The sequence below is a fragment of the Natrix helvetica genome, assembly GCF_964273705.1.
Source record: "Natrix helvetica genome assembly, chromosome: 8".
Classification (NCBI taxonomy): Eukaryota; Metazoa; Chordata; class Lepidosauria; order Squamata; family Natricidae; genus Natrix; species Natrix helvetica.
In genome coordinates, this window is record NC_138559.1 from 12,166,196 (window position 1) to 13,319,628 (window position 1,153,433).

The following is a 1,153,433-nucleotide window of genomic DNA, read 5'->3' on the forward strand; positions in this document are numbered from 1 at the left end:
AGAGCTCAGAGGCCTCAATTCTTTGGTGCTCAGCCTTTCTTATGGTCCAACCTTCACAGCCATGCATTGCAACTGGGAAAACCATAGCCTTCACTAAGATGTGAATTCTACTGCAATATTTCTTTTCTTTATCACATGTCAGACAATGGATTAATTTAATCATTTAGTTAAAGAGTTCCATGGACATGGCTATAAACATTTTCGTCTCTGGGACATTGGTGGTCTTAGAAAGCATGAAGCATGAAGCGAGTCCCTTTCGGGAGAAGGGGCGGTCTATAAATACGAATAATAAATAAATAAAATTCATGCAGGGTGAAAAGGGGATGTTAATTTGATTATAAATTTAGTGATTGGACTTGAATCAAATACAACTGAAAAGAAATATGGTGCTTCAGATAGGTGCTTTTTCCACAAGGCAACTGGACTTTCCTGGTGTTTTTTTTTTTTTTCATTGAAAGCATTTCACTTCTCACCCAGAAGCTTCTTAAGTTCTGTTAGATGAGAAGTAAAATCTTTTCAAATTGTAAAAAAAATAAATCCAAGAAAGTCCAGTTGCCTTGTGGAAAAAGCACCTTTGGGACATGACCTGGTTGATTGAAAGACTTCATAGATATGGAGATGGAGAATGAATATTGAATGACAGCATCAACTCTGTGTGGTGATGGTAGGAAAAAGATGCAAATAACATGCTGGAGATGTTAAAGACATTAGTAAAGAAGCTGTGATCATGAGACTCGGCGCTTATGATAGAGTTTCTTTGAAATACTATACACTGAGAATAGATCCGTTAGGATCTTAAAAGCACGTTATAAATGAGCCCTCTGACAAAATGGCTGCCAGCCACAAAATGTCCATTTATCAGGTGGCTTGCCTTTGTTTCAAATCAAATCAATCTTAATGGCAGTCAGGCTCCAACATAACTTTATTTATTTATTTATTAAAAACATACACTACCAAATACATACAGTATCAAGTCACAAAGCATTTATTACAACTTTATAGCAGATGAAACATCCACGTCAAAGGAAATAAGGAATTGGCATCCATGAGGACAATCAATCTTGCAGGCATGCCTAAATTATCTCAATCGGAATCACAATTCATAGTGACATTCACATTACATGATAGCCAACAGCATCCATGGGATGTGTGTAGGCAAGACGGAGAGAGAGAGAGAGAGAATAAACGAGTAAAGTCACCCCTTCATTTTGATTCATCTTGAGAATATCTTGGCTTGAAGCCAGTGGTGGGTTTCAAATTTTTTTAGAACCTCTTCTATAGGTGTGGCCTGCTTTGTGGGAGTGGTTTGTCAGCCATGTGACTGGGTGGGAGTGGCTTGGCAGTCATGTGACCGGGTGGGAGTGGCCAACTTGTAAAATGTGGTGAAACTCACTTAACAACACTCTTGCTTAGCAACCAAAATGTTGGCTCAGAAACTCTGGCATTTGAAGCACACAAGTCTTAAAGCTGTCAAGTTACAAGACCTTTGCACCCCTAACCCTTTAGAAAAAAAAACCCTAAGGGTGTTCAAACTTGAAAGCTTTAAGACTTGTGGACTTCAACTCCCAGAATTCCTCCTCTCGCTCTTCATCTTGATGATGTGCGGAGGGGCGGGGGGAGGGAGCTGGAACCGGTTCTAAACGGTACTGTAGATTTGTGGAACCTCTTCTATAGAAGAGATCAGAACTGGCAGGAATCCATCCCTGCTTGAAGCGGTGGGTAGGAGATAGGAAACCTTCCTTTTCTTACAGCTACAGTATTTTTGCATGATCTATGGTCTAGAAACAATGGATGGGCCCAACATTAAAAGCATTTTATTTTCCCAATCTCTCCCTTTAGCACATTACCAACCAACAGAAAAGTATTTGGTAATCGAGGCCACAGAGCAGTGTTTCTTAAACTTGGCAACTCTTTCAACTTTTAAGATACGTGGACTTTAACTTTTGGAATTCTTGATGGCTGAGCTGTCCAATTGTACAGTGTTGGGATTTTGCTGTGGCTTCTTGAGGTCCTTTTGTCCTCCTCTTTAAACCTCATTTGCACATCTTGCAAGCTAAAACATATGGGAGATGGCTATAAAATTGTTTAAATTAACTAAATAGCACCAAATGTTCTCCATTTCAGACAGTATAATTGAAGGCATAAAATAAACCAGGGGAAAAATAATCTTAGAAAAGAAGGGGAAGAGAACTACCATGGTAGAACTTGTGAAACATAAAACAACTTACAAGCAATGACCGTATTTTTCAGACTATAAGATGCACCGGTGTATAAGATGCACCAAGATTTCGAAGAGGTAAGTAAGAAAGTTTTTGTCCTCCCTGGTCTCCAAGAAGGACTCTGGAGGTTTCAGCAGGGCTGGAGAAAAAACAAAAACGCCCCCGTTTTTGCAAAAAGCTGGCCTTTTTTTGCAAAAGCGGTGGCATTTTTGCCTTCCTCCAGCCCTGTTGAAGCCTGCAGAATGCTTCTGGGGATGGGGGAAGGCAAAAATGTCTCAGTTTTTGTAAAAAAAAGTCCATTTTTCACAAAAATGGGATGGGGGCGGGGCTTCGGGAAGCCCAAAATGGCTGTATTCAGTATATAAGACGCACTAACATTTCCACGCTCTTTTAGGGGGGAAAAAGGTGCATCTTATACTCCAAAAAATACAGTAAATGTCTTATTTCATAGTGAAGGATGACCAGCAGAAACTGACAAATGCAGGGCAACTGGTAATAATTAAGAAAAGTCCAGTATGCCATCCCTCATTTCTTTTTTTTTTTTGACCGCAAAGGGGAACACCAGTTTAGAATTGTACAAATGTTGTAAAAAAACAAACAAAACCTTGAACAAAGTAGTGGAACTCTGCTTCTCTTTACTTACCGCAGTTAGGAGCTTAGAGAACTTATGGTATTTCAAAGATAAGGAGAAGGGAGGTCAGGAAAACAAACCACTCATTAAGAAGGCAAACACCGGCAGACGAAGGAAGCTTCTTGTGGCAGAAATTGGCTGGTGACCAAAGGAGAATTCTTTCATTCTTCTCAGCATCAGCGGTTCTCAACCTGTGGGTTGGGACCTCTTTGGTGGTCGAACGACCCTTTCCCAGGGGTTGCCTAAGACCATTGGAAAACACATATTTTCGATGGTCTTAGGAACCGCGACACCAATTTTATGGTTGGGGGTCACCACAACATGAAGAACTGTATTAAAGGGTCGCGGCATTGGGAAGGTTGAGACCACTGGCATAGACGATCTTTGATCACACCAGATCAGGGGACCCAACTGAATCTCAAAAATAAATGGCAAAGCAGTAATAATTTCACCTTCATTGTCAAATAATAATCAAAGTTTATTCTGCTTCATGGCCAAGGTGTGTCACTGATCCATTGTCTCATTTAGCAATGGAAATTTTGCAATGGAAATTTTGTGCTCCATTGTGGTCATTAAATCAAGGACCACCTGAGGTTTGACTAGGAAATATTACACAGCATGAGAAGTGAAGGCAGTGTGGACTCAGTGCTTAGCTCTCTTCGGTGGCAGATAATGTAAGGTATCTGGTTTTGTGAAGGCTATGCACCAGTATGGAGAGGCTGCTGCTAAGATCCTCCTGGGACAGAATCTGCAGCGTTACTGATTTGCCTGTTTAACTGAGAGTTTAGTTCTATTGATCTTTAGGACTTGGTTCAGATGAAAACTATCCCATCATCTTCATTTAACAACCCCATAATCCCTTGCGGGGTGGAATCTGGGCAACTGGATGGAGCTAGCAGAGTGCTTTAATGGCCGGATGCCCTTCCTGCCACTAATGCAGAGATTTGTTCAGCAGATATATTCTCAGTGTTCAGAGAGAGAGAAATACCTGCCTCTACCTAGGATCGAACTCCCAGCCTCCTGATTGTGAGGAGGGAGCTCCACCTCTAGGCCATGGCACCACTCCATTAAAGCTATCCCATGATGTTGCAAAAATCAGAAGGACTAGATCAGTGGTTCTCAACCTTCCCAATGCCGCGACCCTTTAATACAGTTCCTCGTGTTGTGGTGACCCCCAATCATTAAATTGGTGTCTCGGTTCCTAAGACCATTGAAAATATGTGCTTTCCGATGATCTTAGGCGACCCCTGTGAAAGGGTCATTCGATCCCCAAAGGGGTCCCAACCCACAGGTTGAGAACCGCTGGACTAGATGGAAAAGTTAGAATATGGCTATCATGGGGGCAACTGAATTCTTTGCCACCCAAATAAAATAGGCCTGATTCCTGTATCACACTGATTCAGTTGAACTATTGTTTAGTGAATAAACCATGATGATTCAGAGGTAGTCCTCACTGAGTGACCATTTCAGTTACAACAGTGATAAAAAAAATTGACTTCTCAACTAATCCAACCAATATTCAAACTTCAAAATCCGTAGAGCAAAGGCAAACTGAAGTAAGGTCATAAGCATAGTTGTGCTTCACTTAGTGACCACTTCATTTAACAAATTGCCAGTCCCAACCATGGTCGCTAAATGTGGACCTATCCTGGCATACCCCAGGGTTTGTAAATCATTGTAAGCTCAAACTCAACCGTTTTATGACATAGCATGTTGCAGTTACTCAACGCCAATGAAAGTTATATTCTGTAAATGTACGAATGCATGCAGAATTGCAAGGATCAAACTCCGGGGTTAAATGCTGCCGGTTCAGGCGAACCAGTAGCATTTTTTTACTACTGGTTCGGGCGAATGGCGCGCATGCACATGTGAAGCGAATTAGCAGCAGACTTCAGAGCATTTACTCCTGATCAAACTTATGGAAGCCAAATCAAGTCTTGATTTAGGTCCAGTTGCAACCAAATGCCCTGGTTTTCATATTCTCTCACACAACAAAACAGATGCTCGTGTGCTTGGCATTTATTGAAAGAAAGAAAATCCCCAAATAAGATGCCTAGTGGTGATCCCTGGAATTTGTCAGTCCCGATCTTGACTGTCCGCCTGTCCCAGTGACAAAATCAAATCAAACCAAAAAGTTTATTACAAAGAGACCAGAACAAATATTTGTTATGATATTCGATTTGATTTGGAGATCTATAACCCCGCTCACAGCTTGTCTGTTTCCCAGTAACTCTTCAGATCAGTTGGACCTCACGCTTGGAATGACTAAACTAAGGGTTTACATCTGGAGAACATCAGAGTGGCTGAGAGGGGACCAAGAAGTGGTTTGCAAATATATCCCAGTCTAGTTTCCCCCCCTCCCTCCCAGTTGCCTGGGCTGCCTGCTAAAGAAGGAAGGCCACACATTTGGCACAGCTCTCGTTTACCATGGCCTACTGAACAAGCTACAATTAGCTGGACTCCTGGCGCAGCTCGTTAAGCCTCAAATCCTTCTTCACAAGCCACAGGGATTGGATTTGCACCACATGCTAAGCTAAAATGAAACACCCGGCAATGGGGCTTAGCATGAGTACGTAAGCCAAGTCAACATGCACTGGCCAGAAACTGGTTATAAATTGCAAGGCAGAGAGCTCAGAATTGGATTCGTATTGATGGTCTCTTCCTGAGGGAGCCTTTACTGGACACTAGAACCACTTCCAAAAAATACTGGCGCGCAGAAAGTAGGAACTTAATAGTCTGGCTCACAGCTATATGCTGTTGATGCCAAGGGAACAACTGCATGCATTTTGAATATTTTTGCTGCCTTTTTGTGGTATTGTGGTGTCTCAATTTCCCTCTTTTGTAGAGATTCAGTCTCCAAAAGATGCTTTGAAGAGCATTGAGAACGCAAGGGCAGCATCTGTCTGCAATGCTTATAAGCAGCTGGATTTCTCCATGGGCTAGTCAGTATCTGCAGATGGCCGTTACAGGATTCTAAAATTTATTTTTATTTTTTAATTTATATGCCATCCCAGTTCATTTAGTGACTGTCTCAACAGCTTGGAAAAAGTGACTCATGACCATGTTTCACACTTACGACCGTTGCAGCATCCACACGGTCAAAATTAAGATGCTTGGCAACTGGCACATATTTATGATCGTGGCCGTGTCCTGCGGGGGGGGGGGGGTGTTCATGTGATCCCATTTTGTGACCTTCTGACAAGCCAAGTCAAGACTAGAATCACTTAACAGTCGTGACTACTGCCGTGATTTAATGAACAACAGTGGCAAGAGAGGTCGCAAAGTGGGGTAAAATTCACTTAACAGCCGACTTGCTAAGCAGGAGAAATTTTGCCCTCAGTTGTGGTCATAAGTCGAGGACTACCTGTTATTTAAAAACACAGAGGCATTAGAAGCATTGCAATTAAAGATCCCAAAAAAGACAAAGTTGCTTTAGGAAAGTGCTGACGATGCATTGTTTGCATTCTGTAGGAGGTCCATAGGGCAGGTGTTGGCAACCAGTGGCTCGAGCTGTGTTTGGCTCTTTTGTCCCCCTGCTGTGGCTCCCTATTGGCTGAACCCACCACTGGCTGGCCTCACCCCTCACCCTCCCAGTCACTCCTCACCTGGCCTGAGAAGTGTGTGTGTGTGTGAGACAGTGACAGACACAGACAGAAAGACACACATACACAAACAGAGGTACCTGTTTCCCACAGAATACACCGGAAGCCACAAAACCTGGGTAGGTGTGTGTGGGGATGTCATGCAATGGGTGGGAATGAGTGATTTAGAATTGGCCACACCCACCCAGATTTTGTGGCTCCTGGTGTTTTCTTTTCTGTGGGAAACGGGTCTAAATGACTCTTTTGAATGTTGCAGAGCCCTGCCTTAGGGTGTGGCCAAAAAGGCAAGAGTGATCGCGGGTGATAAAGACTCTTACCTGGATTTTATGTGCATTCCAGGGGTGCCCAAGAACCTTTTGGAAGCCGAAACCAAAACACTGCACTCTCTTGTTTTAAACACTGCACTCTTTGTTTTAATAGCAAAGGTGCGAAAGCCAAGACGTGTTGAAAAGAGGTTTGACTACCTTGAGACAGGCCAATTGGCATGAACTGATGCCTATCAGTAACTTAATGTGGTCTTAATCAAGTTGCATCTTCTAAAATGGGAACATTAAATGGGCAAACTCAAATCCGAACTGGAGACCTGCTTAATGTCTAGAATGAAGTGTGACATTTGCTCAGTTCTGGCCCTTAAGAAATTATTGCTTTGAACTTGGGCTTTCATTTCCAGCAGGACCTGGATCAGAGCTTCCTCCAATCCAGGGACAGCTTCCATGTTTATGCAGACCTAATATAAACATTGTTTTGATTCAAATGTCCTTCCGGTTGCAGGTCAGTAGGAAGAGTAAGGCTAGAACCATTTGATTAATAAATACAGGCAACAGGATTATTCTCCGTGGATTTAACCATTTTCTGCATTTCTTCAAAATTACAATTTGGTGCTGAATTTTAGACTGGTTTGGAGAATCATAAAGAGCTTCGGGCCTTGCAAGATTGGAAAAAAACAATTTGACAAGTTTGGATGAAACTCCGGGTAGTAATAGCATGAATAACAGGGTTGGAAGAGATCTTGGAGGTCTTCTAGTCCAACCCACTGCTCAAGCAGGAGATCCTATGCTATTTCAAGCTGCCCAGTCTCCTTTTAAAAGCCTTCAGAGATGGAGCACCCACAACTTCTGAAGACAAGTAGTTTCGCTGATCAATTTTTCTCACCATTACAAAATTTATCCTTAGTTCTAGGTTGCTTCTCCCCTTGATTAGTTTCCATCTGTTGTCTTGCCTTCTGGTGCAGGTAACTTGAAAACATGGCAGGAAGATCCCAAAATTTCATTTCAGATTTTCGTAGCTTGTGTAGATCAGCTTCAGTTTCCAAATATTAACCTTGTCTGATAAGTTAACATTTCCTGATACCCAAGAAGAATAAATGAATTTAGGGATCTCTATTATTCTTGGCCACTTGCCTTGGGGATGGGTACTGGAAAAGAGATCTTGGAACAAAACACAAAAATGCAGAGGAAAAATATCTCACTGCACCATTCTTTGCAGATGTTTTTTCCCCCCTTACCTGCATTTCAATGCTGACTAGTAAATCACCTAAGAATTTATTAACCATCTAATTATTTTAAAACAATTGGCAAGCTACAACTTTTGTTTGGATTTATTTGCACGATTCCTTATAGGTAGTCCTTGACTTATAACCATTTGTTTAGTGAACTTTTTAAGGTGTAATGACACTGAAAAGAGGGACGTACAACCAGTCCTTGAACTTATGACTGTTGTAGCAGCCCCATGGCCACATGATCAAAATTTGAGCACTTGACAACCTACATTTATTTATGATGGTTGCAGCACCCCGGGGGTGTGCTGCAATCTCCATTTGCGAACTTCCCAGCTAGCTTCTGACCAGCGAAGTCAATGAGAAACCCATGATTCACTTAACAACTGCAGTGACTCACTTAACCCTGGCAAAATTGGGGGTGACTCACTTAACAACCGTCTTGCTCAACAGTTCTCTGCTTCTAATTGTAAGGGAAAGACTATTTGTAAAGTCCTCTGCAGCACAGCATGGCTTAATTGCTAATTCCCTAGTTCTTTGCCACCTCCAGTTTCCTTTCCCTAAAGATTGTCAGTTCTTTTGTGTTGTCCTGTATATCGCATAACCGCCTCAACTGTTTCTTAAGTCTGTTCCTTCACACGTGCAAACCAACCCTTCAGCTCCTCCAAACCTACACGTGTGAACCAGCTAGCTATCCTGTTTTCAAAACCTGCCAGACTTGGCTTTTTGAGAAGGGTCTACCTTCCCCGGGGGTTTCTTCTTTTTATTCTGCGATTATTCCGCTTCAGATGGCAGCAGTCTTACATTCTGTCGATGGAGAGGCGTCCTCACACGGTCCCTGTGCCCAGCTTTACCCTAACCCGTAATTTCCTTTCTATTTCAGCAGACACAGAGAGAGAGAGAGAGTCAAAAAAAAATAAGTGGGGAAAAAGGCACCGTATATTATTCTTTCTTTAAAAAAGAAGAAAGCACGCAAGGAAGAGGAGGGGGCTTCCAAAAAAAAGGAACCCAGGCGTGCCAGGGGCAGCAGACAAATGAAGAAGGGGCGGGCGGGGGGCGTCAGAATCCGGGTCTGTGAGAGCCTTTTGATTCTCCTGCTGCAAAAACTCCCCCCCCCCCGATACCTTTGCCCGAAACGCCCCTCGCGTCTTTCGGAAGCCATTGGGAGGGGGGAGAGCCCAGCAAAGGCCAGGAAGACCCAGCCGCCCCCTCCCCTCCCTCCCTCCTTTCTCCTGTCTGGCTGGCAAGAAGCAGGGCGTGGACAGCCGCCGCCGCCGCGCGCTATTCTCCCTCCTCTGCAAAAGTGCTCCGCGGCTCCCCTTCGCCTCCAGAGCCCCGATGCGACGCCCGTGGCTTGCGGGACAGACGGCGGCGGCTGCAAAAGACCGAGATGCTGCCCGTGCAAGGGGGGGGGGGGAGCGCAGGCATCACACCAACCAGCCCCCACCCCTTTCCCCGCATCCCCACCCGTACGCAAACCCTCCCGCGGGGGACTCTAACGCAGCCGTGCAAGCAGAGCACCGCTGCCGCTTCCCCCCTTGTCCCTGCATCGGCTACCCGCCGCCCTCCATCCCCAGCCCGGTCCCGGCTCTCTCCTCCTGCGCGTTACCGCCTCCCTCCGCTAGCCATACAGTCTCCCCCCAGTCCCCACGCCTCCCGCAATCTGCAGCCTCGCCTTGCCATTGGCTGCTTCATTGCGCCACTTTACATGTTACCGCTCGGCGCGCTTCCCATTGGGCGGTCCGCGGGCTTCATTTGCATACCGCCGAGGGCCTCAGCCAATCGGCGGCGGAGCGGCACCCGGGCCCGCTCTGGACAGAGTCCAGGGCGTGGCGGGGCGCGCAGGCGCGGCAGGACCTTCCTTGTGCGGAGGCTTCGCTTAGGCTGGTGTCTGTCGAGCGGCAGCGGCGGCGGTTCTCTTTGCGCTGCTTCCCTCCTCCTCCTCCTCCACCAGCTTCGAGGCTGGGCAGGGCTCGGAGCGGCAAGAGGGACGGCAAGGCGATCGCGACTTTCTCCTCCGCCTCCTCCTTGCGGGGTTCATTGAGTTCCTTTGCAAGCCCGCCCGAGGTTTTTGCACGGCCTTTGGGGCTTTTGTGCAGAAATCTCCCCCTCTCCTTCTTCCTCCTCCTCCTCCTCCTCAGCTCTAAGGCGTGCAAAAGCAGGGAGCACTATCGGGCTCTCCACCCCGCGATCCCCGCTTTGCAACCCGCGATCGTGGGGCATTGAGTTCGCCTGGAGCAGAAAAAGCCCTCCCCATCCCACCCGAGGACCGACTGCTTCCCCCCCCCCCCCCTTGTCGCTCGCGGCGGGAACCGAGCCTTGGCGTGGGAGAGAGCGCTGCTTCTTCCCCTGGAGAGGTCGAGATGTCTTACCAAGGGAAGAAAAACATTCCACGCATCACGGTGAGTGGCGGAAGAGCCCGGAGCGGATCGCGGGTGGGTAGGTGGGTGGGTGGGTGGGTCAAGCCCTTTGTGTGTGCACATCTGCAGGCAGGGAAAGGGGGGGGGAAGGAGGGAGAGAAAAAAAGAGTGGGGGGGAAAGCAGCGAGCAAAGCTTGCAAGGCTCTTGCAGCCCCTCCAGAAGGAAGAAGCGCGCCAAACCTGATTTTTGGATGCACCGCTGATGAAAAAAAAACAAAGTTAAAAAAAAACATACCCTGGTAATGGGACTGGATCGGGATGAAACAATGGTCGCCTCGAAGTTGCCTGGTGGTGCAGCAGCCAAGCCCGCCTGCCTCCTTTCCTTGCTTTCCTCCCCTCTCCCCACCCTCTCCCTTTTCTTTCGGACCCTTGAGATGCTTCTCCTCCTCGGCCGCCGCATCTCCACGAACGGCTGTTGCATTTCAGTCCAGCCCAGCCTGGAAGAATAGGCGACAGAGAGGCTCGTCTTATGACCGCACCGTTAGGTTTCATTCGCTTCTCTTAAAAGGCGAAACTCCCCCCCCCTTCCCAAACCTCTCATTCTGGATCTGATTCTTCTACAAAGACAATTAGAGCTTTGTCCTTTTGTTTTTGCAAACCCATCTCCTCTACGAAGGTGATACAGCGTGGTGTGTGTGTTTGTATGGGGTGTGTGTGTGTGGACCTCCTAAGGCCAGGGTGGGGAATTGGGGGCTGTGGCAGGAAAACTGCGTGCATGCCTGCAAGCGAAGGGGGGCTGCAACATCTAATGGATATCATCTGCTTTAACGCAGCTCCATTCACTGCCTCCCCCTCCCCAGGTTAGGGACTAGAAGATAGTGTGTGTGTGTGTATGCAGGTTCCTCTCCTGTCCCCACCCACCTCCTGGCTTTCTTTCTTTTTTCTTTTTGCCCCCCCTCCCTTTTTATTCATACAAAGGAGGCAATGCAAGCAAGCCTTGAATGAGAAGCCTTGGACTCTCCACCCTCCCAGTAATGGCGCTTGGGCAAACGAAATGATCTCCTGGGAGAGGGGCGGGCTGGGGGGTGCATCCTTGCATTCCTTCCCCAGCCAAGAAACACTCCTGGGGAAGGTGCTTCCCCGTCTGGCCGCCTTCCTCTCCCATCCAGCCGCCTTTTAAAGAGCAAACAAGGATGCCTTCCCCTCTGCAGGCAATCCGAAAGTGGGAGAGGAAATGGAACAGTTACATAAAAGTCGGATGATGGGAAGGGATGGGCTTGTCGCGAGAGCGTGTGCCCTGTGCTGTTGGATGTGAGCTTGCATCAGCGATGCTGGCTGGGTGTTAACAGGAGGATGGATTTCTTTATCGTTAGCACTAATCTGATGTTCCTTAAATAGGAAGAGGCATCCTTTTTTATTTGACAGCCAGGTATCCTGGGGGCCCTTCTTTTCAAAGCAGATATATGTCAAGCTTCAAAGCTGAATCTTGATATGAAACACCTCTTCCCTTCCCTTCTCTTTCCGAAGTCACACAAGGGCTTTATGTGTTTTAGGAAATGGCTGTTTTAGAGATCAATTTGTCACTGCATTTATATGCCCACGGAGTATTCAGATTTGAGGTTTCTAATCTACCTGCCAAAGATATAATGCAAGGTAGGTCTGATGGTGCTCCTGAGGACAGCACAGGGCTTTGGAAATACGCTCAATTTCCATTTCCTTAAGGCTACGAAAACCTGACAATGCAGGATGGATAGTAATACTCTAAAGGAAAAGGGGAAATCCTTTGATCGGTTTCCTATTAGCAGGGAAGCCTATTTTAGCTCTGCAGGGTTAATGGTGTTACAACAATGGGAAAAGGGGTTGAGCACGTGATTTTGCACAGAGGCTGTTTCCCCTGGAAGCAAATGCTTTTCTTTTTTTTATCCAACAATTAACAGAAACAAAGCCTGGATGGTGGCTGGAATTAATTTTGTTTACTTTGCAGCACTGATGTGCAACACACCATGAAGCTTAGTGGGTTGTCGTTAGCATGTCGTTATATGTTTTCTGAATTTCATATTTTGTGGACTTTATTTGTCTGAGTCACCCTTGGCCGTTCTCTGTTCCTCCCTTCCCAATCCAAAGTTGTTGTCTCTCTGGTTAAGGGCACCTTATTTGAGCGTGGCTAAAGTTAGAAGTTGTGAGCCTTGGGTTGAAGACAATATCAAGTTGGTCTCCTTGAAACATGTCAAATTTCAGAAACCAAAGAGATGAATCCGTTGGTATTGATTAGCAGGCAATGTGTGTATTTGTCAGAGTGCAGAAATATCTTATTGAAATATGTTTAGGGATGTCGTCGGAGAACGTTAATGTCAAATATAATTGTTTTAATTTGGAGAAGGGACAGGAGACAAATATAATGGGCTTCAATGGAAGTCGTGTAGAATTTTAAAGGGCGAAAGCTCTTCTCTTAGATGGTTCTTCCAATAGATACCTTTGGCTTAAATTTGCTGCATTGTCCATAGTTCACTATTGTATTAAGCGGTGATTGGTTTAGTGACAGCGTCCCAAAAGTACAACTGGACTTTCTGGTTTTTCTTTGAAGACGTTTCACTTCTTATCCAAGAAGCTTCTTCAGCTCTGATTGGATGGTGGGGAATGGAATCCGATCAGGGTCTGAGGAAGCTTCTTGGATGAGAAGCAAAATGTCTTCAAAGAAAACTGTATAGGGTTTCCTGCCTAGGCAGGGGGTTGGACTAGAAGACCTCCAAGGTCCCTTCCAACTCTGCTATTGTATTGTATTGCATTAAAATCCAGGCAAGTCCAATTGCCTCTTGAAAAAGCCCCTTTGGGATAAGCATGATGGATGACTTGAGAATCTCCGTAGGCATTTAGTGACAGTGCATTGAATGCGGTGCAGGTGGCTAGGTTTACCTATTACATAAACTATGCTTTAGGAGCCAAAATATCTGGGAACACCACAGCACACTTAACTTAAAGCTCAACTATCACCCATGAACCTGGGGTATGACTATAAGTCACTCACTTTGTGTTAAAGGAGAACCTGCTCCAGGTTAAATTGCTTCAGGATGAAAGTCATGGAATTCAACTGCAGAACAATTGAGTAGACCATCATAATCTGCATAGCAAGAATATCAGAACTCAGATTTTGAGTATCGCACTGTCACTGCACAGCTTGCTTTAATTTGGAGAAAAAGTTGCTGTTGTATTACTGAGAACAACTTGTATACAGAGTCATGGGGCTGAACTTCTGAATCTCACTGAGTTCTTGGGTTCACCCACAGAATCTCTGCTTTCTTTCCTACGTTTCAGATTGTTCACGCATTTCCGGAAATCAGGTTAAGGAAGTTGTCATTCAACACTCATATGATCCACACACGGTCCGACTGTCATACAATCCCACAAGTGATGTCACCAAGTCATCACTAGGAGACCTAACTGTTTATTTTGGATTGTAACCCAAGCCCTCCTTCTGGAGGACCTCAAGAAGAATGGAAACGTCCCAATATAATTATACTATAAATATTTATGCATATTTTTCTTGCTCCAAAGCAAGGTAGCCGATAGTTTTAAAAAACACTTAAAATGTTTTTTTTTTTAAACCAACCAATTAAAATCACAATTTTAAAATCACAATCACAAAAAATAGAATAGAATTCTTTATTGGCCAAGTGTGATTGGACAAACAAGGAATTTGTCTTTGGTGCATATAAAATATAAAGAAAAATAAAATAAAATGCATTCATCAAGAATCATAAGATAGAACAGTGATAGTCATAGGTTAATAATAAGCAATCAAATTATACTAGGAAACAAATAAAATAATATAAATTTTAAAGAGACAAGCAACATGGTTATCGTTATAAGTGGAAAGAGATAGGTACTAGGAAGAAAGAATAATAATAATTGTAATACAGTTTTAGTAGATAATTTGACAGTGTTGTGGGGATTAATTGTTTAGCAGAGTGATGAAATGGGAGGAAAACCTGTCCTTGGGTCTAGTTGTTCTGGTGTGTAGTGCCCTATAGCGTTGTTTTGAGGGTAGAAGTTGAAACAATTTGTGTCCAGGATTTGTGTCCTTCTCGCTATTGGCTTTTTTATAGTTCATTGTTTGTAGATTGCATTTTACATATTTGTAACATGCTGGTAGACAATGTTGTCCTCACAGCAGCCAAAAACACACACATACACACACACAAAACCACAGCCAAAGCTTTCATTGAATCCAGGAAGGAGAGCATGACATGCAGCTGTTTTCTTGTCTTTGAAAGATTTAGTTCTTCTTTGCACAATACAGGTGTGACGATGCACTGATTGCATACTTTTACACTTGAACATATTGAGTTGTCTTTGGCTAGAATTAACCCATAATATTTAACATTTACTTTTGGGTATCCAAATTATGAGGCAGATGTTCTGTTTCTTGAGACACTTAACAGCTGCAGGTTCCAGAGTTTCAATTGTAATATCCTCGTGAAATCATTACACCAGCAGTCCCCAACCTTTCCAGCTTGGTGACCAGTGCCAATGGGGGGAGTGAGGTGTGAGTGGCAGTCGCTACACGCTTGCACAGCTTCATGTGTGCGTGTAGTGGGTGTGCACATCCTCTACGTGCGCAAATGGAGCTTCGCGTGGGAGTGGAGGGTGCTTGCGCATGAAACTCCCCTCGCGTGAGCGATAGGCACTTTTACGCTAGTGAGCGAAGCTCCACTCGCTTGAGCGTAGGGCACTTGAGCCTCTCTCCTGTGGCCGGATCAGGCCATGACCCAGTATTGGGCCGTAACTCAGGGGTTAGGGACACCTGCTTTACACCATATAAATGATTGCAGCTTTTAACAAAATCTTTCTGTGTTTCATACTTTCTGATTCTTACATAATACAATACAATAGCAGAGTTGGCAGGGACCTTGGAGGTCTTCTAGACCAAGCTTATGGACGTGATAGACTGGATTAGCGGGGGAGTGGCTGAGGCGGCTGGCATCGGCATTGATGCCAGCGGAAGATGGCTTCGGTAGTTGGCGTGGGCGCAGTTGGAGTGGGTGGGGCTCCTGTGTTGTGCCCCCCCCGCTATCGCCGCCATTGCCTGGGCCATCGTACTGTTCCATTTGGCCATTTGGCACCTCCCCTTGTGACACTATGGATTGGGTTAACGGAGTGCGTCCCCGGCGACGGATATGAGTGCGCCTGACATGGACGGAGCTCAGTCGTTGGAGCAGCCACCGCTGCCGCCGCTGTCCTCACTGCCACCATCATTGGCCGCTTCACCAACCCGCAATTTATCATATGCTGCGATTTTGATATCTGACAGTTACCCTTACATATTGTCTTCAACATCGACCATGGCTATGATGGACATAAGCCTCTCACTACCCCCTTGAACACTGTTGGCTGCCCCTCCCCCCCTGTGGATATGTCATCTCCCCGTTCCATCTCCCTGTGATGTCACTCAGTTTTGATTGATGCCACACACTCCTCTATATTATACTGAGACAGAACTTTACTCCCTTCGGGAACTCCCCCTTTCTTGGGGATGGCCGCCTTGCTTATCAAGACGCTTTCTTAAGGACGGATCTTGGGATCCAGAGAGGTGGCATGCGAAGAAGACGCTTCTTAGGGTTTTTTTTACAGGGTTTTTAAAATCAAATTTTAAGGGGTGGGTGGGGTGGGTGGGGTTTGATTCGGATGGCTCAGACAGACTTGAGGGGGAGTCTGTCAGGACACAGGCCAGAGCTAACTAATGGGCGCGGGTCGGGAGTGCTGGAAAGGGTTGGGATTCCGGGGAGAGATTAAACCATTCCATTGGGGGGTTTGCCATCTCTACTGTATATGGGAGGGGCAGATACGATGGGGGCCTAGGGCCAAATTATGTCCGGGGGACGCGGGTTTGCTGTTTAAGAGTGATCACACTCAATCCCTCCAAGACTGAGTGGTTGTGGTTCCCATCATCCCGATTTGTGCATCTTGTACCATCTTTGATGATAGGGGGAGAAATTTTAGCCCCCTCAGAGAGGGCCCGCAATCGGGGAGTCATCCTGGATATGCGGCTTAGTTTAGAAGAACACCTGGCGGTTGTGACCAGGGGGGCCTTTTACCAGGTTCGCCTGGTACCCCAGTTACGACCCTTCCTGGATTGAGATGTCCTGTCATAGTCACTCACACCCTCGTCCTTTCTCACCTGGACTACTGTAACACTCTCTACATGGGCTGCCCTTGAAGAGCACCCGCTTCAGCTGGTTCAGAATGGCACAGGTTGTCATGGGGATACCTAGGTACTCCCATGTTACACCCCTTTTAGGCAGCCTGCACTGGTTGCCGGTTGTTTTCTGGGTGCGATTCAGGATACTAATTATGACCTTTAAAGCGCTCCATGGCTTAGGCCCAGGGTACCTGTGAGACCACCTACTACCACCGGTAATCTCCCACCGTCCAGTACGATCCCATAGAGTTGGCCTCCTCAGGGTGCCGTCGGCCAGATAGTGTTGGCTGGCGACCCCCAGGGGGAGAGCCTTCTCTCTGGGAGCGCCTTCCCTTTGGAATGAACTTCCCCCAGAGCTTCGCATAATTCCCAACCTCCGGTCCTTCCGGCACGCCCTAAAAAGTTGGCTTTTCCAGCAAGCCGGCCTGGCCTGAATAAAATAAATTATTAATTTTAATTGTTAATTTTACTTTAATTTCTAAATCTAATTGTAAATGTCTATTGGGTTTTTTGGATATTCTATTTAATCTTTCTTTTAACTTTTGTAATATGTGTTTTTATGTTGTAGGCTGCCCTAAGTCCTTTGGGAGAAGGGTGCCATATAAGTCCAATAACCGATGGCTAGCAGGTGCTCTCTATATGTGTTAATACAATACAATACCAGAGTTGGAAGGGACCTTGGAGGTCTTCTAGCCCAACCTCCTGCCTAGGCAGAAAACCCTATACCATTTCAGACAAATGACTATACAACATCTTCTTAAAGACTTCCAGTGTTGGGGCATTCACAACTTCTGGAGGCAAGCTGGTCCACTAATTAATTGTTCTAACTGTCAGGAAATTTCTCCTCAGTTCTAAGTTGCTTCTCTCCTTGATTAGTTTCCACCCATTGCTTCTTCTTCTTCCCTCAGGTGCCTTGGAGAATAGCTTGACTCTCTCTTCTTTGTGGCAACCCCTGAGATATTTGAACACTGCTATCATGTCTCCCCTAGTCCTTCTTTCTCTTAAGCTAAACATACCCAGTTCCTGCAACCGTTCTTCATATGTTTTAGTCTCCAGTCCCCTAATCCTCTTTGTTGCTCTTCTCTGCACTCTTTCTAGAGTCTCCACATCTTTTCTACATCGTGGTGACCAAAACTGAACGTGATCTTGATTCTAGCCCTCTGTTGATGCTGCCTAGAACTGTGTTGGCTTTTTTGGCAGCTGTTGCACACGGCTGGCTCAAATTTAAATGGTTGTCCACTAGGACTCCAAGATCCCTCTCACAGTTCCTACTATTGAGCAAGGTACCACCTATACCAGCGATGGCGAACCTTTTTTGGCGCGCGTGCCACAAGGGGGGGAGCGCAGGGGGTCATGTGCAGGTGTGCTGCACCCATAATGCAATGCTCGACCCCCCCAGTGCGCATGCACGTACAATGCGCGACCCCCCCATTTTTACATGCTTTTTTTGCCCTCCCCAGGCTCCAGAGGCTTTACAGGAGCTGGGGAGGGTGAAAAGAGCCTCCCCCGCCCCCCTGGAGGCCCTCCGGAGGCTTCAGGGACCGTCTGGAGACTTCCCTGAAGCCTTCGGAACGCTTAAAACCACCCTCCGAGCAAACCGGAAGTGACTTCGGAGGGTCGTTTTAAGCGCTCCGAAGGCGTCAGGGAAGCCTCCAGACGGTCCCTGAAGCCTTCGGAACGCTTAAAATCACCCTCCGAGCAAACAGGGAGTCACTTCCGGTTTGCTCGGAGGGTTGTTTTAAGTGTTCCTAAGGCTTCAGGGAAGCCTCCGGACGGTCCCTGAAGCCTTCGGAGGGCCTCCGGGGGGGCGGGGGAGGCTCTTTAAAAAGGTGAACTCAGCTGGCCAGCAGGCGCATGTGCGCTGGTCAGCTGACAATGCAGCGCCTCATGTGCCTGACAAATGGTTCCGCGTGCCACCTGTGGCACGCGTGCCATAGGTTCACCATCACTGACCTATACTGTAGCCTTTTCCATTCTGGTACTGTCAAGATGTTTTGGATCTTCAGTCCCCAGAATTCCTTTCCAGCATGTGGCTTGCAATTCTGAGGATTACTGGAAGACTTCTAGAAGGCACCAAATTGGGAGAAGTCAGCCCGTTTCTTTACAGCAAGAATTGGTTTACTTCTCGCCTTCTGTTTGCCTCACTTATTGAAAACATTTGCATTGTTCCCAGCACCCAGCAGATATCTGGGTGGTGATATGCAAAGTTATCAATAAATCTTTTAAGTCGTATGACCCAAGCCATGACGTTAAAGTTTAGAGACTGTATATATACACAGGTAGTCCTCGACTTATAACAGTTGGTTTAGTGACCATTCAAAGTTAGAACGGCACTGAAAAAAGTGACTGTGACTGTTTTTCACACTTAGGAGCATTGCAGCATCCCCATAATCACATCAAAATTCAGGTGCTTAGCCATTAACTCATATTTATGATGGTCGCGGTGTCCTGGAGTCCTGTGATCACCTTTTGCGACTTTCTGACAAGCAAAGTCAGTGGGAAAGCCAGATTCATTTCACAACCGGGTCACTCGCTTAACAACTGTAGTAATTCACTTAGCAACTGTGGCAAGCTGGGTTGTAAAATGGGGCAAAATTCACTTAACAAATGTCTCATTCAGCAATAGAAATTTCGGGCTCAATTTTGGTTGTAATTTGAGGACTACTTATATAACAGATAGTTTAATATATCCATATTTCTGTTCTCTCTTCCTCTGAAATTAGATAAGATGACACCAAGCTGGCAGGAATAGCCAACACTCCAGAAGATAGGCTTAAGATATAGAAGGATCTTGACAAACTTGAACATTGGGCACTATCTAATAAAATGAAATTCAATGGCGAAAAGAGTAAGGTTATACATTTAGGCAACAAAAACGGAATGCACAGGTACAGTATAGGTGGTACCTTGCTCAATAGTAGTAACTGTGAGAGGGATCTTGGGAGTCCTAGTGGACAACCATTTAAATATGAGCCAGCAGTGTGCAGCAGCTGCCAAAAAAGCCAACACAGTTCTAGGCTGCATCAACAGAGGGATAGAATCAAGATCACGTGAAGGGTTAATACCACTTTATAATGCCTTGGTAAGGCCACACTTGGAATACTGCATTCAGTTCTGGTCGCCACGATGTAAAAAATATGTGGAGACTCTAGAAAGAGTGCAGAGAAGAGCAACCAAGATGATTAGGGGACTGGAGACTAAAACATATGAAGATTGTTATATCAAGAGTAGTGCGGAGAGAGGGAATTCTACCAATAAAGGAGAATATTTGCAGCTCAGGGTTAAAATGAAGGGTTCTTGGTGCTTTCTGAGCTTAGTTTTTTTTTTTTTTTAACAGATGTTCCATTATTCAAACTAACATCATCAGTGCTAGTAAGGAATGGGAACAAACCCCATTCCTTACTAGCACTGATGATGTTACCTAGTTTTGGTAATGAAACGTCTGCAAGAAAATAGCCAAGCTCAGAGAGCACCAAGGACCCCTAAGAGGGAGTTTTATCCAATTATCACATTATGCAAAAGAGGCATAAATGATTTCATCATTTGTGATAATTTAAATCATTTGCATAATGATGTCATTACACAAAAGTTGCAAATTGTTATGAATAATGTAATTTATAATATAGTTAATTTTAATGGACTAATAGGAGCAAGAGGTAGTTGGTCTATTAAATTAAGATTTCGCTTCTATTCTATTACAGTTTAAGGAAGAAATAAACGTTAAAATCTTCTGAGTTTTGCTTTATCTTTCTTTAAGTAGAGTGCTTAGCTTTTAACATTCCAAGTAAGAAACAAAAGAACAGCTGGGCTTTCTCTTCTTCTAGAACCAAACAAATTAGGGTGATGAGTTTATATAAGTGCAGATTTATATCTGAAGATTTAAAAAACCCATTCCTTTTCAAATGGAAGTAAAATAAATAAGGTTTTCCAAAAGGGGAATAATGTTTGGAATTGCAAGGGTTCTTAAAAGTTGGATGGAGAACTGTGCTACTTGCTGGAGTCATAAAGGGCTGGAGAAGGGTGGGTTAGTGGGTTTTTCTTACTGTTCCCATCTTTCATTGGACAACCCACAATCCTTTCTCCAGCTGTTTGGATCTCCCAGGAAGCCTGATCTGAAAAATCAGAAAAGGTGCATTACAGGTAATGCATAACATAAAGCACACAAGCCCAAATCTGTCTGTCTGTCTGTCTGTCTGTCTATATCTATCTATCTATCTGTCTATCTATCTATCTATCTATCTATCTATCTATCTATCTATCTATCTATCTATCTATCTATCTATCTATCGTCTATCATCTATCTATCTATCTATCTATTTATCTATCTATATCTATCAATCAATCAATCAATCAATCTATCATCTATCTATCGTCTATCTATCAATCTATCATTATTTATCTATCATCATCTATCTATCTATCATCTATCTATCTATCTATCTATATCTATCAATCAATCAATCAATCAATCTATCATCTATCATCTATCTATCATCTATCTATCTATCTATCTATCTATCTATCTATCTATCTATCTATCTATCTATCTATCTATCTCTATCAATCAATCAATCAATCTATCTATCTATCTATCTATCGTCTATCAATCTATCATTATTTATCTATCATCATCTATCTATCTATCATCTATCTATCATCTATCATCATCTATCTATCACTATAGCTATCAGAATTTATAAGCCACAGTGTTGCTAAGTGGCTTACAGACAATAAGAACACAATATTGAAAACATAAAAATAATACAAAATAATACTGATTAATAAATCTTTCAAAACAGGTGTTTTTGCTAAGGAAGAAAACCTATGGGAAGATGGGAAGATCCGTTTCAGCCACTACCTGAAAAAAATTGCTCAAAGGCAACCAATTTATGGTCCCTTTAGAGCACTTATGCTGCTAAAGATGTGATTAGCCCATTTTCTTGATAAATGGCCAAGCAGTAGAAAGCCTTGACAGCATAATATCCAGATGTCACCAACCTCCTTTCTTGGTTTTTAGTGGGCAGAAGGCTGAAACAAGACAGGCAAGAAATCCCATCTTCATAGAATGCGGCTTGCTCATTGCATTGCTATAGTTCTTGCAGAAAATTGCCATCTGGAAGAAATGCAGTTGTTTAGATTTGTTCCTTTTCTCCTGTCCAGTTTGTTTAATGCCTGCGAGCAGATTTGTTTTGTCATGCAGTAGCTTCATCAGAGGGGGTGAAACCAATCTGTTTGATTCAAACCTTGCTAAAAATCCAGCTGGAAAAAATCTGTTTGACGTGCCAACTTCCATGGCAACAAAGCATTTGGTCAGCTTCCTTCGCAGCCCTTCCTTAACTTGAAAGAATCAAATGATGATTGTAACCCTCTGTGGGTGATTTCAGGAAGAAAACTGGCAGCAAAATTAGCATTTCATAGGAGAATGTTCGCCTTCCTTTTAAAAACAGCACTAGTTGCTTGATCCTTGTGGGATTCCTGATATATTTTTAACTGATGGAATGCAGTTTAATAAAATAGGTCAACCAATTAATGTAGCTCCTTTTTTCTTGAAAGCACACTTAAGGGGTGGATTGCTGCAAGGCAGTTTTTTTTTTTTGCGATTCTGAGCTATTTTGCTTCAAAATAGCTGCCTTGATTTACAGTATATGGAATGCCCTCTGAATAATTCAGAGATACTCACTGTCTTCATCAGGGTTTGTAACAGAGAAAGGGATCAACCTGTTCTCCAAAGCACCTGAACCCAGGACAAGAATGGATGGAAACTAATCAAGGAGAGAACCAACCTAGAATTAAGGAGAAATTTCCTGACAGCGAGAACAATTAATCAGTGGAAGGGGCATGCCTTCAGAAGTTGTGGGTGCTCCAACATTGGAAGTTTTTTTAGGAAGAGATTGGACAACCATTTGTCTGAAATGTTACAGGGTTTTCTTCTTTGAGCAGGGGGTTGGACTAGAAGACCTCCAGGGTCCTTCCAACGCTATTATTCTCTTATTCTGCAAAACCCAACCCTTCGTTCTTGTTGATGTCTTTGTTTGATGTCTTTGTGTTTCAGAGTGATCGCCTTTTGATCAAAGGGGGCAAAATAGTCAACGATGACCAGTCCTTCTATGCAGATATTTATATGGAAGATGGGTTGATAAAGTGAGTAGCTGATGATGTTGCTTCTGTTATGGAATTTCATTTAAAAAAATGTCTTGCCATAGAAACACAAAGCTGGGCTCCACGGAAGCGTTGAGATAAAACTTAAGTCCATGATGGCGATAAAACTTAAGTCCGTGATGGCAGGAAGGCTATAGAGTGCCCCCTCCCTCTGCCGTCCGGACGGTCCCTGAAGCCTTTGGAACGCTTAAAACAACCCTCCGAGCAAACCGGAAGTCACTTCCGGTTTGCTCGGAGGGTTGTTTTAAGCGTTCCAAAGGCTTCAGGGAAGCCTCTGGACGTTCCCTGAAGCCTCTGGGGGGGCGGGAGAGGCTCTTTTCGCCCTCCCCAGGCTCCTATAAAGCCTCTGGAGCCTGGGGAGGGCGAAAAAAGCATGTAAAAATGGGGGGGGGCATTGTGCGCGCATGCGCACTGGGGGGCGCGCGTTGCATTATGGGTGCGGCACGCCCGCACATGACCCCCCGCCCGCGCTCCCCCCACTTGTGGCACGCGAGCCGAAAAAGGTTCGTCATCGCTGACTTAAGTGATGCTTAGGGAAAGAAAAAGTGGAAAAAGCCATTTCGGGTTGACTTCTTGAGATCATTAAAGTTAGTGCAGTCTGCCGCGAAGAAAACATGCATGGAGTTGTAGACCAGAGATATAAATATAGATCTAAGGTTGACCACAGAGATTGAGACCTTGGCAAGAATGGGAAGACTTTGGTGCTTCCCCTTCTTACCAGCACGCAGTTTAGACCCTGGTACTTCTGCCTATTGGGTGGAAATCTCTTGTGGAGACATGAATTATAAAGAGCAATTGCCGCGTTTCTTGCCTGGCTTCTGCACTGTTACTGAATTGATGCTGGCTATAATTTAGGAGTGTAAAAAGTGCCCTCCATGTTCTCTGCATTGAGAGGCAGCCCAAGGCATTTGCTGCAACTCTCATGAGAAGATAACAGGCTTTCTTGGTAGTCCCAAATATTTTTTTTTTCCAAAAGGACTTTCTTGGTTTTTTCCCCCCCTTGAAAATGTACATTTAAAATAATAATAATATTGGAACGTGTGCTTCTTTCTCTCTGTGCTTATAATACTGATACCAGACTGCCTCTTATCGCAGACAAATAGGGGAGAACCTCATTGTGCCAGGAGGGGTAAAAACCATCGAGGCTCATGGGCGAATGGTGATCCCTGGAGGAATTGATGTCCATTCCCGTTTCCAAATGCCCGACCAAGGAATGACCTCCGCTGATGACTTCTTCCAAGGGACAAGAGCAGCCCTGGCTGGAGGCACCACTATGATCAGTAAGGACTAATTTATCTAATTCAAATGTCATTAAATTAGGTACCAGGATAAAAACTGGGAAACCGTGAGTTCTAGTCCCACTTTAGACATGAAAGCTGGCGGCGTGACTTTGGGCCAATCACCAGGAGTCTTGAGAATTCTAATCCCGCCTTAGGCACGAAAGCCAGCTGGGTGACGTTAGTCACTCCCTCTTATCACTCCAGCCCACCTTACAGAGTTGTTGTTGTGGGAAAGAGGAGAAAGGTATGTTGGATATGTTTGCTGCCTTGAGTTATTTGAAAAATAATAAAGGCAGGATGCAAATAAAGTAAATAAAACATGGAGATTAAAAGATGATGCTTGTAAGATGCAAGAACAAAAGGTCAGAAAAGGGCGTGAGCCACGGAACTGGTGTTTCGTGAGAGTTAGTGTTTAATAGTTCAGGATGCTTCTAACTTTCCTTTTGGGCAATGTTTTGTAAAGATTTTGTTCTTGGGACCCTTTTCTACTTTTAAAACAGAGCTTTTTGTCGTGCGGGTTATATTTATCCATACTTACCATATTGAAAATTAAAATTGATGGATCTGTAAAACATTTCTTTTCATGTAAAACAAATTTCTCCTCCAATAACCTCTTTGAAGATGAAACCATCTTCAAATGGCAAGAAGAGTATCTGTATATAAAGGGTTAATTTCCTTAGAGGATTTTTTTTCTCTAGGCTAAATAAATTTGGTTAAAGTTTGTACATCTGTCATTGGGGTCCTTGAAGCTAAGTAGGTGCTAAGCCTCCCCAGTATTTCATCTTGGCTGTCCTACGCTCCTCCTCCTTGTTGCTGATCCTTCTTAGGAACTGTTGTTTCTCAGCCTTAACAGCTGGATTGGATTTTTGCACAAATATTATGCTTGTCTTCTCTCTTCCCCACTCTCTCTTCCCCCCACAAGTTCTAGGGCTGGAGAGTAGGTTAGCCTTTCTCATGGTACAAAAATCTCACATGTGGCATTCTAACTCATGCATAACTAGTACAAAAGGCTAGTACGGAGGGGGGGGCAGAGGGTAGACACGGAACAAGAAAATAAGGGACACATCAAAGGAGAAGAGAAGGATGCACCATATTATTAAAAGAAATTACACATCCATATAATCAAACGTTAAGTTTGCAGTGGGCTTTCAGAAGCAAGCTTGGCTAGGTGCTAAAATTTAGAAGGTCATATACTGTAACTCAGTTTTTCATTCCAAACTCTTAATATCCGAAAAGGTTGCTCAGCCAAGAACTGCTGTGTTGAAATGACATTGTTGTCCATCTCTTCCCTGTCTCCTCAAAATAGAAACATCTGGATGGTTGGCCTCACTATTTCTCTCCTCTTCTGCTGGCCAAAATCTTGAAAAAAAGGGAGAAGGTTTTGACATCTTTTTCAAGAAAATCAACTACTTTTAAGTGCTTTGTGCAACAGTGTATTAATTTACCTAATTCTGTGTAATACACCAAATTATGCAAATTTCTTTTGCCTGGAGAAAACAGAAAAAATTAGAACAACTCTGCTTCAATGCAGTATGTAGCGGTAAGAGCTGCAAATGCTGCAGCAATGGTGCCCGCACATGTTTGCCCGACATGTGGCAGAACATTTCGTGCCCGTATAGGCCTTACCAGCCGCCTGCGGACACGTTGTGGACAGCCCACAAGCTGTTAGAGGTCAAGGTCCTCTTCGAACACGATGGACAGGGGGATTTGTTTGTGATGGGATGTGGCATGGCATCACATGCTTCAAATCACTTTTCTTCCAGAACTTCAGGAAAGCAACTTACAAGAAGAGAAGTGACCTGAAGGCCATTTAAAATAATGTCAGATCATTTTATTAGACTTTTTTTTGCAGAGCATTTCAAATATTCATCCACCAGTGTTTGGCGCACTGGTTGGGATCCCAAGGACATCAAGAGAAGGACGCTTACACTAGCTGCATACTTTTCTAAGCCATGAACCACGCCTGGGTTGACGCAGGGGCGATGTGTAAGGTTTTAATTATGGCGCATTGCCAGCTTACATATCTGAACCAGAGGATGATCTGCGTCTTCAAAGGAGGCTATTGGAAGACGATGAAAAACAGACTCAACAATGGAGGTTCAAATCAAGTTGAGCCTATTTTAATAAGAGGACAATGTTGTATCTGGCTGCTTTGAGTCCTTTGCAGAATCATAAGGAATTGCTTTGCAAGAAATCATACTTTGGCGGGTTCACAGAGTGACGAAGCCATGTTTTGTTGACTAGGGGCCACAGCAACTGGGTTCCGGCAATATGCTAACCATGAATCAAACCATATTGTTTGTTTATTTAGCTCAGGGCAAATACATGGACTTATAGTGGTTCAAATGTTAATGGCTAATTCACCCAACCATTCAAGGACAGGGTGGTCCATGTTGATAAAAATCAGACATTGGGCCGGTGTAAGCTCTTGATGGACATTCAGACACAATGTGGTGGATATTTTGTGGAGGAGCGCCACAGTCACACTGAGGGGTAGAGTAGAAACAAAACCCTACAATGTCTTAATGAGATGTGAGTCCAATTCCTTAAGTTGTTCATCTACCTGTAGTTCTGGGCTGCCCTAATTTGAATGACGGGGGTATGCATGAGCAGTCCAAGGAATCACTATCATACATTAGAATGACACCAAGCTGGCAGGAATAGCCAACACTCCAGAAGACAGGCTAAAGATACAGAAGGATCTTGACAAACTTGAACATTGGGCACTATCTAATAAAATGAAATTCAAAAAACGAAATGCACAGGTACAATATAGGTGGTACCTTGCTCAATAGTAGTAACTGTGAAAGGGATCTTGGAATCTTAGTGGACAACCATTTAAATAGGAGCCAACAGTGTGCAGCAGCTGCCAAAAAAGCCAACACAGTTCTAGGCCACATAAACAGAGGGATAGAATCAAGATCACGTGAAATGTAAATACCACTTTATAATGCCTTGGTAAGGCCACACTTGGACTACGGCATTCAGTTTTGTTGCCACGATGTAGAAAAAATGTGGAGACTCTAGAAAGAGTGCAGAGAAGAGCAACAAAGAGGATTAGGGGACTGGAGACTAAAACATATGAAGAACGGTTGCAGGAACTGGGTATGTAGTTTAATGAAAAGAAGGACCAGGGGAGACAGGATAGCAGTCTTCCGATATCTCAGGGATTGCCACAAAGAAGAGGGAGTCAAACTATTTTCCAAGGCACCTGAGGGTAGAACAAAAAGCAATGGGTGAAAACTAATCAAGGAGAGAAGCAACTTAGAACTGAGGAGAAACTTCCTGACAGTTAGAACAATTAATCAGTGGAATAGAAATTGCCTCCAGAAGTTGTGAATGCCCCAACACTGGAAGTCTTTAAGAAGATGTTGGATAGCCATTTGTCTGGAATGGTGTAGGGTTTCCTGCCTAGGCAGGGGGTTGGACTAGAAGACCTCCAAGGTCCCTTCTAACTCTGGTATTGTATTGAATTGTAAATATATTTACAATCACTCAAAACATAACAAAGAAACAGATGTGCTTCTGTACTCCTCCAGGACCAGGAGTTAAGATCTTGTGTGTGTGCTGATTATGTGCTGTAGAACATTTGTAAGAACATTTAGGGGAAGAGAAGGGTCAAAGTAACTTAGGAGTACACAAGTACATTCATCATAAACATTGTAGGCATGCACTCCCACCATATATATCCCAAAATAGAACTTGGAAGTATAGAATTCACTCTGGTGCAATTCAGGAATCTAATGGTGCAATGTATTTCCAATAAAATAAAATAAAAGCAAAACAACTTTTGTTGCCTAGATACATTATACGTTCCTTTTGGGTTGCTGAGCACCCATAAATTACCATTTTCTTCCAGTTGGACAACTTTTTTAAAAAAGAAATTCCCCATCCTTGGACACCACAGTTGTCAAAGATGGTGTTTGGCTTCTTTCTCTTATTCAAGGGTTTATTACGACTTGGAAATGCAGCTAAGTCAATCACCAGCTCCCCCCCCCCCCCTTCTAAGAGTTCCTTGGGGTTTTCAAATGATATTGGTTTTTAAAGAGCTACATTGATTTTTCTTTTTTTTAAAATGGAGAATAATTGTTCATTATTTTATAATTGTTCAAAATGCTGCTGAATCTCTTGATGGATTTCTTTTTTTTTGGGGGGGGGGGAGAAGAAGCAAGAGCTTTCTTCTTTTATCCAAGTAAATCCTCCAAGTTACAAAATCTAATTGGAAACATATGAAAATGAAGAATGAGAATGACTCTGCGTTTTCTCCTTCCATTTTAGCTATTTTTATCTTCTGAATGCTAGAAAAAGTAACTGGTGGTTGGATACATGTGTGCATTTTTGGAATTGTGTCCTAGTTTTCGATGTCTTTGGATCCAGGTTTAATTATGGGTTATTTGGGGTTTTGAAATGGACTTTTTCTGCCTCTCTGCCCTTTGCTTTCTCTAAATTTCCTCCAATTATTTTTTAAAAAGGGAGCAATTGATGAAATTGAATATCATTTGCATGGATTTCTTTAAGAACAGATAATGCGATATCTGCAATTTATTTAACAACTGTTAAACTTATACAAACGATTATTTTGTTTTCTCTGATGTAAAGCTAGGACTGATCTTTCTGCTTGCTGTTTTTAATTCTCAGAAGATGAATAAAAATATTTGTAGGCAGAGGGGAAATTTGGTTGCGTTGAATTCTCAGTTTGAGTCAGGGGAAAAAACAACCATGTTACTAATTTAACAGCTGCAGTGATTCGCTTAACAAATGTGCCAAGGAAAGTCTTAAAATGGAACAAAACTCAATACATTTCTCACTTAGCAACATAAATTCTGGGCTCGCTTTGACCATATGTTGAGGACTGCTTGTACACGTGTGTTTTCCATTGTCAATTTTTTCTTTCTTTCATCATCCCAGAATTTAAGATAATCAAGGAAAGAAACATAATTTTCCTAGACTTCTACCCCATTACCTTCTAGGAAGGAGTTGTATCATTTTTTTAAAAGGTGACTTTGTGCATTCATGTTTTTATAACAGAGGTCTCTTACTAGCAATGTAAGGCTGTTTTCAAAGTGTCTGGATTAAGTCGTGTGCTACTTTCCTGGCTAGCCTTTTTTGCTCTAGGTGGGGGGGGGGAAAGGACAAATTGCTGCTAGTTTCTTTATTTATTCTATTTGTTCCTGGCAATTCTTCTCTCCTGCTAAAGGTCAGGAGAAGCAATGGAGAAGAGAAGTGGAATCTAAATGTTCCTAGAAAGAAAAAAAACAATCATCACAAGTATTAGTGAATTTACTAATTTATTATTAGTAGCAGTAGTTTTTACATGGTCAGAATACCAAGTATTTCAAATGGATAGCTGCTATTGTAACTTCTATTTTTAAGGGGCTACAATATGCATTGTTTTATGTCCTACGCTGCACTAGACAGATTTGATAAAGGATGGGATGGTTTAGATTAGATTAACAGAGTTGGAAGGGATCTTGTAGGTCATCTAGTCCAACCCATTGCCCAAGCAAGAGACTCTACACGATTTCTGACAGATGGCAGTCCAATCTCTTCTTGAAAGCCTCCAGTGATGGAGCTCCCACAACTTCCAAAGGCAACTTCTCTTCCATGGGTTGATTGTTCCCACTGTCAGAACATTTCTCCTCACTTCTAGGTTTACTTTTTATTTACTTTATTTTTGGACTTTTATACCGCCCCCTCTCCCCAAAGGTTGAATCTCTCCTTGTTCAATTCCCATCCATTATTCCTCATCTGGCCTTCGGGTGCTTTGGAGAATAGCTTGACCCCTTCCTCTCTTTGGCAGCCCCTCAAATATTGGAAGACTGCTATCCTGTCTCCCCTAGTCCTTCACTTCACTAGACTAGCCATGCCCAGTTTATTTTAAAAAAATAAAAATGGTTACTACATAAAAATTCATTTACCTATTGCTTCACTTTGTTAGTGGAATTATATTCTTAAATTTCATTTTCTTCCTATACTGAAGCTTAATGAAAGGATTCTTTCACACACGCCCCCACCCCCAGTCTCTCTCTCTGTGAGTGTCTCTCTCCCTCTCTCTGTTGTGCGTGTTATTTTACAGGAAAGAAAATGAATATGAATACACAATCTGGTGCAGTTCATGGCTATATTAATGGCACCAATCATCTCTAAGCTTTATTATTGTTATTATTATTATTTTTAAAGCAAGCATATAATGTTTCAGTGTGGCCTATTGGCAGCTGCACATAAAAACACACAGATAAACTAACAGAGGGCAGTCTTGTTGTCTCGTTTGCTATAATGCCTGTTTTGGTTTGGGCTTTTTGGAAAAAAATAATATATATGTCACCATTGAAGACCGAAATTGGTGAATGTCGACATTCACTGGTGAATGTTGGTGAATGTCGACATTCACCGGTGAATGTCGACACATACCAATTTCGGTCTTTCACGGTGACATATATAACGAATGTCGACATTCACCAGATTTCGGACTTTCACAGTAACATATATGTATGTATGTATGTATGTATGTATGTATGTATGTATGTATGTATGTATATATATATATATATATATATATATATATATATATATATATATATATATATATATATATATATATATATATATATATATATATATATATATATATAACTGATGAATCTTTTTCAAGCGAGAACAAAAAGAAACACAAGTTCATTGTGAGAATTTATCTATTTATTTATTTATGTATTTATTTATGGGACCATTCGTATGTGAGCAACTGACACAATATGAGATTGAATGCTGAACATCAATGTAAAACAAACATTCAAGTACCATTAGGAATAGCAACCATTGATGATTGGGAAGAATGTGGTCGACACTCGTCATAGTGTGATCTGTTCATTATGTCTTTTAGGCTTGGATTGCTTTGATTTTGTTTTTCCAATAATGGTTGCAAGACCTTCCTATATTCATTCATCCTAGCTACAGGATGTTATTATTATGTTATTATTCTTGCTTTTGAATACAGGGAGTCCTTGAATTAACAGCCATTCATTTAGTGACTGTTCAAAGTCTCAACAGCACTGAAAAAAAAATGACTTAGGACTGTTTCCCACAGCATCCCCATGGTCAAGTGATCAAAATTCGGGCACTTGGCTAGTAGCATGTATTTAAGATAGTTGCGCTCTCCCGGGTCATGTGGGGTCACCATTTGCAACCTTCCCAGCTGGCTTCCGACAAGCAGAGTCAATGGGGAAGCCAGTTTTGCTTAACGACCACATATTTCGCTTAACAGCTGGAGTGATTCGCTTCACAACTGTGGCAAAAAAGGGAGCAAAACTCACTTAACAACTACTTTGCTAAGCAATGGAAATTTTGGGCTCAATTGTGGTCATACATCCAGGACCTGAGATGGTATTCAGCTGGTTCGGACCGGTCCACCCAAACCGGTAGTGGAAATCCTCACCCCCGGCTCCATGCCATCCTATTTAGGCACGTTTTCAAGCCAAAGCGCATGAAAGCTGAATACATGTGTGGATGGGGCTCTTGGGCTCACATTTGCGAACTGGTAGGAGAAGTAAGTGAATACCACCCCTGTCCAGGACTACTTGTAATGTCTTTTATGAGGAAAAGTGAAATCTTGAACCTAAATCTACACCTGGAATACTGCATCCTGTTTTAGTCATCATGTTACAAGGAAAGATTTGAGACTTTGGAAAAAGTGCAAAGAAGAGCAACTAAGATTATGAATAGGCTGGAGACAAAAATATGAAGAAAAGTTGCAGCCTTTGGGTTTGGCTAGTCTAGAGAAAAGAAGGACTTGAGGGGACATGATAGCCTCCTTCCAGTATTTGAGAGGTTGCCACGAAGAGGAAGTGGTGAATTTATATTCCCAAGCACCAGAAGGCAGGACAAGAAAGAAAGGATGGAAAATAATCAAGGAGAGAAGCAACCTGGAATTAAGGAGAAACGTCATAACAGTAAGAACTTTCCTCCTAGAAGCTTTGAAGAAGAGACTGGATAGTCACTTGTCTGAAATTGTATTGCTTCTTGACCAGGGTTTTTGACTAGAAGACCTCCAAGGTCCCTTCCAGCTCTATTCTGATTGATTGATTGATTGATTGAAGTGATGGTCCCAGATGGGTTTTGAAGGGCTGTGTAAGGTGACCATGTCCAAGCCTTGTGGATTGTTATGGTGGGAAAGAAAAAGGGTACCCAGATCATGAGTATCACATCCTGACATCTGTCAGGGAAGCGATACTTGAATATTTATCCATTGTCTCTGTTTCCGGAGCCTCACAGGGACCTGGTTAATTGGTTGTTTATTTTATATTAGCCTGTTCCATTGAGAAGCAGGACATTATCTGCCATGTATTATGTAGGAGATGTCCATGCAGAGCTTTGGACAAGCAAAAAGATAATTCCTCCTGTTGTTTCCTCCCCGGACTACAGAAATCATTTCCCATAGATGATGATGATGATGTCGATCTCACACAGACACACACACACACACACACACACGCACACTGTATATTACCATTTATCCCAAACTGGAACCATCGTATCCCACCTCAGATTATTGGAGTATCTCTGTTAGTCTTAGTTATTAGGATTGGCTGCTTCTGATTTGAAAAACATTTGATTGCAGGTAGTCCTCGACTTACAGCAGTTCATTTAGTGACCGTCCCGAGAGCACTGAAAAAAATTGCTTATGGCTGTTTTTCACACTTATGACCATTGCAGCATCCACGTGGTCAAAATTCAGAGGCTTGGCAACTGACTCATATCTATGACGTTTGCAGTGTCCTGGGATCATGTGAGTCTAAGAAGCAAAGCCAATGGGGAAGCCAAACTGGCTTAACAACCGTGATACTAACTTAACAACCTCCAAAGTGCAGTTTTAAGGAGTTTGAAGTGTTTGATATATATGCAAATAGAGGGGAAGAAATGAAGGTAGTGACAGATTTTATTTTCCTGGGCTCCAAGATTACCACAGATAGGGACTGCTGCCAAGAAATTAAAAGACCCTTGCTCCTGGGGAGGAAAGTTATGGCCAATCTAGACAGCATACTAAAAAGCAGAGACATCACACTGTGTGTATAGACAAGGCCATGATTTTCCTTGTTGCAATGGATGGCTGTGAAGTTTGGACCATAAGAAAGACTGAGGGCCAAAGAATGGAGGCCTTTGAACCCTGATGCTGGAGAAGACTCCTGCGAGTCCCTTGGACCGCAAGGCGATCCAACCAGTCAGTCCTAGAGGAGATCAACCCTGACTGCTCTTTAGAATGCCAGATCCTGAAGAGGAAACTCAAATACTTTGGCCACCTAATGAGAAGGAAGGACTCACTGGAGAAGAGCCCAATGCTGGGAAAGATTGAGGGCAAAACAAGAAGGGGACGACTGAGAATGAGACGGCTGGATGGAGTCACCGTAGCAGTAGGCATGAGCTTAAATGGACTCCAGAGGATGGTAGAGGACAGGAAGGCCAGGAGGAACATTGTCCATGGAGCTGCGATGGGTCAGACACGACTTCGCAACTAATAACAACATATATGCAATGCTGAAAATTGAATTGGTGCTCCAAATATTACACTATACCCCCACAGCTTTACTACATTTGATTTTAGCCAAAAGTTGAAAAGGGAATTTTTCCAGAAATTTTTTTGAAACTGTTGACAAATGGGCAAATCTGATTTTGGCTGACCAGCACATTCTTGTGACTAACATAACTGCCAAGGCCACAGTTTTCAGAAAGAACTTTTTTCTTCGGTCCTACCTGGAGACGTTGGAGATTGAACCCAAGACCTTTAGCAACGCAGTGTACCAATAATTTCCCTCTATTAGGCAAGGCTCCACTGGCGTCTTGAGGGAGCATTTGGGGACAGACTGGGATATGTAGAAGGCAGGATAGGATAGGTGGGAAATAGGTTAGAAACTAATATGTATATAAGGCATTAAAGAGCAATGCAGAATAGTTCAAACTTGGATCTAACAGTCTTCCATCCGTAGCAGAAATGGAGAAGGTCCATCCCATGGGTTTCAGTCGGTCCACAGATTCTCATACACCTTTCCACGTTAGTCCATCTTCCCAAGGATTTTGTGATGTGCAGTGTCCATTCCAGTGCATTCTGAAAACTCAGAAATATGGTCAACAGGTTCATCATCATCATTGCTTCCTAAAAGTTGAAATTCAAAGCATGTTCCTTGTGACTCTAGAATTAGTAAATAGCTATCGAGCATGGTATCAATGGGTCACCCAAACATCCATGAACTTGCCCATTCTCCTTTGAAGACCAAGAGAATGATAGATTTACAATCATTTTGGGAATAAATTCCATAATGTACTGCATAATGTAAAAACAAGTCCATCCTTGAGTTCTCTAGTGAGATCTCTCCCCGTCTTCAAGGCCCATCTACCACTGATGGTGAGAACCAACTCTTAATTTGCAGTGCCTGCAATAGTAATAGAAGGGGTTGAGGTTTAAGGAGAGAATAATTTCTCACCTTCAAACTGAAGCGCTGTAGACAGATTAGTCCATCCTTGGAGTTGTCCCAAAGGTGACAAGAGGCAGCTGAACTTTGTCTTTCCTTGAAGATGTTTTGCTTCTCATCCAAGAAGCTTCTGACACAGTCAGAACTGAGGAACTGAAGACATTTCTTGGATGAGAAGTGAAACGTCTTCAAGGAAAATCAAATAAAGTCCATTTCCCTCTTGAGAAGGCACTTTTGGGACAACCATGACCTGGATGACAGAGAATCTCCATGGATACCCTTGGAGTTGAATTGATTGAATTGATTCCTCATCTCTAATCCTGATTTTAAATATGTTCGTTTGCTCCAAGTTGCTAAAGACTTAGAGAACTTTAATGTCTGCTTTTCTCGTAGAATTTGATTTGTATAATACCTAAACCTGTTTTGCAAATAATCTATTATTTTTCATGAATAGCTGGCATCTGACTGAGCTGGCATCATAAATAATGCTTCTCTTGGCTTAATGCCGCCTTGAACTGTCTTAGGAGCCCAGTATAATGTCTGAGAAGACCCGTTGTTCTTCTTCTTCGGGAGTCTTTTGTTCTTTTTAATACTTCTGTTGTTTTGTTTATTTTTATGATTTTTTGAAGTTACAGCTGCTTTGAATATTATTAATAAGATTGAGACTTGAGGGATTTTTTTTAAAATTAAAAGCCATATGGTCAGCTTGGAAAAGAGAAAGCTTGATGGTCTGTTATAAAAACGTAGATTTTACACAGTCTAGATTTTGATGGCTTGGTAAGCAGGACAATTTTCACATTGCTTAGTGATAGCATTTCAAAACAAATCTCACCAAGCTCAAGGTTGACTCAGCCTTCCATCCTTCCGGGATGGGTAAAATGAGAACTCAAATTGTCGGGGACAATATGCTGAGTCTGTAAACTACTTAGAGAGGGCTGCAAGGCACTATGGAGCGGTATATAATAAGTGCTATATTGTAGTAACCAAAATTGAATGCAGTATTCCAAGTGGGGTTGCAATCATTAAACAAGGACTGTGTATGTAGTTAAATGAGGACCTCCTGTTACTTTTGGCTTCCTGCCTGCTTCCCCATTGACGCTGTTTGTGGGAAGCCATCAGAGAATATAGGAAATCACAATCAGATTGCATGGATGTTGCAATAGTCAAAATTAAGAGGGCCCATTATAAGTACCACTTGTTCAGTGCCATTGTAACTTTGGACAGTTGCTGAAGAAACTGTCGTAATCCAAGAACTAACTGTACATGCTGTCCTGTCCTCTGAACGTGTTCATCTTCTTCAGTTCCCGGAATCCTTGAGCCATGATACCTACTGTCTGTTGGGCGTAGAGTTTTTAGAGATTTTCCCGATGCATCTGGCGGCAGGAATAGAAGCTCTGCCGCCGCCCCCTTCGTTTTCATTTAGAATCCTGAGACTTTAAACCTTGAAAGTGCATTAACCGTTGGACGCCTACATGTCCCTTTTCTTTCTTTAGTTGATCATGTCGTTCCGGAGCCCGGCACCAGTTTGATTTCTGCATTTGATCAGTGGCGAGAATGGGCCGACAGCAAGTCCTGCTGCGATTACTCTTTGCACGTGGATATCACCGAGTGGCACAAAGGAGTTCAAGAGGAGATGGAAGCTCTGATTAAGGATCATGGTAAGTCTCGGGAAAAAAATGTGAGTACCTGCAAAAAAGTCATGTTCTAGGCTAGTGCCAATTGGTCTGTTGTTATCTAAAAACGTACTTTCCAGTTTCTCTTGGTAGGAGACATTCCCCTTGCTCAAATTGGGGTGAATCAACATGGAGACATTATAAAGTAGCGATGAACTTTTGACTGAATGGCCGTGATCTAGTTTACTTTGCTTCCAACATTTAGCCAGCAGCTGTGACTGGCCATCTTCAGAGGGCAGAGTTGGTTGCTTTGTGGCAGCTCACAGGAGGAGAGGTTGTGTTACTGAGAGGTACACCACAACGTGGCTTGCTTTGCCTCTGAAGATGCCAGTCAGATGCCAGCTGCTGGTGAAATGTCAGAACTAAAGAAAAACTAAAGACCACAGCCATTCAACCCCAAAGCTCATCATTGCCTCACTGAGGCCAGCTGTAAAAGCCTACAAAATAAAACAATAAGTGGAATTATACCAGGCTTAGAGTTAACGATAACAGTTAATGCTACATAAAGCTGTGTTGGGGCAGTGGATAGAATGCAGTATTGCAGGCTATTTTACTGCTCACTGCTAGGAGTTTGATTCTGACCAGCTCAAGTTTGGCTGAGCCTTCCATCTTTCTGAGGTTGGTAAAATGAGGACCCGGATTGTTGGGGGCAATATGTTAACTCTGTAAACCACTTAGAGGGGGCTGTAAAGAATATAAAGCGGAATATAAGTCTTAAGTGCTATCGCGATTGCTCCTTGAAACAAACCATTTCAGGATGGAATGTATAAGAACTCCAAATAATTTGTTTCACTCTTCCCTTCTTTTTCCCCCCCACATATCCTCCCGACCCATTCTATGCCTTCTGAAAACATTAGTTTTCCAGTTGAGAAGGTAACCATTGAGTTTTGTTCAAGCATGTGTGTATCTTCCTCTTGCATTTCAGCTTGAGGCCCTCTTAAAAACTGTTGATCCCTTCCTTTTGAACATGGATGAAGGTTTGGGTTGCATGTGGACACGTGGCTAATTTATCCCGCTGTCAGGAGTGTGATGTGGCAGCAACTGCTGGACAGCGTAGAACGTAGCTGCGGCAGTTGAGTGTCTTCTGAAAACAATGGCTTTGCATTTTCTGCAGAAGAAGTCTCGCTCCATGATTGTCACTGGTTGGGGTGATTCCAGGAGACGTTGATGTGCTTTGGTTAGGAAACAAAGGCAGAGAACATATCGGCTCCATCAGTTGATAACAGTTTTAGGAGGTGATGCCTACATGTGAAAAATAACACAAGGTGTTTGTTTCCACCTCTCTAGCATTATGAACTGGTGCATATTAGAGATATTATATTATTATGAGCCGAGGTGGCTCAGTGGTTAGAATGCAGTCCTGCAGGCTACTTCAGCTGACTGCTACCTGCAGTTCGGCAGTTCAAATCTCACCAGACTCAAGGTTGACTCAGCCTTTCATCCTTCCGGGGTGGGTAAAATGAGGACCCAGATTGTTGGGGGCAAGAGGCTGACTTTGTAAACCGCTTAGAGAGGGCTGTAAAGAGAGAGAGCACTATGAAGCGGTATATAAGTCTTAAGTGCTAGTGCTATTATGGGATAGGATTTGCCCAGGCCATAGCAACTGACTGGTGTTCTCCACACTTGTTGGAGGTCAGTTTGTACAATTCTACATCCAGTGGAAGTTGCATTTGAAAACGACTGATGGATAGCAGGCTAAAGATACACTCCCATCATTGCTCTTCTTATGTGTAGATTCCTCTGTAAACGGACTGGGGATTCATTTTCAGTCTCTCTTTCTAATAGGAGTCAATTCCTTCTTGGTGTATATGGCTTTCAAGGACCATTTTCAGCTAACCGATTCTCAGGTAAGACTGCTGCTGAGCAGGTTCTGAGCATTGCGTTTCTACTTTAATCCTAGGCTGCTCCTGGTTGTATTCCACGGTATAACTGGCTTTGTGAGAGCTGGACGAACAAGGCTATCCTATTCCCAAACTAAGAAGTAGAAAAAATGGCTTGGCTGTTTCTTGAATCAACTTGTGTCGAGGAATTTGGCAGCTCCCTGCAGCCGAGTTGGAAGCAAATGCTTCTTGAGTAGCAAGTACAACATTGTGATTTGTACTAGTAGGTGGAGCTTTTTTAAAAAAAACAAAAAACAAAAACCTTCCCACCCAACCACATTCCTTTTCTTTTTCTCCAGTGTTTTCAATGGGATGTTAAGTTGAATTCTGGCAGGGAAATCCAAACACAACTCTCCTTGTTCCTATCAGTCAGAATTTAATGCATGCAAACATACTTGGACAAAATTCTGGAAATGATTTCTCCATTGACGTACAACAATGACCAACTTACTTTCTTTCTTTCTTTCTTTCTTTCTTTCTTTCTTTCTTTCTTTCTTTCTTTCTTTCTTTCTTTCTTTCTTTCTTTCTTTCTTTCTTCTTCTCCTTTTTCTTCTGTTGCTCTCCTTATGAAGACAACTTCAATTTCTCTTTTTTCTTTCTTCCTCTCCTAGATTCATTGGGAATCGGGCGGAAATGTAATTATAAATAAATAGATGAGCCACCTTCTAAATACTTTCTCTTTTGGCTCACTGGACCACTCTTTTATTCTAGATCAGCTTTCTCAACCCAGCTTCTTTCGGTTAACGGCTGGAAGTCGTATCTCCCCAAGTTGTGATGGAATTGTAGGGATTGCGGTCAATCGTTTGAGTGGATCTAAATTTCCACACAAATGGACTTGAACTGCTGGAGGGTGGCAGCAGAACAACATTGCTTATGTATTAAATTTTTGACTCATCATCATTAACCAGAGTTTTCTGGATTCTTTTGCTTGTAGGCATGTGTATGAAACCATATGACCTTTGAGCCATTTTAGCAAGGTTGATTTATGCTTTTAATTTAATTAGCTATTAGCCTAGAGCCTTTACTGCCGAGCTGATTGTGTCAGCACTGTAGTTTCCAATCCTCCCTTGCCTTTGGTACTTGATGTCCAACCTTTGGAGAACATTTTCCTTCCAGCTGAACCTACAACATTCTTATCTAACAATATTTTAAATAATATTGGAATAATAACTTGCCAGTCTGTGGAAGAACTACGGTATAATTGAAAATATGGGTTTCCAGCCTAGGCAGGGGGTTGGACTAGAAGACCTCCAAGGTCCCTTCCAACTCTGCTATTGTATTGTATGTCCATACTGGGCCCTGCCTTTTTAGAGTTTTGGTATTGCTCAAAACTGATTTGGCCAGAATAAGATGGTTGAATGGGTTTCCAAAGATCCAGTATAGATTTGATGTTGCTGAACAAGAATGTAAATCAAGGGGAAAAATATTTATGCAACAACCTTAAGTAACATTTTGTGGTTGATAGGAATTGGGGGTGGGGGGGATAATGTACAGCTAGACAGCATCTCATTTATTTTAGTCATAAAGAATTTTTTCCCCCTAAGTCTGAAAATCCCTGGACATTGTCCAAATAAACACAGAATTGAGTTCAGTGACCTTTAAAAGACTTTGAACTTTGAGAGTAGGAATCTGCGCTCTTCAAGTAACATGGAGCAGATTGGGAAGTAGTTCAGGAAAATGCATGTTTTCTCTTTTACTCAACAGATTTATGAGGTCCTGAGCGTAATCCGCGACATTGGTGCAATAGCTCAAGTCCATGCTGAAAATGGAGACATCATAGCAGAGGTAACTCCTGCTTTGCAGTCCTGTTAGTAGTGTTTCCAAATGGGTTTATTACACATGGGATTCAAACATGGGCCATACAGTTTGCAAAGCACGTTAAAAAAAAAAGGCGCATTAGAAGGAGAAAATTGCCCGAAATATATTTCATCAGAGAAACCTGCTTGCAGAAATGAATCTATTATGAGAATTACATTAAAAAAATCCAAATAGTAGAAGAAATGTATGTGCTATTAATGCTCTTGTGCCTGCTTGATTGTTTGCAATCTTCTAATGGGCAAAACAGTGCATTGTAGGGCAACAATTTTTGAATCAACGTGCCTCAAATGAGCTAACTTTACATAATGCCTCTGAAATCCAGGATCTATGGCTCACGTGCGATTGAAATTTGGCAAAGCTACGGCTGCTTCAGTGCTGCCACGTTGCCGTGGTCCGCTGTAGTCACGTGACTGTCCTTTCCAGAGCTCCCTGCCAGCTTCCTACAAGGAAAGTCAATGGGGAAGCCGGCAGGAAGCCAGAAGCCACTCCCCTCCTGCTGCTTTTTTGTCTGCCTGTGGTCGTTCTGGTTCAGCCTTTAGGTAAGGAAATATCTCAGACAATGACCGGTTGTCTCGTGTGCAATTAAAAGTAAATTGACTTTAAACGAATAATAAATTGTAAACTTTGGGAGAAATGGCCGAGCGGACAGCTAGACCAGCGATGGCAAACCTTTTTTGGCTCGCGTGCCATAAGCAGGGGGAGCGCAGGGGGTCGTACATGGGTGTGCTACACCCATAATGCAATGCGCGACACCCCCCCCAGTGTGCATGCGCGCATGACATGCGCTCTCCCCCATTTTTTTGCATGCTTTTTTCACCCTCCCCAGGCTCCAGAGGCTTTATAGGAGCCTGGGGAGGGCAAAAACAGCCTCCCCCCAGAGGCCCTCCAGAGGCTTCAGGAGCTTCCCTGAAGCCTCCGGAGTGCAAAAAAACTGGCCCTAAGGGGAAACTAGAAGTTCGGGAACAGACTTCTGTTTTGCTCATAGAGCTGGTTTAAGCCCTCCGGAGCCTTCAGGAGGCTTCCCTTAAGGTTGCGGAGGATGAAAAACGGGGTGGGTTGTACTAGATGACCCACAAGGTCCCTTCCAACTCTGTTAATCTGTTACTAGCGGAAGTCAGATTTTCCAAGAATTCTGAACTAGGTCCTCTAGCTCCGCTCTAGCAGAAGGTCTTCTGTCAACGTGGCCAATTTCTAGGCAGGGTTCATATACCATGCTCAACCCTAGATGACAGGCTACAATTGCCGTAGTGACAAACCTTTCACCCCAAACGAGGAAACCATAACATAGTTTAATGGGATGGTCTGGTCCACGCAACACGCTAAGATTATGATTAACAATATTCCGAATCCCAGACCGCACAACCAACCCTCTTTTAACCTAACCAAGAGGTTCTCCAGTTGGGACTTCCTTACTGGGATTAAAAAGTGCAAGCATCCCATGTTTGTATTCTTGCATTAGTCCCATGTGGTTGCTCATGTTTGATATCATTTATTTCTCGTTAGTCGACCTCCTGGATGGCCAACCTATGGCACGCGTGCCACAGGTGGCACCATTTGTTAGGGCCTATCACTTCCGGTTTGCTCGTGGGGCCGTTTTTAGTCCTCCGGAGCCTTTAGGGAACTCTACACCGTTTTTAACTAATGGCAGCCCAGTCTCTTGTTGAAAGCTTCCAGTGATGAAGCTCCCACAACTTCTGAAGGCAACTTCTGTCCCATTGGTTGATTGATAGTAAAATAAGTTTGATCTGTGCCCTTTTTCCTATTCCTTAGGAGCAGCAAAGGATCTTGGAACTGGGGATCACTGGCCCTGAAGGGCATGTTCTGAGCAGGCCTGAAGAGGTGAGTGCATTATAAAACGCTTAGCTCGTTCCTTGGTTTTGAGAGCGCCAGTAACACTGATGAAGCACTGCATCCTCAATTCAAGTATTTGTATTCTGTATTTAGTGGTCTCTAGATAGAAAACTCCCTTGTATTTTATACGCCCAAGGTTTGTGGGTAAAACTCTTTCATCTTTGAGGTTTTTAATAGTGCTGAGCAAGTAATTTTTTCCCTAAAAGGCATCACTGAATGTGTTAAAAGGAAATTAACATTAGAAACTCTTTCACAATAGAACTCTTTCAAAAATAAATGAGTAAAGTATTCTTTCACTTATTTAGTGCTAGATTCACTTTTTCACTGTATAAGCCTTTCCCACAGCCACTTCCATATTTTCTAACCCCAAAGAAACTCGGTTCTTCTGGCCCTCAAAACAGTCCTTGGATGGATTCCCTTCCCTTGGAGACATGCAGAAAAGTAATCCAACCAATTTCTTTGGTGACAGACGGAGAATTTCAGAAGGTCGTTTTATGTCCAAGAAGGAGGAGGAGAAGAACGCTCTGAAAGATGGTTGAATAACTCCTTCCTTCTGAGTGTAGATGTTTGGATTTCCTGTTATTTCCAAAACAAGATTGGAAAAGAATATAATGTGAAATCTGGAAATGTTGCTGCTGCTGGACCTTGTAAATAGTAGCAACTAAGGACATATAAACCACTGTGTTCCAGAGGAAGAACATTTCATAACAGAACATCTTGTTCCTAATTAGTACTGACCTACATAGGCTAAGAAGCAGGGGTGACATGCTACCGGTTCGCTCAAACCGATAGTAAAAAATGCTACCGGTTCAGGCATACTGGTATTTCTGACGATCAGCTGTGATGCATGATTTATATTAGCTAGAATCGTCAATTTTCCTGCTAATCTAAATCACGTGGCACAGCAGATTCCTTCCCTCGCTGTTCTACTTACCTTTGCACACTCGGAAGGCTTCAAAATGTTCTTTTTTTAGTAATGCCCGGGAGTGCCTCAGGCGCTCATGCTTCCACAAAGCACGCGCTCGGTAGCAGACTCACCAAACCGGTAGCAGACTTCAGAGGCTTCCACCACTGCTAAGAAGCCATTGACCTGGTGTAAGCGCCATGTGGGTGTTGTTTTGAAAGAGCTTCTGAAGCAGCAATGCCTAACCTTGTGTTCTGGTGCTCCGCGAGAGGGCAACTGGGCCACTGTGCATATGCAAGCCGGACCAGGTGTCTGGCATGCATGCGGGAGAGAGAACCTGGAAGAGCAGCTGGCGATGGCGCATATGCCCGCAGAGAGGGCTTTGTGTGCTGCCTCTGGAACGTGTACCATAGGTTGGCCAACACAGTTCTAAAGGATGGAGCACTGGCAGTGTCCAGTGACAAACCCAGATTCTTCTGCCAGGAGACGGAGGAAGGAAGCATCCCAGAAGGTTGAATGGGGATGGGAGAAAAGCCACAGGGGTAGTCTTCTTTTGTTTAGTGACAACAAAAGTGTTTAGTGTTCAGTGCAACGGCACTGAAAAAAGAAACTTGTGATCATTTTTCACATGGCTGTTGCGGCATCCTCATGGTTTACAGGGTCAAAATTCAGATGCCTGGCAACTGACTCATATTTATGACCGGGGTCACATGATCCCCTTTTGCAACCATCTTGTTAGGAATATAATCTAACGGTTGGGTTGGCAATATATACATCATATAACAATGCTGTACCTGTTTCTTTAAATTGTGCTGTAAATGTGATTGGCTGCTGTTTCCTCAGTCAGCCATAAGATGGAGCCAGAATCACTGTTAGTTTCTGATCTGCTCTGAGGGTTTTGGAAGCTGGCTGTTAGAAGTGCCGTATAGTGATCAGCGTGGGCTATTGTAAGGAGATGGAAAGCAGAAAGCCCTGCTGAGATGGAAGAAAATAGGTAAAGGTTCCCCTTGCACATATGTGCTAGTCATTCCCAACTCTAGGGGTGCTGCTCATCTTTGTTTCAAAGCCGAAGAGCCAGCGCATTCCGAAGACACTCCCTGGTCACGTGGCCGCCGTGGCTAAATGCCAAAGGCACATGGAACGCTGTTGCCTTCCCACCAAAGGTGGTTCCTATTTTTCTACTTGCATTTTTACATGCTTTCAAACCGCTAGGTTGGCAGAAGCTGGGACAAGTAATGGGAGCTCACTCGGTTACGCGGCACTAGGGATCCGAACTGCCGACCTTTCTGATTGACAAGCTCAGTGTCTGAGCCACTGGGCCACCGCGTCAGGCTCCTCATATGTCTTATTTCCCCAAGAAATTAAGCGTTACAGAATAAAAGAGTTAGAAGGGACCTTGGAGGTGTCCTGGTCCAACCCCCTGCTCAAGCAGGAGTCCCTACGCCAATTCACGCAAATGGCTATCTAGCCTCGTCTTAAAAGCCTCCAGTGATGGAGCCCTCACAGCTTCTGAAGACAAGCCATTCCATTGGTTAATTGTTCTCACTATCCGGAAATTTCTCCTTAGTTTTAGGTTGGATCTCTCCTTAACAAGCTTCCTATTTGCCTTGATAGTTTTGGGGGAATAAGTTGGGAAGGGCTGAATTTTTTTTTTTTTTAAAAAACTATTGTTGCAGAGTTCACATTCTTTTTTTTCTTTTCTTTTTTTTTGCATTGCTCCTAAATCGACCCTCTTTAACTTTGCATCACCGAAATTAAGGCTGTGGTGAACAGGTTCTCAGATGAATTCCGTTCAATTCAGAATGGAGCTGGAAGGGACCTTGGAGGTCTTCTCGCTGCTCCTGTAATGAAGGAGAAAATTCATAACAGCGACAACAATTAACCAGTGGATTAGGACTCGCTAGGCCAGGAGTGTCAAACTCGATTTCATTGAGAGCCGCATCAGAGTTGTATATAACCTGGGGGGGGGGCAGGTAGGTGTGGCCAACTGAATGTCATTCGTGTCGGGGGCACCTGTGGTGGCTCGGGCAGGGCTGGGGAAAACCTCCTGCAGCCTCTACCAGCAAAAACAGAACTTGGGAGGGCAGTTTTTGCTGGCAGAGGCACCGCGGGCCAGTCCTTCTCTGTTTCCCGGGTGGCCCCATGGACCAGATCTAAGCACCCCGTGGGTCGGAGGCGGCCCGCGGGCCTTGAGTCTACAACCTTGCACTAGATGATTTTTGAGCCCATTCCACCTCTTCATTCCAAGCAATGTCATCGAGTTGTTTGGGGGATAAAATTGGAAGAAGGACTCCTGCAAGAGTCTTTAAACTCCAAAAAAATTTGGGCGAACAAAAGTCTTGGTACCAGGGGGTTAAATTCTTTTCTTTTTTTCTTTTTGGCAATATTAGAATTGTGACTAAGTTCACCCGGGCTGGGACTGCCACAAAAACTTGAAAGGTGACATTTTATTGCCGTGTTTTCCCACTCCCATGGAAAAGACTGCAAGCAGCATTTAATGTGCCCTTTGCCCGTGGGACTTGGGTTCTTTCCGCAAGTGGTAATTAGCGCCAGGCCGCAGAAGGTTTGTGATTTAAAAATAATGAAGGGCAAGTAAAGAAGAAGTTCCCAAAGTTATGCCCGAGGGAAGTGAACAAGCAGACCAGAAGAAAAATTTAGGGGTGGAAAATTCAGAACAGATGAGCTATAATAATAATAATAATAATAATAATAATAATAATAATAATAATAATAATAATAATAATAATAATAATAATAATAATAATAATAATAATAATAATAATAATAATAATAATAATAATAATAATAATAATAATAATAATAATAATAATAATAATAATAATAATAATAATAATGAAGCAGCTGGCTATGGAACGCCCTGCCATAGGATGGGCCAGAAATTGGTTTGTGAAAAGGATTTAGAGAAATGCAGAAATATAGGTAGTCCTCAGCTTACAACCACAATTGTGCCCTAAATTTATGTTGCTAAACGAGATATTACCGCATTTTTCAGAGTATAAGATGCACCGGAGTATAAGACACACCAAGGTTTTGTAGAGGCAATTTTTTTTTTAAAAAGTAGGTAGGTAGATAGAGGGATAGAGAGGGAGAGAAAGAGAAATACAGTAGGTAGGTAGGGAGAGAGAGTAGTTAGGTAGGTAGGTAGATAAAGGGAGAGAGAGACACACACACACAGAAATAGAGAGAGAGAGAGAAATACTGTAGATAGGTAGGGAGAGAGAGAGGGGATGTAGGTAGGTAGAGGGATAGAGAGAGAAATACAGTAGATAGGTGGAGAGAGAGAGAAGGTAGGTAGGTAGGTAGATAGAGGGAGAGAGGGAGAGAGAGAAATACAGTAGGTAGGGAGGGAGAGAGAGTAGATAGGTAGGTAGGTAGATGTCTCCAGGTGTGTTTATCCATGTGCTGGAGAAGGAAATCGCTGACAATCTGCAGCACCTAAGACTTACTTCTCCTGGCGCAGCACTTGATCAATCTAATTCTCATCAATCACTCCAACTAAAGAGCTTCCGAAAGGAAAAAAAAAGTTTTTGCACTCTGCAAACCTCCCAAAAATGGCCCAAAAACCCCCAAAAGGCATGAATAGCCTTGGGGGGGGGGGCTTGTAGCTTGGGAGGGGGCAAAAGCAAGCAAGAAAAGGCCTGTTTTTCACGAAAACAGGCCTGTTTTTTGTCAAAAGAATTGCATGCATAGCCTTATGGAGGCTTATAGAGTGCTGCTGGGGGCTGGGGGGGGGGCAAAAACGGCGATTTTTTGCTCATTTCTGCCCTCCCCAGCCCCCAGGAGCTCTGCTATAGTAACGATGGTAAATGTGAAAAATGGTAACAGTGCCCTTTTAACTTCGAACAGTCCCTATAGGAGCTGCTGTAAGTCAAGGATGGGTGTCGGCAACCCGCAGCTCCGGAGCCCCATACGGGAGCTCTTTTGTCCCCCTGCTGTGGCTCCCTCAGCTGAACCCACCACTGGCTGGCCCCGCCCCTCGCCCTCCCCTTCCAGTCTCTCCACATCTGGCCTAAGATGAGAGAGTGAGGAGAGAGAGAGAGGGAGGGAGGGAGGGAGATTGAGAGATTGAGAGAGAGAGAGAGAAGAGAGGGAGGGAGGGAGAGGGAGATAGAGAGAGAGAGAGAGAGAGAGAGAGAGAAGGAGGGAGGGAGAGAGGGAGATATAGATATATAGAGAGAGAGGGAGGGAGAGAGGGAGATAGAGATTGAGAGAGAGAAGGAGGGAGGGAGAGAGGGAGATGAGAGAGAGAGAGAGAGAGAGAGAGATACCCATTTTCCACAGAAAACACCAGGAGCCACAAAACCTGGGTAGGTATGGCTATAGGGGAGGGGGGTCATGTGACTGGTATTTCAAAGTCTTTCAAGGGGGGATTTACAGTCACAGACCTTACTGGCTTGGAGAGCTGCCAGGCTGATAGCTGCAAATCTCGGCAAGGAGTCTCGGAGAGTCACGAACCAATTAAGCGAACTAATTGTCTCCTGCAAACTCCACTCCCCTTTCGCTGCTCTTCTATTTCCTCTGGGAGGGCCATTCATCATCCACCTGTGGCCTTACTCCCAAGTCGACCCCTGTTCCTTAGCTGTTCCCTTCGTCTGGCAACTCTGCGCATGCGCACACTGGAACAGGCTCCAGCTGTTCGTCTGCCTCACTGATGTCTGACTCCGAAGGCAGCTGATAACTATTAGACAGGCCCCATCTCTGTCTCTGACACAGAGCCCTCATCAGAGCCTTCCCCAGACTCCAGGACTGGCCCATGTTCCTCCCCAACCTCCTCGCTGTCTGAATCTGCTGCCACAACAGGAATGGAAGGGTTTATACTCCTTACAATGACCAGCTGTCTCTAGAAAAAAGCTCCTTTGGGACAACCATGTACATTTCTTGATAACAGAATGGAAATAGTTGACCAGTCTTCTTCCACACTAGTTCCACCCCCCACCCAAAAAGGGACTCTTATCTTTGTGATCTTCTCATAGCCTCTCATCCGAGGACTAATCCCATCCTACTTTGCTTTGCGGCAAAAATTAGGGTGGTGACCTGGAACCTTTTGTGGCAGTTTGGCTGGCTAAAAAGAATGGCTCAATTGTACGGGTTTCAGACTGCATTTATTTTAGAAACGCAGAAGGCTGCTTGGTTCTACAATGTAGAATTTGTATGCAGTTGGAGCACAGAGACTGATTCATTCCAGCAAATGGCCTCAGCCCCTTTGGCCGACATCAAGTAGAGCATCCGTTCTTACCAGTTCAATATGCCATATCTTGTTCAATCCCACCAGTGACTGAGAATTGGTGTAACTGTTCTCTCTGTCCATTCATTTGATTTCAATTTTGCAAACAAAGCCTGGGAAAGTTGGGGAACATTCATAGATGCTACTGAGATGGATCTCTGCTTTAACTGACCATCGTTAATCAACCACCAATCACAAGATATTATTCTGTCTGACTTCTATTTTTTTTTTTTTACTATTATTATATGCTTTATTCATTAAACATGAAACTCAGCCAACTGAACACTCAAAAATGCATTACAAATACCATTGACTGGTGCTAATGGTTGATACTCAGCTGGAATCATCAACTGGACATTGGCTGAACTGGAAAACGTGGACCGGAAAACATGCAAACTTTTGAATATGTACCACGCTTTACATCCACGAAGTGACATCGACAGGTTGTACCTGCCAAGAAAAATAGGGGGCAGGGGGTTATTGCAAATCCATCAAACTGTAGAAGAAGAAAAACGAAGTTTGAATGATTATGTGAACCAAAATACAGAAAAATTGCTGCAGGCTATGAAAACGAAGAACAGCATAAAAACAACAGAAACAAAGGCAGAATATAAGGAAAAACAGCTGGATGACAGATTAGATAGATGGAAAACCAAAGCTTTGCATGGACAGCACTTGAAAAACATTGAAGGAAAATGTGATGACAACTTGACATGGACATGGCTTAAGATGGGAACTATCAAGAAAGAAACAGAAGGTTTAATACAGGCTGCTCAAGAACAAGCACTACAAACTAATGCCATGAAAGCGAAGATACAAAAATCCATGGACAACCCAAACTGCTGACTTTGCAATAAAGAAAGTCGAAACTGTTTCACATTTAATATGTGAATGCAGCAAAATCGCACAAACTGATTACAAAGCTAGACACAACCAAGTTGCTAAATTAATCCACTGGCCATTATGTAAAAAATATGATTTACTATTATTATTATATACTTTATTCATTAAACATGAAATTCAGCCAACTGAACATTCAAAAATGCATTACAAATACCAGTGACTGGTGCTAATGGTTGATATGGTTTGCTGCCAGCGTCTTAGGTATCAACCAAGGACCATCTTAAAATATAAGATGTTCCGAGTAGCGCAGTTTTTTGCAGTTCCGCTGCTGTTATTGCAGGAAGCTGCAATTTGTTGATGTATCTTATAAAATTCTTGGATATGGTGCCAAGTGCCCCGATGACAATGGATATCACTTTTCTTTCTTTTTTTTTCTTTTCTTTTCTTTTCTTTTCTTTTCTTTTCTTTTCTTTTCTTTTCTTTTCTTTTCTTTTCTTTTCTTTTCTTTTCTTTTCTTTCTTTCTTTCTTTCTTTCTTTCTTTCTTTCTTTCTTTCTTTCTTTCTTTCTTTCTTTCTTTCTTTCTTTCTTTCTTTCTTTCTTTCTTTCTTTCTTCCTTCCTTCCTTCCTTCCTTCCTTCCTTCCTTCCTTCCTTCCTTCCTTTCTCCCTCCCTCCCTCCCTCCCTCCCTCCCACCCCCCCTCCTCCTCCTCTTCCTCCTCATTATATTATTATTATTATTATTATTATTATTATTATTATTATTATTATTATTATTATTATTATTATTATTATTATTATTATACAATTGTATCACAGCGGCCAGTTGTTTCGCCGGATTTGGCATTGATTACTAGTCGGGCCCCACCCAGGGGCCTAGGACGTCGTAACGTATTTTAGTAATATACGTGCAGATCCAAGCAGTGCAGCTTTTTGCATTTGACTGATGGTGATTTTGTCAAGTTTTAACTGTTTTAAATGTAATTCCAGTGCTTTTGGAATAGCACCCAGTGTGCCGATTACCACTGGAATAATAATAATAATAATAATAATAATAATAATAATAATAATAATAATAATAATAATAATAATAATAATGATGATGATGATGATGATGATGATGCTTTTATTTGCTGGTCTGTGACTGTAGTAAGGATTGACTGATGGTTTGATTGATTGATTGATCTCTGCTTCTTTGTTCTTCTCTCTTCTTGTCTGATAGGTGGAGGCTGAGGCTGTGAACCGGGCTATAACCATTGCCAACCAAACCAACTGCCCCTTATACATCACCAAAGTGATGAGCAAAAGTGCCGCAGAAGTGATTGCCTTGGCCAGGAAGAAGGGTGAGCTTTATTAATAGAATATAGAGTCAAGATCAGATTAAGTGTTAGCACAGGCAGTCCTCGACTTACGGCCACAATGGAGGCCAAAATTTCTGGTCATAAGCTACTTTCTTCAGTGCCTTTCAGTGGTGGGTTCTGGATTCCATTCCAACTGGTACAGTTGGAACGGATCCGGCGTCACCCACATGGACGCGCGGACACATCGTACTTGCCTGCGACGCTTCCGCAAGTCTCCGCAACACTCCAGCTGCTTGGCGGAGCATCGCGCAGGCGCCGTACGCGCCATGCGCGGAAGTGTCAAAGGCTTAAAGCACAGGTAAGAAGCTCAGGTGGGTGGGTGGGCCCTCTGGAGCACTGTACCGGAATGGTACCCGGTGCTCCGGGCAGGATCCGGTACACCCGTACCAGGGCGTACCACCTGCAACCCACCACTGGTGCCTTGGTAACTTTGAACCATCACTAAATGAACTGTTGTAAGTCGAGGACTACCTGTACCACTTTATATTGCCTTGGTAAGGCCACACTTGAAACACTGCATCCAGTTTTGGTTGCCACAATGTAAAATAAGATGTTGGGACTCTAGAAAGAGTGCAGAGAAGAGCAACAAAGAGGATTAGGGGACTGGAGGCTAAAATATATAATGCTGGAATTGGGTATGTCTACTTTAATGAAAAAAGGGACTAAGGATGATGTGATAGCAGTGTTCCAACATCTTAGAGGTTGCCACAAAGAAGAGGGGGCAACCTACTCTCCAAAGCACCTGAAAGTAGGACAGGAAGCAATGGATGGAAACTAATCAAGGAGAGAAACAACTTAGAACTAAGAAGAAATTTCCTGACAGTGAGAACAATTAATCAGTGGAACAACTTGCCTCCAGAAGCTGTGAATGTTCCAACACTGGACGTTGTGGGCTTCTTCCCACTGGAAGAAGAGACTGGACAGTCACTTGCCTGGAATGGTGCAGGGGGTTGAGCTAGAAGACCTCCAAGGATCCCTTCCAACTCTTATTCTGTTCTAAGCCTGATGAGGAAAAAAAATGACTATTTTCTCCACTCCTGTTTCATTGCAAGCGTCATAAATCTCCCAGATGGTGGGATGCCTAGCTGGATTTTTTTAAAAACTTCCAGAGCGGTTGAATTTTTTGCAGGGAGCTGGTTGCACATTCCAAGTAGCTTGTTAGGCTGCTGGCTGTTTAAAATCCATTTCCTCTCTGGTACTCTCCACCAGCTGGCTCGGTAGCTTTGCTAATGCTAGTTTTGCAAATAGGAAAGTGACCTCATCTTTTTAGTCCCTGCTTGCTAACACTGCCATTCTTTTATTATTCCCTTCACGGTCTCCACCCCGCCCTGCTAAGCAGGATTCCCTCCAACAGCTTCTTCTGTCTTTTATTTACACAAAGCATAAACCTGCTTTTCCATATGTCAGTGCAGCAAGCCAGAGAAACAGGATTTCGATTTCCGTGTACCGACTGCTCCCTGCAAATCCGGAACTGGATTAAAAAGGGTGCTTCCAGATTGGTGGAGGGTTGGAAACGCAAAGATATTGGGGCTATTTGGAGTCCCAAACATTGAATGGTTAGCAGGTGCTCTCTATATGTGTTAATACAATACAATACAATACCAGAGTTGGAAGGGACCTTGGAGGTCTTCTAGTCCAAATTCCTGCTTAGGTAGGAAACCCTATACCGTTTCAGACAAATGGCTATCCAACATCTTCTTAAAGACTTCCAGTGTTGAGGCATTCACAACTTCTGGAGGCAAGCTGTTCCACTGATTAATTGTTCTAACTGTCAGGGAATTTCTCCTCAGTTCTCAGTTGCTTCTCTCCTTGATTAGTTTCCACCCATTGCTTCTTGTTCTACCCTCAGGTGCCTTGGAGAATAGCTTGACTCCCTCTTCTTTGTGGCAAACCCAGCTGAACTGGACAGAGCTCCATAATCTGAGCAAAAGCATTAGATCACAGGGGTTGCCAAGTTTGAGAACTTTTAAGACTCGTGGCCTTCAGCTCCCAGAATTCTGGCTAGGGAATTCTGGGAGTTGAAGTCCACAAGTCTTAAAAGTTTCCAACTTTGGAGAGCTCTGCAGGTGTGGTGGTTGCTCTTTGCTCTGCTCAAATTTGCTTTTGGAATGAAAAAATGACCCATGTTCCTGATATTTGGGAAAATATCCCTTGGTTTGCCAGCTGTGCCCACATTCTGAATTATACGGTAGAATGAACTGACTTCTTATCTAAGCTTCACTGCGCATGTCACACATTCCATACCTTCTTCACTTTACTTCTCTTCTTTTCTTTGGTCCATCTGCCAAGGCAGACAGGAAATTTGCCAAGATGTAATCAATTAGCTAGTAAGTTTGTATTTTTACTTTCTTTACAATAAAATGCTTTTCTTAGAATATATCTCGGGTTTATTTTGCTTATTTAGAAGTATGTTTCAAGGGGAAGCCACAATTTCATACCTCGTTAATTTACAGGGCTTAATTCACACCCTGACAGGGGGGGTCCTAACTTCTGCAGCATTCTTCATTCTGATAGAGGCAACGCCATCTTCCTTCTGAAGACGGTATTCAGCTGTTGTGGTCCTTGTTGTTGTTGTTCCTAATACAGGCATGAACCAGAGCAGGAGTGCCCTGGGATGGGTCCCGTTACCGTCCTTAACCTACCTCTCCAAATAAAAAAAACCCAATATAAGCGGCATTTCACAGGGTTACAGTATTGCAGGAACTGGGTATGTTTAGCTTAAGAGAAAGAAGGACTAGGGGAGACATGATAGCAGTCTTCCAATATCTCAGGGGTTGCCACGAAGAAGAGGGAGTCAAACTATTCTCCAAGGCACCTGAGGGTAGAACAAGAAGCAATGGGTGGAAACTAATCAAGGAGAGAAGCAACTTAGAACTGAGGAGAAATTTCCTGACAGTTAGAACAATTAATCAGTGGAACAGAAGTTGCCTCCAGAAGTTGTGAATGCCCCAACACTGGAAGTCTTTAAGAAGATGTTGGATAGCTATTTGTCTGAAATGGTATAGGGTTTCCTGCCTAGGCAGGGGGTTGGACTAGAAGACCTCCAAGGTCCCTTCCAACTGTACTATTGTATTGTATTATTATTGTATTGATATTCTGCCTTGCTGTGGTGGCAAACAAACATTATTTTCCCCATTGTATGGTGGACTAAGATCTGGATTTTCTGAACAGCCTCATCCCTGGAAACCTATTGGTAATGCAGTCTTCATCATGTTCAGAGGTGGTATTTACTTACCTTCTCTACTGGTTCGCAAATGTGAGGGCATGTGCTAAGCCTTCCACACATGCACTTTTAGCTAAAAAGGGGCCTAAACCAGGTGCCATAAAGCCGGAACAGGTGGGTGGGGCCACCCGTGATTTTCGCTACTGTTTCGGGCAAACCAATAGAATACCACCTCTGATCGTGTTCATGCTTTATGCTTTGAAAATATATCGTATTTTTCAGAGTATAAGATGCACCAGAGTATAAGATGCACCAAGGTTTTAGAGACGCAAATTTAAAAAAAAGTAGGTAGGTAGATAGAGGGATAGAGAGGGAGAGAAAGAAAGAAATACAGGAGGGAGGGAGGGAGGGAGGGAGAGAGAGTAGTTAGGTAGGTAGGTAGATAAAGGGATAGAGAGAGAGAGAGAGAGAGAGAGTGTTTAGGTAGGTAGAGGGATAGAGAGAGAGAAATAGAGAGAGAGAGAAATACAGTAGATAGGTAGGTGTTTCTGCTGGCACAGAACTTGATCAATGTAATTCTCATCAATCAGTTAAAGAGCTTTCCAAAAGGAAACAAAAAAGTTTTTGCACTCTGCAAACCTCCCCCAAAACGGCCTGTTTTTCATGAAAACGGGCCCATTTTTTTTCAAAAAAAGGCATGAATAGCCTTGGGGAGGGGGGGGGTTGCAGAGTGCTCTGCCCCCCCCCCAAAAACGAGCAAAAATGGCCCTTTTTTGCTCATTTCTGCCCTCCCCAGCCCCCAGGAGCTCTCTGAAAGCCTCCATAAGGCTCTGCATGGCCATTTTGGTGAAGGGAGCCGGGCTTCAGGAGGCAAAAAAATGCTGTATTTGATGTATAAGACGCACCCAGATTTTCAGCCTCTTTTCTGAAGAAATAAGGTGCGTCTTATACTCCGAAAAATACAGTAAGTGTTTAAAAATAAGCCTAAGGTGTGAAACAGTCTCAGAACATATGTTTACTTCTGCTGCTCATCGCCAGGTTTTTTTATTAGTCCCAGGCAAAAATATTTCCCCACAATTCCACCTTTCTTGGAATTGCCAGTTAAAAGTGTCGAGAACACTTGCATTCTCTCTGTCTTGTATTGCTTAAGGTTTATTATTTTTATATTAAAGCTTCGTTAGGTGTAGTTGTCTTTAAGATGAAGGGTTTTTTTTCCCTCCTTCTCCCCCCCTCCCCCCTCCCCTCCCCTCCATGCAAGAAAGTAGTTGAAGAGGACATGATGCAGTCTAAATAAACCCAGTTTTAATCAGATAAGCGTTTTTGTCCCTGGAGGTTTTACAGCCCTTATAAACCCTTATCTGTGCTCCTTAGCTTAACCTGTGTTTCTGCAGAGTGCAGTCACTGAATTATGGCATGCTGAGGCCTTCCTGTCTTTTATTTATCATCAGCTGCTCTGTTGCATGAATTAAAAAAAGAAGCTGGCAAGCGGGTTAAGCTAAATAAAGGGAAGAGGGTTAAAAATCAAATGATAATAATAGAGTTATGGGTGATGCCTTGAAAAAAAGATTTCCCATTGAATCCAAACTGGGCCACAGTTGATAACTCAAACTGTGTTGGGAATATGTTGGGGCATGGCCAGCTCGAGGTCACTTCTGTTGGGTGCACCTGTGGTGGCCCAGGCACTCTGCCAGCGAAAACAGGCTCCCGAGCTCTGTTTTCGCTGGCCGAAGCAGCGCGGGCCGGTCCTTTGCTGCTTCCCCTGGGCCAGATCTAAGTACCCCACAGGCTGGATCCGGCCCCTGGGCCTTGAGTTTGACGCCCCTGACATAGTGGCTTCACTGCCTCTTTTTTTCAATAGGAGTCCGGCAGCCTTCCTACTGAGAATGAATTACACGTTTTCCCACGCATCTTTTGTTCATGTCTTCATTGACACTAGAACAATACCCAAAAGTTCCCATTTCCCCTCCTTTTCCCCCCAGTGTTCTTAGCTAGCAATGCCTTGGCCAAAGTCCCACCAAGGGCTGCATGAGAAAATACCATTCTTGAATCTGTATCGGCGTTGAATAAGGCACCTTCCAATGCGTATTTGTTTGCCTGCGGGTTGATTAACCAAATATTATTTATGCATCGCTGCTATCATATTGATTCCTGATGGATAGCTAATCTCACGTCCATTTAAATAATGGCCCCACCCTACAACCTGACTTTGCTCTCCAGTTCTTCTTTCAAACTAAGCCAAGAGGGAAGGTGGGTTGCTTTCGAGCCTGGTAATAATTGTCCTGTTGCTCCTGTCTTGATTAACAGGCACTGTGGTGTATGGCGAGCCCATTGCAGCAAGCTTAGGTACCGACGGATCTCATTACTGGAGTAAAAACTGGGCCAAAGCAGCTGCTTTTGTCACTGCTCCACCGCTGAGTCCTGACCCGACTACTCCGGACTTCCTCAATTCTCTGCTGTCCTGGTGAGTTGAGTTGGAGATGGGGACGATCCTTCTAGGAGTTGACTCTGATCTCAAAAAGACGGAGAATGTCAGTGTATGAGAGAATTCATAAACTGGAATAGGGATTAGTAACAAGGTCAGCCAATGGGAGCTGAAACAGTTTGGAGCCTGGGCGTGGCTTAGCTCTGCAGCTTCGAGTCTGTGCTGAGCTCAGAAGTCGTCTGCTGCTCTGAACTGGAAACAATGGAAAACCTGCGTTTGGTATTGTATATCTACTTCCTGTGATTATTGTATATGAAGAGAAGTTAATGAATCCTGCTGAATCAGTTACCTGTGAGTGCTTTCTGGGTGTGATTGCTGCAACAAACTCTTGACAGAAAATGTGTGGCACAGCAGGAGAAAGAAATTCTGTGTCCCATGCAGGTGGCTTGGGTTTGGCACCAAGTTGACTGTGGCTGTTTTGTTAAAAGGCTGTCTTCACACATTCGCTTCCTCTCCGATTTATTCTTCACTTCTGCATTTGTTTGGGATATTTGAGAGGTAGGCTGCGAATGTGCCCCACTTTCTATCAAGGAAAGTCTTACTATGCACATATATCCTCTTGGCACCACTGATTGAACCTGGAAACCTTTTCAAAACATATGGCTCAAAATTCCAGCCCTTTCACCCAAGCTAAGATTTAATACCACGGCTGGTAATAAAAGAGGTGATTTATAGAGATGAATAATTTGTAGTCCTGGGCAAAGATTGTTACACGCAGTGAGCAATGAAGTGCAGTTTGTTTGCTTTTGCTGTCATTCTGTCGTCGATGAATAGAGCAATTCTTGTCTTCTGCTTCCAGTGGAGATCTCCAGGTTACTGGCAGTGGCCACTGCACTTTCAATACGGCCCAGAAAGCTGTTGGGAAGGACAATTTCACTTTGATCCCGCAAGGAACCAATGGAACTGAGGAACGGATGTCCATCATCTGGGATAAAGCCGTGGTGGGTTGTTTTGGTTTGGATTGGGATCAAGCCTACCAATGCTAAACATGCCAACCATCTGTAACCAAGTCCCTTGCAGTCACAGATTGGCAGACGTTTTCCCGTGCCAACTTAATTGATGAACATTGATGCAGATGGCATGAACCCCTTGGCATCTAGGCAATAAACTTGGGACGCTCAGATCAGGATGAAAACATTTAGGGATTCTCCCTTGCTTCGATAGGACACCATCCTTTGAGACCCCAATGAGATTAGCATTCATCTAGCTCTGTAGCTGTAGTGTTATGTGGGAAGGGGAGACAGGAGGAAGAGCTGCAGCCTAGACCAGCGATGGCGAAACTTTTTTGGCTCGTGTGCCACAAGTGGGGGGAGCGCAGGGGGGTCGTGTGCGTGCATGCCACACCCATAATGCAATGCGTGACCCCCCACTGCGCATGCGTGCACAAAAGGCGCTTCCCCCCCCCCCATTTTTACATGCTTTTTTTGCCCTCCCCAGGCTCCAGAGGCTTTATAGGAGCCTGGGGAGGGTGAAAAGAGCCCCCCCCCCGCCCTCCCCGGAGGCCCTCCGGAAGCTTTAGGGATCGTCCGGAGGCTTCCCTGAAGCCTTTGGTACGCTTAAAACGACCCTCCGTGCAAACTTCCGGTTTGCTCGGAGGGTCGTTTTGAGCGTACCAAAGGCTTCAGGGACCGTCCGGAGTGAAAATGGTGAACTCAGCTGGCCAGCGCGGGCATGCGCACTGGCCAGCTGTCAGGGCAGCGCCTCGCATGCCCTGACAAATGGCTCCGCGTGCCACCTGTGGCACGCGTGCCATAGGTTCGCCATCCCTGGCCTAGACAGTCGTCATGCAAAAGGGATCTCAGCCCCTGGAAAGAAAAGGGGCGTGAGAAGCATTTCAGAAGGGATTCTTCCTAGCTTTCTGGAAAGCAGAATTTAAGTCCAGTCTTTCTCCGCTTAGTGGACTTTGTTTGCTTAGAACAAATTTGTAGCCGGGCAAGAGCGTTCAAATGCAAGTAGCGCCAAAGAGTCAGGCGTAGTTCAACAAAATAATTCCTTTTGCAGGCAACTTAAAACCCCTCCTCTCTCTCTCTCTCTCTCAGAACAGTATGGGCATGGGTGACCACAAGCTGTTTCTTTGATGACCCTGTTAGGTCCCGTCCCCCGTCCCCCGTCCCCCCTCCGCCCCTCTACTGCTGACGTTGTTTTTCCACTGTGATCGTTCTTTCCTTTGATTCAGGTTACTGGCAAAATGGACGAGAACCAGTTTGTTGCTGTCACCAGTACCACAGCAGCCAAGATCTTGAACCTGTATCCACGGAAGGGGCGCATTGCAGTGGGATCTGATGCTGACCTGGTGATCTGGGATCCTGACAACGTCAAGACGATCTCAGCCAAGACGCACAACATAGTAAGTTTGCAGATTAAAAACTAGGGCATGCCGGACTGCAGTGGGAAGACCTAGGGCAGTGGGTCTCAACCTCCCTAATGCCGCGACCCTTTAATACAGTTCCTATGTTGTGGTGACCCCCAACCATAAAATTATTTTATGTTTTCCGTATTTTTTTCAAAAATATGTGTTTTCCAATGGTCTTAGGCGACCCCTGTGAAAAGGGTCGTTCGACCCCCAAAGGAGTCCCGACCCACAGGTTGAGAACCACTGACCTAGGGGCTGACACACCATTAATCACATCATTATAGCCTTGATGCTGTAGTAGGGCATGGAAGTTCAACTTGAGGTAGACTTCTGCCTGACTGCATGTCATGGATGATATGCGTCTTATCGTCTGGAGACGGTGGCATCATTGTTGCATTTATATTTCTGCAAATGCACCAACGCCAAATCAGCATGCGGGATGCATATCGCCGCATAACATGTGGCTGAGATTTGGGAGTCATGTGCTTCGGCCTGTCAACAACCATTTGCAGCCTGTGTTTACCCATCAACGCCTATGCCCCGTTGCAGACAAGGCTAAATCAATCTAATAAATACTATCAGCACAAACTTCCTTTGATGATGTTTGCAGGGAAAGTGCTTTGAAATACACACTCTCTCGTCCTACACTGCTGGTCCAATCAAGATCACAACCCAAACTTTGCCTTATCTTGACAGATAAGGAAAACCTTGCCAGCCCAAGCTTGGCAAATATCTTTTGTAACATCTGTTAACCAATGGGGGGTGGGGGGCAAGGCTAAAGAAGAAAAAAAAGAAACCTTGACAGATTATCTGTTTGAAGTTGTTTGGGGTATTAAAAAGAAGAAGAAAACTCCTCAGTTTGTGAAGGATTGAAAATGTGGGTTTTTTTTTCTCTCCCTACATTTGTCAATCCCTAGTATGTGAACATAGGGATGCTTTGGCTCAGTAACTAAGACGCTGAGCTTGTCAATCAGAAAGTTCAGCAGTTTGGCGGTTCGAACCCCATGTGCCACGTAATGGAGTGAGCTCCTGTTACTTATCCCAGCTTCTGCCAACCTAGCAGTTCAAAAACACATAAAAAGTAGAAAAAATAGGGACCACCTTTGGTGGGAAGGTAACAGCGTTCCGTGCGTCTTCGGCCTTTAGTCATGCCGGCCACATAACCACGGAGACGTTTTCGGACAGCGCTGGCTCTTCAGTTTTGAAACGGAGATGAGCACCGCCCCCTAGAGTCAGGAACGACGAATATCTGGAAGATTGCACTAGTGAAATACAATAGGCTAAGAACGGTATCAGTGCTTTTGAATTTACGTACTCTCACTTTTAGATTTGTGCATTCATCTTTAATAAATCCAAAGGTCTCTTTGTAAACATAATTGCATTGTATTTATCGATTTAGTAGAATACTAATTCAGATTTAAAAATAATTTTTGGTTTAGTGATTCTACTGTTTATTTCAACCCCTGGTAGAACTGGAGCAGGGCATTCTCCGAAGATCAGCAATAGAAGCGGAGACACAGTCCGAAAAGAAATGTTGTAATTGACCTTTTAGACAATTTGATAGGAACATTTTCTGCTTCTTTGGCCTTGAGGAAAAAAAAGAGAAAGGCAAACAAACAAGTGCTTTGTTGTCTTATTTACATCTCCTTGAGCTGCTGGCGAAAAGCCCAGGGAATTTTTAGAAATCAAATTTTCTGTGTTTCCACTTATGAATCTTCTTTTTTCCCCCCTACTACAAAGATGCAGTTATTTCCGCTTGGCAAGGATTTGGGGCGAAGGCAGTGTTGATCATCTCTCTAAAATATCTCCTTTCACAAGGAGATTCCATCATGCAGTTGGATAGCTGTGGGTGATCAATGTTTGGTTGCAAAACCTGAAAGAATGCAAAGTTGAAATGTATTTGAATACAAGTATATTGAATGCATTAAGAATGCAAAGTATATTGAAATCAAAAGGTGTTTTTGGTGCTGGGTTTCAAGCTGGCTTCCAGAAACACCTTAGTCATTTTAGAAGGATACTTTTTAAAAAAAATTCACCCAAAGTAATAAATTGGCAATCTTAATCTGGGGAAAAAAGGTTTTACTTGCCATGGCCAATTTTTCTTTGAAGTTTGCTTTCCCAAAAAATTCAAGGTGTTATAGAGATACAAAAATCAGCCTTATCCAAACTTCCTTAGAAAGAAATCTGGTCAATTATTTTTCTGGAACCTGCTTGCTGACCTGAGACTTGAGGGTTGGCAAAAGTAACCTAAGGGTTCAGTGGCTAAGATGCTGAGTTTGCCAATCAGAATGGTTGGCAGTTCGAATCCCTAGGGCCGTGCAATGGAGCGAGCTCCCGTTATTTTTCCCAGCTTCTGCCAACCTAGCAGTTTGAAAGCATGTAAAAAATGCAAGTAGAAAAATAGGAACCACCTTTGTTGGGAAGGTAACAGCGGCCACATAACCATGGATACGTGGTTCTTATTTTTTTACTTGCATTTTTTACATGTTTTTGAACTGCTAGCTTGGCGGTAGCTGGGATAAGTAATGGGAGTTCACTCCATTACACAGCCCTAGGGATTTGAACTGCTGACCTTCTGGTCAACAAGCTCAGCGTCTTACCCACTGAGCTACCACATCCCTTAGAGACTACCTAGGACACCACATATCAAGGAAGTGTTCATGTAATTCCAGAGATGGAATGTCCAGGATGGATTATTTTGGATAGTAGCATCTCAATTTTCCTTGAGGCCAAATACTCATCAACCGTGAACCGCTCTTCTGTCTTCCAGAATGTGGAGTATAACATCTTCGAAGGCATGGAGTGTCGCGGGTCTCCTTTAGTGGTCATCAGCCAAGGAAAAATTGTGCTGGAGGATGGTAATCTCCATGTAACTGAAGGGTCTGGCCGATACATTCCTAGGAAACCTTTCCCTGACTTCGTTTACAAACGTATCAAAGCAAGAAGCAGGGTAAGTAACTTGAATCATCACCATCTTTATGGATCTGGTCTTGCAAATTATGAAATAAATTACAAAATGGGTCTGTTAAAAGTTGGGCACATCTTGAAGATTAGCAGTTTGCTTTGTTGGAAACTACCGGATCCTTTTGATCACGTGGTTGGAAATGTATGGAAATACAGCCAAGCATTATGAGTTTGTGCTCATCTCAAAACTTCCAATCTTCAGGCTGGCTGAGTTTCTTGAGAAAATATGGGTTAATACCTCAAAATATGCAAGCTGCTTCTCCGAACCACTGTAGGCCTGTTTAATGAGGTAGGCTAGAGTGATGCAGTTCTTGATATAAGTTCTTGATAGAAAAAAAAAGGTTTTTGTGTCTTGCAATCCAGGTCTGCACTTAATCTTCCGTGAATTCTTTCGATGCTTCTAATTTGAAATAGTTAGCAAATGTGCTTCGTACAATTGCCCTGGTGCAATTGAGAATACTTGAAGTTTTCTTAACTTTCATTGGAGTGTCTTAAGTCTGTCTCCTTCTGGCAAATGTCCCCACAGACCAACATTTTGCATGAAGGCCTGGTAAGCATTTGATGTTCTTCCACCAGCTGTTGGTGGTGTGACAAGCACATGGTTTTAGGCAGCAGAAGACTGAGGTAGCCTGCCAGTGTCTGCTGAAGGTGTTATGTTAGCTATATTAAGGAGATCATAAGTAGAAATACTTTAAAAATCGGGGGATGGGTGGAATTCCAACCTCGGCAACATTTAAGACTTGTGGATTTCAGCTCCCAGAATTCCCCAGCCAGGTGTCCAATTTAGCAACTTTAAGACCTGTGGACTTCAACTGAGAAGGTAGGAAGATGTAAAGGATCCAAGCGAAAGCAACTGGATTATGTATTCCTATATTGCCAAATATTTCTCACACTTTACTTTCTTTTCTTCCTCTTTCCCTCAACATCACTTTTCCCCCCAAGCTGGCTGAATTGAGGGGTGTCCCACGCGGTTTGTACGATGGCCCTGTTTGCGAAGTTTCGGTGACACCAAAAACGGTCACACCAGCTTCCTCAGCCAAGACTTCCCCAGCGAAACAGCAGGCTCCACCTGTGAGGAATTTGCACCAGTCTGGATTTAGCTTGTCGGGTACATATTTTTTACGAGTCTTTGCTTTATTTGACTGGCATTCTGGGAGGGAAGAAGATTCTGGGAGAAGGGAGAGGATGTAAGGGAACTCTGCTTACTAGCTTAGAGGCCTCTGCTTACTATCTCTGGTTCAGTGTGGTAGGAGTAAATACAGATAGTAGGACTCAATGTAGCTAGTTTATCATCCCCTGGGACGGGTCAGCAACTCGCAGCTCTGTGGCTTTTTTATCCCTCTGGTGCAGCTTCCTGTCGCTGGTCGGCTCCACAATTATTAGGTCTTTCTGTTAGGACAGGTAGAAGAAAAAGTCTCAGTAGGAGGAGACTCTAGTGGGGGAACCGGACTTCAGTTCGGCTCCAGAATTGAATGGGGGGCTTCCAGTTAGGACCTTTGTGGCTCTTTGAGTGTTTAAGGTGGCCAACCCCTTCCCTGGGACATGTTTTGGGTTGCTTGAATGGAGATCTCAGTGAGATACTTCAGCATCTCCAAACTGCAGTTTCCAGAATTATGGACTGAAATGAGCGTCGTTCAGAATCATGGAACGACATTAAGCTATACAGGTGGTCCTTGACCTACAACGACTGAACAGTTGAGCCCAAATGTTCCATTGCTAAACAAGACAGTTGTTAAAGGAGTTTTGCGGTCTTACAGACTTATGACCACAATTGAACCCAAAGGGGATTCCATGACCCCGGCACATTGCAAACATCATAAATAGGAGCCATTTGCCAAGCATCTGAATTTCGATCACGTGACCGTGAGGACCGCTTTAACAGTCACATTTTTTCAGGGAATGGTTGTAAGTCAAGGACCAGGATGGATTTGATTTACCATATTTTTCGGAGTATAAGACGCATCTTTTTCCCCTCAAAAAAGAGGCTGAAAATCTGGGTGTGTCTTATACACTGAATACAGCATCTTTTGCCTCCCGAAACCCTGCCACTTCACCAAAATGGCCATGCAGAGCCTTTAGGAGGCTTATAGAGTGCTCCTGGGGGCTGGGGAGGGCAGAAATGAGCGGAAAATGGGCTTTTTTGTTCAATTTTGCCCCCCTCCCCAGCCCCACGGGCACTCTATAAGCCTCCTAAAGGCTATGCATGCCCTTTTTTTGACGAAAAACAGGGCCGTTTTTGCAAAAAAAAATGGGCCGTTTTTTGCTCGGTTTTGCCACCCCCAAGGAGCACTCTACAAGCCTCCTAAAGGCTATTTATGCCCTTTTTTTAATCTTCCCACTTCACTCATCCAGGACAGCAGGCGTCCCCAATCCCTGGTCTGTGGACTGGTACCGGTCCGTGGCCCATTCAGAACCGGGCTGCTCAAGTGGCAGGTGAGGGTGCAAGACTTCATGTAGGGCATTCGGTTCTGTGTATGAAACCGTACCCTCCCTCTCTGCCACTGCTGCCCCCCCTGCTGGTCTGTGGAAGAAGAAAAGTTGGGGACCGCTGGAGTACAGAGCAAGTTTAGATGAAATTATTCTATATATAGCAGGGGTCTCCAACCATGGCAACTTTTAGCCTGGCGGACTTCAACTCCCAGAATTCCCCAGCCGTTGGGGGATTCTGGGAGTTGAAGTCCGCCAGGCTAAAAGTTGCCATGGTTGGAGACCCTTGCTATATATAGGTAGTCGTTGAGTTATGACCACAATTGAGCTTCAAATTCATGTTGCCAAGTGAAACACTTGTTAGAAGAGTTTGTCCCATTTTACGACTTTTCTTGCCACAGTTGTTAAGTGAATCACCACAGTTCTTAAATTAGTAACATGGTTGTTAACTGAATCTGGCTTCCCCCGTTGACTTTGCTTGTCAGAAGGTCACAAAAGGGGATCACGTGACCCGGGGACTCTGCAACCGTCGTAAATGTGAATCAGTTGTCAAGCATGCAAATGATAAATCCGATGACCATGGGGACGCTGCAACGGTTGTAAGTGTGAGAAAGAGTCCTCGATCACCTTGTTCAGTGCCGTTCAAACGGTCACTAAGCGAACTCTTGTAAGTCAAGGACTATACCCGTATTGATCAGTCCGATTCACCAGATTGCAGACAGCCAGTCAACGCTTTAGACCAGTGTTTCTCAACCTTGGCAACTTTAAGTCCCGTGGACTTCAACTCCCAGAATCCCCCAGCTTGGCTGGGGAATTCTGGGAGTTGAAGTCCACGGGACTTAAAGTCGCCAAGGTTGAGAAACACTGCTTTTAGACGTACTTTGAAGTCACAATTGAGTTGCTCCTGTTATACATACGTCTTCTACATCTTCAGTTTCTTACTATGTTTCTCTCTCTCCCTCTTTCCAACTTGTAGGTGCGCAAATCGACGATAATATCCCACGGCGTACTACTCAGCGCATAGTTGCACCCCCTGGTGGCCGCGCCAACATCACCAGCTTGGGTTAAAAAACGAGACCGGGGGAGCCAAAGTCCACTTAGAGATGGCGGGAGAGGGTGGGGGCACTTGAAAAGATCTTTTTTTAAATTCTTTTAGAGCCTGTGATGGTTACTGCGGAGAAGCAGTGGATGAGGCCATAGTCTCTCTCTCTCTCTCTCTCTCTCTCTCTCTCTTTATCTCTCCCTCCCTCCCCTCCCTCCTTTTCCTTTTATTGTTAACGGTTTCCCACCCCGTCTCTTCACAAAACCTGCTCACTTCTCCTTTCCTCCACACTTGGGAACGGACACCCCTCTCCCGTCCACCCCTCCCTTTTCTGCTTTTAAAAGAGATAAAACATTGACGTGTAGAACTTGTAGTTGGCGTGACCATGAGCATCGTCATTTCTTTGCCTCTCTTTATTTTTTAAATTTTCTTATAAAAGGAAGGATAAAGTGAATTTTCCGCGAGCTGCCTCTTCGCCCCCCCCCCACCTCCCTCATCTATTAAGGTTGGGTTTTCGCTGCCGCGAAAGAGAAATAAAGGGTTTAAACTGGACATTTCCAAAACTGGACTTGCCAAGCAGGTGACTTAGAACGTGGGGGTAACCATCTGAGATCCCAAACCCATGAAATGACCTCCTTTCCACTAAGTAGAGGGAGGACGGATTTTTATGCTGCTAAGTCAAGGTGTCTTTGTGAAGTGGAGAATGTGCCCCATCTTATTTTGATATTTAATATCTTTATCCCACTCTTGAAGCAATTGAAGGATTCTTCCTTTTCTTCTCTCTCTATATATGGGTGTGTATGTATAGACATATGATTAAGACTTGTCCCTGCCTGTTGCATTGTTTGTGATGCCTTATTTTAGGATGGAGAGAATCTTTCCATTTTCCTATTTTCTTTGGAGTTTTAGCCCCCCCCCCCCCTCCACCATATTCTGGTCATTTCTTGCATCAACCCAACCTTGAGTTTTGCCATCCAAATTTTTCAGGGGTTCTTTTGAGTTTTGGAATCGAATGTATGTATACCTTCTAAAAGACACCCTCCACTGTACTTTCCCTAAAATTACCCGATTCTCTACAAAGTAGACCCTCCCTTGTTTAATCTCTTCAGTCTCTATTGGAAGTAGGTTCTTAGAAAAGCCAAGCCACAGACTCTGAGGGATTGAGAGCTCAGAGAAGGGAACTGGCCAGGGAGCATCTTCTAAATTACTTCCTGCACTTAAAAAAAGTATATTGTATTGAAAAAAAGAAAAAGGCATCGATCCATTCTTGCCACTATCCCAAAATAAGAGGGCCAGGAGCGGAATGTGATTGTCACGGTGGCTTGCTGCTTCTATTCTAACAACACATGAGTTGTTTCATAGCTGGGAATCTTAAGTCTACTAGAGTATTGCCCTTCTTGAGCTCAATCTTCATCTTTCTACTCATAGTAATATTACTATTGCTAAAGTGCCCAGGGAGTGTTGTAAAGTGCTATGGGGAAGGACGGAAGCCTAAATGTCATTGCTAGTGTAGTCTTAAGAGAGTTGTGTCTTGACTGAGTGAAAACTGAGCTATGGGAGAGACATGTAGGACTGATTCCCAGAATGCCTTGGTGCAAGAAAAAGAAAATGGATGGAACCCGGAAAATTGGAATCCTTGCCGTTCTTGGATCAAGATGTATCAGGATTCGCTTTGGAGTTAGGGTTGCGCAACCTGTTTCATGGAACAGCGGTTCTGTACTTGGAAGGTTTGAGGAAGCCGGTGCCTGAATCAAACAACGCACCCTTTGAAATGCTTTGGTCCACGCTTGGAACGAAACAGGGCAGTTCTGATCTGCGTGCAGAGAAAATTGTAGTTTCTTTGGCCTGGACACAAGTGGTGGTGGGTGGGAAAAGAAAAAGCCAAGGACTTTGCCAGCTCAGGGCAGGAAGGGAAGGATGACAGTGGACATAATGAGGAAGCTGATGCAATGTTCCTTGCTAGACATGGGTGACAGCTGAGGTGAGAGACTGACGTTCCTGGGAAAGTTTTGGGTTGAACCAGTGGAATATACTACTTGGAACCGCTGAGGGGAGGGGGAATAGGTGCCATTCATAGGCTACAATCAGGTTTTTGCTTGGCCAAAACTCAGAATCACTAAAGCATTGAGCTTTGGAGTTTTCCTGACTTGGAAGTGGTTCTAAAACCCTGCATTGTTTGGGGTTGAAAATAAAACGCTTCTACTTTGGGCACGCTGGCACTTGGCACCCACTCCGAACTGAAGTGTCCAGTCGCTGCTCTTCAAATCCCTTGTGCTAACCGATGGCAGTGTATTCCTAACAAGCCAATAACACTGCCAACGTCTCCCGAACCATCCTTCTTTTAATATTTGTGCAAAGGTCTGAATGTGGGTGGATTAGAAGTGCTCATCTAGGTAGACAGAGGCCTCTTAATATTTATTATTGGTCCAGTGAAGCGGATGCTCCTTTTGCCTTGTTCCGATCCCACGATAGAATCCAAATGTGCATATCGTATAACTTGCGAGTTTCACCTGTATGTAGCCCATACAGGAACTGACACAATTCACAGTACTTACCTGATCTGAATCTATAGAAATATGACCACTTCCATTAAACCTTCTAGGAGGGTAACATGCAAAGACTTTAGAATCTCCCTTTTCTTTCCCATCCTTCTTGGGTTGGTTGAGTCATTATTTGATCACATCCTTCCTTTGTTACTTACTTCTTCCTTTTTTTAAGTAGCAGTCTTGGTGTACACTTATGGGATTAATTTGTGCCTTTACTTAATCTTGGATGCAGGTCTTGGAAGGGTTTTAATAGCCCCATTCTTAAATCCAGTCGACTGTGTTTAACAAGATTTTAAGTTTCTACTTTCCCTAAGATAAACCAGAAGCCCTTTGAAACCCAAGAGGACGAAGGACATGATTGCATTCAAGGCCAAAACGTCCTAAGGACTTTACCCAACATGTATTTTACACAATGAAATAGTAAGATTCCCAGATCCTCCCTCATTAATAAGTCATGAACGCTCCTTGCTCTCTTTCCACTAACTTAAGGTCAGAAGGCCCTCCGTCCAACATGCCATCGCTCCTTTCACTACTTCCATGCACAGACCAAGCAGAGCATGGCATTTCTTCCCAGTTAACCTTGAGTTGTGGCCTCTTCTGGATCCTTGACTGTCTCTCTATATTTTTCCAGCTTGTCAATACGGACTGGGCTCACCTCTGTACCACCGTATTTACTGGAACACGTGTGAAGTGTACATGTTTATGTAGATTCCCAATGTTCTGGTAGCTGTGGAGCAATGGGTGATGGGCATAATCCAACGTGTTTGTGTTCCTCCTTCCATACATTCAGCCATATGAAGATAATCCCTAGGACACTTCCTGTCTTTGGTCTACGTTTGCCAATGCTCAGGGCGGAGTGGGAAAAAAAAAACACCCTGCCATTTGGATGCTGAAATGTACGGTGTAATAGGTATGAAATTTGAAGTTAACCTGCTCGTTTTTCCTTTTTGTTCATGTTAACAAATTCCAGACCATTTCAAATGGATTTCTTTCTTTCTTTCTTTTTAATTTACTTACGAGATTGCACTTTTATTAAGAAAATATTTAGTAAGTGTAATATATATATATGTTCAGCTATTTTTAATGTTATTTTTTTTCATTTGTGCTTTAATAATGAATTTAAGCATTTTTTTAAAAAAAAATGGGAGAACAATTCTTTTGTAAAAAAAACAAACAAACTCCAAGCAAACTCGTATTTGTTTCAGTTGTATGGAATGAATGCAGCTTTCTGCTATTCACTTGAGTCTTCCTTCTTTCTCTCTGTTTCTCTCTCTTTCTCCCCCCTCCATGTTCATCATTGTTGTTTTTGCTTTGTGCTTTGAGATGGGGAATAGAAAAAAAAGTTTTTTAAAAAATTGCAGGCTATGTAAGCATGTTGTTTCCTGTGGGAGCTTACTCGCTCCGTGTGTCTGTTTTTAATGACTGTCCTATGTAAATGCATAAAAAAAAATGACACTGAACATGGAATTAATTTACCCCAGTGACTTGATGCTCTAAAAGAAGAGAAAAAAAATCATAATTACAGATAATTAAACTATGTAGAATTTAATACTAGCTGGATTTTACTCCTTGGATTTTGTGCTTGTGAACATGAGTGACGGAGCTGTTAAGTGCTAAGATGATCATGTGTGTAGACAAAAACAAAAAAACAAAACCCCCAACCTTAATATTTGACCACTCTCTGGATGGGGAAAATAATGGCATAAAACAAGTCGTGTGTTGTTTCTTTCTTTAAAATTCTGTGTTACATTACCATGGGAACTCCTTAATAAAGATGACATGTTGTTGTTTCAGTTGCTGAGCTGGGGTGTCCTAGAGGTTGATGTTACGTGTGGGTCTTTTGTGTGTTGGTCCAAGCCGAGATTGCAGTGTGTGCCAACCTTCCACAACTTGGGGACTTTCAAAGGCCTGAAGGTCAGCGACTGTAAACACTTGGCCAGTTGTGGAAGGAAAGGCCAGGGTCCCCGTTTCTCGGTGAACTTCAGGTATACTTGGAACCTTGCGTCGAGCTCAACTTGAAATGTAACAAGAAGAGCCACCAGCTTCAAGCTATAGTTAGCGATGCTGACTTTAAGGATCCAGGTGCTAACGCCAAACCGTATATAATAAATGGTGAAAATTTCCAAAACATGCAGATTCGCAAACATCTGTTTAGTGTCAGTAATGCAGCACCAAATGTGACTGGGCCAAATTGGGTATGTGCTTATTTTTACTTACATATGCAAACCTAAGGCTACCCAAGAGCATGAAGGAAACTCATCCCGACAAAAAAACCTTTTATTAATTTACTGTGAATTCTACTTATTCCAGCAAAGTCTTTCAAGGGAGGATTTACAGTCACAGACCTTATCTGGCTTGGAGAGCTGCCAGGCCCATATCTGCAAAACTTGGCAAGGCGTCTCGGAGAGCCACAAGCCAATTAAGCAAATTAATTGTCTCCTGCAAACTCCACACCCCCTTTCACTCCTCTTATTTTCTCTGGGAGGGGCCAGTCATTGTCCACCTGTGGCCTTACTCCCAAGTCGACACCTGTTCTTTAGCTGTTCCCTTCGTCTGGCAGCTCTGCGCATGCGCACACTGGGAACAGGCTCCAGCTGTTTGTCTGCCCCACTGATGTCTCCCTTAGGAACATTCACTCAAGGAATTCTGGGAGTTGTGGTCCCAGAATCCAGAGACCACTAGGTTGCAAAAGCTGCATGGAAACATGCGCTGCAGGTGTTCTGACTTAACTTCCTTAAAAAGCATGAAGTTTTGGTCCCGGCAAAACCTCCTTTATTTACACGACTGTGAATTCCTTTCAGTCACAGTCCGCAAGGCTTGGCAAACAGTCTTTCAGAGGAATGTTTATCAGCACGAACCTTATCTCGCTCGGAGAGCTGCCAGATAACTAGTTTCCAACTGCAAGACAAGGCAACACTTGGCACAGAGTCTCATAGTCACAAACAGAACTTTCCACTCTTGAAACGACCGAAGGAACGAATTGTTTCCTGAAAAAGGAAACTCCGTTTGCTCCTCTTTTGTTTCCTATGGGAGGGGCCAATCACCTCCAAGGTGTGGCTTTACTCCCAAGTCAACCCTGCTTTCTTAGTTCTTGTTTTCTGGCAGCTCTGTGCATACACACACTGGGAACAGGCTCCAGCTGTTCCTCTGCCTCAGTGCTATTTAACTCCCTCTCTGCCTCTAACAGAGCCCTCACCAGAGCCTTTCCCAGACTCCAGGATTGGCCCATGTTCCTCCCCAACCTCCTCACTGTCCGAATCTGCTGCCAGCTCCACAGGCCACAACAAAAGCATCACACTGAGATCCCAAACATGGATTGATTTTATGCACAAAGGTGCCTTACACCTTTATTCCACTTAATCCAAACTAACTCTCGAGTTGTGCCTGCTGCAAGTAATTTCTGTTGAGTGAAATAGAATTTCTACTGAGGTAGAACCGCAATCTAGTTGCCCCTTGCGCTTAAACTACAAAGTGGTTTGATCGTAGCTTACTGTGTTAAGTTAGCCATTGTGTACATATTGATTTAGGATTTAGCATTACGATTTTGCAGTATTTGAAATGATTCAAGATAATCTCATTCCATTTTCCTCTTTTTGTAAAGTGATTTTATTAAGGATTACAACAATAAAAACTAATACAAAAAATAAGGTTTTTGGAAAGAAAGGGAACAGAAAAAATAGAAAGAAATGGAAAAGAAAGTAAAGAATAAAGAAAAAGAATGAAGTGACTCCATTACAAGTATAAACAATTTTAGTAATCTGTAACTTCATCTTAAAATACAACAAATGATCTGTATTTATATAGTTGTGAATGCCCCAACACTGGAAGTCTTTAAGAAGATGTTGGATAGCCATTTGTCTGGAATGGTATAGGGTTTCCTGCCTAGGCAGAGGGTTGGACTAGAAGACCTCCAAGGTCCCTTCCAACTCTGCTATTGTATTATATCCCATCTCTTATCTTTAAACAAATTATTAAGACCTCATTTCAGGCCTGATATAAGCTATAAAGGGCTGCCGGAGATAACAACATATCTATTTTAACCTTGATCAAATAAACTTGATATCCCTTCCTTTAACTTCTAATGATTTTGATTGTTATCCCCTTTAAATAACATAGAATCTTGATTTTTTAAAAATCATTTTTTTCTTTGTCCCTCTTCCAAAAAAATCCTCCAAAGCCCTTTCAAGGCTTTAAAATCCAATATAAGAAAAATATTATTCATTATTTGCATATCACCTTTAATTATTAGGATGTAAGCTGGTTTCTTTTCATGTACCCAGTGTGACATCTTTTCCCATGTCCTTGCCTCCTTCCATTTTTAAATGACCTTCAAATTGGTCTCCTTGTCAGATAAAACTTGTTCCTGTTTCATAACATCTTTTAAACAGTATTAAAATTCTGGGACCATTGTTCCAAAATATATCAACGTGGTCCGTGTCAAAATTTTTGAATGTTGAAACAGTTGATGGAGACTAAACAAGGAGAGAAGCAACCTCGAATTAAGGAGAAATTCCCAAATTGAACACTAAACCAGTGGAACACCTTGCCTCCAAAAGTTGTGATGCTCCATTAGTGGACAATCATTTGTCCAGAGTGGTATATAGAGCAAGGGTGTGAAACTCTATTTCATTGAGGGCCCAATCGGGATTGTGTTTGACCTCAGGGGGCTGGGGTGGGCGTGGCTGGGTGTGTGTGGCCAGCTCAACGTCACATGTTGGGGGCCAAGTGCTAAGGCGGAACTTCCATCAGACCCTCCCTCACTCTTAACCCTTCCTTCCTTCCTTCTTTCCTTCCTTTCTTTTTCCTCTCCGTATCTTTCCTTTTTCTTTGTTGTTCTTCTTTCCCCTTCTCGTTTCCTGTCCCTTCTTGGATGCTCAAATGCAAAAGGGGAAACATTTCCCCTTTTGTTTTTAGTTTGTTTTGCTAGCCCTCTTCCAGTGAAAACAGTCTGAGAGGGGGAGCATGCAGCCCCTCCAAGCTCCATTTTCACTGACGGGGGCCTGCAGGAGGCCATTGCGGCCGAAAACAGGATGGGGGGGGCACATCTGGCTCTCCCAAGCTCTGTTTTCGCTGCTGAGGCATCAGGGGGCGTCCAGGGCAGCCCCGTAGACCCCCTGGTATGTGGTCTCCTGCTTGAGCAGAGGGTTAGACTAGGAGATGGCCAACTCTTTTTCTGTTATTTTGCTTCATTCTGTAATTGCAAGTTGAGTTTGATAACTATTTCCTTGTCTTATCAGAGCCGTAAACCCGCCAAGACCACTCACTTCCTTGTTGGGGCAGAAATGACTGAAGAGCTGGTCTGCTCACCAGCTCTTCATTCCTGGGTTTTGCTTTTTGAGTCCTCTACAATCTTCTAATTCTTTCCCAGAGGCCCAGTGATTTTAATTCAAGAGTAATAAACCTGGTCTATTAGCCATAATTACAAACGTTGCTTCCAGCTTCTTCGGGTTTCTCGTATCTATCATGGGATCTGCCCCCACCCCCCACCCCTTCAAAAAAATCAAAGCCACGGCATGGATATTCGAGCACATTAAAAAGAAAAGTCCAAGGTTCAGCAATCCTAATGGGAACAAAGAGCTCCAGAATTAAAAGCGAAAATGCTTTCATTGTGACTAAACCCCCCATGCAACTTTAGCTATTTAATTTTGATTGCCATAATTGCCACTTGAGAACAAAGAACTTGGTGTGGAGCTTGTTTGTTCAGTGTGCCTTCTGGATTTAATTGTCTACTGGGAGTTCCTGGGTGAAGAATTGTTTCGTCTAACTAGGTGCGTTTGTTACACACAATATGTTTTCCCTGAATTTCCATTTTACTAGCACCATAATATCTTCCACTATGGGGCTTAATGCGATCTGCCTTTCTCTGACTGGGGTGAGTTGGAGAGATAAATTGTCTGCAGTCCCCTTTGGAGACCATGGAGGAACCCCCAAAATGGCATCAGGGGTTATCTTTCTGGACAGCAATCAGATTAGCCTGGAAGCCTTCCATAGCAGTAACACTTAGACTTATATACCGCTTTACAGTGCTTTTTCAGCCCTCTAAGCTTCAGGGAAGCCTCCGGAGGGCAAAAAACGGCTGAAAACGGTTAAAGTCAGATGGCTAGCGTGCGCATGCGTGCTGGAGCTGACAGGGCAATGCCTGGTGTGCCCTAACAAATGGCTCCGCCTGCCGCCATCACAACTATATATAATATATCTAAACTGGCTAGTGGGACAGAAAGGCCCATTTTCACTAATAAGCAGAGAGCCTAGATAACTGAAACCTGGCTGTCTCATATTGCTTTCTCCTCCATTTACATTTGGTCATCTTTTGCTGAGGATGTTACTGCTAATTAAAGTATATTAACAGCTGAGAACACTAAGATGGCAGCAAAGCTCATGGAAAACAACAAATCGGAACAAATTATGACCACAATTGGGATAAGAATTTTAGTCACCAAGTGTTTGGGGGACGGACTTGTGTGACCAGGCATGATTTTACAACGATTTTTACCATGGTCTTTAAGTGAATTTCACAATTGCTAAGTGAGTCTAGCTGTTGTTTTTTAGGAGCCAACTGGGAAGATCACACATTACAATCACAAGTCTGCGAGGGTGGTATGACGGTCATAACTTTGAGGATGGGTCATAAGAAACTTATCCAAAGCTGTTATAATTTGAAACTCTCATTAGATTAGATTAACAGAGTTGGAAGGGACCTTGTAGGTCATCTAGCTCAACCTCTCCCCCACCCTAGCAGGAGACCCTACACCATTTCTAACAGATGGCCAGTCCAGTCTCTTCTTGAAAGCTTCCAGTGATGAAGCTCCCACAACTTCCACAGGCATTGGTTGATTGTTCTCACTGTCAGAAAATTTCTCCTTATTTCCAGGTTGAATTTCTCCCTGTTCAGTTTCCATCCATTATTCCTTTTCTGGCCTTCAGATGCCTTGGAAAATAGTTTGGCCCCCTCCTCTCTCTGGCAGCCCTTCAAATATTGGAAGATGCTCTCCTGTCTCCCCTGGTCCTTCTCTTCCCTAGACTAGCCATGCCCAGTTCCTGCAACTGTTCATCGTATGTTTTAGCCTCCAATCCCCTAATCATCTTGGTTGCTCTTCTCTGCACTCTTTCTAGAGTCTCAACATCTTTTTTATAGCGTGGTGACCAAAACTGGATCCGGAATAGTCATAAGTCAAAGGACTCCCTGTACTGTTGTTTTATTTGTAAAACCATTTTTTGATCCTTGGCAGGATTTTAAAAAAAATACAATGATAACTCTGGCCAGTAGCAACATTACTATAAAAAGAGTAGCCTTAAAATTTTTCAAATATAGAGCAATTTATTTTACTTTCAGATTTTTTTAAAAAAAGATAGCAATTTCTAATGTACATAGGCATCTAATTTCTGAGTTTATTAACTAATGGAACCTAATGTGCAATATTGAATAATGTCAAAGATGGCTTTAAAATACAGATAGTCCTTGACTTAACAGTTTATTGAAACCCAAGTTTCAATGGTGCCGAATAAAGAGACTTAGCACCTGTTTTCCTATGTCTGTTGCAGCATCTCCATGATCAAAATTTAGGTTCTTGGCAACTGAGCCATGACTGGCTGGGGAATTCTGGGAGTTGAAGTCCACACATCTTAAAGTTGCCAAGATTGAGCACCCCTGGTCTACAGTATCTTGGCTATACAAAAGCTTGCAGAAAGAGACCAGGGCCCTTTAACTCCAGTCTCAGTAGTGATTTTGTGGAGACAAAAGAATCACCTGATCCTAATCTATGCTGATCAGGGTTTTCTTAATTTGAAAACACATGTGGAATAGTTGCTATTCTGTTAATAGTTAAGTTAGCCTTCCAACCGCTTTGAATTCTCCCAGGCCCAGAGGTGTCTTCATTTTACTGTGAGTAATTCACTTTTCTTTCAGTCTAGGTAGGATATTTATTTGGTATTGTATGTAACATTTTTTCCCACATATCTTGTGGCTATATTGGTTGGTATAAATCTTTCCCTGTGCTGCCCCATCAGGAATTTGGGACAATTCACATTCAAAGTTGTAAATTGTAGTTAAAAAGAGATAGGTAAAATGAACATTAATCTAACTTGGGCTTCACTGAAGAGGAACATTTGAAAGCAGAAAATGTTGAGATATATAAGTTTAATGACTTCTGGTCATCTTTTTGAGGATGGGAAAGTTTACTTCAATATTCAGGGTAGCCCTGGTGACTTCAATAGTCTTTGACGTCTATGTACTTCCTCAGAAGTTTTCTCCTTCCTCTGGCCTCAGTTTCTGCATAATAATAGAATAACAGAGTTGGAAGGGACCTTGGAGGTCTTCTAGTCCACCCCCCCTTGCACAAGCAGGAGACCCTTTACCATTCTGGATTGTCCAATCTCATATTAAAAACCTCTAGTAATGGAGCAACTTGTGAAGGCAAAGCCATTAATTGTTAATTGTTGCAACTGTCAGGAAATTTCTCCTTAGTTCTAGGTTGGTCGTCTTCTTGGTTTTTTTAAAAAAAATTAATTAATTAATTAATTATTTTATGTATTGAATTTATATTACCGCCTATTCGCATGTGACAACTCATAGAATACAAAGCCTCATTTAAAACAATAAAACGAATAAAAAAAGACTCAAATAAATTAATATATAATATAATTACACACACACCAGCCCCAGCAACAGCAGATCAAATAAGCCATTTAATGGGCTCCATCCCGCTCTGGGTTCCCCAGGCCCATTGGCAGAACCAGGTCTTCAGCATCTACTGAAGCATCTAGTCTTTAAGAAGATGTTGGATAGCTATCTGTCTGAAACGGTATAGGGTTTCCTGCCTAGGCAGGGGGTTGGACTAGAAGACCTCCAAGGTCCCTTCCAACTCTACTATTGTATTGTATTGTACCAGAAGAGTATTAGAGTGGGGCCCATTCTAATCTCTGGGGCAATGATGTTCCAGAGAGAGAGAGAGAGAGAGAGCCACCATGGAGAAGGCCCTTCTGGGTCCTACCAGGTGTATCTCCCTCGGGGGATGGGACCCACAACAGTCCCTGCCTCCCCACTCTGATGGGTCGGGTAGATGTGACTGGCAAGAGAGGGTCCTTCAGATAACCTGATCCCAAGCCATGAAAGGCTTGGAAAGTGACAACCAGCATCTCAAATTGCACCCGGAAGCAAATGGGCAGCCGATGCAGCTCCGGTTGCAGGAGAGGTGATACATGTTGCACAAAACCATGCAAGCCGCTGCATTTTGTACCAACTGTAACTTCCGGATGCTCTTGAAGGACAGCCCCATGATTAGTTTCCATCCATTGCTTCTCTTCCGTTGCTTTGGTAAATAGGTTGGCCACCCTCTTCTTCGTGGCATCTCTTTAAATATTGGAATACTGCCATCATGTCACCCTGCTCCTTTTCACTAGACTAGACCAGCGGTCCTCAAATGTTTTGAACAAGGGGTCGATTCACAGTCCCTCACATTGTTGGGGGTCCGGACTGGCTGGCTGGGTGTGGCTAGGTGGTCACGTGACTGGCTGGGCATGGCCAATTTAGCAGTCCATATTGCCTTTGTTCTTGCTCTACTTGCTCAACCCAAGGAATCTATTTACTTAAGACCCCCACCCCCACCCCCGGGAAAAAAGAGGGCAAACTTTCTTGCCACTTGCCTAACTTCCTTACAGCAGCAGCTTCAGGCTCCTTAAAATTGTCCTTTAAAAAAAGGACAAAACAAACAGGATTCCCTTCAGAATAACTCCTGATCCCATCTTTCAGATGACCAGTAGTGAGTTCCTACTGGTTTGGACTGGTTCACACCCCTAAACCAGTTCCCCAGTTGGCGCCCTCGGTGCCACCATCTTGTCTTTCACTTCTGCACATGCGCAGAACAATTTTAATTGTACTGCGCATGCATGAGCAGAGCACACCAAGCGCAAGTTCAAAGCATGCGCAAGAGTGAAGCAGCAGTAGTGCCTGCCGGAACCCACCCCTAGTAGATGGCCACACAATAAACCAGACTGAGAACTGCACCAATTAAGACGGCAACTAAAACCCCCAAGATGGGCATTAAGAGGCATTGGAAGCAGACGGACGAAGGTGAGAATCAACACACACACACAGACACACACACACAGCCTCCAATGGTGAATTAAGGAGGAATAATGGTCCCTCAGACTGTTGGGGGCCAGATTATAGTTTGGAAAAAAAAACGAATTTCTATGAACACTGCAAATATCTTAATTTGTAGTGCAAAAAAACCCATGAAATAATACAATATTTAAAATGAACAATTTTAACCAACATAAATATACTACTAATTCAATGGGAAGTGTGGGCCTGCTTATTTGGGATTACAGGGCTAACGGCCTTTTAAGCCTGGAGGAGAATTCACAAACTGATTTGCTTTTTGCCACACTTGTGCAGGTGTATATATACACACATGAATATCTACCAAAATTGTTCAGCAACCATTTTAGTGGATGTACTGTATACATGGGAAGGATCAAAGCAGTGGGGGAATTCTCCTTCAGGCATTATGCTGCAGTTGCGTTTGAATTAGTGTTGGCCAACTTCAACTGATTTTGAAAAAGCTAGGAGACATGTCACCCCCTCGCTTTTAAAGTGCTACTTTAAAAGCAGCTCTTCCCTACTCCCCCACCGGCCATGGATCACATCTGTGAAAAACATCTGAAATACTGTTTTTAAAGTCTTTTAAAGACTTTTGATGTCTTTAAAAGCCTTTAAAAACAGCCTTTCAGATGTTTTTCACAGTCATGTGACCCATTAAAAGCCTTTCAAAGTCATTAAGTCTTTAAATTAAACACTTTTAATGACTTTTAACGGATCACACGGTGAAAACATCTGAAAGACTGTTTTAAAGTCTTTTAAAGACTTTTAAAGCACTTCTTTACAAGCTGGCAGCTGCTTTTCATCCCACCATTCCACAGGCCTGATACTTTGCATTGGACGGCCCGTTGTTAGTTTTTATTGTTTTAAATGTGGTTTTATATTCTGTAAGCCACCTTGAGTTGCCATGTGCGAATAGGCAGCAATAGACATTGAATAAACTAAACAAACAAACAAACAAATAACCCACCCACCCAGATTGGATCCTACAAACAAGGTTTACTTGAGAAGGTTTACTGAACTGTTCGAAAGAATAACCCTTTAAAAAAAAGAATTGTCCAAGTGGCTCCCCAGTAACTAAAAGCAACGGAACCCGGGAATAAATGAAAATAGAATTAATTTCATAATTAATCAGCCATTAATGGAAGAGTACAGGATTCACCCACAAGGGGGCTCCAGAGCACACAGATTTACAAGCGCTTTGGATGATTGGAAAGGTGCAGTCTGCAGAGCTCCCCTTGCTAACTAGAAACTGGATGAAACTGGAGAGTTTCGTTAGTTGCCTACGTGTGAGTGTAACTGTTAAAATAAAGGAGATCAGAGCAGCAGGAGCGATGTCCTTTTCTACACAGCTCTGCCAGCTGCTTTCCTATACACCAGACTTCAGTCAAGTCTTTTCTAACTTGGTGACCTGATGTTTCTTTTTTCTTCGACCAATCTATCAGTTTCATTCAACCTATTTCGTTCAATTTATCGGTTTCATTCAACCCCCACAGCTTCAACCTTAAACTGTCTACCGTGGACCTCACCCCATTCCTAAGAGGTCCGTAAAGGGGGCATGCATAAGCCCATCAGCGTACCTACCGTCCCTGTCTTACTGTCCCCATGTATTTGTACTCCTTTCTTTCGTTCATGTCCATGTTTATATTTATACCTGCTATCTTGTACATGTTTGACAAACTAATAAATACAAATGCAGATTATTCTCTGTTTCTCATTTTTCTCCAGTTATGCTTCCAAACCTCCATTTCAGATGGAGGGTATTTTTAAAGAAAGGAAGAAAAATTGCATGGCAGCATATGTACACATTTTTAGTATATCTCTCCTAATTGACTCATATTTTGCCATCAATATCCATTGGTTTTGTTTTTTTTAAGTACTTTTGATAAGTTAGCGAATTGTGTCATTTTTGTGATGAAGGACTGGGTCACCAAATTCAGAGAAGTGCTGGTGTCCAAGGATGAACATTTCTAGTTTAAGCATTGGTTCGAAAGCATGGGATTTAGGTAAATGCGAGACAAATTCTTTCTGAAGTTGAGGTTGATTGTGCAAACGTCAGTTCTGCTAGATTTTTTTGCACCATAGCTACAGACAAAATCTATCACGTTTCAGCCCCCAAAATCCAGATGACAGCTAGAGGGCAAAATTGTGATACAGGAAACTCTAATTTGGTAATTAAATAGCAACAGCCCTTAGATTTATATACCAGGGCTTCATAGAGTCAGCATATTGACCCCAACAATCTGGGTGTCAGTTTTGGAAGCCATTTTCTTTTCTTTTTTGCTTCCTGACTGCCACATTTTTTAGCCTGGGAAATTAGGAGGTTTTTTTTTTTTGTTGTTGGAGCAGTGGAAACTTAGCCATAACAACATTCCTTGCACTGGGAGTCAAGGACATTTGCCTGCACCTGGATGGGAGTGAGTGGGATTGTCTCCAGTCGAGTCTGAAGACCATATGAGGAAATTGTGGGTATGGAGCAGGGTTGTGAACTTTGAACTGGGTGGGGAAAACCTGGAAGCTTTCAGAGTTGAGTTTTCCCAGATGTGCCAATGTGACATCTAAGGCCACACTTGAAATATGGCATACAGTTTTGGTCGCCACGATGTACAAAAGATGTGGAGACTCTAGAAAGTGTGCAGAGAAGAACAGCAAAGATGATTAGGGGACTAGAGGCTAAAACATACGAAGAACGATTGCAGGAACTGGGTATGTCTAGTTTAATGAAAAGAAGGACTAGGGGAGACAGGATAGCAGTCTTCCAATATCTCAGGGGTTGCCACAAAGAAGAGGGAGTCAACTATTCTCCAAGGCACCTGAGGATAGAACAAGAAGCAATGGGTGGAAAATAATCAAGGAGAGAAGCAACTTAGAACTGAGGAGAAACTTCCTGACAGTTAGAACAATTAATCAGTGGAACAGCTTGCCTCCAGAAGTTGTGAATGCCCCAACACTGGAAGTCTTTAAGACTATGTTGGATAGCCATTTGTCTGGAATGGTGTAGGGTTTCCTGCCTAGGCAGGGGGTTGGACTAGAAGACCTCCAAGGTCCCTTCCGACTCTGCTATTGTATTATTGACATCTCTAATAAATTGGAACTTCAGGCCTTGGAGTTTTAGTTTGTTGGGGGTGTTTCTTGGAACCTGGACACTGGGTCCTGATTTTACCCACCTCGGAAGGATGGAAGGCTTGAGTCAATCTTAAGTGTGTGAGAATCGAACTCTGGAAGTTGGCAGAATTAACCTGCAATACTGCATTCTAAACACTGCTCCACTACAGCGCAAATTGATTTCAATATGATAGACTTATGTAAAGCAAAAGTTTTCACACTAAAATCACTTGAGTGAGTTATACACCGAGCTGTCTTAGATAGTTGCAGATGGAATGCGTCATACAGCCACTGACTTGTATTGCCTGATTCTTGTGAGCAATTTATCATTCTATCTTTCCATCAGCCACGTTGACTTCTGCTCTGAGTTCAGTTCGAAGTGGTATAATTTCTAAAATTCATTCTTATTTCGGACTTTCAGATCCCTTTTGCCCCTTTGAATATTACATCCTCAAAGGAATTGGGGCTTTTTTTTGGGGGGGGGGGATTAGGTTGATATCTGAAGGCTCTTCAGAAGAATATGGTCACTTGCCTGTACGGTAATGATAATGGCAGATTTTCTTTAAAAAAAATGGTATTCCAAATACTTTAATCTGTTGTTGTGGCCCACCAGCAGCCAGTGGAGCTGATGGCAGACTCAGACAGTGAGGAGGTTGGGGAGGAACATGGGCCAGTCCTGGAGTCTGGGGAAGGCTCTGATGAGGGCTCTGTGTTGGAAGCAGAGAGTGGGCCAGAGCCATATGCTAGTTATCAGCTGCCTTCGGAGTTGGATATCAGTGGCGCAGAAGAACAGCTGGAGCCTTTTCCCAGTGTGCGCATGTGCATAGCTTCCAGGAGAAGGTTAAGGAACAAGGGCCAACTCGGGAGTAAAGGCACAGGAAGACAGTGAATGGCCCTTCCCAGAGGAAATAAAAGAGGAGCGAAAGGGGAGGGGAGTTTGCAGGAGACAATTAGTTGAATTCATGAGGGTGAAGATCTGTTCCTGACTTCTTGCCAAGTAATTGCTGCTACAGCATGGCGTTTGGAAGATATCGGCCTGGCAGCTCTCCAAGCCTGATAAAGGTCTGTAGTTGTGAAATCTCATGAAAGACTGTTGGCCGGAACTTTGCTGGGGAGGAATTCCCTTTAACCTAATTAAAAGGGGTTTTATTGGGACGAGGGGTCTGCTTCATGAACTAGGGAAGCCTAGGGAAGCCTAGGTCAGAACATCTATTTCTGAACATTTTTGTTTGCTGTTTTAAATAAAACGATAAGTGGGGGTAGTGGAATGGATTCCACTTTTCTTCATTGTAATTGCCAATTTTTTTTTTAAAGGACCAATCTCTTTTTTTCTGTAACAAAAATAGATTGTGAACGGAAGCATTGCTTTCCAGGCATACGAATTCTAAAATCATGCTTCAGTTGGAAAGAATCAGCTTGAAAGAAAATAATAAGTATTGTAACTTATTCATACTGTAGAAAGTAAATTGCAGCTCAGATGTTGCTAACAGTTAATGAATGTGTGGGGAAGGGGCTTTACCTTACAGTAAACAGGATTTTATTGAAAGATTGGGTCTTAATCCTCCAATAATAAAACAATTTTTTATTGTTTGAGGATAAAGCAGACAAAGGAAAGGCGGTTGGTTTACTTTCTACCGTACAGGTAGTCCTCGACTTACGACCAGCGTTGAGTCCAAATTTATGTTGCCAAGTGAGACAGGCATTAAGTAAGTTTTGCCGCATTTCAAAACATTACCACAATTGTTGAATAAATCACTGCAGTTGTTCAGTTAGTAACACAGTTGTTAAGATTCCCTATTAACTTTGCTTATTGGAAGGGGATCACAAAAGGGGGGTCACATGACCCAGTATGATCCAATTGTGAAGCATCCAAATATTGATCGTGTGATCACTGAGAAGCTGCGATGGTCGTAAGTGTGAGAAATTGTCCTAATTCACTATTTTCGGTGCCATTGTATAACTTTGAACGGTCACTGAATGAATGGTTGTAAGTCGAGGACTACCTATATCACAAACCAACCTTGTTTAACCAAGCAACACTAGGCACGGACGCAAGAACTGCAATTCCCAGAAATTGGATCCTCCCTTAGGAACATTCACTCAAGGAATTCTGGGAGTTGTGGTCCCAGAATCCAGAGACCACTAGGTTGCAAAAGCTGCATGGAAACATGCGGCTGCAGGTGTTCTGACTTAACTTCCTTAAAAAGCATGAAGTTTTGGTCCCGGCAAAACCTCTTTTATTTACATGACTGTGAATTCCTTTCAGTCACAGTCCGCAAGGCTTGGCAAACAGTCTTTCAGAGGAATGTTTATCAGCACGAACCTTATCTCGCTCGGAGAGCTGCCAGATAACTAGTTTCCAACTGCAAGACAAGGCAACACTTGGCCCAGAGTCTCATAGTCACAAACAGAACTTTCCACTCTTGAAACGACCGAAGGAACGAATTGTTTCCTGCAAAAGGAAACTCCCCGTTTGCTCCTCTTTTGTTTCCTATGGGAGGGGCCAATCACCTCCAAGGTGTGGCTTTACTCCCAAGTCGACTCTGCTTTCTTAGTTGTCCTTGTCTTTTGGCAGCTCTGTGCAAGCGCATACTGGGAACAGGCTCCAGCTGTTCCTCTGCCTCAATGCTGTCTAGCTCTCTCTGCCTCTGAGCTGTCCTCAGCCCCCAGGACTGGCCCATGGTCCTCCCCAACTTCATCATTGTCCGACTCTGCTGCCAGCTTCGCTGGCCGCCAGTAGGCCACAACTGTTGGTAGAATGATGGTATGACTATTATTCTCTTGCAAAATAAATTTTGTTTGAAAGATGGATTGTTTAATGTCAAAAAGGTTGTTGGCTAGCATTCTGGGTAATTTTGGTGGCAAGTTTATGGGTAGATTTATTTACAGAGATCTAAATGGAGCTGGTGTTCTGTGTTTCTGGAAATCACGGGATAATTGAGGCATTTGGGAAAGAGAGCCCTTTCTTGATTGATGGAATGGAGACTTAAAGATGTCAACCAACCCTCCTAGAATAGTTCTTGTGCTTCTGTTTGTTATAAATTATATCTTCTGTGCCACATTCACTTTGAGGTGAATCTTCTTGTCACAATAAATCAAACGTGCCTCAATGAAAAATGGAAAAAAAATTCTCTTCCACCTGCTTTCACAACAGGAGAGACGTATCTTCCACCTGTTTCTATTTTGCATTTTCAAAGTCTATATATGGTAGGCTGGAAATATTTTAAAATAATATAGATATTAAAAGAAGCTTGCAGCAAGACTTGGTCATTCTTAGTATAGTCGGCTTATCTATAGAGAGAAAAATGGTGTTTGTGTGTGTGTGTGTGTGTGTGTGTGTGTGTGTGTGTGTGTGTGTGTTTTCTAGGATAACTCTGGAACGCCTTGAGCAAATTCAACCAAACTTGGTACACAGATGCCTTACTCTCTGGAAACAAATACTGTGGGGGTAAGACACCCTTAACACACTTTCGTGTGTCCGTGTGTATGTGTTCCAGTATAACTCCGGAATGCCTGGGCCACTGAAATGCAAAGGACTGAATTATATCTATAGTGTCAAGTCACAGTACTTTTGACAGTGATAGTATGCATTTTGGATTCAAGTTCTGTTAAGATACAGCCTGTTGTGCCTTAAAATGGCTTCTACTGTACAGCACAGTGGAATTGCCATGGGAACGGCTTCACAGTACTCCACAAGGGGGCTTCCTCTAATACAGGATTGGGATAAATTCATACCTGGGCTACACCAGGTTATCAGCTCGTTATAATTAAAGAGACTTTTGGCCAGATTATCTTTCTGCTAGCTATTGCCATATTAAGAATTGTTAAGAGTTGTAATCAAGTCTTTTACAATTACACATTTGAATGGGTTTTAGAGCTAGCACACTCTGTCACAAGACCCACAACACAGAATTGAAACCACACTCACTCTTCCCAGGAAAGTTTTAAGCAAACTATGATTGTTATTGGATTTTTTTTCCTTTTTCTTTAACTTGGGGGAGTTGGAAATGTTCAATTGGGTTAGGAAAGGATCCCATAATTGCAAAAAAGATTTGTGCACCAAACCAGCAGTAATGCTAGCAGCAATCCACCCATGATCTGCATGCATGAACTTGAGCTGGGAAAGCAGAGGGCAGGAATCTAGAACCCCATCAAGAGAAGAGGACTTGAATTTATTATGACTAATTTATTGAAGTTTGAAGTAAAGGAAGGAACACTTGTTCCATCTCGTACACACATAGAAAACTGATGGCGGAAAAAAAGACCTAGGGGTCCATTGAGTTTACCCTGTGAGTTCGTTTGTTTTTGGTTTTCTCTTAATTAATTTATTATTTTTAATTACTATTTATATATTTTATGCATTTTTATATTTTTTAAATTTTTGATAGATGTTGTTACATGTGTTAATCCCAAGTGTGTTTAAACCCAGTTAGTGATGATTGACCCTCTACCTCCTCTGGAAATTAGTCCCAAGCTTCCTCTACTCCAGGGATGGATGTCAAACTCAAGGCCCGGGGGCTGGATCCATGGGGTGCTTAGATCTGACCCAGGGGGCTACCCAGCGGACTGGCCCACAATGCCTCTGCCAGCGAAAACGGAGCTCGGGAGCCCATTTTCACTGGCAGAGTGCTCAGCCACCATAGGTACCCCTGATACGAATGGCACTGAGCTGGCCACGCCCACCTGGCCACTCCCACTCCCTGAGGTCACACACAACCCTGATGTGGCTCTCAACGAAATCGAGTTTGTCACCCCTGGTCTACTCTTTCTGTGAAGTCTCAACAGTGGCTTTATAAGATCTTTAGGTCCAGATTCTAAAATTATGTAGAATCTACATCATTCTGGTCAATATTTCTAGCTTAGAAATCAGTTATCTCTAGGCAATAATATCAGTTTTCAGAGCCTGTTAGGCTACTTTAATGCGAGAGTTTCACATGTTCCACTGAAGATTTGCCTTACAAAATTGAATTATAATAACAGGATAGTTTAAAAGGCTCATATTCCAGAGACAGGTTAATTATCCAGTCATCTGTCTTATTTCAAACAGCCAGATTATTTTAAAATTACTTGGCCTTTGTTATTCAACTTTTCTTTCTCTCCATGGTAAGGATTGGATTTTTTTAAAGGGGATCCTGTAACTTTTCAGCTGGAACAGCCAACGGCATTTCCAAGAAATCACACCTTTCCGCAAAGTTTATTCTTTACTTTTGATAAGGAATATTTAATGTCCCTTTTGGTTTGACCAAACTCCCAGAATGTCAAATGTTCCATCGGTTGGAGCCAGCTGATTAGAATGCAGAAGCAGGCACATCTTGTCAAGAAGTAATGGGTATTTACGGCAGTGGTTTTACGAATGAGGAAAAGACAAATGAAACAGATGCATTTGCTTTTACTTATTTAGATGCCATCACATGACTTTGCAACAGGGTCACTTACTTATATCAGTTTGCTCCACTGATCAAGAACTGATTTGATCAGGCAAGAGAACAGTGGAACAAAACAGGGTTGTGAGCTGGAAATAGATCAATAATTTAGTGATGATCAGATTCAACCAGTCAATTCTTCCTTTATGAATGGATTTCTCTGTTGTGCACTAACGCCACAACAGCTTGCAGGTACATAGTGCATATATTCAACCAGGCAAGAAAGAAAGTAAAAACAAAAACAACCAAAGGAAGATTAAATGTATATTTTTATTCAATTTAATTCAACCAATTTATTGTAATCACATCTGAATCAAATGACGTGGAAAAACCTTGGAAGTGTAATTTTCCTTTTGTTTCAAAGGAGTGTTTTTTGTTTTAAAATTAAAACCCTTTTCAACCTACCTTATAAAGTTCACCCTAAGGGTGTTGTAAACTCTCCAAATTTATTATGGTCATAGAAAAGTCCAGCAACTTAGTTGGAGAAAGTTACAAGAGCGTACAGCTTGGATTAAAATGTTGATTTCTACTGTGGTTTTTACTTTTAGATTTTTCTCTTTTATGATGTTATATCTTGCAACATGTACAACACACCAGTAGAGGGCACACCTCTCCGATTCATTCTTAGGATGTCAATTCCAATAGCCTCCTGCTATTTTCTGCTTGCAGGAAACAATCTCATTGACCAGAGACTGTTGAACTTAGCTTATTCTTGCCGTTCTTTAATGCAAGGGGAGGAAAAAGATGCAGATAAACTCTGCTGTGTATATATTTAGAAATTAGGTTTTTCTTCCTTGCAAACGGAAAGGATTTGAAATGTATACAAAGAAAATTTAGCTACAGCATGTCTCTTGATTATTTTTAAAGTGATTTTCAGATGAAATGTTTGGAACATAACTTTTTTTTTTGCTAAGGTCAAGCCATAAGGAATTACTGCCTTAACCTACAACTCATTTTGGAGTTTGTTTAAATAACGGATGTGAGAAAGTCGGCTCCGTGACTGTTTTTGTGTGTGTTCTCCTTTGTAGTAAAGGCTTTAGTTCAAAGTTGAGGAGAATGGGAGGACACTTTAGCTAATGGGTCATTTGGCAATACCAGCAGTTTATGGTTGACTTGTTTTGACCCCAGGGAACTTCATTGAGCTAAGGAAATAAGATGCCTCTGTATTTTCCTTAAAAGCTAACAGGTCAGAGAAGTAGATAAATGTAAGGTTGAACCGCTGAGTGCTGGGTGAGAGTTAGAAAGACCAAAAGCTGTTAAAGTCAATCATATCTATTTTTGGGAAGGTGGGGCATTAATTTAAGTTGGGTTTTTTTTTAGAACCCTAGGAATCCTTCCAATTGGACATTAACTGTACAATGACTCCATGTTGTTGTTCTTGTTAGTTGCAAAGTCGTGTCCGACCCATCACGACCCCATGGACAATGTTCCTCCGGGTCTTCCTGTCCTCTACCATCCTCTGGAATCCATTTAAGATCATGCCTACTGGTTCAGTGACTTGATCCACCCACCTCCTTCTCTGTTGTCCCTCTTCCTTTGCCGTCAATCTTTCCCAGCATTAGACTCTTCTCTAATGAGCCCTTCCTTCTTATTAGGTGGCCAAAGTATTTGAGTTTCATCTTCAGGATCTGGCCTTTTAAAGAGCAGTCAGGGTTTATGTCCTCTAAGACTGACCGGTTTGATCATCTTGCAGTCCAGGGGACTCGCAGGAGTCTTCCCCAGCACCATAGTTCAAAGGCCTCAATTCTTTGGTGCTCACCCTTCCTTATGGTCCATCTTTCACAGCCATCTATTGCAACTGGGAAAACCATAGCTTTGACTATACCCACTTCTGTTGTCAGGGTGATGTCTCTGCTGTTTAGTATGCTGACTCCACGTTATTGAATTTCAAATTGTAAGCAGGTGAGTTCATTTTCTTTATTGCTGTCATCTCTTCCTTGTTCCAGGGAAAGATGGGAAAGATGAAAGACCAATAGTTTGTGATTGGCTTGTTCAGAATTCTCCATCCAAAGATCCATGGAGACAATGTTAAGAGAAAACCAAATTATTAGACACGTCTTGCATGGAGGGTCATGAGAAAAGAAACTCAAACTGAATGCTTGATTTGGAGAAGACTGGCTTTGCTCCTTAGTTTGGCATTTTGCTTTGAACATTTTTTTTTGAGTTCTTGGTTTTGGACTGCTGAGGTGGCAAAAGGTCTGTTTTTGTTCTCAACTCTGTCCCTGAAAGCTCAAGGGATTGGGGAAAATAATTTTCATCAGATTCTCTACATCTTTATTGAACAGAGTGTTTGCTCGGAGTCATTTGCTAGTCAGCTCCCCTCCTTTCTGTCTGTAAGGTCTCTACCACAAATGCTGCTCTTGCTGCATTCCATATGAGCAAGTTCCTAATATGGTCCGAAGATTAATTCTGAACCTGTCTCTTGTATTTACTGCTGAGGTTTGTTTTGCTCTCTTTCTGTCTCCCCCCCCCTTGTTTCCTTTCCTCTGTTGAATGAGATCTGCATCCCATTTTTAAGTTCTAGTTTATGAATGACTGTTGAAAACTGGAATTCAAGCATTGTTTATTGTTTACAGAATTCAGTATGTCTGCTTATTCCTTTGGGTCAAGGATGACAATATGTGGCTCTTCAGACTAGTTTTTGGCCCAGTAATTCTTGCTATTCCATTCATCCATCCATCCATCCAAAATTGTGGGCGCTCCATAACTGGAAGTTTTTAAGAAGAGACTGGACAGTCACTAGACTGAGATTGTATAGGTCAGCGATGGCGAAACCTTTATTGGCTCGCGTGCCACAAGTGGAGGGAGCGCAGGGGGGTTGTGTGAGGGCGTGCCGCACCCATAATGCAACGCGCGACTCCCCAGCGTGCATGCGCGCACAACACACGACCCCCCCATTTTTACATGCTTTTTTCGCCCTCCCCAGGCTCCAGAGGCTTCATAGCCTTAGCCATAGTGCCTTAGGAGCGCTTAAAACCACCCTCCGAGCAAACTGGAAGTGACTGGAAGGGTCGTTTTAAGCGCTGCAAAGGCATCAGGGAAACCTCCGGACGGTCCCTGAAGCCTTCGGAATGCTTGCTCGGAGGGTGGTTTTAAGCGCTCCGAAGGCATCAGGGAAGCCTCTGGACAGTCCCTGAAGCCTCCGGGGGAGCGGGGGAGGCTCTTTTCGCCCTCCCCAGGCTCCTATAAAGCATCTGTACTTTAACGGAGCCCTGAAGCTTCTGACTTTATCCTGAGTAATAGGTTTGTTTTGTTTTCCCTAGAAATACTTGTGTGTGGTTCCCATATAGTGTAGCCTCCCTAAATAACTTCCCTGAGCTAAAAGGAATGTTAGTTATCCTACGTATTTTAGCTTCAGAAGAAGTAAATCCAAAATGGATGAGATGAAGGAGCAAGCCTTAAGCTGCAGCATACAGTATTTGCAAGTTCTGAACCTGGAAAAGGGACTTTGCAGAAGGACAAAACAGAGTCTTTCTGAGAGGCAGTTTGGTGTAGAGGTGAAAGCACTGTGTTAGAAACTGGAACGTCGTATGAGTTCCAATCCTGCCTTAGGCTTAGTGAACTGTCCCTTTCTTTCATCCCTAGGGAGAAAGCAATGGCAGAGCACTTCTGAAAAGTGTTGCCCAGATAGATAGGATAGGATAGGATAGGATGGGATGGGATGGGATGGGATGGGATGAGAATATATGAGATGAGATGGGCTGGATTGATGGATGGATGGATAAATAGATAGATAGATAGATAGATAGATAGATAGATAGACAGACAGAGGGGTGGGTGGGTGGGTGGATGGATGGATGGATGGGTGGGTAGGTAGGTAGATAGATAGATAGGTAAGGTTTGAGAATACATTGAGACAAGTGGTGGGTTCCTGATCCCATTGCAACCGGTATGCTGCGTACCCACTGCCTGTGACACTCCAGCTGCTCGGCGGAGCATCGCGCGGGCACCGTGTGCTCCTTGCACATGCGCAAATGCCCCGATTGGCTCAAATAGCAGTAAGGAGAGCGAGTGGGTCCTCCGGAGCACGGTACCAGAACGGTACCTGGTGCTCCCAGCAGGCACCAGTACACCCTTATTGAGGCGTGCTGGTCATATCCCACCACTGGTTGAGACCCATAGAGGTTTGAGAACACATCCATTTCCCAATGAGCCAAACAAGAGACTTAAACAGAGGTTTGAATAACAATCAGTGTTTAATCTTTGATCAAAGCTTAAAGACATGATGGTCACTTGTTCCCAGCATACCCCAAGGATATGCAGGGAAGAACGACCCTTCAGAGAAGGTGTAGCTCCCTTTTATACAGTTAGAGACATCATCACTAGCTTTATCAGTCTTGTCTCTTTGCTATTCCCACGATTGGCCATTTGGCCCCCTGTTGTGAAGGGCACAGATCAAAGGTGAGATACATTCTTAGGTAGAAGGGGGGACATATCAAATGTGTCAGTTTTACAGCTCTTTACAGCTCATTCTGGGATACGTTCTATGCCCATAGATTGCAGATTGATAAGAGTTCAAATGGCAAGGATCACACGTTTTGATATTTGCATGCATACATACATACATACATACATACATACATACATACATACATACATACATACATACATACATGGTATTCAGTAGGTTCTGAGCAGTTCTGGAGAATCGGTATTGGAAATTTTGAGTAGTTCGGAGAACCAGTAAGTACTACCTCTTACTGGCCCCACCCGCATCTATTCTCTGCCTCCTGAGTCCCAGCTGATTCAGGAGGAAATGGGGATTTTGCAGTAACCTTCCCCTGGAGTGGAGAGAGAATGGAGATTTTACAGTATCCTTGCCATGCCCACCAAGCCACACCCATAGAACTGGCAGTGAAAAAGTTTGAATCCCACCACTGATACGTACATACATACATACATACATACATACATACATACATACATACATACATACATTATTTTGGTCAGCGACTAGATAAAACTGAACATATATTTAGAGTAATTTGGCCCACTAGACTAAGGACAATTTAAAATCATGTCATTTTCCAGAAATTTCCTTTCTTAAAAGTTGCTCCAAAACATCCCCCAAAGCACCTGAGGAGCAGGACAAGAAGTAACAGGTAGATATTCATTAGAGGAAGATCCAACCTAGAATTAAGGAGAAATTTCTTGACAGTGAGACTCATTAATCAGTGGAATAGCTTGCTTCCTGGAATTATGGGTGTTCCATCACTGGCGATTTCAAAACGATAAAGTGGACGGCCATCTGTCTGGAATAATATACTGTCTCCTGATTGATCAGGTGGTTGGACTAGAAAACCTCCAAGGTCTCTTCCACCTCTCTTATTCCATAATTCTGTAAGCTTGTTTCTTCTGCCAAAGCCAGGCTTCTCATTCTTTCCTTGCCATGGAGATTTTTCACGGCTCTGATCTGCAGAGGAAACGCTAAAAGTCCCTTCACTCCAGTTAGCCGCTGAACTTGTTTATTCTTATAAAGGTTTGAAATCTTTATTGGTGGGTTTTTTTGGAAGAGATTCTGAACTTACTGCTGCATGTCTTAAGTGTAAGTATTGTGTGCACGGGGCCATTCTTGGGAAGATATGACCCCGCATCTAAAGATAGAAACATGGAAAAGATGGGCCAGGCGCATCTCTGTTTTTCATCTCACTGGTTTCTGCTCCATTCCTCTATGCTAATTTGAAGTTATGTTCTTTTGCTGAAAAAAAAAAGCTCAATTCAATATTGGATGTAAGAAGCCTTTGTCTTTTGTCTTATATGATTAATTACCTCAGCTGTGCAATATATTCCAGGGGTCTGCAACTTTAAACACTCAAAAGAGCCATTTGGACCCATTTCCCACATAAAAAACACAGGGGGGGCACAAAACCAGAGTGGGTGTGGCCAACTCAACATCATTCACTCCCAGTCACATGACCACCACCCCTAGCCACCCCTACCCAGGTTTTGTAGCTCCCTGTGTTTTCTTTTATGTGGGAAACAGGTATCTCTCTCTCTATGTGTGTGTCTCTCTCTTTCTCTCTCTGTCTCTTTCTCCCTCTCTGTCTCTCTCTCCTTCTCCCTCCATTCCTCTCTCCTCTTGCTTTCCTCTCTCTCTCTCTCTCTCTTCTTTCTCTCTTTCTCCCTCTTCCCCCCCTCTCTCAGGCCAAGTGACGAGTGACTGGAAGGGGAGGGTGAGGGGCGGGGCCAGACAGTCGTGGGTTCAGCCGTTAGGGAGCCACAGCAGGGGGACAAAAGAGCTGCATGTGGCTCTGGAGCCGTGGGTTGCCGACACCTGGTATATAGGACTGCTTCAATCAGTTTGTTTCAACCAGCCCTGAGAAGTAGCATTAAGGGTCACTGTTAGGAATGTAAGCTAACAATTGGGTCAGCAATATATAAACCATGATGGTAGTACTGTAGCTTTAAGTACTGCTGTAATGTGATTGGTTGCTGTTACCTCAAGCAGCCATAAGATGGAGCCAGAATGACTGTTAGCTCTCTGTTTGTTAGATGCTGATCGGTAGATGTATTGTGAGCTACTGTGACTTTTGCTACTGTTAGCAACTTTGTGTGCTGAACTGAGTATATGATACTGGACTGTGTTCGATGGATAACTGACTGACTGAACTGTGTGTAAATTGAACTCTGAATACCTCCATTTTCCACAAAAAGTAAAAACCTATTTAAACTGCAGTGTCTCCGTATGCTGGTTTGTGTGTTCTCCAACACCACTCTCATTACGCTTCTCTGCGCACTCGCTCTCCCTAACGGGGAGCTTACCTAACAGTCACCGTCTCCACATGAAATGAAGGAAATAAGCGATCTTCCATGGCTGCCCCTTCTCTGTGGAACACTTTTTAATGGGCATGGAAGATCCAATCCGGATGAAAAGATACTGTATATCTTTCCACAAGGCTTTGAAGATCATCTTATTCCTACAAGCTTTAAGGAAATAAGGGTATGACTCTGGGTTGCCATATAATGGGATGTATTTTTTTTTTATTAGATTTGAGCTACATGCTTTAATGGATTCTTGATTATTTTTTGGCTTTTAAAATTACTTTATAACATAAAACACAAAAATACACAAGAAAATAGTAAGAAAATAAGGGAGAAAGAAGGGAAGGGAAAGGTGTAGGGCAAAGGGAAAGAAAAGAAAAGAAAAGTTGACTTCCGACTCCCTTTGGTGCAGTAGAATAAGTTAATAACATCAAACCTGAACTTTTTACTTTTACATAGTAATATAAATTAGCCATTTCTACAACAACAAACCTATTTAATTGGTAAGATGTAAAATCAAAGTTTCCTTTTCTCCCCCATCTCAAGCACAAAGTCCAGAAGTGGTTTCCGAGTAGAAACAACAGTGATTGTATTTTCCCACCCTTTTTATTCAAAGCAGTCAGTTTAGCCATCTCTTCTAACTCCATCAACTTTTGCAGCCATTGTGGTGTAGGAAGTTAAAACCCACCCCTCTCGTAGAAAAATGAAATATGAAAAAAAATTGAAAAGGCAGAATATTATATTTCCCTGGATAAAGAAATGGAGAAACATGTTTTTAGTCAGGAAACACACTCACTCTTAATAGCCCTCACCTTTGTCAATGAGCCATTAAAATGCCTGAGCTAGTCAACATAACAAGGTAGGATTAACCCTCTACAGAAACTCACCACATGGCATATGGGAACTCAATCAAGCTTGGGACTCAAAAGGCACACAACCTACAGAGTTAGCTAAGACCCTGGGAATCTGACAACCAATCAGAATACATTTCTTACACAGGAACAGGAAACAGAGAGGTGGGGCCAAACAGAGAGTATAAAAATCTCAAGAACTCTCAGCAAGCCTCCCTTTCCCCCCTTTTCTTCTTCATCCAACATCTGGAAGCATGTTTCCCCCTTTTTCCCCAGGACCTCAAACCACGTGGTCCTGTCCACCATTAAACCATCTTTCCAAGCAGCCTCCATGTTTCCAGTGTTTTTTTCCCCATTTGGAGCTGAACCCAGAAGTACATTTCTTCCAACAGTGGGAATCGAAAGTGTCCTTCCATTTTTGTGCTGCCGTCAACATATATAACATCACAATTCAAATCGTTTTCCAAGTCTCTTTCCATTAAACCTGATGATGGTTTTGATGGTTTATTATTTATTGCAATTATTTATAATTTGAAATTGGATGGGATAGAGACTGATAAACAGGCAATGTAAAGAAAACAAGGGATGAACAAAATGAATGTCATTTCATTTGGTTTGCAGCTTAGTGTGTCTAACTTCATTAAGTAGAGGGCTCTAATTGTTGAGAGCATTTAGCTAAGTCCACTTGGCAGTGTACATTTAAATTTTTCTTAAAAAATAAAAAATAAAAACAGGATTCCTTCAACTAAAGGAGAAGAACATGGAAGATAATATTAGTCCCTGTCCCAGTTTGGAAGTGAAGTCTGTTGTCTAACATTAGGGAATGGAAACTCCTATTTTGAGACAAACTGATTGGCTGCCTGCCTAGTTTATGAGTTTGATTTAGAAATAAGGATAACTCCAGATGCTGCAGGGGTTCATCCTGTTACCCCCTGGTCTGCCAATGACCCATAAAATGCTTAGTCTGTCTTCTCTAGGAATGTTCTTGCTCTAAAAATATGGATTGTTACTTTAGAATAGCTGCAAGATTTTTGGAGGGCATTTCTTTCTTTGCAGAAAGCTAAACAGTCCAGACCAGCTGAATGGATAACCCTGCATTGTTGTTTTTAAACCTTCTTTTGAGTTTTGTGGAAAGATTGCTTTACATGGTGTTTTCTTTGTATGCTGTCCTCTTAAAGAAAGGACACAATTTGTAGGAAGAAAAAAATAAAGTCCAAGCGAGACCAGATCAAAGCCTACGTTTCCATTTAAACAGATAATTTGCCATCCCAAAGGGTGTTTTTACGAAAAGCAACTGGACTTCCTCTGTTTTTGCTTGAAGAGGTTTCGCTTCTCATTCCGAGAAGCTTCTTCAGTTCTGTTCAGTCAGAGAACTGAAGAAGCTTCTCGGATGAGAAGTGAAACCTCTTCAAGTAAAAACAGAGGAAGTCCAGTTGCTTTTCGTAAAAGCACCTTTGAGACAACCATGACCTGAATGACTGAGAATCTCCGTAGACATTTAGATAATTTGCTGTTTGTAATGAATGCAGTTTGTAATGAATACACCATGGGCTTGGTGGTACTGCTAGGGAAGAAGGAGAAAAAGAAGAAAACTTTCCATTTTAAAATCTTACTATCTCAAATATTGTGAATGGAAAATTGTACAGAGGAAGCAGTTAAATCAGATCTGGTTGCCATCCAGGGCACAGTTTTGATAGTCTTCTTATGTTAATCTAAGTAGCATTTTAAATCATGCCATTTGTATCGTGTAGACTCTGACCTTGACGTTTGCTAAAGGACAACTTTCATTTAAATTCAGGTCAGTTGGTCATTAGCTCTACAGGAAAAAAATATATTCATAACTCTAAGCATGAAAATAATTATCCATTGACCCCATTGTTCGGAAGAGCACTGGAAACGATCCCCCATTATTTAAGATATAAAAGACTTCTTGGAAGAAAGTGTTGTTTAGACAGGGGGCGATTTTAAATAAATGCCATTTGTGACGTGGTATTAGCAGTTAGGGACATCCAAGCTGCAGCCAATTTTAAAGGAAAAAGAAAAATCAATTCTTGGGTATGAGAGCATCAATATCTTTTGTGAAATTTCACATATTCTGTAACATGTATTGTGCTTTCTATTTTTGAATAGGTATTGTTTACAAGTGAATCATGGCTGATCTTAGTATCATAGGCTTTGAAGGGACCTTAAAAGAAAAATGAAATCTTTCTTTCTTTCTTTCTTTCTTTCTTTCTTTCTTTCTTTCTTTCTTTCTTTCTTTCTTCTTTCTTTCTTCTGTCTATCTATCTATCTATCTATCTATCTATCTATCTATCTATCTATCTATCTATCTATCTTTCTACCTACCTACCTACCTACCTACCTACCTACCTACCTACCTACCTACCTATCCATCCTATCTAATCTATCTATCTACAGTATCTGTCTATTATATCCATCCATCCATCTATCCATCCATCTATCCAATCATCCATCCATCCATCTATATATCCATCCATCCTATCTAATCTATCTATCTACATTATCTATCTACTATATCCATCCATCCATCTATCCAATCATCCATCCATTCATCCATCCATTTACTAAATAATCCATCCATTCATCTATCCATCTATCCATCTATCTATCTATCTATCTATCTATCTATCTATCTATCTATCTATCTATCTATCTATCTATCTATCTATCTATCTATCTATCATCTATCCATCCATCCATCCATCTATCTATCTATCCATCCATCCTATCTAATCTATCTATCTATAGTATCTATCTACTATATCCATCCATCCATCTATCCAATCATCCATCCATCTATTTATCTATCTATCCTATCTAACCTATCTATCTACTATATCCATCCATCCATCCATCCATCCATCCATCCATCCATCCATCCATCTATCCATCATCTGTCTGTCTGTCTGTCTGTCTGTCTGTCTGTCTGTCTGTCTATCTTCTCTGCTTACATACAACCTTGCCCTAACCTATGACATGGAACAAACAATAGCAGCTATTTAATTATTTTTGACCCCATTCTTTGGTCACAAATAAATTCATAAAAATCTCCAAAGCTCCTTACAAATTAATTAAAAATACAGCTATTCTAACCTTTAGGCTTAAGATCCCCTCTCCCTCGAGGGATTAGGGACAGGTGAAAAAAAGACAAATATGTCGCAATGATGCTTACAGAGATTGCTGCATCCGAGAGGGAAACCAGTCTGAATATTCTGAATGTGGGTAAAAGGGATGAATGGAGAGGGAGCTTGTTTTGGCTCGACTGTACCTTGTATTTGTCTTTCAGAAGGCTCCTCAACTGAGTCTCCTGGTTCTCAACTGTCTTTCAACCCTGGTTTATGCATCAACAGGAAAAAGGGCAGAGCTGGCAAGGCGGCTACTGAGGGAGAGCAAACTTGTGCTGCATTTGCAACAATAGGAAGCCAAGTTTTAGCATAGAAGCTTTCATTCAGATAAGAGCACTATTGATTTTTATCCAGGCGGGCAATTATCTTTTTAAACATTTGACTTTGACTAAGATGAAATGAGGAAAGAAAAATGGATGAGATTTTCTGCTAGTCAAAGAGGCTGCTAGGAAAATGTCACTCTCCAGTGACATTTTTTGGATTCAAAGGAGGTGACACAGAGCTATCATGGATGGGACCCCAGCTATATTTTTTTAGCTACTTTGTATTGCATTTGTTTGAGGTGGGAGAGCTTGATGGTACAGTAGACTTCGTACAAATATTTATTTATTTATAAAAGTTACTGGCTGTTCAACTTAGCGCAGAGTAACTCTTGGAAGGATATATGTATATATGTGTGTGTTTGTCTCTGTGTGTGTACACCAGTGATGGGTTTCAAAATTTTTAGAACCTCTTCTGTAGGTGTGACCTGCTTTGTGGGAGTGGCTTGCTGGCCACGTGACCAGGTGGGAGTGGCTTGCCAGCCATGTGACTGGGTGGGCGTGGCCAACTTGTAAAATATGGTGAAACTCACTTAACGAAACTCTTGCTTAGCAACCAAAATGTTGGCTCAGAAACTCTGGCATTGAAGCGTGCAAGTCTTAAAGCTGTCAAGTTACAAGACCCTTGCACCCCTAATCCTTTAGAAAAAAAATCCCAGGGGTGTTCAAACTTGACAGCTTTAAGACTTGTGGACTTCAACTCCCAGAATTCCTCCTCTCGCTCTTCATCTTGATGATGTGCAGACGGGCGGGGGGAGGGAGCTGGATCCGGTTCTAAACGGCACTGTAGATTTGTGGAACCTCTTCTATAGAAGAGATCAGAACTGGCAGGAACCCACCCCTGGTGTACACATACATACACACCAGAGGTGATATTCAGCCAGTTCTGAAGAACCGGTAGTGGAAATTTTGAGTAATTTGGAGAACCGGCAAATACCAACTCTGCCTGGCCCCACCCCCAATGTATTCACTGCCTCCCAGCTGATCAGCTAGCTAGAAGGGAAAAAAAATCAGGACTCACTTTTCAGCTGGGAGATCGCTTGGCAAAGAAGGGGGAAAAAAACCAAGCCGCTATCGCTTTAAATTGACAAGGGAAGAAGCAGCTGCTGGAAGGAGTTTTTTAATTGCAGGAGCAAAGTGACATTCAGCAGATCTTTTCTGAGTCAGCTGAATAACAAACTGGATAAGAGGAGGAATTCTTATATGGTTCTATGTTTTTGAAGTTTTGGGGTTTGTGCAACATGGGCTTTGTGTTTCTGAAAGGGCATGGGCGATTCCCATTGTGAAACATCTTGTCTTGAACGGGTTTTCTTCCGATCTGTTTGCCTGCTTGTATATGGAGCTGAACGTCCGGCTTCCACTTTCTATAGACTCATTATCTCCAAGCACTGTTTTCTTCTTACAAAGTTTCCTTTAGGCAGTTGGCCGGAGTGTGGAATGAGCCTCAGGCAGGTTTCTTTATTAGCAGCTTGATTTTTTTTTGCTTTTCTGGGAGCCTTTTCTTATGACTAATATTTTATTTGGGGAAATGAAGAGGGGGGGTGTCGATTCCTTCCCACAGCAGGTTAGTGAGGTGGGGAGGGAATGGGGATTTTGCAGTAACCTTCCCCTGCCACGCCCACCAAGCCACACAATATACACCAAGCCACGCCCACAGAAACAGCAGTAAAAAATGCTGAATACCACCACTAAACACACACACAAATAAATTGGGGAGGCAGGGGCAGGCTGGGGGGAAGGTGGTATCTGTTGGTCAACTACCTCCCCAGACTCTTAACACACCAACTATGCATAATTCCCAGCTAAAATGCCAAACTTTTTTTAAAAAATCACATCATTGAACACAGCCATTTGGTGGCAAATAGTTTGCTTGGCTACCGAAGTGTGCCTGAATTACTCATTACTGTCCTGTCTTCAGGCTGAAGACTGGAAAGAAGCAGTAACAGGGGAATACTCAGTAATACTGAGAGGTGACTAATAGATTCACATACATCAAAGGAATGGTGTGGCTGTATCTTCATTGATATGCAAATTAATTGCTCAGGAACACTGCTTCTTGAAAACCAAAGAGGCCAAAATAGCTCTGTGCTTCAAACATTGCTCCCACATCTGTTGTGGCCCAGCAGCGGCTGGCTGCGCGGTTGGTGGACTCTTGACAGCTCAGGCCATTATGGGACTGCTCTGGAGGATGCGGAAGACTCTGGAGGGTGTTTGGAGTCAGAGCAGGAACTAGAGAAGCCTGTTGGCCACCAGGTGGCATCTGAGTCAGGGAGCAGTGAGGAAGAACAGAGGGAGGTTGTCCCTGATGTGCATAGGCGTCGAATTGATAGGAGAAAGGAACAGCTGTGGAGAAGACTCCTAGAAGAAAGTAAGGACAGCTGGTTAAGGGTGTGGCCCCTCCCAAAGAGTTTATAAGGGAGCGACAGGAGGGGAATCTTTGCAGGAAACAACAGTCCATATTCGAGCTGTTGCGAAAGCCTTCTGTAAGTTTTATCTTGTGTTCATGAAGAGAACTTTCTAGGCTCCCAGCCAAGGGATGGCTTTATCTATGTAATTAGTCATGGCAGATAGCCAAGCTTGTGTCTGCATATTCATTGGAATCACGGGACAGAACACGGATCTATTTATATTTTGCCGTGTGGTTTCTTTGGCGCTTAGAGTACTGGCTGGAGGAGAAAGTTATACATCAACGAAATAATGATGAAATCAATCAATAAATAATCTGGGAAACGTGACTTGGGAGAGTCCATGTTTGGAAACTGAAGTTCCCTGTTTCAGTATCTCTGTATGAAATTCTGTGGTAAGAAAAGTAAGATTTTACACTTAGGCAAGAAAAACCATGTGCAGAGATATAGGAGAGGATAGGATAGGAGTGACCAACCTTTTGGACTATGTTCATAATTTTAAATCCCGTGGACCACTAATATGAGTGAATGATGGGATGGGGTCCTTCAGGCACTTAGCTGGGCCGCCTGTTAGTGGAGAGAAGCGCCTGGGGTCAACCCTAGGTTTGCTACCCATTGCAGCTAGGAATCTCAAATACGGGCAAGAATGAATGTTTGTCTTGTAACCAGCTTGGGCGCTACATCGGCTCCCTGCAAACTCTGTCTTTTGAAGAGTCCGGCCAAAGTTTCCCACACCACTCACTGAAGTGCCTGGACTCCCAGGGAGGGAGGGAGGGAGGGAAGGAAGGGCTAGAGCTACTAAACAGGCAACCAGGCTAAGTGCCTGAAGGACCCCATTCCGTCAGCGAGTGGGAGCAATTGCTTCGGCAGGCTGTATCCGGCCCAGAGACCATAGTTTGAGGACCCCTGATTGAGTGCAATATAAAAAATGCAAACATGCAAAGATTTTTCTGTAGACACCAAAATTTGCTCACAGACCACCAGTAGTCCATGGACCTCCAGTTGGTGACCATTGGAATAGGAGGTACCTGGTTCAACAGCAATAACTGTGAGAGGATATAGGGATCCTAGTGGACAACCTCTTAGATGAAAGCCAGAAGTGTGCTGCAGCCACCAAGAAAGCTGTCGCATACTGAGCTCCTGATTGGTTCGCGTTTAAGCGGGAGCTATGCCACGAGCGGATTGGTCAGCTGGTTTGACAGCAGACTATTTAAAGTAGCTGTCAGATGGAAACCGACATGCTTTCGACTGCCAGTGGTTGCTGATTCGTTCTCGTTAATTCTTGTTAGAAATAAATGGTTAGCTTGTTAAGACTTTGCCTCGCCTCAGTCTGTTCTTGTCTTACCCCAATGTTCACAGTATTGAACAAAAGCTAATGCAATCCTAAGCTGCAATATATCTATATCATCTAAGATTGGTAGGTAGGTAGGTAGGTAGGTAGGTAGGTAGGTAGGTAGAGAACTCATCAAATTTGTAGATGACACCAAGCTAGCAGGAATAGCCAATACTCCAAATGATAGGTTTAAGATACAGAAGGATCTTGACAGACTTGAACATTGGGCCCACCTAACAAAATGAAATTCAATGGTGAAAAAAGTAAGGTTCCACATTTAGGCAAGAAAAACAGAATGCACAGGTACAGTATAGGTGGTACCTTGCTTAAAAGTGGTGACTCTGAGAGGGATTTTGGAGTCCTAGAGGACAACCATTATATTTATTTATTTATTTATTTATTTATTATTCGTATTTATAGACCACCCCCTCTCCCGAAAGGGACTCGGGGCGGTGTACAGTCACTAAAATGCGTTATAAAATACATACATAAAACAGTTAAATAATTAAATACGTAGGTGGAGGAGGTTGCAAGACTGTATATAGAATAATAAATATAGTACATTAAAAACTCTAATAACCCAAGGGTTAAAATATTACCCAAAATTACCCATTAAAATATATCCACCGGGAGGTAAAAACTAAGAAGATTTAAATAGGAGCCAGCAGTGTGCTGCAACTGTCAAAAAAGCCAACACAGTTCTAGGCTGCATAAACAGAGGGAGAGATGACATAAAGTATTAGTAACACTTAATAATGCCTTGGTAAGGCCACACTTGGAATACTGCATATAACTTTGGTCACCATAATACATAAAGATGTGGAGACTCTAGAAAGAGTGCAGAGAAGAGCAACAAAGATCATAAGTGGACCGAAGGCTAAAACACACAATGAGTGGTTGTGTAACTGGCTTTGTTTCCAGAAGTTGTGGGCATTCCATCACTGGAGGCTTTTAAGGAGATTGGACAACTATTTGTCTGGAATGGTTTAAGCTCTCCTGCTTGAGCAGGGATTGGACTAGAAGATCTCCAAGCTCTCTACCAACTCTTGTTCTTTAATTTTGTATCTTTAAGTAATCTTGACTGAAACCCTTTGGGATGTGGAAACTTTCAAGCGATTCCTCTGCCACCAAAATGAAAGCATAGAGTTAAAATAATGCAGAGGAAATGCCTGCGGTGAAACAGAAGAATAAGAAGCTTGGTGGATTTTGTATTTCTCTTGGGCTAAATGTTGAATAACAAGGGTATAAGCAAAATACAAAACGGTTCATGTGCAAACTATGCCTTTGCATATTGCAGCAAATTTCCATTCTTTTTAGAACGTGATGCTTATGAAGTTTCTGGAACCCAAATTAATGCTCCCTAGGGCATCTGTAACAAAACGTTTCCAACAAATTTATAGCTAAACATTCCATCAATAATGTCTGAAGGCATTGCAATGCATGAAAGAACAGACACTGAAGCCCTTAGACTTCTTTTTAGCTGCATGGAATTTTGAGTTGCAGGTCAGGTAAATATGCTGTACCACCGTGGGTGCCAACCTTTCCATGTTGGGGGCCTGTCCTGGCGCAGGGCATGTGAGTGGCATGTACATGTGTACAGCTCAATTGGTGCAAGTGGCAGCCACCCCACCCTCCAGCCAAGGGAATGGAGCTTTGTGCTTGGGCAGAGGGCTGCTTGGACTTGCTCCATTTGCACAAAGAGAGCTTCGTGTGCAAGCACAAGGGCCCTCTGCTCAAGTGCCCTCCACTTGCACGAGTGGTGCTGGCTTGCATGCGCTTGCCCGCCGCTCGTGCAAGTGGGGCTTCGCATGCATGTGCACTTGCCCATCGCCCGTGTTGCCCGACTGGAAACAGGCCTGGGCCCAGTAGTGGCCTGCAGCCTGGGAGTTGTGGAGCCCTGCTGTAGCATACGCTCAGATCATAAAACAGGAGTGCAAAAAGTTGTAGGAAAACTACGAAATAGGAATGCTAATAAAATGTTCCTAGCAAAGGTCTCTCTCTCTCTCTCTCTATTTTTTTTTTTTTTTGCATTTTGCACATTGAATTAAAGTTGATGTGCTGTGGCTATCATTTCTTGTGTTCTTTTTAAGCTGGCACATTTGGGGCTTTCATAAACTTTCCATGAAGTTAATGAGCTGTAAAAAAAACAACCTGATTGCTTCCTCACTATTCATACATATATTGATTCTTTAGATCAGTGTTTCTCAACCTTGGCAACTTTAAGTCTTGTGGACTTCAACTCCCAGCTGGCTGGGGAATTCTGGGAGTTGAAGTCCACAGGACTTAAAGTTGCCAAGGTTGAGAAACACTGCTTTAGATAGTTTAGAAGATCTTCAACGCTTGGTTCCTCCCAGTTAAGTTCTTTGCAATGAGCTGAGCACATAGAAGGACAAGACAAAGAAATAACTCTGTTCTGGTCCTCCTCCAGGGATAACAAGGAAAGGCAACTGGGCACCCTCTAAATAGCTTGGAATTCCAACATCAGCTTCAGATGGGCTACTCAATGGTTAGGGATTGAATGAAAAGAAGGACCAAGGCTGACATGATAGCAGTAGTCCAATATCTAAGTGCCTGACACAAAGAAGAGGGAGTCAAGTCAACCTACTCTCCAAAGCACCTGAAGGCAGGACAAGAAGCAACAGGTGGAAACTAATCAAGGAGAGAACAAACCTAGAACTAGAAGGAGAAACTTCCTAACAGAACAATTAGTCAGTAAAATAACTTGCTTCCAGAAGTTGTGGGTGCCCCAACACTGGAGTGTTTAAGAAAAAAATTGGAAAACAATTTGTCTGAAATGATATAGGCCTTCCTGTTGGAACAGGGGGTTGGACTAGAAGACCTCCAAGGTCCCTTCCAAGTATTATTCTCTTCTGTGGGATTATGGGATGTAATCCCATCTAAAGAGAACCTTTCTCCTGAATAACAGCAGAGGGACTAATGAAAGTGGTCAAGTGGTCATTGCTGCTGGACTGAAAAGGAGGATATTGACTTGAACATGACAGAAGTCGATATTATTATATTTCTTTTTTTTGTTATTTTTTTGGAAGAAAGGAAATTTCAGCTCCTCAAGAGGTGCATTCCAAAGTGTGAAAACCCAAGCAGTGTTCTTGATTTGTTTATTTGTTTCATGCTAACATCTTTTTCAGAAGTGTCAATTTCATTTATACCTTTCCCCTCTGTTCTAGTGTTTGTTTATTTGCACATATATTTTATTTTTTTTGTGTTACAGTAGAGAGACACAGAAAATTGTTTCTCCCTGATAACCATATTGACGTTTTTTTTCCCCACCATTTTTTTTAAAAGAAGAAGCTTGCAAGTTTCAGACAAATCCACAAAAAGACATTCTCTCACTGCTTTATGATTTGAGTGAAATGGTATCCACCTAATCTGATTTGTTAATTTCTTTGGTCACACTGCTATACTAATGATCTGATGGTCATTTTGAAAAATCCTTTCTAAGCGAGCACCTAGAAGCCAAGAGAAACATATGTGCCCCAATTTAAAGTTTGTAGGTTTTATGGTTCTGGAGGTTTTGTGATCCTATGCTGGTCTTGTTGTATTCGGGTCTTTTCCCGTCTTTCTATAAATCTTGGTGTGTGTGTGTAGAGTGCTGACTTTGTTTCAGTAAGTGGAATGATTGGTTGTGTAGTTGTGTCATGATTGGTCGATTGGTGCTGATTGGTGCTGGCTGTGTGTCTATTGTTGTTTCGTGTTCAACAAGAGAATAATTATGGAAGCTATCGAAATAGAGAAACACCCCCACAATATGAATAAACGTGACAATACCTCCTGCCTACCAGACATCTGGAAACCACTCCTAGTCAACAAACGAGCCCCACCCACCACCCAGGCTGTTACAACATGAAACAACTATAGACATACAGCCAGCATCAATCAGCACCAATCTCCCAATCATGATACAACCACACAACCAATCATTCCACTTACTGAAACAAAGCCAGCACTCCATACACCCCCACCAAGATTTATAGAAAGACGGCAGCTCTGATCACACTTTAAGCCAAAACCCAGCCTGAAGATGGCGAGTGAGACCTCGCCGAAATGTTGCCAAGACAATCTCAATCTTACACGGGAAAAGACCTGAATACAACAAGATCAGCATACCTACACCCGTGAAAATCTACGAACACACACACACACACACACACACACACACACGGAACATCTGTATATTTAATTATAATCATCCATACATACACCACATCGGTAAGCAACCTGTTCATAAATTGCAAGTTACATCAGGTTTCTAATCCCTGAATAATTTGAGACATAAATCTATATTTCTGATTTTGAAAGCCTTGTTTCTTAGCAATAAGAATGGCAGAAAGGATCTGTTTTTGTTATCTTGCCATCCATTTCCATGTAGCTTGCTCAAAAAGAACACTCCAAATAGCAAACCTTGTCCCAGAGTCAAATATGCAAAATAAAACTCCTTGTAAAACAAAAGATCCTAGTTACAAAAATATTTTCAATCTGTATATGCTAAGCATCCTTTCTCTGTCACATACACACTAAATTCTTACTTTATAAAAGTAAGAGCACACCTGAAATACTGAAACTGTAGTATGTTGTAGTATAGTCACCATGCTACAAAAAAGATGTTGAGACTTTGGAAAAAGTTCAAAGAAGAGCTTTACTAACTTAACAATTGCAGTGATTCACTTAATAACTGTAGCAAGAAAGTTCGTAAAATGGGCAAAACCCACTTAACAAATGTTTCACCGAGCAACATAAATTTTGGGCTCAGTTGCCATAAGTCGAGGACTTCCTGTATAGGAGAAGTAGAATGGCAATTGCTTGTTGAACCTGTTGTCAAAAGCAATCACTTCCCAGAACAAAACAGGAGAAGGTTCAATAGGTATTTGATGATGCTGGCTGCATCTGTTGACAACTTTCTTAATAACGTCAGTATTTCACATAGCTTTGATTCCTATTTCTGTTTTTATTCTAGCTTGCAATTACTGGTTGGAAAGTTGTTTTGTGCTGCTGGCAAAAAAAGGGGAACTATCAGCATGGAGACCTAAACAAAAAGATATTGCAAAATGAAAAAGCTCTGTAAACTAGTTCAACCATGGAAAGGAATCTATATTCTTTCAAGTCACGTTCCTGAATTTCTCCATCAATACTGTATACAATATCTGGTTTTCTTCTCCTGAATTCATTGTGTGTGCATTTTTCTCCTTTAGTATCTTTTATTTATTTTAAGATTATGCAGTGTAGTTTTGGAATTAGAGATTATTGCTTTTATTGCTGAGTGTTGATCAGGAATAAATAGCTTTAAAATAGTTCATTGAAATCAGACCAGTATGATAATTAACTAGAACTGCTAAATGAATACATATTCAAGACACATGAATTTTTCCATAATATCACACTTCACACAGAATTAAAAACTAATATGGCTTGGGTAGAGGGAGACTGACTTGAATCATCTATGCAAATATATTTGAATTTATACCTAAGTAACTCTTTCCCCACATAAATTAGTGCATAGATTATTGCTCGGTTGTGTTTAGAGTTAGATTACTAAAAGAAACTTGATGGAAAGGTTTCAGTGAATTCTCTTTATCTAAAATTGAAGATTTTCATTCTTAATGTGTTTAAATACAGGAAAAAAACATGTATAGTTATAAATTTTAAGGTTTTAGTTGAATTCCTTATCTATTTTAAGACTCCCTTGTTGGTTTTGTTGATAATTCAATTGTCTTGTTCTGTTCCATAATCAGCTTCACGGGGAAATTTATAGCCAAAATTATATAGCTTATTATAGCTAATAAGCAAAATAAATGCTGTTTGATCCTTCATACTTTCAAAGAGTTTAAATCTTTACAAAATGAAAAAATATCATAGGCATGAGGTGATGGTTGCAGAGATTTGAAATGGTTGATGACAGAATTGAAGATAGAGTGAACAAACCTCACATTCTATTAAATTCAACAAATGGCACAAAATACATGCAGAATGTCTATGGAGATTCTCAGTCATTCAGGTCACGGTTCTCCCAGACGTGCTTTTTTCAACTGGCAATTGGCCTTTTTCTTTGAAGGTGTTTCGCTTCTCATCCAAGAAACTTCTTCAGCTCTGACTGGATGGTAGGGAATGGAGCTGAAGAAGCTTCTTGGATGAGAAGCAAAATATTTTCAAAGAAAAAACAAGGAAGTCCAGCTGCCTCTTGAGAAAAGAACCTTTGGGACATATATGCAGAATACACATAATTATATTGCAATTAAATTAAATATGTACTGGTCAAAAAGGAGTCTAAACTTAGTTCCATCTCTTTTCTTACAAAGATAGCATGTTGCTCCTGATTTCAAGCACTTTGAACATCAGACATTAAGTGAAATGGGCACGTCAAATGTGGCATTTCAATATATGGAAATATTATCCCAAAAGCATTGTCAAGAAAACTTCAGGGACATGCCCAGATAGTTATCAGGAATCACATGCAACAAAGTACTGCTACATTGGATTCAAGAGGCTGTTTGAATGAACTCCCCACTTGCACAGAACTGGTTCTTACATGGGACTTTTCTGAAGAAGTTCTTTGTATTCCTGTAGGAGGAGGACAGATAGAGCTTGGGGAAGGAACCATTAACAGATTAACAAAGTTGGAAGGGACCTTGTAGGTCACCTAGTCCAACCCCGCACCCAAGCAGGAGACCCTACACAATTTCTGATGGATGGCAGTTCAGTCTCTTCTTGAAAGCTTCCAGTGATGAAGCTCTCACAACTTCTGAAGGCAACTTCTGTTCCATTGGTAGATTGCTGTCAGAAAATGACTCCTTATTTCCAGGTTGAATCTCTCCTTGTTCAGTTTACATCCATTATTCCTTGTCTGGTCTTCAGGTGCTTTGGAAAATAGCTTGATTTCCCTCCTCTCTGTGGCAGCCCCTCAAATATTGGAAGGCTGCTATCATGTCTCCCGTGGTCTTTCTCGTCATTAGACTAGCCATGCCCAGTTTCTGCAACCATTCATAGTATGTTTTAGCCTCCAGTCCCCTAATCATCCTGGTTGCTCTTCTCTGCACTCTTTCTAGAGTCTCAACATCTTTTTTATAGTGTGGTGACCAAAACTGGATGCAGTAATCAGCCTGGAGGCGTTAACATTCCCACAGGTGGTCTAAGTCCAACCCCTTTTGACTTCTGTTGACTCTTATCAAGTACCAATTTACTGTTGACCACTAGTTTACTATATTCTTCTTATAGGCATGAGCTTAAGTGGAAATTAACCTGTAGTCCCAATTCTGTCCCATGGTGATCTTTGCTTTGTATGAAGAAGGCTGCATGTGGATGGAAGCTGCCTGATCCTGAGAAATCCTTCAAGATCTTAAGAAGTATCATTGCTGATCCCAGTTCAAGGATACCTGACTTTTGAATCTTAACTTCATTGAATCATTCCTTTGAACTGTTTCCTCTCAGAGAAATGATCCCCATCGGCAGCTTGCCTTTTAATAGGAATTTATCTCATGCTTCAGGGTAAACAATTGAGGCAATTTATTTAGCAGGCTAGCTTCATTAATGCTTCCCAAGGCACTTTCAATGATAGCAAGAAGAAGAATGGCAAACGTTTGGCACTTAGGATAAAGCAGAGATCAATTTAGCTACCCATTTTAGAAGCCAAGATCAGCTGGAAATGTCAGCAGAAAGAGAACGGCAGAATTAATGCTTTGGGCTGAATCGAAGGTATTCATTCTGTGGCTTTCCTATTGAACTTGGCCAACCGATTTAGTCCAGAAACTGATCTATAAGAAGGATTGAACTTGTTACAGCAAACCGAAGCAGATCAAACAAGTTCTTATATAATGTGGAAATGTGATGGGTTTTGGGGTTCTTGCAAGTCCTTTTCTGGATGTACCACCCTCTGCAGTTCTCTCTCTCTCTCTCTCTCTCTCTCTCTCTCTCTCTCTCTCTCTCTCTCTCTCTCTCTCTCTCTCTCTCTCTGCCTCTCTTTCTCTCTTTCTCTCTCTCTGCCTCTGTCTCTCTGCCTCTCTTTCTCTCTCTGCCTCTGTCTCTCTCTCTGCCTCTCTTTCTCTCTCTGCCTCGGTCTCTCTCTCTGCCTCCGTCTCTCTCTCTGCCTCTCTTTCTCTCTCTGCCTCTCTTTCTCTCCCTGCCTCTGTCTCTCTCTCTGCCTCTCTCTCTCTCTGCCTCTGTCTCTCTCTCTGCCTCTGTCTCTCTCTGCCTCTCTTTCTCTCTCTGCCTCTCTTTCTCTCTCTGTCTCTGTCTCTCTGCCTCTCTTTCTCTCTCTGCCTCTGTCTCTTTCTCTGCCTCTCTTTCTCTCTCTGCCTCTCTCTCTCTCTCTCTGCCTCTGTCTCTCTCTCTGCCTCTCTTTCTCTCTCTGCCTCTGTCTCGCTCTGTGTGTGCCTATAGGTGGGATATAAAACATTTCTTTTCAGCAATGTGTCTGCTCATAAGGAGATAGCTCTGAGGAATTCCTAATCCCTCCATTGTCGCTTGCTTTATAGGGAAACTCAGAAGGTATATCTCATTTTAAAGAATTACCCTAGCAAAGAGCACAGTGCTTATCTGTCACTTTCCAGGTTGCCTGATTTTGTGGCATGCATCCTACCTAAGGTTGAAGTTTAGACTGCACTTTTGTTTATTTAGCGTATGGCATACCATGCCAGGGAAAGCACTAGATACAATGCAGTCCTGACAGCCTAAACGGCTAGTTCATTCAGTTCAGCACTTGCGTGTCTATCCTTGGCGTACCACAGGGGTTGAACTAGCTTAGATCAGCAGGTTAACAGTGCTTGGGTTGCTGGCTCTTCCAGCTTCCTCCACTGGTCTAGCTTTAGCTCATCCTCACCTCCTGTTGCCTTGCGTGTCCTGCCAGGCCCAGCATCAGATTCTGCTCTCCGCGCACATGAAAGCAGCTGGGTTTTTCCCACTGAAATGGTATCTGTTGTGGTCCAGCAGGATCCGGCTGAGCTGCTGATGGACTCGGATAGTGAGGGATCATTTGAGTCTGCTCTGGATGATGTGGAGGACCCTGTGCAGGGTTCAGATTCAGAGCAGGGACCAGAGAGGCTGGTTGGCCACCAGGAGGCGCCTGAGGCATGGAGCAGTGGGGAGGATCAAAGGCAGTTTTTCCCTGATGCTAGAGTGAGAAGGGCTGAGAAACGAAATCAGCAATTACGTAGGTAGGCTCATAGAAGATAATTCAGCACAGGTGGTTGTGGATTGGCTCCTCCCAAGAGAGTTTATAGGTGAGGCGTTGGGAGGGGACATTTGCAGGAAACAACCATTTGAATTAGTAGTTAAGAAAATCTATCTGTGTATTCTAGCCATGCCTGTTTGTTTGGACTATCTGCATTGCTTCATTTGAACATGAGTTGTCTGGGCCCTCAGCCAAAGGATTGGTTATCTCAGTAACTAAACAGTGGCAAACAGCCAAGCCTGTGTTCTGGTTTATTTACAGATGTGGAGAGGGGGGTCAGAACAGGTATCTATTTATCTACTTGCAATATTGCCTGCTTTCGAACTGCTGCGTGGGCAGGAACTGGGAAGCAAGTGGCAGGAGCTCAACCTATCTCATAGAGCCGGGGTCAAACCACTGGATTGTAGACCATTTTTGGCTGGCTGTTCCAGCATCATTAAGCTGATGTACCACTGCATTCCAGACTTCGTGTTATATCTTTTTTTTAAAAAAAAACTTTCATTAAAAAGTCTGTTTGATTTTATTTTTGATTTTATTTTTGGACATATGTATAAAGCAAACATATTTATACTTTCTCTTTAAAATATTATTGTGTAATCAGTGAGGACTTTGCCTTTTCTCTATAGTTGGCTGGTGCCATGAGAACTGTTAGATTGGGTAATGAAAGGCACAAAAAGGCTAAGATAACAACAGCTCTTTATTTGGTCAAGTACAGGCATCCACTGAGTGAGAGGTCTGGCAGCTCCCTTTTTAAAGGGGAGCTGGCCAGCGCTTCAGCCAATCAGGTCTCTCTCTGTTCCCGCCTGAAAAGAGAGGACCTGACTGGAAACTACTATTGTCCTTGCAACAACTAGAGGGGGGAGTATCTAACAAGAACCCTCCCCCTTTGCCTTTGTCAACTAATTTTAACGGAGTTTTATGATTCTTGCCTCCTTAAAATATTTTTTTTATAATGCTTTACATTTTTCATTCTAAAATGTTAATTGTTTTTAAGTTTTGTACACTAATTTTGATGCTTTATTGTACATTGTCCAGAGTCTCTCTTTCAGGGAAATGCGTCGTTCAGAAATGTGTCTAATAAAATAATAAAATAAAATAAAATAAAATAAAATAAAATAAAATTATTAATAATAATAATAATAATAATAATAATAATAATAATAATAATAATAATAATAATAATAATAATAATAATAATAATAATAATAATAATAATAATAATAAAGGTTGGGAACAATACTTCCCCCATCCTTTCTGACGGGTATATTTACAAGGCTAATCACTCAAAAGTTAAATTAGTTAAATACAGGTAACACAATCCATTTAGCCTTTCCTCTTCCCTTCTGTTGCAGTGACATGAGAGAAATGTCTATGGAGATTCTCAATCATCCAGGTCATGGTTGCCCAAAGGTGCTTTTTCAAGAGGCAACTTGAACTTGCCTTGAAGACGTTTCGCTTCTCCTCCAAGAAGCTTCTTCAGTTCAGTTTTGACTTCTTGGATGAGAAGCGTAAAGTCTTCATGCAAGAAAACAAAATCCAGTTGCCTTTTGAAAAAGCACCAAGGAGTGATATGAGGAAATCTATTTTATACAGATGCAACTTTGTCAAGGGTTTGGTGAATCTTTGACCTTAGTTTGCCTACATCCATCTATCTATCTATCTATCTATCTATCTATCTATCTATCTATCTATCTATCTATCTATCTATATCTATCTATCTATATCATCTATCTATCTATCTATCTATCTATCTATCTATCTATCTATATATATATATATATATATATAAGGCAAATACCAGTCACTCATCACAAAATCTCCAGAACTGTAAAGCCAAACTTGAAATTTGGCATATATGTTCCTCTTGGCTTCTAGGTGCTTGCTAAGAAAGGATTTTTGAAATGACCATCAGATCATCAGTATTTCTTATACAGTAATACGCTCTGTTGCTAAGGAGTTCTAATCCCCCTCCCCACCTGAAAAGAACTCTATTCCAACTGCCAGTTGCCTTATATTAACACGTTCTGATGCTAAGGAGGTAGATATTCTACTCACCCTCCCCATCTGAAAAGAACTCTGTTCCAACTGCCAGTTGCCTCACATTCCGTTACCTCAGTTCAAACTGGCAGACATTCCACTCCTTCACTCAGGAGTAGTCTGGAGCTCCTTACAGTACTAAACTTCGGTACCTCACCAAAATGCCTATGCCTTCCAATGAATGGAACTGCTTCTGGGCTGAAGGGATGGGCGCGATATTCCCGTATGTGTTTCAATCACCAACCACCACTCAGCCAACAGATTGTGAACTGAATTTCTCCTGCTTAGCCCAATCCTATAGTTTTGTCGCGAAGCACGGGTATCCAGCTTAGTCTGATATAATTCCATTGATTAATGTGCTCAGTAGCACTGTTCTAAATGGACAAGAACTGCTGTGTTAGGAACAAGCTTTTAGCAACAAGGACCATATACTTTTATATAAACTGACAAAGCTGGAAGCAATAAAGAACATCATGGGTCACAGGAGTTTGTTTCTCTTTAGGGAGAACACATTGTAATCCAAGTCTTTTAAGGAGCGAGCTATTGCTCCAAAACCTTATCTCAGCTGCCCCTGTGTCAATGAATGCAACCAGCCAATTGCAGCCCAGTTCCCACTGCGTATAAAAATATCTCTAATCCCCCTGATTTGGCAAGAGATTTAAATGTTGCAAAATCTCATTCCAACGATGTATTTGTGTCTCTCATTCTACATACTATTCAGTTAATTTTGGTCGTGAAGGTCAGCTCTGTGTACATAATGCAATGACAAGAAAATGCAATGTGGAAGTGTTTTCTTCCCGAGAAAGGACAACAATCAATTGTTTTAAATAAGGGTGGCCAAATTCCCACAGGGTCAGATTTTGACTCCAGAGAAACATGATCGGGAAGAGTCCAGAAATAGAACCAAGAAAAGTGGACTTTGGAGATGTTATTGCAGGTCTCTATACCCAAAGATTTCTCCAGATAGCTGGAAGGAAAAAAAAACCCACATTGTTCAGTTTAGATATCTGAATTTTGAGTTTCAGGAAGGGACAGAAATATCTTTTAAAGGACTCATTTTATCTCTTTACCACCATCTAGATCTCAAAATCTCCTGATTTTGTTTTACCCTCATTTCCTAAGCTCTTCATTTTTTTAGATTTCACCTTTTGTTGAAAGTTTAGAATAGAATAGAATAACAGAGTTGGAAGGGACCTTGGAGGTCTTCTAGTCCAAACCCCTGCTTAGGCAGGAAACCCTACACCAGTTCAGACAAATAGCTATCCCTCTTCTTAAAGACTTCCAGTGTTGGGGCATTCACAACTTCTGGAGGCAAGTTATTCCATTGATTAATAGTTCTAACTGTCAGGAAATTTCTCCTTAGTTCTAGGTTGCTTCTCTCCTTTGTTAGTTTTCACCCATTGCTTCTTGTCATGGCTTCAGGTACTTTGGAGAATAGGTTAACCCCATCTTCTTTATGGCAGCCCCTGAGATATTGGAACACTGCTATCATGTCTCCCCTAGTCCTTCTTTCTATTAAACTAGACATACCCAGTTCCCGCAACCGCTCTTCATATGTTTTAGTCTCCAGTCCCCTAATCATCTTTGTTGCTCTTCTCTGCACTCTTTCTAGAGTCTCCACATCTTTTTTACATTGTGGTGACCAAAACTGAATGCAGTTGGGTGCGGTTGAGTGCGGTTGGTCAGCCAGTTACGAATCCTTCTGGTGGTGATGCTGTCCAACCCACATTCTTCTACTTTACCTAGTAGTAGGTTATGGTGTACCTTATCAAATGCCTTACTGAAGTCCTTCTTTTCATCAGACTATATATACCCAGTTCCTGCAACCGTTCTTCGTATGTTTTATTCTTGAGTCTCCACATCTTTTTTACATTGTGGTGACCAAAACTGAATGCAGTATTCCAAGTGTGGCCTTACCAGGGCCTTATAAAGTGGTATTAACACTTCACGTGATCTTGATTCTATCCCGCTGTTGATGTAGACTAGAACTGTGTTGGCTTTTTTGGCAGCTGCTGCACACGGCTAGCTCATATTTAAATGGTTGTCCGCTAGGACTCCAAGATTCCTCTCACAGTTACTACTATTAAGCAAGGTACCACCTATACTGTACCTATGCATTTTGTTTTTCTTGCCTAAACCTTACTCTTTTCACCATTGAATTTCATTTTATTAGATAGTGCCCAATGTTCAAGTTTGTCAAGATCCTTCTGTATCTTAAGCCTCTCTTCTGGAGTGTTAGCTATTCCTGCCAGCTTGGTGTCATCTGCAAATTTGATGAGTTCCCCATTTATTCCCTCATCCAAATCATTGATGAAAATGTTGAAGAGAACTGGGCCTAAAACAGAGCCTTGGGATACTCCACCGCATACTCCCCCCCATGTAGATGCAGTTCCATTGAGGACTACACGTTGAGTGCGGTTGGTCAGCCAGTTACGAATCCTTCTGGTGGTGATGCTGTCCAACCCACATTCTTCTACTTTACCTAGTAGTAGGTTATGGTGTACCTTATCAAATGCCTTACTGAAGTCCTTCTTTTCATCAGACTATATATACCCAGTTCCTGCAACCGTTCTTCGTATGTTTTATTCTTGAGTCCCCTAATTGTTGCTCTTTTCTACACACTTTCTAGAGTCTCAAACATCTTTTTTTACATCGTGGCGACCAAAACTGAATGCTGTATTCCAAGTGTGGCCTTACCAAGACATTATAAAGTGGTATTAACATTTCATGTTCTCTTGATTTAATCCCTCTGTTAGTGCAGCCTAGAACTGTGTTGGCTTTTTTGGCAGGTGCTGCACACTGCTGGCTCCTATTTAAATAGTTGTCCACTAGGACTCCAAGATCCCTCTCACAGTCACCACTATTAAGCAAGGTACCACATATATTGTACCTGTGCATTTTGTTTTTCTTGCCTAAATGTGGAACCTTACATTTTTCACAATTGAATTTCATTTTGTTAGATAGTGCCCAATGTTCAAGTCTGTCAAGATCCTTCTGTATCTGAAGCTTCTGGAGTGTTGGCTATTCCTGCCAGCTTGGTATTGTCTGCAAATTTGATTGTCTGTCTGTCTGTCTGTCTGTCTGTCCGTCCGTCCGTCCACCCACCCACCCACCCACCCACCCACTCATCCATCCATCCATCCATCCATCCATCCATCCATCCATCCATCCATCCATCCATCCTACGTACCTACGTACCTACGTACCTACGTACCTACGTACCTACGTACCTACGTACCTACGTACCTACGTACCTACGTACCTACGTACCTACCTACCTAAGATTATATAGATATATTAAATTTTAAAGGACTCATTTTATCTCTTTACCACCACCTAGTCTTAAAGTCGCTGGTTTTGTTTTAAGCTCTTTCCGTTTTTTGTATTTTACCTTTTATTCCCTTTCCCTGCCACCTGCTGGTATGACGATTATGGGTGTCCACAAGGCATGGGTGGAAAAAAAATCAAGTTGGTGACCACAATGATATGAATGAAACTTGTTGTTTTTTATGTGTTGCCTCTCAATCATATTGTCGGGGCTGCCATCTTGACTCCCCAAGCCCCATATTCTGCAAATACTCTTGACCATCTCAATGGGACAGGAAAGGGGAATAGAGTGTTTGAGTCATAAAATCATGGGATTCTGTGACTTGAACTTCAGAGAATGACAGTAAGAAGGTTCTGTAGAAATGCAGTATTGTCCTATTCCAGGGTTTGTGGAGTTTAATGTTGCTTAAGTAACTTTTATTTTCCCCAGTGCTAAAGACGCTTGGCAGAAAAATTATTTTAGAAGCAAAAATATGTATTATCTTAAGTCAGGGATTCATAAATTTCTGTCATATATGATATATTAATTGCTAAACAAATAAGGTAGAAAAATATAAAAATAGTGCATGGGCGCATGTTATCTCAGTTCTGAAAGGGAGAATTTGGTTTCCTTCTTAGCCATAGATTTATGTGCCCTTGAGGTAAAAATATATCAGTCATGTGTGACTGTGTGAATCACATTACAAAAGCCACATATCATCAGTTACATTTTTGTTTTACTAAAATGAAATAGAATTAATTTTTTGATTCAGAGAATGATTCAAGAAAAAAGTATGGATATAAAACTATAGATTATTTTTAATTAATGGCTGCGCTTATGGGGAGATGGAGTTTCTTTAAATATGGAACATGTAACCCTTCCTAATTGCTTGATTTTATTTTCAGTTAACACCTTGGCATTTTGTATCTGGAAGTGCTTTCAGCTAAAGACTTGAGTGGCAGATTCATGCAGCTAGATAGCACAATTAACTTGAAGAGTTAAAGATTCGTAGCTTCTAATATGGGTTTTTGTTTTTGGTGTTTTGACAGCCCATAATTACTTAGATTGTGTTAGTTGGAATATCTGTATAGCTCTCATTTGGGTGCTGTTGAGATTTTAAACCTTCTCCTGATAACTCACCCACCACATACCAAAAGTTTTTTTTCCCCTCCGCAGAATAAATAACATAGATCATATAATGAACAGCAAGGAAGCTTCATTAAGAGCAAATAAAGTATAACAGATTAACAGAGTTGGGACCCTGTAGGTCATCTAGTCCAACCCCCCCTCAAGCAGGAGACCCTACACCATATCTGACAAATGGCAGTCCAATCTCTTCTTGAAAGCTTCCAGTGATGAAGCTCCCACAACTTCCGAAGGCAACTTCTGTTCCATTGGTTGATTGTTCTCACTGTCAGAAAGTTCCTCCTTGTTTCAGTTTCCATCCATTATTCCTTGTCTGGCCTTCAGGTACTTTGGAAAATAGCTTGACCCCGTCCTCTTTGTGGCAGCCCCTCAAATATTGGAAGACTGCTATCATGTCTCCCCTGGCCCTTCTCTTCACTAGACTAGCCAGGCCCAGTTCCTGTAACCATTATGTTCATATGTTTTACCCTCCAGTCCCTTAATCATCCTGGTTGCTCTTCTCTGCACTCTTTCTAGAGTCTCAACATCTTTTTATAGTGTGGTGACCAAAACTGGATGCAGTACTCTGTTAATCTAAAGATTGTTCAACTTTTCCTTTGAATTTACTCTTCTTTTCTTGTAGTTAATGTCTTCTGTTTAAAACAATAGGTAGATTCTTTCTAAATACCTGGAGATTTTCTGGAAATTGTGAACAATTAAAATATCTGTCTTTTTCTACAATTCTAATAAACACTTTTAATAAAAAATATGTTCCACTATACAAAAAAAAGGGAGACAGTCGTTCTGACTCAAAATGGACAACTTTGTACCATTTTACTTGAAATTCCCATGATTTATTCACACAGGATTAAGCACATCAGATGTCAAAGTGCCTTAGAGATAAAAATAAAGTGCATAATACAGAGGTACAGCCAGCAACAATAACCAAGAAACCACCAAAACAATTATGGACACATGAAATAATTTTCCAAATACAGATTTTCTGTTGCAGTTTATTAATCAGGACATTAGTGTTCCATATGGAAAATCTTTTGTTTTAAGTGTGTTGATGATTTAGTTCAAGGCATTTCAGATACAGCAAATTATTAAAATAGTAATAATACTAGCATTTTGTACTCTCAGACATTATTTGTTTAGATGCAACTGATTGAAACGGGAATTGCCCAAACATATTTTTATGTTGATTTGTTATAAAGATGGAATTAGAAATTTCCTAGGATTCCCATACCACCAAGTTATTTCTTCAGAAATAAAAAGTGCAGGAATTATTGCGAAGAGAAGGTTTTTTCTACCTTCTCACCACAATATTTCCTATATAATTTTTTTTTCTTTATTCCCTTCAAATGTTCAAACCTTCCTTGGATGATAATTGAATGTTGGAATTGGAAGACCATTAAAGAGATCCAATCTAGAACTTTCCTGACAATGAGAACAATTAATCAGTGGAACGGCTTGTCACTGGAAGTTGTGAGTGCCCCAACACTGGAGGTTTTCAAGATGAGATTGGAGAGCTTTTGGTCCAGAGGGTACAGGGTCTCCTGCTTGAGCAGAGGATTGGACTAGAAGACCTCCAAGGTCCCTTCCAGCCCTATCATTCTTGAAATGAAAAACAAGAATGAACAAATCAGTGTTTCTTTGGCTTTGCTGAGCAGTGTGCTACGTAAAGACTCTTGTCTAGTTCAACGCATTTTCCTTGGCCCTTATACATATTTGGCAACAAATAGAGTCTTATATTCATCCTTTAACCAGTTTTTTTTCTATTTCCATGGGAACCTCACTGCTTCCCATAGAGATAGCTCATATTCAATTTTGTATTCTAACCCTCTCATATTCGAGTAACGTAGTGCTTATTCTGAGGAAATACTTTTCTTCTAAGCTACGGACTATCCGTTTATCCTCTGAAGAGTTTGCACGCTGATTTCCAGAGCGAGGAAATCACATGTTCTGGCAAGACGTAGAAAGAATGGATGTCTGCTTGTGTTCATTTTTAACAAAATGCAGCATATCCAGGGCCATAGGTTTATTGACTTGGGATGAAAACCAGAGACATGCTCAGCAGTTGGTGATTGCTTGGAATCAACCGAGCTAGTCCCAGAAAAGCAACAACTTGCTGGTTGGATTTGTGAACATAACACAGATGGCTCCTTGGCAAAAATTAATAGCTGTGTCTAAATCTACCACTGGATCAATAGCAGAACATTTTGACATTCAGCTCAAGATGCCACTGTGATGGAAAACTCTGAGCCAAACGAGCAAATCTCTTCGCATTTGCAGTCAGAAAACCTGGGGTTTCACTTGCTTCAGCATTTAACAGATAAAAACATGAATATTCTTGTTAGATGTATTTAAGAACACCGTGGGGGGGGACCGGGGACAAACCATTACCAAAGGACACTTGCTTCTTTCCAGATCAAGTATTAGTTGGAAGGCAGTATTTCCCTCTGCCATTTTGACACTTGGTGAAAATCTTTTCTTTTGTCTGTTGGATTAACAGTTCCACACTAGATTGTTCTATATTGCATTAATAGGAACGTGACTTTCTTCTTGAGGAGGGAGGGAAGGAGGGGGGGAAGGGAGAGAAAGAAGGAGAGTAGGGGGAGAGGGAACGGGGGAGGGAGAGATGGGAGCAGTGATGTTATTCAGCAGGTTCTGTCTAGTTCTGGAGAACTGGTAGCGGAAATTTTGAGTAGTTCAGAGAACCGGTAAATACGTCTGACTGGCCCCACCCTCATCTAGTCTCTGCCTTCCGAGTCCCAGCTGATCAGGAAGAAATGGGGATTTTGCAGTATCCTTCCCTTGCCACACCCACCAAGCCACACCCACCAAGCCATGCCATGCCCACCAAGCCACGCCCACAGAACCGGTAGTAAAAAAATTTGAATCCCACCACTGGATGGGAGGGAGAAAGGAGGAGGAGGAGGGATAGAGAGGGAGAGGAAAGGAGAGAAAAGGGGGAGGGAGAGAGAAGGAGAAGGGAAAAGAGGGAGAGAGGGAGTAAGGGAGAGTGAGAGGGAGGGAGAGATGCTTTTAAAAATATTCAGAACTATAAATACCAACTGAGTGCTGAGTACCCTCATCAGCATGTAAAACGATTGTGTCTCGTTTTCACTTCCGTTTACATCCAGTGGAGTTTAATGGAGCAACAACACAACTCAAGATAAGGAAACAGCCTATAAGAATCTGGGAAAAGAAAATGGTAACCCCCTTACCTGGTTTTAGATTCCAATACAGAGGGTGGAGAAAGAAAGAAGGGAAGGTTCCCTGTGGACATCTTCCTGTCTATGTCAAATTGGAAGTGGCGTTAGTCATTGATTTTACTACAAAGTGCCAGGCACAAAAAGGGGAGAGCAAGTGGCAGACCAGTTTTGCCCGTATCTTTGTGCCCCTGGGATGTTTTATAGCACGGTCTATTCTCCAGCAATAGCTCGCTCTTCTCTTCCGACACAAACCATTTGTAATGCAGCCTTGCAGCTGGTTCCAAATGAAATTAAATCACTGTGAATTAATTATATTTGGAAATCTCTGGGTGTAGTCATTCCGATGCATGCAAAAATATTCAGCCCATGTCTAGGACTCTGCCTTTGTGTTCTTTTGCTAATAAATTACTTAAAATGACTGCGCTGATGGGGATGTTCTATTTATTTAATGTGTTTGGCACTAGAAGGGGGAAGGCTGTGTCTATGTTTGATGATGCACACCTTATGCACATATAAATTCATCCACCAAGCTATCAAATCCATCCATCCATCCGTGCAATGGTAGGTGGTTTTGACTGCTTCAGCAAGATTCTTTGAATCTGAAATCTGAATGAGATACTGCATCTCATTGACGCATGGAAACGACGTGAAAAGGTACTTCCCATTATTTGAAGCTTTGACCACTTCATGCGGAAGCCTGTACTGGAGGATGCAAACAAAACATGCACATGAAGCAATGGAGCCACCTAGTTCTCATTTCCCCATCACTATCTAAATGCATTTTAATCACACATTTTGAGAAAAAATGCATTCGGAAATATAGATGATTGGGAATAGTAGGTTTAGTAATATATATTGAAATAGACTTTCATGAAAACATATTTTTAATCACCCTGCAAAAATAGCATGGAATGACTTTGGAACAAAGATAAAAATTAGCACGAGCCACCAATGGATTGATTTGTCTTTTTAGTTTTAGATCATCTTTTTTTTTATTTTTTGGAAAAAGGCAGTTATGAATTACTAATTATCCTGTTGTGTTTCATCTATCTTGGAGTTTTAGTGTTTATTGATAATTCTAGGAAATACCTCTGGGCCTATATTACTTGTGAGGTAGGCTGCTTCAGGTATGGTATAATACTGTAGCTTGACAGCTTAAGCACCTTGGAATGAGTCTGCTCCTAAACCATTATTGTTAATTCCTTTTCTCCCTGGCTTGAGAGAAAAAGTCAATTTGCACTTTCAATCATTACAGGAAATTGCCATCAGCCATGGTAGGTTGGAAATAACACACAGATTCCCATTTTTGGTCTCGGTCTGTGTGTATCAGCTATTTTTGGAGGATTTGAACAAATCATAGCTTACACAAAGTAAGGGGAGGTATTTGTATTCCATGGGAAGAGAAGAGGGAAATACCAAGGTAGGGATTCATCTCACCACAAGGCTTAGTACATTTAGTGGACCTAATGGAAAAATACAGGTGACAATGGATAAGAAAGGCATGTGGCTTACATGACTGAAGTTCCTTTTTTAAGGCAGAATGAAGAACTGCTTTTCAACCCAAGGACCATGTGGGCTTTGGAGTCCATGCCAGAAACCAGAGTACAGAAGTTGCAAGGAAGCAAATTAGGACAGGATAGGATAAGGATGAATCTATTGTTGATTTACTCTTCCACTGAAATTAAATTGAGTACAGTGGAGATTACTGTTCCCTATTTCATAATTGATGAATTTGATCACATTGCCAGTTATGATGTGGTATTATCCAGGGGTGGGATTCAGATAAATTTACCTCTGGTTTGCAAATGTGAGCTTGTCCATGTGCACCTTCCATGCATGTGTGTGGCCTTCAGCAAATGCGCTTTGCCTGAACATGTGGCATGCACCTCAGTGGTGGGATTCAAATAATTTAACAACCGGTTCTCTGCCCTAATAACCAACTGGGTAGGCGTGGCTCGGTGGTCATGTGACTGGGTGGGTGTGGCCAAGTCAACGTCACTCACGTCGATAGGCGCTTCGCCTTAGCTGTTACAATGTAATGAGGGTTAACCGGAGAGGCACTTTCTGTAAGCAAGGCAATAAAGATGAGGCTAGAAACAACACCAGAATGTTTCCTTCCTGCCTTCCTTACAGGATTAGCCCTGTAAAGTGGGGAAAAAACAAAAGAAGACTTCTTCCAACAACCGAACTGCTTAGAAAGTTAACAACCGGTTCTCCCGAATAGGTGTGAACCATCTGAATCCCATTACTGATGTACATGTAGCATCGAAAACGAGGCTACGTAGGTGTCAGGCCTGTAGTTATGTTCTTTTTAGGATCTTTGGCCTGCCACACTTTCTTATAATTTTCTATGCTGTTTCAATAGTGTAGTAGTTGGGAGGGGGGGGGGAATAGAAAGGAGTAGGATTGTAGAATGGATTGTTGACATTCTTTTGTAGAAGCCAAGGTCATCTTTTGTCTCAGCACCTCGACACCTGGCCGGAAGCAGAGGGGTGTACATGCCAGCGTGGAAGATGATGATTGGAACATGTGATGGATTTGTGGGTGTGGGGAGAGATCATGAACTTTCAACTAGGTGAACATTAAGGATGTAATTCAGAGTTGGAATTTCCATAGCCGTGCTAAATTGCCTGTAGAATAAATTGGACCTTAAAGGATGTTTTGCCTTGGACAATGATTTATTTCTGCATGGTATTTAGAACCCTAACAGTAGGATGTTTTGGAGGCGGGATGGGTGTTCCTGGGTGAACTGATCCGAACCAGCTGAATACTACCTCTGGTATTATCTGTAAGGACTCAAGGCAATGTTCATGGCTTCCCGAAGACTATCTTGAAACCGAATCCCTGAAAAGAAAAACTGCAAAAATTTATAAGCAGTGCTCTGAAATTAGAGATGACCTTCCTTAAGGATAGATTGTTAAGTTGAATTTATGGAGTGTTTATCCTAAAGATACTCAACTCACAAAACTTGGTGTTTGGAGAATTCCAAAGGGCAAGATTATTCTTCTGTTTATTTGCTAAAACTGCTGACTGAGTCATAAAAGGTTATCAGAAATCACAAAGGGAAGCCATGTTGTCCTTCTCTAAGAACTTCTTGTTGGTGCTTATGAAAACATTTGGGCAGGAAATGGAGATGAACTTTGTTCCTTTTGGCTCCAATGCAAAAGTTACAGATACAGATTCTTAACATAACTTCTTAGGGGGATGTATGTCATCTCATATTTCCTTAAAAAAATATTGTTCGAGTATAAATGCATCCATTTCGGAGGAAGAAAAGAACTTTGGGGTACAGTGAGAACAATGCATTGGAAACAAATTCTGAGAATGTGGCATTGCACATATTTATGTGGCCTGTTTCATTGTACAACCTTTCTGACTTCCTGTGTTTTCATTAAGTCCAAAAGAAAACTTCACTGGAGAATTCCTCTAGAAAGTTTTTCCAGGCTGGAAAAGTATGGCTAGGCAAGAGGTAGAGAAAGTTTTAGAGTAAGAAACCATTATTCCATTTCCAACAATGAAGTCAATTGAAAAGCTCCCAGACTTCAAAAGTTAAAATTAGTTCTCAGGCACCCTGAAAAAATAGCTGAGAAATTGGAGGCGGATTTTAGCACATTAATTGACATGCTTCATGAATGAATGAACCATAAGATCATCTTTCTAAGGCTTTACAAAGCCTTGGTAAGACCACTCTTGGAATACTGCATCCAGTTCTGGTCATCACAATATATAAAAAAATAATGTTGAGACTCTGGAAAGAGTGCAGAGAAGAGCAAGAACAATGATTAGGAAGCTATAACATATGAAATGAAATTCAATGGTGAAATGAGTCAGGTTCTACATTTAGGCAAGAAAAACAAAATGCACAGGTACAGTATAGGTGGTACCTTGCTCAATAGTAGTAACTGTGAAAGGGATCTTGGAATCTTAGTGGACAACCATTTAAATATGAGCTAGCAACGTGCAGCAGCTGCCAAAAAAGCCAACACAGTTCTAGGCTGCATCAACAGAGGGATAGAATCAAGATCATGTGAAGTGTTAATACCACTTTATAATGCCTTGGTAAGGCCACACTTGGAATACTGCATTCAGTTCTGGTCGCCACGATGTAAAAAAGATGTGGAGACTCTAGAAAGAGTGCAGAGAAGAGCAACAAAGATGATTAGGGGACGGCAGACTAAAACATATGAAGAACGGTTGCAGGAACTGGGTATGTCTAGTTTAATAGAAAGAAGGACTAGGGGAGACATGATAGCAGTGTTCCAATATCTCAGGGGTTGCCACAAAGAAGAGGGAGTCGAACTATTTTCCAAGGCACCTGAGGGTAGAACAAGAAGCAATGGGTGGAAACTAATCAAAGAGAGAAGCAACTTAGAACTGAGGAGAAACTTCCTGACAGTTAGAACAATTAATCAGTGGAACAACTTGCCTCCAGAAGTCGTGAATCCTCCAGCTATGGAAGTGTTAAGAAGATATTGGATAACCATTTGTCTGAAGTGGTGCAGGAGTTTGGACTAGAAGACCTTCAAGGTCCCTTCCAACTCTGTTATTCTATTTCTAATCCATGCACTTTTCCTATAAACTTCCTGTTTATCATGAAAATAAAGCTTTCCTTGCCTTGAACTTAACTCCTGAAGACTATATGGAAACATCAATGTAGATCTCTTGGCAGTATAGTGCAAGGGATTTGGCATTGCTTCTTTCTGGGATCTCCTCCCCATTTTACTTCTGGTAAATTGAAAACTTACAGATCTGTTTCTTATTCTTCAATCAGATAGTAACTTTAAAGAACAGGATGAGAGGAGGCTCTTTCATTTTATAGACAACCCAGCAATTTGGACTTTTTTTTTCTTACCCTCACAAAATCCCTGAAATAGCTCTGTGTAAACATTGATCCAGATGTCTATCAATTTGATTAGCATGCTTTGTTTGCTGCACAAAGCCAAGGCACAGAGCCATTTACAGGCTGTTCCCCACTCCTGGGAGATTGAAACAAGGAGCACGTTTTGCAGGTATGAATGCAAATGGTTGATTGCCAAAGCTTGCCATTAGATGCCTCTTGCTGGACTAGCTTGAGGACAGATCCTCCTGGAGAAAATGGATATATGTTATGGCTAAGAGTTGACATTAACTTGCAGGCACATAATCATCAATAAAACTAGCTTGAGAAGTAGATGTCTCTATGTGGTTTGCTTAACTAGTTGTAGGGGATGGTTGCCTCCCAAAGGAATGTTCTCATCTTTTTCCTTATTCTTCTTGATAGCAGCTCTAAAATTCTGAGAGAGTAGAAGAAACCACCTACCTAAATCTGGAAACCTAAGGGCCTCTGTATGCAAAGCAAGCTTTTATAATGATCTATCATCGTATACCTATCTCTTTGCAGAGAGCTAACTTAACAGCTTGCCTGCAGCCAATTTTTTCTGGGAACATGGTGGAATAGTTATTGCTATCCAAAGTCAATCTAGCAATCAATCAACTGCTGAGGTCATTAGGCATCAGTTTTAGCATTGTCTCTTCTGAGTTGCCAGCATGTATCCTATGCTTCTTGCAAAAATTCAACTTAAGCGTGGTTTTTTAAAGTTGCAATCTGAATATTGGGTAGTGTAGGTTGAAAAAAAAGTGGCATTGGGGCGGCCAGGGCGGGGGGGGGGGAGGGAAGAGAAAGGAAGGTACATTTATCTAAGAGTCAACATCCTGGGTTGTCAACGGGAATGCTGACAGTTCAAGATCTAAGTATCACAGAATGGGGTGAACTCCCTCTACTTTCTCATCTCCTGCCAACCTAGCAGTTCGTAAACATGTAAATGCAAGTAGATAAATAGGTACCACTTCAGTGAGAAGGTAACAGCATTCCATTCACCTTGCCCTATGTCATGCTGGTCATCAAGGAAGCATCTTCAGACAACTGGCTCCCTCAGCTAGAAAATGGAGATGACATTGCCTCTAAGAGTTGGACATGACTGGACAGGAAAAACCTTTACCGTTAGACTAAAAAAAGTAATTTGATTTCATTTAATGTAGCAATAACAATTGCAATAGCACTTAGACTTATAGACAGCTTCACGGTGCTTTATAGCCCTCTCTAAGCGGTTTACAGAGTCAGCCTATTGCCCCCAATAATCTGGATCCTCATTTTACCCACCTTGGAAGGATGGAAGGCTAAGTCAACCTTGAGCCAGTGAGAATCGAACTGCCATACTGCAGTCAGCTGGCAGTCAGCAGAAGTAGCCTGTAGTACTGCATTCTAACCACTGTGCCACCATGGCTTTTGAATTAAAACCTAATTGTAAATGAAAATCTAATTACAGTTGAGTCAGATTAATTAAATTTAGTTAATAGAGTGAAGTCCTATGAGTGGTGGCATGAGGAGCAGATCTGGTAAACTCTGGATAAGAGACTATTAAGGAATCTGGGCACTGTAGGCTAGATTGAGAGGGGGAAAATACACTGGTAGAAGGCAACAGCAAAACTTTTCCATAGTCCTGCCAAGAAACACATCCTTGTAGTCACCAGGAGTTGAATTTGAGGGTTTCTGTATTGTAATATGATGATGTCTGATCTATTTTATAATTTTTCTCATCTCACATTACAGCTGAGCTGCAGCTGGAGAGTCTCAGGGTTAGGGCGCCCTTAAGTGAAGATGTAGGTATCCAATGTAGGGTTTTTACCTAGCGCTTGTCTCCTGAAAAAGGCTGATTGCTATGGGCTCTTGGATTTATCTGCAATGTCTTGGCTGTGACAAGAGAGCTGCAATCTCTACTCCTGGGGCTGTCTCTCCCAGAAAGACATAGGAAACTGCCACATACGGAACCTCCCAGTTATATATTATCTTTTCATCCAGAACTACTCTCTGCTACTTAGATTTATTTATTTTTAATCCAGAGTCTCTGTGCTTCAGTTTGAGATTTTTTTTGCCTGTTTTGCTACAATGATACCGTGTTTCTCCGAAATTACGACATGTCCTGATAATAAGGCCATGCCACATTTTTCTGGTGGGCAAAAATATAAGCCGTCCCCCACAAATAAGCCCCCTGGACAACCCCCCACCTCCAGCCAGGCAGAGCGTCGCTCACCAACCTAGCGATATCCCGAAGGTGGGATCCGCGGGAACCGGGGGTGGGGAGGCAAAGATGACCGTGTTGCTTAGCGCCTTCAGGATACTGCTAGGTTGTTGAGTGGCTCTGTGCCCAGCTGAAGAGGGGGGGGGGTGCTGGCCACTTGCTCTTGCCACAGAGCCAGGGGACTTCCGCTGCCGCTGCCGCCGCTACCACCGCATGGCTTTTTCTGCGGCTTCCAAACTGAGTCTTTCGGCAGTGGCCACTCTGGGCGTATGCTCTATGGTTGTGGGCCAGCTGTCAGCAGAGCATACAACCATAGAGCGTATGCCCAGAGCGGCCACTGCCGGAAGACTCAGTTTGGAAGCCGCGGAAAAAGCCATGCGGTGGCGGCGGCAGCAGCGGAGGTCCTCTGGCTCTGTGGAGAGAGCTGGGCCAGGGCATCGTGAGGCTGGGAGGCACGCGAGCGAAAGCGGAACAGCCGCTTGCACAACCCTGCTCTCCAGCCATGCAGAGCGCCATTCACTGCCATTTCAAAGGCACCAAGCCACGGGAGCCGGGCAGTGGCAAACAGGCACTCACACGGCTTAGCGATACCACTAGGTCAGTGAGTGGCGCTGTGCCCGGCTGCAAAGGGGGTTTGCCGGGTGGCTGCTCCTGAGCGTGGTCACTTCTTGGCTGCCGCGACAGTGCAACACAGCCATTTGCCCATGAGGCTGTGCCCGGCTCTTTGGGAGCCCACTTGCAAGAGAGCAGCCGCCCGGTAACCCCAAAACAATAAACCCTCCCCCACATAATAAGGCCCAAGCCATATTTTGTGTGTAACAAGAAAATAAGACCCTGTCTTATTTTCGGGGAAACACGGTATTATATAATTTATTGAGGAACTTACGTTTTAATCACCTAGAAACAGCTTTTGCAAACGACATTAGGAGCTTGTTTTCCTGAGCCGCAATCTTGGCAACTTTTTTAGATTTTCCTCACCAAACTGTGTGGATAATGCAATTTTGCAGATATATTGTTCATGTGGATTGCATGAAGACCTATTACTTTTATGGCTTGTTCAAACAGGTCAATATGCTGAGATTCAATGTGCCCCACGTTGGCTTGGTGTCCAGTTTTCTTCTCAATAGTCACATGGTCAGCGGAAAAGGGAGTTGTTTTTGGTGAGATGGGCAGCTATGTGAATCTGATTCCTGAATAAATAGTCAGAATTTTTATTGTTAAACAAGACAGTTATTAAGGGAGCTGCACCCTATTTTATGGCCTTTTTTGCTGTGATTGTTAAGTTAATCACTGCAGTTGTTAAGTGAACCGGATAGTCATTAAGCAAACCAGGCATCCCCCATTGACTCGTGACCATGTGAAGAGTGACCCCGTGACCCCAAGATGTTGCAAGCATCATAAACATCAATTGCCAATTACCAAGCACCAGAATTCTGATCATGTGACTATGGGGATGCTGTAGCAGTTCTTAAATGTGAGGACCAGTTTTTTCAGTGCTGTTGTAACCTTGAACAATCATTAAACTGCATTCAGTTTTGGTCGCCACGATGTAGAAAAGATGTGGAGACTCTAGAAAGAGTGCAGAGAAGAGCAACAAAGATGATTAGGGGACTGGAGGCTAAAACATATGAAGAACAGTTGCAGGAACTGGATATGTCTAGTTTAATGAAAAGAAGGACTAGGGGAGACATGATAGCCATGTTCCAATATCTCAGGGGTTGCCACAAAGAAGAGGGAGTCAAGCTATTCTCCAAGGTACCTGAGGACAGAACAAGAAGCAATGGGTGGAAACTAATCAAGGAGAGAAGCAACTTAGAACTGAGGATAAACTTCCTGACAGTTAGAACAATTAATCAGTGGAACAGCTTACCTCCAGAAGTTGTGAATGCCCCAACACTGGAAGTCTTTAAGAAGATGTTGGATAGCTATTTGTCTGAAACGGTATAGGGTTTCCTGCCTAGGCAGGGGGTTGGACTAGAAGACCTCCAAGGTCCCTTCCAACTCTCCTATTGTATTATTGTATTATTGTAAACAAATGGTTGTAAGTCGAGGACTTCCTGTATTGCAGACACAAGTGACTGCTTTGATCTCAGAATGCATTGTTAAAATTCCCAGCACCGCCTTGTCCTGGACGTACCTTGAAAAGAAACTGATTCGTGCTTTGTTTTTGATTTTTAGAAATCAAATCCATCTTTAGAAGAAGCGAGTTCTGGTGGCAAGTTGGCAATTTTGATCTTCCACCCCCAACCTCATCCCAATGGTGTTATTCTTGCAGGTTTGTTTAATTTAATTTCAATGTTTAATCGTATGAACCTTAGACTGTTGGAAATGGATATTCCATATGAGGAGCTGACCTTGGACCTCTCTGCCTTTCAGTCCCTAATGAAAAGCAGTTTGGGTAAGGTCAAACAAGATCAGCAGGATAGTGTTCCTGAACACTAAAAATATTGTAGAGATGCTAAATAAAGCCGCCGGGCTGCAAGAGATTCCATGGTATAAAAATAAAGAACATGGGAAAGGCATAGGAAATGGATCCATGTTGGGTCGGCCACTGGACTATGCTGGCAGGCAGTAGCTATTCGGCATTTCTGATAGAAAAGTCTCCAGACCAATCTGGAGATACCAAAGGTGGAATTTTAACCCCCTTTTCATGCAAAGTTTCAAGCATGCACTAAGCTAGTAGCTGCCTCTCTGTTCACCACAGTTATGCTGTCTTCCTAAGTGAACTATTTTCTTCTTTTCAAAGTTTTGAGATTTTTTTTTTTTATTTCCTTTGATTCGGTAATGTACTTCCAGATATAGTGGAGCTACACTGCAGCTAACAGTAGTCTTCATCAGTGGTCACAAAGAATGGTCATCTAGTAACATTTGGAGATACGGGGTTTTCACCCCTGATATAATCTGATATGAACCAAGGGAATCACATACGCTAGGGCTACAATACCTAAATTGCAAAACTCTGGACGACCACTAGACAGCTATACAGAGATATTGAAAAAAACACATTAGACCATCATTATCTAGACTTTTCCCCACATCGATGTGGTAACAAAATATATCTTCTCATTGTCCTCTGGATATTTGATCTTCGGATCCCATTGAATCCTATCAGAATGACTGATGGCAAGAATTATTACAAGGTATCTATTAAGTATAGTAATGGATATTCCATCTTCAAATGATGGCGCATGAAATAAGTATGTACTGCATCAACTCACTGGCCCATCTAACATAGCATTAGCTCCACCAGTCCAAGTTTTCTCTCCAATCTTGCATATGAGGCTTAAAGCAAGGAATTTATCCACACAAAAAAAGTACTTTATCATTATATCATGTTCCCTCAAAAATAAATAGTTCTTAGCCACACACTGAAATTTCTCACAAGTTTTTTTTTTTTTTTACTGTGCCCACAATATAGTAGTTTTCATCATGAAAATGCCAGCCTGGAAAAAGACAATACAATTGTTTAGCCTGTATTGCAGCATTTTGAGTAGAGATCCATTTCTATTTCCAATGCACTGTTACATACACAGTCACAGGACATTTTAAAAACAAGAATGGTAGTCTCTGGTTCCCAATTTAGATTCTGGACAGAAATCAGCATTTTAATTTATCTGTTAAATTTATCTGTTATCTGCTGGGCTTGTCGGCTGGACAGCTGGCAGCCTAGGTTTGAGACCCGAGTGCTACATGACGAGGTGAGTTCCTATCCTCCACCTCAGCTCCTGCCAACCTAGCCGTTCCAAAGCATGCAAGTACATAAACAGGTACCACTTTGGTGGGAAGGTAACAATGCTCCATGACATCATGCTGGCCACATGATCACAGAAATTCGACAGTGCTGGCTCAATGTCCTTAAAATGAAAAGGAGTACAAGCCCCTCTAGTCGGCAGTGATTAGCGGAGTAAAATCTGCAGTGACTCCTTTAAATGTCTGCAAACAGAGGTCAGGTGCATAGACTGCAGTCCTACCTACAGTCAACATTTTGCTCTTCCATCTTATAAAGTCTAGAAGCATTCTCACCCTACCTGCTAGCAAATTAGCACTGCGGGCAAGCAAGAAAGTTGTTTAAGAAGATTCTAATACTAAATCTTCCCAGCATGAAAATAGTAGCACCAGGTGATTCTGTAATGACCTGAGTGGGAAAATAAAATAAAATGGAAAATCTAGGTTTTAAGCAGTTTTTGATCCCCTTCCTAAGGATTTTGTGCTTGGTTTGCAGGACATCAGAATAAACAGAAGAACCGTGCAGGAAAATTAAATGAAAAAAAAAACACATTTAAAAGAGGAATGTAACATTCCATGGGCAAACTTCCCATGTGCACATTGCCACTCAGTCAATTCCAGTTTGGTCCTGGGAAATCTTTACAATAGCTACTTCCTGAGAAACAATTAAGAACATGAACTTCCTTTCTATTTGATACAAGATGCCTCCTTTTTAAAAATTACACCATTTCATCTCCTCTTGAGAGTTGGTTTATAACCTAGAGCAGAACTGGAGCATGAGGCTGGACAGCAGGCTAATTCCTATTACACTTGGGATTATTTTGGGTAATTCATTCCATGTAATCCTTTGACCCTATAGCAATAGAAACTTGCTGAGAAATGAGAACATTCTTTGATTTCCTTGGATCTTGGATTAACATTAATTGATAATAAATTGATGTCACCAGGGGAAAAAGAAGATTTTGCAATCCCAAATAATAGGGCACAATAGCCTCAGTCTTGCATGTACACAGATAACACACATGGGACAATGCTTCTATGTTTTATTTTTTCTTGAATAGTCCTGGCAGGGTGAGTGATTTTATTAAAAATAGTTTGGCTGGATTCAGATTAATTTAGATTGCATTTCCCAACCCTGTGTCACTTGTTATACGGTCCTAAAGTTCGAAGAATCCAGAAATATCCTAATCAAGGAGAGAACCAATCTAGAACTAAGGATAAGTATCCTAACAAAGGGAACAATTATTGGTAATTAGCGGAAATGCTTGCCTTTAGAAGTTGTGGATGCTCCATCTTTTAAGCGACTGGACAGCCACATATCTGGAATGGCACTGGGTCTCCTGTTTGAGTAGGGGGTTTGACTAGAAGACCTCCAAGGTCCTTTTCAACTCTGTTATTCTGATCTATATATTATTGTTTTAGACTGCTGGTATTGCCGTGTTATTTTTGATTTCTTCCCATCAAAACCTGTGGCTCCCAAGTTAGCAGTGGTGGGTTGCAGGCGGTAAACCATGATACGGGTGTACCGGGGCCTGCTGGGAGCACCAGGTACCGTTCCGGTATGGTGCTCCAGAGGGCCCACCTGCCTGCCCGTCCTCCTTACCTGTATTTGAGCTCTTCGGCGCTTCTACTCACGGCGCGAACAGTGCCTGTGCAATGCTCCACCAAGCAGCCGGAGTGTTGCAGAGGCTCGCGGAGGTGTCGCAAGAGGTAAGGACGCATGTGCATTGCATGCATTTATGTGGTGGACGCCAGGCCCTGTTGCAACATACCAGTTGCAACAGGATCCGGAACCTACCATTGCAAGTTAGTAATGGTTAAAATAAATTGCCCCTTGGCTTATACATTGCCCTAAACTATGGCTGGGTTTAAGCAACACCTTAAGTTGAGACTGCAAGGTTTAATGTAGTATCTGAATGTAGTTTGTTACTACATTTGCCTAGATCCAATCCACTCTGTTTTAATTTCTAATGGTCCCCGTTACCTGTTCAGTCATCACTTGATTTTCCCGGAGGCAATGCGTGAAATATAAATACACAAGCCTGCCAAGAGTTGAGGATTTCTCATTAATCTGAGTGTTGAGGAATATTCTATACAACTCTTTATGAATGAGGATGATTTTCCAATGCTGAAACTAATAGAAGACAATGAGGGTTTTTTTTATTGTATTGGGGTCCATTCATAAATTTGAAAACATTCAAAATTTTGCACTGCCATGATTTCCTGGTTGGTTTCGAACTATAAACCAAATTCAAATATTCTGGATTAATGAGAAAGTACTGCATTCCTTTTTTTTAAATAGGGAAATGAGGGAAATATCTCATCGAAAATAAATAACTGACAGGTGAATGATTTCATCCAATTTTGTAGAGGATTGATTTATGGTTTGGTAATCTTGAGCACAGCAATTTAATTTATGGTACCTAAAGTCAATTGAAAGAAAGCTCTGTGCCCTAGCTGTACTACAAATATTAACAAATTTAATACTAATCCTCTTTTCCCAAAGTTACCCTAAGGTCTAAGGTAAAAAAAGACAATTTTGAACACTCAAAATGCATTATAGTTCTCAGCATTCTTGTTGGGAAGGCATAAATTAAATTGGCATTAACTCAATACAACTCAGCAGCATAGCTAAGCCTGTTGGGGAAAGACAGCTATATTCAAACTTTAAAAAGTAAAAACTGGAGTCACAGCTTAGATATAAGCTCCCATTGCATCAATTGAGCCTTTATGATACTCACAATGTCACAGAACCACAATCATTCCATTAATAAAAAGGTGAGGGTTAAGTTAAGAACCTTCCTGTCATATCCCCCTCTCTCAAATTTCTCTATTAGCTTGCACTGCAGCCTTGTCAAATTTATCTTCACAATGCAGAGTAATCCCCCAATTTAAAAAAAGAGCTGACAACTCAAGAAAAGCCCTTGCAATGAAAGCTGGAACATATATTAATGGTTCTCTGTTGTAGGATATATTACAAGAATGTTTTTACGCCACTGATCACTACAAAAAGAAAGGCTAGATAACCTGAATTGAAATAGCAGGATACAATAAAAACCTTTAAAAGAACAAGAAATCAAATCTGAATAATTTGAAGGCGTCCAGCCCCACAGCCCCCCCCCCCGCCCCGTTCTACTCCTCATAGAATCCAATGGAACAGCATGGATGGAAGTCTTCCCATGGTTTCCATCTCTACAGAGTTTGACCTGATCTGGGCTTCATTTGCCTTCCTGTTGTGACCCATTGAAAATGCAGACCTTTTTGCGATCGACTCGCCATCGCAGAAAACCATGAAAACACACCGTAAAACTTCAGAACTCCCATCGAAATAATGGAAGGTCTTTAAACATCTTCTCCATCTTCACGGATGGAGACAGTATGTAACTTAATGGTGGGTATTTGCTGGTCCTTTGGGTTTTCTCCTGAGGTGTTTGCACAGCAGCACTCTCTCAGGAGACCTTTGCTCTTCACTTTGGCCGTAGAGCAGCTGGAGCTCTCTTTCAGAGAATTGCTCTTGGTTGACATGCTTTGCATGGCTGAAAAAAGCTTCCATTCACACACGCCGTCCGATTTGGAAATCTTATAGAAGTGTTCTCCAGAGCCAACAGGTATCCGGACAATATCTTTGTGAGCTTCAGAAACATGGCTGCTTGGGTGATTGTGGGTGAAGCTCAGGGAGTATTTGTTGGAGGAATACCTCCTGCGGAGACACTGGGCTCTTAGGACATTTTGGAATGCTTTTTTAAACTCTTGACTCGAACAAGGGTAAATGATGGGGTTGATGCAGCTGTTTAGATACCCAAGCCAAAAGGTGATTTTAAAAATGGTGTCGGAGGGCTTGCTGTCAGGAAAGAAAGAACCTGAAATGCAAACAAAGGAAACAAGAATTTTAATGGATTTATAAAAAAGCAACTTCAGAGGATCAAGGGGTAAGAAATCAAAGAAAGTGAATATTCCCCCCCCCAAAAAAAAAAAGTTTTAAATTATGAATCATCGTAACATGTCATCTCTGGGCAAGAAAGCATATCTGGAGTCCTTGGTGCTCTCTCTGTTTGGTTGTTTGGTTGCCAACATTAAATTACCTGACAATGTAACATCATCTGTGTGCATTGTGTCTTATCTAGTTGTGGAGTGTACAGTGATGGTTATTTAGTTGGGTAATGAAACATCTGCCAGAAAATAACCAGGCTCAGAAACCACTAAGGATTCCATGGAGCTATAGATATTCTCTTCTATTGGAATTGAAAAAACTATTTCAGAACATCATGTAAAAAAAAAAAAAGTCCAGCTAAATGTTTTAAGTCCCTTTTTATTTTGCCAGGAGAGGTTGAAATACTGAAATCCATAGAATTCTGAAAGACTTAATTCGGTCTGAATTTTATTCTGTTTTATTCTTTTTATTTGTTTAGAGGCAGGATCAATTTTTTTCATATGGTGGCCCTTGCACAGAAGCAAAACACACATTAACCTTATTTAATGAGATTACCTAGGATCAGGGAACTAAGTGCACCTAATTATTATGTGCCTTTGTTGCACATAATTAAGGTTAATCCAAATGAAGTAGAAACCATCCTCATTGCAAACTTTGGCTGTAGAGCCTCTCATGCCTGAATCATGCTCATTGTACAAGTACTGATATTACAAAGCAAGCATCATTCTACTTCCGATAGCAATAACAATAGCACTTAGACTTATACACCGCTTCATAGTGCTTTTACAGCCCTCTCTAAGTGGTTTAGAGAATCAACATCTCCCCCCCCCCCATAATCTGAGTACTCGTTTTATCCACCTTGGAAGGATGGAAGGCTCACCTTGAGCCGGTGAGATTTGAACTGCAGCTAGGAGTCAGCTGAAGTAGCCTGCAGTACTGCACTCTAACCACTGTGCCACCTCGGCTTTTATAGTCAAAGCAACCTATAGAAGTCTTAGGCAACAATGCTAAAAAGAGCTACTTGCTAAAAAGCAGTTGGATATATGGGAATCATTTATAGCAAACTGTTGTGGCCCAGCAGGATCCGGTTCCCTGGACGATGTGGAGGACCCTGTGCAGGGTTCAGATTCAGAGCAGGAACCAGAGGGGCTGGTTGACCACCAGGAGGTGCCTGAGGCATGGAGCAGTGGGGAGGATCAAAGGCAGTTTGTCCCTGATGCTAGAGTGAGAAGGGCTGAGAAACGAAAGCAGCAATTAACGTAGGCAGGCTCATAGAAGATAATTCAGCACAGGTGGTTTTGGAGTGGCCCCTCCCAAGAGAGCTTATAGGTGAGGTGTTGGGAGGGGACATTTGCAGGAAACAACCGTTCGAAATTAGCAGTGAAGAAAGTCTATGTTTTAGAGCCGTATTTGATTCGTTGGGAATATCTGGTTTGTTTTTCTTGTATGTGAGTTATCTGGGCCCTCAGCCAAAGGATTTGTTATCTTGCAATTAAACAGTGGCAAGAAGCCAAGCCTGTGTTCTGGCTTGTTCACAGGCGTGGAGAGAGGGGGGGGGGTCAGAACAGCAAACCAACATGATATTATGTGGTAGAGACCATCTTTATTTCAGAGGATTACTTCCCTTTAAAGTCCACCCAGTGGGCTGCCCTCCCTGTGGAAAGAATCAACCCTCTATCAGCAGAACAGCCAAGAGACCTGGAAGGGAAACATGAATATGAGTTCAAAAGAAGCTGAATTGGCTGGAGGTAATTTTAGATCCAGTACATGCAACAAGACCTGCTTATCTTCTTCCTAGCCGTCACAGGCAGCCTGTGCTTCTGAGATCCTGCCCAATTGCATGAATCATCTGCAACATCTGATCTGTGAAATGGGGATGACACTGATGGAAGATCAGGTTTTGTGGGTGACCCATTGGGCTGCTGGTGGAAGAGAGAACCTGAAGCAGTGTGGCACTATTAATCAACCTGGCTAAGATTGCTTGATGTTGAGACACTTGTGTGAGGAGAGGCATGGCCACTAATCCCCACATCTTAACTTGTCCTGCAGTAAAGGTTTGGTAACAACCAGCATTTTGTTACTGAAGCTATTCAGAGGAAGCTTAGCCAATATTTCAGAAACGCCTCATAGACTGGAAGAAAAAATGTTAACATGGCCTTTTGGATCAATCAGACTAGATGTGTCCTAGGTCATAACATTGATCAAACATTATTATATTACAAGCAGAGCAATATACTTGCAGAGCACAGCAGAAGAGGCCAGATAGATCTAGCATGGTAATGACTTTGCTCAACACTCAGCTTTAATGGCTCTTCGTATCTCAAATACACAGGACTGATATTGAAATCAGTAGCTGAATTATTAGACTTTTTATTAGTTTAAAGCAAATAAAAAGGGAGAGGGGGGAAAACAAAATGACCAGGTTTTCGATAGATCAGATGGCCTGAAGTTGTTAAAGGTGGAAAGCATCTTCAGGATTCAGAAACTGAGATATCTGCTTAAAATGGTTCCTTCAAGAAAGGTAGTTAACGCTTGGAATAATTAAATTAAATACAAAGTTAAGAGGCCTTCTGTAAAGCAGCTTTTAAAAGCCCCCCCCCCCATGCAGGTTAATTGACTATTCAGTTTCAACATTAATGGTAAAATTCAGCATTGTACGATGACATTCCCAAAGCCTCTTTGCTTCAAGTTTAAATCAGCATATAGGATACTTTAGAGAGCTGCTAATGGAAATTAAAAATCATTCCTAATTGCAATCCCCCTTTTTAAAAGACTCTAAGGAACATCTGCAGTTACTCAAACCCATTTTCCTCTTTCCATTCTACGCTGTACAAACCGGACTTCTTAATCAGTTTCTTTCTATGAAACTCATGGAAATTGGTTGCTGGTAGCTTGCCAAAATAAACAGAAAAATGGTGAATTAATTTCATCTAAGTCTTAAAATGCTGGATTGCTTTCCTGTATTAAACAGGCCAAGAGGTAATATTTCAAGAACTTGGTAAGTGACAGTGGAATTTAGGGAGTTGCTATTGAGCCACGTCTGGAAAAGCTCAGGTGGCTGAATTAGGGATTTAAAGAGTAAAATTATCATTGTTAATAGAAACAGATGGGAAATCAATGAAGATAGTTTGGAGAACTGATCCCCGATTGTCTTGGAGTCATCAACTGGATGTTACATTTTGCATCACAGTGTTTGTTTGTTTTTTCAAATCCCACAACTTATTTATTTTGTTATGTATCTGTCCCAGGTTTCTTACCCAGCTTTATGCAGAAGCCTGCAGGCAATCTCTTTAACAACTCTATTAAAACAAGACTAGAACAGAAAAATACTGTTGTAAAATATCAGAATCACAACAGGGATGGTTCACCATGACCATTCATGGTTTAATGATGTGCTTAAACGGGTCGAAGTCTGCATGTAGGCTACGCTTTAACCTTGTCAACTTTTTATTTTATTTTGTAGCTTAGTATGGTGTGTGAGCCCAATTAGCTAATTCATGATGTAATGTTTGTAAAGGCAGAAAAATGTGTTAATTCAGTAACCAAGTTAAGTATATTGCATTAATCCAGCAATTGGTCACAAAGCATGGTTTATGCATGAGGACTAATCCCAAAGTATATTCTTGTCAAGTGCCTCAGGAGATTCAGGCAGTTGAAATGATCTTAAAAGGTTTTGTGCAATCTTAAATTCTCTATAAAAGTCTGACCTAGTAGCGGTCAAGAGGAATGAGTGGGAATAAAGACATTCAAGGTGGGCTGGACATAGATCTCTTGTGGGACATAGATCTCTTGTACATATATATGTATTTGTGTTACAACCCCTGGTATGCCCAAATATGGGAGGAAGCTCACTACTCCCTCTTTCAGTCCTTCGGCTCATTACAGAAAACCATCCAGGCAGAAAACCATATTTTTATTTTTAATGTTGCCTTTTTATATTTGTGTTGTATTTGTGCTGATAAATAAATGAAGGGAGACTAGTATAGATCTATTTCAAGCTATTTAGCTCTCATCAGCTAGCCATACCCTTAGCTGATGAGAGCTAAATAGCTTGAAATAGATCTATACTAGTCTCCCTTTATTTATTTATCAGCACAAATACAACACACACACACACACACACACACACACACATATATATAAGTTTGTCAAACATGTACAAAATAGCAGGTATAAATATAAACATGGACATGAATGAAATAAATGAATAAAAGTAAACGAGGACAATAGCACCCATTTGTTTGTATTGTATCTAATATGCAGTATTAGAAACTATAAATGCAATAGAACCATGTACCGGCACTGGGACATGGCATGCCAGAAACCAGGGAAGACCCATCTCTGGGATGTAGACAGCATGCAAAATCACACCTCCCTGGGTCTGCAGAAGAACGTCTCTCCAGGGAACTGGTCCCTGGTGCCCCAAAAGTTGACAGCCATGCAGTAGAAAATAGTTTTATATTTAAGCAGCACATGAGTTCATCAAGGTCAACACCAAGATATTAGATGTTTACCAGCTATGCAATCTGGAAATTCTTTTAGCCTGAATGGTAAGAGCAAAACTTGGATCTTCACCTAAGTATGATCTTCTCCATGGTGATTTATTCCCCCCACCTGCAAAAAAAAACCCTTTTAAAATACTGTTATATTATCTTAGTTTCTGCCTGAGGCTTTGCGTTGAGTGCTCAAGGGCAACTTCTAACTCCAACACTGAAAGAAGAGGAAGGCATTCTCTTGTTGAAGTAATTATAATGTGGAAAGCAAAATGGCATAGAGCCAAGGCAGTCTTTCAGATTCTTTAGCAGGGGTGGGTGAGTGAGTGGGTGGGGGGTGGGTAGGGAAGATAGCTAGAGGTAAAGTAACTTCGATCAGAAAAAATGATTTCAGCTTGTTCTTAATGCAAAATTAGCAAGCTGCCATCCCGTCCCTTAATAACAGTGCCATTCTACCTTCATGTAAGCAAAGACAAAGCTGACAGGTGTATCAAACATTTTGATTACATCTTTGAAAAAGAGAGAGAGCACTTTGGATGATTTGCATCTTATAAAAACAAGGTTTTTTCAGCGTTCTCCAAAGTAGCATCTTTATATGCTATGGACTAAAACTCCCACCATCCTTGAATGTCTTCAGGGAGGCAAACACAAATACCATAGAATAGAATGGATGTTTTTAAGAAGATGTTGGATGCCCATTTGTCTGAAGTGGTGTAGGGTTTCCTGCCTAAGCAGGGGGTTGGACTAGAAGACCTCCAAGGTCCCTTCCAACTCTGTTATTCCATCAAAAAGAATAGCATACTTTATTTGGCCAGGTGTGATTAAACACACAAGGAATTTGTCTCTAGTACAGTATACATACAAAACAACAAAGTAATAGTAATCATAACAGTGATACCAGTAATGGTAGTAGAAAAGATGACAAGGATAACAGTAATACTACATGGGTAAATAAACAGTATGTCTTATGTCTAAGTACATTAATATATAATAAGTATATTACCATATTTTTCAGAGTATAAGGTGCACCTCCCCCCTCTAAAAGAGGGTGAAAATTTGGGTGTGTCTTATACATTGAATGTAGCCCCGCCCCCCCACCGGCCCCCACCCTTTGGCCTCTGCCTCCCAGAAATTTACCTCCTTGCAGCAAATGGGAAAATGTGGCTTGCAGAGGCAGCAATAGGCTATGGCAATCCCTGCAGTCTGAAACAGTTGATCATTGGGAGGCCCCTGCTGAAACTGAAATTGAAACTGAAACTTGCCATTTGCTGCAAGGAGGCAAATTGCTGGGAGGCAGAGGCAGATTTTTTTTCTTGTGCTAATCAAGCTAAACTGAAACAGGATGTTTGTTGTTTGCTTCAAGGAGGTAAGTCAATAACTATAAATGTTCAAAATTATTAGACTTATTTTTTAAAGACTGCTTTATTATTGTTCTAGACGACTTAACAAAATGAATAAACTTTTTAAAATAAATGCTTGCTCTGAAGAGACCCAGTGCTATTGTATCTTTTTTTAAGCAGCAGAGAATAACATATACTTCCAGAAAGCCACATCAATTTTAACAACATCTGTACAAGTATAGTCTGAAATGTAACACCACAAACAATGTATATTGTCTGTGCTGTTTGCTGCAAGGAGGTAAATTGCTGGGAGGCAGAGGCAATTTTTTTCTCCCTTGTTTTCCTCCCCAAAAGCTAGGTGTGTCTTATACTTTGGAGCGTCTTATACTCTGAAAAATATGGTAAGTGTATATCAGTAGTGACATATGTGCCATAATACTGTCACATCAATGCCATGACTTGTATACCTGTGTCATATATGCATGTGCAGAATTATGGTAATTATGAAGTCAGCACACATATGTGTCATTTTACTTATTAGATTTATATGACGCTCACCTCATCTAGAGGCAACATTTGATATCATTGGGGTTTGTTCCAGAAGCCATTATCACCACCATCAAGAAGAAACAGTGATTATTGTAACCTGGAGGTTTCAAATATCAGGGAAAGATAGAATATGCTTATTTCAGATGATGTTTAAGTATTATAATGGGGTTATATTTGAGAAGGTTCATCCAATCAATATTTTCCTTTTTTACAATCTGTTTAGTTGCTACACCGGTTACACTTTGTACAATTCTTCTGTTTCTGTACATACATACCTATTTCCCTGGCTCAGCTGATAAGGAGGAGAGTCTGTGGCTTAGTGGCTAATACATGTGCCTAATATGTAATACAGCCCAGGTTCTAATTCCAGTAAGGGTATGGCTAGCTGATGAGAGCTAAATAGCTTGAAATAGATCTATACTAGTCTCCCTTTATTTATTTATCAGCACAAATACAATACACACACACACACACACACACACAATGTTGTATTTGTACTGATAAATAAATAATTTTATTTATTAGCACAAATACAACACAAATATAACAAAGGCAACATTAAAAATATGGTTTTCTGCCTGGATGGTCTCCTGGAGTGAGCCGAAAGACAGACAAAGGGAAACAGTGTGTTCCCTCCCATATTTGGGCATACCAGGGGTTTGACACAATACATACATACATACATACATACATACATACATACATACATACATGTTTCTATCCCTTTCTCTATCTCTATCTTTATATAACACACACACACACACACACACACACAACTCCAAATCTCAACCAACAAATGCTCTGTCTTACACACTGGCAAAAAAAAATAAATCAGAACACAAAATACAAGCTGGGTGGACACAACCTTATAGATGACCCTCACTCTGTCAAGGACTTTGGAGTACTCTTCTCAAACGGTCTAAACACCACAGTTCACTTCCAAATCCACATCATTGCCAAAAAAGGCATTAAGAGTTGCTAACCTAATCTTGTGAAGCTTCTTCTCTGGTACTATTGTACTGCAAACTAGGGCATACAAAACCTTTGATTGACCAATTCTCGAATACAGCTCGTCTGCCTGGAATCCGCACTGTATATTAATACAATTGAGAGAGTTCAGAGGTATTTCACGAGAAGAGTACCCCACTGCTCTACTCACAACAGAACACCCTATGTCACTAGGCTTGAAAATTTGGGCTTGGAAAACCTAAAGCTATGCCACCTATGGTCTGACCTAACTGTAGTTCACAAAATTATCCGCGACAGAGTCCTACCTGTCAATGACTACTTCAGCTTCAATCACAATAATCCACGAGTGAACAATAGATACAAACTCAAGGTAAACCGCTCCAAACTCGATTGCAGAAAACACAACTTCAGCAACAGAGTTGTCAGTGTCTGGAATGCACTACCTGACACTCGGGTTTCTTCCCCAAACCCCTACAACTTTAACCTTAGACTGTCTACTGTTGACCTCACCCCATTCCTACGAGGTCTTTAAGGGGCGTGCATAAGCGCACCAGTGTGCCAAACATCCCTGTCCTAGTATCTCCATTTTTTCATACCAATTTACTGTGTTCATACTTACATTTATGCTTATACCTGTTATCTTGTACATGTTTGACAAACAAACTAACTAAATAAATAAAATATGCAATATTAATTTGTCATTTTTTCAGCACTGTATACTCTGATAGCTAGATAGATTTTACAAATAAGTCTAAGCCTTCCATTTAGACAAAATAGTGAGTATATGGAAATGTAAAGATTAAATGTTCTTTAACTGAAATATCACAAGGTAGTTTTGTTTTCAAAAACTCAAAAGTTTTTTTTAAACATTACCTGTGTTGATGGTGCCTGCAGGTGTGCCTAGGATTTTAAAAAATGTAATGCATGTAAGCTAGCACCTCCTGATTGGATTCTGATGTTCATATCCAGAAACTAATTGAATTATCTTATTGTTCAATAAGAAAAGAACTTCTGAACATCAGATAACCATGCCAAATCCATGCATCAAATCAACCCCACTTTCAAAAAAAAATGTTGCAAAGTTATCAAGAATATCCAGTTGAGTCTGTTGTTCTGCTTCACTTTTTAAAATTGATATCTATCTATCTATCTATCTATCTATCTATCTATCTATCTATCTATCTATCTATCTATCTATCATCTATCTATCTATCTATCTATCTATCTATCTATCTATCTATCTATCTATCTATCTATCTATCTATCTATCTATCAAAGGGAGAAACAGGCATACCACAAAATGAACCACAAACCTCTAATGTTGTCGTCTTTTTGAAAAAAAAAATGGTTAGATGTCACATGGGGCATCCTTACAAAATAAAACAAAAAACATGGGTGGGTATATGCTATTTGACTAGCATTACCCTGTAAGAAAGGAAGTTAAAGTTGGAGAGGTGAGGAATTTTGGAACAATGGGGTACCGAAAGTCGTTGCGAGGAAACTCAATTGGTTATCTTCTTAAAAATGGGTCTTTTATGACTAGTAATGTTTACCACAGTAACCATTTTGTGAATCAGTGAAACGTTTTGTCCTAGGGGATAATTGTTGTTATGCCTCTGATATGCTCAAAAGGACTTGACACCTCCACTTTCAATAGTTAGATCAATGTTCTTGTCTCTAAGGTGCTTTTTCAAATGGCAGCTGGACCTCCTTTGGTTTTCCTCAAAAGACATTTCATTTCTCACCCAAGAAGCTTCTTTGGTTCTGGGGAGATGGGAGGTTTAGTTCTGACAGGAATCTCCTCCACCATTGTCTTTTTTCAAGGAAAAACAAAGAAAAAAAGTTCAGGTGCCTTTTGACCTGGATGACTGAGAATCTCCATAGACATCAGTGTTCTTATTTCTAGCAGAAACCTACAAAATAAAATTTAACTTTTCACTAAACAGATGAAGGGAAGGCTCCAATACAGATGTTCCCACAAAAACAGATGTACAACCCCTCACACAGAAAGTAGTTTCACTCAATAACAAATGCTGTCTTGATGGATTACTCAAAGAGAATAACTAAAACCAATAGATCATCACAGACAGAAATAAGTGTTGCTTTTCTACATGCAGAGATACTTTGGCTTCTCCTAGTGGGAACATTTTAGGATATTAATTGCCTCTGCCCCCACAATCTGCAGTTTAGGAGTGAAATAATCCTGAGAAAGTTTACAATTTGATTTCTGTGGATTGTGTAATCTGGCCCTTAAAATCAGAAAGGGGGAGTGATGAACTAATTCTGTCCTTCAGAGTGTAGAAAACCCTTGGTCAGAAAAGGCAGATAAATGTGAATTTTAAAAACACAATGTAAAATAATTGACACCAAACATTTGGGGCGTATCCTAATGGGATTTCTATGAGTTGGCAGAATCTGCTTTGAGGAAACACAATATCTTCATTTTCCCTGTTGGTGGGCCAACAGATGGCCTGACTTCTTTAATACAATAACACCTTGCCAGATATTTTGTCTTCCAGGAACTGAAGCCCTTTATCCCTATTGTAATGAGCCAATATGCAGGCATTCTGACCTCTGAAAAACTATACTCTTCAAACAGTTGGATCTGGCCCAAGGGATCAGTTGGTGATCAGGTGTCAACTTCAAAGCATTAATTAGGCATGAAAAAGTCAATGCTTCCTGACTTCACAAAGTGAAATGAGTACAAGTTGTAATAACCTTTACTAACCTTATGGCTACCAGATATATTTGATTTCCACAATCTCTGAATAAGCATGCTCGTTGACTAAGATGGTAAGAAATCAGGGTAGTTAAATTTAACCTATGTCAAATACATTATGCTGGAGAAAGTTTAAAAAGTTGCTTGGTGACACCCTGTTCCATGATGTGCAAGCTTCATTTTCCATTTCATACTTTACTGGTAGAACTTATGGGATGAACCAACCTTTCCAAGCAAATTTATTAAGTAATGTCTAGGGAAGCAAAGTCAGAAAAACAGAATCACAAAGTTGGAAGGGGCCTTGGAGTTCTTCTAGTCCAAACCCTGCTGAGGCAGGAAACCTTATATCTTTTCAGACATATGGTTGTCCAATCTCTTCTTGAAAACCTCCAGTGTTGAAGCATTCACAACTTCTGGAAGCAAACTGTTCCACTGATTAATTGTTCTCACTGCCAGGGAATTTCTCCTTAGTTCTAGGTTGCTTCTCTCCTAGATTAGTTTCCATCCATTGCTTCTTGTCCTGCCTTCAGGTGCTTTGGAGAATAGCTTGACTCCCTCTTCTTTGTGACAACCCCTGAGATATTGGAAGACTGCTATCATGTCTCCCCTAGTCATTCTTTTCATTAAAAGTCTGTCTAGATTTTAATTGGTTTCTTTCACATTCCTACTTGTAGAGATCGGGCCATGGAGATGACCTTGGAGAAATTATAGAGAAATGTTGACAAAACAGAAGCATGATTTAAATGTGGGAAACAGAGAACATACTAGAAAGAAGCTCAGATTGTCTCATCCTAATACCCTGGTATGTAAGAGGGAGGGTAGGGAAGACACAGTCAAGCGTTCAAGATTGAGTTCTAATTATAATAATCCTGATAATATTGCGTAACCTGTTTCCTAACAAGTCCTATCTTGAAGGGTTGATACAATCCATTGTGTTGGTGAAAATTGTTAGCTAGCTAAATCCAGTATAAACCCCCCCCCATTCTTGTTATACCTTTCAACAAGTGACTATGTTTGTTATAAAACAGCTGGAGTAATTTCCATGTTATTTTGTTTTCTAAGTGGAAAAAAATCTGTCATCACTTTTCTTTATACTGAAATATATTCACTAAACTGACTTAAACACGAAATCCTATGGGAACGAAGACTTGGCAAGGATTCAGCAGTAAACACCCCCTTCTTGTTTTTGTCATGTTGTAATCTAGTAAGAAGAGAGATGGCTGATATAAACGGTGTTCAAAGATTTTAATATCCCAGTGAATTCTGGGGACAGCTGTTTGGTCTATAAAAAGCTCACCCAGGGCCTAAGCCTCTGGCTGATAATTTATCTTTAGTACTCAGGGTAGCTGACTTTGAATATTTGCCTCTTTTACAGATGTTGTTATTTTTAACAGATTCTGGGAATCCATTTTCAATATAGGAAATACAGTTACTGTACTGCGTTTCAGTGATAATGCAAAATTTATTTCGGGCTTTTTATTGCATCTTTGTTATCAAATATTCTCAGATGTTTTCTCCTTAGGTTGCTATCATATATTGGCAAACTGTCAATTTTACTTCGGTTGGTTGTTGTTGACTGCATATTCCCTTGTTCTAATTTCCCATCAATTTATAAAGCCCAGATGACAGTTTGCACAGATTCTTAAATGTCCTTTAAAAAAAAGTCCACCACTAATGAAAGAGTTACGTATGTAAGTAATATGGATTATTTTCACCATGCCTGGGGTTTATAGATTAAAGATTTCAAAGTAGGTTGACCCAATCTGTTTGGCAGTAGATTTTGCGTTCGTGGCTAAGCCCAGATAGATTTGCCTATTATTGCTTTCAGTTCTTAAGGTGCTGATAGAAATGATTCATTCTTCATAAACCAAATCCACCATTTTTCTCTTCCTTATGAGATAATGAAACTAGGATTTCTTAATGGATAGCTACCCTAAAAACATTAGCTGACTACTTAAAAGCAGAATAGTTAGGGAATTATCTCACTAGTATGGGATTTTGTATTCATTGCTTGTTGGCAATATAGAATATGTTGCTTATAGTGTGAACTAAGTAATTTTAGTTTAAAGCCTATAAACCTACATACTTTGCTTAAGTTACTGATTACTAGTGTTTAATTTTAAGATTGTAAGCCATTCAGAGTTACCCTGTGGTAAGATGGACAGCCAATAAATTTTACAAATAAAACAAAGAAACAAATAAATAGCTATGTTGAATTGACCATATTTGTGTGTGTTGTGTGTGTGTGGGCAATAGCAAGCGAAAGGATTGCGCTCATTGGCATATTGTAATTCTCAATTCATTGGTCTCATATCTGTAGCTTAGGTGCAGATCAATATATATCATCCTCTACATTAAAAATCCATTAAATTCAATCAATTCAATGGGATTACTTTGATTGCTATTTTTTATTGTACAGGAGGCTTTGATGGTTATTGCAGAACTGTATAATTCTTTGCTTCTTTCTCTTTTTCCATGATAAGATTTCACTAGAATTATGTAGTGTTTTAACATGAGAGACATAATCTTAACTTATGACTGCAATGGAGCAGCAGCCATCAAAATCCTGCTGATTAAAATAGTTTTAGTTGAAACATGACTAATGGGACCTAAGCTAACACAAACAGTAATGATAAAATGATATATCAATCCTGTGCAGCGTTTGTGTTTGGTGTGAATGGGAGGTTAAGATAACTGGAGAGATGATGTTGATGGAAAATAATAGAAGAAATCGGGAACTAGTTGGAGCCAGTACTAAAAAAAAAAAGCTTTTAACACATCAGTATTAATTCTCTGTAGCAACAAAGAACAAATATTTTCCTCTTAGCTTTCCTTCTTCAACTGTCTTGCACACGAGGTAAACAAGAGGCAACAGAAGAAAATGATTTATTAAATCATTCATATTTAGGTGTGGGAGAAAATTTCCCCAGTAATTCAACTTTGCTGCAACTTTTGGCAAACTTGAAGTGGAATCCTGAGATAATGCCAAGTTTGTTAAAAATAGTGATGGCACGTTTCCCAATCTTTTGGTACAATAGTGAAAGGAAGTTTCAAATACTTGTATAACACTATAAGCTCTTGTGCTGTTCACTGAAAATTGAATTTTGAGGTGCAAACCTTTGGAAGTGCAGTGGAAAAGTAGAATTAATGAACATGTAAAGAATTCTACCTCCCATTTGTAATCTTCCTTTCTTTGCTTTCCTTTCCGAAATGTTATAAAATAGTGCAATGGTTTTCTGAATTCTGATTCCAGATTTTGTCACTGGTTTGAATGTATTAATAAATACATTCAATGGGATTGCTTTCATTGCTATTTTTATTGTACAGGAGGTTTATTAAATTATTACACTTTGTATTACAAATGTATTAATGCATTAAATAAATATACAAATAAAAGCGCAAATAAATTTTACATTAATTGGCATTAGCTTATACCTATCATAAATTGTTTTCCAAGAGTAATAATTGATATCCATGTCCAATGGGGAAGGATGCCATGAGTTGTAGTTTAATCATATCTTGACAATAACTACCATCTAACTGCTTTTTAATGTGTTTAACTCAAGGCGTATTTCATACAAGCAGTAAACCAATTCTTACTATTGGGTTTGGTCTGCCAATTTAGTGGCAGGAATTCTGCTTGATTTTGTTTAGGTCTCTTCATTTTTGTGAATTTGTATTTTAGATTACATTTCTCCAAAACCACCAGCTACAATCTGCATATATTTTTTTTGCAAAAAAATTTCCCCAATGGAGTAATTTTGTCCATATTTTCACGAAAGAGATAATATCTCAACTGATATCAACAATGTGCCATCAAGCTACTTTGAAGAATAGTGACTATAAGATAAAAATGAAATGTTTTTCTCCATTATTTTTAGGAGTAGTGGCTGTTTTGTCATTGTGTTAACCTCTGTCTCCTTTGCCAATGATATAGTTCTCCTTTCTTCCACTTTTCTAATCCTCTGATTTTGGTAGGAAGTAAGAAATAAGAAGACTACAAAGTTATTAGTACAGTTTTGTAACCTCAATGTTTTTGTCCTTCTTTCATGGGGTTTTTAAATGTGTGTTACAAATGCATATTCCCTGATCATCTGTTACTTGTCTGATGAATTGCTATTAGCATTTTTTGCTTCTGATATTGGTTTTGTTGACTCCTGGAAGGAAAGCGAGAGAAAGAAGGCGGGTGGGGGTAAACAGAGATGGGGAAAATTGCACTTGAATTAATGTACCTAATTTTATATCTTTGAACCAACCTACATGGAAATTTAGCATTCTTTTGAACTTGGCACATCAGTGGATTTTGCAGCAAAGTCTGTGTACTCTTTTGTAATCATAAATATCCTCATAAAATGTGCATATTCATTACAGTCATGATGTACTTTGGGAAGATGATTTGCAAAAACGGTGTATGGTTGTAAAATTGGAGGTATTTGAGACTGTACAGAGGAAATAATTGCACATACCGGTATGTGGCAGGCAATCACAAAAGTCAAAATGGGAATAGTAATAATAGTACTTAGATTTATTGTATATACCACTCCATGGTGCTTTACAGCACACTCTGGATGGTTTACAATGTTATATTGCCCCAAACTAGCTGGGTCCTCATTTTACCAATCTTGGAAGGATGAGTAAAACTTTGAGCCCATCAGAATCGAACTCCAGGCTGTGGGCAGAGTTTGCCTACAATATTGCATTGTAACCATTGCGCCAACATGGCTTATTTTTGTCTATGCAGTTGAATCCCTGTTCTTCGTGGGTTTTTTTTTTCATTCAACACATTTTGAAAGGGTTGGGCTTTGAACACACAGTTGCAACCTCTACCTTGACTTTCTTGAGCCCCATTGGTCACCCCAAGTCTTAGAATAGATTATAGAATAACAGAGTTTGAAGGGACCTTGAAGATCTTCTAGTCCAACCCCCTGCTTAGGCAGGAAACCCCACACCACTTTAGACAAATGGTTATCCAATCTCTTCTTAAAAACTTCCAGTGTTGGAGCATTTACAACTTCTGGAGGCAAGTTGTTCCACTGATTAATTGTCAGGACTTTTCTCCTTAGTTTTAGGTTGCTTCTCTCCTTGATTAGTCTCCACCCATTGCTTCTTGTCCTGACCTCAGGTGCTTTGGAGAATAGCTGGACTAGTGTACCTGTGTAGAGTATCTTGCGATTTAGCAGCAACAATATTTTCAGGAGTGTTATATTTGCTACTTTAAAGCAAAACGAGGATAGAAGTGGATGCTTCTCTGATGCACAACGCATCAATTTCCATCTTTTATTCCCAACAGGGCTGAAAACATCCAGCCTTGTTCAGCTTGTACATATCTTTGTCATAATACTTAAGGGAGTTTTTATTGCTCCCTCCGGAGTAATTATATTAATAATCATGTGTATCCTTGGATGCAGAAAGGCTGGCTGCCTTGATCTACAGGGTCAAAGAAACATTTATCATGACATGTTTTCTGATCCATTTTATCTGGAAAACATAGGTTTGCTCCCAAATCTTTCTACAGACAAAACATGTTTCTTTCATATAATAAAACATTGTTATTCCTGTGAATGTTGTCCTTTGAGCACATTGCAATTCCATTTTCAAAACTAATTTCTTAATAAGAAAATCATACATACATACATACATACATACATACATACATACATACAGTACATACATGCACCGTATTTTTGGAGTATAAGACGGACCTTTTTCCCTCAAAAAAAGAGGCTGAAAAACTGGGTGCGTCTTATACACTGAAGACATCATTTTTTTACCTCCTGAAGCCCCGCCCCTTCACCAAAATGGCCATGCAGAGGCTGTAGAAGGCTTCAGAGAGCTCCTGGGGGCTGGGGAGGGCAGAAATGAGTGAAAAACAGGAACTCTATAAGCCTCCACAAGGCTGTGCATGCAAATTTTGGGGGGAAAATGGGCCCGTTTTTGCAAAAAACGGGTCGTTTTGGGGAGGTTTGCAGAGTGCAAAACCCTTTTTTTTTAAAAAAATATTGCCTCTTCAAAACCTTGGTGCGCCTTATACTCCGGTGCGTCTTATACTCCAAAAATACGGTATATGTATTTTCTGGGTGCACAGGGCTTCTGCCACTCCTACTTTAACATCACAAGTGCTTCAGTAAGCCAGGAATTCTCCTGTTAATTAATATTGCTAATTTGATCTGAAATGGAATATAGGTAGTCATTGGTTAAGGAAGGCAATTGGGGCCAGAATTTCTGTTGCTAAGTAATGCTATTGTAAAGCACGATGTCATGCAACCGCATAGCTTAGCAACAGTGATCCTGGCACTTCCAAGAGCAGCTCACATGTCGTTAAGTAAGTCCCACATGGCTCACAAGCAGAGTAGGAGGCAGGTAAGGCAGGGTGTGCAATGGGAAACCGGAAGGAAGGTTTGCCAACAGCCGTCGTGTGACCAGGGCATACGGCAACCATCTTAAGTATGAGATGGTTGCCAAGTGCTTCAGATCATGGGCAAATGACTGCAAGGGTGCTATTATGGCCACAACTTCAAGGACCAAATCATAAGTCTCCTTTTTCAGCACCATCATAACTTCAAAAAAATAGTTGTAAGCAAGGACTACCTGTAAGGCAAACCATTTTGATTATGTTGATGAGCTTGGTGGGCGTGGCAGGGAAGGATACTATAAAATCTCCTTTCCCACCCCAGTCCAGGGGAAGGATACTGCAAAATCCTCATTCCTTCCCCACTCTGGGGCCAGCCAGAGGTGGCATTTGCCAGTTCTCCGAACTACTCAAAATTTCTGCTACCGATTCCCCAGAACCTGTCAGGACCAGCTGAATTTCACCCCTGCATTTATCTGATTGCTGTTACAATGATCTCTTAAGTATCAGCTCTTCAAAAATGAAACAACACCCCCCCCAAGCTTTTTCTAAACAAAATTGCATAGGACAACCCCCCACAAAAGTCTCAATTTACCAAAAAGAGTGCAATTCTTGAAAAACCATTATGTTATTTTTGAACAATGATCCAAGAGACCGTTCTGAAGTTGCTTGAGTTTGTACGGCCCAGATGAAAACTTCATTGAAAGTTTGTTAACTACTCTCACACTCTTTTTTTTAAAAAAAGGATTATTTTTGAACACCGTGCCAACCTAACAAGTAACAGTGTAACTGAGATCACACAAACGTCCCAAAGACTGGTGGCCATGCGAGCCCAATATGGACACACACTGTTGCAAGTCATCCTATCTCCAAACAAACAGCCATTTTTAGCACTAACACAACTTATTCCCATGCCTATTTGAAATCTGAGAACCAGGCTACATATCTGAAAGGAAAATAATGACATTGTGCCAAGATCTTCTATGGGTTACTGTAAGTAGTTGTCATTGAATGCCAGATTAAAGGAACCGTGTCTGAACTGCACATGCTGATTTAACTTCATGCACAATTGGTCTGCCCTGTGGCTTTATCCTTTGGCTGGTTCCACAGGGCATCATGCAAGAAAAATGAAGATTAGCTAATGCCAAGTGCTCTATCAAGGAGTTAAAAGCAGTGGTGGGATTCTAATAATTCAACAACCGGTTCGCCCAGGGTCAGGTTGGCTGTCGTGGGAGGCGTGGCCCATCCCTGTCCTCCAGCTCTGCCCCATATATGGGATGAGCCTCCCATCACAGCCAACCTGATCCTGGGTGAACCAGTTGTTAAATTACCCTGCAACATACGGACTATAAATGTGCATCCTGGGTGCTGCACTGCAATGGAGAAACAGGCAACGGAGCAGCCAGAATGAGGGAAGGAGGAGGATCAGGCAGAAGAAAGAGGGAAAGCGGCCTTTCCTTCCCTCGCACCAGCTGCTCTGTTGCCTGTTTCTCCATTGCAATGCAGTGCAGCGCCCGGGATCCACTTTGATAGCGGTGGGAGGGTAATTTAACAAATGGCTCATCTGAACTGGTGCAAACCGGCTGAATCCTACCCCTGGTTAAAAGGGATATATGAATGAAGGCAAACATACATGTTCCATGATAATGTTACAGGATCCAATCTGGGTCGGTTAACTGGATCAGAAGTTCAATCTACCGAGGTTTCGGGCTTGCGCTGGAGCCAATCCTCAGGGAAGTTCTCTCTAACCTTCTGCTAGAGAGTTCCCCAAGGAAGGGCTCCAGAAAAAGTCTGAAAACTTGGAAGACTAAACCTCTGGTCCTGGTGACTAACCAGGGGTCAAATTCAACAGGTTCTAACAGGTTCTGGAGAACCGGTAGCAGTTCGGAGAGCTGGCAGATACCGCCTCTGGCTAGCCCCAGAGTGGGGTGGGAATGCAGATTTTGCAGTATACTTCCCCTGCCACGCCCACCAAGCCACGCCCACAGAAAGGTAGTAAAAAAAGCTGAATTTCACCACTGTGACTAACCCAGATTGGATCCTGCGGGGATATATGCGATCAAGAAGAGGTTTTGTGGGTGATTCCTGTTTGGATTTGGAAACTCCCAGAACTCTTTAAAAGCCTTTCCCCACCATTGTACCTATCTGTCTCACTGAGCTATTCCAAATCTGTATTTACTTGAAATTTGCTGTCCTTATCCTTTCTCTAATACTTCTGCTCAGTGGTGGGTTGCAAATCCCGTTTCAACTGGTACGGTTGGAATGGGGCCGGCAGCGTCCTCATGCATTCAAGTGCCTCCGCGATGCTCCGCGACGGCCCAGCTGCTCCATGTAGCATCGCACAGGCTCTGTACACGCCATGCACCTGTGCAGAAGTGTAAAAGCCTTTAAACTCCGGTAAGGACCTCGGACGGGCGGGCGGGCCCTCCGGAGCACCGTATCGGAACGGTATTCGGTGCTCCAGGCTGGCTCTAGTACACGCGTACTGGGGCATACCGCCTGCAACCCACCACTGCTTCTGCTTCAAACTACTGAAGTCCTTTGCTTTCCCTCCAAGGTAATGATTAAGAGACCTGGAGAATTTTGCACACTCCAATATTTTCCTTAGATGGTGCTACAATAATGAGGAAATGCTGTTTTAACATTGGTACAGATGAAGATGATCCACTACACCCATGTGTTTTGGACAAGATAAAGACAATGTCATGCAATGGTGAAAAATATACATAGCCAGGACATGCTTGTACCATGATTAGATACCAGTAGGAAAAGGTGCTAAATCAACTTGATCTATGCATATAGCCTTCAGTTATATCCTTAGCTGAAATCCATCTGATTAGTTGAATTAGGTTGACATTTTTCCCCTGACATGTTTAACCTCTCACAAAGGAAGCAGATGAAAACATATCTAGAGCCTTGTGGATCAGACCCTTCCCCCAGCAGTCTATTCTCATTGAGGCCAATTAACTTAGAAGCCCACTTTTCCAGCTGGTGACCTTCAGAGGCAATCAAAGCTAGCATCCATTGATCCCCCCCATGACTTGATCCAACCCTATTTTGAAGTCAGAAAAGCTGGTAGCCAACACCACAGAAACCCCCAAAGTTGAATTATGTGCTGCGTAATCAGGTTGTACAAGTTGGTTGTCTCCAGGCTGAGAAAAGTTTGGGCGGGAGGGATAAAATATATTGGGCTAATGAACCTAGGTGAGGTCATTTGATTTGGGCTTGGCAAGAGCTTACATTAGCATTTGTAACTCTCTTTTATGAACAGGATGGGATTTAACAACTTGAGGAATACAATGAGTTTGGCTAGAAATTTAGAAAGAAAAATGCTGCAAACTCTTGTGGGTCTTCTCTGATGATTTGGGTGCGGTAATTAAAGTAGCACAATTTCTTCACTATGGACTAAAACATATGAAGAACAGTTGCAGGAACTGGGTATGGCTAATCTAGAGAAAAGAAGGAATAGGGTTGACATGATAGCAGTATTTCAGCATTTGAAGGGCTGCCACAAATAGAAGGGAGTCAATTTATTTTCTTCAGCACCAGAAGGCAAAACAAGGAACGATGGATGGAAACCTGATTAGGAGAGAAGCAATTTGGAATTAAGGAGAAAGTTCCTAGCAGTGAAAACAAATAATCAGTGGAATGCAGTTTGCCTTTAGACGTTGTGGGTGCTTCATCACTGGAGGTTTTTAAGAAGAATCTGAGCAGTCAGTTGTCTGAAATGGTATAGGGTCTCTTGCTTGAGCAGGGGGTTAAATTAGAAGACGTACAAGGTCCCTTCCAGCTCTATTCTGATTGATTGATTGAAAGGAAATGGCAGCAGCACTAGAAGGCTGCTTCTGCCAGACTCCTCCTCCTCCTCCTCCTCCTCCTCCTCCTCCTCCTCCTCCTCCTTTGTAATAAGATAAGCAAATCACAGGGCTAAGAGAGAATAATGAAGGTCTATTGGGGTGAAAAGAGGTAACATTGGAGTTGAGACGGGGAATAGATCATTATAATCTGTGGGTGGTTGCCAAGACCAACGAATGGACATATTCTGGCTGCAAGGTATATTGCAGCCAGAATTACATTGCAGTCCTTCTTTTATAGAAACCAAGGCAAATTATACAATTATTAATAATTTGCAATAGTGCAGAAATTTTGTGTCTCCGTTATTCTGTATTCCTTCAGTTCTGACGCAAGCTGTACAGAATGTATCTTGCCATCTCCCCTCCCTTAAGCCACGTTCAATGGCTGCTTCGCTAATTTCTTCTCCTAAATCCTCTCTTAGCTCACTGCTTACTAAAAATTATCTGCCCTAATAGAGTTTAGATAAATGACGCAATTAGTCGAACCAGCAAGATGTTCATGGTTTAAAATGAACAATTGCACAGTCGTATTCACGAAGCCGGCTAGCTCCTTAGCAGTTGTCTTATATCCTTGGATGAAACAACTGCTGTAATAGATTCCTGGCTTCTTAAAATAGCATTGTTTAAGTGGTAGCTGTAGGAAGAAATGGGGACTTTCATGTGTGAATCAGGCATCATAGATAGAACATTCCGATCACATAGCAACCTTTCCCATTAGTCTCGAGTCTTTTAAATCTCTCTAAAGAACAAGATCTGCATCATAAGATGTTCTCTCGCTTTCACACAATTGCCAGAGATCAATGTGGTGGAAACATGAGAGTGGATCTTCTCAGTGGCTACGTATAGGATTTGGACTTCTGTAATGGAAAGTCAAGTAGTTTCCATTTTCTTCTTCTATTAATAAGTAAAGACACTTTTCTACGTAGCTTAACAAATCTGTAGGCATATTCAAATATTCTTCCTGACTTCCTGCATCACACTTCAGTCCTGGGGAGACTCATTTGTGAAGTTTTTTTTTCCCAGATCAGGGACAAATCAATTCACACACACAAAAAGGTAAAAGCAAATAAAACTGAGCACAGTATTCTCTACTACTCTGCAAAGGAGCTCAGAACAACTGCAAAATAGTATATTTTTAAGCATTCAGAGAAGGAGGCGCAATGGCTCAGTGTTTAAAGACACTGAGCTTGATGGTCCGGGTTCAAGACCCAAGTGCTGGGCAACAGAGGAAGCTCCCATTACTTGCCCCAGCTTCTGCCCACCTAGCAGTTTTAAAACATGCAAATGTGAATAGATAAATAGATACCACTTAGTTGGAAAGGTAACAGCATTCTCTGACCTCAGCATATAGTCATGCTATGGCCATGGAAGTGTCTTCAGACAATGCTGGCTTGACTAAGAAATGGGGATGAGCACCACCCCCCAAAATTGGACAGAACTGGAAATTAGCAGCTTTTAATTCATTTCCCTCCAAATGGCTTGTTTCCCCCCTCTCCTCCCCTCCCTCCTCCCCTCTGTCTTGTAGTTATATTATGAAAGGATCTAAAAGAGAAATAATGGTACATTATAGATAATGCGTTTGTTTACATACTGCATTTTAGTTCAATTTGTTAAAATCTCGGCCTCAGGAAATATTAACAAAACTGGAAGGCTATTATGCTATGTCTTAAAATTGGAATCTTATTTCTTTTTCCCATCATGTTCTGGCTCTTTACGGTCCACCATAGTCAACAATAGCCAAGCTGCTGATGACATTCAGGTTTATGATGTATCCAATGTTGGCAAGAATAAGCAAAATGAAAGAGTGCAATTGAATGATCACCCCCACCTATCAATAGCATTTAAACATGATGTACCATCTGGAATATGTGAATTTCTGCCTAGAATAGCATATAGCAAATGGTCTGGAGGTTAAAAAGACCCAGACACCACACATTGGTTGCAATGGCTCTCAGAAACAAAACAAAACCCAAAGCATTAGATGACTTTGAATCTTTTCAAGATTTATGGCATCTCATTCCACCCCTTTCCCCCCCACAAACTGTTTTGGGTTTTTCTGTAAGAAAGATAAATTAAGTCTGCTCCCAAAGCAAGATGTCTTCGCTCTTGTGGAGCAGTTCCTCTATTTTTATTTCATTTCAATTTATTTTTGCAAATGAACCTTGCCATAAAACTTCATGAAAATGGATGGAAGAATGATTAGAATCCAGATGCTGCCAAGCATGTCTGCAGAAGTAGAGGATTCCAGAGACAGCATCTTGAGAAGCACGATGAAGCTACATACCAAGATCTCCCTGTCATGACTTCCTCCCATGAAACCTTGGGAAACTGTAAAAGTTGGCTGAAAAATCCTAAGTGGGATAAAGGGAAAATAACTCAATTTCTTAAGTCATGGTCTAAGATAGAAGATGTGAGAGAATTCAAGTTCTTTAGAAGCACTGGATGATGCTGGCAAGAACTGGGCCTTTAAAAGCATACAATATTTATACTTTGGAATCTCTCGCCTTCCTGTTGAATGCAGCGGAAGAATGTAATTATTAGGAGAGTACAATTCATTTTGAATTTTCATTAATTCAAAGAGTCAAGCTACTTCACGCTTACAATTTGTGCCCTTGAATCAAAAAGTTTTGAAGACATGATAAAAGCATGGAGGCTTGTGCTCAGCAGCCCATCAGATCTCTGAACTGATTCAAGGCACCTGATTCAATTTAGCATGCTAAATGACCTTGAGGATGGAATTGGAAGGGATGATTCAATCAGATTGCCTTTAAATCTGAATCTTTGCATAGTCCTATTAATGAATGCACTTGATGGGATTGATCCAAAACCTTCATGGGAGAATCCTTATAGAGGATTGTGATTGCCACTGTTCCATGATAGTTAAGCTGTCGACAAACTTAAATACTCAAAGAGCCATTTGGACCCATTTCCCACAGAAAAGAAAACACCGGGAGCCACAAAGTTCCTAACCGGAAGCCCCCTGTTCAATTCTAGAGCTGACCTGAAGTTCAGTTCTCCCACCATAGAGTCTCCTCCTAGTGCGGCATACTTTTTCCTCTACTGTCATAACCGAAAGCCCTATCAATTGTGGAGACAACTGGAAAACCCTCCCCTTGCCATAGAGTCTTCTCCTGGCGCACTGTGCTTCTCTCCCCCCCCCGGAAACTCCTCTCAAAATTGTGGCGCCGATGGGTGACGGAGCCGCAGCAGAGGGAGGAAAGAGCCACATGCAGCTCCAGAACTGCAGTTTGCTGACCCCTGAACTAGGCAATGGTGGGATCCTGCTGGTTTAACAACCGGTTTGGTGATTGTGTGCTTCACACATGCAAATGTGCTCCCAATGCACCCATGCCTGATGTGCGCTCCGTGCACGTCAGTAGTTTTATGAAACTTATCTTCCACATTACTTCTGGGGAGCATCACAGCTGAGGCTCAGCAATCTGCTCTGCTGCGTGAATCAGCTGAGAGGATATAGGTAAGTAAAGCTCAGGAGCTGGTGGGTGGGCCAAACTGATCGTCGGAGTGAACTGGTTGGCTTCCAGCTGATCGTCGGTGCTACGCGTTTGCCCGAACCGGTCCAAACCAGCTGAATCCCACCCCTGGGACTAAGATGAAGGACATTCAGGTTCATATCTAATCTCAGGTGACTCTGAGCAAATTACTTTTCCTTGGCTCTGTCTCCCCCCAAAATGCTGCTATACGAAGAGAAAAAAGGACATTATCCTGTGCATATTATTTTTTATCTCCTGGGGGAAAGGTAAGATGAAAGCTACTGGATGTAAATCAATAAACAGATGAACAAATACATTAGCATTTCTATTTTTAAAGGTGAAAGAATGGTCTGAAGCACCCAGAGATGAACATTCCATCCCAAATATGGTTTAGTGCTTGGAGTGATAAAATGGATCACTTTCTCTCATTCAAAGGAGTGAAACTAGTTTCAGAAGTTTGAATTTCATCCATTATTTATTGAGCTGTTGAACAAAAGGCAATGTAGAGGGGAAATTACATTGACATGGTAAGCAGTGAGAAGAAAGTGTCTTGGCCGGAATATCTGTGAATGTGTGTATCTTCATTTGAATGTTCTACTCCTAAACGTGTCAGCTTTAACAATCGGCTTAATGCCTTATTATTTTATAAATTAGGCTATGGTGCTGGGAAATGTGGAAGGAAAAGGAAGAAGAGGATGATCAGGAGCAAGATGGATAGAATAAGTTATAAGGGCATTGGATGCACCATTGGAAAACCCAAAAAAGTATGTTGGAGGCAGTTTGTCATGCCAATAAGTTGCTAAGTTGACAGTGACATGATGGCACATAATCATTATGTAGAGCCCACCTTTTCTCCAAAGTTATGGTTTGGGCTCTTCTCATCACCTGGTCACTCTCATTTTATCACTATAACAATCTGTGAGATCAGTTTGGTGGAGAAGCCTTCATCCTGTGGAATGACCTCCCCCCTGATATCAGGATTACCTCTGATCTCCGCTCCTTCCGTGTAAAGCTCAAGACCCACCTCTTCCAATTAGCTGGCCTGGCTCAACCATAGTTTTATCCTATTGCTCCTGACGGGTTTTTTAAATTTTGTAATTGTAACTGAGGGTGTTTTAAATAGCTATTTTAATTTTATTTTTATATATATTTATGAGTGTTACCTCCTCCAGGTACATGTATGTGTATGTGTTTATTTGTATTTGTATATGTATTGTATATATATGTATATTGTATGTATTTTATTGTACGCCGCCCCGAGTCCTTTTGGAGAGGGTGTGGCTAACAAATTAAATTTCATTCATTCATTCATCCTAACTGTTGGGCAAAACTGATTTTGCATTGCTTGCATTTCCATCCCCCTGTCCTGCCCCTCCTCTTGTGCTTCATTTTCATTCATAACTCAGAAGGCAATCCACATCCCAATGACGCCAGAGGTTAAAAAATGAATATGCTAATTATTCATTTGCGGAAGACAGAACAAACACAGTAGAAGCAATGGAACCGAGTCTTCTGTGTATTTAGCTTTGGCCAACCTTGGTCTTCTTAAATAGAAAATAGAATTTTGAATTAACACCTACTAAGAAGCCAGGGAGGAACAAATATACTTTCTGTGCCTAAGTGTGGTCTATTCCTGAGTGAAAAAACTCATAACGATGTGATATATTATATAGTGGTATATTATACTGGCATATATATTGGTATTATATACAATATATTTGTGATTGAGTAATGAGATATCCTGATCTGCTGAGACAAAGGACAGTTAAAAGGGGGGAAAACAAATAGGATCCAGCCCACTAGGGTATGCCATGAAAAATCCAGTAATGGTATCCTCTTATCTTCACTACTGGTTTGGTAGTGAGAGTGCGCTAGTCTGGGCATGCGCCAAACCGTCTGCACATGTGCAGAAGGTCCTTGATGACATCTAGGTGGGTGGGCGGAGCCTTGCACAGCCACCACTACAGTTCACCCAAACCACCACTGGAAAAATCTGCGCATTGTCCCCAAATTGTGCATTTTCCCAAGGACAAATATTGGAAACAAATTCCTAGCCTTTCCAAAATTGGTCAGGAACTCTCCCCACCCCCCGAAATGTAACTGAGAAGGGAAAATGCTTTAAGACATGAGGACTGATCATATTCCCTATATTTATTCATTAATTTAATTTTAACGGTAAATACAATTAAAGCCAATAGTGGATGAAATCATATAAGATGCTTAAATTGGCTACTGAAATTAACCAATTTTCTGAGTTGCAGAAAACTCTGCGTCATAACCATTTCATACTAAGCCACAAAAAAATCAACCAAGATTAGCATGTCATATGAACTGTTAGATCTGTAACTGCCATGTGCAAGGAATCGGGATCACATGTTGAGTTCTATTTCGAAAGATTTATTGCTCAAGCCTAGACACAAGAATCTAGTCAATTAATGGTCAGTACTAAATTATCGCTAAATACGAGTCAACAGAATTCAAAGGAGGCTGGACTTGGATAGTTTGTGGCAATATAATGATGCCAGACCGTTTCCTCTCTTGATTCCACCTCCAGATTCTGCCTCTCCACCTCCTCCTACAATAACTGACCTGGATGCTTATTTATTTGTTTATATTTCATAGTTCTTAACCACCCATCTCTCTTGAGATAAAGCTAAGTCTTGGCTCTATCCAATTACTGTCCCAATACTTTCAAATTTTGGAAGGAAACCCCCTGGTATTCTACTCCAAAGCTGATGTGGCTCTCAGTTAAATAATAATCTTGCACACCGTCACAGAGAGATCTTAGAAAATCAGTCAATATATACCCAAGTAGGGATCTGTGGGAATGCAGTTCATTTTTTATCTCCCTTGTAAATAACCCTGAATTTTAGTTACTGAGAAACAGGAATGGGATTCTATTGGTTCAGACTGGTTCGGGCAATCCTGAAGGTAAGTCTTCTCTAAACTGCGTGAAGTGCGTGCTCAGCAAACCGGTTGTTAAACTGTTAGGATCCCACCCCTGCTGAGAAGCCTACAAGATCTCCTTCCAGGAATCTTGCCATTACTGTACTTTGTGTCTCAGATCAGTAGTAGTTTCTAATGAGAGACGCTTGCCCCGTGGCCTTTGTCAAGGGCCAGATTTGAGAGGAAAGACAAACAACGTGATTCTAAAGTAATGTGGATGATGCAAAGATAGAAATTCTGTAGACGACTGTCCTTATAAGGAACGGCTCCTAGTGATGAGGGTTTAAATTTCAAAATGAGAAGCATTGCACTTAAGAATTTGTACAGCAAGAATTTTACTCAGGTGCCCTAATCACTAAGGAGAAAGGGGAACACTATGTCTCTCTCTCTATATTTTTGCACATGCTTATGATTTCTTGGCAACCACATTCCAATATTATGACAGCAAGGGCCCACAGAATTAGCCTTGTGATGACTTCCCTTTGTTGAAACTTAGCTATGTTACCCTCGGGATATTTGCCAGACTTCACTGATTGCTCTAAAGGGAGAGTGAAATTTGATTATGGCTCTTGAACTGCATGGTTTAAATGGAGCCTCTCTGGAAGCTTCCTAGAATTTGAAAGGGGAAAAAAAATAATCAAAATTGAAGGCTTGCTTTCTTACCAAAAGAAAAGAGAGTCCCGTGTCAAGATTAAGTTCTAGAAATCTCTGGATAATCTTATGGTTATCTTCTACTTATTTTAATCAATAGCAATAGCACTTAGACTTATATACTGCTTCCCAGTGCTTCCCAGCCCTCTCTAAGCAGTTTACAGAGTCAGCATATTTGCCTCCCAACAATCTGGGTCCTCATTTTACCCACCTCGGAAGGATGGAAGGCTGAATCAACCTTGAGCCTGGTGAGATTTGAGCTGCCAAATTGCATTCAGCAGAAGTAGCTTGCAGTACTGTATTCTAACCACTGAGTCACCGCGACTCATCGACCTTTCAACTTAGTTAACCCGGTTGACTGGAAAGAAAGTACAGGCAGTCTTTGACTTATGACCAAAATTGGGAACATTGTTATGTGAGTCACACCTGATTTACAACCTTTGTGCCATGCTTGTTAAATAAATCACCACAGTGGTTAAGTTAATCACATGGTTGTTAAGCAAATCCAGTTTTTCTCATTCCCCTTGCTTGTCAGAAGCCAGCTGTGAAGGTCTCAAATGATGATCACATAATTCCAGGATGTTACAACCTTCATAAATATATGTGGGTTGCCAATTGCATGAATTTTGATTATGTGACCATGGAGATCAATGGTGGGCTACGACCGGTATGCCCCGGTATGGGTGTACCGGTGCCTGCCGGGAGCACCGGGTACCATTCCGGTAAGGTGCTCCGGAGGGCTTGCCTGCCCACCCATGCTCCTTACTGGTATTTGAGCTGTTCAGGGCTTCCGCGCATGGAGCGTACGGCGCCTGCACAACGCTCCACCGAGCAGCTGGAGTGTCGCGGAGGCATTGTGGAGTATCACAGGCGGTAAGTACACATGTGTGCGCTGCACATGTGTGGTGGACTCCCAACCCCGTTGCGCCATATCGGTTGCAATGGGATCTGGAACCCACCACTGATGCTCTGAATGGTGTGAATGCAAGGGCCCATTGTAAGTCACTTCCCCCCACCAGTGCTGTTGCACCGTTAAACAATTGCTAAACAAATGGTTGTAAGCGAAGGACTATCTGTACATAGAAACATGTCAATAAAGGAGAATATTCATAGCTCAGGGTTGACATCATGCTCCTTGGTGCTCTTTGACCTTGATTGGTTTTTTTTGCAAGGATTTAATTATACCCTTTTGGCAATATAGTGTAAGTATAATCTTTATTGTCATTGTACTTAAATACGACGAAATTGGTTACCCAAACTATGTAACATCACCAGTGCTAGTATGGGAGCGAGCTTTACTCTCTATTCATGTTCTATCGGCTTGTTCTGTCAGTGTTGGTGGGAGTGGGTTTTTTTTGATTGGGTTGTTTATTGTTGGCTGACTTAGCCGTTCTTTGATTGGGGTAATTGTTCACTTCCTGATTAAACATCTCTAACATAAGCACTGTTGAAATGAATTCCAAGGCTGGACATAGAAATGGTTTGCTTCAACACAATTTATTTAGTAAACAACTATGGAGTAGGTTCATATGTGATGCCAAATTCAAAACCAGGCCATGAAAGCAAATGTAGTCAACATCTCTTAAGATTTCAACCAAACAGAAAAGTCATCAATAAATGCATTGACAGGGGATTCCTATCAATGTAGTAATTATAAATAATGCAATTACTTTTTAGAAGTAAATGTACATGATGGCTGCTAAAGCAGCAATTGTAAATTTACTAGCAAGCACATGTTAATAAAGATAAGAACCTAAGAGTCACCTTCTAGTGAGATGGGCATCAAATAAATGTAACAAGTAAATACAAATAATTTAAACATGAGCCGTTGAGTGTGCAGGACTGCAGGCTACTTCTGTTGACTGCCTGCAATTTGGCAGTTCAAATCCCAATTTTGGTCATAAGTCAAAGACTGCCTGTACTTTCTTTCCAGTCAACCAGGTTAACTAACTTGAAAGATTGATGAGTTGTGGTGACTCAGTGGTTAGAATACAGTACTGCAAGCTACTTCTGCTGAATGCCGGCTGCCTGCAATTTGGCAGCTCAAATCTCACCAGGCTCCCGGTTGACTCAGCCTTCCATCCTTCTGAGGTGGGTAAAATGAGAACCCAAATTGTTGGGGGCAATATGCTGACTCTGTAAACTGCTTAGAGAGCACTGCAAAGCACTGTAAAGCAGTATATAAATCTAAGTGCTATTGCTTTAAAGAACAAACTTTCCTAGTTACTATGTTTTTATTTTTAGAGCAACAGATTCATTGGCAGTATTTCTTAATCATTAACTTTTATTTGTTATTTGCCTTTAATGATAAACAATAATTTTAAAAGAAAAATAAATAAACAGAGCAGTCAATTGTTTCTAATACACATACTAATCATAACATTTAGTTGTAGCAGCTGTTCACACAATCCCAATTTGTGATTACTAAACTGCAACTCTTTGGGTTTAATAATTTCACTGTTTGTTGATGTGTACATAAAGGAAGATTTTAAAGATAATTTAATTGATTTTGTAGGAAGAAAATAATACAGTAAGATTCCTTTGTTGAACTGAATTACGGGCTTTCCAAAGGTGTTTAAGTAAAAACATTGACATAAAAACTACTGATGAACAGATAATCTACAGAAACGCATTTCCTGAGGTTGCTGAACAATTAAATATTAATTAAAAAAAAAAGAATGATCCTTAAAAACCATCTTGTCCCTTGAAAAGAATGAATGGAATTAATAATTGAAGGACATACCTGAAGTTAAATAATATTTTAATTACTAAGATGGTGAACATAAGTCCTTGGAATTAATTAAGGATAGATGAAATAGAATTTAGAATTTTTACCAAAGCCTAATTTTTTTTCCAAACTGAGTTTCCTATTTGAAAGTAATATAACAATAAAATGGATTATAAAACTTTGTATTAAATGAAATCCTGCCATTCCAATTAACCCTTTCTCCTAAAAGTATTCCTTTCAGTTATTACTATCTACTCTCTCGTATTTCAGCCCCAAACTAGGTACGATGCATTTAATAAAGTTAAGCAAAAGTAGATTAACCTCTCTTTTAAATTAATTGAATTGGACTGCATCTCATGAACTTTGTTAAAGCACTCTTGGCATCTGTACTTCCCAGAATAAGATGCCAGCATTTAAAAACTGCTTAATCCATCCACCCCTCTGGGCATGTTTGACCATACCGTAGGATCTAACAAGCTGGCAATTTTAAAGCTCTATCGAGTATGAACTAGAACTAATTCAATATCCAGATGTTTCATTCAGAATATTTCCAAAATAGGAAGAAGAATTGTATGCAGTTCTTGGCCATTTTTTATTTTGCATTGTAGAAATCTATATTTTATTATAGGTCTAAATTATAATTGATGTAGCAGACATCGTTTAAAAGAGGAAAAAATAATTCTCAGAGTTTTGAATAAGAACAATTAAAACACAAGTGTTAGCTCAAAGGTGCTTTTTTTGTTCAAAAAGCTACTAGACTATTTTTTTCTTTGAGGAGGAAGATTTCTCTTCGTTTTTTTTTCCTTCCTCCTCAAAGAAAAAAAATAGCTGAGTTACCTTTTGAAGAAGAAAGCAACTTTGAGATAACTGTAACCTGGATGACTGAGAATCTCCACAGACAACACGAATGATAATTATACAAATCAGAAATATTTGATATGATTTGTTCAACGCACTTATTTTGACTCCAAGCTGAAAAGCATTGCTAGGATTGTCCATCACAGTTGTGGGTGTGTGATTTGCTGAATTCCTGTAACAGTTTCCATCCACAATAGACTGCAGCATTCTTGAGAAACAACAGCTCATATATCTTACAAAACGCACACATTATATATCTGGAAACACATAGTTTCATAATTCCAAGTGGAAATCCATTAAGGAGAAACTTCAAATAATCACCAAGTAAACCATCTGCACTTAACAGCTACCAAATGACACAACCACAGTCTATTGATTTTATAATGAAATTTGTTTCTCAAAGTGTGTTGGCTGTAATTAAAACTGACTTTCATATCAATTTTTTAAAAGTCTAGTAAACATTACAAAGAAAAGATGCCTTTTTGAAAGAAAGAAATTCTGGGCATTAACATAGACTCCTATATATAAATTATTTCTTTGAGATCTATGAATCCACTCAAGGATTCCACCTGATCAGAAATCCTAACTAGAAAAGTGGCTACTAAATCAACAGATCTGTGAGCCGAGAAGCTATTTCCACCTCTGTTACTTCAACATGGCTAATTGCTATTTTTCACTGTTGTTAATATTCTTATTATTGTTCTGCTGTCTCTTACCTGCACACATTTTGGCAATAATCAGGCAGTTGAAGACCAACTGGCCCCAAAACACCATTTTTAAAAAGAATTTTGCTCCTTTTTCTTGAATCCAATGTTATGTGTTTCTAGAAGAATCCCTTACTCCAATCAGCTTTTTTCTTAGACTGCTTAGCATTTAAATTATCAAGCATTTATTTGTTAGTGGACTGTAATCTAAGCTGTATCCAAGCAGTATGATTGCCCTGCAAATGTCTAAGTCAGGGAGCTCCAAACTTGGCAATTTTAAAACTTGTGGACTTCAATTCCCAGAATTCCCCACCCAGCATGAATGGCTGAGGAATTCTGACCTTCACAAGTCTTAAAGTTGCCAAGTTTGAAGTCCCATGGTGTAAATTATGGAAGGCACGTGAGCTGTTTGAAGGAGATCAAGTAGGACACCTCAACCTTATCAAATTCAGCATTTAAAACAAAAATCAACATTCCTTCTAAATTGGAAATGACATCGATTGAAAGCAGGATTTGAACTGCTTCCAGATAAATTTTGCTTGTGCAATTACTTACCTTCATTTCTGAAATCCATACATTAAGACCTTTCACTGGCATCTTACACATTTTTAATGTCTTTTTTTTTTTTACAACCCAACATACATAAAAGAAGAATTGAAGATGTCTCCCCTTAGCTAGTATTGTTTGAATTGGGCTGTCCATGACTTTTTTTACAATTTTCTCCAGCAACAGGTGCTAAAATAGTTTTGATAAACCCTCATAAATAGGTTTCATACATTTGATAGAAAGATAAACTTTTTGAAAATCACAGAAAAGACAATTCCTTACAAATGAGAGTAAGACAAGTTCAATGCAATCCAAAGCTCTGTCTTGACAGTAAATCTTTGGAAGGTTGGTTCTGTGTATGTTTACGCAAAAGATTTACTCAAATGTAAGCTGGACTTTGTGAAAGGTTAACTCCAAATAGATGTGGGATAGTTGTGTGCAGATAGATAGATGACTTGCAGAAGACTAGAAGTCAAAAACTCTTGCTATTTACAAAACAGCTGATTGGTTGATCATTGCCTATAAACTGTGTTGCTGAAAATAATAATACATATTTGAGAAGAAGCAAGGGGAGGAGTTTTGGGTGAAAAGAATTGTGAGCTTGGCTCTGGTCCGGGGATCACAAATTCCTAGCCTGATTGTGTTCTCAGAGGCATTCTGTTATTAATTAAGACCATATATATCCTTGCAGGTTCTGAATGGTTGGGCTCAATGTCCTAGTTTTAAAAAGTAAATTCCACAAGTATGAAAATTTCACGGAATGATGCCCAGTGAGCCTCATTTGTTTGACCCTCTCCTGTTTTCATTGTGACTTAAACAGGATGTGATATCTGAATTTCTGATCAAAAACGAGAATCATCCTCTGCCTTATCTAGATCCCTATGACCAGTGCCAAAATCCCATCTTCTTTTAGGTAGTACCAATAATCACCTAGCTGCTTAACTCTGTATATGTGCATTCTCAACGGTAGAGGGAAAAGAACAGGGGAGTGCAAAAATAACATCACTCTTACCTCATAAATTACCCAATCCCTATATCTGATTCAACTCAGACATTCCTCGTTCACATCAGATGAAGAACTCATCTAGAATCTCAGATATTCAACCCACAACCTCACATTCTCATTGGCCGGTATATTTATATTTTACTTACCAATTGGCATGATTAAAAAGAAAGGAAGCCAACACAGGATGAAACACCCCACAACTATTCCCAAGCTTTTGGCTGCTTTCTTCTCCCGAGAGAACTTTAGAAGCCTTACGGAAAAATTGGACTTGTGCTTGGTGCTAGGGGTAGCTCCTGCAGCTTCAGTGTTGTTCTTACGGTGGATGCGGAGAGTCACTTCTTCTGAATGGGATTTCTCAGTCTTCAGGCCACATGACAATCCTTTGCTTTCCCTTCTGGCTACCACGTATACCCGGCAATACATCACCAGTATGATGACCAGGGGGAGGTAGAAGGACCCAAGAGCAGAAAATAAGACATAACTTGGGTCAGTGTTGATCTGGCAGGTTTTTTCGTCTTTTGGAGCTGGTTGTCTCCAGCCAAAGAGAGGACCTATGGATATCATAAGTGACAATGCCCACACGCACAGCAGAGCCAGGATGCCTCTTTTTTCAGTCACTATGGCTGGGTATCTCAGTGGGTAGCTCACTCCAATATATCGGTCTATAGAGATAACACAAAGGCTCATGATGGAAGCTGTGCAGCACAGAACATCAACAGCTGCCCAGAGGTTGCAGAAGATCCTCCCAAAAGCCCAGTAGCCCAGAATGTCTAAAATAGCAGAAAAGGGGAGAACAGTAGAAGTCAAGAGGAGATCAGCCACAGCCAAGTTGATAATGTAGTAATGGGTTACGCTTTGCAGATGTTTGTGACAGGCCACTGAAAGGATAACCACGATGTTGCCCAGGACCCCAAAAACAATCAGGCCCCCAAAGATGACTCCCAATAATATGGCCTTGGAAACATTTACTTGCTCCACAGTCTGAGTGCAATTGAAGCAGTCAGGGGCAGAGATGTTCTCAGAGGTCAGTCCCATTATCATAACTGGTTAATGTACATCCAGTGTGTTTGTGATTCTTGCTGCCCTTTCTTTGAAAGAGCCAAGAGCAAATATTTGGTAGTGTTGGGAGAAGCTTTATTTCCACATTGTAGATATAAATTAATTGGAAATACTAGTCTGGCTTTATAAATGCAGAGGAGAGAGCCAAACCCTTGACTATTGAACATATTTGAAGATCCACATTTCTTCTTTTGCATTTGCTCTGAAGAAAAACACAGGCGTTTCTTGTCCCATAAATAATTCCAAAGCAATTAGAATGGTTCTCTTTAGAACAGTCTCTTTGATGTTTACCATACCTTGCTAGATGTTTGATGATGAAACCATATTAAAGACTGGCTAAAGACCTCTTTCTTAGTTGCTGTTTAGTTTTTAAAATAATACCCGTTGAGCCACCAGATGCTTTCTGTTACTAAGCAAGGAAAATTGCTGTGGTAGAAAGGCCTTCAACTTCCAGACTCTTTAAAAGTTCTTCATGGAAAGATGCAGCATAAATAATAGCAGAGTATTATTTGCTCTTTCTTAGGTCTTCTTCATATTTGACTTTGAAAAATCTTTCCAGGTGAAAGAAGATTGCTGTCTGTCTCTCTGGCTGACACTTCTCAACATCTAGTCTTTTCATCCATGACTAACTTTGTGATTCCAAGTTGCCGAAGAAGCTGTAATAATGGTAAAGCCGTGACACCTTCACCCAGCATATAATCCTTTTAACAAACAATGGTTATGGACCTGCTAGGAACTCGGAGGAGATGGCGATCTGTTCTGTTCTGTTTGACATATGAGTTGTTTCCTATAGAAGTCAAAAAGGAGAAAACATATTTCAAATACCAGACTTCTGGTTGGGCAAATATTCTGATGGCAACATTTCCCCAAAATTAGGAATCAAACTTTACTGAGTTTATATCATCGCATTTATATCATTGCTGTTGACACTGCTTGCTCATCAATTGGTGCTCCTCAGCCTGATTGCTTTTTAAGGTTTTTCATCAAATCACACCTCTGAATCCTGGGCAATAAAAATGTTGATCTCTGACAAATTGGCCATTGATTATCCTGCAGCCTCCCCCCCCCCCAGGGGGCGGGGGAAAGGCAACATTAGGTCCTTTAGAACAAGCAGATCTATGTGTCACTTCTTTCAGTTAACTCTTTTGCAAGCAAAACATTCTGCAACTTTATATTAAGAAGAAATCATGGACATCTCCATGTTAGTTTGCAACATAAGAGAACCAGTAATGAAATGGTTTCTCTTCCTGCTCTACATTACAAATGAGCCTTATGCTAACTTGAAAGGATAACAGAAAGCTCCCCTTGCGATCTGAGATGCATGGCTGAAGTTGCGAACCCTATGTATGGAATTCTCCTTGCAGCCTAGTTTTTAGTTGGTCTAATCAAAACAGATTGATTGGTATCAGGGAATGATCTGTTTGAAATACCCGAATTTAATCCTGGGCTCGGTAATAAATATCTTTGGCATAGATGATGTCTATTGTAATACACATGCAGGAGATCCCAGGGCCAGATTTGGGGATCTCTAATTAAAAGGAACAAATTACAATGACTATAAAGACCAATTGCTTATCTAAAACTTTTGAAAATGAAGAAGAAACACTATTGGATTGTATGTCTGATTTGACAAAATAAGTGTCAAAATAATAATCTCATGTATCAAGATTAAAATGCTGGGCATTCATGGACTGGACTGGACTAGACTAGACTAGACTAGACTAGACTAGAATAGAATAGAATAGAATAGAATAGAATAGAATAGAATTTTTGAGCAAATGCATGTTTTCAAGCAAACAACAGCATGTTGTTCCTGGTGTCCCAATTAGGCTTGTGCATTAGACCACAATAGGAAATGTATCCTTGGTGAAAACAGTACAGGCATTTCTCTCTACAGAGGACAGATCCAAATAAGCAAGCAAGTTAGTTGCATAATTTACTCATTTAGTTTCCATAGATTTTAAAATTCCCCTCCCTTCCCACCATGTTAAGCTCAAGCACTCATCCCATTGTGTAACCATGAAATATCTCTTTTCTTCGCAGACTCTCAGAGTTTTTCTCAGTCTCCGTTTCTTTATCTTGGGTTTGGCTAATCTTCCTTTGGGGTTTCAGATTTTGATTGCTTATTTGTATCCTATGACTATCATTGTTGGATTCAAAATTCCATTCATACTAATCAGAATGGTTAGAGATGTTGGGAATTATAGATTAACAGCTCCTGGAAATAACTAGGTACTTTCTCTACCTTTTATTTTAGAGGTGGGCAACCATGTTTTGGCTGATGGGAGAAAATAACGTTCTTATCATTAGATTAAATTTCTTACATTATAGATTATATTATTATTATTATTATTATTATTATTATTATTATTATTATTATTATTATTATTATTATTATTATTATTATTATTATTATTATTATTATTATTATTATTATTTAACTATTGAGTGCTTCTGGAGTCTGAAGACACCAGGACTGACGTTTGGAAGCTCTGGTTTATGGGTTGTGATTTTGAGTGGTTAATTCTTAATAGGTGTATTAAGCCTATTCTGGATTTCTTTTTATTTCCCAGAAAAAAAAAAAAGAACATAGTTGGAAATCATACCAAGGAAATTGGTTGGTTTGCTGCCAAATTTCAGTGCAGTAATTTGGGGGAATTCCTGAGGCTAGAAAAAGTTTAGGGTCCACTGATAGCCCATCAACGAGAAGTTGTCAACCCAAATTTATTAGGCAGAGAACAAAAACGGTTGTCAATGCAAAGCAGGCTGATTAAGCTGGTTCTAGCAAAACCAAGCAAAAACCATAGGGCTGTTCTAGACTCCTGGATTATTAGCATGGCATCGGCATCCAGAACAACAGCAAAGTGTCCTTCCAGCTACATCTGGACAGTCCAAGAACTGTACCTAAGACACAAAACATGTTTTGTGTTCCTGAGCTACGATTTCGCCAAAGAGCTGTTCCCAATTAAGAATAGCAAAGACAATGACATCATGCAACTCTTATAGGAACTCTTTTCTATAAGATTAATAATAACAGGGCGAGGGGGATTGAAATCGTGCGTTGAGTTTGACCATGTCTCCCATAAGTAGAGTACAAATACACATGCATGCACACAAGTCACAGCGGTGCTGCTTTAGAAATGATATTTTAAGCTTAGATTTTGTTCCTTTAGGGCTCGGGGGGGATCCTACAGCATAGGTCAAATTAACAGCAAAGCTCAGAACATTGTGTTATTGTCAGTTGTTTCTGACTTGAAGGGTCATTGCACTTATCTCTTTGGATGCAAATGGGTTTTGCATACAAATAGCATAGAGAACAGATCTGTCTGGTGCCTTGCATTTTCTGGCCTTTTGGACCCACTGTTTACAGCTGTTATCCATGTTTATGGGTAGAGGCTTGGTCAGCTAAGGACAACAACCTATCCATCTGATAAGCTAAACTCCATGCAGTAAAAAAATACCCTCCTTATCTTTAATAGGACACCCACTTCCTACAAATAGAAACTTTGCTGGATATTCCCAAGATAATAAATGATAATTGAACTAATAATTAATAGGTGATTTGATTTTTAAATGTGTAATCTTTTTAAACAAAAAGCTTCATCCAGTTGTTTTTCTTTCTTTTTTAAAAGAAAAGCTATTCCTTCTTTAAAAAGCTGGCGATGCTTATATTGCAATGGAGAAAATAGGTGAAAATTCAGACATACCTTTAGTGGGAGAACATTTCAAAGCCAATTGGTCATTTCAACAATAAATTGTGGCCCCAACATCACAAAAAAACAGGGCTTGGGGGAATGCGACCCAGTATAAAATGTTAGGAACCAATGAATATTTGTAAGCAGACATGTAAATAAAAACATCACTACACATTTCTAGTCAATTTTCTCTTCATTACTTCTTCTCTGCTGATTGTTGTTGGACTCAGGGAAATTAAATAAATACGAGAAATCCAGGGATTGTAGGATGGAGGCATATCCCAAACAGGGAATAAAAGAAATGTTGTCAACTGTGTCAACATTACTTGGAGGAAAGAGGGAAGGAAAGAATGAAAAAAGGAAAGAGGGAAAGAGGGAAGGAAGGAAAATAGGCAGGTATATCGTCTTTAGCTAAGGACTTCTTTTCCATAGATATCAAAGATCTCCCTCTACTTACCTCCTTCTGGCTCCTGAAACCCTCCTGTTGCAGGCTGATTGAAAGGGGACGAATCACAGGCAGTCATCCGAATGGCACAGTGGGACACTTTGCTTGCAAATAGCAATAATGAAATAAATAAATCCAAAAAGAAATCAGCATTCCCACCCTCAAACACCCCCCCCCCCCGTTAGTATATTTTGATGACTCACAATTACATGAATTCCCTCTGTCCCAATGGCTAAGCGTGGCTGAGTGCTGGTTTTATGATACCTCCCTCTTCCTCGGTGAATAATGCTCCCCTGCTCGACTGTCAAGGAGAAGCAGTAACTTTAGTGTGCTGTAGGAGCTGATGCAGGCAGCGCTACGGTCCCTGTTGTGATTTACCGTAATCTCTTGCTGGTTACCGTATTTCAGCACAAGAAAGGGCACTTCTGACAGTTGTCAACATTTTTTTCTGTTGACTCCGCTTTCTTTTCTTTCCCTCCCTCCCTCCGTCTCTCTCTCTCTCTCTCTCTCTCTCTCTCTCTCTCTCTCTCTCTCTCTCTCTCCCTCCCTCCCTCCCTCCCTCCCTCCCTCCCTCCCTCCCTCTTTCTGTGTGAGTCTGAGTCTCCTTGTCAGCTGTGAGCAAATACTGGTTACTCAATCTACTTTAAAGAAAGGGGGGAAAGGAACAGAGTGGCAAAGGAAATACTACCACAAACTGATGAGAAGCTAGTTAGCATTTACACCCCACCTATCGTATTTATGCTGGGTGTTTTCACATTCTGAAACACAGATAAATGCAGTTTGTTATGGCGGAGGGGGAAAGAAAGGAGTAACAAGATTGTGAAGAAAATGATGTACATTGAGTCTGTGGATAGGTGTGTATTTGTAAAATGTCAATTGACTTTGAGTTTGACAGCGAGATTCATAACAAGTGGGAACTCAATTGTTCTTGTTGAAAGAGCATGTTTTAGAAGAGAATATATGTAGCTCAGGGTTGAATGATGGAGTCCTTGGTGGTCTGTGAGAATGGATGTTTGCTTGCAAGTGATTTATGATTGATTAGGTAACCACATTGGAGCCCTGGTAGTGTTAACTACTCAGGTAGTTTTGCAAGCAAAACAACCAAGCTCATAGACCACCAAGGACACAACATGCTTTATTTTGGCAAAGAAAGAACCAAGGTTGTTTGGAACCTGCTTCCATCTCCTAACTATCCAGAACTTTCTGTCCAAGTCTTGTATCCAGAATGAGGTCTCCTTGGGTTTCTGAGAGGGTAGAAGGCAGAGGCATCTTTTCCGTAACAACTTGTCAAAGAATGGAGTAAATCAGCCTGCAGGAATTGAGTTGGCACTCTGTTCCTTCCATGGTGCATGCCAACACATTTGATAAGGGAGCAGCACCTTCTCCAGAGAGAAGCAGAGCATAGAACCGTGGTCATTTCAGCTTGCTTTTGGATGTGTAGGACATTATTAATGGGACAGTTTTTAGGGAAAGCTTCACCTGAACCTTCATCAAAATGAAGCACACCTTTGAAAATTTGCATCGTCTTACAAATATCCCTCCCTCCCTCTGACTCTCTCTAGCGAAATCTTTAGTTATTTTGGCCAGGCATCTCTTTTGCAAAAACACAGACTTTTATGGCTTCCTTTAATGTGATTGTTACATTTTTGATTAGCTGTTGTGTGATTATTTAAAAAGATACATATGCTGCTCTCTTTCAAACACTTTTGAAGCAGTTGGCACAGAGGATCGCAAAACATTTTGAAATCAGCACTAGAAAAAAATAAAAAATGGATAGGATTACATTGCAAAGTTGGAAACCTACAAAAGTGTTGAATAGAGAAAGTGTAACGTTTTCTCCCCAAATCACTTGTTCTTCAAAATTTTCTTTTTTTCCGTGTGTCAAAATGAAAACTCCAAGGATGACTCTTTCCTCTCCTCTGTGGTGGTTTATGATGGTGTTTTTTATATGGCCCCCTATATAACTCTGGGTGGCAAATGGAGCTTTTCCCCATCACATTGTTCAGGCAGGGAAGACCCCGTGAGTGAAATAATTTTGATTGGCAGGGTGCAAGAAGATGGCCTTCTCTGCTGCCTCCCCTGCATTGAGGAACATCTTGCCCTCTGAGCTGAGGAAATCCCCCAATATGTTGGCCTTCCTCACAGCCATGAGACCATCTACCCTGCCTGAATTACCAATGGCTAACCATGGCACTCTCAGTATTTGATAATAGATACATATATGACTCTCTCTCTCTCTCTCTCTCTCTCTCTCTCTCTCTCTCTGTGTGTGTGTGTCTGTGTGTTCCAGCATAACTCCTTGTAATGCCTTGTGCAATTTCAACCAAACTTGGTACACAGATCTGAAACAAATACTATGGGGGGTAAGTCTCCCCTAATCCGTGTGTATGTGTGTTCCAGTATAACTCCAGAACGCCTGGGCTGCTGAAATGAAAAGGACTGAATTATATCTATAGTGTCAAGTCACAGTACTTTTGACAGTGATAGTATGCATTTTGGATTCAAGTTGTGTTAAGATACAGCCTGTTGTGCCTGAAAATGGCTTCTACTGTACAGCACAGTGGAGTTGTCACAATAACGGCTTCACAGTACTCCACAAGGGTGCTCCCTCTAATACAGGATTGGGATAAATACATACCCGGGCTACATACCTGGGCAACATGTGTGTGTGTGTGTATGTATGTATATGTAGGTATATATATATCTCTGGCAATAAGTATGATATACATGCATCCATACATACAGGGGCACACACAATGTGTATGTGTGTGAATGTGTGTGTGTGAATGTGTGTGCGTATATATGTGTTTGTGTATCTATATCTATCTACCTACCTACCTATCTTTCTATCTACACACATACCCACACACACACACTCTGGTGTGGTGGGTTGCTGCTGGCATTACTGACAGTTTGGTGTGCGTGGAATTTTGCTCTGGTGCAGTTGCCCATAAATAGGTCTGTGAATGCGCAGAACATCAAAAAATGAAAAAAAAAATCATGCACACACACACACACACACACACACACACACACACGATATGCACACACACTTATATACATCAATTAAATGAACTGTTCCATCAAATCCCAAGCTGAAGTCCCTATAAGAAATCTTATTATTCACCCCCAAAGCTGAGGTCCATTAACATTTGGGTCTCAGAGCCTGGTGGAGGGAAAAAAACAGGCCCCAGGGCCATCTGTATCCCTAGGAGAAGCTGGTTCGATAAGCTCGATGCTACATTTCTTAGGGCCCATCAGAAGGCAGTTCTTCACGGAGGATACCTGGGGATAAATCCTTTAAACATAGAGGCTAAAATTCCATAACTGGTCACTGTGGGCAAAATACATTCAGTATGTGTAATCAAAGAATGCCAGGAACGACTACCTCATATAAACATTTATTGATGTAAAAACGGCAGTTTTTAAACATTTTGACATTTAAAAGGAATCTTGCGCTGAATCATTTTCTTTTTCGTTTAAAAGCAGCATGGTAGCAGCTGGTGTTCCCCAAAAGTGGCATTGCTCCCCGTACCTTCCATCTGATTCTGTCAATTATGCCCACTCAATATTTCCTCTTGTGACTTGGAAAAAGAAAAAAGAGGGGGGGAAACCCAGTCTGGTCATTCAATACAGATATTTAAATATTTCTCCCGTTTTAACGACTCTGATTATAAGTGGGGCAGAATGCTTCAAGAGGCTTACAGATAAAGCAGTCATTATAGACTTAAATGAGTTTTTTAAAAAAGAAAACTATATCTAAGTGAATTCCATTTATTTCTTATAAAACTTGCCATTAATGGTATTCATTTGCACTCAGGAGGAGTTTCTACTGCATTTAAAGGAGCTTATTTTTCATTGTACAACTGAAATCACAGCTAAGGGGGAGGGGAATCAAGTACCATTGGATTCCATCTGAAGTCCCCCTAATCTCTCTGAATGATTTCTGTAGCTGGACCAAGTTGCTATTCTTGAGATAAGCTACAAATGAACTTCTCTCCTTCCTAACTTTGCTAACTTTTGGTAGAGTTGGAAGGGACCTTGGAGGTCTTCTAGTCCAACCCCATGCCTAGGCAGGAGACCCTATACCGTTTCAGACAAATAGCTATCCAACATCTTCTTAAAGACTTCCAGTGTTGGGGCATTCACAACTTCTGGAGGCAAGCTGTTCCACTGATTAATTGTTCTAACTGTCAGGAAATTTCTCCTCAGTTCTAAGTTTCTTCTCTCCTTGATTAGTTTCCACCCATTGCTTCTTGTTCTACCCGCAGGTGCCTTGGAGAATAGTTTGGCTCCCTCCTCTTTGTGGCAACCCCTGAGATATTGGAACAATGCTATCATGTCTCTTCTTTCTCTTAAGCTAAACATACCCAGTTCTTGCAACCGTTCTTCATATGTTTTAGTCTCCAGTCCCCTAATCCTCTTTGTTGCTCTTCTCTGCACTCTTTCTAGAGTCTCCACATCTTTTTTACATCGTGGCGACCAGAACTGAATGCAGTATTCCAAGTGTGGCCTTACCAAGGCCTTATAAAGTGGTATTAACACTTCACGTGATCTTGATTCTATCCCTCTGTTGATGCAGCCTAGAACTGTGTTGGCTTTTTTGGCAGCTGCTGCACACTGCTGGCTCATACTTAAATGGTTGTCCACTAGGACTCCAAGATCCCTCCAAGATCTGATGCAGGTGGTCCTCCATTTATGACCACAATTGAGCCCAGAATTTATGTTGTTAAGTAAGGAATTTATTAAGTGACTTTTGTACCATTTTACTTCTTTTCCTGCCATATTTGTTAAGTGAATCACTGAATTAATAACATGGTTGGTAAGTGAATATTGACTTCTCCATTGCTTGTCAGAAGGTCACAAAAGAGAGTCAACTGACCCTGGGACATATCTCAGGATCTGCTACAAAGAAGAGGGAGTCAAGCTATTCTCCAAAGCACCTGAAGGCAGGACAAAAAGCAATGGGTGGAAACTAATCAAGGAGAGAAGCAACTGAGAACTAAGGAGAGATTTCCTGACAGTTAGAACAATTAATCAGTGGAATGAGTTGTCTCCAGTAGTTGTGAATGCTCCAACATGGGAGGTTTTAAAGAAGAGATTGGATAACCATTTGTCTGAACTGGTGTAGCGTTTCCTGCCTAAGCAGGGAGTTGGACTAGAAGACCTCCAGGGTCCCTTCCAACTTTTTATTCTATTTTCTATTCCTATCCTATCCTAAATCTGAACCAGTTGTCAAGCATCCTAATGTAAATCACATGACCAGGGGGATGCTGCAACAGTTATAAGTGTGAAAAATGGTCACAAGTCCCTTTTTTCAGTTCAATTGTAACTTTGAACAGTCACTAAATGAACAGTTGTAACATTGAATGATCACTAAATGAATTGTTGTAAGTTGAGGACTATCTGTATATTTTTCTTTTATTTTCAAGTGCTGGAAGAAGTTTAGAGATAGAAGCTTAAATCAACTTTTCGTGTCTTAAAACACCTGACATTGGAATCATAAACTGCACTCCCTTTTGGAGGGTAACTTTTGATCTGTTGGGCTAAGCTTAGTGCTTAATAGCAATAGTACTTAGACTTATATACCACTTCACAGTGCTTTACAGCCCACCCTAAGCGGTTTACAGAGTCAGTTGGGGGTTTACATATTGCCCCAAACAATCTGGGTCTCCTTTAACCAACCTCAGGATGATGGAAGGCTGAGTCAATCTTGAGCCAGTGAGATTCGAACTGCCAAATTGAAGGCAACCGGCAGTCAGCAGAAGGAGCCTGCAATACTGCATTCTAACCACTGCACCACCACAGCTCTAAGCCAAAGAACATGGGGATCCTTATGCTAAGATATACAAAAGATGCTTATGAGAATTGTGCATATCGAATTCACCTTTATGGGAAAAAGCCAATCTAAGGAAATATTTCTCTTTCTCTTAAGTATTCTAACTTTCTTTTTTTTATTAGCAGATTTTTTATTATTTTCCCTTCTACAACACATTACAGTCATTATATCAATATTGTTATATCATCATATCTGTACATGTATACAACATTTCACTTCTATATTTACACACCTTTATACACAGTTCTATATATATCTATATCTATCTATCTATCTATCTATCTATCTATCTATCTATCTATCTATCTATCTATCTATCTATCATCTATCATCTATCATCTATCTATCTATCATCTATCTATCTATCTATCTATCTATCTATCTATCTATCTATCTATCTATCTATCTATCTATCTATCATCTATCTATCATCTATCTATCATCTATCTATCTATCTATCTATCTATCTATCTATCTATCTATCTATCTATCTATCATCTATCTATCTATCTATCTATCTATCTATCTATCTATTTATCTATCTATCTATCTATCTATCTATCTATCTATCTATCTATCTATCTATCTATCTATAGTTTTTCGGCTTAATTAATTTTCTTGTTTTGCAACCATTTGTACCAATTGTTCCAAATTTCATAATATTCCAACTCTTCTTTATCTTTTAATTTCAGTGTTAATTTATCCATCTCTGCACAATCCAAAGTTTTTTTATCACTAATTTGTCCAAGGGGTATTATTTTGTTTCCAGCATTGGGCAAATGCTATTCTAGCTGTAGTTAGCAGATGTGTTAATATATATTTAATTTTCTTTGTATATTTCCCTTTGATTATTCCCACCAGAAAGATTTCGGGTTTGTATTTTATCTGTTCTCCTGTAATTTCTTGCACCCATTTCCAGATTTTTGTCCAATATTTTTGTGCTCCCGGGCAGGCCTACCATATGTGATAAAAAGTCCCTTGTACTTTTTTACACTTCCAGCAGGTCGGCTTCATGTTTGGGTACATTTTAGCCAATCTTGCTGGTGGAAAATGCCAACGATAAAGCATTTTGTACATATTTTCTTTAAGTGCTGCTGATCGTGTTAGTTTATAATTTGTGTTCCAAATTCTTTCCCAATTACAACTATGTTGTAACCAAAGTTTTTGGCCCATGCTATCATGCAACCTTTAACTTTTTTTTCTTCTAATATTACTTCTAATAAATATTTGTAAATTTTAGTTATGAGTTTATTTTCTGGGCCAATTAAAATTTTATCTATTTGTTGTAATTCTGTGTATATTCCATATTCTTTTACATCTTTTTTGTATCTCGATTGTAGTTGGAGATATGGCCACCAATCTATATTTATATTTTGCTCCTTTAATTCTTGATTTGTTTTCAAATTCCCTTGGCTGTCTAAAATTTCACTATATCTAACCATTTTCGATAGATCTAGCTTATTGGGATGTGTCATGGCTTCCATAGTGCTATGGAAGCATTCTAACTTTCAATGTTCTGTTATTTTGCTTTATGAGTTACTCTGTTCCTGATCATTGCTATTGATATTTACATGCCACCATAATTTTATCAACCGGCTTTTGTTAAAAAAGAAAATAAAAGAAGGATATTCAGTTATGTCAAACCAACTAATGAAACACTGAAAATTGTTATCTAAGAAATTAAATTTTAGGATGCGTGTAAATTTTGTTGATTCATTTTGACTTTTTTTTCTTCCTCCCTCTTTTCAAGAACTTAAATGCCAATAGTAATACGTATAAAATAGCAGCAGTAGGAGAAGGAGAAAAAGAAGATGATGTAGAAACATTAATTTTATAATTTTAGAAAGCAGATTTCTTTTTAGAGCATAAGATTATTTAGTAGTCAGTCATCATGACGGAGATGGGTTTGGGATTTGTCTTTAAGATATTATTTTGTTTCATCTATTAAAAACAAGTTTTGGAGACTTGCCCTATAGGCACTTTATTCTTTCTCTCCCCTTCCTCCCAATATACAGGGAACTTGGCTTTAAATTAAAAAAAAAGATCAAATATAGTGAAATTTAATAGAGTAGAGTAGAGTAGAGTAGAGTAGAATAGAATAGAATAGAATAGAATAGAATAGAATAGAATAGAATAGAATAGAATTGAACAGAACAGAACAGAACAGAACAGAACAGAATAGAATAGAATTCTTTATTGGCCAAGTGTGATTGGACACACAAGGAATTTGTCTTTGGTGCAGATGCTCTCAGTGTACATAAAAGAAAAGATACATTTGCCACGAATCATAAGGTACAGCACTTAATGATAGTCATAGGATACAAATAAGCAATCAAATCATACTAGGAAACAATCAATACAGATTGTGAGGATACAAGCAACAAAGTTACAGTCATACAGTCATAAGTGGGAGGAGATGGGCGATAGGAACAATGAGAAGATTAATAATAATGCAGACTTAGTGAATTGTTTGATAGTGTTGAGGGAATTATTTGTTTAGCAGAGTGATGGCATTCGGGAAAAAATGTTTTTGTGTCTAGTTGTTCTGGTGTTGCAGTGCTCTATAGCATCATTTTGAGGATAGGAGTTGAAACAATATATGCCCAGGTTGTGAGGGATCTGTAAATATTTTCACTGCCTTCTTTTTGACTCATGCAGTATACAGGTCCCCAATGGAAGGCAGGGCTTCTGGTGCTTATAAATGTTAGGGGTGCCTACCAGGATGGGTTGGAGTGAAGCAGTGAGGTGCACCTTCCCTCACCTTGCTCACTTCATCAGATGGGCCTTGTCTTGGAAGAGTCCTGCAATTTAGCCCGAGAAAGGCTTAAGTCGGAAATGCTGGAGTGAAACAGTTTAATAAGTTGATTATATGGTAACAGATGAACCAGCCTGATGAAAGGGAACAGCTTGTGCTGCCAAAAATGCCTCCACAAATTTCAGGGGACATGGGTCATTAATAATAGGGAAGCCAAAACACAGATAGCTAAATGGTTAATTCCCCTCCTCCTTCTTCCCCTCCCCTTCTCCCTCCCGCTCTTCCCCTCCCCTTCTCCTCTCCCTTGGGACACCCCCTCCTTGTTGATGCCAATCCCAAGAGGAGTGAAACTAAGAGGTCTGGTTGCATTCTTTTTTTTTAGCGATGGCCCATTCTTCACCTGTTCAAAGTGAAGATCATATTGCTCCAATGACTTTGTGGATATGGGGCATCCTTATGTGCCGACATTTTTAAAGTTACAGTTTGGGGTTCTTTTATGGGACTTGCTTTGTGATGGGCATTTATTGATTTTTATTGTCTGCTTTGCAAACTGCCCAATGTTCTCGGGATTAGGTGGTAAATAAATCTGCATCGAAATAGTTATTTGAATTGGATGCATCCCATGAATATGTGACTCAGAAAATGACTCATTTTCCATTTTCAACTCTTTGTTGCCATTTGCTGTATGCCTCAGGGAAGGGGGTACATTGCATCAATGCTGTTTTGTTTTACAAAACTGTGACATCCTTGCCTTCAAAACACTCTAATTTGGATTGTGGAACCTTAGCTCTGCCAGCTCACACCTTGAAGCTCTCCCTTTTGACACCCATCTCCATATATAAAAGGAAGGTAAATTCACAGGGATGCCAAATGCCAAACTGTAGGAGGAATGGCTAAAGCAAGATTGGAAGTAAATTATGGTTAGCAACTCAACTATACATAGCTTTCCATCTGCAAAACCACCTCACAATTTAAGGTGGAGGAGAGAGAGAGAATTTTTTTTTGTTCCCTTTCGTTGAATGTTCAGTCTTCTAACTGACTAAATTTCTTTCTTTCTCTGAATACACTTTTAGAAGTAATTATAGGAAATTGAAAAAACTGCAATACACTATGTTAGAAATTAAATTCATCAGTAAGACACTAGCGGGAAAAGGGAGGGGAACAGAGGCAATGAATTAATGAGTTATTATGTTTTATAATCAATTGCTAGAGTGCTGAATGTAGTTCTTACAACCAGGAACATTTATAATGTAGCTTACTTTTAATTCTCTCAAGAATTGAACTCATGACAAGGAAGCCAAAAACATGGATAAAAGATGACTGGATGTTGGGTTGAATCCAAGCTAAGTGAATTAAGCTTATTCCGTGGAAATCACTTTGTCCAGTTAGCCAATACCTGGATCCGTTTCATTCGGGTTTCAGGCCCGGGTACAGCACGGAGACGGCATTGGTCGCGTTGGTCAATGATCTCTGGCGGGCCTGGGACAGGGGCTGTTCCTCTGTCCTGGTCCTATTAGACCTCTTGGCGGCTTTCGATACCATCGACCATGGTATCCTACTGCGATGACTCGGGGGGTTGGGAGTGGGGGGCACCGTTTTACGGTGGTTCTCCTCCTACCTGTCGGATCGGTCGCAGTTTGTGTTGACTGGAGGGCAGAGATCGACCCCCAGGCGCGTCACTTGTGGGGTGCCCCAGGGGTCGGTTCTCTCACCCCTCCTGTTCAACATATACATGAAACTGCTGGGCGAGATCATCCGTGGTTTTGGGGTACGGTATCATCAATATGCTGATGATACCCAACTTTTCATCTCTACCCCAAACCACCCAAACAATGCCCTCAACATGATTCCCGATGCCTGGAGGCTGTGCGGATCTGGATGGGGAGGAACAGGCTCAAGCTCAATCCCTCCAAACCAAACCAAACCAAACCAATATTTAAATCTCAGTGATTTTAGTGATAACTAATTTCACTCAACTCACTCCACATCTAATTTACCATCTCCTTGCACTTCTAAGTATATTTTAACAATGAATACCTTCAAAAATAGTATTGACAATGGGTCGGACACGGCTTCACAACTAACAACAAGATAAGGGAGAGAGAAGAATTTCAAAAATGTTCCTTCCATCATATTTAGCTGAATATATCCATTGCTATAAGTTTTCCAGGACTAATATCAATGAAAGAAACAAATGCAAAGTTTTTGTGTTCTTCATTTTTCATTTTCCATGAAAGATGCTTGAAAGATTTGAGCAGATTCTCTCCTGAATACTGAAAATGCCATAACAGAATCCAGAGAAATAAAGACTAGTTGAGAGAAGGTTTTTATTTTGTTTCAGCAAATGTATTGCACAACAATTTCCCAGAAGGATCAAAAGTCCAGCCAATATTTTTGTTTCTTTCGAAATAAATGCAACATGTAATGATGTACCAAGTTACAGATGGAGAGGTGATGTTGGGAGATTTATGGCCTTACTGTTGGGTTTATGCAATATTTTCTATCTGAGCTGATATGAAGCTTTTGGGAGAATAATTTGCAGTTGCTCACAGAATTGCTATTTCACAACCTCTGGAGTGTATTGAGATTGACACCTGTCAGAGCTCCATTATGACAATTCCCACTGCTGTCAAAAAGTTACCATTAGCAACCTGTATAATAGTTCCAAAAAGGGACATGTTAACTTTTCTAACGCTCAGAAGTTTAGCCTTTTACTGCATTTTCCTTATGAATTCAGTTCTTTTGTTTTAATTTCATTTAAAAAAATGTCTCACTTCAAAACGGAATTTTCCCTAATGTACTTGAAATTTAAATTGGATTTCAAAGGAGAAGATAATTTGGGAGAACATCTCATGCAAGACTATTTGTAACTCATTTTGTTCTGAGCTGGGTGAATGCTGCTACAATCCTTTCCAGAGGCGTCTGCAACCTCTGTGGCCTTCCCACTTTTTCACTAAATCTAAAGAGAGACGACTTCAAAAAAATGGTCTTTCCATGCTATTTCCAAAGAACCTTCTTGGCTAGGATGCCTCTGTTAACGTGAAGATTCCTACTCTTGGCCAAAGTCTGGACAATTTCTACTTTCTAGTGAGAAATAGAAACACAGCATAGACACAATTTTTCTGCCCATACGTTTGATGGGCAGAATTTTGAAAGACCACTTGTGCTGAGCTGTAGTTATTGCTTTTTTCTCTTGCTCCTTTTACTCAGCTTACAAAAAAAGGCAATCCAGCCATCAGTTAATTAGTTGGAAGAGCAAGAAGGTCAAAAATGGTGACAATAGCAGTAACAGTTAGACTTATATACCACATCCTAGTGCTTTACCTCTAAGAGGTCTGACAGAGTCAGTATATGGCCCCCCAACAACCTGGCTCCTCATTTTACTGACTTCAGAAGGATGGAAGGCTGAGTCAATCTTGAGCCGATCGGGACCGAACTGCTGGCTGTGGGCAGAGTTGCCTGCAATACTGCTTTTTCCAACCACTGTACCACCACAGTGTGTGCGCATAGCCTCCTTCTCACTATATAATGCTCACCTTATAATGCTGACTGTTCTTCACACATCATACACAACAGCTGCAAACATGCTCTTTATTTTTTGTTTTTTTTTAAAGGATAAAATGGGTGTTTTCAAAGGTTTCCGTTTCTCATTTTGCCTTTTAATTGCCCTCCTCTCAATTTAAATATATTTCTATATATGGAAATGGACTATAGTCTGCCTACTTTGGATTGCTATGGGATGCTGCCAGTTTGTTAATAGGGGCTACCCAGTTGTTGCTAGTTGAGGTGGGGAGGAAAGTTTTTACTTAGAGATGCAGAAAACAAAGAGATTCTCTTTTACTTGCCATCACTTTTCTTGTTCTTTGTCTGGAATTAAGTTAGAACCAAAAGAGACAGAATCATAGGGACCTTGGAGGTCATCTTATCTGCCTGCCCAAGACAGGAGACCTTATACCATTCTGGACAAATGGACCTCCAAACTTTTTTTGAAAGCTGTTTTCTCAACACATCTATTTGTTGTGTACCAGAGACTCTGTCAGTCAGATGCTGACTAAAAAAACTAGGAGACTGTGAGTTCTAGTACCACCTAAGCATGAAAGATGGCTGAGTGATTTGGGGTCAGTCACTTTCTCACAGCCCCTCACCTCACAAGGTTACTGTTGTGGAGAAAATAGGAGGAGGAAGGGGTATGTTTCCCCCCTTCAATTTTTGATAAAAAATAATGAAGGTAGGGTAAGGTAAAGGTAAATGTAAAGGTTCCCCTTGCACATATGTGCTAGTCGTTCCCAACTCTAGGAGGTGGTGCTCATCTCCGTTTCAAAGCTGAAGAGCCAGCGCTGTCTGAAGATGTCTCCATGGTCATGTGGCCAGCATGACTAAATGCCAAAGGCACACAAAACGCTGTTATCTTCCCACCAAAGGTGGTCCCTATTTTTCTACTTGCATTTTTTAAGTACTTTCAAACTGCTAGGTTGACAGAAGCTGGGACAAGTAACAGGAGCTCACCCCGTTACGCAGCGCTAGGGATTCAAACTGCCAAACTGCCGACCTTTTGATCGACAAGCTCAGTGTCTTAGCCACTGAGCCACCGCGTCTGAGAATAAGAAAGGCACTTAATCCTAACTTCAAGGCTGAGTGTTGGCTTCTAAATGTTGAGGTGATGTTCACCTTATCTGAGCAAGGGATAATTTTGGGAATCTCCTAGACCATAATGGCTTGACAATAGCTTTAGGTGAAGGATGCAAATGTTACATCATGGTGAAGCACTTCTTGTTTTTATTTATTTTTTTGATTACTAGGATTCATTACACACCAGTCAACTTTTCTATTCTCATATGTCTTGGCCAAAAAAGTTAACATATATGCAGACTTCCTGCACCAGATTCTGATCTGCTTGAACGTAGCTGGGGGTAGACATACCGTGGATGATCCCCACAGAGAGATCTCTGCAGGGTGGTTCTCATTGTAGATTGTGTAGGAGGAAAGTGATTGTTAGTCTGTGGTAGTAAAGATATAATCAGCTCAGAAAAGCTTGTGCCCTTTAATAAAATGTGCTAGTTGGAAAAGATGATACCAGACTCCTGATTTGTTGTCCTGGGTTTGCATGTTAGATTGTGCTGCTAGTTCTCTTTAACAAAGCAAGATTTACATCTGAATAAAAATGCTCCTTTTAGTGTTTATAAGTAACTAGCCAATAACCCGGTGTTGCCCGCGTATTTATTTATAGGGGGGAAATGTCCAGACCAAACATAATTTCTAATGTTGGATTTTTCCCCTTACCAGAGGGAGCCCCCTTGTAGAGTACTGTGAAGCCATTACCATGGCAACTCCACTGAGCTGTACAGTAGAAGCCATTTTAAGGCACAACAGGCTGTATCATAACAGAACACACACACCAAGGAGTGTTAGGGGTGTCTTATCCCCACAGTATTTTTTTTCCAGAGAGTAAGTCATCTGTGTATCAAGTTTGGTTGTAATTGCTTGAGGTGTTCCAGAGTTATGCTGGAACATACATACACAGCCATTTTTATATATAAAAGATATTGCGTACTACTGAATAATGTATGCGTGATTATGACAAAAGACTGTCTTAAGTAGTGTTTGCCTTTTTCAGGACATTGTTATTTAGCTTATATCTGCAGGGTTAGTTGGTTGTGGTGGAAAAATGGCCACAGTTGGCCAAGATTGATGCTTTCTGGATTTGCTCTGAAACAGGCTTGCTGAAGGTTTTTGTTTTTAAAGATACGTGCGAATTTATATGGCTGAAAGGAACTGCCAAGTTCCCTCAGGAAATTACTTAGTCCTTCCACAGAGATAAATGACATTGTCAACACTTAACTGGCAAACTGAACAGTATATTGATTAAGGTAATTAATACTAAGTGAAATCTGCTTGACTCCAAATGTCTTCAGGGGGACCTCTGCATAGTTTTCTTCGCAAGAATATGGAAGTAGTTTGCTTTTAAATGTCTCCAGGGTAATTATTTTAACTTTGTCTTATGTCCCTTGGATTATCTCATGGTTTGTCATATGGCTATTAACCAGATCCTGACCCAACTGACTTCTCAGAACCAGTGAACTTCAGCTAGCTACTGCCTTCTACCTAGACAAGGAAATTAAGGCGTAGTCCTCACCTGACGGCTGTAATTGAGTCCAAAAGTTCTGTTGCTAAGCGAGACAGTTGAGTGAATTTTGCCACATTTTAAAAACCTTCCTTAACCACAGTGTGCCTAGTTTAATGAAAAAGAAGGACTGGGGTGACATGATAGCAGTCTTCCAATATCTCAGGGGCTGCCACAAACAAGAGGGAGTCAAGCTATTCTCCAAAGCAACCTGAAGGCAGGACAAGAAGCAATGGGCGGAGGGGAAACTAATCAAGGAGGGAAGGAACCGAGAACCAAGGAGAAATTTCCTGACAGTGAGAATAATTAACCAGTGGCACAGAAGTTGCCTTCAGAAGTTGTGGGAGCTTCCATCACTGGAGGTTTTTAAGAAGAGATTGGACAGCCACTTGACTGCTGAATGTTACAGGTTTTCCTGCTTGAGCAGGGAGTTGGACTAGGTGACCTCCAAGGTCTCTTTCAGCTCAGTTATTCTGTTACATTTGTGAATCATCATAACTCTTATGACAGGGATGTCAAACTGGCGGGCCATAGGCCGGATGAGTCAGGTGAGGCCACACGCATCTCAGCTTCACGAAGGGAAAAACATGGCAACATGACACCACACGTTTGACATGCATGTTGTATGAGAATGTTGAACGAATGGATGAATGAATATGAGGGTTTTTTTAAAGTACATGTTCGTCAAATCTGTAGAAATTTAGAATTGTCCAATGAAAACAGGTCTGATTTGGTTAGTGTGTTGTTTGATTCATATTCAAGGTTAGAAACTGCCTTGAATACGAAAGAGAATATTTGAAGATATATGTTAGATTGTGCTGCTAGTTCTCTTGAACAAAGCAAGATTTCCATCTGAATAAAAACAATCCTTTTACGCTTTATAGATAATACTGCACACTACTGAATAATGTATGCATGATTATGACAAAAGTCTGTCTTAAGTTGTGTTTGTCTTTTCCAGGACATTGATATTTAGCTCATAAAGTCTGCAAGGAGAATTAATTAACCATAGTACATCACGAATCAAGATTTTAAATGTATCCCCAGCACCTTACAATAAATTAAAATGTATCCCCAGCACCTTCCCTAAATAGAGATGAATCAGAGAGAAATTTTATGAGCATTCTGGAAACAAATGGGGTAGTTAAGAAATTAATACAATAATGGGCTCTGGGTGAATGCTTTTTTTTAATTATTGTATTCTATGCGGATCATGAAAGACAACTGACATGATTATTATAATTAAGATCTTATGTACTCTTAAGTTTGCATTGAAAAATGTGGTTTTGAACAGTGAGCTTAGCTATTCAAAACAGTTTTATTCTGAAACCACATATTTTTTATCCTGTGTTCTTTTGTTTAATGTTTTCACGATCTACACTATCCTTATGTTTTCTGAGTCTGAAAGCTATGAAGCAAGGGTTGATGGAGATTTTCAGTCATGGCTGTCCCAAAGATGCTTTTTCAAAAGGCAACTGAACTTTGTTTTTCCTTGAAGATGTTTAGCTTCTCTTTCAAGAAGCTTCTTCGGTTCTGACTGAATGAAATGATTTATATATTCTTGCAGTCATCGGATCAGTCACACTCTTTCTGGGAGTCTTTGAGGCCACTCGGGGGAGGGATATGACACCCCCCCCCATTTCCTGTTTGCCACACAGTCCTTTCAGCAGCTCCAAGAAGGTTCCACACCCATTTGAACTATTCAGGTGACCGTGAGGGGACAGATAAACTCCCAAGTGCCCTCGGAAGGAATGCTAATGACCAGATGACTGCAAGGAATATAAATCCTTCAATCCTCCACCATTCAGAACTGAATAAGCTTCTTGGATGAGAAGCAAAATGTCTTCAAGGAAAAAATAAAGTCCAATTGCCTTTTGAAAAAACACCATTGGGACAACTGTGAAACAAGTGTCCCCTACTCCTTTAAATTAAATTTCATTAACAATCATTGTGTGACTAAGGTTTGTTTAGAGGCCCATGCAACATGCTTTTTTTTTCATTTCTAAGCCATCTGTGTCTTCTCAGAAATTCTCACATAATTTTTATTAACTAGGAAGACCACCTTTTAAAATGCAAAAGGGAAAGAAAATGTCCACAGGTGGTTTTGAAAAAATAAGTTGGTTTTATATGAACAATATTTAGTCTCTCTCTGTGTATATGTGAGCCATATCAAAATGCCTCATCTAGTTCTCTGAGTCCTGCATTTTATCTGTTCAGCGCCATCTCTGGGTATCATTTCTTACTTTCCAGTATATTCCTTTAAAATATTCTATGATACATTCTACAAGCAAAGTTTGGGAGATGTGAAAAATAGAAAACCATAATTTATCAAGATTGCTAGATAAACGAGAGGGACAGAATATTAACGCACTGTTTAGATCAATATCAATTGGTTTTCATGATTATCTTTACTGGACTGATCAGATGAAGGGAAAAGAGGAATATATAGGGCAGGGCTGGGCCATAGGAAAATGGAGCAAATCGCCCAACTTTTCTATTATGAATCTCCAATCTCAGAAATATTATTGACCCCATCAATTCAAATAGAGACTGTCCATGCTGTTTCTTCTTTTCCCTCTCTATATCCTTAAGCAGAAATGTTGAATGTTGGATTTGCTGGCTGCAGGCAAACTAACCATTTGTTACTTGAAGTTCCTTTCATCAGCATCAAACAAAAGAATTATTTAAAAAAACAGATAAGAATGAACCATTTCTGTTGTCTAAGTTGATTTGACAGGTGTCTCTGGGCCATCTTGGTCCTGAATAATGTATCTAGCTCAATAATTGCATTAAGAATGTTCAAGATTTTTTTTTTCATGAAAGCCAGTTTATTTATTTATTTTGCAAAGGTCAGTGGTTTCAGTTTGAGGTTAATTCTTATCTTTTAATGTTGCTAGAGCAGCAAAGTTTATTATTATTTTACTTGCAAATCCATAATTTGCCATCCAGGGTTGATGAATAGCATAAAGGTATCATCTTGCCATTCTTCTAACTGTTCAACTCCCAGTTGGGCCTGTGTAGTCATTTTGGGCTGCCCATTTTGGTCTCTAAATTGTTTTTCTCGTAAATCATAGTTCATTTTTCATGTAAAGTTACATTCTTGCCACACTTGAACTAGTAAGGACCAAGTTCCTTTTAACTCCTTTTCAAATCTCTGAGTCAGCAATATTATGCTATATAACATTTTAAAAGAGGAACAAGAAAGAAGTTTTATGAGCCTAGACAATTTATTGCATTTGGTCAAGAAATATCATTTCCCATTACTTACTGACTATATATGTTGCTTAAATCTTTCTAAAGCAGTGAGATCTTTAAAATTTGTAGCCCAGTCCTTGAAATGTTTGAGAAGAGGGCAATCTACTCCTGCCTTGGCATAAAAGAGATAACCTTGTGTCAATCAAGTAAGGAGGGCATTCAATCGATAGATACAGATTAACAGATTTGGAAGAGACTTTTGTTTGTTTGTTTGTTTGTTTGTTTGTTTGTTTGTTTGTTTGGATTTATATGCCACCCTTCTCCAAAAGGACTCAGGGCGGCATACAACATTAAAAAAAACACACACCCCAAAAGTTAAAAAAAAATTAAATCCATATCCAAAAAAACAAACTGAATTTTGTAGGTCATCTAGTCCAACCCACCCCCCCAAGCAGAAGACCCTACACCATTTCTGACAGATGGCAGCCCAGTCTCTTTTTGAAATCTTCCAGTGATGAAGCTCCCACAACTTCTGAAGGCAACTGCTGTTCCATTGGTTGATTGCTCTCACTGTCAGAAAATTTCTCCTTATTTACAGGTTGAATCTCTACTTGTTCAGTTTCGATCCATTTTTCATTGTCTGGTGTTCAGGTGCCTTGGAAAATAGTTTGATCCCTTCCTCTCTGGCAGCCCCTCAAATATTGGAACACTGCTGTCATGTCTCCCCTGGTCCTTCTCTTCTCTAGACTAGCCATGCACAGTTCCTGTAACCGTTCATTGTATGTTTTAGCTTCCAGTGCCCTAATCATCTTGGTTGCTTTTCTCTGTACTCATTCTAGAGTCTCAACATATTTTTATAATATGGTGATCAAAACTGGATGCAGTATTCTACAGTAGGTGTGGTCTTACTAAGGCTTTCTAGAGTGGTATTAGTACCTCCCTTGATCTTGATTGTATCCCTCTGTTAATGTAGCATAGGATTGCATTGGCTTTTTTGGCTGCTGCCCCACACTGTTGGCTCATATTTAATTAGTTGTCATACTATATTAAGAATCTCCTTATTTTTGTGGCCAGTCATTCAGCAGGAATACAGGGGAAATGTCACAGATACAGCCCTAAGTCAAGTGTGTCCAATCCACCACCCATGTTTCTAATAAGAGGATGAGATCTGATCAATACAATACAATACAATACAATACAATACAATACAATAGTAGAGTTGGAAGGGACCTTGGAGGCCTTCTAGTCCAACCCCCTGCCTAGGCAGGAAACCCTATACCGTTTCAGGCAAATGGCTATCCAACATCTTCTTAAAGACTTCCAGTGTTGGGGCATTCACAACTTCTGGAGGCAAGCTGTTCCACTGATTAATTGTTCTAACTGTCAGGAAATTTCTCCTCAGTTCTAAGTTGCTTCTTTCCTTGATTAGTTTCCACCCATTGCTTCTTGTTCTACCCTCAGGTGCCTTGGAAAATAGTTTGACTCCCTCTTCTTTGTGGCAACCCCTGAGATATTGGAACACTGTTATCATGTCTCCCCTAGTCCTTCTTTCTATTAAACTAGACATACCCAGTATGTCTAGTTTATCATTCATTTGGTTGATCATACTTAAATTATTTTCTCTACCGATTAAATGTTAGAATTTTTGGCTGATTCATTAACTCACCTGGGCAATTCATGTTAGCTTTTTTTCCTGATGTGTTGGAATAGTGTTTCTATTATAGCATTGTAATAAGAGTCCTCAAAGATGATTCAGATGATCAATAACCATGATGATTTGGTTATTTCTCAGGAATACGTAATAATTAATGCAGTTTAAATAAACTCTTACCTACTCTTCTTCCTCTTCCTCCTTCCCCCCTCCTCCCCCCACTTTAGAAAAAAACTCTCATCCAGTTCTAAACTGAATTTTTTTTAAAAAAATCAAAGATCCCATTTGCAAGTTCATAACTGAATTGGTATAATATCCTCTCTTCTAGCCAGTATTTTAATCCAATAGTAGCCCTGTGGAAAATATGGATGGTTAAGGGATATTATGGCATTTCAGCCACCAGAGGCCTGGTGTGTGTGCTTAAATGGGACATTTCATTCAATAGAAAGTGGCTGGATGAATCATTGGCTTTTTTCCACAAAAAGTGCTTTGCAAAATACCCTTTTGATTTAATGACCATAGGGGACAGAAACGGCAAAACTATTTTCCTTATTTCTTCACTGTCAAAATTTAAATCAGCTAGCAGATCAATGAGGGTGCATTCTGGCATAGCTGATGGTAAATTACTCTGTGGGATTATGGTTCACTCTTTTTTTTCTTTCAACAAGGGGATTATCCTGTATATCAACTTTGTCAATACAATTATCTCTCATTTATTCCTTCACCTGGAAATGGATTATTGTTCAATAGAAATAAGGCAGATTTTAAAGTTCAGACATTTAACTGAAAAAATATCCAACAAAAAAGAAAATTAAGGAAAATAAAGAAAAAAAAATATGATGCAGAGAAATTTAATCATTTTAGATTATAAACTTTAATTGGTTTGATTGTTGCTCAGGAATCCATATGAATTAGTGCAGAATACATACATACATACTTCTTTCCTCCTCCTCCTCCTCCTCCTCCTCCTCCTCCTCCTCCTCCTCCTCCTCCTCCTCCTCCTCCCCCTCCTCCTCCTCCTCCTCCTCCTCTTCTCATTTGTTGGAGCCGTTTTTTAAAATAGAAATTTGGATTGAAAACAATGGAATACCCACTTACTAATGTTTTATTTAAAAGCATGTGTGTTAAATCAGAAATCTATATCAACATACAGATAAAATATAAGAACAAAAGAGATCTAGATTTAATTAATAGCCTGCCAAGTCCACCATTCTGTTTCCCACAATCAGATGATCAATCAAGAAGGTTACAGACATGGATATGCTCCTTTTCACTATAGTTCCCTAGCAGATGGTATTTATGATGCAAAATTTTTAATTTGTGTTCCTCAAAGTCAGTTTTTGACTTCTGATGACTGCCTAGAGACAAATCCCTCCAGTTTTCTTGGCAAGGTTTTTTTTTTTCTCCAGAAGTGGTTTCCCCTTGCCTTCTTCCCAATTTATGATATACTGCCTGTTATTCCCACCATAAAAATAAATAACCACTGATTGGCTGCTTCTCTACTATTTTCAAAATTCTTTTTTCCAGGTGGATATAATGGTGACCATAACCATCTCTGATGATTGTGAATTCTGTCACCTAACTGAGAATTGGAGAAGGAATTACTTCAGCTTTAATAGTGACCCCAAATTGTGAAGCCCCACGCCCCTTCTTCTATATTTTCTACTGTATGCAAGATGCACCCTCGAGGCTCTCCCATGGACTTGAATCAGATCCTTAACTCAATCCCAAACACATTTATTAAGATGGATTAATTGGAGAATAATGGGATCCCCATCCCCATCACACTTTTTAAGCGTTGGGAATTTCATACTTAAAAGGCAAAGTCCTTATTTTAAAAATGTGACTCATTATAGCTACATGTTTGTGTAGTCTGCTCAAAAGTGATGGCTGATACTTCCTTTTTATTCATTTATAGAATAGCCTTTATTGCCATTGTACATCACGTATACAATATTGTACATGATATATACAACACAATTTCTCTGGTCTAGCTTTTAAAACACTGGGAGTTCCTGGTTTGCAGACATAGGTGTTTATAAAGTGTTGTCATTGGCAAGTCTTGGAATAATATTTTACTATAGGAGAAATTATGACTGAACACAACCAAAATGGACATAAACAGGATTTTTTATAACATGGGCTGTGTTGTGTTGTTAGAGAATGCTGTTCCCTTTTGATTGCATAGTACCAATGAAAAACATTGGCATAAATGCACCAAAGATGAAACTGATGCCATGCTAGAATATGAATTTCTCAATTTTTTTATCCCCTATGATAGAAGGTTTTCTTTTTCTTTTTAGTTTTAGGCTGCTTGAGATTGTCTGTTGAATTTCTCTTGGTGTTTTTGAGGTTATTTTATTGGTAAAAAAGTGGTGGAGGATCTTAATGGTGGACTTCTCTGTTGCACATCTTCCCATCATTTTGTCACTTTTTTACAATCTAAAAATCATATAAGAAAAGTTCTGCCATGATATCAATGTTAGGATTTTCTTGCAGTGTGAGGACCCAAATTGGGGGAAGAACCTTATGTTTTTTTAAAAAGTGGAAACCTTATATGGACTTTTTGCTGAAAGAACAAAAGACCGAAGTGTATAGATTGTAGATAAGAATGGTTAAAGGGGAAGAGAGCGCAAGGGTAAGAATATACTTACCTAATAGAAAGAAGGATGGAAATGATAATTCCTTTCCTCTCCTCCCCTCCCCCTTTCCCCTCCCCTCTGTCCTCCTCTCTCTTTTTATTCTATTGAAAATTTATTGCAGACCTTTGGTTATCTCATAACTGAATAAATGCATACTCCACCCAAGATAATTTTACAGTTTCTTTTCATTAAAAGCAAATCATCTTTTCTAAAATTGATTGAGATTTTTAAAGTGCTTTTTCTTTTCTCAGTGTTCTTAGGCAAAATGTGTGGCTTATAAGTCTTTCTGGTTTTTCTCCAATATGCAAACCACATACAGGTGCTTTAATTTAGAGAAACGTCACTTTTGTGTATATCACATATTTTGGCTATGACACATGCATTTTTCCTGGTTGTATGGTGACATCCTCATGAAGATTTGAGCTTTGTAGCTTTGCTGCTGTGTCTCTTTTTCTTCTCTTTCCTTCTCTGTTTATTTGTTTAGTTGATTTCTTTTTCTAATCAGACTGGGCCACCCTTTCTCTTCTTTAATAATTGCACATTATTATTTCATGAAAAACAAAACAACAGTAACGGGCTTTCCCACCTGAGTAGCGTTCAAATTCTCCTCTAAAAATGCCAGCAGGGAGAGGAAATGCTCATTAAATTCACAATAGCAACATATTTTGACTTATTAAGAGCTTCAGTGTTACGATATGAGGCATTTCAGATAACTCTCCCCAAGAGGCGTACAAAGTAGAAATACGTTCTCCATTAAATCACATAGGCAACTGTACTTTTGGATTAGACAAGGAAAATGACCTTAATCCAGAAGAGAAAGGGCAAAAAAAACCCCATTAACTACTTCTACAATTTTGGTCTGACCTCTGCCACCTACTTCTTTACCAGAGCAGCCATTTTTTTTAAGAACACTCCATTAAACCTGCCAAATCACCTCAGAGAAAGTCCCATTGGAAGTAATGAATCTTACTCGTGAATAAAGATACCCCAGAGAAGAAATTGTAGAAAGGAAAAAAGGGATGAATGTTCACAGTTTCTCCATTCCACATTGGCACATAGGCATTAATCATTCTTAACTCTCTACTTAGAAGGTTAAGAACGGGTTTATGTAACAATTTACAGCAAGAAAGAAAGTCAGAGTCAGCAGAGAGAAAGCCACTTTTGCACAGTGGCTCAAGTGGATGGAACACTGGGATGGAAGTTAGCGAGCCCACGTTCGAGACCTCAGAGCTGCCGTAGGGCAGGGTTGGGCTCTCGTCCTTCATTCCAGCTCCTGCTGGAGACATAAAAGGATCTCAAACATGAGCTCACTAACTTCCTGCCCAGTGTTACATAAAACCATTCTGCCCAAAACTGGGCGTCCCCAGAGAAACAGTGATGTGCCATCGGCTAGTGCCTTGTGCTTATGTTATACATGCAGATTGTGGTGGCTCTCCAACAGACAGCGGCGATGGCAGGAGATTTGGACATTGAGGAGGTTGGGGAGGAAGAAGGGCCAGTCCTGGAGTCTGGAGAAGGCTCTGATGAGAGCTCTGTGTAGGAGGCAGAGAAGGGGCCAGAGCCGTATGCCAGTTATCAGCTGCCTTCAGAGTCCGACATCAGTGAGGCAGACAAACAGCTGGAGCCTGTTCCCAGTGTGCGCATGCGTAGAGTTGCCAGAGGAAGGGAACAGCTAAAGAACAATGGTCAACTTGAGAGTAAGGCCACAGGTGGACGATGAATGGCCCCTCCCATAGGGAATGAAAGAGGAGCGAAAGGGGAGTGGAGTTTGCAGGAGACAATTAGTTTCTTTAATTGGTTGGTGACTCTCCGAGGCTCCTTGCCAAGTTTTGCAGCTATCGGCCTGGCAGCTCTCCAAGCCAGATAAGATCTGTGAGTATAAATCCTACTTTGAAAGACTTTGCTGGATGTGAATGAGCAGAATTCACAGTCAATTAATAAAAGGGTTTTCTGTCGGGACAAGGAGTTTGCTTCATGCTCTTGGGAAGCCTAGGTTAGAACACAGATAAGATGGAGGGTTTGTTCTCAGGACAGATGGTCTTTGACTTATGACTGGCCACTTAATGACTGCTTGAAGTTATAATGGACCTCCACAGAGTTACGCATGACCCATTTTCAGAGCTACGTCCCTATCCCATTTCATGTAATTGCATTTTTGGTTCTTGGCAATTGGTTCCTCTTTGCGACCATTTGCAGAGATCTGTAATGGGCTTTTTTTTTTTTTTTGCCAGTTTTCGGCATATACTTCTGGAAAAGGAATTGTCGTTTGAGGAAAATGTTTTCACTTGATGACTGCAGCTTTCATTTAATGACCATGGCATTTGTTTAACAATCCTAAAAAAGTGGTAATTTCAAATCTGGTCACATGATGCCTTGACTTAGGACTCAGTTATGGTCGTAAGTCGAGAACTCCCTGTATTCTCCCTGTATGTCTGTTGAGCAAGCCTCAAGATGATCAAATGTCTTCTGTGTGAGGTTGCTCAAATTTAAACATTTATCAATCATACATTAGAATAAGGATTGTGCTACCACAAACAATGTATCAAATAAAGTGAAAAAAAGGGATAAGCTTTCTTTCTTTAAAAAAATATATGCACCGTTTGATTAAAAATCATATAACCCTGAAGCATAAAAGAGAAAATGCATATGGGTAAATGTGATTTTAGTACTCTGTGGGATGATAAGATTTAAGTAATGGTATTTAAGGAATGGAGAGAGATAATGTTGGGCAATCAGTCTTAACTTTGTTCAACTCTGTGTCTTAAAACACTCCAGAATTTTGTTTTCTTCTTCCAAGACCTCTTTATTTATTTTTTTCAATCTTGATTTTAAAGTGATGTGGAAGTTTCCCAGAAAATCCTTGGAATCACAGTTATTAGCTATAAAACTGCCATATCTGGATCCACATGCATTTTTGAAACAGCTTTTTTGTACAATAATAACTTTTAAAAACCCCTGATAATGAATTAGAATAGGACAAGAGATTGTGAAATCTAGTGTGAATTCACTAGAAATATATCAACTTGGGAGTCGTATACATTTGCAGTCCTGGAATGTATAAAAACAAGATCATGTGACATGCTAGTACCACTTTATAGTGCCTTGGGAAGACCACACCTAGAATATTGCATCCAGTTTTGGGTGCCACGATATAAAAAAGATGTTGAGATTCCAATAAGAGTACAGAGAAAAGCAACGAAGATGATTGGGGACTGGAGGTGAAAACATATGAAGAACTGTTGCAGGAATTGGGTATGTCTAGTTTAATGAAAAGAAGGACCAGGGACGACATGATAGCAGTGTTCTAACATCTAAGGACCTGCTACAAAGAAGAAGGGGGTCAACTTATTTTCCAAAGTACCTGAAGGCAGAACAAGAAGCAATGGATGGAAACTCAAGAATAGAAGCAACTTAGAACTAATGAGAAATTTCCTGACAGAACAATTAGTCCGTGGAATCAGTGGCGTAGCGTGGGGGGTGCAGGGGGGGCCGGCCGCACCGGGCGCAACATCTGGGGGGGGCGCCCTGACTCGCCCCGCGCCGCCCTTTGCCGGACTGTGGCCACCTCTTTCCGCGCCCAGCTCGGCCCGCGAACTAAGCTCCCCGGCCCCGGCCCGCCCAGGCCCCTCCTGCGCACCGCCTACCTCCCAGCGGAGCCGCCAAGACCGGCCGCGCCGCCCCCGCGGGAGCCGGAGAGCGGCGCTGCGCTCCGTCTGCTCGCCGCTGCAACGCCACCGCGTCCTCCCGCTCCGCCTGGAGCGCCCCGGGGAGCCAGCGCCTTCCCGAAGCCCCTGGTGCACCTCCCACCCCCGCAGCACCTGCTTCCCTTCAGTCAAGCCTTTTCCCGCTGCCCTGTCGAGCTCCTCCTCGGGAGGAAGGCAGGAGGCCAGCATGGAGAGCCTCACTTGACTGATGCCAACCCAGGGGCAGCTGCAGTCGGGCCGCCCTCGGGTTAGGGGGCGCAAATTACTTGCCCCGGGTGCTGACAAACCACACTACGCCACTGCGTGGAATGACTTGCCTCCCAAAGTTGTGGGGGCTCCAATACCGGAGGTTTTTATGAAGAGATTGAACAGTCATTTGTTTGAAATTGTGTAAGATTTCCTGCCTGAGCTGAGCAGGGAGTTGGACTAGAAGACTCCAAGGTCCTTTCCAATCTGATATTCTTTTATTCATAGATCACAAACTCTAACTCACAAACTCACATATATACACTTTTGAGCAAGGGCTACAGATCACTTACAGAGCATCTTTGCCATGACAAAAGTCTTAGTTTCAGTCTTCAGTATCACCAGATGGTCTTCAAGGGTTACTGAAATCCTCAAGAGCTGTTCTTAATCACATTTCTCCAGGGCACAGCCTTTAAGTGCTAAAAAAGATGCATTATGTGATGGGTTTAGAGTACTTCTTGAAGAAGGAAAACTGATATACTTGGGGACCTTTAAAAGCTTTTAGCAGAGGGAGATAAGAGAGGCATGATAGAAATATAACGAATTCTGCCTGAAGTACAAAATATATACAGAGATAAGTTTAGTCTAATATTTTTCTCACTGTTGGAAGTCAGGCTCATCCAGAGAATAATAATAATAATAAACTTTAATTTATAGACCGCACCCTTTCCTAAACAGGACTCGGGGAAACAACAGGTAGGAAAAAATGAAATATAGGAGTATTCATTTTACATAATAATTATAACAATGGAATTCACTACTTTTGAAATTTCTAATGATCGCCAATCTAGATGATTAAAAGGGAGGATAAACAAACCCAGAAACACCTGGATTTTCAATGACTGCACACTATGTTCTTAATATGGATAGCACATGTACTTGCTACTAGGAAATGATGATAGAAAATATGTGTTACCCTCATGTTTAAGACTGAAACTGAATTGCATCTGATTGGCCATTGGATGATGCTGAATGTTGACTTCGATGACATTCTGACATAATCTAGTGATGTTCTTATGACCACTTTTGTTTGTACCTTCTTTTTATCTAGAATAACATTCCTAACCTAGTTGACATTGCATTTTATTGCCCATAATTCAGCCACTTATAGGGCGTCTATAAGATCTTGCAGGTAGAAAATGATGATGATGTTAAAATATTCATGACTGGGAGAGACATGGGAATGAGGTCAGCCAATGAATAGGCATAGCAACTAAGTCAGCCAATGGGAGCTTAAACAGGTCTGAGTCTGTGCAGAGAATTGAAACAGAAACTTAAGCAGTCTGCTGCTCTGAGAAGTAAACTAACAGTCTGTCTGGGCTTGTCTCCTGAAATGAAACTAATTGCTTGTGTTTGCCTGTAATTCTCCTGCCTTGTGTTTACTTTGAAGAACTACCTGTTGGCATTCACCTATTCTTATGTATATAAAGAAGTTAATGAATCCAGCGGAATCAGCTATCTGTGTGTGCTTTCTGGATTTGAATTTATGCAAAAAACTCTGACAGATTTGAACCTTCAAAGGACTCAAAAGAATGTCCTCTGTGACCAATTCTGTTGCTATGATATTCTATGACTGAAAGATCAGCTGTGATCACTCACTGAACCAGGATGTTAAAATATGACACATTCTTTGTAAAAACATAGATTTGTGGAAGTTGGAAGGAAACCTGAAAGCCTTCAGTCTCCTTGGAGCCTCTAGAATTAAACACTCAAGATAATTAGCCAAATCTTTGCTATGTCATGCAACTCAACCCTAGGTTCAGTATAAATAAGTTTGTCTTCCTAATGTAATGGCTACAGAAATAGATATATCCGTCATTAAATTATTCTAGGTTCCAGGCCAAATCCCTTTCACTGTTTCCTCTGTATCAAACTACATCTCCCAGGGACCAGTGCTTTCTCTTCTGATGTTTCCAGACAAAGATGCAAGAACATCACTGAGAAAGGAAAAATCAAGGGACACAGATTGAAGACTAAAGAGATTGGAACTGATATAGAGGACCAAAAATGGATGACCTTTTCCAGATACAGTGCTTACTGATGGCATTGTTTCAGTGAAAAATAAATCAGCCACTACCATTGTAATCCCAGCTAGAATTATAATAAACTGCTTTACTTTATCCAACTTTTGAGCTTCAGCCTTGCTTATGAAAATGCAATTTCAGAACCACAAAACAACCTTTTGGTGATTGATTGCAGGGATTGCTATGATGACCTCCTAATAATAACAGAACAAGAGAGTTGAAAGAGATCTTAGAGGTCATCTAGTCCAACTCCCTGCTCAAGCAGGAAACCCTGTAACATTTCAGTCAAATGAATGTCCAGTTTCTTCTTAAAAGGCTCCAGTGATGGAGAACTCACAACCTCTGAAGGCAAGGTGTTCCACTCGTTAATTGTTCTCACTGTCAGAAAATTTCTCCTTAGTTCTAGGTTGCTTCTCTTGTAAATTGATTATTTGGAGTCCAGGTTATTTTTTTTCTAGGTGAGGGTTTTACAAATATTTACCTCTATGAAATCCATCTGAAGAGTTTTCCACATATTTTATTTGGACAGAAAAACAACAACAACCCAGTGACAAATTGCAGTTTGATGAATGAATAGTTTGCCAGCCCAGTTTGCTGGATAATATGGAGTGGGAGGGCCAAAGATCCCAAATTCAATGCCCCCTTTGCTTTAGATCCTGTATTTTACTTTCCATATAATGGAAATATTTCAGTGTTCATCATTACACAGTATGATGAAGTGTTCCAATATCTCAGGGTTTGCCACAAAGAAGAGGGAGTCAAGCTATTCTCCAAGGCACCTGTAGACAGAACAAGAAGCAATGGGTGGAAACTAATCAAGGAGAGAAGCAACTTAGAACCGAGGAGAAACTTCCTGACAGTTAGAACAATTAATCAGTGGAACAGAAATTGCCTCCAGAAGTTGTGAATGCCCCAACACTGGAAGTCTTTAAGAAGATGTTGGATAGCCATTTGTCTGGAACGGTATAGGGTTTCCTGCCTGGGCAGGGGGTTGGACTAGAAGGCCTCCAAGGTCCCTCCCAACTCTACTATTGTATTGTATTATTTTCTATCTTCCTCCTTGAGCATAGTTGTTCTAGTACTTGCCCCCAAACTGGAGTTAGTAAAAAATGATGAATAGTGTAAAATAATAATTGAAATGGGAGATCTCTTTGTGTCTTTCTGTTATTTTGGCCAAACGCATGACATGTTTTGATTTGGCTATATAATGTGTGAATCCCAGCCACCCATCCCCAGCTTTTTTTTTTTTTTTTGCAAGTGAAGATATGGGGGGAAAGTATAAAAGAAGAAGAAAAACTTTTGAAGTTTTAAGAAAAGGATCATTTTGTGGACTCCATTTGCTTTTGTGCATGTTATTGAAAGCTATTTTTTTTTCAAATTAATATGGAAAGATAAGAATCTTTTTTCAAACTAAGAAAATTGGCTGTAGGCACACCTAATGCTGATTAAATTTTGAGGCACACAGAGCAGTAACCCTTATACATATCAAGTAGTTTAATTTGAAATGTTCCTTGCTACCTTGGTAAAAGTTAACAGACTGTTTTATGCTTGATGAAAAATGGTGCATTTCATGAAGAGAGAAAGGCTGTTAATTCGTTTTTGGCTTCCTCTGTAACTATAGATTGTTTTACGTTGGAAAGACCAAAAGTGTGTTTAGAAAGAGTCAGGAAATAATTTATTTTATCTAAAACCAAATTGGCTGATTTATTTCCAGGGAAGGTTGTTGACAGAATTGTTAAATCACTTACAAATTCCTTCTTAAAGAAAATCCTCGGATGGAAACTGCTGTCAGGATTGCTAGAAACATCACGTGAAAAAGAAAAATATACAATCTGAAAAAAATCGAAGCTGTTGAGTAAAAAGGACTTGAAAACAAAGAAAAAAACTAAGAAAGCAAAGAAAAAAAAATCCAGTGATTACAATTCTGCATGACTTGCTTCCAATTAATTACATTTTAACCTGTCAGTATCCATTGGCCTGTATTCTATGTCCAGTAATCAAACCCATCTGGAATGTGGCTAGTTTTTGGCCCAGAAGGACAGTTATCATTCTAATACAGTTAGGCCTGGATCTATGAACTTAATTTTGCCTAACAACTTTATTGCTAAACTAAGCTAAGCTAAATTAAGCTAAACTAAGCTAAGCTAAATAAAATATTTGTTAAGTGAATTTGCCCCGTTTTATGACTTTTCTTGCCACTGTTGTTAAGTGAATCACTGCACTTGTTCAGTTAGTCAAATGGTTATGAAATGAGTCTAGCTTCCCCACTGATTTTGCTTGTCAGATTAATGCCAGGAGGTTTTAAAAGGGGATCACATGACTTTGGGACACAGCAAGGGTCATAACTACGAACCAAGTCCCTGGATTTTGATCACATGATCCTGGGGATGCCACAAAGGTCGTAAGTGTGAAACATGGTCACGTCACCAAGGCATTTCTTGCCGCAGTCATTAAGTGAGTCGTTGCAGTTGTCAAGCTAGTAACACAGTTGTAAAACGAATCTGGCTTCTCAATTGGCTTTGAAGGTCACCAAACGTGACCCCAGAACACTCCCACCGTCGTAAATATGAGTCAGTTGCCAAGCGTCCAAATTTTGATCATGTGACCATGGGGATGCTGTAATGGTTGCTAGTGTGAAAAAGGGTCATAAGTCACTTTTTTTCAGCGACGTTGTAACTTTGAACAGTCACTAAATGAACTCTTGTACGTCGTGGGCCACCCCTAGTTAAAGCACATCCTGAGAATAGACTAAAGAAAACCAGATTCAATTTGATTTGTAAACAGAAATCACCAAGATCACTGCTCTTTGCTGTAACACCAATTTTCAGCAGACAACTGGTAGATTGTAATGATAGAATAGAATAGAATAGAATAGAATAGAATAGAATAGAATAACAGAGTTGGAAGGGACCTTGGAGGTCTTCTAGTCCAACCCCCTGCTTAGGCAGGATATCCTACACCACTTCAGACACATGGTTGTCCAATCTCTTCTTAAAAAGTGTTGGTTTCCTTGAGAAAGAACATAGTGCTGAGAAAAGTGGAAGGGAAAAAAAAGAAAACAATCAGCAACAAGGTGGATGGATTTAATTACTGTTTTTATGGGAACAGATAAACTTGGAAACAGCCTATGTAATTGCTAAGAATCAACACCATCTTGGCAGCAAACAACCAGCAATGAAGTGGTCACCATGATGTAAAAAAAGATGTTGAGACTCTGGAAAGTGTACAGAGAAGAGCAACAAAGGTGATTAGGGGACTGGAGGCTAAAACATATGAAGAGCGGTTACTGGAATTGGGCATGAAAAGAAGGACTAGGGGAGACATGATATCAGTGTTCCAATATCAAAGGGGCTGCTACAAAGAAGAGGGGGTCAACTTATTCCCCAAAGTACCTGAAGGCAGGACAAGAAGCAATGGTTGGAAACTAATCAAGGAACAACTAACCTGAAACTAAGGAGAAATTCCCTGACAAGGATAATGATTATTTATGGAACCACTTGCCTCCAGAAGTTGTGGATGTTCCAACAATGGAAGTTTTTAAGAAGAGATTGGACAACCATCTGTCTAGAATGGTATAGGGTTTCCTGCCTGAGCAGGGCTGGACTAGAAGACCTCCAAAGTCCCCTTCCAACTCTGTTATTCTGCTGTTCTGACAAAATCATTCCTTTTTTGGCTACTGAATTAAAGTTGAATCTGCCTATCACCAAGTTGACAGTAAAATTTAAAATGGAATTTCTAAGATAATTTTGTATAGTTGCTCCAATGATTCAACATTTCTGTTAGCAGCAGAATGAAATGTTTAACTTTGGGTTATTATGGACTAAAATTAACCCTTTGTAGCTGTAGCATTTCTTAAAATGTAGTCCTTTCTTGGTTCAACAATAAGGAACCAGATATGAATTTAATCAAAAAAATGATTGCGGTTTGCATTTAGACTGATGATTTGCTGCCTACGTCCTGGGTCCAAGTTGATGGATTAAATTGTTGTTGTTTTTTGTGTATTTTCAGCTATAAGCCATGTGCTGAATTTAATGTTAATTAAGTTTACATGACTAGATCACATTCAGAAAATGTTATCTGTATTTGCAATTAGGATGCAGAACAGCCTTCTGTGCATTGTATCAATTGTACAAAATCCCTTAGATACTATGGAATTCATGTCTAGGACCATATAGGACTGCATCAGTGGTGGGATTCAAAATTTCTTACTACCGGTTCTGTGGGCGTGGCTTGGTGGGCATGGCTTGAATTTGTGGGCGTGGAAGGGGAAGGATACTGCAAAATCCCCATTCCCTCCCCACCCCACTAACCTGCTTTCCAGCTCCATTCTCCTGTTCAGGGCAACAAAAGAAGATCAGCTGGGAGTCTGGGAGGCAGCAAGGGCGGGGCCAGCCTATTTGCCGGTTCTCCGAACTACTCAAAATTTCCGCTACCGGTTCTCCAGAACCTGTCAGAACTGGCTGAATTCCAATTCTGGACTGCATCACAGAATCAAACGTTTCCAGACATATATATCATAGTAGTATGAGAAAAGACCGTGGTTGAGACATGGAACTCATATTTGTAGGTTACAAGTTCCACTTAAAATAATGGCCATTTTCTATTGGCTTTCTATTTAATAGGAAATATTTCTGATCAAGATCTTCAGCAGCATAAGTACAAGATGAAAAAAATGATCTTCAGTTGTACAGCTGCATAAATCCAACAGATGCTAGGAATATTTTTACATGAAATGTTTTATTTGAAAACTCAAATCTTCCATATAAAAAAACCCATCAATTACTAGCAGTGACACAGTTTCACGACAACTTTTTCGTTCTGATCTGTTTTGGCAAACTTGAAACTGTTATCAGTAGAACTATAAGTCACATTGTGGCACAGGCTGTTGGGCTTTTTTTCAGTATCAATCTTAATTGTCATCTTTCCCATCCATTATCTTTCTCCGGTTTAAGCCCTCCGGAGCCTTCAGGGACCTTCAGGAGACCTACGAGCAACCGACTTCCAGTTTGCTTGTAGGGCTGGTTTAAGCCTTCCGGAGGCTTCAGGGAAGCCTTCTGAAGGTCCATGAAGCCTTTGGAGGGCCTCAGGTGGGGGAGGCAGTTTTCGCCCTCCCCAGGCTCCTATAAACCCTCTGGAGCCTGGGGAGGGCGAAAAAAGCATGCAAAAATGGGGGGGAGGTTTCGTGCCTCTCATGCGTGCATGCGCACTGGATGTGTGTGTGTGTGTTGCACCTTGCATTATGGGTGCAGCATGCCCGCACATGACCCCCCTTTGCTCCCCCCTCATGGCACGCGAGCCAAAAGAGGTTCGCCATCGCTGCTATATTAGATAGTTTACCCCTGTGTGATTGATGTTCTTTCAGGGACCAGCCTTTGATAGTTTGAAGCAGTGGTGGGTTGCGGGCGGTACACCCTAATACGGGCATACTGGTGCCTGCTGGGAACAGCAGGGACCATTCTGGTACGGTGCTTCGGAGGGCCCACCTGCCCTCCCTTGTTTCTGAGCTGTATTTGACCCAACCGGGCCATTTGCGCATGCGCATGCAGTGTATACCACCTGCGAGAGGCTCCGCCCAGAAGCTGGAGCATCGTCATCAGAGGGTGCTGATCCGGAACCCACCACTGGTTTGAAGGTATTACGATCAATATCATATTGGTTTCTGAAGCTTATACTAACTTTGATTGTGGGTCAGACACCAAACTGGAATCCTATGTGCATTGTCTTAACTTTTGCGATAAAACAATAAAATAGGGCTTTGCTTGAGGATCCTGTGTTCAAAAATCCCCCACAATGATTATAGCACTTAGTAATAGAACTTATGTTTATAAACCACTTTGCAATGCTTTAAAGCCTGTCAGCGTTTCAAGTAATGCAGGACCCTGAAGCAGGTAGATTCCCCAAGGAACGGTTTATTGAATACTTCATGTTGGCACAACTGGTGAAAACGGACTCTGAAGGTTCCCACAGTTTTCACCAAATTTAAAAGTACAAGTTCCCACTTCCCCCAAGTAATCGGTCCAATTGTCCAATCGAGGTGCTCGCCACTTGCTTGGTTACTCCACTCCTCCTCTCCCCAGCCACTTGTTGGAATGTCCTTAGTTCCCACAGGAAAACCTTTGACTACAAAACCCCAGCTATCTATTTCCCTCCTCCCTGTCCCTCCTTCTTCCTTGCGGCAACCCTGAAGCCTCCAAGATGGGCTCAGCCAGGCTCGCTTCCGCGTTGACCCAGCCCTCTCTAAGCGATTTAGAGAGTCAGCCTCTTGCCCCCAACAATCTGGGTCCTTATTTTATCGACCCCAGAAGGATGGAAGGCTGAGTCAACCTTCAACCGGTGAGACTTGAACTGCCGAACTGCTGGCAATTGGCAGTCAGCAGAATTAGCCTCCAATACTGCATTCTCACCCTTATTCCACCATGACTCTTTATTATGCTTTAAAAAGCTGGAAGCTGCTATCAAGCTTGCGGTTGATACCTGTCAGAAATGACGAAACCTGCAATTATTGATGTTGTTATACCTACATTGTAGTTCTCTTCATATTCGCTCGGCTCGCTTATGTTTCAAAATTTTAAATTTGGTATAAACGTCTGTAGATCTGCTGCCATAACTTGAATTTGCTTTCATCCTGGCCATGAAACCGTATCTTCTAGAGAGAGAGAGGAAAACCCTACCAGAGTTCCAATTTATGCAGTCATTTTGCCCTGCATCTCATTTTCTGTATGTCCTAATGTGCTTTTCACAGGGACAAATACACTATCCAGCAGGCTGCAGAGAAGCCTAAACTGATTCCAAGCAGATGGGCTTGATTGTTAGTTCTCTCTGTTTGTGCCAACTCCTGCATGCTTCTTGCCATTAAAAAGCTAGACGTGCTGGAAAATATCCCCTTTTTCTGCCCAAGGGCATCCAAAGGATTCTTGTTTGGCACATATCCTCAGGGGCCCCTGCAGCTTGCAAAGATGCTTTGTAGCAACTGGGCCCCATCAGAGCTGCTTCATAAGCAGAGCCAGATGAAGGTGGGGGAATTAAAGGCGGCCTTCACTCCTTCCTTTGAAGACTCCTACGGTTGCTTTTCACACTGGTGTGCTTTATGTTATGCTCATCTACATACAATTCATCCTTGCAAACAAGAAAATAGCAAAGTGTAGTAAGGAAGTAGTAGCCACCAGTCAGCAATGTCTTCCTCCCTCCCCATCTCCCTCTTCCTCCCCTCCCTCTTCCTCCCCTCTCCCTCCCCATTTTCCTCTTCCTTCTTCCCCCTCCTTCCCCCTTCCATCCTCCCTCCCCATCTCCCCCCTCCCTCCCCATCTCCCCCCTCCCTCCCCATCTCACTCTTCCTCCTTCCCCTCCCTCTCCCTCTCCCCTCCCTCCCCATCTCCCCCTTCCTCCTTCCCCCTCCTTCCCCCTTCCATCCTCCCTCCCCTTCTCCCTCTTCCTCCTTCCCCCTCCTTTCCCCTTCCATCCTCCCTCCCCATCTCCCTCTTCCTCCCTCCCTTCCCTCTCCCTCTCTCCCTCCCCATCTCCCTCTCCCTTTCACCCTCCCTCCCCATCTCCCTCTTCCTCCCTCCCCCTCCTCCCTCCCCCTCCTCCCTTCCACCCTCCCTCCCCATCTCCCTCTCCTCTCTCCCTCCTCATTTCACTCTCCCTTCCACCTTCCCTTCCCACCTCCCTCCCCATCTCCCGTTCCTCTCTCCCATCTCACCGAAAGCAATTCTATAAAACCAAGAGATGCATAGAAAAGGTTCTTTATCAGGGCTTGTTTAAAAAGTTCTTCTCTTTTCAGGACAGTCTGAGCATCTTTTTAAAGGAGATCAAGATGGCACATTTCCATGGCCGATGATGGCTATCAACTTCTGCTTGCCTGTTTGGATTCTGGGCTGAGAAAATTAGCATTTGACCCAACGCCAGGAATATTTTGGTTGTAAGTGTCTTTGTCATACTGTATTTGTCTTACTTGGAGATGCACACAATGGAAAACTGCAATATGTTGGCAAGGGACTCTTAAAAAAAAAACAATAAACCTGCCTGAGTCATTTATTACCGATTTAAAAAATGTGACCCTACTGATAGACAAGCTGTCAGATTTAGACTAGGAAGAGATATCTACAGAGTCCCTTTGTGTTATTTAACATCACGAATCAAGTTTTTTTCTCTCTCACAAGAACAATCTACTTTCCCCCACTACTGCGATCCTTTTGTGGGTGGATAGAGAGGAAGCATTCAAGAGGCCTTTTAAAAAGCGGCTTTGGCAGCTGAGATGGACTACTGCTGTTTCTGTATTGGAGTTTTAATTTCATTTTTAATTATGTTTTTCATGAATTTGGTTTTTAATATTTTAGCTCCATTGTTAGCTGCCAGGAGAGTGGGTTTTGGCACAAAGGAAGGCTGGAGATATATAAAAAAAACTATTATTACAATTATGATAACATCTCTTGTGATTTCAACTTGTAAATAGCCAAAGGGCATGCATATGTTATTTACAAGTAGCATTGAACTGACATTCCTCTTTTGTTCTTTTATTTCTGTCTGGATGCTCTTGTGTTTCCTTCTCCTTAAATGGTGGATTTTTAGATGTGAAGCTGGCCCTCTGTTTTTAGCTCATAAGCATACTGGTTTTCTGCTCTACATGACTATTATATGTTGATAAAACCTTAAATGGGAAGTAAATTTATTGTGATTCTGTAGAACTGATCAATATTCCATTTGGCAACCCTTCAGTTATAGTCATTCGCTGTGTTTATAAAATGAAATTCAATGTAGAGGAAAGTAAGCTTTTGCACTCAGGCAAGAAAAAAACAAAGGTCCAGGCACAGGTACAGCTGAAAACTGGCTCAATAGCAGTAACTCTGAGAGGGATCTTGGAGTCCTGGTGGGACAATCAATGAAATATAATCAGCAGCCAAAAAACTCAATGCCATCCTAGGCTGCATTAACAGAGGGATAGAATCAAGATCACACGAAGTGTTACTACCACTTTATAATGCCTTCATAAGACCACACTTGGAATATTGCATCCTGTTTTGGTCACCATATTATAAAAAGGGAAGTTGAGACCCTAGAAAGAGTGAAGAAAAGAGCAAGAAAAATTATTAGAGGGCTGGAGGCTAAAACGTATGAAGAACGGTTGCAGGAATTGGGTATGTCTTGTCTAGTGAAGAAAAGGACTAGGGGAAACACGATAGCAGTTTTCCAATATTTGAGGAACTGCCACAGAGAAGAGGGGAGCCAACCTATTTTTCAAAGAGCCAAGACAACAAACAATGGATGGAAACTAATCAAGAAGAGAAGTAACCTAGAACTAAGGAGCAATTTTTAATAGTGAGAACAATTAACCAGAGGAACAGGTTGCCTTCGGAAATTGTGGGTGCTCCCTTACTGGTGGCTTTTAAGTAGAATGTTGTCTGGAATATTATAGGAACTCCTACTTGAGCAGGGGGTTGGACTAGAAGACCTCCAAGGTACCTTCCTGTTATTTATTTTTGTTATTATTGTTGTTATTATTTCTATTGTTGTTATTGTTGCTATTGTTGTTGTTGCTATTGTTATTGTTGTTGTTATTGTTATTATTATGTTAATCTTTGGTGAGATTCACAGCCTTTGTGGCTGGTTGGTAGCTCAACAGCTCGAGTCCTAACCAAGGACCTAGGAACTGTTAAGGTAACGTGTGTGTGTGGGGGGGATATAAGCTGTTCCAAGTAGGGTGGTTTTTTTTGTAGAGTCAGAATGTTCAAGTCTGATAAATTTAGAATTTCCAAATAGCGAGGTAGCCCTTTAGGTATTGCTCCAAGGGCTCCAATTACAATTGGGACAACACTCGATTTTTTCCCCCACAGTCGCTCAACTTCAATTTGCAAGTCCCAGTACTTTGTGATTTTTTCTTGCTGCTTATCTTCAATTTGTGCATCACCAGGTATTGCTGCTGCTGCTGCTATTATTATTATTATTATTATTATTATTATTATTATTATTATTATTATTATTATTATTATTATTATACGATTGTATCACAGCGGCCAGTTGTTTCGCCGGATTTGGCATTGATTACTAGTCGGGCCCCACCCAGGGGCCTAGGACGTCGTAACGTATTTTCGTAATATGTGTGTGGATCCAAGCAGTGCGGCCTTTTGCATTTGACTGATGGTGATTTTGTCAATTTTTTACTGTTTTAAATGTAATTCCAGTGCTTTTGGAATAGCACCCAGTGTGCCGATTACCACTGGAATTACCACTGCTGGTTTGTGCCATAATCGCTGAATTTCAATTTTTAAGTCCTGGTATTTCGCGATTTTTTCATGTTCCTTCTCGTTGACCCTGCTGCTATTATTATTATTATTATTATTATTATTATTATTATTATTATTATTATTATTATTATTATTATTATTATTACTACTACTACTACTACTACTACTACTATTACTACTACTACTACTACTATTATTATTATTATTATTATTATTATTATTATTATTATTATTATTATTATTATTATTATTATTATTATTATTATTATTATTATTAAAATGCTTAGCCAGGTCTGGCCAGGGTCATAGCAGATGTATGCACAAGACAATGCTAATGAATTCATGTCAGTTACATTTTCTGTAATCTAGGATGTATTCTAGGTCAAACTCATTTTCTTATTACCTGGTTTAAGGGATGGATTGAATCCACAACAGGCAAAATTCAGCAGACAGATTAAATGCGTAATGAGAATGTATTTCTAGATAACGGAACATTCCCCAAAGACATTTATCATTTGTTCTTAGCTTGTCCTTACATATTTAGTGTGGATGTAGGAGAGAGACAGGAAAAGCAAACAAGAGAGGAATTAAAAGATGATGGAAAGATCTAGCAATTTCCTATTAAAATAAAAGGATTTAAATGGATTGCAATGCATTCTAATATAAACACATCAAAATTGAGAGAGAAATGTAATTAGGACTTCTATTTAGGTAAACAATTTTGCATTTTTTTGAAATAGGACTCTTAGATATGGAATTTACCGTTATTGAAATAAATAATTATTTTACCATGTTTGAAAAGGGATAGTTCTTGCAAGATATTCTGCTTTAGACTCTGAAACAACTTGACTGACCTTGACTTGGGAGTAGGTTCTTGTAATATTTTGTAGCATATTTATATAATTTTAATACAGCCCTTCTTCAAAGAGCCAAAATTAGTGTAGGTAAAGGTTCCCCTTGTACATATGTGCTAGTTGTTCCCAACTCTAGGGGGCGGTGCTCATCTCCATTTCAAAGCTAAAGAGCCTGCGCTGTCCGAAGACATCTCCGTGGTCATGTGGCACATCAATACTTTATGCGTTACTAAAGATTAGACAAGATTAGTCATCCTATGTTTACTTACTTTCACCAACCGTTTTCTGTTCAAATTCAGTTGATATGAAGAATATCCTCCTTCTCCTTTACAACATAGAAACGGTGTAGTAGTCATGTTTCTGGAAAGAATTCAGCCAAATGGCACAGTTTTATTTTTAAAGTTGAAAACTAAACAAGTCTCAGACTACCATATATTGCGTTTTCTAATTAATCTTGCCTTGTATCTTGAGAATTTGTTTCTCCCTCCCACACTTTTATTTAAGGGGGAAAAAAGTTTCCAGATACAGTCATAAAACAGATCTTGCAGAACCATAGAACATATTCATGGTATTTGTAATGTTCAGATTATAACATTTTACATACAAGCAATTGTAGGGTGACCAGTCATTGCTATAATGACGTAAAGTCTCTTTTTTATTCCAATTGCTATATTTCAGATCTTCTGATTATGGCATTTTTTTCATAAGGTAGAAACAATTCACAAAGCCGCATAGGATGACCCAGCCATTGCTCTCATGATATGAAGTCTCTTTCTTTCATTCCGATCCTGGCACATATGTGCCTTTCTTCCCTTGCAGCATAGACTGTATCATAATATGTACCTTATGAACTTCTTTGTAACTCTGAGGCAGCCTGAAGTCATCCTTGGTTATATTAGCATTGAAGTATGATTTTCCTCTTTATCCTGGCTTAATTGTGCCATGGATAACATCTCCTCCTTTTAATTGATTCTTCATTTAGTGGCGCAAACTGCAAAAACCAAACCAAAAATAATTAATCTTGCAGAAAACCAAGCCAAGTTTGGGAAATGGTCCAACTTGCTTTTCTAGCCACTTGTCAAAGATATGCCCCTCCTCCTACTCAGCCTAACCCTCACCCTTCCAACCTAGAGAGAATGATTGGTGGATTTTCCGGTGGGACAAGGGGGATGCATTGATGGGAGAATTTAATAATTCCCATTCTGGGATCATGTACCATGTAATATAGATGTAGATTGCGCATTAAGTGAAAACAGGATCACTTGTCACCCTGATGTCTATGGCAGGATCGTTTCCTAGTGAGGAAAGCAGATTTAATGCTCTGGCTTTTTGAGTGCTATGCATACTTAGTTGGGGGTGACTGGGGAAAACACTTAAAAATATACGATATCCTAAATAAATGTAAAAACAGAAATGTTTACTCAAAATGGTATGCTACTGCAGTGACAGGAAGTGTCAAGCATTCGTGAGATCCTTCTTGGTGATGAAAGGCCACAGTAAATATTTTTAGTGACAATTGGAGACTCAAAGAGTGAATCCATGGCACATTGAAGGCAAGGCCATGTCATGTACATAGAAGGACTGGGATTTTTTTTTTTGTCATTATCCACAATTTTGGGGCAGAGAATTTATTTTTTATTAGTTTGGTTTTTTTTAAATCCATAAAACCCACTACATAAAACCTACGTAGTTGGAGACAGACAGTATATTAATGAATATCAGTTACTGGGCTGGTGATCTTGTGGTATGCTTATTGCCAGGAGTGGGCTTCAAAAAATTTCAGCAACAGGTTCTTTGCCTGGTTGCTGGGTGGGTGTGGCCATGGTGGGCGTGGCCTAGTCAGCCTCCTGCACCACGGCGGCCGGGAGTGGAGGCGTTTTTGCTCTTGCCAGGCTCCGGAGGCTTTCCTCAAGCCTCTGGGAGAGCAAAAACTTCCTCCCTTGGGCTCTGGGGGCCCTCCAGAGGCCGGAAAGGGGCCAGTTTCTGGACTTTCGGAACTTCCAGGAAGACTATTTTTCCCCCTCCCTGAGCAGGCCCTGCACTTACCTCACATCTAAAATGGGCTGCGTGGAGAACTCCTGGGAGGGGCAGGGTGGGATGGGTGGGGCTAGCCAGATATGGTATTTGGAGGTTCTCCAAACCGGCCATAAAGTTACCTATGGGTTCTCCTGAACCCTGGCAAACCCATAGCAGCCCACCCCTGCTTATTTCAAGGAAACATTTTTATTATATTATTTTTAAAAAATCTAATTTATTTATTTTAAAAAGTCAGATTATTAAACTGACTTGCTTGGGTTATGTCAATGAAGGTACAATCACCCAGGCCAAAGGTGTCTAAAGGTTGAATCATGTCAACTGGACCAAACTTTGTTAATCTGAAACATTTTATTGCTCACCCAACAACACAATTTTGATGAAGTTGCTTGGATGAGCAACGAAATGTTGCTCACTTTAACAAAGTTTGGTCCAGTTCAACCTTTAGACTTGCTTGGTTGTTGAAAAACCATATTAGCCCTTTCATGCTTCGTTGACAACAGACGTTGTTTAAAGGTGGCCAGTTCCACCTTTTAAAGGTGGCCCCACACACACACACCTAATATAGGATATAATATAATTAGGTTTGAATGCTTTACCCAGCGATTTCTGTATTTCATGGAATAGAGGTCCCCCACAGACAGCATACATTGAATATACATCTGGCATGCCCCTGCTTTTGTCTCTCTCATTTTGTAACTTGTTCAAAGTTCCAGCTGTAAATAGGATCTTCTATTTCAAAAATCTGAGTTCTAATCTGTGAATGATGATCTCAGCTTGGTACTCTGAATGCTAAAACTGGAAAGGGGGGGAAAAAAGGCCGTGTATTCAGAGAATGGATTGAATACCATTCTCATCTAGCAGCTGCTTCTTGCAAACTTGTTTTCGCGCTATTTTTTTTTTTTTCAGCTTTACTGGTTGGCCTCCTTCCTTCCTGAGCCTTAGCATCTGGAACAAATCAACATTTCCGAAACTGTCATCCAACAAAAGGAAATTATTGTTAAGTGTCAGGGGGCTGTGTGATTCAGAGGAGTAGTGATGAAGGTACAAGAGTTCCCACCAATGGCTACACACTCTGGTGAATTTCATTTCTATTTCTAACTTTTTGTTTTTCTAAAAGTGGACTAAAGTTGCGCTTTGAACCAAATAAACAGCTGGGGTAGTTTTGGTCCTTTTACTCAACATTTGATATTCCATTAATATTTTAAGAATAGTGCCTTGCATGTATTGTTCTACAAACGAGTTTTGCTGTATGCTGAGATTGACTTCCCTGTAATCATTGTAAAACTAGTTTATGTCTTCTAATGATGCTCTGCTAATTTTAGATGCTCACCAAAGTCATTTTTCAAATGTCCATATAGATAAACAAAACATGAGATCCTCCCCCCCCCGTACTTCCCTAGCTTTGTGGGAGGCAATTTTCCGTGAGAGTATAACTAGGATGATGATAAAATGATTCGTATTTTGAGACTCCACATGAAGGATTTCTCTCTCTCTCCTCTGAATTGGTATCAACCTTGGGGAAGGATTTGGGAATAGGTGGGGGGGGGGTTGTCAGAGGAATAATTATTTATGAAGATGATCATATGCATATGATAATCAAAAGTTCTCCTGAGAAGGAAAGTCTTTAGTGACTTTCAGAATATTGTGAGTGAGGAAAGTAAGGCTTGCTCCACACACAAGGGATCAAAATATGAAACCAATTTTGTGTCTTTCCATAATACCACCAAGCTTATCATTATCTGGAAAGTTACAATGGTAAATTCTAAAGGTGAATCAAATTTAGTTTAAGTAGGCATAGTGACCAATTTGTCTTCTACTTTCCCTCTATTGCTACAAAAAATTGTTGAGTTGGGAATCAACAGTGATGATGAGTAGAAACATTTCACTATCTGTGTTTAGCGCAAGTCTTATTGGATGGATGGAATAATGGCTGGACAACAGGAAGATGGAAAAAGGGTGGTCACCCTTTTGTGACTGGCACAAAAACCATTATCTCTGTATCTGGGTGAAGATGGCAGTTATAGGAAATGAAATCTAAACTCCTTCAGTCATTGTGTGGTTGGGAGAACTGTTTTGATGAACCTTTCTGAAACTCTTTTATAGGGAAGAAATAAAACAAGGATTCTAATAAGTTGTTTTAGTTCTTGGTGGCCCTCCTCTCTCTCACTGTCAAATTTATATAGCCATCATCTCAACATTGTGAGTATAGGAAACTCACAATGTACAACACATAAAAAATTAGGATATCATGAATACACATTCTGATGTACCAGTCAAGTCTTCTAAAAAATACTTCTCATAACCAAAATCCCATACAAACTTGGGTCCACTTATAGTCTGGCCCTCACCCCAGAGGGAAAACTCTTGTTTTCTTCCTAAAAGCTAACAGTGACCGAGTTATACAGAACTCAAAGAAAAACCAGTTGGGGATAAGATGGTATTCCGTAGGGCAACTAGACAAGGCATGTTTTCTGGGTTCTATTGTTTCACAGAAGGGACCTAGAGAACGGAGACCCTAAAGTGTTTCTGAAGAACCATCTTAAGATGTGAGGAAAAAAGTGTGCAGACTTTTGCTGAGCTGTTAGCAGTCAGCTTCCAACAGTGGTCTTTCCTTCTCAAACAACTGTTCTGAAGATAGAAGCATACCAGAATAAGAGAGTTGGAAGGGACCTTAGTGGTCTTCTAGTCAACCCCCTGCTCAAGCAGGAGACCTTCTACCATTCTGGACAACTTCTGAAGGCAAGCTGTTCCACTGGTTAATTGTTCTAATTGTCTCATTGAAGAAAAGAAATAGATAAAGCATTCTCTTACGAGTGGAGGGTAGGTGGTGCAGTTACAAGTTAAAAAAAACCCCAAGAGTCGCATGGCATGGTAACATAAAAAAGAGATTATCTGAAAAAAAGAAGAGGTACTGAATATTAAAACATTGCTGATGGGGATGGAAAATTGGAATTCTTCCAAAGACACTTTGTATGCCAGCCTGATGAAAGCAATGGAAAGAACAACTGGCCCAAAACACACTCTGACAGTCTGACTTGAGAATGAATCTAGTGCAAATTTGAAGTACAATTGGTCCTGGAGATACTCAGTTTCATACATTAGTTCCTTTCCTAGTATTTCTTAGATAAGGGCTGGAACAGGCCATCTATTCGTTGAGTTTTCTAAATCTATTTGCTATTTGTTAAGTTTCTTTGCTGTCTATTTCGCTGTGGGGCTACTTTAGGTGAGCAGCCTATTCTTCAACTTTTCGTTTTGTTTAGTTTTAGTTGAAGACTAGGCCAAAAGAATTTTAGTTGAAGAATAAGCCAAAAGAGTGCTATAAATAAAGATTCTTGAGTTAACAAATTGTCAGTGGTGCAATTAAATGCACTGTCATATTTGTCAGCATTGCAATTTCTCCTCCATATTTAATTCACCTGGCCTGGTTCCCAAAATGGGAATCAACACGTTAGCTATTTTCTGTTGTTTTAGTTGGCTATTTTTCAGTTTCATGCAGCTACTGCCTAGGTGAAATCCAAAGGTATTTTACCCTACCTCATTGTTTTAATTAGGTGCTTAGGGATAAATTTTGGATCCATGTACAACATGCTCCAAACTATATTATTTATTGTTTTACAATATTACATTGTAATTCCTTCCTTTGTGGTCACAATAGAATTCATGACACACATTCTCCATGTTTTATTTTTTAGAGTTCTCTCTCTCTCTCTCTCTCTCTCTCTCTCTCTCTCTCCCTCCCTCCCTCCCTCCCTCCCTCCCTCCTCCTCCTCCTCCTCCACCACCACCACCTTCTCTCTGCCTCTGCCTCTATATCTATACACACATACACACAAACATGCACTCTCACACACATAAAATGGTTTTTAACCTTGTGTATTTTATATATTTTAGCTTTTAAAATTATGGATTGTTTATATTCCACTCTTCTTATGATGATCTATGATCGTAATAAAGATTTGATTGATGTGTTCTTTTATGACCTATACTAGCATCTTATGGGAAAAGCATGAGAAGACTCAGAGGCATTTCTGTGGTTAAGATAAACTGGTGATCTTGAAGAGTATCTTAAGAAACATACTGAATTCAGAAAGCGTTTTTACATGCTACAGAGAGCCAGATGCTCTAATAAAGAGGCAGTGATTTGTTGGCCTAGAGGCCAGTTAATGAAAGAGGCTGAAAGTTACAGGAAAAAAAACCCACCAGCATTAGAATTTTTGATTGAAACTCTCCTAGTTACTTGGAATTCCCAAATAGTGACAGTCGGGGAAAAGCAACAGAATCAGGATCTGCTCTGATTTCTACTTCTAATGGACAAGGATGAATTGGATTTAGGAGAGGGGTCTTGATTCAATAGAAGACATGTTTTGCGTGATTATCCTGCCTCAATTCCAAGGAATTCTAAAATTGACAAAATTACTCCTTCGGAATCTGCTGAGCCATTGTCAGGTCGGGTGTAGTTTATACTGGGTTAGACTGGTCAATCCTCTGACTTGATGTAAATTCCATGCCATCCATGAGATGTCCATATTAAATCCATTCTGCTCCTTTTTGTAACTAACCTTCACAAAAGAAATTATTCTACATTAATTTCCCATGCCTGCCCTATAACTATTCTGGACAAATGGCTATCCAATCTCTTGAAAACCTCCAGCGATGAAGATCCACAAATTCTGGAGGCAAACTCTTCTGGTGATTATATCTATATCAGCTGCATTGTAAAATCAGGATTGTAAGAAAGACAAAGTTTAGCTATTCTAAAGCCAACAGAGTTCTAGGCTGCATAAACAGAGGGATAGAATCAAGATCACATGAAGTGTTAATACCACTTTATAAGGCTTTAGTAAGACCACACAGAATATTGTATCCAGTTTTGGTTGCCACGATGTAAAAAAGATGTTGAGAATCTAAAAAGAGTGTAGAAAAGAACAATAAAGATGATTAGTGGACATATAAAGAAGGGTTGATAGAACTAGGTAGTCTAATCTTATGGTTCGAATCCCTAGCGCTGTGTAACAGAGTGAGCTCCCTTTACTTGTCCCAGCTTCTGCCAACCTAGCAGTTCAAAAGCATGTAAAATGCAAGTAGAAAAATAGAAACCCCTTTGATGGGAAGGTAACAGCATTCCATATGCCTTCGGTGTTTAGTCATGCCAGCCACATGACCACAGAAACATCTTTGGACACTGCTGGCTCTTCGGATTTGAAATGGAGACGAGTACCACCCCCTAGAGTCAGGAATGACTAGCACATATGTGAGAGGGGAATCTTTACCTTTAGTCTTATGAAAAGAAGCACCAGGGGAGACACGATAGCAGTGTTCCAATATCTCAGGGGTTGCCACAAAGAAGAGGGAGTCAAGCTATTCTCCAGAGCACCCGAGGGTAGGACAAGAAGAAATGGGTGGAAACTAATCAAGGAGAGAAGCAAGTTAGAACTAAGGAGAAATTTCCTGACAGAACAATTAATCAGTGGAACAACTTGCCTCCAGAAGTTGTGAATGCTCCAGCTATGGAGGGTTTAAGAAGATATTGGATAACCATTTGTCTGAAGTGGTGCAGGAGGTTGGACTAGAAGACCTTCAAGGTCCCTTCCAACTCTGTTATTCTATTTCTAATCCATGTACTTTTCCTATAAACTTGGATCAGTGGTGAAATTCAATTTTTTTTACTACTGGTTCTGTGGGCGTGGCAGGGGAAGGATACTGCAAAATCTCCATTCCCCCCTCCCCCACTCCTGGAGGAAGGAAATGGCAAAATCTCCTTTCCCACCCCACTCTGGAGCCAGTCAGAGGTGGTGCTTGCCAGTTCTCCGGATTACTCAAAATTTCCACTACCGGTTTTCCTGAAATCTGTCAGAACCTGCTGAATTTCACCCCTGACTTGATACAATTAGTTTAACTCAGAAGTCACAGCCTGAATATCCAAAATGTTCATAATAAGGCATAGAACCAATGGGGAATATGTGAAATCCCTTACTGCTCTTTCAAAAGAAAGGAAGGAGTTTTCTTGTGACATTACATGTTTACCCATCTGCCCGTTCTCCTAGCTCTTTCAGCTTGCAAAACTGTGCCTTTGTATCTGATAGACTTGTAAAAATGGTAGGATGGCTAAAGCCTCATAAAATGTTACTGGAAAAACAGCAAGTGATAATAAATGTAGTTTTTTCTGCTGAATAGTAAATTATAGCCCATATATTTGTCATTCTTACTCTCATAAGGATTTAATGTGATAATATGTTGGGAGCTGTAGAAACAACTTATAGCAAATATATACATATTTGTAAAAAAAATGCTTGCATCATTGTTTCCCAATATTTATTCATGGGGGTTTAGAAGCACGGTTAAAAATTACTTTTTCTCCCCTCTGAAATATTTCAGAAATACAGTGCAAAATTGTAGGTACATGGGACTTCTGAGCAACTCTTTTTACCCTATGCTTAAATTATTATACAGCAAGAGGGTTTAATCCAAACAAATGATTAAGTCTCAAGCTTCCCTCAATTCCTGCTATGCTACATTATTTCAGTCTGCTTCATTCAATATTATCCATCATTGGAAATGCATTACAATTCTCTATAACGTTCTTCTTAATTCTGAGATGTTAACATTTATATCGTAGTCTAAAATAGCCATTGACTGCAAATAATACTCTAAACAATATAGATACGAGGACAGATTGTTTATTTTCCCATGTTCTTTCTAAAAAAAAAAAAGATACCACCATAGGATTTAATCAAATCAAACAATCAAAACAAAATTTCTTCCCTTGATCATTTTCCTGTGTGATTCATGCTCTATCTCCTTGCAATCCACTTTCTAACTTTAGCATTGACCTCATCAAGAACTGCACAAGACAGCGTGGAACTGACCCTTTCCCTAATTTTTCTTAGCCATAGAAAATAACTCATGATGGAGAAGAAGCCCCCCCAGCATCCTTTTTTTTGGAGGTCAGTCCATGGAGCATGGAGATTTGTGCCACAAAAATTCAGTAGCACACCATCCAAGTAACATTGGTGGAACTTCTGTCTGTATTTGGATGGGAATCAAGAAAGAGAACTAAGTTAAATATTCAGAGCTTAATACAACGTCCACCACTTAAATAATGTATATTGGTATAGTGGTTGAAATATTGACGGAGTGATTTTTTTTCTCATTCCACTAAACTTTTTGTGGGGAGGAAATGAGAAGAGGGATATTCCATCTATTGGATGAATGAGTTATTTATAAAATAATACAATAATACAATAGCAGAGTTGGAAGGGACCTTGGAGGTCTTCTAGTCCAACCCCCGGCCTAGGCAGGAAACCCTATACCATTTCAGACAAATAGCTATCCAACATCTTCTTAAAGACTTCCACTGTTGGGGCATTCACAACTTCTGGAGGCATGTTGTTCCACTGGTTAATTGTTCTAACTGTCAGGAAATTTCTCCTCAGTTCTAAGTTGCTTCTCTCCTTAATTAGTTTCCACCCATTGCTTCTTGTTCTACCCTCAGGTGCCTTGGAGAATAGTTTGACTCCCTCTTCTTTGTGGCAACCCCTGAAATAAACCCCATTTATTTAATGGATGGATGGATATTAGAAATATCCATAAATAGACAAAAATTAGGATGAAGGAAGTTTTAGTTTCCCCCAGCATGACATGATCATGTTACTTCCACGTACCTTGAGACTTTTAACTATCATTTTTTTAAAAGGTGGGGCAAAAAAAGCCCTTTTTGTTCCAACCAAAGTTGCATATTGCAGATGTTGTGGATGGCCTTAACATAGCCAAAATTTGGCAAGAAAATATTTTGTAGCTGTACAGGAAGATCGTTGTAATCACAGTTCTGTTGCAGTCACCTAAACGTATTCCTCACATTACTTATGAAAATAAAGATAGTCCTTTATTTCAGTTCTGTCACCTGAAATTCTCCATGCTCAACACTGTTGAAAATGCAACAATCTACTAGCTCTAATTACAGCTTTAAGCTTCCTGATCTTGTTTGCTCTTTATGATTCCAAGTTAGAATAAGAATCCCTTAATAGTTATGCTTGCTCTAATTACACACTGTGTACCTTCTTGATGGGGATGTTAAGCTGCCGGAAACCTTTGCCAAACTTCTGAAGAACATTTCTGCAAGAGAGGAACAGGGAAAGCTTAGATATGCACCGATTTAGCAATACATTGAATCGTTCAACATTGACACCAGGCCATGTTAAACATTTCCAAAAGGTAAAATTAATTTCTAAAAACCTGGACTTCACGACATGATGTTCCACAGACCCTATTCCAAGATGTTGGGTGGATGAGGCCAGGAGGAAAACGAAGTTCTATTTCATTGTATTTGGACTTAATTAAAAATTAAGTAGCAATAACATTTAGACTTACAGACCGTTTCATAGTGCTTTACAGCCCTCTCTAAGCAATTTACTCTGTCAGCATCTTGCCCCCAACAAACGGTCCTCATTTTACCCACGTCAGAAGGATGGAAGGCTGAGTCTGTTGAGGATCAAACTTCAAATTGTGGGCAGAGTTAATCTGCAATGCTGCATTCTAACCACTGCACCACCAGAGCTCCTTAAGTATCATTAGTAGAGGTCTTCAATCATTATCTCTTCTTTCCCACTAAAATTATAATTTTGAGAAAAATTCTGTGGGGCCCACTTGAGATTCTTAGAGGCTACTTAGTGGTTATGGACTTTCAGCTAATGCACTTACAAGAACATTCATAGGAGAGGCCAAGGAAACAGCTGCAACTGCATAATTGTATCCCTGCTCCTTTCTACATTCGTCACATATAAAAAGGGTGCTTTGATTGCATGATTATACGGTTATGGCCCCCTTCTAGGTTTCCTTTTTGAAGCATGCTGCTTTCTTTTGGAAGCTCCTGCTTCTGCCTTACACAATAGTGAACATATTCAACCACTTCAAGGTTTCTTCCCTTCTTATCCTCTACGCTTGCATTTTCATCCCTGCTTTTTTATTCTTACTAAGATTGATCTTTTCTTAAATCCAATTGTAGCTTGTTTAAAATTCTTCTGGTTTACCCTCTGCAGGACTTTTGTTAAGTGTTTAGACTGCAATACGTACCATGAATCAGTTTACTTAGCCCTGTTCTTGTCCGATTTTACTAGCTCAGCCTCTTGACAGTTATATCACATCCGGCTGTTCCCTCTCTCATTGTTTCTATGATTTCTTCTTCATTGTTTGCATTGTCTTGATATAAAGCTCACCCATCAGTGGTGGGTTCCGGCTGGTATGGTAGTAGCTGAGAGCAGTGCCCCATCTGCCCACCTGAGTTCCATACCTGTTTATAATGCAACTGGCCAATTGCGCAAGAGTGTACAGCGTGCAGTGCCTGCGCGACCTCCGCCGAGTAGCTGGGTGTCGCGGGGGGGGTAGCATGCACATGACTTGTGCACATGGCCTTGTGCGCAGCATACCGGTAGTATAAGCTACCATTGTCACCCATGTATAATTCATATGTGAAATGCTGCAGGGAGGGAGGCCCCAAAGGTCCCCTTTCAAGAGGCAACTGGACTTTCTTTGTTTTTCCTTGAAGTCATTTCGCTTCTTATCCAAGAAGCTTCTTCAGTTCTAATTGAACCCTAACCAGTCGGAACTGAAGAAGCTTCTTGGATGAGAGGTGAAATGCCTTCAAGGAAAACAAGGGAAGTCCAGTTGCTTCTTCAATAAGCACCATTGGGACAACTATGACCCAGATAACTGAGAAGATACGTAGGGAGGGAGGGTAAGCAAAAGTAAAACAGAGAAGGGCCTGTGCTACGTATCTCTTTGCTCCAGCATTTAAAATAAAATCTTAACATTTAAAATAAAGGGCAATGAGTTCCTAGTAGGCTCTCCAGCTTCCTTGGCCAGGAACACCACTCTCCAATATTTAAAGGTAAAGGACTTGTTTGATTTTATTTCCATTTGTTATCCAAACGTACCGTTTGGTTTTCTGGTAAGCCAAAAGAGTATTTAGCAATTTCATAGTTGGCTTATTCACCTTCCTGAATTTAATTATGGCTTTTAAGGCCCTTTTACACCCAGTGGGAATTCATTGGACTGCTGCATTATCTGTGCTAAAGGAAGAGATTCTGCATTCAACAATTTTGGGAGCCTAGAACCTGAGGTCCTTTAGGCAATTAGGCAAAAAGGGGTGGTTTTTGTGTGTTGATATATAGCCCTCCCATGTGGATCTAAAGAGCCTCCCATGTGGAACTCACCCCCCCCCCTTTGAGAGTGTACATGAAGACAGTTTCTAAATTTAGGAAAGTGGGTGTTTGTCTGTGTTTGTATTTCGAAGACTTTCCTGCAGGATTCTTCATGAGACAAAGTCAACTTGAGGTTGAGAAAGAACCCATAAAGATTTTAATTTGTGCAAATGCTTATGTGCACCATAGGTTGATGGTATGTGACCAGTATAGGTTGATGGAGTACGAGTATATATTAATGGAGTATCAGTACGTGATCTAAGGTGGTATTTTCTCTCTAGCTTGTTCTAATTCTGCCTTCAGAATTCCATTCATCTAAAAGCTTCTGGTTTGGGTGCTTTGAGTATAGCTCATTTATTATACTCAAAAGATGGCTAGGTCTATAGTTGGCTAGTGGTGCTCAGTTTCCTTTTTATCTATTAGGACTACTGTTGCTGCCTTCAAGTCCTGATCGATCAATATGAATGAAGAGAAATGCAAGTAGGGGTTTCTCACCAGCACAGTTGGTTTAAGCACTTCTGCTAGAACAGAACACCTGGAGTTCCCATCACTTGATGCATTTAACCATTTGAGGGGAAGAAACTGGTAGCCACTTGCTTAAAGAGTTAAGAAACATTTTCAACTCATTTGGTTAAAGAAAAAAAAACCTAAGGTAACAAAACTAAGAAGTGCTCAATGTTTAAACCTAAGCAATTTCAGTATGTTTTATGGATGCAGGATCACCAACCACTAATGGTCTGTTTTGTCACAGAACACATCTTATTGTCGATAATTTTGTCCCGATGGCCGCTGAAATTTGCTTCCTTGTAATTTAAACCTACTGTGTCAGGGTTCCAAGTAACACTCCCAACAAAAGTAGACGCCAAGGCTAGGCAAAGTTCTATTTTATTAGAGATGTCATATTGGCACATCTGGGAAAACCAAAATCCGAAAGCTTCCAGGTTTTCGCCACCCAAAAGAAAGTCCAAGTTCCTGTCCCAGGACCCAGAAAAGTCCATTACATGGTCCAATCAATGCACCTTCCTAACTGGAGATACTCCCCAGTCACGCCCGTCCAGGTGCAGGGCAGAGTGGCCTTGACTCTCAGAGAAAGGAATGTTATTTTGACTATATCTCCCCAGCTCTATACAATGCCCCCTCCAAGTTTCCCACAGCACTAAATGTGGCAGGCCTGAAGATCCAATGCCCAAGATGGCTTCCAGACCTGACATACTGTTTGTTGACATAACTTCCAAAACAATATTGAGCAATTTTGCCCTGCCATCTTCATAACAACCTTTCAGATAGTTGTAGACTGCTAACATGCCTCATTGCAGTCTTATCTTCTCCATAGTCAATGTCATTTCTCTTTCTCACAAGGCAGAGGGGTTGAAAAGCACAAGGTTTACTCACTGACATTAACTGCAGCACCCAGGAGATATGCACAATCTAATTGCAACAAATAAATAATCCATCCTATTTATTTATCTTCTAGCAGATATGAATAACAATGGACTAATAGCTTAAAACAAATGGAGGGTGTTTTTTTTTGGCAATAATTGTATTAATGTTCTCAAATACGGAAGACTAATAAAAAGCTAGAAAAATATAAAAAGCAAATAGGCAAAGTCCATTTTGATGCCGCAGTGAAGATTCTTTCGGAGTGCAAAAGTAGAAAGTAAAAACACTACTCAGAGCAGAAAAAAACGTAATTAATCAATATCTAAAAGTTAAATAGCGTCCTTCTGAAATTGTGGGGGGGGAGGGGTTGTCTAATATCTGGAGGCTGATATTTTGAATTATTCCTAAAGTAAATGACAAGAAAGTCAGAAACATCTATCTGGAAATTAATGCATGGAAGCAGTTTACCCGTGGACTAAAACAATGCACGTATCTCTTTAAATTCCCCATCTGATTTGCAGCAAACAGAAACACATAAAAAGGATATTTCCTAATCGGTCACCTTGTCCCTCTGAACTGTGAAAACACCCTAAATTTAAGAGCAGTGAGAAATAACTGTTTTACTAGAAAATGTTAAGATGTGTAATATGGTCCTAAGCGCCTCAAGAAATAAAGGAGATGTAAGTAGAAAAAAACATGTCTCTGCTGGAATTTCCTTAGCCTGCTTTGCAACAGCTGAACCCTTCACTCTCATGCCCTAAAGGGGAAGGAGTGGGGTGGGGGGAGAAACAGAATTTCAACAGGGAATTAGAACACATTGCTTCCAATAATCAACTCCCCCCCACCCTTTTCACACTTCCCCAAGCCTGGTAATTGTGAGACGGTGATGAGTCCATTTACTTGGCAGTTCTAATTTCCAAGGTTTTTTGAATGTGGAGAAACTGTGTCTGCGGGGCACGGACGAGATGGCGGCAGAAATCAATTTCCCACCTTTGGAATCAAGGCACAATTGTTGCCAGAGAAACTGATATTTCTAGGAACTAATGGTGGCTTCACTGTAGTTTGATGCCACCCTATGCAAATAACATGCTTGTCTTTGCACGGGGAATTGTTTATTATAGAAATGGAAGCATCTGTGCAGACTTACGGCATAATATCCAAATTGGTTGTTTAAACTACTCATGCCTGACAATCTTAGGAAAATCTAGTCTGGACTGAAAAGCTCTGATAGCAGTTTACAAGTTATTCCACCTTGGGGCTGCAGGCTGCTAGATTTTCCCACTGGACAATTATTTTGCTTCCTGAGTGTTTACTTTTTTTAATCTCAGGAAAGGAATTACCAAAATTTCATTTCTATAGGCTCTGTGAGTAAATGTACATACGTACAGAAATACATTCAACCAAACTAAACCAAACTTCTATGTACAAAGTCAAAGTACACATATCTGCAGCTATAACCTTAAAAATTACTTCTTACTGCCCTGTTTCTAGTTACTTTTAAGATATACCCTTGCTACGAATTCTAGCACAATGGATCTTCGGTAAGTAGACATTACTGACATGAAACTTGGTAGAAATATATCTATATGTTTTCTTTTTCTGACCCTCCTACCTTTTCCTACCCTTTTTTAAAATAAGAAATGTTTCCGTGATGTGTCATTTTGCATCCCATCAATTATCTGAGGTAGCTTCCTAGCTCCCTAATAGCCCTTAGTGTTAAGCCTTCTATCTATATCAGGGGTGTCCAAACTTGGGAACTTTAAGACTTGTGGACTTCAACTCCCAGAATTCTGGGAGTTGAAGTCCACAAGTCTTAAAGTTCCCAAGTTTGGACACCCCTGATCTATATGAAGATCACTCTTAACCAAAAAATGGGAGTCTTTGTGAGTCTTTACTATAGTGCTTTATTTTGACTCTGCTCCATAGAACAAAATTTCTTTGCAGCTCTGCATGCCTCTGTACTTTGAGGAAGAATTTAGTCTTGAAATTTCCTTCCTTCTTTCCTTCCTTCCCTCTCCCCCCTCTCTCCCTCCCTCATGCAGTTAGATTTTTGTATTGTGCCTTATTCTTTTTTTAAAATAAACAGAAATATTGTTGCTGTTTTTAGTCCATATAGATGGTAGAATAATATCATGAAAACCTTAACTCAGAAACCCAGTCACATATTGAGTTTCCATCTTATTTGAAAATTATATTGAACTGAGAACTCAGATACCTGTAATATAAATGTAATATAGTGATGTACATTGGAACAAATCTTTACCACATCACCTTTACACATAGGGTAGGGTTGGAAACATATCCCTCAAGTAATACCAAAGTAATTCAGTTGCTGATAAATGTTCAGCTTGACATTTAACTCTACCTAGGCTGAAATTTCATTCCATAGTTGGCATTTAAGTCTCACTCTGTTTATATCATCAGTGTTTTGCTTCCACAAATTTATTATTATTATTTTTAAAAGTTCATAAAGACCTTAACACTATTGTCTATAATAAAGATTCTGAAATGTTAATTCTGTATAGAGAAATTTATTTACAAAGAAACATTGATTTGTAGACCTGTACATGTTCTGCAAGTTATCTTTTGATTATACATAAAAGCTTTTGATATAAAGTATGTTAAAGCTAAAAGAAAGAGAGAGGGGAGGGGGGAGAAAGGAAGGAAGGAAGGAAAGTTGGATTAGAGCAAGCAGCGCAAAAGATGCTTTCGTTTCATGAAATTCATCATTTTTATGTCATATTCATGGCAGCTGTTAATATTAATAGTGATAATAAAAAAGAAGCTCCAAGAAATTAATTAGAACATTTGACAAGAGACAGCTAGCTGTTGTCCACTTCATTAAAAAATGCTTTGGAAAATATAGGGGTTTTTAAAATGAAGAATTACAAAGCCAGAGAACAAGAATGCAGAGTCTTTGAAACTTGGAAAATTTGGCTTCAGGCTTAGACAAAATTTGAAACTCTTCCAGCTACAAAATGTTAAATGGAAGCTTTATTCCCATCCCACCTCCGACTTTTCCACTATACAAAGCATGGTTTAGGACGGGTTAAGTAAATTTCAGACTTTGCTTTTTTTCTGTTCATGCCCTACTAAGGACTAACCTGATCTGATCTTGATTTAGCTTTTTTGTAGTCAGCAAAAGTTAGCAAGGTGCTGCCACCTAGCTTTAGCTAAATCCTTCTTTTTAGATTTAGAATTTAAAAAAGGCATATTCTGCTACGTTGAGAAGGTTTCCTTAGTGTTTGGGGGAAAAAATCACTATTGAGCTTCATGGTGACTGAAGTGGAAATCTAGAAAGAAATCTTTAAACTCGGTGAACGGCCAATAAAATAGGTGGTAATAGTTGTAGAGCAGTGATGGCGAACCTTTTTTGGCTCACGTGCCACAAGTGGGGGGAGCGCAGGGGGGTCGTGTGCGGGCGTGCCGCACCCATAATGCAATGCGAGACCCCCCCAATGCGCATGCGCGCACAACGCGCTCCCCCCATTTTTACATGCTTTTTTCGCTCTCCCCAGGCTCCAGAGGCTTTATAGGAGCTTGGGGAGGGCGAAAAGAGCCTCCCCCGCCCCTCCGGAGGCTTCGGGGACTGTCCGGAGGCTTCCCTGAAGCCTTCGGAACGCTTAAAACAACCCTCCGAGCAAACCGGAAGTGACTTCCTGTTTATTTAAAATTTTGCCTCGCGTGCCCTGACAAATGGCTCCACGTGCCACCTGTGGCACGCGTGCCATAGGTTCGCCATCACTGTTGTAGAGCATTAAAGCCTGGATAAGATAAATTCATGGAGGCTCTTAAGGCCATTAGTCTTGAAATTCAATATTTGCATTAAAAGCAGCATGCCTCCAAAGGCCAGTTGCTGAGAAAATATGATGGGAGAGGGCTCTGACTCCATTTCTTTCTTGTGAACTTTTATGATTTTGCTTATATTTCAAATGATGAGGCCACCCAACCGCGAAACCTCTTAGCCACTTAAAATATAAAACAATTTGAAGGTTCCAATGCTGATGATGTTTCGTTGTACGCCGCCCCGAGTCCTTCGGGAGAGGGTGCGGCTAAGAAATAAATATATTATTATTATTATTATTATTATTATTATTATTATTATTATTATTATTATTATTATTATTATTATTATTATTATTATGTTACCTAGTTTGGGTAATGAAACATCTGCAAGGAAACAACCAAGCTCTGAGAGCACCAAGGACCCCTCATTTCAACCCGGAGCTATAAATATTCTCCTTTGTTGATTGCAATAGTGTCACTTGCAGGGAGCTGCAGCCAACTCTGCCCTTTATCCACAAGCAAAAGGCTCCCTCCTCACCTAACTCAAGGCATGGAGAAAGAGTCATGTGTTCAAAGGTCTTCTAAAGGGCAATAAGATAGGGCCACATGATGCTCAGACACATTCTGAGTGATTGCTGTGAGAAACGAAACTAAGATGGGCCTTGGATTTTTGTGTGTATGTGTGTCGAAAGCAGCAAGGTGCTTCTGGGTTGAAAGGATTAACCAGTGACATCATGGCTGCCCAAAGGACACCTAATTGCCAAGAATGCAATCTTCAGGTGATTCCTTTCATGCCCCTGTTTTTTTTTTGCCATTGAAGAGATGTATCTATTTGTATTTGCATGCACTACTAGGGGAGCAGACCCCGGGCAAGTAATGGGAGTTCACTCCACCACTCTTGGGCTTCGAACTTCTGAGCTGTCGACCTTAATAGTCCTCTGACTCAGAGCCTCAATCACTTGAGCCACTGTAGCCCCAGGGGTCTGGGATTAATCAAGCAGGACTGTTCTTATATTTTTATATTTCTATCTAGGGCTGAAAAATGTTAGTAAATAAAATGTTCTAGCCAAATTTAACCACCATCCATACTACTAAAATGGATCTCCTGGAAAATGGACCTCTTGGAAATTGGGCTATTAGCCAATTCAACTTATAGATTCAGTTCTCTTGTAATTCTCTGCTGTTTACAATGGCCTCCCTTATCTCTTGTCCAAAGCAATTTTCTTTCCAACCTTAGCAGGACCAGAGTTCAGGGGTTATCTAAGCATGGTTTTAATCCTATCCTTTCAGCTTTATTATTATTATTTAATAAGCTTGTTTTGATTTGAAACCTGCGAAAGAGTCAAACTGCACTCCTGCAAGAGACAACTTAAATAATATATCTCCTCTCAATCTGCTTGTTTGCACTGTTCGTTGAAAGCCACCTGGAGCCGTGACTCAGAACATGACAGCAGAGCTAAGGGACAAACTTTTAACCCATTCCCTCTATTGCATGCTGAACTTTCCCACCGAAATCCTTTTTCCCGAAGATTCTAATTTCCCCTGAGGAGCAGCAAAATAATAACTATATGCTTTGCCTACGAGAGAAGTAAAAGCTCTGGGAATCTTTTTAATGCAGTAACAATGCAGATAAAAACAGTGCTGTGTTAAAAATGGCTTTTTTCTTTTTTTGGATCCTTCTCCGAATAGATAAGGAAACGACTGCTTTTGAATTTCTCATGGGTAGGGCACTAAATTCCTCTATATGTCTTAGTTGCAAGGTGATCAAGAAGTATTATTGTGGCTTTTCTGGTGCTCCTGGTGAATTCTGATGCCTAAATTAAAGTTTACAGGAATTTAAGAGTAAATCTACAGAATTCTTTCCGACCAGGATTGCTGCTGGTTTTGTTGTTGGTACTGTTGGCAGGAGGGAAAGCAAATGTGGGAAATTGAATATTGCACTTTGCAAGTTATTAAATAGCAATGGCACTAGACTTATATACCACTTCACGGTGCTTTCCAGCCCTCTCTAAGTGGTTTACAGTCAGGTATTGCTTCCGACAATCTGGGTCCTCATTTTACCAACCTCGGAAGGATGGAAGGCTAAATAAACTTTGAACTGGTCAGAATCGAACTCCCAAACTGCTGGCAGGCAGCCTTCAGCAGAATTAGCCTATAGTACTTCATTCTAACCACTGCACTGCCACGGTTCTTAAATGCAAGGCTTACGTCAAATTCTCTCTATTTCTTTCTCCCGCTTTGTTCCTGGGTCTAATGCTTATGAGGGAAGGATGGAATTTGAAACATGATGATCCACATAAGGTAATATACCTGGTTTGATGCATACCTGTTCATACATCATGACTATGAGCTGGAAGAAAACTTGGATAGTCTCAGAAAAGCCAATATAACCACAAAGGGGATAGTGAATGCAGTCCAAAGAAAATTCATCTGTCACTACTCCAGACTTGTGCTTGGCTCGAAAAACCATTGTTGGATTCACAAAAGCTACTATAAGCTTCCTGAATGGATAACTATGAAGGAAGAATTATAAATAAATAAGAAGCTCGGGGATTAATAGCATCTTAACCCAAATATCCTCAATGGAGCTAAAATTAAATATCCACCACATCATACCGGCAAATGTTGCATCATTGTAGCAACAAATATTATTTTTTGTCCATTTAGGGAAGCAATGAAAGCACTTTTGTGGCATTACTGTTAGTAATCATTTACTAACAGTGCTTATCTTTTGGATTATCGCAAACATTGTGTTTTCCTGGAGTATTTACTCAGATGAACAAGCACAAATCTTTTTAGGATGACGTTAAAGGCAAAACTGTAGCATGGGCACTTTGTGTTATTTTTCTTGGTGTTTTAATTTAAAGGAAAACAAATTTTGCCAAAAGAGAGTCTGCCTCTCACTTTGCCAGCTCAAATTCACTTCCCCCATCCAGGGGGACAAAATAATAGTGATTACTCTCTTATCTCCTGAAGGTTACTTTCCCCTCATGCTACTAAGCATCTTCGAATGTGCTCTGAATGGGCAGGAGGCAAAAAAATGTAATAGATGGCCATAATAGAGGCAGAATTCAGTCTCTAAAGTCTGAATGCATTCTTTCAACCCCGAGATATAGATTTATGTTTGAAATCCCCAACACACTTTTTTAAAAAGCAAAGATCTCTTGATTCCTGGTCTATAAATCTTCCTGAAACTTGAAGTTTTTTTTCCCTGCCATCTCATTTTGATGGTTGTTCTTTTCATGCTCTCTTTTTATTTTCTCTTTACTGATTCAGGGCCACACAGTGGCTCAACAGTGAAGATACTGAGCTTTTCATCTGGAAAGTCGGCCACTCAGGTTTGAGACCCAAGTGCCACACGACAGGGTGAGCTCCCGTTCTCACACAGCTCCTGTCAACCTAGCAGTTTGAAAGCATGCAAATGCAAGTAGATAAATAGGTACCACTTTGGTGGGAAGGTAACTGAACTTCTTGACAAGTTGCCCATATGACTGTGGAAATGTCTTTGCACAGGGCTGGCTCAATGGCCTTGCAGCAGAGATGAACACTGCCCCCAGGGGTGGGTTCCTGCCAGTTCTAACCTCTTCTATAGAAGAGGTTCCACAAATCTACAGTGCCGTTTAGAACCGGTTCTAGCTCCCTCCGCCCGCCCATCCGCACATTATCAAGATGAAGAGCGAAAGGAGGAATTCTGGGAGTTGAAGTCCACAAGTCTTAAAGCAGTCAAGTTTGAACACCCCTGGGTTTTTTTTCTAAAGGGTTAGGGGTGCAAGGGTCTTGTAACTTGACAGCTTTAAGACTTGCGTGCTTCAAATGCCAGTTTCTGAGCCAACATTTTGGTTGCTAAGCAAGAACGTTGTTAAGTGAGTTTCACCACATTTTACAAGTTGGCCACGGCCACCCAGTCAGATGGCTGGCAAGCCACTCCCACCCAGTCACATGGCCAGCAAGCCACTCCCACAAAGCAGGCCACAGCTACAGAAGAGGTTCCAAAAAGTTTAAAACCCACCACTGACTGCCCCCTATAGTTGGCAACAACTACTGGAGTAAAATCTGCAGGAATTCTTTTACTGAATTCCATTTTTATTTTTCCATTTAGTAAATCTCAATGTAAAAAAATATTGGATGATGACGAAAAGCTGAATCTGACTCACGGTAACATTTTGAAGTTTAGAAGCCTAAAAGGTACATTGGTGGACACCCATAGGACCCATCTATAACTTCCTAAACCAAACGTGTCTTATCTTAGATCATGGCGTATAAGACAACCAGTTAATCACTGTATGCTCACTGCTGTCCAAAGCATCTTGTTGTACACTCTGAAGCACTTCTTTGCCTTCCAATCTGTAGTGTCAAAAACAGCTCTACTACTGAGGATTCCGTTTTTTGGGCAACACTATAGAAAGGGTCAGTTATTTCCTTCTTGGGAATTTATTTTAATTTCCCCCTAACTCTCCTATGTGGTCTCCCACCCAAGTATTAACCAGTCTGACTTCTTAGCTTCCAAGGTGCTTGTTGAAGCAAATAAGAAAGGTGGGCTTTCAATGAGGAGCTAGATGCTTGAGTTGCATAAAAATATGATGGAGACCTAGATAGATGGAAATAGGGTGCCAAAGCAAATAGGATACCCCTGGGGGTCATTATAGTTTCATAGGAAAAAAAGTTAAAACTTCAAGTCTTCCCTCCCTCTCTGCACTCACATTCCATTCCATTCCATTCCATTCCTCTCCTCTCATCTACTCTCTACTCTACTCTACTCATTGTCTGAAGTGCTTTTATTTTCCTTTCATAGTGAGGATTACTAACACATTTTGGTTTTCTTCTGTCATATGATAATATTAAGTCATCGTACAAAAATCTTAGACATATTTTAAGCCTGATGATTAAATTTATGACTGCCGGTGCCAACACTGGAGCAACTCAAGTTGAACAATACTTGGCCTTTGTTGGGACATGGGTGAGCAGGTTTTCTGCACGCTCTCCACTACCCTTTTCTCTACTGTTTCTCTCCCTTTTCTTACTTTTCATAACCCTTCCTCCAAATCTTCCCCAACTCCCATTTGATTCTTCTCAGCCCGTCCTATCTTTACCCAAGGAATGAAGTCAGGCCCTTCTCTAAATAAATAGAACTTCTTCCCAAGTAAGTGTGCACACAATGTCAATACTGAACAAGGGGCGAATAGCACATGTTACTGCTATACACCCCCTTAGTCCTCTAATGCATCTAATGGATTAACTCTCCCTGTAAAGGTTAGCTCTGTGCAATGATTTGTAAGCTGCTGAGTGATGTGCACACTTAGATTCTCTAGATAGATGTTTGTATAACTTTTCGCAAAAGCTCAATGACGTCTTTTTTGTCTTTCAAAAACCACCTTACAGAAGGAAGTTGGGGGGAAAAAAGAGAAAAAAACCCACCTGACCAATTAGCAAACAATCACCAAAGCAAAACCACCTAGAGCAAAGGTTTCTGAAATGTTTGCGTATAATCGTGTACTTGTTTTGTGTTGACACATGAAGTGGGAATAAAAAGAAATGCAGTCTCAGCAATTCTGTTGGGATAGAAGTGCAAAGGAGAGGCCTCGCTTTTCTGTGAGTCTGTAAATGTATGAACTCAAGGTGCAGGTGGCTGGACCTTACTCTTTCCTTCCTCTCAGACAGGGAGTATCACATGGAAAAGGAGATCCTTCACCCTCTCCCTTCTGTTCCTCATTCATACAGATCAGGGCCAAAGTTGCATTTCTACCTTTTCCCTCTTGCCAAAAGGGTAAATCAGTCACTGCATGTAAGTTTCTGCTTTGAAGGTAATAGAAATGTGAGGACAGAAAACAAACACAGGGACAGGGACAGGGACAGGGCAAGAAGCACTGAGTAGAGATTCCTTAAAGAAAGAGCCAACCTGGAACTAAGGAGGAATTTTCTCAGTAAGAACAATTAATCAATGGAACAGCTTGCCTCCCAGAATTATCATTATTCCATCACTGGATGTTTTCAAGAAAGGATTGGACAACCATTTGTCTAAGATAATATAAAGTCTGTGGCCAGAGGCAGGGGGTTGGACTAGACTAACAATAGCACTTACACTTATATACTGCTTTACAGTGCTTTCCAGCCCTCTCTAAGCAGTTTATAGAATCAGCATATTGCCCCCAACAATTTGGGTCCTCCTTTTACCCACCTCAGAAGGATAGAAGGCTGAGTCAATCTTGAGCCTAGTGAGATTTGAACTGCCAAACTGCTGGCAGCTGGTGATCAGCAGAAGTAGCCTGCAGTACTGCCTTCTAACCCCTGCGCCACCATGGTTCGAACCTCCAAGATCCCTTCTAGCCTTATGATTCTATGACATAATTAAGGAGAGTTGTGTGAAATGCCTTAGAGCAGGGGTGTCAAACTCAATTTCATTGAGGGCCACCTTAGGCCTGTGTTTGACTTTGGGGAGGGCAGGGGGGGCATGGCCAAGGTGGGTGTGGCAAGTTTGACATCACTCATGTTGGGAGCTCCAAGCGCTTTGCCAGTGAAAATGGTCTCCCAAACTCTGTTTTCGACTGTGACCGTCTCCTGCAAGTCTCTGCCGGTGAAAATGGTCTCCCAAACTCTGTTTTCAGTTGCGACTGTCTCCTGCAAGCCTCTGCCAGTGAAAATGTAGCTTGGGAGGGCCGCCTTTTACACTATTTGGATTGGGGTGTTAGGAGTTTAAGGATGGAACGGTGCATTTTCCCTTGAAGCACTGCTAAAATATTCATTTCTACCCATATTTTACCAAAAACATCCGTAAACAAACCTCAAATATTAAAATTATGCTATTAAATCTTTGCCGTTTTGGCATCGAAATGTTACAGCCATAATTCCACAGTGTAGAAGACTTTTACATTTTTAATCTTTTGAAATTAAATTATCAGGCCCAAAATTTCAGCCTCACCACCTCCAAGTCCTCTGCTCTTTGTGGTAATCATCATTTTGCCAATTGTCCAGTCAACTCATGTGGTTTCCCAATCCAACCTGCAGAGTCCAGCTGAGTCCTCCTTCCTCCCAGAACGTAATAGGGTTTCCATTTCTAATGCCGGGCGTATATGTGAAGATCCGGAATTTGAACATGTGTGAATGTGTCTGTGTTGTGTGAGTAGAAGAGCAAGGATGGGAATCCATTCAGTCCTTCCATAAAATTTATCACAACCACCAGTATGACTGACTTAATCTTCAATTCTTATGTTTTTATTTTAGTTCTTTTCCTTTAATTTTTATTGCTGATATATACAGAAAAATACTTAATTATAATAGTGTGTGTGTGTGTGTGTGTGTGTGTGTGTGTGTGTACATACAATGTTTCCAGAACTCATTCCATTCTCCTTAGGAGCGTGTTGCAGTTTTATGAAGGTTTATGCCATAATAAATGTATTCATCTTTAAGATGTCAGAAAACTTTCTGATGTTTTCTCCACAAACACTAAAGGATGTTGGACTGTATTAAGAATCTTATTATCTCCTTTAATAATATTATTTAATTGTCTACATTCTTAAATAAGAATAGAATAGACAAATAGAAACATTGCTAAATTCTTTTAGAATATGTTTTGGCCAACGTCTGCATTTCGGAATAATTGCCAATAACAGTCATTTGATGAAGTAAAATGATAATATTTTAAATCTAATAGCAACATTAAAGTGACAGAATTTAACAATGCAGTCCATCTTTAATGTGAAATTTACAATATATTTCAAATTGTATATTTAACCTAGGTCACATATAATGCAATATATTTGAGAGTTAGATTGTTATATATTATTTAATGTTGACTGTACTGTTTTATTCTGTCATCCAGAATTTGGTTCTAAGATGGGCAGCTATTCAAATGCTTTAAAACAAACACAGACGTAGATCTGAACTTATGACACCAACTGGAACAGGAATTTTTATCATAAATTGTTGTCATAAGTCAGGTTGCACCTGACTTTATGACAATGTTTAAGATGCTCTTTGAGTGAATAACACAGTCATTAAGTAAATCCAACTTCCCCAGAATCAGCAAAAATATTGCGATCGTGATCACATAACTACAGGAAGTTGCAATCAGTTGTAAATGTGAGGTAGTCATGGAGGTTGTGTAACAGGTAGTGTGAATATAGATTATAAGTAACTTTATCCAAGGTCATTGTAATTCGGTACCATTGTTAAACAAACAGGCATAAGTTGGGGACTACCTTTGGTTTACTATAACTTTGATTGTTATTTATGAAAAATACAAATTAAAAGGTGAACTAGAAAGATGTCCAGTTCATGGATCCTTGGTATTCTCTGAGCTTGGTTGTTTTCTCACAGACATCTAGATTACACCATTTCTGACAAATGGCAGTCCAATCTCTTCTTGAAAGTCTCCAGTGATGAAGCTCCCACAACTTCCAAAGGCAACTTCTGTTCCATTGGTTGATTGCTCTCAATGTCTAGGGTTTCATTAAGCAAAGTAGGTATCATCATCAGTGCTAGGAGGCAGTGGGGTTTGCTCTCATATTTGTATTCTTTTCCTGCCTGTGTTGGTGGGAGTGGTCTTGATGGTTCCTTGATTGGGCTGCTGTTTCTGTTAGTTTGTTGGACAGTACCTTGATTGGAATATTTTTTTGCTGCTTGTTTGTTGATTTTAATGTCAATCTTGGTGTTAATCTTTGCTCATCTGGGTGTCGATTGTTGGTGAGGAAGTGTTATGGTGTCTTTGTTCCTTCTTGGGCTCGTTGATAGTCTCTTTTGAATGGTATGTAGATGTTATTTATGTCTTTGTGTCCATTGATGGCCAATTTGTCAGAATGCCAGGAATTTAAGGGATTCTCTAGCATTTTTGGATTTAGTTTTGTCTAGGATGGTCATAGTTTCCCAGTTCCCAGGTGTCTAAATCATCCAACTATCAATGTCATAGAATGCTTTAAGACATTTTCAACTTATTATTTCTAATAAGATATTCAGTTATCAGGGTGCTTATAGACATGTGTGCTTGTTCGAGACCTGAGCGCTCTTTAGTGGGGTGAGTTTCCATTCATTGCCCAAGCTCCTGCCCACTTAGCAGTTAAAGGTAAAGGTTCCCATGTACATGCGTGCTAGTCATTTCTGGCTCTCGGGGGCAGTGCTCAATTCCATTTTAAAGCTGAAGAGGCAGCGCTGTCCGAAGATGTCTCCGTAGTCATGTGGCCGGCATGACTAAATGCCGAAGACACACGCAACACTGTTATCTTCCCATCAAAGTTGGTCCCTATTTTTCTACTTGCATTTTCATGTGCTTTTGAACTGCTAGTTTGGTAGAAGCTGGGACAAGTAACGGGAGCTCACTCAGTTACACGGTGGTAGGGATTCGAACCACCGAACTGGTGACCTTTTGATTAACAAGCTCAGTGTCTTAGCCACTGAGCCACTCCCTTTACCTAGCAGTTTCAAAGCATGCAAATGTGAGCAGATAGGTACCTCTTTGGTAACCTTCTATGCACTTTGGCATATAGCTATGCTGGCCACTTGACCATGGAAATATCAATGCTCGCTCCCTCAGCCAAGAAACAAGAGATGAGCACCGAGCCCTAAAGTGAGACAGGACTGGATAGGGAAAACTTTACCATTTTTTACTTTATACTTTAATAAGTATAAGACTTCCACTTAGCTTATTTTTTCTAAATAAAAATAAAAATACATTAGCAACCAGAGCTGGATGAAAATTCTGAATTCCTAGGTAGATTTTAGTTATCGTCATTTGCCAAATTTTTAACCTTTATATTAAAGACATTGATGCTAGTTTAAGCCAATGATGGTTTCATTTATATTTGCCATCAATACTTACAATGAGTCATTGCTATTTGATGTTGCAGTGATGGGGATTGCTCATAGACAGTTCCTTATTTTGCAGCTATTTAGCTGTCTTGGTCAACATACATTTCTCTTCCTCAAGAGATTTTGCACCAAGATTTTGCACACTTAAAATATATCTCTTCATCTTCAAGAAAATCCAACAGACCCTATATATCCTATATATCCGCAAACTAATTGAAAATTCTGGAGCATCTGAATGTCAAGTGATGTTTTTTTGCCAGTCTTCTTCATCCCAATATCAATATTAATGAATAATGCATCAGAGGCATTCTATATTCTAGCCTCACTCCTTCCTTCATTGCATAAATGATGAATATTTTGATGTTACAAAGTGCCAGTGCTTAGTGTGAAATTGACTGGGAACCATTGTGATGCAAATTGACTCTTTTGCTTAGGCTTTGAACTATCACACCTTGGGTGTGTGCTTTTGTTGATTAAATAATATTGGCTTTAACCAGGGGGGTAATTGGATCATTATTTAAAGTATGGCATTTAGTTGCTGTAATATTTTTGTGAGACCCAATCCAAGAAATTTTAAACTATCTCAGTCCTTCTAGGACTATCCTCTAATTATTTTTAGAACTATGCTAATAACAATCCCAACCTCATTCTAGATTGTAATTGTAAACATGATTATTGGATTGAGCAGTTATTAAATCAAACCGCAAGGTAGAAGTCGTAAGCACAAGTAAATCTGCTTACTTTAAAGTGAAATTAGAAAAAGGAAAAGAAAGAAAAAAGGTGAAACAATAAGAAAAGCATTACAAGAAAATATAATTAGAAACAAGAAGAGAAAAATATTGAAGAAATATACAAGAAAGACCAGAAGTCTCTCCTGGTATTTACAGCATTTACAAGGTAATCTTCACACTTTTATCTTTAAAATTATTTCATTATTCCCTTCTTCCTGTTTTCAATCCATTTTAATCAGCAACTCTATAAATCATCAATTCATTTCCCCCGTTTCCAGGAAACCTTATAGGAGGTTTTTAGTCTTTAGGGAAAGTCATCTAATTTCTGATCAAAAATGGCAATTTTGATAGTCCATTCATAGTCCATTCTTCTATTGTATTTCAGTATTTTTCCATCTTTGTGCTACAGTCACCTTATGCCAGAGGTAGGTTCCTGCCAGTTCTAACCTCTTCTATAGAAGAGGTTCCACAAATCTACAGTGCCGTTTAGAACCAGTTCCAGCTCCCTCCCCCCGCCCGTCCGCACATCATCAAGATGAAGAGCGAGAGGAGGAATTCTGGGAGTTGAAGTCCACAAGTCTTAAAGCTGTCAAGTTTGAACACCCCTGGGTTTTTTTTTCTAAAGGGTTAGGAGTGCAAGGGTCTTGTAACTTGACAGCTTTAAGACTTGCGTGCTTCAAATGCCAGGGTTTCTGAGCCAACATTTTGGTTGCTAAGCAGGAGCGTTAAGTGAGTTTCACCACATTTTACAAGTTGGCCACGCTCACCCAGTTACATGGCTGGCAAGCCACTCCCACCCAGTCACATGGCCAGCAAGCCACTCCCACCCAGTCACATGGCTGTCAAGCCACTCCCACAAAGCAGGCCACACCTACAAAAAGATTCTAAAAAGTTTTGAAACCCACCACTGCCTTATGCCAAACCAATCATCCATAGTTTTTTTTTAAATTGGCTATCCCAATAAAAGAAGAAAGAGAGAAAGAGAGAAAGAAAGAAAGAAAGAAAGAAAGAAAGAAGAAAGAAAGAAGAAAGAAAGAAAGAAAGAAAGAAAGAAAGAAAGAAAGAAAGAAAGAAAGAGAGACTGTCCCTAAATCATCCAGTGAGTTTCCATGATGGCAATGAGTTTCTCTGGTTGTCCATTAACAGCTTAACTACTGTGCGACATTGATTCAGAGAAGTGTGTAAGGGAAGTGTTAGAATTAGACACATTGATCGTAGTCCTTTTAATATACCTTATCTTAATGTGGATAGTTGTCATTCATGTCTACCTTCTTATCCAGTAATAGCAAATCCTCAGTAAAATCTTTCTCTCATGGACAGTACACAGGTTCTATTGAGTTGTGGTGGCATAGCGGTTAGAATGCAGCATTGCAGATTAACTCTGCTCACTGCCAGGGGTTCGATTCCTTCGATCCTGTCTGGCTCAAGGTTGACTCAGCCTTCCATTCTTGTGAGGTCAGTAAAATGAAGAGAAAGATTGTTGGGGGCAATGTGCTGAATCTGTAAACTGTTTAGAGAGGGCCTTAAAGCACTATGAAGCGGTATATAAGTGTAAGTGCTATTGCTATTTCTTATTCAAAGCACACTGTGTTTTGAACAGAGTTTGGGAACTCAGAATCTCTCTGTAACTCTGATATTGCAAAAAAAAAAAATATTGATCTTAGTTAAGCAGTTTTTTCTTCAAGAAAACCGAGCCCCATTATCTGAAACATTTTCTACTGAATATTCTTTAGCTGTAAGGTAACCTTTTTAAAAATCCCTCTGGAATGAGCTGCCCCCGGAGCTTCGCATAATCCCTGACCTCTGGTCCTTCCGACACGCCCTAAAAAGTTGGCTTTTCCAGCAAGCCGGCCTGGCCTGTTAATTTTAACTCATTTTTTAAATGTATTGTCCTATAAATTCGATTTGGGTTTTTTGGATATTTATTTAATTTCTTTTTAACTTTCAGGATGTGTGTTTTTTAATGTTGTACGCCACCCTGAGTCCTTTGGGAGAAGGGTGGCATATAAATCCAATAAAAACAAAACAAACAAACAAACAAAATATATATCTATCTAACTTTGTTTTAACGTAATATGATTCATTGCTTCTAGTCCAAAAGAGATAAATCATCCTTGGCAGTTATTTCAGTAGAAATGAAGAATAATAATAAAACCTTTTTTTCCATTTACTGTAATGAACACGAATGCTGGGAAGTGATTAAAAGCAATGTAACCAACAGCTGTTGTGGATAGATATTTAGATATAAATTCATTAAAATGCTGGTAACAAATCACTGTTCCATTATTTCAGCTTATCCAATGGGGGCTGGAGCTCTATCAAGCCACCAAATAGGCTTATTCCTAAGTGAAAATTTCATCTCTGTAAATGGGGAAATAAAATCTACGTGGCAATAAAATGAGTTTTATATTACTTCATGCACAATAGAGGAGCATCTGACAGCTGATACAGCTGATCCGTTTATTTCAGGAATTTCATTCTACATTTAATTTGCTCGCACAGCCTTCCCTAACCTGATGCCCTCCAGATGTGATAATTCCCAGAATCCCCTGCCTTTCTAGGTAATACCGACAAGAAAATGTGGAAATTGACATCCCACAACAATTGAGTCCTAAGTCGAGAAAGGTTATAATAGAATTCATTAGTTTTCCTCTCTTTCTTTTTTTCCTATAGAGATTTGTACGTTAGAGATTTAAGACCATTTGAATTCACATTGAAAAGAGAACGTTATCCACATGTTTGCAACTGCTTGTATGTTTTCAGTGCATTTGTTCAGGATCAAAGATGAATGGTAGCAAACAGAAAGAGAGATATGTGTATATTGAACATGCATGAAATCCAGTGGTGGGTTTCAAATTTTTTAAAAACCTCTTCTGTAGGTGTGGCCTGCTTTGTGGGAGTGGCTTGCCAGCCATGTGACTGGATGGGAGTGGCTTGTCAGCCATGTGACCGGGTGGGTGTGGCCCACTTGTAAAATGTGGTGAAACTCACTTAACACCGCTCTTGCTTAGCAACCAAAATGTTGGCTCAGGAACTCTGGCATTTGAAGCATGCAAGTCTTAAAGCTGTCAAGTTACAAGACCCTTGCACCCTTAACCCTTTAGAAAAAAAAACCCAGGGGTGTTCAAACTTGGCAGCTTAAAGACTTGTGGACTTCAACTCCCAGAATTCCTCCTCTCGCTCTTCATCTTGATGATGTGTGGACAGGTGGGGGGAGGGAGCTGGAACCGGTTCTAAACGGCACTGTAGATTTGTGGAAACTTTTCTATAGAAGAGGTTAGAACTGGCAGGAACCCACCCCCGATGAAATATTTACGGAAAGCCTTGCTACAAATGTCAAAGTTTCACGAGCAGTAGTGCTAATTACCCTGATGTATGCCAGCGAAACTTGGACCGTATACAGGAGGTACGCTAGGCAATTGAGCCACTTCCACATGACCTGCAGACTTCTGAGCATCCGGTGGCAGGACAAGGCGCCAGACACAAAAGTCCTCCCCAGAGCAGGCCTGTCATCAATTCACACCCTGCTGATGAAAACCAGACATGCTGGGCAGGCCATGTTGCAAGGATGCCAGACCATCGCAGCCCCAAACAGCTCCTCTAGGGTGAGCCATTTCAAGGAAAGCGACCACATGGCAGAGAAAGGAAGTGATACAAAGACACGTTGAAAGCCTCCTTCAAGTCCCTGGATATCGACACCACCTCCTGGGAAAGCCTGGCACAAGATCAATCGACATGGCACACACTGATCCACCAAGGCTGCCAGACATCTGAGGACAGAAGGACAACCATAGCACAAGAGAAGCTGGCACTCCACGAAGCCAGAGCTGCAAATGTTGCAACAATGGTCCCTTCACGAAATAATGCAAGACATCTCTCTGCTCTCTCCTTGTGTTACCTCTATATGTGCTTAACTGTTTGATGTACTAGGACAGGTCTGTGTGTGTCAAACTGGAGGCCCATGTCCTGGATGCATCCCATGAAGACCACACCTACCCCAGCTCTGTGAATGGGAAAAAAATCACAAAACCTCACATGACAGCAACGTGACATGGCAAATTTGACACCCGTGCACTAGGAAACACAGGTGATCTTGTGATTGGGTGGAGCTTAGAAAGGAGCAGCTGGTAGCATTATGAGCAACCATCTAAACTGCCTCTCCCATAGAGATGCATTGTAGTCTAATTTGTCTCATTTGTTAATTTGACTTTTATATAGAGCCATGGTGGCGCAGTGGTTAGAATGCAGGCTAATTTTACCAACTGCCAGTTTACCAATCTTGACTGACTCAAGATTGACTCAGCTTTTCATTTTGCCAAGGTTGGTAAAATGAGGACTCAGATTATTGGGGGCAATGTGCGGACTCTGTAAACTACTTAGAGAGGCTGTAAAGCACTATGTAAAGTAGTATATAAGTCTAAGTTGCTATATTTATTTATCAAATTTTAAGATGGACTCTGTACTAATAAAATGTTAAAAACGAAAACAGTACATAAAAGTTTTAAAAGTTTTTTTTTTAAACTGAATTCTTCCCTATACATCGTTTGAATTAATTCTGTTCAGGTTTTAGAGAGTTATCACACTGGTGAACAGAATCCCAACACCCTGTGCTTTTCTTAAATGGGAAATAATGAAAGTATAAAGTCTTATTCTAGTTGATGTTGGAAAGTGGGGGGAGGGGGTGTTGCATGGAACATGGAATTAAAAATAAAAGTGGAATTAACTCCATGAATGTTGGCTCTCAGTGGGCAGGAGCATAACTCAGACATCAGAATGAGTGAGTGGACTTAAAATAGAATCCACCATGGCTTTGATTCATTGGGAGTTGAGATGATGGAATGAAGGGGTAAACAAACCAACTTCATGCAGCAAGAATATGGGCTTTTTGCCAAGGTTCGTCCATTAGTCCAAAGGAGATCCTTGATGAGCAATTTATCAGCCTGGCAAAGAGTGTCCATTGAGTGCCACTTTATCTCTCAGGTCTTTAATCTCTCTTGTACAGTAGGAAAAAAAAAACTCTTGTTCCTTGGAGTGATTCTTACAAGGCATGACCATTACTTTTTCCCTGTTGAAGTAGCTCTTCAGACTCAGAGTTGTTTTTCTTCTGTGGCTTGGCTGGACACTTCAAAGGATAACCTAGACGCTTAAGCATCTCGTTTTTCAGAAGAAGGCAAGATCCGATAACCACTTCAGCTGTCCAAAGATGGAAATCAGCCAGGCTGACACTTGGAAGAGGAAATCAAATAGAAAGAAAACAAAAGATCAGCTGAACTTTGAGTACAGCGCAAAGAGAAGAGATATCCCTTTTGGGTAACTGGTATAAGGGACTTACCTGTTAATGCAGGTAAGTAAATAAATAATGATATTTATTGTCTGTACACCGCCCCGAGTTCCTTCGGGGAGAGGGGGCGGTTTATAAATTTAATAAACTGAAACTAAACTGAAACTGAATGCAAAAGATTTCACAAAGCTACATTAAAAAAAAACAGACTCTCAAACTGGTACTTTAAAATAGAGATATAATCTTGCATGTACTACTTTTCTTTTTAAGTATTAAATACTACTTACTTTCCACCAGTTTTGAATTGTTTGCAAAGATTTAATAAAAATGTCAATAAAATCAAAGGCCGATAGATATAAAATACAAAAATGAAATAATATAGAATAAAAAAACCAGACTAAATACATATTTTAAGAGTATAATATGTATTTAGCCTGGTTTTTTTTTTAATTCTATACTATTCTTCATGTGGCAAATGCACAGGGTTTGGTTGAACTCCAGTGGTTAAAGTTTTTTTTTACAAACCAACCTTGCCACAGAGAATGTCAAACCCACAAGATTTATCATACCATTGATTTTGTGGGACAGCTATCCTTAAAGTCACTTTGATCCTGATATATTTCAACTGCTGAAACACATTGTAGGGATATGTGTCTGTGTGTTTGGGTGAGTATGTGTATGTATGTATGTATGTATGTATGTATGTATGTATGTATGTATGTATGTATGTATGTCTCTCTGTATGTCTGTTCTACTTACAGCAATCTAGCTTGGTCTGAATTGTCTAACAACCTTTTCCTTAGCACGCTATGCAAACACAACAATGGTGTTTCTGAGTTTTTATCGTCTGGTTCTTATCTAATGGTTCTAATTAACCCCTTGAAGTGAGGAAAATCAGCTTCAGTTTCACTAAATGGCTTTGGATCACCCACTCTCTGTCAATCCAACCTACCTCACAGAGGGCTGTTGTGGGTAAAACCAGAAGGTGGCTGATGAATGAAGAATAGGGTATAAATCTAATAAATAAATAAAGAGAGCATCTCTTTCTTTTTGATAGTCACTGATAAAAATCCTTAATTCAGTTAATTATAGGCTTAGTGAAATATCTCAGTGAACCTAGAGTCTAGAAAAATAATAGAAAAATTAAGAAAGAGTAATTCTACTTTAATGTCAATCAATGATTCTTCTTTCTCTTGTTAATCACCTCCCCCCAACAAGAAGAGAAAGTTATAGATCCAGTTGTTCAGGAAGGAAATGTGAGCCCTCCCTTGTGCCTGAAGTTCTCAACTGAAATAGGAAACTTAGAGAAATAACTCACTCCATATTCTAAACCTGACACTCAGACGAGTGGAAACTAATCCAGGAGAGAAGCAACTTAGAACTGAGGAGAAATTTCCGGACAGTTAGAACAATTAATTAGTGGAACAGCTTGCCTCCAGAAGTTGTGAATTCCCCAAAACTGGAAGTCTTTAAGAAGATGTTGGATAGCTATTTGTCTGAAACGGTATAGAGTTTCCTGCCTAGGCAGAGGGTTGAACTAGAAGACCTCCAAGGTCCCTTCCAAATCTACTATTGTATTGTATTGTATCTCACATAGGCTGTCTGTCAGCCCTGAAGTAATTTGGAGCATCTCTCTCTCTCTCTGGAACATCATTCCCCCAGACATTAAACTGGCCCCCCACTCTTATATTCTTTTGGAAAGTGTTGAAGACCTGGTTCTACCAGCCTGGGAGGGGAGATCCAAAGCGGGATGGAGCCCATTAAATCAGTGGTCTCCAACCAGTGGGCCGTGGAACACTGGTGGTCTGCGAGAAAAAATTGGTGGTTGGCAGAGAAATTATTTGCATTTTTTAAATTGCACTACATAATATTTATCTTTTTAAAAAAAATCATATTAGTGGTCCACGGGATTTTAAATTATGAATTTAGTGGTCCCTGAGGTCCAAAATGTTGGTGGCCCCTACATTAAATGGTTTGTATGAGTGCATTGCTGGGGTGGGGGGTGGGGGGTGGGGGTTATTATTTTACTACTTTATTATTTTTATTTCTTTTATATTGGTTTAATATATAGAATAGATTATAGAAAATAGAATAGAAAATATATAGAATGATTCATTATAATAAAACTCTTTTTGAAAACTGTTCATGTTAGGAAAAAAATAAACAAAAATATGTTAATTGGGAAAAAGTGACCTGCACTCACATTTTTTATACAATGCAACTTTTTAAATATATAAATTTAGACTGAAGTACGGACAGGCTGCGGATAATTTACATTTGGGGGAATAGAAACAGAATCAAATGGAAAGAGTGTGCCTTGGTAAAGCCAGACGTGGAATACTGCATCCAGTTTTGGTTGCCACAATGTAAAAAAGTTGTTGAGACTCTAGAAAGAGTGCAGAGAAGAGCAACAAAGATGATTAGGGGACTGGAGGCTAAAACATATGAAGAACGGTTGCAGGAACTGGGTATGTCTAGTTTAATGAAAAGAAGGACTAGGGGAGACATGTTAGGAGTGTTCCAATATCTCAAGGGTTGCCACAAAGAAGAGGGAGCCAAACTATTCTCCAAGGCACCTGAGGGCAGAACAAGAAGCAATGGGTGGAAACTAATCAAGGAGAGAAGCAACTTAGAACTGAGGAGAAATTTCCTGACAGTTAGAACAATTATCCAGTGGAACAGCTTGCCTCCAGAAGTTGTGAATGCCCCAACACTGGAAGTCTTGAAGAAGATGTTGGTTAGCCATTTGTCTGAAACGGTATAGGGTTTTCTGCTTAGGCAGGAGGTTGGATTAGAAGACCTCCAAGGTCCCTACCAACTCTGCTATTGTATTGTATTGTAAATAATCAGGTCTAAATTCTTTTGAACATCTAGAAAACTGAATTTGTCTATTTCTGAGGATTGATTTCTGGTAGATTCAGACGAAAGGGTGGGCTTTATTGTTCATAGCTGTAATGTTATTTTATTGCATCGAAGTTCTGATCTATTCAAATTCAGGAAAAAGTCTTTTTACTTTTTAAGGACATTATATGCCCTATTTGCATTCCAGTTGAGTGCCGAATGATTCCAAGTATCCTTCGAGTGATCTGTTTTTTGGAAAACCTCTGAGGAGTTGGCTCCCATTATGCTGGGGTTCTTACAAGCACTCTGGACAACATGGAGGCAGGCCGAGCCAAAATTATGTGCATGCAGAAAAACAAAGTACTTCATTTGGCAATATCCTTGAGGAAACCGAAATAGAAATTTCCCCACAGATTCTTCTGGAATCCACTTTTGGAATTTCTCTTTCCAAACTGAAAAAGCCTCTCTTCTTTAAATATTGCTCAAAAACACTGAGTAAACTGATGGTTGGATTATTTACAATCTTCCTTATGTTAATGAAATGCAGAAGGTTGTTCTTGGTGGGGAGGGGAGAGTTGGGGGAAGGAATATTATATTCTGTAACTTGATGTCCCGGAAAAAAGAAGAAAGGAAAGACAAATGCAAACACAATCAAATATGTGCATTCATTTCACAATACCTCAATTGTTGATCTCAGATCGTGCTTATATTTTCTTCCTCTAATAAATTAAACACTGATGCTAGAAGCAGCATGTTTCCATTTGATAATTATTGGTGTAGCTTCCATCGCAATAAACACCGAGGTAGTTGATTTCGTCATTTAATTGTCAAAACTGACATTTAAAATGTACCTATGTTTTCTTCAGAAGTGTTTGGTTTAAGTCATGGGTGTCAAACTCGATTTCATTAAGGGCCACATCAAGGTTGTGTTTGACCTTGGGGAAGTCGGGGGGGAGGGCATGGCCAGCTTGACGTCACTCATGTCAGGGGCACCGGTGGTGGCCAAGTACTAAGACAGGACTTCCCTCTCTCTCATTATAATCTCTTTCCTTCCTGTCTTCCTTCCTTCCTTTCCTCTTCCTTCTCCTTTCTTCTTCCTTCCCCTCTTTCCTTCTTGATACCCCTCGTTTAAGTCAATAACTGCTAACATTGCGGCTTGCATTTGAAATTACAACAAAGTTTGATTGTTTCATGTTATATCCTGTGATGAATGATCAAAATATAAGCTGAAATGAAAAAAAATAATAATACAATTCTTCCTTCTCTGATTTTTGGCATGCATACAATTGTGTGGATATCCCAAAGGTGCTTTTTCAAAAGGCAGCTGGACTTTTCCTTGAAGACATTTTGCTTCTCATCCAAGAAGCTTCTTCAGTTCTGACTTCAGTGAAGTAATTCTCAAACTGATACAGAGTGCAGCAAACTAAATTATTTGGAGAGATGAGAAATGGACTGAGAAGAAAAATGGATGCATTTAGCTTTTCCAGTCTTGTTTCTTCCAAGTAATAAAAAATCCTCGGTCTTTGTATTAGAGGTATCTCTTCTGGTAACCATTGATAGGAAGATCTATAAGAACTTTCTTATTCAACAATCACCTTTGCCTGAGTAACCGTGGTCTTTAGTGGAAATGGAAGCCAAGTAATCAACAGAACATCAGAAGAACATTGAATAACAGTGAAGGGCAGGGTTTCAAGAAGAAAGTTACTGCTCTCCAAAAAGAACATTGCTGACAGTTTATTATTTGCAAAACACCACTTGGATAAGCCAGAAGGCTGTTAGAAGTATTTCTAACAGATGAGACCAAAATAGAATTATTATTTTTTTTGCTTGAAGGAAAAACATTATATTTGATAAAAAAACACTGCAAATTGGATAAGAATCTTTGCTGCTTCTAGACCAGATTGACTTTGATGGAACTATTTGATGGAACTATGACTACTGAATTAGAAAATCTACAAGAAAGATTTTTGTATCTTCGCTTTCATGGCATTAGTTTATAATGCTTGTTCTTGAGCAGCAAGTATTAAACCTTCCGATGATGATGATGATTGTAATGAACGCTGTTGTAAATATTTTGATTACGATTTCCTAAAGCTATTTGTACCAGACAACACACTGTTGAATTGAAAATGGATTTTTTATATGTTATAATGTGTGTGTGAGGGGGTGTTAGTGTGTGAAATTTGGAAGGGTGATAGTATCATTCCTTGGCAGAAAACAAGAAAACTTTAGACACCATGAAGACTTGGTTTATGGCATAAATGTTTGTGAAATATGTGAACTGCACCCATAAATCTTTGTCATAATAAATATGCTACTTTTAAAGATCTTTAGGGAGCTTTCTTAATTTTGTTCCCACTTTCCCCCCTCCAAAGCAAAGGCATTAATGTATCTAGAAAGAATTTGATGGCACATGGTTTCAAAAAGAATAGTAATATTAATATTGGTAATAGTTTGCCTCACATCTTCACACTTGTCTAGTTTTTGTGGCATTAAAATTATGATCTTGTTCTTTCAGTCTAATTATAGCTTCTCATGCAAGATAATGCTCATAAAGGATCATAAAATACTCTGAATCTAATTCCATATCTGACCATAAGCTCCCATATTGTTCAGCTGGTTTGAAATGGCTCTTGATAATTATTCACTGCATACATTAGCAACATTTCAATCACCTTCCAACCTCCCCCCCCCTCCCAGTGGGAGAAGAAGTAACGGTTGGAGGCTTATCAAAGAGAATGCAACCTAGAATTAAGGAGAAATTTCCTAATAGTTAGAAAAATTAATCAGTGGAAGGGCTTGCTTTCAGAAGTTGGGTGCTCCAACACTGGAGTTTTTAAGAAGAGATTGGATGGCCTTTTCTCCAGAAAGAAAGAAGGTAGGGGTCCCCAAACTTGGCAACTTTAAGACTTGTGGACTTTAACTCTCAGAATTCTCCAGCCAGCTGGAGAATTCTGGGACTTGAAGTCCACAAGTCTTAAAGTTGCCAAGTTTGAAGACCTCTGGTATAGGGTCTCCTGTTTGGGCAGGGGTGAGATTTAAAGACCTCTAAAGATTTTCAAGACTCTATTCTGCATTCAAACCATCAGCAGGGAGATTTTAAATTTCGGAGAGAAGGGAGGAAACCTACTTCCCCAGCAGTTTATAATTAAAAATGTAACTGAGTTGTAGATAGAGACTTCTGGGTAATAACATGTTAGATGGATAATCTCTTTTCATCTCTATGCCAAACTTCTATTTTCAACGTCAATGGGATTATGTGAGGTTTTTTTCATTATTGCTGCTGTTTTTAGGGTTGTTCTTTTTCCACCGACTCTTTGAATATTAAAGTCAGTCACAGGTATTTGGGCTGTCAAACACTGAATCCTAATATTTGCTAATAAAGCCTTAAATCCATGGATTTATTTCCATAGTCCCAACGTCTTAAGGAAGGCTAAAACGCTATTAAAACTTCAAATTCTGTAAAGTTGTACTATCTTGAATCCGCTTTAGGAAGGATTTAGGAAGGATCAGTGATGCAACACCATGAGTGGTAGACCAAAATCCAGCATAAAGGAGTGTGTGTGTGTGTGTGTGTGTGTGTGTGTGTGTGTAAAGATTAAGTTGCAACTACACCACCTGTATTAAGGGAGACAAAAGGTGAAAGTTGTTTGGAATAGGTGACTGTTCAATGCAAATTTCAGTTTCAGGCAAGAAAATTGGAAGAGATAGGAGGATTTTACTCAGTTTAATTTTGATATAGCAATTTATGTACGTATATGTGGCCTGATTAGTTTATACTACTACCTTGGGATTAAAAAGTCTCTAAGAACACAAATGTGCAGTCCTTGTCAATTTCTGCCACTAAGTTATGGCTGTAGTTCAGACAAATGATGCTGAATATTTATTTAACGTTGAATGCCACAAAGTACAGATTTTATTTCATTTTAAATGCATCTGTCCCATCTATTGACAATATGAAATCTGATTAGTTTTGGGGGTGTGGTGTGTGTCATGATTTTCAGAGGATTCCTTTCTTTTTGTTTCCTTCCCTTTCCCTTCCTTTTCATTATTTCCAATATCACTTCTTAATTTGTAAGTAAGTAAATAAATAAATAAATCTCCACCGCTTGTATTCCATTGTAAAGTCTTCTCTTGGGTTTTAGTGGGACTGGAAGCCAGGCAATCAACAGAATAGCAAAGCAAGGACTGAGCAATGAAAAACGAGATACTAGCAGATGTCTCCCTGGCCAGATTCAGTCAAGGAAAACTCTTGGACTGTGAAAACGTAATATTCATGGCTTGTGTTCTCAAAGCAATTATCATCACATTTTCTAGACACCCGAGAAGAAACAGGTGTTTTTGCACTAGATTACTAAAACAGATGTGACATTTATGCTCCTGTTAAGATTCTGATTGCTGATGAAATGCTGACATTTTGAAGCAAAATCTATGAGGCTTTAGATTTCAAAAAAAACCCAAGTTTATCTCTTTGTTTTTGTGATGATAAAAACAGTCGCTGATAAATAGAAAGGCCAAATCATTCATTCATTCATTCCTACATAGATTAGACTGGATCAGGCCCAACTTGCTTATGTATCTTACTTTAATATTCTCCACAGCAACTATATTTTATTGGGCTTTTGAGAGTTTACATCTTTCTTGGGGAGAAAAAAAACTATTATGGGCATCTGTTAACAAGAAACACCTTCTGGGCTGAGCCACGTTCTTCATTAGGTCATCTCTTCACACCCAAGCAACTACATCTGGGAATTACAATTAATACCACATAAACATGATGGGTACTATTGGAAAATTAGCAAGATAGGCAGGAGTCGTCTAGAGTATTCATTGTTTGACAGGGGAGAAAGACTGATTGATCTTCCAATAATCTTCCCCCATTCAGCCCTTGGCTCAGTAGAAGCATTGCCTCTACGCCTGCTTAGGTATCCATTAGGCAATGGAGTCATCTCACCATGCAAATCTTCAGAGGGATCCATAAAGAATAGTCATGGGGTAGGATGAAATTTGCTTTCTAAAACAGTATGCCTCGGGGGAAATGAAGTGGTTGCTTCAAATAATTGTCAACCCTGAAGCCATTTTGGAGCATCTTCAGGGCTGCCACAGCAAGACTGGTTGGAGGTGTGGGAATGAGAGGCGGGGGAGTAGAGATAGCTGGGGACTTGTAGCCAAAATAAAATTATTTCTCCTGGGAACCAGGGACATTCCCACCAGGTGTTAAGATGCTGGGCTTGTTGACTAGAAAGCCCGCAGCCCAGATTCGAGACCTGAGTGCCACATGACGGGGTGAGCTCCCATCCTCGTCCCAGCTCTTGCCAAACTAGCAGCTCGAAAGCATCTCAATGCAAGTACATAAATAGTAGGAAGGTAACAACATCTTATGATGTCATACTGGTCACATGACTGTGCAAATGTCTTTGGACAGCATGGTTCAATGGCCTTGAAATGGAGATGAGCACTGCCCCCTAGAGTTGGCAACAAGTAGCGAAGTAAAATCTGCAGGGACTCCTTTACCTTTTACCATCTAAGGAAACAAGATGTAGAAGGGTAGAAGCAAGTGATTTGAAAGGATATCCCGAGATTGTAATTTTCCCAGGAAGTACAAAAATCAGACCGTTATTCTGAAACAGTGTTCCCGTCTGAATACTGGGAGTGGAGGAAGACTGACCCTCCAACTCAGTATAGCAAACTGGCTCCACCATTTCAATTTCCCACAATCATCGTGGGAATTTAATTCATTAAAGTAATAATTTCCCTTGAAATGTTCCTCTAGAGACATTATGAAAAATTAGCGTGGAAGCTTACAAGGTTGACAATACCACATTTCCCCCAGACATACTTCCCAGTAATTATCTATTCCGAAAGCAAGTTGTGCACCCCCACAATGTTTAATTAATTTGAGAGAACAGGCAGGAGACTTTGTTTCTGCACAGTGCTAAGAACTGAGGCATGTGACCATTTGATCCTTGTTACCCAATTCATGTTTAATTCCGGGCCTTTTCTCTCCCCCTGGAAAGAATAAGAATAGCACAAGGGCCCCAGGCCTTTGATTCCTTTTGCTTCTGCAGAGAAGGTTGCTAAGCATCGGGCGCTGCCATTTAAGAGCTTATCGTTTGCTTCCTCTTGAACTATGTCTCATTAATACAGCTTTATGCAGCATTAGTACCTGACAGATATGCATGCTTCTGTAATACCTGGTGCCAAGATTAAATCAAGACAAATGGAAATAGATAATCATTCCCAAGGAGATTTTTTTTTTAAAGCATCCATTGGCCAAATGCCCACAAAGAGCTTTGAAAGACAGATATGTATGTGCAGCTTCCTTAATACATTTCAGAAATTGTCTGCTATTCTACTTGGAAAATACCTTGGGCACTTGGATGGGATTCCGAAGCTTTCTTCTTCTTCTTCTTCTTCTTCTTCTTCTTCTTCTTCTTCTTCTTCTTCTTCTTCTTCTTCTTCTTCTTCTTCTTCTTCTTCTTCTTCTTCTTCTTCTTCTTCTTCTTCTTCTTCTTCCTCCTCCTCCTCTTCCTCTTCCTCTTCTCCTGCTCCTCTTTCTCCTTCCTCCTCCTCCTCCTCCTCCTCCTCCTCCTCCTCCTCCTCCTCCTCCTCCTCCTCCTCCTCCTCCTCCTCCTCCTCCTCCTCCTTAGTTGTGGTTATAACTCCCACAGTTTTGGTACCCTTGATTGTAGATTGCTCTGTTTCATAAACTAGTGGTCCAAATCTACTCTTCTAGCTCAAGAATCTGGGAGCCAGACCAAGATTTTCTATAAAGTACACATTGTCTTGGTTATTAAGTTATTCAGCCTTGCATCACTTTAGGAAACAGAAATAGCAACTCATTTACTGTATGGAATGCTATTGCCCATAAATAAATATGTGCTTTTATGCAGCAGAAATTTCCAGTCTATGAGGCAGGGCAGGTAAATGATGGTCAACATTGACCAGGGAACAATTCTATTTATTTTCCAGGCTAAAGAAAGCTCAGCTGGCTTTTCTGTTTCTTCTCAGAATGGCTGAGAATGAAATCATCCATTTCCCAATATGTGATGTACTTATAAGATTATCTATGTGCTGGAGTCTGACCAGTGAATTGATGCAGCATATCTCCTTTGGTTTATCCCTCAGCATCATTCTGTCATCACTGAAGATCACCAGCCTAGCTTACTTTGTTTAAAAATTGTGCACATCCTCATAGCACACAGACTGGGCTCTTCTAAACTGGGCTAGTTCTGCACAGGAGAAAAAGATCAAAACAAAACTCAACAATTATTGAGATTTATTTATTTACAGTTTTTTTATTTTCTTCCCCTTGAATTATTTAATGCTGGATGAGATGCAAATTTAAATCCTCTTCCTCCTCCTTCTCCATCAGCATCTTCTAAAAACTCTTAGTAGTGTACAACACAGTAGAAGTATAAAACACAATAAACAAAAGACACCTTCTTCATGCCTCAGATAAATAAACCAAAGTTAAAAGAGCAGAATAAAGTTGTCTTGATCTCTTTATAAAATACTGGGAGGGAACAGGAAGCATGAATCTCTAGTAGTAGAGTATTTTATAGCAGGAGGGTTGCAACAGAAATCTTCTTCCCTGGGGAAGCAAAGACCATACATGAAGATGACATTATTTTGCTGACCTAAGTGTGGGAATCAACGGATATGGAATGAGAACACTTGCTGCAGCCATCTCGTCATGGCCAACCTGCCACACCCATCTTGCCACGGCCGTTATGCCATAGCCACCTGCTGCCACCATCTCACTGTAGCAACTCACCAACTTGAGTTGGCTGCAGTGATAGGGCTGTGAGGAGATGACCATAGGGAGTCGGCCATGGCAAGTTGTTCTAGACACCAAAGGACATTAGGGGCTGAAAGTGAAGAGGATTTAGCACAAATGAAGATGCCCAATTTAAAATTTCTCATAGGGGGCGGGGGGAGGAAACAATTTTAGAATTTGCGGTTTGGCCACAATTGCCTAATAAATCATCTTGGTGTATGGTAAATTATGTTTCCTTTCTTTTTCTTTTTGATAGACCGTAAGTATTGTAAGATTGGAAAAAGGGGGACTGCTCTACATTTAAAAAGCATATTAAATGTAAGTTGCTTGACAAGGGCATTGATAAGATTGTTAGGGAGTATAGGTGAAGAATGTGTAAATGGTTCTAATGAAGTTTGACAAATAACAATTTTGACTGTCAGTTGGGCAGCTCCGTTTCCTGAATCCTTACGCCTTTATTGGACACAGATATTTTAAAACAGACACTGCAAGAAAACAAAACGTATTTCAAAGGCTTGTTTTAATGCTCAGGATGATCCTGGATCTTCAAGGAGAGAGCTGCATGAGAAATGGTGATAAATGGATTATGTGTGCTTCAATTAAAACCCCTTTATGAGCCTTTATAAAGCTTTGCAACAGTATTAGACCCTTTTGGATAACAAGTGAGTAAATTCTAACTTTCCAAATGTTCTTGGCCTCAGCAGTCCTCAACTTAATCACAATAGTTATTTGTCAAGGATAATGAGAGACAAACGTCTTGAGAGCTTCTACATCCAGGTCCAGTTCTCCATTACGTGGAATGAAGCAGTTGCTGTTAAGCTTCACACAGCTGAACGTGAGGTCAAGGAAGCACCAATTCCATCTTTTCAACAATTTTCAGAATCGTATGTTAGAATTGGGGCTAAATAAAGAATCTTGGAACCTGCTGTTGGAATTTACAAGCCATATGCGTTGGTGAACTCATTGCAACATTTTGAACCATTGGGGTATCTTGCCACCTGAGCTGAATTGCCATTTAAAGATGAACTAGCAATGGATTCTCCTCCTGTTTCTTGGTTCTTTTATGTCTCATGCTCTTTCCAGTAGCCTCTCAGCCTGCCACAATCTCTCCCAGTTGCTGCAAGTGGCAGATGTTAAGTAGGCCACAGGGAAAGATCAATCCAGCAACAGCCTGCCCTTCACCTACTGTATAACATTTGCCTTTTCCCCTCAAATCCAGCAGTGGATTCCCTTCAAATCCAAGGTGACACGTTAATAAAAAATGACACTGAGAATCATTGATTGCAGCCAAAAGGCTAATCCTCTTGGACATTGGAAGTACAACTGAACATTATGACAGGTTCTCTGCTTCTGGTACAAAAAACCCTCTTCTTTTTGTTCACTTCTATTCTTACCTTTGTTCTATTTTTTCTTTTAATGTGTATTTTTACACAAAAGGGACACTATTATAATTCAATGATTTAATAATGGCATAGATATTAAAGAATGTAAATGTCATTCGTTCATTCATTGGGAAACAGCCAGTTTGATGTAGTGGTTAGGGGATCAAGTTAGAAACCAGAGATTGTGAATTCTAGTCTTGCCTTAGGCACAAAGCTGGTGGGATGATCTTGGGCCAGTCAATCTCTCTCAGCCTTATGGAGGAGGCAATGGCAAGCCACTTCTGAAATCTTGCCATGAAAATATCCAGCCTGAATTATTTCAATTATTTTCAATAATTATCTCAATTATTTCAATTATCCAGGCAGTTGTATGAAGTGAGCGCTGACTCAAAAGAGCGCGAGCACACAGACAATTTCAATGAGCATGTCCTAATCAAAGATTAAATATGGAGCTATCACATTACAAAAGTGGTCTCAGAATAGTAGACAGCATACAGTACTTTGCAAATGTTTTCCGTATTCAATTTCAGTTAAGTCTCAAAAAAACTCATATTTGGGAGAAATCCTGTTAGTTTGGGACAATATTTTTGGGCTACTTAGACCAAAGCTATAATATAAGTCAGTTTTTGAATAGTCTTTCCCATGATATATGATGCAATTGTTACACCCTATGATATCCAATTCCAGTATTAGTAGTAAAACAATACAGAATGAAACATGGCTCTAGACTTGTGTCTCTTGTTTAGTTAAAGAAAGTTCCCCACCAAGAACCTAATGAACTGTTAAAAAGCTTGAGTTTCCATACAACATATTGGGAGATGGGTGGATTACAGTTTACAAGTTCACAATGCCTTTATTTTAATGCTATTTGTGCCAGAGGAGGCTTGCAGGATGCCTGAGTCTACCCGCTATCTTAATTTTCAGTGCTGCAAATTCAAATTAAGCTGGAGGCATTGTGGGGGATTAACCTAGTGGCTGTTTTTCCATAACTTGGCACTGAATGCTGCACGACGCTCTGCTTATGTCGCATCTTCTCAGGATTAGGTAAGCCTTCCCTACCCATCAATAAAGCATTTAAATTAAATTTAAATTCCTTCAACCTGGGCTGACTATCTATTCATTATAGGATGCCCTGGTTAATGTCTTCTTCCACAGCAGTGTGGCTGATTCATTTGCAATTGTTAAAGAAGAACTTCCATAAAGTGCAAATTCTATTTGCATAATTTGTACATAAAAATGTACTATTAAAAAACTTTGCATACCACAAATAATATGTGCTGAGAAGCAATTACAGGTTTTCTTCAGTTTTTTTTTTAAAAAGGTGCTTTAACTGTAGGCAAATGACTTGAAAGATAGAAATCTCTATGATTACAAACTTTATTTATTTATTTAGGCAATAATACTTCTCTCGTTACAAATCTGTGCACGAGGACTGCAAGATTTTTTTGACTCTTGAAAGCACTTCATCTTTACAAGCAGATCTCATTGGTAAGCCAGTCTTTGCTTTTATTCACATCTACAAGTGACTTCTTTCTGCATTCTATGAAGAGGACTTGGCTTTCAGTTCAAGTAAATCTTAGAGAATATTCAGAGGTGATAGTGCATATTGCTATTACTTGCATGAATTAAGCTAATTTTCACTAGACCTGTGTATTTATATGAGTATGAGGAAATATTTCAAACTTTTTTGCATCTTTTGCAAAAACTGAAGCTGAGGAAGAAAAAAGCGATGAATTTGGAGTGATTCTGAGATTAAACATAGCACTAGCATCTCGAATAATACCAAATGTTAACGTTCTTACAACGTTTGGTCTTTTTCAAGAGCCATCTCCCAGTTCTTCAAAATGTCATTGCTTGGCATTAGTCTACATTTAATGTGTTATTGCTTGACGTTGATGACTTTGGAAGGCTAATGGAAGGGGATTAACTATCAAAGAATAAACTAAGCTTGGTTTGGTCTTAGTGCCAAAATAAGGATCATCTGGAATGCCAGCCTAATAGAGTTGTGTGTGGTTGATGCCCAGCAAGAAGGTATGCTTCTTGTATGAGGAGTGCATTCTTATTTATAAACTATATATATACTCTGGGAACCTTCAAATCTATATCCTGGGAACTGGGGAGGGAGAACGCAATTGGTCTTTCCCCTTAAACAGACATAGCCAGCAGCCACAAAAGCCTTTGAATTGGGTCTCCGAGAGAAGGATGCAGATTTTAGGGTCTTTTCTTCACCTGGAGGAGACCTGAAGCTTTGCTCTGATTCCAACGTCTGTGTCTCCTTTCCCAGATTTCCCCACCAAGGACAGCCAAGGGAAAGAGAAGGTCCTCTTTGAGAGACAGGACCTTCCCCAAGCAGCACAATCAGAGCTGGCCTGCATAGCAAGAGACCAGGAGATGAGCCAATACCTATGGCAACAGGTCTCTGAGAGGAGGAGGAGGGAGACACCGCAAAGAGTACGTATCCCTTGGAAGTCGAGCTTCCTTTGGCTGGGCTTTGCCTCGGGGTTTCAATCACCCTCGTTTTTGGCCCAATCTGAGGGTGGAACTTGAGCTTGAATTTTCTGAGTCTCTCCACTTTTGTTTCCTGGCAGATTGTGTTGCAGGACCACAGCTTCGCCACCAGATTAGCTGCCTTGTTAGAGATGGACAATCTCAGGTCAGTCTTTGGTTTCTTTTGGAGCGCGTGAGGAAAGTCTGTTTGGGGTAGTCAATGAACAAGAAGGGAAAGGCCATTGAGTCGAACAAGGTGATGGGAAGAAGGAAAAGGAGATTGTTTACTGACATGGGCCCTGATGTCTCTTCCTTCTTTAATTCCACAGCAAGATCACACTGACAAGGGACGAACTGATCGAATCCATGCTGATAGACATTTGTCTGTTTTACTGGGTGGCTACCCCGGAGGGAGAGGACGATGTTTCTGAGGTACCACTTCAACACCATTTCTGGGGTTTCCTTTCTGGGGTTGCAAGGGAAATGTTCTCCCAAAGTAATAAGACCGTCTCTTATGTTTCCTTTCAGGTGGAGAAGAAGTTGCTGGAGGAGGTCTTTGGCCTCACGCTCAGGAGCTTCCTTCGGCAGTCTCCCACCACAGAGCAGGCCATTTTCCTTCTGAAGGTAATGGCCCAGAAATCCCTTGGCAGAGGGATTCTGGATTCTCAGAAAGGAGGGAATATGTCTTTTCCTTCTCAATTCCACAGCACCTGGACCCTCGGAGGAACCTGTTCCTTCCGGCGCTGAACCAGCTCCTCTACTGCGTGAACCATCATCCCAGGATCGATGTAAGTAGCAAAACTAAATGAACATGAATTGCAGCCTTTGCGTCCCCCACAGCTCTTGGGACCTCTTTTCTTTATTTCATGATTTTTTAAAATCTGCATTTGTTTCGTTATCTGATTTCCAAAACATACATTAATGTACAATATAAGTCTGTGTTTTGTCAGAAAATTATTTATTTGATCCATCTGGAGCAGCTTCTGTCCATAAACATTTGAGTATAACTGAACTGAAGTTTTAAACCGTGGGTGTCAAACTGAAGGCCCAGATCCGGCCTGCATGGCCATCCTGGGAACTGTATGAGTCTGGGTCGCATCACTTTGGCCAGGACCATGCCATCCTGCATGCGTGTGCATGCGTGCATGGGCCCAGTTCTCCGTTCAGCCTTCAAATAGTAAGGCCAGTGCACATAAGCGAGCAGCACACTAGGGCCACAGAAGGCGTTGGTTCCTGCACCTGACTGATTTAGATTCCACAGCTAGCCTTACTGTTTGAAGGCTGAACAAAGCCTTCAGCTGAGTGAGGAAGCACTGTGGGGCAGCTAGGGCAGCCTCTGTCCATCAAAAGAATAGAATAGAATAACAGAGTTGGAAGGGACCTTGGAGGTCTTCTAGTCCAACCCCCTGCCTAGGCAGGAAACCCTATACCATTTCAGACAAATGGCTACCCAACATCTTCTTAAAACACTCCAATGTTGGAGCATTCACAACTTCTGGAGGCATGTTGTTCCACTGATTAACTATTAGGAAATGTCTCCTTAGTTCTAGGTTGCTTCTCTCCTTGATTAGTTTCCCTCCATAGCTTCTTGTCCTGCCCTCAGATGCTTTGGAGAACAGCTTGACTCCCTCTTCTTTGTGGCAGCCCCTGAGATAGTGGAACTATCATGTCTCCCCAGTCCTTCTTTTCATTAAACTACATATAGGTAGCCCTTGACTTACAAGAGTTGGTTTAATGGCCATTCAAAGTTACAACAGGACTGATAAAAAGTGACTTAAGACCACTTTTCACACTTTGGACCTTTGCAACGTCCCCATGGTTACATGATCAAAATTCAGAAGCTTGGCAACTGACTCATATTTATGACGGTTACAATGTCCCTGGATTATGTGATCTCTTTTTGTGACCTTCTGATACGCCAAGGCAACGGGGAAGCAAGATTCACTCAACAACTGTGTTACTAACTGAACAACTGCAATGATTCACTTAACAACTGTGTTACTAACTGAACAACTGCAATGATTCACTTAACAACTGTGGCAAGTAATTCCAGGACTACCTGTATAAAAAAATTCATTGGAGAAAGTTGTTCTGACCCAGACTTCCTTAGAAAGAAAGGAGCAAAGTTTTGGTTCCAACAAAACCTCTCTTATTTACACGACTGTGACTTCCTTTCACTCACAGTCAACAAGGCTTTAGCAAACAGTCTTTCCGAGGAATGTTTATCCACACGCACCTTATCTCGTTTGGAGTGCTATAACATAACTAGTTTCCAAACACAGGGCAAAGCGAAACTTGACACAGAGTCTCTTATAATCACCAACAGAACTCTCCACTCTTGAAATGAGCGAATGAACAAATTGTTTCCTGCAAAAACCCACTCCCCATTTGCTCCTCTTTTGTTTCCTCTGGGAGGGGCCAATCACCTCCAAGCTGTGGCTGTACTCCTCAATTGACCCTGCTTTCTTAGTTGTCCTTGTCTTCTGGCAGCTCTGTGCATGTGCACACTGGGAACAGGCTCCAGCTGTTCCTCTGCCTCACTGCTATTTAACTCCCTCTCTGCCTCCGATGCAGAGCCCTCATCTGAGCTTTCCTCAGCCCCCCAGGACTGGCCCATGTTCCTCCCCAACCTCCTCACTGTTTGACTCTGCTGCCAGTTCTGCTGGCTGCCGGTGGGCCACAACAAAAATATTCTTATTCACTTCTGTTCTGAAAAGTGTTTTAAAGTTCATTTTCATTCTGAAATGACAACTACTGTAGAACAGTGTAGGAGACTGTACCAGCATTACACCTTCATCATGATGCTGAAATAGAAAACTGTTATTGCCTGCCTGCTGTGATTGCCATAGCACAAATGTCCCATTAACCATTTGCTGAAGACATGCTCACAGCAGAGCTTCCATCTTTCACCGGCCCAAGACTGAGGCACGGCAAAGCTTTACCTGAAATGTGTATTTCCTTGCTATCTAGCAGAATTCTCCCCATATGGACATTCTGAGATTTACATTATTGCTATATTTACATGTCAAATTCACTTTCAGCATATATTGACTAACTCTCTCTCGTGAAATTAAAATGTACAACTTTGTGAAACCCACGTTAATTAAAAACATCCATTCGTTACCCTGATAACTAATTAGAGCTCTCTGATGTTCTAGCTCCTTCCTCCATCTGTTCCTCCTCACTTCCCCAAGCCTGCCTCTCATTTTATTTTTTGCACAAGCTGAGCAAAATATTTTCTAAACCAAAGCAAAGTTCTGGGTGAGAGGTTTCATGCCTTCCTCATGCTCAGCTCCCATGGATTTTCATTAGCTGCCAAAAAAAAAAAAGGCTTGGAACAGGGATGGCCAGTGAAGAAGAACTGAGAGACCTTCAAGCGCAGCATAAATTGAAGGTGTAGACCCTTGGCTACGTGCTTGAAGAGAGCTGACCTCTGCAGGGTAGTTGCATTCAGAGAGAAATTCTGCTTCGTTGCGTATCTGGTTTATATTTTTGACATGTGGAAGTTGAGCTGCATCTATTGAAATGGATAAACTTTATTTACTCATTTGTTTGTTGCATCTATGCAATAATCTGGATTCAACAACCACAACCACTAATACTCTTGGTGGCTTAAAACATTAAAATGTAATTTTAACGTAAATCAGAACATAATCAGGCCAACAAAGGGATGAACAACTACAAAGCACAACAAACTCTCCAGAACCATTTTCCTTCATAGGTTTCAGGAGGCCAACAATACAGATGTCAATCTAATCTTGAGGAGCGGGGGGCGGGATTGTTCCTTAATATGGGTGCTGCTACAGAGAAGCAAAGCCTGACAGTCCTCTCCCCTACATGGAGAGATGTTTCTGGAGAGCCATACTGGTTGAGTTGGGCCAACTATTTCTAAGAAGAAGACATATCTTGATGTTATATACGAGGCTAGACCTACTACAGCTACGAGATTCCCCCCTCTCGCAGCTATGGCCTCCTGCCCTTTCAAGGGCCCACCTTGAGGACGGGTTCATTAACCCAGAGAGGTGGAGGAAGCGCACGTTAAGGGGTTTTTTAATTAAATGTTTTTTAAAAGTTGTAAGGGGTTATAAGGATGGGGGGGGAGGGGTTGTAGGGATGGGGGGGGGGAACCGGTTAGGAGGGATGGAAGAGCCAGGCACCTAGGTGTGGTCGAAAGAGGAGGGAGCGGAGTGGGGGAGGAGAGGGAAGATAGCATTCCTGTGCAGGGCTCCTTAATACCAACGGTCGTGGGGAGGGGCAGGTGCGAGGACAGTTTAAGAGCGCGTAGTCGGTTGGGAGACCGGGGTTTTTGGTCATTCCCGGTCGTTTGTACCAACCCCTGCATACTAGGTGGTCAGGATCTACAGACCCAAGGCCTGAGACTGCTGTTATGCAACGCGAGGTCCGTTGTTAATAAGGCCCCCCTCATCCACGATCTAATTTTGGAGGGGGAGCCGGACCTCGCCGGAATAACCGAGACCTGGTTGGGCCACGAGGGAGGTCTACCCCTTGTGGAAATGTGCCCGCCAGGTTATCGAGCATTTCACCAGCCTCGGGCCCAGGGAAGGGGCGGCGGGGTAGCAGTGATTATCCGGGAAGACTTAGACCCGAGAGAGTTCACCGTGCCGCAGACATCCGGGTATGAGTCCCTCGGCATGAGATGGGGCCCAGGGAGGCAGTTGGGCCTGCTGATAGTATACCTGGCTCCTCGCTATACTTCAGCGGCCCTGCCCGAACTCCTTGAGCTGATCTCATCGGTGGCGGTTGAGACCCCGAAACTTTTAGTGATGGGGGATTTTAATCTGCCGTCGATGGGAGAAGCGTCTGAGGGGGTTCGGGAGTTCATGGCTTCCATGACAGCCATGGACCTGACCCAGTTAATTCAGGGCCCTACTCACGAGGGAGGCCACACCCTGGACCTTGTTTTCGTCTCTGGCCAGTGGACGAGTGATCTGGGAAGAGGGGATCTAGACATTATTCCCCTGTCATGGTCGGATCACTCACTTCTCCGGCTGGACTTCCCTGGTGCTACCCCCCGCCGCGAGGAGGCGGAACTGGAAGGTATTAGATGGTTCCGCCCCAAGCGCCTGATGGAACCGGATAGGTTCCAGACGGAACTTGGGCCACCTCCTGTGGACCTGACCCGCCCCCGAGTGGAGGACCTGGTAGACGCATGGAATAGTGCGACTACCGGGGCCCTAGACCGGGTGGCGCCTTTGCGGCCTCTCCTGCGGCGACGAACCACCCTGGCACCTTGGTTTACCGAGGAGCTAAGGGTGATGAAACGCCACAAGAGACGCCTAGAGAGTCGTTGGAGATCCTCCCGTTCCGAATTTGACCGAGCACAGGCACGAGCCTATTTGAAGACGTACCTTGTGGCATTAAGAGCGGCCAAACGTCAACATTGTGCCGCTCTTATTGCGTCTGCAGATAACCGCCCTGCCGCCCTGTTTCGGGTGACCCGCTCTCTCTTGTTTGAGAGACCACGGGAAGCCCCACTACAGGGCAGAGCAGAGGAGTTTGGGAAATATCTACAGGACAAAGTCGCTCAAATCCGGATGGGATGGGCCCCTTTCAGTGGTTCAGTAGAGACGCCCGTGGCGAGTCTTGAGGGACCGCTTTGGGAGGAGTTTGACTCGGTTGCCATCGAGGATTTGGACAGGTTGCGTGGACGTCTGCGACCCACCACATGTTTATTGGACCCGTGTCCCTCCTGGCTTGTACTGGCATCCTGGGAGGTTACGCGTGACTGGCTCCTTGGCCTGGTGAACGCCTCGCTGGGCGAGGGGTCTCTTCCGGCCGCCTTGAAAGAGGCGGTGGTGAGGCCCCTGCTCAAGAAGCCTTCCCTGGACCCAACGGACCTAGTCAACTATCGTCCAGTCTCCAACCTTCCTTTTTTAGCGAAGGTTGTAGAGAGTGTGGTGGTACAGCAGTTCCCACGTCACCTGGAGGAAAATGATTATCTAGACCCGCGCCAGTCCGGCTTCCGACCCGGGCACAGCACGGAGACGGCCTTGGTCGCATTGGTTGATGATCTCTGGAGGGCCAGAGATAGGGGTTGTTCCTCTATCCAGGTCCTATTAGATCTCTCGGCGGCGTTCGATACCATCGACCATGGTATCCTGTTGCACCGGCTAGAGGGGCTAGGAGTCAGGGGCACCGTTTTACGGTGGTTTGGCTCCTACCTCTCTGATCGGACGCAACGTGTGTTGGCAGGGGAGCAGAGTTCGACCCGGAGGCCACTCACATGTGGAGTGCCACAGGGATCGGTGCTCTCGCCTCTCCTGTTCAACACATATATGAAACCGCTGGGCGAGATCATCCGTGGTTTTGGGGTGGGATATCATCTGTATGCTGATGATACTCAGCTATACATTTCCACCCCGAACCACCCCAATGAGGCCGTCGAAATGATGTCCCGGTGTCTGGAGGCCGTACGGGTCTGGATGGATGGCAACCGACTAAAACTCAACCCTTCCAAGACGGAGTGGCTGTGGCTTCCGGCCTCCCGGTTCAACCAGGTGCTTCCATCTCTGGCCATCGGGGGCGTCCAACTAGCCCCCATGGAACAGGTGCGCAATTTGGGCGTCCTCCTGGATGCCCGGCTGTCCATGGATGATCATGTAACAGCCGTGGCAAGGGGGGCGTTCCATCAGGTTCGCCTGATGCGCCAATTGCGCCCCTTATTGGACCGGGATGCCCTACGCACAGTCACCCATGCGCTAGTGACGTCTCGCCTGGATTACTGCAATGCTCTCTACATGGGGCTTCCCTTGAGATGCACTCGGAGACTACAGTTGGTCCAGAATGCGGCCGCGCGGGTGATTATGGGGAGGACTAGATACTCCCCTGTAACACCTCTCCTGCGCGAGCTGCACTGGCTTCCTGTGGTCTACCGAGTGCGTTTCAAGGTTTTGATTATGATCTTTAAAGCGCTTCATGGCACAGGGCCTAGTTATATGCAGGATCGCATCCTGCCCCACACATCCCTACGACCAATTCGCTCACACAGAGAGGGACTTCTCCGGGTGCCGTCCGCCAAACAGTGCCGGGGGGCGACACCCAGGAGCAGAGCCTTCTCTGTGATGGGCCCAGCCCTGTGGAATGACCTCCCCCGTGACATCAGGATCACTTCCGATCTCCGCTCCTTCCGTGTACAGCTGAAGACCCACCTCTTTCAATTATCTGGCCTGGCTCAATCGTAATTTCTCTTATTCCTCCTAACTGTTTTTTAAATTGTCTTTAAATATTAATTCTTAATTGCATATTGGGTTTTTACAATTGGGGTATTTTAATGCTGATTTTTAACTGTCTAAATGATGAAATTTGTTACCTCCTCCGTGTATGTGTGTTTTGTATTTATGTACGTTTATGTGCTGTTATTTATCTTCTATGTTTTATGCTCCATTGTACGCCGCCCCGAGTCCTACTTGGAAAGGGAGCGGCTAATAAATCCAAATTATTATTATTATTATTGATGTCAAGCCTTATAGCACTTTATAGGTCAAATCCAGGACTTTGAATTGCCCTTGGTAGCTCATTGGTTACACACACAGTGAGTGTAGAATAAATGCTATTTCACTATAGGGACTTTGATTTATTTATATACGGGCTACTGGATTTTGTATCAATTGTAGTTTCTGGGGATGGGGTCATTAGAGGCAACCCATGAAAAGTTCATTGCAGTAGTCTAAAATATGCAACAATGAGAGCATGGGTTACCATGCTAAGGTTCCCTCACTCTTTGTACGGATGGAGTTATCATAGCAGCTAGTTGAAAGTCCCCTTAGCCATGGCCTCCATCCCTCCATCAAGCTATAGCTGTGCGTTTATCCCAAATCATGAACCTATAGATAGATACAGATTAACAGAGTTGGAAGGGGCCTTGTAGGTCATCTAGCCCAAACCCCCACCCAAGCAGACCCTATACCATTTTTGACATATGGCAGTCCAGTCTCTTCTTGAAAGCTTCCAGTGATGAAACTCCCACAACTTCTGAAAGAAAGATGTTCCATTGGTTGATTGTTCTCACTGTCAGAACATTTCTCCTTATTTCCAGGTTGAATCTCTCCTTGTTCAGTTTCCATCCGTAATTCCTTGTGTGGCCTTCAGGTGCCTTGGAAAATAGCTTGACCTCCCTCCTCTCTCTGGCAGCCCCTCAAATATTGGAACACTGCTATTATATCTCCGCGGTCCTTCTCTTCACTAGATTAGCCATGCCCAGTTCCTCCAACTATTCATTGTATGTTTTAACATGCTCTAATAGGAAGAGAGCTACCATTTCAAAAAATCACCAGCTATGATAAGAATTTTTACACAAACTGTAACTTCATTTTGTTTGATTTTAACCTGTTCCATCCTATCTGAATTTGAACAGGCTTGAGACACTGATTCAAAATTCTGTATGTACCTTTGGTTCAGCCTGTGATAGAGATATATACAGTAGCTGGGAATCATGAGCATACTAATAGATCTCCCCAAACCACAATCTCCATGTAGATATTTAGTGGGGGAAGAAAGTTGGCAGACTTTTCCTCCCTCACGGCAATGTCTGATGCTGTTTACTCAGATAGGAGCAAAATCATTGCCTCCAATCCTTGTAGTGGGTCCAAGAAGATGTTTATTTATTTACTTACATTCTATAGATTTTCCTTGGATTTTCAACCTTTGGATTTTCAACAAGCATCTTTGTTGTAATCTGGAAGATTGCAAATCTTGAGCTAGGTATTACATAGATTGAGTCTTTATGGATTAGCCCTTCAGCCATTTCAAAGTGCAACGTTCCAGAAACAAATTATTACTAAAACTTGATAAAAACAATTTAAAATGAAATTTGATAAAATGCAATTCAAAATGGAATTGGAATAAAATTGGAATAAAAATACAATTTAAAATGGAATTGTAGGTATTATAATTCTAGATATTCTATGACCTTGGGAGACCAATTTCCTCTTCTGTCTTGGGAATGGATTCCCTATAGTTCTTAATTCCATCAAAATTATTAACTCCTCCCATACAAACACTATATGTGCACGGAGTGGCACAGCCAATTTAGAGAGTTGAGGAGAAATATTACATATTATACATGTTCATTAAAGTTGCGTCATATTGCTCTCTTTTGCAGTGCAGGATTCCATGAACTTTAGATGAGATAACTGGTGATACTAAGGAAGTGGAAAAATGTTTTGCATGAGAAAGATAACATTTGGTTATTTTTTTCTAACTTTGCTCAGCTTTGGTTCTAGATGCTATCACCGTAGTGTTGTCTGGAAGTTGAATCACAGCAATTGGACTTATTTTTCTTTTTGGTTTGAAATGTTTCACTGCTTATCCAAGTAGTTGGATAAGCAAGAGCCATAGTGGCACCATGGTTAGAATGCACTATTGTAGGCTAATTCTGCCAACTGCCAGCAGTTCAGTCCTGACCAGCTCAAGGTTGACTCAGCCTTCCATCCTTTCGAGGTCAGTAAAACGAAGACACAGATTGTTGGGGACGATATGCTGACTTTACCTGATGACTGAGAATCTTTATTGATGTCATGTAGAGTGATTCTGGTAAGTGATAAGGAATTCTAACCAGTATAGAGGGTATATAGAATTGCTATTTTCTGAAGGCGAACTTCACTCTCATAAATGTTGAGCAAAGCCATGCAGAAATTCAGACGGAGCGAAAAGACATTTGCTAAGGTTACCTAGGAGTCAACACTTCATACCTGATGCTTCATATTTACTATTTATAACAGTGGAAATCAATTTACTTTGTCCTTTCAATAAAAGCAGATGATGATGAAGAGCTGTCACTCCCGCCCCCACACTTGAATGCTTGTTAATAAGAAGTATGAACTGTGGATCAGCAAAAAAACAAATGACTTAGAATTAAGTTGATTTATAACCTATAAAAGCCAAGCGTAGATCTAAGAGGCATCTGTGAGGAGGTGGAGGAATTACTTGTGATTAAACTTGATATTAGATGGTATTAAATTGGTATCATTGAAGTGCACTTTTGTCACTGGTGGTGTTACACGCATTAGCAAAAAGGGAAGCAGCTGCCCATCATTAAGTTTTGTCTAGAGCAGGAACATTTTTTTTTTTTTTTGGTGTGGAAACAACATTTTAAAAAGAAACAATTCCAATCTCCAAGGGCTGCAAAGAACATGGCAGTGATGTAGAGGCTGTCATTTCTGATTTGTCCTTTCTCCTTCCTGGAGTTTGTAGAAGAATTAAAAGACTCTGCCACCGAAATGTATTTGTTTGTTGCTAGATTCCAGGGAGCTAATGAGAACTACAGGTTGTCCAATTGTAGACCGGGCAAACTTTGGCTGCAAGCAGAGACATCTGATGGAATCCACAAGGACATCTCAGGTCTCCTGCCATTTTATTATTTGAGCAATGATTTCATGACATTTCTTGCCACACCTGTGGATATTCATGTCTCCAAGGTTTCCAATACATTGAAAGTGTTGAAGGTCTCAGTGCAGTGCCTCTCACTCTTTCCCTATGCTACATATGTTGCAGTGGGCACAAGGGCAACAGAGCATTGATAGAGAGTTAAGGATTTGCAGATAGTCCTCAGGGTCACAAATGGGAGGAGAATTTCCATAGTGAAGCAAGGCAGTTTATTTATATTATTTTGAAATATTTACTTAGCCCCCTACTCACTCAGTGACACATTGGTAAAGGAGTTCTGCTGGCAACCCTGAACCCTCCAAGAAAGCCTGGGTCCAATTGTCAACCCTGAAGAGAACCTGGCTGAGGTCACCTTGGAGGCTTCAGAGTTGCCACAAAGCAGAAGAAGGGACGGGGGGGGGGGGGGGGAGGAATAGATAGCTGGGGTTTTGTAGCCAAAACAAAAACATTTTCCTGTGGGAACCAAGGACATTCCGACAGGGGGCTGGCCAGAGGGGGAGTGAAGTAACCAAGCAACTGGCCAGCACTTAGATTGGACAGCAGGACCAGTGACTGGGGGGAAAGGGGAAACGTTTACTTTTTAATTAGGTGAAAGCTGCAGGAATTTTCAGAGCCGGCTTTCACCAATATGTGCCAATATGATGTATCCAATAAATTGCTCTTTGAGGAATCTACCTGCCTCAGAGCTCTGCTTTCTATAGGTGCATTACGTGGAATGCTGACATCTGCCTGATTCTCTGTCCCTTTCTGGCCATAGTTGCTAAACGAACCATTGCTGTTGTTAAGTGCATCTGACTGTCATTAGGTGAATCTGGCTTCCCCCATTGGCTTTGCTTGTTGGACCCCAGCTGGGAAGGTCACAAATGGAAATCACATGACCCCAGGATGCTGCAACTGTTGTTGCATAGTGTCTGAATTTTGATCATGGGACTGTGGATATACTGCAAGTGGAAGGACTAACCATAAGCCACTTTTCTCAGTACCGTTGAATCTTTGAATGGTCAACTTACCAATTAACACAAATGGTTGTAAGTTGAGGCTAACCAGAACTCCAATGTTTTTCCCTCGTCACTCTTAACACTTGTGTTAAGTGTTAATCTGCGTTCACTTCCTTCTATCTACCTGTAATTTCTAATGATGTTGGATTTTCCTCCAGGTAGGATGTAGTTTTACAGATGCTAGCAAGCAAATTTTTTACTTTTATTTTTAGACCAGTATATAGCGAATAAGATGCTACATAGTATCCTTTCTAATTAGATCTTAGACTTTGTCTACCCCTGTAATGTAATTTGTGTAACCAAATCACCTTTCTTTTACAATTATGAAGCCTACTTCACTAATCTTTGTTTCGGTTCAATTCCCTCTGTTGGGAATCTTAGAAACTTCAAGAATTCTTTTCTGTGCAAAATATGTCTTGAACCATTGAAGCATAACGTTTCCCTCGTTGAAGTATAATGAACCCATCTGTATTAACCTCAGTCTTCTTTGTCAGATAGAAACAACGGAGATGGTGGTGAAGGTCCATTGTGAAGTTAGTGAAGATAATAAGCTGGTTTTTCTGAGAGCCAGAGTGTTCTAACTGAGGCTTCCCCAGCAGCATGAAGCTGAGTCCTTGTCTCAATAAACCCTTTTATTTAATTTACAGTGAATTTCTCTCCAGCAAACTTTTTCCTCTCCCACCGTCTTTCAAGATAGTTCACAATTACCGACCTTTATCAGGCTTGGAGAGTGGCCAGGCCGATATCTTTCAGATGCTGCAATACTTGGCAAGAATGCAGGAAATGTCTCCTGCAAACTCCACTCCCCTGTTGCTCCTCTTTTATTTCCTCTGGGAGGGGACATTCACTGTCCACCTGTGGCCTTACTCCCAAGTCGATCCTTGTTCCTTAGCTGTTCCCTTCATCTGGAAACTCTGTGCATTCACACACCGGGAACAGGCTCCAGCTGTTCTTCTGCCTCACTGATGTCTGACTCCAAAGGCAGCTGATAACTGTCAGACAGCCCTGGCCCCATCTCTGCCTCTGACCCAGAGCCATCCTCAGAGCTTTTCCCAGACTCCAGGACTGGCCCACGTTCCTCCCCAACCTCCTCACTGTCTGACTCTGCTGCCAGTTCTCAGCCACAACACAGAGCTCTCACAACCTAATTGTCTTATTTGGTGATTAGGTGAAGAAAGCCAGCATTCCCCAATCTGCTATCCCTACCCCTAATATTGGGACCATAAAATTCAGAATACTTAACTAGCAAATCTTTGGCTGTGGTTTTTGAATCTTGAAAATAAAACAAACACCAAGGGCATGTCAGATTAGGAAAGAACTAAAAAAATTGCAATCTTTATTTTACTTATTTAATGCCCAAGCCCCTCCCCTCATTTTTAGGGTTCACAAAAATATCACAAAATTCAGACACAAACAGTTGCAACTTCCTTTGCTGCATGAGAGCAGAGAAAAGCATCTATGGGTGTCATCTGGGACTAGAATTTTCCAGCATATTCATACCTCATCAGGAAGTATCCATTTTAGGATGCGTCAGAAGAGAGTTTTCTATTTGTGGATCAATCTGTCTGATCTGAATTCTCAAACTTCCAAATGTAGACCGGTGACAGGCATATGAGGTTGCACAGCATGGGAAAAAAAATAATATCATTGGAAGAAAAGAAAAAAAAAGGCTCTCCGAGTTTTCTGCTTCCCGAGCCAAGAATTTCACTTCAAACCTCCCATCATTTCAATTGGTCATGCCATTTAGCAAATTGTATTGAATTTGAAAAAAAAACAAAACCTGAAGGTCTCTTCTTTTTCATTTTGCTATGCGAGCCATTATTGCTATTGCTCTCATTAACATGGTTTGATTGTCGTGAGCCTAATAAAATCAACAAGACGTCTTTCTGATCAATCAAAGGATATGAGTCAGAAAACGTGGAGGAGGATGAAGTGAAAATAGCACCATGTTTTTTTCTTCTTCTGCATACCATTGCCTCCAACAGGTTCTAGGAGTCTTCAAAACCTTTTTGAACCCTGGCATCTTTCAGCTGGTGGTGGAAAAAGTAGGTGTTTGGGATCAAACTGTTTGAATCATGGCTTGCATCGTGGAGCTTGTCAGAGTACTCAGTAAAACAACACTTTACAATGTTTGAGGCTTAGAGTGACAATCTTTAAGGGAAGCATGAGAGAAGTGTACTGCAGCTGCCAGAAAAAGCCAATGCAGTCTTAGGTTACATCAATAGAATGATAGTTTCAAGATCACATGAAGCAGGGGTGGGCTGCTACGGGTTTGCCCAGGTTTGGGAGAACTCGTAGCTAATGTTATGGCTGGTTTGGAGAACCTCCAAATCCTGTCCCTGGCTGGCCATGCCCACCCTGCCTCTCCTACCCCTCCCCTCCCTGGAGTCTCCATGCAGCCCATTTTGGATGCAAGGTAAGTGCAGGGCAGGGACGTAAGTAAGTGCAGGGCGGGTAGGTAAGTAAGTGCAGGGCAGGGACGTAAGTAAGTACAGGGCGGGGAGGTAAGTAAGTGCAGGGCGGGGAGGTAAGTAAGTGCAGGGTGGGGAGGTAAGTAAAGGCTCGGGAGGGGGAAAATGGGCCTCCTAGAAGTTCTGAAAGGCCGGGCCCATTTCCAGCCTCCAGAGGGCCTCTGGAGCCTGAGGGAAGGCAGCTTTTGCCTTCCCAGAGGCTCAAGGAAAGCCTCCAGAGCCTGGGGAAGGTGAAAATGGTCCTCCTGCTGTGGTGCAGGAGGCCGACCAGGCCATGCCCACTATGGCCACGCCCACCCAGCAACCGGGCAGAGAACCCATTGCTGAAATGTTTAAAGCCCACCCCTGACGTGAAGTGACAGTACCCTCCATACTGCACTGGTGAGACCACACTTGGGACACCAACATAGTCGTCATGGTACAAAAAAGTTGTTGATACCTTAGAAAGAGTGCAGAGAAGGGCAGAGAACAGAGGAGCAGAAGAACAAAGATGGCAAGGGATCTGGAGGGTAAACAATATGATGAACAATTGAGGGAACTAGGTATGTTTAGTCTAACAAACAGAAGGACTAGAGGTGATATGATAGCCTTCCAGTACTTGGAGGGCTGCCCCAGAGAAGAGGGTGGTCAATCTATTCTCCAAAGTGCAGAATCTGGGCAGGAGAAGAAGTAACAGGTGGGAAGATCGTTAAAGGAAGCTACAACCTAGAACTAAGGGGAAATTTTTGGGCAACGAGAACAATTAATTAATGGCATGGTGGAATGGCTTACCAACAGAAACTGTGGGTGCTCCATCACTGCAGGTTTTCAAAAAGAGATTGACAACATTGCTCTAAAAGATCCTTTCCAACTGGATGGGCAATAAAATGCCAACTGTGACGCTGTATAAGTAAGGGCAAAGTGAGGTGTCGTAAGTTCAATGAAATAAAAGGAAAATAACAAAATAAGCTTCAGTGATGGAGTTTGAGTTGATAGAGACTTACTAGAAAAATGACAAATAGCTGTGTGAGAAAAAGCAAAATGTCATTTTAGTAGCAACCACAAAGGCGTTACAAAGAAAACTGTCATCATATGATGCCATTTTCTATGAACCTGTTTTTAATGAGCTATAATGCCACCATTCTTGGAACAATGGGTACATGTTGGAGTATTCTACACTGTGTCAGATAAGAAACCTTTGGTGAAAGTGAAGCAGAGACTAAGAGGGCTGGGATTGATTTCACAATGAAGAAATCCTATTGTGTTTGGGTCTTATAACTGAAAGGGAAGAAGGGGTGAGGATGGATGCGATAATAGTTTGTTTGAAAAAATGTAAGCAGAAGCTGAGAATAAAAGGTGGTGAGGAGGAAGAGGATAATGAGGAAGTAAAGTCTTGAGTTCAAAAAATTATGCAAGACGGTATGGTAAAATTGAGACGTTGGAGAGCTTGCAAAGATGAAATACATAAATACTTTTTCCACCAAACATACCATTGGAACCACGGAGATCATTATCATAAGATGTCATGATGCTCTCCAGTAAACGTGCCTTTGTTGCTGTTAGTTGTGAAATCGTGTCTGTTCCTCCAGGCCTTCCTGTCCTCTACCATCCCCCAGAGTTCATTTAAGCTCACGCCGACTGCTTCAGTGACTCCATCCAGCCACCTCATTCTCTCTCATCCCCTTCTTCTTTTGCCCTCAATCTTTCCCAGCATTAGGCTCTTCTCCAGTGATAAAATTAGCACCTTTCAAAGGCATGTATATTGGAGAGCATCAGGACATCTCATGCAGTGGTGGGATTCAAATAATTTAACAACCGGTTCTCTGCTCTAATGATCAGCTGGGCAGGCATGGCTCGATGGTTATGTGACCATGTGGCCATGGCCAATTCAACATCACTCACGTCGATGGGCGCTTCATCTTAGGTGTTACAATGTAATAAGGGTTAACCGGAGAGGCAGTTTCTGTAAGCAGGGCAATAAAGATGAGGCTAGAAACAACACCAGAATGTTTCCTTCCTGCCTTCCTTACAGGATTAGCATCTCTAAAGTGGAAAAGAACAAAATGATATTTCTTCCAACAACTGGTTCTCCAAACTGCTTAGAAAGTTAACAACCAGTTCTCCTGAATAGGTGCGAACTGGCTGAAACCCACCACTGATCTCACGGCAAATTATCTCCAGAGTTCCAATGGTATGTTTTGTGGAGATTACTTCTTCTGCCTAGGTGGTTGTATTATTTTGCCTAATATTAAGACCAACTCTGAATATTTGATTATCTACACTGGTGTTGTATCACATTTTCTAGGCTAAGGAGTGCATGATTTTGAGAAGGGAGCCGGGAGAAGGTCAGACCAGCATAAAATATAAATCTGACTCACTCACTCCTTCCTCCCTCTCTCTCTCTCCCTCCCTCCCTCCCTCCCTCCCTCCCCCCTTCTCTCCCTTTCCCCCCCTCTCTCCCTCTCTCTCCCCCCTCTCTCTGTGTGAGTGTGTGTGTGTGTGTGTGTGTGTGTGTGTGTGAGTGTTGACTCCTGCCAACAAGAAAGTGTGCAGAAAAATAGTTGATAAAGGGTCTGGAGCTAAATCATATGATGAATAGTTGAGGGAGCTAGGTAGGTATATCAAGTCTAGTGAAGAGAAGGATTAGGAGGAACATGATAGCTGCCTTCCAGTACTTGAAGGGCTGTCACAGAGAAGAGGGGTTTAACCTGGTCTCTAAAACACCAGAGGGCAGGATGAGAAGTCATGGGTGGCTTGTTAAGGAGAGATCCAACGTAGAAATGAGAAATTTTCTGACAGTGGGAACAGTTAATCAATGGAATAGCTTTCCCCCTGGAGTTGTGGGTGCTCCATAACAGGCACTTTCAAAAATAGACTGGACAACTATTTGACTGGGATGGTTATGGTATAAGGTGTCCTGCCAAGACTGCAGTTTTCTTGGCAAGATTTTTTAGAAGCGGCTTGCCCCCTTGCTGCCTTCTTCCTAGGACTGAGAGTTGAATAACTGGCCCAAGGTCAACCAGCTGGCTTTGTGCCTGAAGCAGGACTAAAGCTCACCATCTCCCGAGTTCTAGCCTAGTGTCTTAACTACCACAACAAACTGGATTTTGAAATCTGATTATATTTAATTATAGTTTATCAATTACGTAGATATACGTAACGGTGCTCTTCCCCATGAATTTAAGTTCTTCCTCTTATTGTATTTATGACTCCTTTCCCCCCCCCCAGTAATGCTAACACTCAAAACTTGTGGGGCTGTTCGTGCCCATGGCATCACGGCCACGTTCATCTTGTCTGCGCAAGGCTTATATGTTATCTATTTGAGGATTCTTGCAGTTGCCATTCATATGGACACCAGCAGAAGCTCTACTCTGGCTTGGGGAACAGGAAAAGTCATGAGAGAGGTCACACAGATTAGCCGTGGCTTGCTTTTCCTTTGCACAAATTCAGGGGGGGGGGGTGATTTATGAGTAACGGAAGCATACGGTATAAATCATCTTAATGGGATTTCTTGTGTTAAATCCTACTCGAGCTTTCCATTTTGAACTGTCCTATTACAATACAATACAATACAATAGTATTGTTGGAAGGGACCTTGGAGGTCTTCTAGTCCAACCCCCTGCCTAGGCAGGAAACCCTATACCGTTTCAGACAGATGGCTATCCAACATCTTCTTAAAGACTTCCAGTGTTGGGGCATTCACAACTTCTGGAGGCAACTTCTGTTCCACTGATTAATTGTTCTAACTGTCAGGAAATTTCTCCTCAGTTCTAAGTTGCTTCTCTCCTTGATTAGTTTCCACCCATTGTTTCTTGTTCTACCCTCAGGTGCCTTGGAGAATAGTTTGACTCCCTTTTCTTTGTAGCAACCCCTGAGATATTGGAACACTGCTATCATGTCTCCCCTAGTCCTTCTTTCTCTTAAGCTAGACATACCTAGTTCCTGAAACCGTTCTTCATATGTTTTAGTCTCCAGTCCCCTACAGTCTGGCTCGTGGTGACTGGTCCAGGCTAGATGCTCAGATACTTCAAGTGGTAATAGAATGGGGAACTGCTAAGCTGCTTGCCCAGAACTCTCTGCAGTTTGCATACAAATGAACTGTTTTACCACCTGTTAGTGAATTTGGAACATTCAAAGAAGACTTTGACGCATGTAAAATTTCTCAGCGTGCCTGATTGTCTTCAAACTCTTTACCATGTTTGCACTTCATGGGTATATTCTGATTCATATAGGACAGGGGTGTCCAAACTTGGGAACTTTAAGACTTGTGGACTTCAACTCCCAGAATTCCCCAGCCAGCATGGGGAATGGCTGGCTGGGGAATTCTGGAAGTTGAAGTCCACAAGTCTTAAAGTTCCCAAGTTTGGACACCCTTGGGTGTCCAAGGGTGGGAGTTGAAGTCCACAAGTCTTAAAGTTCTGGGAGTTGAAGTCCACAAGTCTTAAATTTCCCAAGTTTGCACACCCCTGGTTTATCCCAAAGCCTGTTGGGGGCAAAATACATGCTAGGGATAGCCAGATCAAATCTCTCTTAATGCCTCACATTGCCCTTCATCCAACAGCAACTCCAGGGACAGTATAGTCTCAGGAGATAGGGGACCATTGAACAAACTTTGAGGAGGACCTTAGTTCAAAATATCAAAACAGGTGCCTTGAAAGCATAGCATTTAATTGCTATAGGTAGTTTGGACTCACAGTCCCCAAACTATTGGGAACTATAGATCAATGAATTTGCTGATATGTATGTTAGCAAATGCCCATATGGAGTCAATGTTCCAGGGAACCTCTATTAACATCAGGGGTGGGATTCACTTACCTTCCCTACCAGTTCACAAACAGGATATACTACTATAAAAGCATACCTGTTATCCCACAAGCTATATCTATGACCACCAATCTTTAATGATCAGAACTGAGGTTATTGAAGGACCTGAAACTCATTGGGTCCACTCTGTGACAAGGTGACATTGTCCTCATCCAATCTGGTTGTGACAATTACACATGAGTTGCGTTGCCTCATCTAACACCAAGCCATAGATGATGGTGACCTTATTGTAGGCAGAGCTGGCATTAGTCCCTGCAAACATTAATTCATATTGTATGAAAGTCCAGGAAATGGGAATGATGCTACTATCGCTCCTTATAATGAACTCTGTGTAATTCTCTTTCTCTCAGAGAAATTCAGTACAATGCCCACAAAGAGAATGGAGAAATAAAAGAGCTTTAGAGCTACGCAAGCGTTATTCATTCCAGGAGACGATCAGTGAGCTCCCTCTGGTGTGAGATAAAGAGGCAGCATGCAACAAAACCATATTTCTTCTGGCTCATCTTAGTCCATTAAAATTGATCTTTGAGTTCTACAAGATAATTTTCATGCACGTAGATTTTCCATTATTCCCCCGAGCTGGTTTTGCAATAGTGACATTCATGTTAATATTTGTCCCCCCCCCCCCCGGATCACTTATATTAATTAAGCTCTACTTAAATAAAAGTAAAGACATGGATTCTGATCTTAGGCTTTTATAAACTGAAATATGAACTCAAAGGGAATTGAAGTGAAGTTAGTCCAGCCGGGAGTATAATATGTTTATAACTCTAACTCATCCCATTGACGATTCAGAGCCCCAGAAGCTTAGCTATAATCGGTAGCATTTCCATTAAAAAAAAATAAGAGCAAATATATAAGGTGGAAGCTCACTGGAGGTGAAAAATAACTACCGCAATGTCAACATTTTGAGCTCTGCGCTTAAATATTCTTTCTTACTTTTTCATGCATCAGTGCAGTGGAGGAGGAACCTGGATGGAGAATGAGAAAAAATGGGTCTACTATATATTGCTTATTTAAAAAAAAGGAATATCTTTCACTCTCTCCCCTCCCCATCTCCACACATACAGGGAGAACAATCAAAGTGGGTTTGAGAAATTCATACCAAACGGGATAGCTTGATGACTGACTCTTTCCCAAAAGGGAGAAGGTCATCCTAAACAGGATTACTGGGCAACAACCAATTAGCAGAGTAAGAAAGAAGATTCTTTTGTTAAAAGTACCAAGAGTATTTTTTTAAGATTGTTTTTTAAATCCTGCCTGTATTATTTTTTATAAATAACTCAATTATTTAGTTAAGGTAAAGGTAAACATTTCCCCTGTCCAGTTGTGTCTGACTCAAGAGCAGGGGTGTCAACCTCAATTTCATTGAGGGTCGCATCACGGTTGTGTTTGACCTTGGGGAGGGGAACATGGCTTGGGTGTGTGTGTCCAGCCCATCATAACTTGTTGGGGGCACCTGTGGTGGTCTGGGCTGGGCTGGGGAATCCTCCTGCAGCCCTCTGCCAGTGAAAACCGAGCTTGGGAGGGCTACTCATGGCAGAGGGCTGCAGGAGGTCATCACAGCTGAAAACAGAGCCCTCCTGAGCTCTGTTTCTGCTGGCAGAGGCAACATGGGCTGGTCCTTCACTGGCCCCATGGGCCAGATCTAAGCACCCCATGGGCCAGATGCAACCTGTGGGCCTTGAGATTGACACCTCTGCTCTAGAGGGCTGTGCTTATCTTCGTCTCCCTAGGCAAGGGAGCCAGCGTTGTCCAAGTTACTTCTGTGGTCATGTGGCTAATGTGACAATATGCAGAGGTGTACAGAGTACTATTATCCTTCCACTGAAGTGGTTCCTGTCAACTGTCCAGTTGGCGAATCCAGAAAAAAGGAACTCTGGGACCTTATTTTACCAAGAGTATAAAACTTTGCTGAATAAACCACATTGGCACAGAAGACGCAAAACCGAGTCTGGGTTTCCCGTGTAAAGACAAGTGTAGTTAATTCCACCACTTCCACCCATGGGCCACCCACAATCCAAAACATCCACCAATCACACCTGTTCATTTTGTTATGGAAAACAGCCAGCCACACCAGGACATCTGCTCAGTGTGTCCTTGGGATGCCAGCAATGTCCCATGGTGCTCACGGGTGCTTGTATACCATTCTCCCTACCTTGCTTTTTATCCACCCCCTCCCTGTTATTTTATCCACCCCCTCCCTGTTATTGTCAAGCTGTGAGTGAAGGAAAAATGTAGGTGAAAGTGCCAATCAGTCTTGACAGGGGTCTATTTATCTACTCTTATTTGCATGCTTTCAAACTGCTAGGTTGGCAGGAATTGGGGCAAGTCATGGAAGTCTACCCATCATACGGTGCTCAGATCTTGAACCCAGGTTCTCAGCTTTCTAGCTGCAAGCTCAGCACCTTTAATCCCTGAGCCATCATAGCCCTTAGTATTTTATAAACATCTCAGTTATTTAATTATCATATTTTTCAGAGTCTAAGACACACCTTTTTCCCTCAAAAAAGAGGGTGAAAATCTGGGTGTGTCCTATACACTGAATAGTGCATTTTTAGCCTCCTGAAACCACACCCCCTTTGCAAAAATGGCCGTGCATAGCCTTTAGGAGGCTTCCAAAGTGCTCCTTGAGACTGGGGAGGGCAAAAATGAGCAGAAAACGGGCTGTTTTTTGCTCGTTTTGGGGCTCCCCCAGTCCCCATGAGCACTCTACAAGCCTCCTAAAGGCTATGCATGGCCATTTTTTGGACAAAAAATGGCCCCCTTCTTTTTGCGAAATACAGGCCGTTTTTGGGAGGTCTGCAGAGTGCAAAAACTTTTTTTAAAAAATTTGCCTCTTCAAAATCTTGGTGCATCTTATACTCCAGTACAACTTATACTCCAAAAAATATAGTATATAATACCTAATGCACCTGTACATATCTAATACCCATTCCTCCTATTTTCCCCACAAACACAGCCCTGTGAGGTAGCTTGGACTGAGAGAAAGAGACTGGCCAAAATCACCCAGCCAGCTTTCCTGCCTAAAGTGGCACTAGAACTCACAATCTCCTGGATTGTAGCTTGGCCCCTTAGCCACTAGGCCAGGGTTTCTCAACTTTAGCAACTTTAAGTGTGTGGATTTCAGCTGCCAAAATTCCCCAGGCAACCATGTTGGCTGTGTGAATTTTGGGAGCGGAAGACCACCTCAACTTAAAATTGCCAAAGTTGAGTACCTTATACTAGACCAAACTGGCTCTTTGTCTTCTTCAAGATTAACATCAAACACAAAGTCATGTGAATAAGGATATTTCTGGTTCTGTGTTGATAGTTTCACTTGTGTAAGTTAGTGTAAGTATTCAATACTGTGAATCTAGTTAGACACATTTGGGACCCTGAGAGGATTGAAAAGAATGGATTGGTTAAAATCGTTGAATCCACTGAAATGCACCCACTTATGTCTGCCCCAGTATGATTTTGATGGTCTGATTCTGCCCAAAGCAAATTAAGTCCAGTTAGGAAAGTGGGTGTTAGGACTTGCCTCTCCTCTCTTCTCAAGAAAGCAGAACTCTTGAAAGAGGCATTATTTCAAAAGGAAACTTTTACTGAGGGAAGGTTGTAAAGTAATTAAGCTCCCCGTTAGGAGAGCGAGTATGCAGAGAAGCGTAATGAGAGTGGTATGGAAGAACACGCACAAACCAGCATACAGGGACACTGAATAGTATAAAAATATAGTAGTTTACTATGTAGAAATATAGAGGTATTCAGAGTCCGGTTAACAGTCCAAGTCATACACGGTTCAGTAATTCAGTTATCAAAATAGTCAGTCTAGCACACAAAATTAGCTAACAGTTGCAAACCACAATACCTCACAATACACCGATCAGCGTCTAACAAAACAGAGAGCTAACAGCCATTCTGGCTCCCTCTTATGGCTGCTTGAGGTAACAAACCAATTACATCTCTTTAACATTTAAAGTAACACATACATTTGTTACAATCATAGCTTATATACATTGCCAAGCCAAGCCTAGGGTTACATCCCTAACAAAAGTGATAGCAAGGGAAGCAAGGCAGAATCTGAAACTCCCGCTCAAAAACCCATTAAGTTAAACATTGCAGAAACCCCTCCCATGGGTCCAGTCTGAGCCGAGCCAATCCACAGGGGTGAAGTTGTTATTAGAACTCAAGGCGAGAAGATGAAAAGAGGTGTTTCTTTGGAGCTGAGACAAAATAGATAGCCCAAAGTAATTCCCTCCCCCTCCTTTCCCAAGCAGGTACATCAAAGTGACAGGATAGCCAGAAACAGGAAAGGGATTGTAAATGACTATACAGGGCTCTCCCCTCCCCACCGGAATCGCAGTGTCCCGATAGGGATCTGTGGGACCTCACCGACGGTCTAAATCAATTCAGATCAATATTCTAATTTGGTTCAAGCGTTCAAATCCAACCCATTTTGGACTATTTGAATCTTTGGAGTAGTAAAAAAAAACACACATTAAAATAAAAAAAAATGTCCATAGATTGAAACTGTGGTGTGTTCCCTCACGTTTCAAAGTTTAAACTTCAACTAGCAATTTTCAGCTGCCTTCCTTCATCATTATCAGCAACATTAGACTTTTGCTTCAATATAACATTTCCAGCTTCATTTTTAACCTAATGAATTACAACTTGTTAAAGCAAACCCCGCCTGCCATAGAATTCATTCAGGTCTCCCTTCTTTGTATAAAGTCACTGAATAAACCCCATGCACACAATTCAAAATTAAAATAAAGATGGCAGATTTGTTTGAAAATGTGTGCTGTGCGTGTGTATATGTATGAGACCGGGAATAGCAGAACAAAAACTCAGGTGGCTTATGTTTTACTGTCCTGGGGTTTTATTAATGAGCAACATTTCATTAGAAACTAATTGAAGTCTCTAGGTGGTTATTATGACTTGGAAATAGAGATGTTAGATAGGAAGACAGAAAGCAGGTGAGCAGAAGGCATAGGCAGGAGGGAATTACGCATTGTATTAATTTCGAGACATAAAACTCAAATGCATTTAACTTCAGAAAATTGTTGAATATTTTGAGCAGGTAGATTTAAGCATTCACCTCTTCTGTGCTTTGTTGTTGTTCCGTCACTAAGTCATGATCCCATGAAGATGGAATGGAAACTTATCAAGGAGAGAACCAATCTGGAACTAAGGAGAAATGAACTGACTGTAAGAACAGTTCATCAGTACCATGGCTTTTCTCCAGAGGTTTTGGATGCTCCATCACAGGAGATTTTCAAAAAGAGATTGGGCAGCCATTTGTCCACAATGGTTTAGGGTCTCCTGCTTGAGCAGGGGTTGGACTAGAAGAACTCTGAGTTCCCTTTCAACCATGATATTCTCTATTTTATTTCTCCCTAGGTGAGCAACATCTTGGAATATTAATGTTTGTTCCATTGTATATCTTCCTTTGTCCTTCCTTCTGGGCACATGACTTAATGGAACATATCCAGCTTATCATGTGCTTCCAAGTTTACACACACACACACCCTGCGACCAATTCGCTCGCACAGAGAGGGACTCCTCCAGGTGCCGTCCACCAGACAATGTCGGGGGGCGGCGTCTAGGAGTAGAGCCTTCTCTGTTGCGGGCCCAGCCCTGTGGAATAACCTTCCCCCGGATATTAGGACTACCTCTGACCTCCGCGCCTTCCGGATAAAGCTCAAGACACACCTATTTCAAGTAGCTGGCCTGGCTCAATCGTAGTTCGTTCACACTGCTCCTGACGGGTTTTTTAATTTTTGTGACTTTTAAACTTTTATTAGGGGATTTTAAACTATGTTTTAACTGCCTTTTCTTATCTTCATACCTCCTCCATGTACACGTGTTCGTTTATTCTGTGTGTGTATTGTCCATATTGTTTTTATGTGTTTTATTGTACGCCGCCCTGAGTCCTTCGGGAGAGGGTGCGGCTAAGAAATAAATTTTATTATTATTATTATTATTATTATTATTATTATTATTATTATTATTATTATTATTATTATTATTATTATTAATAATAATAATAATAATAATAATAATAATAATAATAATAATAATAATAATAATAATAATAATAATAAATTTTATTTGATTAGCCGCAACCCTCTCCCGAAGGACTCGGGGCGGCGTACAATCAAAAGGATAAAATACACATAGGACACACATACATACGAAAAAACAAGGACAATTTCATTTGTGCGTGGAGGAGAGTAGACTTGTAAGTGAAAGACAATAAACACAGCTAAAAACACAATTAAAACACAGTTTAAAATCCCCTTAAATAAAATTGCTAAATTAAAAACCCCTCAGGAGCGTAACGAAGTTATGGTTGAGCCAGGCCAGATATTTGAAAAAGGTGGGTCTTGAGCTTAACACGGAAGGAGCGGAGGTCAGTAGTGGTCCTAATATCCGGGGGGAGGTCATTCCACAGGGCTGGGCCCGCCACAGAGAAGGCTCTGCTCCTAGGCGCCTCCCCATGGCATTGTCTAGTGGACGGCACCTGGAGAAGTCCCTCTCTGTGCGAGCGAATATTATTATTATTATTATTATTATTATTACCAGCCATGAGATGGAAGCAGAATTGTGTCTCCTTCCTCGCAATGATGCTGCAGTCACTGAACATAAGAAAACTACAGATGCCTCCTATGGCCACCATTAGTGATAATGACGTTACCCATTCAGTCCTGTTTAACTCTTGGCAATCCTATAGGCCAGTTCTCTTCACACCAATAAATAGCAATAGCACTTAGACTTATATGCCACTTCACAGTGCTTTCCAGCCCTCTCTAAGTGGTTTACAATGTCAGCCTATTGCCCCCAACAATCTGGGTCCTCATTTTATTGACCTCGAAAGGATGGAAGGCTGAGCCAACTTTGAGCCTGGTGAAATTCAATCTGCCAAATTAAATAATACTTTATTTACAGTCACAGACCAAAACACGACCACTACAAAAGAGACACAGCAGCCAGTCGCCAAAAGCTCAACTAAGGGAGGTTACAGCTCTCTCCTCTAATGGTCACAGCTCTCAAGAAAAACCTGGAAACCTGAGAGGTGATGTACGAGGAGACATCCCCAAGGCAATGCACAAACAAATCACAGCCATCAGGACCAGGAGGGACGATTTCAGGGAGAGACAGTAACCTAGATCTGTCCGCGCTATACATAGGGCAAAATAGAAGGACATGCTCCGCTGTCTCAACCTCGGCTCTGTCACAAGGGCACAGCCGCTCGTTAATCGGGAGCCTCTTGTAATGACCATCCAGAAGTGCTGAGGGCAGGACATTGAAGCGAGCTAGGGAAAAAGCTCTTCTATACTTGGGAAGGGTTAGGGTATAAAAATAGGAAGCCATCCACAATCCATAGTTATTAACTTGGTTGAGAGTCAGGGGGGAGCAAGTTTTATTGGCTCTGGCTCGTAGATATTGTAAATCAATGTCCACGAGCCGTTGGACTATCCTAAATTGGGCATCCTTGAGGTCATAGTTTCCCAAGGCATCCTCGGTGAAACCTAGCATAATCTGCCCAATTGTTCTCATCAGGCAGCCATCGGAAGTATCCTGCAGTACTGCATTCTAACCACTGTACCACCGCGGCTCCTAAAGGAGAATAGTTTGTAGCTCAGGGTTGAAATGCAGGGTCCATCATGACTAGCACCAATGATGTTACCTAGTCTGGATAATGAAAGGTCTCCAAGAAAGCAAGCAAGCTCAGAGAGCACCAAGGACCACTCTCTTCACATTGTCTGATCTTAGTAAAGTGATTAGAAATAATTCAATAATACAATAATACAATAGTAGAGTTGGAAGGGATCTTGGAGGTCTTCTAGTCCAACCCCCTGCCTAGGCAGGAAACCCTATACCATTTCAGACAAATAGCTATCCAACATCTTCTTAAAGACTTCCAGTGTCTTTAAGGACCAACACTTTGCCTGCTTTCCCTTCCTTGCATTATCTGGATATCAGTATCAGTAAAATCGTCATTGGGGATGAATTCATGACCAAAGACTAGTCATCTATAAGGTCCTGGTTGTACAATGTGCTTACATAATCAGCTAAAGATTAGAGTGCCTGCATTCACACAGATGGTACACTCAGATGATCTGGTGGGGAGGCAGACGAAAGATAGTTTGTTGCAGAAATGCAGCCATTTGGTTGGTTTATGACCAAATCCTATTATAACATGAGTTAGTTCAATAGCCACACAAAAGATGTGTTGACACAGTCCTAGATTGCTCTGAGTTCCAAAGATTCATTCCGTTGGCAGGAAAAGTGATTCGGCAGTAGCAATCGCCTCCCAGAGTTTGGACATCATTCACATGTTTGGAGGGACACAACTGCTTCACCGTTCATATCAAATAATTAGCAAGACATGATAGTTGGCATAGGTCCTATCACACTGTCTGCACAGAAAAAAAATAGTTGTTTCAAGATAATTCTAAGGCCATGATGTTCTATTCGTACATGACAACTGCAAGAGAGTAGCTTAATGTACAGAATATCCAGAATTTCCCAGCTTCTCATATCTTCATTTAAAGGATATAGAAAACAGGGGAACAAGTGACAATTCCAAATGTGACCATTCCCCCAGTAGAAACATATCTCCCCAAAACTTCTACATCTGTTGCAGTGGATAAATATATCCTTAAATTTGATACCAGTCTTCTGACATAAAGTGGTAAATCGCTTCTAGAAGAGTCAACCTCTCGTCTGTTTTTCCTGCTTCACAAAGCAGATTATCACATATAACCACCATCGGCCATCACTTTATATGCTTGGCATCACGGTTCTTGGCTCGACTGATTATAATGAATTTGCAGTCCCGGCTCCCTTCAATGGGTTCATTTCTTAGAAATGCATCTTTCTAATTTCCTCCACTCTGAAGCACTGCTGAGTTATGAAGAATTTAGGTGTCCATCAATTAATGTCAAAACACAATGAAATACCTACCCAATTGCATTTGACGTCCAGGAGAATACCAAAGGAATTGCTTAATAGTTGATGCTTCTCCTAGGAGGAACCCCAGGGACTTGTAGAGATGTGGAGAGGTTCTGTTCATGAAATAGCCATTGTCTATGTATTGTCTCTCTAGTGATTCATGGGAATTTATGATTTGTTGGATTATTGGCATTGAAGAGAACCAACTGAGAAATTTAACAGGTTTAATATTAGTGTTTTATAACCATTTAGGGATGTGGTGGCTCAGTGGCTAAGACCCTAAGCTTGTCAATCAGAAAGGTCAGCAGTTTGAATCCCTAGCAGTTCGAAAGCACATTAAAAATGCAAGTAGAAAAATAGAAACTGCCTTTGGTGGGAAGGTAACAAGGCTCCATGCACCCTCGGCATTTAGTCATGGCGGCCACATGACCACGGAGACGTCTTCGGACAGCGCTGGCTCTTTGGCTTAGAAACGGAGATGAGCACTGCCCCTAGAGCTGGAAATGACTAGCATGATATGTGTGGGAACCTTTACTTTTACCTAACCATTTACCCAATAGTAAATGGAAACCTCAGGATTGTGGGAAGGGAAGGGGATGAAATTGAGCATGTTAGTTTACATATGTAGGCTCCAATGTAAAAATAATGAGTAGATAAATTTAAGAGAAATATGAGATCTAAACATAGTGGGAGAGAAAGAGATTGAGCAGTAAATCTTTGTGACTGATCTCCAGGTATTGAAACTCTTTGAATTTGGTGTATTTTACCTTTAAATTAGATATGAATTTCATGGCGATTCAAATAAGCTCAGCACCTAGCTTGCAGGCTGTTTAATAAAAAATCGACTTCCTATGTTAAAGCAATGTAGTTGTTTTCCCATATGCAGCTAAGAGTGTTATGAAACCTTGGGGGTACTTGGTGGGTTGCAGGCATTCCCTCTGCCTTTTAATTCTCCAATTTTTTAAAATTATGTTTTAGTTTTTAACTCTGGTTTTTATATGATGCTATTGTTTTATTTGTAAACTACCCAGAGTCTCACGAGTGTGATGGGTAGTACAGAAATTTGCTAGACAGACAAATAAAAATCAAGACAAACCACCCATAATAAGCCTTAGTGCAGAACAAGAACTTTTAAAGGGAGAAAGAAGAAGGTTCCTGTTTACCATCTAGCTAACTAAAACTAGTCTGATTAGTATAGGTCAGGGGTCAACAACCTTAAGCACTCAAAGAGCCACAAAGGTCCTAACCGGAAGCCCCCCACCCTTCAGTTCTGGAGCCAACCGGAAGTCCGGTTCTTCCACCATAGAGTCTCCTCCTAGCGCGGCATCCTTTTTCCTAACCAAAAGCCCTATCAATTATGGAGCCGGCCGACAACAAGGAGCCACAGTAGAGGGATGAAAGAGCCACATGCATCTCCAGAGCCACGGGTTGCCGACCCCTGGTATAAGTCATCTCAGGAGTCAGCCCCACTGTCTTTGCATTTTATGCTTTCAATATTTTTAAGTAGTGACGTTGAACTTTTCAGCCTGGAAAGTCTACTTGTACTTTATCATGTTACGCTCTTCAGGATTCATTCCCTTGGCTTGATCTCAGAGCAATTTCAGTAGCTGCACATCCACCAATGTCTGCGTGTCAATGGCTTAATTTCTTTTCCTCTAAGATGCCGGTTTATTCGTTTGCAATAACATAGAAGAGAGAACGAGTCAAAATGAAGAATACTGAACGTTGCAGAGATGCCAATGAATCCAAGTGATTTTGTGAACATCCAAGAATGCCAATAATCCCTTAAATCTGGGTTTTTAGAATACAGGGAACTAAACGATATTTACTTAAACATATAAGACTTATTTCCAAGTAAACACCAAATTTACCAATGAGGTTGCCAGCATCCCCCCCCCCCCAAAAAGCATGCCAACCATCATCATGGTTTGAGTAGTCCAGGGGTGTCCAAACTTGGCAACTTTAAGACTTGTGGACTTCAACTCCCAGAATTCCCCAGCCAGCTCTGGCTGGGGAATTCTGGGAGTTGAAGTCCACAAGTCTTAAAGTTGCCAAGTTTGGACACCCCTGGAGTAGTCATAGGAACAAATATGTCCTGAGAGACAAAAGATAACTACAAATGAACCAAGCTTCTGTCAGATCATTTAAAAATATATATTTTTTAAAAAAATAGGAATAATATTTTCCCTTGAAATGCACAGATAAATATATATATATACAGTGTATACTGTCCTTGTTTTACGTTGCCACTAGATGGCACTTATGCATCACAGCAGTTCCAAGGAGTGGATGCGAGTGGTCAGCAGGAGACGGCATCAGGGCGTAAATCTAATCGAAATGCGTGGAAATGTTGTACGTTGATGAAGGGAAGGAAACGGGACTTGCCATTATTACAGTGTCTGTGGAACAACAAAAGGGAGAGGAAGGAAAAGAAGAAAAGGGTTTGCGTGATGCAGGTGTATATATCTCTGTATGAGAGACAGAAAGTCATTCTCTAGGCAAGCATTCATCTCTCTGGGTCTCTGCATTTGCACGGGTTCAGCAAGGGACAATTTAGGACGGAGCATGTCATGGAATAACAATCCAAAATGATATTAAAAAAGAAAACAAAATGATGACTGAGGAAATGAAAGCATGCTTTAGGAGAGAGCACGAATCAGGAGGGAACCTTTACAGAAGCTGTGACGTTTGTATCCTACAAGGTTGGACTAGCAATCAAAAGATATCAAATTGTATAACACACTTCCGGTTATTGTGAGCACAGAATCACAGGAGTTGGAAAGAACCTTGGAGGTTTGAAAGTGCAAGCAACCTGCTCAAGGCAGGAGACCTTATACCTGTCATGGTGAACCTATGGCACACATGCGTGAAGTGGCACGCGAAGCCATGTCGCCCTGCACCAGGGGTGCGTTCCTGCCAGTTCTAACCTCTTCTGTAGAAGAGGTTCCACAAATCTACAGTGCCGTTTAGAACCGGTTCCGTCTCCCTCCCTCCGCCCGTCCGCACATCATCAAGATGAAGAGCGAGAGGAGGAATTCTGGGAGTTGAAGTCCACAAGTCTTAAAGCTGTCAAGTTTGAACACCCCTGGGGGTTTTTTTCTAAAGGGTTAGGAGTGCAAGGGTCTTGTAACTTGACAGCTTTAAGACTTGCGTGCTTCAAATGCTAGAGTTTCTGAGCCAACATTTTGGTTGCTAAGTAAGAGCGTTGTTAAGTGAGTTTCACCACATTTTACAAGTTGGCCATGCCCACCCAGTCACATGGCCAGCAAGCCACTCCCACAAAGCAGGCCACACCTACAGAAGAGGTTCTAAAAATTTTTGAAATCCACCACTGCCCTGCATGCACAGCCTTGCCTGTTTGTCTTCCCGGTTTCTGGCATGCAATTGCACATGCAATGATCAGCTGTCCTTCATGCACATGGCAGTGACAAAAACCGGCCTGCGCATGTGTGCTGGCCAGTTGATTATTGGGTGACCATGCGTGCTAGAACCCAGAAGTTTGGTTTTTCCAGAGTGCGGTCCTGATGAGCGCACATGCGATGTTTCCACACGATCTTTGCAGCACTCGGTGCCAAAAGGTTCACCATCGCTGCCTTATGCCATCCCAGTCAAATGGTTTAATTATTATTTATTTTATTTTCAAGATTTATAGACCGCCCCCTCTCCCCGAAGGGACTCGGGGCGGTGTACAGGCATCTCATTAAAAACCAGATACAAAAAATAAATACCCTTAAATACCCTTAAAATCGAATTAAACCTAACAGCTGTACAGGATAATAAAAGTTAAAAATCAACCTAAAACTCACCCCTAAACATTTAAAAATGCAGACTTGAGGGACTAAACTGGGATTAGGCCAGGCCGGCTAAATTGAACAGGTGGGTTTTAAGCTTCTTACGGAAGGAGCGGAGATCGGTGGTGGTTCTGATATCAGGGGGGAGGTCATTCCAGAGGGTCGGGCCCATCACAGAGAAGGCCCCGAAGGTTATCCAGTCTATTGTTGAAAACCTCCAGTAATGGAGCACCACAACTCCAGGAGGCAAGCTATTTCGTTGTTCTCAATGTCAGAAAATGTCTCCTTACTCTAGGTTTGATCTCCCTTTAACAAGCCTCCATTCATTGTTTTTTGTCCTGCCATCAGGTGTTATGGAGAAAAATGTCAATCCACTCTTCTCTGGAATAGCCCCTCAAGTCTTGGAAGGCAGTAATGTCCCCCTTAAACCTTCTCTTTGATATGCTAGAAATACCTAAATCTCTCAACTGTTCCTCCTAGGATTAAGCCTCCAGACCCTTTATCATCCTTGCTGCTCTTCTCTGCACACTTTCCAGAGTCTCAGCATCTTTTTTGTTTTGTGGTCATCTTGATGCTCTCTCTCTCGCTCTCTCTCCCTCTCCCCCTCTCTCTTTGATACTATCTGCTCTTGTGCTTCAGGTGGAAATGGTCAGGGTATACACATCCTAACTGGTTATTGGAAGTGAGGAAAGTATCAGTGGGCAGCTGTCCTTGAAAAGGTGTTGTAGATTACTCATTTCCCAGGAATTATTAGATAAAACATAGAAGCAATATTAGAACATCTGTGCCTTTTCTAAGCATGGTCAAAGGAGAAGGAACAAAGGCTGCTAATAAAAACAATTATCAAATACGTTCAGAAATCTCTAATTTCTGACTAGAAATCTGGGAAATAGATTTTCAGACATCTCTTGAGTCAAGAGATATGTGGAGGAAGATATTTGCCAGGATTCCCAGCTTGTCAGGAAGAACTTTCCAATGCCAACATTTTAAATATGAAGAGATCAGCGCAAATGGAAGCATTTTGCTGCTCTCCTTCTGTTGGGAGTACAAAAAACTATAAAATAAAAGTGAAATACTGCTTGTTGTTGTTACTAGTTACTGATGACAAAACATATTCAAAACTGAAACAGATGGATCAGGTTGTTCTTATTTGGAAGTAAATGCCATTCAATTTAAACTTTATATGCTGAAACTATATACTGAACAGGTAAACTTATTTCTGACTCCCTCTAAGCAACTTTAGATATAAACCAAAAATGAATCAGAAATAAATTATAATTCATTTTTTTTGGCAGAAACAGACTTAAAACAGTAGTTTCCTCCATTAGCCAACAGGTAGGAAAACTCTGCATCAACATATCCAGAAGTCTCCATGTGACTCTCATAGAAGTAACAGATCTCCAGCCTTCAAATGCGGAACAATGGGACTTTGAGTAGTTTGTGTTCATTTGAAAGCTAGCAAATCCCTTTGCCTAAAGTTAGGCAGCCTGACTCCTTGGACAAGAAAGGTGACTAACAAGCAAGTACTGGAACACATAACGCCAGACATGTCACTGGAAGGCGAAATCACAAAATTGCATCTCATTTAATTTGGCCATGCCTTGTGGGGGAATTTACTGGAGAAAGCTTGAAAGTGTTAACGGTAAAAGGAAACCGGTCCACCAAAGAACACATTGGCTAGACACCATCAAAGCTGATGCCAGTCAGAGCATAGAACAGTGATGGCAAACTGGGGAGTGTGTGTGTGCTTGCTTTGCACATGTACTTTGTATGTGTGCGCTCATCTGGGCTGTGACCAGGAAGAGGAGCTGCCCAGGGGGCATGCTTGTGCTGGAAAATGAACTTCTGATTTCTGGCGCGCCAACAAGTCTTCTAGTTACAACTGGCTGGCGCGCATGCTTACACCAGAAAATGGAAGACCAGCTCTCCTGTTTCCGGCCCTGTTGCATGCACAAAGGCCAGCTGATCATTGTGCGCATATGCAGGCCAGAAACCCGGAAGAGGACAGGGCGAAGCTGCACGTGCTAGGCGAAATGGCTCCATGTGCCACTTCAGGCACATGTGCCTTTGATTCACCATCATGGGCATAGAACAACTCAAAGAAATAGTGCAAGAACAGAAGAGATGGGGAAACCAGATCCATAGAATCACCAAGAGTTGGACATGACTGAATGGATAACATCCCCATCAGGCAGCCTGACCAAAATTTCAGATTTCATGGACCTTTCTATTTATCTAGCTTATTTATTCATTTTACAATATTTTCTATCTTGGTAAGTATTCAATAATTGGTTTAGGTACAAAATGCTAAGGTGTAACTGAGTTATCTTGTTTTCCTTCTTCCTTGTCACCATACTTTCTTTTGTGTTCTTTTTTTTAAAAAAAAAAACACTTTACGGCTGAGATCTTGAACTGTCCTTGTTTTGTTCCCTTGCAAGGCATTGTTGTGAATGTCCCTTCTTTGTCAGTAGTTAGGGACACTCATTGAGTCCCTGACATCTCTAAGAAACATTCGCAAGGGAGACTTTCTTTTAATCATGTCAGCATGGAATTGATCCCCCTGGCTCTGCTGGAGAGGTAAAGACTTGACCTAACTTTTTACTTTACACTTTACTTTTTACTCCACTCCATTCCACCATACCTTACCCCATACCAAAGTATAGTTGGATTTAGAAGTAGCCCTGAATAGAAAAGGTGAAAAATTGAGGTCTATTAGAGGTACACCAGAACTGGTTTTCTGTCTGCCTGGATGATTGTATATGCTTTTATAAATTAACCCATTCTGATATAAGCCTTCTATTTTTAAAATCTCACAATCATTTCAGCGGGCTACAGTTTTCTGGCTCTCTAGGGGATATTGCTCAATACAAAATGGCAGAGTGTTAATATAGGTAGACTACAGTAAAGCAATCTGTCTGAGATTACCTTGGAAGATCACTGGAAAACTGCAACTAATATGAAATGCAGCTGCCCACTTATTAACTGAGAGAACTTGGTACTTCCATACAACACTGATATTGTAGGAGCTTTATTGTTTGTTAGTTTGTTTTGGGATCAGTTCAAGATGCTAACGATCACCTTGTAAGTCCTACGTAGGATGGAGTCTGGCTAGCTTTGAGACCACCTGTTACAAATGCATCTGCCCACTCAAAGGGTGCCAGTAGACAGTGACAGTGCGAGTCTGCAAAACTTGTGTGATGAGAGAGGAGACTGAGATAAGCATTCTCTGCAGAATCTCTATTCTATGGGATGCCCACCACTGGAATATAAAAAACAGCATCTTCATTCCTAACATTCAGTGTTCTAGTTTGAAATGTTTTTCAAGTGTGCATTTGAAGTGATAATGAATGATGTTTCTGAGCTGCGAAAAATCTGACTGCTTTGATGTGATCATATTTATGACAATATTAGGATTATGTTGAATATATGTTGCAGTTGTTTTGATTATTATTATTATTTGACATTTTGAATAAATGTGATCTAATGAGCCAGCATGAAGTAGAGTGAAAACTATTTCTAATAAATAAATAAGTACACAATTGCATCAACAGACAGGGAGGGAACAATCTTTAGTGAAGAGGCAGAAACTTTGAATGTATTGTATGGGCCAATATCTAGGATGGATGGATGGATGCATGCATTATTGCATAGATGGATGGATAGATAGACAGATAGATAAATAGAGATAATGCTTTTGTTGTTGCTTTTCATTCTTGTTTTCTGAATAAAACTTTTCCCTGACACAGATTCTCCAGTGAGAATTAGCAAGAATGCTTGGTATGGCTCTATTTAATTTTTTTTTTCTTAGTGTGATTCATTTGTACCAAACTCTCCATTCCCCACACTTTTAACCACAAGTCAGTTGTAAAAGGAAAGGGCAACGAGCACACCAATGAAAAACAAAATCTTCTACTCCCTGAAAAAAAAATTAAAAAAATACTTTTAATATTCCAATGAAATATTAATTTCAAAAGGCATCAGTTTATTTCAAGCAAGCCAGTACACAATATGTGCCTGTAGAAAAGCAGGTCACAATAACATGATTTTTTAAAAAAATTAATGCCTCTGATATCTTTACGTTACAAAAAAAAACCAAACCCATTAGCTTCAATGATCAAGCCCTGATGTCCTTTTTCATAGATTTTTTTTGCACAATGTATAGCTCACCAGATAAGCAGATAAATTATTTGCCAGGATTCTAACCGACTAACCCATTTTATCATTTCACTTCCAACTCAAAAGCAAACACTTTTATTGGCTTTATAAACAGGTTCTGTTCAAGTAGCAAGATGGGCAAGTTAGAAATATAAAATATAAATAATGAGTGAATGAATAAACAAACAAATGACAATCTTATTTGGGAAAAGAGCACATTTGGCCTTTCAATGGTGAGTGGTCAACCCATTCCAAACAGGAGTTCAAGGACACCCCCCCCCCCGCGTGAATAGATTTAAATGCAAATAAAAATAGCATAGTTTAATTAAATTAGATCTTTTTCTTCCTTTTTGGGGGTCAAATTAAAGATTGCCGTCGAGCAGCAGCTTTTGAAGGGTTTGGGAAGCCCTTGTGAAGAGAGCTTTACTGAGACTGGCGCACGTAGGAAAAATCTAAGTGAAATACAATTAATTTTATCAGTTTGGAAGAGAAGACATACTGAGAAGACCACATATTGAGGAGAGAAGTGAAGCTTTCATCATATAATTCATTCAAGGTTTTGTGACTTGGTACCCATAAAAATAAGCCTACAAATCTGTGCCTCACAACCAACCATGTTGGGAGAAGGGACTGGAAATGTGGTCTGGAAAAGTTTGTGACACCACTGGCAATCTGGGTACAGCTGGCATCCATATTCCACTTGATTGATTTCAAATTGCGCTTTTCTGCTCTATCTGTGTAATCTTCTTTTCTTATTTCTGTACTAAAGGTCAGTCTTTGGTTATCCTTGACTGCTGATATAAAGGTATAATTTTGCAGCATGCCTAGGAATTCATCTTTCAGTTGAGCTGTCAACTCAAATGCACACGAGTGAGGAAAAACTGCTTGAAGGCAGTGGCTATGCCTGAATTTCCCAGCCTCTTTATGCTTGAAAATGAATGGATTAGAACAGCAAAGTAGAAACAAACTAAAAAGAGAAAGGAAGAAAAATGCGGTAATCAGTGGTGAAATTCAAATTTTTTTTTTACTATCGGTTCTGTGGGCGTAGCTTGGTGGCCATGGCAGGGGAAGGTTACTACAAAAATTTCCCTTCCCACCCCATTCCAGGGGAAAGATATTGCAAAATCCCCATTCCCACTCCAGACAGACAGAGGTGGTATTTGCCGGTTCTCCGAACTACTCAAAATGTCCGCTACCGATTTTCCAGAACCTGCTGAAATTCACCCCTGGTGGTATTCAGCAGGTTCTGATGAGTTCTGGAGGACCACCACTTTCTACCACCTCTGACTGGTCCTGCCCCCATTTATTCTCTGCCTCCTGAGTCCCAGCTGATTGGGAGGGAATGGGGATTTTGCAGTATCCTTCCCCAGCCACACCCACAGAACTGGTAGTAAAAAAATTTGAATCCCACCACTGCTTATAGGTCATCTAGTCCAACCCCCCCGCTCAAGCAGGAGACCCTACACCATCTCTGACAAATGGCAGTCCAATCTCTTCTTGAAAGTCTCAAGTGATGAAGCCCCCACAACCTCAATCTATTTATCTGCAATGTCATGAATTTCCTGGAGTACTCTCTCTCTCCCCCTTTCCAATATTTTGCAATCAGGTTATAACAGAATATCAATAACAGAGTTGGAAGGGACCTTGGAGATCTTCTAGTCTAAACCCCTGCTCAGGCAGGAAACTGTATACCATTTCAGACAAATGGCTGTTCAGTGTCTTCTTAAAAACATCCAGTGATGGAGCACCAGTGCTGGGATTCAACATTTTTTACTACCGGTTCTGTGGGTGTGGCTTGGTGGGCGTGACAAGGGAAGAATACTGCAAAATCTGCATTCCCTCCCCACTCCAGGGGAAAGTTACTGCAAAATCCCCATTTCCTCCCGATCATCTGGGACTCTGGAGGCAGAGAATAGATGGGGACGTGGCCAGCCAAAGGTGGTATTTACCAGTTCTCTGAACTACTCAAAATTTCCACTAGAAATCTGCTGAATCCCACCTCTGTGGAGCACCCACATCTTCTGAAGGCAAGCCCATTCCACTGATTATTTAGGAAACTTCTCCTTAGTTCAAAATTGGATTTCTCCTTGATTAGTTTCCATCCGTAGCTTTTTGTCTTGCCTTTAGGTGCTTTAGAAAATACCCTCTTCTTTGTGGCAGCCCTTTACAGTTTGGAACACTGCTATCAATACAATAATAATACAATACAATAGTAGAGTTGGAAGGGACCTTGGAGGTCTTCTAGTCCAACCCCCTGCCTAGGCAGGAAATCCTATACCATTTCAGACAAATAGCTATCCAACATCTTCTTAAAGACTTCAGTGTTGGGGCATTCAGAACTTGTGGAGGCAAGCCGTTCCACTGATTAATTGTTCTAACTGTCAGGAAATTTCTCCTCAGTTCTAAGTTGCTTCTCTCCTTGATTAGTTTCCACCCGTTGCTTCTTGTTCTACCCTCAGGTGCCTTGGAGAATAGTTTGACTCCCTCTTCTTTGTGGCAACCCCTGAGATATTGGAACAATGCTATCATGTCTCCCCTAGTCCTTCTTTCTCTTAAGCTAAACATACCCAGTTCCTGCAACCGTTCTTCATATGTTTTAGTCTCCAGTCCCCTAATCCTCTTTGTTGCTCTTCTCTGCACTCTTTCTAGAGTGTCCACATCTTTTTTACATCGTGGAGACCAAAACTGAATGCCGCACTCCAAGTGTGGCCTTACCAAGGCATTATAAAGTATTAACACTTCACGTGATCTTGATTCTATCCCTCTATTGATGCAGCATAGAACTGTGTTGGCTTTTTTGGCAGCTGCTGCACACTGCTGGCTCATATTTAAATGGTTGTCCACTAGGACTCCAAGATCCCTTTCACAGTTTTGTGAAGGCCACAGTTACGTCACAGCTATCATATCATCCCTAAAGCTCTTAGGCTTCAGTGGGGACCCTATTGAGGCGTACCACAAGCCATGTGCCCATAATTAGAAGATCTCTCCCCCTGTTGGGAGATTACTGCCCACTTACTGTCATATAACATTTGCCTGAAATTAATTTGGACGATTAAAGCAAACTCTCCAGGGCTGCTTTTGAGCAAAAGAAACATAACAGGTGGGCTAGCTTCTTTAACAATTACTTTGCATCCCGAATCACAAACAAATTGTTCCAGCAACATTATCACAGGACAATCATTGCTGGATTACACACATTATTGGCAGCCCAGATTACTGAACTCAATACAAGTTCCAACTTTAATTCAAACTCCAGTGATTACCCAGATTTTTGAAGCCCATGTATGATAGCCTTACTTAAATTCTCCTTCATGAGCTCGCTCCATGATAGAAAAGGGAGTAGAATTCTACCACTGGATTTATTCCTATGCTGCTACATCCTTTGATTTTTCAGTATATCTGAAGAGAGGTGTCTATCTGCCTATAATTGTACAGGTGTGGGTGTGCTGAGTGATCATAAATCTACATCGCCCTGCTCTGAGGCTGCGATCTCTCTAGAAATACAACCGCTCAGGTTAGAACACCAGAAGTGTGGAAACCTTCAAAATACATTCCATCGTGATTCTATACAATCCTAAAACAGGGAAAAGTTCAAACTCTTGTTCTTCGGCAAAGAATCGAAGAGAAGTCCAGATTCAAAACCCAGGAGCATGGTACAAGGGTCCCAAATACCGTAATCCATCTCAATCCAAGACATAGAATCTTAGATTAGAATAAAATAGAATAACAGAGTTGGAATGATGATTTAATGATTTGATGAAAGGTTAAATATCTAACTAGGCACGGTAGCTACCAAGCCCAAATGTTTTGATTTGCTTTGATTTCAGCTAAATTTTCTTCCTTTGCAAAATAAAGTTCTTCTTTCGAACCTTATTTTCTCTATGCATTCTGTATGCAACCGTTCATCGTATGTTTTAGACTCCAGTCCCCTAATCATCTTGGTTGCTCTTCTCTGCACTCTTTCTAGAGTCTCAACCTCTTTTTAATTTTGTGGTGACCAAATGTACAAGCAGTGTTGGTGGGAATGGTCTTGGTAATTCCTTGATTAGGCTGCTGTTTACTGTTATCTTGTTTGTTTGAGTTGGTAGCTGCCCCCAAACAAGGAATCACCGACTCAGACAAACAAGAAAACAATAAACAACAGCCTAATCAAGGAACCACTAACCAAGAAAACAACAAATCTCAGAGAGCGCCAGGAATGCCAAAGTTGCAGATATTATACCAGTCCTGTGCCTTCTAAATGAGCCTTTGTTTCCAAATCACCATCAATCTAGGTGACTGTACATGTATTGGTGGCATCGCTGAGGATATTTTATTGTTGGGAAGGGTCAGTGCAATCGGGCTGTCTCATTTCCTGACCTGAAAAAACACTTGTAGGAGTTCTCCCTTGAAATCTCCCCTTATGACTTAGCAGAATTGCAGGAAGCCAGCAAGGTTGTGCACTACATACACAATTGCACAGCAGCCGCATAAACCCCATCCAGGGGAAAAAAAATATCACCAAGATTTTATCCTTTGAAAAATGTTCAAAAAGCCATTTATTTTCAGTCAAACTGAATGACAAATGGTTAAAGAAACTCAGAATCATTTCAGCACGATGTGAAATGGAGCTTTCTGGGTAATGAATGCGGTTACCTATGGATAGGTTACCTATTTCTGGGTGGAAGAAATGACAGCTATATGGAAATTAGAGCAGCCAGACTGCTTTGAAGCGAAGAAGATCAAATATATGATCAAAGGTTCAAACAGCCTCTTAAAAGAAAAAATCTCAATATTCTTTATAGTAGCTGTAAAGTTTTGCACTATAGGAAAGATTCTGCCACCCTGGTCTCTTTCCTCTCTTTCTCTGCCTTTCTCTCTGACTTAATTCAAAAATTTAAGAGGTGATTTAAAAAATTCAAGATGATAAAAATGGGGAAGATTTTACTCATAAGAGAATGAAACAAAAGAGCTCTTTATAGTTGACCCCCCATCTTTATAATTTTTTTATGCTGAATTCTTTAACAAAAGAAAACTATGCAGCCATACAAGACTATTAATAAATTAATGTCATCACCATCCTGGAAATAGCTCAGCATATAGATAGTTTCATATTGCCCCAAAGGCTGCTTTCTTGACATTTCCCTAAGATGTAATTATGATTATTAATTAATTGTTCAAATTAATTTATGAATCAACGGTGGTACAAATAGGTAGTAAAGGTAATTCTTGACTTACTACTACCATTCAGCCCATTGTTACTAAATAATAAACTTGTTAAGTGAGTTAAGTGACATTTCTTGCAGGAGTTGTTAAGTGAGTCACGGCAGGCGTTAAGTTAGCCACACGGTTGTTAAGTGAATCTGGCTTCCCCATTGACTTTGCTTGTCAGAAGGTTGTAAAAGGGGATCACATGACCCAGGCACACTGCAACCGTCATAAATATGAGTCAGTTGTCAATCGTCTGAATTTTGATCCCATGACCACGGGAATGCTGCAATGGTCGTGTGAAAAGCGATGTCACTTAGTGTTGTAACTTTGAACAGCCACTAAACGAACTGTTGTAAGTCAAGGGCTACCTATATTCTAAAATTCATGTCACAGCAATACCTTTAGTAGATCAGGTCAAAAAAATCAGATTCAAACAGGCAATTTTTTAAATGCCTGTGATATTTAGAAAGATTGTGATTGGAGAAAGAGGATTGGGAAGATAAGCAGAAGAAGCTTCAATGGTCATACACTTAAGGTAGAAGTTTCCAGTCAAAACCTACAAAAGGACTATGGAAATCAAGATAAAAATGCCCCCAAAAACTTTTGAAATGACACTGCTGCTTGCTTCTCAGAATGATCTCTGATAGAGGTTACCACATCCGTGGGTCTATTTAGTCATACTTGGACTGGTGCCTGGTAAGTCACCCCCAAAGAATTTTGCAGTGTTATCTGATAGATATAAAGGAAAAAAAAAACCAATGAGACAGAGATTTCATCTTTGTTGCTCCAACTTCTGTATATAAAGATGCCCCAATTACATACGGTTATTTTATCAAAAATATCCCCTGCCCATCTTGCTGAAGTGACTCTGGGCGGTTTAGGAACAACATAACAAAGCAAGATAAAAGCTTGGCTAAAAACAAAATTGAAAAAAAAAAAACAAGGTTAACATTTATAAGCTAAAAGCAAGGATCAAAGTTTAAAAGTCCACAAGGTTAAAGGGTTAACAAGGCAGAGAGATTGACCTGAGACTCCCAGGGTTGCATTAGGCCACCATAACAATCTTAGCTAGGTCTTAACCCCGTTCTGGAAAGATACAGGAGGAGGAGGGCTTTTCTAAGGGTTGAGGGGTGAGGGGTTTCAAAGGGTTGGGGGGTGGGCACAGCAGACAAGGCCCTCCTCCTAGATCCTGCCAGTCACAATTCTTTAACCAATGGAAGGTGCACTCCAGCATGTCCTTTCTGCTTGACCAGATGGAATGGGTCCATGTAATTACGGTATGTACAAGAATCTAAAAATCTTATTAGATTTTGCCATACTAGATGGAACTCTCAGAAGATTTTATAGATCTTTGCAAGATTTAATCATTTGTCCGTTATTTTTAAAAAAATAATAATTTAATTTTCAGTGCAGGTAGTCCTCAACCACAATTGGCCCCAAAATTTATGTTGTTAAGTGAGAAATTTGTTCGGTGAGTTTTGCCTCATTTTACGACTTTTCTTGCCACAGTTGTTAAGTGGATCACTGCAGTTGTTATATAAGTAACATGGCTGTTAATTGAATTTGGCTTCCCCATTGCTTGTCAGAAGATTGCAAAAGGAGATCCCTTGACCCCGGGACACTACAACTGTCATAAATATAAACCAGTAGCCACGCATCCAAATATAAATCACAGGACCATGATGATGCTGTGATGGTCATAAGTGTGAAAAATGGTTATAAGTCACTTTTTTCAGTGCTGTTGTAACTTTGAATGGTCACTAAACACATTGTTGTAAGTTGGGGACTACCTGGTATTCAAAGATGCCTAGTAAGTCATCTAGTCCAACCCACGGCCCAAGCAGAAGACCCTACACCCTTTCTGACAAATGGCATTCCAATCTCTTCCTGAAAGCCTCCAGTGATGAAGCTCCCACTACTTCCAAAGACAACTTCTGTTCCATTAGTTGATGGGTTCTCACCCTCAGAAGTTTTTTCCTTATTTCCAGGTTGAATCTCTCCTTGATCAGTTTCCATCCATTATTCCTTGTTTGGCCTTCGGGTACCTTGGGAAATAGCTTGACCCCTTCCTCTCTGTGGCAGCCCTTCAAATACTGCTATCATGTCTCCCCTGGTCCTTCTCTTCACTGGACTAGGGCTACCCAGTTCCTATAACCATTCTTTGTATGTTTTAGCCTCCAGTCCCCTCATCATCCTGCCTGCTCTTCTCTACACTCTTTCTAGAATTTCAACATCGTTTTTATAGTGCAGCGACCAACACTGGATGCAATATTCTAGGTGGGGCCTTACTAAGGCTTTATAGAGTGGTACCAGTACCTTAATCTTGATTGTATCCCTCTGTTAATGCAACTTAGAATTGCATGGCCAACTTAGTGTCCACGAGAGGAGGTACTATGTTACTTAACTGATATTAGTCAAGTGACATGATTAAGTATACTCTGCAAGTTCATTAAAAGAGGATAATGAGACAAATCAGACAGGGGTGGGTTGCTGCCAGTTTTATTACCGGTTTGCAATCTGCGCATGTACAGAACAATTTACAGTGAACTGTATAAGCGCAGTCACTAAAAACCAAAATGGCGGCAGCCTAGCAGCGGCGAGGGAACTGGGCATGGCAGGCCTGGTTCACTGCCAGTTCTGTGACCCAGGCCTGAATTTCACTATCGATTCGGCTGACCCAGGCTGAACCGGGAGCAACTCCCTCCTGAAACCAGATAACAGACCAAAACCAGGCCATTTTGTCATCACAAGATAGTCAGAATGTTCTCTAAGATGAAAGATTAATGATCATGAATGTAATATCAATGTTCCCCGTTCGTATTTATTATAAGATGGGTCTACTACTTCAACTGTTATTGATGTTCCTGTTTCTATTCAACACATATACAACCAAGATGGCTTTGGAGAAAAGAAAAGAGGGAGGTGGGAAGTCCAGATGTTGTTTCACTACGTCTTTATCATCAGCTTCCAGATGTTTGTAGTTTAAATGGCCTTTTATACATTTCCACGCATGGAACAAAGTTCCATTCTGCTCTTATGAGTTGAGAGGCAGTCAGTCTATATCGGGACATTTGCAGTGAATTGTGAAGATGATGAAAATGATGGTGGTGATGATGACAATCCTAATCATATTGTGATGCAAATCTTCTGCACAATATACACAATAATTTTGTCACAGAGCTGGACTGACAGAGAGTGAAAAGCAAAGTCTGTCAACAGACTTGGTGAGTCTTCCTGGTTTCAGTCTTAATGTTTTCACTGGACTTGAGGTTTGTGTGTGAATGTATTTATGGACTTGTCTATGAGTTTATGGGTATGTGTTTTAAGAGAGAGAGAGAAATTAACCCTTTCTCCTACGGTATTTCTCCAAGGAATCTATCTTTCCTTCAAATGTGCTATTTCTGCTGGGATCTAAAGAACAAAAATGCTCTATTGCACATAAGGAATTTTAGTTTGCCTCAGAGGACTCCCCCAAACCTGGAAACGTAAGGGGGAAATAAACCCTAGAAGAAATAGAAAACATTAAAATTGATCGCGGGAAACTTTGACAGCTCACATCTGCAGCCAGGGAATACTAACTGACTACTGGGAGAGCACAGAAGGGAAAATTGAGTGTGAAGGAAAATAGTATAAAATCTAGAAAAGAAATCCTGATGGGTGGCTGGATGGAATAATAATAATAGGTAGGTAGGTAGGTAGGTAGGTAGGTAGGTAGGTAGGTAGGTAGATAGATAGATAGATAGATAGATAGATAGATAGATAGATAGATAGATAGATAGCTAATAGTCTGTTTTAGGGATTTTAAAAAATATATATTTATTTAGCTTTGTACAGTTCTTTTAACTGCATTTTAACCTCCTCCAAACTGTACATATTTAATTTCTTATTGTATTTTGTGATATTTTCTATGGACTGTACACCGCCCCGAGTCCCTTCTGGGAGAGGGGGCGGTCTAGAAGCACCAAATATAAATAAATAAATAAATAAATAAATGGATAGATGGATAAATGGATGGATGGATGAATAGGTCGGTCGATCGATCGATCGATCGATCGATAGATAGATAGATAGATAGATAGATAGATGATAGATAGATGATAGATAGATGATAGATGATAGATAGATAGATAGATAGATAGATAGATAGATAGATAGATAGATAGATAGATAGATAGATAGAATAGATAAGTAGGTAGGTAGGTAGGTATGTAGGTAGGTAGGTAGATAGGTAGGTAGGTAGATGATAGATGGATGGATAGATAAATAATCACTCTTTTACCTATCAGGAAATGAAACTTCCTTTTCATACTGTCACAGGAGAGGCCACATCAATGTTATCCTTTGCAGACTTTCTCTGTATGTGTGTTCCAACTCATTTTAGAACTCACTGGTCTTCTTACTGACTTGGCTATTTGCTTTTGTTTATCTTCCCCCTGGCATACACTAACCTGATGTCTTCCTCATTTTTTGAGGTTCAGCATACTTTGTTGCACTGCCAGAAATTGAAATTGCCAGCAAGGCAATGATCAAAACATGCTTATTTCAGTTGTGATTTTTTTTAGGACAGCTTCCCACAACTCAACCAAAACAAAAGGATTACAGCCAAATCATGTGCTTGTTTTTCCACCCTCTGTTCCTTGCTGTGGTTGCCTCTTCCACCAAACTCTCCAAATAATTGACCCCTATCATGGTGAAAGAATAGTTCAAATATCCAGGTTTAAATCAAAATCACGAAACTCTCATTTAGTTTGGCCATGTCATGCAGGAGAATTTACTGGTGAAAACAATTATGTTTAGAAGAGCAGTAAAAGGAAATCAAGCCATCAAAGAACATTATAGCTGCACATCATCAAAGCTGCACCAGCCAGAGCATAGAAAAACTCAAAGAAGCAATGCAAGATGGGAAGATGTGGAGAGACCTGACCCTAGAATCGCCAAGAATTGGATGTGACGAAATGGATATCATCCTCATCTTCCTCATCATCAAAGTTTGACTAGGCTTTCAATTACTCAGTGAAGGTTGGATTTCAGAGCTGTATATAGCACTGAGATTACTCCCAGAACTTTGAAAACAATTCATCTCGGCAACTGGAAAAATGTTAACATAATAATCCCACTTCTAGAACTGAATTAAGAAAAAAATAACAAGACACTAACTCAAGTCTAAACTATTCCAAAGTGTTAAAAGTACCAAAATGTTTCAACAATATAATAAGGAAAGATCTCTTAAAGCTACAAAGAAGACTGACAAAAGTTGCAGGCAAGCCACAGTCTACTGGCTTGTGATATATCAGTAAATATGGATACATTTTTGGAGACACTTTCAGAACCATTGATGCCCCGGGACCTGACTATGTGTACCAAGGGTCTCCAAACTTGGCAGATTTAAGATTTGTGGACTTCAACTCCCAGAATTCAGCTGAAGTCCAGAAGTCTTAAAGTTGCCAAGTTTGGAGACCCTTGATGTATACAGATGCTTCTCATGGTACCTGACAAAGTCAACAAATAGAGGAATTGATATGTTCATCTTCAAAATGGCAATAGACATTAGAAAATAATACGTTGCCACAGCACAGACCATCATCTGGATAAGTTATGCATGCATTTAAAAGAGACTAAAACATATGAAGAACGGTTGCAAGAACTGGGTTTGGCTAGTTTAATGAAAAGAAGGACCAGGGGAGACATGATAGCAGTGTTCCAATATTTGAGGGGCTTCCACAGAGAGGAAGGAGTCAAGCTATTTTCCAAGGCACCTGAAGGCCAAACAAGGAATAAGGGATGTAAACTGATCAAGGAGAGATTCAACCTGGAAATAAGGAGAAAATTTCTGACAGTGAGAACAAGCAACCAATGGAACAGAAGTTTCCTTCAGAAATTGTGGGAGCTTCATCACTGGAAGCTTTCAAGAAGAGACTGGACTGCCATCTGTCAGAAAGGGTGTAGGGTCTCCTGCTTGGGCAGGGGGTTGGACTAGATGATCTACAAGGTCGCTTCCAACTCTGTTAATCTAATCTAATCTAATCTAATCTAATCTAAAAGGTTTAAATGCCACAAAATATGTGGGTGGCTACTAGCCTGACTGGCTTCAAAAATGGATTGGACTAATTTATGGAAAACATGGAGATCTCTAGCTATTAGCCTGGATGGCAGTATGGCTGCCTCTGAAGGCCATCTGCTATGAGAGTAGTAGGCTTCTCTTAAAGTTGGTTGGCCACTATGAGGCAGACAACTGGATTAGATGGGCCAAAGGTCTGATAAGGCAGGGTATGGCTTATATTGCTATATCTGATTTCTATGGTTACACAATTCACCCCAATGCAACCCCAGAATGGGTGGTTTACAACAATAATAAAAAAGAGAGACTTTTATAGAAATAGAGAGATGACCATCAGCAAAACATACAGTGGCATTTCGGAGAGCTTCCAGAAAGTGCTGAAAAAATGAAGACGGCCACTAGAAAGACAGTAAAGACTGGATGAATGAAATTTGTCATCTTTTGCTGCCCCTTAGTGGTTACTACAGATGGCAGTCATTTAGACTGTAGTAACTGGCGGAACTTTTGTGCAGAAGGAAATGCAAATATGCAACCATTCGAGAAGAGTACTCACTGCATACTTTCAAAATTCTCAAAGCAGACACTAGTTCAAAAAAAACCCATCAATTTTATAGTGACCCAGTCACATTCTTCAGAATTCAATCACTTGTCCACCATCTCCTTTCAGATTTTATCAATGAGCAGCCATAATGTGATTTTACGGAGTGGTAGCTTCCCAAATGTTGCCTTATTCAGTTGTCCCAGGTTTTCTCTCTCTCTGATTCTAAGAACAGCAGACAAACACTCTCTGTGTTATAACAGAGAGAAAGGGATTCCTTTCTTTAACCCAGGTCAATCGCCTTCTTTTTAGGGACATTTGAGCAATTCAATATTTGAGCAAGCTTTTTATGACATGGCCTGCTTCTCACCTCCCAGTCTAATGTGCAGATTGCAACTTAGCTAGCCTTCCTATTTCACATTTCTCTGAAGGTTAAGATGCACCACTTGGCAGCTGAAAGACATATTTTCAAACAAAGCACCTATTTAAATAAGCATTAGAAAATGTTGTTCATGCACGGGGATGACATTTCCTTACCAAAATAAAAATAAAAAGAAAGACATGCAGTTCAATAAGAAAAAGGAATGGGATGTGTCTGTAGCTGAAATCATGGGGAAGCTGCATGCATTTAATAAAGGTACGCAACCATCCAGACTGGGACATACTATAAATGATACTTTGAGAATGCAGTCACAAAAGGGTTGCATTGGGAGACTTGCCTCCCAAATTGGGCACTTGCTAAAACTAATGGACCCGGGCTGCCAGTTTTACCAGCGGTTTGCAACCCGCATGCAGTGCGCTCTCTCTCGCGCGCACTTTGCTCGCCTGCATGTGCGCTGTTCAATGTAAATTGTTCTTCGTGCATGCGCAGGACAATTTACAGTGAACTGTGCACGCGCAGTCACTAAAAACCAAAATGGCAGCAGTCCAGCAACAGCAAAGGAACCGATTCAGGGGTGTGGTAGGCCTGGGTCGCTGCTGGTTCTGTGACCCAGGCCTGAATTCTACTACTGGTTTGGCCAAACTGGGCCGAACTGGGAGCAGCCCACCTCTGGCCAGGCTGGGGCAGATCATTCAAGGAGACAAGCTATTGGAGTGGTCTCCAAGAGTCAGTTCTGATTTTCATGGAACATCATCAAATATTCATGCTGTGAATTTTCAAACTTTTCAAGCCACTTTTTTTTTAGTTAAAATTATTTTAATTTTACACTTTAATTTTAACTTGCACCAGAAAGAAAGACAAGAAACAGTGGATGGAAACTAATCAAGGAGAGAAGCAACCTGGAATTAAGGAGAAACTTCCTAACAGTGAGGACAATTAACCAGTGGAACAGCTTGCCACCAGAAGTTGTGTGTGCTCCATCACTGGAGGTTTTCAAGAACAGACTGGGCAGTCACTTGTCTGGAATGGTATGGGGATCTCCTGCTTGAGCAGGGGGTTGGACTAGAAGACCTTCAAGGTCCCCTCCAGCTCTATTCTGATTTATTTTCCAGAATCCCTGAATAGGAGGCGTACAGCAGTAGAATGGCAAAACAGTAAATGGGTGCTTGTTATAATTTAAGTGCACATCTCAGCCTTATCAGCTAAACCATACAGGAAACACAGCCAGATAAGCTGATCTATTTTATTGTAAAGCTACACTAACTAAATCTTACAAGTCCGAAAGTACAGTTCTCCCAGCGTCACCTTTACATCCCCAAAAATAAAGGGTGGGTCCTTTGTCTTGTTTTGCCCACTACGCAGCTGTGGGCTATGCTGCCTCTTATCCGACTCTTCCCTGGGCAGCATCTCTTCACCCAGCCTTCCTAGGTCACTTCCACGTACAATTACAATATATTACAATTATTTAACCCACCCCCCCTCCACCCCCAATCTCTTTTGCAACCCCATCACATTTTTAAGGCATGGAATCCAGTTTGAGAAACCCTGCTGCAGAAGATCGTTTCTTATTATTTTGTCTATCATTTCTAATAATTTTAATGGAAGCATCTAACCATTCTGTGCTGATGTTGAAAAAACAACAACAAGCAGTTATAACTGGCTTTCACTTGACTGGGAAACCACTGGCCCTCCCAAAAACGTAATACTAGACTGGAAAATAAAAATAATATAAAACATCCCACGGCAAAACAAAAGCAAAACAGCACTGCCAAGAAAACTAAGGACTGGGTTGAGCTTAAACTGAGGGAGGTCTTGCTTCCTATTTTGTGCTAAGCTACATTTTTGATAACACAGGAAGAAACTAATTTGTGTAGACATGTGTGTATCTTGTGGGGGTGGGAGACTCTTACGTTTATGAGTTTAATACCATACACCAAATATATAAAATGAAGGCATGGCATAGATTGGAGGAAAACAGCATCAAAACTTTCCTTGCTTCCATTCCTTGAGAATTCTTGATGAAAAAAAGAGGAAGAACAGCGAATACAATAAATTAAATATCTATTTTTCTAGGAGCTTATCAATCGTTATCAGCCTGATTACAAAAAATAACAGATAAGGAAAAAACAAAATACTTTTCAACATGGGATCCGTTCTATCAATGGTTAGATAAAAGCGGTAGAAAATAAAAAGATTACTAACATGTATAAGTAAATGATTAAAGATTATTATTATAAACAATTAAATATTATTATTATTATTATTATTATTATTATTATTATTATTATTATTATTATTATATAATTATGACTACTATGATACCATTTTACTATGCTGTATAAGCAAATTGACCCAGACAATACACTGTAGATTAAGCACTTATGTATATTTAAGAAAAAATATGTATAAATAACATTTTAAAAAAATATATCAGCCTGAGCAAGAGATCTGAAGAACAAGAAATATTGAACAGTGGGGGTTAATTTGTTGGATTACAGTTGGGATAATTTTGGATTCCTCCCCATCCCCCACAACTCTTGATTGACTATATATCTAAGGAATAATATTGCATGGAATGACTATTGGCATTCAGAGGAGAATTCAGTTCCATATAGTGCCTCAGCAGGTGGATTACATAGCAACGTGAGATGTTAATTGGCCCATTTGGCTTTTTTGAATGAATCACTGCATAAGCTAATTAAAATTGTGCCTTCGCCTAATGATTACTTCCTTTTCCTCTTTCTCTTTTCTCTTCTGGAATAAAGGAGGGACAGATTTTCAACCATCAGAAATGTTTCCAAATCCAAAGAAAATTTCCAAGGGAACATTTCCCTCCATTGAAAAGAAAATGGCGGCCGTAGTTGTGTTGCCTATTATTTGTAAAATCAAAATTGTGGTAATGTTGAAATAAATCCCAAATTTGCGAAATCATGTTAAGAAAAAAAAAGAGCTTGAAGAGAAGAAGAAAAGTACTATTTGAAAAAAAATAATATAGGAAAGAAACTTCCCCTTGATGGCTGAGAGTATTTGTGGTCCATGAAAGTCTCAGTGGCTTGGATGTGATTTCATAGAAAATGGGAGAAGGAAGAGAGGGGAGGGAGGGAGGGAGGGAGGGAGGGAGGGAGGGAGGGAGGGAGAGAGAGAGAGAGAGAGAGAGAGAGAGAGAGAGAGAGGAGAGAGAGAGAGAGAACTGCTTCAGGAGATCAATTCATCTTGAATATTCCAGTGAAACCCAGTATGAGCATAATCAGAGAGGACAGATGCCTAAGATCTAAGATTTGGGAAGAAGCATGTATTAAATGTGAGTAGGACATTTTGCTGCAGGGTGAACATTGGTTCACAGTCATGGTTAAAAGTTATGAACGTGATTATTAACATCTTGCCTTGATACATGGCTCTCTATAAGGGATCTTTTCTGAAGGAATAAGGAAAGGGAGGGATAGAAGTTGCATCTACAGCCACCCACATATCTATTACCTGTATCACTTTACTGGAAATTGGTTAACAGGCACCTGCTATGCACCTTTTCATGATATGTATCTATATTTTTTAAAAGAAGAGCAATCTCCACTTCAAATTAACATTGTAAAGGGAGCTCACCCTATCACACATTGCTTGAGTCTCGAACCTGAGCTGTTAGCATTCCAGCTTACAAACTCAGTACCTTTAACCGCTGAGCCATTGCATCTCCTGCTGAATCATCACCATATACTGATTTACAAACTACAATGACTGAGTTTTCACATCGCAATAAGCCAAGCAAAGAAATACATCCAGTTAATCTTTCTGCTGCAGTGGGAGAATAGAAAAAGGGCTCCTTAACCCCTTACTATCACCTGGCTCAGAGCTATGTAGATTAGTATTTTTCATCCTCAATAATTTTAGGATGTGTAGACTTCAGGTTGGCTGGGAAACTTTTCTAGTTGGAATCCATAGCTCTTACAGATTGAACTTCCTCAGCAAAATTAGACTGACAAGAGTCCCTCTCAGTTCTGGGATAAGAGGCTAGTCTTGCACAAGTAGCTTTGTGAGCCCTAAAACTGTCTTGCCTTAAAGACTGAGTGTGAAAAAAGATGCCTTGTACTTGTGTTTACTTGACCACAGTTAACAGATAATGCTAGTTAAACACATTCTGCACTACCTATTTTTCCAGTATCTTACAGCTGTATAAAAGTAAAAATTCTAGAAAATGAATGGAAATAGAGGTAGTCCTTGACCGGTGACCACAGTTGGCCTAAACTTTATGTTGCTGAAAGATTTGTTAAGTGACTTTTGCCCCATTTTACGACCTTTCTTGCCATAGTTGTTAAGTGAATCATTAAAATTGTTAAATTAGTAACACAGCTAGTAAGTGAATCTGGCTTCCTTATTGGCTTTGCTTGTCAGAAGGTCACAAAAGGGGATTACATGATCTTTGAGACACAGCAATTGTCATAAATACGAATCAGTTGCCTAACATCCGAATTTTGGTCACATGACCATGGGGACCATGGGCAATGGTCATAAGTGTGAAAAATGGCCATGTCATTTTTTTCAGTGCTGTTGTAACTTTGAACAGTCACTAAATAAACTATTATAAGTCAAGGGCTATCTGTAAAGTAACACAACTCCTTTGAACAACTCTGAAAGTTTATATCTCTCTATATAAAAACCAAATACCACACACTCATCATGAAATCTCCAGAACCGTAAAGCCTACAAACATGAAATTTGGCACATATGTTCCTCTTGGCTTCTAGGTGCTTGCTAAGAAAGGATTTTTTGAAATGACCATCAGATCATTAGTATTTTTTATACAGTAATTAACATGCTCTGATGCTAAGGAGTTCTACTCCCCCTCCCCCCTGAAAAGAACTCGGTTCCAACTGCCAGTTGCTTCACATTCTGTTACCTCAGTTCAAACTGGCAGACATTCCACTCCTTCACTGAGGCGCGGTCTGGGGCTCCTTACAGTATTAAACATTGGTACCTCCCCAAAATGTCTACGCCTTCCACCTATAGAACTGCTTCCGGACTCAAGGCGGCAGGAGCGATATTCCCTTATGTGTTTCAGTCACTGACCATGACTGAGCCAATGGATTGTGAACTGAATTTCGCCTGCATATACCCAATCACATAGTTTCATCGCAAAGCACGGGTATCCACCTTCTATAAATGAAGCTTTTCTAAAGAGGCATTACAACTCAGTGTCACAAAATGAGAATATAATCACTTTCTCTCAGCTTCCCTAAGAGCAGCAGCCTGAGACAGTTCCTAAAACAGCCTTTAGAAAGCACGTGAAGACATAATCCATTAAACAGTTCATTACATCAGCTCTCAATGACAGAAAGGAGCAAAGGATCAGAAATGATTAATTAAAAAAGAGAGAGAGAGAAACAAATCTGCACTCAGCACAAGAGGTTAAAAGCAAAATTAAAACAATGGAGTGAAAAGAAATGTTGAGGCCAAGCTTCTTTAGTTTGGTGCAAAGCTGCCAAATGTGATGCACTCTGTCACGGGCCCTTCTGAGGGGACATTTTGAATATCAGACTAAAAGGAATGAAAAAGATAAAAAAAATGCTGTGCAGAGGAACCTTTCCTCTTTCTGCCTTCCTTCCTGTCTCTTTTTTAATGAAAGAAAGCAGCCAGCTCAAATAAACACAAGATTGAGGGCAAAGCTGAGACCTGTTGTGGCTGTTTTTCTAGAGATGGTCAATCTGGCTTGTCAGTTCCCATTACAATGGAAGCGTCTTGACTCTGAATCACCAAGAAAACAGCATCTAGCCTTCATAGACCCAGAAAGAGGGTCTGTTGATTAGACTGTCTATATGTTCAGTGGGAGCTCAAAAAGACACACGGACACATCTGGCTGCTTGCGCGAAAGTAGGAGGTCTCCGGCCAGAAAGGTTTGTACTTCAGTTTCATCTCTCTCTGGCTCCTCTCTCAGGAATCAGACAGATGTTGTTTCTTGGCTCATCTTTTGTGTAATACAGAAGATAAATTGCAATGATGTGTCCGGTGGAGAGATAGACCTGTGGAGACTTATGCTCCACCCAGAGATGGTAGTAAGCTGGTTTGGACTGCTTCACTCAAACCAGTAGCGGCGAACTATGGGTGGTCCCACTCTGGCTCCAAAACATCATATGTAGCCTGTTTTCCGCATGCACGAGCAAAGTGCATACACGGAAGGCAGCATGCATGTGTGGAAGGCATGTGTGAGTGAAGTGCACATGCTCACTGTTGCAAACCAGTGGTAAACCTAAGTGAATCCCACCACTGGCTGCATCTTATCAGTAAGCAATCCCATTTGCAGTAGGTAGATGAGATGTGGGGCATGAAAACCAAGCAAAGCAACATCTTGAATCTATAAAAGCCAAGCTTTTCAGGGGAACAATAAGCAAATATTGGCTAAGATAGCAAAGCAAAAATGTGTGTATTTTAAGTATGCTAAAGTCATAATTTCTTTAAATTTTCTCTTTCTGTCTTTGCACATCAGGTGAAAATGCTTCAGAATATGTAGAAATTTGTTCTCATTAAGCACTGGCAACAGTTTAGTTTTCAGACAACACATTTTCACTAACTGGATTGGACAAAACAAAGAAGAAAGACAAGAATTCCAAAAACATTTAATGAGATTTTATGCACTACAATTTTTATCGCAGCTTTGGTGGGTGGAAATCACATGGACTTGTGTGGTCCAATGTTAACTGTTGTCTTTGATGTTTATTGTAGCCTTATTATACTTGATCATTTATATCATGATCGTATTTATAACTAGGACTATGGTCCAGCAGTTCTGTTTATGCAAGTACACTAATGCCAGGCACTAGTTTATCAGGAGATGTGTGGTACCGAAGAGACGGGGTTGACCATGGATAATCTATTTTTTGAGACGAAGAAGAATAGTAGGGTACTTCAGGCAGCTAGGCAGAATTTTGAACCTTCAGCTTTGCAAAGAGACACAACCTCCAGTACATGTGAAAACAGTGTTTCATAGCTCTATGATGTGTTATATAAGGAAGAGGCTTGGCTTTGTAAGCAATTTGTGTCACTTCACCGTCTCCTCATAATATCTTCCAGCACTTGCTAAAGCTAGTCCTGGACAAAACTATTTCCAGAAATTACAAGTGGTGAAGAAGCAAGAGAAATGATCAAGAGTGCTTGTCTTCCTGAGAGAATCAAGGAAAGTGAGTTGCTTAGGGAGCATTTTGATCAGACCTTCCCTGATGCGAGTAGGATGCTGAAAATCTAGACAGGTTTAGTGGCTTATTTGGGCTTATTGGGTATAGGGTACACAGCATCAAGTCCATACCATTCTGCTACCCTCAACCACTGCCTCCTGGGGTGACTATTTCACTTTGTTCATTCCATTTCATTGGAAGAAAGAATTGCATGTACTAATTGAAGAGAAAATACAGTATGTAGCTCAGGGTTGAATTGTGGGGTCCTTGGTGCTTCTGATCTTGGTTGTTTCCTCACACATGTTCTTTCGTAGGTAACATCATCAGTGTTAAAAGGGATTGGGGTTTGCTCTTTGCTTACAGATTAATTTACAAATTAACAGAGTTGGAAAGGGACATTGTAGGTCATCTAGTCCAACCCCCCTCCCCCCCACCCGAACAGGAGATCCTATACCACTTCTGACAGAAGGCAGTCCAGTCACTTCTTGAAAGCCTCCAGTGATGAAACTCCCACAACCTCTGAAGGAAAGATGTTCCATTGGTTGATTGCTCTCACTGTCAGAAAATTTCTCCTTATTTCCAGGTGGAATCTCTCCTTGCTCAGTTTCCATCCATTGTTCCTTGTCTGCCCTTCAGGTGCTTTGGAGAATAGCTTGACCCCCTCCTCTCTGTGGTAGCCCCTCAAATATTGGAAGATTGCTTTCATGCCCTCCCCCCGTCCTTCTCTTCACTAGACTAGCCATGCCCAGTTCCTGCAACCGTTCATCGTATGTTTTAGCCTCCAGTCCCCTAATCATCCTGGTTGCTCTTCTCTGCACTTTTTCTAGAGTCTCAACATCTTTTTTATAGTATGGTACAAGTTGATGTACAAGTGGTTTACCCTCACAGTGTTAGTGGGAGTGCTATTGATAGTTTCTTGATTAGGCTGTTGTTTACTGTTAGCTTGTTTGTTTGAGTTGGTAGCTGCCCCCAAACAAGGAATCACCGACTCAAACAAACAAGAAAACAATAAACAACAGCCTAATCAAGGAACCACTAACCAAAAAACAACAAACCTTAGAGAACACCAAGAATGCCAGAGTTGCATATATTACACCAGTCCTGTGCCTTCTAAATGAGCCTCTGTTCCCAAATCACCATCAATCTAGGTGACTTCTGTACATGTAAAAAAAATGGATCTCCCTCCTTCTTAGTCTACAAAATTTTGCATGTCCCCTAATATTTGAAGTATTTTTTTTTCCATTTGCAATATTGTAAATCATGTAATAGCTCATAGTGCAAAAAGAAATTAAAAGAATTGCTAACCTCAAGGTGAAATATTCAAAACTCATTTACCAAGAGCTGGGGATTTCTAATCAAGGAAACAGGAATGGGTTGAAAGTGGGGATTAGTGGACCTCAGGTTTTCCATGATTCTACAACATTCAAGAGGAAAAAGTAAAAGTGATGCCTAAGATAATTTGAGTAATACAGCTCTTTATCAGTAAACCACTAAGTTCCTTACTTGATATAGGTCTACTTCCTGTTCAGAGACTTAAAATGGTATTCACATAATTTTTTTGGTGACCCTTATTTGATAAAGCATGAAGTATGCCAGTAAATCATGTTATTTATATTTGACCATAAAAAGTTTTTCTAAATAAAAATATTTGATTTGACAAGACTACTGCTGCTCTGGTTTGGCCCTGGAATATCTATCAATGTCAGCTTACTTTAATGACCTAAGGAGGAAAGGAACAGTTTGCAATGGAGGAATATCATTTCTAGAAGGAGTGAAGTTCCCTGCTATTGTCATTAAAAAAAAAACCATAGACACATTCATTTAGGACCCCATATTCCTCTTCAAAATGTGTCTGCACTAAGTTTCCTCATCCTTCCATATACCTACAGGCCCAGAAGACATTTTATCAATTAATATTTACAAATGAGTTTTACACAGTCAAAGAATGTGACTTGATTGGTTATAAGCAGAACAGTGGCAGACATGTATATGTATGTTTGTGTATGTGTATATAGCATTTTGCCAGAGGAATACACATTATTATGTATGATGGAATACACCCACAACAACAACAACAAAATCATTCCTATAACATTTTGTTCTCAAGGTTTTGCAATTTATGCAAAATATAAATATATCTTGTACCTTGAACCTGGCAACTTCTATAAAGGCAAAGGATGGAAGCATTAAATTCAGATGCATCAAAAGTAAAATAGTCTAACCTTCTACTGGAATTTCCCTCTATAGTTTTCTTGATCTATAATCAGCCATCTCGGTGGTGAAATTCAATTTTTTTTTACTACCGGTTCTGTGGGAGGGGAAGAATACTGCAAAATCCCCTTTCCCTCCCCGCTCCTGGGAGAAGGATATTGCAAAAGTTCCATTCTCACCTCACTCTGGGGCCAGTCAGAGGCAGCATTTGCCGATTCTCTGAACTACTCAAAATTTCTGCTACTGGTTCTCCAGAACTTGTCAGAACCTGTTGAATTTCACCCCTGATCCATCTACTTCAAAAGTTCTTGTGAAGAACGGTCTGCTGAACTTTAAGGAAGTATCTTCTTCTATGGGCCATGTGTGTCCAGTTAATTTCTCTTCCATGTAATCTGAAACTCTTTTTTAAATAATTTAAACTTGTTTGAGATGTACACCCTGGAATAAGAGACAGATCTGCTCCATCATCTATGTGGCAATCCTTCAAATATCTAAAATTGGCTAATATGTCACCATTTAATCACCAGGTCCCTCTGCTTAAAGTTATAACTCCTTGATTGTGTTTAGTTTGCAGATGAGAGGCTTCCGAGAAGCAAAGTGTTTTCATTGTGACTTCTAAACCACCTCATTTCCCTAAGTGGCCTAAAACTATATCATTGAAATTCATCCATTTTGTCTGCAGTGCTGATAATTTCAAATTGGTGCGTTCAGATCTACAGGCATGAATAGAAATGACACCAAGAACTCATCTCCGTTCTATTTTTAGGTTGTATTTTTTTTTTAAAAAGCACCAAATTAGACCAACATAAGATTGTGCAAAAGTTATCGGGGTAGCTACAGCAATGTAGAACAAACTCACTGCTTTCTTACTGTAAAGAATATCCATGTACTGCTTTAAGCTTGTTCTTCAGAACATGCATTTAACCTTACTCTGAATACAAAACATACATATGACTCGGAATTGCCTAATTCTCAAATGTCTCCCTCAGGTTCATCATGAACCTTTTCATCCTTTAGATCAAGGTAGATTAAGGTACAAATATTGCTTCTGTTCTTTTTTTTTTTAAAACCCCTCTACCTCTGTTTGATTTACATCTGAAGAATAAATTGCTCCATTCATGACACTAACACTACAAAGTAGACTGTCACCTTCAAGGACTGCATTCCCCATCGTGCTCACCTTGCTGGATATATCAAAGGAAGGGGGAATAATGAAAGAGAGAAAAAGAGGAACCTGGACATGTTCTCAAAGAAATTACTGGCTTTGCCTAACAGTGATTTAATGTCATGGGTCATCAATAAAACTATGTAACACTAAGCAGTGGTGGGATTGGTTTAACAATGATAACAGTGATTGCATGCTTCATGCACGTCAGCAGTTTTAACAAAACTTACCTTCCACGTTAAGTAAGTAAAGTGCAGGGGCACGGGGGGGGGGGGGCAACCTGCAATCAGGGCAACCTGATTGTTGGAGCTAACCAGTTCACTCCCCAGCTGATCATTGGAGGTACCGGTTCATCCAAACCAGTCCGAACTGGCTGAATCCCACCCCTGACCTAAAGTTAAAGTAGCTTGCCAGATAAAAGAGAGAGAACAAGATTGTTTACTTATTGTCTTCCAATTGGAACAGTGGAAATTAGCTTTAAAATCATAAAAGAGAACTGAAACAAAATGTTAAAATTACAGAGAAATACAAATAGGAACAGATACAAAATATATAAGAAAATTCCCTAAATGGCACGCAAAAGCAGTCTTGTACCAAGGAATACAATTTGGTAGCAGCACTTTCCAAGAATTATATAGTTGAAGCTGCTCAGATATCACAACTTTATGGAGAGAAAATTTATAAAAAAAACTATTCCAGGCCTCCTTTTCTATTTGCAGTTGCACCTCTGGAGGGCACCAGTTTGGGGAAAGTCCTTTGTATTACATATAGAAGTGCAATAGCATATAATTATAATGAAATATATATCACATTTCTGTCTTTCTTGTTAGACCTCCGTCTGGCTGTAGATGTAAAAGTCACCATAATGTCTACAATCCTAGCATACATTTGGCAACCTACGACCCCATTGGGTCATCATTTCAGAGCTATTTCCTTTCCTAAAGAGAGAAAAAGAATGGCCAAGGGTGGGAAGAAACAGTGGAAGCAGTAGTAACAGCTGGCTTCCCCACTGAACTTCCTTATGAGAACCTGGCAAAGAGTATTGGAAAGTTTCCCTTCCCTTCCCATCCCATCCAATCCAGCAGGTAAGTAACTGCTGCTGGATAGGGGAGGGAGCAAGGGATTGCAAGACTGCCTGGGAAACTGTCACAGTGTATTGAAAATGAAGATCATATAACCTCAGTAGTAGCCTAGCAGTTCTGTAGCAGCTGCCAATAGCACAACTTCCCCAAATTTCAATCCCTTGGGAGTCACAGATCCCGGATTTTGGACACATTCTATAAGTGAGCCCATTTGAAGTACCTTGTTTCAAAAACTCTTGCCCTATGATGCACTGTTTCACCCAGTTAAAGGCCATGGCATGGATAGTTTTAGTAGTGCATAGATAAATGTGCACTGATAGGCATTGTGGAGTGCACTGGAATATAGGTTATATGAAGTGGCCCTTGAAAAGTGAACATAATAATTTTACAGCAAGATCAATAGCGAATCCTTCACCCATGCAGGTCACGATTATGTGCTCGAGTCATCCGATAATGAATATCCATTAGGATCAGTGTAAATATTAAAAGTGCTAAATGAACATGGAGTCAAGGATGAAACAACAAGTCAATTATTTTTTTAAAGAAAATAACAGCTAATTCTACCTGCGGCAACCCACAGAGGATGTAAAATGTCCTCAGGCATGGGTTAAGGTACATCCAAACGCCATCATGACATACCTGCATCCAGTGGTGGGATCCTTCCAGTTTAACAACTGGTTGGGGATCGCACGATTTGTGTGCGTATGCGCAGTTTGAAAAAAATCTTTACTTCCGGGTTTCTTCAGAGGAGTAACACAGCTTATTCGCACAGAAATCTGTTCTGCAGCGCGAATCAACTGAGAAGATAAAGGTAGGAAAATAGTGCGGGCAGGCGGGTGGGTCCATCTGATCGTCGGAGCTACAGGTTCGCCCAAAGTAGTCCAAACCATTAGGATCCCACGCCTGCCTGCATCCTGACCTCATACAAAAGTTGTGGCATTTATTTAATAATATCATTATAAAGACATGTCATCATTTGCCCGCTTTCCCACACCGTCTTGTAAATACTAACAAAATTAAACACTTTCTCCTCCCAAGTGAGCTAAGGAAGGTTAATCAATGAATGATGTGAATACGGGGAGAAATCTGGTAATTAAGTACTTTGTTTTCCAAAAGGAACATATTTTCTCCTTATGCCTTTGATTATAGGTAGTTCTGTGTTCTGAGCTGCCGCCGCCTTAAAGAACTACTCGAAGGAGCAATTGTCGCGCACAGCAATTGATTTCTCTTTTCAGACTGGCCTAATTTTGCAGACCCTCAAGTTGATAGATAATGAGGTTACAGTGATGCCTACAGAAAAGACGGATCCTTTCAGAAAGGAAAAAAAATAAATTAGCTAACCATCAAAACAACACTGCCTTATAAAAGTTTTAAAAAACCATAGAAACAAAAGCTGAAAAAAACGAAAGAGGACAAATAACAAAGGCTTGTTCCAACTCCTAGAATCTGTACCCCCATCACTCGTAGCTACCCTCAGTGAAAGACGAGATTTTTTTAGAACACACAAAAAAAGTGAATTGACCCAATCCACAGCCCCATGATATTAAATTAAATTATTAAATTAAATTATTAAAATAAATACAATTAATAACATTAAATTAGCAGTCTCTGCCCTTTGCTAATTCCGTCTTGTTCCTCCTGAAATCTAGACACCCCCCCCCCCACTCTGCTGTTGCTTAGAAAAGTTGTGTAGACTGGCTCTTCACCTAGGACTTTGACCCCTTGCTTTGACATGGCAAATTTTTATGTTTTATTGATTGTATTGCTTTCTTTGTTTGTTGTGAACTATCCAGAGTAACTTGGAGTCAGGCAGCATACGGGTTTCATATCATCATCATCCTGAAAAAGATCCAGCCGTGCACATTGCTCTTCCAACTCTTTTTAATCAGGCACAATGTGGGAAACTCATTCATTTTTTTTAAAAAAATATATCTTTTTAATGTATAACTCAAGACGTTGAGCATACCTAACATTCCTTCCTCTTCCTATTTTCCTCATCCCAGCAACCCTTTCAGATGCAATGGGCTGACAGGGAGTGACTAGCCCAAAGTCACCCAGCTGCTTTTTCACGCCTAAGGCAAAACTAGAACTCACAGTCCCCTGGTTTCTAAGCCAGCATCTTAACCACTACACCAATCTGGTTCATGGTTTCTTAGGAAAAAACCAGTGTACTAAGATCTCAATACCAGAACTTGGAAAAGCTTGGTAAAACAGTACATATCTTGCCAATATTGTCTTAGCTGCAAAGCTACTATTTCTACCTGAGAAATGGAAAGGTAAAGCTAAGTGATGGCCATAGAAGCTAACTAATACCTTATAGCACTGGGGACACATGATGTATCAGGCACATCCTGAGCAATACGGATCAGAAACCCTACATTTCCAAAATTGTAATTTTTTGATCCATTTAGTGTGTTTGTATACATTAGTAAGCAGTTTGCTTATTTGGTTGCATTTGTCCTGATGAAATGGACTAGAACGTTAATGTGGCAAGTCACTTCTATGAAAAATTTTCCCTGAGAGCATTTTCATGGCAAATATATGGAGGACCACTATGGCAGCACTGAGAGATAGAAAACTGAGGGATTCTGTTACCCAAATTTGGTAGCATCATCAATGCTGCAGTTACCTTCTGTAGTTTAGGCAATAAAATGTCTGCAGGGAAACAAGCAAGCTCAGAACGCACCGAAGCCCCCTCATTTCCATCCTGAGCTACAAATACTCTCCTTTATTGGCACATAGAAAACTATGCTTGCTCATATGTAGTGATCATCTGGGATTGTTTTTGTAGCCCAGATGAGGTAACCCTAGTTACAGATGTATAAGAAATCCAAGAAATCAATGTCTTCTTGAATAATTCCGAATAACATTTAACTAAAATATATTTCCGTTTTAGCAATCCTTGGGGTGGGGGTGGAACTTGAATACAAACATGTCAGTGCCATGAGAAGAGGATGTGTAGAGTTTGGTTGCCCCATATATCCTTATCTGCAAACATCTTTCTTCAGAATAAAAAAACTCTCCTCGTTTCAAGATATCTCTCAACATCAGATATGCAACGAGCAGATTCCATTGCTAGAGATAATTTCCTCTACTCTATATCTCCATTGAGTTTGCTTACCCTATGGGAGATATTAATCACTTCCGTTACTATGAGAGAGATATATATATATGAGAAGAACATTCGAAGTTTTACAAGGTTCATCTGAGGAAACTGAAGAGCCTTTCTCATCACAATGGTCTTCAACTATTTGATCTTTCTTTGCATTGGCACTTATGTCAGTTGTATGCCAATAGAGGAATTAAGGATTTCTCTTAAGGAAGCTATAATTTGTACAAACCACTTCTTGACTAAGGTATGTAAGTGGACAATGGAGAAAATCTGTCTATATTTGTCTAACTCTCTCCTAATGCAAAAAAATTCTTTTCCATATCGAACATTGTTCTGCATTTGGGAAGAACCTGAAGGAAAAAGTCCAACTTGTAGCTTGGTTTCTCAACAAGTGAAATCTTTCAATATTCTGGATGAATAATTGACACAGGTTTAAGGAGAGGGCATGGCAAGTATAGAAAGAAAGAAATCAATGGAATCCCATTCTGGTCAATTTTCAAAATGTTCACCCACACCATGAAGCTAGTTCATGAAAGGTGAACAATCTTTTATTCTGCTGCTCATGCCTTAAAGTAGGAGTGTCCAAACTTGGGAACTTTAAGACTTGTGGACTTCAACTCCCAGAATTCCCCAGCCAGCATGGCTGGCTGGGGAATTCTGGAAGTTGAAGTCCACAAGTCTTAAAGTTCCCAAGTTTGGACACCCCTGCCTTAAAGAATAATCATTTGGGGGACTGACTAATAGGCAAGGCTGGAGCAAAAAGTGAAGAGAACAAACGTCTAAAAAGGACAAGGGTCCTGATTTTTTTGGTTTTGGAAGTCTCTGGCTGTATAGAAGAGATGAACCATTCTTAGCAGAGTTTGCACTGCTGTCTTGTAACTAGGCTTTGAAATTAGCCCAAAGGTTGGGTGAAATTAGCTTATTGTCTTCATGTGGTTTGAGGGCTGTGGGTGAATCAGGGTATCAGTTTTAAAGTGTACAGTGATACTTCAACACACAAAGAGAAATATCTGAACAACTGATTTCTGAAAGCCTATAATTTTGACCGGCAAATTTTAGGAGGTGACAATGACTTGTTGAAGAAGAGAGTTATGTTACATGCAGCCTACTCTGCAGTCAAAATGCCTCTTGTAATTTAGTTGTAATCATTATTATTCATGTATTAAATTTATTTGCTGCCCAAAGATAAGGTAACACTAATAAGGTAATATACAGTGATAACCATATTTCTTCAGTATTAGCTAGCAGCTCATGCCATCTTATTCTTTGTCTTGGCCAGTCCTGCAACTTGACTTCAAGTGTTGCATCTTAACTGTGAAAAAGGTTCCTTTAACTATTAGTAATGCCAAATAATGAACTGTTAACTCTTTGCTTTTAATGCTGATACCCAATCATGATCTATTATTTGTTATTTTCAGATGAAAAACAATGTTCCAGAACCCTTGGTAGATATTCCAGAAACAGTAGAGGTAAGCAATGAAAAAAAAAATCTAACTGAGAAAATGGGGTGAAGCAATTCCAAACACAACATTGACCATGACCGTGATTACGCTATACAAAACATTGCTTGCAAGGGGAACATGGGTGCTTCAGGTATTGTATCTGGTATCTCTGCAGGGATGTGCATGGACCTTAGTCTTAAAGTTCCCAAGTTTGGACACCCCTGCCTTAAAGAATAATCATTTGGGGGACTGACTAATAGGCAAGGCTGGAGCAAAAAGTGAAGAGAACAAACGTCTAAAAAGGACAAGGGTCCTGATTTTTTTGGTTTTGGAAGTCTCTGGCTGTATAGAAGAGATGAACTATTCTTAGCAGAGTTTGCACTGCTGTCTTGTAACTAGGCTTTGAAATTAGCCCAAAGGTTGGGTGAAATTAGCTTATTGTCTTCATGTGGTAATAACAGTAGCCATAGCACTTAGATCTAGATACCACTTTACAGTGCTTTACAGTCCTCTCTAATTGGTTTGCAGAGTCAGCATATTGTCCCCAACAATTTGGGTCCTTATTTTACCGGCCTCGGAAGAATGGAAGGCTGAGTTAACCTTGAGCCGGTCAGAATCGATCTCCTGGCAGTGAGCAGGGAATGAGCCTGCAATACTGCATTCCAACCACTGCACCACCATGGCTCTTTGCCTCACAATCATTATAACTTCAGTGGCAACCCCACATCGGGCTGGTGTTAGGAGAGACTAACACCACAAATGTGTATTATTAACTTAAAGGAGCATTTCTCCAAAGCATAACAGTTTTTCCTTTGAAATATAAATGCCTTTCAGCCAGAGCAGTGTTGATGACAAATGCATTTCCTTAGCATCCCCTGCCAACTATTCTCATTCAGGATGATAGAGCAAATATTGCAGTCAATTATTTTTTTAAAAAAAAATGAATGTGAATATTTTCATATTCTCATAAATGAGAAATAAAGCCCCTGGACTTACCTTACTTATGATTTAGTGAAGAGTGCGTGGGAACCTCTCTTGTCAGTATACAGTCTCCCTAGCTTCTTAGTTTTCAATGTGACACCATGTTGAATTCCCAGGGAGCAGGTGGACAACTAGAAAAGTGAGATAATAAAAGAGAGAAATAAAAAGCTCCAGCCACTTCAGAAAAATAAAATAACCTTCCATTTTATGTCAACACTTTAAATACAAGGTTATTGCACTTGTATTGGTGCTTCATGTAGATTTTCAAGTCAAACATTCAACTGGACATTGTGATGGTAAATTACTCTCAAGGTTAATGCAAGATTTAGTTTAAAGAAACCGTAAGCATATTATTGAAGTAATATCAACAGTGAAGGATAAAAGACCGGCAGTATCAGGATTTAATTAGTGAACTGCACTTGATAGACTATTATTGGTAATGAATCTCTAATTATTGGAAATTTATAAGCTGGACACTTAATTGAATGTCCATCATTAAAGTGGAGTAATTTTGTGTTTAATATTGTGATAGACAATAGCAGTTGCATCATATTTTCAGTGACTCGTGTAATATCTGCAGGTATTTTGTACTCATATCAGAATCATACTAGTTCTAAGGATGTCCTAGTTGGTGGTTATATAAATCTCCAAGGTAATATGGTTATTCTTTGTATAATTACAAAGAAAAGGGGTTCAATCTGTTTTCCAAAGCATCAGAAGGCAAGGCAAGCTAATCAAGGAGAAAAGCAACCTAGAAGTAAGGAGAAATTTCCTAACAGTGAAAACAATTAACCAGTGGAACAGCATGCCTTCAGAAGTTTTAGATGCTCTATCATTGGAGGCTTGTCTGGAATGGTTGAGCAGGGGTTTGGACCAGAAGACATCCCAGGTCCCTTCCAACGGTGTTATTCCATTATTATTATCAATATCATAGCAAAATTGTGGACCTTTCCTGTTACTCCTTAAAAATCTGGAGTTTAAGAATTCTATTAGTTAGGACTTCTTAGCAATGTGGAAATGAGGATGGCAAGGTAGGGGGATAGGAGCGATTTTACCTTTTGCTGACAGAGCTTTCAAAAGCTCAATTGTTCTTTATGCAAAGTAAAGACTGAAACAAAGACTTTATTGTCAACCAATTCCTCGGAGGATGAAATAATGAATTCCCATCAGCCTTTGGAATTTAATGTTTTAACACATCGTGTATCATGATAAGCCACAGTGCGCCACAAATGGAACATTAAGTAGGCTTTTCATTTGATCACTCCTCATTCCTGAATCACTGCAGCATTTAGAAATAAATCAGCCTTTCAAGCTTATGATACAACTATGTAAAATTCAAAGAAACATCTAATAGACCACTCATGAACATGCCTTAATATGAAAACATGCATAAGGGGATGGTCACCCATTTCAGTTTGATTATCCAAGGCCCGAGTCATTCTCTCATCTATTATATGCGTTTGAGAAAACGTATGACCCAGGAAAGGCTGTATGAATTGGGTATAGCTAGTCTAGAGAAAAGAAGGACTCTCATCTGGTTCCAATTCCTGCAACCAGATGACCTGATAGCAGTGTTTCAATATTTGAGGGGTTACCACAAAGAAGGGGGGGGTCGTCAACCTATTCTCCAAAGCATCAGAAGGCAAGACAAGAAACAATGGGTGGAAATTAATCAAGGAGAGAAGCAATCTAGAATTAAGAAGAAACGTCCTAACAACAATTTATCAGTAGAATGGCTTGCCTTCAGAAGTGAATTCACAATCACTGGAGGCTTTTAAGAAGATATTGTATAGCCACTTGTCTGGACTAGTATACTTGAGCAGGGGGTTGGACTAGAAGACACCCAAACTCCCTTCCAGGTGTATCTCTATTCAATATAATATTTTCAGAGCATCACCCAGGTCTTTTTAAAACGTTCTAAAGCCACAATAGCTGGATGACTCTAAAATAAAAGTTTCTAATGGTGGGGAAGAGACTAGAGTTGTAACATTACAGACAGATGTTCTGTATAGAAGCATTTTGTCAAGATAAGGTCATTTAAGCTGCCAACAGTAGAAACCAATTTCAAGAAACACAATCAAATTTCAGGGAAAAAAGGGATTACCATTGTCAAATTCAGTAATATCACTGATAGGGTATGTTCTAACTGATAAAACTGTAGAAAATATTGCAAAAGCTACATAATTTAGTTCCTTTACGTTCTGCCTGGAATGTAGCTTATAGATGTTTTCCTTTCCTAAGGACCACTTAATTTGGTACACTAGAGACATGATTGTCCATCATGTGTACTCTTAAATATAATTTTCTCTAAACAATTCCAATTCCAAAATTTGCCAGCTTTGGATGATGCTTAAACCATTCCTTGTAGAAGCATTTGATGGAACCAACAGAATAAGTGAAGTATAAAATATACAAGCAACGAGGCTTTTTAAATGTAAGCTGCTTTTAAAAATCTGTCATCTGTTTCTATTGAAAAGGGGGGCAGTAATTTGTCATGGGTAGAATAAAATTATAGGCACATGAAAAAGAGATTAGATCATAAAGAAGCAGACAGACAGATATTGACTTACTTTCTATTATAATGCCAATATACAGTAAGTATACAATCTGAAATGTGAGGACCATTTTTGACTACCGATATCCTTAAATGTGACTTCCTGAGCCTCTCAAAATACACTAAAAATGTGTCAGAAGGAAAAACTATACATGCTCACATGAACAATCTTATTTCTATTTTAATTGCATCCAATTTAGCTTTTGTTCTAGCTTTGCCCTTAGAATGCTTCTAATGTGGTGAGTGCATCTGGAATAAAACTCTGTGTGCTTTGATTGTAGCATCACTCCATCCTCACCTGGATGTGTTCTGACCCTTGAATTCATTTTCCCCTTTCAGGATGGCTGTATAAAAAATAATCTGAAGATTATTGCCGAGTCATTGGGAAAAATGAGGAAATACACACACAGCGAGGCAATTTCACATCGCAGTTGTAACACGATCTTTTCAGATCTTAGTAAGAAGTGGCCTGGCCCAGTCAAGGTATGTAACAATTTCCCAGTTTGTTTTAAAGAGACAATCTAAAATGTTTTAACAATGATGAAGCTGTTGTCAGTTTTTGCCTTAGTCGCAGAGACGGGTATAACATGGCAGATCATGGCAGAAATCCAGAATCGTTCATATGTTCCAGTGATATTCTGTTAACAATGTGAAAGCATTGTGATATCCCGGCGAGCTTAATAATTGAAAATCTGTGTAACTGCAGTGATACAAAATATACTTTACTCAAGGAAGGAAAAATCAGAAATGAACCATTATGTCAATTGACAGACAAATACAATTCAAATAAGCATAAAGATTTATTGCAAGCTTAAGCTCTCTACAAGAATCTGAACCACTAACAGTCAAAGGAAATTAGCGGGAGTTAAGAAGGAATTCAAGGTGGGCTGGATCTGGATCTCTTGTGGGCTCATAGGGACTCATGCCTGATGATGCATTTAACCCCACCCTCAGGCTCATCCTGGACATCTCCTACTCATTATAATTCATTCCTACATTTATTAAGTCTATTTGTTACCTTTATGTTTATAACAAATTGGGCTAGAATGTACCTTTTTGAGAATTTATTCTTTAGCCTATAGTATATGAATATACCAATAGTGGAAAAGAAATAACATTTGCATCTCTTCATCAAAGACGATGGAGAAAGAAATTGGATTTGAAACTCTTTTCTTTTCCAGCTTTCACCTTGGAAAAGAAAAGTGATGCTGGAGAGATATTAGTTAACTTTCACCGGTAGCAATTGTAGTAGGATGTCAAGGCACTGAAAACATGCATTTTAAATGTGTGGTTTTCCCTACCAGTAGAAGTTAATTACCACATCTAAATGAATTGTTTGCACAAATTGCATTCAAGGAAAGCATTTCCTGAAATAGTCTCACAATAATTGTAACAGCATCAGTTCAAAATTGTGTTTCGTTGGTCAGAGTAGAACTATAGAAATCCATCCATTGTCTCAGCAAGTTGACTGAATTAGGCCATCACTTATGAGCTGGCAGACTTATTTATTTGGACAAAGCTTGTTAGTTGTGTATCATTACCTTGTACTTTGGTTTGCAAGATAGACCTAGTGAGTGTGTGTAATTATATACCTTTAAATGTATTCATGCATGTTTTCTATGTGCGTGGCTTGATAATAATGGTCAAAAGAATTTGATAAGTAGATTTGATAAGTAGATCATATAAGGCTATTATACTTTATCACTCTATTACATTTGGGTGTTACAGAAGAAATGATATTGCTATATCATATAGATCAATTATATATATTTGAAAGGTGGGTTACATCTGGGGATCCATACCATATTCAGTTAAGAAACTTTGGTGAAAAACTTCCTATTTTCTGGTAAGTGACAACTTAAAAGTCTTTAACTTTTTTGAGGTTTGACTACAATCTTTCTTTTTAATAACAGACAGGCCAGAACTGTACAACCATTCAAGGAAGACCCAAGCTGCTACTTCAAAACGTCCTAGAACTGCTGAGAGAGTGGAAGAATGCAGCATAAAGACTTGTTTCTTGAAAGCTTCCTTTTGGGAAGAAGGATTCCAAGAAGAAACTTTGCACCTTAGATTATCTCCATCCCACTTGGCTGAAGAAACCAAGATGCTCCTTAAGGCTCTCATCAGTGATGCTATCCAAAGGAAACACAATCGATCCGAATATATTTATTAACTGAGCAATCTGTGAATTTTATTTATTTATTTGTATATTTATTCATTTATTTATTTGCTGGTGACCACAATATATTGATGATGTTTTTTTCTATTGTTCACGTTGCAAACTTTGCTAGTGAATCATTCCATTTTCTGGCTTTAAGCTAAGCCCAATTGGGCTAAAATTGTGCAACACTCTAAGAGACGCAGAGAGACATATGGGGTCAAGCTTAACTCTAATACAAGTTAGCATCTTGTAGAGAGCCAAATTTTAAAATAATCTGTCTATGCGCCATGTGCAAAATCATAAAAGCTCATTGGGAATGCCAAACATCTGCTAAGCTATGCCCTAACATTAAAATATGCATCACATTCAATGTGATTAAGAAGCAGAATGGGATATTGTAACACAGAGAGTTCTCGAGTTATGACCACAACTGAGCCCAAAAATTTATGTTGCTAAGTGAGACATTTGCTAAGAGAGGTTGTCCTCATTTTCCTTGCCATAATTGTTAAGTGAATCCCTGTAGTTGTTAAATTAGCAATGCGGTTGTTAAATTAATCTGACTTCCCCATTGACTTTGATTGCCAGAAGTTCACAAGGGAAATGCATGGCCCAGGGACACTGCAACCATCATAAAAATGAGTCAGTTGCCAAGTGTATGTGTGAAAAATGGTCATTAGTCTCCTTTTGCAGTGCTGTTGCAACTTGGAACAGGCCCTAACTGAATTGTTGTAAATTGAGAACTACCTGTATGGATTTTACTACTCCCCCCTTTTTTGCACTGCACTCTTGCAGATGTCCCAGAGCAATATAATCTGGACACATTTCTATGGGTATTTATTTGGAAGTTAATTTCACTGAAGAATTTTCTATTCATTATTCAGTTCAGATTAACCTAATCCAATGAAAACAATAATATATTAGGGAGGGGAGAATGGTTATTCCTTTCTTACCAGTTGCATCAAGAAGTATAAAATAAGATAATCTGAATAAGTTACAAATTTTAATAAGATCTTGTGGAGCTACAATCCAAAAGATGGATTGAGGCTAAAGCAAATTTATAATTTTATTTTAATTAATATTACATTCAATGAACTGAATCTAGTTAATAATGCTGTTACTATATATTTCATACTTTCCTGCTGACATCTGAGTAAAAATTACAATTGTATAGATGTTTTCATAATGCTTCTGGAGTCGTCACCCAAATTTTGGACAGGATAATTGTGATTCCAAGTCTTATTTTAACTGATATAAAATCAAGCTGCACATTATGAAATTTTCTTTGAATTTAACTATTTGTTGTTCAGAAATCTTTATTTTATATCTTTAAAATGGGGAAAAAACCTAACTAAATAATTTAAGAAAAATGGATTTTTTTTTTCTGTCCCTAGTGAAATAATGGTTCAGTTCAGTTATTTTCTATTTATATATAATTTTGAATTTAATTTTTGAAACATTATAATTGTTGGGCTCTTGAAAGAATATAGAAGTTATTAAATTTCACTTCATGTTGAAATTTGAGCATTAACATTTCAATATTTATAGATGAATGAAAAATGTATATGGTATTATTATTATTGATGTTATATATTGTATTTATAGAGTATAATTTATATTGCATCAGAGGAATTCTTTATGCGTAGAAATAATTTGTAATAAAAATAATGAATTATTAAGGGTTTATTGACCAATAATGATATGCATACGGTGTAGCTGAATAAATTATTCTGAATACGTTTGCTGTTCAGTCTTTATTGTGTAATAGAGGGGTTATGGAAATTAGTCAAGGTTCAATTTTAATTTATAATTCATTTCAAGAAGGCAGTTTGATTTGATTCAAATTCCCAGTTCAACAACAATATTTAATATGGTTCACTTTAAGTCTATGATAAAAGTAATATTGAATTCAGTAAAATGTAGGCATCCATTGAATTTTTCAAATGATTCAAAAGCACCTGAATAAATTCTTCTGAATTTATTTAGGTGTGTGCTTTGAAACTTGGCTTTAAAGTGGTGGTCCAATCAATCACTTTTGATTTAAATCAATGTTTTTCAAACTTGACAACTTTAAGATGTGCAAACTTCAACTCTCAGAATTCCCCAGTCAACATGCTGACTGGGGGATTTGGAGAGCTGAAGTCAACACAACTCAACCAAGTCTGAAAAAAAAACAACCTGATTTAGATGCATGATTCTCACAGCAAGTAATTATACATGAGATGTATAATTAGCAACTATTAACACACCTGCTATGAAAAGTATAATTGTTTTCTTCTTTTATAAACCTGCCTCTTTCACTATTAAGAGTAGCAACTTATTTGAAAGTCCGCGGTCAGCTAAGACTTTATGGCAGGGGTGTCCAAACTTGGGAACTTTAAGACTTGTGGACTTCAACTCCCAGAATTCCCCAGCCAGCATAGCTGGCTGGGGAATTCTGGGAGTTGAAGTCCACAAGTCTTAAAGTTCCCAAGTTTGGACACCCCTGCTTTATGGGAACAACCAAAATCGCAGTAATTTGTACCTCCTGCAAAGCAAAAGCAAAAAAAAAAAAAAAAGTATTGACCTGAACATTTTTTTTAAATAAAAGCCCAGTGTGAAAGTTAAGATCCTTGTGATTATTTCCTCCCAAACACACATTTGGATTGTCCAGATTTTACCTGCCCTCATCCAGTTGTTGCTGAATTATTCCACCTTTCTTCTAATGGAGACCAGTTACCAAGTATCTTTTGTCAGTAATGGGCACTTTGAAAATCTTTCGTGCAAGTGCTTAAAGACTCTGGGCTAGAAACAGAAAATTATTGAAAATGTTGCCAAGAAAAGTGCAGGATTTGTCCAATCAGTTGCCGGGATCAAGGCTGACCTGAAGCCTTCCCATTCTCAAACACATACATTAGCTACTTTTGAACTGTTGTTAACTCATGCTTATCACATTGGTCTTCTATTGGCTTCTTTTCTGATAGTATCTGATCTGGGACCTCTGTTCTCCAGTAGATGCCTGCCTGCCTGCTTTCCTTTTCTTCTTTCCTTTTTTGTAAAATGACACAAGACAACCAACATATCCAGCATACCTTCCTTTTTCCTGTTTCCTCCAAAGCAACAACACTATGAAAGGAGTTGCGTTGAATAGATTAACTCAGAGGGCCCCAGGACCCATTCAATACAATACAATACAATAGTAGAGTTGGAAGGGACCTTGGAGGTCTTCTAGTCCAACCCCCTGCCTAGGCAGGAAACCCTATACCGTTTCAGACAAATAGCTATCCAACATCTTCTTAAAGACTTCCAGTGTTGGGGCATTCACAAGTTCTGGAGGCAACTTCTGTTCCATTGATTAATTGTTCTAACTGTCAAGAAATTTCTCCTCAGTTCTAAGTTGCTTCTCTCCTTGATTAGTTTCCACCCATTGCTTCTTGTTCTACCCTCAGGTGCCTTGGAGAATAGTTTGACTCCCTCTTCTTTGTGGCAACCTCTGAGATATTGGAAGACTGCTATCATGTCTCCCCTAGTCCTTCTTCCTCTTAAGCTAGACATACCTAGTTCCTGCAACCGTTCTTCATATGTTTTAGTCTCCAGTCCCCTAATCATCTTTGTTGCTCTTCTCTGCACTCTTTCTAGAGTCTCCACATCTTTTTTACATCGTGGCAACCAGAACTGAATGCAGTATTCCAAGTGTGGCCTTACCTTACTCTCCATTCCATGGAGAGAGGTTTTTCTGCAAAAAAGAAGAGCATGTTTTTGCATGCTGCCTGCCTCCTGTGGATGGGGCTTTGCTTGTTAGTGTGGCCTGGTTTCTGGCATGCCACGGTCCTGTACCAGTCCACCGAGGAGGGTTGGGGATCCCTGGACTAACTGACCCAGCTGGCCTTCATGGCTAAGGCAGGACTTGAACTTACAGACTCCTGCTTTCTAACCTGGTGCATTAACCACCAGACCACGGGTGTCAAGCTTAATTGCATCACACGATGTATCACAAGGTATCATGATGGTTTGTTGCCTTTGCGTAGCTGGGGTGGGCGTGGCCTGTGTATGACGCATCCGGCTCATGAGCCGCCAGATTGATACCAGTGCACTAGACCAAACTGACTCTCTGATCATATGGTCTACAAATGTGACATTAAACAACCGTCAAGGCAAAATCGACAAGATTGCCTACAAGATAGAGAGTAGCTTAATGTTAAGACAAACAAATGCCATTTTGTGAACCAGATTGTCTTTTTTTTTGTGAAGAATATTGTTAAAAAGATGCACAAAAGACAGCTCTACTGCTCTTCTCAAAGGTGTGAAGCAGTGGTGGGTTTCAAATTTTTTTAGAACCTCTTCTGTAGATGTGGCCTGCTTTGTGGGAGTAGCTTGTCAGCCATGTGACTGGATGGGAGTGGCTTGTCAGCCATGTGACCGAGTGGGTGTGGCCAACTTGTAAAATGTGGTGAAACTCACTTAACAACACTCTTCTTTAGCAACCAAAATGTTGGCTCAGGAACTCTGGCATTGAAGTGTGCAAGTCTTAAAGCTGTCAAGTTACAAGACCCTTGCACCCCTAACCCTTTAGAAAAAAAACCAGGGGTGTTCAAACTTAACAGCTTTAAGACTTGTGGACTTCAACTCCCAGAATTCCTCTTCTCGCTCTTCATCTTGATGATGTGCGAACGGGCGGGGGGAGGGAGCTGGAACCGGTTCTAATTGGCACTGTAGATTTGTGGAACCTCTTCTATAGAAGAGGTTAGAACTGGTAGGAACCCATCCCTGGTGTGAAGGTATTCAAACAGAAGAAAATGCTTGTAATTTAATAAAATTCTGAAATAGATTGTGAACCAGTAAGTTTGATCTGATATTTTGCTCTTTCCATACACTTGTAATTAGTAACTCTATCATGTGTTTCCTAGCGCTAGTTTTTACCACATGTACTCTGCCAGTTTCCTGTGACATTGCAAACGAATGTTGCCATCATGGTTAAAGGAACTTAATCAGCATGTCTTCTCCATCTATAACCATAGATTTCACGATTTCACCCTTTTCTTCACTATCTACTATTGCATATTGTGTTCTACTGTTTTTACCAAATCAGGAAATTAATTTTGTCTCCAAACACATGCAATTATTTAGTTAGATCAAGAGGGCATTTTTAAAAAAGGACTTGTTCCCGAGTTGAACTATATATCCCAGTTAGCTGGGATTCCAGGTGATTCATTTCTGAATAAGTGTAAAGGGAATATATTGTTGCCTAATCTCCTAGTTTTGTATGTGACTGGATGGGCGCATTGACCTTTGAATAGTGCTTTTTCTATGTGATTGATGTATTAACTGGTTCTCATTATGTTGATATATGGAACAATATCTTGCTTTTTTGAACAGTTGTGTATCAGATAAAGAAAGACGTTGTTGTAACCTGCAATTTCCCCACCTGTTTAACCTGTGGCTATTTCTTTTGAGTGTTACAGGTGAAACCTAAATCTAAGGATCTGCTAGTTACTAATCTCAGGGCACCTAATGCACATGTTTGCAGCTATGAGGAAAATAGCAGCAAAGGGAACATTATATGCATCACCTTGTATTGTACAAAATTAACCTATTTTTTTAATTAAAAAACCAAATTTCTGCCATTCTTTTTGTTATTTATTTATTTAATCAATTTTGGGGCCACCCAATGCCCAACAATTCTGTTTGGTTACAATCAGAAGAGTGAGACCAATGCAACAAATGAAAAAGAATGTATGAGTGGCCTGAGGATATATAAACAAACTAATAATGTTGAAAAGAGAACCACACTCCATCTGAGCCAGTGTCTTCAATTGAAAGGTTCCCCCCCCCCCCCTTTCAGCCTTTAAAAAAAAATCAGATAAATGATCAAATGCTGGCTGATACAGAAAAGGCGTCACACTAGCATGTCTCTCGAAAAGGGGGGAACAGAGAGGATTTGAATTTCATGATGTGGCACACTCACGGGGAAAAAAAACTTCTTTCTCCCCTCTTTAGCCATTCTAGAAAATCCATTAATTTCAACTGATAGTAATTAAAATTTGATGCTAATTCAGTGAAATGTCTTTTCTGTGAGTCATTTCCTTATCAGTGAGAGTCAGCTTCCACTTTGAAATGAACTTCTGCTGTGGAGATCATATTCATTATTTCTGTATACATTATTACATAGTGATATAAGTCAGCAAAAGAGCCACTTTGCCAAAAAAAAACCAAGTATATATTTTAAACGGACATGTCCTCGTGTTCAGCGAAAAGATGCGTCATGCGGATCTATTAATAATGCACAGTTGATAGATGAATGAAATTAACATATATAAAAAGGTAGTATATATAGAACATAGAATAATAGAGTTGGAAGGGACCTTGGAGGTCTTCTAATCCAACCCTCTGCTCTAGTAGGAGACTCTATACCTTGTCTAGTCTCTTTTTGAAAACTTCCAGTGATGGAGCGCCAAGAACTTCTGGAGGCAAGCTATTCCACTGTTAGGAGATTTCTCCTTAGTTCTAGCTTGCTTCTTTCGTTGGCTAGTTTCCATTCATTGTTTCTTGTCTTACTTTTTGGTGCTTTGGAAAATAGTTTGACCCATTTCTCTGTGTAGGAGCCCTCAGATATTGAGACTGCTATCATGTCTCCCCTATTCCTTATTTTCACTCTAATGAAAAGAGTAGACATATCCAATTCCTGTAACCGTTCTTCATATATTCTCCTCCCTCCTCCCCTGTTTTACTACTAAATATTTCTATTCAGAGAGCATGAGAAAATTTTTGGACTGTTAGAAGTTTCAAGAACCTTAAAAAAACTCAAGAGTTATATGGCTTCAAAAATAAATCCAAAACCACTAGAAAACCTGAAAACTCTTTTAAAAATATGCATCTCTATGGATTAGTGAAACCATTGCACTAAGATGTATTTTCTACTTTTAATGTGGAATCAGTTATTATTGTTGCACATTATAGTTTATTGACAATAGTTATTGTGTTATGAGTTTAGCTAGTAAAAGTGCAATCTATAAACCATGGTTAGGATAACCATAATTTATGAAAAGCATGACTTGTAATAGCTGTCTCAAAACTTTGTGGTTTGAAGTTTTGAAAAAGCTGCTAGAAGCCATACATGTCATAAATTATTGTTCAAAAGAAAGATGACATGTATATTTTACTGCTCTTCATCTGACAGACATTGTAGGGAAAAAAAACCTTTATTAAATATAGTAGCCAAAAATCAGGGGGAAAAAATCTAGTAACACCTTTTCAATCTGACAACTTCTATCAAAAGGCATAAACTTTAATGAACTACAGCTCACTGCTGCAGTAGCATAGAGTGAAAAATGTATAAAGTAATATTGGAACATTTTAATCTCCTAGGACACTGCATTACGTATTTCTAAGTGTTTTGGAATGAAAAAAAAACAACAAAAGAGAATATTTGTAGCTCGGGATTGAAATGTAGGGTCCTTAGTGCTCTCTGGTTGTTTTCTTGCATGTTTCATTACCCTACCAGCAGAGTTGACCAAAGATTGCTATGTTACACTCGTCAAAAGATTTTGGATCTATCAGGTCTAAACAAACACATTTTTTGACACATTTCAATTGCAAGTTGGTAAGATTGTTTCACGTATAACTTGCACCTGAAAAACAACCTGTCTTGTCTCCCCACCCCATTCCAACTGAAATATTATATTGATTTGACCACTCCATGCACCTGAAGAACTGACCTTCAGTTTACAAAAACGTATATTTTTAATAACATTTATTAATCTAAAAGGCGCCACACGATTCTTTGAAATCTGGCAAACCCTCCCCTTGCCCCCCAAAGTTCAGAGACTCAATTCAAGGAATCATATTTTCTTTTTATTTATTTTTTGGGTGAACGCGTTTTTTGAATTTACCTAGCATCTTATGTATGTACATTTCTTTAGTAGGCTAACATTACAATCTTATAAATACCAGTCAAGCAGTAAATGCCACCGAGTTCAATGAAATATATTTCCAACAAGTGAATAGAATATTTTGGTGTACTTGGATATAGTAGGAAGTTCCCTTGAATATGTTTGTTTGTTTGTTTGTTTGTTTGGATTTATATGCTGCCCTTCTCCAAAAGGACTCAGGGCGGCGTACAATATTAAAAAACACACATCCCAAAAGTTAAAAAAAAATTAAATCCATATCCAAAAAAACAAACCGAATTTAAAAGACAATACATTTAAAATAAGTTAAAATTAACAGGCCAGGCCAGCTTGCTAGATATGTAGTTTTTACACGCAGAAACTGGGAAAAATCCTTCTTTTTTTTTTTAAAGCTGTCATATATTGGGAAGGAAATCCACATATTTATCTACAGCACTCAATATACAAAACATTGAACACATATCCATGTAAACCTCAAAGATGTGTTTCAATTTAATGCGCTAGATTTCTTGCTCCAAGAAATTTTTGATTTCATCATTTCCTTTGATCTGTTTGTTAACATTCTCAGATCCATCTGTGTTTATGTAATAAAAGACAGAGTGAATACAAAAACAAAAACTAGAAATATTTTTCAAAGCATTAAAATAATGCAGTAATAAATAAACGGGGCATCACTTATTCTATAGATTGCTTAGAGAAGCTTTCATGAACCAAAACCAGACTCTTCGTTGTTGCAGATTCCTATACGATGGGTTACAAATCTTGCCTGCTCTTCTCTATAAACATCACAGAAGAAAAATACATGAATTCATGATCTGGGTTTTCCAGCTTAACTGGGCCTGACAACTAACTGCTAAAGAGGATTTTATACTTGAGAATGGTTAGATTTGTTCATTGGAGGTCACCTTATTTGTGGAAAACTGTGTGTTTATTGGAATACACGGAACATCTAAATCAGATCACAAGAATTCAATCTGTAACATGCATCATCTGTTATGTACGGAATGTCAATAAATCAATATTTGTGTGGTTTGGATACTCTATCATCTGTTTCCCTCTTTCTCTCCCCTCTCCCTCCCTCCCACTCACTCTCATGTCTGTCTGTCTGCCTGCCTGCCTGCCTGCTTGCCTGTCTCTATCCTGTATCTATCTATCTATCTATCTATCTATCTATCTATCTATCTATCTATCTATCTATCTATCTATCTATCCATCCATCCATCCATCTATCTATCATCATCCATCCAATCATCCAATCATCCAATCATCTATTTATCTATCTATCTATCTATCTATCTATCTATCTATCTATCTATCTATCATCCATCCATCCATCCATCCATCCATCCATCCATCCATCATCTATCTATCTATCTATCTATCTATCTATCTATCTATCTATCTATCTATCTATCTATCATCTATCATATATCCTGTAGTGGGATTCAAATAATTTAAAAACTGGTTTACCCAGGTTCAGGTTGGCTGCTGTGGGAGGCTGGGCCAATCTCTATCCTCCAGTTCCACTGCACATGTGGGACAACCCTCCCACAATGGCCAACCTGACCCTGGGCAAACCAGTTGTTAAATTTCCATCCTTTGCCAAAAGGCTGTTTCAGAGGATGCTTGTATGTATGTATGTATGTATGTATCTATCTATCTATCTATCTATCTATCTATCTATCTATCTATCTATCTATCTATCTATCTATCTATCTATCTATCATCTATCATCTATCTATCATCTATCTATCTATCTATCTATCTATCTATCTATCTATCTATCTATCTATCTATCATTTATCTATCATCTATCTATCTATCTATCATCTATCTATCTATCTATCTATCTATCTATCTATCTATCATCTATCTATCTATCTATCTATCTATCTATCATCTATCTATCTATCTATCTATCTATCTATCATCTATCTATCTATCTATCTATCTATCATTTATCTATCATCTATCTATCTATCTATCTATCTATCTATCTATCATCTATCTATCTATCTATCTATCTATCTATCTATCTATCTATCATCTATCTATCTATCTATCTATCTATCATCTATCTATCTATCATCTATCTATCTATCTATCTATCTATCTATCTATCTATCATCTATCTATCTATCTATCTATCATCTATCTATCTATCTATCTATCTATCTATCTATCTATCTATCATTTATCTATCATCTATCTATCTATCTATCTATCTATCTATCTATCTATCTATCTATCTATCATCTATCTATCTATCTAAAAAATAATAATCAAATTTAAAAAATGGTTGTAACATCTATAAGTTAACGGTTTTCTTAAGCAGTTATTTTTAATCATTTCCTCTATGAAATGATTCACAAATTATATGTTAGAGTTGAGACTCATGTACATAAAGAGTTGAACCCTAATCCTGAGTTTTTGCCTTATGCACAGAAGCCAGCCGTTAACTTTGGGCCCGTCATTTTGTTAAAAATTGCCCATCGAAGAAGAGAACCACTAACCACATCTGAAAATGTGGCCAAAATGTTGCCAAAAAACTGTAGGGACTTGTCTGACTTGAAGATGGAGATGATAGACCACAGACAGGCAGGCCAGCTGGCTGACAGACAGATAGATATTAGATCAATATCCCGAGTTAGCTCACTGGATAATAAGTAAATGATATTATTCATGGAATTATAAGGATATGGATTTTCCCATGAAGAATTATTTTTTATTGTTTGAGGAAAAGTGATTTCTGGAAATGAATAGAATAGAATAGAAAGAACAGAACAGAACAGAACAGAACAGAACAGAACAGAGCAGAGCAGTATTCTTTATTGGCCAAGTATGATTGGACACACAAGGAATTTGTCTTTGGTGCATATGCTCTCAGTGTACACAAAGAAAAATAAAATGGAATACATTCATCAAGAATCATAAGAGACAAGACTTAGTGATAGTCATAGGTTACTAATAAGCAATCAAATCATACTAGGAAACAAATAAAACAGTACAAATTGTAAAGATACAAGCAACAAGGTTATAGTCATAAGTGGGAGGAGATAGGTAATAGGAAGGATGAGAAGAAGAATAGTAATACAGTCTTAGTAAATAATTTGACAATGTTGTGGGAATTGGTTGTTTAGCAGAGTGATGGCATTTGGGAAAAAACTGTCTGTACATATTTTCACAGCCCTCTTTTTGACTCGTGAGTCATGCAGTATAGATAGATATATACTGCTGCTAACCGTGTAGAAGAACTAAGGTGGTTTATGTCTTGAAAAAGGGACAGCTTTCTGGGTGAATCATTTTATGAAACCAGGAGAAAGATCCTCACCTTCTTGGTGTCAGAGAAAACACTCAAAGAAAAAGGGCGATGTGTTAAACGGATGTACAGTCTGCCTTGCCAGTTTCAAACGTCTTATGGGTTTGGATTTATTTTTTAATTTAAGATTTTAAGACCGCAAGGTTTTTTTTTACCTTGTCCTTTGTGTCTTTAAAAAAAACATTTAAATGTGCAGATGCTGTTTTTAAAAGAATCTTGATAGGATGCCTGCAAATGGATAAAGGTTATAAAACTGAGCATTTGTACGACAAAGGTCCAATAGCATTTAAATGTCACTTGTCCTTTCATAACTAAGATGAAGCTTGCCCTAAAATTTGTATTAACTCTGGCAAAGAAAATTTCCAGGATTTTCCTCATAATACCTTTCATCCATTTTATGAAAAATAATTTTCTTTGCAATTTGCATTCAAGGGATGAAGTGCAATGTTTCTGTATGTATTTAGTGGTTAGATTATGGTGGAGTAAATATGAACACTACAATTGTGTGTGTGTGTGTGTGTGTGTGTGTGAGAGAGAGAGAGAGAGAGAGAGAGAGAGAGAGAGAGAGAGAGAGAGAGAGAGAGAGAGAGAGAGATCTACAGCCTCCCTGATTTCAACACTTCCATTCAATAATGAAGGAAGTACTTTAGAAGAGAATATTTATAACTCAGGGTTAAACTGTAGAATTCGTGATGCTTACTACACTTGGCTGGTTTCACAAAGACGTTTCATTATCCAATGAAAGTAACATGTTAACTAGTTGGTAGTAAAATGTTTTATGGAATAATGATTGTGTCTTTTACTAAAAAGGACTGGGGTGACACAATAGCAGTTTTTCCAATATCTAAGGGGCTGCCACAAAGAGGAAAAGGTCAATCTATTGTCCAAAGCACCAGAAGGCAGGACAAGAAGCAATGGATGGAAACTAATCAAGAAGATCCAATCTAGAAATAAGAAGAAATTTTGTGACAGCTAGAACAATTAATCGGTGGAAGAGTTTGTTTCAGAAGTTGTATGTACTCCAAATCTGGAGGCTTCTAAGAAGGGATTGGAAAGCCATTTGTCTGATATGAGTCTCCTGCTTGAGCAGAGGATTGACTAGAAGTCTCCAAGGTGTATTCTATTCTATTCTATTCTATTCTATTCTATTCTATTCTATTCTATTCTATTCTATTCTATTCTGTTCTATTCTATTCTACTCCACTCCACTCCACTCCACTCCACTCCACTCCACTCCACTCCACTCCACTCTACTCTTTGCTTCAAGCCTTGCTTTATCTTACATCTTTTTTCCCTCTATGCCTAGAACCCTAGAAAAACCGTGGACTGCAGTCTTGCTTGTGTTTGGCAAAACTTTGTAACACTTTTTCTTATCTAGCCAACTGCTGGCCACTGCAGTGCAGATCTAAAAAATTTACAGCATACAAAATAATAAATAGTTACTGCCATCTCTCCATCAAAATAAATAAATAAATGCTAAACTCTTATTTGGAAGGCAGGAGCTATAAACAACAGGAAACAATTCCCCTGCTGCATTGGAGTAGGAATATATTCTGAATTTCCTGATTAGTGTTTTCACTGATTACGTTGCAGATAGTCCTCTGATTAAAGTGCTCTTGGCTATTTCAGAGTGTCACATAAATATACATGAATGCATTAGGTGGGAAAAGTAGTAAACATGCAACAAAAGTCAGATGAAAAGCAAAAAGTAGCTGGGGTGGGTCATTATATTTCAATTCAAAATTCATATTAAATGAACTAGCTAACATTCCCAAAGTGTTCATCCATTCAAAATCTCTGGTTAAAGGAAGAGAAAAGAGGCGGGAGGGCGACAGTATTATATGAGTTAAGCTCTTGATCTGAAAATATGCAAACAATAAAACTGACATTAAATTTTGCAATAATGGCACAGATTATCAGGTCTGAGTTTTTAAGTCAAAACCTGGTACAAAAGTCTATCAGAGGACTATCAGGTTTCAAAGTTACTACAGTATCAACAATTAACCTTTCTTTTCCACGTGGGAAACTCTTTTACCAATTCAAATAGTTGTTTCTTGACTGAGTTAATGCAAAATCTAACCTTGCATGGCCTTTATCTGTTATACACAACTAACTGCTATCAGTGCTATTCCAAGTTGATTGCTACAACTCAAATGCTTTCAGCTGCTGACTGCCTATCAAGATGCTAAATCCCAGCACTAAGTAATATATCCATGCAATGTTTGTCGTCACTGTTGTCATAAAATTATTCACTACTCATTTCAATTCTGTAACTTCCCATGAACTTATGCTTGTTTATGCATATAAACTGCTTTGGCTATAAGAGGAAGATACATTGGAAAAAATATATTGGGCATCAATAATAAGTTCAGTTAATGGATGGCAGTAATCTATTTCCTTCAACCAGACTTCTCATGCTCACAGTTGCCTTGCATATCACAAGACACAATAGGTCATGACCATCTGCTAGTCTTTTCCAGTGATGTGTTGGCAAAATCCACGCAGTACTATTTGTTTCGGAATTTAAAAAGTAAAAAAGACACTCCGACGGAACAGTCAAACAATATTTTAGAACATAGAACACAGAATAATAGAATTGGAAGACACCTCAGAGGTCATCTAATCCAACCACCTGCTTGAGCAGGAGACCCTATACCATTTCAGACAAATAGTTGTCCAGACTCATTTTGAAAGCCTCCAGTGATGCTCCTACAACTTCTGAAGGTAAGCTATTCCATTAGCTGTCACTGTTAGGAAATTTCTTCTTACTTGTAGGTTGCTTCTCTCCTGGATTACTTTCCAACCGTTGTTTCTCGTCTTGCCTTTTGGCATTTTGGAAAATAACTTGGCACCCTCATCTTTATAGGATCCCTTAAAATATTGGAACAATGCTATCATGTCTCCCACAGTTCTTCTTTTCTCTAGACTAGACATACCCCAGATCCTCCAGTTGCTCTTCTCTGCATTTTTTCCAGAGTCTCAACATCTTTTTTATATTGTGGTTTTTCCAGAGTCTCAACATCTTTTTTATATTGTGGTGATCGGAATGGCATGCACTATTCCAAGTGTGGTCTTACTAAGGCTTTGTAAGGCTTTTTAACTGTATGGCATAATTTAAGTAATAATCTATTTTGAAAACTTCTGGGAAATTTAGGCTTTTTTCCTCCCACATTCACCCAAACTAAGAACTTCCATCCATCCATCCATCCATCCATCCATCCATCCATCCATCCATCCATCCATCTATCTATCTATCTATCTATCTATCTATCTATCTATCTATCTATCTATCTATCTATCTATCTATCTATCATCTATCATATATCCTGTAGTGGGATTCAAATAATTTAAAAACTGGTTTACCCAGGTTCAGGTTGGCTGTTGTGGGAGGCTGGGCCAATCTCTATCCTCCAGTTCCACTGCACATGTGGGACAACCCTCCCACAATGGCCAACCTGACCCTGGGCAAACCAGTTGTTAAATTTCCATCCTTTGCCAAAAGGCTGTTTTGGAGGATGCTTGTCTGTATGTGGCTCTCATGGCTGTTTCAGCCTTCTGGACATGGCTCCTTTAAGAGGTGGGGTTTCCAAGGAATGAGGAGGGGGATTACCATAGAGACAAGGAGTTGATGCTACCGAGAGCTTGTGCAGGAAGGTGAAGAATTGGGGGGAAGTGGAGGGAGGGATTCCCCCCTCTCTGTGGAATTGCACACAGGGAGTGTTGGTCAATCTGTGGGCAAAAGTGAGAGGGGCAAGGAATTAACTTAGCAGCACAATCCCCCCGCCCACTATCAAAGTGGATCTTGGGTATTGCACGACAATGGAGAAATGTGGTGTTGGTTACTATCTTCAAAGCGCTCCATGGCACGGGACCTAGTTACCTGCGGGATCACATCTCACCTCATACATCCCTGCGACCAATCTGCTCTCACAGGGAGGGACTCCTCCGGGTGCCGTCCATTAAGCAGTGTCAACGGGCGGCGCCCAGGAGTAGAGCCTTCTCTGTGATGGGCCCAACCCTCTGGAATGACCTCCCCCCCCCAATATTAGAACTACTACCGACCTCCGCTCCTTCCGACAGAAGCTTAAGACCCACCTGTTCCAATTAGCTGGCTTAACTGATTTATAGTCCCATTTTAACCTCCTGACAAACATCTTATTGGGTAGTTTTTAAGGGGAAATTTTAATGTTTATTTGTATTTTAATTTAAATATTGTACAGTCCATATCCTACCTCCTCCGTTTACCTATTTGTATATTTAAGTATTTCTATATTTTGTATTCATACTGTTTTAATATGACTGTACACCGCCCCAAGTCCTGTTTAGGAAAGGGTGCGGTTTATAAATTAAAGTTTATTACTATTATTATTATTAAATGGGCAATGGAATGGCCAGCATGAGGGAAGGAGAAGGAGCAGGGAGAAGAAAGAAGGAAAGAGGCATTCTCTTTCCCTCGCAGCAGCTGATCCATTGGCCATTTCTCCATTGCAGCACAGTGCAGCACCCAGGATCCACTTTGATAGTGGTGCGGTGTGTAATTTAACAACTGGTTCATTCTAATCGGTGTGAACCAGCTGAATCCCACCACTGCATCTTTTTATCATCATCTCACCATTTTCCTTTCTGCTATTGTGGGAGCTTTGGTTATATTTCAGTAGCTTATATGTAAATGAACACTAAATCAATGCTATCCGAAACCACTTTTTCTTACATACTTTTAGACAGAAATTAGCACATTATCATGATGCTGACTTGATCTCAAGACAAAGGAAAATGGAAAAAATAGTTCACCCATGATATTAATAGTATCCCAGTCTTTGGATAGCAACTTTTTCTTGATTCAATGCTCAGAGTCTCTCTGGATTGTCACCTGAAATCAATCATTCAGGGCAAGTTTTTAGTTATCTCCCTGTGGTCCACTTTTTTTTTTTGTCAAGGATTAATTTTTATCCCATCTTTCTCTTTAGGTGCTGCACATTTCTGTCAAGATAAATCAAGAACCACTTTAAACCCAGGTCCTATTGGATATAATTTGATACATGGCAGGTTAAAAATAAATAAAGCTTTTGGCATAACAGGAGGGAAACATTATGCTAAGTGCATAGGACTCAGTTGGATGTCAACTTGCTGAGTAAGGATGGAGAGTCAAGGCTTTTTCTTTGATATTTGGAGTTTGAAATTAAAAAAAAAACCCAATCTGAATATTTGAATAAAGGAATAGATGATTGGATACATATCTAGCTTTTCAAAAGCGAAAAATGTTTTAGAATAGTTTTAAATGTCATTAAGTATTGACAACCTGGATGATACCAATGTGTAAATTGGAGCAGACCATCTATTTTGATAGAGAAAGCTAGACCAAGGTGAGGACAGGAAGAAATCCCATGTTTATATAATTTGGTCTAATTAACTAAACACAATTAATACACTTTTTCACATGCATTTTGTTTCATAAAAAGTTAATTGCAAGTTTTGAAGCAGCTTTAAGGACTGTACTCCTGTTGAAGTATCCTCTGATAGAAATATCAACACTAACAGCCGTCATTTAGTTGAACATTGACTTCTGGCTTAAGCATCTCTGCAGTGAGATTTTGCACCAAATATTGTTTTTCCCAGAGTAATTTGCATTCTTAAATTAAGTTTAGGGGAGTAGAAAATATGCTTTTTCTGAGATAGGTTTATTCACATGGACAGGAAGATCATATCCTTATCTGCTTCTGAAACAATAGGAGGAAAACACCACGGTAGAGACTGATGGGTTAGCGATAACCATTAAATTTGCGGGACTTCACATTAAATCTCTCTGAATAGCAAATGTAGCTAGGCATAAAGATGTTCATTAAGCAGGTTTTAGTAGCGATATTTAGATATTGATCAGACACCCATTATAAATGACATGGCTTGATTTTTTTTTATACAGCACAGGGAAGGCTGCCAAGTCCATAGCTGATAGATACTTGAGAAATGGATAGCAAACACTTTTGTTTAGGGATATTATTATTATTTTGGAGAGGGGGTTACCTTGGAAGTGATAGGTGAATGGTAATATCAAGGTTGTGAAGTGCAAAACAACAGAGACCTGCCACCTTTAGAACTTGATTTGTGTTTGATAAGCTGTTCAAAAACAAAAGGGACCTTCATCTGCAGCCAGTTGTTAATAAGGCTTTGACTTTGAAATGATCCTTCACTTTCTCATCCCCTCTTTATATTCAGTGGAAAACTTTCTGAGCATCTAAAACAGTGGTTCTCAACCTTCCCAATGCCGCAACCCTTTAATACAGTTCTTCATGTTGTGGTGACCCCCAACCATAAAATTGGTGTCTCGGTTCCTAAGACCATCAAAAATATGTGTTTTCCGATGGTCTTAGGTGACCCCTGTGAAAGGTTCGTTCGACCCCCAAAGGGGTCCCGACCCACAGGTTGAGAACCACTGATCTAAAACCAAATCAAATCAAATTTTGCTTTGATCTCCAATATTATAGGAAAAACATGCCTAATCAGACAGCAATGAAATTGATTAGAATTCCAGAAAATGTAAGGCAACAAATAGATATGGCCAAAAAGACAAAAAGGGCCAAAATTATAGAAGAGAACAACAAAAATGTTATAACTAAAGTACATTTAACTGTTTAATAGCAATGTTTGACTGGATATTGAGAGGGAATGAAAATAAGAGACATGCCTTTGAATTATAACTTTTGAGGCATCTATTAAGGTTACCATGGGCTGCACAACAAACTAATCAATTCACTCTAGATCAGATAAAGGCCAATTGCTCCCTTAAAGCAAGGAGAAACTCATGTACTTTGGTCATATGATGAAAACAGGGTAGGGAAAATAGATATTCTACCTAGATTGAGGAAGACGGAAGAGAACAAACAAATAAGTAAATCAAAACAGAGGACCTCAATTAAAAAAGGGCAAAGGAACAGGACCTTGGGGAGCTCTTAAGTTCTATTAAGTAAAGTTGCTGCTTGCTAAGTCAATATTAAGACGCTCTACCAAGAAAATAAAAACATCTTAAGTTTTGTGTAGGGACCTTTAAAGAGAGAAAGAAACAGAAGGACACACCCACACAGAGCAATAGTTTAGTGTGCATTTTGTTGTGATATATTTGACCAGCTATGGGGCATTAAAACTGTTTTTTTTTTTTTTGCAACATGAAGAAATATATCTATTGGGAGCAAAGGTTAGCCCATATCTCCATATAAAGGGGAAAAGGAACTTTAGTCATATGATGAAAGCAGAGTAGGGAAAACAGCTCTGCAGGAAACAAGGTAGCTATCCAAAAAGTGTTACTCTACAAAACAAACAGGTAAATGGACTGGTAAAACCTAATTAGAATAACCACTCCAGAAAATGAGATGGAAATGTACCTTTTGATATATGATTTGTTGCTGACATCTTACCATAGGCCAAATAATGTTGTTGACCAGTGGTGGGTTCTGGATCCTGGTGCAACCAGTATGGTGCAATGGGGCCCGGCATCGTCCACATGCACGTGCACTGCACGGGTGCACATGCGTGGGGCCTGCACATGCATCCCTACCTCCATGATGCCTCCTCGACGCCTCCGTGATGCTCCAGCTGATCGGCAGAGCATCACGCAGGTGTCGTTTACTCTGTGCGTGTGTGTGGAAGAGCTCAAATACAGGTAAGGAGCTCAGGTGGGCAGGTGGGGCCCTCCGGAGCACCGTACCGGAACGGTACCCAATGCTACTGGCAGGTACCAGTATGCCTGTATCAGGGTGTACCACCTGTAACCCACCACTGTTGTTGATTTAATCTGAACTTGGGAACACAATGAAATATGTCTCAACTAAATTGTGATCTAGATCAAGGATCTCCAAACTTGGCAACTTTAAGGCTTGTGGACTTCAACCTCCAGAATTCCCCAGCCAGATGTCTATTCCTAGAGTTAGAAGAGCTCTAGTGGAGATCTTGGGCACATAAAGGGCCTTGTTAAATTATAAGAATCCTTGTTTTTTTTAAAAGAATGATGAGACAATATGGAAAGGTGTGCCAAGGGCATGTTGCTCACAGTGGCTTGATTGTAACTATAGGATTCTCAGGATAAGAATTAAGGGAGGCCAAGGACTGCAACTCAATCAACTAAATTCAACTCAAACAACTCAGCTCAATGCAGCAGAGAAGAGAGCCTTGTGCATTGTTACTTGATGATTTTAATCACTTTTCTGTTTCTCAGCTACGTTGGTTCCAGACAAACAGCAGGAAGAATAAGGAGATTGAGAAAAAACTAGCTTTGCTTTTCAGATACACTAAGAAAAATCTTTTTTTTTTTTTTGCTTTCCATTTTTCCTTCAGTCTATGATTAAAGAGCTGCTTGTTAACAAATTGACAGTAGACTCCTCTCCTAGAGAAGTATCCAAGTCATAATTAGAGAAGGTGAGATGTACTTCCAGAGAGTCAAACTGAAAAGGAAGCTAAACCAAAGAGATAGCTAGGACAGCTGCATATCACAGCTGCTCCATCCTTATATCAGTTCGTTCAGAGGGCAGAAGAGAGGGTTAATTAGAATAAACTTTTGCTCTGGATTCGCAATAAACCTGTTTATAATGAGCACATTTACCAGTTCTTCAATCTAGGCTAAACCCATTCAACTTAATCATGGTTTGACTCAGGTCAAGACTGGTTAGCAATAGCAACAGCTTTAGGCTTATATACCACCCTTATATAGCACTTTAGAGTATTCTCTGGGTGGTTTACAGCGTCATCACATTGCCCCCAACAATCTGAGCCCTCATTTTACTCATTTAGAAGGATGGAAGGCTGAGTCGAACTCTAGGCTGTAGGCAGAGTTTGTCTGCAATACTGCCCTTTAACTACTGCACCACCAGATGATCTATTGAATTTGTTTAAATCAATTTATACATGTTATATAATGTATGGACATTGTTTAAATCAATTTATACATGTTGTTTAATGTATGGAGATTGTTTAAATCAATTTATACATGTTGTATAATGTATTGAAATTGTTTAAATCAATTTATACATGTTGTATAATGTATTGAAATTGTTTAAATCAATGTATACATGTTGTATAATGTATGGTCATTGTTTAGATCAATTTATACATGTTGTTTAATGTATGGAGATTATTTAAATCATTTTATACATGTTGTTTAATGTATGGAGATTGTTTAAATCAATTTATACATGTTGTATAATGTATTGAAATTGTTTAAATCATTGTATACATGTTGTATAATGTATGCTGATTGTTTAAATCAATTTATACATGTTATTTAATGTATGGAGATTGTTTAAATCATTTTATACATTTTGTTGAATGTATGGAGATTATTTAAATCATTTTATACATGTTGTTTAATGTATGGAGATTGTTTAAATCAATTTATACATGTTGTATAATGTATTGAAATTGTTTAAATCAATGTATACATGTTGTATAATGTATGCTGATTGTTTAAATCAATTTATACATGTTGTTTAATGTATGGAGATTGTTTAAATCATTTTATACATTTTGTTTAATGTATGGAGATTGTTTAAATCAATTTATACATGTTGTTTAATGTATGGAGATTGTTTAAATCAACTTATACAACCTCTGAATCAAACACACAGAACCTCTAAAAATATCCCACTGGTGAACATCAATCATCTTAAGATCATCATGAAATTTCATAGTAAAATATGGCATTTTAAGTAGCATGGGCACTTAATCAATCTACCATCCATAGGGAATGGGGAGAGGGAGCTCATGAAAAGGATTCTAATGTCAAACCTGACTTATCTCAGTGGCCTAAAATTGTAGAGTTTTGTATTTTTATGACAGAGCAATTTTGTGAATAGATTAGAGCAGCATGGTTTCATATAATTGGGAAGGGGAGGAATGTGAGTTTTAAGAGTGAAAACAGGAGCAATTTCCCCCATTTCCACTCTTAACTCCCCATAAATATCTAATAAGTTTCAAAAATGTTCAAAAAATTTCAGTGATACCTTATCCACTTGGCAGATAATCTATTTTAATATACCATTTTTTCCTTGTGTAAGATGCAGGAAATTAGATATGACTAATTGTTTCTAAATTCCATTGAAAACAGTGGAAATTTAAAATAGTCATGATTCATTAATTTCATTGAATCATGGCTAAAATCTAAAATCATGGCTAAGTTATAATGCCACTATACTCAGATGATACTTCAGAATTCAATTAAAATTCAATTATTAGGAACACACATTCTCTGCAAAAGAACTTTTCAGTTGTGATATCTTTCAGATACCTGCCGAAATAGTGTTTCTTTTTTAGCATATATTCTTTTAGCATGTGGTTTCCATTCATATGAGGGGTTTCATAAACTAATTCATTTTGAAGCATTAGCAATGTGACATAAAACTAATATCAAGATTCATAGGATTATATATAGCCCGAGGATTATGATTTTATCTGCTATTTCCTCATAATTTTATTAAAGATTATATTATAGGAATAAAACTAATGCAACTATATAATACAGAAATACACTTAATTCTTTGATTTTTTTAATGCTGTAGAAAAAGAAAGAAAGGAAAGGAAGAGAAAGAATAGGAAAAACACCACTCCCTCTCATTATCTCTTAAAATAGAACTAAGCACCCCTTTATCTGATATTCCCCCATTCTTTATACTTCTAAAACCTGATCCCCATATTAATCAGCAAAAGTTCCATAAGGTTTATCAGAAATAACAATATAACTATTATAAATAATTTTACAACCAATTTAAATCCTTCCTTTCCATTTAAACAAAAACCTTCTTATTTTCTCTCTTCAAAATAATCAAAGTCCAGTCCAAGTCAAGAAGCAATTCAACATTACCAGAAATAACCACTATCAAACAGTCCCAATCAAAAAGCTGTTAAACATCACCAAAAATAGCGACCTATTACTTTAACTTCAATCAGAATAATCTTGTTTGTCTTCTAATGAACATAAGAATAGTGTTGCAGTTAGCTCATCGTACCAAAATGTGAAATTTCAACAAGAAAGAAAAGAAAGTTTAGACAAGGGTGGAAAAGGAAAAAAAGAGATCCATCTGGTTCTCAAAATGAGGATGCAGAATGGTGGTGAAAGAGAGATTGGAGGTTTAGATTATTAGACTGCACAAAGATTGCATTCATTGCAATTTGATTTCTGTAACTGACAAGGCAGTGGAGGGAAACACACAAGCACACACAAGAGCAGAGCCGTCTGCAGCGCAATATTAATAGAGACTAATTAGGAGAAGATTAGCATTGGAAAAAGAAAAGCATCTTAATTCGTCTTCCCGAGCTTGCCAAGGCATCTCTTGATGCTGATTATTATTTTCAAGGGGTTGATGTTTACAGAGGTTTGATTAGAAAAAAAAATGCATATTAAAATGGAGCACACAGGTGCCAATTCTCAAAGCTCTACCCGCAAAGTACTCCCCAAGGACACAATATTGTTTCAAAGGGTAGACAGATGCAGTCTGCTTTGAGCATCTCTGGTACATTTTGGGCATGGATCTCCTTCATCGTTGTCAAAGTGACAGATGCAAATGACATACTATTTGTGACTAAAGGCACATGGCTTGTTCACCAGGCCCATCTGCCCAAGAGTTTTTGTGATGCTTTATATACATCCGTTTGCCACAAATGCGGGAAGGAGCCAAGATAGGTTTGAAAATCTGTGCTCTGATATCATAGTTTGGAGGGACTCTAAGGAGCAGAACTCATATTTTATATGTCAGAGTTCCAAGATTGAATCCTTCATTTCTCTAAAGATAAAGTTGGAAAAGTCTTCATTTCAAAGCTCCAGAGAGCTGCTGTTAGTAATGGCTGCTTTCTCCAACTTGATGTTCTTGTGATATATTATACAACTCCCAGAATTTCCAACAGCAAATCCAACTTAACTGAGGAAGACTGTGTGTACAATACCAAAGTAAAATAACCAGTTCTTTGTTGCCATGTCCGTTCGTTTTTAACAAGCTTATATATTTTTGATAACTAAATTCAATGGCATCATAACTTAATTGGATACCCACTGGATCACATTGGTGTTTTTCAACCTCAGCAACTTTAAGACGCTTGGACTTCAATTCCCAGAATTCATGCTGCTGGGGAACTCTGGAAATGGAAGCCCCATGCATCTTACAGTTGCAGAGGTCAAGAAACACTGTGTCAAACTCATCTTATGCATTATTGAGAGCTCATTTCAGTTCACTATATGAGCAGCTAAAAAACGGATGAATCAAAGCACTCGGTCCATCTTTCAACTGATCTGGTGGAGCTACTGATGCCAGGAGAAAATGAAGTGATGGCAGTTTAGCTCGTCCTATGAATGGTACTCAGTTGTGGATGGCATGATTGGAAAAAGGGAGCCTTATCTCCCTTATCCTGAGATATGATTGGCCAAAGTGCTAAAACACAACTAATAAAGTAGGAATTAGCACCCAAAGGGCACCTGCTTGTAAACCTTTTGTAAAAGATAAACTTCCTTCTCAACCACCATAGGGTTTTTTAAAATTAAAAACCTTGACGTTCCTTTTTGGTGTGCTTAAAAAAATCTTTGGCAGGCTCATATGTCTCTGCTACTAATTCTGTTTGATATTTTCATTGTTAAATAAAGAACTGTAGCAATAAGGAAAACGCTTTGAACAGAAAGGAAACAGATTGGTTTTTCAGCTGCACAGTGGGATGAAAAATTTCCTGTTCTCAATTTAACCCAGGAATTGTTTTCACCACAAGAGAAAGCATACTGTAGCATGATCTATGTCAAGACTGCAATCAGCAATTCTATGCCCCTCCCTTTTTTTAATGGATTCAGAGAAACAACTCTCAAATGCTTGAAAAGTACATTAAGAATAGTAATCCAATTGAAACATTAACCAAGGTATTTGGGTGTATAGATAGTTGCAAATGTTTTGTTTTTCTTTTTTTAAAGAAATGCCAAAGGAAAACAACTTTAAAGTTAAAGCAAATAAGGATAGCAACCCTCAAGATTTAATGAATGACTCTTTAATGTGTTCATACATAGTAAAACATTTTAAGTTCAATGGGACTTTTAGGATTGTGATGTGAACCTGGGGGAATAAAACAAAAACAGGGAATGGCTTACATAAAAACAACAGTGGAAAAAAAAACCCTAACACCCCAATATAATCTCTCAGCAAAAGTTATTTTGAAATGCAAACTGCTTCAAGAGTTTGACTTTCTTTTTTTAAAATATTTTTTTTATTTTCAAACAAACACAAACACACAACACATATAACATAAAAGCCTCTTCAACTACATACAGTGTGTTGATTGGTTACAAGGTCTTTCTGCGCCCTTTCTATAGTCATCACTTGAGTTTTATCAAAATTCACATATTGTCAATCAAGATATCTTTGTATACATCGTTATTATGCTTCCTTTGTTTGATTATCACTATTGTTTCTCCATTTTAGACAAGGTATTCTAAATATATAACCATTAATATTATAATGATTCATTATATCATCTTCAATATATCCAATAATAAAGAGTTATTTTTTAATCCTATTCTAAGTTATTCTATTATTTTAGCATTGATAACATTCTCTAATAATTTTCAATTCCATGTTTTTCCCCATTATTAGTATCATCAATCTAATATACATGTATACAAATTGTTATAATTATGAAACATCCATTAAGCCTAGCTATTATTACATCCTTTCAACATAAGGCATATTAAATTTGAAGTAAATTTTCTTATCACTTTCATATGTCTCTGTGATTTTTTGAGCTCTGTCCTCAAACTTCATTACTGTCCCCTTACTTTCTTTATTTTGATCTATAATTTCAAGTCTCTTTTTAATTCTCTCTGCGATTATTAAAACTTTTTGAATTTCTAAGAAAATTATTTGCAAAGTTAGTGCCTTTTCTTCTTCACATTGTGCCATTTTCCAGGTTATAAACACTGCCAAAACATCCGAGACTTTTTAGGTTTCAAACAAATTCAGTGGAGTTTTTCAAATCAAAGCTTTCTCTTTCCTTCAAAGGAACACCTGTATAAACAAAATGTTTTTCACTGACCCTTTCAGTAAACAAAGCTTATAGCTTTGTAATATTAGATATTGCCAAGCCTCTAGCCACTAAATGGCAGTGTTACCTCTTTTCCATCTGTTTTTGCCTCTCTCTGTAAACTCCAAGCTCTGGAAGAGGGAAAAATGTTTAAAAATTATGCTCCGACCAAGCCTTATGGGAGAAGAAACTTTTAATCCACGAATACAAAAAATGGAAAAAGTATAGAGGAAGAAGGGAAAAAAAAGACCAGCTCAGTTTAAAAGTAAGAGGCATTTGTAAAAAGTCCATCCATAGAAAACAAACAAAGTTAAGGTAGAAAGGATAACAAGATAGTTTTAAACCAGGGTTAATTCACGGCTTGTTTTCTTCTGTTTTCAATTTTATTTTAAACTCCAAGTCTTTTGGGTTTTCCCTTCTCTAATAATAATTTTTTTTCTCACACACTGTCTCTCCTGTACTGCTTCTATTTCAGGGGCTTGTCCCAACCTTCTGCAGCCATTTTGGCTACTTCTCTTGTAACTGACAAAAAGAGCTTTCTCCTGGATCAATCAGGGACTCTGCAATGTCCCTGAGATCAGCAGGACACGCTCTTCTCTATCACTGTTCCTTCAGAACAGTTTAGGTCCAAAAGACCATCCAAGAACAGAGATATCAACAGCAACCCTGGAGCCCCAAGCTTGCCTGTCGTGTTGTTGCGACGTCAAGCCCCGCCTCCACCAAGAGTTTGACTTTCTTGAGAAGGTAGCTAAGGCAGGTCCTTACATTAGGCGGAGTCTGAAATTCTTGCACAAAGTATTAGGTTAACTTTCCCCTTCAACCCCCATACACCATGTCCCTTGGTAGCCAATCAAAGGCGCAAAGGTGTTTTGGAAACTCCAAGGAGGGATTGTGAGGAGAGGTTGTCCTCAGAATGACATGACCTTGACTACCAGGCTGGAACCAATTGTTAGGGAGCCTGAGCAGATTTCTGATTCTTCCCTCTCAAACTCCCAAGCAGTTGCAAGCAAAAGTGAAAGCATGCAAAATATTAAACCCATGTATTCTGACCTAGGCTTCCCAAGATCATGAAGCAGACAGACTCCTTGTCCTGATAAAACCTCTTTTATTTAGGTTAAAGGGAATTCCTCCCCAGCAAAGTCCCGGCCAACAGTCTTTCATGAGATTTCACAACTACAGACCTTTATCAGGCTTGGAGAGCTGCCAGGGCAATATCTTCCAAATGCCATGCTGTAGCAGCAATTACTTGGCAAGAAGTCAGGAACTTCTGATCTTCACTCTAATGAATTGAACTAATTGTCTTCTGCAAACTCCCCTCCCCTTTATTCCCTACGGGAGGGGCCATTCACTGTGCCTTTACTCCAGGGTCATCCCTTGTTCCTTGGTTATTCCCTTTTCCTTGCACTTTAGCGCATGCACACATCGGGAACAGGCTGCAGCTGTTCTTCTGCCCCACTGATATCCAATTCTGAAGGATGCTGATAATTGTCAGATGACCCTGGCCCCATCTTTGCCTCTGACGCAGAGCCCTCATCAGAGCTTTCCCCAGACTCCAAGACTGGCCCATGCTCCTCCCCAACCTCTTCACTGTCTGAGTCTGCCACCAGTTCTGCTGGCGGGCCACAAGACCATGAATCCCCCCCCCCCAGAATGGCAGCATTATGACAAGGACCGGACAATTGCAGTGGAACTGAAGACATGTGATCCACCTTCAGCTATAGAATTATTTGATTCGAGTCTTTGTACTTTAGCTCAAATATGTTCAGGATTATCAGGACCTACAGAAAAAAGGTACTATCAGTGTTATGATTAAGTAAATAAATCTACCCAAGAGAGTTTAAGAAACCAAATCCTATAGGTCCGGGGATCATATTTCTATTTGCAGACGTCCTAAAGCAGGGGTCCCCAGCCTCTGGGCCATGGCCTGATAGCAGGCTATGGCCAGAAGTGGTATTCAGCCAGTTCTGACCAGTTCTAGTGAACTGGTAGCGGAAATTTTGAGTAGTTCTGAGAACTGGCAAATACCGCCGCTGACATGCCCGCCCTGATCTATTCTCTGCCTCCTGAGTTCCAGCTGATCGGCTGGGTCTTCTTTTGTTGCCCTGCACAGGAGAACAGAGTTGGAAAGCAGGTTAGTGGGGTGGGGTAGAAATTGAGATTTCGCAGTATTGTTCCACTGCCACATCCACCAAGCCACACCCACCAAGCGACGCCCACAGAACCGCTAGTAAAAAAATTTGAATGCCATTACTGCCATTAAGAGCTGGGCCATGCAAGCGGCGAGCCATTTTGCAAAAGGCAGACGTGGGTGCAAAACCATTTCCTCCCCCCCTCCCCAGCTGCTGGAAGTGGCAGAGCCAGAAAGTTTGAGGATCGCTGTCCCACAGGATATATTTAAGTCTTTTATTTTTCCTTCTGGTCACTCCCTTGAAAATATTAAAAACATTGGGAGATTTCAAAGTCACATGTAGGAAAATGGAGGGCAAACTCCCTCCATTGGTGGCATTTATTTTATACAATAATACAATAGTAGAGTTGGAAGGGACCTTGGAGGTCTTCTGGTCCAACCCCCTGCCTAGGCAGGAAACCCTATACCGTTTCAGACAGATGGCTATCCAACATCTTCTTAAAGACTTCCAGTGTTGGGGCATTCACAACTTCTGGAGGCAAGCTGTTCCACTGATTAATTGTTCTCACTGTCAGGAAGTTTCTCCGCAGTTCTAAGTTGCTTCTCTCCTTGATTAGTTTCCACCCATTGCTTCTTGTTCTACCCTCAGGTGCCTTGGAGAATAGCTTGACTCCCTCTTCTTTGTGGCAACCCCTGAGATATTGGAAGACTGCTATCATGTCTCCCCTAGTCCTTCTTTCTCTTAAGCTAGACATACCCAGTTCCTGCAACTGTTCTTCATATGTTTTAGTCTCCAGTCCCAATTTTAATAGAAGAACTATTCATTAGGGCCACTGGCCAGTAGAATAAAAGCATAAAAATAGAAATAAACCGCAGACGATCATTCCAGCAATTCCAGCAAATTTAGTAGCTCGTCTTCATGTGTATCTATTTCTCAGCTAATAAAATCATATTTTGTTGTTCTTACTTGCCGTTTGACAAAAGTAGCAATATTTAATGCTACTGAATCATTCATATCTGATAAAAGAGAGTTTACATAAAATTTATATAACTTTCCTGGGTAGCCCTTTAGGAGTGGTAAATAATGAGAGAGGTTGCCTTTACATAAATTGCTTTATAGTAACAAAATATGGGCAACATTTATTATAAAAATGTGTTCTTCAACTAGGGCTGGGTAAATCTGTCAGTTTCACTTTGTTCTATTTTTTAAAAAGTCTAAATTCTTCTATTTCTGTTTTGGGAAAGGCTGGCAATGAAGAAATGTGCCCGAGTAATATTTCTTCCTGATGTCATCTCAAAAATTTTGGGTAATTTGTATCTATCACTTGGGGACTCGTTTCTTTCTTCTAGAAAGGATTTCACGAAACATTGGCTTCTTCTGTTCTCTACTTTTTCTCCTTCTTATAGGGACTGTAATGTCATTACGGGTTTTCCTTGACCTACAGCCACAACTGAGCCAAGAATTTCGGTTGCTAAGCAAGGCGCTTACTGAGTTTTGTCCCCATTTTATAACCTTTCTGGGCACAGTTGGTAAGTGAGTCACTGCAATTGTTAAGTTAGTAACATGGTTGTTAACTGAGTCTGGCTTCCCCATTGATTTGGCTTTTCGGAAGGTCACAAAAGATGATCACATGACCCTGGGACCTTGCAACCGTCATAAATATGAACCAGTTGCCGAGCGTCTGAATTTTGATCACGTGACCATGGGGATGCTGCAAGGGTTGTAAGTGTGAAAAACTTAAGTCCCTTTTTTCAACGCCATTGTAACTTCGAACAATTGCTAAAGGAACGGCTGTAAGTCAAGGACTACCGGTCATAAACTACCATGTTTTAATTGGCCCTTAAAGGGAGGGAGGTGTTAAGCTTCCTTCACTGGATTTTCAAGAAGGACCATGCAGAGCAGTGATGAGATTCAAATAATTTAACAACCTGTTCTCTGCCCTAATGACCAGCTGGGTAGGAGTGGCTCAGTGGTCATGTGACTGGGTGGGTGTGGCTAACTCAATGTCACCCACATCGATGGGCGCTTCGCCTTAGCTGTTACAATGTAATAAGTCTTCACTGGAGAGGCAGTTTCTGTAAGCAGGGCAATAAAGATAAGGCTAGAAGCAGCACCAGAGTGTTTCCTTCCTGCCTTCCTTACAGGATTAGCCTGTAAAGTGGGAAAAAAAACAAAAGGAGATTTCTTTCAACAACCGGTTCTCCCGAATAGGTGTGAACTGGCAGAATCCCATCAATGATGCAGAGATGTTTTGTTTGAATTCCTGGACTGAGCAGATATTTCAACTTGATTGCCTAGTTGGCTCCTTCTAACTGTATTGAGTCAAGTTACATCTAGTGCATGAAATCGTTGCAATGTCAGCACCACTGCTAACATCAGTTGTGTTTTCTTCCATTGGTTCCAAGTCCAATGAGCTGAGACATCCTCCTCCTCATTTCCTTTTTCCTAACTATTTTCATGGAGCGAAATCTAGGGGAGACCAAGAGAAAATGACTAGAGTAGCCTTTAGTTTGTAGAATTGCACCTGACCAGAAGGGATGGGGTGCTTTGGCCTTCTGTACAATAGTACAGGTTGAATGGTGCCTCTCACACACAATGCTACGTAAAGGATTTTTCTGAAAGGCTTTCTTCATATCTCTAGTTTCTCTACTCCCACTCTCATTTTTGTTCCTGTTCAGCACCCAATTCTTTATCCTTTGATGGATTCTACAAAAACCTTCAAGGCTATAAAGGAAGACAAAAGGACATTTTGCTTCAGAGACCATTCTTCTTCTTTTGTTAGATCATAAAAGCACATTATTATTTAAAAAAAAAAAACACTCTATCCAACTGAACCTGTATATTCCACACCAGGACTTTAAGAGCTTTGTAAGGGATGCATTTGACACGACTCGTGTGTCGGTTGTTATTGTTTTTAAAAAGCATACAAAGGGCTGTTTGTTATTATTTTTTTAGCTTTCTCGTATTTATAATCAGAACCTGCTAAGAGTCAAAAGGTAAAGCCATTGTAACTTTTCCGAGGCTGTCATAATTTTGTATCATTGTTAAAGGAATGGTCATATATCCCCGGACTATCTGTACACCCTCTCATGCTCTTTCAATTATACTCCCTGCTGTAGGAAAGCAAAAAACAGGGGTGTTAGAAAGGTTCTTACTTTTTATGGATTTGCAATTATTATACAGTTACAGCTGTTCTCATAATATTTCTACTCATTCTGGTTTGAGGTCCAATTGCAAACTTTTGTGAAGCCAGACATAAAGTCAACCAATCAATTAAAAATATCTGATTTCTCTCCCCCCTCCCCTTTCCTCTTAGGCCAAAAAATTATTTTGGCACAGTGGGGGACAGAGATCCAATTGATGGTAGCTATCAAGTAACTGTTAGAACTTTTCCTTCTGGCTGTAAACACCTACTCTTCCACTGGGCTACAGATCTCTCCTATGGGATGTTTTTTCTCCCTGTAGACCCAGGGCAGTTTCAAGATAAACCTCCCTCAAGAGTAGGGATTTATTTATTTATTTATTTTATTTAGGGTATGGCATCTTACAGAGCCCTGATATACAAATTTAGTTTAAATAAAGCACCTGCAAATTCTGATAGTTACAGAAATAGATGATAGATAGATGATAGATAGATAGATAGATAGATAGATAGATAGATAGATAGATAGATAGATTGATAGATAGATATGGATGGATGGATGGATGGATGGATATATGATACACAAGCAGACAGACAGGCAGACATAGAGTTTAATAGATACAGTAGCAATAGCCCTTAGACTTATATGCCACCTCAGGGTGCTTTACAGTCCTCTCTAAGTGGTTTACAAAGTCAGCCTTTTGCCCCCAACAATCTGAGTCCTCCTTTTACTGACCTCAGAAGGATGGAAGGCTGAGTCAACGTTGAGCTGGTGAGAACTGAACTGCTGACAGTCGGCAGAATGAACCTACAATACTGCATTCTAACCAGTGGTGGGATTCAAATAATTTAACAACCAGTTCGCTGCCCTAATGATTTCTTCCAACAACTAGTTCACCAAACTCCTCAGAAAGTTAACAACCAGTTCTCCTGAAGTGGTGCAAACTGACTGAATCCCACATCTGATTCTAACCACTGGATCATCACGACTCAGATAAATATAGATGTGATAGATAGATAGATAGATAGATAGATAGATAGATAGATAGATAGATAGATAGATAGATAGATAGATAATAGATAGATAGATGATAGATGATAGATAGATAGATAGATAGATAGATAGATAGATAGATAGATAGATAGATGATAGATAGATAATGGATAGATGGATAAATGGATAAATGGATGGATGGGTAGGTAGATAGATAGATAGATGGATGGATGGATGGATGGATGGATGGATAGATAGATAAATAGATAGATAGATAGATAGATAGATAGATAGATAGATAGATAATAGATAGATAGATAGATAGATAGATAGATAGATAGATAGATGATAGATGATAGATAGATAGATAGATAGATAGATAGATAGATAGATAGATAGATAGATGATAGATAGATAATGGATAGATGGATAAATGGATGGATGGGTAGGTAGATAGATAGATAGATGGATGGATGGATGGATGGATGGATGGATAGATAGATAGATAAATAGATAGATAGATAGATAGATAGATAGATAGATAGATAGATAGATAGATAGATAGTTAGTCAGATATCAGACAATACAATAAGGACATAATAAATTAAGATAAAACTATAATAAAATCACCATCATATGGAGCCATAGAATTGCAATGGGATAGATGTTATAATTTAATATCTAAGGAAGATAACCATCTTAATTGCTTCCGGTGTTGTGAGATCATCCCAGGTGCCTTGAAATTTCCTGAGGGGACATTCTTGAACTATATGTGTTATAGTTTCTTGTGGGCTCTCAACCATTCCTCACTTAAAGAGCTTTGCCTTAGTTCTGGCATGGCCTGCCCCAGTGGTGGGATTCAAATTTTTTTACTACCGGTTCTGTCGGCGTGGCTTTGTGGGTGTGGCACGAGAAGAATATGTAAAATCTCAATTTCCTCCTGATCAGCTGAGACTCGGGAGGCAGAGAATAGATGGGGGCGGGGCCCGTCACAGGTGGTATTTACTGGTTCTCCAAATTACTCAAAATTTCTGCTACTGTTCTCCAGAACTGGTCAGAACCTGCTGAATCTCACCTGCCCTGATTCTATTCAGGTGGTTGCATATTTAGGGGGGCACTGCATTCCTGAAAGTGGTTTAATTGGATCTGTATAATCTCTGGGTAGGGAGACCTGTGTTCAAATCCACCTTATCCAGAGAAGTTTGCTGAGTATCTCTGAGCCTTTCACTCTCACTTAACCCAAACTACTCCATTTGATAAACCCTGAGCTTTTGTATAAAAGGTAGGAGATAAACCTAACGAACAAATAAATAAATAGAGGTGAAATGCATTCCTTTGGGGCATTAGATACAGCGCCATCTCAAACTGTTTATTCCTGAGCTTTATCTGACATTCTCTTTGGTAATAATCAAGCACTATGTCTGCGTTTGCCATGTAAGATTTGATAAATGAGGTCACCTTTCTGTAAGCCACATTTCCTTTAATGAGGAATATGGATCACCACCCTTGATTTATTTGCTTCTGCTCCCAGTTCTGACCCTGTATATATGGACACAGGCTACACTTAATTCACACGCCAGTTCCAAGTACTTTCGCAACAGGTGGAAATAGCAGCTTCCCTATTGCAGGGATTAAAAGCTTTCCCTTGGTGCTTTATACGATTCCCACATTTTGGGGGGTACACAAGAACACCATCGAATTAAAAGATGGAGGAAGGAGGTCATTAAAGGAGGATATGGCAGAAGGATCTAACTTCCCTTATAATACTTACAATGCTCCCTGCGTAGCTTGAGAGGTGGAGTGGCCTAAATGTAAAATCAATATGCTCAAATGGAGGCTCTTGGCGGCTGAGAACATGCTATGTGAATGTGGAGAGACACAAATCTCAGCCCATCTGCTGCTACGTTGACTACTACTAGGAACATGTACCAATAATGACTTATTTTGGCCAATAACAAAGCCAGGATGGTAGCTTAATTTTGGCAGTTTAAGTTTGATCTAGACTTGGAAAAAGAAGGTGAAGGAGAAGGAGAAGAAGAAAAATTCATACATGAGGCAAAATAAAATTGCAACTTGGTTTTAGTGATATTTGACACAGCTATCTGGATCCTATATATTGCCCATACAAACTTAATTTTAGTTCCCTTTTGACAAGATGCACCTACAGTTTATCTACAGAAATGTCTCAGAGTTCTAGGCTTTTAAAAGCAATTAATACCTTTTTAAATTAATAAAACAGCTTAAAAGATCAGAGGACAGTTTCTTATGGCTTACTTCAGTTGTGAAAAAAAAATTATAGATGCAGAAAATGAACTGTAGGCCTTCTGCAAGAAGCTAAAAGATCTAACTAAGCAGAGCAGATTGGGAGAGTACCGTTCATCACCTCTGATTTTCTCATCCTGGAAGGTTGGGACTGAAATTGCAACTATGTTGTCTGAAACTTTTTGCTAATGGTGTGAAGAATGAGAACTGATGAGGGAGTTGCAAAACCAAAAATTAAACAGGCTAAAATCAGATTATCCAATCAAGTACCAATTCATTCTTTCCTAACTGGAAGAAGGGAACTCCAAGCTCATTGCACCATGCAGGCAAAAAAGGCAGAAAGGAAGGTGCTGGAATCACATATAAAGGAAGCTTAGATTTTGAACTTTGCAGTTACTGAAGTCTCTCGATCATTGCAGTAAACTTTCTTAAGATGCATTGTAGCAAACTTTCTTAAGATGCATCTGTGTCCTCGAATCCAGTTCTAATATAAGCCAAGGGAAGTCAAATGATTGAATTCAAGTTGAAGGTAAGTACTTTTTTTTTCTAGAAGCATAGCCAATAATTTGTCGTTGGTTGTTGTAGTTCAGATTTCAGTATTCCTAGAATAGCAATTATTATGGCTTAAGTGAAATGAAGCAGTTGCAGATGGACCAAAAGTTCAGGGCATGTGGTTTTAAAGTCATAGCAGAAGATTCACAATGCACTGGACAAGACCTTCAGCTATTTCCATTATGGAAGATCTAACCTCTAGTTCTTGCCACACTATGATTTCCCATATGTCCTTGATTCTTGGCATGCTGAATTCTATAAGATATTTAAGAGGTGAAAGCGCAGCTTTAAGCACCTTAAAAATTACCATTTTGCCACCTTACATTGTTCTCAAGATTCACACTCTCTCTTCCCCATGGAAAAAAGGACTAAACTTCGAGCGCTTGCTCATTCTAGGGGGGATCTGGGGACCATAGAAGGGTTGATGGAGGGCTGGTTCTTTTTATCACCCCCAAAGTCTGGTAGTTGAAACTTAACATTCAGGGATGGCGGGGGGGGGGTGAATTGCCTGCAGAAACTATTGGAAGCCTCCCTGGAAGAAAAAAAAAAGCCAAGAGAAATCCTTTATGAAGTCCCAATTAATCTCCACAATCTAAGCTATTGATTTCCCTTTGCCTTTTATCAATTTGAACTCCTTATTTTAGAATAACTCATTGCAGGTAACAGACTGAAGTAACAAAGTCCTACAAGGTTACAATTGACATTATTTCTTAAAACACGTCCATCAGATGCTATTGGCTTAATAATGATTTTCCAGATACCATAGATAATCGGGTGACGTTCAGCAAAGTCCAGCAGAAGACAGGAGAGGGAGCCAAACCTAAGATGTTGAATCCAAAACTCTCCTGTTTCAAAATTAACTTTTTTACCTGAGTTTAGGCTGGGGTCCCCCAAAATAGTCAATACTGACCACTAAGGTTGATTGGACTAACCAAGGGGGTGAAATCATTGCTATTATTAACTAAGTATTGAGTTAACTTAAGTATTAAGTATTGTTTATTACATTATTTTCATATAAAAAACGTTTGGAGTCAGTGGACTGTCTGAAACTTTAGGAAGGAGTTGATGGGCTGAAGAGTTGGTGACCCCTGCTTTAGGCAACGTAACACCTTGATCTTCACTGTGACAACAATAACGAAAATTCTTTCAGTCCAAACGCCATGCTTGGAGTTCAAAATATGGCAACATACATCAACTACGTCAATCAGAATAGGGGTGGAAGGGGCCAAACCAGTGGTGGGTTTCAATTTTTTTTACTACCGGTTCTATGGGCGTGGATTATTTTGTGGGCGTAGCTTGTCAGTCATGTGACTGGGTGGGCATGGCCAGTTTAGCTGTCCATTTTGCCAATTTAGCAGTCCAGTAAGCAATACACAGCAGCCCCCTTTTCTGCATGATGAAGGGTTCAGTGAATTCTTGATTTTTAAGAAATTCCAGGCAGATACTTTTTTTTCCAGTTGAAGATCTTTTGAAAAAGATGATTTTGGTGATATTTTCACAGTCTGACATCCTTCCATTTATTTAGATACTGGCAAGACATACATTGGAGTGGTGGAAATGTGAATTTTGTCCTTCCTGTCATTGTAAATTCAATGCTACCTGGCTTCTTAGTCTCAAGGGAAAACAACTTCTATGCAAAGAAGAACTGACAAAAATCAATGAAAAATCCATTTGGTTTCCTGAATCTAAAAAGATCAAGTGTACAATGGGACCATTGAATATTGAATTAACTGTGATGGGTCACAGTTAGGTCCCATTGATTCTGATTTGCTGTCAAGAATCTTCATTTTTGAGAGTATAACTGAAGTAGCTTTTAGAATTCCAATTCAAATTCTTTATCGGCCAAGTGTGATTAGACACACAAGGAATTTATCTCTGGTACATAAGCTCTAAGTGTACATACAACAATAGCAATAGATCATTATCATAGTTATTATAAAAATAAATTCATAATAAAACATTAGATACAACCCTTAGTGATAGTCATGGATACTAAACTAGCAATCAACACAAATCACACTAGGATACTAAGTAAACAATATAAATTGTAAGATACAAGCAGGTACATTTTTAGGTAGATTGGATATCACAACAAATAAACCAAATAATTAATTATGAAAGAAAGCCTTCAACAAGCATGTGTCCTAGCTATTGGAATGCCAGGAATATTTCTAGCACACCCAGCACTGCAAGAATGGAGATTTCTACTGGAATTTGCCAATCCAAGTTCAGTAATGACCAGAAGCCTTCTTGTAAATCCATCTCAAAATTTGATTTCTCCCAGTTCTGAATTTTTGTCATGCTTTTTGGTCTTTAATGCCTCCTCCATGAAATGCTCTGGCCCAAGAGAAAGAGCTGTTTGGTAAGCCTGAATGGCATTTAATCACTTTCCCCTTTCCATTCTGAAGAAGTATATGGATTTAATGAATAAAATCTCATTTTCAGCTTTCAATCTATTTTGCAGAATATCAAGCCGAGCATTCGGAATTTATTACATGGGTTTAAAACAGTGTTCTGCAAACCCAACCCCATTTCCATATTCACAGGAACCAAGGCTGCCAATTTCAAATTAGCGACAAATTCAGATTGTTTGCATTAGGTGAAGCAGGTGGCCAGGCCTATAATGAATCCATATACCGTTCTCCCACTGGAAAAAGGCCAGCCATTTTGAGAGACGCTAGGGACAAACTTATGCTGGCAACTGTCAAACAGCAGAACTGGTGAATGCTTATATTTCAGGAGTCTCTCAATGAGCTTTTCAATGTCATTGAGCTGAAGGTGAAAATCCAGGCTTTTTGCTAAAGATCAGCAAAACTAGGGTACCAATGAAACAGTGACATGTGGTGAGGTTGATGGCTGGTGAGGCACTGACACAGTGGTGGGTTTCAATTTTTTTTAGACTTGTGGACTTCAACTCCCAGAATTCCACAGCCAGGCATGCTCAGTTCCGATTTAAAGCGACAGCATTTGTTTTTCTCCTTTGCGAAAGAAGATTCCTTCTTTCTTTTTCTTCTCCCTTCTCCTCCTCCCTCCCTCCCTCCCTCCCCCTCTCTCAAACACACACACACACACACACACACACACACACACACACAAGTTGGATTGCACTATCTCTCCTACCCCCTTCCCTCTCTCTCACTCATTCTCTCTCAAACACACACACACACACACACACACACACACACACAGAGTTGGATTGGAGGGAAGAGCACCAGCGAGGAGACCACAGGAGGAGGCAGGAAGCCAGTCAAAGAGCCATACTGGAGCACACACACTTTCCCCCAGCCCCGGAAGGATCCAGCCCAGCTTCACTGATTACAGGTTTGAAAAGGCAACGTGGCTCTGCCTGCAATTAAACTACACCCCAAGGAGAGCACAAGCGAGCCAGAGTCCTTCCCTCCAGCCTTTGCCCAAAGCCCCGCACCAAGAGGATGAAGTTTCAATTCCTCCCCCTCCCTCCGACCCACACGTACCTTTTCCAGCTGTTTCAGAGAGGATTTCAACTCTGCTCCTGCCTCGGGTCCTCTGAAGAAGCCCTGCCCAAACGAGCGCCCTCTACTATGAGGCAGGAGAACTGCGTGCCTCACCTATGTCAGGAATGTTTAGGCTTTTAACCCTTGCTTAACTCTGCTCGAGTGGTCATAAAACGCCTACAGTCAGACTAGATGAGGCATGCAGTTCCCCTGCCTTTTACATTTTTTTTCTTTTCATGATGACAGTGGTGAGGCTGTGCCTCCCCTGCCTCACTTGACTGCACGTCACTGCAATGAAAGGTGTTTGCCATTTTGAGACCAGTTTACATTAAAACCAACCAACGTGGTGTTTAAGAGCCATGGTGGCACCGTGGTTAGAATGCAGTATTGCAGGCTAACGTTGCCCACAGCCAGGAATTCAATCCTGACGGGGCTCAGGGTTGAGTCAGCCTTCCATCCTTCTGAGGTTGGTAAAACAAGGACCCAGATTGTTGGAGGCAATATGCCAATGATGCTTACATTATAGACCACTCAGAGAGTGCTGTAAAGCACTATGGGACAAGATATAAACCTGAATCAATGATGGCGAACCTTTTTCTTATGGTGTGCCAAAATTGCCCTCGCACATGCTATCGTGCTATTGTGCATGCACACGTGCCCACACCAATTCAATCCTTCCCGCCCACCTGTGCATGTGCGTGCGAACCAACCACCCCCACATGACCCCTCACCTAGCTGAGGAGAGTGAAAAAGGAACCCTCCGGAAGGCTGAAAACCAGCTGGTTGGCACACACGTGCGCTCTGGAGCTGACGGCTGGCATGCCAGCAACTATGGCTCTATGTGCCACCTGTGGCATACATGCCATAGGTTCGCCATCACAGGCCTGAATGCTATTGATAGTACTATTCCGGAACCCCAATATGCCTACAGAAATTCCTTTAGTGCCCATCATAGTTCTTTTGCCACTTGACTCTTAGAAAGAACATGATGTTATTCTTAAAATGTAGAGTTGGTTGAAGATGCCAACAGTAGTTTTGCATCAACCTAGAAGAAGGCATAAAGTGATATACCCAGGGCTCTATTTGAAGCCCTGTATTGCGTGATGTATTACAATTGACTTGGATGAAGGAATATAAGATATGACTGCAAAAATCTATAGATGGCAGAATGATAGACAGGATAGCAAATGACCTATAGGACAGCATCAGTGGCCATAAATCAATCAGATGACTGATAAATACAAAATCCTATTTGAGTAGGAAAAATGAAAGATATAGTAAAAAATGGCAGATGGGGAACATCATATTGGGAGCAATATATTTGAAAAGCAACTGTGTGTCTTGATGGATCACAGATCAAACACTGCTGTAGTTATATATTAATAGCTATACTTTAATCTGCATTGATTTGATCACATCAGGATACTGATGAACAGAAAAATACACAGAGGAGGGCAAACAAGAATATAAACGAAAGGGGGAAATAAATTTTAAAAAATCCATCTGAAGGAATGCCACCTAGATCATAATACAAAATTGTTCAAAGTTATTCCAAATGATAATTGGTTTAAAATATAAGGAGATAGATGTTGGCTGGATATTAGGAAAGAAATGGCTTTAACAATCAAATAAGTTGACTCAGGCAGTAATGGGCTCTTGTTTATGCTGAGGTTGGATGACCTTTGATAGTGAAGTAATGGATTCCTGCATTGGTTAGGAGATTGAATTAGATTATCTTCAAGGTCCCTTCCATCCATCTTAGTCTATGATTCTATTAAGGAAGAAATGCACCCAAAGTTATGCATCCCAATCCAATAAGGGAGAATCTTATGCAGAGAAAATATACTTTGTATCTATAATTAAAGCAAATGCACATATAAATACAGAATTTAAATCTGTAACCTGAATTCAAATACAAGATACTTTCTAACCCTGAGGCTGGTATTCATAAGGGGTATATAAATTTAATAAGTAAATGAAGGTCAAACCTTCCCCACTAATCCTTAACAAATACTAACAGATTAACAGAGTTGGAAGGGACCTGCCCAAGCAGGAGACCGCACACCATTTCTGACAAATGGCAGTCTAACCTCTTCTTTTTTTATTTTATACATATAATAAATTTATTTATTTTTATTTCTTAGATTTTTAGACCGCCCCTCTCCCAAAAAGGGACTCGGGGCGGTGTACAGTCAATACAAATAAAACCAGTCATAATGATACATTTAAGATACATTTGGAGGGGGAGATGGGCTGTACTAAGAAATAAATATATTCTAATCCTAAAAACATCACAATTAAAACCCCAAACCCAATTAAAATAAAATAAATCCCCGGGAGGTAAAACTAAGAAAGTGCCAGGCCAGCTGATTGAAATAGGTGAGTCTTTAACTTTTGCCGGAAGGAACGGAGGTCGGTGGTAGTTCAAATGTCTGGGGGGAGGTCATTCCAGAGGGTTGGGCCCATCACAGAGAAGGATCTACTCCTAGGTGTCGCCCGCTGGCATTGCCTAGCAGACGGCACCAGGAGGAGCCCCTCCCTGTGTGAGCGGATAGGTCGCAGGGACGTGTGTGGTAGGATGCGATCCTGCAGATAACTAGGTCCTATGCCATGGAGCGCTTTAAAGATGGTGATCAATACCTTGAAACGTACCCGAAAGGCCACAGGTAGCCAGTGCAGCTCGCGCAGGAGAGGTGTTACGTGGGAGTAACGAGTACTTCCTATAATAACCCGCGCGGCTGCGTTCTGAACTAGCTGCAGTCTCCGGATGCGTCCCAAGGGAAGCCCCATGTAGAGGGCATTGCAGTAGTCCAGGCGAGACGTCACCAGCGCATGAGTGACCGTGCGCAGGGCACTCCGGTCCAGTAGGGGGCGCAATTGGCGCACCAGGTGAACCTGGTGGAACGCCCCCCTTGCCACGGCTGCCACATATTCCTCCATTGACAGCCGGGCATCGAGGAGGACGCCCAAATTGCGCGCCCGCTCCACGGGGGACAGTTGTTCGCCCCCTATGGCCAGCGATGGAGTCAGCTGGCTGAACCGAGGTGCCGGTACCCACAGCCACTCGGTCTTGGAGGGGTTGAGTTTGAGTCTGTTGTCCCCCATCCAGACCCCGACGGCTTCCAAACACCGGGACATCACTTCGACAGCCTCGTTGGGGTGGTTTGGGGTTGAAATGTACAGGTGAGTATCATCAGCGTAAAGATGGTACTCAACCCCAAAACCACGGATGATCTCACCCAGCGGCTTCACATATGCGTTGAACAGGAGAGGCGAGAGGACCGACCCCTGTGGCACCCCACAAGTGAGTGGCCTCAGGGACGACCTCTGCCCCCCCGTCAACACACATTGCTTCCGGTCGGAGAGGTAGGAGCCGAACCACCGCAAAACGGTGCCTCCGACTCCCATCCCCTCCAACCGGCGCAATAGGATACCATGGTCGATGGTATCAAAAGCCGCCGAGAGGTCTAATAGGACCAGGATAGAGGAACAACCCCTATCTCTGGCCCTCCAGAGATCATCAACCAACGCGACCAAGGCTGTCTCAGTGCTGTGCCCGGGTCGGAAGCCGGACTGGCGTGGGTCTAGATAGTCGGATTTGTCTAGGTGTCGTGGAAATTGCTGCGCCACCACATTCTCAACAACCTTCGCCAAGAAGGGGAGGTTGGAGACTGGACGATAATTAGCTAGCTCCATTGGGTCGAGCGAAGGTCTTTTGAGCAAGGGTCTCACCACCGCCTCTTTCAAGGCGGTTGGTAAGTATCCCTCACCCAATGAGGCGTTCACCAGGCCCAGGAGCCAGCCTCGTGTCACCTCCCAGGCTGCCAGTACCAGCCAGGAGGGGCACGGGTCCGTTAAACATGTGGTGGGTCGCAGCCGTCCACGCAACCTGTCCAAATCCTCGGGGGCAACAGAGTCAAACTCCTCCCAGAATGGTCTCTCAAGACTCGCTGTTGGCGGCTCGTCTGGTCCACTGACGGAGGTCCACCCGCTCCGGATCTGATCGATTTTGTCCTGAAGATATTCCCCAAACTCCTCTGCTCTACCCTGTAAGGGTGTCTCCCGCGCCCCCTGCGATAAAAGGGAGCGGGTCACCCTAAACAGGGCGGCAGGGCGGTTATCCGCGGACGCAATAAGAGCAGCACAATGTCTACGTTTGGCCGCTCTTATTGCCACAAGGTAAGTCCGCAAATAGGCTCTTACCTGTGTTCGGTCAGATTCGGAGCGTGAGGACCTCCACCTGCTCTCTAGACGTCTCCTGTGGCGCTTCATCACCCTAAGCTCCTCAGTAAACCAAGGAGCCCGGGTGGGTCGATGCCGCAGGAGAAATAAAGAAGAGGTTAGACTGATTATATATATATATATATATATATATATATATATATATATATATATATATATATATATATATATATATATATATATATATATATATATATATATATATATATATATATATATATATATATATATATATATATATATATATATATATATATATATATATATATATATATATATATATATATATATATATATATATATATATATATATATATAATTTTTAATTTTCAATACAGACACAACACAAAGAATCCTCCTTCGTTACATACTGTAGAAAGTGTATCAGTTGGTTACAAAAGACTTTCGTTCATCTCTTCCACAGTCATCAACCATAATTCATATTAACTCAAGTATTTTAACTCAGATATATTTATACATATTACCATCATCATACCTCCATTTTCATTTGATTATAATTGTTTAAATGTCCTTCATCATAAAATATATCAAGATTTAAAACATAACCACATACTGGCATCTCATTTGCTATTTCTAATATCCTCCAATAACACTGAATCTTTATGGCCTATTCTGGCTAAACATCCATAATATTTAGTAACAAAAATTTCTAATCCTCCTTTCCAAATCACTGTTTACAATTTACATCTACTTTCCTTATGCTGTACCCATGCATATATACACATTATTATCATTATCCCTCCTTTATTTGACTGTGTCCTTTATCATAACATTTTCCCCCTAATAAACAAAACTTAACTAAATTTAACTTAGTTCTTTTTTATTAACCTCTATATATAACCAAAAAAAATTCTAATCTTCTTTTCATAGGTACCATTCAATATTCATATCCAATTATTACTTATCATAGCAATACACATGCATACATTATCATTATCAATTATTTATTTAACTATATCTATTGTCACTAAATTTCACTAAGTTTAACTAGTTTTAGATTATACCCTTTCATCTATCAACCTGTATCTTTCCAGTAGCAAAACAATCTCATGTCTTCTGCCATTTGTGGTATGAGTCCTCTAATCATCTCCTTAATCAAATTTGTACGGACTCCTCTTTGCAACTCATTGCTTATTAAGTCTCTCATGTAGTTTCGATGCCCTTCTTCTGTTTCCTTAAGCAGCTTATCTTTAATTATCAGTGGTGTTTTCAACGATGTTGCTAACAAAATTTCTCTCCCTAAATCCATAAATTCTTTTATTTTTTCTTCTTCTGTATCTTGCCATCTGGGGTACAGTTCCCCTCCATTTAATTCCTCTTTCCGTATTCCACTGTTTCCATTTCCAGACACAAACCAATCACCATAGATATCAGCGGATTTAATTTCTTTGTAGTCATTTTTCTCTTCGGTTTTTATAACTCTAACCTCCACTTTTTCCACTTGATAAACATCTCCAACTTCTTCATCATATTTTACTGTTAGATGCTCTAGATTTTCCAACTTCTTCTCCGTCCTCTCAAATGTGCTTGATAATTTCTGAATTTCTAACAATATCTTTTACAAACTTAAAGTTTCTTTCTGCTGTTGAGATTGTACCATTATCTCAAGCTGACAAACACTGCTGCTCTGGCTTGGAAGGTTTTTACAAGATTAAGCATAAATTCACAATAAGGTCTTATTTTCACTTTTCTCTGGTTAAAGATGTACTTCAAAGGAACATCTGTATGCTTTTCTTCTTATCACTATCTTTAGACAGAACAGTGAGACCTTGAAGTGCCAAGCCAGGATAATCAGTGAGGAAGGTAAAAGTGTTTTGTTTCCAATACACAAACTTCCAGTCTCTGAGTAGCAGTGTCGTCTTTCCTTCTATTGTTACAATTTTCTTTGTTGCTTTTTGTATCTTTTTTTATTCCAAGTTTAAAAAAGTCAAATTCTTGAATGAAATAGAGTAGAAAAAGGGAAAAACACACACAGTAATGAAGAAGGAGAATTTTAGTCCATAGGTTGCCAAAAATAATAATGAAAAAAAGAAGAAAACTTAATCCCTTTAAAAAGCTTCCATAAATTCCATCCATGAAAATAACATTTAAGAAGATAACCCACTGTCCAAAACCATTCAAAGCTTAATTCCGCTGCTTATTTCTTCTGTTCTCAAATTTAAATTAACTTTAAGTTTTTTATAAGCAGTCTCTTTTAAAACGGTAAAAATTCCTCACCAGCTGGAAACACTTTCTCTTTCCGTACCCTTCCAATTTGGAGCCACCCCGACTTCATCAGCCTGATGGCTGGATTTTTTGTCGCCGGCTTGAAAAACTTCTCTTGGATCGATCAGGGACTTTGCAATGTCCCTGAGATCAACAAAACATATTCTTCCTGTTCACCGTCTCTGTGGGATGGTTTAGGTCCGATTGGACCACCCAGCGGCAAAAGTATCAGCTGAGGTCTCGGAGCATCGAGATCACACATCCATATCATCACGATGTTGGCTCCTCCTCTTCTTGAAAGCCTCCAGTGATGGAACTCCCACAACTTCTGAAGGCAACTTCTGTTCCATTCGTTGATTACTCTCACTGTCAGAAACTTTCTCCTTATTTCCAGGTTGAATCTCTCTTTGTTCAGTTTCCATCCATTATTCCTTGTCTGGCCTTCAGGAAAATAGGTTGCCCCCTCCTCTCTGTGGCAGCCCCACTGATTCCCCTGGTCCTTCTCTTCACTAGACTATGACATGAAAGCTGGAATCCAGGCAATTGTCAACATTGTCTTTCCTTTCAAAATTTTATCCTTAGGGCAGTGATGGTGAACTTATGGCAAATGGGGGTGCCACCTGTGGCACGAGGAGCCATTTGTCAGGGAATGAGGCACTGCGTTCACCCTTTTTTAAAGCCATTTTTCACCCTCCCCAGGTTCCAGAGGCTTTATAGGAGCCTGGGGAGGGCGAAAAGAGCCCCCCGCCCCCCAGAGGCACTCCGGAAGCTTCATGAGCTTCCCTGAGGCCTCCGGATCGCAAAAAAAATGGCCCTACGGGCAAACCGGAAGTTCGGGAACAGACTTCCTGTTTGCTCAGAGCGTCGTTTTGACTGCTCCGGAGGCTTCAGGGAAGCCTCTTGAAGGTCCCTGAAGCCTTCGGAGCGCTTAAAACGACCCTCCGAGCAAACCGGAAGTGACTTCCAGGGGGGGAGGGCTTCCGGGGGGAGGCTGTTTTCGCCCTGCCCATGCTCCTATAAAGCCTCTGGAGCTCGGGGAGCGTGAAAAAAGCATGCAAAAATGGGGATGTCACGCCTGTAGTGCATGCATGCGCACTGGGGGGATGTCACGCACTGCATTATGGGTGCGGCACACCCACACACTACCCTCCTGCGCTCCCCCCACTTATGGCACGCGAGCCAAAAAAGGTTTGCTATCGCTGCCTTAGGGGTTACACCTAGTTGTTTATTACAGATCTGCCATACTTTGTTCCTGGCGATGTATTTTGTCAAAGTCTCACTGATATAACTTTGTGCGTTACTGTGCTAGTTTACCTGTAGTTTATATTTCCACACTGCAGGTGAAACATACTAACCATTTGGCATCCCTGTCTACTGTTTATCTTTTCTTCAAGGCATCATTGATGAAACTTCAAGGAATCCCCCAGAGGTTCAAAAGTGCTGATCTACAGAAGAGTTTAATCAGCTCAGGTATTGGACTGCTATTATTCCTGCATAGCAAACAGCCAAACAACTTACACTTTGTTACTGTGTTATTCTCTACAATCCAAAGTTTCAGAAAAAAACTCTCCTTTGCCCTTTCATGTGGGTGAACCTGTTGATCTAATCGTAGCCTTATTTACACTGTTCCAATATCAAATGGAGGAATCGAAGTCATCTTCTGTGTTGCATGCAAATAATTTTCGCGGTGCCAATTTGGGCATACTTCAAACATGCACGCTCACACTAAAATGCAAATGTGGGAAAAAAATCCTATTAATTTAAGTTTTGGATAGAAGCTACTATCATTAACTCTCTCTCTGAAAACTTATGAAGTGAAAAGACTTTCTTGTTGGCTTTATACTAACAACAGAGATAATTAATAATGGGGTTGGCGGAGTGAGAGAAAAGAGCTGTACTCCAATTCACTTTCTTTCTCTTTCTCAGTTCTTCAGAAATGTTTATGTTCTTTGCCACTAATTTAGGTCTTTGATATCACACTGTCATTGTTTATTTATTTACAAAGGTAGTCTGGGTAGAGGGCAAGTGAGAAGAGGTAATGAATTAATGATGGATGGAAGTGTGTCACTGATTTCCTTGCTGATATGAAATGCTTTTGTTGAAATACTCTGAGCTATCAATTGAATTATAATAAGGTATGCATTGACAGAGCACCCAGCAATGATTTAAAGGCCATTTGGTGAATGACAAGGCATGAATGCATAATTCTGTATTTCATCTTCCTTTGACAAATTAGTTGGTTCAACACTATACAACTGTAATGTTACAATTTTAATAATTTTGCCTCTTTCATGTTAGGTTAAAAAAAAAAACAGATTTTCCTTTCAGTTGAATTGGCTGGAATATTATTAGATTTAAAAAAAAATCCTAGATATTTTATCACGATTGCTAAAGTTTTAGCAACACCAGTATGAAAAGCAAAAACATAGCTAGAGGACTCACCTCTTTACTGCTAGGATGGGCAAAATATCAAACCTGCAAGGTGGGAATCACTTTGTTTCCCGTTTAACCTCATCTTTTCTCTGAATCTTTCCTTGTTAAGGATGAAATAATTCATTCAGAGATGACTTCTAATGCTAACACATACCACACGACCAGGGGTCGGCAAACGTAAACACTCAAAGAGCCACAAAGGTTTTAACCGGAAGCCACCCATTCAGTTCTGGAGCCAACTGGAAGTCTGGTTCCCTCACCATAGAGTCTCTTCCTAGCATGGCGTCCTTTTTCCTCTACCTGTCCTAGCTGAAAGCCCTAATCATCTTTGTTGTTCTTCTCTGCACTCTTTCTAGAGTTTCCACATCTTTTCTACATCGTGGTGACCAAAACTGAATGCCGTATTCCAAGTGTGGCCTTACCAAGGCCTTATAAAGTGGTATTAACACTTCACGTGATCTTGATTCTATCCCTCTGTTGATGCAGCCTAAAACTGTGTTGACTTTTTTGGCAGCTGCTGCACACGGCTGGCTCCTATTTAAATGGTTGTCCACTAGGACTCCAAGATCCCTCTCACAGTTACTACTATTGAGCAAGGTACCACCTATACTGTACCTGTGCATTCAATTCACCATTGAATTTCATTTTATTAGATAGTGCCCAATGTTAAAGTTTGTCTAGATCCTTCTATTCAACCATTGTTGAATCATTTGGCCTAACATTATGAGAATGCCAACTGGAGCGCAGTGGCTCCCGAGGTTAGAACACTGGTCTGACAATTGGCAGCCCTGTGACTGAGACCCATTGCTGCCACAGGGTGGGCTCCCATCACATGCTCCAGCTCCTGCTGACCCAGCAGTTTGAAAGCAGGCAAGTAAATAAATGGGGTACTATTTCGATGGTCAACTTCATGGGGATGCGAAAGGAGTCTCCATTTGGGTGTTTCCCTGGGCAACAGTGATGTCACAGGCAAATCCTTTCACCACAGACACAGAAGTATTAATATCTGAACACTTATTGGCAGTGACTCCATGGGATTCAAGGAACATTTTGATTAGATCTTCAAATCAGATATCCTCTGCATGGAAAGCAGTAATTCAACCACAGAATTATCGCTCCCCCAAATAGTTTATCCCAAAAAGCCAAACAAGGCCAGACAAGAAATAATGTATGGAAACAACAAGGAGAGATTCGACCTGGAATTAAGGAGAACTTTTCTGACAGTGAGAACAATCAACCAATGAAACAGAAGTTGCCTTCAGAAGTTGTGGGAGCTTCATCCCTGAAAGCTTTCAACAAGAGACTGCCATCTGGTCAAAAATGGGTTAGGATCTGCTTGGGCAGAGGGTTGGACTAAATGACTTACATGATACCTTCCAACTTTGTTAATCTGTCTGCTTAAACAAGTTTGCCTAGATTTAGGCCTAGAGTCACAAGAAGAACAGCTTGCCTCCAGAAGTTGTGAATGCCCCAACACTGGAAGTCTTTAAGAAGATGTTGGATAGCCATTTGTCTGGAACGGTATAGGGTTTCCTGCCTAGGCAGGGGGTTGGACTAGAAGACCTCCAAGGTCCCTTCCAACTCTACTATTGTATTATTGTAAGTCTACCCTCAGAGCATGGTTTGCTTTTTGTGCAGTTAATCAGAATTAGAAGAACTGCAATATTTTATAGGAGACCAAAATCCCATTGGATGTTTGCCTTCTTGTTGAGGTCACATGAGACTTTCCACAAAGCGATATTGCTAGGTATATAAATAATTATTTTGCTTTGATGACAACCACAAAAGTCTCTTGGAGGTATGTTTGTTCCCAAGGGTATTATATCCGTCCCTCTCACTTGCTAGATGTGGGGGACATGAAGGGAGCCTCTCTGAAGGTTGCATTAATTTTGGCAACAGGGTGACCCCGGGGCAATAGTGTTGTCACCAGCAATCCAGAAGCACTCTTTGGTGAGCTTTATAGATGCTTCTGATACAAATATAGACAGGCTTCTTAGATATAGAGCACCTAGTTTCTAATACTTGGCTGAGTGAACTGAGCTAAAGCTGCTGAATCAGAGCTGCTAAAATTCTACACTAGATGTTAAGAATTATATATTTTTATGTCTCTGTGCCCTACATAGCCTTATCTGAGTAATTACTATGTGTTGACAATGTTCCAATATCTAACAATAGCAGATGTTATCCATTTTGGGTTGCCGGAATGGTAGCATCCTAAATCAACAATTGTTCTAGTTATCTTTCTGGTGCATGGATCTTATGGGAAATTATGTGGGAGAAAAAGAAACAAAAAACCCTTCACTTCCTATCAGATGGTACCAGACAAGAAGGATTTCAAAGATAAATTGAAAGCAAGAAAAGGGTAACTTTCCACCTGCTATGGGTCAATGATCCAGGCTTAAATCTCATTTACACTGGATGGTTTTTGCATGATAAATTACCAAGAGGGAGAAGCAGAAGGAGCATTTGCAGCAGGAGAAGACATAATAATCTGATCATTCTGATTAAAAAGGTTTCCTCTCATTCAAAGAGGGAACCCCCAGACCCATCTTACATGCAAAGACAGTTTTTATCTTTAAGTTTAGGAATGTTAGAAATTATCAATCAATTCATTATACATTCCAGTCTGCAATGGTTTCGTAAACCATTAACACCATTTAAAAGGGAGAAAAATAATTAGATTAAAATGCAAAATAACTATGTTACTTAACAAGTACAGTATATCAATACTCCGAAATCCATGTCAGGTGGCTGCAGGAGTAAAGGAATAACAATAACAAAAACCCAAAGCATTCCTAGGCTGCATTAGCAGAGATATAGAATCAAGTCCGCGCAAAATGTTAATGTCATTTTATAATGCCTTGGTAAGACCACACTTGGAATATTACATCCAGTTTTGGTTGTCATGATATAAAAAAGATGTTGAGATGCTTTAAAAAATGCAGAGAAGAGCAACAAAATGATTTGAGGACTGGAAGCTAAAACATATGAAGAATGCAGGAATTGGGTGTGTCTAGATTAATGAAAAGAAAGACTAGGGGTGACATGATATCAGTCTTCCAATATTTGAGAGGTTTCCACAAAAAAAAAAAAAGAGGGGATCAATCTATTCTCCAAAGCACCTGAAGGCAGACAAGAAGCAATGAATGGAAACTAATCAAGGAGAGAAGCAGCCTAAAAGTAGGGAAGAATTTCCTGATAGTGAGAACAATTAAAAAGTGGAAAGACTTGTAGAAGTTGTGAGTGTTCCATCACTGAAGATTTAGAAGAGGAGATTGGGCAGCCCTTTTTCTGAAATGGTATAGGGTTTCCTGCCTCAGCTGAGCAGAGGGTTGGACTAGAAGACCTCCAATTCATTCCAACTTTGTTATTCTGTTATTCTGAAACCTGCTTTACATCTGAAATGAGGGTGTTCATGATTTCCTTGACTGCCATTATAGATGGATGAGAAAAAAAAAATTCTCCACCAAAACCACCACCACCGAGTTAGGCACAAAACCAAGGATATCTAATGTTGACCTCGGGATCTAAATCAATCTATTGTCAGTTCAACTGCTTGGCACTTTAAAACAGCACAGTCTCAGAGTGAAATACGGTAAACTGGGATATAACACAATCAAATTACCCAATTCCAGTTAATAATCTTGTAGCCTATTCTTGGTTAATCTATTGTTTCTCTGAACTGTTTTATACTTTAAAAAGTGACTCTTGTTTCCATCTTATCCTCAATGTAGTAGCTGTATTTGTGAGCACATTGTTGGAAACATCTTCCTTTAATGGCGTATGTACTTTGATATACTGTACGTTATGCATATACAACCTCACACCCCATTAAGTGAATAGGTTGCTGACAGTGTGATCACAATGAAATTAATTACCCAGAAAAGCAGGGAAGATTCTATTTTTGTCTCATTTTTCATAAATGACATTACTTAATGAAGTGGCTAAGTGATTCATTAGGAAAAAAATATTTTTATAGGAATTAATCTTTGGGAGAAAAAACATTAAATTCACTCATGTCACGATTTACTTCATTGACAATCTTTCTTTTGTGCATGTGGGAGAAAAATTGAAAGTTCTCCAATTCCACCTATCCCACCTCAGTTCTATTTCTAAATTTTTAAGATTGGTTTTAAGGTCTGTTTTTTAATTTTTATAAATTGTACAGGGGTTGATTTTTACCTATGTGTATGATTGTTTGCATGTTTTAAATTTATTCCTGTACACCGCCCCGATTCCCTCCGGGGAGAGGGGGCGGTCTAGAAATTTAATAAATTATTATTATTATGTAAGTCTGTTCAATACAGGCTCAATACATTTCTTTGGGAGAAAACCTGCTGTAGCCAAACCTCAAACAGAGGTAGCTGAAAAGTCACACCTAATTTTTGGCATTCTTGGCTTTTTTTCTCTAATTTGCCTTTTTTTTTTTGTATGCAATATCATCCCCCTTGTGTTTCATTGTCTATCCTTGAGAGTATTACCTTTAAGCTTATAGGTTATGGGTTAGTACCACAAAGTGCATGTCCCAGGAAGTCACATTGCAGTATCTCGGGGATCCTTTGGTCTTTCCTGTGTTAAGATATATGTGAATAAACCACTCAGGTTTTCTTTCCTGGTTAATTAAAAGTCCCTGAATTAACACATAATATGATTTTTTTTTAAAAAAACAACTGAGTACAGTACAAGTAGCCTTCGACTTTCTCATTTAATCATCAAAAGATGTTGAGGCTCTAGAAGAAGTGCAGAGAAGAGCAATCAGGATGGTTAGATGACTGGAGGCTACAACATATGATGAACAGTTGCAGGAACTGGCCGTGGCTAGTCTAGAGAAGAGAAAGACCAGGGGAGACATGATAGCAGTGTTCCAATATTGGAGGGGCTGCCACAGAGAGGAAGGAGTCAAGCTATTTTCCAAAGCACCCGAAGGCCAGACAAGGAATAATGGATGGAAACTGAACAAGGAAAGATTCAATCTGGAAATAAGGAGAAACGTTCTGACAGTGAGAGCAATCAACCAATGGAACAGAAGTTGCTTTCAGAAGTTGTGGGGGCTTCATCACTGGAGGCTTTCAAGAAGAGACTGGACTGACATTTGTCAGAAATGGTGTAGGATCTCCTGATTGGGCAGGGGGTTGGACCAGATGGGTCCCTTCCAACTCTGTTAATCTGTAAATCTGAAGATACAATGGCACTGAAAAAGTGACTTATGACCATTTTTCACACTTAGGACCGTTGCAAGCATCCCCATGATCATGCGATCAAAATTTGCACGGTTGGCAACTGGTTCGTATTTATGATGGCTGCCATGTCCCAGGGTCATGTGACCACTTTTTGTCACCTTCTGACAAGTACAGTCAGAATGGGGAAGCCAGCAGTGATTCACTTATCAGCTGTGACAAAAGTGTTGTAAAATAAGGACCAAAATCACTGTCTTGCTTAACAACAGAAGTTTTGGGTTCACTTGTGATCATAAGTCAAGGACTACCTTTAGCCATTTCAGATAGCATTAAAAAAGAAATTCAAAGAGGGAGATTTAAAACAGACTTCATATAAGTCAAACTCAAGGCCCAGAGGCTGGATGCGGCCTGTGGGGTGCTTAGATCTGGCCTGTGGGGCCACCCTGGAAACAGTGAAGGACCAGCCCGCAGTGCCTCTGCCAACAAAAACAGACCTTGGGAAGGTTCAGGCAGCCCTTCTGAACTCCATATTTGCTGACAGAGGGTTGCAGGAGGCCATCGCAGCCGAAAACAGAGCTTGGAAGCCCATTTTCACTGACAGAGCAGTTGGGCCGCCACAGGCACCCCTGACATGAGTGATGTCCAGCTGGCCATGCCCACTGCCCCCCCCCCAGGTCAAACACAACCCTGATGAGGCCCTCAATGAAATCGGGTTTGACACCCCTGATATACATCCATTAAACATCGAGAGACTTGATAAAATGATCCCTTCCTTGGAGACTTGGTAAACCAGGAAATGTAAAGAGAGGAGCTACAGAGAGATTCACAACAGTGAAAAGAAGAATAAAACAACTTTCTGTCATTTGCAGTATTATAGCAGTTCCTAAAAGTACACATACACTCATTAATTTTTTTAAAAAAGCTCCTTTCACAAAAAAATGTTATTTTAGGAAATTGGAGGATCTTGGCATCATGTTACTTGTGAGTCAGACCATATTGAGAGTTATAGCAATAAACCTGGGACATATTCATCCTAAAACTAGATTCTTAATGTAGAGACATCAGATAAATTTAAGACATCATTCAATCCTAGCAAAGTCTCCTGAAAGCTACCAGAATGTGTGTGTGTGTGTGTGTGTATTAATATTAATAAAAAGATACAATTTTACAAGCCATATTTTTTATACTTTTTAAAAAAGAAATATAGTAGAAGAAACCTTTCCCCACTTATCAACAAATAGTTCAGCTCCCCTCTTATCAGCTGTTCATTTTCCAATCCACAAAACTTTCTCATGGGAGATTTCTTAATTTAATTCAATCTTTATTAGGGTCAGAGAACCGGACAAAAGAAGATTTCTTAAAATTAATTAAAAAACTTCATGTACTATTTTATAAAATTTTAGGCAACTCACAGGAATTATTCTTTTACATTTAGCTCCCTAATTTTTTCAAAAATCAACATTTTAGCCTCATTTTTGCTGTTTTCCAAAAATTTAAGCTTCTCTTGTTAATCCTTAAATTTACTCAGAGCTTCTTTCACCCAGGGTGGAAGGAAATTTACCAGCATAGTACAACTTAGGTTTCATAAAGGTCTTAACTACAAATAAATTTGTAATAAAAACTTCCTAAAGTAATTAAGAAAGGAAATAGGATAACTCAATGGCTCTTTGAAAGGTGGTGAGTGTGGCTTAGGTAAGCAGAATGTTCTTTACACCTCCAGAACTCTCAAAGTTGCTGGAAAAGGTTGTTTTGCAGTCTTTTTGTGGGGGAGTCGAGTCTGTATGGAGCCCAAGCTGAAATATCAAGATAGAGAAATAACCATTCTGAAACAGATCCCCAAGAAAGTCAGAGAGAAAAGAAAAAACTATTCGCAATTAGCGAAGAAGCTTTACCAGAAAGGGGTGTGGTTCAGATGGTTGATGCCTGAAGGTATGTTAATTTTCTGGGAGGATACTAGAGTCAGAATCAACACAACCATAGAGGCACAGGCCTTTATGGAAAAAAATTAAGCACTTCTAGATATACGTGATGATCTTACACCCAACATACAAGACACGGGAGGGGCCGGAGCTCTGCCGCCAGGGGGAGAAGGGGCAATACCAAGAAAACTCAGATCACAAAAATGAACAAGGAAATCGGCTTTATATAAATTGATTGAAATTTTTATATGAATTTATATGCTGACAAACCATTACCATGTAATATTGCATTATTTGTTTAAATGAATACTATGAGTATGGGGGGTGGGGATACCCTTCACACATTGTAACTGTCAAAATTTGTAACCTATTCCAATACCCTTTTCCTTATTATTATTTTTTTAAAAAAACCAATAAAACTTTGTTTAAAAAAAAGAAAAAAAAAGAAAGTGCACTTGCCTCTTGTTTGGATCAACTGAAGTTTTTTTAAAAATGTATATAAAGTGTTTAAAAAGAATTTGCACACTACATGTCAACCTCAGGCAAGGAGTTTAAGCACTACAGAAAAAAAATGGCACATTGTGCTGAAGTTTAACCAAATCTGGACCAAGATCTAATACTAACTGAAAAGTGATGGCAAACTGCAGCCATTTCAACTGGATCCTTGACACCAATGAATGTGTTGATGGGAACAAAAGCAAATAATGACGGTGCCCTATTTTTAGGAATAGAAAATCTAACTGCTCATTTGTTCGATCTTAGTGAGAATGACAAGTGGAAAATGTATTGCTGAGGATATCTTTTATTAGGAGGGAGATAATTTAAAATAGTTTGTACGTGATAAAGTAGGAGTTTTTTAAAAATTGAAAGTAAAGAAAAACCCAATGCTCATTCTATTAACTAATAGTAATCAGTATTTTCAGAAATAGAATGGCAGGGAGACCAGTTAGCTTTGAAAATAATCCTCTGACCTTCTGAAAACACGGGTCTTTTTTAATGTTAAAAATTAATAAGCTTCCACTACAAACTCAATTTTGATAGTTTTCTACCAGGTCTTCTCTGAACTTGTTTCTTCTTTCTTCCATTTCTTTTTTCTTCCTTCTTCCCTTCCTTTCTTCTCCCCTTCCTTCTTTCCCACATTCCCTTCCCCCTCTCTCCTGCAATGTAATAGGACTTGGATATTCATTCATTCATTCATTCATTCATTCATTCATTCATTCATTCATTCATTCATTCATTCTTCATTTAATAAGTTGTGTGACTCCAGGTAGCATACAACATTACAAATCCATATCACAAATCCACAGAATAGAACGGAACGGAACAGAATGGAATGGAACGGAACGGAACAGAATGCAATGCAATGCAATAGGAATGGGAATGGACTAGACTAGACTAGACTTGACAAAGAATAGAGTAGAGTAGAGTAGAGTAGAGTAGAATAGAATAGAATAGAATAGAATAGAATAGAATAGAATTCTTTATTGGCCAAGGGTTTAGACACACAAGGAATTTGTCTCAAATAATGCAGCCCCAAGCCATTTATCATTCCCATTTTTCCTGCCACATTATATAACCAAACCTACTCAGGGTTTATTTATTGATTTTATTTAAATGACAGTTTACCACAAATCTTGCAAGGTTTTTCAATTTGAAATGCATATCTGTTTTACATTCCTATCTCATACTTTCTCTCTTTTATTAGCGTGGGTGGGAATCTGTAGATGGGGCACAAAAGATTTCTTGTAACTTCTGTATGTGAATTTAAGCGTTCAGAGATCAACTCGCAGGCAACTGCAGGAGCAAAAGACTGTCCTCTCAATTGACATGCATTTCTTTTATGCGCCACAGCTTTTAGCACAAATACTGGTTATTTACTTTTGCAGAAACACAGGTCCATTGCAAACAGCTTCCTTCGCCTTGGGATAAAAGTGAGTGTCTTGCCATTTGTCATACCTCTGCACAGAGGGCAGGGAGAGAATCCACAATTGTTAAAAATCAAACCTCATTCAATGCTTTTTTTTAAAAAAAAGCAATGCAACTTAACTGGGCTTACAAGAGTGAAGAAAATATCTGGAAGTTCTCATAAATTGCATTAGGAATTCTTGGCAAGGTGGCCAAGGATTGCCTCTGAATATACGTAATATAAATAAAAGTATGTACCTAAAAACAATAATGCAGGGGGAAAAAACCCAATTCATACAAATTAATGTGCAGGCGACTGGAAAGATTATCATTACTTCAAAAAAATATTCTCTATAGTTGGAAAACTGGTTCTTATTAGATGGAAAATATATGCCTCCTTCACTGATATTATCTGAGTGTTGTTTGTCTTAGGAAAGATATGAAATAGTTTTTACCTAATTAAAAATATAAAACTATTACATTACCCTAATGGCACTGGGTACTGTGGGAATTGGCTGCCCTTGGGATATCTCTGTTGTTGTTATTATTAAGGAGCTCCTGTCAGCTTATAAGAGATTTGTGCATTATCTTGCTTCGCATGTATGCTTTTTAAGTAGGCATTTTATGCTACGTATTTAAATCCATTTGTTTGAGTTAAGCCATAATAATAAAGCTTAAAATTGCTTTATTCACCGGGTGTGTTTATTGTTTCTGGATCCAAAAGAACCAATTGTCTGGGCACCTGATCCTTACCCTGGCACTTGGCAAAACAAAAACTTATTGGGATGTGGGTCATTATTGAAGCAATTCATTTTGTTCACCATTCCTAAATCAGTGGGCAACATCAGCTTATAGGAGTGAAAGAAAACCCTGAAGAAATAGTTAAACTTTAGAACGTCCATTCCATTGAGAATAGACCAGACTCAGAGAATGCCAAATGCTGTTTGTTGGACAGGAAATCGACACAGAAAAAAGAGACAAGGGGAAGACATAAAATGGAAGAGACTTCCAAAGAGAACATGGAAGGAACCCTTACACAGCCATATCTTTGACAAGTTCCACCAATATTTGCAAAGACAAATCAGGCAGAAAAAAAGGTGTATGTCAGACCTCCTCTAACAGATTATGTAGAGGAGAGTGGATTCCACATATTGATTCTGACTACCAGTAAAAGCTTCTCTGCTAGTCATCTCTTATTTCCCCGAAATGAATGGAAGGGTTTAAAACAGAAGTTTCCAGAAGTCTTTGAAACTTGTCGTGTCAGCCATTTGCTCATATTTGCCAGGTTCACTCTGACCACTCTTAATATTGCTGTAAGCTGTTTCTTAATTGCTAGGGAGCATCTATTTTTATTCTTCTTTAATCCAGTATTCTAGTGTCAAAAAGCCACAATAGGAATTTGGATCAATATGTGAAGAAATGTTGAATCTTGTCATCCTTAGAAGTTCTCTGACATTTTATAGATTATTTGTGGAAAAACTCTTATCTTGCAATATACCACATTTCCTTGAAAATAAGACCCAACCAGAAAATAAGTCCTAGAATGATTTTTCAGGATGCTCATAATAAAAGCCCTCCCCCTCCAAATAAGCCCCAATTAAGAAAATCAATACTCAGGGGTCTATGGCTAGCACAGGAGCTGGTGAGGATGTGGGGATTGACAGTGTCCGGCAGCAGCTGCAGACCACATTCTTGGACTGTGCAGCCTACGCAACACAGATGAGTCTGTGCACTGTGACTGCCAGGTTAGCCCTCCAAGCAGCAGGTGTGTGTGTGGGGGAAGACACATGATCCGACCTGCTGGACATGCAGTTTAGCTGCCCACCGACTCCTCTCCTCGCTTCCCATTTGCTGGGGCTGTCGTGGGTAGGGTGGCGGGCAGGAGGCTCATCCTGCATGTGCAGTGGAGCTGGAAGATGAGGTTGGACGGTGGGGGCTGAGCACACAGCGGCCATGGCATGGTGCCACCTCTGTCCTGACACCTCCCTCACCTCACGATGGTGGCACCAGCAGCAGGTAGAGGCACAGGGGGAGGCAGGCTCCATCATGGCCACAGGCAAGCAAAGACAGATGGTGGGATAGAACGGGAGGGCGCCCGCATGGTGCATCCGGCAGGCCAGATTCCATGCCTCCCCCCATGTCTCTGCCTCTACCTGTTGCTTGGAGGGCCAGCCTGGCGATCAGTCACAGCACTTGGATTCACCTGTGCTGCATTTGAGCTCTAAGCACAGAGCGCTTATAAGCAGTATCCTGAATCACGGGAAGTGAGCTTCCATAATCTTCTCAGTTGTCCTTACCACTCTCTGAATGGACTTTCTATCTGAGGCACTGCTGCCACCAAACCAAACAGTGATGCCGTTTGTTAAAAGGCTCCCAATCATGCCTCTGTAAAAAGTAGCCAAGACAGAAGGAGAAACATGCACTCTACTCATCTGACTCGGGAAATGCAGACATCGGATAAGGAGAGCACATCTTTCTCCTTCTATTCCACTTGTGTCTCCTCCCTCTTTTCCATTGGTCTCTATTTATGCAGGATGGTACATGTATCTGTTTCTTTTAAATCTCCAGCATAGCATCCAGTTTCCTCAGAAATGAGATCTCTGGTTTAATAGGAAGATTTTTCCTTAGCAAGTGAATGGTGGTTTGCATATTTATGAGAAATGAAGATAATGGAAGAGAGATAATGGGTCCACATATGAAACTTGCATATTGTTCACAGAACATAAAGATATATATTTGGACACAGACAAGTAACTTCTTGGTTCCACAATTTTATATTTTTATGGTTTGCTGACAATCCTCTAAGTGATATCCCTACATATTCATTTTGCCTGGACATTAATCCTGGACATTAATTTTTATTTCAGTTATTCATATATATTTTTTCTAGCCATTGACAAAGTTGTAAACTGAAATTAGTAGCTGTGACTACATCGAAATGCTAAAGAGAATATCCTTTTACTCAGTCCATTGACTTCACTATTTTTCTATCATTGGCAAGTGTCCAATGATATCAACTCTCAGTGCCAATGCTGATGTTTGCCTAAATAAAGATTGGATCCCTCAACTCACCTGATCTTGTATGATCTACTACACATGTAAAGAAGAGAAACAGAGATGAGCTCCATGTTTTTCCCCTTTCTTGTCACCTTCTACATTTGAACAATGATGGTCCTGAGAGAGAGGTTTTCTCTGTCTATTGAGGTTCTTTCCAATATTTTAGAACATGAATAACCAAACTTAACAACTTTAAGACTTGTGGAGTTCAGTTTCCATAATTGCCAGCCAGCATGAAGCCCACAAGTCTTCAAGTTGCCAAGTTTGAAGACTCCCATTTTAGAAACTTGGAATGGATTGACCAAAGAGAGATAAATTCAGATTTATAATCTGAGTGTATGAGGCATGGTGGTTGTTCTTATAACTAAACATCTGTTTGCCAAGTTTTCACGGACATCAACAGGGATGGAAAGTTTTCATACAACCAACTTCTCTGTCCTTGAGTGGAGCCATTCTATCAGCCCAGATTACATTTGCCTTTTCACTGATTCACTGGTTGTATGTCTAAAAAAATGGCAGAATGCAGAATTTGGCTCTTGTTTTCCTTGACTTGCCAAAACATTTTTGCCCACCAGGGACTTTGGCATACCAATGAATTACAGACATTTCATTTGGTTGTCTTATCTTCCCCTGCCTTCAAATGGATTAGGATAACTACTACCACCATAGCAATATCACATAAACATTGATACACCTAACTGATGCAGGACATTTTCTAGGTACCGTTCATGTCCACATTAATTCTCACAGACATGAGGTCATCTACTCTTAGCTCAAAGCATCAGTCATATTTATTCTGGGATGTCATTCAAATTATAAATGTGGGCAAAGCAACTCAATTTTAGTATTTTCTAGTTTCTAGTGGTGATTAGTTTAATGCTTAAACTAATCACCACCTGGGAATAGAAGAATGGGGTCAGCACAGTGGTGGGATTCAAATAATTTAACAACTGGTTCTCTGCCCTAATGACCAGTTGGGTAGGCATGGCTCAGTAGTCATGTGACTGGGTAGGCATGGCCAACTCAACATCACTCGCATCGATGGGCGCTTCGTCTTAGCTGTTACAATGTAATAAGGGTTATCCGGAGAGGCAGTTTCTGTAAGCAGGGCAATAAAGATGAGGCTAGAAACAATACCAGAATGCTTCCTTCCTGCCTGCCTTCCTTACAGGATTAGCCCTGTAAAGTGGGGGGGAAAAAACCAAAAGGAGATTTCTTCCAACAACTGGTTCTCCAAACTGCTTAGAAAGTTAACAACCAGTTCTCCTGAATAGGTGGGAAGTGGCTGAATCCCACCACTGGATCTGCAGCTAGGTACATGCTAAGGTCCTGCACTCACTTCCCAGCCATAGAGATTATGAATATGGTCAAACACCTCCCAGATCACAAAACAAGGGTGGTGGCCTCATTTGCTCTTTTCTTCTTGCACTGGAAACAGACCTGGCCTTGAATGATGAAAATCTTGGATTTTCTTTTGGGTCACATCCCAACCCATTTGTTTGCTGTTGAAGCCCGTTATTAGCCAATTCGTATTTCTATGGGAATTTCTCTCCCCCTTCCGCTTCCCCCAATTCAGACATAGCCAGTTTTAAATTATCCAAGGCTGTGCTTGCAAATTCGGCGCTATGCACCTGAGACGTTATTTACAATCTAGAATTTAATAAGAATGGATTTCAGGCAGAGATTTGTGTTGATTCTGATTAAAGAAAATAAATAAATAAAAGGTCTCCCGCTCGCTGCATCGAGTACTCCTTTATTTATTCACATATTACATTTAATTAAATATAGTAAAGAATATGACGTTCGCATATTTATTTTCCCTTAATTCTATCAGAGAGACTCCCATCATTTTTGATTATTGGTGCCAGAAGACACATAGATTGGAAATTCCCCCCAAAATGGATAGAACTTTGTTGCCAGTTAGGATTAGACCATACATAAGGTCTTCTGTCTTTCTGCTTTTCTGCTCTTCTATACAATGCAATACAATACAATACAATACAATACAATACAATACAATAGCAGAGTTGGAAGGGAAGCATACTGTACATTGGATAAAAGCAGTGTGAACCTCGTGTGCAGGTACACACAGACACAGACACACACACAGAAAGACATGTGTTATCATGCGGCATATTTTTTTTTTCTAAGAAGAGAAATAAAAAGACCTCTGTATTTTGCCAGTTATTCTTCCCTTGTCATCCTGCTTTTTCAAACCAGGTATATCACCTGCTGAAGAGCCTGCTTTCTTTTTCATTCAAGTAAATGATTAGGGAGTATGAAAATTCAACCCAGCACCAGCAGCCCATTTGCTTCTCTTAACAAAGGGCACATTTTTCAAAGAAAGTAGAAGACCCCCTCCTGCTTCCAAATAAACCTGATCGATGTCAGAGAACCCACAGCGTTCTGCCTTAAATCTCGCTCTTTGACACTGGATTAAACAGAGAAAGAGTTACGTCTCTCAAAACCATATCAATGCATATCCCATGCTGCAGAAACAGAATGACAAACAGCTTCTGGTAGAAGGGGGAAGAACGTGCTAGATCTAAGGTCTGTGAACACATGTGTGCCCAAATCTGTTATGAAAAATTCTCTGGCGGTTTTCACTGGGGAGAAATGAAGTGAATAAATGCATACAGAATGACACGATTCTTATGAAAAATGTCTCTGTCTATAATACAAGAAAAGTAGCCAAGGCTTGTAGGCTCAACTCTGGTCTGCAAATAATGTACTTGCAACCATTCATTTAGTAACCATTCAAAATTTCAAAGACCCTGAAAAATATTACATACAACTGGTCCTTATACTTATGACTATTACAGCATCCCATCATGGTCACATTGTTAAATGTCCAGTTGGTGAATCCAGGAAAAGAACCTCCCGAGACATTATTTTACCAAGAATACAATCTTTACTAAATAAATACACACTGGCACAGAAGAAGCAAAACCAGCTCTGGGCTTCCTGCTCAAAAGTATGCATACAGTAGTTCATTCCATCTTTCCCTATGGGCCACCCACAGTCCCACACTCTGGGCATCCTTGAGGGGGAAGCAACGTCTCACCAGTGACGTGCGGTGAGGTTTATGGCTGGTGAGGCTGGTGACGTCATCAGGAAGGCGGGGAATGGGACCACGTGTGCTGGAGGCTCAGGCTGCCTCAGCCTCCCGCACACGTGATCCCATTCCCTGTCTTCCTGAGCGTGTTCCGCCGGCTCACGCTCCACAGTCCTCGAAAGCGACTGGGGAACGACGAGAACCTTCCTGCCTCTGCTGGACTTTGCGCGCTCCTCGCGACTGCATATTGCAGTCGCGAGGAGCGCGCGAAATCCAGCAGAGGCAGGAAGGTTCTCATCGTTCCCCAGTCGCTTTCGTGCCTTCGTCATCTGGGAGTGCCGACAACATTTCTGCCTCTGTAGCTCCTGGGCGCGGCCGGACGGATGTATATAATATTATAATATTATATATATATATGTGTCTGTTGTAATTGTACTGATAAATAAATAGTCATACCAGGGGTTGTAACACACACACACACACATATATATATATATATATATATATATATATATATATATATATATATATATATATATATATATATATATATATATATATATATATATATATATATATAGTATATAATATTATATACTATTATTTCATGAAGAGAGATGAGGCTCTGCCTCCCCTGCCTCCTCTGACCGCACGTCCCTGCGTCTCACAGGAATCAACGATGCTTGTTGGCCGAATTCCCCCCACTGTTGTGGCCTGTCAGCTGACAGCAGAGCTAGCAGCAGAGTCAGATGAGGAGGAGGTTGAGGGAGACCCTGGACCAGCTTCGAAGCCTTTGGAAGCTCTGATAAGGAAACAGCATCAGAGACAGAGGCAGAGCCCAGGCCTTCGGTTCTCTCCCAGGTGGGGAGGCAGCTGTCTTCATGGTCTAAGCTAAGTGAGGGGAAGGAACAGATGGGGCCCATCCCAGGTGCACATATGCACAGAGAGGAAAGGAGAGGAGAGCAAAGGAAAACAATAAGCTGGCTCTCAGGGAGAGGCAGACGTGGACCAGTGGTGGGTTTCAATTTTTTTTAGAACATCTTCTGTAGGTGTGGCCTGCTTTGTGGGAGTGGCTTTCCGGCCATGTGACCGTGTGGGAGTGGCTTGCCAGCCATGTGACTGGGTGGGAGTGGCTTGGCAGTCATGTGACTGGGTGGCCATGGGCAACTTGTAAAATGTGGTGAAACTCACTTAACAACGCTCCTGCTTAGCAACCAAAACATTGGGTCAGAAACTCTGGCATTTGAAGCACGCAAGTCTTAAAGCTGTCAAGTTACAAGACCCTTGCACCCCTAACCCTTTAGAAAAAAAACCCCAGGGGTGTTCAAACTTGACAGCTTTAAGACTTGTGGACTTCAACTCCCAGAATTCCTCCTCTCGCTCTTCATCTTGATGATGTGCGGACGGGCAGGGGGAGGGAGCTGGAACAGGTTCTAAACGGCAGTGTAGATTTGTGGAACCTCTACTATAGAAGAGGTTAGAACTGGCAGGAACCCACCCCTGACGTGGACAGGACTTGCCAGCCCCTCCCTGTTTGGGAAATAAATAGGAGGGGTTTGGGAGTGGCTGGTTGTCACAGACAGCCGTTCATTTTTAGAATACAATAAACTATTTGGATTTCTAGGCCGGAATCACGTTTGTTGGGATTTTTGTTTATCCACATGAATAAAAGGCTGTTTCTACCCTGCATTCCAATCCACCACCATCTTATTCTTTCTCAAGCTGCGAGCAAAGCAGAGTACAGGGGAAAGTTCAAGTCAGCCTTGACGCACGTCATCAAAATTTGGCAACTGCGATGCATTTATAATAGTCACATCACATCAGTCACCAGAATAGCAGGATTGCCATTTGCAATCTTCCAGCTAGTTTCCAACAAGCAAAATCAAGTTGGATTTACTTAACAACCGCATGACGCAGTGATTCCCTTAAAGCAGTGGTCAGCAACCCACAGCTCTGGAACTGCATGTGGCTCTCTGCTGTAGCTCCCCGTTGCTCAAAATATGTATCACGGGCACTAATGTACGGCACCCACTGGCACACAATTTATTGCATTTTCGGCCCCTGGTAGGCCAACTATGGATAAATCCAAGAAAACAAAAAGTTTCAGAAGAAAACCGAATGTTTAATTCAACTACATATGCTAGTTTTGTGGCCACTCAGGAAATAGTCAGGCACAGGAAGGGTTTTGTGGCTCTTTGAGTGTTTAAGGTTGCCAACCCATGCCTTAAAGCAGGGGTGTCCAAACTTGGGAACTTTAAGACTTGTGGACTTCAACTCCCAGAATTCCCCAGCCAGCTATGCTGGCTGGGGAATTCTGGGAGTTGAAGTCCACAAGTCTTAAAGTTCCCAAGTTTGGACACCCCTGCCTTAAAGGGAAGGTCAACAAAGGTCAAAAATCAGGCACAACTCACTTAAAAAAAACCTTACTTAACAAGGGAAATTGTGGTCCCAGCTGTGATCATAAGTCAAGGTCTACCTATAATCAAAGTAAAATTATATGTGGTTCCATAAATTGTGTCTAAACCCACTTGCATCACTTAGCTAATTCAATATAATTTCAACTGTAAGCTTTTTTTAAAAAGGTTGCTATTGATATCTGTCTAAAAATGTCTATAAATATAATAAAAGGTTATAAAGTTTTCCCCATTTTTTCAGTGGCTGTAATGGATTTTGATGGAAAGAAAATGCCCCCACCTAGAAAAAGTATGTTAGATGGGGGTGATTCTGCAGCCCCACAGTAATAAATAAACTGGAAACAGGGAGCGTGACATTTTGGCCATGACCCAACAGTAAATCCAAAATATCAGTAAAATAAACTTTTAAACCACCTAAATTTGAGACAGAAAATGGAAGTCAACTGAGCAAAGAAGAAAAAATGAGTTTTTAGCCCAGGTGTTTTGAAAAACTCGCTGTCTATTATTCTATAAAATAACTCATATTTTTCTAGCAAATTGCAAAAAAACCTTGAAAACATTAAGAATACAGCCAGTGTAGCTGACTGAATTTTTATGACTCCTGACTTTTTCAGCCAGTTTCAGTTAGGAATCTCCCACTCTTATTTCAGACCAATTGTAGTTCAAAACTACAACAATAAGTTATCAAAATATCTCTATGTGATGTGGGCTATGTCTATTAAAATAGGCCACCACGAATGGTTATAGAAGGACCCCAAGCAGAGATATCTTCTAAGAAGAATGCAAAATTCTCCAAAATATTTTATCCAGGTCATTGCCATACTCAGGTACCAATACACAATACTGTGCATCTTTTTATTAGTCAAATAGGAAAATTAAGCTGGGTTGTACACTCCTGATTCACCAAGCAGTCTTATAATAGGACGAATGGATGAATGCCCCAACACTGGAAGTCTTTAAGATGAATGCCCCAACACTGGAAGTCTTTAAGAAGATGTTGGATAGCCATTTGTCTGGAACGGTATAGGGTTTCCTGCCTAGGCAGGGGGTTGGACTAGAAGACCTCCAAGGTCCCTTCCAACTCTACTATTGTATTGTATTGTATTGTATTGTAACTTATGGCCACAACTGAGATCAAAATTTCTGTTGTTAAGCAGAATAAGACAGTTATTAAGCGAGCCTTGCCCCATTTTACAACCTTTCTTGCCAGAGTTGTTAAGTCAATCACTGGAATTGTTAAGTTAGTAACACAGTTGTTAAGTGAATCTGGTTTCCCAATTGACTTTGCTAGTCAGAAGGACAGAAAAGAGGATCCCATGACCCCCAGAATACTGCAACCATCATAAAGATGAGTCAGTTGCCAAGCGTCTGAAGTCTGATCAGATGATCATGGGGCTGCAATGGTCGTAAAAGTGAAAAAAAAAGGTCATAAGTCACTTTTTCAGAACCGCTGTAACTTTGAAGATTCACTAAATCAGGGGTGTCCAAACTTGGGAACTTTAAGACTTGTGGACTTCAACTCCCAGAATTCCCCAGCCAGCAATGCTTAAAGTTCCCAAGTTTGGACACCCCTGCACTAAATGAATTACTGCAAAGGATTACCTGTATTGTCCTAAAATAGCTATATTTCGGAACCAGTTGAGAGTCAATGCATTAGAACTTTGAGTTATGCAGCCTACCATAGTCTTTAGAATTCATCATTTGAGTAACCTAGGAATTTTGAGAAACTGGAAGTTGCACAAACCCTTTAAGAAACAGCACAAGGGACCAGGTTGGTCTCCATAGTTAACAGAGTTAACAGAATAACAGAGTTGGAAGGGGCCTTGGGGGTCTTCTAGTCCAACACCCTGCTCAGGCAGGAGAACCTATACCATTTCAGACAAATGGTTGTCCAGCCTCTTCTTAAAAACTTCCAGTGTTGGAGCATTCACAACTTCTGGAGAGAAGTTGCTCCACTGATTAATTGTCTTGACTGTCAGGAAATTTCTCCTTAGTTCTAAGTTGCTTCTCTCCTTGATTAGTTTCCACCCATTGCTTCTTGTCCTACTCTCGGGTGCTTTGGAGAACAGCTTGACTCCTGCTTCAGCCCCTGAGATATTGGAAGACTGCTATCATGTCACCCCTAGATGGTACTCTGCCAATAGAACTCCTTCATTTAAACTTTAGAAAGACCTTTGTTCAATAATGTAATATTGAACAATTCCTGGTTTGACTGCAAGCATTTGTATCATTTGCTACTTTAGAAACCCTTTTCTTTCCTATTCACCGTCATTGTGCCCATCCAAATAATAGTTTGGCAAGCGTTAGCCAAACTGGGAAGAAAGATAATAGCACAAGGTAAAGCATTTTCTCTTGCAAGAGTGACCTTTCACAAAGAATATACACATTGCTTCTTGATGGTGTGACATTTTTGGCTCCCATTTTCCAATTGCTTCATTCAGAGCTTTGTGGTTTTCAAACACTATCATTTACTTTACTGGATAGATCCAGCCCACACTACAGCATACTTACATGACAAATATGAGTTTGGATGGATTAAAAAGTTAGAGTCCAGAATACAGATGTGTTAAGAATCCTCTGGGACCAAATGTGTCTCAGAGGGTTTTACAAAGTATTACGTCTTCAGTAAGATTAGTTTTTTTTCCCCAAGACAAAAGGATTATACAAAAGCAAAGTCTTGCTTCATTAATACATTTTAACACCTTCAACTAACATGTTAATTTTGCATATTTGGCATTGCTGTGCATCATGATTAAATATATAAATATCCATCTAATTCTAAATCTAAAATCTCTCCCCAAAGGGACTGATTGATTTTTTTAAAAAATAATAATAATTTAAAACTAGAATAGAGAGTGAACGTCTTTGCTTTTGATTTGCCCATGAAGATAGAATACATATGAACCAATTTTGCTTAGATTGAAAAAGAGAAGCCTTGAGCATTATTTGTACAGCTTTGCTTGTGTTGAAAATAATCATCTTTGGTATTATTCCATCTGGCACTAAATAAAACATCCAGGTGATTGGTGTTTTAAACAAGACAGCTGCCTTGTAAACAACACGATAGATCAATTCTCCATAATAATATGATCTTGTTATCCAACCGACATGATCAACAAACAGTATTATTTTTACCAATTTAGCAATGTGAATTTGACCTGTATCAAATTTAAATTCAAGAACTATCCTCTTCCTCCTCCTCCTCCTCCTCCTCCTCCTCCTCCTCCTCCTCCTCCTCCTCCTCCTCCTCCACCACCACCACCACCACCACCACCACCACCACCACCACCACCACCACACAAAAGAAGTAATTCTTGTGCATCCTACTTATGTTCTCCGTGGTGGTATCTACACTACCTTCTTTCTTGTTCCTGACCTTTACCACATCTTATATTATATTATTCTTGAATCATCTGATAATCTACATTTCCAAAAATCCCTTTGTTTATATCAATGTTCTATCTATCTCTATAGTATTTGCCAAATAACATTAAGTGGCATTTGTGTTTGCTTGTGTTGTTTTTCATCTGCTGGAAAAATAAACAGATGTCTAGCACCCAAAACAAATCCACACACAAGCACTCAAACACGTACATATCTGTATCCCTTTGTTTACTCTCTCTCTCTCTCTGCAAACATATTTGAATACACAGCAGTCTAACCTCCTCCCCTTTGCCAACTGTTATGTGATTAATTGAATAAAATGTAATACAGTGTTTTAAAAAATAAATAAATGCAGGAGGAAGATGGAATAGCTTTGGAAAAAAAGAGCTAACTGATTCAACTGTTTTAGTTTAACTTAAAGAGGAAGCTGTCACTGGGATGGGAGAATGCTTAGTATGCAGTACACCTGCAGAAACTGTAACCCTTAAAAATATTGGTTGATAAACGGAAGTGAAAAAGCACAATTAGATCTGATTAATATTTGAATGGCTCAGCGGTTAAAGACACTGAGTTTGTCAGCTGGAAGGCTGACAGCCCAGGTTTGAGACCCGAGCTCTGTACAATGGGGTGAGTTATTGTTACTTGCCCCAGCTCCTGCCCACTTAGCAGTAAATTGCATGCAAGTAGATTAATAGGTACCACTTCGGTGGGAAAATAACAGTGTTATGAGTGTCTTGGCGTATAGTCATGCCATCCACAAAAGCATGGAGGTGTCTTCAGACAACACTGGTTCCCTTGGCCAAGAAACGGAGATGAGCACTATGCCCTACAGTTGGACATAACTGGATAGAGAAACCTTTACCTTCGTATTTGAATAGGAGACTGCTCAGAAATTCCAGGGCGGTAAGCTGGACTGTGAGGTGAGGAAGTATCCTGAAGGAAGGCAATGGTAAATCATATTCTTGCTACAAAAATTCACTAAAGACAATAGGAGTCCAACTCAATTTGCGAGAGACTCTTCATCTTTACCTTCATTCAATAAAGAATGCAAAATGGGAAAAAATGGAAAATTGGGGTCTGCAAAAAAAATGGACATGGCCCTTGCTCAAAAGTTGGGCTCCTGTCTCTTTCCTCATCATACAATGAGCAGACTGTTTATGCAACAGTAAAGTTAAATAATGAACTTGATAGCCTACATTACAATATACAGATAAATGAATACAACCCAGGGGTGACATTCAATTTTTTTCTCTACTGGTTCTGTGGCCATGGCTTGGTGGTGGGGGTCCTGTGACTGAGTGGACGTGGCCAACTTGATATCAGTCATGCCCATGACCCCTCAGGTACATGACATGGCTACTAAGCCATGCCCACAGAACCCGGTAGGAAAAAATGTGTATAGGAGCATGAGAAGGGTTCATAGTGAATGCTGTGGTAGAGAGAATCTGAACCCCCTGCCCCCCTCCCTTCTGGGGGTTGAAGTACTTTAAAGGGACAGGCTGCAGCAGCTCCGGTGTAAACAGAGGGAGAAAAATTCAGATTTTCTCTGCCACAAAATTCAACGTTAAATGCAGCAGAGAAAATCTGAATATTTCTCCCTCCATTCACAGCTGTTCCCTTATGGTCTGCTCCAGCCTCCTCTCTCCAAGGGACTACCTTAAAAGGACAAGCTGCAGCAGCTCTGCTGTGAATGGAGGGAGAAATGTTCAGATTGGGTGGGTGGGTCCACCGGCCGGAAGGGACGAGCGGCTGGAAGAGGTGAGCGGTGAACAGGCGAGCGGGTGACTGGATGCGTATGGGCGTGGCCAACCAGGGGTGATTTTTACCAGTTCAGCAAACTGATTCAAATCGTCCCTACTGGTTCTCCCGATCTGGTCCAATCTGTTTGAATTTCACTCTGATACAACCATTAATTTAGTAGCCATTAGAACGCACAATAGCTCTGAAAAAAAATGACTTATGACTGATTTGACACCTACGACAGTTCCATCATCCCCATGCTCATGTGATCAAAATTTGGTTGCTTGGCAACTGGCATGTATTTATGACAGTTGCAGTGTTCTGAAGTCATGCGATCACCATTTGTAACTTTTCCAGCCATCCTCCGACCAGCAAAGTCAATGGGTAAAGCCCGGTTTGCTTAACTGTCATGTGATTTACTTACCAACAACCAAGTTAATCAGTGATTAACCGTGGCAAAAAAAAGGTTGTAAAATGAGGCAAAACTCACTTAATAACTGCCATGCACAGCAATGGATATTTGGGGCTCAATTGTGGTTCTAAATCGAGGACTACCTGAACACGAAAAACTTTAGCTTGATGTCTGTAGGAAGACATTGAACAATTCCTTTTGCCATGATAAATTCTGTCTTAAATGTATTACTGTTGTAAAGGAAGAATGGGTTGAAGCAGCCCAATGACTTTTAAAATATTTCAGTGCTTCCAATTACTTTGTGGCTGTTAAATTTAGCTACTACATGTGGCTTTGTCTTATTTTTGATTTTGAATGATTATTCTGACTCTTCTGTTGTTGTTTTTAAACCCCAGGATTCTATTCCCTACTTCAAAAATAAGAAAGCAGGAAAAACAATGGAACAGTTTTGTTTTCAATGGACAAATTAAAATACCTTTTTCAGAAGGAGAAGGAAAAGGAAAAAAACATAGAGGGAAGGGAGAGAAGTGAAGGAGAAGAAGGTATTGGGAAAAGCTGATTGCATAAATTAAGTGTATAATTTATACATTACAAAGCAGGTTACTTGACGTTCATATGAATATATGATCATCCTAACTGCATCTTAAATGGGATCAAGTCAAAGGAGCAAGCTTCTCCCATCAGACATGACCAGTTCAAAATACTGAGTGGGTGATCGGCACTTCAAAAACCCTCCAAATCAGTCTTCTTCCACCTAGAGCAGTGATGGCGAACCTATGGCACGCGTGCCACAGGTGGCACGGGGAGCCATTTGTCAGGGCACGCGTGCGCTGGCCAGCTGAGTTCACCCTTTTTAAAAGCCATTTTTCGCCCTCTCCAGGCTCCAGAGGCTTTATCGGAGCCTGGGGAGGGCGAAAAAAACATGTAAAAATGGGGGGAGCGCCTGTAGTGCGTGCATGTGCACTGGGGGGTCGCGCATTGCATTATGGGTGCGGCACACCCGCACACGACCCCCCTGCGCTCCCCCACTTATGGCACGCGAGCCAAAAAAAGTTCGCCATCGCTGACCTAGAGTATTCCAGAAGTGTTGGATTACCATGGACGCCTTATTGTGTCTGGAAGAATTATAATCCAGATCCATCACTTCTGAAAGTACCTGGTTAGGGAAGACATTTCGACCTTCTTCAGGACAGAAGTCAGAAAATTCAACAGCCTCCCAAATTGGAGGCTACTTGTACAGTTCTTACTCCACAGAGTTTTAAGAACACAATTGCTTGAAAGTCAAATCAGGAAAGGAACTGTCCGACAGCATGTGTGCCTTATTGAATATGGATGTAAATTTACCATCACAGAAAGCCTTTTCAAGTAAGTCAAGATCTTTATCATTTAGGTCAATCAGTTTAGTCAGAACAGAACTGACATTTGAATGTGAACTCATCACCTTTTCTTCCTCCCTCCCCCCAAATATTTTTCCGGCAAAAGTAAGGCACTGGTTTGATAAGTATTTGAAATGGCAATCAGGAAACCACCACCCCTTCCCAAAATCTCAGCAGGATGGCAACTACCTAAACTAAGACAGCATATAGATGAATAAGATTCATGTGTCACATACAGTAAGAACATGGAGAGAAGTTACACTGTGTGCCTTTGATGTCTCATCTGAATGTTATGAGTTTCACTGTGTCCTGGTGTCCTGGCCTACTCTTCGCCTGACTCATTTCAAAAACTTTTCCTATGAGGCTAGAATGATTGAACAATCAGTAGCGCATGCCATGGCCACTAATCTCTGGAAACATACATTGAAAGACGTCTCCTTCAAATTAAGTTTCACTTCTAGTGATTTCACAGATACCCCCAGACGGTTTTCTCAGGAACAATATAAAAGTGTTTGCTATTGTTTTCTTCTGGAGTTTCTTTTAACATCTCCCTAATTTGGAATAATTTATATTTGCTATTATTTTGATTTCTAGAGCCACCCTCTCATATATGACTGGTGGACTGGCAAGAGCAGGGGTGTCAAACTCAGTTTCATTGAGGGCCACATCAGGGTTGTGTTTGGCCATGGGGAGGGGCAGGGAGGGCATGGCCAGGGTGGATGTGATCAGCTCAACGTCACTTGTGTCGGTGCCTGTTGTGGCCCGAGTGCTCTGCTAATGAATATTGTCTTCCTTACAAGGGCTTCAAATCTGCCTAGTTAGTCTCTCAGAAGACACTAACATCTGGTAGCATCTAGCTAACCTTTCTGAGTTCAGGAACCAAAGTAAATTTAGGAATCCAAGTGATGTGGGTTATAAGTCTTCTCAGTATTGCAACTGCTCTCTACAACAACATTCTACCAAGATCTATACAGCAAAAACAGGGTCCCGGGTTCTGTTTTTGGCTGCCACTGCCTCCTACAACGCTCTGCCGTTTTCACAAAACTTAAAAGCTTCAATTTCATTCTGCTATGAAATTATCTGGATCAGTGAGAGTTGTCCTGAGCAATCTCTGAAATGTTTTTTTTCTGTATGACGATTCCAAATATGCAATGCCCTCTTTCAAATATCAAACCATTCTTTCAGCTTTTCCAACAGGATTTTGAATTTTTAAATTACTTTTTTTTTAACTGAAATAACAGTTGATTTTGATGTTTTCTTACATGAGCACTCTTTACCCGATTGGAAACATTACTGTAGATAAATGAAGGGTAGTTTCCATATTTCTCTAGTCACAGGAGCTGACTTTTAAGTTCATTTCTCTTTTTAAAAAATATTTAATTTAATTGTTATATCCCCTCTTAAAAAACAGGAAATGTAATTTAAAATTACCCTATTTGAACTTTCTAAACCCAGTGTCACTTCTTGCAAAACTGAAGATGAGCTTTTCATGAGACTTTAGCCAAGGGTCTGGAGAGTCTGATATTAAATTTGCTGTTAAGTGAGAACATTGGAAGAAGCAAAGTTTATGTACTATTAATTGTCTATTACTATTTGAGAGGGGGGGAGGTAGAGAGAGGGGGAAGGAATCAAAATGAGCTTCACTGCAATCTTTGTTTTAATTGTGAATTTAATTCCTTCCGTACTTTTACAGCTACTTAAATTTCCACATCATTTGCAGTTGTGAAGATCCTTAGTGTAACATATTTGAAAAGGGAGGGGGAGATAAAGAGATTCTTTATCTTTTTATTACGTCCCACTAAGGGTGAACATGAAAGAAATTGTACATGAGGTAGGGAAAATGTATGACAAATTACCACGTCAGCTGATCACCAGAGTGTCACAAAGTTGTAGTAAATGGCATGTTTGTTTGGTTTAGAAAGAGCTGGGTTGAAATCACTACTCAGCCACAATGCTTTTTGGGTGACCTTGGGATCAGCACCCCCTATCAACACACTCAACTTCACAGATTTGAATGGGGGAAATAGGAATAGGAAATTGAATAGGAGGAGGAAGTGCTATCTATAACATCCTGAACTGTTGGGTGGAAGAGAAGAATATATATCAGATTAGAAAATGGACAGATAGTGGGAAGAATATGTCAAAGGTATCTAAAGGTTGAATCATGGCAGCTAGACCAAGCTTTGTTTTTCTGAGATGCTCATTCAAGCAACTTCATCAGTCAGAAAAAAATTAGTTAGGATCAGAGAGTCTTGGGAATGTACCAACTCTTGCCAAACTAACTTCAGGAGTTTCTCCCCAAAATGGCTTGAAATATGTCAATGAGGATTCAATCATCCAAATTAAAGGTGTCTATAGATTTATCAAGAAAAAAGGGAACAAAAAGATGAGCGCACCTCCCCACCAGCAAACAAACCAGGTGAGCAGAGATTAACATCAACATTAACATTAGATCAACAATCAAGAAGCAAACAATACCCAATCAAGGAACTGTCAAACAAGCTAACAGTAAACAGTTCAACAAAAGAACCACCAAGACCACTTCCACCAATACGGAGAGGGCAAGTCAGTAGAATATACAATGAGAGCTAACCCCGCTCCCTTCTATCACTGATGATGCTAGCTACTTTGGGTAATGAAATGACTGTAAGAAAGCAACCAAGTTCAGAGATCACAAAAAACCCACAATCATTACTTCTCAAGGTTTCTGGTGCAGTTTCTATCCCAAGGGGCTGTGTGGTTTACCTGTAATCCAAAATTTAGCTTTTTGCATGAATTTTGGCCACTGTATCCATTTTTGCAGTGCACATTCCCTAGCACAACCAATTCCTGTGGGTTGTTCCATCAGTGCACAGATTTTTATGATCACTTTTTGTCTCCCTATATACCTTAAGACTGGAGAATTACATAAAAGTATTGAAAAGGGTAGGCTTATGAAATATATCTGTGTTTTCACTTTGTGCATTTGTTCCTACATAGGAAATTAGATAAATTTGCATTATAAATGTCATGGCATTGCAATGAAAGCCAAACAAATGACTCAATCTTTAATATTTATTGCATTTCTTTTCTGAATATGAAATATGATAGATTTTGTTGCTCAGCCTCCCCCAGGTAAACAAAAGTCTTTACAGATCTCACTTAGAAGCTGCCTTATGCCAAGGCAGAAAGCGGATCATAGGTCTATTTAGTTGTTTATATTACCCAAGACCAAAAGCATACAAGATATAGTTTAATTAACTCGGTTTTCTGAATAAATCCAAGTCTAAGGTCAGACAATTTGGACACGTTGGCTCAGTGGCTAAGATGTTGAGCTTATTGATCAGAAAGGTCAGCAGTTTGACAGTTTGAATCCCTAGCGCTGTGTAATGGAGTGAGCTCCCGTTACTTGTCCCAGCTTCTGCCAACCTAGCAGTTCGAAAGCATGTAAAAGTGCAAGTAGAAAAAAATAGGGACCACCTTTGGTGAGACGGTAACAGCGTTCCATGCACCTTCAGCATTTAGTCATGCCAGCCACATGACCATGGAGACATCTTCAGACAGCGCTGGCCCTTTGGCTTTGAAACGGAGATCAGCACCACCTGCTAGAGTTGGGAATGACTAGCACATATGTGCGAGGGGAACCTTTACCTTTACCTTAAGCATGGCTGGCTGGGGAATTCTGGGAGTTGAAATCCACAAGTCTTAAAGTTCCCAAGTTTGGACACCCCTGCCTTAAGGTCAGACAACACAATAAGGTCCACTATTGGGGTACAAAAAGAGCAAACAGCATGATGTTACATAATTGGTAATGGAACATCTGCAAGAAAACAGACAAGCTCAGGAAGCAACATAGACCCCACCCCAAATAACATCTTGTCCTTGGATGTTGTTCAGACATGCTGTTAGACTCAAAGTCTGTAAGTGAATAAATGTTACTCATGATTGAACCGTGGCATCCTGGGGGTTCCTTTGTTTGCTTGCAGTCATTTTCTCACCCAACTAGGTAACATTATCACTGCTAAGGGTTTACTTCTTGTTTACATGCAGTAGCTTGCATGCCATTTTCGGGAAAGAGAGATATTGGTTTTGTGAACCTTCTTGGTTTAGCAACAAAAAGAGAGAGCAGAGCACATCCTTACCAGAAGCCCACATGAAATAAATAAATGCATACGTAAAAAGGGAATCCTGCTTCCAGAAAAATATTAAGACCTAATCCTGCCAATTAGCATGGGGATTCAAGAATGATAAACAGATCTGAGTGCCCTGAAGATGTTATCTCCATCTTTTTAACTGTATAATTCTTATATATGGATTTATGATGTCTTCTCCTATAAACTGCCCAAATTCATTTATGCAATGAGTTGGCCAATGTATAAAATTAATTAATAATTATTAAATAAAGAATTTACAAAGGAGAAAATCACACCCTTTATTAACCCTGACCAGCAAGCTACTGTATATAAGCAGGCAGGAGCAAAACCCACACTGACTAACACTGATGATGTTGCCTAATTGGGTAATGAAATGTCTGCAAGTAAACAACCAATTCAGAGATTTGGTTACTAAAAGTGAGATGCTATCTGCTTCAACTATAAATGAATATTGGACTCAGGGAAAATCCAGAATCTATTCTATGTGATCTGGATAGAGTAGATTTGGGATAAAAGTCAATCTCCCCTTCTGAGGAACACCTGAGGTTTTCTGAACCAGATGCGGATCCACTTGTAGCTTCTGAGACAACTGAGATAGATGCATAGACTCAAAGTGATCCTGGCAGAAAAAGATATAGCATTCGTATCATAGCTCCACAGATATAGATATTGGCAGGATGTGAAGAGAAAAAAGCAGTGTGATTTTAGCTACTGACTTTTTTGGCAACCAAGCAAGGGTCTAATTCCCCCCCCCCCCCTGAATTGTCTCTTCGACTGCCAACTTAACAGCAGGGACAGTCTTGCTAAGATGGAACAAAATCAGAGTAACCATCACAAATCAAAAGAGGTGGATCAACTGGGAAGTGGGGGAATCACAAAAGGGGATGAAGTCAGAAGCATTACATCATCTTGTGGTTTTAACTAGAAAACAGTACTGATAAAGGAGACACTTACATAAAGGGGACACTTATATTAGGAATTATTTCAAGCAACCATGTTCAAAGAAGCAAAGGTAGTTCTCCACTTCGGACCACAATTGAGCCCAAATTCTTTTTTGCTAAGTGAAACAATTGTTAAGTGAGTTTTGCCTAATTTTGCCACCTTCTTGTCAAAGTTGTTAAGTTAGTACCACACTTGTTAAGTGAGTAATCTATGGACTGAAGATCATAGGTGTGTTAATTTTCCAGTCCTTAATCCTTACTGGAATAGAATAATTATTACAGAGATGAGATGATAAAGAGGTGGTTTTTTTTTTGGGGGGGGGGGGAGGAATTTCAGTGAATTCTGCTGTCCAGAAAAGCATGTGTGAAGTGACATAAGGAAACTGTTGGCATTAGCACGACTTATTTGTCAAAGGCTACAACTAACACAATAATTTGTGAGGCCTGTTCACAGCTTGCTGGCTATTACTTCAAGTCACAAATCACAATAACTGTTCAGCTGAAATTGCAAAAGACAAATCAGAAATGCTCCTAAAGCCAATGAGCCATTAAATAGTTGACGGTAATCTGCTTGGGAGTTTAGAATTGTTAATTAGCCCCAAAATATAAATGGTGCTCACAGCCACAGGCTCTCATGGGCTGGCTTGCATGGTAATGCAAATCAGTGCGTTTCATTCATGACGGAGTCTAGAGTTGGTACCCACACCATGAGTGCAGGCTACCATGTAGAATTCCCCAGTTTTAACAAGGAGGCTACTAAAAAGCCCACAGGGTATCTTGGAATAATCTGCTGTGGTTCTTTTCTCATCTGTAAAGCAAATGTAAAACATGTTATCTCTCTGCCTGCTGGAGGCTTCACAAACCTTCATTAATTAATTTTTGCAAATTATTTCAGTGTGCGTGTGTGCGTTTAAAAAAAAAAAACAGTGAATGCACCACAGTCATCTTGTTAATAACATCCCAGAGGATATTATGTCACAGAATCTCCCTCGTGAATGTTACACACAAACCTTCAGATTATATTTTTGGGGATAGGATGGGTTTCTCTGTGTGCCCAAGCATTTCCCCCTGCATTTTGCCCCTACTAATTCTTTACATTTAACTTAATTAAGCTTTGCTTTAGATACCATTTCCAAAAGGAATAATTTGGATAAAATTTTCACGGGTAGAACATGATATTTTTTACTAGTAGAAAGAAGTCTAGAATGGTGCTTATAAGGTCTTCTGCCTTTCATTGTGCAGTGATTTGTTGAGAAGCTGGAATTCCTCCTGGGAATTCTATGCTTCCTAGGCATAGGGGAAGGCAGTGGCACGATGGGAGAATTTTTCCCATTGGTGTTCTTTTCCTTTCTTTTTTTTTGACCACTGGAACTGCAGACAGGGTGCTCTGCTGGAAGCATTTCTTTCCCTAGAGGATTTCTGGCAAGTTTTCCCTGCAAAATTGAATGACTAATTCTGAAATACCATCTGTGTCAGGTTATGCTACTGAGTGTGTGATACTGAGTCGATCTCAAATGCTCAGAAAGAGGGCATGGAGGTAGCATCTGCTGTTCCCCCTGAAGCAGGCATGTCCAATTTGTGGTCCACAGGCTGCATGTGGCCCGGGACAGTTAGTAAATCAGCCCCACAAGATCATAAACACTTAACATCATTATGTGACTAGCTGAATACCCATGCTCTGCTATGAAACTATGTGATTGGGCTTGAAAAATCGACACTTACAGCTTGAAAATTAATGTGTAAGTTAACCTCCTCTCCCCTTCTCTCCCTTAGCCTTGCCCCACAGAAACATCTCTTATCCTGTCCCCTTCTCTCTCTCAGCCTTGCCCCACATAAATGTCTCCTATCCTATCCCCTTCTCTCCCTCAGCCTTGCCCCACAGAGACAGTCTCCTATCCTGTCCCCTTCTCTCCCTCAGCCTTGCCCCATAGAAACATCTCTTATCCTGTCCCCTTCTCTCTCTCAGCCCTGCCCCACATAAATGTCTCCTATCCTATCCCATTCTCTCCTTCAGCCTTGCCCCACAGAAACATCTCCTATCCTATCCCCTTCTCTCCCTCAGCCTTGCCCCACAGAGACAGTCTCCTATCCTGTCCCCTTCTCTCCCTCAGCCTTGCCCCATAGAAATGTCTCCTATCCTATCCCCTTCTCTCATTCAGCCTTGCCCCACAGAAACATCTCCTATCCTATCCCCTTCTCTCCCTCAGCCTTGCCCCATAGAAATGTCTCCTATCCTATCCCCTTCTCTCATTCAGCCTTGCCCCACAGAAGCCTCTCCTATCTTATCCCCTTCTCTCCCTCAGCCTTGCCCCACAGAAATGTCTCCTATCCTATCCCCTTCTCTCCCTCAGGCTTGCTCCACAAAAGCCTCTGCTTTCCTATCTCCTTCTCTCCCTCAGGGTCCTCTCCAAACTCTCAGCCAGCAGGATGTATGAGTCATGTGCTGGCCATGGCCACGCCCAAGTTTTCAGGTGAGGAGGGGGAGTAGAATGTCTAACTCCTTAGCATCAGAGCATGTTAATAATAATAATATAAGAAATATTAATGCTCTGATGGTCATTTAGAAAAATTCTTTGTTACCGAGCACCTAGAAGCCAAGAAGAACATAAGTGCCAAATTTCAAGTTTGTAGGCTTTACAGTTCTGGAGATTTCGTGATTCTTGCGTGAGTGTTTTCGTGTTTATAAATATAGATTTTATATTATAAAACTAGATTACAGAGCAATAGCATTTAGATTTACTGGTATATACCACTCCATAGTGCTTTCTAGGAAGCCCAGAAGCTCTCTGGCCAGTTTACAATGTTAACATCTTACCCCCAACAATCTGGGTCCTCATTTTACTAACCTCAGAAGGATGGAAGGCTGAGTCAACCCATCAGGATCAAATACCAGACTGGATCGAATTCCAATACTGCTTTCTAATCACTGTATCCCCAAGGGTTCCAATAAAATAGATGTGGCCCAAGACAATTCCTCTTCACTCAATGTGACCTGATCATGCCAAAATGTTAGACACCCATGGTCTAAAGTCACTTTTTAATGTTTTATCTAGCTCTTTTGCTTTTACTCCATTTTATTTTAACATTTTATTATTTTATTTACATTTTTTTTACTCTTCTTCTGATGGAGACCTGTATTTTTTACTATTTTTACTGAAGACTTGTATTTTTATCGTTTCTGCCATGGGGAATAGGAAGACAGGACGGCACTCGCATTCTGCTTCTCAGACTTCACTCAAGCTTACTAAACAGCTACCTATCTATTCCCAGCAGCTTTTGACAAAGCCAGTATATACTTATAGAGTGCTGACATATTTAGGACACCCTTGGATTCACACAAGCAGGGTGGAAATCAGAACGAAGGACAAAATGTTCACGTCTCTCTGACTTGCTCCCTTTCGATTTACATTATTATATTATTCATAATGTTACTAAACTTATAGATGTCATAAACATTAGCAATTGCATAACCACCACTAATGTTGTTAATAATAATTAATATGGATGACATTGTTATTATCAGTCTGAAAGAACTTGGGATCTTCAGCCTGAAAAAAAAGAAAGCCTTAGGAGAGACACAACAGCTTCGTTCAGGTATACAAAGGGAAACTACAAAGGACTATTTTCTAGAGCTACAGAAATTAAGACCAGAAATAATGGGTGTAACTTGTGTCTTCCTAAATCTAATTTAGAGAAAAACCTTCCTGGTCATAAAATATGTGCAACAGTGTAATAGTCTACCTAAGAAACTGTGAGTTTTCCATCTCTGGAGGCTTCCAAGAAACAGACAGAGATCTCCTTCTAAATATTCTTCTAAATATTGCAGAGAGTTGGACTAGATAATCTTCATAATCTTTTCCAATTCTATAGTACTTTGATTAATAGACATTGCAACTGCAATTAAAATAGAATAGAATGCTTCTTATAATTGGACTAGATTTCTGCTATTATCTAGGAACAAGTGGGTGCCACTTAATATGCTGGCTGTCTACAAGTCTCACCATGAGGGATCTCTCCTTGAGGAGCTGCTGACATTTGAATTTTTGATGGTGAGAAGACTACCTGATGGAGATGTATTCCGACATCTGTTCCTATTTATTCTGAGTTTGAAGTGTTATCCCAGAGAGAAAAGGGAAGATATTGCCTATGTCTCCCCAAGGATACTTTCTCAAAGATCTTGGGAATTCGTGAAGCCCTAAATGAAGAATAGGAATATATGACGTATTTATGCTTCATAAAGTAAGAGTTGACTATGAATTTTGGTAAGTTTGCAGTGCAGAAAAGTTGAAGAACTGAAACCACTTGATTTTCAACTAGTGGTGAGTCCAAACATTTCCCAAAGTTTAGAATTTATTCTCTCCACGCTTACTGTCTGTTTGACATAAATGAGGCAATCTAGGATCTTCTTATGACCTAAGAACATGAAGAACGTCTCCAAAGGATACACAATTAATTTGTAGAATGTGCAAGCACCACATGGGCTGATGCTCCCTTACTTACAAACTAAATGAAATAAATTCAGATAGGAATAATCTATCCATGGCATCGTGGTCACGATGACTCTGCTGGGAATTTAATCTTTTCAAATTCTGAATGGATTTACTCTCCCTAGACTAACGTGCGATGGGAACTTGTTTCTCCATTGGCTTACACATTTCCCAAATACGAGATCAGTGCCTTTAAAATGATTTTAGTACAGATTTAGGTGACAATGTCCACACAATTTTTGTCCATTTAATCAATCCAGAAATGGAACAATTCGTATATACATATGGGTTAACCTATGTGAAAGTCAAACAAGATTGGAAATTAATATTAGTATTGCAGCTTTCAATCTCCTTCAATGCTTTTTTCCTATAACTGAGTCCTCCTACTCCTCAACTTACAATAGTTCATTTAATGACCGTTCTAAGTTACAATGGCACTGAACAAAGTGATATATGAACATTTTTACTTATGACCATTGCAGCATTTTCATGGTCTTGTGATTTACCTTCAGATGCTTGGCAACTGGCTCATATTTATGACACAGTGTCCCAGCCTCATGTGACCATCTTTTGCGACCTTCTGACAAGCTAAGTCAACGGGGAAGCTAAATTCACTTAGCAATCATATTACTAATTTAACAATTGCAGTGATTCGCTTAACAACCAAGGCAAAAAAAAACAACTGGTAAAATGGGACAAAACTCTCTAAACAAATTTCTCACTTAGCAACATAAATTCTGGGCTCAATTGTGGTCGTAAGTTGAGGACCACCTGTACTTCATAATTCATAGCCACATAGCTCTGCTAGGATTCAATCACACAAAATTGCTTTTTTGTTCATCCTCTACCATGAATTTCCCCAAAATATCTGATTGTTTTCTGGATTTCTTCTTCTATAGGCTATAGATACATACACCAGGAAAAAATCACCTCCCTGTTTTACAGTTTGCCATGGAAATACTAATAATCTGTGTTGCTTTGTATGAGAAATTAATTTATCACCCACTAAACTGGGAATAAGGGACACGGTGGCTCAGTGGTAATCCCTCATGCCGCGTAACGGAGTGAGCTCCCGTTTACTTGTCCCAGCTTCTGCCAACCTAGCAGGTCGAAAGCACATAAAAATGCAAGTAGAAAAAAAGGAACCACCTTTGGTGGGAAGGTAACAATGTTTTGTATGCCTTCGATGTTTAGTCATGCCGGCCACATGACCATGGAGACGTCTTTGGACAGTGCTGGCTCTTTGGCTTTGAAACAGAGATGAGCACTGCCCCCTAGAGTCGGGAATGACTATCACATATGTGCAAGGGGAACCTTTCCCTTTACCTTACTTAACTGGGAATCGAGAACTTAGAGATACAATTTTTATTGAATGTGTGATATTGAGTCTCCTTATTCTGTTCCTTAAAAATCTCCATGCCCCCATCTCTTGCCCACCTCACCACAAAAAACAAACAAGCAAAGCAAAACAAAACTCAATTCACAGAGAATGCATTTCATGATTTTAAAATCTCCCTCAAGGCAAGACACAGTGATTTCATGGACTACTAGTTTTCTTGGAAGAAATCTACAAGGAATTTCCCCCCGTGCTCAGGATATTTTTCAACTTCCTAGCTACAGATCTAGGACTCTTCTAACTAAATAATAATAGGTCTTATCTTGTTTGAGTTTTCAAGATCATCCATGGTGGTCTATATGCTGCCATCTGGCATAAGCCTGCTTTCATTAGGATTTTTTTTTTTTAAATGACTATGGCTAAACTGAAATTCCCAAGTGAAATTTTGAATGATTAGATATGATTAGGAACATGGAACCAAAGAAAGGAGGGCTAACTCTTTATTTCCATACTGACACTTTAGTTCAAGCCGACTCTTAAGAAGACAGATATTTTTGCATGGCAGGGGTGCAGTCCCTGGAGATTTTGAAAAATTGGCTTCAAATTATACAATTTAATGTGACAGAAGCAGCTGATGATTAAGAACACGAAGTGTCCTCATATTAACTGCATTTAATTAAATTATATTAAATTGAAATTAGATCAGATTTGGTTTCTGTCTTGTCTTGGTTCATGTTTGTGGGGAACAGAAGTGTGACAATGAGTGGAGGGAGAAAATTATGTTAAGATTTTAGGATGGGCCAGAGGCTTAACATGACCATTGGGATAGGAAAGAAGGAAGGACCACTTCAGCTGTCATGGTCTTAGAGTGCTCTGCATCTAGCTTGAGGACGTATGATGGATAGAAATTGCTTTGATGGAAAAGGAAGCTTTCCTGAAAAAGCAAGGCCAGAGTTAGTGTAGATGACCAGGCTGAGCCCAAGAAAGGGGCCAATGGATCATCAGTCATCTGCAAGAAATCTATGTCCATCCCACCTTGAATTCCTTTGACTCTTGTCTACCACTAAATAGCTTTGATCATTAGTAGTTCAGATTCTTGTAGAGTAGGGTGTCAAACACAAGGCCCATGGGCCAGATTTGGCCTGAGATGTGGTCAGATCCAGCCTATGGGGCCATCCTGGAAAATATAAGGGGCTGGCCCACATTGCTTTGGCCCGGTCTATCCAGTCTGAAGAGGAGACATTGGGCCAGTATGGCTTTGACCTGGTTTACGCAATACGTAGAGGAAACATGCCAGCAGATTGGGGAGTGGAGTCAAGCTGCCATGCCCACCCAGCTGGCCACACCCAGTGAGTGGCATCAAGCTGGCCATGCCAACCCATTTGGCCATACACACGCAGTCCTCCAAGGTCAACCATAGCCTGATGTGGCTCTCAATGAAATTGAGTTTGACACCCCTGTTGTACAGAGTTTCAACTTGCAATAAATCTTTATATCTATTTGAACTGCCTGGACCTTCTAATTTCCCTGGCATTTGACAGTTAATAAGCATAGTCTGCAACATGAGACTATTAGAGCTTGCCTCTCCTGGACTGGGCACTATATATTGGCTCATAACTGTTGCCATCTGCTGGGCATAAGTGCCTATTTCTAAACTCAAATATATGGTTCAACTTCAAAAAACATTGGAAGGTACAATTAAGGATTATATACTTCGGGTTTAGTAATGCCCAGGCTAATGATTTCAGCTTTCTGCTTTGAAATGCTTCTCATAGCAAAACATCCCTTATTTTCAAAGGCTGTTTTACCTCTAAAGACTTTTGATTTCAGAAAGACTAATACTAGGGTTATGCAAATATTTCCTTATTTAGGTTCTATCTTGCTTTTCATGCAGGAGTTCAAGGCAACATACACAGCACAGATCCAATATTTTGAATGTATATCCTGCATTTAAAGATTTGATTAAAAGATTTGTGTCCAAGGGATTTGCTCAAATGTAGAAACTTATCTGCCTTTCCAGGCTGAACCAGGAAATCAATTCAAGCCCCTGAAGTGAAAAAGAAAACCTCCAAATCTATGTAGCTGATTAGAAATCTTTTACACATGGCCAGAAATGGCGGTTCTTGAACCAGCTCTGAGATCTGAATCAAACTGCCATGAAGGATCAAGCCTGATTGATTTTCAAATTCATTAAATTGATTGATCAAATTGGATCAAATTTTCCAAATCACTGTGATTTGAATTTCCTTTGGCTTGATTTACAATCATCCAATTTTACACTGTTGATCTCCAAAAGTCTTATCCCCATCTTCTCTTGCTATCAATACAAAGTTCCTTTGGCCTCCTTGGGAATAGTTATGAGGCATATCTTTCTGCTCCCTACCAGGGAATACAGTTAAGAAAGGGCACACAACACCATTTAGTTTGTCCAATGTTATGTTCAATGATAAACAGAACTCCAAACAAGGAAAAGTCTGTAGAAGGTTGTAGTTACCCGAGAGTAGAGTTGATTCCCTTATTATGGGAATGAATTATATTTTGCAACATGATCTAATTTGGAATCAATTTTCAAAGTTTCAATTTCCAAAATTTTCCCAGTGCTTCTGTACTTCTGTCCTTTTCATTGTTTGCTTGTGTGCATGTGGGTGAGTGTGTATGTATGATAGAAAGAGAGGGAGAAGGGAGCGGGAGGGAGGGATAAGGAAAGAAGGAGGGGAGGGAGGGAGGGAGGGGAGGGATGTAGAGGGAAGGGAAGAGGCAAGGAGAGGAGAGGAAAGGAAAGGGGGAAGGGAAGGGAAGGAGGAAAGAGTGAAACCCAGAAGACACATGGATTCTTATAATAATTTCACTTTATTAAGCATTTGTCCATTTCAGAATCCTAGGCCTGATATGAAAACTTCAGCAGGAGAGACGTAACATCTTAAGCATGTCCTCCAACAAAAGAGCCCATTTCCTCTGCAGACATGCCCAGCTGACGTATCAGTGCCGATGCAGCAATGCCACGCTTCTCTAACCCTCGGTAATAGTCTGTTTCATTCCACTGTGGCTGATGTTTACTCCAGAAATGTTTCCCTCTTCACCTCTGCCAACCCAAACATTGGATAATTTAGCTGCCAGACACCATGAGCAGGAGAAAGGGTCCCAGACAAATCAAGGCCGAAAAGAGGTGGGAGGGAATCAGTCAGAGGAAGAAAAACAACAGCCAAGACATCTTAGCACCTCTGTGATATTTGCCAGGCCAGAGAAATAGTCATTACTTGGGATGTCTAGTCATGTTATCTGTCTAACAGTGAATGTGGCCGACAGAACGGATTAAAAAAAAGGAAATGGGGGAGAATTCAACATCAGCAGTCGCTGAGCACCAACTGTTACTAAACTGATAGTCAGTGATAAAAGCCTGTGGAAGAGAAATAGAAACCAGGGTAGAACATTGAATTAAATGAACTATGAAGTAAACTGCAGATCCCCTGGCATGGAGGCACAAATAAACCCTGATTGAAGGAAAGGATTAGAAAGGGGGGGGGGGAATCAGCTTTAGCTTAACTGGAGCTAAAATACTGCACACGAGATTAACCTCATGATTCTTTTCATTTATAATTGTCAAAAAATGGCAGGGCATCTGAAAAAAGCAAAGCAGATATTGGGCAGAAGTTCAGGAAGGTTTGGTTCAGCCCTCAGCCAGCACCAATCAGCCACACATCCAATCAATCCACTTACTGAAACAAAGCCAGCACTCTACACTCCCCCCCCCCCACCAAGATTTATAGAAAGACGGCAGCTCCGGCCACGCTTTAAGCCCAAAACACCAGCCTGAAGATGGCGAGTGAGACCTTGCTGAAATGTTGCCAAGACAATCTCAATCTTACATGGGAAATGACCTGAATACAACAAGACCAATATATATATATATATATATATATATATATATATATATATATATATATGTGTGTGTGTGTGTGTGTGTGTGTGTGTGTGTGTGTGTGTGTGTGTGTATATATGTGTGTATGTGTGTATGTGTGTATGTGTGTATGTGTGTATGTGTGTATGCGTGTATGCGTGTATGCGTGTATGCGTGTATGCGTGTATGCGTGTATGCGTGTATGCGTGTATGCGTATATGCGTATGTGTGTGTGTGTGTGTGTACACATACATACATGTATGTTCACTAAGCATGTATGTATGTATGTATGTATGTATGTATGTATGTATGTATGTATGTATTGTGTCACAATATGGGAGGGAACACACAGCTTCCCTTTTCTGTCTTTCGGCTCACTCCAGGAGACCATCCAGGCAGAAAACCATATTTTTAATGTTGCCTTTGCTATATTTGTGTTGTATTTGTGCTGATAAATAATTATTTATTTATCAGCACAAATACAACACACACACACACATACACACACACATACACACACATACATACATAAGTGCTTAGTGAACAGTATATTGTCTGAGTCAATTTATTTATCAAAAAGTCAGTAAGAGTTGAAATATTAAAAAGGGCAAGAGATGATGGATAGATATAGAATACTTCTTAATATGGCAGTTGATTCATTAAGGGTTAGAAAATAGAGATAGAAAGTAGCGATTGGGAAAATGTTATTATATATACTGATACATAATAGAATACATTATAGTTACTATGTATATGTAAATGTTAAAAGTTGAAAGATTACTATTATGTATATCTAAAGAGTATTACTATTGTTATTAGTATAGTGTATAAAATGGACTTTGTTTTTTTCCTGAAGACGCTTTGCTTCTCATCCAAGAAGCTTGTTTAGTTCTGACTCTTCAGTTCTTCAGTCAGAACTGAAGAAATTTCTTGGACGAAAAGTGAAATGTCTTCACGGAAAAACAAAGTCCTGTCGCCTTTTGAAAAAAACACCTTTGGGATTTCAATCTGTGCTTGAAATTGTAATGTTTTGGGTAGGTTTATCCAACACCTTTCTAGAATGAATTCAATGTTTGCTCACAGAGGGAAGAAATCCCTCTATTCAGAGCTAATTAGCTGAGCCAAGTCAATCAAATGAATGGATTCGATATATAAATTCCTAAATGCTGTAAAGCAAATGGAGGTAGCGATAACTAGAACGTTTAACTGCACAATGGTAACTAACAGTGTATTTCTGGCACAATCACTGGAGACATTCATCTTAGTCTTTCACAGCACTGGAGTGAATTTTTAATGTGCAAATTTCTGCAAATAATGCTCAGTTGGCCCGTATTGAAGGAATATACAGTAAAACAGATTAGGAGATTACTTAACAGAATAACCGAGTTGGAAGGGACCTTGGAGGTCTTCTAGTCCAACCACCCTACTCAGGCAGGAAACCAGTGGTGGGTTTCTACCTGTTTGCAATGGTTCTCATCAAGCAGAGACCGAACCGGTTCTTTGTTGTTCTAAAAGCTTTGCTGTGGGAGTTTTCTCAGTTAAGGAACTGTGCTCATAAGTGTGTGTGCTCATATTTTGAGTATTTTGTTCCAGAGCTCAACTATTTGGGAAAGTTTCATTTCTAAAAGTATTCTGCAATGGTTATAATATTGCTGAGTAGCAAAATTAAAATTATCCAGGTAATAATAAACTAGATAATCAACAACTGAACTGTGAAAATAAGCTGTTTCCATACCGCTAAACATCAAGCATTCACACGGCTCTAATATGTAGTATCATCTTCTCAACCTTTCTGCTTCAGTGGAAATTAATACACATAGAATTGGCAACTCACTTTGCTTGCTACTCAAGTGATATTGCAGAAGAGATTATTAACAGTCTAGTTTAACCATTCTGAATAGGTATGAGACTGCTATTCTGTCTTTATGAGATAGAAATGAAGTCTTAAGAACTTCAGTCAGTTTCTGGACCATTTTTTAAAAAACAATTCTTTTGAGTCAAGCAAAAAGGTAGAGACAAAGTCTTTCTTTTTGAGAGATTTTATGGATGTAGTCATATTGCTGTCTTGAAACGATACAGAAGTCTTTTCTTCTGGGGTGTCTTTTTGACATCCCAATCTAGCCTGGATTTTCTTGGTGATCTTTCTTGGTAACATTAGCCAAGTGGTCAGTTTAAGTTGCTTTCATAATTAAGGTCTTTAGGTATTCGTAGCAGCTACAAATAATTTTGAAGATGCAAATGCCTATCTCTTTCCAATATGTTATTTATCCCAATCAAGAGCTTCAAGCAAAAAAAAACACAACCCATTATGATTAAATAGCATTAATGCTTCAAACACTGATTGTCATAATTTCAGGTGTTATCCATTTTCAATGAAAAATTTGTACCATCTCAAAACAAAAATGTCACTAAATGGAGAACTCAGTGTTTCAACTCCCTAAAATATTTTGGGAATCAGCAGCCTAGAATACAGAACCACACATTTTTGTAACTGTTTGAGCCCTTGAGATTACATGTCACAATAATCCTTGGAAAGTGATGTTTGACCAGAATATAATATTTCAGGAGCTGCTGAAATCTGTGGCTAGCTGCTCTATGATATGATACATAACTGCAGTAAATATCTTCAATTCACCCAACCGACTTTCTGAACAGAAAAAAATGTTGAGAGAATTTTCTGTTCTATTTGAACTTATTTAAACAGATTTTCCTAATTTGTTGGTTTGGGGTAAGTCCAGAGTCTTGGCTGATTCTTCTACTTAACTTCTTACTTCCACTAGTCTTATTTTTTCTCTCTTTGGTCATACCTTCTAGCTTAGGCCCAGGGTACCTGCGAGACCACCTACTGCCACCAGTAGCCTCCCACCGTCCAGTACGATCCCACAGAGTTGGCCTCCTCAGGGTGCCGTCGGCCAAGCAGTGTCGGCTGGTGACCCCCAGGGGGAGAGCCTTCTCTGTGGGAGCGCCTTCCCTCTGGAATGAGCTGCCCCCGGAGCTCCGCATAATCCCTGACCTCCGGTCCTTCCGACGCGCCCTAAAAAGTTGGCTTTTCCAGCAAGCCGGCCTGGCCTGTAATGTTAATGTTAATGTTAATTTATTTTAAATGTACTGTTTCTTTTTTAAAAAAAAAATCGGTTTGGTCTTTTTGGAATTGGGTTTAATCTTTTTTTAACTTTTGTGATGTGTGTTTTTAATGTTGTACGCCGCCCTGAGTCCTTTGGAGAAGGGCGGCATATAAATCCAAATAAACCTTAAACCTTAAACCTTCTCCAATAGCTTCAGGTTCCAGCCTTAAATGAGACATCTGCCCAGACCCATCTCACTCTTAATTTAAATCACAACACCAGAATTTTATTAAATGATTTATTCTCAGTCATTACTTCTCAATCTAATCTCTCATGTAGATGGCTGAAAGATAAGAGGAAATAAATAAAACCAACCCGGAGCCTTTTGAAAGAAGAATTGAATAAAAATGTAAAGAAAAAGAAAAAAATTATTGCTCACTTACTGTTGCATGAAGCCAATTGTGTCTCTAGACATTCTGTCTGTCCTAGTAAGCACTATAAGAAAAAGAAGGGATACTTTTTTTTTACCATTGTTGTATAAAAAGCAGACCAGATGAAGAAGATCTATATTAACATGGTTATGCTCCGACTGGCAACCTAAATAGGATCTGCCTCAGAATGAGGTAATTTATCCCTATCTCTCTTCTGAGACATCAACTTGATTGTTCTCCTAGGCTTTAGAACAGGATAGACAGTTTATGGAAGACATACATATGTTTCACTGCCAAGGAACAATACTTGAGTGTAAAAGTTTAGTGAAAGACACTAAAGAGAAAGGAAATGATGTTAACTTGATTTCCAAAGGACAAAAAGCATCCACATACTGATATCTAACAGTAAAGGTAGATTTTTTCCAGAGATTTATTTACATGGCACAAACTTGCAATGGGATGAGATGATAACTCAGTACACCCCCACTGAAATGTGCGAAATATAGAAATAGAAATATAGAATAGAAATATAAATCCAAATATATAATGTGTGCTGAAATGATGAGCTAATTTTAAAACTTTCTCTTTTTTTTCAGCCTGAAATCCATATGACAGAATTAGGATAAATGTGAAATCTGAATAATAGCTGTTCCTATATTCCCATTAGTCCAAAGGGAGTGAGGGACAAAAACCTGGCACAAGTGTGATTTTTCTCTCCCTCTTCCTGACAGATATAGACAAATCGACATTGCCATGATTCTCAAAAGACCTATTTATAGCCACACTCAGAATACCTCCTATCAAAAGCCACTCCATTTACCAGGGTTTATTGGGGTACCCCATCCAGACCCACACAGCTAAGAGCAGAGAAATACTGACATTTTGAATTGATTTCCCACTCCGGTTACCAAGTGGAACGGGCACCCCAAAAAATTGTTAGAAATAAAGGTGATCCTAGAAACTGAATCACAATTAAAAATAAACTTATGAATTAAATGAATTTCTCTTTGAACTCTAAAATAATTCACTGTGTGAACATATAGAGTGAACCCCAAGTAAGGACACTTGTTTTTTGTCTATATCCTATCCCATCTGTCATTCAAAACAATATAAAGAATGTCTGCCCATTTCTTCAATATTTTCCCCCTTGTTATATACCTTGATTGAGAATAAGGAAGCCAACCTTTAGATCATATGGTAAATACAGCCTGGAAAACATTCATATCTCTGCTGTAAAAGCTATGTTTCTTTCTTTTACCTCAGGGATGTTTGTCACCCTATGTCCTCTATTGAGGAGAGAGGCAGTCTTTAATTCTACTTTGTTTGATGTAACAAAATTTGATTTTTCAAGAGACTAATAATGTAATGAGTAATCATAATCATACTATGGCAGGCAAGTGGACATGAGGAAGATAGATACACCTGTAAGAACCAAGAAGATGGCAGAGATCTTATTTATTTAAAGAATGGCCTCCCAAATCAATCGTGCAACTCTGAACACTGCAAAACAACAAAAAAAGATCCAAAATAAAAACAAGCAATCAATAATAGGTGACCTGACGTATAACATACATAACAGAAGTTTAAATTCCAGAAGAAATGGCTCCCTTGCAGAGGATATATCACTGAGCAAGCCAGATTCAGACATTTGGGATATTTTTTTTTAAGAAATAAAAACTTGAGAGATTGATTTAAAATATTAGATTAAAGTATTTAAAGAAATATACACAGCAACCTCCAATATTTCAACAAAAGGACAAATACTAAACTAGAGATTAGCATCTAGGGAAAGGAAAGAAAAACTCAATTATTGAGCTTCATTTTTAAAAAATGTATTTTTAAATATATTTTTTTCAACATTTGTTTCGGTATTTTACTTTGCTGTATCTCAGTGATGGGATTCAAAAAAATTTTTTTTACTACCGGTTCTGTGGGTGTGGCTTGGTGGGTGTGGCAGGGGAAGGATACTGCAAAGTCCCCATTCCCTCCCGATCAGTTGGGACTTGGGAAGCAGAGAATAGATGGGTGAGGGGCCAGGCAGAGGTAGTAATTACCAGTTCTCTGAACTACTCCAAATTTCCGCTACCAGTTCTCCAGAACTGGTCAGAACCTGCTGAATCTATACTAATTATTGCTATCAACTTAGAGAATATAAAGTGACCACAAAGTTTCTAAAATCATCATCCTCGTTCTAGCTAATATTCTAGCTAAGATTCATATCTCCCTTTCAGGGGCCAATCTGTTCATTCCTAATCCCGATCCAAACCCCTGGAGCTTGGCAAGCTTTTAAAGTTCTCCTGAAGGCCAACAGGGTTAAACCCAACCAAATGCTGGGGGAAAAGGAAAGAATCCCAAAGGCAGGCACCATGATGGAACACGATTTTGTGATAATTCAAACTACTGGGGAGGAGAAATTAATTTACTTTTATTTAACTGGAGCATGCATACCAAATCCGGTATGGGATTTAAGAGGATATCTTTTCATAACAAAATCATGGGCATAAATAGTGTGTGTGCTGTGTACTCAGAGTCTGTGGAGCTCATCTTCATGCTTGCATGCCCACGTCGAAGAGCAGTGAGATGACTTTGAAAAAAATATTTTCGTGTCAGCCCTTCGAGGCCGGGGGAAGAAATAGACACGGTAAGAAATATTAGAAATCTACTTTATTGATGTAAGCTATAATAATAGAATCTTGAAAGCCTGACAGTGTTTCTCCTTCTTTCCCTCATATATCAAAGGGAGTCAAGGCAATTTTAAATTTCTTTCTCACGCTTCTTGTTTCCCCCCGGACTGAGCTCATGCTTTGCTGATGGTCTCCACATATCTTCTCTAAGGTCATCTCTATGCTCCCCCCACAGCAGGCAACCTACCACTGCCAAACTGTTGTCCTTAGTTGTAAATTAAAGATGGACAAAATGGAGCCCTCCTAACTCCCCACTCCCCCTTCGTTTGTGAACTTTGGTGTCTAAAACCACAATTGCTACACATCGTCAGCACATTTCCCCACTCAAGGGAGGCAGGGAACACATAAAAATGTAGAGTTAGCCATAAAATAGAATGATTAGAGTTCAAAACACAAAGAAGACTTTCACAAAATTTGTGGGATGGGGGAAAGGTAGACAATGTTTCCTCAGAGTATTTTGCACTGTTGCCTTACTCATTATAGTCCTCTGGCTCCTTTCAAAATGTAAAGCGTGATATTCAGCCAACATCACTTTTCCATTATTTTAGAATGAGGGATAACTTGATACATTTATAAAATTAATAATTCTGTGTCCGCAGGTTTGCTTTTAATGCCATAATGCATGGCCACATTGTATTGTGTAGCATTTACAGAATACAGGGGGGGGGGGGGAATAGTCTTTAAAAGCACTTAGTCTGGATGATCGACTAAGCTGTTATATACCTCGTTTCTGCTGTAAACCTTGTGTTTGGGAAAAGGGAAAGACATTAAAAGATACAAATAACAATTGACCCATTTGGCCCCAGTTCAGAGCATCATACTGAAAATGCGGTGCCCTTCCACATCTTGGAGGTTAAAATTAGATGGTCCTATAAAGCAACAATGTGAAGGCGGGTGTGTAGACTACCACGGTTGTGATCCTTACAGCACAGAGCAACACAAAGTAATACTTTCCCCTCTCAGGAGAACAAGATTCTTTCTTGGTCTTATCGTCTGGCTTACCAACCGTATATCAATTTTAATTTCTGTCTCATGCTCACAGTTAAAGTGTGTTGCCAGGTTTGACCTATGATATAAGGGGTAGGGGAAAAATAAATAAATGACCATTTACAAAACACTTCTCCCCACCCCCTTAAAATAACAGGATGTAATCATTCCGTTCAGATAAAAAAAAATCCATCTCATTTCATACTGATGACACGAGCAGCTAATTTATCTTCATCATCTATTTATACAATACAATACAATAGCAGAGTTGGAAGGGACCTTGGAGGTCTTCTAGTCCAACCCCCTGCCTAGGCAGGAAACCCTATACTGTTTCAGACAGATGGCTATCCAACATCTTCTCAAAGACTTCCAGTGTTGGGGCATTCACAACTTCTGGAGACAACTTCTGTTCCACTGATTATTTGTTCTAACTATCAGGAAGTTTCTCCTCAGTTCTAAGTTGCTTCTCTCCTTGATTAGTTTCCACCCATTGCTTCTTGTTCTACACTCAGGTGCCTTGGAGAATAGTTTGACTCCCTCTTCTCTGTGGCAACCCCTGAGATATTGGAACACTGCTATCATGTCTCCCCTAGTCCTCCATTAAACTAGACATACCCAGTTCCTGCAACCGTTCTTCATATGTTTTAGCCTCCAGTCCCCTAATCATCTTTGTTGCTCTTCTTTGCACTGTTTCTAGAGTCTCCACATCTTTTCTACATCGTCGTGACCAAAACTGAATGCAGTAATTTTGTAGTCATAATTTTGAATGCAGTAATTTTGTAGTCATATCTCACTGGATCTGTAGGAGTCCAAGATCAGTGTGGAGGCCACATGGTCCTTAACTGACTGAGACCCAAACCCAAAGGAAACCATTTTCTTGATAGACATCACCTATCTCGAGTCTACAATGCAGGTCTTACAGCAGCTCTAAGAAAGTGCCACACCCATTTGCACTCAGATTCAGGGCACAGATAAACTGCCAAGTGGTCTCAATAGTTTCCAGAGAGTCCTAACAACCAAATGACTGCAAAGAAATACAATCCTTCCATCTACTCCCCTCCATCCTATCAGAACTTAACCTTCCGTCCTTCCACCCTGCCATCACAACTGAGGTAGCTTCTTGGATGAGAAGCGAAATGTTTTCTTCTTCCTCAAGGGAAAAAACAATCCAGTTGCCTTTTGAAAAAAAGCACCTTTGAGATAGCTATGGCTTAGATGCCTGAGAATCCCCACAGATATTTAGTTCAATGTCCCTTATTTTTGCATGGGGAATTTGCATCTACTAATATTGAGTTGAGTGCATGGAGTGCCAATCACTTGAATTTTAAGGGTAAGTCATTATGCTATTTCTTAACAGCTTATCAAATGAAAGAAAAAGGCTTAACTTTAAGCTTACACATTTAGATGAGATTCTTACAGAAAGAAAAAAGAAGTGCTTATCAGTATGGGAGTTTGTAGTGCTCCTCATCCAAATCCACTCTACATTTCTTTATTTTTGGAAATAAAATAAGGCAGGAGAATTGATGGGAAAAGCCAAGAGAATTAAATTTCCCTGTAAAACCTGTGTTTGTGGCAGAGTGATTGTGCTATTAAAAGTTCAGCCATGTCTTCTCTACATTACTTATCCTAGAAGGTGTCTATGAAGAGGGAGGTGATGTATAGACTACAATATAGTTCCCAGGAAGGGGGAAGAGCATTCCAAGGAAAGGGATGAGACAAGAGACCACACTGTCCAAAGCTGCATAGGAGAAAGAGTAAGAGGATAGCCACACCCTAGAATTTCCCAAGAGATATCAGTATTAGAGTTAGAACAGCATAGGTTTAGTCTGGAAAGATTCTGTCTATTTGGTGTGAGCAAATAAAGAACTGAACTTTGGCTAGATTGTGTTACATTGTTCTTGGGCGACGCCAGAGGTGATATTCAGCAGGTTCTGACCAGTTCTGGAGAACTGGTAGCGGAAATTTTGAGTAGTTCGGAGAACCGGTAAATACGACCTCTGACTGGCCCCGCCCCCATCTATTCTCTGCCTCCCGAGTCCCAGCTGATAAGGAGGGAATGTAGATTTTACAGTATCCTTCCCCATGCCACGCCCACCAAGCCATGCCACGCCCACCAAGCCAGTAGTAAAAAAATTTGAATCCCACCACTGGGTTAGACTTGATACTACTAGATTACATCTTCTAGGAACAGATATTTAATTTATATGCTGAAACTTTGGGATCCCCAGCCTTGATGCTTGAAGATACTGTATGTCTTCATGTTGACTGTTTGTAATTCTTGATCTAGCCTGACAATTCATAATCTTTCATTTCAGACACTGTGCCTTGACTGATGTATTGTCTGTTTAGTTAATTCAGACATTTTCAGCCAGCTCTGAGGCAGCAGAATTATCACACAGTGATTCTACATGGATAACTAATAAATATTAGCCACAATAGATCAGAACAAAAAACTCAAAAATATTGGGTGGTTAGGTGATCATTCTAATAAGAAATGAAGCTAAAAGGCTATAAGCTAGGCTTTCGTGACAAAAACATTCATATAATTTCAGGGGTTTTTAAAACTATGCAGAAAATGGTAATTCAGATGGTAGAGTTATATTTATTGAAATCCTTTCCTTATTATTTTCATTTTTAAGAGGTCATCCTACTTATAGTAAAGGTGATACGAAGAAGATTAAGCCCCCACATCACAGCATGGGTTAACAAGAGCTAGAGGCAATTCACCATTTCTGTTGTGAGAATTAGCATTTCTAGCTACTTACATTATCCATTCACTAATTGGCATAATGACCTTTGTTTCATTATGCACAAAAATGTCAGCGTGTTTGAATATATATCAAGTATTGGAATGCATCTGATCTACTTCAGATGGCACAATTATATTCCATTTATAAGGGATTTCGTGTTCAGGACTTAGCTGGTATGAATGATTCTCTACCGTTCCCACTTTCAGTTACCTCATTCAGGTATATTTGGCTATCTAATTATAAATATATGAGGACTTTGCTCTTGGTACAAGTAAAACCAGAGTTGAGTTTATGATCATTTAGTGAATGCCTATAAATTAACAGAAAGAAATGAACATTAACCAATTAGAGAATGCAATCTTGACTTGGATGGAGTTTATATTATGGTTCTCTAAATAAATAATAGTTCTGATGTATAAGAAATCTTTTTAATAAATTTGGCTAAAGTTATAATGCACTGAAAAATGTTCCAGTTCTATTAGCTTAATCTCTTGACCATCTCAGCTCATGCAGAAATCTTAGTTCCTGCAATTTACTTAGAAAGACCAGCTAGCTAGAGGGCAAGTGGGCAATCTCATGATCTCTCCTTTATCGAAAGATGTTTGGCTGATCAAGAATCACTGTCTGACTACCAATCTTATCACAATATTCTCTCTGTTCCCTCAGAGATGTCTAGCTCACGATGACTCCTCACTGGAGGTTAATGCAAACTTTTCAAATGTCAGTTCCTCCTCTCCAGGTCAGGAACCTTTACAAATGTAACAGTCACTGTTTGTATACAATTTTCTGTAGCCTTTCATTGCAGATGTATTTTAAGGGATTTTTTTTAAAAAAATAAGTTTTAGGAGACATGTCCATCTGGGTTCACTTCCAAGTGGGGAAAAAGACACTGGAAACAAGGTGGCTGCTTAGAAAGATGTTTTTTAATGGTGGACAGGACCACATGGTTTGAGGTCCTGGGGAAAACGGGTATCACATGCCTTAAGAGCTCCTAGGTGAAAAAAGGGAGGAGACTCTGAGAGTCCCTGGATTTTATATCCTCTCTTGGGCCCCACCTTAGAACTTCCTGTTCCAGTGTAAGAAATCTATTCTGATTGGTTGTCAGACTCCCAGGTGTTGGGAGGTCTTGGCGAACTTTGTAGGCTGTCCTGAGACCCAAGCTTGTTTGAGCCTTGCTCTCCCAGGTGCCATGTGGTGAGATGTGTAGAGGGCTAATCCTACCTTTGTTATGTAGAATAGACTGACTCAGGCCTTAATGGTCCATTGACAAAGGTGGGGTAGGAAGCTGCAGGGAGCTGCTTTGTCTTTTAAAAACATGTTTCTCCTTTTCTCATCCAGGGAAATATAATATTCTGCCTTTTTAATATTTCCTAGGATATTTCATTCTTCTAGGAGAGGGGTGGGTGCTAACTTCCTACAAAAGGAAAGCTAGCATGCACCTCCACTTGAGAAAAAATGTTAGTGTTAATCTTCCTTCTGAATTATTAGCAGAATGTGTTGATATTTCTATGGTGATATGGGTAGCAATAAGGACATGCAGTTTGAATGAACAGTACAACGGGACTGGAATTAGCAGTTCCATGCCATATGGTTTCAGTCAGCATTTAAAGGACATGCACAAAGGGGGGGGGGGGGAGCAGTCATTGCTATAGAATCTGTTAACTCTTCTTATTAAAAAATGAGGGAAGAGAAGACAAGAATATTGCTGACCTCCCATTCAATGTACTTGTGCACTTAGGAAACTGCTCCATATGTTTAATCAAAAAGAAATCCAATTACTTTAATTTCCTTAATCCAAAACTAAGAGAATAAACTATATGTTTAATTATAAACTTTCCATCTTAGACAGCTATAACTAATGAGTCAAGAAATTGTGCAATATGCTTTGAGCAATCCAACATTACTCCAGGGGTACATTTGTGCCTCTAGTGGCTGAGCGCTAGTCACTTCTCATAGTATTAGGAACAGAAATACTTCCTTGAAACATTAATCAGAATATTCTTTAGCACAAAGGGGCATTTACTCATGTAGAGCAGGTACTTTATGCACAGGATAAAATTATGCACATGGCATGATTTTAATAATGATGTCATTTTAATAAATCTTATGCCTGAAGCAGGTGAGAGATATAATGGTTTTCCTAATCTCTCTTTCTTGCAAAAAAAAAAATGGAAAGCTGTTCATCAAGTGGGACTAAACTGGTTATGGGTTAGCAAGTTGCTTTTTCTTTTCTTTTGCAGAATCAAACTCAAATTCAATTGTGGAAAAAAATGCTCTTTCAAAGGGCTGCCTTCCTTGGTCCCACATGATGAGCATATTTAATGGAGAAGACCTGGAGCACAACTGCTCGGTCCCAACATCCCAGGAAGGCAAAAATGTTTGAGCCAGGTGTTTCCTTAGGCCCTATGCCATGAAGGCTTTTATAGGGAACCATCAACACCTTGGATTACATCTGGAAGCCAACTGCCAGCCAATGCAGATTGATCAGCCTATTGATGGTACCCAACTCTGAACTGATTGATGACTTCATCCAATAGTTTTATGTGGATGTAAACAGGAGGGAGAGAGCTTCAAGCTTTCAAATAAGATTCTATGGATTCAATTTCCCCTTCCCATCAACACCAACTAGAAGCGATAACTGAGGAAGGAGGTAAAGCACTGTAACATGTTATCTCTCACTCTCAGTCCTTTTCGCCAGTCTGGAAGGATACCATAGTCAAAAACTACTGAGAAATAGCAATAGCACTTAGACTTATATACCACTTCACAGTGCTTTTTATAGCCCTCTCTAAGCAGTTTACAGAGTCAGCCTCTTGCCCCCAACAATCTGGGTCCTCGTTTTACCCACCTTGGAAGGATGGAAGGCTGAGTCAACCTTGAGCCTGGTGAGATTTGGACTGCCAAATTGCAGGCAGCTGGCAGTCAGCAGAAGTAGCCTGCAGTACTGCATTCTAACTGCTGCGCCACTGCGGCTCTATAGATGGCAGAGATGACGGAGCACAAGGATGGATTGACTCCGCTGCATCCCAGCTCTGCCAAAGATGATTGACAAGCACGTCAAATGCTTTTTCCTGATACACCTTGATTTGAAACAGGTCCATAATCCTTTTCTTTTTTTCTGTTGTGTTTCATTTAATAAATAAAAGCAAAGGAAGCGAACAAAAAACAGTCAAATTTCCCAAGTCTGGGCACAAACATCTGGAGGATCACTAAGTTAGTAGCAATGTCATAAAAATATCTTTGGTAAAAAGAAAGCACCAGCAAAAACTAGTTTATGTCCTTCTTAGACCAGACCAAGTTAAAGAAATAAAATAAAAATAGATACATCAATATCAAAACAGAATGTAGCAGACATAATTATTAAAACCCCTATGCAATATTAATATCAAACAACACTTGGACTTATTCCACTTGGGGCAATCATTTATAGCAGGGGTGTCCAAACTTGGACACCCCTGATTTATAGAGACCCTCTGCTCTTGATCGCTAAGAGAATATGGCAAGAGTCACCCTTAGTCCTGCTTAAATACTGTGTTGTAATTGGGAAAATGTACACTATATGGTCCGAATGTTTCTGCAAAAGGAGATGGCTTTGCAACACACTACCCAGTTTCAATTTTCTCCTCACCACATGCTGTTCTTCAGGAGTGTCAGAAAAAAGTAGAAGGGAAACCATTACACTGGGACAATGTAAAAACTCTTCTGGTATTTTTGGATGCAATATTAAAGAAATAATGGATAGGTACGTTATTTTCTGCTCTTTCTTTTTTGGTCTCACTGGAACACAGTAGAATGTGGTTGAAATAATTTTAAGGTCAATATTTTTGGCATGCTGCCTGTTCAGAACCCATTAAGATCAAGGCATTAGGTGAAAGTTTACAATGCCTGAGGCCACAACTAAGTGATTTCCACCAAGGAGGCTAGGATTTATCTTGGAGACCCAAAACTATCAAGTTACTTGGTTTGAAAATTAATTTAAGTCATTAACACATTCTGCCTGTAATTGTTTTTAGTTTTAGTTATTCCCATTCCAGCCTCAACCTGAAGTACTGAATTTGAATCACATCATGGAATCAGAAATATTTTCCTCAGAAATTTTGATGAAACAGCCTCTAGTCATTCCATGACTTTATAGGCACATATTTGAAAGACATAAGATATTTATGTTTGGCCTCAGACACCTGAAATATAATCAGCTCCTATTGTATAGAAAAAAGAAACCTTAAGATAGAATACACAATAGCTTCTTTTTAAAAATATTGAATTTAGGCCTACCAAAAGGCCTTTAGGATGGAAAACAGCTCTTTTAATTTTTGCTGTGCATTGACCAAATAATAATACAATAGCAGAGTTAGAAGGGACCTTGGAGGTCTTCTAGTCCAACCCCCTGCCTAGGTAGGAAACCCTATACTGTTTCAGACAAATGGGTATCCAACATCTTCTTAAAGACTTCCAGTGCTGGGGTATTCACAACTTCTGGAGGCAAGCTGTTCCACTGATTAATTGTTCTAACTGTCAGGAAATTTCTCCTCAGTTCTAAGTTGCTTCTCTCCTTGATTAGTTTCCACCCATTGCTTCTTGTTCTACCCTCAGGTGCCTCGGAGGATAGTTTGACTCCCTCTTCTTTGTGGCAACCCCTGAGATATTGGAACACTGTTATCATGTCTCCCCTAGTCCTTCTTTTCACTAAACTAGACATACTCACTTCCTGCAACCGTTCTTCATGTTTTAGTCTCCAGTCCTTAATCATCTTTGTTGCTCTTCTCTGCACTCTTTCTAGAGTCTCTACATCTTTTCTACATCGTGGCGACCAAAACTGAATGCAGTATTCCAAGGGTTATAATAAGAAATGTTATTGATTGATAGCTCTGAGATATGCAGAGATCTTAAACCTCTTCAAATAGGAAAGATGCTAAAGTAGAATCTCGTGCAACCCTTTTGAAAGTAGATTCTACAAGACAAGGTGGACTGCTGCACATGGGTTCAGTTATGCCACTGCATTAATTTTGGTTTGCTAGCTGTGCTGAGATTTATTGTGTATGCCACAGTTCTTATCTGCAATGATTTACTGCGCAGGTCACACATTCTTTCTTAACTTTCACTTCTGATCTTTTGTTCGCCTGCCAAGGGAGGTAGGCACAGAACTCTGCCAAGATGTGATTAATTTAGATAGCAAGTTTGTATTTTTACTTTCTTTTATATTAAAATGTTTTTTTATTAGATCATGCCGCGGGTTTATTTTTGCTTATTTCAAAAGTATGCAACAAGGAGATTCCACGGTCCACACTCCGATAATCCAAGGCGGAATTCACACCCTAACAAGGTAATCCTCTAGCTAAGGATCTGCTCAGTTCAGCAAACCCGCAAATCCCACCGCTGGCTGGCCCTGCCCACCCCGTCCCTCCCACTCCACCCCTTCCCTCCCAGGAGTCTCCACGCGGCCTGTTTTGGAGGCCAGGTAAGTGCAGGGCCTGCGTGGAAGCTCAGGGAGGGCGAAAAATGGAACTCCCAGAAATTCCAGAAGGCTGGAAATGGGTCTGTTTCTGGCCTTTGGAGGACCTCTGGAGTACAGGGGAGGGCAAAACAGCTGTTTCCATCCTTCCGGAGGCTCGAGGAAAGTCTCCATAGCCTGGATAGGGCAAAAAAATGGCCTCCTGGAAGTTCCAGAAGGCCTCTGGAGCCCGGGGGAGGACATTTCCACCCTCCTGGAGGCTCAAGAAAAGCCTCCAGAGCCTAGGGAGGGTGAAAACACACACACACACACCATGGTGCAGGAGGCCGACTAGGCTGTGCTCAACATAGCCACGCCCACCCAACAACCAGGCAGAGAAGCTGCTGCTAAAAATTTTGAAGCCCACCCCTGGACAAGACTGACCTTGTTCATCAAGTCTTACTTGTGTATGAATGCTATTGTATAATTTTTTAAACTGGGCCACCAATGGGAGGGGCATATCATGCTGACGGTGGTTGGAGAGAAGATCCCACCTTCCCCCATGGTCTTTGTGCTCCTTTCTCCTTTTAAACTTTTACTAATAAGTGTTCATATGACTATGATGGTTATCACTGCTTTATCTTTTCATATTTCTGACTTTAATGTTTGTAAGCCGCCCAGAGTTACCTCTGGACAAGATGGGTAAGCACATAAATCCAGTAAATAAATAAACGCCAACTTACTATTACTAAATCTACTTAACAGTGTCTGTTAAGGGCTGAGGTCTCCCATATTTTCCAAAAATGTTCTCCAAAAATAGCTGTTTTGAAGGCATATCACATATAGGCTTCCTCTGGGGACTTAAGATTTTTTCTCTCTCCAGCAAACCATTGAAAAACCGCAAACATATAATCCTAGATTCAGCAAGTGTATTTTCCCGTGCCCTCCAGTTCACTAATTTCCAAAATAAATATCTAGTCGGGCTTACTAGTTAACACTTAATCAGTTGATTGGACAACAGCTGGAGGAGTCAAATCGGTCTCCTTTCATAAGCGTAGGGAAAAACGGAGAAAGAAAAATAACAGAGATATTTTCAGTACGTGGTTTATGACTTTGATCAAAACTGTTTCAAAAGTGTGCCCACCAGTCAATATTTCATTTTAGCAGCTGAGATGGAGTATTGTGCCCTCCTGGGGAGTTCTTATTTTTCAGCTGTAGTCTGAGTTTAACAATTTCAGTTGGGCTAACGGGGGGCCAATACAGCAAGTTCTCCTGGGCTTGTCTGAGAGTTCCAGACTTGCAAGTATTCACTAGATCAGGGGTGTCCAAACTTGGGAACTTTAAGACTTGTGGACTTCAACTGAAGTCCACAAGTCTTAAAGTTCCCAAGTTTGGACACCCCTGCACTAGATAGATAATGAATTTCCATGAAAGGGCAGAGAGGGAGATTTCTGATTTTAACCCAACATCTCTCATGTGTTCAGATAACTACATTGTCCTGAATGTTGTTCAAATGTGAATGTCAGCCACAACAAAAGAAGATTCAGAATTTGTGGGGGCTTTCATTTTTAATATTTTTTTAAAAAATCTGTAGTAGTCAATGGCTTCTTTGTGTGCATTATCCCATATAATTGAGTTTCTTTCTACTAAGTTATCTTTTCCTTCTTGTTTCATAAGTTGGGCAAGATGACCTCCAAAGAATGCAGCAAAGTTGGCAGCACAGCAGGAAGGATAGACCACTTTAAAAAGAAGCTAAGATAGAAATTAAATGGATATGAAAAGGGATAAGATAGTCAATAAATACTTAGGGACCCTAAAGGAAAATAAAAGCCAAATCAATGTATAGCTGGAGATAGATGGTAGATGATAGATAGAGATGATAAATAGAGATGGCAGACAGGCAGACAGACCTATGAGTGGCTCAAAGAGCATGGAAAGATACATGCTCAGCGTTACAAGACAAGAGAGAAAGACCTGCACATGGATTACAGAACAAACAAAAGTGCAGTATATGATCTCATCAAGACAGTAGAAGAATTGAAATGGAAATGGGCTGGTCACAAGAAGAACGGATGACAGGTGGACCAAGGCAGTCATAGAATGGATCTCACTTGATAAAAAGCATCCATGAAAAAGACTTAAAACAAGTTGGGCAACATCAACAAGTATTGTGGGCCCAATTGGCAAAAGACTATATTGGTTGGGAACATGTGGAAGAAGCTTTCATCCTGCAGTGAACAGACATTGGCTAAAATGATGATGAAGATGATGATGATGATGGATAGATAGATAATGATAGATAGACACAAAGATAAAGATGGATTGATGATACATAATAGGTACATAGAGATAAAGAACAAATGATGATAGATTCTTTCCCTTCCCTCATGGTATAACAGTTTAATATTTCTGGATGCAGCTTTGTTAAGTAATAGTGAATCAGTGGTCACATCTTTGAGAAAAGGAATGATTGAAATTACTAAAAAAAACCTGCTATCACCTTCATGATATAATGAAGCAACTTAATACAAACAACCTGTTTCGGTTGTTTGTTTGTTTGTGTTGTTGCTTCATAATTCCTTGCCAATGAAAATCTGGTGTTATTTCAGCTAATTGAGGATCTGCCTGATGGAATGATCCTTTTATATTTTGGTATGTAGTTATTCTCTTTTGGGGATGGCTGATATATTTTAGATTAATGAATTCTTTATAATAAATTTGCTAGAGCTGAACAAGCAGTAAGGAAAGATTGGGATGGTTAAGATGAAGATTGGTGGCTCATTTTATTATTTCTTCTGGACTAGTTTTCTTTTTCCCCCACTCTATACATGAGACTTTTATTTTTGCAATAAGCACTGAATTTTATTGTTTTCCATGCTGAGATGGAAAGTTTCACCTATGCATCGACACTGCCCAAAACAGGTTACAGACTATCTGGGAGCTGATGATGAAATCCTGTTTTAGTTACCTGAAGATTAAAATGATAAAATTCTAAGAGAGGAGGAGGAAGAGAAGGAGGAGGAGGAAGAAGAAGAGGAGGAAGAAGAGGAGGAGGAGGAGAACCAATTCCTTAAGCAATATTTTTAAAACAAAAACAAGTAAATTCTGCCTAGCTTCAAATTGTCAACCTTTTCTCTGTTGAGCATCAATCTGAACCACTATTTTATTTCCTGAATGCTAATAAAGGGGAGATATAAATACAATGCATGCTAAGCAGGGTATCATTTGAAAGACGAAGCTTTGCTCCTTCAAAAGAACCATTGTCTTGTTGAAGTTAGCCTGCAAGAAGCTGAAACAATCTAGTCTAAATAAAAAGGAGAACTCAGACTGATATGGGTGGAAAAGTAGACTTTTGCAATGGAGCAGAAAAACAAGGTTAAAGTTGCTTTGAGGGTGAGCAGAGAATCAAAAAGGGTGGTGGCATTTATCTCTGACCCTGAAAAGTGATTGTCAGCCAGATCTCATCATGAGTTTAGCAGTAAGTTTAGATCTGCCTTGTGTGTTACATCATTTATTCTTCTGGATAGCTGGGGGAATGTATCATCCACTAAGGACAGTTTCAGAGCTTCATGACATTGCCGGAGGAGAAGGAAGTCCTGGCCTCACTCTTTAGCACCACTGTTTATAGTCTCCTTCTCTTTGCATAACCCCCTTCCAAATCTCATCCATGTTTCATCAGGGCAAGTGGTTAAGGACAAGACTTCTCCAAGTTTGCCTTTGTAATATTTATAGCCTTACTCTGCACAGTCCTACTGAATCTTTCATTCAAAGATGATATGGGGAAAACAAATAGAATGGTTGGCTGGAGGGACATTCATCAAAAAAGGAAGAGGAAGAGAAGAAAGAGTAAAACTTACTGCTTTACTTGATTGCCACCAAAAGTGATAGCTGCAGACATTTCAATCCCCAATTCTTCTTTCCCTACAGATCACGGTGAGGCAAGTCATTCAACGTCAAATTTATTCCGTGGATTGCCCTGTGAGATGACTCTTTCCTTTCAAATATTTGGAAGATAACATGCCACATTCCTCAGGTGTCTCATGCATTAGTCCTTAATTCAGGACAAAGTTTCTAAAAAAACTTCTTTTCTTGTTTCCTCTCTCTCATACTCTAGAGGTGTTTTACATTGTTAATGATGGCAATCTCACTAGACATTCTCTACAGAGCATTGAAAGTATCTCCAGCACCAAGACATACAGCATTTCCTACCTAGCCATTCCTCGTCTATATGGCTTTCTGCCAGATTCTCAGCACATTAAAAGGCTCTTTTTTTGTGTCGATATAGCTGACGTCAGTTCTTTGGACTTTCATTTTCTATTTCTGACATTTTAGAACTCTGGCCATTGTGGCGTTGCTGCCTTTGCTATAGCTTTAGGGTTTCAGGTAATTGGGGAGGAGAGTAAAATGTTCCTAAATAAACATTAATTCAGCATGCCTACTTCAAGAATTTTCCACTGGGGACATGGCTCATGAATAGCACATAAGCTCTTTACTTTCACTGCTTTTGTTCGGATTCTATATTTTTGGTATTAGCATAAAAGACTTTGTGCAAGTTAGTTGTTAGATCCCAGGAAAGTCCCAATCATTTCTTCTCCATGAAGCTAGCTGAGTAATCATGTGCCAGATTCAGTCTCTCAATCTGGGAGGATATATCACATCCTCCCAGGAATGCAACGAAGAGAGACAGTACAGGATTCTTTTTCCAAGAGTGTTACTATAGCAGTGGTGGGTTCTGGATTCCGCATGCGCAGAAGCGCAGACAGTTTTAAAACACGATAAGGAGCTTGGGTAGGTGGGCGGGCCCTCCGGAGCACCGTACCGGAACGGTACCCGGTGCTCCGGGCAGGCTCCGGTACGCCTGTACCGGGGTGTACCGCCTGCAATCCATCACTGTACTGTAGGAAACATACAGATACAGTTTCATGGTTTTGTTTCTTTACAGAGAAGCTTCCCCCTCTACTTTTCTTTGCAGGAACGCTTTGGAGTCACATGGGAAAATAAAAATGGTGTCAACGCAAGTGGTTCAAAATGGCACACCTTAAAAGGAACTCTTAGATCCATCGCGAAAAAGAATTATGTGTGGAACATCTGCTCCACAATAAGCATAAGTATAATCTTTATTATCATTGTACTTAAACACTAACAAATGAAGAAACAAACAAAAAAGATAAGACCCACTAGGTTTTCTTTTGTTTCGATCCTTCAAGACAGGGTTGACTCCTAGTGATTTGCCTGGACAAATTGCTGCAGCTTTCTTGGCAAGATTTTTTGAATGGCTTGCCTTGGCCGCCTTCTTCCTATGGCCAAGAGAGAATGACTGGCCCAAGGTCACCCAGTTAGCTTCTTGAATAAATTGGGATTAGAGCTCATGGTTTTCTGGTTTCAGACCTAGTACCTTAATCAGCAGACCAAACTGGCTCTCAGATGTTGTCTTGGTTGTATGCAAAAGTATCACAATTTGCATGATTTCTCCATTCATTCCTACTTCCCAGTAGCTTCTAGTCAATTAAATGCTTTCTTTAAATGGCAATAAATGTTTCCAATGAATTTGTATGACTTTATTTTTAAAGCCTATTATCACAGTTGTTCTTTTTCTTTGAATCATTAATGACTGCCTATTCACCAGTTTTGAATGTCCATGGTGGTCTTATGGCTTCCTAAGAGGTATCAGGGACAAAGCCACAAATTTGTTCTTGGATTTTGCTTTGCACTTTCATCCTGAAGATAAAAGTGGGAGAATAATCAAGATTGTTTTTGCGCGGCCCAATCTGATTTGTTAAAATTAGATAATTGCAAGCATTCACCCTTCTATAAAGAGATTTAAGAAAGATCGCTCCATAAGTATGTCATTGAAATATAATTTGTTCTATTATTGCATTCAAAAACATGATTATATCTTTGTTCCTCTGGATGAGCAAGATGTGAATATGGTTTTTGTCTGCCTTAGGCTGTCCACAATTGCTGAAATTACTATGTGCTTCAGAAAGGGTGGGGGAAGAGAACGAAGACTGCTATATGGTGACTGATGATTTATTTCAGCTTTTCTTGTGATTAAAAATGCTACGGACATATGGGCAAGTAAAAAATAGGAAGGAAAAGGGTGGGAGCTGAATTTCAAAACATATAATTTTCAGTGTAAAAATTCACAGGTGCAATCCCTGGCATTTTCAGATAGGTTGGGGGGAAAAGTTTCCATCCCAAATTTTGGAAAGACATTTCTTCTTGGTTAGGATGATCAGATATTTGACTGGGCAAAAGAAGGCAAATAGGGGCATCCATGCCAAAATTTCTTGGCATCCATGAGAAACATTATAGTGAATAACAGGAGGAGGAGGAGGAGGAGGAAGGAGAAGAGGAGAAGGAGGAGATGATGATTATAGTGGTACTTAGGCCTTATATGTATATGAAACTCCTTTTTCCAACATCAGAAAGACTTGCCTGCTGCATCCAATATTTATTAAAAAGATACTCAGTTTTCTGGTGAATGCAGTAATGCTTAGAATACTGAAAGTACTTAGGATAGAATAAAAAAGAGAGAAAGGAACCCCTGAATGCCTAAATCTTGGATTTATTGTCAATAAAAACTTTTTTGAGAGTTTTTATTTTACTGAGAGACCAAAACTTAAGAATACCAAGTGATAGCAAAATTTATTGTATGTATTCATAATCAACATTTAAGTAATTCAAAGAGGAATGACTTTTTCCCAATCCCGCACATTGCCAGCAAGGGAATTTTACACATTTGGAATGTGGTTTCTAATGCAAAATATTGAAGATGATCTGAAAAAGTACTCTCTAAAGTATTCTCCCAGGACTCTCTAAAATCCAAAGAAAAGTGTAAATTCTAAAGCAGAGGTTAGTGGGAACAGTGAAAGGGAAGGAGAAAACCTGCGTTCGAAACAACCCCCTTATGACCTTTTTATGATTTTTTTTTTTTTACCATTTTACTCTTTTTTTAATCTATATTCTTTATTCTTTTTATCAGTTTAAAGAACGTAAAGTGATAAGCTTACAATAAAGTTTCTCTTCAACCACAAGATCAGGCCCAAGTCACATAATTTGGGTTTATTAATTGATGGCCATTAAGCTGTCATTTACAATACTTACTTTGGGTCATCTTCAAAGGTGGAACCAGAGAAGGACTATCAGCTTAGAGTATAAACATTCTGTACACTAAATATTCAAAGCCTTTTCACTAATGCTAAAATTGTAGGTTATTTAACAAGATGAGCATGGATATTTTTTTTAATGTGTGTGGTATTTTTTTTTTAAATGAGCATTTTCATTCTGCTTGCATTCATTTAACCTGGCCCCAAGAGATTAATTTCTTTTTCATTATCATTGTAGCAGTGACCTGCAATGAATGCTGAGTTACAGCTTGATTTATCGGGAGCTGCCATGGCTATTTACCATATTGAGCAATAATCTTCATTCTTCCCTCAGTGGAGGGGAAAAAAGAGCTATCTTGAGATCTGCAGGAAAATATCAAAATATAATGTCTGTTCACAATAGGGGTACACATTTTTTTCTTCAGTCAAATGCTGTACCAGCTTTTCCTTGGCATGTTGGAGGTCATGCAAAACCAGATAACTAAGTGGACATCTCCCCTCCCCTCCCCTCCCCTCTTCTTCTCTCCTTGTCCTCTCTTCTCCCCTCCCCTCTCCTTCTTCTCCTCCCCTCCCCTCCCCTCTCCTTCTCCTCTCCACTCCACCCCGCTCCCTTCCCCACATTAACTTTCTATCTATATCTGGAAAGAATTGAGCGACTTAAGCTTCTTCAAAATTAATCAGGTTTTAGCCCACTTCCTTTATGGTAGCAAAGGAAATACTCATGGACTTATGTGACTGAAATTTTTAACCCCATGATTTTCTGTGCTAATATATTGCATATTTAATGCACTAAATAATCCTCATAAGAATTCAGGTGAACAAAACCTGGTCATTAAGAGAAGAATGCTTTGAATCCTTGGGACAGCTGATATTTTACCAATGGCCAATTCATTTGCGAAAATAAGTACCTGCATAATCAACAATGCATATCTTGCTATGCAGAATTGCTTTCCTGTATTTAATTAGAACCTTTTCTTTTATATCTCCAATCACAGTATGCCCAAAGCTAACTAAGTCTTCCAATTGTTTTTATATTCTCTAGACTGCTTATATTTGCATTGTGCAATAATATTCATTGGTATATTGCCATATATTGTAATGAAATTTTTACAACTCTGTGCAACAGCTGTAATTTTAATTACTTTTTTCTGGAATACTGATAGTGTAACATGTACTGCTGAAATATGCCCAAATAAAAAGTTTTTTTTTTTAAATGTTCACTCTAGAATCAAGCTGCTGTTATCAACTAGGTAAGCTTGTAGATTCTACAAGGTTGACTAGACAAAGAGACGGAAGATGTTTACGAATAATGAAATTCAAAATTGCTATGATGACGACAATGCTTCATTGCAAAGACAGATGAATAATAAGATGGATAGGTTCAAAAATAACATCCCATCTAGATTTCCAATAAACATTGGATGTGGAGCAATTTTGATTTCTTTAGGCTTCAATACAAAACATGCAATTGTAGGTAAATTGGAATACAGTCCTAGACCACAATGTGTACTTGAATCTTCATTCCAGTTTGTAAAGTAAAAAGAAATGCAATAATCATCCAGTAGAAGGTAAAAGGAGCACACAATGAATGTAATGGGAAAAGGTTCATATAACATGCATTAACGAAAATTGCTTATAAATTTGAACAAAGTGAATTCATTGTGGAACAGCATGCACATGTATTAAACACTGAGAGATGGATGCACTTATAAGCTTTGAAGACCATCTTTCTAAATATATTACAATCTAGTGGATTTGCACATGGTTCTGAGCCATTATAACGTGACCTAACTCTATAAGGGACGCGGTAGCTCAGTGGCTAAGACGCTGAGCTTTTCGATCAGAAAGGTAGTCAGTTTGTGGTTCAAATCCCTAGCACCATGTAATGGAGTGAGTTCCCGTGACTTGTCCCAGTTTCTGCCAACCTAGCAGTTCAAAAGCACGCAAAAATGCAAATAGAAAATTAGGGCCCAACTTTGGTTGGAAAGTAACTGTTATGTATATAGTTTTCCCTCTGGTCCGCTGCACTAGGGGGCACTGTGCTAAGCGCTGATTGGCTGACTGCTCGGACAGCGGCATATATAAAGGCTGTCAGAGCAGAGCTCAGCTGTTGCCTGTTAGCAAAGCGCGTGTATTGTGAATTGCCGCGTTGGCAACCTGTTAGCAATAAATTGTTAGCATTCTGTTAAGTCCTGGCTCGCCTCCATTTGTCCACCTGTGTTCTCCGCAAGATAGAACAGTAACAGCGTTCTGTGCGCCTTCAGCGTTTAGTCATTCTGGCTACATGACCACAGAGACATCTTTGGACAGCACTGGCTCTTCGGCTTTGAAACTGAGATGAGCAACATCCACTACAGTCGGGAACGGCTAGCACATATGTGCGAGGGGAACCTTTACCTTTATATTAACTCTATGGGGAGGAAAAAGCTCGGTAAGTTCTAATTCAGTTAGCTGAAAGATAATGCCCCTTTGAGATTCTTTTCAAAGGAGAAGACATAGTAGATGTTCTTGAACTTTCTTACCTAACCAAGGAATTAGTTTTTCATTGTATGCCTATGGAGATTCTCAGTCATGCAGGTCATGATTGTCCCAAAGGTGCCTTTTCAAGAGGCAAATGGACTCTCTTTGTTCTTCCTTGAAAACGCTTCACTTCTCATCCAAGAAGTTCCTTCAGTTCTGACTGAATGGTGGGGTATATAAATCCTTCCATTTCCCCAACATTCAGTTAGAACTGAAGGAGCTTCTTGGATGAGAAGTGAAACATCTTCAAGGAAGAACAAAGAATGTCCTCTTGGGGAAAAACATCTTTTTCATTACATAATCTCTAAACTTGCCTGCCTCCTTTGATTCCATTGAATCTCCAAGGAAGTCAACATGGTGACATTCCTTCCACTGGGCTTTTTTTTTCAGATAAGGAAATTGTGAAGAGTCATTTAAGATCCAGAAGGATAGAAAGTAGTGTGTACCTAAACCACTAGCTGTTTCCAGCTGACATAGCTTTCTTTTCTACTTCCAATAATGTAGGCTCCAAAACATAGTAAGAGAAATTCAAAAGAAAATTTCAAGCAGCTGGAAGATAAGAATTCACAGGAAAAGAACATTTCCAAATAGATTTCAGCATGGAATTAATTTTCATCTATATCTAAAATGGGTTCAACTCTCAGATACAGAGCGATAATTGTGAAGCTGAAGGGGCTCCAGAAGGACTTTCCACTAAATCAGAGGTCTCCAAATTTGACAGTTTTAAGACTTGTGAACTTCAACTCTCAGCATCCCTCAGCCAGCCATGGCAAGTCTGGGAGTTTGAATCCACAATTTTAAACTTGCCAAATTTGGAGAGTCCTCGGTTACATGAAAAGTTGTTCTTTATGGAATGGAAAAAGTAGGTAGCAGCACCCACAAAATAACATAACACCAGAAGCACTTGGTGTTAATTCACTCAGACGTTGACCTTAAGCTTTCCAATAGCAGCAATCAAATATTTTATTGCTGGAAAACGGATTACATATAATTTTACATTATAGCTGCAGTGGCACAGTGATTAGAATGCAGGACTGCAGGCTACTTCTGCTGGCTGCCTGGAATTTGGCAGTTCAAATCTCACCTGGCTCAAGGTTGACTCAGCCTCCCATCCTTCTGAGATATATTTTATTTTTTGATTGAAAGCCCCCCCCCCCCCCCCCGAGCTGGCTGGGTGGCTATATACATGCTTTAATTCAATGCATAACTAAACTTGGCTGTTAACTGAATCAGTCACTCAGTGAAACCAACTGGGCTGATGCTCTTACTTCAGCTTCCCTTTGCTTTACAGACCTGCAAAAGTCATAAATATAAGGATTGGTCACAAAGTCACTACTTTGTCATTGTCATAACAAGAGAAGGCAGTCAGGAGTAACATCCTGGCAGCATTAGGAGACGACCTCTCCATCTCGGTTGCAATTTTGAAATATTTTAAACCGCCTCCAGAAGTGTCGCTGCTGTCTTCTTTTTAGCAAATTAATGAAAATATATCCTGGCAGGGTTTATTATCCTGAAAGCTTTCCTACTTAAAAAGAAACGGAACTCACTGTTGCTCCATCAAGGAAAGAAAATGTGAAAGACAATACACTCACACGTAAATTGCATGGGCGACCTCAGAAATAAAAAGGGAAAAGTAAGATAGAGGCCATTCCTGTGCTTATTTTAACAATAAATAGATTTGGAAAAAAAAAGTTTGGAAAGATGGACTCCCCATGCTGGTAAAGAATGCTCACTGAAAAGAGTTTCCATCTTCCGAATGATACCTTCCACTTCTGGCTGATGAGATACTAGTCCTGTTTAATTTTATTGAGAGACCCCAAATCACTAAGACCGCTGTCAGATATGTGCTGACAAAGTGAGCACCCCACTTAACCCATGGCAAGAATAAGCAGGAAAATATGGCTGGATTCCCAGCAGATGCTAAACTAAGATTTTATCATTTAAAGTGTGTCTATCTGTGTGTATATTATACACAGAAACAAACACAGCGCTACCAACAACAAATATGTTCTGTTATTTTAGGCTAAGCGTTTAGCGGTACAAATTCATCATTTCACTAGGAATACCATCTAAAATGAAGAGCAGGAAGGCATGCAAAACTAGCTATGAACATTCAGAATAGTAGAAGGGATCTTGGAGGTCTTCTAGTTCAACTCCCTGCTTAGTCAGGAAATCTGACACCATTTCAGACAATCTCACCTTCAAAACTTCCAGTGTTGGAGTAGCCACAAATTCTGGAGGCAAATCATTCCGCTGATTAATTAAATCCTTATACTTTGTGAGATATTCAAGACCGCGAAGAGGCTTAGCTGCCATTGTGCTCACTGATGAAAACTGCAATTCTTGTAAACGGAATGATTACATCTCCACCTTTTATAACTTGAAAATAAGAAAACATTCATAGGGTATGTATTTGTGACTTGTCATGGAGATGCATAGAGTATCAGACCATAAAAGGGGATATGAGGGAATGGCAAGTATTACAGATCTCCATGAAATATTGGGGTATATTACTTGAATTTCAATAACTAGATTCAGTGGTGAACATCTACATTCATGATAAGCTAGATAGAATTAAACATGGTTCCTGTATAAAGAAAAAGGCAACTTGAAAAGAATCCAAATGATGTAAATAAACAAACAAACACAATCTGCATTGAAATTAGGATTTCTAATTTGAAACAATATGTAGCTTTTTCAAATTCATTACAGTTCTCATTCATACATTCAGGAAAATCCTGGAGCTCAGTCACTGCACTGCTACCCCTGTACGATTCCATGTGGATTCTTAGTGACCACATGTAAGAAGAAAAACTCACCCAAGATAGGGCCCCGCCAAGTAAATGAGAATATATTTTTTTCTTTTTAATGACCCTTTAATCTCTTTATTTGGGGTGACTGAGTGGAGCTGAGCATTTACTGACTGGATGCCCTTCCAGTTGCCTATGCGGAGTTCTCAGTACATATTTTCTCTTTGCACCCTGATTAAGAAACATCTGCCAGTGCCTAATATTAAATTTTCAACCTTCCAAGTAGAAGGTGAGTGTCTTCACTTCTAGGCCACTGCGCTGTTCCCCAAGTAAATGAGAATAAAATATTGTGATTTAGCTACATATACATAGATGAATATATGTTGTAAAATTCTATTAAATGGATGAGAAGCAGTCAGGTGATATTCAGCCTTTTGGTGTGGTGTTAAGAGAAAAATAATAAAAATTAAGCTAAATTTAGTTTACTAGTAGTATGTATAAAATGAAGCGACAATAGCTATCGTTAAATAATGATTAATAATGATAACAATACATATAGATATATTAGTTTGATAATATGAAATTTTATATAAACAACACATGGAGATTATGAGAGGAGGTTTAAAAGCTTTATCTAGAATATGTTATAAAAATGCCTTGTGATTGGATGATTTTAGGATGATTTAATGGAATGTTATCATATAATCCTATTCTAGATTTTGAATATTATATATAAAAGGACGTAAAAACAATTGTAGTCAAATTAAGGTTGAGATATAATTGTTGTGATATACATGAATATGGGTGAATTTAAAGTATGCAATTTGATATGAAAAGCAGGTGATGACTATGGAAGAAATGCATGGAAATACTGTAACCAACTGACACCCTTTCTACAATTTGTAATGGAAGATGGGGTTTTTTTAATTTTAATTTTTATGTTTGTTTGTCCTTGTTCAAAAACAAATAAAAATTGTTTTATTTTTTAAAGAAGAGAGAAAAATATATCTGGTATTCTTCCATGCATTTGTGGAATGCCTGTAGACCAGTGTGTGTGTGTGGGGGGGTGTTCCGGATCCCATTCCAACCGGTACGGTTGGAACGGGCCCAGTGGCGTCCACACGGACATGCGCAGCTCGCACAAGTGCATTGCGCGCATGTATCTTAGAGCCTCTGCGAGCCTCCGCAGTGCTCCAGCTGCTCAGCGGAGTGTCCCGCAGGCGCTGTACATGCCGTGCGCATGTGTGGAAGTGCCAAAAACTTAAAAGACCAGTAAGGAGCTCGGGCGGGCGGGCCCTCCAGAGCACCGTACTGGAACGGTATTCCGGTGCTCCGGGCAGGCTCTGGTATGCCCGTATGCAGTACGGTATGGTATGCAGTATGCCTGCAACCCACCACTGCTGTAGAGACACATTAGATTATGCCTTATTCACATGCATAAGAGCTTTGACAAAAGAGCAACCTTGATATACAGTCAGCCACTGGCCTACAATTGAGCCCAACATTTATTTTACTAAGCAAAACATTTGTTAAGTGAATTTTGCCCCCTTTTACAATCCTTCTTACCACAGTTGTTAAGAGAATCACTGCAATTGTTAAATTAGTAATGCAGTTGTTAAGTGAATATGGCTTCCCCATTGGCTCTTCTTGTCAGAAGGTTGCGTTGTAAATATGAGTCATTTGCCAAGCATCCGAATTTTGATCACATGGCCATGGGGATGCTGCGATAAGCGTGAAAAACGGTCATGGGTTACTTTTTTCAGTGCTGTTGTAACTTTGGTTGCTAAATGAATTGTTGCAAGTCGAGGACTATCTGTTCGATATGAAAGATGGTCAACAGCTATATCTATTCTTGTGTTGTCACCATTTGAGGTATACCAGACATTACCTTTCATCAGACCATTGTTTACTAAAGTCCCAGAATAAATCTTTATGCAAAATTCCGTGACCCATCAAGGCAAGTTTAGGGACAGATAAAACCACCACCTCAAAATGGAATTCATTTGCATTATTTCTTCATTGCAGGAAACGTTTGCGCAAAATTCTATTTCTTTGGGGAAACTGTGGACAAAATGATACATATTTGAGAGAGGTTAAAAAAAAAACTGCCGTAGATTTCTTTCATTACCTCTGTAGTTTGCATATATATTGCAAAGTCAACCGATGCTGCTTTAGATTTGCAAAAGGGTGGAAAGGTCTCTTTCTTGAAAATCTAAATATTGAACAACTTAGCAACCTATTATTTATTATTGTGGCGCAGGGTGTTTCTCCATGCGGTCCCTAACAGTCAGCATTGACTTAATGGCGCACAATTGATCAATTTATTTGTCTTGTGTTTTATCTATTTGGGGTTCAATGCAACAGCTTCGGGTAAAATAAAGTCCTCAGGTTATTAAGACTATTAAGCGTTTTTCTGATGAAGGCGGTGAAGAGATTTCAGTGGTGCCTCTTCAGAATATTAAGAAGTAAGTTGGGGACTTAAAAAAAAAAATGCTCTGAGGCCTGAAGGTGTGCTCCATGTTTCATCAAAGTTAGTTTTCTTCATGAGAGAAATAACTGTGTCATTTGTAATTGTCCCGCCAATTTCATACATATTCTTTATAGCTTTGTTTAGCAAAAAGTATTTACACCAGGGCTGTCAAACTTGCGGTCCGTGGGCCAGATATGTCATGCGCTGGCCACGCCCATGCCCAGTTTAGGAAAGGGGGGGGGGAAGTTCTGATATGTCACGTGATGCTGCCATGATGACACGGGTTTGACACCCCTGACCTACACCATCAGAAATACTTAGGTTGTTTTCTGACGGAAAGGAACTTGAGAGGCATAGTGCCGTTTAAAAAAAAAAACCATAATGTCTGAATTGCTGCCATCAACTATATTTCATTTGAGTGGTGGGAGAACAAATTATGTTTAAACCAGAAACTTTTCTCCTAGGTATAATACTGGAGGGGTTTAAGAAAGATACACTTTATTTAATTATACATATACTAACTGCAGCGCGCATAACCTATGCACAGTATTGGAAAAAAGAAAATACACCATCAGAGCTAGATATAATCAGAAAAGTGTTGGCCTGTGCAGAAGCAGATAGGCTCACTCTTGAACTTAAAAATAAAGGGGAATCAGAATATTTTGAAGTATGGAACAGATTCTATGATTGGTATAAGACAAGATGACAAGACTGGAACAAATGTATATATTGTGATTGGACAGAAGGACAGACAATGTATTAAGTAGATTAATTGTTAATGGTTGAAACTAGCTGTATATAATGTGAATGTATGGTCACTCCGACTCCGCGGTATTGCATTGCTTTAAATGTAAAAATAATAAAAATATATTTTTAAAAAACTATATTTCATTTGAGGAAAACAAATGAGATTTATTTCAAAAGCAAATGGCAGGACAATTGTCATGAGAAAAATAAGGAGCTCTCATCATTACTTCAAGGTTACAACGGGTGAGTTGGGGTTAGGGTAGAAGCATGTCCATTGCTCCATCTTTCTAACATAGAAGGCGTACATACTGACAGCAAGTATGATAGTTTCCACCAAGGTCCTCTGATTTGGTGGGAACAATACTCAAATGTGATTGATCGAGAAGTCTGACAGCTCCCTATAAAAGGGCTGCTGCCAGACAGAGTCTTTTCTGGATTGTACATAGTTGTCACTTAATAAAGAGCTGTTGTTGCTGAAGCCTGAGTCTGCCCCATCCATTCACCCTATCTAACAGAAGGTATTCTGGGTCCCCCCCCCCGCCCCCTTCCTTCAGTTAATAAGAGACTTTAAAACTAGAAAGAGTAGAGCAACGAAGTTGATTAGGGGACTGGAGGCTGAAATGTATGAAAAACGGTTGCCGCAATTGGATATATCTAGTTTAATGAAAAGTTTGTCTATTTGTATCTTCAGGTTACCCCAGTGTATTATACCACAACAATTTTTGTAGCAAAGTACCTAAACTCCACTATCTTAAAGGAATGCATAAAAGTATCTGGGACCCATTGATCCTGTGGAATTGAAATGTTCATGATGTTCACACCACTTTTATTCACAAAGTTGTGGCCAATGCAGTGCTCCATGTTCATGTGGTCACAATTTCTGATATTTCCTGCCAGTTTCCCAAAAACAAAGTCAATGGGGAAGCCGGTAGGAAGTTAAAAGCTGCTTCACCTCCCGTTGTTGTTGTTTTGCCTGCCCTCTTTAACTATTTATATAAATAAATACTGACTTATTATTGAAGTTTGTTTGCCACTACAATTGTTTTGTACTTATAATATATATAGTCCTTGATTTACAACAGTTTATTTAGTGACCATTTGAACTTACAATAGCATCGAAATAAGGGACTTATGACTGTTTTTCACACTTACAACTGTTACAGCATTCCCATAGTCACATGATCAAAATGCAGAGGCTTAGCAACCAGTTTATATTTATGATGGCCACAGTTTTGCAGAATCTCATGATCCTTTTGTCACCTTCTGACGAGCAAAGTCAATGGGGAAAGCCAGATTCACTTAGCAACGGTGTTTCTAAATAGTTAGAACTGCAGTGTAAGAACTGAAGGGATTCTCTTAATAACTGTGGCAAGAAAGGACATAAAATGGGGCAAAACTCACTTAACAAATGTCTCATTTAGCAGCAGAAAATTAGGGCTGAATCGTGCTTGTAAGTCGAGAACTACCTGTACTTTATTTACATGGTCATGTGACTGTCCAACTTTGGGGTAAAAAACTTATAATAAGCTTAAAATTTAATGTTCCTTCTGGTCACATCAGACTGCACTATCTGTCAGGCCTGCAGTTATATTCCTTTTTAGCATCTTTGGCCTGCCACACTCTCTATTATTTCACTGTACTGTTTCATTAGTGTAGTAGTTGGGAGTGGGGAACAGAAAGGAGTAGAATTGTGGAATGTGTTGTTGTCCTTCTTTTCTAAAAGCCCAAGGTCATCTTTTGCTTCCGCACCTCTGCACCTGACCGGAACCAGCTGGGTGGAGATGCCAGCGTGGCCGAAGAAGATTGGACCATGTGATGGATTTATGGGTGTGGGGATAAGATCATGAACTTTCAACTGGGTGGAATCCCAGGAAGTTCTTCCGATTTGGGATTCCACAGTTCGTTGCCAACATGTCTGTCTTACTAAATGGGAACTTTAAGGATAGCTCTGCCTCGGGCTCTGATTTAATTCTGCAGGATATTTGGAATGCTGACACTATCTTTCTTTCAAATGATGCCCCAATGGGTCACTGGGTTGTCCCGTATTAAATGGAATTAAATGCTATCACCATTCTAAAGAGACAGTGACATATGTTTTCCTGCAGTAATAAACTTTATTTCTGCTTGCATAGAAAAATATATTTTACAGCTGGGAAGGTTATTAGATGACAATAATCAGCAAATAAGTGCCTTAGCATTCTGCCTGAAAGTCACTGATGCCAAACATATAATGGTCCATTACAGCTTTATTTGTATTTGCATATTTTGCAGACCCTTTTCAGAAGGCCCAGATACTGCTCATTTTGTAATCATCACAATATCTGTGGCACATCAACTTGGAAAATGACTTGGAGAGGAAATTGGGTTTCTCTGCTCTATTAGGAAAAGTCTTTTTTATGATTAAAGTCAGAAAAACAATGTTCCTCCTGGTTATAGTGAAATGTAGAAATTGAAGTCTCGCTCATAAGGCTAGTCTCCAAATGCATATTTAAATATGGTAGAAGAGAGTCATATTAAATAATGGGAATTAGAATTAAGTTTCCATCTCAGAGTATCATTCTTACACAGCCAAACTGTTGGGAGTTGCCAGAAATAATATTTTGTATTTTAGAGTATAGGATTTCAGTAACATATTAATTCCCGTAAGAAATGAGAGAGCCAATTTGTTTTTGCTGTGGTTCTGGGAAAGCAAGTTTCTGTTATCTATATTACTGGTTTGGTCTCCGTTAAGTCCTTCAGTTTTTAATTTGAAGAGTCACTGGCCTGTGAGATGGGCAGCTATATAAACTAACTAAATAAATAATTGCATGACACAAAACCTACTATATGTGCCATAAATATTCATCTTTTCTATACAGCCACTGGATGACAATAGATCTACAGAAAAGATGACTGAACCCCCTCCCCCAAAAAAGAGCTTAGGTAGAAAAACAAAACAAACAGCAGAGAAATACAAAACCTAGACTAAACATCATTGTGATCTTTGCTTATTCCAAATTTCTTGATGCCAACAGGATTACACCATAAACAATATAATCAAATATCTTTATTTTAAGGAGGCATTAATAAATCCTTTGGGGCCTATATTGTGGCTCATGAGCGACACATGATATACGGAGATGTATTTCTTTCTAATTCATCAGCAGTGAAGGAAATTGATATGGATATGATATGGATGAAAGAGAAATCGGCAAATGGACTTTACCTTCTGGACTATCATCGTCAAAAAACTTCTGTTTGCTTGAGAATTGAGTAACAGTTGATGTGTCCCACTAAAGCCTTTTGAAAAAATTAAAACAGATACACAGCAATAGCATTTAGTCTTATATACCATCCCATAATGCTTTATAGCACTCTCTGGGTGGTTTACAAGGTCAACATTATTTGCATATTGCTCCTTATAATTTGGGTTCTCATTTTACCAATCATGGAAGGCTGAGTAAATCTTGAGCCACAATTGAACTCCAAACTGTGGCCAGAATTTGCTTGCAATACTGTGCTGTAACCACTGTGCCACCAAGGATCCTACGTGAAGGTCAATCATACATTTTATACCTTGAACTGATTCACACAACATATTAAGCCATGCTGTGCCATGCCTGTTTTAAGAAGAGATTGGACAACCATTTGTCTGAAACGGAATGGGGTTTCCTGCTTTAGCAGGGGGTAGGACTAGAAGATCTTCAAGATCCCTTCCAACTCTGTTATTCTGTTATTCTGCTTACTTAATATTTGTATGGAAAACAACATGGCCCATTCCCAAAATGTTTCTAAATATTCATTTCCCCCCCCCCCACCAACATGGAATGAACTATGGAATAGAATAGAATAATAGAGTATTACTTCAGTTTTGCATGTATTTAGAATAGAATGAGCTAGAAGGGACCTTGGAGGTCTTCCAGTCCAGCCCACTGCTCAAGCAGAACCCATACCAGTGATGGCTAATGTTTTTCTAAAGGCGTGTTAAAACTGTGTGTGTGCATGCTATCACATGCGCGCGTGTTCCCCCCCCACCTGCGCATGTCCGAGCAACCCCCACCACACATGCACAAGCGACTCCCGCACACCGGGGGGGGGGATTTCACTCACCCCAGGCTCCAGAAACTTTCCTGAAGCCTGGGGAGGGTGAAAACGGCATCCCCTGGCCCTCCAGAGGGCTCCGGGGGGGGGGAGCAGGGGAGGCCGTTCCCCCCCCTCCCTAGGTTCAGGAAAGCCTCCAGAGCTTGAGGAGGGCGAAAAACAGGTCCAACAGCCCATCTGGAAGTTTGTTGCCCTCCAGAAGGCCGAAAACCAGCTGGCTGGCGCACATGTGCTTAGGGCTGTAGGGCTGCCGTGCCAGCAAATATGTGCTATCGGATCGCCATCCCGGACCTATACTATTTCAGATCAGTGACTATCTAGTCTCTTCTTCAAAAAAACCTCCAGTGATGGAGCGCCCAAAGATAGTTAGCTTGGAAGATTGATTCCAGGGCTGAGATGCATTTTCTTTACTCGCCCGAAGGTGCCTCTCAAATGACAATTCCCCTTTTCTGAAAGGAACGCAGTTTAGAGCTAGAAGTTGTCAGGGGAAATATGGTTTTAATGCTTGCAGACATACATGGGTTTCTCTTCAAGGGAGAGATTTGGAGGCCTGCTTGGAATTTTCTATTGCAAGCATGCCTTCCTTGCCCTATTGCCACTGGTTAATTAGGCAGATGGGAGTCTTGGCAAAGTCATTCCTCTAAGTCCAGTTTCCCCAGCAGTCCAGAACATGTTGAAGGAGGAGGTAATTCATTTGAGCACCGGCAATTTGTGCTTATAATATAGTCAAGGCAAAGCACTCACTTTAATACACTGCTAATGTGGACGTTTTAATTAGAAAGCTCTACCGAACACTTTGCCAATAATCTAGGTAGCTTCAAAATGGAGTTATTCAGCGGCTAATAGGTAATGTATCGGCTGACCATAATATTGCTTCTGTAGAACTTATATCTGTTTTGCTTGTCATACCTGCACCATCTAATCCGCTAAACACTGCCTTCAAAGGCAAAGAGAAGTGAATTGAACCACAAGGTTGGAAACTCATATACTAGCTTATCTGCTACCAGCTGCATTCATACGGTGTGTTTAACCCGATTACCAAAATAACCCGTATTCTAATATTTCACAATGCATTCAACTTGAATATATCCAAGTAGGAGGGTATACAAAATATACCAGCTAAAAAAAAAGCCTTCCCAAGCAAATGTAATACAGTGGAAGTTTAGTGTAGGTGCTAATGCAGAAGTTAAATGTATCAGACTAGGTGTCACATTTGAGGTGAAATCACAGCCTATCTAACATAATATTGGATGTGTGAAGCCTTCTTCCTTAAGAATGACTATTATAATGACCATTATAATATATATTTATATAAATATATAATGACTATTATGACTATTTAACTATTATATAAACCATCTCCCTCCCTCCATCCCTCTCCCAATCTCTTTAGAATCCAGAATCCACTGTTCATAAGGGTTAAGATCATTTGAATAGCAAAATATTGCTGTTGAGTAAAATATTGCTTCTGCTAGTAGGCCTCCTACTGTATATACCTCTGAATGTACACTATGGATGCTGAATGTTGAACTGGATGGATCTTTAGATCTGATGAAGCAGGTTTTGTCTTTAGTTCCTATATTGACTGGCAGTAGCCTAAAGGTGTAGACTGGTTTCATAATCCCTGTTTATTGGTTATGGTGGATTAGGGCTATTAGAGCAATCCCATGCTTTAACTCCTATGGCACTCTTGCTAGAATTTTGCTCAATGCATTATATTAGTCTAATGTTTAAAGAGTACAATCCAGAACCTCTGACCAACACAGCCAACGTGATTTTCTTTATATCTTTATGTTTAACGTATCTGGAACAAGATCCTAGCAAGTACTATAGCATGACATCTTTTCATATATATATTTTTTTACCTTTTTCAAAGCTTAATTGAAAAAAAATACAAAGTGGATTTAGAACGAATTAATAATCATTATAAGTATGGTTATTTAAAACATTTAAAGCAAAGATTAGAACCAGCTCTGTAAATAAAAACACTGTCAGATGATTTCTATCGGCAATTCAATGCTTGACTAAATATGGTTTGGGAAGTTCATTTTTCATACCTATCATGGATTGTCATTTAGTTGATCCAAACATCAATGGAATGGAAATTAGTGCCTTTTTATTATTTTGAAGACACGATGATTCGTCATACACATTGTAGATCCGATACTTGTTTCGTGGGCAAGCATTACCTCAGTAGCATTTTGAATCTACTTGATAATAATTTTAAAGGATAAAATGGGTAACTATTACTATCACTTTATGAACACAAATAGTTACTTCATGATGTGCTTACCCCATGGGTTCTTCTAAACCAGTTTAGCCTATAGTGATTGATGAGTTTCTCCAGACTTCAAAGAAAAAGCATTTCTTATTCGGTTATCCTAAATCTTCCAAATTATGTATTCTTTAATTGAAATGGAAACCTGTACATAGAGCAAGTTATTGGCTTAGTTTGCAGAACAAGGTTAATCCTGTAGTGATAGGAGGGTAGTTTGAACCCAAACCAGTTTTGAAGCAATTGGGAATATTGTCCTTTCCCACCCACTCAAATGTGTGAGACCAGTTTGTTGATTCTTGAAAGAAAGAAGATAGAATTGCAGGATGTTTGAAAAACAAGAGTCATTTCCTAGATCTGCCAGCCTTTAGATATCCTCCCATGCCTCTTAATTCTTGATTGATTTGCAATGCCCATTCCATGACTACTGTTGCTTGATGACCAATGGGGAAGACACCATAAATAAATTTACCTATTCTTTCCTGGCATAATGCTTATAGGATAGTAGGTAAAGATAAAGGTACATGTTCTCCTCACACATATGTGCTAGTCGTTCCCCACTCTAGGGGGTAATGCTCAGCTCCGTTTCAAAGCCGAAGAGCCAGCGCTATCCGAAGATGTCTCCATGGTCATGTGGCTGGCATGACTAAATGCCGAAGACACACAGAACGTTGATACCTCCCCACCAAAGGTGGTTCCTATTTTTCTACTTGCATTTTTACGTGCTTTTGAACTGCTAGGTTGGCAGAAGCTGGGACAAGTAACAGGGGCTCACTCTGTAACGTGTTGCTAGAGATTCGAACTGCTGAACTTCCGACCTTTCTGATTGACAAGCTCAGTGTCTGAGCCACTGAGCCACCGCATCCCATGAGGGTAGTAGATACGATTGGAGAAATGGGTGTCTTCTTTGTTTATTTTTTGAAATTGCTATTCTTTTCTTGTTTAGTGTAACTGTGGACTGTCAATTAGAGCTGCTAGTGCTCTGTATTGTGGCAAATAGACATTGTATTAGTTATCAAAAGCTTCTCTCTTAAACCACTTCAGATCGAAACTTGGGGTATTTCCCTAATCTCCTTTTTATTTCTGGATAGGGACTGTGGGTTTAGCAAAGTTGCAAGTTAGAGATATAGCTAATTCTGAAAATGTATACTAAATCTCGTTAGGGTTGTTAGCGGAGAGCGCCATTATAAATATTTGCTGATAGATTAGGACTTAGCCAGGAAAAAAAATCAGTTAAGTACTAGCTCTGAATAATTTGTTTGAAACTCACACAATTCTCAAAATATTCCCTTTTCCAGTAAAAAAAAAATAGTATATAGCAAAACAGCCAGATAACATTCCCTCCTTGATATTTGCTTTACAAAATGGTTGCATAAACATGTACACCCAACTCTTGAAATTTTATCAAACTGTCAAGGAATTTTAAGCACTTGGCTTTGATTTAGAAATCATTACTACAAATGTCATACTTATCTTGAATATTCAGTCCTGCCACTCGTTGCTGCAAGCTAAATTTACAGAGGGCCTTCTGCATTTACATCAGGTAGAATGTGTTTGCAAGTCATCTAACTTGAAGAAAATGAATATTTGACTTCCTCTACTCATCAAATACTTCCAACATTGTCTGAAAAGTATCTGGAATACTTTCTAAATAATATAGGTTCCAGGTAATAGATAAATATGACCCTATCTATATATTAACTGGACTCCATCCAAGGAAAAACTACCAGGATGTCAAAGGCACAAAAGACATGTATGATAAATTTACTTGGCAAAATGGAAGACAATGGTTGTTCTCTTCCATGTCTACACTATTGCCAAGAAAATATGAAAGAACCTACACTGTCATCAGCTTGATTAAAAGGAGTTTTATCTTTTATCATGGACTACAATCCTTCCGCTGTTAGTGTACTCTAATAACAAACAATGTGTTGAAGCTTATCTTCTAATTTCCTCATTCGTTTTTCTTCCTTTCTCTGGTGTGTTTTAGTCTTCCTTTAGTTCTGCCAGAGTAAAGAAAGTCTTATTGTTTTTATTTTTCTTCCTGACGCATTTTGCCAATACTCAGGAGTCTCTCTGGCTTTCTTGCATTTTGGGATCAGGTGAGGATTTCCTTTGGGATCTCTGAAACGCAGAGAAGGTATGGAAACTCTGAACCAGATGAATGGCTGGTTGTTTTTAAGCACTTGAGAAGTGTGCAAGCCTTATGCACACCTTGATCAGGGCACTAAAACAGAACTGAATATACTCTGCCACCTTTTTGTTGAAGACTCGCAGCGTAATTTCCTATCACTTTGAAGTGGGAACTGTTTGAAAATTGAGCATATCGAGGTCTAAAAATCTAAGACCATGCCTAAGGCTGATAAACAAGGACAATCCCCAATGCCAACATTTAATATATAGCGATTTCAGCAGGTTACGTCTTTCTTTCCTTTTTTGTACCCTGTCTTAATTCTTTTTACAAACAACTCAATCCAGCAAATTTATCCAACACACTTTCCTCTTCCTATTTTCACCACAAGAACAACCCTGTGAGTTGAGCTGAGAGAGAATAACAGGCCCAAAGTCACCTACCTGGTTTTCAGGCTTAAGGTGGGACTAGAACTCACAGTTTCCTGGTGATTGGCCCAAAGCCAATCAAGCTTAAAGTGGGACAGGTGGCTTTCTTTGAACTGTATAAGCTACATTGCAAATAAATTTGTGAAGTATGAGTCATTCCATAAGCCAGGGGTGTCCAACCCTGGGAACTTTAAGACTTGTGGACTTCAACTCCCAGAATTCTGGGACTTGAAGTCCACGAGTCTTAAAGTTCCCACGTTTGGACACCCCTACCATAAGCCATGGGTTTTTTGGGGGGTTCTTAATTTGGACAATTAAAGGCTTGGTCCAGAAGCTTATAGACTGATGGCAGAAAAATCTTTTCCCCCGCTGTTATGTCCTGTCCAACTCTTGGAGACTGCCTGAACAAGTCCCTGCAGTTTTCTTCACAAGGTTTTCAGAAGTGGTTTGTGATTGCCTCCTTCCTAAGGCTAAGAAAAAGTGACTGGCACAAGGTCACCTAGATGGCTTTGTGCCCAAAGTAGAGCTAGAACTCATAGTCTCCTGGTGGGTAGTGTGACATATTAATCACCACACAAATGTGTCCTCAGAAAATCCATACCATGTTCTAAATCAGGTTTGCAGTCAGATGTGGTCAGATTAGGTCTGCAGAGCCGTCCTGGAAAATGTAAGGTGATGGCCCGCATCTCTTGGGCTCAGTTTACCCAGTGTGAAGAGGAAACATGCCAGCAGTTTGGCATCAAGTGGCTATGCCCAGGCACAACCAGTTGGCCATGCCCATATGGCCCCCCAAGGTCAACCACAGCCCTGATGTGGCCCTCAATGAAATTGAGTTTGACACCCTGCCTTAGACAAACGCTTGGAAATGAATGCCATACCAACACGTGTGTGAGCAGGAGGGTTGCACAAGCATGTCCTTAATAAGGAATTAAAGCAGAGCAACAATCATTTATAGTTATTTATAGATGATGGGGAAAATGTGCATTATGAGCCTGGCACATTTCAGGCTGATTAAGTTTTTTATTAGTACCTCATGTACGGTATGATTGCTGACAGCCATGTGTTCAGAAGATTATTATGATTAACCTGAATCAAATCAAAACTAGAATTGAATTAGCCTTTCTCTGCCTCCTTTTGAATGGTTCACCCAGAGCAGGGAGGAATTAAATCTGCTGGTGGCCACAGAAGAATCTGATGTCTTAGTGAAAATAAAAAAAAATAATTAACTCTTTCTTTCTTTCCAAACATCCCGTTTTCTCCAGAGGCCACCATGAAGTCCAAGCCTGCCCATTTTGGGAAAAGAACAATGAGTTCCTGATTCTCAACCATAAACGTTTAACAAAAGCTGGCAGCATTTAGTCCAAACTCATGAGTCTCACAATGGCCATCCAGATGCCTACAAAACTGTTTAGGAGAACAGAGAGGCCTCATCCTGGCTGTTTTCTTCCAGACCAGACAGTGTCAGGGATTCCAAGTAACAACCCTAATGAAAGAAGACTCCGAGGCTTGAAGTTCCTCAAAGTTCCATTTTTTAGAGGTGTCCTATTGGCACACTTCCTGGAAAACCCGAATCTGAAAGCTTCCATGTTTTCCACTTCCAAAAGAAAGTTCAAGTCCTTGCCCAGCACCCACATGCCCATCGCATGGCCCGATCATACACCATCCAAAACTAGAGATGCCTCCCAGTCACACCATCACAGCTGCAAGGCAAGACATCCTTGACTCTCTGAGAAAGGAATGTTATCTTGACTATGTATCACCCACACTCCATATAATCCCCCCTCCCGTTTTCCCACGGCAGATAATTGAATGGGGTAGGAATGCGGGGAACAGTTCAAAATTAAAGTATGGTCCTAGGTCAGAAAATGAATATGATTGTATTTCATTCACATCTCATTAAACTATAATTTGATCAAAGTGCCTGCTCTACAGTTTTTCCTCTTCTAATAAAAAATAAAAAACATCTCTGTGTTTTGCAGGTCTTTTTATCTGTATTCAGATCTTTTGGAGGCAACAAATGGCCTTCAGTGTAGGTTGTACATCTCTGATATAAGAAGATGTCACATTTTTTAAAGTACCAGTCATAGGAAGGGATTCTGCCTCTCTGATCAACCTAAAGATTAATTCACTTCTTCCATTTTTTCCCGAGATAAGAGGCTTGGCCCCTATGACATAATCTCCAGAATACCTTCTCTCCAGATGTAGGGCCGGGGGGGGGGGGGGGGGAGAAACATCTTATCTCCGAGTAGCCCAGAAGTTTGACATATACCTAACTCTGCTTTTGTAAGACAACCATCACAAAATAGTTACATTTGTTGCCTGCAAAAAAAAGACTATTATTACTAGGCCATTTGCAAATTCAATTGATCACTCTTTCCGGAATCAGTCTCAAAGGCACAACCATGGCGGCTGCAATTAAAAGATGTCTAATTAAAACTCATTACGAACTGGTTAATTAATTTTTATAATCTTTCCGTGATGCCTTCATCCTTTTGGAAAGGCGGGGGGGGGGGGAAGCTACGTGAATCATTTTCAGCTGCTAGGAAAAGATGACTTCTGTCTGTTACAGATTATTTACCACATTCACAGCCAAGATGAGAATCATAGGTTTCTCAACCTTCGGCACTTTAAGATGGGTGGACTTCAATTACAACGCTCAGAATATTGTATCCAGTTTTGATTACCATATTAAAAAAAAAAAGATGTAGAGACCAGGGGTGGTATTCACTTACCTTCCTTACTGGTTTGCAAATGTGAGTGCAGAGAAAAGCAACAAAGATGATTAGGGGACTGCAGACTAAAACATATGCAGGAATTGGGTATGTCTAGTTTAATGAAAAGAAGGACTAGGGGAGACATGGGAGCAGTGTTCCGATATCTCAGGGGTTCCCACAAAGAAGAGGGAGTCAAACTATTCTCCAAGGCACCTGAGGGTAGAACAAGAAGCAATGGGTGGAAACGAATCAAGGAGAGAAGCAACTTAGAACTGAGGAGAAATTTCCTGACAGTTAGAACAATTAATCAGTGGAACAGAAGTTGCCTCCAGAAGTTGTGAATGCCCCAACACTGGAAGTCTTTAAGAAGATGTTGGATAGCCATCTGTCTGAAATGGTATAGGGTTTCCAGCCTAGGCAGGGGGTTGGACTAGAAGACCGCCAAGGTCCCTTCCAACTCTGCTATTGTATTGTATTGTATTGTATTGTATTGTATTGTATTGTATTGTATTGTATTGTATTGTATTGTATTGAGTGCACACCTGTGGGGCACCTGTGCATGTGCTAAGGCTTCCGCACATGCACTTTGGCTAAAAAAAGTGCCTAAATGGGATGCCATAGAGCTGTGGTGGGTAGACGGGGCCACCCGCGACTTTCACTACCACTTCGGGTGGGCCAGTCCAAACCGTCTGAATGCCACCTCTGGTAGAGACTCTGGAAAAAGTGCAGAGAAGAGCAAAAAGGATAGTTATGGTGCTGGAGGTTAAAACATTTGAAGAACAGTTGCAGGAATTGGGTATGTCTCGTTTAATGAAAAGAAGGACTAGAAGTGACATGATAGCAGCTTTTCAGTATTTGAGGGGTTGCCACAAAAAAGAGGGGATCAACCTATTCTCCAAAGCACCTGAAGGAAATATAAGAAGCAATGGATGGAAACTAATCAGGAGAGAAGCAACCTAGGAATAAGGAGAATTTTCCTAACAGCAAGAAAAATCAGTCAGTGAACAGCTTTTCTCCAGAAGTTGTGAATGCCCCAACACTGGAAGTCTTTAAGAAGATGTTGGATATCCATTTGTCTGGAATGATGCAGGTTCTCCTGCTTGAGCAGGAGGTTGAACTAGAAGATCTCCAAGGTTCCTTCCAACTCTGTTATTCTGTATACTGTAACTGAATGGGATAGCATCCAAAGCCCCATTAAGGAGGAATTTCCCTGATTGTATTTGCAAGAAGCCAGCCAACCATATCCTTTTTGCCAAAGACAGAATCTTTGAGAGAAAGAGGAACATTAGAACAATGTTTTTCCTGCAATCTTTTATTCTGCCATGGATCTCCTGGGGTCCAAAAATAAAAATTAGTCCCAGCACCAACCTTGGCAGGACGTGCATCCTCATGAGCTCTACAAGTTTCGTTTTCATAGGAAAAACCCTGCAAAAAATCCAATAAAGTCAGCAAACCGAAAGGACGACAAGCCGTGCCATGAAATGAGAACTCTGAAGGCCAAATGGAATTTCAGCCAGCTCATCTCAATGCCATCAAATCACTTGAGAAAAAGAGATGACATTTTTTGGAATCGGCATCTGCTTTTTTTGCAGCCCATCAAAAAAAGGTGCCAGATGTTGTTTCTGCAGTAATAGCTCCTTCAGCCTGGCATTTGCATCATGCAGTTTACAGCTCTCCACCAGGAGCAAGATATTCTAACTTCTGCAAAACAGCAGCCCAAAATAGGAACGGTTGATTGCTGCACCAATGTTCCTTTCTTTTCGAGTGGCAAGAAACATCAAGGTGGACAGGAAAAACTTCATTGCAGCATAGTCGGAGGTAGTAATCTCATGCTTTGTTTATGATGCAGCAGCAGAGCTGACTCCTTCTACTTGTCTTTAGAGATGAAGGGAGCCAGGAAAACAATATGGAGATGCAGAGGAAGGCATTTCAGTTCCATGGCAACATGGTATGATGGCTGTTCCCTTGAAACAAAAGTAAGAGAAAGAATAGACAAGGAACTTTCATGGATAAATAGCTGCAAAGAAAAGTAAGTCCCATCACAGAACATTTATGGGAGTGGATTTGAAAAGATTCACCCACAGAAGTTCTACAACAGTGGGCAATCTGTGGACGTCCCTCTTTCTCTGATCCAAAGTTTCCCAAAAATATATTTTTTTCCTGAAACATGTGGCCAAAAAATATTCTCCAGTTCCTTTAAAACATATTGTTTATATATGGATAGGCTTTAAAAATCAAATATTAGGGAAAGTTGTGTTCAGCTCAGGACATATAAAAGGTAAAGGCAAAAGTTCCCCTCACACATATGTGCTAGTCGTTCCCGATTCTAGGAGCGAACTCATCTCCGTTTCAAAACCGAAGAGCCAGCACTGTCCGAAGACGTCTCCGTGGTCATGTGGCCGGCATGACTAAATGCCGAAGGCGCACGGAACACAATTAGGTGGTCCCTATTTTTCCTACTTGCATTTTTTACGTGCTTTCAAACTGCTAGGTTGGCAGAAGCTGGGACAAGTAACGGGAGCTCAGCCCGTTATGTGGCGCTAGGGATTCGAACCGCTGAACTGCTGACCTCAATTAGCCACTGATCCACCACATGCCTCAGCACATACTGTATACTAGAGCCATTATAAAACTCTGCATCAAAAAGACCTAAATTAAGAATCCATCAAGGTCAGGAGGAATCAAGAGACTAAGCAACTACTTAAAAATGGGATTTTATTATAAAAATATACCCCCATAAGATACCTCCTTCTTTCTTATTCCCAGCATCTATTTTTACTTTTGCTCTTTATTCTTCTAACTTGAACTCCATTCAATCTTATTCCATTTACAATAGTGGACAATATGTAGCTCAGGGTTGAACCAAGAACCCAACATCATTTATATTCACCTTAGATTCAATTACTCTTTTCTTAAGCATTTCTGCTTTTAAACCCTTCTGTATCTATATTTTCCAAATTCTTGGCCTTTCTGCCAGCCTCCTTAAGACAGAATGCCCTCAGCTCTGTAGATTGATGGAAGGTGGCAACCCCTCTGCTTGTGTCTGTTCATTAATCAAATCATGATTTAGTGCCCCCTTTCCTTCTGTTGGGCTTCCTGGTCATCAGTTTTTCAATATTGCATGTGGCCACCTCTAGTCCCAATTCAAGAAGTCCTTGACTAAACAACCACTCAAAGTCACAATGGCACTGAAAAAAGTAACTTGCAACCATTTTTTAACTTACAACTGTTGCAATATCCCCATGGCCACATGATCAGAATTTGGACACTTGGCAACTGGCATATATTTATGAGGGTCATGTGATCAGTTTTTGAAACCTTCTGACAAGCAAAGTCAATGGGGAAGCCAGATTCACTTAAGGGCCATGTTACTGATTTAACAGTTACAGTGATTCACTTATCAACTCTGGCAAGAGAGGTCATAAAACGGGGCAAAACTCACTTAACAATTGTCTTGCTTAGCAATGAAAATGTTGGGCTCAACTGTCATAAGTTGAGGACTACATGTATACACCATTCCTCTTTTTCTTTTTGTTCATCTTTTTGTTCTCTTTTGGTTCATCAAATAAATGGAAAATCAGCTTTTGAGGATGGAGGAATGCAATCTTTTTTTTCCTCATAGGCACCTTTGGCCACCCCCAACCCCCCCCCCCCAAAAAAAAAATAACAGTAGAAATTTTGCTATCAAACTGCCGTAATAGAAACCCTGCAATTTAAAATGGAGCAACAATTTGAGAAGAGCAACGAAGACGATTAGGGGGTTGGAGGCTAGAAGTTATGAAGCAGGGTTGCAGGAATTGGCTAGTCTAGTGAAAAGAAGGACAAGGGGTGAGAGGATAACGGTGTTCCAATATTTGAGGGGCTGCCACCAGAAGAAGAGGAAGTCAACGTATTTTCCAAATCATCAAGAGACAAGACAAGAAGCAACGGATGGAAAGTAAGCAAGGAAAGAAGCAACCTAGAACTAAGGAGAAATTTTGTGAGAGCAATCAAACAGTGGAACAGCTTGCCTCCAGAAGTTGTGGGTGCTTCATCAGTGGAGACTTTTAAAAAGAGACTGGACAACCATTTGTCTGAAACGGTATAGGGTCTCCTGCTTGAACAAGGGATTGGACTAAAAGACCTCCAAAGTCCCTTCCAACTCTTGATAATATTCCATGGTGTATGTATATTCATTTGGAATATGGGTTAAGGATACTTGCTCATACTTCTGATTGCTCTACATAGGAAACCTCAATAAGTTAAGGAAAATGGTGAAGAACAAGCCAATGCTGTTTCTTGTTTTGAAGTCAAGCCCTTTAAAAATAAAACAAAGATGGAAACTGATTAACTAGTACAGATGAGATTTGTACTGATCTACTGACCCTCAGAACTGATCTGGGAAAACTAGAAGCAGCAGGATTGCTAACTAAGCACCCCTCTTCCTTGACTGTGACAGCACTAATCATCTCCAGAAATGCCTGCTTGTGGAAAGACTTGATCTTGGATTCACAACCAGGTTTGCAGATTTCAACTCTGTAGGATTCTGACCTTGCGTTTCCCCCATAGCAGGAGCGAGAGTTTCCTGTGAAACAACACTCCTCTGTAAAAGTAAAATCATAGAAGATGTTAATTAACTAGGATTGCCAGTAGCTCTCACTGGGCAAAGAAGCTACACCACATGCTGTAGTGTTAAAAGCATCCTGGTGCTTGATCTATCGCTGTCATCTTCTGTACAATATTCCTGCAGGTGAAATGAATGGAGGAAAGAACAGGTTTCTGAAAAGGTACATCAAATGCGGTCTTGTGGAATAAGTAGAACTGCTTGAGGATCATTATTATTATTATTTTTTGCCAGTTCCAAAATCAATTGTCCTTCATGACTAACAAGTTGATCAAGACAAAATTATGGGCGCAAAACAAACAAACAATTAAAATAAAGCAATACCTGTAATTCGTTAGAAAATATACTTAGCAATGCAGATTCAAGAGCAAATACATGTAGAAATGCATTTGCCATAAAGAATCTTTAGATATTATTTTTATTTCTTTATTAATTTTATATGCCCCTCAAGAACGGAATGGTGGCCTAGTGGTGAGGAAGCTTACCTCCCCCCTTGGAAGGTTTAGAATTCAATCCTAGGTAGCAACAGATGTTTCTCTCTTAGGGTGCTAAGAAAAAAAATCTGCTGCGAACTCTGCATGGCATCAGGAAGGGCACCTGGCTAGTAAAGGATGAGCTCCATCCAACTCTATCCACCCAAGTCTATCTCGAATTAAGAGTGACTCTCTGGGTGCCTTATAAATTTCAGTTTAAGTGTAACTATCAATTTCTTACCCCTCTTCATATTTTTTTTAAAAAACCCACAGACAACAAACAGAAAAGGCTCTTTTGCAATTCCTAAAGGTTTGCTTCTTGAATATTAAATGTAGCACCCCAAACCTTCATTCAGGCTAAGGCCGGATAACATACCAGACCAAACCAAACCAAAAGAGGGTATTAAAATTTGAGGTTCCCAGATGTTGTCTTTGTACATATCAAAGTTAGCAGTCATATCAAACCACATATAGATTCAATACAATACAATACAATAGTAGAGTTGGAAGGGACCTTGGAGGTCTTCTAGTCCAACCCCCTGCCTAGGCAGGAAACCCTATACCGTTCCAGACAAATGGCTATCCAACATCTTCTTAAAGACTTCCAGTGTTGGGGCATTCACAACTTCTGGAGGCAACTTCTGTTCCACTGATTAATTGTTCTAACTGTCAGGAAGTTTCTCCTCAGTTCTAAGTTGCTTCTCTCCTTGATTAGTTTCCACCCATTGCTTCTTGTTCTGTCCTCAGGTGCCTTGGAGAATAGCTTGACTCCCTCTTCTTTGTGGCAACCCCTGAGATATTGGAACACTGCTATCATGTCTCCCCTAGTCCTTCTTTCTCTTAAGCTAGACATACCTAGTTCCTGCAACCGTTCTTCATATGTTTTAGTCTCCAGTCCCCTAATCATCTTTGTTGCTCTTCTCTGCACTCTTTCTAAAGTCTCCACATCTTTTTTACATCGTGGCGACCAGAACTGAATGCAGTATTCCAAGTGTGGCCTTTGATTGTCTGTTGCTGGAATGATACTGTTTTGCAAATGAGCTCGGAGAGAAGGTTTCATTGAAGCTTTCACTGAGGCCAAATGCCCCTTTGAAGATGTGCATTGCCTTAGTTATGATTAATTGTGGACTTGTTTTCTTTCCAGCCTTGGAAGGAATGTGGACCTTCCCCAAGGGGAATGCATACCTGCCTACACCAAGGTCATTTTGATGACGTGTGCTACTGGAAATGCAGGCAGCATGCCAAGGATATGGAGTAGATGAATTGCTATTAAACATAGCAAATAGTTTTTAATACCTTGCAGTAATAAAGCAACTCCCACTCCTACGCATGCATACACTGTGTAAAAGCCATTCTTTACATCAAAGTTCTTATTAATATTCTTTGCATACATGGCTTATCATGAATTTTGTGTGGGGTAAAATGCATTTTCCAATATCTAACACTGCAAAGCTGAGAATTAAAAATGATAATGCTCAACGTGATTTATAAACTTTTAATGGAAAATCCCTGTGGGTTAGGTATAAATCTTATTTATTGCTTTAAAAATGTGTAATATGCTTATTATGTAGTCCTAAAACAGCCACACTGGGAATAGAGCCACTGTCAGAGTTAATCCATTTAGAAATAGGGAGCAACTCCTTAAGGTTCAAAGAGATAAATAATTTGATATAATGGAGGGTATTGATGCTTTTCTAAAAATAAAATATGATTTAATACATTCAGCAAATTGGCGCATGGTAGTAATCAGGCTATCCGGAAGGAATTATTAAAACAGAAAGGAAGAAATACATCTGGGAGAAAGACGGGGAACAATTGTTCAAGGATAGAGCAAGTAGCAAAGCGTTCACTTTGGCTTAAAGTTAGCTAAGTGCAAAGTAGTTTATTAGCACACCATGGTGTCACATAAGGTCTTCTTGCTCAGGATTCCCAGCAGTTAGTCCCATCCATTCCTGAGTGAGCCATTATAGTATATTAGTCCCAGTCTTTTGATTTGCTAATAGAATACTTTTTGCTATCATACAACATTCACAGATCTCAGTGGTGACTTTGCATCTAAAGATTCTTTGTGGGCCTACAAACCTTTGGACAAGAGAAACTCATCCCACCTGCTGTTTCTACAGACAGCCATATGGGCTTACAAGAAATAATTCAGAGCAGAACCTGTTGCAAAAAACATGTGACAGCTCCCTTATCTTTCCTTAAAGTTATCCCTACCCAGAAGCATCCTTACCCCTTCATGCAATTCTCATAAAGTATTAGAGCTAAATCATGATGTTGGGGACCGGACTTGTAATATCCACCATTACTTAACCAAAGTGAGACTGAGTTAGCGGAGTTAACTTTATTTTGAATTAGCACTTAATCTTTGTTTTTTTGTATGATCTAGTTCATAGGGATGCAAAGAATAACTGAACTGAATAATTCAGCTTCTGTTACTCTTCCTTAGGTGTGCAAATGTCACATATGCGTACAGAACCAATTCAAAGAGGTATGACCTTTCCCATCAGCAAGCTGCTTCAGTGGGGTGATTTGGTCAAAAGAATTATGTTGTATCACCCTATAACTATGATGGCGAACCTATGGCACATGTGCCCAAAATGGCACACAAAGCCATGTCACCCAGCATGTGCAGCCTTGCCTCTTTGTCTTCCGAGTTTCTGGTGCACATGATCAGCTGTCCTTCACGCGTGGGGCAGTGCCAAAAACTGGCATACATATGCATGTCAACCATCTGATTGCCAGGTGCCCATGCGTGCCAGAACCTGGAAGTTTGGTTTTTCTGGAGTGCAACCCCAATGAGTGTGTGTGCATGTGTGCAATGTTTCCACACGACCTTTTTGGCACTCAGTGCCAAAAAGGTTCTCCATCACTGCCCTATAAGGATCCCATGTAGAATGGCAGCAAGATTGTGAAAGGGATTTCAATTTTATTCAATAAAAACAGAGGTTTTTGACTGGGAATCCTGGTTCATGAAGATCTCCAACTGTGTGCTACAGACTGTGGCATCTCTCTGGTCAAATGACCAAAATCCAAGTGTTGGGTGACCAGCTCACATTTACAACTGTTTCAGTGTCCTATGATCACACGATTGCCATTTACAACTGTTAGATCGGGTGAATGGATGAGGCAGACACAGGTTAACAGTAACAACAGCTCTTTATTAGTCAACACTGTGAGGGAGGGAAAGTTTCCCCCCACCTTCGATTAACGAGGTGCGGAACGCAGCCCTTCCAAGAAGCATATCACTGAATAAGCAAAAATAAAACCTGAGAACATGTTCTAATGAAAACAAACTTTAATATGAAAATAAAATAAATTTTACTATCTAATTCTTACATTTCGGCAAGAGCAATTGTTGCCCACCTCCTCCGGCAGGCAAACGGAAGACCAGAAAGGAAGTACAAGAATGTGTGACGTATTATGAAACGTGTTAGGAGACATGCACAGTAAATCATTGTCAGATAAGAAAAACATTTCTACAGTATAACTCAGAATAGAAGCTCAAGTAGACAAACCAAAATAACGCAGTGACACCCCTTCTGTACAATCCAGCAAAGACTCTGTCTGGCAGCAGCCCTATTATAGGGAGCTGTCAGATGTCTTAACCAATCAACTCTGAGTATTTTCCCGGCGGATTAGAGGACCTTGGTGGAAACTACCATGCTGTCTGTCAGTATGTAACAACAACTTTCCCTGCTGGTTTTCCACAAGCATTTTCAGCGGGAAGACAGCAGGAAGTTGGAATCTTATAAGGGCCTCGTTTAATGAATATGCTTGATTTGCTCAGTAACTGTGTAACTTCCGTTGCTAAGCAATACGGACATATATCTCACTTAATGATCATTTGGCTTAGCGACAGAATTGCCAATTTCAATTAAGGTCATTAAGCGAAGACTGCTTGTATTAACAAGATCTTCAATGAACAGTGATCTGGTTTCATGAGTTTTTATGAAAGAAATCATGTTGGCTAGATCCATGAAGGTTTTGGGTCTGGCTAGTCTAAAGAAAAGAAGAATTAGGGGTGACATGATAGCAATATTTTAGTATTTGAGGGGCTTCCACAAAGAAGAGGGAGGTCAAATTATTCTCCAAAGTACCAGAGGGCAGGACGAGAAATAATGGTTGGAAACTCATTAAAGAAAGAAGCAATCTGGAATTAAGGAGAAACTTCCTAACAGTGAGGACAATTAACCAGTGGAACAGAAGTTGCTTTCAGAAGTTGTGGGTCCTCCATCACTGGAGGTTTTTAAGAAGAGACTGGACAGTCACTTGCCTGAGATTGTATAAATATTTCTGCTTGAGCAGGGAGCTGGACTAGAAGACCTCCCTTCCAGCTCTACTCTACTCTACTCTACTCTACTCTACTCTACTCTACTCTACTCTACTCTACTTTATTCTATTCTTCCTGAGAAATCAAGCATTATTTAGAAACCACACTGGTTAAAGTCACCTTTTACCTAAATTGGAAATGAAAGAAATATCTGTTATCTAGTATGATGAACAGACCCTGATGCCTGGGTTGTTACTCGGGACTTCTGTATTTGTAGGTATGTTGGATCTTTGTCCTAAATCTTTGCCCCAGGTGAAAGACATTCAACCTCCAAAGTTGAAATAGCTCACTCCTGTCTTTAGTCAAGTCTTCAAGTCATAAAAACAAGGTAGAACTGGTAGGTACTACCAGACTAAGCCTTGGTTTATGCAAGTAATATTTGGTGCAGTTGAGCAATGGGAAATGTACTTCCTTGACTAATGCTTTTTCTATGAACATATAAAAAGAGCTGGTGTCAAAATACTCAGCTCATCAGTGTTGAAAAATCGGTATAGTCACCACCCAACCAATCACCCATCTTTATATACACATAAAAGTGAGTATCACATTTTTTCTCATTCATCTGTCACCAGGTTCCGTATCTTTTTGAAAGATGCATATATCTATTTTTCATGTTGTTGTTTTTTTTAATCCAGCAAGAGACATTGTCTCACAAATATCAAATGAAACTTCTGCTGCTAGGAATGATTTTGGATCCTAATGAAAAGCTAATGAAACAAACATTATTTCTACTCCAGAATATCTTACCAAATTAAATAGCACTACTTCATCGGGAGAAAATAAATCAAACCCTATCTGCTTCTTCCTCATAAAAAAAAGGAGTTACTTAGCACTGAATAATATTTGTATAACTAAATGGAAAGCAGACTTACCTACAACCACAGCTGGTGCTAACGAGTCTGCTTTGCTTCACAAATACATAAATATGAAAACACAGATTTGCAGTGGTGGATGGTCTGTTGGTGGTCAAGGGCTTCACTTAACATAATTAAGGGGCAAAAGAGAAGTATTTCATCAGAAGAAAGCTGGGCTTTGGGAAACATTTTGAAAGTTTTTTTCTACTTTTCTGTTGGTCTGACTGTACAATGTTCATGTGTCTTCCAGGTCAAATGTCAGCAAACTGAAGGTTTTCACCAACTTTGGCCTTGATGGAAATTTGAGAGCTAAAAATTGAGAGAGAGAGAAAGAGAGAGAGAGAGAGGGAGGGAAGGAGAAGGAGAGAGAGGGGGGCAGAAAGACAAGACTATGGGAAGCATGAGAGTCTACCACAGTAAATTGTAATGAAACAGATTCAATGCCACGAAAAATATAATACTAGATCGAACAGGACACAATTCAGCCTAAAGTAACTTGGAGTAATTACAACAGAAGATATAAAATACCCTCAAATGTATAGCGTGGCTTTATTGATACTCTAATGTATTTAAAGATTTTACTAGTTAAGATATCAGATTTTTTTCTATAAGGCAGATAGCAACATTCTCAATGGATTATTGGCTTGGAAATAAGGACCAATTTGATTCCCCCTCAATGCTTCTTTGAAGTGAGTGATGAAACATTTATGAAAACCATTGGGTGTAACTCTCGACTGGAGTTCATTAAAGGACCGGTCATAAGTGTGAGGATCAGTCATTTTTCACTTTTTTCAGCTCTGTGACTATAGGGACTACTCAGAAAGCTGAAAAAAAGTGTATAATGACCACTGGTTGGACTTACGGCCAGACTTCGCACTTACGACCGAACCTTGCACTTACAACCGGACCTCGTATTTATGCCCGTTGCAGCATCCTTACGCTCACATGATCAAAATTGGTCTGTTTGCCAATCGGCATGCATTTATGACTGTTGCACTGTACTGGGGTCCTGTGATTTCCACTTGTGACCAGCAAAAACTTTAGATATAATATAGAATTAGAGCAATGACAAAACTTATGGGAAAGAAACTATAAATGAGCAATGGCAACTTCTTCTAAAGAAGACCTATATAAAACGTTTAATAGATGGCACTTACCACTTGCTAATATTTAATATTGCATGTGTTAACAGAAGCAAGAATTATATTTGCACAGTATTGGAAAAATGAAGAAATACCACAAGGCAGAGATATTTAGGAAGTTCCTGGATTGTCCAGAAATAGACAGACTTACATTGAAGATTAAACAGATAGACGATACAGAATATTATCCAACATGGAACTCATTCTACCAGCGGTTGGAAAAAAGGATGTCATTTCTACTGCTAAGGAAATAAAATAACCCAGACAACACGATGTTTATTAACCACTCACAAAATGTAAACAATAATAAATAAATCAAACTTTTTTAAACAACAGTTTGGCATGCAGAAAAAGGTATCTGGACCTAAGCAGATAGAATAGAGGGAGCTGACTTTAGACCCAGCAGTGTTGATACACACAGGCGCACAAACACACAGACACACATGGACTCACAAACAGACACAAATATAGAGAGCTCGCAACACAACTGATTTTGACTGCAAGTTAACTTAAAACTGCCTTGCTGAGCCTTGCTTAGTCAGGGAGCTTAATGGAGCTTCTGCAGAAAAAGGACGGAGGCTTTGACTTCTGTACCAAAAGATGAGAAAGTGGAAGCTGGAGAGATTTGTTGACAGGTTCCTAGAGATATTTGGCTGCCCAAAGTGTAGGTAGAAAAGGTGGAGCAGGTGACCTTGGCTAGATCCCAAAGGAGGCCTTCACCTCTGTGGGAATTCTATTGGCGGTGTGACTTCATCCATCCAGGGTCAAAGGTCACCAACTGCCAGTGGTCTCGGAGCAGAGCCAAGATGTTTGCCAAGACGTAAGTAGGTCTTCCGAAGACAATGCCTCCGCAGGTGCAGATAGGATCAAGGTGACAGTCCTCATCGAGGGCTCCCAACGGTTGATGGAGGTGGACTCAGGATCATCCCGCTCCATATTGTCCTGGGAAGACTTTACCCATATTTGCCCTGGCGTCTTAAAACGCCAGCTTGCTTCCAGCAACATTGCCCTGCGGGACTACCAGAGGACACCCTGGGCTGTCATACTGTGCGGGTGGAATACGAGGATTTTTCCGGGTATCTCCCTGTCCTGGTGGTGGAAAAACCCCTCCCAACACTGCTGGGTCTTGACTGGTTCCCCGCCCTCGGCTTATCTGTGCAGGGGGTGCATAATGTGTTAGCCATACCCCCTGACGTAGCCGACGTCCTCGCGGCTTACGCTGACGTTTTTGACGGGCAGCTTGGTTTATACAAGGGCACCCCCATCTCCCTTAACCTAGATCCCCAGGTTGCCCCCACATTAGGCTGAAGGCCCGCAGGGTGCCTTTTGCCTTGAGGGCTAAGGTTGACGCGGAAATTGACCGTTTGTTGGCGCAGGGCGTGCTGGAGCCGGTTGACTACTCCAGATGGGAGACCCCCCCTAGTGGTCCCCGTCAAAGCCGACGGCTCCATACGTCTCTGCGCCGACTTTAAGTTGACCATCAACCTTGCCCTCCAGGCAAACCCCTATCCAGTCCCTGTGGTACAGCACCTGCTCCACTCCCTGGGGCAGGGCTGTATTTTTGCGAAACTGGACATGGCGCAGGCCTACCAGCAGCTCCCGGTGGATGACGATGCGGCGGCTGCCCAAACCATCGTCACCTACCTAGGGGCTGTCTCCTCCTCCTCCGGACGTAGGCCCAAATGATGGTGCCCGGAGCTCCACTCCCTTCCGGGAGGAGCTCCCACAAGCACCACCTCCTCCTCCGGCAGTCTGCCCTGTTCTGAGGCGTTCTGGGCGGGTCCGGCGCCACCCAGTGTATTTACGCGACTATGCATGCGCCTCCATCACGCATGCGCCCTCGTTGGGGGGGAAGGAGTGTTGTATTCCCTGTTTTCCTCAACCTACGACCGGGGATTCCCTCGCTGGTAGCTAGCAACAGCCAAGCCGCGTCTTAACCAATCAGATGCGGCCTGGCTGTAGGTGGGCTGTTCTTGCCTTCTGATTGGTTTCCCTGCCTGACAGCTCTTGTATAAATAGCTGTCAGGCAGGGGAACGCTCGCTTCTCTCCTGTACTGTTGCGTTCTGTCTCAGCTGTGTCCAGCCTCGTCCTTCGCCCACCATTCAGCATCTCCTTTCCCAGATTTCCCCACAAAGGACAGCCAAGGGAAAGAGAAGGTCCTCTTCGAGAGACAGGACCTTCCCCAAGCAGCACAATAAGCGCTGGCCTGCATAGCCAGAGACCAGGAGATGAGCCAATACCTATGGCAACAGGTCTCTGAGAGGAGGAGGGAGACACTGCAAGGAGTACGTATCCCTTGGAAGTCGAGCTTCCGTTGGCTGGGCTTTGCCTCGGGGTTTCAATCCCCCTCGTTTTTGGCCCAATCTCAGGGTGGAACTTGGGTGAGCTTGAATTTTCTGAGTCTCTCCACTTTTGTTTCCTGGCAGATTGTGTTGCAGGACCACAGCTTCGCCACCAGATTAGCTGCCTTGTTAGAGATGTACAATCTCAGGTCAGTCTTTGGTTTCTTTTGGAGCGAGTAAGGAAAGTGTGTTTGGGGAAGTCAATGAACAAGAAGGGGAAGGCCATTCATGGGCACTGATGTCTCTTCCTTCTTTTAATCCCACAGTAAGATCACACCGACGAGGGATGAACTGATCGAGTCCATGCTGATAGACATTTGTCTGTTTTACTGGGCGGCTACCCCGGAGGGAGAGGACGATGTTTCTGAGGTACCACTTCAACACCATTTCTGGGGTTTCCTTTCTGGGGTTGCAAGGGAAATGTTCTCCCAAAGTAATAAGACCATCTCTTATGTTTCCTTTCAGGTGGAGAAGAAGTTGCTGGAGGAGGCCTTTGGCCTCACACTCAGGAGCCTCCTTCAGCAGTCTCCCACCAGAGAGCAGGCCGTTTTCCTTCTGAAGGTAATGGCCCAGAAATCCTTTGGCAGAGGGATTCTGGATTCTCAGAAAGGAGGGAATATGTCTTTTCCTTCTCAATTCTACAGCACCTGGACCCTCAGGAGAATCTGTTCCTGCCGGCGCTGAACCAGCTCCTCTACTGCGCGAACCATCATCCTAGGATCGATGTAAGTAGCAAAACTAAATGAACATGAATTGCAGCCTTTGAGTCCCCCACAGCTCTTGGGACCCCACCCTCAAAGAACCTCCCACGTGGGGCCAGAGAAGGCGTAGGGGATGGCGGCCTTTTTCCTCTCATTCCACTTGAAGAAATTCTGGGAAAGAGGTCCTGCTAGTAAGATTAGAGTGAGGGGCCAAGGGAAGGAGAATGATTCTCCAAGAACCTTGGCAACAGTCTTTCTCCACCTTACAGCTCACCGAAGTCCAGCACGCTTTCCTAGATGTTCCCAGGGAAATCTGGCAGGCTGGAACGATCCATGAAACCATCGATGAAGGTAATTTTATTGAGAACACTAAGGGGAGGGTTACTTATGACCTGTCCTTTTAGTTACAACATTCACACCATTCCTACACCATCACATTTCGGGTAGTCGGCAAAAGGCTCTAATTTACAATCCTTTGCAGCATCCAACGGTTACAGGATTGCAGTTTGAGACATTCTCATTGTTTTAAGGCGACATTTTTAAAAATGCGAGAAAAAAGCCACTGCATAATCTGCATTTGGATTTACTGCCATGTGATTCACTTAAGTGTTGCAAAAAAGATTGTAAAATCGAATTTGCTGATGCGGCCACTTGATTTGAAACTGTAATGACTGATCATGCAGATTTTGCACTCCCTTGTTGTCATAAATTGAGGACAACTCCCATAGATGGAAAACCTGAATATGTTTTCCTCCTGTGTAGCAAACAGATCAAATGTCAAATTCTCTTTCCTTCTGATTTTCTCACCTTTGATTTCCATGCAGGTGACCTGGAAATAGAGGAGCTGTGACCTCCACCCTCCGCCGTTGATCCACCTACATTCAGGGATGGATGAAGATCAGTTCTACTCTACCTCAGGAAATGGCCCTTGCTTTATTCCTTCTCTCAGTTATTTAAGTTATATATAATCGTTTAATTGGATCTGCTATAACTTCTGTCTGTATAACAACTGTTGGTATCTGTTTTTGTAGATCACCGGAAGGTCAGAACTCCATCCTGCTGAAGTTCCCCTTGGAGTTGGGAAGATGGCCCTGGGGCTGAAAAGGACTCCATTGTGTGTGTGTGGTGCATCCTTGCTTCTTTGACCCCTCACCCCTGACCTTTGTGAATGTCCCTGTTTATAGTCTAGTCTTCTGCTGTGCCCCATTTTTGTTGGTTTGTTTGCACAGCACAAACCTCCGAAATTCCTTTCTGTGTTTTCTTTTTCCCCTGTGTTACTGAAGGAGCTCATTTTCTCTTTTAAATAAGACACATTCTGGAAAGGTCATCTATTATCTATTTCTCCCTGAGAAATACTATTGCTGGGAGCAAATGGATTTATATCTTCGGTTCTCTTCACAAATTTTCTCCCTTCATTATTGTTTAAACCAAGCATGTTCCTGACACTTATCTTTCGGTCTTGAAACTTTTGTCCCTCTATGAAAAAGCCTTGCAATTTCCCCCCCTTTCTCGCTTTAGGGGAATTCTTGTTTTAGAATTTCTTCTGGTGTGGGTTTTGAATTCCCTGTTTACTAGGATAATGAATGGTGCTGGCATGTCTCCTCTTGCTCAGAGTTAGGCAAGGTCTTTCAATCACTCTGTGGAGTTCCTGGCTATCCACATCTCAAACATCATCATTTGGGATGGATGAGGAGGAAATCTTGATTTTGAAAGCTCCGTGAGAGAATTACTGGTCACCCTCTTTCAGATTTAAGCATGTGAAACTTCAAATGGCCAAAGAGATTACTGTTTACAATGACTGGATCTTCTCATATACTCTTTAGTCATCTCATCTCATAACAGAGTAGCAGAGTTGGAAGAGACCTTGGAGGTCTTCTAGTCCAACCCATGCTCAAGCAGAAAACCCTACGCCATTTCAGACAAATACTTGTCCAATCTCTTCTTAAAAACCTCCAGTGTTTGAGCACCTAAAACCTCTGGAGGCAATTAAGCTAGGCATAGCTCAGCTGTCTCTTCCTGTGTGGCTGGAATAAAAAAAATATATAAATATAATCTAGGCCAAGGACAGACTACGATTATATTACATCATATGTTAGAATAATATTCACATTGGGTGATGAGTATCCATTGCATAGAATGATAATCCAACCAGCAATACTGCAGATCCTGTAATCGTCAGCTTAAAAAACCACATTAGACATAATGCTTTTATTTCTTTTCCTGTATGCAGAGAAAGCCTTAAGATCTCTGGTGTTTTCAATGCTGCCAAGTCATTAAAAGAAATCTTATTAATTTTTGTGCCTCACCCTGTGTCTATGTAGGATTTTCCGACATTAATCACATCCACATTGCCACAGTAGGCAGCAGAAAGGGAGAGGTATCAGATCTCACAGGGAGTCTGCTCATGTTCTAGTTTTATAAGGTACATTTATGCACCTATAAAATGGTTTATTGTGTTGCAAAGATCTGCACCATAAGGCAGTGTCCACACTATATAGTTTCAATGTTCTAGCCTGAAGGGACAAAAACTTGATGACTAAACAGAGGAGCATCTAAATTTTTTATTTTGCTGCAGTGTCTTCTGGATTTCTTTTTTGTATGAGGGTATCAATTTAATGTTGATCCAAAATGCAAGCGGGCTACTTTTTTCTTCATTTCTCACCCCCCCTCCCACTCTGCTGCGCTGCCTCCTAATCCCTGGATTAGAAACTGTTGGAAAATATCTATCTCTAAAAAAAAAAAAAGAACTGCATAGCAAATGGGCACTGTTAAGCAACATTACATAAATTAATTGGGAAAATAGGGCATTTTATCCCACTTTACTATGCAGGATCAGAGAGCTCTAATGTTAAGAAAATAAAATAATGATTGGGACATTTATTTAGAATTCTTCTCCCAGAAGGAATTTTAGAACTGTTTCAGAAGCTAGCAATGCACCCCCTGAACAGGAGTTCATGCCCGTAACCTAACATGCTCTCTTTAGATAGCATAATGCCACTGTGATGTTTCTATAGAAATCAGTAGCTGAGAGTCCAGGATCAAATCCAGAAATTGGTCTTAATTGAAATGCTGTGTTAACAGGAATATAGAGAACTGGCAATGAAATCGTGTATGCTTTTTAAAATTATATTTTTCATTTATGTACTGCCACATCTTGTGCTCTTATATAATTAAGGGTTGAGTAAACAATTTTAAGAGATATAAGCTAAAGTGAATATTTTGGGTCCAGACGGAGAAGTATCTTGGGCCAGAGTGAACAATAGAGGCAGAATATATAGGGGGAAACAAGGAAAGATATGCATAATAATTACTGGTATCTATATTATTATTATGATGTGTACAATTATCCTCAGTATTCTGATAATTCTCATGAATATGACTATTATTCTTATTATTACAAATGTCATATCAATTTTTTATAAGGTGAAATTAATAAGTTTTGTTTAACACCTTTATAAATATTATTTTTAAAATATAAAATATGATTATAATAACTGGTAACAGTAGTAATAGGTAAAGGTAAAGGTTCCCCTTGCACATATGTGCTAATCGTTCCCGACTCTAGGGGGCGGTGCTCATCTGTTTCAAAGACAAAGTGCCAGCACTGTCCAAAGATGTCTCTGTGGTCATGTGGCCAGAATGACTAAACGCCAAAGGCGCACGGAGCACTGTTACCTTCCTACCAAAGGTGGTCCCCATATTTCTAACTGCATTTTTACAGGCTTTCAAACTGCTAGGTTGGCAGAAGCTGGGACAAGTAACGGGAGCTCACTCTGTTACGTGGCACTAGGGATTCGAACCACTGAACTGCTGACCTTTCTGATCAACAAGCTCAACATCTTAGCCACTGAGCCACCACCTCCCTTTAATAGTAGTAATGCACAACTATCAGTATTAGCTTTATATCAATTGGGTTGCCTGTACTTTTTATTTATAGCAGAGTTGGTATTTTGCCAGTTGGCCCTGGTTTGGGTGAACTGGTAGTGGCAGGGGCGGGAGGCTCCACCCACCCACCCACCCAGACGTCATCACGGACGCTCTGTACATGCAGTAGAAACACCATGCACAAGCGCTCCCGTGTCCAAACCGTTAGCAAAGATTAGAGCAATTCATGCCTGATTTATAACCTCTATAGTCTGTATTTATAGCCCTTTATACTTCCTTGGAAAAGTAGCCAAAGTTCTGTTAACCAGATTGTTAAAAGGCTGGTTGAATTTAAATGGTGGTAATTTAGAAGGAAACTCTATGGGTCACCTTAAAAAAACAAAAAAAACCTCTGGGGGGCTCTTGAAGTTAATGCCACAAGAATGTAGAAGCTGTGAGTTCAATCCTGCCTATTTGTGATTGGTGGTTTCATTTCTTAAGGATGCTACTTCAAGATTGAGATGCACAGCTTGAAACTTGGAGAACTCCACTGGAAAAAGCTTTCTATCTCCAGCTAAGTCAGAGGGGAAAACCTTGGTTGATCTCAGAAGCTAAGCAAGGACAATTAACAATTTGATGGCCCAACCACTATGAACTCCATGCTGTTGTATAGGCTTGGGAGGCTGGGAAAAAGATTCCGACATTTCAATATCTAACATTTTGTTGAATGAAAAGAACGACTTGGGATGGCAGGATAGCAGTGTTTGAGGGGCTGACACAAAAAAAGAGGGGTTCAACTTATTTTCCTAGGCTCCAGAAGGCAAGATAAGAAACAATGGATGGAAACTAATCAAGGAGAGAAGCAACCTAGAACCAAGGAGAAATTTCCTGACAGTGAGAACAATTAACGAGTGGAAGAGCTTGCCTTCAGAAGTTGTGGGTTGTGGGTACTCCATCACTTGAATGGTAAATGGTTTTCTGCTTGGATTAGAAAACTCCAAGGTCCTTTACAACTGTATTATTCTGTTATATTTATTCTGTTATATTTCCCCACTGGGCTGGTGGGAAAAAGGGAACTAAATTGCTAGTGCTCTGTTGCTGTTTAGTAGGAATCAAACTTGCTGAATTCATGCTAACCAGATGTATTGGGATCACAGTATTTAGATACTCAGTCAGCTGTAATCAAAACCTATGTTGGAAGAAAATTATCAAGAAGACAATATATTGAAGAAGGTTGGTATTAGCCATACTGAGTGACATAGGATAGTGCTCTGATTGAGCATATGACCCCTTTCTAACGATGTAAATTGGTTTGTAGGGGACTCAGTTATTTTCTTTATATGTATTGCATACAGAACTACACAAAGGAGTGTGACTAACACACACAATTCATTTCCAATGCCTCCCGTACCTCAAAGCAATCACCAAATGTTTGGGTTTTTCAAGCAGTTTCTTCCTACAGCACAAATTCCTTTATCAAATGCCTTCAGGTCTTTGAATTATGAAATATTGTTTGCATGTTTAATTCTTTCTCACAGGAGTAATCCTCTTTATGCTATGGAATAAAAGCTTGGAAATCCTGCTGGAGCATGTTTTCATGATCATTAAGCAACATGAAGCATCTTTTTACGCTGGTGTCACTTGACTGAGTTTGGCAGAGTTAGTCTTTCTTTTCCAGCTGCACACAGAGAAAGCTCACACCAGGCCCAGTTAATTTATCTATTGGAAAGAGCAGCCTAAATCAAGGAAATCCGCTTATCCCGTTTGCATTGCTATTGAAGCTTTAAATGAAGAATTGGAGAAAAGCTTTCAATCACACATCAGATAATATGCTTTTAATATTCATCCCTGCTCATGTTGCCTTCTAGTCTATAAGATTAAAAACTTCAAATTAGGTTAAAGGATTAAGTGAGAGCCAGCTTTTCAAAGAAAATATAGTAGAATTGATTCTCTCTTGACTTGAGCCTTTGAAAAGCCTTTACAGCTGTCAAACAGGGCCTCCATCAAATTACCAGTTAAGACAGCAGCAAGTCATTGAAAGAAACTCCAGGCTTAAGTGAAAGGAAGGAACAGGTAGACTTCCTGTGTCATTTGGCCTAAATGTTCTAGATCCACATTATCATATGGGGGCTTCTTCGATGCTATTCCTCTCTCGGTCACTTGTCACAGCTAAGCCAGATGCCATTACCGGCAAATAACTGGCTTCTCATTTATGTTCAATGCATCCAGTGAAAATCCAATGAAAATCCCATATATGAAGTTCTTGCAAGTGACTCAGTGTCCTGTTCTTCATTGCCAAATCCTTCTTTCATTGGTGTACATCATCCTTGGTTTTCCACACATGTATTAGTTGCCACTGGAAGACTTCATAAGTTCAGGCAGCTTGGGGAGGTGGAAAAATGATGGAGAAATGTATGGTAGGCAACATATCAACATTAACATCCTTTCCTACCTTGCAATGATAAAACAAACTGTGCAATGAAGTAAACATACTTTGTGTGTGTGGGGGGGGGAATCCCTCTTTCAGCAGAGAATAACATTTTCTGGAAACCAGAAGACAGATTTGGGTACAACAATTAAATCTAAAATGAGCTTGAAGTGAAATGAGCCAGGAGATGGAAGTCAAGGGACAAATTGGGTTCCAGCTAGGAAACCAATTAAGCACTGGAGCAAAACTTAAAGAGAGGAATCAGCACAAAGGTGTAATCCGTGGAATGTCTTGATGGAAAATATGGAACCAAGGATAAATTGTCCACATCTTCTTATTTAAGGTCAGGTGAGCCATGAATGGGAATGTTAATAGCATTGAGAAGGTAAAGAATTTAAAGCAAACCTTTCTTACAATACAATACAATAGTAGAGTTGGAAGGGACCTTGGAGGTCTTCTAGTCCAACCCCCTGCCTAGGCAGGAAACCCTATACCGTTCCAGGCAAATGGCTATCCAACATCTTCTTAAAGACTTCCAGTGTTGGGGCATTCACAACTTCTGGAGGCAACTTCTGTTCCACTGATTAATTGTTCTAACTGTCAGGAAGTTTCTCCTCAGTTCTAAGTTGCTTCTCTCCTTGATTAGTTTCCACCCATTGCTTCTTGTTCTACCCTCAGGTGCCTTGGAGATTAGTTTGACTCCATCTTCTTTGTGGCAACCCCTGAGATATTGGAAGGCTGCTATCATGTCTCCCCTAGTCCTTCTTTCTCTTAAGCTAGACATACCTAGTTCCTGCAACCGTTCTTCATATGTTTTAGTGAAGCTGTTTGTTAGAATCATGTCATTGTTGTAAAAAACGATATTAACTTGCTGTTCAATGCAAAGCACTGTTTTTTTACAAATCCTAATAAACTTTATTTGATTGCCAATTATATGGTTTCACAAAAGAATTGCAATTATTTACTGTATACCCAAAGTTAAATCCAAGCAGATCCTTGCATAGTCATAATTATTTAGCAAAATAAAAATTCTTCACCACCAGAGATTATCAACATAATATTCCTCTGAGAAATGAATGGGTCAAAATAGATGTTAAATACAGAGAAAACTCCCAAAACAATGTTGGGAAAATACAAATATAGATTGAAAGAAGAATCCAGGCAAATAGCCAAAACAGTTCATTTTGATATATATATTTTTTTTAAAATGGTAATTACCTTATCAACTTTGGGAAAATTCTGGAAATTATATCTAGGCCTGAGTATGATCACTTACCTTTAATATGAAAAGGTAAGTTTCCATCTAATATTTTAAGTCAAGATGCTTGCTATCTTCCTTTTTGATAGCCAAACGAAAGGTAAAAGTTTTGGGAGTGCTTGTGTAAGGAGAAAAATACACTACAATGCAAACTAACTAACTCTGTATCCAGAGTCATACAGGAAGGCTACGAGCTTAAGGAAAAATGTTTCACTGTTGTATGTCAAACCAATTTAAAATTTACAGTCAAAGGAACAAAGGACATGATTTGACAGAAAGTATCAAAGAAATCAAAGCAAAAAAAAAAAAAACTCTGATTAAGAACTTTTAACTGCTGCAAAGGAAATACTTCAACTAGTTCCTGGAGGTTTTTAATGGACACTAAAAAGAGGCACAAGAGGCTTCTAAGTAGAAAGAAGAGTCTTATGAAGACAGCTGTTTGGCAGAAGCTAATATAAGGTGTGAAGTGGGTTTTTGAAAGGCTCATTAAGGCCATCTCCAACACAGGGCCCTCTAGATCAGTGTTTTTCAAACTTAGCAACTTTAAAAAATGTTAATGTCAACTCCCAGCAATCCTCAGCCAGTTAACCTGGGGTATACCCGTAGATTCTTAGGAATCACATCTCTAAGCCTTATATAATTCTTCTAATTTTCAAGGGTCAGCTGGAGAATTCTGGGAGTTGAAGTCCACAAGTCTTAAAGTTGCCAAGTTTGGGGACCACTGCTCTTAAGAGTGCCTTCTAAAGATTTGCCAAACTGCCCTCCAATAACACTCCCTGAAGTGAAATAGATGGGAAAAAAAGCTAAAGAAAAAGAAAGCACCCAGCAATGAACTTATGCCAGCAAAATTAATAAAGGCCAATGTAGATTGGTACATTCCAATCCCCACATTCTTATTTATGACATCAATAACACTGGAAACATCCCAGAAGACTAGATTACTGCAATAGTTCTCCCAATCTTAGAAAATGAGGTTGAAACATAGAAGAAAACTACAGATCCTTAAGCCTCTTAAATATAATTTGTAAACTCTATGGAAGGGATTTATGTAATTGGTTAGGTGAATGGATGGGCCAAGAGCACATTTTAAGGGACTAACATGCTACCTTTTGGGAGAGTAGCTGTGGCATAGATTGTTGCTCTATTCTGCAACCTCTAGCAGGTAAGTATTCACAAATAAGTTTATGTAGATTTTCCTGGTATTCAATTTCTTTGATTCAATTTCTTAGCCCATCACTATGGAACAAATTTACACATTTTTCCATTAACAAACATCTTTTGCTATTAATGCTAATTAATGTCAAGTCTGTATTAGAGCAATAACCTCAGAGTCAGACAAAAGTGCGTTGGATTTATTTTAATGCTATTCCTTCAGCCACCTTGGAGGGGAGATTCCAAATTATTCCAGCACCACAAAGGGCACTCTATGTCCATGTGGACAATATCAAATCAAATGCACGATATATTTTTCAGGTTATCCCTTTTGTACTGATTTATGATGATAGCTGCTCCAGCAATTTTTGAAAAAAAAGAAGGTTCATGCTGACCAATTTTATGGAAACTACCTTATAATGGAAACAAATCCCAAAGATATCTACGCTATGACAATTTTGTTTATTTTTTTAAATATTTAGTGAGGTGGATACACCATAAGAAGGTCACCATCTGAGGACAGAATAAGTATCTGCAGAGGAAACCTTGCCAACACAGGGAAATTTATGGAAGGTTTTATTATGAGTTAGACATTATTTATTATACTGGATTTCTGGTCAATATTCATAAACCCCAAGGGGATATAAGCTAGGAGCAGCAACCTTAACTGTTAGATGGCAATCAATTCTTGGAAGTAGATTCGGTACTGGTTTTATAACAAATATTTCTTATTAGCTATGCTGAGTTTTGGGGAAATTTTAGCTCAGTTTTAGCCAGGAAAGTAGAGCATGATACTTGGCTATTCCTGAAAATCACTCGACTAGCACATCTGGCCATGACCATAGAGACATTGTAAATAATTTATTTTGGTAAACTCCTGGCAATCAGTGAACTAGTTTCACTAAGTAGAGCCAAGCCATGCTGACTTTTATTTTAATATAAATTAAAATTTAAGAGCAACTCCTATTCACCACATGAACATATCCAGCACAGGTTTTGTGGCAGCAATACAGAACATTATCTTCTGGAATTTTTATTTCAGTTTTCCAGTCTAGGATAATCTTGGTGCAATGCATCCCTTCCCGAACCTGCTTAACATTTTAAGATAGAGAAAAATGGCCTGGAGCTGGCAAAGAGACCATGGACGTAGCATGCTTTAAACCACCATTGGACTGAAATGAAATACTGCCAAGAGAATGTGATAGAGTCAGTTGCCAGTTGACTTGAGTCAAGGATATTTTTACTTCAGCAGGTGGCAGAAGCTGGCTGACCTTGTCCTGACTCAGAAGCTCAAATGCCAGTCTTCATTAGTACACGAACAGGAGATCACCAGGGGTTATTAAGCCTGCTGGCTTAATTGAAAAGTAAAACAAAAATCCCAGAAGTCAATGGCAAACCACCTCCATACTGTCACCCAGAAAATTGCAATGTACATGTCAAAATAAGTCCCACTTTTAAAATCAGGATCTGATGGAGATTTGCACGAGCTGTAATGAGTCTTTAGGAATTTATGAAGCCCGCCAAATTTAAGAACACAGCTGCTATTTTGGACAGCCATCTCTAAAATACAATTTGAATACTAGGCCAAGCTGGATATCCTGTAGTAAAAAAAATAAATGACAATTTCTCTCTTTCTATCTGAAATAGTTAATAGTGTCATAAGTACAAAGCGAAACACTCAAACAGTCTGTATGATACTGCATTGAAATGGTTTTAAGACACTCTTGACTTGTTGCAATTGTTATTTGTTATTTTCATCACACTGGTTAATGTGTTCTGAGAATTTGAGTATAGAAAATTCAGATGCAGAGGACTATCAACAGCTACAAGGAGTGATATCAACTAAACTGTAAAAGCAAACATGCAGTGATCCAATATGAACCCCCCCCCCCAACACTCTGAATGCATAAGATGTACATCTGTAGTAGCAGCCAATGCAATCTCTTCTCAATAGCCATTGACTATAGCCAATTGTTGAGAAGGTCTTCATTTTATTAATATTAGCTATAGAAACTGGATTCTTCTGCTGAACACAAGGATACATTATTTAGAGTCAGTTTGGAACCAACGAGGGAAAAAAGTAAAAAATGATTTTTCAATTTATAAAGTATTTTGGTGACAAATGTACTAGATCTATGGTTCTCAACTAGAGTTAACTCTTGATTTCAGAAGTTGTCAAAATGGAATCAGATACCAAACCACATATGACCAACAAAACATATATTAACAAACAATACACTATATTTTTTTTCTTAATTTGTTGTATTGAAACTAGGTTCTTATTTTTAGAAAATAATTAAACTACAAGAAATTCCTCTCAAAAGCTTTACTTTTGTTCCATATTGAGAATAAAATTGCAGATGATAAAAATTGGGAAAATTTAATGGAGTTTAATGCAGTTAAAACCATTTCTCCCACATGGGAAGTTTTAATAATAAAATCAGATTAGCAGAGAGGTTTTATGATTCTGAAAAAGCATAAGGTCACTGTCTTTTTTTTCAAATTTTAAACTAAGATAAAATATTGAACACTCAAGTTAAAAAAAAACCACACATAATTTAAAAACTTTTAACTATGTTTTCTGCCCCAACACTGTAGGATGAAGCTTACTACATTTTTCTGAAACCTTACTTTACTCTCTTCTGTAACATGTAGCAATTTGCCAGTTGCGGTCTATTGAGTTTACATATCATGCATTACATAAATGTAATTTTTACATCCAAATGTCTAATTGGGTTATGTTCTGTAAGAAGGGCCAATGTTTGCTAAAATTCACCTTGTTTACTTAGTGGAAATGGAAATATATAGTTTCTGATTATATCTGACTCATAAATCAGAAAATACTCAGTTTCTGTTTTAATTCAAATCAGATGTAAGAATTAATTTTAAAAAATGATATGCTACTAGTATAGGTCAGGGGTGTCAAACTCAATTTCATTGAGGGCCACATCAGAGTTGTAGGGGACATGGCCAGTTTGACATCATTTGTTTTGGAGATGCCCGTGGTGGCCCAACTGCTTTGCCAGCACACACACAAAAAAAGACTCCCACGCTCCATTTTCAATTGCAACATCCTCCTGCAACCTCTGACAGTGAAAATGGAGCTTGGGAGGGCGGCAATTTGGCTGGCAGAGACACCACGGGCCAGTCCTATGCTTTTTCCAGGGTGGTCCCTCAGGCCAGGTCTAAGCACTCCATGGGGCTGGATTCAGGCCTTGAGTTTGACACCCCTGGTATAGGTAGTAAAGAATGAGTCCTCCTCCTCCTCCTCCTTTGAATTACTGTATTACTAACTATTGCTTCATTAATTAGTAGATCATTTAGATCAGTGGTTCTCAACCTGTGGGTCGGGAGCCCTCTGGGGGTCGAATGACCCTTTCACAGGGGTCACCTAAGACCATTGGAAAACGCGTATTTTTGATGGTCTTAGGAACCCGAGAAACCGATTTTATGGTTGGGGGTCACCACAACATGAGGAACTGTATTAAAGGGTCGCGGCATTGGGAAGGTTGAGAACCACTGATTTAGAAATTCATTAACTGTGGAGATTGTCAGTCATCCAGGTCAAAAAGGCCCTTTTGGGGCAGGGGATTCACTAGTCTTTCAACTTCTTGGGCTTCTGCTGCTCTAAAGGGTTTCAGTTCTTATCTGTTGTGGCAGACATTTTGTTAGATTGGGTGAATGGATGAGGCAGACTTCAGTGACAAACAAGCAGCTCTTTATTGGAATAAACTATGCCCAATCCAGCTCTTTTATAGGGAGCTGTCAAACAGCTCGGCCAATCACCATTCAGTATTTTCCCGCCGGATCGGAGGACCTTGGTGGAACCTATCATACTGGCTGTCAGTATGTAACGAATTTCTCAACTGCTGCCTCTGGAGTTCTATTAATAACAGGACTGAGCTGTGCTTTCCAATCATTCAAAGGAAAAGCAAGGCCTACCAAGGGGAATATGCCTCTCCAGTGGATTTGCTATAGGAGAGCTATATTCAAATGGATGCATTTTAGGCCTGACTAACATGTTTGCGTGCACAGTTAAAAGAGGTGTGCTAATTCTATCCATGCTAATTTTCAGAGGGCCTGTAGGTTTCTGTTTGGCTCAGAAAGTGTGTCCAAACATTTTCTGCATGACACTGTAGAAACTTCATTGTACAAACTTAAAAAAAATTAAAAAATCCCCCACCCCATAAAGGTTTAACATTTTAATCTTTCCAGCAGCCTTCTCAAGCTTCCCAGGCTTCAGAGGGATAGCCCTTGATGGAATTTAGAAGTGCAGATTACTTTGTTGATTGATTTAAGCAAAGAAATCCCTCTGCAAAAACACAAATAAAAATTCACAGATAAACAGCGAAACGTGAGGAACAAAAGAGTATCCAGAGGGAAGGGGGATAAAGGAAAATGTCTTGCAGGCAGCTGCTCCTTTAGTTAAAATTAAAAAAAACAACATTAGGTAAGGAGCATATCTAAGTAGAATGGAGCATATTAACATTGTTAAAGGGAATATAACGTGATTGTTGGGGGGAAAAGAAAGAAAATTGAAGTGGGAGGAGGGAGAATATATTTTGTTCTGTTATTATCTTATCCCTTGAGATGTACAAGTAATCGTTGATTTACAATCAATTGTTCAAAGTTACAATGGCATTGAAAAAAATGACTTATGGCTGTTTTTCACACTTACTACTGTTATAACATCCCCTTAGTCATGTGATCAAGAGTTGGACTCTTGGCTCTTTCTTAAACCCCTCCAGTATTATGCCTAGGAGAAAAGTTTCTGGTTTAAACATAATTTGTTCTCCCACCATTTCTTCTAACCATGATTGAATCATTTTCCAATATTTGTTTGCCACATTGCACGTCCACCACATATGGTAGAAAGTGCCTGGTGTTTTTTTAAACTTCCAACAATTTGGGGTTTAAGAAAGATACACTTTATTTAATTATACATATACTAACTGCAGCGCGCATAACCTATGCACAGTATTGGAAAAAAGAAAATACACCATCAGAGCTAGATATAATCAGAAAAGTGTTGGCCTGTGCAGATAGGCTCACTCTTGAACTTAAAAATAAAGGGGAATCAGAATATTTTGAGGTATGGAACAGATTTTATGATTGGTATAAGACAAGATGACAAGACTGGAACAAATGTATATATTGTGATTGGACAGAAGGATAGACAATGTATTAAGTAGATTAATTGTTAATGGTTGAAACTAGCTGTACATAATGTGAATGTATGGTCACTCCGACTCCGCGGTATTGCATTGTTTTAAATGTAAAAATAATAAAAATATATTTTTTTAAAAAGAGTTGGACTCTTGGCAACTGGCATGTCATTTATGATGATTGCAATGCTCTGGGGTCATGTGATCACTTTTGGTGACCCCCCCCCCCTAACAAGCAATGTCAATAGGGAAGCCCGATGGACTGGACAACTGTGTTATTAACTTGACCACTGCAGTGATTCACTGAAAAAACTATGGCAAGAAAGGTTGCAAAATGGGACAAAAGTCACTTAATAACTGCCTTACTTAGCAATGGAAATTTTGGTTTCAACTGTGGTCGCAAGAGAAGGAATCATAGAGGCCGATAACACAGCAGTAATACAGAATGGACCGAACAGAAATTCTGCCTGCAAAGTATAGTCGCTATTGATTTTGGATCTCTCTATTCAATTACTTTTCAGCTGTATGGCGCAGTGGTTGCCAAGTGTATTGTACCCCACCCTCAGAAAAAGCTTTTTTAAAATGAAAATAGTGACATTCACTAAAGCAAATGTTGACCCAGCATAGATATTAGCCATGATTGGAATCTGTTGTCACCCATCATTCTCCCACTGGTAAAAGTATGATTAAGCTGGTGTACTTTAAAGAGGGTTATATAAGCATTCCTGCATTTTAAAGGAAATGTTATATAAAAAACAACATATGTCAGGGCATAATTGCTTTAAAATAACATGTTGTTTCATAGAGTGCGTAGCAAAGTGTGTTGACTCCATAACATTGCCTAGGGGGAAAAAAAGAGAAATGAATAAGAAGAATCTGCATACAAAACAGCTAGGTTAAGTTAGCTACATAAAATAATATGTACTCTACAGACACATATGTTCAAAGCTGATATGAAGGGAACAGATTTAGGAGGCAGGTTTATTTTCAACATTTTTTGGGGGGGTTTCATAATCTGATGGAACAAATAGCAGATATGATGCCTTCTGTCATATGGCCCTCCTTTATTTGTGGCATAAAATTTACCCGTACTTGTAGATGAATCTTATTCCAGCATGAGTAACAGCAACTCTGTGCAAGCTGACTCAAGACCTGTGTTTAATTCCAACTACATCTTGATGGTCAGAATTTTTACTTGGTCTTCCTTTGCACTTGACAGTTGGCTGTTGCCTTTCCGAACTTATTTTCTCTGTTTCTGATTTTTTTGTGCGTGTGTGAGTTTTACTAGTTTTAGTTGTCTTGAGTGTTATGAATAATGGAGTGAAACAAATGCTTACATGAAGTGATGGGTCAGTTATTTAATAGCATTCAGGGGGATCTCTGTTTTTGTAATGAAATGAATTCTCTGCAGGGAAACTGAAAAGTGACATACACATTTATCAGAACTGTGATTTTAATTATGGATTATTTAAGTCCACGTTCTCTTTTCTGAAAGACGGACACTATTATATATATATATTTTTTAAAAAATACCTCTGCTATCCTTTAGGACCAGCAAGATTTTATATTTATTGGAAATTATTCATCCTGTCCTTGCAAAGTGTCAGTACTTTCCCTGGCATTAACATGTAACATGTTTCCATTAACATTTTCACCTACCTATGCCACCAACTCACTGAATAGTTATTTTCTGAGAAACAAGGTACTCCATATAATAATCTTGCCATAAAGTCACGGGTTCAGATTTTTATTGCTGATATGGCAGTCAGCGCAAATTAATTGTGGAACAGAGGGAGATGAAGCTGGTTTAGAAAACCTGCTTGGACGGGGATGCTCATCTTTTATTAGCAATTCATAATTCAGCAGTACCTTCTGCAAAACAGGTTTTTCCCATTGTGATGCTTCCATGCATCAGACGGGGCTCTGTGATTTATTTAAGAGCAACTGCAGGAACCAGCCCATATCTCCGAGATGAAGCAGCTAAGCGCCAGGAAACATTCTGTTTGGATGACCTGAGCTGCATTTCTACTTTCGCAGCTATTTACTGACTTTAATCAGGAAGGCTGTGATTCCCACTGGCAACAATAGGAGCTGTAAAGATGAAATGATACTGCCTTGGTCCCTAACCACAAGTGTGCCAGTGCTGCAGATGGCACGGCAGTGACTGGCTGTGAATCATTAATATTAAATTGGGCATGCCATAAGTAAATGGAGGTGGAAGGAAAACTGTGACACAGGAATTACCATCGCTATTGACACAGCTGCTTTTTGCATTAAACGTTAAAATGCACCATGGAGACGTGCTTTTTTCTCTCCGTTAAACGTTTTCCACTTTTAACTTATTCTTTTTCTCTGCATTTGTCATTATATATGTAATATATAATGGCTAATAGTGGCTAAGACTCCTGTCTAAGATATAATACAGCCCAGGTTCAAATCCCAGTAAGGGTATGGCTAGCTGATGAGAGCTAATTAGCTCGAAATAGATCTATACTAGTCTCCCTTTATTGATTTATCAGTACAAATACAACACAAATATAAAAAGGCAACATTAAAAATAAAAATATGGTTTTCTGCCTGCATGGTCTTCTGTGATGAGCGGAAGGACAGAAAGAGGGAGTAGTGACCTTCCTCCCATATTTAGGCATACCAGGGGTTGTAACACAAATACATATATATGTGTGTGTGTGTGTGTTTAGTTTGTATTACTTTGCATTTTAAAACTTCAACAACCATTGTTATTAAAAAGAAAGAGAGTCACTGGGGAGAATTGATAAATCCAGACGCAGCCCACTAACTCATGCAGTGAAAGAACAAGAAACTATAATAGAGTCCTGGTTGAACAGTCCACCACCTCCACCCCTCTAAGTCCTAACGCAACATGACAGGTTGGAGTTGTTTTGAAAGGCTCTCCCTGGTGTACTATAATATCGTTTTATCAAGATTTGCTTGGGTTGCTCTTGAGTGTTCTGATATTTTAATAGCTATCCAGGATCCTGAATTGGTGCATAACTGACAACATTGCTCTTAAAGAACTTCCTCTCCTGGAAGAAGCACGAAATGTGCAAGTTTTTTTTTTTTTTTAAGCAAACTACATTTGCTACATAGGAATATGCAGGCTTGCCAGTTTTCATTCTTCACTCATATGCAAGCTCTTCCTCTCTTCAAAGCAGGTACTCACTTCTCAAATTGATGCCTTAGGCCAAAAATAGAAATAATTCTGCACTAACCTGAGGGGACAATGTTTATGTCACCTATTTCTTAAATTGTCTTTCTACAGTGGCATTTTCTCTAGGTCTTTAATTTTGTGCTTAATACCAATTTTACTTCACTAAAACTCAGTGACTACTATCTTTCTCCAATTATCTTAATCAGAAAAGAACCAGCCTCTGTTCAAAGATACTGATTGCCCAAATAGAGCTTCCTATTTGTTTATCATAAAATGTGTTGTGAAAAATTTCAAAGTGTGGTGTGGAAGCTCAGATTATTTTGTTGATCAATATCAAAGATCAAGCAATAAAATAACAGAAAGAACATTTCCAAGATCAGCAAATAGTGGCAATTAAGCATCAAGTGTTTTCCAAAGGATATCATATCTACTACTTTTATTGGCAAAACATCCTATGTATTGAAGATGACAATGAAGAAAGAATTCAAGACAAATCTAACTTCTGTATATTATATAATACAGAAAAGGAGGCCACCAGAAGATCTTATAAAGGTTGGGATGGTAATACAGTATACTATATTATGAGCAAATTAATATCCAGTCAACTAGGCCTTTGAAAATCAAAATCAGCAATTTGAAATCTGATATCACTGAATTGGTATCAATCAAGTAACATACATTCACTATATTATTTCCATCTTCTCACTGGCCAAAAAATGACCAATGAACATAGAACTGGCAACAGAGAGTCAATAGCCAATTTTTACTCTATTACTTACATATAAGACTGATTTCTTCCAGCATGCAACCTTACAACATTTGTGGACTCATAATGAGGATGCTTAAAGTTGTAGCTGTTTATCCCCCGGAGTCTCATTATGCTAAATTGGTGAGCTTAAGCCACCTGCCTTTGGACATCTTCAAAAGAAGCCAAATCAGTTTCATTACCTATCCTGACAAATTGGCATTCAATGCTGGTTTATCTTTATAATTATACCTTTGATTGCAGAGGGAAAACAGTTTGAAATTGTTAGAATACATTTCAAATATAAGCTGTGAAGCAGAATGAAAAACAGAGTTACTGATATACCCATAGAACCATTCCCATTGCTGCAATATACATGGGACAAGAAAGCATGAAATTATTTGTTCTGCCAGAGAAACTCCTTGAGTTCATGCCTTCTAAGTCATAATGTGGATAATTTCATTTTGGCTTACCATGATATAAACAAGAAGGACACATAGTAAACCAATAACTTGAATCAGAAAGTTGTATGAGGCCCATGTACTTATGGGCCCTTTGGAGTATAACCATATTGTTTGAAGATTATGTACTGTATATTATAACTAACCCAAAGAAGAGGTTTTTCTTTGAAATGTGTCAGGATTTAGAATCTGTAACCAGGGTACATGTGAACCATATTTCTTTCTCTTTCATAATGATGTGTGAAACCAACAACTGTTTATAACTGGAGGTTGTCAATCCACTATCATGATCCAATCTGGGTCAATCACTGGGACCAGAAATTAGATCCTGCAACATTATCCTGGGATAGGTATATTTGTCTTTCATTCATAAGAAAATGTTTTAGTACATATCTGTACAAAATCCAGTAGAATTTAAGGCAATTATAATCATAACTTTTAAGCTTCTTTTATTTCAGTGGTCTGCTCCATTGGCTGTGAAATCTTATTCCGAGATCATTCACTATAGCGCAATTTCATCTATATTGTTTCCCATAAACAAACAAACAAACAAACAAACAAACAAGCAAACAAACCCAACCTTCTTTAACTTTGAAAATAATTTCAAGCGTTGGGGAAATCAGGAAATTCTGGCTGTTCAAATGAGTATCATGATTAATTGCAAGATTAAGCCCTCTTCAATATGGCTAGCTACTGGTTAAGGGAAATGAGTGGGAGGTAAGAGAAGTATTCAAAGTGGGTTGGACTTGGATCCCTTGTTGGGCGCACAGGAACTCATGACTTATGATGCATTTGACCCCACCCTCGGGCTGAGCTTGGTCATCTCCTACAAAAAAGTTGCTTTCCCTTCTTCTTCAAAGGAAGTTAAACAGACTTTTCCCAACAAGATCTGGTTTTCTTGCTGGGTATTTTTTTTTGTGGCAATGAAAATGGGAGGAGAATCTCGCTCTCTCTCCCTCTCCCTCCCTCCCTCCCTCCCTCCGTGTGTGTGTGTGTGTGTGTGTGAGAGAGAGAGAGAGAGAGAGAGAGAGAAAGGGTGTGTGTATGTGTGTGAAAGTGCAAGACAGCAAGTTAGAGATAATTGAGGGCTGTGTAGGATGGAATTTACTCATCTCTAGCTGCTTTGCCAAACACTTACTGAAGCCTCTTCATTCTGCAGTGAATTTTAATTATGAAAAGTTTCGAGGGATAAAACTGAACCCAATTAACACTTTGTGTTTGCTGTCTAAGCAAGGAGACACCTGGCTGAAGGGTACCACATCCTATAAGTTTTTAGCATACAATATGTCACACTTTTCCATGCCATCGACACTTATGTTCATGATTCTTTTTATTAATGATATATAATGATTGAGTGTATGAGGCAGAGAGAGTGCATATATAGAGATAGTTTTTTGCTTTCTAATTTCATCCATAAGGAGTATTTCAGAGACGGTCAAATAATGATCCATGAGGGTGCAATTAGGAGGATTATTGTAAAGGTCACAGACAGCCATCTATACTTTGACATGTCTGGATTCTTTTCTCCAGGGGAGAAAGTTCTCCTTGAATCTTACTTTCAATGCCTTTGGTATCTGAATAAGTATTGTTGCTTTTGCTGTTTTTCCTTATCCAATTTTCTAAGCAAACTGCAGATGCTGGTTTGGCAGAAGGAGAATGTGATGTAAATCAAGAATAAAAGCTTGTGATTCTCTAGGCATTGTTCCAAAGCTACTTGAACTAGCCTAGCCAATTGTGAATGGTGCTAAAATTGAAGTTATATTAACATCAATGAATCTGGATATATATAGAGAGAGATCGGACTCACACTTTTAATTTAAAGCAATTGAATATCCCACATGATTCCTTCCTCCCTCCCTCCCTCCCTCCTTCATTTCTCTTATAACTTTTCCTGCCAACATTACTCAAATCCAGTAAATTAGCTTTAATCTATTTTCAAATGTTACCCACCAAATTAAATGATTCCCACTGAATTAAAGCATAGCTGTTGCCATTCTCTCTCTTTTTTGGGGGGGGGGGCTTGGAATTTCGTACCAATACTGAATTCTTCACCCTCAACTTCCCTTTTCAATCAGGTGTTTCATCCTAAAGAATGACTTTTCTGCTGGAATTTATGAAAGAAGACGTTGTAAATCTATAATATCGCACCCAAAATTATTTGCAACTTTATGTAACTGAGTTGAAGAAATAGCCACGAGATCCAAGTTTTATTTCCTTAGTGCTGGGGGCTTCTTGCCTCTTGGCGACATAGACCTTCTGCTGTTTGATGAGATATTTTTCATGATGCATTTTATCAGGTTGATGAGGCTGAGTTTGGAAGATGATTGATGGGAAACTTTCCACAGTCCCCATCCTTCTTGCTGTTTTACATAATGCCAACAGAGAGGCAAGCAAATCATTGACCTTTTCCTTGAGTAGGTGCTCATATTTTCCAGTGATCAATGGAATATTATGACAACAAAAGTGCCTTCTCATTTCTTCATCTTTCCTGAGTTCAAGAGCTGCTTGTCGTCTTTTTTATACGTCACGGATTTAGAATTTTCATTTGCACTGACATGAATCCTTCTTCATCACTAATGAAACCATTACTCTCTTTGTTCCTTATCCTTGTCAAATAGAATCTAACTTCAAGCAGAGAGGAACCCACACTTGAGCTGAGCTTAATAAGCCTTTTCATCCCCAAAAAATTGCACACTGAAGAACCCTCAACGCTTTGGAGGACTTGGTTATTCACTTCCACCCTCCCACCACTTAATAAATAAATGGAATCTAGCCAGGTTAACTTTAAGTTTATTTCCACTGCTGATGATACCATTGAGTGACAGAACTGCCTTGAACTAGTGTTGCATTACAATTTGTCCTCTGCTTTCCTAAAAGTGTTTTACTGTGACAGATGATTCTATATGAAAAGAAGGAGGCAGTCAGACATTAAAATTGTCAAATGTTACAGAGCAGCTTACAATGGCAAAAAAAAAAAAAAAAAGTATTATAGTAAGGGGAACACTATTGGGGTTTATATGTGTGTGTGTGTTTGTTTGTATGTCATAAAATGTGACTCTTAGAGAAATATGCATTCAGAGAAGCATATGTGGAGAAATGTTCATGCATAAAAAGATACCTATAAATAATGCATGCAAACAAGGTATCCATGCTTTACATTTTTATGCATCTTTATTTTATGCAGACATTTAAAAAAACAATAGAAAATGTTGCAGAAAACATTTGGAAGGAAGTTAAAGCCGGCAAAATAATGACCCCAGGATCCAGAGTTGAGAGATTCCCTCTCTGCTTATTTCAAAACCAGATGTGATTGTTTAGACAACTTTCACCTCTGTAATTGTCCCTGCTTTATGATTTTCCAACACAAAACGACTCTCCATAATTTAATGAATGCTTTTGAATCATACATTTGGTACATAATTAAAGCATGTGACATGAGTAATCCACCTCCTCCAATTAATACTCTCTGTTTATTCACAGCCATCCATAAGGGGATGGAGATCATGCTGTTTTAGATAAGATTCTCCTTCAATCTTAAAGGTCAATGTCAATTATGAACCTGCCTCCAATCCAATGTGGCACAGAGTTAATTGGAAACATAAAATAAGGTTGAAGCGGATGTAGGTAGTATATAGGTAATATAGACTTGGCAGCACAAGGAAACAATAGCCAATGACTTAACAGCCAGCCATCAACCCTCCTATCAACAACTAAAAAGCCCCACACAACCAGGCACCACATAAATACTATGTATAAAATAGCCCAAAGCACACATTCCATTAGAGAGAAGTTCTCTGGGCTCCTGCATGAGTCTGAAAGCTCGGAAGACTAAACCTCTGGTCCTGGTGACTGACCCAGATTGAATATAGGTAGTCCTCAACTTAAAACCATTCATTTGGTAACCATTCAAAGTGACAATAGCACTGAAAAATACCTTGACTGGTATTTGCATTCAATGCAACCAATGCCGCATCCCCAAGGTCATGTGATCAAAACATGGGCACTTAGCCGCTGACATGTATTTATGACAGTTGCAGCATCCAAGGGTCATGTGATTGTCATTTGTGACTTTTCCAGCTGGCTTTCAATAAGTAAAGTCAGCGGGGGAAGCCCATTCACTTTAATGGTCACATAACCACTTAACAACTGGAGTGATTCACTTAACAAGTTAACAACCATGGCAAAAAAAGAATTGTAAAATCTGTTGCAACTCATTTAACAGCTGCTTTCCTAACCAAAGGAACTTCTCATCTCAATTATGGTTGTAAGTGGAGGACTACCCAAATTTTTCAGACCTATCCCCTTTCTTGGCTCTTCCCAACAAGTAATTATGATTGTAAAATTAAACATTTTAGGGGCAAGAGCTTCCATCTTTTAGAATGTATGTATCTATAAAAATATAACTATAGTGATTCTACCTGAATTTATTTATTTTTGCTAAATTTATTGTTTTGCAACTTTTCCTTAAACGAGCTTCTATTAAATTGAATCACTCTATTTCTACCTCTAGTCCCCCACCCAACAGACTGAATAAAAAAAGAGAAGAAGATTTTTTTGGCACAGCATGAGTCACTTTTTCAGTCCTTTCAGTCATTTATAAATATGAGAAGAGAATAAAATAAAATAAAGAGAATATCTCCTGAAGAATTGTGAAGTTTGAAACTGGGCTTTTTTAAAAAAAAAGAAAGAAGAAGTCAGTTGAATTCCTAAAATCATGTCCTCCAGTCTGATTCTCTCTTAATATATCCTAAGATTCAGATTAACAGAGTTGGAATAGACCTTGTCCAGTCTCTTCTTGAAAGCTTCCAGTGATGAAGCTCCCAACTTCTGAAAGCAACTTTTGTTCCATTGGTTGATTGTTCTCACTGTCAGAAAATTTCTAATTAATTCTAGGTTGGATCTCTCTTTAGTAACTTTCCACCCATTATTTATTATTTTGCCCTCAGGTTGACTCCCTTTTCTTTTTGACATCCTCCCAAATATTGGAAGACTGCTATCATGTCACCCACCTCCAGTCCTTCTCTTTACTAGCCTAGACATCCCAGTTCCTGCAACTGTTCATTATATGTTTTAGCCTCTAGACTACTAACCATCTATAATAATAATAATCTCCAGATTGAAGAAACTCTTGGACTAGTTTCCTCACTCCATACAATGTTCCCTGAACAGCCCATGAGACAATATAAAGGTGGGTCTGATTGTAATCTAAAATCTGAAGTTTCTGGCCCATATTTTCCAATTGTTAAGGACTACTCAACTGAATTCTGATGCAGATTGATAGATACAGTTTAACAGAGTTGGAAGGGACCTTGCAGGTCATCTAGCTCAAACCCCTGCCCAAGCAGATCCTACGCCATTTCTGACAGATGGAAGTCCAGTCTCTTCTTGAAAGCCTCCAGTGATTAAGTTCCCACAACTTCTGAAGGCAAGCTGTTGCATTGGTTGATTGTTCTCACTGTCATAAAATTTATCTTTATTTCAAGGTTAAATCTCTCCTTGTTCATTTTCATCCATTATTCCTTGTCTGGACTTCAGGTGCTTTGGAAAATAATTTGACCCCCTCCTCTCTGTGGCAGCCTTGAGAATTTGAGACTATTGGGTTATTTGAGCAGGGATGAAATGTATATTACTGTAGTCCCATTTATGATCTTGAAGTCAATTCATCATATTTATTTAATTGGTTAGGTTCTCTTAGATAGATGATGGATTTATGTTTGCTATATGAATCTGCTGTTCTCTTGTACCTGGGAAAGATAAATTATCCTAATGGATAATTTAGGAAGCAATTCAAAATAATAAGGAGCAGACATGACGTTGGCTTGTTCATTTCAATATTGTCTCAAGTTGATTGTGAAGGAGAGTTAACATTTCATCTAAGTGCTTGCTTAAGACACAAGGCTGTAACGGTAGAGAAGGCACTTGGATTTTATCACTAGCAGTATTTTCTCTGTGCATCTATGTGAACTTTATTTTATAATTTAATAAAAGTGCGAGAACATTTGCCCATGAAGAGCTACTAGCTGATATGAGAGAATTCTTCATAATACAGGTGACATTTCAGCTGTATAAATAAGACCTGTTTCTATTAAGAAAAATGCATTTCCCTTTCATGTTATTGAAGTTATTGATTGTAGAATCCTCAGTTAGTTCTTAAATGGTGCATTATTATAAATTTACAGAGCATGTAGAATTCTCTTGTTGTGCCTTAACTCTCCATTATTATTAGTGTGGAAAAAGAGCTTTCCTTCTTCTTCCTTTACTTTGATCCAAGGATTCTCTACTCCCCCTCCAAGAACCTTCTTTAAATTGGAAAATAATGAATAACGCAGACCAGGTCATCAAGAGAAAGAAAAGATACTAATCTTTCACTGGGATGTTTGATAACTCCAGAGTTGCAGAATAATTCTTCTGCTTTAAGAAGGACTCTATTAAATGTCAACACTGGGACAATTTCATTCTTCAAGCATAAAAAGATGCACATCCTGAACTCATATTTCATTTTGTCTTCAGTTCCACATCAAATTATGGCTATGGACTTGTGCTTTGTGATAAGTCCTCTATTTGGTAATATTATACTTCATATTCTAGATGGTGATAGCTTGGCAACATATACAGAACCATTTCTTCATTGCTATCAGGCCGGGTAGCAATTGCTACTTTATTTATTTGTTTGTTTTCTTAAAATAACTCAGACAAACACATCCAACACACTTTCCTTCTCCTATTTTCCTCACAACTACAATAACCCTGTGAGATGAGTTGGCTTCAGACAGAGAGACTGGCCCAAAGCCACCCAGATGGCTTTCATGTCTAAGGTTGGGCTAGAACTCACGGTGTCCTGTTTTCTAGCTTGTGCCTTAACCACTAATCCAACTGGCTCTCCTATGGAACCATGTGGTTGCAATTCCCAAAAATGATGATAAGAAATCATTTATTTTTGTCAGGACCTTGAGAAAGCTTTGTTTTCAGGATAGCATGTAATGCATGGCCTGCTATTTATCCTGTTATACTTCAGAAACTTATCTTTGGTCTGCATGATAAACATCTGTGCTAAAAATGTTTACACTTAGCTATACTATTCATGCCTTAGAGTGCAATTCCGTTTCAAAGATGCATTGTTTTAAGGGAGTTAGTTTCAGTTACCTCTGCCAGAAGAAATCTCCCAGGTGACCCCAGAGATTTTCCAACAGAGAGATGTGCCAAAAAAAAACCCACTTTGGTGGTCAAATAAGCAGGCAGATAAACCAAGGGAGGAATAAAAGAACCAAGTTATGCCACATTGAAATATTTTTTCCCCATTAGTCTACATTGCCAGCACTATTAAAACTAAGCTAAGGGAATTTCTAATTAAAATCCAACATCTTAATTTTAATGAGACTCCATCCTCATTTTCCTTTTTAGCTGCACTAATACTGGGATAAATTAAGTTAGATTATGTTTAATTTCCACCAGCCTCTGAGGAATATTTCTACTAGCATCTGAATATCTGTAGAATAGCTCAAAAGCTGAAGGAGAAACTGATGCCCATGTTCTCAGATATTCAATATAATTGCTTGGTTCAGAGGCTCCATCAAAACGTTTGGCTGCAGCTTTCAATGTTGAATGAAAACTCTGCTTTCGTAATTGGGAAACCATGGCTTACCACTTAATGCAAATGTGGGTATAAGCCAAGGAAAGCATGTCACTATCTCCAGAATCCTCTCTGAACTTTATTTCTGAAATTTAGCGATTTGAAATGGCTACGTTTCAGAGAAAAAAATGTTTTCTTGCTGTAAGCTTAACACAAATCGAAGAGAAGGATGAGGGTGAAGATGTCACAGTGAAAGAAGAGGTCAACCTATTCTCTAAAGCACCTAAGGGCAGGACACGAAGAAACGGGTGGAGTATCATTAAAGATATCAAGAGAAATTTCCTGACAGTAAGAACAATGAACCAGTGGACTGGCTGGCGTCCAGAAGTTGTGGGTACTCCATCAGTGGAGGTTTTTAAGAAGAAAGGGGATAGAAATTTATCCATGTAGGTGTAGAGCCATGATGGCGAACCTATGGCACGCATGCCACAAGTGGCACGCAGAGTCCTCTCTGTGGGCACGAGAGCTGTCGCCCCAGCTCAGTTTTGCCGCACATGCATGTGCACCTCCTGCCAGCCGGCTGATTTTTGGTCTCTGCCATGCTTGCGTGGGGCAGGGTGCATGCGTGGGGTTGCATGCACATGCACAGGGGGGAACATGGGGGTGTATGCACAGGGGGCACGCACAGGGGTTCCACATGCATGCACAGGGGGTTGGGCATGTGGAAGGGCCACACGCACATTGCATTATGGGCGTGTGCATGCACAATTTGGCACCAGAAAGTTAGCCATCAGTGATATAGGGTTTCCTGCCTGAGCAGGGGGTGGGGGGTGAGGTTGGACTACAAGACCTCCAAGGTCCTTTCCAACTCTATTATTAGAGATCAGATTCTGTTCTGTCCTACTGCATAGAAATCAGACAGAGTGCAGATCAGATATTCCATGGGATACGAGGAGCTGTACATATTGAGATAAATCAAATCAAATATCTTTATTAAAGATATATTGTTTATTGGAGATATATTGTTACCTGAAATTTTATATAACAAAGCAAATTGCCAGTTTGATGAGGTTTCTGCCCAATTAGAAATTAAAGAAGTGCTACAAACTCATCCCAGCATGGACAAAACAATTCTAATATATGTAGAAATATTCAACCCACCTGGCATCAGGATTTGTACAGCAGAAATCAAAACACTTAAAATTGTCAAAGGATAGAAGTTTCACAGACAAGTTGCCGCAGGCATTATTCTAGTATTTTTTTGGAACTCATTAATTCCAAAAGTTCCTGCTCAGATTCTGTTATGGTTGTTAGCTTACATGGGAACAACAGACTCTATTTAGGCACTTCTTGTATCCCCATTCATAGGTATTAAATTTGAAAGTAGCTACCTATGGTTGTAAAAGTTGGATCTTAAAAAAGCTAGACAGCAAGAAAATCATCTTTGTTGAGGTATGATGTTGGACAAAGCTCCTGCACATTCCTTGGACAGTAAAGGTGACTAACAAGCAAGTACTAGAGCATATAATGCCAGACCTGCCACTGGAAGACAAAATCACAAAACTGTATCTGTTGTGGCCCAGCAGGATCCGGTTGAGCTGCTGATGGACTCGGATAGCGAGGTACCATATGAGCCTGCCCTGGACGATGTGGAGGACCCTGTGCAGGGTTCAGACTCAGAACAGGGACCAGAGAGGCTGGTTGGCCACCAGGAGGCGCCTGAGGCATGGAGCAGTGGGGAGGATCAAAGGCAGTTTGTCCCTGATGCTAGATTGAGAAGGCCTGAGAAACGGAAGCAGCAACTCCCTAGGCAGACTCACAGAAGATCATTAAGCACAGGTGGTTGTGGATTGGCCCCTCCCAAGAGAGATTATAGGTGAGGCATTAGGAGGGGACATTTGCAGGAAACCACCGTTCGAATTAGTAGTTAAGAAAATCTATCTGTGTATTCTAGCCGTGTCTGTTCATTTGGATTATCTGCGTTGCTTCATTTGAATTATCTGGGTTGCTGCAGAGCTACTCTATTGAATGTGAGTTGTCTGGGCCCTCAGCCAAAGGATTCGTTATCTCAGTAATTAAACAGTGGCAAACAGCCAAGCCTGTGTTCTGGTTTATTCACAGGCGGGTGGGGGTGGGGGGGTTCGGAACATCTATCTGTCTTATTTTGGCCCTGTCATGTGGGGAAATTCACTGGAGAAAACAATTGGAAGAGTTAGCAGTCAAAGGAAACCAGGCTGCCAAAGAACATGATGACTAGACATCATCAAAGCTAACACCATCCAGAGGATAGAAGAACTCAAAGAAATAGTGCAAGAGCAGAAGATCTCGAGAGATCTGGCCCATAGAAACACAAAGAGTCAGACATGACCGAATGGATATCATCATCATCATCATCATCATCATCATCATCATCAAAATAGCTGTTCCCTCACAAACTAGGCATCAGCAAAACTTTTCTTCATGAAGCCCTTCATCCGGCAGATGCCCCTTAGGATCAATTTATTCCTGCAATTTCTCCAGCAGGCCCAACAAAATGTAAGGTCAAATGGTCCCAACAACTTGACCAGAAGGTGAGGAGAGCTCTATCAGAGGACAATCTTCAAAAACTTTGTTCAGCCTTTATTATAGCCAACCTTTCCCAAAATTTACTAGAACTATAGAAAACATAGTCCATAAGCTACAACCATTACATGACAGGAATTTCTCAGCTAAGAGGCCCTGTATCACCTCCAAACCTTGGTTTGACAAGGATTGTGTAGAAGCAAAGAAAGCTCTCACCTTGGCTAAGCGAGTCTTAAACATCTTATTACTCTCAAAAAACAATATAAGCAACTGATTGCTCTTAAGAAGAAACATGACACAAGGTCCTCCTGGGAACAGCTTATTGTGGCAGCAAAGCAAAAGAACTGTTCCCTATTCTGGTGTCTAATAGCTAGTCATTCTGACAGAATTCATATCCCATTAGATGTCCATATACCTCCTACAACTTGGGAACTTCAATTTCGGAGAATATATGAAGACACCTCCAGCGAGAGTATAAGGTATACAATGAAAGACTTACCTGAATGGCCCCTGGTTTCAGAGTCTGAAATTAAATTGCTCATTGGCCAACTCAGGACTGGGAAGGCCCCAAGGAGCTGACTTCATTTCTGCTGAATTACTAAAGAGCAATTTGGAGTGGTAGACACCAGTTCTGGCGACACTATTCACTTATAGCGACTCCACTGGTTATGTCCCAGAAAAATGGGGCAGTTCTCTGCTTCCCAGTATTGATCTAAACAAGTCCTTTATTCCCATTAAAGACCAGATCCTGTTCCTCTTTAGGAGAAGACCTATCTTGAAAAACATCACAAAGTGATTCTGGTTCTAGCCTGCCCTCTTCCATAAACCATCCATCACACATTATGGGCACTGTGTAGACTTTTGGCCCTTCTTTAGCATAGAAATTTGTGCTAAGTACCTTTTTGCATTTGCTAAATCAGCAGGCAGAATCTTGATGTCTTGACAGAAGAGGTGGAGGAACCGTTGCTGAGTCAGAAGAAAGAATAATCCGTAAAACTGCCGCTTACTTGGTATATTACATCCTCAATTCCTCTTGTAAGCTTTCCAAATTGCCCTCTTTAAATTAATGAGGTAATATACGTTTCCTAATCTGTTTCTGTCATGCCTTAGGGATGTGGGTCACAGGACTTTTTAACATATTAAGTGGATGGGCAATCACCCAGCTAATAAAGCCATTGCCCTGATCTTCCCCAATCGTGTTTGTTATGTAATGATCAGATTTGCCGGAACTCACCACACGTGTGTTTATACAATTTCTCCCACTTAGCAAACTGTTTTACTCTCTAAATTCCCTCCTGATAAAAGCATTTGTAGTATCATTGCATAACAGGGTTGGAAATGTAATGAAGAAAGGAAGAGTGATAAGAAAAATGAGATGCTATAGAAAATTTCTCCTGTGGATTTAGGCATATCAGATTCTTCTTTTTTTCTTTAATGTTAGATAAAGGTATTATTTAAAAGGGACCTAGTGGCTCAATGGCTAAGATGCTGAGCTTGTCGATCTGAAAGGTCAGCAGTTCAGCGGTTCAAATCCCTAGTGTCGCGTAATGGAGTGAGTTCCCGTTACTTGTCCCAGTTCTACCAACCTAGCAGTTCAAAAGCACGTAAAAATGCAAGTAGAAAAATAGGAACCACCTTTGGTGGGAAGGTAACAGTGTTACGTGCGCCTTCGGCGTTTAGTCATGCCAGCCACATGACCACAGAGACGTCGTCATACACCGCTGGCTCTTTGGCTTTGAAAGGGAGATGAGCACCGTCCCCTAGAGTCAGGAACAACTAGCACATATGTGTGAAGGGAACCTTTACCTTTAAAGGCATTGTTGCTATTTTTTCTCCCCATGAAATATATAAGGTCCTACAAGAACTCTGAAAGAAAAATATATCTTTCCTGTAAACTTTTCTTAGAGACACCCACAAAACTGTTTAGAGAAAACAGTTGAAATCTATTTTGAGAGTTTCCCTAGAACTGTTAAGAAAGAACAACATTTTTTTGGCGAGATACTGGAATAGTCTGCACTTTTTACTTGTGTTTCAGGAAAGTTTTTTTCCAATGGGAAAAAGAAAAATTGGAACCCTGTCATCTTGATACATTTAATCTAAAAGCAAGGAGCATATTTATGCTTATTTTCTGGCCTTTTAAAACATTCAACTAGTATAAACAAGGATTAGGACTTACGTTTTTCTACTATGCTTTTGAATATCAGCAATAAAGGGTAAAAAATTAAAAGGCAGATGAATTCTCTAAAGTAACGAACATCAACTTCCAGAATTCTCCCGCTAGCATGGACTCTAGTTGAAGTTCAGAGATCTTAAAGTTGCAGAGTTGAAAAACACTGCTTTAAAGGGTGAACTTTTGAATAAGCAAGTGATCTTGATCACTGAAGCCACAAAATATGCTCCAGAGAGAATCACTGGAAGAAGTTGACAGGGAATGTCCATGATAAGGTTTGACAACTGGTTGCTACATGTGATAAGGTGTCACTAGTGCTTCTGCAGATCTTCTAAATAAAAATTTAAAAATTCAACAGCAAAAATCTCACTTGTTTGATATTCTTGGATGAAAACAATAACATTTTAGCATTACTTTGGAAAAAACTCCTAGTAAGATATACTATCATATAATCAAGTATGTTATAATCTAGTAATAGAGAGGATACGCCATGATTATACCCTATTCAGTTTTTAAACTTATATTAGTTGAAATATAATTGTTCCATTTCCTTGGCAAATTGTAGCATCAATGTTTATCACTATGCATTGTTTAAGTTGTGAGACATTATGTATACTAGGTAGTTAAGACAAAATGTACTACATGACATTGTGGGTAGTTTGTGTGTGTGTATTAATTTGTAACTCTACCAAGAACTGGTTGACACACTTCTATTTTTAATATGAACAAGTTTCCATCTTTTATTTCACAATCATAAGTCAGAAATGAAGTTTAGTAGCTTGAAACAATATAAGCAGCAGCACAACTGTAAACAAAATGAGTCACCAGAAGTCCCTCTGAATCAAGGGAATGTGTTTAGTTTTTGATGAATGAAGAAAGTTGTGTGTATGTGTGTATATACATGCACAAACCATACAGTTTGTTTGTTTGTTTGTTTGTTTCTATCTATCTATCTATCTATCTATCTATCTATCTATCTATCTATCTATCTATCACCTATCTATCTATCTATCATCATCTATCTATCTATCTATCTATCTATCTATCTATCTATCATTTATCTATCTATCTATCTTTCTATCATCTATCTATCATCTATCTGTCTGTCTGTCTGTCTGTCTATCTATCTATCTATCTATCTATCTATCTATCATCTATCTATCTATCTATCTATCTATCTATCTATCTATCTATCTATCACCTATCTATCTATCTATCTATCTATCTATCTATCTATCTATCTATCTATCTATCTATCTATCTATCACCTATCTATCATCTATCTATCTATCTATCTATCTATCTATCTATCTATCTATCTATCTATCATCTATCTATCTATCTATCATCTATCTATCTATCTATCTATCATTTATCTATCTATCTTTCTATCATCTATCTATCATCTATCTGTCTATCTGTCTGTCTGTCTGTCAGTCTATCTATCTATCTATCACCTATCTATCTATCTATCTATCTATCTATCTATCTATCTATCTATCTATCTAATCTATCTATCATCTATCTATCTATCTATCTATCTATCTATCTATCTATCTATCTATCTATCATCATCTATCTATCATCTATCTTATCTATCTATCATCTATCTATCTATCAACTATCTATCATCTATCTATCTATCTATCTATCTATCATCTATCTATCATCTATCTATCTATCTATCTAACATCTATCTATCATCTATCTATCTATCTATCTATCTATCTATCATCTATCTATCTATCTATCTATCTATCTATCTATCTATCTATCTATCTATCTATCTATCTATCTATCTATCTATCTACACACACACACACATACATTCATGCATATATGCATACACACATACATAAACCCACCAGTAGCCATGTGCGGTAGGAGCCCATGTGGCCACTGGCTAACTTCTTCTGCTTGCTCGCAGTTGCAACAGAGCAGGAGGCAGAGCAATGCACTGGTGTTGTAGCCATGAGGTGAGGTGGGTGGAGGGTGGGAGCTGGAGCTGCCCCATGTACCCTGCACCAGCTTACCTCAGGGCCCCCACAGCCAGGCCAACCATGCCCCAGAACCTGCCTTGCCTTGTGGCACCAGCCAGTGCAGGTCTCCATCACCACCCCACCTCACCTCACGGCCACGGCACTGCAAGCAACCAGATGGAATTGGCAGCCCGCTATATATATTGTTATGTATTTATTGTTTTAAGAGAGTTTTCTCTAACTATTTCATTGATAGTTACCATTTTCTCTGTGGTCCCAAATGCTGGGCACAATTTGTTTGGGGATTTTAGCCAAGTTCTTTTTTCTGTGTTTTTTTTCTATATTATTACCTTCCTGTTCTACATGATCCCAGTGAATTTTAATGCCTGAATCCATTTAAAAATAAATGTGGATTATTGTTTGCTTTTTGCTCACTTATAAAAGCTTGTTTGTTTTTCATCTTGATGGGAATGAAAAGCGTTGATTATTTATATAGTTTAGCAGATGTAGCTCTTCACAAACCTCTGGCAAAGGTAATGCTGTACTCGAGTGTCCAACTTTATTAACATCTCAGCTAAAAGTCATCTTCTTTTTCAATGGTCTTTCTTCTCAGTAGAATAGCTGGCAATGCTGCATAACCACTTTTTTTTCAGATGCTGAGCAGATGAGCCAAAAAATAAAAAAGACTAAGTTGCAGGGTTTCAAAAGACAATCAAAAGGGGTATGGTAGCACTTCAACACCTCTCAGTTCAATGGGATCACAGATCAAAAATGTCCTGGTACGCTAAATTGCCTTAATCTTAGATGAAAGAAGCAATACATTATGCTTGTTCTCCTACAAAGTAAGATGCAGTGGCATTGACATGAATCTCTTTCTTTTCATTTTTTTTTTTGAAAAAAGAATGCTTTTTGATGGAACATGCAATACTTTATCTTCTCAAGTGGCTTTTGGCTAAACTGGCAGTGTTAAAGTAGTGTTAAATGTAGCTTTGCTTCGGAATATTTTAATTGATCTAACATCCATCATCCATCCATGGATGAACTTTTATGAACCTGCAGGATTTATTACAGGAGTGGTCTTCGGACAAGGTAGAGTAAATGGAACTTTGGATACTTCTACAGATTTCCTTCACAGTCTGAGAAAAAAACTGATTTATATTTCCCCTATTAGGCAAATCTAGGCAACATGTTGTCAGGAGAATTGAATGATTAATGTTCAGGGCCATTCAATTCTGAAGACTTTCAGTTCTGAAGAGCTGACTCTGCCAGTTGGCCCAAAGGGGATGCACCACTCTGGAGGTGGCTTTGGATTAAGAGAAGACTCTACCTCTTCCCACGTACTTTGCGCTCCCTTCCCCCATCTTTCAGTTGTAAATTATCATAGGTGTTGTTATTTATTGTTTTATCATTTTAATGTTTACTAGTTACTAACATTTGTAAGTCACCCAGAGTTGCCTCTACACAAGATTGGCAGCATACACATCTAATAGATATATAGTAAGATAGTCAGGTAGTGAGATAGGGATAGATGATAGATAGATAGATAGATAGATAGATAGATAGATAGATAGATAGATATAGATAGATGATAGATAGATAGATAGATAGATAGATAGATAGATAGATAGATAGATAGATAGATGATAGATAGATAGATAGATAGATAGATAGATAGATAGATAGATAGATGATAGATAGATGATAGATAGATAGATGACAGACAGACAGACAGACAGACAGACGATGATAGATAGATAGATAGATAGATAGATAGATAGATAGATAGATAGATAGATAGATAGATAGATAGATAGAGTTATTATCAGAAGGAATAATATAAATCTCTATGGTCAACATTTTCTGCCAAGGGTTTCTCACTAAATAATTACTACAATGATCTTCCACCATTCAGAACCTCCTATCCCTGTTCCGCAAAGTTTGACAAAATTAGGAAATTCTTTATATCTTTACATGCAAAGCAGGCAAAATAAAAACCAAACAAGATTTGTACCACTCCTAGAACACAAGAGATATTGGGCAACTTGCAGTTTTGCACATGGGAAGATGTTAATGAGAACTTTCTTTATAAAACCAATCAATCCAAATCTCTCACTACACTCACTACACCAAAGGCAGGCATAATATATGCCTGCTTTTGGACTTGAACTGTGCTTGAACACCAATATCTCGCTTAAATTTTAAAAAAAAGCAGCTGGCAAGGGCATGACTCAGCTGCCTTATTACAGCTACAATAGGACATGATAGGAAATAAACAGAAATCATTCCAAATGCATGCACAAGCACCAACTCATATAAATTCTAACAGCCTTTCATAAGTTCCCTAGGCTTCTCTTCTGGTCTATAGGCTCAGAATAAATTATAAGTGGAGATAAATATTCCTCTGGGCATGGAGAAAGAGAAGCAAACACTGAAATGGTTCATTTTCTAGCTAATGGATAATTCTAATCTAGTCTTCCTTTTGACAGGAAATTTTAACCCAAAGGCAGATGGTATAACTAGATCTCCTGGCTGATATCTTTTTATTCCTATTCTCCAATCTCAGAGCAGTTAGCTTTTGTAACTTTGTGTATTTTCCAAAAGGTAAATAAATTCCTTGAAGATATAAAAGGCCTGAAAGTGGTCGAAAGAATCTGGGCAGGCAAGATAGCAGAGGCAAAAATAGCTGAATAGTATCTCAATGGGTCACCAACAGTTCTGTTAGTAGGTGGGTCAACATTCATCTGAAAATCTGGAACAGATCTTTAGAATTGTGTGTGAACCTTTATGAAGCGCTGGGGTTATTTTGATTTCTCCCTGTCTTTAATCTTTATGAGTTTCTGGCTCTTGAACAGAGTCCCTGTAATATTGCACAGCTACTGGACACTTTCACTTCTATTTATTTTAAAAGAAAATAGATAAACAAAACAAAAAAACATCAAATATTTTCAGTATTTTCACGGATTTTTACCAAAGTCAATAAAAGGGCAAGTCCATTCTTTTGAATTTTCTGAGATTGATACACTGAGGTTATTTATCTCCATTTATTAATATTGCTGGTGTGGAATCTGTGGATTTAAGCAACATTTCAATCCATACAATTTGGTGAGATGGGTGCCATACAAATTGAATGAATAAGGTATCATTTTTAAAAAATACAACAAAGTTAAATTTGTAATTGACCTGACCTTAGTAGGGAATGAAGTTCAAAGTAATATTAGCCCTTCCCCCCTCAAAAGAGATTTGATTGGCAATGAATTGACCAAGAATTGGCCAGCTATCTATCACCATATGCATTTGTATCTTTCTTTGGAACATTGCAAACAAAGGAACTTGATTTGTCTATGATGGTCAGCAGGAAATAAATAGCATGTATCCCAATTGGCAAAAGTTTAAGTTTATCATGCTTATTCAAGTATTGTTTGGCATAAACAATAGCTAACAATCCTTCCCCCAAATATGTATGTTTACATATGTCTGAGACAATGGTGAGTTTCAAAAAATTTTACTACCTATTCTGTGGGCATGGTCTGTTTTGTGGGTGTGGCTTGGCGGTCATGTGACTGGGTGGGCATGGCCATCTTGCAAAATGTGGTGAAACTCATTTAACAATGCTCTTGCTTAGCAAGCAAAATTTTGGGCTCAATTGTAATCATAAGTTCTCCTTCCTTCCTTCCTTCCTTCCTTCCTTCCTTCCTTCCTTCCTTCCTTCCTTCCTTCCTTCCTTCCTTCCTTCTTTCTTTCTTTCTTTCTTTCTTTCTTTCTTTCTTTCTTTCTTTCTTTCTTGTGTCTCTCCCTCTTTCTTTCCTTCCTTTCTTTTTCTTCCTTCCTTCCTTTTCTTTCTTTCTTGTCTCTCTCTCTTCCTCCTTCCTTCTTTCCTTCTTGTGTCTTTCTCACCAACGTTCTTTCTCTTTCCTTCTTTCTTTCTTTCTTTCTTTCTTTCTTTCTTTCTTTCTTTCTTTCTTTCTTTCTCTCTTTGTCTGTCTCTTTTTCTCTCCCCCCCCTTCCTTCCTTCCTTTCTCTTTCTCTTTCTTTCTCTCTTTCTGTTTCTTTTCTCTCTCTCTCCCCCCCCCCCTCTTCACACACACATCCCTTCCAGTTGGTGAAAAATTCTGTTTTGCCAGCTGGGAGGCTGGCAAAGAAGCCTCACTATCCATTTAAAACAAACTCTATCACCCTACGCACATTTAACTGGAGTGAGTGGGGTGGGGACTGATTTTCATGGGGGCAGAAGGGGGACTCAGCACTTGGCACCAAAGGCTTCACTCCCGAGATGCCCCCATCTTCCTACCTATAGCTGTAGGCATTGAAAGCCTGAAAACGCCACCCTGTGTTTTCATTAGGGCAAGCAGCTCCATGAATTGCATTGGGAAATCGGACCAACTGGAAAGGAGAGACATTTCACTTTTGGGGCTCCTGCTTTGCTCGGCTCCCAGGAGGGCTTAGGTGGTGGCGGCAGTGACAGTGAGTGAAGTCATCATGGCCATTGTCTCCCCTGAGCTGCCTCAGGGACTCCCGACGAGTCTCTGAGGTACCTGTCACTTGCAGCAGCAGGAGGAGGGGTGGCATAAAGCAGCACCACCTTAAACCAAAGCCTCTGAGTAACTGGGAAAGAAAGCCATACTTGGAACCTGACAAAAACTGCTGCTCAAAAAGCATGGCTTTCTTACGCCGGAAAAAGGGGAGTCTTTGGCTCCGTGTGTCTTGATCTTCTTCCCTGCCTCAGAGCTATGCATCTGGCACAACCGCCACTCCGCTTCTCCCGGAGCTTTGCCTTTCTCGGTGGGTGGGCAGGGGCTTTGCCGGGGAGGCAGCCATCATCTGCCCTGGAGCTGTGGGTGAAGGAGCAGCTGGTGCTCGGGCCAGCCAAGATCAGCGGGACTTGGTTCCCCCCACACCCTGACTCTGGGTGCCGAACCTTTGGACCTGCCCCGCAGGCTTCGGGCACCAAAGGTGCCAGGTGAGGTTGTACAGGCGCCTGCCGCCCTGCCCAGCTCCCGCGAAAGAGAGCAAGAGAGAAGTGGCAGCCAGAACGAGGTTCAGTGAGGTTCCCAGCCCTTCCCCGGAGGATCCCAGGACAGGGACCATTCTTCAGCCCTGTTGTTTCTGGGGGACGCAGAGGCCTGAGGGAGCCTGGCAGGGTGGGCTTCTTCCAACCACTCCTGTTCCTTCCTTGGCTAAGGAAGAAGCCCATGCTTCCTTCTCTTTGACAGCTGCCTCGTTTCCAATGGGGGGGGGAGAAATCAGTGGAGGGACCATACAGGTACCAGGCCTCCAGCTGCCCCGCTATGCAAACAGATGCCCAATTTCCGCTACCATGCATACCGGACCATACCGGTTGAAACCCACCTCTGGTCTGAGATCATGTTTCTGAGTTATAATGATTTATAGTAATCTATATTGAATACAAACATGAACATGATTGGTAGGAAATTCAGAGCTCATGTAACAATATTATCTTATTAAAAATGGTCAGGGAATGATTTCTTTCAAGAGCAATCTAATTAACACCTATTACAGGGTTCTTTTGAACTCAATATTAATTCAAATCAAGATTCCACACTTGAATGAGAGACAAAGTGTGCATTATGACAAACTTGATAAAGTCAGTGAATGAAATTATCTTCTCCCCTCAAAAACAACTCTTGATTCATATTCTCTTTCATTTGCACAGCTTAGTTTGCAAAGATAAGGCATCTTGGAATATGGAATACGCCTTAGGAAATGGCAAACTTACAAAAAACAAAAGCTGGCATTGAATTTTGCATCAAACAGTTCAACCATCAGCTGTACATGGGGAAATTTGAAACCCACAGTTTGTGCTTTGTTTTTTATAGAAGAAAGAGAACATTATCATTTACAAAGAAGATGTAGAGGTGGAAAGAAAAATCAAATTGAGACAAAAGGAAAGGTGTCTTTGAAGTAAGAACTTCGGAATTCTATATAATTTTCATAGGTAACCTTTCTGTACTTGTGTAAAAGCCATGGTAGTACAGTGGTTGGAATTCCAGGCTAATTCCAAGCTAATTCTCTGCCAGCAGTTCAGCAGTTCAAATCTCATCAGGCTCAAGGTTGATTCAGCCTTCCATTCTTCTGAGGTCAGTAAAATGAGAACCCAGATTGTTGGGGGTGATAGGTTGACTTTGTAAAACTGCTTGGAGAGGGCTGTAAAAAGCACTGTGAAGCGGTATATAAGTCTAAGTGTTATCACTATCTGTTTTTTTTTCTACCTAAGACCTTTCCTGCTTAAATGAATTATTGTCTTCCACTATGGGAAGTCTTAGCTACATGATGGAAATGTCATTTGAATTCATGTATTAAATGTATACATTAAAATAAGAAGAAATATAAGGTAGATAGAAATATAGAAGAATCATCTGATGATGAGAGAATGATCCAAGGGGACAAAAGGAAATCAATCAGTAAGTGATCCAAACATCTTCAACTCTCCTTGTACAAGATTTGAAAGTTTCAGGAGAATTATATGGAAGAGTTCTTCTGCTACTCTTTAATGTCCATTATACCCAAACTTGCCAAATTCTAGAAAATCTAGGCAGCATACTAAAAAGCAGAGACATCACTCTTCCAAAAAAATGCTTATAGTCAAGGCTATAGTTTCTCCCAGTTGCAATGTATGGCTGTGAAAGTTGGACCATAAGGAAGGCTGAATGCCTTTGAACTATGATGCTGGAGAAGTCTCCTGTGAGTCCCACGGACAGCAAAATGATCAAACTGGTAAGTCCTAGAGGAGATCAACCCTGACTTCTCTTTAGAAGGCCAGATCCTGAAGATGAAACTCAAATACTTTGGCCACCTAATGAGAAGGAAGGACTCACTGGAGAAGAGCCTCATGCTGGGAAAGATTGAGGGCAAAAGAAGAAGGGGAAGACAGAGAAGGAGGTGGCTGGATGAAGTCATCAGAGCAGTAAACATGAGCTTAAATGGACTCCAGAGGATGGTAGAGGACAGGAAGTCCTGGAGGAACATTGTCCGTGGAGTTGCGATTGGTCAGACACGACTTTGCAACTAACAACAACAACAAGATATCCAAATTAAAACTTTCTTGAAATAAAAAACGTTGGTTACCCAAAGCTTTCCCTGAGCCTTTTGAACTTGGAAAATATATTTCTACAAATTAGAAACAGCCATTGAAACTTGAATTATTCCGTTACAAAAATAACTGCCAGAGCTGTACAATATAAAATTCCCCTCATTTGCAAATGAACACTGCTCCTATTTATTGGAACAGTTAAGGAAGGAAAGCTTGAAATGTAGAGTCTACCTGCTGGTTTATACTTTAAAAAAAATACTTTGTAGTTCAGCAATATCAGAACAGAGAAGAATAGGTGAAAAAGAAGTTGCCTGCCATGATTGAGTCCAAATCATTTTCAATAACTAATGCTTATAGAGTTATTCCTTCCACTTGCATATTTTTGACAAAGGAAGAAAAAAGGAGAAAAACTTTATAGCAAATTAATAAAGGATATTGCCTTCTTTGGTTTGTCTTTTTTTACCCAATGCCATTGTAATGGCCCTAACACAATGTGGTCATAATAGGAGTATAGCATATTGCTATAAAAGCAGAACTGCAAAGTTAGAAAGAACCGAAACAAATAAGAAAACTGTTCTAGAAATGTGTAGGTATATCTCATCCTTCTCTTATTCTATAGCAAGAGGGTAGCAAATGTAAATTCACTGGAAAGGGTTATAAGGACATGTGACCTGAAGAATCAGAGGATAACTTGAAAGACATTTGATTTATAACGAATTAGGAGTCTGCTTGCCCTAAAAAAGGGTCAGGCAACCTTTTGATGGTCAATAGTTAGTCCTAATATTGATGAGAATGGTTATATATTTATTCCTTATTAAATATATATGCCACCTATTTCGCTATTGAGAATGACCAATGCAAAATAAAAGACTCTTCTTGTTTTCAAAGGAAGAAAAACAAGAGAATCCAGTTGCCTTTCAAAAAAAAAAAGCACCTTGGGGATAACCTTGACCCAGATGATTGAGAATCTCCATAGACAAAGTAAAAAAAAGAAAAAAAGAAATTCAGTTACAAGAAAGTCTCTCGGACACCAATTGTCCTTTTTCTTTTATTCGTTCATTAAAAGAGTTGGACCACAGTAGATCTCTGTATTTTAATAGGGATGTGCCTCTTTTAGTTGGACATCACGGGGTGGTGGTGTTGTTTTTGGTTTTTGTAGACTTAACATATGTGAAAATGGCAGAAAACAATGCTGTCAGTTTTCAACAGAGGCACAACAATCTCAAAGGACTATAAAAAAAGAAATCCAAGGATTTTAGGCAGCCCTAAGATGCTGTTTGCCCATTATTACCTGAAAAGCTCTAACTTTTAATGGGGCATATTGAGAGAACCATGTAACTGTCTTCTGTGTTACATATCTTTGCATGGGATTTGGTATTGCCCATATCTTCTTAGTGCAAAGAATAAGGACGATGGCTTTGAAGCAAGAACAGTTATCTATAAATATGGGGAAAGTCAGAAAAACAACTAAATTTGACAAGATTCAGATCAGTTAGTGCAATTATTTCACATTCACTATTTTGTTTTTCATTTGTCATGTTAAAATATTAAAATTCAGCAGCTGCTTGCATTTTGTGGGCGATTGACTCAAATAGTCTCAGAGATGAAGTCTGAATGGGGATTATGAGGGTTGCCTGTTCCCTGATTGTGAATCTGGAAACTTGGTTGGATGTTGTGTTTTACTTGTCTTGCAATGGATAGTCCATGGAAGACGAGCAGCGCTACAAGCTGTTCTGCAATATTGAGTCTATTCACTCTAGCCACAGACGAATAAGCTGATTGCACAAAATATTCAAGGGGTGTGGGTGTATGCGTGGGTGTGATTTCATAGATACACAGCAAACACGGAAAGCAAAAGAAGCACAAGAAGAACAATGTTTTTGGTTTTAAACAGCAGATTCTTTGGGCCGTTGGTTCATTGGTTCAGATTGGGCAATTTGGAACCTCAAAAGCTGGAGACATTTTTGATTGCTCCTGAAGATTCCAATGGAAGAACCTGAATTATAGTCCACGTTGCTAGCAGTGCAGCATTAGACTTTCTGCTTGGACAATGTTTCAATTGTGCAATTTCCTTCCTTCATTACGTTACAGCTTAGGCCAGCAGCTTTTTGTTGGGTGCCTGTAATTAGAATGTCCCAGAATGGGTCACACCTTTTTGAATCATTAATTTCCTTCTGCTGAATCGTTAACAACAGTGCACATCCACTGCTCCTTTCCTTTGGACATCTTCTGTTCACATTTTGTTTTTCAACTTGTTTCTCACATTCCTCAGTGTTGTTGGCAACACCAAAGAGTTATGAGGTATATATTCACCTGTTTTTCCAGGATAACAGTTCTTCCCTAGTAGCTTTTTTTTTTTTTTTTTGGAGTGAGTTCAGTTTACCTGTATGGGCAAGTCGAGAGATTCAACATTGATTGTTATTGTTTGTTGCATGAAAACTAGATTCCCACAGTAGATGGACCTGGTAGGACCAACCTGAAGTTCATCAAAGATAAAATAAAGGCTGTTAGGTAAAGTGTTCACGAATAACCTGAAAGTGGTAGGAGATAGACAGAGGGACTTGCCAGTGATTCCAAAGCTAGACTAATGCATCTCAGTAAACCAGGACATCTTTTATTCATGAATGGTTGGATAAGTTACAGTTGATGCACTTGTTATACAAAAAAGGTATTTGAGGCAAAAGGACCAGCTTGTAATTTATAAATTAACATCACCAGGTGAAAGTAATGTGGACTAAAGGAGTGTCGGAACAGGTTGCAACCATGAAATGATCTTGGCTAACATAGGGTTTGTCAAGCGTGACTTAAATTAGTATGAATTCTTAAGTTATACTGGAAGGGGGAAGAAAATAAAGTGATAACAGTTCTAGAGTAGTCCCCTTTTAATGCATGGGATTACTCTACCTTATCCTCAAGGCAGACAGTAAACCCGTCTGCCTTGAGAATAAATAGACAGATTTACTCAATTTTGTGTTCATGCACAACAACAATAAGGAGAGGCTCTGAGTTACAAATAATTCTCCACTATCCAAGATGAGGATAGGATAGGATAAAAACTTTATCGTCACTTTAAATCTACACTAATCAGCATATATTAAAATGAAATTTCCTTGCATTCAGCTTTTGAAAGATAACCATTATGCGCGCGCGCGCACACACACACACACACACACACACACACCACACATATGACACAGAGAAACATCACAGTCTAGTTTGGATGTATACGTATATATGATGAAAAAAAAGAATCCTGCAATTTTACAAGATGGGTGGCATAAGGAACAAAGCTGTTACAGAATCTAGTAGTTCTGCTATATGTACTTCAAAACCTTCTCCCAGAGGGAAGCAACAAAAACAGACTGTGAAGTAGGTGTGTGGGGTCTCTAACAATGTTTCAAGCTCTAAGAACATAGCGCTTATAAGCAGTATCCTGAATAATGGGAAGCGAGCTTCCTATAATCTTCTCAGCTGTCCTTACCTCTCTCTGTATGGACTTTCTATCTGAGATGCTGCTGTCACCAAACCAAACAGGGATGCAGTTTGTTAAAATACTCTCAATTGTGCCTCTGTAAGAAGTGGCAAGGATAGAAGGAAAAATATGTTATCTCCTCATTCGACTCAGGAAATGCAAATGTTGGTTTAAATGCTTCACGCTTTAGCTAGTCACACAACACATTAGTCACCAGAGAAACCAGATAAATATATTGCATGAATGCAATTCTTAAGTCAAATCATTGTTTCATGTATTATAAGTCTATATTGTTGTCATTAGTAGCAACTCTTCCAATGTTTCAATCTGAAGTAAGTCCAAAGATTGAACCATGAAGCTTTGAATGTAAATTGCTACTGTCAATATTGCTTTGGGCAAAATGTTAACTCAGAAACAACACTGAGTTAAGCTGTAGAGTTGCTTTTTGTTTTATCAATTCTACCCCAAACATTCACATGAAATTGTGACATATATTATTTTAATTGTGGCTTGGCAGAAAGACCAACTTAAAAGGAGTGAACCTGTTTATCAATCAGTGAAGTAGTAAGATCACCTCACAAGGTGTCTGAAACCAGGAACATTTTTGGGGTGGATGAGTATTACACAGTTCAGGGCTCTGTCTAACTATAATAAGATTGCTCTTTTTAAAGGTAAAGGTTCCCCTCTCACACATGTGCTAGTCGTTCCTGACTCTAGAGTGCTCATCTCCGTTTCAAAGCCAAAGAGCCAGCACTATCCGAAGATGTCTCTGTGGTCATGTGGCTGGCATGACTAACCCCCGAAGGCACACAGAACACAGTTACCTCCCCACCAAAGGTGGTTCCTATATTTCTACTTGCATTTTTACATGCTTTCAAAATGCTAGGTTGGCAGAAGCTGGGACAGGTAATGGGAGCTCACTCCATTACGTGGCTCTAGGGATTCGAATTGACAAACTGCCAGCCTTCCTGATTGACAAGCTCAGTGTCTTAGCCACTGAGCCACTGTGTCCCAATTTGCTCTTCTTAGCATATGCTTATTTTTCAATTGCCTACACTTGTTTCCAGATAAATTAAATTCTAAATTTGGATTGTGCTAAACTCTAATTCAAAGTTTAGCCTCAATTGTGGTTTCTGCAGCTTACACTCCAAACTGAGCAGTCATCTACTGGATACATCAAATCATCACATCCATTGGAGAGTATTTCTGAATAAATTTGGTTTTTGCCCTTGTGTGTATAGATTGTTATCAGTTCCATCCAAGATTCTTTAAAACTAAATTGTTTCAATAGTTCAAACTGGAAATGTAAACCAAATCAGTTCTTCCAGTTGAATTAGCAGATCCTCAATAATTTGCATTGCCCTATTCCTGGCTCACAAGTCTGGTATTCATAATCTTAACCATAATCAAGGTGGAAGGGACCTTGGAGGTCTTCTAGTCCAACCCCCTGCTCATACAGGAGATCCTATACCAGGGGTATCGAACTTGCATTGTCACATTGTTGTCACACGATGTTTCACAACATTTTTCCTCTTTGCTAAACTGAGAGTGAGCATGGCCAGCACATGACACATCCAGCCTATGGGTTTGATACCCCTGCCCTATACCATTTGAGACAAGTGGTTGTGTCCAGGCTCATCTTAAAGACCTCCAGTGATGAAGCACGCACAACTCATATAGGCAAACTTTTCCACTGGCTTTTAGTTTTTCAATTTTTGATCAATTATTATTAAATTAGTAATTGCTGCTAAATGGTATTGAGATTGCAGAATTAATGTCATATTTTCTAGGGTTTTTTTTGTACACACATTTGATGGCTAACAATGGGATATAGAATAGGTCCAGATGACAAATGCCTGACTGCTGATTAATTGTGTAGCAGTAGGTGGTATTTGCTGCCCACATATCACATAATAGGTTGTGAAGTGACAATGGACAGAAATAATGCAGTTAACTGCAATTGGGTGTCACTTACATATTTTGTTCAGACGGATCAGAAAAGAGAGTTGGCTATCAAGAATATTACATTTTTTTCTGAAATGCATTTTCAAAGGAATTGGAATATTTCATGGTATTAAAATGTGCATCCAAGAATCATAATGCTCTGGAGAAAATTGTTCTACTTGTTACATTGTTTAGCAAAAACCAGGTATCTTTGATTGAACTCAAAAACACTGAGCAAAATAGTTATTGGTGATTGGCATGATGCTTGAACAAACATTCTTGGAACAGTGAGAAAAGGACTTTGTCTTTCTTTGAGCTCACTAAAAGCATAGCTGCTAATCATCTACACATTCTCTTTCATTTTGCAAAACCCAAATAATTGTAATTCCAATCTGGAACTGCATTTTCCCCATGTACAACGACACACTTCAATTTATGTAATAGTAAATTCTCAACCCTGGTGCTGCTGTTAAATTATATACTTATATACACGTGTTTGAACCAAAAAGCAAATAGAAAAAAGTCACGAAGTCCACCTGTTCTTGAAATGACCAAATTTAATTGTCTGCTGCTTTGGGATCACTTGTAATTTCTGTATTCTGAAAGAAGAGACAATGCGCAGGAAGACTCAGTGACAGAGTACCAAGTTTGGTTGTAAAGATTTTAGGTTCAATTCCTCTCAATTTGGGTGGGCTGCAAAAACCCAGTCATTTAGAAACAAAATAGGCTTCCAGAGTTCTAGATGTGGTCCCAGCCCCTCAAGTTTCTCTACCATGTTCTAAGCTGCTTTTGGTCCCGTCCTTCTAAGCTCCTTCCTACTTGATATGGAACCAATTGTTCCACTCCCTCCTCTTAACATTTTACAAAGCTTTAAGAGAAAGAGAAGATGAATGAGGCACATTGCTCATGGATCAAGATACTTAATTCAATAGTCATGTGACAGATGGCTGGGCAGCTTGACCTTTGATTCTTTTACCAGCTCTCTGTTCACAAATCTATTATCGGGAGGCAGGGGGATCTGAAGTGTAAAAACATAAAGAAACTTTCAGGGAACAGTTATATGATGATTTTAAAAAGGCTGCTTCACTTTTCAGGTGCTATGAAAGCAAGGCTGCTGGGTCCCCTTGGGTTGAAGTTCATATTAGCTATGCAAATATATAAAAGCATCAGATCAATGAAATGTTGAATGGGCTGTTTGTGGCAATTGTCAAAAATTGTTTTAAGATTCAGCAGCTGAGATAATGGAGCAATTTAGCTGTTGCTTCATGGACGACTGATTCAGACTTAAAGAAGTTCCCTTTATTTTTAATTAGAACTTTGTTCACTTCATAGATAAATATACACAGCCCACGTTGTTATGGCTAATTCCTTCCCATTGGAAATAATAAAGTCTTGTTTGGACTAGCACCTGCCCATCACTGAACATGGAACAGTATCATATAAGCTAGACATAATTTCTTCTTCTTTCACTTGGAGATTGGTGCCATCATTGTTACATATTCTTTTGATCTCCCTGAACTTGTTTTCAGTCATTGATGACTTTCCTGAGAAAATATAGGAAATATAGTGTGGTGTATTTTATTCACCTGAAGGCAGGACAAGAAGCAATGGATGGAAACCAATTTAAGGAGAGAACCAACCTAGAAGTAAGGAGAAATTTCCTGACAGTTAAAACAATTAATCAGTGGAATGGCTTTCCTCCAGAGATTGTGGGTGCTCCAACACGGGAGGTTTTTAACCATTTGTCTGAAATGGTATAGGGTTTCCTGCCTGAGCAGGGGCTGAACTAGAAGACCTCCAAGGTCCCTTCCAACTCTGTTATTTGATTATTGATGCCATTGTATATGTAATTATGCATACTTCCATTTCAGTGCCTACTAGAAGATCAACTGTCCTTTACAAACAAACATGCACAATGTCACAGTGCTTATTTTTCAGAATTCACAACTGCTGACTGAAAAATACAAACACACACACACACACACACAGAGTGTTTTCTGTAGAGAAAAAAAGAAGGAGAAATGCTAAAAGCTCATTCATGTGAAAATAGGCAAGAAGACGTTTCTGAATGCACGTGAAATTCATGCTGTCTAGAGACAAGCTGACCTAACTAAAATGACAATAACCCCAAGGAGCTATCAGATTCCAGAAGGAAAAAAGTTGGCAGATTATTCGAAGGAAAGTATCTTACCCCTTGTCTTTTCTTCAGGTCAATGTCCTCAAAATCCTACTGAAGGACATAAACAGAAGAATCAAGTCGACTGACTGAAAACAGTGGTACCCAAGGGAGGAGGCCAGGAAACAAAAGAAGAAAGACTCCAAGCCAAACACACCTTTAAACTAAATTTATAACTCCCTGTCAAAAAAGAGCAGTCGGGAAATTGCTTTCAAGGGGCGAGAGAGGGGATTTGAGCATGCTAAGGGAGAAAGTGAGGTGATGGTTTTTTTTTTCTTCCTTTCTTCTTTTGTCAACAATAAAAATGAAAGAAATGAGCAGCGAAGTTGGCTTGTGTAAATATCATGGAACGAAGCCAGACTTACTGACTGCAATGGGCCAGGAGGTGATGGACTCATTTTTTTTTCCTCCAAAAAGAAACAAAACCAAAACAAAACAGAAAAGGGAAAGGAAAGAAAGCTATCACAGAAGCTAAGAAGCCAACCGAGGAACTCGTGGTTCCAATTCCTTTCAGCTGCTAATTCATTCTGTGACCTTAGGCTTGCCATGCTTGTCTTCCATCCTTCTGAAATATGAAGTAAGAATTAGTGCTGTGCCAAAAGACTTTTCTGCTTCAATTTCACCCCTGTTTGTGAAAAAGGAAGGAACAATGGAATCAACTTCATCATGAACTATCCTAGAAGGTCCAGAGCAACATGATGTATTTTCTGGGACATCCTAAGTGTCATGGCCTCATTGGAAAGCAGCTTCCCAAAGGGGAAAGGAAGTGCCATAGAATCCTTACTGAGCCATCAGTTGAGCCAGTTCTTAGAAGAAAATATCAGCCGCCAATGGACCGTCTCTCTGGAATTCTTATTTAGACAATCAATCTTTGTGAACTACTACACACAATATCCAGAGGTAAAGAAATTCCTCTGTGGTAAGAATCCCTTGAGGATAAAGGGTAGCATAGCCTTTCTTGACCTCAGTACAGCCAGAACAAGCTTTGAAGAGCATCAGTTAAATAAGGACTGGTGCAGCTTCCAGTATAAAGCTCTTTAAGAGCAGATCATTGCTGGAAGCAGAATCTACTCTCTTGTAAAATAATCTGCACAATAATTTTCATTGGAAAAATTGAAATGGAAGACTTGATCCCTTGATCACAGGATATTATGCCCTACATCCCATCTCCTGATTCACAAGATTAAAAGCATCGGTTAAACTATCAAGAACAAATCATTAAAACACACAAAACCTGTTTAAAGGAAATAGCTGATGAAATAAAAATCGTGATCCTTTACCTAGACTACTTTCGGTGCAGATCAGACTCACATTAATAGATGGTTTGATACATCTCTGATTTTTGGAGGAGAATTGGAGTAATTTGGTTCCATTCATGGTTTAACATTACATGCACAAAAAGTCAGCCTTATGACTGTAGTTACTAAAACTGAGTTACTGGTTATTTATAGCATTGCTATAAATCCAGCCACATTTTCTGCATCAAGAAAGTGCTGTTTCAATCCATGAGCTCCTTTCTAAGTTTTTTTTCTCTTTTCTATGGACTTTTCATAACATCATGTGAAAAACTTTGGAGAGGATGAGAGGTGAAAGGATGAGTAATTGTAAACATTAAGGAGGTACTAGAAGGTTAGTCATATGGCAGCTTAGCCCCAATAGCAACACACTGAAGAAGCGTTTCAACTCATGCAGAGACTCCACCTTAAGTACTAACAGCAATAGCAATAGCATTTAGCCTTATATACCACTTCACAGTGCTCTACAACCCTTTCTAAGTGGTTTATAGAGTCAGCATATTGTCCCCAACAATCTGGGTCCTCATTTGACCGATCTTGGAAGGATGGAAGGCTTGAGTCAATTAGCCTGCAATGCTGCATTCTAAGCACTGCACCACCGCATCTCTTTATTAATTCATTATAAATGAAATAAATTTCTCTTATAGTTCCACAGTTCATGATATTTTATGTAATGTTCTCTAATGTAGGCTTTTAAAATCAAAATGTTTCCAATATGAGCTTTTTCTTAGGTAGCAGATCTATGCATGCTTTGACTATGATTTGCAAAATGTAGTTTGGCAATCCATGAGATCAGTTCTGAACTGCGTACAGATAAACCTGAATGACTCAAGCCTTTCCTTCAAGAAGACTTATCTGACTCTTAACACAAGCCTACTTCAGGTCCACACAGAATTGGAAATAGGAAAAAAAAGTTGGCCTACTTTAATTTAAAAAAAAAGCATGCAGGCCTTGTTTTTCATCCAAATCAAAAGTATGATTCAGAAATCTCTGAATTTTTGATTGTGCCCAGCCCTACTAAATAACTATCCCTTCTGGAATATATTTCAAAGTTACTGTGCAATTTTCAAAGTAATACAATAGCTTTTGAATCATTCACAAATATCTTTTTATCAATATCTATATCTACACATTATCTATTTCTATATCAGCTATGTTTGCTGTATATATCCGTGATATCCTCTATATCTATAATGCAGCTATATCAGCTATATGTCACTCTGTTTATATCTATATATCATCTGCATCTATATCTAGGAGGATTTATAATTTAATTGGGGCACAATGAATGCTAGGAGATTAGAGTTGATCCTGTTGATCCCCAACATTACAATCTTGTTTGAGGAATTCACTAATCCACTGCTATGAAAAATGGCAGTTAAAATCGTGACTTTCTTTCCCAAACTGTATGGAAGAGAGAAATGTGAAGTCATATGCAATTATTTTTAATAGGCTTATCACCAGGCTGTGGAAAGCAATGTCTTTCCATCTCAAGTAAAGTCCCACTTTGGGCACTCTCAATAATTTCATTTGAGGCAGAGTGATCATCTTTCCACCGCTGTGCCGTGAATCAATGAACTGAAGTGGGCCAGCTCAATTCCACCAGCCACACTGCATCAGTAGGAAAAAAAAAAAGCTTCACTGCACGCATAATGGGTGCTCCAAAGTCTCTTTTATTCCTCCAGATCAAGCAATACAGCCGCTCCAATCAGGTGCTTCAAAAGGAACTTCTGTTTCAATTTGAAGCGACTCTTCAAAGCTTTGTACAAGCCCCCCCTCCCCCCCACCCCTCAGCATTACAAGCCATTTGACCTTTTGTTTGGCTGCAAATAGTGCACTTTGTAATTTGGAAAGTGTTTGTGTACATCACCAAATTAAGCCGCCACGCAGGACTGCTGCTAAGGTGAAATGTTGACCTGCCCTACAAATTGAACATCTAAAAACATGCTCGGAGTTGCCACCAGCCACATTTTGCACCAGACAAGATTTCCAAGTGTTCTTCAAAAGGTAACTTCAGGAAATGTGCCTTGCAATGCAGCCGTTTGGCCTGAGGCTAGCCTGGTCTATGCAGCTGGAGAAAGGAGGGAGGGAAAAAAAAATCTAAAGGTAGTTTAAACTGAGAAATAATCCCTCTGTGTGGTATCAGAGTTACCCAGGCAAACCTTTCCAGACTCCCATGTACATCTTTCAGCTTTACAGATCAAACGACATCTCAGGGCTATTGTTCTGGCTAAAATAAAATATAAAATAGAAATAAAATAATAAAGTTTGAGAACAGACAAGGTCTCTGTTTAGACAAAGACAAATTGCTTTAGAGACCGAAAAGACATAAGCATCAACACAACAGAAATAGAATCATTGTTAAGTATGTTATTTGTACCTCTGTAACTGTCTGCTTTGGCACAGCAACCAAACAGGACAGGCACAGACATCAATGGATGGTTAGGACTTCAGAAAAAAAATTGCAACCAGTCTGCCTTCCATTGAGGATCTGTATATTGTCCAGGTCAGAAGAAGAGCTGAGAAATTAGCTACAGGCCACTCACATCCTGGACATAAACTATTTCAATCCCTCCCCTCAAGACTCCTCTATAGGGCATTGCATTCCAAACAACACAGACAGTTTTGCCCCCATTCCACCCCTCTTCTAAACACCTAACTGTCACAGCACTGCCTTATGCCTAAGGATATTTACACATGTAATAGGACTGTATTGCTACTGTCCTTCTCATCTATCCTATTACCTTCTGCTACAGGTGTCTTATGATTATATCACTTTGTTGTTTGTACGTACACTGAGAGCGTCTGTGCCAGAGACAAAATCCTTGTGTGTCCAATGATGCTTGGCCAATAAAGAATATTGTGAATTTGCTCTTTGTAACAATTCTGTTCTGCATGTATTCAGAAGAGAATGAGCTGGAAGGGACCTTGGAGGTCTTCAAGTCCAGCCCCTTACTCAAGCAGCAGAACTTATACCATTTTAGATAAGTTACTCTCTAGACTCTTCTTAAAAACATCCAATGATGGAGTGCCCACAATTTCTAGTCTGCATTACATTCCAATTCTCATGAAACTGAATAAATTTCAAAAAGTGCAGCAGGAGAGGTGAATATATTTTAACAAATATTTTGATTTGTTCACCATGTTTTGTTTTGCTGGGCATAGTCCATGTTTGACAGGTTGCCCACCTCAAACTGGCAGCAAATTATGTTGATAATGTTTGGCAACTCTGGGCCACAAAAACCATTCCCCAAATTTCTAGGTTATCTACTCATGTTCTTGGCAAAACTAAATTTCTAATGGGATCAGGGTGAACATAACTTTCGATATTTTCTATGTAGCTTTTTCTTTCCTTTGTCAAACTTGTCTTTGCACACTGCTGGGAAGTGACTTAGTAGAGATTTTTAATTGTTCCCTTGGCAAAGGCATTATAAATTAAGCCAAAGATGACACACAACACTCAGTGTGAGAGTGACCATCCAAATTATACTACCAACAATGGATAATCACTTTTATTTTGTTTGTATGTACTCCTATACACAAAAATATATGTCCCACTTTGAGAACCCAGTGGTACATTGGAGAAAAGACAAGAATTTTTTTTTTTTATGCCAGAGTGCATAGTTGTACTAGCCTGACCACAAAATATCTCCAACCACTTGTGCAAACATCCAGATTGATTTATTAAAATAGGATTTGAAAATGCATATATACTCTTATTTATGTATTCATTGCATGTACATTCTGGCTTTTGTCTCAGAACTCAAAGCAACCCATGTAAGGGCGTTCCCACATTGTATTGTCACAACAACTCCATGATGTAGCTTGAGCTAAGAAAAAGCTATTGGACCATAGTTAAACAAGAATGTCCATAGTTAATTGAAGAAGCAGGAACTTATGCTTCCATAGCTCAAATCAAATTAGAATAGAAACCTGGTGGGAGCTGAGATAGGTTATTCTTTCTACGTTAGTATTATTTTGGAGCATTGGAGTGTTTCGAAAGTATCTCCAAAATGTAAATAAAATTAATTTCAGGCATAACTCTCTTCAGCCTGTGTGCTTCAGTTCAGCAAGATTTAAAAGAAAGTTGAGTGTGCAGACAGAGACAACAAAGGGAATAATTTCATCACTCTACTTCAGAGGTGCCGGTTCGGCTCAGTTCGGCTGAATCAGTGGGTCACAGAAACACTCAGGCCTGGGTCACAGAACCGGCAGTGACCCAGGCCTGACACGCCCCCAAACCAGTTTCCTCGCTGCTGCTGATGTCACCGCCATGTTGGATTTTATGACTGTGCGTGCATAGCTCACTGTGCGCAGAACCATTTACAGTGAACAGCGCACGCACGCACGAGGAAAACAAGTGCGTGTGTTTCGCATGGGTTGCGAACAGGTAATAAAACTGGCAGCAACCCTACCCTGCTCTATTTCTTGTGGTTCTTTTACAAATCCAGGAAGCTGACTGAAAGTGTCAGAGGAGAATACCATGAGCTGGCATTTACATCTCTCCAGATTTCCTGAGCAATCCCCATCACCAAACAATTGATTTGCTAACATGCCTGGGTGAATGGTTCTTTTTTTTTTGGAAACACTTGCAGACATTTTGCCGAACAAAGCACTAGAGCAGTGTTTCTCAAACTTGGCGACTTTAAGTCCTGTGGACTTCAACTTCCAGAATTCCCCAGCCAGCTATGCTGGCTGGGGGATTCTGGGAGTTGAAGTCCACAGGACTTAAAGTCGCCAAGTTTGAGAAACACTGCACTAGAGAAAAGGGAGGATGACATGCACTGTCAGTTGTTTGCACCACTTTTAGTAAACATCATTGGAGTCAGCACAGTAATTTGCAGCCATGGTTCCCCCCCCCCCCCCCCGACAAGCAAGCTGAGAGAATGGGGGCAAATCATGCAGAGCTATATCAATTTATTGTGCATTTTCCAGGGGGCAGGATTGCCGTCATTGGCACATGTCACGTTGATGGGAAGCAAATAACGCAACTAATTTCATAGGTTTTTCTGACAGGATGGGGATAAGGGGAGAACAGTGGAGTGATTTTCCATTCTTTGGGGGGACTATTTTCAACCGGCATTAATCATGTATCCAATGCATCTGTTTTCATCGGTTTAAAATAATAGAGTGGAGAATTTTGGTACTTTTTAAATCATAATTCGTAGTAGTGTACGGAGTGCTTCCCCTTTTCTTCTCACAGATCAGTTTGAGATACTAAAGGATTCCAATAGACACATTTAGGATTAATGCACATTATAGACTGCAGTTAAAAACTTTAACAGATGAAAAAAATACCTGTAGACTTTGCAAATTGATTTCAGAATCATAGAATCATAGGGTTCCAATCCTTACATTGACAACAATTGCAGCATCGCCATGGCCGCGTATCAAAATTCAGCATTTACAATGGTTGCATCATAAGGATTGCCCTTATGTGAACTTCCTAGCTGCCTTCCAGCTGACAAGCAAAGCCAACGAGGGAAAGCGGCGTTGCTTAACTACTGTGCGATTCATTTAACAACTTCAGAGATTCATTTAGCAACCATGGCAAAAGAAGGTCATGAAATCAGACACGATTCACTTAACAAATGGGATTACCTGCATGCAACTTTAGGGCTTCACTTAACAACATGGGGAGAAAGGGGTCATACAATCAGGCATGACTCACTTAACAAATCTCTTGCTTAGTAATGGAAATTGTGGTTCCAAATAAGTTGCATTCAAACAGTTGTAAAAAAAAAGGCAAATTCTATTTTGGGGGGTCTGTATCTGTATCTTGAAATGGAAGCAGACTTCATCTAATGTTTCAGATCCCTAAATTTTAATAAGACTCCTGGAAGTCACTAGAAAAATCTCCTGAAACCATCTTGTTTTTCTCTGTGGGGTCTACCATAATTACACTGTCACCATAGCAACATTTAGTTTGTGATGAGGCACCTGGCTAGCCAACATATATATAACTGCGATATATATAGTTAGGAGTTAGGAGTGCATGCCTGTATTTTATAAACACAGCATGTCTCTATGGTACTTTAAAGTCACTGTTGACAGACTAGCCAGCTGTTTGACAGGATATGCACCCCAGAGTCTGTGCACTGCCACAATGAACCAAATCCCTGGCAGCTGAAGAATATAAGCAGTAGTGGGATTCAAATAATTTAACAACTAGTTCTTTGCCCTAATGATTTCTTCCAATAACCAGTTCACCCAACTGCTCAGAAAGTTAACAACTGGTTCTCTCGAAGTGGGGCAAACTGGCTGAATCTCACCACTGAATATAAGCCTCTTTCTCTTATAAAAATACAACCTAAAATTAGGTGTATCCTTTCAAATTCCGTATAAAATCCTTTATTCTGCACATATTCCCTGTGCAACTATGCACAGCATCATCAGAGAGAAACTGGTCACAAAATAATCTCCTAATGCAGTTGTGGCCAAAACCAGGTTCACCAAAAGAAACCAAATCACTTTGAAGATACAACATAATTTTATTTGGATGTGATGGGAAAAAAAATGCAAGGTTGGACTCCGAGCAAAGCTGTGATACTTTGTTGAATGGCCATGAGCAAAAGCAATACCAGAGCTTATATATGTTTGGCCCCTACACTGCAGAGGGAAGACAAAGAAAAAGGCAGACACAGAGGAAATTGCACTGTGATGTCGTAATAATTTAGACAAACCCATGTGGTCTCACAATACCTTCCTTTCTGGAAAGCTAGGAAATCAAAGGGAACATACAGAAATAGGAGGAGAGGAGGTAAAAGGGGACATAAATGAGGTAGAGGTAGATAAGGTGGAAAAAAGAAGAATTGAAAATAAAATGCAGATGAAAGATTTCACTGGGATTTACAGTCACAAAGGGAAAGTAGATAAAGGGGGAGATCTCCCCAAAAAGAAACCACAAAACAGTAAGGAAAGGAGGAGAAAGGGAAACCCCTAGGGAAAGTTACTAAATAATAAAAGTAAATATGCTGAAGAAAAGATATAATAACTACAAAAACAGGGGAAAGAAAAAGAAGAAGTTAGGGGAAAGGGGGAGAAGAAGGAAAAGAATTAAAACTGGGATTTTTTGGGAGTCCAAGAGAAAATGATTAAAAGAGGAAGAAAGAGAAAAAGAGTGATATTAGTAGATTAGTAAATTAGTAGTAGAGTAGTAAGATTATTATTGCTATGAAACTAATTAAGAAATAAAGAAATGATAGTATATTGTTAATAGTAGAAAAAAAATTGAAAGAAATGCTCTCTATGCTTAAATTGAATTAGAGGACTACGTTGTTTATAGCAAAATATATCAATGAAGAACATGAGAAATGAAAATTTGGTGTAACTTTGAAAGGGCAATTGAAGATACTGTTTATGTGTTAAGAAAATCTAACTATAAAGATGGAAAATAATGGAAGAGAATAATTTGGCTGAAAGTGAAAACAAAGCTACGATGTAAAAGGACTATGTAACTGACAGGATGTAAAGGAAAAGACCCGGACAACTCTTTGTTCCTATAATATGTATAATTTGTATTAACAAATAAAAAACCTTAAATGGAAAAAAAAATATTCCTTCCTACTAGGCCAGTGTTTTAGCCATACTGAGGCAGGAGGGAAATGATCTCTGGGAGAATGGTCAGTGAAAGGAAACAAAATTTTCAGGTAGACCTCAACTTAAAACTAGTCATGTAGCAACTGTTCAAAGTTATGGCGGACTTCCCTGGGGGTACTTACAACCTGGATTTGGAATTCTGATGGTCACACTCCTCCCATGAACTACTCTTTGGGCAGCTGAGCCACATTTACGGTGGTTGATTCCCTGAACAACTGTGGCATTCACTTAACAGCTGCCACAAAAAAAAGTTTGTAAAATTGAGTCCGTCACATGGGTGATCCAATTTACAACCATCATGAATTACTACTGTGATGGGTCACTACTCAGAGCCATTTCAGTTTTCTGTGAATGTTTTCTTACGTTAAACAGTTCATATATAACAGAATGACAGAGTTGGAAGAGACCTTGGAGGTTTTCTAGTCTACCCCTTAGCTCAAGAAAGAAACCTTATACCCAGTGGTGGGATTCAAACTGGTTGAACATTGAACAACTGGTTCTCTGCCCTAATGATTTCTTCCAATAACCAGTTCACCAAACTGCACAGAAACTTAACAACCCAGTGCGAACTGGCTGAATCCCACCATCCTATCTAATTTCCTTTTTAACTTTTGCAATATGTGGTGTTTTTTTAATGTTGTACGCCGCCCTGAGTCCTTTGGGAGAAGGGCGGCATATAAATCCAATAAGCAAACAAACAAACAAACATCCCACTGCCTATAACATTTCAGACAAACTCTCTTACATGTCTACTTTTACCGCCACGATAATAATTTACTGAACACCCGCAAGTATTTCTGTGTTGCCACATCACAAAAATTATATAACATAGATGAAAATGTGTAGGGAATGGCAACCGTATTGATCAGGGGTCTCAAACATTTTCCCTATGAGAAGAAACAGGAAAATTTCAGAACAGAAAAATAAAGTATTAAGATACATAAAGTCACTCATGGGATTGATGTTTTTCTTTTCTCTCAAAATCCTAAACGTATCCACTGAAAACAATTGGAAAGAAATTTTAGAACAGATAAAAGAAAGTATTTCTTAAGGAGCATATAAGTGTTCAGAGGAATTGATTTCCAAAAGTTATAATGGCTACTAACTTGAATTTGATAAAGTTTCTTATTTCTAGGAGAAAGTTTTCAACCAGATGATATACAGTATATACTGTAACTAAACAGAAATGCGATTTTTCTCTATGGTTGGGTTTACTTCATCAGTTTGATTTTTATATGTACTTTGGCAACCATCAAATTTTGACTTTTACCGGCCAAATTAAGGAGTACTAAATCGTGGGAATACGTAGAAATATTGTTGCTAAACGTTGTGCTAAGCTTGTTCTATGCCACTGCTTGAAGACGTTTCTGATAACATCTGCTGGTTGATAATGCAGAAAAGCAAATCTTTGTTCTATCAGGAATAGTTGGTTTTTATTCTTTATATAAGAGATAAGCACTCTTGTAAAGTATCTGTAGCAGTAATGTCAAAAGTTATAATAAAAAATGACGGCGCCTGTCAATTTCCTGTCTTTCCTTATGCACTCACTGCAGGCAGTCCATTTATTCAGCAACCATTTGAAGTCACAATGGCATTGAAAAAAGTGACTTACGGCCTGTTCTCACACTTATAACCGTTGCAGCATCCCTGTAGTGAATCGAGGTTCAGGCAGTTGACAAATGACATGTATTTACAATGGTTACAGCTTCCTGGGATCACATGATCACCATTTGCAACCTTCCGAGTTGGTTTCTACAAGTATGACTGCTGAAGCATCTCTGCAGTCATGTGATCATTATTTCTAACCTTTCCAGATGACTTCCAACAAAGTCATTGGATCTCCTTAACAACTGCGTTCATTTAACAACTGCAGTTGATTCGCTTACCAACTGTGGTAAAAACTGAGGGCTTATTTAACAACCGTCTTACTTAGAAATAGAATTTTGGGCCCTGATTGTGATCGTAAGAAAAGGATTTACCTGTAGCTATTTGCAATCCTTTTTTAAAATCAATAGCTTTGACTATTGCTAAAGAGGAAATGAAGAAAATCTGTTCATGCGTATTCAAATGTATAAGGGTACAGTTCAGAGGTATTCAGTAGGTTCTTACCAGTTCTGGAGAGCCAGTAGCGGAACTTTTGAGTATTTGAAGAACTGGTAAAGATCACCTCTGACTGGCCCCGCCCCTATCTATTCTCTGCCTCCCGAGTCCCAGTTGATCAGGAGGAAATGGGGATTTTGCAGTATCCTTCCCTTGGAGTGGAAAGGGAATGGAGATTTTATAGTACTCTTCCTCTGCCATGCCCACCAAGCCATGCCACGCCCACTGAGTCACGTCCACAGAATTGGTAGTAAAAAAAATTGAATCCCATCACTGGTACAGTTATTAACCACTCCAATTAAAGGAACAGGGAACCCTTGTCTGGACACTGTTAGCAGGCCAAACCAAAAACCTTACATATAGAGTGTTATTGTGTGTAGTAGAATTTGGGGCAAAACACCTTAGTAACTTGGTTGCTCAGCAGACATATTGCAATTGCATGCGTTAAGAGAGAGTAGGAGAGAGAATTCTTAGTCATAGAAATACTGCACAGTTGCATCTCAGATAAGTTACTGCTGAACAAAACTCTGCTTCGCGAGAAGAATCAATAGGAGCTCTTCTTTTCTAGTAAATCACTGGAGAGCTTTTGATTATATCAGATGAGGTATTTCTTAGGATGTTATCTGTCTGCCTCATAGTGTGCACTATTTATTTATGCTGCCATTTTGAGAGGAAGGAAAGAGAGGTAAATTCATTCCCCCTCCCTTTTTTTTTCCTTTTTTTACATTTTGTACTCCTTGAGCAGGGAAATCGCTCTTCAAATTTGTCAAAGCAAAGGAAGGGAGAATATATGGTCATGCAATATTTAATTCAGCTTTGTAGTGTGCAAATTTGAAGTCTGGAAAGCTTCCAAAATCTAGTGCAAACATGCCCCCACTTCAATGTTATCTGTTGCTGATAACATAATGAAAAGAGAACAAAGAGGTGGGTGTACGAGGTATGAAAAGATGGAAACTGGACAAATAAGGGAAAACAGGGAGCGTATGTCACATGCATTTGAGCCAGATGTCCATCACATATTTTTGTGCTGCTTGTTATATGAGCAAATTGGTGTCTCGCAAAATTTTCTGGTATGATACTAGAGGCAGTTATGGCAGGTACGATCCATTAAATGGAAATGTAGTCCTTGATTTCTGTGACACACAAAGTTCTAATTAACAACGAAGGTTCAAAACCTAAAACAACTGGACAAGACCAGGCAAAGGTTAGAATTTCCAAGAAGTTCAAATCGTAAAAGACAAAAAAGATATGGATCTTGTTTCTAGTATCTTATTGATCTCAGGAAGAAGCTGTTAGTCTGGGAGCTTCCAGAGTGTACCTGAACACTCCCAGCAGTAGTTAGCCTTGATTGATATGCTAGCTTGCTTGAGAGTAAAAACCATGAGAAGATGTCTTGAAACAATCTGACTTCTCTTCTCTTTGGCTCTTAAAAGTAGGTAGCAGCTAGATGCTCAAATCTCTGGATTAGAATCAGGTTGATGAGCATACAATGTGATGATCTTTGCCCCTTAAAGTGGATCTACCTGGTACCTCATCTGAATCTTCTGTGGATGGAATCCACCAGGGAAGGCTTCCTTGTCTCTCTCTCACACACATGCACTATGTAATTAAAATGATTGTGCTGCATGCTGTATTCTACTCAAAAATATAACTGAATTGTAGATAAGAGTTACAAGCTAAATATGCATTCTTTTGTACCTCTCTTTGTCCATTTTTAACACTTTTCATCATGTTCCTGTTTGTATCTAATATTCTCCATCACTTTTGTCTATGTTTCACACTTAGCAGCATTCCAGGCACAGGCCAAATCACTTTCAGCAGAAATCTGAAGTACCACCTTGTAAAATTAGGTCAAATACAACATGTAACCCTATGGCCATAGGTTACTTATCCCAGGGACATCACGAGGGAATGTTAGGAAAAGATATTTCTAGGCTCTAGTTGGGGGTGATTGAGATTGTAGTGTTCAATCACCATATGACTTGGGTCAATCCCTTTTACAAAGAGAAGATGAGGAAAACATTTTGATCTGAACATCGTTTTTAAATTTGTTTTTATTTTTGCTCAGGTCCTTTCACAATTCCTATTTTATTATTAGTGCAATTAAAAAGAATCAGACTCAATCTATTTTAAAAGTAGGAAAATAATAATTGAAAAATAGATATTAGTGAAATTACCCAAGTACTTCCCTGCAGCAATTTTTTAATAATTTAGTTTCTGAGTCACACTTTTTAATAGGGATGCTATATGATGGAGAGGAATGATTCAAATTGCATTAAGAGTACATTGATTAAAATGTTGTGATGAACAAGCTCATGAATTTATCTAATTCAACAGGTTACCCCAGGGCCATCAACCCTAAGGGACAAAACTAAAAATGCTCAAGCAAATTTTATTGACTATGTACAATCAAGTTGGTGTTGTCTGTTAGCAACCACATAGCTACATTAGACTTTCTCCAACATGGTCTGTCCCAACCTTGTCTTCGAGATCTTTCAGTGATATAATTGAGTCCTTCCAGTTGGCCGCTTGTTATCTGCTTTTTCCTCAAGCCAAACAAAGAAACAAAACCACAACATTTTTCTGGGTATATATATTAACTCAACTGAATAATTTCTAGGTTCCTAGTTTGCAGTCTAATTTCCAGAGAGCACCAATTAACAATGAAGTTATTTTAAATTTGTACTATGTTATTCCTGGAAGAATAAAATTCATAATGTGCTTAGTAAGGCAAATAGTTGTTGTATGACTTGTCTATATTTAGCAAGTAGAGTTTGGAGATTTCATCAGTCTCCCAGCTTCTTTCTCCCCTACATGCAGCAGTACATTCATTGTACAAAATCTCCATAACAGGCCATCGTATTTCATAGAAATAGATTATTCAGATTTAAACTTATTAGGCAGCTCTACCAAGTGATGGAAAAGCAGAGGCCAAAACTCAAAAGGAATTGATTTGATTCTGAGGGTCCCCTCATGTTATATATCATTTCATTCAAAATAACAGCTTCTCCACAATGACAACCTAGATGACTGAGAATCTCCATAGACATTTACCGATGTACTTTGAGATGAATGCCCTTCGAAAGATGTGGGAATATGAGAAAAAATATGCAGGGAACCCTGCAGCAGATAAACCTCCAAGTGGCCTCAAGAAGTCTCAGAAAGAGGACTCAGAAGGAGTCTCAAAAAGAATGACCTTGCAGGTGACTGCAAGGAATATAAATTCTTCCATTCTCCACCGTTCATTCAGAACTGAAGAAACTTCTTGATTGAGAAGCGAGACATCTTCAAGCAAAACAAGGAAGTCTAATTGCCTTTGACTGAGACTCTCCATACACAACTTCTCTACAGCTCAACTGGATACCAAAGTAAATTGTGTTAATATTTTACCTCCAATGGCTAACATTGTGGAGGTCTAAAAAGAAACATGGAAGATGTAGCATTTAAAATAATAGTTGTAGAAATGAGCCATGGAAAACTCTGCCTTGTTGAAAATAAAATAGAATCTATGTATCATCTTCCTTTATTATAGATATACTGTACCATTAAGAAATTTAGCAACATTTGCAAAGTCCTCCTCATTTCTCTGACTTTCAGAATTATGGATATATTCTGAGCCATATAGAATGTCTGAATTCTGACTTCAGTATTTAGGTCTCTATAATTTATATAGGAGAAATGCATTTTGATTTTTTTCAAAAACTTTCTGGAACATCAATATTGTGTGAAATGCTCTAAGATGGTACAAGATGATACAAAATGTTTGCTTATTTCTTCCCTTTATGACTACATAATGCACCCCGTTGTTTTCACATTTGGTTGCTTATCAAATACTTTATGCTAGAGACTACTTCTCAGAACAGGGCAGCAATGAACCAATGCATTAATAGAATAGTATCTCTCATCTATGAAGCATAAACATATACGGTTATGTTCAAACACTCACTGAGAAAAAGAAAACGAATGCTAGAGCTTGCAGCTTGCAGAACATGAGAACATGAGTACAAATTTCATCTTGTGCTTTGATGAAGTAACAATGAGCTGAAGAATAGTATTGCACATATCTTTGGATTATGTAGACCTAAAGTAATACTTAGTGCTAGACAACCCACCTTCAGGGGTGGGATTCTACCAGTTCAGACCGGTTCAGGCAAACCAGTAACTCTGACCATCAGCTGGGAGCAAACCTGTTCACTCCGACGATGAAGTGGGCCTGTCCAGCTGCCCCTGTGCTTAACTCACCTAGATCTTCTCAGCTAAGTTGCGTGGCAGAGCAAATTGCCAAGCCTCAGCTGTTTTCCTCCCTAGCAGTAATGTGGAGTGTACTTTTTCTCAAAAACTGCACATGCCCAAACCGGTTGTTAAATTGGTAGGATCCCACCACTGCCCACCTTGTATGTAAGTCCATGGAACACGGGGGGGGGGAGCAAGGAGGGAAGTGTTAGCAACCACATTACCATGGCACTAGATTAAAAGGGATGGGCAACCTCTCAGTAGTCAATTAATGGAGCTTAAGGACGTTTGCTATTTTTACCTTATGCTGGGAACATACCGGAGAGCAAAAGATTCCCAAACTTGAAATATGCCACAGGAAAACTCTCCAAGAGGCAGAATCGCATATAACCCTTTGAAGAGGACAAAAACACTCATTAAAATGATCTAACTGTACTACCATGTTGAGTGGCACTAATACCATGTCTCTTCGCAGAGTCTGGATATCAGACAGATAATTCCCTTAAAAGATGGCAGTTTCATTTTCTGCCACTGTAGATAAAGACATGGAGAACCTAATCTTGAGTATTTCCGTGCGTGTGATGGTATTTCAGATATTGAAGTGGTTGGTCTTGCTTTTGTTAAGGTTTTTTTTTTTTTTGCTGTGATTTCTTTTTGAAACCCTCATAAAAAATGACTATCACTGTACTTTTGTCTAATGCAGGCATTGCTCAGAAGGTGAATCTTAATCTCCAAGATTACTTTACTTTCTAAGGCCACCAGGGGGTATAGAAGCCACTGCATTTCCTACCCTTGTTATGAACACCGTACAGAAGTAAATCAAAGCTTTCTGGTTAATAAATATCAATTCAACCTTCTCCTTGCCCTTTCTGCAAGGTTTCCCCCCCCCCCTACTTGTAGTCATCACAACTGACTCTAAGAGATTGGAAAAGATGCAAGAGACATATTGATCTATATTGGATGATTAGCTTTTTTTTTCCCAGAGGGAGGGACTCTGATTGACATTTAGAGGAGCTGACTTCCATCAGCCAGCTGGGACAAAACTACAAATGAAATCTGATTTAATTCAATATTGTTATTATTATTATTATTATTATTATTATTATTATTATTATTATTATTATTATTATTATTATTATTTATTTATTTATTTATTTATTTATTCACATTTCTAAACCGCCCCCTCTCCCAAAAAGGGACTCGGGGCGGTGTACAGTCCACAATAAATCACAGATAAAATACAAATATAAATAGGGCTATAAATGTATGTATGTATGTGGAGGAGGTTAAAATTGAGAGTCCTGTACAGAAGAATAAATAAATATGAGGCTAAAAGCCCTAAAAACAATTAAAACTAAAACATTACCCTTAAAATAACCAGATGAGAATATACTACCAGGAGTTCATAGATGTAACATTTATAATCATGCCAGGCCAGCTAGTCGGAACAGGTGAGTCTTCAATTTTTGACGGAAGGAGCGGAAGTCCGAGGTGGTTCTAATGTCGGGGGGGGGAGGTCATTCCAGAGGGTTGGGCCCATCACAGAGAAGGCTCTACTCCTCGGCGCCGCCCGCTGGCATTGCCTAGTGGACGGCACCTGGAGAAGGCCCTCTCTGTGAGAGCGGATTGGCCGCAGGGATGTATGTGGGATTACATTAAATTATCAAATGTATGACGAACAATCACCACTTATTATTACATGAATATTTGCTGCTTGGAACCTACCATGCATCAGTCCAGATTTTTGGGGGCTGTCATATACTATTTCTCATTCCTTGCGTGGTTATTGTTAGCATTGCTTACCTTGATAAACTATTTCTCAGTAGTCTGTTACATACTTTGATTATGTAATACTTCCCACCAGATTCAGTGTATTTATTTTAGTATTTTCTTCATGTATGTTCATGGTAAACTTTGATTTCAATTAAAATTGAGGCTAAAGGAGAAACACGGCCTTTCAAATAATAACAACAAAAAGATAAACATCACTTGGAGAGATTTTTTTAAAAGCACACTCTTGAGATTAATAGCTAATGTTTATTCAAACTATTCATCTCCATCTTCTTAAGAAATCGCTAGAGTTTAGCTTCAGTTGATAGGTCTTCCCCAAGTCAGTAAAAGTGCTATAGATTGCTTAAAATGATCCCAAAGAGATCCTTCAGAAGGTAGAGAAGGATGAGAGCAGCACTTTTAAAACAACTGCATCCTTAACAAGATTCCTCAGAAAAGTCATTAAAAGTACATAAAAGCACATGTAGATGTCTGGGAGGGAAATCAGTGAACTCATGTTCCAATACCTTTTGAAACACTTCTGGCAAAGATGTTGAAAGCACCAAACCAGCAAAGATTCTAATCAATCATTGAAATGTCAGGACCAAAAAACGGAGATTTGTAAGCACTATGATTACACTGTAAAGTAGCATTTGTTCACTTGTGAAGTCCATATGATTTTTTCTGCTTAGAATCTGCTATTAAGATTTTTTCTAAGGGAAGAAAACTTGATGACATTTTGAGGAGTAAAATTGGATGGTTTATAAGTACTGCATTCATTTCTGATATAATTTTAGAAGGTCTACAAGTATTTGTTTTTCATTTTATTGTATCTCCTGTCAGTTGTAGATTTGGATTTCCGTGTCTCCATTAAAGATAACACAAAGAAAGATAATGCAAAAATCACTCCTTTCTTGGATGATAGAAATGGCTAATGAAATTAATTTCTCCTGGAACTAAGGAGGAATTTCTTGACAGTGAGTACCATTAATCAATGGAACAGCTTGCCCCATAGAGTTGTGGGTGCTCCATTGCTGGATATCTTCAAGAAAAGGGTGAACCATTTGTTCAGGATGATATTAAGATCTCCTGCCATGGAAAGGCAGGATGGAAAAACAGTGGAATAGCAATATCCACCACATTCAATAATGAAGTGATCTCTAAAACAAGGACAAGAAAAATTACAAAGAAATACGCAAGCATTTTGACAAAAAGATGGAAAAATAGAAACCTCTTTTGCAAGAAAAGATGGAGGACTTGCATATAAAAAAATTGGATTGATACAGGTCTGAATGGTGGAGTTTAATCAGCCATGGTTCCAAGAAATATCACATGGAAGGATACAACAAATATTAGACAAAAATATTTATTTCATGATTTTATTTCTTACTTTTTTCACTGCCCCATGTCTTTAGAGAATGGAAGGCAACCTACAAAGGACTAGCTAGCAATATCACCATAACCCGAAGACAGGTTTCATCCGATTTAGCCTTAAACAGCATTAAACAAACAACTGATTTAGTTTAAATGGCAGTAGGTAGTTCCAGAAATGCATTTTGCTTTTACTGAGGCCTTAGAGACCTCAATCCCCATTATCTCAAAAACAGCTAAGCTTTGTTTTATTTAAATTTCTTTCCAACAGTGAGATTCACCAAGTACTTTTATTGCAATTGCTGTCATCAACATGCAGTGATGGCATCGCATGCTTTAACACATACATATTTTAGTTCCCTTTCATATATAAACTGTACATATATAAAGATTAGGAAGTCTGCTGAGACACAGGATTAAAACATTTCAAATGAGTAGCATTTTATTTCAATTTTATGAGATCCTATGATGGCTAGGCGGCTATCAGCACTGTATATTTAGTTTTATTCCAACTCTGATGTGCAATATTTGTCTACTTGTTTGCTATATTAATATAAGAAAAAAAAAAGAAAAAGAAGAAAGAGATAACATTATGGAAATGGAGAATAGCCAGAAAAATAGCAGGTAGAGAAAAGAGAAAGTTTCTGTTGACCAATGACCCCAAATTTGAAGAAAACAGACATACTCTAATCTTATAATTGTCCAGGGAGTTCATGATTGATGGGTTCTGTAAATTGAGAAGTTACGTATCTGTGTATTCATCATTTCTTAACTTTTATTAAAGTGCTGAATATAATTCTTTCAAATAAAGATATTTCAATTTACAGCCGGTCATGATGTGATCTACAGTTTGGCATGGGACCCCACAGTCACACTGAGGGGAGTATACTATACCCCATTTATTCAGAGAGTACTTGCAGACACCATGTGAGGTGTGACTCCTATTCATGATTGTCCATTGTTGACACAGTAGTTCAAAGCCCGACATCTTGTTTTAACTAAATATAACTAATATACAATACTACACTTTTCCATGTCTTTTTAGTCTTTACAAGCTGTCCTTGTTTCCATTCTATCCACATTTTTATATTACATTTTTTAAACTACATATCATTCTTTTTAAACATCTCATCACCCAACCCCACCACAGCTTTCTTATGTATCTCCTTCCTCTTGATTCTCTCATTCTTCCTTCATATATTTATGGAGGAGGAGGAGGAGGAGGAGGAGGAGGAGGAGGAGGAGGAGGAGGAGGAGGAGGAGGAGGAGGAGGAGAATGGGAACAATATTTTTTTCCCTACAGACCATGTCATCTCAATATTTTTTTTCAAATTGATCCATTTTATTTAATCCATATTATCCCCCACTCATTCTTACTACTATCTCTTGTTTTACTACATTTATTTTTAGATATATCCTTCTGACCAGTTTCAACTTATTTTTATGTTTCTCCAACTGTACCCAGTTGTCACTACCATATAGCAACGTGAGAAGCCATAGGCATTTCCAATTTCTTTGATAAATTTTCATTTCTGGCAACAAACCACACTCTACTTGCTACTTTCAACCTGCATTTATACATTTTAAAGTGTCTCCATTTTTAGTAAACACCAGTACACAGATTTTGCTACCTACTCTACTTTTATGCCATTTATGTATAACTTGCAATTGCTTGCTCTGTTCTTGTCAAATAAAAACATGGATTAAATAGGCTTAAAGATACAGGATCTTAATGCATGATGGCTGAACATATATAAAACTTTCAACTATGATAAAAGTGAGAAACCAGTAATATAAAAAATATTACCAGTAGAACACACCTGCAGTAGCATTTAAAAATAAAATTCAGCACAAAGGATTCTGACTAAGAGGTTACATACCTGATACCTTATTTCAAGTTATGATGATCAGGGTTGAAACTAGCTAGATCAAAGCATCAACATTTCTTAATTTAATTAGAGGAGGATAAAATATCAATAGGGAGCAAAGGCATGCAGAGTTTTTGCTGAACCCAAAACTAACAACCGCAAAAGTTCAAATCTCTCTCCGTTTTCCAAATAGCATTTTAAAAAAATATAGCTGCCCAACAGACATATAGATGATTCCAGGCACCTTACAACATTAAAATCACAACACAATCACCTATATCACTAATCCTAGCAGTGGAATTAACACAATCTCTTTTGCTATTGTTAATATCAAAAATATACACAAAATTGCAGCAGTCCAGGCAGTATCTGATCCCGCCAATCACAGAGACATTGTCAAATTGCTAATAGTAAAGAAAGATGAAAAGTACTTACAGTAATCAACATTGCAGTGAAAATCCATTTTCAAGAGCAAACCATTGCCAAGTTAGTTTTTTCCAGAAGTTGGTAAATAGCTTAAAACCCTAAAAAAGAAAGACATTACCACAATATTGATTCATATCTTATTATTCTTAGGTAGACATTAAATACTGGAAACCTCAGAGATGCCATAAGAATACTGCTGGCACAAGTCAGAGATAACTATACAAATTAGGACATGCATATGTAATAATCAATTTCTCATTGCTAGGAGTGTTTCTCTTTATTGGAACCAACAACCAGGATTGATGAGTTTGTGGCAGTGAAAGTTGTACCTTATGAAAGTTTCATAAGGTACATAGCGCTGGACTATGGCACCAAGTAGAGAAAATGTGTTATAGTTTTTACCCAATTCCTACCTTATTTCCTCCTCCTCCAATGATGAAAGGAGGAGGAGGAGGAGGAGGAGGAGGAGGAGGAGGAGGAGGAGGAGGAAGAAGAAAAGAAGAAGAAGAAGAAGAAGAAGAAGAAGAAGAAGAAGAAGAAGAAGAAGAAGAAGAAGAAGAAGAAGAAGAAGAAGAAATGAATAAATCTCTTTCCCCTTCCAAAAATATATTTTACTGCATTCTATAAAAAAAAAATAAGTGCTTTTCCTGTTGTGTGATTTTAATAATGTTTCTTTGTGAAGAGCCATGAGATCACACAGCTTTTTTCAGGTTGGTGCAATAGGTTCAGAGAGTGATTGATGAATGGAGCACTTCATACTTTAAAGTACATCAATGGAGTGATTATATTTTATTTTGTAGCTATTGCTTTTGCCATGTCACTTCCTGCTAGAAACTTGTTTCAACAGCTGTGATTCGAAGGATTGGGACACTGAGTCACTGAAAAGCCAGGAATCATAACATTTTATAGCTACCATTAAAAAAAACAACAATGAAATAAATCAAGCAACAATGATGACAAGTGGAGTACAAAACTGCATTTTAATCATTAAAACACAGTACATAGAATAACAGAGTTGGAAGGGACCTTGGAAGTCATCTAGTCCAACTCCCTAAACAATCAGAAGAGTCTATATAATTTCAGACAACTGGCAGTCCAGTCTCTTTTTGAAAGCCTCCAATGATGGAGCACCCAAAACGTCTGAAGGCAAACCCTTCCACTGGTTGATTGTTTTCACCATTAGGACATTTCTCCTTCGTTCTAGGTTGCTTCTCTTCTTGATAAGTTTCCATCCATTGGTTCTTGTCTTGCTTTCTGGTGTTAAATAGTTTCCCCACCCTCATCTTTGTGACACCACCTCAAGTACTGGAACACTGGTATCATATCTCCTCTAATCCTTCTTTTCACTAGACATACCCAAGTCCTGCAACTGTTCTTCATAACTCTTAAGTCTTGAACCTCCTTACTCATCTTTGTTGGTCTTTTCTGCACTCTTAAGGCAAACAGAAGAGGGATCCTGCAGAATGGCCAGAAACCAGAATGACTCTGGTTTTGAGAGACAGAATGGTGAAGTGTCTAATAGTGGAAACCTCAACATAGAGACTTGTGTACCATCACATTTTGTTACTGCTCCCATTTGGATGGTTGGTACGTTTGATAATTGATGGGGAATGATTAAGGGGCAGATGAAAAATCTTTAAATTCACTTTTTTTTTTGTTAAATGTACAACTAGGCTTCCCAAGGAGGCTCAAACTTTGCTTCACTATATTATCATTATTAAAGCACAGAAGCATAACATTTATAACATTTTATTAATCAAGATTAATGGCTCTGTTCTAAGAAGCGAGAGTAGCGTGCAGCTATAACTGTGTCACAGCGAAGAGGGGGAAAGTGGATAAAACAGAGTGCCATTGCATTGTTCTTAACCAATGAATGTTTGTAATTAGCTCAGCATAGAAAATGTTGCTGGCAATATAATCTTGTTACTTTTCGGTAAAATTCTTTTTTACAACAACTGTGCAGTAATGATTCAAGGTAGAGTTTTGCAAACTCTGCTTCATGCAACCTTAAAGTTCTGTGAAAACTTGTTGGGGTTCCTTGATAGACTGAGAGAGCAGAACTGTTCACTCAAACCCATTCCATTTTCCACCACTTAGAATTTTCGATCAGCAATATCAGTTTCAGGCCTGCAGTTATATTCCTTTTAGGATCTTTGGCCTGCCACACTCTCTCTTTCTTTACTATGCTGCTCATTGGTGGAGAATTGGGAGGGAGTAGAATGTGTTTGTTTTCAAAATAAAATAAAATTCCTTTCTAGAAATCAAGGTCATTCTTTGTCTCTGCACCTCTGCATCTGACCGGAACTAGATGGGTGGAAATAATCTGATACTTTTAAATCCCAATTAGCAATAGATGCGGATAGCATTTTTATTGATTTTATTTTCAATTCTTTTTAAACATTACCCATGAGTACCACAATTATGACTTATTCTTTAGAATTGGTTGATGATGGTAGGAGATATACTAACCATGAAACAGAGAGATTTCGCACATTGACAGTAAACTTATTATCTTTTGTGGGTGTTTACACTACATGGGATCTCTAGCTTAATATGGCCAACTTTAATGCTTCTTCCCATTGGAATAATATCCCAGTAGGGATTTTGTAGACAATTTGACATTGAAAAAGGGAATGTTTAGGGTTAGCTAGCCTCAAATGCATGTTCAATTCCATTATTCAGGGTAAACATTTATATGCTGGGATCTCTTAACAATACAGTATATGTCTTTCTTACTGCGCCTGTAGCTATACCCCACATATTGGCCACAAAGGATAAATGAATTTAATTCACTACTTCAGGAAGTCTTGCTCGACCATGTTAAAATAAAAAAAACCTGAGAAAATAATATTGTAATCTGAATCCAATCTGAACATTTGCTGAAATATAACCAACAAGAGCCACGCCGGCACAGTGAATAGCATGATGTTTTCAGGGTAATTCTGCAAACTGCTAGCAGTTCGATTCTCACCTGCTCAAGTTTGACTCAGCCTTCCATCCTTCTGAGATCGATAAAATGAGGACCCAGATTGTTGGGGGCAAATAGGCTAACTCTGTAAATCGCTTAGAGAGGGCTGTAAAGCACTGTGAAGCGGTATATAAATCTAAATGCTATTGATAGTGCAATGTAACCCATTGTCAAGTTTTGGTTTTATTATTCTATGCCATTTTGAAGGAATGGAAAACAACTGTTAAGCAAATCATTAAACGGGATGATTTTGAGACAATGGAAAGTTTTATCCCCTAAATAAGTGAACCTCATTGAAATATAGTAGGTAATTCTTGACTAACATTTACATTTACAATTTCTACTGCTAAACAGTTAAGTGAGCTGTGTCCAATTTATGACCTTTTTGCCACAATGGCCGTAAATCACTTTTTCAGTGCCATTGTAAATTGGAACAGTTGTGCTGCAGTGACCTAGAGGTAGAGCTCTCGCCTCACCATCAGGAGGTTGTGAGTTCGATCCTAGGTAGAGGCAGATATTTCTCTCTTGGGGCACAATGAGAATATATCTGCTGAACAAAATTCCGCATCGGCGACAGGAAGGTCAGTAAACACTCAGCTCTCCATCCAGTTGCCCAGATTCGACCCCACAAGGGATTATGGAGTCATTAAAAGAAGATGATTGTAATTTTGGACAGACACCAAACAAATTGTTGTAAGTTAAGAACTACCCGTACACAGTTAGATATTTCATGGGCTATTTTTTTTAAAAAAAAGATAAAGTCTTTAGCTTTTGCACTTGCATTTTTCGTTGTGTTGTATGATGAGATTAAGGCAATTTCAAATATTATTATACTATTGGATGAATTCTAAATTGTTAAATGCATGAATAAATCCATTCTGAAATATAAAATATGAGTATTTACATGAAAAAATACAGTGAAATGCTTCTCTCAAAGTGTTTCTATCTGCCTTAATGGGTCCAATGGAAAGAAGCAAGCCCCAACCAGCTATGGATGCACTTAAGATCTTTAGAGCTCTCCTTTCTATTCCATTGACATTGGTGAACAATTGATTAAACTCAATCAACTTCCTATCTTTGCTCTCTCTTAACATTTTGCCGAAGAATATGAACCATTTTATGTTCTTGAAAATCCCCAAAGACTCACTAAGCAAGAATAAACAAAACAAATTAGTGTAGCAATGGGCAAATCTCCAAAGGAATGACTCAGAGACATAATACAACAGAAGTAAGTTATGCATGCAAAAAGAGACAGGCAGACAAATGTATTAGGCTGGTGGCAATTCATTATGTTTTTTCTTTCTTTATGAAGGGCACAAATAAGAAACGACTTGCCTCATAGGATGTTAGGCTGGGAATTCAGAAGCCAAAACTTGGCTCCAGGATTCCTTGCATTATGCAAAACAACAATGCATTTTATGTGCCCCCTTTCCCCAACGGTCGACATTATTTGGAAGCATGTCTCTCTTAACAGAATGCATGTTGAGTTGTCCTTTCCTGAACAAGTGCATTTCTTCATGCAAATGCTAAGAATGAACTGCAACATTTCAAAAGAAAAGTCCAACCTACAGGTAGTTCTCGGTTTAGAACCATTTGTTTAGTGCCCATTCGACATTACAGCAGCACTCGAGAAAAGTAACTTACAATTGTTCTTTGCATCCATACAACCATCACAGCATCCTTACCATCATGTGATCAAAACGTAGACTCTTAGCAGCCAGCATGGATTTACGATGGTTGCAGCATCCTGGGAACATGTGACTGCCATTTGTGACCTTCCCAGCTAACTTCCGACAAGCTAGGTTAATAGAGGAAGCCAGATTCCCTTAATGACCACATGCTTCACTTACCTGCAGGGATTCACTGAACAACCATAACAAAAGTCATAAAACTGCATATGGCATTTCGCATTCCTTAGCAATCAAAATTCTAGTCTCAATTAGGGTCGCAACTCAAAGGCTATCTGTATAAGCGTCCTTTTATGCAGGATAAACTCGGGAAATGCAGATTGGATAAGTTATAATTGATATCTTGTCTGCATGGGACTCTCCCTGTTGGGAAAGTGTCACTCTTCTCATTGTCAGAAAAATACTCCTTCATTTGGAATTCCCTCAGATGTCAAATCAATTTGCTGTTTCCAAAAGAGGAGATGATGTCAAATTATAGTATTTGAATAACTTTTTTTGCTTTTTCTCTCCAGTTCATTTTCCCAAAACAATTGTCCTACGACCAGGGGTGGGTTCCTGCCAGTTCTAACCTCTTCTATAGAAGAGGTTCCACAAATCTACCATGCCGTTTAGAACCGGTTCCAACTCCCTCCCCCTGCCCATCTGCACCATGCTTGCCCTGCCCACCGCTCACTGATTGGCTGGCTCACCAAGCGCCCCACCTGCCTCTAAGAGTCCTATCTAACCTTAAAGTCTTAAAGCTGTCAAGTTTGAACACCCCTGGAGTTTTTTTTCTAAAGGGTTAAGGGTGCAAGGGTCTTGTAACTTGACAGCTTTAAGACTTGCACACTTCAATGCCAGAGTTCCCGAGCCAACATGACTGGAGGAGGAATTCTGGGAGTTGAAGTCCACAAGTCTTAAAGCTGTCAAATTTGAACACCCCTGGGGTTTTTTTTCTAAAGGGTTAGGGGTGCAAGGGTCTTGTAACTTGACAGCTTTAAGACTTGTGTGCTTCAAATGCCAGAGTTTCTGAGTCAACATTTTGGTTGCTAAGCAAGAGCGTTGTTAAGTGACTTTCACCACATTTTACAAGTTGGCCACGCCCACCCAGTCACATGGTTGGCAAGCCACACCTACCTAGTCACATGGCCAGCAAGCCACTCCCACAAAGCAGGCCACACCTACAGAAGAGGTTCTAAAGAAATTTGAAATCCACCACTGCCTACGACTCCCATGCAGCAGTCAGGAGAGAAGAGGAGATCTGAAAATCATAGAACAGTGTCTTGCTTTTCTTTTTAAATCTTATATTCAAGTTTGGATGGAGAGATAAGTAATCATAAAACCGTAACACTGAAATTCCAATTCTAATTGATATTGAAACAATTTTCAGTTGGTTTTTATTTTCAATACATTATGTTTTTTTTAAAATTCTAGGATGTTAATAATGTTTAACCATCCCGTATAAACATTACTGCACTGAAATCTGTATTAAAATGATACAGTGTATCTTGATTTACATTAATGTATAGCAAATTATTTAATAAATAAATTACAGAAAAAGGGATCATTTTGAAATGTTCCCCGTGTCTTTCTCCCACCTTTGGACCAAGTTGACTCTTGGCAGTCCATTGCTAAGGCAATGGGTCTTTCTCCCGTTTGCCTTCATATTATCACAAGTAAGCAGTCCCCATACCTTGTAAACAGTCCCCATACAAGTAAACATTCCTTCATATCATCACAAATAAGCAGTCCCCATACCTTGTTGGGCCTTGTAGATCATAACTTGTATGTTCAATTTCATCTAGAAGCAAACTGGATACCAGTGCAACTCACAAAACAGGGTGTTCCTACCCAACTTGCTGCAGACTGGATCAGTTGAAAGTTATGGGTCTTTTCTAAGGGCAACCTCTACCTCTGCACAAGTAGAGTTCATTTCAGTAATCAGGCTTTTTGGCATGAGTGCATATGCTGTCGTGAGTAACTATCTGAAGAGCTTTCCAATCTCATAAAGGGTGGCAGATCACAGCAAGCAGTTCCAAGGCTTCCTGGCCGCAGCTGCAACCATCTGTGAACCCAGGAAGACCTTAACATTGCACACCATTTTTGAACAAGGATGTGCTGCCCCATCCAAGTTTAGAGGTGGAATAGCCACGTATCTAAGTGGTCCTATGTGGTTTGTAACATGTGATGATTTATCACTGGTTACCCCTGCCACAGAATCCACGTTGTTAGACAGTGTGCAGTTGTTTAGTAACTAGTTCTACTGTCGTTCCATGAGATAAGCCACATTTATGTCATGCCTCTTTGTCTGAGCTACATTTATGTGAGTTTATCTCCTAAAACCATCATCTTGGTACTTTGCATTTCTTGAAAATTTCTACTATTGTTACCGAGACGCTCAGACATTCAATTCATTCAGTCCATTTAATGCTGTTATTCATCAACATTTAAAGAATATTTCTTTATGTTTGATAGTACCTGTCTAGGTCAAGGGCCTCCTTATTTGCAATAAGGCTGATGCAATGCAACTCAGCCGAAGGCCTTTGCACTACAATTATGAGTGGTGTTGTCTTGTTTTTTAAAAAAGAGGAACAAAAGTGTGCTCAGATAACTTCGATTGCTTTTAAAAGGGTAATAGAAATAAAATAAAATCAGACCTGAAAAGGAAATCCATAAAGTTCAGCCAACTAAGCCAATGCATGTGACATACAGGTATCAGCTCTGATATATACTGAGCAGCATAACTGGAAATCTTGAAGACCATTTGATGTCCGCAAAGAGACAACACAAATTAACTGTTACTGCCATTTAGTGTCCATTCAAATGTTTGCATCCCATATATTGAAGTCCTACAAAAGAGATCATTTTTTTCCTGCATGTCTTTTTCGATCACCATCTCAATTGTCAATTCTTAAATTAACCACTCAAAAATTGTTTAGCTCTGTTTTCATTCTGACAACAAAAAGATGCCATAACTTCAAAAATTATGGACACTTATAAGTGGATTAATTTAACGACTTTGTCCTGTTAGGTAGATTGCTGAGGCTCACTCTTGAACCACTCTGGGCTCAACATTTCAGCATATAGAGCAGTGGCCCCCAACCTTCTGGGCACCAGGGACCACTTCCATGGAGAGGAGCTTTTCTCTAGTCCAGAGGAGGTGTGGTTTTACATACTGCCTGGATCCCATGGATGAACCTTCAATGGTTTGTGTGACCCGTTTCTGGCATGCCGCAACCCCAGAGGTTGGGGACCCTTGATATAGAAGTTGGAACCTAAAAGCTTCACTCTATATTTCTGTTGATTCTCCATTGTTTTGTTTTGTTTTTGATTTAGCAGTTTTCTTGTATGTCAGAAAGCCTATGTGACTCCCATTTAGGAGGAAAGAAAGATGCATCTTGTGTACAGTTATGATATTCAACCTGATATCCTTTCAATCTGCTATTTCTGCTGAGACTGGAACTTGATATTAATAGATCAGACTGGCTTCATTTATTACTTGAAGTAATCCAATGACATTTTGCATAATTTGCACCATCTGCAAATGTTATTCATTTCATACTATGCTTGCAAAATGTATGTTAAGAAAACTGTGTGTTAAGTCTCTCTCTCTCTCTCACACACACACACATACACACACCTGTCTCTAAGGATTCCAGTCTCTCCTAATTCAGCATTAATCTTCTTCATATTGTTCCTTTTCCCTTTACAAGCTTGAAGAAAGTGCAACAAGCACCAAAGCACTCGCAGAAATAGCACTACTAACTTCTTCTCCTTCCCCTTCTCTTCCCTCTCCCCACTCCCTCCTTCTCCTCCCCCACTTTATCCCCCTTCCTCCACCTCTCCCTCCTCTTCCCCTCCCCTGCCTACTCCTTCCCATGTCTCCTTGCAGAGAAGCTGCTTTCATAGTTTTCTTGATTACTTTGATCTATTGGAAATGGTGCATGGGAGGTGATGTTTTTTGAGTGCTGAATGACTGATTCAAGGATATTATCCCATAAAGATTCTTATTTGTTCCACCTTTTGCATTTATTGTTGCTTTCCTACAGAACTTTGGAAATGTTCTCATGATTCAGGCATTTGTAGACAGGGGGAATATCAATTAAGTATGTAAAATGGTGATCTGCATTTCCAGGGTTTTAATTCAAGTAACAGATTTTGCACAGACAAATGATTCCCTGTTTTTGCTCGATTGACAAAGATAAATGATCTTTCATTTTTCACACACGTTGTACATCTGCTTTTTGCATCCAACGATGGGGAAAATGGATGCAGTCTCCAAAGCTGACTGCACTCCATAACGTTCGTTGATATAAATCACAATGACTCTTCCTGTGATTGCTTCCTTTCTTTTCCAAGACTCCTCTGATGGTCCAAGAAGTTCCATTCATTCCAACCCTCATGCATTTCTAAAACCTTTGCTTAAAATGTTTTCCTCTGATCATCTTTGAATGTGATGATCTGCTTATCTCATCTCCAATCTCTGATGCTACCTACCCCAACTGTTGTGGCCCAGCAGGAGCCATTGGAGCTGCCACCAGACTCAGAGAGAGAGGGTCCCTATGAGTTGGCTCTGGAGAATGAGGAGGTCCTTGGGTAGGGTTCTGACTCTGAGCAGGGATCGGAGAGTCTGGTCGGCCACCAGGAGGCGCCTGAGGCATGGAGCAGCGGTGAGAGCCAAAGGAGGGGGGTTCCTGATGCCATGCCTTGGAGCAGTGGGGAGGAGTCACGGGACAGTGACTCAGACATCAGCAGGGAGTTCTTAGATGCTCGTTGCCGCCACACCCACAGACACAGGGAGCAAGGGCGCAGTTATTGGCGGTAAGGGCTCTCAGCTGCTGATAAGTAGACTCCCCTTCAGTCTATAAAAGGATTGACTGAGCATAAGCCCTTTGCAGAAGTCAACAAAGGAATTATTCAAGAAGTTCTGTCTTGGAAGCGTAGCATGCTGGATAGCTGCTATCGTGTCTCGGGGTCTGTGAGCCTTGTCGTGGTGGATTACTGCCAAGGATCTGTCTGTCTGTCTGTGCAATAAATCCTATTAAAGTAGTATTGTTCTGTGTGGGCGAGGGAAGAGGGGGGGGTCAGAACACCCAACTAAATCCACCTTCATACAGTATCTCCCAATCCCCCAACATTTTTTATTCTGCTTCCAGGTTGTATTTTTGGAACATTAGATCCTCTCATGCTATGTCACTTATCAGGAATCTCCAGTGTTTTCTGTTTGGGGCAATACGTCAGTGTCTTCCCATGGGATGTTTAAACTCTTTAAGTCATCTATGAATGTTCTTCCCCATGTATTTGAGGGCATTCTCTTGTTTGTTTGGCATTGGGGTGGGGGTGGGGGGAAATCCATCTCATTGCCATCTTGGGAATTTGATTATTCTCCATATGGAGTATATGATTTGCAAGTTAAACACTTCTGTGTGTGACTAGATGATGTAATTTTCAGGAGAAACTCTTTTGGAACACTTCTTCATTAGCAGCATGGTCAAAATAGCAAATCTTTAAGATTCGATGAAGACATTTTTGTTGGAAGACACTGAATCTCTTGTTAATACTCGCTGATGCCTCCTAGGTTTCACTGGCATAAATACTGGTCAGGATTACTATAGAAGCAAGTATCTATATCTAAGCAAGTTGTTATATCATTTCAGTGATATAGATGACAAGAATTTATTCAGATTTTATTCATCCTCTGGAAAACAGTTGTAGCTTTTCCAGAGCATTTGACCTCTGTCTTTGATTGTAATAGAATCCCTAATAGGTCTTAGGAATACAGAGAACAGAGCAAGATGGAAGAGAGAATTTTTTTTTTAAAAGTAACCTATAAATTTCTCCCACCTTCACTTCTATTCCATCTAAAGAGAGGGAATTCACATTAAATGTGAGGGCACATAGAAAACTTCCAAAGGAGGCTCTCCTTTCATGAAGTTTCATTTGAAGCACCTCTTTGAAGCTTCTTTTGAATGTTCCTGCTTCTAAAATATCGTGAAAAAGATGCATTGCTTCACTTCAGGGCTTCATCTGGCAGTTCCAGTCATTGCCATACATACAATAAGTGGGCCAAATCTTAGCGTAGCAACTGGAATTAGCACCTGAAGTTTTGAGGCAGCAAGACTCATTATAGCTCCTCCTCACCTTGACAAGGTCTCCCAAACCACTATTGAAAGCAATTCTTCTAGGAGAGCTTGTACCATCTTCACCTCCCATAAATTATGCACAATGATTATAATTTATTGATAGTCACTCTTGTTATTACTGCTATTAGGTTAATTGCTATTTCAATTTAGATCACCTTTTTCTACCTTGAAGCATTTGAGGTGTCTAACCGGTCAAAATTAAAATAGAGAACAAAATTCAGCAAAGTAGAATCTAAGATCCAATTAAGCCAATTAAAAACATTTAGGTGTAAACTTCACACTGCTAAGACTTGCAGATGTCTGATGCATTCAGTCCACTGATTTTGAACTTCTGTTGAAATCACCTAACCCATTCTTTTGAAGTTGATGTTTCTTCCTCATGGACTACTCATTTGCATCCTCATACCTGATGAAGCATTCTGAAGAATTCTAAAGTTCAACTGTTGGGGCCATTTTAATTATTCCTAGAGCAGTGAATATTCCGAAACCTGAACTGCATTTCTGGAACTGCTGATTTGCGTTCTTTTGAGTGGTAATTCACTGAATTTCTCTTTTCAGGGAAACGACAAATTTTGAACAAGGATACAAACAGCAGTGTTTGCTACAGTAATGTTTCAATATCTTCCACAAGGAGAAATCAACAGAAAAAAAATAATTAGCTGGAGCAGGAGGAGTATACTGTATTATTCAAAACTCAGAAGGATTTTTGCACTACAAGAAATAGTAAAAACAAAAACCTAAAATAATTTTTTCTTGCCAACCCCATCTGCATATCCATATCACTTTGTGTCATTTCTTAATATGGCTAGGCTAAGCTTCTTATGTATCTTTTCTCGACAAACATTTTCTCCCCAACCAAAACTCATGGGGGGAAGCTGATAATCATAGATCTCTTAATTATATTTATTTCATTATTGCATCTCTACTTTCGAGTTACAATTTCCCAAAGGAGAATGGCAATTGCAGAAACAATAGCTAACTTTTACCTAAACCGCAAAGCATCAAATTGAACTTGCACTGCTTATAAGAGGCGATTTGCACTCTAACGCTGATAGGGGACAATGAGTTGCTTAATATGTCTGTATTTTAGTATGCAAAACAACATTCTTATGCAGCCTTGCCATGTCAAATGTTTGGCTGATTTCTGCTATGCTTGTGCCTGGGAGTCTGACAGAGATGGATACAGCAGCATCAGCAGCAAACTCTAATGTCAACAGAGGTACAATGAAGCCACTGCACAAATGCTGCAATTTCATATATATATATTTTGCAATGGAATATTTGACACAAATGAATAAGGGGTCCTTGGTGTTCTCTGAGCTTGGTTGCCTTTTTGCAGACCATTCGTTATCTAGTTTGGGTAATAAAATGTCTGCAAGAAAACAACCAAGCTTACAGAGCAATAAGGACCCTTCATTTCAACCCTGAGCTAGAAATATTCTCTTCTATTGCTACACATGAATAAGTTAGAGCAGCATCCTCCAATTTTTTCAGGTTGGCAGCCTGGTGCAGGGTGGAGGGGAGGGGAATAGGATGGTTTTGTGTGAGGGGCAGGCATGCACACAGCTTCAATTGTTTGAGCAGAGGGCACATGCATCCACTACCTGCATGAGTAGGGCTGCGCATGCACACATGCTTACCCACCTCTGCCGCAGCCGGTTACGAATAGGCTGTGGCCTGGTAGTGGGCTATTGCCCAGGGGTTGGGGAACCTTGAATTAGGACATTTAACCAAGTAAAACATTCCAAATGGCTCACCAGGTCGCTCCCCCTGCCCAATTGCCCGAAAAGCTCCATGCAGATAAGGCTTTTCTTAAGCAATTAATATCCCTTATTTTCATGGAGCTGGTAACGTTGGGTAAATGAGTTGTATCTAGTCATTAGGCATTCTGTGTGTATTTGGGTGAATAAAATTATCATATATTATCCTGCAGGGATTTTGTTTTTTAAAGAAAAAAAATGAAAATTCATATTTATTATCATAACAGCTTTTCTTAATGTGGTCTTTTATGCACATCTCTCTCTAATATATGTATGCTGCTATGCATTTTCCCCCCCACAAGATGTGCTTTCTTTATGTGTCTTCCCAAATATACACAATTTGCAATGCATTTTCTTTTCAGCTGGCAGCTGCATCGTAACCGTCAGGGAAGTGCATGGCTCGAAGGATAACTATCTTCCAATTACTTTGGGAACTGTAAATTTGTCAGTTAACCCAAAAATGAAGATTAAGCAAAGTTCTTTAGCAGTACAAATGCCTAATTGTAACTCTCTTAATTTTTTCGAGTCTTCCATTTTTTCCTTACTAAAGAAAAAAAATTAATAAGGAAAACATAGAAAAGCTTTATAGTTGTTGTGTTTACACATCATATCATATCACATCAGTATATCATATCAGTCAGGGGTGGGTTCCTGCCAGTTCTAACCTCTTCTATAGAAGAGGTTCCACAAAGCTACAGTGCCGCTTAGAACCGGTTCCAGCTCCCTCCCCCCGCCAGTCCGCAAATCATCAAGATGAAGAGCGAGAGGAGGAATTCTGGGAGTTGAAGTCCACAAGTCTTAAAACTGTCAAGTTTGAACACCCCTGGGTTTTTTTTTCTAAAAGGTTAGGGGTGCAAGGGTGTTATAACTTGACAGCTTTAAGACTTGCGTGCTTCAAATGCCAGAGTTCCTGAACCAACATGACTGGAGGAGGAATTCTGGGAGTTGATGTCCACAAGTCTAAAAGCTGTCAAGTTTGAACATCCCTGGGGTTTTTTTTCTAAAGGGTTAGGGGTGCAAGGGTCTTGTAACTTGACAGCTTTAAGACTTGTGTGCTTCAATGCCAGAGTTTCTGAGCCAACATTTTGGTTGCTAAGCAAGAGAGTTGTTAAGTGAGTTTCACCATATTTTACAAGTTGCCCACGCCCACCCAGTCACATGGCCAGCAAGCCACTCCCACAAAGCAGGCCACACCTACAGAAGAGGTTCTAAAAAAATTTGAAACCCACCACTGATATCAGTATACCATACCATACCATACCATACCATACACCATACACCATACACCATACACCATACACCATACACCATACCATACCACACCATGCAAGTCAAAAAGCAATGGATGGAAACTAATCAAGGAGAGATCCAGCATAGAAATAAGGAGAAATTTTGGCAGACAGTTCAAACAATCAATCAATCAGTGAAACAGCTTGCTTTCCAAAGTTGTAGGTGTGCCATCACTGGAGATTTTTAAGAAGAGATTGGACAGCTATATGTCGGAAATATTATAAGGTTTCCTGCTTCAGCAGCAGGTTGGAGTAGAAGACCTGCAAGGTCCCTTCCAACTCTCTTATTCTGTATTATGTCTTTCCCATAAAGGAGTAAATTTCTTCCTCTTGGTTTCGCTTACAAGTGGGTCCAATCTACCAGCTATAGGCAAATTACCTCGGGAAATGTTTTATTTTTACATTTTTCTTTAGCTTATCCCAAGGAGGACAAGCCTAAAATACTGCTTCTTCAACGGTTTCTTTTTAGCATGCAGCCACATCCTCTCCCAGGAGGATTCAATGAGAGGGATCATGGTTTTCACACTATTTAAGCTACATTGCGCCATAGAACTGTGATGGTGAACCTATCGCATGCAAAGCTTTGGCACCTGAGCCGCCACCCCAGTTGAGCTCCACCGTGTATGTGCATGCGCCTCCCGCTGGCCAGCTAGTTTTCAGGTCTCTGCAGTGCTTGTTGTTTAATCAAAATGCAGTTAAAACACTATACAAGCCATCAAGAATATAACGATATACATCCAACAGGAACAGAAAGTGCCTCATGGGAGCAGGTAAGAGGTAGATCCTAGAGAGGCAGGAAATGCATCACTGAACAATGGAGATGAATGCTAGAGAGGAATAAAGCTGCATACAAGGCGGACCCAGCGTACGCATGCACAGGGGGGAGTGCCTCCCATGCCCCATTTTTGGTGCCAGGAGGCTTCAGGGAGGGCTGCTAGGCCCAAAAGGGGGCAGAGGGTCAGTCATGCCCGCATGTGTGTGGGGGAGGGGGAGCACACGGGGGTCATGTGCACATGCACAGGGGGAGCATGTGGGGCAGTGGTGGGTTGCTCCCGATCAAACCAGTAGTAGTGGTGGCCTGAGGCCCCACCCACCCGCCCGGATGCTTCTGCGCATGCAGAGAAGTGTTGCATACGCGCATTGCTCCCGGACCAGTAGTAAAAATATTTTCAACCCACCACTGATGCGGGTGGTCCTGCGTGCTTGCTCAGGTGGGGTGCGGGGGCAGGGCGCATGCATTGTATTATGGGTGTGGACATGCTTGCCTGTGCTGTCGAATGCACGCATGCATCTTTGGCCTGCAAGGTTAGTCATCGCTGCCTTAGAAAATAGTTTTTGAGATCTCTCCTGAAGAATGTTCTGAGATGCAGAGCATAAGACTATTCGTGATTCCCCTCCTCTCCTCTATTTTCTATCTCTGCTCAGCACTAGAAAATGGGCCTATTTTACAATCTTTTGGTCTTGCCTCTATGGTTGTGTGACTTCTCTCCTTTGCCGATATTGGAAACAATGGACTGGAGAAGTGCAATTATTTCTCACTGTGCCCATCAGACCTTATACAGCTGCAGGGCAAGACATACATTTTAGCTTTAATTCTTGTTCAAAGAGAAAAGAATTAAATGTTACAATTTATTTCTACTTACTGAGATCAGCACCAAATAGTCTGCGCGAACGTGCAATATTTATAGTCAAGTCAATCCATCTTTTAGGAGGAGAGAAAAGGCAGATCCATTTAAAGCAGAACTGATTGCAGGCAGATTACCTTTCCAGGATATGATCAAATTAACAACAGCATAAAACTACCATTAATCTCAGCACATTTGCCATATACCTTAACTGTCCTGTTTTGGCAAAGACTTAAAGAGAAGATGCTTACCAACGTAATTAGTCTAATTAACTTATGTTAATAGACTCAATTAAACTTATGAAGAAGATTAAAAGGGCTAAATATCCTTTTCAACCCTAGCATACCAACTACTTCATGTGTTTACATGTAGGTGTGTATATAGGATGAGATTGCAGCAGGGGTGGGATACAACCGGTATGCCCAGGTACGGGCGTACTGGTGCCTGTTGGGAGCACCAGGTACCGTTCCGGTATAGTGCTCCGGAGGGCCCACCTGCCGTCCTTATCTCTATTTGAGCTGACCAGGGCATTTACGGACACACATGGGGCATACGGCGCCTGTGCGATGCTCTGCCAAGCAGCTGGAGCATCGTGGGCGGTGGGTACTCATGCCCATGGACATGGTGGACGCCCAGCCCCGTTGCAGCATACTGGTTGCAACGAGAGCCGGAACTCACCACTGGATTGCAGTAAGTAGAGTTACATCTGCGTTACCAAAAAATGATTCCTAAAAAATGCATAAAAGTAATTTAAAGAACAAGACATTGGAAAATAAGCTGCAATCTATGGAAAGAATCATAAATATTTACAGAGTGGATATGTACAACTAAATTCATGACAGCTATTAACTACCTGACACAGGCCTTACTTATTAATCTTTTGTCATCAATAGCTTCTGAATCCATGACTTTGGGCAGAAAAAGTTTTGGAAGCAAAGAATATTGTAAATTGCCAGAGTTACCCTACGCTAAGATGGGCGGTCAATCAATTTAATGAATTATAAAGACATGTATATATGAGAACAGTTGCATCTTACACTGAGTGTCCAACAGTTTTTCGTTTCATCCTACTTACATAAGTTGGCAAAATGTACAGCTGGAATGTAAAGAATTATTTCAGACAGTTGTTGTGATAATACTCAGAGAGTTCATGTTTGCATCTGATTTTAAGAAGAAGAAAAAAAAGAGGTACAAATTAGGCTGTCAATGGCTGGATGGGAACCTGGCAAAATGGACAATGAGACCTTGAGTTCCATTAGAAGAATGTTGGACAGTAAATAGATAGCTAGATATAGAGATAGGAAAATCCTGAAGCATTTCCCGCCATGTCAAATTGCCCTATTTATACCAGTTTAATGCAGCTATAAAATCTATGAAACCTCCATGCATCATCCCATTAGATACTTCTGTTAGTATAATCACATAATCAGAAGATTGGGGAGTATACTACAACCAATTGTCCTCAGCCTTCAAGCAACTCAGGCTACTCCATATCTTAGGAGATCTGGAATGAAAACCTTCACAATCTCCACAGGAGATGTCTACTGGTTGAACTAGATGGTGTATTGCTTACTTTCTTTGTGTCGTTTACATTGATCAGAAGTACTTAAAGCAACTGCAAAAAATATCAAATTAATTGTTTAAGCGTATTTTGGAAAGCCTTGTGAATACAGGAATGCGTTCAATGGTAAAAGTTGCATGCTTTATTTGCAAAATTGAGGTGGAATTTACAGCACCAGATAACTAGTACTATCCTTCCACCCCTTAGTAAGACACCCCCCCAAAAAAACCCATCCCTGTTAGTAAGGAGTATGAGACAAAGGCATAACCTTTCCTCTAATTAGCCACAGCAGCACTTACAAAGGCCTTTTGTAAAGGCCAATCTTGAGATCTGTGTATACCTCCCAATAGTGTTATCTGAAGGACCTGGAGGGAAAGAAATGATAGGGTCTGCTGTGTGATTTACTTTTCATGGAGTTCCCTTTTTTCTATTCTCTTATTATAACTACATTTTAAAGGGCACCAGGGATGACCTGGTGAGTCTGTCAAATTAAAATGAAGACTCCTGTGGTTTTTCTCCTCTCCACTTCACTGAGCACACATATATGAATTGTAAGAGAAAAAAAATCTCCAGAAATAGCAAGCAGCAAATAACATTCATCATGTTCTAACTATGGTGGCATCAAAGAAGGTGGCACCACAATCTGTTCCTCACTAATCTTAAAAATAATCAAGATGACTAATCAAAACTTTGATCATCAGGAGAACGCTGCTCTTGAAGCACTAATAAATTGCTATTCTTTGTAAGGGGCATTGGATATAAGACATAAGGTACTAGAGCTAAGGTGAAATTTCTGGTCTTGTTTTATTCTTTTATGCAATAGTCTTGTTTTATTCTTTCTCCTCCTACCAACTCTCAAGATTTTTCTAGTGTTGTCCCCAATTATTTTTTCTAATATGTTATAGCATCTGTTTTTCCTCCTCCCCTGCCGCTCACACACAACATAGACATACACTGCTTCGGGTTGAGGTTAGTTTAGGTCATTATGGTGAATACAAAGTGGAGATCTTGACAAGGAAAGTGAAAGGATGAAAAGGAAGACCGTTGTTCCTGTTGCCTTCCATGGAGAATCTGTATACTGTAAGAACCGGAAAGAGGGCTGAGAAAATATCTACAGATCTCTTACATCCTTGACATAAACTGTTCAAACTTCTCCCCTCAGGATGCCGCTATATGGCATTGCGTGCCAAAACAATTAGATACAAGGCTAATTCTCCACCCACCACCGTATTAAGCACCAAATTCCCATAGCACTGTCATATGCCTAAAGATATTTACCCATGTAGTAGGCTGTAATCAGGGGTGGGCTGCTATGGATTTGCCTGAGTTCGGGAGAACCCATAGCTAACTTTATGGCTGGTTCGGAGAACCTCCAAATCCCAACCCTGTCTGGCCCCGCCAATCAAACCCCTCCCCTCCCACCACCACAGCCCTCCCCTTCCAGGAGTCTCCACGCTGCCCATTTTGTATGAGAGGTAAGTGCAGGGCCTGGGCGGAGGCTCAGGGATGGGGAAAAATGGGCCTCCAGAAAGTTCCAGAAGGCCAGAATGGGGCCCTGGAGCCCAGGGGCCTCCGGACCCCAGGGGAGGAAGTTTTTGCCCTTCCAGAGACTTGAGGAAAGCCTCCGGAGCCTGGGGAAGGCAAAAACACACACCACCACCACCCCGCCGCCATAGTGCAGGAAGCTGACTAGGCCACGCCCACCATAATCTCGCCTACCCAGCAACCGGGCAGAGAACCTGTTGCTGAAATTTTTGAAGCCCACCCTGGCTGTAATGCTATTATCCTTCTCATCTTCTCATTTCTCATCCTTCCTCATCTTCTCATCTTTCCTACTACTTCCTATTGGTGTCTTATGATTTATCACTTGTTTGTATCTTACGGTTAGACTGTAACTATGATTTATCATCTATGACCTATCACTTTGTTGTTTGTATGTACACTAAGAGCTTAGGTATCAGCAACAAATTCCTTATGTGTCCAATCACACTTGGCCCATATTCTGTTGTTCTGTTCTGTTAAGTCTTACCCTTGAGAAAGGATTGTAGAAATTATTCTCTCCCTCTAATAATTGAGTTTATCTTTTATATCAATTACTCTTCCAAATATAGATTGGGCAATTTTTATGGACCACTTCCACAACAACTTCTTAATGTAACTCGAGTCTTGAATGTCTATGTCTTTGTCTCTACACAATCAGCACTAGTATTTGGAGGAGAGAATTATATACAATTTTCCCCAAGACATTAACAATGAAAGATGGGATATTTCTGGTCCTCAGACAGGCCATTGTCAAGAAAACAAAAATATCACAGATTCAGTTAGGCAGCCCTATTTACAAGGAACACGTGTTTTAAACTCATTTATCAGTGAGTACAGAAAGGCATGGTCTCCCTATACAATTTTTTTAAATTTTCTTTCCAACTTGGAAAGCAGGAGATGTGCTAAAATGTTTACCTGCTTTTGTTTTGCAATATTTTGGAAATAACCATTACCCTATTGGGGAGATTTGGAGGATGAAGGAAATTATACTCTTGTGTGTAATATCTGCATTAGTAGGCTTATACAAAGCTTCAATTTAAACACTGTTTTATTACATCTCCAAGGTGAACTAACTTTCCAAATCAAATTGGCCGGTGGAATCAAAGTATTGAATGAAATTGGATACCTCCAAATCAGTACATTCATTCATACAACTTTTGTACATGTACTAATACAAGTTTATCATAATTGAGATAAAGGCCCATATTTAGTTTGATTCAACTTTTGGAAGATGTCTGAATTATATTGCATAAAATAATATATTGAATCAGAAGATGTCAGACCTAAACCCAAAGATGACACAGTGGCATCGAAATGAAGTCCAGTTCTTTAGTTGCTTACACCTTAGAGGCAGAAATAGATTGCCTATAATCATCTAACCTATTAGATATAAGGGAGTTCTTGATGCTCCCTGAGGTTGGTGGTTTTCTTGCAGATGTTTCATTATCCAAACTAGGAAACATCCCTCACTGCTGATGATGTTACCTAGGTTGGGTAAATTTTTTTATTATTATTTTATTTATTTTTTTTATTTGTTAGCCGCTCCCTCTCCTCGAAGGGACTCGGGGCGGCGTACAATCAAAGATATATATTTTATGTTGCATGGAGGAGGTATAAAAACGCATAACACAATATTACATTTCATAAAATAATACAATAATAATAGGATTAAAATAACCTTAAAAACTACCCTAAGATTTAAAAAATTGCCAGGAGGATTAGAGAATAGAGTTGTAGTTAAGCCAGGCCAGCTAGTTGGAACAGGTGGGTCTTGAGTTTCTTGCGGAAGGAGCGGAGATCAGTTGTAATCCTAATGTCGGGGGGGAGGTCATTCCAGAGGGCTGGCCCCATCACAGAGAAGGCCCTACTCCTGGGCGCCACCCGCTGGCATTGCTTAGTGGACGGCACCCGGAGGAGTCCCTCTCTGTGGGAGCGAATTGGTCGCAGGGATGGATGGGGTAGGATGGGATAGGGTAATGAAACATCTGTAACAAAACAACCAAGCTGAGAGAACACCAAGGACCCCTCTTTTCAACCCTGAGCTATAAATATTCTCCCTTATCAGCATAGATAGATAGATAGATAGATAGATAGATAGATAGATAGATAGATAGATGATAGATAGATAGATAGATAGATAGATAGATAGATAGATAGATAGATAGATAGATAGATAGATAGATTGATAGATAGATTGATAGATAGATATAGATACATACATACATACATACTCTGGGAGATTTTAAGGTGTGGCTACCCTAAATCTTTTCCTTCCTCCCCCATCCAGTTTAGAACTCCACAGTTCTCTTATTTTGGATCTCTTTCCAGAATGTGTTGCCATTTCGCTGGGAAGCTACCATGTGATTGCTGAGTTTTCTCCCTCATTCAGCCATCCAACCTCCTTCTCCAGCTGTACCTTCCATCTCAGAAGTCCAAAGTCAAAGATCTAATTCATAGTGCATCTTAACTGGATTTCACCTGATTTGTATACCCTTATTGATTAGAGATCATAAAACCTTCCTAAGACCACACTTGGAATACTGCATCCCAATCTTGGGCATCATATTGCAAAAAAGATGTTGAGACTTTGGAAAAAGTGCAGAGAAGAACAACTAAGATGATTAAAAGCCTGGAAACAAAAAGATATGAAGAACGGTTGCAGGAATTGGGTATGGCCAGGCAAGACCAGAGAAAAAAAAGGACTGGGGTGACATGATAGCAGTATTCCAGTATTTGAGGGCTGGCACAAAGAAGAGGGGGTCAACTTCTTCTACAAAGTACCAGAAGGTAGGACAAGAAAGAATGGATGGAAACTGATCAAGGAGAGAAGCAACCTGGAATTAAAGAGAAAGTTCTTAACAGTGAGGACAATCAACCAGTGGAACCAGCTTGCCTTCAGAAGTTGTGGGTTCTCCATCACTGGAGGCTTTCAAAAAGAGACTGGATAGCCACCTGTCTGAAATGGCATAAGGCCTCCTGCTTGAGCAGGGGGCTAGAAGACTTCCAAGGTCCCTTCCAGCTCTATCCTGAATTAATTAAAGAGTGGCACATTGACTGTGTTACCTGAATGACAGGATAGGTAAAGCTAGTTCAACACAAATTGCTTCCTAGGGTGAAGAAAAAGACAATGCTTCTTCAGCTTTACATGCAAAGAAAGTGACTGAGATGGACTTGTTAAAGGAGAAATATTCTTATCATGCCTGGAACAACTGGATAATTGGGGTGATGGTCAAGAACCAATTTTAGAACATACAGTTCTGTCTATAATGGAAAGAAATGCTTGTAGAGAATCAGCTGGAAAGCTGCTATTGAGGCCACTGAGTAACCTGCTAAGGAAATTCCCTCTCTTGGCCTGAAGGTAGAACTGACCCTGAAAGCTGAATCAAAATCAGTCAGAATGCCTTATTTTTCCTTTTGATTAAAGTTCTATTTCCCCCACCCCCACTGAAATGTTCTTTGGTTGTTAACAAACTTTCTGTGGAACAAAACATTGTCTCAAGTTTTACCCCCACCCCCTGTGAATAAATTTGCACCTGTACATCTTTAATTATTATTTGAAGCTGTGTATCTTTCATTATTATATATGAACATTGTTCAAGAAGGCATTATGTTGAGCTTGACTTTGCCTTTCTTTTTTACCCCACTCTATTTTTTATTGGAGTGTAGTCAAAGAGGGCTTATCACCCACCCGTCAAGTGCTTTATTTTTTTTCTTCCTAAAATGCATCTCATTGACCACTTTGTGACCCAATACATTGGACTAAGTGGATAACTGGCAGACTTCTTAAGTTCTCAGCTGTTTTCCTACATGCACATTCACACACATAACTTTAATCCAAGCTTACATGAAGCTGAATTGCACTGATATCAAATGCATTTGAAAATTGCTTCTAGGCCTGATGAGGCTTTACTTTTTCCTGCTATCCCTCGGTAGTAAAACCACAATTCAAGTCTCTGCATTGACCATTTCAGAACAAGTTAATTAATATGCTAAGAGGATTTCCACTAGTGTTGTTGGCCAAAAAAATGGAAACCAATACTGAAGCATGGGAAACAAGTAGCTTGCTTAAATAAACTACCCAGAAGTCAATTTTTACAACTCAATTGGGCTTAGAGACCAATTGAAAAAAAGCCAGCAAGACCTGGAATGAGGGACAATCCTTGATGATAATTTCTATTTATGTGACTGTTTCATTAGAAGTAATTGTTCTTATTTGTATGTCATTGTATATTGTGCAATGTGTTTAGTCTGAAGCAACAAAGCTGATGAGTGCTTTAAGCAGGGAATACAGACATATTACTAAGACCTTGTATTTACCTAAAGGTTAGAAGCATCCATCGGAACTAATCCATTGAAGGGAGCTGCCAGCTGTTGCCAATTCTCAAATTCTGAAGTCAAGGAAGAGAGGATACAGAACTAGCTGGATTTTCTGTCACTGAAATAAAGCTGTCATCTGTTCTAAGGATGACTGAAGAGCTTCTGCAGCCACCTGCTTAAAATGGAACCATCCAGCATTGCTAAATAAATTAGGAGGTGAGTATGGGAGGGAGAAAAGATTTTATGAAGCAATCTCCTCACCACAAATACTTACAGGCAGAAAAAAAAACCAATATGAATCTATTGGATGTGGAAAAGCATTGCACACATCCAAAAATATCAACCGTGCATGTTGGAGACGCAGTAATTTATTCAGCCAGCAACAAAGAGAGATGATATCTTGAGACACCTCTAGTTTTATTTCAGAAAACACATATTGACCTACAATCATCTCATTTTGGCCAGAACAAATGCAATTGCTTATGCCAATGAGTTTCCATAGAACGTTCATAGGATCATAGTACTGGACTAAATGTCTATGGAGATTCTCAGTCATCCAGGTTATGATTGTTCTACTGAAAAACTGAGAATCCTTCTTGGATGAGAAGTGAAATATCTTCAAGAAAAAAACCAAGTCCAGTTTCCTTTTAAAAAAGCACCTTTGGGATAGTACTGGATTAATAAATGTAAGAAGCAGTTGCTAAGCTTGTGATTTCTGACTGTTTGGGATTAAAAAAATAAAATCTCATAATGCTTTTCCAGTGAGGGGTACTACAGAACTTGTTTTGTTTATATATTTTACTTGTTAATTAATTTCTGCATGCATTTTAATCTAAACTACACATAGCTATTTTATTTCAAAATGCATACGTTGATCATTTTTGAGGTTTGACATGCAACATGTTGCCTCAGTTGGAACATGATTCAAATTGTGGAAGCCATTTCAGCTAAACCATCAGCTCAATTTGAAAAATTTGTTAATTTTATTTGACGTCACAAATTGAGTCAGGTGGATTTAATTTGGAAAGCCAATTTGACCTTGAAAGTATCAAAAATGTTTAGGTGGTTTCTATCAGATTCCTATAGCTCCCTAGAGCAGGGGTGTCCAAACTTGGGAACTTTAAGACTTGTGGACTTCAACTCCCAGAATTCCCCAGCCAGCCATGCTGGCTGGGGAATTCTGGGAGTTGAAGTCCATAAGTCTTAAAGTTCCCAAGTTTGGACACCCCTGCCCTAGAGTGATACTGCCATCCAATTGGAAGTGGTGGTGGTGGTGGTGGTGGTGGTGGTGAGGGGAGGCCCCTAAATGTATCCTCTTTCTATTTCCTTTGACAGCCGCTATTTTATTACCTTTATCCTGCTTTGGGATTTTCTCACCTTTCATGGAATGTATTGAGAAGGGAAGGCCCTGTGGTTTGTTTCACTCTCAACACCAGGGGAAGGTGGCCCTGGGAACGCTGCCTTATCTGGGTCTCAGGACAGCCATCGCAACATCATCTTTGCACCTGTGGATTGGCTGAATCCACATCGGACCAGATGGAGGGGTTTCTAATGCCTGATTCCTGACTGTATTGCCTGAGGGAATTTAGAGTCTGCTTCGCCTTTGTTCTGCTATCACTTTCTACTCAATAAAAGAATCCTTTTGAAATGCGCTGTTTTGAAGAGTTCTACTTTCTTGGGAAGAAAGGAGAGGCAGGACCTTACAGTTTCATCTGAAAGCAAATAAATAAATAAATAAATGCAGTTGAGCGTATCATGTTGGATGAGCTCCATTTTCCTAGTCCATTAAGTGTTCAAGAATCAGTGCCCATTGGTTTTCAAAATCCCCTTAGGTTTAAGGGAAAGAATGCCTGATTTAAGAAAAGAAAAAGAAAAACCAGACTTGGAAATTAAGCACCATTGAACCATCTTTTTGGCTTGTTTTCCACTTCATCGCATGACCTTGCATGCACCCTCTGGTGACTGCCCTCTCATTCACAAGCTTTCTAGATTTTCAGTCCTAGAAGCAAATGCGAGCAAAGGAAACAAGTCTGTTGCAGGCTTGACTAACTCTTGGTCTCAGTTTGGCAGGAATCATATATTTTGCTTAATTAAGATAAGGCTGTTGCTTCTTTGCACATTTCACTAATACAGAATTTATTGATGCAGTCCGACTTGGTGCTTTGGAGTGATAAAACACAGCTGACGCAAAAGCCAAAGGCATCCTCGGTTTGAAATTTGAAAGCTTACTAATGGAGATGGATTTGTTGGCTTAGACCCAACATGGGTGCTCCTCTGAAACCCAAGAAAGAATTGCATATAGTTTGTTTCATATATTTATTTTTATGGATTTTTCTTAGAACCATCTTTTCTTCAAGGAACACAGAGGGCAGCATGCATGCTTCAATCTTGAGACAGATGAAGACGAGGACTGTGCAGGGCTTTGGATTTGATCTCCAAGAAGTGTGGTGGAGGGAACAGAAGTAAAGACTGGGTCCTCATTTTACCAACTTCAGAAGGATGGAAGGCTGAGTCAACCTCGAGATGGTCAGGATCAAACTCCAGGCTGTGGGCAGAGTAAGCCTGTAATACTGCATTCTAACCACTGTGCTACTATGAATATTCTGTTATGGCATTTACGAACAACCTGGAGAATGCCCATTTCTAGACCATGTAGGTTAGTTTAACAATGAACTAATAGCATCTTCATTTTCCTTCGTTTGTTGATTAGACTCCATAGATGCCATCAGCTGTAAAAGTTTATTGCTGGTATACAATCAAAAGAAATAATCATTTTAAAAAGTTTAATAACATCAGAAATATTTTGTCCAAAGATATGTATTTGAAGGCCACTTCCTCTCAGGACTAATAAGGAGGTGATAGCAAACCACATCTCAAAAATCTTGCCAAGGGACTTGTCCAGGTAGTCAACAGGAGTCAAAAACAGACTTGAAGGCACACCGTTCCAAACCAACAAAATATAGACAAGCTACAATTACGAAACAACAAAGGGATTTTTCATTGCTCCAATTTTTAAAAAATTCAGTACAGTCATGGTTAGTTCTCCTCTGCAGAAAGTCCACATAGCTTAGAAGCACTGAATCCTTGGCCCTTGCCTCGTTGTGACTGTGGAGATATTAGCAGCTCTTTATGGAACCGTTTCTTAAACTATTTCCTGCATCTTCAAATACATTCTGTCATGAATACACCAATAGTGGGATTCAAAAGTTTTTACTACTGGTTCTGTGAGCGTGGCTTTGTCGGTGTGGTGTGGCTTGGTGGACATGGCAGAGGAAGGATACTGTAAAGTCCCCATTTCCTCCCGATCAGCTGGGATTCGGGAGGCAGAGAATAGATGGTGGCGGGGGGCCAGTCAGAGGTGGCATTTACAGGTTCTTTGAATTACTCAAAATTTCCGCTACCAGTTCTCCAGAACTGGTCAGAATCTGCTGAATAGCACGTCTGGAATCCATCCCTGGACCTGTCTCCAGATGTGATTTCATAGGAGGAGGAGGAGTTTGAGTCAGTGGAGGAAAGCACTTGGCTAAGTGAGGGCCCAGATCAACGGCCTGATGGAACAGCAGCAAGAATTGTATATCCACAGTACTGGAAAAATGAGGAAATACCCACAGAGGATGATGTAATTTTTTTAAAAAAAAGATTGTGCAGAAATGGATAGATTGACATTAAAAGAAAAAGAAGATACAGAGTATTTTCAAACATGGGACTTGTTTTATAAATGATTGAACAGTAGAGGTAGAAATTAGGAGTGGAAAGAGTATTATTGTATAAAAATAAATTGATCTAGACAATATGCTGTTTAGTAAGCACTTACGTATGTAATGTAAAAATATAAAAATAAACAGTTTTTTTTAAAAAAGAGAGTGCTAGCCTGATGGAACAGATGACCTGGGTCAATCAAATGAGTGACAGGCTGAGACTGAGCAAGACGAACCGCAGCTGCAGCGAGTTGGCCAGGAGGCTACCAGGAGCAGCTGCCACCTGTTACTGATAAGATATGGGTGGAGTCCAAGGAGACATAGGACATAGAAGAGACAGACTACTTGTGAGGAGATAACCTTGCTCCTCCTGAAGGGCTGGACCTATTTAATCCCGCCTTGAAAACTTGAGTGTTGCTGGAGAAATGTGTCCAGTTTTGTGTCTTGTAGGCTTATGCCATTTTTGAGCTATATCACCTGTTCAACTCATGGAATGTTTTCTGGACTTCATGCGTGCCTGTTGGACTTGGTTACCTAGTTTATTCTTGCCATGCTGAGCTCAGAATCCAAACTTGCACAAGAGGGGTTATTTCTGAGGATCTGTTTGGGAGTGTTTGAATAAACACTCCCAAACGTCCTTTGGGAGAAGGGTGGCATATAAATCCAATAAAAACAAAACAAACAAAACAAAACAAACACTTGTAGAACTCTTGCTCTCTCACTCACTCTCACTCTGTGTGTGTGTGTGTGTGAGAGAGAGAGACAGGAGTAGAGCAGTACACATTCTATGATTGATAATGCCTAAAGATTCCAAAATAACATATACATTTGTTAAATCTGCATTGCTAGCATTTAAAACATGACTCCATTCAGATAAGACATATATAAGTTACGAAGAGATAGGCAATGCTACATTATTTTTTTTAGTTCCTTTCAGTTCCTTTTCCCCTACTTTCTCTTTCTCGCTCTATTTTAAATAATATAAGATTTAATTTATTAAGTATATTGGATAAAAAGGCTATATCCATGTATTTGTATTACTTTTTAACATCCTTTATACCTTTAATGTGTTAGATTAGGTAAAACTTTATCTGAAATCTTACTTTAGAAGTGCATTAATACAACATTATTCTATCCATGGTTCCAACATTTTTATAATTAATTTGAATCTCATAGCTTTCCAGATTTAGTATTATTCTGTTGAAACTTTCTCAAAATAAAGACCACAATAAAGAATTCATCTGATTCAGTAATGTGAGAACACATTCTTCACTCGCCATCTTGATTGCTAAGAATTATGTGCAATCTCGTGCAGTTACATCTGGGGAGAACATAGGTGCCTAGCTATAAAATGTGAGAAAAATATTTATAAAGACTTAACTCACTGACCATGAACCCAATAGAAGGAGAAAAATCATAGTCCTCCTCTAAAAGGAGGAACTGATAAATACAACTTTGTTCCTTCTCTGTCTTGTCATTGGACAGTCATTTTCATAGGACATGCACTGCAGGTGGGATTCAATTTTTTTTTACTACCAGTTCTGTGAGTGTGGCTTGGTAGGCGTGGCATGGCTTAGTGGGCATGGCAGGGGAAGGATACTGTAAAATCTCCATTCCCTCCCCACTCCAGGAGAAGATTACTTTTACTGCAAAATCCCCATTTCCTCCCGATCAGCTGGGACTCGGGAGGCAGAGAATAGATGGGGGCAGGGGCAGTCAGAGGTGGTATTTACCGGTTCTCCAAACTACTCAAAATTTCTGCTATCAGTTGTCCAGAACTGGTCAGATCTGCTGAATACCATCTCTGATGCACTGGTGATCTTCTTAGACTATTTATTGCTATGCCATTAGCCATTTACACCCTTCTGGTTCAATGGTTGCATCTTTGGTAAAGATGGTTAAAGGAAGGCAACAGGAGCCATGACTCTAATGCATAGCAATAGCCACATATCTTTAAACAGCCAAGGATTGGATGTAATATGATGGTTAGGAAGGAAAAGTAATAGGTCTAACATGGCAGTTATCATGCATTCCACTAAGAGAGTGGAATTATTACATTAAAGAGGTCTTTATGACTCTCTAAAACATATTTTACACGTCAGGTTTGAACACTTTTACTTCATAAAGCTTTCAGGATCAAGGGTGTTTTCCCTCCCTCCCTCCTTTCCTTCCTTCCTTCCTTCCTTCCTTCCTTCCTTCCTTCCTTCCTTCCTTCCTTCCTTCCTTCTTTCCTTCCTTCCTTCCTTCCTTCCTTCCTTCCTTCTTTAACATGGTAATTGCTTCCTCCTGCCAATATAAGCTGATGAAATAACATATCTCAGTGATACCTTCCCAGTTTCATATCTATATGAATCTATATATGTTATTTACAGACTCTCATAAAATCTAATAAATTTATTTTCAATTTATCAATAAAGTCTGGAGTTTTATTTGCTATCACTTATATGTGATATTTCAGTTTTTTGGAATGCATAACCAGAAATGCAACAAAGTCAGAATTCATTGTCAATACCATTGTTTCTCAAACTTCATGCCTGGCTGGGGAATTCTGGGAGTTGACTTTACAATAGTTGACCTCTCTTAAAGTTGCCAAAATTTAAAGAAAACACTGGCATAGAAAGTATTCCCTTAGTCATCATATACAACAGCATTTGGGACATCTATGCTTCTTCACATGTAATTGAATCCCCAGCATCTCTCTTGTTTGCTTGACAAAGATGCTGAGAGTTGTATTTCAACAACATCTGGAATGCCATAAATTGCACATCACAATGTCATGCTAGAATGTAAGGATGATCTGGTTGCAACATCTGTTATCCCATTGATAGTGAGGGTTTATTTGGTTGGGAATGTCATGCTACATAGTCAAACAGCTTATTAACGATAAACATTAGTGAAAGGACTCCTGTATTGTAAGACAAGGGGTCTCCTAGCATCTCTAAGGCTATTTTGAAGAACAATTCCACCATCACAAAGTGAAGCATGCTTGCAAACAGAACAAAAGTTGGGGCATGATTTGACACTTCATGTCTCTCCTATCCTGCAGAGTTTGATCAAAAAGTCATTGTGGTTCATTTTTGACTCAGTTGTATCACAGCCGATATTACTTCCTACTATATTATTATATTGAGTTTGTTATGTCAATAAAAGAAAATGCCCATGCCTGACTTACAGGAAGGAAAAACACCTTGTTCCATGCAATGCACAACACAGCATCAAATATCTGCTATTGTGTCACCTTGAATTACAAGTTCATATCAAGGCGGTGTGATAAGATAAGACATCAAAGTTTTAGTTTGACATTCCACCATTGTTCATTTTTAATCCGGTCTTCATTTTCCACAAACTTGAGTAACTGAGTAAATTTAGACAAGCAGTTGCAGTGCATCAGTTGACACTGACAAACCAAATTAAGGTCCAAGAAGCTTACCGTTGTTTCAACTTTGCTCAAACGTATGAAGTGACATATTCAATAAACCAAAATTTGTCTGAGCTGTTCCTGCCCTAAGGTGCTACCTGAATCAACTACTAAAAAGTATTTTAAGTGTACTTCCCCTTTGCTAGGGACAATACTAATACAGAATCACAAGAGACTTGATCTCCAGATATTTGAAAACACTTCAGATATCTCGCCCCCCCACCCCCCCCCCCGGCGTAACATTTGGTAAAATCCACTAGTTTTAACAATTTGATATAGTATTCCTCTAATTTAGTGTAATTTGGGAAGGTGAATTTGTCTGTTCCTGGTGCTCAAGTTCAAAGTGGATTTATTAGAAAGAATGATAAGAAACAGAATTTAGCATATAAATCAAAAAGGATCAAAGGATCAAAACAAATGAAACACAAGCAATGAATAATTAATCATTCACAATTTCATAATCATGAAATCCCTAAAACATTAGCCAAAAAATGGGGCACACATTAGAATTTGACCAAGAAAAAGGTTGCCTCACAATTTTTCACTGAGCGATCAGTAGAGTATGCAGTGTTACATGTCTGAATATGTGATGCCTCCTTAGTATTATGTCCCAAAGATGAACTCAGATTTGTCACTTATACCAACGCAATAACAATAAAAATAAAGAAAATAAAAAAGCAAAGGTAGTACCAATGGTAACAAGTCTCTTGGGTGCAATCCCAAAAGAACTGTACCATCACTTGAACACCATTGACATTGACAAATTTATCATTAGTCAATTGTAAAGGGCAGATTTACTTGGAACAGCTTACAATGATGCCTCTAACACCATCAAACATCCACATCTGCCTATCCCAGGTCCTTGGGAAGGACTCAATAGGTGGATAAAAATGCCAAATCCAGTCTGAACATCTGGCTGACTAGGCCACCAACATAATAATGACCATCCATTGCATAGATGGGATGATTACATATTGATACAGTAGCATGTATCGAAGTAACCATCAAGGTGATTGGACTGTATTGATCATTTGTTGGCAAGTCACAATAGTGATGCTTCAAAATCTGCTCACTTTTTAAAAAATAAATCTGTTCAACAGAAGAAAAGATTCATAAAACTCATCAGATTTTTCAGGCATAGTTATCAGAAGGGGAGTAATTGGAATACAACAAACACTTCTTTAGAATTATATCTATCTATCTATGTCTATATGTCTATATCTATATCATCTATATCTATATCTATATCCATCTATTTATCTATTTATCTATCGTCTATCTATCATCTATCTATCTGTATCTATATCTATATCTATCATATCTATCTATCTATCTATCTATCTATCTATCATCTATCATCTATCTGTCATCTATCTATCTATATCTATATCTATCATCTCTCTCTCTCTCTATCATCTACCTATCTATCCATCTGTCTATCTATCATCTATCTATCATCTATCTATCTATCTATATCTATATCTACAATCTATCTATCTATCATCTATCTATCTATCTATCTATCTATCATCTATCTATCTATCTATCTATCATCACATACACACAACACCACCACCACCACCAACTCTACTTCTCCTGATGCAAAAGATGAAATTGAAGAAACAGACAATTTCAATTCCCAGCCTTAGCTACAACTCTGTGTTCCAAAGAGGGAAAAAAATGTTATTCCTGCACAGGAGATAATCCAATCATTCACTCAACTCCACTTTTTTTGCAGTTTATAGGCTGTGTTCACACAATACTCTAAACCTCAAACTTGAGTTGACAGTTTCAGGTAACAAGTTAGGTGGGAAAACATCAATCATGATGGTCTTGCTTTACATCACATGCTAAGACAACTGCTCTCTCAACATGCTGAATCTATTCTCAGAATCTTTTCTAACCACAATTGCTGAAATCTAGAGATAAACACCTTTAACATATATTATCAAGTTTAACATAGTTTCAAAATAAAATAAAGGAAAAAAATCTACCTGCCAAAGAAGGGGTATCACATTATGGCTTTGCCCACATGTGTGATTCAATCCTCCCTCGTTTCACAGGGAACACCACCTACATTCTGAGAAAATGTAGGTTGCTCTTAGATGGCATATGGAGAAGAAAAACAGTCAAGACTTCTGTGGTGTGTCATCTTCAAGTTTTGCTTTATATATATATCTAAGTTTTAGCTTTGTCCTTTTATTTAGACTCAATATTGTGTGTTATTTTCGTGAGAAGCAAACATGTCCATTGAAACCAAGTCCCAAGAGTTTAGAAGAGTCTGGGGGTATTTTCCTTTATAGGAAGATTCTTCAAAACTAAGAGGGAATTAGAAACACTCATACTTGAAAATCATCCCTCCAAAGAGAAAGGGGAAAAAGACAAATAACCAAGTTAACACTTTCATAGATGCTTGCAATTCTTTTTTCCCATTTCAGTACATGATCAACACTACAAATCATCATGTTAATTATTCAGATACAATAGCCCAAATCAAATCTTCTGCTTAAAATATCCCATGAAATTGAAACATGAACTCTAAAGTTACTCAAATTTTGAACGTAGTACAAATTCATCTATTAAATTCATTGATTCATTCAATTTCTATAGACACCCAACTCAACCAAGTGACTGATAGTTCAGGATTGGTTTCCATTTTAAATTAAATTCTGTGACAGATTGTTTTTAAGGTATTTAAACGTTGAAGCAGATGACTTGGTCAATTATGCTTCTTAGAAGGAATAAGAGTGACTTTCTCGTAAGAGGCATATAACTTTTGACTGTAACACAGCTCAGAATTTCTGTTGAATAATTCTCATGATGGCTAGAAGTTTAGGCACCCAGGAGACCAACCCAATTTTATGATGTGATTGTTGTAGAAGAGAATAGGCTGAGTTCAAGGGAGGGGTCAAGTATAAGAGATCTAAGTCCAGCCCACCTTCAATTCTATTGACTCTTATCAATTGCCAAGGTGTCATGACTGTTAGTAGTTCAGATTCTTGTACAGAGCTAGCATGAAATAAACTTTGAATAACCCTGCTTCCTGATTTATTGTATCTGATAGTTGTTAGGTGAATGTCACAATCCTCAAGCAAGCCCATTGTTCACAAAGGGGATTTTGTTTTGATGGAAACTAGCAGTAAATGCTAGTTTCCAGGAAAAATAAATAAATTGTGGTCATATGACTGCAGGACACATCCCAGGGATATTTGATTTCAGATGACTTACAAAAATGTTCAAAATGTCAATTGTGGGAAGAAAAACAATGCCACATGCTCAAATGTTATATATAAATCTACGAAAACTGTTTGCATATAATGTGTGTGTGTAATGATTTCCCTTCTCCACTGCTATATTAAGAACAACCAGTGTGGTGACTGGTTAAAATATTGAACTGGGACTGAGGACACTTGAACACATACTGGATGAGTTTTCAGCCAGCTATTCTTTCTCAGTCCAACTTTTTTTCACAGGTTTGTTGTTTTGGGGTTAAAATGAACAAGAATTGCCACATAAGCCGCTTTAAGCTTCTGGAGAACAGTCTGGATATAAACCAGCAAATAGATGAACATGAATAAACAAAATGAAAAGGAGCCAAAACATGCAAACAGGCAGATTCACCAACACACCAGTACTTCCTATAATTCCAGAAGGAAGATCCTTCAATGTAGAGAAGCAGCATGCATAAAATTCTCCTGCCATTTGGTCATCCTAAATTAAACAGAAATATTCCTTTCCTATTTCACTTTCATCTACTGCAGTTGAATTAAAGTATGTGGACCCCACCCTTCCATTTCCAAATTATTAAATGTATTCATTTCATTGTACCTCATTCCTGATTTTTTATTTAATTACTCAACTAAGACTAGAAGACCTCCAAGGTCCTTTCCAGCCCCACGATTCTATGATTTTATGATTCTGTGACCTTTCATTATTTTGATGGTCATTTATCTATTTCAAGTCCAACACTTAGACATCAATACAGGCAGGTGGGTTCCTGCCAGTTCTGATCTCTTCTATAGAAGAGGTTCCACAAATCTACAGTGCTATTTAGAACCGGTTCCAGCTCCCTCCCCCCGCCCGTCTGCACATCATCAAGATGAAGAGCGAGAGGAGGAATTCTGGGAGTTGAAGTCCACAAGTCTTAAAGCTGTCAAGTTTGAACACCCCCGGGGTTTTTTCCCTAAAGGGTTAGGGGGTGCAAGGGTCTTGTTACTTGACAGCTTTAAGACTTGCATACTTCAGTGCCAGAGTTCCTGAGCCAACATGACGCGAGGAGGAATTCTGGGAGTTGAAGTTCACAAGTCTTAAAGCTGCCATGTTTGAACACCCTTAGGGGTTTTTTTTCTAAAGGGTTAGGGGTGCAAGGGTCTTGTAACTTGACAGCTTTAAGACTTGCACACTTCAATGCCAGAGCTCCTGAGTCAACATTTTGGTTGCTAAGCAAGAGCATTGTTAAGTGAGTTTCACCACATTTTACAAGTTGGCCACGCCCACCCAGTCACATGGCTGGCAAGCCACTCCCACAAAGCAGGCCACACCTACAGAAGAGGTTCTAAAACATTTTGAAACCCACCACTGATCAATACCCACTATGTTGATAACAATGCCGCTGTTTGAAGGTCATCTTCTGGGACCCAGCAAGCACTTATTCTTAACTCTACCTCCTTCATTGAGGAAATGATTCTTTCATCCCTTTGGTTCCTGACAATGGGGAAGCAACCAAGCAATCTAAGAGCCTAAAAGTTAAAGAGGCAGCAGAATGAAGCAGACTGAACAAGCCACAAACTCTCCTCTTCTGTTTTCTAAATCAGGGGTATCTCGCATTCTCACAGCAGCATCACATGACATGTTGCAACTTTCCTCCCTTTTGCTAAACTGGTTGTGGGCATGGCCAGTGCGTCCAGCCCTTGGGCCATGTGCTTGTCAGCCCTGTTGCAAATGGAAGGGAAAATACTTGCCGATAGAAAGAAATCACATCGCAAGTGAGGTGGCCATGCCAACACAACCTGGGTTCTTACTAAGACTTAATATGTTTGGCTGAATCGAGCCAATCAAAGATGAATTGTGACATAACGCAAGGCACAAATCCAATCTAATGGTGCCTCCTTTGAAACAAGTGTCCTAAATGAAAATCAGCAGCTTTTTAAGGTCTGCTAAAGCTCCTGCAATTATAAAACCAACAGCTGAAACGTGTTCACAACATTCCGCCATCAAAGAGTCAACAGGACCGCTGAAAAGCATCCCTTGACGTGCCGAATTTTAGTAGGAATTATGACAGCAAAGCTACTCTCACCCAAACAAATGATTAAAGTCTATTTTACAAATGCAAGGGCTTTGATTTCAGCACTTCATCACGTTTAATCATTTACCAGCTAATTTAGAACATTCAGTAAACTGGAAACAGGTCTTTGGATATTGTTGTTGAACGTATTTATCTACATTAGCAAACATTTTGCAGTGCGGTTTCTTTTTTTTTTTCCCTGCAGCCCTCCCCTTGCCAGATGCAATATGTCTCTGTAGTTTGCAAAGACATTAAATTATACAGGCATTCTTATAAAAATGCACCATAAATGGGCTTTGTTTGCATGACATATTTAGAGAGAGAAGCTTTAGGCAGCAGAGTTCACATACTACCATTTATTCCTCTCAAATGGACCAGAATTTATCCAAGATATCAGACCCACTTTTTATGTTTGCACAAAATATATAAACAGTAGTTAAAGACTATTGGCTGCATTTATACAATATGGAAATCCTGGTTAGTTTTAATCTTGGATAGTTCATTTATTATGGCTTAGCATGCTTTGCTAAGTTGCAAAGGTGGCCCAGGAGGTTAGTTTATGGTCCAAAGAATTCTGCAGGACCCAAAAAAATACTTAATGCAGATTCCAGAATATGCTATTATGCACCTATGTGATTCAAGAGCTGTGGTTAGCAGTATTTTGTTAGAATGCAGTATTGCAAGCTACAGCCTGAAGTTTGATCCTGACTAACTCATAGTTTACTTAGCCTTCCATGGCCAATAAAATGAGGACCCAGATTGTTGGGGAAAATATCTTGATTCTGTAAACCACTTACAGCAGTGGTTCTCAACCTGTGGTCCTCAGAAAACCCCCAATATCATCACTGGGCACTTGCAATTCATCAATTAAAGTCTAATGCTTTAAATTTTGAATTAAGTCTTGGGGTCCACAGTCTGTGGCCACAAAGCTATTTAGAAGGGGTATGGGGTGAATAAACAGTTGAGTACCACTGGCTGTAAATATTATAATTACCGCTATTGAAATATTTGATGCAAGGCAATTTCACCTAATATCTGAATCAGATAGGTTTACTGAAGTATTGATAATCACTTCACATTGTTGAAGAAATGAGAACAATCTATTATAATGAACAGCAAAGAACTTGACTTCATGGGAATTATCTGCATGAAGGTTTTCTTCCCAGTATTAATATTCCAAATGTGGAATGCATCCCCAATGAAAGCTTAATTTTAAATTTCATGTCATTAAGGAATATAACTATTTTTCACTCATAGAGAATGTAATAGACACTTCATGGTACATTAGCCTCTTGCATACAATGCCCTTCCATATGATACCATCATCCCTAATGCACATATTATCACATTAAAGAGATAGAAGTTAACAAAGTGAATAGCTTCAAGATTTGCACTCTTAACAGGGAAGTGCCAATTATCTGTAAGGTAGTTAAAAGAGGTCTTCTGAGGACTTTGTTTCTAACTGAGAGCAGCTAAATACAACTAGTGTCCAATTATCTCCTGGAAATAGTTATTTTGGTATTTATTTGATTGATAGATATAAAAGGATCCACAAAAGTTGAGTCCACGTGGCGTCATCATTTATCCATCCTTGGAATTAATCAAAATTTATGCCTCAATATAGAGACAACTGTTTACTTCCCACTATTTCAACTCAAACTTTTATTTCAGCCATAAAGATGTAAGCGTAAGATGTAAGAAGATAAAAACTTATCACCATACCAGGCAATAACAATCTAGGCTGTAAAGCATAAGAACTAGCCTGAGTTAGTATCCCTACCACAAAACTATAAAGCATTGTAAGATTAAAATCTATATAAAAGAATTGCAATTAGTATTAATACTAAAACTATAAAAGCTATTCCACAGCAGAACATAATATAAAATATAAAACGGAGTGATATAAGAGTTCCTAAAAGTAAAACTAAAACACTAAATGGCTTGAGCTGCTCAGTAAATCAAAACAATCTAGGCTATAAGATATAGGGGAAAAAACTAAGAATTAGCATAACTAACATAACACTATAAAATATTATAACTCTGAACCCATAATACATCATATAGACCTATTCAGTGATCAAAACTACAGTTTCTTTATTTAAAGTATGTCTAAAAAACAAAAGAAACTGAAGGTAGGGCCATAAATATGAACGACAATATTGCTGTTATCACAGACTACAATGTCTTCTCCAAGACCCAACCACAATTTCAATCTGCATCTCTCCAAATGGTAGGGATGACACAGTAAGCAACTGCTGTACTGAACATATACCTGGCCCTTCCTTTATCATTTTTAGCTCATTGGATTGGGGGGGGGGGGAGAAAACTATTTTTTTTTAATATATCAAAGGAGAAGAGAATTTGAGTTAGGTTCCCATAGCTGTATTTGTCTTGTGTATAGGACCAAGAAGTATCCATTGCTGCTGTCTATCATTGGAACTTGCCAATACTCTATAGTTACAGATGAGAAAGAGGAGAAAAAGTGATCAAATTAAGAAAAAAAATGTTTCCAGTTTTCCCAGGAGGATTCTTTGCAAAGGGAGGAGCCTGAATAATTATACACTATTATACTTGTCTGAAATGGTATAGGGCAGGGGTAACAAACTTGATTTCATTGAGGGCCATATCAGCATTGTGTTTGACCTCAGGAGGTGGGGTGGGCTATACATCACTCGTATCAGGGGTGCCTGTGGTGGCCCAAGAGGTTGGCCAGTGAAAATGTGCTGTTTCCAGGGTGGCCCTGTGGATCAGATGTAAGCACCCCATGGGCTGGATCCAGCCCCCGGGCCTTGAGTTTGACACCCCTGGTATAGAGTCTAAAAGACCTCCAAGGTCCCTTCCAACTCTGTGATTTTGTTATTATATTTTTTCTAGTATGATTAATGACTTACTTAAAAACATGACATTAACATACTAAATCTCTTATTCTTCCCAAAATATTCTGTTTGTGTAGTAGAAGACTTCTCAAGTCCAGATTAATTTTGACACTGGGGCATAGCTTTACTTGAAAATCCAAGATGCATTTTTTTGCCTCAGATCTGAGATCTTCTTCTGCGTGTATAGTTGTGTGGGTAGGCATTGTCTTGGAAGTGCTCAACTTATTGGGACTTATTCTTCTTTACCTACAATCTACAAGATTCTGATGCGTCAGTTAAAGGGAACAAATCACAAGGAGCTCTTTGCTTTTGGGTATGGGATCATGGCAGTGTTGAAAGAAGTGGAGACATAGGGAATACAATGTACTAGGGTTATCAAATGGGGGGGGGGCATGACCTTATACTGAAAAAGCATTTTCTATATCTATTTGTTGCTATCTAGTGGTCATCTGGAATTTGCACTTTTAGGAATTTAACTTGAATGGAACAGGAAAACTCTACTGTTTTCAACAATAAATTTCAACATCATCTAAAGAAATTACATAGATAATGTAGGAGCAACATGCAAACTGGAGATGCTTTTTCTTTTTCTTTTTTTATAAAAATAGCATTTATTGAAATTTTTAACATTTAAAAGACAAAAGACAAAACACAAATGCCCAGTTCTAACAGCTTTTCCACATCGGTATCCATATCTTTCTTAATAATCTTATTTACAAAAAAAAATCTATCTCTATATCATTATCTTAAGTTATATGCTTATTTAAATGCACTTTATTTATTATACTTTTACCATTTGTACCTTAAGTTTTACATTTACTCTCAAGCCAGAAATACCATTTATTCCAAATTTGATAGTACTCGGTTTCTTCCCTCTCATTTCCATAGAAAAGGCTATCCATTTTTGCACATTCATAGATCTTCCTTCTTTTAAGTGGCTCTGGGGAGTATCTGTTTATTTCCAATTCTGTGCTAAAATGATTCTGCTTGCCGTTAATATGTGTGGTATTATGTATTGTAATTTTTTCCCCCATTTTCCCATCAAAGATTCCCAGGAGGAACAATTCCGGGTTCAATTCTATCCTCTGTTCAGTTATCTCTTCAAGTCACTTTCTTATCTTACGCCAATATTTTCTAACCTTGGGGCAGGTCCACCACATGGGGTAGAATGTTCCCTGATTATGCCCACATCTCCAACACTCCGGTTTCCTGCCTAGGCAGGGGGTTGGACTAGAAGACATCCAAGGTCCCTTTCAACTCTACTATTGTATTGTATTGTATTGTATATTTAAGGACCTGCCTAGCGCCCAACCCCCCCCCCTTCAAAAAATGGTAGACTCTTGAAAACCTGGTATTTTCAAAAGGAATCTTTTATTGAAAAGGAATGAAAGCAAATCAACATCAAAAGCAGGCTCTGGGACTTTCAGACTATACAATCCATGATAAAAGGACTTAGGAACCCCTCCCAATGTGGATTCCCACCAATCCGCATATGTGAAGATGTTTTTCTACCAGCCTCTCTGAGACACAGATAAGCAGGGATTCTCGAGGATCATGTTCCGGAGTTTCAAACCATATGGTTCCCCCGCCCCCCATTGCATCCTCCAAGAGGTGAGGATTTTCCAGACTTTTGAGAAGCCAGGCAATGGTTATAAATAGGGCAAATAGTTACACCGTCCACTGAAGAATGGCAGATACACGGATCTGACATAATAAAATAATCTAGAAACTGTTTTTTATATATTATAATAGTCTTCTGTGTGTCTTTGATGTTTCAAATGGTTAATGTTAGGACTGTGCAGTCCTTGGACATGATTGGAAAGAAATGTGTTGATTCTTATACAAGTGTGAGCACAATTAAAGCAACCTGCCTTTAATCTAGCTTCTGGGAAAACATAAAAAAAACCAAGATGCTGCTGCTTGCAGGAGTTCATTAATTAAATTAATATGATTTCTAAAGGGCCTGGACTTTTCCTTTATTCTCATAAGGGTTGTGAAAGCACTCCAAAGAAGTGGGATTACATTACCGAAGAGCAGATATGTGTGATATTGACACTCAAAGGAGATCTGAAGCACTTCTTCTGAATCATGCATGGAGCATTCAAGAAATTTGTTTTTCAGTTGTCATAACTACCTTCTTGCTACAAGGATTAAATCTGTACTTCTTTTATTCCTTTTGTTTGTTTGCTTGTTTGTTTCCTGAACCAGGAAGCTACTAAATGAGAACTCTTTTAACTGTCTACGGTTTCAACAGTCATCTCTGATATCATAACTGTGAGTAAAGATAGTGTCATTTGGCTGAGATGAGTGGTCACAGAAATTGAATAAACACAATAAAACAACTAAAGGCTTCTTATTTCATTGTCAGCCGGATGCCAACCTATCAACGTGATCTCTGCTTCATCTGGTTTAATCCATTAGGGAAAGCCTCATGGGAAGTAAATGAAAATGGGAAAAGTGTTCTCAAGATGCTTGTAGAAGAAAATTATTCCTCTGGAGTCCCTCACAAAGATATCAATTTGACATTTTTAGCTGGATAAAAACTAAGTGGAAACCAAACTGTTTAATACAAAATTGCATCTTCCCTGTTCACCCACTTTGGAAACCGACACTTGTAAAAACAAAACAAAAAAAGTCTGTGAGTGCTGTAGTGAACCAAAACACACCAGAACCCACTGAGAATCCCTTATGAAATTAGACATTATTAAATACACTTATTTGCTCAATTTGCTAACTCTCAGTGTAGGTCTGTTTTAAATCTACTTAAAATGGCAAGAGCTTCTCAAGCTACCGTATGCCCATAATTATAATAAATAAATCCTAATAGGCAGGGGATTTTGTCTCTGCATGTATGCGTTTAAGATTCCCAGTAAGGAAGGTGTGATCCAGGCCTAAATCAAGAACAATCTAGCTAAAGTTCAGTTCTTTATTTGATAATACAGAATAGACGGGAGTCTTGCCAGAGTAATCTTGCCTATACCTCACCCCACTCTCTATGTCTGTCTGTCTGTCTGTCTGTCTGTCTGTCTGTCTGTCTATCTATCTGTGTATGTTTCAGTGTATGTCTTTGTTATATGTTTGTTTTGTTCACATATTTATTTCGTATGTTTCATTGTACGCCGCCCCGAGTCCTTCGGGAGAGGGTGCGGCTAAGAAATAAATATATTATTATATATTATTTATTATCTATCTATCTATCTATCTATCTATCTATCTATCTATCTATCTATCTATCATCTATCCATCCATCCAACCATCCAACCATCCATCTATCTATCTATCTATCTATCTATCTATCTATCTATCTATCTATCATCTATCCATCCATCCATCCATCATCTATCTATCTATCTATCTATCTATCTATCTATCTATCTATCTATCATCTATCCATCCATCCATCCATCCATCCATCATCTATCTATCTATCTATCTATCTATCTATCTATCTATCTATCTATCTATCTGTCTGTCTATCATCTATCCATCCATCCATCTATCATCTATCTATCTATCTATCTATCTATCTATCTATCTATCTATCTATCTATCTATCTATCTATCATCTATCATCTATCTATCTATCTATCTATCTATCTATCTATCTATCTATCATCTATCTATCTATCTATCTATCTATCTATCTATCATCTATCCATCCATCCAACCATCCATCTATCATCTATCTATCTATCTATCTATCTATCTATCTATCTATCTATCATCTATCCATCCATCCATCCATCCATCCATCCATCCATCCATCTATCATCTATCTATCTATCTATCTATCTATCTATCTATCTATCTATCATCTATCCATCCATCCAACCATCCATCTATCATCTATCATCTATCTATCTATCTATCTATCTATCTATCTATCTATCTATCTATCTATCTATCTATCATCTATCCATCTATCCATCTATCCATCTATCTATCTATCTATCTATCTATCTATCTATCTATCTATCTATCTATCTATCATCTATCCATCCATCCAACCATCCATCTATCATCTATCATCTATCTATCTATCTATCTATCTCTAATCCAGCTCTGAGTTGTGTTGTGTGTTGTCTCATCCCCTCTTTGAAATCTGCTCCTCCTTTCTGGGAAATTTCTACTTCACTGTAGTCCATCACTTCCCCTCCCTCTTCACAGACACAATCCATCATAGGGTAGTGAGACAACTGCATTAAAACAGTACAAAAATAACATAATAAAGAAAAAAAAACAATGCTGTACTAAGACAACATAGCACCTAACTCATATATACTCGTAAGAGATTTGTTACCTACCCTAACTTGAAACCAAACAGAAGAGCCATGTTTAAAAAGGGCAGGATAATGTCCGTATGAGTCAGTTTTGTTTAGGTTAGAGACTGTGAGTTCTTGACCCGCCTTAGGCAAGAAGACAGCTAGGTCAGCCATTCTTTCTCATCCCTAAGAAGGACACAATGGCAAACCACTTTTGAAATCTTGTCAAATTCTGACTTGAGGGCACAAAAAAGAAGTGGCGTACAAACCTCTGGGGAGATTCCACATTCAAATTACATTATTTGACCAATGAGACTGAATGCATGCTAACTCTACATGATTATGGAGGAAGGGCAGAAGCTACAAGAGATAGGCGGTGCCTTGGAAAGCCAGAGCCTATTCCATGAAGGTGTTTACAGATGGTAACTAGCTTTTTTAATTGCATTCTGGACCAGTTACAACTTCCAAGTCATTTTCAAGGACAGCCTCATGTGTTCCTCATTGCAGCAGCTCACACCCAGGGTGACTGAGGCTGTTCCAGAAGCAGCACAACTGTGCACAAGATGAGTCTGTGCAATGGGTTTCTTGGTCACAGTTTCATTGTTATTTTTAATTGTTTTACAAAGAATGCTCAGCAATTACAATAATTCAGGATCATTTATTGTATTCTAGTTAACTATTGATAAAATACATAATAAAATCTCAAAATCATCTTTCAGAATTATACACATATCAACAGATGACATGTACGGTTAGAAGAAAAGTATTAAATACCACGCTGGGGGAAAAAAAAAACCTTTGCATTTCAGATCTCATTCAGTTTTGATGGAAGTGAATTCAAGTAAGAATTCCAAGTAACATACCCAACCAAGTAAGACTCTGAAGCAATCAATTCCTGAAAGATTCATTTTATTGGAAATGTTGTTGTGGCCCAGCAGTGGCCGGCTGAGCTGTTGGTGGACTCTGACAGCTCAGACCATTATGGGACTGCTCTGGAGGATGAGGAAGACTTTGGAGGGTGTTTGGAGTCAGAGCAGGAACTAGAGAGGCCTGTTGGCCACCAGGTGGCATCTGAGTCAGGGATCAGTGAGGCGGAACAGAGGGAGGTTGTCCCTGATGTACGTGTGCGTAGAGCTGAGAGGAGAAAGGAACAGCTGTGGAGACGATATCATAGAAGAAGTAAGGACAGCTGGCTAAGGATGTGGCCCCTCCCAAGGAGTTTATAGGTGGAGCGACGGGAGGGGAATCTTTGCAGGGTTCTTGAAGATAGCTTTCTAAGCTCCTAGCCAAGGGGTGGCTTTATCTATGTAATTAGTCATGACAGACAGCCAAGCCTGTGTCTGCATATTCATTGGAATCACAGGACAGAACAGATGTCATATTGACAGATCTGGGGAAACCCGACTCTGAAAGCTTCCGCGTTTTCCCCACCCTAAAGAAAGTCAAAGTCCCTTTCCCTGTACCCACATATTCATCACATAGTCCAATCAATCCACTGCCCCAACTGGAGATGCCTCTCAGTCACACCACCCCAGGTGCAGGCGGAACATCCTTGACTCTCAGAGAAAAGAATGTTGTTATGGCTAAATAACTCTACCAACTCCATACAACTTTCCTACAGCACTAAATGTGTTCAGCCCTGAATATCCAAAAGGAAAGATGGCCTCCAGGGCTGACATTTGCCTCACCATTTTTTTCCCCTCCAAAAGACAGAAGAATTTCAAAACTTAAGTGTGGTATTATTTGCCTATTTAATGAATTCATCTATTTTTTCAAGCATGCAAGCCATGGAATTCTAAACGAAGTATTTTTTCACCACAAAATTAAACAAACAAAACCACTATGGCATTATAAGATCAGATCAAAAGAACAAAATGTAATAAATAAAACACAATACTGACAAATCAGAAATACATTATTCACAAAATAAGGAATGTTCTAATAAATATTTAAAAATACTTGAATAAATAAATTGTAAAAGGGGGAATTATTGCATGGATTTAATATATGCGGATATTCTATCCTTCACAGAAGACTTTCTACAAAAATCTGCAGTCTCTCTGACTTTGTATTGATCATGTTTTGGGTATGAATCCATTAGACGGTCTGCTCACCCTTAGTTCTCCATCTGTATGGTGAGGAATAACAGCAATATAACTTCCAGGCTTAGTGTCAAGATTTTTAATAAGGAAATGCTTCTGAGGCACTCCGAACCCTTGGCAGCATGAAGAACTGATAGATACCATTAAGTTATAAAGTGGTTGGGAGCAGGTCACCACCTCCCATCCTACTTAATTACCTGGGTCAAGAGGCATTTGTAACATTTCATTCATTCCAAAGGAGCAGAAGTTACTATGATAAGTCATTAGACTGAACTGAAGCCCAGGTTGAAGTTTAATTAATTTAAATATTCATGACAGAAAACCGTGTGGAAAAGCGTTGCTCTTAATCAGTACAGATGTTGATGTTCTCTCATGCAAAACCACTCCGTCTAATATTATAACAGAATGAACGTAGGGTAGAATTGAGATAAAGTGAATACAAGAACTGGGAGAAATACTTGCTGAGACACCCACATAAAATCCCTGAGCACTGTTATTTCTAACATTTGGAAAGTTGTTGCCTCAGAGCCTACAAATAGCAGAGATAAAAATGGCTGACTGCCAATAAAATCTCAAAAGACAATAAGATGCTGGATTTCCTCTCCTAATCGAAAACTGGGATGCTGTGAGATAAATAGAGTTGGAAACATAGCTTGCCTTAATACAACACTAAGGCAGGCTTTTTGTAAAGAAACCATGATAGTCAATTTTAAGCTGGAACAAGCAAAGTTGCACGGGCTAGGAAGAATGGAGGGGGGGTGTTGGGGGGGGGGTGTTGAGAAAGGGAACTATCAAATGACAGAGTTATTGAAATGCTTGGAAAAGCTGAATGAGACTTTAACACTTCAGCACTTATTGGAGGGAGGACTGGTTGTATTAAATTATTATTCAAAAGATTGCAAATAGTAATTCCTAAATATTGCAAGCCTATTCTAAACTTAAAAGATTCGTTTGAATCATCAGTTAATTATGTTTTGTACTTTCTACTGACCAGATAAATTGAGCGACAGTATCAATTGAATAAAAATTAAAATAATAAGATAGGTCATTCCTGGGATAATAGAATTGATACCTGAAGATGCAAAACAGCAGAAGTCTTTTCTAAGCATCCATTTTCGGCTGCTACTTACTACTGGTGCTTCACCGATCACAAATTAACTTTGGATGGATTTTGAGTTATATTACACAGCATGGAGAATATCAGGGATCTCTAGATTTATTTTATCCTTTTCCTTATCATTTTCTAAAGTTTTATTTTATTGCATTGTTTTCTACTGTATTGTTTTTATTTGGATATGTGATATGTACTAAAATATCTGGGTTTCTAATGCTTTCTAAACAGCAGTGGGCTAGCCTTTTGTTACCACTGGTTTCTGCGTGCACATGTCCACTTCAGCACATGCGCCCAGCCTCACAAATGTGCCTAAATAGGATGGCATAGAGCTTGGGTGGGTGGGCCACCCACAATTTCTGCTACTGGCTGGGGTGAACTGGTCCGAACTGGCTGAATACCACCTGTGTTTCTAATGCTTTCAGTTCTTCAGAAGCTTCTTGGAGGAGAAGCGAAATGTTTAAAACAAAAACAAGAAAGTCCAGTTGCCTTTTGGAAAATTATCTGTGGGACTGACATGACCAAGAGGATTGAGAATCTATGCAGACATGCTTTCTATATGTTTTATTCGACCAAACTCAACTCAGCCCAGCTCAAATACCCTTGTGGCTCAGTATGATGTGGAAACTAAACCAGTGCACTGGGGAAAAAAAACGGATAGATCAAGGCAAAAGCAGACATGGGGCAAAGAGGATGGAAAAATAGGTAAGAGGGACTGGGAGATAAGAAAAGCAAAGAGCTGTCCTTTGGGAGGAGGGTGTCTGCTATGACACCCCAAACTCTGCCAATTGTTGGGGGGTAACAACACTTTGCTCTTGCTTTGTTTTAAAGGGATGCAATTAGTGTTGGAAGAAATAAAATTGCTGCTGTTGATGTATCACCCTGTTTACTGGTAATGAAATGTTTATGGACCAATTTGGTATGCTACTAAAAAGTGAATGAATTTAGTTCAGGATGAAGGAGCAAGGAAGTGCGGAGTCTTCCTAAATCACTTTCAAGCAGTTATGCATGACAAGACACCACTCACTGCACGTAACACACTCAGGTTGATTTAAAATTAGAGAAAGCAGACACTTTCTTTATGCATTCGTCTCAGTAAAAATAGCATGGCCAATTCTTCATGTTTCAGCTTGAAGACAGAAAACAACTTGAAATGTTGTGCTGCTATGTACCTGCTGTGCTGTCCAACATTGTATCTTAGATGTTAAATGGCACTGGCTGCCTTTTAAATGTATCACGGCTGGCAATTTTGTCTGTTCCTTTTTATCCCCTGAGAACTTAACTGAAATTTCAGTTCTCTTCAGAAGGGGCTTCATTTCCAATGTGATTTTCAACGACATGAAAGTATCACCTTGAAAGTCCTACGTGGCTTGGATCTGAATTGCCTGAGAGAAGACCTTCTAGAGCTGTGCAGTACTTTGGATCTGAGTCACACACACATCCCCCCCAAAAAAGTGCTTTGCATTGCATCAGGATTCAAACGTGGCTCCTGTCTGAAATTCTTTAAAACAACCATTTCAGATCCAACCGAAAATGCAGAAGGTAACCAGGAGGCTCTGAAGATTCAAATCTTTTTGAAGCTCAACCTGAACATTGCACAACCTCAACATATTTTTCATTAGAAGCATAGAAAGACCTCAACCCTATAACCCTTCTTTTAATATAACTTTCTAAAAATATAAGATGGTTTGTACCTAATTTGTGGCTTTACATGCCAGATAGCAGTGGACTCTATTTTTTTACCCCAACATTTTTTATAATAGCCTATTTTTCAAGGGAAAGAAAGCTATACATGTGATCACAATAAGAAAAAAACAAAAGAACTAATGTTCTTGTTTAACTTTGATCCATAATTATTTAGATCAGGTGTGTCCAATCTCTAGTTTTCAGGCTGCAGAGACCCTGGACAGCTCATCCTGTGGCCACACGAGATAATCAAAATATGTTTTTTTAAGAAGTAATGGAAGTTTGTTATTTATACACAGTACATTAATTTGCATTTTATATGAGGCCCAAGACAATTCCTCTTCACTCAAGAGGCCCAGGCAAGCCAAAAGGTTGGACCACCATGATCTATATGTCCCCAAATTCGAATTAGAGACCCTCATATAATTTTTAATTGTGTTTATTTCTTCCTCCCCTTCTTCTACTGCTTTATTATGTCATCAAATCTCTGTCTGTAAGAAAATAAAAAATTCCAAGGTAGGATCATTATAGAGTGAAGGTCTAGAGAGTCATTGATGCTCTCTGAGCTTGCTTGTTTTCTTGCAGTCATGTCATTATCCAAACTAGGTAACATCATCAGGGCTAGTCACTAGGTAACATCATCAGGGCTAGTCACTGGAGACTAAAACATAGGAAGAACGGTTGCAGGAACTGGGTATGTCTAGTTTAATAGAAAGAAGGACTAGGGGAGACATGATAGCATTGTTCCAATATCTCAGGGGTTGCCACAAAGAAGAGGGAGTCAAACTATTCTCCAAAGCATCTGAGGGTAGAACAAGAAGCAATGCGTGGAAACTAATCAAGTAGAGAAGCAACCTAGAACTGAGGAGAAACTTCCTGACAGTTAGAACAATTAATCAGTGGAACAGAAGTTGCCTCCAGAAGTTGTGAATGCCCCAACACTGGAAGTCTTTAAGAAGATGTCGGATAGCCATTTGTCTGAAACGGTATAGGGTTTCCTGCCTAGGCAGGGGGTTGGACTAGAAGACCTCCAAGGTCCCTTCCAACTCTAGTATTGTATTGTATTGTATTGTATTGTATTGTATTGTTGTCTTGTCTTGTCTTGTCTTGTCTTGTCTTGTCTTGTCTGGAATTGTCTTGTATTGTATTGTATTGTATGTTACCTAATTTGGGTAATGAAATAGCCCAATCTCAGAAAGCACTAGGAACCTTCACTTCAACCCTGAGCTACACATATTCTCCTTTATTGGTATTATAGAGTGATGAAGTTCTCTATAAGAACAAGAAGAGATAAGGCTGGTTGAAGATGTTCACAGTCCTATGGCAGGCCAGCTTGCTATTTATCAGCTCTTCATCTTGGCCCAGCAAGAGACCGATCAAGAAGCAGTAACAGATTAAAAGGGAAATTAGGCAGAGCAGCTTGATGCAAATCTTACATCTTCCCCCACCCCACACATTTCTCCCTCCCACCCCTTTAATTTCTTTTTCAAAACTGCTAACAAGAGAAATACAATAAAAGTGTTTTGGCTTGACTACTCTTCAATTCTTACTGGTGCCTTGTTCCTGATTTGGTTATCAGCAGGGAGGCGGATATAAGGATATATAATTTCCTGCTTCCAAACTCTTGAGTCCTTTAAGGGTCCCAATTATGAGGTGGGAGGGGGGGAAAGTTTCAGAGTATTTTGAGAAAAATCAGGACACATTGTTTGGTCTCGCATAGAGAGGGGTGGCAAAGCACAATCAGTTGATTCTACATGGGCAGAGTTTGTTTCTGTAATCAGAAAAATGGATCCAAATAGATTTGGTTTTCTCTTAGTTCCCCGCTGTAAATCATCACTTTAGAACAAAAAGCTTACTCAGAGCTTTGAGAACTATGGTAGGTCTGGGTAGATTTAGCTTCTGGAAGTGGCAAGCATCTCATCACAAACTACATCGGTTGAGATTGACTCCAGGACTTATTATTATTATTATTATTATTATTTATTTATTGAATTTATAGACCGCCCCCTCTCCCCGAAGGGACTCAAACCCAACCATCTGCAACCACCTTTAGAAGACGAATCACCTACAAGTAACATTTACTGCATTGTTTTAAAAGGCCAGTTAAAGTTTCAGCTTTGGTTAAGGCAACCACTTTTAAAATATCCCCCAAAATGTACAAGCAATTTAAAAAGATAATTTCTTTATTTTTATTTTTTTTTGTCCAGGAGAAAGAGAAAATCTCCAAGGGTTTCTCAAAGGATTTTTTGAGGTAACACTAGAGCTGTTATTAGAAAAAGAAAATCTAAAAGCAAATGTATTTCAAAACGGGTTCCCTCCTCCTGCGTTCATTTAATTAATATTAATATAAATATTTTAAGGAGCAATTTATTAACATTTATTTTAATTCATTTAATTAATTAATTTGGGGAGGCTACCAGCTGCTGGTGACAGGAGAGAAAATATATTTATATCCCTTAGCTACCTCATAATTAGCGTATTTTTCAGAGTATAAGACACAGCTTTTTCTCTCAAAAAAGAAAAATCTGGCTGCGTCTTATACACTGAATACAGCATTTTTGGCCTCCTGAAACCCCACCCCCTTCACCAGAATGTCTGGGCGTAGCCTTTAGGAGGCTTATAGAGTGGTCCTGGGGGCTAGGGAGGGCAGAAATGAGTGAAAAACAGGCTGTTTTTGCCTCCCCATCCCCTAGGAGGACTCTATAAGCCTCCTAAAGGCTATGCATGCTCTTTTTTTGACAAAAAAAATAAAAACAACTATGGAAGTCAATCAATCAGAAGAGACCTGGAAGAGACTTTGGAAGTCTTCTAGTCCAACTCCCTGCTCAAGCATATACCATTTCAGACAAGTGGCTGTCCAGTTTCTTCCTTAAAAGCCTCCAGTGATGGAAAACCCACAAGTTCTGGGGACAAGCTGTTCCACTGGTTAATTGTTCTCACTGTCAGGAGATTTCTCCTTAGTTCTAGATTGCTTCTCTCCTTGATTAGTTCCCATCCGTTGTTTCTTATCTTCCTTTCTGGTCCTTTGGAAATCAAATTGACCCCCCTATTCTTTGTGGCAGTCCCTCAAATGCTGGAAGACTGCTATCATGTCACCCCTATTCCTTCTTTTCTCTACACTAGCCATACCAGTGGTGGGTTTCAAATTTTTTTAGAACCTCTTCTGTAGGTGTGGCCTGCTTTGTGGGAGTGGCTTGCTGGCCACGTGACTGGGTGGGAGTGGCTTGCCGGCCATGTGACCAGGTGGGGAGTGGCTTGTCAGCCATGTGACAGGGTGGGTGTGGCCAACTTGTAAAATGTGGTGAAACTCACTTAACAACGCTCTTGCTTAGCAATCAGAAAGTTGGCTCAGGAACTCTTGCATTTGAAGCACGCAAGTCTTAAAGCTGTCAAGTTATAAGACCCTTGCACCCCTAACCCTTTAGGAAAAAAACCCCAGGGGTATTCAAACTTGACAGCTTTAAGACTTGTGGACTTCAACTCCCAGAATTCCTCCTCTCGCTCTTCATCTTGATGATGTGCAGACGGGCGGGGGGGAGGGAACTGGAACCAGTTCTAAATGGCACTGTAGATTTGTGGAACCTCTTCTATAGAAGAGGTTAGAACTGGCAGGAACCCACCCCTGAGCCATACCCAGTTTCTGGGTATGGGTATTCTTCATAGGGCTTATCCTTATTCTGGAAAGACCCTTGTCTAACAGAAACAACAGTGAGCAAAATTCTGTTTTCTCTATTCTGTTTTTTGTATTCTTTCTTGATTGTTTGTGATGTAGTGACCCAAGTGTGCAATTGCCTGGTCATTTTAATCTACCTGTGTTGTACAGATCAATGTTGTTGCGTCTTGCTACCTAGGCTCCTGGTATTTTGAGTTTCAGGAGACAGGTTGAGAAACTAGAGGGGGTCTCATGATTTCAACTTTCTGCCATCCTCCATGTTCTCTTGCTCACCTTAAAATTGTGTTGTTGTTGTTGTTTTTTCATTTGAAAGCCAAAAGAAAAAAAAAACCTAAAAATTATTAACAGGTACAGAAGCAGACAGCTTTTCACTTTCACTTTCTTCGGTAGAGAAGCAGCTGAAAGCTTTCTAAAAAAACTGGAATGTTGCTAGTTCTTAATATTGCTCTGCTCAAAATACATATTTGGCAAAGTCGTGTGCAAAATGCCATGGTCGTATAAAATGCACTTCTGTGTAATTTTTTATCTGTATATTTTTTTTTAAAAAAAGATGAAGATGTGTGTGGAAATGAACTGACTTAGAAATGCAGGCGTGCAAAATTGGCATGGGCTATAAATACCATGCATACTTGGAAGTGCCAATTCAGGATGTCGATTTGGCTGTCCTTGCATTGCTCATTCATTTAAAAGGCATGCAATATTGACAGGCTGCCATCATAAAGTAATCTATATTTATCACAGTATCTGATATGATTCAGGTATTTTGATCAATATGATTCAGACCTCGTTTTTAAGGCAATGGCCTATAGTCCTTAAAAATGATAATCCAAAGTCTATGCAAAATTTACCAATGGTGTGAGATCTGGAGGTAGGGTGGGGCACCAATTGCAAAGCTCAAAAATCAGTCAGTGAACCAACCAACCAACCAACCAACCAATCAATCAATCAGAAGTGATCTATAAAAGGAATTCATAAATAACAATCTGTGTAAAAATAGTCAACATGTCCATGTCGTCATTGTTCCCTATTTCAGCAATTCCTGTTATATAGAGTCTCGTTCAGTCTCTCCTTGGAATAGCAATTATTTGTGCTAGCTATGTTAGGACCATAATATGACAATCTCCAGTAAAAATGAATTGAAAATGTAATCTAAAGGTCACATTGGCCTTTCTGCAAGTGCATCAAGGACATAAAAAGGGAACCTTTTTCAACTGCCTATTGAAGCAGATAAAACAGATTTCCTATTAATGCAGGACAGTTAGGAAGAGGGAAGAGAATCAGAACTACAAATCTTCGCTTCTAGGTAACTATATACTCAGAAGCACTAATGCCAGCACCACCACCAAGTTCTTTAAATATTCATTGTTATTTATGAATGATCAAAGTTCTAATCTCCTACTGAGAGGAGGTTCCAAACAATCCCTCCAAGGGCAGAAGTGTTGTAGCTTAAGGCACAACAACATTGAGCAGATAAATTGTTCTCTATTATTTTTCCAGAAGTTTACATTCAGAAAATGAACTATGGAAATTTCTTTCAAGAAAGAAGATAAATTCAAGGAAATTCTCATGGGTAGAATATGGTACAATCGTTTGGGTACAAGATAGCCAAACCTGTGTTATGGTTAGGACTAGGACCTGATATAGGGTTCAAGTCCACTTAGTTATAAAATCACTGAGTTGGTTATAACTTTCAATTAAACCTAGTTTACTATTCACAGGACTGTTATTGTGAAGGCTGTCAGGATTCAGACCAATGCCCTAATTAAATCATGAGCCTCAAGCCAAACTTAAAAAGAAATCAAATTATTTATTAGGAGCTTCATGTCGTCATGTTCCAAGTTAAGCCAACTCTGATCTCACTTAATTTACATCCTAGCTCTGACCCTGTTTGCCCCCTCCCCTCAAGGACATCAGTCCCATTCTGCAATGAAGCTATTTCATGGATTGTAGAGATCACTCCCCTCTGGCCACTGTGGGTAACCATGGAGATGGCCTTGACAGAGAGATGGCTGGAATGTGCTTTTGCTTGGACTGAAATATGATTCCCTCGCTGCAGCTGCAAAGTTTGTTTTCCCATCCCCCTTACCTATGGCAACTCGAGAGCAGGCCAGGGATACTTTGTGAGTTGACAAAGATATAAGTTGGGAATTGTTACTAATTTGGGAAAAAATATGCTAATTTGGTGAGCTATAATTCTAACAAGTAAAGTCATTAACATAGCTACGTGAACATTTTCTTTTCATAAAATCCAGAAAAGTCTTATTTTTTTACTACACAATCATTTCTTGAATTGCCTGCCATCTCCCTGTCTTCCTATGTTCTGTTAAATACAGAAAATAGGAAATATGAAAATATTTTCTGCTTTTTCCCCATATTTGGAAGCATGGATGGACAGGGAGGCTTCAAAACTATGGGAATATACAGAACAGAAAATCATCTGGACAATGATTTATGTGAGGTGTCCATTTTTGTTGTCACTGTTGCTCTTTTTAAGCTCTACTATACTGCCAGTTTTGTAAATGCTTTAATCTTGTTCTTTTTTTTTTTTTTTTTGTTCTCTTAAACGGATTTGCACAGAACTTTTGCAACTGATTGCTGGGCTGGTTTGAAAGGTAATAAATAAGTCAGTAAGGACTACCATGAATAATTTCTTGTTTCACAATCTACTACCTTCTGTTTATGCTTGGCTATAACTCTTCTCATCCTTGAGCCTGCTGGTACAGGAAGACGGAAATTATAGCCAGTTGAGGGAAGTCTAGCAAGAAAGAGACAATAAGATTTCAAAGTAATGCCAGCTTCATATTCAAGAACAGCAAAAAGCACAGTATGTCTGCTACAAAAGCCGTGCATTCCCAATTCAGCAAACAAAATCATGCTCAGCGGTCCAATTTTCTTCTTGTAGCTCATTACTAGAGCCTCAAATGCTCTGTTTTCCACAGCCCTCATAATGACTACTTCAATTCAGGAGCAAGGCAGAATAATCCTAAATCCTAAACTCAAACATTATTCTCCCATAGAAACTGCGATTGTCTGTCCTTTCTCCCTACTCTATGGCCCGTCATATTACACTAATGGAGCTAATCTTGACTGGCATCATGCACTTAAGTTCCACAGAGGTTCTAAAAGTTCCAGTCCTCAAATCTAACTACTAGACTTAGTAAATGTTATACCTGTGAAAATTAGATAATATATGGCACATTATGAAAAAGTGTGAGAATATTTGCTCAAACAGATTTCCATAATTGGATGCCTCATTCTTATCTTTGTTCATCAACTCTTGAATTCCCTTCTTAAATTCGGTCTATACTGCATATTGTGACCAGTTTTAAAGAAAAGACTGGGCAACCACTTGTCTGAAATGGTACAGGGTCCCCTGCTTGAGCAGGGGGATGGACTAGAAGACCTCCAAGGTTCCTTCCAGCTCTATTCTGATTCTAAAATAAGGTGCAAATCACCTTCACACTTATGCTCTTATGTAAATTTTATTCAATTTAATTTCTTTCTGAAGGCATCCTCAGGGGATTATGCCCACAGAGAGCAAAATATCCTCCAAAGAAACAAATAGCCCAAATAAGGTTTTATGGAAAACTGGTATTTTTAAATAATCCAAAGGCACAAGTGGGAAAGCAAAACACACATCTTTATTGGAGCCACAAGTAGAACAAGAAATGGAGCTAATACTATTTAGAGCATGAAAAGAACCTGCCATGGCAGCTAGTCGGTATTATGTAAGAATAGCAATTAGATTCACAAGGCTATTTTATACCAGCAGGAGTCCAGTATATGTTTTGGCAAAGAAGGACTTGAAAAACGATTCCAAGTCTGGAAATTTTTGTATCGTCTTAGGAAAAGATCAGCAGCCTCTCTGCTACCCATCAAGCTCTCAGCTTTTTCTACAACCTTTTCCATCACCAGGATGTAAAGAAGGCAGCGCACATTTAGAGCAGTGGGAAACCGTTCTTGTCAGCAGGGGGGGGGAAGGGGAAAAAGGAAGGATGCTCTTTATGGAAAGATGTGCGAAAGCCAAAAAGCTAAAAAAAATCAAAAACCTCACAAAAGAACCCTGACTCTGAATGAGCAAAGGGCACTGGGGGAAAACTCTTAGAATCCCCACAAAATATATAAGGAAAAGAGGAGCTGAGCTAAAGTGAGTCAAATTCTAGCACAGCCTGCAGTCAGGATGTGAAGCGAAGGAATGTCTCATGTCGTGGCACCAATTACAGATATTTGCAAACCTTTTGAGATGTATCAGAAACTGCCTCACCTTTAAAGTGGGAGAGAGAGGAGGAAGAGCAATTCTGAACCCTAAGCCTTTATTTTAAACAATTTGATATACGGGTAGTCCCCAACTTATGACCACAAATCAGTCCCACATTTCTGTTGCTGATTTGTTAGTGAATTTTGCCCTATTTTATGATCTTTCCTGCCACCGTTGTTAATTGGATCAGTGCAGTTGTTAAGTACATAACGTGGTTGCTAAGTGAATCTTGCTTCCCCGTTGATTTTGCTTGTTGGGAGGTCACAAAAGGTGACCCCCTGATACTGGGACACTGCCATTGTCATACACACGAGACAGTCGCCAACTGAACTTTGCTCGTGTGACCATGGGATGCTGCAGTAGTTCAAAGTGTGAAAAATGGTCATAAGTAATCTTTTTTCAATGCTGTTAGAACTTTGAACAGTCACTAAATGAAGTAAATTGAGGACTACCTGTACTTTGGAACTTGGATTTTAATTTTTTTATGTTTAATTGTGGGGTTGCATGCTTAATAACCAGGAAAGAGAAAGATAAAATACTTAGACCTCATTCATTCTGGCAGTTCCTCTTCTCTTCCCTAGTCCAAAATAGAACTATTTGGGGTTTGACAAGACGAATTTTAAGTCCAATCTCCAAGGGTACCATTTGAGAAAGAGAATTGCCATGACTCCAGTAAGACAGCAGTAAGCAGCATCACAAGGGATCTTAATACAATTTAGAGAAGGAGGTATCTCAAGGAGGTATCTACAGAAGGAATTATTGAGTCTGAAATCTGCACTATAACTGTCTGGTTTGACTCTGTAACCAAACAAGTCAGACACAGACTTCAACGGATCATTAGAACTGCAGAAAAAACAATTGCTATCAACCTGCCTTCCACTGAGGACCAGTATATTGCACGAGTGAAAAAGAGGGCTGTGAAAATATCTACAGACCCCTCACATCCTGGGCATAAATTGTTTCAACTTCTACCCTCAAAATGACACTATAGAGCACCGGACACCAGAACAACTAGACACAAGGACTGTTTTTCCCCCGAATGCCATCACTCTGCTAAACAACTAACTCCCACAACACTGTCATGTTACCTACTAAGACTGTATTATTATTATTATTATTCTCTTCCTTCCTAGTACCTATTCTTTCCACTTATGACTATAGCCATGTTGCTTGTATCTTTAAAATGTATATTGTTTTGTTTGTTTCCTGGTATGATTTGATTGCTTATTAGTAATCTATGGCTATCACTAAATGTTGCATCTTATGATTTTTGATGAATGTATTCTATTTTATTTTTCTTTATGCACACTGAGAGCATATGCACCAAGGACAAATTCCTTGTGTGTCCAATCACACTTGGTCAGTAAATAATTCTATTCTATTCTGTTCCATTCCACTCCACTCCATTTTTCTGTTCTGTTCTGTCCTATTTAACCCACCCACTCACAACAAGATGGGTCCTTGGGCAGATTTCAGAAGTCACTCCAGATCAAACCAGATGCTTGGGGAAATCCAGGCAGTTTCTGTCAATTTAAGTAGTTAATACTAGGCTAGTTGAACAAACAGCATGTTCTGATATAAAACAGTTGGCTGTCTTAGGGGTGGAAGGGAGACAAGAACTCTTTTTCTTACATTTACATTCATCCAGAATGAATTCAAAAAAATACAGACAGGTGCCTCCCAAGAGTTAGAGCCCATAGCGCAAATTCACTTAGCAATGCTGTTAAATTTAGAGGAAATAATGCTAACTCTTTTACAGGGCAGCGTAGTGATGGGTTGAAGTACGGTAGTAGAAGTGGAGAGACAGGAATCATGCAGAGCAGCTAATCTTGCTTGGCCGAGTGCTATATAATCCTCATATACTTCAGATAGCACAGCAGGAAGCTGGTAAAACTTCCTTAGTGGTGGGATAAACAAAGTTGCAGACAGAAGGGCTTAATCAAGATGAGTTCTCAGGCTGAACGGCCACAGACAGGTTTTCTGATATGCTGATGCTTTGTCAGCAGCTGGGCCTTAATATTTGAAGAAAAGGAACAGATGGAATCAATATTGAAAGGAAGCCTGAAGCAGTGAATAGGAAGCTCTCTTGATCAAGGATGAGCTTGACTGTTGAGGAAGAAACTCAAATAGATGTCTATATGATGCTGCTCTCTTTGAATTATCTCCAATTTTGGGGAATTTCAGTAGACAGGTTTATCTCTCTTTCCAGCACTTTGTCCAGCTAGAATGCAGCTAACAAGGGGACAGGGGCATCTTGGAGCTAAAAAGGATGCAGTTCCCATTGGTTGCGAACAAATGCATGGAGAGAGAGTCGGAGGGAGGGACAGAGAGAGAGACAGAGAGAGTCAGAGACAGAGACACAAAGAGAGAGAGAGAGTTCGCAAGTTTCATTTGTGAACAAATTGTCCATTTGGATGATATCCAGTGGTTGAAGAAAGGGAGGAGAAGCAACTGGAGAATCAACCCAGAAATGTGAATCAAGGAGCTAGAAAGAGTACAAAAAATTAAAATCTTCTACAAAGAAATGGCTATTCGACTAAGTATCCCAATATGAGATGGGAGTTAAAACATGTATTGTGTTTTTTAAATGTTCTGCACAGCCTCTTCTGTATGAACTGCTGGTCCTGAGCAAGTCTTTCTGCTACAGTGGAAAAGATGCAAAACTCTTACGTAGTTTCATAATTTATTGGTGGTATTGTGATTCAGTTGACTCTCTGATTTCGACTGATTTGATCTCCTTGCAGTCCAAGAGACTCTTACAAGTCTTCTCCAACACCACATTCAAAAGCATGTTTATTGTTCTCTAATATGATTCTAGTAGTTGTTAACCCCACTATTTGCATTAGAAAAACAAGTTGTTCTTCTCTGTTCAGAGCTAGAGTATGAATATTTTTTTCTTATAGCCTGCCCCAGGATGGAGGGGAAATCATTCCTTAGAGATCTCCCCCTGTCGGCTGGAAACTTGGTAGGTAGAAGGTATATTTAAAGCAATCTTGATAGGTACTGGAAAGATGCTGCTTGGGAGATTTCTAAAGAAGCCAGTTCCTCAATCTCAGAATCAAATTTAAAGAAGCTGCTTTATTATTTCAGAGCATTAAGAAATGTTCAATAGTAAGTTAAATGCATTTAGGACCATTTGCTTTCCATGGTAGTCACTGATAGATCTTTAGAAATGGACCCTGCCAACAACATGATAAAGCTGAAACGAACCTTTCTGTAGTAATGCTTAAAACTGATCATAAATGGAAAGGGTTGTAGCATCACGGTGAAACAGTTGGACTTTCCTGGGCTCCGGGGATCGCCGCCGAATTCTGGTCATTGGACGGCCCATTCAGACCTAAACCGTCCTGTAGAGATGGTGGCAGGTAGGGATACACCCTTTTGCTTTTGAGTCTGAGAGTCAGCCTTTTGGCTTCTGAAACTGCAGACCGCCCCAAAACGAAAGTGCTGGAGAGAAGCATGTTGATTTGGTGAGAGTTTAAATTTTTCTCTTTTTTTTGGAGGGAGAATACCCTAAAACCTGGAGATTTTACTTAAAAGAAAGAAAGACTGATAAGAGAATAAGATGTGGAGTTAAGAAATAGTTAATTGAAGGTTTCCTTTTCCCTTTTTAATCCCAGAAGCCTGACTTGATTTACAAGACAATTTGATTTTAATTTGGACTAGCTCCTTGCGCTTCTCCTCTTGCTTACTTTGTTGGATTGCTTGGAATTATTGCTACAAGTAAGTTGGAACTGATCTAGAATTTTTTCCCTTTTTATTTACTTCTCTTTCTTTCTTTCTTTCTTTCTTTCTTTCTTTCTTTCTTTCTTTCTTTCTTTTAAAGAGAAAGTTAAAGGCAGAATGTAACAGTGTAACAAGGATTGAGATTGAAACAAGTATCACTGCCACCTAGTGGATTTGGAACAATGTTTTTATTCTTGCATGAATGTTTGGAGAGAAGCTGTTCAAGGTTATTCAGCTAGATATGATAGTGAGAGGAACGCAGGTGTTTCTTGGAAAACTATCAGCAGCTGAGATATTTACTTTGAAAGAATACATATTTTTTTTTCTTTTTAAAGGGAAAGCTTAGGGTGACCTTGGAAAGGCTTTCCCCTTATAAAGACTTTGAACTTTTCTTTTTTTGCTCCCTTTTGGTGGCAGTGTTTATCTTACCTTGTTTTGGAAGCTGCTGTTTCACTCTGTCTACTTTTTCTGTTTTGATTTTTTTCTCTCTCTCTTTGTCAGAGTGTTTCAAGGGTGCTGAACTAAGGGAAATTCCAACATTTTTTAAATTTTCTCCTTCCCTTTCTTCTTCTCATAACTTTTTACATCGAAGAGATCAAATAATTTTTATTTTTTATTTCTCTTTTTTCCTTCCTGATTTTTGGTTTTCCATATTATTACATATTTTTTCCCTTTCCCCTTCCCCTTTTTGGCCTTTTTTATTGCTGTCTTAACTGTTAGTTATTGCGTGTGTGTGTGTGTGTGTGTGTGTGTGTGTATATATATATATATATATATATATATATATATATATATATATATATATATATATATATATATATATATATATATATATATATATATATATATATATATATATATATATATATATATATATATATATATATATATATATATATATATATACACACACACACACACACACATACACACACACACACACACACACACACACACTTACTTACATACATACATACATACATACATACATACATACATACATACCTCCTGGGATGAACAGAATTGTCCAAAAGCCCAAGAATAGACTCTGCAGGAACAAAATGGGAAAAATTATAAGCTTTGATAAAAGCCCCATGTTATTCTGAATTACAGAGGAGGATAAGCTCGAGGCAGTGTAAGAAAATGACTGTCCGTGTGGATGAATGCTTTTTTCAGATTTTTTAAAAAGACATTTGTAAGCAGTTGGATTGAGGGCAGTTCCAGGAAAAAAGGACAGAATAACAGAGGGATCAAAATTAACATTGCCAAAATAAATAAAGAGAGGAAATGACAAGCCATCTTTCCTGACTTGTTAAGAGTGGATCAATGGGGTAATACAGAACTCTGGGAGTTGAAGTCCACAAGTCTTAAAATTGCCAAAGTTGGAGATCCCTGGGGTAATGTGACAACAACATCTTAAAGGTTTTGTTTCTTTTCTCTTCCAATATTGGAGCTGAAGCTCAACATTTGGCAGAAGGAATCTGGGTTCAGGTCTTCTTCTTCTTCTTCAACCTCTCAAACTGGCCTTTTTCCAAATACAGGAAATGTCAAATTCATGAAATTGAAGTAATTTAGATCTGGGGTGTTCTAAATATTGCTCCTCATATTGAAAATATTATTAGGACAAATAGTGAAACATCCATACTCAAATCTGAAGTAGGGCAAAGTAATTGCAAAACTCTTTCTGACTTCATTTTCAACCTCCCAAGTGGGAACCCGGAAGTTATTTATTACTTGAAGCTTACTAACAATGGATTATTTACATAAAGTGTAATTTAACTCTGCCCAGTTGTTTCCCAAACCTTTATCTTAAATCAACTTTTTCTTAATTTAAATCTATTTCTCCTCCTGTCCTCTGAGTGGTTTTTTTTCCACTTCCCTTCTTCTTGACAAAAAAGAAAAAAAATCTATACAGGTCTTCTATTTAAGTGGAAAACCAAAAGTCTTGAAACTAATACTATTGATATCTTCTGGAAAAGCAATGACCTTTTTTTTGTTAGTTCCTCTTGGAAAGAAAATTGGTTTGCAGCTGGTGCTGTCTTGGAAAGTTGGCTTCAAGTAAATCCTGTCTTTTTCTATTAGTAAAGGTGGAGAAAGTGATAGCTTCAAAATTGATGAGTTGGGAAAGGTAAAATTAGGGTCACAAAGAAGATGAGATATACTAATCTGCTCCGGTTTATCAGCCATTTTCCTTGGGCAGTTTGTTTGTGGACTGGAGCTCTATTCCTGTTGATAGCTGAAACTTCAACTGGGGGAAATACAGCCAAGCCCTATGCATGTCTCAGACCAAACTGGCTCTCTATCCAATAAGCTATCATGTGAACCTATGTGATTTGATTATGATTATCTTATGAGTGACTAAGACGACTTGTTAAAATTGAGGAGAAAATCATGTATATTTTAAAAAATTGATGGAGAAGTTACAATCTTAATTTGCCAATATAGCAATAGCAATAGCACTTAGACTTATATACCGTTTCCCAGTGGTTTTACAGCCCTCTCTAAGTGGTTTACAGAGGCAGCATATGCCCTCCCCCCAACAATCTGGCTCCTCATTTTACCCATCTCAGAAGGCTGAGTCAACCTTGAGCCTGGTGGGATTCGAACTGCCAAGCTACAGGCAGCCACTGATCAGCAGAAGTAGCCTGCAGTACTCCATTCTAACCATTGTGCCACCACAGAATCCAACATTTGGAATATGTTCCACTTTCCCATATTTTTCTTCCATCTCATTTTTCCTGGGAGGGGTTCTGTATCTTCCTAAGTCATAATATAGGTTGCTTGGTTATGGCTGGTTGTACTTTCCAAACCTGGTCATTGTGTTTGTCAAACATGTTTTGAGTCTTAGCAGCAATACAGTATACATTCACACACATCAACATTCTAGCCATTGTCTACCCACTGTAGGATGAAGACCTCTTCTGCATGTTTCCAACCAACAACTGATCCTGAGCTTTCTTTTGCCAGTTGGACCGGCAATACTTGTTGATGCTATTGATCCATCTTGTTTTAAGTCTCTTTTGTGGACACTTTTTATCAAGTGGGATCCATTCTATGACTACATTTGTCCACCTGCCATCAGTTCTTCTTCCTAGCCCATTTCCATTTTAATTATTTTATTCTCTTGATGATATTGTACCCTTTTGTTTGTTCACTTATCCATTTTCAGGTTTCCATTCTTGTCTTGTGATGCCGAGCATGTGTCTTTCCGTGGTTCTTTGTGCTACTTGTAGCTTTTACACACACATAGAAACAAAGTGTGGTTGAAATAAAGTATGGTTTAGTGTGATATGTCAACTCAACCTATGAATTTAAATCTGATGGCTCTAGGCTGATATAGACCTGGGATCAGGACATATATTTAGCAGTGTAAAAATGGTAGATTTCTTTGCCCTTTTGGTAATATTTTACAATTTTAAGATTTCCCATTCCCGTTTATTTATTTTAGGATCTAGATGAAGACAACTTCATGTGTTGTCTATTAAATATATACCTAAAATGTACCTATAAAATATATCCTGGTATGCTGGTGCTCTCTAACTTTGGGGTTGTTTATTTCACTAGTGCTATTTAAAACCCATTTTCTTGGGAAAATATATTTACAAATGAGATAATTTTGAAACTGTTTCATTTGTAAGCCATTGAAATCATTATTTTGTTTCCCTGGAAATATATGCATGTTTAATGGATAAATTAATCAGTAAAAAAAACACCAGTCTCTTTATTTTAGAAGTAGTTCTGTTGTAATTGTTTTAGTCTACTACTGCCTCTTAGGAAAAGTAAATAATACATTTCTACAAAAAGTTTCATCTTATTACATCTTACTAGAAGATATTTGTGCCTTCCGGTTATTTTTTGACTCTTAACAGTAACCTGGGCAAGTCCCTGCAATTTTCTTGGCAAGATTTCACAAGTGGTTTGCTATTGTCTTCTTCCTGGGGCTGAAAGACAGTGACTAACTCAATGTCACCCAGCCTAAGGCAGAACTAGAATCCACAGTCTCCTGGTTTTTAGCCTGATGCCTTAACCACTGCACCAATCTGGCTCCCACTGGATGCTTTAAACCAGCCATTTTCTCTGCTTGCAATATTTTCTTATTTCCTTTATTTTAGCCCTGTGGAGGATACCTAGCAAAGCTAACCTCTTCTCCATTTAATTCAGAGCCACTCCAGCTCATATTCTATGGAATGGATATGCATTTTTGTGAAAATCTTGTTTGTTTCAGATTTACATTCTGGCTGAGTGTTAATTTGTCTGCACTAGAAGCTGAAGGACTATTTACAGCGGTATAACTTATCTCTTTCCAGTGCACAAATTAACCCACTCCAGAGAATCTCAGATGCAGTCTATAGGCAGTGAACACATTTCATTTAAAATCCCTTCATTTTTTTTCTCACCTAGGGGGAAAAACAAGATAATCAGCAGGTTGCAAAATAAATGAAACCTCATGATGCTCAAAGTACTTTTGAGACTCCAAGGCAACTACCCAATGCTGTTGAATGCAAGTTCTTACAGATTGTTTAAAATAGTTGGGGGACCACGACTTGGGAGACAGGCAAATAAATGAATCATTCCTATTTGAACAACACATCATTAAGAAACTCCAGAAATCAATTCTGAGTACAATTTTGTCCCTTTTGCATATTTCATTAATCACACCATAGATGCCTAGGAATGTGATCAATGGTTCTGTTGTGAGTGCATTTGCTAATGGCTAAGAAGGGGGTCAGAGATGCACTATGTATATATTGGGGGCCCGGCAATAAAAGTGTGGAACTAATAAATGAAGAGAGTTGCAGGCAGTGTAAGAAAACTGGAAGTAAAATAGAATATACTGTTCCTAAATTACTTGCATGAGACAGATTCATGCTAAGCACTCTCTCAGAAGAAAATGCAAGAGCCCCAATCGAAGCTTGCATAAATTATCTCAGAAGAAGGCTCTTGACGTGAATTGTAGCAAAAGGGAAGAATGAAACAAAATATAGGTGCCACAACAACAGTGTAAGTCAGAAGCATTTGAAATCTGAAATCCACAGTAGAAGAGCCAAGTAAAATGAGACACATTAAGGGCATGGAAACCAGACCTAATGCATTTTTTCTCAAGAATTCCTTTTCAAATTGCTACCATCGTCCATCAAAATGTGCTTCCTTTTACTTCAAAAAAATATGATCAAAATTTCCATGGGTTTGTATGGAGTTACTATGTAGAATGAAATGAGTAGCTTATAAATGTAAATACCCAAATAAATGGTCTTCTTGTCCACCTTAGTTTCAGTATAGCCATATGTATCTAGTTACACAATTGTATGTTCACTGGCTTACAGCTTCTTTGACTTGACACACTATTTCAGATCCAAGGGAAATGTTTTTATTTAGTTATCAATAAATAAAACTGCTCAGTGACTCTGGGCAGTTTACATATATCTCAAAAACCTTGTGTGAACATCTCACCAGTGGCTTTTCTGAAGGAAAATGTGTATCAGCAGATTTTACACTTCTGCAATAATAACAGAAGTTTTGAAGAGCTATGAGAATTAGATAAAAAGACATGGCTAACATACTGGAAGACAATTATTCCTTGCAGCTGAGTATGATATGGTGCCTAACTGCCAGACTAAATCATATGTTAACGTTGTGAAGCATTTCATACTCATGCTTTTATGTATATAGCCACTGGAACTGCCATGGGATTATAAAGCATACTTCTGTCTTTTCCATAACAGTTAAGCTGTTATTTGTATTTCAAGGGAATTTTGCTATGGCAGCAGTGGAAACATACCCAAAATGCAAATACTTCTCTTCCCCTAAAATATCCTACATCACATAAAGCAATTGGAAAGTCTGACCCCTTCACACCGCTCATCCTTGACTTCTAAATATTTGTCAACATGATAAATCTATTATGTTTTCATTTGTTGACTATAGTGGAGCTCCACATTGGCTGTTCAGTTAAACAAGTGAGAGATTGGTTATTTTAGAGTTTTTTTTAAAGCCTTTGTTTTTTTTTATAAACAATTCAAGGTGATGAACACACCCAATGCTGTTTCCTTCCTTCGCAATAGTGGTGAATATCTGTAGTTCAGGTGTACTCCTATTTTCCCCACAACAGTTCTGTGAGGTCAGTTGGCTGAGAGTGAGTGACTGGCCCAAAGTCATCCAGAAAGCTTTTATATCTACAATAGAATCAGAGTCTTCTGGTTTCTAGCCTGGTGCCTTAACCATTTAAATGGTTTTTTTATTATATGTGTCTCTTATTAGATGTCTTATGAGTCCAATTATTGCGTCCGATTATTAGTTTCACATTGGAAGTGGCTGCTGGATTGAGGGCTGATTCCACCTCCCCTCTCGCTCTATGTTCTCCTCCCATCCATCTATCATATTGATATATTCTCATTTTATTTTTCATTGTTTATTTTATTGTGCTATAATTTTACTTCTGTTTTGTTTATACTTTTCCTTTCTTTGTTCTTATCATTGTAAGCTGCATAATGAGATAGGCAGCAAATAAATTTAATAAGAAGTAAATATTTGAAACTTCCTACACATACTAGACAGGAGAATCTTGGAACTAGTATGGCCACTTAATCTAGAACAGGGGTGTCAAACTCGATTTCATTCAGGGCCACATCAAGGTTGTGTTTGGCTTTGGTGGGCCAGGGTGGGCATGGCCAGCTAGAACACTCGTGTCAGGGCACCTGTGGTTGTCCAAGTCCTCTGCCAGAGAAAACGGGCTCCCAAGCTCCATTTTCAGCTGTGACAATCTCCTGCAACCCTTTTTTAAACTGGGAATATTAACGAAAGCAGGGACATTTTCTATGACTCTTATTCATAGACTCCTAATCGGATACACAGTACATGTGGTTGATATATTCATATGACAAACCTAACAAGGCTAGTTAAAAAAATGCCTGTAGTAAAAGCCATTATAACGTCAGAAATATGTCACATACTTTTGCTTAACAGTATGATCCATATGACATTTCTTAGTCTATCCTGCAGGTGCCCATGTCAGCTAAAGACCTAGCAGATGTATTTGTACAATGTGCTAAAACATTTAAAGTTTTGATGGTTAAGCATATCATATGAATTGAGCCAGTGGCAATAGTTGGTGGTTAAAGTTTAAATTTTAAAGGCTTAGCCCTATAGACACAAAAGTCAGAATCAGCTTTCCTTCAGACATAATTTCGAATAGAAGCAGAAGAATATTTTGCATTACGGTTGGTCACACAGTCAGCCAGATGTTTAGATTGAATTTTGCATCTTTGCCCATCTATCAAATCAATTTCAAGTGCCTGGGATAGGTATATGTTGATGTTTGTGTTAAAGGTATCTTTGCAGGATGTAAGGGGTTCCACATTATTATTATTATTATTGTTATTGTTGTTGTTGTTGTTGTTGTTTGTTGCACAATCACCCAGATGTTTAGACTGGATTTGCCATTTTTCCCATCTATCAGGTTCACACAGCAATGTGAAATCACAGCTGCCAATTCTTTAACTGCGGTGATATATGTGTGAATCCAAGCACTGCAACCTTTTGTAATCAACAAATAGAAATTCCGTCAATGCATACATTTTCTAAGTGGTGTCCAAATGTTTTTGCTGTGGTACCCAGTGGGCCAATAAGCACTGGGACTATTACCGCTAGTTTATGCTACAATTTTTTATTGTTAATTATTTAATTTGTGGGAAAGTAGATTGCATCCAGAAAGGGTGCTATGGCGACCCAATGCTATCATTGATATCAGATTTAGGAGAGTTAAACAGAGTTATTTGATGTATGGAGTCTGGATTTTAATGCATACAATCAACATTTTCATTGGGGAAAAATGCCACTATTCTTCAACATTTTGTTGCTGAATTTGAGTGTGAGAGTTATCAAAGGCCATGAAAAAAGGTTCAGGATTCTTGTGCAGCCATTGAGCTATGATTTGTCTAGTTCTGCTCTAGAGAAAGATGGAAATAAGAGCTGCATCTTGAAAATGTCATGTAATTTGGGTGAACCTATGAAAGAATTATCAAATGGGCACAGTCCAGAAGGGGAATAGTCTATTTATTACTCTTACTGTTCTTGGATAGATTAATTTCAGTCCCAATTTTTGTGACTGGTCTATAGCAAATCTATTCCAATTAGAACCAAGTCAGTGACAATGCAAATGTTACAGAGGAAAACAAAATGTATTTCTTACCTTAGAAAAAAGTGATGCCTATACTGGGATGACAGGGTGCGATGGCTCAGTGGTTAAAGATACTGAGCTTGTCATCTGGGGCTGACAGCCCAGGTTCAAGACCCAAGCGCCATGCAATGGGATGAGTGCCCTTTCCTGTCCAGCTCCTGCCCATCTAGCATTTTGAAAGCATGCAGATGTAGGTAGATATACCATTTCAGTGGGAAGTTAACAGCATTCTGTGTGGCTTTGGAGTTTAGCCATGCTGGTTATACGACCATGGAAAATATCTTTGGACAACTCTGGGTTCCTTGGCGAAGAAATGTAGAATAAGCACCATGCCCTAGAATCAGACACCTGGATAGGCAAACCTTTTTCTTCCTTTTTTTATATTGGCATACTATATATTAAATTCTTGGAAATGAAAGCTGAATAGCTAAATTCTCAGCATGCTAAGTACTTAGCAATAGTACTAATGCTTGGAAATGCAAACATATGCATTGGATTCCTGGCAAGATAGACCTGCAGAATTCCTGGAACAAGAAAAGCAAAACCCTATAGCATTTGATACATATGCAATCATATCCATCTCATTCTGGACGTCACTGACATATGGTCCAAAGTTCCTGGACTGTGAATGCATAATGATTTTCTTCCAGAGAGATGCTACATGATCCTACTAACAGCTTAATACAGTATAGAAGGTATAGCTTTCGGGCAGAATTAGCTTGATGTGACTCACAAAGGAACAAACCTTGTTGATTTTCTGCCAAGACAAATTCCGGATGGTCACACCAAGGCAAATACACCAGATGGAGTCCTATGTGTTTGTAGGGAAAATTCAAAGCTACACATTCACCTCCCACTGTTTGGTTCATGCTGTGGCAGTGTGGCCATATTGATGAGAAGCCAGAGAGAGACTGTAAAAGGCCTTACTCCTGCAAAGGATGTTTCCATATAGGAGCAGGAATGAAACCAGTTCTCTGACATCTCATCTTTCTCTGAACTCATCTGCCCAGTGCAGAATATAGCAGTTTCCATTGAAATGGAGACTATCATACCCCTTATTTGCAAGTAACGAATCTGTGATGGTTAAGCGTCATTCTTACTTTATACAGCAATGCCTCTATTGTCCGTGGAGATTCTCAGGCATCCAGGTCATGATTGGTCCCAAAGGTGCTTTTTTCAAAAGGCAACTGGACATTGTTTTTCCTTGAAGACATTTCACTTCTCATCCAAGAAGCTTCTTCGGTTCTGACAGAATTGAACTTGTTGGATGTCTTCAAGGAAAAACAAAGTCCAGTTGCCTTTTCAAAAAAGCACCTTTGGGACAATGGCTCTCTTCTGATTTCACCTATGTACAATAAATAGAACAGTGGCCTCAAGTCACCCAACAAACAAGTCTTGCATCTTTTTTTCTGCATCAGGTGTTTTTGAGAACATTATCAACAGCTGCAAGCTCTATGCATTTTTCAAGACTATCCATTGCTCTGCAGATGTTCTATCAGTAATAATTAGCTACCATCTTCACTGCTATCTTATTTAAATTTGAGGGTAAGAAAAGGATTTAAACTTGAGAAATGGCACTTATACACTCCTATGTACAGACACACCACATTATTCTTTATCCTACTAAGCAATTTAATGCAAACAGCAAAAAAAATGTAAGTATATATTAAAGGCAGGAATAGGATTGTGCAAAATGTTTAGATGCAAAATGTTTAAATGCCTTCCAAGTACAAAACAAAATGTGTTTTGAGCTTAAAATGGTTGGCATAGTCAGTGCCAAAAGTGGGGTTATCTGATTTGGAATTTAATTGAGTTCAATCCTATTCAGATTTGAAATGATTTGCCCACAAGCAATAAAGAAATAGAACTACAACTACTTATGCCAACAGTAATCATATTCTGTTTTAGAAAAACATCCTTGCTTCCACCACTTATTTGGTTGAAAACTCAAATGGATTTGCAGCAAACATTAGATAGAGTGTAGGATACTGTGAGGAGTATGGATATGAATTAATGTTTAAAAAAGCAACACAGTTATATATGGCAGGTAAAGTGGGGAAAGCAATGACAATTTTTTAATAAGAAAGAAAACAGGAAATGGCTGAATTTGCATATCTTAGGAGAAAGTATTTTTAAAAAAATAGGAACTACCTGAAGAAATGTTAATCTTTACTTCAGGATGTAGTCTGTTGTCAGGAATAAACATTGAAAGAAGAAAAACAAAATTGAAAGAAACCAAAAGAACAATAACATCCAAATTGCTCTTACCCAATTTGTTATATGGAAATGAGAGATGAGTAGGCTAAAAAAAAGTCACATGAAAAAAGCTTGACCATTATAGAAATGGTTTGCTGAAGTGTCATTATAAAACAAGGAGAGGGCCAAGAGTGAATGGGAGCTGTTTGAACATGGGGGAAAACGCAAAAGTCAGTGATCAGAAGGAAATAAAATATGCTGAGATGATTTGATACAGAGAGAATGGATGAGGATTAAATTGCAAAACAAGTTTAAGAGCAAATGGATTAGGTGGAAAGAAAAGGCCAACAACACCTGTGATTGGATACAGGAAATGGGATCCTCCAAAAGTGAAGACAGAAGTTCAACATATATATATATATGTGTGTGTGTGTGTGTGTGTGTGTGTGTGTGTGTGTGTGTGTGTATGTATGTATGTATGTTGTATTTGTACTGATAAATGTACATATATATATATATACATATGTGTGTGTGTGTGTGTGTGTGTGTGTGTGTGTGTGTTATGCTGTAAAATTCTGAGGAAACAGAATGTTATTCTGTTGGAAGGGAGGTTGGGGGGTTATCTAGCCTTCTAGTCTCCTTGCTCAGACAGGAAACCCTCTACCATAAAATGGTAGTCCAATCTCTTCTTAAAAACCACCTGTGTTGGAGCACACACAACCTCTGGAGGCAAGTTCATATCCAGAGAACATCTCCAATATTTTAAACATGGGAGCAAAACAGAAACAGTGACTCACCTGGGCTATAGATCAGGAAATAGAGACACGGTTAAATTAATGAAATTTGAATAGCCCTATTCAACAGCCTCTCTATAGCAGCTGAGCAGAGGACTAGAAGCTATTGGTAGAAGCCCATCAGAAGAAGATCCAACCTGGAGCTAAAGAGAAATTTCCCGAATCATTAGCCAATGGAACACATTGTGGGTGCCTCATTATCTGGAGGCTTTCAAGAAAAGATTGGAGAACCATTTATCCGGAATGGTATAAGTACTCTTGTCTTGGACAGGAGGTTGGGCTAGAAGACCTCCAAATTGCTCTGAGCCCTATGATTCTATAATCCTCTATGTGACTTCATGTTCCATAGTAAATCATAAGACCATCGGCCTTGCCACTGGAGGAATTTCTCCTTCACCGCTTTCTTGATGGAGACACACGTGAATCCATAAAGCTTCCCCAATCCCCAAATTTAAGGAGAAAACCAATTGTATTTAATTTGGCAGTTTAGCTTTACCCTACTTTTCCTGGAAACTTCTTACTTATATATAGCAGTTTCCTTTAGAAGTGTTTTTTTTCTGCTGTTCCCTTTCACTACAGGCATTCTCTTGAATACAATGAAATCCGCTCACCTTGTAGAATGAGCTAATTGACAGCTTTAACAATCCCACTTATTACACAATTGGAAAACAGTCACACCATAAACTGCAGCTTCTTTATCCCCTGCTAGGCATTCTTGGGAGGTCCCATTAACTCAATTAGCCTAGTATTTCTGCAGCAGGTGTCATTTCATTTTGCACAAAGCTCTTTCCAAACATTTCCACTGAGATTAAATGTGGGGTCGGGGGTGTAGAAAACGGTAGAAAAAAATGTGTGTCTTACTGCGAAATCAGGACACAATTCAATAAACTGTAGGTCTAACTATTTTTTGGTGGGATAGTGAAGTACATGTAGAGTTTATTTCCACAAATAGGCTAATATCACCATCAGGTCATAGTCAATGTCAGTCAGTCTGTCGGTCTGTCTGTCTATCATCATCATCATCATCATCATCATCATCATCATCATCATCATCATCATCATCATCATCACATAACTCATATCAATTATTTTTTTTTAAAAAAACCTTACAACAGGTCGCTAGGGTTTTTAGGAATTTCATAGGCCATGCAATGCTAGAGCTCACAGTAGCATGTGGTGCAACTTGCTCCCAGCCTCCAGCATATTGTGGTTGTAAACACAATCAAACACGGATTGCATTTAAAGTGAATTACCTGTGACTATTTTGTCGCAGTTGAACTCTATTTCAAGAGTTCCTCTTGGGTAAAAGGTTTGAGAAAGGCTTGGTTTAGAGACTGTCAGATGCATGGGGAAAGGTATATTTCCGATTCACAAAAGGGATCCCTGTCTTAAGGTAGACATGTTCATCTGAGCTGCAAAGATGCAGACAACTTCTAGATGACAGCAAAGAGTCATCTGGAGTTTTACAGCCCAGATATGATATTCCTATCGTAAAGAAAACTGGAACCTGTATTCTATTTGTCCTCAGTATATCCCACTTGTTTTTATAGTTCTTTTCAAGATGGGACCCACAGCATGCCTTCTCTGCCAGCAAAAGTGGAACAGGCCAATCCCAATGGGATGAGTTGGTCCCATTTGGCTGATTATCAACACGTTAAATTACACCTGGAGGCAGACTGGCAACCAATGCAGTTTATCCACTAATAGTTAAAAAAATCACAGATGGTTGGATTTAAACAGCAAACTCTACTAAAGGTTAGTTACCATACAAACCCAGTTATTATAACAGCACCTCAACTTTTTCAAAAGTTTACCATATTCAGTTCATCATCATTCATGGGACAGGCAACTGAGAATAAACTATTAGGAATAGGGCTAATTCCACAAAACCAGTTCCCTCACTATGCCCCATACATGTCCTTAGTTGCAACCTTAGTTGCATTGCATAAATAGATTTCTGAAACTTTATCCTGCAGAATATCTAACCATCTTCTTTCTTTGTAAAGACACAGATTACAAACTTGAAGGAAATGGGTCTTTTCACTTATCTAGGAAGTAGGATTCCAAATATAGGCTGATTTTTTGAACAATTCTCTTAGACGTGAAAGAAGTACAAGCATTAACATGTTTCTTTTTACACTGAATTAGCAGACTTTATTTATTATTATAACAGAGTCTGCACTAATGGAATGAGATAAACATCTTTGCTTGGAAGCTTTGCATGTTCTTATTCCGTGCCCTGATAATAAATGTTTTGCATTTTTCATGCACTTTGGAGATCAAGCATGTTACATTAATAATATGTCCAAACAGTATGCTTAGAAGGGGATAAATTGTTTACCCATGACAACATCACAAATGCTTTCTTCATTACTCTAGAGCACTAATGGGCTTTTCAACTTTGTTGCTAGCTAGAGGAAGGATAGCTTGATCTGCATCTACAATATATTGTAGGAGTGAACAGTTGGATTTAGCTTCTAGTCCAGTGATGGTTTTCGACTGGTTTGGACCAGATTGCCCAAACTAGTAGCAGAAATCGCTACTACCTGTCTTGCCCACTTACCCCCAGCTCTATGGCATCCCATTTAGGCCCCTTTGTCCGCCAAAAGCACATATGCGGAAGGCTGTACACATGCGGAGAGGTGGTGCATGTGAGTGAAGCGAGTGCATGCGCTCACATTTGCGAACTGGTAGGAAGGTTATAAAATCTCACCCCTGTTCCACTCCCTATAATTATGTTGTTGCTTAATTGGGATATTTTAAGTTCTAATACTATTGTTTTTGATGTCTTTATACTTTGTCTTTTGCCTTCATCTACATAGATGCACATCAAATAAATAAATTATTGCTTTTCTTCTAAAGCTGCTAAGAATGTTCATTAGTGACTGATAAATAATTGTTCAACCCCCTATATTCAGACCATTATAGTTTCTCTTTTTTTCAGGGCCAGATGTGAGCTTTTTAAAAAATTAGTTCCTTTATTACATTTTATTTGAACATATAACTTGAGATTGCAAGGTATTGTGTACGTATATTATATATTGCCAGCTACTATCAAAAAGATTGTTCAGAAATCTAGTAATCTTGGGTGCAGGTTGTCCCTGCGTTAATTGGTTTGTCAACTTGAGCTTATATTCTGAGTTATACAGTAGGCTGAATTGTTTCTTATCTGACAATGATTAATGCGCATGTCTCATAATACGTCACACATTCTTTACTTTCCTTCTGATCTTCCGTTCACCTGCCGAAGGAGGTGGGCAACATAGCTCTTGCCAAAATGTAAGATTTAGATAGTAAGATTTGTATTATTATTTTATTTTATATTAAAGTTGTTTATTAGAATATGTTCTCGGGTTTTATTTTCTGCTTATCTGGAAATATGCTGCTTGGAAAGCCGACGATTCACACCTCATTAATTCAGGGGGGGAAACTCTCCCTCCTTCACACAGGTGTCGAAATAAGTCATATTCATTTATTAATCAAATTTATATAGCCACATCACACCAAAGATGACTCTAAATAGACAAAATATAGAAGGGAGAAGAAAGAGTGTCAGAGAATATAGTCTAGGCTGTTGATGTGATGTGTGAAGGTGTGCTTGTTCCAAGGCATTTCAGTTATCTGTGTCTTGACTATGCTTTTCTCCAATCATAAATATAGTTTAAAAAAGAAATATAAGCAAAAGCAACTTGGAGTCAGTGTAAAAATAACATATCCTTTAGAGAGGCTGCACTTAGGAAATATGAATTAACAATCAGAATTCAGAATGAAAATTCTTAGTTGTGCAACACATGGACAGACTTAAATATAGTTTCAGCTAGGAAACTGTGATCATCCTAGATCAAGCTAGGCACCCAGGAGAAGGGCCTTCTCTGTGATGGGCCCAGCCCTCTGGAATGACCTCCCCCCCGACATTAGGATTACTACCGACCTCCGCTCCTTTCATTCAAAACTCAAGACCCACCTTTTTCAACTAGCCGGCCTGGCTCAACCATAGCTCCATTTTAATCCTCCTGGCAATCTTTTAAACTTGTAATTTTATATTGGGGTATTTAATTTTTAATCTTATTATTACTATTTCTATGTACTGTAATGATTGTTGTGTGATTTTTTTTTACCTCCTCCGTGGAATGTTTATTGTATAATATGTGCTTTTATTTTATTTATTGTACGCCGCCCCGAGTCCCTTCATGGAGAGGGAGCGGCTAACAAATCTAATAAATTCAATTCAAAAAAAATTCAAGCTAACTCTGAAAAATGCTACGGAATTCCTGGAAGCCTGGCACTCAGACAAATTAGCCATCAACAGGCACATAAGCATTTACATACTATACAAAAGAGACAACAGAAAAAATAAAAAGAAACAAAAGCCCAAAACAGATTCTTCCAGCAATCAAACCCAGATAAAAGCAGGGCTTCACACCAAGATTAATACCAGACCAATAATCAAGACAATAAACAATACCCCAATCAAGGAACTACCAACTCAGACAAACAATCATATAGTAAACAACAGCCTAATGAAGCAACTACCAAGAGGAAAACAAAATTCCGATCAACTCGGTCAAGGCAAGCCACTTAAATATAAACAGGGAACAAACAAGCTACACTTCCTTCTAGCGCTGAAGATATTATTTAGTTGGCTAATGAAACAACTACAAAGAAAGCAACCAAGCTCAAAGGACACCAAGGACTCCACAACATGAACTTACAATTCACCAAGCTACTAGAGCTATCGGTTGGGGAAACCAAGACGTGGAGAAATCCACCTTCCCTATGATGTCATTTGAAGTTAGATAAAATCCCTTCTGCCTCAAAGGCTGAATGCACAAAGCCTTCACGCAGCCTTGAGCTAAGACAGGACCAACCCAATCATTAGGCATGGTGAAACAGCTGCCTAAGGTGGCAGGTTTCAAAAGGCATGCCAGGACAATAAATTGTAATTAAAAAAAAAAACCTGTGTGCATAATACAGGATTGGAGAAGGCACTTATAGGATCTCATATTTCATGCAACTAATAATTTTGCTAGCTAGGCATATTAAGCATGCTGATTTGGGCGGATGAGTGGTCCATTTACTGCTGTGCTTCCTGCAACAATACATCTCCGCTGAAATTTAGGGAAGGTAATTGGCAGTGGGATTCTAGTCTGATTTATCTTGAATTCAAAGAGACCTGCTACTGAATGCATAAGGTGCCATTGTTAATGGAATAAATGTGCACTCAGAGATTTATATATTTATCAAATATATATGCCACCCACCTCACTCAATGGCTCTGGGCGATTTAGGAATAAAAACCACAAAGCCCTATAAAAAGAGACATAGGTTTAAAAAAAAAATCAAAACCAGAAGCAATTAAACAGTTGAAAAAGGCAGAGGAAGATGGAAGGATTGCTGTGTTTACCAATAATGTAGCATAAACAAACATACCAAAAATCTTTATCCACTTTCACATGGCCTTAAAAATAGCTGAGAGGCGGAGATATTGTGAGAATAGCAGAACAATAATGCAATAAAATAATAAAAGAAGGCACTCATTGTAATTATAAAAAAAAAGTTTAGTCAATGAACAAAGCTCCCTTCCACCTATGATTTACAGGGTAGTCTCTATCGCATATGGAAATGAATATATGCTCTTTCTACCATGACTACCTTATTATCTTCAGTGACATGAGGCTTTCTTGGGTGTTATTAATATTGCTGATTATCTGTCATACACTACAACAAAGGAAAATCTCAAGTTTTGAATTCACATTAGCTGGGCTCTCATGATAATTTCCACTTAAGTATTAATTCTTTCTCTTACAAAGATTGGAAGTGACAAAGCAGGAGTTTTTGCTCAATAGTAAAATATAGAAATTGTAATGGGGGGGGGGGGGTTCATAGAGGAACAACCTGCTGAACTGGGCCAGGCAGCTCCTACCCATCAAACTCCCTTTTGCGGAGCATGCATTTTAAGACTCATTTTAATATTGCATTCTAACCATTATGGTGGCACAGTAGTTACAATGCAGTTTTGCAGGCCGACTCTGCTCACTGCCAGGAGTTCAATCCTGATCAGATCAAGGTTGACACATCCTTCCATCCTTCGGAGATCAATAAAATGTGGACCCAGAGGCTGTTGTTTCCTTGTGCTGCCAAATCAAACAAGGAAACAACACAGCAGTGCAAGGAAACAATAGCCAATCACCAGCCATCAACACACCAATCAACCAATAGGAAGGCATCACATAAATATGGAATAGTCCATATAGAGAGAAGTTCCCTGAAGATGGGCTCCAGCAGGAGTCTGAAAGCTTGGAAGAGCAAACTTCTGGTCCCAGTGACTCACCAAGATTGTCTCCTGCAACACTATCCTGGGACATGTACATTTGCCTTCATTCATGGATACATATCACTTTGTGATTGCTGGTGTAGTTGTGGTCTTGTGGACCAAAATGTTGTCTATTAGTAGGCTAGATAGTTGAAGATTTGATCCTGTTACCAACTCTCTGGTATGCTTTTCCCAGCACTCTATTAAATATAAACCCCGGGGACAGTCTATTGACCCAACACTGAAGATTTCATTGTGTCACTTTGCTGCAGAAGACTAAATGCACAGGAATGAAAAGTTTAAAACAGGTGATAACTTTAAATGCTGAGTACTTGAGTTTGAACATGAATCTTTGAGCTGGAATAAAATATCAAGCCTGTGACATTATCTGTGGCGTCATATAGCAGACAGCTTGCAATTCTAGTTTATGACTCCTCCCCCACAACCCTAATATTATTTAATGCAACTAAGTATCCTGAAAACTCATTTTTAGGAGATTTTGAGTTGTGGATGTATTTGGAGAAAACAAAATAGGAAGGAAGGCACTGATCTTATTAATGTTCTTCTGAGATGAGTTTTACATGTCCCTTCCTTCTTTTGACCCCATCACATGTCCTTTGTCCATAGACTCTAAATGTAGTTCTTCTCAAAAATCTTCATTTAAACAAGCAACTCCCTCTATTTTTGCTGAATTCTTAGCAGAACGAAAAAAAAACCAATAATTCATCCCTGAACATTAAATAAAATTTCTGCTTACCTTTGGTATAGCCCATTGCAGTTACGATACATTGAACATCCTAAATATAATAGGCTGAGGGCCAAAGATTGTCTTAGATCATTCTATTAGTGTGCACCAGGTTATATGCCAATGATGATAGCATGTGCAAAACAATGTTCAGTATCATTTCTCTTTCCCAGAACACTCAGATTTCCCTTCACTTTTCTTGCCAAATTTGAAAAGGGAATCCATCAAACCAGGAAAGAGAAAAAGGAATACAGAGTGCGAGATGAAATGCAATAAATATTTCAGGAAATGCATAGCAATAGCACTTAGATTTATATACCGCTTTACAGTGCTCTAAGTGGTTTACAGAATCAGCCTGTCAAGCCGCCTCCCTCAGCAACCAAGGAAGAAACCATTTAACTCCATTTTGCAGAATTAAGAGTACTTTTACTGGTTATGAAAAGAAAGCAGCTGAGCAAAGCAAGATCTGAGGCAAAAGCGTGCGAAATCATACATATCAATGTGACCAAACCCCGTCCCCCTGGTAACCCTCATCCCACTGTCCAATCTGTAATCCCTTATGTGTCATGTGAGTTTCATCTTCAAGGAGCATCATCAGGTTGGTATGCAGGACGGTTGGCCTTGACCGACACCGAGCACTAATCTCCAACATGCGCAGTTGATGGTGAGACCAAAACTCCCTTTTTACAATCTCTCCTGTACTAAAGCTTCTCCTCCCAAATACCAAGCCCCCCTCTCCATTTCAGTGGCAGCTGAAAGCAAATAGCGAAGCAGAGGCTGACACAGCTTATTGTCCTCAACAATTTGGATCCTTATTTTACCCACCTTCAGAAGGTTGGAAGGCTGAGTCAACCTTGAGCCTGGTGAAATATGAACTGCCAAATTGCAAGCAGCCAGCCGGCAGTCAGCAGTAGTAGCCTGCAGTACTGCAGTCTAACCACTGCGCCACCGTGGCTCTAATGAAGCCATTTTGTGAAAGGGGAATCCCCTAGAAGAGATTTTGCTAGAGTACTAATAGCCATTTTCCCAGCAATAAGCAGCCTTTCCTGGATGCCTATATTTCACGTTCTAAAAAAACAGCATGAGAGGAATTTCTTTATTTTAGTTTCATTCTGTATTTAGTTGAAGCATGATTGGGATGAGAAACTGCAATTAGTGAACAAATTACTATTCAATGACTTATCACTCACTCATCCATCCCTCAAGCTTCTCATAACCAAAGTAAATGCAGCCCTATTATTCTCCTTTGATAATCCCTCCCCCTTTATCCTCTGAAAGGGGATGTTTTCTTATCCATGAAACTGAACAATAATGGTCATAAAATTCCTGAAGAAAATGTTGGGGTAGCACTAAAAATGTATCTCCAAACCATAAAATATCTTTATCAAACACTCATTTCCTTCCTTTTCCTACTATCTTTGCCAGATTTTTTTTTAAAAAAAAACATTTTCATGCGAGCTGCTGATTAACTGTAATATTCTGAAGTTTCACAACATAAGGAAATTGCCTACTTGGGAACCATAAAAAAAATAAGTCTTTAAACAACAAGAACGAGAAAATAAGCTCTTTTTTTGGTCTCTTCTAATACACAGAGATTGAATTGCTACAAAGCTGCCAAAAGAAAAATCACAATCTTTCCAGGGAAAAGGAAAACAACTCATTCTAGTGCAATCATGTATATCAGGGGTGTCCAAACTTGGGAACTTTAAGACTTGTGGACTTCAACTCCCAGAATTCCCCAGCCGGCTGGCTGGGGAATTCTGGGAGTTGAAGTCCACAAGTCTTAAAGTTCCCAAGTTTGGACACCCCGATGTATATCATCTTGAAAGTTTTGTTGAACAACACAAAATAATATAGCTGGCATGCAATATTTCCATACCCCAGATTCATTGATAACCAAACATACAAAACTAGCTAATATTTAGTTAGTTATTAGCTTACCTCACCAAGTACTCAGAAATAGTGTAGTTCTTCAGGTATTTTGGCCAGTGGTGGGATTCAAAATTATTTTTGTGGGTGTGGCTTGGTGGACATGACATAGCTTGGTGGGCGTGGCTTGGTGGGCATGGCAGGGGAAGGATACTGTAAAATCTCCATTCCCTCCCAATCAGCTAGGACCCAGGAAGCAGAGAATAGATGGGGGTGGGGCCAGTCAGAGGTGGTATTTACCGGTTCTCCGAACTACTCCAAATTTCTGCTACCGGTTCTCCAGAACTGGCCAGAACCTACTGAATACCATCTCTGATTTAGGCTCAAAGTCTTAAATACAGGCATTACATTAGTGCAATATGGAGTCCATTAAAAAAAACTTTCTGTCAAGTCCCATAGATCTCTATCAGGACGCTGCCATTCTGGTGGGAGGCGGGAGGCTTGGGGATACTTTCACATGGGGTTTTCCTTTATTCCTTTTTCTGCTTTGATGTACTTTTGGGGGAAATGGGAGGGGGAAAGATTGTGCCTTGGGTCATCTGTTTTGTCTCACTACCAGAGGAGTGACATCACGGTGCCTGGGAACTGTCTATGATCACCTTCTCAACCTGAAGTTCTCACAAGATCTTCACACTTTGGGATTAGCTCAAGGATGAACTGGACATTGGGAGGGGCCTCGCAAGGAGCAGTTTAAACTAATGCTCCAGGGCACAACATTCAGATTCTGCCTAGACCAGGGGTGTCCAAACTTGGGAACTTTAAGACTTGTGGACTTCAACTCCCAGAATTCCCCAGCCAGCCATGCTGGCTGGGGAATTCTGGGAGTTGAAGTCCACAAGTCTTAAAGTTCCCAAGTTTGGACACCCCTGGCCTAGACTCTCTCTGCTATCACTGTCTTCCAATAAAAGTTCCTTTTGAAATGCTGTTTGTTTCAAGAGTTCTGCTTTCTCAAGAAGGCTGGCAAGGCAGGAGCACCATTTACAATGAAAAGGAAAATAAATTTACAGACCTTAACACTTATGATCATTACAGCATCCCCACATTCATGTGATCAGTTGCATCCTCCTTGGCTCATTTGACAACATTTGCAACCTTCTCATCCAACTTCCAACCAACAAAAATCAATGGCGGAAGTCAGGTTTGCTTTACAACCATGCAATTGGCTGGCAGTGATCCACTTAACCACCAGGGCAAAAGAGGTCATAATATTGGGCATGACTCATTTAACAACCACCTTGCTCAGCAATGGAGATTCTGATGCCCATTGTGGTTGTACACCAAGGACTACCTTGTAGTAGCTTCAGCCGTTTAGTTACCTTTACTGATATAAAACTGACACCTTGACGGCAGGATCATCCATGAATAGCCAATCAAGAGAACGAGGGAATAATATCCAACGTTCACTATTTCTTCTTGATGAAAGTCAGAGAAGGAAGGATGTCTTCCCCGTATGAAAGACAGCCAATCAAAGGCTTACAGTGAGCCTATCAATAATGGCAAAACTGGGCACATTTTTCTGCATCATTAAAATGCACTGCGATTTTGACCTATCCATCAAAACCTTAGTGTCAGTCTCATTTCTCTTGTATTTGGGCAGTTAATAGGATGTTATAAATGAATAGAAAGCCAGTAGAAAAAGCCAATGTCCTGTTTAATATTTCCAACTTGCAGGATAATTTCTTAGGGTTGGAATACATTTGGAATGTATCATCTTAGGCTTCTAGAAGCAGCATTATTAATGGATTTTGCCAGCAGGATCAAAGATCTCACTCATACTACCATGATCAATCTCAATTTTATACCATTGCCTCTTGAAAGAAGCCAATAAGGATATCCAAGGATGAATTCTATGTATGAAGAAAATAATTTGACTAAACAAAGCTTATTAACCTCTGTAGCTCTCAGGATGTACTTTCAGTGTTCTATCTGTTAGACCACTTGTTCCAATTAAACCTTGTCACTTAGTATTTCTCTCTTAGCGATCTCGGGGAACATATCTTACAACATATAATGCCCATCCCATCTTTTGAAACCTTTCAGAGAAAGGAAAAACCATAAGGAGAATAGCGTAAGGAGAAATTAGAACAGGCAAGCTTAAACAATATTGTGATTGGTAAATGCTGAACAATTAAATAATGAAAAGAACATATTTTAATATAAACATGTGTATTAATACTAGAATCATAAAGATTGGATGAAAGCAATGAATATGAATAGAGTTATTTTGTATGTTTAAATAATGTTGTGATTGGCATTAGAATAACATATCAAAATATTGAATAATGAAATAATGAAGGATAAATAATGACTAATAAAAAGATTAGTCATTAGTCATATTTTAATAGTGATATAAACAGGTGTATTAATAGTGGAATCATATAGATTGGACGACTGCTAACTGAAATTCAGCATTCAAATTGCACCAGCTCAAGGTTGACTCAGCCTTCCATCATTTCGAGGTGGGTAAAATGGGGACCCAGATTGTTGAGGGCAATATGATGACTCTGTAAACCACTTAGAGAGGTCTGTAAAAGCACTATGAAGCAGTATATAAGTCTACTTGCTATTGCTATATTTTGGTGAATTATAAGCATCTACAAATTGAGTTAGGGGCCATGAGAAACCCATATTTATTTAATTCTTGAATTCTTGCCAGGCAAAAAGACAAGGCAAATTTTTTAGTCTGGAGATGGAGACAAAAAGACAAAATGATTGTTTTTTTAAAGAAATAACAAAGAGCAAAACCTCTACCAGCTCCATTCCAGTCATACCTGCCAGTAAAGTACATAAACTAAATAAAGATAAATACCTTAGATTTAGGCAAAACATTACTTCCCTAAACAACCAGACAAGACTGTTGACAAGATGCTCAGAAGGTATCTGATCTACTTATCTTTCTCAATAACAACCAACGTGCTTCTTGAAGATAAGACTACGTTGACCTTTTAAAGCAGAAAACCTTGTAGGTAAGTTCTCCTTCTTCTATAGCAGGGCTGTCAAACTCCCAGCCCACAGACTGGATGCGTCATGCACTGGCCATGCCCACATCTGATTTAGCGAAGGGGGAAAAAGTCTCAATATGTAACGTGATACTGCCATAATATGAGTTCGACACATTATGTTCTGTACACATCAAAGACTTTTATTGTGTGGAAGCAACACAATTATCGAACTATTCCTTTTGTGCTGTTGATCCCAGCTGAAGCTTGAGGGAAAATGCTTAATTACTCTGCAAGTGCTGAGCAATTTCACATTTTCTTTTCTTAATTGCTGACTTGATTTTGTATCATTCACAGCAAAGGGCAGTGCTTTTGGCAGATGTTTGGAGTCAAGAGGCATCCTTGGAAATCAAGATTATGTTGGAGGCAGACCTTTCATTGTGGAGCATATGTTTTGACTTACATGCAAATCCCTTCCCATTTTGAAGGAAAGCTTAAAATATCTCAGCTACTCCACTCTCCACCTCTTATATGAGGTTAAAAAAATAGACAATGGGGTGCATGTCTTAAACTCCTTGAAGAAAGTTAATTTATAAGTCTAACAACATATTAAAAATACAACGAATTGAAGAAAACAGAAAAAAAAATTGACTGGCAAAAGAAAAGTGGTTTGCAAAGAGATGCAAAGAAATAGAAGACACAGAGCGTATTCTTGGTAATTTCAACTTACACAAAAAAGTGAAAGAAGCAGCAGGTGTCTACAAAAAGAAAACCAACAACTTAGTTGACAAGGAGAGGAAAATCATCTTGGATGAGAATGAAAACCTAAAGAGATGGAAGGAATATATTGAGTAACTTTTTGAGGACACTAGTGATGATATTGATATAGGAAGTATAACAACTGGACCAAACATCACTATGGAGGAAGTTGAACATGCAATAAAAATAACAAAAAGAAGAAAAGCCACAGGACCTGATGAGAAGAAATTTTAAAATTGCTGGAAGACAATGGGAAGAATTTTTTACTGCAGCTCTTCAATCAAATATATGAAACATTAAAGATACCAAATGATTGGCTAAAGTCAACCTTTGTGACAATCCCCCCTCCCCAAAATGCAAAGAAGTGTACTGAATAAGAACAATAAGCTTAATGAGTCATGCCCTGAAAACATTCCTGAGAATAATTCACACAAGAATATACAACAAAATTGAGGAGTGTCTAAGTAACACACAAGTTTCAGAAACAATCTTGGTAGACGAGATGCCCTATTCAGCATTCAAATTCTTGTACAGCGCTGTAGAGATATCTATCATAGTGTTTATTTATGCTTCGTTGATTTTGAAAAAGCATTTGATAAAATAAGACACAGCAAACTATTACAAATCCTGAAACAAGTAGGACTAGATGACAAAGACATCCGAATCATAAAGAATCTATATTGGCATCAGGTAGCAAATGTGAGACTAGGCCAAAACCACTCAGATGGCACAAAAATACGAAGAGAGGTTAGACAGGGCTGTATTCTGTCTCCGCTGTTGTTTAACATTTACTCTGGGTCAATTTTCAACGAAACAGTGGAAAACATTGATGCTGGACTCAAAATAAATGTTCAGGTCAACAATTTAAGATATGCTTTTAATTTGATGATTTTCATTCCTCTGGCTCAGCTGATAAGGGAGGAGAGCTTGTGGCTTAGAGGTTATTATAACTGCCTAACATGTAAAATAGCCCAAGTTCAAATCCCAGTAAGGGTATGGCTAGCTGATGAAAGCTAAATAGCTTGAAATAGCTTGAAATAGATCTATACTCCCTTCATTTATTTATCAGCAAAAAAATATCAATACAAAATGGTTTTGGCCTGGAAGGCTCCTAGGGTGGAGCTGAAAGGCAAAAGGGAAGCGCGCACGCACACACACACACTCATATATTAATTATATGTATATAATATATAATTATATATTATACTGCAGCTCTTCAATCGAATATATGAAACAGGAAAGATACCAAATGATTGGCTAAAGTCAACCTTTGTGACAAACCCCACCCCCAAAAAAATGCAAAGAAGTGTACTGAATACAGAACAATAAGCTTAATGAGTCATGCCCTGTGTATGTATATATGTGTATATGTGTATATGTGTATATGTATGTGTATATATATGTATGTGTATATATATGTATATGTATGTATGTATATATGTATGTATATGTATGTATGTATGTTTATGTATATGTGTGTGTGTGTGTGTATGTGTGTGTGTGTATGTATATATATATATATATATATATATATATATATATATATATATATATGTGTGTGTGTGTGTGTGTGTGTGTGTGTGTGTGTGTGTGTGTATGTGTATATGTGTATATGTGTATATGTGTATATGTGTATATGTGTATATGTATATATGTATATATGTATATATGTATATATGTTGTATATGTTGTATATGTTGTATATGATGTATATGATGTATATATGTATATATATTGGGTTTTGGGCCCAAAACCCAGCCTGAAGATGGCGAGTGACACCTGGGTGAAACAGCCTACCATATAATTTGTTTTAATGGGTATTTATAATTATCTAAGTTTGTATATTGTTTTATTGTGGTCTGTACACCGCCCCGAGTCCCTTTGGGGAGAGGGGGCGGTCTATAAATTAAATAAATAAATTAATTAATTAATCTCAATCTTACATGGGAAAAGTCCCGAATGCAACAATATATGCATGCATGCATGCATGCATGCATGCATGCATACATACATACATACATACATACATACATACATACATACATACATAGTCTAACAAGGTACTGTATTAACTAAATGAATATGATGCAGAGCTGATAAGAGCATTGTGAATTAAGTGGAGGCTTCAACAATTGTTTCCAACTCTATCAATTCCAGAATGAATTTTAGATGGAATGGAACACAAGACCAATCATAGTTATAAAATGGTGGAAAATAGTTAAATTCAAGCTGAAAGTGTTACCAGATATCCACAATTCTGCTCCCTGAGACAAGTAAGATGATACCTCCTCCCATTTCAGGAACAATCTTTGTGGAAAGTAATCAGATTTCATATTGGCTTGTGTGGTAACAAGTACAAAATTATCTCCTTAAGATACACTGCCTTAGTCTGCCTAATAGCCCTAGAGCTGGCTCTAAGAAGCAAACCTTAAACTGACCCTTGGATTCTAATCACTCAGCCCTTATAGTTTAGGAATCAGAAACTATAGCTTATGAAGTGTTGTACCAGACAGTATAGTGAACTGAAGATTGTCCAGAAAGTCTAAGATGATGGAATATATATTTATCTGAAATAGGGTCTGGCATAAACAGAACAGAATAACAGAGTTGGAAGGGACCGCAGAGGTCTTCTGGTACAAGTCCCTGCTCAGGCAGGAATCCCTATACAATTTCAGAGAAATGATTGTCCAATCTCTTCTTAAAACCTCCCAATGTTGGAGCATCCACAACTTCTGGAGGCAAGTCATTCCAATTGTTCTAAAGGTCAGGAAATTTCTCCTCAGTTCCAAGTTGCTTCTCTCCTTGATTAGTTTCCGCCGATTGCTTCTTGTTCTGCCCTCAGGTGCTTTGGAAAACAGTTTGACTCCTTCTTCTCTGTGGCAGCCCCTGAGATATTGGAACACTGCTATCACGTCTCCCCTAGTCCTTCTTTTCATTAAACTAGACATAACCAAGCCTTAAGGTAAAAATTCCAAAGAACTCAACCCAAAAATTAAAATTGCAATTTGAGCAAGAACTTGTAAATATTCAAATTCATAAACACTGTTTCACATTGGAATGGGGCTAAGTCTATCAAATCTCAAAACATTCCTCACAAAATGTGTATATTCATTTGTACATTTAAAGTAATAAATAGATTACAATACAATAGCAGAGTTGGAAGGGACCTTGGAGGTCTTCTAGTCCAACCCCCTGCCTAGGCAGGAAACCCTATACCGTTTCAGACAGATGGCTATCCAACATCTTCTTAAAGACTTCCAGTGTTGGGGCATTTACAACTTCTGGAGGCAAGCTGTTCCACTGATTAATTGTTCTAACTGTCAGGAAATTTCTCCTCAGTTCTAAGTTGTTTCTCTCCTTGATTAGTTTCCACCCATTGCTTCTTGTTCTGCCCTCAGGTGCTTTGGAGAATAGTTTGACTCCCTCTTCTTTGTGGCAACCCCTGAGATATTGGAACACTGCTATCATGTCTCCCCTAGTCCTTCTTTTCATTAAACTAGACATAACCAAGTCTTAAGGTAAAACTTGCATCTGTTTAGGTTCAAAGTTCTGCATGCCTTTATGCAGAAAGTCTGAATATAGTACAAAATAAATATTAGAAATACTAATGAGAAATATTTACTAATGTGCATCATATTTCAGATCCTTAGGACTTATAAATAATCCAATGTGCACTTATAGGTACAGTTTACATTAATTAATATCAGCAATATTGATGTACAGCAAATATTTACCCAGGGATTTATATGAGGAGCTGCCATCATTTTACAACCAAGCAGGTCTCCTTTCTAAATCATTTACCCAATGTTTGCATGACACATAAATGCTTCATAAAAATGTACTGGCAGTTTATGTCTCCTATAATACTATAAACACAGGATGAATTCTACATAAATAATATCAACACATATAGACAGGAACGCTTAAGTAGCATATTCCCCCCTAACACAGATAATATTTATAAATTTTGTTCACATAACATGCTATGGTATGCTATCAAGTAAATGTTCAGTAGATGAGTTCACTCAACTCGATTGTCCAACATGTTAAACTTGGTTAAATAAATTTGATTTTCTACAGATGTATGTCTTAATGTGATATGTATACTGAGATTGATTTGTGAGTTTATGATACAATGTATTGTGTGAAACCAGAATATGGATTACCGTTAGCTAAAATGTCTGTTTGTATATAGCTGGAGTTTGCCAAAGGCATTTTGCTTCGTATTTTGAATTTTACAAGTGTCTACAGGAGATATCCATGATAGCCCCTATTCTTTGTTATTTTACAAATGGAACTGAGACGACTATTATCCTGTCCCTTGTTTGTTTTGGTTCTTGAAATACTGAATAGAGATAGGAGCAGAGAGAATTGTGGGAGCAAAAATTAAAAAAAGAAACTTGAAAGTTAAGCACTTTTGCAGGTGACTTGAATAATATATTTTTTTTATTGGCAGGTTTATTGACATACTTTATTTGTTGCCTGAAACCTATTGGATTTTACATGGCTTATAAAAAGTACAATATAAAGCAGAACAAATTGGTATTAAAGTCAAGTCAATAAAATCCATAATTAATTTCTAAATGTAATAAGAAAATCCATACCTTCCAGGGCCCTTTGCAGCTGTAGCTCCACAACTTTTTCAGGAACCTTTCCTCAGAAAGAAAGAAAGATTGGGACCAGGGAAAGTTGTCCAATTTTGTTAGATCCAAGCTTGGCTTTTTGAAGGGTGAATATCCCATTAAGAAGCTCTGGCATTTCCCTGTTCTTCAAATAAATGTTGACTACAGTATGGAGTAGTCCTTTTTATCAGCCCAGTGGGGCAGGTATCCAACCCACAATTACAGAGAATTTTGTTCCTTTCCTCAAATCTACAAGCTCAAAACCTGCCTGGTAACATCACACCATTGCCTTTGCCATACCTAGCTCTTGCCCTATTGACTTCTGAATAGTTTCAGCTGTGAAATTCTTGACCAGGTGATCACAATGAATACTGATTGCCTTTTGCAGCCCTTCCTTTCACACAGGGCCTGGGGATTTTAAACAGTACAGTTTGCTGACAGTCTGCAGATATAATAAGAGCAGAAACACAGTTGTACATTACATCTTTATTGTCACAAAGTAGATTTGAATTTGGATTCTTATTGATATCTAGACACATTTGCTTATCTTCTACTTCTGGTATCACTCCAAGCATCTCTTTACCCATTTTATTTCCAGGGCAACTGTGTATACCAGGGGTGTCCAAACTTGGGAACTTTAAGACTTGTGGACTTCAACTCCCAGAATTCCCCAGCCAGCATGGCTGGCTGGGGAATTCTGGGAGTTGAAGTCCACAAGTCTTAAAGTTCCCAAGTTTGGACACCCCTGGTGTATACAAAACAATGCAAAGCCCTGTCCATCAGTAAAAAAAATCCTGGTCAAAGATAAAAGGGTGGTTAGAAGAGATGATAGCACAACAAATAAACCTAAAACCAGAATTATTCTTATTAGGTATACTACTGGAGAAATACAATAAAATAATCATATATTTAATGTTAGATGTAATAACAGCAGCTAGAATTATGTATGACCAAAATTGGAAAAATGAAAGTACACCTACAGAATGAAATGGTAATAAAGAAAATATTTAGAATGTGCTGTCATGGACAGGTTAATGATGTAACTTAAAGGAGAAACAGAATATATACTCAATATGGGACTTATTGTATAAATGGCTAGATAATAGGTGCAGAGATTAGAAAATTAACAATGGAAGAAGATTAACAAATTAGAAACAAATACAGGTATAAAGTTATATATAAGAATATATATTATAAGCAATAGTATTATCGGACTATACATGACGATAGATGAAAATGTATAGAGTGATAAAGGTATAGAGTGTTATGGCACAACTATGGAAATAATGGCTATAACTATATCGTACAATATCATGTATTTAAAAAGAAATTATACTATATGATTAAGAGAATAATGGTTACGATTAGGATGTATAACACTATGTACTGTATATATTTAAAAAGGACTTGATACAACCAGTAAACCACTGTTGCAGGTAATCCTCAATGTATAGAGCAGGGGTGTCCAAACTTGGAAACTTTAAGACTTGTGGACTTCAACTCCCAGAGTTCCCCAGCCAGCCATGCAAGAATGCAAGGTGAAGAATAGATCTCAAATAAATTCTCACAAAAGTGTGAGTTGGGGGGGGGGGGGGAGCGCATTCAGAATTGCAAGATTCAGTTACTGTAGCTTTACAATAAACCTACAGGTCCTAGGTTTCCGAGACTGATCTGCTTTGAAGGGCTGACAGCCTGATGCAAAATATGAAACCTGATGGAACAGATCTCCATGATTCCCCGCCCCCCACTTCTCATCCATCCAGGTTTCAGTGAGGTATGCCAGATGTGTCCTCATTCTCAATTAAATCATGGAGGAGAAGGTTGGTTTTATTACAAACAGAATTGGCAATCTGGCTTCCTACTCTTGTGAGTTGGGGTCTATCAACTACCATCCATGGTCCAAATTAGTCCAATCATCTAACACAAATGGTAGGTTTTCCACTCACCTTTTAGAACTGTTTCCAGCATAGCTATTATTATTGGGGGGTGGGGGGGGGGTGGGGGGGAGCATGATAAATTTTGTGGAACACAAATGTTTCATATGCCAATGCCATTGTTGTTGCAGATTCCATAACTTAAAACCTTGGAATAAATAATTCAATGGTCTCATCTTTCCTCAGTCTTCTGAATAAATGTGGCATGTAAATTTTCTTATTCACTTATTCACTCTGCTTCACAGAGAAGCAGAACATCCAAGCGATTCTCCCTCAGGAAATTGACCTCTTTCGCACTTAAAAGCTGGAAGTTTGATATTTTGAAAAGCAAGAGGATGTTAACATTTCAACATTTATAACATCTGATCTCACTTGTAAAGAGGATGGGATTTTTTTTATAGGAGGAGAACAGAAATAATGTATCAAGAGTCTCGTAGGAAAGGCCTTGTGACAATTTTTTTTTTGCCAAAGCATCTTGCTGGTTCTTCATGTATCCCTGTATTCATGCGACAATCAAAATGAACAATCTACAGTAACTCTGTGCTTAATTGTGCTAATAAAGAGCTGAGAGTTGACATTAGTTTATGGTCTCATGGGACATAGTGTTCGTGTGAGAAGGAAGATGAGCAAATATTAATTTATTTTATTGAGCATGATTGCCTTTCTCATTATCATGACTCTTGGCAGTTAAAAATGCAATATTACCACTGAACTTCCATGCCTGATGTTAGCGATGTTAAAAAAAAAAAGGCCAATAATAGCTCATAAGGTGATGCTCCAAAGACCAGGTCCACAGCAGAAAAGGTCCCACCAGATAGCATTCTTTAATAGATGGAACCCAAAGCTTGTCTCGTTTACCAGATCGCATGGTATCTAGGGACAGTCGGTGCAATTGGGGAGAGGTAGTCTTTTAAATGCTCCAATATGAAGTTGGCAAAGAGGAAAGTCTTAAAGGAATAAGGAGGTTGATGTGAAGACAAAGCTTGAAAATGGAAGTAATTATTTGCAGCTAAAATGGCAACATGGATTTTGACTGTTCGGGGGGGAAACAACTGTGGAAAAATGGCTAATGATTCTAAAATGGATGGGATGAGAAGTTATCAACCCAGGAGGATCAAGAGATTCAAGAAATTTTTCAAGAAGCTGAAGAACAGCATGAAGAAACGTGTCAAGAAATTCTTCAAGAAACTGGGGTCTCCATCCCCTTGTAAGAGGAGATTCGGAAGGACCTGCGGCCTCTGCACTCCGATCCGAGGAAAACCGGCAGAGAAAAACGATGCAGATGTTCAGTCCATCCAATCATTCCCCAATAAGATGCTACAGCAATAAATACATGAATAAATAAGTATTTAAAAAATTAAAATGGATGGGGCCGTTTTTGTTCTGCTGAAGGTTCATTGATTCTTGAGTGGTTAGAAGTCCACACAGCATTTGCAAACACTGGGTCTGGAGAAAACTCACCAAAGAAGAAAAGTACCATTGACTAAAAGACTAAACAACTCATACAATGTCATGGGGATGTATCAGATGAGATTAGATGAAAGATGACTTGTCAGTAGGCCACCAATTCAATCCAGAACAAGTTCCAGTTCATTCAAGTAAGAGACATTGTAAAAAAAAAAAATACTGAATCTTGCAAGATCCTTTCCTAACTCCAGTTAGGAATAATTTCATCATTTCCCAACATGGAGCAATGCATATATTCTGAGCACTCACTTATACTAAGGTGTTCACGTTTAGAAGCTTTGAGTTAAAAGTTGCAAGGCAGGGTGAACATACTTATCTTCTGTACCTTTATAATGACCTGCTGTGCTGGAAGGATGGGTAGAGAATGGTTTCCTACTGAATGTGAAGCTATTAAGGGGTTGCAAATCCCTTACATGGCTGAAAGCTAGAGAAGAAAGTGTTTTTCACTGTCTTTTAAACAAAATAAGAGAAAAAACCTGGAATACTATGTGTCACTCTTTCAGCCGAGTCCTTTAACAGATCCCTTGACAAACTGAACTCTATAAACATCCCATGTACTAATTGAAGACTTTTTTTGTGCATGTGTGGATGTCTTTGTTATTCTGCTTCATTAATACGCCCTTGAGTTGTTTCATTCACATAGCTTTATTTATTTATTTTTAATGTCTTTTTCGGTTTTCTATTTTCATCGACTTCCCATTATTTCCCCTCTGACATTTTATGGAGGAGGGATAGGGGGTTTACGCAGGACGTATACGGCATAATTTCAGTAGTATAACTAAATTAAATGTCTATTTTATTTTTTTAAACAATACTTTCTTTCGGCTTATTTTGATTATGAGAAGAATATCATCCACCATTCTGATGACCATTTTCTCCTAATCAAGAATACCAGGGAACATTCAAGGAAAATAAAAAAATGCATACACAGAATAGCAATAGCAATTAGACTTAAATACCATCCCATAGTGGTTTGACAACACTCTCTGGGCAGTTTTCTCTGGAGCATAATTTGCATATGAACAATCAGGATTCTCCTTTTACTCAGAAGGATGGAAGGCCTGAGGCAACCTTGATTCCCCATTGGGATTAAACTCCAGGTTATGGGCAGTGTTTGTTTGCAATATTGCACTTGAAACACTATGCCACCAGAGTTCTTATAAGTTCTTAACTGGCCCCATCATGGAAAGGCATCTCTAGACAGGGAGTCAAACAAACAAACAAAATACCATGTCTAGAAGAAGGCAATGGCAATCCATTTCCATACTGCTGTTAATCCTCCCCACCAATAGATAGACATGCCCATTAAATCACCAGGAGTAGAACTGAGCTCAATACAATTTTTAGCATCTTCATTAGGCTTATGTAGCATTTTGAAGGGATGCTTTGTCTAAACCTTTGGAGAAGTGCTGTAGATGAGCAGCTGAGCCTGAAGGAGAGGTCAAACACGCCATCAGTCATGAGTCCCTTCAAACCCACAAGAGATCTAAGTCCAGACCACCTTGAATTCCTTTTTATTCTTAACTCCCACTAATTTCCCTTGACTGTTAGTAGTTCAAATTCTTGTAGAGATCTTCAGCTCGCAATAGATCTTTATACTGATTGAACTGCCTGAATCTCCTGATTTCCCTGGCACTTGACAAGTGGCTGCTCAAAGCAAGGCTGGGAAGTGAAGCATCCCCCTTGTTCAAGTAGAGTAGAACATCCTCATTCCTTCACAACTGATTTAACAAAGAACACGTTTGTGTAAGTATAGCACATGAGAAATAGCCCTGGATGTTAAAGCACTGGCCTTTAAATCTTCATTTAAAAGTGCTTTACTATAACAAGATGAAATGCCACACCACCACAAGGTAAATATTGAGGTGGCTCCAGAATGTTCTCTACAGTAAAACTTCAGGTCCTTTGGGGAAAAGAGCATAACATCAACATCAATGAAAGAAACCAAATCTCCAATTTTTAACGATCGGTGGATGGAACAAGCTACAATTAAGTAGAACATCCTCTTCCTTTTCTAGTCTGTTAATTATCCACCGTGAAAAGGTCCGCTTGTTCTTCCTGCAGGTCTTAACTGACTGCTTGAGGGGAGGTTTTTATTCTGATTATCCGGTGAAATTACTGTGGCCACTGCTCAAAACTGTGATGGATTTTAGTTGTCTTCTGAAGATTCACTCCGGATTCAAGAGTATTGATCATAGGTCTGCAGTTCATTTTATGGGATTATTCAGCTAGAGAACCCAAGACACATGATGTGAAATGACACTTCGCAGATACTGATTGCCAAATGTCAAGAATCTATTTTCTATATGGGATTCCAGTGAGGAAGACTTGTTGAGAGATCACTTCCCATAGGTTGTTCTGTCTTGAACTGAATACAAGTCAATATTTAAGAACTTCTGCTCGTCTTCAAGTCCTCCTCTTCCCATCAAGCTTATATTTTTCTATTTATTATCTTGTAGATTATAAACCTGCGAAAAGGAAACATGCTTGTTTCTTTTTTTATTCACTGCGTGTGAATCTTGGAATTCCTTTGGCTGAAGATTAGGCTAAAAAGTCAGTGAATGAATATAATCCATCTTATCAAATATCCAAGTGCACTCATACATCACCTGACCTTTAAACTGGTCCCAAATAAGTCTTTTTCTTGTCCATCTTTATTCAATATTACCGTCTCTTTGCTTTTCTAGAACCTTTTTAGTGAAACGAATTGTTAAGGCTATATTAGCTGGGGCAACAAATGAATCACTTATCTCACCCCCCCACCCCTAATTTCAGTTGCTATACATTGGCCTGTGTGTAAACCTTATGTCTGCACATTATCTTTCTTGGTAACTGGTGGTATGGAAGGAAAGTTTTCCATTGGTATTTTAGTTCGGTGTAAAAAGCTTGATTAGGGACAAGTGCACCTGTGGATTCTGATTTCAACTAATTTCTCCTTTGCCTAATCACAAATTCATTTTAGCCAATTTTGGAATCATTTTTTTTTAAAAAATGACCTTTTACCGTTTTTTGGGTATGCACACCTTTTCTAACAATAATGCATTTTGTAAAAACTTTCTGCTATTATGAATATTTCTATATATCATATAAAAGGTAAAGGTTCCCCTCGCACATATGTGCTAGTCGTTCCCGACTCTAGGGGGTGATGCTCATCTCTGTTTCAAAGCTGAAGAGCCAGTGCTGTCCGAAGATGTCTCAGTGGTCATGTGGCCAGCATGACTAAATGTTGAAGGTGCACAGAACGCTGTTACCTTCCCACCAAAGTGTTCCCTATTTCTCTACTTGGATTTTTACATGCTTTCGAATTGCTAGGTTGGCAGAAGCTGGGGCAAGTAATGGGAGCTCACTCAATTATGCAGCACTAGGGATTCGAACCACCAAACTGCAGACTTTTCTGATCTGAACTGCAGACCTCAGCACCTTAGCCACTGTGTCCCTTTTTTACATAATATAGTTGGGGTTAATAATAAAAATGCATTACAAAATTTTAAAATATAAGAATTTTGGTGAGGAAGGTCATTTCCATTGTATAAGTTCTGAAGGTGCAAATTGGGTAAATTTATTTTAAAAAACTAAAGAATTATTTCATCATCTCAAGGTTACATTCCCCTCTCTGTGTAAACTTTCTTATTTTTTTTAAAAAAAGATACTTCACCTAGTGCAATTAGCCCTATATCTAGCTTTCCACTTATTTCAGAGTTGTCAGAGACAGATATAGGAAGAGATTGCTTAGAAATATAGGTCCAGAGATAATAAGTCCCTTTAGAACATAAGTGCTATAGACAGAAATTATTTCACTTCAACGCCTTTGTAGCATAAAAAGAATTCTAAGTTGTGAATAGAACTCCTTCTTTAGGTCAACTACAGGGACAATTTTAAATTAGTTTCTGCTATTTTAGCATTCCAATCTTTTGTAAGCCACCTTTTCCTGATTCCACTTCAATAGTCAATGTGCAATTAAATATATATCCAATATTTGCACACCTTGTTTTTTTTTATTTCCATTTTGTGAGGATTTTCTGCTGATGAAGGTGTTTGTGCATAATATGGTTGTTTTACTTTTTAAAATAATAATGCATTCTATAATTTTGACAAGAAAAAAAATGGTGAGGAAATGCATCTCAGTTCATGTATACCAGTGGTGGGTTGCCAATTTTTTTACTACTGGTTTCGGTGCGCTCCCACGTGCATGAGGCTTCTGCGCACGCACAGAAGTGTCCGGGTGGGTGGGTGGAGCCTTCCACCACTACTACCAGTTTGCCCAATCTGGGCCAAACCAGGAGCAACCCACTTCTGATGTATACCTTCTGAAGGTACAACTTGGTTAAAATCATTAAAAATTGGAGAACAGGAATTCACGGTTCATCTCTAGGTTACATTTCCCTCGATATCTAGCATTCTTGTTTGTGTGGGTGTATAAGAGATTGTGTGAAAGCAGGCTAGTGTAAAATGAAATGTATTCTTAACCCAAACCCACCCGGTGCAATTTTAATTCTATGGATTAAGTGAACTAATTAACTACGGGGTTTAGAAACTTATTCTGGCAAAGAGAATCATTCGAGTATAAGAAAATATATATAAGTGATTAAGTTACTCGGTTATGTCAATGTTTGCATGTTGTTTTTTTAAAAAAATGTATATAGTAATAGTAATAAATAGTAACATCAGCATGCACACACAAGCCCACAAATGTGCACACATACACACATATTGCATAGTTAATTTAAATAAAAATAGAAAGGTGATGAGAGGAGAGCTATAAATTTAGGCAGTCCAGCAGAGTCATTATATGCTGAAGTTTAATACAGTTTTTACCTATTCTCCAACTTTTCCTTTTTAAAAAAAAAGAAAAAGGGGGGTGATTGTTGAGAAGATGGATGGACTACAGCTACAGGGAGTCCTGGATGAAACTGATTTCCTGGACCTTTTCCAATCAGGATTCAGGGTGTGAGATAAAAACTTCATTGACCAACTTGAAGCCTCTGAAGGACCTGGATAAAGGGTCCTGATCTTGTTTGATTTATTGGCCATTTCAGTGCCATGAACCATGGAATCCTGGTGGGCTGGTTGCACATGTTGGGAGTGAGAAATATTATTTTACCCTTTCTTAGCAACTAGATTCAGTCAGTGATGCTGGGAGGTTGGGTCCTTGGGAGCTTCATAACAGGTGTTACAGTATTCTCGCCCTTGCCTGTTTAACATGGAACATTTGGGGACACATCATCTGCCAACATGCTAATGATATTCAGTATATTTCCAAACTCAGAGGAGGACCTGACCCAAATCCCAAAAGCTATTAAGGATTGAATAGGGAGAAGGAAGCTTGAACTAAATCTCAGCAAATAGAGTAGTTGTGGATTCAGAGGTCCTTTCCAGAGATAGTCCATCTTTGACCCTTGATGGGCTTGTGCTTTCTGATATTGAGAAGCCTTGACATCTATAGTTCTCTTGCATTCAGAGCTGGTACTTGAACAGCAAGTAGAGGAGGTCATCAAACAGTTAGATCTTGTGAACCGGTTGCAGCCATTTTTGGAAGAGGAATTTCTTGGTCACTCATGCTCTTGTCACCTTTCAGTTAGATTGCTAAAATTTGCACTACATGGGATTCCTTGAATTTCCTTGGAGTGCCTTGTTCTCCCATGTCATATCATTACACAACTGCCAGCTTCTGGATCTTATGTAGCTTTGGCTCTTAATATCTCAGGTTGCTTTCTCTGCTTTCTGAGTGGTATCTAATCCAAGGGGCTTGCTGAGCGTCCCAAATATCTGGAAATGCCAACTTCAGGGACTCCATAATGAAGCCTTCTTAAAGATGGTCTCTTGCTTCTGGAATTGCCTTCCACCAAATATTCAAGGACTTCCTTTTCTATTATATTATATGAAGGCTCTCCTGCCTGGGATGGAGATGGCTGAGAATTTTGTTCAAATAGGACACATATGGATCATCTTGTTTTTATTTATAGATTACTCACGTTTTATGGTTTCATATTGTATTCTTGGATATATTCATATTTCTTGTAGATTAAATTATTATAGTTATTACTATATAAAACAGCTAAAGAAAACATTCAATCGTTAATTTAGGTGTGGCATCCCAACCACAAAATAATATGTTTATTTTCCTCCATCATTTTTGTTCTTTTATTGATAAAAACTACACAAAAGCTAACTGATCAGAATAATTAATTAAAAATAAATCAAACAATGTTACACATCCTTCCATTATTTCTTTACTTTTCCCTTTTAAATCACATCTTCCTTCAAAATTTCACCGAAGTCTTCCTTTTTGTCAGCCCATCTTAATAATTTTCAACAGGTAGGGTATGTAATGCATATCTCTATAACCAAAGTCCTGCCTTTCCCCTACATTTAGAAGTTCCATGTTCAAGTGTGAGTTCATATTGCATCATTAATCACCCCCCCCCCTTTTTAAAGAGCCTCAAACGTAACAGAAGTGCCAACAATGAATCACAATGAAGATAAGAAAAAAAGGAAAAGTCACCCTCCTCATCGAAAATGTACAGCATGTGTTTTAAATGTACATGCGCCCCAAGTTTTGTCAGTTATGCCTCTTGGTTCTTTTACAAAATTGCCAGTGTCCGTTTGGTTCAATAAATGCCTTTGACACCATATTTGGAATTTGAATTTATAAGACAGATCTTGCATTCTTAGGAAATAAAGAAGTGAGAAAAAAATCGATTTGGTATGTTCCAATTTGAAAAGAGGGGGAATGTTAAAGGAAACCTCTAAGACAGGGGTGTCCAAACTTGGGAACTTTAAGACTTGTGGACTTCAACTCCCAGAATTCCCCAGCCAGCCATGCTGGAATTCTGGGAGTTGAAGTCCACAAGTCTTAAAGTTCCCACGTTTGGACACCCCTGCTCTAAGACTAATAAACAATTATAAAGAAATAATACTTCATTCTCTATTTGGCAGACCCTCCCTCCCCACTCCTCCTGCACCCCAAAGTGGCATCTGTGGTTCTTTTCCACCAGAACCGTGCAATGTAGAAAAAAAAATCAAATATACAAACACAACTTTTAATCCATCCTTTTATCTTGCTAGAGTGAAATCTAACTTCTTTTTTTTTCATATAAGAATTCAATAATCTTTTTGTTCGTTTATTTACACCGAGAAGTTTGTTCAACAGTTTAAAACCAAAGGACATTTTGGAATTCACCAATCTGTATAGCCGGGTCACCAGATTGAATTTCCACAGTGTTCTGTGAGACATCTGCCATTTTGTTCTCTTTCTGTGGTTTTGGGTTGAGAACATTTTTTCCCACTGGAACGGTTCAAAATGTCTTCTTGCGCCTCTCGCGTCTTGAATCGAAGGGCTGTTTTTCCCTGCAGAGGGGAAAATAAGGACCCTCCCACATATTTTTCTTCATTTCCATTCCGAAGGTGATCCGTCAATTTGGTATTCTCTCAATGTAAATAGCTGGTGCAGCAGAGCGGGCAATGGTAGCGATGAAGTTGTGATCTCGACTCAGCTCCAAGTTGGTGGTTTCAGCCTGGTCTCGGGAGATAGTATCATATCCCTTATTTACATGGAGAGGCTTATGAGCCTGGCAGTATCCGATCACTGGTTGGTCATAGCCGTAATAGGGCAAAGTCTTCATATGATGAGGGACCTGGGAAGACACATATTAGCATAATTTTAGAAGAAAGTACATATTAAATCTTAGCATCAGAAAGAAAGTGTAGGTTGCGACAAGTGCTTCAAAGAGTGCTTTGAATTATTAAAGGAAAGTCCTTTGTTTACCTCGGTGATAGTTCACTAAGCAATTGTTTTTTTAAGCTGTTAAAGTCAAACATTGATTCAATTAGATGTATAGCTTATGGATTGTTTGTCTACTCCTGCATCTTGGAATATGAATATTGGTTTTACCAATACAGGTACTACAGGCACATTGCTACTAATAAAAACCTGCTGAAGAACAGCTCTAGGAATGAAGCCTATTTAATCCACACAAGATTAAAAATAATAACAAAACAGAATAAGGAAAATAGCGTGTTTCTCAGAGATATTGGGAATATAGCATTCAAATGAAATGAAAAAGTTTGGCATGAAAGTAGCTTATATAATTAGATATACATTCATAGGTCTAGAGATTAAATGCTGCAAGCTATGCCAGATTTCTATTTAGCTATCCATCCATCTATCCATTTTATCTCCCCAGCCATCCTATTTCCTGGATTGATTAAAAAAATGATAAGGCTTCCTGTGCAGTTGACATTTAGTTTACCATTTTTACATTTTATTTAGCAGTTGAATCACATGGCTGTAAGCAGCCAATCATTTTCAGAGAGGGATAGCAAATTATCATTAAGTAAACTCTTCAGTTCCAAACTATCCCTTATCCCCTAAGTGATAATGCCTTTCGTCAAAATTCCATTTGCAGATTGCAAGAATGAGTAAACCTCTGCTCACAATAGAATCCCTTATGCAACCAGGCTTGAAAGTTTGGCCTTGGACAACCAGGAACTACTCCGCCTATGGTCTGACCTACGCAAAGTACACAAAATTGTTTGCTACAATGTCCTACCTGTTAATGACCACTACAGCTTTAACCTCAATAATACGTGGACAAATAATAGATACAAACTCAAGGTAAACTGCTCCAAACTCGACTGCAGAAAATACGACTTCAGCAACAGAGTGGTCAATGCCTGGAATGCACTACCTGATTCTGCTGTTGCATCCTCAAACCCCTACAGCTTCAACCTTAAAATGTCTACTGTGGACCTCCTGTCCCATTTATTTGTACTCATTTCCTTTGTCCTTGTCCATGTTTATACTCATACCTGTTATCTTGTACATGTTTGACAAACTAAATAAAATAAAAATAAATAAACCAGGGGTGTCAACAGAGGTTAAATTTCAAGATGGCTGCCAAAACAATATGACTGAAACTTCCTGGTTGAAAAGAAAGGGACAGAGCTTTGATTGAATAGTTGTGGCTGACATGTTGACTTTTTTCGGTGTCTTCTGTTCTAACACCAATGGGTGTTGTGATTAGTTCAGAAATTGAGTCACCACCACTCCTTTTCACCACCCTGAAACAAAACTCAGCAGTATAGCAGATATTAACCAGATAGGCATAGTATAGGTGGTACCTACAGTATAGGTGGTACCTTGCTCAATAGTAGTAACTGTGAGAGGGATCTTGGGAGTCCTAGTGGACAACCATTTAAATAGGAGCTAGCCGTGTGCAGCAGCTGCCAAAAAAGCCAACACAGTTCTAGGCTGCATCAACAGAGGGATAGAATCAAGATCACGTGAAGTGTTAATACCACTTTATAATGCCTTGGTAAGGCCACACGTGGAATCCGGCATTCAGTTCTGGTCGCCACGATGTAGAAAAGATGTGGAGACTCTAGAAAGAGTGCAGAGAAGAGCAGCAAAGATGATTAGGGGACTGGAGACTAAAACATATGAAGAACGGTTGCAGGAACTGGGTATGTTTAGCTTAAGAGAAAGAAGGACTAGGGGAGACATGATAGCAGTGTTCCAATATCTCAGAGGTTGCCACAAAGAAGAGGGAGTCAAACTATTCTCCAAGGCACCTGAGGGTAGAACAAGAAGCAATGGGTGGAAACTAATCAAGGAGAGAAGCAACTTAGAACTGAGGAGAAATTTCCTGACAGTTAGAACAATTAATCAGTGGAACGGCTTGCCTCCACAAGTTCTGAATGCCCCAACACTGAAGTCTTTAAGAAGATGTGGGATAGCTATTTGTCTGAAACGGTATATGATTTCCTGCCTCGGCAGGGGTTGGACTAGAAGAAGGGACTCCAACTCTGCTATTGTATTGTTTTGTATATTGTGGCTTTGTTTTTTTCCTCCAAATTGGAGATAAAAGCTTCTGAATCATAACATTAAATCTAAATGTATTCTGAATTGTTGTTGCCCCATTAAATTGCATTTGCAGTAAAAAAAAATTCAACTTCTCTTCCGAAGATTTTTTTTTAATCCTTTCAAACCCTATTTGTTTTTCAAGAAAACAAAGTGAAGACTTTCAAAACAGGGGAAACTGGTTTTAAGAAAGAAAGAGGAATGTTTGTCAGGCTTCAAACAGTATTGTGAATGATTCAGAGATTGTCTGTAAAAAATTAGCCAAACACAAGGCGCAATCTGAAGTAGCACCAAATTTATTTTTTTATAGCACTTATATAGCCTGCCAGCCAGCCAGCCTTCCCAGGTAGGCCAGACAGAAATATGACCAGATGAGCTATTTTTACCTGATTGTATTATCAGAATCTTAATAGCTTTGAGAATTGGAGGGGGGTCCTTTCTAAGCCTCATTTTCATTTGTCTCACTATTCCTTAGGCAGCATTCTCCCCCCCCCCCCCCAATCACCTAAGATAATTCCAGCATACCATTATACTACCAATCTCACACAAGCGACTCTGGGTCAAAGTTGACCGGATGTGCGGCCCTGATCCTCCCCCACACCCACACAAATGGCAAGAGTCCTACAGGTATTCACACACACCCCAAAACAGGTTCTCACCCCTGTTGCACGGGTCCAGATTCCAAGTTCAATACAGCAACAGTCACTGGGTAACTGAGTCCAACGGGCACACACAGTCTAGAAAAGCAGTCCAGGAGTCTAACAGGCAAGGATACATGGCACAAGCACACAAGGCACAGAACTGGGCATGTTGCTCCAGCAGCACCCAAGTCCTCACAGGGCAGAGTTAAGTAGGCAATGCCAATGCAGCTCTTCATGAGAGGCCAGATTGCCTCCTTATGAGTAGTCAATTGACCAACCTTGTTTGCCTCTCTCCTTTCTGCTCTACATGTCCGTAGATTAGGAGGAGGTGTGGACTCCACCTTCTCCTCATTGCTTTCAGGCATCTCAACTTCTTCCTGTTCTTGGCTGGAGCCACCTGGTCAACTTGCTGCAGCTGGGGCTCACCTCCATCAGCCTCAACCAGAAGCTTGTCCGATTGATCCAGCTGAGACTGGATCATCAGGCTAGCATTCTCCTCATCAGCTAGCATTCCTGACCCATACTCAGTGCCACACTTTTCTCTGCAAACTCAAATTCACCCTCCTCCTCTGAACTTGCATCTGAAGAGAGGTGGAGCAATCTGATGATTAAAAACAAACAACTCTCCCAACGTTACCCCTTAAATAAACTATTGACTACCCTTAGTAACTGCACCCTGATCCAAATGCCAGATCCAAATGCCAGATCAATTCCATTATTGACTAATCCCAAGTTGTTTATGATTTTAGCTGAAAGACTGAAAATAATTTTGCAAGAATTTGTTCATGATGATCAATGTGGGTTTTTACCTAAAAAGTAAAGGATAATGTTAGAACTATGTTGGATATTTTGGAATATTTGGAACTACATAATGAGGAACAAGCCTCATTGATCTTTTTACATGCAGAGAAGGCTTTTGACCATTTGAATTAGACTTTTTTGTTTGAGATTTGGAAGATACGAATTTTGAGGAGAACTTTAGAAAATGAATAGGATTGATTGAAACTTCACAGAAAGCAGAAATAATTGTTAATGGAGATCTAACAAACATTGTGAGATACAGAAAAGAACAAGTCAAAGATGCTCACTCTTTGTTTCTTTTAGTTATTGAAATTTTGACAAGAGGCACAAGGCAAGATGAGAAGATTGTGAGCATGAATATTAAAAAGAGACATGTAACTTAAGAGTTTTTGTAGATGTCTTGGTGTTAGTTTTGGAAGATTTAAAGAGAACTGAGTTATTAATGGTAAATTTTAAAAAATGGTGCATTGACAGGTTTTAAGATTAATAAACAGAAGACAAAGATTTTAAAAAAATATAACAATTCAAGATCAAAGAGAATTGAGGAATAAAATGGTTCTGTTATTGAGAAGGTGGTTAAATATTTGGGTATTACTAAGACATGATGAACCGTATGTTATTTGAAAACAATTGTGTTAATACATGGAATGAAGTTTTAAAAGTTACGTTAAGGCGAAAGAAATTATAACTGTCATGTTGGGAAGAATTTGTATGATGAATGTTTTACCTAGAATGTTATTTTTGTTTCAGACAATACCTGTTTTGACAACTGATGCACCATTTAAACAATGGCAGAAGGATATATCTAAATTTATGTGTTATAAGATATAAAGAAAAGTGTGGAGGTTTAGATCTAATTGATTTGTAACAGCAAAATTTTCTAAGAAACAGATCTTTCAATTTGCCACAAAATACTTAGAGATGCTTCCTCAATTAAAGGAGCTAATACAATGATTATATAAATAAATATTAGCAGCTTATCATCTCCTTATCTTCTAGAAGCATGGGGTGATATATTGTTCTACCCTCTGACTATTAAGAATCTTGGGGTTTCTCCACCAAATAGAGAATCAAGTTTCTTCATGACAACAATTCTTCATAGTTAGTCATTGTGCTGTTTTCCCAGATAGATATTAAATCTAATTTCAGGTGAAGCTCTTAACCTTACAGACTATTACTTAGAGAAGTAACAATCAATAAGTCCATTAGTGTGGAATAAAGAGATATAATTACTGCAGCCTTCAGGGAACTTGCTGAATGCAGTAGTTATATTAAGAATGGTGTTCTTGAAGGATGTTCTTAATCATAAAGATATCATCATCACTATTCTCTAAATTTTTATTCTTTGGAAAGAAATAAAATATGTTTGGTAGCAAATTGATCATTCACTGAACCATTAGTTGGTGCATCTTTATGGATTAACCCTTGGACAGGAGAACTTCACTGTTCTTAAATTTAGTTCCATAAAAACATCTTCAATGAAAATTTTAAGTTCTTTATTGGTCCCAATCACCCTTTTCTCTCCAACATACTGTAACTCAAGTAGAATCTTAGTTCACCAAGGAGCCAAAATAATATTGTGGACTTGTAGAATTTTTAATCTAAATAGAGATACTGTTAGGACAAATGGTTCTAGCTAACAGCAGGGCATTTACGCAATGTGAAATCTAGTGCACAACACTGCATGTGTAGAACAAATCTTGCTTTTCTGCTTTCAGTGTGTTTACACAGAATAGGAGTGTACTGCTATACTGCTTCTTCATAGAGAAGTGTATCAGGAACAGTCACAACAGCTGTGACCAGTTTTGATCATTCTTTGCAAACAGCTAATTGCGTTTGCCTTGATTTGGACTGCAGCATAAGAGCAGGTCATAGAAAAGTGACCTTCAAAATAACATGCTCTGTTCTTACAGATGGAAAGGCAATGGTGCCATTTCTTTGTTATACACTTGGTGCTCAGGACCTGGTTGCGGGAGATGACAATTACTTTTTTGAGTGGGGAATATGCTTCCCCTTTGCTTAAAGGAGGCAGTTATATGACTCCTGTTGAAACATTTTCTGTCCAACAGGATCCAGAAGAACATTAGAATTAATCTCTAACTCTTCATTCTTCAATAAAGTGATTGAGAAGAACGCTTTCCAGTGTGATGAATGATCTATACCAGAAGCTAAATGGAGGACCACAAATTGGTTCTTGAAGCACTCTTTTGCAGGGGTTCTGATCCTTATGGCCAGGATGCATCCCAGAAGGTGCTTGAGGGATTAGCGTTTATAACCCAGATGATGTCACCCAGGGTTCCATCAGCCTTAATGCAATTTAACATCTGCATGAAGCATCTATGATCATTTGGAGTTTGGAATGGGGTGCCATCAGTATACCATTCAGTGGTGGGATTCAAATTATTTTACTACTGGTCCTGTGGGCGTGGCTTTGTGGGCATGGCAGGGGAAGGATACTGCAAAATCCCCATTTCCTCCCCACTCCTGGGGGAGGGGGGAAGGTTACTGCAAAACCCTTATTCTCTCCCCACTCCACTAACCTGCTTTCCAGCTCCATTTTCCTGCTCAGGGCAACAAAAGAAGATCGGCTGGGAGGCAGAGGGGGCGGGGCCAGCCAATTTGCAGGTTCTCCGAACTACTCAACATTTCCGTTACCGGTTTTCCAGAACCTGTCAGAACTGGCTGAATGCTACCTCTGATACAAAATGAACTCAGCTCACTGCTTATCATCTAATCCCAAGAAGCCTTGAATATCGCTTAAATGTGAAATATGAAAAAGAATAAGGAAGAACATTAAATTAAATCAAGACAAGATGGAGATGCTGTTAATAAGAAGAATACTGGACCCAGAGTCTGAAGTAAAGCCTATTTGGATGATATTAGACCCTTCTAATTCTAGTCCAACCTTTTAACGCAACTAATTTTCCCTACAGTTTTGCAACCGGTACCTGTTTATCGCTAGTTACATGCATGTTGTGAAAATATCAGTGTTTCTGCTGAGGCGGGATAGAGGGAGATGACTTGGATTGCTTACAAAAGAAGTCAAATTATATATTTCAGGGAAGGATACCAAAGCTGAGAATCCTATGCTATACTTAAGTTTTCCTTTCTTAGTGAAAGGTTATTGTCTTTGTGCGTGTATGCTCGTATATGGGTTTTCGTTTGATCTAGCATTGTTTGCCTACTGCAAAAATAAATCTCTGTTGAATAAGAAAGATGACATGCTATTTATCACCAGATTGTATTCTTATTCATATTATCTGCATTTAGCTTCTTCTAAACAAATTATATGCTCACAACTTGTATCACATCTAATAATATCCAGTTAAATATATGGTTCATTTATTTAATGTGGCGGAACGAATGTAAGACAATTTGAAAATATTTTCTCATGTCTCTGGTAGAGAAAAGCAAAAAAAAAAAAAAAAAAAAGTATACACACATTTATCCAAATATCCAGAGATAGCATTTCAACAGACACTATAACAGAGCATTATGTTTTCTTTCAAATTCCAGTTTAATGTCAATTCTGAGGATGAAATGTTGCAAATCATCGTAAAATACTGTAATCATATGCACATTTACCTAAGAGTAGATCCCGTTGATCTGAGCAACTTACTTAGAGGGGGGGGAGGGCAGGAAGAGATGGAGATCCTGTTCAAGGACTTAAGTGATATACTATCTATTCTTTTGTACCAAGGTTAACTTTATTAACTGAGGAACTGAGTGGTTAGATGACCATTTCTGGTATTTGTTAAGAATTTTGATCTAATGGTTTGGATTAATTAGCTCATGTTCAGATCTGAAGTTTTCACTTCTGTAGAGCTTGCTACTAAATGGTAGAAACCTTACAGTTTTGATACTGTATGTTACAAGAGAGAATGATCCAAATGGGGGGAAAGGTAAAATTATTTGATAGACGTGGCAACCTGTTCTGGGGCAACTTGTTGGCAACCTCTAAACTAACTAACCTGTAAACAATTGTAATGTTGGCAACCAGAAACTAAATGTTCATAGACAAAGGCACTAGAAAATAAGTAATTATTTGTGTTAAAGACCACATTTTCCTTAAACTTCCTGCAAAGCTGTGGCATACACACATTTTTTTTTTGTAGAAAATAATGGATTATTTCAAAAGTTTGTAATGTTCTCTTAAACGTTGAATGGGTGTTCCTATAGCTCAGGGGTGTCAAACTGGTGACCCACAGGCGGGATGCATCATACACAGGGCATACCCACCCCAGTTCCGCGAAGGGGGAAAACATTGTGAAACATCACGTGACGGCAATACGACCCAGTGAGTTTGACACCCATGCTGTAGATGAAGAGCAAAAATAAAGCTACAAGCCAAGATGATACACACAGTTCATTTTTCTTCTTCTCTACCTATGTACTATTTTTCTAAAAGAAAGAGAGAAAAGAACCGCCTGCTTTTTAAAGACATTGTACAAAGATGGGATTAATCGAAGATAAAGTCTCCTTGTCTTTTCCAGGAAATGTTTCCCTTTTGGAGTGATCTTAACTTCTATCTCATGTTCCACAAATATCCTTATCACAATAGGCCACCTGTTTATCAGGTACGTAGTTGGTTGAGTGATGTGTCAAAGTCTATCTTGCACCTTCTCAACTCCCTTTGCTTTTTTTTAAAAAAAACCCTTCTCGTTACACCAAATGTTGTAATCAACTTGGAGATTTCTTTTGAACTTCTCTTGAACATGTTTGTGAGATGAATTTATAACTGGAGATGGGTTGCTTTTACCGTTCCATGTCTTTCCATCATAGTGAAGTCTCCCTAACTACTCCCTAATGTTCTGAAAAAGCACCATGGGAGAAGGCCTCTTCTGATAACAGAACTGAAACATATTAATCTGGGGATGTTGTACCGTAGATCACTGAAGAGATGCCACAAATTGAAAGGCAGAATATTCAAATACAGTATTCCCAGGGGCTGACACATAATTAAAGTATTGCAAGAACACCGCATCTCATCCATGAAAATTTCATCAATATTCTCTTTCCTTTGAAAAATATTTGGAAAGGCAGGTCTCTTTCATCAAAATGAATGTGAACTGACAAAAAAATTGCAGGTGAATTTTTCTGCATGGAATTAAAAGAGAACAACCCCCCCCCCCAGTGCTTCTGTACAAAAAAAAAAGGTCATTTCTTAGTAAAACACCTCTTTTAAATGTTTGCATAGAAGAACTATCAAAATCTGAAACTGACCTGTTCTTCCTACCAGCCACTGTAATGAAAGACCAGAATGGTTACAAGTGAATTCTTCCCTAACAGAAAACGTTTCACTCCAAAGAAGGACAAAAGTGGTAACTGATTATGATGATGACATCAAAAACAACTGCCTAGACCAGTGATGGCGAACCTATGGCACGCGTGCCACAAGTGGCACGTGGAGCCATTTGTCAGGGCACGCGAGGCGCTGCCTTGTCAGTTGGCCAGTGCGCATGCTTAGTTCACCTTTTTAAAAGCTATTTTTCGCCTTCCCCAGGCTCCAGAGGCTTTATAGGAGCCTGGGGAGGGCGAAAAGAGCCTCCCCCCCCCGGAGGCTTCAGGGACCGTCTGGAGGCTTCCCTGAAGCCTTCGGAGCGCTTAAAACGACCCTCCAAGTGACTTCCGGGTTGCTCGGAGGGTCGTTTTAAGCGTTCCGAAGGCTTCGGGGACCGTCTGGAGGCTTCCCTGACGCCTTCGGAGAGCTTAAAACCACCCTCCGAGCAAACCGGAAGTGACTTCCGGGTTGCTCGGAGGGTGGTTTTAAGCGCTCCGAAGGCTTCCCTGATGCCTTCGGAGCGCTTAAAACCACCCTCCGAGCCTCCGGGGGGGCGGGGGAGGCTCTTTTGGCCCTCCCCAGGCTCCTATAAAGCCTCTGGAGCCTGGGGAGGGCGAAAAAAGCATGTAAAAATGGGCAGGGGGCGGGCGCGTTGTGCACGCATGCGCACTGGGGGATCACGCGTTGCATTATGGGTGCGGCACGCCCGCACACGACCCCCCCACGCTCCCCCCACTTGTGGCACGCGAGCCAAAAAAGGTTTGCCATCGCTGGCCTAGACAATGTGTACAAAGAACAGCTAATCATTATCAGCAGATGCATGTTTGTGTTTTATTTTTATAGTTGTAATGTACACTGAAGACGGCATTTCATTTCGTTGTACAAGGTGCAATGACAATAAAGTAAACTAACTAAATGTTTTTTAAAAAGGAGAAAAAGGAGGTGGCAGTTACATGTAGCAGGGGACAGCTCCTCAAATCCGGTTTGTAATTTCCGTTGCAGAATTAAGTTCTTTTGATGTTTCTTTCCAATTGTTGTCACAATGACAAAAAATATTTACTCAAATGGATTGATTAAAAACACAATAAAAAATAAGGTGGACAAAACGTTGGTATTTATTTATTTATTTATTTATTTATTTATTTATTTATTTATTTATTTATTTATTTATTTATATCCTGCCTTTATTATTTTTACAAGTAACTCAAGGCAATGAACATATCAAACACCCCTCTCCTTCTGTTTTCCCCACCCCACAACCCTGTGAGGTAAGGTGGGCTGCAAGAGAGTGACTGGCCTGGGGTCACCCAGCTGGCTTTCATGGCGATGGTGGGACTTGAACTCATGGTCTCTTGCTTTCTAGCCTGGTGTCTTAACCACTGGATCAAACTCTCATTGCCTATACCCTTAAATACATGGTATATTCTGCAAACTTTGTTCCTCCACCACTTCTCAAACCCTGAAGAGAACAGATCTTGGAATCAGATTAGATTAACATCTATATCTATTTCAAGCTATTTAGCTCTAGTCAGCTAGCCATACCCTTGCTGGGAATCGAACCTGGGCTGTATTACATATCAGGCAGTTGTATTAGCCACTAAGCCACAGGCTCTCCTCCTTTATCAGCTCGCCATCTTCAGGCTGGGTTTTGGCTGGCCTGAAGATGGTGAGTGAGACCTCACTGAAACGTTGCCAAGACAATCTCAATCTTACAAGAATACAACAAGACCAGCATACCTATACCCGTGAAAATCTACAAAAACACAAACACACACACAAACACACACACACGTATATAATATTTCCATCTTCTGTTTCTTTCAGCCTTTTCTTCTAATGTAGTATATCCACTGTTGAATAGGAACCACTAAACTGGTTGAACATAAATAATAGAAAGCCCAGAGAAGTGCTTCTCTTAACTGAAATGCTTTAGTGTGTCACTGTTCAGAAAGACTTATAGAAGGAACAATATCCAGCTAGCTCCTTGTAGTTTAAAAAAAGAAAAGAACAGAAATATGCATGATTGGCTAAAATGCATTCAAAATTTCATCCTGCTGAGGAGATTCCCTTTTTATCCTGGGTGGATATTGGTCTCATTAGCTCTTGAGAGAGTTAGACTCTCATGGAGAGACAGTAACTCAACTGTTTCAGACAAGTCAAACAATGGCTCGCAGACAAGGAAGAGAAGTTGCATTCCTTCAAAAGCAAAGTGTGTGTGTGTGTGTGTGTGTGTGTGTGTGTGTGTGTCATCTCATTTCACAAGAAGGAGCATCTCCTCACTCCTCTCTTTGGATAGTTCAGATAAAGGCAGCATTTCTTAACCTAAGTTGCGTGGAATTCAACTCCCAGAATTCCTCAGCCAGCCTGTAGTAGCATATAGATGAATGAAGTATGAAGGTGTCATGTAAAGTGTCACAAACAGTTAACCAATTTCACAAACATTGGTACATTCTTAACACTTTTAAAAAACGGTGCATTGGTTTACAAGAACAAGTTACAACATCTGAAAAATTGTTGGCAATGTCCCAATGTTGGCGTAGCGGAGCCTGTCTGGAGCACCGGGTACTGTTCCAGTACAGTGCTCCAGAGGGCCCACCTGCCCGCCTGAGCTCCTTACCTGTCCTTTAAGCTGTTGGCGCTTCCGTGCACACGCATGGCGCGTACGGTGCCTGCGTGACGTTCCGCCGAGCAGCTGGAGCATCACGGAGGCTTGCGGAAGCGTCGCAGGCAATTACGATGTGTGTGTCCATGTGGGTGACGCTGGGCCCGTTCCAACCGTACCGGTTGGAACAGGATCCGGAACCCACCCCTGCAATGTCCATAATCCCTTGTTTTGCTTTTATAATTCCTTTAAACAGCTTTTAAACAGTTCTATTAACTAGGTTGTGTGCAAATTAAAAGGAAGGGCACAACCAATATTAGAAAATAAATGATACATTTTTCTCTTGCCTTAATCATATTCCATAGGTGTTTTGTCTATCAGAGATCAGGCGAGCAGAAAATTAATGACGTTTCCCCAGTCTTCCAGGCAAAGCATATTTTTAAACCATTATATTTATTTATTTATTTTTATTTTCCCTGTTAATAATCTGTATTAAACAAATGATTTTTTCCCATTCCATCAGGCATGTCTCTACTGTCCTATTGATCAAGAAAGGCATGCACAAACTCCAGGAGGGAATTAAAGTAAAATATAGCAAAAGGACTATTTGCAAATTTAATTCAGCATTTCAGCAAAATCTCTTTTGAATTAAGCTTGACTCCTGGTAATTCTTCCTGTCAAGAATACAGAGACATTTATAGCGTGTTTTTGTGTTTGTGTGTGTGTGTGTCAAAAAAAAAATCATGAGTAGGCTTTGTGACTGCAATCAAAGCCCTATTTCTTATTAGCATGCAACACACACAAAATAGGGGAAGGGCGTTAATAATGCAGTCATTGGAGCCATTTTTTTTTTGTCACATCTAAGACTGTAGAAATGGTTTTTCATTCCCTTCTGCTCTGTCTGTTATATTAGGAAAGAAGGAAAATTATGACACAATTTCCCGCTGATCAAAAGATTGAGAAGCCATGGTTCTTCTCTGCAGAAAAGTAATTTATGGCCTGCATTAAGGTGACATAATTAAAATAATGTTTTAATTGCATAATGTTGTGCTCTGATTATGAAATTTGATTTTATTATTAAGACACAAGCCAGTTTCTTTCGTATGTCCATGTTATTCTTATAGCCTGTCATTGTTAAATCCACTTTCAAATCAGTTTTGATTTTGTTCCTCTTCCAAAGCCTCTTTTAAACACAGTCTACCTATCTATAGAAGCAGATACTTCTAAAATTAATTTCAGGGTCCATTGTTAAAAAAATATCCTTTGATACATTAAATCTCCAAATTGTAGCTTTCTTGCAGTTCTATTTTCTATCAATCCAACTTATCTTTGCCGGTTCATTCATTCCTCCATTTGCTTATTATTTTCCAAGGCAGAAGGAAAATACAACTTCAAAACAAACTTCTGGATTATAGCTTCTCATCTATTTTTTTACTTTCTAATATGACTTTTCAGAACTACCATGTTTCTCAGAAAACACAACCCACCCCAACAATAAGCCCAACCCTAATTTTTTGGGGGGTGGGCCTAATATTACCCCTACTTCGAAAATAAGCTCAGGGGGATGGGCATGGCCAGCACGAGTGGTGGCTCGGGTGTAGGGAGGGGAAACGGGCTGCAGTTGTAGCCTGTTGACCCCTTAGGGCAGCGCAAATACCGCTTTTGCCCTTCTCTTTCTGGGCGCAATGCTTCTACTTGTTGGGCCGATTCCCTGAAGCTGGCAGCTCCATGGCCGACTACTTTGCGTTTCCCCTCTTTTTGGGAGGCTCTCAGGAGGCTTTTTGGTGAATGGGAGGAAAATGGGGAAGGGGTATTTTTCTGCCTGTGTCATCCATTCCTCAAGCTCAGCACAGGGTGAGGGAATGATGACTTTCAGGAAAATCTCCCTCTCCATTTTCCTCCCATTCACCAAAAAGCCTCCATTCTGAACGGATTCAGAATGGAGCCTGAAAAATAAGCCCAAGTGCTTATTTTCAAGTCTAAAAGGAAATAAGATTCAGTCTTATATTCTGAAAAACACGGTACATGGGACCCAGAAACATTCTTGCAAATCAAATTCATGGCCAAAGTTGAGGCTAGATTTGCAGCATGCCAACTTGTTCAAATATATGAAAATATGTGGTGAACGGTGGCATTCATCGATATAAACCTTCGAGAATCATTACGTTGCCATAACCTTGCTTAGAATTAATAGTCCTAAAGCAAAATAGTCCTAAAGGAGAAGAATAAATCTGGACAGACCATCTCTGAGGAGCAATGGAAAGACCTAAGCACTTACCGCAGGAGGAAAATTAAAATAAATAAATTAATAAATAAATGTAAGTGAGAACATGCAAAGTGCTCTTCAAATATCTATTCTGGCAGTACAGAAATTGAAACACCATTGTACGTCACCTGGAATTAACAGGACGACATCCCAAGCAACTCCCTAATAAAGAGGGACTTTCTATTAATGGAACCCATCGATTTTTGATCTCACAATTCCATCTGGTGCCAGTTCTGCAGCTTTTCATTTTAACTCTCTAAATGTATAGTTAGTGCAGATTTTTTTTTTTAAAAAAAGTGTATCTAAATGCAATTTTCAAAGCTTTTCAAGGACAGGAAACCGCCTATTTTATCCATTCTTTCCGCCAATATGGTGCTACGCATACGTTAGGAAAGAAAATTGCCATTATTTTTTAAGTTTTAAGCAGGATGACAGATGCACGTGCATGAAATGGGCGAGATATAAGCTGGATAAGAAAGAAGTAGAATGCTATGCAAAAATTCACTCGGAAAAATACGATTCACTTCAGAGGAATTATAAGTATGATCGGGCTTCAGTTATTGTAATGAAGGGAAGCTAGAGCAGTCTGTGCAAGGAAAATAAGATGCCGTGTTGCTTTTTCATAGCTAAACTCACTCTCTTCCCCTAATCCACGGCCTTATTTATTTATTTCGCACATTCATTCTCTAGTCCCTTATGAAAACCAATTTCCTCAAGCAACAAAACTCCACAAACATTTTCCCCAAGAGGAGGGAGAGGAAGACAGGTTGAAAGGTATTAGAAGAACACGATATGTTGTCCCTTTCAAAGCTGCCTAGTGATGAAGCAGAATATGACTATGCTATATTTTGGAAAATGAAGCGTGTGTGTGTGTTTGTGTGAGTGTGTGTGTGAGGGAGGAGGGAGGGAGGGAGAGAAAGAATTAACAAGAAAACAAATACACTTTAATCTCATCTTTGATCTAACTGGCTTCAATGATTCTAAATGCAAAACAATTTCCCGGTACCGCTGTTACCTTTTGCTTGTGATGAATTCCAAGTATAAGTAAAAAAAGAAAGAAAGAATTCTACAGGAAAAGCTAACCTGCCCTCTTGCATGTGACATGCACAAAGAAAAATGTCTGTACCTCACGTCAATAAGTGAACTGAAACCTAAACCAGTCAGCCATGATCTGAGTAGTCACAGCCCAGTCTAATATTCCACAAAGGTGCTGAGAAGAAGAATGGAAAAAGAAGGTTTGAGCAGCAAAAATTCCTCCCTCCCTTATTCCCTCCCTCCTTTCCTCCTTCTCATGCATCCATTCATCAACATTAATTGTGGGATTCATGCATATGTCAATTCTTGCCTTTCTTTAGGTTCCATTTACATTGAAGACACCTCTAGGTGTCTCTTCACCATCAAAGCTTGCATCAGCCAGAACACAGAACAACTTAAAGAAGTAGTGCAAAATTGGATGATGTAGAGCAGTGCTTCTCAACCTTGACAACTTGAAGTCCTGTGGACTTTAACTCCCAGAATTCCCCAGCCAGCTATGCTGGCTGGGGGATTCTGGAAGTTGAAGTCCACAGGACTTCAAGTTGCCAAGGTTGAGAAACACTGATGTAGAGAGACCTGCCCCATAGAATTGCTAGGAGTCAGACAAAACTGATTGGATCATCATTATCACCACCACCACATCACCAACATCATCCTCTTCTTGATTTACTTACTTAAGAGATACTATTTAATTATGTTTGGAGTTTTAGCACAGAAGAGAGAAAACATTAAAATATTTCCACGTTGGTTGCAGCAGTCAAACCGATGTACAATAACAACTGAGGTTTATTTTACGTTTTACACTACAACAATCCCAAGAGGAGAACATTGTCATTGGTTTCCTGCTGAGGGTGGCATTTGGCCAGTAAATTCTGATCCCGAAATAAGTATCTCATACCCTTATCTTTCCATTCAAGCTTTCACCACACATTGCACATATAAGTATCATATACGGTAGAGGTATCGGGATCGGACTCAGATAGGAGAGGGGACATGTGGGATTGTTGCTGATGGTCAGCAGATATTTGACAAATTGATGTCTGTAGCCAATCTGGGTTATAGATTTTGAACCTATATGTAAACACATTAACGTGACTATTGTCCCTGTTATATTTTAGGTTTTTTTTTTCATTTTGTTCATTTGAATTTGTAATTTTTGTTTGATAAGCAAACAAACAAACAAAATATATGATTGACTGCATGTCAATCTTGCAACCCCAGTTAAGTGTGGCTTATATACATAGGATCATGCTTAATCAAACCATGATTTAGCATAATATGTGAGCCAATCTTTATAATTTTGAGGACTTTCCCTATAGAAATTCATTCGTTCGTTCGTTCATTCTTTAATTCATATAGCTGTCCACTGTCCATCTCACGAACATAATCCCATCTTATCATCATGCATTCTGCTGCTTGCTTTCATCCAGAGGTCGAGCCCTCCTTTGAATGACCATCATCAGCAACCTATTCTTATTTTCTGTGATATGCATGTCGGGGTTGGACTTGGCTACAGTGTGCCTCATCTCCATATAAATAAGAAAAATTCTGTGCCTTGGCCATCTGTATGATGGGTGAGAAGCCTAAACCTGCTTTAAAGATAATTTTGCTGAACATTCATTGCACTGGATGCCTATCATCTCCTTTTCGAATAATTTAGTTTAAGTGCCAAAGAGAGAGAAAGAGAGAGAGAGAGAGATTTTGTGGTATACTATGTTTACAGTAAACTTGTGAACAGAGTCAGTCTGAGTTATCTGTGCTTGTCAAAATCAGCAAAAATGTTCATAAAACCACCCTCATACAGAGTTTTGCTTGATTGTTTCAATATTGAGATGCATGATAATCCTGTGAAACAATCTAACCACTAATTGGAATGACCTAGTCTACATAATGTAGAAGGATATGCAGAAATTGCCTGCAGCCCCCTGGATTCAACTTTATACAAAGCTCAAATCATTAAGATAATTTGATTCCCTCAGATTTGCTATTGGTTTTCATGAACTCATCACTACACCCATTTACTTGCCCAGTGTTTAAATTCCTCCTTTTTAAGTACCTGGGTAAATCAAAATCCTGTTCTTTCTGGTTCTTTCAGCCTTCTAACACATGGATATGCAGAAAAAAAAATGAACACATTTTGTAAAAGGCAAAGGATTTGCATGACTTGAAGAGTGTAAAATTGACTGGCAACAACAGTCAACAGCCTGATAAAACCTTAGTATTCCTCCCAAATAAGATTGTCATTAATTTTAAATACGAATATAATCTAAAATTGTCATAGCCTGGAAAGAGACAAAGTGGCCAATCAATAAGTAAGGATAGTTTATCTCACTGAGTTTCCAAGCAGAGACTGAATGGTGTTTTGTCACTAATCTTCACAAACCTTGAGGTCTTTATAGAAGCTGTGAGACCCCTTTTATAGAAGCTTCTAGATCCCTTTTTTCTGAATTTGAGCTCCTAACTTGGCAGACTAAAGGAGAAAAGCAGGCAGAGCTGGGGGGGGGGGGAGTTAAATGCATCATCAGCTTAGAGTCCCCGAGAGAACCAAGTCAGCCCTCTCCCCCCTTGAATTATGTTAATCCTTATCTAGCTCCAATTTACTGTTGAATTTTAGTTGACTAGATTCTCACTTATAGGCTTGAATAACTCTGTCGGAGTGCACACAGTGTGACTATTTTGAGACAACCCAGGAGCAAATACAGTAAACAGAGGTTTGTCTTTCAAATAGTGGTTTATCTACAAGGAATATATGCATACATGTACTAGTCAGGCAATCAATCAACTACAGCACAGAAGCAGAGAGAGATATGCCCCAACAAGGCCTCTTTTACAATACAGTCTTTTAAAGTGGTAATGAGTCAAATTACCCTGCTGACTCATTAACATTGCACCATCATTTCAGTATTACAGCCTTACAGCAGCTGTTCACCTATCAAATCATTACCTTAACAAACTCTTCTATGCTGCACCCTTACAACTGGTCCTGCTTCTTTACACCTGCCATTGATGTGGCTGATTAAAATTTAACACTAAAGTGGCATTAGATAAGGGTCAACAGAATTCAAGGTAGGCTAGACTTGGATCTCTTGTGGCAATGCAAGGACAAATGATGTGTTTACTATGCCTCCTCTCCCCAGGTTGCCTGATCGTCTCCTACACAGCCACAATGGAGGTGACATTTCCTTTTGATTTTCATACAATTTTTCACACCTATTTGAACCCCAGCTTCAAATCATCCCATTCCTGCTTTCTGCAAAGTGCAAGTTTCTGCAAACTATCAAGATGGAAGAGTTTTCTGCCTAACATTCTAAAAGTAATAGAGTCTTTTCCAAAACTCTTGATGAATTCTTTTCAGTCCTGGCTGAAAGCTTAAAACCTGGGATTGAAGAGCATGAAATCACATTCTTCATCTCTCTAAAAGTATCAATAGTGCTTCAAATTACCAAGGATAGATACTGATGTTAAAATGGCTCTTCCTTTAAGGGAAAGATGATAGTATCTGATAATAGTTATTTTACTCACTCAAAAGTATGGAAGAGAGATACCTCATATATTTAATGTGCTTTCAGTATAACATAGTTATGTGATGTTATTCAAAAGGAAAATAAAAATCATCAAAAATAACTGAATGATGGCTAAATGGTGTTTTTACTTTCTCCAGGTAAATAGTTTCATTTCATACTAAAGATGGAGAAATCTAGAGGGGGGGATGTAATTTCCAACTTTGCTCTCTTGACTCAATTTCTCCTACCCAATTTCAGTATGAGTTTTCAACTTTTATGGGTTTTGAATAAACCCACCAAACATGTAACTATATACATTTTTCCTACTTATTTTCCAAGCTAAATGCCACTTTGGCAAGCATGTTTGCATTCCAGTCGCTGCATTGGAAAATTCTGAAAAGTGCAACCGTCAAAGGGTTTGTTTCAATTAACGTATCGATCCAGAAACTCTTGTCTTCAAATGAGAACTCCCTTTGGAAGATGTTCTACAGATCTCTGAGGTACAAAATTATGTACTAAGGAGAGAGTATTTATTTTGCTAAATGGGTCTTTCTCATATGCATTCATAGATACAGAGATCTTTCTCCAAGGCAGTTTCCCCTGGAAGATGACATGGGGCAGAACTTCAAGTGAAGGCTAAACAAGAAATATCACTTAAGAAACTAAACCCCTAATAAAGAGTTACATGTCTGACACATAAGATTTTATCTATCGGTAGGACAAATACTGGCCGTTGAGTCTTCCAGCAATTGTGAAAGTCATTTTCAATTAAAAGTCAAACAAATCAGTCTTTTAACCTCTCTCTTCCCGAGGGTCCATTTTCAAAGCCGCTTAGTCCGAGAGGGGGGAATGGTAACCCCCCCTCTAATCTCTCTTCAAGAACAGAAACACAAAAAAACTCACAAAGTGACTGTTGCTTTTCTGCTAAATCCTCCAAGAGCGCCGGTCAGGATCCCCACCTTCAGTCTCCAGCTGCACTTCTCCAACTTTTCTTTTAGCCTCCGGAGCCATCCGACAAGAGGGCGGGCAGTGCGAAGCTGTCTCTCGCCCCCCCTCCACTCCCCAGCTCCTAGGCGAAGCCAAAAAGCACCCCAGCTGACTGCCGCCACATGCGGGGTGCCTCGGCCAGCTGCCCTTCGGCAGGACTCCCCTACAAGGGCTCCTGTGTCCCCTAAGGGACCAACCGGGGAGACGAGCGGCGGACAAACACGTCCGTCGTTGTCCGATCCCGGAAGTGACGTCACTGGCCGTTGAGTCTTGTGTGAGTATTTTGAGAACTCAAGCTTACAAGCTTTCTGTTTAAGTCAATTTACCTATATGATTTTCTTTTGACATTGTTACTGTGAATCAAGTTCAGGAATTACATATTCATTATCTTCTTATCAAGGGGTCAATTGAACAAATTTCGCCACTAGCTTATTTTTATCACAGAAAGCAGCCCAATGACAAAAGCAATACCCTCCCATTGTAATGCAAGCTTCTCCCCTTTTATCCGAATGTATACAAACCATGTACAGAAGGGGAAGATGTTGCAATGCAATGGTGCAAGTTTGCTTTTGCCATTTGTCCTGCCCGATTTCAAATCAAGAGACTTGACATTACATTAGAGCTTTGTAGCTACTCCAGTAGAAGAGAAGATGTTGCAATGCAATGGTGCAAGTCTTCTTTTGCCATTTGCCCTGCCCGATTTCAAATCAAGAGACTTGCTATTACATTAGAGCTTTGTAGCTACTCCAGTAGAAGAGAAGATGTTGCAATGCAATGGTGCAAGTCTGCTTTTGCCATTTGTCCTGCCCGATTTCAAATCAAGAGACTTGCTATTACATTAGAGCTTTGTAGCTACTCCAGTAGAAGAGAATGTCTGTGGCTCATGGATGAACTGTGGAGTGCTTATGCTCTCTGAACTTGGTTGTTTGCTTGCAGATGTTTTCATTAGACCCACTCCAATGGCCAAGTTAAGGATCTTGAAAGCTGAAAATTCCTGTCTATTTTGTAATAGACGGAAGTGTTAAAATCACTATTGTAGCCCAGCTGGGATCAGAACAAGCTTGCAGGAAATTTGAACATATTTAAATTTCTTTGCAACCATGTATGCTGAGACCACACAAGCCAAATCAAAATTAAGGAAACCCTACTATGATTTAAGAAAAGGTGTGATGATCCATGTCCAGCTTACAACACTGATGGTTCAATGATGGCACAATTGTCATAAACAAGGTTGTTATTGCTGTTTCTCCTCCTTGGCTAGTCTTGTGGTGATCATTCTGATAAATAAATACAATAATAAGTCTGAAAGGATTGAAACTCTCTGCTCTGTTATTTACATAACCATCTCACAGGAGGAAAGGCAATTTTGAGATTCTCCCTTCAGATCAAAACAGCACATTCTTAACTTTGCAAGTGTATGTATGCCATGCAATTATTAATTCAGGTACCACTTGATGGCACTGTTGAATATACTATTCCTTTAATATTTTCTGGCCTGAATAAGTGTGTTGAACCGTCTTAAAATGCCATTTTGTTGCTTCTTCTGTTTCTAGCTTTTATTCTACAAGGGGTACCTCTTTGTTGTACAAATGACCTTTTATTCCAATGCATCCATGAGTTGTTTAAATAGAAGTTAAACTACTTTTGAAATATTTTCTACAGCATTATTTCCCAAGGAAATAAAGTTTACAAGAGTGGTTTAGATTAAGTTAACAACAGTGCTGAACAGAACTACTGTGTGTTATGAACAGTGCTCTATGCTTATAGAGTCAACGTAATGCCCTCGACAATCTAGGTACTCATTTTACTGACCTTGGAAGGCTGGAAAGGTAAATCAAACTTGAGCCGGTCAGGATTGAACTCTTGGCAATGAACAAAGTTAGCCTGCAATAGTGCATTCTAACCACTGTGCCAACCAGGGGTCATTCATGAGTAATTCTGACTGGGGAATGATAGAGCTTGTTGACCAGTTCTTGAAATGGGTCAATTGGTGAAGAAGGCTCTGTAGTCTGTCTTACAAAAGTTCATTTAGTGACCATTCAGAATTATAATAGCACTGAAAAAGTGGTTGATGACCATTTTTCACACTTATGACTCTCGCAGCATCCCCAGGGTCATGTGATCAAAATTCAGGTGCTTGGCAACTGACTCGTACTTATGACAGTTGCAGTGTTCCAGAGTGATGTGATAACCTTTTGCAACCTTCTGACAAAGCAAAGTCAATGGGGAATCCAGATTCATTTAACAACAGTGTTACTAACTTAGCAACTGCATTGGTTCACTTAACAACTGTGGCAAGAAAGGTTGTAAAATGGGGCAAAACTGACTTAACAACCATCTCACTTAGTAACATAAATTTTGGGCTCAGTTGTTAACGTAAATTGAGAACCACCTATATTGCATAGGTATTGCCAATCAACATTTTTTAAACTGTTATATTCAGAAGGGACCATGATTTCTGAAGTAGCTGTACCATCTTTCTATTTCTTTTTGCTCTATGCTTGTTTGGTTCTGATATTACTTCTATTTTTAGCATGTTATGTTTTATTATTTAAGAAACACTGCCCTCTGGCTAAGTCCCCTTTTGCTTTGTTAAAACTTTGATGAAAAGCTCATCTTAGGGATGTAACCCTAGGCTTGGCTTGGCAATGTATATTAAGCTATGATTATGTTACTGTTACTTTAAATGTTAGAGAAATGTAATTGGTTTGTTACCTCAAGCAGCTATAAGAGGGAGCCAGAATGGCTGTTAGTTCTCTCTCTCTCTGTTTTGTAAGAAGCTGGTTGGTGTATATTGAGGTATTGTGGTTTGCTACTGTTTAGCTATACTTTGTGTGTTAGACTGACTATCTTGATAACTGAACTACTGAACCATGTATGACTTGGACTGTTAACCGGACTCTGAATACTTCTATATTTCTACATAGTAAACTACTATATTTTTATACTATTCAGTGTCTCTGTATGCTGGTTTGTGTGTGTTATTCCATATCACTCTCAATCTGCTTCTCTGCATACTCGCTCTCCCAACGGGGAGCTTACTTACTTAACAGCTCATTTATTCTAACTTAGATTTCACATTTCCACTGTACAGGCATATGTATTTATAAGAGATTATTCCTAACTTATTATTGTTCTGCTCGCATGAAACTTGACACATTTACAACATTTACAGAATAAAATAGGGGGAAAATGTTATGAATCAGTACAGACATGTTAAACCTGTTTAATAGGGGATTGTCCATTTCAAATTGAAAGTAAGAGATTGTATGATGAGAACAGGTGCTGAGCAAAAATCCAAATCCAAACGCCAATGCTATCAAAGGATCTTTTTGCTTCAGCTTTTAAGCTTCTGATTGCTCAGCCAGCTTATTTTACCTAGGGATTATGAATTTGTCCACAGATCTCACCCCAAATTTTCCACAAATTGTTGACTTTTAAAGTATCTTTTCCTTCTCTAGTTGATCTGACACATAGAGGTTTTTATTTTCCATTAATTTCTTTTCCACCCAAGTGTTATAAGAAGATTTGTAAGACATGGGTGGAACATTACGGAAAGTGATTATGATGAGGCCATTCCATTAAAAAAATGCCTTTATGCAATTTTTTTTCTCAAGGAAAGGCTCAAATTCTTTGCATAGCTTCGAGTGAAGACAGAGTTGTCAATAAGCTGAAGGTCAAGCAGTATGGATGTGACAATATGCAGATGTATGGTGCAGCGAAAAAGGGCAGAAGTTGAAAAGCTATAAAAATTAGTTCCAGCGTCTGCCAAAGAAAAGCAATTAGACAATTTAGTATTTCTACATTTTAAGCAACTTGAGCTGACAATTTCTATCATTACAATCTTATTAGGGCAATTCCCTCTTTCTTGAAAAAAAGAAGTACAAACTATAAAGTAAACCTATTGTAAAATCATTGCAACCCAATCAGATTAAAATACTATGCCTTGGAAATCAATCAGCAAATGTTCCCCAGATATTAAGGGGAGTCATGTCCTCATCAGAGGAGGTATTCTACCAGATAAGATCAGTTTGCCCGAACCGGTAGCGGAAATCATGGGTGGCCCTGCCCACTTGCCCCATCTCTACGGCATCCCATTTAGGCCCTTTTTTTGTCTAAAGTGCATGCGCGGAAGACTCACGTTTGCGAATCAGTAGGGAAGGTAACTTAATACCACCCCTGGTTCCCACCCTTAGAGGGGTCTCCACAGACGTTCCTCAAGGAATTGTTTGCAGCTGGAGAACCACTTTTTCATTTAAACCTCAAACTTGTGCTGTTTAAAGACATTGCAGATTTTTTTTTTGTCCTGAACTATTTTGATGTTCGTCGTATGGAGAGAAATTTAGTTTTGGCCTTGAAATGTGAGGAGTAAAATAATTTCTCAGCCCTGGAAAAGCTGAAAATGATGATTATGACAACCCTACCTTGATCTTGTCCTTGAAATGAAGGTTTGGGATGGCTTTTAAGATTCTGTTAAGATTTCTTCCAGCAATAAAGTGCCACTGAAATCCCTTGCTGTGCCTGATTCCTGACTGCACTTGATTTTTTTTTAATTAGAAGCACTCTCTTACAAATGTACCTTTCTGCAAAGTTTTTGATTCTGCAAAGTTGGATAGTAATGTTCCCCCCCCCCCATACATTTATTTCCTTTTTTATTTTCTACTTTATTTCTCTCTGTACAACTTAACAACAAAGCAATCCACAAATTAAGAATTAAAACCCGTTCTGGAATGAACCAATCAAAGATTTGGGAGGGTGGGGAGGTTCTTTAGCTGCTCTGGGTTAATTCTATTGCTTGTTTTCTACAGTCCACAACTTTTGTTTACAGCTGATCTGGAGAAGCTATAACACCCCCCCCTCCCATAATCTATCAACATAACTGAAGACCAAGGTGAAGTTAAAATACAATTTAATGAAGTTCTTAATGTCTACTTATAATTCAGAATAAAGAGACGCAGTGGCTCAGTGGCTAAGACGCTGAGCTTGTCAATCAGAAAGATCGGCGGTTCGGCGGTTCGAATCTCTAGTGCCATATAACACAATGAGCTCCCATTACTTTTCCTAGCTTCTGCCAACCTAGCAGTTCGAAAGCACGTAAAAAATGCAAGTAGAAACATAGGAGAATGAGCAACACCTTCTCAAGTTGGGAACGATTAGCACATATGTGCGAGGGGAACCTTTACCTTTTCCTACGTATAATTCAGAATACGGAATAACAGAGTTGGGAGGGATCTTGGAGTTCTTCTAATTCAACCCCCTGCTCCAAAAAGAGCTACTATACCATTCCACACAAACTGTTCTCCAATCTCTTCTTAAAAACCTGCAGTGATGGCGCACCAACAACTTCTGGAGGCAGGTTGTTCCACTGATGAATTGTTCTCACTGACAGGAAATTTCTCCTTAATTCTAGGTTGGATCTCTCTTTGATAAGCTTTCATCCATTACTCCTTGTCCCGCTTTCAGGTGCTTTGGGGAATAGGCCAAATATTTATTTCCACATAAATTTCTTCAGTGATCTATAGTACATGAATTTTCTGAAAGTGAGGCTTTTCTGGATTTAGAAGCATTGCGGTTTTTCATCAGTCTTCCTGCTTATTTAGAAGAAATGGCTAACTAGTTTGAAACAACAAACTTATCAATAGTCTGAAAGTGCTCACCTTCAGCACACATCTAGGGAAATAAACTATTTTTAGTTTAAAACACTCTGGGAAGACATGTCTACATACCTGCTAATATAGAATTTATGGCAAAAGTGAGATGATTGACATTTTTGTCTCCAGGAAGACTCATTTGAATTACTGTATTACTAGGTCAAACAACTAGAGAATACTGCAATTAGGTCCATACACGAAGGAAATCTGCAATGTGATTTTGTTTACTTGTCTCCTTCAACTAAACCTATGAGTTGAATATAGTCCTTGTGATTTACAAATTGTGGCTTATGAATACAGGTTAAATAAGTCACCTAGTTGTGGCTTATTTAACAAATCATAGTTTAAGTGCAAAATATGAACTCAAGCTGTAAATTAATTCCCTGAATAATTGTTCACTGTGACCTTTCAGGTTTATCCATTAAAATACACATTAATCTAATTTATCCATGTATTCAGATCTTGCCCTATATTTATAATCATATGACTGTAAACATTTTTTTAGGATCATTTTCATCAGTGCAAAGAAAACAAGGGGGGGGGGGAAGCATAGATGAAAGTCCCATTTTGGAATGATGTAGAAACAACTGTAATAAAATCAGATTTCAAAATGCAGAGTAACACAAACTAGAATAACAAAAAGAGAACAATAAGGAAAACCCTTTGTCATTAGAAAGATGGATAGTCTCCCTCAGAACCTTCAATTATAGTTGAAGAACCAACGGTAGAGAATGCATCTTAAATCTAGGTCTTACTGTACAGAGTATTTTTTTTAAAAAAATCATACAATTGTTATTTTAATATATTATTGATACTGTATACTTCGTTGTTTCTTTGATATAATGTATGGTATATGAGAAAGGGATACGGTGGCTCAGTGGCTAAGATGCTGAGTTTGTTGATCAGAAGGTTGGCAGTTCAACGGTTTGAATCCCTAGCACCAAGTAACAGAGTGAGCTGCCGTTACTTGAGAAGTGGGTTGCTCCTGGTTCAGCCCAGTTCAGCCAAACCAGTAGTGGCGGTGGCGTGAGGCTCCGCCCACCTGCCCGGACGCTTCTGCACATGCGAGATCACACATGATGCAGGAGCAAACCAGTAGTAAAACCGATACAAACCACCATTTGTCCCAGTTTCTGCCAACCTAGCAATTCGAAAGCAGATAAAAATGCAAGTAGAAAAATAGGGACCACCTTTGGTGGGAAGGTAACAGCACTCTGTGCACCTTCGGCATTGAGTCATGCCGGCCACATGACCACAGACATCTTTGGACAATGCTGGCTCTTCAGCTTTGAAACAGAGATGAGCACCACCCCCTAGTGTCGGGAACGATTTGCACATATGTACAAGGGGAACCTTTACCTTTATGCTATACGATATAATTGAATATGATTATATAATGGCAAACTAAGTAATGCTTAAATTAATTATTTGAGACTAATTTAACTCTAGAGAGTTCCAATATTTTGGACGAAGAACACACTTTTGGAAATTGTATGGCTTTAAAAAGCAGCTTCTGTGCCTCAGCTTGGGACACTGAATATGTGGATGGTCTTGTCTCCCAGCTGTGCTAAGATGCCACCCACTGCAACATTTTCCTCAGCTGTTGTATATTTTAATATTTGTATTGATGATGGAAATGTGCTTCTAATTTAAGATAATTTGCTGCCCAGAATCACTTCCTGAAGGAGGCAGCCATGCAAATGAATAGATTAAATAAATAAATAAATTTTAAAGTATTGGGTTGTTTCCATTAAATAAATAAAAGATTGCTATGGGAGATGTGGCCTTCACAAAATATTAATTTATTATCTATTTCCTTGGCTTGCATTTTGTTTTGTTTTTTCTTTAATATTGATAGTGGGCACACTTCCAAACAAATCCCTAGATTGTACACCCATATTTAAGAGCGCTTCTAGATTTTACATGCGCCCCAGGCATTTTTAAGATAATGCTTCATATGAGCACTTGTTAGTATTAGAAATTAAAATTAATGAGTTCCGGTTCCGGCGGCGGCGGCGACGGGCAGCTCTTTGCCCGCTCCGGCTCCCCGGTGGGCTTCCCCACTCCTTGGGGGGCACAGGACACCCCGCAGAGGGGTCCTGCCGGAGGGGCGGCATCGCGGAGGACTCCTGCAGCGGCGGCGGCCGGCGGAAGGTCTCTCGTGCGCCCAAGGCACCGGGAAGCAAGCTCGGAGGGCGCTTCGCGTTCCTGCGCCTCGCGCCTCGCTATAAGCCGACTGGAGAATGCAACAATTGAAGGAAGCAACTGCAGTGCGGTGAGGTTGCTTCTCTCTTCATCCCTTATTCTGCATGAAGAATTACTCAGCTTTTTAAAACTTTAAAATAACTTTCGGAGCATTTTGGAGGTGCGGCTGGAGGGAGGGGGGTTTTTCCCCCCCCTTGGACAAGCGGCGAGGAATAATTTTGCTCTCAGCCCCCGGGGAAGGAGGAGGGGGGAGAGCCAATGAATGAAGCCTCACTCAGGCTGAGATGATTTTCTTTTCAATTTAATCCTACATATTACAGTGATTTGAGGACTTTTGGAACTTTTTAAAACTTTATTATGCCTCTGTGCCCAAAACTGGCAGGGCAAGATGGCACACTTCCGTTGTCTTTATGAACTGTGAAACCTGACTCCACCTTTAAAATTCAGGCTTCCGGTCTTTGTCTCCGTGTCTCCCAGAGGAATCTCTTGTGGATTGGTATTTTTTAAACTTTCTAGGGGAAATTTTCTATCTATTGCCAGACTTATTGGAGAGATTCTCTTCTGCCTGGTTCTTCTGCTCCCGGATTCACCTGGCTACCCTTCTTTTCTAACTGTTTATTTCATATTTGGACTGAACTTCTAACGTTATAAAGGATGGCATCCAAAAGACCCCCTCCTGGAAAACCTGGCTTTGCCACTTCTGCTCCAACATCCGCAACATCCAGTCCAGCCACACAGTCAAAGATAACAGAACTGATGCAACATAAGACTACAGAGACGGACTTTCAACAAATGCTTCAACAAATTTTACAGGGCCAGGAGGAAATCAAGAAACAGCTAAGGGAAATGAAAGATGAAATTAAAGAAAATCAAGCCCAAATATATAAGAACTCACAAAGACTGAATCTTGTGGAAGGGGGGGTGGAGGAGGTGAGGGGGGGGGTAGAAGCTGTGCAGAAAGGGAACAAAGATCTTGACATCCAACAGATGAAAATAGAATTTGAGAGAATGTCCTATTACCTTAGATTTCAAAATGTTATAGAAGAAGATGGGGAAAACATAAGGGACATCATGATAAACATCCTGGCTGACTACACACACAAAGAAAAACAACAGATGGGATGGGATATAGACCTGGTTTATAGAGTGAACTCAGCTTATGCTAGAACTCACAATGTACCCAGGGAGGTTCACATTAAATTTCTTAGAAAAAGCACAAGAGATGAAATTCTGGGTGTACAAAGGGGGCAAGCATTGACATACCATGATATGGAGATAACCATTCTGAAGCAGATCCCTAAGAAGATTAGAGAAAAAAGGAAGAATTATTCGCAATTAGCGAATAAATTATACCAGAAAGGGGTGTGGTTTAGATGGTTGATGCCTGAAGGTATGCTGATATTCTGGGAGGAGACAAGAATTAGAATCAATTCACCCATAGAGGCGCAGGCCTTTATGGAAAAAAACAGAACACTCCTAGAAAAAACACGAGACACTACAGCGGACACGCAGGACACGGGAGGGGCCAGAGCTCTGCCAGTGGAGGGAGATGGGGCAATAGCAAGAAGACTCAGATCACAAAAATAAACAAGAAAATCATATTATTATAAACTGACCGAAAGTGATAATGGAATTATATCTGGATTTTATACTGTAATGTCTAATCTGATTGAATTTAGTAATAGAACTAATATGCTGATTGTAATCAATTATATACCAATGCATTATATATAAATGTATACTATGAGTATGGAGAGAGGGGCGCCTGTCACACTTTGCAACTGCCATAATTTGTATACCTGTCCATTTACCCTTTTCCCTATAAATGTTGAAAAACCAATAAAAAATTTTTGTTAAAAAAAAAAGAAATTAAAATTAATAAAACAAAAATCAGGAGGAGGGAAACTGTGAAAACGCAAGAGACACATTTCTGGGTACATTGGCATTCAGGCATGATATTTGGGACACAGTGTTTACTCTAAAAATAATAAATTTGGGAATCCACTTTGTTATGTCATGTTTGGATATTAAATTGATGGAAACATTTTTACAAAAATAAAATGATGCCAAATTCTGTCCTTAGCTTTGTTTTTTTTTCCAAACCTATTCCTTTGAGAGGTAACAAAAATTTCAAAATACTTGAGTTGGCTAATTCTCCAATACTATCTTGAATTTATCAACTGTCTATTAATGTTTATTTTTTTCTCCATTTGTAAGTGATTTCCTAAGTATCTTTGTTGGAAAAATAACATTAAAATTGTTTGCATCCTAGCAACAGTTTTATTCTCAGCCATAACAAAAGCAATAATGTAGGTCCATTTGTGATTTAATGTAGTTTTCCGAGCTTTATAAATAACCAAATGGAAAATTTACAATTACAAATATTGGAGGTAGAGTAAAGACGTATCCTACAAGGAAGATTGAGGAATCAACCCACATAGAGGGCAGATCAGCTATTGAAACCAATTTTCCATTCTAGTGGGAAAATACTCTTATTTGAGTAGCCTAAATGCCACAGTAACCTCTTTGACATTCAATTATATAATGCATATGCGAAAGTTACAGAAGGACAAACAGATGGAATATTTCCCTGGTTGTTTAACTGTCTTCAAGCCATTGTTTTGCTATGAAGACCTTTTGTGAAATATGCACACAAGATCATTTTTATACGTATATGCATTTATTTAAATGTATAAGCTGCTCAACTGCAAAATAGGGGGAAAAAACATGTAAAACAGATTAAAACGTCCTATTCACTGTCACCTATGCCTTTGTAACACCACACTTAGATTACTGTAAAGTACCCTCCATGGGGCTTCCCCTTGAAAAGCATTTGGAAACTTCCGCTGGTGGTAAATGTGGCTTCATGGGTAATAAACTGTGCCGGTTACAAGGTGCACACAATACCATTACTCCGTGATCTGCATTGGCTTGCAGTGTGTTTATGGATGCAATTTATGGTGCTGGTTGTCACCTTTAAAGCGCTACATGGCTTGGGACTGGGTTACTTGAGGGATTGTCTTTTTCCAAGAGTTTCAACCTGTCCAACAGATTAAGTGTGCTGCAGATCCTGTCAGCCAGAGTGTCAACTGGCAGGAATTAGAAGATGGGCTTTTTCTGCTGTAGCCTCCACTGTACAGAATATTAGAATGGTCCCAACCCTGTTGCTTTTTCACAAAGCTTTAAAAACTTGGCTATGTATTGCGTCTGGGGCTCAGAATGTGTGAAGGGCCCCGTTACTTGCCTTTACTATTAAACAATTAATCGTCAGAGCTGTTTGATGTATGTATTTATCTTGTGGATATATTAATTATTTCAATGTCTTTTAAATTATTTCAGAATTTTATAATTGTAAGCCACTCCGAGTCACTTGGTTGACTTAGGCAGCTACAGGAGTTGAATAAATAAAAATAAATTAAACCAAGTGGTCAGCCCAGCCTGAAATAATTTCACATACAACAAAAATAAGACTCTAAACAAACAATGATGCATCAACCTACTAAGAGCCCCCCAGAATTGTATTTAAGATGGATGGCCATACAAATCTTTTTTACGTTTTTACTATAAATTCAGGGACTACGGCCAGCCTTGGTAAGTTTTCAAAGCTTTCTGGAGCCCTAGGAGATTCAGTCCTTTCCTTATCTCTGATGAGATGTTGTTTCAGAGGATGGGGGCCACGACAGAGAGGGAATTCTTCCTTAACCTCATCAGATACCATAGGTGTTACTTACCTTCATGTAAACCAAAGGCAGAACAGAAGTTGTCACTGAGGTGGATTTAGACTTCAATGGTACTTACAGTAGAGCAGCGTAAAGAAAGGGACAGGTTATCCCAACTAAAGCCTGATTGATCTCAGTGGGTCTGTTCAAAAAATGGCTGCTATCACACTAAGCAATAATAGAATTTGATTTTAGTTTAATATGTTGTAAGAACTCTGCCGCTGTTGCTCATAAATTATAGTTGATGATTCAGTATGATATGCAGCTGGACAAATGACTATGTTTGGACTTAATCTATTTATTCCTTTAAATGTACAAATGAATATACAAATTTTGTGAGGAATGTTTTGAGATTTGATAGACTTAGCCCCATTCCAATGTAAAACAATGTTTATGAATTAGAATATTTACAAGTTCTTGCTCAAATTGCAATTTTAATTTTTTGCATTGAGTTCTTTGGAATTTTAAATGCATAAGAAAACCTGCAGTTTCCCAAGGTGATGTTTGCTCCTCAGTTTTGCTGGTTACGAACCATGCCTGAATTTCAAAAGAATCGGGGCTTGGTTCACTTTGGTTCAAAGGATTTGAAAGGCTATAATAAACATTTTAAACTCTCACAACGAGAAATGTATTGGCATAATTTTTTAGCTTCTTATATATTCAGTAGGGTAGATTTTGGAGGGTTGCAGCATTGCAGTTTTGCAGCCAAAAGTATCAGAACTAGCTGCTTATTCCTTTTACATCTTTTCAATCTGAACCCCAGGTGTTCTGACTTCTGCTATGGAATAGTCCACCAGACTCTGATCTGAAAGGTTTTCTCACTTGGGGAAGATGAAAGGTATTTTTCCCCCCACAAAACTCACAAAGCTCATCAGAGGCTGGAACTCTTTTGGAAGACCTCGCAGGAACAAATCAGGAGAAAAACAGAATGGAGCCAAACTACACAAAAATGTGGAATTAACAGCATTAGAGTAAGAGGTATCCATTCTGGAATGAGACAGTTCAGTACAATTCTTTCTGTAAAGTCATATGGAACACGACTGGAACAGTTGAAAAAATAACACCTTTTGTTGAAGTATAAAACACACTTTGTGCAGATTTAGAAAATTTCCAAATTCTCCAATTCTGAATAGCTGATGGATCTTACTTGTTAGCTTCTACCTGTGCTTTTTTAATCTTTTTGTATTGTAAACAAAAATAACAATAAACAATGAACCAAATAATTTTGTTGCTCTTAATTGCATTTCAGGATTTCAATATCTCCAAGAGTGCTTTACCTAACCTGAATCTGGCTGTCCAATGAGATCTCATAGGAAGAGTTTGCTCTAGGTCCTAATCTGACAGAATGTCATCTACATCATCTACCTATGTGTGATTCTCTGAGGGATGTGCCCATCTTTTAAACAGCAACAGCAATAGCACTTATATACTGTTTCACAGAGCTTTACAGCCCTCTCTAAGCAGTTTACAGGGTCAGCATATTGCCCCCAACAATCTGGCTCCCCATTTTTACCGGCGTCAGAAGGATGGAAGGCTGAGTCAATCTTGAGCCAGTGAGAATTGAACTGCTGAATTGCTGGCAGCTGACATGAGATAGCCTAAAACTTTGGTTCAGGCCTAAAAATCAGGCTACAGGCCCAGGCCTGTAAAAGTCTGATCAAGTCCAAAAGCTTTATTTCCTTTCTTGTAAGAATTGCTGACATGACTAATGATTATTTTTATCTGCAACAAGACAGGCTGACCCAGACGGATGTTGTTCACTTCTGCTTTCCTCCCCAAATGCAATAGTTAGAATGTGATAAGGTTTGCACAATTCTTGAGATGTGTGCAACTCTCTTTTCTGTCATTAACTGTAACCAAATATCTGTATGAAGCATTTTCCAGTTCCTCTTAGGACCATATATGTCAAATGTAACCATCAGCAACTGTATACGTAATGTGGGGTATAAAACCCTGTTTATGATAATCATTCGGGGTCCGGACAAGCTGTTTTCTCTTTGTTCAGTCCTTTATTATGCACAATAAAACTGTTTCCTACACTAGAGTGCTTGGCTGTGTCCTTCCCTCTTCCTACATCAGACAAACAGAAGAAGTAGCTGCAGTACTGCATTCTAACCACTGCACTACCGTGGCTCAAATAGGCATTCTTCCTGATATTTGGACAATTCCCAGCTCCATTTCAAAGCTCTATTTTCAACAGTGTTTTGAAAACATGGTTCTTCAGAGAAACAATTGGAGACAAATGAAAATTCTCCTCCCCAAATGGGCCATACCAGGCTCTTGTTAACAATGTTACTGATTTTTTTTGTAATTTTATTTTATTTATCATTGGTAAGCAGTTTAGAATCTTTCAAAATGGAGCAGCTTAAAAATTAATCAACTAATCCTAAACTCTACTTTTCTTCCGAGATCATAGTGATGCTAACATGGCAGTGTCTTTATCATTATGATTATAATTATAGAAAGTGACTAGCCCCCAAATCATCAATGTACGATTTGGTGGAAATATAGTTTAGCCAATGCTGGATTTCTGCTTATGCTCATAGCAAAGGATTGAGGATTTTCTTATTGACACATACAGAAGAGGATGTTTTGCACCAGGTGTTAATGCTGATCTCCTTTAATGTGTCCATTTTAATGGATTAAATGCCAATTTCATGCTGAATAAATGATAATCATAATCACCCAAAGTCTCTGTAGCATATTGAAGTGCTCCAATCATTTCGTGTCTTATCTGTCTGTAATCTTCAATGCAACCTTATAATATAGGTCATCTGTAATTATGATATGCTCATCTGGATAAAATCAGAATGTGATGAATTCTAAATAATCTAACTTTGTTTAATACAAAATGAGACCTAAATAAAACCGTAGATTCTTTCTCAGCCTCTTGCCATCTTAGCACATTTATTAGCAAATGCTGGTGATTTGTATATTGTCCCTATTGATTTAGAGTCAGATATGGTATCTAGTTTAATATTTACTTGATTGCATTTTAAAAGACAGATATTTAAATTTAATTAATAGGCTGCCTTAACAGCAAATGGAAATCCATGCCATTTAAGTGTAACCCAGGTTCTAACTTGGGAACTGTTCAACCAAATTGAAAATCTTGCCCAGAGAAGTGCCTTTTGGTGAAGAAATCACCAAAATCACCTTATGGACAGAGCATAATCTTGATGAAATCAAAATGAAGAAAGTGAGGAGAGGGAAACTACAGATAAGCTGCCTCTCTGTTTGAATCTCAAATATTAACATTATATTTTGATAGGCTTCAGCTACAGCTTTAAGAAGCTCCTCGTTTCTCTAAGCAACACTTAGCTCAACATTACATAATATTTATAACCTAATTTTAAGAAATGAATTTTGGGAGTTGAAGTCCACACACAGATTTTTCCCCAATAGCATTTTCATTTAAATCCAGTTGTAGGGTTTTTTTCTCATATCCCCGATTCTCTTATTTTCATTGTTAACCTTTTCAACATGATTTGCATCTATTTTTGACATTATGTTAGACTAACAATACTGTATATAAGATTTTTTTAAAAAAAATAATGTAGCTTAATAGTAGAGGATTTTTGTATGCTGAAGATTGAGCTTCTTCAATCTTCAGATGGTGTCAGCAAAGCCTCTTTTCAAGATCCTGGAAAAGTATTAGCATTGATAGTATTGAAATATTGGGCCACTTGCCTGATACGATATATACATATACATATACACACACATGATATATATATACACACATGCATACATACATACATACATACATACATACATACATACACATACACATACACATACACATACACATACACACACACACACACACACACACACATACATACATCTTCCTATTTTCCTAAGTCACTGAGGTTTATTTTCTGAACTAGGCCATTATAAAGCTTAGCTGCCTTGCTATCTAGTGGTAAGGAAAAGTTGGACATATTAGGTGGCTGCATACTGTCTCGTGAGATCTCACAAAGCTGAAATTGTAATTGTATAGGCCATGCAGCTGAAATCTCATTGAAGAATAAATATACAGCGGTACCTTCATAACTGCTTTGAAACTCATCAAATTTGGTACTCGATGCATTTTGACATGAAAATTTTGTCCCGGTACCCATCATGTGTTTGGTACTCAATGCGCAAGCTAAAATTTGTTGGTGTCAACTGCCTTATGACACACTGTATTATTCCTTACAGGAAAAAAAAAAGTTTGGTACTCATCATTTTTGATTCTCACCATGCCTTCCAGAACCAAATAATGAGTACAAGGGTAACACAGGATTTGATCAAGCTGTACAGTGTGGACCATGCTTCCATGCACAAGATCCAATCCTAGCTCTTTCTGGATAGGATTGGAGAAACCTTCTGCATGAACTGCTGACTGTGAAATGCTTCCAGTCAGTGATGCAATATTGGTCTACATGTGTCGACAGATTAATTCAATGGAAGACACGGAAGACATTTTTGTATGTAAGACACTTTTGGAAAAACCCTTCACTAAAACTCCCAAATACTTTTAACAATTCTAAGATAAATGCCAAGTGGCATTGTTCTCTGATTGATTGCTAATTCAAGACTTTCATGATCTTAGGGCCATTCATTGAGTAGAAAAGAAGATACAGCAAGGAATGGGCGTTATGGATAGATTTTTCAATTGAGTGATTTGAGAACTGAGAAGGGATCTGTACTGGGACCAATCTTTTCATTGTGTTTGTATAAATGGCCAAATACAATGCATTGAGGCTTTGACGATCTGAACTCCATCACAGATCCTTACCAAAGGGATCACATTTTAAGGGGGGAAATGCCCATATTCTAGTGCCCTTATGCAAACATTTCTAGCCACCATATCTCTCTTGGTTTTGGTAATCTCTTTAACATACTCAGTTGGAATCGGCATAAATCAAAATACAAACCAGACATTCAAATATACTTAAAAAAGAAGTCTGTCATCTGTAGCTGTGAAAACTTCCTTCACACATGAAAACCCAGAGATAAGAGCTGGCAGCTAAAATCTGCAAAGCTTACACGGTGTTTAAAGAAAGGATTTTGTCAGATACAATTCAGGTTTGCCAAAGAAAGATACTGATCTCATCCAGTTCTGGATTGAATATTTCTATAATCCACTCACCCAACAGCCTGCCTTCTTGTATCTTTATCAGAGACCATCTGGTCAAATACCATGTTGAGGAAAGCATCACACCGCAAAGAAAGTAAATAAGTAAGAAAGAAAATAATGGACCAATTCCAGCAAGATCCAACAACAAAATATATATTTATATCATTTACACTTCACTGATTTATTACCATTATTTCTTTCCCACATATTTCAGTGGTTTTTTATTATTTTGAATACATATTTGAAGTTCAGGCTGCATTATATTTGTATTATTGCAATTATTTGTTTTGGAAATGAATCAAATTCAGTTCAAGATTGTTAAGTAAATATACCTAACATTTGACTATCTCTACCTTCTCTGAATTGGGTTCTCCAGAAACATACATATCTATGGCTGAAGATTGGTTTCCCCTTTCAAATTGAAATGCTTTCAGCTTTTATTATTTCAACTACAATTTATCTATATGATGGGAATTTGTGAAATATTAGCAAATGTAAGTTAATGGCTAGTAGTGCATTGTGACAATTGTACAATCCTAGGTTGCATTAATAGAGGGATCATGTGAAATATTAGTACCATTAGTACCATTATAAGTGTTAGTAAGACCACCCTTAGAATGCTGCATTCAATTTTGGTCACCACATTATAAAATAGATGTAGAGACTCTGGAATGAATGCTGAAAGGCGCAACAAAGATTTAGGCCTGGAGACTAAAACATATGAAGAACGGTTGCTGGAATTGGGTTTGTCTAGTCTAGTGAAAAGAAGGACTAGGAATGACATGACAGCAGTGTTCCAGTATTTGAGGAGCTGCCACAAAGAAGAGGTAGTCAACCTATTTTTCAAAGAACCAAGACAAGAAACTAATCAAGGAGAGAAGCAACCTAGAACTAAGGAGAAATTTCCTAACAGTGAGAACAATTAACCAGTGGAATGGTTTGCCTTTAGAAGTTGTGAATGCTCCAACATTGGAGGTTTTAAGAGGCTGGGCAGCCATTTGTCCAGAATCGTATAGGATCTTCTGCTTATACAAGGGTTTGGAGTAGAGGATCCAACTCTTTTATTCTGGTTGCACATTCCATTTGAGTCCATGTCAGCAAATCAAATTTAGAAGAGCTTAACCTAAGGGATCATTTTTATTCTATCCTGGTGCAATGCAAGGATTCTAAGAAAAAGTAGAATCTCTTTCAATTCAGTTCAGTCTGTGTCATTTCATGGAGTCTTTCTTAAATATAAAAATGGTTTTCCATTGCTTTCTTCAGGAATATTTCTTTTTTAAAAAAATCTCAATAAACATATCCTCTTCTGGGATTTTCTAATAATCTCTTTTAATCTCAACCATTAAGTGGCTTAACTTTTCAAGATCCAAAGTTGGCTACATCTCAGGGCTTAGTTGAGCGCAAGAATATCTATGCCACATCTAATGACCTTAATCCGTATCTTACTTTTTCTTTTATCAGTGTTCCCCACTGATTTTCAAAAACTTCTGCTTCAAACATCACTCTTGGGACAAGAGTATCCATGCAATTAAATTTGAGACAACATATTGCCATTTAATTTTTGCTATAAAGTTCTGAAGAGGACACTCATCTTGAAATGAGATTCTTTCCTATTCATGATCAACATCCTAAGTATTTTTATCTCTACCTCCAGGAATCACCTCCCTGCTTTCCAGTGCGTTGCTGTTCTCACCATCCAAACTTCTATATCATTCTGACTCCTGTAATTATTTTCTTTTAATTTATTTTCCTTCGTCTCCTAACTCCAACAAGAACTGTAAATTCATAGATTACCCTTTTCATTTCATACCCATTAAGAAATGGATTGGGATTGGATATATAAAGATGCCCTTGCAGTTTAGGAAGTGCATTTTATTCATTTATTCTTTCTTACATATTTTTTTAAATAAATGCTACATTGCAGTATTCAATAAAGATACATTTATTAGCTGACTAGCTGATAACTCAGTGTTGCCAGGGTATTTATTCATCCCAATCCCATATTAGACAGGAATGGCGATATCAAGTGGCAATATATGTGTGGAATGGGCTGTCCTCCCTCCTTCCATGAACGTCGCCACAATTCTGGCAAGAGAAACTTCTCCCTGAGCCCTGATTTTGGTGACAAATTAGTTAAAAATCTTTTCCCTGTGCCCCCAGAAGCGTAATTTCTAATGTTGGATTTTCCCCTTTACCAGAGGGAGCCCCCTTGTGGAGTACTGTGAAGCTGTTACCACAGCAACTCCACTGTGCTGTACAATAGAAGCCATTTTAAGGCAGTACAGTAGAAGCCATTTTAAGGCACAACAGGCTGTATCTTAACCGAACCCATACCCCAAGGATGTAGGAAAAATCCTCATCATCATGAAAAATAAGGCTCTTCCTGAGATTATTGCCTAAAAATAACAACATGAAGCACTAGAAATTAAGTGCCACTTATGAGATTCTTTGTCTTCAAATCACTACACAACACTTGCCTACCATTTGCAGCATCATAGTAGCCAACTTTCTTTATATCCTGTTCTGAGTCAATGAACAGTTGAGTTCCCAAATTTTTATTCCCTTGCCTTCTGTTCTCAGGTCATTAACTCCTTACCACCACCACCACCACCAAAAAAAACCCAACAAACAAAAGCAAAAGCCTGTCTCAAAGGAGATAGTTTCCTGAACAATAGTATTTCTCTTTTATACAACATTCCTCCATACAAGATGCCTCCATGTAGCTCCTAATAAAATAAAAAAAGCAAATAAATAAAAAGAAGAATAAAATATATCAGAAAGATCCATTTACTGGAGATCCAGGACAAATTGCAATGCAAAGTTGATGAATTCTCAAGGCTAATTCTCAAAGTTGACAAGAAATATCTGGCTAGCAATGATGCAATAGAGAAGAGACATTAGAGAGAGAGAGAAAAAAACCCTCTATGTAAACGGGAAAATAAATTCTATATGTACAATCTATACGGGAAATGAAAGAGGAACAAACGCTGTACTGTTTTTACTTCCCAAGCTGCCACAATGTAAAAAAAAATTCAACTAGGAAAGAACATGGCAGACACAGAAGCGAGGTGGGGGACATTCAATTGTATGCTCTATCGAAAAGGAGCATTGAAACTCACATGCCAAGCCAGGAACTTACTTGGCAGTACCAATTAAAGCTGATTCATTTAAGTAGAAAAGGACCATTTTGGGTAAGCTTGCAATGCATCAAAGAGCTTCTTACTGATTACACAATTCTCATGGTTTGATCCTCATGAAGCTTACACAAGGCATACTTCAGTGATGGAAGCTGCTGGAGGACGTTGTAACTGATCTCACAGCAAAACACGGAGCTTGTCTTTGTAGATAAAGCCTCAATTCTCCTTCCAGATTTATTTGTTTTTAAAAAATGGCAGAAAAGAGGAAGTGTTTTTAATGACTGCTCTTGGGGAGGAAAAACATTTATATATTTCAGATCCAGAGTTGGTTTTTGTCCAAATGGGAAAACAAACAAACAAACAAAAAATGATTAACTTTCACTCTGAGGCAGTTGGCTGGTTGGTAGTGTAACTTCTAATGTAGCCCCCCTAGACATTGGTTGGATCTACTCCTGGTTTTTGTCACTGTGTAACTTCCTTTTGCTTTCTTTTCCTCTTGCTGACTAATGTTGGGTGCTTCTAGGTCTGATTTGTCTCTGGTAATTGGTAATTGTTTATAAATACTGCAGTGCCTTGCCAAGATGACAATTGTGAAGTACGCATTGAGGCTGCCAATTCCTAAGCTGCTTTCTGCTAGTCCAAATGTCCTAGCAGCTCCCCCCCCCCCCGGGAGGGAAGAGTAAATGCCGTGCAGGACTAATCAAAGCATTCCAAGCCCCCAGGGATAGCAAGGGTACTTCTGTAATATGAATTCTTTTCTTTGGATGCTTCTGTGTCTGTAGTCAATACCCCTTTTGAAGACCAGGATACAATACTTTTTTTCATAGTTGAATGATACAACAACCGGAATGACTAAGTAGTATTGCGCTCAAAGGAATTATGGAAATAACTTCCCATGAGAATACTTGAAGACAACTTTGAAAATACATTTTATTTGGGCAGAACATTTTAGACACTTGTGTGCCCAGCTTATATTACACTCTTCTATGTCAACTTCACTAGACAAGTCATAGTCAATCAAGGTTTTCATATTTTTAAAAAACCTTATAATGCCTAGAATCCTGGGACCTCAGAAATTACCTTCCTGCATATGGATCTGATGAGAAAATTCAGTCATCCTCTAAAATTCAATTACATTCTAAGAATGGATAAAAGTGAACTGAGACAAACAAGAATTTTTTTTGTGACACTCAGGATTCTGGAACAACTTTCCTGGTCAGATGTGTTTTCATTCATCACCGTTCCTTTTGCACTTGTGCAGACAATTGTATTGAACAATATCTTTTCTACTTAAAACTTCCCATCAGTGTTGCTTTAGAATTTGTTCCTATCAGTGTTGTTGCTAGTTTACTGTTTTGTTATTGTTTGCTCTTTTTTCAATGCACTTTATACAATTTCATTATTCTTGGAAGCTTCTTGACTTGGCTTTGCCAAGAAATTCAAGATATAGATATTATACACAAGCACAGATCATGAATAATCAAAATTGATTACTGTAACAATGAACAATAATATAATTTTCTGTCAAAAGTTGCTTTTAAGAGATTGGGGCATCAAGAGAGCACCTTTGTCACTTTCTTAGGGATCTGTTTCAGAATGGCTATTTCTCTATCCTGGTATTTTAGAGAAGAAAAAACTATTCGCTATTAGCGAAGAAATTATACCAGAAAGGGGTGTGGTTCAGATGGCTGTTGCCTGAAGGTATGCTAATTTTCTGGGAGGACACAAGAGTCAGAATTAATACAACCATAGAGGCTCAGGCCTTTATGGAAAAAAATAGAGCCCTCCTAGATAAGCCTGATGATATTATACCAGATACACAAGACACGGGAGGAGCAGGAGCTCTGCTGGTGGGGGGAGAAGGGGCAACATTGAGAAAACTCAGATCACAAAAATGAACAAGAAAATCTGTTTGATGTAAAGTGATTGAAATTATTTGAAGATAAAAGTTTATATGCTGACAAAATATCATTGATTTGTAATAATCTAATGTATTAATAAATGAAATGTATGAGTACGGTGGGAGGGACCACCTTCTGCATATTGTAACTGCCAAAATTTGTAACTTATTCCACTACCCCTTTCCTTGTTTATTTAAAAAAAAAAACCAATAAAATTTTGAAAAAAAAAAAAAGAGAGAGAGAGCACCTTTGTGGCCTACTCCTCTTCCAATTCCTCAAGTTCCAGCAACTTCAGAAGACATTGGAGTCTGTATTTGCCTAGAATTGCTGATATAAAGATGTTGGATTAGAGCCTGCTTTGTGGACCTTTCCTCTTTTAACTCCAGTGGCCTCAAATAAGCCTTCAAACATCCTGTTTATTCTCTTCTCTTGTGTCTTTCTTTTGCTCCCTTTGGAATTGCTATTTTCTTTCCTTACGTACTTCTTGCTCACCCTGAAATTATTAGAAGTACCCTGAAGAATATTTCTCCAGCAATTAAAAAGCAAAAAACATTGTTCTTAATATTTTTAAAGGAGAAGATAATTTCAGGGAATTCCACTAGGGACAAAGTGGCTGACAGGTGGATAGAAGTGTCCAACTTTACCCAGAACAATAATGCCCCCCCCCCCCCCGCAAAAAACTTCACAACATCTGTGGCTGTCCAGGCTTCCATTAAATGCTGTGGGGATTTATTAGGTAAGAGTTATCTGTCCTTCAGTGTTTGTAACCCTTATTTGGAAGAGCTCAAGATTGTAATTCAATTCACCTTGAATAATAGATTAATGCTAATGTTTCCTGTAATGCAGTTTAGCTTCTCTAAGGATAAATGGATCAGTTGTCCATTTCAGCGCTTGCTATTATCACAGAACAATAGCAATAACACTTATATACCACTTCACAGCCCTCTCTAAGTGGTTTACAATGCCAGCATATTGCTCCCAATAATCTGGGTCCTCACTTTACCTACCACAGAAGGATGGATATCTGAGTCAATCCTGAGCCAGTCAGAATCAAATTTCTAGCAGTGAGTTAGCCTGTAATACTGCATTCTAACCACTAGGCCATCATGGCTCTGTGTCCACCATATGGACGCAACACATATAAAACATGATTAGATGAACTAATTCTACTTTATAGTAAGCAGTGGTGTATTAACCATTAAGCAGACTAAGCACCTGCTTAGGACACCAGGCCCAAAGGGGTCACCACAAAGTTGAGAAAGAAAAAAACACAATGAAGCTTGGCTTTGTTTGTACAGTATGTACAAAAGAGGGGGGGGGGCACCAATATTTGTCAGTACTTAGGGCACCAGTGAGCCTTAATCCGCCACTGATTGCATGTCTACATTAACATACTCTTGAAAATCTGAAAATAAAAATTTCTGGTAGCAACTTTTTAAACTACTTAACAGATTAACAGAGTTGAAAGAGACCTTATAGGTCGAGTCCAACCCCCCACCCTGCTCAAGCAGGAGACCCTGCACCATTTCTGACAAATGGCAGTTGAGTCTCTTCTTGAAAGCTTCCAGTGATGAAGTTCCCACAACTTCCAAAGGCAACTTCAGTTCCACTGGTTGATTGCTCTCACTGTCAGAAAGTTCCTCCTTATTTCTAGGTTGAATCTCTCCTTGTTCAGTTTCCATCCATTATTCTTTGTCTGGTCTTCAGGTGCTTTGGAAAATAGCTTGACCCCTTCTTCTCTGTGGCAGCTCTTCAAATATTGGAACACTGGTATCATGTCTCCCCTCGTCCTTCTCTTCACTAGACTAGCCAAGCCCAGTTCTTGCAACAGTTCATCATATATTTTAGTCTCCAGTCCCCTTATCATATTGGTTGCTCTTCTCTGCACTCTTTCTAGAGTCTCAACATCTTTTTAATAGTGTGGTGACCAAAACTAGATGCAGTACTCTAGGTGTTGTCTTACTAGGACTTTATAGAGTGGTATTAGTACCTCACTTGATCTTGATTGTATCCCTCTGTTAATGCACTTTAGGATTGCATTGGCAATCCTAAATTGCCAATACTTGATCCATTGGGGTGGATCTTTCCTAAGTTTCTCCCTCTGATTGTTAAGTAAGTGCAGGATCCCCTCCTCTCTTCCCTGCTCATTCCCCAAGCAGCATCTCTTCTTTGCTTCCTCAAAATCATCCTCACATATCATTACAAATGTTCTGGATCCATTTTACTGTGGTTTAACGCACACTGAGGAAATGGCATGATTTACGCCACACATTGAAAGGATTTACAGAGGTGCAGCCGTCTGCCTCTTGCAGGGAGTTTGCTTTGATATGGTGGCTTTTGCTCATCCTCCTTATGCATAAATCCCAGCCAAATGAAGCAGACTTTCACCATTGAGAATCGGGCATTCCCTTTGCTTTGCAATTTCGCTTCAAAAGGATGCTCACCCTGTGCCTTGGATGAAAGTGAAAATCAGCACAGCCCCAACATTCTTGCATACTCATGAAGGCTACCAGCTTTCTCCACTGCTAGCTAAGGCAGCTGATAAATGAATATTGATTTTCTTTCTCTGAGAGCCACAGCAAATTTGAGTTTGGGAAATGGTTCTTTTATCATCATTGGGCTTGGTGAAGTGTCAAATGAAAATAAATAAATAAAATAGCAACCTGAAATGTAACTTATTATCAACAGAAGCTTGGGTTGAAACCAATTGTCCAGATTAGAAGCTGGAAAACCAGGGGAAAGGAAATTATTAGGCAGGCAACCACGAAGCCCAGCTGTTCCTTAGAACATGTTCCAGTCTAGCCTTAACTAAAAGGCATCTCGACAAAATACGAGGGAGGTTTGCTATTTAAAATATGATAAAAAAATAAGCTATGCAGAAATACAATAGGTTGATGCTTGGCATGAAGACAATAAACTGAATTTATTTCCAGGTGGAAATTTCAGGGGGGGGGAGCAACCCAATATGTATATAGGAGAGTGGTTCTCAACCTTTTTTTGACCATGCCCCACCTTTAAAATCCTGATCCCCCCCCACATATAATTCTTACTGTATTTAAAAACTGAATTCTATTAATGCAGAGGAAGCCTAAAAGGCCATGAACGTGGTTTAAACAACGTTAAATTGCCCCCATTAAAAATCAAATTGCCCACCTGTGGGGCATGGGGCCCATGTTGGAAACCACTGATATAGGGGAATAGGTGAGGAAGTTCATACTGATGTTGCCACATATTTATCACAAGGAAACCTCAAAAACAGTTAGACAAAAGAGAGCTGTAATGGCTCCTGGCAATGTGTGCCCTTGTTTTGTGCTGTCTCATTTTGAGTTGGAATGCCATGCACTTGAACTTAGTCTGATTTAGCTTTCAATTTGGGTTTATGCTGACAGCAGTGGCATATGTTCAGATTGGAACAAGGGAAGATGCTTGAGTGATGTGGACTATCCTACTTCATTAAAACACAAATATATTACACAAGCAATATGAGTTACTCCCATGGCTTCATCTCATATCTCTCCTTATCATTTCTTCTTATAAGCTTTTTTCCTCCCCCCTCTCTCTCCCCTCCCTCCCTCCCTCCCTCCCTCTCTCTCTCTCTCTCTCTCTCTCTCTCTCTCTCTCTCTCATTGTCTCAGGCTGGAGAAGATTTTGGTAGAATAGGAGTAAGGATTCCCGAACAAGTTCATCCCTTATAAGATCCCATCCTGGAAATTATGAAATGTGAATGTTTTATTCTTTCTACACAGAGTTGCAGAGATTCAGAACTGGCCTAGCCTACATCTAGACAAATATAGTTTGATCTGCCTTATAGTATGATTCAGAGAAAACAGAATTCATTTTCCTTCTCACTTCTCAGAGAGAGGGAGGGGGGATTCAAAGTTGCTTTTTTTTAGCCGAATCCACAAAGTTTTCCAGAATGCTATAGGATTATAACACAATAAGTGGTTGTAGGATCTTTCAAGCTATTTATTTATTTATTGAATTTATATTGCCACCTATTCACAATAGTAACTCAAGGTGGCTTACAGAAGATAAAACCTCATTTAAAACAAAACTAATAAAAAAGAATCAAATAAATTAATATAATAAAATAAAATCAACCCCCGTCCCGCCCCAGCGACAGCAGATCACACGAGCCATTTAATGGGCTCCATCTCGCTCTGGGTTCCCAGGCCTGTTGGCAGAACCAGGTCTTCAGCATCTACCAGAAGAGTATTAGAGTGGGGGGCATTCTAATCTCTGGGGCAATGATGTTCCAGAGAGAGAGAGAGAGCGCCACCATGGAGAAGGCCCTTCTTCTGGATCCCACCAGGTGTATCTCCCTCAGGGATGGCATTCCCTGCCTCCCTGTTCTGATGGGTTGGGTAGATGTGACTGGCACATGTTTCCTTTAAATGCATTGCTTTTTCTAAATGTTCCTACATACCTATTGTTTCTATTAAGGATATGTGTACAGGGGTTTCAACCCCTTGATTTACCCTCTATAAAAAGTGACTACCTACCTCTATAAAAACTCATTTCTACCTTACCTTTGTTTATTTTAACACTGTGCTTGCTGGCAGGTGGTACTACTTCATTGGTAGAGAGTATGATGTTCTCCTCAACCCAAAAGCAGGTGGAACTCATCCTGCCTGGGTGATGTTAGCTATCAAAGTTGGCAAAATGCACATGTGGAGTGGGGGGGAGATACTCCATCCGAAGACTCATTCAAGTGAACCAAATGCTTCTGTTCCAAATAGGAATAAGAGAAACATCTTCCTAAATGGAAGAATCACAGCACAGAGAAGGTTGCGTGTTTTTTCTTTCTTTCTTTTTTCCTTTCCTTTTTTTTTGCTATCTAATTAACACAGCACGCACTGAATTATGTGACTGTAGGGTTTGAAAGATATTTAGCTGCCAGGCTGCTGTCTGTTCCTGTTGCATGCTGAAATGTTCAGTGCAAACATCTCTCCCCTTTATTTGCCCTTGATGCTAACCCAAACAGATTATGTCTGAAATTTGCAGTGGAACACAGCTTGGCTCTCCCAGCACTATTGGGAACCCAGTACACACTCACCGATCGTACTGAAACATTTTTTTGGGGGTAAATGCAATTCTAACCATCTGTTAAAATAGAACTTCAAATTAATGTTGCTCCGGTGGCTGACATTGCCAGATTCCTTGGTGCTTTCCCCTGCGAGAGTTTCTATTTTTCCAATTTGCACATCATTGTTTTGGCATGTTTGGTTTGACTTTTAGGAAGACAATCAGTCTCACAGCAGGATCTCTCTGTTCATGTAAAATGATGACAAATTTCTCCAGCTCCTTCCAACGAATGGGGGAGCCATTGATTGGACGAGTAGAATTATCATTTTAGAACACTAACACCAGAATATTTAAAGAGGAAAATACATTAAAACCAATATCCCTCCCTATCCCTTAATGAGATTAGGGAACAAAAAAACTCAATTCTTCCTGCTTTTAGTGCTTGGGATCACAATCAGTTTAAGAAATAGAGGCAGACTTTTTTCATTGTACAATCAAAAAACTGTTTAGGTGGAAGATGCTTAAAAGGTACCAATTCTCATGATAGAAACACGTATCAGGTGCAAGAAATCAGGAACCAGGGTTGTGCAAATGAGTACAAGTTTATTCCATGCTATTTCTCTACAACAGTCTGAACTACTAATGGTCAAGGCAAATTGGCAGTAGATAAGAGTCAACAGAATTCAAGGAGGGTTGAACTTAGATCTCTTGGGGAGTATGAAGGGACTTGAGACTGATCCTGGGCTTGACTTCTTCCTTAGGCTTAGCCTGATCAGTTCCTACAACAGGCATGGTAGGTAGCTTATCCTATTCATTTAAATGATTCTAACAGATCATCACTACTCCTTTCACGAAAGGTATACTGTTAACTAGTTAAATCTCCTTCTGTACATGCAAGTGGGAGAAAGGAACAATTTTGTCCTTTGTTTCAGTTAAGGTAGGTAAATAGCTTACTAATTGATTAGCCTTACAATCATGTTAAAAAAAAAAAACTAAAATAAAAATATAATTCCAAAATAATCTAATTCCAAATAGAACAGACAAAGGAAATTACAGTAATACAATACATCTGTGGTAAATATGAATAATCACTGCTCAGATAAATACATCCCCTTTACAAGTTTCCCCAATCTGTTTGATATAAAGGATTCTTACCTGAACTGCCTTAATTAGAAACTTAGCAATTCTGCTCACAATGTATACATCGGACCCCAGGAGGAAATAGGACAATCTGTGATTCAGATCCCCGTGGGCTGTTCTTTCAAGTAGGAATGTTAAATATCTAAGCCTAAAAGGAATATATAGTTGACAAACAAACTACGAGCAATATATTCATTGGCTGGAGCATCACATATACCCTTCCTGAATTTTCTTGTATCAACTCAGGAAGTTCAGTCTGTCCCAGGAGTTGATGACACAGTTTTACAGAGGAATTATTGAGCCTGTCATCTTTCCTTCTATAACTGTCTTGTTTAGTACAGAAACCAAACGGGACAGGTGAGACTTCAAATAACTTTATTGTCACTTTGAATGTACACTAATCGGCACACATTAAAATGAAATTTTGTTGCATACAGCTCTCAAAGGGTCACTACCTCCAATATATGCTACATGATGCCCTACGCACAGTCACTCATGCGCTGGTGACGTCTCGCCTAGATTACTGTAATGCTCTCTACATGGGGCTTCCCTTGGGACGCGCCCGGAGACTGCAGCTAGTCCAGAACGCGGCCGCGCGGGTTATCATGGGGAGGTCTAGATACTCCCATGTAACACCGCTCCTGCGCGAGCTGCACTGGCTACCTGTGGTTTTTCGGGTGCGTTTCAAGGTCCTGATTACTATCTTTAAAGTGCTCCATGGCTCAGGACCTAGTTACTTGCGGGATCGCATCCTCCCACATACATCCCTGCGGCCAATCCGCTCTCACAGGGAGGGCCTTCTCCAAGTGCCGTCCACTAGGCAATGCCAGCGGGCGGCGCCAAGGAGTAGAGCCTTCTCTGTGATGGGCCCAACCCTCTGGAATGACCTCCCCCCCGACATTAGAACCACCTCAGACTTCCGCTCCTTCCGACAAAAATTGAAGACTCACCTGTTCCGATTAGCTGGCCTGGCATGATTATAAATGTTACATCTATGAACTCCTGGTAGTATATTCTCATCTGGTTATTTTTAAGGGTAATGTTTTAGTTTTAATTGTTTTTAGGGCTTTTAGCCTCATATTTATTCTTCTGTACAGTACTCTTAATTTTAACCTCCTCCACATACATACATATATTTATAGTTCTATTTATATTTGTATTTTATCTGTTATTTATTGTGGACTGTACACCGCCCCGAGTCCCTTTTTGGGAGAGGGGGCGGTTTAGAAATGTGAATAAATAATAATAATAATATAACATAAACACGACAAAACCAAAATTATGTATATACCCACATATATTATATGACACAGAGAGACAACACAGTCTAGTTCAGATGTATGCATGTACATGGCAAGAAAAATGAATCTTGTGAGTTTCCCAGATGGATGGCACAGGGAACAAAGTTGTTGCAAAATCTGGTAGTCCTGCTAGAAATACTTTGAAACCTCCTCCCAGAGGAGAGCAGCAGAAACAAACCATGAAGTTTGTTGAGAGTCCAGTGGATAGCTAAGACTGCAGAAAAAGCAGTTGCAACCAGTCTGGCTTGCACAGAAGACTTGCATATTGTGGAGGTCAGAAGGAGGGATGAGAAAATACCTGCAGACCCCTTATATTCTGGACACAATCGATTTCAACTCCTTCACTCAGGATGGCACTATAGGGTATTATATGCCAAGACAACTAGACAGAGTTTTTTCCCCTTGTGCCATCACTCTGCTGCACACCTAATTCTCACTGTTGACAACATATGGCAACTATTAAGTTTTTGCCTAATGTGTATATATATTAATCCATAGAGTATGGCTGTAATATTAGTTATCCTTTTTATTATCTCTTATTTCCTACTACTGGTTGTATACTTTGAGTATTATTATTATTATTATTATTATTATTATTATTATTATTATTATTATTAATGTGTTGTTTGGCATGCCATGGTAAGAGACTTTCTTGAGATGCTACTGCTTATTTCAAAGGCAGAAAGATTAGAGGGAAGAAATCTGGATTATTCAGTGAAAAATATTTAGCAAAAATGGTACTGTGGGGAGCTAGGCAACTGCTGTTTTTCTGAGTAAGATTATCTCTGATTTGCAGTGCTACTCCACAAGTTTACGCTGGAGCTATTTTCTAGCTTCATTGGGAGATGCAGGAGAAAATGGCTGGAATTCCACAACATTCAAAAGACAGTTGTATATTAATTATACATAATTTCATGAAAGCAAATAAATCCTCAAAAAGGAAACTTTTCCATACACATGATGCCATCCTAACTTGATGGGGAAAAATAGGTCCTATGCTGCTTTGATTTTATGGTAGAAATTAATATTTCCTTCCTCATGGCAACTCCTTCAGCTTGCTCCATCAAAATTGGCTGTCCTCCTCTCTTGCTCTCTTCTGGAGGCCACAACCCTCCCCCCTTACTTATATCTGACTTTTACATTGCTGTATAAATCCATGTTTTCATTTTGGTTTTAATTGGAATTGCCTCTTGAATGCTAAGATGCCGTGAATAATGTAGAGACATCAGAAATGTGGAAATAGAGGTTTTTTATATACAGTGTCTGGAGGCTACCTCTTTGGAAAAATCTGGGATACACAGATGTTACTAAGCACAAAATGTAGCCCATTATTTTTTCTTTGAGTTCAGTTGCAATATTTTAAGAGTTCATGCTTTGTATTATATGTTTAAAGCATGCTATGCAGGAATACACACATGTTCTTTTACATACAGAAATGGGGAGATTTTAGCAGAAATAAATGACAATTTCTATTCAATTTGATGTGACAAAATGGATGAGGGAAAGTGAGGAAGAAATGGGATTAGAATAAAAAATTATATAGAAAAAGAAAGGGAGGGAAATATTTTCAATAATAAAGGATAGAACTTGTAAGCAACTATATGTTCAGCTGTTATAAAAATATGAGCAGAGGTATTCTCAGCGATACAACATGTAATGAGCCTAAAATCTAAGGTGGGAGTTTAATTTAGCTGTAAATAACCAAATCAACATGTTTCATAATTATGTCAACTATAAATGTTTATCCTCTTTGAGAAAATACAATTTAAAAATTCAAACCGTAAACATGATTAAAACATGTCAGCTATAAAACTCAGAAACTCTTCATGTGCTGATTAAAATTGATAATGTAAATGAGGAGGGTTATGTTTTATGGAACTAATATTTGACTAAGTATAACTATCCATATATAGTACATGAGTAAGTGTCCATATTTTCCCACACTCTGTCTTTGACTATTAAAGATGTCAAATATGACCTTAGAAGTAAGTTAATAATATTAAACATGATGGGAACCTCTTTTTGTTCTGAGCATCCATTTTACTGTATGTATCTATTTACTTTGAAGTGAGCACTGAAGTACAAGTAGTCCTCGATTTACGACCACAATGGAACACAAAATGCCTGTTGCTAAGCGAGACAGTTGTTAAGTGACTTTTGCCCGATTTTGCAAACTTTCTCGCCACAGCTATTAAGCGAATTACTGCAACTGTTAAGTCAATAACATAGTTGTTAAGCGAATTTGGCTTCCCCATTGACTTTGCTCATCAGAAGGTTGCAAAAGATGGTCACCTGACCCTGGGACACTCCAGCCATCATAAATATGAGACAGTTCCAAGAGTCTGAATTTTAATCTCATGACCATGGGAATGCTGCAGTGGTTATAAATGTGAATAATATAACTTTTTCAGTTCTATTGTGACTTTAAACAGTCACTAAACGAACTGTTGTACGCTGAGGAGTATCTGTAGATGGAGAAACAGTCTGTATGCCCAACCCATCACACCAATTAAAAATGAGGTGATTAGGAGCTGATAAAAATGTGATTTCAGTTCAGTCCCGTAAAATCAGGAATCTTGAAAGCTTGGCTATTTCCAAGTGGAGAAGGAACTTGGGCAATAATATATATATATATATATATATATATATATATATATATATATATATATATATATATATATATATATATATGTGTGTGTGTGTGTGTGTGTGTGTGTGTGTGTGTGTGTGTGTGTGTGTGTGTGTGTGTGTGTGTGTGTGTGTGTGTGTGTGTGTGTGTGTGTGTGTGTGTGTGTGTGTGTGTGTTTGTTGTATTTGTACTGATAAATAAATAAAGGGAGACTAGTATAGATCTATTTCGAGCTAATTAACTCTCATCAGCTAGCCATACCCTTACTGGGATTTGAACCTGGGCTGTATTATATCTTAGGCAGGAGTCTTAGCCACTAAGCCACAGGCTCGCCTCCTTATCAAAAATAAAAATATGGTTTTCTGCCTGCATGGTCTTCTGTGATGAGCCGAAGGACAGAAAGAGGGAGTAGTGACCTTCCTCCCATATTTAGGCATACCAGGGGTTGTAACACACATACATACATACATACATACATACATACATACATACATACATTTGTGAAAGGTAGGACGCTGTTAACACATACGTCTCAGATTGCAAATGCTCAGCCCACAGGAATGTGTCACATCTTTCAAAACTTTCTCTTTGAAAAGATCTCTAAACTAAAGCAAGTTTTCTTCCATCAAGTAAAAGTGTGCCATTTTGCATAAAGTCTGTCCAGCTGTGTCCAGCAAAAGTGATCAAAGTTCACTCTGGCCACTAAGTCAAAAGACCAGATCTAGCTATTTATTTATTTTCCTAGAAATTATGAAAGACAGACAGGTATTTGATCCAGTTTTTCCAAAACTTTTAAAAGAGCAATTGAATAAAATACATTTTAAAAGCCGGTAGTTTCAGATTCCCCACCCTTTGCATATAATCCTTTAAAAAATAGTCATAAAGCAATATTTGAGGAAAGTAACTACTTTAGTAGGAATTGATTGCAAAAGGCAGGTGGTTGTAATTCCTGCTTATAAAACAGGAAAATTAATAAGACCCTGAAAACTGCCAGCAGCTTCATTTGCTGACTACAGTCAGCAAATTATATGTTGGGTGGTTTTATGCAAATTGGTTGACACAACAAAACTGCAGAGTGGATGTTTTGGTGGGCTTTGAAGCTAAAAGGGCAATTTTTGATATCTGTTTGATCTTAAAGCTTCCTATTCAAAAATAACACAAGCATATCTGAAGGAAGCCCTGAACTTGTCTCTTTCAATTGTTGACTAAATACCATGAAATTACAGGATCCTCCATGGATAGATATTTACTTCCAGGTTTAATTTAACTTACATCAAAATTGTAAGACAATGCATTTTATGAGTTTTACCTAAAAAAGACAGCTTGCAGTTACATGCCAGAACTGGAAGATTTTAGATTTAGTCAATGTAAAGATTTTTACATTGGCTTCTGGGATATTTAATGACTATATCATCTTCCTTATTTGAATTCTTACAAGCTTGTTATTGTCTATTCCCCAACACCTATTTTGACCAGTAGATCACCTTTTTTATATAGATGACAACACAACACATGGATAAACTTACAACATCCCACAAAACATGGAGAAACTCAACCATAGTTTCAATTGGGAAACTGTAAACATCCTGGACCAAGCTACATCCAGACATGCTAGGGTATTCTGGAAGCCTGGTATTCAGACAAATCAGCCATCAACAGACACATAGAAATATATTTACACATATAAGAGACACATAGGAAAGACAATTAAAAAGCTAAGAAGAAAACAAAAAGACCAGGACACATCCTCTCCAGCAGCTGAGACAAGCAGGGATTAACACCAGACAAACATCAGGCAGAAAACAATGACCTCATCAACTACCAAGGAGAAAACCAAACCCCTATCAAAACTGTAGGGAAGACTATTGTATATAAACCATGGACGGGTTCCAGCTGCGGTTACTGCTGATTTGCTCAGGGTGTACCCTCGTGCGTGCTTGATGTTCACTGCAAGCACATGTGCAGTACAACAAAAATGGCTCTGCGCATGTGCAGAAGACAAGAAAAAGATGGCGGCACCTATGGCGCTGCCGGAAAAAACGGTTTGGCATGTCTGGGTCATAGCTGGTTCCAGCGATCCAGGCCAAGTGACTACCAGTTCAGCCAAACTGGTCCAAACCGGTAGGAACCCACCTCTGATATAAACAGGGAACAAACCCCATACACAATATCACTGATTATGTTACCTAGTTGGGTAATGAAATATCTGCAAACAAACAAACAAACAAACAAACAAACAAACAAGCCCAGAGTCCACTAAAGACTCCACAGTTATATATAGATGATTTGGCAATTCTTTTTCTAACTTCAGATGATCTAAGACAATATTACAATTCCTTGCACAAACAAACCTGTCACAAATTCATTATCCCACCTCCCACAATAAGCCAAGTTGTTGCAAGGCAAGATATAGTCATAAGTGATAGCTATACAACTTCATCGGTTGAAGAAGATTACTCTCTGGGATGGGATTGTTTTCAATCCACAGTGACATAGAAAGCACACATAAAATGTTTGACTGACAGTGTCTCAAGAAGTGTAGCCAGTGGTGGGTTTCTATTATTTTTACTCCCAGTTCACTCGTGGACACAAGTGGGCGTCCAGCAGCAACCCACCTCTGAGTGTAGCATGTACGATTTATGAAGACATGGTGGCCCATATGCTAAAAGATTCCATGGCCATGTTTCAGCACAATTTGTATATGACACTCAAATTTGGACCTCTAAGGATTATAGTTGACTCAAAGCCATGGAGTCAAAATGTCTTTTGTCAATCCTGACTCTGTGCAGGTGTTGAAAATGTAGGATTTTTTTTTGTTTACAAATGAGTTAGTGTCAATAGAGACCCAGAATGGAGTCTTCTCTTTAATTTCTAGCTAAAAAAAATTCTCAACCCTCTTCTTTTATTATATTACTTTAAATCATATTTATTGAAAGCTGTATTGGGGGAAAAATCTGCCTCTGTGGAATGCATTGTTTCTCTTGTTTAAAAGGGGCAATATAAGGGTCATCAGAAAGTGAATACATGTTTTTCAACCTCAACAACTTTAAGATGTTCAGCTGCCAACTAGATACTGGCTGGGGAATTCTGGGAATTGAAGTCCACAGATCTTAAAGTTTCTGAGGTTGAGAATCAGTGCCTGAAAGGATGCCAGGGGCTTTACACAAGTTTAGTACACATTTATTGTAATTTAAACCGTGCAAAACTGGTCATTTATATGCTAGCTAGCTAATACCTGAACATTCGTTGGATGCATCATCTTTGCCCTTGTGGTGATAGAATTTGCAGTACAGTAGCAGAATCTTATTGCATATCCTCTTTATAATTAATTTTTATTGTACTCATTAAGAAAGATTTATAAAGGTCTCCATCTATTGCTTTATGCGCCCAGGTAATCTACTTCTAGATATTCCCATCAGGTAATCAAATTTTTCTTTACTAATTACTGACTAGTATCTTAACAAAATATGGATAAAATCGCCTGTTTTATTTATGGTTTTTATCAGTCACCAACTATGAGACTTTAAGCTAGTGATGAAATAAATCAGACTATGAGTATATTAATAGAAATACCAGTACTTAGTATCCCAAATTTGACAACCTACAGAAAATCAAATTTCAACATGAAACATTTTCAGCCAGTGTTGTAAGGTTTTAAAAGCCATCTTGAAATGCTACCAGACATCTGGAAACCAGCCCTAGTCAACAAACGAGCCCCACCCACCACCCAGGCCATTACAACACAAAACAACAACGGACACACAGCCAGCACCAATCAGCACCAATCTACCAATCATGATACAACTACACAGCCAATCAATCCACCTACTGAAACAAAGCCAGCACTCCACACACACACACACACCAAGATTTATAGAAAGATGGCAGCTCCGACCACCCTTTACTCACACAAACATGAAGCTTAAAACACCAGCCTGAAGATGGTGAGTGAGACCTCACCGAAACATTGCCAAGACAATCTCAATCTTACACGGGAAAAGACCCGAATACAAGACCAGCGTATGTATGTATGTATGTATGTATGTATGTATGTATGTATGTATGTTGATATGGATATGGATGTGTGTGTGTGTGTGTGTGTGTGTGTGTGTCTGATGATCTTCATCAAAAAAAATTCAAATGGTACAAATGGTAAGTTTTGATTTGCGTATTGAAAATGCAAAATTAGATACCACATTCAAACGCAAAGTAAATTAATTTCTTCCCCATTCTTATATGTCACACATGTATCCCAATGAGCTGCCAACAGTGTAATCTGTACTAGATTATTCTTTTTAAGTAATGGAAAATAAATTATTGGAAAACTTTGTTAAGTGAGATGTAAACAATGAGATGTAAACATTGGTGTTTTTCATCAGGAATATATGTAATAGAAGGAGCACATTGTACAAAAAGGAAGCTTATTATGGATTTTCTCTTATGAATCTTAACTGAGGAATAATTCACATGAAAATTAAAAGAGAATGTAATCTATACTTAGATGGACATTCACAGGACCACTGTCCCACTGTCCTACAGGAAAGATCACTCCCTCCCTAAAAGTTTACTAATGAATTTTAAGATTCCAAACTGGCTCTGTCATGTCAAGTTTCTATATCATCTAAAAAAAAACATGCATTCAAAAGCCATAAATTGACATTTCTTTTCTAGAGCGCTGTTAAGCATAACTATTTAAAACCAGGGCTTTCCAGATAATCCCCATCTACACACCTCAAAACTCCAAAGCCAAGCACTAGAATCTAGACTTTTATTTATAAATGTGACTCTGACCAATGCAGAGGCTGCAAAATAGACATAAACATGCTGGAAAATGCAACTCACTTCTTTATCCGAAGGTGGTCTCACCTTGTGAATAAAAAAAGGCAAAGGTAAGTTAAGCGTAGAAAGCAAACCAAGTTGCTAGACAGCGTGGAAGGAAAGAACCCTACCCAATATATGCCATGCTTCAAATCCTGCCCTTCCTGAATAGGAGTGCCCTAATAGAAAATATTTTGAGGGAGATTAATGACATGATGATCCACAGAGAATTGCCTAGCCCTGATTTAAAACATTTGAATTGCTCCTCTTAATGGGCACTGGGTTTAAGAGGATGTAGTCTCAGATGTTGAGTAGCTCTGATAGTCAATTATTTTTGTGCATTCATAGATGCAAACAATGTTCTTACATGATTGCATAAGTAATTTGGGAGACTGTGGGCAAACATATTTACCTAACTCAGATGATGTTAGGTGGCTCTGACTTTGAATAAAAGCAAAGGGAAAATGAAGGAGGAGAAGGAAAAGGAGAGTCCTGTCTACATAAAGAAAGATAGTTATGGAGGAGAATTCTGCTATAATTCTTCTCCCACACAAATAGATTTTAATTTGCTTTGGTGAGAGCTGTTCTCTATGCTACTGCTGCATTCTGGAGTGTTATGATTTTCTCTGTGGTTTGTGTGACCAAGGACTAAGTCGCCCTTGCTGGAGATAAGCTGGTTTTTTCCTCAATTCAGCCTGAAGAGCACCCAAACCTGCCAGATTGAGATGTTCTGACTTTTCAGAAGGACAGTGCTGAGCTATTCCTAAGAAGGAAAGCGACAGCCTGAGGGGAAATTGGACACCTCAGAAATCTGGACAAACTGTTCACTAGTGAGCTGATTTTATTCCATTCTTGAGAAATTATACCACTAGAACAATGCTTCTTCCCTGCAAGACGTGCCTGGATGTCTCTGGAGGCCCATAACTTTCTCCTACTCTGAGATACTGCAGGAATCAAAGATGCAAAAGGGAGATTGCAAAGAGAGGATCACCTTCTGGTATGACAGAGTGCTCTGTCTCCGCAACATCAGTTCAGCTAGCAGGGCAATTAGTCACCTGCACGTCTTTTGAAATGGTAAGAGTCAAACATCATCCTGTTGTGGATTCTGGTGGGACTGAATCTGAAAACTTCAATACCAGAAGCTTTTGTCTTTTTTTGGGCGGGGGGGGGGAAGAAACAAAAATCTATGGTGAGGGGGAATGGACTTTTTTTTTTCTATAGATAGACCCAAATGTTCCCCATTTCAACTTCTTCAACATGCAGGTAGTCCTCATCTTAAAACCACAACTGAGCCCAAAATTTATGTTGCTGAGTGAAACATTTGTTAAGTGAGTTTTACGACTATTATTGTCACAGCTGTTAAGTGAATCCCTGCAGTTGTTAAATTAGTAACACGAATCTGGCATCCCCATTGACTTGGCTTCTCAAAAGGTCACAAAAAGGGATCACATGACTCTGGGACACAGCAACGGTCATATATATGAAGCCGTTGCCACGCACCCAATTGCAAATCAAGTGTCCATGGGGATGCTGCAAAGGTCGTAAGTGTGAAAAACAGTCACAAGTCACATTTTTCAGCGCTGTTATAACTTTGAATGGTCACTAAACAGTTGTAAGTCAAAGACTATCTGTATTTATGACACTACACTGGACATACAGGACACGGGAGGTGCCGGAGCTCTGCCACGGGGGGGGGGGGGGGGAGGGGAGGGGAGAAGAGGCAACATTGAGAAAACTCAGATCACAAAAATGAACTTGAAAATCTGTTTGATATAAAATGATTGAAATTATTCTAAGATAAAAGTTTATATGCTGACAAAATATTAATAAGTAACAACAATCAAATGTATTAACAAATGAAAGTTATGAGAATGGGGGGGGGGGCATCTCCTGCATAATGTAACTGTCAAAATGTGTATTTCATCCACTACCCCTTTCCTTGTATATTCTTTTTAAAACCAATAAAATTTTGTTTTTTTTAAAAAAAGACTACCTGTACTTTTAGGGTTCAATTTTCTACTGATTTCCTGGCAGAGGAATGAAAGAAGTTTGAGTTTTGTTTTTATTGTTCACCTAATTCATCATTATGAGATGGCCAAACCTAACTTTCCTTATTTCAAAGCTGTTGAAAAGTTCTTTTAGCTACGTTATAGAAGTGCTTTATTACCACATTCTTTTATTTTATTTCAAGTATTGCCAACAGTACTGGAACTCTTAAAAGTCAAATATAATTAAATATAATCGATAAATAGGATTTCATTTTCTCTACACCTAAGGCATTTTTTTTAAAATCAGACATTATTATTTTAAAACCATAATAAAAATAAAGGGAAGAGTCTAGTGGTTAAGACACCGGTAGATTGTGAGTTCTAGTCCCGTGTTAGGTATGAAGCCAGTTTGGTGAATTTGGGTCAGTCACTCCTTCTCAGCCAAACCCACTCAAAGTCTTGTTGTGGGCAAAGTAGGAGGAAAAATCCAAAGGGAAATTATTTCCTGCTCTCATCGGTTTAGCTCTCCAGATTATTTTCTATTAGCGGTATGTTGTGCTTTGATTCAATTCAGAATGGGAATTTCAGAAGACGCAGGTATCTGAATATAGTTCCCATTGCTCGTGACTTATCAAAACTTTCACATCTCTTTCTAGGTTATCTCATCCTGGATAAAGATGCAGCTATTTTTTTTAAAAAAAAGTAGCAGATATGCACTGCATTGGCATACAGATATGTTCGCAAACACAACTTTTGAATGGAATCCAAAGCATTGCACAATATTTCCTTTCTTTTCATCCTAAAAGGTGGAATGCATAAAGATCAATGCCTTCATGAAATATCCATGGAGGACCTTGGCTTAAATACTCTGCCTGGTACCCAAGAAGCTCAGCTGTTATGAGCAACCACAAAAATCAATCAATCAGTCTCAGATGAGCGTTGCTAATTAGGTGCCATAGCTGGTTAGAATCATATTTATAAATCACAGTTCAAATGCTTTTTCTTCTCTCAAAGTTGCTATTCTAACAAACCAGTTTGAGAGGCATATTGATACTCATAGTTCATCCTCTAAAACCTGACCTGACTCCTTCCAACACCTTGGAAGCTGTTAATTAAGTTCAATAAGAACAAAAATAAACCCTTAAAATAAACCAAAGCTGAAATAGAAGCCAAAGGATCATCTTAATATCCAGCTTCATTTGCACTTATCCTGCAGTCTCCATATCTTGGACAACTGCAAATTACTATACAAATTAAGAATGAAAGTAACACAGTCTTAGAAGCTGACTTTTCTTACACTGATTTATCTAGTCCCATCCATGGATGTGGTCAGTATGTTTTGCTTGGCTCTTACTAAAAAGTTGATGACAGCTTGGGACTTAGATGTTAAGACTTACTCAAATTCTCTGCACAGCCAGCCAGGATGAAATCCTTCTTAATAACCAATGCTACCATCATTCCAATTAGAGCAAAGAAGGCAATGTGCCTGAACTCACCTCTTTTTGGGACCTGCCAAGCTTTGTGGCCTACACAAACTTATTTTAAAAATTATTTTAATTGAAATAAACCTAATTGGAATCTGGCACGTTAAAAAGCAAAGTAACCCTATCCTTTTTTTTTTTTAAATGAATCTCTGGCTCTTTCGTCAGCCTTCTTAGAAATTAGGAATGGCTTCAGTTTAGAATTTTAGTCTGTTTGAGTGTTACCTGGCCTAAAAATCATGACAAAGGTAACTGTAATAACCCAAAGATATTAGAAGGCACCTGAAGCACCTGAAAGCACCTGAAGGCAGAACAAGAAGCACTAATCAAGGAGAGACGCAGCCTAGAACTAAGGAGAATTTTTTTCTGATAGTTAGAACAATTAATCAGTAGAATGACTTGCCTCCAGAAATTGTGGGAGCTCCATCACTGGAATCTTTTAAGAAGAAATTTGGATGAAAATGGTGTAGTGTTTCTTGCTCGAGCAGGGGATTGGACTAGAAAACTTCCAAAGTCTCTTCCAACACTGTTATTCTGTTAAAGGCCATATGGTGTAATGTTAGGTGCTAGAAGTGGGCTCATCAGATCACTTTCTGATTGAGATGGAATTTTTGAAATAAGCCATACCCAATAAATTAGTCTTCCAGTGACAACCATTGTGTCAAAGCACCTATTATATGTAAACGTATACATGAGGGAGACAGCACAGGCAATGAAATGAAAGGATTTTGAGCCTATAGGAGGAGTAGGCTTTATAAATTCATTTGTTTAGTCTATAAAATGTCTCAATAATCCAAGAGAATATAAATTCTGAATCCTGTGGTCCAGGGGTGGGTTCTTGCCAGTTCTAACCTCTTCTATAGAAGAGGTTCCACAAATCTACAATGCTGTTTAGAACCGGTTCCAGCTCCCTCCCCCTGCCTGTCCACACATCATCAAGATGAAGAGAGAGAGGAGGAATTCTGGGAGTTGAAGTCCACAAGTCTGAAAGTTGTCAAGTTTAAACACCCCTGGGTATTTTTTCTAAAGGGTTAAGGGTGCAAGGGTCTTGTAACTTGAAAGCTTTAAGACTTGCCCACTTCAATGCCAGAGTTCCTGAGCCAACATGACTGGAGGAGGAATTCTGGGAGCTGAAATCCACAAGTCTTAAAGCTGTCAAGTTTGAACATCCCTGGGTTTTTTTTCTAAAGGGTTAGGGGTGCAAGGGTCTTGTAAGTTGACAGCTTTAAGACTTGCATGCTTCAAATGCCAGAGTTTCTGAGCCAACATTTTTGTTGCTAAGTGAGAGTGTTGTTAAGTGAGTTTCACCAATTTTACAAGTTGCCCACGCCCACCCAGTCACATGGCTGGCAAGCCATTCCCACCCGGTCACATGGCCAGCAAGCCACTCCCACAAAGCAGGCCACATCTACAGAAGAGGTTCTAAAAAGTTTTGAAAGCCACCACTGCTGTGGTCATTCTTTTTCTCCCTTTTCTCCCTCCTTCCTAATATGACAAGAACCAAGGTGACAGCACACTGAGAGAAGCCTAAAAGATGACTGAGAATAACCTCTGGGAAAGAGACATATGTGCACAGGAGGAATCAAACCAAAGGCTACACCAACTGACAGCAAACAGTGAATGATAAAATGAAAGTGACCGCCAAGCCACCAGCCTTCCTTAAATCAGCCCCAGCAACAGCCAATAAACATGAAGAAAATAACAGCTACCGTGATGTCTGATGGAGGGCTGCTGGCACAAGATAAAATGAAGGATTTATCAGAGAATTCCACTGTACAGGCCACCATCTATTGAGCATTATGCAATACCTCTAGTTTTATCTGATCAATATTGTAGGATTGTAGTTCATCCTCAATATTGGTAAGTATGAAGATGTAAGTATCTGCAGCTTAAAAAAATATAATCGATATAGCTGAGATTAACTTCTCTATTACTGCAGAGATGATCCTACAGGTCAAATCTTTAATGCTCCCTCCCACAGCCGTCATTGGAGCAGTCCCTCTAAGCCAGGGGTGTCCAAACTTGGGAACTTTAAGACTTGTGGACTTCAACTCCCAGAATTCCCCAGCCAGCATGGCTGGCTGGGGAATTCTGGGAGTTGAAGTCCACAAGTCTTAAAGTTCCCAAGTTTGGACACCCCTGCTCTAAGCAGTCCCTCTGTTTGTGCATGGAAGAACTTATCATTTCAGCTGAGTCAGGAGACTCCACTAATTTTTGTGGGATTCCCACAAAAGACTCCACTTTTTCTTGAAGTGACCTGCTCAGTTAGTGATGGAGGAATCTGCTTCAAACATAGCATGGAGCTCACCCTGGCTATTCTACACTATGTGACATTTTAAAATCTTAGAAGACCCTCTCAACCTTGCCATGGGTTGTCTCTTCTGCCTATATTAAGCACAGAGCACAAACAGAATGACATCCTCCATCACCAACCATTAAGCTGCTCCAAAGAAGAACAGATGAGATGAAGAGGTATCTGTTTATTAACTTATAGGGGTGGTGGTGAAGAGTTATTAAGTTTGGTTAGTCTTGTGATGAAGTTGAAAGTCACAGCTTTATATATTTCTGTTCTTTTTCTTCTTTCTGCAAAAAAATATTCTATTTTCTGATCTTTTCTCTTTAAATTTAGTTTGTATTGATTTTCACTAGTGTAATTAAAATTCTTTAAAAAGTATATTGAAAAGGGGGGGGGGGCATGCAACATGGCCCAACAGTCATCTGTCATAGCAGATGAGTGCTCGAAGCCATGTAATGTTTTCTACATTTGTGTATATGCTGGTCTATGATTAAAGATTTGATTAACTGATTGCTTTGATCCATGTCTGAAATATCAACATACATACGTAAATGGCAGAGTTTTTATGATGATGTGAGCCTTATGCTTCCCAGTCATTTTATTGCCGCTTTTGCTTCCCTTTTGGTTTTCAATTTTCAGAAATTCATGCACTCACTCTGCTGGTTAATTAAATCTTGAGGCGCTTGGGATGGAATTTAGATTTTAAATGCCTCTCACAGGACAATGTGCTTAGGAAGTTAAAAGAAAGTGAGAAAAACTAGTAGGTAAAATAATATGTAAAGCTGGTCTTAGGTGAGCATTCATAAGAAGATTGGTTGAAAAAGTTGCTTTTCCTTCACCATCTTTTCTCCATCCCCTGAGAATTGCATTGCATGAATGTAGAGTTGGCCAAGGCTTACATCAAAACAGTGCATTAATCATCTTCCCAGTATTGAGACATATATACACAGGATTAAACGGATATGGCTATTCTCAAGAAAATTACTTAGGCAATCTCACTAAAATCCAATGTGCCAGATTTTCTATATTCTGAGGTTTTCTATATGGGAAGTATAATAAGATAGAAAATGCATGACGTCCAAAAGAAGTAAAACAGATTTTGAAGATTCCCAATCTGACAGGAGAGATCATATGACTGACACATGAATCACTTGTGGCATTCACTGACAATAAATTGACTGTTTTACTTTGAGAATGAGCTGGGCATTCTTTTAATAAAACAAAACAAAAAATATGTTTGGATTTTTTTCCTTGTTATTATTTTGTTCTGTTTCTCAGTCAAATACCATTGGAAAACCTACAGGTTCCCCAAATCTGTAGCAAGGGTTAAGTTAGACATCTGTCAGGTAGCAAAATATTAGGTGAAGTTCTATAATTAAAGTGCTTTATTACTACTTATGTCTAACCACAGGAATCTACTGAACTGTTAGATTTTTTTGGCACTAGATAAAGATCAACAGAATTCAAGAGGGATTCTGTATAGTCCATTTGTGGCTATGTAGAGATTCTAGGATGATTCTTCTTTGACTCCAGTCCCAATTCTTTCGCCTCCAAAAGCATAAACAACACTGTTGGCTGGACTTTAAAGAAACTGTGATCTCAACACATCTGGGGTGGGGAAAAATAATAAGATGATGAAAGTTTTATATTATGCCATTGGTTATTGATTCCTAATATGAACTATTTGGGGAATATTTACTGACTCTGAAAATATTCAGATGATCTCAGTGATCAGCATTTATCCAAATTTGAGGTCGAACATTGGGAAAATAAATTCCTTTGACTGAAAAAGATCAACCTAGATAAAGGGAAAAATCTATCTACTTAACGAAGCAGTAGCTGTTCGCAACTAGTATTCATATGGTGGCTATTTGATAAAGTAGAGACAATGGCTTTTCAATGAATAATTTACCAACAGTTACCACTTCTGGTATAATTAGGTAATTAATTATATTTTCTAATCTATTAAGCTTTGATTGCTTATCAGAGCATTCAAATGCAACATTTTCCTCTTGTCACTTCCAATTAATTTTGCACTTAAAAAGAGACAATGTGAGAGAAGGGGGAAAAAAAACAACAAGAAAGCTTAATAATCATCCATTCTTCTCTCCCATTGGGATGGTACATATATTTAAGGGTCTGTGTGATAATTGGAAAACTGCTCAAAAAGGCGAATGGCTCCTTATGGTAGACTCAACAGAGGGTGGACTCTGTGTGCTGGTGGAAGAACATCTGCATTCTGCAGTCCCCAGCCTCTCTAGTTAAAACTAGGATGGGTTACTCAAAGTCATTGCATTCCATATACAGTAGGTCTGCCATTTGTTTTCTCCTATCTATGTTCAAGGAGTCCAAAAATCATTAGCTTAGGAAAATCTAACAAACTTAGGCGGCATCCAGATATTATTTGTGATTTGGTTTTCTAAGGCTGCAAAATGGTGTTTCTGGGATTCAGATACTGAAAATTTTATATATATATAAAAAGACCTACTATTTATGAAATGAAGCATAATGAAATGAGGGACAGAAACAAACTCTATTGGCATAACCCAGGAGAAACAAAAACCAGGTTTTCAAAGCCCACTTAAAGGATAGTAGGCTATTGAATCTCCAAGCTAGAGAAAGGTGTCATAACAAAGCAGAGCCACTCCCTGGGTCCCATAAATTGGCATTGATTAAAAGATGGGATGTAGAGTGAACCCATTTTACTGAATGGGCAGAAATGGTGGGAGAAAGGCAGTTCTGAAATAACCAGGGATATTGTGTGATATTCATTTTCCAGAATACCCCATCAAAATTGGATGTGTTTTGATTTCTAGCATATAGACCACATATTTAGGGGGCACTAAAATTTGTGAAGTTAGGATTAAGGATGTATAGTTCAGGTAAATTCATAATGGAGACTCCCTATTTGGGTTAATGTAATATGGAAGATAAATAACTGTGAGGGACAGAGGAAAAGCTGCAACCAAGACAACAGTGAAATAAAAGGAATTTATACTCAGAGCATACATGTAATTTGAGAAAGTGTTTCAAATTTGCCCTCCTTAGTTATCATGAGGATGGAGGGAGGAAGGAAAAAGCATATTCGGTCTTGCAAGAATCTGTTACTTTAACTCTACAACAAAAGTAGTTTTAGCAGCTGTAACTTCAGTTTCTAGTCTGGTCTGCCTGGAAGAGCTGACATTTATTTTGTTAAGGCAGCAATTTTGACAGATCCTGAAACTCTTGCATGGGTTGAAACTTTGGATCACGTGAGTTGTATTACAATAAGAACTGAAGCAATTTCTTTCCATTTGGTAGCAGTAGTTGGGATCAGTAAGTAGTGCTGCTTTGGTGTGTTCAATGATTCCATGCATACATTGGTACATATATCTTCTAAATGCGTCTTTCCTCAGATTAATTTTAGAATGCATTCTCTGGAAGTCAGCACATGTATTGACAGTATTATTTCAACAACAGAGAAATTAGAGTAGCAATTAAAGTGGTGTAAGCTGAGTAAGGTGGAGTTACATCAGTTTAATGGCAAACCTTGTCAAGATTTACCTGCACTTTATAGAGGGGAAAATTTCTCCAACATGGGTAGCTAAAATAACATGAATTCCATTAATAGCTAAAATATGGATTATGCATGAGACTTTGCAAAAAGATAGGGTCACAGGGAGGTGGAGAAGAATATTTACCTGAAGTAAAATCAGGCATAATTACATTACAGGGATTTAAAAATAATTCCAAAAGACAGACAATGGGGGGTTTAGTTACTCCTCTCTCTATTTTATCTATGCTTTCAGATGATAACTTAATCAGATGAAAAAGAAGAGGATTTCCATCCATTACCTATTTGAATGACCAAGTATTATAAAGGGATGATTTATTTCCCACCCTCCTCTACCTTAATTCTTATTTTAAAGACGCATGAAGATCAATTCTGTTTCTTTCAATTGTCTATCTACTCTGAAATGTAGAATGTGTTGACATCTTTCAGTGCTATGGTAACCGCAGCCAGAAGACTATCTTGGGAAGACACCTCTTGTAACAGTTGCTAAGGGATATTTTTTAAGAAAAAAAAATCTAGTCTGCACTGACAAGGATCTCAACTTTTTGTATGGTAGACCATAATCTGTAAATTGCAAGAAACTCATCTCTGGAGAATATACAGTAGTACTGCATCACCTCTACTAAGTTCCTAGTATCCTTGCCTTGTGCCTTTGATGCAGTGGTGGGTTGCTGGCGGTATGACCAGGTACGGGCGTACTGGAGCCAGCCCGGAACACTGGATACCATTCTTGTACGGTGCTCCGGAGGGCCCACCTGCCTGCCCTCGCTCCTTACCTGTCTTTTAATGCTTCTGTGCTGCCGCGCACGTGCATGGCACATACCGCACCTGCGCGATGCTCCGTGGAGCAGCTGGAGCGTCGTGGAGGCGCTAGAATGCCATGAGTTGAAACCCACCACTGCTTTGATGTTAAAGGTTATTCTGCCATTTCCTCTGGCTACACCAGTTATTCCTTTGATTGGAAGGCAGCTTTTCTCCAGCTAACAGTGTCTATCCTAGTAGAATTACAGAGGAGATAGGGTGAGATTAGTTTTCCGTCAGGCCTGCTTTCCCTTGCCCCAATTCATTTTCTTATGTTTGCTCTGTCTAATAACATTATTTTAAAAAATAAGATGTTAAAAGGGGAAAGGGAGCCAAAGATGGGCCTTGCTTAAAACCGGGTTTAACTCTAAACTCAACAAGCACTAATGGACAATATAATTTTTATGGTCTTAAAAACAAAGAAAAATAAGTTATTTTGGTTCTTTCTTGGTTCCTTATTTCTATGTGTTCATCCAACTTTATTTCTTGAACTTGAGGGTTTGGATTGTTGTTGGTTTTAAGTTTGTAATAAAATGTCCATATATTTTTCTGGAAACGAAAGGAAAGAATTATACTAGGCGGCTGCAATTTTAATGTTTATGCGAAATCTTTATGCAAATAATTAATTTTAATATGAATTATTCTCTGGGGTTATTCAGGGCTTTGAAATCAAAGAGGAAACTTTTTTGGCATGCATTCTTATCAACCCCATTGAGTCCTCCCCAAGGACCTGGGATAGGTAGATCTTGTTTTTTGATAGTGTTAAAGGTATTTTTGCTTAATGTATTAGGGTTAGATGTTGTTGTTATTATTAAAGATGCTGTACCAATGCCTGTGCATTAATTGGCGCTATATTTAATATTATTCAATGGATAATGCTAAATAGTTGGTTTTCAGATTACTAAAGTCCAATTTATTCATACAATCTATTCCAGATCTGAAGCCTTCCAAATGTTTTTGTTATATTTCCAAATATCCAAGAAGCATACTCATGGAACATGCAACCATATGTCTCTTTTTCTGCCTGTTGTACATTTCTACAGTTGGGTCCACATATCACACAAACCCATTCCTTGTTTCACTACGGTTTGGCAAGTAAAACACAATTAGCTAGTTTGCTTATTAAACTAATTCATACACCATACAAACTGCAAAGGCTGTTCATCATGAACTCAAAGAGTTCATCATGATGCATGAAACTAATTTTATTTAAGCATCATGTGCATTGTTTTCAGGTGTCTGCGGTCCTTTACATCTTTGTGTATCATTTGCAAAATATATTTACCACTGAGTTACTGCAACATAATTTATAGCATCTTTAGAAACTGCATAAAGGGAGGATATGTGGCCCATGAGCCATCAGTTATATAGCCATATTGTCATGAGGTAGCAATCATCCTTACCTGAAGCCTGTTACTCTCCAGCAACTATCTGTAGAGATTTGTAAAAAAAAAACAACCACCACCAAATCTTAGTGATAGATTGCTAATATTTTCCCTATTTGAATTGTATTTCTGCTCTAATTTAAATCCTTTTGTTGAGTGAGTGAGTGAGAGTGTGTGTGTGAGAGAGAGAGAGGGAGGGAGGGAGGGAGGGAGAGAGAGAGAGAGGGAGAGAGCAAGCTTAGACTAAAATACCTAAGATGTTAGTGAATAGCCTTATATTAAATTATGACAGAATGTTACCTCAGAAGATTGCCTGCATGAAATACATCATTTTGAAAGCACTGCTGTCCAAATGCTAAACAATCTAGATATCAGACCATAGGTTTAGTCACTCCAGTAACTGCTCATACATAATTTAAGTCTAATTCATAATTTTATTTATCACTCATACTATGTGTTTTTAAAATAATTCACTGTTCTGTGTGTTTTATACTTCGATACACATTTTATATGCTGTTTCTGTGAATTTTTAGGTGCTAATGTTGTATTCTGTCATTCCCACATGAAATAATAATATTAATAAGTGAATAGCTACATACTGTTTGTTGTGTTAGGAGTTAATGCATAGAATTTTGTATTGAGTGAAGTGAGACAGTGAGTTTTAAAACATGGTTTCCTTTAAAAAAACATTCTAGGATGTTTGTACTTAAAGTATGATGCATGTAGATAGCATCACTACATAAATCAGATTACCTTTATTCCTTGTAAAGTCAACACCTGGTTGCAAAATTTACAGCTGCTATAAAAATGTTTGAAATATAATGTGCTTGTGTGATCTGTATATCCAATTAAACCAACTGATTATCACTGCTTAGACAAATATAGGGATGAGAACCTTTATCCGTATTGAAGTTTTTATATATAGTTTTGTACATGCAATCTATTTTAGGATAAAATAAAATAGAGAACTGCCTGAAGAATTTTTTTTCAAAAACAGTTATTTTGTATAATAAAAAAGAATCTCCATGCATATTTTTTTAAAAAAGTATAGTTTGATATAGAAATGGGATAATATTAGCATAAGGCCAAAATAACCTTTAGGCGGGCAGATAAATTGTATGAGTAATTGTTATAAATCAAGGAAAGAAGACATTTGTTCAACAATTTTGTAACGGCAAAATGATGATGATATGAGGATATATTACATTTTTATACCACCCGATTCCCAGCAACTGTCAGATTTGAAGTCAGAGAAGAAGACCAACAATGAGCAGGCAGATGCAGAAGGGTGAACAGTGAACAAGCGATCAGCTCCAGAGTCAAGGGGCAGGTCTACTATCTGTTTAGGCAGAGGAGGTAAGGCTGGCCAGTGAGCAGCAGAGAAAGGTACCATCACTTTCCAAAGATGAAAGTGCTGAATTGTTGCCTCCTCCCAACTCAAGAACTTGGTGCGTGTAATGGACTGTGCACATGTAGTAGCAGAGGGGAAGACTTTTGGAAACATAGAGCAGGGGTGTCAAACTGGCAGCCCATGGGCCGGATGCCTTACATGCAAGCCACGCCCACCTCATCTTCACCAAGGGGGAAAACATTTTGAAATGTCACATGATGGCAATGTGGCATGGCAAGTGTGACACCCATGACATAGAGCTTTCCTGGAAAGGGGCTCAGGTAAGGAGGATAAAGAAACTACACAGTCCTGATGTGGGAGGAGGTAAGAGGTTCAGGGTAACCACAACTTAGAATCTCATGATATATCTAGAAGATTAGAAGGTAGCTACAGCCTGGCAAGATTCTGTCCATCAAGGTGCAAGGAAATAAATGATTAGATCTTGTCGTCTTACCTCTGAGTTGGAGTCTGACAATGGGCTACAAGGAGAATAGAGCGAAGGCACTCTTTGAGACTGATTGCTCTAAACTCTCATTTAGAGTTTTGCTCCTCTAAGGAGCTTCTGTTAAAATAGAGCAACAAACTCAAGTCCCTCTGTTGACAACAACCTCCCATTAACTCCCACTCCATGCACCTTGGCTGGTGAACCTCGCAATCGTGACTTTGAAACTGGATCGGCTGATGAACCTTCTACAAGCTATGGCCTTCGGATTTTACCTGACTACTCTTCTTCTCACCTGTATGATTTCAGAAATCTGTAAGCCAAACTTGCTGAACTTTGGGGGAAGCAACCTGCAAGTTTGTGTGTTTGCAAATCTCATTTAGTAAAGTGTGCAAATTACATTCTTATGTATGTGTGTGTGGCCTGTGACAGGACACTCTTAAAAGAAAAAAAGGAGAATAAATATAGGCTATCTATCATCTATCTATCTATCTATCTATCTATCTATCTATCTATCTATCTATCATCTATCTATCTATCATCTATCTATCTATCTATCTATCTATCTAATCTTACTTGAGTTGGTCACAATGAGGCAGAACAAGTGCCCATTTCCGTGTAAGGAAAGAGATGTGTAACTTTTCTATTTTTTAGAAAAGCAATTTTAACTCTGAAAAAAATGACTCAATATATTTCTTTTTTTCTCTGTATCATACATGTTATCACATTTTGTAGTGTTAGACAATCATTATCTCTCCCCCCCCCAGGATAATGGGGACAATGAGTCTTGCAGTGAGATAGGCAGCAAACAAATGTAATAAGTAAGTAAGCAAATAAATAAATAAAGCAGATTTAGAATTTTTTTTGACTAATAGGGGATACATTTGATTAATAGGAGATATGCAATCAATAGAAAGGTGACATTGCTTAAACCAAGAAACCTCAGCCTCAGGCAATGAATTGTAAAGGTAAAGGTTCCCCTCGCACATATAATAAAAAAGAGCAAAGATGGTAGAGAAAAAGAAGACAATTATCAGGTGCAAAGATCAGGACTATACATTTAGTTGTAGTTATGCTGACTTATTGCTCATGCCCAGAAGAATCTAGTCAACTAACAGTCAGTACTAAATTGGCATTAGATAAGAGTCAATGGAATTCAAGGGGGGTTGGACTTAGATCATTTGTGGGAATGTAACCAATCTAGGCTGATTCCTCTCTTGACTCCCCCTTCAGCCTCTGCCTGTCCTTCTCCTACAACAAAAGAACTTCAATCATTCTTGCCAAAGGCCTGGATAAAGACCCAATGGAGGTGTGTCATGTTATGCACTGAGTGAAGGTTTTCTTGATCCTTTAAAACACAAGTAGGATTTCCCCTTAGTAGAAACATTAGCCCTGTCGTACAAAAGTGCTATCTTCCAAAATGATACCTTCCAAAATATTTAAAGGAAAGAATGGGAAACTCAGGATAGGGTAAGTACAATGAAACTGTTGGACATCAAAACAGACTCTTTCATCACCTGACAACTAAATAAGTGCAAAAATACTACATAGTACTTCGCTCATGAGAAAATGGTTTTCCTTTGGGCAAAGCTGATTTTTTTTTCTTTCACTAGATTAAATGGGAATTTGTAGGAAACAAATGAAGAGAGTGGTGGGTCTCTTTGACCCCCTGTTCATCTCACTAGGAAAAAAAGGTTATGAATGAACATACAGTATGTGGAACTGAAATGTCACACCAATATGTCCATCCCCCCCCCGCCCCAGTAAACAAAGCTCATATACAATGTAGTTGTCAGTGGTACAGAGGGGTTCCAGAATTCAATCTTTCTTCCACAAACTAATTTCCCAGCAGAGAGATATCCTGGATATTAAATTTGATTGCATTTGATTTCCACAACAGTTCTCTCAAATTTTCTCTCTCTGCACTCAGATATTTTCAAGCCAATTTGAATTCCTTCAGGGAATTGAACTTGCTTGCAAATGTTTCTTGGAAATATAATATATAACAATGCTCAGAGCAATATATCAATGTAAGAATGAAAAAAAGGACAATGATGGATTATGACTGAATTCTTGCTCAGACTCTTGAAAGCAGAAGTACATAATATGATGCACCAGAGCTGTTGAGATGCCCCTGAAATTTTCCAAAATGATGCAAAATCTTAATTTTTAATATGACAGATGGGGAAAATAATTAAATATACGACTGGAGAATAGCCATATTTAATAGTTTTACTTTTAAATAATGTAAATGATCACTCCCAGAGGTGAGCCCATTTTTCAGAAACCAGCATACCAATATGCTAATGCACTGAAAGATACCTTTGTTTATAACTGGAGTGGTTCAAATTGGATTAGAAGGTAGAATGTTTAATGCAAATTAGATTCTTTGATAAACAACAGTTTTCATTATACTTGTCTCTGCTCTTAAATCTGCACATTAGTACATTTCCTTTAGGAAATGTAAACACCTTTCTACTTGGGAAGGACCTTGTGATTCTGAACTCAAATCCCCACCAAATCAGATCACATTTATTTAACCTCTCTTGACAGTAAACACAGTCAAGGTATTCTAAAGAACTGAGGATATAATGTTAATTTGAATCTCCCATTATGCCACCTTTCACCATGTCTTCTTTCAATGTAGTTTTCCTTCAATTGTCCTTTGTCAGTTGAAGTCAGAAAGTGTGGGGCAAGGAGAACAGCCAAAATAATGAAAGCCAAGGGAGCATATGATGCACCATCAAAATTTGGGACCTGAAACAATGCTTCCTGTTGCCCTCTTACAAAAAACAAACAAACAAAACAACAACAGCAACAATCCAGGTGGATATGTGTACTTACGCATACATTATAGTCTAGCAAAGTTATAAAGATATAATCTATCTGCAATATATGTGAACTGTGTCAAGTAAGGAATAATCCAGCAACCTTGTAAATTATCTAAATTGGACTAATTTGAACAACCTCTTTCTCTGTATCATCTACCTATCAACTGGAAGTGGAGCTATGGAATAACAAAGCTGATTTCAGAAGATGTGTGATAAGAGAGGGCTCAGTTGTTACAGCTCGTTAGCAGCGGTGACAAAAATAATATCTCATGTGAATTAAATATTCACATGATGGGAATGGAAAATTAACTTGATAAGTGAAGTGACTAAATTCCACCTAGAACACTGTTTCAGCAGTGGGAAGATGCAAGGATTCATTGGTTTGCAAACGAATGACTTCCAATAGGACAACAATGAGGTGCTGGCAAAGAAATTAATTTTATTGCAAAAAGCAAGGTCTTTCTCCTTGCTATTGCAATTGCACTTAGACTTATATACTACTTCACAGTGCTTTCCAGCCCTCTCTAAGTGGTTTACAATGTCAGCCTATTGCCTCCAACAATCTGGGTCCTCATTTTACCCACCTCGGAAGGATGGAAGGCTGAGTCAACCTGGAGCCTGGTGAGATTCGATCTGCCAAACTTCTGGCAGCCAGTGATCAGCAGAAGTAGCCTGCAGTACAGCACTCTAACTGCTGTGCCACCACTTGTTCTATGGTTTTAGCTGTGACTGTTAATGACTCCAGGGTTCATCTCTGAAGAAACAATTTGAAGGAATTATATGTTGCATATTCCATTCTTCAGTATTAGCATGGCATGGTGCCAAACTCTGTATCTCTCCAAGAGGCCCAAATATTGCTGCCACTTAAAGGGAAAAAGGATTGTGCCTATGTGAACGATTTTGAGGTTCCTAAGGGGAAAGCTATTTTGTTAGAAAGACTGGGGGCCAGTTGAATTAGAAAATGCCCAGATAGGATAATCTTTCTTGCAAGGTGGGAGTAGTCAACAGCCTTTTGCATTGTTTGTGACAACAAGCCATTTTCTTTGTACTCAGTTTCTTGACAATACGGAAAATCTCTCTATTGTTTTCTCAGAAACATGGACTTGCAAATACTTTTAAGGATTATAGATTTTTGTGAAAAACCCAGCATGGTCTTCCTGTGGGGTGGGAACACAGAGGAGAATTAGATTCAATTCCTCGCTAAACCATGAAGCTCAAAAGATTATGATGATTCACTCGTTATCTCAAAATTTCACCTACTTCCAAAGGATAAAAATGGTCAGGACCAATCATTTATGTCATTCGAAGTTCTTCCCAGGGTACAAATTGGATAAAAACAATAATCAACAAGCAAGGTAGCATTGTATAAAAACTGTAATAGGAACCTGACTAGGAATAGGAATCACACATAGTTTTCTAACTTCTTTGCAGCTATATATTGGACCCAGGGCATCTTCTGAAGTTTCATTGGGAATAGTCCATGTATAGTAAATTATGACTCTTGATATGATTTAATTAGTTAATAAGGATGAGAAAAGGAGTGGAATTGCATTTTAATGAAATATTTCAATGAGGTACAGGGCTGAAACAGATTGACCCATCTCAGTTGGAAAGGCCATCTCAATAGACAAGATAACAGCAGCAGCATGTCAAATCTGGAGTCAATGTGGTTCAAATAAATATAGGCTAGCATTGCATGCTAACACTGTCTACAAGAATCTGAACTACTAAAAATCAACGCAAATTGGTAGTAGATAAGGGTCAATTGAATTCAAGGTGAACTGGACTTAGATCTGTTGTGGGCATGAAGAGACTCAAGACCAATGACACACTTGACCTCTCCCTTGGGCTCAGTCTGGTCATCTCCTACATAGCATGATATATATCCTACTTGAGTTGGTCACAATGAGGCAGAACAAGTGCCCATTTCCATGTAAGGAAAGAGATGTGTAACTTTTCCATTTTTTAGAAAAGCAATTTTAACTCTGAAAAAAAATGACTAAATATATTTCTTTTTTTCTCGGTATCATACATGTTATCACATTTTGTAGTGTTAGACAATCATTATTTCTCCCCGCCCCCCAGGATAATGGGGATAATGGGTCTTGCAGTGAGATAGGCAGCAAATAAATGTAATAAGTAAGTAAGTAAGTAAGTAAGTAAGTAAGTAAGTAAGTAAGTAAGTAAGTAAGTAAATAAATAAATAAATAAATAAAGCAGATTTAGAAATTTTTTTGACTAATAGGGGATACATTTGATTAATAGGAGATATGCAATCAATAGAAAGGTGACATTGCTTAAACCAAGAAACCTCAGCCTCAGGCAATGAATTGTAAAGGTAAAGGTTCCCCTCGCACATATGTGCTAGTCATTCCCAACTCTAGCGGTGATGCTCATCTCCGTTTCAAAGCCAAAGAGCCAGCGCTGTCCAAAGGCGTCTTTGTGATCCTGTGGCTGGCATGACTAAACACCAAAGGCACACGTAACACCGTTACCTTCCCACCAAAGGTGGTTCTCTTTTTCTCCTTGCATTTTTACATGCTTTCGAACTGCTAGGTTGGCAGAAGCTGGCACAAGTAACGGGATCTCACTCCGTTATGCAGTACTAGGGATTTGAACTGCTGAACTGCTGAACTGCTGACCTTTCTGATTGATAAACTCAACATCTTAGCCACTGAGCCACTTCATACATATATATCTCATAATAGCCTGAAGTTTGAATTTTAAAGGTTAACACAATCTTATCCAGACACAGTCACTCTAGTGTGATACCTTCCAGACTACTCTGCCCATCAAGTAATTTGAAAAGAACTCATCTTTGATGGTATTACAAACCACAGGGATTCAACAGAACCAAATAGAATAGTAGAATAGTAGATTCTAGTATAGATGGGTGACAAAGGCTGTTCTCAATTCAAATTCAGGCCTGAAGTCAGTCTGAATATATTTGTGCCATAGTTACACAGTGGTTAGACTGCCATATTGCAGGTTGATTCTGCTCACAGCCAGAAGTTCAGTCAAGGTTGACTCAGTTTTCCATCTTTCTGAAGTCAGTAAAATGAGTAGCCAGATTGTTTGGGGACAATATGCTGATTCGGTAAACCACCTAGAGAGCATTGTCTAGCACTATGAAGTAGTATATATACATCTAAGTGCTATTGATATTGTTAAGTGCTATAACAATTCTCTTCAAACCCCTTCCCTCTAAAAGAGCAATGAATGGATACATCTAGGGTCCAGCATGGTAAGACCCATTACCCAGAAGAGCCAGAATCATCAGGTAGAATGAAGATGTAAAGGCCTTACTACAGCTATTCCTAAAAAAAGATGCATTTATCATTTACCTCACACAAGGATTCTTAAGCACTAAAACTGGTCATTTTTAATGACACAAGAAGAAAGTTTTTCAGCTCCTCTATCATAGTTAGTTGGAAGTTTTCCAATCCAGCTGAATAAGCAGATTCCAAATTTCTAATCCATCATTTGTAATTATTATAGCACGTTGTCTAAGTTTTAAAAGATAGGAAAAGCTTTGTCCAGAATTTGTGTATTGTGTTTCCCCCCCCCTCCCTAATTATTTTTCTACTCAACATCCAAAAATTCTGGACAGCTAAACAGTGGAAAACTGTGGTTAAATTCCCCCCTCTGTGTGTGTGTGTGTGTGTGTGTGTGTGTGTGTGTGTGTGTGTTTTACTTGGTTGTAATCTTGATTGTAGTGGTTCATTCTAAACATTCAGAAAATGAAAGAGAGGACTGTTTATAACAGTTACGTCAATCACAGGTGAGTTGTCTATTCTGGAGGTCCACTAAGTTTTCAGCAGAATAATAGAAAAAGCCAAAGAAAATAATTTGAATCTGCCTTGCTTTGTGGGTGTCATATAAGATCTTGTTAACTTTCATAGCTATAAAAGTTAGATGCATATGTACTTTTAAAGCAAATAATTTCTCATACAGCAATTCTCTTGTCCCTATAAATCGCTAAACAAGCGATGCCTCTAATATTTAATAAAGTGTTGCAGTTGATGTGGAATGAATTTCTGTCAGTCTCTATCTGACAGTGTGTGCATGTGTGTGTGTGTGAGAGAGAAAGAGCATTCTTACTGCCATAATTTCGACATTAGAACAATAACAATTATGAAGGGAGTGTAGTTAGCCTAATCATTTGAATCTCCAATCTTGTGGACCAAAAGTTCACCTTCAGCCAAAATTTCCATGGAAACGAAGAATGAACATTTTTGAATAGATTTTTATTAAAAGTATCTCATGTTCATCCTTGGGTGATACATTTGCAAACCCAAGTAGACAATAACTAATGTTTGCTGACTTAAAAGAAAGCTACCATATTCTCAGGAAGTAAGCTCATTTGGAAAAGAAAGCTCAGTTAAGATTGATGATACCAGTTTCAATTTATCTTTGGATTCTAAGATGCTTGTGGAAAATTGTACATTGAATTGAATTCCTAACCAATCCACAGATGGCAGGCAGATGGCCACAAGATCCAGAGATGTGTATAAACCCAACTTAATTGAAATGAAATTCATAATTTATTGCAATGAATTCATTTTGTGTAGATCAAAGAACACCCTCAAGCCAATTAATGGGAAAATGGTTTTAAATAACAAGGCTCTGATTCTATATTCATAAATGGATTTTTAAGGGAAAAGTAACGTGTATTGCTTTCTTTTGAAAAATATGTATCATCCGCCCCCCTCTCTTTCATGTATCTATCTATCTATCTATCTATCTATCTATCTATCTATCTATCTATCTATCTATCTATCATCTATCTATCTACCTACCTACCTACCTACCTACCTACCTACCTACCTCCTATATCTATCATCCATCCATCCATCCATCCATCCATCCATCCATCCATCCATCCATCCATCCATCCACCCACCCACCCACCTACCTACCTACCTACCTACCTACCTACCTACCTACCTCCTATATCTATCATCTATCTATCTATCTATCATCTATCTATCTATCTATCATCTATCTATCTATCAATCATCTATCTATCTATCTATCTATCTATCTATCTATCTATCTATCTATCTATCTATCATCTATCTATCTATCATCTATCTATCTATCATCTATCTATCTATCTATCTATCATCTATCTATCTATCTACCTACCTACCTACCTACCTACCTACCTCCTATATCTATCATCCATCCATCATCTATCTATCTATCTATCTATCTATCTATCTATCTATCTATCTATCATCTCTCTCTCTCTATCTATCATCTATCTATCTATCATCTATCTATCTATCTATCTATCTATCTATCTATCTATCTATCTATCTATCATCTATCTATCCACCCATCCACCCCCACCCACCCATCTATCTATGTATCCACACATCCACCCCCAATTCACCCACCCACCCATTTATTCACCCACCCACCCATCCAGAGGAGGAGGAGGAGAGAGAGAGAGACAGAGAGAGAGAAGCAGACAAAGAGAGAAGAGACACACACAGAGAGACAAAGACACACACACAGAGACACAGACACACATAGACAGAGAGAGAAGTGCCTTGACATTGATTCATCCCTGGGACTGAGAGTGGAAAATTGGCCGAAGGTCATTCAATTGAATAATGCCTAAGGCAGGACCAGAATTCAGGTCTGCTGGTTCCTAGCCTGGTGCCTTAATCAGCATAATGTAATCTTATATTGTGCTTTGTAAAACAAGTGACAACCAGTTCAGGTCCTTTAAGCCCAGGAATAATCTCTACCCTTTGTCACAGGGAAGCAGCTTTGCCAAGATGGGATATAAACCAACCAGTTCAAAAATAGGCAAGGTTAGCACTACTTCTAATTGTATAAAATGTGTTTTCTCCATAGCTACCACTTGTAAAACTAGTAATAGCTAACGTTGAAGGAGCACTCTCAGTCCTTTGCAAAAGTACAACTCCATCTTAAATAACCAGTCTCTGCATCTAGTTCTCTACTGACAAATAGCATCTTGATCTTGGGTGGATTTAATTAATGTTCTCTTTTCCAGCAAAGTTGCTGCTGAGTTTCAGCAGCAAGATTGGAGACCGCTTCAAAAACTGAAAGAAGATGAGGTCAAAAGTTTTCTTTTTCTTTTTTTCTGGATCTTCTGGGTCACTAGTCACAAATATTAATGCACAAATTTGCAAATAACAATGGAGATATCTTGAGGATAGTATCCCATAAATAATATATGACAAGCAAAGATTTGCTAGCATACATTTTTATTTTAAGAAAGGTTGTTTTTTTTTAATGAAAGAACTAAGACAGACAAAACTAATGCAATTACCTGACCTGGAAGAGAGCCAATCCAAGGCTCTTCAAGAAAGAAAAGAAAGTTTTATTCCCTCCGCCTCTCAAATCAAGTCGTTCTTGCTGATTGTACAGCAGAAAAAGGTAGGTGGGTGGGTGGGTGGGTGGGTGGGTGGGTGGAGGGAGAAATAGGGATAACATAATGTTCAGTTCTTGTTTCTTTGACATAGTACAAAGAAGGCTAGTTGGTAGAATGCAACAAACATGCATTTTTTCTTTGCCCCTTTTACACTGCAGAAGTTTTAGGAACATTACACAAATTGTAGAACATAGACTACTTAATTGAGTTGGAAGGGACCTTGGAGGGCTTCTTGTCCAATCTTTGCTCAAGCGGGAAACCCTATGCCATTTCAGACAAATGGTTGTCCAGTCTCTTTTTCGAAATCCTCCAATGATAGAGCACCACAATTTCTGAAGGTAAGCTATTCCATTGGTTGATTGCTCTGACTGTTAGGAATTTTTTCAATAGTTCTAGGTTACTTCTCTCCTTGGTTAGTTACCATACATTGATTCCTGTCTTGCCTTTTGGTGCTTTGGAAAATAGTTTGATACCTTCTTCTTTGTAGGAACCCCTCCAATATTGGAATACTGCTATCATGCCCCCCTTCTTTTCATTAGACTAGACATACTCAGTTTCTGTAATCGTTCTTCATATGCTTTAGCCTGTAGCCCCCTAATCATTCTTGTTGCTCTTCTCTGCACTTTTAAGAATCCTAACATCTTTTTAAATATTGTGGTGACCAGAACTGGAGGTACTATTCCAAGTGTGCTCTTACTAAGGCTTTGTAAAGTGGTACCAGAACTTCACATGATCTTTCCAATGAAGGAGAATTCTTCTTCCATTTTTCCCTCTGTGATTCTGATCAGGTATACCAAACTGTCTAATTTTAATGATGAGCTGCGTAGATATTACAGTTTAACAGGATGGATTTTGTTGCTAAGGTAATAACCAAGCCACTTCCAGAAGTGAGAGGTCAAATCACTGAGAGATGGATGTAGTTGTAAGGGGATGATTTTACAAGAATATTAATTTGTAACCTTTATTGTAGGTGAAAACCACTACTTGCTTCCACTGATAGCATTCCAAATTTAGCCAAGACAGCTGGGGGATTATTCAAAACAGGTTTAGAAGACTATAGAGGCCATTAGAGGAAGATGTGGAGGAAGGTAAAGTCTCTGTAGTACAAACAAGGTTTAATTTGCCAGCACTGAATTCTTAACGTTTACTGACGTTTACATATCTCTAATTCATAAATTCATATGCTAGAGATGTCGTTGGAATACAGCAAATGTTAATGCATATAATAAGGCTGCAAAGTTAGCAAAATATTGTTGAACAAATGTAATGGTGATTACAGAAGGGAAAATAACAGGGCATGGAGTACCTCTAAGCTTGCTGCTGGACTTATTGTCAGATAGGTCATATAAAACGGCAGTCAGAAAGAATGAAAGGATGACTGCGAGCTTTTCAATATAATTTAAATATTAATATGGAAAAATGGGAGAAGGACTCTCCTTAGATGGAAAGAAATACAGCACCTTGAATAAACATTGGTGCACACTGTCTGCATTTGCTTAGAAGAAATGCAGATGATAATTCTTTGGAAGTGAATGGCAGAACGAATCAGTCAAAGAACCAGACAAATTTCTACAATATATTCCAAGGCCACGAGAAAGGATGTTCAGATAAACCCCTCTCTTTACATCCTCTATACTCCAACCATGCTTTTCTGCACTTTATGTATATCTTCAGATTAAAAAAAAAAAACCAATTCACTATTTCTAAATCAGGTTAAATCTGTAGCACTGTTTCATATTTCAAATGGCAAAAAATTGCACGTCTGATGTTCAATCCTCAGAGTCAAAGAGAACTTCTAAGGTCACTGCAAGAATGCTGGTTTTAATTTTTAATCCAGGTCTTTGACTGCAATAAAAGATTGATTGAACATTGTATGTAGGAGACAGAGCGACGGAGCCTTGGGGCAGAGTCAAAAGAGGAATCAGTCTCCACCTAACCAGAAAAAAGTCCAACCCCTCTTGAATTCCATTTAATGCCAAGATTCTGCTAAGCATTAGTTGAGTAGATTCCTGTACATAAGCATGAACAAAAAATTAGTTTAATTGGAACTTCACGTGTAGTCCCGATCTTTCATGTTCATGAAGATATATGATGTTCTGGGGGGGGGGGTGTTGTCTCTGTCTTTGGGGAGTCAAGTTCCCCATCCATTCTCCAGTGCAATAGATACCAAATGATGCAGACGGACTTGAAGACATGAGCTTCAAATATCTGCATGACCATTAGACAGAAACAAAGAGACCCAGAGAACTCATTTTTGCCAACCATACTCTTGCAGATTTATGCAGTTTAGATCTGATAGTCCTAGGAATATCTGAAAGCTACCATTACTTGATTTAAGGGGGGGGGGGGTTAGGAAACATTATTGATGCATGATTCAAAGTTAGATTGTCAAAAGAGTTCATGAAAAATATCCAGAAGCCATGGGAAAGGAGGGGGGGGGTGTTGTCCCATATTTATTCATTTGCCAATCTAAGTTCATGTCTTGTTTTAATTAATTAAACTGTATTCCTTTTGCATTATGATTGCAATGGGGAAGGAAAGCAAACACACCCTTTTTCCCCCCAGCCTGCAAATAAATGGTTTTCAACAATTCACTGCCATGTCAGCTAATTTTACATGAAGCTTTGACAATCATTCTCAGAGGGGGGAAAAATGCATGTCACTCTCTGTGTGTGTTTTGCAATGGGGAAAGTGAAGATCTTTTACCAAAGAATAATTACAACTTGTGTCAAATCAGCACAAGTATTTCAATTTTTGGGCAATATAATTAGATGTGGGTTGTTTCAATCACAACATGTCATGGAAAACAAATTCACGAGATAGTTTTCATGCATACAAGTCAACATGACATCTTATAATTAGAAAAGCACATTGTACCAAACTACCTCTGAACATGCAAGACACCACAGGGATATTTTGATGCATTGATTTAGCATGCATGTTCAAATTTTTGAATTACTATCACCTGGTGTATGGATGAGCAACGGGGGACATTCTTCCCATTGATTTTCCTCTATTCTCTGGATATGTTCAGGCTACAAAGGCAGAATTCCAAAAGGTAAGGATGTTGAATATCAATCTCAAGTCAGCACCCATTGTCAAAGGAGCAGGACACTGATAATATAGGGCACATGGATACCTACAATGCACTTACAATATCTATCAGAATGGTATATAGAGCCCACTGATTGGACCATGTGACAGACATGTGGGTGCTGGGCAGGGGCTTAGCCTTTCATTTGGGTGGGGAAAACCTGGAAGCTTTCAGATTCAGGTTTTCCCAGATGTGCCAATAGGACATCTCTATTAAAATGGAACTTTGAGGAAACTCAAGCCTCGGAGTACTGCAGACTGTTACTATGCACCCTGGTGAAAATATGCCACAACACATAAGAAAGTGATCTAACTTTACTTTGCATGTGTTATATTATTTGGGGTAAAGTCAATATTTTATTTTAACAAACACTTGCTATAACATCCATCCATCCATCCATCCATGTTATTTATAGGGGGTGCAAATTGGGGGTTGTTTTGGGGAGGGATTAAAATCAGCACATTGGGGAAATTGTTTTGAGGTAGCTTTGAAGGTATATGTTAAGTAATTAAGCTCTCTGTTAGAAGAGCGAGTATGCAGAGAAGCGTAATGAGAGTGATATGGAATAACACGCACAAACCAGCATACAGAGACACTGAACAGTATAAAAATATAGTAGTTTACTATGTAGAAATATAGAAGTATTCAGAGTCCGGTTATCTGTCCAAGTCATACACGGTTCAGTAATTTAGTTATCAATATTCTCAGTTTAACACACAAGCCAGCTAAACAGTAGCAAACCACAATACCTCCATATACACCAACCAGCTTCTAACAAAACAGAGAGCTAACAGCCATTCTGGCTCCTTCTTATGGCTGCTTGAGGTAACAAGCCAATTACATCCCTCCAGCATTTAAAGTAACAGTAAAGTAATCATAGCTTATATAAATTGCCAAGTCAAGCCTAGGGTTACATCCCTAACAGTATAAAATAAAAATCATTTTCCTAAGTTTAAAGCATCAACTTTGCTTCAAAACCTCAGGCTAACATCTCCTCCCAGTCTCTGGACTTCACATTCTATTAGTTGTCCATGCCAGTTCTGCCATTCAAATTCAAACAAACCTTCTCCAATTTCTGCTTGAAAACTCCAAATCCCGACAGGAAGCTTAAGAGAAAGGCAGCTGCGTTCAGTTCCACCAGTTATTCCCTTGTCTCTACAAAGCCAGGACTATTTATTTTGTAAGTGATGGGTTGGCAGCCACAGGTCCGTAGAGAATCCATTCAGGTATTTCCTTAAAAATGCATCAAAATCCCTTAGATATATTTTGTTTTTCTCCAACAACTCACAAGATTGTGTGCAAAACCCAGAGATTTTTTCCACTTGAATTTGGAGAGGAGGCCAAGCTTATTCATTGCCATGGTTGACACCACTGATACCTTCTACGGAGTTAATTAGGGATTATCATATAAATTACAGCTAGTTGGGTCTTCCAAGAGTTTAATACATCAACCAGATGAGATAACCTCTCTGGATAATATTTTTAAGCTATATTATTTGTGCTAACAAAAACAAAGAATAAAAATAAGTGGGTCACATTGTATCTTATCTATTTCAGTTTCAGTCCTACACCCAAACTACAATTGAAAAAAAAAGAATGCTAAGCTTGCACAGACAACACACACACACAAACAAACAAACACACATGTAATTCCCCAGCTGACCTCTCTGCTAGATCTGATGAGATGGACAGATATAATCCTGCAAAAGAGGTCCTTTGGATAATTTGGATCCATGCCATGAAGGACTTTAAATATTAAATATTTTTAAATATTAAAACCAACACCTTGAATTGGACCCAGAAGCAAACTGACAACCAATGCAGTTTATTGAGCAGAGATATAACTTCTACTGCACCAGAGACACACATAACTCCCTGTACCATGCTTTCTATGTCAGCTAAAGCTTCCAGAGTCTCTTCAAGGGCAGCTCCATGTGGGACACATTACAGTAGTCCAATTGAGAGGTGATTAGACCATGAGTGAGTATGAGTAGAGCCACCCCAATCTAGGAATGGGCCCAACTAACACACAACATGAAGCTACACAAAGGCCTCTTAGTCACAACTGCCATTTACTCTTTTGGTATAAAGCATGAGTCCAAGAGGATCCCCAGATTGTACACAGGATCCGTCTGGGGCAGTGAAACCCCATCTAGCACCAAAATTGCATAATCCTAGAACCGACAGGTCCCAAAACTCAGAACCATTGAGTCTTGCCAGAGTTCAGTTGAAGCTTATTGTTCCTTATCCAGACCCTCATATCCTCCAGGGATCAAACAAGACATTCCTGGCATGACAACATCACTTAAAGCTAGGTGCACTTTTAATGTATTTTGACGTTACATTGCAAAGTTTAGAAAAAGGATAAAAACCAAATAATGAATGTTTCCCCATCTGGGTAGCAGTCCAGAGGAAAACAAAACGTGAATTGGGCTGAAAATGCAAAGTACACAAAAAATTATCTATGCTGCTAAAAGAAATCCCACTAATGGCTCCATTCCTTGTTTATGTTACATGATTGCTGCATGCTCTTTTTCAATTTATTCAGCCTTCCTTTCACCCCATAAATATTAAACAGTGTCTGGTTCATAGTATTAAGAGGTTATCTCCAAGCAATGTGCCTGATTATCAGTACTAGAACAACACTATCAGAAACCTTATAATAGCACTGAGGATCATGGATGGAAGGGTAACCATTGTGATTACATGGTCTAGTCAATAGGATTTACCAGCTAGATTCACCAGCTTGATTTGAAAGGAAAGCTGTAGTTTCCTTTGTCCTATAAATCACATTAACATTTAACAATTTACATAGGAAGTATGATTATTTGTAATGGAAATATTCAATGTCCACATGGATAAGGAACACATTCTATGTTACCCATTAATTTGAGACCTTCACGTGTATTTCTGTACACATGCACACCCCCCCATGGAACACAATCTGCTATTCTCATGGAAATCAGCTTCTCAATATGACATTTTGGAAAGGAAAGATTTGATTAATGGAAAATTGGCCATGCCTTTGTGGGCTTGAACAAGAACAATGATGCATTTTATTTTTACAAAGCAGCACACAAGGAGTTAACTGTCAGTTCAACCTAACAAGAGCCCATTCTTCCCAGCTGCCTCCCAGTCTTCAACATAAATGCCATAAATACTAAGCCTGGAATTTATGATTCTCAGGTGTCTTGAGAGAAATGCTATCAACCACCAAGCACCCTTAGATTTATATCATGCTATGATTTAATTATTTGGCAAGGAGCATTGTGTGTCATGTCAATGCGCTTGTCCTTTTCTGTCAATGAAGCAAGCACCAATTTTGCTTGTTGGAAGAAGCCACATAATGGACTGAGAAGAAAATAAGACTGAAAAGCTGTGACTGTGATTATTGTAATTTTCAGTGTCACGATGAAAATGATTATCCTTTTAAGCCTGCACAGACTTTGCAGAATGCGCTTGAATAATCACATATGTTTGGTTTTTCATATGTACTTATAAAGCTGTTACGCTAGTTTTGCCCCTGCAGCAGTTTTCTGTATCATGGACTGTGTCCTTCTAAATGTCACCAAGTGAGTCAGAAAACAAAGGACAAAATAGGCAGAAATAATATGTTTTGTTTCACGATAAGGCTTTGGGCATAGTGCAGATTTGCTTTCAGGGAATGTGGAAGGAGCTGCCCAGACACAGTTCATTTTCCGCATGAAGAGGAACTCTCTACTTCTAAATATCTTGGCTGAAAAAGTACATGTATGTATCTGAACATTTAGAAAAATGGAAAACCAAGATATATTGAGGAGAAGTTAACTGTAGCATTCTCTACCCTGGGGAAAGTTGATATTATGGTTAATATATTGCATTGAGAGAAGGAAGATCTGATGGGCTGGCTGCTAAAGGAAAGTAAATCATGGAAGACCATAATTGTGGAGTCTGTCTGGCAAGAACAAAGAATGCTTATCAACAGGAAATACGCATGTGTAAAGCCTGTAGCAATTATGGGTAGTTAGAAAGTTGATAAAAGTAACAAGAGTTAGACAACTTGCAGACCTCAGGTAAAAGTTAGGAATAGAGATGGCTGGCAGCAAATGAAATGTGTATTAGATCACTCCTGGGGCATTCATTAGCCAAGGCTTAGGAATAGGGACAGCTAGAGACCCATAGAACAAATTGTAGAATTATTACTAAAATGTTTATTAGAGGATATTTCTTATTATCTCATCTTGTCCCGCCTTCTCCTTTATTGAAAATGTATAAATCCTTTCTTAATCCTTTGTTCTTGGTTCTTGTCCTTTTGACCAGAAACCCTTTTCCTTGGAGTACTCCAATAAAAAGCAATCAGAAAACCTGCACCTTGTGTCGGGCATCCATCATAGGCTTCGGCACCAGGCTCAGACCCAAATTGGGGACAACAGATCCTAGCCCAGCTCTACTTTCAAGTCATGTAACTCTTGGTTTGAATTTGAACCAGCCATTCTATAAGTTGCCTTGAGACCCCAGATAAATAAGATTTAAAAAAAAATAGGAATAAAAAAATACAGTGGTACCCTGGAACTCAGTGTTAATTCATTCTGTGAAGTGCAATGAGTACTTAAAAGGACCAGTCCCAAACAAACCATGAAACTTACCACATGGCCCTTTTGTTTCAGTCAAGAAAAAAAACTTTCTGTCTGTCCCTTTTCCTACCCCAGCGAACTTTCTGTCTGCCCTCTGTGGCTGTCTCCCTCCTTTTGCAGAAAACTTCCTTAGCCAGGCTGACTTCCTGTCTGTTCTTCACAGCCACCCCCCTCTTCCTATAGCATTGTGTCGAGTACTAAACAAAAGCTGAGTACTGGGACATTTTCCCATCAAAATGCATTGAGAACCAAGCTCGAGTTTTGAAGCAATCAAGTACCAAAAGTACCACTGTACATATTTCTTGAGAGTACACACAGCCACATGTGCAGGCACCACTTGCACATCAGAACCCATTTACAGGTGAAAGCCCAGTTGAATTCAATGGATACCAAGGCTTGTTCTTAGGTACATGGATGCAAAAGTTTGACATCTCCCAAGAATCTGAGTTTTCAGCATCATGGCTGAAAAACTTTACAAACTTCATTGCATCCAGAAGAGCTAGAGGTCATATTTTGCCTATAGAGAAGCAGACACTTCAATCTTGCAAAGGTTGTGGTCTTCAGCAGTTGCAACCATCTGCTCCTTTATACTTCAAAATAAAGACATAAAGCTGGCAAAACTCATCCTAGTTGTTTAGGGTACCTGGGCTTAGAGATTACTTTGTGCCAATTTCCAGCCTTCTTAATATTTCCTGGTGAGTTTTGCAAAGACCAAATTGTGTCTGAGAGCATCGGAATGTAGAGTTCAACTATGAAAACAGAAAGAATTGTTTTCTTCCCCCGACAAGAGTATCCAACAAAGATGCTACTTTATTAACCTCTCTCACACTGGGTTTTCCTTACTCTCTGCATGAAGCTTCAAGCTTCCTTTAAAACATTTCCTTTGTCCTAGCTGTAGATTTAAAAGATTTTACAGATGTATGATTTTATCTTAAGAAACTACAGGGAAACATCCACTTCCAAGTATTTTAATCCCAAACTGTTACAATTGGCTGACAATTTAATGTAACCTTTCTTTTTGCTCACTGTGGTCACAATCATATTGGTTTATGGAAGTTTCACTTCCTGGGGTGTTTAACAATGAGTCGAGGAACGGGTTTTGGTAATAAATAACCTTAACTGGATACAGCAATTTTCATTTCAATGATACAATTGTAGATACATCCCATTCAATAAAACCATCTTTCTTGAGGGTATCCCAGATTCAGACTTTTTTTTTTTACTACTTATGCTGATTTTTTCCATGAGAGTGGTGGAATAATGTTCCCAGAGGAAACAAGGATGACTCCATCAATCAATGTAGAAGATACCCAGGTTGAACCCAAGGGAGGGTGTGTGAAATACATCACCATCCTCAACTCCGTTCACAGATCTAAGTCCAGCCCACCTTAAATTCCATTGACTCTTATCTACTACCAATATGCTTTGACCATTAGTAGTTAAGATTCTTGTACAAAGCTTAAGCATACAATAAACTATATATTCATTTGAACTGCCTGGGCTCCTGATTTCCTGCCCTTGACAATCAATTCCCTTTTGATTCTATTTTTCTAGAGTTTTCTAGAGTTGTGGATCTTTCCCAAGGATCTAGGATAATTAACTTTATTGCCATAATACATGTTCTGTTCTGAATAATACAACAATTGATAATTGAATAATATTCTGTCCATTCATTCTGTGCCCAAATACTTTTCTAGAACTTTTGATATGGCACCAAGGCCACTGGCACCATTTTGTCTTTCTTTTCCAACACTTCCTCAATATCTATTTCTTTCTTGTTAACCATCCTGTTTCCAGCTACTGTCAATTATTTCTTTGTAAAAATAGTCATATCCGGCTTATTAGTCATATTGGGATGTTTATTGGCTTTTGATTAGAAGTCTCAAAGCCTTTTGATCTCTCTATTTTCAATGACTTTTTTTTTTTAAAAAAATGATGCTGGTAAATTATAATGACACCAGTAGCTACTAATATGATCATTATTATCATTATAATTAATTTGAAGGTTTGAAACTAAAGCCCTTTTGTGTATTCTTTGAACAAACCAAGATTCATAGAGCTGTCTCTGTGAAGGAAATATGCATAAATTCAGAAATATAACTACAGGATTTAGGCAATTCTTATGAATGAACAAGAGTTGGAGCTTTGGTTTTCTAATTAATTGCTACCAAGTGTTATAGGAAATGCAATGGAAAAGTTTGAGTAACGGCCATTAAAGCGTTAGCAAAGGTAGAAGGACTTTAGCATCATGAAAGCATTATTGTTTCCAAGTTCAGAGACAACATACTTCTGATTTCTATTTCCTAGGAAACAAGAGCAAAAAAAAATGGATTGCTGTCAAGCTTCTGTAGACTTTTCAAAGATACAATGAAAAACCTAACTATATAAGCCTTTGTTTTATTCCAGTATGGCCCATTTTATGTTCTAATTCAGAGACTCTAAAAAATGTAGGTCAACAGAGAACACACTGGAACCCAGATCCCTTACTACGTATGGAGTGTCCCTCTAGAACAGGGGTGGGGAACCATGGTCCTTTTATGACTTATGGACTTCAATTCCTAGAATTCCTGAGCCAGACATGCTGGCTCGGGAATTCTGGGAGACCAAAAGTAATAAAAGGACTGTAATTTCCCACCCCTGTTCTAGAGAATCGGGGCATCATTCACACATCTCATTTTAGAGCTGTGTAGAGTCTCTTTGCTAAAAGAGATGACAACATCTTACCTGCAAATTCAGCCTTTTGAAAGCTTGCATATGAGGATGGGAACATGTGGACTCAACCAGTACATTTCTGTAACAAGTTTACCAATTTGTCATGCAGAGCCAAGTCCCAAAATCTAATGAACTGAGGCAGTTGTGGGCATTATTTTTGAGTTCCTCCTAACGACGTTGATTTTATTTCACTGTAGATAAGTATGACTACCCATTCTCTAAGATGATAGTAGTAACTCATAGAGGATGCTTGGTAATTAGCACAACATTTTACTGAATTACAGATTTGGGCTCCCATTGCTGCTGGCCATGCTAGATAGGAATACCTGACCCAAGTGCAAAGACTGTAGGAGAAGAATAGGCTGAACTGGAAGGCAAGGTTAAATGTGTCATCAGTTTGGAATCATTGAATTGCTGCAAAAGTTCATCCCCCCTTCATGAACGTCATTGCCCCTTATCTAGCAACAACGTAGCATTGACCATTACCATATTTTTCAGAGTATAAGACACACCTTTTTCCCCTCAAAAAAGAGGGTGAAAATCTGGGTGCATCTTGTACACTGAATACAGCATTTTTTGCCTCCTGAAACACCGCCCCCTTTGCAAAAATGGCCATGCATAGCTTTTAGGAGGCTTCCAGAGTGCTCCTGGGGGCTGGAGAGGGCAAAAATGAGAAAAAAACAGACCACTTTTTGCTCATTTACCCCCCCCCCAGCCCCCAGAAGCACTCTATAAGCCTCCTAAAGGCTATGCATGCTCTTTTTTTTTGACAAAAATGGGCCTTTTTGACAAAAAATGGGCCTTTTTAGACAAAAAATGGGCCTTTTTGACAAAAATGGGCCCATTTTTGCAAAATATTAGCTGTTTTTTGCTCATTTTTGTCCCCCCGTCAGCACTCTGCAAGTCTCCTAAAAGCTATGCATGCCCCTTTTTGACAAAAAATGGGCCCGTTTTGATGAAAAACAGGCCATTTTGGGGAGGTCTGCAGAGTGCAAAAACTTTTTTTTATTTGCCTCTTCAAAATCTTGGTGCGTCTTATACTCCGGCGTGTCTTATACTTGAAAAAATACAGTAGTTGACTAGATTCTAGTATAGAGGAAGCACTAATAAATTCTTCTGTGCTTTGAACTCAAAGAATGCTCCTGGCTATTTGTAGCTGACAGAGACAAGACACTGAAATCCAATCAAGTCCAATCCTTTATTTGCTCACACCTAATAGACAGAATCTTGCCAAATTAAAGCTATAACTTTCTAAGCTACTGGATATATCCTGAGAAATTCCAGGGTATAATTACCCTGAACCTCTTCCCTTCTTCTCCATCCTACTCCGAGTCCTGTGAATGGGGCTCTTCCTGAGAAGCTCTGAGTTGGAAAAATCCTCTCCCCTGCTACTGCAGGTGCATATTCCATTATAATTCTTCAATAATATCTGCTAGGTGACTAGTTCCTCACCTTTATTTCACAGTGATTGAATTGTATCTGCCTTGAATATGAAATTGCCTTGAACTGAAATGGAATCTTCCCTGAGCTTGTCTTTGGAAACACACAGACACATTAAAGTGGAAAAGCTAAAAGCAGCATTACTGTTAGAATGATCAAAATGAGGTATACCCTCTTCATATTAGAAGAAAAATGACATATGGATGATTGACATGGAAGCATGAAAATGGGATTGAAATATAAGGATAACCAAGGTTCCCTGTGTTGTACAGATAAAAAATGTCATTCCAGGTTCAACAGAACATTCAATTTACAGGAGACAGAAGGCAAATTCGATGTTGACACCTCTACCATTTTACTTTGCATCAATCAGAATCTGAACCCTTTGACTTAATTTGTAACACTTCTTCTTCCAGCCCTCAATAACTGAAATTTCTAGGAATGTGCATTCTTCTTTCAGTGTCTCATTAGCATTGTGGCAGCAATCCTTCTAGACAAAGACATAGAAAGCTCATTAGCTGTAACAGAAAGCAACACTGACTTCACCAAGATATTAAGGACATGCTTGAGGAAAAGAAGTTTATTCTTCTCAGTCCCTGCAGTGTTCAAGTTGAGAACAAAAATAGTACCACTGGAGCCTTAGCAGTCCAAATCAAACAGCACTCAAAATAAAATACCTAACCAAGATTATACAGGCCTGATAAGGCTAATCTAGCAGATGCTTTCTCTGCAGGCTTCTTTGTCACTGCTGTCAGAGTTTGGTGCAGCAATCACATCCAGAAAGCACACACAGGTAACTGTTTCAGCAGGATTTGTTAACTTCTCTTTATATATAATATAACACATGAAGTAAATATACAATACCAAAAGCAGGTTTTACAACTCGGTAGCAAATACAAGCAAACAGAGGCAGAGGAGAGAACAGTTTCAGTTTCAGTTCAGAGCAGCAGACTAGTTTTTAGCTCAGCACAGACTCAGAGCTGCAGAGCTAAACCACACCCAGGCTCCTTGCTGTCTCCTTGTTGCTCACACAGCAAAAACTGTTTCAGTTTCCATATAGCCCTCATTGGCTGACTTAGTTATTATGCCTATTCATTGGCTGACCTTGTTACCATGTCTTCCAGGTCACAGCAATAGCAATAGCACTTAGATTTATATACTACTTCATAGTGCATTTACAGCCTTCTCTAAGCGGTTTACAGAGTCAGCATATTGTACCCAACAATCTGGGTCCTCATTTTACCCACTTAGAAGGATGGAAGGCTGAGTCAACTTTGAATCTACTGGTGAGATTTGAACTGACGAACTGCAGCTAGCAGTCAGCTGAAGTAGCCTGCAGTACTGCACTCTAACCACTGCACCACCTCGACTCATGGACTGCCATACCCTGACAACTGCTGTGCCTTCAATGTTGTTCCCCAACCTCCCCAACCATGCCTTCTTCAGAGCAGCCTGTATGCCTTACAGGTATTGAATATGCAGTCACCTGCACTTAGCCTTCCTAAGTAGTCCAAATAGGAAGAATGTCCGTGAACTAATACAGTAGTATAGTAATATTATAAGGCTATATTACTATACTTTAAGTCTTGCAAGTCTGAAAGTAGATTTTCCTTCATTGCCTTTATAGCGTAAGAAACTAGGGAGAGAGATGTTTACCAAGCTGACATTCCTTCTGTGAGCTAAGCTGCCTGTCATCCAACTCTTCCTCTGCCCCCCCTGTTTTCCAAGAACATTCCCACATTACATCACCTGATTCGTGATTTTCCTTCCTTCCTTCCTTCCTTCCTTCCTTCCTTCCTTCCTTCCTTCCTTCCTTCCTTCCTTCCTTCCTTCCTTCCCTACCTCCCTCCCATATAATTTCTAAGTTCACAAAGCTTATCTGTTGTTTCTGCACAGAGAAATTGTGTATATTTGAAGGGTAATCATTCTATAAAATATTACTGGCATAGTGTAGGCAAAGTGCATTTTTCATTTGTTTGTTTACTCCAATAGCAGCCTGGTATTTATCAACCTCTACAATTCTACAATGCAAGTACCAATTCATAACTTTGTGGAGGAACAATGCTGGCCAACCCAAAATGTAAGATAAAATAATATCTTAATAACCCTGGAAAAGATTTAGAGAAAATCCTCTAAAGCAGCCATGCTTTTTCTGGAGAAGAAATTAATTAGGTTTTTAGAGAGGGCAGAGGTAAAATAAATTCTTTCTGGGAAGAAAGGAAGGAATAAGAAGTGAATAATACTGTGTTTTCAGGGGGAAATCATCTTAAACACCCTCCCCACCCCATTATATAAAGTTTGCAATACCATCAGAATACAGAGTTTCTGTTTTCTTTCTCTTCAATTTTAATAGTTTCCTGTTTTCATTGATAATGTTTAAAAAAACCACAGGGAAATTTTTTTAAGAAGATAGAATCATCAAGCAGATATCATTATTTATTGCCCACGTTTTAAACCAATCATTAATGCCGTTCCATGTCCTGAACACCTATGCTCCCCTGCCATTTTAAAAATATTCCACTGGGATTGATTTTGCGGCTTGGACTTTTTGTGGTTTGCCGAGCAGTGTTAAATGAAGCAAGAGTGGCATCTGCTGAAAGCGAAAGAAATGACCAGATGTCTATTCACAAACAAACAATGCCATACATTCCTTTTGTGCTCCCTAAGCAGGATTGGTTGGTTGCTTGCTTGCAGATGTTTCATTACCCAACTAAGTAACATCATCAGTGCTACTGAGTGTGTGTTATTTATATGCAGTAGGTATGGTATTCTCCTTGGAACTTCCTTGGTAATCTTCTCGTATATAAACAGGGACAGAGGTGGGTTCCAATCCAGGCCATACCAGTAGTAGCGGTAGTGGGTGGCTCTGCCCATTCACCTGGACTCTTCTGTGCATGCACAGAAGTGGCACATGCGTGCAGGAGCGTGCGGGGGAGCTTCCCCTAACCAGTAGTAAAGAAAGTGGCAACCCACCTCTGAACAGGGAGTTAAGTGGTAGTTAAGGACTTTGTGAGAGATTGTGTGAGAGATGAGCAAAGATTCACACCAAGATTCACATTGGACCAACAATCGAGAAGCAAACAATATCTCAATCAAGCTCACAATAAACAGCCCAATCAAGACACACTCCCTCCCATGCAAGCCACCAGCATATAAAATAAGAGCGAACCCTACTCCCTTACTAGTACTGATAATGTTATCTAGTTTGGTAATGAAACGTCTGCAAGAAATCAACCAAGCTCAGAGTGTACCAAGGACCCCCACAGAGTGAATTCTCTCTTCAGACACCTGGGTTTTCTGACTACCATTCAATCCATGAGAAGTAACAAGGGGAAAACTCCATCCAGGAGGCTTCCCACTAGCAATTCTACAATCATTGCTGAGAGGGACTTCTGCCTTTGAGAAATATTTGGAGAATGTATTCTCCTGAATAGAGCAATTCACAAAAAAAATCACCCATATAATGATCCCACAAATTTGAGGAGGACATTAACCGATAGACAAAGTATCAGAACCTTGGTCCAAGCCAGTGGTGGGTTGAACTTACCTTCACTACCGGTTCACTGGTTGCGCCTGTGCATGTTCCGTTTTCATGCATGCCAGATTGGTAATGCGCGCACATGCACAATCCACCACCCCTGCGATAACCAGCTGATTGTCAGGGCTTGTGCAGGGGCTGCAGGCTGTGTGCAAAATTTGCCTTTTGCTGTAAAAAGAGGTATAGAGCGCGGGCGGGTGGGTGGACCAAAAGAGTCAACGTACCGGTTTGCTCTTAGCTGCTTCAGGCCGCTACTGGTTCAACCAAACTGGGAGGAACCAGCAACCACCCATCTCTGGTCCAAGCAGATGAAACTATTGAGCTGCTCAAATGCTGCCTTGTAGCACAGAGCCCTAAGTATTAAGAATTGCAATAGCACTTAGGCTTATACACCACTTCACAGTGCTTTACAGCCCCTCTCTAAGCATTTTACAAAGTCAGCCTATTGCCCCCTCCAACAATATGGGTCCTCATTTTACGGACCTTGGAAGGATGAGTCAACCTCGAGCTGGTGAGAATCAAACTGCTGGCAGTGAGCAGTGCGTTAGTCTGCAATACTGCATTCTAACTACTGCACCACCACGTCTCTTATGCCGTACCTCTTATTCTTGGCTGCTGCTAAACACCATCAGTTCTATGTCCTTTTCTCCCCCTTGGCAGCTCCCCAGGAATTTCGGGTGACAAATGCAATGTGCATCCGTTCAAGGACAGTTACTGCATAAAGCACATGTGTAATTAAAGCCAAGAATGAATTGTTATGAGCTTGAACTTCAGCTGCACCTTAATTAATTGGAAACTCTCCCCCCACCCCCACTAACTGCATGTAATGAAGTCACAGCATGTTCTAATGTATGACTGCCAGTTTTTAATACTTTACGTTCATTAAAGGATGCAAATCTTTGACATATATTCATGATGACAGATTCGCTAGATTTATTTCACCCTAAACAGCCACACTGGTCATTAAGGAAACAATTATTTGGGAGTGACATGTAAGAAAACTGTATTCAAGCATGGCATTTTTGCTCCTGCTGCTGTTTAAAGTAGAAAAAACTCAACCAGGTGCCCTTCAGATGCTTCTGAGTTCAATTCCTCAATATTCTAATTCCGTTAATAGCAGCTAGTGGCACTTGTAGTCCAAAGCGTCTCAGAGAGTATTAGGTTTCTCATGAAAATGCAGTCAGCAGCAAGATTCAGAAGTTCTATCTTAGGAATAATTGTTCAACTGGAAAAAAATGCACTATTTAGGAATAGTGAAACTATTGTAGTAATAGCAACAGGAGTTAGACCCATATACCGCTTCATAGTGCTTAACAACACTTTCCAAGGCTAAGCAGTTGCCTTCAACAATCGGGGTCAGCAAATTGCCTTCAACAATCTGGGTCCTGATTTTACCTCGGAAGGCGGGAAGGCTGAGTCAACCTTGAGCCGGTCAGGATCGAACTCCTGACAGTGAGCAGAGTTATCCTGCGATACTGCATTCTAACCACTGTGCCCACATGACTCATTGAGGCATTCAACAGAGTAACCAAATATTATTTTATCTTCAAGATAAAAGATTAAAATTGGCCTATCACCTTGTCTACCTCCAATTATAGATGCTACAATGTTTTCTGTAGGATTTCCTCCAACATTTCAGTATCACTGAAATGATAGCACATTTGGATGCTACAGACCATGTTTTATTTAGACAATCAAACATCCTACACTCGAAGGGGAAAAGGAGAAATCATATTCCAGTCCAGTCTTCTCCTTCCTGTATTCTGACCAGAAAGGTTCCAGATGAAACTGAAGACACATTTGTCTACTTACAATCACAGTGCATTCTGGAAGAGGGATTTTTTTTTTTAAGAAAAGAGGTTTAAATGCATAAATGCACTTTTTAAGAGCCTCAGTGGCGCAGTGGCTAGAGTGCAGTACTGCAGGCTACTTCTGCTGACTGCTGGCTGACAGCAATTCAGCAGTTCAAATCACACCAGGCTCAAGGTTGACTCAGCCTCCCATCCTTCCGAGGTGGGTAAAATGAAGGCCCAGATTGTTGAGGGCAACATGCTGACCCTGTAAACTGCTTAGCGAGGGCTGTAAAACACTGTAAAGCTGTATATAAATCCAAGTGCTATTGCTCCTAACAATTACAAAATGGCACAAGGATCACCTGTTTTGTCTTCTTTGTTGTTTTTACAGATTTCGGCCATTTAAAGGGACAATGCCCCAGTACAAGTTTGAAATTTTGGCCAACAATACTCTATCCTGAGCCTCAACAGCTAAGGCAAGTGAAGTAAGAGGTTATCAGGACATCCAAACAGATGTAGTCAGTGTCTCACTTCAAGAGAGTGGTAATGCTTCTGTCATTGGCCATAGATGTTAGAAGCCATCTAATTTCCACCTAAAGTATGGACTGGCTATTGGTAGTCCTTAACTTACACACATTTGTTTAGTGACCGTTTGAAGTTAAAACAGCGCTGAAAAAAGTGGCTTATGACCGTGCTTCACACTTACTACTGACATACCATTCCCCCATGATCAAAATTCAGAATCTTGGCAACCGACTCATATTTATGACGGTTGCAGTGACCCAGGGTCATGTAGGCACCTTTGGGGGGATCAAGAGTCACTTTACAACCATGTTGCTAACTTAACAACGGCAGTGCTTCACTTAACAGCTGTGGCAAGAAAGGTCACAGAATGGGACAAAACTCACTTAGCAAATGCTTCTCTTTACAATAGAAATTTTGGATCAACTGTGGTCATACATCTAGGACAGGGATGGGCAAGAGTAGGGGGAGGGCGCATGTGGCGCGCAACCTTCCCACGCTGCCTCGCCCCCCACGCAAGTGTCCCACTTCCACCCTTGCCCATTTTTGGTTTCCAGATTGGTGCAGGAGATGTTCCAGGCCCAAAACAGGGCGCCGCCCCCAAGCTCCATTTTGGGCCTGGAAGGCTTACTTCAGCAACCTGGAAGTCAAAACGGACTGCAGGGGTGCTGCATGAGGCACCCAAATGGAATGTTAGCAACCCTGCACATGCATGCATGCATCCCCCACATAAGCCACGCATGCACGGCAGAGACCCAAAGATCAGCTGGGCGGCAGGAAGCGCATGCACATATTGGTGGAGCGGGGCTGGCGTGATGGCTGGCGTGCCCGCCTGCTCCCTTTGGCATGTGTGCCATAGGTTCTCCATCATGGGTCTAGGACTACCTGTATTTCCACAGCATGCATTTGTGAACTATCCTTTAAAGAAAGCGAAGCTGAAAGCTGTCTCCCCGACCCCCATAAAAAAATAAAATACCACGGAAGTGACAATAAATGATGAGTAGCGCACATCTCTGAGGATTATTGCACAGGAGGAAATAACTCAAAGCAACCAGGATTCTTCCCCTGGATATGTGACAAAACCATATTTCTTCCTCCACAATGGGAAATGTCATTTTCTTTCTCAACGTTTCACAATGGGAAACGTTACAGGCAGCTACGTATAATGTAGGGGTGATGAATGGCTGCCTGTGTGTGTGGCTCATACGTATACCTTTTTGCAGCTACTGTATTTCAACATTTCAGTCCTTTGAGGAGATTTGAATTTATTAGCCACCCAATTGCAATGGACTCCTTTTTATTTATTTATTTGTTACCTTTGTACCCATGTGAATGGGACAAATTCAACTCCGGAAAGCGCATTCAAATTAATATGAAACTTATTAATATTTTTTTAAAAAAATGTAAGGCACAAAAATAAAACAGAATTAAAAAAGAGATTAGGTAAAGAACCATCTCAGTATTTCGCTAGTTTCCTGGTCCCCTGATTAGACAACCAGGTCTTGAGGAACATTTGGGGAATTAAAAGGGATGAAACCAGCTCACTTTGAGGAGAAGGAATTTTTTTTTGGGGGGGGATGTTCCCTAGAGTGGCAGCCACAGTAGAAAATATCTGTTGCCAAAACCCCTCCAAATGAAGCATCCAGCAGATGGGACCTGCATTACACCCTCTTTGCTGGATCTGGTAGGAGAGCCATCCCTCAAATAAGTGGTCCCACACTATGTAGAGCTTTAAAAGTCAAAAACAGCACCTTGACATGGACCTGGGAATAGAATGGTAACCAGTGCCCATGATAGGAGCTGTGGCGGCAGAGTGCTTAGAATGCAGGTTATTTCTACTGACTGCCTGTAGTTCGATTCTCACTGGCTCAAGGTGGACTCAGCCTTCCATTCTTCTGAGATCGGTAAAATGAGGACCCAGACATCTGGGAGTAATATTCTGTAAACCGCTTAGTGAGGACTGTAATGCACTGTGAAGTGATATATAAGTCTAAGTGCTATTACTGAGTGCTATGACGATGCATTCTTCATGCAGCACATGAAGCGTCTGCATACTCTTCAAGGGCAGTCCTATATAGTTGGCTTTGTAGTAGTCCAACTGGAAGGTGAATAAGGCATGAGTACAGCTCCCTAATCTGAGAATGGGTACAACTAATATACAATGCAAGGTTGAACAAAGGCCTTCCTAGCCACAGATGCCACCTGCACCTCAAGCAGGAGTCATAAGTCTAGGAGAATCCCTGACTGCACACAAGATCTGTTTGGGGCAGTTCAACCTCATCCAGAATCAAAGATGGTATAGTCTTATGTTGTGGCCCAGCAGGCGCCATTGTCGCTGCCACCAGACTCCGAGAGTGAGGGTACCTATGAGTCGGCTCCAGAGGAGGTGGGGGACCCTGGACAGGGTTCTGACGCTGAGCAGGGATCGGAGAGTCTGGTCGGCCACCAGGAGGCGCCTGAGGCATGGAGCAGTGGTGAGAGCCAGAGGAGGAGGGCTCCCGATGCCATGCCTTGGAGCAGCGGGGAGGAGTCATGAGACAGTGAGTCAGAACTGAGCAGGGAGTTCCTGGACGCTCGTTACCGCCACACCCATAGACGCAAGGAGCGTGGGCGTAATTATCGGTGATAAGAGCTCTCAGCTGCTGATCAGGAGGCTCCTCTCCAGGTTATAAAAAGGGTTGACTGTGCATACGCCCTTTGCAGCAGTCAACAGAGGACTTATGCCAGAAGTTCTAGTCTGGAATTCTAGCAAGCTGGATAGCTGCTTTCGTGTTTTGTTTTTGTGAGTTTTGTTTTGGTGGTTTACTGCCACTGAATCTTCTGTTTGTTTGTGCAATAAACCTTGCTCCCTTGTACTGTTCCGGAGTGTGTTCTGTGTGGGCAAAGGAGGAAGGGGGGTCAGAACAGTCTTATAGTCTTAGAAGCCAACAGGTCCCAAATTCCAAAGCGACTCAGTCTCTCCAGGATTCAACAGCAGGTAAACCTGATGTTTACCATCTTGACCCCCACAATCTGAATGAGCATTTTTCCTCCATTCTCCATTAACTAGGGAGATTCCCTTCTGAGACATTTGGCACCCTCCCATTGCTTCTGAGGGCTAAACTGCTCTTGTCTCTCAAGATCATTTTCACAGGACATTACATTACATCTTTCGGGACAATCTCACCCAGGGTAGCTTAAAGTCATTTCCTCAGGCATGGAAAGCTGGGAGTCATGGTGGATAGCTAGATGGAAACAACAGGTAGGCAACAGGTGAGTGTGCAAACCTCTATGTTTTTCTGTATTCCCTTGGGAAATTGTTTGTGATGCTCCCTCATACAACTGCTACTTCAATGTCAAAGGAGCCATAATGTTGGCTCATGCTACAGGCGTGCCATTTTCAACTGCACTGTAGAACTCATAATTTTTTTTCTTTCAACTTTGAATTATGCAACTATTTTAGAAAAGCCTTACATTTGCACAATTTTGTTTTCTAATTTGCTGTGAATGTTTGGCTCGCTCCAGGAAAAAAAAAGAAGAAGAAGCTCAAACTACCGGTTTTCTTATTCCTGTAACAAAAGAAAAAGCACATAGGCAGAATCTACCGATCTGTACTGGCAACTGAAAGCGTTTCCTGCTTTGTGAAGAGATCAAGTTTACTTTAACATTAAAGGTAAGCTAAAGGCCTCAGTTAAAGAAATCACCCCATCTGGAGCATAATCCTAGGATTAAGATTTCCTGATGCTATGCCATGATATCAAAAACCAGAGTTCACTCACCCCTAATAGATCAGTTAATCACCCAAAGCACTTAAAGAGATGCCTGATATCAACAATAAAAGAAGGGAGGGCTGAATAAAGAAATGATATGCCATGTGAGTTAATGGATTGTGGTCTGACAGATGTGTGGGGGGGGAGAGGTTGAGATTTGGAAACATTATGCACGGTGCTTGAAAACAATAAATGACTAAATGAGTGCAGTAGAAGAAGTCTGTTTGTATGGTTTACAGATTGCAGGTTAACAGAATTGGAAGGGATCTTATGGGTCATCTAGTTTAAGACCCCCACCCAAGCAGGGGGCCCTATAACATTTCTGACAAATGACAGTCCAGTCTCTTCTTGAAAGCTCCAGTGATGAAGCTCCCACAACTTCCGAAGGCAACTTATGTTCCATTGGTTGATCGTTCTCACTGTCGTTTCTCCTTATTTCTAGGTTGAATCTCCCCTTGCTCAGTTTCCATCCATTATTCCTTGTCTGGCTTCAGGTGCTTTGGGAAATAGCTTGGCCTCCTCCTCTCTGTGGCAGCCCCTCAAACATTGGAAGACTGCTATCATGTCTCCTCTGCTCCTTCTCTTCACTAGACTAGCCATGCCCAGTTTCTGTAACCATTCTTCATATGTTTCAGCCTCCAGTCCCCTTATCATCCTGGTTGCTCTTCTCTGCACTCTTTCTAGAGTCTCAACATCTTTTTTATAGTGTGGTGACCAAAACTGGATGAAGTATTCTAGGTGTGGTTTTACTGTACTGTACTTGGCTGTACTCGATCTGTGCAAAATGTTTGCAAGAGGTACTCATGCCCTGTAATGGTATGTGGGAAACACTGAGTGAAGAAACACTTCCAAGTGAATGGCCAGATAAGATACAGCATAGCCCACAGCTGCATAATAGGTGGGGCAAAAGGCACAGAAGGAACCCTCCCTAGGTTTATGGTTTGTAGAGGAAATGGGGTGGGGAATTGTGTTTTTATATTTGTAAGATTTGGTCAATGTAGCTTTACAATAAAGTGGAATTAGCTCATCTGGCCATGATGCCTGTCCTCATAAAATGGGCAGGCTTCCATACAAGACATCCTTTTGAAACATTAAAACAATTCTGCTGTTTTCAAACAGCTGCTTTGAAAGGGGCTGTCCAGCCAAATATGCGCAAGGAGACAGCTGAAAGCAGTTTCCAAAGCAGTTGCATGAGCTTCGCAATGCTGCAGATGCATTATCAAATTCAAAATGAGGTACTTCATATATACTTCAGCATCCTACAATCTCTTTTTGAATATTGAACAGTCTTAGAATATGTCAAATATGTAGCTTACAAACCCCTAGGACAATGATGGCTAACCTTTTTATCCTCTCGTGCTGAAATCGTGTGCATGCGCGTCCACACCCATAATGCAATGTGCCCTGCCCCTCTGCACATGCATGCACCCCCCCCAATGCCTAGTTCATGACTAAATGAACTAATTCTATTCTATTGTAAAGCTACATTACTGCTTGATCCATTAGGGTGGCTCCTTCTAAGTTTCTTCCTCTGACTTCAAGCCACTGGGGACTCTTGCCTCTTTTCACTAATTGTTTCCTAGACAGCATCTCTTGTTTCCCAAGGTCATCCACAAACTCCATTATAACCCAGACTGGTCAATTTGGTTGAGCCAGGGGGTCACACTTAGAATTCTATGAGCTTCTTATTGGCATGTTCACAAAATGGTCCCCATGTTGGAAAGGCGATGAGCTTAATTCTCATTATCAAATAATTCAGCAAGATCTAGAACTGACTCCTTGCATCTTGAAAAGTTCAGTCCAATGGTAGGCAAGACTTTTTACCAAACATTGTTCAGTAGGGTTAATCCTTGGTGGGCAGGACTAAAGTGAGCAGTACTTAGAAAAGAGCCAAAAGTAAAGGAGATACTCATTCTCTCCCTGCAATGTTTTTCCCCCTGATTCAAGCAGAAAGTAGCAGGGAAGGGACAAACAGCTCATGCTAGAATTGTAAACTGTTTTCTTGAACAGAAGTTTGGAAATGAAGTCAAAGCCCACATAAAAATAGACAGAAGACCACAAGTTACTCACCCTTAATCTATGCCATCTAAAAGAGAAAAGGATTGGCAGCCAAGAAAACAAACAAATGGACCACGTCAATGTTGGTGAAGGCACAAATGGTCCTGACAGATGGCTACTGTCAGGACTTAGTATTCTGCTTACCTCTGGTTATCTATAGAAGATGATCTAAGTCCAGACTTCCGTGAATTCCATTGACTCTTATGCACCACCAGTTTGATTAACTGTTAGCCTTGCATAGAGGTAGCATGGAATAAACTTGTACTCATTTGAACAATACTAGCTCCTGACAGTTGTCTTTACATTGGCTTCTGATTCCAAATAAGGCTGAAATTTTTTCAACGCATCATTGCACCTTCAAATCTACAGGAAATTAATATACATCTTAACTTAATTTTACTGTTACTTGCTTTGACTACATTTATTGCAACTACTGTATATTTATTGCAGCTATCTACAATATAGTTCCGTCATCCTTGTTTTTTGTGGGCAAAAAGAAATTCCCTCGTATGTATATTTCTCATCTGTAATGTGTTTTGCTTCATGATTCCACTAAGCAACCTATCTCACACTTTCCATTAAAGTAATTCTGCACATTTCTGTAGCACTCTGTAAAATAATTCTTATTGTTCTGCTTCCACATCCTATTTCCTTGCGCCCATTTTCCCGGCATGCTGCTGTGATAATAAACTATCATCTCACATTTGTTCATTCAGGATTCATACTTTATGTTTCATGGTTCTACTTTTATTTTGGTTTCTTTCATTTCATTTTTTTTTTAAGTTTCCATGGACATTTCCCCCCATATCCATTCGTTACATTATTGAATAATTGCCTGTCCCAAAATAAGAAGTACTCATTATCTCATCTTTCACTAATTTCCTCAGTCTTTCATCACAAGCAATCAAAGCAATGCTTTTCGTTTTATTTTCATTATTTTGCCATGTGCATGTATATTTTATTCATACAACCAGGCTTAAAACCACATGTTCAAAATGAATAGATCTTTTTTTCTTTCTTTCTTTACAGATATCAAGCAATCACAGTTCTCATTCATTCCTTGGTCTCCAAATGGACCAATCGTTTTTTTTTTCCTTCTCATTTCAGCTTAGAATGTCACCTTAAGGTTTACTGTTAGTCTCTATGCTGCATTAACTCAGAACATTACACATTTTTTTTCTAAAGACTCATTTCTTGATTGTCCATCATTTATTGGAACAAAACATTGCAACCATTGCCAGTTTCTGGAGGGCTATTTTTATCTCTTTAAATTATTTCTAAAAATAATAGAAGTGGGACAAAAACAAATTAAAAAAAACATATAAATACACACAACAAACAGAGGACATCCGTTCCAAAATTTTAACCTTTTTTGTTAATACTAAAACTGAAAATAAAGTAATAGATTTTATTTTATGCAATGATAGTAAAACTATAAAAATAAGACTATTTAAGAAGATTAAGCCTACATCACTTTCTGCACTCTCACTCGATAGTACCTTACCACCTTCATTCAGATATATCTTTTCTATGCCTCTCATTTTTACCCACCCCTTCCTTCCTTCCTCCCTCCCTGTTTTATTGCATGCCCTATCATGCTTATGGACTAGATCAGAGATGTCAAACTCAATTTCATTTAGGGCCACGTAGGGCTGTAGTTGGCCTGGTGGGTCCAGGGGACATGACCAATTTTGTGGGCATGGCCAGCTGGGTGAGCGTGGCCAGCTTGACACCATTCTCCAAACTCCTGGCATGTTTCCTTTTTGCATTGGGTAGATCCAACCAAAGCTATGCTGGCTAATGTTTCATCTTCACATTGGATAGACTGGGCTGAAGAGACACAGGCCGGTCCCCTCCATTTTCCAGATGGCCCCCATATTGTTTCCCCCATGTAACTTTCTGAAAGGTAATGATTATACCGATCCATAATCAGGAACATTATTTTGCAATTTTAAACAATGGTTCAAGAAATAATCAAAGTGAAGATTTTTTTCCAGTTTCATTTCTGCTTCGAAACTACTTTATGCTCCAAACAGAAAGAGACCCTTCAGTTTCTGACAATTAGATTAATTGTGTTGTTATAAAAATGGACTGCTAGAAATGTAAAGCAGAAAGTTGAATTTGTAAACCTTTTTTTTTTACTCTGCTACACTTAAAAAAATCTGGAGTCACTGCTTCCCCCTTCTTTGCACTCTTTCCCTTTTGTTTATTTTTGTTTCTAGTTATATTATAGTTTATATTATATTTATCATGTAATAACATTTAATAAAGAATTTTAAAAAAAGATTAGCAGGGAAACCATCTTTCTGAAACCTTAGGATGTACTTATATGTAATACTTTAGTGCGAAGCACATGTTCCATATTAATTTGAATAATACCCTCCGTAGCTTGGTTTTAAACTTGGTTTAATCAGAAAATATTCCTTCCTTTCGCCTTCAGAAACAACACTGATTGCAGAATATCTATTGCTATGAGTGGAGATGGGGGAAATCCCCGGGATTACAATTTATGTAATACTTTCTGAACTTGAAAACAATATGGCAGATTCAACCCAAGTTTATTTATTGATGTTGGAATATCCCATATGTTTATTTTGGAATTGATGTTTGTGGTGATATTATAGCACTGAATATTTATCACGATCAGGAGCTGTGGTGGCACAGTGGTAAGAATACAGTATTGCAGGCTGACTTTGCTCACTTCCAGGAGTTCGATCCTGATGGGGATCCAGGTTGACTCAACCTTTCATCCTTCTGTGGTGGGTAAAATGAGGATCCAGATTGTTGAGGACAATATGCTGATTCTGTAAACTACTTAGAGAGTGTTGTAAAGTATTATAAAGTAGTATATAAGCCTACGTGATTTTGCTAAGTGCTATTGCTATAAGCCTGAGCAGATTAGAAATGGTCCTGTACAACATTGTAAAAGGGGATAGGTTTGGGGGGGGGGAGCAGAGAAACGAGAAATAACTTGCTTTATTGGGATTTGTGATGTGATTGTGAAAAAGGGGAGGGGATGACAGTGATTTATAACATAGTATTAAAGTGTCATAGTGTAACTGTCATTCTCAGCATTTCCGCCGCAAGAACAAGTTAAAGCATCAACAGCTAGAAGCTGCCTTCTGGAAGTGTAATGTGATCTGACATATTTTGTCCTTCTCCATATTAGTGCAATTCGGAAATGAAATTTCCCATGACATTGGAGCTGTAATTCAAAAAGGGAAATTGTCAGTTGTATATCCAATGTCAAGGAAGTGGCCAAATGCAAAAGAAAGGAGATAAAATTTGGCAAGGGTACAAAGCGTGTTGCAACCACGTTGCTTTGTTCTTGGACAGTGGACATTTGTTTCACAGGCCTGGATTTCTTCAGTCTGGTGTCTTCAAGTCTTGGGATGGAACTTCATAATTTTCAATTTGTGAAGACATCAAGAACCTATACTATGGTGATTTTATTATGGATTTATTTTAATTATATATATTGTCCTTTCTGTCTGTCCGCCTATCCATCCATCCATCCATCCATCCATTTCTATATTGGTTATTGATTTATTTAAGCTAAAGTTGTATATCAGTGATTGTATGACCTCTGTAGATACCATAAGCTAAATAAATAATAAATACATGCATATTTTGAGAGAAAGCAGCTTTAAGCACAGGTATTCCCTGTAAAACAATATTCCCAGAGCAATTCCATTGGATTCCAAATGTTTGATCCTGCAGCTTCTAAAACAACGGGGCCAGCAGATCAACGTCAAGTTTATACCAGTCTGTTCTTTTTAGTTTCTTATGGTTTAAGAAACTAAGCCTTTTTCCAATAACACACAGTGACTATGAACATATTTCGACTCCATTCTTGAAGGTCTTAAATTTTCTATGGCTCCTTTAGAGTGCCTACTTCCTGCCCAATTTGACCAATGCATTTATGATTAATTTCTCAAGTGTTCTAGAAAAATAGACAATAGGTTTAAGATTTCGGTGGTGGCATTTTGGGCTTACAATTGGAAAAAGTAGAAGGCAATACTGCTACTACTGTTCTTGTCTGATTTGCATATTAATCTTACTCCTTGGTGCTCTCCAAGCTTGGCTGTTTTCTTGCAGACATTTTATTACCAAACTAGGTAATATCATCAGTGCTGATCTTACTATAAAACCTTCCCAATCTGAAAAAAAAAAGCCTCCTGAGACTTGTTTGCTGATGAGAACTTTCTGTGAGATTTAATTAAAACAAAGGAAGCCAAGGAGAGTGTGACTCACTGAATAGAGTGCAATGAAAAAAAAATAGACGTTCGCCACAATTGCCTTGGTAATTTTGAGAATAAATACAGGACCATTTATCTACAGTGATTTATAACATAGTATTAAAGTGTCATAGTGTAACTGTCATTCTCAGCATGACCACACATGACCTCACCACACATGAGGATTTTACCTTTCCCCCTCTTCTTTTTGAAACAATTTCAAAAGCAAATTACCTTTCATGAAATCAAATGAGACATGATAAAAGAACATGCTGGAAACTTTTCTGCCTATTACTGGATCGGATCCTTTATTTCTTGACGTGATGAAAAACATTTATGAAGTTTTTCTCAAGTTTTCTGTAGGGAGGATAGGGGGAGGTGGTGTTTCAGACCTTAATCCTTGATCTAATCAGTAAAAAATCAAGGGCAACATCATTCATGATGACATTTGCTTTTAGTTCTGGAGAATAATAACAGTTACCTGCTATTTTTACATAGGACTATGCCAGAATTATTCCCAAGAGGTCTATGTTATTATGCAATCCAGACCCAAACTTCCTCTGGGATGATAGAAAAAGTTACTTTTTGCAGAGCTGACTGAAATAGCATATCCTACAAATTTTCTTGTTCAGTAATAATCATAGACTGTGAAAGTATACATCTGTATAAATCAGTACCTTGTCTGATGGTACACTCAGAATTGAAATAGAAAGAAATGGCCATGTTAATCTCAGCAGGGAAGAAATGATAGCAATTTAAAATTGGCGTTAAAAACCCCAATACTGTTTCTTATATAGAGAAGTGGTAATTAGAGTGGTCATTAGATGTAGAACTTGGGGAAAATATATATAGTGTGGAGAGAATTATGGACTCAGTTATAACTACTTAAGGATGGCAATTTTTGTCTTCTCTTCCTTTTAAATTTTCCTTTTCTTCTGCACCATTTTACCTTTTACATATACTGTACTTCTTAAAAAAAATTTTTTTTGCATTTCCTATGGACATTTTTTTTTTGTAATATAGGAATTTTGCAAGAAGGAGCTGATCAGAGGACTCAATCTCCCCTTTCTCAGATAGGTGTTGTTGATGGTGAACAATAATATGTCTGTCTGTGCATTGATTTAGAGCAGGGGTGTCAAACTCACATCATCACGGTGTTGTCACGTGACATATCTTTTTCCCCTTCGCTAAACCTGGCCTAGGAGGGGGCCAGCGCATGACGCTTTCAGCCCACGGGCCGTGAGTTTGACACCCCTGATTTAGAGAGTTCAGAAAAAGCAAGCTCACATAATGTGGTCCAATTATTCCTTTGCCTAAATGTAACCAATGAATTGTATACTAGGGCTTTGCTATTTTTTTCGATGCTTGTTTTAATGAAGACCAAGTGTGGCAACCTGCAGTTCAGGTTATTACTGGCCATTTTGTATGTCACTTGGTGTTTGCAGTAGAAATCTCATCAGTACAAGCTGGAGCAGCCATACGTAGTCTGGAATCTTCCTACCTTGAGAAACAAAATGGCATCAAGACGAATCTTCATTTGCTGGATCTGAAGCTTCCAGTCACTTTAGACAACCTGTTCCTTACCAAGTCCTGAAGTATTGTTTCCCTCCTTGCCAACAGAACAATCAATCTCTTCACATATTCCTTCACTAACTGCCGCATAATTTCCTTGGACCCTGAGCATTCTGCTGCTTGGCTTTACAAGGCATTTGCATATATCAGAAGAGGCTAAAGATAGACCGAGCTTCTGAAGGTCATATAATTTGATCTTCCAAAGGGTTTGGCCAACTAGAAACCTAGCCTTATTGCTTTAAAGCTAGATGAATAGAGATAGAGCATGTACACTGCACGAGTCAAAAAGAAGGCCATGAAAATATTCACAGACCCCCTCACATCCTGGACATAAATTGTTTCAACTCCTACCCTCAAAACGACACTATAGAGCACTGCACACTAGACACAAGAACAGTTTTTCCCCGAACGCCATCACTCTGCTAAGCAAATAATTCCCTTGATTGTTTTCTGATTGCTTATTTGTACTCTATGACTATCATTATATAGTCTATATTCCATAGACTTATTTTCAATTTCAATCTCTCCTTCTCTCCCCCCCTCTCTCCCTGTGTGTGTGTGTGTGTGTGTGTGTGTGTGTAAGGAGCTAATAGGAAGCACTGAGCTCTTCCATTGGCCTCATCTCTATTTGTTTAACCCTGAAACTTTCCTGATAGTATAAATGTTTTCAAAGGACCTTTTTCACATTCCATGAACCATAAGAATCAGTAGAATTTCTCTTCAAATCCTAAAGAGTTTCAAAGTCTGAAAGGCAGAAGAAAGGAAATGAAAAGAGTAGGGACAAGATTCGTGTGTGTGTGCTCTTTTTAATTTTCCTTTAGGAATATGGACCTTATGCATGAAGCTGGAATTGCCTTGCCTATTTACAACTCTTATAACCATAGTAGGCTTCTGCAAATATTAATTTTGTGTTTGAAAGCATTGTTCTACCTTACATGTGATGGTAGTCTCAAAATGGAATACTACTATTAGCACAAGAGCACAGTACTAATATTGAATGAAAATTCAATTTAACAAAACCATCTGTGAGTTAATAAGGTGTTTCCACCACAGAAAAGTTATTATTGCACAAATGAAATAAAGGCCAAGTACACATTACCTTAATTAATGTGTTTGTTTTACTTAATTAAGTAGACCTTAATAATCTCATTAAGGTTATTAATGAGAATAATAATCCATTTAAGTCATCCATTTCAATTATCGATGGTATTCAACAAATTTGAGGAGAAATCTTAGGCTACTCAAAATAATAAAAATAAAACAAAAGATTCGGTTGAGTACCATCCACCAAATTAGAATTTGACTGCAAGGCAGGTAGAGATGATACAGCATTTATTTCAACTATTTTGACAGAGTCAAAATGCTTTTTCATTAAACCTTGCAATATATCAACAATATAAGTGCCACATAAGAGTATCAAAATGTCATGCAAGATTTCATGAGATATTGGCATTTTTGCAAAGATCTGGTAATCCCATCAGAAATCACGTGGTACCTATGTTTTTGTGCAAGTGTATATGAGAGTAACCAAAAATGGGGAAAGACTGCCAGGCGAGCATCAGATTGTCCAGGTGTTCAGCTGCCCAGCTCTGTAATTACAATTATATTGGAATTCTTTAGCACAAGCAGCATTTCATTCCACCCAGAAAAATTCATTCAGCAGCTGCAGTAAGAGTAGCACTGCATATCACGATTGTACCATTTCTAATAGAAATTGAAAAGATATGACAGCTAAGGGCAGTTTTCATAAACTCAAAGAAGATTAACTTGATGGAGAGGACCAAGATCATGGATTTAACCTCTCTACAAATGACAGAATTGGAAGAACATACAGAATGCTGGGATAGCAATTAATAAGTAGTTTGATCTCCAAATTGCTGTTGCTAAGGGAGACCTTTGTTAAATGGCTTTTGTCCTACTTTACGACCTTTCTTGTCACAGTTAAGTGAATCACTGCAGTTGTCAGATGAGTAGCATGGAGTCAGGTTGTCAGGCCTGCAGTTATATTCCTTTTTAGGATCTTTGGCCTGCCACACTCTCTATTATTTCATGATGCTGTTTCATTAGTGTAGTAATTGGGAGGGGGAATAGAAAGGAGTAGAATTGTGGAATGTGTTGTTGTCATTCTTTTCTAGAAGCCCAAGGTCATCTTTTGTCTCCGCACCTCTGCACCTGACCGGAACCAGCTGGGTGGAGATACCAGCGTGGCCGAAGAAGATTGGACCATGTGATGGATTTATGGGTGTGGGGATAAGATCATGAACTTTCAACTGGGTGGAATCCCAGGAAGTTTTCAGATTTGGGATTCCACAGTTCGTGCTAACATGTCTGTCTTATTAAATTGGGACTTTAAGGATAGCTCTGCCTTGGGCTCTGATTTAATTCTGCAGGATATTTGGAACGCTGACACAGGTCTTGTCAGAATGTTGCAAAAGGCGATTGTATGACTCTGGGACACTGCAACTGTCATAAATATCAATCAGTTGCCAAGCATCTGAATTTTGATCATATGACTATGGGGATGCAACAATGGTCGTAAGTATACAAAAATGATCATGTCAGTTTTTCAGGGATGTTGTAACTTTGGAGTGGTGACTAAATGAAATGTGATAAGTCGAGGACTATCTCCATATCCTAATTTCACACAAGGAGAGCCAAACATTAGTACAAAGATAGCAGGGCTCTCCAAAAGTACAAGAATTACAATTAATGTCATTGGAAGAAGCAAAAAACAAACAAACCCTAAGGAAGATAGCAAATGCCCAGGGGTGCAGGCAGCATGCACCACCCATCTGCTTCATAAGCTGAATCAATTGCTAGTTTGCTTTTGACTTCAATTCAAAATGCTGGTTATGACTATTAAAGCACTGCATGACATAGGGCCACATTATTTGAAGGGTCATCCCTTCCCAATCTACCCATCCCATCAAAGCTTGCAAAAGAGATATGTTGTGGGTCCAGTTTGATCAAGTGTTCTATCTGATGGGAGCCAAGTCACAACCCCTTCTTGCTGTGGCTCCTACCCTCATTCTCACCATGGTGAGGTTAGCTCCTCCCTACAAGCCATCCAAAGAGTCCTGAAAACATGCATTTCCCCCAGAAACCATGAGTATCCCATGATAACAGGGAGTCTTCAAGATGGTTGCATTCAGAGGTGGTATTCAGCAGGTTCTGACCAGTTCTGGAGAAACAGTAGCGGAAATTTTGAATAGTTTGGAGAACTGGTAAATATCACCTCTGACTGGCCCCACCCCCATCTATTTTCTGCCTCCCAAGTCCCAACTGATTGGGAGGCAAAGGGGATTTTGCAGTAACCTTCCCCTGGAGTGGGAAGGAATGGCAATTTTACAGTATCCTTCCCCTGCCACACCCACAAAGCATGCCCACTAAGCCATGCCATGCCCACCGAGCCATGGCCACAGAATCGGTAGTAAAAAAAAATTGGAATCCCACCACTGATTGCATTGTGTTTAGGATTTCTTCAGTCTTCTACAGTCTCAGTTCTATTTATGTTTATTTTTTTAAAAAAACAGTTGCATGTATTTGTTTGTACGTGTCTATTTTTTGCAGTATCTTGCAGAACCAAGTTAAAAATAAATAAAAGAAGGGGCTGTATACATTTCTATACATCTTTTTGTCCATGCAAGTATGTATGTTTCTATATGCGTGTGATGTCTTGCAAATAACTTTCTAAGTGGAATAATGAAATTTAATAGCATTTATTCAATGACATTTTAATTTGTTTAATTATAAAATTATCTGGGTTTTTTGTAAGTTAGTTGGAGGTAAAAAAATATTACAGTCCTTATTGTCATATATAACTTCAAAAATGCTAGACAGCAATGGCATAATATATATTAGACTGTTAAGAACCTTAGAGCAAAACTGTATTAGACTTTACCTGAAATAATATATTTCCACATAGACTGGATTCTATTGCATTAACCATGATTAATGTTCCAATAGCTGAAAAACCAAGGGATGTAAGATTTGCTGCATATTACAGAATATTGTAGAATAGCTTTAATAACATTATTATGAACAAATTGAAATAAATTAAAATTTGGCAACATGCTTTATTATTTGACTGGAATGTTATTCATCTTGACCAATGACAACCAAAGAAGGTGCCAATGAGACAGCGAGATCATGATATTTCTTTTTCACATTATCTGGATATTTCAAGTCATAGCAGCTTGCAGAGACAAAATATTGATGTTGGATCTTTCCAGGATTCGTAAACCGAACCTCAGATTTTTCAAGGAACAATGATTTTCTGCATATGGTAGAAATTGAGAGACATGTCCTACTAAACCACTAGACTTTAAACCAGTCACCGTGTTAGAACTTCAATAGCTAACAGAGTATTATCTGAACATCTCTTAGGATGATATTGTAAGACTAGCTTTACAAAAGGACAACTGTACATTTATAACTTCAAGTCCATTCAGAAAGACTCCATGGTTATTGAAATGAATGTTCCGGAAGACTCAAAAGGATACGAATTTCACCAAGTTCCTGACACAAATCATCCATCAACATAAAGGTTCAAAACCCAAGCCTAAAGACCAAAAGAAATTATTTTGATGATTGCTTTTTCCATTAAAAATAAAAACCCAAACCTGGAGCTGAGAGCTTCCCACTATCACAAATGCAATGACCTAATCCAGGGGTGTCCAAACTTGGGAACTTTAAGACTTGTGGACTTCAACTCCCAGAATTCCCCAGCCAGCATGGGAATTCTGGGAGTTGAAGTCCACAAGTCTTAAAGTTCCCAAGTTTGGACACCCCTGACCTAATCCAACTCTTTTAGCATTTTGTGGGGCAAAATTTAAAGCATGTCTGATCTTACAAGCAAATGTATTTGGATGTATTCATGCATTGACACCAAACTGGAGAGCCATGAGTTCAATCCCACCTTAGCCATGAAAACCAGCTGGATGACATTGGGCCATTCACTCTCTCAGCCCAACCTATCTCACAGGGTGGTTGTTGTGGGGAAAATAGGAGGAAGAATGTGTGTTGGATAAATCATTTCTAATACTAATAAAGGTGGGATACGAATGATGAATGAATATTTAACAATACATCCTACTCCTGTCAGGGGAAACCATGAAAGAGATACAGCATTAACAAGAAAAAGTCAAATAAATACAAGTTAAAAAACTTACAATGAAAGAACTGAAAGCGGCGGTGAAAGAGGCGGTGGTGAGGCCCCTGCTCAAGAAGCCTTCCCTGGACCCAACGGACCTAGTCAATTATCGTCCAGTCTCCAACCTTCCTTTCTTAGCGAAGGTTGTAGAGAGTGTGGTGGTACAGCAGTTCCCACGTCACCTGGAGGAAAATGATTATCTAGACCCGCGCCAGTCCGGCTTCCGACCCGGGCACAGCACCGAGATGGCCTTGGTCGCATTGGTTGATGATCTCTGGAGGGCCAGAGATAGGGGTTGTTCCTCTATCCTGGTCCTATTAGATCTCTCGGCGGCGTTCGATACCATCGACCATGGTATCCTGTTGCACCGGCTAGAGGGGTTGGGAGTCAGGGGCACCGTTTTACGGTGGTTTGGCTCCTACCTCTCTGACCGGACGCAACGTGTGTTGGCAGGGGAGCAGAGATCGACCCGGAGGCCACTCACATGTGGAGTGCCACAGGGATCGGTGCTCTCGCCTCTCCTGTTCAACACATACATGAAACCGCTGGGCGAGATCATCCGTGGTTTTGGGGTGGGATATCATCTGTATGCTGATGATACTCAGCTATACATTTCCACCCCGAACCACCCCAATGAGGCCGTCGAAATGATGTCCCGGTGTTTGGAGGCCGTACGGGTCTGGATGGATGACAACCGACTAAAACTCAACCCTTCCAAGACGGAGTGGCTGTGGCTTCCGGCCTCCCGGTTCAACCAGGTGCTTCCATCTCTGGCCATCGGGGGCGTGCAACTAGCCCCCATGGAACAGGTGCGCAATTTGGGCGTCCTCCTAGATGCCCGGCTGTCCATGGATGACCATGTAACAGCCGTGGCAAGGGGGGCGTTCCATCAGGTCCGCCTGATGCGCCAATTGCGCCCCTTATTGGACTGGGATGCCCTACGCACAGTCACCCATGCGCTAGTGACGTCTCGCCTGGACTACTGCAATGCTCTCTACATGGGGCTTCCCTTGAGATGCACTCGGAGACTACAGTTGGTCCAGAACGCGGCCGCGCGGGTGATTATGGGGAGGACTAGATACTCCCCTGTAACACCTCTCCTGCGCGAGCTGCACTGGCTTCCTGTGGTCTACCGGGTGCGTTTCAAGGTTTTGATTATGATCTTTAAAGCGCTTCATGGCACAGGGCCTAGTTACATGCAGGATCGCATCCTGCCCCACACATCCCTACGACCAATTCGCTCACACAGAGAGGGACTTCTCCGGGTGCCGTCCGCCAAACAGTGTCGGGGGGCGACACCCAGGAGCAGAGCCTTCTCTGTGATGGGCCCAGCCCTGTGGAATGACCTCCCCCGTGACATCAGGATTACTTCCGACCTCCGCTCCTTCCGTGTACAACTGAAGACCCACCTCTTTCAATTATCTGGCCTGGCTCAACCGTAATTTTTCTCACTCCTCCTGACTGTCTTTTTAAATTTTAATATTTTAATTGTACATTGGGTTTTTTACAATTGGGGTATTTTAATGGTGATTTTTAACTGTCTAAATGTTGTAACTGGTTACCTCCTCCGTGCATGTGTGTCTTTATATTTTTGTATGTTTATGTGTTTGTACACATGTTTCTATGTTCTATATGCCCATTGTACGCCGCCCCGAGTCCTGCCTGGAAAGGGAGCGGCTAATAAATTCAAATTTATTATTATTATTATTATTATTTATTAAGCAATTAAGGGCCAAAAACATAACTGAGAGGAATAGATCAACTTGTTTGTGTAAACCAGAATGGCGCTACGCAATGGTGTGTGAGAATGACCTTGGGTCACAGGGAAGAAAGAAAGGGTGGGGGGAAACTAAACAACTGGTTTCTCAGCCCACAGAAGGAGGGAGGGTGGGATTCATCTCAGAAAGGACTCTCTACATTTCTCCAGAGAGTAAAAGGAGAGGAAGGAAGAGAGACATTCAATCTTGCAAGATTTTGTTAATGTAACTCTATAATAAAGTTAGAGCTAGGATAGTGGCTACCTTGCAGGACCAACAGGTCATCTGTATCTAGAGTAAAAATGTTCCAAACAAAGGGACCACTCCCCAAAAGGCTGTCAGCTGTTATCATGGTGGCTCATGTTTTTGATCAGATGTAATTTACCATGACATCCAAACTCAAAAGAATGGCTAATTTTTGCTTTGTAAAATCAAGCTATCACCATAAAACCTGCATTTGAAGTTCACCATAATTATAGGAATTATTATTATAGGAACGTATTTTATTTGGTTGGGTATTATAAAACAAACTGTCTCTATTGTAAAATAGAAATAATTGCTAGGCAAGTGAAGGCAGAAGAAAAAAGCTGGGTATCATTTCCATATTATCAAATTATGTTGTGCAGAAGTAGTCAATTGATGCCCTCCAAATATTCTGGAGTTCAGTTTCAATAATCCATTATCACTGGTTATGATGGCTGTATCTGATAGAAATTACAGACCACAACTTTTGGAGGCACCAAGCTGCTTATCCAGGTTTAATTGAATGTCTAAAAACAGGCAAAGTACCTCCACACAGACACACATTTATTGTCTCTACTTGATTCTGTCTAAGCATAACAATGGGAATCAATCACTAGGATGATCAGATGAGACAAGACATATTCCCTCTCCCCCTTCTCTCTGTGATTTAAATATGGGAAATATTTATGTGCAGATGAGCAGAAAATGCTCTAATTTAAATAAAACAATATTTAAATAGCCAGCGACACTCATACACAAATATTATGCAATGGGAGTGAGAATGCATAAACTTTTCTTCACCCAGCCGAAATTTAAAAAGCAATCTAGCAACTGCCAGGGAATACTAGAACTTGAAAGTTATTAAATAAATAGAAGTATAAATTATACTGCAAGGTTAATCCAGATGCCATTTGAACGTACGTTCTCTCTCTCTCCCTCTCTCCCTCCCTCTCTCTCTCTCTCTCTCTCTCTCTCTCTCTCTCTCTGTATTACAACACACAAACATTCACTAGTGAGAGAAAAAAGGGCTTGTTAGCCAGATATTGTTTCTCTACACACTCCGCTGATAGTTCTGCTTAACTGATGACATTCACAGCACTAAAACATACAAATCAGAGCAAATGGCTTTTTGAGATGATATTTCTGCCTCTTACTCCAGGAGGGTTTAAAACTTCACTGCATTGATCCATTATCTGAAAGAAAAAATGCATTTAGCAGTTCAGCTGTAGGGAATGCTTGGGTCACAGTTTGCTCACATTTTTTTTCTTTCTTTTTCCTCCTTGAAAGATTGCGTTTAATCTAGGCATTACCCCTATGGAAATGTTGGATTTATTTCCCATACCGCTTAAAAGCAATAGCTTAGATTCAGACAACATTCATCACACTACCAGGAAACAATTCTAATAGTTTTAGCAGTTGCAAAAAAATGACCTTAGTTCCCTTCGTATCCTGTTTTCTCTCCAAATTCAAGGGTGAAAAGAAAGCAATTCCTTTTCTTCTATTGGAACCTAAAGGAGTCACTTTCAAGATTTCTCTCATGTTCTCCCATCCTAAATTTAATTGCTTATCCATCAGATTTACACAACCATCCATCTCACAAAGGTAGCTCTTAATGGCACAGAAGCAACCAAGCAAAACAATTAAACCTGTTTTACACACACACACACACACACACACACACAACTGTAGGAGAATGGATCAACATCCTACACCTAGTACAACCATCTCATGGGTTCCCCATTTCTCTGGGACCCAGGTCTGCTTAAACACTAAAGGTTGTAGGGCAGATCCTACCTTAAGGGATGATGTTCCAAAGAATGGGTGCTATGGAACTGGATCACATCAGATGGAACTCTTTAGCACATGGGACCCATAACATGCCCCTCCTGCCAGAGAGTAGCGGCCTTTCAAATAAACTGGTTCCATGACAGGTAGGGCTTTAAAGGTCAAAACCAGCGCTTCAAATTGAATCTGGAAGCAAACCAGCAACCTCTTGATAAATATTAATCGAACCAAAGGTACCACGATTCAGATATTTCTTTTGGGGACTCATTCCTTCTTGAAAAAAAATGTAAGACTATTTTTTGCAGAATGCTCTGTGAATGTTCTCTTTGTAGATATTGTGGGGGTAAATAAAGTCTTGCTCTATAATGCTACAGATCAATCCTAGATGTAGAACATTGGAAAACATTTAAAACTATGGCCAGGTGCCAACTTAGTAGCATCTGCTGCCACTAGAAGTCAGAGGAAAAAGAAAGTAAGTTGTGTTAGTATGATTGTTAATAGTGAGCCCGGCCTCAACAAACCAAATAAAGACTTCCTTGACTTGAACTTGGCTCCCATCACTATATGACACATCCATGCAGTTTTCTTGGCAACAATATAGAAGCAAACAATATAGTCTGCTATTTCCTTCTTCCGAGATGTTCTTTAAAATTCTCCTTCTAGTCTACAGTCCTGTTTTTGTCTGGTGGTTTTGTATCAAACAACTGACAAGGTCAAACATTTCTTATTTTTTTCTGAGATCAGCCAAAGGTAGCTAGGTACTTCATCGTATTGCAACTGAAAGCAGTGAACTGTATGTGTGTGTCTATATCTATATATCTCTATCTATATATCTATATCTATATATCTATATCTATATATCTATATCTATCTCTATCTCATCATCTCTATATCTCTATATCTATATCATCTATATCTATCTATCTATCTATCTATCTATCTATCATCATCTATCTATCTATCTATCTATCTATCTATCTATCTATCTATCTATCAATCTATCTATCTATCTATCTATCATCTATCTATCTATCTATCTATCTATCTATCATCTATCTATCTATCTATCTATCTATCTATCTATCTATCTATCTATCTATCTATCATCTATCTATCTGCGTGTTACAACCCCTGGTATGCCCAAATATGGGAGGGAACTCACTGCTCCCCCTTTCTCTCCTTCGGCTCACTGCTAGAGACCATCCAGGCAGAAAACCATGTTTTTAATGTTGCCTTTTATATTTGTGTTGTATTTGTGCTGATAAATAAATAAAGGGAGACTAGTATAGCTCTATTTCAAGCTATTTAGCTCTCATCAGCTAGCCCACTAAGTGTATCCCTTTATTTATTTATCAGCACAAATACAACACACACACACACACACACACACATATGATGTCACTGTGTCTCATTTTTCTTCGACTTATTGTATATCTTGTTGCAAAATAGCAGTAAGGCATAAATAATACGAACTGTACATCAGAAAAAAAAGACGAATTTTATTCCAGTGATGCTTAAGGCCCACCAGGGTTGCTTTTCATGCAAGACCATGTCAACAGGAATATCCCACCGGCAATGGTAAGTGGAATTGCTAAGCAGTTTTCCTGCTCAATATATAGATACCATGAACTTGACAGTAATCAAACCAGAGCAATCTGTATGCTATTCATATTAATGGAATTCTGCATAAAGCTTTTGAATTTGTAGAATGGAAGGAACGGAGGATGAAAGAAGGGGAAGGAAAGCATCTTGTAGCAGCTTTCACTACTCTGAATTAATTTGTCACCAATTCCAAAACATGAAAACCTGCCTGTACGATCTATGATGTAATTTTCAAGGGAGATTATAGCAATGGAAATAAACATGATTTGGAATAATGTGACACCAGGTTTTCATTCTGCATTTTTAAAACCATTCTGCTTCAGTTGAGGGGAAAGGAATCGAAGGAACACTTTGGAGATGTTTTTTCATAGCTGGATTACAGTTTCCTGTATGTTCTTTCAATACAACTTTGGACCTAAACATGTTGTCCATGGCATGTCCTGCCATGATGTCATTTCTATATCATGAAGGAAAAATTGCAAACATTCCAGTGGCGCCAGTCAGGTCTTCAAAATACATTAAGTTGCTGTTGTTGAAGAAGTGAGACTCTATCTAGGAAGATAATCATAGTCACGGTTGTAGGTTGCTTTATGACCCTTAATCATAATTGATCAAATCTTCTATTCACTGTGGCTCATTTGTCGGATATGACCTTCATGGGATTCCTTGTCAAAACATACCCTACCAAAAGTTTAAATAAAGATATAACGACTTCCTCTACTCCATTGACCAATCATGCAAAAGAAGAAATGTTTAAAAGTTGCAGTTAAATGCACCTGCTCAATATGCAACTGTGAAAAACGCTATCACAATGGGTGTGCCTTTTCTCCAGGATCTTGCTCATTTTTGGTTATTAACAACAACAACAACAACAACACCCTAGTTAAATCAACCACCTTCATCCCTTCTTTGCTTACAGGAGTTGACAAATCTGACTTCGAGGAACAATTGTGCATTTTGTCAAATGTCTCTCAACAACAGCTTGAAATACAATACAATACAATACAATACAATACAATACAATAATACAATAGCAGAGTTGGAAGGGACCTTGGAGGTCTTCTAGTCCAACCCCCTGCCTAGGCAGGAAACCCTATACCGTTTCAGACAAATGGCTATCCAACATCTTCTTAAAGACTTCCAGTGTTGGGGCATTCACAACTTCTGGAGGCAAGCTGTTCCACTGATTAATTGTTCTAACTGTCAGGAAATTTCTTCTCAGTTCTAAGTTGCTTCTCTCCTTGATTAGTTTCCACCCATTGCTTCTTGTTCTATCCTCAGGTGCCTTGGAGAATAGTTTGACTCCCTCTTCTTTGTGGCAACCCCTGAGGTATTGGAATACTGCTGTCATGTCTCCCCTAGTCCTCCATTAAACTAGACATACCCAGTTCCTGCAACCATTCTTCATATGTTTTAATCTCCAATAAAATGTGTTGATGATGATATGAAAGAGCATAAGAATGATAGAAGAAAGTCTACGTCAATTCAGTGGTTCATTCAGAGGATGAACCATTGAATTGACATCTGAGCTTGGTTGTTTGCCTGCAGACATTTCTCTACCCAACTAAATAACATCATCAGCACTACCTAGTTTGGTTAATGACATGTCTGCAACAAAACAACAAAGCTCAGAGAGCACCAAGGACCCTCATTTCAATCCTGAGCTACAAATATTGTCCTTTGTTGCTAGTCATCATCATCAAGAAGAAGAAGAAGAAAAGATTTTTTTAAAGAGAAAATTTACAAGCAAACAAACCCTAAATATTAGCCTCGGTACATTTTTCTGGTTGTGAATTATTATTTCTGTTTGCCTTCCTTTTTCCCCAAGAGAGCCCTTTCCATTCTCTCTTGCTCTTATTGATTCCATTTCAGCCCACCTGATAACTCCCAAGGTTTTTATTTTCTAATCCCGTCTCTCCGTTCAATTACCACTGTACATAACTTTTGCAGGCAGCTTCTACCCTCTTTGTTTAGCCATCTTCCTAATCATGGATCTGAAGCAAAAATCCAATTATAGACAGACCATGGTATCATTAGATTCCTATTAGCAAAGATAAAAGCCATTCCTAGCTTTCTGCTTTCGTTGTCTTGCAACCTACTGCATGAAGGACAGAGCAAATACCCAACAAGATTTTAATTCTGCTGATAAAAGGTCAACAATGGGGATAACAGAATTTGGTAGTCTCGGAAATTAAAGTATCCACATTTTTTTTTAGGCAGGCTATGCAATTAAATGCTAGGGATTTCTTTTTTCTTTCTTCTTTTTAAAAAGCAGGATACTCATTTGCACCTAGACTTCTTTCCATACCAGTGGCTGCTGTTTGCTTATTAGATAGAAAGTATACCTCTAAAAAAACAATCTGTTTTGCAGATAACGATCCAATTACATGTTTAAATGAGAGATACAAATGTCTGAACCTGTTAGGGGCCCTTTCTCTTATGCTAGGCTTGGATAAAGGATAGGTATGGTCTAGGCTCTGAACCTGTTAGGGGCCCTTTCTCTTATGCTAGGCTTGGATAAAGGATAGGTATGGTCTAGGCCAGGGGTTCCCAAACTTAGCAACTTGAAGACTTGTGGACTTCAACTCCCAGAATTCTCTAGCCAGCTGGCTGGAGAATTCTGGGAGTTGAAGTCCACAAGTCTTCAAGTTGCCAAGTTTGAAGACCTCTGGTCTAGGCACAAGGGAGGCTTACTCCTGAATTATCTAAAAGGTTAAATTATGGCAACTGGCCCAAAATTTGGCCCAATTGCCATGATGTAACTTTTTGAATACAGGTATTCCTCAACTTACAATGGTTCATTTAGTGACCCCCTCAAAATTAGAATGGCACTGGAAAAAGTGACTTATGACCATTTTCCACACGTATGACTGTTGCAGAATCTCTGTGGGTCACAGGATTTACATTTGGTTGTGTTTGACAACTGCCTCAAATTTATGATGGTCACAGTGTCTGGGGATCATGTGATCACCTTCTGCAAACTTCTGGCAAGCGAAGTCAGTGGGGAAGCCAGGTTCACTTAATAACCATGTTACTAATCGAATATCTGCAGTGATTCATTTAACAAACGTGGCGAAGAAAATGGTAAAATGGGGCAAAACTCACAAAACATGACTCACTGAACAACATAAATTCTGGGAGCAATTGGGGTCATAAGTCGAGGACTACCTGTACTTTCAGCCTGGATGATTGAGTCTTCATTGTCATATTAATCCTGAATTGTCAATAGTTAACCCTCAACTTATAATCACAATTGGAACCAGAATTCCCACCACTAAGCAAGGCAGTTATTAAGTGAGTTTTACCCAATTTTATGACTGTTTTTGCCATGGTGGTTGAGCTGATCACTGCAGTTAAGTGAATCACATGATGAGTAAGTAAATCTGGCTTTCCCCGTTGACTTTTTTTCTCCCAGAAATTGGCTGGGAAGGTTGCAAATGGTGATCCCATAGTTCTGGGATCCTGTAACCTTCATAAGTACATGTCAGTAAAAGTAAGGAAAGGTTCCCCTCGCACATATGTGCTAGTTGTTCCCAACTCTAGGCGGCTGTGCTCATCTCCGTTCCAAAGCCGAAGAGCCAGCGCTGTCCAAAGATGTCTCCGTGGTCATGTGGCCGGCATGACTAAACACCAAAGGCACACGGAACGCTGTTCCCTTCCCACCAAAGGTGGTTCCTATTTTTCTACTTGCATTTTTTAAAACATGCTTTCGAACTGCTAAGATTGGCAGAAGCTGGGACAAATAATGGGAGCTCACTCCGTTATGCGACACTAGGGATTCGAGCTACTGAACTGCTGACCTTTCTGATCGACCCAGCTCAGCGTCTTAGCTACTGAGACACTGCGTCCCTCAAGTAAATACAAGCGCCCACATTTTGATCATGTGGCCATGAAAACGCTGTAATGGTCAGACTTTTGAGGATCGATGTAAAGCACTTTTTTTTCACTGCTGCTATAATTTCAAACAACCTGTTGTGGTTTGTCAGCTGCCAGCCCCTCCAGCAGCCAGATCAGATGAAGAGGAGGTGTGGGAGTTAAGGGCAGCATCAAGGCACCTGAGAGCTCCAAGGGGGAAGAGGGAATGGAGCTGGCAGAGAGAGAGAGAGACAGGGGCAGATCCTGGGCTGCCATCAGGTTTCAGGTGGAGAGTCAACAGTTCCCAGATCTGGAGGTGGCTGATGAGTAAGAACAGCTGGGTCCAGTGCCTGATGCACAGATGCACAGAAAGCAGAGGAGAGGAGAGCAGTGGAAATCTGTGGGCCGATCCTTGGGATGGAAGAGCCACTGCTGCTAGTGAAGCCCCACCTTAGCTCTGGGGATAAAAGGCAGGGGGAGAAGATGAATAGATGTTGCAGACAACTATTCATCTCCCTACTGGACAGATTTGTTAGCCTGCGGTGAGAGAGAAACTTTTTTGCTGGGGCTACTGGCGCTCCCGATAAAGGAATCTTTGCGTTAACTTCAGAGGGTTTGCGTGTTTGGAGAGCTGGATCAGAACAAAACCACTAAATGAATGGTTGTAAGCTGAGGACTAGCTGTATCTTTTTTTAAAAAAAAGTTGTAGAAGTTTGGATCAGTGGAGTCTTTGCTATTCTTGCAGATTTCAAGGTTCGCCAACACACAAAACTAGGTTAAAGCCTTGTGAAAAATATGACTCGGGAATGGACAGAAACTCTTCGTTGACGAAGGTTGATTGGGAGAGCAAGGGAATCTGACAAAAGGAACATTGTGGCATTGGGTAGAAAAGGTCCCCCTTGCTGCACATCTGTCATATCATGCACAGATAGATGAAGGTAGAGTTTGTGACACAGCGCTTTGACCCTGCTTTTGTCACTATGAAAAAGCAGCAAGAAGAACTTGTACAAATTGCTGCCTCGTCGGTTTCAATATTTACTGATTATCACTGCAGCGTGTAAAGAAATATAAAGGGCTATAAAAAGGATTTGTAAGGGCTTTGACAGAATTCAGCAATGTTATAAAACAACAGTCTGGACATTCTTAAGGCTTATTTATACATTGCCAATAAAAATTTATTCTGAAAACAGAACAAGTCAAAGGTGGTACGATTAAAGGGGATATATAATATGGACTCTACCGACAATAAGTAACAAGGGGAATTTTCAGTCAAGACTAATAACAACTTTACTGCAAATTTCATAATTAAAGAAAATTGCTATAAAATGACTTCAGCTCTCTAGCAATCAGCCAGATTTGCAAACATAATACATGCTTTAAAGTGATGATAATTCCAATTCCCTCCCTCCCTCTCTCTCTCTCCCCCTCTCTCTTTCTCCACCCACCCACCCACCCATCCAACAATCAATTCACCTACCCTCTGTCCATCCATCCATCTGTCTGTCTATGTCTGTCTGTCTCTCTCTTTCTCTAATTTCATCTCTCTCATTTATCCATCCATCCATTTTGCATTTCTTCCAAAAATTCAAGGTATTTACAGAGGAATCTCCATTTTTCTCCACTTAACTGCAGTCCTGGCTTGATAATAGTAACGTAGAAACTGAAAACAGGACTGCCAAGATACAATTCTGCTAGCCATGTGGAGAGCTCTCCTCCATGTATGTGTATTGGAAAACTTCCAAGTGGATTATATCTGATTCTCAAGGTGTAGTTATATACCTTGTTAACAAGCAACAATAGGCTTTTGTCAAGGATTATAGCCTTCAGATTTTTTTTCAGAGTTTAGCTCTGGAGATGGAATCAAATACATTTTCGAAATCTACAAAAGTTACAAAAAATGATTTCTTAGTGGTAACTATTGCAGAAAAATGCTATCATCCATTCTGGAGCATTACCGTATATACTTGAGTATAAGCTGAATTTTTCAGCCCACTTTTTGGGCTGAAAAATCCACTTCGGCTTATACTCCAGTGAACAAAAAATCCGCGCGACCACCGGCTGCCCCACTCCTCGGCTCCCCCGAACCGTCTCACTAAAGCTTCGCAAAACGAACCGGAAACCGACGGACGCACATGACCCCGCTAGAGTGAAACGCCGCCCACGCTTTCCCTTCCTAGCGTTTTCCCCCCCTCCCGTAGCTCTCGCAATCCGTGACGGAACTGATCGCCGAAACCAGGTTTTGCAAGCGGAGGAGGAGGAGGAGTGCCTCGGGAGCAGGTGTCCTGGTCAGCGGGGGAGGATCCGAGGGTGCTGGTAGGGGGTTTACAGCAAAGAAGCGGGATGGAGTGTCAGGGGAGCCGAGTCGGCAGAGGGGAGGGTGGTGCTGGAAGCACGTTGTGTATCGCGGTGATCGCGGTAAATATATATATAGATAGATGTATGTAAAAAAAGTACCGGTTTTCTATTCGTGTTTATGTGTATACAGTCCCATCGCACTCCTCTTTTCCACATGCCTCAATTAAAGCAATTTTATTGTTATCTAGCTGCTGCATTTCCCAGCCTCGGCTTATACTCGAGTCAATAACTTTTTCCAGTTTTTTGGGGTAAAATTAGGGGTCTCGGCTTATACTCGAGTCAGCTTATACTCAAGTATATACGGTATATTATATTTTTCACATTCCATCAGATTTTTTTCAGTAGAAATGCCTAGTGTTATTTTGGTTTATGAAGCTTACATGTATGAATCTATAATCACTGCAACTATGTTGGTACCCTCGACACCATATTGCATCATTCAATCTTAAGTTTGCATTAATTTATTAGTTTTTTTATCCCACCTTTTTACATATTTGGTCAACTCAAGATGATAGACATAGCCAATATTCCTGCTTCCCATTTTATCCACTACCTATGAGATGGGTTGGGCGTTCATGTCCAAGGCAAACCTAGAACCCACACTTTCCTGATTTCTAGGTTGACACCAAAGCACTATACCAAACTGGTTGTCTAAGATAGATGCTGCTAGCAATCTTAATGTAGCTCTGTCCACTGGAGGGGTGGTGGTGAAGAATTTATACTTGTTCTTTGTGTGCAAGTCTGTGGGTCCTTGAGTCAATGTTGTTTCCTGTTGACTGCCTTGCAACTTGTCCTTGCAGTTTTCTTTTCAAGACTTTCAGAAGTGTCTAAAAGGTTAAATCAATGCAACTGGGAGTTTGTTAATCTGAAGGAACATCGCATAACTCATCCAAGTAACTTCATCAGTCAAAATAAAAATTAGTTAGGCAGAGTCAGAGAGTCATTGGAAGGTACTAACTCTTGACATACCAACTTCAGAGGTTTCTCCCCAAAGGGTGTTGCAATATGTCTTTCAGAAGTGGTTTACCCTGGCTTTTTCTTCCTAAGGCTGACAGAAAATGGGTGACGCAAGGGGCTTTGGGACTAAGTGGGAGTAGAACTCTTTGTCCATTTTCACTACACTATCTAGCTCTCAGCTGCCCATATACTGAGCTGATTTTAGCCTCTATTGAATTGTGATACTAAAATGTCCAGGTGTCACAAAACCTGAATATCAACCATTGACTTTAGTTCTGAACTTGGGAGACCCCCTTAATGAGGATACAAAATTTCCAAAGGTATTTAAGAAGAATGGTTCCTGGTGGATTCTTATTCTGACTATAGTTTTCTCAAAAATAGATAAAAGATGTTGTATCTTTCCATTGGAAACCACGTACCGGTATTATATAAGGTAAAGGTTCTCCTCACACATATGTGTTAGTTGTTCCTGACTCTAGCGGGTGGTGCTCATCTCCGTTTCAAAGCCGAAGAGCCAGCGAAGAGTAGGTCTCTATGGTCATGTGGCTGGCATGACTAAACACCAAAGGTGCACGGAACCCTGTTACCTTCCCACCAAAGGTGGTTCCTATTTTTCTACTTGCATTTTTACATGCTTTTGAACTGCTGGATTGGCAGAAGCCGGGACAAGTAACAGGAGCTCACTCCGCTATGTGATGCTAGGGATTCAAACTGCTGAACTGCTGACCTTTCTAATTGACAAGCATAGCATCTTAGCCACTGAGCCACCACGTCCCTTTTACCGGTATTATATACCAGTGTTCAAAAAGCGCATGTGGTAGGAACCTATCAATTACCTTCCAATTACATTGCTAAATATTTCTTCTAAGGTTTATGCCTGACATATTTTGAATAATTTAGAAAACTAGGAGGAAGAAACAGAACTTTCCCATCTGGAAGAGGCAGGATTTTGAAGACTCTTCTTCAAAGATGTACCAACAGACAGACAAAAAAAAATCTATGTCACATTCATTGATCTCACCTCTGTTTTTGATTCATTTGACAGGTCCCAATTATGTGGGAAACTTTCAAGGACAGACATAGATATATGTCTTCTCAAATTAAGAATTAAATTGCCCACTGATATTACAGCCAGAGTAAGAATGCACTCTCAAGGGTCTTTGTCAGATCTTATTTCATTGGAAACAGGAGTCAGATTGGGCTGTTTACTTGTCCCTTTTTAAAATTTAACTTTCATAATAATGAGACCACAATGTCATGAGGTCACAAAGCTTCTTCTCCCTCTTATTCAGTATATTTGTTTTTGAAAAACAATTGTAATGTAAATTGGGACATGTCCCTTATTTCCTATAGTAAACCTGGCCTTAGAAGACTATTGACCAGATTACTGCTTACTGTGAATGAGAAAAACAAGATAAACCATATAACCAAGGTGTCGGTCTTTGGTAGAAACAATAATAAACATGGATAGACAATTAGTGCCAACAGAGATGACAAAGTCCTTTTTTACACTGTGTGGTGGCACAGTGGTTAGAATGCAATATAGTAGGCTAACTCACTACTCACTGCCAGGAGTTCAATCATGACCTGCTCAAGGTTGACTCAGCCTTCCATCCTTCCAAGGTCAGTAAAATGAGTCCCCAGATTGTTGAGGACAATATGCTGGCTCTGTAAACCACTTAGAGAGGGCTGTAAAACACCATGAAATGATATATAAGTCAAAGTGCTATTGCTGTCAGTAGTGTTATTAACATTTCTACGTGCCATCTTTTCCCAAGATGGAAAAGATATTTAACCATTGTTTAAGGAACTGCCCAATACACCCTTGGTCCTATGGTGAAATTTTTCTATTCCAAAGGAGAGTAGCTGATTCATGTAGAATGGGGGTGTCAAACTTGTGGCCCATAGGCTAGATGCATTACATGCTGGCCCTGTCCCCACCTGATTTAGCGAAGGGGGGGGGAAGTCCCGATACATTATGTGACACCATCGTGACGATGCGAGTTTGACACCCCTAGTGTAGAATATCTCAGGGAAAGGTGATAGCCCGGGTGTTATATGAGGCTGAGGTATGTGGATGGGAGGAGAAGGTTATTACTTTACAGAAGTAGACTGCATAAGGAAGAGTTTGGTACCTCCCAAGGACACTTTTTTGAGGATGTAAGTAGTGTTATCTTATCACTCTGTATCTTGCATCATTGGGCCACTATGAGAAACTAGAAAGCCTTCAATCATTCTGCCCTGGTTTTTTTCCCCCCATTGCACAATTGAGAATAGTTGGCTGAGCGTTTGCCTCCTATCCTACCCCCTTTGAGGGAAGTCAGTTCTTAGAAGAAAATATATATTAGATACACTTTCTAAAAGGTATACTAAAAATGATACTACTGCACTACAAACATCCAAACCTTCATATTGGTTTCATCACTACAGAAAATATAGAAGCCTTTCCCAGTGTCTGGTTAACAATACAAAGTCTGAAGTCTCCCACTAAACAAAGTTATTGCATGTCTTTGCTTGCAGACCATGCCTTTGGCTAAACTTTAAGGAAGATTTTGTAAGTGTTTTGTTGAACAGGCCCTCTGACCTTGTTGTGTTGTTCAAGTGGAAGACATTATTCACTATGTCTTCCCCTGACCCATCTCTCAGGTGAGATCAGGGATAAATTACTGATGGTAGGTGAATTCAAGGATTTGTGTCTGAAATAATTGAATTAACTTCGTGTTAATTTAATGTTTCCCCTTGTTAGTAATCAGATTACATGTGGTCATTAAAAGTTAAAAAGAAATATTTGAGGGGTTTTTTTTCATAGTCCAGCTTTAATTTGTTTAGCATTCTTTGCATCTAAAGCACTACGTTATGCTGTTCATTATGACTTATGCTTAGAACAACACATTTATTGATTTACCTACAGTTACCCTCTCCACCAAATTGGGACAATCGGGGGTTACTACAACTCCCGGGACAACTCACTGCAGCCAACATGGCATGGGCAACTCACCACTGTCTACTCGCTGCAGCCAACTTGCCATGGGGAAATACACTGTGGCCAATCCATTATGGGGCACCTCACTACAGGACAATTCAATGCAGGATTATTATTATTATTATTTTATTATTCATCAAAGGATTACAAAAGCTGGTAGACATAGGGTTGATTTTCTTTGATACAAGAGATAAAATAATATTGATGAAAATGTGGTCAACAAAAATAAAAGGAACTAAGTGAATTCTGCAGCAAATCGCCCCAAGATGAGTTGGCCACAGTGAGTTGGCCATGGTGAGTTGATCGTGGCAGGTTGCTTGAAGTAAATTGGCCGTAGTGAGTTGGCCATGGTGAGTTGATTGTGGCAAGTTGCTTGAAGTGAGTTGGCCTTATTGAGTTGACCATGGTGAGTTGATCGTGGCAAGTTGCTTGAAGTGAGTTGGCCATTGTGAGTTGGCCATGGTGAGTTGATTGTGGCAAGTTGCTTGAAGTGAGTTGGCCATAATGAGTTGGCCATGGTGAGTTGATTGTGGCAAGTTGCTTGAAGTGAGTTGGCCATAGTGAGTTGGCCATGGTGAGTTGATTGTGGCAAGTTGCTTGAAGTGAGTTGGCCATTGTGAGTTGGCCATGGTGAGTTGATTGTGGCAAGTTGCTTGAAGTGAGTTGGCCATAGTGAGTTGGCCATGGTGAGTTGATCGTGGCAAGTTGCTTGAAGTGAGTTGGCCATAGTGAGTTGACCATGGTGAGTTGTCCCATTCCGACCACTCTCCAATTACTTGGGGGAGGGAGCAAATATCTGCATCCTAACCAATGCCAGCACATCAATCATCCATCAAGGTCTTCCCTGATTGAAGTTCATAAGTCTTATTCATTTCTTCAATTATTACCTATGGGCTTTTTCCAGAACTTGATTTATTGCCTACCCTTCTAACAATTATGGATGGCAGAAAGAACCCCTGCAGTTCTTATACAATGCCTTTGTAATTCTAGTGAACCTACAACATGTTTTTTTTTCTTAATTTGTAAATTCTATGCAGAAGCGCCCTCTCAATTAATTCATCCTCTAACAGAAAGACTGCCGGTGCTCCAATCAATGTTATGGATATTATTTCCCCCTTACATGACAGGTGTTCTAAAATCTCTTTTTAAAATGCTAAGTTTTATACCTTGGCTATAAAATTACATCACTTCCATTTTAAAAAAAATGGAAATACGCTATGTATCAAACTGTTGTGATACTATTATATTTTTGGATTGTACTTAGGTACTTAAGTTGTACTGGTATTGGACCATAGTAACAAGGGGATAATATTCTTTTCCTCAACCAATTCCTCAGGGGGAAAAAAAGGATGGAAGTCTCTGGAGCAGATGACAGGTGTAAGCAGCACACATTTCATCCCCTTTGGGACCAGTTGCAGTGCATGACAGGTAAGAGAGTTGCTTGTGATGTGGCAGGACTTGTAAACATTACAAGGTGCAAGCTCATTTCACCATCCAATTGTCCACTTTTGCTCCTGCTGTTGCTCATTAGTTATCTCTATTCACCAGAACACTGTAATGTTGGAAATGTAGGTTCAATTCAGGGGTGGGTTCCTGCTAGTTCTAACCTCTTCTATAGAAGAGGTTCCACAAATCTACAGTGCCATTTAGAACCGGTTCCAGCTCCCTCCCCCCGCCCATCTGCACATCATCAAGATGAAGAGCGAGAGGAGGAATTCTGGGAATTGAAGTCCACAAGTCTTAAAGCTGTCAAGTTTGAACACCCCTGGGTTTTTTTTTCCTTTCTAAAGGGTTAGGTTGTAACTTGACAGCTTTAAGACTTGTGTGCTTCAAATGCCAGAGTTTCTGAGCCAACACATCACCCCTGCTTGGACAAAGATCACAGCAGCACTGCTGCCAGTAACACATCACCACCAAATCTTCAGCTGAGTGGCAGCACCTCCAGCCCAATGCCAGTTGCCACAGAACAACTGCCACTGTTCTGCTGCCAATTCACTACATAATCCAGACAGCTATGCAGTTCAAACCATTCTAATAACAAATGCTGGCCAGTGAGCAGAACATCTTCCTGTCTGCCAAAGAACAGATTCTGTTCTCCACCAAGTCTCATAGTCAACATCAAACTCTCCTGCCCTGATTCATTACCCAAAGGAAATCAGACAGTTACCAATCTAACACACGTCAGGCTTGGAACCACTACAAGGACAATTGCAAAGAAGAACATTATCAAATTTTCTCAGTGCTACATTTTCAGGTTAGTCCTGCTTTAGGAGAAAAATAGCATTAGGACTTGGCCCAAGTTCCGCAATGGCAAGATGTTGAACTTATCATTTCTTGCCTGCCAAAATTAAAAGAAAAAGCCACTTTTATCTTTCTCAAAAATATAGTTTCTTGGGAGGAGCAAGGACCCTGCAATTCTGAAAAGCTAAAATTTGAAGGTGTGACAGAAGATGTGCCTTCTGTCACATCTAATGTGTCCATGTTTTTTTGCTCTGGGACAGGGCCAGCATGCATCTGGGAAGTCTATTGGCAAATATAGAATAAGGACATTTCAGAAAAGATATTTCAAATTGTGTGTGTGTGTGTGTGTGTGTGTGTGTGTGTGTGTGAGAGAGAGAGAGAGAGAGAGAGAGAGAGAGAGAGAGTAAACAGATGTGTTCAGTTCCATTTAGTTCCATTTCTTATTCCTTTCAACCTCCAGTTTCTTCTGTTCCATTTTCATATCTTGCAACTTGATTTAAAAAAGCATATCTAGAAAATATGTATGTATTATTTGCTCTATTTAAAGCAGAGAATTCAGGTATTCATTTTCTAAAATATATAGCTTTGCAAATGGATCCCCCCCCCCCCACACACACACACAAAATGCATTTATATGTAGTTGCCTTCAGTGCAAAGTTTCTGGGCTTTTTTTTTTAAAAAAAGAAAATTGCATTACCAAATTTGGCAAAACTGATCAGCCAAGACTCATTTGCATTTGCATTGCTTCGGGAAATATGAATTAGGTATGTTTGCATTTAATGCAGTCCAAACTAATTTCTCTCCCACTTCTATTTTAGAGTAAAAAAAAAAAAAAGTAGACAGAAATTCCATAGTGTTCTTAAACAATGAAAATTAGTTTTGCTGAAGTAAAAAAAAAAAAAAAGTCTAAATGCATTCTCAACAGTAGGATGGCTTTTATGCTAACTGTAACTTAGAGTGAATTGAAATGCTTGCTGAGAGAGAGGCATAAAAGTGACTTTGATGAACAGACAAATGGAAAGCTGTGTTTATATTCTTGCAATATGAACGGGCGATTCCATATGGCTTTGACCACAGATTACTTCTCAGCAGGGGAGACATGAAGGGGGTAACTGAGCTGTCCCTGAACAAATTATATTCTTTGAGAATACAGCAGAACTCTCACCTTTCGTGCTTTTAAGCACTCCACCTCCCCACTGAAACCTATGGTGAGCACCATCAAAATTATTTCTCAGCTGCCCTGGCATCCATCAATAACAGTGAAGTGAGCTATCTCTGTGCTATTGCGTTATTCTGGAGAGTCATTGAGATGAGTGGGTGTCTAGTGAGATGTGGAAAGGGGGGGGGGAGGGAAAAGAGGGGAGAGGTAGAAAATGAATATATCAATAAGGATGACAAGTGGGACCTGCTCTGCAACAAAATTATTGTTTTATTGATTATATTCCACCCCATATGCTACGGAGTGAATTATTTTTAATAAATGTGGTAGCTATTTATATAAATTGGATAGCTATTTGTCTGAAATGGTATAGGGTTTCCTGCCTAGGCAGGGGGTTGGACTAGAAGACCTCCAAGGTCCCTTCCAACTCTACTATTGTATTGTATTGTATTGGTAGAAATGGTGCAATGATGTTGCTTGCTGTTCAAGACTGTAGCGGCAGCCATTCTCCAGTCCTTCCCACCAACCAAATGGCGTACTGATCCCTGGATATGCTTAAGCCAGGGTCACCAATCATCTTCATTCAGTATAGATTGGAGATTGGTTAATTAACACAAGGCAGGCTTTGAGGTTGTTGCTCAGTGGGCAAAGAAGAGATATGATCCTGCACAAGATGCTTAGAATCAAAGTCAATTTTGTAGAGGAATTGACACTATTCCTCTGGAGTCCCCAAAATAAGGTTTTCTGTAGCTTCTTGCTGGAAAAGTGAAATGAAAATAAAGCACAGTAATAGTTGTATAGCATGCCAGTCCTCGGAACACAATATCAACAGCAATTTATGTATGGCTCAAATTAAATGGAGAAGATGCTATCAAGTATAAACCTCATTTTAATTTCATATATGATCTTTTGAATTCACTAATCTCATCGTCAGCATTGAGTTAACCTTTTCTCATGCTGCTCTTCACATTTACAAACAAACGCTTTTGCTTTGAATTGCTGCTTATTTGAACCACTCAGCTGATCCGACATGAATTGAAGATAATTATTAAAGCGCCGTTACAAGATTTTGCATCTGTAGCATTGCAAAATAAATAAATAAATAACAACGATGAGACAAATTGCACTTTTTTCCTTTCTTTGGAAAACCAATTAACTTGTGATCTCCCTCCCCCCAAAATAAAATCAAACAAGATGAATGCTACCACTCCAGTAACTGTCATGTTAAGCATAAATTGTTTGGTACTATTTATGTGCACAGTGCCAGAAAAAAAAATGTGGTTGGAAAAAAAGCTAAGTGAAAACAAAATTGTCAGAATTAAGTATCTCTAATTCCTACATTAATCTAGCCATGTGGAAACTATTTTCTAAAAGCTTTTCTTGAATTACTTGAATAATATTTAAATTAATCTCAGATAGAATGGGCCTTGGTGTTTAAAGTAATTTTTGTTCCCTGAAAAGTGTGCCGATATTGGACTAAGATCTTTTACTGGGAGTAAACTAATTCCCAAAAGAATTTGGAGAAAGAGGAGAGAAAAATATTTGTAAGCTGCCTAGAATTGCTTGATAGCAAGATGGGCCGCATAAAAATGTAATTAAAAAAAAAATCTGTCTGATGCCAAGAATCAAGAACAACACACGGGGTTACTTCTGGTAGTTTTCTTTATTGTTCTTAACCTATAGACAGCATCTTGCCAGACTAAAGTAACTATTTCCATAACTATAGATATAGTACTTTGGGAAATGTTATAGAGGAACAAAAGTATGGAGACCACATTTTCCAAGCTCTGCATTCTCTTTGCCTTCCGGAATTCGGTTCCTCCTCCTGGGAATCCAGACTACTTTCCACCACAAAATTAACTTATCTTGTGACAGTCAGAAGGTCTGTGTATTCCTATTACATTCACAGAGGTGTAAAGATTCTTGCTTCTTCTTATGGTGATCCACTCAAGTAAACTATGCTGTTCACAACGAACCAACTGCCACTTTGGTCAGCAGAATCAGGATATTCCTCTTTATACTAAATCTAATGGGGTTGCATGAGAGCTGCTGCCTCCTTTTTCATGTAAAGATATAATGACCCTTAATGATGGGACAATGTTCAAAATATGCTGTAGTTCCTTACTCATTTCACACATGTTTAAAATAAATATTTAGAAGGAACAGCAAATTAAATGCATTAAAAGGGAAAAATGCCTGGCAAAAAGCATATTAGGCTCGGTTCTTTCTCATGAGGATTACAATGAATTAGCTCAGCTGAATAAATTGATGCTCTTCAAAGAATGAAGTTCCTGGTCATCTCAATGAGCTTTGCTTTAAAGACGGATTGATATTCTTTTAAAAAACAGTGAAAGGTATTGTTGCCAATTAATGATACGAGATAAGGAAGGCCTAGTCTCAACAAGAGCAAAAATAGCTTCGGACAGGAGCAGAAAATAGAAAGCTCTACTAAGATGAAGATCAGAATGAGACCTCTCTCCGCAAGAGAGAGCTATCTTGTTGAGTATAAGTGATTGAAAATTTCTTAAAGCTCAAGCAGCATTGAATTTCCAAGCATTGGAATAGACCCTGTTAGATATAACACTGTACCCTGAGCAAAACAAGTTATCAGTGCTTAAATCAATGACTCCAAATGAAAAGTTCACAGACAGATGGGCTACCTTTAGACTGAAAAACTCCACAGGGTGTGTAATGGATTTGTGGAAGTAGGTAGGTCATTCTGCTGAAAAATACCAAATTCTTTCGATACTATTTTTTAGCCTAATATTTTTCTTACACATCTTAAAGTTTGTGCATATCAACGGAGCATCTATTTCACTGGTCAGAAATGTGGGTGTTATAAATGTTATTGTTGATGACCTACTAATAGATTGAGTCAGAAAGATGAGTCAGAGTTTTAACTTAGCAAGCCATAATAACAAATCCCTTACTCTCTTTTTCATGTCAACAAAGGGCAAATAAGTTCAAACATCAGATTCTTCATTATCATTTAAATATCCCTCCTCCACAAATATATTAACTGATTATGGAGATGCAAATTAAATTCCTGGGAAAATACAGTAGTTACTATTACATTTAACTAAATACAAGACTGATTCTATGTTTTCCCTTCCTTTATTCATCCTTAGAAGACATTCAGAAGGTCAGGCTCATAACTAGACTGAAACTGGCCAAAGAATTGGGAGGAGTGGCTGCTTATTGGTGCCCGCCTAGGCCATACTATTTACCCAGAAAAATATTACGATCTCAAGAAAGTTGGAGGTGCCTTCAGTCACCCTAGTTATGGAACCCTAATGCTGATTGGAGGTCCCCAATTATTAATGAAACTTGCCTGTTTGGAAAATGGTTTTCAGTCTTTCCCCCAATTCTCAGAAGAAAGTACACCCACCAACAAATTGTCACAAGACGATAGAAGCTCAATAATTGTTGTAATGTATGAATACCCTAGGGAAATGGGAACAGAGTAAAGTTTTTCTTTTGAATAGAAAGATCTCTGAATACTCAGTGGCTGGAATAATGTATGCTTGTAGGTTAACATATTTCTGTTAAGTTCTGTTAACATTGTGCTAAAGGTGGTATCAAATAGCTGAATATAGTTGACTATGAAAGAGTCAACAGTTTAGAAGATACTTTTTTCTTCTCCCCACCCCGGAATCTCCATAACTTTCTTTTGATTCCATTCACTTTTTCCAATCAGCTAACTAGTACCAGGACTGGAGCAGATCTTCTCAATTTCAAGTTTCATCTTGTCCATCAAAATATATCAATAAAGCTTTCATTATGCATTTCTCTCTCCCTCTCTCACTTTTCATTCATTCATGCGGCTTCTTGATGTAACTTTGGATTTCAACCTCACTGAGATTCTACTATCAATTCGTTAGAACGAACATTTTGAGGAAGTCGAATAAAACTACCATTTTACACAAATAAAAAATTTGATGAAAGATAACAGTTTGATTGCCATTAGTTGTATTGACTTTGTGGAGCCTTTAGATGCAACTAATAGGTTTCCTGGAAAACTGATGGGTGCCAAACAAATCAAATAGTTAAATAAATAAATTGGTGAGCATTATATTATATATTGTACAGATATTTTGGAGATAAGTAAAAGAACCCTTTTTTATACTGAAATGTCTATTTTTAGGAGGAGCACGAGGAGGAGGAAGAAGTGAAGAAGTAAGAAGGCCACACAGTATTTCAGATTTGGCAGCAAAAATGATTTTAGGAAACCTAGTTTTCAAGACTGTGCACCTGCATTGTAATTCTAGGAAAACATGCACTTGGCTTAAGAGCTATAGACAGATGCTATGTGAGCACTGCCTTTTCATTTTTTTTTACCTTCAAATCCAAAGTACTGCATACTCCTAGCAAATAAACTAATTTATTCCATCTAGGCAGAGAGGTTTAAAATCTTATCTCTAAAATGCTGGGTTTGAGCTTCTGAAAATTCACCCATGCTGTAGTGCTGAATTAAAGCTGCTTCTTCTTCTTCTTCTTCTTCTTCTTCTTCTTCTTCTTCTTCTTCTTCTTCTTCTTCTTCTTCTTCTTCTTCTTCTTCCTCTTCCTCTTCCTCTTCCTCTTCCTCTTCCTCTTCCTCTTCTTCTTTAGGTTCCTCATCTTTAACCACTACATGACCAGCAGATAAAACATGATCCCCTCGGGGGCTGTACATTTTGAATCTGTATGGTATGAATGGATGAAAATCAGATCTAACCCTGCTTGTAATAAAATCACTCCAAAACACACATTTCTCCCAAATGCAGCAGAGGTTGAGACATAAAAATAAAATTCACACATTTCTCAAAGGGTTTTTGGTTTGATTTAGGATTCAGAATATAGTCCTGAATGCTTTCCATTTCTTCACTGAATGTAAGCATAGCATGTGAACTGTCTCTGAACCTGAGTTTTCTATCAGTGAAATAGTAATAGTAATGTTGTAGTCATAACTCTAGAGCGGGAATAGTAATGATATTGATTCATTGCAAACGGAATAGAATCTACTCATTTCTTGCCCCCAAAAGAAAAGGAGAACTTTAAAATATAACTCTAATTCTTACTTCCTGGTCCTTATCGCCTTATATGCTATACATCACAAATACTGGTGATCTTTTTTTTTCTGAATTACTTTCTGGGAGGGGGAAGGTGTTTGTCTGGGTTTGATAAGATGAGAAAAAAAATAGGAAAAGAATAGAAGACAAGAGAAAATAACAATTCCAATAAAGGAAGTAGAAATCCAATAAGATAGAAAGGTTTTAAGTAGTCAAACATACATGATTTGCAGATTTACTTAGTCCATGTACTGTATGTAAGAACATTGTTGTCTTTGAGGTAAACGATGTAAAGTTACACCAAAGACTACAATGAAAGAGAACAGCTCTCTTTTCCAAAGGTATTACTGAGTTTTCCACCAAAAATGAAACCAAAACTATCAGGGTTTTCCAAGTTGGAAGTATACCTCCCTTGGTGAGGTGCAGACAGTGTCCAGGAGAAGTATGAATAACCTTTTAATTACCTTGATCCAAGAAGTTGACTTTCCCCAAGTTTCATTGGATGGGTTTCCTTGTTCATTGGGGTTCATTTTGGCATTTGGATTTTTAGGGGAAGTGTATAAATTGAAGTTCAACTAAAGGGAGGTCCATCGGCAGAAAAGGTTAGGAGTCCCTTATCTATAAAATGAACAGGGAAACCCACCCAAAGCCTAAAGGGTCATCATAACATGACTATAGGAATTCAATAACTAAATAATCTAATAATCACAACTGAATGTGAGCTAGTCAAGATCTGCATATTCCATTTTTACTAGAAATAGGAAAAAAAGACATAGTGACATGTCAGTCAGCTGGCTAAGAGTCATGGTGATGCAGTGGTTAGAAACTTGGGAAAAGTCAACTTCTTGCATCAAGGTAATTAAAAGGCTCTTCATACTTCTCCAGGACACCAAGGGAGGTACACTTCCAACTTGGAAAACCCTGATAGTTTTGATTTCATTTTTGGTGATTGCAGGCTTACTGCCCACTGCTGGCAGTTCGATTCTCACTGGCTCAAGATTGACTCAACCATCCATCCTTCCGTGCTTGATAAAATGAGGACCCATTTTGTTGGGGCAATATGCTGACACTGTAAACTGCTTAGAAAGCACTGTAAATCACTATGAAGTGGTATATAAGTCTAAATGTTATTGCTATTTAGTCAGGATGAATTGATCCAAACAGTTTTCTCTCTTAACGTGATGTGAATGGTGTTCATTTCTTAATAGCTCCATATATAATGTCAGGAATATTCCCTTCAACTGACCTCTTGCATAAGTCAATCAATCAATCAATCAATCAATCAGAACAGAGCTAGAAGAGATCTTGGATTCTTCTGTCCAACTGTTGGACAGTTCAAGCAGGAGACTTTACACCATTTCAGACAGGTGGCCATCTAGTCTTTTCTTAAAAACTTCCAAGAAGCACCTACACATTCTGAAGGCAAGCTGTTCCATTGGTTAATTGTTCTCATGGTTACAAAGTTTCTGCTTAATTCCAGGTTGTTTCTCTCTTGATTAATTTCCATCCTTTGTTTCTTGCCTTCTGGTCCTTTGGAAAATAAGTTGATCGCCTCCTCTTTGTGGCAGCCCGTCAAATACTGTCAACAGTCACTATTGCTGGAGACAGAAATGTTTCTTCCATATGCTAAGGCAGGGACAGTCCTTAAACACATGAGAATTCTACAGGCTTTCCAATGATTATATATGAGGATTGCATTACATATTCCTTTTAATATTTTCTTACTAAGAGCAAAGAGGCTAATCATTCTCTTTACATTTTCTGCTTTCCAGCTTTTCATTTTCCCCCTCTAAAGTGGTGTCCTATGGAATGAAGGCTGCAAAACTAAATATGATTTCTGGTCAGGTTTTTTTTTTTTTGTTTTGTTTTTGTAACTGTGGATTTTTCTAACTGTGGATATGGTTATACAGTTTTCTTTACCGTGATGCAGAAGCGGTTGGCCATCGTCTTCTTCTAAGTTTTGTTTTGGTTTTGTTAACTTTCCATTGTAATTGACAGGTCTAGTATACCTTGGAGTACCAATTAGGCTTGACCCCGCTGGTTGGCTTCTGAGTCCTGTCAGCCTTCCCAGGCAGACAAGACAGAAAACACAACTGGATGAGCTAATCCTACTTTATTGTAAACCTACATTAGCAGAATCTTTGCAAGTTTGAAAGTACAATTCTTCTCCCGTTCTTCTCTCAGGGATCCTTTTCCTAATCTTCTTTTAATCAAAGCACGACAGGCCATCTTTCCAGGTACAAGCTCAGTTGAGTTCTGATAGCATTTTTCATACTCACCTATGAGAAACTGAAGAATGGATCAGTACTATCAGGGATGGACATGGCATTTGTATCTGACACATATTATCTCTCCCTACCTGTTTATGTAAGCAGCATTCTTCCTGGCTAAGATTGTGCTGATGCTGGAAGCCACAAACCTTGCAATCCATCATCGTAATTAATGACCTGCTGGAGACCTGTGGCAGAGTTGATAAAATCTCTTGGATTCTTTAGCGTAGCTTTTCTAGAAATGAACTGGAATATAAAGAACAATGTCTTTGCTCTCCTCCTCTCCTCTGTGTGCTTATTAAACCTAAGGGCTTTACAGATGAGCTTACTCTCAAAACGTTTACTCCTACCATTGTTTGCATAATTCAATATCAGGCCTTGCCTGGGTTTTGCATAACTTGTTTTGCATACATGTGCAACTTTTGTCCGCTTAAGAACTGTACTATATGTTGGGTGGCCTATTGAGAATTGATAACGTCATTGCCAATTCTAAAGCTGGTTGTTGTTCTTGTCGTCATTTTGATCTTCTTTATATTTAACTTTCTTTATATTTAAATTTCAGTACAATTTTGTTCACTCTGCTCCTTAACTTTTATAACTAGGCTTTGCAGATTCTTTACATTTTTGGCTATCAGGGTAGTGTCATCAACATAGTAGAGGTTATTAATGTTTCTTCCATGGTACTATAAAACATGGACTAATATGGCTTTTGGTAACTGAGAGTGTTTGCATAATGAAGCCCCATGAAAACATCTATCCCAGTGTCTTAACATGTTTAGTTGTAGCAATGATTAGGGAGCAAAATTCCCAAACTGAAAATTTCTTCTTGTCTTCTCTTTTTCCTTTTCTTCACTTCTCTCTTTTAAGACTCTTGGCATAATTTTGAATGCTGCAAAACTGTGTGCAATAAAATTATGCAGATAAAGAAAAGAAATGACGGAGCTTTTGAAACCTAATATTAAAGGTGGATTTGGACCAGTAATTCTCCAATAATCTTTTGATGAGGATAGCATAAAGAGAAGACGGCAAGATATTTTGTTAGGATTCTGTTTTGCCTACGAGTAACTTCTCAATTGTCATTTCCCTTTTCAAACACTTACAGTTTTAATTTGAGGACACACACACACACACACACACACACTTTTCAATTTCCTCTTCTTACTAATATTTCTCAGAGATTTTATGCCTCTGAAAGTCAACAGAAACAGGGTTTTCAAATATTCTCCCTTAGCAAACATTTTCTGATTCACTCGGCTGTCATTCAATTGTTTTAGACTGCCAGATACACATGACAGAGACAACATTTCCATATGCTATAAAGAGTTCCAGTATACATTCTAGAAGTATGATTGGCAGCAGCTACCAGAGGTAAAATCACAGATCTTGGATTCTTGTTGTGGCTGCATGGGGCAAAATATGAGATCTGTAGTTTGAAGTTACCTGCTGCTACTAAAATGTTTACAACTTCTGAACAGTTCCTGTCCTGGAAGGTTGATACTGAATTATGCAACCAACTCACTGGGAATGGCTATAAAAGGCTTCCTGTTTGATATTTTAAAATCTCTGATTTATAGAGAACACTGTACCTGTACTTCTGCATAGATCACTGAGTTTTCCATATGCCTTATGACATACTGGCTGGTCCTGTTCAGCCTAGGGACACTGAATGTAAGGTTATACTGTGCCTTAGAATTTACACTGTTTGCTTACTACTATCATTTTCTGTTGTACTATATTGATAATGTTTAAAAGCTGATGTCCAACAAGAACTTTATATAACATTTGAATTGCTCCATAGATGATTCCTTAGTTGGTAGAAGACATTTTTTTTCTGAATAAGACTCATTATATATTATATCAAGGATTACCTTCTTCTCATTTTGCTTGACAAATCCTAAAAGGAGAAAGCATTTGAGGAAGGGAACTGGTGGGGCATTATTACATGTGGAAGAAATGTAAAGCTTTAAGACTAAGCTTTCGATTAGCTGGCCTGGCATAATTATAATTGTTACAACTTCTACCTCCTGGCAGTATACTCTCAACTGGTTATTTTAAGGGTAGTATTTTAAATTTAATTGATTTTAGGGCTCTTAGAGCCATATTTTATTCTTCTATACAGTTCTTTTAATTTTAACCTCCTCCATGTGGATATGTATATTTATATTTATATTTATATTGTACTTATTACCTGTTATGTGTTGTGTGGACTGTACACCGCCCCGAGTCCCTTTTTGGGAGAGGGGCGGTTTAGAAATGCGAAGAATAAAGAAAGAAAGAAAGAAAGAAAGAAAGAAAGAAAGAAAGAAAGAAAGAAAGAAAGGAGAGATGAGAATGAAATATCCACTGATCCACCCAGCTGCTAATCTCCCAGCTTCATCATCACCAGAGATTTTTCTCTGTCATGAATTTAGTTATTGCCTTAGGCCATGTACATTTCTCAAACTGCTCACTCCTGGAATGTCTCTGGGTTGTTTCAAGGGTAACAAAAGGTATCTGAAGCGAACTCTGTACAAAAAGTTCTCTTTCAACTGTGATCTTCCTGTAGCCCACAGCAATTTGCACATGCTTCTCAGATGGCCTTTTAACAAGGACCTAATTTGCTAACCTTTAGGACTCAAACTTTGACATGCATGCTTTTCACTGGGTATTTTAAACTATTTAAATTTTCCATTACGGACTGCATACAGGGTCCCTAGATTTAGAAGTCAATTTGCATCTGAGCTTTTTCTTAACGATATTGCTTTGTCATATGGTATCCAATAATGATCCCCAATATGTTTGTTGGCTGCATTGGTTGAGGACTCTTTCATTGTTGCTTCTGTTTTTCTTCCCTTCTTTTATTATTTCTCTTCCAAGATGTCACAATGTTTGGATCTTTAGAAATTCTGTCCTTTCAAGGATTAATGAGCAGACCAAAGAGGTTTTCTCTGCTCATCTCACTTATTTCTCCTCACCCCCACTTTCTAGTAGTCTGTTTTGTTTGTTTTATTGGATTTATATGCCGCCCTTCTCCCAAAGGACTCAGGGCGGCGTACAACATTAAAAAACACATATCACAAAAGTTAAAAGGAAATTAGATAAATATCCAAAAAAACAAACCCAATTAGTATGACAATAACATTTTAAAAATTAGATAAAATTAACAGGCCAGGCCGGCTTGCTGGAAAAACCAACTTTTTAGGGCACATCGGGAGGACTGGATGTCTAGTCTAGTAATGAGAATCAGAATATCATCTGCCAATTGTGCAGCTTCAGAAATCAAAACGTCTCCATGGCCAACAGCTTGGGGACATAGGATTTTGCTTCAAGATGAAACCCATATTTGAGAAGAGCACTTGAGCTTTATAGAACACTGTCATTGGAGCATTAATTCCTTTGAAAAATCAATGGATATACTATATGTAAGCAGGAAAGTTAGGATGATGTAATACTCTACTATCTACCATCTACCATCTACCTACCTACCTACTTTACACTCTGCTATCATATTGTTGTGGTATCCCTAGCAAAATGAATCAGCCCAACTTTTTCCCTCCCTATTTTCCCTGTATTTCCTCTCAATTGAATCAGTTTTTCTTATAGCAGTTTGCAGGCTCATTGATGCAATCATTCTCCAAGCAGGGGCCAACCAGGTTATGCACCAACCACCTATTTCTCCCTTTAACAGAAATGAGAAGGGCTGGTTGGCAGCAATAAAATTGAGTTGAGCACAAGGTTGTGAGATCTGAAATAACATTAGCTTATTATATTTGAGTAATCAGAAACACATTTCTATCAAAAGAATGTGTTTGTATCAGGCTTTCCAAGAGAGCAAACTCTATGAAGAGCTATTATGCTTCAATTATCAAGGTCTTACAGCAAATAAGCTACTGTATAGATACTATAAAAAAACAATACAATTATGTAAAAAAAAATATTTGTTTTTTAACTCCTTTAACTGGAAATAAATGCCTCTTTGCAGTTAAATAGAAGGATCCTTATCATCCTGAATGCTATGAAGATATGAATGATCTATTCATATTTTTTTTCCTTTTCTGCACCACGTGGTGTTTATTTGCTTATTTTTTTTCCTTATTCAGTCTTCTAAGCATCCCAACACAAAATGGTTCATTTTTCAAAATCTTTACAATTCTTTTTTAAAAGATCTGATAAAATTGTGTACATTTCCCAGATCCAATGTCTTTTAACATGTTTATCCCTGTTATAAAATATTTCAATGTTTTCTTTATTGCAAACATGTCTAATTTAGGAAGTTGTACAAGTACATTTCAAGATATTATATACGCTTCTAGATGTTGCTGAAGCTTGCTGAGTGATAGAAGATGAATACTTGGGATTCTATTTCCATGCTTCCATGGCAGATTCTATTTTGGTGACCTCATAAACCTATGCAAATCTCTGCTGGATTTATTTAGCATCTCCATTTTCAACTACCAGTAGTAAAAAAGAGATAGAAAACATTTTATACAATACAATAGTAGAGTTGGAAGGGACCTTGGAGGTCTTCTAATTCAACCCCCTGCCTAGGCAGGAAACCCTATACCGTTTCAGACAAATGGCTATCCAACATCTTCTTAAAGACTTCCAGTGTTGGGGCATTCACAACTTCTGGAGGCAAGCTGTTCCACTGATGAATTGTTCTAACTGTCAGGAAATTTCTCCTCAGTTCTAAGTTGCTTCTCTGCTTGATTAGTTTCCACCCATTGCTTCTTGTTCAACCCTCAGGTGCCTTGGAGAATAGTTTGACTCCCTCTTCTTTGGGGCAACCCCTGAGATATTGGAATACTGCTGTCATGTCTCCCCAGTCCTTCTTTCTCTTAAGCTAAACATACCCAGTTCCTGCAACCGTTCTTCATATGTTTTAGTCTCCAGTCCCCTAATCCTCTTTGTTGCTCTTCTCGGCACTCTTTCTAGAGTCTCCACATCTTTTTTACATCGTGGCGACCAGAACTGCATGCAGTTTTCTCTTAGGATTTGAGAAGAACAGGTGAAGGCATACCCTACCCATATTATTAGTTCCTAGACTTGGTGAGGATTGGTATAAACATTTTTAAATTGTAGCATTTACTACACTAAAAAAAAGCATACTGGTACTTCTATTTGTGTGTGGCTCTCTTCTTTTGCAGTCAACACTGTTCTCCATTTCTTTTCATTTCCAGTGCCGTGATGGTCATTATGATGATGATAGTAATTATTTTAGAGTGGGGACAGCCAACAATATTATATGATAAATGAAAGAGCCTACAGAAGAAAGTATTCTCCCAACTCCATTGTTCACTGAGTTGCATGAGTGATCTCTCTGCTGTGTGAAATCGGACAAGTGGCAATCACTTCCAATAAGAAAGCTACTTTTGTTACCCATATGTATCACTATTTTCTGATGAAAAGAAATGAATAGGGACACAAAACAAAAATGTATAGAAAAAATGGCAAAAAGGTAAAAAGGTCCGTCTCTCTCTCTCTCTCTCTCTCTCTCTCTCTCTCTCTCTCTCTCTCTCTCTCTCTCTCTGTGTGTGTGTGTGTGTGTGTGTGTGTGTGTGTGTTAGGATTCCTAGATTCCAAGAACATTCCTTTGCTTTTTGTTTGAAGGATCCCTCACAGTGGACAGTTCAATGAAACTCTGTTTACAAGCTCTAAACTCCATCATTAATCTTTCTCCTCTCCCTTGGGTTGCATTTCTGGGATTCTGCAAAACCAAGCATGGCAACCACTTGGTGGTGGCATCCCTTCTGCCATTAGAAGTAATTCCTGAAGTCCTAAAAATAACTCTAGAGCTGCAGCAAAGTGGGAGGGAGAAATGACTAAAAATTAGTGAACCTTTCACTTTTGCAAACTGTGGAGTCCTTGCGGATCTCTGATCTTGGTTGATGTGATGGACTATAATGAAGCAGCAGTTTCCTTGGAAGGAGGCAGCACATTCCAAAGAGATGGGCAGCCTGGAGCTGGATCAGAGGAAGAGATTTAGGATAGTTCCTCCCTAGAATATCTCAGAGTATAACTGATAGGGTTAGAGTGATATAGGTTTAGTCTGGCAAGATTCCGTCTATATGGCATGAGGAAATAAAGAGGTGAACTTTGCCTGGATTTTTCTATGCCTTTCTTGGGCTGGTCCAGACAGTTGATCTAGTCAGGATAGAGTTTTCTCCTTCTTTGGTTTTTTCTGCTTGATTGTTTGCCTGGTTTAAATCCCTGCTTATCTGGCTGCTGGTAGAGATGTGTTCTGGTCTTTTTCACTTAATATATCAAAAATTATTACATTTCACAGGGAGGTAATTTGTATTTGGGTGGGGGGATGACAGAAAGCTTGCAAATTATTCCTAAATAATAGTTAAACTAAAAACCTAAAACTTAAAGGCTAAAAAAAATTAGTTTTAATTAATTTCTATGGGAATGTTGATTTTTAAATGCCTGCATTTTATATGTTTGACTGCTTATTATACACCACCCAGAGTCACTTCTTGTGATATGGGCAGTCATATAAATTTGATTAATTAGTAAATAAATGGCACTTCCCTCTAAAATAAAGATCCAGAAGGAGTAGATAAATTTGTATACCTTTGCAGATTGCTTAATAAAGGTTAAATTTAAATTTTAAAAAATGACAGTGGTGAAATTATTGGAAAGACAGCAACCTGTTATTAGGAATATACACCCACATACATATTGAAATGACTGTTTATTAAAAAAAAAGTTCCTTGCAAAATTCTTATTTGATAGTAAGAGTTGGATACTTTTTATATCAAAGATCCTGTTATGTATAAGTACATAGATGCAATATAATGTAAAATAAGAAATCAGCACACATAGCAGAATTGCAAAATAGGATTCAGAGCTTTAAGATCTCAGAGTTAGTGAAGGAAGCTCCTTAAGGACTTAACTACACCATGTAATGAGAATGGCAGAAGATGCAAGGATTCAGCAAACATCAACCAACAAGGAAAGACTGTAAATCATGTAATATTTCAGCTCCAGTTTCTGGATCAACTCAACATCTTCACTAAAAGCACAAGGAGAACACAAGTTGACAATATCCTTGACAGCGCTTCTACTACATTACAACTGCAAATCTAATTGCAACTCTAGGTAATCAGTATATGAGAGTTGCTGCATTCTCCACATGTATGTGCAAAGCACACAGTTGAAGCTGACTAATTGGACCATGTTAACTGTGAAAACCTCACTGCTTTCTTCCGCCCCAACTCCAACTGCTGTTCTCCAGTGCATTGTTACAAAGAACCCCAATAGGTTGTCTCAAGTCATGAATTTGGAATCTCATTTTTCAGAACAAATTGTCCCCATCTGAACTACACATGACGGTGTGAATATACTCTTTGAGGAGCTCAATATTTTTTTATGAACTGACAAAATCAGAGGCCATTTCAGGCAAGAGGATCGCTTATTAAAGAAAACAAAATGTCATGAACTCCCTCTGCTACTTTTTAAAATTTGTGTAAAGCAGAATCAGATATGTATTGTTGTTGTTGTTTTTAAGTTGGATGGGTGGTTTTTATGCACTTCCTGGGAAATGTGTGTCCTTTGGTCAATTGCCTGATAAACTTATTCAAAGAGAAAGAGGGAGAGATTAGCCTAATTATGCAAACAAAAGTTGAGATGATAGACAAACCAATAGAATATATGACCCATCCAATGATCATCAAATCTCTGCCTGCTACCCGTGTCTTCCAAATAATCAGACTCTTCCTCTTTTTGAAATCTCAGGTAAGCAGCCAAAAAAAAAAAAAAAACCCTCCCCTAAATTAACTGTCAGATCTATGGACACATATTCACCCTCAATGTTTCTGGTGAGGAGGATAATAAATTGTGAGAAGATTTCACCCAATCCCTGTAAGTATGTCAGTTTGCTATTCGAAACTGCAATCTGAAGGGCTTATAATTAGACTGAGTTACATTTAAGTGTGTCAGCTTGTCATTTAAAGCAGCAGGCTGGCACACCTGTCTGGAAGTTGATCTTTTCATAAACCTGTGCCCAACTCTGCCATTTCTATTCCACATTAGCATCTCCTTAAGGTATCGAATACCACAGAAAAATATTGCAAGAAAATTAGCATCGCGTCACTGTGAGGCACTAATTTTCCTGTGCAAAACCTGAAGTTACAGCAGGCAGCAATGCACTTAAAGTATTTGTTGTAGATGGGATGGATGCCCTAGAAGAAAATTTTGGAAAATTAGCAAAGAGATGGTGGATGGTGAGTAAATCAACTTCCCAGCACTGAAATATACTTATGGGAAAAGAAAATGAACATAGATGGTTGTAGGATGCAATGGAATATCACATAGAAGTTTTGAATTTAAAATTTTAAGTCCTAAACAATGTTTTCCTTCTTTCCTTCTTTTTCCTCCAACATATATTTTTACTCATCTTTATTGTTCTTTTCTGCACTCTTTCCAGAGCCTCAGCATTTATTTATTTTTTTGGTATCATATTGACCAAAACGGGATGCAATACTCCAAGTGTGGTCTTAAGGTAAACATATGTGCTAGTTGTTCCTGAGTCTAGGGAGTTGTTCCTGAGTCTAGGGAGCAACTGTGTTTCAAAGCTGAAGAGCCAGCACAGTCTGAAGATATCTCCATGGTCATGTGGCCGGCATGACTAAACGCCGAAGACACACGGAACACTGTTACCTTCCCACCAAAGGTGGTTCCTATTTTTCTATTGCTACTTTCGAACTGCTAGGTAGTTCCTGGGACAAGTAATGGGAGTTCAGTCCATTACGTAATACTAGGGATTCGAACCGCTGAAATGCTGACCTTTCTCAGCGTCTTAGCCACTGAGCCACCGCGTCCCTTGAACCACTGTGTTCCTAGTGTGGTCTTACCAGTGTACTATAAAGTGGTACTAACCCTTCACATGATCTTGATACTATCCCTCTGTTGATCAGGACTTCAGCTATATTCCTCTTGAATACTGACTTTCAAGTGTCTTTTTTTTTTTTTTTGGTATTTTATTTTCCTCCCTCAATTAATCAGGTGCTTTCCTCCTCTTAAATTCTCAGACTATATTTTCTATTGATTTTCTCTCTCGTCTTTCTATTTTCCCTTGCTGCTATGTTTTAAGGGATTTCTTTTTCCTCAAGCTTCCATCCATCCCGCTCTGTATAATTTAAACACCAATTAAAATGGCCATCTCTTTATTTTCAAACAGAACTTCTTTCTGCCTTGTCCTTCCACCTGCCTTCCCTTAACAGTCTGAAAATAAGCAGACCTCTAATTTTTACCCTGATTAATTCCCTTGATATGTACAGGGGCAATGCTTTCTTGGAAAAAAAATAAAGGACAAACTGAAAAAGAGACAAATCTGAAAGAGCTCCATAAGGATGAAGACAAATTAATTGTTCATGTTTATAACTTTGCTTAGTGAAAAAATCAAGAGAAAAATCAAGAAAAATATTTAAATGAAATAAACACAAAGGATAGCTTTCTGGAATGAAAGACTAAAATAAAGGATGTATGGTCAGTGTATCTATATGGTGAGAATTATGTGAGTTTATGTCCAAATTTACTACTTTTAGAGCTTTTTTGCTGTTGTTGTCTTTATATTCCATTCATCTTTATTAAATAGAATTCATATGTTCATCATTCAAGGAAATGTTCAACCGTAATAGAATCCTAAAATCAGAAAGGGGTTAATAGCTCCTTTTCCACTTAACATATTTTTATCTTAAAAATTCAAGCTTTGGTGTACAATGCACCAACCACAGCTCACATCATCAGATAAATAGAGTGTGTAAACTGTTGTGGGATTTAAATTGTGGAGAGGTGGAGATAGAGCAGTCTGATTAGTTTTACAGATAAAAATTATGTGAGATAGATTACAAGTATTTTATCACTTAAAAACTATAGTGTTAAAAACATATTTGTTAAGACTTTTGGCAAGAACCCAAAACTTTTTGATGTACTGCATCTTGTTTTTCTAAAATAGACATTTTGAGATCTGCAGTAGGGTATCATGGGAAGCTGAAATGTCTTGATTTGATATTGTCTTTGTTCTGAATCCTGGTACAATAGAAGAACAAATTCTTCTCTTAGAGTGTCTACAAGGAATTCTAGAAGATAATTTTTATTAACTGTTAACTTTGGCATATTAGACTATGATAACTTGAAGTGCCATTTTTCACTGCGTTGAATTAAAGGATCTGGAATCCACTAAAAAAATTCAATTTCAGCAGCTGTGCAATACTACACAAACCGAAGATTAGAAGAAAGCAACCAAACATACGGTTACTATTTGAGAGATACAAGTTATTTTTTAAATCCTTTTCAAATAATGTTCTAACTATCAGGAAGAATAGCAGAGGCAAAAGTTCTGCCATATTACTCTCTCTTTCAGAGAATGTTAGCTCCCTGTTTATATAAAATTGGTTGATATATAACAAGGAGCAAACCCACACACTTGCGTGCACTGATGATGCTACCTAATTGAGTAATGAAACATCTACAAGCACACAACCAAGCACAGCGAGTGCCAAGGCATGTAAGGTATTGTTTCTTTGTCAATATTCTGAGGTAAATCAGTGGTGGGCTGCTGCCAGTTACCTTTACCTTTATTTCGATTTTTATACCGCCCCCCCCCTCCCCAAAGGGACTCGGATCGATTCAGGTGAACTGGTAGTTCCAACCGTCAGTTGGCCCTGCCCACCGGCTCCCGCCTTATCCTGTCCTATATTTCCTTCTTTCTGGCTCAGCTGATTCGTGCGGCACAGCTGATTTCCATGCCTCCGCTGTTCTACTTACCAAGGTTGCTTAGAAGGTAAGCAGCTGAGCTTCAAATTGAGATATTTTGAATGCTGTGTGCAAGTGCATTAGGCATGCACACACACAAATTGTGAGTACGTGCCATCACCGAACCGTTTGTTAAATTGGTTTCAGCCCACCCATGCAGGTAATGTCTTCCTACACTTGCTTCATTGAACTGCGTTCCACAGAAGACCAAGTTCTCTGGGGAAGATTTTAAAGGTTGGGAAAGATAGAAGGAAAGAGAAGCATCAGTGTTAAGGTAGATAGAATAAGCTACAGTGGTATATGATTCTAAGTTCGATCTTCAAGTTTTCTATCACTACTAGGTGGCTAGATTCATTTATAATGATTAATGAATGTACTGATCAGTGGTGGGTTCCGGATCCCATCTCACAACTGGTAAGCTGCGATGGGGCCGGGCATCCACCATGGGCATGCATGCGCACCCACCACCCTGCGACGCTCTAGCTGCTCGGTGGAGGTTGTGCAGGTGCTGTACGCTGCGCAAGCATGCGCAAATGACCTGGTTAGCTCAAATAGAGGTAAGGAATGAGAGCAGGCAATGGGCTCTCCAAAGCACTGTTCTGGTACGGTGGTGCCACCGGTACACCTGTACCGGGACGTACCGCCTGGAACCCACCACTGGGACTGATACTATATATACTGACAATGGGAAGAATCTCATATGAAAAAAGATGGTAGGATACATTAATTCCCATAATGTAAGAATGGATGGTGAAGGTGGGGGAGTTGGCAGAGATGGCAAAATTGACTGTTCTAGTTAAGGGACAAAAATATTCAGTTTGGTTTCCATTTGGAAAGCACTTCTGGACTTTGTACTCAAAACTGAGAAAAAAATGAAACTCTCATTTTAGTTTTGGGTAATTAAAACAACTCTCTTGCTCTATAAATGGCATGCAACGTTTAGAATTGTAAAGCAAACAGTTGAGGTAGTAACTTTCTTTTGTACTCTACTACACTGAAGAAGTTGGAAGTCATTATTTTTATCTTCCATTTTATTTTGTTCTGCATTTCACTTTTTACCTTTCTCAATGTTTGTTTCTGTTTGTAGTTTATCTTATAATAAACCTTTAATAAAAAGCTTGAAAAAGAATGGATTTAGGTACAGAATAAAAGTAACTTTTAAAGGTGTTTCTGTTAAGTGTTTCTGAAGAATTCAAGGGACTCCTTGATCAGTTTATTATCTACTTAGACTGCATCAACTGAATGAAGCTCAGCACAAACACTGGCTGGGAAGAAGACCTTGTAAAATTTCTGCCCGAAAACTTCTGCAAACTTCTGCAGCCACAGCATCTCTAAGCAAAGCATCCTGTTGATTATACTGCTGAGTTATCCATTTTCTTCTCAGCTAGACTACAGCCGCTTCATTCGCTAGAGAAAAAAAAACTAATAATAAGAGAATACGTATACAAAGAAATTGTCTTCCAGCCTGCGAGTAGGTGTAACGCAGTAAGCCATAGGAGATATTGATGGTGAAAGAAGAGAACAACAAAGAATAAGATGAGGAGGAGTTAGGAATAGCTGCCTCCACTGTTCTGAGCAAAGACGCAAAATAAATCTTTGTTGGATGACCGATTTTGAAGGGAGATTTTGCAGGCTTTGTTGATTTGTTGTTTACCTTTGTAAAACAATCAGCAGCAGCAGCTGTCCTTATGATGTTCAAACCTCACAACCTCAATGAAAATTATCTGATGATGTCCGTCCATCATGTTTGAAGAGGACCTCAACATCTAACAGATTGTGAGTTGTCCACAATGTGTCCACAGGTGGCTGTTAAGGCCTATACGGGCATGTCCGTATATGGGAAAATGGGAATGTCAAGTTCTATCAATCACTGTCAAAAAAAAAAAAAAGATAGTCCAGGCCCCAGTGTGGAGGTGGTAGTGGAATTACATGTTTTCAGTTCTATTTTAGAATCTTTTCTAGTTTCATTCTCAATTATTCATTGTGCATGCATATTAAATTAGAAAACCAAACAAAAGCATGCAGCAAACAAAATAATTGGTAGCAGAAATGAATGGGGCAAACTGATGTCACCTCAAGGTTTGTACGCCTACACAATCACACACTTTTTTTTTTACTTTTAAAGTGAAACTTCTTAGGTTAGGGGCAACCAATCTTTCAAATGACCAAAACTAAGCTGCTGGGGAATAAAATATATTGAATCATAGATTCCTACCAGAATTAATATATCTGCTGCCACATTTTGAGACAGTGCTCTCTCCCTCTCTCTCTCTTTCAATCTCTCTTTCTCACACACTTTTTTGTTTCTGTCTGATGGGAGAAAAAGGAGATACTTGACTTTTAGTTCCTTTTCCATCTAATGCTAAGATTAATATTTCCCACCAAGAGAAGCTTCTTCTCATATTATGAACATATTTACACACATCCATCATTTCTTACTTAACTATTCAGCAAACCATAGCTTGCCTGAATAAAATATACATTACTTCTTTTAAGCCTCTTCAATTTTTACTTGCTCTTCTGCTTTCCATACACCATATTACAGTTATTTCATCTTCAACTGTTCTCCTCTCCCTCTCTCCTCCTCCCTACCTCCTTTCTTCTCTCTGCCCTCTCTCTCTCTTCTCTACTTCCCCTTGCTCTCTTCCTCTCTTCTCCTTCTTTCCACACCTTCCCTCTCTCCTACTCTTTCCCTCCCTTCTACTTCCCTCTCTCCTGTCTCCTTTCTCTCTCTTTCCCTCTCTTTATCTCCCCTCCATTCTCTAACTCACAGTATGAAAATTAAACATCCCACATCTATTTCAGCCTGGGGTTCTACTGAACATATTGAAGACAGCAGGAATAAGCCATAGAACAGTTCAGCTTTTTGAGTGAAAGGGAAAAGATGCTTTTGAGCATGATAGGTACAGATGCTTCAATGCATTCCAAGAGAAACATACAGTTGCTCAAAATAATCGAATAAGACATACTTTGGAAATTTTACTGATATTTGTTGGAAAGGAAATGGAATTCCTTTCCCTCCTTTTGCTCCCTCCCTTTCCCTTCCCTTCTAGCATGCTTTGGAGAAAGGAAATTGGCCCTCTGCTATTACGTTGAACTTTTTCTCTTTCCTTCCATCCACCAAACACAGTTTCTCTGCTTATCTTGAAACCTCTTTTTTAAACCATTAAGCTTTGGCAATAGTAGCTTCCAAGACGACAATTTCAGTAATCATCACTATTCAACAGATATATTGATTAGCAACGCCCAACAAGTCAGAGTTTTCCACCTTTTGTTCTGTTACAAGGAACAGAATGAAGGGTTTTCTCACTCAAATCAAGAAAGATAAGACAGCCTAATTAAGCCACAATCTAGAATCTAAGAACATTAAACTAAAGGTGCAACTAGCACCAATCTCTGAGTTTAATTAATTAAAAAGGTTAGAAGTTACACTATTGATTTTTAAGAAAATCATTGCTATTATGATGAATATTAAATATACTTTATATTACTTCCTCTACATACATACTTTAGAGTGTTAAAAAAAAAACCAGGACCTATAAAAATAAGTTCATTTATGAGCAAGATAAATGCACATAAAGTAAGAAAAAACAAAGGCAGACTAAGAGAAAACAAAATTGTAGCACTCATATAAAAAGAGACTGGATGGAACAGGAGTTATTTACAAAGTCAGAAAAAGATGTAGGGGCATCTTAGGCATTTCAGGGGAAGAGTGCATTCTATGGCATAGGCACCATCGGAGAAAAAGTACTTGCAAGTCAATGCAGCATGGCCATCTGGAGTTCTAGGGAACCCAGAAGGACCTTCCCGTACGATCTCAGCAATTAAACAATCCTGTGACAATAGAGGCAGTTTATTGAACACCTTGATTCCACATTATTTGTGTAGCGTAAAAAGCTGTTGGGTGAAGTAATTTATTAATGTAGTAGAATGACAGAATGGCCTTGAGGGACAGGAGAAAGAATCACTATGAAGACTACAAAGACAACAGTCAGATAAAGAGTCTGGGGCAACACTTTAACCTAAGAGAACATCTCACACAAGATGCTCCACAGTTACTGTGTCATGAAGATAAAGGGAGGGAGGAAGAAGTGCATTCTGACTTCCAAGATACTATATCTTTATCATAAAGTTAGTATTATTGCCTTGTGTGACTTTGGTTGCTGAATCCAGTCCAGTGGGGAGTGGGGTTTGCTCTTGAATTATATACAGTAGCTTGCCCTGCTCGTGTTGGTGAGGGTGTCTATATTCCATTAGAGGTCGTCCTTGACTTATAAGAGTTCATTTAGCGACTGTTCAAAGTTACACTGAAAAAAAGTGACTTATTGCCATTTTTCACACGTACAACAGTTGCAGCATCCCCATGGTTATGTGATCAAAATTCATATGCATGGCAACTGACTGACAATTATGTTATTTGAGTGTCCTAGGGTCATGTGATCTTCTTTTCTAACCTACTGGCAAGGAAGGTCAATGGGGATGCCAGATACACTTGGCCATGTCACTCATTTAATAACGGCAGTGATTCACTTAATAACTGTGGCAAGAAAGGGTCATGAAATGGGGCAAATCTTACTTAACAACTGTCTTGCTTAGCAACACAAACTTTGGGCTCAACTGTGGTCATGACCACAGTTGACTACCAGTCTTGTAGTTCCTGTTGTTTCTTTTGAAAAGAAAAGCTAAACCTTTTCTCCACCTTAAATATTTTCAGAGTGAGCTGTAATGAGCTGTGCATTTGATTAAATAAAGACTCAATTTTACTCCATCATGTGCAGGATTATCATAGAAGAGAAAGCCCCATAAAAGTCTCAACTGTAAATGAATACAGCTAATGAAAAAAGAGTCATATGAGGCTTGTAAAACATCACTGTGCTTCAAAACCTGCTACAGTCTATAGCTCCTAGGCCACTCTTGCTTTACAAAAATGAATGTCTTCCTCATTTAAACAGATATCTCAACTTTAAGAGGTAATAAAAGTAATTGAGAACAACTGGGACAGAGAAGCTGACAACTTTGTGGAAATTATACTTACCAGCAAGAAGAGGGAGGAAGAAGGAAATGAGTGCAGTCAACTCTTCTGTGAGTCTGTAAATAACTATGAATCACTCAGAGACCATGGTTGTCCATTAGGCCATGCTTAACTAATATTAAAGGTAAACTAAAGGTACACTAAAGGTAAACTAAAGGTAAAGTAAAGTAAAAGAGGTGTGATGGCTCAGTGGCTAAGGCACTGAGCTTGTCGATCAGAAAAGTCAGCAGTTCGGTGGTTTGAATCCCTAGTGCTGTGTATAATTAAATTAGTATTTAATGAAAACTAATATGAATGGAGTGAGTAACGGAGTGAGCTCCCGTTACTTGTCCCAGCTTCTGCCAACCTAGCAGTTCGAAAGCACGTAAAAATGCAAGTAGAAAAATAGGGACCGCCTTTGGTGGGAAGGCATTCCGTACGCCTTCAGCATTTAGTCGTGCCGGCCACATTACCACGGACAGCACTGGCTCTTTGGCTTTGAAACGGAGGTGAATATCACCCCCTAGAGTCCTGAACGACTAGCACATATGTTCAAGGGGAACCTTTACCTTTTAACTAACATTAACATTTTGTTTCTTTAAAATGTTAATGTGTTTTGTGAGTCCAGCTCAGTTTAATTGATACCGGTAGTTCTCGACTTACAACAGTTCATTTAGTGACTGTTCAAAGTTACAACAGCTGTGGGGAAAAAAAAACTTATTGCCATTTTTCATATTTATGACCGTTGCAGCACACCCATGGTCACACCCATGTCATATAAATCCAACAAACAAACAAACAAACAAACAAACATAATCAAACTTTGGATGTTTGGCAAAGTTTGCCAAACTCACATTTATGACGGTTGCAATGTCATATGATCATTTTTTGTGACCTACTGACAAGCAAAGTCAATGGAGAAACCAAATTCATTTAACAAGTGTGTTATTAATTTAACAACTGCAGTGATTCACTTAACAAATGTGGCAAGAAAAGTCATAAAATGGGGCTAAACTCACTTAACAAGCGTCTCACTTAGCAGCATAAATTTTGGGTTTCATTGTGATCATAAGTTGAGGACTACAGGCATGTGAATTCTGACAATTCAGAATATTGTTCCCGCCTGCATTTTACATATTGCCATATTGTCAGTCATAAATACACAGAGGTGTAAAATTATCTCTCCCCAACCCTGAAGATGAATAATCAAGATTTCTGAGTGTTTTTAAGGATGCATAAATTAACATCTAGGCTGATTGGGCTGCTGGCGTTCAAAACATTATTTTGTCTCTAACAAGAAGATAAGGATGATTGATAACTAAAACTGGAGGTTGGGTTTGATTGAAGTGGAGCTGGTATACAGAAAAGCAGAAATTACCCTACCTTGGCAGTAGCTTTTTGTCATCCTTGTCCAGAAAACGCTCCTTTACTATTTTTTTTTTTTTACAAATGATCAAATGATTATGCAACCATCAGTTGCCTGTGAAAAACTGTGTTGTCATCTTATCATTTCAGAAGAAGACAGTCAAAGTGACAGGGAGCATGTAGAAACTATAAAAGGACAAGATAGCAAGATAGACTTCCCACTCCAACAACTTGAATTGAAGTTGTAATTACTCCTCAAGATTTGAAGATTGCTGAATTTCACTTTGACACCATTACATGGCAATTGTATGCAAAATTCAATCAGGACAATTTTTCACCATAGCACAAAGAGTAATAGGTAGTTCAGCAACAACATTGTCTTTCCATTTTAGAACAATGCATATGAATATTCTGATGCCATCCCATGGATTCATTCCATACAATGTTTTTTGCCAAAAAAGGGATGTTGGCCTCCCAAAAAGCCCAAGAAAGATATGCAGAGCAGTTTCCTTTATTGTCTCTCACCTATAGACAGAAATCTAGCTAAGCTAAAGCAGACATAAGCATAATGCATATACTCTTGTAATTATTAGAGAAGAGCCATCTTTATCTTCTTTGTCATAATTGAGCTGTCTCTTGCTCCTCTGGAGTTTACTTCTTCCCTCTTGGGAATCAGGGCAACATTCCATCACAGGGGGTAGAATGGGATGGATGGAACCCAGGAAAATATTATGCATCACAGCCTCATCCACTTTGCATCATAATCCAACTGACCTGTTCAAGAACATTGCAGTATCCATCCACTGAATAACTGCCTATAATCAACCTTTACATTTCTGAAGCCATTGTGACTATCTCTGCCTGTTGTCTAAACCAGTGGCTCTCAACTTGTGGTCTGTAGACCCCTGGGGGGGGGGCTGTGATGTCACAGGGAATCCATGAAGATTCGAAGATCTTATGATTTAAATCTTGAGTGCAGTCTTGTGGGATCCGTAGCCATGGCCTGTGGCCACAAAATGTATTTAAACGGTGTCCATGGTGGAAAAAAAAAGATTGAGAATCACTGGTCTAAACATCAGCCATTGCACCTTTTTGTCATGGACGCTTAAGAGAAAAACATTGAAGAAGATTTCACATGCATCCAAGATGACACAGTACATTTCCCTTCGGATGGTTGGGAGGAAGCAGGTAGCTTCATTCATCAGTGTGTACATAAAATTTAGCAGCAGTACCCATTCATTATATTGCATTTCCAATTCATGGTCCCAAGCTGGTGAAATATATTGAATCACAGCCTCTAGCCCATTATCCATCAATATTGATTCTAGGGGTGCTTATGAGGAAGTTATGGGCAGACTACAAGATGATATGCAAACTATCACAACACATACCTGAATAAGTCACAAACTGAGTGAGTTAATATGTTCCATTTTCAATTTCTAACTGCAAATCTCTGGATAGGGAAAAGCAAATTTTCAGCGCAAAGTTTTCCTTCCCAAAGAGATATAAATGGATATTTCAGAATAATTCTCAACAAAACTGATGGCTTGGCCACTTGGAGTGATATTTGAAACCATTGTGTTTTCCTTCCTTGTGCATTTTTCCACAAACACTTCTACCATGCAGTAGCTGTGCCCTAATGACAAATATCCCTTAGAGTTAATTTGAGGGCTTGGCACATAATGCAACACATCAGCAATCCCTGATTTATGGGTGCATTTCTGCATCATAACAACTGAAAACTAATACAGTGTTGCCAGAAGCAATTACGTTACTATAAAGGATGTGACCATGGAATGCATTAATTTATTTTCATGACCAGGTAAGACTGAAGGGAACTATGCATTTCAAAGAAGAAAAAATAAAATAAAAGGAGAAGTTATTTTGGAATCTCACTTTTGCGCAAAAAAAAATATAACTTTTTAAATTTTGTCAGCATAAAGTGAGGAATAACTTGAATTACTTATCTGGTTTTATTTGTGAGAAGCTGCTTTTAAAAAAAAATATGATACTCTTGGCTATGAAATAATCTGAAAACTTTAAAAAAAATAGTTTTATGATAGTGTGTGTCTGGGTGCATGGAGAGAGAAGGGATCAGAATAAAACAATTCAACAAAATGCAAATACTTGAATGTATGATAATTTAAAACCAGATGGTTTACAAAGACTTCATCAACTTGCATAGTATAAGTCTGGAGGGTACCTGAGCTTTGATTTTTGTATTGCTTCTCTTCTTATCTTTAGTTACCAGATTCGCCTAGATTTTGACATACAATGAACCCAGTTAAACCAATTCTAAAATGAAAGTTGTGAAGTTTTTAATACTTTCAATATAAAAGCAAACATTTGTTTATGTTTGTACCAATGGATGCACTATGATGAAATGTTTCAGTTATGGAGGTGCATTGTTTTTCTTGGTAAGATAAATATTAACCAGAGACAAGCTGACAATCTCCACAAAGCACTGAAACAATGTTAAGCTTATATAAAACCCATTTGTTGACCTTGCTAATCTCAGGTGGTTAATTTACCACCATTAAAAGCAATCACTTATGCTGAGTGAAGCAAACAATTCCATTAGGAGGAAACAGGATCCATAGAACTTCATAGTTATCATATTTTTCCTCCCTGTGGTCAAGGCAACATATTTCTTTCTCCAAATTATTCCCACAATGTTAAATGGTAAACTATCTTGAGCTGAGAAATTAGTTCAAACTCTCCTTTGAGCTTTCATGGCCGAAGATAGACAGGAACACCTTAACCACTCTGCCACATTGGTTCTCCTTCCACACTGAGCTATACCCCTCCTTGCTGGGGATATTATACATCCTTTGAGATCCTTGCACAAAATTTACAGATAAGAGATGCAAGAAAAAGGAACAGAGTGAGATTCTCTTCCTTTCTACAGAGAGGGAGGCAAACAATCTGTCAAGATGCTGTTCTGAAAAAGAGCTGCTTAAAAATAGCAGCAGTCAATGCCCAAAATCAGACCTCAGTGCAACATTCTATGGTTGTGACTGACCCCTTCATCTGAATAAGTGAAAGCAAGATGTGTGTGTGTGTGTGTGTGTGTGTGTGTGTGTGTTTGTGTGTGCGTGTGTGCGTGTACTATGCAGAGAGGCCTTGGAGACAGTGCAACATGCAGTGAAGAGTGTAAAATGCAGGCAGGAATAGTATACCCTGAATGGTATAATCCAGTTGCTGGCACTGTGTACAGGAACATCTGCACAGTATATGAACTAGACTCTCCCAAGTTCAGATGAGAACTCCCACAGAAGGTCATGCAGAATAAAGTCCTGTGGGACTTCTGTACCCAAACAAGACAGGCAGATACTAGCCAATCAACTAGATATTCCCTTAGTAGACAAAGCCCAGAAGGCAGCAGTAGTGGTGTAAATCAACGTTCCCCAACCTTTCCAACTTGGCAGAGTGGCAAAGATGGCAGTAGCAGCATGGCAGGGAGAGGGGATGGTTTCATGCACAGGCAGATGTATCGTATTCACAAATGCAGCTGTGCACCAGCACACACTCTTCCGAATGGCTCTCAATGGACTGCAGCCAGGCACTGCAGACTGGGAATTGGGGATCCCAGATGCACATGACAGCAAAATCATGAATAAAGAATTTGAGAAGCTGGAGAAGTACCTGGGCTTGAAGGAGGAACTAGAACGGATGTGGAAATAAAGGCAAACATGGTCCCAATGGTGGGGAAAGCATTCAGGGCTGTGACTTCTAAACTGGCAGAAGGGCTCCAGCCATTGGTGAAATCAAAGCAGGTTCTGACAGCTTCTGGAGAAATTTCGAGTAGTTCGGAGAACTGGCAAATGCCACCACTGCCTGGCCCCAGAGTGGGGTGAGAATGGAGATTTTGCAGTATCCTTCCCCTGCCACACCCACCAATCCACAGCCACCAAGCCACGCCCACAAAACAGGTAGTAAAAAAAAATTGAATTTCACCACTGCTTCCAGCAAATCCCAGGAATGACATCAGAGCTCTCTGTCCAGAAGATGACATGCTAAGAACAGCTAAGATACTGTGCAGAACCATCAAACTCCCAGGCCTCGGATAGAGGACCCAACATTGAGGAAGACACAGACTACCCATGGGATAAGAAGGGGATTGTTTATAGTAATGGACCTCTTTGTCAATTCATCTCACTCATTTTAAACAATCTAGTTGCTTCAATGAGTGAATTATATGGCTCTTCAATCTCTAAGAAGTGCATTCAGAATGAACAATGAGACAAATCAGATGAAACACTGGCCTTCCGGTTGGGTTTCCAAAGAGAAATGTCAATTATCTGCCAGTCCCTATTGTTCCTTGTCTGAGTAGCAAGTAATCCCAAAGCTGTTGCATGGCAATTAATCTCTCTTCCTCTCTAGGCTTCATTGCTGGAGTACTTATAACAAACAATGCCCTGCAAAATACCTTCACAGAGAATGCTGATCCACTTGCAGTTTCTTTTAACAGATGTTACCTCTCTGTCATACTTCTGTAAGAGGTGTCATGTAAAAACCCTTTAAGTTGTATCTTTGACTTTTATACTTGTATCTTGTGATGGGGACCACAATACAGAACAAGCACTGAAAGCAGTTTTTGGGTTTTGTTGCATTTGGGGTACAATCTCCACACACACCCTCTCTCTCTCATCTGAAGTTTGCATACAAAGCATATTAAGGGGGAAATGTAAACCACATTTCAAACATTTGCTGGGAACCATCAGAAAAGCTGTATAGCTTAAGGAATACAATTTACAGTCATGAAGAAAGCATACTTCATGGGTGACAGACTTTATCAGGTATTTTTGCTACATATTTTGAAACTGCATCATAACTAGAAGTCTGCTTTTTCTTCTTAGTGAACTGTTTAGTTTCTTTTTAAATGAGAATTTGACTATATCAAATTCTTTAAACACCTCCATGCTCATCGGCAAGCTAAACTAAGCAATATAAAAATGCTCTTTCCTCTGATCTCTGATGGTGTGACTAATTGCAAACGATGGTTTGATAGAAATTAGGATTATCGTGCATTAGGTGGGAGAAGCTAATTCTTTTCTTCAGCTTGTTATTTCTTTGTACAGGTGCATTTTTTAAAAGTTGCCACTGATGGAGTTGTATATATTGTATATATTTACAATCTGGTTTATATACCCATTCCTACATATCATATTCTTTATATTATATATTATATTAATTTATAGAAAGAACCTTGGTGGCACAGTGGTCACAGTGCGGAATTGCAGGCAAACTCTGCCCACCAGCTCCAGGTTGACTCAGCCTTCCATCCTTCTCAAGTCAGTAAAATGAGGACCCATATTGTTGGGAGCAATATGCTGACTCTGTAAACTGCTTAGAAATGGCTGTAAAGCAATATGAAGTGGTATATTATTATATTATATGAGCCACAGTGGCACAGTGGTTAGAGTACAGTACAGCAGGCTGCTTCTGCTGACTGCTGGCTGGCTCAGGGTTGACTCTGCCTTCCATCCTTCTGAGGTGGGTAAAATGGGGACCCAAATTATTGAGGGAAATATGCTGACTCTGTAAACCACTTAGAGAGGGCCGTAAAGCACTCTAAAGTGGTATATAAGTTTAAGTGCTATTGCTATTCCGATTCCTCCCTCCCTCCCTCCCTCTTCCCCTCTCTCTCTCTCTCTCTCTCTCTCTCTCTCTCTCTCGTCTGTCTATCTATCTATCGTCTATCTATCTATCTATCATCTATCTATCTATCTATCTATCTATCTATCTATCTATCTATCTATCTATCATCTATCTATCACCTATCATCTATCTATCATCTATCTGTCTGTCTAAATATCTATCTCAGGTTGACTCAGCCTTCCATCCTTCCAGGATCAGTAACATAAGGACCCAGATTGTTGAGGGCAATATTCTGACTCTGTAAACCACTTAGAGAAGGCTGTAAAGCACTCTAAAGCGGTATATAAGTCTAAGTGCTATTGCTATATTAATATATTTTATTATGTTATCATGATATCATATCATGGAAGTATCCACATCCATCAATAGCAATCAATACAGATGTGGATACTATCATGCTACCAGATAGTATCCACATTAACCATTAATAAAAGCACATTTTCAGGATCTTGCAAAAGTCCAGCATTGTTGGGGCCAATTTAATCTCCAGAGATGGGTGGATAAAGTTCCATGCAAGGAGAATATTTCATTAATAAAACCAGACCACAAAGAAGCATCATAGAAAATAAAACTTGCCATAACTTTTTTTAAAGAAGAAAATAATATGCAGGTTGAAGTCTTTAGAAAGAGATGCCATGTACAAACTTGATAAAGGAAATGGAAGAGATTGAACGATGAAGGAAAGGAGAGAAGAAGAGCAACCCAGGTTAATGTGGTGGGAAATTAGGGTTTTTAAAGTCTTTGAATGAACCAAATCTGTTATTCTGAAATAGTACGCCAATGACATTAACATATTAACAGATGAATCTAATTGCTGGAGAGGGTGGGGGGCATACTTAGTCTGAACCTTTTATGCTTTAATTTGTTAATTTGATTGTTGCTAGCCTTCTTCTGATATTTAATTGGATGTATAAATTAAGCAGTTAATTCAGATTAAATTATTCAGGTCCATTTCCATGGTTTAGGGCATTCCTGCAGTTTAGGAAACGGCACCTTCTCTATGTTGTTATCAGACCATTTCTGTTTCATATGACCTGTGTGGGATGTTTTTGAAATTGAATACAGTAAAATCAATACTGATGTGCAGATCTCATGAAAAATAGCTCATTGAAAAAGAAAACTTGTCATAGAACTGTTCATTAGAGCAAGTTACTTCGTACTATCTTACTAGTTAGTATACTACTCCTATGTTACTTGCATATATTAGAATGAGAATTCCAATTAGAGAACAAAACGTTGAAAATTTGCTAAACTTTGTGTTCCCTGTCTGCACCTCACTCTCCAAAACTATTGCTATGTTAGTACCTGGAATTGTGATTATACCTTTGTTTGTTTAATGTGACAGCATATATACTGCATGTACATATATATAGTATATTGAAAAAGGGAAGGAAAACCAACACAATTAAACACTGAAACAAGCAATGAGAGCTATTGCGCCTACAGGTTCCCTCTGGCTTTATTAGCGAGCATCATTAAAACTTCACATTTGAAGTACCAGCCCAAGCAAACAGTGGATGGAAAATTAATGATGTTACTCAACAACACGTTACTAAGATTTCTTCATTTTTCTCTGGAGGGTTAGATTTTTTTCCTTTGACTCATCCTTTAGCAAAGTCATACAAGCAGCAAGGTTACCATAGTTATAGCAGAAATCTGAAATGAATGTGGCCATTCTTTGCATTATAATTGGGACATTGTCATTCAGGCAACTGAAACTTACCTTTTATTTGGCTCACACAAATGTGGGTGAAAATTACAATAATATGGGTGAACTTTAAAAAGGGTTTCTCTGGTAGGATCAGCATGGATGATAGCTGTTCTGTAGGCTTCAAAGCAAATATTTAACAGAAATACTTTGACACTGGATTGCATATTTGAGTAGGGTAGGTACCTATTTCTATGGAAACAATAGCATTGAATTCAGTGATATTCAAATCTGAACAAATAATATGTTGACATTGTTCACTACTGTTTCTTGACATAGACATGCTCCAAAGGAACACATTTGGATTCCCAGAACTGGGCAGTAGAGTCCTTCAAGTTTTTTGGGGTGGGGTGGGGTCTATAATTTCCCAGAATTTGAAATGGACACCTGACATTTTAACCATCATCAAAAATGGAACGATGAAGTATGTTCTTCCTGTGCTATCTCAGAAAGCTCAAACTGCCCAAAGAGCCACTGATACAGTTCTACAGACAATTTTTGAGTCTGTACTTCTATAACTGTCGAGTAACTAAACAGGATACAGACTCCAATTGCAACCATAGAAGACTTGTATATTGTGTATACAAGAAGGAAGGCTGTGAAAATATCTACAGACTTCTCACATCTGGGGCACAAACTGTTTCAACTCCTCCCCTCAGGATGCTGCTATAGCGCATTGCACGCAAAAACAGACACAAGGGGACACATTTTTCCTTTGTGGCATCACTCTGCTGAACTCCAAACCCTCATAGTATTGCCTGATGTCTAAATATATTTATGTTGTTTGGCTGTATTATTATATTATTTTCCTTCTCATCTTCTCTACTAACCACTCTTATTGGTATCATTATTGTGATTATTATTACTCTGTTGTTTTTCATGTACACAGAAAGCTTCTGCACCCGGAGAAAAATTCTTAGCATGTCTAGTTACATTTGGGAAAATAAATTATGCTATGCTGTGCTATTCTTGCCATGCCATGCCATTATTTGAATGTCTTTTAAATTATTTTAATTGTTTTAAACTTTTATGATTGTCACTGCCTAAAGTCACTTGGTTGAATTGAGCAGTTCTAGAAACAGAATGAATGAATGCATGCATGCATGAATGCATGAATCCACGAATGCAATTTCAGTCATCTGAGCACTACTAAGAATTCTAGGACTTCAGGCATACACATGTTGAAGATACCAAGATGTGTACCCCTTGTGGAAGATTATTAATCCTGGAACTATAGAATACATAGGGATTGTGTGAAGGAAAATACCTAGTTCTGGATTCTTCCTTCTACTGCATGGCATTTTGCAATGTCAGAATCTTCCTATACATTGTCTGAAAATGTAAGACAGAAGATTTGTCTTGACAAGGCTGTGAGATGTTGGCTCATACATCACTGACCTTCATCCTACATACCTAAACACCTGCTCAAATGCTTCCCCCCACCCTGAAATGCAATGGAGTGGGATTTCTTAAACAAATAGGAAGAATGGCAGATGTTGTTTTTTTTCCCCTTATTTCCATTCTATTGATTTGCTGTTGACAAATTACTGGACTATTAAGAGGCGCAGCCAATTCTCACATGACTCAAAGGTATGCACAGGATTGCCATATGCATACTTGTGCATAAAAAAAAGAAATCATATTTTATTTTGAGCTTGAATCAAAGGAATCCCAAGCAAAGCATTCCCTTACAGTGTTCTGAGTTGGTTGTATACCAATGGAACAAACTCAGAGTAATTTGAGTGTTCAATGGTTCATTGAAATGGAGTTCAAGGTGTTTAAAAAAATTCTACAATAGAAATTTAGAGCAATACAGGTACTTGCTTAGCAACCAAAATGTTGTCTCAGAAACTCTGGCATTTGAAGCAGGCAAGTCTTAAACCTGTCAAGTTACAAGACCCTCGCACCCCTAACCCTTTAGAAAAAACCCCTAGGGGTGTTCAAACTTGACAGCTTTAAGGCTTGTGGACTTCAACTTCCAGAATTCCTCCTCCAGTCATGTTGGCTCAGGAACTCTGGAAGTGTGCAAGTCTTAAAGCTGTCAAGTTACAAGACCCTTGCACCCCTAATCCTTTAGGGAAAAAAAAAACCCTGGCGTGTTCAAACTTGACAGCTTTAAAACTTTAAGGTTTAGATAGGACTTTTGGAGGTGGGCTGGGCGATTGGTGAGCTAGCCAATCAGTGAGCGGCGGGCGGGGCAAGTGTGGTGTGGACGGGCGGGGGGGAGGGAGCTGGAACCGGTTCTAAACGGTACGGTAGATTTGTGCAACCTCTTCTATAGAAGAGGTTAGAACTGGCAGGAACCCACCCCTGCTGAGAACACAGATAAACCTCCAAGTGCTTCAATGACCTTCTAAAAGAATGCAGATTACCAGCTGTCTACAAAGAATATAAATCCTTCCATTCCCCACTATTCTGTCGGAGCTGAAGAAGCTTCTTGGATGTGAAGCAAAACATCTTCAAAGAAAAACCAAAAAATCCAGTTGCCTCCTGAAACAGCACCTTTGGGTCATTTAGTGACTATTTAGAGTTACAATGCCACTAAAAAAAAAAAGTAACATTTTCTGCAGCATCCCTTGGTTATGTGATCAACATTCGGACTCTGGGCAACTGACTCATACTTATGACGGTTGCGGTGTCCTGTGATCCCCTTTTGCAACCTTCTGACAAGCAAAGTCAATGGGGAAGCCAGGTTCACTTAACAATAGGGTTACTAACTTATCAACTGTAGTGATTCACTTAGCAATTGTGGCAAGAAAGGTCATAAAATGGGGCAAAATTCATTTAACAAATGTCTCGCTTAGCAATAGCAATTTTGGGCTCCATTGAGGTTGTAAGTTGTGGACTAACTATACTCTTGTTTGCTTTCTTGCTTTTAAATAACAATAGGGAATCTTTCCTAACTGGCATCAATACAATGGAACTTACTTTTGATACATATAAAATTGGGATTAGAAAGTATTTGAAAAAAAGGGGGGGCAGCAGCTGCATCAAAAAAAGAGGTTTAATATGTAACAAAGGAGTATGCCATGCTGTGTATTATTTTTTTGGTAATATTTTATAAAAATCAGCCCTATCACTGATGGTTTCAAGTAAAGATTAGATCCTTTGTCCCTGGGGCAAGGAGCTGGACTAGAAGCCCTCCGAGGGCCCTTTCAGCCCCATGATTCTATGAACCAGCTAACTTCAGGGAGAAAAGTGTAGTAGCAAGCTAAATCTTTCATTATTATTTATTTCAATTGAGCCACCCAAACTCTGGAGATAAAACACTTGAGTTGAAAAATATCTTATAAGAGTCCTATTATAAAACTAGAGAATACAATCTTTTCCATGTAGATATTATTTTTGCCCAGAAGAAATATAATTGAAAGAAGTTTGGGGAGACAGAGGAATACTATTTTTTTTTAAATAAGCAGAGTCTTTCTTCCTTTAGAATATTTCTAGGCCAAGCTGTCAGGCAGTGAAACTAAGCCTTGTTAGATCAGGCAAATAGAGTTCCTTTCAAAAATATTTTAAACCCTATTTCCCCTGTTTTAATAGAGATCCGTAAGCTTTGCAGATTGACAAAAATGGGAACTTTCTCCCCATCCCTCTTCTACTGAGTATTTATTTTGCAAGTTCAACCAGAAGATTTAGGGGAAATTATAGGTGCTTGTTTGGCAGCCTGGCCTAGGCTGGCTGCCAGTAACCCAATAAATTTAAGAAGTTGCCATTTCTGCTTCCTAGAAAGAGAATACAATCAAAAGAAAGAAAGAAAAATACAGTAAGTGCTATGTTTGTTAAACCAACAGAGGAAGTTGGAGGCGATTCAGACATCTGAGTCTAGCAAGATTTTCACTACCCAACATAATAATATTAATAACACTGTGGATACTTAAATGGAAGAAGCTATAGAATTTGTACCTAAAAGTATATAGTTCAGAGGACACATGTAAAGGTACAACATATGTATGTATGCATGCATGTTATAATACCATTCTTAGGTGCATTCTGGTCAGAGAATTTGCATTTTGCAAATTTATTTATTGTCAGACAAGTAGTTTTCCATTTTTCATTAATGTAGCTAAATTGTATGCATTTGCTTATTTCTTCCATTACCTCTATGTCAATATATTCAGATTAAGCAAATAATATTTTTACAATTTTAAAAGATAAACACAGAATGTACTTGGGTTTGCAAAGATGAGAAATTTGGTGGTATTTTTATAAGTGTCATTATAGATATTTTAAAATGAATTTGGGAGTAATATAATAAAACATATATATCACCTCTCTCTATATGTATGTATGTATGTATGTATGTATGTATGTATGTATGTATGTATGTATATGTGTATGTGTGTATGTGTGTATGTGTGTATATATATTCATAGATTTTCACGGGTGTAGGTATACTGGCTTTGTTGTATTCGGGTCTTTTCCCGTGCAAGATTGAGATTGTCTTTGCAACATTTCAGCGAGATCTCACTCGCCATCTTCAGGCTGTGGTCTTTAGACACACAGCCTGACACACACATACATACATACATACATACATACATACATACATACATACACACACACACAGACACACACACACATACATACATAAAGACATACATAAAGACATGCATATACATACATCCTTTTTTTCACTATGTCCTCAGTCAATTGCATTAAATATGTTTGGATATAGAAGCATCATGAATAAATGTGCATGATTTTGAAAATGACAGCTGCTATAGCAGTTCTGGTGGGTGTGGATTTGGATCTAAGTGTAAAAAATGTTTGTGTGTGCTACGTTTCTTCTGGATCTAGTATTAGAGTCATTGCTCTAATCAATATTTTATTAACTTGGCAAGTCACAAAGTTCTCTATATGGATGAGCTGTCATGATTCACTGAAGAACAATAGACTTATTTTCATGGCACTGCTTATCAGAAGGAGTGTTGGTAAAATCCCATATCCATTGCAGAAATGGCACCCATTCACAGTACTTTTCTGACAAGTAAAATTATACAGATAAATACTCCATGATAAACTTCCACTCATTACGCAAAATCTCTCCCTCCTTCTCTCCCTTTCTTTCTTCAGTCCCTCCCATTCACAAACACATAAACACACACACACACACACACACACACACACACAGAGTGTGCAGTGGCCTAGCAATTAAGATGCTGGGCTTGTCAACCGGAAAGGTCGGCAGTTTGAGACACAGCACAATGTGATGGGGTGAGCTCCCATTCCTTGTCCTGGTTCCTGACCACCTAGCAGTTTGAAAGCATGCAAGTGCAAGTAGATAAATAGGTACCTCTACAGTGGGAAGGTAACTGTGTTCTGCGCACCTCAGCATATAGTCATGCCGGCCACGTGACCACGGAAGCATCCTTGGATAACACTGATTCCCTCAGCTAAGAAACAAAGATGAGCATTGCCACCTACAATCAGACCAAACTTGGCAGGGGAAACCTTTACTATATGTGTGTGTGTGTGTGTATTCATATCCATATCCCTAGATATAGAGTCAGCCTTCAAAAATAATTTTTGGGGTGTTTAAGTAGACATGTCGGGCAAATAACTCACAAAGTTCCATGAACAAAATGCTTAACAATTTTAAACATGCTTACAAATGCTGTCGCCAAAGGTCCTGGTTTGGAATCTCTACCTTTAACAGAGATAAGTGTATTAGAGCAGACAGGTTGATGATGTTCAAAATGTTCTTGATAATGATATCGGATGATTTCAAGCTAGATAGGATAATAGATTATAGGTCCATAGCTTTATTGGATCACCAATATCCAGCTAAGCTTATAAACTTATAAGATTTACTAAGTTCCTACCAACTGTAAACCTACGTTTGTTACTAGTACAATATAGTCCTTGAAGACTAAAATGAGATGAGATTATTTTTCGGTTAGGAAAGTGAATACCATAGTTGTTACTTCCAGCCTTGGCTATGTGTCCATGGATTTTAAATAGTGTTCCTTCTTTTAATCTCCCCACCCCCACCCCACTATCCACTTATACATTATGAGTTGGGTTACTTTATCAATTGTATAAATACTTTTATACAATGCTATTTGTTATTTATTATTATACTATTTATTATTTGCATTAGAAACATACATTTATTTTACAAGAAATACATACACTGATTATTCTTAATTGGCATGTGTGCATGTTTCTCTGTGTATAAGTATTGTAGATATATCCTAGCTTTATAGCTAAACCATCATACTACTGACTATTGATGCTATATATCTTACTATATAGTTAGACAGAACACCAGAACATTGGCTCCTACAATGTTACCTGGTTAACAGTTACTACTAGAGAGCTCCTGTCTCACAAAATTAATGGCAGGGATTTGCAATATTTCTAATATGAAAGATTTAATTTTGAGGGGACAATTGGTAATAAACAATTGATACATTCCAGTTCATTATCTGAAGTATATTCTTCAAATAGTCAAAGACAACTATTTTGGGCAAGATACGTTTTATTTTTAATCCTGCAATTTCCTCAATTATTCTTCTAATCTGATTCCAGGAAGATTTTAATAGAAGAACAAGAGCACATTACAATAGCAGTGATTTTAAATTCAAACAATAGCCCACTAAATTATTGGCAGCTTGTTCTCTAAGAGACTTTTCACTGGGTAGATGGATGTTTTTCTAATCCTAGTAAACAGATACAGTGATTATTCTCACTTTCCAATTGCTCCTGTCCCCCTGGAGAGATAGAACTTAAATTCTGGAAGAAAACAACAGATTACACATCTGTCTGGAACTACTTCTTTGATTTAATACTGAGATAGGTTCCAGCTTGTTGTCCTTCATGCAGCAGTAACACTGATGTTTGAAAACAATACAATGACTGTCATCCCATTTCAATAGATTCTCTAAAACAGATGTGGTTATTCTGGATGAACAATTGGTCTAAAAGTTTTAAATCAGACAATGAAAAAGAATGAACTGACCTTTGTAAAGTTTCTCTGTTTTTGCCTCTGCCTGACTTATCCTTTCTTTGCTGCAAATCAAGCAGCATTATTTTTAAAAGGTTCTTTCTCCCTTGGCAACTTTTTGAAGGATGGTTAATAGAAATTTAACACAAAAAATAGTGTGTCGCGAAAGTGACTACCTGCGAAGGCTCCTGGTTTGGGGCTGGAAGGCAAAAGTGGAAGCAGTATACTCCATCCCATATTTGAGTAGGTTGCATTCTGACAAAAGACACTTTCTGAAGGACTATCATACATCCCAAGACAATATAGTCTGGCTCAAGAATAGCCATGTAACTTGTTTCCAGAGATCAAGAATCAGCCTTTATGCAGGTCATAATATATGCAAGTTCCTGAATATCCCAAATATTTCCTAAATCCCAGGATACTTACAATATATGAAAGTATCCTAAAATCCCAACACTTCTCATAGTTGCATTTTATTTATTTAGGAAATGTATATTGCTTCCTACTTGCACTTAGCAACTCAAGGCGGTTTACAAGGATATAAAAACACCATATAAAAAATAAAATAAATATAATAACAAATTCCCACCCCAGTGACAATATACGTTAATACTAGCCATCTAATGTGTTCCATCATGCTCTGGGTTCCCCAGGCCCACTGACAGGAACACATCTTCAGGGTTAGGGTTAGGGTTAGTCTTCCAAAAGAGTGTTAAAGCAGGGGCTAGCCTAATTTCTGCGGGGAATGATGTTCCAGAGAGAGGGATTTATTCTACAAGTGAATATATATGAAAACATATGTAATAACAAATGTGTATCCATGTTTAAACTGCCTGTCACTTCAATCAAATCAAAGACCTTTTTTTCCCCATCAAAGTTGATTTAAAAAAAGCATGTCTAACTGTCAGGCTTCGGAATCATTTGTCCATACATCTATGGCAGGGGTGTCCAAACTTGGCAACTCATGCCCTCGTCCTTTCTCGCCTGGACTACTGCAACGTTCTCTACATGGGGCTGCCCTTGAAGAGCACCAGGAGGCTTCAGCTGGTCCAGAATGCGGCCGCTCGGGTTATCATGGGGGCACCTAGGTGCTCCCATGTTACACCCCTTTTAGGCAGCCTGCACTGGTTGCCGGTTGTTTTCCGGGTGCAATTCAAGGTACTAATTATGACCTTTAAAGCACTCCATGTCTTAGGCCCAGGGTACCTGCGAGACCAGCTACTGCCACCAGTAGCCTCCCACTGTCCAGTGCGATCCCACAGAGTTGGCCTCCTCAGGGTGCCGTCGGCCAGACAGTGTCGGCTAGCGACCCCCAGGGGGAGAGCCTTCTCTGTGGGAGCGCCTTCCCTCTGGAATGAGCTGCCCCCGGAGCTTCGCATAATCCCTGACCTCCGGTCCTTCCGACGCGCCCTAAAAAGTTGGGTTTTCCAGCAAGCCGGCCTGGCCTGTTAATTTTATCTAATTTTTAAAATGTTAGTGTTATATTAATTTGGTTTGTTTCTTGGATTGTTTCTAATTTTCTTTTTAACTTTTGTAATATCTGTTTTTTAATGCTGTAGCTGCCCTGAGTCCTTTGGGAGAAGGGCGGCATATAAATCCAATAAAACAAAACAAACAAACAAACTTTAAGACTTGTGGACTTCAACTCCCAGAATTCCCCAGCTGGCTGGGGAATTCTGGGAGTTGAAGTCCACAAGTCTTAAAGTTGCCAAGTTTGGACACCCCTGATCTATGGAGATTCTCAGTCATTCAGGTCATGGTTGTCCCAAAGGGGCTTTTTCAAAAGGCAACTGGACTTTCTTGGTTTTTTTTCCTGAACACATTTTGCTTCTCATGCATGAACCTTCTTCGGTTCTTCTGAAGAAGCTTCTTGGATGAGAAGTGAAATGACTTCAAGGAATAACCAAAGAAAGTCCAGTTGCCTTTTGAAAAAGCCCCTTTGGGACATTTGTCCATACATTCCTAACAGTACAATTCCAAAGCATGTAGGCCTAAAAGGGCTTTGAATTATTTGGAAACAACATTCCCTAGAATTAGTATATAACATAAAGCCCTTTTTGTTGTTTCTTCTTAAAAACTCAGGCTTGAGATACATTTTCTTTTTTCTACAAAACATACAAACATCTTAAGGCCTGTGTTGTTATGTCCAAGTTGAATTTATAGTCTGTTACAGTTCCTTTTATTTATTTATTTTAAATGGTCAATCATTTAAGCATCAAATTGTTTCCTAATCCTTGGCCAAAGGCTCAAATAGATGTTTAAGAATGATTAAAAAACAATTCTGCAATGCAGATGAAGCTCAAGCATTCATCAGATCAAGTCCCAAATGTCCCTTTGAAAGGCATAGAAACAGACCTGCTATTTTTACCCTGCTGACAGTAGAAGAAAATCACAAAGTTTTCTAGTCAAGTAATTTTGCAAACCATAATACATATCTTTGAGGGAAAGAAAAAGGGAAGCAAAATATATAAATCCTGTATCCTACAGCTAAGCAAAATTCATACTGGTTCATAATATATTACAGCTATGCATCTAGAAACAGATCTCCATTATGAAATACCCTCCCAGCTTTCATGAATATAAATATTTTGCAAGGAGAAAATTGAGGTTCGCACATTACTTTCCAGTAGATGCAAACTTATTAGAATATCTAGCTCACAGCTTGTGTTTCCACTGTTAGCCAATTCCCCGACACTGTGAGAAGCAATTATCTACATGGCAATTGGTCCAAATAACATTCTGACACATCAAAATAGCAACAAGGCAAACTTATATATAAATGAAGAAAATCAATTTTTCTCTAAAATTAGATAAGAAGACATGATCCTACAAATTACATGGACATCAAACTTCCATAAAATAGGCTAGACCAAAAGCACTATTATGGAGCGTCTCCTTTGAATTAAGAAGCATGGCTAGCTGATGAAAGCTAAATAGCTTGAAATAGATCTATACTAGTCTCCCATTATTTATTTATCAGCACAAATACAACACAAATGTAACAAAGGCAACATAAAAGATGGTTTTCTGCCTGGATGGTCTCCTGGAGTGAGCCGAAAGACAGAAAAGGGAAGCAGTGTGCTCCCTCCCATATTTGGGTATACCAGGGGTTGTGACACAATACACACACACACACAAACAAACACACACACATGTGTGTGTGTGTATCTCCAGACAGAAAGCCATTTTTAATGTTGCCTTTATTTATCAGCACAAATGCAACGTGTGTGTGTGTGTGTGTGTGTGTGTGTGTGTGTGTTATTTATTTATTTATTTTATGTTATTTATAAAATCAGTCATAGCAAAAATGGAAAATATATCTGGAGAAGAAGGTCACTTTAAATATTTAAAATACAAATCATGCACACAGTCAAATTGTTGTTCCCCCTTCAGTCTGAACTTCCTTTGCCTTTGAAGTACTGTACATAGAGAAATAGTAGAGTCATGATTAATTTTTAAAAGTGATACTAAAGGTTTTTTTTTCCCCTGACAAGATTATCTTTGTTATGGGAAAAAAGAAAAGAAACAACTTTCTATAGGCTTCTTTGTCTGAAAATAATTCTATAAGACAAAGATATAAGCTTTCTCAAATTAAGCTATCAACAATGTGTAGGTTTATGGAATTTTTCTTATTAGCTTTAAAGAATAAGATAGAGAGAGAGAGAGAGTATGTATTCTTTTTTGCTATAGAAAAACAACAACACCCAATTGACACTATGCCCATTTATTCATTTTCAGCAAATATTAACATGGAAGACAATTTTCTTGCCACAATTACTTCAATTTTACCAAGATGAATGTTTTGAGCAGCAGACAATAATTAAATCACATTCTCTTTCAAGAAAAGAAAAAGAAGAGGCCTCGGGTTTAGTTTTTTTTTCAGCATGTGTTTTCAGCATTTTGTAAATCATCTAATGATTTTCTGCTCGTTTAAATATTGCTTCCCCATATCAAACTGATTAGCTTATGTTTAAAGCATAGGACAGTCTTTAATTTCAGGAGGGGGGGGAAGCCCCAAGTTCCTAAATCAGCTAAAGATTTCCTGCTACTATGTATGTTATGACTCTTACAAAATTGATCAGGATAATGCATAAGTACAGGGACAATGCTTTTTCCTCCCTCGGGGTTAACCTCCAATAAATTAAAAATGAATTATTTTTAAAAAACTGTAAAAAAAGGAAAAAGACATGGGAGGCATCGTTTGAATCATGGACAGCATACTGTAAACAAGTTTCACCCTCTGGCCATATGACTAAAACAGCTGATCAATTTTTCTGGGAAACTGGGATAATCTTTACTTTAGGCAATAGCAATAGCACTTAGACCTATATACTGCTTTACAGATCTCTTTAAGCGGTTTACAGAGTCAGCGTATTGCCCCCAACAATCTGGGTCAACCTTTTCCCACCCTGGAAGGATGGAAGGTGAATCAACCTTGAGCCTGGTGAGATTTGAATGGCCTGCAGCTGGCAGTCAGCAGAAGTAGCCTGCAGTACTGCAATCTAACCACTGCACCACCCGGCTCTATCAGCCTTCCATCCTTCCGAGGTGGGTAAAATGAAGACCCAGATTGTTGGGGGAAATATGCAGACTCTTTAAACTGCTTAGAAAGGGCTGTAATGTACTGTGACGTGGCATAAAAGTTTAAGTGCTATTGCTCTCTCCCCCCCCCTCTCTCTCTCTCTCTCCCCCCCTCTCTCTGTGTTCATATAGTGTGTGTGTGTGTGTGTGTGTGCGTGTGTGCGTGCGTGCGTGCGTGCGTATGTATGTATGTATGTATGTATGTATGTAAATATGGGAGGGAGCTCACTACTCCCTCTTTCTGTCCTTCGGCTCATTACAGAAAACCATCCAGGCAGAAAACCATATTTTTATTTTTAATGTTGCCTTTTTATATTTGTGTTGTATTTGTGCTGATCTCCCTTTATTTATTTATCAGCACAAATACAACACACACACACACACACACACACACACACACACAATTTTCTTGTAAAACAAGACCTTATCACACTAAACATTCTTCCAGGAGTATATGTTGATACTAATAACCTCAGCAAGTTAAGTGATAGGGCTAACATATTATTTCCTCTCAGATTCATGCAGGAAATATAATTAGATATTATCCATTTCTAAAACCATAGAATGACTCTCAATATGTCCATGGTGTTCAGGAAGCCTGTATTTTGCTTATTGTCCCTACTAGTTAGATGATGGGGGGACGGGACACAAATAGATTTAAGTTCTGGCAGAGAATGGCATTATTAGTACCTTGGAGAGCTTCCTGCTGGTGCTTTTGTGATTCAGTTAACTCTCAACTACTCTCATATTGTTTTTCTAACAAGTACCAGGGGTTAAATTCAATATCAAGAAGATTGGAAGTCAATGGTTCACACAGTCTATTGTCTAGGGACCCTGTTAATCTATAAAGGTACTGTAGATTACACTTGGCAGGACCAGAGAGAGAAGAGAAGGAGATGTAGAACATAGACACCCATTTAAGTCTAATGTTTAAAGTGCTGGTCTAGAAACTAGGCTTGTGAGTTCTAGTCCCGCCTTAGAAATTTTCCATGCATGAATCTTTACATCAACATCTACATCTGCCTATCCCAGGTCCTTGGAAAGGACTCAGTAGGTAGACAAAAATGCCAAATCCAGTCAAAACCTCTGGCTGAGTCTGCGAAGAACCATAATCAGGTAAGAAGACTGATTTTATTTTGCAAGGATAGAGGAAAAATTACTCAGTGGTGGCATGTCCCAAACCTTCTTCTTCTACTTCCAGCACAAAACAGAAGATGACCAAGTGCAACAGGCATACTTTTGCAATAGGCTGTCTATCTGTCTGTCTGTCTGTCTCTCTGTGTGTTTGTGTGTCTGTGTGTTTTGAAAGACATTATAATCACATTTGCTCACTGTCTATGAAATTATAAACATGTATACAGAATCAACCCACATCATTTAAGCCTTGTTTGTTCTTAATTGAGTTTCCATCTTATTAATTGAGCTGTACTTGAGTTTTTCTTTGCTGCTGTCATTGTCATTTGTCATGTGGGGGTAAAGATATCTTTTTTTCAGGTTTAGTCTAGCAAATGTATGAATCTTCAGAATAGTTTGCAATCAACCCTGTTAGGAAAAGTTACTTTGCTGCAAAATTAATGATGTACAGATATAAAGGACTGGTAGGGGCAATTTTTGTTAAATAATGCTGCAAATTTGAAGAATTGAGATCAGACTAAGCTCAGGTCCCTTCAAGAGCTGATCAACTCAGGGAGTAAGAGTTTGAAAAATCAGATATTAAGTTAGTTAAGTATACACTGCTTTTATTGTTTTTTAATAAATAACAACATATCCAATACACCTCCCTTCCTCTATTTTTCCCATAACAGCCTTCTTGAGATGGGTTGAGCAGAGAGTGATTGGCCCAAAGTCACCCAGGTGGCTTTCACGGCTAAGATGCAACCAGAACTCACAGACTCCCACTTTCCAGCCTGGTGCTTTAACCACTAGACCAAACTGGCTCTCTTCTCATTTGAGCTATGCATGAAGGATGAAGCACCAAACCAAATAAATCACTCTTGGAGGCTGAATTAGATCCCCATCAATGCCCTAAGCAGATGAAATAGAAAATCTGTTCCTGCTTCCCTCCTCAAAGAATTGGATACTTGTATCCTTCCCTTCTTGGGAGCTGATTGTTCTTTTCCATGACCCCAAAATGCCTTCCCTACTCCAAGTCACGCTTGACTATTACAATTCCTGAGTTAGGTGTCCACCTATAATAAAGCAAAACAACTTTTATTCGCTCTTCCTTTTTCCCCCTTCTCTTTTTTAGCAACGCAATATCTTCCTGCTATTCCGATACATGGATGAAGAGAATGTGTGAAATATTTTAATATTCATAGACTTTAGCAAGTTTTGAGGGGAGAGGAGGGTTTGCCACATGTCAGCATTCTTATATATAAACTGTTTTGTATGCTTATTTGCATCAAAGCACAGAAAAAAACTGTAGAAAGCTCAGCTCATTTTTTATTGTTGTTGACCTATGGGAACAAACAATTCTATTTTGCCTTCCAATCCCTGTTTTCCTTTCCCCTTTCATGTTTCATTACTCATAATATAAAACCTGAATTTTTTTGTAAGTCAACTTAATAATGTGGTGATACTTGCAGCTTTGTTTGCACAAAGAAAAGTTTCCCTTTCATTCAATATCGGCCAAGAAACAGATCGAAAGGAGAAAAAGAGGTGAGAATGAATGGTGTACAGGTAATCAGTCCTCAACTTATAACCATTCAGGGACTGTTCAAAGTTACAACTGCAAGGAAAAAAGTGACTTATGTCCAATCTTCACACTTACAATTGTTATAGCATTCCCAGAGTTACTGGAACAAAATTTGGGTGCTTGGCAATTGACATGCATTTACAATAGTTGCAGCATCCTGGCTCATGTGATTGTCATTTGTGATTTTCTCAGCTGACTCCTTACAAGCATGCTTAATGGGATATATGGGATTCACTTAATGACTGCATGATTCACTATACCTGCAATGATTTGCTTAACAACCATGCCAAAATGTTGTAAAATTGGGCATACTCACTTGCAGTCAGGGTTCTGATGGATACCCTAATTAAATCATGAGCGTCAAGCCAAGCTTCAAAAGAAATCCAGTTATTTATTAGGAGCAACATGTTGGCATGTACCCAAGTGAAGCCAGCTCTGACTCCATGTAATTTACGGCCCAATTATGACCTGCTTTTCTCCATTCCCCAAGGGTATGTCATAAATCACATTTCTCAACAGAGCAGTTTCAGCGGCTGTAGAGATCACGCCCTTCCAGCTGTTGCAGTAAACCTGGGATACAGCCTTGAGAAAGGTATGTGTGGATACCTTGTGGCTGCCATGCTGCTCTGTCAGTCATCCCCCCCCCCCACATTTTGGTTAGCAATAGAAATTCTGGTCTCAGTTCTGGTTGTAAAACAATAATCACCTGTACTTCCAATATATATCAAAAGTCTTCATTCAATCTATAGTTAATATTATTAATATACCTATCTAAATATTATTTTCCCAGTCCATACCCAAATCTATGCTGAGGTCATGAGAAATATGGTAGTATACTAATACTCCATGGTTATGAACATATGCGTGTTATACTTCAGGTAAACCACTGATAGATGAGTCTATTTCATTGTGATCTACCTTTTTTCCATTCATATTAGAATGTGTACTTGCAACTTAGAGTGACAAGAGAGATATTATGCATCTAATATCATGGGCGTTCCATATATGATTGACGATGTAATTCAGCAGAAATTGCTTCATGCATTCTATGAAAAATATTGTATTTAAAGAGACACATCATCACTGTTACAGATAACTACTTTATTGGAAACACAACAGAATATCCACCCCACCCTTCTCCCATAGCGACAATCCTAAATATTGCCATCTGACTCAGAATGGATTTACTTGGCTTTTTCACCTGGTGAACAAGATTCTTAATTAAATTGTGCTGTTACCCTTGCAGTCTTTTATCTCAAACACATTAAGCAGGTATTCATGAACTCTTCCCTTGACATCTACAAGGCTCCTTGCCCCCACCTGATCCTTTAGATTAAAAGGGACAGTAGCATGCTTCAAAACAAGGGCCAGCCAACATAATCATCTTGATATCCAAGAATCCCTGTAAGATCCATATGGTTCCTTGGATTGATCGATTGATGATAGCTGGTCTTAGTTCTGTGTTTTGTTTAGAAATGTGTCTACCTGTTCAGAATAAGAGCAAAAGTGATCAGGGATAGGAGAAAATAGCCTCTTGGTAAAAGAGCAGCAGGCAAACTTGTGTAATATCTAGGTTTCATAATTGATTATGCCTCCTCCTCAACAATAATTTTGCAAGAAAACTCAGAGCACACTCATTATTATAAAAATCCCTGCTATGCACATCCATCTATGGGTAAGTTCCGCTGAACTTTCTGAGTGAGACTTTACTTCCATTTAGTTGTGTCTATGGCAACAGTGTTTCTCTTTCCTAAGAAATGAATGCTAATTGCAGCTCAGCTAAGTAAACACACCTTATTTGAAAGACTTAGCAGAAAAGCACAAGAACTCTGCAAAGTCTTTGAAGAGGAGAAAGTAGTCTATGTAGTTAAATACTTTCTGATAATGCTCGTGGTTGCCTTCCCAGTTTTGACAGTAGAGGAGGATGTCATACTAACTCTTCTAGTAAGTATACAGAAATGTGCCAATCTAAGCACATATAAATGCTGTGCTGAGATGCCCCAACTTCAATTAAAACAAAAATCTTCTGAATATACTATAGAAAACCCTTTCAGGAAAAGTAAGGCAGCTGGCTGAATTAAGTTAGCCATCTTTGATTCAAGCCAGAAAAGTGAAGGAATTCAATTTCCCAGCTAAAGCATTACTTTAACATTGGTCATTCCAACTATTAGCACTTGGTCAACTCCTTGAGGTACAGCTGAGGTGCTTCCAATAATCCAATAGGCTGATTACGTTGTTATAAATGTATTTAAATAACATAGACTAGTAATTTTCCTTTTTTTCTTAATTTATTTTGTCTCCAGGCTGAACTTTGTTGAACTTTCACATCTGCTTCTCCTTCTGTATCTCCCCAGTTCATCAGAGTAGCCTCTAGCTCATCAGGCACTGAGACTGAACTCATTCTCAGATGCTTTGGCTTAGTCCTAAAGAGATTGGCATTTTCTCTTCACCATATTCTTCTTTCTGACTTACCACCTGGCTATTCAAGTAGTGAAGATAGCAACATTAAACAAGTATTTACTAATGCATTGTGATTACAATGACATCTCACAGGCAGAGCGTCAACAATACAGATTGCAGAACGAATCATATAAACATTATTTTGGGAGGAGAAAAAACTAATCATATAGGATTCATTTGTGCTGCAAAGGAGTTATTATTAGTTATTCTTAAGGCAACTGAGAAAACCCAATGATGTCCTGGTGTTTGGAAGCTGTTTGGGTCTGGATGGGGGACAGCAGACTCAGGCTCAACCCCTCCAAGACAGAGTGGCTGTGGTTACCGGCGCCTCGGTTCAACCAGTGGACTCCATCGCTGGCCATAGGGGGCGAGCAACTGCCCCCTGTGGAATGGGCGCACAATTTGGGCATCCTCCTAGATGCCCGGCTGTCGATGGATGACCATGTGGCAGCCGTGGCAAGGGGGGCGTTCCACCAGGTTCGCCTGGTGCACCAATTGCGCCCCCTATTGGACCGGGACACCTTACGCACAGTCACTCATGCGCTGGTGACATCTCGTCTGGACTACTGCAATGCTCTCTACATGGGGCTCCCCTTGAGATGCACCCGAAGACTACAGCTAGTTCAGAATGCGGCCGCGCGGACTATCATGGGGAGTACTAGGTACTCCCACATAACACCTCTCCTGCGCGAGCTGCACTGGCTGCCTATGGTTTTTCGGGTGCGTTTCAAGGTGTTGATTACCATCTTCAAAGCGGTCCATGGCACATGACCTAGTTACCTGCGGGATCGCATCCTACCGCATACATCCCTGCGACCAATTCGCTCTCACAGGGAGGGACTCCTCCGGGTGCCGTCCACCAAGCAATGCCAATGGGCGGCACCTAGGAGTAGAGCCTTCTCTGTGATGGGCCCAACCCTCTGGAATGACCTCCCCCCCCCCGATATCAGAACTATTACCGACCTCCGCTCCTTCCGACAAAAACTTAAGACTCACCTGTTCCAATTAGCTGGTCTGGCCCATTTACAGTCCCATTTATACCTCCTGGCAAATATTTTATCCTGGGATAGTTTTTAGGGGTGTTTTTGAATGTATTTTTAAATTTTTAAAATTTTAAATCTAACTTTAACTATTGTACAGTAAACTATTGCTACCTCCTCCAGCCACATCTATATTTATTTTATATTTATATTATGTATATTTATTGTTTTTAATATGACTGTACACCGCCCCGAGTCCCTTCTGGGATAGGGGCGGTCTAGAAATCAAATAAAAGTTAAAGTCATTTATCACCCAAATGAACATGCTGACCATGTTGAAAATTGACTTTTTAAAACTTTACAGTGACATGGTAGAGAATGGATTTTTTTTTTAAAAAAAAACTAACGCATAACTTGCTTAAAAATAAAATATACATTACATTATACAAGGTACATATTCTGGGATCTGAACAAAAGAAATGCTCAGATGAAGTGAGAGGTCAACATAGTATCACAATTGTCTTAACACCATCTTTAACTTTGAGTTTTATTCAAAAAGTAAAATGCTGCATAGTGTACATGGACATTATGAACAAGCAAGACAGAAATTAGTAAACTGTAAAGAAGAGTTTCTATTTGTGAACTTTGTAATGGAAATTTTAGGGCACCTGATTAAACTTTTACAATCGAAAGGTCCCACCTTTTCAAGTTCTGTCTAGATACAAAATTAAACAAGGAGTGAGTTAAAATGGTTTTAACTCATTCCTTGTAATGTGTGAATAAGGGAACCAGATTAATTTGAAGGATTACCAGATATGACATCTAAATGTTTGCCGATCCATCAAAAATAATAATAAAAACCTCTATTAATTTAAAACACTGCATTTTTTTTTAAATTTAAAATGTATTTGAGAATTCTTTCTGTTTTCTTTACTGCAATAGAATCTCCCTACTGCACAGAAACACACAGTCTTTATTTTATAGTTGACCATAGATTAAGAACCAGAGTTCTAATTCCTGAATCCTCACTTTCAGTTTGTGAATGAAAGGAAGGATATCTATTTAATATTCAAACATTTAAACAATATTATCAAGGCTCATGAAATAACTGTGGTACAAGAATTGTCAAAACAACATGCTACATTCACAAATCTCAATTTTGTACAAGTCAACCCTTTTTGACCCAGTCAAGATTAATGAGACACAATAAAGTGAGAAATTTAACATTTTGAATAAATGAAACTTTGTTCATCTTTTTTTTTAAAATATAACCTTAATATTCAATTTTGCCTTGCTTTGCCAGCTGTCAGTTATAATCACAACTTCAATGAAGAAATCATTTCACAATGAGAAAGCTACAACTCAAGAAAATCACATTAAGCAGAACTTTTAAAATTCATCTTTGGTCTACATTTTAACTGGAGCCATTTTTTCCACTGATACTCAACAGGCTATGAATTAATATAAAGATATCTTAGTTACATATGTGTATAAGCCTTTTATCAGATATAAGAGATATTTTCTTGACCTGCAAATCCACTATTTATGCACAATTATCCAGTTAATTAAAACACAAAGCATGCTTTCCAGAACTGGGTTATAAGGGCAAGGCTGCAGAATAGGCTTCTCTGAAATTCTTGCATCAGGGCAAATTATATATTCTACAGTGTGAGAAGGGAGATCACAACTCTTTACTTCATTTAACAATAAGCAAACCAACTCTATATAACTTCTATTCATTTCCCAAGGATCTTTAGTTTAGTATATTTCGTTGGGATTCAGGGCTATGTTTTTGATGTATGAGATTTTTCCAGGCAATAAGTCATGTTTAACATTTAACCGTCTGAGTAAAATAATAAAACTATAATATTGTCTACAGTCACAGCACTTGAGAAACAAAATGAGTACCAGCTTTAAAATCAGACTGTAAAAGGCAGACCAGGCATGATGAGAAGCAAAGGACTGCTCTATTAAAAAGCTAGTTCATAGGTACCAGCTACTCCTGCCTATAATGTACTACTCTAAGACCATTAAAATTCATAGATGGAAGGATTCCACACTATAAAAAAGATGTTGAGACTCTAGAAAAGTGCAGAGAAGAGCAACCAGGAGGATTAGGGGACTGGAGACTAAAACATATGAAGAATGGTTACAGGAATTGCACATGGCTAGTCTAGAGAAGGGAAGGACCAGGGAAGACATGATAACAGTCTTCCAATATTTGAAAGGTTGCCACAGAGAGAAGGGGGTCAAACTATTTTCTAAAACACCTGAAGACCAGATAAGGAATAATGGATGGAAATTTACCAAGGAGAGATTCAACTTAGAAATAAGGAGAAATTTTCTGACGGTGAGAGCAATCAACCCATGGAACAGAAGTTGCCTTCAGAAGTTGTGGGAGTTTCATCACTGGAGGCTTTCAAGAAGAGATTGGACTGCCGTTTGTCAGAAATTGTGTAGGGTCTCCTGCTTGGGTAGGGAATTGGACTAGATAACCTACAAGGTCCCTTCCAACTCTGTTAATCTGTTAAAAGGGAAAAACTCCCCAAACTATTGAAATTGCTGGTTTCCTTCCCACTAACAGTTTTTTAAACATATTCCATAAAAATAATTTATCAAGAACTGAGACCTTGAATAAGTACCCATAAGCTCTCCAATTCTAATATTGGATGATGTCTGATACAGAGTCTGGCTACTTCAGTTTGCAGCTAAGAGGAACATTCTCCAAGGGGAAAATTTGGGGTTGAAGTTAGGAATACGAATCAAGATTTTTATGTGTTGTTTTTACCACAGCCATCCATGCCTGAATATTTTCAGAAAGAAGCAGCAGCATAACAATGAAGAGAAGCAATACTTTTCATTTTACTTTGAAAAGTTGTTAAGAAGAGGAAAAGCTGTATTTGAAATATTACAAGTCATCCTGAAAGAGAGCTTTGCGGCTACTCATTGTTATTATCATTTCTGCAGAAATGGAAGGGTCGCCTTTCTTACTGAAAAGAAACGTTCCTCAAGTGACAATTGGTTCATTTGGCACCCCTTAAAATATTGCCTCCTTAATAAAATAATGGTCACAGCAATTCTAGCCCTGAGGAATATGTAAGTATTAAACTGTAAGTGCTTATTTAATTATCGTCCAAGACCAGTCATAAAATAGAAATACTGCAGGTACTGTAAATAAAATAAAAATAAAACTATATGAACATTCTGGAAAAAATAATAATAGCAATGACCTCAACATCACAAGAACAATTAAAAATTACTAACAATTCAAATGATACATTTCAATTGCTATATAACAATAGCATACAGGATACAGATGTCCTCTGCGTACCTGAGGCGATGGAAGGATATTTTTCATATAGATCTATCTATCTATCTATCTATCTATCTATCTATCTATCATCTATCTATCTATCTATCTATCTATCTATCTATCTATCTATCTATCTATCTATCATCTATCATCTATCTATTATCATCAGAGTAGATAATGTCTCACTTCATGCCAAGGTAAATAATCTCTTTGAGAAGCATCCAAGATATTAAAGAAATATTTAGGGATCTTGAGATGCTTTCCATGTAACTATGTACATTTACTATGTAACTATGTAAATTTGTTGGAATTTCCCATTTGAAATTCATAACAATTCCCGAGGAACATTATAAAACTGCCTTAGACAGTTACTTATAATGCCTTTTATCCATTATCCCTTATATTACATATTTTGCCCTTTTTATTTTATTATAGCTAGAGCATAAACTTGATATTCCATAGAGTAGTGAAAATTTATTTTGCCTAATCAAGTGGAAAATCTGAGTTGATAAATCTATGCAGAAAGGAGCAAGAGATAAGTAAACGGTTACATTATCTTTATCATGTGAAAAGCATACACCAGAGCTCAGTGTTATTTGGAATTATTTGGATTTATTTACTTTGGATTATCGTGCTACCGTTCAGCAATTCTCAAAATTAACAAATGGATACACTTTTGAAAGTGGACAATTAAGTACATAAATAATATTTAGGACATTTAGGTAGTGGAGTAAATCAAGAGATTGTATGATTTTCTGGACTTCCGGTTCCGGCGGCTACGGCGACAGGCAGATCGCTGCCTGCTCCAGCTCTCCCGGTGGGCTTCCCCCGCTTCTGGGGGGGCACAAGACGCCTTGGAGGGGCGTCTTGCCGAAGGAACGGCTCGCGGAGGGTCCTGGCGTCGGCGGCGGCTGGCGGGGGCTCCTCCGCTTCGTTCTAGGCATCGGGGAGCAGTTTTGGAGGACGTGCGTGCGCACGCGTCTCGCCCCATGCCGATCGGAGAACACACTTCCGAACGAAGCAGCGGCAGTATGGTGAGAGGCTTCCTTTCTGCATTCCTTCGCTTTTGAATTGATGAACTTTTCAGCACTTTTAAAAAGTTAAACTTTCGGATCCCTGCTGGAGGTGCGGCTAGAGGGAGGGGGATTTCCCCCCCTCCCTCGGACAAGCGGCTTGAAAAGACTTTCCTTCCATCCCCAGAGAGGAGGAGGGGGGAGAGCCAACTAATGATGCCTCACCCCTATAAAAGTGATTTTCATTCGACCTAGCTCCAGAACTAATGGATGAACTGAGAACTTTTTGAACTTTTAAAAATTTTACTATGCCTCTGAGCCCAAAGCTGGCAGGGCAAGATGGCACACTTCCGTTGTCTTCATGAACTGTGAAACCTGACTCCACCTTTAAAATTCAGGCTTCCGGTCTTTGTCTCCGAGTCACCCAGAGGAATTTCTTGTGGATTGCTACTTTTTGAACTCTTTGGAGAAAAAAAACTTTCATCTACTGCTAGAGTGACTAAAGAAATCCCCATCTGTTTGGATCCTCTGCCTTCTGAATTCGCCTGCCTGCTCTACCTCTCCAGCTGCCCAGTCTCTACTTTGACTGATCTCCTTGCTTCATAAACCATGTCTCCAAAAAGACCACCTCCTGGAAAGCCTGGCTTTGCTACTTCTGCTCCAACGTCTGCAACGTCTAGTCCAGCTACACAGTCAAAGATATCAGAATTGATGCAACCCAAGACTACAGAGATAGACTTCCAACAAATGCTTCAACAAATTTTACAAGGCCAGGAGGAAATTAAGAAACAGTTAAGGGAAATGAAAGATGAAATTAAACAGAATCAAGCCCAAATCTTTAAGAACTCACAGAGACTGGACCTTGTGGAGGGTGGGGTGGCGGAGGCGAGGGGGGGGGTAGAGGCCTTACAGAAGGGGAACAAAGAACTTGATATCCAACAAATGAAAGCAGAGTTTGAAAGAATGTCCTTTTATCTTAGATTTCAAAATGTAATAGAAGCAGATGGGGAAAATATAAGGGACATTATGACTAACATTCTAGCTGAATACATACACAAAGATAAACAGCAGATGGAATGGGAGATAGATCTAGCTTATAGAGTGAATTCAGCATATGCCAGAACACATAATGTACCCAGGGAGGTTCATATTAAATTTCTTAGGAAAACCACAAGAGATGAAATTCTGGGTGTACAAAGGGGGCAAACACTGACATACCACGATAGGGAGATAACCATTCTAAAGCAGATTCCCAAAAAAATTAGGGAAAAAAGGAAAAGTTATTCGCAATTGGCGAATAAATTATACCAGAAGGGGGTGTGGTTTAGATGGTTGATGCCTGAAGGTATGCTGATATTCTGGGAGGAGACAAGAATCAGAATCAACACACCCATAGAGGCACAGGCCTTTATGGAAAAAAACAAAGCGAACCTAGAAAAAACAGATGACACTACAACGGTTATACAGGACACGGGAGGGGCCGGAGCTCTGCCAGCGGGGGGTGAAGGGGCAACACCAAGAAAGCTCAGATCACAAAAATAAATAAGAAAACCACAATGTTATAAACAGACCGAAAGTATTAATGAATTTACAACTAGACTATATATTATAATTATATAAACTGATTGAAAAGTATTTTTTCTAGAATTAATATGCTGATTTTTTTTATGACTATGTAATAAGGTTTGATATTTTGATGTAACCTAGGAGTCTGGAGGGAGGGGGCGTCTGCCATACTTGCAACTGCCAAAATTTGTAACTATTCCACTTACCCTTTTCCGCATAAATGTTTTTAAAAAAACCAATAAAACTTCTTGAAAAAAAAAAAAAAAAAAAAAAAAAAAAAAAGAGATTGTATGATTTTCTCAAATATAAATATAAATATAAATTTATATATATATTGTTTCAAAAAGGCTCTATCTATTCCCTGGGGTCAAATGAACAAAGTCATTCAAAAACATGAACCTCGTGAAGCCTTCATTGCTATGAAAACAGAAGAAACAGCAACAAGAAAATGTCTGAGCTTAATGAATTCCTACCATACTGCACAATTATCCATGACATTTCTGTTTTGAAACAGATTTTTCTAGAGAGAAGAACAAGGAAACAATGTTTCTCTGTGTGTGTGATGTACATATAATGCTTATTACAGGTGTGATATACATATAAAGCTAATTACAGTGGAAGGCAGGTGGATGGGCCTATCACGCACACAATGGCCAAATTGATTAATAGTGTATAAAGGGAGATATCTCTTTAATGGTTTTTACATTCTGACAATGTTAGCAGTGGCTAACGAAAGCTAATTAAATGACCATCTGATTTTTTTTTTAGCTCTGCTGTTTAGCTTCTGATCCATACAAGTTTAAAAACTGAATTGAACTGCCAGGTTTTCTGCAATGGATTTTTAAACATGAAAACAGGGGACAAAGAAAAGATTGAGTTTATGCTGTTCATGGACGTCTGGTGGCATGCTCATAAGGTAGTGTATATGGGGATCTCACTGACAAACATACATATTAGACTTCAGTATAGTTAATATTAATTTCAGTCAGAACTGCCTTTCTTGGTGTAAGGAAGAAGGATTACAAGGAAGTTTAAGAGAGACAGTTTGTTCTAGTGGTTAAGGTATCAGGCTAGAAACCAGGAGACTGTGAGACCTACTCCTACCTTAGGCATAAAAGCTGGCTGGCTGACTTTGAGTCAGTTACTCTATGTTAGCCCAATTCACCTCACAGGGTTGTTGTGGGGAAAATGAGAAGAGGAAAGAGTATTAGTTATGTGGAATATAAATAAATAAAATTGGCACATTCTCCCTTTATCAGAAGATGGCCCGTGTTCAATTACAACCAAGAGACAAGACATTGATGAATTTAATGGGAATCTGAAGTTTTGATGACCATTCTGGTATTTTTGAAAACTATAATGGATTTATTTTATATTCCCTTTGATAGATCATAGTGTCACTGTGGTCACACACACCAGCAACTACTTAAAGAAAATTGGCTAATAAAAGTACATGTTACAAGTATAACGATCTTCAGTTGAACAGCTTAACCACATTGGTGCTTAATGTAGACTGACAAAGTTTCAAAGGACATAATTGATGTCTACCTTTATCAGAATTAGATTGTTAAATTAATGAAAATCCAAGTATATTTTTTTCAATAAAGCTAATTAGAAAGAATTTGAATTTTTTTTTTCTCAATGCACATATTTGTGTCACAGAAAACTCTCCTCTTTTTAAGTAGATCTGCCCTTGTGATGAACTTTTTTTCATCCTGAATTCCCCCCCACTAAAAAAAATCTGGGGTACCGAATTGTTGTAATCTGCTTAATGAATAATATAGAACATTAAAAATAAGAGAAAGGCATCACTTCCTTTAGAAAAGTAAATTATATAGCCTAATTACTCCCTGCTCTAATTAAACAAGTCACTTTTATTAGGCCATTCATGCAACATGGGAAGTAGCAACTTGGTTCCATAATATAACTGTCACAAATTAATTCTCTGTATGTACATTAAAGCATTAAAGTGGTACTTTGATATGTCCTCATCTGAATGAATTGCTTAAAAGTGTTAGAAAATGCAAATAGTTTTAAAAGAAGATCAGTACTATTTAGGCTAGGCAATGCTACAAAGAGCTACAATGCTACTGGCTTTGAGGAAAGACTGTGTAAAGCATACCTATGAAGTTGCTTCATAAAATCATATGCTTTCTACTTCTAGAAGTATCTGAGTTTATTTGCTTCAGAACTGTCAGATTCTCCCAGGCAACCTGGCTGGAAACAGATCCAGTGGGATAAAAGAACTTCAGAGAAGTAGATGTGTTGTAGAAAAGCTAAAACCATTACTAAAGACTCCAGCAACTGCTGTGCTTGAAACAAGAGTCAAATTTATAGTTCAATGAAAAGATCCTACTCTCCCCCTTACTTTTATGATAAGGATAGACTAGACTAGACTAGAATAGATTAGACTAGACTAGAATAGAATAACAGAGTTGGAAGGGACCTTCCTTCTAGTCCAACCCCCTGCTTAGACAGAAAACCCTAGACTACTTCAGACAAATGGTTATCCAACATCTTCTTAAAAGAGTCACTCTCTTGTAGGCAGAAATCATGGGTTCACACTTGCTCTTATGCCTGCCTTGTCTGATAGTTCAGAAAGATGAAGAAGGCCTTGAGTAGGCATGAAGCAAAACATATCCATCGTGCACACCACAAATGCTTAATAATGCATGCTTGTTTAAGCAAATGCTATTTCATTCCTATCGAAAATAGAATTAGGTTAAAATAGGCATGTGTTGGGTATTATACTATATCGTCTCTCATAAACCTTTAGTTTTCATATCCATTGACAAAAGATTTGTGGGAATCATAGTCTCAAATAGCTTGTCTATTTCTGGAGAAGGGAGAGATGTGCACCAATGGTCTTTTAAAATTCTCCATTGTATTTCAGGCAAAGAAATATTAGCAGAAATGTTCAAAACTGAGAGTGCCAAATTACCAAGTTTTTTTCCCTCTCTCTCAAAATGAATCCATTGTCCTAGAAAAAGCAACTTGGGATCTCAAGAAAGCTTTGTGTAATTCCCATTACACAGGATGGAGATTCTTATCAAAATGACAAATGTCATATATGTATACAATGTCATGTGTACATGGAACAGGTTTTGAATCATGACAACAAAAAGTTGCTTTCATCATTTATCCTTGCTCATTCCTCGGAGGATGCTTCAGAATCTCATAATTCTCCAAAATTTAGATTGTATTTGTCTTCCCTTGAGCCTTGTTATTGTCAGGTCATGATTTTGATTTACATTATTATTATGGTTCATTGCACAGTCAGTCAGATACTGAGACTACAGTTGGCATTTTTCTTTACCTAGACGTTGATGTTTGATGGTGTTACAGATACCATCGCAGGATGTAAGCTGTTCCAAGTAAAGCTGCCTTTTGCAATTGACTGATGGTGAATTTGTCAAAATACTGATAGTGTTCAAGTCATGTTCCAGTTGTTTTGGGATTGCACCCAAAGTGCAATTATGATTGTATTACTTTTGCTTGATGATGATTATGATGATGCTTGCATAATCATCCAAATGTTTAGATAGATTTGATATTTTTATCTACTCACTGGGTCCTTCCCAAGGACCTGGCAGGAAAATGTGACTGTTGGATACTCACAACAAATGTATATTCCAGCTTAATTACATTGGCTCTATTTTAAGTCTGGATCCTAATCATCCCAATTATCATCACCTAATCATGCATAGTAACAGAATTGCTGAAATTGGTCAAAAAGAAAGGTCACAACACCGAGAAGGAAGGTTAATGTTTTATTTTACCCATGATTGTTGGGTTTCATTTCATGAGGAAAAGTTAAAAAAAAATGTTATAGAGCAAAAAAAAAAAAAAAAGAGTAATTATTAGATTGAAAAATAGATTCCTGATATAAAATGCCCTGATTGCATGATTGGTTGTTACTTTGTGAGTGTTGTGGGTATTGGTTGCTTTTAGAAAGATTTTGTTTTCCCTGGAAATCATTTTGTATAGAGTGAGAAAGGTTTACCCAATGAAACACTAACCTCAAAAGGGCTTTAAGTGGAGACTTTTAATTGTCAGCTTTACACAGGAAATTTGTGGGTGGGTTTGTGTATTCATTGGTTTAACACAGGGGAAAATGTAATTAGGCTTTGCATTCATGCAATCCGGAATGGAAACTATGTTATGGTGAAGTATTTTTTTGCAGATTGCTTATATTTCTCAGTCCGGTGGCTGTCAATAAATGAGTTTTTTTCCAGGTCAGCACAGACAATCAATGAAGGAGTGAGTGGGGAATGGTTTATGGTTATGTGACTTTTGGATATTTGTGGGGAAACTTTATTATCTTTGCAGCTGAAAAAAAAAAGAATTATTTGACCTCACATTTAGTTTACAAATATGCACACACATAAAGAACTTTGCTTGAAACTACATCACCATATTGATATTTGGACAATTCTTGGGCTTTAATTGAATTTGATAAGCATTTTTTTTTCAGATTTTGTTAACAATCTGTTATAGGCAGTATATTTATGTGTTTGTGTGAGTTACAGAGAGAGGGAGGGAGGGAGACACACCAGGAGGGAGGGATGGAGGGAGAGAGAGAGAGAGACAGAGAGATAGGGAGAATGAATCAACCATCAATCCCTTAACTTTGATTATTATTTTTGAAGCTTGGCTGCTAGTGTGTATTTGTTTTCTATTATTTATTTTCTTGTAAGCCACCTGAAGTCACCTATTGTATCTACTTAAATAAGTAAATATGGAAACATAATTAACAACTCTATTGTATATACACATACCCATTGCAAAGTCATAAACAGGTACTCATGAAAAACAGCATATCTTGCTTTAAACAAATACACTCTTCGTGTGTAATGAATATATACGTCTATTTTTGTGTGTGTGTACATAGCTAAATATGCTCATTCATCCGATCACTCATGACAATTTATACATGTCAATCATGCCATTTAGGAATGTTTTTGGATTTTCTGTTATTTTGCAGTTCTACAAAAAGAAAGAAAGAAAGAAAGAAAGAAAGAAAGAAAGAAAGAAAGAAAGAAAGAAAGAAAAAAAAAGAAGAAAGAAAAGAATCTTCAACTCCAAGGAAGAAAGGTCAGAGGTACAGGGGGAGTAACCAAAGCAAATGCAAATTGTCAAGTCCTATATATGATACTTAATAAAATCTCAATTAAGTACTTTGAAAGCTTGCCAAGAAAATTAATTACCTTTTTGATTCAGAGTGCCTTTTTGTCCCCACTGATAAAAGTAACATTTAACTACTGGAAACGTATATTGGTTGCCATTAGATAGTTCAATGAATATGTAGGCTTTCAGTGATATTACCATGAGAAATGGAACATGAGATACTTGATGGATCCAAAAGAACCCCTTTCTTAAGCTGGTTTGCTCCTGAAATAAACTGAAGTGGCTTCAGTGGTCTACTTCAGTGGTCTACTTTAGTGGTCATGGACCTTTCCAGTTGCCTAAACAAAATCATGTCACTGCTATTTTCCATGCATACAACTCATTTAATTTTTATTCCTGGTCATGGACAGTGATTCAATAATTTTGAAATATTGTATTATTGTCGAAGAAGGGAACTTGCACATGCCAACTTCTGGTGAGTTGGCTCAGGCTGGCTGGGAATTCATGAAGCTATCATCCAAGCACAACTGGAGGGCACAAGAATAGAAGGAATAATTTATGGGAAGAACACTTATATGAAAATGCTGTACTAGTCTAATAAACGTAACTTCAAACCATTCTTAAATGAATGGTGATATGTCAAAGACGACCTGTAAAATAGAATCAGATATACCTAAAGAAAATTAATGATTGCAGAAGAGGGAAATGGCTACAGAGTGAAGCTATCTCAACCTATCAGTCTTTAATTCTTTTTCTCTCCTGTGATTCATTTAACTGAACTATGGAAGGTGAGCTGCAGACATCTTTCTATGATCTTGCTGACATGTATTACAGCTGATAAGTAATTACTTGTCATTCAGAAGCATTTCACAATGCCCATATGGATTAAAGCCTGAGCAAGTTATTCAGCATTAAGGAGGACTTTTTTATACTGATTTTTTTAAAAAAAATATTCCTGCATGTTATGCCAGTTTATACTATAAAAAATTAGGTCATAAAACTTAGATAACGTAAGGTTCAGCTATGAAAAATGAGGGTAGGGATCAGACTAATTTTATTACAGAAAGGAGATTGATTTCTTCTTAGTACACAACTTTAAACATGAATATTAACTCTACTTTATTTAACCTATGATTTTGAACCTGACCATTTAAAAATTGGCTGATTCTATAAAATCAGATCATACATTATCTTATTGTTTAATGAAAGAACTGAAAATTTAGTTCAGGAATACAGGTTTATCCTTCAGCTGGAGCCCAAATTTACAGCACACAAGATATATACATATACATAAACATCAATGGTGGGATTCAACCAGTTCGCACCTATTCGGGAGAACCGGTTGTTGGAAGAAATTTCATTTTGTTTTGTTCCACTTTACAGGGCTAATCCTGTAAGGAAGGCAGGAAGGAAACATTCTGGTGCTGCTTCTAGCCTAATCTTTATTGCTTTGCTTACAGAAACTGCCTCTCCAGTTACATTGTAACAGCTAAGGAGAAGCGCCCATTGATGTGAGTGATGTTGATTTGGCCACACCCACCCAGTCACATGACCACCGAGTCACACCTACCCAGCTGGTCATTAGGGCAGAGAACTGGTTGTTAAATTATTTGAATCCCACCACTGATATACATACATATACATACATATCAGAGATGGGTTTCAGCCGGTTCTGACCGGTATGCCTGTACTGGTTGAACTAATTTGGCATGCCTTCCTGTACTGGGGCTTCTGGGGACCTGAAACCAGAATGCTCCCTCCCCTGGCCTGCCCCTCCCCCCTGCTCACCCACCAGCAGAAGTCTTCTGGGAGGTTTTGGCTGGTGCACAGGTGGAAGAAGGGGAATCCATGCAGAGGTAGGAAATCGTGTGGATTCCCCTCCCCCTTCATTGGAAACGAGGTGGCTGTCAGAGGAGAGAGCAGCATGTGCCCGTTGGCTTGTCTGTTGGCTTGTCCAACAAATCCTCCCCTCCTGTTAATTCTTCTGTTTGAACAAGCTCCCTTGTTTTGACAGCCGCCTCGTTTCCAAATGGGGGAGAGGAAGAAATCCATCTTTTCCGTCCCTCTCCATGGATCCCCCCTAATTGGAAATGAGGGGGCTGTGAAAGACAAGGCAGTGTCCCTGCATGGCTGTTCAAGCAGCAAAAGAAGGAACAGGAGAGGAGTTCCACGCGGGGCTTTTTAAATAGCCAAACTTCCCTCCTGTTCCTCAGGCAGGCCAGATCGGGAGTGCACACCAGGCTGTTGCTCCTCCTACCACCGCTGCTGTTGGAGCGACTCTCATGAAGGGAGGAGAAAAAAATAATAAAAGGCTCCCGCCATGGAGCGACCTACCCTGCTCCCCCACCCGGCAGAGCTTTTTTCCCCCCTCTCAGCTTGGCTCTTCTTCGCCAACCAAAGTGCTGCCCCCTCTCGGCTGCCCTCACTGTCACCACACCCCCTCTGCATGCCTGACTGATGGCCTGAGGGGAAACGAGTGATGGCGGCGCGAGGCAGCGGCTACTGCTCCTGGCCTCGCTGTGGATAGCAGGCAGCACCCTGACTCCCCCGCCGCCACCACCGCCACACTGCCCTCCCACAGAACCGAGGCAGGGAAGAAGATGGAAAGACGTGGACCCCCAGACTCTCCCCTTTCCCCCGCCCCACAGTTTGCCTCCTTGGGTGGGACCAGGGCATGCACAAGGTGGGTGGAGTTTGCGACCAACTTTAAAGTGAATGGGGCTGTTTGTGACTAAGTGGGACAGAGAACATAGAGGAATGCAAGCAAACATGGAGGTAATCTAATCCAACCCCTTCCCAAGGCAGGAGTCCTCCCTTCTCTTTGAGAGCTGTCAGTGGCAGACATGAGGGAAATAGTGTGTGTGTGTGTGAATGAGAGAGAGAGAAAGAAAGAAAGTTAGAGAGAGAGAGAAGAAGAAGGAAGGGAAAGAAAGAAAATAAGTGGGGGAGAGAGACACAAGAAGGAAAGGAGGGAGAGAGGGGGGAGAGAGGGGGGAGGGAGAGAGGGAGAGAACTTATGATCACAATTGAGCCCAAAATTTTGGTTGATAAACAAGAGCATTGTTAAGTGAGTTTCACCACATTTTCCAACTGGGCCACGCTAACCCAGTTACATGACTGCCAAGCAACGCCCACCCATCACACGACTGCCAAGCAACGCCCACCCATCACACGACTGCCAAGCAACGCCCACCCAGTCACATGACTGCCAAGCCACTTCCACAAAACAGGCCACACCTACAGAATAGGTTCTAAAAAAATTTGAAATCCACCACTGATACACACACGCACCCACACACAAACACACAAACACACACACACACACACACACACACACACACACACACACATGTTCTTCATTAAGATAAATGAACAAAGCAAAGGAGCAGTGTCAGAATCTGTGTCCTTAATTCCATGATGAGCTATAATATCTATTTGGTGGAGTCTATTACATTATTAAGAAGTTTAGATCCTAAAATTACAAATATCAAGCAATCTATCATTACAGTTACAAAATGTAAGAGTTAAAAAAAGAGAGAAAACATTCTAGGCTCATTATCCAATTCTGTTCATCTTGATTTCTTTAGATTTGGACCTTGAGTTTACCTGCTACTTATTCAATAGCAGCATAAGAAATCAATATGCTTAATATCCAAATTTGCTTGAATACGTGCAGTTTTCAATTCACATTACAATGCCGATTACTGACACATTGCTTCAAGCGCATTTGCAAATTGAATTACAGCGCAAACAGGAATCTAAATGCAATCACAATGCAATTGCATCAAAATGTCTTTTTCATTTTCTGACTCTGCCGGTGTGCATATGGGTTGCAGCATATCATTATGCCTGGAGGGAAGGCATACACTTAAAACTGCACCCTACCATTGGAAGTTCCATTTTTTTAAAAAAAAATACTTCTTATGCAAGTAGAAAAGAAGTTACAAGGTGACTAGCTCGCAGAACAATATAAGAGGAAATCCATTTTTATAGATCCATCTTCATTTTTAATATATCCATCATTGTTTGCTCAATGCTTCTAAGGTATGCTTCAATATTACATGAAAATAACAAGCTGTTTCAACATTAGGAGCCAAGGGTATATTCTAGATGATGTTATTGTAGCCATGCAAGCAGAAAGAGGCCAATTAATTGGGAGGTTATTACAAAATGAATTGGGAAAGGCTATATGGCAAATCAAGGTCAAATAATGATAATAAATCAGCATGATGAAGCTTTTTAGTAATTTGGGTCGAGTTTCTTGCTCAATTTTTAAGCTCAGAATTTCTGTCTACATGTTTGCTTATGGGTGTGTGTGTGTTCTTGATTTGTCTGCTTCTCAATTCCCCAGAATCAAGCAATGCTACTGTAAGTCAGGATATCATTTTCTTTCTTTATATAACTTTTCCCCCAGCTTCTAATACAAGATAATTACTAGGTGTTTTTGAAGCTGATTGACTTGAAAAATGTGGTTTTTTGTTTTTTTGTTCCTGTAGGGTTTTTTGGGGGTGGGGTGGGGTGGAGAGGGGAGGCTATTCAAAGACTAGCAAAAGGAGATAGAGTGCCAATTTGACAATTATATGCTGCAAATGTTCCTTTTATTGAACTAATAGTTCTCAGACAGATAGGAATGGATCTCTAATCATCTCTGTAATTCTAGAAAATAGAGACCTACTCAGAACATAATCTTCCAAACCAGGTGAAATCTAGCAATTCTGCTCCAAGACCACTGGTTTTGGAAGGCTATGCTTCTGAATATATCTCTATTTTCTAGCATTACAGAAATGGCATATAATTTTAATGAGTTGCATCATCAACCATAACTGAAGTATCAAGGTCACAAGCAAACTGTAGTAGACCCTAGCAAAACCCATGGATGATTTTCAACTCTTCACATTTAGAATCCAATTAACATACTTGAAATTGTTTCTGTTAATAGACTTTGCTATCACAAAGAAATGTACCTTGTCTATGTATATTAAAATTTAAATATAACTGTAACTTCAAATAATATATATTTTTATAGTTTTATTTCAATGAAGTTTTACTTAAGACAAAAAAGAGCTAAAACTCTCCTTAATTAGACCCCATTTTAACTGTTAAATCAAATCTCTTGTTTTACTTCATCGCTCCTGGAGAACTCAGATGATTATAAATTTATAGCAGGTGTATATAAAAATATTTTTTTCAATATTTTCATTCTATATCTTTATAGCTCTAATTTCCTTCATTCATAACTGTTCTTTTCTTTTCAGCCTATTCTGAATAGAACTGCGTCTCCTCTAATTGCAGCGTATTTTAATTAATATTTACTATCTTTCTCCTTCCCAATTTTTATTATCTATTATTTTATTAAACTTAAGTAATATTACTGATGAAAAAAGTAAAACTTCAGTTGTCTCTCTGTCATAGCTTTTTTCATGCATATCTGTGCACTTGGTAAGAGATGAATTAGATTTGAACAAAACTTTAAATTGAAAATTACATGTAGTAACAAACTTTGTAGAGGTGCTGAAGACTGCATCTATTTTTTGTGTGGCTCGTTTACAATTTTTCGTAAAACTCATGTTTTACATCTCTGCCATACAGTAATATACAAAAAAAAAAAAATTGAATCCCCATGGATAAATGCCATTAGCATACTTTATATAAGTTTGCTAGCCCCATTAAACTCAGCCAAAAAGAATGTTTCATAATATCTAATAAAATAATTGCCTTATCTTTCTCAATACAATCTGTGTCATGGGTAGGAATTATTATTATTTTCTCACCTCTACCCATAAATGCCAAGGACAATACCAGGAGATGATAGATAGATAGATAGATAGATAGATAGATAGATAGATAGATAGATAGATAGATAGACAGACAGTTAGATAGTTAGATAGATGATAGATGATAGATAGACAGACAGACACAGTTAGATGATAGATGATAGATGATAGATAGATAGATAGATAGATAGATAGATGATAGATAGATGATAGATAGATAGATAGATAGATAGATAGATAGATAGATAGATAGATAGATAGATATATGATAGCCAGCCAGACAGGCAGGCAGGCAGGCAGGCAGGCAGGCAGGCAGACAGACAGGCAGACAGCTAGCCAGATGATAGACAGACAGACAGGACAGATAGAAATCTGACTGTCTATATCTATCTATCTACCCATCCATCCATCCATCCATATGGATAGATAGATACTGTAGCTAGCTAGCTAGCTAGCTACAGTATCTATCTACAATATATATCTGTAGGTTGCTCACAAATTGCTGATGCTAGGAAAAAGTTCTACCTCTTTCTTGAGCAAAGGAACTGCTACTCCAGTGAGCTATGTGATAGCTCACAGTTTTCTTAAACATGCTACATGGAATTTTATGAACTGGAAGGGGGTGATTTCAGGGTTGAAGTGACCAATTTTTCTTGATATTCTATACAAAGACTGGATGTATCATTGGCTCAAGTAGAGATCTTCTAAATCCAAAGGTTTAGCATTGCTTCAGCATTGAGCAGTGATCTTCTCCAGAATTGTGCCAATGAAGAAGCAGGTGTTTGCTTCGGTAGCATCAGTGATTCATAACATTAGAGTCCTGCCTTCGAGTAGTATAGGCTGTAAGTCTTTAGGTGACTCATGACTCTTAGTCCACTGAGAGCAAACCTTACTGCTGCATTACTTGATTGATAGCAAGAGGAGAGGTATATATTGCCTTGTTTATTTCAACAGGCCTTCAAATTGCTTTTCAAGCATTAAATTATCGAGCAGCATTCATTCGACTGCTCACTTCCTAGAGTAAGATATTTATTCCCTGCTTCCCATTTGCAGGCAATGTCAGAGAATGAGAAGGTACACAGATTGATAGTTTTACCAAAGGTCACAGAGGAAGTTGTCCTAAGGTCCCAAAGGAACATGATAGCTAGACCAAGGATTATGGAAAATAAAGCGGATATTGGCATGTAATGTTGATTTTTGCTAGTAAAAAGGCAGCAAAAACAAAAGTTGGACAACACCCGCTTACATTTCACACTTTTAACACTTATAAAAAGTAATTGACTTAGTAGGTTGTTTAGTTAAAATAAATTTGTTTTGAAGGGTGAATGGTAAGCACAAAAGTATGGACTAGAATTCAAGATATAATGGGCCAAATGGGAAAGAAAGAGTTCAATTGTTTCCTTAACAAAAGAATTTGGTTAGCAGGAGAAAAGTTGGAGGAGCAAAAATCACACAATGCGGACATTTGGAAATATTTTAGCAGACCCGTTTTTTTATAACAGTTGCCTTGTTCATACATAATGAGTGAATTAGCACATCTTGATAAGCCAAAAACAAATAAATCTTTCCGAAGTTTCCAGTTCATAAAATTCCACGTAGCAGAGCTAAGGAAAGATTTGGAGAATCAAGTCTTTTACTTCTAGGGTCACCCAACTTGAGTAAGTAGGATCTAGAACCACCTTGGGATAGAACTGAAGAAATTTATTGGATGAGAAACATTTTCAAAGGTTGGGGGGGGGGAAACAAGACAATCTAGTTGCCTTTCAGACAACCATGACCTAGATCAGTGGATCTCAACCGTCCTAATGCCGCGACCCTTTAATACAGTTCCTCATGTTGTGGTGACCCCCAACCATAAAATTATTTTATGTTTTCCATTTTTTTAAAAAAAAAGAATGTGTTTTCCGATGGTCTTAGGCGACCCCTGTGAAAGGGTCGTTCGACCCCCAAAGGGGTCCCAACCCACAGGTTGAGAACCACTGACCTAGATGATTAATAATCTCCATAGATGCTTCCATTGATCTTGGCAACATTAACAAGGAACCAGATATGTGTTTTATAAAGTAACCCAGAATCATGCATGATGTTAACAATTTTGCTTTTGGGAGCTTTTTCAGCTGCATACATACATGAAACACATAAAAACAAAACCGAATTGAGTAGTCTTCTCTGGATAGCATTCCCCTGAAGATCTGACCAGCAGATTACAAACCAGCCCAGAGACAGCATTCAGGAGATGACTCCATCTGCAAAACTGGGACACACTAAAGCATGTTTTCTTCTCTATTTTCAAATTGGAGTTCCTTTGAAATTGAAATTGATCCCAACTGCCTTTGCTTTAAGGTAGGATATTCAGATCTTTGGAATTATTTTAATAGTCACAATATGGCATAGTAGTTAAGATTCTGGCCTGGGATCAGGGAACCAAGAAATTACTAAGAGTTAAAATTGATCCAGTGGAATCATCATCATCATCATCATCATCATCCTTCTTCTTCTTTCTTCTTTCTTCCTCCTCCTCCTCCTCCTCCTCCTCCTCCTCCTCCTCCTCCTCCTCCTCCTCCTCCTCCTCCTCCTCCTCCTCCTCCTCCTCCTCCTCCTCCTCCTCCTCCTTCTTCTTCTTCTTCTTCTTCTTCTTCTTCTTCTTCTTCTTCTTCTTCTTCTTCTTCTTCATCTACAGTATTTTTCACACTACTGATATTTGTTTCTTGTGTAGTTCTATCTTGTGTAGTTCTATCAATACACCTTGTGTAGTTCTAGCAGTACAAAGACAGATTATTGGGCACAAATCATTTTGTTATACATTCCTCTACAGCACTATTCAAAGCCTGGCCATCTATAAAATTAAGACTGCGCAAAAAATAAGGAGAAGCTGCACCTAGCAACCATAATTTAGATTGTATTATCTGCTGGAGTTATTCCCATGCTTTTGGGGGGATGGGAAGTAAGACTCTGTAAAAAAGAAAGCTGATATCTATCTACTTATAAGCTCAAAACTATAAATTGCTGTCTCTAAGTTTTCTTATTTACGCATCTTTTTTTTGCAAACGCCACATTTTTTAGAGTATAAGATGCACTCCCCCCCAAAAAAGAGATTGAAAAGTTGAGTGTGTCTTACACTCCAAATATAGCCCTGCCCACCCATTGGCCCCGACTCTTCAGCCTCCATGCGTCGTCCTCTTCCTGGCTGCAGAGATTGCCACAGACAATGGTTTGCACTTTGGGCTCCACGCCTCGCATTTTCAGCCTCCAAACGCTCCATTTGAGACCCGTTCAAGGCGATCGGGACGCACAGAGCCCAAAATGGCAACTCGGAACAGCTGCTGCCTTCCCTTACATCTTCCGCACTTTGTCTGCTTTATTAATTGCAGCTCCCTGCGATGATCAGCTGTGCTTTAGAAGCTGCTTTTCAGCCCCAACAAGGTGCATGTGAGCATATGCTCACAACCAGTGAATTAATGTGCTGAAGCTGTGCTGAAGGACTCTAGCCAGATGAATACCTGGTAGGCAGAATTTTTCCCCCTATTTTTCTCCCCCAAAATTAAGGTGTGTCTTATAGTCCGGAGCATCTTATACTCCGAAAAATATGGTACTTTTGTTTCATTTCAATGTCAAATTTTTGGATATCCATGTTTTCAGGCCTGCAGTTATATTCCTTTTTAGGATGTTTGGCCTGCCACACTCTCATTATTTCATGCTGTTTCATTAGTGTAGTAATTGGGAGGGGGAATAGAAATGTGAAGTATTGTGGAATGGGTTGTTGTCATTCCTTTCTAGAAGCCCAAGGTAATCTTTTGTCTCTGCACCTCGACACCTGACCGGAACCAGCAGGGTGGAGATGTCAGCGTAGAAGAAGAAGATTGGACCATGTGATGGATTTATGGGTGTGGGGATAAGATCATGAACTTTCAACTGGGTGGAATCCCAGGAAGTTTTCAGATTTGGGATTCCACAGTTCGTTGCCAACATATCTGTCTTATTAAATTGGAACTTTAAGGATAGCTCTGCCTTGGACTCTGATTTAATTCTGCATGATATTTGGAACACTGACATTATCCCAAATCTCCTTTCTAAAAAAAATCACCAGCACCCCGGAGCGGGGGCTGGTGAGGGGGATGCTGATTTCCCAACGCTGACCGGGTGAGTGTAAAATATCAGCGAACAATTAAGAGAAAGCTTTTTGAGATAAGAAGCTGAGTTGAGACGCTTCTCTACATCTATCCCAAGCAGCAAAGGAATTTGTGGGAGAGGGAAATTTCAGATAAATAGCGTCTGGGAAGATGTGACCGGAACACATGTATTCTCTTCTAATTCACAATGACCTCCCAAAATATTAACACTCCTTGAACACATCCTTGACGATTTCTTCAGTTGTCATGCCAACCATGTGGAGTCCTCACCACATTTGTGGAGCAGATCCACAGCTGAAGTATTTCACTGTCTCTTCAAAACCCATCAGTTTGCTGAGACATTTTTCCATTGCTTGTGTTTGCAAAAGATCTCTAATAATTGTCTTGGTTTTGTTATTTTTATGTGGTTTTATATGTTTGTGTCTTGTTATATTGATTCCAAAGTTGGGCAGCCCTTTTGTAGCCCTTTTTCTTTTATAAACAACTTTCTTTTTTAATTTTCTATGTTATTTTTATGAATTATGATGGTACTATCACACTGTCCTGGAAGAACTGACCATGGAAGTTACTGCTACATCCCCTTATTTATTTCTTATTTTAAAATGAGACTAAGTTACATAATAAAGTAAAATGTGCAGTAAGTCTGTGGATCAAAAATGGTTTACTTTATTGCACAATGTGATTACTTTTAACAGGAGCATTTTGAGCTGTTTTATTTTAAAAAAAATGATTTACATTACATTAAATTAATGTAAAGTACATTAATTTTAGTAACAAATAAATTTGTAGCCCATTTGTTTTTCTTGTATACAATGTGTGTGTGTCAGGCCTGTAGTTATATTCTTTTTAGGATCTTTGGCCTGCCACACTTTCTTATAATTTTCTATGCTGTTTCAATAGTGTAGTAGTTGGGAGGGGGGAATAGAAAGGAGTAGGATTGTAGAATGGATTGTTGACATTCTTTTGTAGAAGCCAAGGTCATCTTTTGTCTTTGCATCTCGACACCTGGGCGGAAGAAGATGGGTGTACATGCCAGCGTAGAAGAATATGGTTGGAACATGTGATGGATTTGTGGGTGTGGGGATAAATCATGAACTTTCAACTGGGTGAACCCAGAGGATGTACTTCCAGAGTTGGAATTTCCATAGCCGTGCTAACATGCCTGCGGAATAAATTGCACCTTTAAGGATGTTTTGCCTTGGACAATGATTTATTTCTGCATGGTATTTAGAACCCTAACAGTGTGTGTGTGTGTGTGTGTGTGTGTGTGTGTGTGTGTTGTATTTGTGCTGATAAATAAATAAAGGGAGACTAGTATAGATCTATTTCAAGCTATTTAGCTCTCATCACTAGCTATACTAGTCTCCCTTTATTTATTTATCAGCACAAATACAACACAAACATAGCAAAGGCAACATTAAAAATAAAAATATGGTTTTCTGCCTGGATAGTCTTCTGTAATGAGCTGAAGGACAGAAAGGGGGAATAGTGAGCTCCCTCCCATATTTGGGCGTACCAGGGGTTGTAACACAAATACATACATAAATACATACATACATACATACATACATACATACATACATATTGCATGCATTTTATAAGGAATAATGGAATTGGTAGAAAGTCTACAAAATAAATGAGATGGTGAAATGAAATGAAATAAATAATTCTTTAAAAAATCACAATAATTAACTGCTTCTCTTGCAGTGTGATTATATTAAGTGATAAAGTACACATTAAGTTGGTTCTTGAGCTGAAGGTGATTATTTTCTGACTCCACTTAGAACAGGTATATATATAAATTTTAGAATTTAATGTATTGATGGCAATGATTAGGATTGTAGCTGTTCATCTGTGCCTAAACTTTTTTTTTCAGTTCTAAGTTCAACCTTTCATCTGTTTTCACACTTTACTAGCAAGAAGGAGAATTATTTAAGTTTGTAAACCAGAACAACACAACATGATAAGTGGTGCTTGTCACACGAGGCGAAAGAAAGCAGAAAGTGATCTACAATAACTCTACTGTTGTATCTGCAGAACATATAATGATACCTGCTCATTTTCTATTGTTCTCTGTTTACCTTAAAGGTCTTGACAAATTATAAGCATTGTCTTGCATTGGCCAGTAACATTTTGCATACTAAATCCTCACCTCTAAGAACGGTCAATGAAGAATATTAACTTTGGAAATGTGCATAATTCAAGGGGACCTAAAGTTGGGAGGAGAAAAAAAGTATTTTTCTTCTTTTCTGTCTGAGAACTAATGGATCTGACATATTAACCAACTCCAATTTTCACCTGGCAAAACTCTATTGTGTTATAAATGGTTGTCTGGAAGGACCAAGCTTTTTTTTTTTTTTTCATTTGTAAATTGCTGAACAAATTTTCAAAGATGATTTTTCATTATGCTTTCTTTTCTTATCCCCGTGGTTTCCTTCTCTCCTACTGATATGATTGTCAGGGAATGTCATCAACACCACTTCAGATCTGTCAGATATAATCTTTTAATCTGCCAACTTTTTACAAGGCAAAGATGAGATAATGCAGAGACTGACAAGAGATTCAGAGAAGTCTGGGATGTCGTGAAGCCGGTTAAAAGTTTTAAGTTTCCCCATTGTGTGGATCCTGTCAAACGTGGCCCCTGAAATTTTTATAATGACAGCTGCTGTCAGTTTAAAAGGGTAAATTATTCAGTTCAGCCAAGAATGTTGACAGTAACTATAAAATGGTCTTGGCAATTAAGAGAGAAAAAGAAAGAGAAATGCAGGGGGAAATTCAGGTATTTTGGGGAAGGGGATGCTATTGAATCCAAGTGATCTATTAATAGTCTTAATTCCCAGTAACAATTATTTGGAAAGATTGACAGAGGCAGCTGGAGGAGTCAAGCAGGAAATTAGTTTAAGATCTTTACATAATCACAAGTGAACAAATCCAACCCCTCCTTGAATGCCATTACACCAGTGGTGGGATTCAATTTTTTTTAACTACCGGTTCAGTGGGCGTGGCTTGGTGGGCGTGGCAGGGGAAGGATACTGCAAAATCTCCATTTCCTCCTGATCAGCTGGGACTTGGGAAGCAGAGAATAGATGGTGGCGGGGCCAGTCAGAGGTGGTATTTACCAGTTTCCAAACTACTGAAAATTTCTGCTGCCAGTTCTCCAGAACTGCTTAGAACCTGCTGAATACCACCTCTGCATTAAACCCTCATTTAGTTTTAACTAGGAACAAATTGTTAGTCTGTGTGTAGGCTTTAGCAATGAAACAACAAATGGAATCCTTCATGTGCGAACCTAGTTGTTTGTGATTGACAGAGCTGCTGCTATTATTTTTATAAAAGAGTCATCTGAAAGGAAATAACTGGGATTCTGATGATCATGGATTTCTACTCTTCACTATTTTAGAAGAAAATGTTGGTCACTCACCCAATTCTATTAAGCAGGGCAGATATTGGTGACATCCAAATTAGTAGAGACATACCGCCTACATTCCACACATATTAAGCTTGCCTCAAGATATTTCAAGCTGTAGGTTTGACAAGATTTAGGATTGAAGAAACACATTGTAATGCACCTAGCAAAACATGCAAAAGTAACTTTTTTTTACATGTATCAGACTCAGGATGAATCAACATTACATTAAACTCATTCCAATTACTGTGAAGTGCTCAGATTTAATACAGTGTAGTTAATGCACATCAAGTATACTGACAGCAACTAACTACCCTACGTATATTAAATCTGAGTAATACACTCAACTTCAAAGTTAATTGAATATGTACTTTTTATTTGTATTTGTGAAATATAGCAAACTCAAGAAAAAGTAATACAAAAAGTAATAGTAATTCATAAAAAAAAATACAGGGGATTTAGAAGTGCAATGGTAAAGAAATGCTATTAATGTAAAATACTTCAACCTTTGCCGGGCCAGCAATCATCTCCTTCCATATTCTTATTTTTAAAATACGTAATGGATCAAATATGCATGTAGAATATCTATCTGACAAATTCTGCTAGATTTATAAAATCAAACTTCTTTGAGTATCCTATGCCGGTGAATTATTATTTGGAACCTGTTATATGCTGGATATAAATTGGGCAGTGCAGTAGCTCAGTGATTAAGACACTCGGCTTGGCAGCTAGAAAGCCCGCAGACCAGGTTCAAGACCCAAGGTCCACATGACGGGGTGAGTTCCGATCCTCACTCCTGATCCTGCCAGACTAGTAGCTCAAAGTATACAAATGCAGGTATATACCTCACCTGGAAAAGCAACGTGACCCAGGTGGTCAGAAAGGCCCAACAGAGACTCTACTTCCTCAGGGTCTTGCGAAAAAATAAAGTGGAACAACTGATGATCTCCTTTGGCCAGTCCCCCAATAGAAAGCATCCTTACTCATTGCATTATGGTGTAGTATGCTGGCTTGACAGCCACAGATAGAAAAATACTACAGAGGGGGATGAGCACAGCACAAAACATTGTGGGTTGTTCCCTGACACCACTAGATGACATCGCTAGAGCTCGCTGCCTTAGGAGAGTGAGGAAAATCCTCAGGGACGACTCACACCCTGGTCAAACCTTCTTTATTCTCCTACCAGCTGGAAGGAAATATAGAAGCACAGGCAGCCACACCAACAGGCTGAAGAACAGTTTTTTATCCCTACTCCTGAATGAAAAATAACCCTACAACAACATCGTACGATTGACTTGTGGGGCCGGTGCAACGTGTAATAAGTTCATATAGTGCAATAGGACTGGGTGTTTGTTAGTAGGATTCACTGGGCTAGGGATTTTTTTTTGTCTTTCACTGTGAGTATTGTGTTGGGGGGGGGGGTTGCACGAAGGGAGGCTCAGCCAATATCATTGCAAACATGTTGTACTCATACAATAAAGGTTTGAAATTGAAAAATCACTTCACTGGGAAAGTAACAGTGCTCCATGACTTCATACTGGCCACTTGACCATGGAAATGTCTCTTGTTAGTACTGGCTCAATGGCCTTGAAACAGAGATGAGAACACATGCACACACACACACACACACACACACACACACACACACACCCTATACTCAGCAATGACTAGTGGAGTAAAATCTGCAGGGCTCCTTTTTTATATCACATATTTTAATTATGTCCAGTTATTTTTTATTTACCACATACAAGCCAGCATGTGGTTGTTGTTGTTTTAATTAATCAGAAGAAGGACAATCAAACAGTGATCAGTACGAACAATTTTGTATTGCTACCAAGGAAGATATATTGTCATATTCACCAAACACTGGGCTCAACTTGAGAAAGAGTTTTGTCTTGTTTTAAGTGGATAGCTTAAAATAGCCACCAACAGGAACACAATTGTGGATGACATGCTTTGCTCTGCAGACCCCTTCTTGCATTTTTAGGAGAATAAATTATTGGAACCCACATTCAAATTAGTTTAGAGAACTCATATGTAGATACTGTATTTCATTGCCTGTATTAATCTGGTGTAGGAAACAGAATCTGGAGAATGACCTTCTCCATTCCCCACTCCCCATATATCTCCAATCTTTTCCCATAATATCTAGGTTCTACTGGCTGATTGTCAAAACGCTGGAAGGCTTTTTAAAGGGCAAAAAAAAAAAAAAGTTTGCTAAGAAATTGAAGATTATTTTGGCACACAAAAGCATGAAGCATCACAACCACTTGCCAGCCTACGAGGCAAATTGTCACTGTCTAAATGACTCACGTTTTCTCTTTTCCCTCCAATAAATTAATAATAATTGAAAAGAAGATTTGCTGCAAAGATTTGAGCATCGTGATTCATTCCTATGAGTGTCATATCTAGTTTATTTTACGGGTTCTCTGTCCTTGAAGACGGTCCAGAGGTTTCAACACAGAATGGCTGGTATTGCATGACAGGGTGACATCACACACTTTTTGTTCATGTGTAGCACTGGTTACTTTTCACTTTAAAACCAACTTGTGAATCACTGCAGTTGTTCAGTTAGTAACATGGTTGTTAGGTGAACCTGGCTTCTCCATTGACTTTGTCAGAAGGTCGCAAAAGATGATCACATAAGCCCAGGACACTGCAACTGTCATAAATATGAGCCCGTTGCCAATCATCCAAATTTTGATCACATGACCACAGGGATGCTGCAATGGTCATAAGTGTGATAAAGAGTCATAAATCACTTTTTTTTTCAGTGCCAATGTAACTTTGAATGAACTGTTTTTAGGTCAAGGACTACCTGTATACCCAAATACACAGACATCATTTGAACTAAATTCCAGCAAACTACTTAAAGTAGGATTCCTGTGCGAAATTTATTTATTTAAAGTATTATACTTTAAAAGGGCAAAATATAGCAAACATTCCAAGGTGACTTTTGTTGATGTGTTTGTTTTAAGAGCTATTGAACAAATAACTATAATTTAAAAGAATTAAATCAGATTTCTAATCCTTTTATCTTTCCTCCCTCCTCTGCCTTATCCAAGTACAGAAATCTATATTAGTGTAAAGATGTGATGTCGACTTTTGAGATTGGTTTTGATTACGGTAGTATCTAATGGAGTTTACTGTTTTTCCAGCGCTTAGTCATTATAGAGGAGTGAAAAAGAAAAGGACATAATCACCAGATACTGTTATATCAATATGAATACTATGATTTTATGGCAGTAATCCCCAAATAATATGCCACTTGATCACTCTTAACTTTTTTAAAAAGAAGTTTCTGCATTGTTGTACTGACTTGAAAATGTACATAGCACTGGGATATTTTAAAATATTATAGGTAGGCTTATCCATATATTCATAGGGACATATGTTCATATATGTCTATGTGTAATCCAGTCCAATACCCTAACCCTAACCCAATCCAACATTGCAAATTCTAATTCACAATTTAATAATCCATTAATCCATTAATCCATTAATCCATTAATCCATTAATCCATTCATCCATTAATCCATTCATCCATTCATCCATTCATTCATATTAGGTAAAGGTAAAGGTTACCCTCGGACATATGTGCTAGTCGTTCCCGACTGTAGAGAGCCGTGCTCATCTCTGTTTCTAAGCAAAAGAGCCAACACTGTCCAAAGAAATCTCTGTGGTCATGTGGCCGGCATGACAAAACACCAAAGATGCACGGAACGCTCTTACCTTCTATTTTTCTACTTGCATTTTTTTACATGCTTTCAAACTGCTAGGTTGGCAGGAGGTGGGACAAGTAATGGGAGCTCGCTCCATTACTCCATTCATATTAGTTTTCATTAAATACTAATTTAATTATTTATTAATTCAACTTTGCTTTATGTTAGAGTTAGAATTTGCATGTATGCAGCTTTCCCTAATACAGATAGTTTTGGATGCAACATTTCCTAATAGAATTGAGGATGCAATTTATAACCAGGCATCCATCCATGCAACTTCCATTCCTGTCTTTTATGCAACATCTGCATAACTTCTGCATTTTGAAAATATACAGTGTGTGTGTGTGTGTGTGTGTGTGTGTGTGTGTGTGTGTGTGTGTATGTATGTATGTATGTATGTATGTATGTATGTATGTATGTATGTATAAACCGGCAGTAGTGACTGCTGGAACCCACCTCTGATATATACTGTATGCAATTCTTGCACAACACATTATTTTCCAAAACATACTTTTCTTTATGTGTAATTTTGAATAGAGAATGATGAATACTTGCAGGCTCTGTTCAAGGATGCCTATCAGAGCCATTGCCAGAGTTAATTTTGGAAGATCGTGCCATTTCATTCTTACAGAAATTTGTTGCAAATTACTTCCAAATTGCTATTCAGATGAGCTAATTCTTGGATATGAAAATAACTGTATTATTTTTCTTTATTTATCACCTGATTTTTTTTAAAAAAAAACCTTTAACCCTGATTCATAAGCTGCTAAGTCATTAACAACAGGTGAAATCACTTCTATTGGAGCTCTGAATTTCCTTTCCAATTTTCCCTAAATTCTTTTCTCTCTTACACCCTCACCCAGCCCTTATTTTCACTGGAATGAGAGAAAAAAAAATCACCAACTTTCAAGAGTGGGAAAGTAATGTTATCATTTGTTATTTAAGGGAATGTCTTAATTTTCTTCCTCTATTTCTTCTCTTGAAAAGCCCCATTTCATCTTCTTGGAGGACAGCTCCTATACAACCTGGAAATGAAGCTATAATGTTCCATATAACCTTGGTTGTATATTTGAATAGATAGATAGATAGATAGATAGATAGATAGATAGATAGATAGATAGATAGATAGATAGATAGATAGATAGATAGATGATAGATAGATGATAGATAGATAGATAGATAGATAGATAGAGAGAGAGAGACAGAGAGAGACAGAGAGAGACAGAGACAGAGAGAGAGGTTTTCGTGGGTGTTTATATGTACGTCTTTGTTGTTCGGGTTTTTCCCCGCGTAGAATTGGAAGTATCTTCACGACGTTTCGATGAAGTCTCATTCATCATCTTCAGGTTGGTGTTTCCGGCAAGCCCTTTATTTATTTATCAGTACAAATACAACATATATTTGTACCAAAGACAATCTCAACCTTACATGGGAAAAGACCCGAATACAACAAATTTTTTTTTTAAAAAAACATAGAATATTTTGGCTTAGAATCATATTAATGCATCAAATTTATCCAGAAATAGGTATAACTATTATAAACAGCTGGTAAATAAGAGTTTGCATTTTTCTAATCTGAGCCTCTATGATTTATTTTACTCTGAAATTATTTATTTTACTCTGAAATTATTTAGTCTGAAAACTGTTCCCATAAAGCTGAAATTTAAAACATCAGATGGATTATCAACTGCATTGAAATTGAGAATGAGAAATCTCCTTGGTTGAAATGGCAGTTGGTCTAAGCTGTTTTTCCTAATATCTCCTGTGTCCAACTGACTAATAATAATAATAATAATAATAATAATAATAATAATAATAATAATAATAATAATAATAATAATAATAATAATAATAATATATTTATTTCTTAGCCGCACCCTCTCCCGAAGGACTCGGGGCGGCGTACAATGAAACATATGAAATAAATATGTGGACAAAACAAACATATAACAGAGACATATACTGAGACACACACAAGGAGGAGGTCGGCTGATAAATAAAAACAATTAAAATACAGTATTTAAAAACCCCTAGATAATTAAATATAATTAAAATACCCAGTTAAAAACCCGTCAGGAGCGATATGGTTAGATCAAAGTTGAGCCAGGCCAGCTGCTTGGAATAGGTGGGTCTTAAGCTTAATACGAAAGGAGCGGAGGTCAGAGGTATTCCTAATATCCGGAGGGAGGTCATTCAACAGGGCTGGGCCCGCCACAGAGAAGGCTCTACTCCTAGGCGCCGCCCCGCGACACTGTCTAGTGGACGGCACCTGGAGGAGGCCCTCTCTGTGCGAGCGAATTGGTCGCAGGGATGTATGGGGCAGAATACGATCCCGCAAGTAACTAGGTCCTGAGCCATGGAGCGCTTTAAAGATAGTTATCAAAACCTTGAAACGCACCCGATAGACCACAGGAAGCCAGTGCAGCTCGCGCAGGAACGGTGTCACATGGGAGTACCTAGTACTCCCCATAATTACCTGCGCGGCTGCGTTCTGGACCAACTGTAGCCTCCGGGTGCATTTCAAGGGAAGCCCCATGTAGAGAGCGTTACAGTAGTCCAAGCGAGACTGCTATTTTTTTTCTTCTTTTGATTTTCTAAATGCTAAAATGCTAATCACATCTCGGGAATATCAGAGGGAAACTGAATCTAAACCATAGCTTCAGCAAAAGAAATTACAATAATTCGTACTTTAACTAAGAACTAAACTGGGAGCAGAGCAGAGATGGCATTCAGCCAGTTCTGATCAGTTCTGGAGAACAGGTAGCTGAAAGTTTGAGTAGTTTGGAGAACCGGCAAATAGGCTGGCCCCGTCCCCGCTGCCTCCCAGCCTCCCAACTGATCTTCTTTTGTTGCCCTGAACAGGATAACGGAGCTGCAAAGCAGGTTAGTGGGGTGGGGAGGGAATGGGGATTTTGCAGTAACCTTCCCCTGCCACGCCCACCAAGCCACACCACACCCATCAAGCCACGCCCACAGAATCTGTAGTAAAAAAAAAATTGAATCACACCACTGGAGCAAAGAGACAGAATCATGGCCCTGGGCATATACCTACATTGAAATGTATTAAGTTAATTGATTATATAATTGACTGAACTTTAAAAAGCAGAAAAACACACTGAAGTGCCCCTTCAAGAATCATAGAAAGGCAGAGAGCAGGTATGTACAAATAAAAAGCCAGCAAAGAAAGACAATTCTCTTAATTATGGAAATAAATGTGTTCCTCAGTAAAGACATTTTTAAACTCTCCAGGCTTAAAACTCTTTATTGAAACCATTTATAACCCACCTGCAAACTCTTCATATTCACTGTACTGCCTTTCACCCAGTTTGTTCAGTTGTTGTTTTTTAGCAGCTATGTTTTATATTGACATACTCATGGCCGTGAATAACAGGTGAGGAAATTCTTCTGTTACTTGTGACTCATTTTTGTTAAAAAAAAAAGAGTGCCAAATGAGTTTTGTTTTAAGGAGCTAAAAGAGGTGGTATAAGCAAGAAGTAAGAGCCGGCTTCTGATTATTGTTTTCATTAAAGCTGGGACAGGAGGAGGTAGTCACTTCTAGGGGCAGGCGAGAAAAAGAAATCACTAAAGCTTAACTTGTAATCCTGAAATGGAAATGCACTGCAGATGCATACTTTTCTCTACTTTATCCTGCAGTTCACTAATAAAACACACCCACGCACTCATATACAAACATAGCAAATTAACATATATTGGTTGGATCTAACAGATACAGTAAGTGTTTGAGTTTAATCTAATTTATTTTCAGCCCAAATTGTTGGGCCACATCTGTATAACGTGGGGAAAAAATCAGTTCTTAAATGAAAATGAGTGGAATTGATTAAATCAAGTTGCTATATTGAGATATAAGGCCAGATTTTGGTATCTTGTTAGAACAATCCTATATATTTGAGATTTTCTTTTCTTTTTCTTTTTGGTGTATGGCATTCCCAAACGGCCACCTCCTTTTGATTATAGGAAATGTTTTTCTCCCTGTTTTATTCCTCCCTTTGATTTCTGAAGCAAAACAGACACAAGAACTCCATTACTTATAGTAGCTTGAGATCATTTATCTAGGATCAATCTCTAGGCTTCCATTCCCCTCATATGCCATTCTTTCTTGATATCCCTATATTTCTACTTGATTTAATCAATCCCAGTCATTTAACAAATGGTTTTCCCCAAAATAGTCTCCCATTCAATTGTGTTTGATGGTCAGACACAGCCTGGACAAGTCTCCACAATCTGGCTTGGCAAGATTTCAGAAGTAGTTTGGCATTGCTTCCTTCCCAGGGTTAATAGGAAGGGATTGGTCCTAGGTCATGGGTGTCCAACTCAATTTCATTGAGGGCTTCAGGGTTGTGTTTGACCTAAGGGCCCAGGGTCAGTGTGGCCAAGGTGGGTGTGGCCAGCTTGATGTCAGAGGCGCCTGTGGTTGCCTGAGCACTCTGCCAGCTAAAACAGGGTCCTGAGCTCTGTTTTTGGCTGTGACAGCCTCCTGCAACCCTCTGCCAGAAAAACTGAGCTTGGAAGGGGCTTGTGCAGCCCTCCGAGCTCCATTTTTGCTGGTAGAGGCACCACGGGCCTCCACTGTTTCCAGGGTGGCCCCGCGGACCAGATCTAAGCACCCAAAGGGCTGGATCTGGCCCCCGGGCCTTGAGTTTGACACCTGTGCCCTAGGTCATCGAGCTGGCTTTATGCCTAAGGCCAGACTAGAAATCATGGTTTCCCAGTTTCTAGCCTGATGCCTTAACTGCTACACAAAATTGGTTCTCATTAGATAGCTATTTAGATATACATCCAAGTAAGTTTAACTAGATTTCCATCTCAAATATGTCAACTGTGCAATAATTAATTCCCATGGGAAACATTGTCATTTATTAGTTTTTATCCTGTTGCATTATCCTAGATAGGCCTACATTATTTTATTCCAATTTCTTTCTTTCTATATTACATGAATGTGTATTTTATTTGGAATCATGCAACTTTATAGTTTTGTTTTTTATATTTTAAGCTGTATAAAAAAAATGTGAATACTACTAATTGGGTGTCAAAAACCCTTCAGAATAAGTCACAAATCTAGCTGCGAAAGTTTCAAAACTGAGGGCATCATGTGAAATTAGCTCTCCACATCACCTCTAATGCTTAGCTGAGTCAAACATGATAAAGTGGCAATTCTGAAACACCTTGAAATCCCCTATTTATACTTGTTATATTTTGCTTAAAAATAACAACACGGTGTTAACTGATTTGGAAATGTGATCGCATAAAAGAACATTAAACTTAAGACAGAGAATTTTTATGTGCATAAGATTACTAGTGAATCAAATGTAGACTATCTGCATGAAAAAGTTGATGAAACCTAGATTTTAAAAGACTAAAAATAATTTGATGGAAAACAATTCAGACTTGATGTCACTCTGAACCAGAAAGTGTAATAATATGATGGATATTTAAATCATAAATTAGTTTTGCTCCTCAGATAGGCAAAATAATACAAAAATGGATATCAGTATTGTAAGCAGAAAATATGCTAAAATATTCAAAATATTCAAGTTTTGTTACCTAAATCTACTTTAGAAATTAGTACTTTGAAGATGTTTAACATGAGAATGGTTTATCTGATCATAAATATAATAATAAATTTTCAGATTAATAAATATTTGTCAAATATTACTTTAGGTAGCATACAAAAGGGGAATGTATGGAAGCCTCTTCATTCATTCAAAATGGATAACTCAGTTACTTCTTAATTATTGGGAGTTCAGGAAAACAACTTCACTTAAGCAACTTTCATGCTGTTCCATGCGGGATCAACCTTTTTTTTTCTTCTGCTCCTATTTTCTTTGTTTGCCACCTACTCTTCAGCAGCAAAATAAGAAAGTTGAAGTTTTAGAATTAGAAGGTTACATATTTAAATCTTAGTATGCTTTTTCAAAAATGAAGGTCACATGGAATGTAACTCTTGTACTAGATGGCATAAGAAGGTATTTGAATCTAGATCTTCATCTAGCTTTCTAAGTTTCCATTATATACTGTCTTAGAACATAGAATAACAGAGTTGGAAGGGACCTTGGAAGTCTTCTAGTACAATCGCCTGCTTGAATAAGAGACGTTATACCATAGCAAGTGGCTGTCCAATCTCTTAAAAGCCTCCAGTGATAGGTTGGTCCCCTCTTTGATTAATTTAAAGGGAGTCAAACTATTTTCCAAGGCACCTGAGGGTAGAACAAGAAGCAATGGGTGGAAACTAATCAAGGAGAGAAACAACTTAGAACTGAGGATAAACTTCCTGACAGTTAGAACAATTAATCAGTGGAACAGCTTGCCTCCAGAAGTTGTGAATGCCCCAACACTGGAAGTCTTTAAGAAGATGTTGGATAGCCATTTGCCTGAAACGGTATAGGGTTTCCTGCCTAGGCAAGGGGTTGGACTAGAAGACCTCCAAGGTCCCTTCCAATTCTACTATTGTATTGTATTAATTTCCATCCACTGTTTCTTGTCTTGCCTTCTGGGTCTGGGTTGACTCTTCTTCTTTGTGGCAGCCCCCCAAGTATTGGAACACAGCTGTCATGTCTCCCCAGACCTTCTTTTCACTACACTAGACCAAACCAATTCCTTAAATTGTTCTTCAAATGTTTTAGTCTCCCGTAATCATCTTTGTCACCCTTCTAGGCTAATAGATTAATGGCAGAGGTGAATCCAGTTCATAACTTATGCTCTTTACCATTATATGTTAAATCAACTCTCACTGATAGCAATTCTTACAAAGGAAGTAACTACCGGTAAGATGAAATTCTAGTAATCATATCGTGGTACAATCAAATGAGTTTTTCTATTCACTACTTCAACATGTCCAATGATTAGTGAGACATTTAGAGGATCAAACTAAATCAAAACTCAGAGAAAGGTTTTCATTTTAAATGCATCCTCTTTGCAAATAATTACAGAATAAAATTTCCTAAAACTTGTGAAAAGGTAAGTGGCAATATTAACTCAGCTTCTCTATAAGTTTAGTATAGAATAGTTTACTTGGTGTAGATCCCATGTTCTTACAGATGAAAGAAAAGAAAATGAAAATAAATGTTTGCTAGCATCAGTGGCATTTTCTACAACTCCCTAAAGAGATAGGAGGCAAAAAAGTAACATTTCAAATTATTCGCCATAAAAACAAAATTATGACTTCAATCAAGTAAGCTTGAGTAATAGCACTCTGTTTGGTGCATTATAAGCATTACTTATGGGTGTGAGGGGAGAATGAGTTCTTTATGAGATGGCCCATTAAGTTGTATTGCTCACTAGTGTAATGAAGAAGTATATAATTGCATTCATGTAAGTGTGAATGGTTAAGATCAGGGAATGGGAGTATGACATGATTCTGATTGCCAAAATGAAAAATAAAATAAAAAAAATGCACACATTTGCAATAATTAAACATTTATTATGAAAGTTATTTTTTTTAAAAACTGGAACAGGGAAAATACCCCACCAGTCACACAAAAATGACTATTAGCAAACATTTAAAACAGGCAGAGGTATGCAAATAAATAAATTCTCCAAGTACATTCTGAGAATGGTTCACAATGAAAACATGCTGAACACCAATCAGAATGCATTATGTTTCTGAAAGCTCAGAATTCAACCAATTGGGCTTGGTTATTAAGCTACAATGAGCTGAGTTTTTAACACATTAAGAAGATTAAAGTAGAAAATGTCAACAAGAAGAAGTGACAATTCATCATGTATATATATAAAAGTCCAGAAAGTTTTGGAAAGAAATACAGTACGTACCAGTGGTGGGATTCAACATTTTTTAATTACTGGTTCTGTGGGCGTGGCTTCGTGGGTGTGGCAGGGGAAGGATACTGTAAAATCTCCATTCCCTCCCCACTCCAGGGGAAGGATACTGCAAAATCCCCATTCCCTACGAATCAGCTGGGACTCGGGAGGCACAGAATAGATGGGGGAGCGGCCAGTCAAAGGTGGTATTTACCGGTATTTACCAACTACTCAAAATTTCTGCTACCGCTTCTCCAGAACTGGTCAGAACCTGCTGAATCCCACCTCTGGTACATACACTATTTCAGAAGCTTTTAAAGATTAATATATAAAAGAAACCATAGGCTTTTCCTTTGGGACTGATTGATAAACTATTGGGAAAATAGTAATGAGACATTTTGTTTTTGTACATGATAATTGCTGAGAGTAAATGCACAAAGGTGGGATGATTAGACATTATCCACAATGGACAAAATGTTCAGACCTTGTTGAGAGGGGCAAATTGACCTCTTTGGTCAGGGAAAGGCCGTTATTGCTGCTTATGGCTGACTGGACACCCCTTATAGACTTTGGGTGAAATAGAAACAAATTATCTTCTGAGTTATGGTTTGGTGATTAGAAAAAAAATAATTATAGAAACAAGAGATATATTCTATATATTCTATATATATATGTGTTGTATTTGTACTGATAAATAAATAAAGGGAGACTAGTATAGATCTATTTCGAGCTAATTAGCTCTCATCAGCTAGCCATACCCTTACTGGGATTTGAACCTGGGCTGTATTATATCTTAGGCAGGAGTCTTAGCCACTAAGCCACAGCCTCGCTTCCTTATCAGTTGAGCCAGGGAAATAGGTATGTATTTGTGTTACAACCCCTGGTATGCCTAAATATGGGAGGAAGGTCACTACTCCCTCTTTCTGTCCTTCGGCTCATCACAGAAGACCATGCAGGCAGAAAACCATATTTTTATTTTTAATGTTGCCTTTTTATATTTGTGTTGTATTTGTACTGATAAATAGTGACCTTCCTCCCATATTTAGGCATACCAGGGGTTGTAACACAAATACATATACATCATATACACATACATATACATACATACATACATACATACATACATACATACATACATACATACATACATACATACATACATACATACATACATACATACATACATATATATATATATATATATATATATATATATATATATATATATATATCAGTTTGGACTTTCTGATTTTCTTCTTTTTCTCTATTCTCTATTAGTTGTTCTTAATTTTTAATGTTTCTTTTTAAAATTTTAATAAAAATTACCAAAGCAGAAGCTTAGAGTTCCAGAAAATATTGATGATGAGTTCCGCAACTGAATTAAACAAGTGTTTGCACTTTTCCTTATGCTGCTTGAATAGAAGTCAAAACAGAGTGCTGTGTATTGGCAGTGGACCAAGTAGACTTAGCTTAGTGCAACAGACTGTATCATGATCTTAACATTATAACATGTAAGGTTTGGAAGGGATCTTAGAGATCATCTGGTCCAGCCCTGGCCTGGTGCAGGAATCTTCTACATGGCTATCTAACCTCTGTTTAAATATTTTCAGTAAAGGACCCAGTCCATTTCTTTGGGAATGCATTTCATTGCTAAACAGAAGTTGCATTTAAAATTCCTTTTCCTGATATCCAGCCAAAATCTACCTTGTATTTTAAACCTTTTCTTGTCTTCTGGAATAACTCCAAACGTTTCTGCCCTATCTTCTATATAACAAGCCCTTTGGATAGTTGGACAGTTATTATGTTTCCCCAAGGTCATCTTTTTCCAGGCTAAAATATCTAGTGCCTTCAATTTTTCCCCATAGATTTGTGAATGTCTGTTAAGGTTGCAATGAGTGTAAGATAGTACTAGTTTACAGCTTGTGATAAAAACCATAAACCATGGAGTTCACCAGCCATGCACAGCAGATCATTTGGAGAAATGAGAGTTATGCGATAGATTTCCTGGTTTGTCTACCTACTAGGACTATAAAAAAATGAGGCGCATAGTCAAGCAGTGCCAGACAACAGTTCATAGCTGGTGAATTATACTCACCTGGGCATAGTATATAATAAAAACAGACTTGCAGAAGACTATGTTAACAGTAGTTTAATGTTTGGCAACTTCATCCATTCCAAACTTTAATCAAATGTCTACTATTACATTGGTGAACTTATGGATATGCTGGCAAGTAAAACTACTGGGGGATCAGTGCAAATTGTATCCAGTGCCACATGAAATTGTCTTTCATCATTTTCTCAGCAAAGCATAAAGCCAAGAAATGGTTGCATCTTTCTGAACTGGAATTTTTTTTTTCAATTTAAGTACAATAAATATCTTAGTAGGACTGATTGATAAACTGTTGGGAAAATAGTAATGAGACGTTTTGTTTTTGTACATGATAATTGCTGAGAGTAAATGCACAAAGGTGGGATGATTCGACATTATCCACAATGGACAAAATGTTCAGAACTTGCTGAGAGGGGTGAATTGACCTCTTTGATCAGGGAAAGGCCGTTATTGCTGCTTATGGCTGACTGGACACCCCTTGCTTGAGAGAGGGGAGGGAGGGAGAGAGGGGAGGGAGGAAGAGAGAGAGAGAGAGAGATGCAACTTTTCTTAACGCATAGTTTTTCTTCAACTTTTCTAAGTACATGCTAATATTTTATAAAGACACACACACACACACACACACACACAGGGTGAACACCACTTTTTATGTCCTCTGAGTTCTTTGGACATCTGCCATCTCTGCTGGGGCAAAATGCATTTTGGCAAATGATCATATTTAGCATTAAAAATCCAATGCAGACTTCTTTTACTTTCCTTAGTAAGCCTTCCTACCAGGCAACTGTGAAAGATGACCTCCTTCTGTCCCCTATAGCAATCCAATAATTATGATGTCACCCTGAGGACTGCTGATGTAAGAAGTGGGAAAGATCTGACATACTGGTACAGTAACGATTTCCTGATGAGGATTCGATCACAACGATCACAAAACACATTGCTGACTTACTTTGGTTACTCCCTGGTCATCAAATGTTGTATGATGCTGCTACATGTCTTTCTTTTCCAGTGCCAAAGGACTTCCTTTTTACTTATTGAGATTCAGGAAACATTTCACTTCAAAAACGTTCTGTGATATTGTTATGGGAGAGAGTAGTGTAATTTTGTAAGCATTTATGGCTGGTCTCAGTTGGGCAGAGTAAGGGGATCTGCAACTGAATTTTCCATGGTCTTCCATCACCTTGACTATGTAGATGTCAGCCATGCCCACAAAACCTGAGGAAATTCGTTCTCTAGAGCACTGTCAATAAATCCTGAAGCCCCACCCTGCCCAGTGGTGTTATATTCAAAGCAGTTAAAGTTTGAAACCTGAAGGGAAACCAAACACCACAGTTTATTTCACTTTTAAGAAAACTAAGGCTAAGAATAAATGGCCAGCAATCTTCCAAGCCACTGTCCAACAAGGAAAGGATCCATTGTTATCCTGAAAGAAGTTACACTGAGACAGCTGACTAACCCAAATATCGAAGACAACCAATAACGAATACTTTTCAAGGGTAATAATTGAGTGCCCTGCTGATAAAATTTGAATATGCTAACATAAAACCTACAGCATCTCTCCCTCTCTCTCCCCCTCCCTCCCTCTTCCTCCCTCCATCTCCCCCTCCTCCTCCCCCCCTCTCTCTCCATCATGTCTGCATCATATATCTATCATATTTATATGCATCCCATCTGCTTAGGACCAACCATTTGTGGATGGGCCTTAGCAGCAGAAGAGAGGTAGGAACACTTAACTGGTGTAGTGATTGAGGTGCTGCACTAGAAATCCTCAGTCTCCCATAGAATGAAAACCAACTGGGTGATTTTGTGTCAGCCTTTCTCAGCCATTTCACCCCACCTCATTTGAATAGTACAAAAAAAAAGTCGATCGTTTTGCAGCCAGAGATAGAAAACTCGCTTAATATTTGCATCCAGAATAGATAAGACTTCGAAGTTGAGTAAGTAATTTAACATGGTAAAGCATACACAGCATGGTGTTGGAATTTTCTCCTCTGCAGCAAAGTAACAGGGTTGTGTCCACTTTCTCTCTGTGCTATATCTGTGGTGTTTTATATATATGTGTGTATTGGGAAACATGGGGTGGGTTATATGGTTTTTTGCTCTGGAGGGGGCTTTAGAAGGATCAGTCAACAACATTCAAAGTCTCTGCTCGGTTATCTATTCCATGAGGATATTTGGGGGGTATTTTTCTCTGCAGATCCCACTCCAATCCAGACACAAACTTGATCTCCCCCCCCCATGCTAAATTTGCTCCTTTTTTTGTATGGTTTTCATAAAAATATCCTGTTCATGGCCAGAGAGCCGACCTCTTTTACATAATATATTTTCCCCTTTGGGTTGGAAAGGATAAACATGGAGATACATGAATTAAACTTGGTACATTTTACCATCTGTGATTTACATCTGTAGGGCAACATTTCAGTCTTTTGAGTGTGGTTATGGATTCTTTAAAATGAATTAAATATCAATGCCCTCTCTCAGAGGTAACTTTCTCTAACATATGGAGATTTGTATGCAAATTTTCCTACACTTCATAGTTTAATGTACTTCACTTGCTGAATATCAGTTTAAATGCAATTTTCTTTATGTACTTTTTAATATAAATTTTGCCAATATAAATTTGCTTTACATAATTCTCCCCTTTTTATGAAATCTTCACAACATATAAACCCAGAATTTTTGGGATCGCAACAGGATGGATGGATGGATGGATGGATGGATGGATGGATAGATGATAGATAGATGATAGATGATAGATAGATAGATAGATAGATAGATAGATAGATAGATAGATAGATAGATAGATAGATAGATAGATAGATAATCATGCAAGTGTATATTTCACATGCAATTAATGTATGAATTTAAAAACTGGCAAAAGATGGGTCCTGAATCCTTTAATCTTAACTGGGTTCACTGCATAGCCATTTTAGCAGCACTCACAAATATATTTCCAATTAAATCTATTGCGGGTTTATTTTACTTCGCTGTTCACTGTCAGACTCCTACAAGTATTCTTACTGAGAATTTTTTTTACTAGACTTGAATTTCAGTGGATTCTGGGTTTCTTTGGAACAAAAAGGGAGAATTAACAAAAACTGCATGAAAATGTAATAGATATATAATCAATTGTATGGAATGAGCTGAAAAAAATCATTGCATCTGAATTCCCTTCTGATTGTCTAAAATTTCAACTCACTGTGGTGTGAAATTGGCCTCAGTGGTTGCTCTTACCCACTAAAATAAAGTTAACTAGACATTTAAAGAGGCAATGAACACTTTCAGTAAAGATGGAGGTAATGACCTATTGAAGATATGGTCACATCTATATTATTTACTTGCAAACAACATGACAGAAATTTATCACTGATATTGTCCAAATAGCTGTTTGATTTTTCAGGTTTACCTACAGCCCTGGGATGTCATATGGTCAGCTCTCTAGACACTAACTATTTTTCATCCTGTTGAAGTTCTTTGGAGATCAAGTACGTAAACTTAACTGGGTGCTATAATATTAAATGTTTGTAAATATTTCATGCAAGAAATGTGAATTTGTATATCCTCTCTTCTCTTCTAGAAGGAAAAAAAAATCTATATAACTTCAAAATACCCTTTGCTCATTCTACAATTTTCCAAATGGTAAAATATTTCAAGAGTTGTGCATGTTCTCGAATTACATGTTCGTCAGATGAGTGAAAGCTGGAGAATTAAGACTTCATCATTGAACTTGTTTTTGGTTGGATATTTTCCCTTAAGATATCAAGAGTTTCTGATAGGAGGCACCCACTGAAGTTGATTTGAGAGCACCTTACTTAAAAAGCTACATTTCTCTGTGAGCAATTATCTTTTTTTTAAGTTTTGAGGGGAAAGTCATGAGGCTTATTCATTGTGTTCCAGTGAGCATACTGCTAGTGATATAGCTGTGATGGCACAGGTGGCACATATAGCCATGCCCACTGGCATGCAAGCCATCAGCTCCAGTGCACATGGGCAAGCTGGTCATCTGATTTTCGGCCTTCCAGGGGACCGGGGGAGTCCGTTTTCGCCCTCCTCAGGCTTCAGGAAAACCTCCAGAGCCTGGGGAGGGTGAAAACTCCCCCCTTCAAGGGGGAAGTAATTCACGCATGCAGGGAGGTCATGTGTGCATGCGCAGGTGGGTGGGACTCATTGCATAGTGGGTGTGGGCCAGTGGTGGGTTCCTCCCGGATCGCACCGGATCGCGCGCGCTCCCTTTCAGCGCTCCACCTGGCTTGCGCGCTCCCTTTCAGCGCTCCACCTGGCTTGCGCGCTCCCTTTCAGCACTCCACCTGGCTTGCGCGCTCCCTTCCGGCGCTGAAACCGGAAGTACAGTCTTGCCCCGCCCCTGGCGAAGCAACGACGCCTGCCTGCGCTCCACCAGCTCGGCTGGGAACGGAGATGTTTCCTCAGCGGAGCGGAGCGCCTGAAAAGGGAGCGCGCGCGATCCGGTGCGATCCAGCAGGAACCCACCACTGGTGTGGGCACATGTGCTGTCATGTGCACACTAACAATTTTGGTACACAGTTACAAAAAGGTTCTCCATCACTATGATATAGGGTCAAATGGGATATTTTTTTGCCAAGCTGTTGTTCTGAATCCTATGTCTGTTCCGTATTGATTTGATGAAAATTATTAGATTGCTTGATGGATCACGGGACCTATGGATATTTTATTCTGCCATACAGTTACATGCAGATTGCACAATCTCAGAATTTTATTTTACTTTCGTTCAGGGAAAGATACGGTTCTCTGAAAATCATATATAAATAGCCTATAGGTTATGGAAAGCAGTGTACAAAAATCTGCCTATAAGGACATGATGGGAAAGGAACTGTGCTTCGCTAAAAATAAAAATCAGCATCCAACTTGGTAATAACAGAGAATGGAAATGGAAAAGAACATATTTAACACTGGCATAAATTGATGAGAATCAAATTAGTATAATCTTTATAACAAATTAGAGGGGTGTCTTTTTTAATGCCTTTCAAAATTCCTCCAGTGGAACACTGTTGGAAGAGAAACAATTGGTAGGATATTTTTTTTCTCCTGAAGACCAGAATGACCATTGATTGGGTCTAGATGTACATCACAATCCATCTAGGCAGTAGGATTACTCTGGAAGCACCTCCAAAGTCAATTTTGCATGGATGGGTTGGTTTCAGAGAACAATAGCAATAAGCACTTAAACTTATATACCACTTCATAGTGCTTTACATGCCTCTCTAAGCAGTGTACAGAGTCAGCACATTGCCCCCAACAATCTGGGTCCTCATTTTAGTGATCTCAGAAGGATGGAAGGCTGATTCAATATTGAGCCAGTCAGAATCAAACTGCTGGCAGTTGACAGAACTAGCCTGCAATACTGCATTCTAACCACTGTCCTACCACAGCTCTTAGATTCTTAACACAAGGCTTAAACTTCCTGTTTCATCACTTGAGTCTTCCCTAAATAGGATGATTTTGCTGATAGGATTTCAGGGGCAAATGGATGGACTGTTATCTTTTTCACTCCTTATAGTTTTGATCACTCAAACTTAACCAAGATCTAAAAAAACTGGGCCCCTCCACTCATGTCTCCCATGGAGAAACCAAATCAACTTTGTAATTATGGCAGCTGGGCCTACAAAAAGTTCTCCATCCCATGTTTTTATGGGCAAATGAAGGATTGCCCTTCACCAATATGCTCTTAAGCTTTGGCTCCATTCTTTGGTAAAGGAAGAGACAGTTTGACCCAGAGAAGAGAAGGAAGGGCCATGCTTGAAGAAACAAAGAAAATCTGTGAGTCATGATTCTCTATGTTCTTCATACTTCCTCTGGATGCTTTGCAGGAGAAAAGCATCACTGTTCCTTCTTCCTTGCAGCTGTCATGTGCCAACCCCCTGCCATTGCCTTCTGTTCCTAAGACTATAGGATCACTCTCCTTTCATAGCTTTGTTTTCTCTATTCAAATGGCTTAAACAGCAAGATACCACTTTGCACACAATTTCCTCTTTTGCTTTCCTTCCTACAGACATCTATTTTTAGAGAGCAGGGCACAGCTTGCTGGAGAAAGCAATGTTTGCATAAAAGACAACATCTGTATCCCCCTTCTCCCCAAAAAGTTGCCAAGAGCTAAAACATAAAAAAAAGACAATCACAGTCATTAAGCAGTGCCTTTATGTTGAACAAATATCCAACGTCTTACTTTTTAAAGGAAAATGGTCTTTAGCGCAATTCAATACAATGTCCCTGGGTTTTAAAAATTCTAGTCAGTATGAACAATGGCCAAGCATACAACAAAGCCTTCAGAGGTATTATCCAAATGACTGAAGTAAAAGACTACTTTTCTTGCATGTGTTCTATGTCTCTCTCCCCCACTCTCTTTCTTGCTGGTACATAGAAATTTACAATTAGACAACTAAAGGCTTCTAATTCACCCAAGACAGTCCATTTTATATAGCTCCATATTCCCTCAAATTACTTCTTTCTTTTTGACAGCTTGAACACAACTGCAGGCCATAATACTGGGATAAGTGTAGGCGTCTAGGTGCTTGTTAGCATTGATGCCTGCACCTGGAAGGAAGGAAGTAATTTCAAATGAAGCTGTAATATTCCCTGACTGTCAAGGAATGGATGGACTGATAAGAAGTATGGTTTTGGACCCGGAGTGTCCTAAAATAAACTCAAACCCAAAACAAAAGGGATTTACAAATGTACAGGAACACCTTTCATTTCTCTTGCTCAGAAAAGTTCATAAATGTTAATATTTCCTGACATTTTGGAAAGCTGCATTTCAAAAACAAACTTGCATGTTGAGTTAATGGCATGTTATCAAGTTGGTGTTGACTCTTAACAACCCTAGAGCCAGAACTTCTCCAGGAGGTGCATCCTGTTGCTGTAAATTGAATCTCTCCATTTTTGGCTGACCATCTTTTTCTTCTTTTTCCTGACACCATTTAGATTGGATAGAGAAAATTTATGGTTTCCCAGATAATACAAGACTTTACCACCAACTGAAGTAGTAGGGACAGTGCGAGGATGCTGGGAAATGTAGCTAAATCGCATTTCCAGCTCTGATTTATAGTGTATTAGGGGAAATTGCATAAGATGGGGAAAGAGGGCTAGTTGGTAGGGGGAAAAATGCCATGGAGTAAAGTTACTTGCATAAAATATGCCTAAAATATGTTAATTTTGGATAAGTAAACACATAGAACTTTACTTATGGCAGCACTTTTAAGGAAACAGATCGAGACATTGGTTCAGTGGATGATTCCATTGGCATATGTGAAAAAGAGCACATTTTTATTGTCGTCCATTTTGAAGGGCGAGTGGATAACAAAAAAATGTGTTGTTGCTTTTAAAATAGCAGTTTAAAACAGTTAAAAATAAGCAGAAACATCCATGAGGAGGAAAAGAAAAAGCTTTTTTCTTTAAAATTCATTGTAACTAAAGAGGCAGACCCAAGAACCATTGCACAAGCAAAAGTAAAATGGTCTTGTCCTTTTATAGTTCATGGACTTTAACAATCCTTTAAACTCTTCTACTAACAGTTGGATTGTTCCTCATTAATTGGATGCAGATTCTATGCTACCTAGCCAAAAGCATTATCACCGTCCTCTCGTCATTCTGGAGCCATTGGTGATCTATGACATTGGTTATTTGTTGCTTAGTGGTTTGTTTTACTCCACTAATGGTGTTGTCTAGTTGGGCAATGAAATATCTGCAAACAAACAACCAAGGTTAGAAAGCCACACTATAGTTCAGCCCTGAGATATTGATACTATACTAACAATCCTCTATTATTTTGTCTGTGCATAGCCATGCATGCTTCCATGGTTAAAACTGGCAATGTTACTTAGTTGGGTGATGAAACTTCTTCAAGCAAACGTAGGGGGTCAAAAAGAGGAGGCCAGCTAATTTTCTAAAGCATCAGAAGGCAAGGCCGAAAGCAATGGATTGAAACTAACAAAGGAGAGGAATAGTCTAGAATCAAGGATAAACTTCCTGATAGTGGAACAGTTCCAAAGTTGTGGATTCTCTATCACAGGAGTTTTTAAAGAAAAGATTGGACAGCCGTTTGTCTATAATACATACAAAACATTTGCCAGACCAATTCTTGAATACAGCTCATCCACCTGGAATTCACACTGTATATCGGACATTAACACGATTGAGTGGGTTCAGAGTTATTCCATGAGAAGAGTACTCCACTCCACTCCTCACAATAGAATTCCCTATGCTACCAGGCTTGAAATTTTGGGCTTGGACAATCTGGAACAGTCCGACCTAAGCATACTACACAAAATTGCCAGCTACAACGTCTTGCCCGTCAATGACTTATTCCGCTTCAACCACAGTAACACACGGGCAAACAATCAATATAAACTCAAGGTAAACTGCTTCAAACTCGATTGCAGAAAATACGACTTCAGCAACAGAGTGGTCAATGCCTGGAATGCTCTACCCGACTCCATTGTTACAGCCTCAAACCCTCACAGCTTCAATCTCAAACTGTCTACCATGGACTTCACCCCATTTTTAAGAGGTCCGTAAAGGGGGCATGCATAAGCGCACCAGCATGCCTACCGTCCCCATTTATCTCTATTTACTTTCTTTGTTCATGTTTATGTTCATATCTATACTTGTTATCTTGTATATGTTTGACAAACAAATAACAAATAATAATGGCATAGGGTCTCCTGTTTGAGCAGGGAGTTGGACTAGAAGACCTCCAAGGTCCCTTACAACTCTGATAATCTCCTCTTCTGTTCAAATGATGAAGCTCAGATAGCAAGCAAAATGCCACAGTTCAGCCCTGAACTACTGACGTTGTCTTCTTTTGTCATTCTATTACCGGTACTTGTTTTCCTATTTGAAGAAGTGAAAAAATAACATAATACTTCTCCATGAACTCAAAATGCTTCCTTGTTTGTTTGTCATTTGTAGCTTTTTCATACTTTGGTCACAACATTGGAAAAGAAAATCACATTTTCATTTAGCAACTGAATTAAGTGGGCTGCAGATTGTACAACCATAGAGCGTACTTCCAGAGCGGCATCCATCCTCTGTGCTTTGAAAAAAAAAACCAAGCGGCGGACGGCGCCAGCAGCGCAGATGCCCTTCGCGCGAGCGGGGAGAGGAAAAGCCGCTGCGAACTCCCCTCCAGCCATGCAGAGCCCCATTCACTCACCTAGGGGCATTCCGAAGGCACCGAGCCACGGGATGCGGAGGGCGGCGAACAGGCGCTCGCGTTGCTTAGTGCCTTCCGGGTACTGCTAGGTTGGTCAGCGGCGCTGTACCCGGCTGGAAAGGGGGGTTGCCGGGCGGCTGCTCATAAGCTTGGTCACCTCATGGCTGCTGCGTTGCTGCTGCGACAGCGCAACACAGCCATTCGACCCTGAGGCTGTGCCCGGCTCTTCGGGAACCCAGTCACAAGGGAGCAGCCGCCCGGCAACCCAAAAATAATAAGCCCTCCCCTTTAATAAGCCCAAGGCCATATTTCGTGGGTCAAAAAAATATAAGCCCCTGGCGTATTTTCGGGGAAACACGGTACTAAGCAACATGGTCATTAAGAGTGATGTCACATCGCATGCATTTACAAGGTATTTTGCTTTGCTGCAACCTTACATGCCCTGTAAATGTATATTATTATTATTATTATTATTATTATTATTATTATTATTATTATTATTATTATTATTATTATTATTATTATTATTATTATTATTATGCTGTTTTGTTGGTTTATATTCTGACTCTTTATCCCTCCCAATTTAAAAAGGGAAACTATCAATAGATAGTATAGATATAAAACAATAGATGTACTTCCTTTCTTATACAATATAAAAAAATACAGATTTACAAAACATATTCATATTTTAAGAAAATCCACAGAGTTAAAGGCACTTAGATCACATATATTTTGTGCCTGTTTTTTTTTTTAAAGTGGAATCTGGATGAACCTCAAAACCTAATGGTCAATAAGGTGAGACACATTTTTTTCCTTCACTGTTCCACTCTACCATATGTGAAAAGACTAAGTGGAGAAAGGTCAAGACTTCATTTAAGAGTGGAAATGAATAGTTCTCCAAATGATATATGACATGAAAAATGAAATAGAGGCAGCTGAATAACTCCATTACAGAGAATATGAATGTTGTCTGCAAAGACTGAAACTTAATTAACATTTTTAAACCATGCTTTGACATCTTTGCCTCCCCTTATCAGACCATTTGTGTAGCCTGAGGTGTTAAAATGACAACATTCATACCTCTCATAATTCAAGACTCCTTGATAGGAAATGGTTTATCACAATCACTGCTAGCAAGGAAAACAAAATGCTATGAAGACAAGAGTTCATGTGAATTGAAAAGTAATTATATCACCTCGTGGAGAAACTTGAGAAATTAATCCAAAGGATGTATGGGAGCTAATACACTCAATAAGCCAAACAATAATCAGAAAAAACTGAATCTGTTAATAAATTAAAAAAGGAGTCCCTGCAGATTTTACTCTGCTAGTTGTTGCCAAGGAGAAAATGTTCAAGTCCATTTCAAGGTCATTGAGCTAGTGCTGTGTGAAGGCATTTCTGTGGTCAGGTGGTCAGCATGGTATCATAGAGCACTGTTACTTTCCCATTGAAGTGGTACCTATTTATCTACTCGCATTTGCATGCTTTCGAACTGCTAAGTTGGCAGGAGCTGGGGCAAGGATGGGAGCTCACCCCATCCCAGGGTGCTCAGGTTTTGACCCTGGACTGCTGGCTTTCCATCCAACAAGCCCAGCATCATAACTATTGACTCATCATGCCACCATTAGCAGAATAAGGGTTAACAGGATGAAAACTGCATGAAAGCGAGTAGCTTAAAGCCAGCTATTCTGTATGCGCAGGAATGTAAGCCTTGATTTAATTCTAAATATGATTTGCATTTCAGATACAATCATCGGTGGGATTCTTTCACAATAGCTACACCAGTTTTTCTACAATTAATCCGCTTATCAAAGTTCTCTTATCCGTTGTGTCTTTTATACTTGTTTCTAAGAGGAGCCTGACAGATTTCTTCCAGTGCAATGACATAACATTAATCAACTACAAAACATTAGTCCTATATTAAAATTTATTTTGTGAATCCTCACGACAGAAGCCTCAGTTTTCATAATAAAAATAGTAGACAGTCCGAGAATGGGATGTCCTGTATGTCTGTTCTGAGTCATTTTAGTTGGCATGTCACCAAAATAGACATGACCAGTATAAAAACTCTGGTAATCTTCTAGTACAAGGAACTCAAAGGAAGAAAGGAAGGCCTTTACTGTGGAGTTTCATAAGAATCATCAGGAGCTGGAGTAGACAAGGTGCAACAGCTATGGTGCAACAGGGCCGGCCGTCCACCACATGAATGTGTACTGTGCGTGCATGCGTACTTACTGCCCACGATGCTCCGCGATGCCTCTGCGACCCTCCAGCTGCTTGGTGGAGCATCATGCAGGTGCCAAATGCTCCGTGCGCAGAAGCCCCGAAAACCTCAAATACCGGTAAGGAGCGTGGGCGGATTGGTGGGCCCTCTGGAGCACCATACCGGAACGATACCTGGTGGTCCCGGCAGGCACAGGTATGCCTCTACCGGGGCGTACTGGTCATAACCCACCACTGATTCCATCCTATCAGAAGGATGTTTGAAAATCCAAAGCTCTAACCCAGATGTCTTCAAACTTGGCAACTTTAAGGCTTGTCGGCTTCAACTCCCAGAGTTGAACCAAGTTTAGGGACCCCTGCTCTAACCCAACCCTTTATTATGACATCTTCCTTAGAAAACCAAGATGAATCTTGTATTTCAGTGCAAGTTGAGGTGTCAAATCTTGATTACATATAAATCTGTTCAAACCAACCCTAAAATTGAGCCACTTACATGAATATACAATGCAATTAGAAGGAAATGGTCATCTCAATATTGCTGCACTAATGAGAACTGCCTCTATGAAATGACTATATTCATTTAATTAAAAAACCCATTATGGAACCCATTCAAAAGGCTGTTCATTGAACTCTTCAAAATAAATCTAATTTGTTTTAGTGCAGAGTTTAGGAGTGTCATTTTATTTGTACAAACAGATTCAGGACAACTAGAGCTTTGAGTAATATAATAAACTGCTCACAAAAGAATGGGAGGGGCATAGAATTCTATGCACCCAGCTGTGAAAATCTGGGGCAAGTTTCCAAGATGTTTGTTGAGATTTTTTTCTCACTTTTTTCTTTGCACCTATTGCAATATAATGTTATTGTGGGCAGGTGTGTCTGTGCCTATGTAAGAGTGCATGAATAAAAAAATGGGGTTTAATGGATTAAAAAAATAGAACCATCTTATGGAAATTGTTTTTATATTTGATGACTGGAGTGAAACTTTTATATGAGTAAAGGTAGAAGGATTTACCAATATCTATGGATGGTGAAGGTGATAGAATTGTTGCAGATGGTGAACTGACAGCTTAGATCAGGGGTGTCCAAACTTGGGAACTTTAAGACTTGTGGACTTCAACTCCCAGAATTCCCCAGCCAGCCATTCCCCATGCTGGCTGGGGAATTCTGGGAGTTGAAGTCCACAAGTCTTAAAGTTCCCAAGTTTGGACACCCCTGGCTTAGATTAAAGGAAAGACTTTAAATTTATTTCAACTTGGAAACCACTTTTTTTTTTAACAAAAAACCTAAAAGAAATGAAATGTTGATTTTGGGAATGGTTGATTAGAATTATATGGGATTTCTACAACCTTGGAATAATAGCCTAATGCACTTTTTAAATTAATATCTGTACAAAAGAAAGTTGGAAGTTATTCTTTTTCTATTTTTCTTACTTTTTTTTTCTTTTTGCACCTATCTTTTCTCTCTTTTGATCGTTTTTCCCCCCCTTTTTTTTACTTTTCCGTTAAACTTTTTAAGGTTATGTTTTGAAAATCAGTAAAGTTATATTTAAAAAGTGCGCAGAAGTAAAAATGGCATATTAAGGAGAAATTATTATCCAAAGCCGCAGTTTTCCATACTGAATGGATTTTTCCCCATCATAGTCCATCTGAGTCACTTTTAGAGGAAGGGCTTTCAAGTCCCAGAATTCCCCAGCTAGATTAAGCTAGATTAATTGCTTGGAATCCTGGGAGTCTACTTCTCTGGAATGTACTGAAATTTGAATAATTTAAGTTATGGTGAGATAAGCACAGGAAATGCATACAGGAGTAAAGCACATTCCTGTTTAGTCCTGCAGGTCAAATTATTAAGGGAAATGATGGTGCAGTGGTTAAAATGCAGTACTGCAGGCTAAGTCTGTTGTCATTGCCAGGAGTATCATTCCTTCGAACAGGGTAAGCTCCAGGTTGACTCAGCCTTCCATCCTTCTGAGGTCAGTAAAATGAGGACCTAGATTGTTGGGGGCAATATGCTGACTCTGCAAACTGCTTAGAGAGGGATGTAAAGAACTGTGAAGCAATATATATGTTTAAATACTATTGCTATTAATGGAAGTAGCATTAGTACTATTAGTTCCATCATCAGCGTAAGTTGCACAAGCAACTTACCCTGATTATTGAAAATATCAAGCAATAAGGAAAAAAAATAAATGGCCCATGCATGACATATGGTATATGCATATATACCCACATGAAGACCTGTTTTTTCCCCAAGGCACTGAGCTCACAACATCAATTAAGCCAGGTATGTACAGTATGCATTACAATATGCTATGGGAGAGTTTTCATTTAATTTGATTGCTTTTATATATTCTGCTTTGTATGTCGATGTATTGATAGCCACCTACAATCATTAGGTTGAAATATGCAGCCTTACAAGGGAGGGGGAGGGGGGAGGAATCACTATCTGGTGCATTTATTCCAGTGTTATAGTATAACAATTAAAAGGGAAGAGCTATGCACATTTCCTTAAACTCTTGGAGGAAAGGTGAAGTGAAGTTCAACAAACAAACAATTAGGATACATCACAAAACAATGGATTAATAAGGAAGGAGCTAGGCAGCAAAATGAGCAGATATAAAAATAATATTCTAACTTAGGTAGCTCAGTATTTCTATTCAAATTCTGAGAATGAACAGTCAAGAGAAATAATAGATTTCACACTGGGTGAAAGTATAGCTAAGGTGAGATTTATATCTATGGAGAAGCCAAGACATTGGCAGTATCAATCAGCTCCTCCCCCAGAGCTGCTTATGAAGAAGTGGGCTGGTAAGGTACTAGCTGGTTACATTTTGAGTAATGAGCAAGTAAAGTAACCGGCCTCTGCAAAAAATGTCAAGAGGGCCGGTCTGTTTCCCAGCTGCTTTGCTTTGAGGCCAGGGGCATCTGCTGATTAGCAATAGGTTGCTGAAAGGGCAAAGAAGCAGGGAAAAGAAGCAGCACAGCTCCTCTGAGCTTTCCACACTAGGTTTTTTTGAAGTTCTGCTTTAATATGGTGAGTCAGTTCAACACCCCTATAAAATGATACTGATTACCATGACGAAAGCATCCCCTCTCCAAATGTAATTCAACCTGCAGTTTTACAACCCTGACGCTTATTTCACTTAAGGGCTTCCCAAGTCAAAGCCCCGAGATTTAACCATATGATTTCAATGGATGTAGTGACAAAAAGAAACCTGGCCCCACGAGAGGCTGTCAGTCAGTAATAAACCTTCGTTCTCCTGTATTTTCTTCCAAAAGAGCTAAATGGGACAGGAAAGCCATCCAGAGATTTTGCTGCAGGAAAATGAATCAGATTATAAGGTGTATGGGTAGGTGCTTGCCCAATCAGGTTGGGTGAAGAAAAAAAAGGGGGGAGGATAAATTCTAGCACTGAACTTTTCATCCAAACGTTAATTTGCAACCAGACACTGGAAGATCTGAATTGTTTGGGTGCTTGTTAATTCTAAGACTCAGCACAGAAAATAAAAACCGTTATATTCAGTTCAGGGAAGAGCTGCTTTGGCAGGGCACATTTGCTGCTAATGAAGGAATGGGATGCATGGCCTAAGCGGCATTTAAAAATTTAGTGTGTTGGATGCAGAGTGTTGTCCACATGCCACAAATCCCCACAGAAACTCACAAGGCTGTATGGCAGAGCAGAAGAGCAGATGATGTGATTAGGCCATCAATATAACCCAGCAGCAGAAATTTAGTCCTGTCTTTATGGCAGTGTATGCTTCATTTCATTAGGCTGCCAGGCATGTCAGAGAGACAGCAGGGAAAGGCCACAAAGAATGACACATCTTCACCAAAGCCTTGCAATTTTCTTTAGTGGTGTCATTTCCATGCTGCAAGGAAATCACTTTCCACAGGCTCCAATGAAAGGCTTGGTAGGACAGTGATCTGTCTCCCCTGTAAAAACAAACTTATCATAGGGTAAGTAGCTTTAAAAGTAAAGTTTTCCCCTGTCCAGTTGTGTCCAACTGTAGGGTCAGAGCTGATCTCCATTTCTTAGCTGAAGGAGTCAGCATTTTCTACTGCGCATGCGGCAGGTGTCATCTTCCTCGCCTTCTGAGCTCTCGGGCTCTGCAGCCTCGCGATGTACATATGTACTGTTTTGCGCGTCTTGTGGAGCACTTTGGCACTGCAGAGTCTTCAGTAGATTTGATGGCTGATTCAGACACCCTGGCCTCGTCCAGTGCAATCTGCAGAGAGGTTAGATTTAGCGAGTAACCTCCTCTGTAGGTTAATGTCCCGCACGCCGCAAATTATGCGGTCCAGGATCAGCTCATCCAGGTCTCGAAATTCGCAGTACGCTGCGGCCTTGCGGAGCACCGCAATGTACTCATTAATTGACTCGCCCTCTTTCTGGTTTCTGATGTTAAACTCATGCCGGTGAACGTGCTTGGATGGCTTGGGCGCATAGCTTCAGTGTCTGCTGAAGCACAGACCAGGAACTAATTGTAGCGGTGTCGGCTCAGAGAGTCTTTCGCCGTCTCGAACACTTCCTGGCCACAGTATCCGAGGAACATGTTCTTCTTGCAGCCTTCAGAAAGGCCCATGGGGTCATTTGCCTCGAGGAAGCAGTCAAATCATAGCATGTACGAGCCCAGTGCTTGGTGACTGGGTCTAACCGAGTTGGTGGGGCATGCATGGCCATTTTGCGTACAGAGGGTGTTTTGAGTTTGCCGCTCAAAAATGGCTGCTCGAAGCAGCACTGAGCTCCAGGCTGGATGTACTTGCTGGATTGCTACGCTCTTTTTGGCTCACCTAGTTGCCTTCCAATCCCACCTTCGTCGCCAGTGTTAGATTGGGTAATGGATAGGCACACACAGGTTTAACGTTTACAACAGCTCTTTATTAAGTACAACAAGTGAGAACAATCCAGCGAAGGTTGAGTCTGACAGCAGCCCTTTTATAGGGAGCTGTCAGACCCTTCGACCAATCGGATTAAACCTCTGTTCCCACCAGAACAGAGGACCTTGGTGGAAACCACTGTAGATAGAGCAAGTATCTAACACTTTTACTGTTGCTTTGAATAGTCATAGAGATGAATAGTAGTTTCCCAAAAGATTTAAGTGGCATAGAAAGAAAAGCAACACCAGTGCTTTGAATGACAGGATGATCCCCCCCCCTCTCTCAAATGATGTACAGATGATATATAGAGGAGGCAGACAAACTAGAAGAGGACAAGAGAAGTGTCACAAGCAGTCAAGACAAATGCACAGCATGAACCAAATTGAGTGAGAAAAGTCTCCAGGGAATATTGTAAGTACTTAGCAATGTGGTCGAGGCTTGTACACCATACTCTGGGGGAAAAAACATTTATTATGCAAGTACTATCACTCTTTATGTGTACAACAAAGGGCAGCTCTAAGTATTCTCACTGGAGAATACATTTTGACCATATTGGAGCTATTTTAGTACAGAATGCAAGAAAGGAAAATCCTGTGATTGATTGCTTGTGATAATGCCTAACCGAATGTCTTACACAGAACCCAAAGGAAGATAAGTGAGAGCATTTACATCTTCTATTTCTCAGATGTTACAAAGAAATCAGCCGATCCAGTTCTTAAGCAGTCTCAGGAAGATAGGGATTCAAAGAATCCAGTTAGAGAAAGTAATCCTATCAGATCACTCAGGTTTATGCTTATGAACACCAGTTCTCCCTGCAATAAATCTAGCCTCATAGTTAATTAATTGTGGGTGAGGGAGCAGAAGAAAGAAGAGAAGTCCTCATCATGGTACATGGAACTTTGGGTCTTATTTAGTAATTTTGATGGTGGTTTTGTTGAATATCCTTCATAACCTACTTAGGCAAGAAAGAAGTTGGGAAGATGATTAGTTGGATCTGGACTGTAGTTGAGAAAAAAGAGGTTCTAGCATCTCTGAAATAGGTGTAAACTTGGTCACTTCTCAGGACGTCAAGCTTGTATCTTTAACTGTCTTGGGGAAGGTTGTAAAAGAACTACTCAAGGCTCTTATAATAATAATAATAATAATAAATTTGGATTTATTAGCCGCTCCCTTTCCAAGTAGGACTCGGGGCGGCGTACAATGGAGCATAAAACATAAAAATGTATAACAGCACCAAACGTACATACATACACAACACACCTACATACACGGAGGAGGAAACAAATTACATCAATGGACAGTTAAAAATCAACTTTAAAATACCCCAATTGTAAAAACCCAATAAAAATTAATATTTAAGGCCAATTTAAAAAACCGTTCGGAGGAATGGGAAAGTTACGATTGCGATTGAGCCAGGCCGGATAATTGAAAGAGGTGGGTCTTCAGCTGTACACGGAAGGAGCGGAGATCGGAAGTAATCCTGATGTCACGGGGGAGGTCATTCCACAGGGCTGGGCCCATCACAGAGAAGGCTCTGCTCCTGGGTGTCGCCCCCCGGCACTGTTTGGCGGACGGCACCCGGAGAAGTCCCTCTCTGTGTGCGCGAATTGGTCGTAGGGATGTGTGGGGCAGGATGCGATCCTGCATATAACTAGGCCCTGTGCCATGGAGCGCTTTAAAGATCATAATCAAAACCTTGAAACGCACTCGGTAGACCACAGGCAGCCAGTGCAGCTCGCGCAGGAGAGGTGTTACAGGGGAGTATCTAGTCCTCCCCATAATCACCCGCGCGGCCGCGTTCTGGACCAACTGTAGTCTCCGAGTGCATCTCAAGGGAAGCCCCATGTAGAGAGCATTGCAGTAATCCAGGCGAGACGTCACTAGCGCATGGGTGACTGTGCGTAGGGCATCCCGGTCCAATAAGGGGCGCAATTGGCGCATCAGGCGAACCTGATGGAACGCCCCCCTTGCCACGGCTGTTACATGGTTGTCCATGGACAGCCGGGCATCCAGGAGGACGCCCAAATTGCGCACCTGTTCCATGGGGGCTAGTTGGACGCCCCCGATGGCCAGAGATGGAAGCACCTGGTTGAACCGGGAGGCCGGAAGCCACAGCCACTCCGTCTTGGAAGGGTTGAGTTTTAGTCGGTTGCCATCCATCCAGACCCGTACGGCCTCCAGGCACCGGGACATCATTTCGACGGCCTCATTGGGGTGGTTCGGAGTGGAAATGTATAGCTGAGTATCATCAGCATACAGATGATATCCCACTCCAAAACCACGGATGATCTCGCCCAGCGGTTTCATATATGTGTTGAACAGGAGAGGCGAGAGCACCGATCCCTGTGGCACTCCACATGTGAGTGGCCTCCGGGTCGAACTCTGCTCCCCTGTCAACACACGTTGCGTCCGACCAGAGAGGTAGGAGCCAAACCACCGTAAAACGGTGCCCCTGACTCCCAGCCCCTCCAGCCGGTGCAACAGGATACCATGGTCGATGGTATCGAACGCCGCCGAGAGATCTAATAGGACCAGGATAGAGGAACAACCCCTATCTCTGGCCCTCCAGAGATCATCAACCAATGCGACCAAGGCCGTCTCCGTGCTGTGCCCGGGTCGGAAGCCGGACTGGCGCGGGTCTAGATAATCATTTTCCTCCAGGTGACGTGGGAACTGCTGTGCTACCACACTCTCTACAACCTTCGCTAAAAAAGGAAGGTTGGAGACTGGACGATAATTGACTAGGTCCGTTGGGTCCAGGGAAGGCTTCTTGAGCAGGGGCCTCACCACCGCCTCTTTCAAGGCGGCCGGTAGAGACCCCTCACCCAACGAGGCGTTCACCAGGCCCAGGAGCCAGTCGCGCGTAACCTCCCAGGATGCCAGTACAAGCCAGGAGGGACACGGGTCCAATAAACATGTGGTGGGTCGCAGACGTCCACGCAACCTGTCCAAATCCTCGATGGCAACCGAGTCAAACTCCTCCCAAAGCGGTCCCTCAAGACTTGCCACGGGCGTCTCTACTGGACCACTGAAAAGGGTCCATCCCATCCGGATTTGAGCAACTTTGTCCTGTAGATAATTCCCAAACTCCTCTGCTCTGCCCTGTAATGGGGCTTCCCGTGGTCTCTCAAACAAGAGGGAACGGGTCACCCGAAACAGGGCGGCAGGGCGGTTATCTGCAGACGCAATAAGAGCGGCGCAATGTTGACGTTTGGCCGCTCTTAATGCCACAAGGTACGTCCTCAAATAGGCTCGTGCCTGTGCTCGGTCAAATTCGGAACGGGAGGATCTCCAACGACTCTCTAGGCGTCTCTTGTGGCGCTTCATCACCCTTAGCTCCTCGGTAAACCAAGGTGCCAGGGTGGTTCGTCGCCGTAGGAGAGGCCGCAAAGGCGCCACCCGGTCTAGGGCCCCGGCAGTCGCACTATTCCATGCGACTACCAGGTCCTCCACTCGGGGGCGGGTCAGGTCCACAGGAGGTGGCCCAAGTTCCGTCTGGAACCTATCCGGTTCCATCAGGCGCTTGGGGCGGAACCATCTAATACCTTCCAGTTCCGCCTCCTCGCGGCGGGGGGCAGCACCAGGGAAGTCCAGCCGGAGAAGTGAGTGATCCGACCATGACAGGGGAATAGTGTCTAGGTCCCCTATTCCCAGATCACTCGTCCACTGGCCAGAGACAAAAACAAGGTCCAGGGTGTGGCCTCCCTCGTGAGTAGGGCCCTGAATTAACTGGGTCAGGTCCATGGCTGTCATGGAAGCCATGAACTCCCGAACCCCCTCAGACGCTTCTCCCATCGACGGCAGATTAAAATCCCCCATCACTAAAAGTTTGGGGGTCTCAACCGCCACCGATGAGATCAGCTCAAGGAGTTCGGGCAGGGCCGCTGAAGTATAGCGAGGAGCCAGGTATACTATCAGCAGGCCCAACTGCCTCCCTGGGCCCCATCTCACGACGAGGGACTCACACCCGGATGTCTGCGGCACAGTGAACTCTCTCGGCTCTAAGTCTTCCCGGATAATCACTGCTACCCCACCGCCCCTTCCCTGGGCCCGAGGCTGGTGAAATGCTCGATAACCTGGAGGGCACATTTCCACAAGGGGTAAACCTCCCTCGTGGCCCAACCAGGTCTCGGTTATTCCGGCGAGGTCCGGGTCCCCCTCCAGAATTAAATCGTGAATGAGGGGGGCCTTATTGACAACGGACCTCGCATTGCATAACAGCAGTCTCAGGCCTTGGGTCTGTAGATCCTGACCACCTAGTATGCAGGGGTTGGTACAAACGACCGGGAATGACCAGAAACCCCGGTCTCCCAACCGACTACATGCTCTTAAACTGTCCTCGCACCTGCCCCTCCCCACGACCGTTGGTATTAAGGTGCCCTGCACAGGAATGCTATCTTCCCTCTCCTCCCCCACTCCGCTCCCTCCTCTTTCGACCACACCTAAGTGCCTGGCTCTTCCATCCCTCCTAACCAGTTCCCCCCCCATCCCTACAACCCCTCCCCCCCCCATCCTCATAACCCCTTACAACTTTTAAAAAACATTTAATTAAAAAACCCCTTAACGTGCGCTTCCTCCACCTCTCTGGGTTAATGAACCCGTCCTCAAGGTGGGCCCTTGAAAGGGCAGGAGGCCATAGCTGCGAGAGGGGGGAATCTCGTAGCTGCAGAAGGTCTAGCCTCGTATATAACATAATTAGACAGGGCCTTGACAAATTGTCTAGCCCTTTGGTTGTTTGGATTCAAAGATGGGCACTTTCATTCTTGCGGATGACTTGTGTAGCGACATGGAGTAAGACCATCCTTGTATTATCAATTGCATGTATCATTTTATGATGGTTGTGCTCCTCCTTAAAAAGGCAGGTTCAGCCAGTGGCAGTGGGGCATGGGGGTGGGGGAGAAGAGGTTGAAACTTGGATCCTTTGTTGTAGATGGTGACTTTTCCCTGTTCTGTGAAATTAATGGAAGAAATCCATTAATTTGCTGATGATGTTCAATTGGATATCTCCAGAAGAACTCTAATGGGCTATGCAGATTTCGGGTGTCTGGAGTTTGTCAGGATCTTGTTGAGCATAAATAGGTTCAGATCTGACCTGATTCAACCCATATTCTAAGATGGAGTTATTTTTGTAAACTGCACTATTTTATCAACAGAACAGTAATCTTATTTCTCAAAGGAATGAAAAGTAACTGAAATTAGCTCAACAGATGAATTTCTGCAGAGCACCGGTCATGATTATTATCCTTCTAATGTACGGTTGTCATATGTACATTTATAATAGATGTCTTTGTTATTTAAAAGCATTTAATCTTAACTAAGTTTATTATGATGGCATTAACATAATTAAGTAATTAAAAAGTCATTCAAAGTATTATAGTAATGAAACATATCCGATTGCAATCTTATATCAAATAAGCATTAATCATTGCTTGCATTTATTATCAGCATTGATCCATACTATATATTAAAAAACAAAGGTTTCCCTTGTCCAGTCATGTCTGACTCATGAAATGCTCCTCTGTTTCTTATCCAAGACAGCCAGCATTGTCTGAAGACTCTTTCCATGGTCATGTGGCCAGCGTAACTAAATGCCAAGGTGCACAAAATGCTATTACTTTCCCACCAAAGTAGTATCTATTTATCTACTTGCATTTGCATGCTTTCAAACTGCTAGGTGGGCCGGAACTGGAGCAAGAATGACAGCTCACCCCACTCAGGTATCAGCTGTCCACCTAGCAAGCTCAGCATCTTTAACCACTAAGCCAGGGGTGTCCAAACTTGGCAACTTAAAGACTAGCAGAGCTGGCTGGGGAATTCTGGGAGTTGAAGTCCACAAGTCTTAAAGTTGCCAAGTTTGGACACCCCTGCGCTAAGCCATCATGTCTCCCATACTATATTAACACTTCTATTATTTTTTTGAGTCTTACATTTACAAAGGAACCTGCATCAGGATTGTCCATTTCTTATTCCCTTTTTTTTCTTTTTATTTTCTTTCTTTATCTTCCCCCTTTCCCATGGAAAGTTTGATGGAACCAACTTAATATTGATCCTACTGTATTTCCAAATGTTGTTTCCGAATAAACAAAGTTGTGTCATAGGAGGAGTGTTTTATTTCCCTTGCCTCTCTTGCTTGTTTCCTGTATGAGGGAGATGCTATTCTCCCTGTCTCTACCACCAGTGAAAATAAGACTTAACTGTCAATATATGGCAGAGGCCAACTAAGTCTAGAGTACTCCCCATGTGACCAAGATGTGATGGCTGGTGAATCATCATTATAATAGATGTTTCTGAAAATCTGCAAACTACCCTTCTGGGAATTTGCTTCCTAGCAGTTCTATGTGAATCTTCGACTAGCTTAGAAAAGCAAAGCTCACTGATGCTTATAGCCGTTTTCCACTCGCTTGCCTTCCTGTTTAAAGACAAATCATAAAAGATAAAAAAAAATGCCTACACTATCAATTTGAAACCGGGATCCTTGAAGATGACTTGTCAGACTCATAAAGCACAGCTGCAATGATGGCTGTATTTGTAGCAATGCAATCTTACGGGGCCGTGTCGTACGGCTGCTGCAAAGTTTTGATGTCATATCAGCATATCTTCCACTTCACATGAGACAGGAAGAGATCCGCTTCTCATTCAGTTGTACACTGGATATTGCAGTGTATAATGTATTTCAGAATTGTTCAGGTGGAAAATTTGAAGGGACAACAACAAGACAACTAAATCTGGGATATAAAAACCCGGGCAATACAGAGAGAAGAAAAATAGTGCTACCTTTGCTTCCATCTAAAGGTTGTATGGATTTTCACATTCTGTGTCTTGTTAGCCCTGTGTCTGATGATCTGATTATTGAGCAATAATGTATGTGTGTGTTTCTGTCTAAATGAATATGCTTATGTTTAAATAATGATTGGCAACCAGTAATTCACAAACGCCACCTATGAATGATAATACAGTATTCCTGGCATCAAAAAGATTTGTTAAGACCACGGCTTCTAAAGTTCCTAGGAAGTGGCCATGAGGAAACATTGGGAGATACGATCTCAATATATTTGGAGAGTAACATCATGTTACAGTATCAAATAAGCCCTCATAGTTGAGGGCAAGCATCTCTTTTATCCAGCATTCTATTTTCTAAACTGATGAATCAGTGGCTCTTGAATTCCAGTTCAACTTGAATTTATTACAATCAAAGATCTACTTTAAAAAAAAAAAAAAACTCTCATACAAAATGCTAAAGAGGACTATCCTTTAAAAGAAAAAGAAATGCTAAATGAATTAATAGATCATAAAAGTTTGGATTTTTCATAATTTCTCAACAGAATAGGTCTCATGCAGAAACATCAGCTGAGCAAAATTTTGTGACCACCTTTGACTGATATGGAAACAAATTCCCTAATAATGCATTCATATATTCTCTCTGATCTACCTGCCTGTATGGTAATGAGCAGCTATATTAATTCATTTTGAAGCCATGTATAGAATAGACAACAAAGTAGCACACGGCCCGTTTCGTTTCTTTTTTAATCTACACTGTCAGTCTACTTTTTGAAGGTTGACATATTTTCCATTAGTAACCTACTTTATAGCAGTGGTTCTCAACCTCTGGTTGGAGGGCCCCTGTGGGGCATGTGTCATCACAAAGGGTTGTGAAGGGAATATTTGTTGCAATCTAGTGCTTTACCCTAGAGCTAAGTCTTGGTAGTCTGTGGTCATGGCCACCAAGAGTACTTAAAGGGGGTCCGTGCTTTATAAGACAAAGAAAGTAAGTGGAGTTATCATTTAAGCGGGGTGGGAAAAAGAACCAGTGCCCCTTTTAATAGGTATTTGACTTTCAGCCTTTGCTGTCACTGGACCAATGCACCCAATGGAAATGGAAAAGAAAACCCAACAATGCCACATTGTTGCAAAATATGGCAAAAAATGAAAAACAAAAGTTCACTTTTCTTCCCACAGGGTGAGTCAAATGTATTCCAGACAACAAAATGACTAGAAGTTGATTGTTAAGGAATTGAAATGACTAGCCTTTGCCTGCGATGATGACATTCTAGATTTCAATTGCAGCAACAACTCTTTGAGCCAACGAAGAGCACATACAGTAAAGCTGTTCAATCGAATATTAAGTCATTGGTCAGCCTTATGAGGTAGATCAGACAGAGAACACAATCAGGTGAGCTAATTTTACTTTATTAAAAGACTACATTAACAGACTCTTGCGAATCTGACTGTACCTCTCTCCAGTTGTCCTAGAAATTAGGAAAAATCTCTTGTGAGACATTAGCTATGCTCCCATTCCTTCTGGGGATGTGACTGCCTCTTATCTGACCAATGATGGAAATTAAAACCTAAGAGTGGATTTCCTTGGCTGCAACATTTCTCAATGAGGCATCTTGCAAAACAAAGGGCAGGGCATGAGTAATTGCAGCTAGTGACTGTAGAGAGACTTAGTTAGCTCCTGGGCTTGGCAATCCATGTTGGAGAGAACCGTTTATTTAGTGCTTGAATTGTGTCCCTGTTTCTTGTTTGTGATTCTTGACCTTTGGACTACTTGGTTTGGCATCCTGTGACTTTTAAAAAGTTTCAGGACTACACTATTGCGTGTTGGCTTCTCCTTGGCTCCCTTGGGGCAAACATTCTTTACTAGGCATTTGAATCATATTCTTCTTATTATTTATTTATTATTATTTTATTAAATTTATAGACCGCCCCCTCTCCCCGAAGGGACTCGGGGCGGTGTACAGACACCACATTAAAACCTAATATAAAATAGATACACTTAAAAACCAATTAAACTATAAGGCTGTACAGGGTAATAAAAGTTAAAAATTAGCTTAAAACAACCCCAAAAATTTAAAAGTACAGTATTGAGGGACTAGATCAGGATTAGGCCAGGCCCGCTAAACTAAACAAGTGGGTCTTGAGCATCTTACGGAAGGAGCGGAGATCTGTGGGTATCTGCCTGAAGTCCTGTGAATATTTCTGTTTCTCAAGTATTGTGTTTATGAATATGGGTCAGAAACCTTGAAACACAACACCATGCAGAAACATCACAATTATAAGCCAAGTTCCTAAAGGAGAATTTCTCTGATTTGGACAACCAGACAGTAATACGTGAAAATATCAGTCATATCTCTTGCTGGCCTAGTCAATTTATTCTGTAGTGAAGGAGGAACACCATAAGGCAGGGGTGTCAAACTCACGTTGTCACGGCAGTGTCATGTGACATATCACAGTTTTTTTCCCCTTTTGCTAAACTAGGTGTGGGCATGGCAAGCATGTGACATGCTCGTGGGCAGGGAGTTTTGATAGCCCTGCTCTAAGGCATTCTTCTGGACGAGTTTGCGTATTACCTGAAGTAATAATGTTCCTACAAAACATCAACCTCCCTTTCATCAAAGTTTGAATCTGATACTACAGGTGAACATCTTATATTTTAAGTTATCTGCAATCCAAAGAGACATCCTCTTATTTGTAAATTACCTGTAAATTACAGGTTTCTGTATGTGCATAAACCCACATTTAGATGCATTCTACTTCTGAATATGAAGCTAAATCAATTAGAATTATGAGACAAAGATAAAACCTATAACAAATTACTTTAACATTAGCTAACAAAGTTAGATTTATCAATTTTGTGAAGTAATGTTTCCTTCTGCTTGTCTTCCGTGTATTGTTTTCATTACTTGTTTGCTTCCACAAAGTGTTTTCATCACCACACTCACATGGACTCAAAACATGTCAATATTCTTCCAATCAACTAGCAGATGTGTATGGAATGAAAGCTTATGAACAGCTTCCATCCAAAATATTATTTTTAGATGATGGATGGAAAATTTGAAAACTCTGTTGGTATCATTGATCAGGATGCTCCTCTCGTACAATGAATTCCATGCATTTGTAATTCTGTCAATGACCCCCAGATAGGTATCTTTTTTCTTGAAAGTTCAATTTTAAGAATGTATATTCAGAGGCTTCCTGCTTGCTTTAGCACTGGGAGAGAATCTCCTATTAGTTTTTGCACACGAGATAAGTTGTTTTTAGAAACAGCCAAAACTGCCTAGGATTTGCTTGGGTTCAATTTGGAAGTTCAAAGAAGCTGTGCTGCTAACTGTCACTAAAAATGACATATTTACTTATGTAACTAATGTATATGCTTTCTATTCCCAAAGGTCCCGGATGGCTTATTAAAAATAAAGAACTGCTACATCTGAAATGGAAAAGATTAATGGGGGGGGGGGATCCTTCCTTTGGAGAAATCCAGGAGGACAGCTATAAAAATTTTCTGCTAACCAAAGGATGTGTGATTTCACAAAGTCATTTGCTTACTGTTGTAAGCACTAAGTTCACATGGTGAGCTATGGTTAACATATGTATCAATCAAGGAACAAGACATCCTTAGACCAAGTATTTACAATAAAGTATTTTATTATTTACAATGTCTAATTTACAAGCAGGCAACAACAGGCAAATGAATTGATTAAGAAGAGCAGCTTCAACCTACCTAGGAATGACCTGTTACCTGGATGATTAAAACTAGGTCATTCCTTCCACATCTGCCTATGCAAGCAAAACCATTTTAATTCTTCTTCTTATCACACTTAAATGAATTATTAAAATTCATTCCATATATCTCTATTGTGTCTTTAAAAAATAGAATGTGTGAATTAAGCAGAGTTTAATCGTGTGAAAAACTTCTTAAGCCTAGCTCAGGGTAGGATAAAGTTGTACACATACATTAAAACATTAGAAGGCAGCTTGCATAACTGCATTATTAGTGATCTCTTGTCCCTATGGCTCAAGAGAGGTGGCGGCTGAGAGTCGCATGCTCCTTAGATGTTCCTTTTTATACGAAGATTAGGAAAAAACATATTCTGCCAATAACTGCTAGGTATCCTGGCCGTTCTGACATTACCTATCTCCATTGGCTGCTTAAGGATAAACAGTCCATAACTAAGTGCAGGTGGCCAGATTCTGCACAGCAGCACTGGGGATTCATCACAAACATGTGTTTTCTCCACCATAACAATGCTGTATTACAATTATGGCAAACCCTTTGCACTGCTTAGCCACTTCTGTTTTAGTATTGAACCTACAATGGGCCACACAGCTTAGGGATTGCAACTATCTTATATTCAGACCATGTATAATTGACGCTGGATTTTATTACAGATTTTAGTTGTTATTTACTATTTTACTATTTTAGAAGTTTTAAGTGTATATATACTGAGTGTTTTTATTTGTTCTGGTCACTGGTCTAAGACTGTAATAATAATAAATTGTTGTTATTGTGTTCTCTGTATCAAGAATCCTCTACACTCCATCCTTGCACAGCAGGTAGAGGAAGAGTGACAACAAGGACTGGGTGTATATTCATATATCATGGTTGGCCAGGCCACTATTATTCTGCCTAAATGTCCCTTAGGAACTGTTTTATAGCCTTCCAGTTACACTCAAACCTTGTCAGTCATAGCACAGAACACAAGCTTCCCTGAAAGCTCATACAGGTATCTGTCAACTTGTCCTCAGCAATGGACAAGATGTTTCTCTGAAAGACACAGATGCGCCCTTGCTATTCATCTTTCCCACTGTAGAGAGATGAATTGGAGACATTCTCAATGCATTCATGGCCATCTAAAAGTTAACAGGTCCAGAATTAAAGTTGCTTGAGGATTTTATTCCACCTTCCAAATTAAAAATCTGAACTCGACCATAGCTAACTTTCAGATTACCTCTAGATTAGTGCAGTTCATGTCTTAAAATAAAATACTCAATTAATGTTTAAAATGTATTTTAAGATAAGGTATAATAAAATATTCTATTTAATAGGAAAATTTTATTTTGTAGAAAATTAAAAAGAAAATCCCACTTAAGTCTGTCTTAACAATGTGCCATTTTTTTTAAAAAAAATGCATACAATGCATAGAAGTGGATGGCCATTGAAAACTGACATAGACAGAAATAGACAGACCGTTCTGTCACCCTTAACCCAACATTATTTTGGATATGACATAAAGCATAATTCATTATGACATAATCAGCTTGTGCCATCCTGGTTTTAATGTTTCAGAATGAATATTGTGCTAATTTATTTGAAATCAATTCATTAGAGCTAAGCCAGTTTAAATGTGTATATTCTCACCCTTAAAGAGATATTGTGCCAGATCAGCAAACTATTGACCTTAAAACCATGGAATCCTAATTAAAGTGGTACCATAGCAGATAGAACGTGCATAACTAGGAGTGAAACAAATCAATACCAACTTGTAAGAGACAGGACATGCAATTATCGGCATATACAAATGCTAACTTTTTTCCCCCTTTTTTCCCAATTAAGAAAATAATTCTCTCCCCACCCCATTTCTCTCTTTTTGTGTGTATTCATGCACACCCATATATGACTTGTGATTTCAGAATTTTTTTTTCTTTTTGTTCAATGTCTAAATAAAATTATATAGCTAGCTAGATGAGATGACACCCCAGAAAAACTTTATACAAAATATCTGTCTATCTATCTATAACATTTCTGAACTGTCCATCTCCCTCAAAGGGAAAGACGTATTATACTGTGCATATTTAGAAGGAAACATGCATATACATAGATAATAGCAATAGCAACATCACTTAGACTTATATACCGCTTCACAGTGCTTTGCAGCCCTCTCTAAGTGATTTACAGAGATAGCATATTTTCCCCAACAATCTAGGACCTCATTTTGCTGAGCTTAGAACAGGGGTGTCCAAACTTGGGAACTTTAAGACTTGCTGGCTGGGGAATTCTGGGAGTTGAAGTCCACAAGTCTTAAAGTTCCCAAGTTTGGACACCCCTGGCTTAGAAGGAAGGAAGGCTGAATCAACCTTGAGCTGGTCAGGATTAAACTCCTCACATATCTCTAGAAGGAGACCTATTTTTCATTATCATTCCTTTTTATTTAAGAACCTAGCCTAAAGAAGGCCAAAGAATATTTATTTCAGCAGTCTGCCTGCAAATGGAAAGTCCACAAGCCTCCGTAGCGGAGACAAGCTGTGGGCTTCCACAACAATAGAGCTGATAAATGCATTGAGATAACACATATCCAAAATGAAACAGAATGAAGAAGCCTTACTACGTGAGAATTTGATGTGAGTGTCATGCCTTAGATCCACATGAAGTCTGTAATATTTTATGCAATAAGTAAGGAAAATGCTATTTTCCATTGAGAAGACTTGGTTGATCCCAGATTTTTTTTTCTTCTGGTGCATTTTAGAGGCATTTTTTTTAATGAACATTCTGAGTTGTATGAAACAGCTTTATATGTAGCAACAGGCCTGCAGGATTATCTCTTTAATTAGCCTTCATCTGCCTGGGCTCTTCCAGTTTTATTCCAGAGTTTCTAGCCAGCATTGATAACAATCCTGGAAGAGGTAAACGATTCACTTTTTGAGGATATCTAGGTTAAGAAAAAAGTTGCTTTAATACAGCACTTATTCTCAGTTAGATGGTTATGGATCTTTGAGAACTGCCATCAATCAAAGGAGAAAAGCCTAAATTATGTGGAATAAAGATTTATAGGAAACAATTTTAGCTATTGCTATGATAAACTAAGTCACTGAGCTGCAAAGATGCAAGCAAGACTATTACTTTTTCTTAAGAAAAAACATGTTTTTTTTTCCTCCATCTATCTTCGCTCTCTTTACCGTCTTAGTTTCATAGAAAGGAAAGAGCTAACAAAGTTGCAAAAATCTGCTCATTCAGAAAACCACATAAATCAAACCATTTCTAATATGTCTTGCAAGAGGGTCCAAGGTACAGCCCATTAGTAACTCCATCCCAGGAGATAACAAAGATGGCCTTTGAAAAGAGATTTTATGACACCGCAGGATATAAAGAGACACACTCTCTCATTTGACATTACTGTACTATGCCTTCCCATTTTCAAACCAATATCCCAGATGGTAAACACCTCATTCTAATGCAAAATTCCTTATGGTTCATTAAACCTGAGGGATGGAAAAGAAAGGAAAGCTGATGAAATTAAGGGACATGGATATAAATATTCTTTGAGCAAACAATGAATTGTCTTGCTTAAATAGGGCCTTCTTGCAGCTGCCAGGAAATGTGCAACTAATTCAAGGACATGAATGTAATAACAAAAGTAGAGACTTCATGAGCCCAGTCTCCTGAGCATTAACTTCTCACGTTGTGATCCACTTAGGAATCCCATTATGTCCCACCAAAATCCCATTCCCACGTATTCATGCCATCACTCTCTTTTCTTTGCTATCACTTCACATTATCATGGCCTGATGCAACTATGAAAACAGTCACAAAAGAAAATGATGTGTTTGCCATTCTTCTGCCAAATTGCATCAACATTAATAAACAATGGTACAGTGGTACCTCAATATTCATTGTTAATTGTTGCAGGAGGAATGATGAGTACCAAAAATGATGAGCACCAAACATATTTTTCCCATAAGAAATCATGTAGTGAGTCACAAGGTAGCCAAGTACGAGTACTGGGATAAAGTTTTCATGTCAAAATGCATTGAGTACCAAATCCAATGAGTTTCAAAGCAGTTGAGTACCAAGGTACCACTGTATATAGTTTGAAATACAACATTTTTGAAAATTTACTTCCTTCTTCAGGAGGTAATCAGAGTATTCTTATTTCTCTTTCTGTGAATTTCAGTTCTTAGTCCCTGACATTCTTATGTTTGTTTCCCTTACGATTTAACTGAAGTAGTTAAAGAAGTAGTTAAGGAAGAAACAAAAGGAAGTGAATACATTCCATAACTGTTGTCTAGAGGGAACTGTGGCTACATTACAAAATATGCGTACAGTTGTAGAAAGGTAAATGGCCACTGAGTAATAGTACTTCATCTTTTGATTTGTTTTCATTGTGTTCCAATTGCATCTTGGGATAATCTTCAGATAAGGTAAGAATATTGATTTATCCTTGATATTCTCAAGGTGCAAGAAGTTATTTCAAGAAATGTCACACTGGAAATTTCTTGCTTGATTGCCTTGTTTCATAGATATCTCTGCTAGTGCGTGGTAATATTGTGCATATTCGTAGTTGAATATTTTTTCTCTCTCTATGGAGATATAGCCTTGAGAACAAGATTAGATTGAATGAGTGGAAAACGCAAGGAACATTTTCAGGAAAACATCAGGATAAATCTTCAAACATAGAAAATGACTATAGGAAACTATAGGCTCCTTTACTGCAGTGTTTAAATCAGGGTTCCCTGCATTGGTCAATATCAACCCCTGAAGGTCAATGGCACTATCCAAGAAGTATTTGTTATTACCATTATACACAATAACATTATAGTAGTATTTGTTCAATTATTTTCATATAAGAAATGTTGGGCGGGGCAGGGAGTCAGTAAACCTAAAGTCCATTGAAGAAGTTGATGAGCTGAAGAGTTTGGAGATCCCGGGTTTAAAAAGAGGATAAGCAACATTAAGCAAGAATATAATCACTGCATCAATATGCAGATTCTATAGCAATCAGCCTAAATCAGGTGCAAGGACTTTTATCCCACCAATTTTACATAGCCTGATAAAACCCTTTGTGGGCTTCTACAGCTTATTTTATTAGAGGACATTTGACCTATTTTTCTATTTGTATCTGAGATTAAAACTACAGACTGTAAGCTTTTTTTTCAGAAGGCTAACACTTCTGCCTTTAAAAAAAAAAGTTGAAACCCTTCCTCCCACTCCTCATATTCTAGTCCTCCTTAGTTTCATAATATTATGTTTGGGTTGTGCATTGTTTTGATATATTTTTTTTCCAAACTCCAATTTAACTGGGATAACTTCCAAAACTAGAGTATATATGAAGTTTCCTGTGTTTTATTCTCTTTTGCACATTACCAATTCTCCTTCCCCTATTACTGATGTCTTCTAGTTAACTGATAAAAATAGAGAAAGAGACATATTGGTATGATTATATGTATCACTGTATTACAATGTTTGTCACATAGTCAACCAGAAGTTTAGACTGGATTTGGCATTTTTGTCCATCTATCAAGTACTTCCCAAGGATCTGGGATAGGCAGATATGGATGCTTGATGGTATTAAAGGGATTGTCACAGGATGTAAGCTGTTCCAAGTACAGCTGCCTTTTGCAATAGACAATAGTGATTTTGGTCAATTGTTATGATTATAAATGTACAAGAATGTGAAATCACAGCTGCCAATTCTTTAGTTGGTCTTAGCCTTCATACACATCAAGTTCTTTCCAAGAAGCTAGGATATCATAATATGTTGGTGCAGTATGTATGAGGTTCCAAGCAGTGTGGTTTTTTGTAATTGACAGATGGAAATTTTGTCAATTACTATTTGCTGTAGTACATTTACTGATGTATGTATTGACTCATGTCCATAGATACACCATCACAAATTAAATTTGAAATAATAAATTATGTGATTCCAATATTAATATGTTTGGTTGCCATCAGTCAGATATATAGTTTACTATTTACACCATTATGAATAACAGCAGCTGCAAAACAAAAATATTGTCAACCGTTAATAATGTACAAAATTTCAGTCTGAAAAGGATGCTACTGAAACACTTCTTTGCATCAAATGGCTAAATCAATTTGACACGCTGAATCAATACGCCTGAATCAATTTGACAATTCAACTTTTGTGTATCTCCACACATTTTTTATCAGATCTGATGATCTGAATCAAATTATATCTTGACTGATTGACGCACCACTAATTGCCATGAAAAGGATCTTAATTGAAATTGTCTGGATCCCCCCTCCTCCCGGTTTTATCAGTAGATTCATTGATATGTGTGGAGTTTTGCATAGCGGCCATTTTATATAACCAGCCTGTGGCATGCTTATTGAATGTGTGTGCACGTAGAGAAATCCTGAATTACAAATAAATTATAGACTATGGGGAAAAATGGGAGGTGACAGGAAAACCCCCCACAAGTGAATAACTTCCTGAAGTTTTTCTTTCTTGAAAAGTTGAAATGAATTTATTCTAAAGCATAGTATTTTGTCCCATCAGTTATTTTTTTTTTCATGAAGGATAAATGAGAGAACAGGAATAATCTTTGAGATTATTGCTAAGGATATGAGAAAACTTTCCTTCTCTATTATTATTACAGTTATTTGCACTTCACCAAAAAGTGGTATTGCATCTTTAGTGCATTTATCTACAGTATGTTCAGTTATAAATGGTAGAAAGGTAGAATTTTCTGAATTGCCTGCCTTATCCAAATATAAGTGTGCATTGTTCCATGCTGAAAATGCTAACCACATGTTGTCTTGCAAGATGCCAGGTTGTTCCTTTAATTTTTTTTAAAGATGAGACTTGCCCATTCAGTTTGATAAATGTGTTTCTAAGCTATTCACAGAAATAAAAAGGTAGACAGCAGCTGTTGAATGAACTATATCCACAAATTAATTAGACTACAAAGAGGGAAATCAGCAGTGAAATAAATGGGAGTTAAGCTTAGTTATCTTGGAGAAAATATAGGAGTCCAAAACAACGTAATAAAAAATCTAGGTAAGCATGACTATCTCTTAATGATCAATAGTGATCAAAAGAAGCCATACAAATATTGGGGCCATACAAATATTGCACACCTTGACAATAAGGCCCCAAAGAGTTTCCTTCATTCCAGCTGTAACTTGACATAAGATCATGATGTCAACGCTCCAATGATGCAATAAGGAATTTGTGCCACTTGCATCATGTCACCTGAGATCATGATCATGTCACCTGCATGGCAAATTGCATAGATCAAGGTTTGTCCTGCTTGCTTCTGGACAAAGGTATCCATCATTCCATTCCATTCTCTTTTAAAACAAAGGCAACAGTTCTTTCTGCTGCTCCATAAGAAAAGCATTAAGTGACAAAGGCAACAGTTCTTTCTGCTGCTCCATAAGAAAAGCATTAAGTGAAGTTGCTTTTCTCTAATGCATCTCTCAATCACTGAGAAACCTGTCTAACTGTTTTAGCCCCTTTACAAGCTCTTGCTTCTAATGGAAAGTCAGGAAGCCAGCATAATGGTATGTGAAAATGGGAGACTTGGACGACTGGAGCATGGGATGCAGGCTGGACAACTGATGTAGAAAAGGTGTCCCAGGGTGGGCGTGGGAAACATTTCAGAAGTGAGCCTCCCTGGTTTTCTGGAGAGTAAAAGGACAAGAGAAGAAAAATGCTTTCAGCCTTGCAAGATTCTGTTAATGTAGTCTTACAATAAAGATAATGCTATTATTCCTGGTTGCTCTTCTTGTGTAGGTTACCTCGCAGGGCTAACAATCAGGGAGACTAAGTTGCTGTGAAGGGGGATTAACATTGAAAAGTATGATCACCACCATTTCTATTGCAATTAATTTAATAATCTAAACCTACTGGGGTTGAGAAGTGGAGTAGGCAGAGAGAGAAAGACCCTTCTCTTTAGCTACAAATATCACATGCTTCAGGAATCCCCCAAATATTGATATTCACTGTTTTGCTCATTGGCCCCTGTTCCGCGATACGGTTAACTGTTGGAAAAGCAACACTGGGTTTTGCCTTAGGATTGCAATCCCAAACTGCTTAAATGCAAAATTCTGGAAATTAATGAGGCCAAGCTCCAAGGACAAGCTCACGATTTTAGCTTGCATTATTTAAAGTAACTTGCAAAGTGGGAGAAAAATAAAATGTACTTTCTGTAGCACCCTACAGCACCAACTGTGCAGCAAACAAAATTAAATAAAAACAAGAGAGAGAAAATAATTAGGCTTTGCCCTGTGGTGCATTTCACCTGCAAATCTCAAAGCATTTGGAGATGATAATGAATAAAAACTCCATCCCCTATCGATAGTTACTCCTGGATGTAATAGACATGGCAAGCAAAGCTTAAAGAAAGGAGATGGAATGGATTCATGAGTGTGTGTGTGTGTGTGTGTGTGTGCACGCGTGCGCGTGCACGTGCACAACATGGTGGTCTAGAGATAAAGCTCTCACAACCAGGAGTCTGTGAGTTCAATCCTAGGTATATATATTATTGTATATCAGCCAGAGTTGATCTGGGAGGAAGATGGGCAGTTCAAAAATGTGAAAAATAAAATTGAATGAAGTGTAATGCATGGATCCTAACTTAAGCCACAGTTTCCCTGTGCTTGCACTGTACTTACGTGAAAATTTAGCATAATCAAAATTGTGCTAAATTGGACTACTCAATTTTCCCACGTACAGTCAGTCTCAAATGTACTCAGAATTGTTCTCTAGTGTTTGAATTTATATTCTGCTAAGGGATACCAGATATTTGTCATCTTGTTGAAAAAAGCTGAAAAGCCTTGCATCATTGTTTATTGATCTTTCAAGGGGGGATGAACTTACTCTTCTAGCTAGTTCTACATACAGAAAAGCCAGTGTCATGCTTTGGTATGCTGCATAAAGAATAATTAACCTTCCAACCCATGACCGCTGCTAGAATTAAGCGGTTATATTAGGAATTTAGTACAGGTTTCATGTCCAAAAAAGGCTGTATAGAGTGGAATTTGGGGACTTATTTGCAGGGTGTTGTTCTAAGAGTTCCATGAAAGAGAATACAAAAGAATTGCAAGACTGAAATTAACACTTTTCCTATTCTGTAGTTCAAAAATGTATGTATGTTCTACTAAGTATAGAAAACATTCATTGTTAATTCACCATGTGGATTCTATTCTATATGTGTTTGTGTGTGTGTTGGGAAAAAGAGGGAGGAAGGAGGGAGGGAGGGGAGGATTGCCCAGCCAGCATTTTTATATATCTTACTGCTTTGGAGTAGATCACCTACTTGAAAACAAACATAACATGCAGATGATCCTTCACTATCAAGTATTAGTAAGAAAACACTAGTTTTCTGATTAGGAATAGCTGTGTGTGTGTGTGTGTGTGTGTTATCTAGAATCCTAAAATGCTTAAAAAAATAAAACCGGGGATAGCATCAAGACCAATTCTTTGTTTAGTGTAAGAATCTAATGGAAGCAGGCAATAATAATAATAATAATAATAATAATAATAATAATAATAATAATAATAATAATAATAATAATAATAATAAATATATATTTCTTAGCCGCACCCTCTCCCGAAGGACTCGGGGCGGCGTACAATAAAACATATGAAATAAATATATAGACAAGACATACATATAACAAAGACATATACCAAGACATTGTACAAGGAGGAGGTGGGCTGATGAATAAAAACAATTAAAAACACAATGTTTAAAAACCCCTAAATAATTGAATACAATTAAAATACCCAAATAAAAACCCGTCAGGAGCGATATAGTTAGATCAAAGTTGAGCCAGGCCAGCTACTTGGAATAGGTGGGTCTTGAGCTTTACACGAAAGCAGCGGAGGTCAGAGGTATTCCTAATATCCGGGGGGAGGTCATTCCACAGGGCTGGGCCCGCCACAGAGAAGGCTCTACTCCTAGGCGCCGCCCCTCGGCACTGTCTGGTGGACGGCACCTGGAGGAGACCCTCTCTGTGTGAGCGGATTGGTCGCAGGGATGTATGGGGCAGAATACGATCCCGCAAGTAACTAGGTCCTGAGGACTGAAAACTAAGCAAAATATGATGCATGGGTTTGTGCATTCTCAAAGAAATTCAATAGATACAACCATCTCCATGTAAAAGCATCAATATCCCCTTGTGATTTACCTATTAAAGCAGGGAAACTGTTGGGGAGTGGAATGGGGGGGGAGTGTATCAACCTTAATTTGGAAGACTAGCATGGAAATATACAGAGTTTTAAGCCCTGACTTAAAAAAAAAGAATAAAAAGTTTTAGTTAGTAGATAACTAATGTAGGAAACACGGATTTATGAGTTAAAATGTGCCTTATGGCATTTGATAGAATACATGTACCTAGGTTTTCTTAGACATTGATTTTTATTATTTTACTTTCTTGGAGGGGCTTCAGCTAAAAAAAATAATAATTTGAAATCCCAGCTGGGCTTGTTGGTTGAATTAAATAACTGTTAGCCTGATTCCTCCCAAAACAGAACATTGTGTTTCCTTTACTAAATTTCCAACATGGTACAAAGTGAGAAGCGGTTGCTTTACAAGAATTGATCACTAGTATTAAAATATAATTTTACTCTGAAGGTATTGTTTGCAGCTGCCAGGTTCACCAATCCAATGGTACATTGAGATTAAATTACAAGAAAAACAGAATAAGTGGCTTCTGCAGAATTACAGCCTCTGAAATCAATTAAACCTACGGTGATCACACATCCTTTGTCATAAAGGTCAGCCCTTCATTTCAGAAAGCTGCTCTTTAGACTCATTTGTTTTTTTCAAAAACTCACTTCGTTTTTCTTTCTTTTGGTTATGCAACTTTTACCTACTAATGGTAGTGCCAAATGCCACGCTTTTCACATTGCTCAAAGAAATATCTTCCAAGGGTGACAGAGTCTAGAGTTAGAAAGAGAAATGGTTCTCTTGAGATGTCTCAGATTAACATGGTTTGGTCCAGTTGCCATGATTCAAACTTTAGACACCTTTGGCTTGGATGATTGGAGTATTTATCAACATATTACAATCCACTTTGGGGGGAAATCTCTGAAGTTGGTGTGGCAAGAGTTGGTACATTGTGATGACTCTCTGCCTAACTTATTTTGCTCTGACTGATGAAGTTGCTGGGTTGAGCAACAAAAGCATCAAATTGACAAAAATTGGTCCAGCTGCCCTGAAGTCTTTAAGAAGATGTTGGATAGCCATTTGTCTGAAATGGTATAGGGTTTCCTGCCTAGGCAGCGGGTTGGACTAGAAGACCTCCAAGGTCCCTTCCAACTCTACTATTGTATTGTATTGTATTGTATTGTATTGTATTGTATTGTATTGATTCAACCTTTTCACACCTTTGATCTGGATGATTGAGTTTTCATTGACAAATGGTCCTCTCATTTGTCTCTGACTTTTACCCAAACTGGCAGGTTCTAAGCTTCCTTTTTGCTTCTTTAATGTTTTCTCATCATCTGGTATATATATTTAACATGCATCCATCAACATAAGTAGATCCTCATCTGTCTAGCTGTTTCTATGTTAAGTGAGCATTTTTTTTGATGAATTATATGAAATTATCTTCATACATAGGGTGGGAAGGATAGATATAAGCTTGAAAAAGGAAATGTGGGGAAAACCAAGACAGACTTATCAGGCTAGAAAAGAGATATCTCAGAGGTCAAAAAAGTCAAGATGGAGGCAGAAACAATGTCCTAAAAGCCCAATCTCCTTTTGTGAGTGATCTACTATGTGACAGACATAAAGAGGAACATGTCTTCAATCTCACAATCACAGGTGCTGTTTTGACACTTTTTGCACATCTATATATTTGGACTTAAACCTGAACTCAAATCTGTGAATCTTCCACTATATATTTTGCTGCTGTTCCTTTTTTTAAATTTCATACTTACTGGTTCACCATGTTAAATATATAATCTGACATGTTCTAATGTATGTAGAGAACAGTGGCATACCTTACATTTTGGGCTGTACATATCTGCCTAATCTTAATATAAGAGTTTGTGATCTCATCTAGTTATATTTGCAATAAGTTGGACTTGATACCACTAGCTCAGAATACCAATTTAGAAAACTGTAAAGATTGGAGACATGGTGACTCAGTGGCTAAGGCACTCAGCTTGTCCATTAGAAAGGTCAGCAGTACAGCAGTTCGAATCCCTAGCACCACATAACAGAGTGAGCTCCCATTCCAGCTTCTGCCAACCTAGCAGTTCGAAAGTATGTTAAAAATGCAAGTTAAAAAAATAGGAACCATCTTTGATGGGAAGGTAACAGTGTTCCATGCACCTTCAACATTTAGTCATGCTGGCCACATGACCACGGAGACATCTTCGGACAACGCTGGCTCTTTTGCTTTGAAAGGGAGATGAGCATCACCCCCTAGAGTCAGAAACGACTATCATGTATGTGCAAGGGGAACCTTTACCCTTACCATAAAGACTTGGAATTTCCAAAAATCATTCTCAAATAGTAAATGTGAAGCAATTCCTATTATGATGTAGATGAAAGAAGATTTAGATAGATGATTCAAAATTGTCCTGAGTATTTAGGTAAAGACAAACACAGTTAAGAGGAATATAACTCCAAGTCTGATTTATATTTCGAGAGGCCTTCCAATATTTATTTCATAACATTTCTCAAACAAATTTGAATTAATTCCTTTGACAATGTTACTTCCTTTGTGAAGATATTTTTTCTGTGCACATTGCAACCATCTGGTAAGAAAACTGGCTCTAACTTTCTACTTTAGCTTATTATGTTATATTTATGTTAGCTTATTCTAGCAATTATACCAGTTTAGATTACATACTGGAATAACAATAATAACAAGCTCATTTTTGACCACAACTTGAGAGTTATTACCTGAACCCATTGAAATCTTGAAAGGACAGATAGATGTTAAATTGACATTGGTTTAGTTCAGAATGCTCAGATTATCTAATTAACAAATATATGTTAATGGATCTGTGTTCATCAGTACCAGTCGGAGGAAATGAAATATTTGGCAAAGTTGCATAAAAATCAGATTATGTCAGCAAAAGTCACAATCAGGAAAAAAAAAGCATATGTTACAAATATAGTACATAAACTAAGAGTAGGTTACGATACTGACATAGTATAAAAACATAGAAAAAATATGTTTATGTTACAATAATTGTGGATTTTCAGGGCAGTTTTAAAAATAACTTGCTGAGAATTTAGAGCAGGGGTGTCCAAACTTGGGAACTTTAAGACTTGTGGACTTCAACTCCCAGAATTCCCCAGCCAGCATAGCATAGCTGGCTGGGGAATTCTGGGAGTTGAAGTCCACAAGTCTTAAAGTTCCCAAGTTTGGACACCCCTGATTTAGAGGGAACTGTCAGTCTTCCCAGGTAAACCATACAAGAAACACGACCAAATGAGCTAATTCTACTTCAATGTAAGCAGGCGTGGGATTCAACCGGTTCACACCAGTTCAGGCCAACCGGATGTTAATTTTGCATCTGGTTTGCCGAACTGGTTGTTGCAAGGACTGGCTGGCCCTGCCCACCCTGCCCCACCCCTCCCAGAAGTCTCCATGTTCATCATGACAGATAAGTGCGGGCCTGCGTGGAGGCTCTGGAAGAGCAAAAAATAGGCCTCCCGGAAGTCTGGAAATTGACCCATTTCTGTCCTCTGTAGGACCATTTTTGCCCACCCAGAGGCTCCAGAAAAGCCTCCAGAGCCTGGGGAGGGTGGAAACCACCCCCTGCCATACTTCAGGAGGCCATGTAGGCCATGCCCAACATGGCCACACCACCCAGCGACTGAGCAGAGAACTGGTTGCTAACATTTTTCAATGCCACCCCTGATGGTAAGGCTACATTAACAAAACATTGCAAATTTGAAAGTACAAACCTCCCATATCCTACGAACTTAAAGGCTCTTTCTCTATCCATTATGCAGCTTCTAGCTATGCCTTCTCTTATCTGACTGTTCCCTAGGGAGCATCTGATGTCCCTGTCATGCCATTACAGGAACTGAATTATCTTAGGCGGTAAGGACATGGAAAAGCCGTACAGGAGCCTGCACATCACTAATGACAGTAGATTTCCCTTTGCCATTAAATAAAACCTTTGTGAATTTAATGGGGAGCCTGTAGAAAAATCGGCTCAGTAGATGAGTCTCTGTGGATGTACATGCAGGAGATAAGCGAAAGGTTGAGGGGAGAACTTGCTACCGATCCTTTCTACATTTTGTTTTCTGTTTTTTTACAACTGAACATCAATTGTATTCATAGGGGCATGACAATGAGGATAAAAATCTTCACAGTGAACCAAATCATTAATACATAAAAGGAGCAGCTGCTACAATATTCACTGCTGCAGATTTTATAAACCAAAACCCCAGGAAACTGAATGTTCCATATATTTTTTTTACCATGAGTGCATCGGAATGGCTGACTACCTAGGCTTCACTTCTCTGCTGGTGTTCTCTAGAACTGCTTCACTCCTTCTATGCACCCATTCACAGAATACTTAGGTTCCTACTGGCATTACATCTTCATCCATGATTCCAGCTGCATCTTCTGTAGCAGCTGTGATCGTGGAAACGGTTGCCATCATATACTCCGATTCTCACATGGGGCATTGTCAAAACATTTGCAAGAGCTGGAACATCAGTCCATTGGCTCAGTTGGATTCCTATTTGTCATGCTTTCCTGAACGCTTAGGATGGATTGCTAGAATTAAAATATAACGCAGAACGTAACATAGAGATGACTTGCTGAATTAAATTCAAGCAACTGATTAACTCTGGCTGCAGAATCTCAATCCACTCTTTTACAGCAGCTTTGGAAAACATATAGGTTCAGACAGTGGTGAACATGGATTAAATAGCAGAACGAAACATGAAACAAAACCCATAAGGAATTAGCGACTGTTTTGTTTTGTTTGTGCTTCACCATTTGATGTTGGTAACGATAAACAAAAACAATGACCAGAACTTGTGAATTCAAAAGTAAATATATTCATAGATGTCTGAAGACAGGAAACAGTTCATGAATACGAATTTTCCTACATATGTTTTCCTTTGTATGTTCTTTCGCATAATAGACTTCATTAGTTAAATTGCAAGCGCACAAAACAAAAAATAGAGAAGCTTGTGGACATATGTAGACTTAAATTGAAGGTGATTTAACAACAACAACAACAACAACAACAACAACAACAACAACAACAACAACAACAGAGGGACATATCCTGTGATACGATTTGTCTTCAGCCACTCAATAATACCAATGAAAGGGAGGGACTTGAAGAGAAATCAAGGGAAGGTTAAACATCATTTCGTAATCCAGTTTCTTGATTGGTCATCCAACCATCAATGTTTTTGCCAGGTCCTTTTGACTTCCCCTTCCTGTTTTCTCCCACACCTATTGGCCTGTTTCCTGTTCCTTGTATATTTTCCCCATGCATATCTCCAATTTGCTTTCTCCTTCTAACAGCGGAAGAATTTGGATTTCTAGGTGAATCTCAACACCTGAGTTTACAAGGGATGTCTTGCATGAACCTTATCACATTGTGTGAACTCCAAGATTAGTATTGTCCCGAGTGATGGGATTTTAGCCAGAAATGGATAAATGCATGCATGAAACTAGTAAATATACTGGAAACGTGAAGATAAAAGCACTATCAGAAATGATCCTGTTCCATAATCATGTCCCATTCCTTATGTCAGAAAAGATGATATGGAGATATGGAGAACAGCAACTGATATGGGAGCTGCCACTCTTGACTACCAGTGAAACAACAAAGCAGAAACAACAATGCAGTTATGTGAAGCACTTATTACCTTATCTGTCCCTTGCAATGTCCTTGATAGAGTGGGAGGTCAGTTATTTTGCCAGCAGCTATTGGATCAAATGTGATAGAAATCCATTATTTTGCCACCTGAACATACTATTGTAGGAATTGTATTTTTTAAAAATGCTATTTCTGAGCCTCTTTTCCTCTAAAACAATTCTTGGGGAAAATATTTTTTGGTGCAAGGATTATACATGTCATCTCTTAAAATAACAGTTTTTTTTAAAGAAAATTAACAGAACTGTTTCTATTCTCATCAGAATTGTGGCACAGTCACATCAGCTGCTCTGTGCAAAAAAAAAAGCTGCATGAGTAATGGAAGAAATCTGATTTAAATGGGAGAAAAAAGCAATGAATTATGTTTCCCTAGTGGAATATATACAGAGCCTTTACTGTTCCTGATATTGTCGAACAACATAAGAAATAGCAATACCACTTACACTTACCGTATATTTCACTTTACAGTGCTTTACAGCCCTCTCTAATTAGTTTACAATCTGGGTCCTTGTTTTACCCCGCTGGAAGATTGAAACAGCCTGGTGAGATTTGAACTGCCAAATTGCAGGCAGACAGCAGTCAGCAGAAGTAGCCTGCAATACTGCATTCTAACCACTGCACCACCGAGGCTCAACACGTTCTTTTAACATCCCTCAATATTAATTATGTTGGCTGGAGCTGTCAGGAAGTAAATTTCAACAACATCTGCAGGGTATAAATGAAGATAACACAGGTAATCTTCAACTTATGATTGGTTGCTTACTGACCATTTGAAGTTATCCCTGGAACTACTTATGACCTAGATTCAAAGTTAAGATGGCCAGCCCCCAGCCCCTGCAGTCACATGATTGAATCTTGGGTGCACATCAATTGTTCCACATTTCTAACCATTTTACAGCATCTTGTGGTCATGGTTTTCCCCCAAAACTGCCATTTACTCCCTCTTTTCTGCAAAAATGTTCATTGCAAACAATGGATCTGCTTAATGACCACTGTGTTTGCTATACAACCATTGCAAAAAAGACAATAAAATTGAGCACAGTCACATGGTAACCTGCTTAATGACCGGCATGACCTACAACCACAAACCTCAATTCTGGTTGAACATCAAGGACATCCTGTAAGTCTCACTGTAGTTATCTGTCTGCATGAATTCAGACTTTTAGTAAGCATGAATATATGCAGAAAAGAAGACCACATCAGTTTCTTCCCATTTTCATTCTCGTCTTTGAGTTAATAACTATTTTTCCCACTCATGCGTAAAACTACCAATATTTATTTCAACCAGTTCCTCTAAAGGAAAGTATGATACTTCTTCATTCTCCATCCCATGAAGAGCTGAAGGCAATAGCACTTAGACTTATATACCGCTTCACAGTACTTTACGGCCCTCTCTAAGCAGTTTACAGAGTCAGCCCCCAACAATCTGGGTCCTCATTTTATCGACCTCGGAAGGATGGAAGGCTGAGTCAACCTTGAGCCTGGTGAGATTCGATCTGCCAAACTGCTGGCAGCCGGTTATCAGCAGAAGTAGCCTGCAGTACTGCACTCTAACCACTGCGCCACCGCGGCCTCAATGAATGGAAGAAGGCACATTTTGGACAGCCCCATGAAAAGGTGGAATGGGACAATCCTTAAACAATATTTTTGGTATCTTTTTGTTTAGTGTCTTCCGTTTTTGGTGTCTTAACTCATTAAATTCCTTGGAGTCTGCTTTCAAGAAAGTTCTAAAGACCAAATTATTTATTTAAGTATTTCCCTGAATATACCATGATTCGGGCTGAGATCTAGGAGCAATTGAGAACTTAAGTGCATTGGCTTATTATTGGATTTATTGTTTTGTGTCTTTTATGTAAACCACTCAGAGAATACTTATAGCTGACTTAGACACATTTTAAATAGCAATGAAAGTTTAGAAATGACGTGAATAGCAATCTTTCTTTCTTTCTTTTTTTTAAATGATGTTTTTACTTGCCTGGCGTTTTGTGTGTATTTCTTCCAGGAAATATATATGCTATTAATCCTGATCTAACACTTCCTGACAGATGGCAGGTAGGAAGCAAATCTGGTAGGGCTGATTGCTATTAGATGCAAAAATTAGCTGCAATACCTTCAAACCATCCCATGCTGGCTATACTGACAATCTGAAAAGATTTAGATAATGCCTGGCCAAGCAAGTTAAAGGATATCAGACCAAAGCAGATGATTCATTCTAAAAAAATTAATGGATCCAGTGCACTGTCATCTGATAGAATGAGCAGTTCCATACCTCAGGGAAATCAATCCCTGTTTTATATCTTATTTGCAGGAATGAATGCCCTAATGGAACTTCATTTCCTGAATATATGGATTTTTTTCTTTTTCTGAATGCATTACTTGAACAATCTGTGTTGCTACATATAACTGAAGGCAATAGGATTTTTTTTAAAAATAAATAAATAAAATAAATAAAATCCTGGACTGAGCTGATTATGCACCCTGGGTAAAAGCAATGTGAAGAATGGAAGAAGGAAGAAGCAGCATTCGATACTGCTGTGTGTATAATGCATTAGGTAGATATTGGGAAAGCTAATGGTAAGAGGTATCTAATAACAGGCTGGTTTAAGAGATAAAATTGGTGTGTGTGTGTGTGCATTTTGGGAATAGTAATTAGGGAAATAAAGTAAAATGTAGTTGTAAATGTAGCCTAAAAGAACCAATATGTTGGGTACTGGGAATACCAGGCAGTGATACAAAGAAATTGAGTACCATGAAATCAGTGAAAACCTTAATTCAGTGAATTAAGGTTTTCACTGATTTCAAAATCGAATTTCCCACTTACGATTAGTTATTTATCCTTATGCGATAAGAACTAAGGGGGAAGAGCTTTTATAATGAATTTATATTTATATTAAAACTTCTTCCTCGTTAGTTCTTCACCGACCTGTCCATACATATCACATTGTCATGATTCTGTGGTTACCAGGACTAGCTGACCAGCTTATTACAAGTAGAACAGTTCATTTAGTGACTGTTACAATGGCACTGAAAAAAGTAGCCAAGAGTATATCACAGAAGGGAGTACACCCCCCTCGCATTTTGCAAATATTTTAAGCATTTGTTGCCAGCAGTTTAGACATTAATGGTTGTGTGTTGTGTTATTGTATGTATGTTTTTCACACCTACAACTCTTGCGGCATCCCCATGGTCACATGTTCAAAATTCAGACGCTTGGCAACTTACTCATATTGATGTTGGTTCCAGTGTCCTGGGGTCATGTGACCATCTCTTGTGACCTCCTGATGAGCAAAGTCATTGGGGAAGCCAGATTCACTTAACAACCGTGTGACTACCAATTGCCCTGAGTCACTTAACACAGGGGTGTCCAAACTTGGGAACTTTAAGACTTGTGGACTTCAACTCCCAGAATTCCCCAGCCAGCTGGGGAATTCTGGGAGTTGAAGTCCACAAGTCTTAAAGTTCCCAAGTTTGGACACCCCTGACTTAACAGCTGTGGCCGGAAAGATCGTAACATGGGGCAAAACTCACTTAAGAACTCAGCAACAACAATTTGGTTTTCAACTGTGATGTTAGAAATATTAGAAATCCATTAAAAGTTGGTTCTTCTTTATTTATCAAGGAAATATAGTCTCTGTTTTGGTAATATGAGATTACGTTTGTCAGCATTCCTAAATTCTGGATTAACATCAACTTGGTCAATTCCTATGAATCTATGGAAGGTCGCTAGAAAGAATGATAGGTCAATTTCCATTTCAGTACAATGAGGATGGTTTCTACATTTCAGAAAAGAGCAAAATAAAGATTTCATTAAAAATGTCAACATATGAGCAAGGGCTGAATGTTCACGTTTTCCTAGCAGAAAACTACTGGACTTTTCAAATATTAATGGTTGTCAGGTGTAATTATGAATTTAAATATTACTTATGGGAGATCTTTCTCTCATATGGTAGTGGAAGAGAATTATTTCATAACTTTTGCATTGTCCCTGGACTCAAATTTGGATGTGATAAAGTGGGCTATGGGGAATACTGCTTAAATAAATAAAAAAATACACCTGGATTTGCCTAACATCAAATATAATTTAATTTGTGGGCTATGATTTCATAATTTTGTGAGCTACATTCACATGCATCAAACAGCTTGATCTTTTAATCATAGCAATGCATGAGCATGTATAGATATCTGGAGAACTATATTAAAATCCATTTATTTATTTGCTGTCATGTTTCATCTCCCAAAAACATAATTGTTAGCTGGCTCCTACTGAATGAAGATATGGTGGTAAAGCTATGCAACATGATTAGATTATATTTCAGCAGCTGATGAGGTACTTGTCTCACTTAGTCTATTTAGTTGAGTGAAAGGATGCTATTTTACTTCTTCACGTTTCATGCCCAGAAAGTCAGCTGTTTACTAAATAATTAATCTAACACGTAGTTTGACCTTAAGTATGAAATCCAGTTTAAAAAAAAATCATGGCTGAAGAATCACATAGCTCACCAAGAGATAGTAATCAGGATGATAAGATATTCAAAATCAGATACTATTTGAATCTCAAAAAGTGGTTCTTAAGAATACCTCAGTAAGGATGACAATTGCATTGTGTGGGTGGACTTTTAGAGACACATAGAGATGCTTGATTTCCTCTATATATGAACAAAATGCTGCACTGAATAGGCTGTTGGTCTGATCCAGTATAACTTTTCTACTGATACTTGACAAAATAAGAGAGCTGAAAGGGATCTTGGAGGTCTTCTAGTCCAGGGGTGTCCAAACTTGGGAACTTTAAGACTTGTGGACTTCAACTCCCAGAATTCCCCAGCCAGCCATGCTGGCTGGGGAATTCTGGGAGTTGAAGTCCACAAGTTTTAAAGTTCCCAAGTTTGAACACCCCTGTTCTAGTCCAACCTCCTGTTCAAATAGGAAACCCTATTCAGACAAATAGCTATAAAATATCTTCTTTAAAACTTCCAATATTGGAGCACCCACAACTTCTGGAGGCAAATTGTTCAATTTATTAATTGTTCTAATTGTTCTAGCTGTCAGGAAATTTCTCCTTATTTCTAGGTTGGTTCTCTCCTTGAAAACCAAGCATCTATTGCTTCTTGTTCTGCCTTCAGGTGCTTTGGACTTACATGTCCCATTTCCTGCTGATGCTACCAGTAGTGTTAATTTGTGTGATGGGAATCAGAAATAGAATTGCTACTCCTTCCGATGTGTACTTCTCAACAAAAAGGCAATGTAAAAAGATTGGGGTCATACATGCTAAATCCAGTAAACTATGTACATATAATACAGTACATTTGTGCCCAATGAATGAACCATATGTACTGATACCAGTGGTGGGTTTCAATTTTTTTAGAACTTATTCTGTATGTGTGGCCTGTTTTGTGGGAGTGGCTTGGCAGTCATGTGACCGGGTGGGAGTGGCCAACTTGATGTCAGTCAGCAGGAGATGTCATGGATTGGGTAAAATGTGGTGAAGCTCCCTTAACAACGCTCTTGCTTAGCAACCAAAATTTTGGGCTCAATTGTAGTCATAAGGACTATCTCTGCCTTCCTCTGCATGGCAGCCTTGTCCTAGTAAACTATTTCTCCTTTCTGGCAATTTTCCTCTCTGTTAGAGGCATCAAAATAATCCATACAATGTAAGGTTTCCTGTTTCAACAGGGGGTTGGACTAGATGACCTCCTAGTAGCCTTCTAGCCCTAAATTGCTGTGTTGTTTTTCTTTCTTTCTGCTAACAAAGAAACCTGCCTGAGCCTCATTCCACATGTCTGCCAGATAGAGATAATGAGATAATGAGTTTAGAGAAAGTTTGGCTCCATTCACAAGCCTTTTAGAAACACAATGCTCATATTGCACAAACCCCAAAACTTCAAAAACATAAAACCATATAACATATAACCATATAACCAATTTGTTCTTTCCTGCACCTTTTCAATTTAAAATTATTAAGACTTATGGACTTCAACTCCCAGAATTCCACAGCCAGGCATGCTCAGTTCCAATTTAAAGCGACAGCATTTGTTTTTCTCCTTTGCAAAATAAATTTCCTTTCTTTTTCTTTTTCTTCTCCCTTCTCCTCCTTTCTCCCTCCCTCCCTCCCTCCCCCCTCTCTCAAACACACACACACACACACACACACACACACACACACACACACACACACAGAAGTTGGATTGGACTATCTCTCCTACCCCCTTCCCTCTCTCTCACTCAGTCTCTCTCAAACAAACACACACGCACACGCACACACACACATACACACACAAGTTGGATTGGATATTTTTTTCCAATGGCTTGAAAGCAGCTCCTCTGCCACCCCCACATTCCCCCGCTGCCTTCCCCAAACACCTCCCCCGTTGCAAATGCACCCTGCTATCTGGGTGGGAAATGCCTGGAATGCAATAAAGCCCACCCATTCACCTCCTGCTGGCAGGCTGGAGAGGCAGAGAAGCCAAAGGGGACCCGATCCAAGCCTTCCAAAAGAAAGAGGCTGGGGGAAAGTGTGCTACAGCATGGCTCTTTGCCTGGCTTCCTGCCTCCTCCTGTGGTCTCCTCAATGCTCACTTGTGCTCTCCCTCCTCAAGTGTAGTTTGATTGCAGGTGGAGCCATGTTGCCTTTTCAAACTTGTAATCAGTGAAGCTGGGCTGGATTTTTATATAGTTTTATCCAGGTGTGTGTTGTGTGTGGGAGAAATGGATGGGGGCCTGGGGAGGAAGTCACTACACTTGCGGAGGGAAAGCATGAGCAAGCACTGAGGAGACCACAGGAGGAGGCAGGAAGCCAGGCAAAGAGCCATGCTGTAGCACACACACTTTCCCCCAGCCCCGGAAGGATCCACTATGTAAAAATCCAGTCCAGCTTCACTGATTACAGGTTTGAAAAGGCAACGTGGCTCCACCTACAATCAAACTACACTTGGGGAGGGAGAGCAGAAGCGAGCCAGGGTCCTTCCCTCCAGCTTTTGCCCAAAGCCCCACACAGCACCAGGAGGATGAAGTTTGAATTTTTCCCCCTCCCTCCGACCCACACGTATCTTTTCCAACTGCTTCAGAGAGGACTTCAACTCTGCTCTTGTCCTCTGAAGAAGCCCTGCCCTCGCTTCCTTCTCTTTGAGAAGCGCCTTGCAAATGGGCTGCAGAGCAGGGGAGAATACCAGTATGGGGGCGTGGCCACGCCTCCATGGAATGGGTACGCAAAAGTACAGCAAATTTCTGGAACCGGTATGTCTGAAGAGGTGCGAACCAGCAGGACCCCACCTCTGACTGACACATAACAGGATGACTAAGTTTATACAACATGCAAAGACTTTGGCTGGAGTATAATAATTTGTTGAACCATAAAGCATCCAACTCTGTTTTAGCCTAGTCTACTGGAACAAAACAAAGACAAAAAACTGTTAAGGTGATTCTGATAGTACTCTGTTTTATGTATCAGGGTATGTGAAATACTTGTAAAATCAGGGAGTGCTTCTGGACAATGTTCGGGCAAATCCTACATCATAAACAAAATGATTTTACAAAGAAACTCATATATTCTGTTAGAGATGATTTCAAAAGACTTCATTTCAGTCTCAGTTTATTCAATGTTCTTGGCTGGATTCTTTATAAAATTAGGCTAGACACTTGGAAGGGTTATTGAACTGATGAATGAGCTAAGTACATGCAATTAACCATCCAGATGTTCATGGATAAGCTGGGATGAAAATCAACATAATTAATATTGGAGGACAGAGCATTCATCTCCAGATATACGCTCTGAAAATGTAATATTCTTTTAGCAAACCAATATTTCAAGAATATTGCCCATGAAAGTTTTAGCAAACAAAATTACATTTGGCTATGAGTTTTCATAGCCAAAAGGCATATTTTTTCACTTACGGGTTTATCCTGACTCCTCTCCCCAAAAGGTGCAGGACTTTCATTAGTTCACAAAGTGAACACCAAGTTATAATTATTCTAAGAAAAATCTAATTTTGCACAAAATTACCAGAATTGTACCTTTTTTTTAATTGACTTGATAAAAAGTAAGGTGGATCACATTAAAAACCTGTTTCATTAATATTCTCCAGAGATCCATGTTGTAATTTCAGCTTTCATTCTCTTTTTCTCTTTTGCCCTGTGAGTCAGTATGGGAGAATGTCTGGCAGTCAGCTCCTGCAATTATCTTTCTTTCCTAGATTTGAATTGGTAACTAATAAAGTGTAAATGAACAGAACCCCCTTCTGTCTCTACACACACACACACACACACACACACACACACACACACACTTTCCCTTCTTTGGTTTACATAGCTAGTGGGTAGCTATTAAGACAAATGTTTTTGTTTTTTTTCAAGACAGTACACTATAAGAAATACAGTATATTAAGAATTCACTCAAAATTATGATATAAAGGACAGGCAAAAAGACATACTCAAGCTTATAAAAACTGGACTTAATAGCTACTGCTAGAATATAGTACTAGCAAGTTTTGAAACTAAAGAATTTGTGATGTTATCACATTTCTTTACATAGACTTGATTATCTGTAGACACTGACAGTTTATACAGGATTTAATTTGTCTTTATTAGTAATCTATCTGGGGGCATTTTTTTTCAGAATGAAGGACACACATCATTGTTTATGATGTGCAGTCCTGAAGTCTATGCAGGAAAGAAGGAACATCTCCAGCAAGTTCTCTATAGCAATCGTTTTTGGACCTGTGAAGTGTCTGTGTGTAGACTTCTGAAGAAGATCAAACCAGCTGCACCCCTTCAGAGCAGAATGGACCACAACTCATCTCCATAACCACCTTCATGTCCATAAATGTCACTGAAAGGGCAGTGATTTCACAAGGAGGTTTGGAGAAAATTCTAACCCATTATTTTCTAGATTTTAGGAATTAGATTTTAGGAATAGGAATTGGAGTAGGGATATTTTGGAAAGGTCATCTCTTTTTTTATTTTTAAAACCCTTTCAATCACTTGTCCCTAAAAGTCCTTCAAAAGAGAATATATGAAAATGTATCTATCAAAGGCAACCTGTTTTCATTCCACTCTTACTTTAAAAAGAGAAAAAACAAAAATAATTGAATATGAAAACCCACTAATTTGCTACCAAATTTTGAGAGCAGAATCTCAGAGTCGGTGGGCTGCAAACAGGATAATGGAGATTACGTGCAGTTAATGGTCGCATTGGTGGATGATCTCTGGAGGGCCAGAGATAGGGGTTGTTCCTCTATCCTGGTCCTATTAGATCTCTCGGCGGCGTTCAATACCATCGACCATGGTATCCTGTTGCACCGGCTAGAGGGGTTGGGAGTCAGGGGCACCGTTCTACGGTGGTTTGGCTCCTTTCTCTCTGACCGGACGCAACGTGTGTTGGCAGGGGAGCAGAGTTCGACCCGGAGGTCACTCACATGTGGAGTGCCACAGGGATCGGTGCTCTCGCCTCTCCTGTTCAACACATACATGAAACCGCTGGGCGAGATCATCCGTGGTTTTGGGGTGGGATATCATCTGTATGCTGATGATACTCAGCTATACATTTCCACCCCGAACCACCCCAATGAGGCCGTCGAAATGATGTCCCGGTGTTTGGAGGCCGTACGGGTCTGGATGGATGGCAACCGACTAAAACTCAACCCTTCCAAGATGGAGTGGCTGTGGCTTCCGGCCCCCCGGTTCAACCAGGTGCTTCCATCTCTGGCCATTGGGGGCGTGCAACTAGCCCCCATGGAACAGGTGCGCAATTTGGGCGTCCTCCTAGATGCCCGGCTGTCCATGGATGACCATGTAACAGCCGTGGCAAGGGGGGCGTTCCATCAGGTCCGCCTGATGCGCCAATTGCGCCCCTTATTGGACCGGGATGCCTTACGCACAGTCACCCATGCGCTAGTGACGTCTCGCCTGGACTACTGCAATGCTCTCTACATGGGGCTTCCCTTGAGATGCACTCGGAGACTACAGTTGGTCCAGAATGCGGCCGCGCGGGTGATTATGGGGAGGACTAGATACTCCCCTGTAACACCTCTCCTGCGCGAGCTGCACTGGCTTCCTGTGGTCTACCGAGTGCGTTTCAAGGTTTTGATTATGATCTTTAAAGCGCTTCATGGCTCAGGACCTAGTTACATGCAGGATCGTATCCTGCCCCACACATCCCTACGACCAATTCGCTCACACAGAGAGGGACTTCTCCGGGTGCCGTCCTCCAAACAGTGTCGGGGGGCGACACCCAGGAGCAGAGCCTTCTCTGTGATGGGCCCAGCCCTGTGGAATGACCTCCCCCGTGACATCAGGATTATTTCCGATCTCCGCTCCTTCCGTGTACAGTTGAAGACCCACCTTTTCCAACTATCTGGCCTGGCTCAACCGTAATTTTTTTTCCGTTTTTTCCCGACTGTCTTTTAAATTTTAAATTTTTATTGTATATTGGGTTTTATTATGGGTGTATGCAAATGGTTTTAATTGTCTAAATGTTGTAATTTATTACCTCCTCCGTACGTGTATGTCTTTGTATATATGTATGTTTATGTGTTTGTACACATGTGTTATGTTTTATATGTTTCTAGTGTACGCCGCCCCGAGTCCTGCTTGGAAAGGGAGCGGCTAATAAATTCAACATTCTTTATTTATTTATTATTTAATACTTCCAGTAGAAACTGCACACATGTATTAATTTCAACTCTACTTCAGAATCCTGCTTGATATACAATATTGTCTGTGATGTTTCAGTAGTGTAGACAAAGGACTATGTAAATTGTCCTTGTGTCCATTATGAGCTATAAGCATCGAAGTAGAGTGTGATTTTCTAAATCAGCTAGAAAGAATTGTTCATTCAGTATGTAGGTTTAAGTTGATTAATGTGTATAAAGTGAAAAGTATCAGCTCTTCAACTACCTTCATGTTTTAGATAACTGCATTTGTGGTCACTTTGTTTTTCTAAATCAGGGCAAAAGCAACAATATTTTATCTATCAGTCCACATAATTTTCAGTAAGTACTAATTGAAAAAGGTCTGGTAATCAGTTCTGGGTTAAGAATGTCTGACTTAAGAACAAGATAGGAATGAGCTGCCTATTCATTAAAATGGTGGATGGTATTTACCTCCCTTGAACCTACAAAGCCCTGCAATGCTTTCAAACAAGGGCTGAAGCCATCTCCTTTTAATATGCAGCTTGTTTTTAGCATTTTTGGGTGTTTCCTGAAAGCATCACAGAGTTTCAACACTTCTTGGCTCAAGGGAGGACTATGCCCTCTATCATTATTCATTTGTAAGTACTAGATCTGACTTAAAATACAAATTTGGGTTAAAGACAGAGTTAAAAAACATAATTCGTTCTCAGCATTGCATCTATATTGCTCTGATCAGAAAATTTTACTATCTCTGCTACTATTTCTTTTCCCAGCTTCCCTTTGGTGTTGTTGTCAGCTCTTCCCTTACATATTTTGCTACTTTTTTTCTTTAGACAAGTATTATATCACAAAATTCAGAATGAAATATTTGAAAAGAAGAGAATTCCAAGCCACGAGGTGCAGATAGGATCAATCTCCTCCTTAACATGAGAAAGCAAACAACAATCAGCAGCTCAACCTCCAACTCTGTAGCAGGGTTTGCATCCTTTAGATATTTGACTTATTTGGTGGGTATGTACCATATATATACAGTATATATATATATACCAAAAAGAGAGGGGAAAGAACAGGAAAGACCCACCATACTTTAAATGGCATGAAAGCTATGGACAATGAACTAAAAGGCTAAACAAGAACAAAGGAGAAATGGAGGTATAAACATCTACTTGTTGTGATGGAACAAGTTTTTGAATATTTGAAAAGCCGCAAAACAGATCAAGCATTTCTTTGAGATGATAATCCAGAAATCAAATCTCTCATACTTTGGAGGCTTGTGCTGGGAGCAGATGATGGTCTAGCAAACAACTACACTTGGCAAGTTGGAGGAAAAGAGAAGGGGAAGACAATGAAGAAGAAGATAGAATCACTAGCATTTGAGCTTGACTCAATGGATCTTAACTGCATAATGAAGAAACTTTCAATCAATGGTGAATATTTAAATCAGAAATCCACTGCTACTGTTCACAGGGCTGATAAGTTGGATCAAATATAAAACTTATTTCCTTTACTTAGAATTTGGTTTCTTTTGTTGTCCAACAGTGCTGTGCTATGAAAGGTGAAATGTTTTGGCTGTAAGTCTATAAATCAGCAAGGAGATTTGTGTGTATCTTGTGAGTGATAGACACTGACATCAGCCAAGTATATACAGCTAAGAATAGTGGATCAACAGAAATGCTTGTGAAGGGCAGGCAATTTTTCTATAAAGTCACTTTTCTTCATTATTTTTAAAAAACGAGAAGACAAATCCCAGGATATTTGAACAAAAGGAATTTACAAAAAAGAAAAGAAAAGAAAAAACCCCACCTGGCTTTGAAGAAAAAGGATGCCTTCAACAGTCCATCACAGCCTATCTTCTGTAGCTTCCATAGAAATGAATCCTCAATACCCATGTTAGTATGCATGCGAGCAGCACCCACATTTCAGTGAGTTGAAATGCCTGAATAACAGAAGTAATGCTGTTTGCCTCCAAGTACAGGGATGGTGATTTCTCTTTTTGAGGTGCTTCAAAAGCACCTTGGGATTTGCTGAAGGATGTTCCAGATCTGCTGAAGCATACTAAGCATCCTTTGCTCTTTAGAAACTGGAAGCTTCATTATTTCACGAAGCATCTACCGAAGGATATTTTGCTCAAAACACTGTCAACTCAAACACTATTTTGATGCTTTACACAGCGATATAAATAGCTTAAAGTCTGGATTTTAAAACAATATTAAAAAGAAACTATAATTTAAGACCTGCAGGTGGTATTTGTATTGTTTTTATGAAATGTGCTGATGGCTGCTTTGCCATCCATTAAAATTCTTCTGACTAGGATATTAATTCTCTAATCAGCTTAAACTAAGCTTAGCAGGCAAAATTACTATGCTTGAAGGATAGGAAGCATAAGGTACTCAGTTGGGAGTGCACAACTAATAAAGGAAGAATACCTAGCAACCCTTGCACATTTGTCTTTTTTCTGTTCAAAAGTTTTGGGTGTGTATGTGTGTCTCTCTGCATGAAATAATCGCAACATAAAGCCCAACTGTTGCTATTTCCCAAGTTTAGGATTTTTTTTCCCTTCCTAACTTTAAAAAAAATCTAAATTAAAGAAAAAATCTTCCCTCTCTGTGCCTTTTGGGAATACCTTAATAAAAGGTTGCTGATGATGACAGTTGACAAATGAGAAGTTTGGAAGGGACACATGAATGGTTGACAATTTTATTCATTTTCCGTGCACAAATGCCGATCCTATTACATAGTTCAGAACTATCTGAAAATGTTGTCTTTCCCTAAATTTTGAGATGAAATAAAAAAGAGAGTCCATATTGGGATGCACTTGCAAGTACATGTTGTTAGATTTGCTTCCATAAAAATGCAGATGGATGCAAAAACAGAAGTGAACAGAATTCTAAAAGAACAACATAAAACTGACAAGAACCAAAAATAGCCCAAGCTTTCTCTAGCGTAATAAATGTTCACACAACTTTTGCCAGTAGAACTTCATCTGAAGCACAGATAAGTACACAGATTCACATACTGAACACTTAAGCCACCATGCAGTACAAATCTGAATTCACACACACTGGCACTCAGAAACGTATGGAACTAGTGATAGCATTATGTGCAATATTTATATTTCTGTTCAATAGATAGATGTTAAACAGACAGACATTTTCCTGATGCATTTTCAGTTAAGAAAACAAATGCCTTTTTTTTTTACACATTAGAAGAGTACAAGCCATGGTAGAGTAAACCAATGTTCTAATACAGGAGGTACTAAACACATCCCCTTGACATCAGGACTACTTCCGATCTCCGCTCCTTCCATGTAAAGCTCAAGACCCACCTCTTTCAATTATCTGGCCTGGCTCAACCGTAGTTTATCCTATTCCTCCTGACAGTCCTTTTTAAATTTGTAATCTTATTATGGGGTATTTTTAAATGGCTAATTTTATTATTATTATCGTGATGTATTTAATTGTTACCTCTTCCGTGTATGTATATGTATGTGTATGTGTGTATGTATATGTTTATATGTATTTATGTATGTTTTTTATTGTACGCCGCCCCGAGTCCCTTGTGGAGAGGGAGCGGCTAACAAATTAAATTAAATTAAATTAAAATTAAATTTTCACTTTCATCTCTGGAGAATTCTTGACCAGAGTGGTGTTCAGAGTTGGAAACCTCTTTGATTCTAGACCTGGAAGAATCAGCACCCAAGGATGATAATGTGCCTGTAAACATTGATGCTCTACTCTGGCTACTTTCTATTAAAAATTGGGGATGTGAATGAAATACTAAAAGCACAGTAAGAGCCTCCAGCCATTCTTCATTTCCATGCAACACCATGCTGTAAATCACTGTTATTCAACCACAACGATTTTAACTCCAACTCCCAGAACTCCCCAACATTTTTTTAACCCACTCTCTCCTTGCTAAAATGTGCATACAAATAGGGATTGCTGTTTTCAGAGAATTTTCAAGGTCAATTCCTTATTAAGGTACCTGTCTTCAAATATTACATGGTATCACATAGAAGTATTGTCCTTTTCGTACTTGTTCCACATTCACAAGGGCATGAGTCTTGTTTTCTGCCTTAAAAGGATAACACTAAAATATTGTCTGTCAATATTATCATCCAACAGAAGTGAAGGAAATTACAGAGGTCCTACCAATCCTTTCCACTGCATTCTGCCTGCATTTTCAGTCTCCAGACACCTTAGCTTAACCCCTGGAAGTTGGATTCATTATTTTTGCCTTTACAGGAACAAAATTACATCTTGGTTGTGCCACATCTTTAATGCAATCAGCATCCCATCATTATTTCATTGGAATGTCTCAAGATCAAAAGAAATCAGCAGAGGCCACCAAATCACCTTGAAAAATGATATATATATTTTAAATAGAAACAAGGAACAGAATATTTTACACAAGAGGCAGCATAGCCAAAGGCAGCATAGCAATAGAAACAGAGTTCAAGCTCATTTTTTTTTAAAAAAAATAATTTTCAAGATACCCAAATCTTGATTAGATGAAATGAAGACGCAGATCTATCAAAGCCATGTCTTTGCTCACTGCCACTTTCAGATATTGGGAGATACACCCATAAATTCAACCTGTGAAAATAATGATTCATTATGCTTTAAGATACCAGCTGGAAACTAAATGCCCTTCACTATGGCCAAGATCAAGAAGACTGCAGGTTTTATAGTCTAAAACATCTGAAGAGAACCAAACTGCTGAATAATGACTTCATCCAAAATACTTTCAACCCAGCTAAAAGAAGAAGAAAAAATAAGTCTGTGGAAAGAAGGAAGGAGGGAGGAAAGAGAGAGGAAATAGGGAGGAAGGGAGGGTGGGAGGGAGGAAGGAAGGAAGGAAGGGTCAACCAGATATACTGCAGTTAACGTTATACTAATATTTAGTTCAATCCCCACCCTCCAAATTAAAGCTTTTAATTTTAAAATTAACTAAAGGAAAAAATAAGCCGTGAAAAACTCTTTTTTGGGTCTGATATCAGTTAAAAAGTTATTTCTGGGTTTTCCTTATCTCCATTGGCTTTTTAACTCAAAAACATAACATACCAAGTAACTTTCAGAGGAAATTGAAGATAAACAAGAGTTTAAATGAAAATGCTTAATAAGGGTCACAAATACATCATATATTTTAGCATTGCCCTTTATCACTAATCATCAGTAATCAAGGCAGATTATCAGAAATGAAGGCATGCAGTGCAGTTTTTGAGAAAATATTTTCTGAATTACCCTTGACTTTAAAATTTATTTGTCCCCTTTTTGATGGAGAAGATACCTTTCATCTTTCCTCCCCTATCTATTGTATCTGAATAATTGAGGTTTTCTGAAGGAATCCATATTATTGGCTCATTTTACAATGCACCAGATGGACAGGGGTTACTTGAGTGAGACTCAACATTTTGATTGTAATGAACAGTAAATTTAAGATTTCCCTCTGTGACCTGACTGGGGTAAGCAAAATTGCTTTGCTTAATTCTAGATGATTGGCACTACCCTAGAAGTTTTTGCAAAGCTCTAGCACAGCAATTAGTTTTCTGGGCAATGCACTGTATACACTGTTATTTTTGCAAAAATTGCTTGGCACCCAAGGTCATGGACAGCTGTGATCTGGGAGGATATCATTTTAGTCCAACACCAAGGAATAAGTGAAAAATATTACAAGAAGAAACCTGGGACGGACACAGTCTATGGAAATAACTTTCAATAGAAAGATTTAATGATTGGCACATTTGAAATAAGAAATAAAGTTTGCTTGACCTTGATAACTCAAAGGCATTCACTAATCTGTTTAATGCCGTAAGTCCTCTTGAGATGCATTTCTGTGCAACCTAGAACAGCTAAATACCATCTTTTAAAAGTGAAACATGACAGAACAAGGAAGTGGTGCATTATAGAATGAGTAACTCCTTCATTCAATGTCTATGGAGTTTTTCAGTCATCCAGTCTTGGTTGTCCCAAATATGTTTTCAAAAAGGCAACTGGACTTGATTTTTCTTACTGTTTTCTTGCAAACCATGTAAATCATTTTCATTCCCCACCAGTTATTTAGAACTGAAGAAGCTTCTAGGATGAGAAGTGAAAAGTCTTCATAGGATGAGAAGTGAAAAGTCTTCAAGAAAAATCAAGGATCACTTCCGGTTCCTGTAGGTGACGGACGTGTTGTCCGCTGCTTGTTTTCCCGGGTGGGCTCCGTTCAGGAGCACAGGGGGCCCTGAAGGGGTCTCCTGCTGCAGGGCAGCTTGCTGGAATCCCCCAGACTCGGTGGCAGCTGGCGGGGGTGTTTCCAGCCTCGCCCCAGGAGCTGGGGAGTGGAGGGGGGGCATGAGGCAGCTGCAGGCTGTCTGCCCTTTCGCCGAATGGGCTCTGGGAGGAAAGAGTTAAGCGAAAGAAGAGCAGCTGAAATGCCGGTGGGGAGAGATCCGTCCTAATCTCCTTAATCATTGTTAACAGATAAGCAGCAGACTATTGTAAGTTTTTGTTCAATCCATTTGAACCTGGAAGATTAGAGGGGGGTGTTTCTTTCTCTTTACCACCCCTCCTCGGACAAAGCAGCATTTGAACTATCTCTCTCTATATTGGAATGGAGAGAGAATAAAGACTGACTTGCCACTTGTACTAACTATCTGAGAATGATTGATATCATATCTGCAAGAGGTGACTGCTGAGCTGTTTTCTTAAAAGGAAAAAAAAGTTTATGGAACTTCTTGTTCTTCTCCCTGCGAAAGGAGGAGCCAAGGTGGCGACCCTCCATCTTTTTTTTGTACCTATAAATGAAGCCTGCCTTTCGAAACTACCTTCGGAAAAAAAATCTCTGGTAATTGTATTAATACCCCCTCTGAATAAGCTCTGGACCTCTCCCGTTACGTGGTCTTCCTGATTAATTCTGACTATTTGACTTTTCTTCTCTCTGGTGTACCTTCGTGCCTTGGAACTGTGAAGGAGAACTAACTTTTTACTTTTGGATTTGCCTGCCGCCTGGGACCGACACAGCTGCGCGCTTCACTGACGCCATTCTCTTTGCAAAAGACTTATCACCTCTGAATGCAGATAAATGGGCCCCCAAAAACTTCCATCGGGCAAGTCATTATTGGCTCCTGCCTCTGCCACCTCCAGTCCAAGCATGCAGCAGACGAAGATTACTTCATTGTTACAACAAGAAGGGACTGGAGAGAGCTCAAAAGAACTATCTGTTAACCAAATGTTTCAGGAAATTATGAAGGGTTAAAATGAGTTGAAAAAAGAGGTGACAGATCTTAAAGATGAACTCAGAGTTGTACAACAACATTTAACAGAAAATAAACAAAGAATTGGGGTCTTGGAGGAGGGGGCAGCTGGATTGGGAGAGGAGGTTAAGGCAGTCCAGAAGGGAAATTTAGAACAGTTGTGGTGGGATATGGATCTGGTTTACAGGATTAATTCAGCATATGCTAGAACACACAATGTTCCAAGGGAGGTACATGTTAAGTTTCTTAGGAGGACCACGAGGGATGAGGTGCTAGGGGCCCAAATGGAGGGACCATTAAAATATAAAGATAAAGAAATTACCATCCTTAAGCAAATTCCGAAAAAAATAAGGGAAAAAAGGAGGAAGTATTCCTCCTTATCAAAGAAATTATACAATAAAGGAGTTTGGTTTAGATGGTTATTGCCAGAGGGAATGTTGATTTTTTTGGGAGGGAAACAGAATTAGAATTAATACTGTGGAGGAGGCTGAAGCCTTCATTAAAAAACAAAGTTCTCTTCTAGAGGACGAAAATAGGGGAGGTGGTGAAAAAGGTAGTAATGTGCAAGATATGAAGGAGGGGTGTGTGTGGCTCCATCTGGGGACAGGGAGGAGGGAGCAATATTGAAAAGGCTCAGGTCACAAAAATAAATGTATTTGAAATATTATGATAATTGTTGATACACTAGAAAGTGACAAAGAAAGAGATGATTGAACACATGGTTGATATAATGTAAAACAAGATTCTGTTTATGCTTATCTTTTATACGTTGTTTTTAACATTGTAAAAATTGTGAGATTTGGGGGGATTTCTACCACTAGCACGGGAGCTGCCAACATTTTCTTTGTACCCTTTTTATCTTTCCCTATAAATGTTCAAAAACCAATAAAATTCTTTTTAAAAAAATCAAGACAGTCCAGTTGTGTTTTGATAGCACTTTTGGGACTCCTTCATTACTGTTCAGCACCAAGGACAGTGACCATGGCTGAACTGAAGTTAATGTGCCCTTTACAAATGATTGCTAAGAAGGTCCGAAGTGTTTTTTCCTATTGTAATTAAATGAACCTATGATTATTTAATGTCCTCCCTGGTACAAGACAGCATTCTTAATTTCAGGTCTCAAAATGTACTTCATCCTATATGCCCTGCCCAATGACAGCAAACTATCCCAAAGGAATAAAAACATAGAACCTTTTAATTAAACATTTAAATGCCATCTATTTATTAAGGAGACATGTTTCTGGGAAGCTTTCCATTTACTTAGCTAGGGCTGCTGTGTTGGCAATTCTCTGACTGCATTTTAGTGACCTCTTTGCTAAATAACCAAAGCATCAAGAATAATCTCAATTCTTAAATGGCATTCTTAATGCTTACTTGTGCTCATCAACTGTTGCAAAAAAAGACCAGTTTCACTATTGTTGGAACTTCACCACAGTGTTAGACATATAATTTTTTAGACCTTGTATTGAAGTCTAGTTTTCAATTTCCTAGGTATAGTTTCCTCAATAAATACTTTCAGGATTCTTTCTTGGTTCATATTTATTCATTTAATTTCTATAGCTGTCCATCACAATAAATGATGGTGGGATGCTTACAATTCCCAAAACATAAAAATAATTAAAACAATAAAAAGCATTTTAGATGTAATATCAATCTTCTTTACCACTTCACTCTCAGAATGCATTATAACTTCTTCCAGTTATGTTTTTGAAAACTGCTTTATTATTGTGAGGTGACCAAGATAGATTGCAGGGTTTCCTCTTCCCCCATGCCTCACTTCCGTAATCTCTCTCTCCACCATTTAGCCTGATGAGCCATGATTGTTAATTTGGACAAGACCCTAATAGAGTACTTTGCTTAAGCTATTGTACCTGGGATTTCTTTGTATTCAGGAGGTTGAAAGGCTGATGAAAAGTTGTACAAGAACAAACCAAACCAAATACTTTACAATTCTCGAGAAGAAGAGTCTTCTCTGCCAACCCTTTGGAATATCTGGCCCACCCGTCCACCCTGGGTGAGGTTTGTCCTTACCCTCCTATTCCTCCACAAGGGCTTGAAGACCTGTCTCTAACACAGTAGGGGAGTAAATCACTGTAGGTAGCTGTTGGACTAACTAACACATTCCCCCCTGTGTTTCCTGTTCCCCCTCCAATCATTTTTTTAAAAAAAAATTCACATCACTATACTGCGCTGTTTATTTTTATTGTTTCATTCCTTAGCCTGACTAGGTGGCTCAGTGGCTAAGACACTGAGTGTGTCAATCAGAAAGGTTGACCGTTTGGCGGTTCAAATCCCTAGTACAGGTCTCCTACATGAGCAGGTGGTTGGACTAGATCCTCCAAGGTCCCTTCCCACTCTGTTACTGTTTACAATTTATCTTTACTATTGTCATTTTTACATTTTTTTTAAAAAATCATATTTTCCCTGTTTTACTCTTTTAAGCTGCACAGAGTAGCCATATGGCAAGAGGGATGGATGGATGGATAGATGGATAGAGATGGATATTAATGAAGGGAAGGAGGGAAGGAGGGAAGGAGGGAAGGAGGGAAGGAAGGAGGGAGGGAAGGAAGGAAGGAAGGAAGAAAGAAATATGCCCACATTGTAATTAAGATAAGTACAAACGTCCTATCTTCTGCCTAGAGTATTCCAGGGATATTTAGACCAAGGTAGCAGAGAAGAAAGTAAACCCTTTCTAAAAAACAAACAAACCTGTATTTAGCTTCCCTACAGTGAATAAAGTTTGAACATCAAAAATGTTCTAACAATGAAATAAGTTAAACATGTGAAATGATGCAAAAGAGATCCTAACAGCCATCCCTGTCTCTGACAGTATCGCCTCTCTTTTCCTTCAATAAATGTAATTGCTTTTTCCCCCTCCAGAAGACATGAGAAGTGCCCATCTCCAGATTAGCATCTGATTGGTTGCTAGTAGGACTAGAAGGCATTGTAGACAATTCCAGAACACTTGCACAATTATTGCTAATCAACCAATTAGAGGTTATACAACCAGTAATAACTAGACTGAGATAATGGGAACACTTGTCAAAATGAACCTGGCATAATTAACTTCCTGTTGATTGTTTACATACATTCCTGAGTTGAAAGCCTGAAGACAAGGATTAATCATGGGGATTTTTTTTGTAGGTATTTATTTAATGTTAACAACACGCAGCATATAGTTGTGGATATGGAAGTGAAGTGGCTTTTGGAAGGCAGGTTGGCAATCAAAGTGAAAAAGAAACAGCGAGGGAACAGGAGAGGTCAGAGTTTGATTAATGAACATTGTGACAGCCACTTGGTTATTGTGTCTGGGAATGAATTCTACGTGAAGCTGTGATGCCCCAGGAAAGAAATGAGATTCCAGATGAGTTTAAAGAAGGAAAGTGTTGAGTTGATGGACACACTGATGAAAACGGTGATGGAAACTGTGTTGCATAATCCTCTCACAATCAATAAACGTGGCTGATAGAAATTCTTCTAAATTGATGTTGCAAGTATCTTCCAAGTTTGAGATTATCTGTGTGCAACTGTGGAGAGTTAAAAAAAAAAATCTTACCAAATTTCTAAATGAGACAAATGGTTTCTCTGCATTTTTCCAAGGGAAAAGAGAAATTGTATACAATTTCAAAAGCAAAATGATGCTGAAGTCAGTTTGAACAGCTATTGAAAAAGCCTTATGCAAAGACCTCTTTCTTGAAGTGTTCCCTTGACATTTTAATGTAGATCCGGGAGAATAGGAGAGTAAAGACTCCTGGAGAAAAGATCATATAATGAGCAGATCTCTTTTTTTTCCTCCCTTCCATTCAATTGTATCCAGTTCTCCATGACTTTCTGGACCAATCCCTGTAGGGTTATTTTTTTTTTTTTTTGGCAGAACTGGTCATATTGTCATTCACAGAATTCCAAAAACAGCAGTGATTACCTGGGAATCCCTATCCGGTAATGGAAACAACAAACAGGCATAGTTTGCATTTTGCATCCATTGTTTCTTTAACTGGGTCCGTCTACCTTGCTAGTCATTCTCTTCTCTTTCCTTTTATCTCCCCAATATTAATAGGTCTATGAGAGAGTTGGGTCCTTGTATAATATGTTCAAGTACTATCATTTGAGCCTGGCCATTTCTGCCTTGAATGAGGCAGAAATCAATGTTGAGTTGATTTGTTCAAATATGTATTTCTTGTTTGTTCCCTCCCTCCCCCACTTTTTTTTTTTTTGGCTGACTGTGATATTCTCAAGAATCTTCTCCACACTGAAGCGTGTTGGTGGAGAAATAGAAATCCTCAGTAATACAAATAATGAAATAGCAATCCCAATGAAGAGATCAAGGAAACAGAAGACGTGCAGCACCTACAGCTAATAGGTTTGCAAATGTTCAATGAACTAGTTTACAGCTAGTGATTAAGCATTGTTTGCCTTTATTCTCATCTCAACACTAAAATACAGACACACTTACAAAGACAATCCAGATGTGCAAAGAACAGAAAAGAAGCTTACTCTGAGAACCATTTCATGTTTTTAAAAGAGTGGGAGGCTCTTCCCAAAATTCCTGATTATGTACTGTATCTCTGTAATACTGTTTAAACGGTATCTAAACTAGCATCTGTACTTGAAAAGAAGCAATTAACATGGGTCCAGGATAGGAACATGAAGAGAATGTTAATAACAAAATAAGCAGCACTGAATGAGTCTAAAAATGCAGAGACCCCTGAAAGTCCACCTTAAACAAAAACACCCCCCAAAAGAAAGCAGTTTCTTCTTTTATATTCTTATGTTTTACTAGACTTCTAGAAAAGAGAGAGGCATGTTCTAAATAATATTTTTCACAGCAAACAGTACTTTCTGTTCTTTTAAACTATTTTGGGAAAAAAATGGAATTAACTTCCTCCAGGCTGATAGAAAAACTTGACATCTGCAAAGCCTGATAAACTTGTTTCATGAAATTAAACATATTCTTGACCTTTGCCTGGAATTGTCTCTTCCTTTCCTCTTTTATATTTTGTGAAATATTATTTTGTAATGCTGAGAACTGAAAAAAAAACACTCTAAAAACCATTATTTAATTTATAACAATCAAGCAATTGGCTTAGAGTTTCCTAACAATTTGTTCAATTGTTGGTCAACTATTCTTGAGGAAGCAGTCAGGGGAATGTATAAACATTTGCATCACTTTGGACATTGTTACATAAAACATGTGTGGCTATGTTTGGATCATAATCATCTTATCATAAACACAGAATATGGCAAAACAGTTTCAAGCATCTGTGAAGCACTAGCAGTGAATGGTATTGAGATCAGTGTTTATTCCATTGCCAAAAAAACGTGTTAGGGGTTGCTAAGGATTGCTCCAGTTATATTTAATTGCCCTCATCCTTCAAGCTAGCAAAGATTCCCCTTAAGATCACACAACAATGTGTGTGTCACTGCCTCTTTCCATTGAAATGGAAAGATAGCCAGTTTCGCCCAGTGGCACCAAAATGGGAGACATGAGTTCAAGCTTTAGCCATGAAAGCCAACTGGGTGACTTTGGGCCAGTCGCTTTCTCTCTCAGCCCAACCCACTTCCCAGGGTTGTTATTGTTGTGGGGAAAATAGAAGGGGGAAGGTGTGTCATGTTCTCTACCTTGAATTATTTGTAAAAATAATAAATGTGGGATACAAATAAAATAAAAGAAACAAATAAATTATCTGATGTTCAAGCTGGCTTCGGAAGGGATCTTGTACTCGTGATCTCATTGCAAATCCACACTGGCTCATGGAAACATCTCAAGAACATCTTCATCTGCTTTATTGACTAATAGAAAACCTTTGATTGCTATATCAATCATGACAAGCTGTGGAGAGTCCTGGAAGACCTAGGGGTACCAACACATGTGGCCAAGTTAATAGAGTTACTATAAACAAATCAGAAAACCACTGTAAGGACACCAAACAGAGAGAGTGATTGGTTTGGGATAGAGGAAGGAATGTGGCTAGGTTGCCTTCTTTCACCTTTCTTATTCAACTTGTATGCAGAAGTGGTCATAAGGAAGCTGGAATTTGAGGGATCAAAAATTGGAGTACCACAGCCAGGCATCTCTCAGACCTAGCCAGCAAGGGGACTAAACAAGGTTGTATTCCTCATTACCAACACAATGGCTAGTAACCTAAATAATGGAGATTTTCAAACCCCTCTCAAATTGAATAGCAGATCTGTATCTATACTCCTTTATGCTGACAATGCAGTTCCATTATCACAAATGCCAATAAAAATTAGAAGGGTTATGGGAGCCTTGGCCCAGTTATAACATTCATTATAGATCAATTATGAAAAAAAAGGTATTTTGCAAGTAGTTTTAAAAGTTGTCTTGGACTTTTGAAGGACATAAATAAAAATAGAACAGGTCCCCAGTCACAAATTCTTCAGATCTGTGCCGCACCACTCTGGAAAATGTCACATGCACACTGGTTGGGTTATTTCAAATGCCCAGAGGAGTTCAACAGCAATTCCTTCTTTCTTCTTCTCCAGAGGTGCCCAATATATGCCATCTGTCCTCAACCTTCCTAAAGCCAAGACATTATCCCAGCTGTTATATGGAGCCCAATTAAACCCAAAAATCAATTAGCAGATTTTGGAAAGGATATAATCAGAATCCTTAAGAAAGCCATTCCAGCACCCAAAATGTGTGCCTAATGCTGCCTTGTGGCTGGAAGCAAGACTTAGAAAAATCAAAACAGGAGCATGGCTATGCACATTTAAATATTGGCTAAAGGTTTACTTTCAAGCTCAAGATCTGACATTAAGTGATAAGCACGATTCCTTCTGGAAATTCCAAACTGAGAAATAAAAAAGGATATAAATTGGTTTTTTTCATGCCCATGGGACAAGATCAAGTAATGGCAGTGCTTAAGGAAAGGATCCTTGATGTAAAATTACAATGAAAATACAGGAAATGCTCGCCTAGGGTACAAACTAGGAGACAGTTTAAGGCAACATTGTACCTAGATCAACACAAACAATAAATTTTGAGAAACATTTATATTAGTACAATTCAATATTATACCATCAGCAGAGCTGAAGGGAAAGTTTTGCAAAATTCCATATGCAGAAAGGCTATGCCCTACTAATAAGGGTAATATGGAAACAAGAAATCACATCCTGCTATATTGCAATTTCTATACAGACATATGCAAAGAGCTCCTAGCACATTTTCTAATTCCATTTCTGGGATGGACTGAAGAATTTTAAATGCAAGTCTTACTATTGAGATACCCAGGTAACTCTACCATTGCATAGCTATTTTTTTCAGATTATAAAATATATATTGCTGACACCAAAATAGTGCAAGAATGATTACCAATCTTTTATCGTATGCATCTTATTTTCTTCTATCTTCTAGCCCAAATTCATAGTTTTTGTTTAGACTGGGTCATTGATCTGTAATAAATAATTTGATTTAATTAAATTGGAATAGATGGATGAAGATGTCTATTTTTAAACCTGGGTGTCGTATAATGCCCACAAACATTAAGGCAGTACTATCTTGGCAAGGGTTTTGATAGACAACAGTCCTAATCTCTTAATTGATCACCCTATTGGCTTTTAAATAAACGAAGGACAAACTGCAGTAAATTAATTAGACCTGGACACTAATGACTTCAAAATTTTCCACCAAATTGTTGGACAAGCAATCAAGTGGACAATTTGTTCAGACAGGTGATGTTTTTTTAATGATTTTTTTTCAAGAATTCCTCCTTGGTGGTGACAATAACATTATACCTGGGAGTAGGAAGCAACTTCCAGGAGAAATTCCCTTGCAATGCAACTAAAAGACCGGACATTTGGAAACAAGAGCTGAGATGGCACAGTGGTTCGAGTGCAGTACTGCAGGCTACTTCAGCTGACTGCTAGCTGCAATTCGGCAGTTCAAATCTCACCGGCCCAAGGTTGATTCAGCCTTCCATCCTTCTGAGGTGGGCAAAATGAAGACCCAGATTGTTGGGAGCAAGAGGCTGACTCTGTAAACTGCATCGAGAGGGCTGTAAAAGCACTATGAAGTGGTATATAAGTCTAAGTGCTATTACTACAGTGGGAGAGACAATTGTTCAATAAAAGACAGAGCATATTCACTTTCTGTCCATGGTGAATTCATGCAAAGCTCTTGGCTAGCATTTATTATAATCTTCCTCCCTTCAAACAATGCATTAACTTTAATCCACATTTTGTCCGATGCAAAACTGAGACATACAGAATAACAGAGCTGAAGGGAACTTGGATGACTTCTAGTCCAGGGTCCCCAACCCCCAGGCCATGGTCCATTTGGAACTGGGCCGTGTGAGATGCTTGTCGGTGCACACGCATGTAGCTTGCATAAGTGGTGGGTTGGTGCAAAGCTTAACTTGCAAGAGTGGCAGACAGTTCCATTTCCACCACCACCACCACCCGTTGCCAGGTCGCCAAGCTGTAAAAGTTGGGAACCATTGTTCTAGTCCCACCACCTGCCCAAGCAAGAGAAACCTGATATCATTCTGGATAAATGGTTCTTACAACCTTTTCTTACAACCTCCAGTGATGGAGCACCCACAACTGCAGGCAAGGCATTCCACCGATTAATTGTTCTCACTCACAGGAACGTTCTCCTTAATTCTAGGATGGATCTCACTTTGATAAGCTTCCATGGAAGGTAATCAGACATCAGCCCGATTAGTCCATCTTCACTCTAAGCCCTGGGGAGAATCGCAAGTGACTAATGAAGTTCTCCTCCCGAACACTGCCTCATTAGCAGCATGTCCTCATTTGAGAGGGCAGATTTACCACAAACAATTGCATCCCTTCTGTGCTGTCCTTAGCAGCAATAGGGCAATGGCACTATAGGAATTTACCCCCTGCTACTCATCAGAGCATTAGGACTGGATGGCTGAGGTTGTTAACTAAACATACAATGGGAGCTGTCCTTCTTAAGGTAAATCACAGCCTTTAAAAGAGGACATGGAGGGGGAGCCCAAAAGAGACAATATTCCTGAAATATTTACCAACAGTTTAAAGATAAATGCCAGTATTGCTACAGCAGTGTTCCTAAATAGATTCTATGCATGGCATCATAGCAGATTTGCAAATACAAGGAAGGTAATGAATAGCTCTATCATGTGTAAGGCAAGTGAACATTTGTTTTCCATTGATGGAGACATAATTAGCATGCATGTAACCCAAGAGCCTTCCTGTTTTCAAAAACGAATAAAATCAAATTCTGTCAATCCTGCTGTAGGTTTAAATGTCTGCCCATTTTACTACCTGGAGATTTTAAATTCATTGCTTTTACACCTCAGAAATGCATTGCTCAGAAGTGTCCCCAAGAATGATCTAATCATGAATGAAACCTGGGATCATCGGGAATCTGGCAGGCAATGTTAAAAGATTGAGGAGCTGGTGCTAAGCCTACAAGCAAGGTAGTTCAAGTTAGAATAGCACATCTCAAGTGGCACCTCACCAGGTATTAGAATGGATTAAAGCAGAGGCAAGAATCCATCAGGAGCTTAGACGAGTTGGTGGTTTGTTTGTTGTTTTGTGTGTCATTAGTCAAGGGCTGTGACAAGTGGATGTTAATCAAGATTTCCAAATTTTTCAGGTGGGTGGACGGGAGGCCTTTTCCTCAAGATCTGATCTGATAATCTGACTAAATTTCAATTTGCAAAATTCTTCAATTAAAAGGGGGCTTCATGTGCACTGAAGAATTGAATTGATCGAAAGACATTCAACTTGATTCATCAAATTGATTCAACAGGATTGATTCAGTTGAAATACTGTTAAATCCCAGCTTCATATAGATCTGTTCTTTGCATTATACTAGTGTGGGTGCAGGTTATCTTGTTACCAGGCTATAATAGTGCATTAAGTCCAAACAAAGATTCATACCAGTTTTTTTTTTAAAATTTTCTTACTGAAAACATGAAGAAAACTACCCCATTTTTTACATGCTATTAATGGCACCATTTTTAAGAAATGAAAGAATGGCATTTAAGAACCTCATGGAGTGTCCATTCCTTACTGAGACAACATAAAATATCTGTGGAGATTCCTAGTCATCCATGGTTATCCCGAAGGTGCTTTTTTAAAAGGTAACTGGACTTTGTTTTTTTTTCTTTGGACATTTTGCTTCTCATCCAAGAAGATTCTTCTGGAAGTTCTGAAAAACCTTTGAGACGGCATAAAATAATCTTCAACTGTCCTAGTTCAATACACCTTTGTTCCCTCTTCATATTCCACCTTTGCAAATGTCCTTAATTCAGTGGTAGGCAGCATATTTTACAGAAAAAAATGGTCTTGGGTTCAATTTGAAATACTTAAGTAGGTTAAACCAGTCTTTCATTGTCATGATTCAAACAGCATTAAATAAGTGACATTTTGAACATAATGAGCTTAATGCAACTATGTTGAGCTCATTGTAAAAAAAGTGGTCCATTTGGTTATTTTATGGTTCAGGACACTGAAAGTTTGGTTAATTGAATAAATCACATTAGCCCTGGATAAACATGTTGTGCAAACACAGCATATACCGTTGCTGGGCATGGTTTAGCCTGCCAAATGAACCTAGTCATTATCATTTATAATCTATGATAAACAAATTAGCCTGGAAACTTGGTTAGTGACCATAATAAATAACCCAAATTCTTTCCAAAGGGCACAACAGGAAATTTGTCGGGAAACAAAATTACAAATGACAATCTTAAATCAGCCACAGGTTCACTTAGATTAATGTATCTGGCAAACATTTCTATTTCAGAGGAGAAAAGATTGCATAGCTTATGGCTAAACAATGCCTTATGGCCCCACTGTTTGCCTTCCTTCTCAATGAAATAATAAAATAGAATTCTACAAATGAATTCTGTGTTCTATTTAAAGCACTATCATAAAGAAACAGAGGGAGCCAAACGGAGCTCAGAATTCAAATGTTTCATTTGTTTTCCCCAAACCAGACAACAATATTACTGGACAATAATTAACACAAGAAACTATCCCTTTCATATTGCTGAAGTTTTTAAACAGTAAGGTTTTTCTAAGGAAAATAAGACCTAGATGCTGTTATCAGTTATGGTTTTCAAGTCTTACAACACCTACTGTGTTTCAACAGAAGCTTCCAATATTATTTAGTTAATTGCCTACCATTTCTTCCCTCATTCCATCCCGTTTTACGTCAGTCCTCTTTTACTTTCCTCCCAGAGAGTGGCCCCCCCCATTTTGCTAATCCAATGCATTCACTGTTAATTGTCCACCTGCACCTGCTTTAATATTGATCAGCAACTTATGCTGTTCTTCCTTCCATTTGCAGACATCAGCAAATCGGAACCACAGACTGCAATTTGCCCACAGATTTCTATTTTGTATGAAACGGTTTTGCATACTATGAACGTATTACAGCTCACTTAGGGAATGATGCTGTATAATCATTATGTGGATGCATTTTGCATTTAATATATAGTTTCGTGTTACTTTAATTTGAGTACATATACTGTGCATACGCTCTACCTGGGAATTCATAGCATAAGATGGTTTCAAACTCTTTTTAATATAGTCAGTGCTAGTCCAAAAAGCTCAAAGCTACAAATCACATTAGCATACAACTTGACCTATTGTTTGTTAGCCAGTAAAATGCAACAAAAATAATGCTAATAGACTGACATGCTAAATTCAAACTGTGTTGGAGTCTTTATTTCCCACTGAAAGATGAGCAAAAAAAGAACACAACTAAGTCTCTGGAGAGTTTAGCTTAGCTGCCCCAGACATGAAGTTGCAGTGTTTTCTATTCTCTGCCAAAATGAAAAGCACAACCAAATCTCTATATAATCCCACATGTGCCACTAAAAGGCTTTGGAAAATGAGAAAACATTCCTTGGTCCTCTAAAATTAGAGTTCTGATGAACATGCTTGGGAAGGTTATTTCACAACTGGATACCACTGAGGGTGCTCACTAGAGGACAGAAATGCTTTGCAAACCTTCCATTACGCCATATGGATCTCACCATGGCGCAAATAGCAGAAGTTCGATCATGCTGGGAGCAAACTATTGATGAGATTCTATCTAAAGGCTTCCAGCTTTACTGTAAAGTTTGAACATAGACAACAGAATATTAAGGAGAAGACTCAACTTGCATTTAAAATATCTTCTTAGTACTATAAAAGCTTGACTATGTATGTGCAATGGGGTTTGGATTTTTGCTGTCTATTCATAATGGATGCAAAATAATATCCACATATCCTCACCATGACTAACATGGGGAGGATATGTGGATATTAATGTACACTGGATGCTCATCAACTGGAATCGTGTTTCTTCAAGAGGTTCTCCAGCTTCAACCTGCAAATTATTAAATGCCACCTCCGTTTTCCAAACTTACGTCATTATAGTTCTAGCACCAATAAAAGTGAGTAGGAAACAAAGACAGAGACCCTATTGTTCAAGAGCATATTTAGCAGAATGAAAATCTTAAGATTCAATACAATACAATAGCAGAGTTGGAAGGGACCTTGGAGGTCTTCTAGTCCAACCACCTGCCTACGCAGTGAACCGTTTCAGACAAATGGCTATCCAACATTTTCTTAAAGACTTCCAGTGTTGGGGCATTCACAACTTCTGGAGGCAAGCTGTTCCACTGATTAATTGTTCTCACTGTCAGGAAATGTTTCCTCAGTTCTAAGTTGATTCTCTCCTTGATTAGTTTCCACCCATTGCTTCTTGTTCTGCCCTCGGGTGCCTTGTAGAATAGTTTGACTCCCTCTTCTTTGTGGCAACCCCTGAGATATTGGAACAGCGCTATCATGTCTCCCCTAGTCCTTCTTTTCATTAAACTAGTCATACCCTGTTCCTGCAACCATTCTTCATATTTTTTTAGTCTCTGATGTTTGTTCTTTCTTCATTCATTTACTGCTCTTTAGGCTCATGGAAAATCTCAAAATAGTTTAAAATTAGGCGATATGCAATAAAAATGATGAGCAAACATAATAAGAAAATATCATTTGGTATCCCCCAGGACAACTAGTAATACAAGTAATTTGAAAAATGTAGAGGCAAAAGGAGGGTTTGATAGCTGTTGACAGAAGCACTCTCTGAATTTAATGGGAAGATCATTTCATTCTGCATTAGAATCAGATAACACTTGAAAAGAAAAATACTCCCCTCAATTCATCGGAAAAAGTTGCCATTCAAAGCATTTAATAGCAGGCTAAGTGACAACCACTGGTCTGAAATCATATAAAACAGCTTTAAATTAAAAAAGTCCCCATATTCCTTACCAGAAGGATAGACTAGTTGGTTGAGTTACCATCTCTTCTACCAGAAAATAATATTAAGGAGGTCCTGGACACGAGAGTCAAGCATGTTTTGTATTTCTGAGAATACCAGTGCACAGTCCTTAAAAGAAACAATACATTTCTGTAGTTCTGTTTAGGAGCCTCAATGTATTTTTTATTGGTGTCACCGAAGTCATTCCAAATATGACATACAGATTGATTTAATGTAGATAAGAAGTTGTAGTGATCATGGAGAGTGTAACTGCAAAAATTGCAATTACAGAGCAGTCAAGGACTTGAGCCATGCATGGGTTGGAACGTGGATGACGTAAGTTCTTCTTCCAAGTAGATGCATACAGGAGAATTTTTGAAAATTCAGCAGGACAATAGGCTGAAGGCTAAACTTAGGAAAATAAACGAATGGGTCTAAATTTAAGCAAGCATCCTCTAGCAAGGACCATCTGCCTTCAACATTGTGCAACACTTGGTAACAATGGACCATTGGCCTTTTAAAATTCACAACAAAAAGTTTTTCCTCCTACAATGGCTCATGATCAACATTCAGTGAAGATGCCATCCAACACAGAATCCAAAAAGGATTCACAAGTGAGAAATAGAAGGGTTGGTAAATTGTATTCCTTAATCCTACAGATATTGAAGACCTATTTCAGATATACAGTATATTTACAGAGAGAGAGGGAGGGGGAGGGAGATGATGATGATGATGGAGAGACAGACAGACAGACAGACATATTGTAAATAAAAACATATATAGAGACGGAAAAAGACAGGTACGTAGCTTAACATGACATTTAATTTCTTTTTGGTTTCTACCAGGTGAAATCTGAAACACCATTACTAGTAAATACATTTATTAAATTTAGTAGGACTCTCTTTTTTCCTCGCTAAAGATATACAGCCAACTTTCATGGCTTTTTCAGTGGTCAGTACCTTCCTTTTTCAATTAATGTTCTGCCCTATGACTTCTCAGAATGCTTGATAATTTCTTTAGTTTGGTTTATTTTTATAATTGATGTACTGCCAGCATGCTTTCATGTTTTTTTTTCATTCTAAAAGTTTCACTGGCTGTTCATGCTAAAATAGTTCAATAAGAGGAATTTCCCACTGGGTTTTTACAGAAGAATGGCAGAAGGCTGCAGATTAATGGAGGTAGTAGAATGATGCAAGACTGATCCTAGACACATGCATTCTTTGTAACACTATAATTAAATATAAGTTGATATTGGGAATTTGTACCATATAATATCAATCTAGACTATTTTTTACAAAATGTACTCAAAATGGAATATGATTATGTATGTATGTATGTATGTATGTATGTATGTATGTATGTATTCCATTTTGAATACATTCACACAGACACATTATATACACATAAATATACATATGTGTACATACACACACACACACCAGGGGTGGGTTCCTGCCAGTTCTAACCTCTTCTATAGAAGAGGTTCCACAAATCTACAGTGCCGTTTAGAACCGGTTCCAGCTCCCTCCCCCCGCCTGTCCACACATCATCAAGATGAAGAGCAAGAGGAGGAATTCTGGGAGTTGAAGTCCATAAGTCTTAAAGCTGTCAAGTTTGAACACCCCTGGGCTTTTTTCTAAAGGGTTACAGGTGCAAGGGTCTTGTAACTTGACAGCTTTAAGACTTGCACACTTCAGTGCCAGAGTTCCTGAGCCAACATGACTGGAGGAGGAATTCTGGGAGTTGAAGTCCACAAGTCTTAAAGGTGTCAAGTTTGAGAACCCCTGGGGTTTTTTCTAAAGGGTTAGGGGTACAAGGGTCTTGTAACTTGACAGCTTTAAGACTTGCGTGCTTCAAATGCCAGAGTTTCTGAGCCAACATTCTGGTTGCTAAGCAAGAGCGTTGTTACGTGAGTTTCACCACATTTTACAAGTTGGCCACGCCCACCCAGTCACATGACTGCCAAGCCACACCCAGCCGGTCCCATGGCCGGCAAGCCACTCCCACAAAGCAGGCCACACCTACAGAAGAGGTTCAAAAATTTTTGAAACCCACCACTGACACACACACACACACACACACACACACACACAAAATCAGAGCCTCAATTCTTTTCAGACAGACTATTAATCTGTCTGGTTCAAATGTATCTGAACTGGCTTCAAATGGTAAAAGCACACGATTTTCAGAAATCAATTATTATAAATATTTGTCTTCACTGTTCATATCTTCCAATAGCAACGTAACTGGACTCATAATTGCACTAGCACCTAGACTTATATACGGCTCCATAGTGTTTTGCAGCATTGTCTGAGTGATTTACAAATGTCAGCGCATTGCCCCCAACAATCTGGGTCTTTATTTTAGTGACTTCAGAAAGATGGAAGGCTGAATCACCCTGGAGACCCATCAGGATCAATTCCTGGCTGTAGGCAGGAACTGCACCACCCCCCACATCCTCCTAATGTCCAGATAGCATAGCATTTCATCGAATTGTATTGTGAACTGAATTCAATTGTACATGAAACCATGGTTAGCTGACTGACACATCTAGCTGAATATCATGAAGAATCAAAAATTACATTATATCCAGTTATTGCTGCAATTGCAATTCAGAATTAAAAAGGCTGAAACTCTTAATGAGCTCTCTTTGATGTAGAAATGTAAGAGTACCTATTATAAACCCTTCTAATCCATACTTCTTGTAAGCACATTATCCCAACTTTCATCCACCATTAAAACATCAAGAATATATATATTATTCTATATTCATACATTATATATATATATATATATATATATATATATATATATATATATATATATATATATATATATATATATATATATATATATATATATATATATATATATATATATATATATATATATATATATATATATATATATATATATATATATATATATGAAAAGCCAATAAACAGAATGAAACAAGTCGAGATAAGCTAGCCATAAGAATGAAATGAATTATATATTACAGCAGTCAAGTGATAATAAAATCTTAGGCATACAAAAAGCATCACCGAAATAGAAACAGGACAAATCTATTAGGAATTTATTAGGAGGACAACCTATGTGCCATGTATTGCTTGGAGACACACCCTGTTTCTGTTCTGGATTATTAAGAGAAATTGTTAGCTGTTCCAAAGATCAGGATGAAGGTCATTAGATGCCTGAGTGAAGGCTTTTCTCAAAGTTAAGATTTCCAAATAATGAAATCAATTCAGTCAAGGGCATAATGATCAAAAGAACAGAAGAGTGTAATAAAAATAATAACAAAGAGTATCCTTAATACTGTCTAAACTAAACTGAAGAATTTTATAACTTGAGCTATTGGACTCCTGTCTCAGAACCAACTGCACTTAATCTACAATGTCCTGAGAGGCTTACTCACAAACACACCCCTTCCTTCTCAGAAGGCTTTTTATTTACTTCCAAGGAGACCATGGCTGTTGCTAACCTTTTGACCAAGTAGTGGGCAGATCTTTCGTTGGTAGTGAGCAAGAGCTAGAGAGTGTGTTGAAATGGTAAGGAAAATTTTACTATTGGAGAAGAGGATACCCAAAAAGACTCAGAGCAAAATTAAAATGACTTCCCTGGTGCTACCTCCCGCTGCGGGGAGGCGGAACCGGAAAGTACCAGATGGTTCCGCCCCAGGCGCCTGATGGAACCTGATAGGTTCCAGATGGAGCTTGGGCCACCTCCTGTAACCTTGACCCGCCCCCGGGTAGAGGACCTGGTGGTCGCGTGGAATAATGCGACTACCGGGGCCTTGAACCGGATGGCGCCTTTGCGGCCTCTCCGGCGGCAACGATCCACCCTGGCCCCTTGGTTTACCGAGGAACTAAGGGTGATGAAATGCCGCAAGAGACGTCTAGAGAGTCGTTGGAGATCCTCTCGCTCCGAATTTGATCGAACACAGGCACGAGCCCATTTAAGGACGTACCTTGTGGCATTGAGAGTGGCCAAACGCCAATATTGTGCCACTCTCATTGCATCCGCGGAGAACCGCCCTGCCGCCCTGTTTCGGGTGTCCCGCTCCCTCTTGTTTCAGAGGCCGCGGGAGGCCCCTCTACAGGGCAGGGCAGAGGAATTTGGTAAATATCTGCAGGATAAAATCGCTCAAATCCGGAGGGATTGGGTCCCTGTCAGTGGTCCAATGGAGACGTCCATGGCGAGTCTTGAGGAATCGATCTGGGAGGAGTTTGACTTGGTTGCCATCGAGGATTTGGACAGAATGCGTGGACGACTGCGACCCACCACATGTTTATTGGACCCGTGCCCCTCCTGGCTTGTACTGGCATCCTGGGAGGTTACACGAGACTGGCTCCTGGGCCTAGTGAATGCTTCGTTGAGCGAGGGGTCTCTCCCGGCCGCCTTGAAAGAGGCGGTGGTGAGACCCTTGCTCAAGAAGCCTTCCCTGGACCCTTTGGAGCTGGCCAATTATCGTCCTGTTTCCAACCTTCCCTTTTTGGCGAAGGTTGTAGAGAGTGTGGTGGCCTACCAGTTTCCACGTCATCTGGAGGAAAATGATTATCTAGACCCGCGCCAGTCCGGCTTCCGCCCCGGTCACAGCACGGAGACGGCCTTGGTCGCGTTGGTGGATGATCTCTGGAGGGCCAGAGATAGAGGTTGTTCCTCTATCCTGGTCCTATTAGACCTCTCAGCGGCTTTTGATACCATCGACCATGGTATCCTGCTGCGCCGGCTGGAGGGGTTGGGGGTCCGGGGCACCGTTTTGCGGTGGTTCGGCTCCTACCTTTCTGGCCGGACGCAGCGTGTGTTGGCAGGAGAAGAGAGGTCGACCCTACGCCCCCTTACTTGTGGGGTGCCACAGGGGTCGGTCCTCTCGCCACTCCTGTTCAACACATATATGAAGCCGCTGGGTGAGATCATCCGTGGTTTCGGGGTGGGATACCACCTGTACGCTGATAAATAAATATAAATAAATAAATATTTATTTCTTAGCCGCACCCTCTCCCGAAGGATGGGGCGGCGTACAATGAAACATATGAAATAAATATGTGGACAAAACAAACATATAACAGAGACATATACCGAGACATACACAAGGAGGAGGTCGGCTGATGAATAAAAAACAATTAGAATACAGTGATTAAAAAACCCCTAAATAATTAAATATAATTAAAATACCCAATTAAAAACCCGTCAGGAGCGATATGGTTATTAAAATTAGATTGCTATCTTTCTTTCCTTAACTTTGTTTTCTTTTTTTTGGATTGAATTCTTACAAATGCCTTCTATTTTTTAAATTTGACTGGTCTCTTTTTTCCTTCCTCTTCTATTTTTCCTCACTTTTTGTATCTGTCGAGCAAGAATCTCTTTCTTTTTGTAACGTTCGGGTGGATTTTACCATTTAAACATTTTTCTCTCTCAAGTTTGGAACAAAGTGAATGGTAAAAGCAGAAAAAAAACATTGCCACCTAGAGGCTGGAGGCTTGGAAACACTAATTCCTATGGACATTTGACTTATATTTTATATCTCAAAGTCATTGACTTGTTTATTGAAAGGAACAGTGGGAAGAGCACGATTTGTTTATACAGGTGCTCTTTTGGACTATTATCAGTAGCTGGACTGGAGTAAAGAGAAAGACTGGACTTGAAAGATTATAGTGAATTTGTTTGAAACCTAGCAATAAGCCTTGGATGGTTTAGTGGCAGTGCTTACAACCTGGAAAAATGGTGCAACATGAAGAAGAAAAGGAATTAACATTGCAAAATATTATGTTAGAAATTCAAAAAGTACTAAGTACAGAGAACATTGAAAAGAGTCTTGAGATTATAGAACAAAGAACAGAAAGAATGGAGGGAAGAGCTGAGAATATTTACAAAACAATGATGAAAATTGAGGATAGAGTTCAAAAAATTCCAGAAAAATATGAACAAAGTGATAAGAAAATTGTTGACATTGACAGCAAACTGAGAGTGGAGGGAGATGATAGTGTATTAAATGTTGGTTTTTAAATCATATCCATTTGGAACAGTTGCAATGATGTTAGAATCCTACTGCCATAACTTGGAGAAATTAAACACTGTCTTATAAACATATGACTGTGACACAAAAACCTAACTTGTATCTGCATGTTGTATAGGCAGCATTTCAGAGTTAAGCTTTTTTTTAAAAAAATCTTGTAACAGATATAAACAATGAGATATTCACAGATAGATATTTGGTCATCATGGACACACAGTTCATTGCTATTCGTAAAGCAGTACCTTTTCAGGTTTTTATTCCTTGATATAGTCTTAAAGCAACACTACCTTTGCTTCCAAACTCATGAAAAAGCATGCATGACTCTAATAATTAACACAAGGACAGCAATTTGATTTGCCAGTAAAGCTGAAGATATGGAACATAACATTCTGTATTTCCAATCTAACACAATTTTCCATTTTCCTTTTGGAGATCAGTGAAGGCACTCCAATTTGGGGGTGAGGATTAATGCACATCCCTTCTTACCCTTACCCCAAGCTTCAAAGTTGATTGTCATGAGCTCAGAATTGTTACCAATAGGAGCATTCCAAGAGTAGTGAACGAAAGGTACTCTTCCCTTATTCTTCCATATGCCTTGATACATGAGACCAGATCAGGAGAAATTCTAAATGCATTTCCACAGATAGCCATCTGTGCTTTCTTTCTCCTGACATCTGTTCAGCAGGACATTGGAAGACGTCAGAGTGACCTATCACCAGTTCCTGACCATAACTGAACATATGTTTCTTCCCACAACATTAAACTAAAAGTGTTTATTTTTGTTTGCAATTTTATTTTTATATATTAGTTACTGTACAACTTTATCTGCATTTGCTTACTGATAGTCATCCCGAGTGACTTTGGGAAAGACATAGGAGATGGCTGTAAATCTAATAAAGAAAAAAAAAATTAAGAATCTAACTCGACTAGACACTGTCCAATGGAAGTCATTTCCTAATCCAGATGCTGTCAATCATCAGTAGGAGGAAACCCAATAAAAACAATTGACCTTCATATGAACTCCAGCTCTTTGAATGATTGCCTTATTCGCCAGGGTTGCTTCTACCATCACTTCACATGTCTTCAACAAGATAATCTCCATGCTACCCACCTGTGTGTTACTTTACATGATATTATTGGACACCATAAAACTCTTTGATGCAAAATCAATTCTGCATAGTACTTCAGAGGTGGTATTCAGCAGGTTCTGGAGAACTGGTAGTGGAAATTTTGAATAGTTCAGAGAACCAGTAAATACCCCCTCTGACTGACCCCACCCCCATCTATTCTCTGCCTCCCGAGTCCCAGTTGATTAGGAGGAAATGGGGATTTGGCAGAAACCTTCCCCTGGAGTGGAGAGGGAATGGAGATTTTAGAGTACCCTTCCCCTGCCATGCCCACGAAGCCATGCCCACCAAGCCACGCCCACAGAACCAGTAGTAAAAAGTTTTGAATCCCACCACTATACTACTTCCTGTTTAAAATATGGCCGGAATGAACACTGACCAATTGACATGGAACAAACAACATCTCCACCCAATCCTAATCTGATACATGTTCGTTTTCTGACATAGAGCCTCTGTAGTTAACTCTAGCAAGAACAGGTGTCAGGTGTCAGGCCCAAGCCCAAAAAACACAGCGAAATCTAATTGTACAATCATTTATTTTCTTGTTTGTTTGTTTGTTTGTTTGTTTGTTTGTTTTATTGGATTTATATGCCACCCTTCTCCCAAAGGACTCAGGGCAGCGTACAACATTAAAAAACACATATCACAAAAGTTAAAAGGAAATTAGATAAGTATCCAAAAAAACAAACCACAATTAATATAACAATAACATTTTAAAAATTAGATAAAATGAATAGGCCAGGCCGGCTTGCTAGAAAAGCCAACTTTTTAGGGCGCGTCGGAAGGACCGGAGGTCAGGGATTATGTGAAGCTCCGGGGGCAGCTCATTCCAGAGGGAAGGCGCTCCCACAGAGAAGGCTCTCCCCCTGGGGGTCACCAGCCGACACTGCCTGGCCGACGGCACCCTGAGGAGGCCAACTCTGTGGGATCGTACTGGACGGTGGGAGGCTACTGGTGGTAGTAGGTGGTCTCGCAGGTACCCTGGGCCTAAGCCATGGAGCGCTTTAAAGGTCATAATTAGTACCTTGAATCGCACCCGGAAAACAACCGGCAACCAGTGCAGGCTGCCTAAAAGGGGTGTAACATGGGAGCACCTAGGTGCCCCTATGATAACCCGCGCGGCCACATTCTGGACCAGCTGAAGCCTCTGGGTGCTCTTCAAGGGCAGCCCCATGTAGAGAGCATTGCAGTAGTCCAGGCGAGAAAGGACGAGGGCATGAGTGATTGTGCATAGAGCATCCCGATCCAGAAAGGGGCACAACTGATGTACCAGGCAAAACTGGTAAAAGGCCCCCCTGGTCACGGCCGTCAGATGTTCTTAGACTAGTGGACAGAACCCTGCCAAATTAAAGCTATAACCTTTTAAGATACTAGATATATCCTGAGAGATGCTAGGGTAAAAGGTTCTAGCCTGACTATGCAGTCTCTTCACCTAAGCCTTTCTCTGGGAAAACTCTGTTGCCAAAACTTCCCCTCATGCTTCTCTAGGTACACATTCCATCACATGGTTCAAGAATGGAAAAAAATAAGGCCAGAATGAGCCAATTTTCAAAGTTTCTAATCCACATAGAGCAAATAATCATTATGCTTTGGGGAAAAAATAGATTAAGGTTTATCTATTCTTCAGAAAGCTTGATAATTTGATGTTTAGCCACAATTCCAGATCATCTACTCTACCAAAACCCCCAAATTATCTAAATCTCTTGACAAGAAAGAGGTACGAATAGCCTCTGCAATTCAAAATTATTATTAGGACTAGTAAATATGAGTTGCAAAACTTCAGATGACCACTAGATGATAGCAAAGAGTCAATATGTCAACGTTCCAAATATCATCCAAAATTAAATCAGAGTCCAAGGTAAAGTATTGTTCTAAATTCCAATTTATTAAGAGAGACATGCTGGCACATCTGTGGAAACCTGAATCTGAAAACTTCCTGGGGTTCCCCACCCAGTTGAAAGTTCACGATCTTGCCCCACACCCACAAGACAAAGAATGACCTTGGGCTTCTAGAAAGGAATGTTTTATTTTGACAACAACACATTCTACTCCTTACTATTCCCCCTTCCAATTACCCCACTAATGAAACAGCAAAATAAAATAATAGAGAGTGTGGCAGGCCAAAGATCCTAAAAGGAATATGACTGCAGGCCTGACACAATATTTTATGTGTCTCCTTATTTAGTGGAGGTCCAGATTTTTGCAGTCTACATATGAACAATCTGACAAATGCAAAAAAAAATTGTTAGAGATGGAACTCTTGTTCTATCCAATTCTGACATCCACATAGGGTAATTCATTTTAGATTTCATGGTGAATTGAATTGAACTAAACAGCATGTGGGACTAGAGCCAAAGAGAATACTTATTAACTTTCTGGCATCTTTGTCTGTTACCATCTTACAAGAGATCTATTTTAAGCTCTTGCATTTTAGTTCAGTTGCATGCTATGTGACTGAGGGCTGCATGAAATATATCATTGGCAAAAGGCTGCACACTGTAATTTATGACAAAACATTACAAGAAGGCCCATAGAAAGATGCTTCATAATAATGCATACTGCTTCACTGTTTAATTCTATCTTGGCTGCACAAGATAGCTATGCTTCTCCATACAGCACAGCAGTTTGGTGAGATGCATGAAACTAAAGTGTAGTGCCTTAAATAAGAATGACCAATATATAATAGTAGAAAGGTGCTAATTTTGGTGGTCAGAATTCAGACTATGTTTTTATTTGACAGAAGTCAAAGAGAACTAGAAATCAAGCTATACACCAGATACAAAACGTATGGAATCTATGATCTTCTTTATCCCCAGGCTGAACCTTGAATATGCCATGTCTATATTTATACATATCAACATCTAAGGTATTAAAAATCAAAACAAGTTAGAAATTAAGATACCAAGAGAGCAGTATAATATAATAACATAATTACAGTATAACATAATAAGAGAGGGAACACATAGTTCTTGTTATTGTCAAACAACTTGGGGATTATGAACACTTGCTTATGTGCTACATATACTCATCAAGAGATTTCAGTATTACCTTCTGCCTATCCCAGTTTCAAAAAAGAAAAAAGAAAAAAGAGGAGTTGCCTTGGAGACCGAATTGAGATGAAAAATCTTCATCTCTGTAGGGACATTGTACCATATATATAGACACACAGTCATTGGTCACATAGCTCTTACTTTGAAGTTTATCAAGATGTTGCTTGGTTAGTTGGTCTGCCCTCTGGTCTCATTTTTTTAAAGTACTTAAAGCTAAGGTACAGGGAGAAAGTCACCTCTCCTTTTTTTTTAAACTCCATGGCTAGGTGACAAAGAAGGAAAACATAATAAATCAATATTATTTAGTTGAAATCTAGGCAGATCACTTCCCTGACTCTCAGTGGAAAGTCCCACTTAACACTTCATGTTACCCAGATATTGGAAGACAACTTATTATAGTTTAAACAAGGTTTTTTTTTTCCTGTCAAGCCTAAACATTTTTAAGTTAGGTAGAAATAGGATATGGGCAAATATGATAAAGGAGACTTTATATCCAGACTTTTCTTTTAATGCATCATAATAAACTAGATAAAGGAATGCATCTGAATTACATGTCCAAAATTGAGAGTATATGAAATCCACCACATTTCTGGGCACTTTGAGAGCAACTGAAAGCATATTGCTCTACTGTGGGTCAGTATAAAATTGTTCCACTATTAATAGAGGTGTTAATAATGAATAACAGTTTTGAAAGTAAATGCAAATCTCATGTGTTTTCAATTCCTTTTTAGCATGCAGCACTTTTGTACATTCTGTCCCTTCATCTATGTAGCTTTCTCCATAAATTTCCCTGGGGGGATAACAGGGGATTATCATGCAATTTTCACAAGTAGATGTAGGTGTATCCACTGGTATGGATGTTTTTTTCCAAATGTGAAGGTACAATATGGATACAAACTGTTCAAAAAAATCCCCAGACCCCATAAAAGAAGAGGTGGAGTTCCGCTGCATGTAAAAGAATCCAAAGATGAAATCCTCCTAGAATGCACATGGATCAACATAAAACAAAAAAGAATGGCATGGCCATAGGTGTATACTATTCTTCTTCTTCTTTTTGTGTCATAGACATCATTGGCGATCATGTTGGCAATCCTATTTTTGTCAACAGCTGCATGAAAAAGTGTGTAGTATAAAAAAAGTGTACACTATAGGCCACCCTATAGCAGAAAAAATAGATATCCTTTTTGCCAACCAACTAACAAGCATATGTAGGAAACACACTATAGTATTAATGGGAGACTTCAGTTACCCTGATATTAATTGGAAAATGCATTCTGCACCAAATGAGAAATCAAATAGGTTCCTAACCAACCTAGCCGACAACTTTGTTGTCCAAAAGGTAGAGGAGGGAACTAGAGGGACAGTCAAACTGGACTTAATACTTACAAACAGAGAAGAAGTGATAGAGGGAGTTGAAACTGCAGGAACCTTGGGTGGGGGTGACCATGTCATACTAGAATTCAACATTACGCAAACACAAGCAATAGAACATAATGATACCAGAGATTTTAAAAGAGCTGATTTTAATAAACTCAGAGAGAACTTGGGAAACCTTCCTTGGATGAAAATCCTAAAGGGGAAAACAACTCGAGAATCTTGGGGAAAAAATATGATCATAAAAGCCCAGACCAACACAATACCGTTGAGAAAGAAAAACAAGAAACCCAAGAAGAAACCAGCATGGCTGCACAAAGATCTCTCTGACAAATTGAAACACAAAAAGGACAAATACAAAAAATGGTCATCTAGTCCAACCCCTTGCTAAAGTATGAGATCCTGAACCCTTTCTGACAAATGGCAATCCAATTTCTTCTTACAATAATACAATAGTAGAGTTGGAAGGGACCTTGGAGGTCTTCTAGTCCAACCCCCTGCCTAGGCAGGAAACCCTATACCGTTTCATGTTGGATAGCCATTTGCTTGAAACGGTATAGGGTTTCCTGCCTAGGCAGGGGGTTGGACTAGAAGACCTCCAAGGTCCCTTCCAACTCTACTATTGTATTATTGTAAGAAGAAATTGGATTGCCATTTGTCAGAAAGGGTTCAGGATCTCATACTTTAGCAAGGAGTTGGACTAGATGACCTATACGGTCCCTTCCAACTCTGTTAATCTGTACATCTGTAAGCACGTTCAGAGCCAACAGGATGTTTTGGTCCCTGCATGAGAATATACTTTGCACTTCTGTGCAACTTCTTAAACCCAACCTATTTTTCCTCCGACCACTTTGCAAGTATGGAGTGCATCTCTGTCCTTTGAAGAAAAAGGATAGCTACTTTAAGAAACTGCAAACAGTTTTAATGTCATCAGTCTGCATTAATTAATTATTAATTTCATTAATTAGTGAAGAGATGCTGTGCTTGGTCTTGCTCAAACTTCCAAATGTTTTCAAAATAAACAGCACCTTGCTGATCCTGTGATTGTAGAGTTGGTGGTGACTGATAACAGAAATAATAATAAGGACTCCTTGGTGCTCTCTAAGCTTGCAGATGTTTCATTAGGCAAAGTAGTTTGAGTAACGTAACACCTGCAAGAAAACAACCAATCTCAGAGAGCACCAAGGACCCCTCATTTCAAACCTGATCTACACATATTCTCCTTGAGTTTTCCAAGACCCTTTATGCTTCTGAAAGTGTGGCCCCTGTTACGGTTCAAAATGGAAATCTTTGCCCAACTGATCATACGTTACCCAGGCTGTTGGCAGGATGTAAAATTGTCCCTGCTGGAAATTAGCAAAAGCATACTTCAGTTTTATTCACTGGTACATGCATGCTTGGAGGATAGAAAGTATTAATATGATTTGTTTGTCAATTACTGAGCATCACTTTTTAAATCAGTATTTCCAATTGAGCATATCTTGTGAACTTAGCCAATTCAATAATTCAATAAACTATGATTTAGCAACCATATTTGTGCCTGTAGCTTATAAATTTTTGTCTGAAGGGTATGAAAATTCATTTTTGTTGCAATTTAAAAGAGAGGGTAGTTCATTTTAGTCATCTTTTTTTATTGTGATACACTGACAGAAGTGTTTTAGGGCTATTTATTCATTTGAACGATTTACATGACTCCCCATCTCTTCTTTGTACCTTTTACTTTTATTTTCATGCCATTCTTTGGAAAAAAAATCTATTGTAGTAGACTCTGAATTGGTCTGAAATTACTGCCTTAGCATAGTCACTGATGCGTGTAGTACAGATCTCTGTGTGCTAAATATGAATCTTTCTTTGATGTACAGTAAGTCTGCCGGTAATCAATCCACCACGAATAAAGAGATATTTGCCCCTGTGATAAAAATGCAGCTTGTAAGCAGAGTTCATTCTGAATGTCCTATTGAATGATTTGAGTTGCAATCCTACACTATTTTCGGGTGGGAATAGTTTCACTGATCACACTGCTTGCTTCAGAATAACTCAGATCAATCACCAAGTAGACTTGATTTAAAATTAAGATACAGTCATGCTACCAAATATATATATATATATATATATATATATATATATATATATATATATATATATATATATATATATATATATATATATATATATATATATATATATATATATATATATATATATATATATATATATATATATATATATATATATATATATATATATATATATATATATATATATATATATATATATATATATATATATATATATATATATATATATATATATATATATATATATATATATCCACATTTAGGAATATCAATCGCTTACGTTAAAATTCATTCAGAAGGTGACTTCTCCAGGAAATATTATTATGAAACTTTTCACATCAACAGTTGATGTTCAACTATCAGTCACAGTGATAGTCCAGTCCAGGTCAAGAAGAAGAAGAAAAAAAAACTCCACAGGAACCACTTTCATTGAAATGGGCCTGTAATAACTAAATCATGTATACGTGATTGTGCTTTATCTCACCTCTTATCCCAGTGAATTAAGGAGGCATTTTCTTGAGCTGCTCCTGAACATTATTTTTGTTTTGTGGGGCTTAAAGAAGGCTTCAGCTCTCTGCCTAGGACAGGGGTGTTAAAACTCGATATCACTGAGGGCTGCATCAGGTTTGTGTTTCACCTTATGGGGGTCAGGGGGCGTGGGCAGAGTGACCTTGGCCAGCTCGAAGGGACTCATCGAGGCTCCGTTTTTGCCCACAACGGCCTCCTGTAGCCCTCTGTCAGTGAAAATGGAGCCTAAGAGGCAGAGGGCTGCAGGAGGCCGTCACGGCTGCAAACGGAGCCCAGGTGGGCCATACACACAGCTTCCCTGAGCTCCATTTTCACTGGCAGAGGCACTGCAGGCCAGTCCTTTGCTGTTTCCAGGGAGGGCCCACTCCCAAGATCTAAGCCCCCTGCATGCCTTGAGTTTGACACTCCTGGTCTAGGACATTTGTTTTGGCATACACCTATCAAGTTCACCTCCCTTGCTCTTTATCCTCATTCCAGTGAACAAACAAAATGTAGGAAACCTTCACTTAGACAAGAATGTTATGACCATCAAAATGTTTTGCTTTTGGGAAGACAAAAACCACATTTTTCTAGGTGCATAAACAGTTACATTCATACATACAGTCATCTAGAAACTAAATGGAATGTACCAGCTAGATGCTTTCTTTCGAGACAACATTAACTCACTGTGCTTCGCATTTTCTGTGTCATGGAATTAATCTGGAATTATATCCAATCTGGAATGGGAGATAACCCTACATCTCAGCATGTTTGAATTGCTGCAGTCCGCAAGATACGAACAGTGACTTTGACGGAGGAAGTTTCTCCTCCAACTATAAATGGGAGCTGCCTTTCACTCTTGCCTTGGGTTCACAAAGTATTGCCAAGCTGCTTATAATGATTTCAGGTTACGTAAATTATGTTCAATACTACCTCAAGAAATTTAAACAACTGTGTAAAAAGACCAAGTGTATGAAAGGATGCCCCTGTTCCAGAGTTAATGAAAGCAACCAAGAGGAAGAACTAGCTAGACAAATAGGCAAACATTCAGTGAGCTGAAGTGAAAGATTTCAGGTCCAGCTATAGCTCATATTTTATTTATTCCTGAATTGTGCACTGCACTGCAAATGATCATATGAGGTTATTTCAAACAAATATCTGAACTAAACTTACATAGGTTAGCTTCTCTCATCTAAGGAGAATTCCATTATCTGCTTACCTAGAGGTAGATGTATGCATTTTTTTAATTTCTCATTGTTTTGTTCTTTGTACACAAAATGAGACCCAACAGCTTTGCAGATATGGTTTTATACTCATAAAATATCTGTATCGATGTGATCTATCCATATCTATTTGCAGATACAGAAACACAGTATATTCAATATATTTTCATTCTCTGTTGCTCTCTGTCTTTCCTCAATTCTCTCTCTCTCTCTCTCTCTCTCTCTCTCTCCCTCCCTCCCCCCTCTCTCCTGTGTGTGTGTCTACCGTGTGTGTGTATTTGTGTGTGTGTGTGTGTGTGTGTGTGTGTATTGAAAAGAAATTGAATCAATAGAGTAGTAGATGATGGCCAAAAGTGAAATTGTGACTTTCAGGAAACCTAAGACATGATTGCCTTCTATTAAAAAACCAAAATATTTGAATGTTTTGATACCGATCACCCTTGAAGTCATTTGAGATCTGGTTGTAAATGTCAAATGTGAATACAATAGAAATATAAAACTTGGTTATTTGTAACATATTTTTTTAAAAAACCATAAATGTTGTTTTAAAAAACAAAAATCAAAATACTGTATATGCTGTTTGTTTATACACACACACACACATAGATATACATATACGTACATATACTTAATATTTTTTTTTAAAAAAATGTTGTTTCTTTTAAATCTAAAGTTGCATGGAATAGTTGCCAGCCTGCCCATTTAAATTGTGCCAAGCTTGAATGAAGGGTAGCATAACGTTGTGCAGTAGCCTACTTGGTCTACTTCTACCATGGTGAAAATTGGCAGGAGAGAATGTTATACATGTTGCCTAAAGGTCCTTCGGGAAACATGGGCTACACATTCTGAATGCATGATTGTATTTCTAGGTGATTTAAGTGAAGCTGTATGAAGTGCTGAAGTGCTGCTTTTTTTATATACCAGTTTAGTACAGCTTCTTTGCTTCACTTTTTCCATTTTGTGGCGCTTCAGTGGCCTTTTTGTTCGTGTATGGCTCTTTATAACAAGCCATTTGCTTTAAACAAAGTTGCTAGTCTAGTCAAATTGCCTCTATCTCAGTATTGCATGAGTGGAAGACATCTCCTTTGAAATGGCAAACTGGCATGGCGAATTGTGTTACTCTTGATGCTTGAAGCGATACAAGACAGCGCTGTACCCTTTCAAGTGATAACAATCCCGATTCAATCACTAGTCTTCCTTTGGAGGGATATTTAACACTGTATCACTAAAATCAACTGAGGCTGCTAGAGAAAACACTGTTCTGCTCTAAAATAATAAGTGTTGGTCTCTATACAGTCAACCATTGCTTACAATAATGCCAGTCCTTTTTATGTCTCCTGCTATTTTTTTTTCTTCATTTTTTTAAAAAAAAAAATCATTTCCAAGCAATATTTTTTTTTAAAGTCAGGTGGAAAAAAATGATTTGACAGTGGGTGAAATAGCTAAGGGATTATCCTTGCCTTTTTTGTTACAATAGTAATAGCAATAGCACTTATATACGGCTTCACAGTGCTTTATAGCCCTCTTTAAGTCGTTTACAGAGTCAGCGTATTGCCTCCAAGCATCTGGGTCCTCATTTTACAAACCACGGTCGGATGGAAGGCGGAGTCAACCTTGAGCCAGAACAGATCGAAGTCCTGGCGGTGGGCAGAGTTAGCCTGCAATACTGCATTCTAACCATTGCATCACTATGGCTTTTATTACAACTGTACCCACAGCAATCTGTGGATAAAAAGCATCACACAAAATTGTGGCACAAATGCCATCCCTTCGATACTTGCATTGTGACACAGTGTTTTGTTAGCAAAATCTCATCTTAAGAAAATGTCCTTGCTCTAATCTGACATTCCAATGGATGGTTTAAATTACCAGCAATGGACTTGTCCAATGCCTCATTTTCCAAACATACTTTTATTTTTTTTCTCTTCTCCATGATGTTATAGGAAATTACAGAAAGGATATATCTTTTTCACGTGCAAGTATAGATGCATCTTCATCTGAAACTTTTCTAGCATAACCTCTGCAAACACGTTTTGCAAGGTAACCATTCCTAATATAAAGTGGATTTTTTTTCGTATTTTCACTGATAATCATATTTTATGATCATATTTCTATGATATTAGGAAATTGTGAGTATTGACATCCAAGTGCATGTTGTAAGCACGTTTGAATTTTTTTAAAAATAAGAATTTTATCTTCCATCCTACCAAAAATGCCATTGCCGCCTAGAAAAATCATTGAATGAGGAGATATGATTTTAATATATGATATGATATACAGGTAATCCAATCAAGTTTATTACAGTCGAAGACCAGAGACCAAAAGAAATAAAAGCAGTGAATGCAAATCCAGTTAATAAACAATAGAATAAAATAGATAGCATCATATAGATAAAATCACGATTTGGCATCCAGGCTGTCAGTCACACATGGCCTAACTATACTGTAATATACTGTATACTGTATAACTATACTGTAATATCAAGCCATAAACTGTGAGGCTAAATACTCATTAAATACTAAAACGCTGATATATTCAGGTACAACCAACATTGCGATTGGAACTTCCATAGCTAAATGATGTGGTCATTAAATGAGTTGTGCCTGATTTTATGACCTGTTTTACCATGATCATTAAATGAAGCCAGTCCCCACCACCCCTTAACTTGTCAGAAGTGACCTGGGAAATTCACAAAAAGCAATTATGTTATCCCAGGACACTTATAAAGTTCCCAAAGTGTCCAAAATCCAATCGCATAACTGCAGAGACACTGCAGCAAATCATAAGTGGGAGGAATGGTCGTAAGTCCCTCTTCTCTGTGCAACTTCAAATGGTCACAAAACAAATGACTGTAAAGTTGAGGAATAACCCGAGCAAGAAAAATTTACAGTCAAAGACTGTTGTCCATGGAAACACAAAAATAATTTATAAAAAAATATGCATTTCTGCAAGTTGCCTTCACAACTGCAAAAAAAAAAAACACAAAAAAGGGAAGGGTAATTGATTCAGTTCTAACATTAAGAGAAAAAGAGGTAATTTTATGGGACTGCTGTCTTCCTAACAAAGCATTTTAGGGTTCATTAGCAAAATAATGCAAATCTAAACCTATCTTAATTGTAAGAACTGAGCTCCATTATGACATAATCAGTCTTATTCAAAAGTGTCTGTGACTTTATCACCTGCAATGTAAATAGCAGACATTTTGCTAAGTCTGCATATGGGTGCATTTATTCCATAACAGAAATCTTGGTGTCTGATCTGTTGTGAATGCTTCTCCACTCATGAAAACAGAGAGTAGTTTTAACATCCTTTCCTAGTGGGAGTTACCAAACTGGAGGGCATGAGTCTGATTATTCACAAATAAAGCTTATTCATATGCAATGCCCCTTAGACAGGAAAATTAGAATTGCAATGCTTAATGGGAAAAGTTCTTCCCATCTTCTAAAAATGGGAATTTTTATTTTTTTAAAAATTGCTATAGAGTTATATTAAATCATATGCAGATTTAAATTAAGTTACCATCCTTGGAAGTAAATGTCACAAAAACCACATTGGTTATTTTTTTTTTAAAAAAAGGAATATGTAACGTTTCACAGTTGGCCAATTAAATAAGTATTGAAATAAAATTTCAAGATTCAATCTGGGTCGGTCACAAGGACCAGAGGTATAGGCTTCCAAGCTTTCGGACTCATGCTGAAGCCCATCCTCAGGGAACTCAAGAGAGAAATTCTCTGAGAATGGGTTCCAGCATGAGTCTGAAAGTTCGGAAGTCTAAACCTCTTGTCCCAGTGACCAATCCAGCTTGGATCTTGCAACATTATCCTGGGACACATATACTTGCTTCATTCATGAAATAAAATTAAGTAATTAATGAATATATTAATAAATGGGTGATAACTCTGGTCAGTTACATACAAAACTTTAGGTGATATGAATATACAACTAATACAATAGTAGAGTTGGAAGGGACCTTGGAGGTCTTCTAGTCCAACCCCCTGCCTAGGAAGGAAAACCTATACCGTTCCAGACAAATGGCTAGCCAACATCTTCTTAAAGACTTCCAGTGTTGGGGCATTCACAACTTCTGGAGGCAAGCTGTTCCACTGATTAATTGTTCTAACTGTCAGGAAGTTTCTCCTCAGTTCTAAGTTGCTTCCCTCCTTGATTAGTTTCCACCCGTTGCTTCTTGTTCTACCCTCAGGTGCCTTGGAGAATAGCTTGACTCCCTCTTCTTTGTGGCAACCCCTGAGATATTGGAACACTGCTATCATGTCTCCCCTAGTCCTTCTTTCTCTTAAGCTAGACATACAGCTGGTATGTCTAGATATCCAGCTGGTACTATGTAGTCCTATCTGAATAGTAAAGATAGAATAAGAACCCACCATATTCACTTTGGTCAAGACACTGGAAAACAACACCAATCAGAATTATTGATTGAATAATACTTACACAGACCTACATTTGTATCACAGTACTGTCCCCATTACTAGGATAGTCCCATCATGAGCAAAATTTTAACTGTTGCTGGATTAACACAAAATTGAATCCTATATGTTCTTTCAATATGTCCAACTTGGGTATCTTCTAATAAAGATGGGGGACAAGAACTATATCAATTGTTCAGGGAACCATACTCAATGTATTTACATTGAATTATTACCCTTTCTAGCAACATATTGATCTATATTTATGTACATACAGAATGATAAGCTCCAACATCAATAAAGAGGAAATTTACATACCGAGTGTAAATTGTGGCTTCAATGATACTCAGTTGTGATTTCAGCAAGCTGGCCAATATAACAGCTGCCGTATGTTTCCAGAACTGGGTACCATCGTGCAATTTTTACCATTATTAAAAGTGATGAACTCATATACTGCTTTTGATTCAAAGAACATATGGCACTTATGAGTCATGTCTGCAAATGTTTATACATGCCGGTTGCTTCAAATGATAGTGATGGGCTTAGTCCACTGATTTTGAAGAACAATTGCAAAAATAAACGGGTTGATATAATACATATATATGCCAAGAAGAAAAGCTTGATTTCCAGTTCACATTCTTTACCATATGTCAGGAGCAATAGATACATATATTCTACATTAAAGTATCATTTCTTGGGTTGTAAATATTATTAAGAATATTTCCACCAAGGAAGAACCCATCATACTTCCAAGCTATTGTTTCTATTGTAGAATAGCATAGTTGGAAGGGACCTTAGAGGTTTTCTAGTCCAACCCCCTGCTTAGGTAGGAAACCCTATACCACTTCAGAGAAATGGTTATCTAATCTCTCCTTTAAAACTTCCAGTGTTGGAGCATTTACAACTCCGGAGACATGTTGTTCGACTAATTAATTGTTCTAACTGTCAGGAATTTTCTCCTTAATTCTAAGTTGCTTCTCTCCTTATTCCGAAGTTACATTATTATTTACTCATTGTAACCACATCATGTAACCATTGCATTCAAGCTAAGAAACAATATGCAGGTTTCTTTTTTAGACCTGTTTTTTCATGTCTATTTGCAGACCTCTGAGAAGTTATAAATAGCTTGTTTGATTTAAGTGACAAAGACATCATTTTTCAATCACATTCCAGGATTGTACACATCTCTCATCTACATTGCTCACTTTTCTCCACTCTTACACTCATGTCATAGAAATCTGTGATTTAGACAGGAAAGTCATTTTCTTTCGGCTGCCATGACTATCAATATTTCATTTTTCTTCACCCAGGAAAATGACAATAGAACAAATACCCAAGACTGTGACAAATAAGAAATGTAAACTGAATTGAATAAGCCAAACAGAGTTATGCCTACGCCTAGTTCAACCATAGCATATACAGCATCTTAATTAAATGGTCTTTCTAAGGTCTTGTGCTACAAATGTTCTACAGTAAAACTGTATTTATTATGCCTCCAGTGAATTAACATCTTGATTTTCAGTAAATGCCAGTGCAAAGCTTGAAACATATATAAAATACTAGCACGGTTCTAAAATTTATCTTCCAGTTTTTCAAAAGGTTTCCTCCCTTGTACAAGAGCTAACGATACTTCAGGATTTATTGACAGTACTGCTTGTGACATTATTGAGAGGATTTTATTGATCTGAGATGGTAGAACATACTTGATCACTTGGCAGCTTTCCTGCTGCCCAGAGTTTGCAATCTAATGGTGACTGTGAGAAGCAATAAAGACCACAATGAAAAGCAGGATGTTGCATATATTTTTCAGCCAATCTGTACCTAGGAAAATTGAGGAAATACTGTAGTTGCATGTTCTTCAAGACAATTTACTGAAACTGTGGTGTCCTCTGGTTAAAAGAGATGCTAGTTTGGGGTAGTAGTTAAGGCATCAGTAGTACAATTGTACACTTCCCTACCGCTTTCAGATATCAATCTGCAACAGAATATAACATTGCCAGGTTCTGTAAAGCAGTGCTTAAAATCTGGTATATAGTGACATGCCATAAAGTAGCACCTAGTTCAGTGGTCCCCAACCTTTGTGGCTTGTTGGCCTGGAGTGGGAGGGGAACTGGGCCACGTGAGTGGCAGTTCAGTGCGTAGGCACAAAAAGTTCAACTTGCACAACAGCTGGCTGGCACGCTCAAGTATGCAGAGAAGCATAGGCTGTGCAAATTGAATTGTGTGTGCATGTGCCCACTTGCCAGCCTGCCGCTTGTCCAAGTTGAGCTGTGCACACACTTGCATGTGCCAACCCACCACTCACACAGCCCAGTTGAAAATGGGCCACAGCCCCATAGTGGGCCACGTCTCAGGGGTTGGGCACCCCTGATCTACTTCATCATTCTAGACTGCGCTGTATTGTGACCGATTTGGTCTCCTGTATTTTGAAACTAGGCTTCCCTACAACCATCTAACAGCAATAGAAACGTAGACTTATATACCGCTTCATAGTGCTTTATAGCCCTCTCTAAGCGGTTTGCAGAGTCAGCAAATTGCCTTAAACAGTCTGGGCCCTCATTTTAACCACCTTGGAAGAATGGAAGGTTGAGTCAACCTTGAGTGGGTCGGGATTGAATTCCTGGCAATGAGCAGGTTCAACCTGCAATACTGCATTCCAGTGGTGGGTTCCAGATCCCGTTGCAACCGTTACGGTGCAACGGGGCCCGGCATCCACTACATGTGTGTGCATGCATCCTTACCTCTTGCGACACTCCGCGATGCCTCCGCAACACTCCAGCTACATGGCAGTGCATCGCACAGGTGCTAGTACACTCCGTGCGCAGGCCCGGAAGCACCAAAGAGCTCAAATACAGATAAGGAGGGTGGGCGGGCAGGTGGGCCCTCTAGAGAACCATACCGGAATGGTATCCAGTGTTCCTGGCAGGCACCGGTATGCTGGTCCCAGGGCGTACAGCCTGCAACCCACCACTGCTGCATTCTAACCACTATGCCACTATGGCTTATACTCCTAATACACACCTCCTTTTAGATCCCTTTTAGACTTTTGCTTTTTATCTATAATTTGATTTTATAGTTTTTAGCCTTTGAATAATTTTTAGCCTTTGATGAACTTTCTATGCTTTTAAATGATTCTATTCCACCCTCCTTATGTTAGTCTTTGACTGTAATAAAGGCTTGATTGATTTGATGGACCGATGGTATTTGTTGTATCTTAAATAATGGTCAAACTCTAAATGCATGGCATCAAATAAAAACGAAGCCAAACAAAACGTAATGAAAGGAATGGTGGATTGTTAGATCAATCTATCACCATGATCAGATCTTTGTTTATATAGTATCTATGCTTTCATCTATGGCTTCTAGCTGGCTTGATCTTCAAAAAAGATATGTACATAATCCCTGCTAAAGTCCACATAGAAACCTTCTGTGGTTCCTCAAATAAGTAGCACCTCAGACGCCCCACACCTCTCATTCATTTGGAAAAAATAATGGTTTTTTTTTGTTTCTTTTCTAAATCAAGCAGCTTTCAAATCTTGAGAGTACAATTAATCACAAACTAGGCAGCACCTAATAAATATTCCCATCCCAGAGGGACTCACAAATTAGCAAGTTAATGTCATTAAATATTTAGGCCTTTATTAACTGATGCATTCTGTGGTCATACTCAGATAATTTTGAGTCTAACAAATATATCTTCATGCATTTCAGAGTGTTTTTCTATAATGCATGCAGCCCGGACATAAATACACTTTCCTGATTTTATAGTGCCCTTTGAAGAAGGGCTGCTTATAAAGGAAGTGATGAGCCAGTTATGAAGGAAGATAAAAGAAGCTAAACAATTTTCAGGGGTAATATACCTGGAGCAGTTAAGCTTCTCCGGGACAATCTATTCCTTCTGGTCTTCCAAAGGACACTCACTGCCACTGTAATTGATTCCATTCAATTTGCTGCTGGTTGTCTTCTTTTTCTTTCCACCTTCCTAGTGTTATGGATAGCTACAAAGCTGGATCTTTGTATAATGTGTCCAAAGTATGATAACCTGAATTGATACTTAGGGGCTTGACTGAAAACTCTTCCATGATCCATTCATTTGTTTTCTTGTCTATCCGTGGTGTTCTCAATATAATGTTTCAGAGCTTTAATATTTTTCTACCCTGCTTTTTTCAAAGTCCAACTTTCACTTCTGCAGGGTTTCACAGGAAGCCCAAGGAAAAACTGAGAGGGATTTCCTAACATTAAGTAGTCAGGAAGGCTATAGAAAAGGATAACCAAAAAGTGTAGCCTAGGTTTAACCCTGGCCAGAGCATGCTTTTTTGACTCTCCCAAGATAGATGGATGGATGGATGGATGGATGGATGGATGGATGGATGGATGGATGGATGGATGGATGGATGGATGGGCGGGCAGGCGGGCAGGCGGGCAGGCAGGCAGGCGGGCGGGCAGGCGGGCAGGCAGGCAGGCAGGCTGACTGACTGACTTAGAACTTTAAACAGAGGTGATATTCAGCCGGTTCAGACTGGTTCTGGTGTACCGGTAGTGGAAATTTTGAATAGTTCAGAGTACCCGCAAATACCACCGCTGGCTGGCCTGCTCTGCCCCTCCTGCCCCTGCTGTTCTCTCTCCTATATTCCCTTGTTTTTACTTCAGCTGATTTGCGTGGCAGAGCGGATTGCCGAGCCTCAGCTGAGTTAAAAAAGAGCTCAGCCCACCAGCGCTGACACCAAGGGTGGTGTGCGCGCGCGCGCGCGCACACACACACACACACACACACACACACACACACACACACACACACACACACACACACACACACACACACACACATATATATATATATATATATATATATATATATATATATATATATATATATATATATATATATATATATATTCGTAGATTTTCATAGGTGTAGGTATGCTGGTCTTTTCCCGTGTAAGATTGAGATTGCCATGGCAACATTTCAGCGAGGTCTCACTCACCATAGAGAAACACCCCCACATCTGGAAATCAGCCCTAGTCAACAAATGAGCCCCACCCACCACCCAGGCCATTACAACATGAAACAACAATGTACACATAGCCAGCATCAATCAGCACCAATCTACCAATCATGATATAACCACATAACCAATCACTCCACTCACTGAAACAAAGCCAGCAGTCCATACACCCCCACCAAGATTTATAGAAAGACGGCAGCTCCAATCACAGTTTAAACCCAAAACCCAGCCTGAAGATGGATCATATATATAGATATAGATAGATATAGATATGGAATGCCAAAAGTCTTAAGTGATAAGATAGATATGATAGATTTCTTCTGCAGATACTGAAGACATTGATTTTATTCCTTAAAACTCCTCCATAAATGAGCATAGTTAAGTTTTCGACTATGGCCTTCAAAATCCTTCACAAAGTTTGGTACTTCTCTTAAGGCTGCAAACCTGACCCCCAAGATAAAGCCATTAAGAGATTCTGGCACTCATCATGCTTGTGTAAGCAGCCTTCCAATTCAAAATGGAACTTTTAAAGATTTCTTTTCTAAAAAAAATACTTTAAAAAATCTATATGTTTCTATCTGATAATTCATTTTTCTAAATGAAAAATGAGATGTACTATAAGTCTGAGATACATTAAAACATAACAATGCACAGATTTTATTAGGCCTTCTTAACCATCCTATGATTTGGAGGCTTGTAAGACACAAGAGATTTTTTTTTTTGGTTAAAAGAATAATTTATTAGTTAACTAGAAATGATTTTTTGGCAAATATAAAAGCTTTTAATGAAGAGGCAACCAATTTGTAATGTACTGTATTGTATACATGGAACTGTGAATATGTATATACTTGAATTACATTCCATTCGCACTGACCTTCAGAGAAATGAGTATTGACTTGAATGGGAGAATTAAACAAGACACACCAAGTATAGTCTGCTTAGAAACAAAATGCAAATATGACCTATTGAAGATTAACAAAGCTAATATAATTTGTAGAATAAATGAATAAACAGTGTCTATATGATAGATAGTTTCATTTAACAAAATGGGTACTTTATAGAGATGGAATAGATTAATGCATTAATATCTACATGAATTATTTGCCATATTAATACCTAAGAAAGCTTAGTTGCTTGAAGAAATCCTGTAGGATTTATCATGGAATTTATACTACAATATTCTGCAGCTCTTGTTATATGCTTCATACCACACTTTTTTTTTTACTATAGATTAATCAACCTCAATCATTTTCCAACTCATATAACATAGCATTATTGAGAATGAAGAACCCTTGGAAAACAATGGCTCTGAAAAGGAGATTGAATCTCACCCTCTACCTGTGATCTTGTGGCTTGTCCAATGATCCTCAAGTTGATATTACAACACTTGATTCCAAGGTGTGGACCTCCATGTCCCCCAGTAATCAATCCTCACAATGATTGCCATTATTGCCACACTGTATATCAGACATTAACACGACTGAGCGGGTACAGAGTTATTCCACGAGAAGAGTACTCCACTCCTCTGCTCACAATAGAATTCCTTATGTCTCCAGGCTTGAAATTTTGGGCTTGGACAATCTGGAATTGCGCCGCCTGCAATCTGATCTAAGCATAGTACACAAAATTGTCTGCTACAACGTCTTGCCTGTCAACGACTTCTTCAGCTTCAACCACAATAATACACGGGCAAACAACCTACCTAACTCCATTGTTACAGCCTCAAACCCTCACAGCTTCAATCTCAGACTGTCTACCATGGACCTCACCCCATTCTTAAGAGGTCGTGCATAAGCGCACCAGCGTGCCTACCGTCCCTGTCTTACTGTCCCCATTTATCTGTATTTACTTCCTTTGTTGATATTTATGTTCATACCTATCCTTGTTATCTTCACAAACAAACAAACAAATAAAAAAAATCATGCATTGGTTTCAGTGCCCCAAAGGAATAAGACAATAGAAAATAGAAGTCTGGTTTTTTATTTACTTATTAATGGAATTAGTAGAAGCTGCCCAGACTTTTAACACTAAATCTGTGATGAGATCTATGATGAATTAATTATCTACACTTTGCCTACAAAGCTACTCTATGTTGTACTGAATGTCTATAGCTGCTATTCAGGATCCTGAGTCTTTCTGTTCCAAACGTGATTTAATCAGGGATCATCTCTTTTCTAATAACAGAATAACAGAGTTGGAGGTCTTCTAGCCCAACTCCCTGCTCAAGCAGGAGACCCTCTATGAGTTCAGACAAATGGTTGTCCACTGTCTTCTTAAAAACCTCCAGTGATGGAGCACCCACATCTTCTGAAGGCAAGCTCCCAAATCTATATGTCCCAATCTGGTTTTAATCAGGAATCCTCTTTTGTCTAATGTGACCTGAGATATCATTCAACTGAATGATAGCAGACTTAATGAGATGAGAATCATCTGAAGCAGTGGGTGGGTTTCAAAAATTTTTAGAACCTCTTCTGTAGGTGTGGCCTGCTTTGTGGGAGTGGCTTGCCGGCCATGTGACAGGGTGGGAGTGGCTTGCCAGCCACGTGACTGAGTAGGAGTGGCTTGGCAGTCATGTGACTGGGTGGGCATGGCCAACTTATAAAATGTAGTGAAACTCACTTAACAACGCTCTTGTTTAGCAACCAGAATGTTGGCTCAGAAACTCTGGCATTTGAAGCACACAAGTCTTTTTTTTTTTTTTGTAAATTTTTTTAATTAGTTTTAAAACATTTATAGGAAAAGGATAATAGGGTACATAGAAAATTTTGGTAGCTCCCATGTTAGTAGTGGAAATCCCCCCAGTTCTCACGCTTCTACAATTTTAAAAATAACATGTAAAGGATAAGCATATACAGAGTTCTTACATTATATCAGCTATATAAGCACACAAGTCTTAAAGCTGTCAAGTTACAAGACCCTTGCACCCCTAACCCTTTAGAAAAAAAAACCCAGGGGTGTTCATACTTGACAGCTTTAAGACTTGTGGACTTCAAGTCCCAGAATTCCTCCTCCAGTCATGTTGGCTCAGGAACACTGGCATTGAAGTGTGCAAGTCTTAAAGCTGTCAAGTTACGAGAGCCTTGCACCCCTAACCCTTTAGAAAAAAACCCAGGGGTGTTCAAACTTGACAGCTTTAAGGCTTGTGGACTTCAACTCCCCAAATTCCTCCTCTCGCTCTTCATCTTGATGATGTTCGGATGGGCGGGGGGAGGGAGCTGGAACCGGTTCTAAACGGCACTGTAGATTTGTGGAACCTCTTCTATAGAAGAGGTCAGAACTGGCAGGAACCGACCCCTGATCTGAAGTCATAGATAGAAAGTATTTGTCTGGCCTAAAATGTCAAATAAAATATATGAATATTTATTATAATTAGTAACATTTCATTTTGATTGTATTTATGCATAAAAGAGAAAGCTTTAAAAGGTAGTTTTTTTCTCAAATTCAGAAACCTGCTAATTAAGTGATCTGGCCTTTTCTAAAACATAATGGATATTTTATTTATTCAGAAAGCATAAGGAAGAAAATGAGTTGATTTTCTTCTGTTAATTAAGCAGAGAAGCATATAATGAGCCAATGTCTCCCATTCCATAATTTAGGGACCAATCTCAGCTTGAACTATGCCACTGTGAAGTCTTTTTCTAGGAATCTGGCAGATAAAATAGCTTGGAGTGCTCAGACTTTGACTGTCCAAGTCTTGCTGAGATGATAGAAGCAGCATCTTCCATGATTAGTTGAGATAAGCTGAACCCCTTGTTGGAAGAAATGTCCTTCTGGGTTCAATTCCAAGTGGGGAAAAAGGCACTGGAAACATGGAGGCTGTTTGGAAAGATGGTTTAATTGTGGACAGGATCACATAATTTGAGATCCTGGGCAAAAAAAGGAAGATGCGCTAAGAGTGCCTGGGTTTTATGCTATCTCTGGGCTTTTGAATTTGAGTTTGTATTCTGATTGGTTGTCAGACTCTCATGGGGCCATGCAGGGGTAACTTTATTAGGCTGTCTGTGTCCCAGGCTTGGTTGAGCCTTGCTGGGTGATGATGTAATGAAGGGGCTTTGGGCAATTCCCCCTATGGCTCTGCCTGAGGGAAATAGATCTTTGTTATGTAGAATAGACTGGCCCAGGCCTTAACGATCCATTGACAAGGGAGGGTGTAAGCTTCTGTCTCCCTTTTGGGGGGAAATATTCTGCCCTTTTAATATTTCCTAAAATATCTCATTTTCCTAGGAGAGGGGTAGGTGCTAACTTCCTACACCCTAAGGAAGAGGACAAGAACTTTATGCCTGCTTACTCAACCTTTCGTCTACTAGACACATGCCTCTGCAAGTGATGTGCGGTAGGCTACATGTAGTAGTCCCAACTTCAGTGGGTGGTAATTTCATCTTCCTTTAATGAGGCAGTGGTATAATTCCATAATTAATTGAATAAATCAGCTGTTTTTCTTTCTTTCTTTGGTATTAAAAGCACTGAGCTATTAATTAAATGCTTATTTGTCTGTGGTTTAAGGAACATATTGGAGGTAAAATAGAGGAAGTTTGCTTTCCTCTGGCTCTATTCCCATGTGCTCTCTTTTGAAAGGTTGTTTTGCATCCTGCCTTTACTATTTTTATAAATAACTCAAGGTGGTAAATGTAACTAATACTCCTTCCTCCTCCTATTTTCCCCACAGGATCCTTGTGAAAGGAGCTGGGCTGAGAGGCAGGGACTGGCCCAAAAGCTCTCCGTGTATATTAGATGATTTTCCAGACACCGTTCACTGAAATCAAGAAATCACTGGAAGCTTGTGTCTACCACATAGGCAACCTCCATACATGGAGAACATATGAAGGATTATTTATGAATTATTTATTTATTTGCTTTTCATGTTTCTAAATCACCTATCTCTCTCAAGGAGGAGCTCCGGGCAGTGTACAGTATAACAAGAAGAAGAAGAAAAAGGAGGAGGAGGAGGAGGAGGAGGAGGAGGAGGAGGAGGAGGAGGAGGAGGAGGAGGAGGAGGAGGAGGAGGAGGAGGAGGAGGAGGAGGAGGAGGAGGAGGAAAAATAATACCAATAGTAATAGGCACCTTGGGTGCAATCCCAAAATATGTGAAGCACCACTTGAGCATCTTCAGCATTAACAAAATCAACATCAGTTGCAAAAGGCAGCTTTATTCAGGAAAGTTTACATCCTGTGACAATATCTCTAATGCCATCAAACATCCACATCTGCCTATCCCAGGCGCTTTGGAAGGACTCGATAGGTGGAGAAAAGGCCAAATCCAGTCTGAACATTTGGCTGACTGTGTGACAAACAACAACAGCAAAAACAACAACAACAACAACCTGCCATGTAATATACTTAATAGACTTAACAGAAGAATGCCCATCAATGCCTTCATCACCACCACCTGAAGCTTCCTAGTATTAAGTTATTATCAATTATTAAATTAAGCATTGATTGATATTGTCACTGATTTTCTAAGGAGAGACAAGTGGATGAGATAGGCATACGTATGTTATTTTCATACGTTTCTATTGTGTCTAGATTGACCACCACTATTTATTATTCCTAGTTAGATCTTCAGGATCAAAGAAAGAAGAAAACATGGCACAAACAATTCAGATTCTTTTCTTCTCACGAGGTGTTCTCAAGTTGTAGCAAAATATTATGTTTAAGAAAACGTCAAAGATCCAGCAAAATGCAGGAACTTCACCATCCCCACTTGCATTAAACGGCGTTATAAAAATTACTCTCATTATGACTATGCTGCTTGAGCGTGCTTGGCTACACAGGGGAGGCAATATGCTAAATATTAATATTAAACCTGAAGGCATTCAGCATGCTGTGACCTAAATTCATTTCACTTTCTGAGAGTGCTTGCAGACAATAATCTAAAGCTGCTAAATGAGGAAATATCAGAATCTTGAGTTCCCACATTGCTTATTGATGAAATCTATTCGAAGCTACTTCAAGCAATTCTTTATTTCATCTGAATTCACTTTTGTAGGGCAAGGGTTGGTATTACTCATCAGAATGAAACTGATGGGAAATTAGTATGGGCTTTGTTATGGAAAAATCCTACTGTGTTCAACTGTAATGTTTACTGTGTGACATGGTAGTAAAGTCCCCCAGTGTGCAAAAATAAAGCTGCATTCATGTGTAAATAATGTAAAATCTAAAGACACCTGTTCCAATCTAGTAGTAGAAACAAACCAGGTTGGACCTACTTAGCAGGAAGATAACAAAATAGTGACCAAGAAGGAGGCAGATGCAACTTGGTGGACAAGAAAATGACAATTCTTATTCTAGCTGAGAATTATCCAGCACAGAGTACATCTCTTGTAATACCTGTTAATTAAATGGCAATTGCAGCTGATAGCAGCTAGCAAATGACTACTTCTCTATCCATAGAGAGGTAAAACTCTTGGGCATTTGTAAAAAATATTCATTCTTCTTGATGATGTTATTATGTTAATCTTCAATTCGATTCACAGTCTGGGACTGGTAAAAACTTAACAATTCTAACCAAGGACATAAGAGCTGTTAAGATTTGTTGTTGTTGTTGTTATTATTATTATTATTATTATTATTATTATTATTATTATTATTATTATTATTATTATTATTATTATTATTATATTCATTAAACATGAAACTCAGCCAACTGAACATTCAAAAATGCATCACAAATACCATTGACTAGTACTAATAGTTGGTACAGGTTACTGCCAGCATCCTAGGTATCAACCAAGTACCTTATTAAAATATAAGATGTTCTGAGTATTGCAGTTTTTTGCAGTTCCCCCGGTTTTATTGCAGGAAGTTGCAATTTGATGATGTATTTTATAAAATTCTTGGACATGATACCAAGTGCCCCTATGACAATGGGTATCACTATTAGATGTTTCATCGATAATCAGGTGGTGGTATTATTATTATTATTATTATTATTATTATTATTATTATTATTATTATTATTATTATTATTATTATTATTATTATTATTATTATTATTATTATTATTTTGCTATTTAATCCATACTTAATGAATGGGGGAAATGTCCCAAAGACCTTAATAATATGGGTTTTTTTTCATTCAATTATGTCTGAATATCAGAGACTTCCTGGAGAAGTTCCTACAGTTTTCTTGGCAAGGTTTTTCAGAAGTGGTTTGCCATTGCCTTCTTCCTAGGGTTAAGAGAAGGTGACTGGCTCAAGCCCAAGCAGCTGGCTTTGTTTCTAAACCCAGATTAGAACTCATGGCCTCCCGGTTTCTAGCCTGATGCCTTAACCACTACACCAGACTGACTCTGTAATGGGCTGTAGTTGAATTCATATATTGCCTGTCTGATCTGGATCCAAACCACTTCCATTTATTTATTTATATTGCTTTTCCACTTGGGAAAAAATACAATGTATAATGCAATACAGATTTGAAGACATGCTGCTAAGGCTTTTTCCTCCAGGACTAGGATCCCAATTCAAATAGTACTTTTCTGAATTACATCAAAAAGTTGAGTTCACACCGTCAAGCTGAATTAACTTTTACATTATTCTATCAGCATTTTTCCAGGATATCTCAGGACCATCTTCTCTAGGTGGAATCCTTTGGCCTGTGCACTGTGGTTGTGTAACGGTCTGTGGGAATGATCTCCCACTATAGAAGAATGAGTCACAGCTTAGACAATTGCCTGACAAGAGGCAACTTAATCCACTGAAGGAAAAAGGGCGTGAGAAGAATATCAGAAGGAATATTCCCTAGCTTTCTGGAAAGTAAAAGTAAAGAAAGGGAGAAATAATTTCAGTCATGGAAGATTCTGCTACTGTAACCTTACAATAAAGGTAGACTTGGTACTCCTATGCTTCTAGTCTGGACTTTCTTGAAGGGCTGACAAGTTGAGATTGAGTGCTCTGAGTTCCACCTCAACAAGAACCTGGGGTGAGAAGAATTATGAACTCAGTGAAAATTCATCTTTGTAACAGCCCTCTTTGCTTTTTAATTCCTTACCTTCCCAGGGCAGTGCCAGGCTCACAACCTCATAATGTTTCTGCAGAGTCATCCAAATTAACTCTGTTTCAGCAAAAACAGATCGGTTACTGATGATTAATGCTTGATTTTGGTGAGCCATCTTTAAATGTGGGGTTTGCTTTGCTTTTAAATTTCCACACTCTCTGAAACCTCAGAAGTGGAGCAGTAGAGAAATATTAGCAAATAAATCAGAATACTATTTCAGTACATCTTGTGAGCCACCTTAAAAGACAACAGTTTTGAAGGGTGACAAGTATCATCATTATTTCTTTGTAAGAACTACAATTATACGTTCTGAAATTTCATATATTAGGTTCATGGAGGATTATACACAGTACATTACAGACAATAGGCACAAGTGTAAAACAAAGATAATTTATTTTGTATCTAGCTGGCAGGGCAATTCCCCACTATTTATTTTCCACACTGTGGAATGTATAATAGCCTTGGAGCTAGCTATTATACCCATGCAGAAAATTCAAAGTGAAACAGGACGTTTCTTGAAGAAACTTGTCATAATTTGCTTGTTTGACTGCCACTTCTTTCCAAATAGTTTTTTCTTGGTTGTTTTTTTTAATCTGAATGGCACTAGCTTTCTAATAAATTCTCCTCTAACTGTTGCTCCAAGATACTTGTTTAAGATTAAACATATGGTAGGTATTTCTGATTTGGAGGTGTTTAATACATGACCGCAAAAATGTATTTCAAGAAATTATCCAATGTTTTACTTTTCTCCTAACAAAAGTCTATCTTATGCACCTCCGATCCCAGGCCTACAAGTCAGTCCTATCCACCAGTAGCACTTTGAAGCACAGATGCAAAAGAAAGCAGAGCTCCTTCATCAGGATAATTAAAGGTAGTCCTCGTTTAACAACTGGTCACTTAGCAACCTCTATGTGTTGCTCCAAAACTCTGCTAGAGAGATGTTCTCTGAGGATGAGCTCTGGTCTTGGTGCCCGATCCAGATTGGATCCTGTAGCTTAGCAACCATTTGAAGTTACAATGGACTCTCCCTTGAAAAAGGTGCTTATGACCTGATTTTGAAGTTGCAATGGCCATGATAACATTTTGGGTGCTTGGCAACTGTCACACCTTTATGGCTGTGTGAGAGTCTCCCAAGATCACATGACTTCAATTTCTGTTATTTTGGGCCAGTTTTTAGCATTTACGTCAGGATTCCAACAAAAATAAAATGTACGTAGCATAAAACAGATTCATTTAATGACCACCTTGTTCGCTTAATGATTGTGGCATATACTTAACAATCACTGCAAAAAGGGGTGTTAAGCTAGCCTTCTTTGTCTCTTTATCTTCCTCGTTTAATGTTTACATTTTTTTTTAAAAAAACGAACCTATACAGAGAATTATTCATTTCATTATTTTGCTTATTTCCATTCGATGCTGGAATTCCTTTTCACAGCTTCAGAATCGGCAGGGTTTATACTTTAAAAATAAATAAATAAATATCAAATAAATAAAATGCATAGCCCTTTTGAGAGATTTAATAAATTGAATATTAAATATATAGCATATATAGTAAATTAAATATATAGTATATATTACTTTAGGAGTCCAGCTAGGTATAAAATATTTTTTTTAAAAAAATAATAATAAAATGGTTGGAACTTTTGTCTCTGCTCTATCTAATAATGTCAGCATATCACATCCAAAACTGCTGTGTCTGTTAAGGGCAAAATGATACAAAAATCAAGAACAAGGTTGTGTGCTCTTACATTTCAACGCTTAACCTTAGAATGAAAAGGAGCAGAGATAAATACCACTGACATAGTTCTTGATCCTCCCCGGTCCACATTAAAAATAGAGGTGTAGTTTGCAGGTCAATATACAGTGTACCTCCTGGTAGATAAATTCTCTGAGAGGTCAGTTAAATTTTACACAAACCTTCTCATTCAGGATCTAAAACCATTGATCGTTGTTTTCATAGTAGTTAAATGTTGTGTTGTTGGAATGAAAGCAAGATATGTTTGGTCAAAGACAGTTTAACTTTGTTTTTAAATACTACTTGATAAATCCTAACTACGAATTGGAGGGAACATACAGCTGTTATGCTTACTTTATACCTATTATAAAGAAGAGGGGGTCAAATTATTCTCCAAAGCACTGGAGGGAAGGGTAAGAAACAATGGTCGGAAACTAATCAAAGAGAGAAGCAACCTGGAATTAAGGAGAAACTTCCTAACAGTGAAGACAATTAACCAGTGGAACAGAAGTTGCCTCCAGAAATCATGGGCGCTTCATCACTAGAGGTTTGCAAGTCGAGACTGGATAGTCACTTATCTCAAATGGTATAGGATCTCCTGCTTGAGCAGGGGGCTGGACTAGAAGACTTCCAAGGTCCCTTGCATCTCATTCATTCTATTCTATTAATGTCTTATATTTATCACCAGGTAACAACAGTATTAACATAACAATAGAGGAGTGAACATTATATTCTGTGATTTATTTCACTAGCTGTTAGTATATTACTGTATTTATTTGCTTTACTCTGGTTTTGTTGGTTTTGTTCTTTTAAATTGTGCTGTTCGTTGATCAAATAAATATTGATTGATTTCTTGAACAGTCAATTTAATTTGATATGGAAATTTGAATTAAATTGCAAAATCAGAGTAATTTGAATTGGAGTTTCATATCAGTTCAGGAAATCAATCCAGCCTGATTTAGATTTTTAAAAATAATTTGGAAAATCAATTTATTTCTTCTTTGGAACCACGATTCATGGCTTTTAATTATCTGATAAATTAAAATGTTGCATTTATTGGATTAATATCACATAGAATTCAATAGATGTTCCTCATGCAGAGTCAGAATCACTGAAACCTGAAAAAATGCATATATGATATGATAAATCTACTGGAATTTTGTAATTCATTTTCACAAATATGTTCACAATACATGTTACATTCATGCAAAGAATCCACTTAGATTATTATCCAAAGATTTACTGCAGAATTGTAGTATTTCTGAGACTATGGGATTATTTTAGGTATGTCCTTTTAAGAAATGCCATTATCATTGTTATCCTTGTATATCATACATTAAAACAAAAATATTATTCCTTCATTTTCAAATAAAGTATTCTAAATGCTCACTTCGTAAATATACCAATCCTTCATTGCTTCCTTACTAAACTATTCATCAACAATGAACATAAACATATTTGATGGATGATTAATGGGACTATGCATAATTGAAAGTAGTGATGTATAAACATAAATAGTTGGGCAAAAAAAATTTTTACACTGTAAAAATAATTAGAATGAGATAAGTGATTACATAAAGGTATATTTTTATTAAATAGATAATTTAAAATGCAAGGGAACTAGGTTTGCTGAAAGGAAAGAAATTCTAAATTGTAATTGACCATATGATGCAAAATGAAAGTAAAGTACTAGATGAAAAATTTGTGATTGTATAGGTAAGTGAAAATATGGATGCACAAAGCTTGTAACCAAACAACATGTTGTATGTAATGGATGAGAATTTTTTTTTAAAATGTTTTAAAAAACTATATATGTGTGTGTGTGTGTGTGTGTGCGCGCGCGTGCGTGTTGTATTTGTGCTGATAAATAAATAAAGAGAGACTAGTATAGATCTATTTCAAGCTATTTAGCTCTCATCAGCTAGCCATACCCTTACTGGTATTAGAACCTGGGCATACCAGGGGTTGTAACACCATACAGAATGTTGGCCAAACGGAGATCAATATAATCTTGTGTTGACAAGGAATAAATAAGGAATGGTGGTCCTATTTTACAAATTAAAATAAGATTCAAAAAAGATGGGGAACAATACGGAATACACAAGAAACAAATGGAATTGGGGAAAATATTATTAGGAACGGGAGGGAAAATGATTACTAAATTATATAATTTTCTTCTAAGGTATAAAATGGAGGAAGAGGAGTAAAGGAGACAATGATTTATTTATTTTTCTTACTGTCTTTTTCTTTCTGTTTTTAAAGATTAAAATGTTCAATAAAAACTATTTAAAAATATATAATCATGGGTTGGACTTCAAACACAACAAAAGACTGGATCACAAACAGTTTCCTCTTCTTACATAAAGCACATTTTTTTTCATTATGTTTAATGGCATAGGGATTGCTGCATTAGTGTGCAGGAGATACATTCCAGTTGAATGTATTTTAAGTTTTATGCTTTGGTGATGCCTTGTGGCTGCTTTGTATTCGCTCAGTCTTTTTATTAAAGGGAACCATGTTCTTAGAAGGAAGTTAAATATACATATGTTGAATTATCCATCCCTGGATTTCTGTTAAAAATGCATCATACATTCCTATAAAGATATTTCAGTAAAAGATACCAACAGCTATCTTGATGAAATGTGTCCACTGTCAGCTTTTAAACTGACTCTTATCATCATAAAGGAAAGACTGTGCTCAAGATTTAATTCGTTATTTAAAAATGGGCTTGTAGTACATTTCATCTCATTAGACTTATTGTTGCATTTTTCTGAAGCTACCTACTTATTGTTGTCGCTTTCTTAACTTTATTGCTATATTTTTCTTAAGGCTTGCTTGTTATACATATGTATTTTTAATTTGTAATTCTCAAGTTTTGTTTCTGTTTTGTAGTTGCATTTATTTACACATTTATTCATTGGAACCTCTGTGTTAAACCTGAAGCTGACCTGACCGAAGCTATTTTAGAAGCTTCAGAGTTGCCACACTGGAGCTGAGGGATGGGAGGGGGGGTGGATTTGAGATAGGTGGGCTTTTGTAGACAAAACAAAATACTTTCTCTTGGGAACCAAGGACATTCTCACACCTAGTCAGAGGAAAGAGGAGTGATGTCACCAGGCAACCAGACAGCACCGTGAGTGGACTATGTGACTGATTCTTTTGGGAAAGTGACAAAGTTACTTTTAATTAGGTAAAAAACATGGGAACCTTCAGAGTTGGTTTTCATCAGGTATGTGCCAATATGATATATCCAATAAAGCTATTATTTGAGGAATTCACCTGCCTCAGAGTTTTGCTTGCTATGGGTCTATTACCTGGAACCATGACACTCTGTTTCAGTCCAGATGAGGACTAGATCAGGAAAGATCAGAAGGAGAGGACTTGAGAGTAAACTACTCCATTATAATAACAGTATGACAATGCTAAATGTTCCTCTTGCCCCAGAAGGAATGGAACACAACCCATTATGGAGCACAGATAAGAGAAAATATAATTGAAGACTTGAGCTTGGCTCTAATGCCTCTGTGTCAGGGGTGGGTTCCTGCCAGTTCTAACCTCTTCTATAGAAGAGGTTCCACAAATCTACACTGCTGTTTAGAACCGGTTCCAGCTCCCTCCCCCCGCCCGTCTGCACATCATCAAGATGAAGACCGAGAGGAGGAATTCTGGGAGTTGAAGTCCACAAGTCTTAAAGCTGTCAAGTTTGAACAACCCTGGGTTTTTTTTCCTAAAGGGTTAGGGGTGCAAGGGTCTTGTAACTTGACAGCTTTAAGACTTGCATGCTTCAAATGCCAGAGTTTCTGAGCCAACATTTTGGTTGCTAAGCAAGAGCGTTGTTAAGTGAGTTTCACCACATTTTACAAGTTGACCATGCCCACCCAGTCACATGGCTGGCAAGCCACTCTCACCCAGTCACACGGCCAGCAAGCCACTCCTACAAAGCAGGCCACACCTACATAAGAGGTTCTAAAAAAAATTGAAACCCACCACTGCTCTGTGTGTGCTAGTCTTTTGGTTCCTATTTCAATATGGATGAAACGCAACACTACAGCAGTTGTGATGCTGGCATATGACCAAGCAGTAGGGGAGGAGATTGAAATGAGTTTATTTTAGATCTTTCACTAGTAATTAAGTGCAAATTTGAGTGATATTTTTTTTAGCTCCTAAAAAGTTCAGTGTCATTTTTATTACTCTTGCCAGCTTTCAGTTGATTAATTGGCCTGATTAATGGGCTGAAGCATTAATCATGTAATATATTTCTCTTTAATCACTTGACTTCCAAAGAAGCAAATGTTGAGAACCATTGCAAACATTGCATTTCTAAGCCTTACCTGAATATACTTTACAGTCATATCTCAAAATTGTCTTTAATCAATGCATGAACTAGCTGTACTAAATGACGGCCCAGCTGTGACCATGTCTCTGGGATGAATTTACAAAATGTAGGGTTCCACTAACATAGATCATGTTGCCTTGCTTTGCTTGTGTTTACAAGACTATAAGAAGTGTTGACGGGCGTTACATAACACATCTAACCAGTTTGTTAAGAGTTTGCAACTGCACTGAAGTTTTTTAAGTTTAATTGCTGGTCATTTTTGTCTCTCTCTATGTCAGTTTCTTCAATTAGCTTACGATTTAATATATTACTCAAATCCACAAAATTAGTTAATTCAATAACAAGTAACATATGTTGCATCAATCCCACAATTTTCAATTTATATCTCCTAAAACTACTGTAAGTTTTATTTCATGTTCTTCTATGTGGAACTCTGTTTTTGGGGTCTCTAAATTATGTTTAATGTTATTGTTATACACATATCATTTATGTCTTCTACTATAATTAGCATTTATGAACACATTTTCATATTTTCTCTCACTATAAGTTTGAACAAGCCATAAATAATTAAATACATGTTTGAGATCCAGATACCAGATCCAAAAGGACGTTAAAGCAGCATGGTTTTTTTTTGCATCTACATGTTCCTCTAACAATCAAAATAATATAATTATACTGAAAGTATTTACTTATTGCTAATTTCTAAGAGAATTGTTTTAAATACAACTGCAGTGGCACCTGTTTTATTCTAAATTCCAAGTAAGTTCCAATATTGTATTTAAATATATGTCTGAGATACAAAAACAAAATAAAAAAAACCCTGTTTATATTAATTTATTTCGCTTTTATTTATTTAAACATCTAACTTGTTTTTGGATACTAGCCGTCCAAGTTGGTTAAAAATAGGAAATTGCAGTTATTATTAAAGCACACACTAAAAATATACGGATTGATAAGTAAGTCTAGAAAATTAAAATGAAAGCTATCAGCCAAAAGTAAGTAAAGATCTAGTATATTTAGCAAAAAACCTCTGTCTATAGCTGGGAACTCTGATTAGATGTTATTTTATCTATGGAAGCCATGCTCCTTGCCTTGTTAACCTTTTATTTTATTTTTTTAATAAAGAGATATTTGTATAATGAAATAGAAGACATTCACAGATATCCTCGAGCTAACATCTAACAAAATATCTGCAAAAAAAAATCACATGAGATATTTCACCAAAATTATTTTCTTATTTGAAAGTCATTTCTTTTATTAAATCTGACAGGATGAGATATTCCCAAGAAATATGCTGGTTGTTATTGTTGTTACTGTTATTTCAATTTGCACAGCTACAATTGATGCAATTCTGGGAAGTATATGGTCATTCTTCGATCTCTCTGGTATTTTATCTAAAATCATATAAATAAAAATACGTGCAAAGTAGAGGCACCTCCTCTCTCATCTCTGTATCAAGAATTCAAAGTTAGACAAGGATAAAAATCTTTGCTTCCTGTTTCTCATGTAGGCAATGTACTTTCCTTAAATAACAGTCAGTGTCTGACAGCAACACTGTGACTTTATGTGCTCTAACGCATAAAGCACGAATGCATGAAACATGGAAAAAACACCTCTGCTAAATGTCTTCTCTTAATTAATGTGACCTTTGAATTGTGCTGTTAAGTTCCATTTCTACTTGCCTATCAACCGGTCATATGCCTATGAATTTTTGAACATGGAAAACTTTTTAGCATACTAAAGGAAATTATCTAAACCTCAACTGGAAATTTCAGAAGCAGAAGGTTAACTTTCATTAAACATATCCTTTGAACCTCCAAAAGCAAATAGTTTTTTTTTTCCTGATAGCACTGTGTGATCTCTTACATTTGTGCCACAGAACGCTATGACATGTTGTTTCAACACTGCTCATCCCAACATAATTTATTTGTTGACTCCTACAGGAAAACTCAGTAATGGCATGATTTCAACAGTGCAGAAAATTAAGATTGTGGAATGACATATTTTCTAGAGACTGGAATAATATTGCAAGTAACCCAACTTTTTATGGGAAAAAACTGTGTGTGTGTGTTAGCATAAGGGAAAGTTGCCAACCAAAAAAAAATCAAGGAGAAGTAATGTAAAAGGTTAGAAGAACGTTTTTTTTAAAGTTATCAATGATTAAGGATTATAAAGACTGTTGGGGAAAAACAAAAAAAACTCAGAATGTCTCTGGCCTAAAATACAAAAAAGGTTATAAAGTGTTTTTTTTTTTTTTTGAAGGAATTCTTGTAATCTCATCTCTCTCGTTAAAGAGACCTCTGAGAATCTTACTTAGAAAATAATAACTTTCAGTTTTAGGCAGCTGCCACAGATTCCGAGAGCTACACATCTCAATGTTTCATCTTGCTTAATCCTATATTATATACTCTTCCATTCCACTTTTAATCTTTACAGGTAGTTCTCAATTTATTACCATTGTTGGGACCAGAACTTCCAACACTAAGTTATTAAGTGAGTTGGGCCCAATTTTACAATCTAATTTTGACACAGTCATTAATCAAATGTCTGCAATCATTAAGTAAATCCTACCCCAGCTACCCCTGTTGACTTTGAGGCCACTTAGGAAGGTTGCAGATGATGTTCATAAGACTTCATGACCATCCAAAAAAAAAAAATGCCTGCTGTTGCCAAGTACCTAAAAAGGGATCCAGTTTCTACGACCTTTACATGGATATCCAGGGAGTACCTGCTGACAATTCCCACTTTTTAGGAGTTACAGCTAAATTAAGGGATGAGGCATTATCTGTAGCTGCAGGAGATGACCAGATTGAGCCTGAGGGAGCAGTTAAGCACATCATTAGTCTTGAGTTCTTTCACACCCACAAGAATTCTAAGTCCAGTCCAATTTAAATTCCATTGATTCTTATCCTCCTCCGATTTGCTTTAACTGTTAGTAGTTCAGATTCTTGTAGAGAGTGTTAACATGCAATAAACCTGTATTGATTTAAACAGCTTGTTTAAATCAATACAGGTTTATTGCAGTTGAAAGTAGCCTTTCTACTACAGGTAGCCCTTGACTTACAGCAGTTCATTTAATGACCATTCAAAGTTACAATGGCACTGAAAAAGTAACTTATGACCATTCCAGCATCCCCATGGTCACATGATCAAAATTCAGATGCTTCTTCTTCTAAAGTCTTGTGATGAACTCTGGCTTGGGATAAGGACAACATCTGAAATGGAATGTTTTCCCCCCATATCTGCTGCTGAATTTCTAATTTTTTTCAAAAATGTTGGCCTCTCAGGAGACAGATATGGGGAAACAATGATGTGATTGACTCTATAGGACCTAAGTCTTCAGTCCTCTTCAATTCTTTCATTGGAAAGTTGGAATTCTTTAAAACACACACACACACACACACACACATATACAAAGTTTTCAAATGATACATAAAGATTCTCTTCAAAGAGATATAAATTGTGTCCTACTGCAAATTGCCTGATTTTAGTGACATGACTTGGGAGCTAAGAGATCATCCACAAAGGCTGTTTGCAGATTTGAGACTATTCACTGATGGTGTTACCTAGTTTGTGTAATGAAATGTCCAATCAAGCTCAGAGAGCACCAATGACCCCTCACGGTTTACAAAAGTTCAGAATTTACTCATATGCTGCTTACTCCTTGGAAATAATTTTTGGGGGTGGGTGGGTGGGTTCACAAACTTAATTATTTTCTGTTACTCAATAAGAGTAACAAGGCTTTGCATTTGATGTAAAATGCAAGCAACGCAATGCATATTACTGGACTGAAGTAATGGCTATAAATGAATTTAAGGAAAGTACAATTGCAACAATATTACCCATGATTCTCAGTGCTGCCCATGGAATGTAAAGCCTTAAAAAGCAGACATTAGAATCAAATATAAGTTGTAAGATGTGAGTTTGAACAGTGTGCTCTGCTGCAAATCTTTGAAATAACATAAGAAGGCAAAGTGTGGGAGGGAATAATGTTTATAAGTTAACTCTTCATCTGGAATCCTTTGATCCATGTTGTCATTAACATAATTGTCTTCGTTTCAGCATGAATATGTTGGTCAATTGGTCAGCTGAGTGATTCCCATATAATTGTATTCTATTTGATCAGCTAGCGAAAGAGCAAATATTACAGCTATATAGACGATTCCCTCCAGATGAAATGTGACAGATATTCAATTCCTTTCCCTTGAAGTCTAGAATACAAATTGCCCAAGAAAGATTTCTATTTTTTTTATTCATTACTAAGCTAGAAGTCTCAATATTTTGAACAAATATTTTTTTAAAAAAATTGTTGGTCAACATTACACTTAGAACATGAATGCAACGTGGAATGGAAGAAGTGCTTCTTGCATATGTTAGCATATCATCTATCGGTGACATGCCATGATGAAGCTTTCCACTGGTTTCTTCTCTAACACCTAGAACAGCTAAAATCCCTCCCTACAACTCAACTCCTGACCGTGCAATGTCATAGTACAGATACGGCTCTCCTAACATTCACATTTAGAACTTGCAACTCTGTTGCTAACTGTCAGGGTCACTAAGTGAGACAGCATAGATATAGGACTGCTCCAGACTTAGGACTTTCAATACAGTCATTATGTCAGCCATCACATGACCATGACTAGCTGGCTTCAATCTGCTTGCCAGAAGCCAAGGGTGAAGTGCTCAAATGGCGATCATGTGACTGCGTAAATGCCTGATGGTTGCAAAGCATCTAAATGTCCCAAAGGTGTTGTTGTTTTTTCAAGAGGCAACTGGACTTTCTGGTTTTTCTTTGAAGACATTTAACTTCTCATCCAAGAGGCTTCTTCAGCTCTGACTGGATGGTGGGGATGGAAAGATTCATAAGCGCATGGCACAACATAGGAGAACAAAGCCATCAGGACAAGTTTCAGCAGTCCATCTGTATTTAAAAGACAAAGGCCACTTTTATGAAGACAGCAAAGGCCCCATTTTGGACAGAGAGGACTTCTGGTTTGAAACAGGGGTCAAAAAGGCCATCTATCTCAAAAATGAACAGCTCTCTCTCAACAGAGTGGGGGGGATGTTGGCAATCCTATCTTTATCAACAGCTGCATGAAAAAGTTCTGCTGAGTTTTGTCTAAACCAGTCCCTTTGAGTTTGAAGCCATGATGTTCTTCTTCTGCCTGGACCTCATTGGCCTTCAATCTTTCCTTGGAGGATTCAGTGAAATATGCCACATTTTTCTGGGTGTCACATCACATGAAATGGCTATTACTCTCAAAAATATCTTTTTTTTAAAAAAACATCTTATTTATTTATTCAAGTTGTGATGAAGTAAGTTAAGGTGATGCAATGCTAGTACACCTCTAAGCAATACTTACATATTTACTGTATTTAAGACTTATATTCTACCCTAAATACAATAGAAAAAAATGTAAATGTTTTCCCTTTTCCTTGAGATCTGGAAAATTTGAGGAGGAGGAAAGAGACCGATTGAGGATAAATAAATGCCAAAAGGTTAAGAATGTTTCACTTTAAATATCCGATTGGGGAGTATGAATTCAATAGATTCCCATTCAAGAGGGGGGGGGCGGAATTAATTGCTTATCTCCAATTGCAAAGCCTCTAAAAGGGTTTCCAAAAGAAGCTTTTATGGGGATTAAGACTAGAAGACACCAGGAGTTCTTAGCCAGAAATGGGGATTATAGATGCTTACAAAAATTACTTGGTTTTAAGGCCACCAACAGCTAACCATGATTCGCGAAGTACCCATGAATTGAAAGAAGGAAGCTAGAAGTCTTATATTTAAACATCAGAGGTGTATATGTATGTATTAGTGGGCAATAAAGTGACTTAATTCTTGTCTTCAATAAAGATTCTAATCCAGCTGGAAAATCAAATCAGTCAAATATCAGGAAATCAGAATTTACTCCCAAATCCTGATTAGGAAAGTCAGAGAGCTATGTGGAGCAGGATATGGAGACCATTCCAACAATCATAAAGTGAAGTGAGACGTAGTTATATATTTACTTTGTATCTCACCTTTGTTCAAGGTTGACTCAGTCTACCATCCTTTCAAGGTTGGTAAAATGAGGGCCCAGATTGTTGGGGGCAATGGACTTGTTAAGTAAGTAAGCTCCCTGTTAGGAGAGCGAGTGTGCAGAGAAGCGTAGTGAGAGTGGTATGCAAGAACACGCACAAACCAGCATACAGGGACACTGAATAGTACAAAATATAGTAGTTTACTATGTGGAAATATAGAGGTATTCAGAGTCCAGTTAACAGTCCAAGTCATGCACGGTTCAGTCATTCAGTTATCAAATAGTTAGTCTAGTACACAAAACAGCTAGCAGTAGCAAACCACAGTACCTCACAATACACCGATCAGCATCTAACAAACAGAGAGCTAACATCCATTCTGGTTCCCTCTTATGGCTGCTTGAGGTAACAAACCAATTACATCTCTTTAGCATTTAAAGTAACAGATACAATACAATACAATAGCAGAGTTGGAAGGGACCTTGGAGGTACATTTGTTACAATCATAGCTTATATACATTGCCAAGCCAAGCCTAGGGTTACATCCCTAACAGGACTGACTCTGTAAATCGCTTAAAGGAGGTTGTAAAGCACCGTGAAGCTGGTATAGAAATCTAAGTGCTGTTGCTATTATTTTTACAAATAACTCAAGACAGCAAAAACAGCCAACACACCTTCCTCCTCCTTTTTTCTCCACAACAACTCTGTGAAGTGGGTTGAGCTGAAGGAGAGTGCCTGGCCCAGCTTGCTTTCATTAGAACTAACAGCCTCCTGCCATTTAGCCTTAACCACTACCAACCTGTCTCTCTGTTTAGCTATCTCATGATCCCCACTATCCACCATTTAGCCACAATTGAGAGCAATCATTGCAGAGCTATATAGGAATATTTTTTTTCATTAAATATGTGCAGTATCCCACTCACAATCTTGAACATTTCAAGGTTCTGATCACCATTTTTAAAGCGCTCCATGGCATAGGGCCTAGTTACCTGCGGGATCGCATCCTCCCACATACATCCCTGCGGCCAATCCGCTCTCACAGGGAGGGCCTTCTCCTGGTGCCGTCCACGAGGCAATGCCAATGGGCGACACCGAGGAGTAGGGCCTTCTCTGTGATGGGCCCAACCCTCTGGAACGACCTCCCCCCCCGACATTAGAACCACTACTGACCTCCGCTCCTTCCGACAGAAACTGAAGACACACCTGTTCCGACTGGCTGGTTTGGCATAATTTATAACGTCTACCTCCTGGCATACACATTCTTACTGGTTTTTAGAGGGATAGTGTTTTAAATTTAATCTGATATTTTAAACTTTTGTATTGACTTATTTATTAGCAGTACAGTTTGGCATATTTTATCCTCCTCATATACATGTATTTCTGTAGTTATTTCTATGTTTTAATCTGTTGTATTTTAATGCGGACTGTACACCGCCCCGAGTCCCTTTCGGGAGAGGGGGCGGTATATAAACGCTAATAATAAATAAATAAATAAATAAATAATAAACATATTCACAGATAAGGGATAGTTAAGCCACTGTATCAACTTGGCCGAAGTATCCAGGCTGCTTTACACCTGAAAAAAGAACCCACATTCTTTTCTTTTCCATCTTCTGCATTCCTGAACGACCCTTAAATTCCTTTTGTGTTCTTTTGAAGGAACATCATTAAAATCAACCTCACCAAAGCTAAAAATGAAAAGCATGTTGCAAGGCAAGATTTCTATATTCATGACATTTGGCAAGAAAGACAACAAAACTAAAAGAATTGCACCACAAAGTGTATAAAAAGAGGATTTGGGTTGTTATGGTTACCAAATTATCCCAATGTAGCCTGCTATAATAATCTCTCTGGGCCCTCCCATATGCACAATGCTGAATTATACGGCACAATTTCCCCACTTGCTTTTCATTCAGAATTGGAGTGGGTGCAAGGCAAGGCAGGTTAAAATTAAAATAAACGTCTCCCCTTACCCACTGGATGAGGAAACAGTCTGATTCCCTGCTTGCTAGACAGTACTTTTGCCTTTTTAAAAAAGGTTAAGCTGAAGTTGAACTTTAGTTTCATAAGGGAGTATACCACATATTGATGTGATATGAGCACAAGAAAATAGAATTCTATCAAGAAGGGCATAATAGAATTGCAAATAAAAGAACTGGAAATGTTCTTTTTCAGTCTCGAGAAATCTTTGTGCACGAGAAGGAACTTGAAGTTTCATGTCATATTCTCTAGCATAAAATACAGCATTTTACACATTGTCTCATATCTTCACTCCTTTCCTACCATAAAACATTTCCGACCCAGTCTTCTTCCTCACTTCCTACTCTAATTAGGACATTCAACTAAATTCAGCAAGCTATGTCCCGTACATAAAATTTTGGGCTTTTAAATCTCCCCTTAAAAAAGAATATTAAAAAATATTTTCCGGCATCATTACAAACTAGAAAATAAGCAGAGTTTCATTCTGACTCTCTTGAGCTAATAAAAGTCTTCACTCACTTTTACCTAACTCCTTAAATACTCTGCTTCTACTCCTTTTCCTTCAAGAGGTAGAAGAAGGCATTGCCATGGCTGACAAAATTAAAATGGAAGGTGAAAGATAGTGGGGTAATATTGTTCACTTCTTCCTGCCAGTGAAGTCTTGAAATGGAAAGGAGAATGAAAGAACCTCAAGGAAGAAGACACAGTGTGTGATCTGTATCTGTTCCTGTATATGGGATTGTGTATTTCAGAAGGCGGGTTTCTACAAATCATACTTCATAGTGATAAACAACCATAAACAGATACAACTGATAATTTTTATCATAACAAGGTTCACAACACCTCCTCCAAATGTTCAGTGAATGTGCAAGCAATTGTGGGACTACACAGGCTAACCTATGACGTGTATGAATGCTGTTTCTCTCAATGAAAAAGCAATTGAAATCCATGTAGTGTTTTCCATATGTTCCATAAAACAAAGTTCCATAAAAACATTATGCAGTTACTCACATTATTTTTACAAGGTGGCAAAACGGTGCTGTGATTGTTTTCCTGTTATGTCTTTTTTTAAATTTCAGAAAATTATATAAAAATCCAGAGAGACAGCAAACAGCTGGAGAAATTGTGATAGGGGAAACAAACCTAACGTTCAAAAAGTCACTCAGTAGTCACTTAAAACAAATGCAAAAACGTACACTCTTCCCATAAGAAATTCATTGACTCTTTCTTTAGTTTTCTTTTTGTTTGTTACGTATTTACCATCAAGTTGAAAAAAAAAAATGTTAAAAAGTAAAGAAGACATTTGGCACCGCATTCGCTACCATACTGAAGAGATGCGAATGATATTAGGTCTGAGAGTCATACAAATTTTTCAATAGGGAAAAAAGCCAATTCTGCTGACTAATTTATTCCTAAGGAATAATTCTACCAGCTCTAATAATACACATAATTACACACCTCGGTGGAGTGTTGGGGGTACTAATTAGTTAATGTTTGTACAGCACGTTGAAGATGTTATGCATTTAAGTATTACTATTAACGAAACAGAATATTCACTTTCAATTAATGTGTGCCATAACTTGGACTGGTAGTATATCAGTTACAGTTATTATATATAGAGATATAATTGGCCCAAAGTGATACATACAGCACTGGGAAATAAATAGAATTCCTGATTAATGGAGAATAAGAGCTAGAAGCTCTAACTAGTTTCAGAAATCCAACCATGTACGAACAGTTCGGTATAATGAATATATTCTGCAGATGATAGTCTAGAAAATACCTTTATATTAAACTAGGACATTGATTCATCTAGTTTGCTTTATTGACTAACTATGATTAGTCAACATTCCTTCTGCGTATTTAAAAAATAGTTTTTATTGTTTACTTGCCCCTCTGATATAGATAGGTAGGTAGGTAGGTAGGTAGATGTACATGTAGATGTGTTTGTGTATGCGTATGCATAAGTATATATAAAGCACATATATACAAGATAATGATAATAGAAAGTTGCTATAAGAAGGTACTTATAGGAAGAGAGACAGACGATTCTTTGTGGTTTATTTATTTATTTATCAAGTTTATTTTCTGCCCATCTCATGGATCTTGGTTCCTTTGAGTCAAATACTCTGGTATGATCAGTCAGAAATTCTGGCCATAAGATGCTATACTTTAGTGTGCAATTTTGTTTTGATGCTAGAATGTAGTTTCAGCTTGTTGCATATTGTCAGTTAATCTCCCAAATTAAACAGAGATTGCAGATTACTGATTCAGTGGCTTTAATGTTGGGAGTTAGAGTTTTGCATCTGGCAAGTCAGATCCTCTACATTTCCATCCATCAATCTTTGGCCAACTCTTCTTGATGGCATCAATATTCAGAAGAAAAAAATATATGGAAACGTGTCGCCTTGAGGAATAAAATCAAAACAAAAGGGTGATTAAGATTGTCCTAGATTATAATTGGAAGTCTACCTCTTGAATAATGTCCTTTTATCAGCCTGTTCATTCCTCAGTCTTCTAAGAGGTTACATAAATTCGTCAATTTAATTTCCTCTTGAATGTGCATTTGATCTAGCCTGACCACTGAGGAGAAAATGGCTTGCAAATGTCAGTCAAAAGACAGATGTATATGGAATGCTGTTGCTATTCCTTTTAGCAAAACTGATTAAAATGTCAGTGTTATGAGAGACAAGGAGCAGATGGCTCTCCATAGATTGTTGTAGCTAAGTCCAGAATAGCAGAGGCTGATGTTATCATTCTTACCTCTTCCATTCCTATTCAGGATTATTGTCCCATCATTCACAGAAGCTTTAATATTGTTGGAATGAAGTTGTTAATTTCAAATTCTCCAGACAATGAATCATGGCTAGGGAGTTCTCATTTGAGGAAACAAATGAGCTGGAGCAGTTTCAAATCTAAATTAAGAATTTAGAAAATGGCACTTGCACTTGTTTGCTGTTAATGAATTTGTTTCGTTTCCTTTCTTTTTTTCATTAATATGTTATAACCATTGGTGCAACTCCTATTAATTTAATACTCCCATCACCATTATAGGCTTAGCATGGCATCAAAATACCTTTGCTGAGCTAACTATGTCAAAAAACTAGTAGAGTGATTAAAAATTTTTAAGTTCAGATGTGTTCTTACTCAGTTATTCTTTAAAGAGTACACACACACATGTTTATTGTAGACAAAGCTGCCACTATACATCTTACAACAGAATAGCCCAACCAAACAAAGCAATTGATAGTTTTGAAAGTATCACAAATTTTGCACAATTTCTTCCAATTTTTTTTTAGGAAAAATGCAAAGAAAAAAGTGCAATTAATAACGTTATTGCTTAAATAAATGAGAGTGAAAATATCAGTTTACGGAACTGACATTTGAACTGACAAGAGAAAACTCAGTTTATGGAACAGATAAAAATATCTTTTTTAAAAAAGTAGTATTAAGTTTATAGGGGGATATGCACTTGGCTACCAAAACATTATTGACAGGTTTTTTTTTTCAAATATCACCAGAGACATCCACAAAAGATGTCTTTGTATGACTCTATGTAAGTTGTGAGATTTTATAATATTCTGTCAATGTTTGTTTTGTGCTTATGTACCTTCTGGTTTAAAGAAAAAGAAAAGTTATGGATAAACTGGAGGAAATTAAAACCGCGATAAATTGTACAAAATGCTTACATTATGTATAAAAATGTGGAGGGGAAAACACAGTACAGAACTGTGAATACAGCCACTGCCCTCATAAACAAGATCAGTCAATTCAAGAGAAATCTAGATGAAATTAATTTTAACAACATTCCTGGAAAAAAAAACATGAGGGACAAATCAAGTCTGTTGTGACACAGGTGTGCAACTTTAGCTAAAAGAAGGGATGTTTTTGTGTGTGCATGTGTGCTTATTGTCTGTCTGTCTGTCTGTAGTTTGTCCTTTAAAAGTTCCATCTTAAGTTTCCTGGATAAATATGTGAAGGATCAAGTTCAAAACTCTTAAGTTTAAATCATAAGATTAAACCCACATTCGGTTATATTTTGCAAATATTACTCAAGGACAGTATGTTGTGGAGCAAATAATCTTGTTGTATCCATTAAGAGCTACTGTATTTGAATTTTAAATTAAAAAGAAAAAGAAAAATGCAATGCTTATTTCTGCATCTCTCTCTCTATCCATCCATCTCTATCCCCATTTTATTTACATACAATAAACCAGGGACGTGCGGTCAGGGGAGGCAGGGGAGGCAGGGGAGGCAGAGCCTCACCTCTCTTCATGAAATAATAGTATATAATATTATATACTATATATATATAATATTATAATATTATATACATCCGTCCGGCTGCGCCCGGGAGCTGCGGAGGCAGAAATGTTGTCGGCACTCCCAGATGACGAAGGCACGAAAGCGACTGGGGAACGACGAGAACCTTCCTGCCTCTGCTGGATTTCGCGCGCTCCTCGCGACTGCAATATGCAGTCGCGAGGAGTGCGCAAAGTCCAGCAGAGGCAGGAAGGTTCTCGTCGTTCCCCAGTCACTTTCGAGGACTGCGGAGCGCGAGCCGGCGGAGCACGCTCAGGAAGGCAGGGAATGGGATCACGTGTGCTGGAGGCTGAGGCAGCCTGAGCCTCTAGCACACATGGTCCCATTCCCCGCCTTCCTGATGACGTCACCAGCCTCACCAGCCATAAACCTCACCGCACGTCACTGCAATAAACAGAGATACACCTCTCTCACTTTCTCAAAACTCTCTCTCTCTCTCTCTCTCTCTCTCTCTCTCTCTCTCACATACACACACACACACACACACACACACTCTTGAGCACCAGTCTCAAGTACTTTACTCAGAAGCAGTAGCAGTCACTGCCAATGCTACTAGAGACTAGGAAAATCTAAAATAAGTCATACTGCATTACCCAAATCTGTGCTTTCTTAATTTAAAAAGTGCACTAGGCAAAGAACATGCAGGGGGTTCCTTTTGCTATTTTTCGTTTAAAGAAGAAATCAACTTTTCCCAAAAAATAAAATAAAAGAGGCATACGTGTGATTTGTTGAAATTCTAAAATGTCTTCTGATATTTCTGAATGTTACCTCGTACATTTTCAGAAGTACAAGCAAGGTATAAAAAATGCCAGGGGAAAAAGGCCTTGGGAGGAAGCAGGTAATGGGATGCCTTGTTTAAATGGAAAACGGGAGACAGGACAGATCAGAATTGCTTGTAACTGCTCGTATCGATGATGGTCTTGGCCATGACAACAAGTAATGCAACCTGCACTATGATATACTTGGTCCCATCCTACCTGCGTAGGCGTGACAAGTTACAGCCTTGTCAAAGTAATGGTACACAGCTCAGTACTTGCATCTTAACAGCTCTCAGAAGAAGGTAAGGTGTATCAAACGATACAGAGGAAAAAGCAGCAAAAATAAAGGGAGCGAGTAGCTGAGAGATTAAATTGCATGCTGAGGTCAAATAAGGTGGTTGCATGAGGGAGACAATAAATGAATGAATGAATGAATGAATGAATGAATGAATGAATGAATGAATGAATGAATGAATGAATAAATTCTAAGCATTCTTACTTTAGAACATACATCAAAGATTTAATCTATAGTTCTTTAATTTTTAATCACCCAGCTTTGGTTTAGCCATAATATAAGCAATTTACCATAGGCTTGTTTGCAATCCAGAGGAAAAAGAATTAGAATAGAATAACAGAGTTGGAAGGGACCCTAGAGGTCTTCTAGTCCAACCACCCTTCAGGTTGGGTTTTGGACTTAAAGCGTGGTCGGAGCTGCTGTCTTTCTATAAATCTTGGTGGGGGGTGTGGAGTGCTGGCTTTGTTTCAGTAAGTGGAATGATTGGATGTGTGGTTGTATCATGATTGGTAGATTGGTGCTGATAGGTGCTGGCTGTGTGTCCGTTGTTGTTTTGTGTTGTAACAGCCTGGGTGGTGGGTGGGACTGCCTATACACACACACGTGTGTGTGTGTGTGTGTGTGTATGAGAGAGAGAGAGAGAGAGAGTGTGTGTGTGTGTGTGTGTGTGTGTGAGAGAGAGAGAGAGAGAGAGAGAGAGAGAGAGAGAGAGAGAGAGAGAGAGAGAGAGAGAGAGAGAGAGAGAGAGAGAGAGAAATCTCTCTATCTCTGCCCCCACCCCACATGAAATGCTAAGCTAGAAAACTATCCTTAAAATGCAAGAAGCGGGAATGGGGAGGTCGAAGATGGGAGGGAAATTCCATAGGGTGGTGACATGTAAAGCAGACCATTCTTCTTATAGAAAAATTAATACATGTAACTGAACTTTCTATTCAGGTCATGAATCACACATCTGCCAGCAAACAGGCCACCGTATTTAAAAGGAGAGTGAGATTCACTTGTTTGTATAAATGTGGAATCCTACACAAAATCCATTCCTTGGGAAAGGAAAGACACTCAGTGTAACACTGATGAGGCAGATGAGTCTGCAGTAAATAGAGAGCAGCTGAAATTTGTGGACTTTTGGAAAATACCCATTTAAGGTAGTGATATGAAAGGCATTCTAATGCTTTGTTCCCCCAAAGAAAGGATCTGAATGTTAATGACATTCTAATCCAACTACTTGTTTCGAAAGCATGATCAGTTCATTAAAAAAATACCTTGGAACATGTGCTATTAGAAAAGCAGAAAATATATTTCAGAGCTACGATTTGAGTCCCGAGCTAAAGGTTTTTCAACTGTTCATAAAATTGGTATTCCTCATCTATCACTCTTTTGCTAAGCTTGGATTCAGTCCAGTATACAGGGACATCTAGTGGTTGAGGCACATACTAAGCATGAGTATGCCATTACCGGACTATCAATCACAATGCTTTCTAGATTAACAAAACCTACTAGATTCATTCCTTCTGGTTCCAAAGCTCATAAATATTCAGGTCATGGGGAAGAAAATCTCATGTAATACCTCCAATAACAATATTTATTGAGAAGGATCATGGACTCTATGTGATTGTCATATAACCTATCAGTGTTTCAAAATGCACCATAGTTTGATTGGTTGGCAACAAGAGAAGCTGTCAAAAATCTATGTTCTAGGACTTACCTATTCAATATATCTTGAATAGATTTTCAAAATAGGGGTTAGAAAATAGGATTAGCAAATTATGTGTAAAAGACAACAAAGATGAGATGATAGCAAGTATCTTAGAAACCCAATCAAGATTCAGGCGGATCCTGATAAGCTGGAACAAAAATCAGATATCAGGAAATTTCACCTTGGAGAAATGCAAAATTCCAGTATTAAATAAGTAACCACCAGTGGAATGAATATAATATTGAGGAGGGGACTATACTAAGCAGAATTACATGTAAAAAAGGATATGTCAGATGGATCACGAACTTAAGATAAGTCGGTGAGAAGCAGATGCGAAAAATGGTACAGTATAATAGTTTAGTTAATAGTAAAATAGTTTACTAGTAATAGTCAGAGTTTCTCTTTATATTGGTCAATCCATACCTAAATTCACTTCTGGGTGCCTCATTTTAGGAGCAGGCATTGAATTTATACACTTAAACGTATTCAAACAAGAACAACCAAAATAAAATTGGAAGGAAACAATTATGCGGAATAGTTAGAAGCATGGGATACATTTAGCCTGGAAAAGAGTTGAATGAGACCTGCCAATCCTCTTCACTTCCTGAATAGATGCCTTGCAGAAGATGATATAGACTTGTTCCAAGGTGTGTAAGGGGAAAGGTGTTTAAAATCACAGCTTTTATTTAACAACCACAATTGGAAATGTCAATTCCATCTCATGACTGGTAATTTTACTGCCAGAAACCCCTTGACTCAGCTCGTCTGAAAGCTCGTCAGCTGTGAAGTAAGCAAAAGGAGATCACGTGACCGCAAGATACTGCAATGGTTGTAAATCTAGATTATATGATCACAGGGACATTCTGATGGTTTAAACTGCAAGGACTGGTCATTTAAGTTCTTGCTCTGTTGTAACTTCAAAGGATCACTGAACAGGGCAGTTGTTAAATGAGATCACCTGCACAAGAGTACAGATTTTAACTGGATAACAGGGGAAAAAAATCTTAATTAGAAACTGATGGACTCTCCTTTGCTGGAGGAGCTTTAGCAGAAGATGAATGACTACCAGTCAAGGATGTTCTAATAATGGATTTTTTACACTGAACAGGAGATTAAAGTAGATGTTCTCTAAATTCTCTTCTAATCCTTCCATGTCAATATTTTTCATACGTTTTCTTTTCTCGTAAGGATTTTCTTCAAAAGGCCTTCCAAAAATGGTCTATTGTTCCATCCTTTCCCCAGAAAACTCAGACTGACTTATTTTCACAAAATACTTGATTTGTTATATCCCCCTACAATGGAATTGCGTCTGATCAGAACTAGAAAAGTCAAAATAAAGATCAAAGATCAAAACAGTGAAGAGTACAGACAGTAGGCTGCAGCTGTAATTTGGGGTTTTTTTAATGGAAGGTTTTGCTGCACTTCGTATAAAAAATATTGTGAACATAACCTTGATGAAGGGATGGATAAGCCGGTAAGACAGGAAAATACATATAAAACTCAGTCCTAGGTGAGTGGAAAATGTAAGACACTCAAAGTACCTCACTTTGTTTCTGTTTGTATAAAACAGACAGCTTTTTTGTTATTATGCCTACCAGGGCCGGATTTAGATGAAAAGAGGCCCTACGCTATTCCACTTATGGGGCCCTTTCACCTCCCATTTTTAAGTTTGTAAATTACATGAGAGATAATAAAATACATCATTACTGTGATATATATATATATATCAATATATTAAATGAAACATGTTGTAATTGGTACTAACCTTTATAAAAAATGTGGCACGGATAATAAATAAAAATAAAAGGCCCCTCTTGATCTTGAGGTCCTAGGCTGAAGCCTAGTTAGCCTATAGGAAAATCCGGCCCTGATGCCTAGTATACCTATTATACCTATATTGCTGCAACAGTGAAATAGCATTCTTGTTATCCTTGTGGCATCTATTTCGTCAGCTGAGAGGAGGCTGAAGAAGAGACTCCATTAATAATGTATTTTATAAAACTCTCAATCTAGGAGACACCTCCCTTGAGATCCTCAATCCCAGATATTATAACTAGAAAATCTGGTGAATATACATTGAAACCAGTAATACATGAAGACTTTATCAGATTAAAAAAGTTTTTTTTTCTTTCTCTTTGTTCTTGCTGAATTTTTTTTTAAAAATCATTAGTGCCAAAGACTGATGTAGATTCCTTCATTGAAGTCACATGTATATAACATGTATATAAAAAGATTTCCCCAACCTGCCCTCCAAACAAATATATTGGATTAGTAATTAGCTATTGTGATTTTAATGCTACGCAATTAAAAATCTGAAAGCATCCTTCCTACGTGGTCATTGTACATATACATGTACATATAAAAGGCATTACATTGAGAGAAGTTGGTTTTATTTTCTTCCACATTTATCTAATGTGTTTGCTACTGTTTTGTGGTTATTTTGTTTCAATTTTCATACTGTGCACAGTTATCAGGCAGCTTACAAAAGTAATAAATGTTTAAAGCATCTCACTAATAATACAATCCTTTTAAAATTAATAAAGCACTCGTATCCCTAAAGTAGTCCACACATTATTTTAGTATACCATAGAAAGTTGGGTAAGAACTGGTTGTACTTCAGATAAGATACTATAAGTCTAATTTTTTCCTTCTGGTTTACTATACTTAATAAGATGGGAGTTGCAGTCCATGAGAGATATTTCCTACCGTGGAGCCATCTTTATGATCTTAAGAAAAGAATGTTTTTTTTTTTTAAAGGAAGATGGGACACAATATTGGAAGAAGAGAGCAAACAGATGGAAAATCATAACAAAACTAAAAAGCAGCTAGAAACTTCTTAAATGCAATCCACCTATCAAGACTTGTGCTTTAAAGGACTGGAGCCCACAATGAGATACATAAAGTATTATCAGAATTTGTCAGGCATGTTTGTATGTGGAAGGAGTAGAAAAGTCAGAAGTAAATGAAATAGATATATCAGAGGTTGCGCTTTTGCTTCAGAGTCTACAAGTTGAAAAATGTTTCATATTAAGTGACAATTAACATGGTGCTGACGATAACGCAAACCTCCTTCCTTTCACTTAACACATATAGTAAAATAGCTGTCCCTTTTAAAATTGTATGTAATTGAAATTATCTTATAGCCTCAGAATGGTTTATCTGGTTATTGTTGAATGAACTGGCCTGTTGTTGTTTTTTAAAAAAATAGTAATCACATTTATGCAGCTGCCCATCTCCATATAAGACTCTAGGTGGCTCACAAACAATTAAAATAATATATAAAATCAGCAAACCAATACAATACAATAAAGGGAATAAAACAATATAAAACCATATTAAATCATTAAAGAAAAGTCATGTCCGAGGTAATCATCTCCATATGTAATAGTCAATCAACATATTATTAGACTCAGGAAACAAAAGGACAGATGGATATATTGTTAAATGCGTGTAGGATTGCTATTGATTAAGTTGGGTTAGTCTTGTTTAGAAGTCTGGTTAAAGACCTGAAGGATTTTTCTGGCAATTATTTGATGACATTTTTAAGTAGCTGCAGGCTTTCTAACTACTTTATTCTGTTCAATCACCTGATCCAGTTCATCACAAGATTTACAAAGGCTTTGTGCATTTCTTTTAGAGATCCATACTGCTCTGGGATGGTTCTCTTCGGAAGCCATCTGTTCCTGGATTGGAAATACTTTTAGTGTCTCCTATTTCCCTATTCTCCTATTTCCCAATAACATGTGTCTGAGGGAGAGGGGAAATTATGACTTAAAGTAGGTAGGATTGTTTTCAGTTCTTTTTATTTATATCCTCTGCTCTCGAGTTGCCATAGGCAAGGGGGATGGGAAAATGGCAAAGCAGCATGGCAGCCAAAAACAAAAGCACAATCCAGACATATCTCTCTCAAGACTGTCTCCCAGGGTTTTACCCACAGCAGCCAGTGGAGAGTGACCTCTACAACCCATGAAATTGTTCCGTTGGCAAATGTGACTGATGACACACCCTGGGAAGGGAGGGGGGGGAAAACAGGGTCATGTTTGGGCCGTAAATTATGTAGGGTCAGAATTGGCTTCACTTGGAATATGCTGACATGAAGCTCCTAATAAATAACTGCATTTCTTTTGAAGCTTGGCTCAAGGCTCATGATTTAATTAGGGCATCCACCGGAACCCGGACATCCTCTTCTTTTCCCCAGGAGTTCAAGATAGTATACGTATTGTCCATTTTTCTCTGCAATATTCTTGAGTTGGCTGGGCAAGGAGAGAATGATTCGTCCTAAGTTATCTAGTTAATTTCTACAACTGAGAATGGACTTGAATCTATGTTATCCCTATCTAAGGCAACACCCACTCTAATGCAATCACTGCTCCATATGAAGTCAGAGACAGCTTGTGTATTTTATATTAGTGGGGCTTTTTATCTAGAAGAGACAGGGAGGGAGACAGAGGTCATTTTTAAGAACCAGCTTCTGGATATGTTGAATGTCATTCAAAGAAACTTCATTCATCTTGGATTGCAACAAAGCAAGTAAAAGAAAGGAGGAGCTGAGCAAAATCTCAACATGTCCTTGTGTTTGTTAACTCTCCCCCATTTTTTCGCCAATGGATTAGTCTATTTCATTTTTGTTCATTATTTTATGTCACTGTTTTACACCTAAATCATAAGCTTTCAGTATTTTCCTCAATTTTTACCTTTTATTATTTTGCGGTAACTTTTACAGTTTGCTTGAAGAGCAGCATATACATTTCTGCAATAGATATGAATCTGCATTTACAATCTAGCGATTTAAAAAGCAGAATTTCCAAAGCACACTGTCATTTTGGTTTTTGTGGTTCCTTTTGCTAAAAAATATTTGGTGTCTGACAAAAGGCCTCTGACAAACTGCAAATAATGGAAACTAAAACAAAACCAAGAAATCTGTTTTTCAAGCAAAACCACAATTTTCATTTTAGAGTTGACTGATCTAATGGAGCTGTGAAAACTGTTGCTAACTATAGCACATGGTATGAAAAGAGATCAGAGATGATTCTTAAGCATTTGCGAGCTAATGATCTGTAGCCCAAGTAGCGACAAAATCAAAAATAGATAGACCCGCGTAATAATGATTCAGCTATCAAACGGACCAAGGAAGCATTAAGAGAATAAAGTCCAATCTGATGAAAAGATGACAGACCCCAGATAAGTCTAACAGTTCTCTTTGAGACTCATGTGGTTGCCTGATCAAATAACCCAAGCAAGTCCATTTGAAAAAAGAAAAGGAGAAAAAGACCTTTCCAACTACTCCAATTATCAAAGGCAAGGCAAAATAAGAGAGAATTTTAAGTTGTCTATCTAAAGAAGATACAGCTTAGTATAAACAGGAGACAATACACATCAGTGTTAGCTTCAAGGAAGACTATTATATTATAAATGTTCACTTTGTAAATGAAATCCAGGGAGAAAATGCTGTGTTGGCTCTTATTTTGGTCCACATATACTGATAAAAATAGGAGGAAGGGGAAAAAGGAGGAGAAAGAAAAAGAAAGGGGACAATATTGTTAATAGTGTTGAAAAACACCTCCCTTTCAATGTTTTTTTATTTAGTTCTTGCTAAAATATTCATCTGTTTGCAGTTAAATTTTAGTAATATTATTATTTCATTATTTCTTTTATTTGTCTTCAATGCCATATTATTACTTTTTCTTGTCTTCAGCACCAAATTATTTCTTCTATTTGCCTTTGGTATCTCCATTTCTTTTCCCTAGAGTTTAAAGTGACATACACAATCCTCTTACTTTATTTTAGTACCAACTCTGAAGAGGAAGGGGCAAAAAAACTCAGCTATAATATGATTGTATGTAATGGCAAATAGGTAAACCAGATTGATCATTATGGGGCCAGATTGATCATTATGATTATAACCAGGATCATTATTTTTGGTACAGCTGAATTTTCCCTTGGGTAAAATAACAGAATCAGGAAAGGCATAGTGAAGAAAAGTGGATAGGAACACATCACAAGCATAGGAACTGTGAAGTTTATTCTAAGACATATAAAGCAGGTTTGTTTAATTCCAAGAAACTGCAGCTCATTTTAATCCACAGACACGACACTAAAATGCTATTGTATCAGGACCACAAGGACAAGGTTATCTACCAACAATTTGATTTGATTATGGGCAACCAACTCAGTTTTAATTCTTAGGAACCACAGGATTTAGGATTTTCTTCATGACAATCTCCTCTTAACTTGGTCTTTCAGGTCTTCTAATAGTGTACTCATCACCACTGTAACTGAGTACAATCATCTTTAATGCCTGTTGTCTTTTACTTCTGTTTCTTTCCACTTTTTTCCAGCAGTATAGGTTTCTCCAGAAAGCGATAGTTCTGCATCAAGTGTCTAACATAATTTAATCAGTGTGCTCATTTAAACCTAAAGTGAGAATGCTGAACTGATTCATTCGATGATCCATTTGTTTGTTTTCTTGACTGTCCTTGATATTCTCGGGAATCACCTCCAAGACAAAAGTTCAAAAGCATCAATACTTTTCCTATCCTTCTTCTTCAAACTCCCACTTTTCTTGTAGAGTGTTACAAGAAATACCATATTTCCATTATTCTGATCTGAATTTGTTTTCCAAGGCTGTGTTGACCCTGGTCTTAATGAAGCACAGTGGTCCAAAGTCCTGTTGCTCGGTGGTCCAAAGTCCTCTTTTCTGATGAGAGCAACTTTTGCCAAAAGCACCAAAAACTGGTTCAATGACTGTGGGATTACTGTGCTTGATTGGCCTCTTCATTCTTCCTCCATACTCTGGGTCCTTGGTTTCCAAATGAAATGTAAAAGTTGCTCTCATTAGAAAAGAGGACTTTGGACGACTGAGCAACAGGACTTTGGACCACTGTGGTTCATTAAGACCAGAGTCAACGCAGCCGTCTACCAGGAGATTTTGGAGCACTTCATGCTTCCTTCTGCAGACAAGATTTATGGGGATGCTGACTTCATTTTCCAGCTGCTCACACTGCCAAAAGCACCAAAACCTGGTTCAATGACTGTTGGATTACTGTGCTTGATTGGCCAGCAAACTCGCCTGACCTGAACCCCATAGAATATCTATGGGGCATTGCCAAGAGAAAGATGAGAGATATGAGACAGAACAATGCAGAAGAGCTGAAGGCTGCTATTGAAGTATCCTGGTCTTTCATAACACCTCAGCAGTGCCACAGGCTGATAGCTTCCATGCCACGCCGCATTGAGGCATTAATTGCTGCAAAAGGGGCCCAAACCAAGTACTGAGTACATATGCATGCTTATACTTTTCAGAGGTCCGGTATTGTTCTATGTGCAATCCTTGTTTTATTGATTGCATGTAACATTCTAATATTTTGAGATGGTGGATTTGGGGTTTTCATGAGCTGTACGCCATAATCATCACAATTATGACAAATCATGGCTTGAACTATCTTGCTTTGCACGTAACGAGTCTTATCTCACATATTAATTTCACCTGTTAAGTTGCATTGCTGAAATAAATGAACTTTTGCACGATATTCTAATTTTTCGAGTTTCACCTGTATTTTACAGTCAGCCCCTGCCCAGGTCTTTGATGCTATAAATGAGCTCTTCCATTCCTTTTAGCAATAATATTTTGATACTGAAATCATCGATTAATTCAAATTATATCCACGCTGTCTGATGTTATCCATGTATAGATACATGGTTGTTTGAAGACACAGATAGCTATTTAAAAAAACCAAATTATTGGAGTGACAGAAATTGATAAACCATTCTCCTGCTTCGTTTTACTTGTCTAAGGCAGGGGTGTCCAAACTTGGGAACTTTAAGACTTGTGGACTTCAACTCCCAGAATTCCCCAGCTAGCTATGCTGGCTGGGGAATTCTGGAAGTTGAAGTCCACAAGTCTTAAAGTTCTCAAGTTTGGACACCCCTGGTCTAAGGCATACAAATGAACTATATTATCTTCCTGAATGCTATCAGCTTTGGCATTCCAGCTCCAATTACAATTCAACAATTAAATATATGTCTAGAGTTTATGCAGAAAACAGCCATTGTTATATATCCGGTTTCCTGCCTAGGCAGGGGGTTGGACTAGAAGACCTCCAAGCCCCCTTCCAACTCTGCTATTGTATTGTATACAATGAAGCTCTGTAATTGTATTGTAATCCCTAAACTCAGAGACAGCATATCTTTAACATGATCCACACAGCTCTTTCCATTGCTGGTCTATTTTTTTTCCCCCAGCACTTCAGGTTATTGCTTTAAATATCCTATGTCTTATTTTGGTAAATTATTACAAATAGGGGTAAGTTTGCAAAAACCAATTGCATACACCGGGGAGAACTTTCTGAAGCTGTTCCTGAAGCTTGTACTTGGCTACTGCATCTATTTGGCATTATATCCTCCCCAGTGGGGAAAAAAAACTGAGAGAAAATTGGCAGAAGAAATGGCAAGTAGTGGATGGCAATCTTCTTTATTAATAAAGGAGAATATTTGTAGCTCAGGGTTGAAATGATGGGGGGTCCTTGTTGCTTTCTGAGCTTGATTGTTTTCTTTGCAGATGTTTTATTACCCTAACTAGGAAACATCATTAGTACTAGTGAATGATAGCTAGCAGTAATGATGTTACCTAGTTTAGGTAATGAAACATCTGCAAAAAAACAATCAAGCTTAGAGAGGAAGCCTTATATTCTTTATTATTTGTACATGCAACATGGTTTAGATATATTCTAGGAATAGTAAATGGAAATTATCTCCCACATGTAAGATAATTGTAGTGGGGCAATTATGTCCTGTATTAATTATGTGGAACATGATCAGGTCTTTCTGTACTAATAAGAAATATCTATCTAAGAGAATTCTCCATGCACACAAGCAAGGCACGATTGATAAACATCACACATGGGAACTGTGGTCTTAAACTTCTCTGAACTCAAGAGTTTTGTTTAGACAGGACCACATGAGATTAACAATGGATACATTATATCAGGGGTGTCCAAACTTGGGAACTTTAAGACTTGTGGACTTCAACTTCCAGAATTCCCCAGCCAGCCATGCTGGCTGGGGAATTCTGGGAGTTGAAGTCCACAAGTCTTACAGTTCCCAAGTTTGGACACCCCTGCATTATATATAAGTAAAGAAATCCGGCACTATTCACAACAGGACTACAGTCCTAAAGAAAGCTTCTCTGACACCAGCATGTGACAAAACCAAAAGGATTATGTGCTTAATTAAATGGAAAGTGAAAGTAAACAAGCTTCTTTTGACCTCTAATTAAGGAGCTTACACATCACCTTTAATTATTTTGGGGAGACAAGATTAAATTTGCCTCTCTTACTCTCAAGCTTCCAAATATTGTAAGGATTTGGCTTAATGCTGAAGGTGCACGGAATGCTGTTACCTTCCCACCAAAGGTAGTTCCTATTTTTCTACTTGCATTTTTATGTGCTTTTGAACTGCTAAGTTGGCAGAAGCTGGGACAAGTAACGGGAGCTCACTCCATTACACGGCACTAGGGATTTTAACTGCTGAACTGCCAACCTTTCTGATCGACAAGCTCAGCATCATAGCCACTGAGCCACTACATCCCATGCCAACTTGTTACGAGCAGGTAAATACTTATAGGCTCACATGGCATCTACAGGCTTAAAATATTTTTATTCATTAGAACATTGGACAGTTGATATTTAATGAAACCTTAAAAAGTATGTGTATATTTGTATATGATACACACACAGACACACATATAAATAACATGTTAAAAAAACAAGTGGCAAACACCAAATAGAGTTTTCTATGCTGTTCCTAGACTTCCATTTTTTCTTCTCATTACTATGACAGGACTGCATAGTAACTCAGTCTGAATAAAACCATAAAGCTGAAGGGGAGGAAGGTTTATGTCTCACCACCCCAAACTTCCTTCATTAGAGGAAAAAAAATATTTCACCACCTGCAAAATTTTAAATCCTTCATTTGCATTTGTTTTAGAAGACTTTTTTTAAACATATAATAGAATATTTATATTACTTGCAACAGAAAGAAGGAAGTGTATGCTTTGGAATTTCTTAAAATGCAGGATATAATTTTAGCTTTTCTAGTCTAAGACCTCTTACTCTCTGAAATGTAAGGACCTGCCTCAGCTATAGTCTCAAGAAAGCAGGACTTGTGGTAGTTCAAAAGGAAATCTTTACCGAGAGTGTGATTGCAGAGAAGTCTGGAATCTAAAGTTCCTACACAAAGCATTAAGCTCTTTTTCCCTCTTCAAACCCCACCTGATCTTCCAGTCCACCAGTAGCCAATACAATGACACAAAGGTGTATTGAGAACTTTGAGGCAACAGGAGTTCACTGTCAGGGCACTGCAATCTTGGTAACAGGCTGGAACAAGCTGGGAGGATGCCCATCCATCGCACAGACCTGCTCCCACCTCTTTGGATCCTCTGTGTTATAGCAAAAGTGAAAGAATGCAAAGAATTCACCTCCAACAACCAGCTCCCTCCAGAATGGCAGTGTCCCTATGGAGACCTGACATGCTGCCCTCCTGAAAGAAAGATACACCAGGGTAATATACCTCCCACAATCCTTTCCGGGGTCTTCAGATTCCGCCTAATGTAAGGACCTGCCTTAGTTCAAAAGTAACAAAAGACACACAGCTTCGATGTATCTTTTTCCCCAAGAAAAATGTTTATGTATTGAAGGAGAATCCAAAGAGAAGGTCACTTACATGAAGGGATAGTCACTGTTCCTTTACAAAGCAAAAAAAGTGAACTCCTGTGATTGTTTTGAAGACTAACCAAGATCTAAAGTTTTAAAGTGCTCTCTGTTTCTCTGTTTAAACTGTTTGTATATTGTATGCTTTGTAAGCCACCAAGAGCTGTTATTCCAAAAGACTCAGGTCAGCCTATATTTCTATATTGAACCTGTTATGTTTTATGTTAAAGAAAAAGATGATATATGTCTGTTTAAAAAAAAATCATACACAACACATCAAAGGAAACCCAACAGCTACTTTACCCAGGGCCTAAGAAAATAGACAGATTTTCAAGAACTTTGGGGATATTAAGAGCCATACAGATCTCTGGAGCAGCAGTGTATAGTTTAATAACTTTTTTAAACATATTTTTTAAATTGTTAGAATAATAAAATAGAAAAGTTCAGTTAAGAAGCGAACCAATAGCAACAACTGCGTGTGCTAGAAGGAAATCATTAGCATACACATGACAAATCAGAGTTTGTTTTATCTTGTTTTCTTCGTTTTCCAAAAATGGAAGATATATGCTGATTTTTCCATTGTCTAGTGAGTCTTCATTCATTTATGTTTCTAAAGGGTTCTTATTCAAAATGCCAAGATCTCCTTGAGATTTTGGAGCGTTCAACAATACTTGAAAACTCCAAAGATTTACATTTTAATCAATTTGAATTTTCCAAGTATTCCTGCTGAACAGTTTAGAAGAAAACTTTAGAAAGATACTTACCTAAAAGAGTGTTTTGGAGCTGATTTTTTTTTTTTGCACATTTCTATCATTTTGATGTGCTTTTGATAGGTACCAATCACCGCTGATAGAAAAGCATTGGGGATTAGGAATAACTCTAGTTACTCAGTAATATTCTTTTTGTAGAAGCTGAAAGATACATACAGAAGTAATGGAGGAAAAGAGAATGCCTCATTTCTGATGTAATAAGCAGATACCTAATTTACCAACTGGACAAGAGATCATAAGTTAAATTATTACTGGGGTTATCAATAAATCTATAAATGCAGTGAGGTCATATGCATAAAAATAAACTTCATTCTGCCCACAAAGTTTCAAAACAAAACACACAACTTTTAGTTTATAAAGAGATTCGGGTGCAGTGTTGTTTCTACATGTACAAAGATGCAAGCAATGGAAATATTCCATGTGAAATCTACAAAAGCAATGAATGGAATTTGAAGAAGATGGATGGAAGGACGACTGATACTTTTAAACTTTGGTGATTGAGAAAACTCGTGAAAATACCAGCCAAGGGGGGGGGGGGGGAACCAAAACAATTAAAAAGAATGAATTATGCCACAAATCAATTTAAAGTTTTCACTCCAAACATAGAATACAGGATCATCATACTTTGCTCATATTTGTAATGATGCAATTCTCTGGAAGGCTCTACAGTACTAGGTAAGATGGAAAGAAAGAGAATAAAAAAGTGACCAGCAATTAGATGGATGGATTAATTTACAACAATGATGGATACACAATTGAAAAGCCTGAAGCACCAACTGGAGAACATCTATTGTTCAGTAAGAGTTAACACTGATTCTGATTCAATAACTTACAATCCATCACTCAGTTCTGAATGAACATCCTGAATGAACATTATATATATATGATGATGAAGGGCTTTTGTGCATACCCAAAGTACATTTTTCAAGGTCTCATTATCTGTGGCTTCATTATCAGTAGTTGCTAGAGTGGAACAGATTCCTCATCATAACAAGATTCACTTATGTATTATAGAGGTCTAGCAAGAGGATTAATTATGTGACTGTTAATAAGGAAGGTCCCAAAACCTATACAGAAATCTAAAGGAGGTAATATTTTCATGTTTCTAATCAAACAGTATGATTTAACTTGCAAATAACAAACAGCCCCATCTACAATGGGGAAGATTGCTCTTTTTTTTCCTCCTGACTCTGGAAACTGCAAGGACAAAAGAAGAGAAAATTTACTGCTGGATTTAAAAGAAAATAAGACATAATAAAGTAATCAAGTGCAGACATGCTGCAATTCCCAATCCAACAATAATTTCTACTAAATGTCCACTGATCAGAACTTTGTGTTAAGAATACACAGATCAAGAACTATAAGAGTCTTAATTACAATAAGGTAAAAGTAAGAGTTTCCCCAGTCCAGTTGTACCTGACTCTAGGGTGAAGTGCTCATCTCTATTTCTTGGCTGAGCTGGCCAGCATAGTCTGAAGAGATTGTCCATGGCTATATACACCAAAGGCACACTGAATGTAGTTATCTTCCCACCAAAGTGGTACCTATTTATCTACTCGCATTTGCATGGTTTCAAACTACTAGGTCAAAAGGAGCTTTGGCTTTATTCTTTGGGGGGAGAGGGTGCTGTGTTTTTTTTTTTTTTTTGCTTCTATAGGGTTTTAGTATTTTATGCTTTTATTACTGAGAGGCACCCATTGATTGTGCTCTCTAAGATGGGCAGTCATTGAATCTTTTAAATAAATACAATAAATAAACCCATTTGGCCATAATGTTTCAGGTGCAGATTTAACAAAACAAAACAAAACAGTTACTTGGAAACCTGTTGTCACCCTACTCTCTTTAATTCTCTGCATGGTGGAGATCCAAGTGAAACACATCACTTTGTGAAGCAGAGAATTGAGATGGAGTCATCTCCTAATTCAGTTATTAATTAATTTCTCAGTACACATTAATTTACAAATTAAAGTTACATTGAAAATCCACTAAGTGTTCATTGTCATTGCTCTTTTGTATACAGTTTTTGTCTAGTATGCACTTTTACACTTACAAGTCATATGTAATCTTAAAAGTCGTATGTATGTAATCTTTGGAATTGAAATATTTTGAGTCAAAAAACAATAGACAGTGAAGAAGATTATGTGACCATTTTTGCTGCAATAGAAGACATTTGGCAGGTCATCCTATTTTACATGGAGGCAGAAAAAATGTGATGAGTTTTTTTCAACATCTCAAAAAGCAAGAGTTTGTTTTCGTCTTCAAAGATTACAACAGACAGCAGAGGCAGGAGAGAGAAAACAATCTATATCAAATTCTGGTTGAAATTCAATAATAGAAAACTAATGTAGCTGAAATAATATGCTTCTTGCTAACCATCAAGGCATTGCCATTAAATGGATGGTAGAAAGTGCAGCGGTGTTTTATAAATCAGAACACTGCTATTACATGCATGCCTCCCCCTCCAAAAATGGTTCAAGAGATTTGTATGTTTTTTTTCCCCAAGTCAAATTTAAATGCAGGCTTGAATTCTAGAAATAGAGTTTGAAATGCTCATATGTCTCTCCTAGTGATATTCTTAGTCTTTGCAAATACAGTATATGCCTTAAATACCAGAGATACCTACAGAAGTAGTTTTGATAATGGAAGCTTATCAAGCAACAGTAATCAACAGCCTAAGAACACCCTTAGCACTCGTGCTGGTTGTTTCATAATAATGAAACATTTAAATTAATTTTCAGCATCACATGCCTCTTTTTAAATTGTATATACTGTTTTTAAGTTTTTAATATTTTATTTGCATACTGCCCAGAGTCCCTCTGTGAAGGAGATCGGCAGTTTTAAAAATTGATCAATCAATCAATCAATCAATAGCCACATGCAAATGTTCTTTCTAGTGTCGCCAGGATAGGATGAAACAAAAGAAACACCCCTATACCAGCTTGCGTTTTCTTTTCATCTTGCTGCCTGGCCTGGTTTGAACCAGATGCCAAGAGCACAATGGAGTCAATAGCAAAGCACATGGGAATTGGATAGCTTCAGGAAACTCCAAGTTAGTAGCTTACTATTTCAAGCTCTGTTGCTCAAGAGAATTCTTCTTGTCCTGAAAACTCATTATCTGCTTCTGCTCCATTCCTTCCCTGAGTCAATGACTTAGATATCTTTTGGCCTGGAAGTAATATTACATTACTAGATTCAATAAGGCAAAGTCAAATGTATAATTAAATATAAGTAAAGAACCCAGGAAACAATCCTCTACTGACATGGCAAGTCCCAGACAGATGCATTTTGACAAACAATTTCCCATGTGTCCATTCATTGGCCTTTTTTGATACACTTCTATTTCAATTAAAAAAAAACACAATGACCAACATGACATTGGATCCATCAAACATAAGAATCATTCTATTTCTACATCTCTATCTACATGCACATTCTCCCCAGAGATTCATAAACCTCCTTCCCTTATCGTATTTAGAAGCGCATTGAAGATGGTTTTATTTTACTGAGCCTTCAGCTCTTGGTTAAATGTTATCAGCAGCCATTCTTTTGTCTTTGGGGTTTTAAATGCCGCCACAGTCTCTTTTTGATTGGGACAGACATTAGAACCCATAAAACAAGCAAGTAAAATGAAATGAAAGCCCTAGGAATGCAAGCGCACAATAGTTCCTTCTCATTTTATTTTCCCAGGAGAAAATAAATTAAGCTTTAACATAGAGTCTGAGTTCCAATAGCATTTATATATGTCAAAAACAGTGAGGGTCAATTTAGGTGTCTATGAAGAGGCTAGTAGAAGCTTTCTGACTATCAATGATATCACTGCTTGGTGTTGGATTAAGCTACTTTCCTTTATCCTTTCAGAGGGCAAACATTCTTTCTAATCTGAAATCAAGTATTGGCTGAGCAAACCCTATTTAACTATCAAGTTTATAACTTGGTCTCAAGAAGACTCACCATTAATATGGACAACAGATTTATACCCCAATAAAATAACTTCTTTATTGCTGCCTTTTATTCACAATTAGAAATGGTCTCTCTAGTATAAAGGATGATCACACTGTCTATTTTAAGAGAGGCTGAAAAATAAGCAATAAGCTTTTTTTTGTTTATTTGTTTGTTGTCTGGAGGGGGAAAAAATCCAGTGTGTAAGCTCCTGCACATTCTTTCTTAACTGCTCAGGATAATGAAGAGTAGATGAAAATATCAGTCAAGCTAAAAATTATGACTTGGCTTTTCCAGTTCTTAACTGGGAGAAAAGATTCTTGCAGTAAATAATCAAGAGCAAAAGGTTAATAATTCCCTGAGACTGCCTGGATTTATTTATTTTTTCTACTTTGCTCATAGGGTCTGTGGATACATTTGACAACTGAGACATGCACGTACAGAATGTGTTTCCATAGGTAAATAGTGGCTAATTTGAAGTTGCCAGCTCCTTTCTTCCTAGTTTGATTTGTCCAACTTGCAACCCAACTATGAAAAGACATGAATTGCCCTTGTTTCTGCATTTTATTTAATGTGTGACACTAGCGAGGCTTTTTAAATCAAAGTCTCCTGAGACATGATTTAGAAGCTCTGGGAACGAAGGGTAGGTATTAGTGGTAACATTGGAAGAAATGGGAAAAGGTAAGAAAACAGCATTAACATAGGGCAGTTTTGCTCTACTGCATAAAATTGCTTGACTGAAGCAATGGCAACTATGGAGCTTCAGAAAAAGCTTTAGATTAAAAACATGGTTTAGAGATTAAGAGTATAAGAAGAAGAAGGGGGAATGGAAGGAGAGGGATCCTCCTTGACTTACATCCTCAACCATAACAGCCCCAAATTACATTCACAAATCCTTATGGTTATAAATTGAGGTACCCATATAACCAGAAGTAATTTTCTCACCTTTTATCTAATACGTTAATGTTTTATCTAACATTTGTGCAGCAGCTGCCAAAAAAGGCAACACAGTTCTAGGCTGCATCAACAGAGGGATAGAATCAAGATCACGTGAAGTGTTAATACCACTTTATAATGCCTTGGTAAGGCCACACTTGGAATACTGCATTCAGTTCTGGTCGCCACGATGTAAAAAAGATGTGGAGACTCTAGAAAGAGTGCAGAGAAGAGCAACAAACATGATTAGGGGACTGGAGAGTAAAACATATGAAGAACGGTTGCAGGAACTGGGTATGTCTAGCTTAAGAGAAAGAAGGACTAGGGGAGACATGATAGCAGTGTTCCAATATCTCAGGGGTTGCCACAAAGAAGAGGGAGTCAAACTATTCTCCAAGGCACCTGAGGGTAGAACAAGAAGCAATGGGTGGAAACTAATCAAGGAGAGAAGCAACTTAGAACTGAGGAGAAACTTCCTGACAGTTAGAACAATTAATCAGTGGAACAGCTTGCCTCCGGAAGTTGTGAATGCCCCAACACTGGAAGTCTTTAAGAAGATGTTGGATAGCCATTTGTCTGGAACGATATAGGGTTTCCTGCCTAGGCAGGGGGTTGGACTAGAAGACCTCCAAGCTCCCTTCCAACTTTACTATTGTATTATTAAGCAAACACTATGGTTGTTAAGTTAACTCATGTGAATACCCATTTTCCCCGGATACCAGCAAAAAATGTCAGAAACTGGCAAAAAAATAATAATTGCAAATTGCAGTTACAGGATTGCGGAATGTCACAAAGTGTTGTAAAGGTGTCCCACCCAATATGGGGTAACATAACCATGTGGGGCAGCATGGCCATTGCAACTTCAAACTTCAGCCTGTGTCATCCTCACCCTCCCCTTCCCTCTCTTCCTTCCCTGCTCCTCTCCTGCTCCTCCCCCTCCCATCCTCCCTCTCCTCCTCCTCCTCCTCCTCCACAACTGATCTTAAAGCAGAGTTCTGAGGAAGTATTTGTAGATAAAATTCATGTTTGCATGTTCAAATCAGGATCTTCTTAAAGATTTATAATTAGGTGGTAGCAAAGCATTCATCCACAATCATTGGAATTATAAATATCCACTCATAAAATATGCAGTATAAAAAACCCAAAATGCAAACAAAACAAAACAAAAACCCTTGACATTTTATTTAATCAACGCACTTGATGTCTCTTTGAAAAGACATTGGTCAGTCCAAACATTTCCAATTCTGGAGGATACTCAGAACAAGCAGCCCTTCATAGAGGACGTACCTTTCTAGAAATACCTCTTAATTTTTTTTTTGAAACTTTGTATTCCATTGATTTAAGTACTGATGCAAACTTCATGAGCAAGATCCACCAATGTTGACTCAGAAAAAGAAATAATTAAAACAATTAAACTACAAAGTTGTAATTACAAAAGCAAGTCAAATATTAAACACTATAAAAAGACAGATGGGATTGAAAACATGTTATGATACAGTCTTAAAAGCTTGTTTAAAAATCAAAAAGCTTTAAACATTGCTTTAAATTGCTTTTAAATAACACATACGATATAGCAGTTGCATAAGAAAAAGTATGACAGAGATATGCTACCACAAGTTATAATGAACTTCAGAAAAAATAGAAAGTTCAAATGTCTTTCCAAAGAATCTACGCAGTACATGAGTTTAGTAATATCAGGAGTTGTTTCTTTAAAACTGAAGCAGTTTTACCCAAATTCAAACTCTTAAAGTATCAAGTATAGTTCTTAAAATATAAGCAACTAAAATAATTGGAAGCTGTAAAGAACAAATCAAATTAATTAAAACATCAATTTTAGATTCAGAGTAAAAGATTTTTTTTAATGGAAATTCGAATCTGGGCTGCAAATCTGAAATTCAAGCTATTTAAATGCTTCCTTTCTTATACCAAAACATTTTCATTCCTGCTTTTGCTATATATTTATTTTTCTCCTGGAGAAAATGGCTAAATGCAATTTTTCTCAAAATGTTAAATAGAAGCAGGCATCCTTTAAATATATATGCAGCTCCTTCACTTGTCCCAAGTCTAAAAGGGTGGCGATGGGAGAAGAAGATATGAAAGATATGCTTTCTGAAAGACAAAGCAATTGTTCATAGACTTCATAGGATATTAGATTATCAGAATAAATGCATACATCTGCTTCGAGGGTCAGAGCATTGATGCAATTTGCCATAGCAATGTGGATGAAAACAACCTCTCTGAAGCTTTTAACTATGCCAGTTAATTATAAATAAATTCATTGAGACAATTGGTCTTGGAAAACTATATTTCCTGTGTTCCCTAGCAGCAAAAGGTTCTCCACTATCTGTTGCCATGAAGCTCTCAATTACCCAGCCATGCTTAGCTACTAGTTATATTCCTTGTCCTTTGTTTGCTGATTAAAAGACAACAAGCATAAAAATCTAGGAGAAGTGGGGGCGGGGGGGGGGGCAGTGAGCCTAACTGATGTTGAATGTGTGCTGTGGCCATTCTCACAAAATAGCTTTCTTAAGTTGCATTGTCATCCACTGAATGGCAAACAGAAAAGATTGTGTCTTACAACGTATGAAATCTAGTTCATTTTTGTAACTTTTAGGGGTGGGGGGAAAGGTAAAGCAGGAAGGTAGGCATATTCCAAAGTGATTAAAAAATGCTTATAGAAGCTCTATGAAGCTGAAGATCTTTGGGGGGGAAAGGATAACTTTTAAAAATGTGTGCTTTGCAGAATCCTTTTCCCCCTCCCTCCATCTCTATCTCAGCCCCTACCTCTATTTCTAAACTTCAATTAGATAAGATTGGAAGCAGACCCTGCCATAGCCGGAGAATAACATTAAGGAAGAAGAAGAATGAGATAAAATTAGGAAGTAGGTCAGGCAGGTGCTGAAGGAATCTGCAAACTGCTCAGCGGGCTCATTTCATGTGAAAAGACAGGGATGCCAGAATTCCCATTGTGTTGGGAGAACTTCCAAGAAGAAACACTGTCATCACATTGAATGAGAACTGGTAGGGGGAAAAATTGCAAGAGGAATTGTCATGCTAAAACGAAATCCTAAAACTACGTTTTGTAGTTTTTTCTAAGTTGGTGGAAGGTAGATGTATTGCTGCAGCTGCTCTTTTACAAGAGTGACGGGTGGCAGCAGTATAAATCTGTACAAGAATCTTGAAGCTCTTCACCGAGATTTCTGAATTTAGAAGCAGAGGAGTGAAATTACGCATACCTGTTATTTTGGTTCTTCCAACCCATCTTAAAACTAGTAATTATCTCTTTCCAGCACATGCAAGTTGAAAGTAGAAACGAGGCGAAGAGTTTCAAACAGGGAGCTGCTTCACTGCGCATCCTTTCCTCTCAGGAGAAGCAACGAGACATTTACTGGAAAGGTCAACCTTATGGAGGGTTCTGGATTCATTTCCCCAGCAAAGTCATTCATTTTTAAAACAAGGGCAGGGCATTTACAGCTATACATAGCCTAAGCATTTTTTTTTCTGCTTCTTTTGCTGCATCTGGTTAGGATGTCTATTACTGAGAAAAGTTACATGGCAAATGCTAAGGTGCAATGGGTCTTCCTGGAGGAAAATTTAATTAGATACTTTTTTCCTAGCTTCACCGGAAGCCAGTCACAATGCTGGCATTCAGGGCCGTGGCATAGATGTGGAACAAAAGAGCAGAGAATACTCCCATGTCAATGCAGACTGTTCCCTTCTTTCAAAATTAATCTTCATCCAATGATAGCAATAGCACTCAAGCTTATACTCCGCTGCACAGTGCTTTCCAGCCCTCTCTAAGCAGGTTACAGAGTCAGCCTCTTGCCCCCAACAATCTGGGTCCTCATTTTACCCATTTCGGAAGGATGTTGATGATCTCATAATCCTAATTTTACTCTGATACAGTAACAGCCATTAAGCACAAAACGCCCCATTCAATAGTCATATTGTGTCTATTGTGCGTTGGGTTGGTTTTTGTCCTCTGGAGGCTTCAGGAAAGCTTCTGGGTGGTAAATAACAGCTGAAAATGAAGTCCGAAATCAGCTGGCAAGCGCAGGCATGCGCTCTGGAGTTGACCGGGCAATGCCTCGCGTGCCCTACGAAACGGCTCCATGTGCCACCTGTGGCATGTGTACCATAGGTTTGCCATCACGGCACTAGATATATAGAAGAGAGATCTATTACAATGAAAGGATTCAAAGTGCCCAGTATTCAGATAGGCCTCAGAAAAGTCCATCACAGGTTATAAGATGCAATAGCAGGCATTGTATACAGTTATATCTGCACAATGAATGTGCTAGAACCTCCTAGGTCCAGATGGAAGATTCCCTAGAAGGTTGCAGAGAATAAGAGGGTTGAGATCCTGTGTTATTTGTAGACCCAGATAGACAAATAGATACTGGTTAATCAACTAGACATTGTCTATGAACGAGGACAGAAGAAAGCAGAGCCGAAAGATTCCAGCCACCACAGGAGAAGGGAGGATGAGAAACTGGAGAAGTACAAGGGCTTGAAGAAGGAACTGTAGAGAATGTGGAAAGTAGAGGCCAAAGTGGCCCCAGTAGTGGTAGGAGCACTTAGGACTGTGACTCCTGAGCTGGGAGACAGGCTCCAACAGACCCCAGGAGCAACATCATAGCTCTTTCTCCAGAAGCCTGCAGTATTAGGAACAGCTAAAATACTCCACAGAACTCTTTAACTCCCAGGCCTCTGATGGAGGACCTGAGACTGAGAAACATATAGAACTCCCATAGGGGTGGGAAAGGATTTTTTTTTTAATAAGAGACTGACTTGAGGGCACTAAAACTATAACTATGAATAGAACTATTTGTGGAAACGGGTAGCTATGAAAATCAAATTAGTAAAAACAAAAAATTAACCTAATTATGCAACATTCTAAACATTAAAAAGAACAATTGTAGGTTTTCCTGGAATTGATAAGAGAAACTTCTAAAATCATAATAGTTATGGCTTTCAAGAACAAAATGAGTAGTACTTTCAACAAACAGAAGATACCTTGTTTCTAGAGACATCTCTTTCATTCTCCTCTGCCACCTAATCTGCCTAAGGCAGGCCAATTTTCAAGATAAATATCATTAAAAATTGGCTGCCATATATATATTTCACTTGTATTATATTATAATTGTTTTTAATTGTTTTAGGTTCAGTGCCCAGAGCTACTTGCTTAAGATGGGTGGCTATAGAAAAGCAATAAAAAACAAGAAAACCAATGAATCAACTCTGAAGCACATCTAAATGTCACATGACATCAATTTTTTTTAAAAATTTTTTATAGTTTATAATTTAATAAATTTCAGATAAGTGACTGTCGAGTCTCTTCTTAAAAATCTCCAGTGATGAAGTACCCACAACTTCTGATGCCAAGTTGTCCCACATTGAGATGATCCATCTCAAAGCAACAATTTAACTGAAAAAAGTCAACTTAGAATTGTCAGTCTGTATTTCTAAATCAATAGAAAGAAACTGAATTGATCCAATTCAGAAATTAAATTTGATCAGGGAAAACGGATGTTTTATGCATGCCCCAAAGACCCTCAAACTGTCAGATTAATTTGAAAGTACCTGATTCAATTTGATGACTCAATCCAAATCAATAATTCAATTCAGAAAGTCAATTTGATTTGGGGATTCAATCAGATACCTGCCAAACTGAATCTCCAAACTGAATATTGGTATAGTCCTAACCTTAGTATGTATTTTGCATTACAAAATTACATATTGCATAAAGGCCAAAAAGAAGGGGGGGAGGGAGGAAGGAGATGTAAATTTTCCTAACATGGTTAGGATCTCTGGGAACAGTGGTTTGTTTTTTGCTATCTTCGTTTTCAAGAGAAAAAGAGATCATTCTCAAGTTAATGCAGAAAATAATACTCATTCTCATACAATTTGTGTGTTAGTCTCTTGGAAAGAGTGTCTCTCTCTGTGTGTGTGTGGCATATCACCTGTCATGCTTCCACAGCTGGAAACAATGATTTCTTGCAGAACCTGTGTCATATTTTTGAGAGACTTCAGTTTTTAGGAAACACCTTTTCTTTAGGTGAAATCAGGCTTTAGGACAAATAAAGGCAGCAGATGCTCCAGTTATGTGTTCAACGGCACCATTTCAAAAATAAACTGAAAGCCTTCTCTTTCTCAGCAGCACCCGTTCTTTCATCCAAATCAAACAGCAAATTGCAAAAAAGAAAAAGAAAAAAGAAAAGAAAAGCTTTTTTCCCCAAGTTCAAATCTAATAAACCCGCTCCTCCTCTTTCTTGCAACACCTTAGATTTAATTTGTGGTCTTCTCCCCTGCCACACAAATTCAGATGTGTCCTTCTGCCACTGTTTACACGCTGTATCAGTTGACAAAAGAGGAATTATCTGAATCAAAAGCATTGTTCTAGGCAAGACATTCAATTTTATCACAGGAATTCTCCCTGGCACGTGACTGTTACAGTTTTCCCCATCTTAACATTTTTTTTTCTTTTTAACGTCAATCCGTGTCTTAATGTTGTTCTTTTGAAATAACCTACAATTAGGACATAACCTGAGGCTTTGGTAGCAGGCGTATTTGTGGTACAATAAAATCAAGGCTAATGTGGATTTTAAAAAAAGCATTATGTTAGATGTCCATATTGAGAATGTGGAATAGATATGAACCCAGGATGTGCCTGAAACACGCTTTTGTGATTCATGGCACCAGAAGATTTTATAGACAAACAATAGGCAAACGAAGCAGACTTGGCTCTGATGCAGAGGCTTTCAACACAAAAAATCCACTGCAATCTTACTAGAGTTTTACAAGCACATAATAAACTTCATAAATATATATATAGACAGCATTGGTCAAAATACACCACTGGTTATATTAAAACATTTCTATCAGTCTGTGCCTTTTTTCTCTTATTTCCTTATATTCTTCTCATAGAACGTAGAATAATAGGGCAGGAAGGGAGCTTAGGGTTTTCTAGTCTAACCCCTTCCTCTACATCAGGGGTGTCAAACTCACATCGTCATGGAAACATCATGTGATGCATCAGGACATTTTTTTCCCCTTCGCTAAACCGGGCTTGGGTGTGGCCAGCACGTGAGACATCCAGCCCAATTTCAGGGAGTTTGAGAGCCTTGCTCTCTGCCATTTCGAACAAATGAATGTCCAGTCTCTTCTTGAACGTCTCCAGTGATGGAGCACCCACAACTTCTGGAGGCAAGGTGTTCCACTGATAAATTGTTCTAACTGTCAGGGAATTTTTCTTAATTCTATATTGTATTTCTCCTTGATACGCTTCCATCTGTTACTTCTTATCCTGCCTTTAGGTTCTTTGGGAGTAGCTTTTTTCTGTGACAGCCTCTTGAGTACTGGAAGATTTGTTAAGTAATATTTTCTCCAAGTTCTGTTTTCCTAAAGCTTTTTCCCCCTAATGTTACTCTTGCATCCCACCATGTTCATCACCTTTCATAGGCCATGTTTATTTGGTCCATCCTATTGGAGTCATTCAGTCAACCACATACTTCTCCAAATTACAGCAGCTAAACTTCCTGATAAGCTTTAGTCAATGTCATTTCTCTGCCACTTGAAGTAATTTTAGGGAATTACTGTTGCCAGCTGATATAAATCCTCAAATAAACCTGAAATATACAAGTCCTCCCATTCAAAAAGTGATCTTTAAAGAACAGCTGATATCTAATCAGATGACTGATAATGCAAAAGATTTATTCTTAAAAACTAAGTTAATTTCTCTGGTCTTTACACAGCAGTCAATTTTCATCCAATCTTTTCTTTTTAAAGGTTACAGAATTTTACATCATACAAAATGAATTTTTATCCTACTTTTTATTATTGTTCCCCTCCTTCTTCCAATATGAGCATGAGCAAAATAATTGTTCATATCTAAATGCCATAAAAGGAATTCCAAATATCTTCCTTTGGCCATTGACTTATTACATCAACAAACCATATGATGGCAACTGTTTTCTTGGAATCAAGACATTTACATTCTTGTGCCATAGTTACTTTTCTTAGATTCCCTGAAATGAATTAAGTTCAGGATCATGTCAAAAACAGTAGTGGTAAGGTCTACCTCAACTGCACACCTACACAATCCAATGAATACTGAAATAGACATCATCTTAGGACAAAGTTCATAGGATGGCTGTCAGTTGGGAACAGATGAACAGATTAACCTGTTCTCTCCATATCTCTCCATATCTTTCTCAAGTTGAATTGAAAATCTTCCTCTCTTTATTCCAAAATAACAACGTTAATGTAAGTTTATTCGTATATTCCCAATTCACTTTAAAAAGAAAGATTAAGTCTGTTTGACTTTGTCCTGCTAGAAGAAAGTTATAAATCAATCCTGCAGAAATCAAGGATTCATATACCATAGCTCTCACAATAGATTTAGATGTCACCATCTTCCAAAAATTGCCATTAATTGTAATTTTTAAATGTGATAATTGGGAAAATAAGTTACAGACTAGATTCCTGATTTCCTGACTTATTGTTAAAATGAAGTTACATCTGATTCAACTCAAATTCCAAGAGTCAAACATAACTTCTCTATAATCCCTGGAGTTCAAAATCAGTGACATTTCATTTCATTATTAAGGTCATAGGACTACAACTACCAAAACTTTATGTGCATGGTTTTTTTTTAAGGGAAATATGTCAGAAATAATGAAAATTAAACTTGAATTAAAAGTAGAGGAATATGAAACATGTCAACCCAGAAATTGATTCAGCATTGAATTTTTGAAGAATACAAACTGGAGCATGGAACTTAGCAAATTTGTAAATATCTGTTTGCTAACAGATAAACAAATGAAATTTGCCAGTGCACCCTGGGAGTTCAGCTAGTGAGAAAAAGTAAAAACAGACCTATTTGCGTTGTAATAAAAGTGTTGCAGAAATATGTGGGCTAAAGATTCCACTTGATCTATAAAGACAAATGTGAGGTTTTTTTTTCCATTGGTATTTTCTGGAAATGCTTTTTCATCACTGCTGTTAGCAACATATCAAAACATTTTAATAATAATGTTTTTCTTTAATTTATGGACTCCTGTGAGTAAAGATAAAGCTACTGTTTTAAAAACCTAGTAAGTCAGTGGCATTGTTTTACACGATTCATTAAAATTTCAATGTAACCTGTAAAATAGACATAAAGTAGTTAAAGTGAAGCGTTTTTTTTTTTAAAAACCAACCCATCAGTTCTAAGATGTCCAAGCAAGAAATATTCTGACCCATTTATGAAGATGGAAGAAATCCCTTCATTCAATTTATTTATTTATTTATTTTCTTGGATTTCTAAACCGCCCCCTCTCCCAAAAAGGGACTCGGGGCAGTGTACAGTCAAATAAAATGCATAAAATACAATAATATAAAACAATTAAATACTAAACATTTGGATGGAGGAGATAAGGCTGTACAAGAAATAAATATACTATAGAAACCCTAAAAAACATCCCCAATTAAAATACCCAAACCCAATTAAAATATATCCCCGGGAGGCAAAACTAAGAGAGTGCCAGGCCAGCTGATTGAAACAGGTGAGTCTTTAATTTTTGACGGAAGGAACGGAGGTCGGTGGTAGTTCGGATGTCGGGGGGGAGGTCATTCCAGAGGGTTGGGCCCATCACAGAGAAGGACCTACTCCTAGGTGTCGCCCGCTGGCATTGCCTAGCGGATGGCACCAGGAGGAGTCCCTCCCTGTGTGAGCGGATTGGTCGTAGGAATAACTGTCCCATCCAGTGGGATCCCAAATGTTAAATGGGGTCTAAATATCAAAAGATAGCTTATACAGGTATCCCTCAACTAACGACCACAATTGAGCCCAACATTTGTGTTGTTAAGCGAGACATTTGTTAAGTGAGTTTTGCCCCCTTTTATGAACTTTCCTGCCACAGTTGTGAAGGGAATCAGTGCAGTGGTTAAATTGGCCACATTAAGTTAAGTGGATCTGGCTGCCCCATGTCAAGTCAATGATCACATGATCACATGACCATGAAGATGTTGCAAAGGTCTTAACAGTGGAAACAGTGACAAGTCACTTTTTCAGTGCTGTTGTAACTTTGCATGCTCACTAACTGAACTGTTGTAAGTCAAGGACTACCTGTACCTCATATACATTTTTAGAACATGGAGGAAGAATTTGGGGAAGTCCAAAAACCAGAAACTACCATCCTACCTTATTTTCCGTTGACCCCTGAAAAAAGCGCTTGGCCTTATTTTGGGGGAGGTCTTATTATTTTTGAGGTGCAGGAGGCGATGACCATGGTCACCTCATGGCTGCTGCTGTGTTGCAATATTTTTGGGGAGAGCTTATTTTCAGGGGAGGGCTTATTTTAGTGCATGCGCTCAAAAGCCCGATTGGCTTATTATCCGGGGAGGCCTTATTTATGGGAAACAGGGTAGTATCCAGTTATTGAAGGGTGTTAATAATTCACTGTCTGGAAGGCCATTCCTGCTAACAATAAGCAAGCAACAAAAATGTAACCTAACTTCTGCCTGCTTGGGATAGCAACAATATGGTTTCTTTTAAAGAACTGATTCAGTGAGAAGTTAGTGTCACCAGTCTTCTTCAGCGACTTCAACATGGTTATTAAGCAGAATCTCTTACACATTTCTTTTGCCACGCCTTTGCAACACAATGCTAATGAGCTCCATGTGGACAAGATTTAAGGCTTTAAAAGGCCAATGTTCATGAGCAAATTATTGACCATGTCTCTGAATTGAAACAATAGAAACATTTCATTATTGGTTGTGATAGAGATTTTTCAGTTGTACATTAGCTTTGCTTTAATCAAGTGGATTGTATCTGTATACCTTTTTCTCCACAGAGCTCCAAATTGTGAGAAATTATTTGCTTCTTTCTCACATTTCATTTTCACTTTGCTGTGATGATACTACAAAGACTAATCCCTATTGTTATTACTTTCACCTCCTTCTTCCTTTAATTGGGAATATTTGAATTACAGATATTTTTAGATGTTAGATGTTTTTAGATGTTTGTATTGACTAGGTCAGTTAATTTCACCTTGGATGTTCCCACAATTTATTTGGTATGCTATGAGAATACAGCAATTTATTGGTCCTGTTCATACAATCTATTTATCCAAATCTTCAAATCCATGTTTTGATGGTTCTAAGATAGTCACACTAACTAAAAACCATCGTTTTGGAAGTACACAATCCTCACCTAGTTTCTTTTGGAAATTCTAGTCCTGCTAGAACTATATTAGCAAGACTTCAATAAAACTAGCTCTTTTTCATTGGCTAGATTAGGAAATGGTAGGTGGGAATATGGCCACTTTTAAGAGAAAAAATAAAGAGTTTATTGTTTTAATTTATTTAAAATAATGTCTTTACTGGTCCTCAATTCAAAGCTATATATTTGTATGGAAGATAGCTTTCCATGGACTCAAATATAATCTGCAAAGACCATTTGCTTCTATAAATACATGCATACATTAAAAAAAAATAGGATGGCTCTTATTCTTATGGCCATCAAGGAACTTGTAAATAACTCCCCCCCAACCCCGAAGACTTTTTGGTAATGACTCACTAATGTAAGACTTAATTTTATTTACAGATATATTATTTTGTATATTATATTACTAATATTGTAATTTACTCAATATACTGAAAATTATCTCTAGAGTTCAGTTGAATAGAAGTAGCTTCCACAATTCATAAATAAATACATTTAGCTGGAAATGGGTTTACAGATTGTTTTTGAAGGGTATCAAAAGCAGGTAGTGGGATCTTTGGATTATATTACTATTTCCTTAAGTGTGAAATTAATGGAAATAACTGCACCCTTGTAAATTCATCCTTTAGGGGTTGAACATAGAATGGGGGAATAACTTCATACTGCTCCAGACGTTCATCATGAAAAATAATCAGAATTCTTTTCTCATATAATAGCTATTGATGTTCTATTAGAAAATGGAAATTATCCCTACATTATGCTTCCTAGTCCTTGCTTGGATGTATGACAAATGAAAACAACACACAAGCAATACTTATGCCATTTTTAGTTTATGAAAAAATGATAAACCAGGATTTATAAATCTAAAGAAATTAGAACCAAGCAAACCCTATCAAATTCAGAGAAATCTACTTTTGAGAAGTCATAGCCCAAAACAATAAATGTATATTTGATTGTTAAATGATCTGTCTCATTGCCATAGAAAAGAAACATCTGTCAGACTTCCTATATTTCCCCTAGGATGGCCTATGTTTTTTTTCTTTAGTCAATAGGAACACTTTTAAACTTCTTCTCAAGCAGAGCAACTGATGTGATTTTAGCATAACCAAAGCCCAGCAAAGTCATATCCAATGATCCATTGAATTCACTAGACTCAAAATGGGGATTTATCAGCTTGTTTTGGACTCTTCAGGAGCTATAAATATGTTTCTGAAGAAACTAAATCAGACTGATGGGAATAGCCTTTCTCAACAGGTAGAAAAATAATTAAAGCACTGCTCCTACATTCTTTATTTTTTAATAAAAAAACCAATGGATATATTAATTAAAGTCAAAATGGAAAACAAAATAGAGTGAAGCAAGTTAATACTTTCAATGCAACTACAATTGTCATTCTATTGAAATACCCCTAGAAACTAAATCCAGTAGTATGGGAAAGCAAAGGAATCACCATTGTAATATGCTCAAAGCAGGTTTTCTCCTAGGTATCGGTAATTCTTATTTAAATTATGCATCCTGATTCAAATAATCAATCTGATCTTATCTGACACTTCTAATTGATTTGGGATATAAAGTTGATTGGATTATCCAATCAATTCAGAAAAGCATCGGAAAGTATACATTCAAATGGCTGAATTGATGAAAGGCATTGGATTTGATTCAGCAGTTCAACGGAGAGTGTCCGGCTTATTTGGAAGGTGCATTCATTTGCACTGTCTTTAAATTGAAGTGCCTTTTAATGTAACAAGATATCAAAGCGTAAGAGCAATCTATCTTGGCAAATTTTGGGCACAGGTTTCATAGTATAATCCATATTCTGGTCAGAAGCAGGTTGGATTTTCAGGAAAGACAATTAGAAGGATTGTAAATCCTGCAGCCGCTCAAGTCGAATAACACCTCCCACCCTGTCCCCATGCTGCCAAGAAGTATAAGTAGAGTACACATTATTCGTCTTCTCTCCTCCCATCCTGTTTGCAGCAGCCTTCTGTGAAGCAGTGGGTCCTCAGATGCTCTTTCTCCCATCCTTGGGAGAACAGCAACATATCCTCCTATTCTCTCTACATATCCTATTCATGGCTGAACCCAACCTTCCAACTGATATAAAATAATTATCCTCAAATGAAATGTTAGTGGAGAACCTGCCTTTCCCCAGCAAATACATTTTAAAGGAATTCTTTGATTTCAGCATCGCCAACCACAAAAGGCCACATTTAAACCCTCCTTTATTCATCAAGAAAGAACGAGTTCGTTGATTATCCACCTTCCTTACATGTCCAGGAAGTGACATGTAATGAGATATTCTTAACATGCATGAGGGATCAGGACCAAAATGCAGGGAAGGGGAGAGTTTGCATAGTAAGCTATTTAGAATTTCATTTGAACTAGAACAAGAGAAAAAAGTTTGTGTTTCTGCCAGAAAGCCACTTTTTTACAGTATAACACAGCCTCCCCTTTGTTGTTGTTATCTCAAAATAGAAAACCATGATAGAAGTAACCCTAACTTTTAACCAGCATAAAATAGCTAAAGCTAGACCCAGGGGACTTCCCTGATGCTGTCCATCCCAAACTCATTTTTATTCTTAAGTTAAATAGCTTTCAAGTCTGAATTCTTGAAAGTTAGACACCCTCCCTTCCCTGACTGTTGCAATTTAATTAATAACCTTTCACCCCAAAGAAACCCCAAAGCAAGAAGACTCATTAATCTTTCTAGTGATTAGAGTCACCTCAAGAGTGTCAAACATTTACCTCTCCTTCCCAGCAGCAGAAATGGATTTAGGAGGATCATGGTTCATACCTCACATTCCCTGGAGCCAGAAATGGTATACGTGCAGGGTCCAGATCCATTAACCGATACATCCATGGTCTCAGAGTTTGTTGGCTTGTAGTCCACATAATACTCCTGTAAAGGGGAGTTCATTTGCCTCTCAGACTCTCGGGCTTTTTTCCTACGCCTTTTCATGAGGGAGTGTTGCTGGAGCTGTTTCATGCTGGCTGGGTAACGTTTCCACGAAACATAAATGACCAAGAGAATCATAGCCACGGAAAGAAAAAGGGCAACACTTCCAGCAATTATTTTGTGAAAGGAAACATGCTCATATTCTGGTTCTGGTCCAGATGTTGGGAAATCTGGAGAAGGGCTTGGTATAAATGATGTTGGCTCATCGTCTTCCACTTTGGGAATGGTGGGCTTTGGAATAAAGATGGGTCTCTGCTGGGTTTTAGGGACCTGGTAAGGTTTTTCAGTGACCACCACTGGGATTTCTGCACAAATGTTGTAGGTTTCTACAGCATCGCTCACCTTTTCGCCCTGAATATGCTTAGGGCCTGCACAAATCATGGTGCTTTCTTTGTTTCCCTTGAAGTTTTTAAGCCAGTTAAACAGAGGGCAAATACTCCGGGTACATTCCCACATATTTCCAGAAAGAGTAATAGATATCAAAGAAATCCAGGCATTGACAGTCTCCTGAGAGACGTTAGTAAGTTTGTTGGAATCCAAGTTGAGCTTCTGCAAGTTTGGCAGGCACTGAAATGTCCCAGGTTCAATCCCTGCAATGTCATTTCCTGATAAATCCAAATTGTGCAAAGAACTCCAGGTCCAGGTCAACCCTTGGCTTAAGGATCGGATCCTATTCCACTGCAAGTAAATGGAGCGGAGATTAAAGAGACGAGGAAAGTGAGCGAAGTTGACTTTAGAAAATTGATTGTGCTCCAGGTGGAGCTCTGTGAGCTTCAAAAGGCCAGCAAAGGCATTGCGAGATAAACTCCGCAGACGATTGTAGCCTAAATCCAGAAAATCAAGGTTGCGACAATCTTGGAAAACCCGAATAGGAACCGTTTTCAACGCGTTGGATCGTAAGTGCAAGATCAAGAGCTTGCGAAGACCTTTAAACTGCTCTGACTGAAGTACTTGTAGCTTATTGTAAGACAGGTCTAGATTGCGTAGGTTGGGGACTGGGTGAAATGTTTTATTGTGAAGGTGCGTAATTTTGTTGGAGCTTAGAATTAATTCCTTCAGCCTTCGGATGCCTTGGAAGGCGTCCTCATCCACGGAAGCGATGTAGTTATGGTCAAGGTAAAGCCATATGAGTTGGTGTAGGCCTGCAAACTGATTTGGCTTGAGCTTCTGGATGCTGTTGTACCGTAACGATAAGCCTTGAGATCCTGCAGAAATGTTCTGAGGAATGTCTCTGAATGCATGGGATTCGCAGTACACAATTTTGCCATCACATCTGCAGTTCTTGGGGCAAGCTCGCTGAGCCCCACTCAACGTCACAAACAGCACAGTAGGAAGGAGAACAAACACTGCACTCATGCCTCTCAGATGCTTAATTACATGGAAACCTACAATACGAAGATAACAAACACACATCGTGAGGCCACTCAAATCAGAACCACAGTAGTCACCATCAGGATTTCAAATAACAAATAAAAGAGCTGAATTCAAAACATGATGCCTTGCTTCCATGCAGTTCACCCCCCCTGTGTGTGTGTGTGTGTGTGTGAGAGAGAGAGAGAGAGAGAGAGAGAGAGAGAGAGAGAGAGAGAGAGAGAGAGAGAGAGAGAGAGAGAGAGATTAGTGTTTTACATAGAGATGTTTGCTACACTGACTCTTTTTTCCCCAATGTTTCCTTTTCCCTAACTAGCCAACATATACAACCAGACTATATTTATTCATTTACCTCTGGGTGATTTATGACCTTTGTTGACAAATTAAGTTCCCCTTCCCATTTTTAACTCATAGCAACATGCTAGGATGCACACAGCCCAAATACCCTTATCATTAGGATAAGCATATTTGTCAAGTCATTGTGAAGTAAATTTTGGGAAGAGAATTCACCCAAGCTTGAATTGTTAAATATTCTTAAATCAGTGAAAGGTTTCTTCATAAACTAAGCTCACAAGTAGACATCTCCTGGGCCCTTCAAGAGATGCACAGATGACCTTAAAATATGTGTTAATGTAGCGTGACAAATAGAAGTTAGAAAAATTGGAGAGAGGGGGGGAAAGCAGACGGTAAAATAATTCATTTCATGTGAGCTAAGCATAATCCAAGCAGACAGGTATGAATGCCTTATGTGTCAAATCTTATGTATGAAAAAATCTAAGGATGATAAATAGCAACGACAAGGAACTGCATGTGGTCATCAGACATACTTTCATATCTTCACACATAACAGCTAAGATAATTATATTACTTATTCATGTATTTTAATATACAGTAGCATGTTTTTATTGCTTTAGCATCCACATTTCTCCTATAATTACAGCCAAGCACAGCCAATATTTATTTTGGGTAAAAGGTGGGAGCATGTTATTACTTTAAATTAATAATAAACACGAATTGAACTCCATCCCAGATAAAGCAAAAAAAAAAAAAACCCTTCTCTTTTTCCAATTTTAGTTTTGATAGTCTACATTTAACATATGTAGCAGAAAACTTATTTTATAATCATTCTTCTGAGCTGCTCACGCTTCCCATGTTCTCTGAATAACTAAGTGAGTCTTGGGAGAACTAAGCTACATATAGGCTTAGGGTTCTACAATTACAAAATAAGGGGAGCAATTGGACCTTGTTCTAGTTTTGAGATAAGCTTCAAAAGTATAGCTTTGCAGAGTTGTAGCCTTTCTGGTCATTTGTTTTGCAGCCTTCAATCAGGAATTCTGGAAAAGTGTTGTTTTCTTAATAGTAAATAATATTACTAGGTTGGGGGGAAAGAAGGACAAAAATAGCCAAATAAGCCGTTATTTTATTCAGTGTTTATTTGAGTGGAGGGCAAACTGCTAATCCAAAGAGCTTTTGACTGTTTGTCTCTGACACCTTCATTTCAATGGCAAGATACTTCCTTTCCTTCCTTCATTTAAATTCTGATCTTTTCTCATTGCCTGATGCCAGGAGGAGCAACAGCAGAAACATATTCCAACCTACACATGGAGGGGGAAAATATAATCCTGGCACATTTGGAGGAGGTTTCTGGAAGGAGGGGAAGAGAATCTCTAAAATAGGTGTTGGAGATTTAACCGTTTCTTTTGGAGGACAGTGCATGCATGTATATGAAGGATATCAACTTAGTTCTCGGGAGCAGGTTCATCAGCAAATCCCCCCCCCTCCCTTCTTCAACAGAGGGTTGAGGATCTGGATGTATCATTAGCATCACCTTAAAAAAATCTTAAAACACAAATCTGAGCAAATCCTAAATGGGGAGGAAGCATAGATTGAATAGAAGGGCATCAGGGGACTGGAAGGAATGACAGAACTGGGTGGGAGGGAGTGGGGGAGTAAATAAAGAGAGAGGAAGAAGAATCAAACTGTTTTGGTTCTGTATATCTGCCGCTAATAATGGAGTAAGGGTATTCATCTGGGGATTAAAGATTTCCCAAAGCACCAGAGGGGAGAGTAAAGGATGGGATAAGGCAGAATCTACATAAAAGTAGCTTGTGTGAGTCACCTAAGCAAAAGGAACGCAGTTATTTTGATGGGTTTTCGTCTCCACCAAATGTGCAGGCAAGAGATGTACACACACACACACACACACAACACTCAGCCCTGGGCGCAGCTGCAGCCTTACCAAAAAAAAAGTTCACTTACCCATCGTTCCCTCATCTGCAATTGTATCGCGCTTCTTCTCCCAGATGTTGCTTGTTGCTTGGAATGGACGGGGAGGTTGATAGTTGTGGTGGTGGTGGCTGTGGTTGTTTCTTCCCTACCCACCCACCCCTTTCAAGCCGGTCCTTTTCCTTTAAAGCATGGTGTCACACAGACTAGCCCAGCTGCTACCTACTTCCATGCCATCCAAGTGGATGCCAGGAACCTACACAAAGTTCCTGAGAGGGAGAGGAAGGAAGGAAGGAAGGAAGGAAGGAAGGAAGGAAGGAAGGAAGGAAGGAAGGAAGGAAGGAAGGAAGGAAGGAAGGAAGGAAGGAAGGAAGGAAGGAAGGAAGGGTTAGGGAATGGGGGTACTGGAATGTAGGGGAGACAGGGTAAGGGGGAAGAAAGGAAGGAAGGAAGGAAGGAAAGAAGAAAGGAAAGGGATAACCTAATCTCGGAAAGCCATGGAGCGCCTCGCCTGGACCCTTGGCATCAATCGCCCAGCCTTTCGTTGGAGCTCGAGAGGACCATGGAGGCGAAGCAACTTCTCAGCCAGGGGGAGGAGGGGGAGGACGAAAAGGCCGCGAAGTGTCCTCCTGCTGCAAGACAGCCTCCTCACTCGGCTGCCTGTCTCCATCCCCAAGCACAGCGACCCATTCCTTCAATCCAGCTGTCAAAAAAATAATAATATGGGTGACTCCTCAGGGTCTCTCGTCTCCAAGATTTTGCCCTCCTTTCTTCGTCGTTTCAAAAGCTAGTTTTTTACCCATGGAGACGCTCGGATTCCAAAGAGTGTGACTGTGTGTGTGTGTGCGCGCGCGCGAGCGAATGTGCCCCTGTGTGTGTGGCGCGCGCGTGTATTTTCTGGCGCCCTAGTGCTGCGCGCGCGAGGTTATTCTCCACAATCTTCCCCCCCCCTCCTCTCTCTCACTTTCCCTCTCTACTACCTCTCTCTCTCTTCCCCCACCCCCTCTTCCTCTTTTTTCTTCCCTCTTTCTCAGACGCAGATGAAATGCTTTAGGAGCTTGTTGGTGCTAATGTTCTACTTTGCGATACATTGAGTGCCCTCCACTGGAGAAAACGGATCACATATTAAAAGCACGGACTAGTGAGCGGGTTTTGGCATTGCTATGCAGGCTCCCTTTTGCGCGGAGAAAATTAAAGATGCAGGAGTGTAATTCCTCACAGCTGCCCCCTCTGCTGAATAAGCTTCTCCACGCCATGGTTGCCGTGTTTATCCTATTTAAAAATAATTCAGCTCGAGCTTCAGAGAGAATTCTTCACACAACACCAAAACAACTTTGAGCACATTTTCATTGCCCTTAGTGTTTTGATTGCAGTGTAATCCCAAAGAACCTTTTTCAGGAGGCAATTAGACTTTCTTGTTTTCCTATGGAGATCTTTCCTTCCCATCCATTCAGAGTTGAAGAAGCTTGGAAGAGAAGTGAAATGTCTTCAAAGAAAAAGAAAAAAAAAACAAAGAAAGTCCAGTTGCCTCCTGAAAAAAGCACCTTTGAAAATCTCCATCGACATTTGACAATGTAAAATCGAATTAGGATTTGACTAAGAGACCACAAAGAAAGCCAAGGATTGTAGGTTAGAAAGGGAAATTGAAAAGAAGACAATGGAAATGACTTTCTTAAGGTAAATTCAAAGGTTCTTTGAAAGGAATACTAATATATCTATAGATATCTCTAGCTATATCTAATCTATATGTCTATATCTAATTACCAAACCCTAAGAAACTTCCTCTTAGACCATCACTGTTGGTTTTTTATTTAAAAAGTAAAACTATATTCTAATAATTAGACACTTAACTTTCTTCAAATTTTGCAGGATGCACTTTTATCCTTCTTCAACAAAATATATTATTTTATATGCCCCCAATTGTATGTTCAATAATGCATTCTAGCAGTTTACAATATCTGGTGTAGAGGTTGCGCTAACTGCTCTGCAATTTTCTAACACCTTCCAATATATATACTTAAAAAGTGGCATTGGCAACTTTTTAGTCACCAAAACATCCTTCCTCTGGATGAAGTCTAAACTATCTTATAATACAATACAATAGTAGAGTTGGAAGGGACCTTGGAGGTCTTCTAGTCCAACCCCCTGCCTAGGCAGGAAACCCTATACCATTTCAGACAAATAGCTATCCAACATCTTCTTAAAGACTTCCAGTGTTGGGGCATTTACAACTTCTGGAGGCAAGCTGTTCCACTGATTCATTGTTCTAACTGTCAGGAAATTTCTCCTCAGTTCTAAGTTGCTTCTCTCCTTGATTAGTTTCCACCCATTGCTTCTTGTTCTACCCTCAGGTGCCTTGGAGAATAGTTTGACTCCCTCTTCTTTGTGGCAACCCCTGAGATATTGGAACAGCGCTATCATGTCTCCCCTAGTCCTTCTTTCTATTAAACTAGACATACCCAGTTCCTGCAACCGTTCTTCCCATGTTTTAGTCTCCAGTCCCCTAATCATCTTTGTTGCTCTTCTCTGCACTCTTTCTAGAGTCTTCACTGCTGGTCTTTAAGAATTCTCCACTGAATGCAATTCTGGGTTTGGCAATTTGTTAATTTTTAATTTGCAACAAGTCCTGGAACTTCATCACTTATCCCACTTTTCTTTATAAATTGACTTCCACACTAACTAGAACTGCACTGCAGGCAATGTCAAGTTATAGATTAGTCTCTCTTCAATTTCTACTTGAAAAAGCTGGCAGGATGTTTGTTTAGCCAACTCTCTATCTCTTTTAAGCAGAACTGCTATTCTAATTCACCTCATAACTATTTTTCACAAGTGAGATTTTCATACAATTCAGATATTATTCAGTCAAAACCCTAGCTCTTCACTTTTTTCCTCATATTCCTGAGTCATGACAAAAAATTCTTAAATAGAGAAAGCAAAGTTTGAAGCCTTGAAAATCAATATTATTTGACTGGGGTGTGGTATTTTTTTACATGTATACAGAATCGAGAACACCATAACTGGGCAGAGGCAATAATGAAGAGAGATGTGGAAATGTTTGGGTGACTTCATACTTTCATTTCAGATTCCAACATTATCACATAACAACACTAGATTATCTGGGTTTTTTCTTCTGTGTAGAAAAGTACACCCATACCAACAAAAAAATTTATACAATATTAAGATGATTAGGCTAGAGAATGCCTCTTCTCATCTCTCTCTTTTTTTCGCTGTGTCTTTTTGCAGTCTGACTTTTTAAACTGATTTCCAATTCATACACTAAAATAACCAGAAATAAATAACAGTTTGCAAGAGTCTTGGTTATAGGACACATTTAAGATCCTGTGTAGTTGATATCTTAGACTGATATGTTTAAACCTATGTTTACATATGTGGATTGTTCGCATCAACCTTAAACTTTTTCACATTCTTGTGAACAAGAATATAAGCACATTTGATAAAGTAGAACGTAATCTTAGGTTTAATAAAGGTGAATAGATGGTCCCATTACCAGATGTATTGGCAATCGGTTGAATGACTGCACCAAACACATGGTACTTACATGGAGAAAGATATACATGGAATGTGGTACCTTGTGGATCCATCTTGGGTCCAGTGCTCTTCTATATTTTCATAATTACATATTAGGAATAAAAGACGATAGAAAACATGTTCATCAAATCTGCAGGCATAAATCTGGGGGGTGAATGGAGAGCTAACATAGAAGATACACTGATAGTTCAAAAGAATCTTTACAAGCTTAAATAATTGACCCTATCCAACAATAGGGATGTGGTGGCTGAGTGGCTAAGACGCTGAACTTGTTGATCAGAAAGTTGACAGTTCAGTGGTTCAAATCCCTAGTGCCACATAACAGAGTGAGTTCCCATTACTTGTCCCAGCTTCTGCCAACCTAGCACTTCGAAAGCATGTAAAAATGCAAGTAGAAAAATAGGGACCACCTTTGGTGGGAAGGTAATAGTGTTGTGTGAGCCTTCAGTTTGAGTCATGCCAGACACATGACCACGGAGACATATTCGGACAGTGCTGGCTCTTGAGCTTTGAAACGGAGATGAGCACTGCCCCCTAGAGTTGCGAACAACAAGCGCATATGTGTGAGGGGAACCTTTACCTTTACCTATCCAACAATTTATTTTTATTTATTTATTATTTTATTTATTAATTCAATTTATAGGCCGCACCCTCTCCACCAAGGGACTCGGGGCGGCGTACAACTCAATATACAAATAAATAACAAGGAGGAGGTAATCAAAACATTGTACAATTCATAAATAAATAATCATAAGTTTAAAAACAACACAATAAACTTTAAAACAATTAAAATACCCAAAAAATCAGTTAGTTTAAATTTAACATTGTCCAGGGGGGATTAGAAAATGTAGTTGTAATTTAAGCCAGGCCAGCTAGTTGGAACAGGTGGGTCTTGAGTTTCGTGCGGAAGGAGCGGAGATCGGTAGTTGTCCTAATGTCGGGAGGGGGAGATCATTCCAGAGGGCTGGGCCCATCACAGAGAAGGCCCTTCCCCTCGGCGCCGCCCTCTGGCATTGCTTAGTGGACGACACCTGGAGGAGTCCCTCTCTGTGAGAGCGAATAAGAAAAGGCTTTTCACTTAAGTATGAAAAACTAGACACACAGGTATAAGAGAAGTAGTACCAGGCCCAACAGTAATATTACTGAGTAGACTGAAGATTAGGCATGAACCAGCAGTGTTCTACATCTTCTGAAAGAAGCAAAAATGATATTGGGCTGCCTAAGTAGAAATGAAGTGTTAAGATCGTAGGAAATTATAGTTCTATTCTATACTGCACTAGATAGAATGAGACCTGAAAAGGTGTCCATTTCTGGTCTCTGTAATCCAAGACTGACGTTAAAGAATTTAAAACTTGGCAGAGAAAAGATTGGTGGGATAAAGGCCTGAAAGTAAAATTTTCTGAGGAGAAGTTAAGGAAGGTTGAGATGACAGGGGTGGAGGCAAAATCCTCTGGAGAATATGTTTAGCTAAAGAAGGCTATGCTAGGGGGAGGCATGATAACAATCCTTCTATACCTGAAAGGCTGTCACTGGGAAGAGGATGTGAAACTATTCTCCTTAGTATCCGACAGTAAGACAAGAATCAACGAGCAAAAGGTTTACAGAGAAAGAACTGAATGCATAAAAGAAGAATGTCCTACATGTGAGAATTGTTGAGCAGAGGAACAGTTTGTCTCCTTTAGTTGTGGGTGCTTCACCACTCAAAGTTCCAAGCAGAAGTTTCAAAAGCCATGTTCTATTCTGGGCAGAGGTTGGAATAGAGGACTTCAGGATTCCTTCAAGATCTATGATAGCAAAAGCACTTAGACTTATATACCGCTTCACAGTGTTTACAGCCTTCTCTAAGTAGTTTACAGAGTCAGCCCATTGCCCCAACAATTTAGGTCCTCATTTTACTCACCTGGGAAGGATGGAAGGCTGAGTCAACTTTGAGCCTGGTGAGATTTGAACTGCCAAAGTACAGGCAGCCAGCAGAAGTAGCCTGCAGTTCTGCACTCTAACCCCTGCGCCACCAGGGCTCCTATAAGCTGCTTTATACTGACTGAATATAAAGTATGTCTATCTCTACAACTATTGTCAACCAACTGGCAGTCGCTTTCCAGAGATTCATACAGGATTTTTTTCCCCCTATCTGACCTGGAGTAGATAGTTATCCTCCATTTACAAAGATTATGTTTTATCTCTGAGCTGTAAATTATGTAGTCTTCTTGTCTACAAACTCTAGTGTCCAGCCTGATGATGCTACCCATTCAGAAGAAAACACTGCTTTTTAGTTTCTCATTCCCCAGTAGTAGATATTCTACCATAGGTTGCCAGAGAAAAGCAGAATCTGCTTGCTGCCCAAGAAGTAGAAGGAATGAGCTGCTAACTGAGCCTTATTTCCCCTGGGATGAAATTTGCTTTCAGACTTATAGAAGTGTTTGTGTCCCATGTCAGATCCAGAACTAGGCTTCCACAAGAACACTCTCACAAAATCCTCACTGGGGAGTTAAAATACCTGGAGCATTCACTACCGAAGTGCTTTGCTTAAGCACCACCTTAACATTCTTGTAATATTGCTGGCCTACATGAATTTGCTAACTATGAATATCTTTGGGAAAGAGCCTTTGTCTGTAAGTATAAAACACTGCCTGAGTTAGGACCCTGTTTTTAACTCATATGGAAGCTATGCAGCTATACTTACAAAAGTGTTTCTCCTACAGACATTTACGTGCTGAATGTGTAAGGAACCACAGTAGAAAGACACACTTTCAGCAAAGTTGGTGAGAGATAGTGCACTTTGAAATATAAATAAGCAATCATATAGACAATATTATAATAACATATAAATAAGCTATATAAATAAGTAGATAACTAATATTTTCACAGGTGAAAATTGGTGTAGTTTCACATAATAAGCATAGCTCAGAGTTTCTGTTCTACAATGAGAAGACTTGGGCTCAACTCTTGGAATCTCTAGGTAGAAATCAACTTCCTGAGTGATTTCTGGACAACTATGAACCAAAATCAGTTGCCTGGATGCACACATAGCTTTAGGCCATAAAAGTGGCTTGATTAGCATGATGTCTGAACCTAGTCACATGTGGTTTGCTGAACAAACTGTGATTACTTGGGTTCTGTTATTCGTCAGCCAAATCAATATAGGACAGCTTCGTCTATTAAGAGCAGTCAGACATTCTCTCATATCACTAAAATAATTCTTTCTCTGGAACTTGACCCTTTCATGGGTAGACATTGACTTGAGTAAATAAAATAACCTGAGTTACAATATAGAGCAGTTTCTGCAAAGGACCATTGTTAATATGCTTACAGTGCATGTCCTAATCTTTAAATCCTGTCCTTCTGACATTGCTCTAGTTACATCTGGCCCACATTTACAAAACAGATATATTAGGCCATACATTCTTTGTTCCCAGCTTCCTATATCTACATTTCACAATTGGAATGGTGAAAAGATTTCCTCCATAGTTGTGGTGAAGCAGAACTTCATTGTTTGCTATAATGTTTACCTTCAGAATTGTTATGAGAATGTCCGATAATGAGAAGAAATGATCCATAATGATATCCAGGCATCTTCTTTATGCAAACAACTTAAGCTTGATTGTTTATGCTGATGAATTTATATTGAGGGCAAGGAAAAATATCCTTCAAATGAAGCTGGACTCCTGATGGCTCTTTCTTGATTACAGTAAGGCAAACAGTAAATTTCCCTTTGTCTTCTTCCCCAGGTCATTCTTTTCTTATGGTTTTTAATCCATAAAGAAATTGCAAAGCATAGGCTGGGTCATCGTTGTCTATTAGTGCTTCTGTTACTGCCCTTAAACATGATTTCAGCCATTCAGGTTGTGTCTTCTAATTTCTATAAGTACTCTTAATGAATGAGGAACAAGCCACAATGAGACAGCAGCTTGCTTGCAAGTAAAGGATAAATAGATGTCTCTTTCCTGACATCAGTAAATTATTAGCCTTAGCTCCTTAAGTGGGACCAGGAATTGAAGGAGGGAAAAAAACTTGTCACAGTTTCCTTATATAAATAGAAGAATGATCACCAAAGTAGAATCTTTATTAACATGAATAGACTTGATTTGTTAAATCCATCTCAGGAACATCCTTTGGAAGTGCCAAAATGTATATATATTTAAGTATCTGTGCATGTATGCATGTGTGTGTATATATCTGGTTCCCCTCGTACATATGTGCTAGATGTTCCTGACTCTAGGGGGCGGTGCTCATCTCCATTTCAAAGCCAAAGAGCCAACACTGTCCAAAGGCATCTCCGTGGTCATGTGCCCAGCATGACTAAATGTCGAAGGCATACGAAACACTGTTACCTTCCCACCAAAGTGGTCTCTGTTTTTCTACTTGCATTTTTACGTGCTTTCGAACTGCTAGGTTGGCAGAAGCTGGGGACAAGTAACGGGAGCTCACTTTGTTACATGGTGCTAGGGATTCGAACTGCCAAGCTTTCTGTTCGACAAGCTCAGCATCTTAGCCACTGAGCCACCGCATCCCTATATCTGTATCAAAACCTATAGTTTCTATCTGTATCTGTATCAATGCTCTCTCCCCCCACCTATGTTTTGTGTAAATAAGAGCATAGCTTTTTGAGAATTATATACATGCACCTATCCACCTGCATACACAAACCAATCTGGTGATTAAGGCACCTGGTTAGAAACCAGGATACTGTCCTGTCTTGTGCCGAAAGACCTCTGGTTGTCCATTGGCCAGTCCCTCTTTCTCAACCCTAGGGAGTAGTCATGCCAAGCCGCTTCTGAAATCTTGCCAACAAATCTGAAGAAACTAGTCTAGGCCATGAGTCAGTCAATCAGTCTCTCTCTCTCTCTCTCTCTCTCTCTCTCTCTCTCTCTCTCTCTCTCTCTCTCTCTCTGTCTCTCTCTCTGTCTCTCTCTAACTCTCTACCCCTCTGTCTCTCTCTATCCCTCTGTCTGTCCCTCTGTCTCTCTGTCTGTCCCCCTGTCTCTCTGTCTCTCTCTGTCTCTGTCTCTCTAACTCTCTCTCTGTCCCTCTGTGTCTCTCTATCCCTCTGTCTGTCTCTCTGTCTGTCCCTCTGTCTCTGTCTCTGTCCGTCTGTCCGTCTGTCTGTCTATCTGTCTGTCTCTGTCTCTCTGTCTCTGTCTCTTTCTTTCTCTGTCTCTCTCTGTCTCTCTCTCTGCCTTTCTCTCTAACTCTCTCTCTTCTCTCTGTCTCTCTCTATCCCTCTATCTGTCCCTCTGCCTCTCTCTGTCTCTGTCCCTCTGTCTTTCTGTTTGTCTGTCTATCTGTCTCTCTCTCTCTCTCTCTCTCTCTCTCTCTCTCTCTCTCTCTCTCTCTCTCTCTGAGTCAGATTTATGCATATATGATATATACAGATGCCAAGCAAATCATTGAGACCTCATCTAGAATTAAACCATTAGCAAGTAAACAAGGGCTAAGAATGCCCAACAATATGTAATATATGCATGCATCAGGGAAGACTCATAATAGTACACATTTCACACACTAAAATTCATTAACTCTCCTTTGGTCTTCAGTCACCTGGCAGCTATCATTTCATTCATTCATTGTTCCCAAAAGCTCTGAAACTGCTTTGCCAGGTATCTGAAGACTTCGATTCTCTATAGCTATTTTGGAAGAACACTTCTTTTAATGTTAGTAGACCCAGCCAGATTTGCATGGTGCTCTCCAAGGCACTGATGACTCTTTGTTTTGTCCAGGCCTTTTGCCAACTAAGCAGTTCTTAAGAACCTGCCTTCTTCTGTTTTGCTCACCAGGTGTGGTGGATTTTCATTTTAGCAGCCATGCATGCTTTCTGCTTTTTGGAAAGGAGTCAGGATTCAGTATGCATGTATATATAATCAAAGACATCAATCATTTCTTCTTATATTGTTGGTCACCTTAAATACCATGTGAAGGGAAAGGAGATACAATCAAATAAATAAATTGTTCAGATCTTGCAACTCTTCAACAAGCCAGACCAGGACAAAGCCTGTTAATGCCAAATTATACATTTCTTCCATCATCTGGATTCCTAGCAATGTTGAGTTAAATTATTAATTCCTTAATCAATTTTGGCTTGATTTTTTTCCAATATATGATATTATAATATAATATATATTTGATATATTTCAATCCACCTTAGATTTCCCTTGAATCTTTAGATATAGAAAACTGGAGGGGGGACATGAAATATACTTATAATGGGAAATTATTGAGAATATAAAGATAGAACTACAAATTTGGGGTGCGTAAGGATGCATAACTATATAAATACAATGATGAGAATAGCTGGGAATTGTAACCAGATCTACATCTCGGCCAAAAAGAGGCGGGGGGGGGGGAGTGTAAAAATATAATTACTATATATGTATACTTTTTTTTTCTTTTTAAAAAGAAGGAGGAAGATATATGTTAAAATTAAATATGCATATTGAAATGGAATTGTAAATACCATCAACATAAAATGAAGCTCGCTCAGAGGTTGAAATGCACCAAGTAAATGAGATGAAGAGTGTGAAATAGAGGTAAGGGAAGAAGAGAGGGATAGGAGAGAGGGTGGAGGAGAAGAGGAGGAGAGAAAGAAGGAGTGGAAAGGGAAGAGAGGAGAAGGAGAGAGGAAGGGAAAGTACAGAAGAGAAGGATGACAGAGGAAAGAAAGGAGGTAGGGAGGGGGAGAAGAGAGGGAGAAAAAAGTGATGGATAAAGTACAAATATGGTGTATGGAGAGCAAAAGAGCCAATAATCATTTTTGGGAGTTGATGGTAAGACGAATTCATGTAAACATTTAATAATATAATATAATGTTGATTATGTAATAGTGTACACGTGGTTATTTGTTATGAAAATGGAAAGATAAAAAACTTTATATAAAAAAAGAGATTTCCCTTACATCTTTGTGTACTTGATATTGCTTGGTAAAAAAAAAAAATCTATGTTATGGAAACCTACCCAAAGTATTTTACGAGTATTTTAGTATATTTCTGCCCATCTCAAAAGCAGTGAAAAGATATTGCTTAGATAGATGTACAACATATGGCTTGGAGAGAAAATGGTGATGAATGAATTTATGAGGTTTTCATGGGCTGTGCAGCACACAAAGCTAATGCTGCTTTCTCTAACTCACACACTTATAAATGTGTATAAAGAGGATGTTTCTGAATGCCAAGTGCATTTACAAAAGAGCACTATAAGTAATTGCTTTGCCATCTCTGTCCATGCCACCTCCGGTGCTGGTTAACATTGACTATATATCACAGTCAAGTTCATTGGTCATTTCTGTACTATATTTTGGGTGTAAAATATTTCTCTTACTCTCACTTTGATGTTTGCCATAAAATAAACACTATGAAGGATCAGAGAAAATATTTGTCCAATTATGCATTTTCTGTGTTACATCTAATGTACTCCTTTCATTCCCTTATCCAATGGAAGAATGGAAGAAAGCTACATCTTTGCCATTCTCCTCCTACAATTCCACCCATACTGTTCCAGAGAGCTGTGTAATTCTTGAGTGTAAGGGGAGCTCAAGACTCATAGTGACAAGAGGGTAAATTGGTTGGGATGGGATGGAAATCACGCTTTCGTTCTTTATGCAGAAGCTTCTGCTGAATTAAAAAAAAAAGGATTCAACTGAATTAGAGCTGCATCCAATGCTGCAGTTGCCTCAAAAGCCAACAGTCCTAGGCTACAGTAACAGAGGGATAGAATCAAGACCACATGAAGTGCTAATACCATTTTATAATTCTTGATAAGACCACACTTGGAATATTTTGGTTGCCATGATATAAAAAGATGTGAAGACTCTAGAAAGAGTGTCGAGAAGAGCAACAAAGATGATTAGGAGACTGGAGGCTAAAACATATGAAGAACAGTTGCTGGAACTGGGTATGTCTAGTTTGATGAAAAGAAGGACAAGGGGTGAATTGATAGCAGTGTTCCAATATCTCAGGGGCTGCCACAAAGAATAGGGGGCCAATCTAGTCTCCAAAGCATCTGATGGCAGGACAAGAAGCAATGGGTGGAAACTAATCAAGCAGAGAACCAACCTAGAACTAAGGAGAAATTAATTAACAATTAAATAACAAAAATAGCAATTAATCAGTGGGATGATTTGCCTCCAGAATTTGTGGGTGCTCCAACATTGGAGATTTTAAAGAAGAGATTGGACAACTATTTGTCTGAATGTTGTAGGGTTTCCTGCTTGAACAGCAGTTAGACTAGAAGATCTCCAAGGTCCCTTCCAACCTTGTTTTTCTGTTAAATCTATGGGTGGAGAAACGGAGTAGATTATTTCTTTAAATTGCTCCATAGTGGCAGCGGGTGAATCTCCAAGCACTTATCTAGAGCAGGAATCCTCTCTTTTTTTTCAGAACCACTGCTACTGAAAAAGCCCAATGGGAGCATTTCTTCTTAATGTCTTCCATTTGGAATTCACTGGAGGTAGGAAAAAGGGAGACTGTGGACCAACAGAGATTTTACTCTAGGCTGAAATGCAAGAAACAGAAAAGTTATGGATCTTTGAACTTTCTAGTTGCAACATAAGGTAAGATGCCAACAAGGTCCTAGCATTCTGAACAGTAACAACAGCAACAATGACCTATAGTAGACCAAAGAAGGGTTCAAAGACAGAACACAAACAGTAACACCAATTGCAAGCTGTTTTGAAGCATCCTAATCCAAAGGTACAAATGCAGAAGCAACTTTTTTTAAAAAGCAGAAGCGACTTTTAGAGAAAATAAAAGTTTTGAACAGTTGCAAAGCAGATTTTGGCATAGATAAAGAGAAGAGAGAAGTATGGAATTACGAGAGGAGGAGAGGGGGTGGGAGAGGGAGGGGAGAGTGAGAGAGAGGGGGGAGAATTTCAATTTCAATTTCAATTTATTAAATTTATAAACCGCCCCCTCTCCCCGAGGGGACTCGGGGCGGTGTACAGACAGAAATAAAATGCACTATAAACAACAGAAATACAAAACCCCAGACAAACAAATTGAACAAAAAGTCTGTACAATGATCATAAAATTAACTAATAATTAAAACCAATTAAAATACCCCAAAGTTTAAAATTTAAAATACCGGCCAGGAAGGTCGGGATTAGATTATGATTATGATTATGATTGTGATTGGGCCAGGCCAGCTAATTGGAACAGGTGGGTCTTGAGTTTCTTACAGAAGGAGCGGAGATCAGCAGTAATTCTAATATCGGGGGAGAGGTCGTTCCAGAGGGTTGGGCCCATCACAGAGAAGGCCCTACTCTTGGGCACCGCCCGCCGGCATTGCTTAGCGGATGGTACCCGGAGAGAGAGAGAGACAGACACACATGCACGCGCACGCGCACACACACACACACAGACACACACACACAGAGAGAGGTGATAGATCCAGCAGGCTGGAAATGGGAGATTATAAGCACTAGTCCCAGTGACATTGAGCCAGTCTCTGTCTCTTTTACCTTAGGAAGGAGGTAATGGCATACTATGCTGAAATCTTTGCAAGAAAATTGTAGGGACTTGTCCAGGCTATCACCAAGCGATACTGTATATAATAATAAAATAAAATAAAATAGTGACAGAATGTTAGCAATAGAATGGAGGAATTTCGCATTCCTCATTTATGCTACAATTATATTTCATGTAATCATTTAAACGGAAGAACATTTTCAAGTTAGCTAATTGAGCTCAATAAAAATAATTCAGACCTGGCCATTGTTAACACATTTAAAGCCTTTCCATTTGTTTCATTCTTGGAACAATCCACCAAGCTTAAAAACTCGCCTGTCTTTACTTTTACTTCCTAATCTTATTAAAAAGGGAAGCAAACAGACTGACAATGAGCAAGAGAAGATCTGCAATGCCCTGTTACTGCTTTAATGCATGCTCGTTTGAGTTCCAGAGCAGAAAAGGTTGGCATTAAAGAAGCATGGCCTTAACCATGTTGATTTGAAAATCAGAACAAGATTCACTAAGCATGCCTCTAACATTGTAACACAGCCCTATTACAAACCGCAGCGGGGAGAACTGTACACAGTGGCCTTACTCTCGCTGATTTCTCTGAGGATATCAGCACCAGCCATTTTATTTCTGCTTGCTGGGAAAGAGGAGGATAATAATTGAAACGGCAACAGTCAGGTGGCCAGAACATCTGCAAATGTACCAGCCCTAAGGGAAACATAAGAATCAGGAAATGGTTAGTTGAAGAACAAGTTAGCTTCTAGGGAAAGAAAGAATTCAAATATTCTCCTCTTACTTTCAGGCCAGCTGGATTTACCATTTTGCTGTACCATTATTCCCTTTAACCTGATATATCTCCTAATTCTGTAGCTTTAGATCAGGGGTGTCCAAACTTGGGAACTTTAAGACTTGTGGACTTCAACTCCCAGAATTCCCCAGCCAGCTGGCTGGGGAATTCTGGGAGTTGAAGTCCACAAGTCTTAAAGTTCCCAAGTTTGGACACCCCTGCTTTAGATGGATCGGTACAGTATCACCAAAAGGCTGACCTTGTGAAGCATAGCTATTATGGGTTGTTTTCCCCCCCCCTCCCTGTGTCCATACAACAAAATGTTTTCAAGCGATGGACATCTTTGCCTGATTTTACACAGTGTCACAAATGATAAATGGAGATGTAGAGGCAGAGATATGATTTCTCCCGGGAAAGGGGGGGACATCTCCAATAATTTATCAGCATCTGTTTTGGCTGTGACATTGGCACCTCTGCTAAAAAGCAAGATGTTTTCCCTGTGGGAGGCTTCACACTGTGTGAAAGATGATGGTACAGTAAGAGACAGTTCATTCCTACATACCCCATAGCCAAATCGTAATTTAATAAGCAAGACTTCCACAAATTCTCTTCATTGAAATGGAAGGAAGATTGGAGAAAAATGTCCAGCACTTTTACACTGATTGTACCCAGATATATGTAGCCCTTGACTTCTGACCACAATTGAGCCAAAAATGCCTATTACTTATGACCACAATTGAGCCCAAACTTTTTGTTGTTTAACTATCCACCTGGTGGGCCGGGACATAAAATTTAAATTTTCCTGTTGTCAAGTGAGTTTTGTCCCCATTTTATGACTTTTTTTTTGGCCACAGTCGTTAAGCAAATCACTGCAGTTGTTGAATGAATCATGTGGTCCTTGAGTGAATCTGGTTTTCCCCATTGACTCTGCTTGCCAGTTGGGTACAGGGGTGGGATTATATCAGTTTTGGACCAATTTGGGTGAAACGGTAGCTCCGACTATCAACTGGGAGCGAACCAGTTCACTCCAAATTTCAGCTGGGCCTGCCCATTGCCCCTGTGCTATAATCACCTGTTGTGGCCCAGCAGGATCCGATTGAGCTGCTGATGGACTCGGATAGTGAGGAACCATTTGAGTGTGCCCTGGACGATGTGGAGGACCCTGTGCAGGGTTCAGACTCAGAGCAGGGACCAGAGAGGATGGTTGGCCACCAGGAGGCGCCTGAGGCATGGAGCAGTGGGGAGGATCAAAGGCAGTTTGTCCCTGATGCTAGATTGAGAAGGGCTGAGAAACGGAAGCAGCAACTCCCTAGGCAGACTCACAGAAGATCATTAAGCACAGGTGGTTGTGGATTGGCCCCTCCCAGGAGAGATTATAGGTGAGATGTTGGGAGGGGACATTTGCGGGAAACAACCATTCGAATTAGTAGTTAAGAAAATCTATCTGTGTATTCTAGCCATGTCTGCTCATTTGGACTATCTGTGTTGCTTCATTTGAATTATCTGGGTTGCTCTATTGAACGTGAGTTGTCTGGGCCCTCAGCCAAAGGATTCGTTATATCAGTAATTAAACAGTGGCAAACAGCCAAGCCTGTGTTCTGTTTTATTCACAGGCGTTGGGGGGGCCCCGGATCAGAACACTCACCTATATTCCCTTTTCTGAAGCCCAGCTGATCAGCGCAACAAAGCTGATTGCAGCACCTCAGCTGTTTTGCATCGGGGCTGCAGTCGAAGGTAAGCTTTCAAACTAAGTGCATGCGCGTAGAGCACGTACTCAGTGAACCAATTGTTAAACCAGTAGGATCCCACCCCTGGCTGGATAGGTTGCAAATGGTGATTATTTGACCCCAGGCCAGTGTAACTGTCTCAAATACATGCCAGCTGCCAAGCTCCAAATCTTGATCACGTGATCGTGGGGATGCTGCAATAGTTGTAAGTGTCATAAGTGTCATGTGACCAGTCATAAGTCACATTTTTCAGTGCTGTTGTAACTTCAAATGGTCACTAAATGAATGACTGTAGGTGGAGGACTACCTGTATAGAGATGGCATGAGATAGGATGTTCACTTGTGAACGGGGAAGGAAGAGAAAGTGAGAGGCTATCATTAATATTCAAATACATTTCAGAGGCTATCATGTCAGGCTAATTTAATTAGTTACCCAAATTAGCTAAAGTAGAGCCAAATAGCTAAACCACTAAGGCAGAAGGTTGTCCCAAGTAGTACAAGTGAATTGCACAGACGTTGGTCGTAAGCACTGGCCCAATTAATTTATTTTTGGAACTCATGTCAACCTTGGTTAACAATGTACCTAACATTAGTTATATTCTGAGCCCCAGTGACACCGGTGGTTAGAATGCAGTACTGCAGGCAAAAATGTCCCACAGCCTGGAGTTTGACCCTGATCAAGTACGATCATGGTTGACTCAATCTTCCATCCTTCTGAGGTTGGTAAAATGAGGACTCAGATTGTAGGGGGCAATATGCAAATAACGCTGATATTGTAAACCACTCAGAGTTGCTGTAAAGCACTATGGGGCAGTGTTCTGAAACCCCCCCCCCCTCCATCCAGTAATGAATGCTGACACAGGCTTAGCTGGATGCCACGCTTTAATAACAGGACTACAATCTTGATGGCTGAAAGCCCAAACACGAACTCACAGATTAGAACCTTGGCAGCAACCCAGACTCCGGCAGATAAAGATAACAGCTTCTCCAGCATGTTACAAACAGGAATCCAAAACAGTTCAGACCAGACGTACTGCAGATTACTTTAAACGGTTGTGTCCTGTAAGAATTCTCCTCCCAAAATCTCTGTTTATATAAGCTCTTGGGAGGGGCCATGCCCCAACCACAGGAGCTTCATTATCTTTTACGAGCTTGTTTCCGGAGCAGCTGTTGCCTTTCTCCGCCCGTCTTAATCTGGCGTCAGAGACAAACTCCCTTTGATCTTCCACACCGCTCCATGTCTCAGGCGCCTCCTGGTGGCCAACCAGCTTCTCTGGTCCCTGCTCTGCGTCTGAACCCTGCCCAGGGTCCTCCACCTCCTCCATAGCCGACTCATAGGGGTCGTCACTATGTGAGTCGCTCAGCAGCTGCAAAGGATATATATATATATGCTATTGCTATTCTGTTCACATAATATCTTAGGTTAAAACAAATAACCCATATTATTTCTTGGCCAGATGGCAGTACCATAGAATATCATGTTTCCTTCCTTCAGCTGATAAACTCAATCTATTTGTTCAAGAGTCACATCAAAAGCTGCTTCTGAATACAGTTTGATATCCGGATTAGTGGTGATGTATATTCTAGCACAGTGAATGCTACATTTCTTCTTGTTGTTGTTGTTTCATATTCACTGAAGAGCATCATGATTGGCATTTGAGATAAACTTCACAAAAGTTACACTTATAAGATCAAAGCCTTGCCAAGGCTTCAACTCCAGTACGAATTAATTAAAATGAGCAAAATTACCTCTGGAAACCTCAAGGTAAGATCTTGACATATCTGCGGTAAGCTTCAGCTTAAAGAGGATTTTACATTTTTTATTTCAAATCCAGTTGAAATAATTTATCCTGACGTCCGTGCATTAATGACCTAAGCTTTGCAAAACACAAACTACTTGAACAACCACAGAATTCTCACAGAGATCCTGCCATTAGGGAAACATTTTGCAAGCTTATTTTCTCCCAAGTGCAAAAAAGGAGTCATCATAGATTGTCCCCTTTTGCACTGCAGAACAATATAAGCCTCTAAGTCTTTTCATTCTTAGAAATGCATAAATATGGAGATTCTTTGATTTATTTTTTTCTATGAGTTGAAGTATATGCAAGCTTTTATGTTAGTGTGCAAGTATTTTATATTATTACAAGCACTGGCAATTTTCCATATAACTCTCAGAAGCTGTGTAACTCTTAGATCTGTCCTTACCATTCAACGACAGAATGGTGCTTTGCTCAAATGCAAAGCGTCTCAATGACCCACGGCCCTTTTTGTGGCACAGGACAACTTTTCTTAGATCTTAATAGAATGTATTAATTATAATACTAGATCAAGTTTGTTTTTACTGAGGTTTCAAGTAAAAACAGCTGAAGTTTTAACTTGCCTGCACACTGTAGAGCCATATAACCCAGGAAACAATGTTCTTTAATTGTCCACATGAGATATGACAAATCAGATTGCTGGTGACGGAAGATGACAAGGTCATTTTGATGGTTGACACCATCCATCTCTACCAGAACAAAGAAAGTAAAAGTTTATTAAACCACAAACTGAGTTGAAAGAGGCCTTTTTGGAACTCCTTGTAGGATTCAAACTTAGACTTTTGCTTCATGAAAATTGAGATAATGTGTTGTTAATTACCTAGTTGGTGATTCTCCAAGTGTAGGATCCTGGGGACAGATGTCCTGGACTGCCACTCAGGAGAACAAGAACTGGGACTTAAATGTACAGGATACCATTGTAGAAACTTAGCACCCACTCCTCTTAGAAGAATGAAATATTAAAAAGGCAGAATATTATACCTCCCTGGATGACAAAAGGAGAAGCATGCTCTTGGAAAGCAGCCCCCACCTTTGCTGATAGCCCCAGAAAGATTGGTGGCATCCTATCTACTAGACAAAAGGCTTTCAGCCTCAGGGAGATGGGATAAGCCCTCACTCAAGATCCAAACCAGGACAAAGCCATTAAGCCATAATAGGAATTGCCCAAAACCCTTTCAGAACGCAAGCCTGTTCATTACATCATCACCCAGCAAGATTCAACCAAGCCTGGGACACAGACAGCCTACAAGGTTAGTTGGACCCTCGCATAGCCCCCCCTCCCCCGGGAGTCTGACAACCAATAGGATACATTTCTTGCAAGGCCCAAGAGAGAGTATAAATATATCTCACTCTCCACTCCATGTGTTTAGCTGCACCAGGACCATATGCTTAATGGTTCTGCTCCAGAGGTGAGTTTCAGATGAACCAGTAGTGGTAGCAACGGGAGGCTCTGCCCGCCCGCCCAGACACTTCTGCGCAAGCATGCATGTGAGCAAACCAGTAGTAAAAAAAAAATAGAAACACACGACTCTTCTGCTCCATTAAACCATCTTTCCAAACAGCCTCCGTGTTTCCAGTGTCCTTCTCCCCACTTGGAATTGAACCCAGATAGACATTTCTTCCCACATCATATCACATAGGGAAGGATTTTTTTAAAAAAGAGTTCTTGTTCAATGAGGCACCTCTCCCCACAAAAGGCCATCATATACAGAGTCCTAAATTAATCAACCTGCCTGAGGAACAGATGCATCTCTCTCTTGTATTATGGTCTTGCTTCATAAGTGGCAACAGAAATGGACAAGCCTGGCCTTGTTGCCTAGGCAACGCATGGACCTGGCCTTTTGCTGTACCAGGCTGTAGCCTGAGAGACAAGGTTGGGTGTTATGGAAACTTCTTTTTACAGTGTGAAAAAACAGAGAGGGAAAAATCAGTGGGATTGAGAATGATCACAGGAGAAATGTTTCCACAAGTAAACTTGGAAACCTGAAGAGAATTGAGGGCTTCATAACAAGCGTTGGTGTAGGTGGAACACTTCTGAGTCTCTCCTCAGAAGAATTATTCTCCTAGATTCAGGTGTGTAGAGATTTACAGACTTGTTGTACATCTAGTTTAGGGGTACAACTTTAATCTGGATTAGGAATCCCATTTTGACTTTAAAGGCCATGCTGAGGAATTCACATTATCAGTGGACGACAGAGCTAAAGGAAATATGATTTCATTTCCTTTGGGTTTTACATTTTATTAAAATCATATTTGGGTCACCGTGTTGTGTGGTGCTTCAGATTTGATGCTAAGAAAGCGTTTTGTCCACAGTGACATGAATGTAACTCTTGTTTGCAACCATTTAAAGCAGGTAATCCCAGAAAATGATGCATTTGCTTTAATGTATTATAGACAAGTGCTACACCTGCCCTCCTGTGCATCCCAAAGCACTTTTTATAAATTATTTCTGAAATATGGCATTATCCTAATAGTTCGTACGATAATTCTTCCGTCATGGATTTCTCCTTTCTAGCACTTTAAAAATTAGAGTGCTGAATTTTCAAGATTGCATCCAGATAACCTGTTGTAGCTTCAAGTCACTTATGGCTTTATTAGTTCACATTGAATTAAATTAGTCTATCATTTAAGGGTGAGAAAACTAGACATTTGCAATTATGGTAGAGACCTAGGTGAGTGCATGAATTCAGGTAGACCTTCAAAGAAAGTCTCACGCAACAATACAGAATTGCATGAAGTTTGTGACTCATATTAACACAGCTGGCTGGCAATGTTTTTAATTGTCTGTAATTGCAATTACAATTCTGTAGGAAGACCAAAATAACAATATCAGATGAAGTAGGAATGATAAGCAGCTGGCTTATATTCTAAACTGACAGTAACTGAACATGAGACCAGTTAAGAGTTTATGAGGTCAATATCACAGCTGGAAAATTTCGCTTGTTTGGGTAGATGCTGGTTAGTACTTTGATCCCCCCCAAAGATGGTTTAATGTACCCAACTATAATAGCAGTCTACTTTTAGTTTATGTTGTGATTAATGTCTGCAAACAAAATCAAGAAAGCATTTGCTTATCATTACTGTATATTTATTGCAGTGGTGGGTTTCAAAATTTTTAGAACCTCTTCTGTAGGTGTGGCCTGCTTTGTGGGAGTGGCTTGCTGGCCATGTGACCAGGTGGGAGTGGCTTTCCAGCCATGTGACTTGGTGGGAGTGGCCAACTTGTAAAATGTGGTAAAACTCACTTAACAATGCTCTTGCTTAGCAACCAAAATGTTGGCTCAGAAACTCTGGCATTTGAACCATGCAAGTCTTAAAGCTGTCAAGTTACAAGACCTTTGCACCCCTAATCCTTTAGAAAAAACCCCAGGGGTGTTCAAACTTGACAGCTTTAAGACTTGTGGCCTTCAACTCCCAGATTTATTGACTCAGGATGGACAGTGTGAATGCATCCTTGGGTATGCATATGCAGGAATACATAAGCTTTTTAAAAGATTCACAAATTAATATATCTTTTTTAAAATGTGTATCTTTGTCATGCCATTTATTTTATATTGGAGGTGCTCAAGTATCTGTAATTAATACACTTATTTTAAAACACTCAGTGGTTTCCCTAATTTTAATATGTTTAATGTTGTTACCCTGCTCTTTCTGTAGTTGTCATGTTTACATCCATTGTGCTTTTATTGTTGTGTGGCATAGGTCTGGGAATTAGTCTAGAATTTGAAGTGTGGGCTATGAAAAGATCGGTCTTATTTGAATCTTTTCAGAATAATGTATTTAATTCTATTAAAAATGTGTACTAATTTCCCAAGAAGCCTAGTCGTAGCTGTATTCTCAGTGTCATAAAAGGGAGGAATGCAGAGCTTACCTATATCTTGCTTTCAAATGTTATTTCTAAGATGGATAGTTTTTTGAGAAAAGCATGGGTAGATTTCTAGTGCTTACAAAAATGTACATGCAAAGAAACTTTAAGAAATAATCAGATCCATTCAGATTTTTAATCCTAATTCCTGGTTAAGAACCAGGAAAGCAAACACAAATTAAAAACCACGAACTGACTTTTTTTTTAAAAAAAATCACCCAATGAAAAATCCATATACCCATTTTTCTCCAAATACACACATTATTCGAAAGAAAGAAAATATATGTGTTTTTACAATGGCTGCTGACCAGGGAAAGGGTTTAGAAAGCTTTTTGTAGACTTACCATAAAGTAGGAATGTGTAAGAACTTGGATGACTCAATTCTGGTTAAGCACCAACTAATATTGACAAAATGTTCAATTCTGGCACTCTTAAATACGTTTGGAGAGCCTCCTATCTGAGGTATTGAGGCTGTATTAGCCCACTCAGGAAGCACTGAGCTAAATGAACTAGGGTTACAGAGCACACTAAACCATAATAATTTGTTCTGACCCATTTTAATTTATAAACTGTGATTTATAGTTTAATCGGATATGTGACTCCAGAGAATTGTAGCCTATGCTACAAACCACTCTTAAACCTTGGCTTTGTAAGATGCATGAGCACGCATTATAAAGGAGCTTCTTCTCATCTATCCTTTGCCTTTGGTAATTCATCTCATTTTCATCCCTTTCCAGTTCAGCATAAAATAGAAATGAGAAATTTGGTTTGTGCATTTCAAAACTAAGATTTCCCTAAGAACGTCTCACTGAGAAGTTAGGGAAAACAGAGAGAGAGAGAGAGAGAGAGAGAGAGAGAGAGAGAGAGAGAGAGAGAGAGAGAGAGAAAGACAGAAAGAAAGAAAGAAAGAAAGAAAGAAAGAAAGAAAGAAAGAAAGAAAAAAAGAAAGAAAGAAAGAAGAAAGAAAGAAAGAAAAAAAGAAAGAAAGAAAGAAAGAAAGAAAGAGAAAGAGTGAGTTTTCATGTTGTTATTCTCCAGCACAAACAACTCCCTTTATGTCTAAATGACAGCGAGACAACATTTCCATTGGAGGCTGCTGACCCTCAAAGATCTTGCTTGCACTTTTGCATTTTCTGCTATGTAACCTGTCATAAGTCGATATGTGAGACATGGTTGGCAGCCGTGGAGAAAGTAAATGAGGATTTGAGGAGCTGTAAATATCCAAAGCTAATGTTTTCAATAGAAGAGTATATATGTAGTTCAGGGTTGATCTGTGGAGTCCTTGGTACTTTCTGAGCTTAGTTGTTTGCTTGCAGATGTTTCATTACCTGACTAATATCTTCAGTGCTAATATTTTTCCCCCTGCAATAATAGAGGGCAAATATATCTAGAAAGAGTCTGTGTAGAAAGAGAGAAACATGAGTGTCTCATATTCTTCTATCCAGTCCCTTCTACTAGCATAATAGACACCAACAGACAAGTCTACTTATTAAAAGGTTTAAAGAGCGGTTGACAAACTTTTACCTTCATGCATTGCTGAAGGGTACAGTGCCTAATATTTCAGTACAGTGGCAAGACTTTGCTCTGAAGCTATACATATCTCTAAGTGCCTTACGTATAAAAACTATTAGCAGGGGGAAAATTGTGCATTTCAGCCCTCATTAATAGTGCATGCCACAAAGGCATCTGCTTCTTCCATTTCTGTTTTTTTTTAAAAAAAAATATTCACATGTATACCAACTAAGGATTTACTGTATATAGCAACGAATAAAGTAGAGAGGTTTCATAAATAATATGCTTGGTTTATTAGACTACATCAGGGGTGTCCAAACTTGAGAACTTTAAGACTTGTGGACTTCAACTCCCAGAATTCCCCAGCCAACCAAAAAAGCATTTATTTATCAACTTTCACTGGACTACTATGATAGATTATGCTCCATAACCTTCAGTGAAGAAGCCTTCATTCTAGAGTGCTAAATGATACCATAATTTTATTTTTAAATCTGGGTTTTGTCTGTTCAGTTTGGTTTTATTTACAGAGGGTTTATTATGTTGCTCTGATTGATTGTTGTTAGGGTTCCAGGATTCATATTAAAGTGGGTGGCCATATACATTCCCTAAACAAATACACAACAGAATAACAGAATTGGAAGGGACCTTGTAGGTTTTCTAATCCAACCCCTTGCTCAAGCAGGAAACCCTGCACCATTTTAGACAAATGGTTGTCCAATCTCTTCTTAAACACCTCCAGTGATGGAGCACTCACAACTTCTGGAGGCAAGTTGTTCTACTGATTGATTATTCTAGCTGTCAAAAGGTTTCTCCTTAGTTCTAGGTTGGTTCTCTCCTTGATTAGTTTTTATCTATTGCTTCTTCTTCTGCCTTCAGGGGCTCTGGAGAATAGGTTTCCCTCTTTTCTTTAAATTATTACTAAACACATAATTTTTTAGCCCTATATATTGAATAAAGTTCAATGATTGTGTTTGCCCGATACCCTAAACTATAAGCTGTAGTTTATAAACTACAGAGTTTATTGTCCTAAAACACCAGTACCAAGTCAACTATATTCTCAAATTGCACAAAATGAATCCAAACATTATTTCTCTATCAAGCTCTAAATTCTACCCATTGGGATAACAGAGCTTCAACTATTTATATAAAATTTATCCATGAATTAGAGAGGTTAATAAAGACTCATTTCTCACCCAAGGCACTGCTAATTTTCCTGCCTGACTTAATTTGAATTCTAATATATCCCTTGGCCATGTAAACCTCAAGAAACTAAAGCAACTTCAGTTACTGTTATCCATGGATAATTAGTCATACACATCTGTCTGTACTGATGGCCTTATTTCTAGTACAATTTTGAGCTAAACTTTAAATTCATTATATATATATATATATATATATATATATATATATATATATATATATATATATATATATATATATATATATATATATATATATATATATATATATATATATATATATATATATATATATATATATATATATATATATATATATATATATATATATATATATATATATATGCTGGTTTTGTTGTATTCGGGTCTTTTCCCATGTAAGGTTGAGATTGACTTGTTGGACAATCTCAACCTTACACGGGAAAAGACCCGAATACAACAAAACCAGCATACCTACACCCGTGAAAATCTACGAAAACAAATATATATATATATATATATATATATATATATATATATATGTATGTATGTATGTATGTATGTATGTATGTATGTATGTATGTATGTATGTATGTATGTATGTGTGTTACAACCCCTGGTATGCCCAAATATTCCTTTATCTGTTTGTTTATTTATCCGTTTATTTATTTATCCCTTTATCCCTTTATTCATTTATCCCTTTATTTATTTATCAGCACAAATACAACACACACACACAAACAGAGAGAGAGAGAGAGAGAGAGAGAGAGAGAGAGAGAGAGAGAGAGAGAAGGACTGGCATCTATTTATTGAGAGTGAGAAAATAATACATTCTTTTGGTATTATTTGGTATACTAACCCAACTATAAGGTGCAAGCAGTATTTCAGCATAAATTGCAATGCGACTGTTTTAGCTGCTTACTTGTCACTTTCATATATTTGCTGTGTAATATGGGAGACAAAATTTGAACAGATCAAAGAATGAGTCAGTTGATGTACTATTTCCATTTAATATCAAATTTGTTTGGTGTTGCATTTTAACATGTTGACTCATGGAAACTTTTGATTAAATAGGTATTTGCCTTGTACTCAGAAATGAGTATGTCTTAACATCTATTATCCCAAAGCAGAGATCCCTAAATTTAACAAACAGTTGTTATCATATGGCCTATTTGTACAAATTAATATGGTATGAAAGAGATGTGGAAAAGAGTTTAGCCTTTGGTAAAGTGGGTGTTGGATCGTTTCCCCATATGTCCAGATCATAATTCAACAACCTATTGTATCAATGTTGCAATAAGTAGCTGAATAGCATTCCAGCATAAGAAGATCAATTCAATCCAGCTTCCCCCCCCCCCCCTCAGAGTGTCCAGTCAGATATCTCTGGGGAGTTCATTAGCAGAAGATGGAGACATAGGTCTTTCCTGCCATTATTCCTCTGTAACTGCTTTTAGAAACATGCTGGCCGCAACCCAGAGGCAACATTGATTCTCAAGATGACTAGTCTTTGATCGACCTGTCCTCCAGGAATCTATTACCATGTCTTGGTGTAATGAATTCCACAGGTTAATTATGTGCTCAGTCAAAAAGTACTTCCTTTTGACTATTCTAACCTCCTTCCAATCAATGTCATTTTGCATTTGTCTTTTCCAAGGTAGGTATGATTTGTGCACCTTGATCTGATCTCTATTGTGTCCCATTTTTCAAGCCAAAGAATCCCAAACATTCTAGTCTTTCTCACAGGGAAAGTCTGAGGCCTCTGGTTGTTTCCTTCTTCATTTTTTCCAGCTCTCTTAGATGAATTCATTCTACAAGATAAGATGAAAACTAAAGACTCTTATAGGAATTACTGATGGCATGCTTTGAGTAACATTTTAACCTCTTTAGTGTAAATAACTTTTATTGCCAAATTGCCTCAAGATTCAAGAGAAAAAATAGCTCCAATATTGAACAAGTGACACGTGAAGTAGATGGAAAAAGTGTGCTCTTGTCTATTGTGATTTAAGAACCAACATGAGAGCTTTCTTAAGAAGAATGACAGGTATTTGTGAGTCCATATGACATGCGCTTGTTTCATCTGTATGTGTCAGGTGATATAATGTCCCTGAAAAAAATAGTGTTGAGGTGAGGATCCTTTTATTGATAAAGAGGTGGGGAGCTCTGGAACTAAAAAAAAAAAAAGCTGGAAACACTGGAGAGAAAAGTTAGATTAAGCCTCAGAGACATTGTTTAAAACAAACCCAGGCTCTTTTGAAGTTTCAGTCACTCAGGTTATTAAGTCAGATTATAATGTCTAACTAAGGAGATAAACCGACTTAGCAGCTGCAGCTAATAACATAGCCTCTGCTCTTCCCTCCACAGACAGCTCTCTTTCCTCCCTCTTGGCTTTCCAGTTGCGGAGAATATCTCAGTCTTTCCTGAGACATGCAGCAGAAGCTTTGTCTGCCTTTACTTACACTCTGGCATGAATTTGGGCCTGGTGATTGCTGTCATCCTTTAATCCATCCGTCCCAAACTTTTCCTAAAATAATGTTATAAGGCAATTCGGGACTTTTTCCTCCTCTTGCCCCCAATTCCACCTTGGATATAGCACAGGGCCCAGGATTCTCCATTAACCCATAAAACATGTCCCTTCTCTACTGGGAGATGCATCTGGGGAGACACATGAGATCATCATATTGAACGAAGGAATATATTGTGTCAACAAGTGCTTCTAATGGTCATTCACTGACCACTGCAGTTGCTGGTTTAGTTTAGTTGCAATGACTGCAAACACCTCTTCAAGTAGATCACGGGTGTCAAACTCAATCGCGTCACCTGATGTCACGTGATGTATTGTGATGTTTTTTTCCTGGGGTGGAAGTGGCCTGAACCTGATGCATCTGATGCACCCACGGGCCACCAGTTTGACACCCCTGAATTAGATCAAAGCTGTCCAACCTTGACAGTTTTAAGACTTGTGGATTTCAATTCCCAGAATGTCTTGGAAATTCTGGGAGCTGAAGTCCACAAGTCTTAAAGTTGCCAAGGTTGGAATTCTCTGAATAGTATTTATCACTTGATTTGCTCCCTTGCTTGACAGGACAATACAAATATATGACAATTAGATTTTAATCCACTTAAAGGCAATTCCATATTTTTTTTTCTTTCCCAAAGTCATGATGCTAATTTTCATTGTATCCAGAACTGTAGATGAGAGGTCTTAGCATATTCACACTGATTGCTATGTAAAATGAAATATGATTTAATATCAAATTCCACTTATTTCAATCAATTTTCAAGTAAAGTCTTTTTACCTATTCTCTAGCTATTTGGATCTCTCTCCACAGTTAAGAGAATATGATCTATAACCCAAAATTTCCATCTAGGTAGTGAAGTAAAAGGCTATTTTCTGAAGCATTTGGATTTCTTCTTCTTCTGAGAGTGGGTTATGACTAGACTAGCAACTGGAATGAAATAACTTGAATGACCTCATTAATACACCATCAATCTCAGCTGGATGAAAATATAGATTTAAGGTACTGAGAACTTTGAATATATTCTTGCTCATCCATACAACCAAGTACAAGTTACACCTACAGCACATATAAAGCAACCACAAATTGTGGGAATAAGTATTCCCTCTCTTCCGTTTTTTATTGCATTCATAAAAGCCAAGAATGTTAAATCAACAAAATTTATGCTCTCTTTCCTCCCAGCAGAATGATGATAGAGAAACTTTGAAAATTAGAAATGTGGGTGTTGTTGTTTTGACAGCAGTTGGAGCAAGTTGCATTCATCACATATGCTACGTCTTCAGCCTTACAAATCCTTATGAGGGAATTACATTACTAATTAATAAGGCAGCAAAAAAAAAACTTAAAAATGGTTATGTCCAAAGCTAGCCGAAATCAAATATTTTTAAGGGGTTTAATTCTTGGCAATATTCAGAGCTTTAAAGTAGCTCTGAGTTGCCTTCACACGCAAGTGCATTTATTTTTATTTTTATTGATTGATTAATTTTTTCCTCCATCTTACCACATGGTGTTTCAGAGCTTTTCATAACATTAAAATGAAACAATAAACACCTGTGTGTGTGCGCGCGCACACACACAGACACAGACACACACACACACACACACACAGACACACACACACACAGACACACACACACACTCAGACACACACACACACAAACACACATATGTATGTTGTATTTGTGCTGATAAATAAATAAAGGGAGACTAGTATAGATCTATTTCAAGCTATTTAGCTCTCATCAGCTATTTAGCTCTCAATGAGCCGAAGGACAGAAAGGGGGAATAGTGAGCTCCCTCAGGGGTTGTAACACAAATACATACATACATACATACATACATACATACATACATACATACATACACACACACACACATATATATGTATGTATTTATTTATCCGCACAAATACAACACACACTCATATATATATATATAGCTATATATCAAATGATATATCATATATATCATTTGTGCTGATAAATAAATAAAGGGAGACTAGTATAGATCTATTTCAAGCTATTTAGCTCTCATCAACTAGCCATACCCTTACTGGGATTTGAAGCTGGGTTGTTTTTACATGTTAGGCAGTTGTATTAGCCACTAAGCCACAGGCTCTCCTCCCTTATCAGCTGAGCCAAGGAAATAAGTAAGTGTTATGTCAAAAATGGTTTCCTGCTTGGAAGGCGCCTGGGGTGGAACTGAAAGGCAAAAGGGAAGCAGTATGCTCCCTCCCATATTTGGCCATACCAGGTTGCTTTGACATAACACATCACACACACACACACACACACACACACACACACGTGCGTGCACAACCATGCACGCACACACATTGACTCAGATTTCTATCCTTCCAAGATCAGTAAAATGAGAACTAGATTGTTGTGAGCAATATGCTGACTCTGTAAACCACTTAGAGTGTGCTGTAGAGCACTACGAAGTGGTATATAAGTCTAAGTGCTATTTGTATTGCTGTAAAATCACATTAAAAGTGCAATAAAATACAAGTTATAACTAAAGATGGGGAGGAAGGGAGCAGAATATATGGAGGAGGAAGGAACTGCTATTAGCCAATCAACCATCTCCAGTGTGATATTTCCACTTCACTTCCTAATTAACATTAATCAGGAATGCTACAATAAAAAAGGGATTCATCCAGTCCAATTATTTTAGATATTGTACATTTACAGCTTTTCCAATTTGGAAATAGAAATAAAAGTTTCAATAGAAATCCTTTCTAGTATTTCTAGATGCATTTTCAAACTTTCAACACCTGCCATGAGAAACTAGCATGAGTAATAATAAAAAAAGGAAAACCTATTAGTATCTAATAGTTTAAATGTCATGAATCCAATATGTGTGGCTCTCAGAGACCAAGGAATTTACAGTTTCTAGGTTTTAGAAGACTACTCAGATTTTGATCTCCATATGCATGCAACAATTTAAACTCCCCATTTCTGGTCTTTTAGGATAATAATGCCTGCAAGCAATTTATACTGACTCTACTGCAAGGCAGGTTTAGTGTGACCCAAGGAGGGAGGCAGATGGCCAACAATTCCTGCTCCCCTCCTGAAGACATTAGTGGAAATTGCCAGTTTTGTAGCAAAATTCAGCATCTGTTGCAGGCCCTTGCTTTGCTTCGTTAACTCTGTTTTCCTAGTTACACAATCATCTGGAGCAATGCTAGAAAATTTCACATCATTAACAATAAAATAAATAAATAAAAAGCCCTCTAGTGATTCAGAATATCACATTGGTGGTAAGTCAGGCGTCTGCACAGACCCTAATCATGAAACAGTACAAAGGAATGGTGATGCCCAATCTTTTTCATGCTGAGAAAATCACACTGGCAAATATTTCGCTTTCCCCAATAATTTTGTCTGCAACTACATATTTGTGCCCTTGTTGTAAGGGCAACTTGAAACAAAAATAGTGTTTATTTATCTTTTTTTTTTAAATGCCAGCGTTATAGGTATCAACCAAGTACCTTCTTAAAATATACGATGTTCCGAGTAGCACAGATTTTTTGCAGTTCTGCTGGTGTTATTGCAGGAAGCTGCAAGTTGTTGATTTATCTTATAAAATTCTTGGATATGATACCAAGTGCCCCAATGACAATGGGTATCACTGTTACATGTTTCATCCATAATTGGGTAGTTCCGATGGCCAGTTTGCGATATTTCATGATATTTCTCATTATTGTCGTTGTTGTTGCTCTTGTTATTTTTCTTCTTGTTCTTGTTGCTATTGTTGTTATTAATATTGGTATTCATTGCAAAATTCACTAGGTTTTCTTTCCATTTTGTCCTGAAAATATTTAATTTCCCATCAAACATCTTGCCCAGATGACAACTGAGTATGGTGGGGGGGAACTTTCCACTAAAACATGTGGTTCAAAAACTTTTCCATAGTCAGCTCTTTTATCAGCATGTATCCTGAACATTTATTGGTAATAGAACAGATAGCAATTTGTTAGGCTCAGAGCCATCATAATTTTGTAGCAAACCTGCAACTTATGGATAATTGCTAGTTTCACAATTTGGCTACCTTTTTTCTCCTTTTCATTGTCTTCTTTCTTTTGACATTTGACAATGTTTAAAATGAATCTCGTGTGAGATGCGCTACAGTATTGCTTTGGAATGTTAATTTTAGGAGACTGCTGCATTTCTGTCCAATATAATTTTGTATCTTTTTACTTCACCAGCAGACCTGCAATCACGTTCGTCCCTAGAAAGGCCTTTGCATTTTCTTCCATACGTACTACGCAGATTCTCTCTAAGCCTATATTAACTTTTTTTCAAGATTATTTTCCTCTTAGTAATTCTTTTCTATTCTTTGTTGTTAGTTGCGAAGTCATGTCCGACCCATCGCGACCCCATGGATAATATTCTTCCAGGCCTTCCTGTCCTCTACCCTCCCCTGTGAGCAGTAAGCTCACACCGACTGCTTCAGTGACTCCACCCAGCCACCTCATTCTCTGTCGTCCCTTTCTTCTTTTGCCCTCAATCTTTCCCAGCATTAGGCTCTTCTCCAGTGAGTCTATTTTTTTATTCTATTCCAGTTCAATTCAATGGAAAATCTTTTTTTTTTCCTCCTGAAGGAGAACAGTGGTGTTTATGTCAGTGTGAACTAAGGGGCAGACCTTTGTTTCAGATATATATGCAAATGACTCCTTTTCTTCCGACAGGTGTCTTTTCAAGAGGCAATTGGACTTTGTTTGTTTTTCTTTGAAGGTGTTTCGCTTCTCTAATTCTCTTGGATTAGAAGCGAAACATCTTCAAAGAAAAACAAACAAAGTCCAGTTATCTCTTGAAAAAGCACCTTTGGGACAACCATGACCTGGATGACTGAGAATCCCCATAGACATTCTCTTCCCACACTTCAGGAGCTGGAAGAATAAATGCCTTAAAATAATCTAAATTGGCCTTCAGGCCTAAGGCAGGACTGCAATACAGCTTTCCAAGCTGCTAGTCCAGCAGCTAAACCTCTAGACCAATTGGATTCCAGAAATGTGCGTGTACATGGGGGGGGGGGGGATGATAAGAAGGAAATCAATTCAACACAACGGCAACGTCTATTGTTAAGCTCACATCTACCATCAAAAGAAATTCTAAACCACCTTAAAAACAAGATTCTCTTTTGCAGTGACAATTATACAAAATTGTTGACAGAATCGAATCGAAGAATAGAATAGAAAGTGTATTGTCACTTTAAATCCACACTAATCAGCATTACAGTGAAATTTCATTTCACTCAGCTGTCAAAAGATAACCATTATGCACATACCCACTTACTGTACATACACATATATGACACAGAGAATTATCACAGTCTCGTTCGAATGCAAACATATACATGGCAAAAAAGAAAAAGAAAAAAAAAGAATCCTGCGAGTTTACAAGATAGATGGCATAAGGAACAAACCTCTTACAGAATCTAGTGGTATAATCTTTATTGTCATTGTACAAAAGAAATACAACGAAATTGGTTAGTCCTACCAAAGATACTTTGAAACCTCCTCCCAGAGGGGAGTAATGGAAACAGACCATGAAGTGGGTGTGTGGGGTCTCTAACAATGCTTCTAGCTCTAAGCACAGAGCACTTATAAGCAGTATCCTGAATAACGGGAATCAAAAGTCCTATACTCTTCTCAGCTCTCCTTATCACTCTCTGTATGGACTTTCTATCTGAGGCGCTGCTACCACCTAATGAAATAGTGATGCAGTTAAAATGCTCTCAATCATGCCTCTGTAAAAAAGTGGCCAGGACAGAAGGAGAAAGATGTGCTCTCCTAATCTGACTCAGGAAATGCAACCGTTGGTTTGCACTAAAGATAAAGTACGAAGAGGCCAAGTCAGATTGTTAGTTATCTGCACCCCCAGATACTTAATACTATTCTGCACCTCCACAGCTACAACCTTACTCTTTTATATACGGAAAGTTTGATGAAGCAAGTAGCTAGAAGAAGCCTGAGAAAGTGAAGCTGTTAGTTCTCCATTCTTTGCAATGCTGATGACATCCACACAGATGAGATTATCTCTAGTTACATAATATAGATCCTCTGCCAACCCCAGAAAAGTGTAGAAAAGATAAGGTGGAAAAATAGTCCTTTAACTACAAGTGCCACATATCACATAATGTGTTAAAAGCCCTAAGAGAGTCATTATTCCTATTGCTTCTTTTCCCTTTTCACATTGTCATCATTGCAGATGTAAAAATGAAGTCTCCAATGTCCTTTCACTGGTAGTGATTATTTCCACCTGCAGCCATAATTCTTCCTGTGACATCATAATCATGGCCAGTTGTTATGATATAGGAGATAGGGGATTATCCTGTTCCACTAAGCCCTTGTGTTATGCTTCCCTTTTAACAAATCATAGAATAAAACCTTCTTAAACAGTGGAAACTGTAGGCTACAAATAATAGCATCTGTATAATATGCATTCATGAGAAGCATATGGTAACCCCCCTCCCACCCCATTGGGTTGATCCTATTAAGTCCCACCAACAAAACAGTTTTGATCTAGGTTCAGAATGTGGGTCACAAGTAATAACTAATGCAAAACTCTAGGCTAGAATTATTCTGGGGAAGATAGAATGTGGAAAGAATTAAATATATATATGTGGGGAAAATAAAATAGGGAGAATTGGCCAGAGTGTGAGATGATAACCACTTTGACTGATTGTCCCTACTGGGTGCCCGACTTCTTTCCTTAAGGTTAAAAAGAAGGATAGAGAATGTTTTTTTGTCTTTTTTTGGTGCTTCCTGGGAATAGGGTAGAGATGGGAGAAAAATGCAAATCTTGCAGATAATGAGAAATAATAAAGCCTATGACATTTCTATCCGAGGGATCTCTGTATTGTAGTAACTAACAGCTTCTCTGCTCCAAGGTTCAGCCTTAGCAACACAACGGCATGGAGCTTAATTAAGGTATGAAAAATAGAAGAAAATAGAAGATTTTGATTCTGGATTCTCTGGCATTTCTATGCTGGGTAATAGTAGACTAGAGCGTAGCTTGATATAGTGGTTCTAGCTTGGCACCAGGTTAGAAAATATGACATTGGAGGTCCTAGTTCTGCCTCAGTCAAAAAGCCAGATGAACGGTTGACTTTGGATTACTGTCTATGATCCTTAGGAAGAAGACGACAAGGGTAAACCATTTCGGCAAATATTAACAAGAATATGGCATGGACAAGCAATCACCAGAAGTCGAGAATGAACTCAAAGGCATCCATGCAAACACACAAGCACATCACACAATGCTATTATATATTATATAATTTATCAATCACATTCATATGGGGACCCATCTCACAGAAAGTGACCCTGGGTTGCATACCTATTTACATCCTGGAACTGCAGTTCAATATAGATGCAATGGTGATCAACCATAGCTTAGGACAGGGGTGTCTAAACTTGAGAACTTTAAGACTTGTGGACTTCAACTCCCAGAATTCCCCAGCCAGCATGGCTGGCTGGGGAATTCTGGGAGTTGAAGTCCACAAGTCTTAAAGTTCCCAAGTTTGGACACCCCTGGCTTGGGAGAAGAACATAGATTTACATAGCTAGTATGCAGTTCTTAGCATCTTCAATCACAAAGGACTGCATAGTGTGGACTGAGAAAGCCCTGGAGAGACATAACCATTCAGAAAATCTATCCATTTTTATTTTGGGGGAGTGTAGATCAGTGAGTCCAATATAGAATAAATGAGGAATTGGAAAGCTTTCTTGGATCTAGGTGCCTTTGCACAACTTCCTCCTAAATCTCTAAATCTTGTCTCAGGAACATCTTGTGCAAGTTCATTTAAATCAACAGTTTTGAACAATTTTCAAGCAATGATTGTGTTCTCATGCAACATCCTGCAAGTCTCAGTAACCTCCCACTGCAAGTTGGCAGTGTGAAATATCAAGGTTCCACATTGTCAAGCTTGTTAGAAGAAGAGTTAGTATATGTGAAAATAGTTCAGTTTGGTACTTGTTGAATACGTAAGATGACGGTTACACCTGAGCTGGAAAAAAAGCATCACAAACTAATCAATGGAGCAATTAAATGAATGCAATACTTATCTTTTCAGCGGATAAGGACAATAGGAGAAGCTCTTCATAGCTGTAGGATCACATTGAGAATACATGTTTAAAAAGGGAGTGGAAGATGAAAGCATTCATAATGAAAGTTACAACTGCTGAAGCAAAATGTGTAGGAACACAAAACAAATACCAAGCTCCGGGATTGCTGGTCCAGTATTTTCAGTAGTTGCTAGAGGATATTCTTTGCTATTCAAAAACTGGTGGGTAATTGTCCATGCAATTTTCATCCTCCAGAACTGAGACTGATGCTGAACAACTAAAGTGCCAGTTATAGCAAACTGCACATTTAGGAAAAAGGGTCTGTTTAGTGTCCTGCTGTGTGCCATTTTTCTAGCATACAAACAAACAATCATTCTGTCCAGTAGGAGAATTGAGGAGAACCCAGAAGCACAGTTTAGCAAAATACGATTTCTCCCATGTTTTTAATGGGGATGTCTTTCATCTCCCAGACAGCTAGGATAATAATACATATTCCATTCCATGGGAAATAATCTCCTTGATATTTAAATGTCTATGGAGATTATTGGTCATCCAGGTTATGGTTGTCCCAAAGGTGCTTTTTCAAAAGGTAACTGAACTTTGTTGTTCCTTGAAGATGTTTTGCTTCTGATCCAGAAAGCTTCTTCAGTTCTCAGACGAGAAGCAAAACATCTTCAAGGAAAAACAAAATTCAGTTACCTTTTGAAAAAGCACCTTCTGAACAATTTCCTTAATAGCATTTACCCAGAGAGTGAATAACAAGATAGCACCTTAAAAGTCAATTTACAATACAATACAATACAATAGTAGAGTTGGAAGGGACCTTGGAGGTCATCTAGTCCAACCCCCTGCCTAGGCAGGAAACCCTATACTGTTCCAGACAAATGGCTATTCAACATCTTCTTAAAGATTTCCAGTGTTGGGGCATTCACAACTTCTGGAGGCAATCTGTTCCACTGATTAATTGTTCTAACTGTCAGGAAGTTTCTCCTCAGTTCTAAGTTGCTTCTCTCCCTGATTAGTTTCCACCCATTGCTTCTTGTTCTGTCCTCAGGTGCCTTGGAGAATTGCTTGACTCCCTCTTCTTTGTTACAACCCCTGAGATATTGGAACAATGCTATCATGTCTCCCCTAGTCCTTCTTTCTCTTAAGCTAGACATACCCAGTTCCTGCAACCGTTCTTCATATGTTTTAGTCTCCAGTCCCCTAATCATCTTTGTTGCTCTTCTCTGTACTCTTTCTAAAGTCTCCACATCTTTTTTACATCGTGGTGACCAAAACTGAATGCAGTATTCCAAGTGTGGCCTCACCAAGGCATGATAAAGTGGTATTAACACTTCACGTGATCTTCATTCTATCCCTCTGTTGATGCAGCCTAATTTCATGAGCTTGCTTCCAATCTGCATGGTAGCATTTCCCCCATCCTTCCAATTTACCCTAGGTAAGAAGTAAAGTGGGCTTCCCCAATGGGGAGATGATTGGGAAACATGTAATGCCTTTCCCTTAAGGCATAAATCAGAAGATTTGTTTGTGGCTAAAGGATTTTCTGACAGATAGCCCACAGTCAGTAAGGATGGGATCTCACCATTCTTCTACTCTGATATTAAGCACAGGAGCCCCTCAGGGTTGTATGCTAAGCCCTTTTCCTTTATTCTTTGCACACACATGACTGTACCCCATTGTATAACATCAGCACAATTATTAAATAATAATAATAATAATAATAATAATAATAATAATAATAATAATAATAATAATAATAATAATAATAATAAATTTAATTTGTTAGCCGCTCCCTCTCCAAAAGGACTCGGGGCGGCATACAGTAAAAACCCATACATATATACATATACATACAATACATATACACATAAATACAAACACATACACGTACCCGGAGGAGGTAACACTCATTAAAAGCATACAATAGTAATAATAGAATTAAAATTAACAATTAAAATACCCTCAGTTAAAATTACAAATTTAAAAAGATTGTCAGGAGCAATGGGATAAAACTATGGTTGAGCCAGGCCAGCTAATTGGAAAAGGTGGGTCTTGAGCTTTACACGGAAGGAGCGGAGATCGGAGGTAATCCTGATGTCAAGGGGGAGGTCATTCCACAGGGCTGGGCCCATCACAGAGAAGGCTCTGCTCCTAGGTGTCGCCCCCCGACACTGTTTAGTGGATGGCACCTGGAGAAGTCCCTCTCTGTGCGAGCGGATTGGTCGCAGGGATGTATGGGGCAGGATGCGATCCCACAGGTAACTAGGTCCTGTGCCATGGAGCGCTTTAAAGATCGTAATCAAAACCTTGAAACGCACCCAATAGACCACAGGAAGCCAGTGCAGATCGGATTTACGGATGACACGACAGTTGTAGGACTCATTAATAAGAACAATGAGTCTGCTTATAGGAAGGAAGTACAAGGGCTGACATTGTGGTATAAAGAAAATAATCTTACACTTAACACCAAAATAACTAAAGAACTTATAATTGACTTCAGGAGGAAGAGAGATGTACATTTACCATTGTACATAAATGGCGAGGAGGTGGAGAGAGTTTGTAGTTTTAAATTTCTGGGCATTGTATATCACAGAGGACCTCTCATGGACCATGAATGCTAACATGCTTGTGAAGAAGGCACAGAAGAGGCTGTATTTCCTGGGAATGCTCAGGAAGATAAATCTATCGCAGCATCTACTACTGTCTTACAATCGCCGCACCATTGAGAGTGTCCTGACATATGGCAGTCCTGCATGGCATGGGAGCAGCTCTGCAGTGGACCCCATCTTCCTCTCTGGCTGGTCCGCAAAGTCAGAAAGGTTGGGAACTCTGTACTAGAAGACCTCCAAGGTCCTTTCCAACTCTAATATTATGTTATTATGCTTGTCCTAATCATCATTATTATCATCATCATCATCATCTCTCTGAGTATTCTTTTGTCTCAAAGAATTCTTCCATCTCTCAGCACATTATTCTTTCTTCACTGTCATTATCAGAAGACTTATGGTTCACCCAGTATGTGTGTGTGTGTATATGTGTGTGTGTATGTGTGTGTATGTGTGTGTATGTGTGTGTGTATGTGTGTGTGTGTATATACATACACACACACACACACACCGCTACTTAAACGCACAATCCCATCACCACCCTGCACAGATCAACTCTGTAGCCAAGACCCTCATCTCCAGAATCAAACGACAAAGCCGACAAAGACCACCTGAAAATTGAATTACACATGCTCACAAACAAATTAATCTTCAACGGATTCCAAAGAAAAACAATTACCAACCTAATCCAAAGGGAGACTCTCCCCAAAAAACCAAGACACAGAACAGGACAACGGCATCGCCCTCCTCCCTTACATCAAAGGCACCACAGATAAAACCAGCAAAATTCTCCACAAACACAATATCAAGACAGCCTTCAACACTGACCAAAAAATAGCCAACATCTTAAGAAACTCCAAAGACAAGATCCAGCTAAAAAACCAAGGAGTCCACAAAATACCATGCCAAATCTGCTCTGCAACATACATAGGACAAACGAACAGTAGAATAAATGCACGCATCGCAGAATACCAGAACACAGTAAGAAAAAAAAGAAAAAAACTTCCTCCCTTTTCCAGCACCTTAAAGCTACAGGGCATGAAATTAATTTTGAAGGAACCAAGTTAATCTCCAAAACTGAACACTTCAACAAGAGAATAAGTATGGAAGCTATCGAAATAGAGAAACACCCCCACAACATGAATAAACATGACAATACCTCCTGCCTACCAGACATCTGGAAACAAGCCCTAGTTAACAAATGAGCCCCACCCACCACCCAGGCCGTTACAACACGAAACAACAACAGACACACAGCCAGCACCAATCAGTACCAATCTACCAATCATGATACAACCACACAACCAATCATTTCACTTACTGAAACAAAGCCAGCACTCCATATACCCCCACTGTATCCATCCTATCTGAAGACCAAGAAACCATCTGTTTTGATTGCCTCCAAGTATATCCCCTTTTTACCATCTCCTTTCCTTCACTCTCGTGAAACACAAACAAGTCAAATATAAGCCTGGCTGGCAGGTTAAGATGATTGTGGGATAATTCTGTCCTTTGATGGGGGGGGGGGGGGGAATCAATCAGTATTATTTGGGGACAAATGGAATTAAGTGACTGTGAAAAGACATTTGTTTGGAAAATGTATGAATAGGTTTCTCAGCATGCTAAAAGAGATGTTTCACTAATCCTTTGAGCTGCAATTTTCAAATTTCCACATTTTGAGCAATCAAGTAAACAGGACTTCTTGTAGTGACTTCTGAACATTTATCTATTTTAAAGTCTGTTTCTCTCTCTCTCTCTCTCTCTCTCTCTCTCTCTCTCTCTCTCTCTCCCTCCCTCCCTCCCTCCCTCTCTCCCTCTCTCTCTTTCTCTTTCTCCTTCCCTCCCTCCCTCTCTCCCTTTCTCTCTCTCTCTTTCTCTCTCCCTCCCTCCCGCTCTCCCTTTCTCTCTCTCCCTCTCTCCCCTTCTCTCTCTCCCTCTCTCCCTTTCTTTCTTTCTCTCTCTCTCCTTCCCTCCCTCTCTCCCTCTCTCCCTTTTTCTCTCTCTCTCTCCTTCCCTCCTTCTCTCCCTCTCTCCCTCTCCACACTCAGTACACCTGCAGAGGAACAGACTGTTGTTTTTGTGCTACACTTCAAGCTGTATATTCTATCTCTGTTAAAAATAGGTGTTAAACCTTCTGCAATTTCTAAAACACATTTTAGTTAAACTATTCCTAGGTCTCTTGAATTAGATTAATTAGATGCAATGCGTTGATTAAATGATTGATTGCAATTCATGCTAGATTTTGTTTTTTGCGTTCAATACCCTTTCATGGTTAATTCCCACCTGACCAATCTGTTTTGTTTGGCAATTCTCCATAGGTTTTGCACGTTCTATATTCATCCCTTTGATATTGTGGAATTCAATTTTATCTTTCTGTTCCCATAAAGAATTTAACAAGCCATATAGTTTTTCACCACCCATTTCATCCTCACACCAGCCCAATGTAGTGAGCCAGGTGAAGTGACAGCCGTGAACTTCATATGAATTAGTAAGTTTAGCAGCAAATAAAGGTGAGTTTGTTCCTTTGTTGTTCTGGGTCATATTTAAGGATCAACTATTATACATACTTGTTCTCTAGTGAAGACAGGTTTGCCGTACCAAGGAACATCATATTTTGCTTGCAGAAAGTTTGAGCAACCATGCAAAGGCAGCAAATTGACCGTAGTTTTCTGTATCTCTTTTTGCCATCTTGTGGTCCTCTGATTTTTTACAGCCCAAGTGTGATTAACTTGGTTTTTTTCTGAAGTCACTGAAATAAATGTAGGAAGTGGCTTTGTGAAATTGATGTCTATGCTTTCGATAGAGCAGCACAATGACCATTTTGTCCTGCTGATAGCTAAGGAAGCAATGTTCTCTATTATCTAAAGAGTTGCATATTTTTTCCTCCTCTTCCTCGATTATATACAGTTATATTGCCAAGTTATCTGTAGAAAAAGATAATTCTGCTCTCCACTGAAACATTTGAACTTTTTTTTAAATGTAAAGACAGCCTAGCAATATATATTATTGGTCTTGACTGGAAGCAGAAGATAGAAATCATGGGTCTTAATCCAGGCTCACTAATACCTCTGGAAATTTTACCACTGACTTCAAAAGAAGATGGATTATACTCTCTTTTGAGTTTTTATTTCTGAACTACTTTAGGCATCATTAACCTCATTAACACACACCCATACAGTTCGAAAGCCTGTAAAAATGCAAGTAGAAAAATAGGAACCACCGTTGGTGGGAAGGTAACAGAATTCTGTGCGCCTTCGGTGTTTAATCATGCCAGCCACATGACCACGGAGATGACTTTGGACAACGTTGGTTCTTTGGCTTTGAAATGGAGATGAACACTGCCCCCTAGAAATGGGAGCGACTAGCACATATGTGTGAAGGGAACCTTTACCTTTAACCTCATTAACAGGTGGGGTGTGTGTGTGAGAGAGGGGGGGATGCATTTATTTTCTTGATCAAGATATTTCAGTTGAAAATAAAATGAGATGCCTAATTTGGAATGGCTACAGAATTAAGGCTGAAACCTCATACAATACATTTAATTAATTATATTTTTGATGTCCTTATTTAATGAGTCATGCATGACCTCTGGGGCAGCAACATCAGGCTTCTAGAGCAATAATCTATTGCTAGGCAATCAACTTTAGCAATTACTCTATGTTCAGTACCAAGGAGATGGTTTTCTCCTTCTTTCTCTCTCTCTCTCTCCTAAAGTTATATAAATGCCTCTAGGGAGAATCATTCCTATGCTCAAGAGTCCAATTACTGCTTTGGTACTTTTAAAAAATGGTTCCTCCATTATGGAATAGAAGGAACATTAAACAAGTGGAATGGTATTGTGCATTAACCAACAATGACTTTATTACAGTTGTAGAACAGATTATTCATTAACCAACTAATCTGAAAAATAAAAGTGAGCTTTAAATTATATCCATCCACCCTTATCTATCACACTGCTCATTTTGAACTAAGCTGTATTACGCAAAGCACAGAAAAAATAATAATGGTAAGCAAAGGCTGGGTTAAAGCTGAGTTGTAGAACAACCTTCAATACAATACAATAGCAGAGTTGGAAGGAACCTTGGAGGTCTTCTAGTCCAACCCCCTGCTTAGTCAAGAAACCCTATACCATTTCAGACAAATGGCTATCCAACATCTTCTTAAAGACTTCCAGTGTTGGGGCATTCACAACTTCTGGAGGCAAGCTGTTCTGATTAATTGTTCTGTCAGGAAATTTCTCCTCAGTTCTGAGTTGCTTCTCTCCTTGATTAGTTTCCACCCATTGCTTCTAGTTCTACCCTCAGGTGCCTTGGAAAATAGTTTGACTCCCTCTTCTTCGTGGCAGCCCCTGAGATTTTGGAACACTGCTTTCATGTCTCCCCTAGTCCTTCTTTCTACTAAACTAAACATACCCAGTTCCTGCAACCATTCTTCATATGTTTTAGTCTCCAGTCCCCTAATCCTCTTTGTTGCTCTTCTCTGCACTGTTTCTAGAGTCTCCACATCTTTTTTACATCATGGCGACCAAAATTATGCTGTATTCCAACTGTGGTCTTATATAAAGTGGTATTAACACTTCACGGGATCTTGATTCTATCCCTTTGTTTATGCGACCAAAATTATGCTGTATTCCAACTGTGGTCTTATATAAAGTGGTATTAACACTTCACGGGATCTTGATTCTATCCCTTTGTTTATGCACCCTAGAACTGTGTTGGCTTTTTTGGCAGCTGCTGCACATGGCTGGCTCATATTTAAATGGTTGTCCACTAGGATTCCAAGATCCCTCTCACAGTTACTACTGTTGAGCAAGGCACCACCTATACTGTACCTGTGCATTTCGTTTTTGTTGCCTAAATGTAGAACCTGACTGTTTTCACCATTGAATTTCATTCAGTTAAGATCTACTTCCCCAGTTTAGCCTGAAACTTGAAAAGTTCTCTCTTGTTCTCTCTTTCTCTCCATTATCTCTTCCCCCCCCACCATCCATCCATCCATCCATCCACCTACCTACCAGTAGTCCAGCTTACAATACTTCATGTAGAGACCACTCAACATTACAATGGCACTGAAAAAAGTGACACCCCCATTTTTCACACTTACAATTGTTGCAGTGTCCCCATGATCACCTGAACAAATTTTGGATGCTTGGCAACTAGTTCATATTTATGAGGTTACAGTGTCCTGGGGTCATGTGATCACCTTTTGTGACCTTCTGACAAGCAAAGTCAATGGGGAAGTCAGATTCACTTAACAAACAAGTGACTAAATGTATAGTTGTGATCATTCACTTAACAACTGTGGCAAGCAAAGTCATAAAACAGGACAAACTCCTTTAACAAATGTTTTGAGTTAGCAACATTTGGGCTCACTTGTGGTCATAAATCAAGGGTTACCTGTATCTATCTCTACGTAGCTACTTATCATCAGCCTGTGTTTTAAGGAATAGCCTGGAAAGGATGGTCTTGATATTTCTTAGCATTGTGTGACATAATAATTTCCATTCCCCACTCCCTCAAAAGTGGATGGTATCTGAAAAAGAACATTTAACAGTGATTTCCATTTGGCCCATAAACTCCCTCATAGGAATGACTATACTGCCGTAGACAACATGGCTTACAAATTCCCTTAAGTTTGGGGTATTTTTCTCTAACAGAACTTTTCTGAATGTTATACAGCTTCTTTTTTTTAACAACTTCCCCCAAAGTATACACTATTGCATAAGATGATAGATATTAGTCAAGTGCATTTATTACTAATTTTCATTCAGAGCTCTCTTCAGAATGTCACAGTTTTTCAAGATGAAGTAATTCAAGGATCAGTTGCTTTTACATCCTTATCCAAGCATGAAACGTGTATATATTTTTTTTAAAAATGGTATGAACAATGACTGTTTTTATATAGGTTTTGAAATATATTGTCATTGCTATTTATCTGTCAAATCATTCTGATTTCCTAAACATGAAGCCATGTCTGCTTATTTATTCATTGAATGATTGCATTGTAATCCACATTTAATGAACGTTTGGACTGCAACTTCTTGGAATGTGATATCTTTGGGAAATAGATGATAATTAGATCTTATCAAATGTCTAGGGGGTAGCAGTTGAACACATTAATGTTTAAAGAACATTCTTCCCATTCCCATTTTTTTTATTACTGATCACTATCTTCTAAATTTTGAGGAACTATCTGAAAAGGTGACAAGATTGCTAACATCCCCTGCAATTCTTGAGTTTCCTAGTGCCTTTTTCATGGAAACATTAAATAGGAAGCTCTTTGAATTCTGTAACAGATTTTGTAAAACTGGTACTAATCTATCATTTTGTTGCAGTAAATAACATCTTATTAAATAACATGATAAACTGTCGTTGGAGCTACTCTGCCAAAGTTGTTCCCTAGCAACCCCTTTTTTTCTGCTGTCCTGCTCTATGACTAAGGGAGGCCAGGAGATTATGAATAGCACCAATAGCATTTTGATTTCTTGGAGAAAGGAGAAGAGAAAGGTTCATCTTGGCAGAATAGGTTTCTAGATGTATATTTCATAATAAACCACCTATTTTGCTCATATTCATAATTTAGAGTGTAGACATACAATACAATACAATACAATACAATACAATACAATACAATAGTAGAGTTGGAAGGGACCCTGGAGGTCTTCTAGTCCAACCCCCTGCCTAGGCAGGAAGCCCTATACCGTTTCAGACAGATGGCTATCCAACATCTTCTTAAAGACTTCCAGTGTTGGGGCATTCACAACTTCTGGAGGCAACTTCTATTCCACTGATTCATTGTTCTAACTGTCAGAAAGTTTCTCCTCAGTTCTAAGTTGCTTCTCTCCTTGATTAGTTTCCATCCATTGCTTCTTGTTCTACCCTCAGGTGCCTTGGAGCATAAAACACTGAGAAGCATCTCTCATCATTCTATGTCAAAATGTTCCATCTTCCAAAAGAATCCCATCTGAGGAGAATTCTCTTAATTCACTTTCATAGGCAGGATTTGACAAAATTGATGCTTTACATTGAACATTCTAGGGCACAACACCAGGTTGAAATTGGATAAGATGACATAAAAGATGAGAAATAAGAGAAGACATAATATATTATAAAGAGATAAGAGTTGATAAGGTAAGGGATAAGGCACAAGAGTTAAGAGTCAAAGTGGCCATCTACACTAAAATTGAACAGCCCGCTCTCAATAGGGGAAGAGGAATGCGATTCCACCTACCTCCACAATCCTTTCATCAGTTCCAAGAATGTCCACACCCATTTGCACTTTGATTCAGATAATCCTGATAAAACCTCAAGGGCTCTCAATGACTCTCTGAGAGAGTGCTAATGACCAAATGACTCGAATGAGTATAAATCCTTCAATTTCTCACCATCCAGTCAGAACTGAAGAAGTTTCTTGAATGAGAAGCAAAACTATGGCCTGGATGACTAAGAATCTCCATAGACATTAAGAGTCAAGAGTTGTTAAGAGAAGAAGTGTGAACTTCTGCACTTCTAATTGCAAATAACTGCAAAAAAATGTTGATATAGATAAAACAGATCCTATGCTTCTAGCACTGTGAGGATTAAGCAAGGTCAAACACAAACTCCCAGAAGCTTGACTTATTATAACAATCCATACAATTCATATCCATGACATCAGGTCATCAGTCAACTGATGTACATGTCAAACAAAATAGAGGTAAAGTGGACAATTTATATAATCTGAATTTTCCCTCTGATGCAAAGCTCCTACAACTTCTCCCCTCCATAACCATAATTCTAATTAATCAGAGATGTTACTGAGTATTGGTATTAAACTTAGTAGAATATTGAAGATATTGGGTGGCTTTTCAAACTCAAATCAAACCACCAGATTGAAGGAAAAGAGGGTCAAAATAGTTGGGATTGGGTTCCGTGATTTTTGAAAATGCTGGATGATGAAATCAATTTTGATAAAAATTAATTTCATCAGATCTAGGCCTGGCCAGGGACTTGGTGCTCTCCAAAGACCATATGGCTTTGACAGTGTGGCCAATGGTTAGGGTCTAAAAACAGACTTACTTTTGTTCATTTTTGAATACTGCCCTTGAAATGTAGTATTTTCCCAGCAGATCAGTGTTTAAAGTTTAGTGAAGAGAACACAGATGAATATAGTTTTTAAATTCCATATAACATACCTCCTCCACACTGTTTACAATTGCCTGTTGCGATGATTTTATTTATTTTATATCCTGCCATTATTATTTTTATAAACAACTCAAGGTGGCAAACATACTTAATAACCCTTCCTCCTCCTATTTTCCCCACAAAAACAATCGTGCGAGAGAGGACACAAGGAGACTCAGCTGGCTTTCAGGACTACAATTCAGTTGTCTTCTGGTGATTGGCCCAAAGTCACCCACTTAGTTTTCATGCTTAAGGCAGGACTAGAATTCAGTCTCTGGCTTTCTAGCCTGATGCCTTAACCATTAGACCAAAGTGTTCTTTTTCCTGAAGCATTTTCAGTGTACTGACCTATCACCCAATTTTTAACAGAACAATTTTATTATGACCATCAACTTCCCATCAGGTCAGATTTGGGAAAAAATGTATCAGATTATATGTACCTCCTGAAGGCAAGCAGCAGAGTATCTATCCTTTAAACTCTTTTTGGACTTACCATCTGGGCAGATTAGTTCAAATAAAGTGTAATGCACAGAAGACTGAATCCTATAATGTTATTTATCTCCGAGCATGATACCCTTCTGTCATCAAAATATGGCTAAGTTGCGATTTTCATCCTAGTTGCACTGAACAAAGATGACATTAGAAAGTTGTGACTGCAAGCCAATGCAGTCCTAGGCTGCATTAACAGAGGGAATAGAATCAAGATCAGGTGAAGTATTAATACCACTCCATAATCCCTTGGTTAGACCACACTTGGAATACTGAATCCAGTTTTGGTTGCCATAATGTAAAAAAAAGAAGAAAGATATTGGGACTCTAGAAAGAGTGCAGAGAAAAGCAACAAAGATGATTAAGAGACTGGAATTGAGTATGTCTAGTTTGATGAAAAGAAGGACCAGGGCTGACATGATAGTAGTGTTCCAATATCTAATGAGTTGCCATAAAAAAAAGGGAGTCAACCTATTCTCCAAAGCACCTGAAGGCAGAACAGGAAGCAATGGATGGAAACCAATCAAGGAGAGAAGCAACTTAGAACTAAGGAGAAATTTCCTGACAGTTAGAACAATTAATCAGTGGAATGAGTTGTCTCCAGAAATTGCCTCCAACACTGGAGGTCTTTAAGAAGAATTGGACAATCATTTATCTGAAGTGTTACAGACTTTCTTGCTTGAGCAGGGAGTTGGACTAAAAGACTTCCTTCCAACTCTTCCAACCTTCCAAAAGGTTCCTTCCAACTCTGTTTTTCTGTTGTTCTATTATCCAAACTGGTAACATCATCAGAAGCGGTACTTTCAGTTTTGCAGGATTCTATTAATGTCACTTTTCAATAAAAGTTAATAACTAATTTTCATGCCAGATAGTGTCAAAATGGAAATGAACTGGATGGAATTTTCCAGATGTGCTCCTTTCACATTTGGAAAGAAAAAGTAAAATTATGCAATTATATCTTAAAATCGGGGAGGTCCAGATTAGCTTAAATCTTGTCAGGATAATTAAAAAGATATAGATTAAGGTAGGTTGACTAAGAAAATTATCAGGTTTTCTCATATGTCACTTTTTTTCTCCAATACATGTATTTATACCTTCTTTCTACCTGCAGTATTATTCCTTCATGTGCACTTTTTTTGATAATGTCTCCAGTTATACACATTTTGTTTCATTCTCCAAATATGCACATTTTTCTACCTACATATATTTATACATACATTTTATATAAATCAGAAAATATAACAAATTATGCATCCAAGCATATAATGAATCAGCTTCTTTTTAAGAGATTATACCAAATGACATTGAAATAAAACTTTTTGTTAGTGTATTAAACAATTTTTGTTATTTTCCTCTTTTAATTTCATTCAGTACAGGGATACATGTTATCCCTTGCAGCACATTTGAGAATAAAGATGGAAATCAAAAGATTTAGAGTTAGAATGTCATTGTTAGGATCAAACTTCATTGCAGTTGTTATCTTTTTAGAGTATGATGCTTTTAATGTGGAGATTGCTTTGGATTTTTTTTTTGTATAGTTTCAAGTAAAATGAAAGTACTTCCATTTTCAAAATATAATTCATTACATACACACACAAACACACACACAAAACTTAAAAATGTTGATGAGGAATGACACCCATATTTACCTAAGCATTGTTGTTTAATTTTCTTAATTTCTGTTTATGTGATTAAGCAGCATGTCCTACATTTCTGCAGGAAAAGCTAATCTGATGGGCTAAAACACCTGCTTTCTTTTCCCATCAAATCAAAATGTTGACTTCAGTTATTTTGCTAAGTTCTCTATACTTTTCTTTTTTCCAAGAAAGACTGAAAGCAATATGCAGTTTAAACCAAGATGGGATGGGAGAGAAAGTGAGAGGATAATGTTAAACTAAATTCATAGAAAACGAAGTCTACTCTGTTTGATAAATACCAGGTGGAGTTGTATTTTTAGAATAACAGAACAGGTTTGGAAGGGGCCTTGTACATCTTCTAGTCCAACCCTCTGCTCAGGCAGGAAAATACCATTTCAGACAAATGTTTGCCCAATCTTTTCTTAAAAGGTTCCACTGTTGGAGCACCTACAACTCATTCCATTGATTAATTATCCTAGCTGTCAGGAAATTTTTCCTTAGTTTTAGGTTACTTCTCTCCTTGATTATTTTCCATATAGGTTAGCTCACTTTTCTTTATGGCAACCCCTGAGATATTGGAACACCGTTGTCACCCTTACTCCTTCTTTTCATTAAACTAAACATACCTGGTTTCAGCAATTGTTCTTTATGTTTTAGCTTCCAATCACCTAATCATCTTTGTTGCTCTTCTCTGTACTCTTTCTAGAGTCTCAGCATCTTTTTTACATCATGGCAACCAAAACTGAATGCCGTAATCCAAGTGTGGCCTTACCAAGGCATTATGGAATGGTATTAACCCTTCACCTGATCTTCATTCTATCCCTCTGATAATGCAGCCTAGGATTGCATTGGCTATGTACATATGTAAGTATGTAAGTATGTATGTATGTATATGTGTGTGTATGTGTGGGTGTGTATTCTAGCCATTGTCTATCCTATATATATGAAACATTGCCAAGACAATCTCAATCACGGGAAAAGACCCGAATACAACAAGACCAGCATACCTACACCCGTGAAAATCCACACACACACACACACACACACACACACACACACAAACACTCATATATATCCTGCAGTCCATAATATTCCAATAAAAGCTTCTAAGCACCATCTGCCACTTAACTCATTTCTAAAATCCATCTGTTCTGTACGGTCTTCTATTTTTGCTTCCCTCCTTCCCCTAAATTTTAAATCTGCTTTCCAGATTAGTTACACCGGTGAATAAAAAATGTAAAAAGAAGGTCAAGTAGCTTTTGTTTAAGCATCTCTAAGCAAATATGCAATTGTTTCCCTAATCCTGCTTCAAAAGTAAAACTGCTCATACATATAACATCAGTTCTGAAGTATGGAACCCCTTTAATTGCAGAGATGTATTGGATTGCAGATTTTTAATGTATAATAAAAATAATTAGGCTTTGTCTGTCCAGAGGTTCCTCTCATTCCCAGATATTTTATGAGATAATAAAAATATGCCCCTTCCTTCCTTCCCTCCCTCCCTCCTTCCTTCCTTCCCTCTCTCCCTCCCTCCTTCCTTCCTTTCTTCCTTCCTTTACATACTTATATCCATAATTCACATTATACAAAACAACATTTCCCAATTTTAAAGTAGAACTGTACTGCCCCTTAAATGTCTTTTCCAGTGTAATCTAAATAACTTCTGAGAAGTTGAGCCACATAACTGTTAGCATCAGATTGGTGAAGAGGAAAGCATCAAGCAATTGCTGACCTGCTAATTCCAGATGACCAACAGTCAAATCTTCTGATTTTAGGATTGAAGCTAACCATGGCTTGGGAGGACTGCTATTACCTTTTTTTTTTTACTTACAACAAAATTGCACAACTTCTGAGTTCTAGGTCTACAGGGCTTGACAAGGACTGATTGCCAATTCTACCAAATAAGGAGGGGAGGACACAGGCTTCTAAAAGTCAACATGGTAGTCATGATACATGCAAACAAGGACCAGATAAAATATGGCATCAAATTTGGCAAGTAAATTTATCCTTCCCCACGTACGGTAGATTTTCCCAGCAAACCTAACCGTATCTCTGATATAAATATATATCTAGATATAAAATTGTCTAGAATACATGGAATGCTTACAGGCTGGGAAAAGTGAAAATTATATAAGGAAGCAATACCTTTCAAAGAAATCTTATTAAGTATTGGCTTTCAGAGCCTTCATTGTCTTTGTAAACCATGACTTGCTACTTCATATTTATGCCCCAATTTTCTCACTGACTTTACTAAATACATATTATTATATCCAATCCAGAGGTGGTATTCAGCCAGTTTGGACCGGTTCACCCAAACCGGTAGTGGAAATTGTGGGTGAGCTCCGCCACCCGCCCCAGCTCTATGCTGTCCTATTTAGGCACATTTTTTGAGGATGGGCACATGCGCAGAAGGCACATGTTTGAGCAAAACACATGCGCGGAATGCAGGGCGCACATACATGGCACGGCGAACCAGTGGTAACAAAATGTGCAACCCACCACTGATCCAATCAAACACCTTGCTGCTCTACTCAATCATAGTTTACTCTAATTTTCATAATTCTATAAAAAGGGACCCTTATTTAGGCTTGACTGCCTCCAGCATAAACCAATTATACTTCAATGATAGTGCTCTAGTCTCCAATTTAATTTAATGCAAAACATATCCTACAATATCAATAATACCTCAATGATATAGTTCATTGACATAATGCGAAAATATGCTATATCTTTAATGAGTCAAAATGCCCAGGTTTAATAAAGTCAAACTTTGAGGCTCAATCTACAATGTTCTTTTCTGCCCCCTGCCCACAAAGAAAGACACCAAACTACCCATCTACAAACAGATGCTTCTCCTCCCCCCCTCCCCTTCCTCTGGCTAATAATTTGTTTATTGCTTTATCTCAGCCTAGTTCCTAAAATCTAATCTGAATCCTCATTTTTCCTTCAAACTAGTACTGGGGATACAATATATTTCCTGTATGTGGATAATAGAATAATAATTGGGCTCAGATATGAATTGCAAAAGAATAATACCTCAACATTATTATCATTCTCTGCTTAGTTTTAACATTCAGGTGAAACAATTTTCTTTATGCTAATTAAGCTACAATAGATTTGGGATGACAAAGAAATTATTCCAAAGAACAATCAAAATGGCAATTAATGTATTCTCAGAATGTAAAAAAACATACAAGATAACGTTGGTGGAGATTTTTAAGGGGAAATATGCAAGCTTCACCTCATATAAAAGTTAAGCCTGCAAAGCTAAGAATAGCTCTGTTGATATATAGGTAAATTATATTACTCATGTGAACATAATATTGGTAAAACTAATATAAAGGTTGTTGTACTTTTAAGAAATTTGTTTTGCTATTCTTAAAGCCAGGCCGAGGAATAGCATTAGCGGACTGAAGCCAGGAACGTTTGAAAGGAAGATTGTACCCAAAGTTACCTTCTGATTTCTTCCATTTACATTTTCTATTACTGTATGTGTTGTTCCATTACTCTGGAATCACCATGGATGAAAAAATGGCAGGAGAGAAGTATCCCTTGACATTTAATTGCAGCATGCAAACCCAAAGGACTGATGAAATAGAGAGGGGGAGGGGGGAAAGGGAGAGGGAGAGGGAGAGGGGGAGAGGGAGAGAGAGAGAGAGAGAGAGAGAGAGAGAGAGAGAGAGAGAGAGAGAGAGGATACAAACATACATAAATTCATAAATCTCTTAGCCTCTCAATTAAAGAGCAAGGGTTCTCTATTGGTTCCATGAAATTTTCATGAATGTCTCATCTTTTGAAAAAAAGCATCAGAAGCAGATCCCTATTTATCAAATGGATGAAAAATATTTTTTCTCTGTATGGCACAAACATTAGAGGCATTGTATGAAAGTTAAATTTAAAAAGCAGCAGATAAAAAGGCCCCCAAATTGAGCTTGATTCCTGATGACTGCACCATGCATTTTTCTTGACATTGTTACCAAAATGATTTGCGTGGTGTTTACTGAAATAAAGCTGTTAAAGCTAGCACGGTTACATTTTGATGGGAAAATTGGTAATATTAACATAGAAATCAAGTGCACATCCAGGCAGAAAAAGCTAGGAGAAATTTGTTTTGAGATCACAACCAGAGATGATAATGGTACTTTCTGCTTCAATTTAGATCTTGGATTAAGCTTGCATTTTCACATTGGGAATTCTAATATCTAGCCTGGGAATTCTAACAATTATAGAACATATAGAGTCAGCAGATTTCTGAGGATTATTTTGGGTGCTATGCTCTGAGTTAACTAATTTTCAAAGCTTTCCTCAATTTTGAAATATGTTTTGATTTCTTTTGATTATCATATCAGAGAATGCACATAGCTTAGTTAATTTTTTCAACAAATAACCAAATTGCTTGAAAGTCATCTTCCTTAACACTTTGTTGGGAAGTAGGAAAGAGGAAAACAATTATCCTTAATTGATGGGAATGTCTACCAGCAATGTGTTGCAATAAATCAGTCATACACTCTTTATCCATCTTCAATGGATTGAAGATTTGATTTAACTTACTACTTACAAGCAGATTGCACATAGACAGAAACTTTATATGGATAAATATAATGAAATAGGGGATTATTTTACACAATGTACAGTAGGTTAAAACATGATAGCTATATTAATGTTTTAGAAATAAATTAGACATTAGAAATGGCCTTGGACAGCATGCAGCCATAGACAGCTTTTAACACATCTAAAAGGAAGGAAGTTTATTATTTAAATACATTAGTTATTTATATATTTTATATGTGGCCCAAAATAATTCCTCTTCACTCAATGAGACCTAGGCAAGCCAAAAAGTTGGACACTCCTGCCTTATATTTCATTTTTGTTTCTTTTCTGTTGTATTTTTTTCAGTCATTTTTAAAAAGCATTTGATATGTATTTTTTATTATGTATCTTTTTTGTACCTTGTTTCTTTTGTTTTTCTTGTTTTTCTGTCCCTTTTGTAAGTGCAATAAAAATATTTTTAAAATATTTGTACGTTTATGCCATATAATTCTAAAGAAAGAGAATCAGTTCAGGCTGCGATATTTCATTTTGACTGCTATAATAAAAATACCAAAATACCATCGAGCACCCATCTTCCAGCAATTCCCAGGCAAAATAGATCATTTTGACACCAAATTGCTACTATCAGATGCTAATCAAGAAATAACAAAGAGGCTTGCCATCTATTGTTGTCACTGAAGAAATGACAACAGCTGATTTTGCCAACTCATTTTAATTTTATTTTATTATTCATTTTTTAAATGTTCCTCCTAGTAAATTAGCTCTCATTAACTGAAATCTATCACATCTATATATTGCAGTATCTGTGTTTGGAATAATGTTGTGATTGTAATAAAGATTTGATTTGAAAGGCAAAGCTTACTTACAAAGCATTGTATTTTATCTCAGCATGGGTACATATCTGCTTTTATGGCAGAATGACTTTGTATCACTGTGACAATGTGCGCATGCTAATGAAGCTAAGGGTGAAGGGTACAGAAGGCAACTTAAGAGGTATTATTTCTGCTTTAAATTTCATTTTCTCCCTTGCAAAATGCTATTCCCGTTTTAGCTGGTATGCTGTACAGCAGGAATCAATGGGATTGCTTCTTTAATTTAATCTCCTTTAATCTCGCCTTAGGAATCTAAAAAGAGGTAGAGTCACAGTCAATAAATGGAAATTGAGATCACATTTATTTCTTGGGGAATTCCAATATATGCATAAAAACTGTAAATGGGGACTATGCTCTGAAAATCACTGCTGTGTTTTGGGGCCATACTTTTCTAGAAACAGTGGTCCAGGTAGTCCTCGATTTACAAGAGTTCACCTAGTGACCATTTGAAGTTATGATGGCACTGAAAAAAGTGACTTATGATCGTTTTTCACACTTACAACAATGATGACTTGATCAAAATTCAGACGCTTGGCAACTGAATCATATTTATGATGTTTGCAGTCATAGGAGCCCCCTTTGTGACCTTCTGACAAGCAACGTCAATGCGGTAGACAGATTCACTTAACAACCATGTTACAAACTTAACAACTTCAGGGATTCACTTCACAAAGGTTTCACGAAAGATCATAAAATGGGCAAAATACACTAAACAAATGTCTCGCTCAGCAACATAAATTTTGGGTTCAATTGTGGTCATAAGTCAAGGACTACCTGTACATGTCGTTAATTGGTTCCGGGAAATGCGATAAGTACTAAAAAGGATGAGTCCCTAACAAACCATGTGATTTGCCATCTGACCCTTTGTTTCCCCTTTTTCAGAATGGCCATTCCCAGCATGGCCAAATTCCTGTCCGCTCTCTGTGGTCATCCCCCTCCTTTTGCAGTGACCTTCCCAGCATGGCTGACTTCCTGTCCATTCTCCACATCCATCCTCCTCTTCCTATTGCAGAACATTGAGTGCTAAAGAAACGTACTGGGTACAAAGTACTGGGAAAACATTTTTACTTCAAAATGTGTCACGTATCAAATGCAGCAGGTTTTGAAGCAGTCAAATACTACCAAGGACACACAGCGAGAATAAAATTCTGCTTTTTGTGATGTATTTTGTTCTAAAATCTAAAACGGAAGTAGATTTTTTTCATGAAGCGAAGCCTTCATGAAAAAAATCCACTTCCATTTCATTAAACATGTTATGTCCGCAAAGAAATGGACAATTGTCAACCTATTATGCATAACCACAGCTGAGATGGAAACTCTATTGCACATATATTTATTTCATCACACTGTGGTCCAAGAAAGTAGCTTCTTTGGGTCAAGTGGAAATTTATACAAAAAAAAAGAGGTCAAAATCAAGAGCACAGCAATACCTTCTGTATCAGAGTACCCACAGATTGCATTATTTTTTAGAAAAGTTTCCTTAGGAGTAAATATACCATCTAAAGAGAAGATCAAAACAGGCAGGATGGTGCTTATGACAGTATGAGCCAACCCTGCTTTTTTTTGAGTATGTGAGAGTGTCACACACATATACAGATGATGTTAATCACTTTTCTGTTGGACATGTAATTTTGTTTTCTTGACAATAATACCTTCTTGTTCTTTCTGAAATATTTTTCCAACTTCCCAGTATGGCTAACAACCCTGAAGTTTCTTGATAGTCTTCTATCAGATTGTTAATCAGATCTCAGTAAGCTTTTTATGATCACCTAAGTTGTAATATTTGAACCAATAAAAAAAAAGCTTGAATGTAATTCCTACTTGGGATTTTCTGTTAATGGGTTTGTAAGGCACTTTTTTTATGATGTGCATATAAAACATTTTGCAGAGAATAAACAGGGACAGTCAAGCATAATGTGCAGTAGTAAAGAAGCAAATTATTGAAGTGGAGACACTGATAACTAACTGTGTGGCCTGACAGTGACAGCTTGCACAACAGTGTGATGAAATTTGCTATGTAATAACCTGGCATTAATAAATATATCAAGATGGACTGATGGTTGCATTGAACCAAACTATGTCGAACGCATATTTAAAAAATTCCAATTTCCACAGTTCTGCTTGGGCAGAACTTTAAAATACAATGTTTGCAAAAAAAACCAAAACAAAAACAAAAAGAATGATTATGCAATGAAGAAAGAAAACCTAAATCTATTATAGTGATTAAACCAAATAGGACTGCTACAACCCATTAATATTGCAGATTAAGAACTGATTGTATATTTCTAGCTATTGTTAATATGCAAAGGGATTTGTTTTGGGCATGGTGAAAAGTATGAATGGAATAATAATCTATAAATAAATGCTGCCTGTATTCAGCAGAAAAGGAACAAACAAGTTTCTGTGTTAAAACAGCCCACCCTCCCAAACACACAAATAGGCACACAGTTTGAAATAGGCTTTTGCATTTTAAAGTTATGGCAAGTTTCATTTTGATGCAATTCGATCAAAGATTAAATAAAGGATCTTATTTTAAAAGAAAAGAAATTACTTAATTAAAACAAACATTTTTTTAAAAAAAAAAACTCCCCTAAATACAGAAAACAAGTCATTGCCTTTTTGTAGCCATTACAGGTAGTCCTTAAGTTACAACAGCTCATTGATTAATCATTCAAAGTTACAACAGCCCTGAAAAAAGTGAGCTATGATTGTTTTTCACACTTACTGTCACTGAATCATATTTATGATGGCTGCAACATCCTGGGATCCTGGGATCACTTTTAAGACTTTCTGACAAGCGAGGTCAATGGAGAAGCCAGATTCACTTATCACCCATGTTACTAATTTAACAACTGCAATGATCCACTTAGTAACTGTGGCATCAAAGATCATAAAATGGGGCAAATATCCCATAACAAAAGCCTCACTTAGCAACAGAAACTCTGGGCTCAATTGGGGTCATAAATCAAGGGCTACCTGTAGTCTATGTCGTGCATTCTTAATCAATAGAAAAATCTGTCTGAAAAAATAAACATAATACGCATGTGGGAAATTCCTGGTAGGTGTTTGGAAATTATATTCATTTCAGTCTTCTCTTTCCAGGCCAAGCATCCTGAGACCTCACCCAATCCTTCGTCTCTTCCTCTAGTCTAAGATTTAATTTCTAGTCCATTGATCATCTCCATTGTCCTTTTCTAAAACTGTTTCAGTCTGAAGCCAGCTTAAAGAATCACATCCCTTCGTGGTGAATAAGAGAATGCAGATAAATCCATCATCTCATTTCTGCATGCAAAGAAGGCTCATTGTGGATTAGGCCCTTCGGTTCTAACAACATTTCTGTAAAGTACGGTATATTTCCAAAGTTACCTATTTCATTCAAGCAGACTGTCAGACACAAATGTGCACACACACACACTTGTTTTTCAGAAAGTGACCTTTTAGAAAATTGAGTGTGTATTCATCTCCTTGCACTGAGCTCCTTCGATTCAGAGATACATTTTAATCCCTAGAGGGATGCAGACGATGTTTGCTTTCAGTTATTAAATTTTGCTAACCGTTCATTCTCAGAGCAGAGTCCACCTTTCTCTTTGAATCAGACAGATCTATTCCTTATTTAATTTCTTACTTGAAATCATAGTCACCCTTTTATTTCATCATGCCGTTTATTCCATAAGCAGGGAGAAATTCAGTATTAAAAATAAAATAAAACCTTAACGCAAAAAGAGGTATATCATGCTTGAATACCTCAACAATGCCAGTAAAGACACGAGAGCCGAGAAATAGTAAGGGCACAGTGCCCTTAGAATATTGGAACCAACCTTCCTAGCAGCCAACCTTCAAAATGCTATTATGACCCAAAAAAAAAAAAAAAAGTTTTGGCTTTTTAAAAAACAGATCTCCTTCAATTTGATTGTAAAAGCTATTCAGATTCAATACTTTGCCATGGGAAAATTAAAATAGCAGTAAAATGATACATTTCACCATCCTCATAAGCTGTAAACTTCAGAGAATTCTGAGGAAATTCTTTTCCTTCAGCTTTTAAAAAAATATGTTTTAATAATATTCCTCCTTATGTTTATGTTGATTTATTGGCTATACATTTTAATGGACAGCATTACCTTGCATGCGATTATAGACGTTATCGATGGCTGGAGTAAGTTAGTGCTCCTAAAGTTAGTGCCACATTCAGCCTATTTTAATGTTATAACCAGGGTTATGATAAAAAGCCATTTTATGAAAGATAGGTTAGAGGGAAGAAGCAAGTTGGTGGTAAGCAGATACCTATTAATAATTATTTGTGCCAATAGATGCAATATGAACTCTGGCAGAGATGGAAACTGTACATCTGGAGGGTTAAGATCTGAAGATGAAGAAGCTTCCACCTGTTCAGCGATTCTTTTTCCTCCAGTTAATATCTTGAGCAGTATTTGAAAGCTACAAGTGGTGCAGAATGAGGCAGTGTGGACAATTCTTGGGGCCTCTAGGTTCGCCCATGTTACATCACTGTTTTATTCTGCAAGCTGCATTGGCTGCCAGTTTGCTTCCAGGTAAATTCAAGGTGTTTGCCATCACCTTTAAAGCCCTGCAGTGCATGGATCCAGGCTATTTCAGGAAGTGTCTCACCCCAATGAGATTGGCCCACCATACCCATGCTTGCAGAAATGGCACATTGTGGACCCCATGATTCAAGGAATTTCACCTGGCAGGGGCCAGGAGAAGAGCCTTTTCAGCTGTGGCTCCTGTCCTTTGGAGAATTGTATCCCTAAGGTGTGCCCTGCACCTACATTCCTCAGACTCTGCCACTAGGCCTGCAGCCTGATTGGGAGGATATCATGCTGCAGACTGAGAGAAGACCCCACCTATCTCCATTTTCTTTCTGTTCCTTTCTCCCCCTATTTCCTAATGATACATTACAGTATATCATTGTTAATGTTATTGTTTTCTTCTTTTAATATTTACTGGTTTTAATATTTGTAAGTCAGCCAGAGTCACCTCAAGGCAAGATGAGTGGCACATGAATCGAATGAATGAATGAATGAATGAATGAATGAATGAATGAATGAATGAATGAATACATACATACATACATACATACATACATACATACATACATACATACATACAAATAAACAAGCAGAATCAATTGCTCCATTCTCCACATCTCAACTAGATGTGACTTTCTCTTGTCTGGTAGTTATGAGCCTAAAGATTCTTCACAATCTATTTTTCCTTGCTTATCAATACAGTTCTCAGTAAATATATTTCCCTGTCATTAGTTTGGCTTAAGGGGAGTTTTTCCCACATCTATTCTGCATATATTTTAATAAGACTGTTCTTTATTTAGATTAATATGGATACATCAGTCATATTAGACAGACAAGTACTTTAAATGCAAATAGGACACAGGAACAGTAGGTACTTCCTATAGTAATAGAGGTTTTCCAAATTTTGACTCCTAAAAATAGGACATTAATGGCTTTGGGGATTAACTCTAGGTAAGAGGCATAACTGTGGGATGATAGTGGAGGAAAGCTAATCATATATGGAAAACCAAACCATATTCAGTGATGAGATGTTTACTTTTCAAAACAAAAGTAAACATACAAAGTATAGCTTTTAATGATAGATACTGTTTAACGCCTGAGTGCCTCAAGATAGTACAGAAAATAATTTTGGAGTGTTTGATCCGTTTTTTTAAAAGAAATAATATCCAATCAATTCATTTCAATCCTATGTTGATTGGAATCTATCCAGACATGGCTAGCATCACTCAGCATTATGCACAATAATGATAGAATCCATTCATATTTCACTCCTAGTTTGGCTAATTCTTAGACTTCAAAGTACAACTCAATGCCATATTTAATCTAAAAAAAAATCAGCACCACTAAATTTTTGGCATCAGTAAGAAAGCAATTTAATTGATTATCCCAGTGCAACATTGTACCTCCGGAAAGAGCATATGTAGACTTTCCAAAAATAATCTGACAGTTTATCAAAAGTGACAAGCGTTGCCCTGGGTCACCAACATAATGTCTAAGAAGATATAAGCGGCTGATCCCACTAGAAAGGAAAGAGAAAATGAGATGGAGAAAATGAAACAAGTACATGCAACAATGCCAATTAGTATGCAGTACTGGTGGTACATGGATCAATTTGGTTGTGGAATACTAATGTGGTTGGCGCATGAGAAGATACCACTTAAAGTGGAATCCTCTTTAAAGCTTTGCCAGTTAGCCAACAAACCAAAAATGTTGCCAATGCCACAATAACAAAATGCTTCTATGGCAATATACAAATATCAATAGGCATTTTGCTGAAAATATCTATATGAAGTTTTGAACTCAAGCAACGCAAAAAAAAATCATTTTTTCCTGTCTGCTTCTTGTTTTGCTGTTGGGATAGGGAAGTGTTTATCCATGACCTATTCTGCATATATTTTAATAAGACTGTTCTTTATTTAGATTAATATGGATACATCAGTCATATTAGACAGACAAGTACTTTAAATGCAAATATGACGCAGGAACAGTAGGTACTTCCTATAGTAATAGAGGTTTTCCAAATTTTGACTCCTGAAAATAGGACATTAATGGCTTTGGGGATTAACTCTAGGTAAGGGGCATAACTGTGGGATGATAGTGGAGGAAAGCTAATCATATATGGAAAACCAAACCATATTCAGTGATGAGATGATTACTTTTCAAAACAAAAGTAAACATACAAAGTATAGCTTTTCATGATAGATACTGTCTAGATTTTAAAGCCTTTGCCAGTTATCCAACAAACAAAAATGTTGCCAATGCTGCAATAACAAAATGCTTCTATGGCAATATACAAATATCAATAGGCATTCTGCTGAAAATATCTATATGAAGTTTTGAACCCAAGCAACGCAAAAAAAAAAAAAAATCATTTTTCCTGTCTGCTTCTTGTTTTGCTGTTGGGATAGGGAAGTGTTTATCCATGACCTACTTAAAAAAAAAATTCTGTCACTCATTTACAGTTTTTCTTATTTGATAGAAATGGATATCAATGTTTTCACTATATAAGGATAGGTTTTATTCTTAGGCCATTATTTCTACACAGTATTTCTTAATTAGGAGACTTTAAAAAGTATTTTAAAAAAGTTGGTCTGACTTGACGACTTTGGTCGAAAACGCCATTTACCAATTTCTATTTCTCACATGAAGTTTGTTTTTATGTGTGTTTCTCTCTCTGTGTACACTAATAATGTTTTAAAACCTTTTCCTGAATACAACTTTCCATAATTATCCAGAAAACAAGAAAAGAAAGCAATATGCATGAGATAAGAAGACAGTCACTACAAATTCAAAACTTCAATCAATTCAAACCTTCCCAATTCTTCCCAAGCGTTTAATCCATCCTTTTGGGATTATGTGGGGTGAGTCCAAATTTCAGTTGATGTCAGCATGCTTCAGGTAAAATATACTAACAAAACTTCTGAGCCATCACACTGAGGCTCCTAAGCTATCATGCTGAAGTCCCTGAGCTCATAGTAGGGCTATTGGCTAACCTCCCAGTAACGATTGATGAAGACTAAAATGGGGACACTACTTCTGATCAGTTTGTTGAAAACAGTAGTCCTCTACTGTGGTTAGCAGTATCAGCATCTAAAAAATGGGGGTGGGGGGGGGTGGGAGTTGTACAAGATGTAGAACCAAAACTAAACAGTCTTAGTTCCAACAACTAGGGCATTCTAACCAGGGGATACAAATATGAATCCATGGAGTTGTAAACACTGATATCAACCAACAGGCAAAAAACTGCAAAACTGTAAAAAAGCACAGCTGTAAAAACAAACAAACCATACAAGGAAAAGTGTAATGTACACGGAGCAATCTAGAGCGAGCCAAATTAAGCCAAGGCACAGAGAACCATATAACTAATCAAAAATCATAATGAATTATAGGAGGAGGAGCCAATGTCATGACAATACAGACGTGCAGTCTCGATGCTCCGAGACCGCAGTAAATACTTTTGCCGTTGGTGGTCCAATCGGACCTAAACCATCCCACAGAGACGGTGAACAGGAAGAATATGTCTTGTTTATCTCAGGGACATCGCAAAGTCCCTGATCGATGCAAGAGAAGTTCTTCAAGCCGGCGACAAAAAATCCAGCCAAGGCTGATGAAGTTGGGGCAGCTCCAAAACAGAAGGATACAGAAAGAGAAAGTGTTTACAGCTGGTGAGGAATTTTTACCATTTTAAAAGAGACTGCCTATAAAAAACTTAAAATTAATTTAAATTGGAGAACAGAAGAAATAAGTGGAATTAAGTTTGGAATGGTTTTGGACAGTGGGTTATCTTACTTTTTAAATGCTATGTTCATGGATGGAATTTATGCAAACCTTTTAAAACAAATGGATTAAGTTTTCTTCTTCTATTTTTTTTCTTTTATTATTTTTTTGTAACCTATGGACTAAAATTCTCCTCTTTCATTACTGTGGGTGTTTTTCTAACTCATTCAAGAATCGGACCTTTTTTTAAACTTGAAATACAAAAAAGATACAAAAAGAAACAAAGAAAATTGCAACAATAACACTGTTACTCAGAGGCTGGAGGTTTGTATATTGGAAATGAAACACTTTTACTTTTCTTACTAATTATCCTGGCTTGGTACTCCAAGGTCTCACTGCTTGTTTATAGAGAGTGGTAAGAAGAAAAGCATACAGATGTCCCTTTGAAGTATATCTTCAACCAGAGAAAAGTGAAAATAAAACTGTATTGTGAATCTATGGTTAATCTTGTAAAAACCTTCCAAGCTAGAGCAGCAGTGTTTGTTAGCTGGAGATAATGGCACAATTTCAATAGCAGAAAGAAACTTTGAGCCTGCAAAAGATATTCTTAGAAATTGAGAAATTATCAAGCACATTTGAGAGGACGGAGAAGAAGTTGGAAGACTTGGAGCATCTAACAGTAAAATATGATGAAGAATTGGAGATGTTTATCAAGTGGAAAAAGTGGAGGTTAGAATCCTAAAAACCAAAGAGGAAAATGACCATAAAGAAATTAAATTTGCTGATATTTATTGTGATTGGTTTGTTTCTGGAAATGGAAAGAGTGGAATACTGAAAGAGGAATTAAATGGAGGGGAACTCTACCCCAGATGGCAAGACACAGAAGAAGAAAAATCAAAAGAATTTATGGATTTAAAGAGAGAAATATTATTAGCAACATCATTGATAACACTACTGGCAATTAAAGATACGCTGATTAAGGAAACAGAAGAAGGGCATCAACATTACATGAGAGATTTTATAAGCAAGGAGTTGCTAAGAGGAGTCCATGCAAATTTGATTAAGGAGATGATTAGAGGACTGACACCATAAATGGCAGAAGACATGAGATTGTTTTGCTCCTGGAAAGATGCAGGTTGATATATGGAAGTGTATAATTTAAAACTAGTTAAACTTAGTGAAATTTAGTGACAATAGATATAGTTAAATACATAATTAATAATGATAATAATGTATACAATGTGTAGTGTTATGATAAGTAATAATGGGATAAGAATATTGAATGGTACCCATGAAAGGAAGATTAGAAATCCTTTTGGATTATATATAAAGGATAATAAAAAAGAACTAAGTTAGATTCAGTTAAGTCTTGATTATTAGGGGGGAAATGTTATGATACAGGATATAGCCAAATAAAGGAGGGATAATGATAACAACGTGTGTGTGTGTGTGTGTGTGTGTGTGTATCTTTGCATGGTTACAACATAAGGAAACTGGATGTAAATTGTAAACAGTGATTTGGAAAGGAGGATTAGAAAATTTTGTTACTAAATATTATGGATGTTTAGCCAGAATAGGCCATAAAGATTCAGTGTTATTGGAGGATATTAGAAATAGTAAATGAAATGCCAGTATGTGGTTATGTATTAAATCTTAGTATATTTTATGATGAAGGATGTTTAAACAATTATAGTCAAATGAAAATGGAGGTATGATGATGGTAACATGTATACATTTCTGAGTTAAAATACTTGAGTTAATATGAATTATGTTTGATGACTGTGGAAGAGATGCACGAAAGCCTTTTGTAACCAACCGATACACTTTGTACAGTATGTAAAGAAGGAAGATTTTATGTGTTGCCCAGGTATCACCTATTTTTAATCACAGGGTTGCTTGGGGGAAAGAGTAAATTGAAATACGGTAGTTGTCCATATTATTTTAAACAAAGATTCTGCTAGGCCCAGAAGTCTCATTCATCCAAAACTCCTCTTTAGCCCTCAAGTTTGCAGCCTAGATGCTGGCATAGGACAATTGTGGAATCAACCACTTTTAGGTCTGGAGTTTGTTCTACCAAGAAGCACGGCATGGATGTGATATACCAACATAGGTTTATTGAAAGAAAATATCCATGTTTATATTGTCAACTTTGAAGAAACTGCCTTCTAACTTCAGGCCAAGTTATTGATTGTTCTGTATTGTCTGATAAGTTTCAGCAGAAGAGAAGACTGTTTGATTAAACTCACTCAAGTAACTTTTTTGACAGTGATAGGAACTACACAGAAATAGGATTTTGGATGAAGATGGGATGGAGACACAAACTGACAGGAAAGAAAAGGCACAGGAGTGAAAGGGCATTTTTATCACTCCCTGAAAGCTGCAATAAAAGCAAACTTGTCATGTTATTATAACAGCAATCAATATAGCAGGTTTACTTGCTTTCATATCATAATCTGCGCTCTGGAAGAAATTCAACCGATTGCTTTGCCACTGTTTGAAAAGTCTTTCCACCCAGAGAGGATAAGCCTCCAAAGTGAAGACACACTTTCTTCGAAACTCTTAAAAGCATGAATTGAACATCAGCCCTACGTGGAATATACAGATAGTTTTTGACTTACAACCGTTCATTTAATGACTGTTACAAGATACAATGGCACTGAAAAAAGTATCTTATGCCCATTTTTCACACTTACAACCCTTGCAGCATCCCCATGGTCATGAGATCAAAGTTCTGACGCTTGGCAACTGACTCATATTTAGGACAGTTGCAGTGTCCCGGAGTCCCGCGATCCCCTTTTGCGACCTTCTGACGAGCAAAGTCAATGAGAAAACCATATTCACTGAACGACTGCAAGAATTCACTTAACAAATGTGGCAAGAAAGGATGTAAAACAGATCAAAATTCGTTTAACAAACATATTGCTTAGCAACAGAAATTTTGGTCTCAGTTTAAGTCGTAAGTCAAGGGCTACCTGTACTTAAATGAAGAGAAAAATCAGTGTTAACATTTTCTGAATCCTTCCAAATCAAATCTTGATTATGCTCATAAAGCAGCATGAGAAGGGTGAAGCATAATCAATTAAAAATCATAGAAGATATATTAGAGTCGTAAAAAATGCAAAATATTAGAAGATATAAAAATATATGTATTGAAACAGAAAGTATATACAGTATAAAACTCAAGAGTCTGACAGAATCTAAAAGGAGGGGTAAAACATTAGATGCATACAGGTGTGCAAAACCGTATGTGGGAAACTATATCTGCTGAATTACAGAGCACTCTAGTGTGGCAAACTAGATGCTCATTAAGTCTGGTTTATGGAACAGGTTATCATCCAGCAAATTTTAAGCACGGCTGCACAGAACCTGGCAAAACTGCATGTTGTAGGAAGATTGGTATCTGAAAGCATCAGGAAGGTTTAGAATTGTCCAATTGCTCCCTGGATATTTATGTATTAATGGTGAGATAAAGCTAGTATGAATGTCCCTGTAATACATGAACTGAAGAAGCACATGTTATGTTGTTGCTGTGTCTCCAGAGTCACAGATGCATTGTCTCTCTTGTGAGGGCAGCTTAGAGGAAGGAATGACATTGGGTCAAATTAAATGCCCTCCCTTGTTTAGATGCTCCATGTTTAATTAGGCATGTAAGAGTAGAGCAGGCAGAGCCTGGAGGTAGAGTCAAGCAAGTAATCAACATAGAATTGTGTCATTCCCAGAAATGATCTAATTTCAACCCCTCTTGAATTTCAGTGCCTCTTGAATTCTAGTGCCTATTTGGTGTAGGCCATTAGCTGACTAGATTCTTGTGAGTAGGCCTAATCAATAAATCTTCTTAACAGGAATTCAATGTGTGTTCTTGATTCTTCTAGTCTGACAAGTATGCCATAGGGAAGGCAGAGTAACTGATGGATTCACTGACAATAAAGTTTGGGGTCCTAGCTAGATCCAATTGTGCTTTGTGTCTGCTGCATGCAGTTTAATGAGTGCTGTGGCCTCATTATAACCAATGCTGAGTAGAAGACCTGATGAGAAGTCAAAGAATGAGATTTTAATTGCCACTGCTTGCTTGTAGGTGGCCTGATCATTGAGTTTTAGGTGGTGTCTTTTGAAGTACTATGCTACTGCTCCCAGGGCTCTTAAGACCAATATGTGTTTTTGAAAATACTGTTGTATTGTCTTCATAGAGAAGAACAGAGATGGTCCATTTGTGTTCCAGAATATTTTAGGGGTTTATAGTTTGTGTTGTGGTGATGGCCTACCCAAAGTTGGTATAGGGGCAAATATGCCGCTAGCTTGACACCTTTTTCAGTTTCAATGGCACTAGTGAAATGGCTCTGGGGCTTACATCTTACTTGAGTGAGGTCCCTTCATGTAATATGGGTGTTAAATGATGTAGATGTTGTCACTTGAGGAGGCCTCCAGTTCTCCCAACAACTTATCTTGGGATTCTTCTCACCTTTGCTTCAAAGTTGTTTGTTTCACTTAAGCCCAGGGGTGGGTTCCTGCCAGTTCTAGCCTCTTCTATAGAAGAGGTTCCACAAATCTACAGTGCCCTTTAAAACCAGTCCAAGTTCCCACCCACCACCCGTCCGCACATCATCAAGATGAAGAGCGAGAGGAGGAATTCTGGGAGTTGAAGTCCACAAGTCTTAAAGCTGTCAAGTTTGAACACCCCTAGGGGTTTTTTCTAAAGGGTTAGGGGTGCAAGGGTCTTGTAACTTGACAGCTTTAAGACTTGTGTGCTTCAATGCCAGAGTTCCTGAGCCAACATGACTGGAGGAGGAATTCTGGGAGTTGAAGTCCAGAAGTCTTAAAGCTTTCAAGTTTGAACACCCCTGGGGTTTTTTTTCTAAAGGGTTAGGGGTGCAAGGGTCTTGTAATTTGACAGTTTTAAGACTTGCATGCTTCAAATGCCAGAGTTTCTGAGCCAACATTTTGGTTGCTAAGCAAGAGTGTTGTTAAGTGAGTTTCACCACATTTTACAAGTTGCCACCCCCACCCAGTCACATGGCTGGCAAGCCACTCCCACCCAGTCATATGGCCGGCAAGCCACTCCCACCCAGTCATATGGCCGGCAAGCCACTCCCACCCATTCACATGGCTGGCAAGCCACTCCCACAAAGCAGGCCACACCTACAGAAGAGGTTCTAAAAACATTGAAACCCACCACTGCTTAAGCCCATCTTTAGTTATGTGTTCTTCACTTCTTGATGCATAGCAGGCTGGCCAATGGGACAGCTATAGTAGTCCTCTAAAAAATACTAAATGGTGTGGCTTAGGGTTTTTTTTTTTTTACATAATGAAGGAATTCAAAACAGCCAATTATATTAGTAGCAAAGCAAGAAAGCAGGAAAGAGGCTAAGGGCCAAGAAAAAGATTTAAATTTATACCCTCATGGCTGGCTTGAATTTTCTAAAATTAAGCTGGCATTTCATTTTTAAACATTATTTTTATTAACAAAATGCTAAGCAACCCCATGAAATAGTTACATGATATTTATTATAATCCAGGCAAACTGTGAAAAACAATTGGCTCTGCTCACCAAGACAAGCTTCATTAAATTATATCATTATATCATTTGCTATCTTGTAATTCTCTCACACCTATCCACTTACATAAACCCAATTGCTTAATCTAAAAGAAATGTATTCTTACTGCAGTGCAGGAGAAAATTAAAATACACTTCAATTTTATATGCACGCACGCATATAAATACTGTATATATTTCTTGTGCTACTGTAAAAGACACAATTCAAAAACGGTAGAGATCATGGTTCTCCATGTTAGGGTGTGAATTCCGCCCTGAATTAAGGAGGTGTGAATCTTGGCATCCCTTGTAGCACACTTTTGAAATAAGTGAAAATAAACCCGAAGCAAGATCTAATAAAAACATTTTTTAATATAAAAGAAAATAAAAATACAAAACTTGCTAACTGAATTAGTTACATCTTGGCAAAGCTATGTGCCTGCCTCCTTCAGCAGGCAAACAGAAGATCAGAAGAGAAAGTTAAGAAGGAATGTGAAGGAGCATGCGCACTAAATCACTTGCAGATAAGAACTGTGACCTGCGCAGTAAATCTGAACACTTCAACAAGGGAATAATTATGGAACCTATCGATATAGAGAAACACCCCACAACATGAATAAACATGACAATACCTCCTGCCTACCAGACATCTGGAAACCAGCCCTAGTCAACAAACGAGCCCAACCCACCATCCAGGCCGTTACAACACAAAACAACAGTGGACACACAGCCAGCACCAATCTACCAATCATGATACAAGCACACAGCCAATCAATCCACTTACTGAAACAAAGCCAGCACTTCACACACACACACACACACACACACACACCAAGATTTATAGAAAGATGGCAGCTCCGACCACGCTTTAAGCCGAAAACACCAGCCTGAAGATGGCGAGTGAGACCTCGCCGAAACATTGCCAAGACAACCTCAATCTTATACAGGAAAAGACCCGAATACAACAAAACCAGCATACCTACACCCATGAAAATCTACAAACACACACACACACACACACGCACACACGCACACATACATATACATACATACACATACATACGTACATACATACATGCAATAATAAATGCTGATACATAGAGCTTGTAAAATAATAACAATTTACTGAAAATTTGATGAAACAGAATAGCACATGGCATGAAATAGACTCTGTTTTCAAATATCTAATCATCATTTTTACAATGACTATGATGATATATCACTATTGTTGTATGTACACTGAAAACGTATGCACCAGAGACAATTCCTTGTGTATCTAATCACATTTGGCAATAAAGAATTCTAAGTCTAAATCTAATGCTGATTCTAATCTTTACTTAGAATTCAAATTGTGATCCTTAATAAAACAACTTTCATTAAAAGTTTATTAAATTTAAAAGATCCTACCTCAGCCTAGTCAATTTATGCATCTGATGAAGTGAGCTGCAGCTCATAAAATCTGATGCCTTTTAATACAATTGATTAGATTCCCCCTTCCCCAAATTAGTGAGTATCAAGATACGATCTCAAGAATCAGCATATCAAACAACTGGAAATTTGAATGCAATTCAAATATTTTTAAAAAACCTTTTCCCTGGAAATTCCAGGAGCCTCTTTCTGTTACCCATCATAGTGTATAGAATGACTTGTGATTCACTTATTCAGAAAACTATCCTTATTCAATGACCCAGAGCAAATGTTTCATCTTTCATGAATTGCTCTGTGGCCATCACTCTTCACATATCTTAATCAATGAGAATGTGATTTAACTACTCAAGAGGGAAAGTAAACAGCTTGACAATGCTGCAAGAGCTGTACTGTTCAATGAAAACTGCCAAGGCAGCATTTAAAACCTGTTTGTGACAGTAGCCTTCTTCTTTGAAATCCATAAGGAGAGATAAATAGTGGATCCAGTCCTCAGTTGACAATGATCCGACACATTTAAAAGAAAAGTCTTACTTCCTTTACTTTTTGATGGAAGAAAATATGTCTGCTTTTCCCCAGAGGAAAATATGGCTTTGAGGACCATACCATTTACCAGAAAGGAGAAAAAGAAATCTGCCAAGGAATGAAAGAGAAAGACAAGGAAAGGGGGACTGAAGAAAATACTGTATATAATTGTATGTATTTTTAACCTTTCCTAGGACAATTTCCTTTGGGTTGCAGAAACAAGTGCTAAATGTTTACAATAAAAAGCACTTCTTTATTATAGACTGAGTCAAACATCAATGCTTATTGATATTTTATGACAGCATTACACCAGTGAAATATCCCTTTTGCTGGAAGAGGAAATCAAATGCATTGTACATAAATAATATAGTAAAGAATTTCTGTTATGGTGATCTTTCAAAGCATCCCTCTTCATTTTGGCAGAGTGTAGCTTTATCTACTTTTTCTAAACCATTTAAACCAATGGGATATCTTCAAGGCCTCATCCCTTCCAGAAGCATCAATAATTAAGAGTCTGTAGTTTTGCTCTGTAACCAGAACCAGACTAAATTATGTAGTGCAGTTAAAATATTTTCACATCAGTCTGCAAAAGTGTGTTTTCTTTGTTCTGCATAAAAATAGACCTATTGCAATTTTTCAAGTCCTGTTTGGCCACAGAAAACTCTATATTTATATTAGAATAAAATATTGTATTGGCCAAGTGTGATTGAACACAGAATTTGTCTCCAGTGCATAAGCTCTCAGTGTACATACACACTGCAAAATAATATAATCATAAGATACCAGAATCGGAATAGAGCTGGAAGGAACCTTGGAGGTCTTCTAGTCCATCCCCCTGCTCAAGCAGGAGATCCTATACCATTTCAGACAAGTGACTATCCAGTCTTTTCTTAAAAACCTCCAGTGATGAATCACCCACAATTTCTGAAGGCAAGCTGTTCCACTGGTTAATTGTCCTTACTGTTAGGAAATTTCTCTTTAATTCCAGATTGTGTCTCTCTTTGATTAGTTTCAATCCATTGTTTCTTGTTCTGCCAACTGGTGCTTTGGAAAATAAATTAACCCCCTCCTCTTTTTGTCAGCCTCTCAACTACTGGAAGACTGATGTCCTGTCTAGTCCTTCTTTTCTCTAGACTAGCCAAACCCAAATCCTGCAACCGTTCTTCATATGTTTTAGTTTCAAGGCATTTAATCATCTTAGTTGCTCTTCCTTGCAGACTTTTCCAAAGTCTCAAACTCTTTTTTTGTAATGTGGTGACCAAAACTGAATGCAGTATTCCAGGTATGGTCTTATTAAGGCTTTATAAAGCAGTACTAATACTTTTTTGTGATTTTGATTCTATACTGATAGGAGAAGATAGGAGAAAAGATGAGAAGAACAGTAGTAACACAGCGCTACTACATAGGTAAGTATCCTTAGACATAAGACACCACTGTGCTAATTACATGTTCAGAAGAGTGATGGCACAAAGAAAAAGACTGTGTCTGTGTCTAGCTGTTTTCGCATGCAATGCCCTATATTAGCAATCCCCAACCTTTTGGGTATAACGGGCCAGTTCTGGTTTCTGGCATGCCATGGACTGGAGGTTAGGAACCCCTGCCTTATAGCAGTGTGCCAATTTATTCATTTATTTAAGACATTTCTATAGCCCCCCATCCTAAAACCAACCTGGGATAGTTTACAGGCAACAATATATAGAATGGTTCTTTAAAAAAAAAACAAGGACTATTCAACAAAAAGCAGAAAAAAATGGCTCCTAGTAATCCTATCCTAGAGTTTGGGGAAAGAGAGAAGTCTTAAGTAGCAGATCCCAATGGTGAAGACATCTAGAGGGTGTGAACCGCAATGGTAAAGGCACATTTCCAAGCATCCATAAAATGTTAATATTTAAGGGAGGGAACTCAGAACATCTGATGGGATAGACAGATACTCTCAGGGAGAGGTGGTCTTACAGAGAACCTGGTCCCATGCCATGTAGGGATAATGAGCACTTTAAATTGTACTTGGAAGAAACCTGGAAGGCAGTGCAGGTTGCATAGATGTGTAATATGGACAGGATGTAATATGCCCACGTTGGGTGTCCAATACTGCATATCATTGCAATCTGGACCATTCCTTGTAACATATGTTGTTAATGTGCACTTTGGGGGATGCTATTTTTAAAATCAATAGACATTTCTCTCTGTTGTTTTCCAATGCCTAAATGTTATACATCACTTGGGTGTTCTTGTTGTTGTTGTTAAAGAGAAAGATGAAGGGGGGAGAGGGAGTGGGAGTGGGAGTGGGAGTAGAAGGAGAAGGAGGAGAAGGAGAAGGAGAAGGAGAAGGAGGAGGAGGAGGAGGAGGAGGAGAAGAAGAAGAAGAAGAAGAAGAAGAAGAAGAAGAAGAAGAAGAAGAAGAAGAAGAAGAAGAAGAAGAAGAAGAAGAAGAAGAAGAAGAAGAAGAAGAAGCAGCAGCAGCATCTAATGCAGTGGTGCTCCATTTCACATACTCATTTAAGAAATGCAATTTATACCAGTTTAAGAAAAAAAAAGTAATGAAACAGCATTATTTCATTCTTAATCACAGTGATTATAAAAAGAGACATATGAGTCATCATAATTTAGATATGTCTTTAATACTATTCTCACACCAAATCTCTTTTCCTAGTTTTGTTTAATGTCCCCCCATTTTGGAGGCCCTTTAGAAGAAAAATAGGAACTTCTGAATTAGAAAGATTATGATTAGCAAATTATATCAGAGACCTGAAATATTCTATTTGAGAAAACATCTTACATCTTTTCCTTTAGTATTCAAAGAACTCCTTCTTTGATGTTAAGCAGAAATTTGACCTAATATCTACCAAGTTAGTCCAGGGTACAAGTTTAATTGATGCTTGGGGGAAGAAATACTTAGAGCAAAAGAGGCATACCTCACTTCAAAGCATTTTTTTAATGGCTTGTGGCTGAACTTTTATTACCAGCTTTAAGAAGTCAAGAAGTCCTAGAAGTATACCTCTGATATTTATTTATTTATTCATTTATTTAGATTTATTCTAATTTCATTTCATTTATTGGTTGCCCATCTTACCACGGGATAACACTAGGTGGCTTACTGTTAGCCATGTTTCAAAAGCTGAATTGTGAAATGAATTTGAATATGCTATTTTTATTCCTCAGAGATCTCTGTATTTCTAGATGTACTATTTTTCTGAGTTTTTTCACTGACTTTTCTGAGATAACATCCATTCTGCAGAAAGATGGTGACATGAAAATGCCTTCATTTTTAGTGTCAATAACAATAATTTTTTAAAAAAAGAAACAAGGAGATCCCACTATGTTGCTACATTTCCAAAGTAATAGTTTAAAAAGCCTCTTCCCCAAAAAATCCAATTAATTCTAAATTTGAAAAAATAATAATTTTGTTCTTGCCTAAATTTTAAATTCAGCAACCTTGAAGTGGACAATTCAAAGAGAGCATTTTTCACAGGTCTTAAAAATAGCAATAATCACAAAAATTAAATTAATTGGCAGTACTTTCTCAACAAATGGATGTGGAAATCATGACCTTAGAACAGCTAAGAGCTTGAAGACCAAGAATGCCTTCAGATGGAAGTAAGTAAGTTTCATCTAGGTCCTATACTTCTTATTTTATTCCCTGTCTATTAAGCAAAAAAAGAGAGATTTCTTTATCCATCTACTTCTTTATTTGTTATTATTCTATTGTGTTTTTTTCAGCTTGCATTGTTAGTTTTTTACTAGCATCAGAGATGGTGATGGGGAAGAGGAAGAAAGAGAGGAAAAGAAAGAGAGGTGAGAAAGAGAGAAGGGAGAAGGAAGAAGAAAAGAGAGGGAAGGAGAGGAGAGGAGAAGAGAGGGGAGGGAGGGGGAAGGAGAGGAGGGGAGAGGAGAGGAGAAGCTAAATGTGTGGGTTTTAGCCTAATTCTTTATGGAGAAAACCAATAGCAAATAAGTTACCCAAAGTAATTGGTCCCTCTGCTATTATTCTGGCCATTTGAACAAACATTTGAATTGACATTTTGGAACAGTACACTATTCCAAGAAGCCAAAAATTCAGGTTTTTTTTACTTTTTTTCTTAAAAAATAAAATAAAAAATAAGGACAATGTGTGCCTAGAAAGCAAGCTATCACAATATTAGAAGGGGTTATTTTTTCTATGTCTGAAGTCATTTTCAGATGCAAAAACACACAGCAAATGAGCAGCATGAGATCCTCACTTTCTCAAAAAGGATGCTTTCGAACCCTCCCTGAAGGAAAGACATAAAATTGTTTTTTGAGCTCATAATTGCATTTAGCCATTGAGTGGTGTTCCCACTGATGTTAACCCATTTAAGGTACCTTGGTTCAAAAATTATTGCCCTGCGATGCACCGTTTCACCCAGTTAAAGGTGATGACATTGACAGTTTTACATAGAGAGTATTAATAATTATTACTATGATTTTTTTTTTCCTGGTACAATTCCATTGATTTGGCAGCAACACTGAAGGGTTTTTTTTTTGTGTGTGTGTGTTCCGAAGGAGTATTATCTTGTGATAACATTAATGACACTAAAGACAGAGTTTATAGAAAAGAAAATTCCAACAAAGTACTTCATACACTTTTCCAAATCTCAATTGTGGTGAAAAAGAATTCTGCTACTAAATGGAAAGGAACATGAGCCTTAGACATCTGGCTCAAACAAGATTGATTGCATGCTGAATTGAGTTTTGGAGAGAAAGTTTAAGCCTAAAATGCTGCTGAATTTCAAAGGCATACAGCTGGACTAAGGTATCTTTGTGAATAAGAATACCTGCCTTATTTTCTTGTTTGTTGATCCTGGCCTTAGATCCATCTACTACTTATTAATCTCTGTCTGTCTCTGTCTTTTCTTTTCAGATTTAGTTAGGATTTACAATACAATTGACAGAGGAATGTGTGTTTGTGTGTGTGTGTGGGTTGGTGGGGGGATAATCTTTAAATTGCCATTTCTGCAACTTAAGTGTAAAGTTGATGGTCATACCAGGTCAAACTTTGTTGGAAATATGCCAAGGAAGTATCAAACAGTTGGTAAATCAAATTCTGTGGTTTTTCTTCCTTTGTGGTGGGAAAACCTCCAGATCATTAGAGGTTCTAAACAGGGAGTTAGAAGATGGGGAGTCAGTGAGGGGAACCCCATTTAAATATTTCCTACCTGTCACCTTCTCCCAAAGGTGCTTTTACAAGAGACAATGGGACTTTCAGAGCTGAAGAAGCTTCTTGGCTGAGAAGCAAAATGTCTTCAAAGAAAAAGCAGGAAGTCCAGTTGCCTCTTGAAAAAGCACCTTTGGGACACTCCTTATCTTCTTCGTTGCACTTGTCTGTGCTCTTCCTAATCTTCCCTTTGGCCGATTCGCTCACACAGAGAGGGACTCCTCCGGGTGCTGTCCACTAGGCTGTGCCAGCGGGCGACGCCCAGGGGAAGGGCCTTCTCTGTGATGGGCCCGACCCTCTGGAATGACCTTCCCCCTGACATTAGAACGACCACGGACCTCCTCTCCTTCCGCCAGAAGCTCAAAACCCACCTGTTTCAGCTAGCCGGCCTGGCCTAATTCCAGCTTTCCCACCTCAGTTTGCATTTTTAAATTTTACGGTTTGGTTTTAAGGTCAAGTTTTTAAATTTTTATAAACTTGTACAGGGGTCTATTTAATCCGATCTTAATTATATTTATTATTGATTGTATGGTTTTAATTTGGTACCTGTACACCGCCCCGAGTCCCTTCGGGGAGAGGGGGCGGTCTAGAAGTCTAATAAACTAACTAAACTAAACTAAGGTCTTAGCATTTTTTGATTATTTAAAATTTTGTTTTGATTTTTTTTTTGCTGGTCTAAATTCTGCCACCTATGCCAGATGTTGTGATGCAGATGTGCAACAAAGAGGAAATTCTGCTTTCTGGGTTCAAAACCCAGGGCTATGCATGACTAGATATTTTAAACAAATCAAAGTTTTGGTCTGCATCTTACTCATCCCCAGCAATAGGCTAGATAGAATTAAGCCGTAGTGGACAACTTTTGGCAGCTGAGGGGATGATAATTGAAGAGTTGATAGGTAATTTCCTAAACAATAAAATAAAATAAGACTTACAGTTAATTTTTCCACATTGCTGATTTTTTTCTCTCTCCAGTGAGTAATTCTTGGTTGGATTAGAACTGAAGGGCTACATATGGTTACTGTTAGATTGGGTGAATGGATGAGACAGACTCAGGATCAGTGACAAACAGCAGCTCTTTATTAGACAACTATTTACAAATCCAGCGCTGGCCTGTCTGACAGCTAGCCCTTTTATAGGGAGTATTTTCCCGCCAGAATGGAAGACCTTGGTGGAACCTACTGCTCCAATCTCAACATGTAACAGTTACAATGTCAGGCCTGGAAGCCATCTTTTACATTGAGTCTTCAGACCTGCCACATTTTCTACCGTGAAAAAAAAATGGGAGAGGGGATTGTTTGGAGTATGGGAGATATTTAGTCTAGATAAAATTCCTTTCTCAGAGAGTCAAGGTCACTTACCCTGCACCTGGAATGGTGTGACTGGGAGGCATCTCCGGTTTTGGATGGTGCCTGATTGGGCCATGTGACGGACATGTGGGTGCTGGGCAGGGACCTGAACTTTCACTTGGGTGGGGAAAACATGGAAACTTTCAGTTTCGGGTTTTCCCAGATGTGCCAATATGACATCTCTAATAAAATGGAACTTTGAGGAAACTCAAGCCTTTCGTTGGGGGTGTTACTTGAAACCCTGACATACGGACTGCATATCTTTACTCAAAGACAAAGGATAACACATAAACACCAGGTGGAGCTTCCAGCACATTGTTGGGGCTACCATCTTGCCTTTCCTGTCCCATATCCTGCAGTTCCAACCTCCCAGGGACAACCTGATAAGTTCCTGTCTATAGGTCTGCATCACTGCAGGTAAAGACAGCTAAGCTTATAATTTGGCCAGTGTAGAGTCAAAATGATAAAAAGGGAACAAATGGCTGTTCTGTGTAATACACTAAAAGTAATCCTTAATTCCTTTTTTGGGAGACTCTTGTTCATAATAAGCCATTTTGTTATGTAATTAAATATGACCCCAAAAATAATGTATAATGACAGGCAACTTTGTAGAAGCTGGTGGTTCAATTTAGTTTCAGCTTTTCCTTAATGCAGGAAAGCTCTTTACCTATCCATTCTAGTTACTCACAAGAGGTTTTATTTCAGTTGCAGTGAGGAGGTAGCTCTCTTCTAGAGGAGCCTTTTCATTCTTGTTGGAAAGCAATTAATGGGAACGGAGTGAGGGTAGGAATTTGCCACTTTGCATTTTAATTCTAGACATAGATGGATCCCTTGTTTTGGTTTGTTTTTTATGCAATTCTCGGGCGATTTCTTGTTTTTTTTTTCCTTGTTTATTAAAGGAATACAAATGGAAAGTGGATTGAATGTGCATTTAACGGAATAATTGTAAACAGCCTTAAAAATATCTTATGCATGCCATATGTGTGTGCATCTCTCACTCTCTCTTACACACACACACAAAATTTGTGCTTCTTCAAAAAGATTTATAGCAGAGAAAAAAATATCCTCTAGAAAATTAGAACAACGAATGTAAAAAATTACAGGTACATCTCGACTTGCAACCCTGGATTTAGTGACTGTTTAAAGTTACAATAGCACTGAAAAAGTGACCTAAGACCATTTTTCATACTTACAAATGTTTTTTGTCAATGGTCAAGGGTTCAACATTCAGACTCTTGGCAACTGTCATGTATTTATGACGGTTGCAGTGTCCCAGGATCATATGGTCACCGTTTGCGACCTTCTGACAGGCAAAGTCAATGGGGAAGCCATATTCACTTAACAGCCATGTTACTAATTTAACAACGGCAGTGATTCACTTAACAACGGAGACAAGAACGTTTGTAAAATGGGGCACACTCACTTAACAACTGCCTTGCTTAACAAAAGAAATTTTGGACTCGGTTATGGTTGTAAATTGACAACTATCTGAATGTTACTTTAATTTTTTTTTTAAAAAAATTATAAATAACTTTAGGGAGTTATCATATCTAATGCTCCTTTCTCTTTTTTTCTCCACAACAACAACCCTGTGAGGTGAGCTGGGCTGAGAGAAAGTGAAAATAGCCCCAAATCAATAGACCAAACTGGATATTTAATTAAGGTTTATTGTTAAGAAAGTAAGGCATATATATATGGCTTTCTGTATGATTTCTGATACAGCTCTGAAGAGCTAACCAGCAGTTTAATTATTTTAATAAGCATTCAATTTCTTACAACATACATTTGTCTTTCCAAATCAACAAAACCAGAAATAAAATAAAAAAACAGGCATTAATGTCCGATTTATTAGAATATAAATTAAATTATAGTCAAAAACCTCCTGAATGAAAAGTCCTGCAGTAATTATTTATAAACAATTACAGTGGATTCACTGAAAAACAGTAAAACCATACCTAGAATACTGCACCCAGTTTTGGTCACCACATTACAAAAAAAGATGTTGAGACTATTTTCCAAAGCACTTGAAGGGCAGACAAGGAACAATGGATGGAAATTAATCAAGGAGAGATTCGACTTAGATACATTTCTTAGAGACATTTTCTGACAGTGAGAACAATCAACCAATGGAACAGAAGTTGCCTCAGAAGTTGTGGGAGCTTCATCACTGGAAGCTTTCAAGAAGACACTGGACTGCCATCTGTCAGAAAGGGTGTAGGGTCTCGGGCTTGGGTGGGTGGGGGTTGGACTAGATGACCCGCAAAGCCCCTTCCAACTCTGTTATTCTGTTATATTTTGGGAAAACTGCAAAAAAGAGCAACTAGAACTAGCAATCAGGGAACTAAAACATATGAAGAACTGTTCCAGGATTTGGGTTTGGGCAATCTAGAGAAAAGAAGATCTAGGGAGGACATGATAGCAGTATTCCAGTATTTGAGGGGCTGCCACAAAGAAGAGGGAATCAACTTATTTTCCAAAGCAGCAGAAGGCAAGACAAGAAACAATGGATGGAAATTAATCAAGGAGAGAAGCAACTTGGAATTAAGGAGAAACTTCCTAACAGTGGAGACAATTAACTAGTGGGACAATTAACTAGTGCCTTCAGGAGTTGTGGGTGCTTTATCACTGGAGGTTTTTAAGAAAAGACTGGACAGCCACTTGCTTAGAATGGTATTGGGCAGGGGTGTCAAACTCATGGCCCATGGGCCGGATGCATCATGCGCTAGCCATGCGCACCCCCATTTTAGCTAAGGGGGAAAAGTCATGATACATCACATGATGGCAACATGATGCCACGAGTTTGATACCCCTGGTATAGGGTCTCCTGCTTAAACAGGGGGTTGGACTAGAAGACCTCCAAGGTCCCTTCCAGCTCTATTCTGATTGGTTGAAATTGATCTTGTTAATTCCATGAAAAATGCACAACATGGTTGGGAGAGAGAACAACCTCAACCTGGTTTTTTTTTTTTTTTTTAAATAACTGGATAGCTTGGTCTTATGGCAAGATTTTTTTTTCCTTTTAAAAAAAGAATCTGATTTCAAATTCTCCTATCCACTTGGTATTATGTAATTTAGTAATTGCTTTGCCTTCATTAAGTCTAAAGACGGCTAAGCAGTTTTGTGGAAAGTTGAAGGTGGAAGTAACATGGAGACAAAATGCAAGTCACCCCACATTTTCAATTCTCAGTGTAACAAAACCTTGCATGTTTCACATTTGATCTTCAGAACATTTTTGCGGATTAGGAAAAAGTTAAAATAAAAAAATGAACTACTAATTGAAGAACATAGTTATTACCAAATATGCTGATATGCTTACAAAAAAGGAGAGGTGTTTTAAATCCTTGTAAAGGCCAAAAACATGTTAGTTGAGGCTAACACACACACACACACACACACACACACACACACACACACAAACTCTACCGGGATCTATTGAAAGATTTACAAGAATCAATCCAAAACTATTTCACAGTGGCAGAGAAAACCATGAAACTGAGTCCACCTTTCATAGAAACATCCGGCAGAAGGTATGAAGTTTCTAAAAAGTTTGCAATAAATGGGAGCTGCGTTTCTGTTTTGTTTTTTTTTTAAAAAAGAACTTTGTTTGGGGAACCTTGTATTTCTAAAATCTGTGATGTAAAAATGAACATAACAAAAGACCAGCATAATCAAAAACTTCTCAGGCAATTGATTTTAAGGGAAAACTAAAACAAAAAAATAAAACAAAACTTGCATCTGTTCTAGACAGGTTGAAAACAAAAATACAGATTATATGCATGCTTTGGACGGACTTGAATGCCACTCACTAATCAGAAGAGTCATTATAGGTATATTAAAGCATACAGAAACTGGAGAAAGACCAGTACAGGATAACTACTCTGATCTTCTAAAATCATGGAGTTAAAACTAAAAAAGGTGAAATAAACAGATGCTGCTTTGGCTTAGACAAGACCAACTGCTGTTTGTCTTCTTCCTTCTCTGCATGAAGTAAAGCAGCCATTTCGGGATAGCAAAGAGAATATGATAAAAATGAGTTCCTGTCATTGATTCTCCCCATTGGTCTATCCAGAGAAAATTGGGGAAAAAATAAAGTTATCTAATTACCTAGTACCACTTGGCTTCTCTCTTCCCCTAATTATCCCATGTGGGCCTGGTATATATCTATCCTCCCTTCTTCCCTCCCTCTGCATCCTTTCCTCTTATATTACAAGGAGAATCGATTGCAAAGCACTCTTTGAATAGGTCAAACTTTATGTAACTATTGCTATACCAGTTGTGAAATTCTGGATAAATTTGTAAAGTTCTTAAGAAAAGTAGCGGTAAGTGAAAGTCTAAATGTTAGTGAAAGTCTAAAAAAGTGACAGAAGAACACTGAGCAGAATTTGCCCAACTTTACTTTTATTGTTGCGTGTGAGTCTTAACGTTGCCAAAACAACATTGTTGTGTATAGGTTGCATTGGTTATCAATAAACAGTTGGAAATATATTGGAAATAAAATAAGTTCCTTGGAGGTAAATGTGCATCTCTTTTCTATATTCCCATTACGTGTCATATTTTGCATCCAAAGATCCTTGATATCACAAAAAAGGCTAGGGAAAGGTCATGCTTGTAGGAATGGGGAATAAATTTATTTATGTACTAATGTGAGACACCTTAATTTGTATTTTCTAAACCAACATTTAACCTGGAATGGAAATTTTTTGCTACTTTTCTTACTATTGAGGCACTGTTTCTACAGACATAACATTCCTTAGAAATGTTCACCTGGTTGAAAATATGTATAAAATATTTGCAGCAAAGGTGAATGTAGGTCTTTTTTTAAAATATTCATTGTTCTCAAGTCAATCTTGACTCCTAGTGGTTGTCTGGACAAGTCTTTCTCATTTTCTTGGCAAGGTTTTCAGAATTGGTTTGCCCTTCTCTTCCTCTTCTTCTTCCTGGGGCAGAATCACAGTTAATTGGCTCATCCAGTGGTGACTAGAACTCACAATCTCTCCAATTCTAGCTTGATGCCTTAACCACTGCACTGAACTGTGTTATTGTATAGATGTTTATACATGTAAACTTATGCATGAAGATTCTTGCACACCAAGCTACATGCAAGATTTGCTCCAATTATAAGCAGAGGGATGCAGAACTTAAAAAAATGAGAAGATTATAGAAAGCCAAATCAATTTTTCTGGGAAAGGAGAAGTGCTCATCCTACCAAGAAATTGAGAAGATACAACTCACTCTTTGCTCATTCAGTCTCATATTTGGAGACATTGTCAAAGGGCCTTGTAAGGAGTTTGATAAGCTTTAGCCTTGAAATTCTAATTATTTTCCCTAGCCCCTTTTAAAGCTGTTGCATGCCAAGGATCCTCAGTGTTGGAAAAATTTAACTTTCATTATAAGACAGGATGAATGAAATGGAATGAAATCAAACATTAGAACTGTTGTGTTGTCTGCAGCAATCATTGCTTTCTCTCTCCTTTTTTTGCTTAAAGGTACACAAAGAGAAAGCTTGGAGAGTTTGTCCCTCAGGTAAAACACTTAAGGAGTTTCCAAGAGGATCCTTGTAAGAACAATATTTTTCTGGTGTGATCTACATAACCTTAAGTTGGGAAAGGATTTAGCCGCAAACAACTCTCACAATTAAACTGGTGATTCTTCCTCAGGCAAAACATCTGAAGGATTTGCAGAATTTCTTAAACTGTTTCCATAGCCTCTGAGGATCATTGTATAGAAGTAGCTCTGAGACACTGCTTATTGTTTTGATGTACCTTCTGCATGGAACTTCTGTGAGTTGGCTGGTTTCTTAAGATATACGTATGAAGCCAGAAACCATGATTTACAAACTCCAGTATCTATAACAACAAGATGATATTGTTAGGGCATACAATATGCAGTGTTACACAAAGTTGTTGAGATGATAGGGATATGACTTGGTACCTCATCCTCACCTGAGATGTGTGCTAATTTGATGGAGAACCTGTTACATTTTCAATGTCCTTTAAAAACAACACTAAAAAATTAAAATTGGAAATGGAAATAGACCTCCAAGAGATAACCAACTCTTTTTCAGTTTTAACTTTCCCCAAATTGTTCAGTGTCTCGAACATGACTTTGGGCCACTCTGACCTCCTTGAAACTTTCTTGAAACTTTCTTATACCATTTCAACCATTGCTATCCCCCCAAAAAACATTGTCAACTACGAACTAAATGCAGAATTATTATTTTATAATGCCTTGGTAAGGCCACACTTGGAATACTGCATTCAGTTCTGGTCGCCACAATGTAAAAAAGATGTGGAGACTCTAGAAAGAGTCTTTAAGAAGATGTTGGATAGCTATTTGTCTGAAATGGTATAGGGTTTCCTGCCTAGGCAGGGGGTTGGACTAGAAGACCTCCAAGGTCCCTTCCAACTCTACTATTGTATTGTATTGTATTTGTAACTAGGAATTATGCAAACTATATTTTTCCCCAAGCCAAAAGCAAGCTATGTTATGCCTTAGTGTGAGCTGCAAGGATCAGGGACTTCAAGCATAAGTGTTGAGTATAGTTATTCAGAAGCTTTGTGAAGTTGACCTTGGCTTAATTGGTACTGTTTCTTCTTCTATGACATTCCAGCTGAGTTGATTCATATCCATACACAGAACCGTGACATAAAGCACATAGAAATTGCTTTGTCAACATAGTTTATTCTTTGCCTAAGAGTAGACCTGAGGTTATTGAAGATATTTCAATATCATGAACCAACAAAAAGATCATGAGGAATACATTTATGAAGGAGACAACTTTGTTCACTTTGTTTTTATTCTGCTGATAATCAACTTTAACTGCTTAGCTCAGATACCGTTTTATAGGCTAATATTGTCTACTTCTTTCACCTTTGTAAGTTAATAATGTCTATTTCTTTCAACTTGCAAATTATATCCTTCTTGAAAAAAGGATCGAGAACTTTTCAAAAAGTCCTTCAGCAGCCACCTGCCTAAAATTAATCTGGCCTAGTGGGAGAATTGCTCAGCAGTCATGTCATTCCAGCCAAAAGTCTGTTTCAGTTAAAAAAAAAACTTTAAAACTGTCCATATGTTGAAACATATGCAAAGCAAAAGTGTACTTCAAAACGGTAATGCACTCTTTCTCTTGAGTGTGAAGAGCTTAAAGCACCCTTTTGAAAGGACTTTTCAAAATCCTTATGGCTGATTTTTATTGAAATAGTTGATTGCATTTATTCATATGCATTTCTTGCTTATTTCAATATTTAGATAATGTATAGATCAGGGGTATCAAACTCTCGGCCCAATGGGTGCGGATGTGTCATGCACTGGCCACGCCCATGCCCAATTTAGTGAAGGGGAAAAAGTTGTGATACGTCATGTGACACTGCCGTGACGCTGCAATCTGACACCCCTGCTATAGATCATAGCCAGGAGTCAATCTTTGTTTGTAAAAAGGTGACTGGACTTGCAGAATTTTTCCTTCCTTAAATCCCAGGATTCACTAATGCCTCATTTAATGGCTGTTAAAATTATGACAGGGCTAAAAATAAATTTTATGACCAATGTCTGCATTTATGGAGCCATGGTGGTGCAGTGGTTAGAATGAAGTATTGCAGACTAACTCTGCTGACTTCCAGGAGTTCGACACTGACTCAGCCTTCCATCCTTCCAAGGTCGGTAAAATGAGGACCCAGATTGTTGGGGGCAACACACTGACTCTGTAAACTGCTTAGAGAGGGCTATAAAGCACTATCAAGTGGTATGTAAGTGTAAGTGCTATTCCTATTATGACCTTCACAGCATGTAATCCTCATTACAGTCAGTTCATGTTGTCTTATGACTGACCTGTTGGTTTTCTTCCCCCCCCCCTTGTAAAATGGAGAGATTGGAGAGGAGGGGATTACATGAGACTAAGCAGGCATACAATGGGGAATGCACATGAAAAGGAATAAAGTAGTACACAGCATAAGGGGCAGGGGGAGAAGAGAAAGAAAAACAAAATCCAAGCAACTTCACCCTTAATCATCATTTACCCTCTAGACCCCATTTCCCCCACAACCATTTTATCTTATTTCCTTTGAAATAGACCATCCTGCTGCCAGGCCATATTCTGGCATGAAACTCATCCTTGTTTTCCTCTCCTTCTAAAGACCTGGCTTCAGTAGTGTTTTTCCCCCCTCTCGCCTATCTTTCCCCATTTCTCTTTCTCACTACAATTGCAATGCAGGTTGCCTGGCAGGGCAGCATTTGATTTACCTGGCACAGAGGAATGGAGACGGAGTCAGCTGTTTACCTGTTTGTATAGTACTTCTGTGAACCATTCTGCAAAACAGACTCCAAGGGTGCCAGAAATAAAAGAAAATTAATATTATGTCATTAAAGCAGGCAGGAGACAGAGAATACCGGCAAAACAAAAGCAATTTTGAAAGGGCATAGTGACATTGATCCCAAGAGCTGAGGTTGTTTATATCGCTTCAATAATTTTGTAATTTGTGTGTTTCCAATGCTGGATAGAAAAATTCTGTATTTCTTGATATCAATTCTCATTCTTTCAGATGAAAGAAAATTTTCTTCCAAAACCCTTAAAAAAAAAAAAGAATTTATGTGAAATCCTCATTTATAAATTGAGGTGTTCATTCCATCTTTTAGTTATGACTATTTTGGGCTTTTCAGGACTCCTTGTCTTTTTATATACCTTGCTCAATAGTAGTAACTGTGAGAGGGATCTTGGAGTCCTAGTGGACAACCATTTAAATATGAGCCAGCAGTGTGCAGCAGCTGCCAAAAAAGCCAACACAGTTCTAGGCTGCATTAACAGAGGGATAGAATCAAGATCACGTGAAGGGTTAATACCACTTTATAATGCCTTGGTAAGGCCACATTTGAAATATTGCATTCAGTTTTGGTCACCATGATGTAGAAAAGATGTGGAGACTCTAGAAAGAGTGCAGAGAAGAACAACAAAAATGATTAGCGGACTGGAGACTAAAACATATGAAGAATGGTTGCAGAAACTGGGTATGTCTAGTTTAATGAAAAGAACGACTAGGGGAGACATGATAGCAGTGTTCCAATATCTCAGGGGTTGCCACAAAGAAGAGGGAGTCAAATTATTCTCCAAGGCACCTGAGGGTAGAACAAGAAGCAATGGGTGGAAATGAATCAAGGAGAGAAGCAACGTAGAACTGAGGAGAAATTTCCTGACAGAACAATTAATCAGTGGAACAGCTTGTCTCCAGAAGTTGAGAATGCCCCAATGCTGGAAGTCTTTAAGAAGATGTTGGATAGCCATTTGTCTGAAATGATGTAGGGTTTCCTGTCTAGGCAGGGGGTTGGACTAGAAGACCTCCAAAGTCCCCTCCAACTCTGCTATTGTATTGTATTGTACTGCATTTGAATAAATCTCATGAGAGCTCATGAGGAACTTCTGTCATTGAACTAGGATCTGTAGGCAGCCAAAGAGAGCTTCAGAGTAGGAATCAGGATGTTTTGATTACTTTGGAATTGTTTTAATTTGAAACAGAATGTTTCCGACTTAAAATATAGCTGTTTGTAGTCTGAACACTTCTAAAATGATTGAAAGATACATTTTTTTAAAAAAAAAGGAAGGGCGGGAACTATTTCAAGCATGAATCAGGATTTTGAATTAAAAAAAATACTTAGAATGCATACTATTGTTTATCATCATGGAGAGATGGGTAACGAAAATACAATACCAGAAGTGGCATTTTCTGCTAGTTCAAAAATATCACCAAGATAAATTTAAAACAAAGCTGCAAAGTTTGATTAAATTAAGCTGAAAAGCATAAGCTTCTTATGGGAAAGAACATTCTTGAGAAACTGCAAGATGGCATTTATGCTTTCTTCCTGTTATTGTCTACATTTTTATTTTTAAAATGTTGCCGGTAAAGGTGGTGGCAGAAAAATTGTTCTTCTTTGTGACAGCAAACTGAAGCTACTGTTTCCCCTCGCAAATGTGAAAATTTAGAAGGAAGAAATAGATCTGTAGAAGTAAGGAAACAAAGGGAAGATGTGTGTACACACACACACACACACACACACACACACAGAGGTGGGATTCAAATAATTCAACAACCAGTTCTCTGCCCTAATGACCAGCTGGGTAGGCATGGCTCATGTGACTGGGTGGGCATGGGCAATTTGACATCACTCACATCGAGGGGTGCTTTGCCTGACCTCTCATGACCATGGGGATGCTGCAATGGTTGTAAGTGTGAAAAATGCTCATAAGTAACTTTGAATGGTTACTAAATTAACTGTTGTAAGTCAAGGATTACCTGTACAAAAAAAAAAAAGCTTCTTTGCCCTCAAAAAGCTGCCCTAAATACCAATCATTAGATTAGAAATACCTGCAAGCTGGAGTTACAAATCAGGCAGGGTGCCAGAACACTTTGAGGAATTAAAATAGTTAAAATGCAATGATAACTATCAGCAGCCAATTCTTGCTCATAAAATGAAATCCTTTAGCAGAGAGGTCATTTAAGCTCTCCAGAAAGTGGGTGGGCATATTTGGGCTACAAAATGCTGAGATAAAGAGATAAATTAATAAATTATATAGGGTTCAAGCCATCCAAGCTTATTAGGATCACAATAAAATTAGTACATGCCACAGATATCTAAATAAACGTCAAGCCTGGTGCCATGTTAAGAAGCCTTATCATGGAAAAAAAAACTAAAATGAATTGGAGGATCTACACCTCTATCTCCTTTTCATCTCACAAGATATCCTAAGGAAATCATCCATGTTTAAGGAAAGATTAAATGCCCCCAGAAAGGCAGTAAAAAAACCAGTGCCAAGCTAGCCTCCTGCCTCTTGGAAGTACACTCCAAAAGGACAGTGCCTGGAACCACTAAAGCAGTGTAAAAAGCTTAAAACAATCCTTCCCCTTTAAGAAAGTCAAGCCCTAGTAAAGCAAAGAAAAGTGAAGTACCAGCAAAGGACAAAAAAACTCCAGAGAAACTCAGGCGACAGAAAGTCTGGGCCTACTGCCATGAACCTTTAGCTGTTACAATGTAATAAGGCTTAACTGAGAGGCAGTTTCTGTAAGCAGGGCAATAAAGATAAGGATTAAGCTAGAAACAACACCAGAATGTGAAGGATTAGCCCTGCAAAGTAAGAGGGGAGGGGGAAAGCTGTTGGAAGGAGATTTCTTCCAACAACCGGTTCTCCGAATGAATATAGACTTGGTTTCCAGGTCTGAACTGATAATAGTGGTTGAGTCCCTAAACATTCTCTTTTTTCAGCTGATGGATAAATGAGATGACTCTTTTCTTGATGGCTTTTTAGGGAAGAAACAAGGGCTTTATAATTATGTCAGGATATACAAATTAGTCTGCTTCAGGAACTAAAATTAAAACCCAAGATCCAGTCACTAGAAGTCTGAAACAGCAGAATCAAAGCAGTATCAATCAATCAATCAAATAGTTATTTATTTCTGGCATAAACCAGCAAAAATGCAATCAGGGAAAAAAGTTCATCTATTTCAATAATAACACTGACACTTCCAAGAGATATAAGATATTTTTTAAAAAAAAGATCGGATTGCTAACATTATAATATTATGTACATTATGGGTCAACAGGAGTAAACACAGGGCAACTGCTTTATTTTTGAAATTTGTATCTATGAACATTGAATGAAAAGAGTGTTTATGATATCAACATATGTACTATATACAAATGATATCAACATATGATATTAACATATATATTATATATGCAAACATATACTGTATGTTTTGGGGCAATTCTTTACTGCTATTGTATTTTCTGATAATGCACAGGATGGGAAATGCAAAGACAAACTCAATGAAACAAAAACTTTTAGCAATATGCATACTATAATTCTGGAATGAATATTTTAAAAATCTCTTACTTCAAAGTTTGGTGAAGTAGGGCAGGGTGCAGAGAGAAATGGTTGAAGAGTGAAAGAAATGTGAGGAGAAATTCAATCATCTATTCTCTAAATATAAAAGAAATCTATTTTACAAGGTCTTCTCAAAGTATACTTACAAAGAATCCAAGTTGCTGAAGTTATAAAACAGATTTCCCACCATTCTATGAACATATTTTGTCATTTTGATCCCAGCTTAGTACAAATATGTTACTTGCAAGATCAAACATTTTTACTTAAATAGGCTGAGGCCAATCTAAGCATGTAGGAGAAGCTATTCATTGTGCATTTCTGCAAAAACATGTTTTGATCTGCATTCTGAATCTATGCTTGGATCAGAATGTATGCAGCTTTTTAGATTTAATTCATGCACAGTTCAAAAAATGCATACAGAAATACGTGTGTTGAAAGAAAATGAAACAAAATTGCTTATACTGAAGAAGAAAATCTTGCAAAAAGTGAGAATTCAAATATAAATGTATACCAGGGTGCCTGCAGATTTTCTTTGGTCTCATTCAATATGAAATTGATCTATTTCTTGAAAAGCCACAAAAAAACTTTATATAAATGCTTTCCTCAATTGTTCATGCATTTGCATTATTGGTTCCCTTAAAATGTCCACTGTCTGCTTTTAGGTTAAGGGGAACAATGAATTTGATTTTGAGAAATATTTTGTTGCTGGCGTATTAAAATTTTAAGCATCAGCTCAAAGAAAAACATCTGAAAAAAATTATTTCACATTTCAAATGGGTAGAACTTTTTCATGATTAAACAGAGACTTATAATGTTATAGAAATCCAAGACAAATGGGTTTCCTTTCAAGTGATTTAACAAAAGACACATTATTCAAAATGAACTGACATTTTAAGAGGAAGTTCTCTGAAATTCTACCATCTTATGCGAAGAGAATGGTTCACACAAAAGGGAGGTAGAACTATCAATGGCTTTTTTCATTATGACAAAAATGCCGTATCAGGTGCAGTACATGAAGATCTTGTGCTGAAATTATTTGTGTGATATCCTACTTGTGGACAACTAATTGACTGCCGTAGAAGAAGGTGTCTAGATTAAATGGTCCTTTGGTTAGATCCAGCAGGAGTTGTGTTTTCATAACAATGTATTTCTTACTTATTCTGGCAGTGTTTATCATTGCATAAACATACACAATCACCTAGATGTTCCTTCTTCTTCTGGTGATAAAAAAAAATCTTGCTTTGAAAATGTGAACGCATGAGAGATTGGGATAAAATCCAAATGGCAAACATCTGAAAACAACCTGCTCTTGGATAAATGGGCTCTATATGGCTCATACATTTATGAAGGTTTTGAAGGGAACATATCAGAAGTGGTATTCAGCAGATTCTGACCAGTTCTGGAGAACCAGCAGCAGAAATTTTGAGTAGTTTGGAGAACCAGTAAATACCACCTGTGACGGGCCCCGCCCCCATCTATTCTCTGCTTCCTGAGTCCCAGCTGATCCGGAGGAAATGGGAATTTTGCAGACCCCTGGAATGGGGAGGGAATGGAGATTTTACAGTAACCTTCCCCTGCCAGCCCCACACCCACCAAGCCACACCACGCCCATAAGCCACGCCCACAGAACCGGTAGTAAAAAAATTGAATCCCACCACTGGAACTGATATATTGATAGGAACATCTTTCCTTTGAGATATAGTAACTGATGAAGCTGAGGCAGACTCACACATAAACAGAGTGGTCCTTCTGTGGAGAACATTCATTGCACAGGATACAATTGTGCTGAAATATGATTTTCTGCTTTTCTTTTTAAACAGAGAAGTAAGAGAAGAGAAAGAAAATAAATATGGATGAATGGCTGAGTCAGTTCCAGTGATTTGTGGATAGCTTGTCTGGCGATTCATTTCATCCTAATTCACACATTTTTAGTGGTGATATTGCTCTCTAACCTAAAGTGATCTAGAATGATCTAGGACATTCTTGAGAATGCAAAACAATCGTCATTGCCAGCCCAGTATGCCTTTTAGAAAGAGGATCCAACTGACGCACACTGCTGATGGAAGTTCTCCAGGAAGCCATTGAAAAATATATTTATTCAAGAAATCTAGGAAAAGTTTTTTTTTTTCTGCTCAGAAATAGGAGAACTATGTATATAGCTCTGCAGGCCATTCACATTTTTCAGGGGGAGGATTACAGGGGAAAATATACAGTAGTCATTGAAAGAATTATGGAAAAGCACTTGTAACCATGCAAGATATCCCTCCTTGCTGGTGCAAGCAGATGTTTATGAGAAAATCTCCATGTGTGCATTTAGAGTTAGCTTTACCATTAGACAAAATAATGTACATAGAAAACTTTTGTGCCATATGGATTACCCTCTCCTCTCTTGCTGGCATATTACTATGCCTATAATTGCTTGACATTATCTATGCTTTCTGGAAGCTGCTGGAAGCTGAAGATCAGACCACCTGCAGGTAGACCTCCTGGACTACCTATCTCTGCAAGCAATCTCCATTCAGAGACAGTAGAAACCCAGCAGTGTTGAAGGACATTTCAACTGCCAATCCATTTAGCTTCTATGGAGGAATTAAGAAGGAAGTTCATCTGATGTTTCTGGGATTTGGAATGCCTTGCCTTTAGGCAGATGACTCTTGGAGATTCTATGGGCGAGGTATCTCCACATCTTTCGGTCTTGCCTTACTTCTATGACAGGTCATCGCAAGTTTTCAAACACAGGCAAAGACTTTGTCCTAATGGAAAAGAAGGATATGTAAGTTTCTAAGTATTCCGGAATCATCTTCCAGTGAAAGAAGAAAACACCTTTGGACTTTTAACAATGAAATTGTAATTATTACAGCACAAGAACATCACAATCATAAACATTCATCTTCTTTCTAAGTATATCAATCTGAACAGTATGTGATGAGGGGGCTTTGCGGGGGACAAAGCCATATAACCCCACATAATCACTTGTACTTCCCCTTTTTTGTGTGTTTCCAAAACACAAAAGATCCTTAACTCTTTACTAGCAATCTTGCGTCAGCACAACCAGAAATACAGTATGTTTGTTTGGGGAATGTAATCTTCCTTCTCTAGAGATAATGTGATTTCCCCATTTGCCACAATGCAATCCTAATTAATTGAAAGTGTTGGAGAGGGATCTCATTCCTAATGTTTTGTGGCTTATATACCCCTCTCCATCCTCAACCCCCTCAATGTCCATTTCTATGTTTTCATTCTTCCTTGACAGCTGTCCAACCCTTGATAGTTCTTAAACTACACCGCACTGTTGAAGGGAAAATAGTGTCCATTTCAGATTTATCATTTTTGTTTGAAAGAAGAAGAAGAAAGGTGCACTTTTATTTTAGATTTATCTGCAATATGAAACTGCTTTTTGGTTTTAATTAGTTCTGCCAGGTGATTCATAGCATTTCACGCCACTAATAGCAGTCCTGGGAATGAGCGTTTTTCTTCTCATTTAATCTTTTTTTTTTCGGGGGGAAAAAGGCTTTTCAGTGGATGGCTATTTAGAAATAATATCTGTGCTGGTATAATATGTTGTTGTTTAAAGGCAAGTCACTTCACTCTTTACTTTCTCAACCACACCATTTCATAACAAATCTCAGGCTGTTAGATTTAATCCTGAGAGACATTTGGCAAATATTTAGATTCTTGTGTGTTTGAAAAATAATTTAAAAGTGCCTTATTAATGTTCATTGGAATTCACCCAATGGATTTAATTTGTTTTGTAAGGCATAATAATAAATGTTCCAACTTTAAGAAGGCATGTGTATTACATGACAAAAATTAGATCATTGTTTTTGATGAATCCTCTCATCAGCTTTTACGTACATTTAATCAATTCATGACATAATTTTTTTTTTGCTCTTCTTCCTTTATTGAAAAGTAAAGTGGGTGTGTAGGATGGGAGGGATGGGGAGATTTTATGGAATTCTCCCCCACCTATTGTGGTGAAATCTGCTTAAGTGGGAGGGGGAGTCAAGAGCTGGCTAGCCTCCAATCTCTCCTGATTAAAGTTTTTTTTTTCCATTTTCATAACATATAATCACATGTATACTCTTACATAACCAACATCATATTGTATTGTTAAATGTTTGCATCAATTCATTTTACCAACAACTCCCAAAACCCAATTATTGGCTCTTCTGCTCTCCATACACCAGATTTGTACTTTATCCATCACTTTCTTCTCCCTCTCTCCTCCCCCTCCCAACCTCCTTTCTTCCCTCTGTCCTTCTCTTCTCAGCTTCCCTTCCTCTATCCTTCTCCTCCCTCCCCTTACTACTCCTCATTTTTCTCCTCCTCTTCCCCCCCTTGCCCTCTCTCCTTTCCCTCTCTTCTTCCCTTACCTTTCTCCCCTACTTCCCCCTCTTCATCTCATTTACTTGATGTATTTCAGCTTCTGAGCAAGCTCCCTTTTATGTTGATGGTATTTATAATTCTTTTTCAATATGGGTATTTAATTTTTCTCCTCTTTTTTAGTAAAAAAAAGTGATATAACAGAAAAGTATACATATATAATCATTGTGCTTTTAATCTACCCCCCCCCCCAATCTAATTTGGGTCAAGCTGTTGACCTGGTTACAATTCCCAGCTATTCTCATCATTATTTTTATATAGTTATACATCCTTACATGCCCCCAATTTGTGATTCTGTCTTTTTATCATAATAGTTTCTCATTGTAAGTATATTTCATATTCCCTCTCCATTTTTCTATACCTTGAATTAGATTGCCCTTAGTTATCTCTAGATGACAATCTTCGCTGTTTAGTGTTCATTACACTTCCCTTAATGTATTATATAAAGTAACAAGCGGTAAACATCTCACTTTGTTCATCATCTTAAAGGTTCTAAATATGTCCATGTTACATAGATCTTGACCCATGTTTAGTTGTCCTTCTATTGTCATATTCACTCAATTCACAACTCAATTTGATTATCATGTTAAAAAGTTAAATCACAAACCTCTGCTTTACAAACTCCCAGTATCAGTTTCATATTTATCCATATTCCATATATTTTAACTTTTATTTAGTTATCTGTCCATTATCATGTTCAACCAGATAGCAACTCCATTTTATTATCATATTTAGGAATAAAGCCCTTATCTTAACTTTATATTTTCCCATATAGTAGTTTCTAATTATCTGGTTTTTTCCTGGTAAGTCTTTTGTCCCACTTCTCTGTTCCTGACTTCTCCCTTTTCTTTATTTTAACACATCCACTCCCTTCAAATTTCCCAGGTGACCAAAGGAATAATTTATATTTCTCTTTGGTTGGGGGGGGGGTAACCTCCTGCTCCAATTTTCCTTATACCACTACCTCCAAGACCACTTTTGTCAGCTTTCTTTTTCCTTTTGTTGGGACACCTCCCTTTTCACAATTTTCCCTACACCATTGCCGGGACCAAATGAGTTTTTTGTCTGCTTTTTATTTCCCTCCACTTCTAGCCTGCATTCTCTGAAGGGGAGGAAGTGATGGGGAGCAAACCTGTCCCCAGATCCTGAACTGCTTATCTGGTTGTTCTGTAGTTCAGTAAATTCTTGTAAATAGGTGAATAGCAATAAACATACTTCTCTGATCAACTCTTAAGTGTTGTTCTGGTTCCTTGCCTTATTATCTATTCCCTTTAAAAAAAATGAGATCATAATCTGAGGAAGTTAGTTTCCTTTTATTTTCCCAAAGAAGTCCCTCCCAAAAAAGAACATAAACACTGCCTTTACTCTGTTGTGTCTTCATGAAGATGCTGCTAAAGTATACAGACCAAAATAGGACAATGTTTCTTGACTTCATTCTGGAGCCTTTGGAAACATTATATATATAATTTATTATCATATTTAGGAATAAAGCCCTTATCTTAACTTTATATTTTCCCATATAGTAGTTTCTAATTATCTGTTTTTTTATATATATTTTAAAAAATGGCTCCAATCAACAGTTTGGAATACAATTAATATAGTACCAGGAAGGATTCTATGGCTTATCCTGTGACTGATATCAAGGGACATTGGGAAGTCACTCTTCAACAGAATTACCTTTTTAACTTCATAAGAATGCCCCTTATTCATGCCAAAATGAAGAAGGGGGCATTTTGGCTCAGAAAGGTTTTAAAGTATTCCTTTAATTCCAGTTTACATTTGGTTTACAAACTAAAATCACATTGGTACAAGGATTATTATATGATTTTCTCCTAGTTGGGACTGAATCTTTTATTTCTTTTTTTCCCTTCTAGAATGCAACTTTCAGCAAAGATTTGCTACAGATTAGAGCTGCTGTTTACAAATCCATTAGTAGACACTTAGAACTAGCCCATGGTATTTTGTGCAACTAATTCATGCATTAGTGTGATCTTCCAAAGGACAGATGGTTTCCAAAGAACCATCTTCATACTTTTCTTCATGCAAGAAGAATGTTTCATCCTCTTAAGATGGATAAGTCACCTAAGTAATCAAAACAACCTGTTAAAGGTTACTATGGGTGTTTCTTTTTAAATACATTTTTAAATTTATTTATTTATTTAGCATATGGCAAATATATGGACTTATAGTGGTTCAAATGTTAATGTCCAGTCCACCCAGCCATTCAAAGACAGGGTGGCCTATGTTGAAAAAATCAGGCATTGGGCCGGTGTACTCTTTTGATGGAGATACGGACACAATGTGATGGATATTATGTCAAGGAGCCCTACAATGAGGGTCATAAGCAGTTGCATAAAATCTACTACTACTTGTTGGCTCCCTGTCTTGAGTCATATTGCACCACCAGCTCTATGACAGCATAAAGCCTTGGTGAAGGAAGACAACAAATTTTGAGAAACCCACTTCTTCCTGTGCCTGCTGATCTTTCTTATCAATTGGCAGGCTTAAATCCAGGAAGCCCTCTCTGGCACTCATTCAACAGCTGTTTAACAACTTTGACATCAACACACAGTGGAAAGCCAAATGGGCTGCCGAACGCCCAGATACAGGCAGACGACCCTACACAAAGGGTGCCAGGTTTTGACCTTCCTTGCCAGCATTAGTCAACAAGATCCGTACCCAACACGGTATCTGCCAGGACTCATTGTTCAAGTGCGGTCTTGTCTCTATCCCTCAGTGTGACTGTGGGGCTCCACGTTTTTAAATATAAGCTTGGTGAGAATTTTTCAGGGAGTTTTACCTTACTGCAACATAAATGTAGTCTTTGTTTTCTGATAGCTTCATCTATGCTGTTTGGGATCTTTGTTTGTTTTTATCCTTGTACAATTATTGGAAGTGAATTAAAATCAACTCATGCATTTGGATTCTTTCCACCCCCCTCACATTCTATTAGTAATCATTCAATTTGACGCATACGTGAAAAAGTTAATGATTAGTAACCTGAGATTGTCATTGAATAAAGCATATGTATATATTTCTCCCTTAGAGACTTGGAGAGGGAACTGTGTGGTCCTTATTCCTTCTTAAAATTCCTTCTCTTCCTTACTTGAATTTTGGCTATGCATTTCCCAAAGCATAATTTATGGAGACTTGTATTGATTTTGTGATTTGGTTACTTCATGTCTGATTGTTAAGCAGTTGGTAGACAGTGATTCATCCAATTGGTAGGTGACAATTCATCACTGCAACATGGATTATGTCTTGTCCCCAACTTCAAGTCTCTGAAGCAAAACATCTTGATGGAATGGAGAAGTATTTGTTTCTTAAAGCAGTGTTAGAAATCAGTAATGTTTAGTTGGATGAGATGAGTTACAGTGAAACTACATTAACCTTTCTGTTCAACAACCTAATTTGCTTGAAGAGTCTGTTCCTCATCACAATTTTATAGGGCCATTTCTAGGATAGCACATGCTTTGCATGCAGCCTCGGGCTCGTTTCCTCGTCTACGTGGCTGTAAGTATGCAAGACTAAAAAGCTACTCTTGTATTCAGCCTGAGATCTTGGAGAACTGTCAGAATGCTGTGGATGGATGCTGAGATTTGGCATAATGCAGCAACATATGCTTGTGTTCTCAAACAATAGCAGCTGTCATCAAAAGCATTTGCTAAAATCAGGTCGGCCCCTGCCCGGTTGGTGGAAGGAAGGGCAGGAGCCAAAAAGGACCAGGGAAAATGAACATTACACGGCCTTGCAGTGCCAATATCAAAGAATGGCTTCTTGCATGCGAATTGGGCTTTTCTCCATGTTTGCTAGTTTTTGTTTCTCGTACATCTCCTACCCTCTTATGATTTATTCCATGTGAAGTAGTTTAATAGGATTGCTAGTTATTGCCCTATACCTGCTAAGATCCATTTGCAACTTCATTGGTAACACAACGAGAGTGCCAGAAATGCAAAGCAAGCACATGATTCAATGTTGTAAAATGCCCAAAGTCTTTTGGTTGCATGGATTTGCATGTCAAATGCATTTGGAGTCTTATACTGTATTCAGTTTTTTCTCTTGTTCACGTAGGCAGAGATACTGTAATTCTGGACCAGAAACAAAGAAAGTACCTTGGAGTGGTTCCTCTCTTATCCAGGTGTCCCCTTGGAAGCTTGCTCAGAGGTGCTGTTAGCAGAAATCCAAGCATAGCTAGAACTTGCATTAGTCTTCTCAATCATGATTGAACATAGTGCATCCTTCTGTTCAAGCTAATGTCAGTCAAGGAAATTAAGACAGAGACTCTGAGAGCTGATAGAATTGCCAGGTAACACTGAACTCCTGGCATCTATTCCAGGGTTTCAAATGTTAGCACTTGGGCTAAATATAGGATAGAACAAGTCAGATCAGCACAAATCAGAAAAGATGTCATAGGTAATATATGGGATATTATATCAGCAGAGTAAACAAAATGAAAATCAATCCATCAATTATGGGATGTGGAACACTGATAAATTAAGTGATAGAAATATTTCTAACCTTCATACCCTAATCTTATTGCACTATATACTCTGTTTAACCTGGATATCCAGTCATGAAGTCTGATAAGGAATTAAATGGGCCTAGTAAATGAATATGGAGTAGTTAGAGAAGGAGCATAAAAGAAATCTATCGTGGTTTTTTTCTTCTTCTTTCAAGCAAAGTGGCATAATTTGTCAAAATCAAATCTGTCATAATGTGGATGGGCACCAGAGGTGGTATTCAGCAGGTTCTGACCAGTTCTGGAGAACTGGTAGCAGAAATTTTGAATAGTTTGGAGAACCGTAAATATCACCTCTGACTGGCCCCGCCCCCATCTATTCTCTGCCTCCCAAGTCCCAGTTAATCGGGAGGGAATGGGGATTTTGCAGTATCCTTTCCCTGCCACGCCCACCAAGCCATGCCACACCCACCAAGCCACACCATGCCTACCAAGTCACGCTCACAGAACCGATAGTAAAAAAAATTAAATCCCACCACTGATGGACACATAGTTTATGGACCATTCTAGATCCCAACTTGAGATGTTTCTGAGGTAAAAAAAAACCTGCATATATTTGGCTAAGCTGCATACAAATGTGAAAAGAATGTATACAAACTGTTTTGGTTACATATTGTTACAAATCTGTATGTCCGTTCCTTCCTTCCTTCCTTCCTTCCTTCCTTCCTTCCTTCCTTCCTTCCTTCCTTCCTTCCTTCCTTCCTTCCTTCCTTCCACCCTAGTTTAAAATAAAATGAAATTTGCTTTTATTCCCCTTATGTTTACAGTTTGGTGTTTTCCTTGTATATTTCTTTAATTGGTGCAGTGGTAAAGAAAGAAACTGAAACTGGAAATGATAATTGCATTATGTGTATCTCTTTTAGATTGAAGTGAAAGTATCAGGAACCCATGTTTAAGTAAATCTAGTTCAGTGTTCCCATTATTCAAACAATAAGAGCATTTATTTACTTCCAGATTCATAGTCACCCAAACCGTTTCTCTGTATGTTTAAATACACTTTGTATGACCTTGCTTCCTCTTTCTGGGACTTTAAAAAAACCCTTTATTTCAATATTATTGAAATCAATTTGTTTGTTTGTTATCCCACATAACCTGAGATTAGATAGTGGATATGTCAAAGGATAAAATGTCAGAACTGTTTCTGCAGCTGAGAAATCAAAGGTTCAGGAAAATTCTGATTACGAAGGGACAGATCATTAACATGGCAGAATGGTCTCTGTTGAATGGATGAAAGTAAAGCTAACTGTTTCCCCTGTCAGTTGTGCCTGGCTCTAGGGGGCAGTGCTCATTTCCATTTCTTGGCCCAGGAAGCCAGCATTGTCCAAAGACTGGTAATGTGCCAGAATGGCTATAAGCCTAAGGCACACAGAATGCTGTTATCTACCCATCAGTGGTACCTATTTATCTACTTGCATGTGCCTGCTTTTGAACTGCTAGGGGGACAGGTGCTGGGCAAGAATGGGAGCTCACCTCATCACGTGGCACTTGGGTCTCGAACCTGAGCTGCCCACCACTCTTTAAACAGAGACTGTTTAAAGAGACTTCTTACCAGCAGACTAAACACGGGGTGCTCAAAATATAAGAGGTGCTTATGTGCCAAAACCTGTCTCTAAAACTCACGAAAGTTTTAACCTTTTTAAATCTCATTGTCAAAGTGTTTTAGAATGTCTTTAAATATTTATTAAGTGGTATTTTGGAGCTTATTGTATTATGTGAGGTGTTTGTCACTTTTTCTTCATATACTTTTATATGAACTTTTATTGACCTAAATTATCCTACTGGAAAAAAATATATATTTTAGTATGCCTTTCTTGAAGATTGAGTCTGAAATAAGAAATACGAATAATCAGAGAAGCTGTCCAGATCTAAAGTCGCAAATGATCAGTGAAAGACTGGACTCTTTTAAACATCTTTCAACTCCTTCATAACTAATATAAAAGCCACCACAAAAAGAACATTTGAAATCTCCTCCTCTCTCTTTTGAAAAGAAATTTCTCCTTCAAATGTAATGTGAATCGTTGATAAAAGATTAGGATAGTCAAAGACTGAAAATCATCTCTAACACTTTGACAGTTTTGGATTTGAAGAAGCACAATGAAGGAAAAAGTTTTCCCCTATACTTTTTTTTGCCTTCAATTTGATGACAGTATTTGCTTTTGAGATTTCTTCGAAAGGAAGATATTTTCTTATGGATGAAGTGGGAGGAATTTTGCAGTGTTTACTCACAAAGTGGCCAAGAAGCTGTATGAATTTCCCATCTTTCATTTATTTATTTTACAGGTAGTCCTTCACTTATGACCACTATTGGGCCTCCAGTGATTCACTTAACAACTGTGGCAAGAAAGGTTGTAAAATGGGGCAAACCTCATTTAACAAATGTCTCATTTAACAACATAGATTTTGGGCTCAGTTGAGGCAGTAAATCAAGGCCAGCCAGTATAACTAATACACACAGAAACAATAGATAAAGCCAACTGTACATTGTTAGAAAAAAATGCTTGCAATACCCATTCTCCTCCCTCTGCCTGAAACCCCAGGATATCAACAGCATCTACAGGTGGTACATATTATTTCAATTAGTTGCAGCTCTAGAGGGAGACCATATGGAACGAGGCATCAGGAAGAATTATGAGATTTGGGAGATAGGATTTGTGTCCCTCCCTCTTCAAAACAAAATAGGCAGAAAAAAGAAGTGCCTGAGAATAAATACAGGTGTGTGTATGTGTGTGTGTTGCTTAGGGAAGAAAAAGTGAAGGCAATGAAACTGATTCCTGTGGACAACAATGTGATCCCAGGTTACCAGTTAGACTTTTTCAGGGGTCTAAGATTGTTCTTATTAAAACTTAAATTGATGAATGGCAATTTAGCATGCTGCAATGCAAAAAAAAAAAAAGGGGGGGGGGTGAGAGCTAATTTCCAGCACTACCTTTATTTCCTGAGGCAATCTCAAAAAATAAAAAATGGTAAGTAACTAGAGCCCAATGCTTAATAATAAGAGGTTTATCATGGGGAAAGCAATCACACAGATTTGTGCTCTGGTAATTGAGTGTTTTATGATGAAGCATGCTTAAGGCAGCCATTTTGTGAATGTGCAAGCATTCTCTAGGGCAGCATCTCCTTTCCTTTCACTATCTTATTTTTTTCTTTTTCTTTTCTTTCATGTTAATAGGCTGCCCAAGAGCTTTTTTTCCCCTGCAAAAGAGCAGGAAGAATGCTATAATCAAATGGTTGTTGCACTGAATGGACATTCAACTACCCGATTGATGTTTGTAAAGTGTTCTTCATGCATAGATCTGTACCACTTTGCACATGTTGACACTTAATTGACATGCAAAAAGATTTGTGTAGTCTCCTTTTTATTTATTTTTTTAATTCATTTATTCCATCCCTACAGCCTCTTTTTTAAAGACCTTTTAAGGAGCACTTTAAAAACCCAATTTTCTCTGTGAATTGAGTTTCAGGTGTGCTGCCAAAGTGGATACTCTCACTGCTTTTAGCTGTTAAAATAACACCCTGTGATGGAGTTCTTTAACACTATTATTAGCCATCTCAAAAATACCTGTGACTAAAAGGTGAGAATGGATACTATCAGCCGCAGCTCTCAGATGACATAATGCTTGAGTGTACAAGGGAACTGTTTTATAGGATTTCATTTTGCACAAATGTTAGGCTGCGTACCTAGTACTACTATCTGGAAGAACATTGATATTATGAAGATACCTCTTGCCTGAAATTTCTGATGCAAGCATTGGATAAAAACCCAGCAATTACTATTATATGGAGGAATCGTCTTTTGCTTTGGACCCTAAGAGGATGGTCCTATATAGCAGAGGTGTCCAAACCTTGGCAACTTTAAGACCTGTGAACTTCAACTCCCAGAATTCCTCAATCAGTCGTGCTGCCTGGGGAATGGCTGATTGAGGAATTGAAGTCCACAAGTCTTAAAGTTGCCATGTTTGGACACTTCTGCTATATGCAGAGAGGGATGACAACTCCCTTCCTGTTAGATCGTATGGCTAGATTCCAAGATATTTGGCCTTTGTGATTTTAATAGAAGGTATCTGAGATGAATATGTGATTGGAATCAAGCATTAAGTCTACATCTGTAAGAGTGTGCCCCCTTTTTAAAAAATATTTGGATTAATTTTATGCTAATGTCTTCCAAATAAATTAAACAGCCTCTAAAACAAGAATGATTTATGAAGGTGTTTTAAAAAGGGAGATTTCCTGAACAGAAATGTCATTTTTGAAATACATCACCTCCTTTAAAAAAAAACACCTCTTCCTTAAATCAAATCACCCAAGTGGGTTTCAGTTTAATATTTTCACAAACCTTATGATGACCCTTATTCTTTTTCCACTCTTATCATCGTGTTTAGCAAATATAGATGTGTGTATTAAATACACATATGCACACTCACATTCAGACACACATACCTACTCTTTCATTCTTTTAACTTTGGCTCCAAAAGTTTAGGCTTCAGAGGACCTGCCAAAGAACATTTGGGTTTTGGTAGATGTCCTTCATGCAGGATTTACCAACACATATATATACCAAGAATGAACTTGTGAACTCAATAATAACTCAATTTGAGGGTGTTTTCCAGGTGTGAACTAAAGGCCTTTGGCTTGGAACTAAGAAACACATTTATTGACATAGATCAGTGTTTCTCAACCTTGGCCAATTTAAGATCTCTGGACTTCAACTCCCAAAATTCCCCAGCCAGCCATTTAGGGAACACTAGCTGGGAAATTCTTGGAGTTGAAGCCCACAGGTCTAAAAGTGGCCAAGTTTGAGAAATGCTGCCATTGGATGATTTCAATAAAGATTATTTGTAGAAATGAGGGGTTCTTAGTGCTCTCTGAGCTTGAGATGTTTCATTACCCAAACTGTATCAATGCTAGTCACCAGGTGAGGAAACATCTGCAAGAAAACAACCAAGCTCAAGGACCTCAGTGCTCCAAGGACTTGAAATGGCTGAAATGGCAAAAGTGACTACTCTGATTAAAGAAAAGAACGTAAGTACTTTTGTTTCCACATGGAAACTGCTTCTGCATTTCATGCTTGTTGTGGAAAAGAATGTAACTTTGACTTTGGGTTTTACAGATTAGATTGATAGATCGTTATAGAAATGACTTGTTCATATTATTATGGAAAAACAAAAAGCTGTGATTTGGTGCTAAGGCCTTATTCCACTGCAACAGAGAGTTGCAAATCGATGCTTCTTTTTCCTTTCTTTTCCATTCTGTTCCTCACTTCTCTTTCCCCTTTCCCCTCCCCCCTCACTACTTTTATTTACTTTTGTATTTTGTATTTTATAACACATTATAATTTGAAAAAAAATGTTTTGAAAAACGACAGCACCAAGGACCTCTCATTGGATGATTTTCCTGACTTATTTAATTTTCAGGCACTTGTCCAGATTCCCTAATTGCTCTTGTTTACTAATCTGACAAAGTCGTAGGAGTTTTCCTTCGTAATTTAAAGGAAGTGAGGGAAGCTTCAGACCACTTGGTTTAGATGATTGTACCATGAAAACATGACTATCCCAGGGTCTCCTTGACCTTTTAATAATGAAACAAATACAACCACATGACACTGATTTGTCTATCCCTTAAAATATCTATTAAAATTAAAGCACTTTTACTAGATTGAATAGTAGGAAATAATGCAGGTTGTTGTTTCTGCCCAGCATGAAACCACACTAAGAAATCAAATAAATTAAAATTGATAAACTCTTTTAAAGTGAAATCATCATGGACTGCAAACATTATGCTTACAATTTTCATTGCTTTAATTTCCCTTTATTTTGCAGTGAAGCTTCTATTCTGTATTGATAGTTCCTTTCCCTTATCCAAGGTGGTATTCTTTAATGCTGGATCCTCCAGCTCAAATTGTCATAAAAATAAATAATTCACAAGGTAGGATGTTTGCTACAATCTCCCATTCCCATAATGACCTGCTAACATCTCCCTTAAAATGAATACTTTAAGAATCCAGGCAGTTAGCTAGTTAGTTAAAGAACTATAGTGAGGAAGACTTGCCAAAATTGCCTTCTTCCAACATGGTATTGCAGGCTTTGGAAAAGTGCACAAATGCTCTTTTTGGTGCCATTCAGAAAGGTACAGGAGTATTTTCTTGAGGGTCTGCTTCTCTAAGAAGATTCTCTATATTGTTTCAGAATGTTTTAAGGTACAATACATAATATTAACAATTAGATGACTCAATTAAGTTTTCTTTATTTGATCAGATTTGCGCAGCCACATCAGCTCAAAACCAACTCTTGATGGAGTATCATTAAACTTGTATTAGCACTAGTGGGAAACATGTTTCATAACCAAAACCAATAATGCGCATCAAATAAGAATACCAGCTATGCCAGAACTTTAACTGAGCTAACTTAGCCTGGTCCAATTTAGGGTTTCTCCAGATAGCTATCACCTTCATCCTTCTCAGGTCCTTGAAAATGCATGCATGTCACCTTTTCTATGTCTTTACTGTTGGATATTGATGACACCCATGAGATGCTATCATTTTTGAATGCTAGTAGGAATTCTTCAGAATTCCTTTTATAGCTTTTCCTTCAGAACAGAAGCTGATCTGGAAATTAATCAATCCTGCTGCAGAAGATCTTCTCAAGATCAACAGCATCATGGCAGGACATACGATTTTCCGTATGCAGAAATGAATCTTTGGCATTGTGAACTGAACCAGGAAAGTCAAAAGCAATATTTTCAAATAGAACTGAAGTATGCTTTGAATGACCTTCTCTGGTAAGCAGGCTAACCTATAATATGAAATTAGAAACTTAGAGTTTTGCATGTCATGTAATACAATGCAAAATTGTGAGAGCTGACCAGTCCAACAATTGCCACATTATGGCAACATGGATGATATTTTTTTTAAAAAAAAGTATTATAAATAAGTATATTTATTGCTAGGACAGTTGGTTTGCTTCACCCAAAACAAAGAAGCCACCCAATTTGCCAAAGAAGGTTTAAATTCTTTGGAAGCATCCCCTGCAAACAATACCAGACTTAATTTTACAACAACTTGCTGAGAAGTTCAATATGAGTTTCAATATGACATTTTCTTTTGTATGTCTGCATAAAAATGCATCTTCTATCATGAAACTGTACTTTAAATTCCACAGAATTTTCATTTATACGTTTGAAAAACCTGTCTTCATAGAATGAAAATCTCATATCCCAAAGAGAACCTTTAGATTTTGATTGTGTTTCAAAGCTTTGGATTTAAAAAAAAACCAAATCTTTTGAAAGTGTGGCTGATTTTGAAATAAATGTCTTTAGGAACATAAAGGTGAGAATATTTTTGGCAGTCTTCCCTTGATTGACTAAATTTCAGTGTAAGGAGAATGCCTGGTGCCATATATTGTAGGAAATTAAAATGAAACATTTGTAAAGCACAAAATAGGATTTTCAAAACCGTGGATTTACAAAGCCTCCCCAAATATAGTCATCATAAAGTTAAGCCTCATCATTTATTTCGGGCCTTTCTTGTGGGCCCCCATGAGATTTTAAACATTATCTGATCAACATAACAGGATTAACCTCTTTTTCATTACCCATAAAATATGAATGAAACGATCAAGCAAACACCATCCAGGGCTCCTTCAAAGGAATCAATAAAATCAGTATACTTCTTTGTGTATGTAGTGCTTTTTTCCTTTAAAAGAGCATTCATTTTAAAATGGAGAAAGGCAATAGAATATAGCCCTTGCAGAGAAATTGTCATGATTTCAGCTGTTCTTCAGTAATTGCGCATTGGGAAGAGGAAGCAACAGGCTGGAAAGAAAAATGTAAGGATCTCTTGCTTCTATATAAATCTACCCAGGTAAAGCCCTGCTATATGGCATTTCTGGGTTGTTATTCTTTTAAACATCCATAGAACTTTGGTGAAATAGAACCCTGATGTTGAAATATCATAAGCCTTATTCATTTGCCTGTTCATTGTGCTTTATGAAGGAAAGCTGATTGGCTTGAAAAAGGGGGGGGCGGGGTCTCTGTAATTAGATGCAACCTGTGCTACACAGCAATTCAGAAGCATTTCACAATTAAATCCAGTTTTGACTTTTATCAAGCACCCAGATCAAGACTTGGCTTAAACTCTCTATTATTTATTTATTTTATTATTTATTAATTGGATTTCTAGACCGCCCCCTCTCCCCGGAGGGACTCGGGGCGGTGTACAGGTATACATTTTTAAAAACCCATCCAAACAACAATATACATCGTTAAAATTAAATTAAATTAAATAACCCCTGTACAATTTATAAAAGTTAAAACTAGCCCATAAAACCAATCATAAAATTTAAAAACCAAAACTGAGGTGGGAAGGCTGGAATTAGGCCAGGCCGGCTAGCTGGAACAGGTGGGTTTTGAGTTTCTGATGGAAGGAGCGGAGATCAGTAGTCATTCTAATATCAGGGGGAAGGTCATTCCAGAGGGTCGGGCCCATCACAGAGAAGGCTCTTCCCCTAGGCGTTGCCCACTGGCACAGCCTAACTGTAGGTGCCTTAGCCAGATTACTAGGTTTAAATCTCTCAAATACTCAACATAAAGAGCCAGTTTGGACTAGTCTAGTGGTTAAGACAAAGTTGTCAAACTCACATCATCATGGTGGCGTCATGTGACATATTGGGACATTTCCCCCGTTTGCTAAACTGGGGGTAGGGGTGGCCAGCATGTGATGCATTTGGCTCGCAGGCTGCGAGTTTGATAGTCCTGGGTTAAGGCATCAAGCTAGAATGCACGAGTCCATGAGTTCAAGTCCTACCTTAGCCATGGAAGCCAGCTAGGTGACTTGGGGCCAGTCCACTCTTTGTCAGTCCAACCTTCCTCATAGGATTGTTGTGGAGAAAATAAAAGAAGGAAGGTGTGTTCACTGTCTTGAGTTATTTATAAAAATAATACGGGTGGGATATAGAGGTGACAGCAAATAAGGACCTTTATTGAAATAGCAATAGCATTTAGACTTATACACAACTTTACAGTGTGTTACAGCCCTCTCTAAGCAGTTTACAGAGCCAGCATATTGCCCCTAACAATCTGGGTCTTCATTTTACCCACTTCGGAAGGATAGAAGATTGAGTCAACCTTGAGGCTTGTGAGATTTGAACTGTCAAATTGCAGGCATAATGGATGCAATAATGTTATAATATTAATAGATAAACTTTAGTAGACAAGCGTTACCCAAATTTATGACCTAGGCAGAAAAATCTGAACAAAAAAAAATAGCACAATTTTATATATCATTATTAATAGTCAGACTTTTGGGTTAGCTTTAGATCTTGTTCACTTGAATTGCAAAAGCAAAATGAATGTAAAGCTATGCAGGGAATGACTCATTCTTGCTCAACATTTCATTTAAAAATATAGCATGGAAGGCTGGATCAACCTTGAACCTGGTGAGATTTGAACTACCAAATTGCAGGCAGCCAGCAATCAGCAGAAGTAGCCTGCAGTACTGACTCTAACCACTGCATCATCATGGCTCATGTAAATCAAAAGCTTATTGTGGGATTAATTGTCCTCTGTCATCATGAGAGTGCATTTCTTTCTTAAACTCAAGGTAGTTTAAATTCATTGCTCATTTTTCATACCTTTGTCATTGTTCCACTGTTTCACAGACTGTGTTCTGTGGGGTCCTTGGATGTCTCTAAGCTTGGTTGTTTTCTTGCACATGTTTCGTTACCTAAATAGACAATATCTTGAGTGCTAGAAGAGAGTGGGGTTTGCTTTCTATTTGTATTGACTTGTCCTGTCAGTGTTGGTAGGAGTGCTCTTAGTAGTTCTTTGATTAGGTTACTTACTATTAGCTTGCATATCTGAGTTGGTTGTTCCTTGATTATGGTAGTTTACTTCTTGATCATTGGTGCAGTATTAATTCTGGTGTCATTCTCTGCTTATCTGGATGTTGATTGCTGGTCAGGAGGTATTTTGAACTTTGTTTTCTTTTGACTTTTTGATCATCTGTTTTGATTGGTATGTAGTATCTGTGACTCATTGTGTTACTAATTGTTTCTTGGTTGTAAACAGCTCTGCTCCCAGAAATCTTTCCTGCTCAGATTTTATCTTCAGTGAACTTATCTTTTAATTGTCTCTCAGATTTGAAATGGTCCCAGTAGAAAGCAAACAGGGAAATTTTGCATAGTTCCTACTTACTTACACTTCCTACTTACAAGTAGAACCTCCAGTTCTGATAAGATTGGAAGGTTTGGGGAGATTTCCAAGAAGAGACTGGACTGCCAGAATAGTATATGATTTCCTGCAATGGGTAGGGGGTTGGACTAGTAGACCTCCAAGGTCCCTTCCAACTCCATTTTATAAGCTTTCATACAGTATATTAACCCACTGTTACAGTTCTTTTATGTTCAATTTTGGTAAAGGGGTAAACAATGACTTTCAGACAAGGAAACTGACTTTTCTCTTATTTGAGCTCCTGGAACAAAAGTGGAATATATTAATAAACAAATATAATTACAATAGGATTGGTAATATGCAGTCCTAAAACTAAATATCCTAACCAGCCTAATATTAACTAAACATCAGTCTGTTTTCAAACATTTTCTGAAATCAACCAAGAAAGATTCATACAAGGCAGACTCCTTGCTTGGCAATAAAACAGAGAAGTCCAATAGGATCAAAGGAAAAGAAGTAAAAGGATCCCAGTTTGGTTTAACCCTGATCACTGCTAGGATCCACCCAACCTAAAAAAAAATATCCCTGATAAAACGTAGCACAAATGAAATTAACCTGCACCCCACCCTATATTTCCATATTTAAAGCTTGGCCTATTCATTTTCCTCTCTTTAAATCAAATACTAGATTCCCATTTGGAAAAAAGAGGATGCCCTCTGAAAGTCAAAAAAGCTAGATCATTTCAGCATTGGTCTTCAAAGCTTCAAAGTCTTAATTAACTTTGTGCATCATTCTTAACATGTAGCAGTCTCAACTGAATTAATGCTCAAGCTCTTATCACCTGTGAGATGGACAACCTATATTAGAGTAGACAATTACTCTTTGTCCATTCTTCTGCAGTTATACAGCAATTGATCCCTCTCCTGTTCCTTACTTTGTTACAAGGCAACATTGAAGCTAATGTTTTGTTCTGAAGCCTTGTGATAAACAATAAATTGGAATAGAGCTGAAAGAGACCTTGGAAATCTTCTAGTCCAATGCTTTCCTCAAGCAGGAGACCCTATACCAGATAAGTGACTGTCCACTCTCTGCTTTTACACACAGACACACTCACTCTGTGTGTGTGTGTGTGTGTGTGTGTGTGTGTATGAGAGAGAGAGAGAGAGAGAGAGAGAGAGAGAGAGAGAGAGAGAGAGAGAGAGAGAGAGAGAGAGTGAGAGAGTCTTTTTATTAGTTTGTAATATAATAAAATACAAAAATACGAAAGCAAAAAGTAGGAAAAATAGGGGAGGGAAAGGAAAAGTGTAGAAAAGAAGGGAGAAAAGAAAAAAAGGTGTTGACTTCTGACTCCCTCTGGTGCAGTAGAATAAAATGGTAACATCAAACCTCAAATCAGGAAGAAATCATTAGTTCTTGAATTACTTGACACCCTTTTAGACTTCTTCAATGCAAATGTCAACCAGAAGTACCATTCAGTTTTCACTAAGTGTCATTATTTTGTGGAGGGTTTTTTTCTTTCACAGTGCACTAAGGTGAATCTTCTGATGCCTTTTGGATGAAATAAAGATGGAGATTGTACACAAACAAGACGATCAAATGGAATGAAGATACATGGTGTTTGGGCAGCTGAGGGCTCACTATTCAAATCAAGGGGGATGTAACATCTCTATTTGTCTTGATCAGGCCATGTATCCTAGATCTATATTTCAGTCTATTGAAAAAAATTCTGTCCAAAATTGTTTGAGTGGCTGTGTTTTTGTGTGAGACTATTAGTCACAAATGGAAGGTCTCTTGGAGATACCTCATCCAACCCTTGCCCAATTCAGAATAGATCACTAGAGCAATCACTACACTTTGGACAATATTAGGAATGGACAAAATACCATAATATTCACCTCTGTCATTTAGGCTGACATTCTAAAATTTGCTCTGAAAATGCAGGTTACTTAGTTAGGCCCTCCTCCTCTTCCTCCCCGTTGTTATTCTGCCCACATCTCCCTGTTGATTAATGTTTCCTGACAGTAAATGGTTTTTACAGCAGCTGTAAACAACCTGGGAGTCGAACATAATAGCAGCCTGGAGACATTTGTGCTCTATTTCCACCCCTATAATTTCACATTTAGTTGATCCCTAGGATAGAAAATTGAGAAATTGTCTTTAAGTTCCCAGATCAGGTACCAGAAGTTATCAGTTGCTTTGTATTCGAGGATGCTAGCTTTGGAGAGAATAAAATGCTTTCCAACTGATAACCTGTTTGCACTACTTTTAAGTGTTAAAAAGAATAATCCGTGCCTTATATAGTTTATATAATCATAGTTTATTGAATAACTCAGTTGGCTGGCTTGACACAGCAGCACAGAAAATAAACCATAATGACTGGTTATAGGCAATGCACTAAACTAAAATCAAACAAACCATTCCTGGGCATAATTAGTACAGAGCTATCTTTTATGATACTGACAATGGAGACTGCCAGGAGTTTATCTGTTGGGTCTTTGTTGTACCACTCAATCAGTGTCTTCTGTTCCATCTTACCCACAGCAGGATGATAACTATATTTGGAAATAAAAATGCATGGTTTGAAAACTTGGGGCCTGCAATGATTGAAATTGGTCTTACTACTTTGTCTGATGGTATTGTTCAATCTTTTGCAAAAGGAATGATGATGCAAACTGTCTTTTAAGATTATGCAGTCATCGTGACCTGAATCTTTGGAAAAACCTAATCAGTCTCCCAAATATACCAATCTGGGAACTTCAAAGTGAACTTCCTTTCTTCCTCCCTTCCTCCTTCCCTCTCTCCCTCCCGTCCTTCCTTCCACAGTTGCACACAGGTAGACAGACCTCTAGTAAAATGCAGATTGTGTTCACTCCCCCAAAAAGCTGAAAATCCTGGTTAACAGAGCATGTATATCACCATCCTATTGTGTTTGAAGCAATATTTGAGTCATACCAGGTCAAATCCAAGTAAGCTACCAAGACCCATGGTGGTTCAGTGGTTAGAATGTAGTACTTACAGGCTAACTCGCTGATAACTCCAGGATTTCAATTCTGAGCAGCTCAAAGTTGACTCAGCCATTCATCCTTCCAGGACTGATAAAATGACGACCCAGATTATTTTTGGGCAATATGCTGACTCTGTAACCCACTTAGAGAAGGCTGTAAAGCACTGTGAAACAGTATATAAATCTAAGGGCTGTTGCTATTTGGGGCTTTTCATCCATGATGAGCCTTGGTTGCAAAATATGTTTTATATAAATCTGAAATAATGGTCATATTTAGGTGTGGATGATAAGATGAGCCTCAAATCTCATCTAAAATGAATTTCCTTTCCCAGAAATAAACAAGACTGTGGTACATGCATGCAAATTAATTAAATTTGGGGGTATTTCAAATATTGCCCTAGAGAAGTAGAAATGCAGCTTTTGCAACAGTACCTTTGCAAAATATTTTCCTGAAGATTTACTTCATTTGAAATGACTGCCTATAATAAACATTATGATGGCATGCTAGATGGAAGATAGATTGATCATAACAGATGTTGTCAATCAATTTGAGCAAACTGCTGAAGAAACGTTCCAAAATGAAAGTAATTTTGGTTGTTTCACCATCGTAAATGCAAATACAGAAGAGGAAAAGTAGCTTTTTTATTACCTCCTCTTATAAACTTTAATTGTTTATGACCTTCAGTTATATAAAAAAAATCAATCAATTTTCAATAGGGTAAAAATGTCTTCAGGAAAGAATTCATAAGCCGCATGCTATATTTTTAAATGAAATGTTGAGCAAGAATGAGTCTTTCCCTGCGTAGCTTTACATTAATTTTGCTTTTGCAATTCAAGGGAACAGGATCTAAAGTTAACCCAAAAGTCTGACTATTCTTGAATAACGATATATAAAATTCTGCTATTTTTTTGGTCAGATTTTTCTGCCTAGATTATAAATTTGGGTAATGTTTTTCTACTAATGTTTATCTAGTAATATTATAACATTATTTCATCCATTATGCCTGCAATTTGGCAGACCAAATCTCAACAGGTCAAGGTTGACTCAGCCTTCCATCCTCCCAAGGTGTGTAAAACAAGGACCCAGATTGTTGGGGGCAATATGCTGACTCTGTAAACTGCTTAGAGAGGGCTTTAAAGCACTGTAAAGTGGTATATAAGTCTAAGTGTTATTGCTATTATTGGCCATTTCTAATTCAATTTAATAAAGTAGAGTATGTTTAAAAAGGAATGTTCTCAAGAACATAATATCTTAATGTAGTTTTAAGATGGCCAAGGATGTATGCAAATATGTTCTCTTTTATTTCACAATCAAAATTTCCCAGTGATCCTGTAAAATTGCAAAGGGAGGTAGTCCTTTTCACTCAACTTTTTAAAAATTGGGGTACTAATATGATAGCTATGGGAGATGATTGCCCTTAGGAAATTGTTAGAGGTTGACGAGACTTGGTGTTTGACTGGAGAAATTTAAAGGAATCATCCAGTATTTTTTTTTGTCCAAAAATTTGATAGAGATTTCTAAGAGGCCAATTGTGCCCAGGTGTTTAATTATCTGCTTAACATTAAATAAATTTTAAAAATTGAAGGAATTCCAAATCATATCTCTGCCCAAGTATACAGTGCAGCAATTAAAATCTGCTTTGTTTATAGGGAAATTGTACATGCTATCTGGTTTATAAGAATTTGCACAATTGCATGTGGATTAGCTTGATTGTTGCACAAGTAGCTGCTGTTATATCCCCCTTTTCCAACGTTCATTAGTTGGATAGAGTTTTGTACTGTGGGATGCTATGTAGCTTCCTCCCTACAGAGAAACAGATTTTCTTAGCATAATGCATTTTGTATATGCATGTGTTCTGCATTTTTACTGCACATGCATTTTTCACTGAATGAAAATAAGCTCTGAATAGGAACTGGATCTAGATGTGCACTTATTTTATTGGACAAGTTTTTTTTACTTGAATATTGATTCATACAGTGTATGTGCCATGGTGGCACAATGGTTAGAATTCAGTATTGCAGGCTGACTCTGTTCACTGCCAGGAGTTCAATCATTAATGGCTCAAGGTTGACTCAGCCTTCAATCCTTCTGAAGTCAGAAGACTGAATCAGGGCCCAGATTGTTAGGAGCAATTGCTGACCATGCAAACTGCTTAGAGTGGGCTGTGAAACATTATGAAGTGCTATTATTATTGCTATATGCAATCTTTGGGCCTCCATGGCTGAACTCTACTTCCAATAGCATGCATTGATTGATGCCTTGGTTATCCAAGACAGTCCCACCCATGTATAGTTAAATTTCTCCTTTAATTTTTTTCATATGAACAGGTGTGTGTTTGTGTGTGTGCAGAGTGACAACAAGAAAAATTTCATGTGAGAAAAAAAGTCTTTATTCATTAGCAAAATTAAACTGCAGGGAAATTTGTAGAAATATTCTAAAGAAATTTTAAAACAATTTCAAAATTAGACAGGTAAATGGGGAAAAAGGGTTTTCTAGAGCTAAATAACTTTTAAGACAGATTTTGGCTGTGAATGGAACAAAGAAACATCTCAGCAAAATCACCACCTTCCCTATGTTAGCCCAGGAGGAAGAGCCATTCGTAGAACAGCCAGGAGCAATTGAGAGAATTGCTTTCAAAATTAATGAAATTATTCTGGGAATTATTGTAAGTGGCACAAGGGCAATTTGTACATGTGAATCAACATGATATCATCAGGCCAAATGTGAACCAACTGCTGATATAGATTGACTGTTTTCATGGAAGTCTTTGTATTGTATACTTCTCATAACCATAATGGATCCCCGTTGGATACACAATTCACTCAATATGGACTTCTATATATAGCCTGAAAGGGAAAGGGGTATCTAATTTTATTCTGTGTTTGTTCAGGTGCTTGTAGATAGTACAAATGGCATTATCTAAGGCCTGATTGCCAGACTGATTGTATCTTTTGCCAACTGCTGCTTGTAGTGATTGACATTGGGTAGAAATGTTTTATTTGTTTTTCTTATTGTCCTGTAGAGCTTTTCATAGCCTTCCATACCACAAATGAATAACACAATCAAGCACAATATACAGTAACAATGTTCTATTTCCCGACTGCATTTTGGTATACCAGTTTTTGCTGAATAGATTCTATAAATAAGATTTTCCAATCCCATGTATAGCTTAAGTGTGTAACAATTATATAATTGACTGTTGCAAGAACTGCATGCCTTGAAAGTACAGTCAGCTGTCTTGTCAGCTGGAGCAGGTAGGGGTCAACAGTATTTTAAAGTCATTGATTTCAAAGGAACACATTATTATGTGTGCATGTGCGTGCATGATTTTATGTGTCCATGAATTTTTCTTTGTTGTTTACAGAAGTCTAACATTTAAAGTGACAGTCAATTATTTCTGAAAAGAAATTTCACAACATGGAATTTTTCAGAACGTCTCATTATTTTGAAAAAAAAAAATCAAGCTTTTGAAATTGCACAGTGGGTGATACACATCAGTGTTGAGTCAATATTTTAGACTGTAAACATAATCAGTTTGCCCAGGCTAAATAATGAAAAATATGGCATGCTGGGGAAGAACAAAGATGTTTTAGATGAATCTTACTTTGTGGAACTAAGTATTGCTTCAGCACGTTGGACAGCTCCCATTTCAGGAACTGATCTGACATTTTGTAATTTTGTAATTCAGGGTATGAATATGTGCGCAACAGTTGACTGTGCTGCAAATCAAGTGTCATATCACTTCTATTCTACCCACCCTGTTGTTTAGGGTTTGGATAGCCTTTGTTTACAGACCAGATTGTTGACAGCAATCTCTTTCAAAATCCATTATTGGCTATGAAATATATCATTTTTCAGTTCGGTTGCTTCTGTTTGATGTCCAAGATTATTTTCTCTATTAACTAATCCATGTCGCTGTTCCACCCACATTTTTTTCTTTAAAAGAATGAGGTTGAGCCTTGAAACTTTTTATCACATTGTTGAGCAATGTTCTCACATGTCATGATAAGAAATAACTGTTTCAGCTCTAAAACTCTTTCATGGCTGCTATCAATATACCTTACAGCAGGTGTATTGTACAGTGGCCCATTCCTTTTGAGCTAGATAAACACACTTAAAGTTTTAATCAATGTATTTATGAATTCAATTTAATACTTTAATGCATTTATACAAAAAATTAATTCAAAAAGCAACTAAAGCTTAAAAAATTACACAAAACACACTCTGTATCAGTGGTGGGATTCAAAACTTTTTTTTCTGTGTGCATGGTAGGGGAAGGATACTGCAAAATCCCCATTCCATCCCCACCCCACTAACCTGATTTCCAGCTGCGTTCTCCTGTGCAGGGCAACAAAAGAAGAACCAGATGATCAGCTGGGAGGCAACAATAGACTAACCATGCCGAGGCTGGAAGGCAGCAAATAGATCAATTGGGTGCCCCAGCCTTACAGGCTAGGCTTCCCTGCAGCGTCCTGGGAGCAAAAAATGGGCCACGAGGGGAGCTGTGCCGCATACACCCCCGTGTATCATTTGGGCCTAGTGGGCCTTCCTGAACTTACCTGGGAGCCAAAACAGGGCATGCAGGGACTCCTGGAAGGGATGGGTGGGGGCGGAGCCAGCCAGAGGTGGTATTTGCTGGTTCTCTGAACTACTCAAAATTTCCACTAGTGGTTCTCCAGAACCGGTCTTAACCGGCTGAATACCACGTCTGCTCTGAATGTAATCTGGCATAATAGCTGTCAAATTACTTCCTGCCCTTCTGTAATCCACAGAGAGCAATGATCTTAGTTAGAAGAAACATTTCCATCTTGAGATTCAGAAGTTGCAAAGGGAATGTTTTTATAAAAGCCTACAATGGACTTCTATGTGCTAGATATTGCAAGGTCAAATCCCTTTTCTTTCTTAAACTCTTCCCTTCATCTGAACACTGTCTTTCCCCACAATGCCACTATGCTATCTGTTTGCATTTTTCAGTGAAGATATCTTAGAACATTATGAGTTGGTTTTCATAGCATGATTCTGTTTTCCCATCCTCTTACGCTCCCTCCCCCTTCCAGGATTGAACTCTTTTTTCCCCCCTCTCACTTTTCTGAATTAATCAATATTATTGGTTGGCGTCTGGCTGGCCTTGGGAAGCAGCTGACACAATGGTTCTCTTTAGCCTGGTTCCTCCAATAGTAGTATCAGCCCTTAGATCATTGAATAGCCAATCTTTGCCAACACTAGCTAAATAATGCAATCTGAAAGGGAAGTTTAACTAATTGGTGTTATCCACCCTGATTATCACCCTCCTTTATTTGGGTAGTGCCAAATTCTTCATTCCTATTTAATTCATTGAGCATTTCTATGCTCATAATTTATAGGTTGATCCTGCCAGCTTTCTCCAGTATATCATTAATGAAGATGGGCTACATATTGGCACAGTAGTTTCAGGGTGATGGTATAAATGTCAAATATGGAAATACTCATGAAGAATTATGAAGATTTAAAAGGGGAGTGAACAGAAATTAACAAGGCTAAGAATTACTTTCAAAAGTCCCAATAGGCAAAACACATAGGAGATGTCCATATTCTCATTTCCCTACTCTTCTTTAACTTCAGAAATGCTTGTGGTATGCTCACCAATTCCCAGTGAAATGAACTTTCTCTTTTTCTTTTTATAGCCAATCCAAGATGTAATAATTACTAGTAGTATTGCAATGTTACCTTATTCATCCATGAATTTTCGGCAATATTTTGCAATGATGCCTAGTTTTTAAAATAGATGTTTAACTTCTGTTTTGCTTTCAAGGAACATCCTTTCCCCTTTTAGATGAACTGGCTTTATACCGTGAATAGCATCCAGACACATCCTATAAATATTATTTATATTGTAGACTCAATTCAATGAATCAAATTTATTTAGAATGCCAATAAATAGCCATGAGGTTATTTGAATAGAATTGTTGAATCTAGATTATTCACATTGGATTTCCAGAGTGATTTGGAGAAGCAATGTTTGCAGGTATGCCTAGAAATATCTGAATTATTTTACAAGGCATCCAAATCAATCTAAAGATCAAATCAAATCCTCTTTTGATTTGTGGCCTACATATCACACTGCCCTGTAGAAAAAGCAAAATGCATTCATCTTGAGCTGGCTAAATGAATAAATTTCTTTGTGAGATAATAAAATCATATGGCTGTTTTAATTTCACTAGAGGAACCAGGACCAGTAGCAATGGTTCTACGTTGCAGCCACTTAGATTTTGCTTAAATATAAAGAAAAACTTCCTGAGAGATTATTCCACTGGAGCTTTTTAAGAAGTGTCAGAAAAACCATTTTTGGAGGATAGTTGGTATTATTATTTTTCTGCATAGTGCAAAGAATTGGGGTGGGTGATCCTTCTGATTCTTCCTAACTCTACAGATCTATGATAAGATTTAGCCCAAAGGGGATTTCTTTTGAAACTATGGGTTTTAATTATTTCTCAGAACAGAATTGAACTGTCACTGGCAATAACCTCTGTTGCTCTTAGTATCTGCTTCACTATTCCTATTTATACATTTCTTCTTAGGCAGAATCTCCTTATTTTTTCCTTTCCTTTCCTTCTATTCCTTTTTCCTCCAGTTTCAAACTTCTTATTTTATCCACTTGATTCAGAATGGCCAGGTGAGTGTAGGAAAGAGGTATATTCTTAGTAAATGAGAAAAAGGGTTGAAGATGTCTAGGGCAGATTCACCTTTTCCTTCTCCTTCTCTTGTTATGTTTCTGCAGTTCTAAAAATAGCACACCATAAGATGTGAAAATTGTTCGCAGTGCTGTTGCAGTGCTAATATTTCCTGGAAGAAAAGACCTTCTTTTACTTGACTTGAGGTTTTGTTTTTTGTTTTTAAATCATGGGGAGTAGGAGAACTCTGCTAAATTAAATTTGGGCAACAGATTCATTCCATTAATATGAAGATGAGGGATATTTTCCTTTACTCTCTATTTCTGATTTTTCATTTGCATGCCTTTATTCCCCCACCCCCAATCATTCTTTACTGTACTTTGCAGTCACTAATTTAATCAACCTCTATCCACTTCTTCGGTACTTATCACAAGACTGCTTCACTTCAAAAGGAGTTTAAAAAGAGAAAGAAGATCATGGGTATCACATTGTTCAAGAATAGAATTTATTTCAGCCAAAATACTTGCAAACTGATTTAAATACTAGTCAGGCTGAAAGTTACAGAGTGTCTGAATGGGAACAAGACTCCCATACATTTCATTGGCACCATTTTACCAGGGCTATAAAAATTCATTGAAGGCAAGGACAAAACAATGTTCAGGACATAAAGGAATGCCCTACTGTGGCTCTGGATGATTGAGCTTTGTTGTAGGCATTCTGATTGGTGGTTGCCCTTCAAATCTCATGAAAAGCTTTCTTTGTGGCACCCGTTGTTAGACTTTTAGGTCAAGGACAAGTAATGTAATATATCAGTTTTGTGTCTGGCTTTTGTTGGGCAACTTAACAGAAGAGCCTGACAGCAGGGAGAAATAGACTACAAGCATCATAGTAGACACCAACGTGCTACTGTTACTCACAGGAACCAAGGGGGAAAAGGATTCCCTTGAAGGAGGCCAATTATTTGGATGAAGGGAACAAAACAGACAAAATGATGTGTGTGTGTGTGTGTATGGGGGGGGTGTTCAACCTTTGAAATTACCCACAAGGCAGTCCAAATGCTTCAAAAGAAAGCACAGGTAGTCCTTGCTTCACAGTTGCCCTCTGTAGGGACCCTTCAAAGTTATGACTGAACTTTCTGAAAAGGTAACTTTACAACTGGTCTCACATGACATGACAGCATGTTGCACTCATGAATGGAACTTGCATGCTTCATAGCTGACTTCTAAAAAGCAGAGTCAAGGGAGAAGCTGGTAGTAAAGCCAACAACTTGCAGTCACATGTTGCCTTGCTTAGTGACTGTGGTCCTTGAGATACTATGATGGCTGTCTCTTCTCCCAAGGTCACTCCTCCAACCGCTACATCCAGTTTGCATTAGTTCCATTCTTCAACAAAGTGAATTGTATCGACTCCATCAACAAAATGCCTTGCGGAAACAAACCATGGCTGCCTTGTCCTCCCTTAACCTCTCTAAAGGGCTATGACTCCAGAAGGTAAAGTTCACCAGTAGCTTTAAACAATGCCATATAATTACAGTAATGTATGCCAACTTAGCCATTTGAAAGCATGCAAATGCAAGTAGAGAAATAGGTACCACTCTGGTGGGAAAGTTACACCATTCCATACACCTTGATGCATAGTCACACTAGCCAATGACCACAAAAATGTCTTTGGACATTTGGTGAGCCAGATGTTACTGAGGATGAGAAAACTTCACCCTTTTAAAATTATATATTAAAGTTTAATAGTGAGGAACAATAAAAGTAATTTGTGAAGTGACTGGGCAGTTAAATCCCACGTTTGCAAACTAGTATCCTACCCAGGTATAAATACAAATTTAATGTTGAGATGCTGATATTTTATGTGGTACAGCACCAATAGCCTGCTTTGCCGTACCCCCACAGTATTTTAATACTGTGTATTTATTTTTCATCTAGTTACACTTGGCTTTTATGGCCCTTCTGAATTCCTTTGTCACCTGCTTTGTGAAGATATAATTTTGTAAGCAAATAAAATAAACTATACTGACAGAATGAAAACATACTTGTGGAATTTTATACCTTGACAAGGTATTCCCAAAGAGAGAGAGGCAAATTTCATGCAATTGAATATATTTCTGTGTGACAAATTGATGTAAAATCACAAGAGTGAGTTACACAGTCAGCAAAAATGTACCCAAGTTAGTAAAATCTGCATTAACTTTGATAGCAACAACAACCACACAATACACAACATGCTTGAAGTTTGGCATTTCAGTATAAATGATTTGTAATGACATTCTCGGTGTGGCTCAAAGTAAAACTGCAACATCAGTTTTATTCAATAGCTTAGTTGACTCATCATGAAATGATGCATTTGCTTCCCTATTTTGAAGTAATCTACTTCTGCAAATTGAGTTTATATCCACAATTTATCTAAAAATGCAGACTTTGGGTTATATCCATACTCTGAGCAGCGTGGTGAAATTCATGCTACTTAAGTCAGTTTATCTCAGCGGGCACCCTCTAAATCCTGTTCATATGATATGCTTACCAGGATAAATTGAAACAATGGCAACCTTATCATTTAGCAAGTTTTCATTTGGGTTTGATGTGTGAGAACATACTTGTGTGCAATTTAAAGCATTCTGCAGATTTAATCTGTTGGTTTAGTTGGTGTTTCAGCGGATTACACAAATGCAGATAATAGGTTAATTCAGTACTTACATTAAACATGATATGTAGTTATACTTAATGTGTGCTGCTCATTGATTCTTATGAAAAGTCTCTTTTTAGGTTTGTTTATTAAGGATCCAGAAAATGACAAACACTGTCATTAACTGCTACCATAGCAATTAAGGAAGCATAGAGATAAGAGTTTGAAGAACACATGCAAATTTTGACATTGCTTTTGTTTGATCTCTTAGCAATAATAACTTAGTTAAAATGGTGCATTATTTTCCAGATTGAAGAAACTTGCTATGAATCACCAACCACTGGACTTTGATCTTCATCTAAAAGCCATACTTTATGTTATAAACTAAATCACACAGTATGGAATAAACCAAGTAGGTCAATAGCTAGGAATAGGAATAAATGCAACCTTTTATGAATTGAGGAAAACAAATGAAATATGTTTGACTGACTGGGCCCAAAGGGATTTTGCAGACAGTGAAGATATGTAGCTGGGTATGAACATTTTAAGAATTAAGTAATCTGCTTAAATATCTTAGAGTTCTGCTCCCAGGGTCACCTCTGTAAAAATAAAAACAAATAAGGTTTTTGTTTTAACCTTGGAATGCACTTAAACTACTTGTATATTTGGAATCAATCCTTGTTTCTATTGGCATTCTTATGTCTGTCTTTGATTCTGGGCTAAATTGATTTTCACAGAGGGCTGTTTGGCACTCTAATTCTCCTGGATAATTCCACTCAGCTTGGAAAAAATAATAATATCAAATACAATCTCATAGAGCACGGCCTCTCTATTCAATATTTGATTTCACTAAAGGACTAAGGAAGCCAACCTGTAAATGAACCATCATATTATTGATGCCAGTCTCTCCAGTGGCACCAATGATCCCCAAGCAGAATTTCCTCTGAAGTGACCGATCCCATTTTGCATATGTAATATCTATGATGAGCTTTACGAAACATACACGTGGAAAGCAAAGTCAGAAATAAACTGTCTCTGTCTGCAGTTCTCTGTAGGTTTTACTGTCATTTGGAGTTGCTGAATCTCATTTCAATGAGGGTTTTAAAAATAAATGGCAAGTGGGAAATGGGAGATGAAGGAACTTTAAAATTGAAGCCTATCATTATTATATAATTATTGTTTGTCATGCAATCAGCCAGGTTTTCAGACTGGATTTGCCATTTTCATCCACCTATCAAGTCCTTCCCAAAGACCTGGGAGAGACAGGCTTTTATGTTTGATGGTGTTAATGATATTGTTACAGGATGGAAGCTGTTCTAAGTAAAGCTGCTTTTTGCAATTGACTGATGGTGACTTTGTCAATGCTGATGGTGTTCAAATTGTGCTATAGTTGCTGTGGGATTGCACCCAAAGCACCTATTACTATTGGTACTATCTTTACTTGCTTTTGCCAGAGTCGTTCTATTTCTATTAGCAGGTCTTAGTGATTTTGTTACCTTCTTCAGTTCTTCCTCTTCTATTCTGCTGTCCTCAGGTCCAGATTTTTATTTGTCTCTAATGTTATCGCTAATTGTTAAGTCAGGGGTATTAAACTACTACCATTTCTTTAATTATTTTGGTGCAACTGGCAGGTATTTCTTTTAGAAATTCTTTCTTCATCTTTATTTTAAAATAAGGCAAAGAAAACATTGCAAGATGGAAGTAGTTATGTCATAGATTGCTGCTTTGTGCCTGCGAGCATGCAATTAGCATGTGCATCTTTCTGAGTCCAACTTTCTATCACAAATTTTTAATGGGATGAAAATTAGAGGTGCAGGGAAGTAGCCTAGATCACCATTTTAAATTTTCCAGTGTCAAAGGCATTCCTAGTACAACCACTAAATGTGATCCCTATTTAAAGGTCAGCTTTGCTCATTCTTCTAAGGCCATTAAAACATCCATTACATATCCTGCTTAGCCTATTAGAAAGGTCAAATGTTGTAAGGAAGCATACCTTTCAGTTAGAAATGCAATTACACTTCCTGAAAATCACATTCCTTACATTTTTCTTGGTGGGGAGAAGGTGTTTTTTTTTTCCACTTTTCTGATCTTCTCTTGGTGTCGGGTGAAATACAATGAAATTTTCATACAACTGTATCACAGACAAACTGATAAACCTTTACAGGTAGTTCTTGACTTAAAGCTGTTCATTTAGTGACCCTTTAAAGTTACATCAGCAGCAAAAAAAGTGATTTATGACCACTTTTCACACTTATAACAATTGCAGCATCCCCACGGTTATGGGATTTACATTTGGATGTTTGACAACTGTCTCATATTTATGACAGTTGCAACATCCTGGGATCATGTGATCCCCTTTTGTGACCTTCTAATCAGCAAAGTCAATGGGAAAGCTAACTAGCTTAATTACAGTGATTCACTTAACAACTGTGGCAAGAAAGGTCATAAAATGGGGCAAAACATAACAAATCTCTCACTTAGCAACATAAATTTGGGGCTCAATTGTAGTCGTAAGTCAAGGACTCCCTGTATATATCACCACCCTAAAGAGGTTTTGAGGTCTCTTGTGCTTTTTTCAATGAAAGTAGTGTAGCAGGGAGAGGCCCACAGCCCTGGAAGCAAGCTGACAGAGCAAGTCAAAGACATAGGAGTACTCATCTCAAATGATCTAAGACCCAGAGCTCACTGTAACAGAATTGCTAGAAAGGTATTAAGACTTAACCTAATTTTGCGACGCTTCTTCTCCAGTAACAATGTACTGCAAACTAGGGCATACAAAACCTTTGCCAGACCAATTTTTGAATACAGCTCTTCTGCCTGGAATCCACACGGTATATCGGACATTAATATGATTGAGCAGGTCCAGAGGTATTTCCCGAGAAGAGGACTCCAGTCCTCTGCTCACAATAGTATATCTTATGCCACCAGGCTTGTCTTGGACAACCTAGAACTACACCAATTAAGGTCTGACCTAAGCATAGTAGACAAAATTATCTGCTACAACGTCCTACCTGTCCATGACTTCTTCAGCTTCAACCGCAATAATACATGGGCAAACAATAGATACAAACTCAAGGTAAACCGCTCCAAACTCAATTGCAGAAAATATGACTTCAGCAACAGAATGGTCAATGTCTGGAATGCTCTACCTGACTGTTGTTACATCCACAAACCCCATAACCTTAAACTCTCTAGCTTGGACCTCACCCCTTTTCCTAAGAGGTCTGTAAGGCGACGTGCATAAGAGCACCAACGTCCCCATGACCAATTGTCCCCATTTATTTGTACCCATTTCCTGTGTTCATGTCCATGTTTATACTTATACTTGTTACCTTGTACATGGTTGACAAACTAAATAAATAAATACAAATATATAAATTAAGGGCCTATACTTACTAACTTAGTTTGTATGGCTCTTCATCTCAACAAATTAAGAGAAATTAAGAGAAAGAGTTATCAAGTTTTTGGTGGGAAGACTATTCAGGAGGGAGTGGGATGGAATCCTGAAAAGTGGGGAGCTAGAATTTTTAGTTAGAATAGCACTGGAGCTTCTACTGAGGGAAGAGGAGAATGGGGTTCTGTTTGAGGAAAGAGTGGGCTCAAATCCTGAAAAGGGAAAAGAGGTGAGTTGAGACAGACGAGTGAGCAAGCCAGTAACTAGAGGAGGTGCCAGATGTACCAGCAGACTGTGGAGGTGAGCTGACCCAGATAAATGGTTTGGCCAGTGACCAGAGGGGTACCAGGCCTCCAGTGGACAGAGTGGAGATGTCCTGAGCTGGATGAGTGGATGTGCCTGGCAAGAAATCAGAGCAGACTGACATCCAGAATGATGGACATTAAGACACCAGTGAATGACTGTGTAATGGGGAACAGCCTAAGTACCCATAGAAAGGGGGTAGAGGAATCCAAAGTCTAGTGGCCCTTTTGGTGGTGGCACTTCAGTAGGAAAATCGCTGCACCAGAAATAGAAGCGTCTCATGGACCTTCAAACAGAATTGAGTCCCTAATATATTTGCAATTGCAGGTTGTACAAAAGGCTTTTTTATTATTCTGAAATTCAACTGTTGGGATTTTGTCAGTAATTTTGCAACTGTTGAAAACAGCATTTCAAAGTCACGCTCTCTTCCCAGGAAAATGAATAATAGCAGTTATAACATTTTCAACAGTGATTTGGAGATGATTATTAAGACCAGTGAATACAATTACATCCAAATCTGTTTAAAAAGAAATGATCTGGATCCCCCCCCCCTTTTATTATCAGAACAGAACAGAACTCTGTGGTTTAAAGATGATTTTGCTAATGCCTCAGTACAATGCTTTGCAAGATTTTTTGGAAGTGAACTCTTCTTCCAATAGCATATTTTGCTAATAACTGTTGTTTTAAAAAAATGAAGATTCAGGCTAGAATTCCACTGAATTAAGGTTTGCAATTTAAGGCAAGTGCTTAACAAAACAAAACAGCTGAGAACACAGTATAAAGTATCTCCTTTTCTCCTTAAGATAATGGTGTCACCAATGTGCTGTTAATGAATCCAATATATTTATTGTCACGGCTCCCAGCCCAGATGCTTTCCCAAGGTGGCTTAAAACAATTACATTCATTTCAAAGTTCAAATATCATACAAATGCATAGGCATGTCTAAAGGGACAATTTCTCCAACCTCTTGAAAATGAATGGCATATTTCAGATCCGGAAGTTTTACTTTTAAACAGACAATAAAGAAATCCCAGGTGAACTCAAGACAAAAATGCCAGCTCACAGAACCTTCTCTTCACCTGCAGGTTTTGATGGAATTTAAACATTTATATCTTGGTTCAAGTTCTCTTTTATTAGTGTTAAGGCAAGTGGCACAGAGGCAATCCAGCTGGTCTTGGGACTTGACTCAAACAATTTTGGGGCAAAAAGGAGGACAACAGATAATCAAATTGTAGAGAGAAAGTAGGCCAGTATAGCGAATTCCACAGTTATATAGAATGTGCAATGCTTTGTAAGGAGTAAAAACCAAGAGATAAAATAAGGCTTTATGGAGGAAATGGATCCGAGAAGAGATTCAACAGAAAAGAAAGACCATTGTGACAAAGCTTACAATTTGAAGTGTAAGCAACAAGAGGAGAAGTTGTTTAAGGGGATAAAATTGTTTGCAAAGGAGTGCAAAACTGGATAAAACACTGATGAATTAATAAGGATGGCAACATTCAATCTGTTGCAACTTCCAAGCATCATAAACAACAAATAAATTGCTTTTATAGTTCTTGGTAAGAAGTTTGGAGAGGACTAAGTACCTGGATGATACAAAAGGAACAGCCTCTCTTTGCTTTTTCACAGTAAACAGATAGGTCTCCAAAGTGCCGTTGTCATTAAGTGTTGCCACTTTTAGAAGCTAACGTTCATAACACTCTGAGTACAACGAACTCAGATAGTGCTCATCGCAGTGGAAGATAGATTCTTCCATTTAAGTTTCTTGTTGTTTCTTACCCTGGAAAACCTAAAATTTATTGAAGATAAAGGGCAGAGGCTGAACCCTTTTCATTTCCCCCCAAATCTTTATTTTGCCAATCACTTCTTCTGCTTGATTCCTTTGTTTACAAATCGGTAGAAAATGTATGCACACATATAAGCACTCGTGTGTCAGCATGCTTCTTCCAGCGTGTGTGTTTTAATATTTTTTCTCAAGGTATTCACTTTATATCCCTTGGTTTTCCATGTCAATGTACAATTGTATATTTTTTTTCTCAAACCTGCATTTTTATGAACCCATTTCCTTCTGATTGAATAGTGTGTTAGAAAATTTAGAAACATATGGATTTCTACATATAAGAATATTTTATATTCTTCTTTTTATCTGTTATAAATTCTGCTTAGCGTAAAAATTTCATACAGTACATTTATTGTTTATTTTAATGGGAAAACATGCAGTATGTATTCAATACACTTATTTTTTTCTCATTTGGAGAAAAGCAAAAGTGCTCAATTTTTGTTGACCACACCAGGTTTTGTACAATGTATTAAGGGCTACACTCTAGAAGTGAGTGAAGAAACTACAATATCTCTACAAGGTATTCTCCTATTCAGTCTACTTAATTCAACCCAATATCTTTATTTTTCTATAAAACATCTAGGTCTTGTTCATGTTTTCTCATATTGGAGATGTTTCATTCAATTTATTTTGGTGAGACAGATTGACATTTATTTAGCTCTGAGCCTCAACTCAAAACCAGAACTGAGCTTAGAATCTTGATTTTAAGTCATTGCAGTCATAAATCAAGTCAAATATTTTACAATTGTTTTTATCATGGTCGCTAAGCAAGTTCCTATGATCAGTAAGGGAATTCTGTGTTTGTAATCTGAATCCAGTTTAACCAATAGTGTTTCTTTGCTATTTTTGCCACAAAATGACAAAACAAGTTCCAAAATGCAATAGCAATAGCACTTACACTTATATACTGCTTCATAGCGCTTTACAGGTTTCTCTAAGGGGCTTATAGAGTCAGCATATTGTCCCCAACAATCTGAGTTCTTATTTTACTGACCTCAGAAGGATGGAAGGCTGATCTTTGAGCTGGTCAGGATCAAACTCTTGGCAATGGGCAGAGTTAGTCTGCAATACTGTATTCTAACCACTGCACCACCATAGCTCTTCTATGTGACCGCAGAATGTTGCAATCAGTTGTAAATGTGATTCGATTACCAAACTCCCCAAATGCAATCATATGGCTGCAAGACTGATATAGCAGTTATAACTTTGACCATGGGTTTGTTGAGTTTATTGCAGTGAGGAATGTTATTAAGTGACTAGCCATAAGTCACAAGGACCTTCTGTAAACTAGATCCTTAAATGCCAAATGAAATCAGGATGCAATGTATTTTAATCCAACTTAAACATTATTACATGCACAATGTAGTTCATCTTGTTGTTGTTGTTCAGTTTCTAAGTCATGCCCATCTCTCTGCAACCCCATGCAAGGTAGCCCTATCCTCCACTGTCTCCCAGGGTCTGCCCAAACCCATGCCCACTGTTTCAAATACACTATATTACCATCTCATCCTGTTAGATGTCTCATGTCTGTTCTCACAAGGTCCAGCCAATATCACATAGAAGTCCAGTAGTTTCCCCGCATATGGCTTTTGAAGGGAATCCCACTGCCATCAAGGCTAATGGTCAATGATTCATAACTTCCATCAATTGACCCAAGTATCTTTTGAAGCCAACTGTATTCTAAACAGGAAAAAGGGAGAGCCTGTCTGTTTTATTTTTTTGGCACATTTACAGATTGTTTTTTCTAATGAATCAAGAAAAATGGGGGGATCTATATAGATTAGCAACATACGTTAACTACTGACATTTTCCTTCTGAAAGAGACTAGATAGATAGATAGATAGATAGATAGATAGATAGATAGATAGATAGATAGATAGATAGATAGATGATAGATAGATGATAGATAGATAGATAGATAGATAGATAGATAGATAGATAGATAGATAGATAGATGGATGATAGATGATAGATAGATAGATATATAGATAGATGATAGATAGATAGATAGATAGATAGATAGATAGATAGATAGATAGATAGATAGATAGATAGATACAGTGGGGCAAAAAAGTATTTAGTCAACCACCAATTGTGCAAGTTCTCCCACTTAAAAAGATGAGAGAGACCTGTAATTGGCATCATAGGTAGACCTCAACTGTGAGAGACAAAATGTAAAAAAAAAGACCAAACAATCACATTGGCTGATTTGGAAATAATTTATTTGCAAATTATGGTGGAAAATAAGTATTTGGTCACCTACAAACAAGCAAGATTTCTGGCTCTCACAGACCTGTACCTTCTTCTTTAGGAGGCTCCTCTGTCCTGCACTCATTACCTGTATCAATGGCACCCGTTCGAACTTGTCATCAGTATAAAAGACACCTGTCCACAACCTCAAACAGTCACACTCCAAACTCCACTATGGTGAAGACCAAAGAGCTGTCAAAGGACACCAGAAACAAAATTGTAGACCTGCACCAGGCTGGGAAGACTGAACCTGCAATAGGCAAGCAGCTTGGTGTGAACAAATCAATTGTGGGAGCAATAATTAGAAAATGGAAGACATACAAGACCACTGATAATCTCCCTCGATCTGGGGCTCCACGCAAGATCTCACCCCGTGGGCTCAAAATGATCCCAAGAACGGTGAGCAAAAATCCCAGGATCACACGGGGGGACCTAGTGAATGGCCTGCAGAGAGCTGGGACCAACGTAACAAAGGCTACCATCAGTAACACACTACGCCGCCAGGGACTCAGATCCTGCAGTGCCAGACGTGTCCCTCTGCTTAAGTCAGTCCATGTCCGGGCCCATCTGAAGTTTGCTAGAGAGCATTTGAATGATCCAGAAGAGGATTGGGAGAATGTCATATGGTCAGATGAAACCAAAATAGAACTGTTTGGTAGAAACACAACTCGTCGTGTTTGGAGGAGAGAGAATGCTGAGTTGCATCCAAAGAACACCATACCTACTGTGAAGCACGGGGGTGGCAACATCATGCTTTGGGGCTGTTTTTCTGCAAAGGGACTAGGACGACTGATCCGTGTACAGGACAGAATGAATGGGGCCATGTATTGTGAGATTTTGAGTGCAAACCTCCTTCCATCAGCAAGGGCATTGAAGATGAAACGTGGCTGGGTCTTTTAACATGACAATGATTCCAAACATACTGCCCGGGCAATGAAGGAGTGGCTTCGTAAGAAGGTCCTGGAGTGGCCTAGCCAGTCTCCAGATCTCAACCCCATAGAAAACCTTTGGAGGGAGTTGAAAGTCTGTGTTGCCCAGCGACAGCCCCAAAACATCACTGCTTTAGAGGAGATCTGCATGGAGGAATGGGCCAACATACCAGCAACAGTGTGTGCCAACCTTGTGAAGACTTACAGAAAACGTTTGACCTCTGTCATTGCCAACAAAGGATATATAATGAAATATTGAGATGAACTTTTGATACTGACCAAATACTTATTTTCCAGCATAATTTGCAAATAAATTATTTCCAAATCAGCCAATGTGATTGTTTGGTCCTTTTTTTTTTACATTTTGTCTCTCACAGTTGAGGTCTACCTATGATGCCAATTACAGGCCTCTCTCATCTTTTTAAGTGGGAGAACTTGCACAATTGGTGGTTGACTAAATACTTTTTTGCCCCACTGTAGATAGATAGATAGATAGATAGATAGATAGATAGATAGATAGATAGATAGATAGATAGATAGATAGATAATATAATATAAATGTATAGGTAGTCTTCCAGAGAGCAATTTCATTTTAAAAAGTAGTATTCAATTTTAAAAATTAATATTTGATTTTTCCAATTCTTTAGGCAAATACAATCTATTAGGAATTATCTTGGTATTTCTTGGTGACATAATGTGAGTAAAGCTTTAAAGGTTCTTTGATGTATTCATTTGATAGATAATGTTACTTTGCATGTACTTAAATACCAGTGTCCAAAGAAAGTAGAATTTTATGTTTTCAAGGTTTTTCTCTTTTTCGGAGGGGAGCCTTTGATAAATGTGGCAATTAGCCCAAAAATGGACTAAAATTGTTATATTGCACCATTTTATACGCCCTGGGGGAAATGCACAGAATTAATGACTGTGCAATGTTTTAAAAGCATTCAATCAACGTGAAAACTGGAATGGAGATAATGAAGGGAGATGGTAATCTATATTGATGTCATTACATCAAAATCAGTGTGGTGCTTGTTTAATTGTTGGAGGTGACAAGATATTCTCACACTGCACTTAACTCTCTTATAAATAAAAACCAGAACAGGGAACACCCCCCTCCTCTCTCTTTTGCCATTGAAAAAAATAATAATTCCAAATCAGCCTCAGCAAATTTCCAGAACTGGAATGAATCTCAACAAATTAAACACAAATGAATAGGGGAAAAATTGCAGAATTGTTTTTCTTTTTTTTTCTGACAGGGCAGTATCAGTAACACATTGAGACAATTTGCATGCTTTCCCCTGCTTTATATAACTGGCAACATAAATGACTCAAAAACCTGTTTTATTAATGCAAATTGTTTCCCTTTTATTCTCAGCCATGCAAATTTCTCTAATGTAAACTTCTAAAATGCATTTTTTTGATGTGTATTCTCATTCTAAATATTATCCCAACACTTTGTATTCAATTTTCAGCTGTTTTTCAATCCCTTTTCTTTTTTCTTTTCCAGTTTTTTTAAAAATTGTAGGAAAATGAATCTTAACTGAGTTTGGTTGCTTTTAGTATTCTCATTACTAGGAACTTCAGGGTGAAGGAAATTTCCTTCCTTCCTTCCTTCCTTCCTTCCTTCCTTCCTTCCTTCCTTCCTTCCTTCCTTCCTTCCTTCATCAATTTTTCAATCAATAATTATACCACTTTATTAATAGCAATGCCATAGCACTTATATTTATATACCGCTTCACTATGCTTTACAGCCCTCTCTAAGCTGTTTGCAGAATCAGCATGTTGTCCCCAACAATTTGGGTCCTCATTTTACCCACCTCGGAAGGATGGAAGGCTGAGTCAACCTTGAGCCAGTGAGAATTGAACTGCCAAATTGCAGGGGGCTGGCAGTCAGCAGAAGTAGCCTGCAGTACTGCAGTACTGCACTCTAACCACTGTGCCACAAAGGCTCATAAGTATTAATAAAACTAGTAAGAATTTTACAGGATTTTTTCCCCCTCTGTACTTACCGTTTGACCATAGTGGGTGCAGATCTAGTGTGGACTAGATAAGCCTCGCCATAGCTTTGTAGTTGATCTAATGCAACAAGCGAGTTTCTTTTTCCAATCCAGACTTTGGCACCATATTACTCATGGTGATGAAAATGAATTTAAAGTGATGGAATATAGAGGAATATGATGTATTCAGTTTGATTATATGTACCGAGGCTTCATTTCAGGATGGAACAAGAGCTAATGGATTATTAATCATACTGTCATTTTCTGTCCAACCACTATTTAATTATCTAGCCCTTATGCTGTTAACTGATTGCAGCAGAGCAAAATGTAAATCAATCAATATATGTGGTCAATTCCTTCCTTCCATAATTCTTTGCAAAATGTGCAATCCTACTCAAAGAAAATAATGAAAAGATTTGGAAGATTACTCAAGCAAACCTTGAAAGCTGTGGTTAGGGACCGTTAAAGTACACAAAATGTAACCATATAGAGGTGGATCCATCTATTGAAAATAATCTGCTCAAGTTCTGGATGCCCAGGTTTTTAAATTTGCACTTTCAGGTCACTTAAACAGGCATTTATTCACACATTGCTTTTTTTTTTTTTAAAAAAAAGATGTTTGAATTCTTTATGCTTCAACAGTTTTGCTCAATGATTTCTGAGGTCACCCACAACCTCTCTTACTAATATAAACTTCCTTTCTCAAAAGCATGCATACTTTTCATTTTTTCAGAGAGGTAACCTTTCATGGCGCAAGGAAGAAATGGGTGGCAACCCAAAGAATAACAGAAAAAAAAAATGACAGATGCTTTCAATGCTGCCAATTTCCTTTCAGCAATCACAAAGACTTATGCCAAAAGAAATGCTTTGGTCTTTAAGGCTTCCCTAAGTTTCTGTTTATTGACTAATTTATACCAATACTAGCTGGATACCCATGCTTCGCGATGAAACTATGTGATCGGGCAATGCAGGAGAAATCTGGTTCACCACTCCTGTCAATCCGCTGGCTGAGTGGTGGTTGGTGATTGAAACGCATTAGGGAATATCACTCCCGCCGCCTTGAGTCCGGAAGCAGTTCCATAAATGGAAGGCGTAGACATTTTGGTGAGGTACCAACATTTTGTACTGTAAGGAGTCCTAGACCGCTCCTGAGTGAAGGAGTGGAGCATCTGCCAGTTTGAACTGAGGTAACAGAATGTGAGGCAACTGGCAATTGGAACAGAGTTCTTTTCAGGTAGGGAGGGGGAGTAGAATGTCTACCTCCTTAGCATCAGAGTGCATTAATATAAGCTGTGAGCCTCACAGAGCTGTGAGCTCCTGTGAGGGGCCATTTTGTGTGAAGTCCAGCTGCTTCTGCATTGTGTGTGAGTCAATTGTGTAGGAGTCAGTTGTGTGGCTTTTGTGATGTTTGTATGTGAAGTGTGAAAGTTAGTTTTTGAGCTCACATGACCATGACCACCAATCCATGCCCACCCAGTCACATGACCACCAAGCCATGGGCACCAAGCCAGGCCCACAGAATCGTTAGGGAAAGTTTTTAGATTTCACCACTGCATCAGAGCATGTTAATTACTGTATAAGAAATACTAATGATCTGATGGTCATTTCGAAAAATCCTTTCTTAGTGAGCACCTAGAAGCCAAGAGGAACATACGTGCCAAATTTCACATTTGTAGGCTTTATGTTTCTGGAGATTTCATGATGAGTACATGCTATTTGGCTTTTATATATACTGTATAGACTTCCATCTTGTTACTCTATGGATTCTAGGTGGCTTCCAATCATTAAATAATAAATAAATAAATAAATAAATAAATAAAAAATAAATAAATAAATAAATAAATAAATAAATAAATAAATAAAAAATAAATAAAAAATAAATAAATAAATAAATAAATAAATAAATAAATAAATAAATAATAAATAAATAAAGCAATAGATAAAAAACAACTGCTTTGTTCCACTACCTTTCATCCTGCTGTAATATCTACATCCTCACAAAAATACTGAGAAACAGCCGTTTTAAACATTGTTCTATAATTAGATAGCCAGGCTTACTCTCAGAAGCAATTGTTCCAGATTCAAGGTATTGGAACCAAGAAGACCAATCTCTGGGCCCCTGTTCCCTAAACTTTCAGAGAGGTGGGAAATCTGCAAAATTCCCTCTCAACGTTTTACATCAAGATGTAAAAATGGCAGTAGGGACAAACATGCCTTTTAAAAACACAATTAAAAAAAAAACAATCTAGGCATGTGCAGAAACACACACATGCACATATTCAGGTGTCTGAGGCTCTACAATCCACCATCAAAGATCTTCCAGAAAGGTTTTCAGAAAGCCATGAAAATTGAGACCATCTGCACTTTAGGCCAACACTGAGCATGCCCAACAAACCATCTACATCAGGGGTGTCCAAACTTGGGAACTTTAAGACTTGTGGACTTCAACTCCCAGAATTCCCCAGCCAGCCATGCTGGCTGGGGAATTCTGGGAGTTGAAGTCCACAAGTCTTAAAGTTCCCAAGTTTGGACACCCCTGATCTACATGGAGATCAAGATCAGATGGGAAGAGTGGTCTCTTAGATACCCAGTTCGTGGATCATAAGAATGGCAACCACTTTATCCCTGCAGCGTTGATCATGAAATCGGGAATCTTCTGCGGATATCCATACGTGCATCCAATAATAGGACAATAATAGTAAAGCTTCTCAGATTAAATTCAAAGGTACTTCAATCACAAATGTGATCATCAGTGTAGATCCAATCCCTGAATCAGGTGCTTTCAAATCAATACAACAATCACTTTTGTGATTCCTCTTTGGCGAAAGGTTGGCATTTTGGTCAAGCATAACCGTGAAGAAGCCAATTATTTTCTATGCTGAAAATTTATTCTGCCTTTAAAAAAAAAAAAAACCTTTAATGTAATGGAATCTCAGTGAAATTGTCAAGAGTGGGATTCTTGTGGAACTTATTTATAGATTTGGCATGAAAGGAATGTAAATGTACTCTTCTTCATTACACATTCATACCCACCATTGCTTGCAACTTCCCGGGCATCCTCTTCTTCAATGAGATGAAAAAAATAAGATAACAGGAAGAAACTTCTTAAGGCTTGTTTGATCATGAATTGGGGCATCCAAGGAAGTTGTGAGAGTTGATGAAGAAGAAGAAACAAAAAAAATGCCTTTCCAGCCAAAAGCACGCAGGAAAACTCTAAAATAATATTGTAAACTCCCCGAATGTCAGGCACAAAAAAATCAGGACCATAAGGTTGCAGAAAAGATTTATTCAGGTCTATACGTAGATAAGATCAACGGAATTCAGGAGGGGTTGTGCTTGGACCATTTGTGCGAATGTAATGTCTGTAACGATTTTAAGCTGATGGTCCACTTAACTCTGCTCCCACCAGCTCTCCTATTCTGAGGGTGAATTTTAAAAAAGGCAGAGAAAGAAAACTTTCAGATAATTTGACCCTAGAGTTTGGTGCCTTATTGGTCAGTCCTCCTAATTCAGTTCTTGCTTTCACTGCAATTTCATGTTTACGTCTTGTTCCCTGTGGAATCACATTTAGTCAGGGTATTAACCACAAAAAAAGAGAAGATACCTTCCATCCCACAAATCACCTTGTGTAGTGTTGCTATCAAATTCAAACTTAATAGAGCCTCAAAAAAGGGAATGTCATGAGATACATATAGCTGATATAAAGAATGACCCCCCAACACTATAGAAAATTCAACAAAAGTTGAAGTTGTTCCATGAATTATTATTTTTAGAGCAAAATTTATCATTCTTATGCCTTGCCGATTTTGCATTCTGAAGTAGAACCTTGAAAAGCACCATTGAGGTAACCCTGAATTAAATAAGTTGCAGAAACTTTTATCAAATCTAGCAGTTCCCATCTGTCCCCCTTTAATAAGGGTTTTGCCACTCTTCTGAGGTTAAATGTTTGCTACAGTGATGCATTAATAACTCAAAATGTTTAATTATGTCAATGCCCCATTTAATTAAACCCAACATGATAAACTGTCACCGTTCCCATTATGAACCCCTATTTTGATTGGCTTATATTGCAGTGATAAAAATTCATTTCATGCTCCAGAATGACATACAAGGTCTCCACTTATGAGTGACTATGGTTATTACTGTTATATATAAACAGCTGTATCATGTGGCATTTACAAACAATGTGTGGTTTAAAGGACAAAAATATTAAATATACCCCATCTTTATATTTGGAAAGGGCAAATCTTTCAAATGGTTTTCATGGAATTGCTTTCTTCCTTGCTTGTTTTCATCCAAAGTAGGAGATAATAGAAGAATAGATAGATGATAGATAGATGATAGATGATAGATAGATAGATAGATAGATAGATAGATAGATAGATAGATGATGGATGGATGGATGGATGGATGGATGGATGGACGGAGGGACAGATAGATAGATATATAGAGATATAGAGATAGAGATACATGCATGGATGGATGGATGGATGGATGGATGGATGGATGATAGGAATGTGCTTGTTGAAACTAGCAACTGTAAAGAAAATACTCATTTGCTGCCTCAACATGAGACTCTTCAGTCCAGTTTCAATTGAAAATATTAAAATAACACTGGATTTCTTATTACTTTATTACCACCATTGTGAGTTAACAGCTGAATTTAGGATCCTTAAGAGATATAACTTTTTCTACCCACAATTCTTCAGTGTGGTTATTGTCCCTGATAATACCTGTGAAAAAGGCAGTACAAGCATACACAAATATTTCACTGTTTTGCCCCTCCCAGGATAAAATTACATATATTAGCATAGTTTCTTTTGGGGGAAAATGCCACAGGAAATGGAGCATGATTCAATTTGCTGTTTTAATAGTCCTTGAAGATCTGGTCAAGAATGTCCAATGTCACATTTAGTGATGTTTTGCCCATCTTTGTTTTATCAGTATATTCTCTAATTGGCAAGTTCCCTTTCAACAGTTAAAAGTATACTTTTTTAAAAAAAAGTTGAGTTTAAAAAGCAAATGTGAAGCTAATTAACTAGTAAAGATTAAGTGCCTAATACATGAAGAAGACATTAACTTGATATCTAAGGACA

The 1,153,433-nt window shown here is 39.2% G+C and overlaps 5 protein-coding genes and 1 long non-coding RNA gene across 17 annotated transcripts; 3 read left to right on the forward strand and 3 right to left on the reverse strand.

The window, feature by feature from the left end:
- Positions 1-9,857: 9,857 nt before the first annotated feature.
- Positions 9,858-68,744, forward strand: LOC309396041 (dihydropyrimidinase-related protein 2). The gene is made up of 14 exons (XM_081960778.1): positions 9,858-10,349; positions 22,556-22,644; positions 23,758-23,942; positions 35,896-36,060; positions 37,861-37,922; positions 39,660-39,740; positions 41,544-41,612; positions 49,836-49,956; positions 55,442-55,598; positions 56,419-56,560; positions 57,796-57,966; positions 60,743-60,922; positions 61,879-62,044; positions 64,340-68,744. Exons 1-14 carry the CDS (start codon positions 10,311-10,313, stop codon positions 64,429-64,431), a joined length of 1,719 nt encoding a protein of 572 aa, XP_081816904.1. The 5' UTR covers positions 9,858-10,310; the 3' UTR covers positions 64,432-68,744.
- Positions 68,745-128,605: 59,861 nt separating this feature from the next.
- ADRA1A (adrenoceptor alpha 1A) lies at positions 128,606-168,762 on the reverse strand. The gene is made up of 2 exons (XM_081960797.1): positions 167,325-168,762; positions 128,606-133,904 (listed from the first exon to the last, which is right to left on the reverse strand). Exons 1-2 carry the CDS (start codon positions 168,217-168,219, stop codon positions 133,387-133,389), a joined length of 1,413 nt encoding a protein of 470 aa, XP_081816923.1. The 5' UTR covers positions 168,220-168,762; the 3' UTR covers positions 128,606-133,386.
- LOC309396068 (uncharacterized protein) lies at positions 137,104-330,289 on the forward strand. Of its 5 annotated transcripts, none has more exons than XM_081960827.1 (10): positions 168,772-168,904; positions 256,011-256,141; positions 258,255-258,349; positions 259,450-259,514; positions 259,678-259,780; positions 259,877-259,972; positions 260,056-260,136; positions 323,227-323,277; positions 327,125-327,268; positions 328,699-330,289. In XM_081960827.1, the coding sequence occupies exons 4-10, from the start codon at positions 259,501-259,503 to the stop codon at positions 328,789-328,791; spliced, it is 582 nt and encodes a 193-aa protein (XP_081816953.1). In that variant the 5' UTR covers positions 168,772-168,904; positions 256,011-256,141; positions 258,255-258,349; positions 259,450-259,500; the 3' UTR covers positions 328,792-330,289. The 5 variants fall into 5 exon arrangements, with proteins under 5 accessions (XP_081816956.1, XP_081816953.1, XP_081816954.1 ...); XM_081960829.1 differs by lacking the exon at positions 256,011-256,141 and adding an exon at positions 208,335-208,472 and having other exon boundaries at positions 168,803-168,904; XM_081960830.1 differs by lacking the exons at positions 168,772-168,904; positions 256,011-256,141 and adding an exon at positions 137,104-137,164.
- On the reverse strand, positions 212,114-627,579 carry LOC309396084. Of its 5 annotated transcripts, none has more exons than XR_014176033.1 (6): positions 627,134-627,579; positions 539,722-539,810; positions 418,375-418,426; positions 324,247-324,362; positions 221,741-221,798; positions 212,114-212,640 (listed from the first exon to the last, which is right to left on the reverse strand). It is a non-coding gene; the product is annotated as an uncharacterized lncRNA (long non-coding RNA). The 5 variants fall into 5 exon arrangements; XR_014176034.1 differs by lacking the exon at positions 627,134-627,579 and adding an exon at positions 540,126-540,166; XR_014176035.1 differs by lacking the exon at positions 627,134-627,579 and adding an exon at positions 540,042-540,091.
- LOC309395983 (uncharacterized protein) lies at positions 471,012-472,737 on the forward strand (the record flags this gene model as incomplete). Its single annotated transcript, XM_081960695.1, has 7 exons — positions 471,012-471,129; positions 471,271-471,335; positions 471,453-471,555; positions 471,652-471,747; positions 471,831-471,911; positions 472,157-472,238; positions 472,712-472,737. The coding sequence occupies exons 1-7, from the start codon at positions 471,073-471,075 to the stop codon at positions 472,735-472,737; spliced, it is 510 nt and encodes a 169-aa protein (XP_081816821.1). The 5' UTR covers positions 471,012-471,072.
- A 9,869-nt stretch (positions 627,580-637,448) lies between the features above and the next one.
- Positions 637,449-1,019,482, reverse strand: LRRTM4 (leucine rich repeat transmembrane neuronal 4). Of its 4 annotated transcripts, none has more exons than XM_081960772.1 (3): positions 1,019,395-1,019,482; positions 1,015,603-1,017,149; positions 637,449-638,186 (listed from the first exon to the last, which is right to left on the reverse strand). In XM_081960772.1, the coding sequence occupies exons 1-3, from the start codon at positions 1,019,396-1,019,398 to the stop codon at positions 637,965-637,967; spliced, it is 1,773 nt and encodes a 590-aa protein (XP_081816898.1). In that variant the 5' UTR covers positions 1,019,399-1,019,482; the 3' UTR covers positions 637,449-637,964. The 4 variants fall into 4 exon arrangements, 3 of the variants coding, with proteins under 3 accessions (XP_081816898.1, XP_081816900.1, XP_081816899.1); XM_081960774.1 differs by having other exon boundaries at positions 638,055-638,186; positions 1,015,554-1,017,149; XM_081960773.1 differs by lacking the exon at positions 637,449-638,186 and adding an exon at positions 891,932-892,001.
- Between the last annotated feature and the right edge of the window lie 133,951 nt (positions 1,019,483-1,153,433).

What these genes read in the sequence shown, in the direction of transcription:
- LOC309396041 (XM_081960778.1), top strand. Translation starts at nt 10,311, where the DNA reads ATGTCTTACCAAGGGAAGAAAAACATTCCACGCATCACG. An exon ending in TTCTGAGCAGGCCTGAAGAG is followed by an intron (nt 41,613 to 49,835) that starts GTGAGTGCATTA and finishes CTTGTCTGATAG; the next exon opens with GTGGAGGCTGAGGCTGTGAA. An exon ending in CTCAATTCTCTGCTGTCCTG is followed by an intron (nt 55,599 to 56,418) that starts GTGAGTTGAGTT and finishes TTCTGCTTCCAG; the next exon opens with TGGAGATCTCCAGGTTACTG.
- LOC309396068 (XM_081960826.1), top strand. An exon ending in TTAGAGATGGACAATCTCAG is followed by an intron (nt 259,515 to 259,677) that starts GTCAGTCTTTGG and finishes TTAATTCCACAG; the next exon opens with CAAGATCACACTGACAAGGG. An exon ending in ACCATCATCCCAGGATCGAT is followed by an intron (nt 260,137 to 323,226) that starts GTAAGTAGCAAA and finishes TGTTATTTTCAG; the next exon opens with ATGAAAAACAATGTTCCAGA.
- LRRTM4 (XM_081960772.1), bottom strand. An exon ending in CTGGCTCCAGGGAATGTGAG is followed by an intron (nt 638,187 to 1,015,602) that starts GTATGAACCATG and finishes GTGTCTTCCCAG; the next exon opens with GTCCCTCATCATATGAAGAC.
- ADRA1A (XM_081960797.1), bottom strand. Translation starts at nt 168,219, where the DNA reads ATGATAATGGGACTGACCTCTGAGAACATCTCTGCCCCTGACTGCTTC. An exon ending in CTTTTTAATCATGCCAATTG is followed by an intron (nt 133,905 to 167,324) that starts GTAAGTAAAATA and finishes TTTGCATTTCAG; the next exon opens with GTTCTTTCTTTCCTGACAGC.